The following is a 1,139,289-nucleotide window of genomic DNA, read 5'->3' on the forward strand; positions in this document are numbered from 1 at the left end:
TGGTCTTCCCCTAACACGATACATTTTAACAATGCATTACCATTCTAACTTAAAAACACTAAACAGAACCTTAAAATCAATAAAAAAACAAATACGCAATGTTTACATAAGCTGGTACATTTAAAAATCTTATACAAAAGACTGTAGCAGTACTTCCATTAGAAAATGACTGGATCTTTGACGAACTGTGGGGCAGGGCAGGTATAATTTTTGACACTTCTGATATTTTTCCCTCTGTCCTTGGACCTTAAGCTTTAAAATGAATCCTCAACAGCCATACTACTTTTTCCTAGCTCGAGATATTTTGTGGGGACCGATTTGCTTACGGAATTAAATATATCTATATATTAAATATATCTATAGATAACATAGGTAAATCAGATAAATAACTGATAATTATGAATATATATATATATATTTATTTTTGTAATGTGAAATAACAACAACAAACACAAAACAAAAATATTGAACTGAAAAAGCGTGTTATCTTGTGTACAACATTCTCAGTCATAAAACAAATTTTACAAACTTCTCAACATAACAATGATCCCCTTTCAAACACAACTTTTTGGTCACAGATTACTTTAAACAGTTGATTTTCATTGTATAATGTTTGATTGTTAAGTGATTCTGACAAATAATGTGACACTTGGGGCTTAAAATGGTCATTTTGTCAAATGTTAGTAACAACCTAGAGGCTGAACCACAGGAGTGAAAAAGTGAAACTTTGCAATTATAGGTTATAAAATATATGTAGAAAATTGTTGCAATTTCATCCCTAATTTCTAAAATTGAAATAAAATTAAAAACACTTCTACACAGTTGGTTTTAGTTTGTAAAAAAACTTTCTCTCTTTGAGAGTAACAACCATTTACTTGCAAAAATATTTCTAAGTTAATATTTTGTTTCTTTTGACCGGTACATTTGAATACCTTTAGTTTTGAAAATCGCCTCCCACAGCTGATTAGACCAGCCCGCACTACGCCACACTGATCACCATGCTAAAAGTGACAGTGACGGCATACTCGGTGACTTGGGGAACTTCTGAGCTCATTTCTAAGGTCCCAACTTGCCCAAACAGCCGTAACCTGCCTCTGGATCATTGTCTAGCAGCAGTCGTCACAGTAGTGATGTTCTCTCAGTCAGGATCGGTCACCTCGTGCCCTCGACCACACAATTACCAGCCCCTGGGCGTCACTGGTGGCCAGTAGACTCTCATCATAGTTGAAGCTGACTCCCAGCACTGGACACGCATGGCCCTGCAGCTTGTTTACTACTGCCTGACCCTTCTCTCTCTCTACGTCCAAGAAGTACACACACGAGTCCTCACTGCCCGTCACTGTCAACATAGAGCACAGGGATAAGTAAACAGATAAGAGAAGATAACATCTTGTATGATTTTATTGAAAAAAGATCATTATTGGCATAAATATGTTTATTTTTAAAACAACATGGCTTTTATGAGTAAAACTACTAACTGGCGTTAAATTAACTGGAAAAATATGTTTAAGCGTCAAAAACAAGTTTTTTGCCTTTCTTTGGGACAAGTAAATGTTGGGAGATTACACTAACAAAACACAAGAACAAATAAAATATGCAATAAGAAAACTAATAGGAAACTAAACGAATTCCAAAACTTAAACTAAAAGTAGGTAAGTAAAAAAAAAAAAACAACTGTAAAAATATGATTAACTTAATATATTTGTAGGTTTTGATCAACAAAATTTCATCAAAACTAAGATTTAGAAACTACAACTTTCAATTTCTTCAATTGAAATGCCTCTTCCTCAACCTTTGTCAAATTATCAGTTGCGTCCAATTTTAGAAAGCTTAAAGAATCTTAAAAAACCCTTGTAACAAGTTCACGCTAGCAGTGTTTTGATCAGAAAGCATTGTACACAGCTTTACCAAGCAATACTATTTAACTCATAAGATTCAAGTGATTATGCTCAGATGTAGTACAAATCAGAACGGGGATGTGGTGTAACCTGCTTTATTTAGATTTTTTCAAAAAAATAATTTATGAAAAAAAGATTTGAGATGACATACCTATGCATGTGCCTTGACGGAAAGACATGATCGGGCAGAATGTGGACCTGACTAGGTATCGACTGCTCTTGTGACGAACATTTAACCTTCGTTTTAGTTGGAGACCTCCTTCTCGATCTATAACTCTGTGACAGAAAACCAGGTTAAACGTTACATGAAAATATACATTTGGTAAAAAACTTGTTAGAAATCAAACAATAGTATGTTAAAACAAATTAAATATTATCATCAATGAATATACAAGCTACATAGTTGCACCTATCCTAAACAGTTTGGACTGATAGTTTTAACAACAAGGTTGTGTTGTTTTAAACTGTGTAAATAGTTTATAAGCTAGCTATTATCCAGTTAGTAAAAAGGGTAACGTGTCTGGGAATGGACTTTTCAACAAATACAACCACAGGAAGATGAATTTAACAGAATTGAAGAGATCTTGTTTTACTATTTTGTTAGAAATAATGTGTTTAAAGTAGGTCAAATTAATATATTTTGAGTGAATGTACATAATTTCTCGTTTTTTTTATTACTCATATTGTTCCCTAAACCAACAATAAAATAACTCAATGTAGCTTAGCTTCTGGTTTTTGATGTTCCGGACGGGAAGCGGATATATCCGCCTTCTCTTCAGACAGACTGGCAGGTGCTTGAGCAGTAACCAGATGTTTCGCGGTACTAAGGCGCCACTTTCCTGCTCTCTCCATGGCTACGCTCTCTCCCGCACACTCCCCCCTCTCACCCGCACCTACCCCTCTCCAGCACCTCCCCCTCTCCCGCGCACCACCCCCGCCTCTCCTACGCTCCCCCCTCGACGTTTTGCGCTCAACACTACGTTGTCCTTATTTATTGTCTAAATATTGTTCTTTATCTATTGCCTAATGTTCTCAAGGTCATATAAAGACGGGTGGCGGATAAATCCGCTGCTTTTCTACTCATCTGCAGGCGGGTAGCGGATATATCCGCATAGCTCAATACAAGTAAAAAATTTTGACAGTATGAAGTGTTCTATTGTGTTTATTTTACGTATACTTGTATAACAAAACCCAAATAAGGAAAATTAATTTGTATTTTTTCCTATAATTTCTTCCCGTTCTATGTCACGATTTCACCCGTCCAGTTATAACAAGAAGTGAACCAACCATCTAGACAACAAAGCAGGATAGGTCTACTATACAAGGATAAAATTTTCCCTATTAGAAAACTCCCACTGTTAACTACAAGTCATAAAATATTTTTTATTTAACATTTATTTATTGACGTAACTTACAAGCACCACTACACATTTATATAGGAAAAGATAAAATTTATGATAAAATAAGTTTGTCAAAAACAAAAATTGTATACAACTACCAACCTGAACGTAGAGACACAGTTGTTGGAGCTGTTGACCAATAGGAGAGGCTCCCTGGCCTCCCGACTGACCCAGGCGCGCCAGCTGATACACGTGATGGCGCAGTCTTCCCCCACCACCAGCCGGCGCAGCTTGCTCAGTCTGCCGGTCTCCAGGTCAAAAGAGAAAGAGACAATGGTGCCCTGCAAATAGTGTGTTACGTTGTATTGCATCAAACAAGACTGGTTTCTCTTTATTTTTTATATCAATTGGCTCTCAGTTTTGTAAATCTAAAAGATTGTTGCAATGGTATCATGTGTGTTTAGTTTGTGTTAAACACAATCGATTTCATATCTTGCTAATTTTTAATGGTCTTACTCGAGTGTTCACAAAATTTAAGTGATTTGAGCATAAGCAATTCCATTGCCTCCACCTCACTTTAACTTTGAAACAACAGCTGATAGCTAATGAGCTGATAAAGTTAAGCTAAAAATTGCTTGGGGAAACCAGGAAACCTTTCCCTTAAACGGCCTAGATTTTGTGAACGGACTATAATAAATATTTTTTGCTCTTCAGACCATGAAAGAGGTGTTGAGGTTAGCATTGTGAAAATATTAAAAATTTCACTCAGTGGTTATTTAAAAGCTGGATAAAAAAAAAAAAATACTTTGCAAATTCTGTAATTAAAAGGCAACTTATTAGTAGGAAAAAAATCACACACAACAATTGATTTACTTTAATGTCAAAGGTACCATGAGTACATACAGCCTTAGAACATGGGGACGAAACAATTGTTCACGTTTAAAGAACAAACACATAGTTGTCGTAGACTATGACAATTTTACTACTCATATTATATTGGCAGCTCTAGGGTCCCAGACACAATATGCAATTTATTTCAAGGGTTTTGTATAAATTTAGGTCTCCAACTATATGCTGTCGAAAGAGAGCAAGTCAGTTCAATTCTAAAACTAGTGCCGTAAAACTAGTAGGTTTTTACTTCCCCCACCATTATTCTATCTGGTCCCTCCACTATACAACGCTAGTATTAGCCCAGTCAATAAAGGGATTGTGTCGAAAGTAATTAGTGAAAGGCTGATTTTTGGCCCATCGACTATTACCATTTAGACAAGTGTTCAGCCAAAAGTCCCCGCCCCTACCCCTCTTGCTTCCCCCCCCCTGTGCCCCCCTAAACATATAAAGTGTAAGGGTTTCGTAAATCACGTTTTTCTCGATTGTTAAACGACATATTGAATTGCAATTAGTTGTATTGTCTTTGTTATAGAATTTCCTACAATCATGTTCAGTTAACTTTCATCATAGCTGTTACCTTTTGTTCATTATTTGTATACAAATGTAAAGATTTATATATTTTTCAACATATAATTTTATTTTTGTTGCCTTAACTTTTTCTGCTGACGTTTTATGAAAATATGTTCAGAACAAAAGTTGTAGCTGCTTTCATTAGCTTTAAAATGATGTATAATAGTACTTATTTTAATAAAAATCATGCGAGATTCAGCCGGTGTAATGGAGTATGCGTACTCAATCAGTGAGCTAAGTTGGGCTGGCGTGGCGATGCAATATAGTACTATCATTGTTGTAATATGAAGAGTGTTTTTTTTTTACTTAAGGTATACTAATGCATTATCTCCATTCCCCACTGCAGCAAACCTGCGACTAAGCAAATTTTCATTTAACTGGCTGGATATTTACTCAAACATTCCCTTAAAATCGTCAGAATTATTTCCTGATCAGATTATTTTCATGAATACTTAGGTTTGCTGCTTCAGCCAAGGTATTGAAGAGTAATCTTTTATCGATATGTTGATAGCTTTTTATGAAATAAATAAATCTAATTAAAATATATCTATAAACAAGCAGACTACAACAGTTTTTTTATCGTCCAAAAGAATAAAATGGGAATTTAAAAACTTAATTTTTATGAATTATCTCCGTAATCGTTAAGCGTTTAACGTTGCTCCAATATACAAAATTATTTATTTTTTTAAGCTCTACAAAAGGGTTTGGAAAGAAATTGTAATAGTTTGTGGTTTTAGGGGGGAAATGGGAATAACCAACGTTTACCCCATAAAAACCCTTATAAAACCCTATTCCCATAGTCTGATCATGCTGGTTCACAAACTCGTTTGAATGAACGTAAATTGATATATTTGTACCAAATTTCATCAAATCGGATCATTTTTGTTTGAGTTATCACGCTAACTGACTCATGTATCTATATATATAAAGTGATAATATATATAGATTTATGATTTTAAGTTTTACATTTTATTTATGAATTTTAACGGTGGAGGGTGTTTTCGGCCTCTGAGGGCGTCAAAATGAAAAACTAAATCGGGCCCGGGTCTAGGTCTTACCATGAGACCTACGGTAATACGGTTTATTCTAAAAAAGTACTATGAGGAATTTGCTAAAAGAACAACCGAAACAAAACCCATGTACAGTTAATACAATTTATTTCTATCCTTTGTAATTTAAAAGCATAAAATCATTTTATATGTACATAATAATTTTATAGCATGTTATTTTTGAACAAAATAATTGCATTGTCATGATTTGAAGTTTACAACTTCTTTCCCCCCATATCTTATATTTTCAACACTGGGGTAAGACGACTCATCATACACTCGGTTTTTAATTTCTTGTCTTATCACAGCCGCAGCTGTAGAAACAATTCTCTTATAATCTTATCACCGTTATGCCTTTTATTTTAAGAGTACCAAGTTTCAGAGAAAATCTTGTCCACCCTATCTCTTAAACAAACTATGGAGGATTTATTTTTATGTTCGTAGTATAATAAGAAGTCTAATCAGCCCAATCATTTTTTCCTATTTTCAATACATTTACTTATAGTGTGTTTAGTAGTTAAATTACAGTATGAACTCAATCGACTGCTTTCCTTTTTTTTTGGTGTCTTAAAATAAAAAAAAATCTAGAAAATACAATAATGGGTAGAAACGTCTTTTACGAGTGCGGTAACGGATCAAATCAAATCAGTTTTATTTCCACAATATATACCAAATTTACAATTTTTCAAAAAATAAAATACGAATATATACAGTCTTTAAGCATTACTAGATAACCCGTTGCTCGAAATCGAGCAAAACTGAAGCTTGTATTAAAAAAATGAACAAAAACATAAACAGCAAGCAAGACCTTTATCAAAGAGTCACTCTAAAATAATTTATATCACTGATTATAGAAATATAAAAATATTATGATGTAAAAAAAATAAAAGTAATCTACAATATTTAAATTTACATTCACTCTCATACTGCTTTGGTTATCTCTTATGTATAGTAGGCTGGTGCACTCTATGAGCACGTAGATGACAACCACACACTGTAAAGTGAGCTTTTGACCTAATGTAGCTCAATTCCTCTCTTGACGCAAACCATCGCTACTCTTATTCTAGCATTGTTAAATTATTTCTTTGGTGTGTTCTGTTTTAGGCGTGTTTAAATTAGGGGCCCCAACCCAAGTCTCCGGTTGGGAACGTAGAGTTAAGCAATTGCATTTAACGTCAGATCTAGAATGGATACGCCTTTAACATTATTAGTGTTGGAAAAAACTATTGGCCAGGTGGTGCTTTGTTTTCAGCTTTAAAAATTGCTGCGACACCTACACAGGTAGCACCATTGTACCGAGGGAAGTCACTTCTTCTGTCTCTTATTATGTACATGAGAATCTCACTTGACTCCTCGGAGCTCTCGTCCCTAAATAATTTCTGCCACAGTCTTCAAAGATTTGCATATGGGTTTGGCATTATGACCCTATTTTCCGCATATTTTTTCATTGAAATTTTTGTTTCAATTTTGCTTAGTTCTCATTTGGGTTCTAGTGACATTGTCGTACTTACTTATATATCTGTGCGTATTCAGGATCATAATCTTCTTGAGGAATTAGAGGACCAACTCGGTGGTAAAACATGTCACCGATCTTAAAATTGTAGATCCCCTGTGGAACTTTCTCATCTTAATGAGCTTCAAAGCTGAGCTTGGTAAAGGCAGAATTGAATTGACGAACTTTATACAAATAATTTCTGGATATAAGTCTCACAGTCCTATTTTCAGATTGGGTGTTTCCAATAAGAATCTGAAGATACCTTCAGGTGAATTGCATAAATGAGGTAATCGAACCTTTCATTTATGGAAACAAAGAGTAAAAACTTAACCGTCTCGGGCAGCATTTTCTTGCTTAAAATAAGTAAGCCACTACAATGTAGACATTTAGCGTTCATTTGTCCGAGATTGGACTATCACAACGGTGGTACTACCACTATGTACCCATCAAATGTTCAATTGAGAGGTTTATGCAAGCGGTCATGTTCGCGTTCCCTCCAGCCACTCACAGTTCTTCGTCGTAGCCTACTGGCGGCATCTATATATTAATACGCAAGCAGGTTTCTTTTGATTTTAAATTGAAATTAATAAGCAAGTTAACCAAACGACAGAAAACACTATAAAGGAATTGGAATTTTTATACACATTGTAAATCACATGATAATATGGTAATGTAACGGATAACTGCCCTGTGAATAATTACTTTTAAACATTCAATTCATCACATCGAACTGTAACCACATGATAATCAGTAAAATACTATGTAAGGTAAATCAATTTAACCATAGACAAAAAGAATTAAATATTTATCAAATATTTATTCTTAAACACTTTGTTGTCTAGTAGGCCTATTGATAGAAAACTCTTCATTACCAGACTTAGTTAACAGATTGAAACAAAATATAAATTCCAGCTTTGCTCTGGAAGTTTTCAGTCCTGCAGTCTGTGGTTAACCTTAAATACTATTTCAAACTACGTCCATATGTTATTTGTAAACAAAGGGAAATGAGTTTGATCAAATGTCAACAGATAGCGCCGCCTTCCAAACTTTAGCCCTTAAGTGTATTTAAGTGATGCCCTTTCTTAATAATCTGAGACGTATTTGCACATCTACATGAAAATACCTTTAATTTGACACCTCAAACGTTAAAATCCGCCAAGCCGTTATCGAGTTATGACTGTGAAAAGAAACCTGCTTGCGTATTAATATATAGATACAGTACAGTGTTTACTTAAAATAATTCAAGTAAAATTAAATTTATAAAGTTATAATAGTATAAACTTAAATCAGCTATGGATCAGCTATTAGTATAGTAGTAGCTATTAGTATCGGATCAGCTATGGATCGCCACATAAAAATAGTGCACACGGTCCCTTCACGGTTAATATCTGGTATTACATAACCATAAAGTACACGTTTCAATATATCATTTTAAAGCTGATAGCAGCTACAATTTTGTTTGAAAAATGCTTTCATAAAATGACGGTGTTAAAAGTTTTGCAAAAAAATAAAATTACGAGTAAATAAATATTTATCTATACATTATTCTACGGATAACAAACAAACGGTAACAGTTAAGACGAGATTTAACTGGACATGTTTGTAGAAAATGTTATTACAAAGGGAATAAAACAATTGCAATTCGATGTATGTTAAATTTTTAACTTCCAGATTTTTGTTTAAAGATAACATCCTTTAAAAATACTACATACCTAAAAAAAATTTTTTTAAATGATAAACTAAATAAAATTTGTAAATGAATAAAAAAATAACTTTAAATGTTATTAACTTTACATGGGGATATCGATTGTTTTTTTAGGATAATACAATAGTTTTTCTTAATTCAAAAACAAATTCTATACATTACAACAATGATAGTATTTCGTGCCAGCCCCACCTAGACAAAACCCACTGATTGAGTACACATACTGCATTACACCGGCAGAATCTTGCAGAATTTTCATTAAAGTAAGTACTATTTTACATAATATTAAAGCTAATGAAAGCAGCTACAACTTTTGTTTTAAACATATTTTCATAAAACGTCAGCGAAAAAAGTTAAGGCAGCAAAAATAAAATTATATGTTCAAAAATATATAAATCTTTACATTCGTATACAAATAATGAACAAAAGGTAACAGCTACGACAGAAGTTAACTGAACATGATTGTAGGAAATTTTATAACAAAGACAATAAAACTAATTGCAATTCAATATGTCGTTTAACAGTCGAGAAAAACGTGATTTACAAAACCCTTACACTTTATATGTTTAGGGGGGCACAGGGGGGGAAGCAAGAGGGGTAGGGGCGGGGACTTTTGTCTAAACTCTTGTCTAAATAGTAGTAGTCGATAGGCAAAAAATCACCTTTTTACTAATTTCCCCTCCCTAAAAACACAGGTTGACTTGACTAACTATTCTCGCGGATCCGCGCCGCGAGCGCTCTTGCGCCCGACGCCGCCTCCTGTTTTCGGACTGATTCTGTCAACTGGCTGCAATTAAAATACGTAAAACCTATATCATTTTAAAGATTGAGAAATACGCCAACTTTTTATATAAAACATTTTTCTCTATCTCGTCTCATTTCAATACAAATCAACTTAACACACGAAGGTTGAAATTTAAAAGTGAAAAAAATTACATTCAAACTTAAATTACAAGAAAACTATTGAATATATCGATTACTTATCACGTTTTTTGTAGAGAATATTTTAAGGATTGAAATGGCGAAACAAAATTTATTCTATTGCTGTTTGTTTCTGAGATATTGATAAATTGATAAAAGATTACACAAATATACTTAAAAGGGTGTAGGGGGGAAAGCAAGAGGGGGAGGGGCGGGGACTTTTTAGAAAATGTTCCTTATATGATCTACTAACATCCATGAAAAAATCAGCCTTTCACTAATTACTTCCGACAAAGCACTATTTTGTCCCTTTATTGACTGGGCTATATTGTTGTAGCTGTAGCAGCAGAAAAAAAGAGAAAAACAATGCTCTCACCAAGAATGATTTTTTTTCTGGAATTAAATCTTTGATTTACTGAGTCTACCACTGCTGAAATTGATTGCCAGGGTCACTTTTCAAAACACAAACCAACAAAAAAAAAGAAAGACAAACGACACATAAACAATGCTTACAAAACAAAACTAGCCATGTTTACTAACCTTGTCGTTGCCAGCCCATATCAGTTGGCCAGAAGCATCAAAGGCCAGACTCAACACCTTGCCCCCCATCTTGCTGCTTCCTCCTCTAGGGTAGATACCCGTGGATACATTCAAAACTTGCACCATCCCTCGCCCGTTGCCTACCTGGTGACATCAGCTAAGGAAAAATGGCATTGACCTGAGCTGTGATATAACTAAAAATAGATTTTACATTTCGTCAAAAGCTCAATCAGTTGTAACTTGCAATACGAGGGATTAACCTCCAGTCAGCATCCAGTTCAGGTCATGTCAAACGGTATCGTTTGTGCGACAGGACCGTTAACTTAATTTTTTTTATTTATGTAACTGTAAAATATGTCCGTGTTATGTGTTTTTACTGTGACGACGCTGCTTCAGCTGAGGATGTCTAATGATGGCACGTTGATGCTGAAACGGCCGTAACACAAGTTACAACTGATTGATCTGAAAAGGTAAAACATATTTTTATTTTATCTTTTGTTTTAAATCTACTGTTGACAAAACAACTAACTATGGCGCTGTATAAAGTGTATAAATGACATAGTTAGATAAGGGTAAAATTTATTAAAGCTAACATAAATTATTTTTTAAACGATTAAGCTAAAAATAAAATAACTACAGTATTTCATTAAGGTGGGAGGTGGACAAGACTTTATTTTAAGTTTGTGATGAGCATTTTTACAAAATAACCCATCTAATTACCCATCTAAAAAAAGATTTTTTAGAATATCCTTTTCTTGTGTGATTAGTTTAAAAAATTGGGCAATAAAGGGGAATAAAAATGAAATCAGATTTTTGTTAATTTAACTCTCTTAGCACCAGGGAATTTTACTTATTTATGTCTACTTTTGTCATGTTTTCTTATTATCTTACGGAAACACAAATCCAAATTCTTTTGAAAGAACCTTGCAGTAGACACACAAATCAATGATGGTTAAAAAGTAACAAAACTTTAGGTGCGACTAATAAGGAATCCACTTTCCATCAACTTCTACTATCATTGTTCACTGTTATACAACTTAATTAGATTGTACCTCAGAAAACATGAACAGTCATGCCAGAAAAGGATACAATGACCATGTTGTTGTTTGCGGGCTGGAATGCGCAAGACAGCAGTTCTACCCCGGCCTGATCTCTGACACAGCGTAGACATGAATGTGACGTCACGTCCCACAGACACAATGTTCCGTCCAGCGAGCACGACACCACTAGATCATTGGCCACGGACCAGTCACAAGCTGCATACACAAAACATATAACAGGCAATCTTGCAAATGTCTTCCTTTTACATCCTAGGACTGTAGGCTCTATCCCAGAACCTGCTATACTGAATAGTCTTTCCAAAAAATCTCCAACCTTCCATTTGCTATTCAAAACCAGATTTTGTTATTCTTAAGTTATCTACAACAGTATCTATTTTAAGGTTGTTTCATTTAACTATGAACAAAATATGACAGATCTTCATATACTTTCCTTCAGAAAACATTTATGACTAAAGAGTAATCAAAGTTTGGATTGCTTCTTTACAAAAACGTAAAAAGTGCAATTTATCTACAAACACACGTGAAAAATATAGAACAAACCTATTAAAAAATACATACAGTAGGTTTGTGAGTACTAAGGAGATACAAATATTTATAGGACCTACCACAATGAAACCAGTGGCAGAGATAAGAACCCGTGGGCCTGCGCCGGTGGCCTGTCACCATCTCCTGTGATCGCGGCCAAATCCCTAATATCTCCCGCGGTGACGGAAGCATTAAATCTTTCCGTAATCACCACAAAATCCTAAATATGTCCGGCGGGAAAAGAAAAATCATCATCGTCTTTTGCAATAGCGTAAAAATCTTGAAAACCTTGCACGGTCATGGATACATTAATATCGTTTTCCACTATCGCAGCAAAATCCTGAACGTCTTCCCCGGTCGTGTGGACATCATTGTTGTCTTCAGCAACCACGGCAAAATATTGCACATATCTCGTGGCTTTTGAGAAATTGTCATGGTCATCTGTGGGGCAATGATCTCGTCGACATTCGGGCTCGCGAAAAAGAGTAGGCTTTCTGTGCTCACAATGTTATCACTGTGGTAAAAGCTTGGCTTCAGCTCGGTTTTGTGACTTGTGCTAGATCTCTCATGCTTGCTTGTGGGCCAGGCTCGGCTCGGCTTGAAAATCGATATTCTCTACTATTAAAAATTAACACTTTCCAAATTAAACCTATTTTGTACTGACCCGACTCGAGGTAAAGAAATCTGGTCCGTAGCCCCCTAATAATGAAAATGAAATAATGGAATTATTTATTTAGCTAGTGTCCTAGGTTTATTCGCTGATTTCATCTTCAACAAAATGATCGAGTCCATTATTTTTTTACAGAGGGCCATGCTTATGAGTATGCCATAGGGTTGGGGCAGCTGGAAAAGCCTATTGTGCAATCAAGTTCATTCAGTTCTATAATCAGCATAGATGGGCATCTCTGGTGTGACCCGCAAAGGGGCATATCTATTCTAAATACAGCCCTATTATTATAGCGCCTTTTTGCAGGCCACGAGAAGAGTTGATGCATCCCGCAAGACTGCAGAAAATTTTTTTACTTAGGTTAGTAGAGAATTTTCATTGACTGGTCAAGTAGTGTCAGTTTAGTAGTTGTAAATTATTTGTCCTCCTACGGGGAATACGATCACTGCTCAATTATGCACTCAAGAGCAATAGTGCTGCCAAAATGCCTATTTTAAAATAATTTTTATTTACGTTTATTTGTTGCAAACATTTCTGAGTTGTGTGGGGATCCGGCATAAAGCAAACCGGTTTAACAAAATCAAACTGTCTTCGATTAAAAGGGGCATACCTGTGACAGCCTTTTTGTGTCCAGTGAGCACACAGTCCACGCTGGGAGGGGAGGTTGTGACATTACAGATGGAGACTGACCCATCGTTGGAGGCGCAGCAGAGCCGAGAGCGATCGTTGTAAGCAAACTTGGTCATGGTGACTGCCGCCGTGTGCTGCCAACAACACACATTGAATAGTCTACAGGGAGGAAAAGCCTAAAATGATAAACTATATAGGCTACATTATCACTATTATTGTATTTCTCCATTTTAGTCCTAAGATTTTCTATAGATTCTAATGGAATGGATTATCGAGTATTTCAGAGAGAAACAAAGGGTTCTGTTTCAAGCATTAGACATAAGTATTGACTACTGAAGCAAAAAGCAGATGTTCGAGTTAGACTGACATGTGGTGAATATGATGAAGATAGAACAAATATAAGGAAACCCTCAAAGGAGGAACATATCATGAACACTCACAGGAGAAGTAAGGTGATGTTGCCAAAGACATGAACATTTTGAGGGCCAATGAAGAAGATTTATCAGAGGAACTGGTAGCAGTTTGTTGGGCCCAAATTCCAAGTTGGGTTCAAATAAATGTAGAAACAGGCCTTTTAAGTGATGAGTGTATTAATTATCATATTGATTTTTGTGAGGGGGGAATCAAAAACAGAGATGGTTCTCTACGTTATGTCATTTATTTTTTTTTTAGATACATGATCAAAGCTCATTTATCTAAAAAAAAAATTTACATAAATATAGTAAAATTCCATACCATTCATGAGCTATCAAAAACAATGTGACACTTGCCAGCAATAAGAGTTAAAACCGCATAAAACCAGGTAAAAATATGATTGCTAAAACAATAGCATAATAGAACTCTTAACCAGATTACGACAATGTGGCCCACTTTTTCCATCGTCGGGAATTTTAATTTAAGATAAATCTCAAGCCCATACAAACTGTTCCCTGTGGAGGAGGGTGGTAGTCAGCAGAGTATTGGAGACGAGGTCAGTCGGGTGCGAGAGTGAGTTGCCGGGGTTTTAAGATGCGGAGGTGACAGACGACTCGAGGGACAAGAGCAGGTGAATGAATGTCCTGAGACCCACAACTATCTGGAAGCTGAGAGTATCGGAGAGGCGAGAAGGGTGAGAAGAACAACAAGAGTAAGAGTGAACATGTAAAATAGGAGTTGGCCAATTGTGAGCTAGGGAGGACCAATAAAGGAGGGAGAGACGTCAATGGCAAAGTCAGGCAAATAAAATTGTTAAAGGTAAGACAATAATTTGACTTTTCTCACCTACACCCCCTACAGTCACAGAACTTCGAGGGTGAGGGTGGACGTAACAATGTTCAACATCCATATTATTAAAAATAGCTGAAAGAATAACCCCGCAGCAGAAAACCTGCTGACTGGGCAAATTTTAATTTGTCTGATTGGATTTTCACTCATATAAGTACCCCCCTCTATAACAAGATAAGTGCTCTCCATTTAAATAAGTTAACGTTAGATTTAGCAGGTACAGAACTTAAGTTATTTTTCACGTTAATGTAAAATGTCATCTAGATTGGAAAAAAATCGCTCAAGATCTATATATATATTTGAAGGAATAGTGTGTTTGGCCCCTGGGGACATAAAAACTTAAATTAAATGGTTGTGTCATGCTAAAAACCTCTTCCCCATAGGGCAATTCACAAAAAATATGTTTGTTGCATGTTGTGTTAAAATTTTGCAACAATCGGCGAAGACAATAATGATGTTCCTTTACCGCGGGGGTTATTCCAGGTTTTGCTGTGATCGCGGGAGACAATGACAATGTCTACATGGCCGCTGGAAATTTTCAGAATTGTGCCCCGATCGTAGAAGACGATGATGATGTTCGTTACCGCGGGGTTATTCAGGGTTTCGCCGTGACTGCGGGAGACAATGACAATGACTACACAAACGCAGAAAATTATCAACATTTTGCCACAATCGTGGAAGACGATGATGACATTTCCGTGAACGTGGGAGACGAGGATGATGTCTACATGCCCGCAAGAGATAATCAGAATAGCCGCAAAGAAGACGATAATGCCTACACGACCAAGAGAGATGTTTCATGATTTTGCCGCGATTGCAGAAGACGATGATGATGTTCGTTACCGCAGGGGATATTCAGGGTTTTGCCGTGATCGCGGGAGACAATGTGGGAGACGATGTGGGAGGGGGGGCCTTCACTTCAATCCCGCCCCTCCTCATCTGTAGCTTGATCCGCCACTGATACATAACAAAGGTGCGTGTATGGAAAAACAAGCTAAAACATTCAAAAAGGTACATACAGCTTAAAAGTTGAGTCAAGACTTGTGTTTTAAAACTGTGACGTGACATCATGAGTCGAAAAACTTCAAGTTTTGTATATAGGATCTGATGATAGTATAACAAATACCGAAACGCGTAATCCTGTTGGATATTCAAGGACCACTATAGGCAGTCTGCAGGTATTGTAACCTTCTTATATTGATTAAAAGTTACATTTATTGTGAGTAGACATACTACCTGATCAAATATGTGGTGCACTCCAACAAAGGCATAGTTCTCGGCAATAGTGTTGCCACCGACTATGGCCCTGGAAGCCTCGGCTTGTCGGGTTGGCACCAGACCATGGTCAACTTCAGTGGAGGACCGATGAGTCGGAGGGTCCCATCCAGTGTACTCCGGAGACTCACTGACCTGACAACAACAATCAATATGAGCTACAGCACAACGCAGAGACAAAAAATGCTATCCAAGGCATGATGCAAATTTCATAAAAAGAGAACTTTTGCTGTACGCAGTATGCAATCCGTTTGTCCATTAAGTGGACCAGTCTTGTTTCCTACACATTAGTGACGCATAGCGGCACGCTATATTTTATATAGTGTAAGCATTTCGCAAAGCCGGGCTGCATGACCAACTTGTTTTCCTATGCTACTACATTAACACTCTCTCCCCACCTTCCTACACTCTTGTCCTCCTTCTTCATCAACCGTCCTGAGAATAGGAACAGCAAATTGTGACCTTCTCCACCGATATAACGGATAAGGTTTAATTTAGATTATATTCATGTAGGATATAAGTAGAAATACAAATAATGTTCGGCTAAGTCAGGAAACAAGTGGGGATGCCTTCAGTCTCGCCCGACTATTGAAATGTGGGAAATTAATTCTTTGCCGGCTTCGCTGGCTTCACCAGCAAGCCTTCTCAAACCTGAAAATTCAATCACATGTTCCCAGAATGTAGCTTAACAATTATCAGTCAAATTCATAGATATTTTTCATTCAGCATTCTATTTACCATATTATTAGCATTATTACCATTATTATTATTATTATTATTATTATTATTACCATATTCATTCAGCATTCTATTTACCATATTATTAGTAAGTAATTCTCCATGTACAGTTCATAGTTTGGAAGGATAGGTCCATAGTTAAATAGTTAGTTAAATTAGTGTAAATCAAAGCTGGCTAAGCAGGTGTTCTGATCTGGGTAAAGATCTCCGTCCATCTGTTCCCCAGCAATCTTCCTAATTTTATTGGTAGCAGATTCAGCACGCTTAAACTAAGTTTGGTCCAGACTCAGCTATTCCAACCCTATTAGCATTACCCTATTTATTCCCTCCTGATTCCTCGAATTTCCACCAATATCCCATCATCATCATCACCTAAGTCCCCCCCATTTCACCATCTTCAATGCCCCGCGGCTACACATTTTTAAGGCTTCTCTTCTTTTAAGTTTCCTAAATTGGTTTTAAAATAACACAATTGCAGCTCTTATCGGTAATTTAAGAAGAAAAAACTAAAGTAGCCTAGTATAAAACAGGAACAGCTTTGATGAGATGGAACTATTAACTATTATTTTAGACGAACATAACATACCCTGCTGCTACTCCTTGCACTCATACTTCGACTCTGCATACTAGCCTGGTCATAGCCCAGTCCATACCTCTGTTGTAGAATCTGACACCGTATCTTGAGATATTGTCTTCGCAGATTTGTGTCCTGCAATATACAAAACTAATCAGCCAATATTTTAATTATTTAGGAGCATGATTTAGAAACACTAATTTGCATTTAGAAGATAATGATTTTAGCCTTGGGGTCTCATAACAAAATCGTAAAACGAAAAACTAAGGAGTCTGGTACAAGCCAGAGTTGCAGCTGAAATTAACAGTTTGGGTGAAATAGAATATTCCTTGATTGTAGGGCGATTATAATCAGGTACTTTGAAGACAACACAGAACAACTTCTGGAACAGTTCAGTCATCTAGCTTTGAATCCAGAGGAGTTGAATCTGAACATTATAAGAGAATAACGGTGAGAAAAGTACATGGACAAGACAAAATTCAAAATGAGATTTGATTAAGATAAATTTCGAAGTTCAGAATCTTCAGTAAAATGCTTAAAAATGTATAAATTAGTTTCAGGCCTATAAATTTACAAGAAGTAGGTTTACTCTAATTAATTCTTACCTCTCCTTTGGAGTATTCCCGGAGCAACTGATTGCGTCTCCGAATATAAAGTGTTCCTGTGGAAAAATACTAGATTACACAACTTCACACAACCGTACTAAGCAAAGAAACTACTGTGTCTAAGGGTGTATTTCTTAATATTCAGCACATACCAATAAAAATCATTGAGATTGTTTAACTGTTCAAGAGCAATGTTCACAATAGTTGGGCCTACTAACACAATTAAGATGAATCGGTAACAAAAAAGAACATTGCCAAACCAATAACATAGATGAAGTAATCTATATATATAAAAGGCAAAGCCCTCACTGACTCACTGACTGACTCACTCACTCACTCATCACTAATTCTCTTACTTCCCATTTACCTAGGAGGCTGAAATTTGGTACACTGATTCTTTAGACATTAAATAGGAAAACTAAGCTGTTTTTATTCTGATCGGACTCTTTTGCTCCGCCCCAGTGGCTCTGGAGTTTCCCATGTTAACCTTATGAGTACTCATATTTAAATGGAATTAATGAATCTTAACAGCTGTTTGAATTACTTCAACCAGGATGTGATTGAGCGATGCGAACAAGCTCACTTATGAAGTTAAACGGGGCAAAGCCCGTGGGTACAGCTAGTCTAAATATATAAAAGGCAAAGCCCTCACTGACTGACTCACTCACTCACTCATCACTAATTCTCCCACTTCCCATTTACCTAGGAGGCTGAAATTCGGTACACCGATTCTTTGGGCATTAAATAGGAAAACTAAGTAGTTTTTATTCTGATCGAGTTTTCAGGCTCCGCCCCAGTGGCTCTGGAGTTTCCCATGTTAACCTTATGATTTTTCATATTTAAAAAGAATATCTTAACAGCTGTTTCAATTAAACAAGTTGGTTCTGTTCTATGATGTTCAATAGCATTAAAGTTACAAGGATTACCAACAGGGTGCAGCACTATTATTTTTTTTAATTTATGACTACAGCCAATTTGCAACCAAAAGGTGAGTGAGCGTAGCGAACGAACTTCAACCTGGAAGCGAGTTAGCCTAGCGAACGAGCTAACCAGAAGGCAAGTGAGCGGAGCGAACGAGCTCCAACCTAAAGGTGAGTGAGCGTAGCGAACGAACTTCAACCAGGACGTGATTGAGCCATGTGAAAGGGTTCACTTGTGAAGTTAAACGGGGCAAAGCCCGCGGGTATAGCTAGTATAATATATAATCCAAACCTGATGCATCTTAGCCCTAACTTACTTATTATTACCGTAATAATTGAAGTGAATGTCCCAATCAAAGCCTACTGTAGGCTACGTTGTTATGTTTGTTTGTGGTTCCCAATATTGTATTGTAACTCGATATTCTCTTCCCTTCAGAATTTTGTAAGGACCTATAAGTGGGTCATTGCAGATCCGAATGTTAGTATAATAACTTAACTAGCTATTTAAAAATTTAAAAACAAAATAACTTATCAACTTAGCGAAGAGGACCCAATTAAGTTGGTCTGTTTTTTAGGCTTACCATGTCCAAGCCCTAATTTTATTACTTTAAGAATAAGCAACGCTTCTATCTTAATTTTAAGTAATTTTTGGTCCAAGTTAATTAATTGAGCTGTATTAGGGCCTAGATCTCAATAAATACCAAGATGCGTCTCAGAGCTATTTTAAGCAAATAAAAAATGAGTTCTGGATGATTTTGATGACAGTTTTTTAACATTAAAATATCAGTTTTTATCTACCTCAAGGCCTAATGATTAAGGTTAACTGCGTTAGCTGGCTCCAGCTCCTAACAAGCTTGTTCTCTTTAATCAAACTGTCGACCTTCTAAATACTAGGCAAGCCCTATATCCACACAGCTAGGCATATCCACTCCTGCTATAAAAATAACAGGTAAGTTAAGTTTTTGATTTTTAGATTTTTTATTAGTGAGAGGTGGAAAAATGCATTTATGCACACAGGTGGCACAGGCCTGTAGTGTGGGGACTCCAACGGGTTTAAGGCCCTTAGACTACCCACTAAAAACCTCCTCTACTCCTTGAACACTAGCCTGGGAACACTTGTCCCACTTCATCAGAACTAGGCTGAGTCTGCCTACGCCCAAAGGGCTTACTCCATGTCTAGTCGTTCATTTCTTGTACGATCAGGATCGTTCTTTTTCAATTAAAGGATATTGGTTCCGGACAATGTGCGACCAGCAGTCCCAGTTGTCCTCACCCTTCAGCAAGGTCTCACAAATCTATTCAACCGACAGCACCCAAAAGATGTTGATTGGCCTCCCGGCGGAGCATATCCCATCGTGGAAAGTAGAAGAAAGCGTTTTTTGCGTCGTCGGGAATGTATGAGCAGTAAATACAGTCAGGTGAATTTGTTCCACCCACGGTTGAAAATGTCTGATGAGTCTGGCAACCCAACGTCCTCTAGTCTCCCTTTCCCAGCTTTCTTGCTACATCTGAAAAGTAGGGGAACGCTCTTCTGTTCTTGCAGCGTCCTTCCCGATGTAGCCTTGTCTCTGGTAGATTGCCTTACTCTGCTGCCAAGAGTTTGACTGGGATAAGTCAAGCAATCACCCAAACGGCCGGTTCGGACACCATACAGTATGCAGAAGCGACCCTGAGTGCCGCCTGACGCTGCACTCATGCGAGCCTCAACCTGAACACTTCTTTGTTGAGCGTGTCTGCCCACACCTCAGAGCCATGGAGAAGCACGGACTGGACTGCAGACTTCAAGAGTCTTCTACCGCTGGACCAAGGAACACCGACATTGGCCAAAAGCTTACTAGGAGCAGCGACACTCCTAGTCAGTCTTGTCAGCCGTACGGAAGATTTGGTCTACACAGCTCAACTTGTTGTCCACCATGACACTGAGGTACTTGGGGGTTAGCGTGGTTTGGACAACTACGTTCCCCACTTGTAGCGGAACAATGGTTTCAATCCATTTCTTCGTAAGGATGACAATCTCACAACTAAAAACAGTCTCCTCTAGCATCTCAGATCTCAGAAAGCTGTCGTAGACAGTATTCCACAAATCTGGCGGAGTATTGAGCCTTGCGCGGCACCGGAAGTGACATCCATCGTCCACGCACCACCTTTCATTTCGTGGTAAGTTAAATAACCTATTGAAGTTTAGAATTATAAAATAGGCTAAACACATACTAAAAAATACAGTGCTACGCAGATCTTGGACCAACAGGCCTACTTACTAAAATTAGGATGGTTTGGAGCTCGGTGAGCATTAAATCTTGCATCCAGGGCAAATACTTGCTGCTGCCAAACTGCCGTCATTTTGATGTATATTTTATATAGGGCTAAATGAAGGTGTTTTACAACAACTACGTAAAGGCCTAATAAACCATACCGTATTGTTATAATGAAGCACTGTGTATGGACAATACTACAGTATGATGAAAAACCTCGTTGAACTTAGACAAAACAATGACGGAAGAAGACTAAGTATTTAGTTTTGATAGGCATGTAAAATATTATTCAATTTCCAATAAGCTAACAATACTTTCGAAGCTAGCGAGAACGTTGACAGTTGAGTTGACGTTGTCGTTGTCACTCAGCCTCACTTGCTATGCTACTTCACTTGCTTAATGCTTATGCTAAATGCTTGGCAAGCATATAGCATATAGCATTGCTTGCACTTGTTCTTGTTGGTTGACGTTGACTTGACAGCGACGGGAAAAAAAGACCCACCCATCAGGAACCAGACGACATTCCCGTTTAATAATTTAAAAAAACCCTAACAGATGACTAGTTATTCAAGATCACATGCTGCTGAGAAAAACAATTAGTTTTAAATCTGAGTCCTTTGAGGCTAATCATTGATTATGGGTGATAGGCAATGGTATGATTATATGGTACAACTATTATTTTAATGGATATTTGGTTTATCTTTATCTGAATACTTTATCAATTAACTGGTAAAATTGAATTTAAATTTAATTGAATTTAATTGAGAATAACACCTCAAAAGTGTTGATTTGTTTGAATAAATTCTTCAGTTTAGTTCGATTCCCGGCGCACCTACAAATCATATGGGGTTGGACCGCTTTCCATAAAAGCGTTGGGTATCTCCTCTACAACTCCTTGAAAGTAGATAATAAATAAAAATAAAATAATCACTGAGGCAAAACTTTTATTTCTGACTCCAAAGTTAATCCAGTACAAAAGAGAAAACCGGTACTTAAGTTTCATTTGAATTTACCTATCACAACCTAACCAAACCTAACATGTCACATGTATATATTTGGAATATTTTGTACTAAACACTTCATATCTCATCCGAGAGCACAAGTACAATGGTTAAAGATCGATGGGTAGCGTAGAGATCAGATGGGGAAACCACGCGTTTAAACACTCATCTCCATTCATACTTGGCTTAAAATACCTACTTTGTATGGTCGCCATTTCAAAGAAAGAGTATTAAAAAAAAAGTTGTATAATACACTAAAAGTGACCACCGAGCCTGCCACCGAGCGGAGTTGGACTGGACCTTTCGGCGGCCATAAAATTTGATCAGCTGGCTTTAATGAATACCAAACAGTTTGTTATTTTGATAGGTTTAAAATTTGAACCCATACTTTCCTTCGTTTTATGCCTTAAAAATTATAAGTCAAAACTATAAGATTGGTGCTTATAATTGACCATCCTTGTTGCAGCAAAATTTTGTTACTTGTGCAAAGGTTGCAGAAGATAGAAGATTCACTTCTATGGATTTCAATTGACTGACATATTTTACTGTGTTAAGATAGATACCTCTAGTTTGCGTTGTACGACAGCCTCCTTAGGTCTGAAATGCCTGAAGAAACCGTTTTAGTTGGGTACGCAGATGACATTGCAGCTTTAATAGCTGCTCATAGTGTTGAGCTGGCCCAGCTAAAATTAAACCGAGTCATGCGAACTATAAACGCATGGATGGCAGATCACGGTCTCTCACTCGCGCTGAACAAAACTGAGATCGTGATTCTGACCAAAAAGCGGATTGACACCATTGTGCCGTTGAGGGTGGGGGACGTCGAAGTCCAGTCCGTTCGTGCCGCCAAGTATCTTGGTGTCATGGTGGACTCTAAGCTTAGCTGGCGGGACCAGATATTCCGAACGGCGGACAAGGCCGCTAAGGTGATCTCTTCTCTTAGCCGGTTAATGGCCAATGTCGGAGGTCCTCGTTCCAGTCGCAGAAGGCTGTTGATGTCTACAGTTCAGTCTGTGCTCCTGTATGGTGCGGAGGTGTGGGCAGACGCGCTCAATAAGGAGGTGTATAGGATGCGGCTTGCCAGAGTGCAGCGTCAGGCAGCACTCAGGGTAGCATCCGCCTACCGAACAGTGTCTGAACCTGCCATCTTGGTGGTTGCTGGAGTAATCCCCGTCAAACTTTTGGCGGCGGAGAGGAAAGCGATTTATCAGCGGCGTGGAGAGGACCATGCAAAAATGGAGGAGCGCAACCGCACCTACCAGCTCTGGCAGGAGAGCTGGGAACAGGAGTCGCGGGGACGCTGGACCAGGAGACTGATTCAGCAAGTACAACCATGGGTTGACCGACGGTATGGTGAAGTGGACTATTACCTTACCCAGTTCCTGACAGGTCACGGGTTTTTTCGGTCGTACCTGTTCAGGATGGGCAAACCGTGTCACCCGATTGCATCTACTGCCCAGGCACTCCCGACGACGCGGAGCACACCTTCTTCCGCTGCCAGCGTTGGGAAGGTTCCCGCCTGGAGGCTGAACAACATGTAGGGCAGTTGTTGGTGGACACGGTCATTCCGATGATGACGGAGGGTGAGGACAATTGGACCTGTATGTCACATTTCGTCCAGGATATTCTCCGCACAAAGAAGCTAGAGCTTGACCGAGATGCAGTCTAGGTCATAAAGGAAATTGAATGCCAGAAACGGCGCGAGCCCTGAGGGCTTAGGTCACACGTTGACCTGACCTGAAGTAATGTGACAAACAATCCCAGGTCTGTGTCCAACAGAGTAGAGGGGGTTTTTTTAGTGAGTAGTCTGACAAGCTCAGGAGTCTCACACTACAGGCTGGCTACCTGTGTGCGTAAAAGCATTTTTACCTCCTCTCCCTTAAAAAAAAAAAAAAAGTTTGCGTTGTTAGTTTTTATTTTATCATGACCTTCAAAATGAGGGGTTACTCGATGGGCTACACCATTTTAAAATTTTGAGTTTCCCTCGAAATCCCCCATCTGAACTTTTTTTTCATTTTGGGGATGTACACGAAGAGGCGGTTATGCCCAAAAAGCTGAGGGCAAACAATTTGAACATCTCTTGTGAAACCTTATACATACTGGTAAGTAACTAATGACAGCATACCTGCTTCTAGATACTTTTAGCTACTTGCTTGTATTTTAACTCATTTCGAGCAATGAAAATACTGGTTTCAGCAGAAATCTTCAGTAGAAAGTTTGTAACCCTGTATGAATACCGTACTTAAAATGATATGTTAATAGTGCTTTAAAAATCAGATAATAACTGTTCCCAAATTGTTACGCAAGGAAAATTGTAAGTTAATTCTGATTTCTAAAGATTTCAATTGACTGCCATATTTTACTGGGTTAAATAGAGAGCAGGGACCTCTAGTTTGAGTTGTTGGTTTTCTTTTATCAGGACCTTCAAAATGAGGGGTCTTTCAATTGGTCTTACCATTTGAAAATTTGGAGTTTCCCCTTAAATCCCCCATTTTGGGGGTGTACAAGAAGTGGCGCTTATGCCTAAAAAGTACTTCATAACGTGTGCAGAGTTTAGTTTTTCTAGTATGGACCATTAAAAAATTGACAGGGGGCATCCAGACTTTTTATTATTCGTGTATAGATAATTGAGCGGAGCGAGCGAAGCTCTTATACATAGACTCTTATGCATTTCGTAATACGCAAACTCCTCCTAGACGGCTGAATCAATCGTTTTCAAATTTTGCATGGTGATAAAGACCATATCGGTGAGTGCCAACATCTACATGGCGTTAAAAAAGTCTCTCAGGAATCCGCCCCAAACTGGGTCTCAAAGTTTCAATGTAATCCTTATGGAAGCAGTATTTGACACACTCACATAGACAAAGATATGATCAGCTGTTGACTTTTGAATGCAGTAGATAAAGAAATAGCTGATAGCATTATTCCACAGATATTAGAACAGAAACGGTATGGATCATAAATATTATTAAATGACGACACTAGCTTGAGGTCCGTGATGTAGGAAGTGGTGAAGGAAGTAGTAAAGGTGAGCAGTCTGGAGTGTGGAAACTGTTTATGACGATTAGGTTAGGGTATCTGCATTCCTAAAATTCTATGGGAAGGGAGGAAAGCACGTCCGCGACGTAGGAAGTGGTGAAGGAAGTAGTCAAGGCGAGCTGTCTGGAATGTGGGAACTGTTTATGACGATTAGATTAAGGTATCTGTAATCCTAAAATGCTATTGGAAGGAAAGGAAACAGGTCGGAGACGTAGGAAGTGGTGAAGGAAGTAGTAAAGGCGAGCAGTCTGGACTGTGGGAATTGCTCGTGACCATTAGATTATGGTATCTGCAATACTAAAATGCTATGGGAAGGGAGGAAAACAGGTCTGTGACGTAGGAAGTGGTGAAGGAAGTAGTAAAGGCGAGCAGTCAGGAGTGAGGGAACTGTTTGTGACGATTAGATTAAGGTATCTGCAATCCTAAAATGCTACGGAAAGGGAGGGAAACAGGTCCGCGATTAGGAAGTGGTGAAGGAAGTATAGTAAAGGCGAGTTGTTCGGAGTGTGGGATATGTTTATGACGATTAGATTTAGTTATCTACAATCTTAAAATGCTATGGGAAGAGAGAGAAACAGATCCGCGACGTAGGAAGAGGTGAAAGAAGCAGTAAGGTGAGCAGTGTGGAGTGTGGGAACTGGAAACCGTCTGTAGCAGTTTTAGTGTATCTGCAATGCCAAAATGCTATGTGAAGGGATGGAAGCATGACCACGACATAGGAAATGGTGAAAGAATTAAGTAGTAAAGGCTAGCAGTACGGAGTGTGGGAATGTTTTTGCCAATTAGATTAACGTATGTAAAATACTAAATGCTATGGAAAGATGCAATCGTTTACAATTGAAATTTACAACTGAGTTGACAACCGCTGATTTTTACTCCATAGAGGCTAAAAACGATTTTTACTCCCAAAATATTAAAAATGCTACTTTAGACCCGCAACGCATGCATTAAAAACTACTGTTTTTACTGCAGTATGACAAAAACATTATAATATGAACCCTTGATGACTCCACTCAATTTTGTGGATGCCTCTGCGAACACTGCCTAGTAACTAATGTTTGGTTACAGCTTTGTACTTTAAAATAGTATCTCATCATGCTAAGGATAGATAAAAACGTTACATACAAAAGATTATCTTATAAAAAGATAGGGTATTTGCCAGGAATTATTAAGGAAATTGACAGGAAAGCAGGCTTACCTTTAAATAAGTCCATAGAGACACATAAAACATCACAAAATTAAAAGTAGAAATTTTCGTGGTCACTGACCACTTTTTCAACCACTGGAGAGAAAAAAAAAAAAAAAAAACCAGTGAAAATTTCTACTTTTAATTTTGTGATGTTTTATGTGTCTCTATGGACTTATTTAAAGGTAAGCCTGCTTTCCTGTCAATTTCCTTAATAATTACATACAAAAGATGTTTGATATAGGAGATCCATTAATACAAAAATATTTTTTACATTTTATCACAGTTGGTATCATATTCCAGAATGCTTTAGAACACTCCCACTTGATAAGTGTTATATCATGTGGTCTAGCAAACTAGCATAGATAAAAGACAAGCTATCTTTGAGAGCCTCTTTACAAAGGATCTAACTTATTCCAAACAAATAAAAGTCTATTTAATACCATGTGTTATCAAAATATAGTAATTTGCTACTTGACTCATCCTTTTGACTTGTTGTGTAGCTTGCAAAGCTGGGACCTGGGCAGTGGCTGGGTTTATGGCCAAGTTTAAACACAATCATCTTAAATTTCCATACTTGTAAATTCTTGTACTTATCTTAATTCTGGACTAGCTTTACAATTTACAGGACTAAATAATCTCATAAAATTTTAGAGTGAAGCAATAACAATTAATCAAGTCTATTCTAAAATTGTAATTCAAAGAATTGTTTGGTACTTCAAAATCACTACTTTTACAACATTTACCTTAAAACATGAACACAAACTACTTTGTGTAGGATTTCGACTAATCTGTTACAAAATCCTACACCTAATGATACAACATATTATTCCCAATGGAAAGCTACCAGAGAAATGAACCGTCCAAATATCAAGACACTGCCTATCTCTTTGTCCAATGGTACATAGCCAAGAAATTACATTGAAAAATTTGAATTGTTTACTAACCATTGGCTATGGGGAGCTTCGTCCTAATAATAATTACCATAAAATTCTAGAGTTAAGTAGCTCACCAAATCTGATCATCTTCAACAATGTCTTTTTACTCTCTCAGAAGTCCCAAACTTTTGAAAACAAACTTAAATTGTTTTCAGCTCCCAAATACGACTTAATCACATGAAAGTACCTACTTAAAGAGCTTCTTGAACCACATACCTTACACAAATTTGTAATTAAATTTTACAGACCGTACTTCCCACCACAATTGAAAATTAACAAATAACCATCAAAGAAAATCAAGAAAAACAATCCTTCAAGCAAGTTCCCATTAACCAATCAACTTCTTATAATATCCACATCCTTTATGAGGCTGTTCTGAATCGTCTACTCAACAAAGTGGAGGACAGTTGGTTCCAAAAAATCTGTTCCGTTTTTGGTGGTGGGAGAATTAATTGCATAGATAAACAGATACATACATTAATTAATAAAGTACAATTAAATTTGAATAATACCTGAAGAACAATAATTAATGTACAGCTTTATTTTCTGTCTTCTATTCTAGTCTTAGATTTGGAAATTTGCTTGGTCTACAGGTCTGCTGCAGTGCAGGTATTTTAAATTTAGCTCTTCCCATTGATTTTTAATGAATGAAGGTAAATCATAACTTTTTTTAATAGTTAAATAGGTATATATTTATAAAAAAATATGACATACTTTACATACATTGATATTGATTAAGGAGTGGATATATATTTTGGCTAAACAACAATATTCTGTTGATAAAATATAAATCATTTTGTGAATAGACATTATATGCTCCTCATTTTGTTTCATTCAGTTGAAGGTTTCTTTCGAAGTCCACAGACCCGTTTCTTCTCATGTTCTGAAAAACAAAAAGAAAACTTAAATTGCATTGCAAATTTATCCAAGCTAAATGTTTAGTAAAGTTAATAGCTTAATTTTATGCAGCTTGAATATGGTTTTGGAATGCAAAGCTAGTTTTTGCTTTTTTAATATTAGTGTATGTGGTAAATGTAACATTTTAGAATTTCCTCCATTCCCAACCATTGTAACAGAGTACATAAATTTTAGACCACCAGAGGCTATAGGAGTGTGCTCATAGGTGTTATGACAAGTAGACCTAGACCAAACGGAAAATGTAAAGTAACACAGAAGTTGTCTCTTGGATTAATATTTGTTATGTGACTATGACTAGTCACAAATAATTCATTTGTAAAAGTAAAATTGTATCTCAGTGATTTCTCTGGACTAAAGAGAAGTTTTTATTTCACAGTCTTTGTCTCTCATAATGTGTTTGATTGATTGAGTGTCTTTTACAAAATATCAATTACACTGTGACCGAGCTATGACTACTTAACTTACCCGTTCTGTCAGCAAAATGGGTTACTCCAAAAGTAGCAGTCTGGTTTGGTGCATTGTTTAGTTCATCAATTTTCTTCAAGCTCTCCAAAAAAAGGTTGTATCGTATTTGAAATTCTTCCATGTTTTTATATTCAACATCAAACTTCTTGATGAACTTCATGAACTCAACAAATTTGTCGTCCACTGTAGTGTTTGTGAAGGCTGGATCTTCGGAAGACTGTAACATAAAAAGAAATCATCCTTTGTTTTAGAATTAAAATAGAATTTTAACAGATTTTCTAGACTCATACATTTATTTTACGTTTGAAATACCAAACGGCTTGCCTGGTTAGCGGCTAGTGGGGCATGCACAATAAACTTCAGTTGTCGTGCTGGGACCCTGCTATGCCTCTCAACAATACAATATGTCAATATCCTCAAATGATAATTTGTTAAGCACTTTAGATCAATCGCATATAAACACACTTGATTTATTCAGCGCTACACAGAGTTCAACAGAGTCCATCATTTTAGATCTACAAATATTAACTTTTGGAACTGGGACCACCAAACACCATACAGAGAGGGTATGTGCGGTGTGAAATTGTGTTGTGTGCAAGGAGCACTATAGATTTTACAAAAGGATGAGAAGTCTCTTGTCCTAACTTATTGAACAATGTTGAATCTCCCTGGAGGGGCTGATCTAGTTGTTAAGCAGTTAGGCTGGGCACACTGATCTAGCATTTCACCTGCAGCAAAATGTTGCACGATTTTCTTGAAGTGTTTTGTTTCTTTGCCTCTCCAGTGTGCAGGAGGTTCAAGCATGATGCAGCAGTTGGTTTCAAGGAAAAATAAACAATATTTGTACTAGTCCTCTACTACAATATTGTATTTACATTTGTGACGAGGAAGTCAACATAGCTATTGCTTTAAATATGTCAGTTTTCCCAATCAATCAGATGATAGGCACCTTCACGTTCAAGAACGTATATATAATATATATATAAATTGGAACAAATAGTGTTTTGGCCTCTAGGGACATCAAATTTTAAAAAAATTAAAAATTGTAGGCTATATCAGTTCCATGTCCAGGTCTTACCGTGCCACCTACCGTAATAGTTTCTAACCTAAAAAAGAAAAGTGGCTATGCTTTATACCTTGAAAGGAAATACCCCTGCGACAGAAATTTATAGACCAACAGTTTGTGTGGATAGACCAAAAGATAATTTTTTTAAAAGTTAACTTATGGTGGCAGCTTCGGGGTGACAAAGTCAAATTCTTCAACTTTTGAAGAATGTCTAGCAAAATTTTATGAACTGTTGAAGAAGATTAAAATGCATCTACGGTACTGAAGGAAAATACCAAGTTTAGAAGGAGTATTTCTCCCGTAGAAAGAGTAGTTGTCACATTAAAAGGTTAACACGATAGGACTTGAATATCAACCACACTCAACCAGTGATAGACGCAGACTGTCAAAAACTACTGATTTTTATTCAGGCGAACAGCCCGTCTCGCAAAAGTGTGAAAGCGTACATAAGATCCAATGTTCTAAAATCTAGCCATATGGACTGGCCTCACATTGAAAGTTGAGGTTTGTCTGGGTGATTTTCAACCCGAACAGAGGTTTAGGTTTGTCCGGGCAAACACACACTGGTGTAAAAGCTCCCATACGATTAAATAGTCTAAACAATTTAGTCCGGTGTGTGATGGTCATGCACTGGTGTGAAAGAGGGCTAAAAAAATCAACAATCCTACTAAAAATATTTATGAAAAATAATCACGATTAATAAGGCCTATAGACTATATGCCATAGCAACTGAGAAATCGAGTTATTATTACCAATTGAGGATGGGATTGCTACCTTAAGTATGTTAACCTTTTGTACCTTCTTTACTGTCTAACAGCTGTCCCAATGATAAAGGACAGCTGAGTCCAGTTAAACCACAAAAAAGCCTAAACTCACTTTTCTCTGGTGACTTTTGATTGGTAGGCGAGCAATATTACCAATTTAGTAGTTACCACCCACGTACAGCACAAAACAATATCATTGTGAACACTATTAGAACACATTGGCAGTAGGCCTACACTTACCAGATTGCTAACAAGCTGTTGAAACAAAATAAACTCTGTGAGCCTAGTTTCAATGAGATCTGCAAGCTAAGAAACGTTTAGATCTTAGCGATCCCTAGGTGAATATTATGACAATTTCCTTCAGTAGGCCTACCTATAGGCTATAAGCCTGTGAAGGTTGTTCTAAAATTTACTTAATTTATAAGATTAATTTCCGTAAATAACTATTGATATTATTCTATCTTTAAATATATCCAATAGGCCAACAAGCCATCATTTTTAGTTTGATCGTTTGATCAAAATGAAAAGGCCTAGGCCTAGCTTGACTTAAGAGATTAAGGTAAAAATGGTATATAATTTCCCATAAAAATCTTACAATACTGTAATTGTTTGCCAGTAAACATGTCAATAAACAAGTTTAATATAATAAAATATTGAAACTCACCATTCTAAACAAATCTGGAAGAATTATGTTAAGTTAAAGATAGTCAATTGTGCAATGCAATATCAAAGAAAAAGCGAACGTATTTTTCTTCTAAGATGGGATATGACGGTTAACTGGCTGTTGAATGTAGAGTAGATGCACTTGTTGTTACGCCCTCCAATATTTATCTGATAAGAATGTTAGTATGAATCGTGACATTTCCTGACTCACTTTATTGTGACTAATAAATGCCTCTGCCTTCTTCACTTAAACGGTTAGTTAGATTAGATTAGATAGATAGTAATTTTAGTAAACAAACACAAAAAATCAGACTCTCAGCTCCAGCGCTCCAGCTGACTTAGACCTAGACCACAGAAAACAAAACATATGTTTTCTGTGCTTAGACTTGGTAAACAAGCATTGCCAACACAATAAAATAAATGCCATTCGAATTACAAACAAATTCCAACTTGAACAAGACCAATTTTACCTTTTAGAGATATTATTTTATATTGAGCAAATATAATAGAAATTTCAGCATATTGCTATTTTCCACCTAATATGTTACTTGCGTATATTATTTAATAGCTATCAATGTTAATAGACTAACATGAATTTTGTGATAATTGCTTTGAAGCTGCCACGCATCCGATCACCATTTTTAAGGTGTCGTAAGATAGGTCATAGCACGTAGATTTGCCATCATATTTTATAAGGGCCAGCTTCCGAGCTCCGGATCTGGTTCAGGACTTATTGATTCGAGTAGTCAAAATAAGCGCTCGGATCATCGTTTTGTTAAATCACGGATCTATCTGCGAAACTTCAGGATCTATATTAGTTCTGGACTTATTTGAGTCCAGAACTTAAAAACATTGAGGGAATCGTAGAGTATTGCATGCCTAATAAAATCACGCTGTTTTTGTTGTTTGGTTGGAATAAATGAGTGCGGCAAACAAAACGAGTGTGGCAAAAGTAAGTAACTAAATGTAGCAATTAGCTAATTTGTGTGATATAATCAGTAAGCCCACTTTGTCAGGTAACTGAAGAAAAAAGAATGTACCGCAGCACTATCGAGTGTGAGATGTGAACGGGTTCATTGACTGGATCAAATGAGTTCAAACTGCGACCATTTAATTATGTTCTTGCTTTAAAAACCACGCTTTTGGCAATGGAAACACGTGGTGCACACATGCACACATTGCACCATTATAAATTTTTCAAATCCACCAAAATCCATATTTTACTATATACTTTACTTACTTACTTTACTTTTCAATCAAATGGCAACCATAAAAATCAAATTAAATCTTAAATAATAATTTAGGTCGGATTACCAAAACATCTGTTTTACTGATTTTCACGAAGAAAAAACAATGGCAAAGACTGCACATAAACTTTAAAACCAAATTGGGACTTCAACCATTTCCGCCTTTACAAACATATCAAAACCACTGAGCTATAATAATATAACTGGAGTAACCACTCTGTGTTTTAAAAACGTACCACTGTTTTTGATGTTTTTGTTTCAGAGCTTCGTGTTGTTAGGCTGGTGATCGGTTGGTGGGATTACTGGGATTTGTCAAATTAGAGGAAAAATCAAGATGGCGTGTGGCGTCAACCTATTGTCTTGTTGATAGCAAACAAAAATATGTCAACATTATGATTGCAATATAAGTTTAATTATTTATTATACGAGCAAGATCAACCCGTTTTAACAAGATCATAAACCGATGGTCGTTCTTTATCAAATGCCATAGGTAAACCTGCAACAGTAAACCCACGACTATATATGTTTTCAGGTTAAAGAAGTGTCAAAATAACCAGCCCAGGCAACCACAGAAGAAATTAATAACAGTGAAGATAAGTAATAAATTATAACCCAAGTAGACTCATGGCTGCTATGTCAAGTCTTGCCTGTTAGGCACAGAAAAAAAACCAATATCTCCAAACCAGGAAACTTGACTAGCCTATTTTCACCACATAGCTTGAAAAGAGGTAAATAAGTTAGTAGCCTATTTATTTATTATCAAAAACAATTTATAATGTTTCAAAATAACTTTAAATGCACAGGTTTTAACGTGCAATGTCTAAGTTTTTTTTTTATATAAGTCCTTGAAATAACGGATAGGCCTAACCTCAAATGAATAGTAAGGTTAGATTAGAATGAATTGGAATTTGACAGCATCCCACCAACCGATCACACGGCCAACCTAACAACACGAAAAGCCAAAAACAGACCAGCAAAAACAGTGGCACGTTTTTCTCTAATGTTTAACCAGAGAGTAGTGACTCCAGTTATAATCTATATCTCAATTACCAAAACCCCCTAACATGTCAAATAAAAAATCAAATAAAAAGTCCTTCTACTGAGACTAGATTGCGCACCATTTCGTGTGCCATTCGCTAGTGCATAAAAATATCTTCATTTAGGGCCATTATTAGTTACCAGCTGTTGTGTATTCTATTTTTGTATTATGCTGTTACCCACGGGCTTGATGTCCCCAGAGGCCAAAAACACAATTCGGTCAAATATGTCCATCCAGACGATAACGGGGACTGTATAGTTAGTTTTTTCTATCTTGCTTTAAATTTATTGGACAACAGTAACTGTGTATATAGATTGAAAAGATGTCATGTTTTTGACATAAAATGACGTTTTTAGGAATTTATGGACTTTAACCTAAACTTTGTACCAAATATGCAAAATTTGTGTGTTAGCTTTATTGTTGGATAAATACTAACTACTGTATTGAAATTTTATCGTATTTGCTTATTGTTCTATTTTTGTTAAACAGATTGTAAATTAATTATAACGAGAGCACGCCCCGTGGTCGAAAAATCGACCAAAAGTATGTTTTGTACAAACTTCTCTATTTTCACCCCACACTGTAAATAAAACATGTGATTGGAATGTCTTCCATTTGTTTTGATTTTCTGTTTATATTGTGTTGTTATTTCGTCATCACCATAACAACCCATAAGACCCATGTTAATTTTTTAAAATTTCAAATTCATTTTTTGTGCTTATTTTTGAGCCTATTTTAATTTATAAAGGGATTCTGCACACCTACAGGAAAATAGCTTTCTAACGGTATGCGTAGATTTTCCCTACGATACACACGAGCTGAGAAAAAAGGTTTTAAAGAAACATGCTTGCCTATTAATATATAGATAGATGAAAAAAAATCATTCCTCCTATCTTTCCTATTCTTTCTTCCTAGATTCTTATTCCTATTTTTTTGTGACTAGAGAATGAAAGTTCCCCAACCCCAACTTTGCCCCCATAAACCAAACCAGTCCTGTTGTCCAGTCCAGTCCAGAGTGAGTCCATTTGATTTTGATTCCATATCCATCCAATCCCAAAGTGCAATGTGCTTTGTGTATGTGTATGTTTTGTTTGTATGTGCTAAAAAACATTGGTATTGGTCGTGTCCGTGTCACTCGTGTCCCGTATCGTCGTGGTGCATGCATTTGCTATTTGCAATTTGCATTTGCATACCGACACCATCACACTAACCCATAACCGATATTACAGGCTTCAATTTTGGTAAGTGTCGTATTTTAACCATTACCTTTAACCTTGAAGTATTCTGATCTAACTTAATCAGCCTAATCGCACATTTGACACAGATATACAGTTAACAAATTGCAAACCGGTAACGCCGGTAACTTTTGGGCTGGGCCTCGGGCCTGGCATAATGTCAGGTCTCATGTCATGTTGGAATTCAGCCTCCTCACTAGGATGGTAGGGGTGGATTATCCTAACAAAAATGGTATAGTATTACAACCATTGAAACCATAGTATTACAATAACAGGATGAGTTTAACAAAGTACCCTAACTTAAATTTGTTAAATACAGGAAATAGCTAGCCTATTTTCTGTGTCCTATAATCAGTAGGCCTACAGTACAAGAAAGCCTGCCTTGTCTGGTAAGCTAAGCAGTTATTTGTGGAAATTGTCATGAAACTAGTGCCGAGTGCGTGAAGTGGCATTTTGCTGTAACATAGGCTAAGTTACATGAGAGAAATGTTTACCAAACATCAACCCGTTTTGCCGCCACAATTTTTAAGTAAGTTAGCCTAGTTGCGTGCTAAAAATGCCAAGGCCATTTTTTGGTACAGCGCAATGTTTTGATTAACAAGCTCTAAGTTACATAACTCTTGTTTCTTTGGTAATTATTTACCCTATTTAACCCTTTGAGTGCCGGAGACTTTATGTCAGGTACTACACTAAAGTGCCATGTGAGTTATAACTAGGCCTACCCAAAAATGCCGGGCCCTTTCTGTGGCTTTAGCAATACTTCAGTATAAACGCTATAACTTTTTTATTTATCAACCAATTTTATAAATTTTTTTTTATTTACAGAGAAATAACTACTCTACAATATAACACAATTTATAAGTATATTTCATGCAGCAGGCAGTGTGAAAATGATGAAAAATACATACCTTGAAAAGTTTTTTCAAAAAACTTCCATATTCAATGCTGTACGTATCATGTGAGAAAAAAATGTTTCACTCAATAAAACTCATACCACTCTGTTTTATATTTAACTGCCAACAAACATTTTAAGTTTCATGAGAAAATAAAGTCAAATAATGAGGTAACAACGTTTTTAGTAATATCATACATTTTTCCTCGGCAGCACAGATATCACACACTAAAGTCATCATGGCCTCTTACTCCTATTCTACAAATAATTTGGCCTAAACTTATACAATAAATTATTTTAGTGCCAAATCTGAATGATAAAATAATAAAAAGTCATTTTGAGTAAAATAATAACATACAAAAAATATTTACAATAAGGCGAAACTGTTGGCGAACATATTTTAGCAATGATGTTGAGTGACACACTTATGGTGCAATCCTTTTTTGCACCTTTTGCACATAAATGTGGATTTCTTTCTCCTTCCACCTTCTCTTGTACTTGCTTTGCTGCAAACACAGCAGTTTTTTTCCCGGTTTTCTGGAATTTTTTCGACTAATGGGCTGTCTGCGTCGCCACCACCACGGGAGATTCTGGTCGGAGTTATGTTAGTTATGTCAGTTATGTTGGGTCTCATTTCTTGGATAACTAACCATTCTTTGGCCAGTTCCTTTACAATAAATATACTGTAGGCCAGCCTGTTCATTGGTTTATCGGTGTTAAGTTTGTACAGCAGGTAGGAGTTGAGGAGCATACGGCTAAAAATATTAAACGTGACCTTCTTCCAAAATTTTAAAGTTTTTCTGTCATCTAAGTATTGGTAAAGCATTTGGTCACAGCCATCTACTCCCCCCATGAAGTCATTATAGTTTCTAATTACTTTAGGCTTATTTGTGACATGAACTGACGTCCCCCTTACCCTTGCCCTTCGCTCACTCTCTGCTTTGCCATTGGTTGTTAGTAATAGGACTTGTTTTTCTGTGATTTTTTTTGCCTATATCCTACCATTAAGAGGTTGTCTTTCCTCAAATACTTTTTCTGCCCTACTTCAAATTTCTCTTTCATTACTTCTGGTATTCCTTTTCTTTTCTTTCGCAATGTACCTGTGAGGTTCGTTGCCTGAGTAAGCAAAAACTTTGCTAGTTTTATTGTGGTAAAAAAATTATCCACAAACACGTGGTACCCCTTGCCAAGTAAGTTTGTCATCATCAGTAGTTTCTCAACAACATAGAAACCAAGGCCCTTCTGTGTTATTTCCCTTTTGTCAGTCCTTTAGCTCCACGATACACAATGAAGGACATACAGTAGTGTGTGACAGAATCACAAATGCACCATAATTTAACGCCCCACCAATGTCTCTTTTTGGGCAAATACTGTAACAACTGGGAGTGGGCCTTGGTGCTTACCATGCTCTCATCAACTGAAAGGTTCTCACTAGGAGTAAAGTGAAACCTAGATACCCTATTCATGTGGTCAACTATTGGTTGAAATCTAGCGCACGGGTTATACCCAGGTTCGCGCGGACGAGGCAGTTCTGTTGTGTCAACCAAGTGGAAAAACTGCAGGATTGCTTGAAATCTGTTCCTATTGAACATTCTTGGAAACCAAGGCATAAACTGACTGCTAGTCCTTGACCAATAGCAAAATATTGTAGGTTTTACATTTAGGCCCATATTTAGTAGCACTGCTACAAAAGCCTACATCTCGATTCGAGTTACCGGTCTCCAGGACTTGGCCCTGCTATGTTCTTTGAGTTGGTGGGCATTTGCAGTAATAAAGTTATTAGCAAATTTGTTTGTATATTTTACTAGCATATCAAAAAAGGCAACAGTAAAAAATAGTTTGAAATAATCTATTGGAGATAAATTCCTAGGGGGGCAGTGTTTCACGCCAGACAATTCATGAAAAGTAAACGGATTATTGCCGCCAGGGTCATTTTCTTCAGTTACTTCTGTCCAACCAGTTCCATCCTCACTATCCTCATTATTTTCAAGATTTTGTTCTTGGTTAGGTGCATCTAACCTAGGTCTACCCCGACGTCTTGGTGCAGGGTTTGGTGCTGGCCTAGGCCTAGGATTTTCCACTCTATCCTCCTCCTCATCTGTTGAATAATTATTATTACCAAAGGACTGTAATATCCTATCTATCCTACGTTGATTGTTACCTTCATAGGGGTCGTAATCGGGGTCACTATCGGTATCATCCACAAGATCAGAAATTGAGTCACTGTCAGATTCGGCACCAGAACTACTTTCAATTTCAGAAACCTCACTCACAAAACTATCATCTAAAAAGTCGTCATCTAGAGTTCTTGCAATTGCATTGTCACTTAGTGGAGATCTAGATCGATCCATCTTATATATTAAAAAAATTTGGTTTTTCTTTTCTGAGTTCGTTTGGCTCTTCTACCCGACCGATTTTCATGATTGAGGTCTCAAATTGAAGGTATGCACGCTCAGATTTGCCATCAAGCATCGGCATATATTTATCTATAATCCTACTCGGCTTATACGTAAAAGAAATTTGCTCCCCATGTTATTCTTATGGGTGTTAAATTTGGTTTATCTTTGCCGAGTTCGATTGGCTCTTCTACCCGACCGATTTTCATGATTGAGGTCTCAAATTGAAGGTATGCACGCACAGATTTGCTATCAAACATCGGAATATAGTTATCTATAATCCTACTCGGCTTATACGTAAAAGAAATTTGCTCCCCATGTTATTCTTATGGGTGTTAAATTTGGTTTATCTTTGCCGAGTTCGATTGGCTCTTCTACCCGACCGATTTTCATGATTGAGGTCTCAAATTGAAGGTATGCAAGCACAGATTTGCCATCAAGCATCGGGATATATTTATCTATAATCCTACTCGGCTTATAAGTAAAAGAAATTTGCTCCCCATGTTATTCTTATGGGAGTTAAATTTGGTTTATCTTTGCCGAGTTCGATTGGGTCTTCTACCCGACCGATTTTCATGATTGAGGTCTCAAATTGAAGTTATGCACGCACAGATTTGCCATCAAGCATCGGCATAAATGTATCTATAATCCCACGCGGATTATACGTAAACGAAATTTGTTCCCCATGTATTTCTTATGGGAGTTAAATTTGGGGTTTCTTTGCCGAGTTCGTTTGGCTCTTCTACCCGACCGATTTTCATGATTGAGGTCTCGAATTGAAGGTATGCACGTACAGATTTGCCATCAAGCATCGGCATCAATGAAATTTGCTCCCCATGTATTTCTTATGGGAGTTAAATTTTGTTTCGCTTTGCCGAGTTCATTTGGCTCATCTACCCGACCGATTTTCATGATTGAGGTCTCGAATTGAAGGTATGCACGGACAGATTTTCCATCAAGCATCGGCAAATATTTATCTATAACCCCACTTGGTTTATACGTAAAAAAAATTTCCTCTCCATGTATTTCTTATCTTATATATTAAAAAAATTTGGTTTTTCTTTTCCGAGTTCGTTTGGCTCTTCACCCGACCGATTTTCATGATTGAGGTCTCAAATTGAGGGTATGTACGCACAGATGTCCCATCAAGCATTGGAATATATGTAGCTACAGTCCAAACCCGGATTATACGTAAAATAAATTTGCTCTATTGGTAGTTAAATTTAGTTTTTCATTTCCCAGTTCGTTTGGCTCTTCTACCCGACCGATTTTCATGATTGAGGTCTCAAATTGAAGGTATGCACGCACAGATTTGCTATCAAACATCGGAATATAGTTATCTATAATCCTACTCGGCTTATACGTAAAAGAAATTTGCTCCCCATGTTATTCTTATGGGTGTTAAATTTGGTTTATCTTTGCCGAGTTCGATTGGCTCTTCTACCCGACCGATTTTCATGATTGAGGTCTCAAATTGAAGGTATGCAAGCACAGATTTGCCATCAAGCATCGGGATATATTTATCTATAATCCTACTCGGCTTATAAGTAAAAGAAATTTGCTCCCCATGTTATTCTTATGGGAGTTAAATTTGGTTTATCTTTGCCGAGTTCGATTGGGTCTTCTACCCGACCGATTTTCATGATTGAGGTCTCAAATTGAAGTTATGCACGCACAGATTTGCCATCAAGCATCGGCATAAATGTATCTATAATCCCACGCGGATTATACGTAAACGAAATTTGTTCCCCATGTATTTCTTATGGGAGTTAAATTTGGGGTTTCTTTGCCGAGTTCGTTTGGCTCTTCTACCCGACCGATTTTCATGATTGAGGTCTCGAATTGAAGGTATGCACGTACAGATTTGCCATCAAGCATCGGCATCAATGAAATTTGCTCCCCATGTATTTCTTATGGGAGTTAAATTTTGTTTCTCTTTGCCGAGTTCATTTGGCTCATCTACCCGACCGATTTTCATGATTGAGGTCTCGAATTGAAGGTATGCACGCACAGATTTTCCATCAAGCATCGGCAAATATTTATCTATAACCCCACTTGGTTTATACGTAAAAAAAATTTCCTCTCCATGTATTTCTTATCTTATATATTAAAAAAATTTGGTTTTTCTTTTCCGAGTTCGTTTGGCTCTTCACCCGACCGATTTTCATGATTGAGGTCTCAAATTGAGGGTATGTACGCACAGATGTCCCATCAAGCATTGGAATATATGTAGCTACAGTCCAAACCCGGATTATACGTAAAATAAATTTGCTCTATTGGTAGTTAAATTTAGTTTTTCATTTCCCAGTTCGTTTGGCTCTTCTACTCGACCAATTTTCATGGTTGAATTTTCAAATTGAAGTTATGCATGCCCAGATTTCGCAACAAGCATCGGTTTAAGATACAATATACAAAATCAGCCATTCTTTTGTAACGGACGTGACAAGTAGATGATTTTAAAGTGGAGTAAAAGTATGAAAAATTAATTACAGTGAATAATTTCTATGCTAAGTCAATAGTAATTTAGGGTTTTTAATTTCATAGAATATTGTATGTATTACGATTAAGTAATGTAAATCTTATGCAACTTTAACTGGCTGTAACGGACGTGACAATAAAGTCACCTGCCTTCTGAGATGTGGCACGTCTTGTTAAAAATTCTGTTAAGTATTTACATTTAGGATATTGGAAAAATCAAATTTAATTACTTATTATATTATCTATATAGCCATAACAACTAGCTTTTATTATTTGATTTCAGTTAGGAGAAAAAAAAATTTAATTTGCTGTAACGGACGTGACATGGTTTTGTAACGGACGTGACAAGTATGGTGATAGGTAGAAGAAATATCCTAGTTTGAGGAAATACACTTTATTTATGCACTGTAATTATAATATTATGTTAGTACATTAAGAGATTACTTGTTATATAGGATAAATTAATAAGAAATAATTAAATACTAGCCTATTGCTGGAACACAATCATAATACAGTATATGGCAGATGGTAAACTTCCATAAACATTTCCGCATCTAAGAAAAACACACTTTTGTTAGGGGGTTTTTAAATTATAACACAGGAATTGAACTGTTCTCTTTTGTGCTATGTTATAGGCTTTACTTCCAGTTATTCTAAGATGTTTATTTCATCTTCAAATTCATACAGGACTCGATCACCTACTGGTTTGAGCACAGGATCTTTTAGTAGTTCGAGGATGTCTGAAACGGAGACCAGTCTTTCATCACCTTCATTAATTTTAAACACTTTATGACTTTTGTTGTATGACTTTAAGAATGAAACCTCAACATCCTTATTTTCTTTAACACAACTCTGACAGACCGCTACATACCTAAACTCTTTTCCCTTTTCACTGAAGACTTTTACCAGTACGTGTGTTCCTGGGACAATATCACATGGAGAAATATCAGTAGATGTCAGTAGATTCAAATACTCATCTTCATCTGGGTAGCGTCCATCACACATATTTTCTTCTTCAGAGTCCGTGTACACATCAGAGTACCGCAAACGCTTTGAAGGCGCAGGCTCTGCAAGGTCTTCTTCTTCTGGTTCTAGGATGATGCAAACCTTAGTCATAAGTGACTCAGATGTTTTGGCAACTAGAATATGACATTCATCATAGGCCCGGAAGTGATGAAACGATTGGATTCCGACAATTTTTTCAATGTTATCCCATCTAGCTTCAAGATTTTTGGAATGAGAACTTACTTCTTTTTCAGATACGTACAGCACGTTAATGTTTGTACAGTTTTCCTTTGCTACTTGGTAAAATTCTTCAGCTGAGCTAACCACAGCTCTTCTTCCTTTAACCACATTCCAAACAGTTCTTTTAATTGAGCCCCCTACCCCATCAACAGCACCCTTTCCATGTCCAGAGGCAAAGAAATTCCAGTCCACCGTGATATTGAAATCTTTTTCTGAGAAACACACATTTGATACAGAATAGCGGCTTTTAAATTGGCCTGCACAATTGTCTGAAAAAATATGTACATGGTCAATTTCAGAAGAAATATTCTTCACTTCATTAAGTAGAGTTTTAATATACAACCATACCGAATTTTTTGAATGGCTCAAGTCGTCACTGACAATGGCAAAACTATACACTTCCTTACCATGCCATATACAGCAAGTGAAAATCGCAACTTGTGAGTGGCTCCAATGAGCACTCTGTATCTCATCTTGGTGGATTAGTGCATAATTCTCTGAAAAATCTATTTGCATTATAGCTTTGTCTATTGAAACCCCCAAAGAATCTTTGCACTTATCAAAATATGAAGACTGAACTTTCTTCACATAGAAATGAATCTTGAAAGCACATAATTGAGAGTTAAGTTCAGCCAACATTTTTCCTAAACTTGTGAAATTTTCCACCAGATTTGGCCTATTGTTTACATTTTTCCATTCTTTCCATTTGTACTTATTTTTTAAGTTTGTGTTTTCAGGAAGGAGAGTTTTTAAGTCATAAGTGCAATCATCACACTCATTCATCATACATTTTTCACTCGAAATGTCACAGGAAACTAGGCTAAGAAGGTCCTTGTGGTTGTCTGGAAAACCAGGGATAGATTTTGAAACAGACTCAATCAGGAACATGAAATTTGCATGTTTTATACATACACACACAGAGTGGGGCATCTGACTAACAGGCAAGATGTGCTTTGGTCGTAAGTCATAAAACTTTGACAGCGAAATCTGTTCATCTGGGTTCTTGACCTTAAACTCTTCATGGGCTTCTCTAATACTCATAACCATGTGTCGTACTTGATATGTTGTTCTTTTAGACGTTTCTGGATCTTTTATTGATTTCACATCCCTTTTGCCTGGAGCCTGGCGACTGATTTCATTGTTGTTGTAAAAGTCAATTACTTTCTTAATACAGTTTTCGGTTAACTGTCGTGGGCCTTTTTTTTGCTTCTTAAAAAGTCCCTTACAAACAGACAAGCCAAAGTTCTCTTCTATTAGTCTTTTAAGAACTGCCTTTTTCTTAGCCGGACTTGAGGGTAGGGTGCCTTTGGCTTTTTTTAGGGCTTTGCCAAGTGTACGTGGACTTTTATAGGTTCCAAGGTAAGTTTCACCAAGTAGTGCTTGGGCGTTTTCATCATTATTTTTCTTTAGTTGTGCCTTTTTCTTTCTGTAAAGTTGTTGTCTTTCTCTGTCCTTGCGTCTCTTTTGCTCCAACATCAGTTTATTAGCTTTAAATTTCCTTCTTTCCTGTTCTCTTTGCTTCCTCTTCCTTTCACGATCTTTTTCTAAATAATTATTCCATATTTCAGGGTTCTTCTTCATTTTTTCCCTACATTTTGCCATTCTGTTAGCAGGAGCCATGATCTGAAACAAAAAAAAAAACATTTTGGTTAGATAGGCCTACTATAAAGACACGAAATAAACACCTGTTAAATTATGTCGCGTCCGTTACATCTAAAGACTTGTCACGTCCGTTACACTTAATAAATTGGTATTTAACTTAATATGTCTAAAAAACATATATTTGAATATGGAAACAACCTAACCTTACTTTCTTGGGGTTTTAAATTACTAATTAGTTATAGGTTAAGTTATATTTAAACTTTCGTAGTATTTTTGTAACGGACGTGACACAGCAACTGAATAAACAAGATCTTGAATAAAGTATTGTAATAGTTACCTAAAAGTCTGCAAATTTTGCTGAATGCTTCTTTGATCTTCTTACTTCAGATGTGTTGTAGGTTAACTGGCCAAAAATATCAACTCATTATTTCACAGCTGACTAGAAAACAGCTGATTTCAATATTCAATAATCAGCTGCTTCAGTACCAACTGCAATCAATAATAAAACTGAAAAATATGACAAATTCATGGTTTTATTTGTAATTATGAATTGTATGGATGTTTATGTATAAGGACAAGTAATTAAAATGAACAAAATAAATATTTTAATTTTTTTACATAAGGTGTACTTTATAAAAGAATGGCTGAAATACAAAAAATAAAATAAAAAATACAAGGTTAAACCCGTCGAAATCAACAGGTACTGTTGAGGTAATTCTATTTTGGAACCATTTGGTTTGTTTGTGATTCAGCACTATGCCAATCTTAATAATCCTAATTAATTACACAAATGATGCCGGAATTTTACCGAAGGTTCTTATATGAAAATAAATAGGATAACGTAATTAGAATTGAGAATAGATATCAACTTTCGTTTTTTCGTTTCGTTTAGATTTTTGTTTTGTTTTTTTCTAAATAATCTACTTTTATTTGGGCTATCGGTATAATATCGGGCTATACTTTTATTCGGGCGGAGGGTATGTTGAGTTAAGCTGACTCTGAACTTTATTTTCAAAACATTTTCCAATATCTTATCTTAGACAAAATTTGTGATTCCTTCAAAAAATATTTACATCTGTCTTTCGAACATATGATTGCATATTTATTTAATTCCGATAAGGTGTTTACATTTTAAATGCATTTTCGTTTTGTTTACCAACACGTTTACGATTTTATCTGTGGCATTTATGATGAAACTGCGAATGACGTAAATGAGTCGATTATTATTGTTCGTTTTATTATTTTTTTCCAGTTATTGCTTATTGTGTGTTTACTCAAATTTATTTGTATCTACGATGAGTAATTTAGATGATGGGCACTACAGCGTCCTTGAACATAAAAGTGACAGTTCTTCTTGCGTAACACCAATGCACAGTCTTGGGTGTACTGATAAAAATGTTATACCTTCCCAATACCATAATAAAGGGGATCAGATTGTGGTCTCAGTTCCTGCAAAGAAGCGTAGGCGCAATTCAACAATAACAGGGAGGCGTGAGAGAGGTGTCAATTTCACAAGAAAGACTTTAGTTGAAAAAACCATTCTTGAAGACGTCTTCAAGCAGTGCCTTTTCAGACAAAATTACAAATGAGTCTAATGTACCTTCCCAATCCCATAGTAAAGCTGATCAGATTGAGGTCACAGTTTATGCAAAGAAGCGTAGGCGCAATTCGACTTTAACAGGAAGGCGTGAGAGAGGTGTCAATTTTACAAGAAAGACTTTGGTTGAAAAACCATTCTTAAAGATGTCTTCAAGCTGTACCTTTTCAGACAAGATTCCAAATGAGTCCAATGTACCTTCCCAATCCCATAGTAAAGCTGATCAGATTGAGGTCACAGTTCATGCAAAGAAGCGAAGTCGCAATTCGACTTTAACAGGAAGGCGTGAGAGAGGTGTCAATTTTACAAGAAAGACTTTAGTTGAAAAACCATTCTTAAAGCCGTCTTCAAGCTGTGCCTTTTTAGACAAGATTCCAAATGAGTCTAATGTAGTACCGATGTCACACAACGCTACTTCATCAAAGATAGGGCAAATTACCGTGAGTAATAATTCTTTGAAGACTAATTTTCCTACTTTTGATATGATTCCTATTGTTGGTGACGGAAACTGTTTATTTCGTGCTATATCTTACTGTTTGCATGGTAGTGAAAATAGACACTCTGAAATAAGATCAGTTATTGTTGATGATGTAATAAGAAAGTGGAATTTATATAGATATTTCATAGTTGGGGACACTTCTTATGGACATTATATTAAGAACGTTAGTGACTACGAAACGGTGATGTCCGCCAATGGACAAAAAGCAGGGCATGTTGAACTTAACAGTGCTGGTGAATTATTTCACGAGTGTAAATTTAAGGTGCACATTCAACATACTAAATCAATAATTGAATTTGGTTCTGGTAGTATAATTCACAACCTACTCTTCACAGGTAATTTAGATGATGGACACTATAGCGTCCTTAAACATAAAAGTGACAGTTCTTCATGCGTAACACCAATGCACAGTCTTGGGTGTACTGACAAAAATGTTATACCTTCCCAATCCCATTATAAAGGGGATCAGATTGAGGTCACAGTTCAGGTAAAGAAGGTCACAGTTCATTGCAGGCAAAGAAGCGTAGGCCTACGAGCAATTAAACTTTAACGGGGAGGCGTGAGAGGGATGACGATGTTACTAGAAAGACTGTCGTTGAAAAACCATTCTTAAAGCCGTCTTCACGATGTGCCGTTTCTGAAGAGATCCCAAATGTACGTGCTTTCTCTGTAGGGAGCCTTCAGGAAGTGTGTAGACATTGCTCTGCATTGTATTTTAAAGCGGAAAAAAATACATCGGGGATCTTTTCCTTGTGTTGCTATGATGGAAAAATTAAGTTACCACCCAATAAAATTCCTGAGGAGATAAAAAAACTATATACTGGAAATGATGAAAAATCCAAAAACTTCCGAGAAAATTTAAGGCAGTACAATAATGCAATGTCGTTTGTTTCTTTTGGTGCTAATGTAGACCTACCTCCGAGTTATGGTCCTTATACCTTCAGAATCCATGGCATGGTCCACCACTTAATTTCGCCTTTATATCCCAAGGATTCACAAAGTGCTTCTTATGGCCAGTTATATATTCTTGACTTCGCCAAATCTAATGAAATTAGGATTTCTCACAATTCTAACCTAAATTTAGACAAAAATACACTAAATGATTTAAGTAATTTGTTAGACAAATGTAACCCCTATGTTCGATCTTACAAAACCATGCACCAGAAAGTAGAAGAGGAAAAACTTCATGCACAGAATGAGAACCGTGTTCCTCTTAATTTTGTTATGAGGTTCTATCATGAGCCATTTGCAGATCAGCGTCGTTACAATGACCCAGCTGCCTCTGAAATTGCGGCTGTTTTCGAGACGGAGGATGGTGCGCCACCTTCACATAGACAGTGTATGAAAAGGAAGGAGGTTTAAAGAAAATCGATTATGATAGTATGCAGTGTGACCCCATGTGTTATACTTTAATTTGGCCCTGCGGTGAAACTGGTTGGCATATAAATTTGCCTATTCAAGGAACGCGTGAAACAAAAATACGGAAAACTGTTACCATGCGAGAGTATATTCTATACAGAATTTCAGTTAGGGGAAATGGTTGTGCTGGAAACTTTAATCCTATAGTAAGCGCTGGAAAACTTACTCAACAGCTTTTTGTAGACTATTATTGTCGTATTGAAGGAGATAGACTAAAATACATTCGAAGAGAACAAACAAAATTACGTGTAGACACTTATGTTGGTTTGTCCGATGCTTTACGTATAAGGGCTAAACAGGATAAGTTAAGAGTAGGTCGGATCGTAGTTTTGCCATCGTCCTTTATTGGTAGCCCCAGGAATATGATACAGAATTATCAAGACGCTATGGCATTAGTCAGGAAGTTTGGGAAACTTGACCTATTCATAACATTTACCTGCAATCCGGCATGGCCTGAAATAACAGGGAGTATTCATACTTGGGAGACGCCAAATAACAGACCAGACATTGTTGTAATGGTATTTCATACTAAGGTTCAGGAACTAATACGTCTACTGTGTACAGTTGGGATATTTGGAGCAATAAAAGCATTTTTGTATACAGTGGAGTTCCAAAAGCGTGGATTGCCCCATGTTCATTTGCTTCTAACGTTAGATGATGATTGTAAGTTTAGGGGTCCAGAGGACATTGACAAAGTTGTTTCGGCCGAAATTCCCGATCCCATAAACCAAGATTTGTATGACTTAGTTAGTAAGCACATGGTGCATGGGCCGTGTGGTATATTAAATCCTTCCTGTGTATGTATGAAGGATGGAAAATGCAAAAAAGATTTCCCTAAATCCTTTATTGAGGAAACGCAAGATAATGTTAATGGCTATCCGATTTACAAGCGTAGAAATAATGGGAGAACCATAACTAAACGTGCAACTGGAGACGATGTAAATGTTACAAATCAGTTCATTGTACCATACAATCCATTTCTTCTTCTATATTTCCGTGCACATATTAATGTAGAGATCTGTTCCAGTGTACGATCTATAAAGTACATCCATAAGTATGTATATAAAGGTCACGATTGTTGCAATATAGAGGTAGCAAGGGAAAACGATGTACTTGATCACGATGAAATTAATTTATTCCTGAATGCTCGATATGTTGGACCAAGTGAAGCTGCTTGGAGAATGTTTGCATATTGCATGCACGATCAATCTCACACTGTGGTTAGATTGCCAGTCCATTTACCTGATTCTCAGAATGTTTACTTCAGAAACGATGCCCCGGAGGAAGGTTTAATCCAAGCACAGTTAAAAACTACCCAATTAGTAGCATGGTTCAAGTTGAACAGCAATCCTTCAACTAGAAGTCCTTATGTATATCCCGAAACACCAGTTCACTATGTATGGAAGAAAAATGAATGGCATAAACGTAAACACTATTCTAGAACGATTGGCCGAATGTATAATGTTTCACCTGCGGATTCCGAGCGATATCATTTACGTATATTATTACTACATGTAATTGGTGCTACCAGTTTTGAAGATTTGAAAACGTATGAAAATTTCACACATCCTACATTTAAGGCAGCAGCAACAGCACGAGGATTAATATTGGATGATATGGAATGGCAGCGAGCCTTACAAGAGGCCTCTTCTTTTCAAATGCCATACCAGCTTCGACAGTTGTTTGCCTACATCTGTATATTTCAGTGTCCATCAAATGTTCTGAATTTGTGGAATCTCTTTAAGGACTCAATGTCTGAAGATTTCCTTAGATCATACCCGACCGAAGTAGCTTACCAATTAGCTCTGAAAGATATTTCAGAAACGTTAAAATTACATGGTTTCTCTCTGAAGTCATTTGATTTACCATCTATTGATGAATTGCCTCAAAATACATGTATAGAGGAAACTATAGATGAAATCCAACATGATGAACTAGCGAAAATGATCGCTTCATCAAATGAAGAACAACGTGTTGTGATTGATGAAATTCTAAACTTACTTCTAAACAATGACGAGTCTGCAAGTGTTAAGGCATACTTCATAGATGGACCTGGTGGCACCGGAAAAACATTTGTATATAAATGCTTAATCCAGAGCTGCATTAATATTGGAATGCCAATCATATCCGTTGCATGGACTGGGATTGCTGCTATGTTACTTCCATTTGGCCGCACAGTTCATAGCCGATTTAAATTACCACTGAATTTGAATGAACATTCTGTCTCCGGCTTAAAAGTCAACAGTAAAGAGGCTTCTATCATTCGTTCTGCAAAATTAATAATTTGGGATGAAGCACCTATGGCCAACAAATATGCTCTAATTTGTGTCAACCGGCTACTGAAAGATATAATGGATAACGATGTGCCATTTGGTGGGAAAATCATTATCTTAGGTGGAGATTTCCGGCAAGTGTTGCCGGTTGTGCCTCATTCATCTAGAGCCTCTACTGTTCAGAATTCAATTAAGTTTTCATACCTATGGCCACTATTCAAAATTTTTAAATTAACAAAAAATATGAGGGCTAAAACTAATGAGTTAGATTTTGCTAACTTTTTGCTCGAAATTGGCAATGGGGAATACCCAACAATTGATGACAAATCTGTGGACTCACCCCCAACACTTATCTCTGATTCAGACATAGTTTCAGAAATTTATGGAAAAAACCTACAAACGCCTATGGACTCATCGTAGTTATCAAAATGTGCCATTTTAGCACCAAAGAATGAGCATTGTGAGGAAATCAATAAAAGAGTTTTAGACCTCATCCCAGGCTCAAGCAAAACATATACATATATGTATAAGTGTGAATAAACTAATTACAGATGATGACAGTGATTGCAATTCCCTATTGAATTCCTCAACAGCCTTGAGATGACTGGTTTGCCTTCTCACAAATTAGTCTTAAAGGAAGGTGCCATTGTGATGTTATTAAGAAATTTAAACTACACAGCAGGTCTTCTAAACGGAACAAGACTTATTGTCAAGAAAATGTATGAAAACAGTTTAGACTTAGAAATCATAACTGGCACAAATATTGGACAACGTGCACTATTACCCCGCATTGATCTCTCTCCATCAGATTCTACAGTACCATTTTCTTTCAAACGAAGACAATTCCCCATAAAGGTTGCGTTCTGCATGACCATCAACAAGGCGCAGGGCCAAACGATTGATCGAGTTGGTGTGTACTTGCCTGAACCAGTATTTAGTCACGGTCAGTTGTACGTCGCCTTATCGAGAGGGAAATCTTTCGATACTGTAAAAGTAGAAACTAAATCAAAAGGTGGACGAACAGCAAACATTGTTTGGAAGGAAGTATTATAAAAGTCGTAATATTAATAAAGATTACCAGATGGAGGGAACTACTCCTGAGAATATGCGTACATGCAATTTTACCGACAGAGATGTCTATTTTACAAGAAATATTGTTGTTAATAAAACATTCTTAATAAAGCTTCATTCACGCTTTCTCTGTAGGTGCTTTTAGGAAGTGTGTGGATATTGTTCTGGATTAATTGATTTTCAAAACGGAATAAAATACATCGGGACGATTTTCTCTGTGTTATATGGAATGTGTTATACTTTAATTTGGTCATAAGGCGAAATTAATCCAGCAGCCCTATAAGAGTTTAATTAAAGTTGTACCTTAGTATTTTATTTTTTTATTATCAATCTCAATGCTGCGGAGCAGCACGGGTCATCTAGTTACTAATAATCAATAACAAAACATCTCGTAAAAACACCGCACATAACCAAACACTTGTTTACAGACAGTGAAATACGATGTCAACAATTACGCGCCCAGCTGTGACAGCCATCTTGATCTCTGTGTTACAACATATGAAAACGTAGTACTATAACAAGTGAATGATTACAATTATCGCCGATTTAACGCATTATTTACAAAGAGGAAGTCTTTTCTCTTTCAAAAGAATATAAAATATGTGCATATAATCGTCTTTTTCGCGTTTTAATATCGCGTTTTTCAAACGTCCGGCTAACCGGACGTTGGCACTTTTGGCTCGTTCTAAAAACGTCCGGTTCCCCGGACGTTGGCACTCAAAGGGTTAAGTACACTGGGATTTGATGTAATTTTTAAATGTTTACTTACAGTATTTTTAACGCTGAATCCAAAAATGCAATCAGTTTTGGTCGGAGAGATTCCTAAGTAGCCGTACAGTTATATCTATATATATAATTCTGTAAGACAAAATTTTTACCAGAAAATTGTGGACGTCTGGTAAGTCGCAGAAAAGTGAAGTGGGAGAGGTCTTAAATTAAAGGTCTTGACCCCAGGGACTCGGGGAAAATAGCAGAATTCCCATAAAGTTACCAGAAAACGAGATATAACGTAAAATATCCACCATAAGAAAAGTATGGGGACTGAAAAACGTCTGCATTCTAATCAGCTGTTACTTATTTATTTGCAATGTTTACATTTATTCCAAAAGTCAATGTTGTTAAATAACGTTTCAAAATGAAATGTATTTGTTTAATTTTTTCCGTTTTTATAATGAGTGAAGTAACTAGACAGGGTAGGGGAAGACCTGCAAGACGTGGAAGAGCCAGGAATTCAACTGACACAAGAAATGCTGAAGGAGAGCGTCTAAGGCCTAACTATGAAAGAAATCCACACGCTGGTTTACAAGTTACAACCTGCCTTCAGAAGAACGCTGGAAAATGAGTTGAGTGTTGTTTCTCAAAATCTAGGTCCTCTTCACAGCACTTGCACACGTTGTGGCGCATTTCACTCCGCAGAGGAGGCCACAAATGGACATATCAACGCATGTATCCACAATGGACTCTTTAACATGCCCCAACCACAAGTAAATGACGAACTGTTTTTACATGACAAACTTAAAAAAAAAAAAAAACATAAGGCAATACAACAGTGCAATGGCTTTGGCGTCGGTTTCCGCTATACAAAAAGAGATTCTGGGAAAAGGGCCTTACTGTTTTAAAATTCAGGGACAAATTCATAGATATATTTATGACTTACTACCGCGAAATAGGGAGTTGCCTTCATGTGCTTCATATGGACAATTTGTATTTCATTGACACACAGCAACTAATATACGACTCCAACGGAAGGAAAACCAAGATATAAAACAAGAAAAAATCTTAATTTTAAGTGCAGTGCCTAATATAAAATTGATTTTTAAAAACATATTTTAAGTATTTGTCTTTTTACATATAGTTTTATTGTAGTCAGTCTAAATTAGGGGCAAAGGCCCCTACACGCCACTAGTAATTAATATTAAGCTTCAGTTTTGTTGATTTATTAACATATTTGTGGTATGGACGAGTCCAAGTTCTAGTGGCGACTAACACTAAAAGGGGTGGAAGGTTTGTGGAGTGGAAACAGCTGTCAGTTGTTTACATTCTATACTAAACAGACAAAACCACACACAACGCCATGAGAGCAAAATCAGAGTTACGGTACAATATGCAATAACTAGATTTTAAAAAGAAAATGGACTTTGGTGCTGTTTAAAAAATACAATAAATCAAATACGATACATAAACTATTAATCACATGAACATAAATTATAAAACAAAATAGAATTTATTAACGTAAAATATCAGTAGGCTAATAGAAGCTAGGCCACTGCCGACATGATCATCGTCACAGAAAACGTACAACTATAACCCAGAATGCCAACCGCATGGTAAAAAGCATTAAGCGGTTTGAGAGAGCTTTTCCTGTCAATCCGTAGGCAGCGCCACCAGCGTTACCATGCAATAGCATAGCAACGCTGGTGGCGCTGCCTACGGATTGACAGGCAAAGCTCTCTCAAAACACTTAATGCTTTTTACCATGCGGTTGGCATTCTGAGTTATAGTAGTACGTTTTCTGTGTCATCGTCTTCATTCCAATCCTTAACCATTAATGCCTCAACATCTGGTAATGAAATAGTGCATAATCCCATAGTACATAATCCCATTGTGTCTAAAAGTGAAAACGTGCCACAGTGCATAATTTAATGTATCAGCAACTAATAAATAATGTTACATGGGGAACACAATCAAACGCTTTACTTAGGTAAACTAGAGTTGCCTGAGTAAGAGAGGTGTTTTCATAAAAAAATTAGCACATGCTGCACCAAGCGCCTTACCGCATCCGTGGCACATCTACCCGTTCAAAACCCAAATTGCCAATCAGATATTAGGCCATGGTATTAAAAAAACTTCATTAATTGTGATTTTATTATGGTTTAGAACACTTTGCCAATCACAGGAACTAACGAAATGGGTCGGTAACTATTAGGATTCTCCCTCGGACCATTTTTATAAATTGGAACAACTTTTGAGAACTTCAGTTTTTTGGGCCAGGTTTATGGGCTATATGGGGTATATGGGCTCTAGGCCAGAGAGCAAGCAGCAGTTGCAGTGAGTGGCAACAAGATATGCACTATTATAAGCTTTAGAAGGTTAGAGGACATACTATATGCATCTGTGCTGAAAGAGGATTTCATATTATGCACAACACTATGTACTTCCTCACAAGACACTGCACTGAACTTGAAGGATGATGGAGAAGCTGGTGTATTCTCAAGTAGTGAAGTAGAAGCAGCAATCGAAGGTGTCACCAGTGCCGCTGTCTGCTTCACAGATGACGTGAAGAAATCACTGAAGTCTTGTGGAGATATGTATCGTAGGGGGTTTGGTGTTTGGCTTCTCCACATTACCACGGATAATGAACCGGAAAGCTTTGCATTTGTTGGTTGCAGATTCGATTTCTATTACATTGGCGTTGAGCTTGGCTGTTGCAAGAGATTTTTTATTAGTCCTTTTTAGGGTCACATAGGTTTACCTATCAATCTGTGAGTTAGATATTTTATAGGCATCAAAAGCTGTTAGGACTAAGTCACGCTGGACTTAAAGCTCTGCTGTAAACCAACGATTTTTTCGTCTAGGTTTTTTACTCTGATAATTTGGTAATATTTTCTTGAGAGGGAAACATTCATTGATAGTTTTTTGGAGCTGATCAAACAGGATGGTGAAAAGATTGTTGCTGGTATGCCTGCCATCTGATACCAGACCCGGCCAGTCAATATTACCGACAGTAGAGATCAATTTTGCTTGGTTAACAGGACTATAATTCCTCTTTACTTTGTATTCCGTTGTAGGTTTGACAACCTGTTGAATCTCCACCTTAAGGCAAACTGCTAAATGGTCTGACAAGGCAAAGTTTCCAATGCAGACAGCGAAGTCGCTCCTCTGAAAGTTAACTGCAATGTTGTCGAGGCACCTCACACCCCTTGTTGGCTCAAAGTTGGAACAGAATAAGTTAAAAGAACGCAGAGTGTTTTGTGGAGCCCAGTCGTCTGCTTTTTTTTGTACCAACATCAATTAGGTCTCCTGCTAAGATGTACTTGTAGTCCGGCTTAGTTGAAAGAAGGGTTTGAAGCAATTCCTCAAGTGGGTAAAACCGCAAATTTGTACCAAATCAAGTTGACTAGATAATAGCCAATGTTCACATAATAGGCCTAGTCTTATTGCTAACTAGCCTATTGAGTTCTCCTGTTCGGGAAAATCTAAAAAAGCTGATTGGTTTAGATTCACAACTGAAGTGTTTATAGGAAGTTCAGGATCAACAACAATGTCTTGAGAGTTTTGCTTAGGGCGCCTTGACACAAATCTTGACACAAATACATCCCTAGGCCAAAAGTCGGGTTTGAATACCTCCTCTAGGATAGACGAGTGAAGTCCAACTTTAAAGGAAAAGTACTTGTCAGTTTTTCAACAGTAAACATACCGACCTGTAAGAAAGTCAGTGATATCTTCTGACTGTGTAGAAGGACTAAGTCTAGAGACAAACAAAGACACTTTTCGAGAAACTATCTTAAGGTTATGTTCATGTGATCCAACACCGGCCTTACTCCCCGTTACAAATCTACTGCCGTTTTTGCTTGTAGGCCTACTATATTCACCTCTATTGGAAGCACTTCTTTCAGGTCTGGACTGTTTCCTAGATTTAACAACTGTGAAATTTTCTGAGCAAACCTCATTATTACCAACATTTGACTTAGTGACAAGTGTCTCCTCTGGTTTAGGTTGATGCCGAACAATGTCTGCATATCTCAAATTGCTTGGAACACTTTATAAACACTAATTAATTACACACACACTAAACCACCACTAATTAAACGCACACACACTAATAAACCAATGTAAGGTAAAAATAGCTCACACAAAGGAACACTAATTGCACAGTTCGCAATAACTCCACCAAACTACTGTGTGTTGTGATTGGTTTTTTTTGCACGTTTTATCATGACTATTGTCGGGACCACGTAAGTTTGCAGTTGGTGGCAGCCAATCACAAGACGAGGCTAGTGCGACGTTGCCACATCACCCATTGACAACACTAATAAAAATATACAAAGCTATGTTTTCAAATCAGCTGGTATTGTTAGATTTGGCAACACCACACCGTTATCATTGGTTCATTGAAAACCATATGGTAAATAGGCTCCTCCCTCAACTGCAAACTTATGTGGTCCCGACAATAGACTACTACTCCCTGTATTGTATTCCAACTTAAATTGGTCTTTTGTATATTGTTAGTTGTAATGTGTTAGTTAAACTTTTTTTTAAGGAAGGGATCAGATTCCAGGCCTTGAAACGTTGTGTACTGTTTTTTTTTTTTACCATTGTGATGAAAAATGTCTGTAATAAACCTTTGAACAACCTTTAATTAATTATAGGTAGGCCTAAAACATTAAGTGATTGTGGTGTTTTTGATTCCAGGTAACAGAATCTTGATGCAACCTTAGTAATGTCTACAAGAACATTGTCTACTGTCTCCGTAGTGCCATAACTCTAATAGTGGTGTGAAATCTTAACAGTCCAACCAAATGGAAGATTAATGATTATGCTAAATAGATGAATGAATAAGCCTAGGTAACTTTTAACATAGTTTTACAAGCAAGCTGTTGCAGGGTATAAACATTTAATATAGACCTACCATAATCTTATGTGTAGCCTATACTGTACATTTTGATTGTATAAACGTCTAGGACCCCCCTCCCATAGATTAATAGCCTACTTTTAATTTCCAGTATTTCTTACATTAAAAAGTGACCTTTGATTTTAAACACAAACTGTGAATTACCATGGCTTCTGTAAACTGTTTACCCAATGAACTTCTACTTGAAGTGTTTTCGTACCTTGATATCTATGACATCACATTTTCTATCATGTTTGTTTGTAAGCGCTGGAACATTGTTGCAAGGGATTCAATGTTGTGGAATAATTTAGTTTTTAAGGTAGACAGAACTAAGCCATGAGATTTTAACTTTAAGAGTATTATTCAACATATAAAATGGTTGAAGCATGTTGAATTGCAGTGGAGAACAGACACAAATGATATTATCGATGCATTAGTTAAATTTTGCCCATGTTTAGTTGGATTAAAACTAACATGTTGTGGTGACATAGGTGCTGAAACCACAAGAAAATTGTCTGATAGCTATACTGACCTAAAAGTATTAAGTTTTCGCAATAGTTATAATATACCAAGACAATGCCTTGCCGACATTGTTTTTCTACCCAACCTCACTGAACTAAATTTATCACACACCTTGTTGACCTCAGATCAGTTCAGGTTGATATCCGAGGCATGCACTAAAATTGTATCACTTGATATTGATTATGTCAGAGGTATTCAAGAAGATGATCTGGTCGTGTTTCTTTCTCCAAGGTATAATTGTCTACAATCCTTGTCTGTTTGTGGCGAGCTTTTCACTGACATAATATTCCAATACCTGGAAAAATGCTGTAAACTCAAACTTTTGCACATTTCTTCCTGTAAAAATATTTCAGATACTTGCTTAATCAGTGTTGAAAAACTGAAAAGCCTGAAATCTCTAACTCTTAAGGGAACTACAAAATTGTCCGCCATCGCACTAAGGAACTTTTATTGTCACTCTGATACTGTAAGAAATGTTTCAAAATTGTACATTTCTGCAAAAAGAAAAGTAAACAACAATGATTTGTCCGTGTGGTATAACAATTGTTCAAACATTAAAGAAATACATCTGGATAAATATTGTTACTGTGTTTTAAAACAACATGGTTTCATGGTTGATAGGGTGGATGAATCATTCTAATCTTAAGATGGCGGCTAAGTAAATCGTTGTATCAATTATGTTTTTTGGGTTTTCTCAATCTCAATTTGATTTCAAATTCAATATAAATATATTGTTTGGACTTAATCTGGACTCCTGTAAATGTTGTGGTTTTGTCTTTGATGGATTGCTACCAAATAAATGACTTTGATAGTTATGAAGAATTTTCTTTAACAACACCCTTTAATACTATCATAACATTTATAATCTATTTAAGTAATATTTAATTTTACATACTTCTTGTTGATTGGTGGGTTTGTGATATTATTGTGAACTAGTTTTTGGATGGAGGGTACCGCCGGTACCGGACAGAGTTTTACAACTTGTTAATACTTGAGTACTTTTGTGGATATACAGTTGTTAGCCCCCGTCCCTTAAATGCAATACAGCTATTTAAAATTCCTTTTGCATTCCTAAGAGTGAAAAAGTGTGGAGCAGCAAGCCTGAAATGTAGAGGAGAGCAATGCTAATTTTTATTTTGCTAGTGGTGTATCTCATGTAGAACGTTGAGAGTATTGATTCAAGAGACTGGTTCACAGTAGTTTATAATACACCTAAATTATCCTAATATGATGGTAAAATGTACAGATTTTGTAAAGAGTAGATTTCGCTAAAATGTTAATAGATAACTAGTGGCTTGTAGGGACATAAGTCTTTGAAAAGTTCAAGTGTAAAACAAATTATTGCAAAATTTAAACAAACTCAAATCAAATTGTCTGTCATGAGATATATCCCTGTGCATATTTTTTGTGTAAAAAACAGTTTTTTTGTTTGTCTTTGTTTGCTTTCCTTTATGTTATTTTCAATAAATAATTTGAATTTTTCCAAATACCATTTAACTCTGCAGCAAACATATGATTGTTTTTTTTATAAATACTGGTTTAATAAGGTAGCTTTGGTCTTGTGGTTAGTGATGATAAAAAGGCTTCCCTAATTCAAAATTTGTAATATTTTTCATTAAATATGAAAAGACAAATATAGGTGTGTTGAGATAAGCTTAGTTCTTGGTCAAAACCGCTAAATTGGCACCCCGATCCAGTTATTATGTCTAAGACTATAAACCTTATGAAAGGTTTAACAAAATTAGTGTTAATGAAAGGAATCCCATTGACAAACTTAACTCTAGATTTGTTTCATAAAAAAGTTAAAAAACTATAGGCTAATTATTGTAAGTTTATGTGGTGGTATTCCTCCTAAAGGCGAGATTAACATTACATTTTCTATCAAAATAGGCCTAATCAAAACGATACTAAAATGACTCTAATTAATTATAAAATAATTAATAGAAACACGCATATTTACTCAACACAAATTCTATTTCATGAATGTTTACAAAACAAAAACAATGGAAAAACAAATGATAGTAAAATAAATATTAATGAAATATTGAACAGTCTTAAAGAAGACCTTTTCCCCCACTATTTTTAACTTTCAATGGAATTATGAAAGAACTAAGTCCTTGTATCGGCACGGCATTTGCCTTTTTCGCCTTGATCTCTCTTGATTAACAGAACCTTCGGCATTGTTTGTTTCTGTTTCCTGAACTACTGATATCTCTGAATTATTTGCTTTGGGAGTTGGGGGTCTTTCGGAAACTGACGGTCCTTCGGAAGTTGATGGTCTTACGGGAGTTGATGGTCTTTCAGGAGTTGATGGTCTTACGGGAGTTGATGGTCTTTCAGGAGTTGATGGTCTTACGGGAGTTGATGGTCTTTCAGGAATTGACAGTCTTTCAGGATTAGTTAATCGATTATAATGAGTAACAGCCTTAGTATATTCTTCTGTGCTGTGTTTAGAAGCCCATGGAACATCAAATATGTGGATCGGTCCCGCACTAACAATTTTTGGTTTTTATATCAAAGTAGACAGCAATTGATCAATGTGTAGTTTTATAAGTCTATAAGACTATTTGGAAATCGGCCAAAAGAGTCTACGGCGCATGGTCGGTGACATACCCACTCAGACAATGTCAGCCCGACTGGCTGGCTTTTCAAACGCTGTAAGATTTTACTAATTCCTAATTATCTGCAACTGGGGTTTCCAGACTTTCGATGTTGTGATTCTTTCTGATAAGTAAAAGAAATATTTAACATATTTATCTTAAGGCTGAGGTGTAATATGATTTTTGTATTCAGGTTATTTCATCAGATTTAATAAAATACCCTTTTGTAACATGGGTTAAAAAAACATGTTACACCGTAATGGCTCTTGGTGGCTTTTGTGATATTTTGTTTCGTTTAGGTATTTGGTTTAGTTTCCAAAAAAATTTTTGGCATACTAATTTCACCGATAAAAAAATTACAATCAGTTTTTGATGGAGAGAGTCCTAAGAGTCCATATATCAGAACCAAACATTACGAATACATCAGACAAGGCTGTAAGAGGAAGAGCGAACAGCACAAACTCCATGCACAATGGATCTTAAATCTGAACGAGTTGTTTGCAGACTAATAATTTCTTATTTAGACATGTGAGGAAGGTAGGTTGGGTTTTAAGCGGATTCTTGACTGTATAAAGTGTTTAGAAATTAGCAAGGTAAAGTCTAAGTCATCAAACTTATTGTTTATAATAAGTAAAAACGTTGTGTAATCAATCTTTTCTGATTCAAGGTCACAGAATCAAAATGCAGCCTTAAGAAGGTTTTTAAGAACATTTATTGTTGCCATAACTCCAAAAGTGATGTGAAACTTTAACAGTGGAACCACATGGAAATCAACCAAGAAGCTAAATAAATCAGTGGATATACCTAGGTAACTTTTAGCATAGCAACAAGAAAGCTGTTGCAGGACTCAAAACATTTGATATAGGCTTATTTTTATTTTATGTGTACTGTTCATTAGTTAATTGCAGAACTAAACTTAAATTTCTTAAGAAATATCTATTGTGGTAGATTGAGAAGAATATACTGCATAAACGTCTAGGAGGAATCCATGCGTAAGATTATTTACTTTTTACTTCCTGTATTTTTTACACTTTAAATGTGACTTTCAATTTATAACTGTAAACTGTGTGAAATACCATGGCTTCTGTAAACAGTTTACCCAATGAAATTCTACTTGAAGTGTTTTCGTACCTTGATGTCTACGACATCTCAATTTCTGTCATGTATGTTTGTAAACGCTGGAACATTGTTGCAAGGGATTCAATGTTGTGGAATAATTTAGTTTTTAAGGTTGACGGTACTATGAGTCCAAGCAAATTTAAGGGTATTGTTCACCATTTAAAATTCTTAAAGCATGTTACATTGCGGTCTAGAAAAGACACAAATGATATTATCTGTGCATTAGTTCAATTTTGCCCATGTATAGTCGGAATCAAACTAAAGTTTTGCAGTGACATGGGTGCAGACACCACAAGAAAATTGTCTGATAGCTATACGGACCTAAAAATATTAAGTTTTGACTATAGTTCTAATATACCAAGCCAATGCTTTGACGACATTGTTTTTCTACCCAACCTCACTGAACTAAATTTATCATACACCTTGTTGACCTCAGATCAGTTCAGGTCGATATCAGAGGCATGCACTAAAATTGTATCACTTAATATTAATTATGTTAAAGGTATTCAAGAAGAAGATATGGTTGTGTTTCTTTCTCCAAGGTGTAATTGTCTAGAATCCTTGTCTGTGCTCGGTGAGCTTTTCACTGATAAAATATTCCAATACCTGGAAAAATGCTGTAAACTCAAACTATTGCGTATTTCTTCCTGTACAAATATTTCAGATACTTGCTTAATCAGTGTTGAAAAAATGAAAAGCCTCAAATCTCTAACTCTTGTGGAAACTACAAAATTGTCCGCCATCGCACTAAGGAACTTTTATTATCACTCTCATACTGTAAGAAATGTGTCACATTTTATGATTCGTGCAAAAAGAAAAGTAAATAACAGTGATATGTCAGTGTGGTATAACAATTGTTCAAACATTAAACAAATACATGTAGAAAAATATTGTGACTGTGTTTTAGAACGAGATGGTTTTAAGGTTTATATGATGGGTGAATCATTCTATTTTTAAGATGCTGGCTAAGTAAATGGTAGTATTGATTACGTGTTCTTAGTTTTTCCCAGTTTGATTTCAAAGTCAATTAAAATATATTGTTTGGATATAATCTGGACTGGACTCCTGTAATGTTGTGGTTTTGTCTTTGATGGATTGCTACCAAATAAATGACTTTGATAGTAGGAATTATTTTCTTCAACAACACCCTTTAATACTATCATTTAGCAATACTCATTTTTTATTATGAATAGAATCTGTATTATTTAATTTTACATACTCGTTGATTGGTGGGTTTGTGATATTATTGTGAACTAGTTTTTGGATGGAGGGTAGTGGACAGAGTTCAAACAAGTTTTTTATAACTTGAGTACTTTTTTTATACAGGGTGTCCCTGAACTCTCTACCAATATTTTAGGGCATTGTAACTGGTTAAGAAACATACCTAAATATCATATTTAAATTGTCCGGAAGTCCTTAGTTACTCACACAGCCACCATTTTCTTTTTTTAGGTTATAATGTTTTTTGTAAAGAATGGTTTAAACATACGAAATGGAAGCTTTGCACAAACATTTATGTCAACTAGACAAAGCTAACAAAAAATTATGAAGATTTTTCAAATTCATAAAACAAAACGGCGGCTATTTAAAATGTTTGTAAAATCAACGGGTTTCGAGTTATTTAAGAAACAAAATTTTAAATAGCCGCCATTTTGTATTATGAATTTAAAAAATCTTCATAATTTTTTGGTAGTTTAATCTAGTTGTCATAAATGTGTGTGCAAAGTTTCCATTTCATAGGTTTTTCCATTCTTTAGAAAAAAATTGATAACTGAAAAAAACAAAATGACGGCTTTGTAAGTAACTAAGGACTTCCGGACAATTTAAATATGCTATTTAGGTATGTTTCTTACCCAGGAGCAATGCCCTAAAATATTGGTAGAGAGTTCCGGGACACCCTGTATATAGTTGTTAGCCCCTGTCACTTAAATGCAATACAGCTATTTACTTTTTGGGACCATTCCTAAGAGTGAAAAAGCGTGGAGCAGCAAGCCTGAAATGTAGCGGAGAGCAATGCTTATTTTCATTTGCTAGCAGTGTTTTTCATGTTGAACATTGAGAGTAGCGAGTCAAGAGACTGGTTCACAGTAGTTTAAAATACACCTAAATTATCCTAATGAGGGTAAAATGTAGGTACTGATTTTGTGAAGAGATTTCGCTAAAATATTAAATAGGCAAGTCTAGATAATATTTCTGGTCATGTAAAGTAGTAAACCTTGTACATGATGAACCGCATATTAAAACGCTACTTAAGGAGATACCAAACCTTTTTGATGGGAATAAAATTTATTGTAACACATTATCAATTATCATATTAAACAGGGTCTCCGAAAAAGAATTCTGGAATTTTGAATGGCCGTTGCTTGGGTACAGATTTAAGATAAAACACTTTATAAGTTAAATTCAAGGGGAAAACAAAATTTTTTCATACTTTGATAAAATGGTGAAAAGTTTAATGGAATTCGAATGGTTAGTCAATCTCATATGAGCACTGGCAAAGTCTGTACACTTGGGGCTCAGCGGGTTTAATCTAATATCTATCATATCTTAACTGAATTTTGTAGGCACAACTCTAGACCCACAAATTCTAAATCTTCTACACAATTCTTTACAACTCTCATTCAAATGATACCATGATACTAACCATGAACAATTTCAGATTCTTAGACAAACACAGCAATAGGTACACGATTGGCCCCAGCCTATGCTTATCTTCTCATGGGTCTATATTACTGTAGAGCAAAATATTCTTTCAAACAATTCTTTAACTCTTCTTCTTTGGCCAAGATGTCTACATGATATGTTCATTGATTGGAAACACATAATTAATTCACAAAAAAAGTTTCTACAAGATTTAAACCAATTTTTTTGCTTGAAATTCACTTGGAGTTATTCAGGCGAAATTGTTTCTTTCTTAGACGGTGATGTCTTCATTGACAATCACAAACTTAAAAAAAAATTCATATAAAAGAAACTAACAAAATGGACCATTTACATTATTAAAATTGCCACCCAATGTAGGCCTATATCAAAAAATCAATTCCAAAAAGCTTAGGCCTATTGATTGGCTAAAACACTCTGCAGTGTAAAGTCTGATTTTGAAACATTTATCACTAAATTTAACTCTGCTTTCATTTTAAAGAGGCTATCCACAAAAACTAATCAAATCAGATAACAAAAACTCAACCAAGAAATAGTTTTGTATTCATTCGTTTTTTTTTTAAGTTCAGTAGTCTTAATTGTTTTTCAAGTGATCCTAAATTTATTACTCAATATTACCCTGGGCTACCCAAAATTAACAGTGTAATGAAAGTAGCATTCCATATTTTATGAAATCCTCCCCCAGTACTGAAGATTTATTTTCCAGACCACCACGTGTTATTTTTAAAAGTCAATACAGTTTTAAAAATATGTTAGTGAGACCCAAAATTCAAAATTCCCAGCCTTCAAAAAATTCTAAAAATGACTGTGAACCATGCCACAAGCCCCCCCCCACGATGTGGTCTACAAAATTATGAGTAGTACAACTGAATTCGATAGCAAAGTTACAAACAAGGTGTTTCCAAATGTTGGTAGATCAATTTTTGAAACTCACAATGTGAACATTGTCCAAAAGAATACATTGGCCAGACTTTGAACTTATTACGAGTTCGAATGACAGGTCATCGTTTTGATGTCGAACATGAAGACAGAACCAAAATTTTGGCTTCTATACCCTTAAAGCCCTTAACAAAGTAAACCCACATCAAAACCCAATGCAACCACCTGGAAATTCTGAAGTGGCTCACCAGTTGCTACTTTAAACAAAAGATTATTTGACGTATTTCCCAGTGGCAAAACTAGAATATTTAATTATTGAACTGTTGTTGCTTAGCCTTTGTTCTTGCAGAATGAAGTTAAAATCCTCCAATATATTTCGCCACAGTGTGTGGCATGATCAGGGAGACAAGAAGAACTATTTAAACATTTTATATACAGTTTATACATACAGACTTCGCAAACGCGAGCGCGGGCGCGCGACGGACAACTGTAGGGCATCACACTAGCACCGTCTTTGTTCACTGACCTACTGCCGAGAAGGGTTGGTTTAGCAGGTTTAGAGTCAATGCTTTGTTAACGCTTTAATGATTTTAACTTCTTTCTGCAAGAACAAAGGCTAAGGTAACAACCGTTCAATAATTAAATTTAAAACAAAGTTTCCTCTCTGGTTTAAACTTTATGATAGTAAAAAAGTGATTCAACTCAGCTGAATTTAAATTTTCTTTTAGCCTGATTATATTTTTCTTTTATCTCTACTCTATCATATGTTCTCAAAATTCAACTATTTGTAAACTGTTCATATTAATTTGGTTTGTTCACTTTTACATCCAATAGTCAATGCTTTTACATTAGATTAGCCTGCTTGAAAACGTTTGCATTAAACAATTATCCGCATTGGTTCATGTTTCATTTTTCATGATTCTCTCAAGAACAATACTGTATACAGACTGTCCCAAAAGTCCTGGACCGGTTTAATATTTTCTAAACGACAACAGATCAGGGTGTCTACTGGTCATGGAAATCCCGGAAAAGTCCCGGATTTTAACACTAGGGCAAGGATATTTCCGAAAGTCACGGATTTTACTCAAAAGGTCCCCAACATTTTTTAGCATAGCATACATTGACCGATTGTAACGGAATATCTTTATTTCAAAATGTGAGTCGTGTTGTTTTGCATTTCCTTTAGAAAGGTTAATAAGATGAGAAATACCACTAGGACCAAAGTCAAGTTTCCATTGTCAAATGACATCACTCGCTTTAGAGTTGTGTCTAAAACATGTACGCTGTGTAATGTAACATAACGGAATGAATATGTAACATAAACAAGCCAACAGGGGTTACCGACAACTGTTGCCAGGCTAGTCTGTTGCGGCGAACTCCCTGTTATTAAAATAACACTCTTTAGGATGCATTGTGGCGAAACCTCAGTAGATCTGCCGAACTCCATAAAAGGAACAATAGTTCTGACGAAAATGTTGTGGATGATTATTTTGCAGTTGTTAGTAAATGTTTAGTCCCGTCTAACACATTTATAAACGATCGCTGTTACACTACGCCCGTCGACAACGGACAATTGGGAACGAACGTAAGTAACGCTGTAGAAAAAACAGGATGTGGCAACCTGTTACTGACAAGCGATAAACGTTGCCGTTGCTTTGCTGGGAAACAACGATAACTTGCATCTGTATCGGATCGGACACGAGTGGATATCTATCTATACGGTATGATGCAAGAGTAGGTTGAGCATCGATAGTCGATGTTTTTTACATCGATGTTAGATTGCCAATGTTTTTGTTACATCGATGTTTTGTTGGATATCGATGTTTTCCATGAATTTATTTATTTATTTCCCAACGGCAAAGCAACTTTACAATGAAAAACATTCACAACTTTAAATTACAGGAAACAAAATAGTAAATTGTATTAGTTTTAATACTTATATGTATTAGTTTGAGAATTATCTATTGCAATAGAGAGCAGACGAAAAACTAATTGAAAAATCTTATGTTTTAGCGCCGAAAACACCGATGTTTTGCGGCGATGGTATTGTTACATCGATGGTATTGTTACATCGATGGTATTGTTACATCGATGGTATTGTTACATCGATGGTTAACCTATCGATACTCATCCCTAGACAACAAAAAAATATACTCCAGTTTTGGTTTATTTAATTTAATGAATGGTTTGGTTAATTTAATTAAATGAATAGGCCTAATTTTTTAGGCCTATAATTATTAGGTGAAAAGCAATTAAAGTAAATTAGGTCATTACAACTTATTAGGTATATAGAATTAACTTATTAGGTATATAGAATTAAATCTAATAGAAAATCTATATACTTATTTAATACGCAAGCAGGATTTTTGTGACAATTACTCCTCCGAAACTACTGAACCGATTGACATGTTTTTGGTGTCATTGGAAAGAGCGTAACGTGAAGTTGTGCAGGAAACTTTCTGTTTAGGGAAATAATTAGAGAGTGAGGCCCTGGGGCCCTTTAAAGTTTCGTATTTCTCCATAAGATTAACATGGGAAACAAATATTGTTTTGAAACTCCAGCTGTTGTCAGAAATTAAATATTAATAATTGGTCTCCATGGAAACATGAGAAAATTCACAATGTTTACATTTGCTTTGACATTTAAATGTAAACAACCAGAACTGTCAAATGCCCGTTTCAAAATTTCAGACAGCTGACCCCCCCAAAAAAAAAAACAACTAGGCCTATGTGGTAGGTTTATTTAATCTTAAACTATGTGATAGATTATTTAATAAATCTATTTCATTGATTATGAAACAGATTTTTCCCGTTGCGAAGCAAAAATTAATAGTCAGAAGAAGAACATATGTTAATTGTAAACAGTCAATGTGTAAAAAATTATCTATGTTGTATTAAAAATGTGTATAGTTTTTGATGTTGGGTTGTGTTTAATGTAATAAGTTATTAGTTATTGATTTTTTTTATTTTAAGGATTTGACATATGAGTAAGCCTATGATAAATAACACCATTTCAGAGTTCTCTGAGTTTTTGCCTAACTCTGACCTGTAGAGTTTAAAGTAGCCTACACCTTATTGTCTACAAATTGGCTAAATAACTTAGGTACGGTACTTTATAAAAGCTGACAGCTTTTTTACGATGACTTAAATTGTAAGCTTACCTTTTCCCGTCCATGGGCAGTTTGGTTGTTAAAATTAACACTTTAAACTGGAATAGGACTGTTATGTAAATTGTGAGTATTTCCATTAGTTAATAATCTTTTAGTTGACACTTTTAAAATCATCGAAAATGATGACTGTTATTAGTTTTTAAACAAGTTATTTGTTTATAAATAACTCCTGTACCTCTTTTCAATTGCTCGATTTCGAGCAACATGTACACTAGTTAGTTAATTAAATGTTGAATATTTTCTTCTAACAGTTGTTGCTTTGATTTTACTCTTTTAATATAAATCCATAACGCGATTAACGTGAACGTGCGCGTGCGGTCATTGCTATAATTTACTTCTGAGGTCACTGATTTTCTGAGATTTAGGTTACCAAAAGTCCCCAAAAAGTCCCTGATTTTGGTTTTTTAAAGCTGGTAGACACCCTGCAGATAAATCGATAAGATTTTGCACATCAACACCACACCTAAAAATCTACTTTTTTAAGGAACTATAAATTTTCTGTCATACCATGGGGACGTCCCGCAAGGAGTCAGAAGGAAATCTTAAATAGAAGCATAGGTTGATATGCACATCAAATTAAAGACCTTTACTAGCAGAATATAATGCCGCAAATTTGAACTCAAACGGATAACTGAATAAAAAATGGCAGCCGTTCAAAGATTTCTTGAATCCGCCATTTTGAATCTTTGAACGACTGCCATTTTTTACTCAGGCGTTCTTTTGAGCTTGAATTTACGGCATTGTAATCTACTAGTGAAGACCTTTAATTTGATGTGCATATCGACCTATGCTTACGTTAACAATTTTCTTCCGATTCCTAGGGCTGTGCCCCCCGTATAATAGTATAATAGCAATGCAAATTAAATGAATCTTTCAACCACTGTCATTCTTGACTCGGTTGTCCGTTTGAGTTCAAATTTGCGGCATTATATTCTGCTAGTAAAGACCTTTAATTTGATGTACATGTCAACCTATGCTTCTATTTAAGATTTCCTTCTGAATCCTTGCGGGACGTCCCCATGATGTGACAGAAAATTGATATTTCCTTAAAAAAGTAGATTTTTAGGTGTGGTGTTGATGTACCAAATCTTATTGATTTATCTGTTGTCGTTTGGAAAGTATTAAACCGGTCCGGGACTTTTGGGACAGTCTGTATAATAGTATAGTTAAAGTAAACATATATAAATATACCTTTGAATGAATTTTGTTTTTGGCCTCTAGGGACATCAAAATGAAAAATTATATCGGTCCCAGCTCTAGGTATTACCGTGCCATCTACGATATTTTAAAGCTACTTCCCTATAGGTTAATTCTCTGGTTAATTCGCTAAAACAATAATAATAATAACAATAGAGATGTGCGAGTACTCGAGATTACGAGTTCGAGTCGAGTACGGCCTTGAAACTCGAGCTTATCTTTGAACTCGGCAGATTCGAGTAGAGTTTGGTTTAAAATTGTAAAAAATCAATATTTGTTAAAATGTAAGTTGTGTTTACATAAAATGCTTTATAATTTGTATTACTATAGATTCTACAGTAATACAAATATTTCTACAGTGTAGAAATAAGCAAGAGGTAGTTGTCCTAACCTATTTTTATAGAGTGAAAATTTAAAAACGTACGTTTTCATGTCCCTGGCCTTTTACTTCGTAGATACTGGAATTGTAGTTTATTATTATGTGTTTTAATATTTTTTGGGACGGGGGCAACATGTTACACACATTTATTTGGTTTTAAATAGGTTCTAGGTATTTTTTTCGTATTTTTAAAGTCTCAAAATTCACGACCATGACGTGTCCCTAGGGTACATTTTCCAACTTTCACGCTGTTTTTAGACTAATTATTCATGCCGAAATATATAAAGCCATATTTTTATGTCATCAATGGTTATTAAACTTACAAAAAAGGAGCATATTATAATTTTATTGTCATTACAAACTGACTACCATGACAAAATAAGTCTGTCCCTCGATTTGGCGTCACGACCATTTGGGAAAAATTTTCAACTTTGGAGCAAGACAGTGGCAAGCCTGGCGTCGATGGAGTCAGTTGGTTTTAGAGACTAGTTCGGGGTGTACGTCAGGATTGTAGTGCTGGTCGTTTCGAGTTGAAAAGAGGAATTACAAGATTAATAAAGGAAAGATTGTGTTTTTTGTAATTTTGGTGTGTCCATGACCGTACATAGTCATTCGATGAAGTAGACATGGTGTTAATTTTTGTTTATAAGATATTTCAATTGCTAGATTAACCTAGAAGTCCACTTTGTATCCTCGAACATGAGGTGCAGGGCTACCGTCAGAACAGAGCCAAATAACACGTAATTTCACGACCAAAGTTTCACGACCATCGCGGGTTTTTTCACGACCATTGCAGCCTTATGGATTATAGTGTGTTTGGTCGTGACAATAACTTTAATATAATTGTAAATTGAACAGTTTAGTTCAATTGAAACACATATTTTTATTATAACTAACAGTATAATTGAAGGATTGTTTAGAAAGATTTAGATTATTTCAGAAAATTCACGACCATACCGCTTGTCCCTGACCATCATGTTTACGATTTCTATCATAAAAATTTCAAAAATTAATATATTGTCATATTTCAATGTTTTATACACAAAATAAGCACACCTTTATACAAACATAACGATTTTTCGGGTCTCAGGTAAGTTTTTTCGGAGTTATACAAACTTAAAAAGATTTTATTGGCTTTTTTCAATTTTTTGAGTTTTTCTTATTTTTTTCTAGAAAGACCAAATATACCAAAAGCTCAGTGACCTTTTTATTGTATAATGGTCATAAAAGTAAATTATTTTATAGCAAAACATAGTTATAAAAATAATATTAACTATTTTTAATATTCATTTAAACGTCTGTTATGGTCGTGACAGGATTTTGTGTTTTTCCACTAAAGATGCTCTTTAAAAAAAAAAACTACCGAAGATATTGCGTTACCATGGACATTTTATGAAACTTCAAATGTTAATTAAATAAAAAAAATAATAAAAGTTTTGAAAAAAGGGGAAAAAATTTGCAAAGTGCTTTTCCTGAAAACGTACGTTTTTAAATTTTCACTCTATAGCTGTCACAACAGAATAGGTCAACTCCTCAAAGCAGTCGCCGGACTGACTGGCAATGGCATAATCTGGACTTGACACTGAATGACATGATCGGTAGTGATTTTGTTTTAAAGTACTGTTTCACAATAGAAAATTCCACTACTGAACTGTTACAAGCAATAAATCTATGTTTAAAAAAGTCAGTTAAGTTTTAAAAAGAATAGAAACACTACAAAAGGCAAAACAATAGAAGGAGGGAGGGGTTGTGCAATGACCTCGAACTGAGCCGGCAGCCCGGCAGCCGGCAAGTCGGCAACAGTGAATGGTGTAGGGGGTTGGGGGGAAGGGGAGGGTAAGACCTTGGAGCTATATTTAGACCAGACTAGACTTTCACCACTTCCGAAATGGCTGGGTAGGGGCAGGGGGATTACAATAGCAGGTTTTTTCCTTGTCTGGTTTGACTTTTGTCTTTTTGTATAGGAGATTTGAATCATCAAAAATATAATTTGAATTGACCACAATTAATTATTTAGCATTGAAAATACAATCTGCAAGGGACCAGGAGAAATATTCAAATTAGAGTTAATACCATGATTTACATTTTTATGTCAAAATACAACATTGCACAATCATGATGTTTTGGGTCATTGGCCTTCTTAACAGAAGTTGATAATTATAAATTGATGCTACCGTGGTTGAAAATAATTATTCTGTAAACTTGTAAAACATTAGATAACTCATAAATAAGTATGAAATCATTCATGAGGACAATAGTAGCACTCCTAAAAAAAGCTTACAAATATCTCAAAATAATTAAGTGCTAGCACTTGGCCTTCTAGATTACATAGTTTGTTTTCCTTCATGACAACTTGCATTAATGTGGTTAATGTGCATGGAATACAATTGATTATAGTGAGTTAGGCCTAAGTCTAGGTTTCATTTGATTTCTATAACTACTATTGTATGAGCCTATTACATTATTCAGTACAATTTTCAATCTACAATTGTTTTGTTTATCAGTAAGGTAGACTACTTGTAGGCCTATTTGTACTTCATTTTTAACATATTTTGAGTATTTTGACAGAATGTTTGTTTACAATTAACATACAAGATTAAAAAATTTAATTTTCTTTATTTCAAAATTTATTTTTACTTTACCCACTGTCAAACCATTGGAAATTTTGTAGGCCTACTGTTACAAAAACCACACCAACTAAAAGAATAATGGTAATAAACTTACAAAACTAAAGGTGAAAAGGTAGGAAATAACATTTCAAGTTTTAGAATAAATCTCTTTATTGAACTTATTAGGCTATTGTAATTGCAACCTTAATAACTAATAGACAGTGTTGGGGAAGCTACTTTTAAAATGTAGCTAGCTACAACTACTGCTACATTTCCAAAAAAGTAGCTTAGCTACAGCTACAGCTACAGTTCCGAAAAAGTAGCTAGCTACAACTACAGCTACAATGAAATGTAGCTACAGCTACAATTTTAGCTACTTTTCCAAAGACGTTAAGTTTTATTCCACGCACATTAGGTAAATGTAAAATTAATTGCAACTACATTTTTATTTAACAAACATTTAAAAAATGTCAGTATTGTATCTAACATTACTTGGAAAACAAATAATTCCTAGATTGTATTTAATTTGTTGGCATTATAAACCTAACATTACAACAACAGAACCAAATAGTTGGGTGTCCCATCATATTTAGTACTTATTTTTAAATATTGCATTATTTTTAAGCATCTTAAAATGTAAATTTCATTAAGTTCAAAGGACATACAACCAAACTATATTTTAAAAGCTCATTTTATTAATTTAATATAGATTCATTTATAGATGTTTTATATAAACAATTAAGACCAATAAAACTGTAAAAAGATTATTAAAAAATACTTTTTTGTGTTACTGAGCCTAGCCTACTGAAATTGGAGTTTATTGCCTTTCTTTACTTTTAATGTTAAAAACGACATTGCTATAACTTTTAAAGTGATAAATTACTTGTTCTACGAATAACACTTTTCAATGTCAAGAAATCGTCCTTTTTTGTCATTATGCATAGGGCAAATTGTGCTTCAACCTAGTGTTGGTAGAGAAAACAGTATCAGCAACTTATCCTGAAATCGGCTTTTAATTTAAACATGATTTAATTTGTAAAGTAAAATAACATGTAGGCCTACTTGGCTATGTAACAAGTTGGCTATAGTAGGCTTGTTCTTGCAAGGACTAAACAGATATATTCATAATAATTGAACATGGAACTTGGTATTCGTCTTAAGCCATAGCCTCAGCCCTATACAAGAGCTGTTAGCAGGAGCAAACTATGCTATTTTTTCAATGTAAGTTTCGTGTTATAAAGAGATTTTTTCATTACAATTATCATGTAGTCTAGGCATATCTTAAATCTCATCAGGTAATTTCCTCTTTGCTAATTTAGTAAACCTTTGAAAAATCTTCGTAATCTAACCAAAGAAGGGCTTGTGATGTTAAACCACAATCAACAACTGAAGCAAAGGTAGACCAGCTTTCTCATTATTTTAAGGAGTGTTGGTTTCCATTAAACCCCAAGTTGAAGCATTATCGATATAATAAATAAACTAATTTGATTACTAATTCCCATGTCCTGTCAATCGTCAATCACTTGCAAGCATTCAATTCAATAGTTCTCTTCTTGTCACCGTACCGTTTAAACGTCGTCTGCATCTAGTGATTTTATTTAATCTGACAGTAATCATAGAGTAGTAAATTAAGGAAATGAGAGCCAAAAATGTGGATAACACTCATTTAATGGCCTCTATGTCCACACGACGTTGTAATAGGGAATGAAACGGCTGCAACCAGCTGTTTGAAGCCAAGAAAGTAGGCCTAATTTTTTTGAAAATCTCAGTTTGAAACAGGTTGTTTCACGTAAGGTTGAGGTTATGATAATAATCACTATCTCAAACAAATGTTAATGTAGCGAGAAAAGTAGCTAAAATTCCGCTACAACTACTTTAAAAATGTAGCTAGCTACAGCTAAAGCTACAAAATCTTAAAAGTAGCGTAGCTACAGCTAACGCTACAAAAAAAGTAGCGCGCTACTGTAGCGTCGCTACTTGTAGCGCGCTACTTCCCAACACTGCTAATAGATGCAAGTATTAAGTAATTTTAGCCAAGTATTATGCAATATTACTTATCAATAGGGATTATTGTATTTTATTTTTGGATAAAAAAATGTATGCTCACTTACCTTTTTTTACAGAAGTAGAAGTTCATTTATGAGCTCTATTGTTGTTGTTTTAAAATTATTTTCTATGCATTATATTGATATGTTACTGCACAAATATTAATAATTTATTTATTTATAATCATATTTCAGCTTGTAACAAGGTTGTTTTAACAGTTACATGCTCTAGGCCTAAGGAGTTACTTAAACTTACACATTCTTCGATCTTTTGGGTTTAAACTCGACTCGAACTCGAATCTTTTGCCAATTACTCGACTCGAACTCGACTCGACCTGAAAAACCTGTGCTCGCACATCTCTAAATAACAATAATAATAATAACTTCTGTAATTGGTGTTTTCTGATTCCAGGTCACAGAATCATGATACAGATTTAGGAAGGTCTTTGAGAACATTGTCTATTGTCTCCATAGCGCCATAACTCCAAAAGTGATGTGAAACTTTAACAGTGCAACCGGTATATGGAAATTAACCAAGAAGCTAAATAAATTAGTGGATAGACCTAGGTAACTTTTAGTATAGTTTTACAAGCAAGCTGTTGCAGGACTCAAATATTTTATATAGGCTTATTTTAATTTTATGTGTACTGTGCATTTTGATGTCTCAAAAACAGGCCATGTTCAAAGGAAGTGCAATTAATCAATTGCAGAACTAAACTTTAATTTCGTAAGAAATATCTCTTGTAGTAGATTGAGAAGAATATACTGCATAAACGTCTAGGAGGAACCCACCATAAGTAAGATTGTTTACTTTTATTCCCTGTATTTTTACAGTTAAAAAGTGACTTTCAATTTATAACTGTAAACTGTGTGAAATACCATGGCTTCTGTAAACAGTTTACCCAATGAAATTCTACTTGAAGTGTTTTCGCACCTTGATATCTACGACATCACATTTTCTGTCATGTTTGTTTGTAAGCGCTGGAACATTGTTGCAAGGGATTCAATGTTGTGGAATAATTTAGTTTTTAAGGTAGACAGAACTAAGCCATGGGATTTTAACTTTAAGGGTATTATTCAACATTTAAAATGGTTGAAGCATGTTGAATTGCGGTGGAGAACAGACACAAATGATATAATTGATGCATTAGTTCAATTTTGCCCATGTTTAGTTGGATTCAAACTAATATATTGCCGTAAAATAGGTGCAGACAGCATAAAAAAATTGTCTGATAGCTATACAGACCTAAAAATATTAAGTTTTCGCAATAGCTATAATATACCAAGACAATGCCTTGCTGACATTGTTTTTCTACCCAACCTCACAGAACTAAATTTATCACACTCCTTGTTGACCTCAGATCAGTTCAGGTCGATATCCAAGGCATGCACTAAAATTGTATCACTTGATATTGATTATGTCAGAGGTATTCAAGAAGATGATCTGGTCGTGTTTCTTTCTCCAAGGTATAATTGTCTAGAATCCTTGTCTGTTTTCGGTGAGCTCTTCACTGATAAAATATTCCAATACCTGGAAAAATGCTGTAAACTCAAACTATTGCGTATTTCTTCCTGTACAAATATTTCAGATACTTGCTTAATCAGTGTTGAAAAAATGAAAAGCCTCAAATCTCTAACTCTTATGGAAACTACAAAATTGTCCGCCATCGCACTAAGGAACTTTTATTGTCACTCTGATACTGTAAGAAATGTTTCAAAATTGTACATTTCTGCAAAAAGATATGTAAACAACAATGATATGTCCGTGTGGTATAACAATTGTTCAAACATTAAACAAATACATCTGGATAAATATTGTGACTGTGTTTTAGTACAAGATGGTTTTATGGTTTATATAATTATGTGAATCATTCTATCCTTAAGATGCTGGCTAAGTAAATGGTAGTATTTATAACGTGTTCTTTGTTTTTCCCAAATTGATTTCAAAGTCAATTAAAATTCATTGTTTGGATATAATCTGGACTCCTGTAATGTTGTGGTTTTGTATTTGATGGATTGCTACCAAATAAATGACTTTGATAGTATGAAGTATTTCCTTTAACAACACCCTTTTTAATACTATCATTTAGCATTACTCATTTTTTACTATGAATATAATCTGTATTATTTAATTTTACATAGGTACTTGTTGATTGGTGGGTTTGTGATATTATTGTGAACTAGTTTCTGGATGTAGGGTACTGGACAGAGTTCAAACAAGTTGTTTATACTTGAGTACTTTTGTGCATATACAGTTGTTAGCCCCCGTCCTTCAAATGCAATGCAGCTATTTAAACTTCTTTTTGGCATTCCAAAATATTGCTAGTGGTGTTTCTCATGTAGAACGTTGAGAGTAGAGAGTCAAGAGACTGGTTCACAGTAGTTTATTTTATAATACACCTAAATTATCCTAATATGAGGGTAAAATGTACTGATTTAGTAAAGAGTAGATTTTCAGAATTCAAATGAAGCAAAATCAATTTTTCGCAAAATCAATATATAGAACATAAAATAAAAAAAGAATAATTTAGTTTGTTTAATCAAAAGAGAATCTACCGAAAAAACTGCAAAGACGGCACAGCAAGTAAACTGCAAACTTCATAAGACCTGCCATCATCACTACCTTTACCAACAAATCCTAAACACCTGAAAACGCCAATTAAAAAAAGATCATTAAAATGTCCTTTTCCTGTGTCTAAATTGCATACAGATTCCTAGTACTGTAATATTTTAATAATCACCCGAAAAAAAGCAACACAAGGAACCTGACCATTTTGAGTGGTTGTTACTACTTTCCACTTTGGATGTTATAAAAAAATGTAAATTTATAGGGTAGGGAAGTTTAAGAAGTATGTAGTTTTTGCATTGTATGAAACAATAAGAAGGCTCTATTTTTACCTTGTCCATCGTGTGAACAGGTCATGTCATACCAAATACAGGTTCTACTGTACCTACCTACTTTGGCAATGAAAAACTCACTTAAAATTTGGGTGCCAGACATTTATTTTGGTACTTTGCAAAAAGTGCCAAAGTTTTTTACTACCGTAGTTATGTCTGAAAAGTGCCAAGGAGCCATGAGAAATCAAATTAAATCATGGTTTCTTTTTAAATAACAACTAAGATAGGGCCCATTAAAATGTCTTTGCAATGTATTTTTTGGTTAGACTACTGACGCGATTATGATGATGACGGTATATCAACAATGACTATAACTAAATATCATATAGCTTGCATGGCACTCAAAGGAAAAATGAAGTAGGCCCTATTTAATACAAATTGCAAAGAACTGTCCTACTTTAATGAATTGAGAAGTAATTGCATATACATTCAAGCTTACTTTAACTGCATCAGTCATATGGTATGTTAAACCATAGATAAACATAATTTACTCCCTTAACTGGGTTTTCCTAGAACGCGGAGAGAGGAAAAGCTCCGCTTCTAGGAAAACGGTAACATTAAATTACCTAAGACGAGTGGAGACCGCTCTCCGCGTTCCTCTCTCCGCTCTCCACTTCTGCGCCTAGGAAAACCGGCTATAGTTGTTGATTAGTGTTGGTTAAACCCGCAAGTTTTTAAAAATATTTTTTACATATCTACAACTCTTGGTTAAAAAGAAAAATACAAATTTACTGTATAAACAACTTTATTAAAGTATAAAAGCTTAAATAATACTACATTCAGTCTTAACTTACAAATAAAGTATAGCACTTTGATTTCCTGAGAATACTTAATTTAGGAACCAAACTTACTCCATCTCAAGGAACAACAAATATAATAGTGTACATTAAACAGAAACAATACTCGCAAGAGTGTTCAGATAAACACTAATACAACACACATTTGATCGATTCAAAATTACTTAGGCCTAGGGATTTAACTTTCCATTTTCTCTAACTTCTTCTCTTCTTTCTTGTCAGATGGTTTGATAGCTGGCTGGTTGGTCTGAGTAATGGGGATGGGGCGTTCCTTGGCATTGGGCAGGGCGAGCTTGGGTGCATGTAGCTGCAAAACGCCATCAGATGACAGAGAGCTGGTCAGAGCAGCCTTGTCTACATTGTCTGGCAACTTGTACCGACGGGTGAACTGACGGGAGATGAACCCATGCTCATCACTGCGCTCTTCATGTTTACCTTCGATGCAGATGTAGTCATCAACCACCTTAAATAAATTGTTTAGGTTAAAATTTGTATACAAGTTGAGATAATTATATTGGAGCTTATAGGAGATGACTTGGGGAGTATATGCAAGTTGCATACAGAGATCATTCTTAATTTTAAGCCCTTAGATCAATATAAACTGCAGACATATATTAAGGCTGTTGGGGTGCAAGGAATACACATAGTCAGACCTCATTGTCAGTTCGCCATTTTTAGCACAGTAATTAAGGCACCAAACTATTTAGTTGCACAAGGTGATTTCTAAAAATTAAAAGTAGGCCTACATAAAAAATATCTAACTAGGTATCTAAAATTTTTTCCAAAGTGAGTTTGTATTTCTTTTCAAATTTTGGGATGAAATTAAAATTAGCCTATCTGCTTCAGAAAAATTTACAAGACATGTTTGGAAATTCATACTTTTAATAGCCCTGTGGTTGACATTTAATTTGACAAAATAATTCCTGTAAGTTTGTCATCCTACTAGTATTATAAATGTGAAAGTATGGGTGTTTGTTTGTAACTCTGAAGTTCCAAAATAAATAAACACTTATTATAGCCTAGTGATTGGAGGTGGTCTGCCTCGGATATACAAGGTGTCTGCATGTCCCGCAGTCACGACACATTTGTCAACATGTCCCGTGGTCACGACACAATTGTCAATACTACTGAACACCAAATTTAATCAGATTTTATTTCAAATGTTTACCTCCTATAACAATTTGAGAACATCGACAACTATGAAAAAGAGTAAAAAAAGCTTCTCCTGAGAAAATATTAGGCCATGCGCACACAGGCGATTTTGAGTCTAGCAACAGTTGCCCAACTAATTGGGGGACTGTTGCGCAACCCACTCGGAGACTCTGAAGTCTAGCGACAGTTGAGCTGGAGTGTGCACACAGGCAACTTTTTAGTCGTGAATCTAAAGTCTTAAGACGTGTAGAACATTACATACGTTAACAGCGTTAACGAATAACTATAACAGTACCGAATGGATTTCAATGATACAGCCGTACTATGTGCTTTGTTGTCAAAGTTGTGATCTTTGATTATTTCCTCTTGTGTTAGGTTGTTCCAATCATTAGTAACTGCCAAGGACACTTCATCCCACAACTTCAGATTAATATCCGAATAGTCTTTCAATGACTTTAAATATAAACGCGGCATCTTCTCAACTTCATCAATTACTGTTCGACATCCTAATCACGGACACTCATATTTGAGTAATTTTCTAAAAACTTCACACAAAACAAGAAGAGAGCAAACACTAGTGACAGTTCCGACCACGAGTAGCTAAATTCCTGGGGCAATGGATACCAAACCTGGAGCGACAGTCCTGCGACAATTGAGTCGCAGAGCTGTCTCAAGCAAATTGGGTCCGGGAACATCGGTTGCAACAGTTGCGCAACTGTCCCTAGACTGTTTCCTTGGTGTGCGCACTCCAATTTAAAACAATGGTGAACATTTCAGTCGGACAACTGTTGCTAGACTCAAAATCGCCTGTGTGCACCTGGCCTTAGGGGTAACTTAACTATTGCTATGATATTTTCTGTGGAATAGTAAGTCCATTCAAGACAGTTATATAATAGAACATGGTTAAGTTTTGCAATCTTTATTGAGTGTTTATTTTGTTCAAGTTAAAACAATGAATATAACGATAAGAGCCCTCTTGCTTGGAAACAGTTTTGTATAAGTTTTCATCAGATAGCCTTTGTTAACAAGCTTTTTATATTACCAAGATCAGCCATAAAGAATCGCAGACATAAAATATTAGCGTGCGAAGCAGTTATATTTTCAGTTTACAATATAGAGCCACACTAATCTATATAAATCAAATTAGAGTTTTGTCTGTACATTGCTCAGAATCATAAACTTTTAGGTTATTTTTACGTGTTATACATTAGAGAAACCGAAACAAGTCTCATCTAAATTTCTGTCTGTCTTCCAGTCTGTTACGACCCAAGAGCCATTTTACGAGGCCTACTCCTGAAAAACAAGAGTACCTATCAAGTTCCAAATCATTTTAATGCATTCACTGGATTGGCGAGATTGTCTTTAGCCATTAAAATATGGTGTCACCACTTTGTAAATAAAATGACGGACGTTTAAAACCCCAATTTTGTGCGATTTTTCTAAAGTTTTCTCCCAATGTTTAGCACATATTCTTCTATGAAATAACGAACAGCTGTTCAAATCAAGATTATTTCTTCTAGCTGTCACTGATATGTTTATATTGAATGTTGTTTACAAATACCGCAACCATTTCCGATCACGTTTTGAAAGCAAATCCAAACCAATTAAGAATAAAAACGTTTTTCCTTACATAACGGATTTAATTAATCGCAAGTGCAATAATTTGTAGGGTAACAGTAAATGAAAATAGAGATTCTTTGTGCATAAAATTGTTCTTGAGTTTTGATAACTGGGAAATAGACCTTGAATCAGTGTTGTATATTGCTGGTAAACTTACATTTTTTAAATGAGCGTTTTCAGTCAAGACTCGGCACACGACCGACGCGCGTCTACTTGTCCATAGTAAAAATAAAAGTAGGCCTACCGTGTATTTATGTTTTATTCGTTATGTGTATAAGTGTACAGTTCGTGTATGTGTTTCAAAAACTCCAAGATGCACCTAATGGGGAAGCTCAAGACCTTATATTAGGACTGATGATGGCGATTTAATTTCGCCGAAATGCATCTCCTGTAATAGGATACATTAGGATCGACCGGCGGACACAGGTAATTTAGCCTTTTATTGATTGTCATACCGATCCGGAACAACAACAAATGACATAAAATGAAGTTATGTATAATAAATAGTTTGGCCAGCATATCTAAAAATATGCAAACCAACTACTGTTCTTTACATAAGAAGGTTTCAACTGACACTATAAGATCCCCGTGCGTAGAACGGGTACACAGCTAGTTATGATTTATAAATGAGTTGAAAACGGATAAATACTTGGAGGAGTTCAACACTTGCTTCATTAAAGGGTTTAGCCTTGTTTAAGTCAACAGTTAAGTTAAGAGTGAAAAGGGACAAAAGTTACCTTGACAGACAACTCCTCCGGCTTGAACTGCTGGACGTCCAAGCTGACTTTAAAGCCGTCCTTGTCGCTAACGACAGAAGACACGCCGCTGTTGTCATGTCTCAGTGCGCGCCAGGGTCGCAGGTAGCCGGTGCGCAGAGGAGTGATGCTGAGGCGCTCGTAAGGGTGGTAGCCCCAGTGATGATCGTACGCCGGACGATCCAGTTCACTCAGCAGTTCATTCACAAGGTATGGAACCAGCGACATCTGAACAAACAATCTTGGTAAACATACAAAGTAAAAGGCAAATATGTTTGATCGTTTTATATAAAGCTTTGGTCCAATACAACTTGTTAACAAATACTACAGTCTTAACTTAGCCTATTCTTTAAGTTACATGTTATTTTCTTCACTTGGATCTTGCTTCTGTCATACAACGTTTGTTCGAGCGCAAATCCTACCAGTCCTTATACATTTTAGGCCCCTATTACACGAGGTAGCCTGGCGACGTCGCCAGCGACCAAACTGGCTACTCAGCTTGTCATGGGGCATTGATTCTTATGGATGTTATTACACGAGGGTAGCCAGCGACGCAGCCACACTTTGGCGACCGACTGGCTACCGAGCCCCGTCGCCACTGTGGTAGCCACTGGCTACCCATATTGGCGACGCTGCGTTGTAGCATATGGAGCTTATTACACTAGGTCGCCAGTATCACGTCGCCACTCGGTTAGTTCATATCACGGGGGTACTTGCACACTGTTGTGTTGCGTTCTGTTGTGTTGTGAGTGTGTGAATTGTTCACTTCAGTTGATAAAATGTCTATATCATCCTTTATGACTCGAAGAAACTGGATTGTGACATACGAAAATAATTGAAACATTTTTTATTGTCCGCACAGAGCTCATCAAAAAGGGTGTAATATGACCCTTTTGATTCTCTTGCACTAAGCATTGGATGAACGTACATTTTTCTCTTCCTTTGCCTCCTTTTCTTCAGAAGTAACAGAAGGAAAAGATACTTATAATCACTCAATATTCACTGTAAACACCGCTCATAACAAGTACAAGTGCAAGACAAGCACTCACAACAACGGCGCCACGGCGGTAAAATTCTGGCTACTCAACTGGCTACTCAACTGGTTATAGGTTTGGTGGCCAGTGCGTCGCCAGCTACTGCCGCTGGCGACGTCGCCAGGCTACCTCGTGTAATAGGGGCCTTAAAACCAAGCGAGGCCAATGATAGTTAAACTAATCAATCCATAGATTATGTTAACTTACTGACCCTTACCAAAAAGGAAGTAAGCAATGGTGTTGGTCCTAGGGACGAGTGATTGTGAGGTGTTGCAATCGAAACGTTTAGATTGTTTGAACCTCTCGAGACGTTTCGATTGTATTTTTGCTTAGCGAGAGGTTCTTACCGAAAGGTTTTATAGAGATGTTCGCGACGATTGTTTTGTTTAAGCACGGCTTCTCTCGTATCTCGCATTCATCTAGAGAACCGAGAGGTGATAAGTCCATACTGAGAGTCTTTTTAACGAGATGATCATGGCGATTGTTTTGTTAAGTGGGGGTTCGTCATTTATTATCATCTAATTTCTATTGTATCTGCCGGGGATTGACCCCCAATAAGGGGCATATCTTACTTCAACAAAACCATAAGGAAGGTTTATATTATTTACTTTATCTACGGAATAGTGACATACCACTCAATAAAAACTATTGACAAGACGATATATTTTACAAACAAATGTTTGTATTTAAATCTAAATGTTTATAACGAGACAGAAGGGTCCCATAAATGTTATGTTAACAGTATTATTTACTATTACTCATTACTTTAAAATAATTTTCTATTTCTGTGTTGCCATGACGGATTGACGTAAGTGCTTATTCATATGTCAGCAGTATGTTGTGCTATTCTAGTCTACTATTCTATAAGAAATCTAGAAAAAGAACTAACATCAACAGTCCTCGTTCGTAACAAACTCTCATGAAATGTAGACAGATGCAAAAGGACCTTTAGGCTTAACGAATGCAACAATCGAGAGAAACAACTCGATTGTACAAACCTCTCGCTAAGCAATCGAAACAATCGATAAGCGGAACATGCCGAGAAGGAACATTTTGATTGTTCGAACATCTCACAATCGTGCATCACTAGTTGGTCCCTCTACTAAGCTTGTCAAGAATGCATGTAATAGTTCTTCTAAAAGTTGGAAATTTCATCAATAATACAGAAAGGATGACCTATTACCATTGACTTTATAACTTAACTTTTAGCGAATTTCCCTATAGGGAAGTAGCTATTACCGTAGGTCTCATGGTAAGACTTAGGCCCGGGACCGATTTATTTTTCATTTTAATGTCCCCAGAGGCCAAAAACACCATTCGTTCAAATTTTTATATATGTATATATATATATATACATATATATATATATAGATTTATATATATATATATATGTGTCCGTGAACACGATAACTTGAGTAATTTTTATCCGATTTTGATGAAATTTGGTTTGAAGGTGTAAGGCGGGATAAACTTGAATGAATTTGCGATACAGCATGATCGGACCATGGGAACAGGGTTTCATGGGGGGTTTTATGGGGTAAAAATTGGTTTTTCTCACTTTTTACCCTCAAAACACAAAATTTCCCAATTTTTCTCTAAACCTTCTTAAAGAGCTTGAAAAAACAAACAATTCAGTATGTCAAAGTGTTTTTGTACGGTTATTGGTTACGGAGAAAACTAACAAAATGGTAAATTTAAAATTCCCATGTTATTCTTATGGAGAATATTGTAAAATGTTGTAGTTTGCTTGTTTATGGATATATTTTGATCAAACTTGGCAAATTTATTTATTTTATAGTAAGCTAACAATATTTTACTAAAAACACACTACTTTATTAGTTTCCTTGCAGCAAACCTAGGTACTCGTTAAACCTAATGTTATTTAAATAGATCAATTGAAAATCAATTCGGCCAAATGGAAATTTGCTTAGACGGCAGGTTTGCTGCGGCGGGAGTATTAATAAGATTAAAATCTAACCAATTATAAAACACAGAAAAAGTTTTAAATTTAATTATGAATATAATTTTTGTTTGTAGGCCTAAGCTGATCAATATTTTGAGACAAGTTAAGCAGAGGAAAAATTAAAAGTAGTTACGAAAAACTATTCCACAGTAAATTGAGATAAGAGATGATAATAATGTAGCGGGACACAAAGTAACTTGCCAACCTAACCAAGAGTCAGTTGAACTATCAAAAAATGACAATTCAGTTAAAGTTAACTGTTTTTTCCAAAATGATTTATTGAAATGGATCTAAAACTCAGACATTATGGTTTTTCAGATATTAATTTAAATAAATAGGCAATTAGATGCATAAGGTACACTGCCTACATAACTTATCTGAGTTCGAGAGAAGAGAAATGTATAGAAATTTTTGTGTTATGTTAACTAGTAAACTTAACTTGCGATACATTGTATTATTAATAATATCTTGCCCGTAAAAGACAACAGGGTAAACTTACACTAGCCAAGCTAAATGTTAACTTTTAAACATTTTCAGATAAAATATTATATTTTAAGTAAAACTTAGTACATACCTCTTCAGAATAGAGTAAGCACAATTTCAAAATTCAATCACAAACAAAATTAAAGCAGCGAAAACCGCAGAAAATCACTTTCACAGTGGATGCACGCTCTGTAACTCACGTCACGTCTTCTTTCAAACTGCCGGCGAAATCAGCTGTGCCTTCTTTTATAGGCTGGCTGGCAACGCGTCTAGAACGTTCCACATCAGTCCGTTTCAACAGCTGTGGACTGTTCTCGAGCGTCTAGAAACGTCAAGATTTTACCCGCCAAACGTACAGATTCCAGATCATTCAAATACGATTCATGTTTTAACAATTCTATACGTTTGAAACGCATATAAAGGCAGGGTATAATCTGTAAAACTGTTTAAATCTTGAATGATAGTATTTTAGAGGATTATATATTTTCACACACACATTTTAAAATTACAATGCAAACTAATCCAGTAGTTCCGATTTAAAATGTTTGTTAACATTTTAGAATCTTTGTTCTTCTAATTGGTGATTATTTTAGTTTTAGACCTATTTAAGAAAATAATTTAAAAATTACATCAGTTATATTTATATCAAATATAATGTATGAAAAACGAAAACAGAATCAAATTTAAAGTCTTGTAAGCAACCGTATTTAATCCATGTTTATTTATGGTAAACATTTTTAAAGGATTATACTTTTGCATTAATACTCGTACATTGCACATTTTATTGTTTAACGAGTTCCCTAAAAATAACCATGCATTTATCCATGTTTCTTTATTGTGTAAATTGGTAATGGTTGATACTTTTGTATGCTACACCAATAACAAACAATTCATAGTATAGCGAAAATCCTCTAAAAAATAATCATTAGTTTAGTATGTATGCCCTAAAAGGTTTGGTATCTGTCATTCTGTCAACCAACAAATATAAAAGATACACCCTTTTATAGATTTCTCAAACTATATATAGGCCTACTTGTGGATCGACGAAGAACAATGTTATAGCCTGTATACATTTTGTACGCTCTATTTACTTTGTTAAACAACTAAAACCACATTTTCACTAATTAAAACGATCGAATTGTAGACGATTGCTTCTATTAAAGAACTGAAATAAAATTTGTCGTAAAATAGGAGTCAACTCGCCCTATAGACTTACCCAACGATCACACAAGACAAAATGTTATGGTCGTGATCGTTGGACTTACCGGACATTCCTACTCATTTCAATTGTGTTATAATAATAATATCCTTCTTATAATATCCAAAGTCAATAGTGCTACGGTACGACAGTACGTCTTTTGTACCTAGCTTTTCAACTTTACCTTGCAGGAAAAACACATAACTTAAACTGCCATCAGTGTTTTCTTTTACTTCGTATAACCACTGGGAGGCAGTTACACAAAATAAATTATAATATTCATCGTTAATGTAAGTTCAAACTCGACATTGTTCAGTTCAAAGCATGTTTTCTCTACATTTTGGCAGTGTATGTACTCTTCAATATTCTGTAGTTTTACTGTCGATGAGGATATGAAACAGTACACAAAACTACTAATATAAGTTTCAAGCACAGTTGTAAAACATTGTACACCGTCACTTTGGTAATAACTCAAACTCATTTATTGAACCAAAATAACAAATACAAAATATATAATATATATTTATAATAATATATATAATAACAATAATTAAACCATGCGATAATCCGCATTTGTTTGATCATTAACTACAAAACAAATTAATTTTACTCTAGATTATCAAACATAGAAACTTTAATCTCTCTTATTATATTCTGTAAATCGGTGCTTAGCAGCGTGATGCACACTGGCAACAAGGAATAACTTAATTTCTAAATTGTTTCAGTTTTCAATTTCACACATTAAAATAATTATTGTAGTGATAAGAGCATCGACTAAGAACAAAGAGTTAGAATTTAGGTGCGTTGCTAGAGTGCTAGAATATTCCAACCCCCTTCTAGAAGGTCCCCTCCCTAGCTGTTCCCTCCCATTGTATTTACAACAAAAGGCTGGCGATTGTTGCCAATGCCAGCGATGCCAGCTGAAACCTGTGACGGAAATTTCCCAAACCTTCATGAACCATCAGGCGGTTGTGTCGTCTGCAACTGCAAAAACAGAAACGCTACCGGTACACCCACAGGATCTACCTGCAACACAACAGTAGTACAGGGGTTTCACCCAAACATTTGAACTGTAATGTCAAACTAACAATAAATTGAAATTTTTATTCACTTAACAAAATAACTAATTAACAAAATAATTTATAAATAAAAATACCCCCGCCGCAGCAAACCTGCCGTCTAAGCGAATTTCCATTTGGCTGAATTAATTTTCAATCGATCTATTTAAATAACATTAGGTTTAACGAGTACCTAGGTTTGCTGCTACAAGGAAACTAATAAAGTTTGTGTTTTAAGTAAAATAATTATTGCTTAGTAGAAAATGAATATATTTGCCAAGTTTGATCAAAAGATATCCATAAACAAACAAACTACAACATTTTACAATATTCTCCATAAGAATAACATGGTAATTTTAAATTTATTGTATTCTCCGTAACTAATAACCGTACAAAAACACTTTGATGTACTGAATTGTTTGTTTTTTTTAAGCTCTTTGAAGGTTTAGAGAAAAATTGGGAAATTTTGTGTTTTGAGGGTCAAAAGTGAGAAAAACCAATTTTTACCCCATAAAACCCCCCATAAAACCCTGTTCCCATGGTCCGATCATGCTGGATCGCGAACTCATTCAAGTTTATCCCGCCTTACACCTTCAAACCAAATTTCATCAAAATCGGAAAAAAATTACTCAAGTTATCGTGTTTACGGACACATATATATATAAATCTATATATATATATATATATATACATATATAAAAATTTGAACGAATGGTGTTTTTGTTCTCTGGGGACACCAAAATGAAAAAGTAAATCGGTCCCGGGCCTAAGTCTTACCATGAGACCTACGGTAATAGCTACTTCCCTATAGGGAAATTCGCTAATACTTTTGAAAAATGCCACGGTTTTAAACGCACTAAAAAGTAGAAAATACGGTAATTTATAAATATGTTGAGAGAATAAATACTATTGTAAGATTTAAAACGAATGATGTTGCATGCAATTGATCATAATAGTTCAATACGTGTGAAGTTAATTGTAAATTAGTAAATCATTTTTACTTTTTAATATTTAATGTGTAAATACAGTATGTTAAATCTGTTTTATATGACCTGTAAAATACATAACCAAAACCTTATTATCTGTAATCAGATGTTTTAACTTTACTTTGAAATGCTTGTTTTATATTTAGAACTGTCAAATTTAAGTATTTACAGCTGACTTCAATTGGTATATTTACATTCTTTCAACATGTAAACATGGAAATTTTGGAAGCCCATATGTGGCTTAGCCCAAGGGAAGTATGAAATAGTATATTTCGTACCTAGGGCCGAAAATGAGGTTTTGCCGGCTCGAGATAGTTTTTAAGTTCGAGACGAAGTCGAGAACTTAAATCGATCGAGAGCTGCAAAACCATTTCGGTCCGTGGTACGAACGCTATTTTTCACCACACTATACCCTATTACCACTATTCACCACTATAATGCACACTGATCGTCAACACAACTACAACTTTAAGGTTATGTGAAGAAATAATTTGAGGAATCAGCAAAAATAAAAATAAATAGTTGCTAGGCAACGGTGACAATAACACAATTCTATATTGCAATGCTATGGATTTTGATTGTGTATTTAAAACGCATTCATGTTTTAAGTAAGTAAGCGGACAGCTGATTTTGCGGCCCCGGCCTGTAAAAACCTGCTCGGTCCCCAAATTGGCGACAGCTGGCATGGCCAGCAAAACGTAACTTTCAGCCACCAATTAACGTATGTAATACAGCCAAAAACATCATAGTGTGGTGAAAATAAAATGATATAGTATTGCATTTTCATCAATTTGTGACCTGTTTCAAGTTTCAAGTCTCTAGCTCATCGGTAAGTTAATTTAAAATTGATTGCACAATTTATACTGGACAAGAAAGCGAGCTCATAAAAGCAAGCCCACAGGGCGTAGCCTAAGGGAAATATAAAAAATTAAATGATATAATATTGCATTATCATCCATTTGTAAACTATGTTCCAAGTTTTAAGTCTCTAGCTCATTGGGAAGAGTCAGTTTAAAATTTATTGCAAAATTTGTACCGGATAAGAAAGTGAGCTAATAAAAACGTTTTAATAACAAAAAAAAAAAAAAAAAAAAAAAAAAAAAAACTCCACCACAGCAAACCTGCAAACTAAGCCAATTTTCATTTGCCTAATTGGATTTTCACTAAAATAGCCCTATTCCTTACAAACAAATGACAGAATATAATTCCCTATTTGAATAACCTTAGGTTACAATTAAGTTTAATGCGTAGGCTACTTAGGTTTCCTACTATAGAGAAGGCCATAAAGTGTTTTTTTTGTAAAATGTTTATAGCTTATTATAAAGTAAATAAATTTACCGAAATTGAACAATATCCTTACACAAGCAAAGTAGGAAATGGTATACAACAGTATACATATTCTTCATAAGAATAATATTTGAATAAAAAATTAGTTTTTTAGAAATTTTTTAATAACCATACTGTCATATAATAAACGATTTATTTTCTAAGCTCTACAAAATATTGGTTTGGAAAGAAATAGCAAAATGTTATGTTCCAAGGGACGTGTTGTTGGATGGAAAACCCAATTTTCATCCCATACAACCCCCACCACCCTGTTCCCAAAGGCTGATCATGCTGGTTCAGAACTCTTAGAATAAAAGTTCATTTATACATTTTTAACGAATTTAGTTTTAATTGGTTTATTTTTCCTCGAGTTCTAAATATAATTAGGTCAATATTTTTATATATCTATTTATTTAGGGGAAAAATGTAGTTTAACAGTTGATCTTGAGTTTCTTTGTAACTTTGTCTACTATACAAGGTACCTACTGTATTAGTGATGGTCAAAACCAGAAATTTCGAATCTCAAAACCTAAACGCGAAACTTTTTTAGTATTTTACTTAGCTGGTTACAAAGGTCAAGGTTACAAAAAATACAGGTAACAATAAAATGTTAAGTATGCAATCAAAACTAAAAGAGATCAACTCCTGACCCTGACATGACATAAATATGTGACTGATAATCTTAAAACCCTTAAAAGACTAAATAATATCACTTACAACATAATTTTGTATAAAAAACCAATAATAAAATAAATTAAACTCCTAACACCAACATAAATATGAATATTAGATTAATTAGAACATATTATAGTGGTTAATATTTCTTTGGGTTTAAAAAATATTGATATGAAACTGAATCATATTTCCAGTTATAGTATTCGATGCCTTTTGAAGTTCAGATTAGCCTACAATTTACTTGTTTCATTACTGTTAATGGTGATGTTTGTCTATTGTTATGAGCTTGTGAGGAACAGTGTTAAAACAATAATAATGACAAAAAATAATTTCAGCAGTTTCAAAAATCACTTCAAAAATCTTCAATTTTGAAACTTTTGAATCTCGAAATTTGGTGATCGAATTTCGAAACCGAAACTTTTCTAAAGTTTTGATATTTGAGATTTGGTTTTGACACATCACTACAAGGTATTAACCGTGTACATCTGCAGCGTCACGACTTGAGGTCAACTATATAATAGTCTCTTTAAGAACACCTGTACCCATAACTGATAGTATAATAGGCCTTAAAGATATGCAAACATAACTCTTAGGTAACAGTTTGTGTTAAAGCCGAGATGTTACTATCACGAGACGTGTTAAAGCTGTGATGTTACAATCACGAGACATGACCAAGTGATCATAGTCATTCCTTTGCTGCTACTTAGACCAAAACATAAAGTTACTTGAAGAGTTAAGGTAAGTCCAGTTCAATAGCAACCATAAATCAGGAACTACCAGTGATATTTTTATGGAGTTAAAATCAAACCAACAAAATTTGTTATCAGATTAAGAGTCAAGTAGTGTAAGTTCTGTTTCCACTATCAGGCAAGATAAGGTGCTAGGATAAAGTGTCAGTTTTAGTAATACCTTAGAGAGATAAATGGTATGAAGCAATTGTTGGATAGTGGTTTTGAAGGTATGTATTCTAAAGTTTCTCTTTTTGTCTCATGTTGAGACAGAATGGTCTTTACAAACACAGTTTTATGTTTTCTCTAAGTTACCATCATATCTCTAAAGATGTTTATTATCAAAGATTTATTAATATTTTTGTTTTAATAAAATTTATTTATTTATGATGGACTAGACTGATATATAAAAGTCAAAAAAATTATGTAGGATTTTTCAGACCTACTGAATGGACTGCAGTGAAATTTGAAATAATTTCATTACTGTACTTATAATAAACAGGTTGATAATACCCAACTGTCTTTGAACTAGTCAAAGATACAACCAAGTTATTAAAGTTTTCACATCACCCTTGTGGGGTTCTAGATTAAAAGTAGACCTGTCTATTATCCTTTAATCTATGCTAAAACATTCCATTATTAGCTGGTAAATGAAAAGTGCACGTTTACAAAGTGGAACGCTTAACACAACTATTCTTTATTTCAAATCATACTAAAAAACAATTCCGAAGGAACACTAAAAGTATAATTTTAATTTGTTTACACATGAAATGTATTAATTTGAAAATATATCAATTAATGTGAAATACAGACAAAGCTTAAATTGGTTTAATGAATCATGTATTCCTGCTCTTTATATAGGCCTAACTTTGAGGATTTTAGATAACTTATTTCTCGTGAAATCTTACTTATTCAGATATATTTTACTATTACTACTTTGTATATATGTAATATACATTGTATGTGTATAATTAAAAAGTAAAGAAACAGTGTAAACATCACCCCCCACCCTCTGTAAGAAGAAACTTTTAAAAGGTAGGTGAAAAGATTATATTTTTAACATATTTCATATTAAAACAAAACTTAATAAAAAAGTTTCAATTTATCATTTTTATTCAAACCGAGTTGTAGCATTGTTGTAGTCTACTGTATGTGTATACAGGGTGATTGAAACAAGTGTGCCAGCCGTTTTATTCGAAAACCATAAGATATATCAAAAAAAGTTAAATGATGATTGCCTTTGATTTTTTATTTTAAAAATTTTAGTCAAGTCGAAAAAAATATTTTAGCCGCCATTTTTCCAATATGGCGGCCAACTTTGATTTTTCTTATGGAACACCCTGTATTTTATGATGTATTCCGGTAGAAAATGTATTTTTAAGACGATTTTACTCTTGTAATTTTTTTCATAAACCTAACCGTTTCAAAGATAATAATGGTTGTGAAATTTTGAATGGTTTTTGAATAAAACAGCTGGCATGCTTGCAGAGGCCTTTATAAAAACTCTTTCTTATACTGAAATTTCAAAACTTTAACCCCTTTAATAGCCTTTAGTGCTAACAACCACTTTGCGCTGAATATAAAAAATAAATTAATAAATGTAAAAAAAATGCTTTAGAGATTAAAACTAAAACTTTTACAAACTCTACCTATTTAATTTTGTAACTAGTTGTTTTGCCCGCTCCTCGCTCGGGAAAACTTAAAAAAAAAATTAAAATTAAAATTAATTCATAACCTGTGAAATATAGCTGTCAACCTCATAATTATCATGAAAATGATCACTATATTTAAAAAACTACACACTGTAAGAACTTAGGAATTTGAATGTAGATTCCACTTAAGCTCTAGGAGTGCAAGAAGGGTTTTCAAAACATTCCATCAGGACACTTCCCCAATGGTCTTTAAATCCCCCCAAGTTATCCTGGAGAAATGAGTTGTTTACATTTGAACAGATGATTTAAAATTACTCTATTAATAAAGGAAACAGCTGGTTATATAATTGTAATTCATGGAAACATTGTTTGTAAACATTTTTTGAAGGTTAGTTAAAATCAAAGTAGGCATACACTTTTGGGTGGATTTAAAAAATTGGTGGTTCACTACATAACACTTTTTGTATAATTTAAATGAATTTAAACTCAAGATATTTACACTTTGTTGTGGTTTTTAGGATGTTTCACTGGAACTAAATACCAGCATATTACTTAATGTGTAGGAGTATCAATGTTAAAGGAACAATTGTTAGGTATCGAGTTTGTTATTCTATTGTAAGTAATGACACCTTCCCTCCTCTATAACTTATGCATTTTTATTATAGGTACTGAAGAAAGATTATCAGAAGTTCTTGATATTAGTGTTAAATATTAGTTCCATTCTTGAAAATACTATTTGATTATCTTATGTCATCTATATATTGATAGGCAAGCATGATTCTTTAAAACCTTTTTTCTCAGCTTGTGTGCACCGCAGGGAAAATCTACGCATACTGTTAAAAAGATATTTTCCGGTAGATGTGCAGAATCTCATTATAAATTAAAATATGCTCAAAAATAAGTACCGGTACACAAAATGAATTTAAACTTTTAAAAAACTAACATATGGGCCTTATGGGTTGCTATGCTGGTTACAAAATAACAACGAAATATAAACAGAAAATAAAAACAAATGGAAGAAATTACAATCACATGTTGTATTTACAGTGTGGGTGAAAATAGAGAAGTCTGCACATTACATATTTTTGGTCAGATTTTCGACCACTGGACGACCTCTAGTACTTGTTGATCTGAACGAGATCACTTGTTTTGGGATTTTCTCGGGAATTGGATTCCTCAACCATTAGCGCTTTCGCGCCATAGCGAGTAACAGGTGTGTATTGTGAAAAATAGTCGTTAGCAAACCCACGACAGCTGTTGTGCTAGTCTAAACTGGGATGACAAAGAATACATTTAAACTCATACTTATTGTTCAGACTTGCTGATCATCCCAGACAGCACACTTTATCCCAGGGACATCCCATAGTAGTCCCATATGTCCTGAGAATGTCTCGGGATATGTACGCTAGCCTCAGGATATCCCGCAAAATCCCGGGACGAGTACGAAATCCACAGGATATCCTACAATATACCGTAATGTCCCGGGATTTGTAAGTTAACCTCAGGATATCCTGTAAAGTCCCGGGATATGTACGAATGCCATAGGATATCCCAGAATGTCCCATTACATCCCGGGACATGTACAAAATCCACTGGATATCCTGTAATGTCCCGGTAACAAACTGAAGCAAAAACTACTACCACTGATGAAATGTATATCTGGGGAGCGAGCTGGCGTAGTGGTTAGAGCGCGGGACTTCAGTCCCTGAGGTCCCGGGTTCGATCCCCGCCAAGTCACCAATGGATTTATCTAAGTGATAATGCCGCAACCCCTAGGTCTAGCCTGAAGTAATGTGAAAAACAATCCCAGGCTCGTGCCTAGCGTCCTAGGACAAAAAAAAAAAAAAAAAAAAAAAAAGATGAAATGTATATCTAAATTTAAATGTTCAACAAGGCCTATATATAATAATTTGTTTTATTCACTAGCGCTTTCAGAAACTAGGTTTCCATCTTCAGGCTGTGTTTACACTAGTACAAAAAGTAAATATTTGCTTAATAAATTAATTTTAAAACAGATGATTTAAAGGATATTGGAAAAATAAAAAATAATATTAGAAAAATTAATCTTTTGAATTTTGGATATATTACAGTGTTGTTTTTGATGTAATTACTTTCAGTAATTCCAAGTTTATAATTGAGCCGTCTTCACTATTTAACAAATAATTAATTTTGGTCTATTTTTCTATAAAATAAGATTCCTACGCATTAAGATGTTGAGGTTTTATAATTTGTTTTATAAGTTGAAGGTTTCCCAGAATGAAATGTGTCTTGTTAATACTGTGGCCAGCAAGGGCTGACTTTACTTTACTGACATATTACTACCACTGAGTTCAGGAAAACTAGAGTTCTATCATAGTTGTGTGAAATGTGTATTTAATTCCAACTTTAAATTAATAAAATAATCTAAAACTAATTTTAATCATATAACAAACAGTGATAATCTAATGGTAATTAAATTAATCTATATTCAAATACCAGTATCCTTTCCAACTACCAGAAAAACAATTCAACTACTTGAGGCCTAAACAGATTAACATAATCATATTATATACTGTAGTATCAAAAATATTTTAAGTATTGCGACTATTGCAACACACGACTACTCTTTCAACACTTGAAAACACTCATAATCACAGACAATATAATACAGACAATATAATACTTTAATGGTTTATTCCATTGTCTGTGCTCATAATCGTCAAGCGCAGATAGCTCAGGAGGTAAGGTAAGAGACTCATAAGGCGGAGGTACCAGGTTCGAGACCCGTCTGGGTCAAGAACTTTTTTCTCGTTTGTTTCTTCAAAATTTGTGTTTATTAACTATTTAATCAATTTACTCAACTTATAATTAACCTTTTCATACTAAATCTATATTATTTTGTGTTTTTTATGTTCAGGCCCAGACCACACTTTATCCCAGGGACATCCCATAGTAGTCCCATATGTCCTGAGAAAGTCCTGAGGACTACCCTGGGATGACCTCGGATGTCCCACGGATATGCTGTGAGCTTATCCGTAGGACATCCCCGGGCGGGGACATTACGCATTCCTGCGGATATCCTGGGATATCCCAGGTTGACCATAGGACTACTATGGGATATCTTGCATATCCTGTCGCAATATCCGTAGGATGTCCTGAGGAGAAAGTGTGCTGTCTGGGATATATCATTATTTCAAAGTTTTTGAGAAAACACAAGCACAAAACAAAAGTAGTAGTATAAATAAAACATAACACTAAAATATCATGCAGTTGTTTTTTTTTTTTTTAGATGCAGATGAGTTGTTGCAAAATGAAGTGAGTGGAAAAATGGCAAAATAATGGAAACTGAATCATTAGAGAGCTTGCTACCTCAAGAACCAGTTCTTCAGATAACAAATAGCTGTAGAGATCACTGTTTTAACTACCAGTTCAAGTTCAACGAAAGAAGAATAAAAAATGTAATTGCTTTAGCATTTTTAACAGTTGTTTTTGTGACTATCTACCACAGAGAAATACTAATAACCAAGTTATATCCAGAAGAAGACATCCCTTTCATCATCCCTGAGCAGCAGACAAATTCGGAACTAAGGGTAAATAAAACTGACTTGAGATCTGTAACTAATAAAACCATGTTTGTGGATGTGAAAGACATTAAACAAAGTGTACGTAATATATTTTTTACTGAAACCACCTGTGGTGCAGAGGCTTTAAAAAAAAGCTTTAGTGATACTAGAAAACTAATACTTAAGCCGAGACAGGTTTGCGCTATAGAATCTACGGCTTTGACCAATCCTGAACATTACATTTACATTCTTTACACATGTCCTCTGGATGGCTTAATATACTTTCCAGATTACGCCAAATCAATAGTTACCCTTCCAAATATTTTCATAGTTCAGCTAAATTTGACTGAATTTTTCAACAACACTCCAGTTCAAGATCTATACAAGAGCAGAACAATGGAAACCTCCAGTCATCCCAAGGAACATTTTAGTGACTTATTAAGGTATATTGTGCTTTGGAAATTTGGTGGCACCTACCTGGATTTGGATGTTGTTACGATCAAGTAAGTAGAAAAAAATTGAATTTGTAAGAGTTATGTTGTTAACTTTAGGTTAGGTAAAGAAGAGTTCATGCATTTGAACGTTCGCTACGGCAATATTACATCATTTTTTCATTCATATGGACCAGCGACACACATATGGGATGGATGGTTTTCACCCAACCACAGAAAACATAATATACTACTATTACCCAGAATGCTAACCGCGTGTTAAACAGTGTTAAGTACTCGGAGAGAGGTTTAATTGCCTGTCAATTCTTAGGCAGCGCCACCAGCATTGCTGGCTATACTGGTGCATTGTATGCTATGTTGGCGCGGCGCTGAGAGCTAGAGAGCTCCTGAATACAGGCTCTTGGTTTCCATGTGATGCAGTATGGGTGCGATGGATAATTGCACCCCTCTCCAACTACAGTACCTTGTGGGGTTTTTATTTCTTGTAGTACTCCCAACAAACCAAAAACGTCTTGCTCCCCTAGCCCTGCCTCTTAAAGTGGCCCTGCCTCTTAAAGAGGCCCTGCCTGAAAAAGAAAATGACACAGTGGCAGAATGCCTTTTACTATTTTTCTATTTTATATTCCGAAGAAGCCCACAAAAAGGCCCACATTTAACTTAATTTATATTGTCCGCTAATACTATAAACTGTCTACAACTGTTCTCTTGGTTAGCCAGTTGAGTAGCCATTTATTTTTTCCTAAATACATTTCATATGCCAAGTGGATATTCCTAAAAATGTCACTAAACAATTGAAAGCTATAGTAATAGTTGAATAAGTTGAAAAAGCAGGAGTGAACATTTTTTTTAACTAAATACTAAAATTGTGTCTATCACAGATCATTACTAGATCTGGGGAGCAACTTTGCTGGAGTTGAAGACTGGTCAGTCATCAACTCAGCAGTTTTGAATGTCGATTCAATGGGAAATGGCCACGAGTTAGTTCAGAAAGCACTGCAATATGTGAATAAACATTTTGATGGAAATGGCTGGATCTCAAATGGCCCAGAAGTCTTAACAAAAATGATCTTGAAAGAGTGCAACAAGGAAAAAGTAAGTACTTTACTTGTCATGATAAATTAAGCCCCTTTTGACATGTTTGGTGTTTTATATTAATTTTTGTTGAAAAATACTATTGTTTCAAGTTAATTTAATTAATTTAGTGAATAGTGCTTTCCAGGATTCTCAGGATTTTCTTAGAAATGAGAGAGCCATGTTACATAATGTCTTGAGTTATAGATTGAGTTAAACCAATATGCTTTCAAATAAGTGGCATCAGCAAACTTACGAATACTTTGTCCGAATATCTTGTCACCACCACTTATCGCGTAAGCGGTGGTTTTAAAAATCAATTAGGTATTATATAGGTAAAATCACAACAGTTGAGCTTTTGAACCGTAACTATTACAGCATTGGGATTGTACCATTTTGTTTAGAGTTAGAAGGGCCATAAAACTTAATTTAAATCGTTCCAGGCATTTTTGTAAAAACCAATTTTTAAAATAATTACCGGTATGTTATGAGTTTTTATAGGAAAAGATTAATCACTATTAAAAATGCAAATAAAAAAATGAAAAAAAAACTCTTGGAGATACCATTGATTAGTAGAAGCTAATTGATCTCTCACCCCGCATATACTGAGTTTATTCAAAATCTGACCACAGCTGTAGTCTGTAGCAATGTGCACATATCCATATACACACACAAACATACACACGTGACAAAAAGTACCTTCTCCGTATAGTATTGGAGGAGAGAGTAAAACTGTGATTGAATATTCAACGGCCATTATTTGACTATGATTTGTAATTGTAAGATGTAAAACTTTTCAAGGAAGAAAATGACTAAAAGTCAGTCAACTTCAAGGTTTTTTGTTTAGGAAAACTACATTCACTGATTGTATCTGTGTGTTCAGTTTTTTTATCTAAATGTTTTTCAACCGATTTCACTTTCAGATAGACGAGGAGCTTTTGAAGTGTGACAAGTTCCATTTATTTCCGTCCACGTACTTCTATCACATACACTGGACCCGAGAGGAAGACTTTTTTAACTCTACATTAGGTCCAGATATAGTGGAGGATCTGAAAAATCACTCCTATGTCGTACATATGTGGAACAAAATCAGTAATAGTCACGTTGTAAAAATAGGTTCAAACCAAGCTTATGGACTGTTAGCGGAGGAGTTTTGTCCAAACGTAATTGAAAACTCTGGAGGGGAGTTTTAAGACAACATTGTAAATGCAAATAAAACACCACCCCATTACAGCAAACTGCATACCATTTAATAATCCATTGAATAATTATTACTGATAGTTATTATATGTATTGAATTGTTTATCTGTCAAGCTTAATGAAATAGGTACAAAATATTTTTGGAAAAGTTTCGATTTCTGGGAAATAAACTCAACAATTTTTTTGAGGTACAACATCTATCTCATTATGAAGACTACAGTAGTTAATTCACTAGACTACATGGTAATCTCACTAATAATAGACTAATGCAAATCAGATATTCGTGTGTATTATACCTCATCAGTACCCACAGCAGCTAGAAAGCAAAATGCAGATTGAAAACTTCCAGTTGATTTATCACTTTTTAATCCCAACTATTCTCATATTCATCCCTAATATACATAAATTTTGCTCAAGGAGTAAGTTTAATACTAAAAATCAATTAAAAAAATTAATTGTCAAAGCTTACCATAAAGTAAACAGCCATACAAAGTTTTAAAGGTGTAAACAAAAGAAAAGAAACAGCTTAACCCAATTCCATAGTTTATTATTTTATTCTCCACTTATTTGTGTTTTTAAACTGATGTGGATGTTGCAAATTTATTTTAGTATATTTTTAAAATTGTAGGTAAAAGTAAAGTGTAGATGAAGTAAATATATTACATCATCTATAGTAAAAGCCCCAAAATATTTTGTACCATATAATACGATACTACCCCACTGGTAAAAATATTACTCTTTTATCAATCTATTCATTTAAGGTTGTATAACTACTAAGCTTTAACGCTTTTACTCAACTTTCAAATTCTTAGTGTTTATATGGCATTGGCAACAGGATGCGGCTTGCCGGAGTGCAGCGTCAGGCAGCACTCAGGGTAGCATCTTCCTACCAAACAGTGTTCGAACCCACCGTCCTGGTGATTGCTGGAGTCATCCCCGTCAAACTTTTGGCTGCAGAAAGGAAAGAAGGCAATATATCAGCGGCGTGGAGAGGACCAGGCAAGAAGCGAGGAGCGCGTCCGCACCTACCAGCTCTGGCAGGAGAGCTGGGAAAAGGAGACGCGGGGACGGTGGACCAGGCGACTGATTCTGCAAGTCACCCCTTGGGTAAATCGGCGGCACGGCGAGGTGGATTTTTACCTCACCCAATTTCTGATACGTCACGGATTTTTCCGGTCATACCTGTTCAGGATGGGCAAAGCTGTGTCATCCGATTGTATATACTTTGATTTGATTTGATTTGATTTGATACTGCCCAGGCACTCCTGATGACGCGGAACACACTTTTTTCCGCTGTCCACGATGGAAAAGGCCCCACCTGGAGGCTCAATACAACATACTATGTAGGTTACTGCTTAGTTTAAGTTTACAATGGCTGATAGTATGTACACCAAAGGTACGAATAGGTTCAAAATGGTGGAATTGATAAAATTAAATACATGTATGAGACAAAACATGCGAGGACAACAAAAATAAAGTTGCTTGAGACAGAAGTAGGGATTTAAAAATAAACAAGAAAAATAATAAAACTAAAATACTTTTATTAAAGTTGCAAACTTTTATTACTGGGTGGATCCAAACTTGTCTATTTCCACTTCTCCTTTTTACGTCGCGGATATAATAAATATAACAAATATAATCTTCAGTTGTAATCAGCCATCGTGCTATTCTGTCCAATGTAATATGAGGTGAGTTCTCTACCTCCGGTCAGAGTCAAGTAGTTGCCAGGACGCGGCGGTAGTTTAAAATGCCTTACCAACTTGTCGTGCCGGCGTTGTGTCACCCAGTGTGAAACGGGCCAATGTTTAGACTAAAACTTGAGACCACAATTCCTGTAGACTAGCGGGCAGTATTCATCAGCCAATAGACCGTACGCTTGAGTCGAACCAACCGTTATCAACATATTGTGGCTCATTTTGTTCCAAAAATGAACACTGTAGGAACTTTGTTTGATGTAAGAGACGATTTTCTCCCCTAGATTAGTTTGAAAGAAGTCCCCTGCAGATTCATAGTAGATTGTATATAAAATGGTTTTTTCCAATACTGTGAAGTTTCCATTGCAATGCTTTTGGGCCTCAGTTACCTGAAAATATTTAAAAATTGAGAAGGAATTTGACGTAGGAACTTAACTTTAAAATGGGTAACATTTGTCTGTGATATATGTCATGAATTCCAAGATTAGATTAAGGAGTATTTAGTAAACTATGACGGCTATCTTGTATAGGTACTTTTTATTTTGTAAATGCTATAGTACAACGTCAGCAAGGGATGTTTGACTGCTTGGTTTTGAGTTGCTTATATGCATGCTTAACACGTTCGCTACTGATTGCCACTTATATTCAACACTGCGATCATTGCCACGGACCGAGGTATATATTTTAATATTACTCATATACCGGGTGTGTTAGAACTCGTGTGAAATAAAGAACTTTACAAAATATTATCTAATAAAGAACTGATTTTATTCTGATAAAGAACAAATATTTTATAACATTTCTCTTTAACTAAATTGTTATGTTCTTCATCACTTTAAATTCTTTACACAACTCTTCTCAATAATTGTTTAAAATAAATTAAAATAAACCATCTGTTCAAAAAAACAAAGACTAATAAATTATTATATTTGATGTTGATCAATATAGAAATTTGTATTATATAAAAAACAACTTAATTTCCAACATCCTCCCCACCTTGGAATTTTGCTTTACGTCTTCAAAATTTCAAACAAAACTATTTACATGTTTTTTTTTATAAGTTCACAAGTCCATTTTCCTAGGGATTTTTATCTTTCTCCCTCTTCTTGTTTCTGTTGGTGTTGATGACTTATCTTCCACTTCAATATGTGCATCCTGATGCCTTGACATGTCCTTTGAATTTATTTCCATGGGGTAAAGTCTCTGGATGGGTCTTGTTAGTTCTCCTTTTGCTGTTTTTAACTTGGCTACTCTGCAGACTCCATCCTTTCCTCGTATTGTCTCCAACACTAGTGCTAGTGGCCAATTTATTCTTTTGATATTATCGTCACCTATTAGTACAATATCACCAGTACTTATTGTCCTCCTTCCTTTACCACTGTTTTCTTTAGATCTATGTACTAGCATTGCAAGGTATTCTTTCTTAAATCTTTATCTCAAATTTTGTCTTAAGCTTTGAAGATACCTCACTCGCTTGTTTAGAGTGGTTGAGTTAACAATTGGTTGTAGAAATACTGAAGGTGTGAGAGGTTGTAGCGTGTCATAGTCATCACTAATATAGGTCAAAGGCCTTGAGTTGATGGTAGATTCCAAATCACATAAAAGAGTCATTAATTCTTCATAATCTACTTTTGCCAATCTTAGATTTCTCCTCAACAGTTCCTTGACCATTCTCACTAGTCGTTCCCACATACCTCCCCACCATGGGGCACTTGGAGGATTGAATTTCCAGGTTATTTGTTGGATCTCGAATTTCCGAGAAATGGTTTTCCAATCCAACCGCTTAAGGATATTATTTGTACCGACAAAATTGGTCCCATTGTCTGTGTAAATTAGTGAAATTCGTCCTCTTCTGGATATAAATCGTCGTAAAGCAGATATAAAGGATTCCGTTGAAAGAGACTGTACCAGCTCTAAGTGCACAGCTCTGTACACGGCACATGTGAATAAAACCACCCATGCTCTTTCCCCGTTTCTTAGGTACAGTGGTCCTGCCAAATCAATGCCTGTAGACTGGAAAGCGTTGCATTCTGTGATCCGTTCTAAGGGAAGTGGAGCAACTGGTGCTTCTCCTGCTTTAGACTTGAATCTCTTGCATTTGGCACAGTGAGATAAAACATTGCGAATGGTTTTTCTACCCTTTAGAATCCAAAACCTATCTCTGACTATAACTAACATTGATTGAAGTCCAGCATGTTGATTAGCAACATGAAGTTCCATAATGATACGTGTGACGATAGGATGACCTGAAGGTAAAAGAATCGGCAATTTGAAATCTTCACTGTCGTCATTCAGAACTAGTCTGGTCTTCACTCTTAACAAACCCTTGTCATCGAAGAAAACTGGCAAGTTTTTCTGGAATTTTGATTTTTCTCCAAACGAGTTCTTTTGGATACATAAGATAACTTTCTCTTCAGCCATTTGAATCTCTTCACTACTTAAAGTTTCACTTTTTGATTCTTGATTGTGGCTTGAGTTCCTAATAAATCGTAAAATCCATGCTACCATTCTTAACAGTTTTAGGTAGCTTGAAAAGTATAGTAATGACATTGAGAAATCAATACTTTTTTCTGTAGTTACTGCTGATATAATCTTCTTTTTCCGTTCAGTATATGCTTCTGAATCTGGTAGCATAAGACTCGACACTGGCCACTGAGACTCATCATTTTGAAGCCAATACGGTCCTTTCCACCATTGAGATTCATAAAGTGTCTTAGCTCCGCAACCTCTTGAAGGCAAATCAGCAGGGTTAAGATCTCCTGAAATGTGGTGCCAATCATCTTTAGAAGTAGTGTTACAAATTTCCTTGCACCTGTTCCCAATGAAAGTTCTCCAATCCTCCTTCTCTTTGATCCATGTCAGTACGATTGATGAGTCTGTCCAAAAATATGTTTTACATGACATCTTCAACGCCTTTTGAACATGTGTGTAGATCCGAGCTCCCATAAGTGCGGCCAACAGCTCCAATCTTGGTATTGTTGCATTCTTCGGGGCAATCCTAGATTTTGCATATATAAGCTGCACAGCTACCTTGTTTTGAGACTTGGTTCTGATAAAAAGACAAGCTGCATAAGCCAGTTTACTAGCATCGCAAAATATATGAAAACTAGTCTCGTTTACGGACTGACTCCCTAACAGAAATAGTCTTCTTGGTATTCGACAGCTTTCCAACCAATGAATATTTTCAACCCACTTTGAAAATTGGCATGATATTTCATTTGGCAGTTCTTCATCCCATGTCAGTTTTTTCAGCCATGCCTCCTGCAAGAGTAACTTAGGTAATAAAGACACAGGACAAGTGAAACCTACCACATCAAAAATTCGCTGGGCTACTGAGAGTAGATCTCGTTTGGTTACCTTCTTGTTTGGCATAGAAATGGATCGTATGTCACAAAAAATCTCATCCTTTTCCCTGTCCCACAACATGCCCAGTAATGGTACAATATTTTCTGTTGAAAATTCATTTTCAAGGTTACTGACATCTGAATAGTTGCTAGCCCATTCTCTTAATTCAAACTGTCCTAGCTTCATTAGTTCCATGGATTCATTTACAAACTTTTTTAGTTCTACTGCAGAGTCAACACTAACAATACAATTGTCAACATAAAAGGCATCTTTCAGTTTCGCAGCTGTCTCTTGTAGATGAAGTGGTGCGTCATCCAAATGGTGATTTAGTGTGGCTCCTAACAGAAAGGGACTGGAGGTAATTCCAAAGACAACTCTGCAATGTCTAAAAGTTGTCAATTTTCTAGTCTTGTAGTCTTCCCACCAAATGAACCTAAGGTAGTCTCGGTCTTGAGGAGCTAAACTGATCTGTAAAAAAGCCTTTTTTATGTCTGCTGTTACTCCAATCTGGTGCTTCCTGAATTTCATTACAAGAGATGGAATCAACTCTACTAAATTTGGACCTGTAGCCAAACATTCATTCAAAGAATGCCCTCTTCTGTCCTTTGTAGACGCATCAAACACTGGACGCATTTTAGTAGTTAAGCTACTCTCTTTTATGACTGGGTGATGAGGCAGGTAATGGACCTTTGTTGACTCTGCTGATTCTGGAACATTTTCTATAATCCCTTCTTCTAACCATTCTTTGAAGACTTTATCATAGTCGTTGAATTTGTTAAGGGTATTTAATCTTCTAGTTGATGACATCAAACGTCTCTCTGCAATTTCATGATTGTCTAGAAGTTCAGGATGACCCTCCAACCACGGCAAACATACTTCGTACCTATTCTCAACATTCACTCTTACATTTTCTTTAAAATGTTGAAATACTTCTGCATCAATGGAGTCTCTCTGCTTCACCTCAATAGGGTCCTTGATTCCGATTGTCTCCAAGCTCCATAGATCTTTAATTTCAGATTTAGACTGGCAAAATAGAGTTAGCAGAGACATTTTACGACTTCCTCTGCATGGCTGCTTCCCCATCACGGTCCACCCAAGGTACGTTTCGATAGCGACTAGTTTGTCATCGATCTTCTGCATAGTTCCTGTGTACAAATCCACTAGTATATCTGCACCAAGTAAAATTTTAACATCTGGTACATTTTCACCCACATCAGTTAAAATAATGTTCTTTTCTTTTAAGATGTCAAAGTACTCTTCACTCTTAAGCCTAGGAACATGGTTGCAAATTGTTTCTTGATCTGTCACAGGAATAGAGATCTTGAAAGAGTTATTTACATTCTGAAGAGTCACTAGGTAGTTTTTATGAGATTTTTGTTTTACATTTACACCACCAAACAAGCTATGATTTATGACTTCACTACCTGTTTCTTGTAGACCTAATTTAGTGACACAGTCCTTCGTAATGTAGGATCTCTGGGAACCTGGATCCAAAAGTGCTCTTCCCAAATATTCTTTACCTTTATCATCCACAACCTTAACTAAAAGAGTCTGTAATAGAGTTTCTCCTTTACTATTTTCAAAATTGCTGAGAACCTCTGACTTAGGCTTAGGGCTACTTTGCTGCTGTAGATTAGAATCTGGTTTATCAGCATCAATTTTAGATCTACTTTCATACAAGTCCCTACACATGATTCCATAATGCCTTTTACAACAGAAGAGGCATTTTACAAATACCTTACATATTTTTGCTGCGTGGCCTTGTCTTAAGCATACAAAGCAGCAGTTTTTCTTAGTTAGATGTTCCTTCCTTTCATTTAATGTCAATTGTTGAAATGAGGAACAATCTTGAGCATTATGACCTCCCTTAGAACAGTAAATGCAGTTACTCACCGACCCTTTATGACCATCTGTACCAGTTGTCAATAGAGCAGCTGCCGTAGGTTGACCCTGACGAGGTTCGTGAACTGCTGACCTTCTCTTTTGGCTGCTACACTTGCTGTTGTTCTCTCCTGGAGTGGCAGATTTAAAACTCGAACGAGCAAGAGCCAGCCTTTCTTCACTCTCCACCTCAGCCTTTAGAAAATCAAGAAGTTCTTGTAAAAAATTACTCGATTTATCATCTGACAATGTAGAAGACGAGGGTGTGTGTGGTAACTTACTTGAACGATGCCGCTCCCAGGCTCGTAATGTTTCTTCGGGCAAAGCAGATTCTACCAGAGGATACAGCATTGAAGCGTACTTGTCTGAAGTGACTCCTAAAGTTTCAAGTGCCCTTAACTGTGTTTCTAGTTTGTCATACAGTCGGCACAGTTTAGTATTAGGACCTAGCGTTACTTGTTGGAGCACTAAACTGAGCAGTTCCCTCACATATACTTCTATTAAAAAGTGCTTCATCTTTAATATCCTCTGCTAGTAATTTATCCATTTCATTACTACACTTTGTAAAAGTCCTTCTTAGTTGAGTCCTTTTTGTATTTAATGACTTCAGCTTATCCATTGTAAAGTAAAATATAAGCTTAGTCCTAAATCTGAATTTTAACTATTAAAATGTCCTGTCACGGTCGCCACTATGTTAGAACTCGTGTGAAATAAAGAACTTTACAAAATATTATCTAATAAAGAACTGATTTTATTCTGATAAAGAACAAATATTTTATAACATTTCTCTTTAACTAAATTGTTATGTTCTTCATCACTTTAAATTCTTTACACAACTCTTCTCAATAATTGTTTAAAATAAATTAAAATAAACCATCTGTTCAAAAAAACAAAGACTAATAAATTATTATATTTGATGTTGATCAATATAGAAATTTGTATTATATAAAAAACAACTTAATTTCCAACAGGGTGTCTCTTGGTTCACAGTAAACGCAGACAACGTTCCAGTGATGCAGTGAAGTAATTAAAAACCAGTTTGCCATGCAACTATCATATGAATTCCACTAACTAATAATCATACTACTAATCATCTACAACTAATCATCATATCCACAGACCAAGTGACGCACATATGTTACAGACATCTATGTAGACCACTGCAGAGAATTTAGGGCCTTCAAATAGACCGTTAAAAAGATATAAACTTTTTAATAACACTGGGACACCAAGGCAAATATGTGACATCAGTCTATTTTAATGTGACCAGCTGTCGCATATATGCGACGGCAGTCTATGTGGAAACCGACCGCTGCATTTGCATATGTGCATCGCTGGACATATGAATGAAAAATGTAGTACTATTGGGGTAGCAAACGTGTCAAGAGTATAAACTATGAGAGAGACCTTCAAGCTCTATAAAAAGGTTCCCCAACATTTTACAGAACTGTGATGTGGTTTGAAAGTCTTCTAAGAAGTCCAGCTTTTTTGTTCTCACTCGCACAAGCACTTCTAAAAACTATCCTTTCAATATTGTAGACCATGAGGGGAGGGATTAGAGATTATTTGTTAGGAGCATGGATTCTTAAATTTTCTGCCCCAAAATTCCCAAGGGGTCAGGGGGGGGGGGTATGGAATACTCCCCTGTTGAGATGTTAAAATCCTAACAATCACAGTGTGATATCATTGGCCCAGCCAGCACTGTGCTTCCCCCAATTTAAAGACTTGAATCCACAAAGTAATAAGTCATGAAGAGAACAATCATTCTACCCAACCAGAATACGAAATATTTTGCAATACAATCTAACTAACCTTTATATTTTCAAGCTGAGTATAATTTTTGCTTTAAAAAAGACATCCTTCTAACAATTATTTGAAAAAATATTTTTCAAAATCTTATCAAGGGCATTATCTCCACCCTCTCACTCTACCGATGTCAAATATTCAGTCTTGGTGCAATAAAAACTAAAAATTAGATTCCGACTGACACTGTTTCAGTTTAAAGACAGTTCACTTTCTTCATTTATATTAATAAGCTAAAACCTTGGTAGTTGGAAACTACTGTTTGGCCTTTAACATAAACTGGTTAATAATATAAAATTATCTATTATTAAAATATAATATTATTAAATACTCCCAATGGCCAAGAACAGCAAATATCATAATGAAAGATCATTGTAGATATAACTTCATGTACCACTCCAAGAACTTATTCTTCTAAAGAAGTATGTCATTTAGTGTAATTAAGCTGTGACCTGCAAAAAGGGAGGATCAATAAAGAGCGAGGCACAGGATTTTGGGTCAACTTGGAGTAATCTAAGGCACAGACAGGTATCGGGTAGGCTACGATGGGGAGTGTTCTATGCTCCTACAAGAGGTAAAGGGGTTAAATCAAAGTATATAACAAAGCACACCTTTTGCACTTTGCATTCCTGTAAGATGATGGGAGTGATCAGAAGTGGCCCGTTAGCAGACCAATCATTAGGGTCGTAGTGTTTGTTTACGTGCTCTAGCGCTCTCTGGAGTATTTGGTGACCAACACCTTCAGGCTCAAAGTTGAGAACTCCATTAGCAATGACCTCTGCATCCTGCATGCCAGCCCAGTTGGTCTTCAGCTTGTTGAGTGACCTGAACATGAGGAAAACAATATTGACTATACTCAAAGATACTGTATCTAGAATATCTGATGTTTCAAAAATTCCTTTAATATACAAAATACACAATGAGTGGATTGTCTTTTATTACATGTACTTCCTTATTAGCTCTTTGGTGGGTTCTTGAAGATACAAAGTGGTATAGTGGAAAGTAGGAATAGAATTAGTGATCCCAATTTTAAAGTAATGAGTTTTTTCATTGAACTTTGGTTAAATCTTCTTTGCAAGGCTACTTAATACAGATGATGATCTACATAAACCAGTACGGTACTATTTTTGTTTGAAGAAGAAAACATATAGAAAACAAGAGCCACTCACAGTCTAAAAGGGTATTTTCTCCATAAGTTTATGTTACCCTATTGAGAAAGTTGAAGGGACATAACTTTTATCATTATTATCACTATCAATCGAGATGGAGATGCCACCTGGGTAGCATTTTAACGCAAATATAAGCAAAGGAAGAGTGTAGAATGGAGTATGATCTGTGTAGCTTTGTCACTAACTAAAACCCGCTGTTTCATTAGCCAGGATAATTTATTTAAAGCCAATGATCAGCCAACTGGGTCCAGTTTTGAACCATCAAAAAGCTACTGACTTCTTCTTCTCTCTGGATCGATCTGGCAGCCTTTTAATTGTAGGTAGAGCAAGCATTATTACCACTTGGTTACACAGCCAGTCATATGCTATAGGTAACAATGGTTTGTCTGCTGTATCAGTTTGACTTCCTAAAAAAATTGGCGTATTCTGCATTGCATAAATCAGTTATTTCCATCAATAACTCAATTCAACTAAGTCGATTGCGATCTTAAAACTGGTGACAGCCTTAACATGAGGATGAATCATTTGGTTTCGATAGTCAAAGGCCAATGGTTTTCTTTTCGTATACAAATACTTAATATAGTTTTTTATACATATGAAAAAGGCCCGCCTTTATTAGAAAATTAGAAATAGATTTGAAAATAGGCATACACTTTTAGCCAATAATTAAAAAATCCATGGATTTTTTAGATAATTAATTAACTTTTCGCTAAACTTGTATCTAAATATAATATAGCTTTTGTTAATGTTTTATCTCAAGCTTACCTGATTGTAATTACGTCCAGGTCACAATAAGTTCCCCCAAATCTCCATAGAAGTGTCAACCTTACTAAGTCACTGGTATGTTCTACTGGGTAATCTGAAGTCTCAAGAAGTTTCTTCCTGTGAAGATCTTCCAAGGGAGAACCCGCAAATATTTCTGTTGTGTTCAATCTAACCACATGAATGTTTGGGAGCTTGAAGAGTTTCTCAACAAATTTCGGAGAGTATTTAAAAAAGTTATCATCTAACGGACAGGAGTGAAATATGTATACTTTATGGTCTAAATTCATCTCCGCTGTTGATTCTATGGCACAGCATTGACGAGCATTGAGTACAAATCCTTTATTGTCTTTGTTCTGGGCTGCCATTTTTTCAGTTGCACATGTTGATTCAATGAAAAATATATTTTCTGTAGATTTTCTAATATCTGCCAACCCAACAAATAGCTTTCTTCCGCCAACTTTTTGTCGTTCGGCGTAAACCTTTTTTAAGGTCTTAATGGTCTCACTCTCTGTTTTGAAATCAGTTTCAGTAATATTTTGATTGTCAAAACTGCTGTTGGGTTCAGATTTACTAAGGAGTATGTATTCAGTAGCGTTGTGATTGGAAGATTCGGTAGCATCAGCTACATCAGCTGTTGCTACCTTTTGACTTTTGGTTGATGAGATATATACCTTGAAATAACCATCCTCATTCTTGGGAACATAATCTCCTGTGGCTAGCAAACCTGCAATTACGTAAAGAAGGCATATACTGAAGAAAGATATGAGGAATACCAATTTAAATCTTTTACTATCTTTCATTCGCTGCTTCACTTTTGAGATGATTCATAAAGCTTATTGATTCATTCCCATTGTGTTGTTTTCAAGATCTGAAAAAGGAAACGTTTAATGAAGGTGATAAAATCCATTCTTGTTAAAAAATAATGTTTTTTTTTTTAATAAACATAGTATACGTTAGAGGTGAATTATTAGGGAGAAGTTGATCCTCAAAACCGCAAAAAAATATGATCAGCAAGAATAAAAAGAATTGTTTTAAGGAACTTTACTCATGCCTCTAAGATTAGCATTTGGATATTAAATTAAATCAAACAAACTTGACTAAACAACTTATCATAGACAGAATTGTTTGTCACCTGGATTCTCTCATTGATAGTGACTCAATCAATACATTACCTACAAACTTGAGACAAATAAGCCTGGCATTGTTCCTGAACAACAATTTGTGCTGAGTTACAAGAACCTGCTGTACTATTTCATTATTAAGTTCATAAAAAAAACAATTTATTTCCACACAAAGCTGTTATAATAGTTTTATTATCTTTTACTAATTGTACGGCATTTGAGTTTATTATGTTTTATTCAGTTTTTTTTAGACTATCGTATACTGTAGTACATTTTTCAAAATTTGATAATGATTTTGGTAAATTTTCCTGGCTTTATAAAAATCTATTATTTGTCAGTAATACAGCTACAAAGAACATCACACTGTATTCTACTTACCTTTTATTAATATTTAGGTAAAATATGCCTATTATAACTTAAATAATATAGTAAATTTGGCACAATCTACTGAGTGTTTATTTAAAAACACAACCCCCATTACAGATACTGTGAGACACTGTTTAGGGGAATATAAAATAAATCATAATAAAATCACATAACAAAAAATAAAAGTACGCGTATCTCTTAAACATAAAATCATATAGGTCTACATTCTCATAGGTGCATCGGCACTACTTTTATATCATCCCAGGTTTCACCACCTTAGTTAAAAACAAAACTTTTATCATAAGTAGTAGGCTAAAGTTGCATTCCGTTTCTGAATAAAATGGTGGATGCGGAACAATTATTTTACAGCATTTTAAAATATCCAACACTCTTCCGAATTCTCACCCCGTTGCAAGGAACAACATCTAATTTACAATCAATTCCCAACTACACTAATTAAACCCATGATCAATATTATTTATTACTACATTAAACCATACAGTATAACTATACAAACATACATATCTGCTGATTGGTTATGAAGTAATGAAAACAGGGATGCCAACATATGAGGTTGTTTTGTTGTTAAACAGTCTTTCACGGTACTTGCAATTTGGGTTGCATTTTACAAAAATCACCATGGATTATGCTTTGTTTGTTACCTATTAAAGCATTAAGTAATTAAGTACATAAGTAAGTGAAAAGTAAAAAGAGTAAAAGGAAGTAAGTAAGGCGTACATTCAGATTGGTTGTAATATTTTTAAATTTACCTAAAACCTGGGGTTACATTTGATTTTTCTTCAGTAAATATACAATTCTCATGCAAAATACAATTTTATGTACTTTATGATGAAACTGAAGGTGAATTTTCAACTGTAAATGAAAAACGCTTAGTGTAGGATTATTTAGTTTATGCAAAACCAAAGATTAACAACTCCAAATGGTTTTTTGTAGAACACTGCTTTTAAAAATTTGTATTAAATAAGACTTCCTAAATTCAACTAAATTGTAATTATGTTTCTAGGGATTAAGTAAAACAAAATACTAACATCTAAAAAAGCCTTAGTTATCACATGACCAGATGAGTCAGAATTGAAAATGTTATCTTCTATTTATGTGATGAGTGTAATAGTATTTCATGTTGTCAGTAAAAAGATTATTTCCTCTTACAAACACATTATAATTGCTGAAACATCTAAATCAAATTCATATAAACTGTAACAAGATAACAAATAATACAAATTTTTGAAGATTTAGTTCGGCTGTTTCATCACAGGATTCAACATGTGGTGGAAAATCGTGGTAAATATTTTATTTTATTTCAAACATTTTGTTCATAACTCGTAATATTACCAGTAAAATTAAGTAAATTGTGGAACAGTATTCTGATACACACTCTCTTTCATCCCAATTAAAAGGTATTTAACTACCTCAGCTTGCAAAACAGGTTCCCAAGAATGATTTTCAAGTTGTTAATACCAGGACAACTGAATTATTAATTTTGAAGAGATTAGATTCCTATTTTTAATATTCACATTAATATGGGTTGTCAATTTAAAAGTAGGGATCCAAACGTTTTTGTAAAAAACAACTATTATTTAAGTTTGAAAATCTCCTTTGTGTTGCTTAAACTTTTCGGAATTTTTGGAATCAGGTTCAAAAATTTGTAAAACACTGGATTCTTTTACTATCTCTACAAAATAGGTCTTATTTTGATACTAGCAAATACGATGGCGGTTTTGTTAGGTAAGGGCGTTTAGGTAAGGGGTTAATGGGGTAATGGGATTTATGGGTAAGTAAAGGGTTATCCCCCGCAGTGAGGGGTTTTTACATATGATTCGTAGTACGCTTGTACCCTGCAACGAGGCTCCTTGCTTACTGACATTATTTGTGAACAGAATTACATCATTTGCAGCTCTGTAGCTGACACTTTGCCTTGTGTTTAACATTTTTCAACTATTGAATCTCTCGCCGGGTGCGAGATAAGGTTGGTGATACGTTTTTACCACAAGAAACATATCCGATGCTGACATTCATCGCCAGATGAGTGAAGTTTACAATGCAATGATAGCGGGGAAAGCGCAGAAATATGCTAGAGTTTGGAAATGGCAGTGAAAAAAGGTTATGGATGGAAGGAATGTGGTTAAGTCACATAGTCATTATTTAGTTATGGGATCTTATTATGTCCTTTGCCATCAAATAGCATCTTCAAGATGTTTTTTAGTGTAAAGAAATAACAAGGCGGTATAAATAAATTTAAGAGTTATTGTTGAAAATTATGACTGAAAACAATGCTGTTTCAGGGAATGATGGCTGCTGCCTCCTTTATAGGGTCTTTCTTGGGATCCTTGACTGAGCTTTACATGGCCTACAAGAGTGTGCAGGAAGTCAGTCGAAGAATGAAAATGGCGCAAGGGAAAAAGCCTCAAACCCAACAGCCCGGGAGCTTTACAATGGTCCCTGAAGAGACAACAAGTAAAACAACTTAGAAGTGGCGGATTTGATTAAAATTGAAGAAAATTCTTACCTAATTGAAATGTTTAAATGTACCTAATCTAAAATAATGCAGTTTTTAATATAGCTTCATAAGTAAACTACTATAAAGGTTAAACTAAATTGGTATAGGAGTGTCATTATCCCTGTAAAATAGTTTGAGATTCAATTTTAGAGTGTACAAAATATTCTCAAAAAGAATTGCGAAAGAAATAAGCAAAGCTTTAATAAAGCTTGAATGGGTGGACTAAACTGTTCATATTCCAAGATATTATTGCTCAAAAACCTATTTGAACAAGCAAACTAAACAATAGTCTTTAACGATAAAAGAAGATAAAATTGATTCTGTAGGCATAAGTCAACTACATAAGAAGTTCTCATACATAAGAACACTCACAATTAATTTGTTCATATGCCTCAAAATACAAAGGGAAAGTGGTATGTGTTGAAAGGGAATTGGGAGCGTTTGTGGACAAACTTGTTCTAAAACTGTTTGAAAAGAGCGAGATTTCGCTTTTGTCTAGAATGTAATCGTTTTGTAAAACACTGGTTTCGTGAACTTTTGTATATTTTAGTAAATACTGTGGTTTGAAAAGTTTATTTTGAAAGGCACAATTTTGTAAGATCTTCATGAACAAGATTTAGATTTTATTTTTAGCTATCATCTGTATTGTGAAGAAAATAAAATAAATATTGACACATTTCAATCTAGTCATGCAAATCCGACGTGCACTGAAATAGAAATTTTAAGAACCCACGATAGAATTCTAGTGAATTTGCAATAAACTGAAAAACACAGATAACAACTAACACAAAAATATCTCTTGAGCTTTTACATGCTTTGCAGTAGGATACAAGCTGAAACAAACGTAGCGAAATAAACAGATATACTTCCTTGTTAGTAAAGTTTACTCTTGATAATCCGACACTCTATAGTCCGTCACACTCGGTAATCCGGCAATGGGAAATATGAGTCATCGACCGATATCAGAACTAACAGTGGAGTTTGATCCAAATTCCCAAAACGGCCTAGGCCTACTCATATATTTTTTTAATTTTTTACTATACATTCGATAACTATTCCATTTTAGTTATCTATAGTTCCTCTATAACAATTTTCGTAAGTTTTCAAAACGTAATTGAATAAAATACAAATTTTTCTGAATAGGATCCTTAAGAGTCAATGAAAAGAGATTCGATTATGTGACGACGATGTGCTATTTTACCACTAGATGATGTCCTGTCACCCAATTTTATGATGTAATCTAGGTACTAGTAGAACCTGCAGGCCTACTTTAGGCAAAATTAACCGTGAAAAAATACAGAAAGTGAGATTTAGGAAAATCAAAAGATAAAACAACCTCAACTAACATAAATAACATAAAAATGAAACCTATTCATGGCAGACACAATTTTTTGTACATATCATTGATATTTGCTTGCAACTAATAAATTAGTTGCTATCTGACCTGCTGATGCATAAAAAAGTATGAAAAAATATCAATAGCCTACATAATTAGCAATTGAGAAATAAAATCACAAAAAGTGCGTAATTTTGACTGTTAATATAAAACCTTATTCTCAAACGTGTAGAAAACGAACTGAAGATAAGTTTATCCCGATTTTTGTTGCTTTAAAAGTACGTAAAAGACAATCTTTGACTGGATATGTGGTAATCGTTAAACAAGCAAATATTTCACTACCAATAAAATATATTTTTGAACTAGATGACTCTGAAATAGACTGTAGTCTTACCTGGAGCGGCAGTTAAGACGAAATGACGCTTAACGGCAACGCAAGTTTGAGATAGGCTATATCACCTGAACAAACAAAGACTTCGTCATCATTCTCCCAGGTGCGTCATATTGCCCAATCATCACGGCCTCATTCAAATCCACCACTAGACACTTCTCTTTTGATCTAGTGGTAGACCTCGGGATTTCAGAGCCCAAGGTCCCGGGTTCAAATCCCGTTAAACACCAATGTATTTTATAGATGTGATAATACCATTAAACTTCAATTCACTACAAAAAGCCGTTACCAAATAAATGAAATAGCATAGTTTGGTGTAAAAACAAAAGGGTGGGTGTGCGTATTGAAATTTTTTAGTTTTGGAATTTTTAACGTGGAAGTTTGTCTTTGGACCAGGAACTATACCTTAAAACGTAATTAGGGTGTAGGAAAACGCTGTATAAAGTGAAAAAGTCCACTAACATATACACAATTTACGACAAATAATCCAAAGGGCCTATGTTTTGTGTTAAAAAAGTAGATTATGTCAAATATTATAAGTAGGGACACCGATAAAGAGATGCAACCAACAATCTCTAGTCAAATAGCTTCACTGCCTCGACATTCATTTAAACAATATTTCGGTCAAAGTAGTAAACGTATCTGGGACTGTAACGTTGTTGTTTAGGTCGTATAAATCGGTAAGATGTAATACTAGGTGGCGTTCGCAGAGGCATCCACAAAATTGAGCGGAGTCATCAAGGGTTTATATTATATTGTTTTGGTCATACTACAGTAATCTCAGTCGTTTTTAATGCATGCGTTGCGGGTCAATGAAGTGTAGCAATTTTACTCTTTAGGAAGTAAAAAAAGTGTTTATCCTCTATGGAGTAAAAATATTTTTTATCCTCTATGGAGTAAAACTCAGCTGTTATCAACTCAGTTGTAAATTTCTATCATAAACGATTGCATGTATCGAAATATGTATCGATTCGTGCTTCGAAATTATTTTAACCTACAGTCTACAGTCTCTTCCCAAAGCGTTTTAGCTTTGCAGATACATTAATCCATTCCCACACTCAACACACTCACCTTTACTACTTCCTTCACCACCCCCTTGCGTCGTGGACCTATTTCCCTCTCTTCCTATAACATTTTAGGATTGCAGATATATTAATTAATTGTAAAGTAATTGCCAAAGACAGTTCCAACACTATGCACTGCAAGCCTTACCACTTCCTTCACCATTTCCTACGTCATAGACTTGTTTCCTTCCCTTCTCATAGCATTTTTGGATTAAAGATACATCAATCTAACTGCCACAGACGGTTTTCACACTATGCTCATGCTTTACTACTATCTAAGCCCTTTTCTACATCGTGGACCTGTTCTCTTCACTTTCCATAGCAATTTAGTATTTTAGATACGTCAATCTAATTGCCACAAACATTCCCCACACTCCGCACTGCTAGCCTTACTACTTCTTCCACAATTTTCTATGACGTGGGGATGCTTCTATCCCTTCTCAAAGCATTTCAGCATTGCAGATACATTAATTTAACTGCTACAAACCGTTTCCAGTTCCCACACTCCACACTCCACACTGCTCACCTTACTAATTCCTTCACCACTTCATACGTCTCGGACCTTTTCTCTCCCTTCCCATAGCATTTTATGATTGCAGATACCTTAATCTAACTGTCATAAACAGTTCCTATACTCCAGACAGCTAGCCTTGACTACTTCCTTCATCACTTCCTATGTCGTGGACCCGTTTTCCTCCCTTCCCATAGCATTTTATGATTGCAGATACCTTAATCTAATCGTCATAAACAGTTCCCACATTTCGAACAGCTTGCCTTGACTACTTCCTTCATCACTTCCTATGCCACGCAACTGTTTCCCTCCCTTTCCATAGAATTTTATGATTGCAGGTACCTTAATCTAATTGTCATAAACAGTTCCCACACTCCGGACAGCTTGCCTTGAATACTTCCTTCATCACTTCCTACGTCGCGGACCCGTTATCCTTCCTTCCCATAGCATTTTAGGAATGCAGATATCTTCATCTAATCGTCATAAACAGTTCCTATACTCCAGACAGCTAGCCTTGACTACTTCCTTCATCACTTCCTACGTCGCGGACCTGTTTTCCTCCTTTCCCATAGCATTTTATGATTGCAGATACCTCAATCTAATCGTCATAAACAGCTCCCACACTCCGGACCGCTCGCCTTTACTAATTCCTTCACCACTTCCTATGCCACGCAACTGTTTCCCTCCCTTTCCATAGAATTTTATGATTGCAGGTACCTTAATCTAATTGTCATAAACAGTTCCCACACTCCGGACAGCTTGCCTTGACTACTTCCTTCATCACTTCCTACGTCGCGGACCCGTTATCCCTCCTTCCCATAGCATTTTAGGAATGCAGATATCTTCATCTAATCGTCATAAACAGTGCCCACACTCCGGACTGCTCGCCTTTACTACTTCCTTCACCACTTCCAACGTGACGGACATGTTTCCCTCCCTTCCCATAGCATCATAGGATCTCAAATACCTTAATATAATGGTCGTAAGCAGTTCCCACACTCCGGACAGCTTGCCTTGACTACTTCCTTCATCACTTCCTACGTCGCGGACCCGTTTTCCTCCCTTCCCTTATAATTTTTGGAATGCAGATACCTAAATCTAATCGTCATAAACAGTCTCCACACTCCAGACTGCTCACCTTTAGTACTTCCTTTAACACTTCCTACGTCGCGAACCTCAAGCTAGTGTCGTCATTTGATTATTTTATGATCCATACCACCGTTTATGTTCTAATATCTGTGGAATAATGCTATCAGCTATTTATTTATCTACTGCATTCAAAAGTCAACAGCTGATCATATGTCTTTGTTTATGTGTCAAATACTGCTTCCATAAGGATTACATTGAAACTTTGAGGCCCAGTGGGGCGGATTCCCGAGAGTTATTTTTAACGCCATATAGATGTTGGCACTAACCGATATGGTCTTTATCACCATCCAAAATTTGAAAACGATTGATTCAGCCGTCTAGGAGGAGTTTGCGTATTACGAAATGCATAAAAGTCGACGTATAAGAGCTTCGCTCGCTTCGCTCGCTCCGCTCAATTAAAATCAGAAGTAAATGTTCAAGACACAAAATGTGTTTGCTTCAAAAAGTAAGTGTTATGAGCGAAATGGAGTAACTGCTTTACCTTAGCCAATGGCCAGCCGCTGCTGGAGTCAGTCAGTAAAGTTAACATTTTTGAATTTTGGCCCCACCAATGATGTGACATAATTTGCATGGGAAAGCCAAAATAACCAATTGATAGAGCCGACAAGTAGTATAACCCTACTGACAATCAGCAACCTACATTATGATATGAAATCACTTGCTGCAACTACGACGGCTATTTGATAAAAATTCAGTCGTTATAACACAGTAGACATCACAGGAGTTTTTAAAATTGCACAGTATTAAATTGCTAGAATTGAAAATAAACATAAATCTTCATTCTAATGTGTCATTTCCGGTAACGAGAAATCCTTCCAATGTAGAAATGTCAAAATAACTCTTTCGTACGTACATAGCTAACGTTTAGCAATATCTTGTGTAACAAAATCAAAAACATAAATTAAATATGTTACCATGTAAAAGTTAAAAAGATTTTTAAAATCCTATATAAATAGTCAAGCATATTTCTTGAAAACCTTTTTTCTTAGCTCGTGTGCATCGCAGGGAAAATCTACGCATACTGTTGAAAATATATTTTTCCAGTATATGTGCAAAACCCCTTTAAAAATTAAAAATAAGCTAAAAAAGCTCAAAAAATAAATCGTAAATGAAAAATGTAAATGTATGGTCCCATATAGCTTTAACTTTCTTTATAGGTTAAGTATATTTCATAATTTAACTTGTGCTCTCTTTTATCCGACTGCTTGGATTTCTAATTATTCCTGATTTGTGAAGGTTAATTGCACTTCGACTACAATTAATTCTGATTTGACAAACACATCACATCGTAATTTAACAACAAATAAATAGTTAATTTTACTTTATGTATTTAAAAAATAGTTCATGTATTTAAGTAATCGAGAACTAATGATGATAGACATTCATTTTTGTTTGAGCAGATCAGTAAAATATAGAAAGACAAATAATTATTAATTATGATATCACAGAGAATCATTCTAGACGAAAACCGTGTAGAATATTTTCTTTTCCATTGCTACGAAAATACAAATAGTGGGTAGCAAACTGAACACTTTCAAAAGTATTCACTTGGATTATCAAAAGGTTTAAATCTCCCAAGTAGGAACAATCACACTAACCGAACGTGAATGTTGTAAGAAATTTAATTACGAGCGAGATAGATATGATATTTTCATTCTTCACTTAATTTTAAATACTTATACATATTTTTGTCTGACATGTTTAATGTCATTTTTGCTGTTTCTTCAACGTGTCTCCTAACGACTCCTTTCAAGATTTAGCACAAATAAGAGCAACAGCGGAGGACTATTGCAATTGTTTGGACTCTGACGATTCATAATTAATCAATGCAATACACTTCTTAGTTAACTATTTTGTTTGGTTTGGTTTTTAGAAATTTAGAAAAGTTATATTTTTAATAATCCAGGGTATAGCGTTGAATTTACTTACACGTTCTTGGTAATTTTGAATAGAGATAAGTAGTTATTAAATGAGAGTATTTTATGGACAATTGAAATGAAATGGAAAATCTTTGGTTCTAGTCGTCAATTATTACTTTTCGTTATGTTAAGAAGTTCGGGAGAGGGGGGGGAGAGGGGTTGAAAGTCCTAAACATTTTGCTCCTTATATAATTCAGAATGCAATCTTCAGATTTTCCTACACAATGTGTTAAATTTTTCATAAAATGAATGTAATATTAAACATTTGAATGTTCTACCCTTTCTTATCGTGTTAAGTTTAAGCATGTGTAACCGTGTAGGGGTTGACGAAGGAAGTAACGAATTTCAATTAGGCTACTTTTTTATTACAATTCAACACTTAGCGAATCAAACAATTTATTATTGCACGAAAGCGATATAAGCTTCAATGGTCTTTTACAGCAATATAATCACTATTTCCCTAGTTTTCTGTTTACAAATGTTTATCATAAACAATAGTGATACAGCATGTAATGAGGTGTGATGAAACTGTTTCGATGCGACGATGTGATGACGTCATCAACATAACAGTGATTGTGATTGTGATAAGGCACATGGGACGCTCTCGACTGGACGCTAAACTTTGTAAGTTATTACTAAATAGCTTTGTTATTTTCGTATTTCGCTAATGAGAAGATATTACCTTATACATTGTAGTTAGAACAGATTTGAATAAGTGTAATATTTTAATAATTTTTATTAGACAACAATGCGAAAACTGAATGTAAATGTAGTGTGAGGGTAGAATGAAACAATAGGCCTATGTCTAGTGTAAGTAACTTTGTTGCTGACATCAACGATTGTATACAACTTTTAGGCATTATACAATTTTATGTCACTAGGTCAGGTGTCGCGAGCAGTGTGATGTGCTGCAATAATTTTTCACCACATGTATCAAATATATGCTTTGAAACAAATACAAAGATCAATTATACACGGTGAATTTTAAATGAGTTCCCCCCTACTTTTTTCTACATTTCTTAAGATATCAACTCCGGACCACGTCAAATCATTGTAGAGTAGTAAGTACTTCATTTTGACTGGGTATACATTTTTGGCCGCCATCTTGGATCCGCCATATTGGATACAAAGTTTTTTTTTTCAAATGTAAAGGTAGGGTTGTGACCCATTATTCCAAATAAAAATTTTACGCTGATTACAATGCCGCAAATAGTTTTTAAAAATCTTTATCCGTTCTAAAGTTATAAGGACGTTTTATAACTTTATTTTTAGCCCTTTTTAACATTGTGCATTTACAAACTAAGACCATAATGTCAAAATAGTGCTAGATAAAGATAAGTATACACCACCATTCATTGTCGACCTATTTTCACTTGGTTATGACGGATGTATTTTTTTCGGCCGCCATCTTGGATCCGCCATTTTGAAATGTGACAGATTAATTTAAATATGAAGGTGGTGTTGTGACCCATCATTTTCAACTACTTTTTTATGCTGAATTCAATGCCGCAATCAGTCTTTCATTTGCATGTTTTGTTTTTGAATTATTGAAATTTTAAATAAGATAATTTTAATATTTCATCAAGAAAGCTTGATAACCAAAAACGGATTGCGGCATTGAGTTCAGCATAAAAAAGTAGTTGAAAATGATGGGTCACAACACCACCTTCATATTTAAATTAATTTGTCTCATTTCAAAATGGCGGATCCAAGATGGCGGCCGAAAAAAATACATCCGTCATAACCAAGTGAAAATAGGTCGACAATGAATGGTGGTGTATACTTATCTTTATCTAGCACTATTTTGACATTATGGTCTTAGTTTGTAAATTCACAATGTTAAAATGGGCTAAAAATAAAGTTATAAAAAGTCCTTATAACTTTAAAACGGATAAAGATTTTTAAAAACTATTTGCGGCATTGTAATTAGCGTAAAATTTTAGTTTGGAATAATGGGTCACAACCCTACCTTTACATTTGAAAAAAAAAACTTTGTATCCAATATGGCGGATCCAAGATGGCGGCCAAAAATGTATACCCAGTCAAAATGAAGTACTTACTACTCTACAATGATCTGACGTGGTCCGGAGTTGATATCTTAAGAAATGTAGAAAAAAGTTGGGGGGGAACTCATTTAAAATTCACCCTGTATATTACTGTATATTAGAGCAAAGTTCTGCACAATAGCAACTCATGCGTTATTTATCGACTAATGAGAGTCAAACATTGACTATTGAAATCATAGTTAATTGTATTTCTAAAAATTAATGTGATTTTGAAAGTTTAGGCAAAGGACAGCGACAACAAACCGAATCCATTTTTGAAACGTCAAATTGCTGGTGCCTTTTGTCAGCATCGAACTCACTACCTACTAATTACGAAACGATCGCTGTAACCACTAAGCTAGTCAATTACTTGTACTACCTGTACCATCAAGGTCGATACTAGCTAAAATAACGCGCCTATTATACCCCGTTTTAGAGCGTGATCGGTTGAAGCATTGCACTTTGCATAGGCCAGCTTCAGCCAAAATATCTAAAAAAGATAACATACTGTAGTTGAATAAGCCACTTAGAGAGTGTACTACGATTAAAATGATATTTATGTCCTAAATTGTTTTGCATTTTCTGTGGTATTAGATGTGACATAGAAGATAATGTAGTTTCCAATAAGTTGTCCTTTTAATTTGGACAACTTACTGTCCCATTAAAACTAGACTAAACAAACTGTCAAAATAAATCTGGACACAACTTTACATTCGAATGTTATTTCTAGTTGAAATGAAATGAAATGAAATGAAAATCCTTAGGCGAACTTAGGACCTCATGGTCCTTTCTTACAGTTAACCTCTAAAAAACTAATGATAACAACAAAATAATAACAAAAAATACAACACAGTTTGTAACAAAACAAGTTATAAAATGTCATAATTTATTCAATCTTCCCTAACATACATTAACACACACACACACACACACACACACACACGTACACCCTCTGTTGCATCTAGGCCTAACGCACGCCATCCCGCCAAGCCACGGCCATCCGGTCAAGGTAATATCCTTTCAGCGTCACCATCAGTCGCGATCGGTTTTCTATGGATTTAATGTGAAAAGGTATGGAGTTCCATAGGCGGCATGCTGTTACTAAAAATGATTTGTTGTAAACAGTTGTTCTGTGATGAGGAATGCGAAGCGTGGACGAGCCAGAGCGGGTATCCCTTGCGCCTCTTTCATTCAAAAATTTAAAATTCTTTGCAAGATAATTTGGAATTCCAAGAGTTCTCCCCATAAAGACTGAAGCTACGAGTCCAATATATGTTGTTTAAAGGCTTATAGTGAAAATTTTCCGTCACAATGGTAAAAAACAATACACAACGTTTCGGGACCTGAAATCTGATCCCGTTCTCAGGTGAAAAAACTGAACCATCACATTACAACTAACAATACACCCAACCTAAGTTGGAATACACTCCAGAGAGTAGCAGTCAAGTCATGATACAACATGAAAAATAACCAATCACAAAACACGACAAATCCATAGGAAAATGAAAAATAAGATTTAAGGTAAATAGCTCACCAATAATGGAACACTAATCGCACATCTCGCAATGACACCACCAATGAGTTTTTCACCTGAGGACGGGATCAGATTGCAGATCACGAAAAGTTGTATACCATTGTGATGGAAAATACCCGCAATAAACCTTTACACAACATTAACTTCCAACAAACAACTAAATATGTTTGAGCAGAAATATTGAAAATACTATTACCAAACTGTCATAGTACATTAAAAGTTTCATTGAGTTTAGCTCATAGTGCGGTGACGTTTATGAGATAGATTGCATGCTTACTGGAACATAACTGATTTGTTACCATTGTTGTTCAGTTATACGTGCCAAAGCATATTTGTCTCATTAATTTAGCTTGTTGAGGATCAATACAGATACTACTTATAACTCTTACACAATGCTTTGTATGTAATCCATATTTGCGCACCTTTACTTTCACTTTTCATCGTGGTTTTCAATTAGAAACACATTTGAAAGGGAGATTTAATGTGTTTTAGTGTTTGGATAAAAATTGGCAGGTAGTGAAAATTTGTTTACCAATTGCAACATTGTTGTGAACAACTTGTTCAGTTCAGGTCGATAACTTGTTCGATTTTGCAATGTTATTCGAGGAAGGGGTTGAAATACTACAAACCAAAACATTTAGCGTCAGATTTTGCTTGCTGTTCCTATAACGAATTTTGTCCTCACAGTAATTTTCAAAACAGCTATGCAATAATAGCAATGCCAGGTATCGCAAGGTAATTTTGAGTCATCCGATAAGAATTCCTGCGCTTGATCCCGTTGCTTCTAGTTGATGGTTGTAAACATAAATGTTTGCGCAAATGGATGGATTTAGAAAAAATAGACTTACAAAAAATATGTTATACAGTGAATATTTTACGCGATGCTCGAAAATTATAGCCAAATCAATTCTAGTAACTCATATAAATACTACAGTATATCATGTGCAATCATTAAACTGATACCTACATTTTGTGACACCTAATTTCGTTATCAATCTATCAACGGTTAATTGAATTTGTACATAAAACTATTTAGATTATGCAGCATATCCTGAAAGCGGGGAGCGAGCTGGTGTAGTGGTTAGAGCGCGTGACTTCAGTCCCTGAGGTCCCGGGATCGATCCCAGCCAAGTCACCAATGGATTTTATCTAAGTGATAATGCCGCAACCCCTAGGTCTAGCCTGAAGTAATGTGAAAAACAATCCCAGGCTCGTGCCTAGCGTCCTAGAAAAAAATATATATCCTGAAAGCACACACTTTTTCCACGCATGAACTTAATTTATCATCATTAATGTGCCGAACTCTGTAAATAAAACATGGGTAAACAGAAAGGCGCTGAACTACATAAATGATTATTTAAGAAGTAAGGTAAACGGCAATTCTGAGAAGGAAGTGGAAAAACATTCAAGTTATATCAGAGAGCGTCTTTTGAACAAGTCGAGTGTTAAATTTGCCTAAAGCGGGCCAAGTCGCGCCAACTGCTAGGAGTCTAACTGCCATTTCAAGTTTTAAAATCACAACTTTAGCCAATCCAAAACGTTTCAGGAATTCCCTCAAGTCTTGCGACAAACTTTATTCTTGTGTATTTGACTTTATCGGAAACACGAAGGGTTTGAAACTTTACAAGTTTGTATTTATGTTAGTGTCGATTGTATTTACTTTATCAGGGCAGATTAGAAGATTGTAAATTAAAGATAATTTTAAATACATATTTTGTAATAATAAGTTTGAAAGTTGGTATGCGTTAGATTCTAGATCACATTAGAACAAAACAAAAATGAATGAAATTTAGCACAGAGATTATAGGCTGGAAAAGACATAAGAATATTCGGCAATATTAAAACTTAACAATACAAAGCCTTTCACAATCTTTGATACAGTATTTGTGTCTCTATTAGGTGTGTTATTATTACTAAAACAAACCACTAAAGTAACAATAAATAAATTAATATTGAAGTTTTTGTTGTAACTTTTGTAAAAAGATTTGAAATAAGAATTTCTGATAATCGTGAGCAGGAAATAGGAGATAAAATTGAAACGTTTCATTAAAACTTTATACATTGTACTCTGAATTGAGTTGGTGCATTAGTAATCTGTTTCATAATTTAAAAAATATACAATTTAAATCCATGTGTGTAGCCCCTGAGCTGTTGGACATGATGTAAGACTAAATTACTTACGTAATTCCCGTCACAGCTCAATAAAATATGTCTATTCGAAACATGTCCTGAATAGACATATTTTATTGAGCTGTGACGGGAATTACGTAAGTAATTTAGTCTTAAACAATATACACTATTTGTCAAACTAAATCAGAAATAATTACCTTAATGCCGTGTAAGTGACATAACTTTTTTCTATTTAATAAAAATAAAAATCTACACATTAGTTCACCAATCCTCCACTGTTACAGTCTACGGAACACTCTTCCTTCTAAGCTGAACGGATACTGATAAGATTCAAGGCACCAAAGAGGAAATGATAAACTTGAGTTAACTATACATTCTCACAATGCATTCACAAACACGTACATAGATAAACATTGTCATAAACGCATAAGTGTCTTGTCTATCTTCGTTGAAGATGTAGAGCATATGCGCCGTGGCCGCGGATCATATATTCTACCACGGACTAGGGATTCTACACACTATTGTTTGTACTCAAACATGTAAAACACTGTTTACTTTAACGACGTTAATCACTCTAAGTGCTCTGGCCTTGAATTTTCAAAATGACGGCGTGTTTAAGACATTAACATTGACAAGGAATTGGTCCTTGTCATGTAATGTCTTGGAAGAGATAGTTTATTTAACTATTTTATGTACGATGTAAATATGCAAGGTAGAAAATGAATTAATATAAATCAGTTTTTAAAGATCATATTTGCAACTACGAGTTGTTGATGCAAAATTGAAACAGGACACAGTAAAAGCCATTTGCGTATTTTTCTAATAAGCACCCACTGAGCATAACGTTATTTTGGCTACGGTGGACATGGATTTTCACACTTTTTTACATGCCATGGAAATGTTTGAGCATATTTGAATTAGCTACCCACTCAGTTTTGTACTTGTTTGATAATACATTTGCATTTGTAAAGCTGTATGACAATTTTATTTCGGAATAGTTTATTACTTTTGGATAAAAACCCTTGCGCAAGAAATCTATGGTGTCTGCTCTTATAAGAGGGATTGTCCAAAATTTTCACGATTTGTGGATAAAATCATTGTTTTTTGAATACTAAAGCTATATCAATAGTCAAAGATTAAACTTAGCATTAAAAGTAAGTTTTTCTAGTGGGGCCTTGATCAAACTGTTCATTCACAAGTTAGAGTCTGTACCAGATTTGACAATTTCTGTTTGTTTGGAAACAACAACAAACCCGTATAATTAATCGACTTTTAACTCTAGCAAAGCTAGACCCGAGATCCACAAAATTCCTAAAACATATATGAAATTCATACACACTTTGACAAAGTTTATATTGAAAGTAAAATTTACCGTTCTATAAAAAATATAATTTTAATCAATCATTTTATTACACCCACTACTCAATTCAAACTTTTCAGGGTTACCATAAAAATGGATGCAGAAGTACCCAGGATACCATTTACAGAACGAACAACTCTTCAAGTAGAGGAGCCAACTCATAAAAACACACCACGACTCAAGCCAACCAGAGTCTGCGTCATATTGGTGGTAGTAGCTCTCACGTTAGTCATCATACTCTTCCACCACTTCCACCACAGCTCCCCTATCCGACGGAAACCCACCAGGTCAGGAGGTCACGTCAGCATCTTGATGGACGAGAGGAGCCCGTACAACGTGACCATCACGTCTGACCTGGACATCCTACAGACCATAGACTCCGGAGGATCACGGGTGGAAATCTCCGTACGGGAACTCCTGGAGAATCGTTCCTCTGGACCTGTAAGGATCACTAGGTCCAACGGTGAGGAGTACGATGTGCATCTGAACTATGAACAACGACCTCCAAGACATCCTAGGTTGACAAAGCTGGAAGACATCAAACCGAGCTCGCTGAATGTCTTCTTCATCGAGACTCGGTGCGGGACAACCGAGCAGATGAAGAAGTACGCTTCGTATTCCGGGGTGAGTTTTGTTGTAAGAGATAATGCTGTTGATAAATGAATTTCAATGTTAATAACGTGCTTGATCTTGTGTCAGTTATACAAACAAGAATTCCTAGAAGATAAGATTTATCTTCATTTTATTGGAACCAATGTCACATGGATAGTCATAAAAGCCCAATGATCAGAGTCCTAGGTACCCATTTTGTAAATTTCAGCTACTCAAATACTTACCCAAAATTTCTATAAAAATTCATTGCAGATACAGGGTAAATGATACTAAAGACTTCTAAATAGCATAATTTAAAATTGACCTCGATTGATCTAGATTCAAAGTGTGGGACTTCTGTTCTTGAAAGAGATTGGGACCTGCCTAATCGCCAAGTGATTATGCCCTTGTACCCTTGGGGCTTTGAACCAACCCACATTAGTAGGCTGAAAAAATACAACATTTGAAGAAAACTATTTTCGTATTGGAGATCTTTCATCACAAAAAGCCATAAGAATGTTATGTAGTAGGAATAATTTTGAACTTTAGTTTAGCTCATCCACCTCATCAAAACCACTGTAACTCACGTCTAAAGTGTATTAATTAATCATAGTTATTCTACAATTCTCTTTTCCTACTTAATTGTTCAGGTAGTGATGAACGCTCGCCAGATCTGCTCAGTCGAGTCTACAGCCAAGCTCAACCCCTCCAGACCCATCTACATCCTGCACACATGTCCTCTAGACGACGACTTTTACCAAAAGTCACCCAGGTTCGTCCAGGAGCTCATGTCCTACCCTAACGTTCACATGGTCTATCTCGACATGGAGGAGTTCTTCTTGCGCACGAACGTCGAGGAGTTGTACTTTGGCGGGAGATTTGAGGAGAGCAGACATCCTATAGAACACGTCAGTGACGTGGTTCGTCTCCTTACTCTGTGGAAGTACGGGGGAACCTACATGGACATTGACGTAGTTAGTATTAGGTAAGGAGATATTTATTATTTATGCATGACTATAATCCTTTCACAAAATGTAGGCGGTTTGAGGGGAAGTTCCCCCACCACTTTTTCCTTAAATTTTGCAGATGACTGACGTTATGGCAATCCTCAGTTGTTGAAGGGGATAGATTTCTTAACCTAAAACCGCCTTAATTTTGTGAACAGAGTATAGTTGCTTTACATGTGATTTGCAACGGGATGATGTTGCAGAAGAAAACAAAGTGTTTTAATGTACTGGGTAGCTGAGCGGTTGCAAGGTGTTTGCCTTACAGTCAAAAGATCGCAGGGTTGATCCTGAGAAATATTGGTAATATTTTGATAGTTCTCAACGACTGGGCCCACATGTCCTTTCCAAAGTCATATGGATAAAAACCCAAAACATGGATAAAGTTAAAGAGTGAATTAAAGACCCCGGATGAAGAAACAGCTAATTTTGGTAACAATTATACACATATAATCTCAATCTGTTCTATACTCCTACTTTACTAATACATTTGCTAAAAATATGCACTTTGTTAGTAGTACTTGATGTGTCAAAGAAAAAATTACAAATAAAACATACCTTTAAACCCCACCTTTTGCTACAAAAACAAAACTAAGCTAATGCAAATTTCAGTTTTATAAAGTTCACTGCAGTCAGTTTGTGATCAATAGGGTCAAATAATTAACCAGTTGTGAGTTTATTGTTCTTATGGAGCCTAATCAACAAAGATTCCAATAGCTCCACCAGCTTTGGACATCCAAAGGAAGAAAATGTTAAAGGAATGGACTTGAATATGTGTTGGCTACAATTATGATTTATCTCTGTGCAAAATTGCAGCTTGTTCAGTGGTTTTAGCGTTGTCTGTAAAATGGAATTGGGGATGGAAATCATACTGATACAAGGCATGACATATATTTTTTATGATTATATATGCTAGTTACACAAGCCCATGATATTCATTGGTGGAACGCATCAAACGGTTGAATCAGGACAACAGTATTTGAAAACATATTTAATAATATTTGTAAAAAAATTATAAAATACGGATTCAAATTAGCCAACTTAGATTGTCTTCATTGACACCTTTTACATTATTTGCAAGCTTCTTCCCTTGGCACACTAATACTCTTTTGATAACAATGATGCGCTAAAAACTAAGTTATCAACTATGCCAACGATGTTGTGCACCTAGCTCTGACAGTTTAATAAAGAGAGAACGCAATCCTCATTCGTATCTTTATCACCTCAACTAACCTATGATTACTTCAGTGTTTACAACTCTAAGTCTATCTTAAACACCCAAACAGGAAAGTGGGTGACAACATAGTGAGATTCTAGGTCGTGCTATTAAACCCAGAAAAACTAATACTATTACTTTTTACTGTAGGGAAGAAGACTTACTGCCAAGTCACAAGATGTAAAAACGTCGTTGTTTTTGTAGTTTTTTTACATGTTGGAGTAAGAAATATTGAGTATTTTGCTTGTTGGGGATAAACTAGACCCAGCTCAGTCATCGTAGCACGTACTGACACAGTTAATACATACAGGGTGTTTCAGAATTCGTGTCGGGAGTATTATTCCTGGGTAAGAAACATATCCAAATATCATATTTAAATTGTCCGGAATTCCTTAGTTGCTCACACAGCCAACATTTTGTGTTTTTTTACTTATTAATTGTTTTCTGAAAAGTGGTAATAGATACGAAATTGGAACTTTGCATAAACATTTATGACAACTAGACAACAATACTAGTCGATCGATTTGTAATTAAATTGCTTTAAAAAAGTTTTACTTGTAAAATCGTTGTAAAATAAACGGTTTTTAAGTTATTTAAGAAATAAAATTTGTAAAGACCGCCATTTTGTTTTACGAATTTTAAAAACTGTCATAATTTTGTTTTAGCTTTGTCTAGTTGTCATAAATGTGTGTACAAAGTTTCAATTTCGTATCTCTTATAACTTTTTAGAAAACAACAACTGTGTTAATAACTAAGGACTTCCGGACAATTTAAATATGATACCTGGATATGTTTCTTACCCAGGAATAATACCCTAAAATATCCGACACGAATTCTGAAACACCCTGCATAAAAATACAAAATTAATTTGTTTTTGATAAAAAAGAAAAAAAAGAGTAAACCGAGGTATTGTTGACATCACTGAAAAATCATTTTTAAACTTTATAATATTTATCAAGTTCCCTCCAACTAATTATGTAAATTAACATTTCCCTGTAAACATATTGAAGTAAATAAATAAAAATTGACACGCTTAAAAGTAACACACATTGGACGACACGTGCAATTGTGGTTGGTTGGCAAAAAACCAAATTAATTTACGTAAGTAAGTTTATTGAGGTTTTATTAAATAAAGAGTATATTTTATTTGGAGAGATAGTAAATAGTAAAACATATAACTCAATGGTAGTATTTGCTTTAGTTTTCCATAATAAATGCTATTACTTAAAATATTTATAATTTGTAATAATTTTATAAGTAAATTTCTAATCCTACCAACCAACATATACAAGTTAAAAAAGTACTCAGTTGTAAAAATAGTTTTACCATAAAACAATTCGACAACTGAAAATTCCCCACGTACATCACCATTTTAAATCTAATCTTTAACACAAACATTCACTAAAAGCTTCGCATGTAAGTTTAGCTGCAAAATGTTCTTTCGCAGAGCATAGGCTAAGCTTCGGGTGTTTTTCTCAGAACTTAATCCTTGAGCTTAATCCCTTAACAAGCGCCGGCTCCTGAAGTGGAATAACAATGAGAATTCACACGATTCTGACCAGCTTAACGTTTAAGATAAGTGAATTATCCCCCTGAGCAAAGGTGCTTAAGAGTCTACTTAGTAAAAAATAGGAAATTGTTTAACAACTTTTTCAACTTTAAATCGTAGGGCTAATGAAATATTAAAAGTTAACGTTTAAACTTCAAGGTTTGCAATTTTAAATAGTTTGCTATATTATTTTAGATTTAACTTCATATATGTGGTAAATTTGGGTAACATTTTAACATTTGTTTATTGAGTTAAACAAAAAGTTGTCTACAACACTGCAACGTTTTCAAAATTTTCATATAGGGTAGTAAATCTTATCGTGATTTTGTGTGAAATATCATTTCAGTTTTTAATGTAACATAACATAAGTTATATATTTAGAGCAGGTATCACAGCTAAGAAATCAGACACATTTTATGATCGTGCATACACAATATAATGACATTACTTTAAAATAAACTGTTTAGCAAAATTTACTTTTGTAACAAATATTTTTATTTAGAGTTTAATTATCTAAGAAAACCCAAGACCTAAAGTAAGATAACGTAAATCATTCGATCACACTTTTTTAAGGGAGTTCGGGTACAAAAAATGTTCAAAAATCTGGAATTTAGTTTTTTTGAACTAAATTTTAATTTAGATTTTCCTCTACAAGAAACACACGACAATTTGATGTAAGCATACATATTTCATGAAGAGAAAAACATTTTAAGTTGAAGGTTCACACACATTTTCGATGAAATAATCATCTTAGATCATTTTTGTCAGCCTTCTACAACCCGGGTGAATGATTATAAGTAGCAGTCGTACATATTTAAATAAACACAGTGGTGCTCAAGTAGTTAAAATCCTTAAAAAGTAGTTAAAAATAATAAAATCAATAGAAAAAAATTAAAAACTTAAAAAATTCCATGTTTTCTGGTAGTTGTGTGTTTTTTTTAGATATAAAATACTTTTTTATACAATAGTTTTTATCTATGAGGTAAACCGATACCTTCTATAACTAGTCTGAATTAATGCGTAAAACAGTTCCGTGCTAGAACCTGGTGTCTTAGGATGTCAAGCTGAGACATAAAATAATAATATTCCAAGCTAGGTTATTCGTCTATTTACTTGCTCATCAAAACATTCATACGTATTTCATCAAACGCACATTCTAACAGTTGTTTGAAGTCGGCTAAACAGTGCTCAACAAAGCAATAGCGGCTTTCGCTACAGTTATCGTTTGACCACTTACCACAACACAGGGGCTATAGTAGAAGTGGTATTGGGTTGCGATATACGACCAAGTATCCAGCTTCTGTAGCGTGTAGTGTGCACTTTAGATGATACATTGCAAAACTTATTGCAGCGTATTCTAACAAGTGATCAGTATGGTAAGGTCAGTAATAGAAATAGTCGTTGTTGTGTATAAATTCCTAGAAAAATGTTAGTTGAGGGGTTATTGTCAAAATTACTCACCACGAAAAAAAACGAAAAAAAACAAGTTTGTACAACATTTAGAGATCCGGAACCTTACGCCATTCATAGGTAAGAAAGTCCCTAAAATAAATATAAGATTAGAAACCCTAATCCTGTGTCGTAGAACACTAGTTGAAGGATAAAAAAATAGTATAAAGCTGTAAGTGTATACTATAATATTTTCTTAAGATAATATTTTGGAACAAAGTAATTGCGGTTCTTAATTTGAAGTCCAAAATATATTCAGATTTTAAAAATTATAAAATAGATTGATGTTGACAGTTTCTGATTTTCTAACCTTCCATGAAAAGTTCTTAATTTTCCTCTCCTTTAACCAAAGTTGCATTTCTGCATGATCAGTCATGGCTCCCACACATTTCTGTGCAAACAAAAAATTTAATTGAAGCAAGTGCGGCTATTTTTTTGCAAGCTTTTTAATTGTTTTAGAATTGTAAAAAGAAAGAATGTTTGTGTAATTAAAAAACAATTAAAATTAAATTACACAATTTATTTTGTGTATTACAAAATTACACAAATTAAATTAAAAATTAAAAAACACTAAAAAAATAAGGCCGAGTCTAAAAAATGCTAAAATATTTTGACAAGAAGCGTTTATTTTCAAAGCACTATTAAATAGCGTATTTTAATTAGTTACATAAGCTATAAGTTGGGACTTTTAAACTCATAGAAAATTAATTATGACTGTTATTACTGTAGTTATAATAATAACTTCTGTATAATACCGGTACTTGACAATTGCTCGAATTTGAGCAACAAGTGCACTAGTTTAATTAAAGACTTGAACCATCACAAACTATAAATACCCCCGCCGCAGCAAACCTGCAGACTAAGCGAATTTCAACTTGTCTGATTACATTTTTACTAAAATATTTCCATAAATAAGTCATATTAATTCCCAATTTAAATAACATTAGATTTAACCTAACCAGTGCTTAGGTTTGCTGCTACGGGGAAGGTAAAAAGTGTTTTTTGACCATATGTCAATAGTATAGAATGAAATAAATAAATTTGCCAAATTTTATCAACATATATCCATAAACAAGTAAACTACAACAGTTTTCATTTTCTCCATAAGAATAACATGGGAATTTTAAATTACACTTTTTTTAAATTTTCCCTGTGACCGTTAGGCATAAAACAGCGCTTCAATATACTAAATTGTTCCTTTTTTTAAGCTCTACAAAATGGTTGAGAAAGAAATTGCAAAAATCTTTATTTTTGGGGTTAAAAATGGGAAAAACCCATTTTTACCCCATAAAACCCCCCATAAACCCCTGTTCCCATGGTCCGATTATGCTGGTTCGCGAACTCGTTCGAATAAACGTAAGTTTACACGTTTGTACCAAATTTCATCAAAATCGGATCATATTTGCTCAAGTTATCGCGCTAACGGACACACATATAAATATATATATATATATATATATATATGAATTTGAACGGATGTTGTTTTTGGCCTGTGGGGACCTCAAAACGAAAAAGTAAATCGGTCCCGGGTCTAGGTCTTACCATGAGACCTACGGTAATAGCTTATTCCCTATATGGGAAATTCGCTAATAAAAATGAAATATGTATCCATAGAGACGAATCATCCAACTTTGACACCAAATTGATTTGATTTGAGTAATATGAGTCTTTCTATCGTTTGTATGCTTGGTGGTTTGGCAGTATGGTGTGCTGCATGTTGGCTGTTTGACAAAGTATTCTGTTCATTACCTCCTCCTCCTTCACCGGTGCTGATTGAAGTAGTAGTCCTCCCCCAGCCGGCCCCTGCTGGCTAAATTGGTAAAGTAAACACTCCTACAAGTTTAGGCCTAAGACTGATGGTGAGCCAGTTTCAACTAACAACTCTCAACAAAAAGAAAACAAATTACTAAATATTAGTCTGATAGATTCAAGGAATGAGTCCCTCGTAACTAGCAGTCCACTGTTAGACAAAAATGGAGATATAACAAGAAATAAAATGCAAATCAATAATAATACTTCTGAAACAAAAAATGAACTTTTTAACAGTGTTAACAAACATGAAAATGTTCTTAGTATTCTGGGGCCAAATTGGATTACTGACCACACAATTTGGAAATATTTTGAAATCTTAAACAATACAGTCCTGAAAAGGAAAGGTATTGTGTAATTTAAAAAATAGTTCTCTCTACAACCGACTACATTACACGAACCCATAAAGTATATACTGAAACATATTATACTGAAAATACTGTAAATACAAATCAGTGAATTATAATTTTTTACATAATATTTCCACGCTAACACTAGTTATCGAGTAATCTACTCAGTGAAATAACAAACAGTATTATTTTCTTTTATGCAATTTATTAAATTTACATTGGTTGCACTATTATCAAACTCGATTGTTACAACATGCATCCTAGAACAATCCTATGAGGTATAAAAATGTTTGGCAGGCGTTTCTTTGAAATGTTTTAAAATTAGGTAAGAGTAGTAGTAGGTAAGAGAAGTATTGATATACGGATACAAGGACTCAACTCTGGGTGAATCCAATGTTGATAGAGAAACTTAATTTCCTGTCACATTTCTGCGTAGTGCGTATATTGGAGCCTGTATGTTCATGTTCCACCAATAGATTTGAAGACACATTTTACTTTTATAAATAATATTATTAGGGAAAATAGTTTCGCATATTACATTTATATCATGTATTTTCCATTAACGTTTTTCAGATAGATTCTTCATTCGAGGACCTAGTTTGAAGTATCATAAGAAGATAATAGGGCTCTTTAAAAAAGATTTGTTTAGATCATTTGCTCCTCTGTAGTGTGCTGAGCCATTTGGTTTTATCTGATGAAATAGTTATCTTATTTTATTCGAATCAAAATATTTATTTGACCAGTTTTTAACAAAAATCCTCTTGAACCACAGATTACCAACTGATTCATAAAATGTCAATAATTTAAGACCTAACATGTTATTTCTCCATAGAAAATAGGTAAGCCTAATCCTGATCGCTACAGATGATGTAAGTAGTTCAGAATCTAAAATCAACATACGCTAAACAAAATACTCAAGAGATAGAAGTGGAGGTACTTTATCTTTCCTTGGTCTTACAGTACACATAATTTAATTATATTAATTACAATTTCTGTCCCCATTGCAGGCCATTGGACGGTCTAGGATCCAACTACGCTGGATGGCAGGACGAAAGGACTATTGCGTCAGGGGTCCTCAACTTTGACCCCGCCGGGTTTGGTCACCAGATCCTGACTGAATGTCTGGATGACCTTCGGTTCAACTTTGACCCCAGGGAGTGGTCCACCAACGGACCTATCCTCATCACAAACACTCTCATGAGACTCTGCAATATAGACAAGGTAGGCGGAACCTGGCTGATGAGTTGAGGTTTTTAAATGGTAAACACTGATTGAAAATGCTGAAGTTAAAAATTTGTGGTTGGTGAAGCCATTGGTATCCAACCTAATATAAAGGATGTTTACGCTTTGTTAAAATATATTAATTTTGGGTTTTCTGTTTAGCACATATTAAACTTGCCGTTGTATTTCTTCAGCTGATACAAACAATTATTTGCCAATTGCCACTCTGAGAAATCTTTGTTATAATTAAACTAGTTTGGTGGCCAATTAATTCCTATGATTTAACTACAGTTGGTAGTTAATTAATAGGGGATATGACGTGATATAGGTATAAAAGGTATTTGATTAAACTCAGTGGGGACTGTAAAGTTCCTGCTTAGCCCTTAAAAGTTCATAATTTTGAAATTATGACTATAACTCATAATAATCGCAGTATGTTTAATATTCCTCGTAAAGAAACTACAATTTAAACATCCAAACAACAAGTTGATATATAACTACCAAAGCTACTTGGAATTTCCATGATGAATATTATCTTGCCGTTATCAATATCATCCACCAATGAATCAGAATATGCTGGTAGATCTATTCAATGAGTCAATTCAGCTATAAATGAATCATCCACATTACTTATACTTAAATAATTCCCCTAAGATATATACAATGTTTAATTACTACATGCTAATCAACACTTTTTCATGATGTATATGTTATAATCTCTAAATACTTCAAACATCTATCATGGGATGTTTCTATTGCAATTACAATGTTTATACAATATGTAATATGTATGTACATTATGTTTAACATGTTGGCTACCGATTTTAAAATATGAAATTTATAGCTTGTGTCCAGCAAAAAAACTAAAAAAAATTGCATGTCCACAATATTATTGTACTGCATACTGCATGTCCGGTGAAGTAAGACTTTAGAGATAATATTGTAAAAGGTTAAATTAGATTTTAGATGAATTTTTAGATAGGGACTCTTCCTTTTTTCATTATAGAGTAAAGTATATTAGCTCCATTTCTAATGTACCAAATATATCTAAATTAATCAATTCTCAAATATTTCACCAATTAAAAATATTCTAATTTTTCCAGGGGAACGCCCAATGCAGTGAGTTCACAGCATACCCTATCCCAGTGTTCTATCCGCTCTACTATACAGAGTGGAAAGCCTTCTTCGAGGAGTCGATGGCCAAGAGGACTTTGAACAGGTTGAACGAAACCTACGTAGTACACATCTGGAACAAGATGAGCAGTAAGGGAGTTGTACGAGTAGGATCTGGACAAGCTTATGGCATACTGGCTGATAAATACTGTCCTAAGACATACTGGAACTGCGGACCTACGTTCTGAAGGGACGTAGAAGAGGATCAGCGGAACAGGGAATGATGGGCAAGACGATACAAGGCTGAAAAGGTTGTAGACGTGGAAGGTTGAAATGCGTCTAGGTTGTTGGAAAGGATACAAGTGGAAAAAGGAAAGAATACTCGGTTATTTAGAAAGTTGAATTGATTAATATGAAGAATTTCCTTATTGATAATAGCAACAACATAAAAACCAAATACAATGCCTTTGAAATCATATGAATACTAGTGGAGGGTGTTCTTCGAAAGAAGGGACCAGAGCGTAAAGGGTGCTCTAAACAACCTGTTAGGCATGACCCACACATCTAAAAAATTGGTGACTGACAAGATTTGTCTCCAGTACTCAAAGGACAAGCTATGTGAAGAATTACTAGACAATCCAAGACCCAATGTTATACATTTGTTGCAAACACGTGCTTGCAACATAACCAACAGCAAAAAATAATTTTAACGAGCATGATTATGAAAAATTGTTGATGAAACCAGAAAATACAAAAATACAAATAACAAAACTCTATTGTTTCTTTTGAAAAGCAAGCACTCACACTAAAAATCACTTTAAACACATAAATTTAGAAAGTAACTGAATTAAACTTTGATTCCTGTTCACATATCGTTCGTACTGTAGAAAGATGTCGGATGGATTCTTGCTAGTGAAACAAAAATCCTGTCCGTTTGGTTTAAAAGTTTTCAAGATGAATGTTCACCACAAACAACCTTCTTTGGTCGGATGTTTTCCGATTGTCCCAGTATATCAACTATCTTGGCCAAGTCAAAGATAGTTTAGTTCCTTTTTATATTGCATGGCTTGATGTGTGACATAAATATCTTTTCAAGTTGCTGCATTTCAGAGTGATACTAGTATCTCCTTTAAAAGATAATGTACTTTATCAATTCCTGAATTACATTCTTGGGACAATTTATTTATATTTACAGTACAATGAAATGACATTTTGTTCAACTTTTTTATAAAAATAAGAGGCTAACATATTTTTATATATTTTTACATATTTACATATCTTTACATAATTTTTGGTCCCAATTATTACTTGTAGAGTAAATAACTAAATATACAATAGGTATACATTATACCCTTTTATATATATGCTAATAATGAAAAAAAGAAAATATGAAATATTAAATTTCAAGGATACAATGTCTAACGTTAAAATAAACAGCTATGAAATGTTAAATGTAAATGGATTATTTAACAAATAAAATTTGTGCTATATAGTCAATGTACACACTGAAATAGAGATTGGAAAAACAGCATAATATGGAGTGGGTTTGAAGTACAGCAGGCAGACATTTCGGTATCAAGAATAAACAAAGATTCGTTCACCCTTGTACGTCAAAGCTTGCAATTGAATGTAACATAAACAACTGTTTACTTTCAGGAATAATGGTAGCATATTTTTGTGCACGTTTTCGGTAGATTCTTGAGTTGTTATAAAAAAAATTATACAAAATATGTACAATATTATGAAACATATGCATGGATTTATATCTTTAAAACCTGTAAAAAATAAAAAAATGAAACTTGTAACTTCAATAAAATAAAATATTAATTTCAAGGTGCACAGTTCTATTCAATTTACGACCTTAATATAATAACAGCTCTATATTGTGATAATCAAAATATTAAAATCCATACATGGTATAGATTTAATTTCAATATTTGCAAGTGCATACAGTAGTACAGTTGTGAAAAAAACTTGTATCATAAAATAAATACGAGTATATTCTATTACGATTTAAATTTATTCTACTTCTCATAGTTTTAAGTAAGCATGGATTTTAAGCTACTTTTCAATTGTGTAAGGTATTGTTAGTACTCAAAATTTAGTACTAATTCAATGTTAACGGTTTACATTTGTCAATTACGCAAAAATTACCTATGCCAACGAATATTAGAACAGAAATGGCATGCATCATAAATAGCTACTTCCCTATAGGAAAATTCGCTAAAATAAACAAATGACGTCACTGGCCCGAAAAAAAAACAGATTTTTAATTATAATTTAAATGGAACAGTAAAAAAAAAACTTAAATACCAGCTGTATGGAACTCGAAATCAGTATGGACATTCGTTATTTGACGTTATTTATTATCTGTTCTAATATCCTTGCTATGGATTAACTACAGTAATGACATTTATAACAATAAACTATTATTTTGTAAGCAATCTTCACTGTAACACGACTTTTATCACCAACAAAGAGTGTCTTTTACGTTCTAAATCAGTCATAATATACTCAACGTTGCGGTAAAGTAAATAAAACAATGTATTGCAAAAATATTATTCCCAATCAAAGGTTTAAAAATTAGTTTTTACAATCTATGTAAAATTAATCCTTGATCTCTTTGTGAATCAAAGAAAGTGCAACGAATGTGAACGTACAAAGTAAAAGTGCTGATTTTACTAAATTATAACTTTCATTCATGACGGGTTTTAAGTTTAGATTGGATTACATGTCTTTAGAGATCGAAAAAGATTGCAGAGTCTTTCTTGTTACGAAGGATTAAGGTTTTGTTCGGCAGCAACGTGAACTCACAAAAGGTTTTTTCTCACAAAATAAATTTTTTTCTGAAGGTTGATCTTTTTACATAAGATATACTATCAACTTGTGAAATGTTAATCGTTGTACATCAGAAGTAAATTTTCCGGACTTAGTCATAATCTGTTCATGTTAAAACAGCTTTAAAGGAAAATTCAATAATGTAGAAAAAACAGTATTGAATAAATACAAACAGTTTTTAAAAACTTAAGATTTGTCAATACAAGTTGAACAGTATGTTATTTAATATTCTATTGAGTTTAAGCTAAGTTAAAAATGCTTTCTTTTAAAGGAACCATGGCTTGCAATATTATTAAATTTCAATATCTTTTTACATACTCTAACAGTTATTTTAATGTATAAGGTAAAAAAATCCTTCAATGAGCAATCATATTATTCTTGTTCTTAAACAAATATTCTGCTACGATAATATTTCAAGCTGCGTACACAGCAAGCACAGTAGTTTTGAGGAATTTTGAGTCAGCATTATCATGAATTTATGTTGATAAATGATTTTTTATCAGTGGCTATTCTATGATAACACACTACGAATAGCACTGATAATCCGTGTGGGCGATAGACAACATGGCTGCCATGATTTGGAGAAACATTGTAAGTAGTGTAGGTAGATCCAAAAGGTTTTTTATAATTTTATATATTTTTAAGAAGGTTCTTTTAAAAGGAATTCAAATGACTAAAATATTTTTACAGACTAGGTTTAAGCAGTCACCACGTAGATGAAATACATAAGAAGTTTTCACGTATGGAAATAAGCTGTCATTGATCTAGGGGATACTTCTACTTTAAACTTTACCCTTACTTTGGGGGGTGAACTGGTTAGAGCGTGGGACTTCTGTCCCTGAGATCTCGGGTTTAAATCCTGCAAAATCACCAATGGATTTTTATCTAGGTGATGATGCCACAACCCCTAGGTCTAGCCTGAAGTAATGAGAAAAACAATCCTTGGCTCGTACCTAGCATCCTAGGACAAAAAACGTGAGATACGTTTAAAAGCATGAGAGGAAATATATATTTTTTATTTTCAAAATGGACAATATTTACTGATTTAAATTTAAGTTATTACATTTCATGGCTGAATTCTTGTTTAGAAAATGGAAACTTCACATACAAATTTAATCTATATGTTCAATTCAAGTACAGTATCAACATAGAGTTATTCGTTCATAGAGATAAACGTAAACTGCTGTAAAAGCTTTATGGAGAAAGTTTTCGATCTGAACAGCATTCCTAACATTTCAAAAGGTTGATTTTAAGCGAACCCCATAAAACAATTACTGAAAATGTTAGTCAAATTTTAAAAGCATAAAATAAATTTTTATTATCTTTTTCGTCGCTCATTTATAAACAAATAATTTTACTAACAGTCAAATAATTAATGAATAAAACATAAGTAAACACATTTTTGATTGCTCATTGAATATTTATTATGAATATTTATTTATTCAAGCTAGCTAACACAAGAATTTATTTCAGAGAAAGTTATGATGATGATTAGTTTTTAGATAGTGAAAGAAAATGAAGTAACTTTTAACTACATTATAGTTGTTCATAAAGAACCTACAGCAATGCTTTCTAATAAATATTTGACATCAGTAATGCTGTAAAGTAACCTAGACATCCAAGAAATAAATATTTTGTCAATGCTATAAGCCAATTTCTGGACAGAGGCTACTTTAAAAATTGTGTTTTCTCTCTTAATTTTTATAGTTTGATAGACATAACCATTGACTATTGGATACAGTTGTTGTATTAATAGTCAAAGATATAACACAAAATATCCTATCATTTTTGCTTGGTCGAAAAGTTTTAGAATTTAAAAATTTAGTAATTTACATCCGCAAAATCTGCTAGTAGCTCAATTTAACTGTGTTCATTTATTTCTCAAACTGGCCAAAACTTTGCATGGGAATGACATTTCTAGTACTTCAAAAGGTACTTCGAAGCAAAATACATTTGTATAAACAAAAGGTAATACGTAAAATATTTTTATGCAAATGACACTAGTACTTGTTAATATGTAGGCTAGTTAATATTACTGGCTATGTAACCTTTCGTCAACTTTAGACTACTCATTGGCTATACAGACGTTTAATCAATGGGTGAACTTCTTTATAATATAAAGATATATTACGTGTATATTATACAACGTGCGTATTATTCATATCAAATCAAAAGAGGTAATAGCTAAGTTTTTGGAGTCAGTAAAAGAATATTTTAGATGTAGTGGTCTCCTGGCTGTGGAAAAATAAGTAGATTGTTTCTGTTATGTATGCTGAAATACTGTTCTTTAATTTAATTCAATCAGATGTTTTCATAAAAACAATGTTTGTTTACTTGTTACTTTTGTTATAAATGCTTGACAATAAAAGACTCTTCATTCATATATTTCATTCTATTTAAATGTAATAACGTTACATAATGGCGCTGCACGGACATGAGGAATATGACAATGACGACACATCATCTACATTAACAGTGGAACAACCTACTACACATAGCTTAACTCATTTCAAGTTCGAGAAGTTTGATGCTACCAAAGAAACATGGAAGTACTACTACCAAAGGTTTGAGTTGGAAATAATTGTTTGTGGCTTACAACACAATCAAGAAGCTAAGAGAATTTTACTTCTGAAATGGATTGGTGCTGAACATTATAGAATTGTGGTTGATAACTTTTATCCAACACCTATTTTAACAGTAGATTACGAGGAAATTGTTGAGTTTATTTCAAATTTCTATAAACCAAAAACATCCTATTTGGCCGAAAGACTAAAATTTGGAAAAATCGTGAAGAACAAAGATCAATCTATACGCATATTTGTAAACAATTTGAGAGCTGGTGCGACGGAATGTGAGTTTAGAGATACACTTGACGAAAGACTGCGAGACCAGTTCTTATTGGGCTTAAATGATCCTAAAATGCAGGAAGAGCTCATCAGAAAACATCCTGAGGAAAAAGCAAGACTTGTCGACATTGTTAAAGACGCCTACCTCATGGAAATGGCACATTCTCAACAACAACAAATAGAAACACTTGGGACATTTTCATGTGACGCACAGGTAAATAAGGTAGGGGCTACACGAACTACTAAACCTTTATACAAAGGGGACAGTACTAGAATCAGCTTGAATCCTGAGTCACAGTGTTTGAGGTGTGGTTTAGCAAAACATAAAACAGGTGAGTATTGCAAGGCAATGAATATTCAATGTAGAGCGTGTGGGAAAATGGGGCATTTTGAACGAGTTTTGTCTGAAATCCAATAATGTCGTCATTGAGAAAAATCTTTCAAGACGTTATGTCAAACAAATTGATAAGTTTGCTGGTATGAGTGATTATAGTGGCAATGTAGACTTTTCCCGTCAAAATAATAACGGATGTCCTGACATATCTGATGAACTAGCTGAGGCTCCCGGTTTGGTAAAAAAACATAAGTCAAATAAATAATGTAGAGAAATTTTGTTACGTTGTAAATTTAACAATAAATAGGGTTCCAATAACGATGGAATATGACACTGCTGCTGCAAGAACTATAATTAGTAAATCTACGTGGAAACAAATTGGTGAACCGGCACTGACTCCTACGGAGGAGCTGGGTGCTTATCCGTCATTTAGAATACCTATGCTCGGCGAGACTAAGGTCGCTGTTTCGTTAGGATCAACTACTTTGCAATTAAGTGTTGCTGTCACTGACAGTGTTTCAGGTACACCTTTGCTTGGTAAAGATTGGATTGTAGCATTTAATCTAGATCCTAACTGTGAACATGTATGTAAGCAAAATTCTTATAGCGTCAATCATATTAACACGGACATTATATACAAAGAGGGGGAGAAGCGTAAGATATATAAAGAGTTCAAAGACATAATTACCAATAACCTAGGAACAGTGAAAAATTTCAAAGCTAAGGTTAGAGTAGCTAATGATGTACAATTGCCAATACACAAACCGAGACCTGTTCCGTTCGCATTACACAGTGCAACTAGCAAGGAACTAGATCGTTTAGTGTCCTCAGGGGTCTTAGAACCTGTGGATCCAGCTACTACTCCAATCCTTTGTGCTTCTCCTTTAGTTGTTGTACCGAAGTCTAATGGTGAGGTACGATTATGTGCGGATTTCAAGGTATCAATCAACCCTCATTTAATCGATGACGAATACTGCATCCCTACGTTTGAAGAAACAGTACTTAAGTTGAATGGTTCAAAATTCTTTTCAGTTATTGATTTGAAGGATGCGTATCTACAGATTCCAGTGGACGAAGAATCAAAAAAATATCTAGTGGTAGCGACACATAAAGGATATTTTACCTTCAATAGATTACCTTTTGGTATTAAGACTGCACCTAAGATTTTTCAAAAGCTGATGGACCAATTATTAGTTGGTACTGATGATTGTGCATGGTATTTTGACGACATATGTGTGGGCGGTAGAAGTGGACCAGAACACATTGATAGGCTCAAAACAGTTTTAAATATATTGAGGAGAGCAGGACTATGCACGCGTGAAGATAAACTACAGCTTTTCAAACAAAGTGTGACTTATCTTGGGCACAAAATTAGTGCTCATGGTATTCAGCCTGTTGAAGATCGTGTAGAAGCTATCAAGAAACAACCCCCACCAAAGAACGTTTCTGAGCTTAGATCATTTCTTGGATCTGTGAATTACTAATCAAGATTTATTCCAAATTTGCAATCTCTTTGTTTTCCTTTACATAGACTTTTGCACAAGAACTCAACTTGGGCCTGGAATAGTGACTGTGAGAACGCATTCAACCAAATTAAGAGCAACATCTCAAACAATATGGTGCTTGTACATTATGATCCTAAACTTCCACTTATCCTTGCAACAGATGCTTGCAATATTGGATTAGGAACAGTTCTCCTTCATCGTTGTCCTGATGGCAGTCAGAAACCAATTGCAGCCGCTTCAAGGACATTAAATTCAGCAGAACAGAACTATTCTTCTATAGATAAGGAAGCACTGGCCATTATCTTTGGTGTTGAGAAATTCTACAAATATCTCTATGGTAGGCATTTCACACTTTTGTGTGATCATAAACCACTCGAACGAATCTTTGGGGCAAAGCAGCCTATACCTAAACATGCCGCTTCCAGACTTGCAAGATGGGCTATTATACTCAGTGGATACGACTACGATATAAACTACAGGGCTGGAAAAGATAATGTTCTGGCAGATTGTCTGAGTAGATTACCTTTAGAAGGAGTAACAAACATTGATACGTATCAGACGCTTGGTGAAGTAAACCAAGTAAGATCTATGAGAATTGAAGATTTGCCACTTACCAAACGAACGCTTCAAGATAACACTCACAGAGATGATGAACTGAAACACATTATATCCTATTGTGTCAGGGGATGGCCCGATCGAAGTTCAATTCCAGACAATTTGAAGATATTCTATGACAAGAGACATGAACTATCTTATGAAGAGGGGATTTTATTGTGGCAAGAAAGAATAGTAATTCCTAAGTCACTTAGGGGAGACATTCTTAGTTACCTCCACGTTTCACACCCAGGAATAGTTGCCATGCGCTCTTTGGCGAAGTTGTACGTTTACTGGCCAAAAATAGACGATGACATTGAAAACTTAGTGAAAACTTGTACAAGATGCCAAACTTTCAGGAAGAATGATGTCGAAACACCACTCAATTCATGGAATATACCGGAAAATGCTTGGGAAAGATTACATATTGATTTCAAAGGACCTTTTGACGGATACATGTGGTTAGTGGTAATAGACGCATATTCTCGATGGTTGGAAATATTTCCAATGAAAAACGCTACAAGCAACACTGTGATAAGACGACTTCGTGAACTTTTCTGTAGATATGGACTTGTGAAACAAATTGTTACTGACAATGGAAATCAGTTCGTCTCAGAAGAATTTAGAGATTTTTGCCGCAAAAATAACGTGATTCACATCAGAACTACTCCCTACCACAGTCGTTCCAATGGTTGTGTTGAACGAGTCATTCAGACATTTCAAAACAAGTATCTCATGACTGACATAAATGATCACGAACAAAGACTCCATACACTTTTATTCTCATACAGAACAACTCCACATTCATCGACTGGACGGACACCAGCTGAACTTTTCCTGAAAAGAAACCCAAGAACTTTGATTGACACCCTAAGACCGGACGTGAAGGAAAAGATGAAACAGTCGTCAGAACGCCAAAAGTTTTATCATGATATCCACTCTAAACGTAAAGACTTTAGTGCAGGTGATACGGTTTGGGTGAAACGGAATCCAAATGAAAATTGGAGAGAAGGGGTAGTGCTAAGGAAAACAGCACCATTGTCATACAGAGTGAACATTGATGACAAAGAATACAGGCAGCATTCCGACCATTTAAGAACACGCCAACAAATACAGCCTGCACAACAATCTATTCAACGGCAAACTTCACAAACACTAACTTCACCTTCATCTGGTACTACAAACCAGAGAAAATCAAGTCGGAATATAAGAAGGCCAATGTATTACCATGATGAATATTAGTCCTCCAGGCATTTAAAGAAGGAAGGGGGAAATGTTATGTATGCTGAAATACTGTTCTTTAATTTAATTCAATCAGATGTTTTCATAAAAACAATGTTTGTTTACTTGTTACTTTTGTTATAAATGCTTGACAATAAAAGATTCTTCATTCATATATTTCATTCTATTTAAATGTAATAACGTTACAGTTTCCGAGATTGTTTTACAATTATATATCACCACCAGTTATTATTACTTTATTTTTCAAAAAAGTGTTCTAACGTGTCCTTTTTCCAGATCCTGGGACTGCTGGCGGTAGCTGCGGCGTCCTACGTTGGGATCATGATCTCTCACAAGGCAATTGAATTCTACTACAACTACATAGCAATCCCGCAAAGCCAACGCAGAAAAAGTTAATGATGAAACAATCAAGGCTGATTAAAAATCATCCAATGACGAATGTTCAGTGTGTTTAAATTATATTGTAAAACGTAGATAAGCCAATCTGGTTTTGTAAATTTAGCCATGATTTGTACACGAATGATTGTAAACGAATTATAAGTTTTAACTCAGTTGTTATAAGTATACATTTCCCGAGTTTCTTTTGATTGAAATATCTGTAATTCTGTAAAATTACATGCTTTTCATTAGAAAACAATTGGATTCGAACGTAAAACTCTTTTTTAAAGTTTTTTAAAATCATATTGATCCAAGGGGTTGTAAAGTTTGTTATACGTCATGCACACAAAAGTATGAACATAAATCATTTTTCACATTAATTATCTTACTTATTACTCTTTGTCTGCATATGACTTTCAAAAGTAGTAAGGTTTTAGTTAGTAGTCAGCAGGAATAGCTATAATAACCGTTCACATCATCACATTTCTAAGCACGTTCAGTAAAAAAATATTTCAACAAAAAAAAAAAAGATTAATATGGAGACGAAAAGTCTTAGGTTATTGAACAGTCACTGTCCAACCTATGTCATTCCGGATAATTTGTATGAGGATTATATATTAGTTTACCTCCAGAATTTTAAAACCGAGCAATTATATGACAAATATTTAATTTACTCTACACACCTTAAACAGCATGTTACACCAAGATTAATTTTGAATAACTTTACACCAATCAGTTTCTAGCAATACAAACGTTAACGTTACAAACCAGTAAAATCATATGGTGAGAAAAAAAAAAACTTTTGATTGTTTTTCATCATGCAGGGAACGTTCTTTCATCGGAAACGGCACGTCCTGCCCAGCTTGGAGGGATGTGTGGAAACACATTTGGATTGTAACACGTACTCCATATTGGCTGACGCAATTTCGTATCACGCTGAACCTGGAATTGGAGCTGGTTCGGGAACCAATGACGAATCACATAACGCTTCACATATAGTGAAACATGTATATACACACGTGGTCGACTGTATGTTGATTGCTAGCGATGTTGGCAGGAATTGAAAATGAAACATTGTGGGTGGTTAATGTTGAACTACTAGAACTATATTTGAACCATCTTCCTGTATTTGAATACATTTTAAATAGTTGTAAAAAATATTCTTGAACCTAAATAATGATAATATATTATTGTTGAATTTAGACTCACTGCCATGAGTTAGAGATTTTATCCCTATGTTAAAGTTCAGATTCAGGGTAAAAAATCATTCACCTAGGTCACTGACAAAGTTACCAGTAAGATACTGTAAAAAAGACTTTTTTCTCACAATCTAACTTTTAAATAGTGTCAAACAGACAGGGCAGACCTGTAAAACATATCACGTATGTATGTCAATATAAACAATAGACTAATGGTAAAAAACCCAACAGTAGCTACCAGAAAAGCTCAATTATTTACTTCATTTTCAGTGCAGAAATACCTAATCTTGGTTAGCCTGTACAGGTTGTATCGGAAATGAGTAAGCCTACAAGAGTTTTTAGGCGCAAATTGAGGCGCAACCTAACAGCTCGGCCTTATTTTGAGACCCCTAAGTAAAGTTCGTGGTTTTAAGCTTTTTATTATTCGTTTATTTTTGGAATTTATTGTTTGATAGACAATTACATGCTAAACAAAAGTGTTCTTGACATTAATTGTTGCATAACAACAGCCAAATCATAGAAAAACCACCAAACCTTTTAAATCGATACGGAATTTCATAAACTTATTTTAAGTAGTTTTAAAAATATAAAGGAAAAACACAAAGAGACAAAATTGCTGATATCTTGCTAACTTGTTTAAAAAAGTTATTATTAATTTTGGTTTTATTTGGACCCATTTAAACCAATTTTCTTTATTGTTTTCAGGCTACTTACTTATGGGGTATTCTGTATAATTGGGATGGCTATTTCAGCATACAGTTTAAGTAGTCATTTTGTACTATTAACCTATTTATGTAATAAAATGTTCATTATGTTTGATGTGTTAGGTTTAAGGAAATAAAAAAAAGTAGACACTTGCTACTCATGTATTTTTTAGTACCAATCAATATTCAACAATTTTCGTCATCTTTCACCGAAAGCACTTGAAAATGTATAAAATAAACTGTTTTTTAGTAAAATAAACCTTTTTTTTAAATGTTTCACGGTGAATGGTTAAATTATTGCTTGTTCAGAAAAGCAATCTATATAGGGAATCAACAGTTGTACAATTAATTGCCATTCACAATCTTGAAAAGGTTGCGTTTATGTAGCTGATGTTAAACATTTATACAACTTTCTTAATTCAATGTATGGTTCTACCAAAGACTTTGATAACCATCAAAATTGTTAATTCAATCAACCTTACTTATCATGAAACATAAATACTTACTTTACATTCTATTAAATAATCTTATCAACTTTGAGAGACATTGATTTATTCACTTAGTTAGCGGTCAGCTAGAAGTAATAAACAAAAAATAATATAATGGAATTGTGGACTCAAATTGTGGTAAGTAAAAACCTTAGTTCATAAATCTAATGTCACTAAGACCTACATTGTGATTACTGAGTTTGCTAGTTAAGGTTTAATATTTTAGTGATGTTAGTTGTTGGTTATGTCACTATTTTTAGTTCATAAATCAATAGTCAGTTCCAGAATATGACAATTTAAAAAAATCAATAATACTAAATTCAAATTGTATACTATGTTTATGTTATCTAGGTATTCAAATTAAATCCATTCTCCAATTAAGTTTCAAAACGTCACCTCATCTAGGTATATGTTCGTGGTCTTGAAGTAGAAATTCTCACAACCATTATTTGAAATTAAAATAAAACCGTATTCAAACTCTAGCGATTTTCAGTAAAGATTGATGCCGTCTCGCTTATGGAGGAAATGTTTTTCTAATATTGATAAATCTCTCACTCAAGATTCGTATCCTTTGAGTTTTCTGGATAGATATATTCGGATCACGCTATTATAACATACATGAAAGGAAAAGCGATTGGCGGGATTTGAACCCCGGGTTTCTAGGGCAAAGGTCTTGTGCTCTAACCATTCAACGATTGAAATACAGAATATGTAGTTTAAATCCAAGCATTCTAGGATCTTATTTACAATTTGGGGGCATATAAATACAGTGTAATTCCACCGCCACTGTTCTTAAGACTAGGGGTTCTTAAAATTGTTATGGGATTGACTATTGATTGTTTTGTATTGACTATTGGATACTGAAGTTGTATCAAAAGTCAAAGCTAATACATTCCAGATCAGTTTAGCTTAGGTCCAGATGAGGTTTTGATGGATTCGTTGATAGTGCAAAACGCGTGGTCAACGAGAATCCTATTTAAAGTTAGTATAAACCTTTTGAGCCAGATTTTGTATTAAATTAGTTTAAATGAATACAAATTTGCTGTAATTTATGTTATTTTTGTGTTTTCTGAACAGCTGTTGATGATGGTGTCGGGATTCATCGGGGCCTTCATAGCTGTTGTTGTAGCGGAAGAGTTTGAAGAAGACCTTCCTCTGCCACCTCGTCGACGGTGACGTCCTCTAATTTACGTACCTATAATTTATTTTTAAACAACTGTAAAATTGTTAGGTTTTGTTAATTAAATGTTTTCTTAAATTACCTTTTTCATTATTGTTAAAAAAGTATTCGAAATTCTTATTGTTATAAACAAATTTATGATTTGCTCGCGATAAATCTAATTCACATGTTAAATATAAAAGTAATGGTATAATTGTAAAGAAAGCTTAAACCTACATGACCCATTAAAGACAGCAATTAATGGGGCACGCTATGTTGATCAACATATACTGCATTTTGTACAGTAGGTTGCGCTGAAAAGTCAATCCAACTCAATCTATCCATTTTATTTCAATGGCAGTCTATAAATACATAGTGTAAATTTGTGATTGGAAAAATGTATAATGTTCTATCATTTGACAATATATGCATGCAGGTTTCTTACACTTTTTTAGTGTACATAAAATACACAGATTTTTCTAAGATTTAATTGTCACTATAAAATATATAGCTAAGATATAAAATATACAAAATGCTAATATAAGATACAACTTTTTTTAATCGCTGATAAGTTGTTTGTGTTTTTATACATTACAGGTTTTTTTACACTTATTATTATTAAATAATAAAGATTATGATTGGGATATTGGTGATGTGAAATGAAATGAAAAAGTATTGATACTGATTTATTTGCAGTTTATGACTGTAATTATATTCATGGTATTTTAAAACAGTCTTTAAAGTGTACGGACTATGCTATTGGAATATGTTAGTAAATTTGTGAATTGTTGTATTTTCTAGCCTATTTGTTTCAGGACCTAGGGTTTAGGTCTTGAGTGAGAATTGAATGGGTCAATCTTATTTATTTCCACAAAGACTTGCGTGGTTAGGACAGCTTTCCCTCCAAAGAGTTTAAAACAAATTCATTAATTAAGTACTCTACTGCCTCAGACGCAAACAAAACATATCTTATAAATACTACCACGAAAGGCAACAGCAATCCTATTGGTTTTGCCAACATTTATGGTGTAGATGGTCTTGCAAACAATTAATACCCATTGATTAAAGAACAATCAATGATTACCAATCAATGTGAACATTTAGAATGACTTGATTAAGCAATTTGTACAGCCATTGAAGTCAATAATAAGCTTTAAATGCCATTATTGCAAATCACACTCAATATTATCCCAGGTAAAACAACCATGCTTATTGATTAAAAATGTGTGTAACACCTTCAAACTTACAAACAATAATGTATGGTAATTTATATTTAAGAATAAAGGCTCTTACTATTAAATGTGGTATCACCTATTTAAACTTTGACGTCTGTTAGGAGATTATATTTTTCTAGATCGAATATAATAACATTGACTATTGGATACAGAAGTTGTTGTATTAATAGTCAAAGATAATAATTAGTGAGTTAACAGCTGTTACTATTCAAAGCCATTAAAATATAGCTGAGTTCTTAAATTAATTATTTGTCAACGTACTTAGCAGAGCAGTTCAAACTATTTGCGTAACCTACTTTTTAAATTGCTATAAATTTTTAAGCTTTTGGTGCATGGATGGGCAAATAAAACAAAATCAACCATCCGAAATCTCTTCGTGGTACACTCTGTATAGGGTATAACACTTAAATAAGAAGGTCGAATGTAGAGAGAGTTTTGGAGGACGTGTAACAGCAAAAATTGAAGTTCAACAAGCTTGTTATGGTAAAATGAACTAAATTGTTCCATCAGATTATTTAAAAAATGTACACAAGTTATAAACAGACATTATATAAATACATGATGTGTTCTTTTCTCCAAATCAACAAAGTTCCATGAAGCACTGGATTTGGGATTTCATTGAGATCTCTAACGCTTTCATCATCAGCTTCATCAGCATCAACATGGGGACGAACGAGGAAAGTTCCTCTTCCGGCTCATCATCAGATAAAAATCTCTTTAGAGGAAAACTCAAAGTTTTCCTCATTCAGTAGTGCCTAATTATACAAACGATCTGGTTAAGAATGTGTCACTATGTCAATGTTGATGTAATAAGTTGTGATTGATAAATGATACTGAAAATATTTTACATCAACAGGAGATGAATAATGAAGTCAGAAATTGTTGTAGCTTTGTTATACTTGAAGTTTAGCCAAAACCATTAAACAGACCAATAAAATCACAGTTGGGGTAAGTTTCAAAACAATAAAAAAGCTACTGACTTTTTTCAAGATTGAACCAGCAATATACTAACATTGAGTAGACACTTACATGTATATACTACTCACTAGGCAAGCTGTGTATCAAAAATATACTCACATTAGGGTAATTATTCCGTACAGGTGCCTCCAAACGAATTTTTAATTTTGATATCTTACTTTTGCAAGCATTTTTGAAATAGTAATTTGAAGTGTTTTTCTCAGGATTTTAATTTTACAAAAACAATCTGCAGGCGACATAAACTAACAACTCGATACATTATAACCTTAACTTTACCTTCCTAATCTAACCTAACTTCAAAACACTTAATGCAGTCACCAATTCACATAAAGCACAACCTATCACCCTGATATGCCTTTTCTGACATCAAAAGGAGTTTGCTTACACATTCTAGAGGTTTGGTTAGGTTAGGTTATGTTAGAATAGCACCATTTTAGTATGTAATTTCTAAACGGCGAAATATAAATCAATAAATCATTAATAAGGATAAAATACTGGTAACAATAATACATTATTAACTTATTGGTCTTAGAAAGTGAAAAGTGTAACTTAATCAGGCGATTTTCTTATTGCAGAATCAGAGTTAGCTAATTAAAGTTGTCACTTCCATTTGCTTGACTATGATTGAAAACAATCAGCTGGTTGGTTTACTTAACCCATAGTACATTCCACTTGTAAATGTCATCCATCCTACCTTGTTTATTGTAATGCTAAGTATGTTTTTACGGCGATATCTTGAGAAATATTCATCAGCGGTGAAAATTAATGGTATATTTGGATTCAGGAGGTAAAAAACTATAAAGTAAGATATCAAAATTAAAAATTCGTTTGGAGGCACCTGTACGGAATAAATCGGACGGTATGGTTATCTTGAGTGTGGGGGGTTCTTCCCGGAACCTCAATTGAGTCAAGGGTGTCGCCACCTCTGGTGGATAGGTTCATCCGGGTGGGTCCCACTTCTATACCTGCCTCCTTTTGGGAAACCCTGATGGCCTGGCAGTTATGTTGGGTCTGACGGGCAAACGAAGTAGATTGGGTGCTGGGTCCGAGCCCGCCAGGGGTATCTGGGGATCTATCGCTCTGGTTATCTCTGGTTTCCCAGCAACTGGGTAAGGCCTCGATCGGGTAGTGGCGTAAATGGGAGGTTGGGGTTCCCCCGTCAGCGTGCTGACGGTCCCCTTCCTTCTGGCTATGATGGCGGGTTCTGCCTGTCAGGGATTAGATAGGTCCCGAGTGTTGCTTGCACTAAATGCGTCGGGGCGCTCCATTATGGTCCTCTAGGGCTTTGTACCTGGTGGAACCCAGGTGGAGTGACGCTTAAACAAGCAGCCGGAGTCCCTGGTTAGGATTGAGGGGCAACCCTCTTTCCGAAGGGTCTGCTTCGGCAGCCGGCGAGCCTGATGACCTTAAGTCATCCGCCCATGATGTGCTAAAGGTTGATGCGTAAGCTTCGGCCTACATCATGGGGCCCGGGTATGTCTCACGATAGGTACCGGGTATGTAGTCAGGGGGCTTCGGCTCTCATGACAAAGAAATAATAATGTACGGAATAAATACCACATTTCCCTATGAGTTCCCTGAAATACATTTTCCATTTATCCATAGACAATTATCTACAAGTTATTTCGTTCGATCACAATCCAAACATAGTTTCCTGTTATACACATTAATTTTCGAAACACTAACTAGTTGTAATTAATGACAAAATGACAAATCATGTACATTCCTGGTGGATTACACTCACCACTACATCGAATTTTAGTTGTAAATCGTCGGTAATCCGTCCATGATTGCCGATTGACGAGGATATTTGCCATCAGATGATTGCTTGTGGATTGAACTGATTTGCCAATCATCATATTTGTCGTTGGTTGGGCAAAGGGTAATAAACACAATTATACTCAATTGTTGTCGATACCACACAGTTAAGCCGGAAAATCTATATAAGTGATACTGACATCAATACAGATATGTATACAAATAAATATAAGGGAGTCTTTGTTTTTTTAATTAAGACTATGTATTTGTTCTAAATGGATGATGCATTCACTATCTGGACATCAAAACACGAAACTCTAGACATGACCTCGAAAATAAAAATTAACTAAAATGTGTACGGTTTAAGGTTTATGCTGTGTAAGGTTTATTTATCAGATTAAGGTTATAAGACGCTTAAATGAAGTTTTAAGGAATGTGAAAGTACTGTTTGAGTACAATTATTACTATCTTCACATTAAATTAATTACACTTTGCGTCAGTTTTTTTAGTACCATAAAAAAATCCAAAAACTCATTTTCCTTTTTAATGTAATTCACCCTGGGTTTAAAATTAAAAAAATACAATCTTTAACTCAAGCATATCTCTTAAGTAGATTTAAAAATTACGTCTTAATTAGGAACAAATTTTAAAATCGTATAAAATGTATTAAAACACTTGAGAAATTTAGTGTTTAATTGAGTATTGTACGTTCCATCTATTTTTAACATGTAGCATGAGTTCGCCAAAATACATGGTACGATTTGTACGACACAAAACATTCGTTTTAAAAGTTAAATCAAACGATGAATTTACTGTACCTACATTGAACTACACAAGGTCTCCCTATCAAAGACAGACAGGAAGGTGTCCCTCTTGTTGACTGTGAATGTAGACTCCTGACACGGTGACGTCAAAAGAGACGTCGTCTGTGTCCACCTAGTCAAAGCCCAGTGAGTGACGTTAGTTCTTGGAAGCTATTCAAGTAATTATTCAAAGGCCACCACTTTGGACACCTACATTGGTTTCGTGATGTCGAACGAAAACACTTTGTCTACTCGTTTTATTTTGATTCCCCGTAAAGCAAAGGTCACAAATACAATAGTCAAACATCAATAATCAATTTAATTATCAATCATTGAGATGGGAACGCCTCCTATGTAGGTGTATTTTAACACTAATATATGCCAAAGTGAATTATGAGTGTAGAATGAAGTGTAATGGTCTGTGTAGCATTGTCACTGACTAAGATCAGCTGTTTCATTAGTCATGATTATCTATTAAAAGTCCAATGATCAGAAACAGCTGGGTGCAGTTTTGAACCATTGAGACCATTGAGGGTTGAAGCTATTTCGTAGAGAATGTATACAAATTATGTCGAAAGTTTCCGAAGGGGAGGGATATTAAACTTTCGGCGAACGGGGCCAGTGTAGCACTTACTTATTTTGTAAAATAATAGTGCATACAAAAATATTTTTACTATGTGTCTTACATCAAAATGTTTAGGAAAAACTGTAAAACACTTTTTAACTTCTACATATATAACTGAAATAGGATAGATTTTTTTAAAAACCTGGTTTTTATGGGTGGAGTTCCCCCAAGAATTGTTTTATATGTGTTTTAAAGGATTTGTTTGTTGCAAATCTCATAAGATTAATTTGTAGACGTTTAGTGGTATCATTAAATATTATATGTATATAGTCGTGTTCAACTAACGCCTGTTATTACCATATTTTAACATTATTTTTTACCACATTTCCTTTGTGAAATACTTTACATAATTATTCAATGTAAAATTACAGTAACTAAAAACCAATTTCACCTTTAATACAAGCAAATTATTTTAAAAGAAAGACTTAAAAAATATAAAGACCTTTTGATAATAACCAATCCGTTGTCATGAATATAGTGTAGTAGAGATAAAATAAAATACGTAATCTCTCAGTAATCAAATTAGTAAGTCCTAAATTTTCTTTTAAGACAAAGATTTACAATAATTAAAACTGAAATAGGGGGTTTCTTAAGTTTTTGTATATTTACTATCATTATTATTTTAAATGCTTATAAGTAATTAATTGAAAATAGAACAGTTTAGATTTATACACACTACACAGTAAAATAACAAACATTTGGTCTCAAACGAAAGCCTGGAGCGCCTGCTGTATCACAATACACGTTAGTCCTAAAAAATGCTTTTGGACTGTTAACAGGCGCTTTCTAAATATTTAAACTAGTTTTTTTTGGTTACAGGATATTCATTTAGCCTATAGGGGGAAAAACAACATCCAGAACCTGATATTTTATAATTCTTCCCAAAAAGTCATTTTTGACACCATTGTTTTTCTTTCACAGAAAACGATAACAGTAACCTAATGTTTAGAGTTAGTTATTAAACCATTTGATATTTCGAAGAACCAAATAAAATATATAGTTTTGTTCATAAGTGCATTTGTGATCATTATTCGATTTTCATAAAAACTAGATATTCAGTATGAGAAAAATACTAAATAACCGACATTCAAAGTTAAATATCTCAGAGACTCTCACAAGTATATTTCCGGCACAACAAGAGCTGAAAACACGCGGATGTCCCACGTTGTCCCAAGCATGTTTACTCTGTTCCTTACTTTTCTGTGTTTTGGTCAAGTAAAAAAAAATAAATTGAGAAAGCAAAAAGAGAATGATTCTCGAAGGATTATAAAAATTACCTCAACGTATGGAACACCTAGGACTGAGAATAAAAGGGTAAAAGAATACCACAAAACTGACAAAAGTGGTATAATAAAACTCAGAAAACAACACTAACACTCAATCAACATATGTACATGTAAGAGCGATTCTTCCCTTCATCTGTATCTACTGTATCTTCATGTATCTACTGAACAAGCGAAAGCTTCTCCAGTCGACGTATTTCTTCCCTGCAAACACTCCAACAAACGATGACGTCACCACTAGCAGACATGACATGATCTGGCGACAAACATATGTTGGTTCATTCATATTAGTAACACCATAGAAAAAAAAATTAAATATAGACCGTCATCTGTGCTGCGGTTACCATAGGTTCTGGCGCACACCGCTGGGAGTGCCATGTAGTTAGTCCTACGCACTACGTAACTACACGGCTCTCTCAGCGGTCTGCGCCAGAAAGAACCTATGGTAACCATGGTAACCGCAGAACGGCTGACAGTCTATATTTAATTATTTTTGTCTATGGTAACACTCAGAGCTAAAAAGACGGTAGTGATTAATACCAGCCTCTGTAATGTTTGTACCAGAGATTCAGGCGCTGATTTAACAGAAACATAAACTTCAGGACTTTCTTCTGTGACTATATTGTGGTTTAAATGACTTTTCGATGTGTGACCAGTAATACTTTTTTATCATTAGAAAAATCAATAACTGTACCTTTACACAAATATAGTTTGTTGCTGATTTGAATTATTCACTAAATATTTCAATGTGTTTGCTTCTGCGACGCTATTTGTTTTGAATACAATATTTGTGTAATATAGAAATTATCAATAACATGTAATTTATGGATGTATCAACCTTTTTGACCTCCTATATGTTGTTAACAATATATGTATTAATCTGTATTTTTGAGGTGAAATTTAATCCTGAACCTTAAAAAAGTGTAATCATTTCTTTATACTTAACCAAACAAGGATAAATACAATGGATTGATGTTTTAAATGTCTATTACTGTCCACCTAAATATACGAGTATATTATTATAATTCCCATCAAAATGTTAATGGCTAAGGGTGTAAGTACATTTCCTTATAGGAGAGTAATTATTGTAGGCTTAGTAGCTCAGTCCTGGGACCTTGTTTTGTTTATACTCGTACCCATAGAAATCAAAGACTTTATTCATTAAAATTCTTAAAAATATTGAAATTAAATGTATTTTTAGTCAAAGTTGTGCCTCCTTTATGACTATTTTTGGGTCTATTACTTCTTTGAACGTCAAATCAAAATCCCTTATAATTGACTTCAAATACAAACTTTTTTAGGCTATTAAGTATACTATGTGTAAAAACCACATCTGAAACTTAAATTCCGCATCAGATTTTTATAAAAAAAATATATTAAAAAAAGTTAAAAAATTTTTGATATTTTACTTCAAATAAAATAATGAATAAAAAACAATACTCACAAGTTTATCCACCCATTTTGAAGCCATAATTATGCGTACAAGCTTCTCTTATCATAAATAAAATAAATAAGTGAATTATTATCAAATGTTATCGGTACTACATTCAATGAGATAACAAAAACGAATATTTTAAACCATAAAATAAAAACTTTATAATATAAAAAATGTTTAATTTATTTTTATAAGTCAAATGTTATTCATACAATTATTTTTTGTTACGTACTAAATTCTACATTACAAAGCCAATTAACCACTTTTAAGAACAGCATTGTTTTCTCAGAATAAACTACTAAAAGATCGTTACAAATAAATTAATATTCACTTCAATGAATAAGTTAATCAAATGGTAATACTGTTAATGACAATCAATAAAGAGAACCAACAGTAATATATTCTATTTCATTTTAATTGCATAAAATGATATTTTCTATAATAATGTACATCTAAAATAACCTTCTATAATGAAGGTCTGTGTATCACGTTCATTATCAAAACATTTTCAACTTGTACTCAGTTGTAGCTTCGTAGTTCGGCAGTTAGCCTAGAATAGTTGAAGTTTGTGTCGTGTCTCAGCATATGGGTCTCTTGTATGCTTATTTTAAAAGAAAACTGTGCCAAAAGCCCCTAGATTGGAACACAGACGATGAAAATAAAGATCCACACAAACATGACACGGGATTGCCAAAAACAGACTACACATATGACAGAGACTACACCGACCGATATGTTAAATACTTTGTGAGTATTTGTTTGAATTCAGATAAAAATGAATTTAAATGCTATTTTACTTTCGTAGCAATCTCGTTGTTACACAGGATCGTTATACATCTGAACAATTTTTGTCTTAACTGACATTTTTACAAACTATAGAACTGTCGATGTTATTGTCTGCTGATATGGTGGTAAAAATTTTACAGAATATTCCGATAGTGTAAAAATTTGCATTGAACACGGCCCCAGTTTTCTTATTTATAAAAATGTTGGACCTATAAACACAGCGAAACACTTAATTCTAACAACCAATTATTCCACTAAAAATATGGAGTTAAGATTGCTATTAAAATAGAAATAACTTATTCATTTTTGGTTAGGTTAACACTATTTGTGCTGTCGACATGTTTGAACATAAAAGTTGCATTTATTTCAATGTTAAGCAATTGCGGGAATTCCCGTCATCAGCACCCAACGTGTTAAAAAAGTTTACCAACAATAGTTCCAGAAAAATTGTTTGTAGATACATTTTATTAATCTTATCACGACTTAAGCTCTATAAAGAATTAAAAGGTTAGTATGGGTTAAGAAACGAGCTACATATCTATTATTATTTCTATGTTTCCTGATAATATTTCAAATTTCCATAGACAATGATTAAACTCAATCTACCAAATGTGAATACTTGCATATTTGTTAAAGTAATAGAACTTTAAATTTTAGACATTTCATAATAGCTTTGATACAATGTCATCTTAATTTTCTTTCAGGCAATGACGGGTTCTATGCTGGTTCTAGCGAAAATCTGTAGAAGATACTTCTCTCACTATGAAATATTTAGATTCATACAAAAATGGAAAGACGAATGGTTTGAGCCTACGAAATGGTATTGCTTCGTATTTTGAGCTCAGATCCTAACTATGTTGTTACTTGGACATGCGCTGCTTTTGAAATCACTTAGTATATAATGTATTTACTATCTAAGAAGACGAACAGGTTACAAATAAAACACTGGATCTTATCAGAGTATGTCAATAATTGATTGTTGTTTGATACAAGTAGTTATTATTCATCCATTATGGTTCATTTAAAATAAATAGTTTTCTTTCTTAGCTTACTTAGTGATAAAATGAAAAATGTAATGAAAGAACCTCATATTGGTTTCCCTTGTTTTAGTAGTATATACCCTATTATAGGCTGTTTCTCCATTGTTTCTGGGTGCAACATTTTATGAGCTTCATATAAAAAAGTGAATGATAAAATAAAAAAAACCTTTAAGTTATATTGTATGCACCAATTTTTGCACTATGTGTCTCAAATCGAAAAACTGAAAAGCTATAACAACTTAAACAACTCGGTAAAGGTAAATTTAAAGTCAAAATGGTTGTGTTGCTAGTCTAGTGGTTAACGTCTCGGACTTCGATGCGGGAGGGATGGGTTCAATTCCCGGTACAACCACAAAACTTAAAAAACGTCCCTTAAAAGCGTTTATTTTCATGTTGAATTTAACCAAAATGCCACTGGCGTAGAAAAAAGGAAACTTCATCAAGTACCAACAACAGAAATACTAACCATTGTTATTATAGGGAACGTAGATGAGGCACTAGTGGCTGGGATAACGATCACACCACAGAACTGTAGACCACAAATGTCGATCGTGGTATAATTGCTACAAACATAACTGTGCATGGAGTTTCATGCTGGAAAATGCATTGACACTGATGAATTCAAGCCTTAATGGCATTTGTGGTTACAGATGTAAAAATATTCTTTTCATTCATTTGCCAAAATATTAATTTACAATACAATTGAAGCTGTTAATCACTTTTACCTACGACCGTTTTTTAAACTAGCCGTTTCAGTTTAGTTCTTAGGATTGAACATATTCACTTAACAGCATTGTTTTACATAACAACTCGAGTAACGTACCAATGAGATTCAAGGATTAAGAGAAAAGAAGTAAAATTGTAATGTTTTAAACTTCAACTAATCAGCTGTTAAGACCAATTTAATTGTTAATTAGTGGTTGGTACAATGAGTCGTTGCATCACTGTCAATGGCAATTAGAGGTTATAAATGAAAACATGACATCTCTTAGAAGTTAGGAGTAGTGATTGTTCATATTTATAAAAATGGTCGTAGGTAAAGTAGTGTATGCAGCTCGCGTAAATAGTCTTAACGACACTCGTAGAAGTTTTTAATGCACTCACCAAGTCTCGTACCTTAAATTTCTACTCGTTTATCTTTACGCGATCGTTGCGATAACTACTATAATGACAGCTGGTAGCAGATTGATGTTTTTATTGTGATTCGGTTTTGTAAGAGTTTTGGTAATTGTTTTCTGGAGATATCACTTTAAACTGTTCAATCAGTATAGAAGAAAAAAATGATATTTTCTATAAACACAGGACCATATACATATATATACATATATATTATCTGAATGGTGAAAACGTTACTGATCAAATGTAAAATAGATCAGTAACGTGTTTACCATTCAGATAATTTACACTTTGCCAATGGATGGAGTAACTGCATTTATGTAAGAAAATTAAAATTAACTTCCAATTACTGTTAAAATAACATAAACGACCAAAAAGTATAAATCTAATGACTTGTGTTTATACTCACATGCAATACTAAGATTTAAGATAAGTTAAAGTACGAAGATACCAAATCTACATTTATAGATAAAGCTAGGATGGATTTTAAATTTTGAGAAAGACATAAGCCGCACACCTATCAACCGTATACTTGAATGAATGGCCTTAATGTGAAACCTTCACGGAAAATATCAGTATTTCGATAATCCCTCTAAGTGCATGAACCTCAATTAAATAAATATTGAACATGGCTCAGCTGTTACATCTTTAACTATTTATAGTTTGTTTGCTTACCTTTTCCTTATTTAACCTTTGTTTCCAATTATAGCTGTTTACATTATAATTTGCCTGAATAATCTGCATGGTAAGTGTACGTTAATTGTTTAAGGTCGATTTAGAGACCCACATTACTATATTTACTTCAGTACCTTTGTCCCGTTTCGAAGCACAAACACAACAACTAGTTTGAAACCCAACATTGATGGAATCGCTACGGTAACAGGATTCTACATGATTGTGCAATTGTAGGAGAACAAAGGTGTAAATGAGTTCCGAAACGTGCCCGGGGCAGAGAGTATGAAAGAGAAAAAAACAGTGAGAGAAGAGCGTGTGAGGATTGGTGAGGAGCTCAGAAGAGGTTAAAACCACACAGAATTATGCTGAATTGAGGTTTTAGAATAAATCTTAAAAACAAAAGGTATGTTGTGTTTGTATAACTCAAGTTAATTGTTGTTGTTAGGAAATTAAATTGTAAAGACTTTTGGTTTCATTACCCACCATTTTAAAGACTTTTGTTTTATTAAACACTTTTTGTAATTACCATAATATGATCATATAGTTGATTTATGTTCTGACTTGTAAACAATGTTTTGTGATGTTAAGACAAAAATTAAAGAATATTCAGTTTTGTTAAAAGAGAATAAAACAGGTTTTTATTTATAGTTACTCGTTAGAACCTTAAAGTAGGGAATATTTAACGGAATTTTCCCTTAGGTTGTAACAGTTGTTTAGTACAGAATAGTTTCAGTGGATTACGTTTTTCAGGACAGAGAGAGGAAAATCACTACACATGAGATATCAATCCCTTTTAGTTTTTTATTTGAATCTACAGCTTATTTATAGGCCTAAGCTTATAATAACACGCACGCAAAACCGCAAGGCCACGGCTTATCACAAACATAAAGTTCATTGGTGATAGGCGGTATTTGAACGCTGAACCTCCAGGACCTAATGCCACTAATAGTTGCTGGTTTTGTAGAAAACCGTATTACAGTTCAGATTCAGCTTCGAAGTTCCTTTCAAACCTTATTCATGACTTTACAAGATTATTAAAAGCGTTAAACTAATGAAAAGTTGGATTGAACATTCGACAAACTACAGTCAAAATGGTAACTCCCATAATTAAACACATGCAATTGGAATCAATGCTCAAGGAACTAAAATCTAAGTGGCGAAAAAATCAAATTTCAGACTACATAAAATATATAATTAATAATGAATACTCTTAATTAAAAATTAGGTGTTCACTCCTCTATATAAAAGAAATAACTTACATAGTCAATCTCTGGTCCAATTCTTTGTTGATAAAAACTTAGTGAAATAAGTGTGAAAAAAACCAAATTTTTACATATATAAAATACATATTTAAAACAATAATTGTTACGTTTCGAAATTGATACTATGAATGGGTTAAAGTATCCATTTACTATTACCTGTAAAACTAAATGCTCCTGATTCTCGGTCTAAGTAAGTTTGGAAAAGAAGTATATAAACTATTTGAAGAGGCCATTGTTCCAAGACCCTTTAGAGAGAAAATTAGCTATACGGAAATTAACTTTCCTCTCTATCAAAAGCTGGAGAAAAGGAAGGTTCTAGAGAAAGTAATTGGCCAGTTTATTGGAAGCGATCCTGAGGGTCCAATAATTGACTTACCACCTTGAAAATAACATCCATGATCCAACATTGAACACTTTAACAAACTTACCCTGTTAGTTTATTGACTGAGGAAAAAGGATTTGATTATAACTACTGTATAAAATATGTAAGTTTAGTCTCTGATTACATTTAGATGTGATATTTTGAATTTTGTGTGTATATGTTGATGTTTCATAGAAAATTTATGTAATTAATATTAAGTATAGGGCCTAGATACCCTTTTACTTTTTGTTAGGTAAGATGATTTAAAATTAGATATTAAAACATTTGATATTTTAGACTGAGTTTTATTTAAAAACTTTGAGGTTTCAGCTTATAACTCTAGATTACATAATTTTATGTTTAAAATATAGGGCAAACTGATAAATGGTAGGAAAATTCTTTCCGTATTTAGTACTAATCGCCCTAATTCTATTGTAATTAATTTATGTATTATAGTGCATGAAGTGCAGCCATGAGACCGAGGAAGTAGAGCCAGGCAAGGAAAATAATTTCTTAGAAACTTAAAAAAAAAACACCGATTATTGAAATGTAGACTAATTTTAATACCGCATACTATGACTTCAGACTAAAATATACGAGTAAATTACAGACAAAGAATTACTTTTAAAATAGATTCTAATATCTATAGCAATGTATTAACAAAAATGTTGAAAAAATATTCAAAACATTTGCTTTGAAATCCATTTTGGAATTGTTTTGAAATGTTAGAACATCATTAACTGATTGACCCATATGTTGATAGTTGAGCTGAAGACAGAATGTCTTAGGACTTTTTTCAATATATTTGTTAAACTTATATGCAGATCAAAGAGGACCACTATAATAAAGGCAAAGAAAACTTTTAAAGCTAAGATAAACTAATGTAATAATTGCAAAATGTACAATATACAACATATTCCACTTATCTAGTGGAACATGTAATTGTTGTAGACTCCACAGAGAGCTCGTAGACTAATTGACAATTAATTGAAGAGAGAGAGCAATATACACGCAAATAAATACTTATGAGTAGTAGTTTCATCAGTAGCATTATTAGATAGTGTTCTTCAAATAGAGGATAATGAGTATAAATAGTTTTAAGTTTATTTGTGTGCAAACCAATGTGCAACGGGAATTTGCACTGAACATAATACTTCTGGTTTGGCTACAAAATGTATAACAAACCGTAAATTTGTTTTATTTGGTGTAACATATGATTTGGTGTTATGAACTCCAACCTTAGATTACTGTTAAAATTTATGAACTAACTAACGGTAATGAATTATTTTAAATAAATTATTGACAGTCTCGAAGCAAATAAAAATTTATTGAGTTTTAATATTTCCTTTATTAGAATGAATTCATTACAACAACGCTTCCGTTAGGGGATTCACTTACTGGTATTTTTTACCCGTTAACAATCAATAATTGTTTTTTGGCAATAAGTCTTTTGGTGGTAGTCCAGTCAATTATATGCCAGAAGGGCTCAGTTATCTGCCCAACGCCCAATTTCCTCTCTCGCTGAAAGCTTTGATCACATTTCGTACAGAAATTATTTCTGTGTTTGATATTGAATCGACGAAACTTGTCAACGATTTGAATCTTGCCTTCAAAACGCCCTAGAAAATTTGTATATTGTTTCTATGCAATAAAGGTAGAGTTTAGAGAGAAATATACTAGAAAAGCTTAAGATTGAGTAATAAACGAAGATTTTCATGCCAGCAGTACTTAGGGTTAACAAATATTTTGTTGGAGCCCTCTTAAATTTAACTCTGTGGAAACGATACTATGCGTACGTTTTACAACTTAAGTGATAAAAGTTTTGCCCCTGGTTTACTGTCCTACTCGTATAATAATTTAATTCAATGGTTTTACGCCACATGGTTTTTTCCCTGAACATTCTAGGAAGATGCGCTCTAACCCAGACCCGTAAAATGCATTACTTCAGGCTAGGCACAAAGGATCCTCACTTACTATATGGCCAAATCCATCGGTAATTGACTGGATTTGAACCCGGGACTACATATACCAAAGCACGGTGCTCTGCCATTAGACCTGCTCGCTCCTTACTATTTACACGTATATACATAGTTAAATACAAATCTTAGAGAAAAACATGTCGACACACTGATTGTCTATGCTTGCTTGCCAAAAAACACGTTTAATAGGATCTAATAATATACAACAGACATTACACTATTATTTAGTGACGAATCTTTAAAGCATTTAAGTTTAAATTGTGAGCGAAAATGGTACCGGACATTAAATTTGGCCTTGGTTTTAGGGTTTCCTTCATAGTTTAAAAACTACAATAATGAGTTAAGCCTTCAAACGAACAAATGTTAAAAATAACTGCATTAACTTATAACGGACCTAAGGAAAATACTATGTACAATTAATTTGCTTGTCAGTATATTGGCACTTGAGATGTTTAACAAGTATCCAGAATAACTCAAGTGCCTCACTTGAGTTAATTGAGTTCTAGTATTACCTTGAGATTGAAGTGATCATATGTATCAAAGAGATAATCGGATACGCAATTAATTAGAACGCTGTAGAACAATCACTACTATGTGTTAACGAGGCATATAAAAATAAACGCACTTACTAAACAGATTTTAGTGCAGATTTGTAGTAGAAAACATGTTTAAAATTATAATTTTCAAATAGTATAAATACTCAAACACCTTTCGTAGTACGAATTAAAAGGAAGACTAAGAAAGTAATTTAACTTAAATTCACCAATTATAAATTACATCGGTAAATTAAAAACACAACTAGGTCAAATGTGTCAGCAAAAACAAGTTGTGATATCAAGTTAATTTGATCCCAACTCTCGGTTGATTTTAAACAGATTACTCATCAGAGTTTTGAAAACCTCGACAGTTTCTGATTATCTTGCTCTATAAATCAAATCCTATAAGGAAATGTCAAAAGATTTTTTTTTCTTTTAGTAAAATTAAAATTTTGTTTTTTCATATTTGTACTGTGACTTAATCAAACACATGTTTAAATTACTCGATGTTTTATTACGCAGTAGTGTAGTAGTTTAAAACACATTTTCGTTTCCTGAAAATTGCTGGAGTGGGTAAAACTCAACTACATCTAATACTCAAATAACTAAAGTACAAAGATTTCTGGCCTAATAGTTGAATATATCTAGTCAAATATACAAATATAAATTATTATATATATAGTATGGTTCCTACTTAGGCTAACCATGATAGTAATCGTCCGAAATACTCACAATCGAAATCGCTGTGTTCAATCTCAATCATTAATCGAATTACGGTTTTAAGAGAAGAAGCAAGTCTCTTTGTTTTATGCTCTTACCCATCAAGATGAAAGAATTCATACCCACACACGTAATCAGATGTTTTGTTTAGGTGAAAAAAAAAACTGCCCAACAGAGACCATATTTGTCGGTGGTAATAGTAATATTTGTCCTTTTTAAATAAACAAAAACATCCACTTTGTTGGTAATCCTGATTATTGCTAGTGTCGTAACTAGTTCGATTTATTACTAAGTCATCTTCAGGTATCAATGATGTCAAAAGGGTTATCATTCATTAACCAAGGACCATTTTACTAAGCTCAAATCGATTTACAACTTTGGGTTTAATTACATTTCTGACGGAGTTAATCGGGATCCTTGGAAAACTACAAAAAATAATACTTTATGTTAGTAGAATGAAAAAACATCTTCTTACCTGAATGCTTTTGTTTTATACTATGGTAAATATAACTTTTGGGCAATATTCCAAATTTTAATTAGGTAAAGTGAAAAATCCTAAACCTACATACAATTAAAACTTTAAACAGAATTAATAGACTATGGAAAGATATTTTATTATTTTACTCCAAGAAGCTTTAAGTGAATGTTTGCTTCGTGATAAATTGTATACTACTCGTACGAACCTTTCATCCATGGCATGGTAGTTATTTTTGCTCTCGTATTGTCATTAACGTTTTAAATTACTTTACCATTTGGAAAAAAGTAAAAACAAGTTTAATAATATTTACTTAAAAACTGGAATAAAGTCCATTACTTGCCATCATACTGATAAGTATAAACTGATACGCTAGTATATAAAAAGAAGTTGGTCTTATGTGATCGCTGATAAGAAGACATTTTAATTGATTAAGTAGGTAAACTTGCTCTGTTAAGTGAGCACTGTAACTTAATATCTCACTTTTAATAGCATTCGACAGTTTAAAAGTCTGAATTGTGACTGATGTGAAAAACAACATGCCACGTCAGGTTCATTTTACTAACCATTTCACTTGATTTTTAATCTGATTGTTGAATTGTTATTCCCTGCGAATTAACATTTCTTTTTCCTTGTTGCAAGAATAATGCAATCTAAAGTTCTTATTTATCTTTAAATCGTAGGTACAATATAATTATTAATTAGTATCACTGTTGCAAATATGTTTTTCCATCACAAAACCAAATAAACCGTGATGATATAAGCTTAAGAGGAAACTTTAAATGTTTTACGCTTTAAACTTTTTTATGTTGGTGTGACTAGTTTTCAGTTATCTTAATTATCTTAATAACTTATGTCCGGTTAATGGATTATTTTTATGTATAATTTCTAAAATAATATTTTCATAATTATAATAATTAATATCTTAGCCATTAGGCTAAGAGTAAATGAAGTTCTTCTACATAGAGCAGGTTCTCTTTCTGGACCCAGCTGTTTGTGATCATTGACCTTTGAATAAATGGTCCTGACTGATGAAACATCTGATCATACCTTAAAAAAATACTGACTATTTTACAATATAACTAAAAATGTATTAAATATATAATTGGACACAAAACGTCCAAAGATAATAGAAGTTTAAACGTGTACAACATGTATTTATGATACAGTTAACTTCCAATTAAAAACTAAAAACGAATGTAAAAAATAACCTTGTTATCAGGATTAAATTTAAACAAATTTCAAACTTCTTAGGAAGCATGAAAGTTTGGATTTTTACTTTAAATGTATTAAAGATCTGAATATTCTCCTCAGCAGATAAAATGAAGCTGTCATGGCGACTTGTTTTGCTGACAGTTTTTCACTAATGATTCTAAGTTGTAAAGAGCTGACTGCAGTTCAAGTTGTGAAACAGTTGTAATGTTGTTAACTTCAATTAAATAAAAGTATAATTGTTTTGAAGTATATAATTATCAATTAATTAAGAACCTATATGTTAAAGCAAACAGGTTTATTTTAAGTTATTTATTTTCAGTGTTTAGATTGTAGGTCAGAGTTTTATCTTTTAATACATGATTTTAAATTTGTTACACAAGCTGTTAAAAATTATTATTGTTACCTGAGAGATTTTCAATAATGTAAAACCAGTTTTCAGAAGTTTAAAATCCTAATCATGCCATCTGTGTATATTTTAAAAACCTTAGTATATGTTAAACAAAATATCAACTCTTTTGCTCATCCAAATGCTCATCATTATCACCTCACTCTTGTCACTTCATATGTAAGGCTTACAAAAGCCCGGCATTGTCATGTTAACCATCAACTCGCTCTTTATAATAGACTCCCATTAGCTATTAGAAATTTGACTCTCAATAGACTTAAGAAAACTGTAACTCTTTTCTAAAGGACCAATCCTATTACTCTGTCACGGATTACATGGAAGATTGCCTCATATCATGACCTGTTAATCTGATGTAACATTTATTATCTTTTTCGCTGTTCTTATTTTGTTTTATTTGTCTCAATTGTATGTATTTTTACCATATCCACTTCTTGACTTGACCTATTGCATTATCTGTATGTTCAAAGGAATAAAATCTATTGTCTATTGACTATTGCTTGTAACCAATTAAATCAATTAAATATAGTCCGTCAGCAAAATAATAAAAACAAGTTAAATCAGCCACAGAAACCTGATATACTGACTACAGACAGTGTATAAAATTAGGGCAATTAACAAATTATATAAATAGTACAGTTAATCTGTTTCCTCAGTAATATTTGAAATAGATCAACATCATGGTTAACTCAAAAGTCCTTTGTCTTCAAACGTGTATGGTAAATTAAAACTGACAAAATTGAACACTCTTTATTGATCTTGTTTAGCTAATTGATGTTAATCAACTCTAATTAATCAACCAAGGGCAACAAGCCGTTTCCAATCATCAGATCGATTTACAATGGAGTCCAATTATCTTTGAACACAGACAAGAGGGCTTCAGCGTACCACCAATAACTGAAATAACACATTATGAAATTTGCATTTTGGGTGTGTTCAATTAATGGAGAGTTTCTAGTACAGTACAGTCATGCATGAAATTATTTCTACAAAAGGAATGTAGTGTTTGGATTACGGATGTTATTAGTGTGTGTGTTTTTTTTACTCATTTGACGAAAGATTGTTGTTTTATTTAAAGTTCTTAATTTTAACAACGATTTGAATTGTAAAAATAAAATAGTTAAGGCTGAATACTCCGATTGCAGCCTTCACAAAGATGTGTTATGCCTCTTAGTATACACGTAGGGTACAGTGTTTGCTGTTAAATAGTTGAAGGCGCTTACCGAATCAGTAGACCTACAGAATTTTCATGTTTTAAAGATTTTTAATTTCATAACAAATACTTACTAAGCTTAATTAGGATAAAAATATGTTTCTAGGAATGAAAATATATTCATGGAAATCATATTAAAAATTCCAATAAAATATTTATTTTTCACAATAGATAAAAGCCTATTAATAATATTTAGTCACATGAAATATACTTTAGCGTATTACATGTGTTACGTTTTCTCATTATCTTACAGGAAAAAAAATAATGGTGGTAAAGAAAAAATTATGGATCATGTAATAATTTAATTATAATGTTTTTGTAACTTAGACAATTTCTTTTTGAATGTCTGTGATACTTAAAACAAGTCTAACTGGAAGTAACATGCTATATGTAAACATATTTTGATCAAACTACATAATTTTTTTTATTACTATAATTTATTTGGTAGATCTTTAGTAATCTACTTTTCTTGCGTCCATGGTCGAATTTAAATATCGAAAGCCTTTAACTATAAACATATACTAAAGGGTGGCAGCTGTAAAGTACTAGTTATACGGGTAAGGTATATAGAAGTAGAGTTGAAATCCAATTCAAAATAATACAAAGAAGGTAGTTATAGCAGAGAAACGCATAATGCATGTATCACTACATTCAGTCAACCAGATCAACTTTCTATAGATATTCTATTAGGCTACTGTATGACATGTGAAGTATGAAAAAGCCGTGATATATCGAGTTTCAGCTAAAAAAAAAATATATTATCAACCTTTTGAGTTTTTTTCGGGAACAAGCTGCCATTCATTGATGTGCTTTTTGTGATTGATAAAGAATTTTCTGGTGTCAAAAACAAACATACGATCTCAGTGACTTATACTCTAATTAATTCATAATCGTTTTACTGTATTTGCTTAACAAACACCCAAACTATAAACACCCAAAGAATAGTGTATAGTGTATTTTGACTTTCAAAATAACAAAATATAATTAAATAGTTGGTTTAAAATGGTTTACAATACCTGCATATAGTAATCCTTTGTTGCTGTTTTGGCAACTAGTTTCGGTTCATTATTGAACCATCTTCAGGCCTCAAGGTGTCAAATAAGTTCGAATGAAGTGATTATTTGACACCTTGAGGCCTGAAGATGGTTCAATAATGAACCGAAACTAGTTGCCAAAACAGCAACAAAGGATTACTATATGCAGGTATTGTAAACCATTTTAAGTATAATACAGTAATCCGGAGGCTAAACAACTATATTTTAAAATAATTGGTTCGTATTTTTTTCGAAATTCATGGTTAAAAGATTCTTAGATTCATTTGAATAAAATATTATCAGACATTGAAAAAATGGAACTTAAATATTAGGTGTTAACATAAATTGTTGGTGTAATAATTTTATAAATTTGCACTAATTGGCATTTTGGTTCGCAATTAAAAGCTTAAAATGAGATATAAGTATGACACAAATATATTTAGAATAAATAGCGGTTGGTCGGTTTGGTTGAAAACTCCAAAACGAAAATAACATGCTAATTACTGTCAGAATTCCAATTTGTCGGAGTTAAAACCGATAAATACGCAATTCCGACGATTTCACCGTTTTGGTTTGTATTTCTGAACATTTCGATCGTGTCAAAGAAACTTTCCCGTTTTTGCATATAAGTGGGAAATGTGGTTAGTCTTTTGGTAAAACTTATTTTGTATTCAGCAAAGGATTTCTGATTGAGTGGTTTTAGTGAAAGAGAGTTCTCACATGATGAATATCGCGATTGCTGAACATAAAAAGGAAATTTTCCCGCCTCATTTCCACAGCAAGGTTATTATTGGTCTCAACTAATTATGTGGTATTGCCTTTCAATGTATTTTAAAACTTCGGTTTCTTTATTGGTTTAGATTCTCAATGTACTGCATTAAAAATTATTATATTTAAGTAGTATGACCGTAACTATTTACGCACAGCTTTTTATGCTTGTTTCTTATCTAGTTTATGCAGTCTATGTTTTACCCATAAGGACCTCTGGAAAGACGCCCTCAGAACGAACGTATTCACCATTCAAACGTGTGTAGTTAACCCTTATGTTCTTAATAATGAAGAATTAATTTTTGAAAGAAATATTCTCTACTTTGCTACCAAGTTTTAAAATAGGTTGGCTGTCGAAATCCCAGGTACTTTTTTGGAAAGGACTGTTTACTTTGGGGGGGGGGGCTTTTTGTACTGTACATGCATTTTTAAGTAGGACTTTTCTTTAGAGGTTTCTGTTCATTTCTTCAGTCATATCTCATATTAATGTGTAATTGGGATTTGACTCATGTTAATGCTTGCTGTTGTATGGTGGTAAAGGAGGATTTCATTGATGAAATATATACCTTTTTCTCGTTCTAGCCTGGACCTGTTTCTATACTAATATGGTAAACGTTATGGAATATGGCATAGTAATATATTTTATTATAATATTTGGTATTATAATATACACTCTCTAGCTTTGTTACTAACATATAAGGGTTGCAGCTAGTGTGGCAGTTAGAGGGTGGAAAATCCAATATCGATATTGATCATGTTTTATTGCCTCGAACTTTGGATATGTTTACCATTTTAAGCTAAATCCTACATATATCTTATATACATATAAGAACAAATTTATTTTGGAAAATGCGGTTATACGAATATTAAATTGAATGAACATATAATGGCCAAATATAAGTTTGCGTGAAAACTTTTGATCTAGATTTATGTAATTAGTTAAAGTTCTCTTTACTAATGTAGAGTTAAAAGAAATGTACTGTATCGTATAGCGGACAATCCACTGTTATTATAGTGGTTTCCTCGTCCCTTGCACTTATTTTCTACGTGTTTTACATATCAATTACTGCAATATAAAAAGAAATTACTTTACACATTGAAATTAACTTCTTGAACAGCATTGTACTTGATATTAAATTTAAGGGGTGTATAAAAACACGTCCAATTAACCATGAAACAATTATTTAAACTTATACTGTTTGTTCAGAAGACGGTAAATATTTACTGTATACACGATGGTAAATGGTTATCGATTTTCGATTTCAAATTCCAATCATCAGACCCAACAAGTTTTATTATAAATTACTCAATTACAATATAAGTAGGATATTGAGTTACGTTTTGTAGCAATAAATACCTAAAATTGCATCGGATGAATCCGATGAAAATGTAATCCTGGTTGATTAAAAAACGGTAAAATGCCACATTCGTTAATTTTTATTTAAACCGGTAGAAAGAACAACAGAATAAGTCAATATTAAAATTTACATTTTTGGCCAAATCAATTTCTTTGAGTCATTCTATTAGATTAAACATTTGATTTATTCGATCTAATCTGTTCATTGTATTGAACATCAGTGAAAAAGCATGTTACAGAAAAGCTAAAATTATTTTACAGTACTTGTTTTATTTACTGGAATCTGACTTGGTGTGAATTTTTATTGGTCTACTTGTTCCTTTTTTTAAGTTCATACAATTTCGTTTTCACCTGAATATGACTACATTTATTAATAAAGGGGGTATAAATTTGATACACCAGTTAATTAATCATATCACTCCAAATTAAATCGTAAATTTTATACATTATTTGAACTTGATGTATTTGGTAGATTAACTTACTTTTTAAATATAAAAACAGAAGATTCTAAAGTCTAACAATTCTCCTTGTCATAGCTCTAATTAGAACCAAATATTCAAATCCAAACCGCTATCTTTACGCACAATTAAACGTTACTAAATTTAATGTCAACACCGAAAACAACTTCCAAATGCGAGATGAGAAACACATGTTGATTTTTAAATACACTAAACTAGCCACAAAAAAAGAATAGGTAGACAGACAGTGGCTATTATTAGTCTAGCCGGTGGCGCGCCTAGCGGCAGAACTCGCAACTAACGCTCAGCGGCGCGCTCAACGCCAGTTTCGTTCTGACTCCCGTTCTGGAATGTGCGTGCGTGACGTCAGCTCGTTGAAACCATAGCTCACGTGTGTGTTGGTGCTGCGTACATTTAGTGTTTGTGTATTGTACTCTGTTTTGTTTTTAGTGTCAAATGGATAACCAATTTTCTGGATAATTGTGATGTGAAAAATGATTCGAGTTCAACTCTCCGTGTGGCTGGTCCTGCTGGTCTTCGCGCCACCGGGGTTCACAGATAATTTAGGTAATAATTTAAAATTGTTGATAGTATTTTTTATAAAATATCAGAATTTTCGTCACATCTCCAACTCGTCCTTTATAGTGCATGAAAAGGTCGGTTTAGAGCTGTGACGGAATTTCTGGTATGTATTATATCAAACAGTTCTGGGGGCCATTGATGAAGAATACGTATTTTTTAATGGACTGCACTGCATTGGTGACTTAAATATAGTAATGCGTATTTAAAATTGTATAAGGTCACAAATAGAACTAGTACGTGTGTATGGATTTATTAGAATTTAGAAATCAACCCTTATAATAAAATCCACCAAAGTAATACAGCAGGAACAAAATGGTTTTACAACACTAACGGCAACTCGCGAATTTAATCAACTAAACTAACCGCGACCAAATCGCTGGAAACATTACACACCCGCACCCAGAATGCAAACGCCACCCAGCACCCAGAGTTGCGAGTGATCGTTGCCAAATTCGCGAGACGGCGGGGGTGGACCGGAGTTTGCGAGAGTTATGTGGTAGAATAAATATCTAGGGACGTTGCACCGCCTGTCCCACTGCCAAGAGAGCTGGCGAGGGCCAACAATTAAACAATTACGTCGCTGAAATTATCCACAGCCTCCTCTAATTGTAGACAAGGTCAGAACGTTCTGTACACAGACCACTGGCCTACATCGTCGATTTTCCCGCCAGATTGTACAGGGAAATGGATATTGGAGGGGAAATTGTGGTACCGTTGCAACTGTGTGAACTCTAGGGCAGTTTGGTTGTTTGGCACGTTTTCAAATAAAACTCTTTATGACAGGGGAATATTTGCAAAAAATATCTTTTGATTATCGGTTCGATTGAGGTTTACGATTATAAATACACTTGTTAATTTATCAAGCATAAAACTTATTTTTACTGATTTGGGCTCGTAAAAAAGACAATTCATGTCAGCCGGCAGTCCATTTTCTTACTTAGTTTTAGCGAATTTCCTATATAGGGAATAAGCTATTACCGTAGTACTCATGGTAAGACCTGGACCCGGGACCGATTTTTTTTTCGTTTTGAGGTCCCTAGAGGCCAAAAACACCATCCGTTCAAATTCATATATATATTTAGTCATATATATATATAAATATATATATATATATTTATATATATATATATTTATATATATATATATATTTATATATATATATATATTTATATATATATATATTTATCATTTTTGCTCGAGTTATCGCGCTAACGGACACATATATAAATATATATTTATATATGTGTCCGTTAGCGCGATAACTCGAACAAAAATGATCCGATTTTGATGAAATTAGGTACAAACGTGTAAACCTAAGTTTATTCGAACGAGTTCGCGAACCAGCATGATCGGACCATGGGAACGGGGGTTTATGGGGGCTTTTATGGGGTAAAAATGGGTTTTTCCCATTTTTGACCCAAAAAACATAAAATTTTGTAATTTCTTTTCAAACTATTTTGTAGAGCTTAAAAAAACAAATAATTTAGTATATTGAAACGTTATAATGCGCCTAATGGTTACGGAGAAAATTCCAAAACATTTTAAATTTAAAATCCCATGTTATTCTTATGGAGAATAAGTAAACTGTTGTAGTTCGCTTGTTTATTAACATTTTTTGCACAAATTTGGAAAATGTTTTTATTTCTTACTAACTATTACAATTTACATAAAAAACACTTTTACCCTCCCTGTTGCAGCAAACCTAAGTATGTGTTAAACTGATTCTATTTAAATAGGGAATAAATGTGATATTTTTTAGGAGACATTTTAGTGTAAATCCAATCAGGCAAATGGAAATTCGCTTAGTCTGCAGGTTTGCTGCGGCGGGGGTATTTTATTTATTTTCTCAACGGCAATAACTAAGTTCTACAAGTTTCATAGCAATCAACACAATGGATAAAATATTAAAAATGATGATTGATCAACAATACTAACGTGATAGTAAAAATTAGCAACAAAATGATTAAAATTATACAAAAATAGCAATAACATCAATAATATAAGTGAGTGTAATAGTTATGAAAGTATAATTATCAAAGTAATAACATTTGGGTTACAGTGATGTATAAGCGGGAAGTGACGCAATTTTGACTGACTTTCAATTGCTTAATACTAATTAAATATACAAATAATTTAAGAATACTCCAATTAAGTGCACATGGAGTAATAGCGGATTTTAACTAATTTATTGAGGTTTTGTTGAACAGTTGTTTGTTATTCCTCTTCCTCGTTCACTGTTCCACTCGCAATAACAATAACTTCATATATATATTGTCCATAAACTGTAAAAATTTTTAGATGTGTAAAGTGTTGTTTGGCTGAATCATCCCCCTTAAGCTTGAGCATCATCCTGATAGCTTTTTTTTGCTGTTTAAAAATGGAGTCCATATTTCTTTGTTTTGTTGAACCGTATAATGCTATGCCAAATTGGATATGGGAATGCACATGAGCAAAATATATATTCTTCAAAGTGTTTATATTGCAATAAAAAGACATTTTTGATAGAGCATAAACTCCAGAATTAATCTTTAGCAGGATCTATTTAACATGCTCATCCCAATTTAGGTGCTCATCTATCGTTAAACCTAGACAATTTATACTACTTTCCCTGTTGATGTTTTGTGATTTATATTCTAGTGTTGGATCTGAAGATTTTCGGTTTTGTTGTGTTTTAAACGTTATGAACTTAGTTTTTTTCAGAATTTAAAATAAGGTTATGATCATGTAAGTAGTCTCCAATGTTATTAAGTTCATTAGAAGAAAACATTTGTATCTCCTCCAATGAGTCAGCTGATAAAATTAAATTTGAGTCATCAGCGTAAAGACATAATTTGGAATTTTGTTTATGGATTATCATATTTTCCATGCCCTTCAAGTAACACAAAAAGAGCAAAGGCCCAAGAATAGAACCTTGAGGCACCCCAAATTTGACTGGTCTATAAGCTGAGTTTGATTTCATTACTTTATTTTTATCCGTTAGATGAGATATTTCTACATATTGAGACCTATTTGTTAAATATGAAGTGAACCAATCAAGAGATCTTCTTGATACTCCCAGAATTTTAAGCTTTTCTAGAAGTTTAGAGTGTTTGACACTATCAAAAGCTTTTGAAAGGTCCATGAATATACACCAACGTGTTCCAAAGAATTGAGCACCTTGCTTAGCCTGGTGTAGGGTCTAGCCATTGAATTACAATTTCTTGTGTTATAGCTATGGACTTTTCTATTCTATTCTATATACAGATAATCTATATACAGATAATTTGACAGTTTGACAAATAATAATCTTTAACCTATTTCAATGCAAAGGCATAATATCTGCATAAAGATTGATTTTTCTATCACTTAATTGTTGCGCAATTTTCCTTTAGTGATTGGATCAGTCTAGTCCACGGACACTTTTAAGTAGACGTTTTTAGATGATTTACCTAATTTTTAATTTAGTTGGATGATGACATTTACTTATATATATACGAATTTAACGAATAATATGAATTTACATATACGAATGTTTTTTTTTATTTACATATACGAATGGTCATACCATTTTCAATGAGAAGTATTATTTTTGGTCATCCTGAAAGAAACAAACACAGTGGCTCCCAACCTATGTATCATTAAGACATATTATTAGCTACCATCCCTATCGATGTATCCCCTAAATCAACGCCTCATATCTACCCAACATGTCTACTAAGTGAACTAAATCCCGAGTTGCCTTCATTAGGGATTAGCCTTGTACACCTTTGAGTGCAAGAGGCTTATCTTGATTACAACGTTAATAGAGATTTGCAACATTAAAACACATCACCCCCTTATTTCTGTACAGTGTACAAAGTTTGCAGTTTCAAAACCTACTATATTACGTTCATTAAGGGATGAAAAAGATTAATTTCTTAATGTTAATGCAGCTTTCAATCATGATAATCGTCATTATATGTGCCCATGTCATGGTAAAAGTTTACTGGTCTAGATTGGATCAGCGTAAAATGTTTTTTAGCTGTTTAAATCGTAAAATGTGTTAAAATGACTTGAGTGATAGCTTGCTGTTACTTAAAGCAAATCGACGTAAAATCACCTTTTGCGTGGATTACAGTATTTTAATGAGTATATAATGCAGTATTGTATAACTGTCATACAAAATATATGTAAGAATCTTGATATAGCTGTGTAAATAACCCTGATTCATTCCAGAATAAAGGCTGAGTAAATTAGTTTTGTACACTTGGCTGTATTATGAAAAGAAATATCTTAAAAATATAAATTAAAACGAACACCCAGTATCCAGCTTCCACTCTGTTAATTAAATCCTTCCCAACAAGTAACTGTAGCTCCTGATTTAATTTGGCGTTTGTAATGTGATTTTTGATGTTTTAATGGAACATTCTTCCGATTAAATTAGCTTGGTTGTTTACACTCAAATCACTGTTAATTTTTGGTTGATTTAGTTGGATAATCAGAATTTTGTTAATTCAATATAAACTACTAAATGTTAAACTTTAGATATTGAAATTTTAATTTGATTTAAAATAAAAATCCTCAATCTTGTTTGTTTTAATAAAACTATCAAACTATAAAGTACAATTTTTACAAATTCTCTCAGGAGTTTTGTTGGTCTTTTTACAATAAACCTTTACTATATTTACAGGTTCAGTAGCTCAGGCTAGGTACTACGGATGTCTTGACTAGCCTAAATAACGTTTAACGGTATTGTACTAATACTCTCTTTAAATACATATTAATCCATACAAACAAGGTATTAACCTATGAGTTTACATTTAGTATAATTCTGCCAATATACTAACATATGTGTATCAGTAATCAATTTAATAATTTATTAATTTGTATCTCAACAGCATCATTCAATTCATGCAGTAAAAATCAATCCATAAAAAACTAATTAATCTATGAATTTAAAAACAAATTATCTAAGGAGTAATAATTATTTTACCTTGCTATCCTATTAACTTAGACTAGGTCAACTATTTATAAGTATAAATGTATCTGTTGCTCCTTTATTATCAATAAAGAAGTTGTTATACAACTTATTTACTATAGATTAGAATATTCCCATAGTGTTGCCATTATTAAATTTGACTTTTTTTAACGTGTCTTGTGTTTTCAACATAACAACATTAGAAAATACAGGTATGCCGGATACAATCAATAAACAAAGTTAATCATTTCATAATCCCCAAAGATATAAACAAGCTGGCATAGCTTTACTTTTACCTAGTACTTTTAGTTTTAATTCAAGTCTAAACAAACTCACCTTTTAAACACAAAGTTTTAAAAATGTTGATAATCCACACTAACTTCAGTGAGTTCTTTGTAAAACGTCGAAGGGGTTCAAGTAGTTTTAAAATGTATTTTATTCCTATGTCCTCTAATTATCGAGAATAATTTTATGTTCACGAATATTGGCATTCTAAAAACCTAAGAATCGGTAGTGAAGTTAATAAAACATTAAAATCTACAACCACAAAAACACATTGTTTCAAATCTTAATTATTAAAACAATGTAACAACGACAATCCGTCCCAAGTACAGAAGCCAGCTCAATCGGAAGAAGCGAAGGAGAACAGAATTTCACGCAAGTGCATCTCTACAAAGCTGTCGAATAGGACCGATTTGTTCGGTTTTCATCGTTCAGAAGGCGGTTATTGTGGAATTTCAAAGTTTAACTCGCATGTTTGCAATCAAACTTTTCCTTTATGACAAAAGAACTTTAAAATATATTAATGTTAGGCTACACTATTTTTAATTTTGGTACATGATGCATAAGAATGACTTTCAACCTGTACGTAAAGGTACATAAAGGCATTATAGTAATCAAAACTATAAAATGAGTTTTTTCCAGCAAACTCAAAAATCTGGTCATTTCAGATATGTGGAAGAAGACTTAAACAAAGAAGCCAACAATGCAAAATAAAGTAGTATAGCAACAATGGAATTATGTTATTTCCCCAAGTTTGACTATATAAAAAAGTTATAGTCTAAAATAGAAAAGAAAATTAAGAAGTAATTTTTTTTAGACAGAACTGGATTCCATAAGAAGGTGGAGCTTTAACATTATAATTTAAATGGTGTTGGACAAAGTACAAATTTATAGTGCTTAGCCTTCATGTAAAATTAACACTCAGCTGCGTATTTTAAAGTCGGTTAATGACTTGTCTCGGACCACTGAACTTGTTAATTGAAGTTATACTTTTAAACTAAAAATGTGCCTTTTAGCGGATTTCCCAAAGGGAAAAAGTGGTTAATTCTGTGTTCGTTTGTGAGACACTAATATTTTCTTGCAACAATTTTGGTTTCAATATCTTTATCTTTATTATCGTCGGATAATAAATAAATAAATAAATAAATAATGGAAATAACGAGATTAAAACTCGTCGTTAAAACTTTGGTCCTTGAATGACAAAATTCACTATAATAAACTGATTATTAACTTTATGGGAGGGAAAATTGAGCAATGTATGTGTTCATAGTTTCTTATAAAAGATTACATTTATTTTCCATGTGATAAAAAGTTGTACACTATTACGATGTGCACACTATTTAAATATAAAGTTAAAGAGATTGATAATGTAATTAACATTGGTGATAATTGATTCTCGCTCTAATTAATAGTGTCGCCTAAAAGTAGGGAGCCATACAATCCTTATAATTGTACTCAAAAGGTTATGGGTTGTATATTCTCAATGTTAATTAAAATTACCAAAGTTAATCTATTTCATGACAATAATCCAAGGACTTGATGGACGAGTATTACAGAATGTGCCTTATATTCAGTTGAGTATTGTTATCCTTCAATATTATGACTGAGTAAACATAGTTACGCATAGCCAGTAACTTAAGACTTAAAGATACTTATGATCTATATTTTATGATTTAACAAAAAATAATTGTATAAGCGAAATTATCAAATATAATTTAACTTTATTGGTATTTAGATCTTATGGAATCGATTTTATATTTTGGTTAAAAGGTGCTTTCCAAATATTTGATGGTTTTGTATGCGTTTTGTATTTCTTTGTAAAGATTTATTGAATCATAAGGTAAAACATAACTTCAATGATAAAACTAAATGACCGTCCTCTAATCCAGATATTAGGACGTCACGAATTGTGGATATTTATAGACATGCGCTGTGGATGCAATGCTCCCAGGTGTGGATTAACTTTCGCACTAGTCAGTACTACGACTAGCCACAGTACTACCCTGATAATTATACCAATTTGTTAATTACAAGGACAAATTTGGTTCGGATTCCACTACAAAATGTAGGTCTCTAAGTTGCCTTTGGCTGTACAGGCTATTAATTAACAGCTGTGTCTAAGGAACATGTCGGCCTTAGTCACCAACAAGACTACAAGATCGTGCCACTTATCCTACACCCATCCTTCACTCATATTTGGGTTAAAAAATAGTGGCGTCCCCATCTTAAATAATTGATTTATTGATAATCATTTTAAACTGATTGATTAACATTTAGTTTGGTGTGGTATAATTACTCAATTCGTTTTGCGTGTTTTTTTTTGCCAAGAAATATTAACGACAACAACAATCAACAAATATTAACAAATACAAATTTTCGTTATGTGATAGAACATTTTCTTTGATAAAATATCTTTGTAGGAAACCCGCAAAGTATTTTCGTATTAGTAAAGGCTTGGAGACGGAACAGCTGTGTGGTGAAGTGAACGGAAGTGAACATTTCGAAGCGTCTTCCCGCTCAAAGCCGTCGAGATAAAGCCGATTTGTTCTTTTTTGTTTGTGTTTTCACCAAGATGTGTTTAAACATTTTCTCTGCTCTGTTAGGTTCTTATTTAAATTTGCTTATGAATCTAAGAATATTGAGAAATGTTGGTAGTTTTACAAAACTGCGCAGTAATAACTTCCACGAGGTATTTGAGCAACATACACTTGCAGTACAAACTTAATTATTAATTTTTAAACATCTTACGGCCAACCAATAAGTCTTCCATGTCTTTATAGTTCAATAATGCTTATTGAAGGTTAATATTATATTCATACAAAAGCATGATGATAAAATATATCAATTTATAAGAATATTATGTTGATTGATATTCAAATATACTTATACTTCATTGAAGTAGTTATATTCAAAGGGGTTGAAACGGAGGCTAAAATAGCTTTTATATTTCTAAATTACATAGAAAGGGACTTTAAATATTAGTATTGATTATACTTTTAATAACCTAATTGGTAAAAGTTGAAAATTATTAATATGATAATTATTTTCCACCTATAATATAGTATAAGATCAAACCGTAAGCTACCTTTTATCCATATTTGAGAAATTATCGTCAGGAATGTCTTTCTGTTATAAAAATATATTTCTGATGATAAAATCTGTTCTTAAAAAATTTCCACTGAATAAGAATTATTTTATAAACATAATAATTCTTGTAGTAAATATAAAATAAATCATGCAATTTATCAAGTAGGTTACTAGTAATACAATGTTACGCAAAGTCACTAATTTTATAGCATCATTGTCGGTTGAAGAGGTTTTGATGAAATGCTGAAAACCAATTAATGGGATGAATATGAAGAGGTTTATCGGGTTTTGGTTTATCAGTGGGTTTTAATTTCCCACAGGGGTTAGCTTTAGAGATAACATTAACAAATTATAAAGTGCTAGGTTGGCAATTGCACCCTTTTCAATGTAAACTGTAACATAACTATTTTAATCGGACGTATTGCAGATAATGTTTTATTCCTACTTTAAACTCAGAATCTCTCTAAAAACGTTTTATAATGTTAATGATATGTGAAAAAAGCCTCATAAAAATATAAAGCAAGATGAATGGAATTAAATATTTAACGAGGACATAATTTTATCTAAATGCAGACGGTGGAACATAAATACGGATGGTAAATATCATATTTTGAATATTTTTCAGTGGATATTCTTTATTTGAGAGAATGTACTTTTAGAATGTTAGCAGATATTTTGCCATCAATAAAATCATCGAAACTCGGTTTGTAGATTTACCTAGCGTTGTGTCAAGGCATTCCCAGTCTCGTCGTTAATACAAATCATAAGCCATTAGACGCTTCCGGTTTCAATTAAAGCCCTTTAAACATATTATTTTGTCATAGTGAGAAATGAATTTGAAAAACATTAATTTATTTGAGCCTAATTTTAATTTTCTTCTCAATTATTTTTCAAACAACAGTTGTTGGTAGTTTTTGTTTTGCTGGTTTATCAAAACCAACAACTGCAGAGTATCAAACAACTCTTGATGAAACTCACTAACAAGCTATCGGTAACACTAATGGAGAGTTGAGCTGATAAACAAACAAACCCTGAAAACAAGAGATTCATATTTATTTTTCGAGCTGTTGGTTGGCGTAAAAATAGTAACTAGGTTTGATATTGTCGTTTAAGTTCAAACCAACGAATAATCCTACTTATTTATGAAATAGTGTTGTTACGGGCTTTTAGTATTATTGGAGAATCATTTGGATTTGATTGTTTAAATATAAAAAAAACCTTGCTAACCTTTTCCACAGTTGCTTTTATGTGTTTTACAAAGTACAGAGAACAATAAAAAATTTTACAGTAAGTTATTGAGAAGGCAAAATAAGAATGAGAATTATAAGGGCACTCTGTAACCAATCTTTTATTCTTGTTGTTAAAATAGATACACTAACTTAAAAGAATTTAGCTATAAAATAGAAATTGTATAATCATACAAAAATGTTATTTGTCACAATTATTTTGTTATCGCAGAAATAACTTTTTTGTTTTCGTATGATAGTTTTAATAAAAAATGTTTTAATAATAAAACAAATTGAAACAAATTTTATCAAATAAATCTTTACTTACGGTTTCTTCGGTTAGTTATTACATTAATGGGCCAATTTCATAATTGTGTGTTTTAGATTAGTTATTATTCAATCAAACGTTTTCATTCAACCAACAATCTTTTAAATGTTCTATATGCAATCATATTTAGTAACCATTTAGTAAACATAAAAACATTACATCTTTTAGTTATCTAGATTTTAATCAACGAACACAGAAAAAATTAATTTACGTGAATGTTGAATAAGTTTATATAAAAAGTACGAAACAGTGTTGTGACAGTTTCTCACAGACCTAACATTTCGTAATATTCTCCTTTCCCACATTTGACACATTTTAAGCATTCTTTAGGTTTCTGCGTGGGTTCCATTCCTAGAACTCATTTTCACATTACTTTCTACTTCGCATGCTTTAAGGCCATATTAATTTTTAATATAAAATAATAATGTGGTTGGATTGAGTCATTATATCTTATAGTGTTTGTAGCCAATTAAAAAATTTGTAAATACAAAATCTAAAACTGTAATCAGCCTAGTCAGACGAAGCTTTCATTTATTGTGGTTTTTGCATTGGCACTTTTAGTGTGGTTTGCTCAAAACAATTCAACAAGTTCGTGTTAAATATTTTTATATTCCGTGTTTGTATATTGTCCCCACCCAACGGCTAGATTTCATAATTATAATTAGATTAATATATAATAGTCAACATTTACTTATGACTTTGTCATTACGAGTCCTAATAGATTTGTGAATAAATGGATTAAATGCAATTCTAAATTTGTAACATATAAACCTATTTTTGTGGTATTTAAATTGATATTGTTTTAATTCGTTTACCTAACTAAAGCAATTTCACTTAATACTTAACAGACTTTTACATATATATGAAATGTAATGTTTTGCATCATAACTCTATCGTTTCAAAACACTAAATCATACATATAATGTTTATAATTTTCAGAGAAGACGTAAGCAGGCATTATTTAGGTCATGTGTGACTTAATTTTTATTAAAATATCTGCCTAAGAAATAAGATTCAGTGCCTGTAATTTCACACCTGGAAAAAGTACAAAATTGACAGATTTCGGTACGAAATTCAAAAGGAAAACTCAGTTTCCAACATGATCAAAGCTAAAAAAAGTTAGTCTTACGAAAATGACACGTCTAAAGTTGATATATTTCAGGAGCAGTAACCTTTCGCAAAACATCGTAACTTTAATGTGCTTGAAATCCTTGAGAAATGCGGTGAGGTGGTAAGTTAAGTGAGCGGAAATGAAGATTTCACCCGAATACGATTTTTAACGTTGAAGGTTAAGTGATATTTTGAATTAAGTAAACTAACTATTACTGAAATGCATAAAACGTATATTTTACACTATTAATTACGTGAGGCTCATCTTAATTATTATACAAAGGAAAAACTTCTGAATGATTAAGTAACATTATCAGCACAAATCGTTTTGAAGTAATACTGAGATAGTTTGAATAAATAAGTACAGTAACCGCCATGTTTCTCTCTAAACGTTATAAACGTCTTCAATTTCTCCTTCATTACTCATCTTCAGTACATTTAGCATCATATTGTGCTTATCATTACGCTCAGTATTTATTTATTGTTACACACTTAAATATCACATCTCCTTCAGAGGTTCTCTTTAGAAACGTAAGGTTAATTAGTTTCTATTATTGTTATGACTGTTAGAGGAAAGATAATACATTAAAATAGATGTTCTTATAGATATTTTGTTAGTTTCATTACAAGCATTTAGTAGAGTTGTAAAAATGTTTCATGCTAAAATCCTTTGTGACTAATTTTAGCAAGGTTCATGGTGCATATTGATCTGTATATCTAGAAAGGTTCTTACATATTAGGGTTCAGGTTTCGTATATTGCTTATCTAAAATTATTACTACCAATTGATTTTATCCATGTGATAATACCGCAACCCTCTAGGACTAGCCTAAAGTGATGTGTAAAACAGCTAAAACTAGCATCCTGTGGTGTGAAGGTGTGGCAAACATATAAAACTATCTCAGCGTACTTTGAATAAGCTTTAAGTATAATTTATTTATTTGTCAAGATTTTAAAATTTATTATATTTTCATATTGATTGGTTATACATTACTTAAGAGTTCAGTTTTATAAGTCACGAATAACATTGTGCGATATTGCTAAACAGAAAATATTGCACAGCGGTCTTGAAATCCGTTACACGATTGTGCGTCTACTCAAAAACGATCCTGTAGCGAAGTCCAAAACTCAATTTCGACATCAAGGGAACTGCTTGGCTAAAGTTTAAACTAGTTTAGCCTTAGCCATAGTTAAGGCAAAGTAATAAACTAAGCCAACAAAGGATAGCAAAGTCTACAAATAATATGTTTAGCATAAGGTCCTCTTACATTGTTTCAATATGGCAAAATATATCTGCTTTGCCCATACACTATACATGTTAATAACTTTTATTACAATTAAATACATGAACCCCTGAAGTAACACTGCACAAACTCAGTTACATAAAGCATAATTGCACCTTACCTGTACCTAAGCATACAAGAGAGACCAATAGAATCCAACTAACTACGATGTGGTGGCCTGAGGGGGTCGATGATGTGGTAAAACAGTGTTTGTTACACATGCTATGGTAGTTTCTACTATTGTCATGCTCTATAGACTTATCGGTGAGAAATGTAAAATTTTGCATAATGAATCAAATCTATCGTTTCAAAATACTAAATCATACATATAATGTTTATCATTTTGAGAGAAGTCGTAAGGAGGCATTATTTAGATCATGTGTGACTTTATTTTTATTGACACATCTGCATCTGATCCAAGTTGAAAAGGTTAATCATACAAAAATGACGAGTCTAAAGTTGATATATTTCAGGAGCAGTAACCTTTCGCAAAACATCGTCAAAAATGTAACAGCGTAACTTGAATGTGCTTAGAAATGCGGTGAGGTGGTAAGTTAAGTGAGCGGAAATGAAGATTTCACCCGAATACGTTTTTTAACGTTGGAGGTTAAGTGATCTTTTGAATTAAGTAATCTGAGCTTACTACTGAAATGCATAAAACGCATATTTTACACTATTAATTACGTGAGGATCATCTTAATTATTATACAAAGTAAAATCTTCTGAATGAATTAAGTAACATTATCAGCACAGTTTTGAAGTAATACTGAGATAGTTTGAATAAATAAGTACAGAAACCGCCATGTTTCTCTCTAAACGTTATAAACGTCTTTAATATCTCCTTCATTGCTCATCTTCAGTACATTAAGCAACATATTGTGCTTATCATTTCGCTCAGTATTTATTTATATTATTACACACTTAAATATCACTTCTCCTTCAGATGTTCTCTTTAGAAACGTAAGGTAGGTAGTTAGTTTCTATTATTGTTATGACTGTTGGAGGAACGGTAATACATTAAAATAAATGTTTTTATAGATATTTTGTTAGTTAGGAGGGATGTAAAAATGTTTCATGCTAAAATCCTTTGTGACTAATTCCAGCAAGGTTCATGTTGCATATTGATCTGTACATCTAGAATTTTTACATATTAGGGTTCAGGTTTCGTACATTACTAATCTAAAATAATTACTACCAATGTATTTTATCAGTGTGATAATACCGCAACCCTCAAGGACTGGCCTGAGGTAATGTGTAAAACAGCTCCATGCTAAAACTAGCATCCTAGGGTGTGAAGGTGTGGCAAAACCTCTCAAATTATCTCAGCGTACTTTGAATAAGCTTTTAATATAATTTCTTTATTTGTCAAGATTTTTTACTTTATTATATTTTCATAATGGTTGGTTATCCAGTACTTAAGAGTTGAGTTTTATATGTCACGAATAACATTGTGCGATATTGCTAAACATAAATTTTGCACAGCGGTCTTGAAATCCGTTACACGATTGTGAGTCTACTCAAAAACGATTCTGTAGCGAAGTCCAAAACTCAATTTCGACATCAAGGGAACTTCTTGGCTAAAGTTTAAACTAGTTTAGCCTTAGCCATAGTTAAGTCAAAGTAATAAAAGGACTAAACCAACAAAGGATAGCAAATTCTAGAAATAATAGGAGTGATAAAGGTCCTCTTATATGGAAAAATATGGCGAAATGAATCTACTTTGCTCATACACTATACAGGTTAATAACTTTTATCACAGAGTAATTAAATACATGAACCCCTGAAGTTAACACTGCACAAACTCAGTTACATAAAGCATAATTGCACCTTTACATGTACCTAAGGATACAAGAGAGACCAATAGAATCCAACTTACTACGATGTGGTGGCCTGGGGGTCGATGATGCGGTAAAACAGTGTTTGTTACACATGCTATGGTAATTATAAATGCATTGAAATCCTTTAGTGTTGCAAATAAGCTACATTGAAGTAAAACTTGTATTTTATAAAACATAAAAAATAACAATCAACGTAAAATAATTAATTAAAAACTGACCGTTATAACGTACATTATTAAGGTACTCGTACCCATAACTACCTTTTGATGCACAAATAAGTTTATGAATCCACAACTTAAGGAAATTTCCAGAAAATCTTGACTAATACCTAACTAAAGATCATGACATAATTAAATAAACTATACAAGAAAACTGGCACATACTTTCTCACAATAGCTTGCAAAAACCCTTTATAATAAGTAAGCGGTGGGAGTAATAATGATGGTTTGTAATCTTTGATCCGTTATAGTTACAGTATTGGGCTTTGAACCATTTTGCTTAGAGTAATAAGGACCATGACACACTTATGTTGATGAAAATTGTTCAAGCCATTTTTGTAAAATCTGCCTTTTGTGTTCATGGGGGCGTGAAATGGATATTTACCCCTAAAATGGAAAGTAAATAAAAATACGTCTAATAACACTCTAAACATACACACTTATACTGTTGACCCACAGGACGATAAAAGATGGTGTGTGGTGATCGATTTCGATTGCACATTCCAATCATCATCCTACCTAATAAGTAAATGACACAACCAAAATACCAATAGACGTTTTGTGAGCCAGCAGTATAAGTGTAAATGCTTTAAGTGTTATTAGAATTTTATTTTAATTTCCGTTAATTCAATAACACGTACAATGCAGATCAAGCAATTATTTCCGCATACGATTTAAATTAGAAAATTTCGTGGTAACAATACTTTATCCAAATACTATGTTTAGCGGGAGAAAGTAAAAAAAAACTTTGCTGTTTTAGAACACAACAAATTGTGTTTAGTTGTGATTTCCCCTTTAAACTGCAAACCCCCTAAATGATGCCTAATCATTACAATTACATCGTTATAGAACCAAAACAAACAAACAAATTGAGTTAACAACGATTTTGATCAATACCTTTCATTACTTTCACACACCTTTACGAATTCTGTGGAGTATAATAAGGAAACAATGACAATAATTGAATGACATAGGTATAGCAATTAAGGCAAACAATAAAGCCAATTATCCACTGTGAAGTTTGCTTATATTGAATTTTCTTTGACGTTTGAACTGTGTACACAAAAAGCATTTGTTGATGCCTAATGTTCGATCCAATTATGATCTTCATTATTGAAAATTATATTAATTTATTATAGGGTTTCAATCTATGCTACGTTCCCGGATATGTTTTAGGACGATGTTTTCCAAACTAATCAACAATAACATATATTTTTCATTCGTTTAGAAATCAACATTCTTAAAACAAAATTCGTTATTCCATTAAGTAAAAGCAATGCCATAGGATACGTCAAACTCTTATTCTAATATATCCAACTATTTAGTTCTTTGGTTGAATGATTTTTACGTATTTTGGGAGCTGAATTAAAAAAAAACAAACAAAAATTGCAGAGAATTATCTTGTATTCTTGCTGATTCTCATTATCAAGCAATCTGAAACAAACATTTATAGAGAGTTGAACTGATAAACAAGCAAAGATGGCACCATATTTTGCTAGCAGCTGTTTAGCTTATATTAATGAAAATGATCTGTTATTGTAATGCTGACGCCCGCTCATGTTTTGGTAACCCCTTGTTTCTAAGTAAATACAGATGTTTGGAAGTTCTTTGCAAACATTAACTATTACAGTCGTTTTATATAGTTTGAATTTCGTAAATTTTTAATTGAACACTATATTTTTTGGCTGCATAATTTACCGTTTACGTATCGCAATAAATTCATTGTTAAATATTGCTTGGATTTATTAAAATAGTTCTATAATGAGCCTAATGCACACATATAAACATTGAAAGATTGAATTTGGTTTTAAAATTATGTCCATTCACTAAGAACCAACACCATTTGGAAAGTTAATGGTTAAAGTTTTATCGCCTTGGTTTGGAATTTGATCAGATGTGCAATGGAAACAATAATACACTTTTTACTTATCGATACATAACACTCTGTTTTGTACAATTACAGTTAAGATGGTTTTAATTACGCAATAGTTCAGCCCCTTGGAGGAAAAATGCTATGTGTTAGGTTGGTGCAATTAAAGATATTTTACAAAGTAAAGAGTATTTTTTCAATGGTTAACTTCAATAGTTGATTTCTCATAGAAAACCCATCTTTTATAGGTAGAAAAATGACAGTGTAGAAAACTGCATTATGTAATAAATGGAATTCATAACTATGGTGTTACGCGACCGCAATCCAGTCAAAGAATACAAAAACTCGTACTGTATAACGCCAAAAATATTCAGGTCACATATTATTAATTTTATTTTACAGAAGAAAAGTGTTAAAAGTGCCCGTGGGATATAAACACAATTTCTTGAAAAGACTGAAAATTATGAAGTTTCTACTATGGTTCGTGTTATTTTTTCAGACTAAGTAGGTGTATGTAAAATAGGGTTGAAAAACAAGGCAAATGCAATGTCGTCACTGTTTCAAACAGTGCTAAAATTTCGTAACATTCTTCTTTACAGAATTTGACACATATTAAGCATTCTCTAGGTTTACGTGTGAGTTATTTCTTTAGTATCCTTTTTTACTTTATCTCAGTTTATACATTCTTTAGAGACCACTGCATTGTAACAATCAAATTATTCTTGTGAGCGTGAATCACAATAATTCAAAAGTTGTAAATGCTCGTAAATTTTTTTTTCTGGATTTCTAAGATATTGTTTTTGTGATCGTGCTTTGTTATGAATATTAAAATTAATTTATTATACTTAAGGTAATTTGTGAAATTTTCGCCGTTAAGTTTGGAAATATAAATGAGTTCTGTCCAAATCGCCAATAGGTAAGCAGGGATCCAAATTACTTGATCAGTTATGGTTGATTAACAAATAACATTATTCGAAATAAGAACAGTAGATTGCTTTACTAGAAATTTTTAATACACAAAATAAGTTCTGTTGTTTGTTTTGTTTGCCACTTAAAGCAAAAACAAGAGAATACTTATTCCTTCACATGTGGTTTAAGTAAATGGGTCGTAGAATTTTATTTAAACTGCACATGTATATTAATATTACTAAGTTAAAAACTTTACTTTTAGTTATTGTGTGGTGATTGAGATTAATACTATATAATTTGTTTACGGTTGGTAGAAAATCTCTTCCACCGACTTAGTTTTTAAATGCACTCATTCAAATAGTAAATACTAGTAAAATAAAACACACTAATAAAATAAACATATAACTCTGTCAACCTAAGGATTTTTCAGTTATATCATAGTATTACCCGTGGCATTTTAATATCAAGTCAAATTGCTGCAGTTTGAATAACAGAGAACAGAAGGCGACGCCGTTTTGTAAACGTCTTTAATAACTCCTTCATAACTTATCCTCTGGATATTTGACTGCTTATTTGGTATCATTACCATAGGTACCGTACGTGTATATTGTCATGTTGTTTGAAAAAACCCACTATTTTTAGCATGATTTATACATTGTAGAGCATTGATGTATTGAATGATCTGACGAGCTAAAAATAGATAGTAATTGGAAAGAGAATTTTCAGTAATCCAAATTATTAATAAAAATAAAAAAGTTTTGCGTTAATTATAAACATAGTTGAGTTGGAAGTCGGTTCAGCGAAGATTATATTCACTTATTGAGTTTGATTATATTTTCCTATTCAGGCATTGGTGGAAAATCAAAGTTTTATCCTGTTTTAAGGTTTACATAGCTAATCATAATATTGATTGAAACTAAGTGAAGCAGTTGCAAAACTGTAACTCATATTAGTTTTCGAAAGTTATTCGTATCTCGAAATACGGTTGAAATCATCGCCAAAAAGTTGACTTTAACCGAATGTTTGCTGTGAGAAAAGTAATATCAAAGCAATATCAAATGATTGCTCGTTTTTAACTATTTGTTTGACGAGTTCAAATACGACCCTTTGGTGGTGTTTGTTCGTCTTGTAATTTGAAAGCTCAATTCAGAGAACTAAACTAGCCTATATAAAATAAAAATAATGAGTTTAAGAGTAACACGTGCTGAAAAGAGTCACATTTTGAAAATGGCGAGTCAACTATCACGATACCAAGGTGCGTTCAAAGAGTTATGTTTTGTGTGCATACCGAATATCAATATCAAGGTTGGGTTTGAAGTGTTTACTACGTTACCTTACCTCCTTGGCCACTCTAACTTAAGAATGTGTTTGGCCTCGCCAACAAGATGCCTCCACTGCTGCAGGTCTTCCTAGCGGGCGAGTGCCTCTTGGTGGTCTATTGCCGATTTTCTTCAGTTTACTTCCCTCTTCCCTTCCTTATACATGACCTACTTACCTCAGTCTACTTTTCACTATGGCAACAATGTCCGGTTCATTGTATAGTTCTAGGAGCTCTCGGGTTTTCTTATTCGCCATATTACCTTCTTCAATTAAAGGTTCAAAATCTTCCTCAAATCGTTGTTCTATAAAATGATCAGTTTTAACTGGTCCTACTAAATTATCCAAAGATTTAATTTGAGAACTACCCTGTTTATAAGACTAGAAATGTTGGTTCTTTCCTTTTTGGTAAAGTTTTACATTTGATGCTTCAATTACAATATTTTCTCGTCTAAACATGGAAACGACGGTTATGGCCTTTTCATCAATATTAGGTAAAATCTGACACCATTAGCAAATGAATAAACATCCAAAAATCTGTAACAGTCTGATCAGTAAAGTAAACGATCATCTTAATCAAAACACACAACCACACCCCATTATACAAAGACCAATACAGCCAAATAACCAAGTGGTAGCCTAGAGGTCAATGATGTAGCAAAACAGTTTTTGTGATGCAGTCACAACATATGTTAATGATAATTATAATGTGGTGTTTTTTAACAAATTTAAAAACTACAAATTTGAACGATTTAATACAGAACACTGTTGATATTTAACAATAAATTGGTAGGTTATATTAAACTTTTGTTAACAAGTAAGTTATAATACGATTGAATTATTGGAATAAATTCGCTGTTTGAATTCCCTAACTCTAATGGTATCCAATGTTACGTAATGACCATCTTTGAGTAATGGCACCAGTTTTTACATTATAACAGTCTTGTAAACAACTCTCAGGATATTCGTTACAAACCTCATACTTTGTTATTACTTTGTATCCATTACAGTTTTTAAAAACATTCCAAGATGTTTTAAAAAATTCAACAATCTGTTGTATTTTATTTAACAATATACTTTTTGTTTTCACAACCGCAGATGTTTTCCTAACTGCAAAAACATATAAGCTCACCCAAACGAGTAGGTTGTGAAGGTCTTGGTGTAACAAGATAAAAACAACCCTTATTTGCACAATGTGACCCGCGTGTCGTAAAGCTAAATTACAAACGTCAACATATCAACACCTCAGTATTATCAGGGTGTTTCCTTCATAACAAAACTGTGGTGTCTCAACTAACTATAACAACTGTGCATTGTTTTTTGCTATTTAAATGTAAACAAAACTGTATAAATATATTTGTTTATGCACATATGATTGTGCTTACATCCAAAATGCTTTTCAGTGAGACATACATTTTCAGGAATTAAATCATAAGCAGATTATTTTTTTGTATTAATAGTACACCAACAAATAAGTCGTCAACATTTAATGGTTACATAATAATCCATCCTTATTGATAGGACATTTGATCAATTAAAATCTTAGCAAGAATGTTTTCAAAATCTATAGAATTAATAAAAAGTATATGGCATGAGAAGATGGTTTTCTTAACACTAATTTAGTGTACTAAAAATATTAAAAATCACCTTCCTTTAATCACTTCACATGCAATTGAATCAATTACAACCTGTTATTATAATACCACATCGTATTTCAACAGCAGCAGTTCATGCGTTTCGCGTCATGTGTATATTCAGAAATTCCTCGATGTACAGAAAATAAAGAATACCATTACCATTACAAAGATGACAAGCCTTGTCAAATATCGGTAAACAATGAAACCGATAATCATCCTGACAGTTTGCTTGTTTTCAATTCTGTTTGATGCGTGAGTCTGACGTTGAAATAGATAAAAAATGATTTATTCCTAATTATTCAGGAATTGTCCATCAATGGGAAATACTTGCAACGGTAATAAAGTAGTGAGAAATAAAACAATTTAAAAAGAATTAAATAGAATTAAATAAGTTGTTAATTAAATAGTCGAATCAGGTTATTGCTAAACCTACTTATTGTAAATCACGTTCATAAAAATAAGGAATAACTAAAAAAAAAAATATTTTTGTTAGTGTATCTTGAATTAATCTCCATAAAATCAGGCGTGTTTTAAATTGAGGCCCCTGCTTCTAAATGTTAATCACTTTATAATGATTTATAGTGATTTAAGGTGTTCAAAGATTCGGCGATCAAGAGGATGATATAAGAGACCTATGACGAAGTAAAAGAGTTAAACCTCGTCCTTTTTTGTATGAAATAATGTAGTCTGAAAAAAAATAGAAGGATATTATGCACTAGGCCTGTCTGATACATTAGAACCGTATGAATAATTGATTTTGTTTTACTGCGTTTTTTTTTCATCAAAGTAATATTAATATAAAAATCACAGAAAAAAATAAGTTCGTTCCAGTGCAATAATATTTGTCAATACTAAAAGGATCAAAGTTAAATTTACATTAATTCATGATAACGACGTCATGCACTAACTGAATATACATACGGTAAAACAACTAATATTTTTTATCAATATTGCATTTGTGTATGATCGCAACGAAATTAGCCAAATATGTAGACGAGCGTGTTATTCGAACCCTGTATTGCAAAGTCTGCCTCAAACTGATGTGTTAACAATCTATAACCATTGTAACTATCAGGTTGTTTGTTGATTTCAAATTTATTTATCTGAGATAGCTTTAAATATATATTTAACCCTGGTAAATTTTATGAACAATCCTTGTATATTAATTAAGTTGGCTTGGAACTCTTAAGTAAAGATGTTTAAAACATGAATTAGAACGAACATCCAGTTGCCAGATCGTACTCTGTAATTAAATCCTTTCAAAAAGTAACTGTAGCTCCAGAAATAATTCGGCATTTGTAGTATTATGTTTAATGTTTTAAGAGACAGGTAAATTTTAAATTTTCTTGGTTGATTATACCTATCGGTTAAAAAGTACAGTATTGATATTTAGTATTAACTGATAGATGCTACAAATCAGTATTGATTGTAAACACATTAAATCTACATCCACTAAATAGATCACATTGTTCCAACTTTTAACTCTCAAAACAATGAAACGACGACAATCCGTCCCAAGTACAAAAGCAAGCTCAATCGGAAGAAGCGAAGGAAAACGGAATTTCACGCAAGTGCATCTCTACAAAGCTGTCGAATAAAACCGATTTGTTCGGTTTTCATCGTTCAGAAGATGGTTATTGTGGAATTCCAAAGTTTAACTCACATGTGTTTGCAATCAAACTTTTCCTTTATAATAAACAGAGCTTTTAAAATGTATTAATGTTAAACTATTTTTTATTTCGGTACATGATGCTTAAGAATGACTTTCAACGGCTACGTAAAGGTACTTAAAGGCTCTATAGTAATCAAAACTATAAAATGAGTTTTTTTAGCAAACTCAAAAATCTGGTCATTTCAGATACGTGGAAGAAGACTTAAAAAAGAAGCCAACAAAGCAAAGAAGTATATCAACAATGGAATTATGTTTTTTCCCCAAGTTTGAGTATATACGAAAGTTTTGCTCTAAAATAGAAAAGAAAATTAAGATTTTTTTTGACAGAACTGGAATTTATAAGATTTTAGAGCTTTAAAATTATAATTTAAACGGTGTTGAACGAAGTAAATATGTATAGTGGTTAGCCTTCATGTAAAATTAACACTCAGCCGCGTATTTTAAAGGCGGTTAATGACTTGTCTCGGACCACTGAACTTGTTAATTGAAGTTATACTTTTAAACTAAAAATGTGCCTTTTAGCGAATTTCCCTAAGGGAAAAAGTAGTTAATTCTGTGTTCGTTTGTGGGACACTCTGAATTTAAAATATTTCCTTGCAATACTTTTGGTTTCAATCAATTTATCTTTATTATCGTCGGACAATAGAAATAACGAGATTAAAACTCGTCGTTAAAACTCTGGTCCTTGAATGTCAAAATTCACTATAATAAACTGGTTATTAATTTTATGGAAGGGAAAATTTAGCAATGTATGTGTTAATAGTTTCTTATAAAATATTACATTTATTTTCAGTGCAATCAAAAGTGTTACACTATTAAGATGTATAAACTAGTTTATTAAGAGTTAAAGAGATTGAAAATGTATGTAACATTGGTGATAATTGATTCTCGCTCTAATTAAGAGTGCAACCATGCAATCCTTATAATTTTACTCAATAGGTTATTGGTTGTATATTTTCAATGTTAATAAAAATTACCAACGTTTATCTATTTCATGGTAATAACACAATGGACGAGATGGACGAATATTATAGAATTATTCTTATATCCAGTTCAGTATTGTAATCCTTAAATATAAAGACTGAATAAACATAGTTACGCATAGCCAGTAACTTAAGACTTAAAGATACTTAGATCTATATTTTATTTTAAACATTATTGCCACCAGGACTGATATAGAATGATATGATAGGTTACGTACCTTTTTTATTCCGTCTCCAGTCCTAATATAGTCAAAGGGTGACTAGTTTTGGGTCAGAAATGACCCATTTTCAAACCCATTTTCATCAAATTGATTGCTCCAAAATCCGACAGAAGTCTTCGTTATGAGGTACAAACACATTTCGACACATAAAGTTCACACATTTTCGACACAAAGCACATTTAATGAAAGTAGCCGGCTACATTTATATAAGAGACACACTGACGCAGGTAGCACGGCGGACACGACGGAAATGTGCTCATTAAATGTGCTTTGTGTCGAAGATGTGTGAACTTTATGTGTCGAAATGTGTTTGTACCTCATAACGAAGACTTCTGTCGGATTTTGGACGAATCAATTTGATGAAAATGGGTTTGAAAATGGGTCATTTCTGACCCGAAACTAGTCACCCTTTGACTATATTAGGACTGGAGACGGAATAAAAAAGGTACGTAACCTATCATATCACTATATTTTATGATTTAACAAAAAATAATTGCATAAGCGAAATTATCCACTATAATTTAACTTAATTGGTATTTAGTTCTTATAAAATCGATTTAATATTTTTATTAAAAAGTGCTTTCCTATAAAATAGTTGACGGTTTTGTATGAGTTTTGTATTTCTTTGTAAAAAATTATTGAAGCACAAGGTAAAACCATAACTTCAATGATAAAACTAAATGGCCGTCCTGTAATCTAGCTACTAGTAGGTCATGAATTTAAACATTTATAGTCATGCACTGTGGATGCGATGCTTCCAGGTGTGGATTAACTTCCGCACCAGTGAGTACTACGACTAGCCACAGTACTACCCTGATAATTAGACCATTCGTTATTACAAGGAAAAATTTGGTTCGGATTCCACTATAAAATGTAGATCCATTAGCTGCCATTGGCTGTATGGGCTATTAATTAACAGCTGTGTGTAAGGAGCATGCCAGCCTTAGCCTCTAACAAGACTTCAAGATCGCGCCATTCATCCTACACTCATCCTTCACTCATAAATATGGGTTAAAAGATAATGGCGTCCCCATCTTAATTGATAAATTGATAAACATTTTAAACTGATTGATAAACATTTAGTTTGGTGTAGTATAATTACTCGATTCGTTTTGCGTGGTTTTTTTAGCCAAGAAATATTCACAATCAACAAATATTAACAAATAAAAATTGTCGTTAAGTGGTAGAACATTTTCTTTGATAAAATATCTTTGGAGAAAACCCGCAAAGAATTTTCGTATTAGTAAAGGCTTGGAGACGGAACAGCTGTGTGGTGAAGTGAACGGAAGTGAACATTTCGGAGCGTCTTCCCGCTCAAAGCCGTCGAGATAAAGCCGATTTGTTCTTTTTTGTTTGTGTTTTCGCCAAGTTGTGTTTAAACATTTTCTCTGCTCTGTTGGGTTCTTATTTAAATTTGCTTATGAATCTAAGAATATTGAGAAATGTTGGTAGTTTTACAAAACTGCGCAGTAATAGCTTCTACGAGGTATTTGAGCAACGTACACTTGCGGTAAACACATAATTATTAATTTTTAAATCTCTTACGGCCAACCAATAAGTCTTCCATGTCTTTATAGTTCAATAATGCTTATTGAAGGTTAATATTATATTCATACAAAAGCATGATAGTAAAAAAATATCAATTTATAAGAATATTATGTTGATTGATATTCAAATATACTTATACTTCATTGAAGTAGTTATATTCAAAGGGGTTGAAACGGAGGCTAAAATAGCTTTTATATTTCTAAATTACATAGAAAGGGGCTTTAAATATTAGTATAATTAGGTAAAAGTTGAAAATTATTAATATGATAATTATTTTCCACCTATAATATAGTATAAGATCAAACCGTAAGCTACCTTTTATCCATATTTGAGAAATTATCGTCAGGAAAGGCTTTCAGATAAAAAACTATATTTCTTGATGATATAATCCAGTCTTAAAAAAAATTCACTAAATAACACTTATTTATTAAACATAATAATTCTTTTAGTAAAAAAAATAAATTATACAATTTATCAAGTAGGTTACTAGTAATACAATGTTACCCCCTAATTTTCTAGCATCATTGTTGGATGAAGAGGTTTTTGATGAAATGCTGAAAACCAATTAATGGGATGAATATGAAGAGGTTTATCGGGTTTTGGTTTATCAGTGGGTTTTAATTTCCCACAGGGGTTAGCTTTAGAGAAAACATGTAACAAGTTGTAAAGTGCTAGGTTGGCAATTGCACTCTTTTCAATGTAAACTGTGACATAACTATTTTAATCAGACGTATTGCAGATAATATTTCATTCCTACACTAACAAACTCAGAATCTCTAAAAACGTTTTATAATATTAGTGGTATGTGAAAAGTGCCTCATAAAAAATATAAAGCAAGATGAATGGCATTAAATATTTAACAAGGACTTAATTTTATCTAAATGCAGACGGTGGAACAAAAATACGGATGGTAAAATATCATATTTTGAATATTTTTCTGTAGATATTCTTTATATCAGAGTATGTACTTTTAGTCTGTTAGCAGATATTTTGCCATCAATAAAATCATCAAAGCTTGGTTTGTAGGCTATTCATCAAGCGTTGTGTCAAGGCATTCCCAGTCTCGTCAATAATACAAATCATAAGCCACAAGACATTCCCGGTTTAAATTAAAGCCCTTTAAGCATACTATTTTCTCATAATGAGAATAACATTTGAAATTTGAATTTATTTGAGCAAAATTTGAAATTCCTTCTCAATTATTTTCCAAACAACACTTGTTGGTAGTTTTTGTTGTTTTGCTGGTTCAACAAAGCCAACAACTACAGAGTATCAAACAACTCTTGATGAAACTCACTAACAAGCTATCGGTAACACTAATGGAGAGTTGAGCTGATAAACAAACACATCCTGAAAACAAGAGATTCATATTTATTTTTCGAGCTGTTGGTTGGCGTAAAAATAATAACAAGGTTTGATATTGTGGTTTAGGTTCAAACCAACGAATAATCCTACTTATTTATGAAATAGTGTTTTACGGGTTTATAGTATTATTGGAGAATCATTTGGGCTTGTTTGTTTGAATATAACAAAAATCCTTGCTAATCTTTTCCACAATTGCGTTTATGTATTTTACAATTCCAATAGAGAGAGCAAAGTGAGAATGAGAATTATAAGGGCACTCTGTAATCAATCTTTTATTCTTGCTGTTAAAATAAATACACTAACTGAAAATAATTTGGCTATAAAACAGAAATTGTATAATCATACTAAAATGTTATTTGTTCTAATTAAACAGCTTTTTTTATTTTTTTTCATCACAAGAATAATTTTCTGTTGTCGTAAGATTTTAGTCAAAATGTTTTAATAATACAAATTGAAACAAGTTTGATAAGAAACATCTTTACGTACGGTTCCTTCGGTAAATTATTACATTTATTTGCAAATTCACAATTGTATGTTTTAGATTAGTTTTGATTCAGTCAAACGTTTTCATTCAATAAACAATCTTTTGATTATCTTTATGCAATCATATTTAGTAATACCATAAAAACATGGGATATTTTAGTTATCTAGATTTTAATCAACAAACACAGAAAAAATGTATTTTATGTTTATGTTGAATAAGTTTATATAAAAAGTACAAAACAGTGTTGTGACAGTTTCTCGCAGACCTAACATTTCGTAATATTCTCCTTTCCCATTTGACACATTTTAAGCATTCTTTAGGTTTCTGCGTGGGTTAGTTCCCTAGAACTCATTTTAACATTACTTTCTACTTCGTATGCCTTAAGGCCATATTAATTTTAATATAAAATAATAATGTGGTTGAGTCATTATATCTTAGAGTGTTTGTAGGCAATTAAAATATTTGTAAATAGGCTACTAAATCTGAAACTGTAATTAGCCTTGTCAGACGAAGCTTTCATAGTGAGTGCACTCTGCATTGTTACTTTTAGTGCGGTTTGCACTTAACAATTAAACAAGATTGTGTTAAATATTTTTATATTCCGTGTTTGTATATTGTTCCTACCCAGCAGCTAGATTTCAAAATAATTATAATTAGTTTACGGTGTCGATATATAAGAGTCAATATAGTCCTACTTATGACTTTTTATTACGAGTCCTAATACATTTGTAATAATAAAAAAATGCTATTCTAAATTTGTTACCTATAAACCTATTTTTAGGATATTTAAATTGATAACTCGATTATGGTATTTACTCAGGGGTGGTATAGAAGAGGCTACGATGACAGCTGTGGGCTTCTTTTTAGCTGTGGGAACGCCATTTCCGTAACAAAACGGTAGATAGCCATAGGCCTCGGTAGTCTAATGGTTAGCGTGCCGGGCTGATATGCTGAAGGTCCCGGGTTCAAATCTCGCTGGTAGCATTAACTTTTTGTCCAAGATGTTTTTATTATCAGCAAGTTTGGTTGGTTTGGTTCGGTTATTACAGTTTAATTTTATTATTAAGTCATTATACAATTTTATTTGAGCAATTTCTAGTTTTATTTAATAAACAGAATTATTTTTCCGATTACTAAACTTTTGTTATATTATTTCTTTATCAGCAAGTTTGGTTAGTTCGGTTAGGTTATGATAGTTTAATTTTATAATTAAAAAATAATAAAATTGAATTTGAGGCATTTATAATTTTATTTTATGAACAGAACTATTTTTGCGATTAGTAAACCTTCATTGCCAAAGTGCTCTCTACTACAGCGCTGTTCACGGAGGAATTTTGAACTAAATGCCTCATTCGTACCTCCCCTAAGTCAGACCCCTCGATTATAACGAACTAGAGCAATTATGCCAATTCACAGACTTTAACATAGAAGTGAAATGTTAAGTTTTGCATAATGAAGTAACTCGTTTCAAAACACTAAATCATACACATCATGTTTATAATTTGCAGAGAAGACGTAAGCAGACATAATTAAGGTCATGTGTGACTTTATTTTTATTGGAATATCTGCCTAAGAAATAAGATTTAGTGCCTGTAATTTCACACCTGGAAAAAGTACAAAATTGCCAGATTTCGGTACGAAAACTCAGTTTCCAACATGATCAAAGCTAAAAAAGGTTAATCATACAAAAGCGACGCGGCTTAAGTCTATATATTTTGGGAGTAGTAACCTTTCGCTAAACATTGTCAAAAATGTAACAGCGTAACTTGAATGTGCTTGAAATCCTTGAGAAATGTGGCGAGGTGGTAAGTTAAGTGAGCGGAAATGAAGATTCCACCCGAATACGTTTTTTAACGTTGAAGGTTAAGTCATCTTTTGAATTAAGTAAACTAAATTTATTACTGAAATTCATAAAACGCACCTTTTTCACTATTAATTACGTGAGGCTCATCTTAATTATTATACAAAGTAAAAACTTCTGAATGAATTAAGTAAAATTATCAGCACAAATCGTTTTGAAGTAATACTGAGATAGTTTGAATAAATAAGTACAGTAACCGCCATGTTTATCTCTAAGCGTTATAAACGTCTTTAATATCTCCTTCATTACTCATCTTCAGTACATTTAGCAACATATTGTGCTACATATTACGCTCATTTATTTATTTTTACACAGTTAAATATCACATCTCCTTCAGATGTTCTCTTTAACGTAAGGTAGTTAGTTTCTATTATTGTTATGACTGTTAGAGGAAAGGCAGTATATTAAAATTAATGTTTTTATAGATATTTTGTTAGTTTAATTACAAAAATTTAGGAGGGTTCAAAAAATGTTTCATGCTAAAATCCTTTGTGACTAATTTCAGCAAGGTTAATGATGCATATTGATCTGCATATCTAGAAAGGTTTCATATAGGGTTCAGGTTTCGTACATTACTAATCTAAAATAATTACTAGGCATACCAATGGATTTTATCCATGTGATAAAACCACAACCCTCTAGGACTAGCCTGAAGTAATGCATAAACAGCTCCAAGATAAAACCAGCATCCTGTGGTGTGAAGGTGTGGCAAAACATATAAAATTATCTCAACGTACATTGAATAAGCTTTTGATAAAATTTATTTATTTGTCAAGATTTTTAACTTTATTATATTTTCATAATGGTTGGTGATACAGTACTTAAGCGTTGAGTTTTATATGTCACGAATAACATTGTGCGATATTGCTAAACAGAAAATATTGCACCAGTGATCTTAAAGTTACACGATTGTGCGTCTACTCAAAAACGATCCTGTAGCGAAGTCCAAAACTCAATTTCGACATCAAGGAAACTTCTAGGCTAAAGTTTAAACTAGTTTAGCCTTAGCCATAGTTAAGTCAAAGTAATAAACTAAGCCAACAAAGAATAGCAAATTCTAGAAATAATAGGAGTGATAAAGGTCCTCTTATATGGCAAAATATGGCAAAATGTATCAACTTTGCACATACACTATACAGGTTAATAACTTTTATCACAGAGTAATTAAATGCACGAACACCTGAAGTTAACACTGCACAAACTCAGTTACATAAAGCATAATTGCACCTTTACCTGTACCCAAGCATACAAGAGAGACCAATAGAATCCAACTAACTACGATGTGGTGGCCTGGGGGTCGATGATGCGGTAAAACAATGTTTGTTACACATGCTATGGTAATTATAAATATATTGAAATCCTTAAGTATTACAAATAAGGTACTCGTACCCATCGATATATAACCTTTTGATGCACAAATAAATTTATAAATCCACAACTTAAGGAAATTCCCAGAAAATCTTGACTCATACCTAACTAAAGATCATGACATAATTAAATAAATTATACAAGAAAACTGGCATATACTTTCTCTCATTAGCTTGTAAAAGCCCTTTTACAATAAGTAGGGACTAATAATTATGGTTTACAACTTTTGAACCGTAATGTTTACAGCATTGGGCTTTGGACCATTTTGCTTAGAGTAAAAAGGACCATAACACACTTATGTTGATGAAAATTGTTTAGACACTTCTTTTTTAATCACACTTTCGGGTCCAGGGGGACCCGAAATGGATATTTATAGCTTAAAATGAAAGTAAATAAAAGTAATGAAGTTACCTAGTTAGTAAAGTAATGAAGTTTACAAAGTAAATAAAAAATACGTCTAATAACGCCCTAAACATATATTTACACTTATACTGTTGACTCACAACACGGTAAAAGATGGTAAGTGGTGATCGATTTCGATTGGACACTCCAATCATCATCATACCTAATAGGTGAATGACACCACCAAACTACCAATAGACGTTTGGTGAGCTAACAGTATAAGTGTAAATGCTTGAAGTGTTATTAGAATTCTTTTTAACTTTCCGTAAATTCAATAACACGCACAATGCTGATCAAAAAACTATTTCCACCTACAATTTAAATGAGAAAATTCGTGGTAACAATACTTTATCCAAATACTATGTTTAGTGGGATGAATAAAAAAAACTTTGTTTACTGTTTTAGAACACAACAAATTGTGTTTAGATGTTATTTCATACCTTTTAACTGCAAACCCCCTAAATGATGCCTACTCATTTCAATTACATCGTTATAGAAGCAAAACAAACAAAGAAATTGAGTTAACAACGATTTTGATTGATGCCTTTCATTACTTTCACACACCTTTACGAATTCATAGGAGTATAATAAGGAAACAATGACAATAATTGAATGACATAGGCATAGCAATTAAGGCAAACAATAAAACCAATTATCCACTGTGAAGTTTGCTTATTTTGAATTTTCTTTGACGTTTGAACTGTGTACACAAAAAGCATTTGTTGATGCCTAATCTTCATTATTGAAAATTGTATTAATTTATTATAGGGTTTCAACCCATGCTACGTTCCCGAGATATGTTTTAGGACGATATTTCCAAAATTAATCAACAATCACATATATTTTTCATTCGCTTAAAAATCGACATTCTTAAAACAAAATTCGTTATTCATTAAGTAAAAACAATGCAACAAAGCAAGAGAATACTTATTCCCTCACATGAGGTTAAAGTAAATGTGTTGCAGAGTTTTATTTTAACTGCGTACTATTATTTATATTAATACTACTTAGTTAAGTACTGTATTTTTAGTCATTCTGTGGTGATTAACATTCATACAAATACTGAACCATATCAATTATTTGCGACTAGTAGGAAACCTCTTCCTCCGACTTAGTTTTTAAATGCACTCATTCAAATAGTTATATATAACTAATAAAATAAAATACACTAATGAAATAAACAGATAACTTTGACTACCTAAGGATTTTTCAAATACACCATAATATTACCTGTGGCATTTTAATATCAAGTGAAATTGGTGCAGTTTGAATAACAGAGAACAGAAGGCGACGCCGTTTTGTAAACGTCTTTAATAACTCCTTCATAACTCATCCTCTGGATATTTGACTGCTTATTTGGTATCAATACCATCGGTACCGTATGTGTATATTGTCATGCTGTTTGAAAAAAAAATGTTATTAGTAGCATAGTGCATTGTAGAGCATTTATGTATTGAATGGATCTGACTAGCTACAAATAGATAGTAATTGGAGAAAGATTTCTTAGTAATCCAAATTATTAATTAATATAAAAACGTTTTGCGTTAATTAAAAACATAGTTGAGTTGGAAGTCGGTTCAGCGTTAGCTATGACGATTATTTTCACTTATTGAGTTTAATTATAATATCCTATTCAGCCGTTGGTAAAAAATCTAAGTTTTATTCTGCTTTCAGGTTTACATAGCTTAATCACAGTTTTGATTTAAACTAGGAAAAGTAGTCGTAAAACTGTAACTCATATTAGTTTTCGAAAGTTATTCGTATCTCGAAATATGGTTGAAATCATCGCCAAAAAGTTTACTTTAACCGAATGTTTGCTGTGGGAAAAGTAATATAAAAGCAATATCAAATGATTGCTCGTTTTAAACTATTTGTTTGACGAGTTCAAATACGTTTTCTTGTAATTTGAAAACCCCAAAAACCTCAGTGGCGAACATCAGACATCATGCACATAGTAATAAATAAGGTAAAATCTTTAACAGTAGAAATATGACTCAGCTTGAAAGTAGATCGTTTATACCCAGTAGCGGCTAGCCCATAAGGACTCTCGGACGCCGCCCTCCCAACAATACAGAAATCAATATTTTTTTTATTTATGTAATAAAAAATAATATGTCGTAATTAAAATTAAATTACAATTACTTACGACTACTTAATCAATATGATAATAATATGAAATGAAATAGTTTTAAATTTTGAATCCAGTAATGACTGTTTTGCGATAGTCGCTTTCATAATGTGGATTGCGGACGGCGGCAACCTCCGTCCCAAACTCAATGCATGTAGTGTTATGGTAGAAACACCTAACAGCGCTGAGGGTGCCGTGACGTCATTCCAATGCTTTACAATAGGGACTCTGGGGCAGAGTCCAAAGCTGCGCGCGCATCCATAAATCAGGGCAGCCACCCTAAACTGGATAATTCTGCATCACACACGATTAGGATAGGAAGAACCATGTTGGCAGCGCTGGAGCCATCATCCACACTGTCACTACCATAAACATAAACTAACCTCACTTCTTTCCATGTCCATGACCACAGTTCAGTTATAGTTTAGTGCCAAACGACCTGTTGTTTTGTGATCAATAGTGTTTAGTGATAGTGATGGAGGCCTAAGGAAGGCAGCGGTAGTTTTTTGAAGATTGAAAGAGCTAAGTAGAAATTATTAATAGTTATACTTAATTGATTGAGTTAGTTAGTTGGTATTTTTGAGTCAATAAGTTACGTCTGTAGTTTTAGTATAGGCTAACCTAATCAACCCGAAAACTAAGTAAACTAACCATAGGTAAAGTGACTCGGACAACTTTAGTTATAGTTACTTATTATTAGTCTTAATAAGTTATTACGGGTAAATTTGCCGTGGGTTGAAGGCCTAAATCTAAATAATAATGGACGGCGGAATTTCGTTGTCGTCGACGGCTAACGTCACTAATGAAGTTAGCCTGATTATCAATGAAGGGATCAAAAATATTGACCACAGAATTTCTTTGAAAAAATTAGGACCTCCTAGACCTTTCATGAACATAAACCAAATTCAAAACAGTTCAAAGAATAAGAATAGCTTCACACGAAAATTTTCGCCACATATGTACAATCATGCAGATTGGCTATGTGGCTGTTCAATTAAAAATTCATTTTTCTGCTACACTTGTTTGGTCATGGGGGTTCAAGATAGAGCATGGACTGTAGACGGGATTTCAGACCTTAAACATCTACTGGAAAAAGTAAAAAAACACAAAACAAGTGAAAAGCACATAAATGCGTCAATAGAATATGCTGTTTTAGGTAAAGTTGATATTAGATGCCAATTGGACAATGCATATAGGTTAAAAATACAAAAACAAAATGAAGATGTTTCGAAAAATCGATACATTCTAAGTAAGCTAATTGATGCAATTAAATTTTGTGGAGCGTTTGAATTAGCATTACGAGGACATGATGAACGCGAAAATTCAAAAAATCCTGGCATATTTCGTGGTTTGGTTAACCTTATGGCGGAGCTGGATGTAACATTGCAACAGCACATAAATCAAACAAATAACCGAGTGTTTTTGGGTCTGTCTAAAACCATACAGAACGAGTTATTGGACTCAATATATTACGTTTGTCTGCAAATGATTCGTGACGAATTGACACAAACCGACTATGTTGCTATTGAAGCCGACGAAACAACAGACTGTGCCACTTTATCCCAACTAGTATTTGTTATTAGGTACGAGCTGAATGGCACGATTCACGAGCGATTTATCACTTTTATTAGACCAAAAGGCCATGATGCAGAATCAGTTAGCGAAACAATTTTTGAAGTATTAGAGCAATTAAACCTCGACAAAACTCCTGATAAAGTCATTGCCCAGAGCTACGATGGGGCTTCCGTAATGAGTGGCCAACACACGGGAGTACAAGCGCGTGTAAAATCTAAATATAAGAATGCAAATTTTGTCCACTGTTACGCACATCAATTAAACTTAATCATTGAACGCAGTGCTACACAAAATAAGCAGGTTAAGATATTCTTCAGTAATATCGAGGGGTTTTCATCATTCTTTTCCCAGTCAACAAAGAGAACTGCAGTTCTCGATGAGATAGTAAAACGTCGTATTCCAAAAAGCTCAGGTACTCGGTGGAATTTTAAATCCAGAATTGTAAGCACAATTTTTAATTATCAAAGAGAGTTGGAGGAATGTTTAAGTTACATACTCGACGATGACACCAATGACTATGCCACAATAAATAAAGCTGTTGGCCTAAGAAGTATTCTAAAAGACGAAGACTTTATTTTCTGGCTGGACTTTTTCAATCAAATACTGCCCCACAGTGACATTCTGTACAACCAACTGCAGCAAACAACAATTGATTGCGTCAAGGCGTTTAAGTTTGTAGGCGATTTCAAAACTGTGGTAGATCGCGTAAGAAACTCGACCATGTTAGATCAACCGAGAGATAGTGAACCCGAATCGAGCAAAAAGCGGAGAAGATACGACGATCAAAAACGCGTTGTCGCAAAGGAAGTGTGTGACATAATTACGTCGGGAATTGATGACCGTTTTACGTTTGTAAATCATTTGTCCGCGGCAAAACTGTTTCAGCCAAGTTTGTTTGGGGAGTTTAAAACCAAGTTTCCCGAAAAAGAGTTACACGCTGCTGCGGAACTATTTAGCCTAAATAAAACTGAATTGAAACAGGAGTTAAATGTTATTTACAATAGGGATGATTTTTCAACGGCCACAGGGTCATTAAGACTACTCAACTTTGTCTATGACAACAACCTCAAAGATGTGCTTCCAGAGTCAATCAAACTTTTAAAAATCATAAGCACAATACCTATGACTACTTCGGAAAGTGAACGTTGTTTCTCTACTTTGAAACGAATTAAAACGTTTACCAGGAGTACCATGAAACAAGACAGACTAAGTGCGCTTGCTATGTGTTCTATCGAAAAAAAGCTGTTGTCAACTTTAAACTTCAACGAAAAAGTAATAGATCACTTCGCCGGGCAGAAAGAAAGGAGGATGGATTTCACATTCAAACAGTACAATTAAAGTTAGGCCTTACCCTCATGGTATGGTTTTCTACTCACTATTGCCGTGGATGTTTTAATATAAAATACAATTAGTCAAGCCTTACCCTCATGGTTTGGTTTTCTATTCGTTATTGCCGTGGGTGTTTAAATTATACAATTCAATCATTGTCAGGCCTTACCGTTTGGTTATCTACTCATTATTGCCGTGGATTTTTTACTATTAAATTATCAATTGTTAGTTATATTTTCAATACAGTGTAGTCCCGTTTTACAAGGCCGTAGGCAGGGAGGGGGGTTAGAGAGTCAAACCCCTCCCCCAAAATTCCGAAATTGAGCAGTACAAATTAAAACTAGGTTTAAAAAGTTGAATTATGAAATAGAAACCACAATAGAGGATTAATTGTTATGTTTTGCAATATCTATTCATATTTAATATAGGCCTAGTTCTATTGGGATAATAAATCTGATCTATTAAATAAATTGGTAAAAACTATTTAAAAAATATACTTTACTTTATTCTACTTATGTCTATTTGCTCATGCATGACAAACAACAGGTGAAATGGGAGTTTTTGGACTATTATTGGACACAGTTTTAGGCGTTAAAATTGCTTTAAAAAGTCACCAAACGGCTTTAAAATTTTAAAAATTTTTCCGGGGGAGGACCCCCGGACCCCCCTCTTAAGTTGGGGGGTGCTCCACACCCCCCAAACCCCCCGGAGTCCCCCCCTAGACAAGGTCCTAGAGCCGCCACTGTTTATACCTATTCAAAGAAATTAGTACTAGTAATTTCTAACATTATTTACAGTGTTTTAATGGATGTATGGACTATTTTATTAATGTTGAAACAATATTATTCAGAGAACTAAACTATATCAAACTAATGAGTTTATTAGTAACGGGTGCTGAAAAGGGTTACATTTTGAAAATGGTGAGTCAACTATCATGATACCAAGTTGTGTTCAAAGAGTTATTTTTCTGTGTGCATACCGAATTTCAATATCAAGGTGGGTTTGAAGATTTTACTACCTTGCCTTACCTCCTTGGCCACTCTAACTTAAGCATGTTTTTGACCTCGCCAACAAGATGCTTCCACTGCTGCCGGTTTTTCGCTAGGTCTAGAGATACCGTGGATTCTGTTGAGATCCATTTCGATTTTTTCTTTCCACCTCAGCTTCGGTCTTCCTAGCTGGCGAGTGCCTTTTGGTTGTCTATTGCCGATCTTCTTCAGTTTACTTCCCTCTTCCCTTCCTTATACATGACCTACTTATCTCAGCCGCCTACTTTTCACTATGGCTACAATGTTCGGATCATTGTATAGTTCTAGGAGCTCTCGGTTTTTCTTATTCGCCACATACCTTCTTCATTTATAGGTCCAAAATCTTCGTTAAATTCTGTTCTAAAAAATGATCAGTTTTTACTGGTTTTACTAAATTATCCAAAGATTTAATTTGAACAATACCCTGTTTCTAAGACTAGCCATGTTCATTCTTTCCTTTTTGGCAAAGTTTTGCATTTGATGCTTAATTTAAAATATTTTCTCGGCTAAATATGGAAACGACGGTTGTGACTTTTCATCAATATTAGGTAAAACCTGACATCGTTAGCAAATGAATAAACATCCAAAAATCTGGAACAGTCTGATCAGTAAAGTAAACGATCATCTTAATCAAAACATACAAACACACCCCATTATACAAAGAGACCAATACAGCCAAATAACCAAGTGGTAGCCTAGAGGTCAATGATGTAGCAAAACAGTTTTTGTGATGCAGTCACAACATATGTTAATGATCATTATAATGTGGTGTTTTTTAAACCAAATAAAGACTACGAATTTGAACGATTTAATACAGAATACTGTTGATATTTACCTATAAATTAGTATGTTATATTATACTGCCGTAAACAAGTAAGTTATAATACTCTTGAATTATTGGAATACATTCGCTGTTTGAATTCTCTAACTCTAAAGGTATCCAATGTTACGTAATGACCACCTTTAAGTAACGGCTCCAGTTTGTACTTTATAACAGTCTTGTAAACAATGTAAACAACAACTACTCTCAGGATATTCGTTACAAACCTCATACTTTGTTATTACTTTGTATCCATTAGAGTTAAAAAAAATTCCATTCCAAGATGTTTTGAAAAATAGTACCATACTCATATGTTGTATTTAATGTCACTATATAATTTTTGTTTTCACAACCACAAATGTTTTTCTAAGACGAACAAAATATTTATACGACGTATAATTTACCAAATAAACGTCGAAAACATAGAAGCTCACCCAAACGAGTAGGTTGTGAAGGTCTTGGTGTAACAAGATAAAAACAACCCTTATTTGCACAGTGTCACCCGCGTGTCGCAAAGCTAAATTACAAATGTCAACATATCAACACCTCGGTATTATCAGGGTGTTTCCTTCATAACAAAACTGTGGTGTCTCGGCACACTATAGCAACTGTGCATTATTTTTACGCTACCGGTACTTCAAAAGTAAAGAAAAAATAAATAAATAACTGTATCAATATATTTTATTACTTACATGATTATGCTCAAGGCCCAAATAATATTATGTGGGAAATATATTTTGAAGAAACAAATTATAAGCAGTTAACATATTTTTTAATTCATACAATATTATCCTTATTATTCATACAATGACCAAGTTATCTGCATTTAATGATTACATAATAATCCTTCCTTTTTGATATAATAGAACTGTATATTTGACAAATTAAAATATTAGTAAGACATGTTACTAAATATACAGAATGAATATAAATGGTAGGAGAAGATATTTCTAAGCACTATTTTAGTGTACTTAAAACACATTTAAAATTACCTTCCTTTAAATCACTTCACACTCAATAGAATCATTTACAACCTGTTATTATAATACTACATCGTACTTCAACAGCAGCATTTCATGCATTTCACGACATGTGTATACAGAAATTCCTGGATGTACAGAAAATAAAGAATACCATTACCAATGACAAGCTTTGTCAAATATCGGTAAACAATGAAACCGATAATCATCCCGACAGTGTGCTTGTTTTCAATTCTGTTTGATGTGTGACTCTGACGTTGAAATAGATAAAAAAATGATTTATTCCTAATTATTCAGAAATTGTCCATCAATGGGAAATTATTGCAACGGTAATAAAGTAGTGAAAAATAAAAACAATTTCAAAAGAAAGAAGTAGTCGAATCAGGTTATTGCTAAACCTACTTATTGTAAATCACGTTCATAAAAATAAGGAATATCTTAACTTAAACAATATTCTTGTTAGTGTATCTTAAATTAATCTCCAAAAATCAGGTGTGTTTTAGATTGAGGTCCCTGCTTCTAAAGGTTAATCACTTTATGGTGATTTGAGGTGTTCAAATATTCAATGACCACTAAATGTTCAAAGATTCCGTTATCAAGAGGATGATATAAGAGACAATGACGAAGTAGAAGAGTTAAACCTCGTTCTTTTTTGTATGAAATAATGTAATCTGAAAAACATAGAATGAACTAGGCCTGTAAGATACATTAGAACCTTATGAATAATCAATTTTGTTTTACTGCGTTTTTTAATTAAAGTAATATTAATATAAAAATCACAGAACAAAATAAGTTTGTTCCAGTTCAATAATATTTGCCAATACTGAAAAGATCAAATTTAAATTTACATTAATTCATGATAACGAAGTCATGCAATCACTGAATATACAGTAAATCATCTAATATTATTTTTATCAATATTGCATTTGTATCTGATCGCAATGAAATGCGCCAAATACGTAGACGAGCGTGTTATTCGAACCCTGTATCATATGCTGTTGCAAAGTCTGCCTCAAACTGATGTGTTAAAAATCTATAACCATTGTAACTATCAGGTTTGTTTGTTGATTTCAAATTTATTTATCTGAGATAGCTTTAAATATATATAACTATTTTGCTCTGGTTAATTTGAGGAACAATCCTTGTATATTAATTAAGTTGGCTTGGAACTCTTAAGTAAAGATGTTTAAAACACAAATTCAAACGAACATCCAATTAACAGATCATTTTCTGTAATTAAATCCTTTCAAAAAGTAACTGAGGAAACTCCAGAAATAATTCGACATTTGTAGTATTATGTTTAATGTTTTAATAGACATGTTAATTCTTCTTTTCACTTAAATTTTCTTGGTTGATTATACCTATCTGTTAAATAAGTACGGTATTGATATACAGGGTGAGTTTTAATTGTCCCCCCCCAACTTTTTCTACATTTTTTCAAATATCAATCCCAGACCACTTCCAAACATTGTTGGGTAGTAAGTACTTAATTTTGACAAGGTGGTAATTTCCGGCCGCCATCTTGGATCCGCCATATTGGATGCAAAATATTTTTTCAAATGTAAAGGTGGGGTTGTGACCCATTATTTCAAACAACATTTCTACCCTGATTACAATGCCGCAAACCGTTTAAAAAAATCTTGATTCATTCCAAAGTTATGAGGGTTTTAGCGAATTTCCCTATAGGGAAGTAGCTATTACCGTAGGAGGCACGGTAAGACCTAGACCCGGGACCGATTTACTTTTTCATTTTGATGTCCCCAGAGGCCAAAAACACAATTCGTTCAAATTTTTATATATGTATATATATGTAACTCATCATTTGGAACTACTTTTTTTAAGCTAAACTCAATGCCGCAATTCATTTTTGTCATCAAGTTTTATTTACGATATATTGCAATTTTTTTGTTAAAAATGAAAATATTTTAAAATCAAAATATAAAAATGAAAAACGGATCATGGAATTGAGTTAAGCTTAAAAAAGTAGTTGGAAATGATGGGTCACAACACACCCTTCATATTTAAAATAATTTATCACATTTTAAAATGGTGGATCCAAGATGGCGGCCAAAAAAAATACATCTGTCATAACCAAGTGAAAATAGGTCGACAATGACTGGTAGTGTATACTTATCTTTTATCTAGCACTATTTTGAGATTGTGGTTTTAGTTTGTAAATGCACAATGCTAAAAAGGGCTAAAATAAAGTTATAAAAACCCCTCATAACTTTGGAATGAATCAAGATTTTTTTTAACGGTTTGCGGCATTGTAATCAGGGTAGAAATGTAGTTTGAAATAATGGGTCACAACCCCACCTTTACATTTGAAAAAAATATTTTGCATCCAATATGGCGGATCCAATATGGCGGATCCAAGATGGCGGCCGGAAATTACCACCTTGTCAAAATTAAGTACTTACTACCCAACAATGTTTGAAAGTGGTCTGGGATTTAAAACTCACCCTGTTTACTTTAAATTGATAGATACTACAAATCAGTATTGATTGTAAACACTTTAAATCCACATCTACTAAATAGAGCACATTGTTCCAACTCTTAACTCTAAATACCCCCGCTGCAGCAAACCTGCAGACTAAGCGAATTTCAACTCGTCTTATTACATTTTTGCTCAAATATTTCCATAAATAAGACATATTTTTATCCCCTATTTAAATAACATTAGATTTAACGAGTGCTTAGGTTTGCTGCTACGGGAAAGGTAAAAAGTGTTTTTTGACTATATGTCAATAGTATAGGATGAAATAAATAAATTTGCCAAATTTTTTCAATTTTATATCCATAAACAAGTAAACTACAACAATTTTCATTTTCTCCATAAGAATAACAGGGGAATTTTAAATTACACTATTTTTTTATTTTCTCCGTGACCGTTAGGCATACAACAGCGCTTCAATATACTAAATTATTTATTTTTTTAAGCTCTACAAAACGGTTTAAAAAGAAATTCCAAATTTTTTTATTTTTAGGGTCAAAAATGGGAAAACCCCATTTTTACCCCATAATACCCCCCGTAAACCCCCGTTCCCATAGTCCGATCATGCTGGTTCGCGAACTCGTTCGAATAAACGTAGGTTTACACGTTTATACCAAATTTAATCGAAATCGGATCATTTTTGCTCGAGTTATCGCGCTAACGGACACATAAATATATATATATATATATATGAATTTGAACGATTAGTGTTTTTGGCCTCTGGGGACATCAAAATGAAAAAGCAAATCGGTCCCGCGCCCAGGTCTTACCATGAGACCTGCGGTAATAGCTACTTTCCTATAGGGAAATTCGCTAAAACAATGTAACAACGACAATCCGTCCCAAGTGAGTACAAAAGCAAGCTCAATCGGAAGAAGCGAAGGAAAACAGAATTTCACGCAAGTGCATCTCTACAAAGCTGTCAAATAGCGTCAATTTGTTCGGTTTTCATCGTTCAGAAGACGGTTATTGTGGAATTCCAAAGTTTAACTCACATGTGTTTGCAACAAAATTTACTTTAGTCCTAAAATATATAAAATACTCGTGTATAAAACACTGTAACAATACAACGTTTATACAAGTTGTAATAAGGAATGGCTTTAATTGTGTAATGAGTCATCCTTTTATATTAGGTAAAAATAGCCCTTTATAGATTTTGCATGGAAAAGTTGTCGAAATAAAGGAATTTAAGATGAAAAGCGAATTAAAACATTACTAAAAATTGAGTTGAACTATGTCGCTATGTCCTTTCTACATAGAAAGCTTACAAAAGCTATACAAGTATATGCCTTAAAATAAATATATTCTCTCGAGTTAATCTATGTTGACAGATGAAACAATGAAAGCTAAGTGAGCTTCTGGCGTAGTTTCATTAGCTGTGAAACATTACCACGTTGGCTGTTTCACGATAGGCTGAAGAATTCCTTGAAATGTTTACAGTGAAACATGTTACACCTGTTAACACATACTTTAGTGAACTCACATTTCATTAATCACTGGCCCCTCACTCTTACAAGTCAATTACAGTACCTAGCTGAAACGGAAGTCACAATAGCAACTGCTTCAAAAAACACAGAACTGCTTTAGTTGGTTTCTGATTTATATTTTTTAGTATCATGAAGTTCTACTGAACAGCGTGAATATATAGTAATAGCATGTTTTTGTATTCTAAGCGATGTTCTCCTTGAAGAAGAAATACAATGTTGCGCTTGGTAACTCGTTCGTTGACATCATTTCCGGTCGAAGGCGTTTTGATGATTCGCTGAAAACCAATTATTGGGTTTCATGTGAAGAGGGTAACCGAGTTTTAACCTGCAAGATGGTTTTCATTTCGTACAGGAATTATCTTTCGAGAAACCCTAGAACACGTTTTACGGTAAATAGTATTGGAACCTAAAAGTGCAATTGCAACGTTTTAGTGTAAAGTATTTTGTAGCTATGTTTTATTCCTACACTGACAAACGTCAGGACCTCGTTATGCTAAAAAAGACATTTTTGAAAAGGTTGCTGACATAATATAGAAATTGTTTCTGAAGAATCAAAAAAATGAAAGATGGCTAGCCTTAAATATTTTGGTCAAAACTGTTTTGCATACTGTGAAACAATAATACATAAATTTTATAGCACAATGGTAACCCACAACCGGTATCTATAAATGTGGATTTCTTAGTGCATTGCCTAAATAATTATTTCGTGGAAATTGCACCCCAAAATATTCATATTGTATAGCTATGAAGTAGGAAAAATAAGAAATTAGAAATAATGCTAGGAGTTGACTTGCACTTTATATAGTGAGTGTAAAAAAATTACAAATTAGAAAAATGTTAACACAGGCTGTTGAAATAATACTACTAACAAAAGGGTACCAAACAAATAACCGATTTCGACGTTTTCTCGGTCACACCTAATAATACTTTCGTGGTCCTCAAGGTTGAGCAGTTTTACATCCCTAAAAGGCTGTGCTGGGGCACTGTGTGGTGATGCCCTAACTTCTATGAAAATTACCTTTTGTTACCTCTGTCAAAGGGGCAGAAGATTCAATATAGTAGTTTAGAGATGTGACATACTCATACCTACAGTAGTGTAATGTCCAAGGTAGTTAAATCACGGAACATTTCATGGAATTTCGAGCTTAGAAGGTTTTAATACTTCATACTCTACGGTATTGCTTGTTATCTCGGCATAAACATTACTTAACATATTTTAATACAAAGCTGTTTTTTTTAATATATCTTAATCTGAGAGTGTATTCTATTAGCCTGTATTCGTAGATCATATTTTCGTTTGCAAAACAAGAAATATCACAAAAACTTTTTAAGTATCTTCATTAATACACAGAAAGGTATTGGTGATTGGCGAAATGGTTTCAATAAATATCCCAAGTTACCTTTCAAACTTTCGAAACATACTACTTCCGATGGGAATAATCGATAAAGTGTAATTTATTTACACCAAACTTGAATTATCTTATTAATTGACTTCCAAACAACACTTGTTGGTAGTTTTTGTTTTGCTAGTTCAACAAAACCAACAACTGCAGAGTATCAAACAACTCTTGATGAAACTCACTAACAAGCTATCGGTAACACTAATGGAGAGTTGAGCTGATAAACAAGCCCTGAAAACAAGAGATTCATATTTTTCGAGCTGTTGGTTACCATATATTAATAGTTAGTATTTGTTATGGTGTTCACGCTTTTATAAACTACATTGTATGTATTGGTAGTATATTTTGAGAGTTCTATGTACACATTTAAATAAAGACACAGGAGAAAGAGTTTTCTAAACTATTTGAGTTTAACAGCTTAAAAAAACAACGGAATAGATTATTACTATGAATAGAAAAGTTCTACTAAGTAAAAAATCAAAATTATAAAATGGAAGCAAATCAAATTTCTTAAATAATATCATTATAAGATTAATTTACCTACATATGGTGTCCCGTATGTATGTAAAAACATTGTAATAGTTTCTATAGTTTAACAAAAAAAGAATGCTAAAAATAAAGTTTCTCCAAACACTTCCGATTAGCAAGATTTACTCTATTTTATTTTTGCATTTAATCTGTATATTTCAAAATCCATAAATACAATTTTAAAATTCAGTATAAGATTACAAGTATCATTAACCTATATGCAAAAGAAAATCATAGAAAATACTTCTTGCTTAACAATGGCGACCATTTGAATCAGTTCAACATAAATTGCTAAAAATAATCACTGATAAAAAGGTTTTTATTTGGCATCTGTACCTCTTTTTTCTTGGTTGGAGCTAAAATTACTGTAATATTTGGTTAACATGTGATGTCCAAATATATTTCTATCAATACTAATAAGCATATGTTTATGTTTTTTTTATAAGTAGAAGCAGTTTTCTAAGACTATTAATTAACTAGTTGGTATTTTTAGTTGATTACAATATACTTGGTTGAAAGTTACCGGACCAATTAAAAAAAGTTTCGGTGAGCTTTATCGCTCGTGAAATTTGATGATTTTCCTGTATAAGATCATTAGTTTTGTTTGATTTTAATGTTTGATCTCCAGAGCTCAAGTAGTAAACCAATTAGGTTAACAAAATATTTTACGTTAACATTTATACAGATGGTTAATACAGATAGATAGTTAGATAGATAGATAGTTAGGTAGATAGATAGATGGTTATACAGATGTTACCCTTTCGTAACATATCGTTAATATCATTGAGAAATGATTGGAGGTGGTAAGTAGAGTGAGCGGTATTTAGCCGAATAGACCTACCTCTTTCCAAGTTAAAATAAAGTGTTCGTTTTACTTGAGTTAATTGTTACTGGAGTTTTTCGTACATACTTTTTGACTGTTTGCAGTATTTATATATATTAATTATTATTTGATTTTTCTTCCTCAATCGCATATGAAAGTCCATGTTAAAAAATTATTCTGAAGCTATTAAAGTAAATATTTTAAACTTGACGAATAATTTAATTATAACTATAAACGCCTTAATTCCTTATACATATTAGCTAATACATAGTACCTGAATTATTAGCTTCTAAGGGAAACCATATTAAGACTAGAGTCTATAATAATCATAACTCATAGTTCTCAAAAAAAGTTATTACTGTAATTCAATATATTTTTTTTACAATTCAATTGAAGAGTTATTTTAAGAAACTTCTTTGCTAAACGCCCAAAAAAATGCTTAAATTGATTAAAAAAATAAAGTGAACCTGAGAAAATTTTAAGAAATGAATACAACATGCAGCATTTTACCGTAAATATCTTTAATACCTCCTCCATTAATAATTCTTGGCATATTTAGCAACATATTTAGTGCATCTTTACGTCGTGTATTACATCTTTATCGCTAAAATGTAAAAATGTTATCCAAATATCACAACTTTAGTTTTTCTCTTAAGAATTTTTTTTTTTAATATTGCTTGGTACGTTTACTGTTTCCAGTACAGTACAAAAAACTTGTTTTTTTATATTTTTTTTCATCCATCAATATGTTTTGTTTGTTTAATAGATAGTTTCGTAATGGGCTCAAATGTTTATGCTTAAGAGTTAATACGTGCCTGTGTAATAATATAAAGTAATAAATAACTGCTACCTCTTGGAAAAGTAATATCAGAGCAATATAACGTGTTTGCTTGCTCAAACATATTAGTTTTGTGAATAATCCCCCTCGATTTCTTAGGAGAAACGTGCTTATTCGTAGTTTAGGCAAAAGATCCAATAAAATTGATGTGTTTTATCTAAAATGAAACTTACATAAACTTTGTAAATTACTTACCGTATACATCCTCATAATTGAAACTTATTTTACTTTGAAACTCATACATATTTCACTGATATTTGACTTTTCGTCATAATTCTGTTTATGCTTAATTTTAAGCCAAGGTCTTCATTTTAATCACTTAAAAACTTACACACGTTTTGTGCCTGGATCGAAAACGATTCCGAGTGAAGTTTAAAACTCAATTTCGCTATCAAGGTAGAGTTTGAAGTTTTAACTAGTTTCTCTAAAAGCTATGGTTCAGATAAAATAAGTTATAGTCAATATCCTAATGGTACTATGCTATTAAAGGTTTTAAATAAATATAAACTCTGTGTGTAGTCAAAGCTAAAAAAATCTAACCAAGGTATCGGCAAAAAAGTATAGGTTATTTATTACTGTACCACCTTTTTCACATAAAGAGCAGCTGTTTCTAAACAAAAGAAAATAGGCAAATTCTGATTCTCCCTAAATGTTGTAAACAAGAGCTTTAAAACAATGTACAACATTGGGTATGATTTTATTCGACAATTGTGAGATTTGAACTAGTGCACCTTTGGATTTGATACATCCTGCATTCAGAAAACATTTAAAATATTTTACGTTAATCCTTGAGGTTGGTTTAGTTGGAACATTTTTCTATTCCTCACTGTTGTAGGACCAACGGTTTGTCAGGAATCAATAGTGGACACCCTACGAGAATCACCCTGTATATATATTCTTCACGTCCCACACATTAATTTTTCCAGACTATGTCTGTAAATTATAATCAAATTCGAATTCGTAGCAAAGGATCTTCTCCACAGTTTCTAGCAAACCAAGAATCTCGCAACGTTCTTCTTTAGAACATTTGACACTTATTAAGCATTCTCTAGGTTTCTCCAGGAGTTATTTCCTAAGTGTTTCTTGCTTTACTATATCAAGGTTTTCTGGCTTTGTTAATGTTATTAATTCCATTGTTATACCTGTCATTTTATGTGAGCTAGTTTTGTCTCGCTTATATGCATCAACATCAAGGAGATAATTTATAGTCATTATTATAGGGGGTATTCTCATCGGGATTTTTCTATAACTACTTTACAATTAAGTTTAGTGAAAATAAATTAACTTCATTAATTTAAGAAATAATTTTTGTAGTGTAATTTTGTAAATAAAACTAGTTATTGAACCAAGCTCATTTTTTGCCGATGGTTTTGTTCGCTAACTAATAAAAAATGTTTGGAATGGATAATAAGTAAGTATTCGAATTTGCGACTCAGAATCTTTGCTTGAAATTGATATTTGACCTAAGTAATCACATTAGTAAAAACATTAAAAGGTTTGTGCTTGAAAAACTTAAAGATGTATAGTCTGAGTTGATAAACCGAGTGATCTAAAAGAGAGATTTCAACCAAACGTTTTTATTGACGATACATTAAAGTATCTTTTAACTTGAATCCGTGTTTTTATTAATAAATTATTCATACATTGTTGTATTTATTCCATTCAACAGCAGAGGCTTTCTTTTTTCCAGAGTAAAAACGCGTTGCATCAATGAGAATGTAGTTGTTTAAAAACCCAATAATGCAAAGTTTAGTACTTTAAAAAGCATTGTAAAATAAGTATACCGATTTAGTAAACACGAATATATAAAATCCTGCCTTAAATTAAGTTCATTATAAAATAGATGTTAATATTATTTCGGTTAAAATTAAGGTGTCTTAAATTTCATTACCAACTATTCATACTGGGTACTGTTTGGCATTCTAATTCCTGAGTTAAAAAATGCTTTGACGTATTCTACTATGCAATACCATTTATTTACTGATAGTTAACTTTATGTAAGATAATTATTTACAAAATATATTAGAATCCTCTATTTCTAATTGAGTCATCAAAAATGTCTTATTAATATTTTTACTACAAGCAATACAAGAGATGCACAACCTTTGACACCTTAAGCATTTATCTAATAAATTTTTGAATAAAAAATATTCCTTTACTCTTTTAATATTAAGTCATGTTGTTTCACTTTTCAAGTGGAGAAGAGAATGTGACGAGATGTTGTAAATGTCTTTAATAACTCATCTCAAGATATCTGACTGCCTATTAGGTATTGTTACTTTGTACCACGTATTCATTGTCACGCAGGTGGGTGAATATTTCCATTTACTTTAACGCTATTGTATAAAATCTTCATTGTTTCTTCATCACTGCAATACATTTTATATCGGGATTAAAAGTTTATTTTATTATGATCAATAAATGTAGTTCATATAGCTTTTTGGAAAGTTTTCAGTGTTTACAGCACGGTTCAAATAATCGAAAAAGTTTACTCCGGTTGGATGTATGCTTTTTGGAAAAGTAATATGAAAGCAATATAAAATTATTGCTCGTTTAAAAATATCAGTTTTGTGAGTTCAAATACGACCCTTTAGAATCGTGTTATTTTGACTTGAAAGATAACACCCTTGGTCTGAAATTTCTGAAATCGTTTTACTACAAGCCTTTTGTACAGTTTATTCGTAATAAAATCTCAAATAAGTAATAATATTCGTCTTAAAAGTAGTAGCCTAAATAATAATAAGGAACAATAACATTTTTGTAAATAGTTAACTTTTTAATTTTCAAGGTATTTAACGCAATAATCAAACTTGTTATTATTGAAACAATACAAATAGAAAATATAATCCATATACGTACAAAATATTTTACCTACTTTTGAACAACATGTTTACACATTTTGAACATTGTGAGTTGACTAAAGTGATTCTTCCGTAAACAAGCTTACAACCTACTTTTGATAACAAGGTTAAGTCTTAAATTTTAACTAGTTCCACTATAGCGGTACTTCTAACTTAAAACTAAAAGTACTAACTAAAGTACTAGAACTAAACCTTAGTTTATTATAAAAAAATATGCATTGACATTTAATTTGCTTGCTACTGTGACCTTAAAATTTGTAATTTTGGTGCCTTCAATAATTAAGTAAAGTTTTTGATTTCTCAATTAAAGTGAATAAAAGTGCTTAAACTTGCAAACACAAATGCCAGTCGGTTTAGGACATTAAACCTTATTCATATACCCAAGGATAAAAAAGACCAACAGAGCCAAATCAAGGACCAAATTTTGACTTGGAAGTTGATGGTGAAATCTAGTTAGGTGATTACAATAGTGTGGTGTTTTTATCTAAAACTGTTTATACGACTATACAATGCTATAATCAAGATTGTTACCACTCCTTAAAATAATGTTGATACAATGGTTGTTTTTTTACATTGGTTAGTATATCCGTTTTGGTTAACCAATGTGTCATATTTACATTTAAAATATTCTAAAGAAAATAGGCCTATAATAAGATAGTCAATGTAGGAATTGTAAAAAAGAATCCAAAGGTATTTTATTTATTTTGAGTTACAGTTACATTTGCTGTATTTCAACAAACTGATAAACAACAAATTTCCCTTAGGAAGTTCTTAACAAATATTGTGTTTTATAAGTAAGGAGAAATTTCCATTGCCGCCTTCGTAACATGCATTATATCCTAAAATGGGTTGACATAATATAATTTATTTGTCCCTACCATAATGATTGCTTTTGGTTGAAGAAAATCAAGGCAACCATAAGATTCATAATTAATTGGACATTTTTTTAATTGGGCATATTTAACGTGTCTATGAATTAAAATTTTTATAAATGTGCAAAAAAATTTAAAATATTATAACTATGAGTGGGTTGTGAAGGTCTTGATGTAACAAGATAAAAACAACCCTTATTTGCACAGTGTCACCCGCGTGTCGTAAAGCTAAATTACAAACGTCAACATATCAACACCTCTGTATTATCAGGGCGCTTCCTTCATAACAAAATGTTTTTCTCAACTCCCTATAACAACCATGGATATTTTTCAAGTAATCAAATTATATAGCTTAGTAGTTTTTTTTTCATGATTATGGTACATTATTAATAATTATTAATTTGGATTGTGAATATACCGTTTTGTCAAGACAAGCATTTAAAATTATATTTTGAATTTTTATTTTATAGCGCATGACCTAAATTTATCGGTGAGAGGTATACATCATCATGATTTAGTTTTATGGAGTTTCTTCCCCTAAAAATGCTAATATTTACACAAAAAAATCACGGAAAAAGGTAGGGTTGTTCCAGCTCATTAATATTTATTAACGCTTAAAGGAAACAGGTTATCTGTATGTAGGGTTCCTAAATTATTTCTTTCGATTTCTTCACAGTTACCTTACACATAATTTAGATTTATTATAAACTTAAATAAAATATCTTCATGGAGGTAATAAGAAAATTTAAATGCATATGTTCTACGTACAGCCATTATTCCACAACCACGCACAATGTAATCAATAGCAGCACGGTAACTTATTTGTATCAAACAATTGTGAATGTAAATTTGACAGTGAATATGTCTAAATATCTAGGATAACAGGCGTGTATTTTGAGCCCTTTATCATCTGCAGTTACAAATTTATCCATCAAAATGATGTGTTTGCAATCTCTAATCACTGTAAATATCGAGTTCACCCGTAATTCAAACTTTATCGTTACGAGAATACCACACAAGTTAGTTACTGTGGAACATACTTGTTTATTTGATATTTTACACAATGAACAAAGCTTACATTTCAAAAATGAATTGCTATTGAATTAAGATTAAGTTATATACTTTTTTGGATTCGATATTCGATGGTTCAGATTTAAAACTGTTTCTTAAGTACTATTTTCACAGATTTGAGTAAAATCGAAACTTTAAAGAATTTAAGAAGTAATAACGTGGTTTGATACACACATGCGATGAACGTAGATTTGGTGTTTCTTAAATACTTTTTTTAATGTTTAGCATTGAATGGTTTCAGCCCATTTTAGCTCGTTAACACTGATACATAAATTATGCAACTAAAAACCTTTTGGGAATTGTTACGTTAATACAATTTAAGGATTTAATACATACAGTGATTAAGAATGAACCCATTATCCAAGAAAAAACTGGTCCAGTTAAATATTTTAATTTTTGTATATTTTATTTTCCCCTTTAAGGAATTTGTGACTAACTGAAAAATATTGCAAAAACATATTTTTAGTAATAAATGTATGGTAAAATAAAGTTAATTTGGTTTTATTTTACAGTGATAAACAGAAGAATGTTCTTTTGATAGTCATACATTTTTGTTTTCAGATGTAGTATTAATACGGGTATTAAATATACAGTAAACCTACACTGTAGGATAGGTATATCACAGGATTACTAAAACACTTGCAATAAATAATGTGACATAATCTAATTAATCAATTACTCACAATGCATTTTAGTCACTGTTATTAGTCACTGTTATACAGAGGGTAAACTGTTATAAATCAACTGTTGATGTTATAATTCGCGTTGCAGGTATGTTGGGCCAATAACGATAATTTAATCAGAAGGATTTACAACACGGAAAGTACAGGTAAGAGTTACATTTTTATACTGTGTTAATAGTAATGAGTATAAACGGCAATAATTCTTTGATATTAATAGATATTTTCAATTACTAAAGCAATAATGCAATAATATGTTGCATTTTGTCTTATAATATATTAAATACAATACCAACACAAGATAATAAAGGAGAATAAAATAAAATTCCGGTAAAATAAAATTCTTTTTATTTACATTAGTACTTAATTAAAGTAACCAAATACCTAAACTCACAATTATTTTAAACGCAGACAAACCTAAACTTGTTCAACTAAATTAACGTTTTGATAAAGTAAATAATTATACAACAAATAGTACGTTAAAGATATGGATTAGAAAAGCGGATATTTATTAGAAACAGACAGAATACCTGTATACCTTGGCATAAACTAGTTTTACCTATAGAAAAGGTTATAGTCTCGTTCAATTAAAAACCCAAAGCAAAAACATTTAACCATTTTAAATAAAACTTTTTTCAACAAGTTTGGTACTTTATTAATCCATTTGAAAGTGATCTCTCATATGATTTACAAAGGGTCTTCAAAAATATAAGTAATCTTCATCCAAATATACTTTTGGTCACAGCACATTACTTTTACAATTACACGAAGTGAACACAAAATTACACGTTAAGGATGTATTTATGTATTACATGAAACCCTACAATGATATGAAGAGACTCTACATCGTGAGTTAGCTCATATTTGATTAAAGACGCAATGCATTTCTATTTCATACAGGTTTCTTGAAAAAAGAGACTCATTTGATTTTTAACGCAAATTGATAGTTTTAACCTAAAAACTGTTACAAATGCTTCATTCGTGAAGAAAGTTAATGCACTTGGAAACATTTCAGAAAGGTTCGGTGAAACGCGCTGGTTAGGTAAGTGAACGGAAATAGAGGGTCGTCTTTCCTCTCGCCAATGCTGCTCTTAATGTAGGGGAAAAAGAAAGTGGCATGTTACACAAACAGACCAAGGCCAATGTGCTTAAGCTATGTAAAACAATTACATATAGTGTGAGTTGTACCATTACTTAATGATATAAAAGAGTTATTATAAGAAATGTCAATAACTAAACTTTGATGATATATGCTAGCATTTCACTACGGAGACCTCACTGTCTGGTTTTTTACGCCTACAGCACGCATTAAAAATGTTTTATGATGTTGTAAAATTATATATACCAACTCTAAAAGTGCTTAGTAAGCTTAACTCCTTCATTTCCTACGATTTTAGGCACAAAATATGTTTTTGCAGTAATTAACTAGGCATATTGTAGAGTTTATTCCATTAAACATGGTAGGATCAACAAACTTTTCAAATTAATGTTTATATTTTATGACGGTTTATATATCATAAAATCACATTCAATCCACCCCTATTTGATATAAAAAATAACTAAAATTACTCTTTATCACAGAATACTTTATTTTAAATTATAAACTGCTTAGACAGTTTGTCACAAAATATTATCATATGATAAATGTGCCTTATTTCGTTTTTAATATGAAGCCAAATTGAAGTCATTCGAATAAAGGAGAACAATAAGCGCCGCGTTTCCGTAAATGTCTTTAATAATTCCTTCATAACTCTTCCTCAGCATATTTGACAACATATTGAGCATCGTCTACACTTGAAAATGGAAATAAAATGTAGCTTAACTGTTGTAACGTATGTTATAAACACATTTGCTGAGTATTATATTATTGTCAGCTTTACAATTGACTGTAAAGTACAATTAGTTATGAATTCAGATAAATATTATCAAACATGTCAAGCAAGCGTAGAAGTATAACTCTTCCATTTATTCTGTAACATTTATTTAATTTAGCTAAAAGCTTCTTAAGCCTCAAGTGATGCAATATTTTAGTATAATGTGTAGTCTTGTATGTTTGAAGTTCGCATAACATTTATTATTAAAGTTTAAAAAGGTTTTTAGGGATATTAGTTATATAAGTTTGTATTTAAATCTGAAACTGTATTTCATACTCTTATCTGACCAAAAGTGTTCAGGATTTTAGATATTACTTTGAATTTTGAACTCATAGCCTTGTAAATAAAGGGATCAATTCAATTACTGTACTATATCACTATGGGTTCTTAAATATCTTTTATAGCGTTGTCGATTAATCCTTATGTAAATAAGGTATAAAGATTTTATCCTATCAAGTATCAAGTACTTTATACTTGATACTTGATGTCTTCATCTTTGACCAGCGTTGCTGGATTGATTTCGTCAATGGTTTGTTGGCTAGACGAGGTTGCTAAAGTTGTCCTCGAAGAACTCTTTCAAAGAGTAATATGCTCTACCAATCATCCAGGACTTAATTTTGGTCTTGAAACTACTGTCCTCCAGGCATTTAACTTCAGCTGGTAGCCTATTGAACATCTTTAGGGCCAGGTGGGGAAAACAGTCCTTTTTTTGTTGAGTCCGCAGTACGGGAGGTTTAATCTGATGCCATGTCGAAGATTCAGGCCATGCATCTCCGCTTTTGTACAAAATGTGTTTATGTTTGTCTTGACGTGTAGTAGGCTTACGAAAATATAATTGCTGTAAAAATATAATCAGCCAAAATAGACATTTTACAAAAACTTGAAAATACTGATATTAGTAACCAACATTAATTTTCAAATTGATAATTGTAAAGTAAGTAATATTATAACATCTCTATTTTTTTGTTTCTTAAAAAAAAAAATAAAAAGAAACCACATAGATTTATACAAAGATATTTACAAAGCTAAATGCTATTCTTGTTTTTTCATGTGATTTCATAATACAAATTTTACCTTTTATATTACCTTAAGTCCACTTGGATCCAAACTTTCCTAAAATAAATACTTGTTATTTAATACCTATCTTAAACCCCCGTGACAAGATTTAAAGTCTTTAAAATATATCATTGACACGTATAATCTAGTCACTGCAACAGTTTTCTCATAGTCCATAATAGAGGATTCAATATTTTATAATTAGTTAGGTTTGTAAAGAGATTGTCGTATCAATTATTCCTGGTTGATTTCAATAGCAGTTGAGATGGTACTGGCAGAGTTAAAACTGTTTCTGCCAGGTGCAGCAATGTGGCAAAGCTCCAGATGAGTCATTGACGTCAACATTCTTGTTGTGTTGCGACAACGTCTTTCATGTAATCACTATTGAACTATATGCATATCATTCTAGAGCTACTATAGCTGCACCAGAGGTACTAGGACAGTTAAAACTGTTTCTGCCAGGTGCAGCAATGTGGCAAATCTCCAGATGAGTAATTGACGTCAACATTCTTGTTGTGTTGCGACAACGTCCTTCATGTAATCACTATTGAGCTATATACATATCATTCTAGAGCTACTATAGCTATACCAGAGGTACTAGGGCAGTTAAAACTGTTTCTGCCAGGTGCAGCAATGTGGCAAAGCTCCAGATGAGTAATTGACGTCAACATTCTTGTTGTGTTGCGACAGTGTCCTTCATGTAATCACTATTGAACTATATACATATCATTCTAGAGCTACTATAGTGCACCAGAGGTACTAGAGCAGTTAAAACTGATTGTACCAGGTGCAGCAATGTGGCAAATCTCCAGATGAGTCATTGACGTCAACATTCTTGTTGTGTTCCGACAGTGTCCTTAATGTAATCACTATTTAGCTATATAAATATCATTCTAGAGCTACTATAGCTATACCAGAGGTACTAGGGCAGTTAAAACTATTTGAGCCAGGTGCAGCAATGTGGCAAATCACAAGAGGAGTCATTGACGTCAACATTCTTGTTGTGTTGCGACAGTGTCCTTCATGTAATCACTATTGAGCTATATACATATCATTCTAGAGCTACTATAGCTACACCAGAGGTAATAGAGCAGTTAAAACTGTTTGTGCCAGGTGCAGCAATGTGGCAAATCTCCAGATGAGTCATTGACGTCAAAATTCTTGTTGTGTTGCGACAGTGTCCTTCATGTAATCACTATTGAGCTATATACATATCATTCTAGAGCTACTATAGCTACACCAGAGGTAATAGAGCAGTTAAAACTGTTTTTGCCAGGTGCAGCAATGTGGCAAATTTCCAGATGTGTCATTGACGTCAACATTCTTGTTGTGTTGTGACAGTGTCCTTCATGTAATCACTTTTGAGCTTTATATATATACATTATAGGAACTACTATAACTATACCAGGGTTTACATTTTGTGAGGAGGAGGTTTAAATGCGTTTACGTACACTGAGACTGAGAAGGTCAATGTCATATCCTCTCACTGTTGACTCCCGCAGGCTCAATCGCCCCGTACTACAGGCTAAAAAATTCTCATTTCCTAGGGCACTAACCTGAAACATTTTTGTATATTTTTTCCAACTAGGCCTTTTAAACTATGTCCCTAGGTATTTACTTCTTATATTCTTACGAAGATTAAGGCCGATCGAGATCGACCTTCTTAGCCCGAAGTATGGCCTCGATCAACTTCGTACACAGTTCCAGTGCTCGGTGGTCATTCCACCTGTCACAAAATAAGGTGTGCTCGGTCGTGTCTGCCGGGACATTTCAGACAGTCCAAGCTGGCGGCTTTCCCCATTCTGTGCAAAAAGGCCCACAAATATTAGTTACCAGACGAAAACTGGGTCACGAAATACCCAACCTCACCATGCTTCCGTTCCACCCATGGTCTGGTGCTGGGAATGAGCCCAGCGGTCCCCTGCTGACCCTCCTGCTGAGAACGTCTCCTTGATCCGGAGTCCCAATCACGCTACCAGCGGTCGAAATTACTGTCATGCTCTTCTCTGGCAGCAGTCTCTTTGCCTACTTTAGGCAATGAATAAAAACCACCTATCAAAACAAGAATTCTCGCTACAACAGCCCCGTCGCCACCATAAGCATTGCGGTTCGCTTCTTATTAGTATTGATTACTTCAGGTCTTCTACGGTTGATCGCCTGTTGCTCTTTCACAAAATGGAAGACGGGGATGGCACTGGTGATCAAGATGACTGCAGACCCTCGTGGGTTCAAGCCTCAGCACCATACAAGTGCACTGATTGGACAGCGGACATCAGTAGGCGGCGTTTGAAGGAGTGGAGACCTTCGACATTTGGCATAAGCATGCTAAGGGTAGTGACTACCAGAGAGTACTAGATCAGTTATAACTGTTACTAGGTGAAATCGTGTGTTAAAAGGTCCAGATTAGTTATTAACATCCATATTCTTGTTATGTTGCGAGTATGTCCTTAATGTAATTTATATGCTGCTGAATTCATGATAAAATATCATTACTTTCGCTGAGCCTGATTTTTGTAACGGCCCTAGAATGATATTTATAACTTTTGCTATAACTATTGCTCTACGTGCAAAAATATGGCACAAATTCAAAAATTGTGTTTCATTACTTTTATATGCATCTGCGTCTTTTTTGTAATCACTTTCGTGCTGTACACGATACAACTAGCAACACATTTTTTTTTTTTACCACGAGATGCGTTTACAAAATAAAGCTTCCCCACAATGTTCTGATCACAGATGATATACTGACAGTTTGTAAGTGACATATGTAGACTGGCTTTAACATACATACATCATGAACCAAACGTGAATTTTAAATCGATCAAAAGGAAACCCGTACACATAAGCAATAAAGCACAATAATGTATGTGTTTGCCATTAATTATTTTTGACAGTTTTCTTAATTTACATAGGCTTCTATCATAGGTTATTATTATGCAGCCATAACATATAATATCTTAATTAGACATTGCGGCCTTGGAAATTGTTACGAAAATTAATTTGGTTAAAACACAAAGGTAAAATCCCAGGAATTACTAATTGTTGTATTTAAATGTAGGAAAACACGGAGCTTCCTTCAATTACAGACTAAGCGAGACTAATATTAAACTTTGTCTGCCTTAATTAAAAACTCTGTTTTAAACTTTGGCCCGGGTTTGAAAGCTTTAGATATCATTAGTGGAGTTAAGCTACAACAGTTTCTGTAAAGTAAAATTTAGATTTCAATCCATGATGTTTAACTTAAGGCTTGGTATTTTATTTGGAAAATATTACATTTGCATTTTATTGGTAATTAAATTTTGTTTATCGAAATTATTCCTTTATTTTAAAATACCTCCTACTTTTTGGATAAGGATTATTCTTAGATTTTGTGATTGTGAAATAATTCCATTCTTGAGTTGACAGATTTGTTAGACTTTAAAATATTTCTTCTTTGTGATATTTGATTCTGTAAATCAAAGGTATCTTTTGTTTTTTTTTTCATCTCAAGTTTATTAATTTATATTACCTCCACAATAATAATAGTTTGTTTGATCAATGTCATCTTTGAAGGAAAAAAACTTATTAACTAAGTTTTCTCTATGTTAGGGCCAGGCTTTCGAAAAAAACATGACATACTGTATTTTTGAACGTATCGCCTTGCCTATTATTTTAACATACCAGACAGAATATTTCAGTGTGTATGGAAATAAGTTCGGAGAGTTCCTCTGTTTGTAAAATAAATAACTGTCGTGTGTTAGTATGTTTAAGTCATTAGAGGATAAAACCAGCCATACCCATTGTCAAATCTTCATAAAATCCAGTGATCTCAATTAGTCTACACTAATTTGTACACTAATTCATGATCTACTGATGTGAATAAAAATATCTTTGCTCGTTATTTGAAAGCAATACTGAGCTTTTCATGCTCAAAATAATACTTTCCATCTGTTTATTTAAATGCATTAACATTTTTAAATTCATAGATATATTACAACCACAACGATAGATTATTAGATATATTATAAAGGTCTCGTACGAACAATAGTATTGCAAATAACCTTATTTTTCACTATGCACCGTAATAATTATAAGCATTATTAAATATCCACAGGGAAACTAACCGTAAAGTCTGTATAAATTATGAAAATGAAAAATGTTTCGGTTTCTTTAGGGGAAAAGTTCAGAGTTATACAAAGTTTGGCGTTGAAGGCAGCAAAATGGGAGAAGTTCTTTCATTTATTATCCTGGATTTATTTAATGATAATTTCAAACGAGAAAGCTATTTCGGGTAAACTGGTGTGGTATAACCAATTAACTAAACAATCAGTAGAAAATGTAATATGAACTAGTAAATATTAAATTACGAATACTGAATCTAGTTACAGTTGTTATTTATCAACTGTTGTTATCAACCGTTGTTATTTATAACCTAGGCATATTGTATTACAAACGTTATCCAATGAGAATGATATCAAACATTATTAAATAACTTCTTGATCAGCATTGTACGTGTTATTAAATTTACGGAAAGTAAATAAAAAATACGTCTTATAACACTTAAAACATATATTTACGCTTATACTGTTACTCACAAGACGGTAAATATACAAAAAATATGGTAAGTGGTGATCGATTTCGATTGGACACTCCAATCATCATCAGACCCAATAAGCGAAAATCATTCGCCTATTGGGTCTGATGATGATTGGAGTGTCCAATCAAAATCGATCACCACTTACCATATTTTTTGTATATTTACCGTCTTGTGAGTAACAGTATAAGCGTAAATATATGTTTTAAGTGTCATAAGACGTATCTTTTATTTACCTTCTGCAAACATTATTGCAAATTGGAATTGGTTTTAGTTCCTAACTGTTACCTATAAGAAAGTTGTTCAACATACTACTCTTAGTATTGTAATATTTCGTGTTTTGGAATAATTTCACCCACACATTTGATTTATGGGTTTGATTCAGGAACCTTTCATATGAATTGGATTACCTATTATAAAAGGTTAATTTTTTAAATGTTATTTTAATAGGCTAATACTAAGATACTAATTAGGTGCCTAACTATATTATATTACTAAAGTACGGTTTTATTTTGTACTAAACCGTCATGCATATGGTTTTTACTTTATGTTACAAATAAACTCCAAATTATAAAATGTTAAAAGGTTTTAGATCGCTAGGTAAGAACAATCATTAAAACAGTTTAAGTACAGCACAGAGAAGTGTAGTATTAATGTAAAACTTTTAAAATATGGCTGAAAATAATTTATGTTGTTTGATGATTTACAACGCATAAAATATGAGAAAAAGTTAAATTAGGATAAATATCTGTATGAGGTTCAATTAAAAAAATGATTTACTAACACAAATATATTTTTTAATATCTAGTGATTTGCAGAAAGATGTATTGGTAAATAATGAAAATAAATTAAATACAAAAATAAAGAAACCTATTAGAGAGTGATTAAGTTTCTGTTCACACTAAAATTAATATGCAAGTTAGATGGTTTAAATCTGTTGAGTCGACGTTTGCTTAGTGAATCCAAACAAGATCTAACATACATTTAGCTTCAAGTTAATTTAGTTAAGTGTTTACCTTTTCATATATCCGACTCTTAAAAGTAAAACTACTTTATACTGAGTTTTAAGCCATTTTCAAGCAATGTATTAACAAATCTGAAAATAAGTAAATTCTAAATCTGAAACGTAAAAAAATAGAAGTTGCTCATTGTATATGATTTCTGAATTTTTCTGGGCGACCTTTTTCTATTGTTACAATAAGCATAAAGCTTCAATAATTCTAATGTCCTATGATTTTTATTTCTCAGGTCGCTACTACTTATAATTATAGAACTTGTATTCAGCTGAAAGAAAATAAGTTAATCATATTTTAACCTTGTTTAAATTTAATAACAAAAATTTGAGAAGTAGACATTTTTCAATTATAACACTTTTTCTGTATGCATTCACTTGGACCTGGCAAAATAAATAATTATAGTTATAACAAATAATAAAGATTCATATCACTGAGGCAATATGTCTTTGAGGTGTCATTAATATGCAAAACAGTTTATACGGTTGACCACATGCAATATGCTAAATGCATCCCATGTGATTGAGGTTTCCTCACTTGCATGCATACGTTTATTTTTAACTGATAAAATCTACTCAGGACTAAAAACTAAAAATACCCCCGCCGCATCAAACCTGCCGACTAAGCGAATTTCCATTTGCCTGAATTGATTTTCAATTAAAGGTATTTAATTAACATTAGGTTTTATGAGTACCTAGGCTTGCTGCTACAGGGAGGTTAAAAAAGTGTGTTTTTTTAGTAATATATTAATAACTTAGTATAAAATAAATAAATTTACAGAGTTTCGTCAAAATATATCCATAATCAAGCCAACTACAACATTTTACAATATTCTCCATTGGTATTTAAAAATAAATTTTTTTTTTAAATTTTCTCCGTAACAAATAATTGTACAAAAACACTTTGATATACTAACTTAATTGTTTTTTAAGCTCTTTAAACAGGTCTGGAGAGTAATTGAGAAATGTTGTGTATGGAGTGTCAACAATTTGAAAAACCAATTTTTACCCCATAAAACCCCCGTAAAACCCCGTTTCCATGGTTCGATTATTCTGGTTTGCAAACTCATTCAAGGTTATCCCACCTTACACCTTTAAACCAAATTTCATCGAAATCGGACAAAAATTACTCGGGTTATCGTGTTTACGGACACATGGGCCTATGTCTTACCATGCCACCTACGGTAATAGCTACTTCCCTGTAGGAAAATTCGCTAAAAATATTTTGGTAACGACATAGTTATATTTAAGTTTATATTAGTAAATTTTAATATTATCTAAAACTAGGATTTTTAAATATTACTAACAAATATGTACACATTTTTACTGTTACAACAAAAAGCAAATGCAATTGATTAGCTATTCCAAACTTATTTGGTTATTGTGAATTATCAGTTTTTATGACAAGGTAACAAAAATAATTGATGAGATAATTGAAAACAATAGGTTACAAGTGAGGTAACAATTACTAAAGCTCAAACATAGACTCTCATACATCATCGAATAATACTACTCATTATACTAATCAGATTTGACGTAATTAACGGTAATGTACAATTAGTGGATTGCATTGTAATCATTTAGGAAAACTTCGTCTGAAAAACAATTATATTTGATAAATAGAGGTAATCCACCTATAATTATTACGAGAAGCATTTAAATATTAAATTAATATTTAAATCAAGATTATTTTAAAAGTAAACAAATTAATGTAACTACTAGTACTATTAAAAATAATAACCCAATTTGTTAATGTAGTGACATTACATTTCTTACATTACATTCACCACAGCACCAGTGTGGTTACCTTTGTGTTAAACAGTAACACCTGATACCTGTGTAATCTTCTTACAAGTTAATGGCAAAGTTGAAACCTCAGTAACCTAAGATACCAAACCACGACTTGTAACTTACTGAATACAATTACTTAATGTTCTCTCCAGTGATCAAGTTTCTACAAGATCGAGTATCTAAATCATTGACAAAGTTGAAAACCAAAACAAATTCGATAAAGCATAAGAAATGGCTTAGCCGTTTAGAGTAAGAATAAAATGCAATGTGTTGAAATTTAAACGACGATTTTTTGCTAACTTGAGTTTTAGACACCGACGAGACATAATTTTTAGTTTTAGTGTACTTAAGCTATCCCTCAACCACCAGTTTGTTACAAACATGTATCTAAAATAAACAAAAAGCATAACTTTAAGGGCCTAAAATCACCAGCTACCCCAAATGTCTTTTGTTTCATTTTAGTTCAGTTTTAGCTATCATTACCAGTAAACATTTTTTAAGAGAAAACCTGCTTACCAACAGAGAACGGGGCTTTGATTCCTAAAGTCCCGGGTTTAAATCTCGCCAACGACAAATCATTTTTAGCCCTGTGATAGCCTAATGGCAAATAAATATTTTTGATTCTTGGTTCTTAATGCTTTGACCTGATAGTTTAGAAAGAAAACGGTTCTAGCCTAAAGCCTAACGTGCTAAGAAAATGAAGGAAGATTATTAAAATACTATCACGATTTAATATTTTAATATTTTAATTTAATACTATCACATGACTAGGACAGTGGCATCGTCCTGTTATCCAGATACTTGAAGATCGCGAATTATGGATATTTATAGGCATGCACTGTGAATACGATACTCCCTGGTGTGAGTTAACGTCCGCACTAGTGAGTACAACGACTATTCGTAGTATTAAACTGAAAATTATACCAATTCGTTAATACCAAGGCAAAAATGTGGTTCGGATTCCACTATAAACTGTAGGTCCCTTAGTTGTCATCAGCTGTAGGGCTATTAATTAACATCTGTGTCTAAGGAATACGTCGGCCTTAGTCACTAACAAGACTACAAGATCGCACCACTCCATCCTACACTCATCTCCATTCATACTTGGCTTAAAATACCTAATTTGTATGGATGCCATTTCAATGGAAAGTATTAAAGTATTAGTAAGGAGCTACAAAAGGGGATAAGCATTTACGAAATGAGCAAAATTTAATTTATTCGAGTTTTAGAAATTTATTCAATTGTTGCACAAATGAATGCCAAAAAGAAGAAATTTTATACAAAAACCTGCGGTAAAACATGTTTGCAAGCAGTTTCCACTGGCTTTGAAAGAAATAAATCTTAATGACTTATTTCCTGAATACTGCAAAAGTAGAGCTTATATCCAAAAGTTGTATGGCATATTACACCAGAGGCTGATATACTTACGGATATATTTGACTTTGTGACCAAATGATTCGTACTTAATAATCCAAGCTATTTCTCAATAGAATAACATAAATGAAGAACAAAAAGAACTTTAGTAGCAGAATGGAGTAAACCAACTTAAACTAAGGGTAATAATATAAGCTGGGATTACATATTAAGTTACAACTAAAATTAGGTAACAGGAGCGAGCAGTTGAAAGCATGGTGTATAGCAATTCAATTTAGTCCAATTTAGAAAATGGAAATAAGGGTTGTTTTGGTAGACCTTTTCCGACTCAAGTTTCTCAAGTATTATGTCGCCTAAAGTTAAATGTATGTATTTTAAATTCAAATAATTGAATAATTCAATATAGTTAAATAATTTAAGTTTTCTGTTTTAACAGATCAACAACCTTTAACAGAGACTGAAATTGGCAAATGAAATATTCTGTTATCACTAGACGAATATTGTTTTAAATAAATAACGTAATACGTAGGCTACTACTTAAGGGATCATTAAATCGTGGATTTAGCAATGTAGCAATTGCAGTTACATATAGTTTAATGTCTTGCAAGAACTTGTTTTGAGTCAGATGGCACTTTTGACAAGATAATGCGAGTTTTGACACACAATGAAAAGCACCATCATAAAAAATATCACCATCATCATCATGAAAAAGCCTCTATTTATATAAACAAATTAATCTTTAGCAGGTCTGAGTCAACTCCAGGACATTGATATTTTTAAAGTTGGGCTATTGTGTCTGATTTTGTACATTCTATTGGACTACAATATATCAGTTTCTTTTCGCTGAATATAATAAATTTACTAACATTGCTATTAGACTGTAAGACAGCATTTCCTTGCATTCTAATAACATTACATTTCATGGCCTCTCGATTTCGAAAGGGGTCTTTTACTAGAGAGACTGGAAAATATCTAATTGACAGTGAAAGTGTAATCCACACAACCAATGTGCTCTTAGTAAAAACATTTTGAGACAGTGAATGTAAACTTAATAATGACAACAAATACATTACCTATAACTTCTATGTTATAGTTCCTAGCTTGAATGTATACTTTTGAAAAAAAAAATTATAATTATGGTCAAGTATTTGGCAAATTAACATTCATCTATACTTTGGGGTGAGAATTACCCTAATAAATACTACACTGTAAAAATATAAACTCATGTCAGAAACACGTAAATTCTACAAAATATAATAATTATTTCATGGTGCTCAGTTGTGCTTTAGTTACTACTTTAGTGTATCACGCTGTTACCCTATTTTCGTCAACACCTAAATTAAAAAGAATATTTTATAATAATACTCTTTAATATATATTTTATACCCATAACATATACAATTTGAATCCCTAAACTGAAAAGCTATGTACTTACAATTGACACCTTTCACACAATGCAATATAACCATGTATGCATGTTGCATTTGCACTCACACTCACATCAAACATTATATGGAAGTCTGTTAGATCTGGTGACTGCACTACTGTGAGCTACTTCAATAACCAACGTGCACTTTAGAGAAAGGGCGATCCATAGAGCTGCTATATCCATATACCTGCATCTATGACTGTAGGTTTTATCCCTGTGTATTTGAAATATATTGAAATTTCCTGCAACTATCCGTATATGTTTATAAAAAATTTAACATCTATGGAATTTTAAAAAGGCAGTTATTAAGTTTTTGGTCAAAGATACAACCAAATGGTGGTTATTGTTTAGTAAAAACCTATAACAAAGAATAAACTTAAAATCTTAGTTATATTTTCCAAACGTTTACAAAGAAAACGGAATATGCATAGCACAGGAAATATACACATTTTATAGCTTAAAATATTCAACAATTTCATGTTCACTGATGAGTCTTCAACTTTCAATCTACAACAAAGTTTGAAAATGTGTTTTAATTACCGCAAGCAAAGTTTAATATTGGTTCTCGCCCAGTTTGTAATTGAAGTGCTAAAACTTCAAGATTGCAAAATAGAATGCACGATGCCGAATACTGATAGTTTTATGTGGATCTAAATTTAAACATGTTTTCAATTAAGCTATAATAGGCTACATTCCCCATCACCAAGATGAGTTTAGTGTAAGATATTTTAGACGATCAATTCCTAAACGAAGGTTTGAGTAATGTTTTCGAGTATATAACTGCATAAAGGTATTCGGTAATCACTAGTTGTCATTTTACTATTTTGATACTGAATTAAATCAAAATGAATTTACCAATTTAGCAAATGAATAACGGATACACACATACTTTTCCTAGACATTCATTGGATATTAGTATTATTACATATTACCACTACTAATGATCTTACTAGGGATATTTTTTTGTTACACATATTTGCATAAGCAAACTTCAACTTGATATCTCTATAAAAGTCAGTAGTCAGTCTGTGCTGTCAACTACAACTGTCGACAGTCAGTGTATTGTCCTCGTTTGAGCGGCGACTGTCACATTGACGATATCCGACAAGCTTTTCATTTCCAGCGCTCGGCTCTGTAAAGAATCAATTTCAAACTTTCAATATGAACAAAATTTCATATAGTTAAGTCAATTTAATTTGAACTCGCTCAGTATAATATTCTGTGGAAATGTGTCAATGGTATTTAGAAATAGAATTCTTCTTTACACTTTTTCCTTCTTGTTGTAATAGTATAATCAGTATATTGGTGTGAATTTTCATTCAATACAATGGTAAAACAATAGTTTAATGTTACACCCAGGCCAGGTTGCTCAAAAATAAGTTTTTGTATTGAAATACTTCACAATTTCATTCGCATTTTACTAAAAGTAGGTGCATTAAAGTAAAGAGGATAAACTCAAGCAAGTTTGAAAACCTTTTAATTGGTAATGTTTTTAAGCAATGTTGGTTGAGAATTTTCATTATCCAATGGAATGGTGTTGAACTAATGTTGGGATATGGATATTTATAAACTTTTAAATATAAATATGTTTCAAATGACGGATTGGGGAATTGTCATGATAAAGAATACTTGTCATTCAAGTACAGATAATTTGTGAACCTTACTTGATTCAATCATGGACTATTTTTGTTCATTAGCAATTAAAATTAAAAAAATATAACTAACGCATAATCTCAAAGCCAATATTTTTTACAATGAAATTTAGTTCAGTAAGTATAAAACAACGAAAAAATATATACTTGGTTGAAATAAACAACAATGCGTACTTCATTTTCTTTGTCACCGAAAATAAATATGAATTGGGTTAACCTCATCTAAGACTATAAGATTGTTTTGACCTATTTGTAAAACTATTATCATATCTAAACATGTTTACAGCCGTGGTTAGTTATTTATCTAAATGATTAAAAAACTGGTATTTTCAGTATCTGCTACTTAAAAATGTTAGAAAGAGATTTTTCAAAAGTCCTATGTCTGGGTAGTGTTGTTTTTATGGTTGTAACCTTCAATTCTGATAATTAAAACTAACGATTAAAAATTATCATTATTCATTTGACTGTAAACTTATGTTTTCTTATAGCATGTTGAATATAGAAAGTATCAGTGTCTAAAAAAGTGTAGTTTTACAAACAAAATACAAACCTAATATTAATTTGTAATGAAAATAAATCCCAATCAATCACGTTCATTTAGTAGTTATAAAAACAAGCCCTATAAGTGGAAGATGGAAAATATTACCTACCTTTATTTTTCAGGATTATGATGATTACTAATTTATTATTACCTTAAAAAAAGGTTCATAGTTTTTATAAATATATTTTTAAGGTAACTGTTTAACATTCATTAGGTACTTTGTAAACAGGGGAGGGGCAGTATCAGTTAGGAACACTTTTAAAACACATTTCATAGAAGTATTGTCATAGTTAACTAACCAAATGGTTAAAGCTAGATTAAACCCAATGTTGGATAAATTGAAGAACATTCAAACTAAAATAGCTCAGTCATACTTCAAGTTAAATCTTATCATCGATAACCTACTTTGCTGACGCCCAATAGTGAAATAAGCATTATTGTGTGAATTCTCTCTCAATTCTATCACAGTAAAATATCCTATCTTTCATGAATAATGAATGCAATCCAAGAAAATAATATATTTCTCTTCGATACAAGCTTATAAATATTATTATGTTTAACCATATTTCACCGTTAGGTTTTTTTTTAGATAATAAATTATTTTGAAATTCATAGATTGTGTAGTAAATTATCCATGAAAATGTACAATATTTAATATCCATTAAATATTATCGAATCAGCTCTGGAATTACATCACAGCTTTTCCTTTTTTTCCTTGAAATTGCGTTTTTGAATATGCCTGTGCAGGTTGTTATTTCCAGTAAAAGGAAAGCAAATAAAACCATTTCAGCTAAGAGACTACAATAATTTCAGAATCCGCATGGTTTGTGTTGGTTTTTTATTTATAAAAACAATCTCAAAAATAATAAAACTTTATAATGTGTTTTTATCTCACTTCCAAATCAATATAACAATTCGTACTGTATGTACAGTATGTAAATAGAATGTTTAGTCAGCAACAAATTAATCGTGTTGGTTCATCTCCAATTAGCCCAATTGAGGAAGAGCTAGAATTTAGCCCCGACATCGTTATCGTTACAGAGAGATCATAAATGATATCTACCCACTCAAAACAACCGTTCAAGGACCACTACAAGCAGAAACACCGGCTTGTCAAATGCTGATCAGTGAGCTTTGTAGGCTTAGTCAGTAACAAACCTTACCAATATAACACTTAATTAACAATTCACCTTGATATCGTCACCCAAATACCGTTGTTGCCTTCATTAAGCACATATATTATATAGGTGTATCGTTTTAGTTGTTTTAGAAGAAATTATTAGCCAAGATATATTTTATTACAAGGCTAATTTGGTTTATTTAGGTTATTATAGCCTAAGAAACAAATCTAAAAATCTTCAAGGCTCATTGAACAAGTGGGTTTTGTAGCAAACAGGTTTAAACTAAACTATCTTTACTGTAATTATATTTCAGTTGTATATCCGTCATCACCACCTAGAAATACATGTTTTGTAGAAACCAAGCTCTTCTACACCTTTGCTAGAAGTTTGCACAAGGAAATGTTTTGTGTTTTGTTCTCTCAAAGAGAAACTTGAACTTAATTTTATATAATTTGAGATATAATATATCCAAACAGGCCAATATAATTATAACAATCTTATGGAAGATTGAAGATACATTTCTTACGTAATCCAAACGTGACCAATACGTTTCACGTGAGCCAAAATATGACCAGCTCAGACGTTTTGTTTTTCGTTAATAGTTAAGAAAAGTTACATTTCATAAAAGAACATTTTTGTAATTATTAAATGCCATGTTTGTTCTGTAGAGAAATAGCATTCTTATATGAGGTTGGAATTTTTAATACATTTCATTCGGTTTAGTTTACATAAAAAACGTATCTTACTGATCAAATTCCTTACAAATAATTCAATATCGTTAACTCAATACAAACTTGGATATCGATATCTTTGACAAGTAACGAATATTTATTCAAAGTTAACAAGAAAAAGCATAGAAAACAAAATTCGTCATTGTAGGTAAACAATTAAACATGGTTATTCCAACTTTGTTTACCAACTTCGTATGACTTTGTTCTGTTTGTTGTATTGAGCCTTTTGTTCAAATTGATGGGTAGAAATAGCACAAAATGTGTTTGTTTATTGACAATTCATCAACATTATTACATTTCTGTTAGGAATCAATGACGAATACATTTAACATCCATTGTACTTATATACAGGGTGTCCGGTCATAAGTGTTAAATAAAATTTTGCATCAAACTACATGGTAATGGCGACATAATGACGCACATTTGAGGTTCCCAACCTCAACCGTTAGGGAATAACAAATAAATTAAGGTTTTTCAAAAATTATTGTAGTTGTTATGAAAAATATTATATTACTCTGTTAAAATTGCACTAATTGTTAATTTAAATGTCATTTTCAGAATCCTCACAAAATCTTAAATAGATATAACACATAATCGTTAGGGTACGGATTAATACTCTACTTAAATTTCTTCGTTAAACAATTATTTTTAATACCGACGAAAATTTAAATAACATTCAGCAATTTATTTCTCGGTTACCGAGATCCGGTGAGTTTAACAAATAATACTAAAAACTTCCTTATTTAAAGGGCTTTACAATGGTGTATAATAGTTTTTACCAAGTTTCAAATTTTCTAATGTAATTCAATCATTGTTGTGAAAAACATGGTAGGGCAAAGAAAAGCTATTGTGAAGAATAATACATTTAACTGCAGGCAACGAATAACTTGTATTTTTTTCTCGCATGCACTGCTTTTTTTTATAACTATTAAGCTAAGAAATGAAACATATAGTAGCAAAATGTGTTTGTGATAAAGTAACGGTTATCGTATATTTTTCATATTTCATATAAGATTTCAATTAACTCGCGGAAGTTCGGTTGTGGCTATACAAAAACTATCCGACATGGATTGGACGTGGTCGACGTGGAGGAAGTGTGACATGGCCTCCTTGATCTCCAGACTTGAGCCCGTTAGATTTTTTTGTTTAGGGTTACATGTAAAGTCTAGTTTACTCGACTGTTGTAAACTCTGACGTTGAGTTACGGTAGAGAATCTTTGAGGCTGCTAGGAAAGTAATAGTCCGGCAGCCAAATGAGGATTTTGTCCCTAACCTGGTTTTGTTCTATTAAGTTTTTTTTATTGTTGTTTTGAGTTATATAGGGTATGTAGACCATAAAACCACCGGGTACTTTTTTGGTACCCTTGGGCAACAGCCGCCATCTTGGAAAATGGCGGGAAACGTAATTTACAGTGTAAGCTTTTACTTAAAACTATTTTATGAAAATACCATGCTACCTACAGCAGTGCAAACACTTTTAAAATACTCACAGTGAAATTCTATGCAGGAAAATATAATATTTTAACTATATATTGTGTGTTTTAAAGCCAGTATTTCTTTTTAAAATTAATTATTTAGATAAAAAATATGTTCTATCCCTACTATTTTCAACTTTGTGCTAAAATCTCTGAAAAAAGGCCATGATACATGTTACAAAAGTTGTAGATCTTAAAATTGTGTATCCAATGCACGTATAGGGATCTTTGTTGGATCAATGATAACGTCACAACAATGTGTAAAAAATAACTTTTATTTATTTTTTCTATGATACCCTTGTAATAAATGGAAATAATTTATATAATATTTCATAAGAATATTCTGTGGTTCTTTTCTACTGTGTTTGGTATCAAAATGCTCAATAACCAATGGCTTTCATTTACGCTAATTATAATTCAAATCACAGGATGTAGCTAGTTATGGACCCCCCCAAAAAGAGTAATTTTAATTATAAAAAAAGTCTCATCAAATCCCTATATATTTAGTGATTATGTTATGTTTTATGTATTTATATGAAAACAGTCGGTAACGTACTGGCTTTCATGGAAAATATTAATTATTGGGTTTCAAAAAATTTTAGGTATAGATCATCAATCAATAAATCAATAATTTTTCTTGTAATTTGTTGATTTGTAAATTGGGAATAGTCCGGCAACCAAACAGGGAATTTTCCTTGAACCCTGTTTTGTTCTATTACGTTTTCTTACTGATGATATTTTATTTTGGTAGTATATAGATGCAGAAAATAGCGGGTACTTACAAAGTACCTTTGGGCAATTTCTAGAATTTGAGATAATAATTGTCCATATTAATAAATAAATTGATTAATTTAAAACATGGTAATTAAGCTATAAACTATGCGTTTTTAGTTCGAATATCATGAAATTTAGTATGAAACCTGGTTATAATGTTACTTATAAATTTACCAGATATTAGCCATATCAAAGCTGTTTCAAACTTGTGGTGGAAAACGTGGTTTTTATCTTTAAGAATTGAATATTTTGCAAAATTAAAAAAAAAAACTTTTAATACAACCTTGTTTTAGTCTTACCTATAATCGAACAAAATATAAGTTTTGCCAATTTAAACCTGAGCTTCTATAAGTTATTAGCAAGACACATTCTTTACATCATTATCATGGCATGTAATAATAATACTCGATTTTGAAATTAACTGAATTCCCGTAGCACTTGTGGCTATGCTTGTTAGTATTTGCGTTACATTGAAAAAAGACAATAAGTTAACAAAAATTAATAAAATCGATTTCAACATAGTTGAGTTTTATTATTTTGTATTGTAACATAAATATTTTATTCATGTAAAATTGTAACTTACATAATAGGCCTACATGTAGAAATGACTTGTAAATAGTTTCAGTAACCTTAGTGACTATTAGCGATTTCTCTATATAGGGAAGTAGCTATTACTGTAGGGCTCATGGTAAGACCTAGGCCCGGGACCGATTTACATCATTTTGATGTCCCCAGAGGCCAAAAACACTCTTTATTTGCTCAAATTTATATATAAAATTAAAAAAATAGTTCATTTAAAATCCCATGTTATTCTTATGGAGAAAATTGTAAAATGTTTCAGTTGGCTTGTTTTTGATATATTTTGATCAAACTTGGCAGATTTATTTATTCTATACTAAGCTATCAATATTTTAATAAAAAATACACTTTATTAGTTTCCCTTTAGCAGCAAACCTAGGTACTCGTTAAACATAAATGTGAATTTAATAGATTAATTAAAAATCAATCCAGGCAAATGGAAATTTCCTTATTCGTCAGGTTTGCTGCAGCGGGGGTAGTAACTCATTATTCTACATTGTCGTAGTCTTCACTGACGTCTTGAGTTTGTATTTTTCTATTTAAACAGGTAGTATATCCACAATGACAAAATACTGTGCAAGGTAAGCATGAGCTCACGCAACTACATATTTTTCAATTCTGTTCACTGGTGTATTTCAAACGCAACAAAAAAAAAAAAAAAAAAAAAAAACTTGATAGAAATAAACCAGGTTAGGTTCATATCTGAGTTTAACCCATAGCTTACTGAGGTTTTCTTCACCAAAATGAATAACACAGCTTATTTAGATCTTGAGATATAGATCTTTAATAAATTATATAGTCCTTAAAAATTGAAAACCTAATGTTAGTTAGAGGTCTACAACTCACCTTAAGCTCTACATATTTAAATGAAAATTGTCTCAAATGAAAGTTCTAAGTTGGCCTAGTGTTTTTAGACCAGAACAAATAACATAGTACACATAGCTGCTGAGAAATATGTCTTTAAATACAGAAGAAAGTTAAGAAAAAACAACTTTTATTCTACGTTTAAGCTTATAACTCGCCCCAAACACGTCAGATTGCAATAAATAATAGCTGAAAAGAACCGCATTAACTCACTAAGTATTCCCATACCACAACATACAATATTAGGTAAAAATAACTTGAGACACAATCATTAACTAAAGATAAATTCTAAAAAAATCAAATTTTTATTGTTTGGAGTCCACAACTCATGTTCAACTCAGCCAATTTTAATAGTCAATGGCTTGGATTAAAGCCAGTAACTCACTGAGTATTCATAGTATATAACATTTCATATAACGTAACTATAACCTGAGATAATATCTTTAATTAAAGACAAATCTTGGAAAAACTAAAATGTTATTTGGTTAAAGTTCTATAAATCCCCTCAAACCCGATAGATTTGAATGACCAATGCCTCAAATGAAAGCCAGTAGTATGCTGAATATTTTATTATAAAAAAAAACATAACATCGCATAATCAGTACTCGAGGTAACAATCTTATTTTTCAAAGAAAATTATACAACCATTAACTTCATAGAAGAAATATCCTATCTTTCATGAATAATGAATGCAATCCAAGAAAATAATATATTTCTCTTCGATACAAGCTTATAGATATTATTATGTTTAACCATATTTCACTGTTAGGTTTTTTTTTATAGATAATAAATTATTTTGAAATTCATAGATTGTGTAGTAAATTATCCATGAAAATGTACAATATTTAATATCCATTAAATATTATCGAATCAGCTCTGGAATTACATCACAGCTTTTCCTTTTTTTCCTTGAAATTGCGTTTTTGAATATGCCTGTACAGGTTGTTATTTCCAGTAAAAGGAAAGCAAATAAAACCATTTCAGCTAAGAGACTACAATAATTTCAGAATCCGCATGGTTTGTGTTGGTTTTTTATTTATAAAAACAATCTCAAAAATAATAAAACTTTATAATGTGTTTTTATCTCACTTCCAAATCAATATAACAATTCGTACTGTATGTACAGTATGTAAATAGAATGTTTAGTCAGCAACAAATTAATCGTGTTGGTTCATCTCCAATTAGCCCAATTGAGGAAGAGCTAGAATTTAGCCCCGACATCGTTATCGTTACAGAGAGATCATAAATGATATCTACCCACTCAAAACAACCGTTCAAGGACCACTACAAGCAGAAACACCGGCTTGTCAAATGCTGATCAGTGAGCTTTGTAGGCTTAGTCAGTAACAAACCTTACCAATATAACACTTAATTAACAATTCACCTTGATATCGTCACCCAAATACCGTTGTTGCCTTCATTAAGCACATATATTATATAGGTGTATCGTTTTAGTTGTTTTAGAAGAAATTATTAGCCAAGATATATTTTATTACAAGGCTAATTTGGTTTATTTAGGTTATTATAGCCTAAGAAACAAATATCAAAATCTTTAACGCTTATTGAACAAGTGGTTTTTGTAGGAAACAGCTTTAAACTAAACTATCTTGACTGTAATTATATTTCAGTTGTATATCCGTCACCACTACCTAGAAATACATGTTTCGTAGAAACCAAGCTCTTTACAACTTTGCTAGAATCTGTACACAAGGACATTTTTGTGTCTGTATTTTTCTCAAGGAGAAACTTAAACATAATTTTATATAATTCTGAGATGTAATATATCCAAACAGGCAAATAAAATTATAACAATCATTTAAAGATCCTCCTACATTTATACACGATACATTATCGTGGAAAAATATGACCAGCTCTGACGTTTTGTTTTTATCTTCTAGTTAAGATTAGTTAAATTTTATGGAAGAATTTTTTTGTGATTATTAACTTTCAAATCTTTCCTTTGTTGGAATAAAAATCCTGATATGGAATCGGAACTTTTATTCAATTTAATTAGTTTACATAAATTAGTCTACTCATCAGATGACAAAATATAATATACTATCGTTAACCTTAAATAGGCCTAAACTTGCTATGGTGAGCACTCATAAGTAACCAAAATTTATTCAAAGTAAACAAGAAACAAAATTCGTGAGTGTACGTAAACAATTAAACATGGTTATTCCAACTTTGTTTACCAACTTCGTATGACTTGTTTGTAGTATTGAGCCTTTTGTTCGAATTGATGGGTAGAAATAGCACAAATTGAGTTTGTTTATTGACAATTCATTAGCATTATTGCACCCTGTTGTGAATCAATGACGAATACCTTTAACATCCAGTGTACTTATATATATTCATGTCCATTAATGATGTATTTAGACTTCTTTTTGAGTACTAGTAATGGGTTGTTATTAGAACCATACGAAATCATATCTTAGCAAACAAAAACTATGTCATTTTAAGGTATAATATGGTAGAGTTATACTCAGTTTATAAGTAGTATGTGACCATTAGAAAAACACACAATCTGATCTAGTTTGTGTTAGACGACTTGTTAGTAAAATATGTTTTACAGAGACAATTTTACGTATAGAAACTAGAGATAACATAATATAGTCATTTGTAGGTAATAGTGTAGTTAAAAATATGTTTTGTGCTGATATTTTACGTACTTTCAATATATCACTTTTGAAGTGTTGTGTTATAGAAGTAAACAGTATGGTGTAAGAAACCCAAAGGAAAATGATGGCTAGTTTAATTTATTACTCTTACAAGAAATATTTCTACACAACAAGTTAAAGATGGTCAACACTCATATTATCCTATAAAACATTTAAAAGGATCAATGAAGTAATAGTTTGAGAAATACCAATGTGAAAATACTATTGTCTCCGTACCTAATACTATAGTGAGGGATATTATAATTACAGTTCACTATTTTTGGGACAAAAGAAATAGTATATTCCCTTTGGGAAAACTAGAAATATTTCTTGATCAAATTAGATAGTTACGCCATAAATTTATCTTTTTACCTTTGATGGATATATATTCATAATGCATAGGAGGAGCTGAAGTAACTCAAAGTAGTATCAAAGGCCAGTCGGATATTTGGTTTATCGAGTTAGAGAAACGTTCGACGCTGCCCTTAGTCGATTGGACGTCAATTTATCCAACTGTAAAATTATCTTCCTATGTATTGCTCTCAAGAGCAGTTTATCATATATTGCGTTAGTATTTAAACATATTTTTTTGTATTTAATTTCTCGTATCAATTTATTGCTTTCAATAGCCACATTATAGATAGTCCATTTTAAAACACCGATAAAAATGCAATCATGTCTTTTATTGTACCGTCACTTAATCATCATTGGTAGTTGGTTACGGAATACCAAAAATTTTTTTTTAATTATTGTAATGTGCATAATGTATTTACTCTACAATATTGCTAGATTATTCTGTGTTTTTACCAGAAGGAATAAACGTTTCTCAAAAACTTCCCAAAAACAAAGTTTACTCGTATCATGCACATTCCATCCGAACATAAACTTAATAAAATTTAAACAAATTTTCAGTAAAGTCTTTTACCGTAAAACATCAGGAGGTGAATTTCGTAATTATCAATAATATTCAATAACAAAAGTTGTTAAAAACTAATTGAATGAACGAAGTGAATTCTCATACTGGTGTGAAATGCATCTTTATGTTGATCGAAATCTCGAGAATGCCTAAAGTTATCAACTTGATGTGTTGCACAAAGATTCTATACTACTTTATCTTGCGACCATTAGTTGTTGAAAAATATTTGTTCCGTAATTATTATAAAATCTTAAAAAAACATTTTTAATTTTGTCCCATAAGATTAACATTATGAGCTACCTTCTTCTTCTTTTTATTTGTTTACATTTTACGACCTACAATTTTGTCGTTTACTTGAGACAAAGAGAACGACTACTCTTTCATCCATAGAGTAACAGTCAAACCGTATTCACATTATAACTCTACAATTTCTAGGATAATAATGTATTTACGAAAATACTGGCAGGAGTTAACAAATTATGTACTAAAATGTATCGCAATTGATTGAAAAATAAATATTTACATGTTTATTCTACAAGCTACGTTTCTTCAGTAGGCAATGCTATATAATAAGTACGACGCGACGGTAAACGATGCCGTGGGTGAAAGTCTACTAACTTATTGTTTCCTAACTTGCTAAAAGTTAAGTGTTATCTTTGACTAATTAATATTAGATAAGATTTCACTATCTAATAATCAATGGTTTTAGTTATTTTCGTTCTGGTTGTTCTAAATTAAATTTCCGTAAGGCCTCGCGTCGGTGGCTTTATCTATTCAGTCAGTCATTCAAATGTTGCCCCAAAATATTTAGATAAGTTACTGTACTTTCGTATTACTGTATAATGATATAACATAAGTACTAAGACTTTTTTTATCAAATAAGGTTTTTTTTCATTTAATATATCTTTTTTTCATCGGTCGTCTGCAGTTCACTCGCTAACTAAGACAGAATCAGTAATGCTGCCTTACGTTAAGTTTACTAAGTTTAGTCTTAGAACATACTCCTCAAGGTTTAGTGCATTCTGCTATTGATAATAAGACGGCAACCTAAGTAGGTTTTAACAGTTTGTGAATAAAATCCTATCCATTTAAATTACGTAGGTAAGTAATGCAATCAAACTGCATTTTAGATTCAACTCAAACCTCATTCATTAAGTTAAGGTTAACCTAGAACAAGTAGACTCAGTTCTGATGAAGAGCGGATGAAACTCCGCCAATGGACACAAGAATAGGCAATAGGAAGGAGCTTTCCCGACTTTGGTCTGAATAAGTGACAAATTTTAGTGAGTTTAATATTGAACTCTCAGTCGACTATATTGTGTCAACTGAGCTTATGGACCCTTCATCAAGTATTGAACACTAAATACTGTAGGTCAATAAGAGGGGACCTACTGCTTCAAAGAGCTAACTTAGCCCACTTATAATAATGCTGCTAAGGGCCCATAACAAAAGGACTATGCAGATAACCAAGAAGTGAAGATCAAGACGTACGGTACGAGCAGACATAAAATTGGGCTCACAGGTCTTCATCGATTGTACCAAGGCAGTGGAAGAATGGTGAGACAGACAATCAGAATGCTGAGGTAGATAATCTTAACTTCAAAATATAGCCTAAACAGTATAAACTTTTGAAGGAAGGCGGTGAAGCGAGGAAGTGCTGTGTCATGTAAAGTTGTTTTGTGTTTAAAGTGTGTCTGTTACATTAATTGCCTAGACGGCCGTGTTGCCTAGCCTAGGTATGGCCTGTCAAGTGTTTTGTTAAAAATCTGTGTCTAATGATGTCACAGTACTATGTTTATTTGTTCATACAACAATCTGTGTTTAATGTGTTTTTCACCGTCAAAGAATGTAGGCCTACGGTAGAAAGTTTAAACTAAGAAAGGTAGGCCTTAATATAACCCTAACTTACCTAAATAGACCTAAAAAAGTAATGTATCCTATAACTTTCTTTTAGCTACTATATCTGTGTCCTTATAGTAGGCCTACTTAGATTAAGTTACCCATATTCAGGGGAACAGTTTCGCAGAGAACCTAGCCTACGATAATTTATCAGATGAAATATTTTTGTTTAACTTAATATACCCTATGCGATAACTTACCTATCGTAATCGGTTCACTTTTAGGCGATACAACTTACCGTACCTATTTATCATGTAGGCCAAGGCCTATTTCAATATTGAACAATTTATGCCTAAGATCTTTTTTTAAGGAGACTCTTTACACTGTGTAGCCTACTTTTTAGTTTATAATAGGCCTAATAACAAAGGTAACATTTCTAAAAATCAACATGAATCTTTTGTGACGAGACTCTGGGGTCACTCGCCTAAAGTCAACAAAATTCTGGTTCTGCAAAAGAAAGCGATGAGGGTACTTAGTGGAGCCCAGGATCTCGCGCACTCCAAAACACTGTTTCTCCAAAACAAAGTCATGACTGTATATAATGTATATATTTTTCAATGTCTCCTAGAAATTAAGTCCAATGAAATATACCTACCTAGAAATCAGCATGTACATAGCCATAACACTAGAAATAGGTTTGATATTTTCACTGTAAGGCACAGACTGAGTAAATCAATTAATTGTTTTCCTGTTACAGGTTGCAAGTATTTTAACCATCTGCCTCTTGAAGTGAGGCGTTTGCCTTTACAAAAATTCAAAGCCTTTCTAAATAATTGGCTCCTAGAAACACCTTTATTTGACTCTAGTGAGTTTCTTAAGACAGAGGTCCACCTGTAATTAGGTAATGCATGGTGTGTGCTTTTTTTTAACTGCTTTTTGATTTGATTTTCTCCAAATGTGCATGGTTTTAATCTGATTTATTTAACTTTTTATTTTGTATGCTATTTGACTTAAACTAAGCATGGTTTGATTTGATTGTTAACCAATCTCTGATGATGGTTTATTTTATTTACTGAATTATGTATTGACATAGCCTATTATGTAATGTTTAATGGCCAAATAAACAATTTGAATTTGAATTTGAATTTGAATTTGAATTTGTGTATGATTTGTTAAAGAGATAAATTTTTAAATAGCCTACATAAGTTAGGCTACGGTAAGTTAACTTTGATCTTTTTCATGAGTTTATAAAAATTTAGGCTATTTTTCTTACCTATGTTAACTTACCTACTGGGTAAGTTACAGTTCCGCAGAGAACCAACAATAACTTAATTATTTTATCAGATGAAACTTATCGGTTTGATTTTAACTTAACTTAATATCGTAGGCCTAGGCCTATTGAATTTAAGTTCATCATACATTTAGGCCTACCATATGATATAAAAAAAATAACGTTTAAAAAATCCCACTTCCCAGAGCCATAGGTACACCTACCGAGGTAACCAAACATTAAAGAAGCATTTTATTGTTTTATCCTTGGTTGTTTTGCTATTAGGTAGGCCTAGGCCTATTTGTTTTGTTTCTTTTGGGTACACTTCCATATCTGTTGGCACAAACAACCGAATGAGTAATATCGATCGATATATCGAATTAAACAATCGAATAATTAATATTACTCATTCGGTTGTTTGAGCCAAAGATATGAAACTGTACCCTTTCTTTTTAATAGGCCTAACTTATTATTTATTTTTGGTCAATTGTAAATTAGTCCTAGACAGTAGTTTAGCCTAATTTCTTAAATAGGTATGAACAAAAACCGTACCAACCATAAATCAATTTTATGTTTAGCGACATACATTGGAAAAAAAGAATTTTTTTAAATTGAAAAATTGAATCGGATAAATATTGATATGCATTGTTAAGATGAAATGTATTTAACTTACTCATCCGATAAAATATTTGGCAATTATATAGTATGTCTACATTAAGAAATGATGCAATTTTTAGATGTTTCCTTACAGTATTTTTCACGCTGATTCCAAAAATGCAATCCGTTTTTGTCGGAAAGATTCCTAAGTGGATGTAAAACGAAGGCTAAAATTACGAATCTAAGGTTCATTTCGCGGTTCGGATGGTAATATGGCGTGGTCTGGACGGGTTCGAATGTGGGCTGAGGACTGTGTGAGCAAAGCAAACAGCTGTTTATACTTGACTCAATGCGGAATTAAATCAATTTGTTTTGAAACTAAATAATCAGCTCTTAGTTAAGTAGGCATGTGGGGAAGGTAGGATGGGTTTTATGTGAATTTGTGACTGTATTAAGTGTTTTGAAGTTAGGTTCGATTAGGAAGGTAACGTTTAGGTTATACATAACGAACCGGCTCATTAATTTATGCTACCTCCAGACTGTCTTTGCACAATTGAAATAGTGGTTGAAACACAATGAAATAACAATATAAAAAATGCTTGCAAACAAAACAAATTGAAATATTTATCTTGTTACTAGCTGTTGTACCCGTGCTTTGCAACGGGAAGAGGACACAAAATAGAAACATTTTAATCTTTACATCTGTTGCATATAATAGTTACACATCCACCAAAGCTTTTAGAAACAAAATTCAACTTTTATGGCCTTGATAGAAACGCTTAAGTTATGACTTTTAAATCTGGTAAGTAGTGGATACCACCATTTTGGTTTTGATTAATTTTAAATCTTGTGTAGGCTGATATGAGAAAAACTGACCAAATCTTCGAATAAAACTTTCACATACGATTTACCTTCATCTCCCTTAATTACATATATTTTTATTTATAATTGTCATTTTAAATTTCAATTTTGAAGTTGCAAAAATACTAATTATTAAATTTAAATGGATATTTTTATAAATTTCACTCTTCTTCATATTAAACCACAAATCCTTCCATCTTTAGTTTCTTCACTCACAATAAATCATTAGCAAAACTAAGTCAGCTGTTATAAACTTTAGAAATATTGTTGTGCCTTATCAATACAGTCTTTTGAAATATTAAAGAAACTATATCTATACTATAAAAAATTTCAAACAAATAATTTAGCATTAAAGACAGCAGACAAAACTAACATGAGTATCAAAACATCGAGGACTAAAAAATGTAGGCTAATAGCAAATACAGTACAGTAGGATGTTTCATTGCATCTCTGATTCTACTCTACAAAAATATCAACAAACAACTTAATATATAAACCAGTTCTTTTAATCAGTTCCATCGTCCATTATCTTTAAATTTTCACACTTACCATTAAGTAAACATAGTAACAGATATTTCATTGATTTTAGAAACAAAAGAACACTGTGTACTGCTTAGTTTTATGATATTTTCCTTGGTTTAATTTAATCAGTGGTGTGGCAAAACACAAATAATAAATTTATCAAATAAAGTAAATGTGAACTGAAAGCTATGTTAAGATAAAATAAGAGTATTTTGTATTACCATTTGATAACTAAATATAGTTACACATATACAACAGATTTTAGAACACAAAAATCAATGACGTACAATTTAGTTATTGATGATATTCTTTAGTTTAATTTAAGCATAGGTTTAGCAAAACACAATAACTAAATTTACCTAAATATACTTATAAAAAACAATGTGATGTGCAAGTTATGTTAAGTTAATCTAACACATGTTAAGCAGTTCGGATTTATTTAAAGTAGCCTCCAAATTCATACAAAACATCTATACATTGTAATTTTCATACTGGTTCCATGAAAACATATCAATAACATTATTTTCATAACTTAGACGCTTTAAAAAATCCAAAGCAGAGCCGGAGTTGATACAGCAACGGTTATAGAATCTTTTTTTTCTATAATCATTGACAGTTTTAGAATAAATAATCCATGATAAAACGTTAGATTAAAATAAACCTACCTCATAGTTATGGAAAATATTATATTTAACTTCTTTGTATCAGCTGTTTGACATTGTGAAATATGCAACTAAGCAGTTCTTGTTTACATTGAAATGTCAAAGCAAATGTAAACAAACATTAAGTGTTCTAATCGCAGCCATGGAGACCAATCAATATTTACTTTTAAAATCCTCACCTCAGAACTTTGAAAGCCAAAGGGGCAAAGCCTACGGTCAGTATCGAAATGTGAATAGTCCTATAATGGTCCTTGGTATGGTAGTTATATTTGTGTAAAATTTAAGCCCAGTTGGTTCAGTAGTTTTTGCACCTATTAGTAACACACATACAGACAGACACCATTAGATTTTTATATAATAGTATAGATTTTTACCTTAAATTCAATTTCCATAGGTAGGCCTACAGTACTTTATTTGTTTCTATATACAGGCTTCTATTCTTCTGGTAACATGGTCCTACAGGTTAAAATACTTAAATAATAACATTGTTATGCATTTTAAATAGTAACATTGTTTTGCATCTTCCCTTAAGAAGGAGTTCCAGATTACTTATAAAGAAAATGATTTTAATAAAATAAATACCCCCGCCGCAGCAAACCTGCAGTCTAAGCGAATTTCCATTTGACTGATTGGATTTACACTGAAATGTCTACTTAAAAATATAACATTTATTCCCTATTTAAATAGAATTAGTTTAACAAGTACTTAGGTTTGCTGCATCAGGCAGGGTAAAACTGTTCTTTTTTTGTAAAATGTTAATAGTTAGTAAGAAATAAAAATATTTTTCAAATTTGATCAAAATATGTTCATAAACAAGCAAACTACAACAGTTTACTTATTCTCCATAAGAATAACATTGGAATTTTAAATTTACAATTTTTTGGAATTTTCTCCGTAACCATTAGGCGCATAATAACGCTTCAATATACTAAATTATTTGTTTTTTTAAGCTCTACAAAATGGTTTGAAAAGAAATTGCTAAATTTTATGTTTTTTGGGTAAAAAATAGGAAAAACCTATTTTTACCCCATAAAACCCCCCGTAAACCCCCGTTCCCATGGTCCGATCATGCTGGATTGCGAACTCGTTCGAATAAACGTAGGTTTACACGTTTGTACCAAATTTCATCAAAATCAGATCATTTTTGCTCGAGTTATCGTGCTAACGGACACACATATATATATATATAAATATATAAATATATAAATATATATATATATATATATGAATTTGAACGGATGGTGTTTTTGGTCTCTAGGGACCTCAAAACGAAAAAAAAAATCGGTCCCGCGTCCAGGTCTTACCATGAGTACTACGGTAATAGCTTATTCCCTATATGGGAAATTCGCTAAAATGTATATAAGATGTTTTAACATTAAAACCTAATGAACTATGCATTAAAAATTCAATAAAAATTAAAAAGTGAAAAAATTGTTAGTAAAAGTTTTGAACATGCCCGACCGGGATTTGAACTAGGGACTCTAGCATTGAACTCCGATCAGTTAGCCACTACACCACGGCCACTTCTAATCAAGTAAGGTAACGACAGCCATTACGAATACGAGAAACGAGAATCTAGGTCTCGTAATTGTAAGATAACATTTCCCAAAAATTGTCTTGCTCGGTAGAACTTTTACCAAACGAAATTCGACTGACTACAACAGTTCCTACAGATTTAATCATTTATTGATCTCATAGGCCTATCTATCAATGAAGTAAAAAATTGGAATATTTTAAAGAAAATGTCAAGAGGGGTTCACCAGTTAATTAATAATAAAAAAAGTAAGCCATAGATAAGTTAGGCCTACACACAATGTTTTCGTAGGCTAACTTAAGTACTTTATTACTTTTTTTTAATGGTCCTTTACTTATGCTAAAACAAATGGTTGGCAACCATATGACACAAAAACAACATTGATTGTGAAAGGCCTACAATAAACAACACTCTACAAACTAAACAAATAAAAACAATTTTTTTACTCGAGCGTTAATTTAGTTAAAGTTTTTTTCATTTTCTCTGTCAATGGTTACTATCTTTTTTAGGCTTCGATTTTATGAGAATAAAGTGTGGATAACATAAAATGTTAGTTTGTCTCTTAAAACACAAATTTTACCAATTTCATATTCCATATCTGGTCAGATCTGGATGCCAGATACGATCAGATCTGTGATGCCAGATCTGAACTAATTCCATACCTGGTTATATATGGGTGCCAGATCTGGAATATGTCCAGATATGTCATCCCAGATCTGGGACCAGTCCACTTTCCCGGCTGTGATAATATTCAATAGTTTGATGCCATAAAATGGTGTTAGTCAAATTAACCCTGTTCTCATAAGGGTTACTAACACCATTTTATGGCATCAAACTATTGAATATTATCACAGCCACCTACATCATGTATTAGAGGTGGCTGTGTGATATTATTCATAAGAATTCTGAATTAACCACAGTACTCAAATTGCCATTCGCGATAGACCTAGGGTACTCTTGCATTACTTGCTCTAGCTTTTATAATTAACATTATTAATTCAATTTATGATAGGGCCAGGGGCCATCACATAAGGTTTAAAATCTTGTAAATTTTATGTTTTTTTTTTAACTTTTATGGTTGATATAGGGGATAGAGTCTTACTGTTATTCAGTGCTCGATTTGGGGGGAATGCAGTGGAACGGAGTTCCGGTACCTCTCTTTCAGAAAGATAAAAATATTTGCATAAATAGTTACCTACATAAATAGATATTTCATTACATTTCATTTGGCTTCAGTTAAAAAAGGTAGCCTTAAAAAAACTTGAAATGAATGATGAACGGTTTGCTGAATATAAGAAAGAATAGTATAAATATTAATAATTCTCTCAATTCACCGTAGCAACGTGGTTACAACGAGGTTTTTACCAAAAAGTTTGCCGAAACCTTTAAAATTTGAATTCAGGGGATTTTGTGGGTAATCAAGACTTGATTCCGGCTAATTCCAGGGATTACCACCGGATTTTGCGGGTAAAATGAGCAAGTTGTGTTAGCAACGCTGGTCATCACTGCAACTGTCGCCGCACGAACTTGCGGCGGGCCGCAGAGGCAGGGTTAAGGGGCACCAAAGACTAAAGACAGATTATATATTAAGGTAGCCTATATAGAATTGTCTTCGTTTATTCTCATACGCGACTTCGGAGCGTACTCCTAGTTTTATCGCTTTGGAATACAAAACAGAAGTTCTGTGCTAATCATATAGCAGATTAATTATTTCGGTTCTGTGTAAATTTGTAGTAATAATGTATTCAAACTATAAAAACATCGTGGAACGGTCCCACCTGCATGGCTTTGTACCTGTAATACACACATCCCAAGGGTGCCGATATAGTGTTGCAGTGGCACACAATGGGGAATACTTCGTGGTTGGTGTAATGGCCTTAATAAACATTTCCGTGCGACAAAAAGTGTCACAAACCGACACTTCGCTTGCAACGACTGACGTAATAGACCTCGACACACGATAAACTCCACACATACTGATGTTTGAGTGGTGTAAAGGTTAAAAATAAATGTTTGTACTAGGAACTACAAACACGTGTGTGGTAATTGAGCATTAAAACAACTTTTGGTGTCAATCTGTAACTGACGTTATTAAGATTATATCAACACCATGCTATCAGTAAAAACAGAGCTTAATAAATTCCGAGACGCAATGAACCAATTCAAAGACCACTAAAGCAGAACGTCCGTATTGTCGACCATCGAGTTGTGAACTTCGTAGTCTTTGATCTGCTCGACGAACTTCACCAATTTGACGCCTGATTACTAAGTCTCACTCAGTTTCAGTCCATTCACTTACCTCAGTTGCTTTAATTACACCGACTTCTGAAATTGCCGATTTACATGCCTAGTATCTTTAAGTCATGCTAAATCATTTGGGGTTGTAACGTTTAGGTAGATATTCTATAATGAGGCTGTGGATTAAAAATGTGTATATATTTAGTTTGATGACAAAACATAATCAGAATACTTGAATGATTGTTGGGCCTATGTTGATTTTTGTCATGAGCTGTCTTCGCTATTAGTGCAATAATAATAATTGGAATAGTTGTGAATAATTGTGTAACAATTCGAAAAATACAACTGTTATTGACTCTATACACGTGTCCGAATAGTTTACTATTTGATAACTACTATTAGAAGGTGTAAGAACAATTTCAGTGATAGTATTTCCTCAAAAGATAAACTACTTATAAACACTTTACCTTACTAACCTACAATTACTTAACCTCACTAATCTCTTGACCCTAATCAAATATTTTCTATAGTTTCAAAATTATAGAAACCATAACATTTACGGGAGCCCTACCGTTAGCTATAACAAACAAAGGACACAACTTGATACTGAACTGTTTAACAAGGAATAAAATTTAAACACATGAATGGTGAAATATTCTCTGGTAATTATATATAGCACAAAGTGCTTTTTTTACGTACTATTGTAATATAGCTTCTTTATTTAGGTGAAAACGACGTTTGAACGAAATGGACATTGTTTTTACAATGGGAAACACTAGCGTATACTGGCCAACGTATAAAATAATATACTTTTAATGTTACATGGTACCAATTTTACTAAATGCCATTCACTAATAAAATTAAAAACAAATTATTGGTTGCTTAAAAAACAAACACAAGTAAATACACTTTTTTAATAGCCAACTATGTAAAACTTATCCTTTATAATGTCACGATTTAAGTTCCGGTAAACTAACAGAACTAATATATCTGAAATCTTGTCACAAAGTTATCAGAAAATTAAACATAAAAACTAGATAATAAATTAATAGTCTAATGAGATTTTACCAAATTTACAATGTATAGATGTAAAATATACTTTTGTTGTGGCAATGCATATGATTCAGGTAAACTAATGACTTTTTATACAAAAATCTAATCACACATTCAAATATAAATGAAATTCTAAATATAACGTACGGTTATAGAAATGTTTCAATATTTGGACAAGAAACAAAAGAGTGCAATCAAAAATTTTTTGCGTTGCTGTGCATGAAATATCAAAGGATACATTTATTACTTTAATTTAAAATTCATGAACGGAATTATTTATTTTCATTCGAATAACTAGTAATTTCATTCACAGAATAAACCACTTTTTATGCTCAACTAGTTTTAATTTAGTTCGCTTCTTTGTTTTTATAATGGTAATTAAAATAGATTCATCAATCTGAACATTTAAATCATGTGGTGATAAAGATATTAATACTTCATATCCGTTTTACTAAAACTACATCACATTCCATTACTTAATATTTAACTAATACTATTAGGCGTATGGGTATTACTGGGCAAACCATTCTCGTTGACTATTGATTACCTAAAGCTTTGGCAGGAAATTGGTTGATTTATGTGTGATTAACTTTATTAAATTTACCGGGACAAGGATTCCAATCTTTTGTATCCTTTCGTATACCTGTATTTTTTTCTGCCTTGGTTCCCTTAGGAAGTAAAAATTATTACTATTTCTTTTATTCCAAAAATACTAAAACTGTCATTTTAATATTAGGCATAAAGATTATAGTATTTTCACATGTCGTTTCTCAAACCCTTTAACTGTTTGGAAACATATAAAGTCTTGACTAACTTTAACTTGTTGTGTGAAAAAATAATTCAAGTAGGGATGATAAATTAAATTAGCCTTTTCCTCAATTTCCTTATACCATACCTAATTCTTTTATTTCAGTTACTTACTTTATTTTATTCAATTACACAGACATTTTTATACTTTTTGGGGATCGTTTATATTGTGTCCAAGAATTGAACGAATCAGATGTAGTAATAAGTAAATAAATATTTGTAAACATATTTAATTAATAACCTCTACGAAATAAATAAATATTTTTTCCAAGCAGAAGTAATTTATTACATTATTTGTCTTATAATTCCTCTCAATACTTAAAAAAATCATCAGGTTTCATGTATATTAAATGTAATGTATGATAATTACAATAGTTTATTCTATTAAAAAGATATGAAATGTAATGGCAAGGTTATAAAGGAGACACAGCCAGGAAACGCTCGGGAGTCTTTGCCAAGTAGACTGAAGCGTGACGACCTTCACTTATAAAAAGGGTTACATTTGTCTTTTTACCTTGAGTTGAGCAAACGAGAAAAGTACATCATCTTTACACTCTTAAATCGAGTTTATTTTAAATTTAAATAAAAAAAACAAACTCACTGCAATTATACTCAATGCAATTACCATACACTGGCGTTATACTGCAAGTGCCTAAATTTTGTTGTTTGGCAGTTTTAATAAATAGACTAGAAATGTTGTTTCCTTGGGTAAAGTAATGCGAGTTTCATAACCTTACATGAGTCTTAGAATAATATATATATTTCTACAATATTCAACTGCACAAATTTAACTGTAACTTAGACCGTTTCATTGTTTTCGTGTTATATATCATTTAACTAATTGCCATGCAAATATCTTGTGTTGGATTTTTTTTATAAATAATGACTACCTGTAAATTACTGTACAACGTTGCATGGTGGCGTGTCTTAACTTACAAATCCGCAACTAAAGTTGGTAACAAAGTTTCCAATCGATGTAGGCTGAGTTCGAAATAGACTTTTGCTCCTTCTATGAATAGAGTTTATTTTAGGATGGATATTCAGGAAAGAAAAACTTAAACTGTGCGATGAAAAAATTAACAATACAATTTAGTTAGCAAAGTATTAAACATGTACCACTAACATATTTGAGTTATTCCTGTGTCATTGTAAGAAATTACAGAGTAATACCTATTTTTTTAATAAGCTGTCCTTCTTAACTACCATTAAACATTTATTGTAGCTTAACACACAAAAAAAGTGTAAATAAGTGTAAAAAGTGTAGGTGTAAGTAAGTTGTTTGTTAGCTTTCAATCAAAATATAGTTAAAAACTAATATATAATTTATGACAATGGATGAGAATAGACTTTTGAAAATAAGTTCATTGAACACCATTGCATGCTTGTTATTTATATATTTTAAACTAGGGAGTCATGTTTGAATTGTGCATTTAAAAAGATTTCGAAAATTGTCTACACAGCATAACGACAGCATACCCCTTTATATTCGTTAATTCGTACCTAAAAAAATTAAATTCTAGAAAACATTTCTTTTTAAGTGTTTTGAATTTTACATATACAATTCAAAATAAGTCTCTTTTACATAAACAACAAATATTTATTTAACAACTTCAATCGGGCTACAACTAGCAATAATAGACACCCCTGTGTAGTCCAATTTCATAAATAATAGTTTCGTCATAAGCTCTTAAATGACGTACAATTCACTTTTAAAACATTCATTAAGCTGAGTTGATCTGCATCTCCTGAAAACACTCTCTAAAAATAAATCAAACCTTATGAGGCGATACTATAAAGGAAATTACCCTTCTAATTACCACTAACTCGTGTGTGTGATTGATAACCTTTAAAATATGTCCGAGTGATACAAATCTGTTAAATAGTATGCCTAAAAAGTAACGTTTCAGAAAACCTATTCTGTATTAAGTCTATATAATAACATAGTATACACTATTGTATTGTTATAAATACAGTAACAGAAATTAATTTTTTTTCAGAAAAATGAGTTTATCCCTAATCTCTCAATATAAATCAGATCCCCTGGTTGTAAGCTACAGCTGTCAACTGTCAGAGTATTGTCCTCGGTTGAGCGGAGACTGTCATTTGGTCAATTGACGACGAGTTTTTCATTTTTACCTAACGGATCTGAAAAGAATATATATTTGAAATCTATTGCGTTCGACAGTAACTGTTAATTTTGTCTCGTAGACTCAGTGAATATGTTAAAATTTGTTTGACTTAGCGTAGTTGTAAATTTTTTTAAATAAGTATAGCCTACTATAAAGTTACAAAATGATAATTGTATATTTAATGATTAAAGACTACTTAAGATTTATTTTTATGTTGCCAACTGTTATTTACAAACAGCTTCCATCTTTTACTCGTTTTTATAATGTATATCTGAAATATTATTTTGGAAATAATAGAAAGAGGTTACTCGAGAAGATTATTTAAAAACCAAAACTATAGAGTAAATGGGAGCAAAGAAAAAATATCAATTTGAATAGAAAGTGATTATAAATGAAGCATCTATCTTTCCCACATTGAAAAAAGTAAATGTATTTTATGAAGATGCATGTAAGCTTACGTTCATTGCTTCACTTTTAAGTATTTTTGACAACAAAGGTTTTCAGAAGATCTTACTCAGAAAAATACACTACTCATACAAAGTTTATGATGCTAAAACACATACATAATTTTTTTACGTATATTTCAGCAAACATAATTACGTTTTCATTTTTCCAATAATTTCAACAGTAAAAAAAAAAAAAATACTTACACAGGGTTTTACGGTAATAAATTTTGACATTGTAGCAAAGACCTATGATACTACGTAAGATCCTTGGTTATTAACACTTATTCAAATATTAACCTTATTAACTATTTATTGGATTACAAAACTGCGATTTCACCCAGTTAATGTGACGTAATGTTATGTGGGAAGGACTGACAGATTAAACTTTTACAGGATTTACTATGACATTCTTTCCTTTACATCTTTTACACGTCCAGTCGTAAACATCGTCGTAAAGTACTTTGTAGTTTTGAGAGTGTACTCGTAACTGGTGATGCGGTTACGGTTCAAAAACCCTACAGTTTACATAAATGGGGATTACTTCATGTTAGTACAAATATTGTTTTTGAAGGAAAACTGAAAACATATGGTTCTCGAATATATTATTTACACCAATATTCACAATGAATCAAAATTTGAATGATTAAAAGTTAAGATTAAGTTTGTCGAAATATAATTTGAAGGCTTGAACGATTTACCTCATAATGAAAATGAACAAGTTTTCGAACTAACTGAGACTCTACCTTTGCTCATTTAGAACACTTCATATTAAGTGCTATTGTGAATGCAATAAGTTATGATATCGTTCTCTTTTGTTTGCTTCGCACTGAATCAATATTGTATTATTTGTAGAGCTAACTGAAATAGATAAATACGCTGCATCCACTTTGATCAAAACTAGATATGAATTTATAACCAATCATAAACAAATATTGCAATAATACAACTTAACATCAACCATGCTTTTCATACTCGTCTGATTTGGCTGAAAATGAAATATTTAAATTCACTAAATAAATTGTATGGAAGATCCAGCTTTAATTTTCAACAGTTTTTAGCTGCCTTGTTTCATCGTACAAAATTAATTTATTACTATAAATAAAAAAAAATTTAATGGGGGTTTGTTCAATTACGATGCGGTTTGATAAAGCAGTATGATATCGATGATTTTAAGTATCCATTTACAAATCGAAGGTGATATAAACGTTAACCAACCATTCTTGTAATAATTTTAGGCACCTTCAACATATGTGTTTTCCAATTTATTATTTTTTCTTACAATAGATTTGGGTTTGCAATTTCTTAGAAAACTCCAATTGGATGAATTAACTTTTTCAAAGTTTTTCTCAATATCCAAGCAAAATAAATTTTAATTTTAATATTACACCTCTTACGAAATAAACTATCTAATTACTTGATCAACAGTTCTTTGGGCAAAACAAGCAGGTTTACAGTGTAATTTATACAAATGCTAACGAGTTCAAGAGTGTAAGGACTACTTCATAAAGAGACAACTCTAGGCTGTTGAATGCTATGAATTCAGTAGCATTTGGTAGGCTTGACAAACTTTACCAATTTGACATTTGATTAAGTCACATTTTGATTTAGTCCATTCAATCAATTGCCTTTAGTGAATCCATTCATGACGCAGGCGGATTTACTCAGCTTGATTTATCAAGATTTAGTGAAATTTTAAATCTTTAGTGAAGTCTTCATGCCTTACGAACTGATAATTTTAGTAAAATTTTAGTCATGTTTATACTTAGTTACAAACAAACAATGTTTTTCATGAGGAGTTACCACTTCCAAGTTATCGTTGTTTGAGTCTTGTTTCAAATTAAATTTGAACCCTCATTTTCCAACGGCTAAGTTTTGAAAAGGTTGTTACATAAAAATGGATATTTTGGCAAATTTAAGATAGGTTTTAAGTTTTTGGATCGATTGTGAGGAGTAGTTTTCTTACATTATGGTGTTTATTTTGCAAACTTAAACATCCGAAAGTACATTCAATTAAATAAAGATGGGTTCTAATGGAAACATGCTTTTCAATGTTAAGCCTAGAACACAAAATTATAAAACAATTAAACATACTATCAAATATTTTATGAGATAGACTATGATCCACTTTTAAAATATTTAAGTGCTAACTATTTATTGAAAACTCACTGCATAGAGATTATTCCAAGTCAGCAGATAAGGAATTAAGCTGTTGATCTCTTTTCAGATGGTTTTTGTACTTAAATTAAAAGGGAAATAACTTTCAAACTTACAATCATGTCAATAAAAACTGCCTTTTGTAGTACTTCAAAGAGGTTTCAACTGCCAATCGATTATTTGGTTGATTGATTTATAGAAACGTTTGATCTTGTACTCAGAGGGATGGACCTCAATTTACTCAACTAGAAACTATTTTTATTCATTTTTTTAGGTATGCAATAATATGTATTAATACAATAAAAAAAAATTCAAAATAATTGTTATACAGGGTGGCTGAATAGTATATTTCGTACCTAGGGCCGAAAATGAGGTTTTGCCGGCTCGAGATAGTTTTTAAGTTCGAGACGAAGTCGAGAACTTAAATCGATCGAGAGCCGCAAAACCATTTCGGTCCGTGGTACGAACGCTATTTTTCACCACACTATACCCTATTACCACTATTCACCACAATAATAATGCACACTGATAGTCAACACAACTACAACTTTAAGGTTATGTGAAGAAATAATTTGAGGAATCAGCAAAAATAAAAATATATAGTTGCTAGGCAACGGTGACAATAACACAATTCTATTGAAATGCTATGGATTTTGATTATGTATTTAAAATGCATTCATGTTTTAAGTAAGTAAGCGGACAGCTGATTTTGCGGCCCCGGCCTGTAAAAACCTGCTCGGTCCCCAAATTATGGACAGCTGGCATCGCCAGCAAAACCTAACTTTCGGCCACCAATTAACGTATGTAATACAGCCAAAAACATGATAGTGTGGTGAAAAAGTAACTTGCATCCCCCTTAACTTTTCAGCCATTTAAGATATTTGAAATCGGTTGGCGGCAACGTTCTTAGATATGAGGGGCTACAATAATTATGGCCAATTTTGAAAATTTTGCCCTTAGGGGTAGCGGGGTTAGGGGGTAGCTCAAAATTTTCAAATGACAAGTATAGGCGAGTTTGGTATCATTTTACAGGTCTTGACAAAAAATAAACATTGACATAATAAAAGCAAAATCGGCTCACTAATAACAAAATGATGCCCTAAAACGTTTCAAATCCAAATAACCATGAGGGTGGCAAAAAAATTAACTTGCACCCTCTTTAACTTTTTAACCATTAGAGATATTTGAAATCGGTTTGCGGCAACTTGTTTGGATATAAAGGGCTACAATAATTATGGTCAGTTTTGAAAATTTTGCGCTTAGGGGTAGCGTGGGTAGGGGGTAGCTCAAAATTTTCAAACAGTAGGTATAGTCGAGTTTGGTATCATTTTGTAGGTCTTGACAAAACATAACAAATAACATAGAGAAAATAGTAATCGGATTGGTAATAAAAAAATGGCAGCTAAAAATGATTGAAACAATGGTTTTTTTTAACTAATTTTGAACTGCCATTTTGTTATTAATGATCCGATTTCTATTTTCGTTAATTGTTATGTTTCGTCAAGACCTACAAAATGATACCAAACTCGACCATACCTGCTATTTGAAAATTTTGAGCTACCCCCTACCCCCACTACCCCTAAGCACAAAATTTTCAAAACTGGCCATAATTATTGTAGCCCTTTATATCCAAACAAGTTGCCGCAAACCGATTTCAAATATCTCAAATGGTTAAAAAGTTAAAGAGGGTGCAAGTTAATTTTTTTGCCACCCTCATGATTATTTGGATTTGAAACATTTTAGGGCGCCATTTTGTTATTAGTGAGCCGATTTTGGTTTTCTTTATGTCAATGTTTATGTTTCGTCAAGACCTGTAAAATGATAACAAACTCGACTATACTTGGCATTTGAAAATTTTGAGCTAACCCCTACCCCCGCTACCCCTAAGGGCAAAATTTTCAAAATTGGTCATACTTATTGTAAGCCCCTCATATCTAAGAAGGTTGCCGCAAACCGATTTCAAATATCTCAAATTGTTGAAAAGTTAAGGGGGGGTGCAAGTTATTTTTCAGCCACCCTGTATAATAAAGAAATATTACAGTATACGGGTTTATTAAAAAAATAACAATATTAATAACTCAACAAAAAGTAGCATTTGTAGTGATTTTAAAAACAAATACAATATTTGTTTAGCATTTCTTTTTGTTTTATATTTATATAAAAAAAAGTGTTTACCGATCGGTTACAGATTATCTTAGGAGCTTCTCATTTTCTAGAAATATTTAGCAATGGAACTATTAATAACATTTAAGCGATTCAAACTAAATAATTGCAACTTCATGGACTGATGAAATAAAATATTAGTTTTAAACGATCATAACCCTTTCTCTGTTTTCTTTTTTATAAGTTAAAGGATTTATTTGTTAATGTGTATTTATTTTTATGCAATCTTATTTCTTACGAAACAGAAGTACAATAAAAATAAAAAATCTAATGAAATACACATACATTATATTATTACCAAAGCATAATCAAGCTCTAAGGCTTGAGGTTGTTGGTCTTAGGAGGTCTTCAGGAAGTCTCCAAAACACACAAACAGAATAACAAACAAAGATGAACATAAAAAGAAAAACTGAACATAGTCTACAACTAACGATCACGATGCTTATTCGGGTTCAGTGTGTAGATCTACTATGAAAATACTTACTTACTGTGAAAATAAATGTGATTACTTTCGTTAAATAAACGAACTTTTTTCCTGCTTTCAAAAATCAAAACCCAGTCATCTAATTGAGCATTGCTTTGAATAAAACATCAATAGATCCATTTATTAGTTTAATCACTAACGTACGAAGAAACGGAATTTATAATAGCCAAATACATCTATTTGAATTTTTTAACGTTAGCCTCACCAGTAACGTATTTGAAGGTTATTTAGAGAATAATTGAAACTGTATAAATACACAGAATATATTTTACATGTGTTTGCAGATCAAGTATACGCATACATTAGATATTATCTAAGACTAAATATACGTGTTATTTTAAAAATGTAGATGAGATATCATACTAGTAAAACCTCAATCCTATGTACCAATAATAAATATTACATACATTTATTAATAATAATAACTCAGGTAATTTAATTGGTCATTTTCGTCTTTTTCATATTAGGCACAGGAAGTTAAGTATAAATTATTTTATAATGTTATCCTTTTGTGGATTTTGTTTTCAAAATGAAGTATATAGTTGTTACAGGTTTTTCACAAACACATCTATAAAACGTCGAATTTTTTGAATTGAAGCCCTTTATTGGGGAATACCTTATAGGCTATTTATTGCTTCTTATAAGAATAATTTCATATTTCTTTAATCAATTGGTCCTAATTTTCACAATATCTTGGATTTATTTGCAGACTATTATGCAAAGGATACAGTATCTTGTATTTTGTTTGAATTAGAGAATTTAATTTAAAAAACATAATATTGTAGTATGTAAAATTAAAACATCAACTCTTTAAAAAACTAAAATGTCTTAAACTATCTCATAAAATGCTAAAATATTCCTTTCGGTAAACTATAAATAAAACACATTTTGAAATAAACTGCGTAATGTTATACATAACCTAATACAGGTCATTACTTTGAATTGTGGCAAAATAAGTTGAGAGCAAAGTTTTTAATTAACAAAGATAAGGTTTGATATAATTATTTATTTCCCAGGCTTGTGATTGGAATTTTACTCAACAAAAGTTGGAAAACATGAACAACTAAAAGACTATTTATACTTAGGGGTAATTTATATTCTTACTTAAAACACACATCAATATTAAAATATATTGGCTTAAGGGAATAGTTCTTAAAATGTGCCTCATGAAATTAAAAAGTAATACAGCTACGTTTATCAACTCCTTACTGGTGTCCCCGATCCCCTAATTGGTATTTCGAAACGAATATTTGTTATTCTAGTAATAGGAGTAATATTTTTTTTTTCAAAATAAGAAGTTGATATATTTTTTTTTTAAATATAAATCAGGTCGCTTGGTTGTACGCTACAGCTGTCAACTGTATTGTCCTCGGTTGGGCGGGTTGTTGTCATGTGGTCGATTGACGACGAGTTTTGGTTTTTAGCTCACAAACTCCTAAGCGTGATACTTCGCACGTAATACTTGAATTGTGTTTAGTAAAGTTTTACTCACTGTTACAAATTTGGCTATGGAACAATTATAATAATTTGCCAAATATTTTTGATCAAAGATCTAACAGAGGTAAATTGTAACCTTAATAACGCTGGAAAGTTTTGGTGATTAACATATGCCATTTATTAGCTGAATCTTCCCTCCTCAAAGTTCTTCCTGATTCCCACAACGTTGTAGAAATACCACTCTGTTTGAGAAAAGCGTTAAAAACTTTAGGTTATGGCATTCATATTAGACAAAAGTCGAGTATGAATCGATATATTGGACTTTGAAAACATAAACTATTGGCTCAAATGTTTGTAATAAAGCAATATATACCATTTTCAAACCATTTTAACAAGTACATTTCCAAAAGTACCGTAAGAGGGACATTAACATAATTTATCTGTGTTCATTAATCCTAATTAATTTCAATGCGTACACGAATCAACATAACGCAATCACTGCAAACAGATCATAATTCATTCTGATCCTTATAAGCACTCAAGGACCACTACATAACCAGAAACCCTTGACTGTCGAATATCGAGCAGTGAACTTAGTGGCCTTTGATCCCCTCGACAAACTTTACCAATTTGACACTTGATTACCAAGTCACATTCTGATTTGGTCCATTCACTACCTCAACTGCCTTTAGACCATTTCTGACGAAGGAATTTACATAACTCAACTTATTAAGCGCTAGAGATCTTTGAAGTATCTGTAAGAACTGCTTGTATTATGAGTTCAGGGCTTTAAATTTTGGTGATTTTCTATTTAATTTACGGTCAAACCTAAAGTGCTTATGAACTATACTATTTCACCCCTTCCTGTAGGTTTTGATAGATCTAACTGTGGTTTAGGTAATACTGCTGCTAGTATGAATTAAAGTAGTAACTAAGGAGAATGAACAATTTTAAATAATTGACGGGAAATTAGAAGAATTGTTGTTTTATTGTGCTATGTATGTATTCCAAATAAATATTAAAATATTTAGTTTGAACAAAAATATTATTTGACTAGTGTTTGTAATGTTACATTTTCGATACTGTCTGTCTCGTCCCGCTCCATTCTCTGTCTCTGAAATACTGTACATGTTTTATGACAGGAAACCGCATAATGTACACGTTCACCAAAACTGTTGCAAGTTTCATCACTACTTATGGAAGTTGTAAGAGTGACGTGTGTGTATTTCACTCAAAGAGAAACACTAAGCTCATTTTACCACTCTCTCTTAGCTGTAAATGTTTAACAAGTCTGAGGGTATTTTATAATTCATTTGAGGTTGGTACAAATGTGACATTGGTTTTGTATCAAAATATAAATAGATTAACAATGCATGGGTTCTTATAACATAAGCTACTAATGAAATATGTTAAACTAATAGGTATCTTACGGTTTTCTAATGTTTTCCTGGTTTGACTTTTTAAACATTTTGTTCAGAATATGCGGTATGAACAACAACTATATGCCTTGTAAAAACTAGACTTTACATACGTGGTTATTTAGATATTATAGAAGAGAAAAAGATGAAACTGCGTTAAAATTGACCTGAAAATAATTTATTGTGAACTTTTTGTACAGGATATTAGGTACGAACAACAACTTAAGTTTAAAGTAGGCTGTATAAAATATGAGGTTATTTAAATATTAAATAAAGGAAAATAGTGTAGCTTTGTTTAAGTGGACCAGACTTAAACAAATGAGCCACCTCAGGTGTTGTATTCAAACACCTGTTTGAAGACAATTCATAACTTTTAGTAATTTTTTAAATTCTTATTACTAAGTTTTACATAAACCGCAACATCATTGTTAGTAAGTAAATGCTGGCTAGGCTAAGAATTTGTTAAGAACTAAAGTTCATAAAGCATTTTAAGTTGATATATTTTTAACTAATTTTCTCAATGATTCATTACACAAACAAAATTAGCTCAATTGTTGGCAATGCAGAACAATTACAAGCAATTAGGGCTTTATGGTGATTCATCTCTAAATGCATTGACTGACTTAAACATTATTTATATGCAATTATAAATTATAAAACACCACTTCAATATGTATTATGCATGTGTTCGTTTCTAGAACCCTGCGAATGACAGGATATTTTGCAATTGCATATTATAAATCTTAAAGCGATTGCTTTAACGTCTTTCAATTAAAAAAAGTGATTTTTTATTGCTTCTAATTATTTAACATATCACGTATAGTTATTGCTAATGAAATCGTAACTAAACAAGTTTGCTTTTACAAGGTTACAAAACAATTACAAAGAAGTATTAGAACCGTAATGTTACTTTTTAATATGTCATTAATTTTTTGCCCCTTTTTGTAGAAATAAGAGAGTGCATTTTAGAGATGTTTCATCCTTGATAACTATCGATTCATAATGTATAAGGAAAGCCGAAGTATCTCAAAGGAGCCAAAGGTCAATCGATTACTTGGTTGATTGAGTTAGATAAACATTGGAGATGATCTCAGTGGATTGGGCATCAATTTGACCAACTAGAAAACATCTTATAGAAATAGTACGAAGATGATGGTAATGTATCATCACCATTATTTATAGTTTAATATTACAATTTTGTTGTTGCTATACTATCTTGCTTCATTGGTTCAATCTTTACCAATTTAGTTTATATTTGTATAAATATTGTTTAATAAATCTTTTTGTGGTTTCATATTGATCTCTTATCCTTAACAATATCTGGAAATACTCACATTTAATGTGGATGGATTTAAAATTAAATAAACACGTCAAATGGTATGATGAGATTTTTAATCACATTAGGTAACATAAAAATAAACTTTAAATAAACAGTAACGAAGAAACTGTCCAATCCTCCAATTGCATGTCACAGATTGTATTGTGTTAGTAAAGAGTGTGATTATACAACAAGTAGTAGCCTTTAAAATAGTCTTAGGTTGTAAGTGTATTTACATAAATAAGCTATTTTTAATTAGAAATCTATTGATTGTTATTTTTTTGTTAATAGTTAATTTGGTTTTATATCTGCCAGGAATATAATTTAGTTCATTTGAAATATTTTACATTCTTTTTACGTAGTAACAATGTAATTATGAATTTTTCAAATGTCATAGACAAATATCGAAAATATTTTATTTCACAGTAGTGTAGCGAAACATATAGTTTTCTAAACTACAGTATAAATTTTTAATGTTCCACTTGTAGGTGAAAACAGCACAGTACTACAAGTTATAATGTTAAGAAAAAATTTTCCTTGTTCACCAAAAGGTAATTTAAATACATTGTTGTTTCGGATAGTAGATGAGAATAACACAATAAATATACGAGTGTAGTTAGATTGACACAAAAAATATTTTTGCACATGTATAACCCATAGGTCATATAAGTGTCCTACAGTGTTTTGTAATGTACCAGGAGTGTGTGTGTGTGTGTGTGTGTGGCATGGTTGGTGTTATGGTCTAAATAAACACTTTCAGGCGACAAAAAGTGTCATAAACTGGCACTTTGCCCACCATGACACACGTTATGACGCTTGTTACACGTTAAAAGCCGCAGAGATTTTGGGCAATGATGGAAACATTCTTTTAGTCATATACAAGTTATGCAATAACAATTGTAAAATATGTGAATAAATATTGATATGTTTTTTTTCCGTTTCAGGTATGTTGCACCATGAAAATCAGGTAATTAAAATTTTATAGGGTAAAGATTCTAGTAAACAGAGAATTCTTTAAAAGCCAGCACAATCCCCTCAACAATATAATAGCAATAGTTAAATTAAAATCACGACCGAGAGCTATTCAAAACAGCCTATTTACCTTGCTGTGTTTTAAGATTTTTTACTCAAGCTATAATATTCACGGTTACCTAGAATGCTTTACATTTTTTAGTCATCTATAAATTAAGCCTGTTGTTAATTATTGCTGACAAATCAGTAATTTAGGTTTGTATGAGGAAGAAAGGTAGGGCTCGTCTATTTGTGCGGGTTCGTGACTGTATTTAATCCTTTAAAAGTAGGTTAGATTAGGTAAGTTTAGGTAGTAATGAATAGAGTTAGTTTTTTAATACCTCCAGACTCTTTGGAAAGTGTGTTAAGCACGATAGATAGCTATTTCAAAAACATCAAAAGTACTACCATACTTGTTTAAATCTCAACCAACTGTTTGCTTCTTATCGCGCTGTTAAACATTTATTTTAAACAGGTGTTTTCTCTTTACATACTTTACCTTCTATACCTTTAAGAGTTGCTGCTAGAGCTTAACTCACCCAAACTACAATCTGAACCACCCATCCAACCTTAAGTTTGTAATATATCATTTAGTTATTGGCACATTTAAGACTCTTTCTGTTAAAAACTTCTTTAATTGTCGGACTTTGCGTGGGAAAAAAACTAAGAAGACACATAATTATGAAAACCTTTCTACTTGAAACTATACCTACTTTACTTTTTACAATAACCTAACACATAAAAAACATCTTTTAATTAATATATTTCACCTGAGCATGCTTTTAAATAACTTATGAGTCAATAATAACACCCACGTACATATTTTATTACAGTTTATGACCATGCTGAGCAGCATTTACATTGTACAGAGAGCTCGAGCTGTGAAGTTAGTTTAGTTTATGTTTCGCAGACAGAGTTTATAGTCCCGTGTGAACCTTACTATGAAAACAGCTATACGTTGTACTTTACCATAAACTCATATTGCATCATATACTGGGTATCTAGGAAACTGTTAGATGTTTTCCATGGTAGAGACTCATTTTAGAATAATAGTAATTGAAAAAAATTTTTATCAAGTCATACTGTTTAAGACACACCAACTAAGCCTTTGATCGCAAATTATTACGTTGGGTAAGTTAAACAAAGTTAAAGGTAAAAAAAATTTAATATTTGTAGCAACTAAAAATTACACCATTGATAATCTGTTAAATTCCACGCAAGTTCTTAGAAAGACCAAAATTTTATTAAAATGAGGAGGTTTATATTATACATCATCAGGTAAAATGTACTGCCGTTCAAACAGCGGCTCGGGTTTTAATGTTTTTTGTATTTTTTTTTACTTTTAAATAAAACCCTAAACTAGGTCTAACATAAAGATCTTGTATAAACATGTACTGTAAATTGAAACTACTTGTATAGTTCTATCTATTTTACCTTATTCATTGCATGTTCATTCCTTGGCCTTTTGTTGCACGTCTTCAAATACTTAATTGCTTAATTACAGTGTCGTATGCTTAGCTCCGCTGTGTTAATATAGGACATGTATGTTTCACCGCATTGCCACATAAGCGTCCGCATACAGAAACTACTGCAGTACTTGTCTGTGCTGAGTCGTCATTATAATTCTATAGCTGTGGAAACCGCATTATGCGTCCACTTTGTCTGCTAAGAATTAATATTCGTAGTCTAATGTAATTGAAATGTATATAAATAATCGTGGTGAATGCTTAAATGAGAATCTCGTAATCGTTGTATCAATTATACAACTATTTTTAAACTTAATTACGATTTGATTAATTATTAAGAGGTCGATTATATAGTGGAAGGGTTTTTGAAAAGTTGTTTAAAACCTAATGATAAAATGTCACAACTATTGTTGTACTAAATAAATATATTAGATTGTTTCATGGTGTATGAATACAAAACTGGCTTGAATAAATTTGAAAAAGTTGTTTTAATTGCAATTTGTCATCTTTGCAAATGGCGAGTCCTAGATAATGAATAGCGTATTGTGTTTTATAAAAAAAAATTAAGTAAATACGTACAGTATTTAAGTTTAATTTTTATTTGCAAATCACATAACTCTATTTTTTCTATATTCTGACCCCTTTATAAAAAATCACATGAAAACGGTATTATGTTTTCGATTCATCCTTGCGTGTGGAAATATTTTAATGGTTTCGCAGTTTTAAATACATTAAACTATCATCTTCCATTTACAAAAACTTATATTTTATTCATCTAGTCACTTCGTGTCATTAGTTATTATAGATTTACCCCCGTTTGAACCAACTATTTTGAAACAAATACAATTTTCTGGTTATTGCAATAGCTTATTTGGAATAGCTTCTTGTCATAGGTAAAGAAAAATGAGAAAACAATTAATTATGAAACCAGAAAAAGAGTTAAATGCAGCTAAGGTAAATGCTAAATTCTAATAATAATCTCCTTAACCACTTCAACAATGCGAAACTTTGCCTATTAATTATTCTGCTACACCAGGAGACTGCAGTGCAGCGTAAACTATGAATAGCCTCTGTGAGATATAGTATACACGCTGAGTTGTTTACCTGCTCATGCATTATATGTGTAGTAGATGAAATATGTAGTATATGTATGTAAATATGTAGTAGAGATGAATATATGTAGACTAAAATAACTGCAACGACTTGTTATTGTTTAGCTTAAGTGTATTCAGCTATTCTCAGTAAAATAGTACACCAGTTATATTTTTATTAAATATTATTTGAAATGCAGTACCTATTATCTAGCCAATATAAACAGTGACCGTCAAATCATTTAAAAGTGTTTATATTATAACCAAAAGTATTTTCAAAGTAATAAATCCAATATGAAAGATGATTAATAATTTTAAACATTATTGTACTTTACATTTTACTGTAATCATTGAACCATGACGATTCACATAGCAAACCAGTTCGATAATTTTTACTTAGAATTATTTTAATGTTCTGAGTATATCATTAACTCTCTTCCCTTCACTCAAAGAAAACAGTTAGGGCTTTCTCAGAAATTTAATTTTACATTTATTAAAGTGAATGATAAGTTCTGGAGTTGACATCAAATTTATAATTGAACTACAGCATTGGTGAGTTATACCAGGTAATAATAATTATGTTGATAAACTTTAGACATTTTTCTTAAATGGAGCTACCTTAGAGTTTGAAAGCAATTATTAGTTATTTATAAACATTCGATTTTACTTGTTAGACGGTTAACAGTTTTAATTTTATATTTCTACTTAATTGTGTATTGAATATCTACATATTTAATAAATACGTAAATTATCTTACAATCAGTCCTCTATTGCGGGTTTTTTGGGAAAATTAAATTCGGTAATATGAGGACCATGAGATTTACAATGTGGAATTTGTAAAGAGGCGTTCATAGTTTACATATGATATTATTTTAAGAAGTAAATATTCAAATGAGTTGAACTTTTGTAAGTCCTTATTCCTCTTACACCAATAATTCTATTACACGTCATTCACCTACAACAATTGAACCAAAAACTGTTATTACAGGTTGTGACTGTACACAATTGATGTTAGTCCTTGGAATACCTAGTTTGATTTGAAGATAAGGAATTTTACGGGTATTAACTGTCGATACTAAATGATGAGTCATTGGCTCAGTCGTTTGCACGAAGAACTATGAAGGACAGACAGCGTTTTCATGTCTTTAGTTTACGGTGCCGACAATTTCACAATACAAATTGTTTTTATACAGGAGACGTTAATGTTTGGCAGACCACTAATTTTGTAAGATAACGAAATTTGCAACAGTCAAGTCTACAAAAATATTTATAACGAATTTTGTATTGTATATTATAATTTAACAGCTATTATATCACATACGAACCGTAACATTATTTTGTTGGGATGTGCTATTTTTAATATAATTTATCTCTAAAGGCATCGTCAATGTAAAATAGTTACAATAAAACAACGTTCCTTTGTCATTGCAATGGTTGTACTGTCAAGTTACAGTAGTGCTGTGGGGCTATTATTTGGATTTATTTCTCAGTTTTGCACCCATATATTTGTAATTTTTAAAATACGTATGTTTTTCATTCAAAACATTAATACAATAAATTTTCAATATTGTTCAATGTTTACCAAACACTTTAATACAAAATTAACACACGTAAAAAGGGCGCTGTTTCCTTCCATTGATAAATCTTTGGGATTTATCTAATTTAATAATTTTTTTAAATGTTTTTCTACCTATAAATATTTTAACGGTTGTAATTAATTTTGAATAACTATTATTAAGGTTTGTGCTATTAAGTTATTTGTTCCCAAGAGTACGTTTCTATGAAGATATATGTTCTAATTTAGCTTCTAACGTATAAAATCCGTCTCACATGAGAACTGGCTCTCTATGGGAAATCTCTCTTTAGGGAGATAGTTTGTTATTTTTCAATGAGTGGTTCGTAGGATTGATCTTTTAAATGTTAAGTCAAGACCAGTTAAAACGGATATTTAGATAGACATTTTACACAAAAGTCTCTATTTCCACTCAGGAATAATTGACAGTAGTTCGCGAACAGTGGAAATGCGTCATCGACTTTTAATTACTGTCTCCATTATTTCCAGATAATTATAAGGTCACAGTCCATTCCAGTGTTTAAATTATCTTGGTCTGTTTAGAAATCATTCAGAAATAGTGACCATCAATTTCACCTGCAAAAAGAGAAAAAGAGTAAAATAATTTATTGTTAGAAGATTTCAATTTTTTCAGATTATTATAAGCTAATAGCTCAATTTATCGTTTGACTTGGTCCATTTACGACCATTCAGAACGATCATTCAGAAATTGTGATCACGAATTTTGTATGTAAACAAAGAAAGTAAAAATTAAGAGATTAAAAATATTCTGAGTATATTATAAAGCTTAGTTCGATCAAAAACTAAACACCAAAAAATATTTTCATAAATAGATAATTTGTTTTAATAAACAGCGTAGTGAAACGGGTAAATCACTAAGTTGGTATCAACCATATAATATTTCATCGGAAGTATTACTAAAGCTGCAAGTACTCGATATATATCTAAGTGGAAGAGAAGAATATAAAATAAATAAATTTAAAATAAATTGTAACAAAATAAACTAATTGTAAACGAATAACTTAATTTGTTTCCACCACGCCATCGTTGTTATCAATAGTCTATTAGTAGTATCAATGAACAACCTCAAGCAATTATAATTGACTCTTATAAATGAAAATCTTATAAATAAAATATTATAAGAGTATGAAAATTTAATATTTTAACTAAATAACGCTGTACTTGATGTAAAATAATGCATTTTAAACGCTACAAACCACTATTAAAATTTAAAAGACATTAAGGTATTTTTCATGTGTATGCTTATGTCTCACAAAGAAGGATAACTAAATTATGGAATGTTTGAAATACATCATTATATACTCTGCCCTTTATAAAACAGTCAAGTCCTTCTTTTAGTTTCGCATTTATAATGATAAACTAAAACATTTCCCTAAAAATGTAACTAATTAGTTTACACGCTTAGCGTGCAGCAGTTAATGCATTATAAGTAAGATAAATATAGACCTAACTTGTCTCAAATGATAAACTAGTTAGTACATTATATTTATATAAAGATAAATTATAAAATTTTTCTGAAAATGTAACAAATTAGTTTACACGCTTAGCGTGCAAAATGTAATGAATTATAAGTAAGAGAAATATAAACCTAACTTGTCTCAAATGATAAACTAGTTAGCGCAAAATGACTTTTAATAAAATATCGTTCTTATATTTAAAAGAATTCAGGTAAAAAAAGAGCCAGCAAATCACTTAGTGAAACATATCTTAAACTGTTCCATGACTGTTATAGTTTAGACTCAATTGAAAAATGCGATAATAACCTAAGTATAATCCGTCAACTGAAGTTCTTCATCGTTCTTGAATCTGTCAGTCATTTCTGACATCTTGGAAAGTAGGTAAAGGAACATGAATTCGTCGTAGAGGATTTATTTAACTTGATATTGCAGTTGAACATATGTTTTGTTCCTCTAAATGTATAGGCCCTAGTTATTGTATTCATGTACCGGCAAATAATATTTTTCTCAACATACACATAAAATACACATGTAATCATCGTTTGTTTTACATCGTAGAAGTCTAAAAGTACGGTATGTTTTGAAAGTAAATGTTTAAGACAAGAGCATAGATCAATTTTATCGAATTTTAATGAAACATTAAAACGATATTTATAAAATAATACCGTATATTCCTATCCCCCAGATGAAATAGGTTAAAAGACTTCCAGAGAGAGAAAAGACGTTATCGAATTTTAATTATTGCCGCTATTCTTCCGTAAAGCTAAAACCCAATCTCTTACTTGCCATTGTCATAGTATATCAGCATCCCTTTGTGACATAATATAGTAAAAGTAAAACTAATTAATCTAATTACAAAAAATATAGGAATATTTGTTTTACGTATCAACTGTGAACAGTCGAATGCATTATATCATAGAACAACAGGAAATACCAGATACATAATTTGAGTAAACTAACACTCAGTTCCAGTAATTGCCCATATATACCTTTTTAGACAGGACTGAAAATTGAATAGCAATTCCCTATGTATAAATTAGTTTATATGCCTTGTAAACCAATTAACAGCAATTAATTAGTTCACATGTTTACATAATTAACCTGAAATTTAAAGCTTAAGGAAATTTTTTAAAACATGGAAAGGATTGTATTTTTACTTTTAGTCATTTAAAAATCCTTGATGCAACGCAAATTTAAGAAGCTTTCTCTATTCTAAAGTGTGGGCGCAGGCTTTGGAAGTTCTAGCGTTGCCATTGTAATCATCAAAATCAAGTATCAATTCATAATGTAATTGAATTATTTCGCTTCAATTGGAAAATAACCAATAAAATGGGAAGGTTAAACCCATGAAGTTATAGACCTTACTATTCTCAGAGGATGCTTGTTTCTGAGGTCTTTTGTACGTAAGACTGATTTAGGATACATAAATATAAGCCCACAAATAAAAAGACACACTCAAGCCTTTTCATAGAACATATTTTTAGTTTTATTTGTACGATTTACGTGGTCATTTTGAGGAAACGTTTACTATATTTGAGGAAAAGCAAGTTAAAAACATATTTAGGAGGGTGAAGACACAAAAGGTCGTTTGGGAGATACTAGTAACGTGTGGTCCACGACACACGTTTTTCGTGCAGCAGTTTGAAATCATTTATGGTGCAAGGCAACGATTCATGTTACCATAAAAATATAATAATTTATAAATAAAAAACTTTTTTAAAACAAAACGTTTTTAAATGCACTAAAAAGTAGAAAACAATTTATAAATATGTGGAGAGTATAAATACTTGTAAGATTTAAAACGAAAAACATGGGGTGCATGCAATAGATAATTTACAATTACCTTCACCTATTGAACTAATGTATTATTATCAATTGCAAGCACCCCACGTTTTTAGTTTTAAATCTTACAAGCATTTATACTCTCCACATATTTATAAATTATTTTCTACTTTTTAGTGCATTTAAAAACGTTTTGTTTTAAAAAAGTGTTTTATTTATAAATTATTTTCTACTTTTTTGTTTTTAATGTGTGTGGATGTTAAATCTATTTCATGCATCTATATCAGATTAGGACAAAGGCATGTGGGAAATCTAAGGTTTATTTGAGTTTCTTTTCATATAATTATGTATTAGATTGGATGTTGGATGTACGGCCTACCTAGTATAAAGAATCTCTTGGGAGCAGAACCTGTACCTCTTTTCCTCTGCTCTTTGAACTGTCAAATTTAAGTATTTACAGCTGACTTTAATTAATTGATATATTTACAATCTTTCAAAATGTAAACATGACAAATTTGGAAGCCAGTGGGGCGTAGCCCAAGGGAAATATGAAAATTAAATGCTATAATATCGCATTGTCATCCACTTGTGACCTATGTTTCAAATTTCAAGTCTCTAGCTCATCGGGAACTTCGTTTAAAATTGATATCAAAATTTGTAGGAAAGTGAGCTAATAATAACAAGCCCATGGGGCGTAGCCCAAGGGAAATATGAAAATTAAATTATATAATATTGCATTGTTGTCCATTTGTGAGCTATGTTTCAAGTTTCAAGTCTCTAGCTCATTGGGAAGTATCAAAATTTTCAAGAAAGCGAGTTAATAAAAACAAGCCCGTGTGGCGTAGCCCAAGGGAAATATAAAAAATTAAATGATATAATATTGCATTGTCTTCCATTTGTGAGCTATGTTCCAAGTTTCAAGTCTATAGCTCATCGGGAAGTTAGTATAAAATTGATTGCAAAATTTGTACCGGACAAGAAAGCGAGCTAATAAAAACGTTTTAAAATATGTTATACTGTAACTCTGTGTCGTACAGCAAAACATACTTTGAATGGAACTTGAATACTTTGAATCATCAAAATAGTTTAAATTATTTACACTAGTAGGCATGAATTGATAATAAATCGTCCGGTTATAAAATAAAATATTATACGTAATTGAAGCGTATGGAATAGCGTTAGATTGCATACATGTTATTCTTTCTGCGAGAAAACACTTACATTCGATTCATGAATCAGTATATCAAACAAGAAACTGAAGTGCGAATCATATTGATTTTGACAGTGTAATAAATTTTACAAGTAACTATAACAATTTTAGAAATAGTATAATACAGATGCAAACAAAACATGCTTAAGTGTATAGTCTTACAGACGTATGTAATTACTTCTGACTTACATCATGACCTAAAGCCAACACGGCGAGAGAAATAACAAGGCAGCTTTAGAATAAGGTGTAAATGTCTCGCAAAAGATTTAGTCCCTTTTAGAGCCCTAAATATAGATTTAGGATAAAATGTTAACTTATCGAAATAGCTGTATACCTAACTATGTTGAGACACTTGATAAAGAAACCTAAGATGTTCAAAGTGGCAACACGAAACGTCTTAAATCATTATTTCTACTTTCTTAAAACAATTCATTACTCGTATTACCTCTCCGTAGTAGGCCTAAAATAAGTATTAATCATCAGATAATATAGAAAAAAAATCATTACAAAATTGCATAGCCGAATGTTAGGGTATTACTTAATCCATAACGTTACAGTTACAATTCAATTTACTACTAAAACTTTAAAATTTTGCATAACTATGTGTCAATCTCTTGGATAGTTTTAACAATCAATTGCTTTCCTTATACCATATATCCTATTTTTGATTGTCTATTTTTCCTTATGTCTGTCCGGAAATGGAGACTAGAAAGTGAAAATGTCTGAAAGGTTGAAATTCGTAATTTTATGGTCCTTAAACAATAGATATGTTGGACTTTAAAAACATAAACTATTGACTCAATTTTATTATGTAATAAAGCAATATATACCATTTTCAAACAATTTCAACAAGTACATTTCCAAAAGTGTCTTAAGAGGGACATTAAAACATTTATCTCTGTTTATTAATCCTAATTAATTTCAATGCATACACGAACCAACATAACGCAATCACTGCAAACAGATCATAATTCATTCTGATCCTTATAAGCACTCAAGGACCACTACATAACCAGAAACCCTTGACTGTCGAATATCGAGCAGTGAACTTAGTAGCCTTTGATCCTTTCGACAAACTTTACCAATTTGACACTTGATTACCAAGTCACATTCTGATTTGGTCCATTCACTGCCTCAACGGCCTTTAGACCATTTCTGACGAAGGAATTTACATAACTCAACTTATTAAGCGTCAGTGAAATTTCAAGTATTTGTGGAAACTGATGGAATTAGGTGAGTTAGTGGCCTTCAATTTTGGTGATTTTCCATTTACTGTCAAACATAAAGTGCTTATGGTATTTTGCCCCTTTCAGTAGGTTTTGGTAGGTGTAGTTCTGGTCTAGATAATACTACTGCTAGTAGGAATTAAAGTAGTAATTAAGGAGAATGGACAATTTTAAATAACTTACGTGTAAATTATTAGCACGATTGTTTCATTCTGATATGTATTCCAAATAAACATTTAAAAATTTAGTTTGAAAACAAAAATATTATTTGACTAGTGTTTGTAATGTTACATTTCCGATACTGCCTGTCTCTTCCCATTCCCTTCTATGTCTCTGAAATACATGTTTTATGACAGGAAACCGCATAATGTACACGTTCACCAAAACTGTTGCAAGTTTTATCACTACTTATGGAAGTTGTAAGAGAGACGTCTGTGTATTTCACTCAAAGAGAAACATTAAGCTCATTTTACCACTCTCTCTTAGCTGTAAATGTTTAACAAGTCTGGGGGTATTTTATAATTCATTTGAGGTACGTTGGTACAAATGTGACATTGGTTTTGTATCAAAATATAAATAGATTAACAATGCATGGGTTTTTATAATATAAGCTACTAATGAAACATGTTAAACTGATAGGTATCGCACGGTTTTCTAATGTTTTCTTGGTTTTACTTTTTAAACATTTTGTTCAGAATATGCTGTACGAACAACAACTATATGCCTTGTAAAAACTAGACTTTACATACGGGGTTATTTAGATATTAGAGAAGAGAAAAAGGCGAAACTGCGATAATGTGGGCCAGAACATAATCTGTTTTATGATAATACTTTTGGTTATATGAAATATTAAAGAACACCATCGATGCTAGTAAGATATTGTCAAGGTAAAGATCTTATGAGCAAGTAAAGCTGCCAAACCATATTAGGTTTCTTTATTTTTAACTAAGTTTCTCGATGATTCATTACACAACCAAAATGAGCTCGATTGTTGGCAATGCAGGACAATTACATGCAATTAGGGCTTTATGGTGATTCATCTCTAAAAACTGATTTAAACATTATTTATATGCAATTATAAATTATAAAACACCACTTCAATATGTATTATGCATGTGTTCGTTTTTAGAACCCTGCGAATTACAGGATATTTGGTAAAAACTAATTTCATCGCTTGAGAACACAAAACAGAAGTTCTGTGCTAATCATATAGCAGATTAATTATTTCGGTTCTGTGTAAATTTGTAGTAATAATGTATTCAAATTATAAAAACATCGTGGAACGGTCCCACCTGCAAGGCTTTGTACCTGTAATACATACATCCCAAGTGTGCCGATATAGTGTTGCAGTGGCACACAATGTGGAATACTTCGTGGTTGGTGTAATGGCCTTAATAAACACTTCCGTGCCACAAAAAGTGCCACAAACCAGCACTTCGCTTGCAACGACTAACGTTATAGACCTTGTCACCCGATAAACTCCACACATACTGATGGTTGAGTGGTGTGAGAGTTAAAAATAAATGTTTGTACTAGGAACTACAGACAAGTGTGTGGTAATTAAGCATTGAAAAAACGTGTGGTCTCAATCTGTATCTGACGTTATTAAAATTAAATCAACACCATGTTAGCAGTAAAAACAGAGCTTAATAAATTCCGAGACGCAAGGAACAAGTATTCAAAGACCACTAAAGCAGAACGTCCGTATTGTCGACCATCTAGTTGTGAACTTCGTAGTCTTTGATCTGCTCGACGAACTTCACCAATTTGACGCCTGATTACTAAGTCTCACTCAGTTTCAGTCCATTCACTTACCTCAGCTGCTTTAATTACACCAACTTCTGAAATTGCCGATTTACATGCCTAGCATCTACAAGCCTAAATCATTTGGGGCTGCAACGTTTAGGTTGTTATTCTATATTGAGGCTGTGGATTAAAAGTTTGTATATATTTGGTTTTATGACAAAACCTAATCAGAATACTTGAATGACTTTTTGGGCCTATTTTGATTTTTGTCATGAGCTGTCTTCACTATTAGTGCAATAATAATAACTGGAATAATTGTGTAATATTTCGAAAAAATACAACACTGTTATTAGTCTATACACTTGTCCGAATAGTTTACTATTTGATTACTACTTTTAGAAGATGTAAGAAAAATGTCAGTGATAGGATTTATTCAAAAGATAAACGACTTATAAACACTTTACTTTACTAACCTACAATTACTTAACTTCACTGATCTCTTGACCCTAATCGAATATTTTCTATAGTTTCAAAATCATAAAAATCATAACATTTACGAGAGCCCTACCATGACTAGCTATAACAAACAAAGGACACAACTTGATACTGAACTGTTTAACCAGGAATAAAAATTTAAACATATGAATGGTGAAATATTCTCTGGTAATTATATATGATACAAAGTGCTATTTAATGTACTATTGTAACTTGGCTTATTTATTTAGGTGAAAACGACGTTTGAACGACATGGATATGTTTTTACAATGTTAAACACTAGCTTATACTGGCCAACATATAACATAATATACTTTTAATGTTACATGGTACCATTTTCACTAAATGCCCAATATTAAAAGAACAAAAATAAAACATTGTTGTTCTAAAAATAAACACAAATAAATACACATTTAATAGCCGACTATGTAAAACTTATCCTTTATAATGTCGCGATTTAAGTTCTGGTAAACTAACAGAACTGATACATCTGAAATCTTGTCACAAAGTTATCAGAAAATTAAACATAAAAACTAGATAATAAATTAATAGTCTAATGAAATTTTACCAAATTTACAATGTGTAAATTTAAAATATACTTTTGTTCTGGCAATGCATATGATTCAGGTAAACTAATGAGTTTTTATACAAAAATCTAATTACACATTCAAATATAAATGAAATTCTAAATATAACGTACGGTTATAGAAATGTTTCAATATTTGGACAAGAAACAAAAGAGTGCAATCAAAATTTTTTTGCGTTGCTGTGCATGAAATATCAAAGGGTACATTTATTACTTTAATAATTTAAAATTCATAAACGGAATTATTTATTTTCATTCGAATAACTAGTAATTTCATTCGCCGAATAAACCACTTTTTATGCTCAACTAGTTTTAAATTAGTTCGCTTCTTTGTTTTTATAATGGTAATTAAAATAGATTCATCAATCTGAACGTTGTGATAAAGATATTAATACTTCATCTCCGTTATACTAAAACTACATCACATTCCATTACTTTTATTTAACTAATACTATTGGGTGTATGGGTATTACTGTGCAAACCATTCTCGTTGACTATTGATTACCTAAAGTCTTTGCAGGAAATAGGTTGATTTATGTGTGATTAACATTAAATTTACCGGGACAAGGATTCCAATCTTTTGTATCCTTTCGTATACTTGTTTTTTTTTCTCCCTTGGTTCCTTCAGGAAGTAAACAATACTATTTCTTTTATTGCAAAAATACTAAAACTGTCATTTTAATATTAAACATGCAGATTATAGTATTTTCACATGTCATTTCTCCTACCCCTTAAATGTTTGGAGAAAAACATATATGAGTCTCGACCAACTTTAACTCGTGTGGAAAAAGAATTCAAGTAGGAGTAATAAATTAAATTTGCCTTTTTTGTCAATTTCCTTACACCATACCGAATTCTTTTATTTCAGTTACTTACTTTATTTTATTCAATTATCCAGACATTTTTATACTTATTGGGAATCGTTTATATTGTGTCCAAGCATTGAACAAATCAGATGTAGTAATAAGTAAATAAATATTTGTAAACACCGTTTCAATAATAACCTCTACGAAATAAATAAATATTTTTTCCAAGCAGAAGTTATTTATTACATTATTTGTCTTATAATGTCTCTCAATACTTAAAAAATCATCAGGTAACATGTATATTAAATGTAATGTATAATAATTAAAATAATTTATTCTATTAAAAAGATATGAAAAGTAATGGCATGGTTATAAAGGAGACACAGCCAGGAAACGCTCGGGAGTCTTTGCCAAGTAGACTGAAGTGTGACGACCTTCACATATAAAAAGGGTTACATTTGTCTTCGACCTTGAGTTGAGCAAACGAGAAAAGTACATTATCTTTACACTCTTAAATAGAGCTTATTTTGAAGAAAGACTAAAAAACACTCACTGTAATTATACAGGGTGATTGATATAAGTGTGCCAGCCGTTTTATTCGAAAACTATAAGAGATATCAAAAAAAGTTAAATGGTAAGTGCCTTGGATTTTTTATTAAAAAAATTGCAGTCAAGTCAAAAACAATATTTTAGCCGCAATTTTTTCAATATGGCCGCCAACTTTGATTTTTCTTACGGAACACCCTGTATTTTATGATGTGTTCTGGTAGAAAAATTAATTTTAAGACAATTTTATTCTAGTAATTTTTTTCATAAACCTAACCGTTTCAAAGATAATAATGGTTAAAGTTTTGAAATTTCTGCATGAGAAAGAGTTCCGATAAAGGCCTAAGCAAGCATGCCAGCTGTTTTATTCGAAAACCATTCAAAATTTCACAACTTAAACCATTATTATCTTTGAAACGGTTAGGTTTATGAAAAAAAATACAAGAATAAAATCGTCTTAAAATTACATTTTCTACCAGAATACGTCATGAAATACAGGGTGTTCCATAACAAAAATCAAAGTTGGCGGCAATATTGGAAAAATGGCGGCTAAAATAATTTTTTTGACTCGACTATAATTTTTTAAATAAAAAATCCAAGGCACTTACCATTCAACTTTTTTTGATATCTCTTATGGTTTTCGAATAAAACGGCTGGCACACTTATATCAATCACCCTATATCATTTAACTAATTGCCATGCAAATATCTTGTGTTGGATTTGCTTTCTTTCTATCAAAAAAATAACGACTACTTGTAAATTACTGTACAACGTTGCATGGTGGCGTGTCTTAACTTACAAATCCACAACTAAAGTTGGTAACAAAATTTCCAATCGATGTAGGCTGAGTTCGAAATAGACTTTTGCTCTCTCCATGAATAGAGTTTAATTTAGGATTGTAATTCAGGAAAGAAACACGTAAGCTGTGTGATGAAAAAATGAACAATACAATTTAGTTAGCAAAATATTAAACATGTACCACTAACATATTTGAAGTCTTCCTCTGTGATTGTAAGTAATACCTATTTGTTTATAAACTGTCCTTAACTACCTGTTATATTAAAAAATTATCGTTGCTTAACACTACCTACTACACAATACTACGGTTTCAATAAAAATATAGTTATTTAGCCAATATACAGGGTGTTTTTTTAAAAACTTGCATCTTTATTTATGTAAAAACCGCAATAGATAGAAATATGCAGTTTGCGGGAATCATCTATTGACGTAGGGGGCCCAATTGTTTTTAATTCAACGTTACATTCACATTCCCCCCTCTTTCCCCCCTGCCCCCAACTTATTTTTTTTAAATAGCAAGGTACCGCTTGTGACATATCAAATGAAAGAGCATGAAAAAAGAAAATTTTTGATGAAAAAAAATTAAAAATCGGTTCATACATTTTCGAGATATTCCCCCCCCCTTCCCCGGAACTTGATTTTTTTTTATAGCAAAGTACCCCTTGTGACATATCAAATGAAAGAGCATGAAAAAAGAAAATTTTTGGTGAAATTTTTTTTTCATTTGATATGTCACAAGGGCGGATACCTTGCTATTAAAAAACAAGTTATGGGTAGGGGAAAAAGGGGGGGATTATCTCACAAATTCATTAGCCGATTTTACATTTTTTTTCACCAAAAATTTTCTTTTTTCATGCTCTTTCATTTGATATGTCACAAGGGGTACTTTGCTATTAAAAAAATAATCAAGTTCTGGGGAAAGGGGGGGGGAAATATCTCGCAAATTTATGAACCGATTTTTAATTTTTTTTCAACAAACATTTTCTTTTTTCATGCTCTTTCGTTTGATATGTCACAAGGGGTACGTTGCTATTTAAAAAAAATAAGTTGGGGGCAGGGGGGGAAAGGGGGGGAATGTGAATGTAACGTTGAATTCAAAACAATTGGGCCCCCTACGTCAATAGATGATTTCCGCAAACTGCATATTTCTATCTATTGCGGTTTTTACATAAATAAAGATGCAAGTTTTTTAAAAAAACACCCTGTATAACTTATGACAAAGGATGGTAATAGACTTTTGAAAATAAGTACATTAAATACCATTGTATGCTTGTTATTTATATATTTTAAACTAGGGAGCCGTGTTTGATTTGTGTATTTTAATAAATTTCGAAAATTGTCTAGACGGCATAATGACAGCATTATAACCTATTACAGTACATTTAAACGTTAATTCGTGCCTGAAAAAAATTAAATTCCAGAAAACATGTCTTTTTAAATGTTTTGAATTTTTCTCTGACATTTATTAGTTTAATATAATAACATATACAATTCAAAATAAGTCTCTTCTACATAAACATAAAATATTTATTTAACAACTTCAATCGGGGTACAACTAGCAATAAAAGTTGCCTGTGTTTAGTTCAATTTCATACATAATAGTTTCGTCATAAGCTCTTAAATGACGTAATTCACTTTTAAAACATTCATTAAGCTGAATTGATCTGCATCTCCTGAAAACACTCTCTAAAAATAAATCAAACTTTAGTGGGCGATAATCTAAAGGAATTTCCACTTCTAATTACCACTAGCTAGTGTGGTTGATTGATAAGTTTTAAAAGTCCCCAGTGATACAAATATGTTAAATAGTATGTCTGAAAAAGTAACGTTACAGAAAACCTATACTGTATTAAGTCCATATAATAATATAGTATACACTATTGTATAAATGCAGTAACAGTGATTCAGAAAAATGTTTTTGTCTCAATTCTCTCTATATAAATCACATCGCTTGGTTGTAAGCTACAGCTGTCAACTGTCAGAGTATTGTCCTCGGTTGAGTAGAGACTGTCATGTGGTCAATTGACGACGAGTTTTTCACTTTTACCTCACGGATCTGTAAAGAATATATATATTTGAAATCAATTACGTTCGACAGTAACTGTTAATTTTTTCTCGTAGACTCAGTGAATATTTTCAAATTTGTTTGACTTACCGTAGTTGTAAATTTTTTAATAAGTATACCTTACTATAAAGTTACAAAATAATAATACTATATTTAATGATTAAAAATTACTTAATATTTTCATGTCGCCAACTGTTATTTACAAACAAACAGCTTCCATCTTTAACTCGTTTTTATAATGTATCTGTGAAATATTATTTTGGAAATACTGAAAAGTGGTTAACTCGAGAAGATTATTTCAAAACCAAAACTATTGTGTAAGCAAAGAAAACTATTAATTTGAACATAAATTAATTGATCATAAATAAAGCCTCTCCCCAGATTGAACAAATTAAATGTATTTTATAAAGATGCAAGTAAGCTTACTTTCGTTGTTTCACTTTTGAGTATCTTTGACAACACTAAGGTTTTCAGAAGAACTTACTCAGTATAATTTACTACTCATACCAAGTTTATGATGCTAAAACACATATATAATATTTTCAAAACGTATATTTCAGCAAACATAAAAATTGTTTAATTTTTTCGATAATTTTAACAGTTTTTGAAAAAAAAAAACTACTTACATAGGGTTTTACGGCAATGAATTTTGATATCGTAGCAAAGATCATTAATATGATATTACCTTCGATCCCTGGCTACTAACACCTATTCAAATACTAACATTATTTGTTGAATCACAAAAATGAAATTCCATCCAGTTAATGGGACGTAATATTATGTGGTAAGGACCGACAGATTTATTTTTACAGGATTTACTATGACATTCTTTCCTTTACATCTTTTACACCACCAGTCGTAAACATCGCCATAAAGTACTTTGTAGTTATGAGAGTGTACTCGTAACTAGTGATGCGGTTCAAAAATCCCTTAATGGGGATTACTTCATGTAAGTACAAATAATGTTTTTGAAGGAAAACCGAAAAACACATGGTTCTCGAATATATTATTTACACCAATTATTCACTATTTATATCAATATTTTTAAATGATTAAAAGTTAAGTTTAAGTTAGTTACAACATAATTTGAAGGCTTAACTGATTTACCTCATAATGAATATGAACAAGTTTTCGAACTAACTTAGGCTATAGCTTTGCTCATTTAGAACACTTCATATTAATTAAGTGCTATTGTGAATGTAATAAGTTATGATATTGTTCTCTTTTGTTTGCTACGTACTGAATCAATACTGTATTATTTTCAGAAAGCTAACTAAAATAGATAACTTTGCATCAACTTTGATCACAACTAGATATGAATTTATAACCTATCATAAACAAATATTACATTAATAAAACAACGTCGGCCATGTTTGCTTTTCATACTCGTCTGATTTGGCTGAAAATAAATTGAATTTACTAAGTAAATTTTATGGAAGATGGTAAAATTAAAATACAGCTTTTTAAAACAGTAAAACTTTATTTCATCGTGCGAAATGAATGTATTATTGTATTTAAATCATAAAAAAATAAAAATCGGAGTTTGTTCAAGTATGATACCATTTGATAGAGCAGGTAACGATGATTTTAAGAATCCACTTTAAAATCAAATTTTAGGTGACCCATGCCTTCGAGCTTGCTGGTCATTGGGATCCTCCAATTGGATGAATTAATTTTCAATCCCATCAAAATGAGTTTAAATTTCAATATAACACCTCTTACAAAATAAATTATTTAATGGCTTGATCATCAATTCTTTGGGCCAAACAAGCAGGTTTACAGTGTAATTTATAAAAATGCTGATGGGTTTATAGTTAATAAGTTGAGACTACTTATTTCATTATGACGTAGCTTTATTGATTAGATGCAAAGTGGACAAACCAAGGATATTTCCTCCCACTAACAGATTTTAGTTCATTCTAATCCCCAAAGTTCAAGAGTTTTAAGGATTACTTCATAAAGAGGAAACCCTAGACTAAAAGCCATGAATTCAGTAGCCTTTGGCAGGCTCGACAAACTTTACCAATTTGACATTTGATTAAGTCACATTTTGATTTAGTCCATTCAATCAGTTACCTTTAGTGAATCCATTCATGACGCAGGTGGATTTACTCATCATGTCTCATTAGTATTTAGTGAATTATGAAGTCAATATGAGGATCCCTTACGATGAGATAATTTTAGTTATGTTTATTGTTTATGCTTGATGATAAAAATCTTATAATTTAAAGGAGGAGTTATAATTTAAAATAAGTATCAGGGACAAATAAAATTAAACAAGTAATCAGCATTTTTGTGTTTGTAGAGCAAATTAAGTGTTGCCATCAAAAATTAATTGGTCCCCACATTTCAATTGGTCAAGTTTTGTAAATGTATTAAAACAAACATGGATATTTTTGCCAGATTGGGTGACGTTTAAAGGTTTTGGAATCATTTCGGGTAGTTTTCTGACACTATTGTGTTTATTTTGCAAATTTAAACATCCGAAAGTACAAACAACAACAAAATGGGTTCTAATTGAAATTTGCTTCTCAATATTAAGCCTGGAACATGATTATAAAACAATTAAACATAGTATCACATTTTTTATGAGATTGACTATGATCCAATTTTGAAATATTTCAGGGCTATCTATTTATTGAAAATTCACCGTATAGAGAGTATTCCAAGTCAGCAGATAAGGATAAATAATATCAATGTAAGAATAGTAGTGGAATTTAGCGGTTGATCTCTTTTCAGGTGTTTTCCATACTCAAACAAAAAGGAAAATAACTTTCAAACTTAATATCATGTCAATAAAAACTGCTTTTAGCAGTATTACCTCAAAGAGGTTTCAACAGTCAATCGATTATTTGGTTGATTTGAGTTATAGAAACGTTTGATCTTGTACTCAGAGGGATGGACCTCAATTTACTCAACTAGAAATTATTTTTATTCATTTTTTTAGGTATGCAATAATATGTATCAATACAAGTTCAAAAAATATTTGTTTTTCAAAATAATTCTTATATTATAAAGAACTATTACAGTATCCATTTTTATTAGAAAAATTATACATTAGCATGTTTATTGTAAAATTAGAACATGTTATGATATAATTAATTCAACAAAAAGTAACATTTGTAGTGATTTTAAAAACAAATACAATATTTGTTTAGCATTTCTTTTTGTTTTATGTTTATATATATATAAAAAAAGTATTTACCGATTTCTTACAGATTATCTTGGGAGCTTCTCATTTTCTAGAAATATTTAACAATGGAACTATTAATAACATTTAAGCGATTCAAACTAAATAATTGCAACTTCATGGACTGATGAAATTAATTATTGGTTTTAAACGATCATAGTTTAAAGGCCCTTTCCCTGTTTTCTTTTTTATAAGTTAAAGGATTTATTTGTTAATATGTATTTATTTTTATGCAATCTTATTTCTTACGAAACAGAAGTACAATAAAAATAAAAAATCCAATGAAATACACATACACTATATAATTACCAAAGCATAATCAAGCTCTAAGGCTTGAGTTTATTAGTTCTAGGAGGTCGTCAGGAAGTCTCCAAAATACACAAACAGAATAACAAACAAAGATGAACATTAAAAGATAAACTGAACATAGTCTACAACTAACGATCACGATGTTTATTCGGGTTCAGTGTGTAGATCTACTATAAAAATACTTACTTACAGTGAAAATAAATGAGATTACTTTCCTTAAATAAACAAACATTTTACCTGCTTTCAAAAATCAACACCCAGTCATCTAATTCAGCATTGCTTTGAATAAAACATCAAAAGATCCATTTATTAGTTTAGTCACTAACGTACGAGGAAACGGAATTTATAATAGCCAAATAAATCTATTTGAATTTTTCAACGTTAGCCTCACGAGTAACGTATTGGAAGCTTATTTAGAGAATAATTGAAACTGTATAAATAAACTGAATATATTTTACATGTGTTTGCAGATCAAGTTTACGCATGCATTAGATATTATTTAAGACTAAATATACGTGTTGTTTAAAAAAATGTTGATTCGATATCATACTAGGAAAACCTCAATCCGATTTACTGATAAAAAATATTACATACGTTTCTTAATAACTCAAGGAATTTAATTAGTCATTTTTGTATTTTTCATATTAGGCACAGGAAGTTAAGCATAAATTATTTTATAATGTTATCTTTTTGTGGAATTTGTTTTCAAAATGAAGTATATAGTTGTTACAGGTTTTTCACAAAAACGTCTGTAAAACCGTCGAATTTTTAAATTGAAGCCCTTTATTATTGGGGAATACCTTATATTTATTGTTTCTTATAAGAATAATTTCTTATTTTTTTAATCAATTGGTCCTAATTTTTACAATATATTGGATTTATTTGCAGAATATTATGTAAAGGATACAGTATCTTGTATTTTGTTTGAATAAGAGAATTTAATTTAAAAAGCAAAATATTGTAGTATGTAAAATTTAATCATCAACTATTTAAAAATCTAAAATATCTGAAGCTATCTCACAAGATGCTAAAATTTTCCTTTAGGTAAACTATAAATAAAATACATTTTAAAATAAACTGTATAATGTTATAAATAACCTAATACAGGTCATTACTTTGGATTGTGGCGTGTCCTTACTTTTAATTTCCTTCCAAACTAGTTGAGAGCAAAGTTTTTAATCAACAAAGACAACGTTTGATATGATTATTTATTTTCCAGGCTTGTGATTGGAATTTTACTTTATACAAAAGTTGGAAAACATGAAAAACTAAAAGACAATTTAGGGGTAATATCCTTACTTATATCCTTACTTAAAACACAGATCAATATAAATAATATATTGGCTTAAGGGGATGGTTTCTAAATATTTCCCTTATGAAATTAAAAAGTAATACAGCTACTTTTATCAACTACTTACTGGTCCACCCCATTCTTTAATTGGTATTTCAATACGAATATTTGTTATTCTAGTAATAGGAGTAATATTTATTTTTTTTATAAGAAGTTTGTTCTTCAAATATAAATCACATCGCTTGGTTGTAAGCTACAGCTGTCAACTGTCAGTGTATTGTCCTCGGTTGAGCGGAGACTGTCATGTGGTCAATTGACGACGACTTTTGATTTTTAGCTCACAAACTCCTAAGCGTAATAGTTCCCATCTCATACTTGAATGATGTTTAGTAAAGTTTGACTTACTGTTACAAAATAGGCTGCACTTTAGTTTACGCCCTACACTCATTCGAATTAATATATCGATCGATATATATTGATCGACTTTTCGATTATTTCATTTGATATAACACGTTTGGTAAGTTAGGTTAACACCTAACCTAACTAACCGAGTAAAATAATATATATATATCGAAAAATCTATATATACATATTTTTCATTCGAATGAGTGCAGGACGTAAACTAAAGTGCAGCCAGTAATATTTTTAACACAATTTGTTAGTTGACTCTTCTCTCCCTCGACGTTCTTCCTGATTCCCACAACGTTGTAGAAATACCACTCTGTTTGAGAAAAGCTTTAAAAACATTTTAGGTAATGGTTTTTTTATATTAGACAAAAGTCGAGTATGAATCGATATGTTGGACTTTAAAACCATAATCTATTGGTTCAAATGTTTGTAATAATTCAATATATACCATTAAAAAAAATTAACAAGTACATTTCCAAAACTACCTTAAGAGAGACATTAACAAAATTTGTCTCTGTACGTTCATCCCAATTAACTTTAATGCATACACGAATCAACATAACGCAATCACTGCAAACAGATCATAATTCATTCTGATCCTTATAAGCACTCAAGGACCACTACATAACCAGAAACCCTTGACTGTCGAATATCGAGCAGTGAACTTAGTAGCCTTTGATCCTCTCGACAAACTTTACCAATTTGACACTTGATTACCAAGTCACATTCTGATTTGGTCCATTCACTACCCCAACTGCCTTTAGACCATTTCTGACGAAGGAATTTACATAACTCAACTTATGAAGCGCTAGAGAACTTTGAAGTATCTGTAAGAACTGCTTGTATTATGAGTTCAGGGCCTTACATTTTGGTGATTTTCTATTTAATTTACGGTCAAACCTAAAGTGCTTATGAACTATAGTATTTCGCCCTTTCAGTAGGTTTTGGTAGGTGTAGTTCTGGTCGAGATAATACTACTGCTAGTAGGAATTAAAGTAGTAATTAAGGAGAATGAACAATTTTAAATAACTAACCTGTAAATTATTTGACTATTGTATGGTTCAAATAAAAAAAATACTGTTACATTTTCCATACTGCCTGTCTCTTCTTATTCCCTTCTATGTCTTTGAAATACATGTTTTATGACAGGAAACCTTATAATGTACACGTTCACCAAAACTGTTGCAAGTTTTATCACTACTTATGGAAGTTGTAAGAGAGACGTCTGTGTCTGTATTTCACTCAAAGAGAAACATTAAGCTCATTTTACCACTCTCTCTTAGCTGTAAATGTTTAACAAGTCTGAGGGTATTTTATAATTCATTTGAGGTTGGTACAAATGTGACATTGGCTTTGTATCAAAATATAAATAGATTAACAATGCATGGGTTCTTATAATATAAGCTACTAATGAAATATGTTAAACTGATAGGTATCTTACGGTTTTCTAATGTTTTCCTGGATTGAATTTTTTTCAAATTTTGTTCAGAATATTAGGTAAGAACAACAACTATATGCCTTGTAAAAACTAGACTTTACATACGTGGTTATTTAGATATTATAGAAGAGAAAAAGGTGAAACTGCGTTAAAATGGGCCAGAACATAATTTGTTCTACGATGAAACTTTTAGTTATTTGGAAAATGAACACCATCGATACTAGTAAGATATTGTCAAGGTTAAGATCTTATCAGATAGTAAAGCTGCTAAACCATATTGAGTTTCTTTATTTTTCTAGATGATTCATTACATAACCAAATTTGAGCTCAATTGTTGTTAATATAGGACTATTACAAGCAATTAGAGCTTTATGGTGATTCATCTCTAAATGCATTGACTGATTTAAACATTATTTATACACAATTATAAATAATGAAACACCACTTTAATATCTACTATGCATGTGTTCGTTTCTAGAACCCTGAGAATTACAGGATATTTTGCAATTGCATATTATTAACGTTAAAGCAATTGCTTTAACGTCTATAAATTTAATGATGTGATTTTTAATTGCTACTAATTATTTAACACATCACGTATGGTTATTGCTAATGTAATCGTTACCAAACGAGTTTACAAGATTAAGAAAACAATTTCATAGAAGTATTAGAACCGTAATGTTACCTTTTAATGTGTTATTCATTTTTAATGTATTGCCACTTTCTTTTTATAAATAGGAGAGTACATTCTCGATATATTTCATCCTTCATCCTTATCGATTCATAATGTATAAGGAAAGCCGAAGTATCTCAAAGGAGCCAAAGGTCAATCGATTACTTGGTTGATTGAGTTAGATAAACATTGGGGGTTGCCCTCAGTGGATTGGACATACATTTAACCAATGGAAAATATCCTCTAGAAATGATACGAAGATGATGTTAATGTATCATCAACATTTATAGTTCAATATTACAATTATGTTGTGCTAAACTATCTTGCTTTATTGGTTTAATTTTTACCAATTTAGCTTATAACACATTATTGATTTACGAAACAGTAGTAAGCATTACTTTGGAATTATAAACATTCTTTTTGTAATGTAATGATGATTTTACACAAATGATAATCATATTACGTAAACAATTGATTTCACAGAAGTGTAGCGAAAAATACTAGCTTCTAAACTACAGTATTAATTTTTAATGCTCCACTTGTAGGTGGAAACAGCACAGTACTACAAGTTATAATTTTAAGAAAGTATTTTCCTTGTGCACCAAAAGGTAATTAAAAAAAATTTATGTTTCAGAAAGTAGATAAGAATAACTCAACAGATATAAGAGTATACTTCATTATATTGCATTTTAGCCTCCTGATCACATTTAAATACTAAATAATGGTGTAAATACCTGCATTTATGTGATCAATGTGTTGTTAAATTGCAACTGGTTTCGACTCACAAAGGAGTCATCGTCGACACATTGATCACATAATTGCAGGTATTTACACTATTACTTAGTATAAGAGTATAATTAAATTGGCCCAAAAAATAGTTTTGCACATGTATAACCCATACGTCATAAGTGTCCTACAGTGTTTTGTAACATACCAAGAGTGGGTGCGGCATGGTTGGTATATAATAGCCTAAATAAACACTTTTGGGCGGAAAAAGTGTCATAAACTGGCACTTTGCCCACTATGACACACTTTATAACGCTTGTTACACGTTAAAGGCAGCGCAGACTTTGGGCACTGATGCAGACATTTTTTTAGGAATATACAAGTGATGCAATAACAAATTGTATTATACGTGAATAATATCTCGATTAAAAAAGATAAATAAAATACTGATTAATATGGTTTTTTCTTGTTCCAGGTATGTTGCAGCATGAAAAGTCAGGTAATTACAATTCTATACATGTTCGAAGTAAAGATTCTAGTAAACAGAGACATCTTTAAAAACCAGTAAAATCACCTCAACAGTATAGGCTAATGGCAATAGTTAAATTAAAATCATCTCCGAAAGCTTTTCGAAAGCAACCTATTTAACTTGTTGACTTTTAAGATTTTTTACTTAAGCTATAATATTTACTGTTACCTAGAACGCGTTACCTTTTTTAGTCATCTATAAATTCAGCCTGTTGTTAATGATTGCTGACTAATCAGTTTTTATTTAGACGTGTATGAGGAAGATAGGTAGGGTCACTTTGTGTGGGTTCGTGACAGTATTTAATCCTTTAAAAGTATTAAAAGATTAGGAAAGTTTAGGTTGTAATGAACAGAGCTATTAGTTTTTAGTATCCACAGACACTTAAGAAAGTCTGTTAAGCACGATAGATAGCTATTTCAAAAACATCAAAAGTGCTACCATTTTTGTTTAAATCTCGTCCTACTGTTTGCTTCTTATCGCGCTGTTAAACATTTATTTTAAAACAGCTGTTTACTCTTCACATACTGTACCTTCCTCCACTTTAAGTGTTGCTGCTAGAGCTTAACTCGACAAATCTACCTTTTGAGCACCCAAACGAATTTTAAGTTCGTAATATTTCATTTAGTTTTTTGGAAAATTAAGACTCTTTCTGTTAAAAACTTCTTTTATTGTCGGACTTTGCGTGAAAAAAAACTTTAAGAAGACACGTAATGATTAATACTTTTCCCCTTGAAACTATACCTACTTTACTCTTTGAAAATATACTGACACATTAAAAACATCTTTTAATTACTATATTTCACCTGAGCATGCTGCTTTTTTTTGTTCGTATCTACGCCAGTGGCATTTTTGTAATGAAATAATGAAGTCAAACACTTTTAAGGGAAAGCGGTCCAAACCCATTTAAGTTTTGTGGATGTGCCGGGGATTTAACCCGTCCCTCCCGCACCGAAGTCCGAGACGCTAACCATTAGGCTAGCAACACACCTGTTAAATACTTAAATAACTGTTATTTAATACTGTTGAATAACTTACAGTATTTGTCATTGATAACACCCACTTATATTTTCTTACAGTTTATGACCATGCTATATAGCATTTACATTGTATAGAGAGAGCTCGAGCTGTGAAGTTGGTTTAGTTTATGTTTCGCAGACAGAGTTTATAGTCCCCTGTGAACCTTACTATGAAAACACAGCTCTACGTTGTACTTTACCATAAACTCATATTGCATCATATACTGGGTATCTAGGAAACAGTTAGATGTTTTCCATGGTAGAGACTCATTTTACAAAAATAGTTATTGAAATAATTTATTATCAAGTCATACTGTTTTAGACACACCAACTAAAAATAGGTATACTGATTTAATGTGTCCATTCGAGCCTTTGTAAATTATTACATTGGGTAAGTTGAACAAAGTTGAAGGTAAAAATGATACTAAAATATTTGTAGCAACTAAAAGTTGTTCCATTAATAATCTGTTAAATTCCATGCAGGTTTTTAGAAAGACCACACTTTTATTAAAATAGGGGGGTTTATATTATACATGATCAGGTAAAATGTACTTCAAATACCGGCTAGGTTTTTCTATTAGTTGGTTATTTTCCTTTTTATTTTATTTTTTCCTTTTACATCGAACCCTGAACTAGGTCTCACATAAACCTCTTACAAAAACCTACACTGTATATTGAAAGCTACTTGTATGGTTCTATCTACTATTTTACCTAATTCATTGCATGCTCATGCCTCGGCCTTTTGTGACACGTCTTTAAATACTTTATTGACTAATTTCAGTGTCGTATGCTTAGTTCCGTATTGCAATTAATATAGGACATGTATGTTTCACCGCATTGCCTCATAAGCGTCCGCATACAGCAACTACTGCAGTACTTGTATGTGCTGAGTCGTCATTATAATTCTATAGCTGTGGAAACCACATTATGCGTCCACTTTGTCTGCTAAGAATTAATATTCGTAGTCTAATGTAATTGAAATATATTTAAATAATCGCGGTGAATGCTTAAATGAGAATCTCGTAATCGTTGTAACAATCATACAAATATTGTTAAACTTAATTATGATTTGATTAATTATTAAGAGGTCAATTATATAGTGGAATGGTTATTGAAAAGTTGTTTAATACCTAATGATAAAATGTCCTAACTATTTTTGTACTAAATAAATTATTAGATCGTTTCATGGTGTCTGAAAACAAAATTGACCAGGATAAATTTAAAAAAGTTGTTTTAATTGCAATTTGTCATCTTTGCAAATGGCGAGTCCTAGATAATTAATAGCGTATTGTGTTTCATAAAAAAATCATGTAAATACATACAGTATTTAAGTTGATTTTTTATTTGCAAATCACATAACTCAATTTTTTCTACCTTCTGACCCCTTTAAAAAAAATCACATGAAAACGGTATTATGTTTTCAATTTTTACTGACGTGTGGAAATATTGTAATGGTTTCGCAGTTCTAAAATATTCAACTATCTTCTTTCACGTACAAAAAATAAATAAAATAATTAATTCTGCACCTTTACTCACTTCGTTTAAATCTGGTTTATAGTTTTTGAACCTCTTTAAATAACCTCTTTCGGAACTCTGACAAAACAATATTTCGGTTATACCAAAATATAATATGCATTAGAGAAGAATAATTGAGAAAGCGCTTAGTTTCCAAAATAGAGACCAGAATAAAACCTTAGAATAAAAGACTGCTAAGGTTTTTATAAAATACTCATTTATAATAATTATCCCCTAACCACTTGAACAATGCGAAACTTTGCCTATTAATTATTCTGCTACACCAGGAGACTGCAGTGCAGCATAAACTATGAATAGCCTCTGTGAGATATAGTTTACACGCTGAGTTGTTTACCTGTTCATGCATTGTATGTGAAGTAGATGAATATAAACAGACTAAAATAACTGTAAAGACTTGTTATTGTTTGGCTTAAGTGTATTCAGCTATTCTCAGTAAAATGTTACAACCGTTATTTTTTTATTAAATATTATTTGAAACGGTGTACCTATTATCTAGCCAATATAAAAAGTGACCGTCAAATCATATAAAAGTGTCGATATCATTACTAAAACTATTTTCAAAGTAATAAATCCAATATGATGATTGATTATTTTTAAACAGCTTTTGTACTTTATATTTTGCTGTACTTGTTGAACCATGTTGATACAAATAATTTTTACTTAAAAATAGATACTTTGAATGTTCTGAGTATATCATTAACTCTCTTCCCTTCACTCAAAGAAAACAGTTAGGGCTTTCTCAGAAATTTCATTTTACATTTATTAAAGTGAATGATAAGTTCTGGAGTTGACATCAAATTTATAATTGAACTACAGCATTAGTGAGTTATACCTGGAAATAATTATGTTGATAAATTTAAACATTTACTTAAATGGAGCTACCTTAGAGTTTGAAAGCAATTACTAGTTATTTATAAACATTCGGTTTTCCTTGTTAGACGGTCAACCGTAGTTGTAATTTTATATTTCTTCTTAATTGTGTATTGAATATCCATATATTAATAAATACGTAAATTATCTTACAATCAGTCCTCTATTGCGGGTTTTTTGGGAAAATCAAATTCAGTATAATATGGGGAACATGAGATTTACAATGTGGAATTTGTAAAGAGGCGTTCATAGTTAACATATGAAAGCATTTTCAGAAGTAAATATTCAAACGAGTTGAAGTTTTGTAAGTCCTTATTCCTCTTACACCAATAATTTTATTACAGGTCATTTACCTACAACAATTGAACCAAAAACTGTTAGTATAGTTTGTGATGCTGCACAATTGATGTCAGTCATTCGAATACCTAGTTTGATTTGAAGATAAGGAAGTCTATGGGTATTGTTTCTTGTTTTAAAATAACTACAACTTAGTTTGTTTACAAGTAAGTAAAAAAAAAATATATATATAATAATAATTAACAACCATATGACTTTATAGTCATATGTCAGGTATTAACTGTCGATACTAAGTGATGAGTGGATGGCTCAGTCGCACGAAGAACTATCAATGAAACAAAGGCAGTGTTTGTGTCTTTAGTTTACGGTGCCGCCACTTACAATTTCCCAATAAAAATTGTTTTTATTAAGGATACGTTAATGTTCGGTCGACCACTAAGTTTGTAAGTTAACTCAATTTGCAACAGTTAATTCTACAAAAATATTTACATAACTAATTTTGTATTGTATAATATATTTTAACAGCTACTATATCACATACGAACCGTAACATTACTTTGTTTAGGATGTACTATTTTTAATATAATTTATCTCTAAAGGCATCGTCAATGTAAAATAGTAACAATGAAACAACGATCCTTTGTCATTACAACGGCCGTACTGTCAAGTTACAGTAGTGCCGTGGGGCTATTATTGGGATTTATTTATCAGTTTTGCACCCATATACAGTATATGAAATTTTCAAAATATGTATGTTTTTCATTTAAAACAATAATACAATGAATGTTTATTATTGTTGCGTAGAAAGTACGCATACGAGTAGACTCAATGTTCACCCAACACATTAATATAAAATTAACACACGTAAAAAGGACGCTGTTTCCTTCCATTGATAAATCTTTGGGATTTATCTAATTTAATCACTTATTTTTAACACATTTTTATACTTATAAATATTTTAACAGGTGTAATTAATTGTGAATAACTATTATAAATGTTTGTGCTATTAAGATAGTTGTTCCCAAGAGTATTTTTTTTAAGAAGATATATTATGTTCTAATTTGGCTTTTAAAGTATAAAATCTGTCTCTCTATGGGAGATCTCTACTGGAAGATAGTTTGTCATTTTCAATGAGAAATTCGTATGTTTTAAATGTTAAATGATAAGTCTTAAAAGACCAGTTAAAATGGATATTTAGATAGACATTTTATACAAAAGTCTCTATTTCCATTTAGGAATAATTGACAGTATTCGCGAACAGCAGAAAAGGCGTAATCGACTTTTAATTATTGTCTACATTATTTCCAGATAATTATAAGGTAACAATCCATTCCAGCGTGACTTATCTTGGTCTGTTTAAAAATAATTCAGCAATAGCGACCACAAATTTTAGTCGTAAAAAGGGAAAATATATGTTAAGTAATTAATTTTTAGAAGTTTTCAATTTGTACAGATTATGAGAAACTTATAACTCAATTTATCATTTGACTTGGTCCTTGTACGAATCATTCAGTAATTGTGATCTGGAATTTCATAAGTAAACAAAGAAAGTAAAAATTAAATGATTAAAAATATTCTGAGTATATTAAAAAGCTTAGGTCGATCAAAAATTAAACAGCGACAAATATTTTCATAAATAGATACAATTTGTTTTAATAAATATTATATTGAAACGGGTAAATCACTAAGTAAGTTTTAACCGTATAGTATTTCATCGAATGTATTACTAAAAGCCGCAAGTACTCAATATATATCTAAGTGGTAGAGAAGAATATAAAATAAATCATATTTTTGCATTTTTAACAAAACTAATAATAATTGCAATCGAATAATTCTATTTGTTTCCACGACGCCATCGTTATCAATAGTCTATTAGTAGCATCAATGAACAACCTCAAGCATTCCATAATTGACTCCGTAATTGAAATATTAAAAGATCATGATAATTTAAAATTTAACTAAATAATCCCGTACTTGATGTGAAATCATACATTTTAAACGCTGCAAACCACTATTAAAATTTAAAGACCATTAATGTTTTTTGTGTATGTTTATGTCCCACAAAGAAGGATAACTAAAAATGTTTGAAATACATCATTATTTCCTCTGTCCTTTAAAAAACAGTCCAGTCCTTCTTTTAGTTTTGCATTTATAAAGATAAACTAAAACATTTCCCTGAAAATGTAACTAATTAGTTTACACGCTTAGCGTGCAAAAGGTTATGAATTATAAGAGAAATATAAACGTAACTTGTCTCAAATGATAAACTAGTTTGCGCAATATGACTTTTAATAAAACATTGTTCTTAAATTTAAAAGAATTCAAGTAAAAAAAGAGCCAGCAAATCACTTAGTGAAAAATATCTTAAGCTGTTCCATGACTGTTATAGTTTAGACCTAAATGAAAGATGTGATAATAACCTAAGTATAATCCGTCAACTGAAGTTATTCATCATTCTTGAATCTGTCACTCATTTCTGACATGTTGGAAAGTAGGTAAATGGACATGAATTTGTCGTCGAGGATTTATTTAACTTGATATTGCAATTGAAAATATGTTTTGTTCCTCTAAATGTATAGTTATTGCATTCGTGTAGCTGTAAATAATTTTTGTTCACATTGAACACATTTAAAATTGTGTAAACATTGAGAAGTCAGTTATGTTTTGAATATTAAATGTTTAAAGACAATAGAATAGATGAGTTTGATTGAATTTTCATAAGCTCATTTTTATAAAATAATATATTTTTAACTTCCAAGACTAAATACGTTGAAAGACTTCCAGAGAGACAGAGAGAAGGACGTTATCGAATTTTAATTATTGCCACCATTCTTCCATGAAGCTAAAACCCAATCTCTTACTTGCCATTGTCATAGTATAACAGTACCCCTTTGTGAAATAATGTAGTAAAAGTAAATCTAATTATACTAATTATAAAAAAATATAGGAAAATTTGTTTTACGTATCAACTGTGAACAGTCGAATGCATTTTATCATAGTAGAACAACAGGAAATGTTAGATACATAATTAGAGTAAATTAACACTCAGTTCCAGTAATTACCCATCTACCTTTTTAGACAGGACTGACAATTGAATAGCGATCCCCTCTTCTGTAAATTAATTAATTTGCTTTGTACACTAATTAACAGAAAGTAATAAGTTTACATGTTTACATAATTAACCTGAAATTTTCACCTTAAAAATATTTCTGAAAACATGGTAAGAATTGTATTTTTACTTTTTGTCATTTAAAAATCCTTGATGCAACACAAGTTTAAGAAGCTTTGTCTATAAAGTGTGGACGGGCTTTGTAAGTTCTAGCGTTACCATTATAATATTTTTACAATTAAATATAAATTCATAATGCCATTTTATAATTTTGCTTCAAATGGAAAATATCCAATACAATGGAAAAGTTCAACCCCTGAAGTTACAGCCTTATTATTCTCAGAGAATGCTAGTTTGTTAGGTCTTTTTGTACGGTAACACCAAATTAGGATACATGAATATAAGCCCAAAAATTAAAAAGACACAATCAAACCTTTTCATAGATCATATTTTTAGTTTCAAAACCATGTACTTTTATTTGTACGATTTACGTGGTCATTTTAAAGAAACGTTTACTATATTTGAGGAATAGCAAGTTTAAAACATATTTAGGAGGGTGAAGACACAAAAGGTCGTTTGGGAGATACTAGTAACATGTGGTCCACTACACACGTTTTTCGCGCAGCAGTTTAAAATCGTTTATGGTGCAATGCAAAGATTTATGTTGCCATTATAAATAAATTGGATGTTAAGTTTGCATTATTCATTACACTTTTTAAAATTACCATTCCTGACTAATACCTCATTCTACGATACAAAAATCACTATACAAATTCTTTTAATTTATATACTTTCGACAAAGTATCTTAGATTGATAACTTTATTATGTAATGCACAAATTTGTGATGTCATTATAAAGCAAAATGATTTTAAATGTAAATGAACTGGTATTTTTCTCAAACAAGACAGCTTTTGATTAAGTTATAAATGTCTTACAAATGATTTTGTTCCTCTCGGAGCTCTAAAGCTAAATTTATGATGAAAGTTTATTGAGTGAGCTGTGTACTTTGTGTGTTGGACCACTCGACATAGAAACCTAACGTTCCATGTGGCAACACAAAACGTCTTAAATTCTTATTTATACTTTATTAAGCCATTTCAACACTAGTAATACCTCTCCATAAAAAGAATATTTATCTTTAGATATCAATCATCAGTGGTAAGTTTAAACGAGAAATAGTCTTAATCCCAAGAATAAAATAACCGTTTAATTACCATTTTAAATTACCGGGCAACTGCTAGTAGAACTATAAATTAAAATAGAAAACCCCTCTACCAGTGAAAATCAAATTTACTTTATTAAATAAAAAATAAAATAAAATTAATAGACACATTTTTAATTAACTTGTTCATATTGTAATACATTTTTTGCTGGACAAGGTAGGATGATTTAGTAAACGAGATCACCAATTATTATAAACGACCTCTTCCGTTTCCACTAACGACAACGTTGGCACTTCTCCGATGACGTCATTGACTTTTAATTATTGGTGGCGTTCCTCTCTGAAAGTGAGTTCCTTCCATACCACCACCTTAATAGCTGCACATTAGAGTGTTTATGGGTATTTAGATTATAATACACCATTTAGAAATTGCAACTGAATGATTTACACCTGCAACGTATTATTTCACAATGGAATTTTCATCCTACTTTGCTTTATATAACATAATTAAACTTAAATAAACGTAACCGGGCTTTTTTCATTACATTTGTATTTAAATGAACAGAGTTAGTCTAATAAGTGGTTATGTTCTGCTGTAAAGCAATTCAATAACACTAATTTTGAGTGAAAGTGTCATCTCAATCTCAAGTGGACATTGACTTTCACAATATATGAATTCAATATCAAGTAATTTTTCTACTTTTTTATGGAGTTTTTACTTACCTTTAATAAAATGTAAACAGGTTACATTGTTACTTACTGCATTGTTTGATAAACGTGTTTATATTTTATGTTAAATCTGATCAAGAAGTTAATTAGTTAATCTTGCGACAAAGCAATGTACTTGAAATACACGCGCTTAGGAAAATGCGTTATCAAACAGGTATTCGGCGTTGTACATGAATAATTATATAGTAATATTCAACAGACAATCTACAAAGCCATGGGCTGTGGTTTAACCTAAGTGTAAACGATAGATTAATTGCTTAACCTCAGTTCTATTTTGCGTTGATATACACATATATATATTCTTCTTTGGTCACTATTATTTTTATTTAATTTTTATTAATAGTTTTTCACATTGACGTCATGTTTATAGCCTTAATAGGGTAAATTAAATAACCTGTTTTGTATATCTTTTTTAAATTGTCCTAATATTTAATCAATGTTCAATACTAATTTACATAAATTCAATAATGTTTGTGTAACCATTTAACTTAACTAAGATTACAATCACTTTTAAATTATATCCCTTTGTGTAGATATCTTTAGTTAGTTAAATTATAGGTCTAATAGTATAAGGTTGGGTGAAAACCATGTCTTTTTTACTGACTAAGATTGGCTGTTTTATTCGCCAAAACAATTTATTAAAGAAAGTTCGACCTCTTTCATAAAACAACCCCAACATATAGACACATATGTGCATATTATACGCAATGGAGTCGAGTAATGTTACTATGATGTAATCTTTAAGTTACAGATGTAGTAAGACTTAGATATGCCATATTTTATTTTAGTAATCTTGATCAAATATTATTTTATGCTTGTACATATTAACAGAAGATATTCACATGAGTATTAGTTGCTAAAATATGCAATATGGGTAAAAATCAATATAATTATTTAAATTTATTTTGTATGTATTGTTTTTTTATTGAACACCTTAAAACTATCTTGATTGTTAAATATTCAAGGACAATTGCAGGTTATGATTGCCTTATGGCGATATACTCTAAAATAAATAAATTAATTTTAGTAAACGTACAGGCCGCACTCGTATGGAAGTCTAAGAAAATTACCACCAGGCTAATTTACCACGCCCTAATTTGAGACACTTCTTAATTACCTATCCCAAATCAAGTTTTCAGGTTATACGATGATTGTCAATGTAATGGTATAGCAAATTTCCCATGTCTTGAACATTTTTTTTAATGTTCCACCTTCATAAGCTAGGACAATAGTTCTAGCCCGGAACTGATAACTGTTTGACACATTACTTCAGGCTAGGATTAGTGGGTTGCGCCATTATCACATGGATAACATTCATTGGCTATAGAAGGGATTTGAGTCCAGGATCTTGGGCACTGAAGCCCCGCACTCTAACACAAGGCCAGCTCGCTCCCCATGTCTTTAACATTACACATAGAACTACATGGGGATTTTAAACTTGTAATGCTGTTTATAAATAATAAAAATGTAGTGTTTTATTTAAAACAAACATGAAACCATGTTTTGTAATGTTAAAAATTGTATAAGGCAATTTTAGTTTTGATCTTCAATGTATGTTGATTCAAAATGTATAAGGAAAGCCGAAGTATCTCAAAGGAGCCAAAGGTCAATCGATTACTTGGTTGATTGAGTTAGATAAACATTGGGGGCTGCCCTCAGTGAATTGGACATTAATTTAACCAACTAGAAAATATCCTCTAGATAAAGTACGAAGATGATAGTAATGTACCATCAACATGTATAGTTTAATATTACAATTATGTTGTGCTAAACTATCTTACTTAATTGGTTTAATTTTTACCAATTTAGTTAGTATTTCTTTAGTATTTTTATCTGGTTTAATCTTAATCTCTAGTCCTTATCAATATCTGGGAAAACTAAAATTCAATTTGGATAAATGAAAAATTTAATAGAAACGTCAAATGGTATGATGAGATTTTTAATCACATTTAGTAACATAAAAATAAATATTTAATTAATAGTTACAGTCAAACTGTCTGATCCTTTGCATGCCACAGGTTGTATTGCGTTAGCGAAGAGTATGATCACACGACAAATAGTAGCCATAAAATAGGCTTAGGTTTGTCAGTGTATTTACACAATAAATAAGTAATTCATCCCCTCCCCCCAAATTCAATACGTTTTAATTTTATATTTGTATCTACAAGGAATATAATTGAATGCATTTTAAATATTTTAAATAAATCCATATTACTGATTTACGAACCAGTAGTAAGCATTACTTTGGAATAATAAACATTATTTTTGTAATGCAATGATGAATTTTCACAAATGATAATCATGTTACGTAAACAATTGATTTCACAGAAGTGTAGCGAAAAATACCAGTTTCTAAACTACATTATTAATTTTTAATGCTCCACAAGTAGGCAAACATAGTACAGTACTCTATAATTGTAAGACCATATTTTCATTGTGCTCAAAAATGTAATACAAAATAATAATAACTGTTATTTCAGAAAGTAGATAAGAATAACAAAAAAGTCTGAGTATATTAAATTGGCGCTAATAATAGTTTTGCACATGTATAACCCATACGTCATAAGTGTCCTACAGTGTTTTGTAATGTACCAGATTTGTGTGTGTGGCATGGTTGGTGTAATGGCCTAAATAAACTTTTCCAGGCGTCAAAAGTGTCATAAACTGGCACTTTGCCCACCATGACACACGTTATGTCGCATGTTACACGTTAAAAGCCGCGCAGATTTTGGCCACGGATGGAAACATTCTTTTAGGAATATACAAGCGATGCAATAACATTTCTATAATACGTGAATATATATCACAATTAAAAATGATAAATAAAATACTGATTAATATGTTTTTTGTTTTAGGTATGCTGTAGCATGAAAAGTCAGGTAATTACAATTTTTACATGTTTGAAGTAAAGATTGACTGAGAAACAGAGAAATCTTTAAAAGCCAGCACAATAATCTCAACACGTAATGGCAATAGTTAAATTAAAATCATCTCCAAAAGCTTTTCAAAATCAACCTATTTACCTTGCTGTGTTTTAAGATTTTTACTCAAGCTATAATATTCACGGTTACCTAGAATGCATTAAAATTTTTTGGTCATCCATAAATTCAGCCTGTTGTTAATTATAGCTGAGTAATCAGTTTTTATTTAGGCATGTATGAGGATGTAGGTAGGGTTTGTCACTTTGTAGGGGTTCGTGACAGTATTTAATCCTAAGTAGGTTGGATTAGGTAAGTTTAGGTTGCAATGAACAGAGTCATTAGTTTTTAATACACCCAGACACTGTAGAAAATGTGTTAAGCACGATAGATAGCTATTTCAAAAATGAATCTCGTCCTACTGTTTGCTTCTTATCGCGCTGTTAAATATGCATTTTTCAACAGCTGTTTACTGTTCACATACTGTCTGTACCTTCCTCCCCTTTAAGAGTTGCTGCTAGCCAACTACAATCTGAACCACCCATTGAACCTTAAGTTTGTAATATTTCATTTAGTTTTTGGCACATTTAAGACTCTTTCTGTTAAAAACTTCTTTGATTGTCGGACTTGGCGTGAAAAACAAATACTTTAAGAAGACACATAATAATGAAAACTATACTTACTTTACTTTTTCACAATAAACTGACATATAAAAACTTCATTTAATTAATATATTTCTTTTGAGCATGCTTTTAAATAACTTATGTGTCATTATTAACACCCACTTATATTTTATTACAGTTTATTACCATGCTGAGCACCATTTACATTGTACAGAGAGCTCGAGCTGTGAAGTTAGTTTAGTTTATGTTTCGCAGACAGAGTTTATAGTCCCGTGTGAACCTTACTATGAAAACACAGCTATACGTTGTACTTTACTATAAACTCATTGCATCATATACTGGGTATCTAGGAAACAGTTAGATGTTTTCCATAGTAGAGACTCATTTTAGAATAATAGTAATTGAAATGATTAATTATCATGTCACACTGTTTAAGACACACCAACTAAAAATAGGTATACTAATTTAATGCATCCATTCCAGCCTTTCATTGCAAATTATTGGGTAAGTTAAACAAAGTTAAAGGTGAAAATAATATGAAAATATTTGCAGCAACGAAAAATTACGCCATAATCTGTTAAATTTCATGCAGGATTTTAGAAAGACAAAACTTTTAGTAAAATAGGGAGGTTTATATTATATATGATCAGGCAAAATGTACTGTAGTTCAAATAGCAGGATGGTTCTATTCGTTTTATTTTCCTTTTTATTTTATTTTATTTTTTAATTTTGTATTTTTACATTAAACCCTAAACTATGTCTCACATAAACCTCTTACAAAAAACCTTTTTAAAAAATAAAAAATGTTTTTATGGTTCTTCTACTATTTTACCTTATTCATTGAATGCTCATGTCTTGGCCTTTTGTGACACGTCTTTAAATAGTATATTGCCTAATTTCAGTGTCGTACGTTTAGTTCCATATTGCAATTAATATAGGACATGTATGTTTCACCGCATTGCCACATAAGCGTCCGCATACAGCGACTACTGCAGTAGTACTTGTCTGTGCTGAGTCGTCATTATAATTCTATAGCCATGGAAACCACATTATGCGTCCACTTTGTCTGCCAAGAATGAATATTACTAAGTAATTGAAAAGTTGTTAAATAATCATGGTATATGCCTAAATGGGAATCTTGTAATCATCATTACAGCTATACAATTGTATGTTTGAATAAGTACTATGACGTAAATATAATATAGTGTAAAGGTTTTTTACCGTTGTATAAACCCTTGTATTGTTATTTAGAATTACAAAATGTCACAACTATCGCTATCCTGAATTTATGGTGTCTGCATACGAACTTAATCAGATTAAATTTGAAAAAGTAGTTTAAATTACAATATTTATTGATTTCGCTAAATGGTGAGTCTTCATTTAATAATTTAGTAAATTATTATTTAAGTTGAATTTTTATTAAAAAATTCCATAACTCTATTTTTTCTATTCTCTGACCCCTTTATAAAAACTTACATATAAACGGTATTATGTTTTCGATTCTTCCTTGGGTATGGAAATATTTTAATGGGTTCGAAGTTTTAAATACATTAAAATGTCATCTTCCATTTACAAAAACACTTATATTTTATTTATTTAGTCATTTCGTGTTCTTAATTTTAACCCTCTTTAAACCCCCTATTTTGGAACAAATAAAATTTTCTGGTTATTCCAATAGCTTATTTGTAATAGTTTCTTGTCATAGGTAAAGAAAATGAGAAAAAAATTAATTATGAAATCAGAAAAAGAATTAAATACCACTAAGGTAAATGCTAAATTCTAATAATTATCTCTTTAACCACGCTGTACCTATTATCTAGCCAATATAAACAGTGACCGTCAAATTATTTAAAAGCGTTTATATTATAACCAACAGTATTTTCAAAGTAATAAATCCAATATGAAAGATAATAATAATTTTAAACTGCTTTTGTACTTTACATTTTACTTTAATCATTGAACAATGACGATTCACATAGCAAACCAGTTCGATAATTTTTACTTAGAATTATTTGAATGTTCTGAGTATATCATTAACTCTCTTCCCTTCACTCAAAGAAAACAGTTAGGGCTTTCTCAGAAATTTCATTTTACATTTATTAAAGTGAATGACAAGTTCTGGAGTTGGGATCAAATTTATAATTGAACTACAGCATTAGTGAGTTATACCTGGAAATAATTATGTTGATAACCTTTAAACATTTTTCTTAAATAGAGCTACCTTAGAGTTTGATTGCAATTACTAGTTATTTATAAACATTAGATTTTCCTTGTTAGACGGTCAACCGTAGTTGTAATTTTATATTTCTTCTTAATTGTGTATTGAATATCCACATATTAATAAATACGTAAATTATCTTACAATCAGCCCTTTATTGCGGGTTTTTTGGGAAAATCTAATTCGGTAATATGTGGAAAATGAGTTTTACAATGTGGAATTTGTGAAGAGGCTTTAATAGTTAACATATGACAGCATTTTCAATAGGAAATATTCAAATGTGTTAAACTTTTGTAAGTCCTTATTCCTCTTACACCAATCATTTTATTTCAAGTCATTTACCTACAACAATTGAACCAAAAACTGTAATTATAGTTTGTGATGGTACAGAATTGATGTCAGTCATTCGAATACCTAGTTTGATTCGAGGATAAGGGATTTTACGGGTATTAATTTTGTTACAAGTCATTTACCTACAACAGTTAAACCGAAAACGTTTATTATTGTTTGTGATGGTACACAATTCATGTCAGCCACTCAAATACCTAGCTAGTTTGATTCGAAGATAAGGAATTTTACTGGTATTAACTGTCGATACTAAATGATGAGTCATTGGCTCAGTTCTTTGCAGGAAGAAATATTAAACACAGGCAGTTTTTTCATGTCTTTAGCTTACGGTGCTGCCACTTACAATTTCCCAATACAAATTGTTTTCATACAAAATACGTTAATGTTCGGCAGACCACTAAGTTTGTAAGATGACGAAATTTGCAACATTCAAGTCTATAAACATATTTACATAACTAATTTTATATTGTATAATATATTTTAACAGCTACTATATCACATACGAACCGTATCAGTCTTTTGTTTGGGATGTACTATTTTTAATATAATTTATCTCTAAAGGCATCGTCAATGTAAAATAGTCACAATGAAACAACGTTAGTTTGTCATTGCAATGGTCGTACTGTCAAGTTATAGTAGTGCCGTGGGACTATTATTTGGATTTATTTATCAGTTTTGCACCCATATATTTGAAATTTTTAAAATACGTATGTTTTTAATTCAAAACAATAATACAATGAGTTTTTATTATTGTTGCGTACATAGTACGCATACGAGTAGACTCAATGTTCACCCAACACATTAATATAAAATTAACACACGTAAAAAGGACGCTGTTTCCTTCCAATGATAAATTTAAGGATTTATCTAATTTAATCACTTAATTATTACAAATGTTTCTACTTATAAATATTTTAATGGTTGTAATTAATTGTGAATAACCATTATGCATGTTTGTGCTATTGAGATATTAGTTTCCAAGAGTATATATTTCTAAGTATATATGTTCTAATTTGGCTTCTAAAGTATAACATCTGTCTCTCTATGGGAGATCTCTCTTCAGGAAGATAGTTTGTAATTTTCAATGAGAGATTCGTATGTTTAATGTTTTAAATGTTAAACGTTTGGTGTTAAAAGTTAAAATGGATATTTAGATAGACATTTTAAACAAAAGTCTATATTTCCACTCAGGGATAATTGACAGTAGTTCGCGAATAGCAGAAAAGTCGTCATCAATTTGTAATTACTGTCTTCATTATTTCCAGATAATTATAAAATCACAACCCATTCCAGCGTTTGATTTATCTTGGTCTGTTTAAAAATCATTCAGTAATAGCGACCACAAGTTTCAGCTGTAAAAAGAGAAAATAAAAGTTAAATAATTAATTGTTAGAAGTTTGCAATTTTTTCAGATTATTAGAAGCTAATAACTCAATTCATCGTTTGACTTGGTCCTTTTACGATTCTTTCAGGAATTGTGGTTTAGAATTTAATATGTAAACAAATAAAGTAAAAATTAAAATATTAAAACTATTCTGATTATATTAAAAAAGCTTAGGTCGATCAAAAACTAAACAGCAACAAATATTTTCATACATAGTTAATTTGTTTTAATAAACAGTGTGGTGAAACGGATGAATCACTAATTGGGCTTCAACCATATAATATTTCATCGAAAGTATTACTAAAAGCCTCAAGCACTCGATAATATCTAAGTGGAAGGGAGGAATATAAAATAAATCATATGTTTGAATTTGTAACAAAACTAACTATAATTGTAAATATTTTATAATTGTAAGCAAATAATTTTATTTGTTTCCACGACGCCATCGTTGTTATCAATAGTCTATTAGTAGTATCAATGAACAACCTCAAGCAACCATAATTGACTCTTATAAATGAAATATTAAAAGAGTGTGAAAATTTAATATTGTAACTTAATAACGTCGTACATGATGTGAAAAAATGCATTTCAAACGCCGCAAACCACTATCAAAATGTAAAAACCATTAGGGTATTGTTCATGCGTATGCTTATGTCTCACAAAGAAGGATAACTAAAATATGGAATGTTTGAAATACATAATTATTTCCTCTGTCCTTTAAAAACAGGCCAGTCCTTCTTTTAATTGTACATTTATAAAAATAAACTAAAACATTTCCCTGAAAATTTAACTAATTAGTTTACACGCTTAGCGTGCAAAAGGTTATGAATTATAAGAGAAATATAAACGTAACTTGTCTCAAATGATAAACTAGTTTGCGCAATATGACTTTTAATAAAACATCGTTCTTAAATTTAAAAGAATTCAAGTAAAAAAAGAGCCAGCAAATCACTTAGTGAAAAATATCTTAAGCTGTTCCATGACTGTTATAGTTTAGACCTAAATGAAAGATGTGATAATAACCTAAGTATAATCCGTCAACTGAAGTTCTTCATCTTTCTTGAATCTGTCAGTCATTTCTGACATCTTGGAAAGTAGGAAAACGAACATGAATTCGTCGTGAAGGACTTGATATTGCAATTTAAAATTTGTTTTGTTCTTCTAAATGTATAGTTGTATTTGTGTAGCGGTTCACATCGTACACATTTAAAATTGTGTTAACATTGAGAAGTCGCCTATGTTTTGAATATTAAATGTTTAAAGACAAGAGCATAGATGAGTTTGATTGGATTTTCATGAACTTATTTTTATAAAATAATATATTTTTACACTCCAAGACGAAATACGTTGAAAGACTTCCAGTGAGAGAGAAGAATGACGTTATCGAATTTTAATTATTGCCACCATTCTTCCATGAAGCTAAAGCCCAATCTCTTACTTGCCATTGTTATAGTATAACAGTACCCCTTTGTGAAATAATTTAGTAAAAGTATATGTAATTAATTTAATTACAAAAAATATAGGAAAATTTGTTTTACGTATCAACTGTGAACAGTCGAATGCATTTTATCATTATAGAACCAAAGGAAATCAGATTTACAATTAGAGTAAACTAACACTCAGTTCCAGTAATTACCCATCTACCTTTTTAGACAGGACTGACAATGGAATAGCGATTCCCTCTTTTGTAAATTAATTTATTTGCTTTTTAAACCAATTAACAGAAAGTAATTAGTTCACATGTTTACATAATTGACTTGAAATTTACAGCTTAAAGACATTTCTGAAAACATGGTAAGGATGGTATTTTTACTTTTCGTCATTAAAAAAATCCTTGATGCAACGCAAATTTAAGAAGCTTTGTTTATAAAGTGTGGACAGGCTTTGGAAGTTCTAGCGTTGCGATTGTAATATTTTTAAAATAAAATATAAATTCATGTTGCCATTTTATAATTTCACTGTTTTCAATTTTTCAATAATTTCAATAAAAAAAACAAACAATTATAATAGGCTTTGACAGCAATAATCATTGATATTGTAGCAAAGATCAGTAATAAGATATTACCTACGATCCCTGGTTATTAACAATTATTCAAATAATAACATTATTAGTAATTTGTTGAATCACAAAAATTCAATGTCACCCAGTTTGAGTAATATGGGACGTAATGTTATGTGGGAAGGACTGACAGATTTATCTTTTACAGGATTTACTATGACATTCTTTCTTTTACATCTTTTACACCACCACTCGTATACATCATCGTAAAGTACCATGTAGTTTAGAGATTGTACTTTTAACTGGTGATGCGGTTACGGTTCAAAAACCCTTAGTTTACTAAATGGGGATTACTTCATGTAAGCACAAATAATATTTTTGAAGGAAAAGTGAAAAACATATGTTTCTCAAATATATTATTTACACCAACATTCACAATGAATCAACATTTTTTAATGATTAAAAGTTAAGTTTAAGTTTGTCGAAATATAATTTGAGGGCTTAACTGATTTACCTCATAATGAAAATGGACAAGTTTTCGAACTAACTTAGACTCTAGCTTTGCTCATTTAGAACACTTCATAATAATTAAGTCCTATTGTAAATGTAATAAGTTATGATATCGTTCCCTTTTGTTTGCTTCGTACGGAATCAATATTGTATTATTTGCAGAAAGCTAACTGAAATAGATAAATACGCTGCATCAACGTTGATCAAAACTAGACATGAATTTATAACCAATCATAAACAAATATTGCATTAATACAACTACATTATAACATCGGCCATGCTTGCTTTTCATTCTCGTCTGATTTGGCTGAAAATGAAATATTTAAATTCACTAAATAAATTGTATGGAAGATCCAGCTTTAATTTTCAACAGTTTTTAGCTGCTTTGTTTCATCGTACAAAATTAATTTATTACTATGTATAAAAATAAAATAAAACGGGGGTTTGTTCAATTACGATGCGGTTTGATAAAGCAGTATGATATCGATGATTTTAAGTATCCATTTACAAATCTTAGGTGATCTAAACGATAATCAACCATTCTTGTAATAATTTTAGGGACATCTTCAAAAAGTGTGTTTTCCAATTATTATTATTTTTCCTTTAATTAATGGATTTTGGGCTTGCAATTTATTAGAAGCCTCCGATTGGATGAAATAACTTTTTTCCAAGTTTTTCTCAATATCCAAGCAAAATGAATTTAAATTTCAATATTACTCCCCTTACGAAATAGATTATCTAATGACTTGATCAACAGTTCTTTGGGCTAAACAAGCAGGTTGACTGTGTAATTTATTAATACAAAATTCAGATTTTTTAATAGTTAATAAGTTGAGACTACTTATTTCATTATAACGTAGCTTTATTGATTAGACACAAAGTGGACAAACCAAGGATATTTTCCCCCAATAACAGATTTTAATTTATTCTAATCTCCAAAGTTCAAGAGTGTAATGACTACTTCATAAAGAGGCAACTCTAGACTGTTGAATGCTATGAATTCAGTAGCCTTTGGTAGGCTTGACAAACTTTACCAATTTGACATTTGATTACCAAGTCACATTTTGATTTAGTCCATTCAATCAGTTACCTTTAGTGAATCCATTCATGACGCAGGTGGATTTACTCATCATGTCTCATTAGTATTTAGTGAATTATGAAGTCAATATGAGGATCCCTTACAATGAGATAATTTGAGTAAAATTTTAGTTATGTTTATACTTAATGATAAAAAAAATATTTTTTCATGAGGAGTTAAGATTTAAAATAAGTATCAGGGACCGTATCCAAGTTATTAGCATTTGTTTGTTTGTAGATCAATTTGAGCGTTGTCTTCACAATTTAATTTGGCCCCACATTTTAAAACGGCCAAGTTTTGTAAATGTATTTAAATAAGCATGGATATTTTTGCCAGATTAGGTTAGGTTTAAAGGTTTTGGAATCATTTCGAGTAGTTTTCTGACATTATTGTGTTTATTTTGCAAACTTAAACATCCGAAAGTACAAACATAAAAAATGGGCTCTAATTGTAATTTGCTTCTCAATATTAAGCCTGGAACACGATTATAAAACAATTAAACATAGTATCAAATTTTTTTATGAGATTGACTATGATCCAATTTTAAAATATTTCAGGGCTAACTATTTATTGAAAATTCACCGTAAAGAGAGTATTCCAAGTCAGCAGATAAGGACAAATAATAATATCTTTTAAATGTTTGAATATTAGTGGAATTTAGCTGTTGATCTCTTTTCAGGTGTTTTTTGTACTTGAATTAAAAGGGAAATAACTTTCAAACTTAATATCATGTCAATAAAAACTGCTTTTAGCAGTAGTACCTCAAAGAGGTTTCAACAGTCAATCGATTATTTGGTTGATTGAGTCATAGAAACGTTTGATCTTGTACTCAGAGGGATGGACCTCAATTTACTCAACTAGAAACTATTTATATAAAGTTTTTAACATAACAGTTTCAAAAATTAGTTATCTTAAAATATATTGAAACAGTATAAAAACCCATAAAAAGGACTTTTGTTTTGTGGACTTTTCAAACAAATATGATTATTGTTTAACATTACCTTTTAACTTATCAAATATTTGAGATATTTGAAATCGGGTTGCAGCAACCTTCTTAGTTTTGAGGGCCTTCAATAATGATGGCTAATTTTGAAAATTTTGTTCTTAGTAGTAGTGTAGTTAGTATAGTAGATTTTGGTATCATTTACAGGTCTTTTACAAGTAATTAAGACAATGGTTATTAAAAGTAATTTTTAACACGTTAATTTTTAGTAAAAATGTAACAATACGAACTATAAATAACGTTTAAACATTCAAACAAAATAATTCAAACTACATAAAAAAAAAATAAAATACTATTTTCAAGCGACTCTTTTCTGCCAGTTTTTATATGTTAAAGGATATATTATCAAATGTGTATGTATTTCTTATGAACTTTTTTCTGTACAAAATTTAAGTTATACAAAATAATATTTTAAACAATCACTTGAAATATACCTATACTTAATATTAACCAAAGAATTATCAAACCCTAGACGTGAGATTGTTGGTTCTAGGAGGTCGTCAAAAAACACTCAAACAAATTAAATTAACAAAAAAAAGATTACCGCTTAAAAAATCAACTGAACATAGGTAGGTCTAGTCATACAACCAAGAATCACGATGCCGATTTAAGTTCAAGATTTAGGCCTAGTATGAAAATACTTACTTACTGTGAAAATAAAAATAGTTACTTTCGTTACATAAACAAACATTTTACCTGCTTTCAAAAATCAACATCCAGTCATCTAATTCAGCATTGCTTTGAATAAAACATCAAAAGATCCATTTATTAGTTTAATCACTAACGTACGAAGAAACGGAATTTATAATAGCCAAATAAATCTATTTGAATTTTTTAACGTTAGCCTCACCAGTAACGTATCTGAAGCTTAATTAGAGAATAATTGAAACTGTATAAATATACCGAATATATTTTACATGTGTTTGCAGATGAAGTTTACGCATGCATTAGATATTATTCAAGACTAAATATGCGTGTTATTTTAAAAATGTAGATTCGATATCATACTAGGAAAACCTCAATCCGATGTACCAATAATAAATATTACATACATTTCTAATAACTCAGGTAATTTAATTAATTTATCATTTTTGTATTTTTTCCTATTGGGTGTAGGAAGTTAGGTATAAATTATTTTATGTTATCTTTTGTGGATTTTGTTTTCAAAATGAAGTATATAGTTGTTACAGGTTTTTCACAAACACATCTGTAAAACGTCAAATTTTTTAAATTTAAGTCCTTTATTGGGGAATACCTTATATTATTGTTTATTATTTTGTCTGGCCTCTTCTTATTTCGGTATACTGTGAGAACATGTTTCGTTTTAGGATATATTTGTATGTGACTTAGTGGCATACGTATTTATAGATATTTAACTAAGTAATAATGTGATAATATTTAATTAGTGTGTATACTTATACTTTTGACAAGAATAATTTCATATTTTTTAATTAATTGGTCCTAATTTTCACAATATCTTGTATTTATTTGCAGAATATTATGTAAAGGATACAGTATCTTGCATTTTGTTTGAATTAGAGAATTTGATTTAAAGAGCATAACATTGTAGTATGTTAAATTTAATCATAAACTATTTAAAAATCTAAAATATCTGAAGCTATCTCACAAGATGCTAAAATTTTTCATTCGGTAAACTATAAATAAAATAAATTTCAAAATAAACTGTGTAATGTTATACATAACCTAATACAGGTCATTACTTTGGATTTTGGCGTGTCCTAACTTTTAAATTTCCTTCAAAAGAAGTTGAGAACAAAGTTTTTAATCAACAAAGACAAAGTTTGATATGATTATTTATTTCCTAGGCTTGTGATTGAAATTTTACTCAACAAAAGTTGGAAAACATGAACAACTAGACTATTTATACTTAGGGGTGATTTATATCCTTACTTAAAACACAGATCAATATAAATAATATATTGGCTTAAGGGGATGGTTCTAAAAAATTGCCTTATGCAATTAAAAAGTAATGTAGCTGCGTCTCCCCATCCCCTAATTGGTATTCCGAAACGAATATTTGCTATTCTAGAATAGTAGTAATATTTCTTTTTTCAAAATAAGAAGTTGGTATCTTCGTTCCTTAAATATAAATCAGATCGCTTGGTTGTAAGCTACAGCTGTCAATTGTCTTCGGTTGAGCGGTGACTGTCATGTGGTCGATTGACGAAGACTTTTGGTTTTTAGCTCACAAACTCCTAAGCGTAATACTTCTCACGTCATACTTGAATTATGTTTAGTAAAGTTTTACTCTTACAAAATAAACTTAGGAACAATTAAAATACGTTTGTCAAATATCTTTGATCAAAGATCAAACAGAGGTCCACAACATCGTATCACTAGAATCTGATCAGGACCAAAATTTTAAACTAAACACCACAGGAAAATTTAGGTGATAAATATTTTTAACGCCATTTTCTTAGCTGAATCTTCCCTCCACAATGTTCTTCCTGATTCCTACAACGTTGTAAAATTACCACTCTGTTTGAGAAAAGCGTTAAAAGGTTTTAGGTGATAGTTTTCATATTAGACAGAAGTCGAGTATAAATCAATATATTGGACTTTTAAACATAAATGCTTGGCTCAATTTTATAATGTAATAAAGCAAAATACCCCCGCCGCAGCAAACCTGACGCCTAAGCGAATTTCCATTTGGCTGAATTGATTTTCAATTGATCTATTTAAATAACATTAGGTTTAACGAGTACCTAGGTTTGCTGCTACAAGGAAACTAATAAAGCCTGTGTTTTAAGTAAAATAATTATTGCTTAGTATAAAATGAATATATTTGCCAAGTTTGATCAAAAGATATCCATAAACAAGCAAACTACAACATTTTACAATATTCTCCATAAGAATAACATGGGAATTTTAAATTTACAATTTTTTTAGTTTTCTCCGTAACCAGTATCCGTACAAAAACACTTTGATATACTGAATTGTTTGTTTTTTTAAGCTCTTTAAGAAGGTTTAGAGAAAAATTGGAAAATTTTGTGTTTTGTGGGTCAAAAGTGAGAAAAACCAATTTTTACCCCATAAAACCCCCCATAAAACCCTGTTCCCATGGTCCGATCTTACTGGATCGCGAACTCGTTCAAGTTTATCCCGCCTTACACCTTCAAACCAAATTTCATCAAAATCGGATAAAAATTACTCAAGTTATCGTGTTCACGGACACACACACACACACATATATATATATATATATATATATACATATATAAAAATTTTAACGAGTGGTGTTTTTGGCCTCTGGGGACATCAAAATGAAAAAGTAAATCGTTCTCGGGCCTAAGTCTTACCATGAGACCTACGGTAATAGCTACTTCCCTATAGGGAAATTCGCTAATATACCATTTTCAAACAATTTTAACAAGTATATTTCCAAAAGTACCGTAAGAGGGACATTAACATAATTTATATGTGTTCATAAATCCTAATTAATGTCAATGCAGACACGAATCAACATAACGCAATCACTGCAAACAGATCATAATTGATTCTGATCCTTATAAGCACTCAAAGACCACTACATAACCAGAAACCCTTGACTGTCGAATATCGAGAGTGAACTTAGTAGCCTTTGATCCCCTCGACAAACTTTACCAATTTGACACTTGATTACCAAGTCACATTCTGATTTGGTCCATTCACTTCCCCAACTGCCTTTAGACCATTTCTGACGAAGGAATTTACATAACTCAACTTATTAAGGGCTGGAGAACTTTGAAGTATCTGTAAGATCTGCTTGTATAATGAGTTCAGGGCCTCAAATTTTGGTGATTTTCAATTGAATTTACTGTCAAACATACAGTGCTTATGAAACATAGTATTTCGCCTCTTTCAGTAGGTTTTGGTAGGTGTAGTTCTGGTCTAGATAATACTACTGCTAGTAGGAATGAAAGTAGTAATTAAGGAGAATGAATAATTTTAAATAACATACGTGTAAATTACTACCATGGTTGTTTTATTCTGATATGTATTCCAAATAAACATTTGAAAATTTAGTTTGAAAACAAAAATATTATTAGACTAGTGTTTGTAATGTTACATTTTCGATACTGCCTGTCTCGTCCCGTCCCATTCTCCGTCTCTGAAATACATGTTTTATGACAGGAAACCGCATAATGTACACGTTCACCAAAACTGTTGCAAGTTTCATCACTACTTATGGAAGTTGTAAGAGAGACGTCTGTGTCTGTATATCACTCAAAGAGAAACATTAAGCTCATTTTACCACTCTCTCTTAGCTGTAAATGTTTAACAAGTCTGAGGGTATTTTATAATTCATTTGAGGTTGGTACAAATGTGACATTGGTTTTGTATCAAAATAGATTAACAATGCATGTGTTCTTATAATATAAGCTACTAATGAAATATGTTAAACTGACGGTTTTCTAATGTTTTCCTGGTTTGACTTTTTAAACATTTTGTTCAGAATATGGGGTACGAACAACAACTATATGCCTTGTAAAAAATAGGATTTACATACGTGGTTATTTAGATGTTAGAGAAGAGAAAAAGGTGAAACTGCGTTAAAATGGACCAGAAAATAATTTGTTATGGTCTTTTTGTACAGGATATTAGGTACAAACAACAACTTAAGTTTAAAGTAGGCTGTATAAAATATGAGGTTATTTAAATATTAAGTGAAGGAGTTTTAAATACACTTTTAAATATTAGTGTAGCTTTGTTTAAGTGGACCAGAACACCTGTTTGAAGACAATTCATAACTTTTAGCAATTTTTTAAATTCTTATTACTAAATATTACATAAACAGCAACATCATTGTTAGTAAGTAAATGCTTGCTAGGCTAAGAATTTGTTAAGAACTAAAGTTCTTAAAGCATTTTAAGTTGCTTTATTTTTAACTAAGTTTCTCGATGATTCATTACACAAACCTAATTTGAGCTCGATTGTTGGCAATGCAGGACAAGTACAAGCAATTGGAGCTTTATGGTGATTCATCTCTTAATGCATTGACTGATTTAAACATTAACTATACGCAATTATAAATTATAAAACACCACTTCAATATGTATTATGCATGTGTTCGTTTCTAGATCCTTTCAAATTATTAACGACAAAGCAATTGCCTTAACGTATTTAAATTTAAAGATATGATTTGTATTGCTACTAATTACATAACACACCACGTATGGTTATTTTACAAGATTACGAAAACAACTACATAGAAGTATTAGAACCGTAATGTTACTTTTTAATAAGTCATTCATTTTTACCCCTTTTAGTTTTAGGAGGGTTTTTCCATTCATTTTTCAGTCTTGATAAATATAGATTCATAATGTATAAGGAAAGCCGAAGTATCTCAAAGGAGCCAAAGGTCAATAGATTACTTGGTTGATTGAGTTAGATAAACATTGGGGGCTGCCCTCAGTGGATTGGGCAACAATTTAACCAACTAGAAAATATCTTCTAGAAATGGTACAACAATGATAGTAATGTACCATCAACATGTATAGTTTAATATTACAGTTATGATGATCCTGAACTATATTGCTTCATTGGTTTTATCTTAACCAATTTAGTTTATATTTTTATAAATATTGTATAATACATCTTTTTGTGGCTTCATCTTGATCTCTTATCCTTATCAATATCTGGGAATACTCAAATTCAATGGGGATGGATTAAAAATTAAATAGAAACGTCAAATGGTATGATGAGATTTTTTATCACATTAAGTAACATAAAAATAAGCTTTAAATAAATATTAACAAAGAAACTGTCCAATCCTTTACATTTCACAGATTGTATTGCGTTTGCGAAGAGTGCGACTATATAACAAGTAGTAGCCTTAAAAATAGTCTCAGATTGTTAGTGTATTTACATAATCAAAAGTTATTTAAAATTCGAAATCTATTAATAATTGTTACTTATTTTTTTACCGTAGTTAATTTGATTTATATCTGTTAGTAATATAATTTAATTTGTAATATTTTACATTCTTTCTACGTAGTAACATGTAATTATGAATTTTTAAATGTCATAGACAAATAACGAAAATATTTGATTTCACAGTAGTGTAGCGAAACATATAGTTTTCTAAACTACAGTATAAATTTTTAATGTTCCACTTGTAGGTGAAAACAGCACAGTACTACAAGTTATAATGTTAAGAAAATATATTCCTTGTGCACCAAAAGGTAATTTAAAAACATTGTTATGTTTCGGAAAGTAGATAAGAATAACACAATAAATAAAAAAGTGTAATTAAATTAGTCCAAAAATAGTTTTGCACATGTATAACCCATACGTCATAAGTTTCCTACAGTGTTTAGTAACGTACCAGGAGCGGATACGGCATGGTTGGTGTAATAGCCTAAATAAACATTTTTGGGCGTCAAAAAGTGTCATGAACTGGCACTTTGCCCACCATGACACACGTTATGGCGCTTGTCGCACGTTAAAAGCCGAAGAGATTGTTTGCACTGATGGAAACATTCTTTTAGGAATATACAAGTGATGCAATAACATTTCTATAATACGTGAATATATATCACAATTAATAATGATAAATAAAGTACTGATTAATATGTTTTTTGTTTTAGGTATGCTGTAGCATGAAAAGTCAGGTAATTACAAATTTTTACATGTTTGAAGTAAAGATTCTAGTGAACAGAGAAATCTTTAAAAACCAGCACAATCACCTCAACACTATATTGACAACAGTTAAATTAAAATCATGACCGAGAGCTTTTCTAAAGCAACCTATTTACCTTGTTGTGTTTTAAGATTTTTTACTTAACCTATAAGATTAACGGGTTTTTACAGTGTGTTACCTTTTTAAGTCATCTATAAATTTAGCCTGTTGTTAATTATTGCTGACCAATCAGTTTTATTTAGGCATGTATGAGGAAGATAGTTAGGGCTCGTCACTTTGTGCGGGTTCGTGACAGTATTTAATCCTAAGTAGGTTGGATTAGGTATGTTTAGGTTGTAATGAACAGAGTCATTAGTTTTTAATACACCCAGACAATTTGGAAAGTGTGTTAAGCACGATAGGTAGCTATCTCAAAAATGAATCTCGTCCTACTGTTAGCTTCTTATTGCGCTGTTAAACATTTATTTTAAACAGGTGTTTTCTCTTTACATACTTTACCTTCTGTACCTTTAAGAGTTGCTGCTAGAGCTAAGGGAGTATGTTTAATCTATGGATTAACTCACCCAAACTACAATCTGAACCACCCATCCAACCTTAAGTTTGTAATATATAATTTAGTTTTTGGCACATTTAAGACTCTTTCTGTTAAACACTTCTTTAATTGTCGGACTTTGCGTGAAAAGAAAACTTTAAGAAGACACGTATTAATGAAAACTATACTTACATTTCTTTTTCACAATAAACTTACATATTAAAAACATCTTTTAAGTAATATATTTCTCCCGAGGATGCTATTAAATAACTTATATGTCATTCATAACACCCACTTATATTTTATTACAGTTTATGACTTTGCAACATTTACATTGTACAGAGAGCTCGAGCTGTGAAGTTAGTTTAGTTTATGTTTCGCAGACAGAGTTTATAGTCCCGTGTGAACCTTACTATGAAAACACAGCTATACGTTGTACTTTACTATAAACTCGTATTGCGTCATATACTGGGTATCTAGGAAACAGTTAGATGTTTTCCATGGTAGAGACTCATTTTAGAATAATAGTAATTGAAATAATTTATTATCAAGTCACACTGTTTAAGACACACCAACTAAAAATAGGTACACAAATGTAATGCATCCATTTGAGCCCTTGATTGTAAATTATTACGTTGGATAAGTTAAAAAAACTTGAAGGAAAAAAAATAATATTAAAATATTTGTAGCAACAAAAAATTGCACCATTTATTTATCTGTAAAATTCCATGCAGGTTTTTAGAAAGACAAAACTTTTAGTAAAATAGGAAGGTTATAATATATATGATCTGGTAAAATATACTGTCGTTGAAATAGCAGGATGGTTTGTCTATTCGTTTTATTTTCCTTTTTATTTTATTTTATTTTATAATATTTTTTACATCAAACCCTGAACTAGGTCTCACATAAACCGCTTATATAAACATGTACTGTAAATTGAAAGCTAATTGTATAGTTCTATCTACTATTTTACCTAATTCATTGCATGCTTATGCCTTGGCCTTTTTATTGACACGTCTTTAAATAGTATATTGCCTAATTTCAGTGTCGTATGCTTAGCTCCACTGTGTTAATATAGGACATGTATGTTTCACCGCATTGCCACATAAGCACCCGCATACAGCAACTCCTGCAGTAGTACTTGTGTGTGCTGAGTCGTCATTATAATTCTATAACCATGGAAACCACATTCTGTGTCCACTTTGTCTGCTGAGAATTAATATTCGTAGTCTAATGTAATTGAAATGTATTTAAATAATCGTGGTGAATGCTTAAATGAGAATCTCGTAATCGTTGTAACAATTATACAACTATTGTTAAACTTAATAACAGTTTGATTATTTAAGATGTCAATTATATAGTGGAATGGTTATTGAACAGTTGTATAAAGCCTTGTATTGTAATTAATAATGACAAAATGTCACAACTACTGTTTTACTGAATAAATTTATGAGATCGTTTCATGGTGTCTGAATACAAAACTGGCCTGAATAAATTTGAAAAAGTAGTTTTAATAGAAATCTGTCATCTTTGCAAAGTCCTAGATAATGAATAGCGTATTGCGTTTTATATAAAAACTTAAGTAAATACATATTTAAGTAGAATTTTTATTTGAAACCCCCATAACTCTATTTCTCTACCCTGTGACTGCTTAATCAAATCCCAAATACAAACTGTATTATGTTTTCAACTTTTACTGACGTGTGGAAAATATTTGAAGGGTTTCGCAGTTTTAAAAATATTTAACTGTCTTCTTTCACTTACAAAAAATAAATAAAATAAATAATTCTGAACTTTACTCACTTTGTTTAAATCTGGTTTATAGTTTTTGAACCTCTTTAAGTAACCTCTTTCGGAACTCTGACAAAACAATTTTCTGGTTATACCAAAATATAATATGCATGAGAAGAATAATTGAGAAAACGATTAATTTACAAAATAGAGACCAGAATAAAACCTTAGAATAAAAGACTTCTAAGGTTTTTAGAAAATACTCATTTATAATAATTATCCTCTAACCACTTCAACAATGCGAAACTTTGCCTATTAATTATTCTGCTACACCAGGAGACTGCAGTGCAGCATAAACTATGAATAGCCTCTGTGAGATATAGTCCTGCTCATGCATTGTATGTGTAGTAGATGAATATAAATAGACTCAAATAACGTAAAAGACTTGTTATTGTTTAGCTTAATTTTACTGTAACTACTTTTATTTTTTTATTAAACATTATTTGAAACGCTGTACCTATTATCTAGCCAATATATACAGTGGTTAATCATTTAAAAGTGTTTATATTATAACCAAAAGATTTTTCAAAGTATAAAATCCAATATGAAAAATTATTAATAATTGTAAACAGCTTTTGTACTTTACATTTTACTGTAGTCATTGAACAATGACGATTCACGTAGCAAACCAGTTCAATAATTTTTACATAGAATTATTTGTATGTTCAGAGTATATCATTAACTCTCTTCCCTTCACTCAAAGAAAACAGTTAGGGCTTTCTCAGAAATTTCATTTTACATTTATTAAAGTGAATGATAAGTTCTGGAGTTGACATCAAATTTATAATTGAACTACAGAATTGGTGAGGTATACCAGGTAATAACTATGTTGATAAACTTTAGAAATTATATTGAAATTGTGCTACCTCAGAGTTTGAGAGCAATTACTAGTTATTTATAAACATTCGATTTTCCTTGTTAGACGGTCAACAGTTGTAATTTTTTATTTCTTCTTAATTGTGTATTGAGTATCCACGTATTGAATAAATACGTAAATTATCTTACAATCAGGCCTATATTGTGGGTTATTAGGGAAAATAATTTTTGATAATATGAGGAACATGAGTTTTACCATGCGGAATTTTTAAGTGGCGTTCATAATTTACATATGATAGGATTTTCAGAAGAAAATATTCAAATATGTTAAACTGTTTTACCTTATTCCTCTTACACCAATAATTTTATTACCAGTCATTTACCTACAACAATTGAACCAAAAACTATTATTATAGTTTGTGATGGTACAGAATTGATATCAGTCATTCGAATATCTAGTTTGATTTGAATATAAGGGATTTTACGGGTATTAATTTTGTTACAAGTCATTTACCTACAACAATTGAACCAAAAACTGTTATTATAGTTTGTGATGGTACACAATTGATGTCAGTCATTCGAATACCTTGTTTGATTGATTTGGGATGTGCTATTTTTAATATAATTTATCTCTAAAGGCATCGTCAATGTAAAACAGTTACAATGAAACAACGTTCCTTTGTCATTGCAATGGTCGTACTGTCAAGTTACAGTACTCCCAGGGGGCTGTTATTTAGATTTATTTATCAGTTTTGCACGCATATATGTAATTTTCGAAATACGTATGTTTTGATTTTAAACAATAGTACAATAAATTTTCAATATTATTGCGTACAAAGTATGCTTACGAGTGAATTCAACGTTCACCCAAAACATTAATATAAAATTAACACACGTAAACACTTGTTTAATCACCTATTTTTTATTTTATTTTTTCTACATATAAATATTTTAACGGGTGTAATTAATAATGAATAACTATTATGAATGTTTGTGCTACTAAGTTATTTGTTCCCAAGAGTATTTTTAAGAAGATATATGTAATAAAATCCGTCTCTCATGAGAACTGCCTCTCTATGGGAATTCTCTCTTCAGGACGATAGTTTGTCATTTTCAATGAGAGATTCGTATGTTTAATGTTTTAAATGTTAAATGGTAAGTCTCAAAAGTTAAAATAGATATTTAGATAGACATTTTACACAAAAGTCTCTATTTCCACTCAGGGATAATTGACAGTAGTTCGCGAACATCAGAAAAGGCGTCATCGACTTTTAATTACTGTCTCCATTTTTCCAGATAACTATAAGATCACAATCCATTCCAGTGTTTGACTTATCTTGATTTGTTTAGGAATCATATAGTAATAGTGACCATAGATTTCAGCTGTAAAAAGAGAAAATAAAAGTTAAATAATTTATAGTTAGAAGTTTGCAATTTTTTCAGATTATTAGAAGCTAATAACTCAATTTATCGTTTGACTTGGTCCTTTTACGAAGCGTTCAAAAATCGTGATCAGTATTTTTATATGTAAACAAAGAAAGTAAAAATTTAATGATTAAAAATATTCTGAGTATATTAAAAAGCTTAGGACGATCAAAAATTAAACAGCAACAAATATTTTCATAAATAGATCATTTGTTTTAATAAACAGCGTAGTGAAACAGGTAAATCACTAATTAGGTTTCAACCGTATAATAATTCATCGAAAGTATTACTAAAAGCCTCAAGCACTCGATAATATCTAAGTGGAAGGGAGGAATATAAAATAAATCATATGTTTGCATTTGTAACAAAACTAACTATAATTGTAAATATTTTATAATTGTAAGCAAATAATTTTATTTGTTTCCACGACACCATCATTGTTATCAGTAGTCGATTAGTGGCATTAATGAACAACCTCAAGCATCCATAATTGACTTTACATATAACTGAAATATTAAAAGTATGATAATTTAATATTTTAACTAAATAACGCTGTACTTGATGTAAAATAATGCATTTTAAACTGTGCAAACTACTATTAAAATGTCAAAACCATTAATGTTTCATGTGTATGCTTATGTCTCACAAAGAAGGATAAATAAATTATGGAATGTTTGAAATACATCATTATTTACTCTGCCCTTTATAAAACAGTCAAGTCCTTCTTTTAGTTTTGCATTTATAAAGATAAACTTAAACATTTCCCTGAAAATGTAACTATTAAGTTTACACGCTTAGCGTGCAAAAGGTAATGAATTATAATAAGAATATATTACTTATGTCAATTAGCTCATTGATTCATGAGTTTCACCTCAGTACATGTTTCGACACATTGTCATCATCAGCTGAGTTAGTACTTGTGAAGGTTTTATTCACCAGATGGCTTCGTCATGTTGAATAAATTAACACACATATACACACATATACACACGACACATATACATTTATAACACGTAAAACTTGCATGTCTTCAAGTTTTACATGTACCGTCGAAACATGTACTGAGGTGAAACTCATGACTCAATGAGCTGATTGACGTAAGTAATATATTCTGACAATAATATCCACAGCTCAGGGGCTTAACAATGAATTTAAATTAATTAAGTAAGAGAAATATAAACCTAACTTATCTCAAATGATAAACTAGTTAGCGCAAAATGACTTTGAATAAAATATCGTTCTCAAATGTAAAAGAATTCAAGTAAAAAAAGAGCCAGCAAATCACTTAGTGAAAAATATCTTAAGCTGTTCCATGACTGTTATAGTTTAGACTCAAATGAAAGATGTGATAATAACCTAAGTATAATCCGTCAACTGAAGTTCTTCATCGTTCTTGAATCTGTCAGTCATTTCTGGCATCTTGGAAAATAGGTAAACGAACATGAATTCGTCGTAGAGGATATATCGAACTTGATATTGCAATTAAAAATATGTTTTGTTCCTCTACATGTATAGTTATTGCATTCGTGTAGCTGTTAATAATTTTTGTTCACATCGTACACATTTAAAATTGTGTAAACATTGAGAAGTCAGTTATGCTTTGGATATTAAATGTTTAAAGACAAGAGTATAGATGAGTTTGATTGAATTTTCATGAATTTATTTTTATAAAATAATATTTTTTTTCCTCCAAGATGAAATAAGTTAAAAGACTTCCAGAGAGAGAAGAATGACGTTATCGAATTTTAATTATTGCCACCATTCTTCCGTGAAGCTAAAACCCAATCTCTTACTTACTTGCCATTGTCTTAGTATATCAGCACACTTTGTGAAATAATATAGTGAAAGTAAAACTAATGACTAAAAATATAGGAAAATCTGTTTTACGTATCAACTGTGAACAGTCAAATGTATTTTATCATAGAACAAAAGGAAATCAGATTTACAATTAGAGTAAACTAACACTCAGTTCCAGTAATTACCCATCTACCTTTTTAGACAGGACTGAAAATTGAATAGCAATTCCCTATTTATAAATTAGTTTATATGCTTTTTATACCAATTAACAGAAAGTAATTAGTTCACATGTTTACACAATTAACCTGAAATTTTCAGATTAAAAATATTTCTGAAAACGTGGTAAGGATTGTATTTTTACTTTTTGTAATTTAAAAATCCTTGATGTAACGCAAATTTAAGAAGCTTTGTCTATAAAGTATGGGCAGGCTTTGGAAGCTTGGGTTGCCATTGTAATATAAAAAATATATATATATATATAAATTCAAAATGCTATTTTATAATTTCCCTTCAAATGGAAAGTATCCAATAAAATGGGAAAGTTCAACCCCTGAAGTTACAGCCTTATTATTCTCAGAGAATGCTAGTTTGTTAGGTATTTTTGTACGGTAACACCAAATTAGGATACATGAATATAAGCCCAAAAATTAAAAAGACACAATCAAACCTTTTCATAGATCATATTTTTAGTTTCAAAACCATGTACTTTTATTTGTACGATTTACGTGGTTATTTTGAGGAAACGTTTACAATATTTGAGGAAAAGCAAGTTAAAAACATATTTAGGAGGGTGAAGACACAAAAGGTCGTTTGGAGGATACTAGTAACATGTGGTCCACGACACACGTTTTTCGTGTAGCAGTTTGAAAACGTTTATGGTGCAAGGCAAAGATTTATGTTTCCATTATAAATAAATTTGATGTTAAATTTGCATTATTCATAACACTTTTTAAAATTACCATTCCCAACTAATACCTCATTCTACGATATAAAAACCACTGTATTAATTTAATCTTCTAATGTATATACTTTCGACAAAGTATCTTAGATTGATAACCTAATTATGTAATGCACAAAGTTGTGATGTCATTATAAAGAAAAATAATTTTAAATGTAAATAACTGGTATTTTTTCTCAAACAAGACAGCTTTAGATTAAGTTATAAATGTCTCGCAAATGATTTTGTTCCTCTTGGAGCCTTAAAGCTAAATTTATGATGAAAGTTTATTGAGTGCGCTGTGTACTTGGTGTGTTGGGCCACTCGACATAGAAACCTAACGTTCCATGTGGCAACACAAAACGTCTTAAATTCTTATTTATACTTTCTTAAGCCATTAAACACTAGTAATACCTCTCCATAAAAAGAATATTCATCTTAAGATATCAATCATCAGTGGTAAGTTTAAAAAGGAATAGTCTTAATCCCAAGAATACCAACGATTTAATATGAATTACACTTTGAATTCAAGAGACTACAAATTTCTTTGCGTCTTGCTTTTGCAATCACCATTATAAGGCACAAGGGCGATCCCTGACTATCGCCGGCTTAAATTTAGAAAAGGCATCCTTTTCACACGGACAGCTGTATGTTTCGTGCTCACGTGGGCCTAAAAACATATATGTTTATACACCTAATGAAAAACAAAAAACGTTGTTTATCAATTAAGTAAACAATATTCTTTTTTTTGTTTTGGTATACCTACATTTTTATTATTTATCGTAAATAACTAATTATCATATGAAATAACCGTTTAATTACCATTTTAAATTACCGGGTAACTGCTAGTAGAAACTATAAATTAAAATAGAAAAACCCTCTACCAGTGAAAATCAAATTTACTCTACTAAATAAAAAAATAAATAATAAATTAAATTAATAAACACATTTTTAATTAACGAGTTTATATTGTATATACGTTTCTAGCAAGAAAAAAACAAGATTATTTACTAAACGAGATCGCCAATTATTATAAACGACCTCTTCCGTTTCCACTAACGACAACGTTGGCACTTCTCCGATGACGTCATTGACTTTTTATTATTGGTGGCGTTCCTCTCTGAAAGTGAGTTCCTTCCATACCCTAACGTTAATAGCTGCTCATTAGAGCGTCTTTGGGTATTTACATTATAATACACCATTAAGAAATTGCATCTGAATGACTTACACCTACAATGTATCAATTCACAATGGAATTTTTATTTTATTTTGCTTTATAAAATGTAATTAAAAAACTTTTAAAACTTAACCGGGCCCATTGCATTGCATTGTTATTATAACGAACAGAGTTTTTTTAATAGGTGGTTATGTTCTGCTGTAAAGCGATCTAATAAAACAATTTTGATTTAAAATATCATCTACATTAATTATTCACAATATATAAATTTATTATCAAGTAATTTTTCTACTTTTCTTTATACAATTTTTCTTACCTTCAATGAAATGTAAACATGTTACATTGTTATTACTGCATTGCTTTATGAACATGTATATTTTTTATGTTAAATCTGATCAAGAAGTTTTTCAGTAAAATAATCTTGCGACAAATCAATGTACTTGAAATACATTTGCTTATTAAAATGCGTCATGAAACAGGTATTCGGCGTTGTACATGAATAATTATATAGTAATATTCAACATACAATCTACAAAGCCATGAGCTGTGATTTTACCTAAGTGTAAACGATAGATTAATTGCTTAACCTCAGTTCTATTTGCGTTGATACACATACAATCTTCTTTGGTCACTATTATTTTCATTTTATTTTTAGGAATAGTTTTCCACATTTACATAATGTTTATTGCCTTAATAGGATAAATTAAATAACCTGCTTTGTATCTCGTTTTTAAATTGTCCTAATATTTAATCACTGTTACTAATTTAAAAGTCAACAATGTTTGTGTAAGTGTTTTAACCATGTAATTGAACTAAGATTACTTAAATAACTTTTAAATTATATGTCCTTGTGTGGATATCTTTAGTTAATTAAACTATAAGCCTAATAAGGTAGGGTGAAAAATTTTATGTCTCTTTATTACTGACTAAGATTGGCTGTTTTATTAGCCAAAACAGTTTATAAAAGGCAGTTAGACCTCTTTCATAAAAATCCCCAACATATAGACACATATGTGCATATTATTCCTTATCGAGTCGTGTAATGTTACTATGTAGTAATATTTGGGTTACGGATGTGGTAAGCCTTAGATATGCCATATTTTTTGCAATCTTGATAAAATATTGTTTTATGCTTGTATATATTAACCTAAGATATTCACATGAGTATTAGTGACTGAAACATGCAGTATGGGTAAAAATCTATATAATTATTAAATTCATTTAATGTGTATTGTTTTTTTTTTGTGATTGAACACCTTAAAACGAGTTTGATTGTTAACAATTTCAAGGAAAATCGCAAGTAATGATTGCCTTATGACGATATTCTAAAGAATAAATGGATTAATTTTAGTAAACGAACACGTCGAACTCACAACAAAGTATAAAAAAAAATACCACTAGGCCATAACACGCCCTAATTGTAGATTAATTATACCTATCTCAAATCGAGTTTTCAGCTTTTACTTACGATAATTGTCATTATAATGGTAATGCAAATTTCCCATGTATTGAAAATTTTTTTTAAACTCCTCACCTTCATATCCTAGGACGCTAGTTCTAGCCCGGAACTGTTTTACACATTACTTCAACTAGTACTAGTGGGTTGCGGAATTATCACATGTATAAAATCCATTAGTGATAGGCGAGATTTGATTTGCCATTAGACCAGCTCGCTCCCCATGTCTTGAACATTACACATAGAACTACATAACTTGTGATGCTGTTTATAAATAATAAACGTAATATTTTATTGGAAAATAAACGAACAGGTAATCATGTTTTATAATGTTAAAAATAGTATAGGGTAATTTTAGTTTTGATCTTCAATTTATATTGATTCATAATGTATAAGGAAAGCCCAAGTATCTCAAAGGAGCCAAAGGTCAATCGATTACTTAGTTGATTGAGTTAGATAAACATTAGGAGCTGCCTTCAGTGGATTGGACATAAATTTAACCAACTAGAAAGTATCTTCTAGAAATGGTACGAAGGATAGTCTGACATAAATATTTTGTTTCATTTTGATCAATCTTAATACCAGGAATTTTTTGTAACTTGCAAGTCTTATATTCGTTGTGTCTATGGCAGAACTTAGGATTAGGTTTTAGAGTAATTATTGAATTAATCTTTTTCACTGTCCGAGTAAGCTTTATGTTAATGTAGTACTGTACTTAAATCATAATGTTGATAGCCTAAATACCTAAAATAAAATAGTGAATATATACACCAGTACATTTTTTATAATTCTGATAAACATAGCACAATAAGACTGAAAACAAAGTATTTTATATATTCTAAACCACTTTATACGCCACCATGTGTTTTATTAGTCCTTAACGTAAAGAAAGTATTTCAATAACATGTTCCTTAAGGAAGCCTTTACTTTATTAGAAGTATGTTGATGCAACAAATAGACTTGAAATTACTCAAGCCTAACGTTGGGGTTACATTAAACATTTCATTAATCTTACCAGCAAATACCACCGAGCAATCTACAATTTTAGCACAGCTTTGCATAAAACATCAAACGATACATTTATTACTTTGATCATTGCTAGCAAGAAACGGAATTATTTATCATGACAGTCAAATATACCTCAGTTCAGTTTAAAGATACGCTTAACTGGCGTTTCGACGTTTCATCAGCTCATTGGCTGTTAAAAAATGTTCTAATTTAAATAGCTTTTTTAATTTTTCAATATACAGCACTGTATGTTATGGTTTCTAAATATTGTATCAATCAAAAATACGTGGATTAAAAATTATTTAAAGAGACTATGTGCCAATTTATTTAAATGTTCTATCGCGAAATAAGTGTTAAAATAACTGTTATTTAATTAAATTATTGTTCTACTATAAATTGAAATATTTTCAATAAAATTTGTATCTCAAATGTATACTTTAAACTGTCTAGGCTCTGTGTTTAGACTCTCTGTAAACTGTATGTTACCATTCTCTGTCCAAAGTGCATTTATATCGTTGCATAGCGTTGCATTTGCAAAATTAAATCAAATGCACCACGTTATTGGAAATTGCCTTACCATTGTTCGTTCTACATCGGCCATATTTACTCCAAGTCAAACAGAGACTAACATCATTAAATTAAAACATAGAATTTGTTCAAGGAATGATAAATAGAATACAAAAACAAAAATATTACAATGTAATAAGTGTGCTAACATAGTGTTTTATAGTTCAGGAGCGGATGCGTCATGGTTAGTGTATTGGCCTAAATAAACACTTTTGGGCGACAAAAAGTGTCATAAACTGGCACTTTGCCCACCATGACACACTTAATGGCGCTTGTTGCACGTTAAAAGCCGCACAGATAGTTTGCACTCTGCTAGAAGGATGGAAAGATATTTATGTAATATTTGGTAATAGTGTTGCTTTCTCAATTGCTTTCTTATTATATACGCACTCAAAATATATCGACTGCTTGTCAAAAGATGAATAAGACATTCACTATTCTGTTTCTGTTTTAGGTATGTTCCGCTGTAAAGGCAGGGGATGATTTTCTACATTTTGGTATAAAAATAAACGTAAGTAAACCAAAAAAGTATTTAACTTATTCCTTTTTAAATTAAACTTCCATTAATCACAAGTAGTTTTTATTCACTCTATTTACCAGAGAGTATTTAAAAAGCTGTTTTTTTTTTTTTTACAACTAAACCTTTTGTTTTCTACGTAGGGTTCTGAATGACATGGGCTTTGTAATTATCACCAGTTATTTAATTCCTGATCCGACACCCCCTAAAATAATATGATAAGTTGAGTCACAATAATTAATTGTATCTTATTTCTCTTAGGACTTAAACGACATTTTTTAAAATGTTAAAATATAGGATAATTAACATTGTATGTTACTGACCAAACATCTAACTATACAGTATTACAAATTAATCAATAAAAGACAACCCTCATACTTTCTCTCGTCATAACTATGATGAGCTTAACAGTAGAATCGTCATTATTCAATAGCACGATTAATATTATATTGTACAGAGAGCTATGAAACTAGTTTAGTTTATGTTTCGTAAACAGCGTTTATTGTCCCATGTAATCTAACTTCGAAAACAAAGCACCTAGATGTACCTTGCTGTATACTCCTATCGCATAACATGTAAGTGCTCTGGGGAAAGATGGATAATTTTCACAATAAATTACTTAAAAATATTACATTGCAGAAAAAAACTTCAAAATAAAATTGTCTCGAATATATTTAAAAGGTTTTAAATAAATGATGAATTTACTACGTTGGTAAATATCACGTAGCTCGTAAGAAGACGATTTATTAAGTAAAAGAAGTCAGATTTTGACTAATGGTGTAAGATATTTTGTCATTAAAATCGGTGTGTTTATTTTTAAGCTTAAGTTTTAATGCTCCCTATCAATTAATATGATACAAAAAAACCCTCATTGATACATCAATTATAGGAATTTTTACCAGTAAAAAGACATAGATTGCTAATTACTTATTATAACAGTCATCTTTTTGTCTATCCCTTTTGAATTGCACAAGACCAATCTACCATTAGATAGCTATCTCTAAATCACAGTACATCCGACTCATATAGGGGGACAGACAGTCAAAGTAAATGCTTAAATTGTGCAATTGGCTTTAAATTGTTGTAAATAGGTTAAAATATCGTTAAGTTAATTTTAACGTAAAACCCGAGATCATTTTTCCTTTAAAATATTAGAAACGGAGTATTAAAACTAAGATTTGGAGCAAATTGAGATCGGCTGTATTAATTAATAGTGTACGTTTAGATCCATATTGCAATTAATATAGGAAATGTATGTTTCACCGCATTGCCACATAAGGGTCCGCATACAGCAACTACTGCAGTAGTACTTGTATGTGCTGAGTCGTCATTATAATTCTATAACCATGGAAACCACATTATGCGCCCACTTTGTCTGCTAAGAATTAATAATCATAATGTAAGGGACATTTGAAGTGTTGTTTGGATTACCGTACAAAGACATGAGTGTGATAACATCACTGTATTAGTGGTTACAAAAATTGTATGGTGTTGTCAAGGGTTGAGTAAGAATTACGAGGACTGAATATTAAAAAAACTGAAAATTTATCAATAGAAGATAATTTCTATGTATCATCCTGTAAATAAATTAGGCCGATTTTCTATTGATAAATTCATACATACGTGAAAATAGGTTAGAGTAGTTTTTGTGGGGTTTTGTTAATTTTTTGATTATTGGGAGAATATAATGTGATTTTGGGAATTAAAATTTCAAAAATTTTATCCTGTTCACAACACTAATTACTGACTCACATGTTAACGTTCACGAATTCAGCCTGGGTAGCAATTGCACCTACCTAAAACGTCTTTAAACACTTATAAAACAGTAAACTAAATAGTTAAGGTAATAATGACCTGCTAGCAAATACTAATATACAAAAATATCTCCTTAACAAGTGTTAAAGGGCTAAACTTCCACTATTAATTATTCTGCTACACCCAAGGACTACAGAGCAGTAACTGCTGTGCAGTCCTAGTAAAAATTGTATATCTACTGACATTATTCATAAAGTAATGTATATCCAACCTAATATAAAAAAACTTTAACAATTAAAACTTAACGTTTATATCAAACTCAGTGAAAAAGTATAAAATTTTATTTGTTTACCACTGCCCGATATAGTTGGAAAATTATTTATTGTGTATGAAATATCAAATAAAGAACACGGGGAAAATCCTGAACTCATATTGCTATTTTAATTGTGAATATTAGAAAAAAAAATTATTACAATATTGGTAAGACTAATTACATACATTTTTGTTAACTATTCAACCCCTGGCTACACATTTCCCTAAGGGTGCACTAAATACATAATTTTAACCTAACTATTTCTTAAATATTGTCCTGCTGTTTTTTTTTATCCATGTGGTGTAGGTAAAACGTTTACCTCATTAAGTTTACTGTAGTGTGCGTTAAAATTACTTAATAGAGAGGGTTAATTGAAAATACCATTCGTCTAAAATAAACGTCTGAACCTAAGTTGAATATTTACTGTACTCAGTAACATTGCTTGTCAACGTTTACAGAGAAGGACAGATAAGTTATTTGAACCTAGTCAAACAGATTCTTTGAATGTACAAAATATATATCATTATGTCTCTACGTTTCACTCAAAGAAAATTCATCAAACCTTTCTTGGAATCTTGTTTTAAATTTACTAAAGTAAATTAAATTCTAGGAATTGAAAAGCAATTTCTGTTTCAACCAAAGGTGGGCTGTGTCAAGTAATACGTTAATAAGCCTTCGAAAATCTACTTATCTAAAGCAGCCTAGAGTTGTAAGACATGACTTGTTGTACATTAAATAGCTTATTGTCCCTGTCAAATTATTTATAAAATGTATGAATTTAATATTGATTAAGTATTCTCGCATGTGTTGTAATTATTTTAATTACTTTGCACCTATTTTTTGAAACTTTAAGTCTACAGAAAGCAATTTGAGACAAAGGCTTGTTAGAGCTATTACTTTCCGAAAGCTGGAGGTTCATTCGGTAGTACGACGGACCAAGGTCGTAAGTGACATTGAGGGTCTACGTTCTAGCCAGGCCACTTGCAATACTGTTATTCAGTTCCTTTTACTGTACCGGATAACCGCTGGTTTTGCTTAAGGTTCAACCATATTCGGTTATTCTTTTACTTTACCGGTTCAACCGTATTTGGTTATTCTTTTACAGTACTTTTTCAACCATATTTGGTTATTATTTTACTGTACCGGTTCAACCATACTTAGTTATTCTTTTACTGTACCGGTTCAACCATATTCAGTGCCTTGTTTTACTGAACTGGATCACCCCTGGTTTTGCTTAAGGTTCAACCATATTCGGTTTATCTTTTACTTTACCGGTTCAACCATATTCAGTTCTTATTCCACCGTACCGGTTCAACACTATTAACTTCCTTCAGTTACAGTAAAAACTTTAACGGATCACCCATAGTTTTCCTTTAAACGTTCAACGCCCAGGCCTTTGAGGCACATGTTAACATTTAGTTTCAAAGGTATAAGATTCAGTCTACCTCTGAAAAATATCAACGACCTGGAAATAAAACAATTAATCAATACCTTATTAGCTATAAAATGTTTACTAACATATTTCTTTGCCTGAGTAAATAAGTAATACTTCACTTATTATACCATTTTTATAGTCAATGATTATACGTTTGAAGCTAATTTTATATACATGGTAGCCGTTCTTATGGATTGTAAAACATACACTCATATACATACCAACCGTATAATACATTTGATTTGACATCTCTAACAGCATTGTTATCGTAAAATAGACACAATAAAACAGCGTTCCTTTGTCATTGCAATGGTTGTACTGTCAAGTTACAGTAGTGCCGTGGGGCTATTATTGAGATTTATTTCTCGATTTTGCATGTATGTAAATAATTTTTTTTTATGTGTACATATCTTATTAAAAACTATTATCTCACAGAAGTGTTTTTCTAACGTACACCTTAAACTGTGAAGTTAGATTACGCCTGAATTGTTTTGTGTGTCGTACACAAAGAAACACCGTTTTATATGGATGATAAATCAAGTCCGTTACTGAATTTAACGTTTTCTTTATATCTGTAAGAAGTTTGGTAGTATTTCTTGTTTTTGTCATCACGATATTTTACGTAGGTGTTCTGTGAGTATATTATAAATTTCTTTAATTTCATACGCCAGTTATTAACTTGACGGGTAAAAGATTAATACAAGTATGATTAAGCAGTTGAATTATTTGACAATAGTAATGTTTACTTTAAAGATTTATTGACAGCTGAAGTATTTTAACAGTACAAAAGGTACTATTCGACTTTTATACCTCCCCTGATTATTTGCAGATTATTAAAGATTTGTAACTACTGTAATTTCATAGTTTGTATTAATAGTACCACCATTGTATTCTTAGTATTCACAGTATTTCACCCTTTGTCTGTTAACAGACCTTTAGGAAATACTTATAGGAAGTCATGTTTTAAAAAATCATATGCATTATGAATTCTTAAAGCGATTTCTTAAAATAGGGGATAGCGATATAAATTTTTAGCAAATGTCAAGTTATTGACCATTGTGTTTTAACCACTATAACCACTATTTAACCAATATTCAACCAAAAAACCACTACCGTTTCAGGTTCTAACACTTCATTAAATATATAGAGTTGCAAGTATGGAATGACATAAACACATAATATGCACCCAAGTTTAAACTAATAATAAGATAATCAAGATGTATATGTTAGATACTAAATGTAATTGGATTAGTTGATCGGTAATAACTAGATCGTCTTTAGAGGCAATTTAGTAGTGGCGTTAATGAACAACCCTAATCATCCATAGCTAGGTAATTAGTAATTTATTTATGCAATAAGCCTGAAGTGAAAGTAAATATTGAAGATTTAATAATGTAGAAATCACTTAAGTAATGTAAAGTCATGCTTTACTTTATTCCCTGTCGTAACCTGAATTTATATTGGCATATATCTTTTGTTAAAGCGGGGATGGTGTTTCCCATCACTGTTTAGTATGTGCAGTGTTTATTTGAAAATGTTTTAATCACATAGCGTAAGATAAGTTTGGAAATTTCCTATATTTTTGAAATATTTTTGATCGCACTTTAAAAAGATCATATCTGAGTTTTAGATGGCGCGATGAAATTCTACTAGGAGTCTAATGTAAATTTAAACTCTATTGAAAATACAAAATGTAGATTATTTACTTATTGTAGTGGATCTGTATGAGCCATTATATTAATTTATGCACACCCTTTACTATGTTGTAACTGATGCTCTATGTACGTTACGAGGAAAGATAGCTTAAAATGTATTTAGGCGAAGGACGATGCGAAAGGCCGTTAGGGGTAACATGTTGCCCTGGACACACATTTTGCGTGTAGCAGTTCTACATTGTTTACGTTGCATTGTCATATTATCTTTTAAAATATATATATAGCCTCAAAATTCCCTCAAAGTGAAAGTATTCAGTAATTTTCAGAAAATTAAATGTATTACATGTAATAGTACACCTTTTTATTTCTTAAAATTGAGTGAAATGCAACCAATACGAATTATAATACTAAATGCAATGCTAATTTTTTCGTAAGTACACCACACTTAGAAAAACATCATGAATAAAACGTTATCTTGTGTGAAACAAAACATAAAAACTCCCGGTAAACAAAACGAAGAATTTAAATTTAAGATTATAATTTAGAGTCGAAGGAAATGCTTAAACTTTATATGGTGGAAATACCAGCTCAACTAGAAAGTTTGTTTAGTTTATGCCCCACAAATTGATTATAGCTACCTTCTAAGCGTGTTATGTATGAAAACTCACACGAGCGTTATGAAGTAGTAAGCGCTGTTATTGTAATGGTTGGGATTCACTAGGAACACTCAATCTTTCTCTGAACAATGTTTTCCTCAATCCTCTAAGGTTACTTTAGTCATCGTATTCAAATTTCGAACTACCATAAATCCATAATGTACTAAGTATGGAGTCCCAGCTGAATTCTAAGCATCTTAAGACTCTTAACAATTAAAATTAACTCTTTATTTATAAGGTCAAAATGTAAATTAGTATTAGTTGCCTCCATTTTCTTTTAAGATTTTTCTTCCTGTTTGTTCTCATTATCTTTATGTGATATTGCCTTTGCAGTTTTCTAGATCTAGATTAGTTTTTGTAATATTGTTATTTTGAGTTACTTTTTCATCTGAGAACGGGAACAGTTTTTGGATCCTAACTACGTTGTGAAAATGTTTTTTATTCTTCGTCAAGGGAAATATCTGCAATAGTTTTGTAGGACGCTATGCTCTAGCAAGGGGTCTTTTCCTTACTGCTTCAGGTTCTACCAAGGAGTTGTGGTGTTACCACTTTGATAAAATTGATTAATGATTTGTGGGATTTGAACCCAGGACCTCAGGGACCAATGTCTCGCGCTCTACCACGAGACCAGATCGCTACCCAAATGGAAATATGTGCAATAGTAGGCCTGCATCAATGCACTAAGCTTACTATCCAATAATGTGAACTATGAACAAAATTAAACATCTAAAGTCATTCTTTTATCATGAATACAATACCACTTTTGATTGAAGTACCTATATCATTCACGATGAAAACAATTATTAAATGTACAGAGGCTATTGTAGGTAAACTTATTGATAATGGTTAAACATCTTTCAAACGAGGTAAACTAAATTATTTACTCTTACTGTTAAGAATTATCAAATAATTTTTGCCATCCAAAAAATTAAGTCCATCTTGGAAATTGGTCTTGCATTAACTAACAGTTTCCCTTAAATTCCTTAAAGATTAGTTTGTAATAAGCTTTTCTAGGTAGGAGGATAAATCGTTAAACCTTACTGGAGAGATTCAATAACAACCTTTCTTAAAAATATTTCTGATAAAATTAATATTGTCCTTCAAAAGCCTAATGAAAAATGGCAGTAAGAAAATATTTTCATTTTATAATTGTATATGCATTGAGTACACCTTTATTTACTGAATTTATTTATGAAGTTTATCCTTACATGCATAGTTATAAATAAATGTTAAAATATAGGCTATGTCTAATGTAAATAGTACCTAACTTTTGAAAATGATTTTCAATTTCTAGTTCATTATTACTCAACATCAATACCATACAGAATTGTATCAAGTCCATGTTTTTCGATTACATTGTTTATTGCCAAACCTAATTGGTATTGAAGCTCTACAAGATCATAATGAAAATAACACGACCAAAATATTTACCCATTTACATGTTATGGTAATCACGATTTCGTAAAGCTAAGTAGTTAAATTATTCAATAATAAATTAATACATTATGGTGTTAATGCAACCTTAAGATAAAATATTTGATTGTTAAATAGTGATCTAAATACCAATAGAAGCTCTAATGTGCGGCTATTAAATGGAAGGAACTCACTTTCAGAGGGGAACGCCACCAATAATTAAAAGTCAATGACGTCATCGGAGAAGTGCCAACGTTGTCGTTAGTGGAAATGGTAGAGGTCGTTTATAATAATTGGTGATCTCGTTTAGTAAATCATCCTACCTTGCCCAGCAAAAATGTATCACAATCTAAACACGATTCACAAAGTAACACTGCGTTTTCCTCAATATTGACTTGACTACGTCATATTTGTAATTTTATTTCTTTTTTTCCGTAACTTTTCTTACATTTGACTACATCTTAATGGGATTTGACTGCGATTATTTATTCCACCCTTTATATTATATTTATATCCACCCTTAACAGTTAAATAACTCTGTGGATTGAATGTATGGACTAAATATGCCCTGGAAACTAAAGTTCGAATCCCGCCATAACGACTATGTTGTGATTGGTGGATCGGAGCCGACCCTTAACTAACGGTAGCGGAAAAAAATAAAAATAAAAATGGCTTTAAGTGGAGGGATCACTTTATTATAACCTGTACAATTATCTTCAATGTTGTACTCAATTCAGTTTAAAGGTCTGGCTCGGTGTAAATTTTACGTGTACGTTATTTGAGTGGTTAGTTGTAGAACAATATGTTGTTGTTAGTAAACATATCAGCAGAAAAAAAACTCAGAATCTTCAATACAATACTATAGTAATGTAGGGAAATTTGGGAATTGAATCGTTCATCTTATTTTACAATCATAATGTCTAAATTACCCCTATTTTTACACCTCAAATCTCTCTATAGGTTATTTACTTTAATTAAAGGGCAAAAGATTTTTAACAGGTTTAAACTGAAAAAACCTGTTTTTCATCATTGGTGCTTAAATAGTCTTGTTAATAAAAACTAAACGATATAGTTTTGGAGTTTTTGTGTGTACATGCTATTAAAAAAAAAGAATCAAAGATTAAAAGTCTGCTTCTATCGCTGTCGTTGCGGATATTTTCAATGACTGTAAATGACTGAGAACATCACACCAGTCCATAAAATGCGTTATTGACACGTTTGTGGTCAATATATATTGTTAAAAGTCTATAAAGTTTAGGACATAAACCTCCCTTACACTTGCTTACCGTATATTCCCCTTTTTAAGTGCACACAAAGAATATAGCTAATGAGAAGACTTCGTCTATTACGCTCATAAAACTAAATTGCGGTCAGCAAAACTCATACTATTCAAAAAGATTATTTTTTGTCTAAATATATAATTTATAGGGAATTGAATTAAAATTAAATACAAATTTAACTATATTGGCCTTAAACCATACAGGAGTTTCTTTATATTTGATCAATCATACTAAAATGATAAGAAAACTTTTAGCAGAGTGCATGTGGGATGTGTGTTATCATAAATTAGGGAATATATTAACGTTCTGCTACGCAACTTTTAAATTGCGAATCTCTTCATGTAAAATCAACAAAATTAAACATGGTTAAAGTTAGTATTTACATGTTATAACGATCAATAATGAGTTATTTGAGGCGGGGAAAAATACATGATTAGTTACATTAAAAATACATTAGATTTTCTATCAGGTATTCTTACACAACAAGTTCACAGCTCTCTGGATAAGTTTAAATTCTCATTCAAGTTAGCTTCAGGGCTTCACGAGTGACAATATTATTTGTGATACAAGTATGACTTTGATTGTCTAGTTATTTCCGACAATGTGCCTTAGGCCATTTAGGTGTTACATCTTTCTGCGAAACGATAACCTTGGCTTTGTTGGTAAGTAGACTGTGATGTTTCTCACATTTTCGTAAACTAAGTACTTCATTGTACTTGATAAACACATGTTTATTTTTGTTTCAAAATAAATATGGTCTTACATCCAGTCCCATAAAAAGTTATTTAAAATTAAAATTGTATAATTTTATACAAAAGTTATTCTTGAACACGGATAAGCTATTTATTTATTCATCGTATGTATAGCATTCTAGATTAATACGAACTATTTAACTTTTTGAACAATTAGTAGCGTCATAAAACGAAATCAAAAATCAAAATAGAAGGTTATATCAATGTTTTTTGTGTTTGTTTTGAGCAAGACAATTAAAAAAAGTTTATTCAAGTAGGATTTGATAATATTTTTTATAATGGCAACACACGTTTTGACATAACGACATAAACGATTACAAACTGCTTTATGAAAAACGTGTGCGGTGGACCACATGTCATTTTGTACGGTGAGACTGATTTAGGATACATGAATATAAGCCCAAAAATTTAAAAGACACAATCAATTCTTTTCATAGAACATATTTTTAGTTTTAAAACCATGTACTTTTATTTGTACGATTTACGTGGTCATTTTGAGGAAACGTTTACTATATTTGAGGAAAAGCAAGTTTAAAACATATTTAGGAGGGTGAAGACACAAAAGGTCATTTGGGTGATACTAGTAACATGTGGTCCACGACACACGTTTTTCGTGTAGCAGTTTGAAAACGTTTATGGTGCAAGGCAAAGATTTATGTTTCCATTATAAATAAATTTGATGTTAAATTTGCATTATTCATAACACTTTTTAAAATTACCATTCCCAACTAATACCTCATTCTGCGATATAAAAATCACTATACAAATTCTTTTAATTTATATACTTTCGACAAAGTATCTTAGATTGAAGCTTAAAATAACTTTATGTAATACACACATTTGTGATGTCATTATAAAGAAAAATGATTTTAAATGTGAATGAACTGGTATTTTTCTCAAACAAGACAGCTTTAGATTAAGTTAGAAATGTCTCGCAAATGATTTTGTTCCTCTTGGACCCCTAAAACTAAATTTATGATGAAAGTTAGGCTTTTTAAGAGAGCTATGCACTTAGGGGCGTTGGGCCACTGGATATAGAAACCTAACGTTCAATGTGGCAACATGAAACGTCTTAAATTCTTATTTATTCTTTCTTTAGCCATTTTAACACTAGTAATACCTCTCCACAAAAAGAATATTCATCTATAGATATTAATCAACAGTGGTAAGTTTAAAGGATAAATAGTCTCAATCCCAAGAATACCAACGATTTAATATGAATTACACTTTGAATTCAAGAGACTACAATTTCTTTTGCGTCTTGCTTTTACAATGACCATTATAAGGCACAAGGGCAATCCCTGACTATCGCCGGCTTAAATTTAGCATGCTTTTCACACGGACTGCTGTATTTATATATAAACTTATATATTTATAAACCTAATGAAAAAAAACATTGTTTATCAATTAAGTAAAAAAAATATTCTATTTTTGTTTTTAGTCGAACTTTTTTTAATTTTTCGTATGGAAAAAATTACCATTTGAAATAATAGTTGTTAGCGCAGCAACTCACGACGGGTAACTGCTAGTAGAACTATAAATTAAAATAGACAACCCCTCTACCAGTGAAAATAAAATGTACTCTACAAAATAAAGAAAAATTAACCAATTTTAAATTAACAAGTTTATATTGTAGACACTTTTCTAGCAAGCAAATCAAGATGATTTACTAAACGAGGTCGCCAATTATTATAAACGACCTCTTCCGTTTCCACTAACGACAACGTTGGCACTTCTCCGATGACGTCATTGACTTTTAATTATTGGTGGCGTTCCTCTCTGAAAGTGAGTTCCTTCCATACCACAAACCTTAATAGCTGCACATTAGAGCGTCTATGGGTATTTAGATTATAATACACCATTTAAAAACTGCATCTGAATGATTTTCACCTACAATAAATGAATCAATTCACAGTGGAATTTTTATTCTACTTTGCTTTATAAAACGTAATTAAAATGTAATAAAACGTAACCGTTCATTCACAATAGGCTATATTAATATATTATCAAGTAATTTTACTAATTTTCTTAATACAATTTTTCTTACCTTCAATGAAATGTAAACAGGTTACATTGTTACTTACTGCACTGTTTTATAATCAAGTATATATTTCATGTTAAATAATCTGATCAAGAAGTTATTCAGTTAAATAATCTTGCGACAAATCAATGTACTTGAAATACATGGGCTTCGTAAAATGCGTTATCAAACAGGTATTCAGGTTGTACATGAATAAGTAATATATGTAATATATGTAATATATGTATAGTAATATTCAACGTACAATCAACAAAGCCATGAACTGTGGTTTTACCTCAGTGTAAATTAAAGGTTAATTTGTAGCCTCAGTTCTATATTGCGTAAAAAACATTCAACCTTCTCCAGTCCCTATTGTTAATATTATATTTTCAGGAATAGTTTTCCACGTTGACATAATGTTCCTACCCTTAATAGCTTAAATAAATAACTTTTTTAATAATTTTCTAATATTTATAATATGTTAATCACTGCGCAACGACATTCTTTTAAATTTTAAAACAACCACGTAGCAGATATGCCAAAAGGATTACGTAAATAAGTTTTGAATAACGTTATTGTTTGTCGATTGTTTCAGTGAGATAAACGATTATAAAATAGTTTAACCTATTTTGTAAAAATCCTACATTTTATTCAATCAAGAGTATTGAAGTTATGTGGCAAACTAAGGGTTACAATACGGTATGTTTATTAGCCATTAGGTAATCTTTATTACATATTGCTCATCCAGAAAATATTTACAATAAATACTAGTGAAAAACATGGGCACGAGTAAATCAAACAAAGTGGCCATTTAATTTTTTTAATAGTCATTGTTTTTCTTGGTGATTAATAAAACCCCTTAAAGCGAGTTCGATTATTATGCATATTGGACAATTACATGTAATAACGGCATTACGACGATTTACCTAAAATTAAACATCCTAAACAATTTTTAGTAATCAATCTCGTCCCATTCACAACGAAGTCTGTCACTTGCATAAGAAGCTGACAACAAGACTAGTAACACAAACAAATTTATATTTGAGGTGATTATAAATAACCTAACACAAATCAAGCTTTTAGCTTTTACTTACGGTCATTTTCAAAGTTATCGTAATGAAAATTTCCCATTTCTTGAAGAATATGAATATAACTACACAGGAATTTTGACATTGTGATGTAGGTTAAATCCATAATAAATGTAGTGTTTTCATTAAAACAAACAAACTGGATTAATAAATGTAGTGTTTTAATTAAAACAAACAAACCGAAAACCATGTTTTGTAATGTTAAAAATAGTATAGGGTAGTTTTAGTTTTGATCTTCAATTTATAATGATTCATAATGTATAAGGAAAGCCGAAGTATCTCAAAGGAGCCAAAGGTCAATCGATTACTTGGTTGATTGAGTTAGATAAACATTGGGGGCTGCCCTCAGTGGATTGGGCATCAAATTAACCAATGGGAAATATCCTCTAGAAATGATACGATGAAGATGGTCAGACATAAATATTTTTGTTTCATTTTGATCAATCTTAATATCAGGTATTTTTTGTAATTTGCAAGTCTTATACAGGGTGTCCATAAAAAACGTTTCTGGACTTTGGAAAATGAATCCTCATACTCAAAGGAAGAAAAAAGTTTACGTGAAGGTATGTCCGAAAATGCATATTTACCCAGTTATCCCCAATTTTATTTTTTTATACAAACTTCAAAAACGGCTAATTTGAGGAAAAATGTCTAGGATACTTTCTTTTAGCATTTTTAATTCCCTATCGAACGATACCAAGATAAAAAAGTCGAACAAAAGATAACTGAAATATAATATTTTTTTAGCTGTAAGACAAGGCTATATTAAGGGTTCACTGACTAACTTTGCCTTATTTTTACACAAAAAACGTTATATTTCAGTTATCTTTTGTCTGAACTTCTTGATCTTGGTATCGTTTGATAGGAAATTAAAAATGCTAAAAAAGTATACTTAACATATTTTGATAAAATTAGCCATTTCTAAGTTATTTAAGTTAAAAGTTAAAAATTCAAACAGCCGCCATTTTAAAATTTACAATCGGAACAACTTTGTAATTTTTTCTATAATAGTTCTTGTGTGTGTTAACATTTTTATAAAATTTCATAACCATCAAATAAAAAACTTCACAGATAAAAATATTTTTGTATAAAAAACTAAATGGTGGATAACTGGGTAAATATGCATTTTCGGACGTACCTTCACTTAAACTTTTTCCTTCCTTTGATTATGAGGATTCATTTTACTCAAAGTCCTGAAACGTTTTTTTATGGACACCCTGTATATATTCGTTTTGTCTATGGCAGAATTTCGGATTAGGTTTTAGAGTAATTATTGAATTAATCTTTTCACTGTCCGAGTAATATGTATGTTGATGTAGTACTGTACTCAAATCATAATGTTGATACCCCAAATACTTCTAATAAAATAGTAAGTGTATACACTAGGACATTTTTCCCAATTCTGAGCAACAAAGCACAATAAGACTGAAAACAAAGTTTTTTAACTATTCTAAACCACTATACTGTATAAATCTTGTGTTTTATTAGTCCTTAAAGTAAAGAAAGTATTTCAATAACATGTTCCTCAGGGTAGCCTTTGATTTATTAAAGAGTACGTTGATGACGTTGATGTAACAAATAGTCTTGAAATTAGTCAATCCTAACGTTAGGGTTACATTAAACATTTAATTAATCTTACCAGCAAACACCACCGAGCAATCTACAATTTTAGAACGGCTTTGCATTAAACATCAAACGATACATTTATTACTTTGATCATTGCTAGGAAGAAACGGAATTATTTATCGTGACAGTCAAATATACTTCACTTCAGTTTAAAGATACGTTTACCTGGCGTTTCAACTTTTCATCAGCTCATTGACTGTTAAAAAATGTTGTTCTAATTTAAATAGCTTTTTTTTAATTTTTCAATATACAGCACTGTATATTATGGTTTCCAATTATTGTATCAATTGAACATGCGTGGATTAAAAAATATTTAAAGAAACTGTGTACCAATTTATTTTAATGTTCTACCACGAATTAAAAGTACAAAGATCAAACTAGTGATAGCATAGTTGTATTCTGAGTACACATACAGGGTGATTGATATAAGTGTGCCAGCCGTTTTATTCGCAAACTATAAGAGATATAAAAAAAAGTTAAATGTTAAGTGCCTTGGATTTTTTATTTAAAAAATTGTAGTCAAGTCAAAAAAAATATTTTAGCCGCCATTTTTCCAATATGGCCGCCAACTTGGATTTTTCTTATGGAACATCCTGTATTTTATTATGTATTCTGGTAGAAAATGTGATTTTAAGACGATTTTATTCTTGTGATTCTTTCCATAAACCTAACCGTTTCAAAGATAATAATGGTTAAAGTTTTGAAATTTTTGCATGAGAAAGAGTTTCGATACAGGCTTAAGCATTAAGCAAGCATGCCAGCTGTTTTAAATTCGAAAACCATTCAAAATTTCACAACTTAAACCATTATTATCTTTGAAACAGTTAGGTTTATGAAAAAAATCACAGGAATAAAATCGTCTTAAAATTACATTTTCTACCAGAATACATCATAAAATACAGGGTGTTCAATAAGAAAAATCAAAGTTGGCGGCCATATTGGAAAAATGGCGGCTAAAATAATTTTTTTGACTTGACTATAACTTTTTTAATAAAAAATCCAAGGGACTTAACATTTAACTTTTTTTGATATCTCTTATAGTTTTCGAATAAAACGGCTGGCACACTTATATCACAGTATATATACAGGGTGTCACAAAAAAGTGTGATGGGCTATACAGGACCTAATTCTACATGCAAAAATAAGTCAAAAATGAAGAATAAAATATTTTGGATTTCGGCTTAGTTTAGCCGTAATCCGCCATTTTGTTTTTTGGGAAAAATATTTATTATTTCAAAATCCCTTTGAGATATTTTTACGAAACTTGGCAAAATTGTTTACATTTTCTACCAGAATACATCATAAAATACAGGGTGTTCCATAAGAAAAATCAAAGTTGGCGGCCATATTGGAAAAATGGCGGCTAGAATAATTTTTTCGACTTTACTACAATTTTTTAAATAAAAAGTCCAAGGCACTTACCATTTAACTTTTTTTGATATCTCTTATGGTTTTCGAATAAAACGGCTGGCACACTTATATCAATCACCCTGTATATTACGTAGTTTGAAAATTAAATAAAACACTTCTTGTTATTGGAAGCTTTTTACCATTGTTTGTTATACATCGGCTATATTTAATCCGAGCCATACAGTGGCTGATATCAATAATTTAAAACATAGCATTTGTTCAAGGAATAACATATTATTATTATATATTATTGTTAATGGAATACAATAACAACAATATATAAACAACGTAATAAGTGTGCTAACATAGTGTTTTATAGTTCAGGAGCGGATGCGTCATGGTTAGTGGTATTGGCCTAGATAAACACTTTCAGACGACAAAAAGTGTCATAATCTGGCACTTTGCCCACCATGACACACTTAATAGCGCTTGTCGCACGTTAAAAACCGCAGAGATAGTTCGCACTCTGCTAGAGGGATGGAAAAATGTTTAAATATTTGGTAATAGTTTTTCTTCTTCAATTGTTTTCCCATTATATACTCACTCAAAACATATAAACGCCCTGTCAAAAGATGAATAAGTTATTCACTATTCTGTTTCTTTTTCAGGTATGGTGTATAAAGTATTTATCTTATTCCGTATTTAATCTAAACTTTCATAAAACATAAGTCATTTTAAACCATTCTATTTACCATGTAGTATTTAAGAAGCTGTTTGACACCTAGTTTTTTTTTACACCTAAACCTTTTGTTTTCTACGTAGGGCTTTGAATTACATGGGTTATGTTACCATCGCCGGTCATTATAATCCTGATCCGACACCGACTAAAATAATATTATAAGTTGACTCACAATAATTCGTTGTATCTTAGGACTTTAACGACTTCATATTGAAATGTTAAAATAGTGGCTACCTTAGCACTGTATATTTAACTAGACCAAATATCTAACCAAACTGTATTACCAATTAATCAATAAAAGACAACCCTCATACTTTCTCACCTGATGGGCTTAACAGTAGTATCGTCAATAGTGAATAGCACAATTACCTTGTAGAGCAAGCTCGAGCTATGAAACTTGTGTAGTTTATGTTTCGTAGACAGAGTTATTGTCCCGTGCAACCTAACTATGAAAACACAGCACCTTGATGTACCTTGCTGTATACTCCTATTGTATAACATGTAAGTGCTCTGGGAAAAAGATGGATAATTTTCACAGTAAATGACTTAAAAATATTACATTGCTGAAAAAAATTCAAAATTAAAATTGTTTTGGATATATTAAATATTAAATAAATGATGTATTTACTACTTTGGTAAATATCACGAAGCTCGTAAGAAGACTATTTATTAAGTAAAAGAAGTCAGATTTTAACTAATAGGGTAAGATATTTTTTCATTAAAGTCGGTGTGTGTTTATTTTTAAGCTACAATTGTAATGCTCCCTGTCAATTAATTAGATACCAAAACAAAACCTACATTGATACATCAATTGTAGCGATTTTTACCATTAAAAAGACTTAGATTGCTAATTACTTATTATAACAGTCATCTTTTGTCTATCCCTTTTGAATTGCACAAGACCAGTCTACCATTAGATAGCTATCTCTAAATCACAGTACATCCGACCCATATAGGGGGACAAACAGTCAAAGTAAATGCTTAAGTTATGCAAATGACTGATTGTTGTAAATAGGTTAAAATATCCTAAAGTTAATTTTAACATAAAACCCGCGATAACTTTTCCTTGAAAATATTAGGAACGGAGTATTAAAACTAAGATTTGCAGCAAATCGAGATAGGCTGCATTAATTAACAGTATTGTACGTCTAGTTCCATATTCAAATCAAATCAAATCAAATTATCCTTTATTCATTTAGTATACAATATACATAAATAGCGTCAATACAATAATCGTGATAAAACAAATATCTTAAAACTAATGTACAAGAGTCAGTGGAAAAAATCTTTTACCTTATAACAGCATTTACTACATAAAAACTTAAATAACCGTTTCTTAAACGACTTAAGGGAAGCTACAGATTTAATCGAATCAGGCAGGTTATTGTAAAACTTAACACCAGAGTAGTGGGGAGAAGATTCTAAAGTTGAGGATTTATGTTTAGGGTATAAAAGGCAGCTTTTGTGTCGGGTATTATAATTATGATTGTCCGAATTAACAGAAAATTTAGAAATATTTTGTTTCATAAAAATTAATAAATTGTAGATATACAGACTGGGAAAAGTAAGGATATTATTGTTTTTAAATGTATTTTTACAAGAACCCCTAGCTTTGATAGAATAAATTGTTCTAATTATTCTTTTTTGCAATTTAAAAACTTTTTTATTTTTGTCGGAATTTCCCCAAAAAATAATTCCGTAATTGAGAATAGGATAAACATAGCCATAGTATACCATCATAAGAGTAGAAATATCAACTGATCTAGAAAGAATAATCACTGTGTTAATATTGCAATTAATATATGTATGTTTCACCGCATTGCCACATAAGCGTCCGCATACAGCAACTACTGCAGTAGTACTTGTCTGTGCTGGGTCGTCATTATAATTCTATAGCGGTGGAAACCACATTATGCGTCCACGTTGTCTGCGAAGAATTAATAATCATGATGTAAGGGACATTGAAGTGTTGTTTGGATTACCGTACAAAGACACGAGTGTGATAAAATCAGGGTAATAGTGGTTACAAAAATTGTATAGTGTTGTCAAGGGTTGAGTAAGAATTACGAGGACTGAATATTAAAAATTTGAAAATTTATCAATGGAACATAATTTCTATGTATCATCCTGAAAACAAATTAGGCAGATTTTCTATTCATAAATTCATACATACGTGAAAATAGGTTAAAGTAGTTGTAGTGGGTTTTTGTAAATTTTTATAATATTGGGAGAATATAATTTGGTTTTAGGATTTAAAACTCCAACATTTTCATCCTGTACACGACACTAATTACAAACTCACATGTTTATGTTCACGAATTCAGCCTGGATAGCTATTGCACCTACCTAAAACGTCTTTAAACACTTATAAACAGTAAACTAAATAGTTAAGGTAATAATGACTTGCTAGCAAATACTAATACACAAAAATATCTCCTTAACAAGTGTTAAAGGGCTAACTTTCACTATTAATTATTCTGTTACACCCAAGGACTGTAGAGCAGTAACCGCTGTGCAGTCCTCGTAAAAATTGTATATCTACTGACATATTTATTTCATAAAGTAATGTATATCCAACCTAATGTAAAAATCTTTAACAATTAAAACATAACATTTATATCAAACTCAGTGAAATAGAACCAAATTTTGTTTGTTTACCACTTCCTGATATAGTTGGAAAATTATTTATTGTGTATAAAATATAAAATAAAGTACACAGGGAAAATCCTGAACTCATATTGCTATTTTCATTGTGAATATTAGAAAAAAAAATATTAATACAATATTGGTAAGACTAATTACATACATATTTGTTTACTATTCAACCCCTGGCTACATATTTCCCTAAGGGTGCACTAAATACACAATTTTAACCTAACCATTCATTAAATATTGTCCTGCTGTTTGTTTTCATATATGTGGTTTAGGTAAAACGTTTACCTCACTAAGGTTACTGTAGTGCCGGCTGTAGTGCGCGTTAAAAATACTTAATAGAGAGGGTTAATTGAAAATACCATTCGTCCAATTTAAAGGTCTGAACATTATACGTTGAATATTTACTGTACTCAGTGACATTACTTGTCAACGTTTACAGAGCAGGACAGATAGGTTATTTGAACTTAGTCAAACAGATTCTTTGAATGTACAAAATATATCATTACGTCTCTACGTTTCACTCAAAGAAATTCATCAAACCTTTCTTGGAATCTCGTTTTAAATTTACTTAAGTAAATTAAATTCTAGGAATTGAAAAGCAATTTCTGTTTCAACCAAAGGTGGGCTGTGTCAAGGAATACGTTAATAAGCCTTCGAAAATCTACTTATCTAAAGCAGCCTAGAGTTGTAAGACATGACTTGTTGTATATTTAATAGTTTATTAGTTTATTAGTCTCGTATATTTTGTAATTATTTAAATTACTTTGCACCTATTTTTTCAAACTTTAAGTCTACAGAAAGCAATTTGAGACAAAGGCTTGTTAGAGCTATCACTTTTCTGACATTGAGGGTATACGTTCTGGCCAGGCCACTTGCAATACTGTCAGTTCCTTCTTTTACTGTACCTGATCACCCTTGGGTTTCCTTAAGGTTCAACTATATTAGATTCTTCTTTGACTGTACCGGTTCAACCACATTCGATCCATCTTTTTCTGTGCCAGTTCAACCCTATTCATTTATATCTTTTACTGTACCGGATCACCCTTGGTTTTGCTTGAGGTTCAACCATATTCGGTTCTTCTTTAACTGTACCAGATCAAAATTGGTTTTTGCTTGAGGTTCAACAATATTCGGTTCTTCTTTTACTGTACCGGTTCAACCACATGTGATTCTTCTTTTACTGTACCAGATCAACCTTGGTTTTTGCTTGAGGTTCAACCATATTCGGTTCTTTTTTACTGTACTAGTTCAACCATATTCGGTTCTCCTTTTCCTCCACCGGTTCAATCATAATATTTAGTCTTTCTTTAACTGTCCTGGATAACCACTAATTTTTCGTCATACGTACAATGCACAGGCCTTTAAGGTACATGTAAACATGTAAATTTAAGGTCATGATCAAAGCCTATTTCTGAAAAAGAATAACAAATAGTTAATATAACAACAAATAAATACCGTATTATTTCAAAATGTCGAATAAAATTATTTCTTTGCCTGAATAAATAAGCAATACTTCACTTCATTATACGTTTGATGCTAATTTTATATACATAGTAGCCGTTCTTAGGGATTGTAAAACATACACTTATATACATGCCAACCGTAAAACACATTTGATTTGACATCTCTAACAGCATTGTTATCGTAAAATAGACACAATAAAACAACGTTCCTTTGTCATTACAATGGCCGTACTGTCAAGTTACAGTAGTGCCAGGGGGCTATTATTGAGATTTATTTCTCGATTTTGCATATATGTAAATACAATTATTTATGCGTACATATCTTATTAAAAATTATTATTTCACAGAAGTTTTGTTCTTACGTACATCTAAAACAGTGAAGTTACATTACGCCTGAATTATGTTGTGTCGTACACAAAGAAACACCGTTTTATATGGATGATAAATCAAGTCCATTACTAAATTTAACGGGGTTTTTTTACATCTAAGAAGTTATATAGTATTTCTTGTTTTTGTCATCAAGATATTTTACGTAGGTGTTCTGTGAGTATATTATAAATTTCCTTAATTTCATACGCCAGTTATTAACTTGTCGGGTAAAAATTAATACAAGTATGATTAAGCAGTTTAATTGTTTTACAATATTACTTTAAAGATTTATTGACAGCTGAAGTATTTTATCAGTACAAAAGGTACTATTATATTTTTATCGTGTGCTCCCGCTATCTCCGCGTTCCGCCACCTCAGAACCCAAATCTGTCCCGCCACCTCCGAATTCTTGAATGACCCTTAAAATCCCGTCACTGCCTGCGTTGGTAGCTGTCATTGGAGATTGAATTTTGTTAGTGAGTTAATAATTTTACCAAGATTAATACATTTTTGATCTTGTTCCATATAATTTTTTATTGAAGCCTCGTGGATGGAAGATTTAATGAAAATTTAACCTGTGGGTTAGGTTAGGTTAGGTTAGGTTAGGTTTGGTTAGGTTAGGACAGAAAGTCTTAACGCAGGTAGTAACCGAGGATTATAGGGGTCACTCTGAAATTCGGAGGTGGCGGGACACGGAGGCGGGACGCGGAGATAGCGGGAGGTAACCATTTTTATAACTCTTCTGATTATTTGCAGATTATTAAAGATTTGTAACTACTGTAATTTCATAGTTTTTTATTCATTGTTGTCATTGTATGATTCTTAGTATTCACAGTATTGCACCCATTGTCTGTTAACAGACCTTTAGGAAATACTAGGAAGTTATGTTTTAAAAAATCATATGCATTATGAATGACTTTAAAGCAATTTCTTAAATAACCACTACCGTTTCAGGTTCTAAACACTTAATTAAATATTAGAGTTGCAAGTATGGAATGACAACAACACATATTATGCACCCAAGTGTATAAAACTAATAATAAGATAATAAAGATGAATGTAAATTAGTATTTGCTGCCTCCATTTTCTTTTAAGATTTTTCTTCATGTTTTTCCTCATTTTCTTTATGTGATATTGCCTTTGCAATTTTCTAGATCTATACCTATTTGATTTTGTAATATTGTTATTTTGAGTTACTTTTTCATCTGAGAACGGTAACAGTTTTTGGATCCTAACTACGTTGTGAAAATGTATTTTATTCTTCGTCAAGGGAAATATCTGCAATAGTTTTGTAGGTATCTAGGCTCCAACAAGGTTTCGTTCTTCAATTGCTTCAGATTCTGCCTAGGAGATGCGGTGTTATCACTTTGATAAAGTTGATTAATGATTTGTGGGATTTAAACCCAGGACCTCAGGGACCGATGTCTCGCGCTATACCACGAGACCAGATCGCTGCCCAAATGGAAATATGTGCAATAATAGACCTATAACGATGAACTAAACTTACTCTCATCTAATGTGAACTGTGAACAAAGTTAAACATCTTGAGTTATTTTCAAATAGTGAATTAAATACCGCTTACGATTGAAGTACCTTTTTCATTCCTAGTACAGTAAATATTTTTTGTATCGTGTGTTTTAGACGATATCTAAATATAATGCTAGAAGAGCGTTTAGATGTGCAATCTAATAACAGAACTGAAAAAAACACACGTATGACAAAGGTATGGAACTCTTATTGTGATATAAACTACCTTTGACATAAAGTTAACAAGAGAGCTGCAATGAGGAAAATTTTTCAACACATGTTTATCTCGTTTCTACTAGTTTTTAAACAAATGGTACTTTTATTTGGTATCAAAAGCGTGTAATTTGGTCAGTAGTATGGCCAGGCTAGCTGTCATAAGTTTTGAAAAAGTTTTTTTAGTAAATAAGATAAGCTTTTTCTAGGTAGTTGGATAAACTACTTATACTTTACGATTCAATAACAAACTTGTTAGTAAATAAACTATTTCTAATAAAATATTGATCTTTAAGAGCGTAATAAACAGGAAATATTTCCTTTTTAAAATGTATTATTTTTAACGGTTGAAGTAATCAAATTATAAATACACATGTAAACCGCTTACTAACGGATTATAAACATGTTTCTTGCAATGGCTGATTCTAGATCGAATATATTTCCACAAAATTCCAACCAAGATGTTAAATGGTTTGGGTATGTTTAATGGATTTGTCATACAGTAGGCCCCTAAGTACTATTTCACTTTTTGTGCTTGAAAGTGAATAATGAATAATGAAGTTTATTTCCCACAAAAAACCACAATGTAACAATACATGAGATGTAGAGAAATATGACTGGCTACTTGATCCAGTAGTGTAACCAGTTTGCTTATACTAACTTATCGGCTAACATGACGTTGTAATTTATGGTCTAGCATCTGTTATAAAACATTAAATTTCGCCTGAACTGTGCATCTGATGGACTAAACATGAACTGTTTTAAGTACAAAAATACGTCAAACAACACTTGTAATAATAGATTTACACTTATACTCACGACATATACACACATTATAAAACACAGTGGCGATTGATTTCGATTGGGCACTATTTTCATCATCAGACCCAATAAGCTGATTCACTATATTCGCCATTCCCCCATTGGTTCTGATGATGATTGTCCTATTGAAATTGATCACCATCTTTCATTATGTATTTGCCGTCTGATGAATAAATAGTACAAGTTTAAATTTATCATTACAAGTTTTATTTGACGGATTTTTGTATTTTCAGGTAATTTAATAACACGTACGATGCTGGTCAAGAAGTTATTTTCTGTACTGTATTTATTTATAAAGTATATATTTACATGCACAGCTATAGGTAAATGGAAAAATATAGGCTTTATTTTATGTGAATAAAGTACCTAACTTTTGAAAATAATTTTCAATTTCTAGTTCATTATCACTTAACATCAATACTACACAACATTTACATGTTTTTGAATTACATAATTGTATTGCCAACCCTTATATTGGTCTTGATGTTCTACACGATCATTACAAAAAATAGCAAAACCAAAATTGACCCCGTATGGTGATAACAATTTCGTAAAGCTAAGTGGCAAAAATGTTCTTAAATATTAAATTATCTATTAATACATTATGGTGTTAATGCAACCTTAAGATGAAATATTTTTTTGTTAAAACAGTGATCTACTGTATTAAGCAGTGAGCAGCTATTAAGGTTTGTGGTATGGAAGGAACTCACTTTCAGAGAGGAACGCCACCAATAATTAAAAGTCAATGACGTCATCGGAGAAGTGCCAACGTTGTCGTTAGTGGAAACGGAAGAGGTCGTTTATAATAATTGGTCATCTCGTTTAGTAAATCATCATACCTTGCCCAGCAAAAAATGTATCACAATCTAAACACGATTCACAAAGTAGCACTGCGTTTTCCTCAGTTTATATCTATTGACTACGTCATATTTATGATTTTTATTTCTTTGTTTCAATAACTTTTATTAGTTTTGCCTACATCTTAATGGGATTTGACTGCGATTATTTATTCTACCCTTTATATGCTTAATTTGAAGTTGAATAACTCTGTGGATTGAATGTATGGACTAAATATGCCCTGGAGACTAAAGTTCGAATCCCACCATAACGACTAACAGTGGCAGAAAAAAATAAAAAATGGTTTGTAGCATGGAAAGCCTTTTCCGAAGTGAAGAGATTGCTTTATAACCTGTAAAACATCCTTCCAACTTTGTATTTAATTCGGTTTAAAGGTCTGGCTTGGTGTAAATTATACGTGTACGTTATTTGAGTGGTTAGTAGTAGAACAATATGTTGTTGTTAGTAAACATAACGGCAGAAAAAAATGCAGAATCTTCAATACAATACTATAGTAACATAAATATTTTTAAAGCCCTACAGGTTTAATCTACGTTAAAATCCATAGATTTATGATAACTAGAACTAAATCAACTGTTTAAGAGAAATTTGGGAATTGAATCGTTTATCCTATTTAATTATATTTTGTTTTCTTCTAAATTATCTCTCTTTTCACACCTCAAATCTCTCTAAAGGTTGTTTCCGTTAATTAAAGGGCAAACAATTTTTAACAGGTTTAAACTGAAACCACCTGTTTTCTTATCATCATTGGTGCTTAAATAGTCTTATTAATAAAAAAAATATATATAGTTTTAGAGTTTTTTGTGTGTACAAATTAGTGCTATTTTCTAATAAAAAATCAAAGATTAAAAGTCTGCTTCTATCGCTGTCGTTGCGGATATTTTCAATGCCTGTAAATGACTGAGAACATCACATGAGTCTATAAAATGCATTATTGACACGTTTGTGGTCAATATATATTGTTAAAAGTCTATAAAGTTGAGGATATAAACCTCCCCTACAGTTGCTTACTTTATATTCTCCTTTTAAGTACACGCAAAGAATATAGCTACTAAGAAGACTTCGTCTATTACGCTCTTAAAATTTAATTGCGGTCAGTATTACTCGTACTATTTTAATGTATTCATTGTCCTATTAATAAATAACATCGAAGGAGTTGAAGTTAAATTGTTTTCTTAAACTACACAAGCGGTTCTATATATCAATCAAGCATGCTAACCAATAGTAGAGAGCATAATATGTGTGAGATTATAAATTTAGAAATTTACGTTCTGCTAGGCAAATTTTAAATTGCGATTATCTTCAGTTAATATGTAAAAATGTTACGTAAAAATACGATTTCCATGCTATAACAATGAACAATGCGTTATTTAAGGCAGGTTAAAATACATAATTTCTTACATAAAAATGCCTTGGTTTTCTTTATCCGGTATTCAAACACACACAAGTTCACAGCTCTCTGGATAAGTTTAAATTCTCATTCAAGTTAACTTCAGGGCTTCACGAGTGACAATATTATTTGTGATACAAGTATGACTTTGATTGTCTAGTTATTTCTGACAATGACCTTAGGCCATTCGGTGTTACATATTTCTGAGAAACGATAACCTTGAGCTTGGTTGGTAAGCAGACTGTGATGTTTCTCACATTTTGATAAACTAAGTACTTTATTATACTTGATAAACACATGATTATTTTTTTTTCAAAATAGATATGGTCCTACATCCAGTCCCATAAAAAGTTATTTAAAATTGAAATTGTATAATTTTATACAAAAGTTATTCTTGAACACGGATAAGCTATTTATTTATTCATAGTATGTATAGCATTCTAGATTAATTGAAAATATTGCACCACTCATCTTACACTCATCTCCATTCATACTTGGCTTAAAATACCCACTTTTTAAGGTCACCTTTTCATTGAAAAGTAAAGTAATTTAACTTTTAGAACATTTAGTCGCGTCATAAAACTAAATCAAAAATAAAAACAGAACGTTATATCAATGTATTTCGTGGTTGTTTTAGGCAAGACAAATTTTAAACAAGTTTATTTAAGCAGGATTTGATAATATCTTCTATAACGGCAACAAACGTTTGGACATAACGACATAAACGATTATGAAAAACGTGTGCCGTGGACCACATGTTACTAGTATCCACCAAACGGCATTCTATTTACCCTCCTATAGTTATTTGTGTAACTAGTGGGTGACTTGGAACTTTGCTGCAGCAAAGGCAGTTTGCACTTGTGTTCCACATTCTATTCTTCGTACAGTTACAATTAACCATATAAATAATTAGTCTTTCAAACACTGTACAACTATTTTAGGTTAAGGTCAATCATTAAACATTGAACGAAATGGCTACCAGCTGATCGTATTCGTAATATCTTTAAGTGTTGCCAACTTATTTTCAAGCGTACAAAGTTTTACCTACATTCATAATAAAAGTACGCTGTTCTGTGTTGTTTGGTTGGAATACTGGTGTGCTCCAAAGTAAACACTGTGCGCCAAAGTAAGGCTTTCTGTATTACTGTATAATCTGTGCAAGGAAGCCCACTTTGTCGGGTGACCGTAGGAAAAATATGTTTAAAACTGCTCTTCCTCAAACTAAAAGTGAACGTCTACAAAAAAAAACCAAAGTTCATATATGTATAAAATACCCCCGCCGACCGAACTTCCATTTGTCTGAATTGATTTTTAAATGTATTTAAATAACATTAGGTTTAACGATGATATTGCAATTGAAAATTTGTTTTGTTTCTCTAAATGTATTGTTGTATTCGTGTAGTGGTAAATAATATTGTTCATTTCGTACACATTTAAAATTGTGTAAAAAATTAGAAGTCAGTTATGTTTTGAATATTAAATGTTTAAATACAAGAGCATAGATGAGTTTGATTGAATTTTCATAGCCTTATTTTTATAAATTAATATATTTTTTCCTCCAAGACGAAATAACTTGAAAGACTTCCAGGGAGAGAAGAATGACGTTATCGAATTTTAATTATTGCCACCATTCTTCCGTGAAGCTAAAACCCAATCTCTTACTTACTTGCCATTGTCTTAGTATATCAGCACACTTTGTGAAATAATATAGTGAAAGTTAAACTAATGACTAAAAATATAGGAAAATCTGTTTTACGTATCAACTGTGAACAGTCAAATGTATTTTATCATAGAACAAAAGGAAATCAGATTTACAATTAGAGTAAACTAACACTCAGTTCCAGTAATTACCCATCTACCTTTTTAGACAGGATGAATATTGAATATTGAATATTGAATAGCAATTCCCTATTTATAAATTAGTTTATATGCTTTTTATACCAATTAACAGAAAGTAATTAGTTCACATGTTTACACAATTAACCTGAAATTTTCAGATTAAAAATATTTCTGAAAACGTGGTAAGGATTGTATTTTTACTTTTTGTAATTTAAAAATCCTTGATGTAACGCAAATTTAAGAAGCTTTGTCTATAAAGTATGGGCAGGCTTTGGAAGCTTGGGTTGCCATTGTAATATAAAAAAAATATAGATATATAAATTCAAAATGCTATTTTATAATTTCCCTTCAAATGGAAAGTATCCAATAAAATGGGAAAGTTCAACCCCTGAAGTTACAGCCTTATTATTCTCAGAGAATGCTAGTTTGTTAGGTCTTTTTGTACGGTAACACCAAATTAGGATACATGAATATAAGCCCAAAAATTAAAAAGACACAATCAAACCTTTTCATAGATCATATTTTTAGTTTCAAAACCATGTACTTTTATTTGTACGATTTACGTGGTCATTTTGAGGAAACGTTTACAATATTTGAGGAAAAGCAAGTTAAAAACATATTTAGGAGGGTGAAGACACAAAAGGTCGTTTGGAGGATACTAGTAACATGTGGTCCACGACACACGTTTTTCGTGTAGCAGTTTGAAAACGTTTATGGTGCAATGCAAAGATTTATGTTTCCATTATAAATAAATTTGATGTTAAATTTGCATTATTCATAACACTTTTTAAAATTACCATTCCCGACTAATACCTCATTCCACGATATAAAACCTACTATATAAATCTACTACTTCTAATTTACATACTTTCGACAAAGTATCTTAGATTGATAACTTTATTATGTAATGCACACATTTGTGATGTCATTATAAAGAAAAATGATTTTAAATGTAAATGAACTGGTATTTTTTCTCAAACAAGACAGATTTAGATTAAGTTATAAATATCTTTCTAATTTTTTGTTCCTCTTGGACCCCTAAAGCTAAATTTATGATGAAAGTTTATTGAGTGAGCTGTGTACTTGGTGTGTTGGGCCACTCGATATAGAAACCTAACGTTCCATGTGGCAATACGAAATGCCTTAAATTCTTATTTATACTTTCTTAAGCCATTTCAACACTAGTAATACCTCTCCATAAAAAGAATATTCATCTTTAGATATCAATCATCAGTGGTAAGTTTAAAGGAAAATAGTCTTAATCCCAAGAATACCGATGATTTCATCTGAATTACTCTTTGAATTCAAGAGACTAAAATTTCTGTTGCGTCTTGCTTTTACAATCACCAAGGCACAAGGGCAATCCCTGACTTTCTTCGGCTTAGATTTAGCATGCTTATCACACGGAATGCTGTATGTTGCAGGCTCACGTGGTGGTAGGTTGCCTAAAAACTTATATATTTATAAAGCTAATGAAAAAAAAAACACATTGGTTATCAATTAAGTAAAAACATATTCTATTTTTGTTTTTGGTATATTTTTTTTTAATTTTTTGTATAGAACAAATTACTGTTTGAAATAATAGTTGTTAACTAACTCACGCCGGGTAACTGCTAGTAGAACTATAAATTAGGAAACCCCTCTACCAGTGAAAATCAAATTTACTCTACTAAATAAAAAAAAAACTAAACACATTTTAAAGTAACAAGTTTATATTGTAGATACGTTTCTAGCAAGCAAATCAAGATGATCTACTAAACGAGATCGCCAATTATTATAAACGACCTCTTCCGTTTCCACTAACGACAACGTTGGCTCTTCTCCGATGACGTCATTGACTTTTAATTATTGGCGGCGTTCCTCTCTGAAAGTGAGTTCCTTCCATACCACAAACCTTAATAGCAGCACATTATAGCGTTTATGGGTATTTAGATCATAGTACATAATTTAGAAGTTGCATCTAAACGATTTACACATACCAAGTATCAATTCAGAATTGAATCTTTTTCTAGTTTGCTTTATAAAACGTAATCAAATTGTAATAACATGTAAACGGGCATAGTTCGTTATATTGTCATTATAATCAACATGTAGATCTTTTAATAGTCAGCTCTGCTGTAAAATAATATTTAATTTTGTTTACTGAAAGTTTCAATTCAATCTCAAGAGTACATTGACATTCACCCTATATTAATCTATAATCAAGTAAATTTACTACTTTTCTTTATGGAATTTTATACTTACCTTCAATGAAATGTAAACAGGTTACATTGTTACTTACTGCATTGTTTGATAAACATGTATATATTTTATGTTAAAATAATCTGATCAAGAAGTTATTCAGTTAAATAATCTTGCGACAAATCAATGTACTTGAAATACATGGGCTTAGTAAAATGCGTTATCAAACAGGTATTCGGCGTTGTACATGAATAATTATATAGTAATATTCAACATACAATCTACAAAGCCATGGGCTGTGGTTTAACCTAAGTGTAAACGATAGATTAATTGCTTAACCTCAGTTCTATTTTGCGTTGATATACACATATAATTTTCTTTGGTCACTATTATTTTTATTTAATTTTTATTAATAGTTTTTCACATTGACGTCATGTTTATAGCCTTAATAGGGTAAATTAAATAACCTGTTTTGTATATCTTTTTTAAATTGTCCTAATATTTAATCAATGTTCAATACTAATTAACATAAATTCAATAATGTTTGTGTAACCATTTAACTTAACTAAGATTACAATCACTTTTAAATTATATCCCTTTGTGTAGATATCTTTAGTTAGTTAAATTATAGGTCTAATAGTATAAGGTTGGGTGAAAACCATGTCTTTTTTACTGACTAAGATTGGCTGTTTTATTAGCCAAAACAATTTATTAAAGAAAGTTCGACCTCTTTCATAAAACAACCCCAACATATAGACACATATGTGCATATTATACGCAATGGAGTCGAGTAATGTTACTATGATGTAATCTTTAAGTTACAGATGTAGTAAGACTTAGATATGCCATATTTTATTTTAGTAATCTTGATCAAATATTTTTTTATGCTTGTACATATTAACAGAAGATATTCACATGAGTATTAGTTGCTAAAATATGCACTATGGGTAAAAATCAATATAATTATTTAAATTTATTTTGTATGTATTGTTTTTTTATTGAACACCTTAAAACTATCTTGATTGTTAAATATTCAAGGACAATTGCAGGTTATGATTGCCTTATGGCGATATACTCTAAAATAAATTAATTAATTTTAGTAAACGTACACGCCGCACTCGTATGGAAGTCTAAGAAAATTACCACCAGGCTAATTTACCACGCCCTAATTTAAGACACTTCTTAATTACCTATCCCAAATCAAGTTTTCAGGTTATACGATGATTGTCAATGTAATGGTATAGCAAATTTCCCATGTCTTGAACATTTTTTTTAATGTTCCACCTTCATAAGCTAGGACAATAGTTCTAGCCCGGAACTGATAACTGTTTGACACATTACTTCGGGCTAGGATTAGTGGGTTGCGCCATTATCACATGGATAACATTCATTGGCTATAGAAGGGATTTGAACCTGGGTCCTTGGGCACTGAAGCCCCGCGCTCTACCACTAGACCAGCTCGCTCCCTATGTCTTTAACATTACACATAGAACTACATGGGGATTTTTAACTTGTGATGCTGTTTTCAAATAATAAACGGAATGTTTTATTTGAAAACAAACAAACAGGAAATCATGTTTTGTAATGTTAAAAATAGTATAGTGCAGTTTTAGTTTTGATCTTCAATTTATATCGATTCATAATGTATAAGGAAAGCCGAAGTATCTCAAAGGAGCCAAAGGTCAATCGATTACTTGGTTGATTGAGTTAGATAAACATTAGGAGCTGCCCTCAGTGGATTGGACATCAATTTAACCAACTAGAAGATATCTTCTGGAAATAGTACGAAAGATAGTCTGACATAAATATTTTTGTTTCATTTTGATCAATATTAATATCAGGAATTTTTTGTAACTTGTAAGTCTTATATATTTGTTTTGTTCATGGCAGAATTTAGGATTAGGTTTTAGAGTAATTATTAAATTAATCTTTTTCACTGTCCGAGTAAGCTTTATGTTAATGTAGTACTGTAGTAGTATACTGTATAGTACTGTACTCAAATCCTAATGTCGATAGCCTAATTACCTAATATAAAATAGTAAATATATACACTAGGAAATATTTTTAGAAAATTTTTTCCACTTCTGAGCAGTTACATAGCACAATAAGACTGAAAACTAAGATTTTTAACTATTCTAAACCACTTAATCATGTGTTTTATTAGTCCTTATCGTAAAGAAAGTATTTCAATAACATGTTCCTTAAGGAAGCCTTTACTTTATTAGAAGTATGTTGATGCAACAAATAGACTTGAAATTACTCAAGCCTAACGTTGGGGTTACATTAAACATTTCAACAATCTTACCAGCAAACACCACCGAGCAATCTACAATTTTAGAACAGCTTTGCATAAAACATCAAACGATACATTTATTACTTTGATCATTGCTAGGAAGAAACGGAATTATTTATCATGACAGTCAAATATACTTCACTTCAGTTTAAAGATACGCTTAGTTGACGTTTCGACGTTTCATCAGCTCATTGGCTGTTGATGAATGAAAAAAATGGTCTTATTTGCATTACACAGTAAAGTATATTATGGTTTTCAATTATGTATCAATCAAAAATACGTGGATTAAAAATTATTTAAAGAGACTATGTGCCAATTTATTTTAATGTTGTACCACGAAAAAAGTAAAAAATATGTTCTTGAATTAAATATTGTTCTACTATAAATTTAAATATTTTCAATTAAATTTGTATCACAAATGTATACTTTAAACTGTCTAGGCTCTGTGTTTAGACTCTCTGTAAACTGCGTGTTGCCATTCTCTGTCCAAAGTGCATTTATATCGTTGCATAGCTACATAATCGTAGCATGTTAGTTTTCAAATATCAATCATTTGTATTCTGAGTAAACACCTATTGCGTATTTTGAAAATTAAATCAAATGCACCACGTTATTGGAAATTGCCTTAGGCACTTTGCCCACCATGACACACTTAATGGCGCTTGTCGCACGTTAAAAGCCGCACAGATAGTTCGCACTCTGCTAGAGGGATGGAAAAATGTTTATTAAATATTTGGTAATAGTGTTACTTCTTCAATTGCTTTCCCATTACGCACTCAAAATATTACAAATTAATCAATAACTGCTTGTCAAAAGATGAATAAGACATTCACTATTCTGTTTCTTTTTCAGGTATGTTCCACGGTAAAGGCAGGTGATTATGATTTTCTACATTGTGTATATAATGTATAAAGTATTTATCTTATTCCGTATTTAATCTAAACTTTCATAAAACATAAGTAATTTTTAACCATTCTATTTACCATGGAGTATTTAAGAAGCTGTTTAACACCTTAGTGTTTTTTGTTTACACCTATACCTTTTGTTTTCTACGTAGGGCTTTGAATTACATGGGTTATGTAACTATCACCCGTCATCTGAATCCTGATCCGTCACCGACTAAAATAATATAAAAGTTAATTCACAATAATTAATTATATCTTATATCTCTTGGGACATTAAAGACTTCCTATAGAAATGTTAAAATAGTGGCTACTTTAACACTGTATATTATTGATGAAACATCTAACTAAACTGTATTACAAATTAACCAATAAAAGGTCCTCATACTTTCTCACATGTCATAACTATGATGAGCTTAACAGTAGGATCGTCAATAGTGAATAGCACAATTACATTGTACAGAAAGCTCGAGCTATGAAACTTGTTTGTTTAGTTTATGTTTCGTAGACAGCGTTTATCGTTCCGTGTAACCTAACTATGTGAACACTTTACCTAGATGTACCTCACTGTATACTCCTATTGTATAACATGTAAGTGCTCTGGGAAAAAAGATAGATAATTTTTACAATAAATTACTTAAAAATATTTAAAATATTAAAAAATATTAAAAAATTAATATTAAAAATAATATAAAAAATATTAATATTAAGAAATATTAAAAATATTAAATATTTTAAAGTAATTTATTGTGAAAGTTATTCATATTTTTTGCCAGAGCACTTACATGTTATACAATAGGAGTATACAGCAAGGTACATCTCGGTAAAGTGTTTACATAGTTAGGTTACACATTGCAGAAAAAAATTCTAAATAAAATTGTTTTGAATATATTTAGAACGTTTTACATGAATGATGAATTTACTACTTTGGTAAATATCACAGAGCTCGTAAGGAGACTATTGACCAATACAAGTAAAAGAAGTGGCCATTCAAATAATCGGGTAAGATATTTCGTAATTAAAATCGGCGTGTTTATTTTTAAGCTAAAGTCTTAATGCTCCCTGTCAATTAATTATATACCAAAACAAAACCTACATTGATACATCAATTGTAGCGATTTGTAACAGTGAAAAGACATAAATTTGCTAACTACTTTTTATTACAGTCATCTATCCTTTTTGAATTGCACAAGACCAATCTACCATTAGATAGCTGTCTCTAAATCACAGTACATCCGACTCATATAGGGGGACAGACAGTCAAAGTAAATGCTTAAATTGTGCAAATGGCTTTAAATTGTTGTAAATAATTTTTTCCTACAAAATATTATCGTAAAGTGAATTTTAACATTAAACCCGATATCAATTTTCCTTGAAAATATTAGAAAAAGGTTTGCAGCAAATCGAGAGCGGCTGTATTAATTAATAGTGTACGTTTAGATCCATATTGAAATTAATATAGGACATGTATGTTTCATCGCATTGCCACATAAGCGTCCGCATACAGCAACTACTGCAGTACTTGTCTGTGCTGAGTCATCATTATAATTCTATAGCTAATAATTAGAAACCACATTCACTTTGTCTGCTAAGAATTAATAATCATGATGTAAGGGATATTGAAGTGTTGTTTGAATTACCGTACAAAGACACGAGTGTGATAAAATCACTGTAATAGTTGTAACAAAAATTGTATACTGTTGTCAAGGGTTGAGTAAGAATTACGAGGACTGAAAAAAAATTGAAAATTTATCAATGGAACATAGTTTCTATGTATCATCCTGAATACAAATTAGGCCGATTTTCTATTGATAAATTCATACATACGTGAAAATAGGTTAGAGTAGTTTTAGTGGGGTGTTGTTAATTTTTTGATTATTGGGAGACTATAATGTGATTTTGGAATTTAAAATGTCCAAATTTTCATCCTGTTCACAACACTAATTACTGACTCACATGTTAACGTTCACGAGTTCAGCCTGGATAGCAATTGCACCTACCTAAAAACTTTAAACACTTATAAAACAGTAAACTAAATAGTGAAGGTAATAAAGACTTGCTAGCAAATACTAATATACAAAAAAATCTCCTTAACAACTGTTAAAGGGCTAAACTTCCACTATTAATTATTCTGCTACACCCAAGGACTGCAGAGCAGTAACTGCTGTGCAGTCCTCGTAAAATTTTTATATCTACTGACATATTTAATTCAAAAAGTAATGTATACCCAACCTAATGTAAAAAACGTTAACAATTAAAACATAACATTTTTATCAAACTCGGTGAAAAAGTATCAAATTTTATTTGTTTACCACTTCTTGAAATAGTTGGAAAATTACTTATTGTGTATAAAATATCAAATAAAGAACACAGAGAAAATCCTGAACTCATATTGCTATTTAAATTGTGAATATTAGGAAAAAAACATTAATACAATATCAGTAAGACTAATTATATACATAGTTGTTAACTATTCAACCCCTGGCTACACATTAACCTAAGTGTGCACTAAGTACATTATTTTAACCTAACTATTTCTTAAATATTGTCTTGCTGTTTGTTTTCATGTATGTGGTTTAGGTAAAACGTTTACCTCACTAAGTTTACTGTAGTGTGCGTTAAAACTAGTGAATAGAGAGGGTTAATTGAAAATACCATTCGTCAAAAATAAACTTCTGAACCTAAGTTTAATATTTACTGTACTCAGTGACATTTCTTGTCAACGTTTACAGAGCAGGACAGATAGGTTATTTGAACTTAGTCAAACAGATTCTTTGAATGTACAAAATATATCATTACGTCTCTACGTTTCACTCAAAGAAAATCATCAAACCTTTCTTGGAATCTCGTTTTAAATTGACTAAAGTAAATTAAATTCTAGGAATTGAAAAGCAATTTCTGTTTCAACCAAAGGTGGGCTGTGTCAAGTAATACGTTAATAAGCCTTCGAAAATCTACTTATCTAAAGCAGCCTAGAGTTGTAAGACATGACTAGGTGTATATTAAAGACCTTATTGTCCCTGTCGAATTATTTGTAAGCTGTATTTTTTCAAACTTTCAAGTCTATAGAAAGCAATTTTAGACAAAGGCTTGTTACAGCTATCACTTTTCGACAGCTGGAGGCTCATTCGGTAGCATGAAGGTCCAAGGTGACATTGAGGGAGTTCTGGCCAGGCCACTTGCGATACAGCCAGTTCCTTCTTTTACTGTGCCGGATCACCCTTGGTTTTTCATAAAGTTTAACCATTAGGTTCTTTTTTACTGTACTGGAAAACATTCGATTCTTCTTTTTCTGTACCAGTTCAACCCTATTCATTTCTATCTTTTACTGTACCGGATCAACCATTGTTTAGTGTACCGGTTCAACCACATTCGATTCTTCTTTTACTGTACCAGTTCAACCCTATTCAGTTCCTTGTTTTACTGAACCGGATCATCCATGGTTTTTCTTAAGGTCAACCACATTCGGATTTTAATTTACTGTATCGGTCCAACCATAACCGGTTCTTGTTATAGTGTACCGGTTCAACCGTATTCGGTTCTTCTTTTACTGTACCGGTTTAACTATATTCAGTTCTTATTTTACTATACCGGTTCAACCATATTCGGTTGTTCTTTTACTGTACCGGTTCAACTGAATTGAGTTCTTATTTTACTTTACCGGTTCAACCGTAAAAACTTTAACGGATCACCCCTGGTTTTGCTTTAAACGTTTAACGCCCAGGCCGTTGTGGCACACGTTAACATAATGTAGTTTTAAGGGTATTGTACCGCAAGCCTTGAACCAAGTGATTGCATTTGATGGTAAAATGATTAATTGCATAGTTTGCACTTTTTGTTCAAACACTTGATGATATAGGGTAATTTATAAGATGTTTAAGATAGCAGTAGTGTTGGTTCCCCTTGTATCACTTTGCCCAATTATATGCCAATTTTGGGACAAACAGTACTTTACTATTTAATTTTGCCTTGTCTAGCCTTTTTAAAAATATTAAATATTATTTTCTTCTTCAGATATTCATAGGCTATACTACAATTGGTTAAATGGTGAGCAATCAATGATCTTCATAGTAATATACATGACATTTAATTAAATCAAATTCTTCCCTTCTAAGTACATTACTTCTTGTAACTAATTACTTCTAATATAAATAAGAACAGTCTTACTTTAGTCAGTAGACTTGCCAATATAGTACCGGACTGGTACCCCAGGGCTCGGATTTGAGTTGCCAAATTGGTAGCCACAGCACACTTGAAACTCGTTCTGGAAATATGTCCAGAAAATACTAGTAAATGGTAATCATTATTTTAATATTAGAGCATGTTATTATATATTCATACCTTTCACAGCATGTGATTTCCTGACCAAAACAATCATGAATAGTACTGTGACAATTGTTACTTTACATTTTAATTTAACAGTTTCTCAAGGTGAAGTTATATAAAATTATCACACAATTATTAATTAAAACATATTAACATTAATTAGCATCGCTTAAATCATATTTAATTAATTTTCAATATTTGTGAAACATGTGCTTTTTATACAATCTGTAACAGGAAATTTACATTGTATTTATACAATAATATTACACTTTGTGATGACTTGCAAAAATATGAATTGTATATTTTTGACAATATAAGAGTCTTGATACCTGAAATACAATACATATTTCTTCAACTTAATATTAAAGTTAAATAATTTTTAACTTACATGACAAAGAGTGTGTGTTTGCTTTGGGGCCCAGACAAGAACTAGAACTGAACTATTTATTTTACCATGAATCTCATCTTTGACCAAGGATGATAACAGCTGATTTGCAGGATTGCCATCAGGTTAGAGTGATTTGCTTTTCTTAACCAAACAACAAATTATTTCACATACTGTATTTTATTCTAAGTGGTCATTTAATTTATTTTGATTTAAAATAATGAAAATTAAAATAGTTACATATTAATACAGTATAAGACTCAGTCTACCTCTGAAAAAGATCAATGACTTGGAAATACAACAATTAATCAATACATTATTAGTTGTGAAATGTTTACTAACATATTTCTTTGCCTGAGCAAATAAGTAATACTTCACTTCATTATACGTTTGGAGCTAATTTTATCAGAGAGCACAGAATAGAAATTTCTTTTCTGTGCACTCTGAATTTTATATACGTAGTAGCCATTCTTAGGGGTTGTAAAACATACACTCATATACATATACAACCGTATAATACATTTGATTTGACATCTCTTAAAGCTGTCTGCTGCTGTGCATACATGATCAATCTTTTGTAGTTCTTCCATAACCTTTTTTTTGTTCTCCTCAAACATTTTGGTTATTTTTGACATCAAAGTTTTACGGCACATCAATTTCTTATTAGTTAGTTTTTGCCACAATGCAATAAATGTGGGCCTTTCAACTTCCGAAAAACAATGCATCCCATCTATTATCCAGTTTATGAGTGTGTCTTCAAGTTCTTCTTTAGTTGAAGACCTTACACTCCCATCAAAACATTCCCTTAGTTTTGCTTGTTTATTAAAACTAACACCTTGGTCGTCAGAGCAACTCGGATCAGTTGAAATTGATTGTTTCCTTTTGGTTTTAACCTCCTCAATACTTTTCATCAGGGTGGACAAATGATACGCATGTTTTCTCTGTAATATCACAAAAATAGTATTAATTACGGTACTGAAAAAATTGATAACAAAAACTAGACCTATGTTAAAATCTAGGTTTAGGCCTAAATATGGAGTTAGGTTAGGTTTAAGAAGTGAACGTTAGGTAACACAAGTTTAAATTTTCTGGCCCTATAAGTACTTTGCCGCAGGCTCAAAGAACTAACCTACATAATAATAATTCTAAATAAATTCTACATAAGAAATATACTTTAGGTTCCTTATTTTACCTCCTTTGCCTAATTCCGGCATGGCATAACCCTAATTCCGGCACCCACCGGACTAATACCGGCACCCGGTGTATACAGTTTTTATCATATTATTCACCCTAAGTTCATAATTGCTAATGGTGGGTGTTGACATTCTTATGGGCCTAGTGCCTGTAGGCCTAAGTTTAATTTGCATTTATGACCTCCCCATCGCCGGTAGATGTTTTATAAATTTATTTTGTAAACTTGAAGGGTGAAAGACAGTTAGTTAGGTTAGTTATGGGGTTATGATCAATTAAACATAAAATTTTTAGTGAAGAATCGTAGGCCTAATTTATTTAAGTAAAAGCTTATATCAATCATCTGTATTCTTAGAGAAATAATGAAGACAACTAGATGACAGCACAAATTCTTAACCTGTATTAACATTCTGTCACTAAATGTGTGAAATAAATAGGCCAATCAGGTGTTACAATTGTTTTTTTTCTACGGACAAATAGTTTATGTAACAGCCAATAACAAATAAGATGGCTATAAAGTGTTGTTAAATCAAATGACGTAGAATTCATCGCTGCCAGTGTTTGGGCCCCTGCCGGCATTGGGGCTGTTTACCTTAAAGCTAACTTAACAAGGGTTTCCCGGTTTTTCCTAATTTCTCCCGATTCCCGTGTTTGTAACCAAAATATCATATCATATTTGTGTTTAGGAGGCCAAACTGCATAAGCATGACCAATTTAGTAAAAATAGGCCTAGGCTACTCATAAAGTAGGCCTAGAACTAGGCCTAAGTCCATAGCCTTAGATTTTGATAAATAAACCCAAACCACAATGCTGAACTGCAAGAATAACTAATAATAGATTGATTATATTCTAAGAGCACAACTTACCTCAATATGAAGTTTCATATTGGAGGGTGAGCTTTTACTCACGCTAAGGGTTTTTGAGATACATAATGTACATTGAACGACAAAATTTCCATTTTCTAGTACTTTATTCAGTTTGAAAAACTGATTGTAAGCTGTCCATGGTAAAACCAACTGAGACTGTGGTTTAGACAGTGCCATGGCAAATGAAATAAACAAACTATATTTTAACACTTAAACTTGGTAAACACTAAACAAACAGTTATTGTAACGCAAAACAATGGCAAGAGATCGGAACAACTTAACCTCAAATAGTAAACTCCAAATCCAACTCAATCAATAATGTCTGTCGTCTGTCATTATTGCACCATTAACATGGTCGACGACTAGACTTCAGGCAGACGACAGAAAACGACAACCAAACGTTTTCAAGCGTACTGTAAGTTGTACTACTATACTGACTACTGACAGAGCACAGAGTAAACAATATTGGTGAAATTGTGTTTTCTTCGTATCCGGTCAATATTCAAAGTAGTGTGATTCGGTATTTCAAATAGGAAAAAAGAATTGGGAATTTCAATAGCATAGCAAAGTAGCGTGAAAAGTAGCGTGATTCACGCTATATATTAGTCTTAAAATGTAGCGACGCTACAATATTAGTTGCTACTTTGGAAAGTAGCGTCGTTACACTACAAACTACAAAAAAAGTAACGCGCTACAGTAGCGCGCTACAAGTAGCGCGCTACTCCCCAACACTGCTAAAAGCATTGTTATCGTAAAATAGACACAATAAAACAACGTTCCTTTGTCATTGCAATGGTCGTACTGTCAAGTTACAGTAGTGCCGTGGGGTTATTATTGGGATTTATTTCTCGATTTTGCATGTATGTAAATACAATTTTATTTAATGCGTACATATCTTATTAAAAATTATTATCTCACAGAAGTGTTTTTCTAACGTACACCTAAAACTGTGAAGTTCGATTACGACTGAATTGTTTTGTGTCGTACACAAAGAAACACCGTTTTATATGGATAATAAATCAAGTTCATTACTAAATTTAACGGGTTTTTTTATACATCTAAGAAGTTATAAAGTATTTCTTGTTTTTGTCATCAAGATATTTTACGTAGGTGTTCTGTGAGTATATTATAAATTCCTTAATTTCATACGCCAGTTATTTACTTGTCGGGTAAAAATTAATACAAGTATGCTTAAGCAATTTAATTGTTTGAAAATAATAATATTTACTTAAAAGAGTAATAAGTAACAATAACAACTGTAAGTAATTACTTACAGCTGAAAACAGTAGAAAATGTACTATTGGATTTCGATAACTCCCCTCATTATTTGCAGATTATTAAATATTTGTAGCTACTGTACTGTAATTTTAGGTTTGTATTCATAGTACATTGTATTCTTAGTTTATTCATAGTATTTTACCCATCGTCAACTTTTAAGAAATACTGATACAAATTTATGTAAAAAAAGTCAATTGCATTATGAATTAATCTTAAGTTTTTTTTTTATTGGAGGAAAGCTATATTAGTTTTTAGTAACTGGCAAGTTATTGACCATTGTTTTCCAAATAACCAAAACCGTTTCCGGTTCTAAACACTTCGTAAATATATTAGAGTTGCAAGTATGGATTGACAAAAACACATATTATGCACCTAAGTGTATAAAACTAATAATAACATAATCAAGATGCATATATTTGTTACTAAATGTAATTAGATTAGTTGAGCTATCTACTCAAATCAATTTGATTCGTTGATCATTGATCATTGATCACTAATCAGAGATCTTTATAGACAATTTAGTAGTTGCGTTAATGAACAACCTTCAGCATCCATAGCTAAGTAATTTGTGATTTCATGCAATCGGCCTCAAGTAATTATTGAAGATGTAAAAATATGAGTAAGGTGATGTTGATATTTGATTTAATCTCTGTAGAATCCTAAAATTGTATTGGCATATTCTTTTGTTAGTACGGGGAATGTGTTTCCCTTCACTGTTAGTATGTACAATATTTATTTGAAAATGTTTTAGTCAGGCACCATAAAATAAGTTTGAAAATTACTAATTATTATATAAATATTTTCGATTGCACTTAAAATAGATCGCATCTAAATTTTAGACAGTGCGATAAAATTCTACTTGGAGTCTAATTTAAATTTAAACTCTGTTGAAAATACAAAATATAGATTATTATTTTTTTGTAGTGGATCTCCATGAGCCATTATATTAATTTATGCACACCCTTTACTATGTTGTAACTGATGCTCTATGTACGTTACGGAGGAAAGATAGCTTAAAATGTATTTAGGCGAAGGACGATGCGAAAGGCCGTTAGGGGTAACATGTTGCCCTGGACACACATTTTGTGTGTAGCAGTTCGACATTGTTTACGTTGCTATGCCATATTATCTTTTAAAATGTATGTTGGCCTAAAGTGAAAATATGCGTTGAATTTTAGAAAATTAAATTTATTCCACGTTAGAGTTCACGTTTTAATTTCAAAAAATGTAGTAAAATGCAATCAATACGAATTATAATACTAAATGCAATGCTACTTTTTTCGTAAGTACACCAAATAGAAAAAAAACATCACTAATAAAACGTTATCTTGTGTGAAACAAAATTTAAAAACTCCCGGTAAACAAAACGAAGAATTTAAATTTAAGATTATAATTTGGAGTCGAAGGAAATGCTGAACCTATGTTATATGGTGGAAATACCAGCTGGTAAGTAAGTAAGTATCTGGAAAGTTAGTTTAGTTTATGCTCCACACGTTGATTATAACTACCTTGTAAGCGTGTTATGTATGAAAATTCACACGAGCGTTATGAAGTAGAAAGCGCTGTAATGGTTGGGATTTACTAGAAACACTCAATGTTTCTCTGAACAATGATTTACCCAAATCCTCTAAGGTTACTTTAATCTCCATATTCAAATTGCGAACTACCATAAATCCATAATGTACTAATTATGGAATCTCAGCTGAACTCTAAGCTTATCTAAATTTTTAACATTTATCTTAAGTGTAAAATGTAAATTAGTATTAATTGTATTATTTTCTTTTAAGATTTTCTTCATCTTTGCTCTTCGTTTATTTATATAAAACTGTCCTTGCCTTTTCTAGATCTATATTTGATTTTGTAATATTGTTATTTTGAGTAACTTTTTCATCTGAGAACGGGAACAATTTCTGGATCCTAACTAGGGCCTACGTTGTGAAAAGGTATTTTATTATTTGTCAAGGGAAATATCTGCAATAGTTTTCTAGCAAGCTAGGCTCCAACAAGGGGTCGTTTTTCAATTGCTTCAGGATCTACCTAGGATTTGCGGTGTTTTCACTTTGATAAAATTGATTAATGATTTGTGGGATTTGAACCCAGGACTTCAGGGACCGATGTATCGCGCTCTACCACGAGACCAGATCTCTGCCCAAATGGAAATATGTGCAATTGTAGGCCTACATCAATGCACTAAACTTACTATCCAATAATGTGAACTATGAACAAAATTAAACATCTAAAGTCATTCTTTTATCATGAATACAATACCACTTTTGATTGAAGTACCTATATCATTCACGCTGAAAACCACTATTAAATGTACAGAGGCTATTGTAGGTAAACTTATTGATAATGGTTAAACATCTGTCAAAAGATAAACTAAATTATGTACTCTTACTGTTAAGAATATATTATCAAATAATTTCTGTCATCCAAAGAAATTAAGTCCATCATGGAAATTGGTCTTGCATTAACTATCAGTTTCCCTTAAATTCCTTAATGATAATAAGGCTTATTAGTTTGTAATAAGCTTTTCTAGGTAGGAGGATGAATCGTTAAACTTTATTGGAGAGATTCAATAACAACCTTTCATAAAAATATTTCTGATAAAATTAATATTGACCTTCAAAAGCCTAATGAAAAATGGCACTAAGAAAATATTTTCATTTTTTAATTGTATAGTTTTTAATAGTCCCGCAATAATATTATATATATACAACAGTAACTTACCAACGATTTATCAACAGTTTTCTTGCAATTACTGATCTAGATCGAATATATTTCCCAACAATTCCAAAAGGGTTTTACCATGATGTTAAATGGTTTGATTATGTTTGATTCATTTTTAATACAGTGAGTACCTGTACACCTTTGTTTACTGAATTTATTTATGAAGTTTATCTTTACATGCACAGCTAGAAGAAAATGGAAAAATATAGGCTATGTTTAATTTAGATAGTACCTAACTTTTGAAATTTTTTTCAATTTCTAGTTCATTATCACTTAACATCATTACTACACAATATTTAATCCAGCAAATGTTTTTAAATTACATAATTGTATTGCCACCCTTATATTGGTATTGAAGTTCTACACGATCATTATAAAAAAATAACATAACCAAAAGTGACCCCTTATGGAGATAACAATTTCGTAAAACTAAGTGGCAAAATTGTTCTTCAATATGAAATCATCTATGAATACATTAAGGTGTTAATGCAACCTTAAGATAAAATATTTGATTGTTAAATAGTGATCTAAATACCCATAGACGCTCTAATGAGCAGCTATTAAGGTTTGTGGTATGGAAGGAACTCACTTTCAGAGAGGAACGCCATCAATAATTAAAAGTCAATGACGTCATCGGAGAAGTGCCAACGTTGTCGTTAGTGGAAACGGAAGAGGTCGTTTATAATAATTGGCGATCTCGTTTGGTAAATCATCCTACCTTGCCCAGCAAAAATGTATCACAATCTAAACAGGTTTCACAAAGTAACACTGCGTTTTACTAAATTTATATCTATTGACTACGTCATATATGTGATTTTATTTCTTTGTTTCAGTAACTTTTAGTAGTTTTGACTACATCTTAATGGGATTTGACTGCGATAATTTATTTCACCCTTTATATGCTTAATTTAAAGTTGAATAACTCTGTGGATTGAATGTATGGACTAAATATGCCCTGGAGACTAAAGTTCAAATCCTGCCATAACGACTATGTTGTGATTGGTGGATCGGAGCCGACCCTTAACTAATGGTGGCGGAAAAATTCTAAAAAAAGATAAAAATGACTTTAAGTGGAGGGATCACTTTATTATAACCTATACAACTATCTTCAATGTTGTACTCAATTCAGTTTAAAGGTCTGGTTTGGTGTACATTATACGTGTACGTTAATTGAGTGGTTAGTTGTTGTAGAACAATGTGGCGTTGTTCGTAAACATATCAGCAGAAAAAAACTCAGAATCCTAAATACAATACTATAGTAATATAAATATTTTTAAAGTCTTACAGGTATGATTTACCAAACGTTAAAATCCATACATTAATGATGACTAGAACTAAATCAACTGCTTAAGGGAAATTTGGGAATTGAATCGTTTATCCTATTTAATTATCAATCTTTTTTTCTAAATTACCCCTCTTTTTACACCACAAATCTCTCTAAAGGTTATTTACTTTAATTAAAGGGCAAACGATTTTACTGGTTTAAACTGAAAGCACCTGTTTTTTCCATCATTGGTCCTTAAATAGTCTTATTAATAAAAACAAAACAATATAGTTATAGAGTTTTTTTTTGTACAAATTAGTGCTATTTTCTAATTAAAAAAGAATCGAAGATTAAAAGTCTGCTTTTATCGCTGTTGTTGTGGATATTTTCAATGCCTGTAAATGACTGAGAACATCACACCAGTCCATAAAATGCGTTATTGACACGTTTGTGGTCAATATATATTGTTAAAAGTACATAAAGTCTAGGATATAAACCTCCCCTACACTTGCTTACCGTATATTCCCCTTTTTAAGTGCACACAAAGAATATAGCTAATGAGAAGACTTCGTCTATTACGCTCATAAAACTAAATTGTGGTCAGCAAAACTCTTACTATTAAAAACTAATTTATTGCCCTTTGAATTTATAATTTATAAGAAATTGAATTAATATTAAATACAAATATAATTATATTGGCCTCAAACCATACAACAGTTTCTTTATATTTTATCAATCGTTCTAAAATAATAAAAAAAAACTTTTAGCAGAGTGCATGGTAACTTATGTGTGGTATCATCAATTAGGGAATATCCTAACGCTCTGCTAAACAACTTATAAATTACGTATCTCTTGAGGTAATAACTAAAAATAAAATTAAACATGGGTAAAGTTAGAATTACCATGTTATAACATTCAACAATGAGTTATTTGATAAGGGGTAAAATACATGATTTGTTACGTAAAAATTCATTACGTTTCTTTATCCAGTATTCTAACACACACAAGTTCACAGCTCTCTGGATAAGTTTAAATTCTCATTCAAGTAAGCTTCAGGGCTTCACGAGTGACAATATTATTTGTGATACAAGTATGACTTTGATTGTCAAGTTATTTCTGACAATGTGCCCTTAGGCCATTCGGTGTTACATTCTGAGAAACGATAACATTGGCTTTGTTGGTAAGTAGGCTGTGATGTTTCTCACATTTTCGTAAACTAAGTACTTCATTTTAGTTGATAAACATATGTTTATTTTTGTTAAAAAATAAATATGGTCATACATCCAGTCCCATACACAATTATTTAAACTTACAATGGAAAGTTGTACATAAATCTTTTTTGAACACGGGTAAGATATTTATTTATTGTATGTATGGCATTCTAGATTGATTGTAAATATTAAACTTGTCGAACATTTAGTAGCGTCTAAAAAATAAATCAAAAATAAAAATAGAACGTTATATCAATGTATTTTGTGATTGTTTTAAGGAAGACAAATTTTAAACAAGTTTATTTAAGCAAGATTTGGTAATATTTTTTTTATAATGGCAACACACGTTTTGACATAACGACATAAACGATTTCAAACTGCTTTATGAAAAACGTGTGCGGTGGACCACATGTTACTAGTATCCACCGCACGGCATTCTATTTACCCTCCTATAGTTATTTGTGTAACTAGTGGGCGAAGTGGCAATTTGCTGCAGCAAAGGCAGTTTGCACTCGTGTTCCACATTCTATTCTTCGTACAGTTACTGTTATTCATATAAATAATAAAGTCTTTCAAACACTGCACAACTCAACAATTTTAGATTAGGTTAAATTGAACAAAATGGCCAAATGGTAAACGCTGCACCAGCTGATCGTAGTCGTAATAGTCGTAAGTGTTGCCAACCATTTAAGAATGAAAAAGCATATGGTGAAAAAAATAATACGTGTGTTTTGAAAACCATATACATTAAACAGTAAAAAAGAATATTTTTTACATTGTTACTTTTAACGTATTCATTTAATTAAAATATGTTAATAGACTACGACAATGGAAAGAATGAGATTGGTTTTAAGCCTCACAGAAGAATGCTGGCAATAATTAGAAGTCTATAACGCCTTTCTTACTCCCTCTGGAAGTCTTTCAATTTATCCCTTCTTACTTGAGTGAATGATTCCATTTTTATTATAAAAAGTGTTTTTTTTTTTAAAGTCCATTTAAACAGGCTGAGCTTTTTCAAGATGTTGCAACACATTGAGTATCTACACTGTTATACACTTGTTTAAATGTTATAATTACTAAGACGAAGGAAAAACAATAATATTACAATATAAAATGTAGTGTACGCTTCATGTAAGATTATTCTTCGTTTATCTACTTTCCAAGATGCCAGAGATGACAGACAGATTACAGAAGGATGAAGAATAATCTAAGTTGACAGACTATATTTACGTTATTATCACATATTTCATGTTTCTCTAAAGTACTTGTATAACACTCTCATGAAATATTATAGATTGGTTAATTTTTTATTTATCTCGTACAGGTAAAATAAACTAAAAGAAAAAAAACAAATAGTTTGTTCTAATTCACATAAAAAATACCTGAGACTCACATAAAACGTTTGAGTAGGTAATAGGTGTTAAGTACCTATTACTTTTTTTGTAAGATGTTTTTTTAATGTTTTGAATAAATAAAGCATACTATGCACACATTTATTAACACTAAGTTATATGGAAATACAGAAAGGTCAACTGTTGAAAAAAGAAACTGCTTGAAGCTTGAAGCTGTTCACTGCCATTGCTATTGTAGGTTTTTTTTCTGAGGGAAGAGCTCCTCTATAAATTCATTGCTGTAGATTTGGGATTGAATTATAATCATTTCAGCAGTTATTTGAAAACTATTAATTCCTTACATTATGTTATTGAAAAGAATTGAGCGTTATAACTTTTCCTATGAGGCAGTTAGCTATTTATACCATTGTCCTCCTTTCAACAGTTATGCAATTATGATCCAAATAACTAGAAACCTAATCGGATCAGGTGTTTAATATTTCATACTAACGAGTGTTTTATGTGATGAAAATTCAAGACGTTATGTTAATGTGATTTAATTTAACTAGTTTGTTTATGAACACCATTGGCAAATTTTGCTTCTATCGCGAGGAAATGGTCTAGTTCCTCGGCCTGTTTCTATCTAAAATCGACCTTTTGTTGGATAGCGTAATAGAACAGTAACAAACATCATTCGGGTCCAGAATCAATCTAACTTGGAATCAAACCTTCAGAATCAACCAAATAGTAAGAAAATAGATAACTTCAGAAACAAGTAGAAACTTCAGAAGTAACCAACCTTCAAACTTTCGGTTTTGAATTTGTTGAAGTTGGTTGTACAAGAAAACATGAACAAAACAAGCATAAAACTTATATAAGAAAGTTAGTAGTCAACATGATATGTAAAGAATTTTTTTTAATCGAAGGATTGGTGGTTCTTCATCTAAGCTATCCGTATTCTTTATTATCACGTTATCCTCGTTCGCCTATCCGAGCTTTAGATTAATTTAACAATTCAGAACATGCCAATGCCTGAAAATATATAATAAGAATGAACATCATTGAGCCTATATAAACCAAGTATTTTGATTTCAACTGTTTAAATCGATAGAAACTAATAATAATGTTAACAGTGATATAAAATGAAATCATACACATATTCATATTGAATAATCCATGGATAAAATATCTGGATCTTTCTATTACATGCAGGGACACAAAGCATATAAAATAAATCCCATAAATGGCCTCTAGCCGTTCCAATACCTTGACAGCACGGTCATTATAATGACAAAGGGAACACGGCTTTAACGTGTCTATTATGTACCACAAGTTTACAATGGCTTATGAATTTTTGATCATATTGGAGAAAATGTATAAGAAAACTTGGAATTGCGCTGAATCTAGTAAATCTGTATGTACTCTACTTTAATCGGTGAATAAATTATGGTTAAAAATAAAATTGTTTTGCTTATATTGCTTAAAAGATTGTACATTGAATACAATTTTACTTTTATTTGTATGCACCAAATGAATATTTCCCAAATGTTTGAATAAGGCATTATGTGGGAAAATTCTAATACAATAATTAACATGGTGTAGCACAAGAACAATAGTTCTATAAACTATCATAAGTTTGCGGTCACAAAAAAGGGTAAAAATAGATCTACCCATTTACGATTTGGAATTTTATATTTTCGAAGCTGAGTTATTTGATCTTTGAGTAGTTGTTGAGTTGAGCTACATGCGATTTTTGAAATTGTAAATTATTATACACAGGGATGGACAAATACAACAACATTTCTTATAAGCTAGAACAATTTCAAGAGACATTTTTAGATATATTCAACTCAAAGTATACGTAAAAGAAGTTTAAAGAAAGTATAAGAATTTTGAATTCCTAAGATTTAGTTTCTAGCCTGTACCTGGACTTGTACACCTGATATCCTCCGGCTTTTCTCCACTGATGATTCACCGATCAACTTCTGTTTAGTTTGTTTCTAGCGCATTCCGCGTTTTGGCAAAGAGAGCCGCCCAAAATATCTGAGATGGAGGCTGTCCAAGCATTCTGTTGTCTACCGTCTATTTTAACTTTCCGTATTCCTTTCACTTTTGTCCGCAATAAAAAAGCTTTGTTCTATTTTTCGTGGAGCAGACGTTTTATTTTGTTAATAACATAATTTATAGCAAAATGTTTGTCTGTACATTAATTATCTGTATAGTTCTTTGGAAATGTATTTACTTCAAGCTACAAACTGTTTAAATCCAAGATAAGTATATTTAGAGGGAACAATTGTGAGAAAACTTAGTCTTGTGTTAATTTAGTCCTAGTTTAAGCTATTATTTCTTCTGTATCTTCCATGATTATTGTATTATGGATTGTATCTAAAAAATGTGTGATCATCAATGTTTTAAGACTAGTGTTTAACTTCGATTAATTTAAATTGCACATTTTTCAACCACGCAAAAAAGCTGCAGTATAATGGTTTATTTAGGTCAATCACAGGAACCCACTAAATTACTCTCAATACAATTTCTTTTAAAGGTATTATGCATGTTTTAGAGACTTAAGCTAGATAATTATACAAATGATTATCAAATCAATTTTTAAAACAATGTTTAGGTTTTTTCAATTTTTTGTGAACTGTTTTACTATGTTAACCCATAAAACAGCTTCTCCTTACATGTTAATTATCCGTGGTCACCGCTAGAAGCGAGACTATTAAGGGGAATGACCTCTTTCGTTTCCGCTAACGACAACGTTGGCATCCGTTTGATGACGTCATCAATTCCTAATTAGAGACGGAGCTTTTCAAATACCCTCCAGTTTCCCCTTTATTCATCTTCGATAAAAATTTAAAAGTCCTGAATTGATAAAAAAATCTGAGGAATGTATTAATTGTAAAAGGTTTTAAACGTAGCTTTAAAAATATTTATCAACGGTGGTTTCAAACTATTCCGATTTTGGAAAAAAATTGACCTGATGAAATAAGGATTATGGTAAATATATTTTTGGCATTGAGAATTTTTTTCTGTATTTATAAGCTCAAATCATAGAGTAAAATTGCTTTGAAAAATCGTAAGAAACATAAAAACAAACAAGTAACTTTACTGAACAATAAATTCGCATAATACAGATAAGCTAATGTTTAATCATTAACTATTCTTTCTAATTCTCATTAGAAAACTTTTGCTGCCATTCTTATATAAATTAACCAACAAAGGATCTTATAAACGTACTATACACAACCAAACATCGACCATTTATTATAATAAACAATTTTAGTAAAAAACTAACTAACCTTCATCTTTAATTGTATTATGATGAATTGGTAATGTAGGTAACAACCCAAACCAACATAATAGCTAATCGGTTTCGCTTTTTAAACCAACCAACGTCAACAGGCTTTTAAAATATTTAACAATGTAAAATTTTGTCGCACTTCATGTCGAGACCAGCAATAAATAATCCTCCAACAATCCCTCAGTCTAAATCCTGTATCAACTTCCTTTGTTTCGTCAACTAACTTTCTAATCGATGAAGAGATTATGGAATGTGGAAGTTTTAACACAAATCACAGATTATGAAGGTGTATTTAAACATTTAATTCATTCCTACTAAATTGTTTTTCATTAAAGCATTATTTAAAAATTCCAGCTGCCTGTCACAGGCTGTATGGATGAGTGTAAAACACATATGATGAGTGTATAGTGTCCGATATGAATCAAGATAGTTTCTTATTCTTCATCCCATTTTGACTCAAGTGGTGTCACTAGTTATATGGTTTCATTATGGTTCTTTAACTGTTTTATCTTTTCCAAACCATTTCATAAACACAGCTTGTCGTAAAATATTGCCTATAAATATTTTGTACTAATTTAAACCTACATTTTCATACTCGATCCAATAAAATCAAAATAAGGTAATTAAGAAAATAATTATGAGTAAATTCCACATTTTATGATTGTCTTACATATATTCAAAACATAATTATGTTAATTTCATAAATTAAAATTAATCAAACAAATCCCCTTTGTTGAGTGGGGGGAACATATTGTTTAAAATGCATTAAGGTAACAGATAATGCGAAATAAGATACATTGATATAATGTTATTCAACATAAAAAAAAAACTGAAATAAACATGTTTGACTTACTGAAACAGTTTTTTTTATTTGGGCTAAACCATACACTAAACCAAACATATAAGCAAAGCGTGCAGGGAATCCCTTAAATGGTTTCCCTGATGTGAAAGTGAATTTGAAAACTGTGGTCCAACCATAATGGTTAACAACGCATTTGTGTAGTGAAATTCCCTCAACAGATGTTGGCAGCCCTCGTTATCGAATACATCGTTTATTCAAAACACATGTTTTCGCTTTAGACCGCGTGTAAATGCAAAGTAGGTGGAATGCTTGGATGGAATTATTACCAGCGCATTTCTAGCTACAAAGTCAGTTCTTTTGGATTCAATTTAGTATATCAGTTATTGCCTACTATATTAACCCATAGTAGTTGTTTAAAAAACACTTAATCTGATATAACAATTCAAACTGTGATCATTTATGCTGCAGTTTCATTAACAGCTAGTTCTTTGACTATGGCAAAACTCCCCCGCCTTTTAATCGTACAGTAACTGTAATGCACATCTTAGGTTCATATATTCCAAACATTAATTGTATTCTACCAATAAACACATTTTTTTATCATTGTAATGCTGATTACTGAAAGATAGCACACGATAGTTAGTGTTTGGTAACTTCAAATGTACGTTACTAGACAGAAAAACCTATATTATTGATTTTTTCGTTAATTTATGGTGTTAATGATACGTTTCTAAAAGTCAATGTAGCATAAGCAGGTAATTATTGAAGGAAGCCTAGTCAACCTTAAGTAAAACGTCCCCTGGAATAGGATTTAACAATAATCTTTTTCAAGAACATTTATTGATAATTTATTTTTGTTAACAAAAATTCGATAATGTAATAGGTGTAAGGTTTAATCATAGTTTTATTTTAAATAAATCACGTGAGATTAGTTTGAATTTACAAAGTTTACCTTTCTACATTCAACGGAAACATGTTTCAAGCTGAAGTTTATCTTTCTCCAACTTTGAGGGATTACTGAGTGATTAGTGGGACGAGAACATCAAAGTTTCACCTCAGAATCTATTTAGGTTTCAATTTTGAGTATGTTCTGATTCTATATAATACCCCCACCTAATACTTAGTTCAAAGAAAACTAACAATATAAGTAATTTTGTACTTGAGTAATGTGAAAACAATATTGTGAGCTTCAATTCAAGATTGCACTTACATATGGTTCACCACTACTAATCATTATGCAGAAAGCCTGTTTAAGTGTGCTCAATTAGAGATATAAAACTTTATAAAAAAAACTGATTTTCCTTTTACAGAGATTTTTGTAGGGGTATATAACACACCCTTCCTTAAGGGTGGTGAATATAGACACTCTTTAAAATATCATTACTTCAGATATTTAAAAGAAGAGAGTACAGTACTAGGATTATTTAAACCCAAGTTGGATGTCCTGTTCGAGGATTCGTATTCAACCCCCTTCGGGGTAGTGTTATTCGTGTTTGGGGTCGTGGTCGTTAACTCGTTATAAATATCATGTTATAGTTTTCAGTAGATTCAGATATTTTCTGTAAAGGGTCTTTTCATTTTCAAGAAAAGTATCACCTAGGGTAGCTACTACTATTTTACAGTGCGCTTCTGCGACGTTTAGGCTACGTTTGTTTATGAAACTCGTAAAAGAGAGGATAGTACGGATACCAATTAAAGTCTTTGTAAATTGATCCCTTTAACAAATTACACATTATATAAACTTTATTTTTGCATGCTCTAGCGGTGTTCATGTGCATTAACGCAAACAAATATGTCACTGCAGCTCATCTATTTTAAATTTCTTTTAGATGCGTAAACATTTTGCAGGAAAATCTAAATTAAGGAGTTTTATTGAAACACTGATTGCGAAGCACTGCTTTAACGCCTAATTGAAGTCAGAACTAGTTGCGGCATTAGCAAACATTTTGATTTCTATGTAGCAGGTGTTTACACCTATTCATACTTAACAAATCTGGTCGCTTACATCAAAAAGAGATTATTTATAACACAAATAGTTAGCTAATTCTAGAAGCTTCAGCGTTTACATTTTGTATAAAAAAAACTTACCTGTTTGATTGAAGGATACTTGAAACATATCACACAATCTTAACAACAATTCATAAATATAATATTCTCCGATAATCAATTTTACATATTTTATAAAACTTTTTATTTCCCTCATTGATTGCTTACAAAGGTATGCTAACTAAAAAGCGTAACTAATGGACATTAACCTAACCAGTGTTCCACACGATGGCCAACGTTAAAACCGCTTAAAAGTTGAAACATATCGTTTAATTTTGTTTCTCTTCGTGGTGTATCCAGAAATAATTATTCCGACAACCATCTATCAGTTTAATCCCCTCTTCATCTTCCTCCATTCCGTCAGTCTAGTCAGTGATGGGATTATGGAAAATAAAACTTGAAATATATTGTACGGATTATGAAGCAACTTAAGTAATGAAACAAATTAATAAAAGTAATTCCTGTACTTACGCTATATTGAACAAAAAATATGTACAAATGTGTTAACAAGTTTCTCAGGAATGGCTTATGAAAAATGTAACATAGTATATACATATTGTAATGTTGCTTTAAAACAAAATAAAATACAATATAAATAATTTATTGTTTCATAGTTCATTGTAACATTTACATACACACGTAACTTATTCAAATATGTACTGGTTTATAAGCAAAACGAGCGGAACATGTCTTAAATGATTACCCTGATGTGTAGAAGATTCCGAAATAATATAATTTACGTTACCATAATGGTAAATAACACATTTGTGTAGTGAAATTCCCTCAACAGATGTTGGCAGACCTCGATATAGTCCAGTGAATAGAGGTATGTTAACTTACAAACGGTCCGGTAAGTCTAAATTTCTTATATGTTGTCTAGGATGGTAAGTAGGTGTTAAAACCGCAAAATGCACAATTCTACCCCCTCCGCGCCCGCCGCCATATTGAAAAATCGAAAAAATCGGTACTTTCTAGAGATTTCCACCTATATCTCCGTTTTGGTGCGTTATAGCGAAAAATATGTACCAGCATTGTTGTAGACAATTAAATTTCCTATAATATAAGTATAAAAATTTGGTTCTAAGACTTATGGATACGAAAATATTCAAATTATTTTACAATAAAACGTATTTTTTTTTGTTATTTTGCCAAATTTCTTTATTTAGATCGATGTAATTCAGTAATGAAATATTCTAGGATAACAAGTATCCCAATCACATGTATAGAGCATTTAATTACCTACAAAATGCTTCTATTCTTTAGGCCAACCGTTTGATGTGGGGCTGAAAAACAAACAAAACAAATTAAAAGAATGGGTCTATTTTTTCGCTTTTGTGACCTAAAAATTAACATATGAACTTTCAGTTTTCGGTTTAATTTTCAGTTAATGAAACCATACTTACTGTACTTACTACATGTAACAGTGCAATGCTCATGATGCAGGTACTATATTCCTCCCTTACAAATATACACTGGTGAGAGGAGGTGTTAAATTTAAAACAACCCACCAACACAGCAAGTTAATTTTTTAAGATCCATTTATTTAAACAAAATAAGATCAAATACTGTAATAATAAACGTTTAATAAATAAGTAAACTAATGGCTAATAGAATTAAAATAAACTAAATAACTAACATATTAGAAAATTTATTACTGGAGCTTTGCTCGTTTAGTAGGCATCGTATGGGGTTATGCATATTATTCCACCCATGGCATGAAAAGTCCCTCGACCATCTAGAGTATTGACGTTGAAGTCGGCGTTATCAAAAACCAGTTGGCAGAAAGCATCGCCACGTACGGTTGGGTTTCACCAGAGGTAGTTGTTGTTGCATGATGGTAGACACTTCAAGTAATTGTGCTTCGTGATAAGAGGAAGAAAATCCAAAAGATGACATTAAATCTACCAGAAGCTTTGAACCAAACTTTTTGTACATGAATACACTTAATCCAGTCAGAAGGGGTGACACAAAGGACCTTGGTCTTGAAGCAGCTATGACAGCGTGCGATAAGGCCACACATTTCTTTTTCAATTTCTCCAGAGATCTTTTCTTGTTCTTTGTTAAAACGGATGTCAGGAGGGTGGGCAAAGATTGTGGAATAACTGTTGCAACATCATTCAAAAACTGGTCAGTGGGTGGGTATTCTGTGGTATTGTACATATCTTCCAAAACTATGTCTGCTCCTTTCACTACTCTTAGTCTCTCTCCTTCTCGATCTGTGGATTTCATTGTACTGTACCAGTTGTCGGTGAGTATTTTATATCCTGTATTTTTGAATCAGATTGTCGTTTTTTTTGTGAGTATCAATAATTAGGATATCTTCACCGTACTTCTCCAGTAGGCGGGATTTAATTGTTCTTGAATCGATTTGATGTTCACCCTTGATGCAAGACATTTTGCAAAATAACAGAAAGTTTGATTTGTTACAGTTAAAAAAATTGAATATTTTCGTATCCATACAAGTCCACACAAATTAATATACATAATATATTAGGATATTTAACCGTCTACAACATTGACATTACGTATTTATCTTATTTTGATCTTATTTTGTTTAAATAAATGAATCTTTAAAAATTTACTTGCTGTGTTGGTGGTTTGTTTTAAATTTAACACCTCCTCTCACCAGTGTATATTTGTAAGGGAGGAATATAGTACCTGCATCATGAGCATTGCACTGTTACATGTAGTAAGTACAGTAAGTATGGTTTCATTAACTGAAAATTAAACCGAAAACTGAAAGTTCATATGTTAATTTTTAGGTCACAAAAGCGAAAAAATAGACCCATTCTTTTAATTTGTTTTGTTTGTTTTTCAGCCCCACATCAAACGGTTGGCCTAAAGAATAGAAGCATTTTGTAGGTAATTAAATGCTCTATACATGTGATTGGGATACTTGTTATCCTAGAATATTTCATTACTGAATTACAGCGATCTAAATAAAGAAATTTGGCAAAATAACAAAAAAAATTACGTTTTATTGTAAAACTAGCTGGCCCGACAGACGTCGTCCTGTCCTATTGTGGTTTTATGTCAAATGCTCGTTCATTTTCAAGATGAGCTCGTTCGCATGGCTCAATCACGTCCTGGTTGAAGTTCGTTCGCTACGCTCACTCACCTTTAGGTTGGAGCTCGTTCGCTGCGCTCACTTGCCTTCAGGTTAGCTCGTTCGCTACGCTAACTCGCCTCCAGGTTGAAGTTCGTTCGCTACGCTCACTCACCTTTTGGTTGCAAATTAGCTGTTCTCATAAATTAAAAATAAATATAGTGCTGCACCCTGTTCGTAAACCTATTAACTTTTTAATTCTATTGAACATCATAGAATCAAATTGTTTAGTTGCACCAGCTGTTAAGATTCTTTAATTCCATTTAAATATGAGTACGCATAAGATTAACATGGGAAACTCCAGAGCCACTGGGGCGGAGCCCTATTGACGGATCTGCACCAAACTTCACACAAACCATCCTTGAATAATACTTAATAATGCCTGAAAGTTTCATTACAATCTGTCGAGCGGTTTTTGAGTCCATAAAGGACAAACATACAAATATACAAACATACAAATATACAAATATACAAATATACAAACATACATTGGATTTTATATATATAGATAATTTGAATATTTTCGTATCCATAAGTCTTAGAACCAAATTGTTATACTTATATTATAGGAAATTTAATTGTCTACAACATTGCAATTACACATTGTTCGCTAAAACGCACCAAAACGGAGATATAGGCGAAGATTTCTAGAAAGTACCGATATTTTAGATTTTTCAATATGGCGGCGGGCGCGGAGGGGGTAGAATTGTGCATTTTTCGGTTTTAACACCTACTTACCATCCTAGACAACATATAAGAAATTTAGACTTACCGGACCGTTTGTAAGTTAACCCCCCTATTTCTGTCTCTATTTACTGGACTAATATCAAATATCGTTTATTCAAACATATGTTTTCACTTCAGACCGCGTGTAAATGCAAATTAAGTGTAATACGAAAATGAGTTATCATTAGCATAAGTTTAGCTACCATATGCTTGCGATTCTTCAAAATTTAAGACTAATGGCTTACTATTTAATCACATAATAAACAGGGTAACACTTGATAAGTAAAAAACCTCAAGCTCTGCCTATTATTTATTTGTATTATTCCTGGCTGTTTACTTTAGTAAAACATTAACAATTAATAGTTATTTATAACCATTGTACACTAAATGAATTCTGATCTTTCATATTTACAACGAATATTATTTTGTTTTATTATTATTTTAATCTTCGTATTACTAATTACTAATGAAATAGAACAAGATTATAGTATTTGGAAATTTTGAAGCTAGGTTACTAAAATAAAAACTTTGTTATTGATTGTTGCGTTAATTGATGGTGTTTTGTTTCCGGTATATTCACTAGATTCAATATTACAAGTAACAAAATAGTATAAGTTGCCAGAATAACCATAAGAGGTAAAACATGCCATGGAATAATATCCCACAATCTCATTCAATAACCTTAATCTTTAATCATTGAATTTTGCTGGTTAAAGTTTTAAAATCCTTAATGTCAAATATTTCGTTTTTATTTGGGATAAATCGCATGAGATTAGTTTTGAGTTTACAAAGTTTACCTTTCTACATCTAATGGAAACATGTTCGAAACTAAAGGTTGTCTTTCTCGAACTTTGAGGGATTACCTAGTGATTAGTCAAGAACATGTAAATGTCACACAAAAAATCCACTCATGTGTAAATTTTGAATAGATTCTGATAACAAATCTTACATCTTGCTTCTTAGTTGATACGTTAACTTTAGTTAGTTTGGCTTAGTGTGTTTTTGGGTTTTTTATATAGTTCGGTCAACAAACTAATTATGCCGATATGTTAACGTTGAGTTAAAGTAAAGTAACAATATATTGAATAGCTGATTATTTAAACACTTATAGAAGATATGTAAGTAGATTATTTATAGTATTTAGTTCAAGAACCCTGTTATGGAAGAAACCTTTTTCCATTGATATCATCAATTAAGGATGTGAACTTTTGTTGTTTAGTCTAAAGACGTCACCCCAAATGATAAACTCTAGCTTGCAGCTGAAATCTTTGTAAAAAAATCCATGGATAGTTGAATTTACAAAGCCAATAGTAAGTTGTTCTTGTTTGTATTGTTGCTTGTAAAGTTTGCTCAGTATTCATGAATTGTACAGAGACGACAGCGAAGTAATGTAATTAAGTTGTATCCTAACTTCACTGCTTACTTGTTCTTGTAACTTTACTCTTAATACCTTAATTAATCGTTATTTAAAACGAACGTCCGAGCCACATTTTTAATCATGTCCAAATCACATGATTACGATATTTATAAGCCATTATTATTTAGCCAACTGGTTACCTTCTTGTTGAACAGTTGCTTCCTAGCAATGTGTCTTGAATAGGACCAATATCGTCCATATAATTAGGTTTGACGATCACAAACACAAAGCACGTACTGATGTGTGAGCTTGTTCGTCCTTCACTTGTGTTTGACAATGATATTAGCTTATTCAATACCAATGGTGGTTTTGTCACGTTAAGGCTTTGGTTGAGTACTATATTTGTAGGTGAGCTATATTATAAAATTGAGGTGGTGTCCGTCTGTCTGTCTGGGCAGCTGTCACGACCATCACGACTAAAATACTAAACCGATACATCCAAAATTAAGCACAAAGATGACATATCTAGGAATATCATGGGCCTATTCGCTTCCCTGAGTTCCTCTTGGGCTACGCCCCTTGGATATCCAAAGTTTTGAGGTGAAGTTTTCAAAAGTAAATATAAATTGGTCTCCATGGAAGCATGAGCAAATTTGTCAACGTTTACCTGCTTGTTGTCGTTTAAATTTAAACAATCAGAACTGTCAATTGCTCGTTTCACAATTTCAGACAGCTGATCCAAAGAAATTAAATATATTTTACACAACTATATGGTAGGATTATTTAATCTTAAACTTGATTATGGATTATTTTTTCTAAATCTATTTCAATGATTATGAAACAGATTTTTCTTCCCGCTGCGAAGCACGGGTCCAGCGGCTAGTTAGTATATAACGATAAACGTTGACAAAAAAAGAAAGAAAATACAAAAGTGTAGCCTGAAGTTCATTAAATTTTTTCTAAGTAGTTCAGCGAAATAATAGCTGGTTTTGTATGATTAAGAACATAAATGTATATATATTTTTTTAGTTAAATAGAAAAGATTCTAACCCAAGATTTGATGCACTGTTGATATTACTTTAACTTATTGCACAAGTTTTATTTAACAAAATGTTTGTAAATATTGAACACGAAGATCTAGTTTGTATGCATTTGAGAATTTGTAAGCAGCTAATTTACAACCTTCATTTTTAATATCTTTAACAAAGATTGCTTGTGGTAAATAAATAGTTATAATACGTGTTATCTTTTGGAAATATATAAAACTATAGGTATTCACCAGACAAAAATATAGTATACAACTAAAAATATACATTGACCATTTTTACAACATAACAGATGAATGATGCAATATAATTAAGATGATCACAAAACTTCTCAATCGTCAAGATACACTGTCAAGAAACATGAACATGTGTTAAGCCTGAGTTTCACTAATCTTCTTGGCAAGATTAGAGGGTTTAGTGGAAGTAGAACATTCATATAGCTCGAATAATGTTTGTGTAGAAAATAATTTCCTGCGTTCAATCAAGATATGTCTCAACGTACGTAATTAGCCATTCACAAGGGTATTAGTTCTAGCGTATTGTCATAATATAATACACATTAAATCCTATTGGCTTCGCTTTTGGCTGTCAGTAATGTATTATTTTGGTTTATTGCAATGGAAGCTAGAATAAATTTGAAAGAGCTCTCTTAAAGTAAGAACTATTGCGGTGAATTCGATATATTCGAACATTTGATACATTAACTGGCAGCACACATATGATAGCGGAAATTTTCAACTTACATTGTATAAAAATACAGATTTAACAAAATAATTTGTTTTGTGGGGTTTTTTTTTATTGTACTTAACAACAGAACTCAGTACATTCGATCCCTCACCAAGATATGTTTAATCGCAATGTAATAAGGTTTCTTTGGTAATCTATGAAAACTTATAATTTATCCTCACTGTAATCGCAAAAAAAGTTTTAACATTACTGTTATTTTTTGCTAGTGACGTTCGTTTCTTTACAATTACATCGGAATGCTTGATGTCACTGGGCGTTAAATAAAAAATTTAAAATTTGAACTACGATTATTTTTGTTTATTGTAGCATATAATTTAAAACATATCTTTAACTATAGTTATTCTCCATATTTATTTCCTTTCAACAGATATACTTAACTAAACTTTCACGTTTTGATTACCAGAAGAATTATAAAACTGAACAAGCGCCATCGATCAAAACCAAGACATTATGCATGTTATAAATGTATAGGTTAGTATAATATATATAAACGCACATTTTTTCTAACCTCGTGGTCCACTCATAAACAATTAACAGATAAGGCTTTTCTTTTTCGAAACTAAACTGATATTTGTGTTCATATACAAAATAACGTCTGCTTAGGAGTTGATTTGTACCAAGACAACAACTGTAACAGTAATTTGTGGTAAATGTATGACAAAAATAAAATTATTTAAAACCTTATAAATTACTAACAGAACCACTAGGTGTATAGTAGTAAAATAGTTTAACACCAGCGCCATAAGCAGAGTCCTCTTGCAAGTGGTCAATAAGCTTGATGAGTTTACATAATAATTAGATAGTATTACTAAAACCTTTCAGGGATCCGGTTGTTCTATTTGTTTACTAATCATTTTCAATTTTAAAGACACACATACATTAACAAAGAGGACATAATTTATTGTATGTGGCATTAAGCATTTTCAAAATTGATCATCATTATACATTTTGGTTTTGAAATAATAAACACTAACGTAGAGCAGAGTGGAGCACACTGAATGAGGTTTTACTCTTATCAATACATGTCCTTGTATAGATATATAAAGTTTGCTATATACTATTGTTTATTGTATTGTATTGTATTGTATTGTGTATTTGCTATATATTGTTGTAATATACTATAGAGTTTGCAGACTAGTCTAGTCAAATTGCTAAAAATTGTCTAAATTGCTTCTAAATCTAGTCAAAATAATAATTTGGTAATCGTTTCTTTCTGTATTTTTACCAAGATCTAATAGATTCAAGAAAATATACCAGTAGGTCTGCGCACTAACAAATACTATTTCCAAAAAATCTTTTGACCATTGTGAAACACCATTTTGATATAGTTGAAATAGTTTTCATTGAAGATATTAAAACTTTTTATTCATTCAGAATTTTGTTTTACAGTTGTTTCATGATCAAAATTCAAAGATAGTGATAGACTATGTCTGGTATTTCTTTCATTGAAATATATGTTTTATTAAAATATAAAACGTTAAATAACTTTTACGGAATGTGGCTTAAAGGTAGTTTATCACAAATTCATAACTGCTACTAATAATACTGAAAAACATTTAAATAATGTATATTAAATGATCACGAATGTTAATTAAAATGCCATACCGCGTTTTAATTAGTTTACGAACTGTTTTCCTAATAATATAATTAATCTGATGAAATTAATTAATGTTTTAATGATTTAATAATATTCATTGAAATGTATTTACTAACAATTTGTTATCTTGTAATTGTTCTAAACGTAATTAAGTGGCCTTGCCGGGTCCCCATTATGATAACATGCAAATTCATTTAATGCATTATTAAACTGTCACTTATAAAAAAGGTTTAAATAAATGTATGAAAATAAACTATTATAAAAATTTATAACACCAGGAGCCTTTATGAAAATGTATTAAATCAAATCAAATCAAATCAAATCATCTTTATTTTTGCACAGAATAAAACTGTATAATAGCGTCACAAGAATCTTAATAAACTAAATTATAAAAATAAATTAAAAAAAAATGCTGTTAGAACTAAAACGCAACTGAACAGTATCTTAATTCGATCGGCAACTTAAAAAATCTTTCACAGTGTAGGGAGCTTGTTCCAAGAGTATGCGTTTGACCGCTCTCCCAAATTTGTCTTTGTCTTGCTCCACTTTCAGGGGTTCAGGCAACACATTGAAAAACCTGATACTATTATAAAATAGGTGTCTCTCAAAGAAACTTGTCCTGTGCTTAGGTAGCTTAATATTGTTTTTTTGTCTGAGAGTGTACTGCATTGAATGGAACTGTGGTTGATACAGATGATAATTTCTTTTTAAAAACGATAGACAACTGAGTATGTATATGGATGGAAATGTGAGGATATTGTGAACTATACATTTTACAATTGGCAATACAATTTTTGTTAAAGAGATTTGATTAAATTCGTTTGTCGCCCATAAGTCTATCGCCTCATTCCTTTAAATTATATTTGATGTTAACATTAATCTACCAAACTATAAAAGGTAAGTAAAATATATGACGTTAACAATTAACACGTGTACCAGAGAAGTCATGATAAGTGTAAGTACTCTTATTTTACAAGCTGGGAAATTCACAACACAACAGTTGAAAGAATCGATATCGACTTATTTATCACATCTTCTGTGAGTTATTATTGTTCACCTGTATTGGCCGTTCTGCTATTGAAGCGTTAGTATTTGACCCACTTTGAACAATCATCCACTCAAAACTAAGCTGCTATACTGTATCTGGCAAATGCTTCAGTATTAAAGCACTAGACACACTTCAGTTAAAACATTTTTTTATGGAAAATATCGACATCAATTAAGATTTTACCAACACATATTCTACTTTTTAAATAATATGTAGTTATGAAATATAATCCTTAATGTCAGTTAATTTAAAATGCTAAGCTTTTGTAAAAATTAGATGAATTCATTAGTTAATAAAAGTATGTCACAGATGTTTATAACTAAACAAGTATTTTAGGTGTGAAGCTAATCAATTTTCAAAGTTCTTCTAACATTTTCAGTTTGGCACACAATGTGTCAGTTTCCTGTAATATTTGATCAATCTAAGGATGAAAATATTAATCCTGAATAGTTATCATCAATTTCTCTAATAATGTTAATGAGGTGTAATTCACTAGAAATCCCTAGTATAATTGTTTCTTTTTGAAAAATAAAATAAAATTCTCAAAGAGGAATAACAGAAGCTGTTAACCCAGAAACCGATTGAAATGCAAATGATGATTCCTTTGATAGTATTTTTACCCGTTGATATCTTTATGTAATTATTCAGCTCTTACCTACACTTTTGTCGTGAAAAATATAAATTTATAGCTATTTAGAGAATGTATACACACGCATACACAGTAGGCTTATATAAATAAATTATATATTATTATCTTTTTTAACTCCCTCCACCATGCTTACAAATAAAAATATCTAAATAAATTATAAATTATAGAGCTATGATTAGTATCGTATTAGTCTAATATTGAATATAATCTAATATTGAACAGTAAGGGGAGTGCTAACACAGGGAAATGGCGGCATCCCTCAACAATCACCAAGAAAAGGTCTGTAATTAAAAACACAATTTTTAACTGGCTTAATCGCATTTATTCTCTTTCATACTTTTAGTGATCCTCGCAATCGACTATACTTTTCAAGGACTTATTGATAGGAATAGATTGTGCTTATTTTATTGTTTTTACATAACATTTGTTGAAGTTTCATCCAAATGTAACATTGATGAGTAAAAAAGGGTTAGAGACTCTTGTCATTGGCGATTAATTGTTAGTACAGAAAACTAATTAAGTCTTATCTCTTTAACATAAATTATCTGACACAAAAAAAAACTAAGCAACCTGTTTGCGAATTATGTTGTATCAAATTGATCTAGAGAAGATCATGAAATATGTACTTTAATCTGTATACATGACAAATTTTACCACACGGTGTGATATTTGTGACCTGAAACACGTTTAACGTCATAATAGTTTATTATTTAAATTTGCTTTATATGTATTAATACGAAAACACGACTCTCCTCTAAATAGCTCTATGGTTGTAAGATATTTGTCTTGCTCTGTGTAAATCGTTTATGCATGTGTGAGCGATTACAGTCATTTAGCCCCCAGGGATATGGATAAGATATTACAGTTAATTGACACAATATGTACCTTATTGTGTTGTGTCAACAGCAGACTTGCATCATATGCTTAGTATATTGTTTGTTTTTACAGAGATCCAAGTAAAATAATATGTAAAAAAATTTAAATCAACACAGTTAAAAAATATTTTTTAAAAGTTAATTACAAATTATATTTGACAACGGTATTTGCTTATTTATCAAAATTGTTAATTTTTAGTTTTGTCTTATGTAAGCCTTAGTTGGGTTAATCTACAGGGTGTCCCGTAACTCTCTGGACACTTGTACATAGCGTTATTCCTTAGGTCCAGACAAACACATTTCACCATAGGAACATGGGTCTGTGGTGTCTAAAATAGTTTACCGTCTGTCAGCATTTATGTGTTTTTTACATAAACATTAATAAATCCTAAACGATTTGAGATACAGCTTTGATATTTTGCAAAAATGTTAACCTTATTAAGACCTATTATCGTTAGTAATTATACTAAAAAAACCATTATCCGTTTCAAAATGGCGACCATTTAAAATATTTGATGCAAAATTTCACGAAAACCGTTAACTTTACAAAAGAATTGCACGAGACAAAAAGTTTGTAAATTTGATGTAGTTTTCAATGATCCCTTATTTGTTAAGATTGGATAAATAATAACAGAGAAACGTGTTGTTTTCGTAATGACCACTTTTCTCCATTTAAACAATCATTATGCTAAACAATGTAAAAGGAGTATTAGCATTGTTTAAATGGAGAAAAGTGGTCATACATTACGAAAACAACACGTTTCTCTGTTATTATTTATCCAATCCTAACACATAAGGTATCATTGAAAATTACATAAAATTTACAAACTTTTTTGTCCTTTGCAACTTTTTTGTAAAGTTAACGGTTTTCGTGAAATTTGGTATCAAATATTGTAAATGGCCGCCATTTTGAAACGGATAATGATCTTTTAGTATAATTTCTAACAATAATAGGTCTTAATAAGGTTAACATTTTTGCAAAATATCAAAGCTGTATCTTAAACCGTTTAGGAGTTATTAATGTTTATGTAAAAAACACATAAATGCCGACAGTCGGTAAACTAGACACCACAGACCCATATGTGTTTGTCTTGACCTAAGGAATAACGCTATATACAAGTGTCCAGAGAGTTACGGGATACCCTGTATATTAGTTTAAAAATTCCTTTTAGCAAGTAAACGCATATAAATACTATGATAATTATCATAAACTCTTGCTGTAGTTAGTAAAATAAGAGATAAATCAATTACCTATAAAGTATGGAACAGTTTAGTAAAATTACAGTTAACGATGTATGATTTACACTTTACATCGAAAATTTGATGTTTTTACAATACCTATTTGAAATTATTGTTACTTTTTTTTATAAGTTAAGGTAATCACCAAAGTGATTCGGTAATATCCTTTAATAAGTCCTAAGATATATTATTGCAGACGAATAAGTTTTATTATTTAATTAATATCTGATAACAATATAATTAGGGCAAGGAAACTTCCGCAGAATCGTAAAGCTACATTCTCAAGAAACATGAACATGTGTTAAGCCAGAGTTTCACTAATCTTCTTGGCAAGATTAGAGAGTTTGTAGGAAGAGGAACGTTCGTGTAGCTCAAGTTATCTTCGTCTAAAGAAAATGATTTTTTACTTTTAATCGAAATATGTTAGGTCTCAACGTACATGTTCAGCTGCTTACAAGGATTCGGAATATAGCCTATTATCATCATATATAATACGTTTTTAAACCTTTTAGTTTCTTTTAGGCTGCTCCTTTGAGTGAATGTGGTTTATGATAATGACAGCTGAAATACATTCGAACAAGATTAAATAAAGAAGAAATGTGTTGTGAGGTGTATGCATTCGATACATCAACATTTAGCATGAATCCGATAAGGGAAATTATAGCTTATATGACCTATAAACAATGATTTGCAGCACTCAGTACATCCGATCAAGCAACAAGATATCTCTGTAGGCGCAATGCAGTAAAACTTGCGAATATTACTCAGTGATTAATGTATTTTGTGAACCACTCATGGTAATCGACATACGGATGTTGTAGTACTTCGAAATTTGTATGACAGATAAAATTTAGGACCTTTACCGTTTATTCAGTACCATTCGTTTTAGAGCAATAGATTATTAACAATGTCAGTGGTAGTGAGTTAAAATTTGGTTGGGTTAGGTTAGTACATAGTTCAGTATAGAGTTAGAAAAACCTAACCTAACCACTTTCCACTAGTGGTAGTGAATTAACGGAAAAGGTCCAAAATGTACACATAATCGTTCAAAATTAACGATAACTATAACCATATTGTTTTGTTTGGTTTGTAAAGATAGTTTGCTTACAGTGACAACAAAAAGCTTTATGTTAGGACACATCACTAATGTTGTCGTTTTTATTTTTATCTAGACCATTTTAACATAGCTATTTTACATTTAATATAAGTATATTAATGGACGTTGTGTAATTGATCAAAACCGATGCATCAGGAAACGTTCTTTTAGTCACGTGCATTAAAAATAAATAAACATCACACATAAAACCTTTTTTGATAATATTGTGGTCCTAATGACTAATAAACTACACAGCCATTCATAATGGAAATTTAAGTGATCTTTCAATCCATTTTAATGTTGTAGTCTGCATCGCCGTTTATCTTTATAATAACGATCAATTTCAGTACGTAATAAAAAAAAAATTGGGAAATTTTTTACTTGTAATGATTGAACAAAACAAGGAAAATTTCTTTAATATTCTTATAACTATAGAGTTAATAGATATTGAACAAAACTGTCCACTTTCAGTTTGTCAATACGGTTGTATTGCACACTTCACCTGAGAGTGTACATATTTGCAGATGATAAACAAGATTTGGTTTAATCCTCACACTCCCACAATCATTCTCTACTGATAAATTTGTTTTCATTAAAGTATTTTTTTCATACTTTTAGGATTATCACAACCATATGTTCATGCATTGTTGAATATTAATGTCAAAAGTAGATAAACAATTTAACAAACACAAATATAATAGTTTGCAAGAATTAAGAATTCAAATTTTTCGAGATCAAATATTTCAGCTTACAATTAAAACAATATAACAATTTTTCACACGTTGTGGCATTTTTGTTCTTTTCTGTATAATGTATTTAGATGTGCCTTTGTCAAAATATACACAATACGCCATAATTAGATTAATGGTATCGCTAATTCGTTGTCAGTAATTGTTTCACTCTGTTTAATCGTCTTTATGCATGTGTACGTGATTACAAACAGCTAGCCCCAGGAGGTACTGATAAGATATCACAGGGAATTGACATATTGTATGCCTTGTTGTGTAGTTACAACAGCTGATTTACACTGAATGCATAGCATGGGGTTTATTTTAACAAAGATCCCGTTAAGAATATTATGATACAAATAGAAACATTTATATTCAATCCTATTATAGATTTTTCTAACATAAGGGCGTTTAAGCTATAGGCCTAAAGGGGGTGGGGCGGGTATGAAATATTACGACTTAACTTAAGAATAAATATTTCTCATTGAGAATGGTTTAACTATAATTATTTGAAATATTTCCAATTTTCGAAGGAATGGGAAAAAGTATTTTTTCTTAACATTGCAAGGTTTTAGAATAGTTTTGATAATATCTTCGACGATATTTTCGTCCTGTTGTTAAACACATAAGTTAGAAAATCTATATTACTAAATATTCTTCTATCAGAAAAGTATTACTTGAAATTTTGTTCATTTATATATAATTTGTGTGTATAAATTTGATACAGCTTTATTTAAGAAAAAGTTATGGAAATCCAGTTTTATAATAATTGCTCAAACTTTTTATAATAATTGCTTCAAACCTCAGCACGTAATAAAATAACAAATTGAAATAACTTGTTATTAATTTATAATAATTTTAGTTTTATGTTAATTAAAGATTAAGTTTAATTGAAATTACGATTCAGCAATCGTATAAATAGCACAGCGAAAATTCCTCGAAAGGTATTTTTGGTGGGAAAGTAAATTTGAAATTAATATAACTCCGGTCCAACCATAATGGTTAACAACGCATTTGTGTAGTGAAATTCCCTCAACAGATGTTGGCAGCCCTCGTTATCGAATATCGTTTATTCAAAACACATGTTTTCGCTTCAGACCGCGTGTAAATGGAAAGTAAGTGGAATACGTAAATATATTGCCTTCGCACTCTTGGTTACGAGCCGTGTTTACGAATCAGTTGTTGAAATATAATGTTAATGTTAAAATGTATTAAACTGTTCTATTTTACAAAATACGCAAGCATTACAATATATTATTTAATATAGTAAAAATGATTCCTAATCCACTTGCAAATTATTTAAATGAATTATTTTTTAGTTTAAATTTAAACAGCGTTATAAAAAAAACTGTTAGCGATAAAAATATATTATTTCACCATTAATATTTTAAATTTCAAACTATAGTATATTCAGTTTATTTTATAAAGCTTAAAAAATAATTATATCTATAGGTTTCGTAAACAAATTTACTCATTTTAGTTTATTTGTGCATATGTGCATTTATGTGGACCTCCTAATATCGTTCCTTAAAATATTTTGATTTTGTTTGTCTTTAATAATTGCGTTTTTTTCAGGTATGTTCACCAAAGTAAACTCAGCTCACGAGATGTAAGTAAATATAATAAGTTACTCAGGTAAACGTAGTAAGATAAAACAAATATTCATTACCTTAAAAAACAATTCTGATAATTATTTTTCGTGCCGTTTTGTTTGTATACACCTTATATAGCACTTTATAGAGACTGGACAAAAACCCGACAATCCAACAATGTTCAAGCAATGTAAATACAAGAACCTTTCCTCGTAATTAGCTTTCATGGATTTGAGTTTGAAAATTTTGTTTTATATTTAAGTGTCAAAAAATTAGCTTTGTTTCATATTAGTACGGGAGATTAGTTTGTGTTTACACAGTTTAACTTTCTACATTCAACGGAAACATGTTTGGAGCTAAAGTTTATCTTTCTCAAACTTTAGTGATTTACTAACTGATTAGTAGGGGAGAATCAAAATGATTGACAGAATATATTCAGGTTGAAATTTTGAGTTATTTCCTAATTCTAAATCTTACATCTTGTTAATAAATAATTAGTCCAGAGTAAACAAATAATTACAGTAAAGTTAAAGTAAAGTAACCAAACAGAAATATTATAAGCTTAATTAATAGCACTGAATTTAATCCATTCTAACCCTTATGCAGAATCCCACTCAATAAAAATTCACCAACTAAAGATATATATGCCTATATTAATATCAAAAAAAGTTTAGTCTAAAACCCAGAATGATAATAAACGCCAGACAATAAACTTAAACTTGCTTTAGAAACTTAAGTAAAGGAATTTCTGGCTTGTAGTTTGATTTACAAAGCCAATAGTAAGTTGTTCTTGTTTGTATTGTTCATTGTAAAGTTTGCTCAGTAATGATGAATTGTACAGAGACGACAGCGAGGTAATGTAATTAAGATGGATATCCTAACTTCACTGCTTACTTGTTCTTTCTAACTTTACTTTTAAAGCTTAGTTAATTTTTCTAAAATTAAAACTTCAGAGCTGTGTTAAAATTTGGGCTATAGTTTATAATGAAATGTCATTGCACAGTAGTCATAAGCAATAATTTTGGAATATTTGTAATTATGGAATTTGCATACATTTATATCAATCTTGTTTTACTATATTAGCAGAATAATGTTGAGAATATTTTGTATGTTAAACTAATAAAAAATATTTATTATCAATTTATGCCACCGGTTGAATCTAAAACCCAAAGAATAGGTGAACAGTACATCTGACACTATTAATTAAATTAAAAATATTTCATTTAACAAAGTAATGTGTATTACCAAGTGTAATTAAAAGTAATTAAAGAGCTGACCTTAAAGAACATTAAATGTTGTATGAGCTCGATGGCGTTTTAATAAAACAAGAGTTCAACAAAACAACAAGAGTGAAACAAGAGGGTTCGTGGGACACTATATATTTCTTCCCTTTTTTTATTCCTAAGTTGAACCCTTCCTCTTTGTACCATATGCACATGACATTAGTACAAAGTGAACGATAGCTTTTTCACGATCGGAAAAAAACCATCTTAGAGGAAGATTTAAATTGTGAACCTTAACGAAATATAGACGGATAAACGAATAGCTTGAGGTTGTTTCTATGCCAGAGTCATGATTAATCACATAGCTAATTGTTATCTGATTAATGGTTGAGAGGAATTGAACCTAGAACACATAATATTAATAATGAATCTACCTTAACAGAGTTTCATACGTTATAGTCACATTAAGAACATTTCACTACATTTTATTGTCATAACAGAATAGTTAATGTTAACTTATTAATAGACAATGCTCATGGAATCTTCTTGTTGAAAAGTTAGCTCCTAGCAATGTACCTTTGAATGGAACCAATATTATCCATATGTACAATTAGGTTTGTCAATCACAAACACGAAATACGAACTGACGTGTGAGATTACGTACCTAACTTGTGTTTGACAACAATACTGGTTTATGCAATTAAATGTTGATTAATAGTCTTGTCTTATTAGGGATATAATTTCTTATTACATTTATTTTTGACAAAACTATGGGACAAAACATAAATGTCTGCATTGTATATAATAGGTATGACAATAATTAATTATCTATATTGCAATAACATTATTTTAGCCACGTTACTGTTTGTCCATGTTATATATTGCATTACCAAGACACAATATGTGGGGATAAATATTTACACCATTATCAAAATTTAAAGTAAACTATGATTCATTCAATACACATTATTTAAAGAGTCCGAATCCAGTAGATTTTCTAAAAGCGTCATTGAATACCAAAAGAAAAAAAAACCAGGCCTGAGGTAAATAGATTTAGGCTTATATCAATTGAATACAAGTTATGAAAGTTATAAAACCAAAAACGAATTTACACTAAATGAATTAGTCATGTTTTTTACTGAACTTGCCAACTGAATATACAATACAACTGAATATACTGAATATATATTATGCTATTCACAATATTAATCTAATAGTTAGGCTTTGTTTCTTAGCTTTATTTATGCTATTCATCTAAATGTTATAATTTGTATATTACATATTACTGTAAATTTGTTTCTAAATATTTACTAACTCTACTAATCGTCTTGTGAAGTTCTCAAGAAACAAGAACATGTGGTAAGCCAGAGCTTCTTAGGAAGATTAGAGGAAGAGGAACAGTCATTGTAGCTCAAGTTATCTATGGTCTTCACAACACAATTTCTTACGTTCAGTAAAGATATGTTATATATAACATAGCTACCCAAAGTGATAGGAACTGTAGAATCATCATCTTAAAATAATACAAATTTAAGAATATTAACTTCGCTTTAGGTGGTGGTGTGTTTTAAGACGAACAGCTGGACGAAATTTAGAAAATCTTTCAATACAAAAAATTACTTTTACAAATTTACTATTATGAAACAAATATACTTACTGCATCATCTTTCTCAACAAATATAAAAGTGGAAACCATAGTTTTGATACATAATGAAAACAGAATAAAACTCAATAACTAGTTCACTTACTTAATTATGTTGTTGTAGAAATAACAACGACATCTGTACATTTGATCCATTAACAAGATCTGGATATCCGCAATGCTGAAAAACGGTCCGAGTATTACTCAGCGAGTAATACATTTAACAAACACTCATGTTACGGACTTTTGCTACGTGACTAAGTATCGATAAAAGTAAGCGATAATTCCATCGTACTTTTTTGTTTATTTATTTTCTTTTTAGAAAGAGGTGGCGGCCTAATTAACCTTGCATTTGCCCGTCCACATTGACAACAGATCTGGGCGTGCAACGTATCCAGCAAAGTAAGCGGTGAGGTGGTACAGTACGAAGGTGAACTGTAATGATAAAATGTTTGCGGCAGTGACCAGGTACGAACCCACGACATCGCTGCCTTGGGCCCGAAGTCCGTGACGCGACCAACTGAACCACCGACTCACCTGGACTACTTTTGGAACACTGTTCTTGATAGTCGCATTTGCAGATTTGCCTCTTATTTTTACATAAGTGCCAGATGGACCCGAAGGGACCATTGAAATTCTTTACAGTGGCAATTTCAGATGGAATAAATTTAAATAAAGAGAAAGTGTAGATGTTAACGTTTAATAAGAAATTACAGGTAATTTGTTTAGTTATTTGATTTCCTCATTGAAAAATTATCCCTTATTTTTGAACTTTAGTACGAAAGATGGAACCTACTGCAGTAGGGTGTAGGAGACTGAAATATTTTTCACACTTACTTTTGAATACAGTAGTAGACATGCCTAGTGAGAACTTTGGCAGCTTATGGAAAACCATGAGTTGATAATTCTTTCTTTCTGTATATTATCCAATATTTAAAGAATTCAAGAATATAAGGCTTAGTCCTGAATACAAGTTAAAATATATAATATTTTTAAACAATTACGTAATTTTACAAAGCACAGCGTAGCAGAACTTAATATTACAAATATTTTCCATGTTAGTCATTACTAATTAATTGTATTTTGCATACTTACATGAATAAAATCAAAAAGTAATGTTTACGACTAGGAACATTTTATTAAAGAATTATAAAAATAACGTATAGCTTTTTTATGATTTTTTTATCATCTTGTACATTTCGGCAGACATTGGATTACAACGTCAATAACTGTCTCTATTTGAGCTGGACAAAAGTTTTAATAATATATATTACATGAATAAGAACGCTAATTGAATATTCACAACCCGATCAGTTAGCTTACGAGCAGTTGTTATCCAGTAAACGCTATCAATATGATATAAATTGTGCCCTTATTTATTAAAGCAATTACAACAAATTTTTACAATTAACATTCATCTATTACAACAGATTAATTTTAAAGTCGTTGAAAAATATATGTTGTAGGCTGTGCTAGAAAATAATTGTGACGAAAAAGAGAGAAAAATAGTTTGGTTACTAAAATATCACATGTTACAAATGTAGGCTACTGTACCAATTGTGACTAACCGTAACTTTTTAATAAAAAATACGACAAAAAATATTGCTTAAAAGTATTTTTTGTTATCTTATAACAGAAATAAGTTAGTAGTGTCAATTCTTAAAATTAAACCGAGTGGCAGTAATGTATCTTAGTAAATACTAAGTACCAAAGCTTTGAAGACACTTTAGTTAAGAAGCTTTATGAAAAATATTGCTGCAAAACTTTGCTTGAATTTAAAATTATTGCTAAAATGTGATGCACTATTGTTGTAGTTTTATATTGAAAAAAAAAACCGCTTTCGAATTACAAATTTTCGAAAGGGCCTTAAGTATTACTATTGCAGTGCGTTTTATTATTAATAGGATTTTTTTTGTTCTAGATTTTAAGTAACCTTAATTCTTGTTAATTGAGAACAAGCTTGATGCAGACGAAATGATTGGACTATATCATTTACTAATAAATCAGACAAAAGAAAAAAACTTAAGAAAGTGAGAGCTGAATAAACACAAACTAAATTAATTGTTTGATTATCCTTACAGGCTTAAACGTACATTGTTTAACTGATGTTGACCGTGAGAAACTGTTTATTTGAAATAAAACTTAATCTTCTCTTGAATAAATGTCATATAAGCTATCTAGAATAACTAAGTATATTATTTCAGGTATAGTAGGAAAAGCAACTTTTGTTGCATCGTTGAAGTTTTATTTTACCAAAACCTTGAGAGTAGAGTATTGTCTGACGAAAAGTATTCCTACAGAAGCTACACTGAAAGCGGTAAAGTTACAAACCAGCTTAACTGTATTATCCATCTCGTGTCTTTTTTGTACAATACGAATTCTTTCCTTGAAACTTGAGTTAAATTTTGTTAAACTGTTTATTTACTTGAAAGAATTGTTGGAGACGCACACATTAATACAAATTAGTTGTTCTTTTATAAAACTGCTTGCATTTTTTTTACTTTATTTAAACATTTGAAACATAAGTCATCAAACCAGGTTTTAAAATGACTATTGTTTACTTTACCTCCAGCACATATGAAGTGCATTAAAATTTATAGTATACTTGAAGTGTATCATGTTAGTACTAACATAGATAAAACATACTCCCTTAGTAGATTTCGTATCCGTATGAAACAGCTTTTGTTAGTTCTGCCCGGTGCACTGTAGGGATAAAGTTTTGTCAAAATTTTTTTTCTTGGTATTTCAGTAATTTATAACCTTGTTTATCCAAATAAATATAAATAAAATCTAATTATAAACAATAACACGTCTCCTAGTTATATAACCAAACAGGAAAGCAAAAATCATTAAATTAACCCTAAAATAATAGAAAAAAAATGTCACCAACACTTGCGATCAGTGTCACCGGACAAGAACTAGGCGCAAAAAAACGAAATTTAAAATTTACAATGGGATGAAAAGTATATTTGTATTGGTAGTAATGTGATAGTATATGGTAGTAATTTACGGCTTGAATACCAATACTTAGTTTTAGTTTTAAATTTCATATAAGAATAATGTGACAGCTTTTATTGGCTATTTATCATTGGAATCTATTACTGTACTCTAAGTAAGTATGCCTTAAAGGGATTATTCGTTAAATATAGAAATTGTTTACGTAGCCAAACATTTTTTTGTCAGTGGACAGCTGTCAATGTATATGTTTAAAAAAAAGCATTGTTCATTTAAATGCCTAATGAAATGCAATTTCTTTAGTTTTATTTTCAAGTATTATGTTTTTATCACTTGAAATAAATCTCACGTGAGGAAATGTTTCAAACTGGATGTGACTGAGAAACAATTCAGCTCTCTCTTTCATTAAGCAACTTCCTTTTCCGTGTTCAGGTTTGTCTGCAGGTTTATTGTTTCCTGTGTTTCTCACTTGCCAAACACACGTTATATACAACGCATGTGTAAATTACAAAAACTAATTTTGTACAGGTTTTTTTTACCCGCAGATCAGTATACAGGGTGTCCCGGAACTCACTACCAACATTTTAGAGCATCGTTTCTGAGTAAGAAACATATCTAAACATCATATTTAAATTGTCCTGAAGTCCTTGTTTACTCACACAGCCGCCATTTGGTTTTTTTCACTTATTCATTTTACAACAAATTAATTAGTCAGGATATAATGTAAGAGGTTAATTTACACTTAATGTAACTGGTAAAGGATTCGTAGTCGAAGATATTTAGATTAAAAAATTGTGGAAGCGGATCTAGTATTATGTAATCTTATGATAAAACCTTAATACCAATCAAGATGGGGGTGCTCCTAAAGAAGTTGAAAACAGAGTGAGATGTCTTGTTAAGCTGTTTCTTACTAATACCAGATACTACTTCAGCCTAAACAATTTAATAGAGTTCCCCGATGATGTAGTTTTACTTAAGAATTCTAATGATGTATTAGTAGTGGGTCTGGTTTTGAACCATCAAAACCTGAAAACCTTTCTCATGAAGAATCATGCCACCTTACATCTTAAGGCAAGTCCTACAATATTTCTCCAATCGGTGGTAGTTGTAAATATTTAGTTTAAAAACGACCTAGACTCAGATCAACTGAATTTGCTGACGCTTAAAATCCCTAATTCATGTTTTACTCAAACTTGGTTAACGAATTTTGATCCGGCCAACTCATTAACTTTCAAGTAAGGCACTAATCGATTACGCCTCATTGGCTTATTTTTCTTGCATTCGAGGTTTTGGCAAAGCTGACTGTCAAAAATATCACTCAGGAAAGTAGCCAAGAATTCGCTTGTTTATCTGACAAGTTAAACGTGTCTAATGTACTTCAAAACCGTAGGCTTAGTCATACTAAAATATTCGCACTATTGTTAACAGTTTATTTGAGTGTTATCAGGAGTCGTGTAATGTATTGCTTTTAAAAATAAATAGTTATGGGTAGATTTTTTTATAATGATGTCTACGTTGCAACGGTGGCATTTTATACATGAGCTTATGTAAAGTGTACCAATGCTTTTAGGGTCTGCAGTCAAAACCAATATTTTTTATTTATGGATGTCGGAAACAAGGGTAGAACCGAACCCACATCCCCGACATCTTAAGAATTTAATTAACACTAGAGTATATATAAAATTATACATATTTCAGTTAAAAACAAAATTATCCATCACGAAGAAAGATATTGAAAAACATACCATGTGGAGTGGACGTTTGATCATGAATTTTATTCGTGTATTTCTCTTTTCTGGACACCGTTTAACATGCAAATGTCCAGTAGTCGTGGTAAGAGTTGTGATCTCTATTCAACTTTCTTTTACACTTAACAAGTTGTATTCCGAGAAAAAGGATTTGCCGAGTTGTAATAGAATTTTTCGTGTGTAAAACATTGAGTTCAATGTTTCATTAGAAGCTACGAAACGAATGTTTGAAATAACGCTTTGAAGTAGAAAAATGCTGTCCTATTATAATCTCCAAGTGAAATTTAATAAAGAATACTTGAAAAAGACACTAAACAACTTGCTTTTACAAGAAGGTGGGAATATATTTATGAAGGAACATTTCAAAGACTTACCACAGAAATAGGATGCGGGAAATTTAAATCGAAACGAATGTAAAAACACTATTTTACTAAAGTATTAATTCATCATAATTTAAATCATTCCTGTTTTGGTTGAAATTGATTTCTAAATTGTATGTTAGTTTTGGAACATGCATGGTAAGTGTTTGGATAGTTAATTAATTGATGTACAAAGGCACAAATGATGTATTAATAGTTCAGTTCGGCATACAATGTGTCAAATTCCTGTAATATCTTATCACTGTCTCCTGAGGCTAAGTGTATGTAAACACGTACACATTAATCAATACAATAACATACAGGAAGACAGCTTATTATTAAACTTAGTGTACATTAAAAGATAGTGATAGACTTTGCCTAGTATTTATTTCGTTGAAATATGTGTTAATAAAAATTTAAAACGTTAAATAACTACTTCGGAATGTGGCTTGAATGTAGTTTATCACAAATTCATAACTGCTCCTATTTAATATCGATAACCATTTAAATAATGTATATTGAATGATCAAGAATGTTAATTAAAATGCCACACTGCGTTTAAATTAGTTTACGAACAGTTGTCCTCGAAATATAATTAATCTGATGAAATTAATTAACGTTTTAATGATTCAATAATATTCATTGAAATGTATTACATTACTAACAATTTTTTTTTCTCGTAATCTTTCTAAACGTATAAAGTGGCCTTGTCCGGTCACCATTATGATAAAACGCAATTTCTGTAAATGCAACATTAAACTGTCACTTATAAAAACAGTTTCCAACAAATGTATATAATTAAACTATTAAAAGAAATTATAAATCACTAATATCCTTTATGGACGTTTATTATGAACTATACATTTTACAGTTGACACAACAAAATGTTTTTAAAAGTTGATTTGTTTAAATCCATTTATCGCTCATAAATCTATCACCCCATTGCTTTAAATTATATTTGATGTTGACATAATTCTATAATGTCATATAAGATTATTAAAGTATATTACTTTATCGGTAAGGACATGTACTAAAGAGGTCATGATAAGTGTATATATTTTCATAGTTTTTTTATTTTTACATAGACCATTTTAACATGGTTATTTTACAATTAAAATTAGTATAGTAATGAACGTTGTGTAATTGATAAAAACCGATACATTAGGACAAGTTCTTGTAATCACATTAATTAAAAATAAATTAAAATCACACATAAATTTTTTTTTATTTTGGTCCTACCAACTAATAAACTACAAAACGTTTCATTGTGGAAATTTAAGTAATCATCTAATACATTTCAATGCTTGTCTTCATCACAGTTTGTCTTTATAATAATAACCAATTTCTGTATCTAATAAAAGAATACGAAAGATTGAACTTATAATGACTGAAAAAATTATATAAAATTTGTTCTATATTCTTATAACTATCGAATTAACCACTCGTAAGTCTGAACAACACTTTTGCTTGTGTCTTGAATTATCATTGAGACGCTGGACAAGGCGACTGATGGTTGGAATTGCTGTTCATTTATTTTTATCCTCTTTAAAATAACATAGAAGGTGTTATATTCTGTCTGTAAGGCCTAATTTTCGTATAAGACAAATTAACAAAAAAGGACATATATTGTTTATCATGTAGGTCTATCATGTGACTTAAGTTTTAATAAAGCTATTCAAGTTAATCACATATAAATTACTTATATTTTGATTAATGGTTAGTGATCGAAATAAAAAGGGCCAACTGTTACACCTATTGTATTATAAGTACTAGAAAAATTAGGTTTAAAGTTTTATTTTTAATATTTTATGTTATAGAATGCACCAACTTTTACCTCTTGGGTGAAAATCAATCAATATACGCAGCCAGTTTTTAACAAATATTTAGACTCGCCTTAATAAATATGATAAAGTTTTCTATTACTTTTCATATATTCGACGGTAAGCGATAGATACTGAACAACATTAGTAACCCAAAACTGTCTACTTTCTGTTAGTCGATACAGTTATATTGCACACTTTACCTGCGAGTTTACATATTTGCAGATGATAAAACAAGATTTGGCTTAATCCTTACACTCCCACAATCATTCTCTACTCATAAATTTGTTTTCATTGGAGTCTTTTTTTCATTTTGTTAGGATTATCTCACTCATATGTTCACACTTGCATTGTTGATTATTAATGTCAAACTTAGACAAACAATTTACTACAGTATACGTAAAGATACTATACACTTTGCAAGAACTAAGAAATCAAATATTTCGAGATCAAACATTTTGGCTTTACAATTAACACATAATGAACCTATTTTTCACTATTTATCACACGTTGCTGCATTTTTGTTCTTTACTGCACTTGTTCTTTAATTTGTATTTAGAGGTGTCTTAAAATATACACATTACGTTATAATTAGATTAATGGTATCGCTAATTGGTTGTCAGTAATTGTTTTGCTCTGTGTAATCGTCTTTATGCATGTGTACGTGTTTACAGACAGTTAGCCCCAGGAGGTACTGATAAGATATCACAGGGAATTGACATATTGTATGCCTTGTAGTGTAGTTGCAACAGCTGATTTGCACTGTATGCTTAGTATCTATATAATTAATACGCTACATGAAACTTTGTCGGTTGAACTCCTCCGCCATTTCTTAACCGATTTTATCCATTGACGTCTCATTGGAAAGAGTGTGTTGCGTAGATTTGCAAACTGGCCTTACATTTTTGAAAAAGTCCCTTGGGCTCTGCCCCAGTGGCTTCGAAAGTTCCCATGTTATCCTTATGGAGAACATAATTGTTTACATTTTGATCAGCTGTATAATATTATTGCAGTACATTTATTTACTATTTGAGTTTGTGTAAACATAACCCCCAAGACGGATCGTGTTAGTATGGCTGTATCTTAAATTTGTGCATTTATCGTGGTTTTGTGTAGCTATAATTTGTTTATTTGTTTCTTTCTTTTAAATTCCTCCGACGCGACGACAACGAAACATAGACAGGAGGCGTAGTCTAATCGTGATAACGACCGCAGCTACAGAACAGTGGCTTAACTCATCACAGTCAGCACCTGACCCTGGACAATCTCAACAATTAGGTTACCAATGCGCCCTAACACTACCCCAAAACGACTTTTCGTTCTCAATTGGCCCTCTATCAATGACCTGTATTGCCTGTACAGCGAGGCATCTTGAGAAGGAGAAAACCGACCGGAATGCTTTAGGTTTATCAATAAAAAAGATAAACATGGACAACCTTATTTGGCTATAAGTCAGGAAATGTTTGTAGAAAACATTAAAAAGCAATACCAGGTTATGAAATATGATCAAATATTTACAGGAAATGTTTATTACCGTTATATACATTGTGAATTTCTCCATGAGTTACACACCGGTAATCTTTGAGTTGGCTCTTTTAAACTCATTGTAAATATGACCTGTGCAATTCGTTTTGAAATAACTCCTGCAATACTTTGCAATTGCTCGAATTCGAGCAACATGTACACTAGTGGAGTTTATTTTAACAAAGCTCCCGTTAAGAATATTTATGATATAATACACGTTTATTTTCAAACCTATATCTTAGTTATAGATTTTCCTAACCTAATGGCGTTTAAGCTTTAGGCCTAAAGGGGGTGGGGTGGGTATGAAATATTACGACTTAACTTAAGAATAAATATTTCTCATTGATAATGGGTTAACTATAATTATTTAAAATATATTCAAATTTTCGAAGGAATAGTTACGAAAAAGTAATTTTTCTTAACATTGCGAGGGTGTATAATATCTTTGAAATCTCTTCGATGATATTTCTGTCCTGGTCTCAAACGCATATGAAAAAAAACTATTACTTAATATTCTTCTTTCAGAAAAGTAATGCTTGATAATTTGTGTGTACATTTGACACCGCTTTATGTAAGATAATGGAAATCTAGTTGTATAATAATTTTCGAACTTTTACCCGTAAACTTTAGCTAATTTTTTATTTTATTAAACGTCAGCACGTAATAAAATAACGAATAAAATAACCATTAATTAATTTTAAATTAATTTTAATTTTATGTTAATTAACGATTAATTGAAATAACGATTCAGCAATCGTATAAATAGCACGGTAAAATTTCCTTAAAAGGTATTTTTGGTGTGAAAGTAAATTTGAAATTAATATAACTCCGGTCCAACCATAATGGTTAACAACGCATTTGTGTAGTGAAATTCCCTCAACAGATGTTGGCAGCCCTCGTTATCGAATATCGTTTATTCAAAACACATGTTTTCGCTTCAGACCGCGTGTAAATGTAAAGTAAGTGGAATACGTAAATATATTGCCTTCGCACTCTTAGCTGCGAGAAGGGTTTGCGAATCAGAAAATATAATGTTAATGTTAAAATGTATTACTGTTATGTTTTACAAAAACGTAAGCATTACAATAAACTATTTAATATAGTAAAAAATTGTTTCCTAATCCACTTGAAAAATATTTAATTGGATGCTTTTCCAATTTAATCAGCAATTTCAATAAACAGTTAGCGACACAAATTTATTTTTCTATTACTAATATTGTAAATTTCAAACTAGTATATTAAGTTTATCTTATAGTGCTTAATATAAATAATTAGGCCTATATATATAGCTTTTATAAACAAATTTTAATCATTTTAATTTATTTGTTGTTATATGTGCATTTATGTTGACCTCCTAATATCATTCCTAAAAATATTTTAATTTTGTTTGTCTTTAATAATTGTGTTTTTTCAGGTATGTTCACCAAAGTAAGCTCAGATCATAAGATGTAAGTAAATATAATAGGTTACTTGGATAACCATAGTAAGATAAAACAAATAATATTCATTACCCTAAAAACATTTCTGATAATAATTTCCCGTGGCGTTTTGTATGTATGCACCTTATATAGCACTTTATAGAGCCTCGACAAAAAACCGACAATCCAACAATGTTCAAACAACGTAAATGCAAGAAACTTTCCTCGTAATTAGCTTACATGGATTCGTGTTTAAATATTTTATTTTATATTTAAGTGTCAAAAAATTAGCTTAGTTTCATATTAGTTCGGGATATTAGTTCGTATTTACACAGTTTAACTTTCTACATTCAACGGAAACATGTTCGGAGCTGAAGTTGATCTTTCTCGAACTTAAGAGATTTACTAACTGATAAGTAGGACGAGAATCAAGGTGATTGACAGAATCTATTCAGGTTGAAATTTTAAGTTTGTTTCTAATTATAAATCCTAATTACACCTTGTTAATAAATAATTAGTCTAGAGTAAACAAACGATTTCAGCTAAGTTAAAGTAAAGTAACCAAACCGAAATATTATAAGCTTAATTAATCGCACCAAATTTAATCCGTTCTAACCATTATGCATAAATCCACTAAATAGAAACGCATACATTAAAGTATATAAAGCCTATATAAATAACAAAAAAAGTTTAGTCAAAAAAACCAGAATGATGATAAACGCCAGACAATAAACTTAAACTTGCTTTAGAAACTTAAGTAAAGGCATTTCTGGCTTGTAGTTTGATTTACAAAGCCAATAGTAAGTTGTTCTTGTTTGTATTGTTCATTGTAAAGTTTGCTCAGTAATGATGAATTGTACAGAGACGACAGCGAGATAATGTAATTAAGATGGATATCCTAACTCCACTGCTTACTTGTTCTTTCAAACTTTACTTTAAAAGCTTAGTTAACTGTTTTTAAATATACATTTCGGAGCTCTGTTGAAAATTTGGACTATAATTTTGAATGAAATGCCATCGTACTAGTCATCGTAGTAGACATGAGCTATAATTTTGGAGTAAGTGTGGAATGTGTATACATTTATATCAATCTTGTTTTAATATATTAGCAGAATAATATTGAGAATATTTTTAATGTAAAACTAATAAAAAATATATATTATAAATTAATGCCGCCGGTTGAATCTAAAACCCAAAGAATAGGTAAACAGTGCATCTGAAACTATTAATTAAATTAAAAATATTTCATTTAACAAAGGAATATGTATGGACAGGTGTAATTAAAAGTAATTAAAGAGGTGACCTTAAAGAACAGTAAATGTTGTATGAGCTCGGTGGTGTTTCAATAAAACAAGAGTTTTCTAGTTCGTGGGACACGATATATTTCTTCCCTTTGTTTATTCCTAAGGTGAACCCTTCCTCTTTGTACGATATGCACACGGCATTAGTACAAAGTAATTGATTGTTTTCCACGATCGGAAAAAGCCATCTTAGAGGAAGATTTAAATTGTGAACCTTAACGAAATATAGACGGATAAACGAATAGCAGGTCGTTTCTATGCCAGGGTCATGTTTAATCACTTATCAAATTGTTATCTTATTTATGGTTGAGAGGAATTGAACCTAGAACACACAATATTAATAATGAATCTACCTTAACAGAGATTCATACATTATAGTTACATTCAGAACATTTCACTATCTGTCATTGTCTTCACACAATAGTTAAAGTTATCTGATTATTAGACAATGCACATGGAATCTTCTTGCTGAACAGTTAGCTCCTAGCAATGTAGCTTGAATGGAACCAATATTATCTATATGTACAATTAGGTTTGTCAATCACAAACACGAAATACAAACTGACGTGTGAAATACGTACCTCACTTGTGTTTGACAACAATATTGTCTTATGCAATTAAATGTTGATTAATAGTCTTGTCTTATTAGGGATATAATTTTTTATAACATTTATCGTTGACAAAATTATGGCACAAACATAAGTGTCTGCATTGTATAAAATATGTATGACAAACAATTATTTATATTGCAATAACATTGTGTTAGTCAAATTAATGTTTGTCCATGTTCTATATTTTATTACCAAGACACAATATGTGGATATACCCCCGTCGCAGCAAACCTGCATACTAAGCGAATTTCCATCCACCCGGCTTGATTTCTACTAAAATATTCCCTGTAAATGTTCAGATTTATTTCCTATTTAAATAACATTAATTTTAGTGAGTAGTTAGGTTTGCTGCTACGGGGAAGATGTTGAGGTGTGTTTTTTCAATTGAAATATTGATCGCTTAGTATGAAATAAACCAAATTGCCAAATTTGATTAAAATATATCCGTAAACAAGCAAACTAGAACAGTTTATTTATTCTCCATAAGAATAACATGGGAATTTTAAATTTACAATTTTTTTAATTTTCTCCGTAGTCAATGAACATTCAAAAACACTTCAATATACTAAATTATTTGTTTTTTAAGCTCTTCAAAATGGTCTAGAGAGAAATTTAGAAATTTAAAGTTTTTAGGGTCAAAAATGAGAAAAACCCATTTTTACCCCATAAAACCCCCCATAAACCCCTGATCCCATGGTCAGATTATGCTGGTTCGCGAACTCGTTCGAATAAATGTAGGTTTACACGTTTGTACCAAATTTCATCAAAATCGGATCAATTTTGCTCGAGTTATCGCGCTAACGGACACATATATAAATATATATATATATATATATGTATATATATATATATATATATATATATATATATATATATATATATATATGTATATATATAAATTTGAACGGATGGTGTTTTAGGCCTCTGGGGACCTCAAAACGAAAAAGTAAATCGGTCCCGGGTCTAGGTCTTACCATGAGACCTACGGTAATAGCTTATTCCCTATATGGGAAATTCGCTAATAAATAATTACACCATTACCAATTCAAAGTAAACTATGATTCACTCAATACACATTATTTAAAGAGTCCGAATTCAGTAGATTTTCTAAAAACGTCACTGAATACCAAAAGAAAAGAAACCAGGCCCCAGCATCACTTAGAATAGGTTTAGACTTATAAAATTGAATTCAAGTTATGAACGTTTATGAAACCAAAAACTACTTTACACTAAATGAATTAGTAATGTTTTTTTTACACAACTTGCCAACTAATTTAACTTATTTTTATAATTGACAATATTAAAATAAGTTAGTTAAGCTTTATTTATGCTATTCATCCAAATGTTATAATCCTTATATTAAAAATGACTTAAAACTTGTTTCTCAATATTTACTAACTCTACTAATCGTCCTGTGAAGTTCTCAAGAAACAAGAACATGTGTTAAGCCAGAGCTTCGCCAATCTTCTTAGGAAGATTAGAGGAAGCGGAACAGTCATTGTAGCTCAAGTTATCTATGGTCTTCACAACAAAATTTTTTGCGTTCAATAAAGATATGTTGTATTTAACATAGCTACCCAAAGTGATAGGAACTGTAGAATCATCATCTTAAAATAATATAAATTTAAGAATACTAACTTCGCTTTAGTGGGTGGTGTGTTTTAAGACGATAACAGCTGGTCGAAATTTAGAAAATCTTGCAATACAAAATTTATTTTTACAAATTTACTATTATGAAACAAATATACTTACTGCATCATCTTTCTCAACAAATATAAAAGAGGAAACCATAGTTTTGATACATAATGAAAACAGAATAAAACTCAATAACTAGTTCACTTACTTAATTATGTTGTTGTACAAATAACAACGACATCTGTACATTTGATCCATTAACAAGATTTGGGTAGCTGCAATGCAGGAAAACAGTCTGAGTATTACTCAGCGAGTAATACACTTAACAAAAACTCATGGTAATCGGTTTACGGACTTTTGCTACGTGACTAAGTATCGATAAAAGTAAGTGATAATTCCATCGTACTTTTTTGTTTATTTATTTTCTTTTTAGAAAGAGGTGGTGGCCTAATTAACCTTGCATTTGCCCGTTCACATAGACAACAGATCAGTGCGTGGAACATATCCAGCAAAGCAAGAGGTGGGCCGGCACAGTAAAAAGGTGAACTGTAATGATAAAGTTTTTGTGTTGGTGACCAGGATCCAAACCCACGACATCGCTGCCTTAGGCCCGATGTCCGTGACGCGACCAACTGAGCCACCGACTCACCCGGACTATTTTGAAGTCCGTTTACAGTAACTACACAGTTCATAGTCGCATTTGCAGAGCTGCTTCTTATTTTTACATAAGTGCCAGATGGACCCGAAGAGGCTTGAATTTCTTTGTAATGGCGATTTTGGTAGCAGTTGGTAACAAATAGGCAATTTGTTTAGTTTTTTTTTTAAATTTTAGTATGAAAACATATAATCCAACAGTAGGGTGTAGTAGACTGAAAGATTTTTCACACTTCTTTTTGAAAACAGAGCCTTACCTACAGTAGCAGGAGGCATGCCTAGTGAGAACTTTTGCAGCTTATGGAAAACCATGAATTGATAATTCTCTCTTTCAGAAAAATCCAATATTTAAAGAATACAAATATATTAAGCTTAGTCCCAAATAAAAGTCAAAATATAAAATATTTCAAAACAGAATTACGTCATTTTACAAAACACAGCGTAGCAGTACTTTATATTACAAAAATTGTCCATATTAGTCATTACCAATTAATTGTATTTTTGCATACTTTCATGAACGAAATCAAAAGGTAATGTTTACGTTAACGAACATTTTATTAAGGAATCATACAAAATAATTTATAGCTGTAACGTAAAACGTTTATTGTAAACAAGTAAATTTTTAATTGTACTATACATTTCGGCAGACATTGGATAACAACGTCAATAACTTAACACGCTGGACAAAAGTTTTAATAATCTATGTTAAATGAACAAGAACGCTAATTGAATTTTCATACCGCGTTTCAGTTTGGTTACGATCAGTAGTCATCCAGTAAATATTATCAATATGATATAATTTGTGCCCCTATTTATTTTAACAATTACAACAAATAAATTCATTTATTACAACAGTTTTATTATACAATCGTTGAAAAATATAAGTTGTAGGCCGTGCTGAAAATTATTGTGACGAAAAAGAGACAAATAGTTTGGTTACTAAAATATTACATGTTACCAATGTACTGTACCAATTGTGACTAACCGTAGGCTTTTAATAAAAAAAGACAAAAATATTGCTTAAAAGTATTTTTTAATTCTTGTAACAGAAATAAGTTAGCAGCGTCAATTCTTAAAACTAAACCGAGTGGCAGAAGTGTATCTTGGTAAATACTAAGTACCAAAGCTTTGAAGACACTTTAGTTAAGAAGCTTTATGGAAAATATTGCTGTAAAACTTTGCTTGGATTTAAAATTATTGTTAAATGTGATGCACTATTGTTGACGTTTTTATATTGAGAAAAACCACTTTCGAATGAAAAATTTTCAAAAGGGCCTTAAGTATTACTATTTCAGTGCGTTATGGTATTATTATTAATAAACACTCTTATCTTTGTTCTAAGTTAAGTAATCTTAATTCTTTTAAATCGAGTACAAGCCTGATGCAGACGAAACAATTGGAGTATATCATTGTTAATAAATCACAATTTTCCAAGACAGACCTTCCCATGAAAATAATAAAACAAAACACAAAATAAAAACAACTTAAGAAAGTGAGTGCCGAAGAAACACAAACTAAATTCACATAAAAACAACCAACATCCCGTTTTAAAAAATTGTATTCATGTCGAAAAAAATATTTTTGCCGCCACTTTTAAAATATGTTCACCAACTTTGATTTTTATTATAGAACACTCTGTATTTTATGATGTATTCCGGTAGAAAATGTAGTTTTAAGACAATTTATTAAGCTAATTAATTAGTATAAATTGTGTAATTTGGTTATTTGATTATCCTCACACGCTTAAACGTACATTTTTTACCTTCCTTGGTGCACAATAAAAAAGTAAATGTTAAATCACGAAACATGTTTTAAACTAGGCTTGGTGTAGCAAAACCTTAACTTCAATAGCAAAAAAATATACTAAACTAACATAACAATTTAATATAATGATTAGAAGGTTAATTGAAAAGTTTCAAGTTAAAAGAGATTGAAAAACATTTAGTAGTACCAGAGAATATTTCAGAAATACTGTTGTGAGAACAGTTTATTTCATAACACATGTTAATTTCTATTAATTATTATCATATGTTTATTTGTTATTCTATGTTTGTAAAAAGGTAAATAAAGTTAGTTGAGTTTGAGTTATGACATAAAACAGTGCATTCACTTAATTCTTAGTAAAATAGTACATGGTGGCAGCGGTTTAGAGCTATGCCTCAGAAGAGAAATCCAAGAAGGAAACAATCTGACTATGAAGATAATGAAAATGAACAAGAACAAAATGAAAGAAGCAGAGAAAATGAAAACAACAATTCAACTATGAAGTCAATCATTGTATCTAACACTCATTCAGTTATTCAACCTCCAGCTAGTTTCTCCTTTGTACCAGCAGATTGGCCAAGATGGAAAACACGATTTCAAAGATATCGGTCAGCATCTGGGCTATCTGAAGAGTCTGAGAACAAACAAATCAACACTCTTATATACACATTAGGTGAGAAAGCTGATGAGATTTTTGCATCTTTTAATTTAGCAACCGAATCAACGCTAACATTTGAAGAAGTCTTAGATTTATTTGACAAACATTTTATTCCACGGAGGAACTTAATTTTTGAAAGAGCAAAGTTTTTGAAGAGACAACAAAAAATTAATGAAACAGTTGAAGAGTTTATAGTTAGTCTCCATTCCTTGGCTAGAACCTGTGACTGGGGTTCACTTAATGATGAAATGGTGTTGATGGTACTAATACTGGGTTTAAATGATGAGAAACTTAGTGATCGCTTGTTGCTAGATCCCGAGATGAATTTAGACAATGCCATTACAGTAATAAGACATGCAGATAACGTAAAGAAAGAGAAGGCAGATTTATGTGATGAGAAAAGAGTTCAAATTGAAGTAACTACGTCATCGAGTTCAAACCAAAATCAAGCATATAGGTTTCGTCAAAAGAAACAAGAATACCCAGCGCAATGTATCTGGTGTGGTTATAAACCGTCCCATCCAAGAAGCACGTGTCCAGCAAAAAGCGCAACATGTAACTTATGCAAAAAGATTGGTCACTTTTCGAAGGTCTGCAGATCTAAAGAAGCACAGGAAGTAACTGACGAAAATGAAGTAAGTGAACTAAGACCTTCAAATAATAAAGTATTCATAGGTACACTTGGGGATGGGTCAAAATGTAAGCCCTGGAAACTAGAATTAGTATTTGAGGGAAAACCACAAACATTTAAAATTGATTCAGGGGCAGATGTAACAGTAATTCCCCCTGGCATAGTTGATCCAAGTAGGATCCAGCCGACTCTAGTTGAGTTGTTTAGGGCTGGTAGAACAAAATTAGAAACTGTAGGTTGTGTTAGAGCTAATATCCAATACAGAGATGTTAAAATAAATCACATGGTATACGTAGTGAAGGGACTCATTTCACCCTTGCTTGGTCGTCCAGCAATACAGGACTTGAAGATTTTAACTTTTGTTAATTCAGTTGCAGAGGTAGACAGTGACTTTTTTACCGAATACCATGAAATGTTTAGTGGTCTGGGCGTCATTCCTGATCCCTACACAATAACACTTAAGGATGGCGCAAAGCCATACGCAATAACCACTCCTAGGACAGTACCTTTACCCCTAATGTGTCAAGTGAAAAAAGAACTAGAAAGTATGGTACAAAATAATGTAATCACACCAGTTGAGCATGCTACTGAATGGTGCTCAGCAATGGTAGTAGTGCCTAAATCTAATGGAGATGTCCGCATATGTGTTGACTTAACAAAGTTGAATGAATCCATCCAGCGGTCTTATCATCCGATTCCCAAAATTGAAACGTCTCTCAGCTCAATCTCAGGAGCAAAATGGTTTTCAAAACTTGATGCAAACAGTGGTTTTTGGCAAGTCCCCTTAAATGTAAATTCCCAGGACCTAACTACTTTCCTTACCCCTTTTGGACGTTTTAAATTTCTCAAACTTCCATTTGGAATCACATCAGCACCTGAACATTTTCAGAAATGCATGAACAAAATCTTAGACAACCAGTCAAATGTCGCAGTCCATATGGACGATATTCTGATTTGGGGCAAAACGAAAGAAGAACATGATACAGTTGTTCGGCAAGTACTTGAAAAGCTTAAAAATGTAGGAATGACACTTAACAAAGACAAAACTGAGTTTGGGAAGTCAAGTATTAAATTCCTCGGGCATTTCCTCTCATCCGATGGAATTTCTGTTGATAAGGAAAAGGTTTCCGCCATTCTCAAAATGGACTGCCCAAAAAACGTAAAAGAACTTCAAAGGTTCAATGGGATGGTAAACTTTCTTGGTAAGTGTATTCCTGACAAAGCTAAGATTTTGGCTCCAATGAATTCACTACTTCAAGCTAACGTTCCATGGATATGGGGTCCAGAGCAGGCGAAGGCATTTGATGAAATAAAACTCATTTTGACTAACTCTCCTTGCCTAGCCATTTACGATGTAAATCGGGAAACAATTATCTCCTGTGATGCCTCGCTTCAAGGACTAGGATCAACTCTTTCTCAAGTTCAAGATGATGGTTCTATACGACCAGTATCATTTGCATCCCGAAGCCTTCTTCCTTCTGAAAAAAACTATGCAAACATCGAGAGGGAGGCTACAGCTGTTGCTTGGGCATGTGAAAAGTTTCAAGAATTTATTATTGGCAAGAGAATAACAATACAAACAGATCACAAACCACTACTTCAAATTTTGAAATCCAAACATCTTGATGAATTGTCTCCAAGAATTCAAAGAATTCGATTGCGTCTCATGAGATATGATTTTTCAATTACTTATATTCCTGGAAAGCAGCTTCTAGTTCCTGATGCTCTTTCAAGAGCACCTCTCCCATTTTCAGGTACTGATGACCGTGAGTTAGAAGAAGAAACTCAAGCGTTTGTTCAAATGGTTTTGTCGTCCATCGATATAAACGACTGCATAGTTGCTAAAGTATTGGAGGAACAAAATAAAGATCCGACTTTACGTGAACTGAAAAAAATAATCATCCAAGGTTGGCCTTCTAAGACATCATTACGAGATGACCTAAAACCGTATAATTCAGTTAAGGATGAGCTAAGTGTGGATAATGAGATGATACTACGAGGTTCAAGACTTGTAATTCCGCCAGCTCTGCAGTCTTGGGCACTTCAAAGAGTACATGAAGGTCATTTTGGAATCACCAAGTGTCGTTTACGTGCAAAAGAGTCAGTCTGGTGGCCAGGAATTTCTTCAGCCATTGAATGTATGGTGAAATCATGCCCTACTTGTATTAAACATTCAAGGAACAGTCATGAACCATTGCTTCCCACACAACTCCCTGACAGGCCATGGAAAACACTTGCGATGGATTTGTTCAAACTTGAAGGCGTTTGGTTTTTGACTGTGACAGACTATTACTCCAGATATTTTGAGATAGCTGAATTAGAGTCATTAACATCACGAGAAGTAATAATGAGATGCAAAGCCTTTTTCTGTCGACATGGCATTCCAGAAGAAATTAGGTCTGACTGTGGGTCTCAATTTCAAGTCCTTGAACATTCAGATTTCAAGACATTTTCCAAAGTTTATGGCTTCAAGCATGTAACAAGTAGCCCAAAATTTTCCCAAAGCAATGGAGAGGCTGAAGCGGCAGTGAAAATCGCCAAAATGATTCTAAAGAAAAATGTGGAAGACCCTTATTTAGCGCTTCTAGCCTATCGAACGACACCCCTCTGGAATGGGTTCAGTCCCTCTCAGCTTCTTATGAACAGGCGATTACGGAGCACATTGCCTCAGACAGGACATTTGCTTTGTGGAAAACCAGATCTAAAGGATCTTAAAGGGAGAGAAGAAACATATCGTGAGAAGTACAAACACAACTATGATAGAAGGCACAAAGTGCAAACTCTCAATCCTCTTCATATAGGAGACCCAGTTTGGATTGTGGACCTTAGAAGACATGGCAAAATTGTGAAAATCCTGGACAGCCCTCGTTCATATATTGTTGAAACTGATAAGAGGAATGTGAGAAGAAATCGATTCCACCTCAAACTTGCCCCTTATTTAAGAGAGGAAAACAGTGAACAAAATTTGTCAGCAAATACACATCAAACAGAACCATACAACCGTCCAAAGAGAAATATACAAAAACCAAGCTGGTTGAAGAACTTTCAAACTTAAAAGGGAGGATGTTGTGAGAACAGTTTATTTCATAACACATGTTAATTTCTATTAATTATTATCATATGTTTATTTGTTATTCTATGTTTGTAAAAAGGTAAATAAAGTTAGTTGAGTTTGAGTTATGACATAAAACAGTGCATTCACTTAATTCTTAGTAAAATAGTACAAATACTATATTAGAATTGCGTAGAACCCATAATATACTGCACATGAGTTGGGTTCAAAGTTTTGACATTGTTATAAATTGTGAGATTTTTCATGAGCCAACCTACGTCCCTACATGCTATTTGGTAACTGTTGATGTAAAATTAAAAACATAATCTTCCCTTGAATAAATCTCATAATTATCTAGATTAACTAAATATATTATTTCAGGTAGGAAAATCTACTTTTGTTGCATTGTTAAAGTTTTATTTTACACAAAAGCCTTGAGAGAAGAGTATTGTCTGACGAAAAGTATTCTTACAGAAGCTACACTGAAAGCGTTAAAGTTACAAACCAGCTTAACTGTATTATCTATCTTGTGTCTTTTTGTACAATACGAATTCTTTCCTTGAAACTTAAGTTAAAGTTGGTTAACTGTTTATTTCCTTAAAAAAATTATCAGAGACACACACATTAATACAAATTAGTTGTTCTTTTATAAAACTGCTTGCATTTTTTTACTTTATTGAACATTTGAATTATAAGTCATCAAACCAGATTTTAAAATGCCTTTCTTACTTACCTCCAGCACAAATGAAGTGCATTACAAATGTACAGGGTGAATAAAAAGTCAAGACCCCCCCCTTTAATATTTTTCCCATTAAATATACAGAGATATCCTTTTGGTGGTCGTGCAATCTTAGCAGGAAGTTTCATTTTATGATTTTGAAATTTTTGAGTGTCCCCCCGAAAGGGGGGATTTGGGGGGTAACTCAAATATTTTAAATGTAAACCCCCTTCAAGTGACACCTCATTTTGAAGTGTTTACAAAAACTTAAAGAATGGTGAAAACTAGAGGTCACTATCTCTTCTCTATCCAAAAGGGTAGCCCGTCAAATGTTGTAGAAAATCAATGGTAAAATTGGTTCGTAATAGTAATATTGGCTACCATTTTGGTCAGAAAAGAGATAGCGACCTCTTGTTTTCACCATTCTTTAAGTTTTTGTAAACACTTCAAAACAAAGTATCAAAAAATGGGGGTTTAGATTTAAAATTTTTGAGTGTCCCCCCAAAAGGGGGGATTTGGGGGCAACTAAAATTTTTCAATGTAAACCCCCATCAAGTGACACCTCATTTTGAAGAAATTACAAAAACTGAAAGAATGGTGAAAACCAGAGTTTGCTATCTCTTCTCTATCCAAAATGGTAGCCAATATTACCATTACGAACCAATTTTACCATTGATTTTCTACAACAGTTGACGGGCTACCCTTTTGGATAGAGAAGAGATAGTGACCTCTAGTTTTCACAATTCTTTAAGTTTTTGTAAACACTTCAAAATGAGGTGTCACTTGAAGGGGGTTTACATTTAAAATATTTGAGTTACCCCCCGAATCCCCTCTTTTGGGGGGACACTCAAAAATTTCAAAATAATAAAATGAAACTTCCTGCTAAGCTTGCACGACCACCAAAAGGATATCTCTGTATATTTACTTGGAAAAATATTAGAGGGGGGGTCTTGACTTTTTATTCACCCTGTATAGTATAGTTGAAATGTATCATGTTGGTACTAACGTAAATAAAACATACTCCCTTACAAAATAAGATTATGACCGGTGCATTGGAGGGGTCATGACAAAATTTTAAACACCACTTGCGATCAGTGGCACCGGACATGAACTAGACGTAAAAAACGAGCTTTAAAACTTACAATTGGATGAAAAATATATTTGTATTGGTAGTAATGTGATAGTATATGGTAGTAATTTACGGCTTGAATACCAATACTTAGTTTAAGTTTTAAATGTCATGTAAGAATAACGTGCAAGCTTTTATTGGTAATTTATCATTGGAATCTATTACTCTATAAATAAGCATACTTAAAAGGGATTTTTCGTTAAATATAGAAATCGTTTACGTACCTAAACACATTTTGCCAGTGGACAGCTGTCAATGTATATGTAAAAAAAACATAGTTCATTTAAATGCCTAATAAATTGCATATTCTTAAGTATTTTTTAAAGTTTTTATCAGTTGAAATAAATTTCACGTGAGGAAATGTTTCAAACTGGATGTGACTGAGAAACAATCCAGCTCTCTCTTTCATTAAGCAACTTCCTTTTCCGTGTTCAGGTTTGTCTGCAGGTTTATTGTTTCCTGTGTTCCTCACTTGCCAAACACACGTTATATACAACGCATCTGTAAATTACCAAAATCAAATTTTAGACATGTTTTTTTTTACCCACAGATCAGTATCAGGGTGTCCTGGAACTTTATACCAAAATTTTAGAGCATTGTTCCTGAGTAAGAAACATATCTAAACATCATATTTAAATTGTCCTTAAGTCCTTGTTGACTCACAGAGCCGCCATTTTGTTTTTTCCATTTATTCATTTTACAACAAATTAATTAGTCAGGATATAATGTAAGAGGTTAATTTACACTTAATGTAACAGGTAAAGGATTTGTAGTCGAAGATATTTAGATAAAAAAATTTGGAAACGGAACCAGTATTAAGTAATCTTATGATAAATCAAGATGGGGTTGCTCCTAAAGGAGTTGAAAACAGAGTGAGATGTCTTGTTAAGCTGTTTCCTACTAATACCAGATACTACTTCAGCCTAAACCATTTAATAGAGATTCTCGATGATGTAGTTCGACTTAAGAATTCTAATGATGTAGTAGTAGTGGGTCTAGTTTTGAACCATCAAAACCTGAAAACTTTGCTTATGAAGAATCGGGCAACCTTACATCTTTAGGCAAGTCCTACGACATATCTCTAATCGTTGGTAGTTGTAAGTATTTAGATTAAAAATGACCTAGACTCAGATCAACTGAATTTGCTGAAGTTTAAAATCCCTAATTTATGTTTTACTCAAACTTGGTAAACCATTTTCGATCCGGCCACTCATTAAATTTAAGTAAGCCACCAATCGATTACGCCTCATTGGTTTATTTTGCTTGCATTTGAGGTTTTGGCAAAGCTGACTGTCAAAAATATCACTCAGGAAAGTAGCCAAGAATTCGCTTGTTTATCTGACAAGTTAAACGTCTCTAATGTACTTCAAAACCGTAGGCTTAGTCATACTAAAATATTCACACTATTGTTAACAGTTTATTTGAGTGTAATCAGGAGTCGTGTAATTTATTGCTTTTTAAAATAATTAGTAATTGGTAGATTTGTTGTAGATGTTGTTGTTTGTTATTGGTAAATTATGTCTACGCTGCAACGTTGGAATTTTTTACAGGATTTAACGTAAAGTGTGCCAATGCTTTTGGGGTCTGCGGTCAAAATGATTATTTATGGTTGTCGGGAACAAAGCTTAGAATCGAACCCCAACATCCGACATCAGAAGAATTCAATTAACACTAGAGGATGTATAAAACTATAGATATTTTAATTAAAAACTAAATTATCCATCGCGAAGAAGGATATAAAAAAACATACCATGTGGACGTTTGATCATGAATTTTATGCGCGTATTTCTCTTTTCTCAATTCAAATTTCTTTTGAGCTTAACATGTTGTATTCTGAGAAAATGTATTTACGGAATTGTAATAGATTTTTTTTGTATGTAAAACATTGATGTTCAATGTTTCTTTAGAAGTTACTTAACGAATGTTTGAACTAACGCTTTGAAGTTGAAAAATGCTGTCCTATTATAATCTCCAAGTGAAATTTAATAAAGAACACTTGAAACGGACACACTAAATAACTTGCTTTGACAAGAAGTTGGGAATATACTTTTAACTCAACATTTCAAAGACTTGTCACAGAAATAGGATGCGGGAAATTTAAATTTAAATCATTGTAAAAACACGATTAAAAAAAAAAAAACTAATTCATTATCATTTTAATTACTCCTATTTTGGTTTAAATTGATTTATAAATTGTATGTTAGTTTTTGGACATGTATGGTAAGTGTTTGGATAATTAATTAGGGAAAGGCACAACTGTTGTATTAATAGTTCAGTTCGGCATACAATGTGTCAATTTCCTGTAATATCTTATCACTGTCTCCTGAGGCTAAGTGTCTGTAAACACGTACACATGAATCAATACAACAACATACAGGAAGACAAATTACTATTAAACTTAGTATATTAACCCTACTATTAACATTATAGCACGCTGCAATATTAGAACATTGTGTCGCTTCTAATAGCTTGCTGCAAATTAAAAGGAATTCCTTTTTACTCCAAATATGGTGTAAAAACCAATGCATGGTTTAAGATGTAGAGACAATTCCTGATACATTAAACCTACAGGGATATATGGTTTAGCAATTAGTTATGTTTTTAAACTTTTTACTCTCAATAAGTGGGTTTGAAGAAGTTAATAACATGGAACTCAGACTTAAACTTACTTACGTCACCTAACAGTTCGGAAGAGTTTCTGCAACAAGAACATGTGTTGGAGAGTTCAAGTAATTTTCTCTAGAATATTACTAGGAGTTTAATGCAAGAAATACATTTACTGATTTTAAGGTATTGAATTCCGTATTTTTTAGTATTTTTAGTTAGTAGTTATAGAAGGTTGTGCTATTTTAAGTCGGTATGCATGTTTAAGGGATGAAATTGTATGTATAATGTCTTGTAAAATTGTAAAAATTGCATCGTTTAAGTTTAGACAAGTAACCTATGCAAATTCATCTACATGAACACACAGTATAGCCCTACAAATATACAGGCTGTCTACACAAAAAAGTACAATTTCATGCCCAAACCATATTATTACTTTTTAACGTACAAACTAAATTCCTTATTTCCTGACATCACAAGTTGTTATTCATTATAGGGTAAATACAGGACAAAGTCTGCTAGACAAAAACATCTCAGTTGATGAATTAAGGAAGCAAATTATGGAAGCAGTACCTCAGAACTGAAACAAAACGTGAAACCAGATTTTTACACGTGCATTTCAGGAGGCTTAGGAATGTCCCCCACCACGTGGTAAGGCTTCGGAAATGGCGATATTTTGTTTCCCAAAAAAATTCGTTCACGATTTTCTCTCTTAGTTTATCACGACAATGACCTTTATTCACCCAATAAGGACAAATCAGATAGAGTGATGTCGGGAGAACTAGAAAGCCAGATTGTTAACCTTGGCCATTGAATCTGCTGATAAACATTTTATATTTTATGTCATACGGATAAAAAGCTCAACAAAAATTACATGTAAACCTAATCTTTAAAATATGATTGATGCAACGAATGCAGTAGTTAGAACACTGTACGTTGAAAAGATACAAATTAGCTAACGTATGAAATTGTACTAATATGTTGTGGACACCCTGTACAATGTTTATAGTTAATAACATAATTTCTAGAGAGTCAATTTTACTGTTTTTCTTTTTGCGATTAAAGTACTACTAAGTTTAGTTTATTATGTAGTAGTACTTATAGTTGATACTTACTAAAAGATCTGCAGCAATTTGCTTTTATAAATAACATAATGACTTTTAAAAGCTTTAAGGTGTATTTTAAATGCTTTAAACACAACTTTACAAGGCTTGTCAATAAACAATTTCACCTAGTAAAAAAGTCATTTTGTTATTTTCCTTAATGTAAAAAAGAGGCGCACACAACTAACCAATAACTAAAAAGTAATCATCAGTATAGTAATAATTTTTTTCTCTTTGAAATATGTAAATTATTCTCAATGATAGATAACAGAAGATTTTCTTCGTTACCGATTGAAATGCAAATGCGGATTCCTTGGATGATAGTTTAACCCGTAGATCCCTTTATTCAGCATGTTCCCATAATCTTATTTTAAAAGACATTAAAATAGCGTATTTGCATAGCTAATTTATATGAAAAATAGCCCTAATAATGTAATTTAATCATACCACATAAATCTGTATCCATCATACTTCAAAAGTTTTTTTTTATTCAACAAATTCGGATAAGTTCTACATAAATGGTTTATAATTATGATAACATAACGGTAAAACCAAAATGTAAACTTTACTATAGGAACGATAGCGCGTCTCAAACAACAGAGTGAAAAGATGTTTAAGTTTAAACGTGTTTAATTATGTTTTTACTACGGAAAATAATTTTTTATATATGACAGAAAAAGATAATATACATAAGTTTTTAGCGTTCTATAATGCTAAGCTCGCAAAGCTAAATCTATAACGTTTGAACGTTTGAAACAGGCTGATAATCAGTATTTCTAGAGTTTAACATAGTTTGCAGAATGTGAATGTGTCAAGAGTTGACTATGACAAAACATTACCTTCTCTTTGATACATGACAAAGCCTAATAAGCTGCTTGCTTACGTCAGCGTTTTAACATGAGTAGAAAATTAACGTTTAACTATTTTAGAGCTCAGAAATATCAATTAATGAAAACTGGGACAGATGCCATTTGTAGTTAACTTGATGGTACACAGTTATCGTTGGTTCTAATCGACGATAAACGATGGATATTTCACTACATCTACAATAAATACTGATACTTTCTGTTTGTTTGTCGGAACACTTCATCTGTGAGTGTACATATTTGCAAATTTTTTAAACAATCCAAAATTTAATCGTCTTGTTCTCCATTTCACACCAGATTACTCTAGATTTTTTCTCTTCATCTCAAAGCTAAATCTATAACGTTTGAACGTTTGAAACAGGCTGATAATCAGTATTTCTAGAGTTTAACATAGTTTGCAGAATGTGAATGTGTCAAGAGTTGACTATGACAAAACATTACCTTCTCTTTGATACATGACAAAGCCTAATAAGCTGCTTGCTTACGTCAGCGTTTTAACATGAGTAGAAAATTAACGTTTAACTATTTTAGAGCTCAGAAATATCAATTAATGAAAACTGGGACAGATGCCATTTGTAGTTAACTTGATGGTACACAGTTATCGTTGGTTCTAATCGACGATAAACGATGGATATTTCACTACATCTACAATAAATACTGATACTTTCTGTTTGTTTGTCGGAACACTTCATCTGTGAGTGTACATATTTGCAAATTTTTTAAACAATCCAAAATTTAATCGTCTTGTTCTCCATTTCACACCAGATTACTCTAGATTTTTTCTCTTCATCTAACTTTACACATGATTACACACACATCACAGCTTTCGTTGTATATAAATGACAACGTAAAATAAACTATAAATTAATTTCATAAAGGTTTCGATGTTTTCATGTTTAAAACGTATGCAATGTTTTGTATTAAAATTATAAATTTGATAAAATACACCTAATAAAAGCGTAACACCTATTGTGTACCGATGAAAAAGTTCTTAATATGGATCTTTATAACACACTAGTATATGTTTAGATTAATGGCTGCGTTAATTAGGTACTCTAACGTTATCAGCGATTTGTCTTGCTATGTGTAATTGTCTTGATGCATGTGTACGTGATTACATACAGTTAGCTTCGGGAGATACTGATAAGAGATAACAGGAAATTAACACATTGCCTACATTGTGTAAATTCACATCAGACAAGAAAAACTATTCTGTATTGGCCTACAAAATGTGTCACATTACAGTTTTAGTTTGTATACTGGAATGAATTATTTTAAAATACTTTTTATTACAAAACTGTGTTCAATTTAAACTAATACAGTTTAGATACAAGATAATCTTAAGGTATTACTTTAAATTTGCAGCAACGAGCAAATAGTTGACTAGTCAGATAGTGTATTTAAAACCAACTGTACAGTTATTGAACTTAAAGTTCAAAATTTAACTGTCTATTTACATGTCGTGTTAAATAAGTTTTACCATTATCTCTACTCACATAATTAAACTGACCAAATTAAGTAATATCAGCTGTTCACCCGCAAAGTAGATCGACTATTTATTATGTTTCGGTGCAAGATAGAGAGAGTCTTTATTAATTCTCTCCTGCATCTGTAGGTTAATTCAAGAACTGAATATCCATAGACTTTTATGTCTGTCATTTTTTATGTTTTATTTTAATGCGTTTTTTCAAGTTTGTACGATTTTATAGCACAGTTTTTACAGTATTACAGGCTAAGAGCAAAACAAATTAAAATCGCTTATCTCATATTTTGGAATAAATTACCCACTGTCCATAAACACACGTTAATATTTTTTTCATCAAAAAGTAATGCTGGACACAGCAAATACAGTATAGCTCACTAACATATCTCTTTCAATAATCGCATCGGAGGAAACAGTCTCTTTGGGTGAGATTAAAAAAATATGATTATTGACGAATATAGGCGATTGTTACCAGAAAACATATTCAACACGAATTAGTAGACCTTTATAAGCAATTGTGTATAAAAAGGTTCTTAACAGGGATCTTTGTAACACACTACTCTATGTTTAGATTAATGGCTGCGTTAATTAGGTACTCCATTTGTATTGCTATGTGCAATTGTCTTGATGCATGTGTACGTGATAACATACGTTTAGCCTCAGGAGATACTGGTATGATACGACAGGAAATTGATACATGCGTACATTGTGTAAATTCACATCAGACAAGAAAAACTATTCTGTATTGTTCTAAACAAATGTGTCAGATTAAAGTTTTAGTTTGTATACTGGAATTAATTCTTTTAAAATACTTTTTATTACAAAACTGTGTTCAATTTAAACTAAGATAATTTAGATATAAGATAATCTTAAGGTATTGCTTTCAATTCGCAGCAACGAGCAAATAGTTGACTAGTAAAGTTAGTCCGATAGTGTATTTAAAACCGACTGTACAGTTATTGCACTTAAAGTTCAAAATTTAATTGTCTATTTACATGTCGTGTAAAATAAGTTTTACCATTATCTTTACTTACCTAATCAAACACACCGAATTAAGTAATATTAGTTGTTTACTTATAAAGTAGGTCAACTAGTCATTACGTTCCAGTGCAAGATAGAGAGAGCCTTTATTTATTCAGTCCTGCATCTTTAGATTAATGCAAGAACTGAATATGCATAGTCAAGTATTTTTATGTCTGATAATTTTAATTTCTAATTCCAATGTGAGTTTTCAAGTTTGTTAAGCTGAATACAATTGTATAACTAAGTTTAACAGTAAAACAGGCCTAATGTAAAAAAATAATTAAAATCGCTTATGTCATATTTTGGCATATTTTATCCACTGTCTTTTTCAAAAAATAGTAATGCTTGACACTGAAGGAGAATCGATTAACTTCGGTAAAATATAGATTTATAAGAATAATAGTGAAGGACATTTTGTTATTGTGAGCTTTTTCTGCTTATTAAAAAATATAACATTTCTCACGAAGCTTAAAACTTAGTATTGAGTAGTATTGAGCTCAAACCTCATTATAGTTGGGGATCCAAGTGTACCACACCATTAGGCACACAATGTGATAACCGATGTGTCAATTTCCCCTGATATGTTATCAATCTCCGCAGAGGCGATGTAATCGTGTTGCTTTCTACTGCACGATTACCATGAACATGATAAATGGGTGGATCATACTTATCGTCACCGTGCTAGTACAGCCTTTTGTGCTAATTATGTAGTATTGCAAATTTATGAGACTGAAGAGTTTTAGCCGATAGCCTACATTTTCTCAATTAATTGTTGAACACCTTGTTCTACATTATTGTGACTCAATAAAATACACTGGCTAAGCTAATTATGGGAAAATAATTATGTTTCCAACTATCATGTTTAACAAAGTATAGGCCTAGGCATTTATGGATTTTGGGCTCTTTATTTTAAGTTCTTGGTCTATCAATATAATGATCACCCATCTTCGCAAAGCACATTTTAAGACTTTGCTAAGGTGAATTTAAAACAGTTAAGACACACCAGGGATAGGAGGAGTCTTATAGACACATTTTAATCATTTCGAATAAAGGACATTTGATAAATTTATCAAACATGGCTGGATAGCTCAGTGCTCTCTTATTAATCAAAAGGTCGCCGGTTCGGTCCTTAGGAAAGTGTAAAAAGTGTTGATGGTTCGAAACTGAACCCAGCTGCCCTTGACCATTAGGCTTTTAATAAATGGATCTGGCTAATGAAACAAGCCGAATCTGTTATATTAGCCAGAGAGTTGTAATTTGAACCAAACAACTCATTAAGTTACTGAAGACCCTCGTCCAAATTATTATGTATCATAATGGTTATCAATATTTTAATTTCGAAATAAATTGGGAAAAATTTTAAACAAAATTTTGTTATGATTCAAAGAAATTATTTATTTTCCAGTTTATTACTTATAGAAGCGTAACTATTTCTGAAAGAACGTGAGATGCCAATAGGGTTTCTATGAAACCACAAATCTTTGAGATTTTTTATGTTATATTGGGTCTTAAAGTATCTTAATACTTTTTAATTTTAACACATGTTATGTAACAACGATATTTGATGATAAAACTGCAAATTCCAACTATTAAATATGCAATACAATCCCCAAAAGGAATTCCATTATCTATTTATACGTGCCAATAAAGTTGTAGATAAAAAAAAGATTTTGGATATTACATTTTGTAACTTTACTTATTAACACAGTTTATTGAAAGGTTTAATGTTTGTGCTCAAAGAAAAAGCTTTGTTGCCAAATAAAGTGGTAACCTGGAGATTTCATGGTCTTATTAACCTCCTACCCATGCTGTTGTCTGATCGGTACCTTATTGTGGGGAGGTTCTCGTAGATACTTACATAAGTGATTCTCTTCATACAATAAGTTTTAAGTCTGTATATTAAAAGAATTCTTACGGGATTTCACGACGATTTATAAAGGAGTTTTATCAATACAAGCTAAGATATTAAGCTGTTATTTGTCTAAAGATGATGACTAGTCCAGAATAAGAGCATTGACTATATAAGAGTCAATAAAGTAACATATTATAAAACAGCATTTACAAATAGTTTTGATTAGACGATATCTTAAAATATTTAATTGCCCTAATTAATGAAGTATTTAACATGAGTATATTAGTGGAATTATAATTGACATTCATATACGGTATAGTTCATGTTTTGTATAATGGTAATTATAAAATTATGTATTTTGTTATTTATTAGTCTACTAAGCTTTTCCAAACGCTTTGACACTTCAGGCGATATTTGCTACTACTAATTTACATACAGCAATGCATATACTTCTTCCGATTACAACCGGACGCTTATTTAACGTTATAGGGGTTCAAAGGTAGGTAACCTTTGACAATAATTTATCTGCATACACTATCACTTCAATTATGTATCTTAAAGTTATAATTATTAATAACTACTGAATCATTATATTTTGGTTAAAATATGCACTTATATCATGCGTGTTACCACTTTACAGCAAAAGCCATTCAATAGGCCTACGGCGTTTTATAATGCTAAGTCAGGGGGGAATGCCACCAATAATAGGATCATAAATACAGATTATCATGTGATAAGACCTTTCTGCAGACATGGGATCATAATTTAACTGATCTATCGTCTCATTTAGCTATGACTGCCCACATACCCTATAACTATTTAATTATGATTTTTTCTTTAGATTGGACATGTTTGATATCTCTACATACATGAAATATACAAAATAATAATAATAAATATACACATCTGTGTTTCTAAAAGCTGTTTTTCAGTTTTACAATTAGTAAACCACATGTGAAAAATTTTTGTCGAGTATAAAAAAGTTGTTTCTGTTAATCCTATTTCGTCATGGCAAGTGACGCATTAGGAGATAATTACGTCGAAAAGGAGTTGCATGTTAAGCATTTTTACCATGACTTCCTAATGTTTTTGTCAGGTAAATTATTTTGTCCATACATTATCTAACTCTAACAGATTATTGATGTCATCTTCCAACACAACCAGGAAAATCCAAGGTTTTTACTACTTTTTTGGACCTGACATTAATTTCACACTAATACTCCATGTGTGTATTTATACAATAATTTTAAGGGATTCTTTAAGTTGTTGCTTAAATATGATGCTACTACCTTCTGAAGGTAAATGTCTTTATTTTTGTTTAAAAAATGTTAAAATATCAAACTGTGCCATTTAAAAACGCCCAAATTATAAGTTAAGCAGGTAAATTAAATCTATAATATTTATGAATACAGTTGGATTGATATCAAAGACGGTTGGTTGACTGTTAAACTCTATACATTAGACCCTCGCAATTAAGGGACCATAGGCTCTAAACCGATATAATCTGATCCATATTCAACGACCTTCACTTCAATTAGATCAAACCTCGACAAAGATACAATATTGGGCTACGGCACAACCTTAGTTCCTTTCATAGCTCATAGTTGCTAGCTGTTAAATCCATTTTTCTATAAATGATTGAAAGGATCAACATTTTAAAAACATTTGTAAGAGTTCAATGGATAATAGTGGTAGCAACAGAATGAGTTTTAGCTGACCCTTACATCGTGCGTGGACAGTTCTATTTCAAAATAAGGGATTTCTCATTTGATTCTTTCAAAGAAGACAAATTTGTTTTGTCTCGTCCCTACAGACACTGGCCAATCTGTTAGCTCTGGAGTTGCGGGAAACACGGAGAAAGTTAAATGGCTTCCGAAGCGTGATTGATACTGCGGTCTTGACCAAGTCATTTAAACTTTTATTGGATCTTTGTTCGAAGATAAAAAGTTAGTTTATTTGATTTACTTGAAAGAGTAAACAGATGACGTCTAGAATTCTTTATGCATTACGTTTAACATGTTAAGCAACGTTTTAAAAAGTGCTATCAACATTTGAAGTAGGCTACTATTTATTGTCAAATTCCACAAAATGCGTATGATTCATAATTATATAGCATTTTAAACCATGCTTTTAAACATTATTTTTTGGATATAAATAATGTGTGGTTAATATTTTCTGCTAAACGAATAAAATATATTCCCTTTGGGCAGCGGATAATGAAAACGTTTCTAGGATTCAATTAGTTTAAACAATGTGTCATCGCGTCACCACAGCATTGATACGTTTCAGAGAGAAATATTAATTTAGCGATTAAATTCCCAATGAATAGTAAATTAAAAGGCGTGTTCTTGAAATAAGTTTTACTTTTGATCTCATAGTGACTGCAAAGGTTTTCTTCTGAACTTGGAAGTAATATATTTCCCAACAAAGATTCCATGTATGATGATAATAAAAAACCTATTATCTCAGGTAAAATGCGTATAGAAGATGCTTGAAGCTTTTCTAAGTGTCCGTTTCTCACTATTGGTATCCGAATTGGTCAATATTTCATGAAAAGAGATAAAGTTTATTATCTGGAACAGGAGGAAAGCTTGGTGTCATTAATTCAAAGTAAGCACTCTGACAAACAACTACAGGGTTTTTGTATAACTAAAACATGTAAATGCTATTTATATTGGATTTTAATATTTTTTTACAGTTAAATAAGTAAATTTTTGTATCATCTTTGTGTTATACAATATGTTTATTTTTATTTGTATGTATTTATATGTAGGATTTTTATTTGATAAAGTTTAAATGGAAAATTTCATAAAATGTATCCTTAACTACGCAGGATTACTCCCTGTTATATGTAGGATAATGATTCTTGTATAGTTAAATCAAGGCTAAATTGTCTACTATTTTACAGTTATTTTTAATTAGGATTTTTTTGTCAACAACATAGGCCAATCTAAAATATATATATATACTTAGTCTGTTTAACCTTTGAAGTCAACAAACAATATAACAATTCATGTTGAAGGAACTCTTGTCTCTGTGTTCTGTATACCCTTTCTCACTGAAATACAATTGAAATAGTCTACATAGTAGGGAAGCGAACAAAAAATAAAAGAGCAGGATCCGTCTAGTACAAGTGCAGGTTATAGCTTTGCGGCCGCTTCTCGCAACATTGTGACGATAATTCAATTGTTAATTTCCTCTTACTTTATCAATCGCTTCTGTAGTCATTTTCATTTTGCTATGATAATATATCCTTGGCTGTTTGTAAATTGCATAGGACATTTTGATGTATAATAATCACTCCTAAAGTTCTTTCAACGCCTAGCTAGTGCATTTAATGAACATCGTCACTAAATTGAAACTAATTATACATTATATTTCTTAAGATTTTTGTAACACTAAATCTTTTGTAGTGTTAATCCCACATTTGCGTTGGTTTTTATGTTTGCCTCATAACGTAACTTATTTTTAACATGTTTATCAAAATCTGCATAATAAAATGGTTCTAAAATGAGGTTGAACATGCATCTCAATCGTTAAATAAAACATTTGCCAAAGCTTGCATAAAACATGGCTTTGTCGTCTAATGAACTGTTTAACACCACTTTTATCCCTTTGCAACCCACTGAGCTGTAAAACGGATGCCACTTCATTACATAAAACACACTCTTCACAAGAGAATACCCCGTATACAAGTCCAACAAAAGTTTATCTAAGGCGTAAGATATAATTTTAGAAATTTACCAATACAAAGAACCAGTTTAATCATATTTAAAACTATTATTGAAATGAAATTGCAGGAAAAGTACGATATCTTATACGGTTCAATACCCAAACGTTTACAAAGATCCACTCTCCGTCTTGCCATTAGGCATTTTCCTGTTCAGTCAGTTTGTTGTTTCCTTTGTGTTTCGCCTGAAATAACAATAACATATGCATCCTCCTTGTACATTATTTATGTAAGAAATATGATATTCATTTTAGAGGACCAGAACTTTACTATGTTTAAGTTAAGCACAAAGTAACCATAATTAATTTTTAATGTAAACTTTTGCTGAACAAAATTACAAAGTTTTATTTAAGGAGTACAATTGTTTAAGGTGTAAAAAAGTGTATTTTGTGTGATCTAATAGTACAAAATTAAATAAACAGTATCATCCGAGTGGGACATTTTATAATCCTAAGAAAGGGTATAACTTCGCCGATAATGGACTCATAAATAATAATAAGGAGATAAGATCTTTCCGCAGGTGTAAAATTATTATTTTGGCTACCTTGCCAACTTTAACCAAATCTTGCTTTTGAATATTTCTTTTTATTTTATTTCCCAGTTTATTTAGATTAAAATTAGTGTATGGTTAAGTCACATGATGAAGATATTGATGTATTACTTTTTACGTTTCTTTTCGTTTGGTGATGTTTAACATATATTAAACAAGATTTTTATCAAAGGATATTAAAAAGGTAAAAAAAGCTAGATCATAGCTTATAAATAGCATTGATTCCAATACATCATATTAATGAATATATTAATAATTGTGTAATCGTAAAGTTTGTACACAATTTATACAAGATAATGAATGGAACAATATCAAAGAAACTTACTACCAGAAACATTTTCACTTCTGATAATATTCACAGTTGCATGTAACTGATAATATGTCAGGTTTTATCAATAAGACATGTGATCATGGTTATTAAAAATATTACATCAACAAAATACGGATGAAAAACGATACACGAATTTAGCCAATTTTGTATTCAAATTGCAGCATAGTTGATTGAACTACTCATTGAGTCTTCTTTTGTCGTCAATGCCTTTTCTCTCTTATTTTCACTACTTTGATCATGTATGTGTCATTAAAAGTGCCATACTTTACAGAAAGTGTTACTTTAAGCTTGGCTCGCTTTGAAAATAACATATTTGATATAAATCAGTAATTAAAATCAACGCTCTTTGTCGGTGGGTATGTCAACTATTCCTTAAGTATAATACTACAACTTTAGCATGGTGATAGTATGTTTAGTGCTATCAGTAGGTTAAAGTTTTATTCTTTCCTTTTGATCTTACCAGAGCGGAAAAATTTAATTTGTCTCGTCCCTACAGACACTGGCCAATCTGTTAGCTCTGGAGTTGCGGGAAACACGGAGAAAGTTAAATGGCTTCCGAATCGTGATTGATACTGCGGTCTTGACCAAGTAATTTAAACTTTTATTGGATCTTTGTTCGAAGATAAAAAAACTAATCTAATTGATTTACTTACGGATATGGACTTTAGAACGTAATTCGTCGCAACAAATATTTTGTAGATTCTTATCGAACTTTACTGTATTAAATTATACATTCTTGTATTGTTTATGATACCTAGCATAAGTACCACTCAGTTTGTTACAGACATTCTATCAAAACTCATAGTAGTTTTCCACACAGCTAATAAAATATTGCAAGTATAAGACATGTATACGTCAATTATGTTTAACTCTACTTAATATCAAATGTTAAGGCTTTTCCTTAACGTCCCTTAACCATCTTCTGTTAGGTGAGAAAACTTTGTATTTTAAATCCTACTTGGGAACCATAAAAATTTAGTAGCATACAGATTATTTGAAACTAAAATTAATCATTTAGGATGAAGTTGATAAAAACGTTTACTTTTTAGAGAGATTGAACAAACTCCAATGGGATTTAATTAGTTCCAACAACGTACACTGGGGAGGATTTATTCAATCAGCGATGTAGTTTTGAAACATGTTCGTATGATATAATTTTTTTAAGCCCTAAATTATTTATACATCTTGTCAAAATTAGGACTTTCTCATTCTAAAAGATAGGTTTGCTCTGTGGGATTCAGCAATTTCTTTGCTAAACAAAGACCAAATGTTCAATATTTATTTCTTTAAATTTTTAAACATGTGCTGAGAAAATGCGCATAATTGATATAAAATGTTTTTGTTTTAATTTCACATTTCTTGCACATATTTTTTTGGCAAAACTATTTTAATAGTAATATAATGATGGTACAATTTAAATGTTTGATATGACAATTATAGCCTGTTCAAACATAAGTTTGTCTTGGATTTAGAACAAGATCTTTGTAAAAGTAAGAAATTACATTCTCGGTAGACACGTTTCCTTGAAGCAAATTACAAGTTGATTATCTTGAACAGGAGGCAAGCTAGGTCTAATTAACTCAAAGCAAGCTACCCTACTCTACCGAATTACTATGCTCTTTTAACTAAAACATGTTTTAAAAATAATAATTATAAAAGCCCTTTACAAAATACTATTTTTGCAAAAAACAAATGTAGGAATGTTTTGTATGAATTAAGAATAAAAACCTTACTGTGAAGAATAAAAATGGTCTGGCTACATAATTACTGAAAATTTATCACCTTAGGATTGTCTACACAACTATACACATGTTCTAATAGATGTATAATATTACATTGCAATAGGATTAATTAAATCACACTGTTATTATTATTTTAAACTATTTTATGGATGGACTGACCTATTGAACGATAAGAACTAAATCTTCCCTTAATACAAACCATAAATGTTCTGTCAAGCTAATGAATTATAACAATTAATTATCTTTTGCAATATTTATAATGGTTTAAATACCTGCATTCAGTAATCCAATATGCTGCTTGTGGCAACTATAGTTTCGGTTCACAGGGAACCATCTTCAGGCCGTACAAGGCGTCGTTATTCACTTCCATATATGAAGGTCGTCATTTAATAAATAAGTGCATAGAACATGAACACACGAAAACGCACATTGACACGAACATTTAACATTAAAAATACCGAGTACTCGGGAACACGAGACAGGTGACGCGACCGGGTGGAAGTTGTAGCTCGAACCTGTGAACCGAAACTATAGTTGCCACAAGCAGCATATTGGATTACTGAATGCAGGTATTTAAACCATTATAAATATTCAAACGTAATCCGGAGGCTAACAACTCTTAAAAATCTTTTGAAACGTTAACCCTCAAGCATTTTTGACTTATCATTTTAGGTGTACTGTGTTTTACTTAGCATTAGTAATATCTTATGTTTATAAGTCCTTGTACGTCCCTTAAAAATTTAAATAGGTAATGTCATTCATAGTTTTTACTCATATTTTATCCCTTTTTGTTTGTTCAGATACATAGTTCTATTTTTTGTGTGCTTAAATTTACCTTTAGTTGTATAAATGGGATTCACAATTTTTTTACCACACTCCATTGGTACTTGTGATGGTAAAGTAATCCTAAAGTTATTTGAACATGAACTTTATAATAGGTGAAAGTAATTTCTCATACACACTATGGCTTTGTCGTCAAGTGAATGGTTTATTTAATTTAATTTAATTCCTTTATGACTTACTGAACTGTAAAACGGACTCCAATTAATACACAAAATATACTCTTCTTACACGTATGATTAAATCCACATCACTTAAGTTCTTTTAACATAAACTAATAGATAGATGGTTTATATGTTTTTAAAATTACTAATTTATAGAATATATTATTCATTTTTTAATCTTTTCCTGGTCGTTATGGTAAAATAGTGAACTGTAGAAGATATACTGTTTCTATTCTTGGTTCAACAAACAAATGTTTATAGAGATTACTTGAGTGTTTGTAAACATCAATTTATAGTTGTGTTCCACTTCAACCCCCTCCCCCCCATGTCTTGTTGTTAAACATTTTCCTTTTTCGTCAGCAGGTTTATTATTTCCTAACCTTTTATTTGCTAGTGTTATTACGGTAAATAAAGTGCTTTGAGAATTGAAAAAAATAACCTTTTAGGAATATTTCAGATATGCTATGGTAAATAAAGTACGAAAAATCCTAAGATTATTGGTATTTTAAAAGAAGTAAGCTTTCGATGGAATAGATTTTAGTCATGCTTAATATGCTTTGCAAAAGCTGGTAGAAAACCAGCCTTATAAATTTTATTATAACTTTGGAATTTAGTTTTATTTAAAATACTACCGAATAAAAAACTAAAAACGTTAATTAAAATTGCAATTTATTGTTTATATAGATTTGTATCAGTATTTTACTTTTAAAAAATAGTGTGATTGGAAATAATAGCCATTTATATTAAGACATGTTTTTGTTACTTTAGCCTACATCAGAAAATGACTCTTAGCTCGTTGTAAGACAAGCAATAGTATTCATTTTGAAATCTTTGACGTGGTTAATAAATAGTCCCAAAGCAAAAATTACATATTAGTCATTTCTTAGCGACCACCATGAATTCAGTATATTATTATTCAACCATTAAACGAATTGATAACTAATTTGAATCTCATTAAAATTCTTCTTCCGTATTTTTATCTTTAATTGCTTACAGAAATATATAACTCTAAGAAAAAACAAAAATGATTAAATTCAGGAATACATATTTATAGGTTAAATTCATTTCCAACCATTACAACTAAAGATAAAGTTAATAAAAAAATATATATATTACAAGTTATTTTAACTGATCATCTGAAATAACCGTAAATATTTTAAATAATATGATATAGAGAACATAATAAAATAACCCGTACCATCCTGTAACTTTGGGAAATTTTATCATCCTAAAAGAGGGTATAACTTCACAGATAATAGACCCATAAATAGAGATCATAAGGTGATAAGATCTTCCCACAGACTTCGGTTGTTATTTAGGTTACCCATTTTAACCTGGTCTTGCTCTACAAATAGTGACTGTGTTATTTCACAGTTTATATACAGTAAAATAGTGTGTTAGCTAAATAGGATGTTGACCATAACAAGTAATTGAATACTCTTAAGACAAAAATAAATATTATTTAGTTTCAACGTTCTAAAATAAATGTAATTTTACACTAAGAGACACCAAGACATTTCAAACAGGATTTTGCAAAATAATGTAGATTCATCGTTAATTTTTTATCAGTTATCTGTGCACTTTGATGAACAGAAAACTACTTTTTTACCCACTTAATTTATATTCATAAAGAAATAAATACATACCTACAACTGATCTATAGCTTTGTCTGAACGTAAACTCATCCTTAAATATTAGTTAATTGAAAGGTTTATTAAATGTAAGGTCAACTCCACGCAATTAAGCTACCAAAGTCTGATGAACGCTGTTCCATATTCAACGACAATTCCTCGAATATGTTTAAAGCACGACAGAAAATCAATGTTAATACTTGGGAATAACTAGGTTACAAAACACTCATCACTTCGAAATGGAATTTTACGTCTCAAAATATGTGAACTGTAATTTAAAACGCTTGGAATACTTCAATAAAATAGGGTAGCCATAAAGGAAACTTAAAAGCAGTTTTTTTCAAGTGACATACGTATGTAATACATTAATATGCAAATTTGCATTCTTTGTACAAATTACAATATCGGAATATTGAATCGCAAGATTCAATAATATTAGAGTTTTTTGTTGAAAGGACATATTAGGTCGTTGAATAAAACAAGTTGTTAATCCGTTTTGTATTCTAAAAATATTAATTCCATTGTAACGAAGTAATTAATTTAAGAAGTACTTAATGAAACAAAATATTACCAACTTGTGTGCTCATTATGACTGTTTTCAAACGCTCATACATCCAGAAATTCTTTGATAGCAATGACGATTGCATATAATAATACATATGTTAGTAATTTATTTTATCTACTTGATTAATTATTTTTATTTAAAATATTACATCGAGAAAATATACACAGGAAATTAAATATGAATACGGTTGCAATTTACTTGAGCAAATATCAAACAGCTTTGAATATACAAGTTATAATGTAGTTATCTTTTTGTTCGAGCTATGTTAATTATAAACGATTATTAATTATTCCCATGTGGTTCCCTGACATAAAATGGAAAACTTAAATAATATTAATCAGACAAAATGATAGGCCTAGCTATAAAATATTCAACGCTTGTAATTACACGTGCTGGGCCTTTGTATGAAATATATCTACCTGATGAGATAATTATGTCAATATGAATGATTTTTCATTAAAATCAATTGGTTTCAGCCATCTACCAGCTCAAAGGGTTCATTGCCACCACAGCCTCAGCAGCAATACAGCACATGGAGGTTAATTCAATTTGGGACCGTTCTTACATCTTTATATTAACTTGATAAGAAATATTCATATAATAGAGTATGCTCAAAATAAAAATGAATCCTCACTTATGGTCCCTACTTAAAAAAAAAAACAATTTGGTGCATTACTTTTTAGCTTGAATGTCTAGTTAAAACTTATGTGTAGTAATTTACAGATAAATATTTTCTGAAGTTTTGTTAACTTTGCACTTACAATAGTAATAGAGATATTGTAATTTTGGTGATTTATGGGACTTAGGAACAAGGAATGGTACTACTAGAATTATTTCTTGAAATCTAAATTTATTAAAACACTTTTACATTTAAGCAGCGATCCTTTGGAGACGTTACTTAAGTTTTGTAGGGTTACTTATTTGTTTTTATATAGGGTGTCCCACGAAGGGGTTTAAACGTTTGATTTCATATTACGCGCCCATTCATGAACCGAACTTTTTGAAACTTTACACAGTTTACAAAGTAGGTTCTAAAAATATTCTGGAAAAATTTCAACTCCTTAACCTTAGTAGAAACAAAATGGCTGCAAATTGATAAACGTTACTTTAAAAACATTAAAAAAGGTATTTTTGGTTGTATAAAATATTTTTATTGTTACTTTCCAGGTCAATATGACTTTAAAATATAAAAAAACTAGAATATAGCCTAATGGAAAACTAAAAATAAATCAAATAACTAATAAATAATAATAATAAATAAATAACTAATAATAAATCATGAAAGTAGTTTTTATAGAAAGCACATTGGTAAATTTGTCAATATGCCACCATTTTGTTTCTACTAAGGTTAGGGAGTTGAAATTTTTCCAGAATATTTTTAGAACCTACTTTGTAAACTGTGTAAAGTTTAAGAAAGTTCGATGCATGAATGGGCACGTAATATGAAATCAAACGTTTAAACCCCTTCGTGGGACACCCCTTATAAATAAAAAGAATTGAAATGAATTGTTTTACGCAAAGAATATAAATGAATTAAATAGTATCAATAAACGTGAGTTTCACATGAACTGTAACAACATTATCGCTATTTAATACATAGTTATAATAAAGCTATGTTAGGTCATTAGTGAACCTCAATAAAATAAAATAATACAACACTATGAATTAGCTGTAACAAAATATAATACATGTTGAACGAAATTAGATGATATCTCATGTTTACTTTAAGAATAATGAAATAGTAATGTAGTGATAAATTATTACATTTATAAAATAACTGATGTAATATTACTCTGCATTAATGAAATGTTTAAGCACGGTTCTAGCTTGAGAACTAAGATTGGCCTAGTTGGGTCTGAGTAAACCTTACCAACTGGAGTGAATTACTAGGCTCTTTGAACTGTAATCTCTTTGGACAAATTCTTACTAACATTTAAGTGAGTTGTATTAAATCTTTAATAACTCTTAGACGATTATAATTTACTTTTGAATGCATTGCGATGATCAAAACCGATTTCGTAAACGCTTGATAGATTAAAGAAAATACGTTGCAAACGAATATCTAAGAACAGTGGGCTATTACTTTGTTTTGGTTTTTATAGTCATTGATCAATTTAATTGACGGCTTATTACAAAAAACAAAATATTAAAATTAGTATTACAATAATATTAATTTATTTGTTTACACATGTTAGTCCTAATTGGTTGTTTATTAGTAAACAGCGAATGTAAATAAATAAACAGCACTATTTTGAAAAAAGTTAATATTTGTATTTTTTAAGTAGGCAAAATTTTTTTGACCTAAACCTAACTATTTCATTTCTCTTTTTAGTCAGGACACGCTGAATAATGTTTAAGTGGGATTGATGTTGTCTTCATAATACCTACAAACCAGCGCCAGTTTGTAAGATCTGAATCTGGATAAATACTTGACAAAAATATAAATTTTGCTTTAAAAAAATCTGTTGAATTATGTAATTTTTGCTTTAAATCTAAATCCAAAGAAATGAGCAGTCAACCGACCACATGAGCAAAGCGTAATACCACATTTTTCAATTATGACTTTGATACCGAAGCCAAGAGGTTTATGTCATTCATCCTACAGAACAACGTTCTGTGATCAGAGTTCCTTGTTACAAGGACCTAAAATGGTTTTTGTAGCGGTTCATACAGTGTTTCAAGTTTGAGAGTTTGAAATGGAATTTCCTTAAGAAGAACACTTTTTCCAATAATTAATGGAAATGTAACTAAAATTATTTTTAACTTTGGAATAATTGTATAAAACCACTTCCGTAAAATTGTTTAACGTTTCAAATTTTATTGAATGGTTCAAAATGGGAATACTTTCGAGGACAAAAGAACATACGAAAGAAATCGTTTGTGTTGGAATCATTCTCTGAAACTAAAATGACAATGAATAGTCGAGTGAGGAATACATTTTATACAACAACTCCTCACACTTATCACATATATAATATTATCTGATCTATATTCATCGCTTTACTATCATAAATGACCATTACGATTCTTTAATTAGTTTCAAAACTACACCAACGCAATATTGAGTAACCGTTATTTAAGCTTTCAAGCCTAGAACTAAAGTCTCTAGCATACCAAAAGTTAGGTTATTATTAAGTGTACAATCGATCTTCGTATTGGTAAATTTCATTGTCGGTTTATAGATCGGGTATTTATCACAGCAGCTCAGTTAAAACTTCTGAAGTTACCAACACAAAAAATAGTAATTTAAATATTTTCCCTTTAAAAACCCCATTTTAGAGAAGTTATGTGTGAACAAATATTAAATATACCCACACATAAAACGACACTTCAGCTTTTGTTAGGTTAACATTATCCTTTAGAAACTGAAGTACACATACATTATATAATATATGGTATATGGTTATATGGTATATGGACAAGTTGGGGTCAAAATTGTATTCAAATCAGAATTTAATTGATTCAGCCACGCGCAAGGTGTGCTACCATCGAAATTCTTTATTATTTGTTGACATTTTGGTAGCTTATGTGTCATAAGTATATTTAGATGAAGTGCTCGTCAAAGCCTAGCTTGCTTAAAAAAAGTAAAATTGACATCAATGCACTCAGTGACATACTGAAACCAGCTACGACCATTTTAAAAACTTACAGCTTTAACAGAGACATGGGATATATATTTATATCAATAATCAAAATAATTGCTCTTTCCTGTTTATTCCCCCAAGGAAAACACATTTAGTTTGTCTCGTCCCTACAGACACTGGCCAATCTGTTAGCTCTGGAGTTGCGGGAAACACGGAGAAAGTTAAATGGCTTCCGAAGCGTGATTGATACTGCGGTCTTGACCAAGTCATTTAAACTTTTATTGGATCTTTGTTTGGAGATGAAAAGTTAGTTTATTTGATTCACTAGAATGAATAAACATAGTATTTTATCGCGAAAACTGCATTTTGTCACTTTACAAATCTTTAAATCTTGGTGGATTGTCTTTTTTTTAAGTAATATTCTCGTAATTTTCATATTGACCTTCTAACTTTCTTGTTTTTAACTTCAACTACTTAATAGCCTAGCGATTTTACACATAGTTATTAAAATACTTATATTATTAATGGTTTTCGTGTGTCACAATTAACCTAAATTTGATTAAAATGTTTGAGGGTAAGCGTCTAGTATAAGACTATAGTTGTCAATCATATTTAATAGTATTTAGGTTTAGATTTAGGATAAAGGCATTTACAAGTTCAGCCAATAATTTACACCCACAACCGTTATATATATTCACGCTTTTCAGAGGCCAAACAAAACGCCTATGGGATTCAATTAGTTCTAACATCGTCCGCTGAGCGCTGAGGTGCCACCACAGCATTGATGTATCCCTAAGAGAATTAATTAATTCAGTGATAGAATTTTCAACAGAATATTCGTACAGTAGGCCTATTTTATTTTAAGTCTTAAAAAGTGTTTATATAATATGGTTTAAATATATTGCACTGACAAAATAAGACCAAATTTTTAATTTTGTGATATTTTACTTAAAGCAAATTAAATTACTTGAAACATAAATGCCAAGTCAAAATGACATCACTTGTCATGCATTCTTCAAAATATGCCTTTTGTAGTAATGTTCTACGGATCTATACCTCTATATATACTATTCTGGCTTAATGAACCAGTAATAAAACATGCATTTTTAACATAGTTAAGATTAGGACTTTTTAAGTTTTTTTCCGGAAGAAAATACATTTTAGGTATACACGGGTTAACTTAAAACAAGTTACAAGTTGATAATCTCGAACAGGAAGCAGGCTTGGCCTAATTATCTCAAAATAATCCGCCCTACTCTGCAGAATTACTAGGTCCTTTGTGCTGAAACATGTTTGTACAAGACCCTTTCATTAGTTTTCTTTTGAATTATTCTTTAGTAGGAATAAAAAAGTAAAGCTGCAATCTTCCTCCTCAAGGTTTTCTGAATAAAACTTTGCGTATTACATTGTAGTTTATGCAACGATCGCGTAAAGATATTGTTAAAGAAACGAGTATAAATTTAAGTCACGATCCTGGCGAGTGCCTTAAAAACTTCTTTGAGTGTCGTTGAGACTATTTACGCGAGTTGCATACACTACTTTACATACGACCGTTTTTAATCAACAATAATCACTACTCATAACTTCTAAGAGAGGTAATGTTTTCGTTTATAATCTTTCATTGCCACTAAAAGCGATGCAACAAACCATTGCACCAAACACTAATTGCACCACTCAACAATTAAATTAGCCTGAACAGGTGATTAGTTGAAGTTTGAGGCGTAAAAGTTTTACTTCTTTTCCCTTAATCCTCGAATCTCATTGGTCCGTTATCCCAGCGAACACAGCTGCGTTATCCGTGTTGTTAAAAAAACGATGTTTTTATGTAAGTAAACAATGTTGCAAAGCATTTTTACCTACGACCGTTTTTTAAAGTAGCCATTTCAGTTCAGTTCTTAGAATTTAAAAGTTTCACTTAACAGCTTACTTTCATCACTTACTTTCATATCAGCATAGTTTCATTTCATATCAGCATAGTTTTTCTCATATCAACACGGGTAACGGACCAATGAGGTTCAAGGATTGAGAGAAAAGAAGTACAATTGTAATACTTCGAACGTCAACTAATCAGCTGATCAGCTGATCAGTTGACAATTTTAATTGTTGATACGGCTTGTTCCTGTTGATACTCGCGTATTCTTAACCTAAGTTGGTGGAAGTTAAATGAAGGTTGATTTTAAAATATCAGTTAGTGATGTTGACGAGATAGAAATGAGAGCTCAAACTGTATGTGCTAATCTTTTGCCACCAAAATCAAAACAAAGGTACCATATGCAATTACATACCAACGATTCATTAAATGGACGAAACAAAATAAGGTTTAATTGATAAATGAAAATGTTCTTCTGGTTTTTTTTTTTAAACCTCTTAACCACTTTTTCACCCTACTCGTTGTGGACCACATATTCGATGCTGAGATCTAACTGTAAATTAACTGTTTCACTATATTATTCAGTTGTCAAAAAATATATGAAATATTTCCCTAATTGTACCTGATACAGTATTTGTGGTAAGAATGCTGCTAGCAGAACCTATTGCCTGAAAAAGTAACGTATTATTTAACAAAGTTTTACAAACACGTAATTACATGAAATCAGCTGATTATACAATAAGTCGTTGCACCACTTTCAGTGACAAGGACAATAAACGAAAACATAACCTCTCTAGGAAGTTATGAGTAGTGATTGTTAGTAATAAAAAACCAGATTTTTAGTAATTAAAAACCGGTCGTAGGTAAAGTAGTGTACGCAACTCGCGTTAATAGTCTTTACGACACTCGTAGAAGTTTTTAAGGCACTCGCCAAGGCTCGTGCCTTAAATTTTCTACTCGTGTCGTAAAGACTAACTTGACGCAATCGTTGCGTAAACTACTATTTCCAATTGTAAGAACTGAACTGAAACGACTAGTTAAAAAAAAGGTCGTAGATAAAATAATTTAAAGAAAATGTGACAACATTTTCTCTGTTAAACGACATATATCACTAAACAAAGCAATATCCGCACATAGAATGAATTAAGCACTGCTTAAATACTGAGGGAAATTATTTTAAAACGCATAAAATATAGTCTGACTATGGTAAAAGTGTTCAAGGGAAATTTGGGGATGAGCGTATTTTCTGTCAAAATAAACAGCCTTGTTTTCTGTCACAAGCTATTAACTACTTAACTGTTCAGTGACTTAATGGATTAAAACAATTAGCTTTTAAGCCGTTTCACTGTACAAGCTTACTCAAAATTTTATAAAAGATTTATTGTCCATCAATTTGTTGTATAATATGCTTGTTAAAAGGACTTTTATGCTACTTTAAGTAACTACGTAGGTTTAAACTTATTCCTGAACAATTATAAATGTATATAAATCATATAACTATTACAATAATTGATATTTTCTTAACGTTATACAATATAGTAATCTAATAAATTTCCGAATAAAATCAGTGGAAATAAGATCTAAAGTCCGTAGTGTTTATAAACATTACTTAGAATTGCTTAGCGGAAGGCCTTTACACTATTAGCCATATCTTGCCATAATAGACCTTATAAAATATTCTCTTTCATAATCGATATGACCTGAAGATTCTTGAATGTAATATTGTTGCATTTTTGTCCTGACAAACAATTGAATTTAACATGAAAAAAGGATAACAATCATCCTTAATAAATCTTATAAAGATGTACGGTTGTTATTATTTCGCTAGGTTGAATTCACCAACTTAATAAACATTGCATTGGCAGTTTTATTGTACATAATCTTATGTTATGTTATTGTTTAGATTTATGTTTTGAGGGGTGTGTAAAATATAATGATTATTTCCAAATTAGAAAAAAAGAATGACAACTAATAATAGGCCTATCAAAGTTTTTAAGTTTTCTAATACAACCCTAGCAAATTATATTTAAAATATAAAAAAATACATTACGTTGATTAAATAAGGTCAAAGTAAGGTTACATAAAATAGCTTTGCTGTTTAATGAACTGTTTAACACCTGTGATTTATCTCTTTATAACCCACTGAGCTATAAACTTTCTGCACATTAATTACGTGAAATAATCTCTTTTCGCTTTTCATATAAAATAATAAGATGACCATAATAATTTTACGAGGTTTCTTTTACCCTTTAATTTTGATTATTCAACATTCATTTTCATTTATATTTATCTCAATATATAAATTCCAATGTGTAATGTTTATCTAATATCATCTTATCTATTTTAAGTTGATCTTTTACTGTACAACATACTATCCACAGAGTACGATTGGTAAAATATGTACTCACTGAATGATATTGGGCTTAACTATTTTGAATGTATATAAGTTATACATGGGTGTTTGTAAACATCGATTTTTAGTTTAATTCAATTTCAACCCTAGCTCTTTCTCAACTCGCCATTAAGCAACTTCCTTTTCCGTCAGCAAGTTTGTCGACAGGTTTATTATACTCTATCTTTCTCAACAATAATACTTTTTTCATAGGTAAAAACAATATTGTTTTCACTTGAATTTCAAAGAGTGTAAAAATAATACAAATTACTCTTGATATAAAAACTAAAGAAAATATTTGGAATCGTTAAATTATAAACGACTGAAGTAGAAAATGCAAACATGTTACTTTGTCTTCTGTTGAAGATAAAAAACTTTTTAATTGGTTCATGTAGTGTTAAAGTATTGTTATAAAACGCTTTTTAGAATAGAATAATATAACACATGTATTAAACAACTTAACTGTTTTATTTAACAATAAAACTAAAATAATAAATCCATAAGATATAAAATATATACATTTGAGTATAATTGTCTTTAACTTTGTATAAAAAATGTTTTTTTTATATACTATAAACTATTTTCAAAGAGTGATAAATAAAAACTTGGGTGGAATATAAATGCCCACATAATAATGTTATGAATATATTAATCTTGTAATAATTTAAATTTTATAAAATTTTGTAAATATAGTACAATCCAGCATTAAAAAAAAATCTAGTTGCCATTCTTGGAACAACTGTTTATAAATTTATTTATAAACTGAATGAAATATGTTTATGTTTTATTAATATCAATAAAAACCAGCAATGAGACAGGAAAGTAAATTACACAAAAATATAATATTCAAAATAAGATAGTAAATAAAGTCGTAATGCAATCCTTTAAAAAAGTATTTATATATTCAAAGTAAAATATAAAATAGTTTACTACCTAAGTTTGGGATATTTTATCATCCTGAGGAATGATACAGTGTCCCCGATAATAGGGTCATAAATAGAGATTATAAGGTGATAAAATCTTTTCACATAGGATTGTTATTTATACTTCCTCCTTGATCATTATTCCGCTTCATTACCTTGGCTGTAATTTTTAACCTTTTAAATTATTTTATAATAACTGCGTGTTTAAATATTTTTTTAAGAGTAATATAACTTGTATAACATAATCAAAACTGAATTTATTACGTTTAAATATAACACATAAATTGTGTATAAAATATTGGTTGGTCAAAATTTAATAAAATAAAATAGTAAAGTCCAACTGTATTATATTACGAAGAATTCTGAAACTTACTTAAGGCTTTACTATTTTGAACAATTTACTTCATGCTTGCTGAAATACATAGTATACGCTATGAAAAATGTTTTAACTCCTTAACTTAACCTGACCGATAAAAGTTTCTACAATATCACAAAGTCCAGCAAAGGGATCATTCAAGTTAACATCGGACAGCTTTATTAATATATATTTTAGCGAACTGTTTGACATATCCTTCATCTCCTTTGGAATAAAAATCATGATTGGAGAATTTTCTAAATTATGATTTTTTTCTCAATGTTAATGATGATTACTAATTAATTTAGTATCATAAAATATTTATAGTTTATTATTTAGAGTTTAGTGAAAGCTGTCAACACTATTACGTAAATAACGTACAAGGCAAAAGCTTAGGAAAATAAAACATTATGAATAATGAATTGAACACTAAAAAACACAATTATAATTATTGAAAACATAAAATATAATCGCGAAAACATTAACACCATTTTGGAAATAAATATAGCCTAATTGCAATATAAGTAGTTTATAAATGTATTAATTTAATATTACTTTTATAACGGGATTACAATTGATGCTAGACCTTAATAAATAAAATTCAATTTTGGAGTTGTGGCTCCTTGGGAGATGAAAAGTCAAAGACGAGAAATATTAATGGTAGCAGCGACGAAACAAAATGTCGCCATTTGTCATTTCTTGCTGTTGCGAAGCCTTGTGTATACAATATGTATAGCTGAGGAGATACATTGCAACTATACAATCTCCAGGAAATCTAATATTAGGCTTGTATTGTTGAGTTTTACAAGAATTATGTTTCTGCATGCAGAGTTTGTTTATTTATTAAAGTTTACTTGTATAAGTAATTATTTAGAGCTGAAATCTTATAGTTTAAAAAAAATATTGAGTCTTGATGTTTTAGTTAAATGATGAAAGATAATTTTAAATACAAAGGGGGCTGATATTATAATTTCATATAACTGTTATTGAACTGTGGATATATATTATATGGAATTGTTGAATGGAATTTCCTTAGGAAGAAAACTTGTTTCCAATATGAAAATGTTACTTACTAACCTTATTTTTAACTTTAGGATAATTATATAAAACCACTCCCGTAAAATTTTGTAACGTTTCAAATGGTTGAACGTTATTGAATGGTTGAAAATGGGAAGACTTTCAAGGAGACAAAGAACAAACAAGAATCATTCGTGTTGGAATCAGTCTCTGAAACTAAAATGACAATTTTATAGTCGATTAAGGACTTCATATTACACAACAACTACTCACACTTATCACAAATATAATATTATCTAATATATCGCTTACAATTTAGTGTATCTATTATCTTCGCTTTACTATCATAAATGACCATGATGATTCTTCAATTAGTTCAAAACGTTAAAGTTGCGAAATATTGAGTAACAATTATTCAAGCTTTCAAGCCTAGTCTCTATAATGCTGAAAGTTAGGTTAATGTCTACAATCCGTTTTTGTATACATTACTTTGTAGATATATAGATCATGTAATCATCATAGCAGTTCAGTTAAAATTTCTGAAGTCACCAAAACAACAAATTTTAATTTACCTTTTTGTTTTACCAAAACCCCATATTGGAGAATTTATGTGTGAACCATAAATACATATACCCACACATAAAAGGACACTGCAGCTTTTGTTAGTTTGATATTATCTTTTAGACACTAAAGTACACATACATTATATAATATATAGTATATGGACAAGTTGGGGTCAAATTTGTATTAAAATTAGAATTTAATTGATTCAGCCACTCACAAGCTGTGTTACCGTCGACATTCTTTATTATTTGATGACATTTTGGTAGCTTATGTGTCATAAGTATATTAAAGTATTTTTATCAAGTGCTTGTCAAAGCCTAGCTTGCTTAAAAAAAGTAACATTGACATCAGTAAACTCAGTGACATACTGAACCAGCTACGGCCATTACAAAAATTACAGCTTTAACAGGGAAATGGGATTTATAGTTATATCAATAATTAAAATAATTGCTCCTTCCTGTTTATTCCCCCAAGGAAAACACATTTAGTTTGTCTCGTCCCTAGAGACACTGGCCAATCTGTTAGCTCTGGAGTTGCGGGAAACACGGAGAAAGTTAAATGGCTTCCGAAGCGTGATTGATACTGCGGTCTTGACCAAGTAATTTAAACTTTTATTGGATCTTTGTTCGAAGATAAAAAAGTTAGTTTGTTTGATTCACTAGAATGGATAAACACATGTTATCATGAAAACTGCATTTGTCACTTTACAAATGCTTAAATCTTGGTAGATTATCTTTTTTAAGCACCCGGTAATATTCTCGTAGTTTTCATATTGACCATCTAACTTTATTGTTTTAAACTTTAAATACTTAATAGCCTAGCGATTTTACACATAGTTATTGAAATACTTTTATTATTAATAGTATCCATTATTTTGATTAAAATGTTTGAGGGTAAGCGTCTAGTATAAGACTATAGTTGTCAATTAAATTTAATAGTATTTAGGTTTAGATTTAGGATAAAGGCATTTACAAGTTCAGTCAATAATTTACAACCACAACCGTTATACAGTGTGTAAATTAAGTATGGAAACAAATCTGTATTTTTAAAACCGAAATAGATAGAAATATTCTATTTGTGGCAATAATAGTTAACAAAGATTCCGCAATTTTTCACATGAAAAATATTTTTTTACCCCCCTAACAGGGTAGGTGGTAGGGGGTGACTTATTTTTTTCAAATAGCAACCCCTATTGAATGACCCCTCATTTTAAAGAATTTGTCAAAAGAAACACAATGACGCAAATCCGAGGTGAATATCTCACTCCTAGCTAACATGGCGGATATTCCAAAATGAGCTTTTTTTTACAAAAATTAAATTTTTCATTACCCACCATTTAGGCTAGGGGTGAAATATCTACCTCGGGTTTGCGTCATTCTTTTTCTTTTAACAAACCCTTCAAAATGAGGGGTCACTCAATAGGGGTTGTTGTTGAAAAAAATAAGTCACTCCCACCCCCTACCCTGTTAAAGGGGTTGAAAAAATATTGTTGATTAAAAAAATTGCGGAACCTATGTCAACAATCAATTCCACAAACAGAATATTTCTATCTATTTCGGTTTTAAAAATACAGATTTCTTTCCATTATTTGTGAAATTGGTGCTTTTCACGTACAATAAATCAAATTTTGGAATATCCGCCATTTGGGCTAGGAGTGAGATATTCACCTCGGATTTGCGTCATTGTGTTTCTTTTGACAAACTCTTCAAAATGAGGGGTCACTCAATAGGGGTTGCTATTTGAAAAAAATAAGTCACCCCCTACCACCTACCCTGTTAGGGGGGTAAAAAAATATTTTTCATGTGAAAAATTGCGGAATCTTTGTTAACTATTATTGCCACAAATAGAATATTTCTATCTATTTCGGTTTTAAAAATACAGATTTGTTTCCATACTTAATTTACACACTGTATATATTCACGCTTTTCAGAGGCAAAACAAAACGCCTATGGGATTCAATTAGTTCTAACATCGTCCGCTGAGCGCTGAGGTGCCACCACAGCATTGATGTATTCCTGAGAGAATTAATTAATTCAGTGATAGAATTTTCAACAGAATATTCGTACAGTAGGCCTATTTTATATTAAGACCCTAATAGTGTTTAAATAATATGGTTTATTTTACTGTCAAAATAAGACCAAATTTTGAATGTCGTGATATTTTAAAATTACTTGAAGCATAAATGCCAAGTCAAAATGACATAACTTGTCAACATGCATTCTTCAAAATATGCCTTTTGTAGTAATGTTCTACGGATCTATACGATATATAATATATATATATATAATACTCTGGCGTGATGACCCAGTAATGAAACATGCATTTTTAACATAGTTCAGATTAGGACTTTTTAAGGTTTTTCCGGAAGAAAATGCATTTTAGGTATACACGGGTTAACTTAAAACAAATTACAAGTTGATAATCTCGAACAGGAAGCAAGCTTGGCCTAATTATCTCAAAGTAAGCCGCCCTACTCTGCAGAATTACTCGGTTCTTTGTGCTGAAACATGTTTGTATAAGACCCTTTCATTAGTTTTCTTTTGATTTATTCTTATTAGTAGGAATAAAAAAGAAAATCTGCAATCTTCCTCCTCAATGTTTTCTGAATATTATTATGCGTATTATATAGTAGGTTATGCGACGATCGCGTAAAGATATTGTTAAAGACACGAGTATAAATGTCAGTCACGAGCCTTGGCGATTGCCTTAAAAACTTTTTTGAGAGTCGTTGAGACTATTTTTGCGAGTTGCATACACTACTTTACATACGACCGTTTTTATTTAATAATGATCACTACTCATAACTTCTAAGAGAGGTAATGTTTTCGTTTAATTGCCACTGAAAGTGATGCAACGAACCATTGCACCAAACACTAAGTGCACCACTCAACAATAACATTGGCCTGAACAGCTGATTAGTTGAAGTTTGAGGTGTAACAATTCTTCTTCTTTTCTTTCAAACCTTAAACTTCATTGGTCCGTTGCCCGTGTTGTAAAAAAAACAACATAAGAAAAGAACATCCTTTTATGTAAGTATAAGTGATTTTTTTCAATTCTAAGAACTAAAATAAAAAGGCTAGTAAAAAACATTTTGGATAAAATAATTTACAAAAAGTTGACAACTGTTTTCCCTGCTAAACGACCAGTGTTATAAGACTAAACAAAGCAATAACCGCACATAGAGTTAATAGGCCACTGCTTTAATACCAAGGAAATTCATTTAAAACGCAAAAAAAATGGTTAAACTTTGGTAAAAGTATTTAAGGGAAATTCGAGGATGTGCGTATTTTCTGTCAAAATAAACAGCCTTGTTTTCTGTCACAAGCTATTAACTACTTAACTGTTCAGTGACTTAATGGATTAAAACAATTAGCTTTAGAGCCGTTTCACTGTACAAGCTTACTTAACATTTTATATAAGATTTATTGTTTATCAATTTATTGTATAATATGCTTGTTAAAAGGACTGTTATTCTACTTTAAGTAACTACGCTTTAAACTTATTCCTTAACAATTATAAATTTATATAAATCATATAACTATTACAATTGATATTTACTTAACGTTATACAATATAGGAATCTAATAAATTTTCGAATAAAATCAGTGGGAATGAGATCTTAAGTCCGTAGTGTTTATAAATATTACTTAGCGTAGACAGCATTGCGGATGGTGTTCATTCCATTAGCCATATCTTGTAATAATAGAAATTATAAAGTAATATATATGAGGTTACATTACCTTAATCGCCAAGTGATCCGTGTAGTCCAAATCTAGGATTACGTACGTTTCGACGTCAATGCGTCATTGTCAAATCTACAAAAACTTTTTTAAACCATAAGGGTCACGTCATAGTCTTTCCGACACACACAAACGAAACAATAACGGACAAAAATACATTTAAGTAGGCCTACTAACTAATTTATGGTAAACGGTCGTCACAACATAGTACAGATCTGATCGCATGCCGAGACTCGACTGATGGTGGTGCGCCGCTTCCTGGTTTATCAACTTGGACTTTGTCCTCTGCCACCTGTATCATCCAGTTGTGAGCTCTTTAGTTTTATGAGGGATTCGAACAATGCATTTGACTGGAAAACACATTTGTCATTCAACAAATTTTGAGGCTGGTTCCGTGTAGCTTTATAAATCTCATAATTTTCCAATGCAGTTAATCTATGTCCTTTTCTGCAAATGTGTAATGGTTTTAAATTACTATTAATATTTGTATAGTTGTGGTTGCTATTGGTCAGATGTGCTGCAAAGTTAGATTTTTGTACAATGGTGGCTTTAGGCAAATGTTCTTTAAACCGCTATTAGCACATATTACTCTATTGAATGAAATTCATCCAGCTCAATTGGAAAATGTATTGACTGTAATTGAACCTCAAATAAGAAAAGATATTGCAGCAAAGAAAAGAACTCAAATAAAAAAGCTGAATACTTTGTTGAACGAGAAACATGTCCATGACATTGAAAAAATAAATCATAACTTCTTCCCTAGAACTATTAATTTAACAAATATAACATTTGATCCAGACGAGACTGCTCTTTTGAACAAGGGCTTAAAATACAATTTTATTAGAAAGGGTCCAAAAGGTTTATTCTCTGAAGTAATTGATGCTGAATCAGCAATCCAAACTATAACTGACTCCAACAACCAAAATATTGCACGCGTAATGGTAAACAACAAACTAAAACTCATTTTGAAGAAGCCTAAGAAATATGGTTCACAAGCTCATGAAGTAAGGGCACTCAAAAGTATCAAAGAAAAAATAGATAACAACAATCTGCATATCACAAAAGCTGACAAAGGGAACACATTAGTAATCATGCATATTTCAGAGTATAACAAAAAAGTCACTGAATTTATAAATAAAAACAACATAGAACGATTAACAAAAGACCCAACATCATCTTTTGCAGCCGAGATCAACAAATCCATATCAAAATGTACGAGCTATTTATCTGACAATGAAATTAGATACTTGAAACCAATTAACCCTCAGGCCCCAATCTTAAAAGGACTTCCTAAACTTCACAAGGATGGAGTACCGATACGTCCCTTAGTAAACTACATGCCTGCACCTGCTTATAGTTTAGCCAAAAAACTCGAACGCACGATTAAAAATGAATTGAAGTTAGAAAATAGTCGAAGTCTAAAAAATAGCTTAGAACTAATAGATAATATCAAGAACGTAAGTTTTAACCCTAGACAGACCCTGGCCTCATTAGACATTTCAAACCTTTACACAAACATCCCAGTAAACGAAACTTTGGATATTTTGCAAGATAACCTAGAAAAGCATTCTAAATTGGACAGTGTAAAACGTGAAGAATTAATGGTATTACTGAGAATAGTATTGAAACAAAATTATTTCTGTTTCAACAACGAATATTTTATACAACACGAAGGCTTAGCTATGGGCTCACCCCTGTCCTGCATTCTTGCAGAAATTTTCCTAAACAGGTTTGAAAACAAACATTTATGGTCTGACAACAACCGACACAGAAATAAAATAGTATTTTATTACAGGTATGTTGATGACATAGTACTATTATATGACGGTAATCCTAGACAAGTACAGGTATTTAATAATTTCATGAATAGCCTCCACCCAAATATGAAATTTACTGCAGATATTGAAATGAACAATTCACTCAATTTTTTGGACCTAACTCTCATCAAAACCAACAACAACTTCTCATTCAAGATTTATAGAAAACCTACAGCAACTGATACAACCATTCACGCATCCTCACATCATCCTATGTCCCATAAACTAGCCGCTTATAACAGTTTTGTAAACAGGTTATTATCTGTACCACTCTGCCCTGAAGACTTCACAGCTGAGGAAAACATATTAAAGCATATCGCAGTATCCAACGGCTACAACCCTAACATCATAGATAAATTAATAAACAAACAGACCAAAAGATCCAAAAACCCAATTTCAAAAAGCACAGGCAATATAACAGGTTATGTACCAACTGAATTTGGCAGTAATTTCCCCTTAACACTAAAAAATGAACTGCAAAAACATGGTAAGGTCGTTGCGTTTAGAACATCGAACAAGCTTGGTAATATTTTGAACAGAAAGAAAGAAACAGTTGATGTAAATAAAAAATGCGGTGTATACAAAATAACTTGTGACGACTGCGAGAAGATCTACATAGGCCAGACAGGACGATCATTCGAAAAGCGGTTTAAAGAACATTTGCCTAAAGCCACCATTGTACAAAAATCTAACTTTGCAGCACATCTGACCAATAGCAACCACAACTATACAAATATTAATAGTAATTTAAAACCATTACACATTTGCAGAAAAGGACATAGATTAACTGCATTGGAAAATTATGAGATTTATAAAGCTACACGGAACCAGCCTCAAAATTTGTTGAATGACAAATGTGTTTTCCAGTCAAATGCATTGTTCGAATCCCTCATAAAACTAAAGAGCTCACAACTGGATGATACAGGTGGCAGAGGACAAAGTCCAAGTTGATAAACCAGGAAGCGGCGCACCACCATCAGTCGAGTCTCGGCATGCGATCAGATCTGTACTATGTTGTGACGACCGTTTACCATAAATTAGTTAGTAGGCCTACTTAAATGTATTTTTGTCCGTTATTGTTTCGTTTGTGTGTGTCGGAAAGACTATGACGTGACCCTTATGGTTTAAAAAAGTTTTTGTAGATTTGACAATGACGCATTGACGTCGAAACGTACGTAATCCTAGATTTGGACTACACGGATCACTTGGCGATTAAGGTAATGTAACCTCATATATATTATATCTCAGTGATTCAGATAAACAACATACAACATGAAATTATAAAGCTTTCTCATTTGAATGTAATATTGTTGCCCCCTCGATGACATTTTGTTGCCATACAATAAAAAAAGATAACAATAATTATTAAACATATTTTTAAGATTCTCGTTAAGTTTAAAGCTTAGCTGCATTTACCAACTTTATAAAAATTATGTTTGAAGTTTAATTTTACACAATTCTTTGTTGGGTTTGTAAAAATGTAATTTGTGGTTCCAAATTAGAAAAATAATGATATTTTAATAATAGGCTTATTTAATTATTTTTTAGGTTTTTAATACAACACTAGCAAATCTATTTATACTTATTTAATACGCAAGCAGGTTTTTTTGTGACAATTACTCCTCCGAAACTACTGAACCGATTTACATGTTCTTGGTGCCATTGGAAAGAGCTTAACGTGAAGTTGTGCAGGAGTTTTTCTTTTTTTGGAAATCATTTAATTAGAGGGTGAGGCCCTGGGGCCCTTTAAAAGTTCATATTTCTCCATAAGATTAACATGGGAAACAAAAACTGTTTTGAAACTCCAGCTGTTGTCAGAAATTAAAAGTGAGAAGAAGAACATACAGTATAGTAATTGTAAACAGTAAATAAATTAGCTAATTTAACAGTTAGTTAGCCACAAACATTTACTTACTTGGTTGAAAGGAAATAGTTACTATTTGAATTTGGGTTGGCATAAATATTGCAATGGAAAAAACGAGAGAGCCTGGATAAATTTATATACTAAAAAGTAAACTGAATTAACACTATGCTGCATTTCTTAGTAATCATTGAAAGAGCTGATTTGCAAACTATGGAAACATAAGAAAGTCATAGAACACCACCAAAAGGAGAAGAAATAGGAATAATGTGTGTTTTTTCATATTTATAATCGTTATTATGGACAACCTAAAGCGGCTAAGAGTGAGGCTATTCGTAGAAAACAAAAAAAACCAGATCAGCTTTTAACAAATCATAAGGTATTTACAAGAAATGTTGATTATAACGATCTGTTATGTACATCTTGAGTATTCCATTATCTTTGAGTCAAATCTTTTTTAAAGTAATAAAAAATTATGGCCGTTATTCGTTTAAAATAATGCCTGTAATACTTAGCAATTGTTTGATTTCGAGCAACAGGGACACTAGTTATATTTAAATTATTTTAAATATTTACATTACGTTAGTTAAATAAGGCTCAATAAGGTCAAAGTAAGGTTACATAAAATAGCTTTGTTGTTTAATGAACTGTTTAACACCTGTGTTTTTATCTCTTTATAACCCACTGAGCTATAAACTTTCTGCAGATTAATTACGTGAAATAATCTCTTTACGCTTTTCATATAAAAATAATAAGATGACCATATTAATTTTACGAGGGTTCTTTTGCCCTTTAATTTTGATTATTCAACATTCATTTTCATTTATATTTATCTTAATATATAAATTCCAATGTGTCATGTTTATCTAATATAATCTTATCTATTTTAAGTTAATCTTTTACCGTAGAACATACTATCCACAGAGTACGATTGGTAAAGTATGTACTCCCTAATGATATTGGGCTTAACTATTATGAATGTATATAAGTTATACATGAGTTTTTTAAACATCGGGTTTTAGTTAAGTTTAATTTCTTCTACCTCTTTTTCACACTCGCCATTAAGCAACTTCCTTTTCCGTCAGCAAGTTTGTCGACATTTTTATTATACTCCATGTTTCTCAACAATGATACATTTTTAGAGGTAAAAACAATTTTGTTAATTTCATTTTTAAAGAGTGTTAAAAAAACATACAAATTAGTTTTGACATAAAAACGAAAGAAAATATTTGGAATTGTATTTGGAAAATATTAAAAATTTTAAACAATTGAAGTAGAAAATACAAATAAGTTATATTTTCTTTTGCTGAAAAAATGCATTTTTTTGATTGGTTCACTTAGTCCTTAAAGTATTGTTATAACAAGTGTTTTAAGAATATAATAATATAACACATGTATTAAATTATTCAAATGTTTTATGTAAATATAAAACTAAAATAATAAATCCATAATATATAAAATTGATATATTTAAGTAAAATTGTCTTTAACTTTGTATAAAAAATATTTTTTTTTATACTATAAACTATTTTCAAAGAGTGATAAATAAAAACTTGGGAGGATTATAAATGCCCATATAATAATATTATGAATATATTAATCTTGAAATAATTTAAGAAAGCTATGTCTATATATGTGGTAGTACATTTATTCTATAAAATTATGTAAATATAGTACAATCCAGCTTTAAAAAAAATCTAGTTGCCATTCTTGGAACAACTGTTTATAAATTGATTTATAAACTAAATGAAATAATATGTCTTATTAATATCAATAGAAACCAGCAATAAGATAGGAAAGTAAATGATACAAAAATATAATTTTCAAAGTAAGATAGTAAATAAAGTCGTAATGCAATCCTTTAAAAAAAGTATTTATCTATTCAAAGTAAAAAATAAAATAGTCTACTAAGTTTGGGATATTTTATCATCCTGAGGAATGATACAGTGTCCCCGATAATAGGGTCATAAATATAGATTATAATGTGATAAAATCTTTTCACATAGGTAGGATTGTTATTTATACTGCCTACTTTATCATTATTCTGCTTCATAACTTTGGCTGTAATTTTTAATCTTTTAAATTATTTTATAAAAACTGCGTGTTTAAATAATTGCATTAAGAGTGATGTAATGCAAATAGCTTAGTAAAAACTGAATTTATTTCGTTTAAATATAGCACATGAGTTGTTTATAAAATATTTGTAAATAACTTCTTGATCAGCATTGTACGTGTAATTAAATTTACGGAAAGTAAATAAAAGAAACGGCTTATAACACTTAAAACATTTATTTACGCTTATACTGTTACTCATAATACGGTAAATATACAAAGAAGATGGTAAGTGGTGATCAATTTCGATTGGACACTCCAATCATCATCAGACCCAATAGGCGAATGACAAGAATCTTGAATGGCGTCCCTACTTATACCCTATTGGCTACTGGAAGCACTTGGAAGTGCTTCTTAACTACTGCAAGCACTTAATTATGACTAGTAGGTTTATTGCTCCTGCTGAAATTTTCTACTAGGCTTATGAACGCATACATCATTGAGCATAGCGTTGAATATTGATATTGTGCTGAAATAAATTACATGTAGGTACAGTTTTTAGTATGAATACAGAATTAAAAAAATTGACAGATTTTTGGAAAAAAAATTCAATGTTTATGTAAACCTATAATAACATTTTAATAAAAACACTTTATGAAAGAAATAAACAACTCCCTACGCCGATAAATCTATAAACTACCAAACTGTCAAGCTGCTTAATGGATTGAAACAATTAGCTTGGGGTCCATTGCACTCTCCAAGTCCTCACAACTCAATATTGTGTAGAAAAAACTGGTGTCAAAACAAGAAACCACCATGTTTATATTTGTTAATAAAATAACTTCTAAGCTAGTTTATGTATCCTGTACTAAGCCCATTAATTAATGAACGTAGGAAATCTTTTTACGAATGACGGTAATACCACTCTTTTTTTATTAGCCGGACAAACGTCCGGTGCTTGAACAAGCCGATTTCATATTACATTATCAATTTTATCTGCTATATTTTTGTAACATGAACAATTCAATAGTGGCTCTGGTTGAATTCATTTGAATGCAGTTTTTACAAGTTATATAACTAAACACTATTTCCGGGCCTATTTTATTTTGGAGTTTAGATATGGTGCCACTTAAGAGTTATCCATCAAAATAGCGAAATTTGACCTTTTCTTTTGAGAACCATTAAAAGATTGGCTTTTAAAATAATTGTACCAAATGTAATGAGAATGCATGTACTATATTAAATATAAATATACTCTTCAATATAAACATTATCTTGTTCAATTCTCTGGCTTTTTCAAACTGCATACCCAGAATGTTCACTATAACCCAAGAAAATGATAGCAATTTTAACTTTTTTACTATTAGCCTAAACAGATTATTCATAATTTTATTAATTCTTTTGTATAATAAAGGTTCAATAGTATGCACCTTATGGTAAAAGAACTACAATTGTAAAATTAGGTTTTGTTGTTTTGTCTTACCAAATTAATGATCACATAAAAAATGCAAATTCCTAACTAAAATTTATTAAGGGTCGTATTCAAAAGCACGGCCACATCATTAGAAGACATAATGGCTTTAAAGAGGCAAACTTGGGACAGCAATTAACTTGTGTAATGGAGTAATGGCAAATCATTGGTCTTTGTTACCTGATTCCACTCCATGTCCTTTATTACTGTATAACGTAAAAGAGTTAAATAATAATCATATAAAAAGATGTTTTGCCTAAAGTACAAGAAATTGGAATAATGTTTATACCTACAGACACAAAATTTTACTAATGACGTCCCCAAACAAAAATAATAATCATATAAAAAGAAATTTTTGCCTAAAGTACAAGAAATTGGAATAATGTTTATACCTACAGACACAAAATTTTACTAATGACGTCCCCAAACAATTATTAGTTACCTTTATTTAATTAACATTATAAATGAGACTCTAAAGGAGTGTTAAGTCTGGCTATATTTGATAAATATCGAAAGCAATTTAGTAATTTGTAATAAAGTGGTGATATTGCGATTACATAGATTGCAAAATGACTTTTACTCAATCTATCCTTGTAAGCATATGGTGTTAAAATATTATAAAAGGTTGAAGAAACGTGGATATCATACGTTTAAAACATGTACTAATACTTTAGAAATTAGTGTATAACTTATTGTTTGCTGTGACGTTGTTGACACAAATTACTTTAGATTATATGTCTTTGATGAAACATGATGTTAAATAAAAGTCCTAAAAGTAACAAACTACTTAAATATCCTTAAAGTTTACATTGGAGACACACTTTCCTTAACTTTGATTGGTTTCAACAAGGAAAGCTTCTTAAATGAAACAGTTTTCAAGTGCAATTTATGTAATGAATTTTCGTAATGCTCTTTCCAAGAAATTCCAATTCTAACTTATAATACTTTATACATACGAGTGATAATAATGAACGAATTTCGTCAATCATTTGAGTTGTTTATAATTTAGGTTATGTTTAAGATATATATAGTCTAGTAAAATTATGATTTGACCTGGGCAAAATTGCTTCATAAGCCATTGAAGTGGTATTCGACTCAACAAATGTTACTTTACAACATATCCAAAATCCGACAAAATCCGACCATGGGAAAGTGTCTAAAAGTAAACTTTAAAATTGCGGCTATTTTTCTTAAGAGCCATTTATTTTAAAACACCAATAGTCAGATAAATATGGGATATGGCCTTAAAACAATGCAAGAAAACATTGTACGGTTTTATTTGGTATAGTGTTAGGTGCGCAGAGTGACGTACTTAAAGTTTCCAAAAATCTGTCTACAGGAAACCCCCTCTAATGACGATTAAAAATGGCAGTTATCCCCAACATTGGACACATAAAAAAATATATCACATGCATATTTTTCAGATATTCACTTATTTGTTATTTTGTTATTTATTATTTGAGATTACCACCGATATTCATTGTGTGGTTAGTCATTTAATATGATAGGGAACGCATTTTGGCCGCCATCTTGGATCTGCCATATTGGTTCCGCCATATTGGATATAAATATATATTTTTAAACGTAATTATAGTGTTGTGACACATCATTATACATTAGATTTTCACGCTGATTTCAATACTAAAATCCGTTTTTAAATATATTTTTCCGTTTTGAAGATATATTGAAACGAAAATTCTCCCTTATCCATTTTTTATGAACGTTACGTAGTTTGAACATTTTTTTAAATAATTTTTCTTATATCTTAAGTTTTTACTAACGCTTGGAGTTTGTTCTAGCCTTAAAATATTCGGTGATAAAAGTGTTTTCATTTGATCTATTGATCATTAAAATCGGACGTGTTATAGACGAGCTACAAACCCTAACACAATATTAAATTTAACTTTTTAAAAATAATTTTTTATTAAAAGAAGTATATATCGGGTTGCTAATATGTCACCAAGTTCTTTCTTGTCTCAAATTACTCAGTGGATGTTTAGCTTTAATTTTATGTATCACTTAATAAAATCCGACAAATTTAAAATGAGTAATGAATCTTTATTTAACAGTAAATTATTTAAAAAAAAAAATTGTCTTTAGTTTAGGGCATTTATCCTCAATTCTAATAACTCCCAATAAGTAATCCATAGCTAAAACAAAAGTCAATAATGTTACTATTTATTTAAGACCGTAAAGATTTTTGGAAGCTATTTAGAATTGGGGGTATATGTCTGAAAGTAAAGACAAATTTTGAAAAACAAATAATCTACTGTTAAATAAATATTCGTGACTCAATTAAAATTCATCATATTTTAATAAATTGTTAATTAAATTAAAGCCAAAGATTCACTGAGTAATTTGAGACCAGAATGAACTTGGTGACATATTAACAACCCGAGATATGCATCTTTTAATAAAAATGCATATCTAAAAAGTTAAATTTAATATTGTTATAGGGTTCGTAGCTCGTTTCTAAATCATCCGATTTTAATGATCAATAGCTCAAATGTAAACTCTTTTATCACATAATATTTTAAGGCTAGAACAAACTGCAAGCGTTAGTGAAATCTGAAGATATAAGAAATATTTTGTAAAAAAATGTTCAAATTACGAAACGTCCATAAGAAATGTATGGGGGTACGACATTTTGTTTTGTAGTCTTTTTGCATTGCCTGTTTTGATATGTTTGATGTTTCATACTATAGTATTCATGTTTACTGTTTCCTATAATAGTTATTTTTCACATATTTGTTCAAACGTCTGCGAATAATGTCCTTCTTGGTGCAAAAACTCGTACTGCCGTAAAGTATCTGAAATACCGCCAACCCTAGAGTGATTATGAAACTGGTCCATTCTTCTTTTATAACCCATTGCGCAACTGTGGATGTAAACATAATGGCCTGTCTTGTTCTGCTTTTTGAGGGGAGTGCCAGATCAATAAATGTAAGAACATTGAAACAAAATTGATATCAGTTATTTAAATGAATAGTTTGTCCAAGAAAGCCTATTAAATTTAGTTCTTTTTAAGTAACTATGGAAACTATAATGTACATACAAATATGCCCTTGTCGTTTTAATAAAGTCTATTCTTGTAAATATTTGATATTTCAACATCCAATCTGATATTTAATTTATGTATATGTGCTTTCCGTCATCCCATACCGCCAAAAGTCCGAAAACAAATATCACAAATTATGAAATTTTGCCGCCATTTTGAAATTGATTTTTTAGTAATTTCCCATGGTCGGATTTTGTCGGATTTTGGATATGTTATAAAGCATTATTTTCTGTGTTGAATACCGCTTCAATCGCTTGTGAAGCAATTTTGCCCAGGTTTAAGGGTAATTTGTCGTATTTTTCCTGGACTAATATAGTTGTACAAAAGTAATTTCATGTATGCCTATTATCGAGATATATTTATACCAACAATTTTATCGAGGTTTTCTGCTAATTCTGTCCCTCTTACACACGGATGACATACAAAAATCTCGATAACATTACGGCTTCCCAGGATATAAGAAGTCAAAGGTAGGAAATATTAATGTTAACAACGACGAAACAAAATGGCGTTGTTTGTCAGCTGTAGCTGCTACACGTGCTGCCTTGTTTACAATATGTATAGCTGAGAGGAGAAATAATACATTTTGTCTCCCTACACAACGTGTCTTTTAGTTTTAAATTGTACTGCTCTATGTAAATATATTGTATACAAAAACAACATAACACAAGTTTCAAAATGTTCAAACACGTTTTAAACATGGAAATAGACCTATAGAATTATTTCTTGAGTTTGTCTGTTTACTTATAGGCCAACCTGTATAGAGATTTGTAAACAAAATATTGTTTGATGATTATTTTAAAATATTACTTACAGTAAAAAAATACAGCCTTCTGGAAATGTGTCTTCTCACTTCAATATTAGAGTAAACAATTATTATATATATTTAAACATTTATATGATCAATTAAAACAATTAGCGAATAGAATTCACCAAACGTTGAAATAATGAGTTGATGGAACATTGAAACAATCAAATACACGTTCGGAAGTATACCACTTGTCGGTTTCTGTTAGTTTTAGCATTACACAATGAACTTTGAGTGCTCGTTGTTCAACCTGGTTAACGTGAAAATATGGGAAAAATAAATTAACACATTAACTGCCATCTATACTCATCCCTCAGTTAGATATAAGTGTGACGGTCGGTAGGGAACGTGTTTAAGTGTCTGGTTTTATTGTAATAGACTATTAATATATAGATCTATTACGTAGCTTTTTGTGTAGCATAACAATGGTTATTTTGGATAGCTGCTTTAAAATTGGCATTACACTTATAACAGTTATAAAGAGGGAAAGTACATAAATATTGCTTGTACACAAATGTAAATATTGGGAAGCCAAAGTCTCCGTCACGTATTCGGGAAAAATTCCCATCTAAGTTCGCAGAAGAACTTTCCCCAGCCACTTGAAAGTTTCTTTGTCAATTTTGTTTACTACACTCCAAGAGGAGCATTTTTTCTAAACTTTATGATGATAAATCAAATATACATTTCCAATATGATTCAATGTCCAAATGCCAATAAACAGATATTCAGTATGTTAAAGAAAATATCACCATTATAAACTTTTTAATATTATAAAAAAGTGCTTGTAATAACGTTATTATGAAGTGGTGATATTGCGAGTACATGGATTGCAAAATGACTTTTACTCAATCCATCGCATTACTCCTAAATTTAAATTTAGTGTCAAATACACTTATGGTCTTAAATTGGTTTAACACCCAATTATTCTGCAGTAAATTGGGCGATGTCTTGTTTGTACAAAATAGTATATTACTTAACTAGTCCGGAAAAAAGGGGTGTACCAGTTGAACACATTTTGGACGAATGCCATCGGATATTTTTCGCCATTACTAACTTAACAACAGACAACTGACAAAATCGGAACTATGTTCTTACCATTTCCATGACTTGACAATCACTACTCAAAACTTCTCTGGACGCTTGTGTTTTGGGCGTTTTTAGCATCTTCCTGCTTTTAGAACATTAGACTAATTATAATCAAATTTAAATTGTGATTTTATCTTCATAATTAAGTTTAGTGTAAAAATTTTAAATTGGAGAGTGATGAAAATTGTAGTTTGAAACATTATTTGTAAATTAAAGTGAAATTCAATAAATTTAATGTGAACAAGTTCGTATTCTTTACTTTACGAAAGAGGTTTTGGTTTTAGGTTAAGAATTTCGACGCGGTTGTAATTGGCCTACCGTTTGTTTCTGGCCAAAAATAAAGTAAATTTAATATGACTTTTTATGAAATTTTACTAGGCCTACATTCTTAGCTATATATATATGGTTCGTAAAAATTACGCAAAACCTTCACTATTTTTCAAAAGTACTTACTCCGCAATCATAGTTTTTTTTTAGTTGAATACATTTGTATAGTTAAAAAAAACTCGCATTTAAAAGTACATTAACAATTATTACCGTACCAACTAATCCTAGCCTTAACTGGTCTATTAACGTACTTGAATCAATTCGATAATTTACTCTAAAGGAATGCAAATATCCAATTATAAGTTATAAAAGCGTATTCAAGGACCTGACTTCATCATTAGAGGTCATAATGGGTTTAATAAGGGGGCAAGCTAGAGACTGCAATTAATTTAAATTGGACGTAGTGGCAACGCATTGGGGCAATTTATTGACTTTATAAATTTGCGCGTTAGTTGACTTAGTTTGTTTTGATATAGTTAGCGGTTCTGTTATATCATTTCATCAGTATTATCTATAAAAGTGTTGTCGTTATTCTCCAGCAGACGCACAAGTAGAGTATCTCTGCTAACTCCACTGAACAATTACTTTGAACTAGCTACAAAATAATAAAGTTTATTATGTTAGTTTGCATTAAATTTCACAGTTTTGATATTTTTCCCTACCGTATAGTCTTGATCACTTTAAGTTTGTAAAACGTATAGTTATTGTAAACACGAGTTTTCTTAGAAACACTTTTCTATACACATTTATTCCGAAATACTAAAAGTTTGACAACCCTGTAATTTTGATTGATAAAAAGGCATTTTTTTATTTCTTTAAATTTATAGTCTTATTTCTCTAAAAAGGTATTACCCACGATTACCAGAAAAGACCTGGTATGGATCATAAACATAAACAAATGGCGTTTTTTGCCCGAAAGTAAACATTATTTAAAATTGTTTAAATGGAACTGGCTAAACCATATGTTAATGCTATTAGTATATGCTTCGGGTAAAAAACGTCATTTGTTTATGTTTATGATCCATACCTGGTTTTTCCTAGTATTCGTGTATTACCTATATCAGTATTAAATCTACAAGCACGTACATCCATATAAAATGAACTAAAATACCGGTACCTTTATCTTAATAATTATAGCGTCTCTATAATCGCATATTTAAATTAATCACTACAAGTCATGAATGGTTAAAACATACAACTATACAACTGCTATTGCAAACTGGTGTATGACTAGTCACAAACCAACATAATTTCAGCACACATTAAATCATGATACAGAAAACATAACGCCTCATTTGCATTATTTAATTAACATCTTTCTCAGGTTGACGGAAAACTAACATCCACACGCGTCTGTAACTCTTGTTTCAAGAAGGCTTAATCAACACCAGGTACGAGGAAGTAGCACTAAGGGAGTCTGGTAGAACACATGTTACGTCTCTCTCAACACGTCCAGTTTACATCTTCTAGATCTGTAGCAGACGCCACATCAGAGGTTCTGGAATGCTTCTTCTCTTAGCGGTGGAGGAATGTTGATGGTATTGAAGAAATCCAGTGTATACTTAAATAACCTGTAAAATCATTAGTGGGTTTTAATCTGGAATTCATGATGCACACAAATCTCTATTCAGCGTGTTGAAAAAGTCTTAACACACCCAAAAATAAATTAAACGGCTAAAGATAAAGTTTTGCAGCTTAAAAATATCATTATATGATGAATTTTGTAGCTTTATTGTAAGAAATTAAAATCATCCCCCCTTCTCTTTTTAGGGACAAAAGGGGGCAACTCAACATATTCAAATGTAAAGACCCATGTTGAGCCCTAATTTTAAAGAACTTGCTAAAATAAAACTTTTGGCGAGATTCTAAAATCTTTTACGACCTTGTATGTATAAAAATGCTTGTATGTATAAGCAGCCTGAAACACTTTGATATGTAGAGGTTTCAAAATGTTATCTTAAGGTGTTTAATTTATTTTTGGGTGTATTCAAAGTGGTTCAACATCCCGGTTATTTAATACACGTACCTCGTTTTCTAAAATCTTTTGTTTAAGGCAGCATATTTGTTCTATTAAAATATAGCGACTAACAGTTTGAAATCAAAGATTTTTATAGGGCGTGTTTCAAAACCACCAAGTTGTTTAAATAATCATTTCACAATATTATTATGCATTTTACAAGAAATATGATTTTATAAACTAGAGGAAATCGTGTTTTCTTGTAGCTTCTGTTCTTGTAACATCCAGGAAATTTGAAGATTCTTTCCTTGAACAAAGTAATTTAGAAACTGTAATATGCAAAACTTTTTGACAGACCGTCACTTCGTGTCAAATATTGTTACTATGACAACACAGCAACACCAGCAGAACATGTATCCAATCACTGAGATAGCATACGGGTTGTAGCTGAGATGTAGCTGAGATGTACTGAAATCATGTTGTCAACGTGTTGACCTATCGTAGCATTTTCAGGCTATATAGATTAATGCCAATCAATTAATTAACTTAAATTTTTTAACTCCTGAGACTACACTAAGGAAATTTGCTAAATAGTGGTATTTGTTACAATGAAACTGTGTGAATGATTATTAAAGAAATATTTTATTGTAAATATCATACTACGGGTTAATATCACAAGGTTAATTAATTATTGATGTTCAGTATCCTAAGAAACATTGTTGTACATTTGCTTTGTTATAATCTTTGCAAATTTATTAAAATATTTCAGTGATTTATTGAATTTTACAGATATTCAGTGTTCACTTTTATGGAATATTCTCTAAGATATATAAAGCTTTTCAAACATTTCTACTCTGAGATAGTTGGTTATGTTTAACTTGTTTAAATTTAGAAAGTTTTATAAATATAAAGATAGCTTTGTGTAAAATTCCTCTGGGATTTAATTAACTGGAAAGATTAATTACTAAAATAAAACACATATTTGGGTTCAGGTATAAGCTTATGAATGTATTATATGTGGAATGCATTACTGTTTCTGAAACAATTCAAAAATGTACATTAATTGTTTAGGAAATTTGCAACTTTTTAGGTGTTGAATAAAACTCCAGCACAAAGGCATTACTTCTCAAAGTTTTAGTGTAGTTAATCCAATGAAAAATTATTTTAAAATATATTTGCACAAGGTGTTAATTAAAATGTACAAGAATGTAGTAAGAAACGTCTAAAGAGTAAAGAATCTACGAAAAAACTGAAAAATCTAACTTTAAAATCTATTTTGTAAATGTGATTCCACTTCCTGCCAAAGCCGTAATTAGATTAATCACACACAGTCACAGTAACCGATGGGACAACTAATTGATTACATTTGTCCTCTTGTGGGTTTCAATACAGCCCTGGGTGACCAATTTAGTTCTGTCACATATTGGTTTGTCATCACTTTTCTTTTCCGAAATTTGATCTATTTCCACAGCCCTAATTTCAACTGTTTGACTTTTTGACGGCTTTTATGTTGTCAGGTATAAGACTTAATTGAAAGTAGAACGGGAAAACAAATTGGTTTTACAATGGTGTAGAATAAAGAATCGTATGTAGGCCTTTAGTTTTTTTTTTTTAATTTTGTTGAGTTTTTTAAAACATATGTAATTTGTCAGTAACAGTTCAGTATTATAACTATAGATAAGAAAGTTGTATCCTTTAAAAACAATAATTCTTTGTTGGACGACAAGTTTTAAGTACTTGAACACCGGTGACAGTAATAAAATAAAAATGTCTAAAGTTGTTAATATATTTTGTGATGGTAGGAAAATTATGTCTTTGGAAACATTGATTATAATTATAGCATTTAGGAGATGTTATTTTACAACATGGAACAGCGATTACTACTTAGTATATTTTTTAATTAATTCTTGTTTACATGAAAGTGATTTACAGGCCTAGTAATACGACGGAATCATTATTTTGAAAACTAGTCATCCATATTGATCTGTTAGTACAAGTAGTTATTAAAAATCACGAGCTAGTGGAAATAAAAGTAAAAATATATTTTAAAGGGATTTTTACTTGCAATTAAAATAAAACATACTTTACTTTGATAATTAACTCATAATAAGGGAATGGTAAAAGAATTCAGCTCACAAACGAAAAAGTCATGTGATTTGGAATTTGATATTGTAATAAACAAAATATAAGTAGTGTTAAGCAATAAGGTCCCAGAACATTTACAGCCCCAGAACAAAAAATTTAGTATGGTTATCAAGACTACTTGTTCTAATTAATAGAAAATTCAACTTAAGTAACTTGTTCAACGAAGTAATTAACAGTTTCTTGCCAAGGCACTTGGGACAAATTAAAAGTTTTGCTATCGGCAGCCGATTAAAAGCTGTTATTTATTGTGTCTCAATAAAGAACCAAAATTGAATCTAGACTCAAATTAACAGTGAGTAACCTTAAACAATCGTATATGAAACCTTTTATAAGTAAATAAATTGGGTGAAAACATTAGTTTTCTTAGTTTTTGTGTAAAAATATAGGCCCGTGTTGAATACAATATTTCTACAAAAATATGCTTTTTATCCCTTTTTTATTTTCTTATTAAAGAAATCGTCCCTATTTAATAATCAAAATCCATCCAAAGTAGCACAGCAAAAGTATAATTTACATTCAGGTATTGTACGTAAACTACATCTGAAAAACTCAATAAAACGTCATCCATGTTTTTTACCATTTTAAAGTATTTTTAAGAGACTATTTATCTTTTTTTTTATTTATGATAACTTATCTGTATTAAACATAATTGCTGAAAATATACGCAATAATTTTTTTTATCGCTTCGAAGGAAAATACAATGATTGCCACTGCATACCATCATCATTTGGACTTGTATAACTATCCAGTTAGTTAACGTAACTTGCACACATACAGTTACTATATAGTTATCTTAGAACTGCTGATAACCCCGAACGTGATGTAACCAAGGCACATGAGATCTGGCTTGCACACGTACGTTGTTATGCCTCAAATATATAATCATTCTCTAAATACTACATCTTGCAACGTTAAATTAAAAAATATAAATACTATAAAATTATACTAATAGGAAGCTACTTTCTTGTGTTTTTCTCTAAAGTGGAAAATTACTATTCAATGTGCTCAAAGACCAACAACCAAATTTTTCTAATGTTTATCGTGTCCTGGTCCATCAAAGAGAATTTGAAAATTTATATAAATTTACAATTTAAGTATCGTTCATAATGTATATAAATTGAATTATCTGCATAATATTTTTAAGTGTATATATTGTGTTCAAAGTTTTATTTGAAACTTTGTCTTTTAAATTTAATTTTAGATACAACTGTTCTCTGTAGTCTATTAAATAGAAATGTCTAAAGATACGAAAAAATAAAAATTGCATTAGAACTAACTATAATCGAAACGTCTTAGATGTTTTGAACAGGTCATTAGGTTCAACTTAACTATAACATATTTTTATTAATTGTGTTAAGATTTCTTTAATATATCCTACACCTATAAGACAGCAATTTGTAGAAGATACTAGAAACAACCATTGTTTACTTTCACTAACTAAAAAAAATACTATCTTATTTGCTTATGTGAAAACACTTTACTTACTTTCCCTTGGATGGAAGGTTTTTGATTAGGACTAAATTGTTATCAAGAGTCTAAGTCTACAATTAACCCATCTATATTCAGAGATATTGAACTGTTTCACTTTAAAGTTAATTAGGACTCAATATAGGTCAGTGGTTTCTTTGTAAGATCAGAGAGTAATTGTTCTTAAGTTTTTATTTATGTAGGAAATTTCCCCAAGTACTATAAGATTAATATTTCTAATGTGTAGCCCAGTTAGGAGACTTACATAGTTTTTGGTCTCCACGTCACCACATTGGTCATTATTACGTTACTCGTTTTTAACTTTGCACACCTCCATTTTTATTTGTAAGCCATAAGACCTGGTAAAGGATTGCCAAAACATAAACTAACATATGTTTAAGTTTATATTCGATACAAACTATTTTTCACCTAAAATAAAAACACAGTAAGGAGTATTTTACAATAGAAATTTTCTTTTTATTAGCTAGAACGTTTACATTTTGTTGCACCTTCCAATTTTCTTAAGCAGTTAACCATTCCATTTATCAATTTCTGCCCAACAGACATTTTTTACCAAGTTACACAACTCTGATAATATCCATTAAACTTTTCGTTATACTGCAGCAAAACCAGTTGTTTTTAATGCATGGGTCTTGGGTCTAAAAGTATAATTTTACTCTCTATGAGTAAAAAAGAGTAAGCCCCACGGGAGTAAAAGTCAGCTGTTGTCAACTCGGTAGTAAATTTCGATTGTAAACAAAATTGCATCTATCGAAAGTATGTACCGATTGTTTAAGTCAATTGTTGCGCTATTGTAAATAGTTCGACATATTGATAGTATAATAGATAGTATGACAAAATAATAGTACAATACACTGACACAACCCTAATAGACGACACTATTGGTTCACAAACAGCTGCTTGTTTCCGTTAGCACATTAAACTGAAAACAAGTTAGACGTAGTTTTCAGTGGTTATATTTAAATTAAAACTATTTGAGTTCGTAACATAGTTTGTTCAAATGATGGTGATATATGAGGAAAAATATAGTACACGGGCATAAGTGTCTTTTCAAACCTTGCATATTATATTAAACTTGAGCTCGGGTCAAAAAGAGTCCCTTTAGGCCCAATGATGAAATAGGCCTGTACTATTATTTGTTGAGGAATTAATGTTATTCACTTAACTGATTTATAGTATATAGCTGTACCCGCGGGCTTCGCCCCGTTTAACTTCATAAGTATTTACATGGCTCATTCACGTCCTGGTTGAAGTTAGTTCGCTACGCTCACTCACCTTTAGGTTGGAGCTCGTTCGCTGCGCTCACTTGCCTTCAGGTTAGCTCGTTCGCTACGCTAACTCACCTCCAGGTTGAAGTTCGTTCGCTACGCTCACTCACCTTTTGGTTGGAAATTATCTGTTGTCATAAATAAAAAAAAATAATAGTGCTGCACCCTGTTGGTAATCCTTATAACTTTGATGCTATTGAACATCATAGAACAAAACCAACTTGTTTAATTGAAACAGCTGTTAAGATTCATTAATTCCTTTAAATATAAAAAATCATAAGGTTAACATGGGGAACTACAGAGCCACTGGGGCGGAGTCCGAAAGGATTTTTGAGATAAGAATATGCTTTAATGTTAATCGGGGATGTGAGCTATCATCATGCCAAATTTCAGCCCAATCCGTCCAGTAGTTTATCCGTGATTGAGCAACACACACACACACAAACTCACAAACTTTCAGATTTATAATATTAGTAAGAAGTAAGATGTACATGTGCCATTAAATGTTATAAATATGCCCTTTAGATAAAATCTTAAATTATTATTTTCTATAATTGACATGCTCAAAGCCTCCCAGTACAGTTTTAATGTACATCACAGACTTTCAAAAATATACATACAGTATAATTAAACCAAAAATAATGTCCTGACAAACTTTTACTTTACATTTTGAATTATTTATAAAAATCAAATCGAATCTAACAAACATGTGTTCTAAAGTGAACCAGATAGATAAAAGTTTACTCGTGATTGGTTAGAGCTTTTTCAGAAGCTGTCGAACAGTGTGAATCAATACATACAGATGAGCAAGAGACGCATAATCCCTGTGGCATCTCCGAGCAAAGCTGATGTTAGAATATTTCTCTTGAGAACAGAACACATTACGATATTCAAACGGTTTTGTCTAAGTTTTAGAGTAAAATGTTCAATTTTATGTCTCAAAAGTAATTGGAATACGATTAAATATATGAAGTGTTGGTTTAAATCGTATCATCGTGTTGGTAGCAATACATTTCCAGTCTAAAAAGTATACTCTTATAGTAAATGCCTCCTTTCATTTACCATTGCAGTTTTTATAATGTAAGAAATGAAAGTTTTGCTAAGTACTGAAATCCTCCTAAATGAATGATAACCTAAGTCAAAACATATAACTAGATATATTTAGATTCATATAATGAAAACATATGATAGAAGGTTTTTACAAAGCTTAAGGCAAGACATAAAATATGTTCAACTTAATTTAAAACACTTAACGTATAAACTACAGGTTTTGGGGTTTCAAACAATATGTAATGATACATTTTTACTCATAACAAAATAATATAATCGATGTACGATGACGACAGGAGCGTTGCGGTTGTTGTAAATAATTAATCACTCCCAACTCTCTAGAGGAAAGTATTATGATCCTGGTGTAAGTTTGCTAACCATATTTTTGATTTTCATTTATTTAAAAACGTAGCGTGTAATCCTACATATTAAAATAAAATCTGGTTTTTGTAATTTAGGTATATCTCAACTTCATTTTTATGGCACGCACGATGCAACTGAATATCATTACTGTTAAACAGTAAAAATGGGATTGATAGTTCACTAGACAACAGTTATAACCCTTATTGATTTAAGAAACTACAAATTCATATATTTTAACTATACATTAAGGAATTTTTTTCGTACTAGCCATAAATTTGTCAGTTTAGACCTTTATTTGGGTATATTTTTGACTAATAACACTTTTTAGTGTACAAAGTGTCTTTACAAGGGATAAACGTTTCAATGTGGTTTATGTGGGGAAAACAATTTTTTTTCTCTTGAACATATATTGTCATAAAACGCTGTAAATTCTAGAATTCCCTGATAGGGGTGATTATGAGTGATCCATAAATAATCGCTTTTTGTATACATTTTCTTATGCATTCCAATAATAAAATACCCGTGCATACTTGTACGAGTATTTATACCTCATACAAATGGTATACGTCTTTAGATGTCTTACTATTTTCTTACTTGGTACAAAATATATGTTTAAGTTTATATTTGAGCGAAACCTTAACTAAGCGGTTCCTTCAATTCTAAAATATGATTTTAATGATTTTCGTTTTATTGTTTTGAGGGAGTAAAATACAGTAGAACATGATTAAAAAAACATTCTCTAGAAGATTGTTATTCTACAACTCTTATGATTTAAATACACCATATGGGCAAAGGAAATCATAGGTATTCTAGGGACTGCATAAGATTTTAAAACCTAATGTAAATTTATATTTTACTGTACAAACTTTTGATTGACAACTAAAACCTATTATGTTTTTGTTTTGACTATTTTGACCAAAGTTTAAATATTCTTCACTATGGAAATTGTAAATATCATCACGTTTTAAATAAGGCTGGAAAGTAAAAAAGTGGATAGTATTTCGTTAAAACAACTGTCACAGAATTAGAAAGTAAGAGGTTTCGAGGCTCCACCATCATCACATTCTGCTTCATATTCATGAGGTTTTATCAGACACTCTTGAACCCAAAACAACCCATATTGGCGACATGAATAAAAATAAGTAGTCATTATATAAGAATTATTATAGGGAATTAATATAAAATTCCTTTTTCTAAAAAACCAGTCATTAGTCAGTACATTTTAGGGATTAAAAAGATAAAAATAATTTTTGGTATTCACAATTTTATACCTTACACCAATATTTATTTATTTTTATCTTTTGATTGGCAATAATAAGATTTGACATTTGATAAAATGCATTTTAAGTCAATTTATCCTTAATCTTCAACCGGTGACCCTTTCTTTTGGTTTATGAAGCTCAAACAACCATGTTTTAGGGACCAAAACAAACCCGCATCCAATGTTTAAGATAGAGAGAGACCTTAAATAATGCGGTCCCTCTGAGACTTCATTAGTGCTACATTTTCCTTTGTCCAACCAATCAGGGCAGCTTAATATATATATATTACATTTGTGTTTCGATACTGTTAGATGATCAGATAGGGCAATATTTTTTAGACATCGTGAACATATGATTTGTGGTTACTGTACACTTTACACTTAGAGGATTTAAAATAACCTCAAACATTTATTTATAACAACTGTAATATTTGTAGGCCCTACGGATGGTATTTGTCATGCCTATTATCTTATATTGATAAAATATTGTAATAATGGTGCTAATTAGTTGTAAGTAACTTGCTATGAAAAACGCCTTTTAAAGAATTGTCTCATTTTTATTTCTCAAGTTAAGCTGTTGTTTTCTGAAAGTTTAAATCTCGGAGCGGTGGATTATAAAATGTTTAAGTTGTCCCATAGGTAAACAAATGTAGGATTGGTTAGTATAAACTGTTATTTAATCTAATCGTCAACATATCTATACACATTTTATATTATGACACAAAATATAACGACTGTATAGGCATAATTTATTTACCAGTATAGGCATTATGTACCATACAGTTTTTACAAGCAGAAATTTCATAATATAATCATATCAAAACCCAATCATCATTTGGACCTCAAGGTTCGCTGAAATATAATGAGGAAGTACTTGTTTGAACTTTCTGACTCGACAAAAATTAACTTTGAAGTCATTTCACATACATGATAGTATTTATATCATAAATTTAAACTTTAATATGTGCATAAAAAAATTACAACAAAACAAAATGCTTCTGGTAGCAACATAACCAATGTATACAACAAAGCTTACACGGAATCGCTCAGATTGAAATATTTTGTAGTGAGAAAAAGTGTTACCAATAATCTATCAAACGGAAACTACATATTCCTATGAATGGCTAGAAGATATTAATACTTAATTGAAATTTGTAGCTTCTTTACGTGTTACAAACAGAAAAGGACAAGGTCGCTTCCCTGAGTATTTTAGTACACGTATAAATTTGACTCAAACTTTTATAATGGAACGTCACACTACATATCACACTTTGTAACCATGACAACACAACACTAGAGGACATGTACCCAATCACTGAACCCAATACGGCTTCGTATCCTAGATATACAAAACATACCTGCACCTCTGTCAATATCTAATCCGTAGCAAATTTATAATCATTAGTTAACAATTAAATATTTTATGCGAGTACGATTTTTGTTCCAAAATAATTCATACGAACATATTACAGGGTTTTATACTTATGAGTGTACTTTCTTTTCATGTACTAATACAAAATGGCTTAATCTTTTCACAAAATATTTAGCAGACGAATGCACACTTTTACACACTTTTTTGTCGAATAGCCACACTTTATCGTGTTAAACTTTGTAACCATGACAACAAAACAACAAACACTGGCCATTAGACCTATCGCTGTACCAAATACAGTTGTGTATTCTAGATATACACAACAATAGAAACCTTCATCTCTGCCAAAGGGCTTTATTTGTAGTGATTAAAAAATAGTTAACAATTAATTACATATTTTATGTTTGTATGGTTTTTTTACATAATTTTTATGTGAAACACACAACTAAGTAATGTGCAACCTTAAAAAGACTAACTGTTGTATTAACATAAAATAAATTTGCTGTTGTATTAATAGAATAAATTCTATAAACGTATACTTTTCTAAAACAAATACACTAATCGTCGACTATTGTAAATGTTTAATGTACAAATTGTATTTTAGTGGATGTTTTATTGAAAATTATAATATTAGCAACAACATAATATTATTTGATTTTAAAAGGCTTTCTGTTGATAGGTAAAAAATGAACATAGCATTACGTGGAACATTTTGACAAATCCTACTTAAGCTGTAAAATCATGAATGCATCCACAATGAAAACAGTTTATACTTCTTTCGTGTCTGGAAAGGGTATTTGCATATTTTATTTCAACAAAATAATCTTCTCAGGTTTTAAAACTCGAATAAAACATATTTATTGAGCCATATTTTGTTGACTTTCATGGGACCTTATTTCTTTTCTATGATGCTTTTTTAATAATCTTTATTTTATGGATATCAGTATTTAAAACCTTAATGTTTCATAATAAGGTAGCAAATATTTTATCGAAACAATGCTATAGAATACGTCAATAAATATTAACTGGATAACAATATACTCTTGAGTATTAAATCAATGCTGGTAATATATATTACTCAGCAAATACTTGATTGATCTTCGAAAATAATATTGAAATAACTTCAACGTGATATTTTTATTGCTGTCAATATTTTTTTTTATAATAAGCAAATAACTCTATAAACATTGCTGATATAATAGTTATCCATTTTAGAATTGAAAAGTGGATGGCATAAAACTGGCTTCAATTTGATATGACAAAACAAAAGTGAATGATTGGACATTAACGACTAAGGTAAATTTAATGACAATCAAAGTCTGCCAATCATATCTACAAAAGCGTAACTTAACATGTTTATAAGCCAAAAACAGCCATGACAAACATTTATAGCCAATTAAAAAATATATAAAACTGAATGTTACCAAAATACACGTAACGTTGTTAAAATTACATTGCGAGAAGAACAGAGATCATGTTGTTATTCACTAATAATTTATGTTCGATTGAGTGGGTTTATAGCAAAAGATAAAATATTAAGGCATTGCCAACCCTTTTATTGTTAAATAATACTTTATAAAGGGTTTTACTTTTCATTTTACATATTTAATAGTGGAGAATTTAATCGTTGTTGAGTGCACAGGTTTGCTGCGATTGGGGTTTAATATATTTGTACTTAATACAGAATTATGTTATTATTCAAACCTACAAAACAGTTTGTGAAAGTAAACATCTGCTTTTAAGTTGTATTTTTATTTGTAAACATTATAGTTCCAAAAGTCTGATATTGGACCAAATAAAACACTCTGGGGCAGAGCCCTTTTGACGGATCTGCACCAAACTTCACACAAGCCATCCTTGAAAAATGCTTTATAATGCCTGAAAGTTTCATTACAATCTATCGAGTGGTTTTGGAGTCCATACATACATATTACATACTTCACTTCTATTTATATAGATTACTAGCTGTACCCGCGGGCTTTGCCCCGTTTAACTTCATAAGTATTCGCATGACTCATTCACGTCCTGGTTGAAGTTCGTTCGCTACGCTCACTCACCTTTAGGTTGGAGCTCGTTCGCTGCGCTCACTTGCCTTCAGGTTAGCTCGTTCGCTACGCTAACTCGCCTCCAGGATGAAGTTCGTTCGCTACGCTCACTCACCTTTTGGTTGGAAATTAGCTGTTGTCATAGATTAAAAAAATATAATAGTGCTGCACCCTGTTGGTAATCCTTGTAACTTTTATGCTATTGAACATCATAGAACAGAACCAACTTGTTTAATTGAAATAGCTGTTAAGATTCATTAATTCCTTTTAAATATGAAAAACCATAAGGTTAACATGGGGAACTACAGAGCCACTGGGGTGGAGCCCGAAAGGATTTTTGAGTTAAGAATATGCCTAAATGTTAATAGGGAATGCTAGCTATCATCATGCCAAATTTCAGCCCAATCCGTCCAGTAGTTTATGCGTGATTGAGCAACAACACACACACACAAACTCACAAACTTTCAGATTTATAATATTAGTAAGATAAGATTAGTGAAAGTTGTCTCTAATATCCAATCTTAACGCTCAGGTACTCTTGAATACATTATATTATTGTTTATGTATGTGAACTATTAAATTGATGAATTGATACGAGTTTGAATTCTTAAAATCGTAGCCTAACCACTTACTGGAATTATTAATAAAATAATTATCACAATCTTAGGGTTCTATGCTTAGGCATACTAAAGATCGAAGACTTGGAAGGAATCAATTGTAATCTCGCTACCAAAGTCACTATCATCTCATCCATATTCAGAGATCTTGAATTGGATTACTTGAAAGGTGAACTAGATGCAATATTGAACTGTGGTTTCCTTTGTAAGACCATAAATTACTATTCAATGGCCATTACACATCTTAGCAAATTACATTGAAGTGATTTCTCTTTTCTATATTAGTAGTAGTAACGCTTTTATTTCTACTACAATGCTTTAATGAAAACTGTATTTTAAGACTGACCTTTTTATATTTTGAGTTCCAAAAGGCTTAACAGCTGTATCCAACGAGTATTGTTGTGTGTGTACGTACAAGGGTACACAGACGCAATAACGCTTCCAAAAACTCTATAATGAGACGGCATTTAGACAAACCACGAAAACTACATTTTTTGAATTATTTAACGAACTGGCCTACCTCTGTGGTATTAATCGTGATTAAATGGAGTTAAGTATTCCCAAAGGCAGTTCTTTCACTAGATTACTATTTTAAACCAATGTTTAGCTATATATTTTAAATTGATGTTTCCTACAATGTTAAAACCTTTACAGGCAATCCGTTATTTTAAAAAGCTCGAATTTCAAAGATGTAGACATATAAAGTTATAAAATAGGCGTTGGTGTAAATGTGCCGTAAAATGTTCAGTTAAATTGTGTAGGGAACATACTCATATCCCTAACATTGATCATTGATAAGGTTTCCGTAATTTTAAATAAAAAAAAAACTTAGAAATCGTTTATAAAAATAACAAAAAAAAATGAATTTCTCAAACAAATAGTAAAAATGTAGTTTTGAAAAAAAAATATTAATTTTATTACCAATAATTCAAAATTGATTGTAATTAAAATTTAATTATAAAATCGCCATTAACATAATAAACATATATGAACGAAATACGCTTAATCCCTGTGGCAGCTCTCCTAGAAAAGCTGATATTACAACATTTCCCTTGAGTTCAGAATGCATTATGATTTTCAAACTGTTTCATGTTGAGCTTTAACCATACAATATATTTTATGAACATTTCCGTGATTAAAATAGTTGTTCAACACGTTTTCGTTCGTAATTATTTTCACTGCACCTAATATAATTGCGTTGTATTGACATAAAACGAAGCAAGATAATTTACAACTTAGGGTGCGATATTTATAATGTTTTAATTCACGAAGACAGTTTGCAGCAAAACCAGGGATGAACCGGTACAAGAGTTAACCGTATTAATACAAATAAAATGTGGCTGCAGTCAATCAGATTCGAACCCACAAAATCGCTACTATAAATGCTTAGTCTGTCACGCAACCGACTAAGCCACTGACTCACCAATAATATTTCCCCGAAGAGATTTTTCACCTAGACCCAGAATTAATCACCGTCTAAACCAGCAACTTTCATATTTTGAGGCGTTCAGTACTACCACTTTGCTACCCTTACAATTAAGATATAAAGTTAATTAGAGTACATTTCAGAATTACACGACAAAATCTATTAAGTATTGTTATATTAAGCAAAACTCTCTTAATTAATACTTTTAGATTTTATGAATTTATATAAATAGAATCCTTTATATTTTTCTAAATAGATTTAAGGATTCCAAGCGTATTACAGACTGGTTAAATTGTAAATTTATGTTTGCCCACATTACTTTTTCTTTTAGTTTATATTTTTAGTAATTCAAATTTTAAACTATAATATTGAAAATCGTTTGTGATAGGGTATATGACAAAATACGAAAAAATATACAAATCACTTATATAAATAAGTAGGACACCTGTTAGTGTGATTTTCTTTAAAAACTTAGTTGTCATAACAATGTTTTTAATTTCAAATACTGTGTATTATTTAAATTAATGGTACACAAGTTTAAACACAGGTCAAACATATCTTTGGGTAAATATTTATAAAATAAACAAGGTAGGTTATATAATCTAATGTACAGTATTGTATTTGGCGTTGTTAATATTTTGTAAATCAATTTTTACCTCAAGAATAATTAATTTAACAGCGATGTATCGACTACAGCGATGACGGGAGCGATGCGGTTGTTGTAAATTATTTATCACGTCGGCTCGCTGGACGGTTTTATTTTTTTGTTTGTTCTATCGTATATTAATTAAAAAAAATTAAACATGAGAAATTTAAAGGAAAAGGTGTTATCGAATTGCCGTTTTACGTAGATGACATAAAGTCATTGTTAAATAAAAAAATCGAAGTAAAATGTGCTAAAAACAAAACATAACGAACACAAATATCAAAGAAAAACAATTGATAGGCTTACAATTCGTTATACTTTTTTTTGTTCTTACAATCTTATTTCAAAATTAGTTCGTACAAAAATGGAACCAAGAGACTGTCCAAACTTAAAGAAAAATGTTTTACACCTTGATCGGGTGTAGGCACATGACCCAGGCTGTAATCCTCTTAATCACACGGTCGGTTGACCTGTCAGTTCTACGTTGGTGTCGAACGCTTCCGCATCATACCGTGCATAGCCGAACTGTTCACGCCAAATTGTTAGCTCTATCACCGTCGCTGCCAAAACTTATAGTTTGTAGGTTAAATGTAAATTTAATTTAACTGTCATAACCTAACCAAACTAACCAAACTTGCTGATAATGAAAAATCGAATAAAGGTTTACTAATAAAAAAATTTTTCTGTTCATAAAATAAAATTACAAACGCCTAAAATTCAACTTTATAATTTGTTAATTATAAAATTAAACGATCATAACCTAACAAAACCAACCAAACTTGCTGATAATAAAAAAAATTAATTAAGGTTTACTAATCGAAAAACTGTTCTGATCATAAAATTATAAATTCAAACAAAAGATTAATCACAGTTAAGAAGTAATCGCATTCTATGCGAAATCTTTGACAACAAGTTAACGCCTCCGGTGGGATTCAGAATTCTCGATTCCCCACCCTTCCTCCGGTGACCACTACCCTCAGGCCATAAATCAGGGGAAAACCTCAAACAAAAATCCTGGGCCGGTGTCCGTCTCTCCCTTGATCATTTGAACCCCCTTCATAAAAAATGTCCCCAAAAATTAAAAATAAATAATAGAAATATAATTAAGGTAAAATTATATTGTCATTAAAATGTCAAAGAATCCCAGATACAGATGTATCTCAATCTCAAAAAGATAAGCCAAGAAGTCCGGTAAAAGAAGGGTTCATTTTATGCACCACCGATAACGTTAACTAAAAAAAATTAAATTATCAATGATTTCGTTGAAAATAAAAAGTGTTTGTAATACATTCAAACTTATAAATAAATATGTATTAAAAATATCATCACTAAATAAAATACACTACGTATGAATACTACTAAAATCTAAAGACGATAATCTGTTTTTCTACTTGACAAGACTAGTTAGAAGTTTTAATTATCTCTATTTGGCAGTCACTTGATTAAATGACAGGCTCACAAAAGGACGTTGTTATCTTTCCTGAATAAAGTCATTAGGAAAGGATCAATTTGTATCAGTTCCTCCCGAGGCCACCGATCTAATTATGTCCTTTATCCCATGTTGTCCTCTCCACACTGCTCTTTTTTAAACTTGTTTTATCATTATAAAATGCAAATAGGCATAATAGACAAATAATATGACAATACTAATTGATGCAGTAATTAATAAATAAATGTATTGTTGTTGTATACTTAATAATGTAAAAATGTGTTAGTGCAAAGATTTCCCATTGTGATTAGTAAAACAAAAAGTTTCCATGGCGTTGTTGGATCCAAGCCTGTCCTCTGTTAAGAAGTATAAAACCAGTTTTTTTTAATAAAGCAATATTATTGTAACTGTGTATAGTAGACCAAATACATAACAGTATGAACTAGTAGTAGTATAATAGTTAGTAGGTACGCATGTAAGTCTATACAAACCGAAAACAATAGTTCAATATGTTTATTGTTATTGTTTTTTGTATGTTTCACAGGTTACTTTGACCATGAGGTCCTTTTTGTTTTATAAAAAACCAGTTAGAGCAGATTAATAAACAATGTTTTTAAAAACATTTGTTCCAAAAGGGATTATAATTAACTACGTGAAACTCATGGGATAATTTTCTAAAACTGTAATCGAATGTGAAAGTGAGGCATTTTTCGAGGTCCCTCCATCAGATTCTACTTCGTATTAATGAGGTTTTACAAGACACTCTGTAACATAAAAACAGATTTTTCATTTATGAAAAAAATAGGAAATAAATTGTTGTATTCAAGGCGCGGTATTAATGAAATATCCATGATAACAACCTTGCAATATATTATTCATAACGCTGTATAAATGTTTTCCAGTATGTCTTCAACAATTACTTTTTTATTGATAGGTACATACCCAATTGTCGAGAAAATAAACTAAAAGAAAGTAGTAAATATGTTTTCTGATTGTTTCTCTCTATCTTAAAATGTGTTATATGACCTATTATTATAAAGTCATATCTGAATTGCTGGATATTTTAATAATTGTATATCTAAGATAAAATTCCATCGCAAACTTTTGAATTGGATTGAATATATTTAATAATTTAGAGAGTGACATATAAAATATTTCTTTCTAGGAGCTTTAGTCTCAAAGGCTAATCATCAAATATTTAAAACGGTTATTTAAGTTAATACGTGTTTTGAAGATTACCTCATGCTACATACCACACATTTTACATCAATAATATTCTCATGCAATAGTTAAGTAATAGTTCTATATTACAAATTACAATTTCTATATCAACAGGTTTCCAACTTTTGTGTGCAAAAGGGTTCTATTTTTATACTTTCTTAGTAATGAAACAAATAACCTTGGCGGTAGATTCTGATGATTAAATAATACATTTCTACTAAATATTTTGTAATGGTGTAGCAGCATAATTAAGAAAATGGACAGTGGTAGTTCTATCCATTACAACGGATTTTATTCAATCACGTTAAGTGAGCAAACAATAAATTTGCTTTGTGGCTCGTAACACATATGTAAACTAGTTTTTACTGACCAAACCCTCATCCAATGATTGAGATAAAGAGACAACTTATACAATGCAGTCCCTCCGAGACTTAATTAGTGCTAAGTTCTGTGCTAACAATCTGGTCAATCTAATCCTACTCCATATTACATTTGTGTGTGGCAAGATTAAATCAGAGAATGGTTAAATACCCCTTGCTGATTTTACCATACCATTTTATATATTCTTATATTCTCTATGCTTGTATATCTATTAAATTATTTATTTACTTTCTATTTCAGACTGAGTCCCTAAGTGTTATAAGGGATTAAACCGTTTTATGTTAACTAAACTAAGCCTTCTTATTCGGTACTTTAAATGTAGAATACTTAAAACTTCGATCGTTGTTTTAGTGTCAACATATTGTTGTTTTAGTGTGATATACAGTAAACTCGTGTTTATTGTCACTCCTAATTAATTAACAAAGCTTCCAAACATAAAACAACAGTTACACTGCAGCTACACCGTAATGGACCTGTTTAGTAAGTGTACTGAAACAAATATAAGACTTTGCGAACATGTGATAGCTCTACAAAAGCTATGCTTACATCATTTCGTTGTTTCCATCGTCTTGTAAATTTATATACACATTAATGGTTTAATAAACTCTAATATTTTTCAAATTCGTGTTTATCCAATTAGCTGTAGGCCTAATATAATAAGAAAGGGGTTTTATCTTTGTCAGTCCAATGTGTTGTAACTTAGGTTACAACCGTTAATAATCTATATATATAAAATCCAATGTTTGTTTGTTTGTCCTTTATGGACTCCGAAACCGCTCGACAGATTGTAATGAAACTTTCAGGCATTATTAAGGATTATTCAAGGATAGTTTGTGTGAAGTTTGGTGCAGCTGAAGGCAAGTGAGCGCAGCGAACGAGCTCCAACCTGAAGGTGAGTAAGCATAGCAAATGAACTTCAACCAGGATGTGCTTGAGCCATGCGAACGAGCTCATCTTGAAAATGATCGAGCATTGACATAAAACCACATTAGGACAGGACGACGTCTGTCGGGCCAGCTAGTATTATAAAAAAAATCAATTATTAATCTTCAACAAATGAGTGACACATTTTTCAGTATAGGCTTTGCGAATTATATTACAAACCTGCAACAGTGTTGTAATCATCATTAATTAACATTCATTAACAAGAACTCGGCAAACGTTGAAACGCAATAAAGGAAAATGATACGCCTCATTTACATGATTTAATTAAAAGCCTTCTTGTGTTGACTACAAACGAATATGCGTTAACAAGCCTTTCTCTAAACTGCTTTGAAAGAACTAAAAATAAAGTTTCTTGAGCATAATTACAAAGATTGCGTATAGAATTTTTCATAGTTTTGTAATGAAAATTCATCAAACACATACTTTTAAAACATTTTAAAGATAAAATATTTAATAGAACGGAATTAATTAAGTATACATAATTTAAGAAAAATCCTGAAAAGATTAGGCCTGTATGAAACATGTTTACTTCTCCCTTGTAGAATGTTTCGGAACCACAAAAGTAAATAAAATCTTATAAATGGTAATAGTAAAATATACATTTACACCTTTAATAATATAGTCCCCTGTCAAATGTACATATACAGGCTCCCGTGTGCTCCTTCATGAGGCAGGTGTGGGAGTAGTCTTAATCTCTTCGTTTGACCTTGGAGAAATACAATTTCGATGGTGGCACTCTTGAAAATTGTGCGTTTGAACGCCGAATGGTAAAAAACAAAATGGCCGCCATCGCAAACTTGTTTTCTTTATACTTTACTTTATACTTTCTTATGAAATGGCGACCATACTATGTAGGTATTTTAAGCCAAGTATGAATGGAGATGAGTGTAGGATGAGTGGCGCGATCTTGTAGTCTTGTTAGTGACTAAGGCCGACATTGCTTAGACACAGCTGTTAATTAATAGCCCATACAGCTAATGGCAACTAAGGGACCTACAGTTTATAGTGGAATCCGAACCACATTTTTTCCTTACTTATATCAGTAACCGTTAGGGTTACAAAAGAATTGTTGATACCAAAATGTAGCTATTTTAAATCTGCACAAAAAATATGATTACAGTTTTTATGTAGGATCAACCATTATTTCATAAAACATAATTTTATTTTTTTCATAAATAAAATTAATCAGGGTGGATGTAATGTCCCAGGACAGTTAAATATTTCAAAAAGTAATAAAGAATGTTTCAGTAAAGCGTTGTGGACTGTGCAGATTCAGATTCTATGTGCAAAAATAAGTCAAAAATGTTGTATAAATTTGTTTCGATTTCGGCTTAGTTTAGCCGTAATCCGCCATTTTGAATTTTTTGAAAATAACTCATAACTCAATAGCCCTTGAAGATATTTTTATGAAACTTGGTATAAACTTTAAGTCTAAAACTATTAACATTCTCCGAAAAAATCTTTGATTAGGCTCATCGAATTTCAAAATGGCGGCCATTAGAAGTTTTTAAAGTCAAATTCCATGAAAACCAGCAATTTAAACAAAACTTTTAAACACAAAATGTAAAGTCCTTTTTATTACAAATCGAACGACACTTTATTTGCGAAAATCGGATAATAAATAAAAAATTTATGTAACTTTTATAATGTTTTTGTCACTATTTTCTATGGAATTTTAACTTTGTGGTGTTAAAATGACTGCCAGTTTGATAATTAGCATTAATAACAAAAGTTACATAACTTTTTTATTTATTATCCGATTTTCGCAAATAAAGTGTCATTCGATTTGGAATAAAAAGGACTTTAAATAATGTGTTTCAAAACTTTATTTTAATAGCTGGTTTTCATGGAATTTGACTTTAAACATTTTAAATGGCGGCCATTTTGTTTTTTACCCACAGCGTTCAAACGCACAATTTTCAAGAGTGCCACCATCGAAATTGTATTTCTCAAAGGTCAAACGAAGAGATTAAGACTACTCCCACACCTGCCTCATCAAGGAGCACACGGGTGTACATTTGACAGTGGACTAATAGATAAAAAATTCATATCATATTAAAAGGTTTTCAATGTAAGTATCATCTAATGACATTAAAATTATAAGTGCATCTAGGGAAATATAGTAAAAAATACTTTGATGAGATTAGATTTTTTTATATTGTGAACCAATTCCTGGTAGGGTAAACATTTATTACAATTTACTGGCTACCCTAATTGTTTATGGATTTCTGTTTGTATATTTGTTATCGTTAGGCTCTCCTACGAAACTCTGGATGGACAGCTAGATAAATATACATACAAATTCCTTTGCTTCTCAAATATCTATTCCTATTCTATGATTTGTTATATTTAGGTCTGAAGTAGAACAAGTGAATGGAAGTAAACAAATATGATGTTTATGGTAATGATTATGTCGACCCTTTCACAGTTTACGTCAACTCTTTCATTATAATTTTATATTAATAAAAGATAAAGATAAAGGTAAAGATTTGTCTCACGATCATTAATCAGTTATAACTTGACTACATCACTGGTTAAAGGTCTGAGCTCCAGAATCATTGACTACATATTGTAATTTTGCAAAAACTCTGCCGTTGACATACCAAGGGTCGTACAAGTTCGTTCCACTAACTGAGTAATTTAGCAGATGTCGTTGACACAAAACTTTATGACAGACCGTCACTTCGTGTCGTGTCAAACATTGTACACCAGCAGAACATGTATCCAATCACTGTTATGGCATACGGGTTGTAGCTGAGATATACACATGTTACTCATAACTCTGTTATGACATGCTACCTGTTCCTTCGCATAAATGAAAATGATACAATTCATATTATTTATAAGTTCACTATAAGCTTAAGCAATAATAATTGAAGAGGAAATAATTGTTCAAACTAAGTAAACGCACCAAAAAAGTGACAATTGTTCTCTGTGAAAGGAAATGCATAATTGTTTTAAAAGTTGAATATATCAATCTTATTTCAAATAGATATATTTTTCAGACGATGAATTGATATAAACTTTGAATTTACTGTATTTGTACCCAACTACGTGTTTTGCTTATATAAATCATAAAACCAGTATTTAAACTCAATATTGTGCCTCAAACTACAACGGTGTAGCCTTTTGTTGTGCTTGCAATAGGAAATGAAGTTTGTTTTGGCTAATAACTTAGTTGAAAAAAAAATCCATTTTGAATAAAAAAAAAAACAGTATTAATATTCTATTCTATTTTCATCTTCTTTTGGCTTACAAGGAAGAAACTAAATCATTGTCCATTTATAAAATATAAATATTGAGTATTACATTCTATACCGCCAAATAAGCAAAAGCTATATATATAAACCCTTAGATTAGATTCAAAAATCGTCTTCATATATTACTGTCTGCTTTTTAAATCTGCTGATATAAAAGTTTTAATCCCTATGTGAACGGACAAGCAGCTGGGAGAAATTTGTTTCCGAATCTGTCATAACAGAAGTGAATGATTGGACGTCGGAGATTAGAAGAAAATTTAATGCCAATCAAAGTCTGCCAATCAACCCTCGAACATACATCAGCAACCAATCAAACTCAACATGTTTGTGGCAAACATTTTTGTAATAAAAACACATTAATAAATTGTTGAATATGTTTTTGTTTACGTTTATGGATTTTAAAATCTCGATGTATACACATTGTTGATTGGCACTTGGTAGAAGAAAAGAATTTGTGGTATAAGTCGATATATGTATAATTTCACACGTTCCTACGAAATTTTAGCTAAAACAATATTTTTGAATCTCGCTAAAATTTATTTTAGCATCTTAGGAAACATATTAATGGATAGTTTGGTTGTATGTTTTAGAAAGTTTGTGTCACGTGGTTGCTAAGCTACTTTGTTAACAAATTTCATCAGCTTAAAAATAAATATATTTCAAGGGTTTTTAAAATACTTTAAATGCATTTTTCGGTTACTTTTTGTATCATATTGAGACTAAAAATCCTAATTATAAATTTAATATTATACTCCTGAATTCATTTGTTTTCAGTAATGAATCAGTAATGAAAACAATATTTCTACTTGGTGGATAAAAATTTCTAATATTTTTAGCGAATTTCCCTGTAGGGAAGTAGCTATTTTACAATCGTACCTACATACATTTAACATACATTTAATATACGCATTTTACCACAATAGAACAGATGGCCTTATTAGTAAACGGCTCTATAACAAAATACCTCAATACTTGTTTCCAGTCCTGAAAATTAAGTATGGTCAAATTAATATTTAATTCAAATGTGTTATAATTATTTTATCTTGCACATAACCTCTAATTAGTTTGACAACGTCAACATCATTCTAACCATCGTAGATGCACGTCACAGTTATAGTTACTGTAGTTATATTACGTGACATGCGTCCCTCGTAACTATGTAGTTATCTTAGAACTGCTGATAACGCTGCACGTGATACTTGGCACATGAGATCTGGTTTCTACACGTATTGCTGGGAAGTGCTCTAGTTAGGTTGTTGCATCTTGTTGTATATGTTATATATTATAGATTATCTCCTCCAAAGATTGATCATTGTAAAATTGTAACTCCCATTACTTACATTGTGTTACTTTTACCGGTTTTTCTACATGTCTCGTCATTTTAAAACTTTTTAATTATTAGTTTTTTTTAAAATAACATGATTTAAATATTCAAATACATTTTTGTCTCCAAGGAACCAGGAAGTTCTATGCACGATTATAGTATTACATGTGTTAGTGAATAAAGGGTAAACTGGAGCTAAGCGTCATTGTAGTGGACAATCCTAGAATAATCACTAAACAAGATTATGTCTCTAATACAAACATGGTTATTATATGTAATGTGCTGCAACAGGATTTCCTTAACCAAATAAGTAGCACTTGAAAGTTAACTTTTGTTGTTTAAAATCATAATCTTGATAAAAATGTGTAAGTAAGTGTCTATTCATGGTATCATAAAAATATGTTTATTTACTTATACACTCCAGCAGTGCTAATAAGAGCAATGCTCTTTAAAGACAATGGTTGTAATTTAATATTACTCAGTAAAATTTATTTAATATTGTTAAATTCATAACGTAACCAAATTTTCAGTAATGAGGGGCATTTAATTTTTGTATGGAAAGTAAATTAGTATAAAAAATACTATGCTTTTTAAAAGCAGCGCCATTAACACTGTGTTTATTAACAACAAAAACCCCCTTTCTATATGTTTACAACATGCAAACAATTAATATGCCTGGTGCGATTTATATGTAATTGAAAATATCAAATTGTAAAGTTTAATTTTTTTATCTGCTGATTACCTGTTATTGTTACCTAAATAAATTTTTTTTCATTTTACAAAGTTTTTTCAGAACTGTTCTTTTGGTCATATATTTGTTTTTTTTCCACACACTAGGCTACCAGTTTTTACGAACTTAAAATGTCTTTAAAATATTCGTTTTTTCCACTCCGGTTACCTGTTAAATTGTTTTCGAAATATTGTTGTCACTTAGGCCTACTTTATAATTTACAGTTCATAAATAACGAAACGCAAAGTAGTTGGTCTTCAAGGGCCATAATTTTTCGGCATTTGCAGGAATGTAAAAAAATGTATTTTATAGAATATAGACGTAAAATCAACTAAAGGAAATTTTTATCAATTGTTCTTTCGAAACTTTGCCGATATTAGTTGTTTAATAGGAAGTAATAAACAGAAACAATCTACTCTTTTATTTCGAAACACCCTGTATTTATATACTTACAAAAAACGACGTTAAACGTAATTTCAAATCCAAGCATAAGAGGGTTTTTAAATTTATGTCCAAACAAAGATCCAATAAAAGTTTAAATGACTTGGTCAAGACGCAGTATCAATCACGCTTCGGAAGCCATTTAACTTTCTCCGTGTTTCCCGCAACTCCAGAGCTAACAGATTGGCCATCGTCTGTAGGGACGAGACAAAACACAGTGTCCCCTCCTAGAGGAAATTGAAAGAATAAGATAAAATTTTGTTTTGTTCTAAATATTTTTAACAAAATATTAATCTTCTTCCGTGATCAATTCAAATTTATCTTTACTTTATCTGTTATGTTGTCAAAAATGTTTTACTTAGCAAAGGTAAAAAGGTTTGGTTCGATTTGTTTTTCAAAATATTCTGGAGTATTTAATGTATAAAAACTACATAGGGAAATTCTGCCAAACAATTTAAAATTTGTGAAAATATTTTTTACCCTTATTACTTTTATTTAACATCATTAAGTTATTACTTAGTACAAAACAACGTTACTAAAGAACTTTGTTATCCTTCCTAAATAGAGTCATTAAGGAAGGATCAATTGGTACACGTTTCTCTCTGGGCTACCAATCTAATAATTTCCTTTCTATCAAGCTGTGCATTCAAAGTTACTACTGTTAAATATCAAAGTTAGCTAATTTAATGCATTAATATTTCACGTATTCAAATCTGCAGTAGCATTGTTAACATAGCTTATTAAAATAGGTTTATAAAAATACCTCATGTAAACAAAGTAGAGTTAATTAATAAAGTAGAGTTACAGCAGAGTTTTAGTGATAGCTCGATAGTATAATAATTTTTAAAGATTATCCAATTTCAGTTTTGTCGGTAATGTAGAAAATACCCTATAGAAAAATCCTAGAATGGTTTTCGAGGAGTGGAATAAACGAAGTACTTCCATATATTATAATATTGGAGTTGAAGATTAATCCCGAGGTAATATGCATTGCATCTATCTTCAAAACCGAAATACACGAGTTTTCCACAGATTTCTTTTCTATTCCTATACACGATCCTAATTTGACTTTTCAATTTAAAAGGACGTATTCAATATAAATATAGTAGCACGTCTTGTAAACAAAAGTAGTATTTGTAATGTGTTATATGATTTATAAAAATATACGAAAGTTGTGGTTGGAATTGTAAATAATGTATCAACACGAACCTTAAGTAATTAGAATTACCCTTGATTTTGAGGCTGGTTACTACACTCTGGTTCATATTCATGAGGTCTGAGACCCTCGGGGACGTAAAAAAGCTTTTAGAAGAAACTGTGTAGTTACAGACCTCTATTACGTAATGGAATGTCCTTAATAATCTCTACTTTGACAATACTGGATTTAACAACAAATATGGACAGAAAGTATATTTTCCCTATGATCCTAAAGTTTTTTTTTACTTCATTTTACAATATATTATGTCATGAACAGTACATTCGTATTAGTTATGACTGCATGTTCTTGTGTATTAGTTAAATTGATTGTTCCCTTTACTGAAAAGAAAATAGCTATTGTAAAGAGACTTTTTTCTGAATGATTTGGCTCAGATAAAAAATACATTTGTACAAGAAACACTTATTCTAGTTTCTGGCCAATGTTTATAAGTGTTATTTGTTTATGTGAAATACAGATTCAAAACCACTAACTACTGATTTTGATTTATGATGTAATGATTAAGGGAATCTGTTGGGTATCATATTTTGTACTGCATCACTTCTTTGCTTTATGATGTTTTTGAGAAATATTACTTTTTAGGTATTCCTAATGATACTTTTGATGTAATACTATATCACGAATTCTCACCGTCAGTTACTTTACTTTGAAAATTGCAAAAAGAAATATCGATATTCATGCTACATGACAAAATATACAAAATTACTTCACGATATAGCTATTTTTTGTAAAATATTATATGTGAGATCAAAATATATTCAATTAGATATGAGACCGAGGTTGAAAGACGTGAAAGATTTACAACCCGACAGCCGTAGTCATAAACTTAAGTTCGTGCCTGGTTTTATCGACGCTTCCAGATCTCTTATTTTATCTTACAAGACGGTCTCCATTGATTTGATATCAACCAATAAAAGTCATAACAAAGCCTCAATACATACGAAAGTACAATATATGCGTGTATGTGAAATTTACTACAATTATCATGCATACTATATCCCTTATAAATATATAGCCTACGACTAGTAAACTCTATACTTAGCTTGCAGTGGAAATTTTCTTAAATATGCACTGTATTCAATGTCAACGTAGTTGCACTTACATGATGTAGGTCAGTTCTTTCAGAGTTAAGTTTATCAGGCATCAGTAACAATGCCGTTTGTAATGTTGTAAATAGATAATGGTGCGGAAACCGTTTTGCTTTGTTGCTAGTAAATAAGCACATTAGTAAAAATATGCATATGTGTAAAACTGTCAATGAAATGACTGTTTATTTAATAGAGATCTTGACTTTACCTAATAAAGTCTTAGATTTTGTTTTGCTACAGTTCCCTCTTGATCTTTGATTAGTTAGTAGTACTGAACTCTTTAACCTATCCACAAATGCAAATAAAATTACTTTTGCTTAGTTTAATTCATAAAAAAGTAGGTTTAATTGAGTAATAGGGTATTTTAAAGATTTTTACTTCATAAACATATGTTTTAAACGAAAAAGATATGGGAGTATTTCTCCCTGAATTCAGGTAAAACCAAAACATTTCACTAGGTTGGCGACTCCTGAGTAAGATTGGCTAACATACCAATCTCTAAATAGATTATGACATAATGCCTACCAGATACAAGCCTACCTCAAGCTGATGTTTCACTTACCTATATAGTAAAAGCAATAGGTGTCTTGGGAAAACAGTGAGAGAATCTATACAATATTATTGAAAACATATTTAGCCTACATGAATATGTTAAATTCAACATAATCAAACTCATTGTTGATAGTAATAGAAAATAATTAGACTATTGTTTTACAAGTTGTTTTTGTTATTTCCATAAAGGTTTCGTGAACAATAAAGGGGTTTTCATAACGCTAAACAAGTATAATTGAATTACTTTTGGGGTTAGAAAAGACAGATTCTAAAAGCAGAAGTGTCTTAAAAGAACCTACAAAACCAGCCACAGATTCTCCTTTATGAGTTGGGATGGTGGTAAGAATATAAACTATTTAGTAGTTTTAGGTAGAATAAAATAATCATTTTATAAAAGAGTTTGCAATAATTAAGTATAAATTAATAATCAACCTCAGTAGTTAAAATTCTTTGAATTGACTCTTACAAACTAAATATTCCTGACCTTTTACACGCGTACTAAATTTTAAATTTGAATTAAATATCTCGTAGTGCATTTTTTTTCTTATTCAATCAATTTTATATTTTGGAATACATTAAAACAGCTTAACAATTAATTATAGAACATTGTTCTTTTGTGATTTATGTACATTTTTAATGCTGCATTAATGTTCCAAATGGACATATATTCCAAGTGATTGATATAATTTGTGTTAGATAGACCAGACAACTTACTCACTACCACAGAAATTATTTGATTATCATGGGCTGAGTTTGTTTATGTGATTTGGTTTACAATCTAGTTTTAATGATAACTTTATAACAGATCTAGGTTACAAACACCAATTATCTCGTGCTCCAATTATGCAATGCAATTGGTTCATTTGATCGAACTCAATTCTTCAATTAACTACAACAGTTATTGTTACAGTGTCTAGAGTTCATTTAATTTTGGTCCATTAAAAATTATTCAGAACATCATATTCTATTTGAATGAAACAAACAAAATCAAAACATATTTCAACTGTATTAAAACTTCATCTTAAGTATGTACATAAATCTTAAATTTGTTTCTGTATCTTTCTTTAAATTATTAGCTTAGTTCCCAGTTCCACGGAGAATTTACTAACCATTTATTATTTACTTATTATATAGTTATCAAAGCTCTGAACTGGAACCTTCTATTAAGTTAATGATTTTTTATATATTATTAAAACAATGTATATACTTTTACCTCATACCAATAAAAATTCATCAAAGATAAGAAAACAATATAAGTATGTACATCACAAATAAAGGTATGAGATAAATAACTCAGCTGATACTGAGAACACGTCAAAAAGATATTAAAGGAAACTTTAATAAATCAAGTTCTTTGTGAAAGCCAGTGACATCTTTCATTTGTTTACTACAAACCTTGACTCCAAAAATCCATAAAATATATTTTTCCTACAGTTACCTAACAATGTACATGTTCTCTCACTTATTTGAGAAAGCAAAGTGGCCAATTCGCTCATCAGTGAGACAATGTTAACATTGTCTCACTCTAATTACTTTGTCTCACTCCAGATTTGCAACGTGAAGGCACAAAATAGTGAGCGCATAACATGCAGGCAACGTCGTATGCGCGCGAAAAACGTTGGCAGCACTGGCTGTAAATCAGCTGGTCAGCTGTTGTACTGTTGTATTTGTCACTTCACATTAAATGTTATATTAAAAGTTCACTTCTGTGTAAAAATAGGTAATGTTTCTTCGCCAATTTATTTGTTTTATGGTAACTGTAGGAAAAGTATAATGTGCAACTCGAGTTCAAAGTACAATTGCCTCACTCGAGAATCCATTCCTCACTCGCCTACGGCTCGTGAGTAAGGATTTCTCTCGAGTGAGTCAATTGCTCACTTTTCTCACTAGTTGCACAAATAACTATTGTTCTTTACCTGTACTGTTGTACATTTAAAATCTCGTTGTAAGTTAGTATCTACAATCATTTTAATTTAATAGGTTTTTTCATGCATGAAACCATTAGGATATTTGTTCATAGGCAAAAGGTATTAATTTATAATTGTATACTTCAATATGTCTGTATAAATAAATTCAAAGTTATATTTCTGTTTGATAAGAAATTTGTATATTTATAATATCAATCGAGCCTGTTCGTTTGTACAATGAATATACAAACGAAGATTTTTTTGAAACGGTACAAATCATTAATACGAATTACACGCTGTAATAGAGGATTATGAGCAATTAGGAGCAGCTTATAAGCATTTAGCTTATCTAACAGCGTAGTAAATCATTAGTTTGACATTTGATTTTATATTATTTATGTACTGTATAAATTACCATAGCTAATAATCTATAACCAAATCTGACAATAAATACAATTATTAATTATGTTTATTAGATAATTAGTAAATTAACTCTCTTTGACAGATATGACAAACCAACTGTAGGTTCCCTCTTCATTTATAGAAAACAACACACAACGTTCATATTGATTTTATGACTGAAAGAGTAATTTTTATTTGTTGTATTTTTACACTTAGTTAAAGGAGTTTTTCTATATATCCGAAGAAGTGTTATAGGAAAGAAACGTAAAAATATTATATTCGGGATTGAATTGGTATAGCCTTTTAGAAATAAACGCAGACATGCCACTTTTTTAACTGACAGAGTCAACAATTATAAAGGCAGGAAAAATATACTTGCCTTAAACCAAGAAGTAAAGTGGACCAACAGACTTACATAAAAGCTATAATTGACTTTGGATGCTGCAGTATACATTGGAAATATATGGTCCAGTATTGGCTAGCTACCCACACAGGTTTCAAATAAATACGTACAATGATACATGCTCGTATTTGTTGTTCTCTAATTTGCAATGCAGATGACACTGTTAAGTCTGATCGGGATTTTTTCTATGCCAAAAAATGTTTTCCCTTTATATAATTTAACGTTTAGCCGTAAAAATACGAGTTCATTTAATTTGTAAAATTTTGATTGCTTGGTAGATTTAAATATTTTTTTATATAAAGAAACTACGTTACTTAAACAATTCTTAAGAAAGCCACCTCATAAAGTGATTTAATATTTACGCCATATTTACACTTATATTCCTAAAACACCAGAGAATTTAAAACAGAAGAATAGATCTTTCTAATATCGTAAATCCAACTTACCTTCATTTTTATCCTTATAAATGGTCTGTATTCTTCACCAAAGGCCTATAATGTTGTGTGTAACGTAATCTAAGCTTTAGCAACAGAGAATGAGAAGGATTATGGGCTCTTTCCCGCTCTGCGGTCATTTTATACTCACACAATCTGTGTTGGCAGCAGCTAAAACTTTGCTATACATACATGAAAAGTTAAAAATTTTATTTGGCAACAATAAAAAGAAACAACTTTATTAAAACAAACAAAGAAGAAAAAGAAACAATTTATTTTGTCATCGATAAATACATTTTACACCTATACTTTATCCGTGTTTAAGGATATACAAATGTAACAATATTTAAAAGCATTTTAATCTGTTCCAGGTATGTTGTAATATGTAAAGTGAAGATGAGGTGGAAAACGTTGAAGCCTGGTAAGTATTAAACCTAATCAAGTGTGCTTAATAAGATATTTTGTTGTACCCGACATAAAATTACAACTTATCCATCGTGAAGATTGGAACTAAGATTATTCTTTGATAATATAAACAATGTAAACGGTCGCTGTATGTGTCATTAACAATAGAACCCTCATGAAATTCATCGTATGGTACATAATGAATTATATCTAAGGCTGTTACGTTTACTATAGCAGATACATGCCTCAGGTGAAACCGTTATATTTAACGTATCAAGTAACAATTCCGTGGTTTAGGCCTACTGAATGTGTTTGAAAAAGGTTAGTAAAGGTTTCCTCGAAGCCAATACAAATATTTGGTCTTGTTCCGGTTTATCACTGGTTGGCCCTTCTTTCTATAACTTATTCGGAATCCAAATGAACTTAATATTAATAAGAATTAATTTAATTAAACTTCATTCTTGGCACCTATTATCTCAAAGGGTCTTGGCACCTATTATCTTAAAGGGAAATCTCCCAGGTATGATTTAATATTATACTATGTAAGTATTTTTGGTATATAGATGTATGCAAAAGAAACAACATTTTCTTAAAGCACATTGGAATGGACACGCCATTTATTTAATCACTCATATTAAATAGTTTTTTTTTAATAGATAATGGTTTGTATTCTGAAATAAGACAATTACGAGAACAACGTGTTATATTTAATTCCCAACGGAAACTATAGAAATAAACTTTTAAGAGTGAAACGATAGAAAATATAAAGATTAAGCTGTTGTCGTTATGTTGGATGTTTTTTGCGACTGATGTTAGAGTAGCCTATTAGCTTACTTAAATTAATTAGGATTGTAAATTATAGCAGTAACCGTTGAGTCATGGTACTTGGACACGACTTAGAGGCGATAAACAGTACTAAAATATTAACTCAAAAACCACTTTGTAACACAACAAATCATTAAACTGCAATTTAATTTAAAGTGTACAAAGTAGGAAAGTGACTTTACAACGTTGGCAAAGTTCCCCAGCCACAAACCAATGAGCTTTGTAGATGCAAATGAACGCAAAATGCGACCAAATGTTCCATATTCATTATTCCAGGATTATAAATCTTACATTTTAACCACCCGATTGTAATGCCAGTAAGGTTTGTGTTTGTAAAACATTCTGCACATGAAAACGTATTTTTGTAAAGGGGTAGAATTTAGCCACTTAGATTTTCCTAGTGAAGCCTCGATTTTTTTCTTGAGTGAAAACTGTTCGTAGTATATATATATATATAAATATATATATATATATATATATATATATAGGCAGTCATTGCATTATATTTTTAAATATGATATATAATGCCATGATAATTGCAAGGTCTATAGGTTCCTTATTTAAAATTTATTATTATCACACAATCATGATCCTATTTTAGTTAAATTTCAAATATTTAGTGGTTTTAAGACATTTGGGTTACAAAATATTACGATTTCATTTGCTTCCAAACAGTATTCGTATTAATGATTGTAAATACTAAATTGTGATATAACATTTAATATAATCTTTTTAATTATAATAATTTACCACTTTATATCAGTATCAATGGTATCAATACTTGTGGTGCACGGTTAATAGTTTCCTTAGTTCGTGAATATAGTACAAAAAACGTTTTATAAAGTAACTATTACGCATTTTAGTGAACCCTTTGGAAACCCAAATTATTCGTTTTACTCTTGAGGAATTTTATTCATACTCCTACATCACATTACAATTAACAATATAATGCTGACTATGACAAAATGAAATAAATTACTTTTATGGCCAACGTAATAAGAAAGACCAACGTTTTCCTTTAAAATGAAACTTAAAGTATGCTAGATAATGTTAAGACAAATTCATTTAAATTGACATGTTGGTCGAGGACAATGGTTTTAAGATTAATTTCATTGGTATAAAAGTGCCATAAACATACCTCAAGCAGTTCAGTTGAGCTTCTGTAGTGTAGAAACCAGGTCAGAAGACTTGTTAGCCAAACTTCAACTCTTTCAGCAATCCATTGAAAACTTACCTGGCCAGGAGTGTACTGGGTTATAAAGTGCTTGTATTCAATTTTATTATCAAGAAAATATAAAGTGTAAAATTAATAGAGTCATTTTGAAGGTGTTATAGGTGTTTTATGAAATCATTACTTGGTTTTACACTATGCAATTAAAATTCATTTAGTCACGTAGAAGTAAATATTTTTTATAAAATTTAATAAAAACAATTTGTTTATATATTTTCGCGGTTTTGAGTGTTCATATTCACAACCAAACAGAAAAAGATTATTAATATTTATGAGGTTACATTACCTTAATCGCCAAGTGATCCATGTAGTCCAAAACTAGGATTACGTACGTTTCGACGTCAATGCGCCATTGTTAAATCCACAAAATTTTTTAAACCATAAGGGTCACGTCATAGTCTTTCCGACACACACAAACGAAACAATAACGGACAAAAATAGATTTAATTTTTAGAGACACGACTGATGGTGCGCCGCTTCCTGGTTTATCAATTTAGACTTTGTCCTCTGCCACCTGTATCATCTAGTTGTGAGCTCTTTAGTTTTATGAGAGATTCAAACAATGCATTTGACTGGAAAACACGTTTGTCATTCAACAAATTTTGAGGCTGGTTCCTTTTAGCTTTATAAATCTCATAACATTCAATAACCGACACAGAAATAAAATAGTATTTTATTACAGGTATGTCGATGACATAGTACTATTATATGACGGTAATCCCAGGCAAGTAGAAGTATTCAATAATTTCATGAATAGCCTCCACCCAAATATGAAATTTACTGCAGAAATTTAAAAACCCTTATGGTTTAAAAAGTTTTTGTAGATTTGACAATGGCGCAGTAACGTCGAAACGTACGTAATCCTAGTTTCGGACTACATGGATCACTTGGCGATTAAGGTAATGTAACCTCATATATATTATATCTCAGTGATTCAGAAAAAACAACATACAACATGAAAAGATTATTGTTTGAAAAATTGATATTTTGCTTAAAAATGAATCATTTTGGTTTTTTTTTTAGAAATATCAAGTTAGGACGCTCCAAGATATACAACAATCCGTAGAAAAGGCGTAAAAACTGGCTGAGTTTAACAAGTGTAGTTTATGTAGCGTAACAATGGGATAAAGTCTTTCCCTCATCACTCTATCTGTATTCTGTTGTTTTATAAAAGGAAAAGAGTGTTTTTGCTTTGCTAAAAACTGAAAAAACTACACTTTACGTTACATTAACCGTATCGTAATACATTGTAATGAAATAAGTTAACGCAATGCAGTTAATTAAAAAATATTAGTTTCTGAGTTTTTAAATTTAAAGAGGTTAGAACAGATTTTTACCTGTCCATAGTAATTGTTATAGATTATATCCTACGTATTTATCGAAATGATTAGGTTATGATGATGAAGATAAATGATTTGACATAACAATGAAATAGTCATCAACGACTAACATTGGAAGCGCAAAGAAGGCAAATATTACCTAAACAATTAAAATATTCTGATAAAATATAACAAGTTCAGGTCACATCATTGTAAGATTAACCATTGTAAGACATTAATTTAAACACATAATATTGAAGAAATTTAAACGTGTAAGTGAATTAAATAGAACTTTTTTAGCTGAAAATTCCTCTGGTTTGTTTAGAAGGGATTATGTAGTACACCAACACAGAAATGTAAAGAGAGAGTTTATTGTACGACAACATCCCAAGTCATGCAAATTTTCAGTCCTTTGGGAGTAGAAAACTGGTAAAAATGTTTAGCTCCAATTTCCTTTTTTGAATATCGTCTTTGCTTTGCCACACTACGCTTACGTTTCCAACTTAAACAGTATATGTAAATTAGTTAAAATTAATTTATTGTATGTAGTGCCTTAATAATATGACAGTATAAATTAAGACAATATGGTTTATTGTAATAAAATAATGCACTAAAACGTTTGAATTGAGTAAATATTTTAATCTTTGGGGTATATTTTTTTATTAACACTATTATTTTAACTACCATTAATTAATTGGTTAGGTTACTAAGTAAAGACGCCATCACGAATTAGTATGCAATACCAATATGTATCCAACACCAATATGTGTCCATCGCCAATATATAGCCGTCACCAATATGTATCCATCACCAATATGTACACATCACCAATATGTACACATCACCAATATGTATCCGTCACAAATATGTATCCAACACCAATATTTATCCACCACCGATATGTATCCATCACCAATATGTACACATCCCCAATGTGTATCCGTCACCAATATTTATCCATCACCAATATGTATCCAACGCCAATATGTATCCATCACAAATATGTATCCAAAACCAATATATATAAATCTCAAATATATATCCAACACCAATATGTGTTCATCACAAATATGTATCCAACACCAATATTATCCATTATAAATATGTGTCCAAGTCCAATATGTAACCATGACCAATATGTATCCAAGCACAGCAGCTTTCGTTCACACTAGTGATAACTCAATGCGATGAGATCTCAAAAACTATATTAAAATGGAATCATACGGTATCACTATCAACATAGTAAAAGACACTTGATCACTTTATCTGGGTTACAAAAAATGAAATATCTGAAAAAATGTAGTTATCAAAATGTTTCTCAAGAAAGTGCATTCGCAAGAAGTGTTCATAGGGTTTTTAAAAATACCCTAATTCGTTTCATAATACGTTGAGAGGATATCACAAAATGTGTTTCACACACAAAGAGCTTTTCAGTTGATTACCTTGAAAGGATGAAAGATTTAAATTTATTGCTCAAACGCTTTGCTTGAACGACGTTTGAGATGATCAAATAAATGTCTGGTGTTTATTTAGCATTGGGGTGTGGTGAAGAATGAAAATGTTCTTAGAAGTGTACTACGCGTTTATATAGTAGTTTTAATTGTATTAATTTACGATATATTAATAATAATGATAATATTTATTCCTCCTGGACAGAAAAAAATAATATGAAAAAGGAAAAATAATTGCTTAATACACATTCTAGCAAAAAAAGAAACCCATAAAAACCATATCATATAAAAATAGATCATTTAAATTTACTGTCAGTAATTTATTAGTACGATAAATGATATAAAAATGAATAATCAATTTTGTTTCAACTATACACTAATTAAATAACACAAAAAAGACTTATGATTTGAAATATTGCAATAATTGTTATGTTCGGCAATTGCTCTTTACACATTGTTTGATAATTATAAGCCTCTTTAACAGGATTAAAGAATCCCATTGGCCCCTCCAAATAAAAATTTCAACACAGATTTATGATTAGGCTTATTACAATTTTTGTATTCAGAATATTATATATATTATAATAATTATAACAACAATTATAACAATGTTCTCTATTAATTGCATTGTAACAATAACACTGTTGAATTGCCTTTAGTAGTTGGTGATGAAAGTTTTTCTCAATGTCATTACACAAGGACCACACTTTAAAAACTCTAGCACAAAACGTGGTACTCTATAAAGATTTTATCAGCTATTTCAAATAAACCTTCTAAATGAGGGTTAGCACTAGTAAGCTTATATATTTGCACTTAAATATGTTAAAATTGAAAACTATTTATGTTTCTAAGTCCGAAAAAGGCTTACATTTTTTACAAAATTTATCATACTGTAACTTCAATAAATTTACTGTGAATTGTCTCAAAGTTTTACTTTAAATTGACCTATGAATTCAATTCCAAGGTTTAAGTTGTATACAGTATTATACAAAAAATGAACATTGTTCAATTGAGCTACCAAAGCTGAGTTCACTGACGCAGATGTCTGGTTTCTGTTGAATATTTTCACCCAGCAAACTGCTGAAACAATCAAATGTAAACTTTATAATTTGTATGTGACAAAACTATTAGCTGTTTCATGTAGTTGGGATGCGTACTTCAGAATCGAAAAGTGAGTGCTAAAATTTATTGATTAGTACATAGCAGTTTTGAAAATTCCAAAGACCCAACAAATCAAATAAATTAAAACTCATCTAACATCGTATTATGTTGATTATCGTGATTTATTTATTTTATTTTTAGTTATTGATAGTTACATACATGAATTTGAATTTTCTAAAATCTAGGCAAGGCTAAATGTAATACAAACGTCTACCCACAAAAATGAGGCTGAACTGATATAGATAATTGAATTATAGGATATTAGTTCCATACCACAACAAAGACTTATGACAATGGTTGTAAGCTTCATCTATAACATCAAATTAGAACCGTAAGGATCGTAAATTGTTTAATATTTTACTAATTTACTGTTTTTAATAGCTGTTCTCAGTTTACTTTATATCAACTATGTTGTATCAAGGCCCCACTAGAAAAATATTTTCTAGTGGGGCCTTGGTTGTATTCAGTTTTTATTGTTCAGTTGAAGAAATACAGTCCACAAATAAATATATCTAATTTTTTCTCTCTTTATTTATTTATCTACATCTACATTTTAATCTAATTTTATCCATCTCTCTGCATTCTTTAATCATACATTTTTGGAAAACTTAAACAAAGATTTTTTGTCTCGAATATGAAAAAAGTACACCTCAATTAACATTGATAAAATATTATCAGCTTAAAACTGCATTACGACTTTTACAAAAAAAGGTTATTTATTTAATAGAGATCATGTCAACATGCATTTAAAGTTGCATTGGGGTCTTGTTTTAATTTGAGGTACTCATGCAATGACCTTTGGTGTGGTTGAAGTAAATGTTGAACATTTTAATTAATGTTTGTCAAGCCCTGATGACACAGGATCTAATCTAGTTGTGGTTAGTCCAATGTCTAGTAAAAGCTACCTTATACTGTACTCACAAAGGTAATATACATAATTATGGTGTTTTGTTTAATATACAAGTAATTCCATCACTTAAACTTTGTTTTAGATTCTGTTACGTTTGATAGATCTGTAATATAGTTACAGGTTAGGTGTTATAAATATATTTCAAACACTTCAAAATAAAAACAAAGTCACTCAAATAGTTTTATATTTATCTTGTCATAAAAAAATATATCTAAAAATATACATTTAATCCTAACTATTAGAGGTCAAACAGAAGAAATTTGATGGTCATATTTAAGTCTTCGACGTGGACTTTTGTGACTTTACATGACTTTAAATGTATGAAAATTGTAAATTTTTAAAAGGAATAGGACTTGAATGAAACTCAAGTTATGTATTTTTCTATGGACTACTTGTGACTATTCGAATACTCTTGATTACCAGTACCAATCTTTAAGTTTGGCGTAAAAGGCCATAAAACCAAAGCCATATTGTTCACAGTCAGTGTGTAAGACAAATATCTAATAGAGTTTAAGTTGGTAAAATATATAATTTCTCCTCCCGAGGAAGTAGTTGTGATTTTGTATATCGTGAACAGTTCACATGTCCAAACGTACGTACTTAGATTTCACTAATTTGATGACTGATACCACAGAGATATGGTAAGCGCAATACATGCCTGGTAGGAGCATCAAATTTCCATTTACGACGTTTTTTGAATACTATGATGAACTAACTCCTTTTTGGTAGGAACTAGCTAGAATAATTGTGGGTAAAATAATTAACACGATATTGGTCTAAAATATGAACTCCTTCTCTTAGTTGTGACGGGAGCTCAATGAAGACTTAACTTGTGTAACAATCATCTTATATATTAAATAAAGCAAATAAACTTTCCTGGTCTCATATCCTGCTTCAGTGTAAAAAGAGCTTTTTCTGTGTAACTGAAAGTGTCTATGAGGGTAAAACCATACATATTTAATTCATTCATTTTGCTTATCAAATAAAAAATGTTATATAATATAAAGTGAACGCGAAATATTATCCTTCGTAATTGATCCTCAGTAGAGATAAATAGACTGAGACTACATCTAATAATCAATATAAAGATACCACTTAGGCAATGCGGCCTCTCTGAGACTTCATAAGTGCTACATTTTGCTTCGTCCGAGCAATCAGGACAATCTAATCTTACATCGTTTTACGTTTGTGCTTTGTGACTAAATAACTGTTCTAAAAGCAGTCAATAATACATTTGACATCGCTCATATTCCTTCCTTAAAATTATTATTAAAATGTTTTCAGGTAATATAATTTTTTCTTTTAATAACAAAGTATACTAAAAGGGACGTTTTGTGTAATAAAACATGAACAGTTGTTAAAAATGTACTACAGATATAAATGGGTGATAAAACACAATCCAACTTATAGCCATACAGATTTCTGGGGATTGTAACTCCCTTAAAAAATTAAAATACATTCTCACAAAATAAATTTTGAAAATATGCAACTTATAATGAATAAGAACAATTCATATAGATTGCTGTAATTAAAGAATATAAAAAATGCTGTTAAAATGCTGTATTTAAATAATATAAAAACGGGGTATGGATGATTGGAAATCGTAACTACCTTTAAATATTCTTAGAATGCCATGAAGTATTAAATACTTGAACACGGTGAAGATGTAGACGTAATTGAAAAAAATCTAGTGTGGTAGAATTTACCTATTTTAACGATAACTATAAAAATACTACTGCTTATAGGCTAAATGTTTTGTATTTTGTTATCATAAAAACACATTAAATATTTTATTTATGTTGAATTATTTCATGTTCATTCAAAAACACTAATTAAGACTCAAAAGTACAGAAAAACTTTATAATGTGTCAATACAAAGAAAGAGATTCCTAAATCTTTTTTTTATTTCATGATAATAATGGTTTGTGAAGTACTTAGTAAATGTCTTGGATATTAAAAAAGTACAAATTTGAACACCATAAGTTATCAAATATAGTAACACAGAGAACAAAATATTCTAATGGGATTCGGAGTCAACAGTAGTGCACAAATAAAAGATGTCACTAGCCTTCACAAAGAACTTGATTTATTAAAGTTCCCTTTTATATCCCTTCGACCTGTTTTCAGTATCAACGGTGTTTCTGTCAAAATATAACTTATGAGCTTTTGTCCATTTTGTTTCTTAAATTTGACATTTCTAGTGGTAATCTATGAATAAATTGGTGCATGATAAAAATATATCAATATATTATTATGTTTTAAAATATAGACGTCCATCATAGTCATAAATTATACCTAAGAAATACTCCTGTAAAATATCACATATTGGTTTTGTAATTGAGAATGTTTCATAAAAAAAAATTCAAACTGTTATAGATACAGATTATATGTATATTAAAGCGTTAATATAATAGTTGTGTACTTTTTCAATGAAAATTGCAGAAATAAGATAAGTCAATGACATACAAAAAAATTATGAAGTTAAATGCTTATAGCAAATGACTAATGTACTTCAAGGAGGGGATTAAAATCAAACTATTCTTAAATATAAAAAAAGTTAATCTAGATTTTTTGGGGAATAACTTAGAGCCTTTATATTAAATATTTATTTTATTTTACTATGACATTAAACAGCATATTACCGCTTGATAACAAAAATAATGACCGATAAAAAACATAAACCCCTAAACATTGGTTATGTCCTTTGAATGTTAATAGTGGTTAAATACCACATTCAACAAAAGCAAAGAGTCAATTTGATACAACTAATAGTTTAAGAAGAGGATTTTTCCTTAGAGTATTTTTCATATATGCAATTTATACATATTTGAAGTGGATTATACCTTCCACTCTATTGTTTGTTTTGATTTACGTTAGTTAATATACACTGCAAAATGGTTTTAATTTACAAAGGAATTGACATTAAAAATTAAAATTACCAATGATAATATTACATTTTGACTTTTAAATTATCTTTTAATTTCTGTAAAAGTCATGAAGGATACGACGGGTAAAAGCTAGAAACACCCAACAATGTTTTTTTGGTATTTGACTATATAGTAGACATGTTTTGGATCTCAATCTTCTATCCATTGTAGGCATCAGAGCCCAATACATTTAAGTCTTTCAAAATATTTGATATTTATGCTTTTGAGTTTGTAAATAAAAATATAAATTTATCTAAAATACAAATTAACATTTATTTCCAGTAGTGACGTGGAATTGACGAGGATCCTCTCGTATGGTTTGGATAGTGTCCGACCTTTAATCAATATTTGTCGGACCCGGATGGTGACACGGATCCGCATCTGGATGTGATTTGTCCAATGTTTAATCTGCTACGGTTTGCTACACTAGGCATTTTTCCGGAATGCGATGATCTTTCAAATCTATTACAAGCCCTACCATAATCAACCTGTCGCATGGCTTGAGTAATGTCTTACTTTTAATTCTATTTCCGTGTAAAAGAGATGGTATTTTAACAACCTGTTGAAAATCTTGGGTAAAATTAGGTACAATAGATTTTTTTCCAAATATCACCCTTAGGTCGTTAATAAGTAGTATGTATTGAATGTAGATTATTTGCACATGTAGATGAATGTAAAATATATCAGTACACAAATAGTAAAACATAATAATGTTGAAGAATACTGATACTAATTACCATTAGATTTGTCATTCACCTCATAACCAACACTTACTCTTAGTCAATCAGTTATTAGGCCTTTTCCATATCCCAGCTGTATTAGTCATGTAATTCATGAAAGTCTGAGTGTTTCCAAAACTTGGTAAGGTATTTTCAAATCGTTTATCTGAATTACATCAACTCTTACCTATATTGCACTTACACTTCGTCAACGCCTTCTAATGTTGTTTGTGTAATGTAAGCTTTTCCATCTGAGATTAAGAAAGATTACGGAACCTTTTCTGCAGTTCTTTTGTATTCTTTACAGTTCTTGCTGGCTCAAGGAAACCTTGTTCTACTTACGTGTGATATTAATAATTTCCTATATCCAGCCGTAGCTTCACTCAAACAAATTGATTAGGAGTTCTTCTTAAAGTAATCATATTTATAATATTATATAAAATAATAAATTTAAAATATATCTGAAAGCAACGAATGTATAAACTACTAAAATCATGGTAATGTGTTCTAGGTATGTCTCACTGACTGAAACTGCTTGTGAAAATATGGAGCTTGGTAAATACAAAACACAATAGGGGAGAGTTGTCTAAAATGGGGACGCTAGGCAATATGGGGACATTCCGGTACTGCTAAACTAGTGCTGCTATCAGCTGATCTTTGACGAACTATTGCGAACTAACCATTTCACTCTACTTTGAGCTAGTTACCGTTGATATACTGACTATAAGTTTCATGTTGCACACTTTTAAATATTTGACGATTTATTCTTTGGATTTTTGTTCGTGTCTCAACTGTGTTTTTACGTACCCAACATAGAGAGTTAAAAAAAGTAAGTGTTTGATCACTATCTTCAGTTATTAGGCTACAATTTGTCGTTTCTTCTATCCAAAAATCTCAAAGTGGAGGCTAGGTACGCCATGTTTGTTTTATTAATACAGTGGCGGGTCAAACGGGGACGTACATGGTAGGACAAAATGGGGACGTCCCCGTTTTATAAGAATGTCCCCATTTTAGACAGATTGTAGGATAATAACGTATACACATTAAACACTTTTGGCATGAACCAGTGTTTTACTACTTTATACGTTTTATAAATTTCTAACTGATATGCTTAAGGATATAAATATGGTAAAGTTTAATTAAAAAAACTTCAACTCCATAAATATGTTAAAATATCTATTAAGTTGAAAAATTCTTAGTTTTTATTTTCTATAGCAATCTTTCTAACATGTTTAGTCACTTTAAGAGGTAATATGATGAGTTTGATGTGTTTTGTATTCAATAAAAATGCTTTTTCATTAAAAAAACTCAATTTTGCATGTGCTCTTATGGCGTCCCCATTTTACCAGAAAGGTCGTCTTAAACGGGGACAATGTATGCATTAAAAAAATATAATTTTATTGTTATATCTAGGGAATAATTGATCAAAAGCTACCAGTTTCTGTCAACACATTAGTGTAGTCTTGTTCTGTCTAAATTTCAAAAGTTTAGCAATATTTTTAAGCGAAATATAATGTGGAAACCACTAGAGTCCCCATTTTAGCCGACCTTCCCCTACTTACAAATAATCGAACGTAATATGCTATATTTAATTGTTCTATTATACTACACTTCTGTGCAATTTAACGTTCGATTGGTGATTACTACGTGAGATTGGAATATATCATGTTCTATTATCTATTGCATAGTAGGTTAAGGTAATAAATCAAATAACACAAAACATTTAAGGTTTCAACCAATTTTTATTTGTATACCTACTCAAAGGCTCTATAGGTGTGTATATCAATATGCCTTACTCTAGGGCTACATACAAAAAAATTTTAATCTGGACTCGATCTCAATCTTATTAAAATGCATTGCTCTAATAGGTTGTGTCATGTTTTTTTTTTTTTTTAATATTTAATTGCAGTATATGATACAAGCAGTATTGTTGGTACTTAAAATAAACTACTTTCAAAGAAAAAAAAAAACCATCTAGTCATATCCACAAATATTGCTACTCAAAAACCAAATACTATCAGGTATAGTATCTTATTTATCCTAATCTACATTCTTTGGCTTTAGAGAAAGTCAATAAGTTTAGAAAAATGAAACATACCCGTATTAAGTTAGGTTGGAGGTTTTCCTAAAGTGGCAAACATTATCTGCTTGCCACATAGTGTCCTCATGATTACTTAAATTCGTGTTTCACCCCTTATACTCTTGATATTAGACAAATTCACGAGGTGAAGGCTATGGTATTAAATATAACTTACAAAAAATAACGTTAGGCTGCAAAGTAATCATAAACGTTCAGTTTATCAAATGAACTGTGTATGCACATATTTACTAAATGCAAGTGTATATGTCGTACAAAATGTTTATCTTTTAAAATTAAAACAATGAGTTACTCTGATGCTAGCAGTAGGAAATCAGGGTGATCAACTCAAGTAGGCCACCATTGGGATATCGGACACGGTAAGAATTAGAGAAAACTTTAAATGGGGTACATTCCTTAATTTTTTGTGGAAGTTAAAAATATTATATTATTTTTTCGAAATTCAGCCGCCATTTTTCAAAATGGTGGCCAACTTTGAAATTTCTTATGGAACAATCATATTTTATCTTTTTGGTCTTTTTGGAATGTGGATGCAATTTTAAAAATTATTTGACTTATTACTCTTCGCATTTTCGCTATAAACCTACTTGTTTAGGAGCTACATGATGTAAAATGTACACCGGAAGTCATTTTTCCATAGGCTGTAACTCCTAAACAAGTGGGTTTATTAAAAAAATATCACAAATACAAAGTTTTTAAATTGCATGTCCTATCCGAAAACATGATAAAATACAATAAATAAAATATAAATAAATTTTATAAATATAAAAATAGTTTGTTTCCTCAGATTCAAAGATTTCTAGTAAAATCTAAACTAGACCATGAGGTGGGTCGACACAAGAAATGTAGAATGTGAGTTTATTGCAGGACAAGATCCCAAGCCATGTAAATTTTCTGTCCTTAGGGAGCAGAAAAGTGGTGCAAATGTTTAGGCTTCCTTAATTTTCCATATTTTTGGTTGTGTAAAAAATGATAATTCAATGTAATACTAATACTTGCTGTTGGTTCATAATAATTATTAAAAGTTACTCGTATTATAAATTCTGTTGATAAAGCACTATTTTTATAAGTATATAAATATATTATTCTGACCAAAAGATTTGTAAGCAATAATTGATTATACTAGTAAATAATTGTCTTTATATTGAATATTAAATAACAACAATTACCATTAGTTTTAGCATGTAAAGTCACAAATAAATTCCATTACCAATAATATTGCATTTTTAATTAAATTAAAATAGTGAATGTACAAATTAAACTCCATATGGTAACGACAGTCCATTTAAATATACTTATTAGCCGAGTGTTTGCCTCACATGTACCTAATGACAGTTAAATTGGGTTTGGTAAAGTCCATGATTGAAAATAAAAAAAATTCTTTGATTAAAAATACGTTTTAAAACTTAGTAGTTAATTGTTAGAATACACCAACTCGTTCAAAACTACTTCAATATGAATGACACTAAATATTTTTGTAGATACAAGAACTTTCCATTTATTATTTATGAAGGATGAAAGTTATAAACATAGTAAGACAATTTTTATCACGATAATAAAATAAATATAAAGGTAAAGCTTTCGTAGTCTCTTGGTCTGTTTTATAAAGGATTTTGCATGAACGCACCACACATTTGAACAATGGCTCTTATTGAATACTGACTATGTAGTTTCTTGGAATATAAAATCAAACAATTTGATTTAACCACAGTTAATTCGTGAATTCACTAATTACAAATGTAAGCTCAACCTCGAATCAATTAGTTTTGAATTTGAACTACACAATACATGTTTATAATGATAATGACCATGCTTATGGGGTTAAGAAGATATTTGCCATTACAATTCCTGAAACAACCTGTTTAGCTGCAATACACGTATTAGCAATCTATAAACAGTGCATTCATAAAATCATCTGTAAAGTGACATAAAAGGCAGGCTTGCCACAATAATATTCTACGAAAACAGTGCTAATAAAGCTCTAAACAATCTTTAAAACGAAACCTGATTCTTCAGGGACATTTCTAACAGCTATTTTAACTTCAGTCCTACCGTAATTGAGATAAAAAAAATTGTTCGAGCTGGAAATCCCTTCCGTTAGTTAGATGTGTATTTGTAGTTTGGTTAAATACTTTAGAATCATATATTTTCCAAATTGTAAAATTTAATTTTTTTTTAGTTGAGTGAGATTGTGAAAAACGTTATAGCAATTGTTCAATATGACTACAGCTTCCTATAAAAGCTTTATACCATATACATTTATGTAAATTCAATACCATATGTGATAATATCAATTTAATCGTTGACTCATCAACACAATGTGAAATAAATTACCTTTAACCTTTCAAACACTGTTCTATTGAACTTTTGATAAAAATTCACATCCTCGAATTACATTTATTTACTTTACGGTCGAATACCCTTCTATTGTAAATAGAAAAATACAAACTACTTTACTACAAACTACTTTTGGTAGCCTTTGTAATCCAAAACATGGTCGAGAATGTCTGATTTCAATGGAATTACTGATACAGTTGCAATATGAACTGAAAAGACTTTTGAACCATATTCAAAACTGCACGGGAGTAAATATTTTACTTATATCTTAAATTTTCTTTTTAGATCATCTGTTTCATTAAATGTTAAAAAACACAAGTGGCTGTATTGTATTAGAAGTAAAGTATAAAATATACTTAACCAAATAGCCTTATAAATGATTTTAGATATTAATTATATAGACTATCATTATGAGCTGAACAAATTAAGAAAATTCACGATGTTTTAGCTTTTAGGCAGAGAAGAAAAACAAGTAAATTACGAGTTAAGATTCATTAGCGTTAGTTGCTCGACCACTTGCCAGCTGGTTTGCAAAATTAATAGCCTATTGTAGCCTTCAATAACTGGTTAACGAGAATTCCCTCATTATATTATTAAATGAGAAAATTCAAAACTTTTTGAAATACAAATTTGTTCGAAAAATTAAGAAAAATAGACTTAACAGTTAAATGGTTGTCTTCGTTTATCCTTAGATAATCATAGTTTTTTGTTGTTGTTTTTTCCTAGAATGCTAGGCACGAGTCTGGGATTGTTTTTCAAATTACATCAGGCTAGACCTAGGGGTTGCAGTATTATCCCTTAGATAACAACCATTGGTGATTTTGCGCGTTTTGAACCCGGGTCCTCGTGGACCGAAGTCCCGTGCTCTAACCACTAGACCAGCTCGAGTCTACTTAACTATTTTTAGATAATCATAGTACATTAAATATAAGTTTAAATATAGTAAAGATATAAGTCTTACATAGTAATATTTACCCAGTGAAAAAAATTAAGAGCAAAAATTTAATTAGTTGTTTGTACAAAATTCTTTTTACAGTATTTTAGAAACGAGAGAAATGAAATGAAATTGAATGTACGTTTTCGATACCACCATTAGTTTTGATTAATTTAAAATCTTGTACAGGCTAATATGTAAAATTCTTATTATTAGCCAGGAGAGATAGAATTACTTGTCGATAACCGGTTTAGGATGTAGTAATGGACCCTGATTTAGCATTAGTAGGTAATGGATTTCTATTCTAAGCTGCAACCCACCCTTGTCAGGTCTGTTTAGTTAGACAACGAAACATCTATTACTTAAGTTCTGGTTTCTGGTCATGACTGCGTACTCCCTTAATAGTTTGCTATAGGTATTTATTTGCTAGTTTGCGATAGTTTGCTATGTATAGTCCTAATTTCCCGCATCCAACTTTTGAATATACTGTGTCGAAACATGAACATAATAGCATGTCTAATGTATTGTAACAGTATGTTACACATTTAAAAGAGTTTTTTTTTTTGTTTTACAAAACAACATGCTTTCAAAAATAATGATTATAGCGCAAGAATTCACAAAAAATATGCAATTTTAAAAATTTTTATTGATTGTACGTAGTATTCCTTGCTAGGAAACTGAGGTACCGGTCTCAAATCCCGCCAAGTCACTAATGGGTTTTATCTAAGTGATATTGCAGTAACCCCTAGATCTAGCCTGAAATAATGCAAAAACAATTCCGGGCTCGTGCCTAGCGTCCTAGGACAAAAAAGCATTTCCTTGCAATATACACGAATTGAAGTCAAATTCATAAATTAAATACCAGGTAGGCTTATTAAACTATAATTCAAGCGAAAATAGTTTATGAAAATAAAAAGGTAAACTAAATAAAATTTGATATTTTGAATGCATTGCATTATAATATAAATATATATTTTTACCTCGTAATGCAACATTTTTCGCTATTAAAATTATTATACGGTATTAATAGTTAGGAACTACTGTTTCTTGATTTTCTTTTATATAAGGCGCTCGTAATACAGCATTGATTATCGTTGAACAATAAATGATTAGACTTTGTTTGTCAGGCCCGGATTGTGACCCAGGACCTCCAAGGTATTTGGTGTATCTATCTAGTGTTCTATCTGTGCTTCCTAACTGATCTCTTATATCAAATATTTTGTGAATGTAGGTTTTTAAATCTGCGCATGATACCATTAGGATGATTTCAAACAAGCTGTATCCAAACACCTGTAATATTCATTAGATTAAACAGATTTTATTATCAATCCTTTTATATTTTTTGCAAATATTTTTCACGTGTAAATTTAGAAGTATTTATTCTAACAACTGTATATTCACAGCTCCAACTCAAATTCGTACTTGTAGTCTTGTTAAAATATTGCACATGAGCAATATACCCTCATCTTCACAGCCTGATAACAGAGTTAATAAAACGCTAATTTCTAAACTGTTCCATTTACTACAACATATTGTTAGTCATGAATTAAACTGTTTCACATACAGTAACAAATAACAAGCCCTAACCTCTTCGTCCGCTAAATAGAACGCGTTTGGAAATAGTTAAGTAACGGTTTCAGAGTCTACTCCAATTTCGAGGCCAAGACAAACATTTGCACTGGTCTCTGTTCATCACTGGCTTATCTTTACTTCCAACAACCTATTTGGAGGTAAAACTTACTAATAAAGGCTTCACATACTTGTATCTTACACATATTATCATACATCCAAAATGAGGTACATAGAGTGGTAAAATACTGTTGTGCAGTAACTATGATATGATGGTGTCGAGATTGCAGATTGCTCGAATTAGTTTTCCTAAAGTGATAATTAAACTGTTAATATCAATTCTTCATTTAGTTGCATTTGTTGTAGTTTGTTTAATTACTATTTGCTTGTTTTCCATTTATTCATAAAAAATCATAACCTGTAAAATACGATGTTTGTTTGTGAAATTTTAGCATCATAATACATTTTCTATTAAATAATAATGTAAATTTACAATTTTAAATAATGACTAGAATCGTCTTGTTTTCACAAACATATCTCAATTTGATAGAAATCGTTGTGTAAAAAGAAAGACTGGAATGTTTGATATACAAAAATACGAGGCGACTACAGCATTTCATAGAATAGGTTTTTGGCCATCTCATAAAAATATATAGACAATATTGATACATAATAATATACACCAATCACAGCATATGAAACTTATACTAGTGCCTAATTATGAAACATTGATCTTGTTTGAATAATTTGATAATGTAATATGTAGTCCTCTGTAATTCTGTTTTATACAGTTAACTCTTTGTAGATTAGCTTTTAAAATGTTAAAAACAATACCTTACTACATTTTTCGTATTGATATCAATTTCTCATAATTAGATTGTTCTGAATGTATAGTGCGCCACACAAGGCCGTAATAAAGGTACTTCTATTTACAGTCAAATTATTTGGTATAAATAGTAAATAACACAATTATCGATCGTTACATTATTGTTAGTAAATTGGATAGTAACGTAAATTGTATTTTATTTCAATATTTTACCGACGATTAAAATAAGATGAAATTACTAGGATAATAAGAAATGTTTCTACGTAACTCCAAGCACTTCAAGCAATAATCTTTCCATGGATTGTAGAAACAGTTGTGAATATATCAATATTGTAGCATTCCAGGTATTCGTTACTAGTTTTAAGGGTTTCAAGTACGTTTTACTTCATAATCACAAATATCAAATTGAATTTTCTTAAACACATTATAAAGTATAAACTGCATCGTCCAGACAACAGGTATAAACCTTTATAGCATTTTATTTTTTAACTAATACCTAGTAGATATTACTCTCAGAGTACCTTGATATTGTTTAGCTTATATAATAAATATTGACAAGTTTTGGATGAATCTGAGGAAAGTCTAGAACAAAACTCCTAAGCCTTGCTCAGTAAGCCACAACATAAATGTAAATACTGAGTTTATTTCAAGAGGAAATCCCAAGTCATACAAAATCTTAGCCTCTGGGGGCAGCAAAATGGTAAAAGTTCCCAAGCCTTCTTTACCCACCATTAGTGTATGTGTTTATGGAAATACATTGGTAAAATATTGTGTAATCTTACTTGTAAATTGGGTTATGCAGTTTTATCATTTATACGATAAAATAGTAATACTTCTTGAATGGAATAATTTATACTATTACAACATCTTTGTTTTCTTACACTAATTATACAACAAATATTAGTTTCAATCTAGTAACAATAGGCGAATATAAAGAATAAATGAGATTAAATAATATGACAAGAAAAGTTAAAAGTTGACCTGTACGTTATCTAATAAAGCATAATTAACTATCTTAGCTTTTTTTGAGACTCATAACCGTTCCTTGTTCATAATCGCCTTAAATCTAGTGGCCTAGTTCTTGTGTTCGGGTTGATAATGTTTTAGCTATAAGAAAAAATTAATAATGATTTGAAATGTTTAAAAATAAAAGGGCATTTAAAAGGGAAACAAATATTAAGTTAGGCTAACTGACTTCGAGTAGATACTAAAATTAATTAACTTTTATTAGTTTCGTAGTATGAAGCAAATGCATAGTTACCTCTTATCTAACCTTTATAATGACAGATAGAGTTTTTTTCATAAATAAATAATAAATATGCCTTTATTTACACATAAGTTATAATTTATGCATAATAGGTGTATTATACACAATATGTTTAGTATTTATATAATTAACGCATCCTTACAAACGTGTATTAAATATTTATGCATACAGTAAAAATTAGGCCAAAAGTTGAATATTTTTTTGTACAACCCATTTAAAGAAATGTAGGAATTGTTGTATATAGTGACCTATATATTTTAAAGAAAAAAAATACCTGGTTCGTCTGTGTACAGGAATAAAAGACCCTACAACAAGTTTTGAATAATTATATTATGATTTGTGGTGGATTTACAATTAAAAAAAATATATAAAATCCATGCAAAATTGCGTTGTGTAGCTAAGCCAAAGGAAATCGAATATTGGCCAAACCACAAATCGTTAAGTTCCCGTGTGACCATCCGAGTTTGACAAACATTGATTAAAGTTATTTTATCCACCGTGACCTCTGGGAAAGCTGCCCACTGATTTTACGTGACATCCGATAAAAAAAAGACTTTTATTACAAAGGAAGTTTTTTAGCTAGTTATAAAAATACCAGTGTGGTATTTACTATTGTGGAACTCAAGCACAAACCTGAATTATATTTTTTAAAGAACACGTTGAGAGTTGTTGATGCAACAAATAAACCATATCTTTAAAGATAGTTTACCCTTTTGATCGATTTACTTCTTTGTGACTATTATAGTGCTAAATTATCAAATTATTATTTTGCAGCCGTACGCTATATTGTTAGTACTTTATATATGTATATATATTAATTTGATAACTGAAAAGTATTGCTAGTGTACTATTAAGTATAGGATGGTAACAAATATGAGTTGTGACTTGAGTTGTCTTGAAAACCAGTTTTGGCTGAAGACCGTTTTAAATAAAGACATTTTATTATTATTATTATTTTATAATTATTAAATATAACTAGCATACCCCGCACATATACAATTAACATGCAGTCATCTTCCTATAAAATTAGTTTTTTCACGTTTTACTGGCCAACTCTAATATTTAATCCAGTTGATGCATAACTATATAGGTTTCAAATAAATCAGGGCGAGCGTCCATCGAGGTATTTGTTGTTCTCCTCTAGTTTGCAATGCAGATAGTCCTCAATAAGCCAAATCGGGTTTATCTACAATTCCGAACAAAAAGCTTTCATCTGGATGAAATATTAAGTACAATTATATTTAAAGCTATAGGTATAAATGAACATCTTAAAACAAAGTCAAACAGAAATAAACAAACACACAGCACTATAATTATAATATTTCCTGTCCTTTTAGAAATATTTTATCGGTCTTTAATGCAATTTATAAATAAATATTTGAGTACGTTTACGTTTCTTGGTAAATTAGAATTATTGAATGGTTTCAATTTACAAAAGATCATTTTATATGGTGAAAAACTTCGGCCATCCCTTCTGAACCTTCTACTTAAAGCCTTTAAATTTATTAGACAAAGGAATAAATTAATCCTCATGCTACATGAAAAGATTAAACGAGATGAACAATTATTGAGTTAAGTTTACATTTAAAAAAATGTACATGAAATAATTTTGAAGGGTAATTAAAAATAAAAACCTGTGTTTAAGATCAAACACAATACACAATACATCATAAACAATATTATGTCAAAAACGTAATTTGAAAAATAATTCAAATGTAAGAAAAACTAGTGGCTAAATGTTTTAGTATCTTTTAACATGACTTACCTTTACAAATATCTTTAGATCTTTTATATAAAAAAGTGACTGTGAAAATAAAACTATCAAATCTAACAATACATTAGAGCTTATATTTCTTTACAATTACGTTATTTAGCTTGCTGATTTAAAAGCTAACAAAATGATTTCGTACAAATACAAATTATCGAGAAGCCATATTGATTGTTGAAATTGTCTTTCAGAATTATAATTATATTTCAAAACAGTATTACAAGTGACTTTGTAAGAAATATTAGCTGTGGTGTCACTGAAACAAGTCACGAACCTTGGTTTATGACCGTGTCTGCAAGGCAGTAATTCTTTTAGATCCTTCAGCCTCATGATTAATTAAATTTACCATAATTAAAATATTTACAACATACAAACTACTAAACAAATTATATAAAACTTGGTCAAACAAGGTCATACATACAACAATGATATTATTACTCAAATATATGGTAACCATTCTAAAATGTTGATAGCTTCTAATAATGATATCAAATTCGCAGCGTAAGAACATATGGCATGGCCGAACGTGTAATGGGTTATCTACAATTATCTCACCACACTAAAATACAAATTAAATATAATAAGACGTTAGATTTTGCTGATGGAGGGAACAGAGCAGATTTTGGTCTCAGAGAGGCCACATTGTTTTTTGTATGTTTATTTGTGTCATTGGAAGGTCTGGTCTAGTTGTAAATACGTAGTCAGTTAGTCTAACATGCCCTTTTAAATACCCTTTTATTTTCCAACAGTTTAAGTCATTAGTAGTTTTTGGTTACAGCTAACCTACCCCAACTCAAGATCTAGACCACCATATTTTAAGGCGATTATGAACGAGAAACAATTATGAGTCTCGTAGCAAAACAATATATTAGTCATATTTATTAAGTAAACTAATTTACTAGACATTTGCCCGTCCACTTAGGCTACTTATACGTGGAAAGTATACAACAAAGCAAGAGCTGATCCTGTGCAGTATACTGATTCTCCCTGTATACGTTTTTATGCAACCTCTTCGTACGTTCCCAGCTAGCGGATTTACAGCTCTATGTTCAACCTTTACATTCTGTAGTAAATAAAAATTGTATGCCGAACTTTAACACTTGAAGTTTTGTTTGCCCAAGTCAGAAGCAGTTAAATCGATTGCAACATATAGCAAGTCCGAGGTGAACCTTAGTGTTTACCAAACCGAGCATATTTGCTGAGGGTTAAGTAACGGTTTCCGCGCCCACGTTAGCTCAAATACCCACAATCCAGGGCCAAGACAAATATTTGCTTCGGTTTAGCTTCATTACTGGCTAACGTTACTTGCTACAAGTTCATTGGAGTTTAAACCTATTGAGGAGGATCCGTCTTCGATTTTTATGCGTTCGTAGTAATGTGTTTAAACATTCGTCATAAAAGATTTAAGCAAAGTACTGTTAGCCACGGTTTTGGTGTTAATTTAATGAAACGAAATATTGAGTGCACATTAATCTTTACCTATTTTAAATACAATAAACGCCACGTTTCCAATATGTTGTGGCTGGCGATGGACTAGGAAATTGTGTAAAACCAGGACATATGCCAAAATGCATTTACCTAAAAGCATAACTGAAGTTTCCCCAAACTGACAGAACATTTACATTATCTCTTCATTTTCCGTTTCCACTAAGTTCACTTTGTGCCAAAGATGCCCGACTCTTATTTTATAGGGTGTAAATGAAAATGGTTGTGACCAATCATGTGGGTTAGGATTTTTTTAAGTGTAACTAGTTTGATTTAAGTGTGATTAAAATACATTTACTTTCAGGTAAAACTTTTAGAAATCTACTTTTTTTGCAGTAGATAACCCATGAATAATCTTAACCCATTATGGGTTAAGATTTTTAATAAAGTATACATATAGGCCGTTGGTCAAATTCCAATTAGATAATACTTAACTTTCCTAAAACATTTTTCTACTACGTATCAGCCTGCAATTTTTGTATAAATTATACGTAAAAATCATGTAGAAATTGTTTGTGATACAAATATGTAAGGAAATGCCCATAAACTATACAATTGAAATACTAAATACAACAATGGTTCATAATAAAACGGATGCGTGCTAAATATTAACGAGAAAAACATTTGGGTTTTCAAACTAGTTTTCTTAAAACACAACATAATTGTTCACTTTTTAAGATTCCTAAAGTTGGAAACGCTTTACAATTCTGGCAAGTTCCGCAAACCGATGAGATTTGTTGATGCAAATGAACGCGAAATACTATAAAATCTTCCATATTCAATGTCTCAGGATAATGTAAATCTTTAAATTCAACCACATAATTCAAACATCTATTTCAAAAACCTGAAATTCAACCACCTATTTAGTCGCCAGTAACATTCATGCTTAATGTTTGTCAGGAGATACATTTTTTCCCAACTGGGAGATGAGTGACACCTTTTTTAATAATAAGAAAATATCATATCAGTTAAAATATGATTTACTTTGATTTAAAGGTAGGCTAAAAGATTGTTGGACTAGAATTAAAATGTAATCAAAAATACATTATATTAAAATATATTTGGGCAATTTTATTTTGCTTAATTTATTAAGGTACACAAAAATGACATTAGCATAATTTCGTATAATATTAAAAAAATACGTAATGTAAACTATAAACCACTCTAAAAATAATAGTCGAATTACCAATTTACATTACTGTAAACTTTGAGTGTAAAAGAATTGTTTATAGGCAATCTGAAATTGTACGATTGTGCAATGAAGTTTTCCTGTGAAAGCGTATCATTAATTTAGGCTCACCATTGGAACTGGACTCAAAGGCAAAGCAAAACTAGAACAGGGATGTTCCGTGGTTAAATCAATTAAAACTTTTGCTCATCTGCAGGTGTTTTGTTACAAGCGTTTCAATTGTACTTCAGCCATCGATACAGAACGGATTAGAGTTTCTGCAATCACCTAAATAGTAACGAGTTACAGTTTTAAACTAAACAATCTACTGGATTTAAGTTCCAAAATATTTAGTTTTTAATATGATTGTCTCTTAAAAATGTACATCCTGCTGAAAAAAACATAACAATTTAAACATTTTTCTTTTAATTCATCCTAAGAGTTTTTTGTATATTGTAAACTTTTACGTATATGATTTAGATTTTTTATATCATATTTAGTTTCGTGATTGCTTTAGAGCTTTCTTAAGTCATAAATATTTTACAACATTAAATCCAATAAAAACATTTACAATTTTACATTAGCTGCACCTTTTTATTGCTCAATACAATAACTGAAAATATTACCACACTGGTATTCACAAGAATTAGGTACTTTCCTGCTAAAGGGAACATTCATTATTATCGATTTTTCTTTTCGATATATCGATATTTTTGTTTTACTTCACGATCCATATTCCTTCTGTTTTAATATATTCAAACACATTTAAATTACAAATTAAGAACTAACCTTGTTTAGGCAAAAATAATAGCCTATATATTGGATTAGAAAATGAAACTATTCTAAACTAACCTAACATAACTAACCAAACTTGCTGTAGGCTAAGTTACCGTTTCAAAATTCCGTTTGATAGCTGAAAAGGCATACGGGGAATAGGCTATCGCACGGAATTTTTTAAATTTACAGCAAGTTTGGTTGGTTAGGTTAGGTTAGAACAGTTTCATTTCAATAGAATTTTTTTTTATTGTTTGTAAATACTGAATAATATGTATTTATCCTTATCGTAGTTTCTAGCTGATATGTTTAAATTTGTTATTATCAATATATAGGATAGAAAAAAAATAAAATATCAATATTCGAAAAGAAATAGTATATAATAATGAATGTTTCCTTAACAGGAAAATACCGAAAAATCACAAAGGTATTATCTCAAATAAGAAAAATATGAATAGAAAAACAATATGTTTTCGATAAAAAAGAAAAAAATAATGAGATTTATGAGACCACAATTAAGCCTAGGCACTTGTTTACTACAAGGTTTAATATTTACGTGATAAATAAGTTACAACTGTAAACACTATACAGCATGTATATAAAACAACACAATAAAGCTGCTACATAGTAGGAACTAGGTCAGAAGACTTGTTAGCCCGCAATGCAACAGTTTCTGTAATGCTTTTGAAAAACTTAACTTGCCATTATTTTATTTGGTTGGTATAAATGTATACATACACAACCTTATTTCAAATCATAAAACTAATATTTATAAATTTAAAATTATTATCAAGTATAGGTATTTTAAATAAATGTTTACTCGCTAAAATTGTATTGTAGTCTTCAATCAAAACTCAGAATACTATTTTTTTGTGACTTACACTAAAATAAAACAATGCACTAATATTCCAAAAACAGGAATTCTGATATATTTAATACATTGTGAATATAATTTGACCAATGTACAAATAGTATATTAAGGTGTTTGCTTTACATGCTATGCTTAGTATTTCGTCAGAGTTTCTAAAAAGAAACCCAATTTTATAATATAACGAATATACGCTGCACGGGTGAAAGGTTTTTTTCTAGGTAGCTAATACCTTATAAAAACTAAGAAATCTTCATATTTTTATAAAATCATTTGTTTGTTTTAAGAGAAAAGTATTTTTTTTAATAAGCTATATTTTTTTGTTAATAACGGTTTTATTTTTTACCTAAATTGCACGAAGCAGCTTTTTGGTGCATAACGGTTGCTATTTCCAGGCTATAGTTGAACATTTATCGATTCTTCTGCTGAAGAATCTAAGGATCACGGTACCATCATAAACACAGCCATTTTTAAAGAGGTTGGCGGCCTTTTTTAACCTTGCATTTGCCCGTCCACATAGACTACAGATCTGTGCGTGGAACGGATCTAGAAAAGCAAGGGGTGGTGGGCCGGTACACAGAACAAAGGTGAACTGTACTGATAAATGTTTTGGCAGTGACCAGGATCCGAACCCACGACATCAGTGCCTTGGACCCAAAATCCGCGACGCTACCAACTAAGTCACCGACTCACCAAACATTTAAACAAATCAAAGAGGTTTTAAATCATGTAAAAAATTTAAAATTTATATGTCAATAATTGATTATTCCTTTTTGTGAAAAAAATACTTAACAGCTCCTTTAGTACATTTAGGAAATTTGGTTTTATATTTTAATTCATGTGATGGTGAAGGACCGTGTGAATGGATGAATAATCTGGCTGATATTTAATAAGTGTAGTTTATGGAGCACCACTTTGGGATCTCATACTGATCCCTAATAAAACGGAAGGTAAGTGTTTTCTATTGTACGATAAAAATCAACTTATCCCGCATATTTTGATTATATAAGATTGTATCGAAATTGTAAAAAACGTGTTATTGAAACTCAATTTACAAAAATAACAAATTTTACAGAACAATCCTATTTTTAATGTAGGTAATATACTATAGCCTTGAGCTTTATACAACCCGCGAAATGTTGAAAAAATATTAGGTCCGTAATCAGCTGCTGAGAGAAAGATAAAAGATGGACTTTATCTAAATGATATGCTACACAGACCACACTTATTAAAACCTTTGACAGTCTTTGATAAAATATGCAATGCAACAAAAGTTTTAATCAGCTATATTCAAAGGACTCCTAAATCTGTTTGAGATTACATCTTTGCACAAAAATATATTCAAGATGAATGTTTAACATTGGAATATTTTCCAAGTAGTTTGTTGATAGTGTAAGTAAATTTCGACATACGTTTACTGGCCAGTATTATTTTGAAATACTTCTTTTGGGGATGTTGAATATAATATACGTCATAATAAAGAAGAAAGCGTATAATTTAGCGTAATTTTAAAATCTATTCAAAAACATACTCGTCTTATTTGAAAATATGAAGTAGTAATGCACTGTCCAAATACGATTCCAGTAAAAAAAAAAACATGGTAACAAGTGCAGTGTAATCCGACGCACTGAAAAGTCTGTTTTCAAGAGGATTACTGATAGAATTGCAATAAAAACTGACAAAACGTTTTGACCTGTTTTGCATTTTAGAAAATATTTCATTTATTAAATACCACCCGTTCATTTTTACATAAACGAAAATAATATTGAAGTGTAACACTTTAAACACATTATTTATAAAAGCATAAACAATTCTTTGTAAAAAATGTAAATATTTCGTGTGGTTTTTGGTGGTAAAATAGTGCATGAGCTTGTTAACAGTTGCAAACACAAGTAATTAACGAGGTAAGATTAATTACCGTTTTGGACCTCAAGTTTTAGATGGACAGATTTTTGTGCTGGACAATGGGCTTTACCTTTAAGGGCTATTTAATAACCCACCTGCATTATATTTTAATACATATAAAAATAAAACTGCCTCTTAGAGTGTATACAGTTTAGATTGTGTATCCTAATGTATAATATGGCTTATGGTAAAGAAAACAAATACGATTATTCAAAGCATTATTTTAAAATGTAGCTTTTGCTCTTCTTAACGAATTCTTCGGATTTTAAGGCAACTTCCCTTATATATATTGTTACTGTTAAACGCCCCATTTGTTAGATAAATCATAATTTGACATCAAAATAGCAAAAGGCATGTGGGTTTAGAATCTACTTTGCACGGTAGCAAACCAGTAACCATCACCATTGACTTTATATCTACTGGAAAGATAAACACTGTTACCTACCGGCTACCCAAACAATGAAAACTGATGTTTTTTTGTCTCCAGATATAAAATCCTTTGTCGTTGTAAGCTAGTAGCAAGAAAAAGAATTAGGTGACGGCAATTTGCTTAGGATGTGGTAATGGACTTTGATGCAACGCTATTAGGTAATGGCTTTCTATTCTAAGCTACCCACCCCTGTCAGATCTGTTTTAGCTGTCTTATCAACCCTTTTATTCACTGTCAAGTTTATGCCTAACTATCGCTGTTCTCACATATATGACGTTTGAAATCTAAAACTTAGATTTTTACTGTAGAATATGCCAATTGAAAAGCATGAACTATTAAACGTGTGTTCAACTACTTGATTTTAATATACTTTCTTTTTAACTGTAGTTTTAAATTAGCATAACTTATATCAAGAGAAGAACAAGTAAGGTTCACTAACACTTACTCCTTGGAACAAAAAAAGTATCCATAACATACGATAAATTGGTAGGCTACTTGGTATTTAAAGTACTGACCGACAAACCGACCACACCAATAAATCTACTCCCAAATAAGTTTTTTTATTAATATAATAAATTCTTTCTAACCTACATTATCTAATCCAACTTAACCTAACCACCTTTAAGTTAGGTTAGGTTGAAATTATTAGGTGCAGACGGTATAATGCAAAAGTACCGATAATTTTATACAGTGCGTAACTTTATGAAAAAAAAAAAAAACACTTTAGACCGAAAATACATTTCCTTGATTATCACATTGATAGTTTTCCAAAACAAAAAAAAAATCACTAACAAAATATTGCATTTCACTTACTTTTAATTTAACAGTTTTAAGTTATATAGTCGTAGGTTGATCTATAGGACAGCATTACATTAATAATTAAACCCAATTTGTCATGATTAAAAAAGCACATTATCACGGGTTGGGCGAATCTTTTAAATAACTAGATAAGTTTACATCTACTTAGTTTGCAATTATTTCACACATGACTATTGTGCAAACCCCATATATCTTTTACTAAAACACCCTAATTTATTACACCGGCATTATTCACTTTTTACAGTCGTAAACCAAACTATGTTAAATAAATCAACACCTTTGTTTAATCCAGGGATATTCCCAGGAAGGGACAACCAATTGTTTAACTCCTGAATGAAAATGTTTCAAATAGTTTTACTGAAACTTATCTAAGTATTGCTTAAACCTATTTCGTACATAACTACTCCTAATTTCTATTGTCATGATATTTTGTTGTTCCTATTTAACGTTTAATTAATACCATAGACGTTCTTCTGTAGGCTTATGAATAATATCCTATCATTATCATTATCCTTGGTAGAAGAGAAACATAAGAGAACATAATAAATAGCACTCATTAAGGTTCTATTGGAATGTTTATTATATGCATTAACATTGCATATGCATGTATTTGTTTGTGTTGCATATTAACTATATGACTCTCAATACTTTCTTTGTAAATCATGAACACCTGATTCTCAGGATTTTAGAACATAGAATGCCCCGTATTCCATGGGATTTTACTAACTTTATAGCTACAAAATAAACAAAACTCACTAATCCTTACAACAAAAGAGTTGCTCGTAAAAAAGTGGCGTGCTCTTTAAATGTGATTGAGGTGACATTCCTAATACAGTGGTGTCGTACCCTAAGTAGAATAACGTTAAATTAGTTTGGTGTTTACTTCATAACAAAATCCTTTGGGTTTATTTTTATAACCACTGTGGCTTCACTTCTACAGCCCTCTCCGTGCGATGTAGGTAGGTAAATGTTATCATTCTTCCGTTTTACGATGGCTTAATGTTTTCGCTTTTATCTCCGTAAATATTTTATGTAAATATTTAACTATGATGATCTTATTGTTAAAACAAACTACATAGTACAATGCAATCAGCAAACGTGTTAGGACAAATACATTAGTTATGTAATACATAATTGCCATAACATACTTAACTGTCAATTAGTTCTATTTTAGCAAGTGAACTTTTTAGTGTACTTTATTTTAATTGGATATATATTTATTTAGAAAGGGGGGAAATTTTTTAAGAGAAGAACAAGTGAGGTTCACTAATCCCACTCACTCCTTGGGGTGAAACAAGTATCCATAACATATATTTATATAGAGTGTAACGTTTTTATTTATGAGTGGGTTTTGATATATGATTTGATTTATCCATTATGAATATAAAAGTATAAAATTGAGACAAATTGAGTAAAACAACACCTAACCTTAGAGAGTTTTCTTTTAAAGGGTGTTGTTTGTAACTCTACCACCTTTAGCGATAACCTTTCAAAGGATTATGGAAAGAGCTGTTGTCAGACCTAACAATGTCAGAGCGTTCCAGGATCTCTATAGTTTGTGGAGTTAGAAGTAAATTACACTAAAGGCGATGTTGAAAGTTTTAACTATTATATTCATTTATTTCATTTATTATTTTATGAGAATTCTTATTTAAAATCGTAATACCATTATTTATTGACTTTGCATGTCTTTGTACTAATATATTTAGCCATTTTGCATAAAATAAATAATTAAACAATAAAAAAATATTTTGATTATATTTTGCACTTCTAAAAACATTATTTTTTATAAATACATGATAACCCCTGAATGCATATTCAGTAAAACTTTAAATAACACTTAGTAGTCATATGTATTGTTTCATAAATATGTTATCACAAATGTCAATTACAAAAGATACTTTAATATCATTTTAAACCACATACCTTAATGTAGTCAGTTTAATAAATCACGTAATGGCTCCGCTAAACTTTATCAAGCAATTTAGAAACATTAGTCATATTTTATCCTCCAATATGATCAAACAAATGTTTGAATTTTCACACACTGTCCCCAGTGTTAGTTTGGATGTTTGCCACAAGGAGGAGCCACTTTCATTATCATCTCTTTAGGCTTCTTCCTGTGGGTTAACTGTGAGGAAGCATTTTTGTTCGGTGTTGTTTCTCATCCATGATAGTCGGTTTAAATTTAGTTGCTTAAAATAATGTACAAATTGTATAAGAAATAATAACGTGCAGTATATGTTCAGCTTAAGACATTTCACTGAATATCTCAACATGTCCTTAAACTACACTTCCTACATAAAATTCTACATAAGTTTGCTTATTTTTGTCAAATTTAATACTATTCGTTCAATTTGTTTGCTTTATCTTTTTTTAATACTCCCTGTGAGTAGATAACAGCTCGACATTTCGATAATTCGGCACCCCTTAGTCCACAAAGGGACGTACTATCGTGGTTATAAATACATTGGTTATACTGTATTTTATAAAGACGATTTTAGAATGGCGAACGTAGTGAGCTATTCAGCTACTGAACCATATTAAACATCTACATTCATTGCATATAGACACAGATTGGAAACGATTGGATAATGCGTCCATACCACTCCTACGCCTTCCTACGTACGTTTATTTCTGTTTCAACTCGTTATGGACTCAAAGTTCCCACACACAAAACGTTTGACTCAGCTTTATTGGAGAGTTAGGTTCTGATATTACATATGTAAGTAAAAAAAAAAATGCTTTTTTAAAGTCAACGTAGAATTGTTACAGCAAAATCTCGCCAGTAAATGGGATGTAGGTCAGTGTCCATCCAGTGTATTCTAACATTTTACATTTTTCAATATCATACACTTAAATTGGTAATGCTTCCATTATCTTAATGCCCATAAAAAACTATTATCCACTTGACATTACATTTACCCTTTTAAAAATAGGCAATTGGTTGAAACACTTAGTATTCATCAGAAGCAACAATACAATTCATACAATTCCATCTAAAAAAAACCTGATTTGAACAAGGACTCGACTAAATATGGTTTGAAGAAATTAAATTTTTTTCTAAATTTAGGAGTGTTTAGTAAAAAAACTACAACTATAATTATTGAGAATCAACATAAATACCCTATCAATATTTCCAACGCTAAAGATATTATCCTTGCTTACATGCATAAATAAATTAGTTGAGCTGATGTAGATATTAATATTGAAGCTCAAATATCAATATTAGGTAGGTACTCGTGATGTACGATATATCAATATATTAATATTAAATTCGTCTTATCAATAAGTTTTTCTTTTGTACAATAATAATAGAACGAAATAATGCGTAATGTTCAAAGATAACTTCTGATGTTTAATACTATATTTATTGAACAGAAGAGCGTCACGATCAGCATAATTTTTTATATAAAATTAATAATAATTGGGAAATAAAAAAGGCTCTTTTTGTGTATAAAAAAATACTCTAGTTTACTAAATAAGATTCTTATATGTTTGGAGAAATATCACAAAGTAGACAAGTAATAATGGGGTTTTGATGATTAAGGACTTCTTGAAAACCAAGACAAACAAAAAGACAATAATAAAAAAATTGTTCCCCATTGAATATTTTTTGATGTAGTAGTTTTATTTAAATTGTTGTATGGGACATACAAAAATTTGAATTAAATAAAATCTGTCACAAGCCTTTCAAAATCCTTCTAATTTTCAATCCTGTTCATAAAAAAATGTCAATGATTGTATGTTTGTATCGAATGCAATAACACTTTTTATCATAACTATTCTACAATCTAAACAGTTTTAAAGTGTCAGTAACACAAAGAGAAGTAACTTACTGATGTTGGCAAAGTTCCGCAGCTACAACACTAACCAATGAGCTTTGTTGATGCAAATGAACGCGAAATGCGACCAAGTGTTCCATATTCATTGTCCCGGGAAAACAAATCTCCCAATGTATCCACCCAATTTTATAACCACAGATATCTTTTTATCCTTTCGCTATTCGTTGACTTTGTATATATAAGTTTTGATTAGGATAATTTTGTTGTAGGTTACAGATCTAGGCAAAGATAGCTATTAGACATGTGGTATATATTACAAAAAATAGTAGAAGGTGAAAGCGAGCTTGTAAATATATATTTGGGGACAATTTAATCTTAATTGTTGCCAATATTTAACAGAATCTTGCAAATAAAAAAACATATATATTTCATGTAGTAGAGTTATTTTTTTTCATATACAAATATAGAGGAATTGGACCCTGTGGATACCAAATAAGTACATATAACAGAACCATTGAGCTGATATAGGGTTCATACCACGTCAGCAGACTTGTTATCCCAGACTGCAACACTTTCAGTAAACCATTTGAAAACTATCCTCCCTGGAGCTGTTCTGGCTGCACGCTCGTTTTACATGTTATTCCCATTTAAAAGCTTTCATAAAAATGTGTTACATACAATTTCTTAACTAGATAAGTTCACACCAGTGGTTTAATGCATGAAAAAATGACACTATGTGGCAAGCTGTATGAACCTTACGGAAGTTCGAGACGATAACTATTAGACGCCTTGTAATTTTACTGTGGGTATTGAAAAATCTCACGCCACTTATTATAGTTCATGAGTATATTTTCCTTTCGTTTATAGATCTAAAAATATAGTTAAAAAAAGAAATTTCTAATGTTCGAAAAAAAGCTACAAATCCTATAATTCGTTAATTATAGGTTGAAATGATGGATGACTTAAATTTTTACTAATATATTCACTCAAAGTACATTCTTTCAAACATTTAATTATAGCCTAGAAGTTATATACTCACACTTTAAGCCTAGTCTATATGTGGGCTTCGTTGTAATAAACGCAAGTTTTGGGACGGCTTAATTTTTCTGCAATAGTTTTTTACTCAGAACTTTTAAAATACGGACAAAATTATCCCACGTAAAAACAGAATACAAATGTAGAGAAGTAAGTCTATTGCTCGACAACATCCCAAGTGATGCAGAATTTCTGTCTCTTGGGAGCAGAAAAGTTATAAACATTTTAGGCTCTTTTCTTTGTTGTGGTTATTTGTGAAAACAAACAGTGATAATAATAACACTTTTGAGGGATGTAATAATATGAAGTATATAAATATGGCTTTTTTAATAATTTTTTTCCTAATTATTTTAATTGCAGGTCTATTGTGTATACATGTTCTAATGTATAACATTTATTATTTATTTAAAGGTAAAACAACATCTCAAGTGATGCAGTATTTCTGCCTCTAGGGAGCAGAAAAAAATCTATTATTAATTAGTACATGCCCTGAACACAATTGATTTATTCCAATATTTGGTTTTTAATATAGATACATTATTTTAACATAAACTAAAGATAAACGATATAGAGGTATGATATTGAAGGATTTTATATAAATGGAGACATATTAACCGTGTTTGCGTTAAAGAAAAATTTTATTTTAATTCATTTGATACTTTCGTAATTAAATTGCTGAACTTGTATTTGTGTATAATCTTTGAAATGTTATTACCAAGTGTGTTATCTCATATACAGAGATAATTCATGTGTTTTATCGATGTTATTAAACTTATTTGTGATTCAAACCTGTATACGTTTCCGACATTAAATACATCAAACCTTTCATTCCAACCTTCAGATTTATTCGTATTAAGCTGTGCATGTATTTAGTAACGTAAAATGTAAACTACAAACTTACAATTATACTATAAGTTTTACATTACTTCTGTGTAATTAACATCCGACATCACTGCCAATGTTACAGTCTGCTGTGTAATTCCCTATAGTAATAAATATTATAAGCTAAAAACCCATCCCAGTCCAAAATATTAAATTTTTTTAAATGATCTTTGTTTGAATATTGAACTTTTTACTAACATCTTGAATAATCAGTTGATTGAAAAAGTTAAAAGAGAATTTAAACATTTTTTGCCACCAAGACTGATATTCGAATATATAATAGGTTACGTACCTTGGTCCGTCTTCAGTCTTAATTTAGTCAATGGATGACTAGTTTCGGGTACAAAGACCCATTGTCAAATCCTTTTCAAAACATCATGTAGAAGCTAGTCGAAAATCCGACGGAAGTCTTCATCAATATATAAATACAAGTTGACACATAAAGTTCATTATTTAAAAAACACAAGTTACGGAACATATAAGACGATTGATAGGCCGGCCACATTTTACACGGGACAAACCGACACAGGTTACACGGCGGACACGACAGAGAATACTAAACAGCAATTATAATGATAAACGACTAAGTGTTACATACAGACATAATGTAAAAAAAAAAACTTTCTTAGAATAATCACATTTAAACAATCACAGTTTTGCTACATACAATATACTTGTGTTAAAAATTGTATAAAATATATATTAAATGACAATCGTAAATTCTAATAATAAAAAAATATTTATCTTTAAAGTGAAATCATACTTTGTAAACAATAAAAAACCGTTTGTAAGGAGTATTTGGTTCTATTTCCAAAAATAAAAACTATTGATTTTAATGTTTCAGGGGAAAACTCAAAACTACCTGACGGCAACCTGTTAAATTCGTTGTTATGCACGTTGATTTGTTAAGACTACGTAATGGTCCTTTGTTCTAAGCAGCTACCCACCCCTGTCAGTTATGTTTTAGCTGGAAGACAGACCAACCCACGACTCACTTCGGAGAAATGTAATAATAATTCAGCTTCCTACAAAGAAATATACCATAATAGAACACTAAGAGTGGGTATATATTCGGTATTTAAATCTAAATAGATAAAATATAATACTGTTCTTAATTTAAATGGCTTTATAAAGTTCCATAAACGTGTTCAGTTTATTTGTTCAAAACGTTTTAAAATTGTAATAATTACAAATTGTATGTATGTTAATTATTTTCACCCTTGTATAATCAAAACAATATTCTTTATTTGGCCTAGAAAAAGGCAATAAGAAATAAACATTATTTGAACCTGGATACACAATTTATCCGGTACTTTACTCTGGGTTTGAAACATTACAAAGTTATTTATTGTAAATTTAACTATTAGTTGTAATTCCCTTTCTAACAAAATAAGCCATACTAAATTGGTAACAATAATCTCTGTAAAGTTGTATTGGTTGTCAATTTTTTTTTTTAAATTTGATTCCTAATAACTATTTTTTGTTTGAAAAAAGCTTTAGTTAATACTAAACATATTACCATAATACAAACGTAATACCATCAGTTAACACCAGTTAATACCGTACTTAACAAGTTTTCTCTACCTCTAAATAGGAAATACTGTTGTTTTCATAAGCAATACATACATTCGAGGGAATGGGTATGAAAAATTCGCTCACAAATTATAATCTTTAGCAATAGCACTAAGCTAGTTTCTTTCTCCTTTTAACTAATCGCCAATTTCAAAACTAAATATTATTTTTTTGTTAGACCTTCCCTCAGGACCTTTGAAAATGGAAAAATAAAATAAAATAAAACATTTAATGCAAATGAAATAACAGATTGTCTTGAAAATGTATCAATTATTTTTCATGGCATTTTTATAGAATAACTACCATTTATCTGTATTATTTTTAACGTATTGTACTGTTTTATAAAGTTACATTTTTTTTACTCCTCTATTATTTCCGTTGTCTATGCTAGTAGCAGTTGTAAACGGGGAATGGTTTAAAACCCTGCAATTTTTTTGGATATACTTAGAATCAAACCCTTTGGTTTCACAATAAAGTTTGAGACGATAACCAATGAATTTCCATTTTATAAACTCATTTTATAAATGGTTTGCATAAATTGCGCTAACTACAAAGCTGGCAACACCGTACTCATAAACTGACAATGGATTTAAACTTACGTTATATGCTCTCAAAAGTTTGATCATATTGCTCCCCATAATATAATATAGCGTCAACATAAGCTTTTATGAAAAATCAGATAAAACGCATCTCCTTTTATATTTCAAGCATGGTTGACAAGTAATATAAAGGGTAGTGCTACCTTTGTAACAGCAGTAAAACAGAAAGGAAAGATGTCACTGGCTTACACAAAGAACATGATTTATTAAACTTAGCTCTTTGCCACTCTTCGACGATGGTTGGTGGTATTGTCCTGATCTTACATTGACTGACGTTTGTGAAGGGATAAAATATTATGGTATACTAACAAACGTCTTTGTAACTAAACGTGGTAAGTTTTGATTAAGTTTTGGCAAACCTTTCAAATTAAGTCCAAGCAACATTGTTCATATTACTACAAATGCATTGTTGGCTTATACTAGAATATAAATAAACCAAATGCTGATTGAATTTAAAATATTAGCTTAGTTACGATTGATAAAACATTTTACAAAGAGTTCCATGATTGCTTGACTGTGGAAAAGATCTAACTTTCTTGTTTTGGAAAATCTTTGGTGGAACTTGGATTTTTCCTTTTATAGCTGTTTTAGGCTTGTTAAGTCTTAAAATCACAGGAATCAATAACACAATTTTAACTGTAGAAGTGGTTTTAAGAAGCATTTGTGATAACAAAAGATGGTTGTACATATTTATTGTATTGAAAACATCTAGGATTTAGATTTATTGTCAGAACCAAGAAACCTGTAGAACCAAAAGTCAAACTACCATTAGTACTTGTGAAACCGCAGTGCCGTTTGATTTATCTTGTCTGTCTTTGCCAGAAACTCCAAGGCGAAGCTCTTTTTGGCGTGGTTAGTTTTGTTTGAACACTCAATGCTGTGTTGTTATAAATACTATTACTCGTAAAAAATAAATTTAGTTTAAAAATACATTTTGTTAGTAATCAATGGGAAATACAGTTGAAGATGGACGTTATTGACACTATGTTGATTACAAGGAACGGTTGAAGTTGCCTATATTACAATTAGAGTTAAAAAATACCTTTAAAATGAAAACAAGGCAACGGCTGAAAAGACTAAATGGCACGTTTAAACCTGCATGACTTACTCGTTGTACATAAACCACAAAAAGTTACCAGAGTATTTTGAAAAATACATAGAATGTTACAAACCTTTTTTTATCAGATCCTACACTCACTAAGAACGATAGGGTTTAGCCTGGATCTATTTTCACATTACTCCTTCTAGATCTAGAGGGGGGTCACTATATGTAGTAAAAATCAATTAGTGAGTGGTTGGATTTGAGCCCAGGATGCTCATGTAATCGTCACATTCCCTTTGTTATTTTGGAATAAAGAACCTACATGGACCTTAACAGGTTACATAAAAGTTTACATAAGGTTCCTTAAAAGAAACTCGAGGCAATTACATGTGTGCAAAATCTTACTGGTTTGTCATCTTCGCGCATTACCTCATTTCAGCTTTCTCAAAAATACACACTTTGACTAGATAAATTCTATAGAATGTAATATATAAATATATCATATATAAATTCCTTATAAATATATTTACAAAGGAAAATTTTAAAAATAGAAATTAAGCTAATCAATGGACAGTTAAATTTCGACTCCAGTTGTACTTGACCGTTACTTCCGGCAGCCACCAGGATATAAGTAATCAAGATTCTTGTCATTCGCCTATTGGGTCTGATGATGATTGGAGTGTCCAATAAAAATGTATCACCACTTACCATCTTTTATATATATTTACCGTCTTGTGAGTGAAAGGCTAAGCGTAAATTGATGTTTTGAGTGTTATAAGACGTTTATTTTATTTACTTTGCGTATAACATATACGACAAATAAATAGGGTGACCGTTAAGTCTTAGGACGACTTTATAACTTTTAAACGACAAACGATATCACAACCACATTTGGTATACCGTTATTGGAACTTGTAAGCTACTTTTCTGTGTACATGGTGGTTGGATATCACCTTTGGGGGACGGCCCGTCGGGGGTCAAAAGAAAATCTTTAAGGACAGCCTATGTTGAGTTGTACATCATTTTAAAGGTCTACTTCAACTGAAAACAATGCCGCAAACCGCACTTCAAAAGGTTGATCCTGCGCAAAATGGCAGATGTTCAAAGATTTTCAAAATTAGCCAATTTCTTTAAATTAAAACACTTTTTAAAATTTTTAAACAACTGTAATTTTTTAACGGACGGTCCTTTTGAAGTGCGGTTTGCGGCATTGTATTCTACTAATAAATACCTTTAATTTGATGTGCATATCAACCTATGCTTCCATTCAAGATTTACTTCTGACTCCTTGTGGGCCGTCGCCCTGAAGAGTTATTTGGATCACTGAATGTGAAGTTATGGGGATCAATTTAAAGGGAATTTTAAGCAAAGAAGAATGCCGCAAACCGCACTTCAAAAGGATCGTCCGTTAAAAAATTACAGTTGTTTAAAGATTTTAAAAAGTGTTTTAATTTAAAGAAATTGGCTAATTTTGAAAATCTTTTAACATCTGCCATTTTGCGCAGGATCAACCTTTTGAAGTGCGGTTTGCGGCATTGTTTTCAGTTAAAGTAGACCTTTAAAATGATCTACAACTCAACATAGGCTGTCATTAAAGATTTTCTTCTGACCCCCGACGGGCCGTCCCCCAAAGGTGATATCTGACCACCATGTACACAGAAAAGTAGCTTACAAGTTCCAGTAACGGTATACCAAATGTTGTTGTGATATCGTTTGTCGTTTAAAAGTTATAAAGTCGTCTAAGACTTAACGGTCACCCTGTATAATTATATATAAAAAACCCAAACAATGGTCGGAAATATCCCATCAGTAATCCTGGAAAACCTACCCTGTTTTCTCCTAAAGACAGGAAAACTCTTTGATCTTTAGCATTCATCTAGTTTCCCTCTCCACGTCCAAACAGATACTGCCATTCTTTAAATTGTCACTTATGTCTTTGGTTATTGATTTATCTTTTTAAAATCTTTTTTTACCTCAGGTTTTGTTATTGCCAAAAGCGCTTATATTTTAAAGTTGAAGGTTAGTAAATGTAATTTGTCTAAACCAAACTTTTTTAAAACTAAGACCAGTTTAGAATAAAAATTTGTCAACAATTCTAATTATATTTTAAAAACCTCAAATTTTTTAGCGTGGAACCGATATGTAAGACCTACACTACAATCTAGGTTTGCATACTGTAATTTATCATTGGCAGTTTTAAGTGATGCCACAAATAATGCTATAGACTTATGCATTATCCCATCACTAAATCCAAGCGTGAATTTGGCGATCGTATAAAGTCTGGTAATGGCATGGTAATTATTTACGATGCTGCTGACGAGAATTTGATTCGGTTTTGATCCCAATCGCAAACCCCTATGTTTGTTTGTGGATGTTTGCGGGATACAATTGCTGGAAAATCCTCGTTAATTGGGCAATGGTATATTTTGTTACTTGATGTGATTACTTCTACTCTACAAGTATATGAGTCCAATTTATATCCCATTATTAGTCGAATATAATGTATATCTAGTATCCAGTAATTAAGTATAAAAATATTATACTTCAAGTGGTGCAACTATGCTAAATTTGGTTATGGTAAAATTGTATAGTGCATTCTTTTTTTTACCCTTTTTGTTTTTACTGTTTCTCTTTGTATTATTAATTTTCTTTTTTGTTGGGGGCTATTATTGGATTTTGTGTTTTTTATCATCTACGTGCTTTAAATGTGTTATACGTTGAATTCAAGTTTAACATCCATTTTTCACCCATCCTTTTTATCCTGTTTAGATTTTTCCATGGTTATTATATAGTTTACCATCATGAAACAGTTGTGATTGCACTTCTTCTCTCTCTCAAAATGAGATAAGATATCCCAACATAAATATAAACGTTATCTATGCTTGACAGATAGTAGTTAATGAATTTATTTATGAAACGATAAATAAAAACAAACCCTCCTTGAATGCTTATTAATGTCAACAACGTCCCTCCGCCCTCATTGTACATAATAAATTGCATTGCAGATAGCCACGACCGTCGTTTAGCTCAACCTTTTTTCTTTACTTGATGAATGTTTTATTCAAATGCAAAATAAAGAAGTATTTTTTGTTATATCTATAACCAACTAATAGCATATATTACAACATTGTAATTTATAATGTTACGAGTATACCTTTAGAAACTAATACTTTTTCAGTTTCTTTTTTTAACTACTACTAACAATTATTTGTGTTTTCACGTGGGCTTAAATATTTTCAAAGCAAATATTTTCACATAACATATTATACTTATTTTATTTAGTTTTTTCACAATAGTAAAATTCTGACTCAAACACAGAAAGTAATAAGTGTCGAAAGCAATCTTTTTTTTGATCCTGTAAAGGTAAATGGAACAATGATGCATCAGCATTCACGAAGGCTTTGCTACAAAGGTTGGAAAACTACATATCGAAACAACTGTAGGCCTACTTTAGTTGGACTTTACATAAATAGGTATATAAATTTGGGGAATTTTATTTAGATTTTTTTTCATTTGTGGGATTTATCTTCTCAATTGTCTCTCATATCTAGGTTATATATGTAGTGTCAAATATAGCATTTTTATTTTGGTGAGTCAGTGGCTAAGTTGGCTGCACGAAAGACTTGATCGATGGCAGTGATGTCGTGAATTCAGAAACCGTGATACCGTTAACTATATTTACATTTTATTAGTACAGTTTACATATTTTACTGTACTGACTCACCCCTTGCTTTGTTGGATACGTTTCACACCTGGCTATGTGGAACGTATGGGAATGTATGCTGCATGTAAATTTAAAGGAGGACGCTAACCTCTTTCAAAAATATACATACAAATAATGAAGACCTTTCCATGGCGTTGCAATAGGAAACTGATGTTCAATTAAGTTTAGAAATTTGTTTTCTGTTATTGGTGCATTAATAAAGAGAATCCTATAAACAATGCATTTACTCTTGGGAAATTCTTGTGTTATTCCCCCCCCCCTCTTGTGTTCTTGTGCCCTTTTGTAAATTAACAAGCTTTAGTTTTTTTCGTTATCAACATTTCTAGAGTCTTTAATATTCTAGGTAAAGGCCTTTAAAAGTGTAAAGTTTTCAATTATTATAATCCCAACATTATGTCAAACCATTTCATCACTAATAAGCTGAAACTCGGTTCTTGGACGAAACCACACAGTACCTTGTGGCTAGGTAACTTCAGCCTTACTGATCTACCGAGTATTACATTGGTTGAAAGCTTCTGTAACACGAACTTCTCGTTTAGCTAGAGCTAGGCCTACCTCGATTCCTTAAAATTTCAGAAACCAATTATTTCAAATTCTATTTAAATTATTAAATAAAGATACAAATATAATTTCCAAAAAGCAACTGAATATATTTAGGTACGTTGTGGCCTTAATTCTATTTTATTGTTTTGAAGGTTAGTTTAGTATTTATTTTAATCATAATTTTGTGTTGGAGCATTATTCAATATAATGAATAAGCCTACAGATTTAAGATAAATATAAATAACTATTATAAATTGATGAACATAAAGGGTATTCACCTGGTTTATGTGGTGTCATACTTTAAAAAGGATATTAAGACAAAAAAATCCAAAACTTTTAAGCTATTTATATAAGTAATCTCTGTTGAAATTTATGTACCTAAAGCCACAACCTATCTTATGAATAAAAAAAATTTTAAATTTTATTTTTCAATTTGACACATTACTTTTTAAAACAAGTTTGTTGTTTCGAAAAAGTGAACTTAAATGTAGTCTTAGTTTATCGTAAACTTATTTAATCGATAATTTGTATTCTGTTATTTAAATCAAATTTTCAAATTCTCTAATTGTTTTAAGGGGTTTTTTAAGTCATTTAAATTATAGCTAGAACAACTTTGCCCTTAAAAGCTCTTGAGCCTTAAGAGGCTTCTGTCAATATGATCACATGATTATTATAACAATGATTCCCGTATACAGTTACGAGCTTTTGATTAGGTTACACAGATGCGATCTATCATACTTATGAAATGTTTCAAGAGGTCCTTTCATTATTATCTCCTCCACAAAGGTACTTGGTTTTGTTGAATGTTGCTAAGGTTGGTTGTTTACTCTTTTAAGTATCTTTGAAACTATCATTTCGATAATTTAGCTACTGTATTTTTTCAATATGTGACAATCGGTTCATTTATTTCCTAAATGTTTTTATTAACCTATTATTAAGGGACATAAATATTATAGACCAGATAAACTACAAACACAAAAACTATAGTGTGTTCAAATAAGCCTATAATCATATAGATAAATAACATACAACTATGATATTTAGTTAAAAACTACGTAAGGAGCAAAATAAATTATCACAGTCTTAGTAAAATATTTTCTACAATATCATTAGTTAGATTTAACTTATAAAATATAACAATTATACGGATTTTGGCAGAGCAGAAGTATAATACTAAGACAATTCAGAGGAGTGTTTAAACGGTTTAAACTACTTCAAGAGATTGGGGGTTTAATATTAACTGCATTTTCCAAGGGATATTGCTCGGTCGATTAGGGTCAGAGTCTCACAATAGGAAAAGAAGTTCGCCTTGAATATTTATCTTTATAACCTCTTGCTTTACTTATCTCTCTCGGTTAAAAGGAACTTGGGATGTACTGCGTGATTATTTACTTATCTTGATTTCATTTTACAAACCGTTTTTCGGTGGGAATGTTTTGTTACCTACTTTGTTCAATTCTAAGAGAAAATCACTTGGTTTTTTGTTCTAAACAGTCTACAAATTTAACTTTAGTTTATTCTTTGACGATGTGGTAAAAAAAAAAAACTCAGGACAGCATTATATAAACATCCTCAAGCCATTTCCCAAAATGACTGACTGAAATGACCACAGGCTGGGACCAGCTGGTTACCCACCAAACGATGTAAACAGTGGTCTAGCTTAAATATAGTAAAAAACTTTCATCTGAAAATCCTATCACCATAATTTTAAAACTCATGCCAACTTGTAAAGCTCTATTAATGTAACGAATAACTTTCCCTTCCCATATAAGATCAAGTACTACCAGACCATTAATAATAGTTGTAAAATGTTACCACTTTACTCCGTCTAGTGGTTTTGGACATGATTGGCAACTTTACTCCATAATGTTTGTGATTAGTTTTGTAGTTACATTATAACTAGTCGTAGTCAAAATTTTTATTAAACGGTTTTCAAAGTAACACATTAATTTTTTATAGATAATCTAGGATAACATGGCACTCTCGCATTTGACCCAATCATGTACTTAGAGTTTCATTAAAGAGCATGAGCTTTTTTGTTTTCAATACAATGAATATTAGATGCACCTTTTTGTAAATTAAAAATAAAATAAATACTCTTAAATTGAACGATAAACGAAACATCTTAATTAAAAATGGGTACTGACATTATCTTTCAGCCCGGAAAAATTAACATGTGTCACTAAATGTTCAACAAAACATGTTTCAAACAACATTTCCAATAAAACTCACTTCCGTTCCGTTTGTTTTCTTTTTTTTTTTGTATGCCTTAGTAGTAAGGACTTTGATTTCCATACTATATGCACATGTGTATATTTTTCTACTGTTAGTGGTTTCCCTTAGGCTTTCTAACTGGTGTTTTTCTTTATCAAACAAGAAGGTATCAACAGAATAATCGAGGACACCTGGCTCAAGAGTAGAATAATTAAACGTTGGCTCCAAGTCAAGTCATAACTTTTAAATTCGACTCAGAAGTCGTTCTCAGAGCACAGGACTGGCGGGTTGCCGCGATTATTTTTTTATTTATATTCACCACTGTCACTGCTAGCGAAGGTTTGTTTTGATTTACATTGTAATGTCGATTACACTTACCTGCTTTAATTTTGAAAAATGTAATAAAAAAAAAACGTATTATAGTAACGTTGATTTACAACTGTTCATGATTGGTAAATTATTTTAATTTTGTAGTGGAGCTAAGATTTTGTACAAAATCAGTAAAAAAATATGTATTAGTCATCATTAAAGATACTAGGGTTTAAAAATGTCATTCATAATTTAAGACTTAAATGGAAGTGTTGGAACACTAAACTGAGATGTAATCAAATATCACAGTTTATGGTATTGAATTAATTTACTTGTGTACACTAAATTGCGTAGGTGTTTTTATTTTTAGTTGAAAGTAGATCTCGAAATACCATAACGTAATAACAAAAACGCTTTATGTTAATACTGTTATATAATTTCACCGTTAAATTCCTTATAAGCCATTACTACTACTTTTAAAACTAACACACACTATGGATTGTATCAACTGTATTATGTATTTGTATGCTAACTAAATTTGGTGCTTGCTTTTATATTATAAAACAGGCAAATTTCTCGATATCCAACTGCAATTCAGTGACTTAAATGAAAAATGTGAGAAGATGAAATAACAGAGAAGAAAATAGGCCCTATTTAGTCTAGCGTATAATGACTTGCAAAGTTCTTCTAAAGTTGTCATGAATGTAAATGGGTTTGGTCTGTTTTTGTATTATTTTATCTCCTGAAATGGTTTACACTTTTCATTCTACTAACCACACCGTTGACAATAAGATGAATAAATGAAAGTTAAAATATTAAAAATGTTTACTTAATAAACAACAGCTATGACTGTAACACGTAATTGCCAACTCGAAAACTTAAGTGACAGCTAGAAAACAACTTAAGTAAACTAAAGTATTTTTACAGATGGCCGATTTTTGTGGTGCAATTAAGACTATAATGACGACCCAAATTGGAAAATATGGATAGGGTGGATTTTTATTTTACCCGTATCAAATGTTTTTTTTATGGTTACCCATGGAGTTCGGTTGATCTTATAATGCTTGCAAGATAAAATACTACACTGAGTCTAAGTTGAACAAGTTTCTGTTATTTTTTGCATGTAATATAAAGTCCATTCGTTACAACCGTCAATAATTGTTACAAAATATCTAAAAGGTCCTTTACTTGCCAAGCTATAGGAAAATTACTATGGGATCTAAAAAGACACGCCATCGAAAGATGATTTCTAGCTAACGAAAACCAATTTGTAGAAAAAAATATAAATCTTTTGCTTATTTTTTGTGCAACAAAAATTAATGAGTTGCAAAATTCTGCTACAATGTTATTCTAACAAAGGTATACTGCAAATTAAAAAAAATGAAAATAGGAACACAAATAACAATATTTTATGGTTTTAAAATACATTCTGTAAAACTACATTGTGGAATGTTTTGAAATTAATCAAAATTATTCAAAATCAACTAAAATTGTTATCAAATAGTCATTAAATTTATTCATATTCAATTCGTGTTTAAGGGTAGAAAGTGAGAAAGTGATTTGTAAGCTTAATTCCACAATAAGGTTTTCTATGATGTCACGTGCTATTCTATTGTGTTTGTTTTCATAACTAGCCAAATTAATATTATCAGCAAGTTAATACTGTAGCTTAATGTAGTAAGTTTAACACATAACTTACAGCACAGCAAACACATAAGATTTTATCTATAGGAAACAATGTTATTGGGTGTATGGCAGTATCGAGATGATCATAGCGATATGGCTTTATTACATACAATATCGTGCTCTAGTTCCGTGGTTACATTCTTTACATATATGGTGTCTGAAGTTTTACAACAGCTGAAACTAACGCTTTGCAACATTAGAACCCAATAATATTTAATATTTCATCCATCCATTTAATAAAATGACGTTATTTATGGTAAACAATTGGTAACAAAAAATCTGACCATACAGAACCCCATGGTCAATGTTTGCCCACAACGTTTTCCTTTGAGGAAATATTTTGTCACTTAGTATATTTAAAATTAAGATTGACACAGTTACTCACGTGGTATTCATGAGAGTCTAAGTAATTAACTAATGATTATAGCCTTGTTTAGCCTTTATAAAAGAGTAAACTACTGCAAAAAGTTATGAAAATGCTTCATTAGTACAAATAGAATAGATTCACATACCTCAAGTTGTCAATCTTACTGTAGTCTCAGGTGACTAGTTTTGAAACAACTATTATTACATTTTCAAGCCTTTGTCGTCAACGTAAAATTACTTAAACACAATGTCGTCGTCAATATATAAAATTGTAACATATAGGGCACACGAAGTATACGAATAAATTGAACTAACATAAAATAGTACGCTGTCGGCCATAACACGCACGACGACCACGACGGACACTGCTCAACACGATAAACACACAGCTTCATTAGTATAACACCTTCATTACAGTAAAATAATGAATAATATAAGAGTTTACTAAATATAAATATATATATACCAGTTTACTTTATCCTACTGAAAGTAAATAAAGAAACATTGGTACTTTCCTGTTAAAGAGAACATGCATTATTATCGATCTGATTTCTTTCGACATATCGATATTTTTGTCTTCCTTTCCTATCCATACCTTCTATTTTAATATCTCCAAAAAAATTTAAATTACAAATTGACAACTGATCTTGTTTAGGGAAAACATAAATAACTAAAACTGTTTTTAACTAACCTAACATAACCAACCAAACTTGCTGAGTTGGCTGTATCATTTCAAAATATAGTTTGATAACAGAAATGGCATGTGGGTAATATGAAACGGAATTTGGAAATTTACAGCAAGTTTTGTTGGTTAGGTAAGGTTAGTTTAGAACATTTTCATTTCAATATAATATTTTTAAATTGTTTGTTGATACTGAACAATATTTACTTATCGTAGTTGTCAGCTGACATCTCGTTCATTATCGGATCAAAAATAGAATATTCATGTATCGGAAACAAATCAGATCGATAATAATGAATGTTCCCTTTAGCAGGAAAGTACCGAAACATCTTATAACACTTAAAACATATATTTACGCTTATACTCTTACTCTCAAGACGGTAAATATACAAAAAAATATGGTAAGTGCTGATCGATTTCAATTAGACACTCCAATCATCATCAGACCCAATAGGCAAATGACCTCATTATAGGTATGAAGTAAATATATGTTTTAAGTGTTATAAGACGTTTCTTTATATTCCTACTATAAAACATATGAATATGATAGTTCTCTTGTGTTATTATCTAGTTATTATTATCTAGTTAGGAATTATTGCAAAAACAGTAAAAGTTGACTAAAAAGTTCCCGCTCAGGTTAGTGACCTTGTCAAGCTGGAAATATAAAGAGACAGTTCTAAAATTAGCGTCAGACCCGTCATATTTCCGAGACAATGGCTGTACGCTCCTAGCGTATGTTTACAACATCCACGTGGAGCTATTTTCGTCCTTTGGCATCCGATGTTGAAAATACCTTTACGAAATTTAACAGATTTTTTCATTGCCAATCTTAAGTTTTCCAATTTCGTTACACTTTGTGTTATTTTGTGTGTTTTTTACTAATAAGGTATTGTCTCCCATTAGCCAGGGTCGTCAATTGCGATTTCTAATTTAAAAGTAAAAAAATTACATTTTCTGTTAATACTATGGTTCTCCCTATAATAATTTAATCCCAAGATTTTAAAACGAAATTTAAACAATAGTGTATTAAATGGTAAATAAAAATAACTAACACATATAAAACAGGCTGTAAGAGTGTCATTTCAGAAATTCCATAAATCCAGACAAATAAGTGATATGCTCCTTCTTATAGAAAATGTTTTTTATAATTACCATTTAGAAAAGCTGAAACATCCTGTATTGTAGATGATATTACTTATGCCAAATGGTTGTTAAAAACTCGGTAAAAGTCTGTCTTTGATTTTAACCCGTTAAAAACCGGTTAAACATAAAACATTACTTTTTCTGTACCACTGGATCTCCCTATCAATATTTTAAAACGAAACAATTAAGCAAAAGTTTATTGATTAGTGAATAAAATAATAACCCTCAAATGTATAGAGGCTGTAGTCGTTTCTTCGAAAAAACAATTAAAATATTATAATGTTTATTGTATCATTTTTATGACCAAGGTCCCTAACTGTTAAGTGGGCGATATAAGCAATCGTCTTTGCATTAATAATGCTTTGTAGGATGAATCTGTATCTATACAAGTTTAAACATACTGTATTGTCGATGCGTTTACTGTAAAATGGATATTATTGGTTAAAACCCCCTAACAACGCGTAGTAGACTTGTTTTAACCAATCTGCTTGACACACATTCAACACAGTAGAAAATTTGAATTATAACCATAAAAGGTTCCTATACTGATTATTTCTAATCAGCGCCTTATTAAAATTTATAATACCAAAAACATCTTTTAATAAGAGATTAACAACAATCATTGCTTTCTCAGAAGTCAAATTGCAGTTTACTTTATCACTATGTATACACAAAGTTTTGTCAGGAACTCGACGTCAAAGTTATATATGTAGCAGCATCCAGTTTTGTCTGGAGAGCAAAATTCGGACGCTTGGGAAGTTTATAATTAATTATTCCTATAGAATCGTGATCATGTATATTTGACGTTAATTACCAAGGAATATTTCCTTTACACAGCGAATATAAATATTAGGTTCAGTAAAGTATGACATATGAAGCTTATCTTTAGAATAATACAAATAAAAGGGTAATAGTTTAACAAGAAAACAAGGATGTTGAGACAAGGCAACCCCTGTAAAATAAGTGACAAGGTGAAAATAACAATGTTTAAACCTGCCGTCTCTCGCATTCTTCTCTTAACCAACTGTTTTGTTGTTTTGCAACCAAATTGCAGTTGTTTGTTTCTAACAACTAAGTGAAATAACAAGTCAAACAACAATATTAACACCAACATTTATTTTTAAAACATTGTACGCCCATATGGGTTGGTAGTTGAGATAACACAGGAAATAAACATTATATTCGGTATATTTATTTTTTCAGCTTGTATATTTAGGTTTTTACGTACTTTAACAATATATTGTTATTTTATTTCATTTTAGTGTTTTAATGTACGATTTTTATTTGGGATTTTCTGTATTTTTGACTGCTACCAATTCGAACCAAAAAGTCTCTATTGACGAAACGTGGGTTATCGTCGGAAAAAAATAAGCATTAAGTTAAGTACCTAGAAGAAACGGATAAAGTCATTCTACATTATAGACGGATAGGATAATTTCTAATGGCTATGCAGCTTCAATAAGGGCGTAACACTATTTGACTCTTCTATTTCCTAAACCTTACAATAACTTGTATAAAAACACTAACATGGTATATTTTTACTTTTTTTATATATATTTCAATTTATGGTGTTTTTAGTTAATTTACAGTAACGATGGACTCACCTGTGACATAACCATAAGATAGTGAAGTACCGTTAGAGTATAGATAAAAAAGAAAGCTAGTGAAAAGATAGCACAGGTTACCGGTGTTGAAGGTTCAAGGCTTATCAACTCCTGATACTACGAGCAAGCTGAGTTCGATAAGAGATTGTTCTTACTTTTTGTAAGTCGTAGTTTGAAAATTCCAAGACAGTCATTTTGTAGAGATAGATAGTAAGATGCTACAGGTATTAATATTTCATGTACCCAAGATTCAAGGACTATGAAATATTTAATTTTTAAATATATAACAAATGTAATCATAATTATTTACTGTATATCACTTAAGATTTTTCTTTCTCATGATTTTACACTTTTACATTATACTTTTAACGAAACACGTAGAATAATACAACACTCATACAGTAAAAATTGTAGTTATATTATATTATACAATTTTCTATTATTTTCATTATTGCATTATTTACATTCAGGAATGTAAGATACGCAATAAATATTGCGTTGTTAATTTACTGTATAATACTCGTGCAGACCATTATAACATAGGTTAATTGTCTGTTATATTTTAAAATATCCATATATAAAATACTTACTTATCAAAATGTAAATCCTTTTACAATGAATAATAGAAATTGGTACTTTGAACTTGAGTCTGTTTGTAAAAAAAATATCTACTGGCTCTCATACATTAACTATGTACATTAACTCATGTATTAACTAAGTCAAGTAAATAAATAGTTTTTTTTCGAGATACCTTTATCTGCAATGCTTTTCTAGTGTTATTTACCGTTTGAAGTTATCCAATTGGAGATGGTGTGTAGCTACTTATAACCGGTGTGAAAATTAGCCCCCTCCCCGATTTCTCTTCAAGGTTTATCCTATAGATCGAGGAATATGCCGTTATTGTCGAATCATTGAATTTAAAATATACGGATGAAAAATCAAGAGCCACGTAAAAGTTGTTTCTTCACATTTCATTTGTCAGAATGTGTAATTGTCTGACCTTAACATTTTACCAAGGAACTTTAAAACTTAAAAAAGTTTATTATTTAATTTATTTTGATGTTTCAAAGTCTCACAATAATTCAACATCTTGCATTTACTACAAACAGAGTTAACATTAAATGTTCGTGTTTTTTGTTGATAAGTAGAAAACGTATTGAACCATTTTACCGGAATTAATTTATGACAAACACAAATGAAATGCGAATGCTGAAAAGAAATTCGCCTTTTGGGACTCTTTTGGAAAAGCGAAACGCAATCTCATCAGCATTCACGAAAGCTTTACTACGAAACTTGGAAAACTGGCTATCGAGTCAACCGTACTCTTGTCTTTCACCAAGCTAAGAGGTAGAGACATTTGAAAACTTTTCGTTCACTGAAAAGGTCGTTCACTTATATTTATGTCCAACCTTTATTTTTATCGTCTTTTACCTCGCATACGAGTATAAAAAATCTCAGTTTTTACTTAGAATCTAGAACGCACAAAATTATATTTGTTGCTGAAAACAAACCCTAAAATTTTCTACGGACTTTCCTGAATGCATTTTCTGCAATATATAATTTTTTTTAACCATCGAATGTTCAACTATACCATGATAAAAACATATTTTTTAGAATATTTGTAATGTTAAACCTGTGTTTTTATATGGTCTCGTTTAGTACAAAAGGTAAATAGCTTTAAAACATGTTTTTTTTTACGGAGATTTGTATTAAAAACATTCTTGAAGCCTAGTTGCTTGGTCACGTATCGGTCGGCCCAGATCCAAACTATTCCATTTTACGTATCCACGTAGGCCTAAGTTGTTAGTCCTGCCTTACAGTGCCTTGTCGATAAGGAATCCTTACTAATCAACTGAATCTTCCATCGTAATAAAGCTTCTCCAACTACTGATTGATTTTACGATACTTGGGTATTTGACTAACTTCAATTGTTTCTGTGAACTTATCTGCGAATTAATTGTAATCTCATATCAATATCAAAAAGAAATAAAATGATTGATTTAGAATAAGTTTAGTTAATCAAAACATATTGTTTCAGGTTGGTTGCTATTCACATATTGGATTCCTTTGTAAGTAAACATTTAAGTATTTCCTAGGCAGTCATTTTGTGCCGTTTCCGTTCACTACTAGCCTATTATATAATTTGTATGTCACCATATACAGTTAAAGTTCAATCGATGACTTCGTTTTGATCTAGCCTAACTTACAAAACTACCTAATTTTAAACAGAGCTCGTAGGAATCCAATACGTTTTCACCTGAAAAAAATGTTAGTGAAACAATGGATTACGTCCATATTTTATTGATTAAAACCATTTTTATATTTGGAATAGAACCACTTAAGCCGTCACTTAAGCCGTCTCATTGTAAAGGTTTCACTGGGAAAACAGTTTAAGGTTTCATCTGGCTATTCATCTGAACAATAATGATTCTAGCTAATTACCATATTTGAATAAGGTTTGGATTTTTCTGAATAGTAATTGTATTAATATTGATTGTGAAAAGTAAAAATACCTAGTCTTGCCTGTTGATTCTTCTGTTTCGAGATTGTAGCGTTGTATTCAGTTTGCACTCCATTCTCAAAGCAGAAGAATAACAAGGCAGCGCAAAGTATTTTGACCTTGTTTCAATTTATGTCAACGTGATTTGGAATAAACACAAAATGAAGCAAGCAATGCTATCAAGTTACCGAAATATTGGTATATGTAGACAACCCGCACCTGTGAAGGTTACGTGTATTTTTTCACAAAATTTAAAACTCAGACACATCTAAGAATTTAAATGACACACTGAAGTTAAACTCAACCATGATAAAAAAGAAAAAAAAAACTAGGCCATACTTCTTGCTTGTCATGCCAAGATTATAATGGAGTTAGCCAAACAAGTTTTTTTAACTTCAAGCAGTTCAACATAGTACAGGAAGCTATAACACAGACTGGCAGGAAATAGCAAGGCCTTGATAAAAAACAAAGATTTAATTCTTGAATTGAATGGTTATTGTTTTTAGTTGACCCCTATGTAATTTGTAATAACTGGATACGGTTTTATAAAAAACTTATTTATTTTAGGTATATATTTGTTACTTATAAAAACCAAACCTCCTATATCCACATTATCATTTATAAACAACTATAATATGAAAAATAATAAGGCTAATAATAAACTTTTATAACTCAAACCTTAATATTTTTGTAATACTAATGGTTATACTAACAGATGTAACGTTTATATAAAAATCTGTCAACATAATGGCGCTTTTCCATTAAAAGTACCCCAAGCATTTAAGCTGATAAAATGTTAAATACACTCCAATAGAAGTTGTTGGTATTAAGGTCAGTGACTTGCAATACAAAAGGAGGTCAGCTATAAATATTTTGTGTTTTTATCTGCTTACCTAAGGACTTATTTCTCTTGGCTTAGAAAACCGAAAAACTTAAAATATATTTCTCAGTTTTGTTGAATTAAACATGGCTAGAGGTATAAATCACCATTATAAAAGTTTGCCACGGAAGAGCTTGTTTATAAAGTTTGTTACTTTACCTAAAGTTTAAAGCAAAATTACTATTGTTTATAATTAGGTCTTCTTAACAATGCTTCGTTTTTTTATATTTATTATAATTGCATCAGATGAAAAGTGTGGAATACTTCTTTCACCTTTCAGACTAATCACGTACAATTTATGACGTTCCATACTATCATACATGCAAGTAAATGTGAGTATGAAGTATATAGTTTTGCCTTTGAGCGATACAATTATTTCATTAGAATTATGATACTTACCACGAATTAGGTTATGGTAAGTAATAGCTCTGCACAACAGGAATTAGCAAAATAGTTTTACGTTCTATTAGGAGTATACTCATTGCTATAAGTACACATATTACTCATTACAGATGTTACTCATTTTCCTTATTTTTATACTGATTATAGAGGATTATTATATAAATTTAAATACTCGTCCCAACAAACCTTTCCACCCAATAGTCAACCGGACCTTACTACTTGTAGTACCACGGTTCTCCTTGATTATTTTTGCCTGTCCTTGTCGGAAACTCGAAGTCGAGCCTCTTATGGCCGTAGCTGTTAATATAAAATTGTCCAAGCTATGCTTTATGTAAGCTTATTTGGAGATAAATCTTAATACTATACAGTAGCTTAAAACACTTACCTACCACTAAGATTTTTAGGCTCCTAATTTACGATGCATTGACGTTTTATAGGAGGATAGGTATTAGGATGCATAGAGCTGGCTTGGATAAATTAATATACGTTTTTAATTATTCAATACAACCAGGATATGGATTCAAGGCTAATCAGGTGGAAATTTCTGACTAAGTAAAAACCAGCTGGTTAATAATTTTTTTTTTATTACATGCTTACTAGTAGTTGTGGAACAAAAAAGGGTTTCCTACTCTTATATAGGTGAGAGGACACGATTTGAAACCTAATAGTCAATCGTTACGTATATTTGCTATGGCATCCCTAATGGTGTGTAAAATACCATAACTTTGTAGTTTTACAATTAATGGAATTGCTGCTATTTTCTTTTAATTTTCCTCGAATTTAATATCTGTATCATTGGTTGTTCGGTTATTAACCTAACTAAATTTTGTATACTGCCGTCCCTTATGAACAAACACAAACCCAAATACCCATACCATGGATCCATTTAAGTGGAAATTCCAATGCTCTTTAAAATAGTTCTAAAACAGATGTTGGTACATGGACCATATGCCAATATGCCTATGCAATATGCAATATGCCATATGGGCAATATGCCTGAGCTATAATAAAAAAAAGATATTTCGTTTATTAATCATTAAGGTTAAGAAAAGCTAAAAAGGAGGAACGGCTAAAGTGATCTGCAGAAGACAGAGATAATAAATCAAATAAGTCTGCAGCTTCAAATTGGCCACTAGACCATTTGTGTTCTAACTTGTACAACTAGACTTAAAAATATTTTATTTTATTTTAAAACAGGTTAGATTTGTTTGTGTGTTTATTATATAATAAATATTTCAAAGTCCTCTGTGGATTCCTTCTATGCTTTTATGTTATGTTCGTTAATATTAAGACTTACAGGGGTGTAACTAACTGATACTAGCTATGGCGTTCGATTAAACATCACGGAACAATAACATGTCGTAATACCTTTACGTACCCCCTAACTTGCTTTTTTACTCGTAAGCAAAGAAATAACATACTTTACTGCATAGTTACATAACATGAGCTAATACCAACTAATAAGCTTGATTTTTTTTGTGTTGCTTTAAACTATATTACACAAAGTTTTTAATTATACTTTATTCCTATACAAGAAATGTTACTGTAAAATTATTTAATATCATTTGAACTACCTACGAAAACTTTGATTAAAATGATAGTCATTAGCAGTATATGTGAGACTTCCAAAACTTAATAAGCCTGTATTTTTAAACTTGGATAGACAATAGGTTACGTATACACAAATGCATTAGATTCTCAACCATACAGACAAAATGGCTGCAGAATGATATGGATAGAAAGGAAATCTGGATTTCCAAAAGTAAATTGGCTAGCAGACTAAACATTGGTTACGAAAGGATTATACTACAATGTTGTCGTTACATCTTACTGTTGATAAAGGTTTAAGCAAATATATGTGTGTTCATACATCATAAATCATATACGGAAAAAAATCATATATGGAAGTACAAGTAATTTATTTGTATACCAAATATCAACATGTAATTTGTAAACAAGTGGAATGAATTAGACTTAGCTTTTTACGATTAATGTTGAATATAGTAAAATATGTAGTTATTATATAGTGCATAAGTTAGATCCATTGTGTTATAGATTTTTTAAGATTATACCTCTATAAGATTTTACCGGCAATACTTCATCTTAAACAACGAGTTGGGAAATAAATCTCTTAATCCTTTAAGCTCCCAATCTATAACGGTCTGCAGATTGAATCTGAAAAACGGAATGAACCCTATTGAACTTTCTTTAAACAAGTTGAAATGGTTACAAATGTTATACTAGTAGTTAAAACAATTCGTAGTAGGCCTAAAACAAGCAATCCGAGTTTGAAATTGGCAGGCTAAGGTTTATATTCACCATTTGAATGGTGGATACACAATTTAGCACTGCATCAAATAAAAATGAATTGTTTTAGAAGGTTTTTAACCCAAGCTTGTTAATTACAAAAACACTTTGACATTATTATATTGTCCACCCACAAAAAACTTATATTTAAAAGCTCTGAACAAAACAACCATCGTCGTCAAAGGTTGGTGAAGATCAAGGTTTAATAAATCATGTTCTTTGTGTAAGTCAGTGACATTTTTCGTTTTTGTTCCAGTGCTGGGACAAAGGTTCATGGAAACTCTCAATATTACTTCTCAACATGTTCCCGATCTAAAAATTTATTATTTTATCCAGCTTAGCTATCAATTTTGTTTTCAATTTTCAATTTTTATTTTTAATATATGTAATTTTAAATATATTCAATACATTACATTGTATCTTACAAAAAATGAATAACCATTTTCAAATATATGTATGCCCATTGTCTATATAATACAACCAGATCATTAAACTACAGTATTTTAATGTTAAATCATGACGTTTCATTTAATAATTCAAAACTACAAGTGGAAAATCAGGCTCGACATGATTTGTTAAATTCCAGTGATACAAACAAATTAGTTTGGTCAATGCAAATGAATATGACACGGTCTACTTCTCCATAATCATTTTTCAAGAATAATATGAACAGTTCCAAGGACATTTACTATTAATTATCAGCTGCGAAGCGCCTATACAACATATTTTATATTATCCTATAACCGAATATAAGTTTAACAAAATACTATAACCAAATCACAAGCACTTTGTGAATAAATGTTTTTTGTACAACAGAGTGGATCTTTTTTATTTCAGAGTATATATACTTATTTCAGTTAAATATTAAGACATTACACTGTTAATTCTACCAATATGATGTATGCATTATTTAATATATACCAAATGCAATACAATTTACTTAGTTATGTAATGTATAGCGTTCAAAAGGGCTATGCACTGCTAATAGTAAACGGCTGATTCTATATACTCAAAGTAGCTTGTAACAAGTAAAAAGTGCAACACATTAATATAACATCTATAAATTATTTGTTTGCTATAAAGTTAATAAAAACTTTACTTAGATTAAAATAAAGCCACAAAGGTAGTGTATAAATCAAGCCTCTTTGTATCAAGTTTTACCAAATCTCTGTTATTTATAGTAGTGACTTGTACAACGCTATGTAAGGATAAAAGTGGCTTGGAAGTGAGGTAACAATTACTCAACAACAAACAGAAAGATAAATGAGTAAAATAACAATATAAACCTATTTGTTTCATAATATAAACGTCAACAAGGCAAGTTAAATGGGATCCAAACGTTAAAAGTAGTTATCTTGAGTGCAGTTTATCACAGACAATGAGAAAAGAGGGTCGTTGTTAACTCTTGTAATAATCAAGTGGGTTTAAAATTTACGAGTACTTTTATATGATCTAAATGTTTTAAAACTGTTCATTTTCTTTTAGTAAAATCTTGCCAGTAATAAAAGTTAAATGCGCAGGTCTACCTTGTTTGTATAGTGCAAAAGTTTTTGAACTAAGCTTTTGTTTTTACTACAAAATGTCCCAAATAGGGAATGGGCAATTACCGTAGATATTATATTATTACCGTTAAAAACTGGAAACGGGACCGAAACACTTTTTTGTTTTGTTGTCCCTAGATGTCAAAAACACAATTCATTCAAATTTTATATACATGGGTGGGTGCCCGTTAGAACTATAATTCAAGTAAATATGACTTTACTTAGATGGAATTTAGTACAAACGTATAAACCCACGTTTATTTATATGAGTTAGGTAGCAGCATGGCTTGACTATGGGATCGGAATTTTATGGGGAGAGGAGTAAATAGATATTTCATATTTTTCACCCTCAAATCATAAAACTTAACAATTACTTTTGTTAAGTTTATGAAACACAATTTCTACTTTTGAAAAAAAGGTTTAAAATGTTTTAAATTTACCTTATGTACTCTAAAAATAATATAATGGTGGTAATGAGTCACCCCTTTTCCTCAATAAAGTTTTTTCAAACTATTTAAGCCTATTTAGTTAATAGATAAACAGAATGTAAAAACTGTAATTTTTAAATACAAATTATTATTAAAGCAAGATGACTTTTGAAAGAGTTATGTTTGATTTGTTATCAAATTTAAATCATAAATTAAATACATCTTAAAAAGTATATTGGGTGTTTATTTTTTTTTTATTTACCTATATCAACAGCTATAATCACACTATCCAAAAATGCATAGATACTCAAGCCACAGGGAACTTTGTCCACATGTTCATCGTTGATTCAAAAACGAACTATAGAGCTTTTGACAAGGTTAGGATTACAATTGTAAACCATACAGCATAACCCATGCGTCTATAAGTATATCAAGAGGTCCTTTCATTTTTAGCCCTCGTCAAAGCTATCATAATATGAGAACACGTTGACAAGTCTTTGTTATATGTATCTTATTATTCCATACAACCATATTGACCAGATTGCAGACTATTATTTGTTTTTACGCTTAATTTACCAAATATAAAATTATTTATATACATCTACAAAAATTCTTAACGTGCTTACCCCACCATTAACCTAGTAACGTTAATCCTAGGGCTATTTTCATTAATAGTTTGTACCGTAAGAACATAAAATCCATATTTTCAGACTGTGAGACGTCTTGTGATTGGTTCCTATTTCTACAACGAAATATGATCACGAGATCAAATTCAAAATTAGTTTAAATAAGTAAGTAACCAATAAAAAAAATCGCAAGCCATAAAAAAATCTTAAGCCATTTTGTTCTACTCACAACATAAACTGACTGTATTAAATTTATGTGTCTTTTAATTATAAAACAAAACAATCATTTTAAACAAGTGAAGACATTTATGTGGTTCTCTGACTTTTAAGAAACGTCACTGGTCTTATACGTATTTAACTTTACAGCCCGTTCGTTTAAAAACACACAATGACTATTTGAATCCTAATTGGATGACTATATGTATTTATAATTTTATTTCATACTTCAAACAAGCAAAACTTAAAGTGCACAGTTGACATAGGATCGCTTTATCAATGGTATTAAGAGCCACGATCTCTTTATTGGGGTATCCTGCCAAATAAAAATATAAAATAAACTACTCCAAAATTCTAAGTGTAAACTAGAGTACGGTATAAAAAAAATAAATTATTTAGCCATACAGTACCGGGGCAATATAAGTAAAAGTAAAAACAATAACAAGATAAAATGTTTAAAATTCACTGCCCTTTTTCTCGAGTAATGTATTGTTTGGCTAGTCAGAAAAACTATGAACATTTCACAAAAGTCGATTTATTGGTACAATAGTACCATATAGCAATACAAAATGTTAAACTTTTCACTCACAGTACAGCGAACACATAAGATTTTATCACCGAACGATGATTTTATTATTGATATGGCTGTATTACAAACTATAACGCGTTCTAGTTCCTTTATTTCCACTACACTTACTCCATACTTGGTATAAATAATTTAATGGTGCTATAAAATCTTGGTGCGATAAAAATAATAAAGTTTATATTTACTATTTGCATCAGAAATATAATGTACGATGAACGACTTGATGAAAATAATATCATCTAGTTATAAACAATATTAGTTCTTACAAATAGTGATTTAATACGATTAAACCAACTGTTAAATCTTCTTGAATTTTAATTAACGTCAACAAAGTTCCTCTTGTCTTATTGTTTGTGATAAATTACTTTTCAGATAGCCACTTTAAACATTTTAATCCCATTTAACTTTTATTTTAGCGATTATTTATACAAAAAAAAAAAAAGATAAATGTAGTGAGTTTTTACTTATTTAGATTTTTGACATTGGTTAAGACGTGGAATATATGACATGATATGGAAATCTATACAAAATAATCCATCCTGAAAGTTTTTTTAATTATAGTTGTTCCGAATAACCATCCGGATGTCAAATTTCACCATTTTTAAACTTGCATAAATCATTACTGCAGTTATAAAAACTTTTTTCATTACTTACAAATAATTAGTCACTTTTCTGAACGTAAATCTAACGATATTGAAACACTATGCATTTTAATTTGACCAGAAAAAAGTGTGTTATATATAAAATATATTACTTAATATTAGTATAGGACGTATAGCCTTAATTTACTAGGATACAAATAGACTCGCACAAACAAAATCTTTCGAAAGGAAATTTTCCTTTAGGGAATCATTTAGAAAAGCGAAATGCAGTACCAACAGAATTCACGAAGGCCTTACTACAAAACTTGGGGAACTGGCTATCGAGTCAACTGCACTGTAGACTGTAACAAAGCTACGAGGTAGAGACATTCAAAACCTTTTCATTCGGTGAAATAGTCGTTTACTTATATTTATTTCCAGCCTTTCTTTACGCTGTCTTTTACCTTTCATGTAGGATTTTAGATAAGAAGTGAGTGTTTTTTATTGAACTTAAATTTTGAACTACCTATATCGTAGTCGTTGCTAATACTAACACTTTAAAATAACTTCTTTAATACATTCTTCGTTACGAAAGTCTTTCAAAATGCTTCTAATGCTGTGTGATAAAAAACAACGATTTAGAATATAAAAAAATATTGTCAATATCTTTTTTTAACTATTTTGTTTGTTTCTTTACTTAATCCTTTTAATTTAATCTGAAATAGTGGTCATACTAATGTAGGTGCCAAGTATGAATGGAGATGAGTGTAGGATGAGTTGGCGCGCATTTTTCGTTAGACACAGCTGTTAACTAATAGCCCATACAGCCATGGCAACTAATGGGCCCTACAGTTTATAGGGGAATTTTAATAGCATTTTCCCTTTGAAATACAGGATAGTACTGCAAATAATCATAGTACTCACTAGTGTGGACGATAATCAACCAGGGAGTATCGCATCCACAGTGCATGCCTAATATCCACAATTCGTGACCTCATAGTAGCTGGATTACAGGACACGACGCCACCCGTCCCAGTCAATATGTATAGTCCCGTAAATATATTTACAATAATTTACAATAAATAAATGTCGTCGATTACATGGGCAAATTTCATAATTTTGAGAAAAGATTATTTGTTTACACCTGTTTGTGCAGGATTAGTGCTAATCGCTTTTTTGTTTAGTGAGTTATGTAAAGCTTTAGGCGGCTTAAGTTATCACCGTAAAAGCCTAGTTGCAGGGTTAGGTATCGGATGCTTCTGATCCCAACTATTCCATTAAACGTCCTATTGAAGGCTGAACAACTTGTTCGATGAACCCTCACATTACCTTGTGGTTTGGTAACTTAGCTGTACAACTAAAACGTTGGTATAAGATTGGTAAACCTTGTTATCATGATAAGTATCGAACGTTGCAGTATTAGATACTTCTTGTCCTAAAATAATATATTATACCTATTAAGAATTTTTTTTTAATCCCACCAATCACCAATAGATTTTATCTATATGATGATGCCGCAAACCTCTAGGAATATATTGTTCATTTATCTACACTGGTGCAAGAGTTGAGGTTATTATATGTGACATTCATAATCTATAATTATTTTCTAAAATTTACCTACGAATTTGTGTGCCAATAAAGACATACATTAGTTTTGTCGTTATTATTGTTTGTGTAACAAATAATCTTTAACAGATTTGTTGATACTTATAATACTTTAATTTCATTCGGAAGAAGGTATTTTCTTGTCAGATATGGAAATAGATTCATTAAAGCTATGCTTTCGGCTAAGGTACAAAGCTGTTAAAACTGTTGAAGACTTTGCACCAACTCAACAGTCATATTTCTAGCAAAACAACAAAATGGAAATAAGGCTTTCATTTATTAAGTAACCAAAGTATTGGGGAAGTTATGTACATACACCTAAAACAAACTTGACACAAGGTTATATGAGGTTTTTACAAAACACTGGAATCAGAAAACCCCTGTGTGTATAATACCAACTGAAGTTGAGATCAGCCTTTATTGTGCATTTAAATAGGATTAAAACTTGTTTCCGAGGAAAAACTTGGAATACGATACCCTTTCACATTTTAAAGAATTTGTTTCTCTAAGACGGTTATTAGAGCTTCTAATATACAATAAATAAATGTTGCTCATTTTAAAAACATACCTTAAAGAGTAGTTAAACTATCTCAATCAGGTTCAGCATATCAATAAAAGTAGTTTAAATTTATTTACATAGACTTTTTTGTCCCATGTTTAAAATATAAATGTGAAAACATGTAATTGATGGCCCAACAGTTAAACAACAAATCACATTTATAACTGATAAAAAGGAACTTAATAATCAAGGCTAGTTCTTTCAAAGCATTTTTTTTTATAAATCGAAATCCGGAGATTAAGAAGTTACTTTGTTACCTGCTGAACGTCCCTCAGCTGATCATACGCTTTAAAATGACCCCACAATCTTACAAACTAGTTAAGTAGGACGAGTGAAAGTTTGATACCATTTAAACACCCCTTATTTGATTAAGTATATTAAAATTTAACAACAGAATAGAGTATTGTCATACAAATTGTTCTGGAGGTTGTTATCTGCTCAACTGCTTAAAGCAGTGCTCTATGAGGTGTAGCTTGGTAGATTGAGGTTAGAGACTCACTAAACAAAAGAGGTTAGCCATAAGTATTTGTTTGTAACGACTTGCTTCAGGACTTATCTATCCTTGTTCAGAGGAACCGAGAAACTTTAAATATATTTGTCAGTTTAGCATGAAACATGGATGTTTAGTATAAATCACAATTATTAAAGTTTGCCATTAAAATAGCTTGTTTTCATAGATCGTACATTTACATGAGCTTAAACTGAAGTTAAAGATGGTTATAATTAATTATGTATTAAAAATATTGACTTATTATGAGCTTTATGAGTGCAAGAGCTTTTTTAAATAGCATTTTGCAGTGTTGTCCGGTGTACAAATACAGTCTGGATATTACATAAACTAACAATTCGATTCGATATATTCTAGCTACCTGATCTAGCATAACTTTAAAACATTTTATACAGCCCCGAATTTGTATAAAATCCGACCTACCATACTTATATGTCAAAAATAAGGCAATTTTAAAACGCAAATGTCACAGTGAAAACGGCGTGTGTCTCAAATGAGTACCAGAGGAGAAATGTGCTTAGAATTTCCTAATATACAACACAATACATACAATATAACAAGGGCTTAGCAAAAATCTCACGAGTAGCTTAAGTTCATAAATACCAAATTTGTCATTAATTATTAGGTAACAAACGTAGGCCTACTGTACTCTTTCTATTCTATGAAACAGTAAAAAGATTTTAGGACAAGAATGCTGCCAAAATCCCTACTGAACAACACAATTGAATAATCCTAAGTACGAAAATCTCTGAACAAGAGGTACCCAAAACCCATCTAAGGTAATCCTTGGTCTCATCCCGAAATGTATTGTTTACACCATTATTAGCCATTTATATTTTAACACGATTAAACATACCTAAACATAATTTATCATACTAAATTGATATATTACTACTAATGTTACAACTAAGACAAAGTTTTACTTGAATAATCGCCCCTATTATTGATATTGCAAAATCATTTACACCTGGCTAAAGAGCGGAAAAGTTAAATTTTGGCTTAAAGTCAAGCCGTTACTTAAAAATTCGACACAAAAGTCGTTCTCATAGCTCTGGACTGGAGTATTGCCATGATTATATTCACCACTGTCTCCACCAGTGAAGGGGAATTCTGATTTACTTTAGTAATAAATTAACGGTTCGTCTCATTACTTTACCTGCTTGTAGGTATGCTATACATTTTGGCTAAGCTTTGTTTTGTTTTTATAAATTAAACTCGATATATTTGTATTCGTTGTATCTATTTCCTGGGGTTTTTGTATTCATCATCCTAACTACTCGATACTAGACGATAATTGATACAAATCTCTGTATTTTGTACGTATAACGTTTATAAATATTGTTTTACAGAGAGCTTATCGTGTGTATATTTGTATACATCTGACTGGACCCTGTACAGCTTTCACGTATATGTATACATTAAATATCATATTATTACAACAATGCACACGTAGTAAATTAGACTACCAAAACCACATGAGGCTTAGTCACTGATGTTAGTGTTTGTCAATCTCATAATATAAAGAAACATCTATAAAACTAGACTAAGACCAATATTTTGTTTTCGTTACAATTGTGATCCGGTCCAAGCGTATGTTTATAAAATAACCACGTAGCACTCAGGGTTTTTGTGGAAATCACACCAAAACAGTTTCCTAAAATTTAACTTCAGTATACCTTTCCAATTTATTTTGCTTAAAACTGCAGCACATAGTATTTTTCTTTATTTAAACAAACGGGTTTTTTATATTAAAAGTAAGAACGAAATATAACTTAGTGAAAATATGTTAGCCCGTTAATGTTCAACCTCATCATGCCAGTAATTTAATGAAATATCTAATATTTTATAAGTGTTTTATAGACTCTTAAGTGGTTACCTTCACTGTCATAATTAATTTAATTTATAGTCAAATCGTTGAAAAGTCTATATCAATGAAAACTGGGATTTCCCTAATTACCGAACTAGTTTTAGGACTCGTTCTATTGAGAGCATATACAACTCGTACACTCGCAGGGGGGCGAGCTGGTCTAGTGGTAGAGAGTGGAGCATCAGAGCCAGAGGTAACGGGCTCAAATCCCGCCAATTACCTATTGACTATACCTATCCGCAATCCCCTATGACTAGCCTGAATTAACGAGTAAACAACAAGACAACTTCGATTAGAACTAAACGTTAGAACTAGATATCTCATTGCAATTGATCATGGGGAATGAGGGAAAATGGTCGTTGTTAACTTAAATGATCATTTGAAATAATTCCAATTTATTTGAACGTAAATTACATCACGTTTCATTGTTTATGGCTGTTAATATTGTTGTAAACTCAATCTAGCTAAAAAGGTTGAATAACAAAGTTCTATCATGTTTTTATAACGGTGAAGATAAGAGTGTGGTTTGTACATATTTTGTTTGGAAACTTCCTAAAAAGAATATCCTATAAAATGTAAATTAATAGGTCATTATTTTTATATTGAGATGTAGTAAACTAATGAATATGTAATAGTTTACTTAAATTAATTGATTCAATCAATTTGAAGTAAAGGCAAACAAAGTTATGCATTCCATTATACGAAACTGCTGAATTATGTTTAAAACATCATTTCATGTTCAAGCCTAGGTAAATTGCAAATTCAATTAACCAAATGTCAGTGTTTAATAGAAACTAACTGTTGGTAACACTTGTATTGAAAAATAATGCATTCTCATCTACATTCACAATTTCTTTATTGCATACCTGGAAAACTGGCTATCTTGTCAACTGCAGTTGAAACTCAGTAACAGAGTTTCACATAAGAGGTAAAAATGTACAAATCTGTAATTTAATTCTTGATAGAAGGAATTATTTTTCTAGTGGTGTGATCTGTTAAAACGGATCTATTTCATTTACAAATCCTTTTAGGGGAGTGACAATTATTAAAGAAGCTCTGCCTTGACCATTTTACTTCAAAGATGTTTTCCTAACAAAATGAAATGACATATATGCCTGTTAATATGTACACTAATCTTAATTGAAATGGATATTAAAAATACTATTGAATATATCCTTTTAAATTTAAAGTCATGCTTTGGCATAGATCTATTTACCGTACTAAACAAACCTAAAAGTTATTTTAATGGACTATACATTTTCAAATCATTAATAGCTTAATCTTTTAGTTCATTCATATACTTTGTCTTTTAACCGTCCTGAGTTAAATACGCGCTGATTGGGAGTATTATATTGGAGCTTCCTAAATATTGTGCATCTTACATTACATCCGAAGCGGCTTAGTAAGGCATTGGATAGTCGTGATTCTAACTATTCCATTAAACGTCTCCTTGTAGGCTGAACTAAGTTGTTAGACAAAACCATATAGTACCTTGTGGCTTGGTAACTTCGGCCTTACTGATCAACTCAGTATTCATTATTGTATTGGATAAGAGCTTCTTCAGTGCGTTCAAATATTTGAGAGGGTCCGCATTTGCGTATCGTTAATTAAAAACTATTCAAGCACTGTCTTGAGGAACGATTTTGCTGTGAAAATTAAGTGTGTAGTATTTTATTTTATTTTCCAGGTTGATTGATATTATATTTTCTTTGGATAACCATCTGAACATAATTTTTTTTTATATACACTTGAAATACTTGCATCAATTATGAATTATTTTGTGGTCTTGCCCCAAATTGAAGGTAAACCTTTATATTTTTGAAATTGTTAATTGAACACCGCAAACAAAAAATACTTTCAAGATATGATCACTCAACAACATAAAACATTTTTTAAAACCTTAAATGTTACCAAGTATTGCATTTTTAATACCTTGCAACTAAATAACCCAATGATCTTATAGCGAATGTAGTACAATGGTATCCAGATTTGCATACGATACACAAACCAAAAGCAGCTTTATTCCATAGGATCATTACGCAGATGGTTCAAGTACGAAACATCAAGCTTTTCACAAGGTTAGGATTACAAACGCAAACCACACAGCTTGTTATGCAAGCATATCAAGAGGTCCTTTCATTATAAGCTCCTCAAATCTATCCTAATATAGACGTAGTAACCTGTTTGAAGCCTATTCTTGTAACCACTGCGTAAACTGAACTATGTTTCATATAAATTAATTGTAAACATTTGATAATTTTACATGTAACACACGTATGATCGTATTTCATACACATGAAGACATTCATTTTCTACATTTTCATGTAAAATACGCATAATTGTATTTCTATGACAAAGTCAAAACTCAATTACAGTATTCTGGAATTGAATACAATATTAACTTCGAACTGGTAACTCGTATTTACAAAATTGTACAATAAAAATCTTTCTAATAAAATCGCTTAGTACCAAAATACACACGTACATAAGTTCTCTCAAAGGGAAAGTTGTGGAAAACACTGTTAGACAAATATCGACATTCACATACCAAACGAAAATAAATGCTGCACATTTGAAGTAAACGTTGAGCTATTTATCTTTTAGGAGAATTAGATTCTCATTAAAACATTTGATGTATATGTCTTTGATTACACTCTTCGTATTCTGTACAACAGTACCTAGTACCCTTAGTGTTGTATAATGAAACACACTTCCTATACAATATATTACCCTATGGATATAACTTTGCACTAAAAAATAATGTTATTTTAAACGATACAGTCCTGTGGTACATTAAACACATTTATGTCGACATTGTATGTTAGTTCAGCTATTGTTGAAACCAATTACGATACAATTATTGTGCCACGGTGAGACCACAGACATAACAATATACTGCATGAACCTATATTGTGTGCTGCATCGTATTGAATTAACTGGTACGGTTAATTGGGTAATGTAAATAAAATTATAAATAATTTATTTGAAACAAACACAAAACTGCATAACATTCACAACAATTTAAGAGACTGCAATAAACCTAATAAAAATACTGTAGCTGAATTTTCCTAAGGATATTACTTGGTTGATTAAGGTCAAACCTACAATAAAGAAATATGATAACATGGATAGTTTGAGGTTTTTTGGACTTTTTTTAATTGAATAAACCCTACTAGATGTATTTCCTCACCTTGTATTTATTTTCAACAGGTTCTTGATAAACATTTTTAAAGTGTGATTAACGCAGCTTAAACCCTCGTGTTTATAAACTGTAAGCATCATTGAACCAATTCCCAAATTGAATTACATAAATAACCTATAGGCTGCAACCAAATGAACCACATCAAACAGTGTAAGGTTTGGGCTCTTCCGTCGTTAGGGTAATATGAAAACAAGGTCCGTAACATTTTTAAATTCACAAACATTAAGTTTTTTTTTATTAAATTCGGTTTAATACCTACACGTAACGTTAACTTTATATTAAGGCAATTTCAAATCCAAATGGTTTTATTTTAAATATTATTTTTAATGAAACTTTCTTAAAATTAACATCCTCTCCTCTTATACTCGGTAGTAAGGATCCCTCACAAAAGACACTTACAGTCGATTATTTAATTTATACATCTTGTGAAAATATGCATTCATATTATGAAGTTAATAAATTAAAATTATTGTAAAAAAATTGAATGTAGGAAAATGTAGATTTGAAACACAGTTTTTAAGAACTCCATATAAAAGAGCCTCGTTTAGGGTAACGGGCAGCAATCTTATCAACATTCACTTCAGTTTTACGACAAAAACTTTCCAAAGGGGAAACATAAGGTTTGCGTCAAGAGCTTTCGATCAGGGAAAGTAAAAATTAAGAGTGGCTTTAAGGAACAGTTTTCTAAACAGATATACATTTTTACCGGTTAAAGTATGTGTATGATACCATGTTACAGTATATTTAAATAGTCACATATAACAAAAATATATTTAGTAAAATTATTGTAAAATCTGTTGTGTTTGTTACAAAATATTACATTAAATATTTATTGTAAGCATCAACCCATCGCCAGAATCCTAGGACAATTTTCCCTAAGCAGAATTCGTAAACTATAGTAATCTCGATAAAAATTTTTAAAAATAAAGGAAGCTTTCCATTTAAATAAGTATTGTGTATTATCACTAGTAACTATAATGCAAACACAAGATTCATGTTTAAAAAAGCTGAGTTTAATGAAACGAAATTGGTCAAATAAGTTATGATAAAACTATTGATATTTGGTACGTAAAGAATTATATCTTCAATTAAAATGTCTTTTCGATCAACACAAATCCTAAAGTAAGACAAAAGGATTTATGAATTTTAATAAAATCAACAGGACTGTATCGAACGTGATCTACCGAGTACCTGTTTGTTTACAGTATAATCAAAGAACGATAATTCAAGTTCGTGATAATTTAGGACATCTACAATAAGTAATTCCATCTACTATTTCAAAGTCACTTTAGTAAAAATGCCTTGTGCTTATTGCATCTTTAACAAATAAATTATAAAAGATACTTTTAGTTTATCAAGATAACAGCAGTTACCTTTCTTGATTAACGTGATGAGGTAAATTATGACCCAAAATTAAAAATCCCAAAAACAATTATATTTAATATAGTAAATGTTAATGCAAAATCATGTAGCTAATAAAACATAAGTAGACTCATTTTTCACTTTAATGAAATAATATTACCATAGAAACAATAAAAACCTGTTAATTTTTATCTCACCACACAGCAAACCCATAAGATTTTATCACAGTGTTATTGGGTGTGTGTGAATAGGGAGTATATTGCAGCGGTGTGGGTATAATACAACGTGTTCCAGTTCGTTTATTTCTACTGCATTTACTCCATACTAAATATAAATAATTTTGCAATAGCCATACAAATGATAGTATCGTAGTACTATAGCAATGATAATGTTCTTATACACCATTTGGCCAAGAATTGTAACGTTTGATAACTTGTAAGCCTGATAACTTGGTGTTTTTCTTAAAAATTAAATTTTCGTTTCGAAGCTACTGGTCGTCTAATGATTAAATGCAATATATTTAATACTTATATATTTAAACAAGCAAATATTGTAGCTGTGTTGACAAAGTTTCAAGCAAAAGAGGAAAATTGCAAATGTGAAAAGTCCTGGGAGATTGAGGCATCTAGATTTTAACTGCTTTATTTGCATTTCACGACCTATCTTGTTTTACTCAACTCTTATTACATCCCATTTTTTTTCAAATTTTATTAACTTATAGAAAAAGTTCTATTAAAACTGAACATTTAAAATTATTTGAACATAAAATATAAAAACATCTTTGCGTTAAAAAGTGTCAATTGCCAAAAGGATATTTTATTGGGCAATAGTAAATTTTAAAATTTAATCTAAACGAAAGCTGATGTTAATATCGTATAACACAGTTTATCTTCTAGTTTGACATAATTCTGTCTATTTTATGCGAAAAAAACTTGAAAATGTAGTTGGACAATTTTGATAAAAAATCTGTGTTTTTCTAAAAAAAATTAATAAAACACTAATATATATATTGTATATATATTCGTCCAGTCAAAATCTATGTATCAGCTTCGTTTTCTTTATTAGGAAAATACGATCTTTTCAATCATAAATTAATTTATCATTTAACCATGGATGGAAAGAAACTATGAAATTACTTAACCATGGATATTTTTTCAATTTATTTTAAATTATTATGTGTATTTTCATGATTTCTCTGCTCGTTGTAAAATTGTCAAAGTTTTACGACTTATTCTTTAATTTTAAATTAATTCATAAAGTTTGTAATCAACCTTCAACTTAGTCTACAATGGAAACTCCATGTACAATTTCGAAACTTAAAATTTATTAATTATAATACAAAACTGATAGTAAAGAAAAGAAAGGGGGTTCACAATAAATTGTACAAACAGTGGGAGATGAATTTACTTTAAAAACTTTAGGCTAGGCCTATTACAATGGTTTTAATTATTTAGGTTCAATGTTATAATTTACTGCAAGGATCTTGATCTCAGGTGGGGTGATCGAGCGGCATTTGAATTTAATCTTGTGATATAAGCCTAATTAAATTTTGTTTTAAAATATAAAGTATGTTCGAATTACAGATTGGTTGAATTAATAATAATTTTGAATAAGTTAAGCTTCTATTAGTTCTTGACTTTGAATTTGAGTACAAACGTCCAAAGGTTAGGCCTAAAAAAAGTTGTAATGGCTTCCAAAGGTAAAAATGTCTATTGGAGTGATCTCACCAAAATTGATGTCTTCTTTGAAGTAAAGTTCTTGATGTTATAAATGATGAATGTTCGTAACAAGGATGGGTCTTCTTTCAACAAATTCCACTAATTTTGTCAAAATAATGTACTTTTTTTAAACAATTTTTATATTAAATATGGAGTATTCAGTTTACATCTGCATACTATCTTGGCTCTATTGGAAGTGATAAAGGTCTGATGCATTGTTGCACTCACATATGTCAATGCTGACTTAATCACATAAAATTGTAGGCCACTGTTTACACTTATATATTATAATAAATTTCATTTGCTAGAGAGCTAAATTATAATTTTAAAAAGTTATTTAAATAAAATTATATAGAATTTGAAGCAATTTTGTTACAAAAGTTATAGGCTATTATATATTTATATGATATTATGTTATTTGAAAATTTCTATATTATATTGTATTAAATTGATTACCTATTGGTCTGCATGGACAATTAATTACTATATATGGCTTGAAAAGGGATTGACATTTAGATAAAAAGTAAAACATATGGTGTAAATTAAATTATTCTATTGAAAAAATATTGGTGAAAATATTGAATTGTTACAAGTTCCATTTCGTTTTAAATTTAAAATTTGCTTTACAAGACAATGAACTGTGTAGCATATACAGGGGTTTTTTTTAAAACTTGCATCTTTATTTATATAAAAACCGCAATAGATAGAAATATGCAGTTTGCGGGAATCATCTATTGACGTAGGGGGCCCAATTGTTTTGAATTCAACGTTACATTCACACTCCCCCCCTTTCCCCCCCTGCCACCAACTTAATTTTTTTTAATAGCAAGGTACCCCTTGTGACATATCAAATGAAAAAGCATTAAAAAAAAGAAAATGTTTGGTGAAATTTATTTTTCATTTGATATGTCACAAGGGCGGGTACCTTGCTATTAAAAAACAAGTTATGGGTAGGGGAAAAGGGGGGGGGGGATTATCTCACAAATTCATGAGCCGATTTTAATTTTTTTTTTACCAAAAATTTTCTTTTTTCATGTTCTTTCATTTGATATGTCACAAGGGGTACCTTCCTTTAAAAAAAATTAAGTTCCGGGGGGGAGGGGGGAATATCTCACAAATTTATGAACCAATTTTCAATTTTTTTTTCATCAAAAATTGTCTTTATGTATACTCTTTTATTTGATATATCACAAGGGGTACCTTGCTATTTAAAAAAAAATAAGTTGGGGGCAGGGGGGAAAGGGGGGAATGCGAATGTAACGTTGAATAAAAAAAAAATTGTTGCGGTTTTTATATAAAAAAAGATGCAAGTTAAAAAAAACACCCTGTATTAAATAAATTTGTTACCTTTATTATGTAAAAAACTAATAAATAAAGATATGGCCAATTTCAACAAAAAGTAGATGATCAACAACTTATTTCCAGCCCTTTAATTTTTACTTTTAAAGATAATGCCAAAAGTTTATAAACTGGCCTTTCGTTGTATTCGAAATTTCAGTCGATGTTCCAGCCGAAATACCGCAGTTGGATCGTTTCCAAGGAACTGTTTGCTTTTCCGTCTGAGTATTTTTACTTGGCAGCTATTTTCTCTGGGAATAAACGGGTTAATTCTTTTAATTTGATAAAAACAAAGTTTTTTTTTAATCTACTGTATAGTAATGTTTTCAAAAATTAACATTCTATTGCTTTGATTTTCGTATACAATTAAAGGTGGTGAAATAATTAAGTAAATTGCAATAAATTTACAGTTTAAATTGAGTAATTATCTATTTTACATAAATTCGATCTATTACTTACAATTCGATTTTTTCCTTGTGATTGTTGTGACAAATCTTTAAAAATCGTGGCTAATATTTTATGTAAGTCCTTCTTATTGTTGGAAGAGTTATATGTTATTTAAGCTAATAACAAATTTTTTTTTTCACGTCAGGGTAATTAAAACTTAGTCAAATAAGGTTTGTCGACGTATGAATATTTCTCAAATCAATAAAACATGAATATTTGATGTATTTATTTTTGTACTTTTCCCATGTCGTTTTGTGTACAAATATTTTTTGGACAACAATGCTTTAACAGATTTTAGCGTTATAATAATCAATAATCAATCAATAATCAATCGTTGAGATGGGGACGCCACCTAGGTGCGTATTTTAACCCAAATATGAGTGAAGGATGAGTGTAGAATGGTGTGTGATGACCTGTGTAGCTTTGTTACTGACTAAGATCAGCGGTTTCATTAGTCAGGATCATTTATTTAAAGCCCAATGATCAGGAACAGCTGGGTCCAGTTTCGAACCATCAAAAAGCTACTGACTTTTCTCAGGATCGAACCGGCGACCTTTTGATTAATAGGCGAGCACTATAACCACTCAGCTACCCAGCCAGTTACATTAATACAAGGTACATTAATATTGTGCATTTGTACATTAGATTCTTCATTAGAATTCGATGCTGTATAACTGTAAATATTTCTTATTTCTTGTTCATAGGCTACATCATTAAAAGATAAAACGTAACATGTAGTTTAAACGAGAAAAAATATTAACATTTATGAAGTATATATAAGTATTTTTGACGAATCGCTGGAACCAGAGGTAGGAAGATTGGTTTTGACTACTGTGTATTCAGCTTGAATATTAATCCTTGGCGTTGCAACCGTGGTCACCTGACTAAAACCGGACAGCTTAAAACAGAGCTTGAAAAAGTCAGTTTGTTGCATTAGTCACAAAAAATATTTATATTACAAATTCTCGTGTGTTTTTCGTGTTGTAGCCAAGCCAATTAAGTTTAGGTATCAGCTCATTCGTGCTATTCACTACACGTCCCTTAGTCCCGCCTCATGTATACAAATGAACGATGCCGTTATTTAGACCAATTCTTGGGTTGGGTGTTACCGTTGTTACGGAATATAATTCAAGCTTTCAAGTCAACGGGATAGGCTATAATTGATTTTGTTGGGCTTAGATTGTTTGTATCCAATAGCTGTCGTTTCTTATCCTAAAGATCTGAATGTGACACCTCCACCACTTTCTATTATAATGTCATAGCTACGTCGTCAGGTTGACAATAATCATTGTAAGTTATAGGCTAGGATTTTTTTGAAATTCTCTGTACACATCATATCATAATATACGGCTGAGGATAAAATTAAGACTTGAAGTCAGTCCTAGTTATGTTGTCAATTTATTATTACTTAATCCAACAGTTAATCCTAAAAAAACTGTCACAATATAAAGCAACTCGTAATTGGATTAAAATAACAAATTTTGTTTCATAAAGCTATACAGATCAATGCTGTGTAAAAAGAAACTAAAAAATCCAAACAAACTGGATCTTAGTAAACTGACAATTGCAGTTGAAATTTAGACAAGAACGCCAAATATCATATATTTATCTTTTCAACCTCTTTTTAATGTTCTGGTTTCCAATTCTGGAGAAAAGGAGCTATGATTCTTTACTGCAAAAGTTGTTCGGCTTTAAGACTTTAAAAACTTTCTCATAACGTAGTGGGTCTTCCAACATTACCAGCGTCTTGATTTTCGTTGGCTTTCTAATGCTTCTTTTCCTTATTAAATAAAATCATACATTTATATACAAAATCTACTACAATATTTAATTATTCTTTTTGGCAATGGTATTTTAAGTACGAGACTAGTTTTAGTAACAATATTTTGTTTAAATTTATTTATGAATGATTTCCCTTGTTCTATAAGTGGCTACAAGGTAGTATAAACTAATGTACTGGGATGCTAGTCTATTGAAATAAATTTATTTACTTTTAAACCTAGACAAAATGGCTTGATAAAATATAAAATACAAAAACCTATTTACATACAATCTTAAAATGATGATAATTGTTTTTTTTATTACCATGTAATTCCCAGGTATAATACCTCTTTCTATAATAATAATTTGGCTAAAAATCTCAAAGACGGACGCCGATTAAACAGAGATTTAAATAGTGTACAGGGTTTATTTAACTAAATATTTAGTGCATACAGTTAAAAGGGCAAAATGTTTAAGAATGAAGAAAAGTAAAAACGAGGATCTGATACTCTTTGTACTGACGCAAAGGTATGATATTGTTAAGAATGATATATTGATAAAAATGAAGGTATGAAGAAGTTAAAGCTTAAGACACGGACCCTGAAACATGTTAAAACTGATATACCAAAGTAAGACACAAGATTATAAGCTGAATGGTTATCAACTAGACCTTAAATTCAACTCTTAATATGTCATTTTACAAAGTGATAGTGTAGTATTGAAATCTACAAGCATTGCAAATATTGAATCTATAATAATACACTTGAGTCTATAATAACAACTTATTTGTATAATATTATTAATATGTAAATATTAATATGTATAATAATAACAACCATAATATTTGTTGGTAAGATACTTAGGTTAAATTATAACACATTATTTTGTTTCACCTAAAACATTTATGATAGGGTTATAATTATAAAAGGAGATGCAGCTATAACACTTAGAACATTAAATCGAATGTTTAAATGTAAACAAACTAAGAAAAGTATTCAGGAAAAACTTTCTAAATTTTCATATACTTGTATATTTTTATTAAGCATGTCCCAGAGTAAAATTGGAACCAACAGTAAAGTGACGTTGCTTTACGATGGAAACGTGGGTATTTTCCTAATAAGAACCTGCCCAGAGGATTTTTATGTACGAAAATATTTTGGACGACATTATACAGGGTAATTGATATAAGTGTGCCAGCTATTTTATTCGAAAGTTATAATAGATATAACAAAATGTTAAATTGTAACTGCCTTGGATTTTTTATTTAAAAATTTTTCCTCAGATTGGAAAAATAATTTTACCGCAATTTTTCCAATATGCCCGACAACTTTGATTTTTCCTAAGAAAGCCCCTATACTTAAAGATTTTTTTTATGTAAATGCAATTTAAAAACGTTTTTGTTCTAGGTATTTTTTTCTTAAACTACTCGTTTAGGAGTTACAGCGTGTTAAGACTAAGAAAAAATGACTTGCGTTGTACATTCTGCATCATGTAGCTCCTAAACGAGTACGTTTAGAGCGAAAATGCAAGGGGTTATAAAGTCTTAAAATTGCATCTAAATTCTAAAAAGACTATTACATACATAAAAATGTTGATTCCATTGTTTCAAAAATGGCCACCATTTTCCAAAATGGCAAGGAAATTTTAAAATAAAATATAGGAACTTTCATAAGAAAAACCAAAGTTGGTGGTCATATTGAAAAAATGGCGGCTAAAATTATTTTTTTAACTTGACCAAAATTCTTTAAATAAAAAATCCAAGGCAGTTACAATTCTAGCGGATAGACGCACTAAAACAAATCATTCTAGTAAAAGGTCATTTAATTTACAGAGAATAGTTAAGTAGTGTAATCCACTAGATTCAAATCAGAAAAACTGTTGTTAAAACTGTTGTTACCTAGGTTGCTAGGATAACAAAAAAATAAACAAATAATTAAAGTAAATACAGAACACATGGTTATTGTGTTAGACAGTTTAGTGGCACCACATTAGCCCCCTGCGGAGTCTGGAAGACCGGGCACTTTAAATTTCACAGTACGACCAGATCGGGTCACGTAAGGCTTGGGTTGGCTTGAGAGTAGGGTCTTGAGTGGGAACACTGTGGAGGGTGGATTTCTGGAATGTTCATTGTGGATGGGTGTATGTGTTGAAGGAGTAAGATCTTGCAATAGATACGCGGGCTTTATCCTGTCCAACGTCACCTTCACACGTTTACCACGATGGATTATAGTCATAGTTTTATCATCACGAGATACCACGGGAAACGGTCCAGTATAAGGTGGTTGTAGTGATCGTCTAACAGAGTCATCTCGCAAAAATATGTGAGTACACCGTTTTAACTCCTGAAAAACGAAGGTCTTTGGTTTATCATGCCAAGATGTGGGCACAGGTCTTAAATTTGACATTTGTCGACGTAAGCGAACTACATAGTCAGCCGGGTCCTCCTCACGAGTTGTGTCTTGAGGGAGGTCTAGAAGTTCTCCAGGTAGACGGAGTTGGTGGCCAAAAACTAATTCGGCAGTAGATGCCTGAAGGTCTTCACGATATGCGCTGCGAATGCCGAGTAGTACGATGGGAAGTGCTTCAAGCCATGTTGAATCATTGTGGCACATGAGAGCTGCCTTAAACTGCCGATGGAATCTCTCGACTAAACCATTAGCACAAGGGTGATAGCCGCAAGTTCTGATTCGCTCTACACCGAAGGTCTTTCCAAGGGCACGAAATAATGCTGACTCAAATTGGCGTCCCTGATCAGTTGTGATGCGCAAGGGTGAGCCGTAACGGGAAAACCAGCACATCACCAGAGCCTCAGCTACTTCTTCTGCGGTGATGGTTTTCAATAGATGAACTTCTGGCCATCTGGTGTAGCGGTCGATAGCTGTTAGGCAATATTTGTATGGTCCGGATGGTGGAAGTGGTCCAATGATGTCAATGTGAACATGATCAAATCTTGATGATGGGAGTGAAAATGATCCATGGGGTGTAAATACATGACGGGAGATCTTAGCACGTTGACATTTCTCACAGGCTCGGGCCCAGTTTCGACAGTCTTGTTGAATTTGGGGCCAAACAAAGCGATTAGAAACAAGTTTTGCCGAAGCTTTGATGCCAGGGTGACTTAGATTGTGTATAGAATTAAAAACTGAGCGTCTAAGGGGCTCAGGGACAAAGGGTCGTTGTACTGAAGTTGTTGTGTCACAGTATACATCAAGGTCTGTTCCAGGAATTTTGACAAGCTTCAAATTAAGAGATGTCTCTCCCTTAAGGATCTCTTGTAGCTCAGGGTCAGAGTCTTGATGATGTGCCAAAGTTTTGGCATCTACAATGCTGGGAGCCGTAGTTGACAATGAATCTACACGAGAAAATGCTTCAGCTACTAGGTTGGCCGATCCAGAAACATGTCTTATGTCTGTAGTGAATTGTGAAATGAATGTTAGTTGGTTTTGCTGAACAGGAGGTAGTTTTTCACGTTTTTGACTGAAGGCAAATGTTATTGGCTTGTGGTCTGTGAAAACTATGCAATGATTTGCCTCAAGGTAGTGACGAAAGTGACGAATGGCGGCATATACAGCAAAAAGCTCACGGTAATAGGCTGGCCAAAGGGATTGTTTTGGTGTCAGTTTCTGTGAAAAGAAAGAGAGAGGTTCCCATGTTTTATTGTCAACCATCTGCTGGAGAGCAGCATGGGTACTCGAGGCATCACAGAACAATGCGAGAGGGGCCTTGTGGTCAGGGTGAACAAGCAAGGTAGCATTGGAGAGATGTTCTTTGCAGGATAAGAATGCAGCATCCAATTCAGGAGTCCAATTTACAGGTTGGTTTCCACGTAGAGATGAGAGGGCATCATGGAGAGCTGCTTGTTGCTTGGCTGCTGAAGGAATGAATCTGCGGTAGAAATTCAACATGCCGAGAAAACGACGCAAACCTTTTGCAGTAGAGGGACGGGTGAATTGTTGCAGAGCCTCAACACGTTCAGGAAGTGGTCGAGTACCAGCAGATGATACCTCATATCCTAGGAAGGTAACCTTTGGAGCTTTCAAAACAGTCTTATTTACGTTAACGAGTATGCCATAATCAGAAAACCGATTGAATAGAGTTCGTAGATGGGCTTCATGTTCAGTCTCATCCTTAGAGAAAACTAAGACGTCATCTATATAAGGAAAGCAGAAGTCTAATCCAAAAACTACTTCATCGATGAAACGCTGAAAAGTTTGTCCTGCGTTGCGGAGGCCAAAGGACATGAAGGGGAATTCAAACAATCCAAAGGGGGTTGTAATGGCTGTCTTCGGGATGTCTTCAGGGTTGACAGGGATTTGTGTGTAGGCCTTCACTAGGTCGATCACAGAGAAATACTTGCAACCTCTGAGAGAATGGGTGAAATCGTGGATATGTCTAACAGGATATCTGTCAGGAATAGTCCTAGCGTTGAGAGCACGGTAGTCTCCACAGGGGCGCCATCCATCAGGTTTCTTAGGGACCATGTGAAGGGGTGATGACCAAGGTCCATCAGATCGACGTGCAGTACCATCGGTGAGCATGGCATCAAACTCGGCTTTGGCTATAACAAGCCGATCAGGAGCGAGTCGACGTGGACGAGATGAAACTGGGGGGCCAGGGGTCGTTTTGATGAAATGCAAGGTTGAATGGAGCACTTTTCTTGGTGTACCAGAGGGTCGGGTAATCATGGGAAATTCTGCCAGTATTGATGAAGTTGGAGAATTGGGTGTGATAGTTTTGATGCTGAAATGAGGGATTGAGGTACATTGACAAAGAACAGAAAGGTTTGTTACACTGTCAATCAACCGTTGATTACGACAGTCAGGAAGCAATCCAAAGTGTGCTAAAAAGTCAGAGCCTATAATCGCTGTATTAACATCAGCAATGACAAAATTCCATGTAAAAGCTCGTCTCAGCCCTAAGTTTAATGTTAATGTCATCATACCGTAGGTGTGAATGGCAGAGTTGTTTGCTGCACGAAGTTCATATTCTATATGCTTTTGGTTCTTACAAACGAATGATTTAGGGAGGCAGCATATGTCGGATCCAGTGTCAATCAAAAATTTTGTATTAGTTGTACGGTCGACGATTTGTAGGCGGCGCCCTCCAGCTTGGCAGTCAGCTGACGCCATCACTGGCTGCCTTTGGAGTTTGTCGGAGAAGTGAAATTGCATGGTGGAATGCACTTCTCAGCTTGATAGCCAAAACGCTTGTGGTACCAGCATAGATTGGTTTGCTCTGTAGTGTCAGAGGAGCTACCTGCGTGATAACGACTACTAGACAAACTCCTCTGACGCGACCTAGGTCGCCTGTCTCGTAGGGAATCAACATCTTTACGCATATTTTTCATTTGCAACTCCAAAGCAGATAATTTTGATAAAACTTCAGTTAATTTTGGGTCATCAGAAAATGAAGATTTAGGATTTGGTGAATTAACGGCATTCAAAGATGTAGGCATACTAGTGAGAGAATGGCAAAAAGATGCGTTAGGTTGGACTGCTAGAATTTTGTCGGCAGTAATTGCAAGTGTGTCAGTTTGGGCACTTGTTTGGACTTGCAAAATACTTTGTACATGAGCAGGAAGTCTCTGCATCCAAATAGTTTTCAGTAAACTATCTTGGATTGTGGTCGAACCTACTAGTGATCGAAGGTGGCGTAGGAACTGAGAAGGAGTTTTGTCACCTAGTTCCTCCTCCATCAATAGCTGACGAATGCGTTGCTCCTCAGATAGAGACAACCGTCTGATTATTTCAGACTTAAGAGTAGAGTAAGGAGTTTCAACAGGTGGGTCTATTATAAGATCCTCCACTTCATTAGCATAGCGCTCATCAAGATGTGAAATTACATACGAGTATTTAGTGTTTCACTCGTGATGTGAGCCAGTGTAAACTGAGCCTCAACTTGGGCAAACCAGAGCCTTGGTTTCTCTTTCCAGAATGGTGGAAGTTTTATGCTTACCCGGTGGATGTGATGATCTTCATGTCGTTCGTCGGAATGGGCTGTATGATCTGGCTGATGCTGTGGTAGAACTGGTGGAAGATCAGGTAGGTTGGCTTCTTGAGGATGTACAGAAATGTGATTTTGTTCTTGTCTTCCATTCAAATCTTGAAGTTGTCTTTGTAGGTTGGCATTCTCACTCTCTAATTGAGCTAGGCGCTCCAAAAGTTCTTGGTCCATGGCGTAAAACGATAATTTGGGGAAAGGTGAAAAATAAATGAAGTTTTGGTAGAAGGTTGAAATTTAATGTAGGAAAAACATCAATTTAGTTTTAAATAATTTACTTGTTAGTCGGGGTCACCATTTCTAGCGGATAGACGCACTAAAACAAATCATTCTAGTAAAAGGTCATTTAATTTACAGAGAATAGTTAAGTAGTGTAATCCACTAGATTCAAATCAGAAAAACTGTTGTTAAAACTGTTGTTACCTAGGTTGCTAGGATAACAAAAAAATAAACAAATAATTAAAGTAAATACAGAACACATGGTTATTGTGTTAGACAGTTTAGTGGCACCACACAATTAACCATTTTGTTATATCTCTTATAACTTTCGAATAAAATAGCTGGAACACTTATATCAATCACCCTGTATATGTAAAAAACTAATATTAATTATCTTAGTAAGGTATTAGTAATATTTTCATTAAGATAGATTTGCAAAAATATTAACTGCAAAAGAAAACAATAAAAATTCACCGTTTGTATTTTAGATAAATAAAAAAAACTAAACTACGAAAGTAATATTAAATCATACTGTTAAAACATACATATTGGTGATAAAATACTATTTAGTTCTTATAAGGAAAGATGTACAATTTACCAATAAACCCAGTTCAAATACTTGAAATATGTTTTCACATGGATAAAAAAAGACATGACTAATTTTTTCCCTTTAAAATTGAGTACTTTTTTTCTTGACATTTAAATTATTCACAATTAAAACAGTAGGGTTAAATTTTAAATCCTAAGTTTAGATAAAACTATTTTAACAATATTTTAAATGGGAAACTAATTAAGACGTAAAACAATAATTTGATTTTGTTGGTATTAACAACAAAGGTTTCCAAGCAGTCTACTTTATTAAAGGTTAAGTATTTCAAGGTATCTGTTGAGGCGAGTATTACGTTACACTCTTGTAACATTATATAGTAGTTAATTACAAGTTTTCATCTAGAAAACCCTCTTTTAAACTAAACTCTGTCATTTAAATTGAGATAATCTCTTACAAAACTAACTACTTTGTCTAGATTAAGAAGGTTGTTTATTTATTCAGTCCCTTGTGTGTTTCATAACTATTAAGGTGTAGATAGTACTCATTAGAGCTTTAGTGTCCACTGTCCAAACGTAAAGCCTTGAAATGAAAAGTCTTGGTCGATACACTAAAATTGACAACTAAATCTCGCACACTATCTTTAATCAAAGGCTTAATCCCAATATGTGTGGGGGGGGGGTATTTAAATTTCCAATGCCACCACACATCCCTTCAGCATGGTTCTGTGTGTTATAATCGTTTTTCAGTATGCGTTGCTGCCATTATAGTATGATCATACTGGTAAACATGAGACAAGAATACCACATACTGGCTCAGGCTGTTGGATCAAAGTTTGCATTCAATTGCAGGATAAAGTAGGTCGGGATACATCCAACCCTTAGGTGCGGCTTGTAATATGGCTCTGTTACTGAACACACCCCTTGAGACTAAGGCAAATATCACTGAAATCACGTATGGATTTTCCCTACACTTTGCTACTGTAAGCTTGTATATCTATTCGATAATAATTTGCAATTCTAAATATTATGATCGTGCGTATATAGAACCGGAAGTTCCTCTTTCAATTTAATTCATCATCCCGTTTTGATTCATCCAGATATATCGGAATCATACCGAGTTATTTAAATTTATGTATTGAGGTATCATTTATATAATATTTAAGAATTTACAAACCCTAAAGAAATATATATTAGAGAAAGAAATACAAACACATATATTATTAATTTGTAAAACTACATAAGCAGTTAATGGCCTCATACACTTTGTACCCAGAGCCGTTGGACTAAAGTAAATAATATGTAATATGGCATAGGTTACGTAAGAAAGCAATTGGTAACTGTAGTTGTAAGAAAGAAAATGCGATTACTGTTTTCTAAATTCACCTTCTACAAATTTAAATACGTTTGATATTTGAAGAGTTATATTTTACTGAAAAGTGCTTATCGTTCTTTAAAAACAAACCATTCCAATGTTGAGGTATATTGGCCCATTGTAAACATGCAACGCACGTCCCCTAGTCCCACCTCATGTATACAAATGAACAAAGTGATTATTTTCAACACGTTACTATGTCATTGTAAAAGTCCCACGACTTAAGTATCACGTACAAGAACCATTTTTACTGTAAAGGTTATAAAAAACCAATTTAAACTTAGTAGGATGTATCCTAAGCAAAAAAGTATCACTATGCGTTATAAAATCTCAGAGATTTTTTCCTATTTTTGAATCATTATCAATGTGTTTATGACTGAAGTGTATAACAAGTGATGTGGATTTGTAAATAAAAAATCATATTTTTGTGTTCCAGTGGATATTCCAGTACAGTGTTGGTGGAGTATTATTAGTTTTTGATTGCAAAGAAAGTAATGGAATTTATTTTAACGCTTTGTAAAAAAAACTAGTAACGTTAAATAAAAAAAACTTAAGTTTAGAAACGTCTTTTTTTCAGTTAATGATGGTTTGTGTTAAAACAAAATATTTTTAGTAATTTATTGATGTATCACCGTACTCATTGTGTGTATATTATTATTCAAATGTTTGTTTCATAAAATAGTTACCATTAGGCTCTTAAGAACTGTCATTTTATTGCTATTCTGGCTAATTTATTTTCTGAGGAATTCATCCTCATTGAAATTGCAATTTACTTTACATATATATTTAAACTCTTTACCACAAATTTAAAGAGTTTATGTAAGACATAAATACAGTGGAAAAATGTTATAGTGTGTGGCCACTAAACATATGTGCTCTTAATTCTATCCCAGCCATTAAGTAACAATTAATAGTCCATAAATTTCCCCTTCAATCGTAAATGTTCCTACAGTGGTTGGTTTTAAGCCTTTAATTGAGGCTATCTTAATTTTGTTTATACTAGAACGGGTGTCCACAGACTATAACGAAAATCATGTATCTTGGTACAATTGTTTCCACTTCTGTTCGTATTAATGTGTTTAGTAAACACTCGAATTATGAATAAAAATTTGTTATTGTAAAATTTAGTTAAACATCCTTTTAAATATCTTTTTGGGTAATTTATAAAAAGCAGTTGTGTTAATCTACGTAAAGATTTCTTATAAATCCTGCAAAACAGAGCATGGAGTTTCTATTGACTTATTGAGAAAGTAGACTTTGTTATAATTAGTTACTGCAATGACATTGCAGAGAGGGTTAATTCGTTATAAACATATCAGTCAGCTGTAAGCAGTATTGCTTCCAATATATATTATTCAATATTAGATTTGTATTGTGGTAAACTCAGGCTTGTCAAATTAAATCAATACAGCACATTGTGTAGTATTCTTTTAATCAAAAAAGGAAACTTAAGTAAGGAAACCTGCAACTCAGAATTTCGTTGTTAACTTAAATGCAATCTGAAAAATAATAACTAAGGAAATGCATCAAATCAACATAAAAAATGCTTTATAATGCTTTTATGTGTCTCTTAACTATGATTGATGCCAAAGCTAGCTTTCACGATAACAGAGATCATTGTACGAAACAATATTCGACTAAATATCTATATTTGTTTTGTTGAAATAAATCCATCCATAACTTTTCCATTTGGATAAACGGGGTCATTTTAACGTCAATCGGACTATGTAAGGAACTCTTTCACTATTTATAATGTATTAAAAAAAAATGGTTTAAAAATGGTGAAAGAGTTCCTTACATAGTCCGGTACATATTCATTGATGCAGGTTGAATAAAACTGCTAATATTTATAGAGAATGGAAACAATAAATCTTCCAATAACTAATTTTTAATCAGCAAAATGTATTTATGAAAATACAATCCAATAATCACAACAAACCGCACTGATAACAATTTAAAAGTAAATAATTCAACAAAGTGTTTGACTCCTGCGTGGAAACCACTTTCAAACAAATTTATTTACCATGCCTAGTCTAAGATAAGTTGTACTTTTTTCTGACTTGGCCAACGCAATTATTTTTTTATCTTTTTAGCTGAAAAAAAACTTATTTGAATTTACTTTTAAGAGTATAAGTATATTGTTAAAAACTCTTTACTCTGCACTACTTAAGTGTTACAATTGCATTAACTCACGGACAAGAGTAAAAAAGCCTCCATGTTGTTTAATTTAAAAACAAACTTATGCAAAAAATATTATGTGTGCTTTTTATTTCATTATTTTCAAACTAATCTCTAAATTCTAGGCACCGAGTTGTGCTTTGTTGTATTGTGACAAACGCATTTTTCAAGAAACTTCTTGGCTTCTTCCAAATACCAGTTGAACCGCATGTTTCTTTGATCCATTCTCCTGTCTGAGAGTGAGATATCTCTTTACTTTTATCAACAATATCGTATATTGAAGTTCCAGGAAGGCGTCTTACTACAAACACAAACCTTTTACACTCCGCTTCATATTTTTACTATTTGTTTGTTCACAAATCGTCTACGAATGAACAGAACTTTTCTCAACACTTTGTGCAGAAAGTAGGTATTTTCAATGACAGGTTACCAATCGTTAGTAATTAAGAGCAATGAAAACACTATCAGCTGATTTTCCTTTGTTCTAAGTTTACTTGTCCTTAAATCTAAACCAGATCTTTATTCGGCCGTTACATCCACTAGTGCTTGTTTGCATGTTATTTATATTATTGAAAACCTATTTTTATACAGTTTAAACCCAGATTGGGTACAGGTTGGGCATAAGGTAGCGTTTCTGTGGTTTTGTTTGTAGTACTTGTTTACTGCACAATAAACCAAATTTTAAACTTGAACTTTTATTTTTTGCGTCGCTTTGTAGGTTTCCTGTAGCTCATTTGCTAGTATTTGCATTAAAATAATGTTAGTAGAGAAATTTACTGAGGCATCCTGTCTGATGTGAGTATTTTTGTATCGGGATGAACAGTATCAAGATATGTCAAGAAAAAGCATCTGATACCATTGGAATCGGTATTAAGAATTACTACAATATCTGACAACAATGGGATTTTACAACTTAAAAGAAACTTAAATTTTGTGTAGTGTTGACCTTTTAAAGTTGGGTTTACAGATTAATTTTTATATAATTAGCTACATTTAATTTCATGTCCTTGTCAACCTTTGCTTACATTTAATATTTTCCATTTAATTCTTTCGGTTGTCCCCTTTATTGTTTAAAAGTCTTAAAAAAAGTGGATTCATACGAGTATCATAGGTATACCAATTCATACGGTTATATAGTGGTTACAAATATATTAGACTAATTCTGGACTTCTCTAACACACTGCATATTAGGGGGAAGGGTTGGCCTAAGTATTTTTTTTTCTATCACATCAGATTTTATAAATTTTCCAAGTGTTCAATAGATCAATTTAGTTGGTATGCTATCCAAAATGTAATTACTATGTGAGAGAAAAGAGCAAGTAAGGCTGGTGGAGCCCCTTATTTAGAGGTGTCAGATTTGGTAATGATGTGTCATTAAGGTAGGCTGACATATTGTGTCGTGTGTTGAGATGGGATCTTGTTAAACACTTCCGCAAATATTGTCGGTATACCCTCACGACGTTAAACAAAATCCTCATTACTATGGGGGGTAATGGAAATACTAACTCTGTGTTACATTGGTTTTTATTTGAATATCCTGTGCTATGACTGTAAGTGGATTTTCTCTCCAAGGATGTACCAAAGTTACTCTGTACAATATAACTGTACAAAGTGAGATTCTTTTTGTCTGAGACGTGTGCTAAAGGAACTATTTGTCCAATTTTGTTCAGATTTTTTGAAGAGGAGTACGATTATACGTGATTTATCCAGTGCCGCACGGAGTTTACCAGAGACCGTCTCTCCAAGTTTTGGCTGTCGCTAGATGATCCCGTTAAAATAAGTCTGTACTTCACAAATGAAGAAAAATAAGCATTATATACTGCAATTTGGGTATCAACGCTTGTTGTATATCATATTACTTAAAAACAAATTTAGCTGAAGGTACTATCTTCATGTACTATTCAATATTCCCTTTTTTATAATTAGTCACTGAGTTTTGTCACTCTTTCCAATTTAAAATACTACTAGAGCCTTAAGGTTAATTACAGGGAATATTAGGAGATTTTGTTGTGTCCTAGTGCAACTGCTGGATATTTTTATCCTGAACCACTGTTAAGTCATTTAACAATGAATCACATAAGTATGTATGGTCACCAAAATCCCAAATGTTATTATTGTAATTTACTTATCTTCACGTAGTGATTTTTTGTATTTGTATGAGAATTTTTTAACCTAAACTTGTCGACGTATGGTAACTTACTACACAAAACCATGATACAAGTATCCAAAATCCTTATCAGATATACCTCTGAGTGTTCTGTTTACTGTTTTATTCATTGTCTTTTCTTTTTTTCAGGTACGATTTGGTTAAATTAAAATATGAAAGGGGTTAATCAAAAATCACATTTCCGTAAGTACGAGTTTTTACCAATTATTTAAAAATGTATAAACAGTTTAAATGCAATAATTTGTCATGGTTGTGTAACTATAATTGGTGTAGTATATACGTTTAGTACGATAGCAAGGTAGTGTTACTCACAATTTGTTGAATTACAACTGATTTTGTTTAAAAATTTTACCATTGTATTTTCTTATATTGGACGCACATTTTTCATTTATAACTATTTCAATTAATTCAATTCAATTCATTCAATTCAATTCATTCAATTCAATTCATTCAATTCAATTCATTCAATTCAATTCATTCAATTCAATTCATTCAATTCAATTCATTCAATTCAATTCATTCAATTCAATTCATTCAATTCAATTCATTCAATTCAATTCATTCAATTCAATTCATTCAATTCAATTCATTCAATTCAATTCATTCAATTCAATTCATTCAATTCAATTCAATTCAATTCATTCAATTCATTCAATTCATTCAATTCATTCAATTCATTCAATTCATTCAATTCATTCAATTCAATTCATTCAATTCAATTCATTCAATTCAATTCATTCAATTCAATTCATTCAATTCAATTCATTCAATTCAATTCATTCAATTCAATTCAATTCATTCAATTCAATTCATTCAATTCATTCAATTCAATTCATTCAATTCATTCAATTCATTCAATTCATTCAATTCATTCAATTCAATTCAATTCATTCAATTCAATTCAATTCATTTAATTCATTTAATTCATTCAATTCATTCAATTCATTCAATTCATTCAATTCATTCTTCAATTCATTCAATTCATTCAATTCATTCAATTCATTCAATTCATTCAATTCATTCAATTCAATTCATTCAATTCATTCAATTCCAATTATTCAATTCAATTCAATTCAATTCATTCAATTCATTCAATTCATTCAATTCATTCAATTCCATTCATTCAATTCATTCAATTCAATTCAATTCAATTCAATTCAATTCAATTCATTCAATTCATTCAATTCATTCAATTCATTCAATTCATTCAATTCATTCAATTCATTCAATTCATTCAATTCATTCAATTCATTCAATTCATTCAATTCAATCCAATTCATTCAATTCAATTCATTCAATTCAATTCATTCAATTCAATTCGTTCAATTCAATTCATTCATTTCAATTCAATTCGTTCAATTCAATTCAATTCGTTCAATTCAATTCGTTCAATTCAGTTCGTTCAATTCATTTCGTTCAATTCAATTCGTTCAATTCAATTCGTTCAATTCAATTCGTTCAATTCAATTCGTTCAATTCAATTCATTCAATTCAATTCAATTCAATTCAATTCATTCAATTCAATTCATTCAATTCATTCAATTCATTCAATTCATTCAATTCAATTCATTCAATTCATTCAATTCATTCAATTCATTCAATTCATTCAATTCATTCAATTCATTCAATTCAATCCAATTCATTCAATTCAATTCATTCAATTCAATTTATTCAATTCAATTCATTTGATTCAATTCGTTCGATTCAATTCATTCAATTCAATTCGTTCAATTCAATTCGTTCAATTCAATTCGTTCAATTCATTCAATTCCATTCAATTCATTCAATTCAATTCATTCAATTCAATTCAATTCATTCAATTCAATTCGTTCAATTCAATTCATTCATTTCAATTCAATTCGTTCAATTCAATTCAATTCGTTCAATTCAATTCAATTCAATTCATTCAATTCAATTCAATTCAATTCAATCCATTCAATTCATTCAATTCATTCAATTCATTCAATTCAATTCATTCAATTCAATTCATTCAATTCAATTCATTCAATTCATTCCATTCAATTCATTCCATTCAATTCATTCAATTCAATTCAATTCATTCAATTCAATTCGTTCAATTCAATTCATTCATTTCAATTCAATTCGTTCAATTCAATTCAATTCGTTCAATTCAATTCATTCAATTCAATTCAATTCATTCAATTCATTCAATTCAATTCATTCAATTCATTCAATTCATTCAATTCATTCAATTCATTCAATTCAATTCAATTCAATTCATTCAATTCATTCAATTCATTCAATTCATTCAATTCATTCAATTCATTCAATTCATTCAATTCATTCAATTCAATTCATTCATTTCATTCATTTCAATTCATTAAATTCAATTCAATTCATTAAATTCAATTCAATTCATTCAATTCAATTCATTCAATTCAATTCATTCAATTCAATTCATTCAATTCAATTCATTCAATTCAATTCATTCAATTCAATTCATTCAATTCATTCAATTCATTCAATTCATTCAATTCATTCAATTCATTCAATTCATTCAATTCAATTCATTCAATTCAATTCAATTCATTCAATTCGATTCGTTCAATTCAATTCGTTCGATTCAATTTGTTCAATTCAATTCAATTCATTCAATTCATTCAATTCATTCAATTCAATTCATTCAATTCATTCAATTCATTCAATTCATTCAATTCAATTCATTCAATTCATTCAATTCATTCAATTCAATTCATTCAATTCAATTCATTCAATTCAATTCATTCAATTCAATTCATTCAATTCAATTCATTTAATTCAATTCATTCAATTCAATTCATTCAATTCAATTCATTCAATTCAATTCATTCAATTCAATTCTTTCAATTCAATTCTTTCAATTCAATTCTTTCAATTCAATTCATTCAATTCAATTCATTGAATTCAATTCATTCAATTCAATTCGTTCAATTCAATTCGTTCAATTCAATTCGTTCAATTCAATTCGTTCAATTCAATTCGTTCAATTCAATTCAATCCATTCAATTCATTCAATTCAATTCATTCAATTCAATTCAATTCAATTCATTCAATTCATTCAATTCATTCAATTCAATTCATTCATTTCATTCATTTCAATTCATTAAATTCAATTCAATTCATTAAATTCAATTCAATTCATTCAATTCAATTCAATTCAATTCATTCAATTCAATTCATTCAATTCAATTCAATTCATTCAATTCAATTCAATTCATTCAATTCAATTCAATTCATTCAATTCAATTCAATTCATTCAATTCAATTCATTCAATTCAATTCATTCAATTCAATTCATTCAATTCAATTCATTCAATTCAATTCATTCAATTCAATTCATTCAATTCAATTCATTCAATTCAATTCATTCAATTCAATTCATTCAATTTATTCAATTCGATTCAATTCGTTCAATTCAATTCGTTCAATTCAATTCTTTCAATTCAATTCTTTCAATTCAATTCATTCAATTCAATTCATTCAATTCAATTCATTCAATTCAATTCATTCAATTCAATTCGTTCAATTCAATTCGTTCAATTCAATTCGTTCAATTCAATTCGTTCAATTCAATTCGTTCAATTCAATTCGTTCAATTCATTCAATTCAATTCATTCAATTCAATTCATTCAATTCAATTCATTCAATTCAATTCATTCAATTCAATTCATTCAATTCAATTCATTCAATTTAATTCATTCAATTTAATTCAATCCATTCAATTCATTCCATTCAATTCAATTCATTCAATTCAATTCATTCAATTCATTTTATTAACAGCAAACACCATTTTACAAGTGGGTTTACAAGATAATTAATATTTAAGAAGATGATCAATCAATATTCATAATCAATAACAAAGAACACAATTAATTGAAAGAAATAATCATTAAGAACTATACAAAAACAACAACAAAGAGTAACAGCAATTGATAAAGATTTTATAAATTAAAAACAAGGATAAAATATTTGAAAATGAAAACGATACAGTGATAAATACTCTAGACAAAAAGAAAAACTTAAATTGACGAGATAATATTGCTTGGCAGTTGGCACCTACTCCCACTGGTTGTGTGGCCCTTTAGAGGCACCACCAAAAACACTCACTTCACTGCACATAATGGCACTTGAAGTGTGGCCCTCTAGAGGCACCACCAAAAGCACAACGACTAAAGCTGGATCTGGTCAGCAGCCCACTTAAACACTTTTCTCCTAAAGAGTGGCAAGGAAGACCCGAAGAACTCAAGTTGAGCTGCATTTCCCAGACGATGTAAACGGGGAACTGTGCTATGGTAAGCGTAGGCAGTTGGCTGGTGGTGCTTGGAGAAGGGTCGAGATCTTCGGGTGGAGACTGGGGCATGGAAGTTAATCATTTCAAGTAGTTCCGGACTGTCCACCTGACCATTGATGATCTTAAAGAGTAGTAGAAGATCAAACGCGGCTCTTCGTGATGTGAGTGAAAGCACACGGTGGTCCACTGCGATCACGTGGACGTTCACGTCAAGGTAGTTAATGCCATATCTGACACCAAGCAGCTGGAGAAAGCGCCTCTGGACCATGTTCAGGGAGTTACAGTGGCCAACCTGATGAGGAGACCACACAGGAGAAGCATACTCCAAGATGGGACGGACAAGAGAGATTTCTGGTTGACTATAGAATCTTAATGTGCTGCGTTTAACTTTTCAGAAGGAGAATGTAGCAAGACTGTAAAATGCAACAACATCAGTATCTGAGTTATAAAAAATACAAACAATTTAAATGTATGTGAATATAACATGATACAGTTATTAAAAATTTCAAAAAACTGAGTAGGCCTACTGCAAATATTTTCCATGTCATGTATCTATTTTTTGGATTCGTTCAACTTATTAAATGTTATATCATTTTGTTTCGTTTTCCTAGATTATATCTTAACCACTATAATGGAAAACTTAGTTTGATTATATAATTTAAACATTCGCCTATTGGGTCTGATGATGATTGGATTGTTCATTCGAAATCGATCACCACTTACCATCTTTTTTTTATATTTACCGTCTTGTGAGTAACAGTATAAGCGTAAATATATGTTTTAAGTGTTATAAGACGTATCTTTATTTAATTTCCGTTGGATTATATTCACACAAAAACCGAAACATAAAACAACATGTTTGTTAAAATAAAAACTTAACCCTTAACTAGGGATCCAATAAAAAATAGACACAAAATCAGATACACAATGTTATGAATTTATTTAGTTAACAACAATAATTATCTCTTTCCATTTCAAAACCAATATGACCAAAATTCACTTCATATTTTGTTGTAATATTTACTTGTTCATTGTCACTATCACTTAGATACCGTATTCAAGTTCAGGCACATTGCCACTTTCAATTAGGTATAAAATATCGTTAGCTTCCACTTTTCTGTAACTCATTTTATAACCTCTAACAAAAACTACTAAATCACTGTTGACAAACTGTACCCATCTGTTCTAAGCATTACAACCATTACAACTCACCATGGAGTAATGGGACGATAGACTACAACATTTGCCTATTGTCCTCTCCAGGGGACATCGAAAAACAAAAAAATCCAGCAACTTTATTAGTGATTGATGAGGCAAAATACTGTTATATTATTGTTCCTACGTTGCTAAGGAACAAAATAATGTACCAACCTTTCATAATTTTTGAATTTATAATAATGTATAACAAACATATAGTGTGTATGTCATGCCACCAAATTGATACTGCTGTGGCGGCCGTGCCCTGACGTCATATGTTTTTTGTAACTTTAGTAAAATCCAACAGAATGAGCTGAGATTGATATTTGTGTGTTGCCAAAGTGTCCTGTTGACAGGACAGTGGGTTTTAAGGCACTAAACAATGACCTGGACTTCACAATAAATTAATAAATGGCATGTCCCCTACAGAGGACAGTGGGCCTGAAAGGGTTAATAACTTATCGCAAATAAGAAAGTACAAAACTATCTGCTGAACACGTGTTCTATCATAAAGTTGGTTGACAGATTGTAACATAATAAGTTCCATCATTCTCAATTCTCAATCATTCTCTATTCCTGAATTAAATTATGTTGTTAAGACCTACTCTGTTGTTAAGTAGCGACACGACTAAGAGATAAGATAAATGCCCTACTTAACCCCAGGATCAGGACTGCGTAGATGAATGTAGGAACTGTCTATGTTGACACAAACACGCGTCTTCGGGAGTAATTTGAGTCTGTAGAGACTTTGAAGAAGATCTGAATATATACCAGTAATCAGCACTGATGTGATATTGCCTTTAAAGACACTAGAACACAGATGTACTAAGTAATATACATTCAATCAACTTAGCTCAAAGTTTTGATCCGCTATATTCATGATGGGATTAGATTCATCATTGAATATGAGGCAATTCTTTTAGGTATTGGGAGTTTTGTTGTAAAATTTTTCTGTAAGCGTACAATTTTATGTTGAGGTACAAATAAATATTTTGTGAACTTGATAGTATCAAGAATTTGTTGGATTTTACGATAGTATCCATTTTAATTCAAGTCAAATAAATGTTAAAATTCAATAAATGTAACTTAAAAACACCCACTTGGTGTTCATTGTTCTTATTACATGTACAGGGTGATACGCTAAAAGCTATTTCATGAATATTGCAACAATTTTCATGTAAATGTTATCGAGATGGCCAGCAAGTTCATGGACCGAATTGAATACGTCGTTACTAAAGAAAGACGATACGTAGAACATGTTTATGTTTATTTAAGTACTTGTGAGCTTTGTTTTAGTAAACTATTAATCATTATTCCCGGGTTTCCTTTTTTGCAACATCCTATATTACATTGGATTAATAATAGCCTAGCATAAAATGTGTTTGTAAAGGTTTTAATTACAATTACGTTAGATAATATATGTACATCATATAAAAGAGTACCATTAATTCATTAATAGTTTTCATCGTATTGTCAAATTTAACGTCTAATATCATTAACCGTTTTACCTGCATCCAGTTCATCTTCCAATCTACAATAGAAGAATCAATAGTGGAGTTCTATCGTGTACACCGTGCAATCTGCGTCGTTTTGTCGTTTGGTTAAATGTGACCGGCCTACCTAAATGTTTAATTAAGCTTTATGAGTTGGCGTATGTTTATCAACAAAGACTTACATCGGATTCATTGACCAACCATTATGACGTGGATTTGAAAAATGGGTCCTTGTACCCGAAACTAGTCACCACAGAATAATTAAAAGTCTTGCAGACAAAAACGTACGTAACCTATCATATTATTCGTACATCAATTTTTCTTTTGGTGGCAAAAATGTTTAAACTACAAAATAATACCTACTAAGTATAATGACTTACTATAATTTTGCTATCCGGCATGTTTATTTAAGGGTTCCTTCCAGAGCCAGATTCAAAAGTTTCTAAGATGGTCAATAAAATAAGAAGGCAAAAATCCAGAGAAGAGCTATGTAATGTCATAGAATATATTAACTCTAAGAACAAAAGGCCCTGAGTGAATGTAAATTAACCCTTTTTGAGACTGATGCATACTGCATTGGAAATAAATAGAATCACTTGAAACCATTGACATTACAACAGCTGATTCAACGAACTGTTCAGCGTTTTGGATATTTTCTTAGAGGTAGAGAGCAAAGAATAATACGAGATTTAGTAGACAATCCCATACTCTGTTGGTTCTCCACAGGCATTTACTGGTTCTAATACTCTTATTCTTACCGTTTCCACGAAGTTTTCGCAATGAAACCCGTTTCTAATAGACTTGATACAGGATTTGACGTTGCCACAATGCCCGTGTTTAACATGATTTTCTAATTTAGATTCAGGTTGATATTGGATTTCAATAGCACTGTTTTTGTCCTCCCAAATGTTAAGAGTCTTCGTCTTTTGTCGTGGCCATAGCTAAGAACAATGGATACAATTCTAAAGATATAATATGCATATCAAATAATACTGTATTGGTTAATGATTGCACTAACGTAGTCTTAAAAACGAAATTTAATGTAAAGACTAGTGCAAAAAAATGAACTTAGTTAAATAAGCATTAAAAATAATATTAGACTTAAATAACAATAATTTGTTTGGTAAAATATTTTTCAAACGGCGTAATGTGTATGTTTTTACACAAAAAGTTAAATATTTTCATTTCAGTACTAATCGAAATACCATCCAAACACATAAGTGTGTCCCATGTTAAAACAACAATAATTATTTGAATCGTAATACTTATCAATACCTTAAAACACTAAGGCACCCAAAGTCTTTGTTAAGGATCTGTATTGTTTTTTTTATTGTTTTGCTTGGTTAGACCTATGGTATTAAAATTTTAATCACTTGCAGGAACTTGCAGGATACATTCAACTCCTAGAAGCTGCTAGTATTATGGCCCCAATACTAAACACGCCCCTTGAGATCGAAATACAAAACCAGACCAGTACTAATGGATTTTCCCTATAAAATGCAGGTGTAATATCGTCATTCAGATTCATATTAATTTTCACAGCATATATTAAATGTTAGTTAACAGTATATCAAGAACAGGTTTATATTTAAAAGCTTTTCTTGGTGTACAATATTCAAGTAAACTGAAACCATACTCAGCTATTGAATCTGGGGTTTACTTTGGGGTTTATGTCCTTTATAATATGTTTATTAGGACAAAAGCTCTGATATGGATACCTTGTTGGCCTATTTGAAAAAAAAAACAAATTACATGTTTGTATATGCCTTCGTTCATTATTTGTGAGGCAAATTATTTATAAACATGGTCCTCACTTAGATACTAAGAAAGTGGTAAATTTAGTGTTTGTATATCAATGCTGTCCGACATTTTACGATTTAAAAATTTCTGCCTAAGAGCAGGCCTAAGAGGTAATGCTTATTGCTTTAGAAATAACCCATTCCAATGTTGAGGTATTGGCTCATTGTAAACATGCAAGGCACGTCCCCAAGTCCCGCCTCATGTATACAAATGAACAAAGTGGTTATTTTCAACACGTTACTATGACATTGTAAAAGTCGCACGACTTATCACGTACAAGAACCATTTTTACTCAGCACAGAAGGTAAATGAAGCTATGATAAAACAATTTCAAACTAATTCCTTTATTTGATAACAACAGAAATTTTAATTTACTATACTTTTGGAACCCAAGTTTATAAATCTGTATGACCATACGTTTTATTTTAATTTATACATTATACCGTTGATTCATTATGTTCTGTGTTCGTCAATTGGCGTTATTATTTATTGAAATTAATTATTCTTCTATAGGCCTACAAATAAACAAATACAGTAGAGTCCCGCACCTAAACTAGTTTTAATTTTTGACCAGTTAGATGAAAGCTCCAAATTCCCAAAGCTAATTTAGTTAAAATTTATAGTTTATGAATTTGTCCTTCGAGCGTAAATCTCAACCATTGTGGTTAAAACCGATTCAAAGAGGTTATTCTAAAGTATTTAGACTAGAACGGGTGTCCACAGCTGTCAGGAAGCGATTAAAATAACCAGCTGTGGCCATTATTGTCATAGGAAATATTTTAATTCATTTGTCTACTTAATACTTGTTATTTCTGAATATATAACTCTAGAATGTAAATTGTGATTCTTTTAAATCGTTAATGTCATTGCTAATAATAATAAATTTTTGTAATACTTCAAAGTTGTTACAAGTCAAGTTTATGTATCCATATTTTAAGTGGTAAAACAGATACTATATTAACACGAGTACTTGCACTTAAATTACCACAACTCAGCACAAAGGAGCAAGTATTGAAGTAGAAGACGTCACAATTAGTTATCACTGCAATAACACTGCGGAGTTGATTGATTTGCTGTAACAGATCAGTCACTTGTAAGCATTATTGCTTCCAATATATCCTTCAACATTGGATTCATATTGTGCTTAACTTAGTGCTGTCAAATCAAAATTAATACTCATGTATTTGATGGCATTCGATTGAAGTTGACACATCATAAGGTAATGGGTAACTAATAATTAGGGGTTCTCTAACTCGAACCTAAAGAATTTTCTTAATAAAATGCATTGGGCATCTGTCTTAGACACTACGATTTATATAGAATGTTGGGAACATATGTAAAATTCTCTCTCTGTGGGATCATACCTATTTTTAACGCAATAGGTGTATGATGTTAAGTTAGTACCTTTCGTAACTGGGGCCAAAGTTGAATGGCCGAGGCGAGTTAGTAAATGAATAACTCTCGGAAAGAAAATTTGTGACCGAATGATGAACTCTATTTTTCATGTTTAAATGCAAAATATATTACTCCACCAACATAATATTTTATTACTGACATTCTTTTAGGTACCGCTGAGTTTGTGTGGATGTTGATACAAACACTTGCAAGGAAAAATTTTACAGTCAAAAACCGTTCATCTAATGTCCTTAACTCCCGCTAGGAGACCCCGTAGGATAAAAATAACTCCTTTAAACCTGCAACACGTGTATTAAAACATCTGATTGACCATGCAATATGATGACAACCCCATTACGCCCCACTCCTGATGTATTTACTTTTTATACAACATTGAGAATAGATAGCTTCCATGACATTTGATTTATACAGAAACGTATATCACACAAACATTACATTGCTTTGGCATGTTTTTTTTTTAATATTTCTATCCTATTTAATTCTGACTATTTATATTATAGAAACATTGCACAATCATTTAAAGTAATACTTATAGATATCTTGCCATCTTCACAATGACGGATAACCGTATGCTATCTTTGATCTCTTCTCGTCACTGAGAATAAGAGATCTCTTATCTTTTGTCAACAATATCATGTATTGACGTTCCACAGAGGCGACGTGCTATAAACCCAAAGCTCTTGCACTCTTTGCCATATTGGTTTCATGTTGGCTTATTCACATCACTTCCATAGGTATCTGAACAAAATTGTTTTTGTTGAAACGTTTACGTATGTTTGTATGATTTTTTGCATTCAATATAGAACAAAATAACTAACATGTTCGTAAATTCAAAAAAGTGAATTGAGGGATGGTGGGCAAGTGTTAAATGGTCAAATTTATTTTTCATTACATACATTTTACTCAATGTCTATTGGTGAATAAAATATACAACGTTTTAGATACAATATGTTTTTATGTTGACCTGATAGAGCATTTAAGTATTATCTAGTTGGTTTGAACTTATCTTAGATTGATATATCTGTTATATTATACAAATAATAATTAATGCACATTGAACTTGTTGGATATAGTATTCAAACATTTTATTTCAATAATCTATGGTTTATATTTTTTTGTCTTTTTCCAGCTGGTATAAAAATATTAACTTTAATAATTTTAACACATATGATTTTTGAATGAATTGTTATGTTGTGATACAGAAATAATAGTTTGGTAGCATTTTACTATAATTGAGTAACTTTTCATTTGTGAATAATTAAATTATTTTCTGCTCATTATCTAGTCTATTTCTCTTTCCATTTTTGACTTTTAACATTTGGCGACCGTGACAGGACTGTATGAGTTCTTAAACAGATAGTCACTATTGAGATAATGGAAAGAAATAGGAAACTAAGAAAAACCTTCAGAACAGCATTTACCAGAATTTATAATGAGATAAATGAGGAGCTACGCAAAGATGAGCAAGACCTACACAATATACAGGGTAAATTGAGCTCTCTGGAAGGTAAGATAGAAGAACTAAAAACTTTGGACAGGGAAATTTTAGATTTCTTGCTTAATTCTGAAGCAGATGAAGAAGAGTTAAATGAAGAAGTTAGGCTATCAGATGAATATGTAGAGAAGTTTAATCGAATTAGTTTAGCTGTACAGAGTAGATTGATTAGGTCTAGGGCCACTTCACCTAATTCCAATGGGTCTGTAAAGAGTAAATCTACTGCTGTTAGGACTAAGCTGAGGCTACCTACTATTGAATTCACAAAGTTTAGCGGGGATTTGAAGGATTGGCTACCTTTTTGGGCACAATTCAAAAGAATAGACGATGACGAGAATATTGACGATATTGATAAATATCATTATCTTGTGCAGGCTACTTTAGCTGATTCTAGGGCTCGTCATCTGGTCGAAAGCTATCCTGCTACCGCTGAGAACTATTCAAAAGCTTTGCAAAGTCTTAAAAGTCGTTTTGGTAGAGATGACCTTCTCATAGAAGTGTATATTAGAGAGCTTTTGAAGTTAGTGCTGAGTAATTTAAACAGTAAGGTAGAAGTTGTTTGCATTTACGATAAACTGGAAACCCAACTAAGAGCATTGGAGACATTAGGAGTAACAACTGACAAATGTTCTGCTATGTTATATCCTCTTATAGAGTCTTGTTTGCCTGAGGAACTGTTGAGAGCTTGGCAGCGTCACTCCGGCTATGAAGTTGATGCTGAACTTAAGGATAGACTTGATGGCTTGATGAAGTTTCTGCAAAAGGAGGTTGCTAACGAGGAAAGGATTACTCTAGCCGCATCTGGTTTTGAAAATAGTAAGCGACCTAACCAACAGCCTGAAGTAAGTAAATCTACTGTATTTCGACCTAAGCCTAGTTACACCAGACATACTGAAATGATGCCGACAGCTACTGGTTTAGTTAACCCAACGAAGTCAAATACTAAAGACGTTAAATGTATGTTTTGTGGTTCTAATCACTTAGCTGAAAACTGTAAAGACAGTAAATTGACAGTAGATGAGAAGGTGAAAATCGTTGGAAAAATTGGTTGTTGCTTTACTTGCTTGAAGTATGGTCATAGGAGTGCGCAATGTAAAGTTAGAGTAAAATGTCCTAACTGTGGAAGGAGGCACACTGCTGTTATGTGTAGGGCATCTGCTGCAGAAGGAAGTTCATTGAGTGAAATACTAGTCAAAGAAAGTTCTCTAGCAAACAATGTTCACACAGAAGTGTTTTTACAAACCTTTTTAGTAAAAATTAGAAACCAAATTCGAGAGCGAACAGCACGTGCTTTAATAGATACGGGATCACAAAGGTCTTATATTTTGAAAAATACAGCAAAGGAATTTGGCTACGACATAGTCAGAAAGGAGAAGCTAGCTCATGCTTTATTTGGTGGTACTAGTACTGAAAAAATTGAACATGCATGTTATAAGGTTAGACTAAGTGACTTAAATAACAGTTATGCCTGCAATTTTGACGTTCTTGATCAAGATATAATTTGTAACGATGTTACAACAGTTAAGCCTGGTCCTTGGTCAATTGAGCTTGGAACACTGGGAATTAATGTATCAGATGGAGACGGACCTATTGAAGTTCTGATAGGTGCAGACGTTGCCGGGAAACTTTACACTGAGAAACGATATCTGCTTTCCAACGGGTTAGTTGCGATGCACACTTTGATGGGCTGGACTTTAATGGGAAGAACTACAGTTGAAGGGAATGACAGGTCCAGTTCTATGGCAGTAACTTCTTTACTTTCCCCTATTGATAATAAATCTATTTCAGATTTGTGGAGTTTGGATGTTTTAGGAATCAAGGATCCAGTGGAGGTAAAGAGTGAATCTTCAGTTAAAAGTAGAACAATGGAACATTTTGTAGAATCTGTTTCAGTGGAAAATGATGGCAGATATCAGGTCAAATTGCCATGGGTTGATGATCACCCGCCGTTACCTACTAATTTGAAAGTAGCACAGAAGAGACTCGGTAATCTTACAAATAAACTTATTTCTAGTGGATATCTTAGTTCATATCAACAGGTGTTGTCTGACTGGGAGGAATTAGGTATCATAGAGAAGGTTAACGATGCTGATTTGGAAATTGGTCACTACCTACCGCATCGACATGTGATAAAAGAAAACAGTCTTACCACGAAATTGAGACCTGTATTTGATGCATCTGCTAAAGAAAAGAATCAGCCCTCGTTGAACGATTGTCTAGAAAAAGGTGACAACCTAATTGAATTGATTCCGTCCATATTAAATCGTTTTAGACTACACAGATATGGAGTTGTTGCTGACATCGAGAAGGCTTTTCTACAGATTGGTGTACATATGGATGATAGAGATTTTCTTCGTGTTTTGTGGATTGATGAAGATGGTCAATTGGTTGTTTACAGACACGCTAGAGTGGTCTTTGGAGTTACTTGTAGCCCATTTATGCTAAGTGCAGTAATAAAACTTCATTTAGAAAAAACATTAGACTTGATAGATTCTGGATCGTTAAACTACTCAAGAAAAGTAGTAGAGACACTGTCGAGAAGTTTCTATGTAGATAACTGTATGGCAAGTTTTGATGACTTTTCAGATTTGAATCAATTTGTAAATCAAGCGACTTCTGTAATGAAAGATGCTAGATTCTGTCTTCGGAGTTGGGAGTACACAGAAATTCAGAGTTATAAAAATGATTCTACTTTGACACCTATCTTAGGTTTAAATTGGAACAAAAATACTGACATGATTGAGTTGAATTTTGAAAACTTTGTTTTTAAAGAACCTGAAATAGTCACGAAGAGATCTATTTTGTCTTTTGCTCACAAGTTGTTTGACCCCATAGGTATAACTTGTCCTGCTACACTCTTACCTAAGATATTGCTGCAGAAAACGTGGGAAAGTAAAATTGGATGGGATGACAAGGTTTCAGAAGAGATAACACTTTTGTTTTTAGATTGGGCGAAGCAACTTGAGATTTTTTCAAATTTGAAAATCCCAAGATATTTTGGAAATGAAATCGGAGTGAATATTTCTTGGACAGTTCACTGTTTTTGTGATGCAAGCCAGGAAGCTTATGCGGCCGCGGTTTTCCTGAGGGGTGAATCTAATGGACTTGTCACAGTTCAATTAGTTCAAGCGAAGAGTAGAGTTACACCTGTCAAGAAGATGACTATTCCTCGACTGGAGTTATTGGTGGCTACCATTGGCGCTCGTATAACTGACAACGTCTTAAAGAGTTTGGGATTTGAAAATGTCAAAACATTTTATTGGACCGACTCAACCACCGTTTTGTCATGGATTCGTCGAGAAGATTACTGGGGAGTGTTTGTTTGGAACCGAGTAAAGGAAATAAGATCCCTTAGTAACATTGAATCTTGGAATCATGTTCCAGGCCATATGAATCCAGCTGATTTGCCGTCACGTGGATGTTCTCCTAAGCAGCTAGTAGAGTCGAAATGGTGGGAGGGACCACAATGGCTAAGAAACTCATCAAACTTGTGGCCTAACCAAAACTTCAGTGATGATTGTGATGAGAAAGAAGTAAATTCTGAACTTAGAAAGATTAAATCAACTACAAAGATTATGATGAATTCAAAACCTGAACCTGATTGTTGGTATTACAGATATTTCTCCAGATTTGATAAAGTCGTCAGATTGGGAGGCTGGTGGGAAAGACTCATAAGACTATTGAAACAGCTTCTTCGCAGAGTCTTAGGAAGAGCTAGTTTGACTTATGAAGAATTTTTGACCGTTTTGTGCAGTTGTGAATCTGTCATAAATAGTAGACCCTTGACTTACATTTCAGAAGACAGCCATGACATGGTTTTGACGCCAGCTATGTTTTTGAATGGCACGAAGGAGTATGGAGTTATTGATTTGGGCCAGATCAACTACACAAATTTGTCTCGACGTTGGAACTTTAAATTAAAATTAAAAGAAGATCTTGAAAAAAGATTTAGAAGCGAATATTTAAGTCAATTGGTGATGCATTCGAAGAAGAAGAAATCTCGTCAAGTGCAAGTTGGAGAAATTGTTTTACTTGGAAGCGACAATACCAAACGGATGGACTGGCCTTTGGCGAAGATTGAGAAGATACTTCCTGGAAAAGATGGCAACATACGTCTTGTAGAAATGAAAACATCAAAAGGAACAGTGCTGAGACCCATACAACATGTGTTTCCACTTGAATTGGTCCAGCAGAAAGACAATCAAGATGGTAATGAAACATTCGAAATGGAAGATGAACAAGTAGCTGAAGGTGTTGGTCGTGAACATGATCAACCTGTTTACACACAAAGAGGAAGAAAAATTATACCCCCACGAAGGTACCTGAAGCGATAATTAATATTTTGACTTTACAAGTCAAAAGGTGGGAGAATGTTGGATATCGTATTCAAACATTTCATTTAAATTAATAATCTATGGTTTATATTATATTTAGTCTTTTTCCAGCTGCTATGAAAATGAACTTTAATAATTTTGAGACATATGATTTTTGAATTGAATTGTTATGTTGTAAATACAAGAATGGTTTGGTAGCATTTTACTATGAATGAGTAACTTTTCTTTTGTGAATAATTAAATTATTTTCTGCTCATTATCTAGTCTATTTCTCTTTCCATTTTTGACTTTCACAAGAACTTTTAAACAAATACAAATAATTAAAAATACGTTTTGTCTTTGCAAAGTTTCATTTAAATGAACTGTAATATTTATATAAAGTATTGTTCGAAGTATTTTTATTTTATAATTGAGTAAAATTGCAACTAAGCCAATGAATAAAACTCAGTATGTTTTTTTCTGTGACCAAGTTTCCTACAAACTACACCTCACCCTACTCGATGCAATCATTCTACCACCAATTTTGGTCAGATTCCAGGATTCAGAACACTGTTTGAGTTTAAAATAGATACTTAGTAGGTTATGCTGAAATAAATGAATTTGTATAAGTGCAAGTAAGGCTGATGAAGCCCCTTATTCACAGGTGTCAGACTTGGTAATGATGTGTCATTAAGGTAGGCTGGCATGTGTCACACACGGGATCTTTTATACTACCTTAGCGAATATTTTCAGTACACCAACTTATTAGTAAGCGAAAATTTTAAATATAAATAGCATATTTATATATATTTAAAAAATTAAATAAAGTTACGTATTCAATCTAAATGTATGTTATCTCCTGATAAATGACGTTGAAGTATTCACGTGTGTAAATTGCATTAAAAATATTATATAATATAATAATGTTAATTATAATATTAATATAATATAATATAATAAACCCCATAACATTAATATAATATAATATGTGATTGGGCAATAATATAATATTAATATTATATTAATATTAATAATATAATAATATTAACATTTTAAATATTATATTATAATTGAAATTTAAATATACTACTAACATTTCCTCTTACGTGACTCCTCCATAACGTTTAAGGCAAGCGTTTTTTAATTTCTTATGGTGACTTAAGACTATATCGGTGATTTCAAAACAAATGGCGTTATCAGATTACCAAAGTTAACCTTTATAACTTATTTTTACTTGCTTCCTTTTTCACTTACTTTAGATTTAAGGGCTAAATTAATTTAATGTATTTTTGTAAAAGATTTTGAAAATCACTTAAGAAATGCGAAACTGTCAATCATGACCGCCTCATTATAAGAGACAACGTCGGGGTTTTAACAACCATGATAAACTGTGAAAGCCAATATTTATCAAAAATATAAATGATAATATCATTCTAACTAAACTGCCAATAAATTTTTACTTAATTCAGCTTATCCATGCTGCTTCTATCTTAAAGGACACAAGTAAAACATTACTACTAAAATAAAATTTGTTATTTGGCCTATTTAACGGTATTTATAAATCACTACCGTTCTTACTTGTTAAAATACAACGAGTTCAAGCTTTTACACACTAAATGGTCAACATACCTGATGACCAATAAAATTTTTTTCATCTCTTATTTTTAATCTCGGGAATTTGAATGCAAGCTACCTTGGAAATAACATTAATACCTATGTTTTTTTTAACATATTTCACTGTCATGCTACAAATGCGTGCATAATGGGGTGCAAACAAACGGTGCCAAAAGGGTGCTTTGGTGACAGGGGTGCCTAGAAGACTGACAGATGACCAGATGACATCACGTGGGTATTTTCGGTCTCGTGGGGAGTCGCAGACTGAAACACTTAACTGTCCTGACAGTGGTTTAGGTGCTTTTATGTTTATACATTCCCTAGTATCACAAGTCATCATTATAATTGCGTACCGGTTTTAAGTTTGAGGCCCTTTAAGCGCCTGAAGGTTGATTACAAGAAGTATTTAAAGTTTTAGTTCATAACTACGACCTGTGAATAGTTCGAATAGAGTCATTATTTCATAACTGGTTTACTTATTATTTGTGGTCACTGCTAAACTAAATTTAAGGTATAAATCGAACTTAAGCTAATAATTTCCAAAGTTATAGTATGATCAAAACAACAAAATAAAACATGGAAATAATTCTTCTTACTAATTATGTAATTTTAAATATTATGACAATACCATAAAAGTTTTCTGAAAACTATCTTTTGATTTTGTTGTAGTGATTTATATCCGTTACTGTTTCAGGTATGAATAAATCAATTCTATAAACATAACTCTTCTAGTAAATAATGTAAGTACATAAATGAACCACATTCAATAATCATAAACAAAAAATATATACAAATATATTTAAAAAAAAATATAAAAAAACATAACATAACAACAAAACATAACATCAAAAATGAGTTTTACGTAGTTTAATTGTATTATGGTTGCATATTGTAAAATTAAATTTACTTGTATGCTAAATGTAGCAAAAAAATTAATCCTTTAAAAAGATGTTCATGAATGTAGTTAGGGTAAATCAATTCACATTACAAACGCAATTTATTTCAAATGAAATCCAGTCTGTTTGCGTATAGTAACATCATTAATAAAAAAAATTAAACCTGATCCATAAATGGGATATGAATCCTGGTATCATTTATAAAGTAGTTCTATATACGCTAAATTTAATTGAGCTCTTGCAAACGTCACAATAAGAAAATATCATCATATATTTGTGACCAAATATCATTATTTTACCAGTTTAATTATAATTTTAATTAGGGTCTATCAAATAATCCTAAAATAACAAACTTGTTTGTTCAAAAATACGATAAGCTAACAATAATTCAATTGGTATAACCTGACTTATTTGTTAATCTTGTTTACTCACTATACTTATTTAAAATCTTAGGAATTACCGACGTCAACAGAGAGATAAGATTAATGCCCTACTTACCCCAGTATCAGGGTTGCTTTAGATGAAAGTTGAAACTGTCTGTATCGACACAACACACGTCTTGGGAAGTAATTTGAGTCTGCAGAGATGAAAGAAAGACCGAATATATCTCAATAATCAGCACAGAGCTAATCATCTAACGTAGTCCAAAGAAAAATAGGTATATTCAATTTGCCCTTTTTAATACATATGATATTCATTAAACTAGAGAAAAAGCTGTAGTAAAATAAACTAAATAAAAATGATATTCCCTTCTTTTTATTTTTATGTGTAAAACGTAAACATTGATATCACGTAACTAGATACAAACATACACAAATCATTAGGCCTAGGTACAAATTAAACTTCAACATTACATTTATTTTAAAATATTTTATCCAGTTAAATGTTTAGATCTAGAAAAACGTAACACACTATCAGCGCACCCTTTTAAGGTTTATTTGTTAGACAACGCGTTTTTAGCTAATTATTGTGACCCTGCATTAATTTAACGTAACACTATATAAATTAATTAATGTGCACTAATTTAGCGTTGTAGTTAATAGACTACGTAAAACCATTGAAATCAGACAAACAGAAAACAGTTTGTACAACGAAACTTTCTCATGTTTCATGCTGTTTTTTTCTACAGTAGAAAACAAATAATTGGAAAAAGAAATTGTAGATTATTACTCTATTTTTCGTCTAGTTTTAGTTTTCATATTCTTACTGTATCTACGAAGTTCTTGCAGTGAAACCTTCTACAGAAGCCGTAAAGCTACAATACAGGATTTTTCATTGCCTCTTTGCCCTTGTTTAACATGATTTTCTAATTTAAGTTCAGGTTAAGGCTTTCTCGATACGCTATCCCCGTATTCTCGAAACGTTGACAGAGTTTTTACCTTTGTTATGGCCATAGCTAAAGAGTTAAAGTTTTTAAAACGTTATAATAACTGAATATTAGTCAGGTGGTGAAACATTTTTTTTCTCCTTTGCCGTTAAAATGAATCAAATAAGCTTACCAAGAGAGAAAAATGACTAAGTTAAAGATTAGAATTACTAAACAGGAAGTCATTATTTAATGCAAACCTCTAAGCTAACTAACCAAAAATTGTTTTGCATAATTAATAATAATGGATTGTTTTACTTAATTTATTTTAAATTAAAACATGTACCAAAGTAAAACTAAAATTGACGGTAAAATGCCGTTGTTTTACGACGAAAACGTGGGTATTTCATAATAAGAATCTGCCCAGAGAAACAAGTGTCCAACAATCCTTTTTACTTCAAAATATCCAACACTAAAAATATACATTAATATTTAAATGAGAAATAATATACATATTGCATATTTACCAAGGGAAAATAATACTCATGTTCTTCCATTTCAGTTAGTTTTTGCAATAACCAACAAAACAGTAATTAACTTTGTTATATACTATGATTTTTTTTATTTACGTATGCGGTGTATTTTGTTATAAATAAACTAGCTCACAGTTTTATAAAATTTTTATAATTATGAGTCATTATTATAGTTTACAAAATTGCAGATAGCATTAGAATAATATTATTTTCCTTTAAAAACAATATTTCTTCATTTAAGAGTATTTAGTTAAATATTTTCAACTAAATTAGAATTTAAATTTGAACGTATTTTGAGCTTTTCAAATTTATTCTATGTAATGGGTAGGTCGAAGTTTGCATTGCATTTATATTTTTAATTAAACCATTTTAGAACTTCGCGTCTTTAGTGTAAAGAAGTGTGTTATTTATACCTGAATCTTTTGTGCTGTAATTTAATTTTAAATAACATTCGTTAGAATAATAAATCTACTACGGTTAACCCTCATCATGAGCGATTCGTATCATTCCTCAAATATAAGAATGCACCCCACTATTACTACGATTGAGTAAATTATAAATGCCTTTTACGTTTGCGGCGCTTCTCTAATATATGCAGTCTTTATCAAACCTGCCAGATCATCATGAAGCAGTTACAGATATAGGCTAAACATAAAGGTTTGCATTCAGTTGTGGGATAAAACAGGTCGTGATACATCCAACCCTTAGGCACAGTTGGGATTATTGCTCCACTAAATCAACACACCCCTTGAGGCCAAGGTACAAATCCCGGATATTTGGAGTCAATTTCCCTTATGGGAAGCTACTGTTTACTGATCGTAGGGGTCATATTATTTTTGTATGGCTGCATATTTTATTTTGTGTATACCTACGCCTGTGGAAATTATTTATTTAAAAGGACGAAATTTAATACGCTAAGTATATTCTGCATATAAACGATCTTAATCTCTTCCATAAAATGTAGGAACTCTGAGATATAGTGATATTAGGTTCTTGGAAATAATACTCACGTATATCTATGTTTGTGCTGTGACTATAGGTAATACCATAGTACTTGTACTGTGGGTGGAATTGTCACCGAAGAAAGTAAGTGGTGATTTTGGGATTTTTTTTTTTTAAATTTCGTTGATGGTAAAATAGTTCGTGGCCATAGTCATACATAGAACATACATCGAAAAGTGTATCACATAGTACCACTTATATTGATTATTGGGCCTAAAAATAAACCATTCCAATGTTGAGGTATTGGCTCATTGTAAACATGTAACGCACGTCCCCAAGTCCCACCTCATGTATACAAATGAACAAAGTGGTTATTTTCAACACGTTAGTCATTGTAAAAGTCGCACGACTTATCACGCTTATCACACAAAAACCATTTTTACTCAGCACAGAAGGTAAATGACAAATAGGTCTTAACAAACAATTTCAAACTTAGTTGAATGATTACTTAGAAATAATATTACATCATTAATCCAAAAGATGCAAAATATTTCTCAACAATCATTCAAAAAACATGAGAAATAAGATCATGCTAAATTTGAATTGGTATCCGTATGGTAATTGGTAATAATCACATTGTGTGGAGCACAGTGTGTCCAGCAGCATGTGTCTGCCTGTCTCAATAAATACTCTTTAAATTGCTCTTTGAATCGTAAAAATGTCAACCACAATGGTTTGTTTAAAGCCTTTAATAGAGGCCATCCTAATAGTATTTACACAAGAACGGGTGTCCGCAGCTTACTACGGAAATGAGCTTACGACAAAATAAATTAACTTAAGTACAAACCTTTTTGACCACTAACATAGCAAACAAGAACTAATAGCTAATTAGAGACTTTACAACTAGTTAGTTATTTTCAATAAAATGACAGTTAATTTAATATTTTTTTACATATCAGTCCTATGTAAGCATTGTTCCTTGCAATATATTTATCGATATCGAAATGCAACATCATTCAAATTGTCAAACTTTAGTTTTCATCAAACGTATATTGTTTAGTGTTTAAGTTTACTTCAAGGGCATTCGTTAAAGCCTTTTTTACCTTTTGCTTATGACAACCATTCGTGTTCAATTAGGCTATTAAATTACATGGTACGCAGGATGTTTGAAAATTATATTCAACCTTTTGACCAAAGTTTAATACTTTAACATTGACAATTTATGTTTGGTACTATAATAAAAGAAGAAAGCTACAGTCACACTATTCTTCAAAACAGTATTACAATACAGCATTGCAATATACACTTTCAGATTTTCATATTAGCGTTTGTAAATGTTAATTTTTGGTTTGTTGTAAATGTTCACAAACCAAAAATTATGACAAAAGTATACAATCAAATTCCAATTTATAGGCTTCAACCCGCTTTCTATAGAATTCCAGTTAAACGCATTGATCCCTTTTCGTGTTTGAGGAAATCTCTCAACATATGTCAACAATATTTTATATTGAAGTTCCCCAGAGGCTTTGTACTATGACCACAAAGTGCTTGCTCTCTGTCGTATTGGTTACTTGTTGGTTTGTTCACAACTCTTTCAAAGGTGAACGGAATTCCTTCTGTATTTCCATTTTTATTGGAGTTTCTATTCTTTATGAAACGACATTAAATTTTACATACATTTGAAGAAAAAGTGCTTTATATACAGGTTACCAGTAGTCACTGGGTAGGTGTGAAGCGGTTTGTGCTATTGTATTTGTATTGAATCTACTAACAACTAATTTAACTGTACTAAAAGCTAAAATTGTATCGGACTAACTAATGTTAACATGTTGTATAAGCCTTTACAATAAAATGACAGTTGTGTGTTAGCAGCATCCCTTAATACTTTTGAACAATAATGACTCGGATCTAATAATTTTTAAACAAAGTTTGACGACCTTAAAAAATAAGCCTAATATAAAACTACAAAGGGGGTATTTAGAAATCTCACCGACTCTCAATGCCCAAATAAATTATTTAACCACCAATTTTTAAGGTAAATTTGCATTATGTGCAGGAGCCAGATACCATTTTGAACCGTATGGCTTGACGATACTTTGCCAATATAATATTAAGTTTAATCAATTTTCGTAGTTTCTTATACTATTAATTGCATACCAATTAATTTGAACAGACAAGATTAGATAAGTTATTTTATATATAACTTTTCAAACTTGAATTTAGATCTTACAGGCTCGCAAGAGAATACTTCACCTCGTTCCTGCTAGGAGTAATTAATTTATGTAATAACAAGTAAGGCTGATGTAGCCCTTATTCAGAGGTGTCAGACTTGGTAATGATGTGTCATTAAGGTAGGCTGACATGTGTCGTGTGTTGAGCTGAAATCTTGTTAAATACTTCCGCAAATATTGTCGGTTAAGAATCATTCCAGTAAGCAGCACTTTTAATGATGGAATTTTCATTAAAAATGCATAAAAGGACAAATAAATACAACCTAGTCAAACCATCCTATTTGTTATTAAATTATTAAGCATGCGTAAGGAGACTATTTTAGTAGGTAATTTTGTTCTATTTTCTTTAATAAAGAATCCTTTCGTAGGTTAATATTTTGATCACCACCATTTATCAAGATTATTACAAATTAACTCATACAGTCCGGAAAATTAAAAAGGAAATGTCTTTGAACATTTAAAAAAAAATTAAAAATCATGTGGATGGGTATGAGTGATTGCTAAATTAAATAATTAGTGGTTTCTCGTGTTTTTTTTTTCGTAAAGTGCATTTCCGTAGGAGGATCGTTGGATTGCATATAAGAGTTTTCTGTTTTTATATACCCAAAAATATCAATATAGTTTGGTGTAAATTAAACTATGTATTTAATTAATTTTACAATTAATTTATTAATTTACAAATTGTAGTACGCATATATAGATATATATATGGATTTCCCAAATCACAAGGAAGATTTTGCTACAGCTACACAACAAATATATTATATGATAGACTATTATTAAATATTTTTTTACTCATAAAAAACTGTGAATTATCCATATTTTGCCTCCTGGATTGATTAAGAGTAATAATAATAATAGGTTTAATACCTTATTTACGTCTTCAATCCAAATTAGTCTTTTTATGATAAAAAGACTACTTTGGATACTACACGTAAATAAGGTATTTAACCTATTATTATTATTAAACTGTGAATTAGCTTTTTTCAAGTTATTTACAAGAATATGAATTAATCTCTGCAAGAGATGAAATGTTATCCAAATTATAAGATAAAGTAATCAAAACGCAAAGGGAGTTTAGACAGTTACACTAATTAAATTTATCAAGAAGTAATTTCTTAGGAGATTTGTTAATTAGAGCTTCACATGGAATACAATCCAATCATTGTTTACTTATTTAGTTTTTCTAAACATTTTTTATCTTGATATAGCATAGACTATAAACTGTAGCAAGTACACACTCCTTTTTGAGCCATATAAAAATCACTTAGGAAATCCAACCCTGTCGATACTAGGCACTTTATCATAATAAGAGACAACGTCAGTTTTTAGACAACAATGATAAATGTTTCAGTTACAGCCTTATTTAAAATATGGTGTTCACTTTGAATGTTTTTATTTTAAACATCAATTAATTTTTCTGACATCAAGTAGCTTATAGTGGTCCGTCTTAAAAAAAGTGCTGATGAAAACAACTCCTAGCTAATTTAACGAAGATTATAAATGGGTACAGTTACTTAACTTGGCTATCCTAGTATAGATTTATAATCGATATTTTAACGATATCAATTACAATGTTATAACCTAACCTAACTTACCAAACTTGCTGATAATAAAAAAATCTAATTAGCTATGAAGGCTTGCTAATAAATCTATTGGATATTGTTAATCGAATTAGGGTTGGTCAGTTAAGAAACTGTACCCTTAACAAATCACTATAATCCATACCCTGTCAAACTAGAAGTCAAAATAAATCCAATTATTGGTTTAAATGCCTAATTACCGAAAATACAAATACATTCATTATCTACTTCTCAATGAACTGAAGTCTGCTACTCTTAAAATGAATTGAATACTATGTAAAGTGATAATTTACCGTCGTGTAACAAGCATTTGCATAATAGGGCGCAAACATATTGACTGGCAATGGGTGATGTGGTGACGAGAACGTCTAGAAGACTGATAGATAAATGAGCAGATGACAAAATGGGGGGGGGAGTCGCAGTCGGAAATACTTAACTGTCCTGACAATTTCAGCCTGAAAGTGTGATGATTCAGGTAGTTTCAGGTTTAAACATGTTCTCAGAATAACATTGTAATGTACAATATGCATTAATCTCCAATTTAAAATACTTCTAGAGACTATAAGTTGATCACAGAGAAACAAGTATGATTAAATTTTGTTGTATACCTTTATTTTACCTTTATTCTAGTATCACCTCGCCATATTTCGAACTGCGGAGTTTCCAATAATCAACTTAGTCTGTCTTGTAACTGATCCAATTTTAACTTAGCTAATAACCGTATCGCAAACAGTTATACTTATGCGAAATAAACGTAATAAAGTTACTAAAATGATTATATCAATACATTTTTTAATAAGTTACAGCACACAGCAATGTGTACTTATAGGCGATGCTCATATTGATAGTTGAATTGATTTACTGTCGTATCTGTTTTCAAGTATGATTGGGTTAATTGAACTTTGATGAAGATATCCTAAAGTGAATAATTCGTAAATACCTATTAATAGTAAACCTATATTTTTTATATAAGCTTCTTCCATTACTTTTAATATCAACAAGTTTTACTGTATTTTGCTTCTAAACTCTTTTATATTTTAACACCTTTATAACATCTACTATACACTATGGGTTAGAATTGTATTAATGGAACAAAGTAGGCCTAAGTATTAAAATAGCTTCTATATTGTGTGGAAATATATTAGTTAGCTAATACACTACATAGTTTAATTAATTAAATTATTGTTAGTAACAACTTTTCACTACAAACTTTAGTTTAGTCAAACTAATAAGTGACATTTAAAAAGATTACATTATAAAACAAATATTTAAGTGATGTATATAAATATTATTCTTATCTCTATAAGATTAACTGTATACTTATTTACTTAGGCACTTTAATACCTAGCAGTAGCACTTGACGACGCATACAGAGAGATAAGATGAATGCCCTACTTAACCCCAGGATCAGGCCTGCTTAGATGAATGTAGGAACTGTCTATGTTGACACAAACACGCGGCTTGGGGAGTAATTTGTGTCTGTAGAGACTTTGAAGAGGAACTGAATATATACCAGTAATCAGCATTAAACTTTTAATCCCCTTAAACCTATTAGAACACTAATTGAAATAACTTCTTACGGTAACAAGTGTTTGTTGCTTATTTTTTACCCTTTGTGACGTCATACAATAGTAAAATTTACCAATATTAAAAAAGATATTTTACTTTTAAGAAACTTACCTGTAATCCTCAGAATGACAACTCAATCTCACTTTAGGCCTTTGCTTCTCGCTCTTGTAAGTGCGACATCTTTCGCATCTTTTGAAGAAAAGATATTGGAATTCACGCTCTGAACACGAGCCTATTTTATTTTGTTTCATATCGTTTTGTTACTTGGCAAACTCTACTCTGAGTAAACTAAATTACTTTTGTGTTCACCGTTATGTAAAAAGACATTTGGGATTGTCTTTACAGGGCTTACGTTAGGTGAATAAAACAGAAATTGATGTTTATGCATAAGGCGTTTATATGAAGTATATTGGTTATTTTCTATAATACCTTTCTCATACGTATTAGACTATTAGTTTTATTTACAAATATGTACTAATAAGCGCCAATATTGTCAGAAACTGTAGGTATTTTTATAAACTACGGATTTAAAGATGAAAAATCAATCCAATAAGACATAAAGATAAAATAATTTATTGAATATAGCGTACTATAGAACACTGGTTTTAATTATTCTACTGAATTTACCTCCTTTGGATTGTATATACAATGCTTTTAAGGTTTTTGATTGAAATTATTTTCATTAATCTATGTTTCTAATTTTCTTTGATAGAAATCTAAGAAAGTAGCATTCATCAATATTTACCTTTTATTTATTTGCTGAGCCTGAATCGGCTTAATCAATATTGGAAAATTGTGTAACTTCCAACTAAAGAATTATATGTATAATTAAAATTACATGGTGACATGCCAGTCTCCTAATGTTAACCAGAAAAATCTATACTACTTAAAAACTTAAATGATTGCTGAACACATTAGTAAAGGGCCACTCACTAATTCCTAAGGGACCATTCAAATCTACTAGGAAGTCCATTATAAAAAAGTTCTACACCAAATAACTTTTAATTTATTCTTATTGCCAGGGGAGATAAAAGTGAGGATCATTAATTCTGAGTATTAACAATATCCACTCAAAAAAAAAATAATTATGTAAACGGAAGGTTTTAGTAATCCGTGTAAAAACTGGAATTATTTTGTGACAGACTATTCGAAGACTGTAATAACAGTTTCTTAAATGAATCCTTTACTATCAAATTAGGTAGAAGACAGACGTTAATTGGCCGTGTACTTTAGCAATGTAAATTGAAAGAAAAATTTGATTTAACTCGCCAATATAATGCATAAAATGTTTAATGTGAGTCATAACGTTTACTTTAATAATAATGTTTTAATAGAATAAAAGAGAAATAATTTAAGATTAGGATAAACATAATATTGAAAAGAAAATTATGACACCAGATGGTTGAATTTACCATCCAGCAAATACCACTTAAGAATAATCTATCCCTCAGGGTATGATAATGATTTCCCAGTTTGAAAGAAATCATTCACAAGTGGAGTTTCAAAGCCACTGTTTTATTATTTACACAATCTGTGCTAGTTTTTTTTTTATTGAAAATTTCTATAAGAATATTCACGAAAATAATATAGCTTTAAATGAATCATAAATTAAATAATAGTTGCTTTTATGTATAAACCAGCTTCAAGATAAGTAATCATTTAAAAGCTAAATGCCCTAATAAGTAAAAAAATCAACCATGTACCTAACTGTAGACGGTATGTAGTTTTATAAATACATAAGTTTCTCTTTCATTCATGTTAAGATGTTGACTTTTGATTACGAAAAATACAGTAAATAACTGTACATTGACAGTAATAAATTGTAATTAATTTACCTAACACTAACACCAGAAAATGTGTGGGCATATACCTCAAAATATTTAACCTTTTGATATTTTTATGACGGCAGAAAACACAAAATGAAGCAAGATTTAGAAAACGATCTTGTATATTCTATTGCTTTCCGACTGCCATTGGCTGGTTCCGATACTCTTATTCTTATCGTTTCCGCAAAGCCCTTGCAGTAAAAGCCAATTCCAATAGTCTTAAAGCTACAGACCAGTATTTAAAATTGCCACTAGAGCCTTGTTTAACATGATTTTCTAATTTAAATACAGGTTTTATGATTGTTTCGTCAATGCTAGTTTGTTATCTTCAATTATTCGTTTGGCTATAAATAAATTATAAGTACGCGAACAGTCCGGCTCATATAAAAGAATTATAAGACAAAGAACACAGCGCAAAAAATATATTCTAAAATAAGAGGGGTGTATAGAATGTAGCACATGAGGGGATATACGGGTTTTATTAAACTACTTTTAACGTAGATATTGCATTCGTTATTAACTGATAAACCATTACTTTCAATATTCGTATGACGCTCTTGTTAATTTATTTTTTGAATATTTTACTAGATTTTTCATATCATAGCATTAAGTTTTGCCATATGTCGTACATTTTCAATTTCATAATTTTGTTTTCTCCGTTTAATGAAGTAGCAATTAGCCCTATATTTGAGATAGAATACCTCTAGAACGTAATAGCTTGCATACGTTGTATTCTTTTTTATATCAAATATGAATCGTTATAATAAATAGAAGTAAGTTTATGCATCCACGACAGCCACTGAACTTTACTAATTATTATAAAATAGGTGTATCCATACTATATCCTAAGGAACACTGTTGGCTATTCACAACACGCTCTTTAATGCAACTCTAACTATGTTGACCATATACTTAATCCGTAAATAACCTAACATAAACGTATTAAATCTTTTTATACAATAAAACTTCTTAAAATGTATATTTCTTTACCGACTATATAAATGTTACACATTTTTCATACATAACTAAAACTTATGACGTTGTAATTAGCTCAATAAACTACAAAATTAAATACTCACAATGTTCGAAGTAATATCAACAGTTCTTTCACTTAGGTTCTAAAAGAATAATTCAGTCCATCAACATCAAAAAGCTATGCTATCGCTGTCATGAGTCAATGTCAGTTCTTATTCTTTGATCGTAAATATATGGACTGAAGCTCTCTCAATATCAAATGCTTACTTCCTTGTCAATAAACGTTACTGTATCTCTTTCTAAGTCTTTTTAAATAGTCGATTATCTAATGCATTGAGTGGGCTCTTTTGATGTATCGTTTAAGTATTGAAAACCACTGCAACCCACTATTTAAAGAGTGAGCAAGCTGGTTTAGTGGTAAAGCGCTTCAGAACCCGAGGTCACTGTTTCAAATCCCGCTAATCACCGATGGATTTTATCTACGTCATAAAGCCACGGCCCTCTAGGATTAACCTGAAAAAAATGTGTAAAACAGTTATAGTGGTCAGTTCAGTGATTTACCTATCATCTGAAGATGTAAAGGTGAGGTGGGACAAAGAAAACAAAAATTAAAAAAGATTTTGTTGATGTTACCTTTTTCCTTTGTCCTTGAGAATTAAATAATATTAATGAAATAGGTGTGATGTTTTTATAATCTAGAGAAAATATATAAAAAAATACATGGGTTTCAAAAAATGTATAATGAAAATAAAATAATGTGTATTTCACAAGAGAACATAGTTGCCAAATTGTTAACTTTAAATATTTATATAATCGTCAGTGAATACAAGAATCATTCTCTATACATTCGTTTATATAAAGTCGTATCATTTGTTTGGTAAATTCAAATACAGCATCAAATAGTATACCTTAAATGTAACCGATTTTGGAATTACCAATTTAGGTACTTGCAATAAACATGGAATAAATTGTCACCAGGTGGCGGATTATACCAGCCCGTAAACACCGCCTAATAAGATGACGTCCCGCAGACTATGGTAATGACCTCACAGTTTGACATAAATTGCTCTCTACCGAATAATCACAGCTTTACTTGCATAACTTTTATTAAAGTTTTTACACTTTGAATTATAATACGTGATGAATACCACTCTACTGATGATAAGATTTTATAAATACATTTTCAAAGCCTAATATTTCAATTTATATGCGAACAGTTTCTAGAGCAACAAGTGTATTTTAGTTATCTTAAAATCAACAAAACACACAATTAATTCGACTAATTTAATATGCTATTCTGTTTTATTAATACTAGTACTTAACGCAGTCTTTCTACCCAAATTTATCAATAGCGAAATATGTTCTATAGATAGTAATGTGCAGTTCAATTATTATTTAATGTTCAATACAGTTGTATTATTTTATCTTATACTTTTTAATGTTAGTATCACTCATTCATTATCTTACATTTCACGACTTGGGTTATCTAACTGATTAACGTTACCATCTGCAAGACTTGCCTTGTGACCTTAGCTGTCTAAATCTAGTCTAGCAATATTTAATTATTTTTGTTGGCCTTAAGAGTTTTTGTACTGGCTTTGGTAATCAATTATTTATATACTAGCCGTTCTGATTGGCTGATAAAACCTTATAATTTTTAATAATGGTAGAATTTTGAACCGTTTAATGACATCTTTTAACTAGCAGGGGATATATTTCACTCCATAATATTATTATACTGTAGTGTAGAAGGATTATAAAACCAGTGCAGTCTTTATTAATCTAGGGCGAAACAAATTGTTAAGTATTACAACTCTTTTGAAATTAACTGAAACTTTTTACTAAAACTCTCACGTTTTTCTCGTAAAATGAGCTGCTTACTGCGGGTCAGGACCCGACTGCAAACGTGACCAATAAAAAGTGCAGCTGAGAACTGTGTGCTTACAAAATTGTAAAATCATGACAAAACCAACTTTTTTATTTAAATATCTTCATACTTCTTGGACTTATTTTGTTATCCCGCGTAAATGTGATTTATTTGCAGTTTTTCTTGGGGAATATTTATTGTGATTTGTATAATATTTCCAATCCAATTACTAGATAAAGTATTATAATTGAAGGGTACTATTTTTTTCAAACGTAAACTAGATTTAAACTACCTTTGTCTAGGGGTTTTTAGACTACTAAAACTTTTTTGTCCTAGGACACTAGGCACGAACCTGGGATTGTTTTTCACATTATTTCAGGCTAGACCTAGAAGTTGCGGCATTATCACTTAGATAAAATCAATTGGTGACTTGCCGGGGATCGAACCCGGGACCTCAGGGACTGAAGTACCGCGCTCTAACCACTACACCAGCTCGCTCCCCCTATTGCTAAAACGTTAAAGCCATTATCTTTGAAATAAAAAAACGTACTGAACCAGGAGTTAAAAGGTCTAAAGTCGGTTACTTAATATTTATGAATAACAAGAGAGATTAAACTCTATGAGTACGTCATCAATAAAGTAAGACATTTTAAGATTTTTAATCCTCACTAATTTTATTTACTACGATTATAATTCCAGTTTGGTAGTAAATAAATCTTTCTTAATAAGAGTCGATTGGTTGTTACAGTATTCCAAAGCCTTTATTTCAGACACAAGTTATCTTATATACTACTCTACGTAGCTATTGTATGGCTATGAAGAGCCCACTAAAGACTCACCGTCAATAATCGGTCCGTCAATAGCATAAGGTGACTCCTGCCATGAGTCATTTTCAGTAGTATTGTTTGATGATAAGTGTGTGGACTGAAGGTTATTCATCGTATATGCTTAGTTCTTTGTCAATATTAATTGAATTATTCATTCCATTAAGAATCTTTTTGGTTTGCTATTCTTGTTTTAAGATCTGCAAATTTTAAAAAGTAAAGGATATTAAATTTAACTTTTTACTTTTGCAAAAAAAATTAATAAAAATAATAAAAGCAATGTTTTTACAATTTGATTGGAAGAATCAATAATGGATTAACATAACAAGGGATAAACTTAACCAAAAAACTTTTTGGAAACTTCTTCTTTTTCAGTCAGAACCAAAGGAAAACCCATCAGTCCTATTTTCCTTGTTAGATAAAGTTATTAGTGCCGTTCCTTTTACGTTGTAAAAGGAAATGGGACTTGAAATAGTACGAAACGAAAAGAGCAGTTCTTTGTTCCGTCTTATTTACAATGTTCTGCTTAATTGTAACCGTCTGTGCCAATGGAAGTCCGTTATTTAACGTAGGATGTAAGATCCGCATACATTTGAACTCTTTAGGTGACTTTGTCTCTTTGAAATAGTGAGTTATTTGACTGTATTAGTTTAACCGGACTATAATGTAATATTGCAACACTTAGGCCTACACAATACACGTGCTATTGGATCTCGTTGCACAATGTCATTTGTTAACGTTACAAGAGGTGGAAGTGTACAAAGACTTATAAATAACTTCTTTATTAGAATCGTACGTGTTATTAAACTATCTGAAAGCACAGAAAAATACGTCAAATAACACTTATAATTAATATTTTATAATATTTACACTTATACTGTTTACTCACAAGACGGTAAATACAAATAAAAGATGGTGATGGTGATCGATTTCGATTGGACACTTCAATCATCATCAGACCCAATAGGTGAAATGAATATATATATTTTTTCAGATTTCGCATTTATTGTGTCTGATGATGATTTGAGTGTCTTTAAGTGTAAATACATTATTACAAATGTTATTTGACGTATTTTTTTTATTTCAATGACTTATAACAACACTTAAAAATTGTTCAGTAAAAGTTTGCGACGAATATCATAGAATAAAATATCGTAAATTTTACCATCCCCAAAGATTGGAAATACTCTTTCCAATAAACAATTTGCATAGCTTATTTGTCGTAAGTATTTTAAACACTATTGTTAGTACACCGTTCTAGTCTCTATATTAACATTTAGTAAAGAGGGATTTTATTAAGAAGAACGCTATCACCTGGCCTCATGAAACGGGTATCTTGTTCTATAGGCAAGATGATCCATAAGGTGGGTTTTAACCTTTATACTGTAGTTAAAATGAACCCATTGGTGGGTTAAAAAGGATTACCTTAAAAATAGGAGTTACAAGCGTTAATGGCTGGACTAGCTGTGCTCAAGACATTCGATCATTTCAAGAAGAATGTCTTCACTATGCCAAGTTTTTACTTAGATGATTGATATTTTTTAACAAAAAGAAACCACATATCTAGAGAAAGAAAGTGCCTATCAAATACACTTAATATAATTTTGTTCCGTATACTACGTTTGTTTTTGCATTATTGTAACCTAATTTAATAATGTTTATGATGTAACTTTGATACTTACAAAGTATATTTTTACTTAACTTAATGCAAGATCAAAACTGAGTTTTCAGTTGTTTACCAGAAAGACAATTTGTAATAAATAGAAAAGGCCTTTACGTTAAATATGTTTAGGAAATGAATATAACATATTGATTTGAATATATTCAAATTTTCAAACAATTCCAACCAGTAATGCGAACACGGTAACAATATACTTTAATGTTTATAAAGAAAAATTTTAAACTAATTGAAAATTTTTGGTTGCAGTACACAAAAAGGATTGGACAAAAACAGTATCGTAATATCTGCTAAACAATATCTGGCAAATCAGGCCTGTTAACAGTTTGGTAAAAAAAAACATGATCAAAGTACTTGTTATAAACTTCTTCGTGTAGAGAGCGACTTTAAAAGGACATTCTTTGTAAAAATTGCTTAATTCCATAAGAGACATTTCAGTATCTTCCAAACGTAATCCGTATTTTTAATTTCAAGTTAATATAACATATTTCGCATCTCATCTTCTGGCAGCAATATATTGACATTTATGATACAAAACCATTACGTTATGCTATCTCAGTCTAAGTTATTACGTTATAAAGTATTCTCAAAGTACAAAATTGCTTTTGCATTCACTGTAGGGTAAAATTAAATTTGCAGCTGTATTGAGAGGAATCATCTTAAGTCAATATACTGTCATCAATATACTGTATATATCATCATCATACTGTATAATATGTTAGTAGCAGCTTTTAGACTAGATGTTTTAGATTGCTAACCAGTTTGTAAGAAAAGTTGAGGTTTTCATTGGAATCATCGATGATTGCAATATAAGTATACCATTGGTTTTCAGTATTCCAAAATTAATTCGGTATGTCAAAAACGTATTGCATTTATAGAACAAATCCAATAAATAACCCAACAGTAAAACTAAAGGGGAGTGACTTTCGAATTAAATTTTACTCGATATACGAGTACCGTTGAAAAGAGAGTTACATCTATCAATCTTTTCGACATTATCGTGTGAAAAGTCAGCGTTAACCTTTAGTCAATAATGAAAAATGTGCATGAAATATTGAGTAAAGATACGGGAACATACTCAATCTTACGTCAATATACGTCAATCCAGTATATTGCTGGCTTCCTGACTGTCAACTAAGGACTACCCGTCTTCCAATCTATAGTAGCAGGATCAACAATACTGTTTTGCCTTTTATAAATATTAGATAAAGCACTTTTTTGTTGTCAAAGACGAAGTAAATCGTAACATACTATAAGGCATATTTGGTACATTATGGAGATTTGACTATCAACGACTGTACAATATTTTTGTCATGGTTCTTAGATTTATGTCATGCAATAACATTTATGACTAAGTGTAAATCCAGTGAAAACCCTAAAATAATGACGATTTAATTTCCTTAAGGTCGGATTTACTGTTTTATATTTACAGACAAACACAGTTTTCTATTGGATTTCGAATTTATTGTTTTATCAGAAAATTAAACAACCGATAAACAGCGTATGAAACATGACATTTAGTTACACCATAGCTTTTATCTTTTATTTTACACGCAAATACTATTGAATATATTAAAGGCTCAGTTTAATCTTACAAATCGTAATCGAACTATATTTATGACTAGTTCTATAAATAAAGTAATGTGCATAAATACAACATATTCATTTCTAGTTACGTTAAAACCTTAAGACGACGAGCGCATTATAAGTAAGTCCATAATAGTTTTACATGAATTATATACAAATTAATAAAAATGTGTCCATCAGTGCAACAAAGTGATTATATTGTAAAAATAAATAAAACTACGAATCGTTTTAACCGATATTCGTCCAAAATTTTGTATATTTTAACACGAGAAAAATGAAATAATTTACAGTAGCAAGAACTATCACCAAACGAATCACCAACGATCAAACGAAGAACGATCACCAAATTATAGTATACCATATAGTTTCTCAGCAGATGCCTCTAATGTTTTAAATTCTGTTATTAATATAACTTTACAACGCTATTGCAGTAATAAACATTTCGAGTTGCTTCACAGAGTACAAAATGGTAAAAAAAGAACTACGTATCACCACTAAATCCTCGAGTAATGGTATTTTCCAATTTAGATCCAGGTTAAATGTTTGTTTGATTTAACTGTTTTCGTTTTTGATTTACTCGCAAAAAGGTGTTTTGTAGTATATTATGTACTATTTAATTCGTATTTTAGTATTTAAATATACGATACAACTGACTTATAGGGTTACTTAACTTAAAATAGTCACACTAAACACATTTCAAACACTCTTGCAATTAAAAATTAATTAAGGGAAGCCATTGAATTTAGTAAAATCAATTGACGTTTCCAATAAACGGTTAAACGAAGTTCTCCAAATATTGAGCTTAAAGGATATAGTGCAGATATATTGGTTTTATTAAACTACTTTGTCTGTGAACATTGCATACTAGTTTTCATCCAGTGAAACCTTTACTTTGCAATATTCGTATCACGAGATATGAGTCAGTTTAATTTTAGGATGGTTTGACATATTTCTCCTCTTGAACTTCCGTAATTAAATCTCAATATAAACTTTTATCTTGCTTTGTTTGTTACATGAACTTAAAATTTATTCAGATTATTTTCTTATAAGATAAGATAAAATTAGACTAAGAGTGTAAATTGATCCTTAAAATTATTGGGGGTTCCTTTTAGTATGTGTATATCTAATCAGAATTGAATAAAAGCGGTTTATTTTCACAATCAAAATCAATAAAACTACGTGGAAATAGGTAAGTTAGCGGCCATCTTGGATCATTTGAAACAGCTGCTGAAGAGTTGTTTATCGTCCAGAATACATTTTCAAACAGCAAAGTGATTATAATTTTTTATATCTAGTATAATGTGGAATTAGAAATGTCCTTTGTAGTTTTGAATTGTTCTCCCAGGTAGTCCATGGAAGATAACAACTATATTAGATTTTTCTGCAATAAGAGCAATGTTAGTTTCGTCAATTTAAATCAGCCGCTGAAGAGTTATTTACCTTCTCAAAATAGTTTTTTAAACACCAGAAGGATTGTAATTTAAATATCTAGGATACTGTGGGATTAGAATAGTTTTACGAGTTGGAACGTCTAGGCTCCAAGGACTCTTAATTTTCGGTTCAAATACTGTATAATGTAAAAGGAAATGTTCTTTAGACAGGAAAATAACAAAATAAGCTGGTATCATAGGCTCAGAAGCTACAAATATGACCAGTAAATGTACCATTGTGGTATAAATGTTTCTTTGCAGGATAAAAGATTATTTTGTCTTTAAAGTTCAAAATTGATTAAATGAAATGCATATATTGTTTTACTAATAAAATACCATAAAAAGACACTCCTAAACAAATTTCCCTTGATTACGTATGTTGTCTTATTATGTTAAAGTGATATGGGTCTTGGGTGAGATATTGCATTTCTTTATATGAAGCAAAAAGCTAATTATAAAAATGTACATAAAAAAACTGAGTCTGGTATTAAAAAAAGTTGAAGTTGGTTAAAACGCAAAGATCATTTAAGTTTATTGGTTTCTAATCTTTAACGGTAAGATGGTAAATTTAAGTAAATATATCTATAAATTTTACTAACTAATTTACACACTAATCAATACATGTTACATTATAATCTTAAAATCCCGTAGCGTATAAAAGAATTGTTCAGTTCATCAATATATAAACGTTATCGCTGTCATGAGTCAACGTCAGTTCTTATTCTTTGATCTTAAATGTATTGACTGAAGCTCTTTCAACATGAAAAGCTCACTCTGTCAATATTTGTTACAGTATCTTTCTTGGTCTTGTTTAAATATTGAGTTATCTTAATGTATGTTCAATAAATATTAATAAATTAGCTGTTAGTACATTTACAAAAATACTTCATAGAGGGTTCGATACTTTTAATATAATACCTTAAACATAAGAGAGTTCGTAGCAACGCAATATAGTCCACGACGATGGTTGTATCAATAGGATTATCTCGAAGCATCCTAAAAATACAGTTTTTTGGACGTTTTCTTTTACAATTCTAGTTTTAACTTCAGGAAAATCAGGTAGTATGCTCTTTTTAAAGTAGTGTAAAATAACGAAGAGGTGATGGACACGCTGGATACTTTTCAAATTAAGTACCAAATTTTTGTTTTATTCAAACTTAAAGGTTTGAAATGTTTATGTTAGAAGCTATGCATACAAATGTAGTGAGTTGGTGATTCCAGGTAGCGTGAAGGAATACTTAGCGATGACATTGATGTCGTAGGTGCGCAGTACAATCCCAGCCAATAAATGTCATATGTATGTCAACACTTGTATCGTACAAACTAACCGCTTACTTCGTTACATACGTTCCATCATATGGCCATGGCCTAATGGGACGGGGAAAAAAGCAACCAATTAAAAAAAAAACATCCCACAAACAGTACAGTGCTATTAGTATATTGTTTTGTAAAGATAAAGTTCACAGATTTTTGGGGTATAATACGAAAGCTATGAACTTAGCTAAGACGGTGGAAAATATATAATATACAAATATTTTATGTGTGTGAATGAATAAAAACTGTGTTTTACTACGAATATTACAAAAGTGTATTCAGACAACCTCAGGTATCTTGTTTCATGTTGACATTTCTTAGGGCAACAAGAGGTAAGAGTTTGCAAAGTCATATAACAACACTTGAACCTTGTTCGATCAAAGTTTGCGCCGGCTATGACGGACTAACCGAGCGTACATACCCAAGATGGAAAATATGGAAATACTTTTTATCCTGGTAACTCTTTGAGCCTTCATATATTTGTTTGTTTAAAAAATATACTGTTTTTTTAATATGACATGGAACAGAAATATCAATAAGGCAGAGAGTTCTTTTTGAGTTCCTCAGAAGGCTATGTTTTTTGTTTTTTTTTTTAGAATGGCAGACCTGCATATTTTGCTGAATTCCAAACTTCTGGGTATGGCTATAATTATAAAGCTGAAATCGCCTGCCGAATGGCAATATTTGTTAACAGGCCTCCAAAATTTAAATCTCGTGTGAACCAGTGAAAACGGCACACCCAAGACAGTTTGTAATAATTACAAACAGAATTAACATGAAAGTAGCGTAAAATACTGTATATTAACTATAATACTCCCAGAAAAGTAACGGAACGCCTGGAGTAAGAACAACCAACAAACGTAACAATGTAACTCAATCTTCCTCCGTCTATAATACTTGACTTTGTAACATTTTGCATATTTTCACCTTTATTTAATACTGAAACACTTACATAATAACTCATTTTTAAACTCATCTTATATCGGTTGTCTTTCATACAATGTATACGAATAAAAACTTTTTTCTAACTTAAACTTTATTTTAAAATATAGTGACGTCTGGCTAGCAAACTTAATGTATAAGTTATTTATGGATACAATATATTCCACAAAAGTATTACAAAATATACCAGGTTAAAAGAAGTAGCACATAGCTATATGAGTTTTACTAAACTACCAGATCGTACTTTGTCTCAGAATATTGAACTCAGTTTTCACACCATGGAACATTAACTTTGCAATATTCCATGTTATATGAAACGGTTGTGTTTTTTGGTTTACTTTCAAAATAGTTTAGGTAATACTTTTCCTTTAATGAACTCTTTAAATAAACCATAATATTTCTAGAATTATTCTGTACATTATACTTTAGTTATATGTTATTCGTGATTGCTCCTTAGTATTTATTATGCCAATTCAAAATTAAACATAACATGTTAGTATTTTGAAAATATATAAAATCTTTATAAAAGAATTTATTTTTATTTTGCAATAGCAAAAACCAAACGCCAGAAGTCTATAATGTCACCACCACTAGAGAAGTCTAAAATAGAAATAATGTTAATTTTCTCTTATATTTATTAGATAATGAATATGTATAACAACTGAAAAGTGCATTGTAAAGCCGGGCTATTGAATAGGATTTTTCGCTTTCGCCATGCATACCATAACATGCTCGTGTAACGCAAAAATGCAAAACATCTTCTGAATCCTTTAGCTTTATATTCAAAGTGCTATTCATAAAGTTACACATATTAACTATTAAGATACCATAAAAGAACTTGTCCAAACAAAATTCTCAGAACTGTGTATACGACGTTCTACTCGGCATGATTAGCTACGTTACGTGTGGCTTGTGTCGGGTGTTTTGATGTGAAATCTCTTGAAGTAAGCCTGAAACAAGCATGAATTAGTACTACACTTAACTGAATCTAGCAGGATTTACAAATAAATGGTAAAAGCTTAAAATTGCATTTGTGTAAGCTCTCATTAAATTCAATTATTTTTACTTCATAAATCAGACTTAACTGACCAGAAAAACTCGAAATGAATAAGAGGTACAAACTACGTCGTCATCAAAGTCATCTCGAAGCGGGAGCCTACAAATTCTTAACTTTAAAGAGCTTCGATACTGTAAATCCACTTACTTGATCAACTTATAAGTTCTTTAGAAGTAATACTTCGCTTAAGGAAAGTTACTTCTAAATAGCCTTTCAGCTTGTTCACAAGCACACAAAATATTTGACATTTCAGCTTAAATATAAACGTCACATTTCACAAATGAAACTTATATTCTGTATACCGAGAAGTATATCACTAATGGGTTAATATTTTCACACATTTTCAGTTAATCATTATGAGTTTTATTATTTCAGCGTATTAATTTATGCAATTAAAAGGAATAAAACTAAGTTTTCCCATTGCAAAATCATTAAAATTACTTTATAACTAGTTAATTTAGCAGAGTTATGTATCTCTATTCGACTTTTATGAGCTAAACTTATAATTATCATTAACTCATATAAAACATATAATTATCATGTTGAAGTAAATAAGATTGGTGTGAATGAAAGTATTAGGCACTTATAAAATAAACAGGAGCAAAATTTACCGCAGATGGCAGATTTTCTCCAACAAACACCGCCTAATAAGATGACGTCCCGCAGACTATGATAATGACCTCACAGTTTGACATAAATTGCTCTCTGATGAATAATCACAGCTTTTTTTCGGTTACATTTATGAAAGCTACGTAACTTTGAGATGTAAGATTGAACTTGGGATATAAAATAAACAGCATCTGTTAGGTATTATGTAAGTAATATGCATACATTCTAACTTTTGCGATGATAATTTAAGCATCTTAGCCATGATATTCTCAATCGACACTTAAACATATTGTATAGGTAGTAATATACATTTATGAATGTTTATAGATCTATGTTTTAGGGGTTTTATTTTTGAAAAAAAAAAGGTTTAATTTGGTCATTTTTAGAGACCGAAAGTAAGTTAAATTAGGCTCGAATTGGCTGGTTTTTATTGGGTATTTAAGTTACCTCCTGTATTATTCGCATTCCATCAGCTGTGCTAATTTTATTTTAGGTCGTAAAAACCATAACCTACAAATTGTCAATCCTACGTTCTCATACTATCAAGTAAAACTGCTGATCTCCGAAAGCAATAGGTAATAAGTAAGTATATTATTAGTTAAATAATATAAATAAATAACTATCAAGATGTTTTTGCTATAGAACAGTGTAAAATATAAAACGATATTTCTATCAACGAACAATAGTTAACTTACCTACCACAAAAAACAACAATGCCTGTGATTTTAGTCAATAGTATGAAACATTGTTTACGAAATAATTTATTCGTTTAGTTTAATATTTTATCCAGTATTACTACTGATAAGGAATTAAAAGCAAATACTAACTAAAACTCTCACGTTTTCCTAGTAAAATGAGCTGGTTACTAGGGTCTCGGCCTGACTGCAAATGTGACAAATAAAACTGTAACCAAGCCCTTTGTGTATATACTGTAAATAAAATATAAAAAAAGAAAACCCTTAATAAAAATCTGTAATTATTTAGGACTTATGTTTTGTTACTTTTTAAAGCTTAATCAGGCTATAGTAATATTACCCATTCAGATGTAGAATTTGAACGAATAGTATTTTTGCCTTTTGGGACATCAAACTGAAAAAGTAAAATTTGTTACAAGTTACTAGAATTGTTGTAATTTAATAGGTAGAAACCGTATTAGAGAGCCATAGACTATTAAACATCTAATAAATTGTGCCACGAATTGACTTAAGTGCTAATGCGAAGACTTGGTCTATGGTGCTATCTCATGACCGCCAGAAAATCATATAGAGGGCTCAGTTATTAATCCCACTGTTTGAGGTGCACTGCTAAAACATTCAGGTAATCTCAAAGCCCAAATGAGCCCATATGAGGGTTTTAAATCCTAAGTTATAGCATCACACTATGCTTTAAAATGTCATAGGAGCTTGGGAAGACGTTATGAAGCCGTAACTCAAAAGCTATCCATAATATATCACAAATAGCATAGTCAGCTCCGTAACATTTCCTTTGCTGGTTCATCGATGAAAAAGTGCTTTGCACCCTTCTAAGTTTACATTTAGAGTCACAGAGTGAGTGATGACTTAGGAGTAGGTAGGGAGGGGTTGTGAAGATATATATACGTGAGGACAGATGACAACATGAGGGTTGTTTGTGACCGCAACAAGCCTTAGACATCAAAGAAGAAACAGCTTGGGGATTGACAGAGATTATTTGAAATATCTCTTACTTAAGTGTCTTGAATCAACAGGAGTGCGTTAGTAGTTATACTAGTGGACATATAAACACTATTTGTATGTAACGCACCAATACAAAATGGCATCGTTCAAAACGAAAGAATACAACAATGGGTTTCTTTCTTTGAAGTTAATTTTTCGTAGGTGTAGTTGACGTCATCTATCAGATTAATGCAAACATTTTGCACCACGAATAGTAAAAATGAAGCCCAGATTCAGAAGAGATTATATTTTTTTCTTGTAATTTATAAAACACTTTCTTACCAGATGCGATCAGATTCAAGATGCCAAAATATCGTGAAAACATTTGGTTTTTTACCGATTGTAATGTGAAATTTCCGTATTTATTACATTCGATAGTTCTTTATTTGCTTTGAACATGTTCATCCAAATCTATAGGAGGGTCGGTTGATGATTTGTTGATTTCACTAAATGGGGCGAAGAGAGATATTTTGAGATTTAGTTAGTTCTCTCTTGAAAAGTCAAGTATTAAATTAACTTTTAATGTAATCGATTAAAACCCACATTTAGATACGTTCTCCTTAGCCTGCATTATTAAGTAGAAAAGACAATTTTTAATAGAGCTCCTTTATAAAGTTTTCGAGCTTTATTTCTTAATAACTTAAGTTATAGTAAACAATGTTACTACAAGTAAAATTTTATAAAAACGATTTTCAAAAATCATATAAACAATATTATAGCAGTGTATACACATAAAACCGCAGATACCTTGTCTCATGTTGACGTTTCATAAAGTTACAAGAGGTAAGAGTTTGCAAAGTCTTATAACAACACTTGAACCTTGTTCGATCAAAGTTTGCTTCGGATATGAAGAAATAACCGAGCGTAACTTTACCACCCTTACAGATTGGACTTACTTTTTTTATAAACCAATTTGTTTAGCTAACATTCTAAAAAGATTTTATAATCATTTCTACTTGAGTCACATAGATGTTTGTCAAATTGTTGTGAACGGTGAAAGTTCTTTGGCATTTTAAATTGATATTATTCGTTCTATCGATAGAAAAACCAACAAATTAGGGGGTTCTTTTAAACCAGGGGGTCAGGACTGACTCACAGTTGAGATTTATTACTGTTTTGGTGTATTTAAGCAGTGGATTCAGGAACAGAATTCCCACACATTGTCTACTATACAATCTCTGACCTAATAATCTAATATTTCTTAACCTTAAATAAGAAATTTAAGTAAGGCTAGGTCTGTATTAAAAGTTGAAATGTAACAAACCTCCAACAAATTATCTAAATGAATCGAGTGGTATAGACTAGACCAAGAATCATTAATATTACTCAAATAGTGGTAACATACAAAATTCATTTAACTTTAAAACTACATAAACAATCACACATTTTATACCTAAAACCTACACAAATTTCCATTTGCCAGCCATAACAGTTGTACGATAAATGGTCCAAGAGAGGTAAAATACCGTTAGCCTTAAATTATCTTTAAATAGGTATAAGCCTTTGAAAAAAGTTAAGGTTGACGCTACTAGCTGGACTTAAAAGCAACACAGACGGTAGTTAACAGTGTATAATCGACTGTTGTCGGTTATAGAATACTTCAATACAAAATATTTTGACCAACGCATTTCTATTCCAGCGAACCATTCTTAAACACGATTCAAAATCCAAGCACAACAATAAACACTCATGCTGTAATTGTAAACATTGATCTAAAACACTTATCACCACTTCGTATTGACTTTGTCAAAGGCTTACATCGCCAAGTGGAAGACAAGAGAATGCCCTGCTTAACCCCAGGATCAGGGGCTGCTTCAGATGAATGTTGGAACCGTTTATATTGACACAAACACGCGTCTTTAAAGTAATGTGTCTGTGTGGGGGCGGGGACAGCTGGGGATATTTGTGGTCTTGAGGGGAACTGAAGACAACTCACTGCCAGACTAACTTGACAAATCACATAGGGCTTGACTTACATGATTGTAGAATAAGTAGTAATTGTTTTATTTTAATAAAAGTTATGGATTTGATCTTTTATATTAACTTTAATAGTTTTAAGTAAAATGTAATACAAGTTTGGTAAGTGTTGTGCTTACTTCTCGTAGCAAAGTTACCGGCTAGTTACTCACTCTCATTTTACGATTATTGAATTATTTCAGTTTAAAATTGTTTTAGTGTCTTGATGTTAAAATAGTATACATTTGCCGAATATTGTATTATTTTTCTGGTTCAACACTACCAACAACAATGTAAATCAATGTAAATTAACACCTTTTGTGAGTTTGATATTTTCCTTATACGAAAATGTATGGATTAATGTATTTTGTGAAGTTAGTTTGCATGCAATCGCAATATGTCATTGATTTATGTGTTTATCCTAATTAAGCATCTAAGTGTATCTTGTAAACATTATTCCATTATATATTTGAAAATAAACTGTGTTAAAACAAGAGAGTAATTATAAGTGGGTACTGAAAGTAATTTTATCATACACTCTTCACTTACTTTTTTAACTGGAAGATGGTATATGTCACTTTATCCATCACTCGTCTAGCCTTATCATCAGTCTGATTATAATTAAATTTTTAATTTTAAAATAAATTTACTCTTCTTCTTATTCTTTTTTTAAAGTTTCATCTTGACATCCTTTACATGCCTAGGTTCTAGTCTGGAACTGTTTTACACATTACTTCAGGATAGTCCTAGAGGGTCGTGTTCACATTAATCAAATCCATTGGTGATTGGCAGGTGTTGAACCCGGAACCTTGAGTTCCGAAGACCTGAGCTCTAACACTAGACCAGCTCTCTCCTCATATGAAATCACTGAAATAATTACTTTTGATGCAAAAGATTAACTGTGGCAGACTTTGTTGAACGTAAAATTAGTACTTTTATCACAAAGTATAGTTCATTCTCAGTTGCCACGATTGGAATTGTGACCGGGGGCGTAACCGGGATCGAATTAAATTAATAAGAATACTTTAGTGAGAGGTAAAAGAATGTTTAATCATTATTCAAATAAAGTGGATGGACAATATGATAAAGATAATAATAAAGACAATAATACAAATGGATGATAAAATAATTACAGGCTCCTTTTATTTAAGTAGGCTTAAGCAAATGAAATTTATATAAAACTCTAATAATTATAATTCTTTTTGAAACGTTATTATATTCAAACAGGAATTTAATAGTCACTATATTTATTCACACAAATTACAAATGAAATTAATTATTATAAAAGTGATTACGATTAAGATCAATCAATCACTGACTTTAAAAAGTTAAGTTAGCCTGGACAATCACAAAAATTATAAAATTGAAATATTAATAAAGTAATCGCCTTACCAAAAACCCGGTGACCGGCGAAGTGTCCCCGTGAATACACTGGGGCCAAGTGTCTTCCTTTCGGTCAACTCCAACCTCAGTCTCTCCAAATTACTATTGCTAAGTCTACGGTTTTTGTGGGTCGATCGATTGAGCAAGCTACGTGTCATCAAGAATTCTGTCTACTAAATGCCAATGTTCTGACACTGGTATATGCATTGTGAAATCCATTTACCAGGTCTTTTACTTTTGAAATATAATCCCAAAATTTAGAAAATAATTTTTGGTGACTATCCGTCACAATGAACCATCTACTATAACTTCTACTATTTTGTCAGACTCAGCATTCACAGTTTATTTTTTTTACTGTAGTAGTATATTATGTTTGTATTGATTGTGGTTTTGATATTCCACACTTCTAAAAACCTAAAAATTGAAAAATATTAGAATTTGTCAGTCTCCACTTACAACACAAATAAATTTGTTTCGGAATATTTAGAAATTTCCATTGGCTACTTTTTATTTATAAAATAATAAAGAATATAAAAAAATCAACACATTTATTTTGGTTTTTATCTCAATAATTTATTGAATGCACACTTTATAATTAACAATTTTAAATTAAATTTTCCAATCAATCGGATATCATTCTTAATAAAAATTAATTTATAAAATTTTGTCGATAAAGCAATTACACAAGATCAAAGAAAAATTTAGTAATGATACAAAATATACAAAGTTCTGTGTATTGCGTGGATAAAGGGTACGACGCTAGTAATCGTGGTACGACGAAACCGATGTAGAAATCGCTGATGAAAACCAATGCTTTGCTGGCAACAGGCCTGGTTCCTGTCTCAGGAGATTTCTTCAATATTCATTTCCAAACATTTGCATATTGGAATGGGTGAACACGAGATATTATAAATGTTTAGGTTCCAACTGGTGCAACATACTTTTTCAATTACGTTACGAAAGATTGATTATTATTAATATTTTTGAAACCCTACAGATAATTTTAAGAACGAAGAATTGTGCATATCTTATATTACACCCATCGAAATTCTAGGAGGAGAAGCTGGTCTTGTGATTGAGTGCGCAACTTCAAGGTCCTTGGTACAAATCCTCCAAACCAAAGTTATAAGGCCACAACCCCTTGGTAAATGTTGAGTATTGTGTAAAACGATCCGAGGATGGACCCTAGCATCCTAGGACAAAAGTCGTTAATGTGTTTTTTTTTAATCCCTGATGCTTTATCTATGTAAATAAATCACTAAACTGAAAAGAAGATCTAGTTAAAAAAAATCCGCACATAAAGATTGTATGTGTCGGGTTTTTCATTAATACTGAACAATTATTTAAATATGTTATTCATAGATATTATTCAATCAGATTACAAACAATATGTATGTTCAGCATACTTATCAATTAAATATATGTTATGAGTAGATAAATTATAGTTTAATACTCCTTCAAAGATTGGAATAGAACACGAAGTTTTAGGAATATTTGATATAGAGGATGGAAATTTCAAGTTTTATTAATGAGCAAACTACCAAATGCAACATGTGCCATGTCAACAATCTATTTACCTTTGTAACCTAACAGATTTAAAATGCGACAACCAATACAAAGTTTTATAATACAACATTTAACAAGTAAAGAGGCTTTCACTTTTATATATTTATTTTTTAAATAAAATATTTAATTTTTTCATATTTTTTTTTCAACACTATATGTTGACAAATTATCATATTTCTTGCAGTGTTCACAATGTGTTTAAATAACTTTAAGGTGAGAACCTCTGCAGGCTGTAAACACTCTTCTTAAAACCTTAAGCGGATTCCTTGAACTTTACTTAGGAGCCGCAATAAACAAGTTTTAAATTCAGAGTCGTAAAAGTTTGTTTATACAAAATATAGTTCTAAGTTCGTATTTCATATATAATTTTGTATGTATTCTTATTTTGTCAGGCCTTCTGACAAAAAATATTGCATATACATTTTATTATTATTTTAGCTTTAAAATACTATGAACATAATAAAACAATTTTGAAATTTTTTTTATTTTTGATGTGTACATGATACTGGGATTTGTGGTAAATCAATAAGTATGGTTTATTTTACTAAATATATTACAATATTTGATTGCAGTGTGTAAAAAAAACTATGTTTATTTATTCAATAAAAAGGTATATTATTTTAAATAAAGGTATAACTTCAAGTATAGATTTTAATCTACTTGATCAACAATATATTTAAACTATAGAATGTTTTTTAAAATTACCTCAGAGAAAATTTCATATCTGAAAATATAAAGGGGAGAGATTCCCTGATGAAATCTGATATGGAATATTGACAGGCAAAGGGATGTCAGAGTGCTTCAATATACTTACTACATGTTTCACCCCGCAAGTATGCGTTTTAGGTATTTATTTTCTCTTTAGCCTTGAACTAATCTTGCAATGTGATCGCAAAGATTAATATTTGCAACGTAAGAAAATGTTTTATAATACACAATATGCTGTTATTGGATAAGAGATCAAAATTCCACAGTGTCAGGTAAACGCTGCACCATAACAATACATATAATAAAAGGCAAGAAAGTGTCAAATCGTTTATTTTATGCTCTTATTTTACGAAAGATTTGTCAACAAATTAGGCTATGGACAAAATATTGTTATTAAGCCTAAGATTCCAACAAGAGACTAAAAAAAATAATATTAATGAGTTACTATACGTTTTGATTTGTATCAAATTATTTTTGAGGTGGATATCATTCGTTTGTTCGTATTAATAAACTTTAGCCTATTCTTGATCTCATCACGATCTCGCAATACTAAAACTTTTGTATATCAATTTCGTCTAGTAGGTGAAAAATTCATAGTGTAGAATATCTAGTAAAATTAATTAAGGTTTTCAATAAGTTTAGTTCTTGTGACCAAGATGACATTCATTTTAAACAAAACATACATATTTAAATTTTATGTACTAGTATTCGTAATAAAATGATAATTCCCGATAATAATACTTTAACAGTAGACATTTTTCAGATAGGCATTTCCACTTTTTCACTTTTTTATCAGGAGGAAAGTAAAAACTGCCAGTATGGGATTTTGTAAAAAAAAATTGAGTAAAACCCTAACTTGATGTATACAGTTACTTAAACAGGTGTATTTTTTTACTAAACCGTGTAAAGCAATGTGTTAATCACATAACATTACACAAGTACATTCTACAAGTAGTTTTGCAATGGAAATATATTTCTATTGTCAATGCAAAATTATTTGTTAAAATGATGATCAAGCACACAGTTAGTAACGACTCGATTGACAACCGTTCTCATAAAAGAATTCACACTAAATCAGCTTACGCAAATTATGCGAGTAATGTTTTGCCAGGAGAAAAATAAGGAAAAATGAGGAAAACACCAACTTGATGGAGGAAGGTGGTTACGAAGCACAAACAAGCGACGTAAAGTAGTTTGGGTGTTAGATATTCAAGTGGCGGTAACAAACTTTGTAAACATCATTACCTCTTCAAACTTACGCAACAAATATTGATTATTAACAAATGTAAATAGCTTAAATCTCTCAAGCACTTTGGTGATTTTTGAAAACAACTAAGGGTAACGAACAAATTTTCTATTTTTTTTTACTGAAAAATACCTCCCCCATGAATTTGTTAATAACGTATATGAGTTTGTAACAACAATCAAAATTGATTAGTTGTGTTCTAAAAGTTTGCTTAACTTAGTCTACGTATGAATTAATTTACAAATAAATTATAAATTTTCATCAAATTCAAAAATGTATGCAAGTAATAACAATAGATGCAGTCAGTATTTTAATTTGTATTTGATGTCGGGGGCCTTAAGAGCTCATGATGTTCTGATGTTCTCGATATGACTATATGTTTATCTCTTGGTCTTGTTACTATTTAAAGCTGACATTTGGCTAACCAGCGCCTTTTATGAACTTTCGTAATAATTAGTGTACAGGTTATGCTATTATTGGTTTTTATAACATCAGGGCTCCCCTTTCATTTTTTTAACAAATATGAGTTTGTAAAAACATCTTTTCTAAAAAAAACTTGGACTTGCAACTATTTGTTTTTAAATTCTTATTTTGGAACAACGTTCCCTGTTTATTAATATTTTCTTTCATTTAAGTATACAATATATTTTACAATAACTAAATTTGTTCTTTACCATGAATTTTTGATTATGTCTTTTTGTTGAGTTGTTTAGTTTTTTGCAAGGGCACGATCCAAATGCTAGTTGTATTACTGTAACAGCATTAATAGTAAAACCTTAAATTGACACCGCTTCGCATCGTACAAGCTAACTTTAGTTTGAACGGGAGCACAATAAGCACTAAGTAGGTTTGTGTCAACTCAACTATTTTTAAAGTGCATCTTTGTGATAAATACTTAGACAACAATGCAAAGTTTGTGTAATGCCATTTTTGATGCCTTAGGTAAACATTTAGGGAAATAAGGGGTTTTGTTCAAAATAATGTTAAGAAGTCACATTCTTCCCAAGCCTACAACCATTCTCTAACATTTATTGTTCAACGTTGTTTTATCTTGACAACGACATTAACAATTTGTTGTCTTTTTTAATGCAGCTTTCTTCCGACAACAATCACATTGTTAGTGACAAGGGACGGAGATCTGACCCTGGCCTTAGAATAGCAAGGCCACTTATAGAACTCAGTCCCCCAACCACATTAAATCACATTTAGAACGGCAGCTTTGTTCCGGGACCGGTTTAATTCTCCATATGGTTACAATCATTGTTCGTAGAATCATGCTGTGCGGTTTAGCTTAACGTTCAGTCCAAGAATATACCATTACAGTTAAAAATAAGATAGGGAGAATACATGTTGTAATCAGTTGCAATTGGTCCAACAAAAATTGCATAGCGTTCAGATAGACACATAGTTCATAACATAATGTTATTAATATATACATATTTTTTTTTATACTTACCAATATTAAATTAATCCAAAAAGAATTTATTTTGTAAATCTAAGGACATTTTTATATTTTTTGCAGGAATCTTGTTTTGATTGTTAAAAAATTTGTTTTTTAATGGGAAAATGCAGAAGTTCTTAAAAATTAGCATTTACAAACGCTACTAACACTTGTTTGTAAAAAGACAATAACGGATATTGGTATTTGATGGTTAGATTTATCAGAATATTTTGAAATATTTGTGAATTAATTAATTGTATACCTGTAAAATATATTGATTGACATAAAGTATTCATGAATTAGTAAGTTATGCTGGTAATACATAATCGTAATCGACAAACGTTGGTATGAACCGTTTTAAAATGGCATTGCTATGGTTGAGTTGTATTCACATCAATCATTTACAATAATAAAACAAGGGCTTAATCAATATATATTTATACTTTTTAATATCTTTTTATAGTATGAAAATGTATAATTTGTATGACATTGTAGATATGAACTACAGGCTAACCTGTTACTAACAGCAGTGCCATAAACATTGGACAATCGGTTTAGGTGTCCACCCTACCAACTAAATCATGCGTTTGTGTGTGTGTTCTTCCTAACCTTTACCATAGTAATGAATAGAGTACTGCAGTTCAATTACGCATTAGTCGAGACAGGTTCACCATCGGGTTATTCTTATATATTTGCGCTCATCAGTTTTTTTTAACAGTTTAATCAGTTAACAGGTTAATCAGTTTTTTTTAGTTTGTTCATAGAAATAAACAAAAACCGGCTATAACTCAATCATTCTAATTATCATCTTAAATACTACGTTTGTACGCATAATTTCAATATGTCATGACATAAGGGTTTGAAAAACTAGTGCTTATGGTAACTGCCTAGTTAAACGCCGATTCAATACTGAGAAATCACTTTTTCGTTATTCAAAATTTGACCCCAAATTTTGTTATTGCTTTCTTATCAAAGATTACTCTTAATTTAAAACACCCTCACCAATTTTGTCGATGTCTTGATAAAGTTTAACAGAAAATACGTCTCAATATCCTCTTTACTTTACAAATTTACCAAACGTCATTTTTTATGTGACAACATCCTTGTTTTGAATAACCTCACAATGATGGAATCGAATCTTACAATGATTTTTTTTGTACTGTAACTAATCTTAGAGTACCGTATTATATTAGAGTATGCAAACGATTTTTATTAACTAGCTAATAGCATGTAAAATATTTTTCATATTGACATTTAAAAGTTCAGCAATACGCTAAAAAGGCCTTAGTTCATCTTTAGACTCAATCCAATGTATTGGAAAACTTTATCTTGACTGACTGAATCACACACAGCCTGTCATCCGCAGTAGTGGTTATCATAAACACACGATAGTAATGACTGAGCTGTCTCTGCTTTCTGATATTGGTACCTGCGTTATTGGACCACAGTTCAACGTGGTAGCTAAAATATACCTAACATATCGGTATATCGAAACTATATATCTTTAGAAATACCTCTAATATTGGTGAAAATTTTATTCATGTATTAGAGACCACTGAAAGATTCCATAGGAAATTGCATTAACTAATGTGGTTGACTTAATACAAGCTAGAGATTAATGTCTTCTATGACAATTTATAAACTTATTGTAAGAATATATTACATACGTAAATTCAGCTCAAAATTCTGAATGGTGAAATCAGGACATGTTTCGACACATTAGTGTCACCATCAGCTAGGTACTAGCATAGACAAAAAGAACTAAATACAGACTGTCAACCGTGATGCGGTTAAAATGGTTATCATAGGTTCTGGCGCACACCGCTTAGAGCGTCGTGTAGTTACGTAGCACATACGCCGTAAATACATGGCGCTCCCAGCTGTGTGCACCAGAATCTATGGTAACTACAGCACGGCTAACAGTCAATATAATTTTTTTGCCTATGGTAATAGTGAAGTTGAAAAAAGGCATTTTAATAATCTGTAAACTTATTCCTTACTTTCAGAGTATTTAATTTTATATCCAGCATAATTTCACTGAATTGCACTCTTGGTGATTAATTTTTTAACCCAGTTACAATCTCTTTGGTTTACTCGATGAAATGAAAAAAAAATCCGTCCTAAAATTAGCTAATACTTTGTTACTGTGGTTTCTCAATGATATTAAATAAGAGAGCCGGTAGAGAATGTTCTAACAATTAGTTTATACAGATTCGATTACTTTATTTGTAACTTAATTTAGATTAATAAACACAGCTTTACTATCTACTAAATTAAGTGGTGTCCAATGGACTCTTCTAATGAAAATATTAATACTTGTACAAAAATATTCCTATTTTATAGAGACGCTCTTTGATATTGTATATATACAGAGTGGTCTGGACCTAGCGTTAAAATTTTTTTCTGGTGGTAGAGCAACACAAGTGTGACTCAAATCCACAATTTGAAAAAAAATATATTCCATACACCCACTTGCAGAAATAATATTTAGATTTTTTTTAGAAAAACCTGCACATTTACACATTTTTTAATTCCTCTAGTATATTTATACATTTTTATAACTTTGACACTACCATCATATTCTCCATTAAATTCTATGAAAGAATAGACAGCTTTTGGTGAGCCCAAAGCTTCAGAATTGCTATTTAAATTGATTAGAACTAAGAAATTTGGTTTTTTTACAAAAAAGGTTAAAATAAGCCTACAGACACTTTTTTAAGAAAAATACTAGAGATAAGCAAATGGATACAAAAACTGCTCTAAAATCTTAGCTTTTAAAAGATACGATGAGGCATTAACTTGCTTTCTTTTAAGTACAGCTATTCCAGTTATAACTGTATAGCATGTTTAACGCTAGGTCCAGACCACCCTGTATATCAAAATTTATATCAGGTTAATTTTTAAATCAAGATTTTAGACTTTATTTTTAAGTAAATGAATCTTACGCGTATGCAAAAGGCATTTGTGCCTTGGATGAAAAAAAAAATACTCCATTTTATTTTCACTTGTGTTCTCTTTATTACAAAAGGAACCTAATATCGCTTACCTAAGCCTCTTGGTTGTGAAATGAAGCATCTCAACGTTGCCAGGTGATGACGTGGTCTCCCGCAGCTACCAACAATGACAACGCGTATTTTATATCACAGGCTGCTATCCGCATATTTTCATTTCAAAATATTGTCTAAAGAGATGTAGCATACAAATATTAAATGATTTTAAAAGAATTGGCCGTCGTCTCAATCCAGTCAAAATGTAATATAATTTTGAGGTTTCGGAACTCGACCCAGCTGTTTTTGCTCATTGGGTATTAATAAACATAACTTCTTGATCAGCATTGTACGTATTATTAAATTTACGGAAAGTAAATAAAGATACGTCTTATAACACTTAAATCAAATATTTACGCTTATACTGTTGCTCACAAGACGGTTGCTCAAAAGATGGTAAGTGGTGATCTCGCCTATTGGGTCTGATGATGATTGGAGTGTCCAATCGAAATCGATCACCACTTACCATCTTTTGTATATTTACCGTCTTGTGAGTAACAGTATAAGCGTAAATATATGTTTTAAGTGTTATAAGACGTATCTTTATTTACTTTCCGTTAATAAACATTTCTGACTAACGAAAAAGCTGATCGTAGTCTATAAAGCTACACTAATAATTTCAATCCATTCCACACTCACCTTTATTTTCTTCTTTAAATACTAACCAAAGTGAGCGTCACAGTCAAAACAAATGACCATGTGAAATGTGAAATGTGAAATGAAATGTGATTGATGAAGATATTTCTAAAATATAAATAAAATATAATTACCTTACCACTTAAACTATCTTCGTAGAGGTTAGTTTAGCATAAACAATCATATTTTAATTTGTAATTTTTGTAAATGATAAAATAAATTATAATTGCGTGCATACAAATTTGACTTGAACGAGAGAAAATAGTTTTACGTTAAATATTTATAGTTGTGTTTGGTTTAGTTTCCATAAACGTTTTCACCTAGGCCTACATGATGATTTTGTTTCAATTCATTAAACTTCATCGGATATCACAGTTAGACAACGAGTAAGCTATACGCGCTATGCTATATTTGTTGAACCCGTATACACAAATACAATATATCGAATAGTATTTGTCTCTACGAGGTACTATTCACCAACCTATAATGCACAAAGCTATAGCTGAATTATTGGTGTATCCAATATATTAATCAGAATATCTCAGTGAATCATTATTGCTTTTTTACAGGAAACAGAATGGATTTAATATATTTTTAAGAGTCAGCTTGCTTAGAAAGAGGATTAAGTATTTATATAACTATAAGATTCTTCATTTGTAGCTTGATCCTAACGTACAAATATAGCTTCTCGATATTTCAGGAAAGAGCGAGATAAATATACGTAGTTGACTGAAGTTTTGTCTTCTTGACATGTAATGTGCTGTCATTGTTAACAGCCTTTCCCCTGTCTATCTTTTGTAAGAGATAAAACACAAGTTTCATCTCCTCAGCCTACGTAGTATAAGATTCTACCTCGCCCAATTACTTTATGAAACAAGCATAGATTTGATCACTAAATAGGATTTGTAGTGTAAGATGGTTTTTAAATTCTGTTCAGTAGTTAATATCAGTAGTTAATGTCTAAAATCTCATTCAGTTTGTGTTTTAAACAACATCCAACCATAATGAAAACACTATTATTTTATCGTTCAAAACACCAACTTTACACGACGCCGTAAAATTTACGTATTATTATTTTTTTATGTACTGCGGGGTTTTTAACTATGTATATTTAACTAAATAATAACCGTGTTCACATATATATAAATTAATAAAAAAAGTTATCATTGTTCTAAACTATGTGAGCCGTTAATCACTTATGTGATACCCACTACTTAAGGTTTTTCTACCTTTTGGTTTTACCCTAGGTTTTCTCTACCAAAAGTCGTTATGAGAAGCTTGCTTGATTTTTTTCTTTTAGTTCCATTTAATCATTATTTTTAACAAAATTTAACAAAACACGAAAGTAGTTATCAAATCGCGAGCCCAATCCCCTGTATTTTCCTCATATGATTTGTAACTCACAAAAAAGGAACTTTTAAAATATCTTCAAATATACCTTTGGTAAAATTGGTCCTGGACATAAAAGGGTTGACACTGGTAGCAATAACACGTACGACTTTTATCATCCCTTTATGGAGCACTGACCGTAATTGATTCACTAGGTAGCTGGGTGTAAAAATCTACCTCACACCAACAATTGAGGGAGTTTTTAATATATTGTTTCAGATTATTCGAAACTTCAATCACTGTGCTAGTGTTTAAAAACATTTTAAGGTGTTTAAGAAAACTTCGGTCTTGATCAAAAACACTTTTAGCGAATTTCCCATATAGGGAATAAGCTATTACCGTAGTACTCATGGTAAGACCTGGACGCGGGACCGATTTTTTTTTTCGTTTTTAGGTCCCTAGAGGCCAAAAACACCATCCGTTCAAATTCATATATATATATATATATATATATATATGTGTGTGTGTGTCCGTTAGCACGATAACTCGAGCAAAAATGATCCGATTTTGATGAAATTAGGTACAAACGTGTAAACCTACGTTTATTCGAACGAGTTCGCGATCCAGCGTGATCGGACCATGGGAACGGGGGTTTACGGGGGGTTTTATGGGGTAAAAATAGGTTTTTCCCATTTTTGACCAAAAAAACATAAAATTTAGCAATTTCTTTCCACACCATTTTATAGAGCTTAAAAAAAACAAATAATTTAGTATATTGAAGCTTTATTATTCGCCTAATGGTTACGGAGAAAATTCAAAAAAATTGTAAATTTAAAATTCCCATGTTATTCTTATGGAGCATAAGTAAACTGTTGTAGTTTGCTTGTTTATGAACATATTTTGATTACATTTGGAAAATGTTTTTATTTCTTACTAACTATTAACATTTTACAAAAAAAGTTTTACCCTCCCTGATGCAGCAAACCTAAGTACTTGTTAATCTAATTCTATTTAAATCGGGAATAAATATTACAGTATATTTTTAAGTAGACATTTCAGTATAAATCAAATCAGTCAAATAGAAATTCGCTTAGTCTACAGGTTTGCTGCAGCGGGGGTATTTAATACTCTATTAAAAGGTTCTTTACATAATGTATTTCAGGAAGTAACGTTTTTTATCCGGATCGTTGGTTTATGCTCATACATTCATGTGAATAAACTATTTAAAGTTTTACAAACACGTAAAGGGTTTAATTTGTGTAAAAGGTTACTGACGTTATAGGTATGACAAAATAATAAACTCAGATTGTAATTAGATTACATTGTAGTTACAATTTTAGTAATTACATTGGGTAGTCTATAGTAAAAGCTACCTTTAAAACTACGGATAGAGTTAAATTCTACGTAGTCAAATACCTAACTTAATATTAATTAGAATAAGATTAACCATTACCATTGAAACCAGTTTGAAACCTTAGATCGTAATGTATACAGAGTGCCCTTAGACTCTGTCTGATTGAATATTTTTGATATTTATATATCTGTTTGATTTCAGGTAAGCGTAACCGTTTCCAATCGAAGAATAAATGTGTAAGTATTTGAAACTTTATGAAGTTCGTTATTTGTATGGGTCCAAACAGTTTAATCATGTTATCTACAATAAAAATTTGATAATCATCATCTCTTTGTTTGAACTTTGCCTCGGGGTTTGCATTCTACAAGAAACTATGTTGAAGAATATACTTAGAAAAAGTATGTAAAAATCAAACCTATCATATTAAAAATTGTTTTGAAATGTTAACAACTCTCTAAGTATAAAATTTTTATTTCTTACCAACTTGAGTACCTCCCGATTATTAACAAACAGATTATAGATTTGCATTTATTTATTCAGGTTAAATTAACGTTTGCCTAAGCTGATAAAAAAAATATACATCGAAATGATGTTGAAGGTAAGACGTGGTATGCTTGAATTATTACAATGATAAAACAAAACGAAAAACGTTGTACTAGTATTGTTTTTTTAAATATTTTTTACTCGCATTTATTTGATTAAATTTTTAAAAAAAAGTTCGAAACGCACAAATACGAGTTATTTTTATGGCATTAAGGTGAATATGTTTACTCTTCTATCATTCGTTGTACGATTTTAAATATGAATTATTTGTTGTAACAACAGTGGAAGCTTTTACGAGCAAATATTTTTTTTAGTAATATAAAACTTTGTAGGGTCTGAAACAAGGTTATAAGGTCAGATAAGTTTGCCACGTTATGTTTTTTTTTCATAAGCATACCTTACGCTATCTGATAGGGATCTTCTCGAACAATCAATTTCAAAGCTACATTTTTCTTTTTTAATTGGAAAGTTGGCATTCACTATTCAAAATTGTCTATCCACATTACGTCATGTAAGAAATACAGAATTTTATATCGATCCATGAAAGTTATGAAATGACCAACCACTTAAACAAATAATTTTTCACAGTGTTAGGAAATAAATTATCTGCAGACCATCGCTTCGTGAAGATACGACGAGTGCTGAAGACAGTAACATATCACTCAGTTGAAACGAGCTGAGGAGAGTCTATGATAACTTCCACTCAAACTTGGATGATACTTGTACTGGCATCTCGCAAGGTGTCTTCCTTTAGCCTTTTATGTTAGAGACAATTGAAAAAAAACCTTACGTTAAAAATTTTTCTTATGATTGGTTTTTAAAATTATTGATGCATATCAACTTTTTCTATTTTCATGAATAAAAAAGAAGTGGATTGGTTACGATATTATCACTTGGCAAACTGTTTCTGGTTATTGAAAGGATTGTAAGGAACAAATTCTTACCTTTATGCATTTATTACCTCTTACAATTACTATTTAACTTCTAGTAGAATAAAAACAGGACAAAGTACTGTATTGAATGTAACGATCAAGTAAGTGGGTACAGTGTGATTAATCGATAAGTTTGGTATTGAGTTGTCTTTAGTTCCCCTCAAGACCACGAATATCTCAAACTGTCCCCACCCTCACACAGACATTACAGTATGAAACTCGTGTTTGTGTCAATATAAACGGTTCCAACATTCATCTAAAGCAGCTCCTGATCTTGGGGTTGAGCAGGGTAATTTATATTGTCAACAATATAATTTTAACTATCTATCCAAACTAATCTTTGTCACAAATATTTTAAATATAATGTTTAAATACATTTCTTGATATCAAGTTTAAAGCACAAACCTCAGGAGATGTTTTGATTATATAGTGGTCTACTCACGTATCGTCTCGATGAGAATGTTTTATTCATTGACTATCAGTAGATACTCACTCATAGATCAGACAAGTATCTAAGTCACGTCTTGTGATTTTATATAGTTTGGACTTAAGAATAAGAATAAAATGCTAATGACTTGGTGATGCTGTGGGACTTTTCTCTAGAGGAAATAGTATTTATTTTTATTTTATATTATATAACTCAGCTTATATTTCCAAGGGTTGAGTGGGTTAAAGACGCTATTGACTTTTTACAGACATTTCTGGTGTATAATGTTCATGAATGTCATCACTCTAAAACCCATTATGAATTACACTTTATCAATTGCGATAAGAACAATTTTAGTTCGGCATATTAATAGTTTGGCATTTTAAGACATGTTCTAGTTTCTTTTTTACTGTAAACAATGTGTTTACAGCACTAGGAACTTATCCAGTTATTAGCTGATAATCGTATTACAAGGCATGTTTTTTTATGTAATAAACAATGTTTTATGATTATGGTAATCATCCTAGATCTCCCGTATGATAATAAAACATATGTATACTAAAATTTGAGCAGTTCAATGACTATAACCATAAAAACTATATCCTGAAATGAAAATGTAATACATCCGATGTTTTCAATAAAAAGTTATTGCTATTACGAACCTCACTTATAAATAAAAAACATATTTAATATTATGTCAAATTACAATTTACAAATTATGTCAGTTTAAAATTTTTCACTACATTTTATAGTAAGTATGTAGTAAGACAGTAAAAGTACTGAACTAGTCACCAAGGTAGTCAAATGAGGCTTGCATATCACCAAGTGGCGTAGCATATGGTAATATTCTCGTAGCTAATATTACTTATACTTTAAAGCATCTCTCGGTTTCTCAGGCATTTACAATGAGCTTTTTATCTTCATTGGTTTTTTAACGCAATGTAATACACATATTTGTATATCGGAATTGTAAGAACTAAAACAGTAATTATATGTATTAATTCGTAAAGAAGATATAATAAAGAGTAATAAAGAGGGAGACCGAGGAAACGCTGGACGGAAGAAGTAAAGAAAGATAAGGCCAGGATGGAAGTTAATGAAGATACCGCAAGAGACAGGGCGACGTGGAGACAGTGTGTTGGTGAGGCCAAGTACCACTTGGGGTACAAATGGCCATAGGAGTAAGAGTAAGTAATTCGTAAAGAGCTGATCATGGTCAGGTGTATGAGCTAATCGGGAAAACCGCATCGACCACCATTTTTCTATAAATAAATATTTTTCCTACAGTTACCTAACAATGTACATGTTATCTCACTGATTTGAGAAAGCAAAGTGGCCAATTCGCTCATCAGTGAGACAATGTTAACATTGTATCACTTTAATTACTTTGTCTCACTCCAGATTTGCAACGTGAAGGCACAAAATAGTGAGCGCGTAACATGCAGACAAGGTCGTATGCGCGCGTAATACGTTGGCAGCACTGGCTGTAAATCAGCTGGTCAGCTGTTGTACTGTTGTATCAAAAAATGTCATATTAAAAGTTCACTTCTGTGCAAAAATATGTTACGTTTCTTTACCAATTTATTTGTTTTATGGTAACGGTAGGAAAAAATATAATGTGCAACTAGAGTGCAAAGTGCAATTGTGTCACTTGAGAAACCATTCCTCACTCGCCTACGGCTCGTGAGTAAGTATTTCTCTCGAGTGAGTCAATTGCTAACTTTGCTCACTAGTTGCACAAATAACTGTAGAAACCTAACAAAGTAAATTCAATCGTGGTGGACAAAGTTTGAAAGCAATGTATAATGTTCACAAGTATTAAACAACCATCTGATATTAAGACTTTAGTTGTTTGCGGTTGAGGGAAATATTATTTATGATTGTTTAAATAAAGTATTCGATACTTTAATTTAGAAATATAAAGTCACATTACATGTGGCGATGTTTAATTCATCAGCTGTCAGATGATCCTGCCCAGACTGGACCGTATAAGAAACGGTTGTGTTATAGAAAATAACTCGTTCTAAAAGAATGCATATTTATGCTACTACAACATGAACCAATTCCTATGAAAAAAATTATTTTTTTACATTAAGATGTACTGCAGTTAGATTGAAATTCATACAAATTAGAAAATACAATTTGTGAAAATCATCATCAAATCCCAATATGTGCTTTTGGTTACCTAATGGTATACATTTTAAACTTGATTTGCATATCCTGTTATCATCATACATTTTATTTACTAAACAAGAGTTAAATATTGTTCCTATACAAAGTCATCTTACACAGATCGCAAGATATGTGTGAGGTTATCTAGTGAGCTCATGATGAATGCCAGGTCTGTTTATAACAACGACATAAACACGGGCCTGTTGACTAATGAGAGTGACAAATAGGGTAGATGAGCGACAGAGACAGATATATGCCAAGCTATGGGTGCAGAAACATGGCTAGTGGTGTTAAATATAGCATTTATTATATTTCTCGACAGGAAGGCTACTGTTCGCAAGAAATGCAATTTGAATCCGTAATATACAATATTTATGGTTATGTATAACTCGTATGTAGATCATAAGTGTTCTGATTGTACTCCTATACCTAGTTTATATTATTGATATTACATACATGTGACTGAATAGTTAATTTAAGAATCTCTTTGCATTAACAAACACAATAACATCGACGCTTCAAAATAAATTTGAGCTTTTGTTAAACAAATTTGTACATCAAACTGTTACTTTGTTGTTATTGTTTTTGTTGAGTAAGGCTTGACATGAATCCTTAAACTTATTATCGTTAGCAACATCTGGATGTAATATTACTTAACGTCTTCGCTAACAATGTTAACAATCTGGCGGTCTGCTTAAACTGTAAATCCGGAATTAAATATTGGGAAATAATATAAGATTATATTTCATAATGAGTTATTACTGTAGTAGCAGTGTTGTTTCTCTAGTTATCGCCTTTTAAGTGTTGTATTTAAATGGGCTGGATTGACTAATAATTTAAGTAAATAGTTTAAGTAATTATTTACTTAAACACTTTATTATTTATTATATACTTAAACAAAGTAATAATATTTAATAGCTTCTACAGTATACCTGATTGGATGTATAATAGATTGGGCAACCTTGCTATTTATGTACTAAGAAATACATACTATAATTCCTTCAGTTGAAATGTTTAAAATATTTTTAAGTTGTAGATATTATAGAACTATGATGTTAAGGTAATGATTATTTGTTCAATAGTTCTACACTACTTTCTACGTCAAATTGATTTAAATCTTTTTAACTAATTTGTTCTTTCTCAAATTTCAGATATAATTTTTTCGAGCTGATTATTCGAGCATTATTCGAGCTGACTTTATAAACTCTACTTGATCTTGACCAATTTAAATATTATACATATATTATAACCTTCAAATAACATCATAGTAAATCAAATAATAGTTATGCTAAACAAAAAAAGAAAACACAGTTTTTTTTATTATCTAGATAACCATAATTACAATCATGAATTGTTTACGAGAAATTTTTATCGCAAGACTGATTTTCCTGAGTACAGTCTCCAAGGCGTTTATTTTCAAAGTTAACGTACCGTTAACGTTACTAAACTAGTACAAAACTACTTTGAATATATGTTTTATTTTTAGCACATAAAGCTGTTGATTTGTTTACCTTTTTTTACCCATTTGCAAAGAGATTATTGTGTAATGCGTTTGTGAAGCAATAAAGTAAATTGAACCTATTTAAGTCTAGAACTCTAGAAGTTATTAACAATTTTCAACAATGTTTGTTTTAACAATTCCACTATCTCTAGGTAGTGAAACTATGGGAGACAGATGGTCTAGTTAAAGAGCACAGGGCTTTAGTCTCAAAGGTTCCATGTTCAAATCCTGCCAACCACTAATCAGTTTTGGCTCATGTGACAATGCCATAATCCTGAAGGGTGAATTGATGTGTTACATTTAAACGAACCAGTTTGGTACTTCAAGCTGCCTCTGCAAGAGAAACAATGTAATGCGAATTCAGTTGTAAATCTTTATAAACTCTACTTGATCTTGACCAATTTAAATATTATACATATATTATGACCTTCAAATAACATCATAGTAAATCAAATAATAGTTATGCTAAACAAAAAAAGAAAACACAGTTTTTTTTTATTATCTAGATAACCATAATTACAATCATGAATTGTTTACGAGAAATTTTTATCGCAAGACTGATTTTCCTGAGTACAGTCTCCAAGGCGTTTATTTGCAAAGTTAACGTACCGTTAACGTGTTGTGTCCCAGACAAACTTTCATTATTTACGTTCGTGTATATAAAGCCAAATTTTTTTTTTAATTTAATTTGTGCATTTATCATTGCCAGTGTCTTTACACCTGTTTTGCAAAAATACAATTCCCAAATAGCAACATTGGTTGGCGTTTTTCAATGATTATGAAAATTACATTACCAGCTGGTTTTATATGTATGTGTCAAAAAAAACTTTCAGGCTGCTCACTTCATTTTGGTTGAAAAAAGTGAATACGGTGAATTAATTTAATAATAGTTAATTGGTATTAAATGGAACGATTCACAAAAATTAAAATGGAATGCCCCTAACATATTAGTCCGTAAAAACTTGTGGAATATTTTAAACTTGCCCCACTAAACCATCCACATTTAACAGTTAATCCATAGTAAAATGAAATTGTTTTGGAGATTAAATCTTTATATTGCAACTTTTTTTGTTTTTAGCTGGGTTAAAAGTTTCAGTACTAATACATTTTTAAAACGATCTACATTTATCTAGTAGATTTTTCTTTCTTAGTCTTAGTCATTGTAGGTCAGGTATTCTAGTTTTAATATTTTTAGTTATCATGTTGTACATTTTTATTTACATAATTTCCTCAAAATTTACTGTTAGGCCAAGTCAAAATTTATCATTGGTTCAGTTTTTGGTACCATACAAATTTATCATAAGGTTATAATTTATTATAACCTTAAACAACACGTTCTCTATTTTTCCAACCCCAATTTCGTAGTTGAAGCTATAATCCTCAACGCCTCTATTAGACAAGTTTTGCCAACATATGGTTTCTTGCCAAGTTGTTATTACAACAGCATGTGATACTCATCTAAAACTAGCAAACAGATTGTTGCAAAGAACTATAATTTCCTACTTTTTTAAAATATAAATTATTAAACCCAGTTTGTTTTAAAAAAAGTAACTTGTATTGGCTAAAGTTAATTTAGAATGACCTATAGTATATAGTAAATTGTATAACGTATTGTATTTAGTTAATACTATATGACGTGTTAATACTACAATCAATAATGAAGGAATAGATAAGTACATATGGTACTTGAATTGATTGCTTTGGTAAAGGTAGTATATCAATAGGCATTATCTCCTACGTATTACGGGTATGCATAGAGATTATGTTGTCAATAAATTGCAAAGTGTCCATCTGATAGTAAATTTATCATTACATTCATTGTTAAATAAATAAATACTCGCAAAAATGTCTTTATTGATGCAGGGTTTTTCATTACATTGGGCTAGGGATTTTGTTTAGGAACAACTTTCCTAAATAACAAAAATTCAAATATTATATGATGAGAACATGTAATTCATACCCTATCACATCTCATTGCAATAAGTTGACAAAGGATATACGATTGAAATCAAATGCATTCCATACAACTTTAGTGTGCCATGCCTTAACGTCATTACGATGATTACCAATCTTAAGAACATTCTAACTAAAATAGTATAGATATGGTATTTTAAGTTTTCATTTTAGTTGTTCGCTGAAAAATATTGAAAAAATATACTCTTTTTAGTACAAGTGTTCGATTTTGTAGGGAAAAATAGTTGAAAAATCGATTAATAGTAGGTAGTATCCCTCTTGAGGCAAGAACAATGAAAGAGTTTCACGATAGTTTTACAAAAAAAAAAATTAAGTTGGTTAAGAGTGGTGATAATACTTGTAAGTTAGTTTTACTGGTTTGTTGTACTATTGTTACCTCAAACTAACTAAAATGATATTGTTGGACTTTAACTAAATTAAATTATTAAAATTAGCATTTTCATTAACACTTTGCAATATTATTTTGTTATGACTGTCCCTTTTAAATGAAGCTTACCTAAGTCACATCTCCGTAATAATCATTGATCTCTATATAAAAGGGATCGATGGTAATAATAGACAATATTGTGGTTTAAAATAAGTTTAATATTTGTTAATATGTCAAAAATGATTATTTCTAAACGTGAATCATATTTATGGTCCACCGTTTACGTTTTATTCAGTTGAATTTCTAATCTACTCTCGGAAGTAATAAAAGATGTAATTTCATCAAACATAAATATAGTACAAACAAACGATACTGATTTAATTTTCTTAAACGATTTTATACACATTTTTTCTCTACTACATGGTTATTCGATATAACTCCACATCGGTTGGTTTGACAAAGAAAGTAGCGAGTTCTGTACTATCTTTGTTGTGGACAGTCTATTCCATAAACAATGCTTGTTTGGTACAGTTGTAGGTCCTGTTCTGGATGTTTTTGTAACTTTGTTCATGAGTGTAGAAAACGAAGTAGTTGTGGGAAGTTTAGCTTTTATGATTTCCGCCCCATGTGACAATTAATAAGATGTATTGTATTGTTATTTTAAATCGTAATATTAGTGCCATCAAATAAGCTAAAATAATACTCAATAAAATGATTAGTTTAGTCCACAAACTTTTCAAAATATATATAATATTTATACTTTTTTTATTATAAGATCACTTTAGCATTAGTTTGCACAAATAATAACAAATTCAGTTTGTATGGATAGAATCACTGACTTTGCACATTAAAGTGTTCTAGTTTAAGTCACGCAACCTAAGATTATCTTTGCCTATAATTGAGCAGTATTATTACTTCGTTATTTCATACTGAAAAAAAGAAGAAAAAGAGAAATTACGTTACTGACGTAAAAAAGCTCTTTAATTTTGTTAATCACAAATATTTGTTGCGTAAGTTTGAAGAGGTAATGATGTTTACAAAGTTTGTGACCGCCACTTGAATATCTAACACCCAAACTACTTCACGTAGCTTGTTCGTGCTTCGTAACCACCTTCCTTTTTTAAATTGGTGTTTCCTCAATTTTCCTTATTTTTCTCCTGAGAAAACTGTTAGAGACGGTATCCTCTGTGTCCACCTGATTCCTTTCTTCTTTCAGCATCAGGAGCTTGATCGGCATCACTGCAGCTCTCAAAAATGGCGGTCCTGTTTAAAATGCACATATTCATATACATATACACACATTCAACACATACTCAAACAACAACACATATTCAAATATTGACACACACACATTCGGTTAAAAAATTGGCACTTCGCACAGGTCTCGTCTGGAAAACCTTTTAGTTTAACAAGTCTTCCCACACATCACCACCATATCTAGGCGTTTTATTTGGACAGTAAAATCTCACAGCATTCCCAGTTTTAGAATGAGAACCTACTAAATTTTATTTCAACTGAATAAAAAATTAATTCACTTTACGAAGGATCTGGCCCAACGAGACTAAAAAACCTAAATTGGTCAGTTTCAATCATTTTTTTGTTCTTACAGTTCACCGTTTCACCAAGGTACATAGAGGATGCGTGGTTTAGACAATTCAGACAGTGAAATCTGTATAGATGCTGGTGACTTACCTTCAAAATTTCGGGCGTGTTTTAGAGTTAGTGAAATGGTAAATACAATTAGTGTTGGTTCAGCCAGACCAGTTCATGGTTGTGTGCGGTTTTAAAGCTGTACATTCTTATTGGTTAACATTTCCAAACCTTGTTCGAAAAATCTCGCAACAAATAATTTGTTAAAGCAATATATGTGGTTTTAAAATATTTTACCTACGACCGTTTTTTTTTTAAGTAGCCGTTTCAGTTCAGTTCTTAGAATTGACTAGTTTCTCATAACAGCATTGTTTACTTTCATAACAGCATAGTTTTACTCATGTAAATTTCCACGTAAATGTTCTACTCGTGTCGTTAACATTATCTTTACGCAATCGTTGCGTAAACTACTATAATTTGTTTTTAGTTTAATTTATTTGAAATATCATTTGATATATATAAAAGTTGTGGTACGCTTAATGGCTACGATAAAATAAAATAATAATTATTTCTTAAAAGAAAAAGTAAATTGTTCTGGTTTGCTTGTTTATGGATATATTTCGATCATATTCTGCTGAATTCTTTATTTTACACTAAGCATATGTAGCAGATAGCCCAGGTAGCCTACTCGTAAAAACCTTCTGCCATTAAAATAAGAACAAGATCTGACAATTAACGACATTTTTTCATAAAAAAAATCATTCAGGCAAACAGAAATTTACATGGTCTGTACGTTTGCTAAAGCGAGACTATGATAAATTTATTGACAATTATTTTAATGTATATTTTCCACTTGTAAGAAAATTGATATACTTTTATAGTGAAATTTAAAAAAATATCGACCAAACAAATTCATCTTAAAAAGTATTTTACTTCTATTTGTTTAAAAATGAATTTCTTACACTAACAAATTACGACCGTATTGCAATTTACATGTTCTATCTTTGACTATTAATATAACACTTCTGTATCCAATAGTCAATGGTTATATAACAAATAAAATTTCCTGAAAATATTATATACTGTTTGCACTCACATCGTAATATTTTGTGAAGTTTAAATTTGCTATTTCCACAAAGATGCACGCTGGCGGTATGAAACACGTGGTAAGTATATTGAAGTACTTCGACATCACTTTGACTGCCAATATTCTATATCAGGTTACGCTGGAGAATCTTTCCTACTTCATATTTTAGCTCGAAAAGTTGCTTGTGAGTTACAAAATACATAACTCGGTGTAAAAGTACAGCTTCGTTTTATGCATTTTTATGTCCTTAAAAAAACAATAACTTTTTACGTAAAATTTCATTACTAATTTCAATTACCTAAATACTAATTTCAATTACCTAAACGGTTATACTGTATTATTATAGAAAATTTAAATACTATATAATATTTTTAGATGTTTCTTTCTATACAGAGAATTTCAATTAAACTTAAGTAATATTCACTACCCACAATGAACTTTTTAAGAAATCATAATAATTCATGTTCATTATTTGATCTAATATATACACTTATTTAGCTCAATTAAATGGGACTTCATAGAACGATCTAATATATACATTTATTTAGCTCATGGGACTTCATAGATTGTATAGCTTTGCGAAGAGAAAGGTTTTGTCACATACATGAACTGATTTGTATCCCGCACTTTTTTCAAGCTCCAGTCATTGGAAATAGTCTTTATTTAATTCTTTTTGAGAGAGAGAGAGAGAGATATTACGTTTGTATTAAAAGGCCAAATGAAGGATAATTTGTGGCACATTATTGTTCAAATGTTTATACGGTATTGTAGTACAGCATAAATAAATATATGAAGAAAAAAATTGGAAGAATAAAACAACTTAGTATACTATCTCGATACATTAACTTATACGACTACAAAAAGCGTAGGGTCTAAAAGAAAACCATGGACCCTTGCTTTATGCAACTTTTTATTGCGGGGTTATTATTTTTTTATTCATTAACATTTTAAGAAGGGGGTTTGTGACCCACGCTTATACACGGTAAATGAAGTATTATACAAACAAATCATTGGGAAAATTTCATTAGACACTGTGTTCTTTCTTATAATTGTCATTAAAAGAAATATATAAGATTTTTTCAATATTAAATAGCAAAAAAACTGTAAATTTCGCAGAAGTATGAAACAGAAATCTGTTAATGCTATCACACATTTTACCTGTTCGACTAACCCATCAATAAACCTGTCCATATCCATTCCCTGCATCAAGGCTCTCTGGAAAGTTATTAATCAAATTTATATATTCCCTAATGTAACTCGTTCATGATGTTCACTGGAAATTTGTAAATATATATGCTATTTACAATCCATATATTGGTTGTAAACTATATGTTCCATAATACAGAGCTCTAGGGCAAAGACTTTGTCTGGTCACTATTCACTTGTGTACAAACTACAGCATGGTTTATACACTATTGAGTAATATAGGAAAATTATAGGCTGAGTATATAGGTGAAATATTCCATATATTTTAATATTTTTGTAACTAATTACAAAATACTCTTTGCTAACCTTAGTACCAGACTATACTTATATTTAATTTTTAAATAATTGTTCAACACATTGACATTATTTAAGAACAAAATGAAACAGCAGAAGCTTAAAGACTGGGATGATTCGTAATGATAATAATAATAAATATATTTTTTTTGTTCACATTAATTATTGATGAATAAAGTTAACCATTGTTGAGTCGTACTTAGGCGTTTCGTTCCGAATTTTGAGCGATATTTTCTTTTATTTTAAGCGAATAAGTTGTATTATTCATTTAAGTTGTTGATAACTTGAAAAAAAAATAGTAATATTTATCATATTCGGTGCGTATCAAAATCTATGGAATTTACAATAAAAATAAATTTCATTTAACAATATTCAAATTGAAACCTTCAAAAACACTGTTTAAATAATTTGTAAAATTATCTCCCTACATGCATGTTATTAATTGTAAACATGCAACATCAATAATATCTCATATAACATTCCAATATGCAAATGTTTGGAAATGAATATTGCAGAAACCTCCTGAGACCGGAACCAGGCCTGTTGCCAGCAAAGCATTGGTTTTCATCAGCGATTTCCACATCTGTTCCCTCGTGCACTTTATTTATATTCAATACATGTAGAGTATACCTTTAATTATTTCTTAATATCTCTTAATATAAATGTTTATAATCATAAAAATGCATTACATAGTTGGGGTAATTAAAACAAAATTTGTATATGGCCTTTCGTGAAAGGTGACCAAAACTAGGGTTAATTTTCTTCACCTGATTGACTTTATTTTTTCTAGCTCAATGTGGGATTTGAACCCCTAGGTCACAGTATTATTACGTATCAAATAGTAAGAGGATTCGAAACATTGCCTTATAAACATTTCACCTAATTGTAAACAATCAAATTAAGTGATTCATTTTAGTTAGTGAAAGCATGTGTTTTTCGTTTGTTTTATCGTATGGGAAATCAAATTTACGAATGTGAATGCAATATTTATAGTCGGATGTAAAGCTTAATAACGCCTGTGTCTGGTGTAAACATCAAAGCTTCATAAACATTTGACAATCAGTTTAAGTGTTTACTTCCCACCTCACCTATGTTGTGTGATGAGGTTAAACAAGAGAATAAAATGGTCATTCAAATCTACTGCATTTATCATCATTGCATCTAACATTGAATAAAATTACTTTTTTACCATGAAACCCAAACAGTAATTAATTATTTCTTGTAATTATTTTATTTTATTTTTTATTTTTTGGAGCAAAGTTTCAGTTTGAGGTCGTCACTAGGTCTATTATGATTTACTATGTTTGTTATTTACATTCACAAAATACTGTTCTTTAAAAGCAAAATTTAGTGTATATTAGTACTAATTATAATACATTTGAGCAGATTAGTTAAAATTGAAATAGAAATGTAAAAAAAATAAATTTGAAATTATAGACAATTAATAGACCCCTTTCTTATATTTTTCCATCAGTTGTTCGTTCGTTTATGAATTTAAAAAACCCTTTATTTTTGTGTTACACCAAGAGTAAAAATATAGTTATCAATATAATTTATAGAATGCTACAAACATCGATTGTAAGAAGAGTTAAAATAATAATTTACTAGAAAGAATTAGGTGTGAAGTTGTAAAAGGTTTAATTTGGGTTATGCTCCCTTTGCGATTTACACCTATTATAACTGAAACCTCAAAGAGTATTCCAAATGAAACCAAATGAAACTTTCTCGAAAATGAGTTTTTAACATAAAAGAGCTCACACTGGTAGCAATACCACGTAGGATTTTTATCATCCCTTTATGGAGCACTGACCGCAATTGATTCACTAGCTGAGCGTAAAGTTTCACCTCGCGTCAACAGATGAGAGGGATTTCCATTTTATTTTACATTATTAAAACCTCTAACACTAAACAAATTAAAGATAAAAAGATGTTTTATATTCTTATATCCCATTTGAAAGTCATTAAAATATAATCTTATATGATATTAATGTATTATAGTTATTACTGTTATTATTGTAGCATAGTATTTTTCACTTGATAACAGGAGGAGTTGACCCAACTCCAGAAACGTTGTGTAGTTTTAAACACAAGACACGTTGGAAAATTCCAATTTAATATAGAACGTACGATATTTTATTTGATAAATGCGTAATAAATATAATTAGAAAGGTTTCTAGTAAGTTATTAGTTGTTAAGTGTATCATAGTAATTATATGTTGGTTCTATTGTTACAGTGGTGTACTGCATTGCCTTATGCCTATGCATATGAAACCGAATATCCATTAGTTTTGTAGAGCATTAAAACTCACTCATTCGGTAAACTTTATTGTTGCGAAAAATAGGGAAAAACAGAAATTCAGAATAGTTTGGATCAAATTTAAAATATAAGATTTTTTGTTTGTTTTTCAAGCACTGAAATAATTTCTTGCCTTATTTCTTACCTACTGGATCAAAATAATTATGAAGGGGGCTGATTAAAAACATAACATAGGCCTACTAAGGTATATTTTTGGAATTCGAATGGTTATACGCTTCATTTCTCGTGGAAGTTTTGACATGCACTCCCCCCCCCTCCACCAAAAACCGAAAATGGACCTTTCACATTATGGTCTGATGTGTTTAGACTGAACTGGTAAAATATGTCGGGATTGTGTTTGGTATCGTACATACGTGGCTCTAGGAGGAGTTGCATAGCACTAAAAGTGTGCTGCTAGTTGCTACATTTTTACCTGATTTAGGAACAGATTAAACGTACTCTATTTTAAATTTGTGAACATAATAAGTTGGTTGAATACAATTTAATGTGTATTTTCTACACTCGCTTCGTGTATAGTTCGTATTAATGTTACCAAATTATATCTTGCTATCTCACTAACGTCAAAAGTACTTTAAAAAAATATTATTGATCTTTAAAGTATCTTTGTAAAAATCTTAAAAAAGTTATACAGTACTATTGATCTTTGAAATTAATTGCCTTCCAACCCACCTTTGACCTGACATTGTTTAACATTACCAAGGGACTTTCAGTTGTCAAAAGAAATAAGAAAAGAAATTGAGAAATAATATGCGAATGTGAATAAACGTGCTGCAATGTTAATGAACACCATTTTTATGATTTAAGATTCGAAAAAGAAGTTTAAGTGTTAAGTTGTACTGTAAAAAAAGGAATTATTATATTATTTAACTATAGTTACCTTTAGTCTTTGTTCTTGCAGAAAGATGTTATAATCCTTAAATATTCTGCATGAACAAAGGCTAAAAAATTAATAATTAATAATAATAATCAATAATAAATCAATAATTAAATATTCTAGTTCTTGCTACTGGGAAATACGTCAAAATATTATTCATTTTGTGGTTGTTTGTCACTAGACCATTTAAACCCTTCTCTATGTACAATTCACACTTTTAATCGTATTTAAAAAAATAACAGTAGATGGACGAATAAATATCATATAAGTTTAAATTACATTAATGTACATAATTGTGGATAAATGTATGACATACAGGCACAGTTTAAGTAAAAACATGATCAAATGTATATTAAGTATTTGTATATTGAATGATCATGTTTTTACTTAAACTGTGCCTGTATGTCATACATTTATCCACAATTATGTACATTAATGAAATTTAAACTTATATGATATTTATTCGTCCATCTACTGTTATTTTTTTAAATACGATTAAAAGTGTGAATTGTACATAGAGAAGGGTTTAAATGGCCTAGTGACAAACAACCACAAAATGAATAATATTTTGACGTATTTCCCAGTAGCAAGAACTAGAATATTTAATTATTGATTTATTATTGATTATTATTATTAATTATTAATTTTTTAGCCTTTGTTCATGCAGAATATTTAAGGATTATAACATCTTTCTGCAAGAACAAAGGCTAAAGGTAACTATAGTTTAATAATATAATAATTCCTGTTTTTACAGTACAACTTAACACTTAAACTTTTTTTTCGAATCTTAAATCATAAAAATGGTGTTCATTAACATTGCAGCACGTTTATTCACATTCGCATATTATTTCTCAATTTCTTTTCTTATTTCTTTTGACAACTGAAAGTCCCTTGGTAATGTTAAACAATGTCAGGTCAAAGGTGGGTTGGAAGGCAAGCAAATATCACCATGTTAGCTTTGTTTTTGTCATCAACATACTGGGTGTCATTTGACAAAGGACATTCTCATACAAACAGGTTATACCATTAACCTACCTTCCTCCACATTATTAGGTATGGAACACAATCATTAAAGTTAATATTATGTAAAATACTAGTTTTATCATAGCATAATTTGCAGTTGACTATTAAGCTATTTTTCGCTAATATCTTTGCTTTAAGAACTTGGAATATTGTTTCGCAGCTCAAATGGTATTGTAAGTAACTGGTTTTGAGCTCGTTGTATAAGATTTTGATATTGAGAAATGAAATAAACGTTGTTAAAAATCTGGTTTTACTATAAAATATCGTACGGACAGTAATATAAGCTTGAAAAGACTCTGTGGACATTACAGCCAGGAGTAGTACAAGCATTTTATTACACATCGCACATAAGAAAGCAGTGTGACGCATTTAGGTAACTCATTGTTGTTTATATTTTGTTTAAAAGAAAAGCCTTGTAACAAAATATATATTTACTGAAACAATTTTTTTCAAATTACGGAGCATTTAAATTGCACCTCCCACTAAAGTAGACTATATACATTTTCCCGCTATGGAAATGTACCATCTAGCAGTTTAAAACCTTCAAACCAATCTTAATTGCTCCTAATTTTCCCCTCTCCAGCGTTGGGTGATAAATTATCCTAAGATCGTTGTGGAGGTAAGATGAGTGGTGAAGACAGAAACATATATCACTGAGTTATGAGAACTGAAGAGTTGATGATAACTGGAACTCAACTTCTAAAGATACTTACACTGACATTTTCCTTTAGATCTCCCCACTCCTTCGACTATCAGAGTTTCCTCTTCTTTTAAACATTTTGTAATTGACTATATGGTAAGAAATCGAGTTTTTAATTTTGTTCATAAATTTAGATTAGGTATATGACCATAGTTAACAAAATGTACTCTGTTCATACAAAGAGTATCAATCTAGTGATTTGTCAAGTTAGTCTGGCATTGATTTGTCCTCAGTTCTCCTCAAAAACACAAATAATATCTCCAACTGTCCCCTCTGCTACACAGATTCATTACTGCTTGAACCGTGTGTTTGTGTTAGTATAAACAAATCTAACATAAAACTGTCCCTGCTCCTGGAGAAAAGCGAGAGATCTTGTCTCCCTTATGGTGTTTTTGACTGACTTAATTTATATTTTTTCTGCGACATGGGTCAATTGAAAGTTGTTTGCATTAGTTATGATATTTTATTGGCATCCATTTTGACTTTGTGGTTATAAGAGACGTATCGACAATTCAAGTAACTAAATTATTATAAATTGCAATTGCAAATTTTATTTCGTCCTAAAATGGCAATTATATAACCATATTAATTTCCATTGCCTCTCTTACGAATGTAATCTACTGTGTAAAGCACACTATATTTGGCATTTGATAAGAGTTCAATTCCCATAACTATAAGCTCATTTATCTACATTTCCAAGGGTTTACAAAATATGTAACAATTAATTGTTCAAAACAAACATAGGTAGAGAGAGGGATCCAGATGGAACTACAGACATATTGGTAACCACGGTGTAGGATATAAATAACAAAATCTAGAATAAATCTATATGATTTATATTTTGTGTAAATATAGTGAACACCAAATTATTATTCTTTGAACACACCCCATTCCCCTCAACTCCTTGACCTACAGTTGTTTTATACGTACGGTATGTTTTGCTTTTCCTGTTACTTTATTGACTTTGTTACTTTCTCAACCAGCTACTTTACCTAATTATAGTAACATAATACTATCTGTTTTAATGACATATAACTTAAGCCAGGGTCAATCTTCAGAGTTTACTTTATATGATTAAAAAAACAATTTTAATTTTAAACAAATATTCCTTTTATAGTGAATTAAGGGCACTAAGAGCAGATCCTTATAAAGATTAAGTATCTTGACATAGTTATAATATTATTTGTATGTAAACTACAAAGAAAGTAAGCTAATAATGCAAAAATGAAATAAAGTCCACTCCACAATTTCTCTAAGCGTACACGAAACTCATTTCAGCATCGTAGCTTGAAGCAGTAACGAGACCACCACTACGACTTTACAAATCACATCTAGAATGTCAACTACAGCTGCAAATGTCATAAACATGTGATGATAATGACTACAGCTGTTCCCCCCACTTTGATGTTGTTACTCGTTCAATTGGAATTTTCTTGGTGATATCGTTTGATTCCTTGGAGACATAGACGTTATAATACATAAAACAATAACAAAAGTAGAAAAACATTTAACTTAAACAAATTTAACGTTAACGTAAATGAATTGTCTGCGACTGTTTCAAATTAAATTAACACAATTAAATTGCTCTTATGGCAGGTAAATCCAAAATGGCCGTTAGCCTACATAGACTCCCTTGGAAAAAAATTACAAAGCAACAAAGGAGGTTGCTGATTTCACAGTGTACTAGATATTTAAATTACAATCACTTTGGTTTTTGACAAATATTATGAAATTATAAAAACCCCTTCAACAGCTGTTTTAAATAATCCAAAATGGCCTCTAGCTTTCAGGGACTTTTAGAGGGGAAGCAGGATTTAATACAAATTTAATTTATAATGACCACGTACTGACTCAATGTATTTCATAATTTACTAATACACATACTGCTCAACTAAGGACGCGTATACAAGCAGAGCTACATGCATAACGAACAAAACACAGACCGATTAAAAGATTTAGGCTTAGTTGACATATGCTGATATTTTTTCATTGAATGGAAACATTTTTTTTATAAAAAAAAAAAAAAAACTTAATCACCGACCAATTAAATATTTAATTCTCTGTAAATAATAAATGCTGCTGTATTAAAAAATAAACCATGTTTTGGTATGCTTACGCATGGAAATAAATCAAGAATATAGATGAATAAATTTCTTGATATCAAGTATAAAGTACAAACCTCAGGAGATGTTTTGATCCATATAGTGGGCTACTCACGTATCGTCTCGGTGAGAATGTTTTATTCATTGATATCAGTCGATACTCACTCATAGATCAGACAAGTATCTAAGTCACGTCTTGTGATTTTATATAGTTTGAACTCGTGCGTTATAACTTATTGATGGTGCTGTTTTGTAAAGGCAACAACATTAAACAATGTTCAAACTTATTATGGTGTTTATATTTTGTAAAGGAATATCTTCAGTTATCAGAAGCACTTTGCATGTGATTTTTAAGAGTTTTGACAAAAATACAAGCGAAATGATCGTTTCACGTGTTTTTCCTATTTATACTAACAGTATTTAGTACTATCAAAATCGGATGTATTCTTTCTCCTCTCTTGAACAAAGCAGAAACATACCTCTGCACCATTAGACTCAACTATAATCACAATGTGCTGTAACATATACACTTTAAATTGTTGATAAAAATACGTGCTTATTCGTATAACTGTACAAGTAAAATATTGCAAAGTTTTTTTTTTATTTATCAAAAAATAACTGGAAGAGTTAGTGGTACTAAATGAATAAATAATATTCGCCAAAATCGTTAAGTCGAATGTAAACAGTATCAATGAAAGAGAAGTACAATACACTGCCTTCTGAAGTGGTAAAAATCTAACTTGCAGGTATCGAGTATAGTAACTTTATACTCTACGATTCATTGCAAAATGATATGGTTTTAAGAAATGCATGGAATTAAACAAAACCTGTAAATTGTAAGCATATCAACTTCAGTTTAAATATCATCGGGTATGAAATCCACGTAGTTCTTTAGTTTAAATCAATATAGGACGAGTAAACCTAAGATACTCTGATGTGCAAATATAAAGTCACATGGCATGTGGTGATGTTTAATTTATCAGCTGTCCAATGATCCTACTGGGACTGGACTGAATAAGTATTGCTTTTATGATTACAAAGCTATAAAAAAACATATTCCATATAAAATATAAAACTATAAAGTAGTTCTACAATAAATAAATTAGAAAATTGTTTGGTGGTGAAATCATGTGTACACATCTATAAAATAAACAACCCAAAAATCCACAGGGATGCATTCAAAATATCCTTGTAGCTTAAAACGTTTTCATGTTGATTCATGCATATAGTTTTACTAATTTACTATCAACCTAGTAATACTGTCGTATTAGGGTGAATTATATTTTGCTATATTTTCCAAAGTTATATTATATCATATATTCTGTGGGTCTTTAATGTAAAATGATGTCAATAAACACGAGATGGCAAATATAGTTTGTCTAGTGAGCTCATGATGAATGGCAGATCTGTTTATAACGATGACATAAACATGGGTCTGTTGACTAATGAGTGTGACAAAGAGGGTGGATGAGCGACAGAGACAGAAGATAAAGTGGGGTTGTGGTTCAGAATCCCATTTATATAAGACGTACACTGCTGCATATGGCATTTATTACATTTCTTAATGGATAGGTAAGGCTACGCTACTGACAGAACATTTCTACCTGATATGACAAAAAAAACTAGGTCCATATTATTTTGAAACCGAGGACATCTAAAAATGAAAATAAACCCTTTACTGATCGTTCTAATGGACTTATGTACGTCTATATTTAATGATTGTGAGTATGTTTATAATATATTACAGAACTCCAATAAGTGAGGGTATAAATTTACGTAATATTTTCGTAAACTATGTAATTTACATTCTCATAAAGGTATTTTTCCGTGCTTATTTAGATCAAATATATGTATCTTAATAATAACATAATAAATACTTAATAAGGATACTAACTTAAAATGTATGCTGTAAATTTAATTTCTAAAGAACTGTAAACCCTCGAGTTTAATAAATACATTCCATTTAAATATTAGCTTATTTGCTACGTCAAATTGGTAACGCAAAATAAAAATGCAATACGAATATTTAATTTCAAAATTAATAAATTATCTGTTCCATATTTATTGCTTGAGCTATCACAAGGCTTACAATTTAACCCATCCATCAAAGATTCATTATTGTTAAAACATCTGTGTAATTGTACTTCTTGCTCGCCAGATTAGAGATATTAACATTACCACATCTGGTGGTCTGTTATAATGGGGAATTTGAAATAAAACTTTGAGAATAATTTAAAACTTACGTTCTTTAAACTTTGGACCTCAAACGAAGTAGTTTTTTTCTGTGTAAATTATATTAACAAAAATAATGAGAAGCAATGTTAACTGGTTGGTAGTTGTTGTTTTTACGTTTGGCTTGGTCGATTGATAACGTCCTTACAAGAACAATACACCGTTAAGTCGTTGTTTATATGTGTGTAGCTGAAAGGATAGTATGTTTTAAAATTAGCTTATAGTCCAATCATATCTAAATAAAATAACAAGAAATATCAAGTGTAATTTTCACCCACAAAGAAATAGTTAAACTTCAGGCATAACATAACAAAAAAAAAACTAAACATTTAACGATAAACTAATAGCCGTTCAAAATTAATTTAAAATAACGAGTTTACAGCTGGGGTGAAGTTGTCGTCATTAGCTTATAGACGCAATTCTTAAGACATAAAAAATAGTGATTTTTAATTAATGAACTAAAAAATATATGTATAAAAACTTAATTATGTGAATATATAATCTGCAATACTGTTGAACTTTATCCACAATTATTTTAACTTTACCTTTAAAAGAAAGCCATCAAGCTTAAAACTATTTTAACAAATTCAGAATCCTCATTAGATAGGCCTATTCTTATCCACATAAAAATTGACACTACATTTCTTGCCCACATTTATTGGCACTTCTCAAGAACGGTTGGAAAGAGAAATTGATGAACCTCTATGGTATAGTGCACGTAAAGTTTAAATACGACTAGTTTACTACCTGCAGAAGAACGACCGTAGGTTTGGGATTTGATGCATATTTTCATGTGTTCGATCTAAGTGCATTTAATATTAATGAAAATTTATTTATTAACCACGAAAAATCATTTTAAACCTCTTATTAAATTTTTACAAAAATGAAGATATTGTATAAAAGAAATTAAATGACCTATATTTACTGTATTTAATCTAGGGCAAACAGAATAACGAACATAAATTGCACACTTGACATTTTTATCGCAAGACTGATTTTCCCGAGTACAGTCTCTGAGGCGTTTATTGCAAAGTTAACGTACCGTTAACGTGTTGTGTCTCAGACGTTTTTAACTCAACTTAGCTTATACTAACTGTGTTGTATACAATGTGAATTCTTGAAGACGTTATCTTTTGTTTCTCTGAACTTTTTTAACATACTTCAGAATCTGACAAATATCATTTCTATGAATAGTTAATATTTTAAACGACGAATATAGATACTCAAAGGTATCAATAGTCTTCGTTCTAAATTTTTACTATATAATTTTAACAGGTCACAATAGTTAGGTTGTGTTACTCGTATACAACTTTTGAAACAGTAAGCTGAGAAAGTGAACCAATTCTTTAGTAAAATGTATTTAGGTTCAATTATTTACTATAGGCACATTTAATTACGTTCTAGGTGGTACCTAAGATATTGATGTGCGTTCACTGTTTACCCATATATTCCAAATAAATATTTTGATCTATTGTTCTTTTCTAGCCACGCCAGTTATTACTGAAAGCTTCTATTAGCGAAGTTTTGCGAACATATGGTTTCTTGCCAAGTTGTTGCACCACGTGACGGTCATACAACACCAAACACGGTTCTTGGAAACAAGTTCTTTCTAAGAAGTATAACTTTTACATCGCCTACTAGATGTAATACATAGTATTTAATCATGAAAACAAATTTAGGTAGAACTTAATAAATACATACACTTTGGAGACAAATATTTTAGGAGGTACATCTTAAAACACCTAATTCATTTTAATGAAACAAACTTCATATCATCGTTATTATTATCATTATCAATTTAGATGGGGACCTAGATCTTAATCAGCTGTTTCATCAGTCAGGATTATTTATTTAAAGCCTAATGATCAGGGAAAGCTGGGTGCTTTACTTTAATTAACGTAATTATTGCACCTTTGCATTTTAATCAGAAAACAATGTGTCCACTAAAATAAGTGTCTGAGATACATTTCCGTGTCTATTATTTTACAGAATCTATGTTAATATATCCATGTAAATTCTATTAGTACTGTAACTCTACTCAAACTGCAGGCAACGTAAATAAGCCACAAAGTAAATATTGGCTGTTTTGCATCTGATAAGATCCTTGTAAATTATACTACAACTTAAATATAATAACTTAGCTAATCTTATGCTTTTAATTACTTTACCTACGACCGTTTTTTAAAGTAGCCGTTTCAGTACAGTTCTTAGAATTGAGAAGTATCTCATAACAGCATTGTTTACTTTCATAACAGCATAGTTTTACTAATAACAACACGGGTAACGGACCAATGAGGTTCAAGGATTGAGAGAGGAGAAGTAAAATTGTGATGATTTGAAATTCAACTAATCAGCTGTTCAGGCCAATTTAATTGTTGATTGGTGCATAGTGTTTGATACAATGTTTCGTTGCATCACTGTCAGTGGCAATGCGAGGTCATAAACGAAAACAGAAGTTATGAGTAGTGATTTTTAGTAATTAAAACAATGTCGTAGGTAAAGTAGTGTACGCAACCCGCGTTAATAATGTTAACGACACTCGTAGAAGGGTTTTAAGGCTCTAGCCAAGGCTCGTACCTTAAATTTTCTACTCGTGTCGTTAACACTAACTTTACGCAATCGTTGCGTAAACTACTATAAACAACTTTTTAAATTAAATATTTTACCATAGATTTCAAATAAAAATGTACACTCTTCGGTGTAAACTCTCATTAAATCAATTCCAAGTAAAAATATTAAACAAAGTTCTATGTCAACCACATCTACATAATAGTTCTACAGAAAAATGGAAATCGTAACTATTATGATTTAGATAATTAAACATATAAAATTGTACAAAACATTGTTACGCTATGCAAAACCTAAACACATGCGATTAGGATCTAGGTAACAGTCAGTTCCACTTATTCAAATTTAGACCCTGGTGTTTATAAGGTGTGTCTGTACGATTAAAAGGGGTGAATTTGTGTTTTCGTCAAATCATTGTTTAATTGGATAAAACCTCTTCAAATACAAATGAATATGTCTACTCGTCAATTTACTCAGAATTTGCTTAGCTATGATAAATTGTTGGGTTCCATTTGTTACTATTCATAAATCAGGTTTGTCAATTTGATATAAAACATAATAATCATAATAGGCAATTCACTGTGAAGATTTGTGTTGTGTCATAGTTTTACGTTATCTCAAATCATTTATAATTATTTTTCATTTAATCATTTATTTTTGGTATTCATAGAATATCCTTTATTATTGATATTCATTTCATTATTTATTATTGTTAACCTAGTTATAAAACACAAACATATACTGTTGTTAGCTGTTAACCTATTATCTTTATGTAAATTGTTGTATTGCCACTGATAAATATATTAAACATTTGACTAAAAACATGACATGATGCTGTTTTTAATTTAACATTGAACTATTTTACCTTTTGGCTTTAATTTTTTACCACTAAATGTACAATCAATTTTTTTCTCACAGACGCAACATTCTTAAAACAATATTAAGCTGTCTTTATTGTGGTAATTTCATATAATAAACATTGAATAATACAAAAGCATAAATGTTCTGTATGATTTTGAAATTGACATAATTCAAGTAAAAACCAATATCTGTGGCATTTTGTATGTTATGTGTTCATTTTGGTGAAAAATGGCTGAACGTGGTACGTTTAGACATTTAGCTATTTGTTATGGTATAGTGGGTTCAATCTAAATGCATTGAAAACTTAAACCTTACATTTGAATGAATAATGATTCAATCTTAGATTAGAAAAACATCGGATTTTTATATTTGACCTGTATATCTTCTTTTCTGCGTTACAAAACACAGTATATAGAATCTTGGTAAATATGTATTCATACCAAAACAAGAAATTACATTTCTAAAATTATGTCTGCAACCTTTATATTTACTAATCTTTATCTTAAAATCGTAAAATTTAAATATCAGAAGTTTAAAAGTACAATAACAATTATTCTACTTGTAACCTTCTGATATTAGTTAGGGATGTAAATTATAGAATAACAAATATAATGATAATAAATATATTATCATCAATATGATTGACGAAAACTCAAAATTTCATTCTATATGTTTGATGAAAATGTGTATATTTAGAAGGTCGATTCTGTATGCAATGAGGTATATGATCCTTTAGAGTGGAAATATAAAGTCACATGACATGTGGTGATGTTTAATTCATCAGCTGTCAGGTGATCCTACTGGGACTGGACCGAATACGTATTGGTTCCATTATTTATTTATTTACTCTTTAGTATCCGTAACACCAACGTCTGGTATATATACATGTATATTTGTGCAGGTGCATTAATACTATCAACAATCATCAATAATTTAAACCAAAATTACAAGACATAATTTTCAAATAACTGAAACAATTTTAAGATTTTATGTTTATCTTTTACGTTTATACAATGAAGATGAAGATCACTTAAACAGTGATGAGGAAACATTTGTACCATCGATAGTATCCTCAAATTCTACGAAAAATCCCCTTAAGAGTTTTTTTGAGTTTCTTCCCGTTGAAGCAGAAAGGTATTCACTAGTACTGCACCCAGCGTAATAGAAGGGACTGAATTTTGTTGTCGATATTTATTGGTTTTGATTACTTTGATGGGGTTAAGAATAATAATTGTCAAATCATACTACAGCTAAAACATACATCTTATTATTTGATGAAAGATATAATTTGTAAGAAGAAGAGCATTGTGTGTAGTAAATTGGGATGGACGGTAGTCAAACTATCTACTTTCAGATTACAACAAAATCCTATTATACAATAATAAAACCAAGATAATATCTTAACCTTTGTAAAATGCAGTCTATTCGAGTCATCTAATTAAAGATGGTCATAACACTGACATTTTCTTTTGCAAAAAACATTATTTCTTCTCTCCTACCATTACTTACCATTACTGAGTCTCTAGTATGGCAATACAATTAAATACTTCAGGTATTTAAGGAATCAAATTAACCTTCTTAAAAACGTAAAAGGTAACAGTTGTTTGAGAATTACTAAAGCAGTTTGTAGAATTTGTTAAAGATTTTGACTAGTAGTTGACAGTAATTTTCTCACAGTGAATGTCTTGAAGTAAGACAAATTATGTCTGCAATAATATACCAATTTAGCTGAACTTGCCACCGATGAGTTCTTACAAAATAATGAATACATTGTAACGCGTATCATCATGTGACGCGTTTTTCTTGTTTTCTTTACAGAAATTTAAAATTTCAATTTATTTGATGTGATATTGACATTAGTAAGGAATCAGATTCCAAAATATATAAACGTTTGTTTCAAAAGATTTAGTATGCTTTGAAATTATTATTGGATGTTACTTTTAAACCGGAATTGCATTTCACTTCAGGCTAAGTCTGTTGCATTATAACTTAGATCCATTGGTGATATGACAGGATTTCATGCCAGGACCCCTGTTAATTAATTCCCACGATCTACCACTAGACCCTCGCTCCCCATTGGACAGTAATACTGACGTGTCAACAAATCTTAGAAGTTAAACAACAACAACATCAAGCTAAATTAAATATGTTAGCACCAACGTAAATATCAGCTTGTTTGATTTTGCCGAAAAAGCTTAAGACCCAATGGTATAGGGCACGATCTCAGCGAATAGACACAAACTAATGTTAAGACATAATGTTATTAGAAAGCATCTGGAGGAAATTAAACTCCTGTTTTTTTACCCTTTGTTGCTTTCCCCGAACTAAAGGGATGCTAACAATGCCGCACCATCAGACTGTCTGCATCTGTTATGAATTATGAGCAAAACTTTAATATTAATAACAATTTATTTGGTTTTCAAAGGGTTTTTGTGCTTAATGTTTATTGCGTTACAAACTCGTTGTTGTATTCTGAACACATTCTATAACTCAACAATTTAGAAACTTACAAACTGTTTTTGTGTTGTAGAGGTTGAGCATGAAATTTAAAGAAACTTAAAAAATGATCCGTTGATATTTTTATATAATTTCTAATCAAAGGGTTAAATTTCCTTGATCCAAATTGTATTAAATACTTTATAAGAATATTTAGCGTTTAATTTTTTTTATAATTCCTATCGTAAACCAGAATATTTAAAACATCTTTATTATAATATTTTTATTGAGTTCTAACAGTTTTCTTAGTTTATATTGATTAAAGATACGGTGTTATATTCTGTAGCTTTTTGAGACTATTTACATAGAAAAGACTAATTTAAATAGAGAAGTAACTTGCAACCCCTCCCCCTTAACTTTTCAACCGTTTGAGATATTTAAAATCAGTTTGTGCCAACTTTCTTGGATCTGAAAGACTACAATAATGACGGTTGAATTTGAAAATGTTGCCCTTAGGGTAGCGGGGGTATGGGGAAGCTCAAATTTTTTCAAAAGGCAAGTATACTCGTAGTTGAATTTGGTATCACTTTACAGGTCTTGACAAACTAAATAATTGAGGTATATAGTTTGTCAAGAGCTGTAGAATGATACCAAACTCATGGTTACTTACATTTGCAATGTTATAGGGTGCCATTGTATAATGTCACCCTGTATAATCTATGTAATGTTTCATTTCTGAATAAATTGATTTTATATCTTGCATAATTAATGTCTTGTATCCAGCCATTGTACATCTTATCTTATAAGCCAAGTTCAGTCGTGATCAGAAGTGATTCAAGTTTTAAATTTTTTTTTTAATTCATTTTTCTTGAATGTTTATTTTTGATGAAGCTGAAAGGACAAATTCAATTTGATTATGCATTTAACCAAAAGTTTATGTGGCAATTTATTAAATCGAAACTATGAATGTTTACTAGAATATTCACGCACTACCCTCTATAATATGGAAAAAGACAATGAATGCCATCCAAAATAAAGTTATCACAGGCGTTAACGCAATGAAGTTCTATTTAGGATTCACAGTCCGGTAAAAGTGATCGATTCCTCAAGCATGAGTTCCGTTTCCTAAGTACTTTCCCCCATCGATGGAGGAGATATTTTCCTTTTTATACATATCTGAATACAATCATTGATTTATAATACTTGTTGTAAGAATTTCACTGTTGACGACACATTGTTGTAGGCTACCGTAGTACGTGAAGTTAAAAGGAATGCAATTGGTTTTTTTGGCAAATGTATTGGTCATTCTCGGGTTGAGCAACATTTGTTTTGTGCTTTATTATTATTCAGGACATATGTTCTGCCAACAAACCTAAATGTTTACCTTAATACCTTTACAGTTTTAACTGATCATAGTTTAAAAACCAACCTAAATTCTGTACTTTGATCTTTATTACTTACATCCTCTATTACACAAGTTTTGCCAACACATGGTTCTTTGCCAAGTTGTTATTACGCCAGCATGATGGCCCTACAACACCAAACTCGGCATTAGTTTGTTACACAATATGTTATTAGTTCTGGAATAAGAAGGTTTACAACCATTGTAAATTTGCTTGATAGAATGCATGATCACATCAAATGATTCTTAATGAGTATAAAATGTTTTATTAACAAATGAAATTCGAGAAAGAGTTTATACAACTTCAAATTAAGAATCAACCATTTTCTAGGAGTATTGCTCATATTTCACATTTTCTTTCCTTTTTTGTCGTATATTTTATTTTATTTTATTTATTTTATTGTCGTATTATTTTACAGCAAATGTTGCTTATGATGGTTATCTGGGAAACTAAATTTAAATTAAGAAACATCGTTCCATGATTTATCAAACACACCTATGGTTGGGTTACTGTCTTTGCACTGTTTTATCTGTTTTTGAATAAAATACAATCATATAAGTTTGATAAAAATGTTCAAACAGAAATTATTTTATCCCTTAACAAAAACAGTACGTAGTCCAAAAACTGATATTTTTACAAAATGTTTAATCTCAAAAAATTTTGTATATTGAATCGTACTATTTTATAGCTTCAGTTTGTGTTTCTTATAACGCACGTGAATAATAATCATGGTTCTGATCAAATTATTTATTCCATTACATTCTTCGATTTATCCGGATAAAATATAAATACGGAAAGTAAATAAAAGAAACGTCTTATAACACTTAAAACATATATTTACGCTTATACTGTTACTCAAAAGACGGTAAATATACAAAAACGATGGTAAGTGGTGATCGATTTCGATTGGACACTCCAATCATCATCAGACCCAATAGGCGAATGACAAGAATCTTGAATGGCGTCCCTACTTATACCCTATTGGCTACCGGAAGCACCGGCCTATACATTTTTATAAGTACAACTGGAATCAAAATGTATTTGTTCATTAATCAACTTATTTCTATCTTTACATTTTTCCTTATAAATATACAATTCCTCCCAAGCATTCGTTACATATCCTTTCTTACAATTCTTTAAAATATCTAGACTATCCTCCATTTTTTTTTCCTAGTGAGTGCCCATTTTGTTACAGGTGTTGTGCGACATTTGATCTTTCCGGTTTGTTGTTCCTCCACGCAGATATGTGGTTTTTGAAGCGGTTTACGAAGTTCACAGTCTGTCCAATGTAGAAGCTATCACAATCGTTACAATTGATTTTATAGATGCCCGAAGTGTCAAATTTGTTACAATCTTCTATTTTTGGATGCAGTATTTTACTCATGGTGTTCTGAGTCCTGTAGGCTATTGAAACTCCGTATTTCTTGAATCTGTTAGCAGTCCTTTGTGTTGTAGTCCCCGTGTAGCTAAATGTGATATATCTGGTGCTTTCCTCTTTTATCTCTTCTAATGTTGTTCTGCTGTTTAGTGTATTCTGTCTATCGATTTTTCTCCTCGCCTTCCTTGCGATGTCCTCTATTGTCTTGGTTCGAAATCCATTCAGATCTTCTTAATGGTGTCCAGTTCTTTTTTCCTATTGGCTTGGCTAAGTGGGATCTTATAGGCTCGGTACAGCATAGATCTAAAGGCTGCGGTCTTGTGGATTGTCGGATGGATAGACTTGTTGTTGATTGTAGTGTCCGTTTGCGTAGGTTTCCTGTAGATGTCAAACTCTATCTTGCTGTCTTTTCTCTCTAATGTGAGGTCCAGGAAGTTGATCTTTTTGTTTTCTTCAAACTCGTTGGTAAAGGTGAGGTTTGGGTGGTGGCTGTTTAGTGTCTGCATCATCGTTTCATGCTCCTGCTCCTGGGCTTGTCTGAAGATAACAAGAATGTCGTCTGCATATCTAACATACAGTTTTACATCATGATTCTTTCTTAAATTCATTAACATTTCTTTTTCCTGGTGCTGTAAAAATATTTCTGACAAAATTGCCGAAAGTGGACTTCCCATAGCTAAACCATCTGTTTGTTCGTAAAATCTATTGTTAAATCTAAAATAATTTTGCTTCAAAACAGTCACAAGCAATTTTACAATCTGATTGACATATTCATCGTCTAAACTATTCTGCAAAAGCCTACATTTAACAAGATATACAGTTTCTGATACAGGTATGTTTGTGTACAGATTTGCGATATCAAATGAGACTAGCCTACTATTCGAATCTATATCTATGTTCTTTACACGTTCAACAAATTCATAACTATTCTTTACATTGTATACATATTCTAATTCTAAATCATTGCTGAGCTTACTTGCTAACAATTTTGAAACATTGTAGGTAGGAGCACATTTAAAGTTAACTAATGGTCTGATGGGTACATTCTTCTTGTGTATTTTTGGGATCCCTTTCATCACGGGCGCTTTAGAATTTAGGATGTTCATCTTCTGTCGATATTCTTCGGGAATCACTCTGGTGCATCTCTTCACGACTCGGACAGCTCTCTTTGGTACCTCTGCGTTGGATCCTTTTTCAGCTCTATGAAGTTATTTTCTTTGATGAAATCTTCCGTCTTCTTTATATATTCTTCTTTTCCGAGCACTACGATGGCGTTGCTTTTGTCTGCTTTCACAACAATTGAGCTATTCTCTTCCAGCTTCTTCTTTATATTGTTGCATGTCTTCAGTTCTTCATTTCTGCTGGGGTCTATGGGTCCTAGGCTGGTGAAATCGTTGGCTGTCACTTCCTTCCGAACGGCATAATGGTCTACGTCTCTGAGTGATTTTACATTTTGCTTCGACTTCAGTAGCTAGTAGTTGAACTTTCCGTAAATTTAATAACACGTACAATGCTGATCAAGAAGTTATTTAAAATATAAATGCCATTATGGTATCTTTGATCATAAATTGCACAGATTTAATTAAGCAAACAACAATATCTCTAAATATTTCAATATTTCAATTCTCTACCGTTTAATTTGTACTCAATGAACTGAGAATTCCTTTGTTCTTTGTACCTTTCAACTTTTGGGTGTTTTACACCGGAAGTCGTAACAGCAGGCTCTGCCTCACAAACACATGTTTACAGCAATGCTCAACTCCTTTGTTGTGGACAGTTTATTGCATAAACAATGAATGTTGGTAGCGGCAACTGTTCTGGATGTTATGAAACTGAGTTTAGTCGTGTGGAAAACGAAATTCAGTTACGTGCAGCAGTTGAGCTTTGATGTAATGAAGTTTCTACAACAATGATATTCGTTATGCCAATTTCGTATTAGTCCATCAATGAATTAGTTTGAAGAGACACAAGTTGATAGGGAAGACATTTTGTACATCCCTAATGCTATCGTTAGTTTTAAATTTATTAATATAAGGTCTGTGACTTAGAAAAAATTTAATTCCATCATATTCTGCCATTCATCGCCGATCTTTGAACTGGTTATGGTACACAATCTAAAGATTACTTATGTAAACCAGTATGAGCATCATTAATTTTTACGTTGTGCTTAGTAATAAACATTAGCTATAAACAACACCAAACAAACAATTGATGTTTTAAGAGATTATTACAGACATTTGATATCGCAATCCCTGCGTTTGTATACATTACCTTTACAAAACATCAACATTAAACTAAAGGTTTATTTACGATTGTCACTTACCCTGTTTAAGGTCACATATCCTAAAAACAAATATATTTTAGCCTATTGCATCCAAATCCAAGTGCTGAGGGATTGCAACTCTTAGTTCTACACCCCTTCGAAACCCCTGCTACATAAAGGTTAATTAGTTTAATGAGACACAAAACTTCTGAATGTTGGCGTCCCTAGACAGTAGCCGACACCGGATGAGACTATCTTTCATCTTTCGTCACAACCGACCTCTGTATTATGGCGTTTCGTCTCCGTTATCACCGCCTGCATCACGTCACTCCCAGTGCATCTGGCTCCCCTAGGAACCCGAAACTCCCGCGGGACTGCGACGGTTTTTATTTTACATCTTGTTTAATGCCTCCGTGTTCTGGGGTGTTGTCTCGTGTGATTTCACAGTTTTTGTAAGCCCCACCAAACATAGCCTGGTTAGTAGGTTCAAGGAACTCCACCCTTAGATTATCTGGAAAGGAATTACGTCCGACACAAATAAACATCACCTTTCCGCAAAACACGCTTGTCTTGAGGAAGTGAATAAAGTAAACAAACCGTCAAACTCCTACTTCCCGCACTCTGAAGTTGCCAGCTCTTACAATGGCTTAAAATAAACAGGCCTTTGTACAAATACTCTTAGCGCTCGCTTCGGAAATACGCTCGACGTTCTCGAAATAACGTGATTCCTGTATAGGCTGACAAGTGATTTATGGGTTTGTTTGAATCTTTTTGTTTTTGATCATGAAGTTAGTTGGAAAAAAGAGCTAAAATATTAATAAAAGGTGTTACCTAAGTTAAAGTATCGTCTTTGTTAGATAAGAAAAAGAACAACATATTTATAATAATAGATATGTAATAGAATAATTGCGTACTTATGAAAGTGAATACTGATACTATACAAGATACTGTGTGTCTAAATAAACGCCCCCGTTGTGTAAACAAATGTTTTCACAGCGTGAAAATAATTATAATAAACCTGTTAGTTTATCAAAAAGGCTTTGTAATTTCCATGGAAACAGAGATTTTTTAATTTTTATTTTGCATCTGACCTTCAATATAGTATATTTCGTACCTAGGGCCAAAGATGAGGTTTTGCCGGCTCGAGATAGATTTTATGTTAGAGACGAAGTCGAGAACTAAAAACGATCGACAGCTGCAAAACCATTTCGGTCCGTGGTACGAACGTTATTTTTTACCACACTATATCCTATTATTCACCACAATAATAATGCACACTGATAGTCAACACAACTAAAAGGTTATGTTAAGAAATAATTTGGGGAATCAGGAAAAAAACTAGTTGCTAGGCAGCGGTGACAATAAATCAATTCTATTTCCATGCTATGTATACTGATTGTGTGTTTAATATACATTCTTGTTTTAAGAAAGTAAGCTGATTTTGCGACTATAGGGATGTAAAAACCTGATTGGTCCCCAAATGACTATGACAGCTGGCCATGCCAGCCAAAACGTTACTTTCAGCCACCAACCACCGTATGTAAAACAGCTAAAACATCATAGTGTCGTGAAAAAGGCATTCTCGTTATTTTGATTCCTAATTATTGTGCGACTTTATTTTTTGAATTGCAATGGTAAAACTAATACGTTTTAAACTACTCTACTGTTTGAAGAAATAAAAATGTAACATTTCAGTCTTTTTAATGGATATTACAGAGAAAATTTAATAATGTAGAGGTTTTTATATTCTTTGAGCTATTAATTTTTGCCAAAGAGATTAAAAGCATTTTATAAGTCTTTTTATTGGCACGTGCAAATAAAAAATGGTGATGAAAGAATACAGTGTTCAATTTTCGTTTTATAAAGAGGTTACATTTTCAACCAAATGTCAAAGAGTAAAGCTTTTTTCGTGAGTAAAGTAATGAAGTGCGTTGGAGGCCTTTTGTTTGAGTGAAATCGTTTGAATTTGGTTTCAAATTAACTTCTTTTTTTTTTAAGTTATGTATTCTGTTAGTTATGGTCTTTTATTAAAATCCATGCCTATTTGTTGGCGTTTAACTTCATTATGTCTTATAAATGTTTATTAAATAACTTCTTGACCAGCATCGTACGTGTTTACAGACATTGGTTAGTCAATTATTTTATCGACGTTTTAGAATCTGGCTTCTTCGTTAGGTTTTGCATTATTATGTTGCATTATTATGTGCAAAAATAAAAAAAATGCAACTAGATTAAGACCGTGTTAGGAGGAGCTGTAACTACTATCTTATGCAGCAGACGCATCCATTTTGTTTGCGCACCAGCTCTGTCTCCGCATATTTATTTTTTACTATTGTACGGCTGCTTTGTGTGGTAATTCTTTGTTGGCTGGCTTTGTGAACTCATAGTTCTATATCTTAGGTACTTTCTTACCTGAGATTCTAGCTCTCAAAATTTTGTGAAAGCATGTTTTAACGGTTGCTTTATTCTCCATCATAGTAAAAAAAAACTAATTCCCCGTAAACGATGGTATTTCTCGCCAGCAGTAAACTTTGATTAAATTTTTCATACGACCCCATATCGTGCGATGAAATTAGGAATATATTAGTTTTAATTTTTTTAGCTAAAAGTAGTTATAGTAAAAAAATATATCTTTTGTTCTTTACAGCCAATACATTCTCTACTCAGTTTGATACTTCGTCAACCGACAAACACGTTCCCCTCAGTTATGAGTCGAGGGTACCATCTATTTTACTCAGTCAAGTCATTTATTAGGACCAAAATATTTCAAACATAATGATGCCCGTTTACACGGCGGGGGTGAGCTTCCTTCACTTAGCTAAACCATTGGAACTGTCACGATCCACAGTTCTGGGGAATATTAATGCGTCATAATGAGTAGTGGGGTGCGGGAGACAGCTGGCGTGTTAGGCGGAACTGCACGCGTGTCTGCACGCGACGGTGGGCGTGGTCTGTCTGGGGAGTTGGTCTGCTGAACTAATCTTTGGGAGGAGTCGGATCACTCTGATAAAATTATTTGTTCTATCATCGGGGAAACAATATATCACACATTTATTTTGTTTAGGCTATATCTTTGATGATTGATATAAGTTGAAATTCCAGTTGGGAGTTGAAGTTTTAAAATAAAATTAACGTTGTTGATTTCAATTACATAGTGAATTCACATGTGTAAATGAATTATTATGCCGAAAAAAATAGTATCTTCTATGTTCTACCCATTGTCATAGTAACGAGAACTAAAGGAAAATATAATTTTAGGCCACACTGCACTGTGTATGTGGCTCATTCAACTGCGTTCTTAATATATTAAAATTATGTCTAGACTGGCTCATATGGATTAAATTTCTACTTTTGTACCAAGAGGTGATTTTACGAATTGTATATATCATCATACTATAATAGTTGAATGTATTTAATGCAATTGTATAACGGATTTGTATAATAAATAATATTGCAAAAGTTTTAAAATAGGCCTACTCCAAACCAAGTGTGCTTTAAATTTCTATTCGTAAATTTTTGTAAGTTTTGTATAAAGCAAAGTAATACTTTAATTGGATTTTTATTTGCAGGTTCTAATAGTTCATAAATAAAATAATAAGAACGAAATAATGCTAGTCAAAGAAAAAGTATGGTAATTTGTAATAAACCGTTATCTAAACATTATTTCAAGAAATATTTTTAAGGAGCTCAATTTCATCATCAATTATGTAGAATCATTGACTATTGTTTTATCAATAGTAACGGTAAAATGCATAAAGGTATTTTTATTGTGTTCAATCACTAAAGGTCAATACATTTTAATAAGTACATAGAGATACGTTGGAATAATTCACTTATGCGATATAAAAATGCAATTTAAAATGACGTATCCAATCATGAGAAATATTTGTAAAATACAAGCACATTATGATATAATACAACTAACTGCTAAACCGCACCAATATTTTATACTTTTGAGAGAAATTTCAATCCCTCAAAACCTTTTTATTTGCTTAAAACACTTGAATATAAATATTAATGAGAAAATGTCCATATAAAAAAACTGTAATATCAATTGCCAATGGTAAAAAGCAGTAACGCTTTTTATAAGAAGTGTATTATTTTTATTGTTCCCGTTCTTTTTACTGATCCGTTTAAAGAGTCGTTCACTCAGATCGCTCCACAGCTGAGTTACGCTCTAGCGTGTAGAAGTGCTTTACGAGCCCCGGTCACACTCGTTCCATCGTCTACGGTCAACACAATGAGAATGTTGCTTTAGCTCCGGTATTTGTGGTTCGCGCGGTTATTTTTCGTATTAAATTTTCGCCGCGCCCAGCTGACATGAGTTCCATTGTCTTTGTGATTTGTGTGTTCATAAAGCTGAAATACGTCTCCGGTATGTACCTATGTATAAGTATATCATTTGTAACTGTCATGGTTATGGCAGAAGTGATAAGAGTTCATAATAATACATTATAAATAAGTTTTCATTTCTAATTATTTTATTCTTACAATGTATTTTGAGATTATATGAAAGTTAAAAAGGAAAAAATCTTAATAAATTTACGATGTGTTAGCCCGTCCTACGTACGGGAATTCAGTAGTCAGTTAAAACCGTGTACAATTCAGATCAGCTAGTTTACACATATAAAGACAAAGTTTCTTGCAGTTTTAATGTGAAAAATCATCTTGTAAACAAATGTTGTGTGACCAAATATGTTTTTATTCCATCATAGGCCTATACGATATGCATTTTAAATCCGATAATTTTACAATAGAACAGCAATTCTGCAATTTTTACGATGTGAAAAGCGTTGAAGTGAGATTTGCAGCCGATTCACACAGACCCGCACTGATTATAAGTAGCCTACAGTAGAGAGAGTAATAGTCAATTGAGAAGTGTATAGACCTAGTCAACGATACCACCTTCCATAGCATACCTGACTCTTCCCTAATTATTATCACCACAATACAACTACTACAAACAATTTCCAGTAGGTCTGAATAGAAACGACCTAAAATAAAACGATAATATCCAATAAAATTCACAGTACACATAATTTAACTTTGGTGTCCTAACATCAAAACTAATCGTCACACTTATCCAAGATATTTTATCAAGTAAATTAAAGATAGGCCTACTTTGCAAAATATTTCAATAAATAATTTTTGTTTATTTTGCAACCCTCATTTTTGTTGTAATCAAACGTTAGTTTTGTTCTGGTCTTATCACAAAAATCAACTAAGAATGAATAAAATGAAAAGGGAGCGATAAATAAAAGTGAAAATGACTTGAGATCTGTACGGGTGTATTGAATTTAGAAAAAGTAAATGATAAAAATAGAGTATAAGGGATTTCTATACATAACACTAAAACGATATTTGAAATTTTTATTCATATTACATTAGGATTTACACGAAAAATAGCTTGACAATTTATACCTAATCAAAATTTTAGGCTGTTGAATATACAGTATTTAAACAAAATTGTTTGAAATTAATTTCTTACAAATTAGTTAAGTAGCTGTGTAATTTAATGTTTTATTGTTCAACACCTCCTTTCATACTAATACGATTGTTGTTTCCTATGTTTATGTATGTTTTGTTAATGATGTATATTTTTACATGGTGCTGGTATATCGGCAAAATTTACACAATAAATTACAAAACGTGTAAATACATTTTCTTTAAACGTCGCGTTTAAACATAAATACTTCGTACATTAAACGTCTAACAAAAATAAGATAAGACACAACGATTATAAGATTTATTTTCCCCCAATTTTTTGCAAAATTATATGTTTTCTCCAACAAGAAATAAAGATACGAAAACTTTAATATGAGATGTTTTTGTTCGCGAACGATAAGATTTACTTTCCCACTAGATCTTACCGGGAGAAGAAACGTGAATCAGCAATTTTTGCAGGGTTTTCCTTTCACTCTGAACTCAACTTTTGCACGTTCTCTACAAAAACATAGTTATAAGCCTGGAAACAGTTTAACAATACGTTAATCAAACTAAGCAAAGTAAAATTACAAATGTTATTTTTGTTTTGGAAGGTATAACTTTTAATTGTGTTGACCTATTATTTATCTAGTTTTGTAGTGTTCTGACCAATTACAATGTGAATAGGGAACCTACATTGTGTTAAATTATAGGCTGCACTCAATACAGTAATGCGTTACGTATGACAGCTGTTTGTTTAACTACGAATGATATTTTGTCCAAATATTGAATTTAACTATATTTGGGTACTCTTTAGTACAGTTTCGCATGTACATTATTCAGGGTCTAGGACATAATTCTTAGTACAGAACCAAACAGTGAGGTAATCAAATTGTTACAAAGTAAAACGTATATTAAATTTTAAATTAATATGCCCTCAAAAACGAATGTGTCATCAAAGGCTATACTTTAACTATGTTTAATATTTTGCGGAGTGTAAATACAAGAAACGTCTTATAACACTTAAACATATATTTACCCTTATACTGTTACTCACAAGACGGTAAATATACAAAAAAGATGGTAAGTGGTGATCGATTTCGATTGGTCACTCCAATCATCATCAGACCCAATAGGCGAATTAAAAGTAATATTTTGCACAACTATTGATTTCTAACAATATTTACCAAATGTACCTTTTTACGTGTTCTAGGACATTCAATTTTATTCCAGAAACAATTTACTCACAACTTCAGGTTTTAATACATCGCTAAAATCAATTGGTGATTGATAAGATTTGGACCCGTGACTTTTGAGAACCGAAGCCTTACTCTCTACATTAGTACCAGCTTCAATATTGGTTGCACTGGTGTTTAGGTTTCTAAACCACGTACAACAACCAAAACTAAAAAAATCACTTAGAAGATTTAAAATAATTTTATTCTCTAAACCTACAACAACGCCGCCTCATAAAGAGCGCTCATGTGGCAGTATTTAACATGCGGTTCATTAACCTTTACGATCAGCTGGATGGCAAAGGATTTACACCCCTCTATAAGGGATGTTGAGCCAGTGATTGCAAACAGCTGTCCACCACACTGCGGCTGCTGTACAGGCGTTGAGGTTTGGCGCCAAACTTACTCTAAATAAGGGTTGTTGTCGGTTTTAGAGCCCAAGTTGAGATTAAATGTTGACTTCTCTTATTTAATGATACCAAAGGTACATCGTTTAGTAATTGTTCTATGTAACGAAACTGTTTAACATAGTTAAGATATTTGTAGATGTTTTATTATTCATATTGTGAAACTTTTTGTTTGTAAAGTTGTTAGTTGTACAACAATATACTTAGTTTTTTTTTTGTAAATAATATTTGGATGTAATTAATGTAAAAAATGTAATTCTGTATTAAAAACAATTTCAACACAGACTCTAAATGGTAAAGCTAATTTATGGTTCCGAACTATTGAGTTTCCGTCACTTTTGTGAACCAAAAAGATATTTAGTGATTATTAAGATGTTAATCCATATTTGTTCCTACAGGAAGAAGGTCATATACGTTAAGGATTTGCATCAATGCACCCTATTGTTTATACAATTATCATGACAGCATAAATTATATAAAGCCTAAAATGTACCTTTGGATCAGAAGAAAACACAGTTTTGAAGTAAAAATAAATTATTAATCAGAAAGCAACTTAATGACATCTGGATTAAACCTACCTAACTTGATTTACATTTCAGTAGAGTTAAAATACATTTTGAATTACCTTATCCAATCAAGGACAAATCCAAGCAAATCAAAATCGAATTTTTCTCATATCATGTAAATTTTAAAACATTTGCAAACATATCTCAAATAGTACTCTCTAGAGAGAACACATATTGTGAGCATTTATAATTATTTACTATGTCCTCCCCTATGGTGTCTTCTGCACCCTGTATAAATGTTACAGTATATGTGGAATAATCAGTCCCAATATCAGTGAATTTGCTCAATTTGTAGTCTCAACAACAATAAATACAACATACTCAATCTGGAGTAGGTGGGTTAAATTACTGAAGTATAAATACAATTGGGAGTAATATACCATCCGCCACGTATGAATGGTTGGTTATAAGGAGCAAATAATTAATCATACAACTGATTTCCTTGGTGGCTTTACCTGGACCATAAATCAGTTTGCATGAAAAAGTGACGTTTTTTATGTCTCACTTTCTAATTTTGGCCCAGCGAGGTTCTAGGACTAGGTTCTAGCCCAGAACTGTTTAACACATAGGCTAGTCCAAGAAAGTTGTGGCATTATCACACGGATAACATCCAGTGGTGGTTGGAAAGGTTTGAACCCGCTTCCAAAGCCCCACGCTGTATCACTAGACCAGCTCGTTCCTCAGATAAAGTAAGGATATATGGAATTATGAAGTGAAATGGAGAGGGGTTGAATCATCCAAAGTGAGTTTGCCTCACAAGTCTAGTGATCTCTATCGCTGATGCAATTATGGCTGGAAAAGTCTACATTAAAGGTCATAAAAAAAAGTTTAAGTTACAAATCCCTACAACATAACAACAACAAAACATAATTACACTAAACGGTGAACAAAAAAACAATTAAAACCATACTGACTACTCTAAATTAAACAAAAAAAAAACGCTTAACTCATGTGTCTTAACATAATATGATGAAAAGATTAAACACCCCAAGTAATGGACTCGGTCACGATATGAGCAATAGCCTCATTTTACTCCCGTGTTTGACCAGTCAAGGTGATTATTCCCCTGTCAAGTGGTAATGTTTAAGGTCACATGAGTCCCAACTGTGGTCACAGTAAAGTCAAAGTTATGTTGATCCCAGAGTCAACAATAGAACTGCCAACTTCGTGCTCTGACGTTTAATCCGGCGTTGAACCTGTTAATTCATGACTCTGCCTGTTTCATTAAGCCAGAATTGGATTTTACTAGGTATGAAAGTTTTGTAATGAAAAGTTTATTTATTGCAGCCATGTACTATGTTTTTTTTTCAATCCCACTTACAATTTGTACTTTTTTTAATACCGTACACATTTTATTTGAATTAAAATCATGAAAATGATATCATCAAATACGACCAATGGTGCTTGATCTTAATTATTGTGTCATACTGATATACCTGTATAATAATAGAGATAAGAACGATAAGTTATTTTATTATATTAGCTTAAAGATCCATAATTTGCATAATTCAATTCGATCATGCATTTCCTTCCACATAGTCAATATAGTGTAATACCGTTTTAAGGATTTACAGTCAACGCAAGTGACCAGGTCACCCAGTATGGAAAGTCTGCTGACTATATGTTGAATGTTGCAGCCCTGTTGTCTGGCACGCTGAGGATGTTCCAGAGAGCAGCCTGTGCTGAAGTGTCCGGACTGTACCAGCGTCAGTATACATGTTCCCAGTATGCAAATCCGATAACTGTATGTTGCAGCCCTGTTGTCTAGCACTCTGAGGACCTTCCAGAGAGCAGCCTGTGATGACCAAGTGGTCGTGCTGAAGTGTCCAGATAGTACCAGCATCAGCGTCCAGGTCGCTCAGTATGGCAAGTCTGATGACCATATGTTGTATGTTGCAGCACTGTTGTCTGGCACGCTGAGGACGTTCCAGAGAGCAGCCTGTGATGACCAAGTGGTCGTGCTGAAGTGTCCAGATAGTACCAGCATCAGCGTCCAGGTCGCTCAGTATGGCAAGTCTGATGACCATATGTTGTATGTTGCAGCACTGTTGTCTGGCACGCTGAGGACGTTCCAGAGAGCAGCCTGTGACGACCAAGTGGTCGTGCTGAAGTGTCCGGACAGTACCAGCATCAGTGTCCAGGTCGCCCAGTATGGCAAGTCTGCTGATGCACTGGCCGCTCTGTGTCCAGATCCAGCCAATCCACACAACGATGTTGTCAACACTACTTGCCTTTGGCCAAACGCGCTACAGGTCAGTTCAAACCCTCACTATTTATGGCTATTTAAACCGTTTTTAAAACAATAAAGTAAGATAAGATGTTTGATATATGTAGATCTGAAAAAAATATTCTAGATGCTTATTTGGAACTCAAGCGCAATTTGGGGGATAAGTTAGCGAGGTTTTATACCTTCCATCCACCATTTTTTATCCTGTTTCCATTTCGTATGTGTTTTGATTGAATTCAAGGTCACATACAGTAGAGGCCGGTTGAAAAAAGAAACACTTTATTTTTTTATTCTAATGGATAGGTTTATACAATTTTGGCTGAACGTTGACAAATAAAAAAAAAATTGTTTTGTTTGGGATGTTCGTTCTTCATATCCAAGCATAACTCCAAAACTATGTAATACGATTCAAAATAATTAACTTTAATAATAAACTAGTTGGTATGTATTGTAACCAGCAGTAGGTATTACAGACAACCTGATTGACGGGGTTTAGTACTCTTTGTTGCAGACGGTAGTTGAAGCTTGTCAGAAGAAGCGACAATGCAAGTTCCAAACCTCTCCTAAGACATTTGGCGGTGACCCGTGCCCTGGCACCAGGAAATATGTCGAGATTGCCTACAAGTGTAGACCAAGTAAGTTTGCTCATTATTTAGGAATTCAATAAATAATTGGTGTAAATTTCCAATATAGCTGAACAAAGGAACGGATGCAATTTACGCAATTTGTGTACAGTTTAATGGCATTTCCTATCAATCCCTTTATTTTGTTTTATATTTTACGTTTATTTGTAGTTGTTTAAAATTTATTGACTGCAAAACCCATATGATGCATATTGTTAGTTGGATATCTGAGTGTATGAAGTGCCAATCTAAGTGTTTGGTTGGTTTGCATCATTGTCTATAGTAATAAACACAAAGGAATAAAAGGAATTAGTGACAGCATCAACTACGTATGTGAACGAGGTGTTCATGTATAACGAGTTTTTGCTCAAAGAGATCACAGTTTTCATAGAACACAAGTGGCTCATATAGCTCCCTTTTATCATGGATCCATTTGCCTTTAATGCTTTAATGTAATAATATTCACTATGCCCTTGGCATGCATTGAGCTCATTCTAGGGTTGGTAAAGCTTCATATTGATTTATTTTCAATGTCTAAAGAATACATTAATATCCTATTGATTTCTATGGAACACTATAATCACTGTCTACTTCGGGTGAAGATTTTTCCAAAGATTAACAACACAGAGAAACAAAGTTCTGACTCCTTCCTGTGATAATACCGAGTCTGTTACTCCAGACGAGTTTCGTAGCAGAGTTGCTTGTGAGAACGAGGTGCTCCAGCTCACCTGCAACCCCAACACAAGACTTGCCGTCTACTCAGCGAGCTTCGGCCGCACGGAGTACGAGAGCTTCGCATGTCCGCAGCCGCAGGGCGTCAGAGAGGAGAGTGAGTATGATGTAATTTGTAAGCTTTTACTTCCAGTATAAGCTATAAATACAATTAGAAACAAGTCAGTGAACTCGCACTCTTTTTTGTAGTCTGATTCTAAGAAGAGAATTATAAAGTTTTAGTAAATGTTTGCCTAAATTTTGTAAACATACTCTTTATGGATCAACTGAAGACATTTTAAGGAACGCACTGTCCGTGACTACTAGTTTCTTGTTATTTAACTAATTGAAATGGCATTTTATTGACAAAACAAAACTATCCATGTATAATTTAGTAAACCCATATACCGTATGGCTAATTTAATTATTAAATATCAGTCATATGTTATCATTGCGAAGTAATTAAATATCAATCGTGAATTTAATTCTAAAATATCAGAAAGACATTAAACCGTTATAATAGCATTGAAACATCATCACCAAGGAACACAGATAAAAACATGAACTTAGTTGGGGTAAGAGGTCTAGTTGAATTGTTCAAAGACGATTCGATTGTTGATTTTTGTTGGTTTGGCCAATTTCTTCAAGGTAATTTTAGGTATGTTACTTGCCTTTTGTTATTACATGCTGTTATCTATAAACAATTCAAATAAAAATTACCGAAACAGGAATAGCGGTAAACGTTTGAATAATTAACACTGTATGAGCAATGTCTTAAAAAAACATCAAAACTAAGCTAACATATAATCTACAACAAGGAGAACGAATACTGTGCAATCACCTAAATTTACAACCGAACTTGAAACAACATCAAAGTTAAATCAAATTTTCCAAGGGTGGTTGCACATAATAAGGGAACTGTGTAGTGGAGTGTGCTTGCAGTAGTAATTAAACAAGAGATTCCAGCTCACATAACCTTCCAACATTGCACTTAAGTTATTATTTTACCAAATATGACCCAAAAGTTTATTTGTTTACGGAGTGTAACTGCTTAAAATTTCAAACAGATATTTATGAAAAATCATTTTTGACTGTAAATTTGAATGAACATCCACCATCAGTTGTGAATTTTACCAACATTTTTACCAAGATTAATAGAACTTAAAAACACATGAACATGCCTTAACTTCTTAACTAACTTTAAAATTATATTATCTAACACAGTTTTTGATCATTCATATCATTCATATGATATGCTTTACAATAAATCTTCCAAGTAACAATGAAATGCATCACCATATTCTGTCAAAGATTCAACCTTCAACTATAAATTTATACATTTTATGTCCATGTAAGTTAAAGTCAGTAGTAAACTATAGTTTCTTTTTGGGACATAAAATTATTGGACAATTAATTGAAAAATAAAAGGTAAAACAGCATATCTTTTCTACCCCTAGCCTATATAAATGGCTCATTAAACTTGTATACAGTATTTGAACGTAAAATCGGCTTCAGTTACTCCATAGATGGGATGTTAGTATAAATCTTCAGTACTTGAGTGTAACTTGGGTTTTTGAGTGAGTTTCTCCTACTTTTGATAAACTACAGAGTCTACATCATACTAACTAGCTGTTACCCACGGGCTTCACCCCATTTGACTTCATAAGTATTAATAAAACTATTGATTGGTTAAGTTAAGCTGAAATAAACAAAACAGAATACAGTAATACAAACAAAAGATCACACCTGATTTTTATAATGTAATAAATTGAAAGAATAACATACAAATAAGCATATCTGAGGTATTTTAACATCAGGTATATGGAAAGTTCCCTTTGGAAAGCAATTACGACCTTAAAGGGCAATTGATGAAATAATGGATAGTTTTGTGCAAGGTTTTTCGTCATGACGAACATTTTAAGTATATTGTTTATGGGGTTGTGACTTGTGATGTTCTCAAAAGTTCATGGGTACTTTGGGCTTTATATATGGATGATCTACTTTTGTCAACAGCTTGCCTGGTGAGCTACGCGACGGAGACTGTCATGCAGATTTGTCACGGCAAGAGGTCCTGTTCCTTGTCAGCTGATTCCGCCACCTTCGGCAACCCCTGCCACCACCAGTCACGCATGTACCTCAAGGTCGTGTACACCTGTGGTAGGTGTTCAAATCCAAACAAAGATAATTTTGTAGATTTTTAGCAACAATTAATCTGTCCGTGCAGCTGAGCAAGTCCCGGGTTGTAAAACAGATATTTTAGTTGTTTAGTTTAAGGAGTGTAAGCTGGTATAGGAGTGCAGCGTCAGTTATGGTCTCAAAGGTCACTGTTTCAAATCCTGCCAAATATTAATGGATTAGATCACGTTATACCGGGTAATTTAATTTAATTTGACCATTAGCAAAAATGCACCATACAAACTAAAGGTGCAACAGTTTGCAATTGCACAAAAGGAAACTTTGAAAGCTATTTGAATAAAATGTTACCTATTTTTTTAAGTAATATATGAGTTATCATGTTAAGTAACTTACAATCTTCAACTTACTTACTTTCTTATATTTAGTAACTTTTTATATAAATATTCTACTCTATTCTTAGTAGGACAATAACCTTAAAACACCATGCTTCATATCATTAATATTATCCAACATTTCCAAACGTATTAATGTGTCAATCCGATTTTCACAAACACAAATGACAAATGACAAATGACAAACTTTTATTGCCTTTAAAGCATGTTACATGCATGACATCGTCCGGGAAGAATACAGTATAATAATAATTAACATTAGGCATAGTATACATCCAAGACTTCTATTTAACATTCTATTGACTAGACCTATAAGTTGAAATATAGATTAGGTTAAGACAAATATTCTTCAAACTCATTCACATCATAGGCCTATATACAAATATCTAACAATAAACTTTTTAAACGTGTTTTACATTTCTTATCATCTAACAACTTAATATTTTGAGAAAGAGAGTTAAAGATTCTTTTACCTGTTTCAAAAGGTGAATTAATAGTAGCTTGATAATTGCACTGATTGACTCTCAAAAAAAACTATTACACTAATATTAACATTCATCTATTATAAAATGATAAAATTATAAAAATTATATAAAAAAATTATAAAAAAATATAAAAATTATAAAATTATAAAATGATTATTAAAACATGAGTCTATTATAAAACTATTACATTAACAGCAAATGAATTTCAAAATTAAGTACTTCACTGCAACGTAAAATTAACCAGGTTCAATGTAAAATGTCCGTGAAACTGCAATAAATCTCTACGAGAAGATGTATTAGATGAGCTTGAGCTAGAACATACAAAGGTAATGAATAGTTGTCGAGTTAATGTATGCACAAGCACAAGGTAAATACCCTCATACCACGGATATCTTGTATTCCTGATGTTGTAGTGGTTGTAATACATTATGCAAATTGAAGCGTGGTCGAACATGTATTCACTGTCTGCATTTTATTGTTGATATCGACATTGTAGCTACTCTATTGCAAGTTGAATCCAAAACAAGTGAAAACTTTGATCTTAAATATATTAAATAACCAGATCTTTTTGTGCTTCTGTGAGTATTTCTTGGGTCCAAAGTTATTTACAGTGTGTCAGTTTTATTTTTGTTTCAGGCAATGTTACCAAGAATTATATTTTGGACCTCTTGTGTAAACAATATGTATTTATCATTTAATTTCTGAATTTCTTACAATTGTTTTTGTATTAAGTATTTTTGTCAGTTACTGTATTAACCTAAACTTTCAATAAGGAACGTAGCTTAGTAGTTGGAAGTTTCTGTCCTAAAAACTGGAGTGAAATTCTTGCCAAACACCAATAGCTTTTTAACCATTTGAGTTTATACTTGGTGGACAGGAGTAAACATTATGTTCCAAGTAGAGCTATGAGTATACATGGTCCTCAAAAAATTTCGGAAGAAAATGATTACACCTTTGAACTATTGCAGATAGTGTAACGAAACTGTGCAAATAAGTATCTTAAGTATTATGAGTATAAATAAAAAAATATCCTTTTTCAAGCAAATAGATCTTTTACTTTATACGGTGACACAAGGTGTCGGAAGGAAGTCTTAAAGAGATCATAGGTTGAATTGTTCATTTAATTAAATGTATATGATGGGAAATCGCAGTGTCACAAACTCTACTTCAAAAGGCCCATTCCAGCCAAAACGGCAGCGGTTTACAATAATTAAGAACTTGTTTGCTGGTTACTAAGCTGCCATTTCATGTGATTTTTAACTACCGCCGTTTTAGCTGCGATGATTTTTTTGTCAGGGTTGTAGCACTGTGTTCTCCTTAAGAGGCCGCCAATTTCATGTACTACTTACCTACGCTCTTAAAGGTTTCATTATTACTCCTTGTGTACAAGGTTTACAATATTTTAGTAAACTTAAATGTTTGTTTCAAAAACAATATTTATATGTAATAAAAAGGTTGTACAATTTTATGTAAATTACTAAGTTGTTCATCTTGTTCTTTACTTTTCACAATGTTTGTGTAATGTCACTACGATTTGTGGTTATGTCACATCCACAAACCTGAAACCATTTTTGCTCATTACTTCAGGCTTGTGTTTTAGGTTCGTGGCACTATCACATGTCAATGTATAAATCCCTTGGTGATTGGTGGAATTTGAACCCGACACCTCCGGCTTTGAAGCCTCGAGCCATACTAGACCAGCTCGCTTCCCTAGTAAATGTCGTTACAATAGCTTTACTACACCCTGTGTTCTAGTTCCTCGTACCGTGCTGCGAGAGCAATACGAAGAGAGGCCTGAGAAGGACGAGACTCTAGACACGCAGGACACAGACATAGATGCGTATGACGTGGTGGATGACGCACTCAGGGAGAGTAGTGTCTACTCTGCTTCCCCTGTAGGGGGCGCCGACAGACCCGGGGGCGCCAACACGTCTGTGTCCGCGGCGCCCTCTGAGGCGCCACCTAGGTACCACACGTCAGACCCCTCACCTAGAGGTAGGCAGCATGCTAAACTAAGTGTTAAATAGTAGGAGTCTAAATCGACGAGGTCTTAAGAATTTAATTTGAGCCTTGTTTCTAAAAAATATGTGTAAAAGATGTGTATCAATATAGGTGACAATCTTTTTTAAAGGAGTTACTGGTATGCAATTACATATTTAGGACCTATTTATCCATGTTTTCATTAGTAAATTCAATGTTGAACTCATTGTATTTGTACTAATTCATTCTATTATTTACTAGAGTGTGAAGCTACAATGTCTTGCAAATTTAATTAAAATGTAGCTTCTTAAAATATGTATCAGTATAGGAGTGCTTTCACGTTTTTCCCTATAAAATTAAAATATTTAAACATTTAGAACCATGTCTGCCGTTTCAGCTATTAAAAGTCTTACACATTGTGCATATTTAGTTTTTATTTCTGTGATTGTTTTTTGGAGTAAACATGTACATGGCTGTAGCCAATTCTACATTCAGATAGAACATAGTTATTGAATGAACCACAACCACTCATAGAGTGTTCTACAATAAAAAACCCAATTTCTCCTTTTGGTTGTGGTATTCTGTCATTTTTGATGGGATGAAAAATGTGCTTATAAAAACCAGAGTTTTCATTTTTATAAATTGTTTCAACAATTTCTCATTCTAAATGAATAAAAAAATTACGTCAGCTCAGTCTAGGTAACTCAATCGAACTACGTTGATTTTTTTTCTAAAATTGCTACAAGGTTAGTATAATATGTGCATAAGAAGATAAAAAGTGCATACCTGTTATTTTTTCAGTAATTTTTTGCAGACAAATTAAACCAAACAATCAATTAGATTGTTCTAAGTTATTTCTTATACACTTTTACAGACCTATATTAATCATTTATAGCCTTGGCAATTTGCATTGTATCAACCTTAAAAAAGGTTTGGTTTTGATTTAAACTCCTTATAACTTATCTTTAACTCTGATGCATTTTTCATGGAAGTTTTCAATGGAATATCACTTTAAATTAACCTAGTAGTATTACGTTTAACCAGATGATACTGATGTATATTGTTTTTCTTTCAATTTTGCCTTATTCGACTAAAAAAATATTTTGTAATAGGTTATAAAACTAAAATATGATTATCTTCTACCAAATATTAAAACTGGCACATGGAAATAATTTAGTTTACCTCAGTCAAAGTAACAAAGTATCAGTTTCAAATAGATACGTTGAAGTTTAGAACCACAAGTCAGGTTCTGGTAAAGCAAATAACAAACAGGAACTAGAACTATTGGACTGGTAACTTTGTTACTCGCCTTTCATAATAGAGTTCTCTTGCTGAACATTTCTGATGAAAAGCTTGCTCTGTTTGCCACTCAGGAGATGGAATGCATATAATTAGGTTTGAATTCTGTGTAAAAAAAGAAACTTCAATCTCAATTAACCAATGTCAAAGATTTGTTCACAATGACACTAGTTAAATGCGTAAAAGCAATAGGTGTAAGATGTGAACCAATCAAATAGTATTCTTTAGAAGAGTTGACATTTAGATTTCATGAAAATTAAGGACTTTGAATCACCAAAGAAACAACTAAGGACACTTTGAAAAATGTATATATGCATTTATCATTGTTCGATGTATACTCTTATATGACATAAGTAGAAATTATGTGTAGTAATATGTGCAAATAGTGATGTAAAGTCCTGTATTTCTCACTAACTGATGTAGATATAGCACAATTGTGATAAGTTTGTGGTGGTGTGGTTTGTAGCTTGCTCTCCTCTCCCTCTCACCCTCTCAACAGCTTCTCTCTTCACGCTTATAAGCACCTAACTTAGCTAAGCACTCACAATGCTTTACAGAAACTCGTAAAAAGCGTTCAAGTTTTCTCCAACTTCAATGAATAATGACGCGCCGGTCTGCGAAACCTTTGTGGTGTTGTCAAGTGTGAACCAATGAATTTTCATAAAGAGTTTTCAGCGTTTGATGTTGTATCAAAAAATGTAAGGATATATGTTACAATTTTTTTTTATGAATATGTAGCTTATGCTTAAAGTTACAGTACATCGGAAGTACAGCAAGCACCGTGTATATAATTTCCCGGCAATGATTATGATTGATTAAATGCTTTCAGTATTTAAACCTCAAAATTATTACCTTTCGAAATTTTGACTGGTCAATTACAAAACGTCCCGAAGTAAACATTCAAAATATTATAAAAGTACCAAACCTTTATTCAATTTGTATCACTTTTCTCACTCAAAACTAAAAGGATTGAAGAGTAAACACTGTTTTGTCACCATTGCACTCATCAACTAACGGCTGTGAACAATAACAAAGTCGGCTTGTTTGTGTAAATAACCAACTGTAGTTGTGTGATGGGTAACGCATTGTGTTGGTATGCTTAGGTCGGTCCCCCTTCCCCCCCTTGGCGACCCCCCGTCCCCCCACGGATCTCCAGGGGGACGGGGACCCCCTGGGCTCGGAGCTAGAGCAAGTTACAAACTCCACCGTCTCCCCATACGCCAACGAGAAAACGCGAGTGATTGGCTTCATTTCTGAATGGATTCATACATACGATTTCTTATCTAGTAAGTAAAGATTGGATGTGGTGTTTACAGTAGAGGAATAGCTGGTTTTGTGTGTAATATTGTAGGGACAGTGTTTTATTTAATAGCCTGATAACAATGTGAATAGTTTCGGGATGTATCAAAGTCTCGGAAGAGTCGTTTTCCTTCCCTTCAATTCCTTTACAAATGGGTTCCCATTTGGATGGTTAGCCCTAGATTAATTGAAATATTTGTTATTACTTAGAGCCAACCATATGTAATTAAGGTTTTCACCCTAAATAGTATGTATTAACCTCGAATACCCTCTATAAAAAGTACCGTAGTCTCATATTAGCTATACATTAATGTATTTGTCCCCTTAAATACCCTTTTACACAAAGCCTCAGGCATAGAATTAGTTAGGGAAATGTATTCTTTCTTGAAAAACATAAAACCTGGTGATATTCATGGATATAACATACTTGGTAAGTCATGAGGAAACTAGACTTTTGTTACTCGAACTTATCCATCCTCTAAACAAAATTTATGTAAGGTATTGTGGAATATCCCGTGGTGTTAAAACCACTTAAACCATCCAACAATATAATAACACTTTTAAATAGTACCAAAGCCCATATTCAAACGTATTCCATTAGGCTACACTCTGTTGTTATAAACGTGAACAAAACTTAACCTAACCGGTTCTTTAGAAGCTAAGATAGAAATGACGTTTCAGAAAATAGAGAGAAGCTGGTGCTGTATCTGTCAGTGTCCATCAGCGCTGGTCTGCTCTCTCTGCTGGTGCTGGTCATCACGAGGTTGCTATGGCAACGACGTCGTCCGCAGATACCTCAGTCCACTACGTTGCCCAGCTACGTCGATGATCTCAGCGAAGTTGACACGGACATAGACCTGACATCCACTGCTCCCGCCACCATCACTATTCTGTCCAGTCCACTACCACCAGGGGAGGTAAGTGTGGAAAATATTGGAGCATTTCTGTTTTATGTTCAGCTGTTTTCACTTGAACGGTTACAGGAAGCGATGCTTTTATGCTTATTTTCTTTTGGGGAAGCGGTCCAAGCCCATGTGTTGTGGATATGAACTGGACCCGTCTCTGACGCACCAAGGAATCTTCTTGTTTGAAAGATTCAAATAAATGTTAATAACAACAACTATTGATGTGAATTTGCACCTTGGAGGGTGTTTTTTTAAGTAGTCTCATTTATTTATTGAGAAATATGCCAAATTAATCAAGAATTGACGTTTATAGATGTCTCGTAAAAGAAAAGCATCTCCCAGTAAGAAACAAGTTTGCAGAATGCACATAAGTGTTTATCTAGAATATTTTTCATTAAGCCTTTGTAAGTCTGCGATCGCTGATACGCTAGTTTGAGACTTGCTTACTTCTCTATTTTATAACTGAGGTCACCCAATTTATTGATTGTCTTTGTGGCCACACTATACACTCTTACGCTATATTTATATTACAGCACGGATCAAAAGTATTTGGTGACGAACAGTAAGGATTAAAATAAACAGTATCAATAATCTGACACATACTTTCTCCGATTAGCTTGTCAACGACCCTTATGAGGGGTAAACTGTGGGAGTAACTAGTAAGTAAAAAGAATAGGTAAAATCTCAAGAATTTGCTTTAAATTTTAATCTGTGTTTTTTACAGTAATTGAGTTTATACAGTTTAGTTTATAGTTGAAAGGGCTTAACAAAATTGTAATCAAAATCCTGACGTTAATTATTACGAAAAGAATGCTTTCTCCATGTACAAGGGGAGAAATTAAAACACTAATTGCGTTCCAACTAATTTAACCATTTCTCAATGTTTCAGGTGGTAAGATTCGGCAGCGAGTCCAGCGCTCCCCGCAGCCTGAGCAGGAGCGGCAACAACCAGTACTACTACGGCTGACCCTTGCCTCCGGTGGAGCCGTACCCTGGGCCCCTGGACAGCGAGGGTGTCTACCCTGACAGTTCCAGGAGCTACTGCTTCTAGCAGGAGACCGTGGTGTGACGCCACGGTCAACAGACTACAAGTGAGATGTGAGACTGTGACAAAACAAACCAGAGCGGAACAGGTTGTCACTACAGTTACAATAAAGTAACAGTTGCAGTTCCTCAAAACCGTTAAAAGTAACCGTTACTCTCAGCACAAATACAAATTTTAGAAATCAGTTGCTTATTAAGTTTTACGTATTTTGTTTGTGAGAATACCTTAAATAGGCTTACCTTATGGCTGCCAATCTCTTGATGAGAGGTAATTGTTCTTGAAACGGGAATTGAATCTTTTAACTTGTTTTTAAATCTAAGGTTTCTTAAATATACATTTTATATTCATCAGTACCTATTGAATTTGTAATCGGGTAGTAGCATAAGAAATTACTACCTGTTTATTTGAGAGTAAAAATGTTTCAAAGACTATCACGGTTAAAAACACATTGCAAGATACAGAATTCTTTGAATGGCTTGGGACATTTTCGGTGGTTCCTCATACAAAATTACCAAACTATGGTGTCTCTTTGTGTCCAATTCAAATTTCAGTAATTTTGCCAAAAACACAATATTTAAGAAATTTGGTGTAATTTGAGTACTGCGATCTATCTTGATTGATTAAAACTCTAAGAAATTATACATTTTAATTAGGTACACCTAATCAATTATTGTTCTGATCAATAAAACCAACTCAATAACCTTTTGTTACAATCCGCGTTCCTTTAGGTGATTAATTTCGTTTGTAACTGTAGGTACAACATGTTCTAGCTCAGGAAGCCAAGAGCTAAATGCTTATTTTAAATCAGTGACGAACATTGACAATCTATGAAAATACCATGTATATTATTGTAGATAGAACTTTGAGGTTAACAAAGCAAATTTGAACAACAAAAGTGATGGTGCTCAAACGATGAAATACTTCAACTGCACAAACAAATTACGACATGAATTAGATTTGTATGTACCTTAGACTGAACCCAATTAGTAGAAGCGTCGCGTCGGTTGCATATCTTGTCAAATGGAAATTAACGTAATTGTAAATTAAACATATTACTTTTCAAGATTTGTTTTGAATTTTCGTTTACAAAAAGTTTAAATTCCTTTTTGTTAGAGTTCTAATGGAGAAAATCAGTCTTTCTTTGGTATTCCTTTGTGTAACTCCTTTATTATTTACATATAATATTGAGTCAAAGATAAATTTGTCTGTAGTTTGAAAGAATTATTTTAGCACTGCAGAAAGAAAATATTGACAGTAAGTCAAAGCTGATTCTTTTTTTTTAAGTAAAATGATTTTTTCATTCATTTAAGGGATACAAATCATGTAAACTTAATTTCACGTTAAATTAACCGAAATAAGATCATCCTATGTTTAATTGTTTAATGTAATTATGCTGTTAAAACTATATAAGAGCGTAGCGGTGTTAAGAATAGATAGCGTTACTAACACACAGTGCCTCGATATTGTAATATAATGTAACGTAATGTAGTGTGATAATATATAGAATGTGTACAGTGTATTTCCGAACAAATGTTGTATGTGTTTTACTAATATATGTTTTTAAAAAAACCATGTTTTATTTCTTAAATCCACTTTGAACAATGTATTGTATTTTTAAAAACCATAATGTTTTTTTAAAAGTACCGCACTAAGTAGCTATATACATAGGTTTTAGTAGGGTACTATAATGGTACTATATTAATACTATTACTGTAACGCTGTAAGACTAGAAAGTAAGTGTTTTCGTTGAATTGATTTACCGAAAACATATACTTCCTGGTCTTTCAGTGTCACAGAAATAATATTAATGTACTGTATGTGAAACCGCGCATGGTACAGTCTGTTGCGTCATATACCCAACAAACTTTATAGTACTACGTAGTATTGTTCGTTACATGTACCTCACCAACGCGACGTGGCACGGTGCAAAAATGGGAAAACAATAAAAAAAATTATAATATTCACACACTGTCTGACAAAAATTGTTATAACTTGATCGTATTTCAACTGATGGACTAGTCATGAAATTTCTTAAAAATGCTTATCCTTGATATCTTTTGTATTGTAACTTATTTTTAAGATAGAACATTTTTAATGGTCGCTATTTTGGGTTGGTCTATTTATAAATCTGATACTTTGTGCATCGGTTGAACTTACTTTTTACTTCTTACCAACCAACCCTCCTTTTACTACTTACGTAACAAGTTTAAAGTCCATCGAATACAAGGAATTTAAAAAATGCGGATTCATTTGTAAACATCACATACAGACACACAGACAGAAACCCAGGCCATAGACCCATGTTTATGTGATGTTTTTGTATTGTTTTGACCGAAGGAATAAATATACAAAAGGGTTCCAGAGAGTTCAGGGACACCTTGTAGACAAATGTTATCATACAAAATCGTCTTATATGTTTTAGCTATTTTCTTAATAATCCAGTTATTGATTATTATAACCTCCTAACCATCATAAATAGGACTGATTAAGTGAAAATTAATTTTAAGAAGAAATCTAATCGTATCATCATGCAAAACAGTGTATATTTGTTATATTTTATTTAAATAAGCAATATACTTTATGTTATCATGCAAGTCAAATTACTCTTTAGGCTTTCAATTTACCATGGCGATTCCATACATTAATCAGTTAGTACTTTAATTTAACTCACTTATTGATACTCAAAACCTTGCATGCGTTGGAAAATTCAGCTTAACCACAGAATTACCTACCAAATCGTATTACCATACCATCACTGTATTTTCTAAGATGAATTGACGTAACTTAATGCCATTAGCATTATCACCTGAGCCACTGTCACGAATGGGCGCTTGGGCGTGGTGGCTTGTTGTCTTACGAATGTTTTAACATGGGGAAACACATCATTTTGATATACTGCTAACTAGGCAAGCACTATATCAATATGATAAAATGCCCTTTGAGAAGTTTGCCAGTTTGATTCTGAGAAAATTTAAAAGTCCATAACTGGACCTAGCTGTTCCTGTTCTTTGGTAGCCTGATTAACCAGTTGATCTTAGTCAGTAACAAAGATTTCATCTCATTCAATCAACAGTCATCGTAATTCGTTAATACAGGACTTGTCATAATTTATACACAATTACACACACACATAAACAATCTTCCTTGGGTTTACTCCAAACGTGTGTGAATAAAATAAAACTAATTGTAACTCATCTTTCTCTTACAACACGCACTCTGATTGTCGGCGTGAGGAAGAATTCGGAAATCTTTAAAATATTTTTACTGAGGCTGTATACATCTTTCTTACAAGCAATTACTTCACTCGTTAATCATTTTAATCGTTATCATTTTGCAATCATTTCACTCCTCCACTATTTTAAATAGCATAATTTTCAAATATTAAGTAATGAAATATAAACAGCATTAAAAGCGTAACGCAACTCAAGACTAGACACACAATAAAACTATTGGTTGGGTTTTAATATTGCACAAACTATTTTCCTGTATACGGCCCACATCTGTAACGCAACTCAATACTAGACACATAATAAAACTATTGGTTGGGTTTTAATATTGCACAAACTATTTTCCTGTATACGGCCCACATTTGTAACGCAACTCAATACTAGACACACAATAAAACTATTGGCTGGGTTTTAATATTGCACAAACTATTTTCCTGTATACGGCCCACAGTTTGTAACGCAACTCAATACTATGCACACAATAAAACTATTGGCTGGGTTTTAATATTGGACAAACTATTTTCCTGTATACGGCCCACATTTGTAACGCAACTCAATACTAGACACACAATAAAACTATTGGTTGGGTTTTAATATTGCACAAACTATTTTCCTGTATACGGTCCACATTTTTAACGCAACTCAATACTAGACACACAATAAAACTATTGGTTGGGTTTTAATATTGCACAAACTATTTTCCTGTATACGGCCCACATTTGTAACGCAACTCAATACTAGACACACAATAAAACTATTGGTTGGGTTTTAATATTACACAAACCATATTCCTGTTTACAGCCCAAATTTTATCTCCTGAATCGTTTAAAAATTCTCTCAAACTACTTTACCTCTCCCAAACACTCATATTGAACCAATTTGAGGGGAGAAGGAAGAGTTATGGGACCTGATTTATCTCATTGCATTTTAATGGGGGACTTACAGCATCGGTCATAAGACGATGCAAAATTTAATAGGGGGGGGGGGGGTAATATCTTTACTGCCTTTACCATAAATCCGTAGTAAAAAACACGAGGGGTGCGGGGAACGCTGGACATGATGTCATCTTTGTGGAGAGAACGCCTGTAGTTCTCTATCCCGCCACCAGAGGCGATACGAGAGGGCTGCTAGTTAAGCAAAGCACTCTGGCCTATAAGCTCCGATACATGGTTGTATAAGCTAAAATCTAAAGAAAATCAGATAATATTTTATTTTTTCCCAAAGCGTGTTGTTTACCGAATACTCGCGCAAATAATTTGTACGTAACTATTTTTTGAATTAGTCCAACCAACCTTAACCTTATACGAATTGAAGGGTTTCCGTTTTAAGCTCTGTGTTAATCTAGGGGTTTTTGTATTTTGTGACAGAGAGATTTATGGTATTAAGTTACAAATCTTGCTAACTATGGTGAAACATTTTGTATGGTCTGGTGAAAGGCCTTAATAAATTTCAACTACACAAATAAAAGACATTCGTCTAGTAACTACAACATGATCTTTCTAAAATGATATTTATTATTTATTATTTATTATATATATACAGACTGTCCCAAAAGTCCCGGACCGGTTTAATATTTCCTAAACGACAACAGATAAATCAATAAAATTTTGCACATTAACACCACACTAAAAAATCTACTTTTTTAAGGAACTATCAGTTTTCTGTCATATCATGGGGACGTCCCACGAGGAGTCAGAAGGAAATCTTAAATAGGAGCATAGGTCAATATGCACATCAGTTTAAAGGGCTTAGCTAGCAGAGTTCAATGCCGGAAACCGCGCCTCGAAAGGATCACCCGTTACAAAATGGCGGCCGTTCAAAGATTTCTTGAACCTGCCATTTTGAATCTTTGAACGACTGCCATTTTTTACTCAGGCGTTCTTTTGAGCTTGAATTTACGGCATTGTAATCTACTAGTAAAGACCTTTAATTTGATGTGCATATCGACCTATGCTTACGCTAACAAAAATGTTCTGACTCCTAGGGCTCTGCCCCCAAATGCAAATTAAATGAATCTTTGAACCACTGTTACTCTTGACTTGGTTGTCCGTTTGAGTTTAAATTTGCAGCATTATATTCTGCTAGTAAAGACCTTTAATCTGATGTACATGTCAACCTATGCTTCTATTTAAGATTTCCTTCTGACTCCTTGCGGGACGTCCCCATGATGTGACAGAAAATTTATATTTACATAAAAAAGTAGATTTTTATGTGTGATGTTGATGTACCAAATCTTGTTGATTTATCTGTTGTCGTTTAGAAAATATTAAACCGGTCCGGGACTTTTGGGACAGTCTGTATATATATATATATATATGATTAGGGAGTTCAGTTAAATTAAACAAAACTTATGTCAGATATTTACTATACATTGAATGCAAAACAACAATAGAACCATAATATACCGTCACGTTTTTCACTATTTATCAACCCAAGGATTTTATGTATGGTATGAAAGCAGCACACAATACGAACAATTTTGTAACATTTAGCAGTGGTGTGGTTTACGGTTCAAAAATAACAATACAAAAATTAATATTCAATACAAAATTAATATTCAATACAAAATTAACTACATCAATACATTTTAAAAGTAAATTAAATTGCCATTAACAACAAAATAATCTAGATTTAAAATGATTACAAACAAGATTTGAGTTTGGTTATCATTGAAGTGTAAAGCCCCCCATACACGGGCGATCATGTTCGTCACCAACACCGTCACGAGCATGCTCGCGAACATGCTTAATGTGTACTCGGGAGTGAAAAGTTGTATTTAAAGTAAATATTATATCTCAGTTATCATTATTTAATCTATGTTTTCTAATTTGTCTTCTTACCAAACAAAGATTGCCAGATCATTAAGAACCATTCGTTAAGAAAAAAGTGTTCTGGCGCTATCTCCCTATCCCTTTCTACCTGTGCCACCTTGCTATCCTGTTCTTCTTGTTCCACATCCAAATAATGTTCTTGCTTTTCCATCTCTTTAAGAGTCTTTACAGAAACTCCTTTTGCAATGGCGTTTTTGATATGTGTACACTCTTTCTTGTCCATTTGTGAATCGCTCATATGATAAGTGGTGATCGTATATTTGACGCATTGGTCTTCTGACGTGTCGATGACTTCATTACGCTTGTCGCTGTATAGGGTCCCATCTATGATAAGAAAATCGCCCCCCTTTGTTTCAGATGTCGTACTTGGACATTTATAGGCGATCGTATATCTACCTTGACTCAATTGGATTTTAAAATATCTGTAGCAATCCCCATAAATATACTTGTCACCTGTTTGGGATATTGTAAAAGATATTTCCTTTGAATGGTTGGGAAGAGTGTATTGTCTAATTTCATTTCCTAGAAGATCATATGAAATTACTTCTTTGTTTAGTAGAAACAAGTATTTAATGGTATATTTATAGCTAAACTGTTAACAGAAATTATAAAGAAAATTACGTAACATCAAACTTAAATTAACTGAAAGTATCTAACACGACAAATAGCATGATAAATAACTGAATATGTTTAGCAATGAAAAAATGAATACAGTGGATTATAATCATAAATTTTGTTAGAGATTCTAATTTGGAAAATGTTTTGTCTCATCTGTTTTTTTTTTATTTTTATAATGATTTCAACGATGATATTACGTAAATGTTGCCTTATAACAAAAAGCTTGAAACTCAATGCAACATCATTACATTTTATTTACACACCCATGTACACAAGTAAATGCTATATCTTGAGCTCTGCAGTTTATTTTTATTTTTTATTATTTTTTATTTTTCTTAGCGATTTGTTCTTGTGTTGAGAGCGATTTGTACGTGGCATTTGTTTGTTAAATGTGGTAATCATATCCATTTGATTGAAAAATAGCCTATCCAAATAGGATATTAGCTTCGGTTGTCATTTGATTGGTCAAACGTCAATTTAACGTTTTAAACTAAAAGCTAAGTTGATAGCAGCCTTGCACTAAAGCTAAAAAGATAGATGTTGTCAGCACTACTAATACTATTACATTGCTTAACTCTACGTTAGAAACCCGCGAGATTGTTACAAATTATATTTTCCCTAAGCGCTAAATTAGGTGATGAAACGGTAATATATAGATGGCGGTTTTATGTGAAAACCTGTCTATTACGAACACGCAAATCCGTAGCACACAATCATATCAGAAATGGAGGTTGAAAATATTCTGTCACCTCACAATTCGATTAAATGAATTCCCAATTGAACTTTTAAAATTTTGATTCCAACATTTTCGTATTATTAATAGGGAAACGGGTACTTTCCTGTTCAAGGAACATTCATTGTTATCGATGATTTCTTTTGATATTGATATTAACAAATTGGAACTTATCAGCTGACAACTACAATAAATAAATATTGTTCAGGGTATCAACAAACAATAAAAAAATATTATATTGAAATTAAACTGTTCTAAACCAACCTAACTAACCAAACTTGCTGTAACATTTCAAAATTTCGTTTGATAGCCTATTCCCCATATGCCTTTTCTGTTATCAAACGGAATTTTGAAACGGTAAATTAGCCTACAGCAAGTTTAGTTAGTTATTTTAGGTTAGTTTAGGGTAGTTTCATTTCTTAATCCAATACAAAGGCTATTATTTTTGCCTAAACCAGATTCATTCTGAATCCTATTGTCTAATACGAGCTATAACTCAATAACTCATTTATTATACGAAGTATAACTTAGACATATAGGGTTAGGCAAAAGTCTAAGACCCCCCCAGTTAACTTTTTAACGCGTTGCAGTAGGAAAACCAAATTCAGCACATATTTACAACATAAGAAATTGCACTTTTTCATCTAAGTTACAACTCTGCCCTAACCCCCAAAATGGGGTATTTTGGGGGCAGCCCCAAATTTTCAAATGTAAATACCTATCATGTGACCCCTTATTTTAAAGGCTTTATCAAGGGAAATTGAATGGCCCAAAACAGAGGTAAATATCGCACCCCTAATCAAAATGGCAGCTATTTTAATTATTAAAAATGGGCAAGCAATATAAAGTCTGGACACCCCCAGTTATCTTTAAAAATTTAATATTTTAATACTTACTAAAAGGTGAATTCTCTTTTTTTATAAAGGTATGCTGAGTTTAGTTTTCCTGCTATAACCTGTAAACAGTTAAAAGGGGATATTTCAAAATTATTGCCACTTTGATTAGGGGTGCGATATTGACCTCTAGTTTGCGCCATTTAGTTTGTCTTGAGAATTCCTTTAAAATGAGGGGTCACATGATAGGTGTTTACTTTTGAAAATTTGGGACTGTCCCCAAAATACACCATTTTGGGGGCTGGGGCAAAGTTGTAACTTTGATGAAAAAGTGCAATTTCTTATGTTGTAAATATGTGCCGAGTTTGGTTTTCCTACTTCAACGCGTTAAAAATGTAACTGGGAGGTTTCAGACTTTTGCCTAACTCTGTATTTGCTATGTCTGTCTGTCTGTCTGTAATTTAAATGCGTTTAAAGATATTAAATAAGATGTCTGTCTGTCTGTCTGTAATTTAAATGCGTTTGAAGATATTAAATAAGATGTAATATGCATCGTAAATAGAAAACAAAAATATCGATATATCTAAAAGAAATCATCGATAATAATGAATGTTCCCCTTAAGAGGAAAGTGCCAGGAAACGCACCCAGATTCAGAATTGAATATAATTAATATATAGACACAATGAATATTTCGGTTTGTCACTACAATGAAAACGACAATTTTTGTTAAATGTTGTTTTAAAACTCACTACAAAGTAAAATTACTATTCAATTGAAATAGCATGCAACTACTCTTTGCGTGGCAGACTTGGACAGTCAAATCTTTATAATTGTTATTAATTATTAGTATTTAATTTATTAGTGTATAATTATATTTACCTGATGGTTGTGAATGAACCATTGTGAATGAAACAATGAATACCTGAAAATTATTTTAAATAAATTATCGAATATTCTGTCTCATTAGTATTTATGTACATTTAATTTTATTATATGTATAAATGTAAATACGTAGTTTGCATCTTAATTGAATTTTTTTATTTAAAATAGTATTTTATATATCAAATTCTCATGAAATTACCAGTAGACCCCCTCTTAACCGACCTCGCATTAACCGATAATCGGGCTATGCAACCTTGTTTGTAAAATATTACCGTTTGTTTTAACCTACCCTGCTTTGAGAGCAGTTTGCCTTAACCGCCGCTTTCTAGGAATCTCGGGACTTTAGCCCTACGCTCAGCGATGGGGGCCATACGCTTATCTCCACAGGATGTGACTAAGAATAAGTTGGTTTTTATTTACAAAATGGTTGTCTTTTTAATTTCGACCAAAGGTTCTGTACTATATTGTGATATATTTGGAAAGCATCAATTAATATTGCAGTACTAAAGTTATCAAAGTAAGCATTTTTATTGACTCTTGCCTACAACTATAATTTATTTCACTGAAGGTATTTGACTTAAAACCCTGTTTTGTGTATATTTGTGACTTTTCCTATCAATATGAAAAAAGAAGATAAACAGTTAATTTTATAAAAATGCAAGTAAGTGCATTGATTATTTTTTACGCATAAAAGTAAGATCAGGAAGAACCCGAGTACACATTAGGCCCCCCATACACGGGCGAGCATGTTCGTGATGGTGTTGGTGACGAACATGCTCGCCCGTGTATAGGGGCTTTACACTTCAATGATAACCAAACTCAAATCTTGTTTGTAATCTTTTTTAATCTAGATTATTTTGTTTGTATAAGATCTCACAGCGAAAGAAGAACGTTTGAGTAGAGCGTTGTAATATAATTAGTTACACACTGGAGCTATAAATAATTGTGAAAAACCATGAAGAAAGTTTTTGTTCAGTTGTTTCTATGTAGCTCACAAGCCACACATTTCCATAGCTTCTTTCCCTTTAAAATCTACTTACTTCCCATGTAAAACTTAAATGTTTTGCGCAAGAATATGTACAATAATACTTCAACTCAACATTACCCTATGATTTTGTATCATTAAAATTATTGTATTCTAGACATACCAAGAGGACTCGCACCCTCATCAAGGACAAATTCTTTGAGAAACTCCTAATATAGTTGCACAAACTTAGTCGTAATACATAAAGAACCACTAGCTACAGCCACAAGTTGTTAAATGGTGTTTTGACGTCATTAGAGCTATTAAACAAGTGGCACAGGTGTTGTTCACTACTATTGAGTATGACTACACAGCGCAATAATATAAAATAGTGAACTAAGTATGAACTGAGTGTGAACTAAGTATTTCCGTTGATTCATTGCCACTATGTTTTTTCAGGTTGAAATTTTAAAACTATACGTGTTTAGGCAAAAGTCTGAAACCATTTTAATGCGTTGAAGTAGGAAAAACAAACTCGGCACATATTTACAACATAAGAAATTGCACTTTTTCATCAAAGTTACAAATTTGCCCCAGTGCTTGCCAAAATGGTTTATTTTGGGGGCAGCTCCAAATTTTCAAATGTAAACACCTATCATCATGTGACCCCTCATTTAAAAGGGAAACTGTTTAAAATGAGGGGTCACATGATAGGTATTTACTTTTGAATATTTGGGGTTGCCCCAAAAATACCCCATTTTGGAGACCAGGTACAAGTTCTAACTTTAATGAAAAAATGCATTTTTTTATGTTGTAAACATGTGCCGAGTTTGGTTTTCCCACTGCCACACGTTATAAAGTTAATTTGGGGTGTCCAGACTTAATCTTGCTTGCTCATCTTAAATTAAAATGGCTGCCATTTTGATTAGGGGTGCGATAAAGACCTCTTTTTTGCGCTATTTAATTTCTCTTGATAAACCCTTTAAAATTAAGGGTCACATGATAGGTGTTTACATTTGAAAATTTGGGGCTGCCCCCAAAATACCCCATTTTAGGGGCTGGGGCAAAGTTGTAACTTTGATGAAAAAATGCAATTTCTTTTGTTGTAAATATGTGTCGAGTTTGGTTTTTTTTCTGCAACGCGTTAAAAAGTTAACTAGGGGGTTCCTGACTTTTGCCTAGCCCTGTATACAAATTCTGTTTAGAATTAGTTTATTTTAGGCTGTGTTGAGTTAGGTTAGTTTAGAACTCAGCCATAACTCGAAACTCAATCGTTTATTGTTAAATACAAATTTTATAGTTTTATTGAATCGACGGAAAATTAACAAACATTTTAAATTAAATGACGTTTTCATAACTGAGGAAGATATAAGGTTTAAGCTTAAAACTAACCGTATTATTATTTTTAACGAAACGCATTATTGAATTAGTAATCACACTAAGCTCAGATCTTACATCTACTAGCACAGCTACATATTGATCGTGGTAAAACATTATTACTATTATAGTGCATAGGTACGTCAATATAACATCACATCTCTTTTAAACTTTAAAATGTCTTGTCTATTTCCCAACACATTGTAATATACGTTAAACGAATAGAAAATCATAGCACTTTCTATATAATTTGCAAAATGTAGCTTTGTTACATACACTGGTGTCTTAGATTACTATGGTACACCAACTGGCATTGTCCAGAAGAGGGCCGTCACTATTTACACTGTTAAAAACCCACAGTTTAGGTTAGGTGATTTTTCATCCGTTCAGTAAATTAAAAAATACGTGTTAGTAAAGCTATAAACTCACCTAACCTAAACTGTTGTTATTCCACAGTTTAAAAAGTGGCAGCCTTCTTCTGAAAAAGCCTCCAACTGCCTAATCTAAAGCACAGTATTTCAAGGAATGTGAATATATCAACAATGCGCAAATTAGAGTATAACCTAGATAAAAATGTAACAAGGGCTGATTCCACTGAACTTAAGACTAAAGTGATGGCCACCCGCATCAGTGCGATATGTCCAGGATAACAAAGGAGATAATGTAGAACATTAAGGATTTAGATCCTGTACCTTTTGTAACCCATTCCTTGAAAATTCTGTCTACTGGCCATTATGAGCGTAAAGCGCTTCTACGTAACATAACAAAATTGAAATACCACAAAAATCCATCGGCAATTTTATTATTCTTCAGTGTAATTGTTATTTTAATATACTCTTGCACGAATCATTCCAAAATTATAGTATTATTTTCAACTGTATTTGTTTCTTCATAAGAAAACAAAATTACGAGGGTGTAGAAAAACTCGTCATATTTTAAAGTAAAAATATAGCCTATTGTTTTTTTTTTTTTTTTTTTAGAATGGTCCAAAGCTTGATCTCCAAATATGTTTGAAAACCGATTATCTCCAAATATGTTTGTAAATTGCTGAAGATAAAATTTTTATTTTCGAACTTTGTCAACCGTTAAGAGTAGTTAACCATTTATAGTCTTATATTATCCTACATAGCAGGGGTGGTCAGAGCGCCCAAGTCACATCCTATTCTAATATTGAGTTTAGGTATAGAAAACTGTTTATTTTTATTTTCCTTTCCACACTTTACCAAAATATATGTCATAAACTTATTCCTTCACACATACGACTCAAAACTGTATTTTATCAACAATAATGAGTATGACCCCTCAAAATGTCACTGAAGTCAAATTTAGATTAAATATATTTTTAAAACTGTTTATCAACTAACTGAACATAGTTTCAAACATAATTATATAAAAAAATAAGATTCTGAGACCATCCATAGTAAGCATTCAATGTTAGTCCTCTTGACTGTGTTAAACAATAACTAAAAAAACTTTTCAAAAATTATATAAAAAATAGAAGTAAAACTTTTCAATCTTCTTTAAAAGAGTATATTTCACAACTAGAGTCATATGAAGTAAATGTTTTCAACACGAGCTAAAGTTTTACTTTTCATTTAAAACACATCCATTAAAACTGATTTTTACATATCTAGGGAGAAATGAGCTACTTTGATATCTTACTTTATAGTTGTTGACCTCCTAAATCCAAATATACAATTATTTTACACTGTAGATCAATATTACTGAAGATATCGCCGTTCAAATATACAACGTTTGACTAAACAAGGTAGGACGGATGACATTTACAAATGGAATGAACTGTGGGTGAAATAGGGCTACAGTGAATGGTTTTCAACCCTTGATACGTCAAGCAACTGAAAGTGACAACTTTATTAGCATCTGATTCTGTCATCGGCAATAGGCCTAATGACGTTACTTCACTTCACTACACTGGGCTGCTATGCCATGTTTAGGTCAAGCTTTATGCTAAACTAGTGTACATGTTGCTCGAAATCGAGCAATTGCAAAGAAGTACAGGAGTTATTTATAAACAAATAACTTGTTTAAAAACTAATAACAGTCATAATTTCTGATGATTTTAAAAGAGTCAACTATAAGATTATTAACTAAAGGAAATACTCACTATTTACATGACAGTCCTATTCCAGTTTAAAGGGTTAATTTTTAACAATCAATCTTCCCATGTACGGGAAAAGGTAAGCTTACATTAAGTTAACGTAAAAAGACTGTCAGCTTTTATAAAGTACCGTACCTAAGTTGTTTAGCCAATATGTAGACAATAAGGTGTAGGCTACTTTAAACTCTACAGGATAGAGTTAGGCAAAAACTGGCAGAACTCTGAAATGGTGTTATTTATCATAGGCTTACTCATATGCCAAATCCTTAGGATAAAAATGCAATAACTAATAACCGATATCATTCAACACAAACCAACATCCAAAACTAAACACATTTTTAATACAACATAGATAATTTACACATTGACTGTTTTACATATGCTCTTCTTCTCACTATTAATTTTTGCTTCGCAACGGGAAAAATCTGTTTCATAATCATTGAAATAGATTTATAATAAATAATCTATCCAAAAGTTTAAGATTAAAAAATAGTTGTTTTACATGGTCAAAGGAAAATACATTTTTTTGGATCAGCTGTCGGAATTTGTGAAGTAGAAATTTGACAGTTCTGGTTGTTTACAATAAAATGTCAAAGCAAATGTAAACATTGTGAATTTTCTCATGCTTCCATGGAAACGAATAATTTAATATTTAATTTCTGACAACAGCTGGAGTTTCAAAACAATGTTTGTTTCCCATGTTAATCTTATGGAGGAATACGAAACTTTAAAGGGCCCTAGGGCCTCACTCTCAAATTATTTACCTAAAAAGAAAGTTTCCTGCACAACTTCACGTTACGCTCTTTCCAATGACACCAAAGACGTGTCAATCGGTTCAGTAGTTTCGGAGGAGTAATTGTCACAAAAAACCTGCTTGCGTATTAAATAAGTATAGATCATGACTGCGTTAAGTGTTTTTAACTTAGGTTGGATTAGGTTAAAATCAATCAAGTTGCTAGTTTATGTTACCTACAGACATTTTTTGTACAATTAAAACCCTGTGCAAACACCTTAAAGTGCTCTTAAAAAATTCTTGAAATAATTCATTATTCATATTCCAGAGAAGGATGAAGTTCAGAAAAAAAAAATTAAAACTTATATTTATTAAACTTACAGGATAAGACAACATCTATGAACGTTCATTCACAGTACAACTTTACGACCAAAGTTCAATGTTGAACAACTAGTCTCCCTGAATACTGTAGCCATGCAGTGTTTCCCTTTGCAAATTCTGGAAAAAACAAGCCAAGTAATTTGAACCCACCAGGTGATGAACAACTGAATCAAGATTAACGCTGAGAGATAAATATGCTGTGAGCTTACTCCTATGGGGCTGTTATTCAACCATTATTTAACGCAAGAAGTGAACAAAGCTTGAAGAAATCCGTTCTTTAAATCCTTCCTGGTTTATCTTTTCACATCATAACGGTTGTTTTAGATCATTTACAGATTTACTTTGTTTTCTATCATACTGGTTGCAAATATCGTAAAAAATATTCTCTTAAATTAAGGGGCAATAATTTTTTTTTTTTTAGTTTGTATCTTAATAAATTAGTGGACTTAAAACTTTTTTGGACTAAATAGATTGTTAGCTAATGTTTGGATTAAGTATCACCCAAAAACTACTAAGGTGACAATAAAAATACAGTATTTTCCCTATTATTATTCAAATATATATAAATAACTTCTTGATCAGCATTGTACGTGTTATTAAATTTACGGAAAGTAAATAAAAGAAACGTCTTATAACACTTAAAACATATATTTACGCTTATACTGTTACTCACAAGACGGTAAATATACCATCTTTTTTGTATATTTACCGTCTTGTGAGTAACAGTATATTTCATCTTGACTCTAATATAATTTTGTTTTAATTATTATTTCATTCTTTTGAACAACAAACAATATATCAGTTAAAATACACTAAATCGTAAGAAATCTCCTTCAAACACCTTCCCAAACATATCAACTTCCAACAAGCGTCCCTGTATAAGAGAAAGTATCATACCATAATACGGCACGTTGCCAAGTATTAACTCATGAAATCAATATTTGATAGTTTCTTGTTTTTCTATATTTATTTCTAACAAAGGTTGACAACTTTTCAAATGATAATAAATGGAGTAATTATTTTAATTTGTTTCATAAATTATATTTTATGTTTTACGACTACTTTAACCTTATTATTTGTTTTTAAAAAAAGTTCCAAATTATATTTTCATTTTTTTAAATCAGGATTTGTAGATTTAGTTTCATTATTACTGACTTCAACAATTTCCATTTTTATATACTCAAATTTGAAATAAAACCATATATAAATATTCCTACAGTTACTACAACCATTCATTTGAATGTCAGATTCTATTGATACTTCTCATATTTTATATAGACAGTTTTGACAAAAGAATCAAACTACCCTCTTTCATAAATGGTAAGAAATCTCTAGTAAGCCCTTTTCGTACAAGTAGTATAAAAACTAAATGTTTTAGTAACAACATATGCTTCAAAATAGCCATAATGGGTAAACTATTAGCAGATTCTAAAAAGGATTACCACAACATTTTAAATTACTTCAAATATGTATCTATAAGTAATCGTTATAAATGGTGCATTTCCTTTCCTGTTAAACTTGACGAGATACAAGTATTTGAAACCACAAGTAATATATCAATCAACGTCTACACACTAGACAGTAAGAATAAAAAAAATAATTCCCCTTAAAGTGACACCCCAAAGAAAACATGATCATCGAGATATACTATTGTACAGTAACCATTACATGTGGATAAGAAATTTTGAAGCATTCATGGATAAATTATTAGTGAAAACATCATCTAGACTGTACATTTGTAGACAGTGTTTCAAACATTTCCATAAGAAACTCCATCTTCTGAATCATGAAACCGTCTGTGCAACAACTCCCTCAGATCTAATTGTCACACTACCAAAGACTGGTACTAAACTGTTCTTTAAAAATTACCACAAACAGTTGAAGGCACCCTTTGTCATTTACTGTGACATAAAAAGTAAGTTAGTCAAAGAGGATACCTGTGAACCAAATCCAAATACATCATTCACTCATCGTACAGGGACATACTCAATAGAAAGTCTCACATACAATATCATAGATGAATCAAGTAAAATGATACGTTCACTTACCTTTACAGACATATAGTCATTCACAGGAACCCCCACAATGACATCATCATGAACAATCACCCTCTCACTCACACTCTCCCTCTCTCTCTCTCTCTCTCTCTCTCTCTCTCCCCCCCTCTCTCTCTCTCTCTCTCTCTCTCTCTCTCTCTCTCTCTCTCTCTCTTTTAATACTCTCTTCTTCCTCCCATTTTCCCCTTTAACTATCTCTTTCTCTTACAATAACCAACAACCACCCTCAACTCACATACACTACCTCAATCACATATACCCCTCCAATCAAAAATACAATCACACTCACACATAAATAAAAATTTTCAATTTCATATTAATTCTCCATAAAATCCTCTCCTATCATAACTACTAAGAGGTCTAGTTGCATTGTTCAAAGACTATTCGATTGTTGATTTTAGTTGGTATGACAAATTTCCTCAAGGTACATTTTAAGTATAAATGTTACTTTCGTTTAGTTATTTAAATTTTTCATCAACAATCAATTCAAATAAAAATTACCGAAACATGAATAACTGTAAACGTTTAGGTAATTAACACCGTATGAAAAATTGCTTAAATAACATGAAAACTAAGCTAACGTATAATCTACAATCTACAACAAGGAGAACAAATATTGTACAATCACTTCAATTTACAACCGAACTTGTAACAACATAAAAGTTAAATCAAATTTTCCAAGGGTGGTTGCACATAATAAGGGAACGGTGTAGTGGAGTGTGCTTGCTGTAGTAATTAAACTAGAGATTCCAGCTCACATAACCCTCTAACATTGCATTCAAGTTATTATTTTAACAAATATGTCCCAAAAATGTATTTGTTTAAGGAGTTTAATTGTTTAAAATTTCATACAGATATATATGAAAAATCATTTGTGACTGTAAACTGGAATGGACATCCACCACCAGTTGTAAATTTAACCAACATTTTTACCAAGGTTTACAGAAGTTTAAAATGTCATATTATACATTGAATCATCTATGGAAACCATACGCAGCCTTTTTTGAAACAGCGCATGAACGTGCCTTAACTTCTAAACTCATTTTAAAATTATATTATCTACCACAGTGTTTGATCATTTATATCATTCATATGCTATGATTTACAATAAATATTCCAAGAAATAGTGAAATGCATCACCATATTCTGTCAAAAACTCAACCTTCAACTATAAATTTACACATTCCACTTGCATCTTTAAGTTAAAGCATTGACTATTGGATACAGAAGGTTAAAGTCAGTAGTAAACTATAGCACTTTTAGGCCGGTTTTATGCACCGCGACAGTCGCGTGTCGCGTGTCGCGGCGCGACTCAAGTTCTATTGAGTTAAATGGGAGCATTTATGCACCGCGACAGCGACAAACTGCCGCGTGAGCGACTCGGAGATCTCTAAATACCCGCGACAGGTTTTAGAATCGCACTTCAAAAAATGTGTCGCGCGTGGTTCAAGTTCTATTGGATCAAATAGGCACGTTTATGCACCGCGACAGTCGCGGCACGACAGTAGTATTTTTCATACTCCACGTGGTATATTCTCCATATATTTATATTGATTAATGTTAATAATTAATACATAAATGATTGCTTTACCCTTTATTTGTAATACAAATTAAATAATATTATTATGTAATGACATTTTTCAGAGGGTTGACCCAATTCCAGCTGTAAATTGTATGTGTTGTTTAAATAACTAGGGTTTTGTCATTAATGTGTACAGCACTACATGATCGATATTTAAACAACTTAATAATCACACCTACATCACAACCACAACACACAACATTGGATTGAGAACTGACTGAGTTCTTTAATTCCCCAACCACCGGATGTAAGTTTACACGACAAAAAATGTCGCTGGCGCGTGACCGATCGGCCAGCCGCAACAAATGTAGCGACTGTCGCGGTGCATAAAACCAGCCTTAGGGACAAAAAATGATTAGACAAGTAATTAAAAAATAAAAGGTAAAACAGCATATATTTTCTCTATGCAGATTTGTCACGGCAAGAGGTCCTGCTCAATGTCAGCTGATTCCGCCACCTTCGGCAACCCCTGTCACCACCAGTCCCGCATGTACCTCAAGGTCGTGTACACCTGTGGTAGGTGTTCAAATCCAAACAAAGACGATTTTGTAGATTTTATTCTCTCAAATCTGTGTGTGCAGCTGAGTGAATAGATCAGGGGTTATAAAACAGATGTTTTCAATGATTTAGTCAGGGGGAGAGTTAGAAGGAGTACAGCGTTGGTTTTGCTCCCAAAGGTCACGGACTCAAATCTTGCCAAATATTAATGGGTTGGATCACGTTATACCGGGTAATTTAATTTAATTTGACCATTAGCAAAAATGCACCATACAAACTAAAGGTGCAATAATTAGCAATTGCACAAAGGGAAACTTTGAAAGCTATTTAAATAAAATGTGCACTATTTATATAGTAATATATGATTTATTATTTAAATGAACTTGCCATCTTCAAAATTTTACTTTCTTAGAATGCATCACTTACTAACTTTTTGTAAAAAATATTCTACTGCATTCGTAGTAGGACAATAACCTTTAAACATCATGCTTCATATCATTAATATTATCCAACATTTCCAAACGTATTAATGTGTCAATCCGATTTTCACAAACACATTAATAGCAAATGAATTTCATAATTAAGTACTTCACTGCAACGTAAAATTAACCAGGTTCAATGTAATATGTCTGTGAAACTGTAATAAATCTCTACGAGAAGATGTATTAGATGAGCTTGAGCTAGAGTATACAAAGGTAATGAATAGTTGTCGACTTAATGTATGCACAAGCACAAGGTAAATAAACTCATACCACGGATATCTTGTATTCCTGATGTTGCAGCTGTTGTAATACATTATGCAAATTGAAGCGTGGTCGAACATGTATTTACTGTCTGCATTTTATTGTTGACATCGACATTGTAGCTACTATATTGTCAGTTGAATACAAAACAAGTGAAAACTTTGATCTTAATTATATTAAATAACTAGATCTTTTTGTGCTTCTGTGAGTATTTCTTGGGTCTAAAGTTATTTACTGTGTGTCAGTTTTATTTTTGTTTCAGGCAATTTTACCAAGAATTATTTTTTTCCTCTTCTCAAATTGTATATTTTGAGAATTGTGTAAACAAGATATGTATTTATTATTTAATTTCTGAATGTTGTACAATTGTTTTTGTAGTAAGTTTTTTTTTACTGTTTTATTACTGTATTAACCTAAACGTTCAATAAGGGACGTAGCTTAGCATTTGAAGTTCGAGGCTTCAGTCCTAAAAACTGGAGTTAAAAATCTTGGCAAACACCAATAGCTTTTGAACCATTTGAGTTTATACTAGAAAGACAGCAGTAAACATTATGTTCCAGGTAGAGCTATGAGTATACATGGTCCTCGAAAATATCGGGTGGGAAATTATTATAATATTTTAACCAGTGCAGATAGTGCAACGAAACTGTGCAAATAAGTATTATAAGTATCATAAGTATTATGAGCACATACGTAAAGGGTGCGCCAAAATAACCTGACGGGTTTTAATACTAAATAACTCAAGAACAAACTACAATTTCATGTATTAAATAACGTTATATTGTACACACTACTAAGCAATTTTCATTAATGAAAAATTATATCACTCAGGTTATATCACCTTCTCCTAAACACAGGCTTCCATTTTTTTTTTTTTTTTTTTTTTTCATATTTGCAGTCACCTTCGCCTGATGAATAGAAGCAATCTCTTTCCTGATACACTGCTCGAGTTCAGGGATGGCTTGAAATTTCGAAACAAACATTTTGCTTTTTAAGTATCCCCACAGCCAACAGTCACACAAAATTAAGTATGGGGATCGAGCTGACCACAGCACATCACCAAACCAAGAGATCACTTTACCGGGAAAGAGTTCACGCAAAACTGACATTGAATTTTTGGCTGTATGACAAGTTGCGCCGTCCTGTTGAAACCACGTGTTAGTCATGTCTATCCCTCATAACATCCGCAGTTGTGGAACCAAAAACCCCCTCAGTATTTCCAAATAGCGTTCCGAGTTTACAGTGACAGGGGGGTGTTCCCACTTTCGTCCTCAAAAAAATATGTTCCGATGACTACAGATAGTGCCACACCACACTGCACCACACTAGACAGTAACTTTCTTTTGACGACGTGATGTTTTACCAAACTTAACCTAAAAATGGCATAACATAAGCAATCGTTCACCACAACAATGAGGTCTCTAGCTAGTATAACAGCTGACTTATTACAAAACAGAAACCGTCAGGTTTTTTTGGCGCACCTTTTACATAAATATCCATTTTCAAGCAAATAGATCTTTTACTTTATACTATGACAGTTCACAAGGAGTCGGAAGGAAGTCTTAAAGAGATCATAGGTTGAATTGTTAATTTAATTAAATGTACATGTTGGGAAATCGCAGAGTCACAAACTCTACTTCAAAAGGCCCATTCTAGCCAAAACGGGAGCGGTTTACAATAATTAAGAACTTGTTTGCTGGTTACTAAGCTGCCATTTCATGTAATTTTTAACTACGAAAACAAAAAAGTTGATTTTTAAACTGTAATTTTTAGGCTGCGAATATTTTTTGTCAGGTTTGTAGCACTGTGCTCTCCTTAAGAGACCGCCAATTTGATGTACTACTTATCTACGCTCTTCTTTAAGGTTTAATTATAACTCCTTGTGGACCATTCACAATATTTTAGTAAAGTTAAATGATTGTTTCAAAAACAATATTTGTATGTAATAAAAAGGTAGCTACTACAATGTTATGTAAATTACTAAGTTGTTCAGCTTGTTATTTACTTTGTACAATGTTTGTCTAATGTCACTACGATTTGTGTTTATGTCCCATCTTCACATTAGGACTTTAACTTTTTTTGCTCATTACTTCAGGCTAGTCCTTTAGGTTCGTGACACTATCACATGTATAAATACCCCCCCCCCCCCCCTTGGTGATTGGCGGAATTTGAACCCAGTACCTCGGGCTTTGAAACCCTGAGCTATACTAGACCAGCTCGCTTCCCTAGTAAATGTCGTTACAATAGCTTTACTACGCAACCCTGTGTTCTAGTTCCTCGCACCGTGCTGCGAGAGCAATACGAAGAGAGGCCTGAGAAGGACGAGACTCTAGACACGCAGGACACAGACATAGATGCGTATGACGTGGTGGATGACGCACTCAGGGAGAGTAGTGTGTATTCTGCTTCTCCTGTAGGAGGCGCCGACAGACCCGGGGGCGCCAACACGTCTGTGTCCGCGGCGCCCTCTGAGGCGCCACCTAGGTACCACACGTCAGACCCCTCACCTAGAGGTGGGCAGCATGCTAAACTAAGGGTTAAATAGTTAGAGTCTAAATCAACGAGGTCTTAAGAATTTAATTTGAACCTTATTTCTAAAAATATGTTTTATTAAGGTGACAATTTTTATTTAAATATCTATCAACATAGGTGAACATTTTTATGAAAGGAGTTACTGGTAATATGCAATTAAATATTTAGGACCTATTTATCCATGTTTTCATTAGGAAATACAATTTCGAACTCATTGTATATGTATTGATTAATAATATTATTTACTAGAGTGTAAAGCTACAATGTCTTGCAAATTTAATTAAAATGTAGTTTCTTAAAATATGTATCAGTATAGGAGTGTTTTCACGTTTTCCCGATAAAATTAAAATGTTTAAACATTTAGAACCATGTCTGCCGTTTCAGCTATTAAAAGTCTTACACATTTTGCATATTTAGTTTTGATTTTTATGATTGTTTTTTGGAGTAAACATGTACATGGCTGTAGCCAATTCTACATTCAGATAGAACATAGTTGTTGAATGAACCATAACCACTCATAGAGTGTTCTAAAAAAAAAACCAATTTCTCCTTTTGGTTGTGGTATTCTGTCATTTTTGATGGGATGAAAAATGCGCTTAAAAAACCAGAGTTTTCATTTTTATTAATGGTTTTAACAATTTCTCATTCTAAATTAATAAAAAATTTACGTCAGCTCAGTCTAGGTAAATCAATCGAACTACGTTGATTTTTTTATTCTGAAATTGCTACAAGGTTAGTATAATATGTGCATAAGAAGATAAAACGTGCATACCTATAATTTTTTTGTAGACAAATTAAACCAAACAATCAATTAGGTTGTTCTAAGTTATTTCTTATTAACTTTCACAGACCTACAATAATACTTTTATACTTTTATGATTGCCTTGACAATTTTCATTGTATCGACCTTACAATTCATTTATTCTAAGGTTTGGTTTTGATTTAGACTCTTTATAACTTATTTTAACTTTGATGCATTTTTCAATGGAATATCACTTTTAATTAGCCTAGTAGTCGTTAACGTAGTAGACCATATGATACTGATGTCCATTGTTATTCTTTCAATTTTGCCTTATTCGACAAAAAAATATATTTTGTAATATGTTATAAAACTAAAATATGATTATCTTTTACCCAATATTAACACTGGCACACGGAAATAATTTAGTTTACCTCAGTCAAAGTAACAAAGTATCAGTTTGAAATAGATACGTTGAAGTTTAGAACTACAAGTCAGGTTCTGGTAAAGCAAATAACAAACAGGAACTAGAACTATTGGACTGGTAACTTTGTTACTCGCCTTTCATAATAGATTTCTCGTGCTGAACATTTCTGATGAAAGCTTGCTATGTTTGTTACTCAGAAGATTGAATGCATATAATTAGGTGTTAATTCTGTGTAAAAAATAAACTTCAATCTCAATAATTAACCAATGTCAAAATTATTTTGACAATGACACAAGTTAAATGCATAACGGAAAAGCTGTGGAACAATCAAATAGTATTCTTTAGAAGAAGTTGACATTTAGATTTCATGAAAATTAAGGACTTTGAATCACCAAAGAAACTACTAAGGACACTTTGAAAAATATATATGCATTTATCATTGTTCGATGTATACTCTTATGTGACATAAGTAGAAATTATGTGTAGTAATATGTGCAAATAGTGATGTAAAGTCCTGTATTCCTCACTAACTGATGTAGATATAGCACAATTGTGATAAGTTTGTGGTGGTGTGGTTTGTAGCTTGCTCTCCTCTCCCTCTCACCCTCTCAACAGCTTCTCTCTTCACGCTTATAAGCACCTAACTTAGCTAAGCACTCACAATGCTTTACAGAAACTCGTAAAAAGCGTTCAAGTTTTCTCCAACTTCAATGAATAATGACGCACCGGTCTGCGAAACCTTTGTGGTGTTGTCAAGTGTGAACCAATGAATTTTCATAAAGAGTTTTCAGCGTTTGATGTTGTATCTAAAAATGTTAGGGATATGTGCTAATTTTTTTTATGAATAAGTAACTTATGCTTAAAGTTACAGTACATCGGAAGTACAGCAAGCACCGTGTATATAATTTTCCGGTAATAATTTCGATTGATTAAATGATTTCAATATTTAAATCTCAAAATTAATAAGTATCAAAATTTTGACTGGGCAGTTACAAAATGTCCTGAAGTTATAATTCCAAATATTTTAAAAGTACCAAACCTTTATTAAATTTTTAGCACTTTTCTCACTCAAAACTAAAAGGATTAAAGAGTAAACACTGTTTTGTCACCATTGCACTTATCAACTAACGGCTGTGAACAATAACAAAGTCGGCTTGTTTGTGTAAATAACCAACTGTAGTTGTGTGATGGGTAACGCATTGTGTTGGTATGCTTAGGTCGGTCCCCCTTCCCCCCTTTGGCGACCCCCCGTCCCCCCACGGACCTCCAGGGGGACGGGGACCCCCTGGGCTCGGAGCTAGAGCAAGTTACAAACTCCACCGTCTCCCCATACGCCAACGAGAAAACGCGAGTGATTGGCTTCATTTCTGAATGGATTCATACATACGATTTCTTATCTAGTAAGTAAAGATTGGATGTGGTGTTTACAGTAGAGGAATAGCTGGTTTTGTGTGTAATATTGCAGGGACAGTGTTTTATTAAATAGCCTGAATACAATATGAATAGTTTCGGGATGTATCAAAGTCTCAGAAGAGTCGTCTTCCTTTCCTTCAATTCCTTTATAAACGGGTTCCTATTTGGATGTTTAGGCCTAGATGAATTAAGATATTTGTTATTATTTAGAACCAACCATATAAAATTGAGGTTTCCACCCTAAATAGTATGTATAAAAAGTACCGTAGTCTCATATTATCTAAACATTAATGTATTTGTCCCCTTAAATACCCTTGTATACAAAGCCTCAGGCATAGAATTAGTTAGGGAAATGTATTCTTTATTGAAAAACATAAAACCTGGTGATATTCATGGATATAACATACTTGATAAGAGATGAGGAAACTAGACTTTTGTTACTCGAACTTATCCGCCCCCTAAACAAAATTTATGTTAGCTATAGTGAAATACTTCGTGGTGTTAACACCACTTATACCATCCTAAAATATAATAACCGATTTAAATATTACCACCGCCCATATTTAAACTTATTCCACTAAGCTATATACTGTTGTAATAAACGTAAACAACCCTTAACCTTACCAGTTCTTTAGAAGCTAAGATACAAATGACGTTCCAGAGAACAGAGAGAAGCTGGTGCTGTACCTGTCAGTGTCCATCAGCGCTGGTCTGCTCTCCCTGCTGGTGCTGGTCATCACGAGGTTGCTATGGCAACGACGTCGTCCGCAGATACCTCAGTCCACTACGTTGCCCAGCTACGTTGATGATCTCAGCGAAGTTGACACGGACATAGACCTGACGTCCACCGCTCCCGCCACCATCACTATTCTGTCCAGTCCACTACCACCTGGAGAGGTAGGCCTACGTGTGCAGAGCGTTGGTACATTTCTTTTTATGTTCAGCGGTTTTCACTTGAACGGTTACAGGAAGCGATGCTTTTATGCTTATATTATTTTAGGGAAGCGGTCCAAGCCCATGTGTTGTGGATATGAACTGGATCCGTCTCTGACGCACCAAGGAATCTTCTTGTTTGAAAGATTCAAATAAATGTTAATAACAACAACTATTGATGTGGATTTGCACCTGGGAGGGTGTTGTTTTAAGTAGTCTCGTTTATTTATTGAGAAACATGTAATTGATCAATAATTGAGGTTTTTAGTAGTCTCGTAAAAGAAAAGCCTCTCCCAGTAAGAAACAAGTTTGCAGAATGCACTCAACTGTTTATCTAGATAATTTTTTTATTAAGTCTTTGTCCGCGATAGCTGATACGCTAGTTTGAGACCTGCACCCTTCTCTATTTTATACCTGAGGTCACCCAATTAATTGTTTGTCTTTGTGACCACACTATACGCTCTTACGCTAACCTTAGATTACAGCATGGATCAATAGTACTTGGTTAAGAAACAGTTAGGATTAAAATAAACAGTATCAATAAAGACACATACTTTCTCCCATTAGCTTGCCAACAACTCTTATGAGGGGTAAACGGTGGGAGTAACTAGTAAGTAAAAAAAATAGGTAAAATCTCAAGAATTTGCTTTAAATTTTAAACTGTATTTTCGAAAGTAATTGAGTTTATACCGTTTAGTTTAGAGTTGAAAGGGCTAAACAAAATTGTAATCAATATCCTGACGACAATTTTTACGAAAAGAATACTTTCTCCATGTACAAGGGGAGAAATTAAAACACTAATTGCGTTCCAACTAATTTAACCATTTCTCAATATTTCAGGTAGTGAGATTCGGCAGCGAGTCCAGCGCTCCCCGCAGCCTGAGCAGGAGCGGCAACAACCAGTACTACTACGGCTGACCCTTGCCTCCAGTGGAGCCGTACCCTGGGCCCCTGGACAGCGAGGGTGTCTACCCTGACAGTTCCAGGAGCTACTGCTTCTAGCAGGAGACCGTGGTGTGACGCCACGGTCAACAGACTACAAGTGAGATGTGAGACTGTGACAACACAACCCAGAGCGGAACAGGTTGTCACTACAGTTACAATAAAGTAACAGTTGCAGTTCCTCAAAACCGTTAAAAGTAACCGTTACTCTCAGCACAAATACAAATTTTAGAAATCAGTTGCTTATTAAGTTTTACGTATTTTGTTTGTGAGAATACCTTAAATAGGCTTACCTTATGGCTGCCAATCTCTTGATGAGAGGTAATTGTTCTTGAAACGGGAATTGAATCTTTTAACTTGTTTTTAAATCTAAGGTTTCTTAAATATATATTTAATATTCATCAGTACCTATTGAATTTGTAATCGGGTAGTAGCATAAGAAATTACTACCTGTTTATTTTAGAGTAAAAATGTTTCAAAGACTATCACGGTTAAGAACCCATTGCAAGAAACAGAATCCTTTGAATGGCTTGGGACAGTTTCGGGGGTTTCTCATACAAAATTACCAAACTGGTACCATAGTATCTCTTTGTCACCAATTCAAATTTTAATAATTTTACCAAAAAACACAATATTTGGTGTAATTTGAGTACTGCGTTCTATCTTGATTTATTAAACCTCTAAGAAATTATACATTTTAATTACACATATTTAATTATTATTCTGATCAATAAAACCAACTCAATAGCCTCATATTACAATCCACGTTCCTTTAGGCACAAAATTTCATTTGTAACTGTAGTAACAACATGTTCTAGCTCAGGAAGCCAAGAGCTAAATGCTTATTTTAAATCAGTGACGAACATTGACAATCTATGAAAATACCATGTATATTATTGTAGATAGAACTAATTTGAACAACAAAAGTGATGGTGCTCAAACGATGAAATACTTCAACTGCACAAACAAATTACGATATGAATTAGATCTGTATGTACCTTAGACTGAACCCAATTAATAGAAGCGTCTGTAGCATATCTTGTCAAATGGAAATTAACGTAATTGTAAATTAAACTTATTCCTTTTCAAGATTTGTTTTGGATTTTCATTTTTAAAATGTTTAAAATCCTTTTTATTACTGTTCTAATGGAGAAAATCAGTCTTTCTGTGGTATTCCTTTGTGTAACTAAATTATAGTTTGTAAATAATATTGAGAATAAGACGAATTTGTTTGTAGTTTAAAAAACGTATTTTAGCAGTGCAGAAAGCAAATATATATTGACAGTAACTTAAAGCTGAGTTTGTCAGGTTGAAATGATAAATCTTTTTATAATTTAAGAAATACAAATCATGTCAACTTAATTTCACGTTAAATTAACCGTAATAAGATCATCCTATGTTTAACTGTTTAATGTAATTATGCTGTTAAAACTATATAAGAGCGTAGCGGTGTTAAGAATAGATAGCGTTACTAACACACAGTGCCTCGATATTGTAATATAATGTAACGTAATGTAGTGTGATAATATATAGAATGTGTACAGTGTATTTCCGAACAAATGTTGTATGTGTTTTACTAATATATGTTTTTAAAAAAACCATGTTTTATTTCTTAAATCCACTTTGAACAATGTATTGTATTTTTTTAAACCATAATGTTTCAAAAGTACCGCACTAAGTAGCTATATACATAGGTTTTAGTAGGGCACTATAATGGTACTATAATAATACTATTACTGTAACGCTGTAAGACTAGAAAGTAAGTGTTTTCGGTGAATTGATTTACCGAAAACATATACTTCCTGGTCTTTCAGTGTCACAGAAATAATATTAATGTACTGTATGTGAAACCGCGCATGGTACAGTCCGTTGCTTCATATACCCAACAAACTTCATAGTACTACGTAGTATTGTTCGTTACATGTACCTCACCAACGCGACGTGGCACGGTGCAAAAATGGGAAAACAATAAACAAAATTATAATATTCACACACTGTCTGACAAAAATTGTTATAACTTGATCGTATTTCAACTGATGGACTAGTCATGAAATTTCTTAAAAATGCTTATCCTTGATATCTTTTGTATTGTAACTTATTTTTAAGATAGAACATTTTTAATGGTCGCTATTTTGTGTTGGTCTATTTATAAATCTGATACTTTGTGCATCGGTTGAACTTACTTTTTACTTCTTACCAACCAACCCTCCTTTTACTACTTACGTAACAAGTTTAAAGTCCATCGAATACAAGGAATTTAAAAAATGCGGATTCATTTGTAAACATCACATACAGACACACAGACAGAAACCCGGGCCATAGACCCATGTTTATGTGATGTTTTTGTATTGTTTTGACCGAAGGAATAAATATACAAAAGGGTTCCAGAGAGTTCAGGGACACCTTGTAGACAAATGTTATCATACAAAATCGTCTTATATGTTTTAGATATTCTCTCGATCATCCAGTTATTGATTATTGCAACCTCTTAACCATAAAAAATAAATGATTGTGTGAAAATAAATTTTAAGAAGAAATCTAAGCGTGACATCATGTAAAACTGTGTATATTTGTTATATCTATCTATCTATATATTAATAGGCAAACATGTTTCTTTAAAACATTTTTTCTCAGCTCGTGTGCATCGCTGGGAAAATCTACACATACCTTGAGAAAGATATTTTCCTGTAGAAGTGCAGAATACCTTTAAAAATTAAAAAAGGCTCAAATATAAGCACAAAAAATAATTTTGAAATTTAAAAAAATTAACATTGCCTTTATGGGTCGCCATGCTGGTGACGAAATATAAACTGAAAATCGAAACAAATGGAAAAAATTCCAATCACATGTTTTTTTTACCGTGTGGGGTGAAAATAGAGAAGCCTGAACCTTTACATTCCATCCTCATGTTAAAGTTGTCATCTGTTTTTTTATTATTAAATTTGTCGTTTGTAAATTTTGATGTGAACCACCAACAGACTGCGCTGATCTAGATGACAAAATTTCTGTCGAATACACGATGGTTTTAACCAAAATGAGATATAGCACCTGTTATAACCCATCAAATTTGTCAGCAACAAAAAATAAAGTAGAAAATAAAATTTAAGACACGCTTTCGGTGATCGGCTCACACAACTACATGTTTTCAATAATAAAAAAATTGTAACTTTCATAACTTTCGTATTATGATACTCAAAATCTTGCAAGCGTTAAAAAATTCAGCTTAACCACAGAATTACCTACCAAATCGTATTACCATACCATCACTGTATTTTCTAAGATGAATGGACGTAACTTAATGCCATTAGCATTACCACCTGAGCCACCGACACGAATGGGCGCCTGGGCGTGGTGGCTTGTTGTCTTGCGAATGTTTTAACATGGGGAAACACATCATTTTGATATACTGCTAACTAGGCAAGCACTATATCAATATGATAAAATGGCCTTTGAGAAGTTTGCCAGTTTGATTCTTAGAAAATTTAAAAGTCCATAACTGGACCTAGCTGTCCTCGTTCTTTGGACTTTAAATACATTTTCCTATCTAATTAGCCTGATTAACCAGTTGATATTTTTGTAATTTTTATAACATATCTTTTATATTTATAAGTGTGTCTCCGTGTGATATAAATAACAAATACACAGGGTGTCCCGTTAGTAAATAGCCAAGCTCCGACATGGTCATGTAAGCTAAAATCAAAAGAAAATCAGAAATTCAATTTTTCCCCAAAACGCTTTGTTTACCGAATACTCGCACAATTGTTTTGTACGTAAATATTTTATTTTTGAATTTGTCCAACCAATGTTAATGAATATTGATAGAATATCGCTCAATCTATACAATTGTATATTCAACTTATAATATAAATTGAAGGGGTTTCGTTGTAAACCCTGTGTAACTCTAGGGTTTTTTGTATCTTGTGACAGAGAGATATGTGATATTAAGTTACAAACCTTGCTAACTATGATGATACTTTTTGCTAGATCTGGTGAAAGGCCTTAACAAATTACAACTACACAATTAAAATACATTAGTCTAATAACTACAACACGTGTCTTTCTAAACTGATATGTAATCTTACTAATATTATATATATATATGTGTGTGGGGGGGGGGTGATTAGGGGTTTCAGTTAAGAGAAACAAAACATATCTCAGATTTTTCTATACATTTAATGCAAAACACCCAATAGAACCATAATGTACCGTCACGTTTTTCACTATTTATCATCCCATAGGATATTATGTTTAGTATGAAAGCAGTACACCATACGTTAAACGTTTGTAACATTTGGCAGTGGTGCATCAATAACACTTCAAATTCATTTTATTAAAAACAAAATTAACTACATCAATACATTTTAAAAGTAAATTCAATTGCCATTAACAACAAACAATTTAGATGCAAAAAGATTACAAACAAGATTTGAGTTTGGTTATCATTGAAGTGTAATGTGTACTGATGGGAGTGAAAAGTTGTATTTAAAGTAAATATTATATCTCAGTTATCAACTATTTAATCTATGTTTTCTAGTTTGTCTGCTTACCGAACAAAGATTGCCAGATCATTAAGAACCATTCGATTAGAAAAAAGTGTTTCTCCGTTTTCTTTTCCTTGACATTGTTTTCTTGCAATGGATCATCATTGCTTACTCCTCTTGAGTTTTTCCCTAGAGTAGATGTCTCTAAAGTCGTTTCCGGTCCCCTAAGTTTTTGCTTATCAATTTCTTGTTTATTAAGTCTTTCCTTCTCTTGTTTTAGCCATTCCTCTGCTGCCTTTCTATCCCGTTTCTCCTGTGCAATCCTATCCCGTTCTTGGGCTGCCTCTCTATCCCGTTTCTCCTGTGCAATTCTGTCCCGTTCTTGCGCTGCCTCCCTATCCCGTTTCTCCTTTTCAATCCTATACCGTTCTTGGGCTGCCTCTCTTTCCCGTTTCTCCTGTGCAATCCTATCCCGTTCTTGGGCTGCCTCTCTATCCTGTGCTTCCTTTGCAATCCTAGCCCGTTCTAGCGCTGCCTCTCTATCCCGTTTCTCCTGTGCAATCCTATCCCGTTCTTGCGCTGCCTCCCTATCCCGTTCCTCCTGTGCAATCCTAGCCCGTTCTCTATCCTGTGCTTCTGCAATCCTAGCCCGTTCTTGCGCTATCTCCCTATCCCGTTCCTCCTGTGCAATCCTATCCCTTTCTTCCTGTGCCACCTTGCTATCCTGTTCTTCTGGTTCCACATTCAAATACTGTTCTTGCTTTTCCATCTTTTCAAGAGTCTTTACAGAAACTCCTTTTGCAATGGCGTTTTTGATATGTGTACAATCTTTCTCGTTCATTGAATATTCCTGGGCTTGATCAGTGGTGATCTTATATCTAACGCATCCTGACGTGTCGATGACTTCATTACGCTTGTCGCTGTATAGGGTCCGATCTATGATGAGAAAGTCGCCCCCGTTTGTTTCAGATTTCGTACTTGGACATTTATACTTTATCAAATCTGTAGCTTCAGGCAATTTGACGTTAAAATGTCTGTAGCATTTACCATTAACATTCCAGTCACCTACTTCGGATATTGTAAAAGATCTGTATCTTTTTGTTTGGTTGGGAAGAGTGTATGCTCTATTTCCTTTCCCTAGAAGTTCAAAATGAAATTACTTCTTTGTTTAGTAGAAACAAGTATATAATGGTATTTTCATAGCTAAACTGTTGACGGAAATTATGAAGAAAATTACGTAAAATCAAACTTGAATTAACTTAAAGTATCTAACACAACAAATAGGTGAATATGTTCAGCAATTAAATAATGAATTTACAGTCGATTATAAACATAAACTTAGTTAGAGATTCTAATTTGGAAAATGTTTTGTCTCATCTGTTTTTTTTTTTATGATTTCAACCATGATATTACTTAAATGTTGCCTTAAAACTAAAAGCTTTAAACTCAATGCAACATTATATTTACACACCCACGAACACAAGTGAACGCGATATCTTTAGCTCTGCAGTTTTTTTATTTAATTTTTTTTTATATTTGTACGTGGCATTTGTGTGTTAAATGGGCTAATCATATCCATTTGATTAAATAGCAGCCTATCCAAATCGAATATTTGCTTCGGTTGTTAATTTTGTTTGATCAAACGTCAATCTTAATGTTTTAAACTATAAGCCAAGTTGATACCAGCCTTACGCCAATAAGATAGATGTTGTCAGCACTACTAATGCAATACATTGCTTAACTCTACGTTAGAAGCCACGAGATTAATTCAAATTATGTTTTCCCTAAGCGCAAAATTTGCTGATGAAATGGTAATTTATAAATGGTGGTTTTCTGTAAAACCCTCTCTATATATACACGCAAATCCTTAGCGCACAATCATATCAGCAAAGGAGATTAAAAATATCCTGTCACCTCAAAATTCGGATGATTAAATGAATTCCCAATTAATATAAAATCAAATCAAATCATCTTTATTTTGCACAGAAAAAACTGTATAATAGCGTCACAAGAATATTAGTTACATAAACTTGAATAAACTTAGTTCAATAAACTTTAAAGTTTTGATTCAAACATGTTTGTATTATTAATTGGGATACGCACCCATTCAGTATAGAATATCATTCATATAGACACAATGAATATTTCGGTTCGTTACTACAAGGAAAATCACAATGTTTGTTAAATGTTGTTTTGAATATCACCACGAAGTAAAATTTCAATTGAAAATCTACTCTTTGCGTGGCAGACTTGGACAGCCAAAATTTGTATTATTGTTATTAATTATTAGTGTATAATTTATTAGTGTGTAATTATAATTACCTGTTGGTACCATTGTGAATGAAACAATGAATACCTGAAAAAATATGTTAAATAAATTTTCGAATATTCAATCTTATTATTACGTATTTACATTCAATTGTACCTATTATATAAATATAATCACTAAGTAAGCATATTATTTGATTTTTTTATTTCAGCTCGTATGTAATATCGAGTTGAGTCTTCAATTATATATCCTTAAAATAATGATGTACTCTGATCGTTATAAAAATATTGATTATTTATTAGTTTTATTAGAGCGTTGTAATATAATTAGTTAAAACTTGAGTAATAAAAAAATGTGAATAACCCTAAAATAATTTTAAGACAGTTTTTTTCAGTTAGTTCTATGTAGCTCACAAACTACTTATTCACATAGCTCCGTCCCTTAAACATCTACTTACACCCATGTAAAAACTTTAATGTTTTGTGCAAGAATATGAACAATAATGCTCAAACTCAACATTACCCTAAGATTTTTATCATTAAAAATATTGTATTTTAACATACCAAGAGGACTCGCACCCTCATCACGGATAAATTCTTTGAGAAATTCCTTATATTATAGTTGCACAGACTACGCCGTAATACATAAAGAACCACTAGCTACAGTCACAAGCTGGTAAATGATTATTGGACGTCATTAGAGCTATTAAACATGTGGCACAGGTGTTGTTCGCTAGTGTTGAGCACGACCACACAGCGCAATAATGAAATACTGAACTAACTATTGTAAAAAAAAGACTACAATAATGCATAATCATAGGAATTTAAGTAAAAGAGTAATCATAAAGTACGTAAAGTTGATGATAATAATCCTGGAAAAAATATTTTACCCACGGTCTTTTCCAATTCAGTTCTTAGAATGTGAAAGATTTACTTTACAGTGTTTTTACTTACTTAACAGCATTGCTTTGTTACTTTGCATTACAAGTTTGGACCAATAAGGTTTGAGGTTTGAGGGAAAAGAAGTAAAGTTGTAATGCTTTGAATGTCTACTTATCAGCTGTTTGGGCAAATTAATTGATTATACAATGGTGATTGGTTGGGACAATGAATCAATACATCACAGTCATTGGCAATGAGAAGTTATATACGAAAACATAACCTCTCTTGGTTATGGGTAGGGATTGTTAGTAATTAAAAACGGTCGTATAAAGTAAGTGTACGCAACTCATGTAAATAGCCTTTAAGACATTCATAGAAATTTTAAAGGCACTCGCTGAGACTCATACCTTCAATTTTTTTACTTGTGTCTTAAAGACTGTCTTAATGCGATCGTTGCGTAAACTATTATAAAGGTGGAATCAGTAAATTTGCACACTACTGTTTTTAAAGCGACTTGTTATCCAACATAAAGGAACATTAACTTCATATACAATTCTTTATTGGTAAACATTATTAATGTTTCTCGGGTGCTTAGTAAGGTCAACATATGTTTTTGAAAATCTACTTCCAACTATAAATTATCATGTTAATATTAAGTAATAATAATTATAGTTTTGTCCCCAACAGCATTATAATGTAAGCTTTTGATACTAATTGAACTGTCTAACATGTATTGACAGGCCATTTCCGTTGATTCACTGCTACTATATTCTTTTCTGGTTGAAATGTTAAAATTATATACAAATTCTGTTTAGAATTGGTATATTTTAGGCTGTGTTGAGTTAGGTTAGCTTAGAACTCAGCAAAAACTCAAAATTTAATCGGATTTTATAGTTTTAGTGAATTGACGGAAATTTAACAAACATTTTAAATGTCGTTTTCATAACTGAGGAATAAATAAGGTTTAAGCTTAAAACTAACCATATTATTATTGTTAAAGAAACGCATTATTGAATTAGTAATCACACTAAGCTCAGATCTTACATCAACTAGTTACATATTGATCGTGATCAAACAAATTATAATAGTAGTGCACAGGTACGTCAATATGACATTAACTCTCTTTTCAACATTAAAATGTCCTTTGTAATTTCCCAACAAAAATTTGTAATTTACGTTTAACAAATAGAAAATCATAGCACATTCTGTATAATCTTCAACATTTAAATTGGTTACAATGGTGTCTTAGATTACTATGGTACACCCAAGACGTATGGAGTAAAAGATACTCCATACATCTACCTTTTACTCCATACATCTTGTGGTACACCAACTGACGGGTATTTTTCAGAAGAGAGCCGCCACTATTCCATATGTTGAAAACCAACAATTTAGTTTGGGTGTTTTTAGTTTTTGTGGTTATTTCTGATCAGTAAATAAAAAACGCGTGAGTAAAGCTAACTAACCTAACCTCAAATAAACTGTGGTTATTCCACTGTTTAAAAAGTGGTGGCCTTCTCCAATTAAGACCCCAATTGGCTAATGCACAGTATTTCAAGGAATGTGAATATATTAACAAAGCGCAAATAAGAGTATAACCTAGATAAAGATGTAACAAGGGCTGATTCCACGGAACTTAAGACTAAAGTGATGGCCACCCGCATCAGTGCGATATGTCCAGGATAACAAAGGAGATAGTGTAGAACATTAAGGATATAGATCCTGTACTTTTGTAACCCTTTCCTTGAAAATTCTGCGCTTCTATGTAACATATCAAAATTGAAATACCATAAACAGCCACCAGCAGTCTTAACATTCTTCAGTGTAATTTTTATTTAAATATACTCTGCCACGACTCATTCCAAAATCATAGTATTATTTTCAACGGGTAAATGTATTCGTTCTTTCATAAGAAAAAAAATGACAACATGTAGAAAGACTCGTCATCTTTTTAAGTCAAAGATATTTTGCTTAGCTATATTTTATATCAGCAGAAAATATAGCAGAATCAGAATGTTTTATTGCCATAATAATACATAAATGTACAGGGCAAAAGTCACTAAAACTAAACAAGTAAAATCAGGCCCATTAAAATAAAGATACAAACTTCAAAAGGTACAAACTATTTACAATTTAAAAACGAAGAAACTCTGTAAAATTCCTTATCAACTAAATATTCCCTCAGACCACGCTTAAATATTTTTAAATCATGTTCGCCCTTGATTCTATTAGGAAGAGAATTAAAAAGACGGATACACATGGAGAATGATTGGTTTTTATGGAAAGTGGTACGAGATAGTGGAATATGTAGGTTAAAGTTCCTCCTGAGATTGTAGCTGTGGTGAGATGACCCTTTAATATGAAACACTGTCGATTTTTTTTTAAGAAGGTCAAAGATTCAAAAATGAAAATTGATGGAAAGGTCAGCATATTATTTGTACGAAAGACAGATCTACAAGACTCTCTATATTTAGGTTGAAGATTAATCTGATGGCTCTTTTTTGCAGTTTGAATATTTTCTTAGTTTGAAGTTTGTCGTTACCCTAAACGGGCACACAATATGTAAGAAAGGGGTAAACAAGACCGTAATAAGCTGTCAGAAGGATGCGTCTATCTTGATAACAGGAGAGCCTGTTTTGTAGAATGACCGATAGCTTGATAATTTATATTTTTTTTAGATAATTTCTCAATTTCTAAGGATACAATTATCAATTTCAAACTTCGTTATCCGTTACGGGGTGTTTATCTAAGATTTATTGTATTATCATCCTACATATGAGAGGCGGTCCGAGAACCAAATTAATTTATGTTTGTCCCATTCTGTTCGAATATCTGGATTATAATGGAAAGCCGGTTATTTTTTTGTATTCACATTTTCCAATATTTATCTAATGACAACAACTGTCATACAATTATTCCACCCCACATACGACTCAAAACCGTATTTTATTAACAATAATGGTTTGTGACCCCTCAAAATGTCGCTGAAGTCAAATTTAGATCGAATATATATTTAAAACAGTTTATCAAATAACTGAACATAATTTTAATTATAATTATATGAAAATGTTTCTAAGATTATGAGACCATCCATTATACGCATTAAATTTTATTCCTCTTGACTGTGTTAAAAATAACTAAAGCAACTTTTAAAAAAATTTAAAAATAGAAGTAAAAATTTGTTATCTCTTTTAAAACAGTATATTTTTTAACTGGAGTCATGAATTAACTGTTATCAACACGAGCTCAAGTTTTACTTTTATATAAAACATAACAATTAAAACAGATTTTTATAATACTCTCTAGGGAGAAATGAACTACTTTGATATCTTTTTCTATAGTTGTTGACCTCCTGGATCCAAATATACAATTATTTTTCAACACAGATGAATTTTACTGAAGATATCGCCATTCAAATATACGACGTTTGATTAAACAAGGTAGGACGGGTGACATTTACGAGTGGAATGAACTGTGGGTGAAGTAGGGGTACAGCAGATTGTTTTCAACCATTGATACGTCAAGCAACTGGAAGTGACAACTTTATTAGCATCTGATTCTGTCATCGGCCTAATGACGTCACTTCACTTCACTACACTGGGCTGCTATGCCATGTTTAGGTCATGCTTTATGCGAAATCATGACTGCGTTAAGTGTTTTTAACTTCGGTTGGATTAGGTTAAAATCAATCAAGTTGCTAGTTTATGTTACCTACAGACATTTTTTGTACAATTAAAACCCTGTGAAAACACCTTAAAGTGCTCTTAAAAAATTCTTGAAATAATTCATTATTCATATTCCAGAGAAGGATGAAGTTCAGAAAAAAATATTAAAACATATATTATCTCTTACAGGATAAGACAACATCTATGAACGTTCATTCACAGTACATAACTTTACGACCAAAGTTCAACGTCGAACAACTAGTCTCCCTGAATACTGTAGCCATGCAGTGTTTCCCTTTGTGAATTCTGCAAAAACTAGCTAAGAAATTTGAGCCCACCAGGAGTGAACAACTAAACCAAGATTAATGCTTGGAGATAAATATATACTGTGAGCTCACTCCTATGGGGCTGTTACTCAACCATTATTTAATGCGAGAAGTGAACAAAGCTTGAAGAAATCTGTCATTTACATCCTCCCTGATTTTTCTTTTCACATCATAAAGGTTGTTTTAGAGCATTTACAGGTATAACAATAAGGTAAGTTGAGGGTCAATTAAAAAATGTTACTGGACTTATAACTGTTTTTAACTGAATAGATTGTTAGATGATGTTTGGATTAAGTATCACCCAAAAACTACGAAGGTTACAATAATAATACAGTATTTTCCCTATGATTAATCAAATATATATATGGCCTATATGTTTAACGTTTCTTTGGGTATTAATCTAATTCTAATCTAATTAATATTAATCTAATTTGGGTAGTTCTTTGGGTACATTAACTAATTAATTAATTAATGACAGCTGCTTCTGTTCTCTTAAGTTGGCAGTTAAATTCTAATCAATGAATATTACAATCACTCTGTAGCGAAGATTGTAATTACACCAAACTAATAATTGATTACAAATATTCAGTGATTAAAATTTAACTGCCAACTTAAGATAACAGAAGCAACTGTCATTAATGTAATATTACTAGGTTAGTCGTGATAAAAACTGGTGTTATTTAAATTAGCAGGTATCTAGTTAACATGCAGCACTAAAACTTCAAACTATTCATACTATATAAGGTACAGTTCCATCATATACTGTATATTATTTTTTACTTATAAATAACCGTTTATGTTAAATGTTATGAAAGAAGAAAGCTATTTAAGTATACCATTTCCTGGAACCTACACAACTCTTTGACTGCCATAAGTAACACTGGGACTTGGCAAGGGTTGACTTGGGGTATGTTTAGTACGGTAGATAACCTAGGTTACCTCCCTGATAAACCTTGGGCGACTTACACTCTTGGCTTCATACAGACCGAATTCCTGTGGAAAGTTTTGTAAATCGATCATTATTAATTATTTTACAGATATAAACATAATTAAACCTGAATTTAATTATTCATCGTTTGATGATTAGAATCATGCTGATTTGACTAAGACTGCTTTATTTTATCCAATAAAAATAGTTTTAGCTAATTTCCCATATAGGGAATAAGCTATTACCATAGTACTCATGGTGAGACCTGTACCCGGAACCGATTTACCTTTTCGTTTTGAGGTCCCTAGAAGCCAAAAACACCATCCGTTCAAATTCATATACATATATATGAATATACATACATACACATATATATTGTATATATATTTATTTAAATATTATGTATATATATATATATATATGTGTGTGTGTGTCCGATAGTGTGATAACACAAGCAAAAATCATCCGATTTTTATGAAATTTGGTACAAAACGTGTACAAACTTGTAGTTTGTTTAATTGGTGGTGACTCGTCAAATAGATTATTAAAAATTCAATTACAATGTTGCCAAAATGGCCTAAACCTAAATAGAATTTACGAGAGAAATCATAACGACACCAACACGGTAAAAGACGGATCCGGATGTAGCGGAAGTGGAGGAAATATTTCAGAAATCATGAATTGTAATGTGCGTGTGCAGAGTTAGAAACTACATGGGGCTGAGGAATAAAGATATACATACTATGTAATGGCATGTAGTTCAATAATGTACATACTATTTTGTGCTAATATGCAGTTCAAGTATATGTTAACTATATAATGATATATAGTTCAGGAATGTCCAAATGTAGGCCTACATACAATGTAAATATGCAGTTCAAGGGTGAATGGACATAAGGTAGCATTAAAGAACATACTAGTGCATCACACTATGCAATTATGTATTAGCAGTTTAGTGAAGGGTATCATTAGATATAAGTCAAAACTATAACCTGTGGTTAAGGATGAAATTAAATACTTATTTTGGATCCAAACAGTAACCATGCAATGAAGAATGATTTTTTAAAATTTAAAACTATGTACTATGTAGTTTGGCATGGAATTTACTGGAAATTATTTAAGAATTTTTCTGATGGATGATTTGTGTATGGTAGCCTTTGTTTAATTGGACACCATATAATGGATTAAAATTTTACACGTCTTTAAAGAGTATGTTAGGTTGCCTTAGGGATTTAAGGCTCAGGAAGAAGTCAGCCGCCTTTACAGTAGTTATAGAACTCCTTTCCGAAGGTTTGCAGCAGTAAGATGAAAGGCTTATAAAGACTAAACATCCACTCAAACACACATTTTATTCTAAATAAAAATCAATTTTTTTTTAATAACATACAGTATAACTTGGCTGGTCGTTAGATATACCAATAATTTGATTTGTTTGTATGATTGTTTGCATGTATGTAAAAAAATGTTACAACTTATAACATTAATAACTGAACATAACTTATAACTTTAACTTTAAACATTAATCCATTGAGTATTCAAAACAGGTGAGGAGGAGTAAAAAAGTAATTTTAAAACATGAGATTAATCGTGGTACACGGAAATGTAGGTATGTCAGGTTTTAAGCACATTTTGGGATGAGTTATTCTACCTCTCTAGAATCTGTGCAAATTAAGCCTAACTATCTTGTCAGTTTTTTTTTATTTATTTTTATTTTTTGTTTCTTTAATTTTTCTACATCTGAATCAAATCTTACAATAGAACAGTTAACACAACAAGATAAAAAAATGTCTTACGTAAAAGAACTCTATATGTTTATCTTTTATCACAACATAAGCTACTAATTTGTAAAAACATCTAATAACATACGAGGAATTAAAGCATAAAGACGTTTAATAATTTTCTATTTAGTCGCTTTTTTGCACTAAATAACAACTTGAGTAAAGACAGTTTTTTTCAAAATTTGAAATGACATGATGACTTGTTTTTTTATGTACTACTTTGAACTTTTTGTACTGCAGTTTTTTTTATTTACCTCCAAATTTTGCTTGATTATCAGAGATTTTTTTATGGAGAGATAAATGCATATGTTGCAGCATATGCATACAATCTCAACAACTCATTTATTGCTACAACGAACTGAATATACCCATTAAAATTAAACTTGTGATACCACAGGTGAATTTTACCATGCTTGGAATCAACAACTTAGTTCTAAACACACAAATCCTTCTCTTGTGAACGATGGAGCTATAAATAAGCGATGTTTCCAAGCAAATGAACTGCTCAGCAGAGATTAATGCTGGCAGATAGCGGCAGTTTCCTGACCACAAAAGGGTTAAGTTTGTACTTTGCTTTAAAATACAGCAATCCTGAGTGTTGCAGTGCATTGGATAAGCTATGATTTTATACATAAATGTATGTTTCCAGATGCTGATTATTATTAGGTAAATTTTAGTTATCCATACCGTTAAAAAATCTATGATATTATTAAAGTGATACAATCAAATTTTATGTAAACGGTTAGGGTCATTTACCAAATAAAAAATAGGCATATGGCACATCAAATTGAAGCTTAGTGTGTGTAGATTCGCCAAAAAGTGTTGATATGGTCGAATTTCCTAAGGGCTCTGCCCCACAGGTTGATTTCCAAATGGCTACGCCTGGCATGCTTCCAATGTTTAATGATTTAATTTAATTTAGTTAATGAAACAGCTGGTCAGTACAATGAACTGGTGTTTGTTTTTGTTACTCGAAAAATATGTTTGTGACGCTTTATGTAGATTGAGGAGGGTTATGTTTGGTTTTAAAGTGTGGTTGTATACGTTTTGTAAAGTATTGCTCAGTTTCATTTTTTAATTTATATAGTAAGCTACCTGTGAAGAGGCTTGACTAAAATTGAAGAATTCTGGTAAAGCATGTTAATTTATTAAGCATTAATGTGAAGCAATTGATGTTATTCCTACACTAAGGTATGTTGTCATATTCTTATGGATATATTAACATCAAAAGTAGGGGTTTGAAAGTAAGTTGGTTCACACTTTACAATCAGTTTATATTTTCAAACTAAATCATAGAGTTGCTGTATTTTAAAACACACATCAGCACCACTTTAATCTCTAGGTCATATTTTCTTCCTGTTGCAAAGCACGGGTATAGCAGCTTGTTTCTCTTTATAATTCACCAAAAAACACTTGATTACGGTAAAGCCAATTCCCATTTGACAACTGAAACAACCCTTACTAACCGTTGATTTTGGTATATTTAAATCAAGAGCTAAGGACTGAAAAATAACATGTTTCAAGCGAAACACTTATAGACTCACTGTATATTATGGAACTAAGACTTACTTTATTAAAAACTACATCTGCTAAACGCTAAATATATATATGGTTTTATGAAATCGATAGATTTTACACTATAGTCACATATATTTGTATTTTGACTTACTATCAGGAGCAAATATGAACAGAACAACACTATTTCCAAAACATAATCCCCAGCTAAATATGTTTTACACAATACATCTTGCAAACACAAATTACAATCCCAATACGATGTAGCAGTGGGTAAAAAGTAATTTAAAAACATGAGATGAATTCTGCTACACAGAAATGTATGTCAGGTTTCAAGCACATGTTGGGATGAGTTATTCCATCTCTCTTAAAGAATCCGTGTACATTTACTTTGTTGACAGGTTGTTTAGAATTTTATACTTTTATTACACATCTTAAAACTAACTTAGAGTTTTAATTCAAACATCTCTAGATTTAAATTTTTTTACTTAGCTTCAACTTGCCTAAAAACACCAGAAATATCAGGTGCATTATTTCTTTTCTAAAGGACAAAAATATGCACTAAAATGTAATTTTATATATTAGTTTATTTGTTAATTAAATTCCATGTTGATGGCCCCTGGATTACTTTATATGACTATAATAATGGTACAATACCTCGTCAAGTAGTCCAAATGATGATTGAGGTTAGAAACCTACATGTTTCGCCGTAAATACGGCATCGTCAGGGTTACAAAAACGAAGACATCGATGTCACACGCACACAATAAATACACGGATACGAACATTTAATTACGGAAAGACAAAATAAACATTTAATTGACATTGATAGGCCTATCACACGCACACGACACGGACGGTCCCGGCGCAGGTAGTAGACTCTGAGTCTACTACCTGCGCCGGGACCGTCCGTGTCGTGTGCGTGTGATAGGCCTATCAATGTCAATTAAATGTTTATTTTGTCTTTCCGTAATTAAATGTTCGTATCCGTGTATTTATTGTGTGCGTGTGACATCGATGTCTTCGTTTTTGTAACCCTGACGATGCCGTATTTACGGCGAAACATGTAGGTTTCTAACCTCAATCATCATTTGGACTACTTGACGAGGTACTGTACCATTATTATAGTTATTTGTTAACTTGTAAAGGGAAATGAACAACAATAATAAATAATTAAATTAACAACAATACCAATGATTTGAGATAACATGCAATATACCATACCAGCATTGTGGCTATAAATCGTTATTATGGCTATGGTAGATGTGTTATACTATAGCATACCATAAATTAAAAGAGCCAAGTTTTCTCAAACCGTGTCCTCTCCCATTAAAAACTAAAAGCACGAGTATAACTAAATAATAAACTGCAATAATTATTTTATACTTAAACGCCAACCCCGTACAAAGGACGGGTACTCTGCTAGTTGTTTATAACGTCTTAATAAGCATTGTACTGTACAGACCTTCTTCCTGTAGCGTATACCCTGTTCTTAGTTCTTAGTTTTACCTGTTCTTAGTTTTACAAAAAGTAAACAAAAATAATCTAAAAGCCTTAAACAGTAGGCCTAGTCTACGCACAGATCGCGTTAAGACTATTTTTGGGAGCTACGTACTCTACAATACCTACAACAGTTTTTTTTTTCAAGCGTCAAAGAGGTCATGTATACTGACAATGATGCAACGACTAATTGTACTAAACCCTCATTGTACCACTCATCAACAATCAAAAATGTGTCTTAACAGCTGATTTTAGATTAAGTTTAAAACATAGTTTAAATTCTTCTCTCTCAATCCTTGAACCTTATTGGTCCGTTTCTCGTGTTGTTAGGTAAAACAATGTTGTTATGTAAGTAAACAATGTTGTGAATCTTTACAACTCCAAGAACTGAACTGAAACGGCTAGCTTAAGAAACGGTCGTAGGTAAACATATTTACGACCACAGTTAAACAGTTTTAGTTTTAAATCTGGTTTTTTACATTTCTTGTATAAAATAATGATACAATTTTGTAAAGTTTATTTAAAATTGTTGTATTTGCTTTCATTCTTCGAAAAATTAAATTATAAATTGACCCAAAGAGAGAAATGATCCATATTTTTTTTATTATTAGCCTAAATTAATAACTGTTGAAATTTTAAATAACATAAAATCCGTCTTTAACAGATAAGTTAAACACACTTTAAGAATGTTAGTTACTCGGATCTTTATTTTATATGCTTTTTATTTCACACAATTAGTTTAATTGACTTTCCCAATCACTTTCGTATGAGACTTACTCAACCAAAACATTCTGATATTTTTTGTCTAGTATATGTTTTTTTTTAGTATAAATTTATAATACTCTTAAGCATCCAAGTACAATATTCAGATTTCAGTGGGACAACAACCTACCATTATGAATGGCACACTTGTAGCACATGTGGCATCTGTGACGTCATAGCATAATTATCCTACTCAGTTTGTGGTGGGATACCAATATCTAGTGTGGTCATAACAAGAGTAAGAGGTTTCGAAATAATTTTACTATTAATAACAAATAGTTCTCCCTACGTGATCGTCGGTTTGGTAAAATCACATCGGCCGTTTTATTTTTGGTAAAGAATTAGATGTTTTAGGTATCCACTTCAGCATCTATATACAGTACTACTAGCAGTTACCCGGCGCGCTTTGCTGCTCTAACAACTATTATTTTAAATGGTAAATTTTTCTTTACGATAAATAATAAAAATGTATGCCACAACAAAAATATAATATTAATTTTGCTTATGCCGGTGGATAAAAAATGTTTTTTTTTTTTTATTAGGTGTTTAAACATATAAGTTTTTAGGTGCACCTATCACCACGAGAGCACGCAACATACAGCTGTCCGTGTGAAACGCATGCATTTTCTAAATTTAAACCGGCGATAGTCAGAGACTGCCCTTGAGCCTTTTAATGGTGAATGCATGAGATAGTAAATCTAGTTTTCTGCCATCACAAAATGTTTTAATCAATTAGGCAAAAAGACAAGAAAGGAATGAAAATTGTACCAAGATTCGTATGAACGATTCAATATTAATATTTGCTACTGTATTTTTTTCATATTATAAGTTTTGTATTTACCAACACATCGAAATTCAATGAGTGTAAAAGGTACATAAAGGTACTAAATGTTCACATGCTTGTAACATTTAGTCGGTAATTTGAATATAAAAGAGTCTCCATTTGTCTATTTAAATCTTTTCTATATCTCAGGGTTGTAAAATATAAAACAAATACTAGATGAAAAATAGTGTGTGATGATTCAAGATTAACGCCTTGATGAAATACAATGGGCTTAGCTTATCAAAGCTCTGCTGCAAACTTTATTAATGTTTAAACAAATTAAACAGACGATAACAAACTTTCTTTTGTGTTTATAGGATTTTAGTTCTTTAGGAGATTATGAAAGACCAGTTTCAAAGTGATAAGACTTAAGTTGGGTACATTTATAATGTAGCAGAAGACAAAAAAATAGTGTGTTGTACTAAACTGTTATTGCTTGAGTATTTATCTAGAAGTTATATGACACATTGCTTTATAAACTACAAAAGTAAATATCTTGAAACCCATTATTAAGTATACTTGTAAATCTCTAAAACTAAACATATTTTATTCTGAATTACTATCTTCTTATAATAAACTCATAAACTATTTAATATGTCATGTAATTCTACTAGCACGCTGTACGTATTAGCTGTAGGAGAGAACCTTATAGTGTCTTGGTGAATCAATTAGAAGTCAGTCTGTAGTCCTAGAGGAAAGATCAACCATTATAGATTTACGGTAAGAAAACACGTTACGACTTTTCAAAAATATTACGATAGTAATTTAGAATTATAAAACAATGTGTCAGTTAGCTAAATCTGAAAAAATATCACATATCAAGCTAACCATTTTCTACAAAAGAGATTTAACAAAGCAATACAAAAACATAAATAGTGTGTGCTTAGCTTTCTGTTAAGTAGGGTTCATTTATATAAAGGGACAAATTTTTAATGTATTTACTCCTATTTATGTATCGGTCGATCTTAAGTCCTAGGGAGCGAGCTGGCGTAGTGGTTAGAGCGCGGGACTTTAGTCCTCGAGGTCCCGGTTTCGATCCCCGCCAAGTCACCAATGGATTTTATCCAAGTGACAATACCACAACCCCTAGGTCTAGCCTGAAGTAAAGTAAAAACAATCCCAGGCTCATGCCTAGCGTCCTAGGACAAAAAAAGTAGTGTACGAGTTACAGAAAACCCTTTAAAGGCATAATGAATCCATTAAGCACTTCTTCGTTTCTCCATTAGCAATTATTGTGTAGTCTATTTTAATAATTTGTGAACGAAGCATTTTTCAATTAATTTAGTTACCGAAAGACTTTGCCCAAATTTATATCACATCAATTCAAACATCAAGTGAACATTTACAGTGCGTGCAGGTTTCAGGAATTTCATCTTATGAGCATTGGTTCATCAAATATTAAATAAAGAAATGCTATCTGTAAACACTATAAAGTAAAGTAAAAACTACATATGTTTTTATTTATTAAGTTGAATAGTGTCTCTTGTCAACAAAGATCAAGTCAACTTAGAACAAATTGGGGCTTCACATTTGATCTACTTGTAAGCCCCTGCCATTTATGGAGGCTTTGAAAGCTTAACAAAATTTTTTAACGAAGTTTTCCAAAAGCCGGCTTTTGTATTGGTAAAAGTTACCCTACGTTTAAATAGCATCATATAACTTCCATTATGTTTTCGGTATTTTATAAAAATTGTTTATCATTATTTTTATACATGTACAGTACATAATTGTATTTTTTAATACCATTTCGCTTATGTTTTACTATATTTTGCGTAATTAATTGCATGTGATTAGAGAGTGTATAAATACACTTTTGCGGATATAGAGTGCAAAAATTGTATCAAGGGTTTCTGATTAATTCAATTCGTATGAGCTACAAAACAAATATATGCCTTCAACTTAAGTAAATAAAGAGAAAAATCAAATCTTGAAAAATTATAGTTATATTTTTACTACAAGGGACATACAGCTTTATAATTCACTAGCAGACAAAGAAGCCAATGCTACGGACACTTATGTTTATGGGTGTCAGGTGGAAACCCGATAGGGCGTAAAGATTGGCTTCCGGTCACCATTCTCTTTAGACCGCAGTATTTTCTCCATAAAGTAAAATACGGATGTTTTACATGCGTTCATTACGTTCACTTATATAACTAAAAATAATCTATTATATTTTTTACATACAGCGTGTCACGGTACAAATATTTGTGTGGTGTTTAGCAGATTTAGTTCAATACAGAGAAACCTATCCGTACCTTCGAGATTTCTTATTTAGTGTTTTTTGTGAATAAATGGTGCGATAAAAGATGTACTAGCTCGGTAATTAGGAGTAAAACTTGGCTTTAGAATGTGGCTGGTAAAACTATCGCAGGTAAAATATTAGCAAAAAAAAGTATTAGCATGGCTATTGTATGAAATTGCACTAATCATATTTGGACACCCTGTATTTACTAGCTTTGGAAAATAATCTATAGTTACATATTAACCTTCTCGTTTAACTGGCAATGACAATAATGACTGATAAAAGTCGTTCTAAGCTAAATTTTGGAAGGATACTCAAATTAAAGCCAGTTATTTTAAATTATTTTGAATCCATAAAATAGAGTTATCAAAAGAATTCTTCCTGAAAACTCGGTAAGCAGTTCCAGTAAAAGTGTCATATCTCAGGCTAAATGTTCTGGCGAAATGCGCCTGCCAAGAATTGGCAACTCTTCGCAGCACAACTGAATATTATCACAGTTTCTTTTATATCTGATGAACCCTTTGGAATTTATAAAAAATAAATGTCACATGCCAGGTGTAAAAGTTATTTTTTCTACCTAGTCTCTTGTAGTTAAAGGTTTTGTGCAAAAATGAAAGATGTAAGATGATTAGACATATACTTTATAAAAATTCTAAGCATTAACTCATCTTACTCTAAAGCTCCCTGTATACCTTTTGAAATCTTTTCAAATGATTATCAGTATGGTCCTATCTATGTCATTCAGGGTGTATACAGTACAAAATTTTGACGAATGCTGTTTAGAACAAAGGTCCAGTAAAATTACAAGATGCAATACAACATTTTGACATAATTAAGATTGGTTTAATGTATTTGGTGCTAAAAATATTTTTATGTCATGAAATCATTTTTATTATTACGGAATGGTTTAACCTTATGGGCCATAACTACGACTAATATTTGTTATACAATTTAATTTAATGATATATTTACATAAAAAAAATCATATTTACATTGCTAATACCATCAGCACTCATATAAATACACCTACTTTATAAAACTGATGACTAATTACTAGAATAGTCATCAGAACTGCGAACAACTAATTTTGTGTTTTAAAATAAATACATCAGTTATAAGCTGTATAAAACATTATTTATCTTGTATCATACATTACTGACAGCAACTGTAAATTCAATTAATTTAATTCAACGCCAGTTTACTTTACAATATTGCATGTAAATTTTGTTAATTAAGTAAGCTTGCATACTTGTATGCGGTTCGTCAGCATTATGTAAGAACGACAAAGAAAGGTTTAGTCAAATGAAGTAACGATAGGTAAATATAGCCCATCTAAAGTCACTACTGCCATAATAAGTGTAAGCTCAAAATTGAACAATCAAAAAAATACAAAGAGATAAATGACAAAACAATGTCTATTTTAAAATGTAATACATGTAATGTAACCTGCTACTTTTACGATTATGATTTCACATTGCTTTCATGTCTGAAAGAATATTGTGCAAAATGCGATATTCAAAGTAAGCGAGAAGAGCTTTCAAGCGTAATTAAGTGAATGCATCGATACCAGCGCCCGAATATTGTCACTCCATTTTTGCTTCCATTTGAAAATCACTCTGTCATATTTAGTGATTAGGTAGAACTATAGTTTGCTGACATCAAGCCTTTGAGTCTTAAAACATTTCTAGATAACCCGTTGCTCAAAACCGAGCAAAACGGCAACTTGTAATATAACAATAAAGAATGAAAACATAAGTAGCTAGAACTCAATCAGTGAGTCACTCTATAAAGACTTATGTACCATGAAAATATAAGGAAAATATAAGGTGTTGCCAAGCATCACCGCTTATGCATGTTTTTTTTAGATCTAATTTTTTGCCACATTGTATTATTTATCCAAAACTATCTTTTTACTGCTCCTAATTGGTATGGTTATCGTTATTCCTTGTCGGTTTTTTTAGTTTTTTTTATTGTTATTGTTTTTCTAGATTGTTTATTTATAAAGTATCTTTTAGCGAATTTCCCATATAGGGAATAAGGTATTACCGTAGTACTCATGGTAAGACCTGGACCCGGGACCGATTTTTTTTGGTTTTGAGGTCTCTAGAGGCCAAAAACACCATCCGTTCAAATTCATATATATATATATATATATATGTGTGTGTGTGTGTCCGTTAGCGCGATAACTCGAGCAAAAATGATCCGATTTTGATAAAATTTGGTAGAAACGTGTAAACCTACGTTTATTCGAACGAGTTCGCGAACCAGCATGATCGGACTATGGGAACAGGGATTTATGGGGGCTTTTATGGGGTAAAAATGGGTTTTTCCAATTTTTGATCCAAAAAACATAAAATTTTGAAGTGTCTTTCCAAACTATTTTGTAGAGCTTAAAAAAACAAATAATTTAGTATATTGAAGCATTATAATGCGCCTAATGGTTACGGAGAAAATTCCAAAAAATTGTTAATTTAAAATTCCCATGTTATTCTTATGGAGAATAAGTAAACCGTTGTAGTGTGTTTGTTTATTAACATATTTTGCCCAAATTTGGAAAATGTTTTTATTTCTTACTAACTATTAACATTTTACATAAAAAAAACACTTTTACCCTCCCTGTTGCAGCAAACCTAAGTATGTGTTAAAACGATTCTATTTAAATAGGGAATAAATGTGATATTTTTAAGGAGACATTTTAGTCTAAATCCAATCAGGCAAATGGAAATTCGCTTAGTCTGCAGGTTTGCTGCGGCGGGGGTATTTACTTATTACTTGTTAGTTGTTATTCATTCTATCATGTTCTTGCAGTTACCACTTTTACTGTTGAATGCATTTTGCTATCTTATAACATTGTATCCATTCTTGTAAACTTGTGTAAACCGTTGGGAAACTCAAACTCAAACTCTATTATCTTCATTTTTGTCAGTCGTTACAAAACTGCATAATAGCGTCAAAAAATTTCAAGAAATATATAAAATAAAAATAAAAATATATAAAATAAAATAAAAAAGAAATATATAAACAATCATTGGGCGTTTAAATGAAAGCCGTACGTTGATTTTTTTTTTCATACGGATAAATTTCCAAGATATCACCCTTTGTTTAGTCATTTAATTAGCTCGTTAACCAATTGGCGTAGACTCATGATACAATTATTTTTACAGTAATTAAGTAGTGGAAAGTTTTTTTTAAATATTTAAATAAAAGATCCCATGATATCCCACTTTATATCTTTAATCTAGGATTTATAACTACGTATTTCGTCACAAATATATCTGAAATGACCAGACTGGTTATTTTATTTTTAGAACGTAAACTGTAGTTGATGTGCTGTGGGTGCATAACTCAGGATCGCTAGACTGATGTATGTTTCAGGAAGGAGTAGACGGAGAGTGACTGGCTCAGTCCAGGGACGCTAGTGACACCCCAAAGTCCCATAGGTTTCGGTGATCTACTTTTCAGAAGCCCGTATATATCGTTGATCAGGAAAAAAACATTTCCTGAATGGATTTAAATTAATTTATTTGTAGATCAAGCTATTTACTGCCGTTTTTCTTAAATTTTTGTCGTTTTATATTATATCAGTTTTTATTAATTATTAAAACATTATAAATTTTTCAAAATTTATTTTCTTTCGTCGAACTAACTGTAAAGATGATCTTATTCTGCTGACACGTATTTTATAAACTACTTTGTATTTCTAAACAACATATTCCTTAGACACAGTTGTTAATTAGTAGCCCATACAGCTAATGGCAACTAAGGGACCTACAGTTTATAGTGGAATCCGAACCACATTTTTGCTTTGGTATTAATGAATTGGTCTAATTATCAGGATAGTACTGCGATTATTCTTAGTACTCAATAGTGCGGACGATCCACAGTGTATGCCAATAAATATCCACAATTCGTGACCTCCTAAAATCTGGATTACAGGACGACACCACCGTCCCAGTCAACAATCTAATAGACAGAATATAAATTAACTAACTTGAAGTTATTTAAATTGAGTAATCAGTAAACTAATTTCGTTAAGATGTTTTGATGTAACATAAAGCAACGTATTTTTAGCCACTTCTCAACTGTACACAAAAGGAATTGTACACATAATTTAACTTTCGCTTTTCATTTACGCTACTCTTCCCTAGACAATGGTTACATTTTGTCTTAGTCACAATTTAAAATCCATCTGCAACTTCATCTGCCATCTTTACATCCGTACTTGTTCCCTCATTTATTATAATGATTACCTCTCAAGATTTTTAATTACTGCTATAATACTAAATCTAAATTACAAACAGTACCTTGCATATAGTAAAAATAGCATGAAATGGAATTATAATATTACAAATATCCAGTTCACAGTTAGCAAATTCTTACTAAATTGATATGGATTGTGAACATTTGTGTCCCTCCAATCAAGTTATTAAGCCCCCTCTTCCATCACAAGCGAACAAGATTATTTTCAAACTTGAGAGATAATTTAGGCATTAGGAATTGATTCAGACTACACTGTAACTGTACTTTTAATCACTATGCGTGGCAATAAGTACTACAACTGTTTTTATATGTTATTAAATCATACTTCATAAAACAATTAAAAAAATAAAAGAGTCATTACTGTGTAATTTGATCCAATTCTTTGCAGGCCTAAAGGATTCTCTAGTTAATTAAGGTTGGTAACATAAAGTGGATTGTAGGAAAGAGAAACGTTCAACTGTTATACTGCTTTTACTGTTCAGAATGTCTTATTTAACAGAAAAAGTATTATGTGCTTTTAATTGAAAATTTACTTAATAATTTTAGTCTTAGTTACCATCTAGTTACTTGTTTCTTTATCATTTTATTGTATAACCTGTTAACTTGTTTTTGAAAACGGGTAAGTTTAAAGCAATAAAGGTGTGTTTTGAGATAGTGAAAATCAATGTAACGCTTGAGTAAATAAGAACTTTTAAGTGTTTAAGATAAATCTCAATAATTCTTACATCGCTTTAAAATTCAGTTACAACAGTTGCAATTGGTGTTTATAAACTTCATTCTAGTTTAATTTCGTTAAGCGTCTTAAATCATACTTTAACATGAAATTAATAAACTTTGAAAGATGCGCTTAAAATGTATCTTTATTAGAATTGATTTGTTTGTTAAAAATTTATATTTTTGCAAGTTAACAACTATCCCATAAATAAGACTGCTAATTTACCAACAAACACTAAGATGAACAATGATTGGAACGACAACAATTAAAAATAAAGTTTAATTCAATGATTAAAGGGGTGGTTTTCATTCACAATAGTAATAATTAAAATCTACAATCAAAAGATAAACACTATGCCTCCTATATGTATAGTGAATTGTTAAATATCTTTATTTCTGACTTCAGCCAACGCTCTTAACATAATTTTAAGAGATAATATAAGTTTAGATTGTGAGCTGTGGAAAACGGGTATGAAACTACCAAGAGCTGAATTCGACGTGTTAATTTTCTTGACTGAATAAATTAATATGTCATGATATTTTATTTCACTTTTTTTGTTTAAAACTAAATGAAATAGTTATATCGAAATATTTATTATTTTCTCTTAACTCACTCCGTCGTAGCATAAGGAAATTATTTAATTATTTTATAGATATATTTCAATAGTTTATGAAATAGAAAAGATATTATTTGATTATTTTCATAATGCATAATGTTCAATAACGGTACGTGACATTAATTGGATTGATAAAAGATGTAGCTTATGTTTGCCACATGCAGCACAGCCAATGTTTATAAACAGATTATAAACAGGTTATTTTTTTCAGTAAAAGAAAATCTGGTATTTTTATTCGACAACCAAAAAATACCAGTAAACTAATAATGCAATTTTTTACGTGTGATGTCTACTAAAATCATATCTTATATAGTTAATTAGCTTATGGGATTTTTTTATAAATAAAGGTGTTTGTGGTCCTTATAAACTTGAAAGAGTTGTTTAGGCTGCATGTCAAAGGGGTTCTGCCGTCCCATTAGTCAGTAACAAGAGGGTTGATCCGTCTACTGATGATGGTAAAGGTTTAGCGGCTCAAAGGATTGACTCCGTTAAAGTATAACACGCAATTGGGCAACATGTTTATAAAAGAGAAAATTCACACATTGAGAGATCATTACTTCAGTTCATAAATATTGCAATATCAGTGAAAATTGGTATTTAAAACAAAACATCAAATTAAATATATCTTTGTAACATCTAATCTTTGATTTGATTGCTGAAAACCCAAGCCGCGAATAAAAATAATGTTTACAAACATTTTGAACAGTATTTTGTTTCTTTACAGTATACTAATGACGAAATTGACAATCGCGCTCCAGTGAAACAAATTTCAATAAATTCACTGGGTCTATGAGACAAATTAACAGTTACTGTCGAAAGCAATAGATTTCAAATGTATATACTTTTCAGATCTGTGAGGTAAAAATGAAAAACTTGTCGTCAATCGACCACATGACAGTCTCCGCTCGACCGAGGACAATACTCTGACAGTTGACAGCTGTAGCTTACAACCAGGCGATCTGATTTGTATTGAGAGAATTGAGATACACTATATTTTTTTTTTGTGGTAAATTAAATGAAAATAAAATACAATAAAATTTGCTTACAAAGGGAAACAATAATTTGTCTAATCTTGGATTATGAAATTGATGGTTGAAGCACTGTGCACTCATGCCGTTCTAAATAATGTTACTCAGAGTGTTAATAATTTTTTCTAAATTACCTTTACACTTATACAGCTTTTGTTATTATCTTACAGTTTATCTTTTCATCCAAAAGAGTAGACTTTTACCGTTAAGGTTTGAAACTGTAGCGTGCCTCATTTAGATAAGTAAAGTTTCCAGATCTAATGGCTTGTTAATGGAACTTGTATTGTTAAATGGTCGTTAACAGCTCGAAACTTTGGATATTACCAGCATTAGCTACCCAATATCACAGGATCAAAAACAGCAGTATCAAATAATTTGGCAAAGTAAAACCGCTAAATTCCTACACGGATTAGTTATGACAAATAAATAATTAAGTGTTGGCCTAATTCAAACCTCAAAACTGCGAATTTTGCATTTTAAAAGCAACCGGTAAATTAAGATATAAATTGGTTCGGGCATTTGAAAGTTTTTACAAGCAGGGGGAACGTGCTACAATAAGCTTATGAAAATTATTTTACTATTCGACTTTTTGAGGAAAGTTTGGAAAATAACAATGATCACATGTTTTTAATTCATCTTGGAAACTTTTTCTTTACTATAAATTTTGAACTGCTTAAACTACAGTATGCTTGAATTAGTAATTGATACAATGTATACAGTTTTAATGGATTACTCGATTCCCGTACGTAGGAAGGGCCAACAGCTCGTTAAGTTTATAACAAGATGAAATATTTCATTTATTCCGATGTCTTCTTGCTCTCTGCATAAAATTTGTATAGGCAATATTTTAACTGTACAGGAAAATAAATACAAGTTTATAGAGATAGAAAATTTAAGTTTCATTACAGCTTTCAAAACTAATTAGAAAGATTTTAAGTTGTAACGTCATAGCAATAAAACAATAAAAATGTGATAAAAAGCATCATATCCCAAACAAAAACTTAAAAAAACAATACAATTTTACAGTTTTGAATGGAATTTATAATGGTTAATTTAGAATGGAAATATATTTCCATATATGTGTCGTTTTTTTTTTTTTTTTTTTTTTTTTAAATTTGGTTTAAAGGTGTAAGGCGGGATAAACTTAAATGAGTTCGTGAAACAGCATGATCGGACCATGGAAACGGGGTTTATGGGGTAAAAATTTCCAAAATGCAAAGTGTTTTTGTAGTGTTATTGGTAACGGAGAAAGTAAAAAAAAAAAATATTTTAAAACTCCCATGTTATTCTTATGGAGAATATTGTAAAATGTTGTAGTTTGCTTGTTTATAGATATATTTTGACCAAACTTGGCAAATTTATTTATTTTATATTAAGCTATTAACACTTTACTACAAAACACACTTTGTTAGTTTCCTTGTGGCAGCAAACCTACGTACTCCTTAATCCTAATTTTATTTAACAAGATTTAATCAGCGAACACAAAAAAACAATAAACAATAAATAATTGGTTTTCTGAGTTCGCTGTATTAAATTGGAAATCAATTCAGACAACTGGGAATCCGTTTAGTCGGCAGGTTTGCTGCGGTGGGGGTATTTTATTTAATAATTGGCTCTTTAATTCCATAAAATCTGCATGAACCACACTATTAGGATAGTCTAACGTTAATTTACTAACTGGATTGCAGGTTGAACCACTATAGTAAATTGTTTCAAGTGTACAGTACTTAATCTATTTTTATCTGCCTAGATCTAGCTAACCGTCTAAAATAAAATTAAGCTATAATTATGACAATTATGACATGGAACGAATTTATCACAACATACCAAGTCATGATTAAAAATGTACAAAAATAATGAATGATCAAATGAGCAATAAAAGTAGTTTTTTTATTCTTACTTTGTTTAATCACACAAAACCTGTAGGACGACTTCAAATAAATATTCGCATTTCACTTTGTTAACAGATGTTTTCAACCAGACTGATATTCTGAAATAGGTGCACTCTTTGATCGATCATGCGTTATTGTTTGCTCTATTATTTTCCATTGTTAACAACTATTTAACAAGATGGTTTCCTTTGGAATTGTATCCACTTATTTTTTTTTAGTAGTGTACACGCTGTAGTAATAATAGAGATCGATGGTGAACACATGTGCTTTTCATCCCAGAAGGCAACATTTTAGAACAGTAAACCAGTAAGTTTTGAAAAATATACGCTCTTAGGGAAATTTTATACGTGTGTAGTATTTTTGCACTAAATGTAAAGGAAGTGAATGCAATTCCTCAGAGGGCCGAGTCAAATGGGATGTTGACCTGACTTGAAGTAATGTGACAAACAATCCCAGGTCTGTGTTCAACATAGAAGATGGGTTTTTTTTAGAGAGCTCAGGAGTCCCACACTACGTGCTGGCCACCTTTGTCCGTAAAAAACATTTTTACCTCCTCTCCCTTAAAAAGGTTATAATACAATTTAAAAAAAATAGTGAATGTAGGTAAAAATGCAGCTCTGCAATGTATTTTCTTGGCTATAAAATATTTAAGTTTTGAAGGAAAAGTTCAGAGTTTATTACGATGTACTGCAATGACAATAACATTTATTGAAAGTTTCATAAACACGAGTCTACACCAGAAACTCTCGTGTGTAAGTTATTGGCTTAAAGTTTCTCCAGTTTTGAGCGTTTAGTGCAATATCTACTTTGTTTCCCATTATGCTCTTTGTGTACATAGTTTTATTGCCAGGTGGAGGTCTGAAAACTCCAGCACGAGTTTCCGGTTGGCCTTTCGCCTTGCCCATCTTAGGCGGACTTTCAGGAGAACTTTGGTAAGGAGGGTATTTAGAGAAACACCCGTCTAAGGTTTTATTCTTCCCAGAAGGATAAAACTGTCCAGATTTTAATTTAGTCTTCTCAAAATCCTCTTTGTACGTAGTTTGAATTTTATCAGTGTAGTAAGGATTTTTATAGAAGTACCCTCCAGGATTTCCACTCAAAAAGGGAATTAGCTTACCTCCTTTACCTCTAATTGGTCTAGGGTCGTCATATGGAGAAGGTTTGTACGAAGGATATTTATTAATGCATATATCTGTGTAGCCAGCATTTCCCTTTTTCCCGGGATTCACTTTAAAGTTCAAAGGTAGTTTTGCCTCCTTCGTTCTCGGTTTGGAAACAGGCGAGAAAGCCTTCACTATTCCACCAAAAGTTCCAAAATAATCCCCCGGCGTTGCGTGTTTCTTAGAATACGAAGGAGGAATGAATGTTCTCAAGTTTGGGTATTTCTTCTTAAACTCTTTTTTTGCTTCTACTTCCATTACGTACGGACTTGTGTATGCTTCCTTTTCAAATATTCGCTTGAACTTTTGATCGAAGTAACAGTCTTGCAGGCCTGTTTTCCACTTGGGCACTCCTGGATACATTTGAGACTTCTTCAGATCTCGCACCCCTGAATGTGTCAATGGAGCTGTGTAGGGCTGTCCGTGCATGTACTCCATCTCTGCGAACAGCCCGACCCTCTCAAGGTCAGAGCGGCCATGATGGTAGCCTAGTGGCTCCGGCATCTTGGAGGTGATACGTGGGGACTGGAAATTTAAGAATATATATCGTCATGGAAACTTGTAGTGTTTTTTATAACTTTCAACGTAAGACGTGCTAAGTTATATAAAACCTTTGACTATTAATCACTAGTCAATGATAAAACCAATTAAAGGCATTTGTATACTATCTTTCAGTTCGGGTTGTTCACACTATCAAGCTTTGAATCTGTTATTGATATCCATATGGTCATCTATGATCATGGCAAATAAGTAGATTGATATATGATCGAAATTTCAGTGTTTTGCTAGCCTGGTATATTACTGTATAGAATCTCAGAGTGTAGAAGATCTGGTTCGATTCCCGAGGTATATAAAAAAACACTTAACGGGTATGGATCAGATTCGCTTTAAAAAGTTTGAATTAGGTTCTTTAAAATGCTAATGCCGTTGACTGATATAAAGGTTTATAGATTGTTTTTCAAATATCTATAAATGTAATTGAAAAATGCATTAATACATTTTTTTTTTCAAGGTTAATTCTACAGTTTCCAGTAGTCTCTAGTTAATTGTTCCACTGTATCTGTCTCCAAATATGTATTGCATGTTTTTAATTTCCATTATGATTACTGATTCTTTGGTTCATTGATATGTTGTCCATGGATAATGTGTGATAAATATGATAAACGTTTGTTCCACGTTTTTATTTATTCATAGTAATTTTGTTATTCCTTTTGTACTATACTAAAAAAAAAACAGTCTCGCGTTCTAACAGTTATGGGTTATGTATCGTTACTAATAAAATAACAGGCTACTTTAGGAACACCATAAATCTTAGAAATTTGTATGTCCATTGCATTTAAAAAGGTTTGAACAAAGTAGAGGAGTCGTGTAAGCTCTAAGTGCTTTCAAGAGTAATTAAGTAAGTGGATTTGTCCAATAGTCGAGCCACTGTCACTCCATTTGTACTTTCATTTCAAAACTACTATACTTTATCCTAGCTATTAGCTTTGAACATAGAATCATCAACTCATTAGATACTAATTCCAATATTTAAATGCTATTTATACTATTCATAATGCACTATCCTAATCAGATAAATCTTAGTTGTTTGAAAAGAAATATAATTCATATCGTTTACTTTATATATTTTCCAAACCACATATTATAACTTTGAAATATTATCAGGCATAAAAAATTATTTTATCCTCGTTTTTAAGCAATTTCTCAGAAATATTTGTCCTAATAAGCATGTTTTACATTTAAAATACTGTCATTTTAAGCAAGTGTAAATATTTTACATTAGACACTTGTCATTTTAAAAACTGTGTGTTTAAAAAATAATGCTACGTAGATATCATCATCACAATATACTATGCTCTTTCCTCTAAAAAACGTACCAATTATGTAATACGTTAGGAATCTTTTAATAAAATCAATGTAAGCCCTACGTACTCCAATTAAATCCGTCTACTATAACAAATAGCAAATCAAGTTATCGTTCAGCACGCATGCAAGAACCTAAAATAAAACTAAAAAGTATACAAACGTAAATTGTTTGAATTTAAGAAAGAGTATTATTGTATGGTCAGAAGGGAGTATATCAGTCAAAAAGCTACTGTATTTTAACGCCCTTGCCAAGATGAAAATGAGTTTAAAAACAAAAACTGATTAAACAGTAGTTTTTATGATATCTTACAGTGAAACATTTATGTATCCTACTATATCCACACAAAAAATGCATGTTTATATTGCAGGAGATTGTATTTCAAAATTAGCATAGTTAACTTAACTAAGCTAACAAACACTACAGATCCGAAAAAGATGTTGGACATTTTTGTTAATGAGACGTTTGGGATTTTGGAAGGCTAAAAACAGATACAAAATTTAGAACCACTGTTTTAAAATATTTAAGTATTGCTATGTCTTAAAAGTTAGTCCAATAAATATATCAATATCCCAGTGAAAGGTTTACAAGATAACTTAATGTGAGTGGTCATTTTATTACATGCATACGCTATTAGCAAAGTACAGCTCTCTAATAGTAAACATGGTAGGGAATGGCAATTATAGTGGTTACTTTAAAAACATTTAATTAAATTATAAAAAGTTTTAAAATGATGTAGTGACGAGCGGATTATAACAATTCATGGAATACTCGGAAAGTAAAACAAACAAACATGGATGATATAAGATAAAAGTATTACTCAAACGTAACAAAGGCATTTACTTCAGCTAATGCTTTCATTGTCTGGCGGAGAAATGCTTAAAACAAAGAAAATAATAGCTTGTCTTCCATTTACAGCATACAGATTCAAGGCTTTAAAATACATGAATCCTATAGCCCAGATACTAGAGTAGTGTGGGGAGCGAGCTGGCGTAGTGGCTAGAGCGCGGGACTTCGGTCCGTGAGGTCCCGGGTTCGATCCCCGCCAAGTCACCAATGGATTTTATCTAAGTGATAATGCCGCAACCCCTAGGTCTAGCCTGAAGTAATGTGAAAAACAATCCCAGGCTCGTGCCTAGCGTCCTAGGACAAAAAAAAAAAAAAAAAAATTGCCCAGATACAGATTTATTGGAAGTGCACTGGTAGGTATTACAGTCTTGACTTGTCTACAGTACACAGGTTCTGTACGAGTTGAGTTCCAATTTATTGATTCTATAATGATTTTTTTCTTCATTTAGGAGAGTAGTATCTTAAGCTTCATTTGCCATTACTATAGTCCTGAGAAATTCTAAATCATTGAAAGTTAAGAAAATATGTATACAAATTTGCATTCTTTTAAGATATATAATTTTAATCTACCTCGGATGGTTTTGCTCATATTTCCTTGAGGATTAAACGCAAAAATAGATGTATTATGCAGAGTATATACCTTGGATATATTTTTAGAACCTATAAAAAAATTGGGGGAAATCTTTAACAGCTGAAACCACAATAAAATGCAAATCGATGTTCATTTAGTACAATCCGTTGAATAATTTAAAAGTAAAATGATGCTTTAGATGTTTATCCATAACTAAAATTGTTATGAAAGGATATTTTGTATGGGAGACTAATTTTGACCAAATTTTTAATCTCAGAGTATTAAATAACTTCTAGGCTTAGTAGAATTTACTGATCAAACAGTTATATAACTACTGCAAAGTACTGTTCCTGGCTGTAGTAGCTGGCATTGTTATAATCTGCATATGTTACATGTTAAGTACATACGGGTTGCCAAAGTCATAAACAGAGTAACCACAAGCGTTAGTGTTGGTATACCTGGCTGATGAACTAGTTTCGGCTAGGAGAGTCCGTTGCTATTTATAACAGTTAAATAGATAAAATGGGCTTAAGAAAAATCCGTTGTTTTTAGTCTAACTTTTTAGAGAAGGTGCTTATGCGAAGAATACCTATATAATTTTTAATTCCTATAGCACTATAGAAGTTATTCGCACTCATTGCTTCATGATTTCTTTCAAAAGTATGGCTTATATTCTAAGACACAAAAAATAGTCATTATGTGACATTTTTTAAATCCCTTAATACAGAATTATTTATTTGAAATGTCACATAACCGAGAGGCAAAATCACCTCACCGAAATTTCACATCACCCATTTGTTTGATAAATGGAGGATGTTATTCTAATAACGTAATCAGTGTAGTTATGAACATTAAATTAGCTTAAATGTTGTGTTTATCAACTTACCAGTGTTATTTGTAATAGAATTATGTTTACTAAAACAAAAATAGTTGATGATAAAAATATAAATCTAAAAAAAAAATAAATGATGAAAATGGTAAAATGTTTTTGTTACCTAAGGTCATCCCTGTGCCCAATATAATATGTGTATTTTTTACTTTTTACTTGTTACTTCGATATTTGAATCAGCACCAAAAAACACCTACTCATGGAATTTTAGGTTCTGCTTCAACATGTTTTTTACTGTGGTATAGCTAGTAGACATTTACTTTTCACGTTAAAAACTAATTTATCGTAAAAAAAAAAACACATAGAAGTTAGGTGAATCTCAACTAATCAATGTTAATTTTGATAAAAAATAGAGTTAAAATAAGAGCAAATGCGAGGGAATAAGGATTAATCTGTTCCAGTCAGTGGCTGATGGCAAAGACTACAAAACATCGTCCGTCCCGAGGGTAAGGCTTGTTTTATTGTTGGCTAGAAGAATACTCGCATCACAAAATGCTATTTTCTACCGGATTGTATTCAAATCACTGGCCATTGCTAACGTGAATTATGAGTAATTTTTCTTTTCAATATTTTACTAGAAAATCCGTCAAAGAAAATGGAATTGTGTAATAAAGCTATTTATAATTTATCATGGACATTTTTTTAGAATAACTTGTTTACGAACACACCATAAAAAATTATTATTTTATTTTTTAATGGTTGTTTGAACTAAAATTAAATACATTATTTAGTCGTGCTTAAAAAATGAAATTTAGTTTGTCATTCTTTCATATTCCGACCTCCCCACCTATTTTTTCTATTGTAGACCCATACAGATTTTTCTCATTTTTGATTGTTGATGGACAAGGACAGATGAGTATACCAATGTTATGTTTTTGATCTTTTCAATACAATTAAATTCTTACATACCATAAAATGTTCAAAAAGCTGTCAATTCCTTAGGCTGGTGAATGAATCATAAATTTTGAAAAAAATTAAAATTGTTAGCCAACTTTCGGTAAAAAAAACTAGCTAGTTCAACATTTAGCATTAGGAATTTTCTGACATTCCTAAGAAAAATTCAAAGATATTTATAAACTATAATATGCGGTTAAAAACACCATCCCCTTAATTTTATGAAGCCCTTAAAATATAATATTTTTCCTTTCACACAAAATTCAAAATTTGGAATTTTTCCAAAGTATGTTTCTATATTTAACATCAACAAAAATGGATGAGAACAATGTTTGTTAAAGCAACATGTGCTTGTCATGAAGATGTATTTGAACTTCCGCCAACCGATTCTGCTTCCGTTTCCTGATGCAGTAGGATCGTAGGTGAACTTATTTCAAAAAGCCGAACAAAAGAATTGTCACACAAAACCGCACCCGTATGATTTTTCATGCATAAGAACAATTAATTGAGTTAAGTTTTAATTGAGTTTAGTTTAGTTCTAATTAAGTTGAACTATAGTAAATAAGAATAAAAACCACGATCAGTAGCGAGTATGAAAAGTTTTATGAAGTTTAAGAATAGCCAGTGAATCGTATTTTTATTGTATCATAGAATTAATTGTATTACAAGATTTTCCATTGTTTATAATTTTTTGATAAACAGTACATTTAACCGTAAAGGTGATGATAATTATGTATTTTAATAATGTAACTTTTTTTCGTCCTACTACATTTACTCATCAATTATATTAAAAAGATAAGGAAAGTCCTAAACATAAAGGTTGGAATCCTTAATATTTTCATTTAACTAGCAAGTTATACTTAAAAGTACTAAAGGTAATGTTCATAGTTTGTATTTTTCAAGACCTTTAAACAACCAGTGTTTACACCTAAAGGCCGATATTGCTCTGGTGTTAATCGGCTTTAGATAATTGAATACCCTTGTAACTGAACGTAATCATAACTAATGTAACACAACAATAAGCCCTTCCAGTGTTTCAATCTTTATAATAAATTTTTATTCTATTATGTTTTTAGGCCGTAAAATATATTTTCATCAGTAAATGTCTAACGGCTTCATCATAAGTTACCAAATTAATTTTGGTAATTTAAAATTAATCAATAGAAGTTATCGCAGTGTGTTCTTATTTAATCTGTAACGAAAAACTAAAAAAATATTAATTACTAAAAAATACTAAAAAATTTTGATACTTTACAATACTATTTCATACGTTTCATATGGATTAGTTATTTTACTTAGCTTAACTACTTTGCGGTTGCTTACTTCATTGCAATAATTGATATTTGTTGGCAAGCCTTAGAATTAAATGGATTAAAGAAACTACAGCAACCCTACATGAAATTACTATTTATTTAAGGTAAAATGACTTCCATTTAAATACACATCTTCAGCTTAAACAGTGTTATAAAAATTGTGTTGTAAGGTAAAGAACCCAATTCACTGTTACGTTATTAAAGACGAAGCAAAGAAAGGGGCTGACTTAGTACTAAGATATTACCTAACTGTGTAAGTTGGTGGTTATCGGTAAAAGTGTATGTTTCAAGTCGAAGCAAACGTATGGTGACTGTCTCTACAGTGGCATAATTGACAGTGAGATCTTCGCCCCTGAGAGTTTGGTTACTTACACCCAAACCCCGCAAACCTTGTGAACACTACATATTTTAAGAAGAGATTCCATTTATAGGAACATAAGGTTGTATGAATATAGTTTATTATCTCAGAACCATAGATTTATCTTAACTACTTAATTCACTGATAACTTTTATTCGGTAGCTACATGAATTTGTCCTCCATTACATAACTACGCCTGAGTGAAGCACTCACAAAAAAACCCTGAAGGTCACTGTATCGATGCTGAGAAAAAGTTAGTAGATTTTTTCCCTACACAATAGGTTATTATTAAACAATTTTTTTTGGTTTGAGACTAAACCAATGATTCTATTTCTAATGAATGATCGTTGGACTTATAGTGTAAAACATAAATGATGAAATTGCCGTTTATAGTCCTCAAAAAGCACACAAGTAATCTCTCACATCCTAGAGTCATCTTCTAGGTTTAAATTTATTTTTGCTTTTTCTTGCCTACACTAGTGGCATTTTAACTACAGGTGATATACATAGTAAAATCCCTTTTTAAGGAAAGCTGTCCACACCCATATAGTTCGTAGGTGTGCCGTGAATCGAACCTTTTCCTCCACAACAAAGTCTGACTAATAGGTAAGCAACACATTCATACCATAATAGATATGTAACTATATGATACTGTGCCAGAATTTGCATCGCAATCGTAGAAGCAAGCGGTATTGAATCTAACCCAAGAAACATTTAATAATTCATAACGTAAGTAGAAGGGTGTTACGTTAAAACAGTGTACCTACGGACGTTCAATTATAATTTTGTTATTATTTTACAAATTGCATTAAAAATATTTTTATTAACAATATTGTTTATGATTTTACTGTTGTACTTTTCCTGATGATTTACTTGATAGACCTACAATCCACGCATAGGCTTACATCTCAAATTTACTGGTAAATTCAAGGTTAGAAGGAGGCCACCAACCTCTTCAAAATCTTCAGCTATCTCATAAAGAATTGACTTGCTAATGGTCGTAAAATACCTAAAATGCTAGATGAATTCCACTGTTGTACATTTTGTAACAATATTCATATATTTAGTGTAACTCATTAAGTTTATGGTAAATGTAGTGAAGTAGATGTGGCCTTTTCTTAAATTTATCTTTGAGAGAGACTTTGGGTCTATCTCCTGTGAAATATTACCCATTTTCAACGAATAGTGTAACACATTGAATTCGGATGATATTTTATGAAGTTGACAAATACGACATGATGTTAGTATCCAAACAAATTCAATAGAACAAGTAGAAATTTAATAATGTTAACACAAAATTAACAATTTAGAACAAACACTTTACCTACAATACTTGTTTTTGCGTTTGTACCAAATTATTAGTAACAATTAATTTATCTTTTAGCTGACGAAGTGCTTTACAAATTAACACAGTTTATTAGTTATTTTAAGAAATGTCTTTTCTTATTTCTATTGAATGCACAATTTTATATGTAATACATACAGAAACTACCGTTGTTAACCTTGAGTTAACTAATACTTAACCGTAACATCAACTCAACTAGGTAATAAGAAGATTAGTTAAAGCTCTACACATAACAACCAGCACATAAGACCACGATCAACATAAGCCTGCTAATTTTAATTACTTCCTACAACAATAATAATTTTCTGATGTCAGCACGGTCTTGTTAAAGTATATCACGTAAACACATTTAACTTAAATACAGTCATAAATTACTTTGTCATCAACCCACACAGAAAGGTATCGCATTTCATTAAGATTCTTAATTAACCAAAAAGTCCTTAGGGTTGAAAAACTACCGTTTTACGTTACTTTGCAGATAGTAAAACAACATAAATTAATGCTGTTCTCACCACTTAATTATTCATGGTTAATACTTTTACTTCATTGTACTACAGCCTTAATCAATTTTAAAACTACAAATTAATTTGCGTTTTAATTGCCCTAAAAACTTTTATTTGGACACTTTTGGCATAAAATATTAGTACAGAACAGGAGCATATACATAAGATAATATAGAGTTTTTTTCGTTATTTATTTGTAACATATCTTAACTGCAATAGCTTGAAGAGGTTTAGATGTATAACAATATTGATTCGATAGCCGAGTAGTTATAGTGCTTGGCTTCAAATCTGTAGGTCGCATGTTTAATCGCTAATTCTTGCCCCCAGGTGCCTCTTGTCATTAAGTGCTAAATTAATGATTTTGTCTGACAAAAAATCTACGTTAGATGGTAATGAGACAGGATTTAAATCAATCAAGAATCAATCCATAGCAAAAGTAAACAAACTATTCCATTGGCGCGGATACAAACAAGTCGGAATTGCTACTGCAGCCTACATATCAACATAAATAACCAATAATAAGTATAGTACCAAGTATATAGTACCAAATAACCAATACGCACAACATAAATAGGCCTACATATCCATGATCATCTTGTAAAACATATTTTTTACATCCTAAATGTGTATAAAAGATATACAATTAGTGCTAATTTAATATTGGTTTATACAATTCCAACCAAACGGACAAGTTGAAGGTGGAATCATATACCAACAGAATTTTTTTTGATATATCAGCAGCTTTATATCATATCAGGTAGCCTAGGGTTAAAAAAAAATACTTTTATCAAACTAAGTGGTACAGTTAAATTTTGTTTCTTGGTTGAATAGTAGGTGTTTCAAAATTTCAAACATCATAAAAAAACCAAAATGATCTCTTCTACAACTTTACTCCGTTGCACAGCGCTCGTATAAGCGGTTAGTCACCTATAAATATTTTAGTAATAATTATGTAAGCTAGAAGCTTTACGATTTTTCCCATCATCGATGTCTAGAGTGACAAACCCCACCGTTTGAGGTCCCCGTTGTATTTTTTAATACTGATTTAATATAAGTAAATGACTCTTTAAATTTCTATACGTCAAATTTACGCTAAAACACCCAATACCAATATTGTATGATTACATTTGTTAGCCAACTCTGTAGAATGGAATAACATTGTAAAAGAAAAGGCTATAACCGTTGTGGTTTATGTTATATGAGTAACGAAAGCAGAATATATTACGATCAATTCTCTGTGGAAAGTGAGTCGTGTTTTATCTTTGCCATTAATCTTAGTTAAGCTCAGAGGCTTTCCCCAATCTTTTATTTTCCTTTACTTGTGTTTTGTATACAAACTTATTATTGTTTGAGTATATTCTAGGAACGTGTCTACGAGTTCAAAAATGGACGTGATGTATACTTGGTATTGTACTTGGCGGGCGTAATATTGTACATACGTGTTTTATTAATATCATGGGTAATTCTATAGCTTAAAATTTGAGATTTTTACGAGGGCTGTAACAATCCTTTACCTCCTCTGAGGGTTTATTTGGTCTTAAGAACTCACAAGCTGTCTAAATCTTAATAATAAAAAAAAATTAGTTCTGAAAAGAAAAGCACATATGATACTATAATTTTTTGGAATAGCTTACTACGGGTTCATGAATATTAAGTGTAGTGAAAAAAGTTCTTTGGGGGGATCAGTAACAACATTTTATCTTCTTACTTTAAACTTATGTATCACCATTTAGGTTTATCCTTGAAACATTCATCCAATACTAACCTACAATTGGGTTTTTGGTTTCTAGTGTTTTCTTGATCGTTCAAAGGAGTAAACTTTAAAATAGTATTTCAAAAATGTCTATTTGTCTCTAGGTTCCACATAAAAACGAAAATTTTATGTAAGGCCATGAAACGTTTCCAACAGATTGAGGGCTTTACTAGACATATCTATGGCGACCGATCTATTTGTTTGAGCCAGCTTCACATTTATTTGTCAAACAATATTTTACAATGCACAAAAAGATTAGTTATTTTAGGTTGGTAAATTAAGAACAACTGAGCACCCTTAAATTAATATATTTTTCATGAAGTAACTTGCTTAGTTAGGACTTAGATAAATTTTAAAACTTTGCAAAATACCTAACTTTTTTAATATTATTGGTTTTGTGTAAATATAATTAGAATTACTATCAAGGTGCTCTGTTGTTTTAACTGATAACTTTAATCTATCAGCAGCCCTATTTTGAAAAATCTAAACATTAGTAATTTTAATATAATTATTTATTAAACTAGACTGTGAAAATGATGTAATATGCTGATATACAAACTTTTTAATAGATCAGACGAAAAGGACTTAATTCCTGTAAAAGTAAAAATTAACTTATACAATTTACAAGTTTCCACTTAGAAACTAAATAAGCTGATGTTCAATGGAATGACTAGTCTAATATAGAAACTGTTAGAAAGTTTGCTCTAACAGTGTTAAGGATTTTCGACGTAGTTATTAAAAGTTTTAATAGAACTTGCCCATATTCTTATTCTTGTTAACTTTAAATTACATTATCTCCATAAAATAGGTCAAACTTGTAAGTCTTCATAAGGAAAGCCAGGTTGAAAATAGTTTTCACAGCAATGACATTTTTGCTTTAAATTATCCTTATGAAAATCCGTTATTATATTTAGTTTACGTTTTTCCTTAAAGATATGGCTTAAACATTATAAAATGATTACTATAGCTTTATTTTTGAACATTTAATTTAAATTGTTAATTTTTATTGCGTTTTATATCTGTTATGGAAGAAAATAAAACTGATTAAATTAGACCCAATACTGCTACTAATTGCAACACGATAGAACATAATAAGTCTAGAAAATTCAGCAAACCGTTCAAATAAGGGGGACATATCTCAAATGAAATGTTCGGGTCGAATGTGGCTACAAAGTACAGTATTGGCAACTCTTTGCATTCAAAATAATATCTTATAGCCTAAGTTTCTTTATTTATTATTAAGCCTATATAACCTAAGGAATCAAATCAAAAAAATTATTTATCAATATATTTTATAGCTAAGTCTAAGCTTATTCTGATTATGGTGCTTATTTTGAGTAACATGCACATTTAACCTTACAAAAACCGTGTTTTTTGGTTAAAATCATGGTTTTAATTTTTCTTTTAGTTGTTAGTTTTAAAAGTTATACAAATGCAACTATCTTAAATAACGAGGCATGGCATTTTATAAATCTTGAATCTAACCTAGCATTGAAGTGTTTAACTACCTAACGCAAATTTAAAGATGTAATGTTATCTATAGAGGAATATTTTCTTTGTTTATAATCTTAAACTGTGGATGGAAACCTTTAATTAAATTTGGCCACTCTAAACATGTCTAATTATTACTAAAAGTGTCTTATTAATAATGTTAATCACCAATCATGATTAAAAATGTTATTTAGGAGTTAGTTATGTTAAGAAACTTTTTAGTTATGTTAATTATTATATGTCGTGTTATCTAAAGTGCCCTACATGATATATCATACAACGTGCAGTTTGTTTAGGTAACATTTCGTTACCAATTTGTAATGTGAAATTTTACAAATTTTAACATTTGACAGAAATCAACTTGGTGATTTCGTGAATGGAAAGGAGTGCTCTGGGTGAATGAATGAATGATTTATTTATTAGATTAAATTTGCTACATAGCACAAAATTATACAATTGTAACTATAAATATAAGGATTTATAACCAAAAAGTAATCAAGAAAATTGACATAAAAAATTAACAAAGTTGTGAACTTAATGTTGAGTGGTATACAATAACTAAAAAAAAAAACACAATAAACTTTATAATTTTGTAGCTAGTTATTATTTGTTATTGGTCCGTGGAATCAGCAGACATAAATAAACTAAGACATAAATAGTGTCTGCTGTGATGCTATATTTTTGTATAACCTAAATTTGTAAATATAGAAATTTAAACAGAGAATATAAGAGTAACCAATAAATTTCATCTGTCTTATTAGTTAGAGTATTTGCTATCCAAATCGTATCACCTCAAGGTCAACCATACTCAATGATATTAGTTTTGTAAATGAATGTTCCAAAACAAATTGTTAATATAAACAAAAATCTTTAAAAAATCAGTAATGGTTTCGTGGTACTGGTTTTCAAGGAATATTACCTAAACTTGGAATGAAATAATCAAGAACGACGTACTGTATTAATTCCAACTAAAGACGTAATTTTTAATTTTTAGGTTTTTTTTTTTAAACAGTAAAGGAAAACAGTTGTATTATCGATAGATATTTCGTATTGTTAATAATTCCTATTTTTTGTTTTAAATAATTTACGACCATAGAATGAATAAAAAGGTAAAAGTAACATTAAAACCTTTCTTCCTAAACTGTTTCCAGTTATGAACGCGGTAAGCAGTTGGAGTGAAAGTAAGTGTCATATCTCAAGGTAAATGTTCTGGTGAAATGGGACTGCAAAGTGTTAGTAACTTTTTGGGTTCGTAATATTCTTATCATTTTTCATTGTAGGGTTCCTTTATCTGAAAACGTGACGATAATAACAAGCGTGCTTCTCATTTCCATATTATAATAACGTAACTGTTTTATAGGTAGTACGTACGTAACGTAACTGCATTATAGGTAGTGCATTTAGTGGTGAATTAGAATATCAAACTAGTTACAATCATGGATTTTCTATCTAAATTAAAATATAACGGTTCGAAAAAATGTTTACAAAAAAAGAAAATGAACCATTTAAGTGTTATTATTCTTAATCAATTATTAAATATGCATCAAATAAGTTCAAACTGAAGCATTTCATTGTGTAAAAAGCCTTGCCATTGTTATTAGATGTTTTAATTGTTGTGTGAAATGAAATTTATCTCGTCAATGATTACAACATATTCGTCAATACTGTTGTGCAGATGCGTTGCGTTACACATAAACTGTCCTCACTCATCCCCTAGGATCCTAATGCGTTCCAGATTTCTAAATTCTAATGACAAAAGTTGCTAATGACTTGTTAATGAAGGTCTATTGATGACAGTTTCCAACTGTGGGCTTAGATAATACCACAATTACCGGGAAAACCTCATGGAAAGAGCTTAGATATTTTTCACATTTAAACATTGCAAACATCCTACGTTCACAGTAAGTTGAAAAAAATATATAAACAAAATATTTAAGCAATTATATAAGGTATTTTACTAACCAAAAGGTTACAATTTATGTTAAACGTGTTACGTAATTCTGTAAATGTATTAAATTTGTAAGAATCCCTTTTATTTTCTTTAACCTGCTAAAAATATCCAATTATAAACAAATAATGTCTTATATTTAAATAATTTCTCAGTATTTCAGTTTTATCCATAATGTTTTAAGATGGGTAAATAAGAATGGGTCAGGTAAAATTATTGGACTTTCATATAACCTATACATAGATAGGGCTTAGCCTGTTCATGAAAATGGTTCCCAAAGTACTCTATTTAAACTATCCATCAAAACCATATTTTAAAACAAAAGTTTCTTAAAAAGACGTTGCATCAAAATTTGTTATTACAAATTGTACTTTTTGTAAAATATATTCTTGTCAAATAATTTAGCAGATGATCTTTACTCCAAAAATAAAAAGCTCTCATAAATAGATTGCATTGTTTTGCTGCTGATATACGGTGTGTATGTTTAAATATATGCTGCAATTGTTATTAGGACAGTTTTTTTCCATCAATATTCCGTAATACATTTCTAACTTTAGTGAACGCTATGATGAAATGACACTTAAAAAACGTTGATGAGTTTTAGACTTACATACAAACCAAGTCGCCACAAACAAATACTTTCTGACGAAGCAAACGACTTGCTACAATATTTAAATATAATGAGCTCTCATAAGGGTCTTATTGTTTTACAAACAAAAGTCAAACTAAATCAAGCTTGTTGATTTAATTTAGAACAACAAGAGCTCTGATCGTAATTTGCTATCAAAAAATTATCTTCAGTATTTCTGTAACATTTTTTAGTTTCAGTACATGTAAAGCTTTGGTGCACTGGGGCCAATTAAATTAGATTGATTTTTTCATTGAAAGCTTACCTTTTATTTTAAAGGTCAATTTAGGTTGCGAGGCCATGCCCTAATAGTTTAGCTTCATAACAACCCGACCTGGGATATAAAAAATCTAAATCTAGATCTATTGTAAATACTTACTTCATTAAGTTTTAATACGTACTAGGCGGATTTAAAGAAAATCTAAAAAAAATACCAGAATATATTAAACCTTTAAATGTTTAATAATAACTTTACATTTGGTTTACATGTAACTTATTTTTCAATTTAAGCAGAACTTAATTGCATGTGTACCTGTAAAACTATTTGGATTATTAAAGTATCACAGCTATGGCAATAATATGAAAATTAACTACGAAGCTCCAGTAATAAAACTCAGTTAATCCCACCTCTCTTCTGAAATGTAACTGTATAAATTGGTTTTTAATAAGATCTTTTTATTCCCTTATATTCTGTTAGATGTTGTATTTCGTTAACGTGGAAACGCTGGAGTTTAATACTGTTTTGGAAACAATATTTAATTAGCTGGTGTATATCTTGTTAGAAAGTAATACTCCTCTTATTAAGATCGTTACATAAATAAGGCTGCCAACTCTCCTATTTAAGAGGCGAGAAATCGGTAGTTTAGCAAGTTAATTATGTATGTTTAGAAGTTTAAGTTTTTAAGTTTGTTTATAAGGACAGTAACCATTTTTCAATAAAAAATGTTGTTTATGATTTATGTAGCTTAAAAAAATAAATGAGAACTCTATTGATTTTTTTGACAATACATTTTTGAAAATAAACCATCACTGACATTTGACGCTAATTTAGTTTCAGCATTCGCAGTACTTCATCATTTCATGTACAATGTTTAAAATGTTAGTTTTAAAATTATCACCACATTTCTTTAAGATCAAACATAAAATGTTTATGTTAGTTTTGAAAATTACAATTATCGTTTCTAAAAAATACCATTTTAGCATTACCTAAATTTAGAAACCCTCACCAAATATAGCAAATCTACATTTAACTTTATTTTTTGAAACTAAAAATAAAGTTGTCGTATAGGCCTATATTGAGTTGTAACAATGCTATTACGATTAATAATAATTAAATATAAGCCAAGGGTGTTCCAGAATCAATATTTGTATTATTAACAAGTAAACTAATCTGTATATTTATAAGCTATTTAATGTAGACGTGATTCGCTCCAAACACCCTCTCAACGTACTATTGTTTTAAAGTTAAAAAAAAACCTACACAAAAGACGGTTGTAGATCACAATGTGGTATCTGTTGATGAAGATATCGACTCAATTGTCAGTATTGCATGAACAAATTTTAATTTAATCCTTTAATCAAACTAATGAACTTGACATAGAAATCATCTACGGATGAGTAAGAAAGTTTATTTGTGGAATTCTAGACCTGATTCTGTGCTCTCTGCCTGTTCCCTTGTATACAAGCCGTCTCGTAATGATTATAACAACGTAAGTGGTTGTTTGATTTTAATTTCTATCAGTTAAGTATATTTTTAGTAACTTTCTCATACATTCCAGCTTGTAAAATCAAGATGAAAAAGAAAAAGACATGTCCCCTGGGAGGCGTCTAGAATAGGCTAATAACACAGACGAAATATACTATAAAAGGTATAAAATTACCTGGGTACTGCCAGAGTGATCCTGTATAGGCAAAATCATTATGGATACCGCGTTTCGAACTAAGTCCTCATCTTCAGACTTTGCACAAAACATTATGTCTATAAAATTTATGTAGTTTAAAAAACGCAGGAATTCAAATCATAGCTATATGATTTGGGCCAAATATACACAAACATATTCAGGAGTGCTGACCTACATATATGTGATTACCAGTTTTAGTGCATTATAATAACCTGTAATCTAGTTTGTCAGCTTTTGTTGCTTTTTACAATTTTATAAGAGTAATATAAAACAATTTTCACGCCCAATACGTATTTTCAATCCTGATAGACTTTGAGTTGGTAAGGCTGCATGTCAAAGGGATTCTGCCGTCTCATTAGTCAGTAACAAGAGGGTTGATCGGTCTACTGATGATGGTAAAGGTTTAGCAGCTCAAAGGGTTGACTTTGTTAACATAACACACTCGGCCAACATGTTTATAATAAAGCAAAATCGAATATAGAGGGATTTAGTCAACCAACCCGGATACATTTTATGTATCTCAAATCTGGCTTTTCAGAGTGGTATTGCTTAAAATCGAACATTAGTTACCGGATAAAAATAATGCCCTTGTGAGAAAATACTAGGAAAAATACTTACAAAAACTGGATTTGCTTATAAATTTTAACTCATAAATCTATGAAACTTGAGAAGATGCTGCATAGAACAAAAATAATAGGCCTATACTTCACCTTTTTTTTAAAAAGCTATTACTATCTTTTGATAGAATGTAATTTTTATTTAAAAACTTAAACTATTCTTATGGACGATAAGTGAACTGTTGTAGTTACTTGTTTATGGAATTGTTTTGATCAAATTTGAAATAAAATAGTTATTCTGTTCCGAGCCAAAAACAATTTATTCAAAAACACACATTGTAACCTTATTTGGTGCTGAAAACCTAAATAATCATAAAAACAAAATGAGGTATGAATTTGACATTTATAAGGAAATATTTCTGTGCAAATACGTCCAGACAAATGGAAATGTGTCGTTTGCATGTTCATTGCGGCAAGGTTATTTATTGTATTGATAATTTTGATTAGCACCAGTGTTTTAAATATAATCATGTGCATTTCAAAATTGCCGTCTAAGCTTCGGTTTGCCGTTGTATTAGAGGAGTCGGATTTTAGTCCCTACCAAGGTTTATAAACCCACTTCATAACATTTAAAAAAACGATATCCTAAAAGGTCTTAAAATAGTGAACCGCATGATGTATCCAATTGGAAAAATTAAATCAGGGAAAAACTAAAATAGTAGAACCATTTTAAATATACATAATAGTGTCTAACACACAGGTGAAGGTAAACATATTTATATTTAGCAATAACGAGACACGCAACAAAACTTAGAACAGGAGTTGATTAAATAAACCTGTAAGCTATTACATTTTAAAATAGTATGTCTCCTGATGTTAAGTGTTTTTCATTGTAAACATCGACGGCAATCCTGCATTCTTGAAGTGTTTAGTTGAAGGCAATTTCTTTAGATATCAATGTATGGCAATTTATGTGATAAGTAAGTCTTGAATAAAATCTGTATTTCTTAAACCGAAATAGATAGAAATATTCTGTGTGGCGTTGATTGTTAACAAATGTTCCATAATGTTTTACATAAAACATATTTTTTAACCCTCTAACAGGGTAGGGGGTAGGGGGTGACTTATTTTTTTTCAAATAGCAACCCCTACTGAGTGACCCCTCATTTTGAAGGGTTTGTCAAAAGAAATAAGATGGTGCAAACCCGAGGTAGATATCTCACCCCTAGCCAAAAAGGCAGGTATTCCAAAATTTGATTTACTGTATGTAAAAAAGCACTAATTTCACAAATATGGAAAAAAATCTGTATTTTTAAAACAGAAATAGATATAAATATTCTGTTTGTGGAATTTATTGTTAACATAGGTTCCGCAATTTTTTTATATCGACAATATTTTTTAACCCCTTTAACATGGTAGGGGGGGGTGGGGCTGATTCTTTTGTAATAACAGGCCCTACTGAGTGACCCCTCATTTTGAAGGGTTTGTCAAAAGAAATAAGATGGCGCAAACCCGAGGTAGATATTTCATCCCTAGCTTAGATGGTGGGTAATCCAAAATTTTATTTATGTGAAAAGCACCCAATTTGGAATACCTGCCATTTTGGCTAGGGGTGATATATTCACCTCGGGTTTGCATCATAGTGTTTGCCCTTCAAAATGAGGGGTCATTCTATATGGGTTGCCGTTTCAAAACAATAAGTCACCCCCTATCCCCTACCAGGTTAGGGGTTTAAACATTTTTTGGTGTACCTTTGCTAAGAATCAATGCTACAATCAGAATACTTTTTATCTATTTCGGGTTTGAAAATACAGATTTGTTTCAAGACTTCATTTACACACTGTATTATAAGATGTTGTACCGGTACCTGAATTTATTCAATTATGATATTTGTGATATGTTACTGGCGTATTAAAAACAACATTTAACACCACCTAAAAATTCCCAATGGTTGTTAAACTCATAAAGATATCTCTCTAATATGTATTCATAAAATATACAAAATAAACGTAAATTAATTGGTAAGTTTATTCTACAATAAACTTAACACAAAAGAGAAAATGTAAACAATAATAATTATCTGATTATTTCAGTAAATGGCACTCACCTTAGTGATAATTTGAACTTTTTAAACATTTCTTGACATCTCTTGGCATTTAATTTTCTCTAACAAAAGATTCGTTTGAATATGCAATGGAACTGTGACGTGCCTCATTTAGATAAGTAAAGTTACCGGATCTAATGGCTTGTTAATGAAACTTGTATTGTTAAATGGTCGTTAACACCTGAAAACTTTGGTTATTACTAACATTATTTACCTAAATATTTCTGGATCAAACACGAGTATACAATAATACACATTTTGAGAAAACGACACATGAATAAAATGTATTTATATAAACAAACAATGTATACAAAACATAAAAAAATACTTCACAAAATAAAAACGAATGCTTTTATTAACATGTGGCCTTATTACATGGTGATGAGAAACCTTTTACCAAAGTTTTCAAACCTAAAAAAGGCTACACAAACGATATTTCATTAAGGCTTATACAATAAAACATTTTTTAATGGTCTAATGAAAATCTTTACTAAACGTATAGCTTTACAAAATCAAACTAAACTAAAAAGCCGAATCAGAATAAAAATCATAATAGTGTAAATTATACTAAAATAACAAAAGGACATAGGCCTATTAATAATAGCTTACTTTTATCCTAATAGAAACTCAATTATTAAATGAAACTATTTCATAAATTAAATGTCACTTTTAGAAAAGTTTACTTGCTTTATTTCAATCCTTTTGCCATCTTGTTTTAGTACACTTTATTTTGCAGTGAAAAAATTGCTGTTTTCAGCAAACATTTGTTCTTACCTAAATATAATTGTGTTAAATATTAACAAATAATAAGAGGGAAAAATTTAGATTTTGAAATTCAAGGTTTAATACTGTTCCACGTTTGAATTTTCAATAAATAACTATCAGGGAAAAAATATTATATACTGTGGTTGAAAAGTGAGTAAATTTTTTTATGTTATATTTTATTCTTGATTTATATGGTTTATTATTGATACGTATGGCTTCATTCATTAAAACTGATTTAGTTGGGTGTTGCATTTATAAAAAAAATATTAAATAATAGTACTTAATATTAAAATAAAAAATAATAGACTTCATATAACGTAAAAGCATGACAAATAGTTGAATTTGCCAATAAAATGAAACAATGACCGTTATCTCAGTTACGTAAATTAATCCTTCTTTCAATACCAATATGGATTTAATCCTGCTTTTGAATTTGTAATTGACTTTTTGACTGAGTAGAGCTCTAAAATATATTCTAAATGCCTTCTGTAATGTTAAGTACTACAAAATATTTAGAATGTGATAGGTTAATGTTGTATTTACCTAAAAAGCTTTATATGAAAACTTGTATATATGATGTAGAAAACTAGAAAAAAAGCGTTTAGTTTATTTATAGAGGCCAACTTCAAAGATCCAGTGATGGTACCAACATTTTTTTATAACAATTTAAAATTTAAATTGTTACTAATTAAAAGCCAATACTTCTGTTGAATGATTAACCACAATCAGATAGTAAATAAGAGGTAAAACAATGTATAATAGTGAGTTTGATACAGCCTAGTCTACTTTAACCTGATTGAGGTAAGTAAATTATTATTTATAGTCTTACAATTATTTATAGGACTTACAATGAAAAAAAAAAAATATTTATCGTAGATTGGTAATTCGTAAATACACTTAAACAAACATAACCTTAGAGTAGTAAATGGGTGCTTGATTATTAATTTTATCCTCTGGTAAATTTTTTACTCGATTCAAATTGCAAATTTAAGCACAGGCCACTTGTAAAATCTTTTCCTAGTCATTCATTCCATTTCCCTTTTATACTTGTAATTTTACAGTTTTATTTATGGTTGTTTTTAGTAGGTGCTTTGTAGTAGAGACAAAAAAATACTCGTCTTGAAGACTTATGTGGTGAATCTAATTCAACACAGGTGTGACCTGTGGCCTAATGTAACCCCCAAATCAAACGATCACGTCACCAACGTATAGTTGTAAAAGATTTATGATTTTTTTTATGTTAACCCGTTCATTTTAATTTTAGAACTAACGTGCTTTAAACACTAAACCTGCTCATTCCAATCAGGATAATTTCCGCAATAATAAGGTATATAATTGGTGTTCATTATTGGTTTTTGTTAGTGTCTGTACAATTGTTAATTATTGGAGATTTTGTTAATTTGTAATTACCAATAATTGTTCACAAACTGTAGAAAGCTATTTCAACATATTCCCGTAAGTATTTTTCACCAAAGATGTAAGAGCCTTTGTATTGTATCGAGATTCAGGAGGAAATATTTTCTTCAGATCACCAACCACAAAGACCAAATCTTGCATCAATAGGTTGGGTTATGCAGAGATTTTTGGGGTTTCCTTTCTGATCTTTCTTGCATGATATTCAACCCACACAAAACGTGACAATTTTTTAGCTTGCCTTATGGAATTCTTTAAAACAATCATTTTTTGGAACGTAAAAGGATATTTTGAAATACGTAAAAACTAATTAGTTTTAAGCTCATATTAGCATTAATGTTATATTTAAGTAACTATATTCTATTAGACTATCTATAAAAAAAAGGTAAGTTTTATTCCGTGAACGTTTAATCATAAAACTTTTCTTCTGTATGGTAGGCTTTAATTATTATTTACCATTTTTTATTATACAATCCATGACTATAAACAGGTCACGATCAAGCACTCTTCACGTATCGATATGATAATCTGGCAATAAGGTGGTATTTAGGTAGAAATCATATTTAATCGAATAAAATAAGCAAGCAAATAATGTACTGTAATCATTCAATAAAATGAAATCTTTTAATACTTTTTCAATGAAATGGTGACCATTCAAAGTAGGTACTAAGTATGAATGGAGATGAGTGTAGGATGAGTGGCGTGATCTTGTAGTCTTGTTAGTGTCTAAGGCCGACATGTTCCTTAGACACAGCTGTTAATTAATAGCCCATACAGCTAATGGCAACTAAGGGACCTACAGTTTATAGTCTAATCCGAACCACATTTTTCCCTTGGTATATACGAATTGGTCTAATTTTCAGGATAGTACTGCGGATAGTCGTAGTACTCACTCGTGCTGACGTTAATCCACACCAGGGAGTATCGCATCCACAGTGCATGCCCATAAATATCCACAATTCGTAACCTACTAGTAGCTGGATTACAGGACAACGCCACCCGTCCCAGTAGATCAAGTTATTTTATAGCATTTACAGTTAAGATTTCCACCCTAAGGCCTTAGGTTTAAATGAAGAAAATTAAACTAATAAAATTATAGGGATTACTAAATAAAAGCCAATTTCACTATCATTAAATCCAATACAAATATAAAACACAACTACTAGGTATCTAGCTTTTGGAACAGAATATCTCGATCTACAAAGAATGGTGACCGGGAGCCAATCTTTACGCGCTAACGGTTCTCCACCTGATACCCATAAACATAAGTGTCCGTTGTATTGGCTTCTTTGTCTGTGACTTACAAGCATTGAGATTCTTCGTAGAAAATAAATTAAAAACGTGTTGTATCGGAAAATCCTATATTGAAGCGCTTTATCTCTTTCATGTTACAAAATCACTGTTTATCCACAATATACCAGATAGCAGATTTAGAACTCTTTTTCCGCACACGGGCTTACGCCTATGCGGAAAAATATATTTCTTTTTAATTTATATCTGTTTATTGTATTGTTTATATTTTGGAAATAAACGATTTGAATTTGAATTTGATTTGAAAATCCAATAATCCATCTAAGTTTAATTATGAGTTCACCCTATATGAATTGAGTGCTATATAGTTGTTTTCAATTCAACAAATGAGACCACTGGAACGATATGTTTATTCATTATTAGTCTTATTATATCTTAAATAGAACATATAAAGAGTGGCATTTGCCTCTGGAGACGAATGAACAAATGGAAACAAAATCCGGCCTGAGTCCAGGTCTTATGATGTCACCTACGGTAATAACTTCTTTCTGTATGGTAAATTTGCTAAATGGTATTTTCGAAAAGCTGAAGCAGCACTCCTATTCAAAATATATAGTGCGTTAATTACGAAAGAAATGTAAGCAAATGAACAGAGTTAAATCATGTAAACTCGTTTGTTCCTACTGGAACTGTCAGAACAAGCCCTTAAACTTATTAACGTTTGTAGCAAAACCTTTTAATGCAGTTAGACATGTGAGGAAAACAAGTGGAGCTTTATGTGGGATTGAACCTGTATGAGATCATTTAAAGCCATATTAGGTAAGTAAAGTTAAGGTTTTTATGAACCAAGCTATAGTTTTCAATGTTAACCCCTGATTTGTTTTATAAATAGCATAATGGGAGAAACACGATAAAGTTTTTTTATTCAAATTAAAATCCGTTATCACCCTTAAATATATATTTTTTTTTTAGTTAATGATTTTTTTTACGTAATAAAATAAGAATTTATACTCATAATTTTTGGTTTAAATTAAATTTATCTGATTTTGAATACGTAAAACCATCAGCACGTAGGAACAAATAAAGTAATTTTATGGCCTACTTCGAATAAAATCTTCTGTTTGAACCTCTTTACATTCTTCAAATTTCATCGAAGCGGGTAAGTAAATAACTTACCTAGAATTCGCAATTAATGGTGTTTTATATCAGGTAAATATTCCAAGAAACCCCTCAAAGACAACTGTAAATGGAATACACAAACTATTTTCAATGTTTATTCACGCGTATCTTTGTCAGACAATGAAGGCATTAGCTGAAGAAAACTCTTTGTTACGTCTGAGTGCTACTTTTATCAAACATCTCAACCACACTTAATTCTTATGCGTTTTCCATTATTTAGAAAAGTAGATTATTCTAAGTTGGATAATCAGAGTACAATAGTTTATTTTACACTATAGTTCTACGCACTTTACTACTATAATTACTTTTAATGCCGCCTTGAAAGAAATTATCCTTGCAGCAATTACTTTAAGCTTGTTTAACTTTCTGTTTGATTCAGGCCAACAGCATTCTGCTTTGTCAAATGTCTATCAACAATGTATTGACTTGCTTAAACATACATCATTGGTGTTCCGTAGGTATTTAAAAATAAGTGAAGCTTTTTAATAATTGATGTCGTTCTGATCATTTTTTTACTTATTGCTATAATAGATGTAGGTAGAGAGGAAGTAATTCAGTTGTACAGTTTTAAGTATTTAGTTTTAAGTAATTAGTTTTAAGTTATTAGAAAAGCTTGTTGATCTACATTGTTTGTGTCCCATTTTTTGTATGTATTTGTATTAAATTAATAAACCAACATAAGATTCGGAATAATTTTTTAGTGTTATGCTAAGCTACGTTGTTAGAAGGATGTATTTTTTAGCATTCACATAATAAAGTTTGACAAATTATTTTAAAATCGGTTTGCTTTTGCATCGCTATTTAAGTTTTTGGCCATGCTTAAACGTAACGTTCTTGTTTTAGCCTACATAATACTAACCAAAAATCTTGACTCAAAACATGTTACCATACATTGCTAATTATTGTTTTCTTGATGCCTTGGCTCACAAACAGACTCAAAATCATAAAATATCTATAATTAATAACATGACACTATTTACAATATTTAAGAGATTAGTTGTCATTAATATTGGCAGCAGTTTTAATACAAAAGTAATATGATAACCAATAATTTTATTATGATGTTTACCTTCTACCTACCTAATTAGTATTGGTAGTATTTTGGAAACTATGGCAATAAACTAATCGTCCATTGTACATAGTTTTTCAACGCTTAACTTGAACAGTAACAATTATTTACATTTTTTTGAACGCCTTAAGGTTAGACACATGATAAGGTCTCAATTTTTTTTCGTCTTTTTAATTATTTAATTGGTATGCGGTATATCCTAATTTTTCACATTTAACATTAGGTACTTGATAATTTCGAAAAAAAAATCAGAGAGTTTTTACACTTCTTTTAGTAGTCTTACAGCCCATTCTATCAATGTTGTAGATAATAAATTGTAACACTAAATATAATAACAGTATTCTGAGCATGCAACGAAGGCATGTTTTTGAATACAAACCCTAGAGCTCGTTTCCGTAGGTTTTGTTGGTAATTGTGGCTTTATCTAAGCCCACAGTTGGAAACTGTCATCAATAGACCTTCATTAACAAGTCATTAGGGAAACTTTTGTCATTAGAATTTATAAATCTGGAACGCATTAAGGGATATTCCTGGGGGTAAAAAATGCATACTTTTATGCATTTTTAACCCCCATTGCGATTTGGACGCAGTGTGCAAATATCTGACTTTGGGTTTAAAAGATTAATTTTACAACATATTTAAGTTATTCATTACTGAGCCGCATTGTTATATTAATATTATATGTAGTAGTGACAATAATGATTTCTGAACATTATTTGTTAGACTGAATTTAACAGAAATTGAGAAAAATAATAATAATGGCGAGAAAATGCTCATCAATACTAAGCGTGAGGTTTTAAATTATTTATGCATAGGTATGTAATGTTTTTATGAGAAATAAAACTTTTCATGTGCTTTATGCTATACATTATTTTTAAGAGTCTTAATATTTGGATTTCATTCGAAATGTTACTGTTTGTATTTGTTTTCGTATGCAATTTTCTTCATGAGACTAAATTTATAACGATTTTTATAACGATAAGTGTACTATAATGATTATTATTACATTCCCAATATAGAGGAATTCAACAATGAAAAGAGATAAGAATATTACGAACCCAATACAAAGAGTTACTAACACTTTGCAGTCCCATTTCACCAGAACATTTAGCCTGAGATATGACACTTACTTTCACTCCAACTGCTTACAGCGTTCATAACTTGAAACAGTTTAGGAAAAAAGGTTCTAATGTTACTTTTACCTTTTTTACGCATTTATTGATGATCAATTAATTATAAACCAAAATGAGAATAAATCTATATTTTTCCTACTGTTAAAACCCACTTCATTATTAAAAGTACATATTCGGTTAAAAATATCAATGTACTATTTTGTTACATAGCTTTATGCCAATATTAGGTATTTTTTAGAGGTTGGCCATCACTTTAACTATTTATTTGCCCGTCCACTTGGACTACGGATCTGTGCGTGGGACGTATCCAGCAAAGCTAAGTGAGTCTGTACAGTAGGCCTACACGGGTGATGTGTATTTTCTTCATTTACGGGTTAAGTGAAGGCATTTTCTTTAACATTTACAAGATATATAAATAATATGTTTTTTGTCGCTAACTTGGCATGATTGAAGGTTATTAACATAATTAAATCACATATAAAACCTTTGAGAATAATAATTGGTAAGTATAAAAATTAATTTCTTGTGTACTATATCGTTAGTTTAATTTTTATAATTTGACGAAAATATATTTTAAGAATATATTATAGAATAATTCAATAAGATTGACGGCCTGCTCGCTGGGGCTTGGGACCTATATGTTCTAGCTAAAGTACTTTTATTGTATTGAACATACTTTTAATTTGGTTTGAACCACATACTAATCTTATAACGTCCCTTGCAATACTAAAATACGCTAGGAAAGTATTCTCTAACAATAAATTTTAGAGGTTTAACTAACTATACCAAATATTAAAAGTACATTACGTTTTAGTCAGGCTTTTTCTATGTTGAAAAATAACTGTTTTGCATTTGTAAAACTTTATTCAACGCAATCTTCAAGATGAATTTGAAAATTATGTTAGGTCTTCAACAATATAACTTTTATTCTATGAAACACATTCATGAGTAAAATTTAAAATAAAGTTAATACTGGAAACATAATATTATGTTTTGAATAAATACAATCCGAACTATTAACCTAAAACCTATACCACTGTGTTTCATTATATTTATTAAAATACTTACAAGCTTCGTATATATTATTTACCAAGACACTACAGTTTTAAGTTAGTAAGCATCAGACCGGGGGCAAGCTCTTTCCAACTTTGAAGACAGACAACCTCAAAAATACTTAACACTAATTGAACTAGTGTTCTTACGGAGTCGCTATACATCTAGTAGTTCAGTAAAGATATTTTAAAAGATACATTATTTTCTTTATTTGTACCTTGGTCAGAATTGTTTCACAACGTGTTATAAATTAATTTTATATACAGTAGATCAAAATGTAGCTTAATTAATCACTATACATTTATACTCAATATACCATAGGGAGGGGGGATTATGTTAATATCGTTCAAACAAATATAAGAATGACGGGTTGCCATGTATATGTCTAGATAGAGTCTTCAATCTGCTGGAAATGTTTTATAGCCTTACATAAAATTCATGTTTTTGTGTATTGGACGGTTTTATAAATTTAAAAAAATCTTTGAAAATTATTTTAAGTTATTAAAGCATTTTTATTCCTAAGAAAATACTACTAACCAAAAATACAGTTAATTGTAATTTTAAAAAGGTTTATAATCTTAAGAAGGTCAATGACCAAATAATTAGTCTCATTTATTACCTTTTCTTCGAGTAAATGTCTGACTACAGATGTCCCATGTAGATAAAACGTTTCCGTATCCAAGCATAAATTATACTGCATGAGATGCAACTTTTGGCCAAAATACAATATTTTAAAAATATTCCGTTTTGTGTAGTTTTTTTAAACACATTGACAGAAATTTCCTTTTCAAAACCTTAAACTCTATGGGTAAAGATGCTATGCTTCGTTATAATATTAACCTAAAAACCACTCGACTACAAACTTACTCATTTAATAAGTTCTTGTGTAGCATAATTTATGAAAGAAAAATAAACTGATAAAGACACCATTAACTACACTTAATTAAAAATAAATTTCATCCTACTGTTTACTGTTCAACTCTATAGGTGAAATATATAAAGCCGGTATCAAGTTTTGGACAGCTTATGTATTAATAAGGTCCAATAATAACTGTAGGTAAAAGAATGTTACTAATGGAGCCCTTAAAACTCATAAATTTTAACCTATAGAATGACACGTGATATTTCAAAAAATATTAGCGTGATTTTTCGCTACAGATCTGGAACCTGTGTTGTATCGAGTTTCAGGAGGAAAATGCCAACCAAAAATATTCTTGGATCAAAGAATACAAAGGCCACATCTTGCATCAATAGTTTGGGTTATGCAGAGATTCTTCGGATTTCCTTTCTGATCTTTGTTGAATGATATCCAATCCATAAAAAATGTAGAATTTTTCAAGGTTGTTAAAATGAGATTTTTCTTTGTATTTACCTTTATTATCGCTAAGAGAACCTTCTAAAACTAAGAACTTAGTTAGGTACACATTTTATTTATATTTAAAAACTTAAAATCCTTAAGAAACTTAGTCAATATACTAAGTCTTAAGGTATGGTAGTTTATTTATAAACAAGTACTGTAAACATTAATTACCCTTATTAGGATTTTTTAAAGTGAAATCATGATAGCCTTACCACCAACACCTTTTTAAGCTTTTTAACCGTGGTATGTTTCTATGTCCATGTCAGTTCAACAAGAGAGAACATTTCAAAACAGCAATACAAAATAAAATAAATTATAAATGGGTCCCGTTAGTGTTCGTGTATGTAATTGACAGTCATAATGAGATATTTTCACAAATTAAATTACTCATACACTAAAAATCACATAATGAATAAAAGATGTATCGCCATCGGTTGATCTAAAAACGCAAGACTTCTTGCCTTTGGAACAAAATATCTCGATCTAGAGAGAATGGTCACCGGGAGCCAATCTTTACGCGCTGATGGTTCTCCACCTGATACCTATAAACATAAGTGTCCGTTGTATTGGCTTCTTTGTCAGTGACTTACAAGCATTGAGATTCTTCGTAGTGAATAAATAAGACTTACTGTATTGGAAAATCGTATGTTAAAGTGCATTTGTCTCTATCATGTTCCATAATTCGATAAGCCAACCAAGTTTTGTTGTTAGCTGTCAATAAACATTGACGACACACTTTTTGTTGTCAGTTTTTAAAACTCTCTTTATTGAAAATGAAACAGCAAGAGCAGCAGTAGAGTAGTTCAATTCTACTTTACACGTTTGAACTAAAGGATTTCAAGTATGTAAATATAATTATAAATGTTTTAAACTGTAAGTACAAAGTAATGATAATCATAATGTTGCGGATTGGACTCTGTAAATGCAGAGGTTTGCTAATCCAGAATTATTTATACCTACTTTTAGCGAATTTCCCTATAGGGAAGTAGCTATTACCGTAGGTGGCACGGTAAGACCTAGACCCGGGACCGATTTACTTTTTCATTTGGATGTCCCCAGAGGCCAAAAACACCATTCGTTCAAATTTTTATATATGTATATATATATATAGACTTATATATATATATATATATATATATATACGTCCGTGAACGCGATAACTTGAGTAATTTTTGTCCGATTTTGATGAAATTTGGTTTAAAGGTGTAAAGCGGGATAAACTTGAATGAGTTCGCGAACCAGCACGATCGGACCATGGGAACGGGGCTTTACGGGGGGTTTAATGGGGTAAAAATTGGTTTTTCTCACTTTTGGCCCTCAAAACACAAAATTTCCCGATTTCTCTTTAGACCTTTTTAAAGAGCTTAAAAAAACAAATAATTTAGTATATAAAAGTATTTTTGTTCAATTATTAGTAACGGAGAAAATTAAAAAAATTGTAAATTTAAAATTCCCATGTTATTCTTATGGAGAATATTGTCAAATGTTGTATTTTGCTTGTTTATGGATATATTTTGATCAAACTTGGCAAATTTATTTATTTTGTACTAAGCTATCAATATTTTACTCAAAAACACACTTTATTAGTTTCCTTGTAGCAGCAAACCTAGGTACTCGTTAAACCTAATGTTATTAAAATATATTTAACTGAAAATCAATTCAGACAAATGGAAATTCGCTTAGTCGGCAGGTTTGCTGCGGCGGGGGTATTATACTTTTACCATACAGGGTGCCCCACGTAAGGTGTCTCAAATTGATTACGGAGAAACGGCTTAACGTACATGGATGAAATAAAATTATTTTCCACTAAACTGACCCCCTGACCCCAAGGAATAACGTAAATAGATTTTCCCGATACAGGGTGTGCCAACAACTAAGGGTCACTAGTTCAAATCTCGGAATTTTCAAATGTAAACATATGTCAAGTTATACATCATTTTAAAGGAATTTAATTGACAAATATTTGGTGAACACAAAAATAAATTATCTTTTTCCGTTTCAAAATGGCGGCAGTTTTTTTTTTTTGGGGGGGGGGATCAATATGTTTTCAATACTCTCTGTTTCCTATACCAATGCACTTAGCTCTTCTCCGGATGAAATTTTCTTACTCGTTATGAAATTAGCTTTACTGTGATATACCACGGTGATAAGTAGCGGTTTTGTTTAAATAATAAAATTCAAAAAACTGATTTTTGAAAATTTGTAAATGCCCATTGTTAAAAATTTTTAAATATCAACATATGTCAAGTGAAACATCATTTTATAGGTGTTTTAATTCTTAACAACTTTGTAGTTTACACTTACATTGTATCCCTTTTAGTTTTTGCGTAAATAACAATCCTAATTTTTCTATATCAAATGCATGTTACATGCATGTGGTTTAACACTAATGGCCCCATTCCGTTTAGTGAAACCAAAAAACATGCAAACACTAAAAGAGATACGAAGTAAGTATAAATCACAAAATTGTTAAAAATTTAAAACCTATAAAATGATGTGCTACTTGACATATGTTGCTATTGGAATTTTTTATCTTTTTATTACTTCAAAAAAACGTTACTTGTCACAGTAAAAATCTAATTTCATAACGAATAAGAACATTCAACCAGAGAACTGCTAAGTGTATGTTTATCTGTTAAATGCCTTTAAAAATATGTTTAACAATACATATATTTACGTTTAAAAATTCCGAGATTCGAACTAAAGACCCTCAGATTTGGCACATATATAACACTCTGTATCTAACATCTAAGTATTAGTGACAATAATGTTTTCTGGAGATTAATACAATTTTACAATACTAAGCATGAGGTTTTAAATTATTTATGCATATGTATGTAATGATTTGATGAGAAATAAAACTTTTCATTTTCATTATGCTATACATTATTTTTAAGAGTCTTAATATTTGGATTTTAGTCGAAACGTTACTGTTTGTAACTGATTATTCAAATTCAACGTATGAAACTTAATGCAAAACATATCATATTACGTTATTGCGATATTAAATTGAGAAGTGTACTATTATGATTATTATTACATTCCCAATATAGATAAATCCAACAATGAAAAGAGATAAGAATATTACCAACCCAAAAAGTTACTAACACTTTGCAGCCTCATTTCACCAGAACATTTAGCCTGAGATATGACACTTACTTTCACTCCAACTGCTTACCGCGTTCATAACTTGAAACAGTTTAGGAAGAAAGGTTCTAAGGTTTTAATGTTACTTTAACCTTTTTACTTATTTTTTGATGATCAATTATAAGCCATACTGTGAATTAAATCGATATTTTTTCTACTGTAGTGTGGTTCACTATTTATCGCTGGGGCTTGGAACCTATATGATCTAGCTAAAGTACTTTTATTGTATTGAACTTACTTTTAATTTGGTTTCAACCACATACTAATCTTATAACGCACCTTGCAATACTGAAATACACAAGGAAAGTATTCTATAACAATAATTTTTTTAGGTTTAACTAACTATACCAAATATAAATAGCAAATTACGTTTTAGTTAAGCTTTTTATATGTTGAAAAATAACTGTTTTGCATATGTAAAAATTTATTCAACGCAATCTTCAAGATATATTTGAAAATTATATTAGGTCTATAACAATATAACTTTTATTCTATGAAACACATTCATGAGTAAAATTTAAAATACAGTTAATACTGGAAACATAATATTATGTTTTGAATAGATACAATCCGAACTATTAACCTAAAACCTTTACCACTGTGTTTTATTATATTTATTAAAATACTTACAAGCTTCGTATATTATTTCCCAAGACACTTCAGTTTAAAGTTAGTAAGAATCAGACCGGGGGCAAGGTATTTCCAACTTTTAAGAAAGACAACCTCAAAAATACTTAACATTGAACTAGTTTTCTTACGGAGTCGCTATACATCTAGTAGTTTAGTAAAGATATTTTAAAAGATATATTAATTTCTTTATTTTTACCTTAATCATAATTGTTTCACAACGTGTTATAAATTAATTTTCTATGGATAAAAAATTAGCTTAATCGATCACTATACATTTATACTCAATATAATATAGGTTGGGGGATTAGGTTAATATTGTTCAAACAAATATAAGAATGGCGGGTTGCCATATATATGTCTAGATAGAGTCTTCAATTTGCTGGAAACATTTTATAGCCTTACATAAAATTGTTGTTTTCGTGTATTGGACGGTTTTATAAATTTCAAAAAATCTTAGAAAATTATTATAAGTTATTAAAGCATTTTTATTCCTAAGAAAATACTACTAACCAAAAACACAGTTAATTGTAATTTTAAAAAGGTTTATAATTTTAACGAGGTCAATGACCAATTAATGAGTCTCATTTATTACCTTTTCTTCGAGTAAATGTCTGACTACATATGTCCCATGTAGATAAAACGTGTCCGTATCCAAACATAAATCATACTGCATTAGATGCAACTTTGGACCAAAATACAATATTTTAAAAGTATTCCGTTTTGTATAGTTTGTTGAAACACATTGACACAAATTTCCTTTTCAAAACCTTAAACTCTATGGGTAAAGATGCTATGCTTCGTTATAATATTAACCTAAAAACTATTCAACTACAAACTTACTCATTTAATATGTTCCTGTGTAGCATAATCTATGAAAGAAAAATAAACTGATAAGGACACCATTAACTACACTTAATTAAAAATACATGTCATCCTACTTTTTACTGTTCAACTCGATATGTGAAATATATAAAGCCGGTATCAAGTTGTGGACAGCTTATGTATCAATAAGATCCAATAATAACCGTAGGTAAGAGATTGTTACTAATGGCGCCCTTAAAACTCATAAATTTTAACCTATAGATCCTATAGACTGACACGTGATATTTCAAAAAATATTACCGTAAGTGGTTTTCGCTACAGATCTGGGGCCCTTTGTGTTGTATCGAGTTTCAGGAGGAAAATGCCAACCAAAAATATTCTCGGATCAAAGAATATAAAGGCCACATCTTGCATCAATAGTTTGGGTTATACAGAGATTCTTGGGATTTCCTTTCTGATATTTGTTGCATAATATCCAATCCATACAAAATGTGACTTTTTTCAATGTTGTTGTTTGATGAGCTTTTTCTTTGTATTCAATTTTTTTATAGCTAAGAAAACCTTTTAAAACAAAGAACTTAGTTAGGTACACATTTTATTTATTTTTACACTTTTCAAAGTAAATTAGTCACTATACTAAGTCTTAAGGCACGGGAAATTATTTATAAACAAGTACTGTAAACAATAATTATCCTTTTTAGTTATAAGTATACATGGTATTACCAAAAAAAGGAAATACAGGGCGTTTATAAAAGAATCATCAGGTTTTAATGGCGTGTACCTCACCTAATTCTTGTCCCACATTAATATTTGAAACATGTGCTTAAAAAGTATGTTTCCAAGTTTTATAATCAGCTGTTCAATAATCAGTCTTGGTTTTTTCTTGGACGTGTTTGCATCATTTTCAAAATGGTTACAATTCAAGGAAAAACATTCTGAGTTTTTCATTATGACTCAAGATTATCTTTAATAACCGCCCAGCGTGAGTTTCCGGGGCATTTCAGACGGACATCTACTACACACCAAAAAATTTTAAGGTGGTATCGCTAGTTTAAGAACTCTGGAAGTGTATTAAAACGTAAAATCATAGGTCGTGAAAGAGTTCTCTTAGAAACTGAGATGGATTGGTAGATGTAACGATAATGACATGACCCTTCTCAAATGGCCCCCTAGATCCCCTGTTCTTTCTGTGTGTGATTTTTTCCATGGAGTAAAAGACAAAGTTTATCAATGCCTCAGATGCTTTAAGAGCTCTGTGGACGAATTCGCATGTCGTAGCAATCAACCTTGCGATGCTAGCCAGTGTATGGGACAATTTACTGTATAGATTGAAAAATTGCTCCACGATTAATGGACGGCACATTGAGCACTTATAGGGGTATCTATGAAAAATGTAAGAGTTTTCCTTTCTGTTGATATAGTTTATATCCATATTTGTTTTCCATTAACATCATTAAAATGTTTTAAAACCTGATGATTCTTTTATAAACGCCCTGTATTAGGAATTTCATTTTTTAAGTGAAATCATGATAGCCTTACCACCAACACCAAGATAGTTTATCTATGCAATCCTTTTTAACCGTGGCAAGTTTCTATATCCATGTCAGTCTAACTAGAGAGTACATTTCAAAACAGCAATACGAAATAAAATTAAATTATAAATGGGTCCCGTTAGTGTTCGTGTATGTAATTGACATTCTAATGAGATAATTTTCCAAATTAAATTACTCATACACTAAAAATCACATAATGAATAAAAGATGCCATCATCGCTATCGGTTGATCTAAAAACAAACACTTCTTGCCTTTGGAACAAAATATCTCGATCTAGAGAGAATGGTCACCGAGAGGCAGTATTTACGCGCTGATGGTTTTCCACCTGATACCCATAAACATAAGTGCCCGTTGTATTGGCTTCTTTGTCAGTGACTTAGAAGCATTGAGATTTTTCGTAGTGAATAAATAAAACTTACTGTATTGGAAAATCGTATGTTAAGGTGCAATTTGTCTCTATCATGTTACATACTTCGATAAGCCAACCAAGTTTTGTTGTTTGCTGTCACCATATACATTGACAACATACTTTTTGTTTTCGGTGTTTTTTTTACTCTTTCTGTTGAAAATGAAACAGCCAGAGCAGCAGTAGAGTAGTTCAATTCTACTTTACACGTTCGAACTAAAAGATCTCAAATATGTTTATATCATTTTAAATGTTAAAACTGTAAGTACAAAATAATGATAAGTATACTGTTGTGTTTTGGACTCTGTGAAAGCAGAGGTTTGCCAATCCAGAATTATCTATGCCTACTTTTATACTTTTACCATACAGGGTGCCCCACGTAAGGTGTCTCAAATTGATTACAGAAAACGGCTTAACGTACATGGATGAAGTAAAATTATTTTCCACTAAACTGACCCCCTGACCCCAAGGAATAACGTAAATATATTTTCCCGATACAGGATGTGCCAAAAACTAAGGGTCCTATACCAATGCACTTAGCTCTTCTCCGGTTGAATTTTCTTACTCGTTATGAAATTAGCTTTACTGTGATATGCCACGGTGATAAGTAGCGGTTTTTTTTAGTAACAAAATTTAAAAAAACTAATTTTTGAAAATTAGTAAATGCCCATTGTTAAAAGTTTTTTTCTTTTTTAATATCAACATATGTCAAGTGGCACATCATTTTATAGGTGTTTTAATTCTTAACAACTTTACTTAAATATACCTCTTTTGGCTACAAAATAATTGCGATTGCAAACCACCACTCCAGAAGTTTATCACTATTGTAATATTCTGCTATGAATGTTTTGACCATCCGGTTTTATCGTGTTGTGAAGTTGGTTACCTACTTAAGTGTGCCATTTATGACCGTGCTCAAAGATTATAACTACTTTAATGGCTTCTGATCACCAAAGTTGCTATATAACAACTGACAGTTACGCGTTTGCAAAATGTTTTGCTCTTAACGTATTGTTCAGTATAACAAGATGACAAATCAAGATATAGAACGATTTGTGTTCTAGTATCAGAATATTGAACAGATTCTATACTTGATACTAGATTCTAGCTTGACGCGTAAGCTTCCAAAAGAGAAAAAAATATCTAATATCAAACCCCGATTTAAGAGCTTAAACGGGAATATTTTGACAGAAGCTAAAACTAACTCGTTGAATTTGTGGGACACAAGTTGAAGCTACTTGTAAAAAAGTTAAATTTCGTTGTGTACTTTATAATTAAAATAGGCCTACACTAATTTCACAAATAATGATCCAATAGTCGTTTCGTCTCTGTAGAAACAAAATCCTTTAATTATGTTAAATAAAAAGACACATTAAGTGGAGCATATTTTAATAAAACTATAATACTTCATTAAAAGTATCAGTAAAATTTTACTCTAGAGTAGTAGTTTCATGTTCTAAGTTTTATAACTTTGATACTTGTTCGACTGAATACGCAAAGCTACACGAAAACAGTTTAAAGCGCTTCAGTGTAACACGCATGAAGTTCCAATAACACATATTGTATTTGATTCCACTTTCAATATTGGCAAATATAACTAAATATTTAGCAAACATCTATAGATTCCTCATTCAAATTTGGAGATATAAGTTGAAACATGAAAATGTATGCATTTTAATTAACTTACATAGTCTAACAAAGCTACTGCATAAGCTAATATTTATAACAGTTCCTTCATTATAAATATTAGCTTAAATATTTTAATACTTACATAAGGAAATTTTAAGTTAAAGTTAAGTTAAGCCGCTGACCTTATAGCTTCTCCCCAAATTTTTTTGTAAATCCCGGAATAACCTGTTTTTTAAATCGTAAAATATGTTTTAAGTACACTTAACTTTATTAAACAAAGCTTTTGCAGATACAACAACATGTTTTTTTAGACGAAATTAAGCAGAGTTTTCCCCCAGTGGTTTCCCAGCAATGTCGGTATTATCTTAAGTCCAGAGTTGGCCACTGCCATTAATAGACCTTCATTAACAAGTCATTAGTGAACTTTTTGTCGTTTGAATTTAGAAATCTATGACACAAGGGAGCACCTATTTATTCTTTTATAAGACATAGTTGTATTTGATATTTACCTGCCACCTGAGCTTATCTAGAATTATACAAAGCGTTTAAAGTGATTTCATGTCACCTAAGCTGGTTGCATTTTGCATAAAATAAGTCGTAACCCTTTTATTGTAACACAGTCAAACCAATCAAGTTTTTGTTCGAATGACATTGGTAACTTCACCACCAGAACTTTTAAGCTCAAAAATATATAAAAATTACAAAAAATGTGATACAGGGAGTCCAGTTTCTACTAGGACAAACTTTACCAGATAATTAGGGAGGCAAAAACATGCTAAAATACCATATAAGTGTCCTATCTCAAACCGTTTGGCGTCTGTCTATCTGTATGTGTTTTTTTTTTGTTTTTTTACGAAAGAACTCCTTAACTGGCCACAGTGCCACCATAAGATACTTTCTGGTAAAACTACAAATGCATTAATAATTGCATTTGTAAATACTGTATACAGTTTTATAAATATTTCAAAAGTAAGATGAGTTACTGTCGTCTGACAATACAAGGATTAAATTTTGTATTATGTTAGTTCTGAAAAAGATCTTACTGGTCCATACTGTAAACGTTATTATTTTAAGTAATTTTCAATGTAGTTGGTAAAGACTAGATTTCAAAATGAATGCTAAAACAAAAGTAACTGCTCCTAGTAGGTAAATTACACCCCCTATCGTAAAGTCTAGAGTCAGCAACATATCCTCCTGACATGGAAGTAACTAGTTCATCAGTCAGGTCTACCAACAACACCACTTGTGGTTACTCTGTTTATGACTTCGGTCAACCATTATCTAGTTCTACCAACCTCATTTTCCTTTCCCTACAAACCTAGTAGTCCAGTCAATAAAGGGGTTGTAGAGGACATGGAGAGGGGGAAATTTCTTTTCTGCAGGAATGTGTTCGGGGTAGTTAGAAGATAAAAATACCAAAAGTCCCCGCCCCTGGCCCTGCTGCTTCAGCGGGGGGAGGGGGGAAAGACCTCATTTTTTAGTTTTTTACTTCTACACTGAAAACCGTGCATTGTACGGAAAAAATGTAAATTATAAAAAGAAAGATGATGAAATTCTCTACAAGAATGATCATATTCATTTCTTCCGTATATGCATTGGTTTAAAAGATATTCTCAAAACAATATAAAAATTATCAAATAAATTGATTTTTCACGCGTTTTTTGTCAAATAAGTTTATATAATCCATTAGCCTGTTGTTGTTTCACATTAATCAGGATAGAAAACAGGTTTTTGAATACTAACCTATATAATATAATATATCAATCGTATATATTGTGTTAAAAATAGTCTATATAAATTTAAATAAATTATGTATATTTGTCATGGAAACAAGTAATTTTGGCCTAATTATTACACTAAAAGTTAAAAAGATTATGTTTGTTGCTATATTTGTCCAGGTTTATTTATATCAATTACCGAAACCAAGACTTAATACTATTGTTCATGGTCTCTCCATAATCCAATTCTTGTTCATTAGACTCAATATCTGCTATCGATGTGAGAGTGCAGTGTATACATTCGTCATCATCCTCATTTATCAGAATTGGCATTCTATTTCAACGGTCCCCTTAGCAGTTCTGGCATAACGGCCAACGAGGAACATTTAATGGACATTTCATTGCATGTACATCTTTCATTGCTACAATCTTCAGTATATTTGCAAAAAACAAGCCCAACATTTCTTGTGGGTTAGGTGGTTCATTGGTTAAAACTGGGAATAGATTACCTTTTTTGCGCTCCCAATCCCACATTTCTGAGGGTAGTTGGTTTTCCAAACAGAGTTGTCCTAGATTAAATGATACAAATGATGAAATGTCATATATTTCTAAACTGACATTAATGTTTGAAAATCACCCACTCTTCCCTGAAACTCAAGACATCATGTCAACAACATCTGGGGTAGTAGGAGATGAATCCCTTAACTGTTACGATGCTGTATTACGTAGTCTGCGAGTAATTAATCAAATTGTAATCATTTGCAGACAACAATCTGTCACGGGAAAATATGGCTCTACCTTTGTCCTCTGTGAGTTCAACCATCGATATCATCGATATCAATAATTAAAACGTTGCAGCAAAACCTTTAATTCTGTTTCAAAGAATTTGTATAAGTTAAACAAGTTATCAAGATTTAAATTTAAAGGATTGTTAACGATTTGAACTTGCTCCATTTCCCTTTATTTAATGAGTGGTATGAGTAAAGACCAAAAATGCCTGCACTGTTCAAGTTCTTCGGAACCAACCAACAACAGTTTTAACGACTTTTAATTTGGTTATCGATGGGGTATTTCTCACGCATAAGGTTATATGACAAAGGGGATCTTCAGTGTCTGCGATATGTGATGGATACGTGAGATACGTGGAGACCTATTACCTTGCAAGGTAAAGCATTGTTGTTTTTGACGGATATAGCAATTCAGAAAACAGCACGACGATGGCAGACCAAGAAAGACGCTACAGATTGAAAAAGTCAGTAGCAGTGGCGGTCCCAGGATTTAATTTCCAGGGGGGGCCTCCGGTTGTTAACCCCCCCCCCCCCTGGAGAAAATGTGGAATTTAAAGCACAATAATATATTTGTATATGCATTTGAGCTCTAGATCTGCATTTGAATATCTTCAAGCTAATAGTATTTATGTTAACTAATAAAATATTTCGGAGAGGATATATGCCTCCCACTCCCCCCCCCCCCCCAAGGGACCGCCACTGGTCAGTAGATATTCATTTTAACAGAGACACCGAAATCATAGTAGCCAGGAACAGTTAATGAAGAATATACAGGCCTACGCCGAATTCTCACTTTGATAGTCAATACCTATTGAGTCTAATAAACAAGAATTGAATGATGGAGATGTCCTAGATGGTGGTTTTCAGTTCCAGATGGCACCAGTTTTTGGGACAGAAGTAAACCACCTAACCCACAAGAAATGTTGGGCTTGTTTTTTGCAAATATACTGAAGATTGTAGCAATGAAAAATGTGCATGCAATGAAATGTCCATTAAATGTTCCTCGTTGGCCGTTATGCCAGAACTGCTAAGGGGACCGTTGAAATAGAATGCCAATTCTGATAAATGAGGATGATGATGAATGTATACACTGCACTCTCACATCGATAGCAGATATTGAGTCTAATGAACAAGAATTAGATTATGGAGAGACCATGAACAATAGTATTAAGTCTTGGTTTCGGTAATTGATATAAATAAACCTGGATAAATATAGCTACAAACATAATCTTTTTAATTTTTAGTGTAATAATTAGGCCAAAATTACTTGTTTCCTTGACAAATATACAGAACATATTTAAATTTATATAGACTGTTTTTAGCACAATATATATGATTGATATATTATATTATATAGGTTAGTGTTCAAAAACCTGTTTTCTATCCTGATTAATGTGAAACAACAACAGGCTAATGGATTATATAAACTTATTTGACAAAAAACGCGTGAAAAATCAATTTATTTGATAACTTTTATATTATTTTGAGAATATCTTTTAAACCAATGCATATACAGAAGAAATGAATATGACCATTCTTGTAGAGAATTTCATCATCTTTCTTTTTATAATTAACATTTTTTCCGTACGATGCACGGTTTTCAGTGTAGAACTAAAAAACTAAAAAATGGGGTCTTTCCCCCCCTCCCCCCGCTGAAGCAGCAGGGCCAGGGGCGGGGACTTTTGGTATTTTTATCTTCTAACTACCCCGAACACATTCCCACAGAAAAAAAATTTCCCCCTCTCCATGTCCTCTACACCCCCCTTTTGAGCATTCATTGACTGGACTATAGATGTAATGCAATGATTTGAAGTAGTATTTTCTTCCTGAAATGTCTTTGTGCGAAAGTTTTGCCAATTTTGTTCTATATCAGGTAATTTCCAATAAAAACCTCAAAGACGACAGTAAATGGATGGCGCAAACTATTTTCTTCTTTCATTCACGCGTATCTTCGTCAGACAATGAAAGCATTAGCTGAAGAAAACTCTTTGTTACATCTGAGAACTTGATCTGACATCCGAACCGTGTATTTTTATTGTACCTTTACATCAAAAAGTAAAACTATTTAAACCCAAAAGTCAGACTTGATTTACAACCAAATTCCCAATAACTATCTCTGATTTACTTTGAAGGTTTCTAGTTTTACTCAGGTCAATTACTTAGAGTAATTGCTTATACAATGGACTAACCGAAAAAGATTTCCAGAATGTTTGTACCATTATCAACTCCTAATTGTAAATTTTTTTATATTGATCTAGTTCCGACAACATTTAAATCATCTTCTAACGATATAAATTGAAAAAATATTTGATTTCTTGGTGAAATTGATTAAAATGGTTGATTGTTAAATACAATGTGAATGAATGATTTATTCCGTTAAATTTGCTACAAAGTACAATGTTTACCTTTTTACTATAATATTAAGTTTACAACATAAAATAATTAAAAACAGAAAAAAATTACAAAGTTGTGAACTTAATGTTGAATTATACTAAAACTAGCAAAACGATCATAAAAAACTTATAATTTTGTAGCTAGTTGTAACTAATGGTCTTGTGGAATCAGCAGACATAGGCGAACTCTGCCTGTGCGTCTGCTGGGTTGCATATAGTCTTAAATGACCTAAATTTGTTGATTGAAAATTCAAACGGAAATTGAATAAAAAACGGGAAAAAAGATTTTTTGAATTTTTCTTGAGGATGAATGATATGCAATTGACATGAAATGAGTGATAGATAATTTCTGTGGGAGCAAATTACAGTTGTGTTGTGTCCATACAGTTGTGTCGGCCAGGAGCTGTGCCCACGGCTAGGGGGTTGGTGGCGAGGGACAGCACAGTACAAGGGTCAGGTCAAACACGCCGAAACAGCTGAGATGATAAGTTCGGCCTCGACCGTTCCTAGATTTAGAAGGAATTCTTTAAGCCTGATTTTAAATAAGTTGAGAGAGTTGTTATGTACATACTATGTACTATACACTACTACTATATGTATGATATGTACTATACTATATGTACATACTATGTATATATATTGCGAATATTCTTATAGGTTGGATCAATGTACGGGATATTGAATGACTTTTACATAGTGTTAAATTACTTGATTGTGAACGGTTACCTTGTTTTAAAAATGCTTTAATAAATGCATTTTATCAAAAGAGAGATTACATAAATAGTTAGGTTATTTTAAGTAAGGTAATTGTAACCGAATTGGTTGTATCAAAGTGTTTTTTGAAAAAACTTACGACAGGATTAAAATTAAAATTTATCGTTACAGTATTCTTCTGTTTCAAATTGCACTATTTAATTTATAAGGGAATACACTCAAAGCAAATAACCATACATCTCAATAAATGGTGTTTAAAATAATAAGGCCAAGTGCGTTATGCTTTAACGAAGTCAACCCTTTGAGCCGCTAAACCTTTACCATCATCAGTAGACCGATCATCCTCTTGTTACTGACTAATGGGACGGCAGAATCCTTTGACATGCAGCCTAAAATACACTTTCATGTACATCAGTATTGGAAAAAATAGGAAGAGAGTCGTTTTAGCATATTGAGAGTTGAAAACAAGTTATATTCTTGAGATTTGAAAATCGACGAGGTGTTTGTGTACCTAATCTGATCACTATGAATTGTAGATAACCAAATAAACTAAAACTGTAAATTAGGCTATGTTTTATTTGCATTTACAATAATACAATAAAGTTTGACGACTATAAGAAAATCAAAATCACCTTTTAAGAAACGTTATGTTTTGTGCTGCATATGCATATTGTTAAATACTTACAATTGCTTGATTGCAAACCTCTACTTTTAATTTCTGTATATTTTTCTCATGACAAAAGTAAATACAATTTAAGTGCCAGCAACCAAGTAAAGAAAATATTACTTTCATCAATTTAGCCGACGCTAGATTTATACCATGGTCTTATACCTAATATGTTTTACCCTTCAAAACAAAGGTATAAAAGTTATTGCGGGTGCTCAACTAAGATAACGGCAATCTTGTACGTTTGTTTGTCTGGGAAACTCAGCAATATTTGTGTTGAATAAAGTGTTAATACAACTGTTAAATGAACACTAAATAAGTGTTATTTTAAGTTATCAATAACTATAAAAGCTAAAACCGCAATTATGCAACGTGATTAATTTTTAAGTTTCGCGGATCAATAAATAATTTAAATTATGCATATGAAAATGGATGAAAACACTTCTGAATTAAGTTAAAACATGTTTAAATATAACAATAGCTGCAAGTAATATCCTAGGTGATAAAGTTTCTTGTGTAGTCGATTTAGTTAACTATCAATTAAAGATACACCAACTATCAGTGTTCAAGACAATAACAACTGTAATGGTTTTGTAATCACCAAAGTCATCAAATTGCAGACAACTTTACTGTTAATGAACGTTTGAGTTTAATTATTTGTTGTTAAGCTAAAAATAAAAACCATGAATAATGCTTCATATATTTGAATTTTCTTACCTAAGCCAAATTAGCAAATCATTAGTTTTTGTTAGTCAAAGAGGTGGTAAATCATTTTATCTAACATTTCAAGAATCAATAGTAGACTAAAAAGTAGTCTTTTAGAGGTTTATATCAAATTATTATTTGTATTACAGCCGAATAAACCACTTCTTTCATAGACGGAAAGTCAGAAACCCTCCTAAGTGTAAACAATTTTTTTATAGCTATAACGATAATTAGCACGTTAATTTAGCATAAAACTATAAGGTTTATTTTACTATTCAAGGAATCTTATAAACAACAAATTTGGCCTCAATCTTTAGTGGCCTGGAATTATTCTCCAGTTAAAATCCGTACTATAAATAAATGGGAAAGAGATAAGTTGGACTATATTGTCAAATCTGTTGTATAATTACTTAATCTATTACTAATTACTTAATATATTACTAAATCGTCGTAAACAGCTCCAAACTTTGGAAACTACCGAAATGAGATTTCTAAAAAGGAAAAAATAATGTTGCCTATCTAATGACGGGACGTGGAATTGTCAAAAAGATTTCCCCTCAGAGGCTTGCGTTAATAATTTTTTTGTGTTTGAATTTTATAATCTATCGCGAAACGTTACACCCGTGATGTATAAAGGATAATAAAAAAAAACTGCATGTTAAAACATTGACTAAATAGTGTAGTTCAATCGTTTACAAAAAACGATTTTAAAGGGGAAAATTACGTAAAACATATTAAACTATTAGAGCTATTTAATGTATGGTGAAAATATAAATATATATTTGCCAAAAGACAGGACGTAGTTTTAGGAGAATGAAAAATATAAACAGGCTACTGGCATAGAACTTTGAGACTTAGTAAATGGGTATAAAATGTTGTATTAAATATTATTAATGCTAACAAATAAATAATGAGTTCCATAAGTACAGCTCTTCTCCCATGTGCACGACTTTGTTTTACCTCCTCAAAGTCAAGCCTTCCATGATGAAACGGGTTTTGTCCAGTGAACATTCGCCCGTACGTCTATTGTAAGAACTAGTCTTTTATTAAATCAGTTAAGTTTTTGTGGATAGCGTTTTACACCTTCTGCTTAAACTTGTACATATTTGGAATTTCAACATCTCTTTAACCTGGTACATCCTCGTTATGGGTTATTACAATACATAGGCTATTACAATACACATCCCTTGTTCCGTTGACATTCAAGGCTTATCAGTAGATGCAGTTTGCCTAGTTTAAATCATAGTTTATTTATTTGTTGACCAAGAACAAACAAGCAATAACGTATAAAATATTGCTTGGATCTAAATGTCGCTATTGATATTACAAAATATATCTAAGACTCTCTTGAACATAGAACATATATGGGACAAGATAGACTTAACTCAGTGTTTTATGTACGACTATAAACAGTTTCGAGTGGATTGAAGCTTTATCTAAAATATATCTTTCGGAATCGCTCTAAAGAATATCTGCAGGGAGTATAACATATATTCATTTTTTTATTTCTTTCTTTAAGATATGAACATATTACATACCTACTGAGCAATACAATTCACTGTATAATAGTAATAGATGGGGAGCAAGTGGTTTAGTGGTTGGAGCGCGGGACACCGGTTCCTGGGGTCCCAGGTTCAAATACCACCAAAGGATTTTATCTAAGTGATAATGCCGTAACACCTTGGTCTAGCCTGAAGTAATGTGAAAAACAATTCCGGGCTCGTGACTAGCGTCCTAGGACAAAAAAATAATAGTAACAGATGAATATTTTGTGAGATAAACTAATTATTAAAAACAAAAAATAATAATAAGTTAGTATAAGTTAGATCTTAGACTTTATTATCGACATTTATGGATTCTTCATATATTTCTTACCATATAAACACAAAAAGTATAGAATGGATAAATAGAAGATTTTTAAACTTCTACTTTCTTCTGCTTTGTCTAAATTATTATGATGTGAATTACATTACAGCTGTAACCACAAAAACTGTATACGAATTAACAATTTACTTAAATTTGCATAAACAATTTACAAAAGATATAGTTCACGTCAATATAGGTTGGTTTTCACTATATCGTACAATGTATATAGCTTAAATGCTATACTAACTACTTATCCAACAATTTTATCGCTGATAACAGTCTAATATTCATAAGAAGGGCTTTGATTTATAATGTCACCTGACATGAAACATTAGTAATTTTTTTGAAGTCAGCTAGACTAATAGATTGCTCCTGAATTGTTTTTGCGAATAAAATACGTGGTACAATAAACATTTTACCTAACACTTGTGAAACCAAAAGTAGGTGGTAAAGGATAGTAGCAATGTGTAAAGACTGAAATACAAATGACTGTTATAACCGGAAACATATACATCATAAAATGTCTTTATGTCTTGGACAATTACACTAATAAATAGCCAAGCGAAGAACGGCATCATCATATTACTTTCGAATGCGTAAAATGGAAAAGTTTTTCCCGAATTGAACTTGCCGTCAGAAAGTCAACAGTGATATTGAACATCATAAACAAGTCCTCGCTACATAGCAGGATCAAGTCTAATGAACTCACTGCAATGACACTGAGTAACTGTCTGGTATATTGTGTTTGGATGTAGAGTTGCATTCTTTGTGGTTTTCTACCCTTTCTGTCACTAAATGCAAAGTTATCGACGATATAATGAAAACTGTATATTTATCCACTGAGGGTTGGAATTGACTGTCAAGCGGCTCTGCTGTCGTAAGATAAAATAATGTAAGCTCAACAAATCCGTCAAATATAATTTTCAAGCAATCGACATGTAACCTCCATTTATTCTAAAAAATAAGAAACTAGAGTACAACTTCTAAGCTTTTTAAATTGTATTACCTCCATAAATGCATTACTAGGCATGGGTATAAATAAATATAACAAGGTCTTTAACGATTACGATTCCGTAATAATTAGTTTTTGTGTATTTCCCAAAGGTTCTCTCAAATTGTCTAGGCGTACTTCTAGGATTTCATAAATCAGCTTTGAACTAACACATCGACGTTTTGAAAAGTGCGGTAGTAATTTTACAGAATTGTATAAAGGACCGGGGCTAGTGTTCGCCCTAAAATTTGCATTAACCATGCATCAGATTTAGTTACAACAAATTTTGGGATTTCACATAGAGTTAAGATTTTAGGTAGCCTACTCCATTAAATTTTATGGCATACGGATGACACAATAATTCCTTAGAACAAACTTACTGTGCGAAGAGTAGAACGTCAGACATGGGTAATAATTTTATTCAATGGCACTCCTAAAACGGGAGCATTTCCTAAAAACCACTTAAAAAATAAAATAAGCTTGATACATACACAGTTTTTTTATTTATATATTTATTAGTTTTTATCAGTATACATGTAAGAAGTTTCAGGTGTTTTTGAAATTTTTATTTCCAATATGCTACATAATAAAATTTATTTCATAGCGGTTTCAACGAAAACAAGAACTAAGAAAAATGCAAGCTTTTTGATAGCCTTGGTGCGTAACTAAGATTAGTGGCAAAGATAAAATCCAACTCACTTTCCACAGTGAATTGATCGTAACATGCTCAGCTTTTGTTACCCCTATAACATAAACCATGTTGACAGCTTCTGCTTTTTCTGATTACTTCAAAAAAAAAACCCCTTGTACGGTACAATCATTGCCTTTTGTTATGTCATGTTGTCACCTTAACTATTTTCTTAAACGTTATTTAGTATGTTTTGTACGTATTTCAGTGTCTTTTTAGTTAATGGCATAGTGATAATCAGTATTGTAGTATAGTACTGCTAATTAGTTGGAAATCGTCACTGTTGGACAGACATGACAGAATAGGTAAAAACATAATATAATAGCATTAAAAGTGCACCGCTTAGTGGCAATGTAAGTGTGTTAGTTAAGAATGTACCTAATAAAAAACTGTAAATGTGTGCATATTAATGATCCTTGTAAAATATGACAATCTTTTAAAAATTATAAACCCTTTTAGTCCCTTACATTTTTAGTAGTTAAATTTCCACGAATATTTGACTTATGAAATATGAAAAACATATTATGCTGATAGAAATAATTGTTGTATAGGTTTTCGTGGAGATTATGTTAATTTCATGTTTAAATTCCTTGAACAATATAAATATAATTTGCTTCGCCATTGTGATAATCGGAAGCGGATTTAGCCTCGTAGGTGTTCTAATCAGTTTGATACAGTTTTATCTTATTAATATAACTCCATTGGTGTATTTACCCTATATAGCACAATAAAAACTGTAGTTCAGAAAATGCATATTCACTGGGAGGAGTAATATTTAGGAATGGAATTGTGACCAAAAAATAGAGCATAAATTGTCAGTTACTAAGGATGACGACAAACTTTACTAGCCCCTGAGGCAAATCTTGTTTCATTGTTGGTTTGACGAGAAGAAAACACGTGTTCTAAAAAGATGGTCACTAAAGATGGCGCATTGGCTTTTACACACAAATATTCTGGCCAGTTACCTTCCACCAACATAAAGCAGTGACGGTTGGGTTGTTCACCGTAGACGATCCACTTTATGTTACTGACCTTAATTAACTAGAACAGCCATTACAATAAACTCAGCAATTCATCGGAACATTGACCTGATTATATACAAGAATTTTTGGAAACAATCTAATGCCTAAAAAATACAAACTTGGTAAACTACCCAGCTTTATAAAATGCTACTTGTTAGAAACAAGCTTAAATAAATGCTTTGTTGTAACAAAAGCTGTAAAAGTATTTGAGTAAATTGAAAAACAAACTCATCGTTGTTAGACAGATCAACAAGATAAGCCATTGAGAACTAATTATCCCGCTTACCCTTAACACTAAGCTTGATTGGGTTAAAAGCAGTTTTATGTATGAAACAATAAGCCTCTTATGAGCAGATTAGCCTGGTTTATTGTAGCAGATTTATCGCTTAAACAAATGTATTTGCTTTGTAGTGATCTATTCGCTGTTTCATGTTCAACATGTGTTTATTCAAATTATTTATATACAGTTTTAAAATACAACCAAGATAAATGAATTGGTCAAGAATAAGGATTTTAATATGGTATCAAGCTAAAATCTCAGGCGAAAACGATTGATCTATGTCACGTAGTTAAACTTTTCTATTGGAAATCAAACTGGTCTACTAGTAAAGTAGGGAGAGCGAGCTGGCGTAGTGGTTGGAGCGCGGGACTTCAGTCCGTGAGGTCCCGGGTTCGATCCCCGCCAAGTCACCAATGGATTTTATATAAGTGATAATGCCTAATGATAGGTCTAACCTTAAATGTGTAAAACATTTCTAAGCAAAACCCAGTGTCCAAGGATGTGATGATAGAGCATATGAGCATTAATAATAGTAATTTAGGAGGAAACTAAGAAACAAATACGTGTATTATAATATCATAATTTCAAGTTACCCAAATTGATATCAAACACTTCTTATATGTATATCAGTGATGTGTAAAGTTTAGAACATAAGGATACCTTAATGAGTGGGCCATAACAGCACGTACAGCTGTAAAACTGATATTAGGCTTGCCATAGAGGTTAGCATTACTGCCTAACGTGTAATATGTGCAATACAATGCAATGTAGATTAATGAAGTACTCAAAACTTAAAACTAAAATTTAAAAAGCTAAAAAAATTGACAGGCAATTTAGGTTAGAAAAACTATCCGTGGATAAATCATTAAGAAGCTAGTTAGTTAATTGTAAAGGCGGTACACTGAACGTGTGATTTCATAGAAAAATAGACACCTAATTGAATGACGATTTGACCATTTTTCTGCAATTCCCAACAATTAATTTTTCTCCATAATGATAAAATTCCAAACAACGAAGTGCGTTTAGCATTTTTAATATCTGGGGAATTAAATAGAAATACACAAATTTCTTAAAACTTAACTGTTTGTTTTTGGAAGTGAATTCAATTAGTGGAAATGTATGGACGTTTGAAAAAATGCAGGTGAAAATGTGAAAACCCGATTTTGGAGTGTAAATATGCCTCTTCAAACACGCATCCTCAGGTCGAGGTCGAGATGATTCGCGAACTCATTTAACGAGATGTTAGTCACACCTTTTATCATAGTTTCATAAAATGTATTATTTTTACTTTCTAAGAAAATTCTTACTCAAATGGTTTCTAACAAACTACTGACATCTTCTAAAAAATATTTGAATGTTAGGTTTTTTATTTCGCTTTAGGAACTTGTCTCAGTAATACTCACCAATCATGTTTCTTAATAATTACGCTTAACAAAAGTTACTGGAAATGTATTGACATTCTCTTGCATTATAATTGTTGAACGTACTTCCCCGTTTTACAAGTTATAAATAGAAATTATTAAAATCCATGATATATTTATTGGAGTGCTAAGAAGCATATTATAAGAAATTAACTTTGAGAACTTTGATACCCGTTCGTGTACACCAACAAAGCCTTTACAAACGAGAACAGACTAAAGTGCTTAAAGTATATCAAACATAAAGCCCCAATTTCACCCGTTACGTTCGGATTTCTCTCAGAATGTATTGATATCAAACAAGTATTGTTACAGAGTCCGAGTGATATAGTTAATTCATACATTGATGTATATTTAACAACCACGTGCTATAGAGGGCAAATACGGTTTATCATCAATTATTTTTTTATTGTTTGATCTTTACAATTGTACCTTCCTTCTCCTAATTACAAAAAACAATAAAGACAGAAAAATCTTAAAATAAAAAATGTCTTGCAATGGCATATACACGGTATTTGTTATGTTGAATAATTCTTCAATACGAGTGTATACCCAATAGCCTTGTTTGTATTGACAGTTTTACCTTAAGTCCCAAGACATTGCCCTCAATAATTTATTGTTTAAACTTACCATTGTGGTTAGAATCTGGTAGTAAAATAAAGCTTGAATTGTAATATAGAATAAAGTTCTCACATATGTAACGTTAATTTTATTGATTTAACTTATGATAAAAGATGAAAGAGATTTTACATGTTATTTGTTGAATTATAAATATCCTAACATGTTAAGTATTGTATTTTTACAAAACAAACACAATCTATGTACACAATGTTTTGTTTAACATTTAGAGTTGTATTTTATGGTAAATAAAATTATAGATAAATTATGTTGTTTTATTAGTAATAATCGAGTATTCTTTAGGATTGTAAAGTTTCTACATAGCCCAAATAAGTCAAATATGATTAACTTTTGTCTTGGTAGGTAAATGACACTATTGTATGAGCGTCCATTTGAAATGTCTGTGTCAATAAAAAATTTATATTCGGAGGAAAGAAGAAATAACTAGTTTACAATAACGTGAATCAAAATATTAAGAAGGAAAAGTCTGTAAAGTAAAAGAGTTAGGATACTGACTCAGTGAGAGCTGTTATCGACTTTTGGAAACTTTATATCGGAAATACATTTCTTTCGTAAAGGAAACCATATTATTTTACACTAAAATATTTTTCATCTTCTTTTAGAATCTTTACATTAGAAATATATTTATTTTTTGAATGAACGTAAATAGTTTAACTAAAAAAGTACGATATATGTTTTACTATTTTCTTTAGGAGGCAATTACATTAGTAGCACAACACGGTCAAAGTTTTAAAATCGTGTGCTTTTATATTCCCCACTACTCTATATTAAGGTGGACAGACCGAGTGTAAACCATTTAGTAAAACGATGGCAGGTATTCCAACAAACAGAATATTTCTAAATATTTTGGTTTTGAAAATACAATGAGGGTTTACTATTTGAAAGAATAAGTCACCCACTACTCCCTACCCTGTTAAGGATTAAAAAAAATTTTTCACGTAAAAAATTACGGATTTTTTTTTTTAAATAAACGTCACAAACAAAATATTTTATATCTATTTAGGTTTAAAAAAATACAGTTTTTTAGTCTTAATTTACACACTGTATAAATTAATCTATGTAAAAGTAGGTATTCTTATATCATGGGTGGTTGATTTATTTATTGCAGTTCAGGGAACCTCCGGGACAAAGGAATCACTGTCAGTAGCGTCCCTGGGCTGAGTCAGTCACTCTTCGTTCACTCCGTACTGAAACATGCATCAGTCTAGCGATCCTGAGTTATGTTTTACATCAAGTGGAACAATATAAAGTTCAGTTGGAATATTAGTCTCGAAAGAACAAAACATTTTATCGTTGTTTAACAACTCAAATATTCTTACATAGGCTAAAGGACAAACTCGCACAAACCACAATATCAGTAAATGAAATGCTAACTACTTCCTCCACATTTCGAAAAATATAAGAATGCTTTGCGTTTATTTATATAGAATATTGCTTGGAAATGTTAATAGTTTCATGAAGGCCAGCTATAAGAAAGCTAGGCTAGCAATCCGAAAGGGTTCAGGACGATCGTAATAAAAGCTTTTGAAGTGCGTTATTTGTTTTACTCAATGATTATTTATTTTTTGATGAGTGGTCCTTGAAAAAAAGCTGCTGTTTTATTTTGCCAAGCAACTCTATACGTATTCATCGTAGTTCAATAACGTAGTTTAACCATTTTCACTAATGTTTATTTTGTTGTATATGCGTTTAAGGAGATAAGTAGGAAGGGCCTGCGAGTCATCCACAATGTTGTAATATTTCATTTTTCTTTATTTCTATTTATAAACAGGTGTCAATTATTTTACAAAAATAATGCCACTATAATTTGTTAAATTCACAATCTAACTAATTGATTGTAGAATATGATATTAAATTCAAACAGATTTTTTGAAATCATTAATTAAGAGAAACGATTTTGTGTTTAGCATACGAATAAAGTTGCGATAGCTCTTTCAACAGTCTATGAGAGTTTGTACACTATGAATCAACAATTTGCATTAGCCTTAGTAAGGTAAATATCCGAGGGAAATTCAGGTGAATTAAACAATTAGATTTAATCATAGTTTCATCGAATGAAGCATGACAGTTTTGTTATTGTAGGCAAACTGCTCTTGATTTACGTCTTTGGATAGCAAAGGCTGTAGTATAACACGTTAACAAAAACTGCAGTTTATTGTGTCAAAACTATGGAAAGAACAGCTCACACAACTGTGGTCATCTCAGTTTAGGCAGGAAACTGCCTCTATCTACCAACATTAATCTCTACTGAGCTGTTCATTTCCTCGGATACATCGCTTATTTATGACTTCATCTTTTACACCATAATGCAAGGTACGTGATACGTGGTGAATCGTATCGTAATTGAGACAGAAAGAACTTCTATGTCACTCTCATTACTTGATACAGGAAAATAGAAAAAAATAAATGAAAGTTCTGTTGTTTTTTTTTTTACTTTTATAAGTTTTGCTTTACTTTCAAGGACGTACAATTTTCGTCTAGTAACTTACTATCTAACGTCAACCTTTTGTCCGCAAGCGTAATTAATTTCAATTCGTCTAACTAGACAGTTATTTCATTAATTGTTATTGAGGTTATTATTTTAGGTTTGGGTGTTTAAATAAATATAGTGTAGGCTTATGACAAAATCATAAATGTATAATTAAAAACTTTATAATGGAAAAAATTGTTATTACTTTCAAGGTTTTTCAATGCCGGTACCGGTATAGTTGCATGTTTAGTTAACACATTCAAAAAAGCATCGTTAAAATAACATCTAACAGAAAACATTTAACTATCGATTAAGGTCACCATACACATAAATGAACAATCAATGTTTTATGTTTAAATATTTGAGTAAGAAATTCCGTGTTGGAGTCAGAAGTTCAGAAGTTAGGTTTTATTTTTCATGCTCAAATGCTCAATCAACCATTTTATTTTATGTTGTTTATGAAGTGTTTTATGCTTAAAAATAATTCAGATATTTTACTTGACTCGCCCCGTATAAATTTCCTTCGAGTTTTGTGTGATAAAAAAAATAGTAAACATGTTTAAGGTACTTGCGAAATAATTATTAAATCAAAGTTCATGTTTTTACCTTCCGTAAAGTGTATTTGTTTATTAATAGTGTTGCGAAAATTCAAAACGTTATACTTCCTCCAAAAAATACACATTACAGTCATTTTTATTGACTACTCAAATAATCTATAGTTCAAATTCATTAATTTAACGTTACCTTAAGCAATCAATCATCAAATTGAATTGACAAGTCAATGTTCCCATGAATTGCTGAGTTTATTGTAATGGCTGCTCTAGTTAATTAAGGTCAGTAACATAAAGTGGATCGTCTACGGAGAACAACCCAACCGTCACTGCTTTATGTTGGCAGCTAGGTAACTGGCCAGAATATTTGTGTGTAGAAACCAATGTACTACATTTAATTACCAGCAAAAATTGGGCACCACTCTTAAATCATAATGGTAAGGTTGTTCGAAATAAATATTGTTTCTCATTTTGAAAATAAAAATTTCATGACAAACATTTGATGAAGCCTATTTTCAAAACGGTAGATAAAATCAACAAGACAGTTTTCTTGCTAAAATGTTCATCATATTTGAAGTAACACAAGTATACTTATGATTAATGGTGTCGTCAATATGTTTATTAGTTATCAGTGTGGGTCATGGCTATCTAAATATCCAAATCAGATTCACCCAACAAGACTGTAATGCAACAGTCTTTTGTATAGAAAATAACTGCTGATTTAGACACAAAATGTATGCAAATACGAGTATAATGTCCCTTTTCAAAACACACGTTTTCTTCTTACAAAACAAGCAATAGAACCATCCTGGCCTCAGGGACTAGGAAAGTTTGTGGTCATCCATAGTAACTGAAAAGTTATGTATAACCTGTATCAGTTACAACTCCATTTCTAGAAAACAAATCCTTTCCATGCATATTGTCTTTGTACCGATTTACAGTAAATTTGGAGTGTTTGCAAGGTTAATAAAATCAACATGGCCGTTTCCTTTGTAAGAAGTTCATAGCTTTGACTCATATACTTTTCAGTATATGGTGTTTTTAGTATTTTTATTTATTAATATTTTAGGTAACGGTTTTCAAAAAAATCTAAATAGGCGATCACTCAACAGCCTAGAAGAGAGTGTAAGAGTCTGATATATTCAAGAATTACATTTTATTTAGAAAGAAAATGTTTGTACGTTATAATGTTTTCAAGACACACGATTCTTTCTTACAAAACAACCAATAGAACCATCCTAGCCTCAGGGACTAGAAAAGCCTGTGGTCATCCTTAGTAACTGAGAAGTTATGTTTATCCTTTTCCAGTTACAGCTCTATTTCTACATTATATAACTCCTTCCCAAGAATATTCCCTTCTCCCGTGAAGTTATTGGTTTTATTCGGCTATTCAAGATAAAGACACTATTGAACTTTGATGAGTCATATGGAATAGTGTGAGTTCAGTATATGATACTGTTTGATTTTACAGAAAGATACTTAATTTAATTTATTCTCAAACCAACACATACAGTCCAAAACGTATGGATTGTACAATGAAACTTTACGAATATAAACCATACGAGATCTGGTAAAAGGAATGTGTGACGTGATAATAATACTACAGACGAATGAGTATCTGGGGTCCCTTGACACAGCCTGATTATCTAAACATCTATTTCGCAGTTTTGTTAAAATGTGCCCATTAGGTAAAAATATGCTATATCTTAGGTCACATGGTAAATCAGTAGACCACGACCATTTTTTCGATAGCATGAAAACAAAGCAAAAATGGTTCGATTCTTATGTATCGTGTATCGTGTGTTCTTATTTCTTGGTACATCCGTGTAAACCTACGTGAATTTGAATGAGTTCACAAACCAGCGTGTTTAATACAAAAAATACTTTACTAAATCAACAAAACGTGTTTAACAATAGTGTGTCCAACAACGATAATTTCCGATTGTCAGGACTTTATGACTATAATAATGGTAAATATTCTGTTGGCCAAAAAGACACTCGATAACGTAATAATAAACTAAAAAGTCAGGTAACAAGATTACTTAACTAAAGTCGAGGAAGCAATGAGTGTACAAGGGGCATATGCTTAAACTAAGTTGAAAGTACAGAAGCTGTCAAAATGGTTTATGTTATAAGGGTAACAAAAGCTGAACATGTTACGATCAATTCACTGTGGAAAGTGAGTTGGATTTTATCTTTGCAATTAATCTTAGTTACGCACCAAGGCTCTCAAAAAGCTTGCTTTTTCTTATAACGTTTTTGCATGGAAAATTTTTGAAAACACAAGTACTTACATAACTAGCTAATAAAGAAATAACTTCCAAGATCATAAACAAGGGTGGTTTTGTTATTCGTAGCTTTTATAAAAAGATCGCGTTTCCCTACGTTTGAATTTTGTATTATTATTCATGCATTACTGATGTCTGTACTCTTCTCACAGTCAGTTTGATCTACAAAATTAAGACATCCAAAACCCCATTTAAGGTGCGATGTCAAACTACGAAACTATATATTGGAAGTGCGTTCTGTTCGACTGGAGTTCGATCGAAAATGTTTGCCATTTCGTAAAACTAAACTGATTTGTACCAGAGATCGGACAATCAGCGAGAAACGCCTTATAAGAGCTTCTGTGGTATTTTGACTGCAAAGTGAACATAAAATTGGAGAATTAACTTTGTGGTGCTTTAGATAACAAGGTTTGTATAGAATGTTTTCTGTTTTATGTACAATTAAAACAATTATATGAGTTCAATCCGAGATTTTTTTCAAAAAACCGTTTTTAATATAAAAAAAGCTTAAAATCAAGAAAATCGATTCATTACTTATTTATTAATATATTGTTGGTATAAAATTTCTAATATAACGATGGGGTGCTATGGTTTAAAGTGTATTCATATAATCCTAGAAGTAAGCCTAGGTATACCTTTGAGGTATATACAAAACACAAATCCCATCAATTACGGATCGTATTTTTTTCTGGTATATGTTGATTCATACACATGCTGAGTAATGCTTTTACAAATGTGTTATTAAAATTTTACAAGCAAAAAAGCAGTATACATATTTCTTAGTTTTGGTCATAATTTGAGATAGTTAAATGAAAAAAGTTCAAAAATTATGTTTTACGTTTAACGAATTTGCTCATTAGCTAAGTTTATTTTATCTCTTGATAAGATGTCAGTTCCGATCGACAACTAGCTGATCCTTTGACAAGTAAAACCCGTTTGCTTTAAAACAGTTATAAGTTTATACTTTGTGACGGAAAAAGGCAATAAAAGACCACAAAGAATGTAACTTCACATTCAAACACAATATACCAGCCAGTTACTCAGTGTCATTTCTGTGAGTTCATTAAACTTGATCCTGCAACGTAGCGAACTTGTTTATGATGTTCAATATCACTGCTGACTTTCTGATGACAAGTTAAATACAAAAAGTCTAACTAGTAGCCTAACATACATCTATACATCTAAATAGTACCAATTATTCCTTGGATAGTTGTTAATGTATTTTTTAAAGACATGAACCATGTTTTATTGAAGTGAACCCCCAGTAATGAGTTCTCTTTCTCAAGTCTTAACTTTTTTTCATTTTCAGTATAATTTTTACTCCGTTAAAGTATTAGCCATGCTGAAAAATTGCCTACTTACTGTAAAAAAAACACCGATATAATTGTGTAATGATGGATATATAAATGTGGGTTTAGAGTTATTATATTTTAAGTAAATATTTCAAATTTGTTTTCTTCTCACACAATATTGATGACTATTTGTATAAGGTCAGTAGATAATTTCCAATATTCTGTTTATCTACGCCATCATTTCTAAGGATTAGTATAATTTATGATAGATGTATTATTTATTCATATCTAAAAGGAGAAATTGCTAAAATAAATGTTGAGAATACTCCCTTGCGACATTTTTAGAGCAATTCCGAAAGATATATTTTAGATAAAGCTTCAATCTTCTGGAAACTGTTTATTGTAGTACATAAAACACTGGGTTAAGACTATCTTGTCCCATTTTTGTTCAATATCCATAAAGCCTCTCTTCGACCTCTTTTGTAATATTAATAGGGACATTTGAAATATCCAAGCACTATTTTATGTGGCGTTGCGTTGTTGTTTGTTTGTAAACCACGTACCTTTACATGATATCATATACCAAATAAATACTAACCCAAATAAATTAATAATGTTTACAAGGAAGTGTTATGAGCCAATGGAAGTAATCCTTGGTATCTTTTTAATGAAACTCGAAATTCACATTTTATAGTTAGCAAGTATTAGCAAATTGGCTGTGTATAATATAATACTAACTATTATTAGGGATCAGTAAGAGGGAAGGATGAGTTTAGAATATAGTGATGATCTGTGAAGTTTTGTTACTGACTAAGATGAGCTGTTTCATTAGCCAGGACCATTTTTTTATATTCCAAATATTATTGACACCTAGGTCCAGTTTTAACCCATCAAAAGGTTGCTGCTTTTTCTCAGGATCCATCTGGCAACCTTGTTAAGCCACGTAACTATTCATATATCAAATGTGTGTATTTATATTTAAAAATTAGGTAGATAATGATATTGCTATCTTAAAGTTTGGAACTGTTAAAACAGTTTAACAATACACGTTTAATCAACAAGATGGAACTTAAGTAAATGAAGCACACAAGCATTTTTTTGTCTTTTTTAACTTTGATACTTACACCATATTTTTTTAAATTACACAAGCGGTAAGTATGGATCTAGCCATGATAGTCTTTATAAACAATCATATATTAAAGTTAAATCATTTTTATTTGTTGAACATTAAATACGACAACTTAACTCACTACTACAATTAATTGGTTTACCGTTGAGCGTTTAGTATTTGTTCTTTTCGAAATACAGCATTCAATAACAGATTTAGACCAAATTAAATATTTATTTGCGGCTTAAAAGTAGATTATAGTTACACGTTTGGGTTGCTGAATAAAGCTTGTTCTTGCGTACAACACGCGTAAAATAGCATTACATTTGTACTAAAAAGGTCAGTAAAAATATGTAAAAATAATAAAAATATTTAATCTCTGAGTTTGTCACTAAAAAACAAGACTTGATTAAAGTCGTAAGTTCGATTGAATAAAACCGTACCAAATGTTTCTATTAGATTAGCAATTGAAAATAATTGGACTCAAGTTTATTAACAGTTTTCTGCAATCTGATGACTTTGGTGATCAGAAAACCATTACAGTGGTTATTGTCTAAGACAATGATATTAGGTGGTTAATCTTTAATTGATTGTTAACTGAATCAATGACCAAGAAACTTCATTACCTACGATATTACTCGCAGACTAATGTTCTATAAAAATTAAACCGACAAATACATAGACTACAAAATTGTTCTTTAAACCTTCTAGGTGCATTAAGTAAGTTAATGATTCACTAAACTCTATGTACAAAATAAATAACGTCATTAAACTTCGGTTTTAGATTTAATAACTTGAAGGATTAGAGTATAAAGAGTACTTAATTGTATTTTATACAATCTTCAAACAAAATTATGTAGTGTTTATTTTAACATTTAAGTTAATGCGTATTAAAACTCGACTCAGCGCAAATATTGTTGAGTTTCCCAGACAAACAAACGCACAAGATTGCCGTTATCTTAGTTGAACACCGGCAATAACTTTTATAACTCTGTTTTGAAGGGTAAAACATATGAGCTGTAAGACTATGTTATAAATCTAGCTACGGCTAAATTGATTAAAGTAATATTTTCTTCACTTGATGGCTGGCTTCTAAATTTATCTTATCTTTTGTTATAGAAGAATCGGATCAAAAAAAGGTAAATCATTGCTTTTATAAAATATGAAGACCGTCGAAATCTATACTACAAAGTCTGTATGGGGATTGCAATCAAATTAATCAAATGCCTAATAAGGCATTTGAATACAATATTTTGAATACAGGCTTTGAAGGGCTACGATTCAGTTAAACGGCTATTCGTTATTCCCTTTGAATATAAATTATACAAATAACAAATTTGGTATTTCTTCTAATGAATAAGCACTTTTACACAAAAGGGTGGACATTGTGTATTTATTTGCTCGCTGTCTTATTTGAATTCTACGTGTGGAACACAACATGCCTAGTAGTCAAACTCAATATTTTATAGGTAAATATAAATATTTTTTGTGAATTTATCAAGAGCCTGACTTTATCTAAAGTTTTTCATTAGGTTCTCATGCAAAATAATGTAAAATCTGTCAAATAAATTGACCTTGTCTTCCTTTTTAACATTGTTTAAAGTCACTAAAAGCTATGGCACCATATACCATATACCGATATACTTTTTCATTTTGATGTCCCCAGAGGCCAAAAACACCATTCGTTCAAATTTTTATATATATATATATATATATATATAGACTTATATATATATACATATATATATGTGTATATATATATATATATATATATACGTCCGTGAACGCGATAACTTGAGTAATTTTTGTCCGATTTTGATGAAATTTGGTTTAAAGGTGTAAAGCGGGATAAACTTGAATGAGTTCGCAAACCAGCATGATCGGACCATGGGAAAGGGGCTTTACGGGGGGGTTTTATGGGGTAAAAATTGGGTTTTCTCACTTTTGACCCTCAAAACACAAAATTTCCCAATTTCTCTTTAGACCATTTTAAAGAGCTTAAAAAAACAATTAATTTAGTATATAAAAGTATTTTTGTTCGGTTAATAGTAACGGAGAAAATAAAAAAAATTGTACATTTAAAATTCCCATGTTATTCTTATGGAGAATATTGTCAAATGTTGTAGTTTGCTTGTTTATGGATATATTTTATATTTTGATCAAATTTATTTATTTTGTACTAAGCTATCATTATTTTACAAAAAACACACTTTATTAGTTTCCTTGTAGCAGCAAACCTAGGTACTCGTTAAACCTAATGTTATTAAAATATATTAAATTGAAAATCAATTAAGACAAATGGAAATTCGCTTAGTTGGCAGGTTTGCTGCGGCGGGGGTATTTTATTATATATATATATATATATTTATATATTTAATTTAAACAAATAAAAAACATGAAATTCTATGAAGATTTAAATTCTGTATTTCTATAAACTAATACTTTAACAGGCAGAAGAAATATTTTAACATATATTTAATTCTTTAAAAAAAAGAATAGGCCTAAATATGTGTATACGGATGGTGAAAAATATATCAATCTTACTAATTCTCAATTAAAGTATATTATCTCTTTAAACCTTTTTTATTTAGTTATTCTTACAATAATTCTGAGACTCTCAATTGAATATATTTAAGTTATTTTATGCCTCCAAACAAATTATAAATTATTAGCAGATTTCTGTATCAGCATTAGAAACATTTAGAAATTCCTAATATGCCAAATAATTCTCCCCATTTACCACTTTCGTTTTTTTTTCAATCCTGATGAACGTGAAAGTGTTGTTTAAGCTGCATATCAAAAGGATTCTGTCGTCTCATTCTTCAGTAACAATCTCTTCAGTAACAAGAGGGTTGATCGGTCTACTGATGATGGTAAGGGTTTAGCGGCTCAAAGGGGTGACTCCTTTAAAGCATAACACACTTGGTCAACATGTTTTTGAATGTGGATTTTTGTTATTTTACTCAAATCATGCCTTTAAAAACATTCGTAATATTGTGTAGCTACCCATACCAACTTTGTTTTATTTATGTCATGTTGTCTAAAATGATTCGTAAAATATAGTCTACACTCAAAGTGTATGGCTTCCAAGACTATTATGGTAAAAAAATTACATTTCACCATATTATAAAGCTTTAAACAGCCCTAGATACTTATGTGTATAAAGCTAAAACAGTATTATTTTATTTCAGTAACATACTAAGGACCTCAAGACAATTATTCATAATAACCTTTCGAATTGTTTTTGTCAAATAGATTATGAATATGTCAATATTGAAATTTATAGTAATCATCTTTCGTGTAAATACATAAAAAATAACTGAATCAGCAAAATGCATTTCTAAACTACACCATTTGCAACGAGTTTAACCAATAACTAGAATGTCGCGTTACGATGTTTAACAAGACTTTGTTGAAAGCAGTTAATGTATATAACAATAAGCCTCTTATTTTAGAGGTTTAACAACGTTGTTTTTCAGCCCCTATTTTCCATTTGTCCATTTTTTTGTGGAAGCAATTAAATCATTTGATACTTCCATAAACTGACATTTTGAGTTACTTAACAAATTCATTACACTTGAGCTTAAAAAATGAAAAATTATTTCTAACACCGTAACAGAGGTTGTGACTCAAATGTTTTAGCTGAATCTAATACTGGTTCTATGTTGAATATTTCTACAAATTTTACACGAGTATCTAGAATATATGGTAATTTAAGGGTTGAACCAACTAATTTATTTATTCTAGAATGTTTATGTTTCAATCCATACAGTTAAAAATTAAACTTTGACAATTCTCAGAGATGTATAAATAATTAAACCTTGAAACGATAATTTAAATTGACCCTTCAATCATCTCTGATTTTTTAAGGGACCCTAACCTTTCTGGTAAACAACTTAGAGTCCCAGTGTGTGGGGTCTTGACTGGAATTAACCCAGGTAGATCCACATTTAATAAATATCGTGCTGATTCCACTACCCAATAGCACTCACGTAAACCCTGCCCAGCGTAAGCCAGCTTTGATAAGTCGTGAATAAATTCATTAACTACATTTTTATTTAATTTTAACTACCCCTCGCCATTGAAACTCGCCTGCAGCAACTTGCCCTAAACATGATATCGATAATTGTAAAGTTAATTTAGTTACATCAGTTAATTTATTGTTGGTTGAACCTGCCCTAATTTAGAAAAGATACCCCTTTCCCCCTTTATCCCCCAAAAGATTACAATTAATTAGACATTATCGGTACTTTACCAACTGTTGACCAAGGATCAGGACCTCCTTCTTCTTCGGCGACGGATCTCAGACAAACCTGCTTGCCGGCGGTTGGTCTTTTCCGGTTGGAGCGCTAGTCTCGGTCCGACTAGAGCTGTCTGCCTGCCTTTGGATCAGCCGATGGGGTTGACTCTTACCTCAATATATATAATTATTGGCGGTGATGTGGGTTACTCCCACAGCTCTCCCCCGCTCCCCAAAAAAAAGGAGCTGGAGCTAGCATGCTGGACCTGGAACTTCTGGTTAAAAGGGGGCAAAAAATTAGTGTTTGGGGTTTTGGTAGGCAAGGCTGCTGCCATGGCTACACTAGACTGCAGTTCCAGTGTTGGCAATTTACTTAGTTGGCGGGGCTTAAACAGTTTATTATAAATATACAAATAGGATAGTAATCCATAAACAAGTAAATAAATATCAATAACAAATAACAATGAATAAATAGTTTGAATTATAACAATGCGATGAAACATATAATTCTTAAAGGTGTATGATCCTGTAGGGCGCTTTTATGTAGGTTCGCTGCCCTAAGGTTAGCATGTTGATCGCATAACTGACTTAATCTACTTAAAACTACCGGTTTGAAGATGAGAGATGTGTTTGTGTAAGGATTGGTGTGTTAGTGTTGGTGAGCGTGTATCCTCAAACTATTTCGAAGTAGGTTGAGGGGAACAATCCGCTCTTCCCCACGGTCATTAGCCCCTGAACTGCGCTAAAAGATGAAAAAAGTTAAAAAAAAAAACTAGGCACAGTTCACGGTCTAAAAGAAAATAAAATAATTTTAAATATGCGCAAAAAATGAATTTACTCTAAAACCAATGACGTGGAGGAGAGCTGCAGCTCAGGTTGTAATGGGCGATCGCTAAACCCTGCCGCCTTCTGAAGGGCGTGCCTACGCGAAACACGACCTTAGTCACAGTTGGCGACAGGTGCAGGCTCCATCACAACCCTGTGTGTGTATGTGTGTGCTACGGAGTGAAAAATTGTACAGTATGGACTAACCTAACTTAATCTAATATCACCAGCTGAGAGGGTTCATGAGATGCGTGAGTTTTTGATTTAACAGGTGGGTGGGGGTTTAATTGATGTGGTCGTTCGTGGAAGTCCCTGATTCGGGTGAAAATAGTGCTTGAGCTGAGAGACATGAGCTCGCCTCACAACCTTTCCTGTCTTTGGATCCATTAAAATTACTGTGACAGGTGACGTGTATGCCTGTATAATAGCGGGTTGTGACCAGAGTGGAAGCAATTTAGCATTGATTTTGTTGATTGCCTTGCTCTGGTGGTGTAGTCTAAACATGACCCAATCGCCTATCTTGAAGGATGGGGGGTGTCTTCCCTGATTGTATTGTCTTTCGCGGGCTTCTCGTGCTTTAGTTAAATTTTGGTGCGCTTGTACCCATTTGTCCCTGGTTGTTTGGGGGTTTGTGTTGTAATTTAGTAATTGGTCCAAATCCCAGTTTAGTTCTAATGGATGATTGATCTGAAAACTTAAAAAAAGGTCTGCTGGGGAATATCCGGTGCTTGAGTGTTTGGCTGAATTAAAGGCTATCTGGAAAAGATGGATATTTTGGTCCCAATCAGTTTGGTGATCTGAGTGATAAATTCGAATGGCTATTTTGATATTCTTGTTCACTCGCTCGGCATGGCTTGGGTTTGGATAGTATGGAGTGGTGGTTATGTGGCGGATCCCTAACTGAAGACACATGTCTGAAAATTCTTTAGATGTAAAAGACGAAACGTTGTCTGACACCAGATATTTTGGGAAGCCGAAGTAAGCAAAGAGGCCTGAGCGTAGAAGTGAAACTGTGGTTGCTGACGTTGTGTTCTTGGCCGGAAGAAAAATTGCAAATTTTGAAAATGAATCGACAATTGTGAGAAGGTATTTATTTCCTTTCTTGGAACGTGGTAATGGACCAATGTGATCTATGAAAATTTTTTCAAATGGTCTTGTCGGTACTTCGGAGGATAAGAGTCCTGCTCCAGAATTTAGGGCTTGCTTAGATCGTTGGCAGAAGGTGCAGGTTTTGACCATGTCGGTTATGGTTTCCTTAAGGGTTGGGGACCAAAAATGCTGCTCGATTCGAGACCAAGTCTTTTTGATGCCTAAGTGAGCTGTGGTTGGGGCTAGATGATAATATTTAAAGAGAAGTGGTATTAATCGGTCTGGAATAACTACTCTGGGTTTGGTTTGGCTTGGAAATTTGTGTGTCAGTACGTTGTCTATCATTGAATAGTTTGGTGGTGGTTTTTTTCCTTTCAATGACTTAATGATTTGTTGTGTAACTGTGTCTTCTGACTGATGTTCCCTAATATCTTTAAAAGCGTCTGGTATTTTAAATAAAACATTGATTTGATGTGGGTGATCTGATGTGGGTGAACAAGCTACGGGTGATGTGATTGGGGGTGGACAAGCTACGGGTGATGTGATTGAGGGTGGGCCTTCCTCGAACATGCGAGAGAGACAGTCGGCTACTACGTTGTCTTTTCCCTTAATATGATAAACTGTGAATTGGAATGAATTGATTAGTGTGATCCAACGTGCGATCTTGCCTACCTGTCTAGGATGGTTCAAAAGCCAGGTTAGTGCGTTAGAATCTGTATATAACTCAAAATGTCTGTGTTCTAAATATACACGGAATTTCTCGAGGAAGTGAGTTATGGCAAGCGCCTCTAACTCGAAGGCACTATAATTTTTCTCGTGTATGTTTGTGGGACGTGAACCATATACCACTGGCAGAAGTGCATCGTCGTACCTTTGGGACACTATTCCACTAATGCTAGTTCTACTGGCATCTGTATGCAAGACAAAGGGCAGATCAAAATTTGGCATCTTAAGGACTGTAGCCGAAGTTAAAGATTGTTTCAATGAATTGAAGGCCGTTTCCTGCTCTTTTCTCCAAGTGAACTTTTCACCCTTCTTTTTGAGTTTGTTTAAAGGAGCTGATATTTCGGAGTAATTGGGGATAAATTTAGAATAGAAGGCGGTCATACCTAAAAATCTGGACAACTGTTTGAGTGTTCTAGGGGTTGGAAATTCATCTATGGGTTTGGTTCTAGTGTTGCTAATTGATAGGGAGTTGTTTTTGATTTGATGACCTAAAAATTCGATTTCCTGCGAAGCTATCACCATTTTTCCGGGATTGACTGTGAGACCTGCTCGTTCGAGGCGACGAAGTACCTCTTGGATGTGCTGAACATGTTGTTCAAAGGAGTCTGAATAGATTACTAAATCATCGAAAAAAGAAAAAACATATTTAAATTTGATATCACCTAATACCTTGTTCATCAAATCGTTGAGTACCATAGAACCGTTGGCCAGTCCAAAAGGGACATAATTAAATTCATATTGGGCCCAAGCGACCACAAAAGCTGTCAAGGGCTTTGACTCTTCATCGAGGGGTATTTGGTTGTACGCTGAATTGAGGTCTAAAAGAGTAAACCATTTGGCCTTACCTAAATACTGGAATGCCGTTTCAACTGTGGGGGTAGGGACTGCTTCTAGGGATAACCCATTATTTAAGGCTTTGTAATTGACGACCATTCTCGTTTTCCCTCCTTTTTTGGGAACTGTAAATGCGGGAGCTGCGAAAGGTGAAGTGGATTCCCTAATAACGTTGTTTTTTAAAAGCTCGTCGATATGTTGTCTTAAAATTTCTGCTTTTGGTGGTGAAAATTGGTATGGGCGGGACTTGGCTTGATGACCTGGTTTCATGTTTATATGGTAATTGATGAGATTGGTTCTTCCTAATTTCTTGGTTACCGTATTGGGGAACTGCTCAATTAAATTCTTAAGTTTGCGAATTTGATCGTTTGTGAGATTGTCACCAAAGGTTGGGCCTATTGGTTGTTGTTTGATTTCCTGTGGTGAATCCTCGCCGAGTGTTAATATAAGAGGTTGGGTGTATGGGAAAATGATGGTTTGCTTTGCTATGTTTATTACTGCTTTTGTATATTTCAAAAAATCTACGCCTAAAATAACTTTGACTGGTAATGTTTCGGCGATGTAAAAGGGAAATGTCCATGAGAGGTATTGAATTTTAAAGTGAAGATTGACCTTGAATTGAAATTTTAAAGAGCTTGACGACGCTGTTGTGGCTGAAGTGGAAACTTTAATTGGCGGACCTGTAACCACTCCTTTTATTGCCTTAATGATGTCAAAAAATTCTTTAGAGATAATTGAGCATGATGCTCCGGTGTCTACTAAAGCCTGTGATATTTGATGCTGAAATTTTAGAGAGACAAAGGCTGATTTATTTAATTTGGCTTTGAGGTTGTTGTTACTATTGTTGGGTTGGGTGGTTTTTTGTTGTTGGGGTGTGCTAGTGTTGGTAGAGGTTGATGCCTGAAGGGCTTTAGTTTGTGGTATGGCAGACTGAATGGTCCGGAGAGATGCGCTGCCTAATGACCTCCCCTGGTGGAGTTTAAATTCCGCTTACTATCAGAGGAAGATGGTTGATTTTCACGATTGGGCTGCCGATTGAAGTTAGTGTTACGTGGATACGTGTTGAATCCTCGACTCGGGTTACTTGGTGGCTGATATTGGGGTCGGAAATTGGGCGGTTGTGAATTGAATTGGTAATGATTGGGAAATTGTTGAGTCTGATGATATTGTTGGGGGTAATTGGTTTGCCAATGGGGTTGTCTGTGCTGGAAATTATTTGAGAAGTTGCCTCTATTTGGGCGAAATTGGTAATTGCTGTGGTACTGAGGTCTACTAGTGGATGGTTGCTGGTCTCTTGGTTGATTTTGGGTTGATTGGTCTAACAGGCTTGCTGACAGGGGGGCCACATCAAGTAAATCCTGAATTGAAGTGATAGGCTTAAGGCCTGCAAAGGTTGTTCGTGTTTGCTGATTAATACCTCTAAAAATGGTTTGAAAAATTTCCTGTTCAGGGGTGCTAGGAGACAAAATGGTGTGCAGGGTTTGAATGTCTTTAACAAAATCGGCTAAGTGTTCCCGTTGGTGCTGACGCCTATATAAATTTTGGTTCTTGAGTTCTCTCAGAGTGTCCGAGGTGAAAAAATTCTCCCTAATGCTATGTAGTGTTTGGGGCCATGAACGATTTTGTGCGATCGCTGTCATCCAGAATTCTCTGAAACGGTTCGACGTATAAGGCATTATGTTCATTATGATGTATCTATCTTTGACGATATTTAATTGTATGATTTGGTGTAGCTTCTTAAGGAAAGTGACCAATTCGCGAGTATCAGCGCCGGAAATTCTGGGAAGCTCCTTTAGCAACTCCGTGACGTATGGCGGACAACTAAAATTTTCTGTCTGGCTCTGACTTGGCGTATGAATTACTTTAAATTGTTCTGTGAATGTGTTTGCCGTTTGAGCGACCGCGTTCAAGGTCATTGTTTGCAAGGACTGAATGAGGACTTGTATGTTTGGGTCTAGGATTGGTGAAGGACTGTGAAGGGTGTTGGTACTGGTTGTAGCTGTAGTTAGTGGAGTAGTCGTAGTAAATGTTGTGGTTGTCATGGGGGCAGTGGGAGGTGAAGTTCCAGTGATTGTCGTGACAACAGCGGTAGGTGACATTTCAGTGTTTGTTGTGACCGGTTGCTCAGCGTTGGGTGCTGGCGATTGAAGGTTGGCTTCATTTGAGCCATTATGCTGAAGATTTTCTCCATTGAGACTTCTCACGAAATTCTTCAGAATTGACCTATTTTCCTCTAAGGTCGGGGCTGAGTTAATATTCCAAGCAGCGCATTGAGCTACTGCTTGTTGAGCGTTAAGCGCATTAATCCATGTTACCGTGCTCGGTACATTCTCAAGAGTATAAATTGGCATATTATTCAATACGAAGACTGGGGGCTTAGAGGGGGGTGGGGGTATCGACTTAAAAAAGGTGAAAGGTGTTGGCGATCCTAAAACTGTATGATTGGTTCTAAAAAAAAAATTATTATGTGTGTGTTTTATGTACCTATACAAAATTATAAAATTGTTTAATCTATAAAAAAAATTTATTATTTGAGCGTATTGCACCGGACGCATTGTCGGGCCACAATCCCTATTTTCCCATACCCAATTACTTTCCCTGAAAATCTGCTTATCGTTTGATTTTTTATGTTAGGAGGTAATTACAAGTGGAGAGTTAATATGGGATTGCAGGATTGTTTTGTCATGGAACCACCCTATTCTATTGGACACCATACATAAAAAGTTTGGAATAACCAGCAAACTCTTGTCTCATAATGCACTGTCCCTATACAGCGACAATAAGTCAACGGTGAGCCTCCAAGGCGTTCGGTTTCCCGGATACCTTATGGTGAATGGAGGAGAAGCGAACCCCGGTTGAAACCTTTTTTGGGTTTCACAAACGCAATTCAATCCTATATCTTGGTGTTCAAAGGGGGCAGCAACAAAAAAAAAAACAAACAATTTATTGATTTGGGGAGAGGCCTCCGAGTTGATGGTAGGGGAACTTTTTTTTTTTTTTTTATTTATTTATTTATTTTTTTTTTTTTGGTTGAGCAAGTAGTAAGGAGGGTGAAGACAAGGGACGTTGATACCTTGGCGGCTTTGAATTTATTGACTAGTCACATTCCATTCCATGTTCCCCGACGACGCATCGCGGGCTACCAGTGTCACCTTGCTGGCATTTCTACTTTTTTTTTTAAATACCAGGGGTATGCACTAGTCCCGCGGATGAGTGATACGATGGGGTTTTTTTTTTATCCATCCCATCACCACCCACGGGTGCCATGCTAATGGGCCGACAAGGGGGGGTTGTACCCGTCTTAAGCTGGATTGGAGTTTGGAAGCCGCTTAATTAAATATTTTCCAGGTGAGGTAACAAGGTGTGATAGGTATAAAGGTACTTGCTCATGATGATTTTTTTTTTTTTTTTTTTTACATATATATATATACATATATTTATAACATATAATATACATATATACATACATTTTTTTTTTACAAAAGGGGATACCATTCAACTCGAATTAAGTTATTGTTTTTTGTTCTAAAGACTTGGACCTCAAAACCATCAATCATCTATGTGATGTCATCACATGACCTGAAATGTGACAGTGCATCTGAGAGACATGTTGACTACTCGCCCTAGTTCTATTTCGGGTTGAGTAACCCAACTAAATATTGACAGAGTCCCTACTTGGTTCCAGACTGGATAAGGTGGTAAGGTGACCTATCTTGAATTCGTAGAAAGCAGACTTTCGTTTCAAATGAAATTAAATTGACGATTTCCATTAATATATTTTTTTTTAACATTCATCAAAATCGTCATAAATATACCTAGGCCTACACTAAGAAATGCATCGATGCTTGTGGCTTGCGACAATGGTCGGCTCAAACGCTTTTGTAAATTCGCTGCAATTAATTTAAAAAAAAATTATTTATTTTGTTAATTTAAAGTGAAATGTTGTTCAAATGATTCCCTAGTATTTCCACGAGGCGCGAAAAAGTTCTGGCATTGAAATGGATTCCATCTTTTCTTCCCGAAGGGTAATATTTTGCTTCAAAGTATCGATGAGCGCTGTGAGTTGGAATATCCAAACGTAGTAAGTGTGTGGAGTGAGACTGTAAAGTGGCTAAGTATTTGTTGAAGTCATCAATGTGAGCGAGTGCGTTGTTGTTCTGTGCAAGGCGTGGAAAGTTAGGCAAGGCTAGGATTAATAACAGTTTGGGTGTGTGGCGTTTCTTAACTAATTTCAATAAAGACAAAAATTGATTCTTCATATGCATCAATGGCGTATTTCGAATTATGTCATTCGTTCCTAAGCAAATAAGGATAATTGAATTCGGCGGTATCGACGAATGCGTTGACTTATAATGTTTTTTGTAATCAGCTATCGTCGCGCCGGAAAAACAAAATGATTTTTCTAAAGCTATTAATGATCTGTGCTCCTGCAGAAAGTTGGCATATCTACAGAATTGGGAGTCACCCATTAAACTAATTGCATACATTTGTAATTCTGATTTTGTTTGATCCTTGGATGGTAATAATTCGAAGGGGGTGGGGGGGGGTTATGATGTGCTGATGTGCGGGGAGGGGAATTAATATAATAGGCCTACTAATGAGGTGAAAAATGCAAAATAATTAGTCGTGGGAATTTTCAACCATGTGGGAAAAGCCTAACTTATGCATATAGCACATTAAATAATAGGCCTAACCGATAACAGAGTTAAACAATAAACTTATAAGTTAAATATAATTAGCCTACTGTATTACTCATCAACAAGTACGCTCCAACGCATCGCAAAAAAGAAAATTTGGTACAACTACTAACTGCGGGAAAAAATTTACTTAGGCTACTGTGGCTGTAACTAAGAATAATGCAACTGTAACTAATTTATAAACAATGCAAACTAATTTATGAAAATTTATTGCAGGCTTAATAATCCAGTAGGCCTAACTGTAAAAAACAAAGCGCTAGATCATGAAAGAGGACCGCCAGTAACAATTAATCTATATCAATGTTTGTGTGAATTGAGGGGGGGGGGTGATTGTCCCGAGTAATGATAGTAAAATGTTACTACCTTTTGTGTATCGCATGCTTTACTCAGGTACTGAATCAAGTCAGTAAAACTTATTACATCTTGCGGTCAACCCACCCATTGCCTAATTCAACCTAAACTGTTCTAGCAATCACCGTACTAAATCTAGCAAATTGTGTAAAAAAAAAAAGGGGTGTAAATTTCACTATTAAAAATAAACTAGGCTGCTAAGATCAAGAATAAAGAACAATGACCTGATTCTCTGGTAGGAATTACTTAAGATTAACTACTTAAGACTTACTAGGCCTAGGCCTACCTAGGGCTAAATTGCTTGAAACCACCACAAAAAATTATTGTACCCAAAAGGAGTTAGCCTACACAAAATTACTGTGCATGGTGATAAATATACCTCTTCTGTATGTAAAAGTCAAGGGCCATTGCATTTGAATACTTAAATCAATTTAATCTGAACACACTGCAGCTTTAACCTAACAAACTTACCTACTTATGCTGAATATACTGAAAATAGGCCTAACTAACCTTGGGGAAAAAATATTGGGAATTATAATTATCTGTAAAATAAATAAAAGGTACGTTACTTACTATTACTATTGAAATGTGTTTCGCAGCTCAACAGGATGCTTCACATAGCCTAGGCACTCACATGGGTTAAGTAGTCCCACGTCGTACTAATTACACGCATATTCGTCACTTAAAATCGGATATTGAAATGAAAATTTATTGTAAACACGCCTTGACATTTGGAACCTCAACTTAATAAATAAATAAATTCCCAGAAGTTAAATTTAATATCTTGATGAGTCAACTTGCTCACACGAGGTCACGCCGGAAATTCCAAACTCGATCACGTGATCTGACCTTGCATGATTACACAATGGAATTCATGTTCTAAACCATTACTGAACACCTTAAATTACCTTCCCCGAAAATAAAAAATCGTTTTAAAAGTGAAAATTATGGAACTTAAGACTTACTCAAAGCCTGGCCAGCCGAACAGGATCCCGCGATAGTTACTATGCAGGCCATGATGATGTTACGTAACGCTTTGCTCTGCTACCAACTGTGGGGTCTTGACTGGAATTAACCCAGCTAGATCCACATTTAATAAATATCGTGCTGATTCCACTACCCAATAGCACTCACGTAAACCCTGCCCAGCGTAAGCCAGCTTTGATAAGTCGTGAATAAATTCATTAACTACATTTTTATTTAATTTTAACTACCCCTCGCCATTGAAACTCGCCTGCAGCAACTTGCCCTAAACATGATATCGATAATTGTAAAGTTAATTTAGTTACATCAGTTAATTTATTGTTGGTTGAACCTGCCCTAATTTAGAAAAGATACCCCTTTCCCCCTTTATCCCCCAAAAGATTACAATTAATTAGACATTATCGGTACTTTACCAACTGTTGACCAAGGATCAGGACCTCCTTCTTCTTCGGCGACGGATCTCAGACAAACCTGCTTGCCGGCGGTTGGTCTTTTCCGGTTGGAGCGCTAGTCTCGGTCCGACTAGAGCTGTCTGCCTGCCCTTGGATCAGCCGATGGGGTTGACTCTTACCTCAATATATATAATTATTGGCGGTGATGTGGGTTACTCCCACAAGTGAAATCTACTCACTCTAAACAATTTTGACTCTAAAACTCCTATTTTTTTCTAACACAAAGTTTTAATCATCTCATATTTTCAAGTCAACGAACAAGAATTTAAAAGAATCAAATGGTTAGATGTTTGATTAAAGTAGGTCTCAGATATAACAAAGAGTTCAGCTAATGCCTTCATTGTCTGACGAGGATACGCGTGAATAAACAAAGAAAATGGTTTGTTTCTTAAATTAGCTGCTGTCGTTATGGATTTTACTAGAATTTACCTGATACTGAACGCAATTAATTAAAACTTTTAGATGAATACATTAGGTGGTAATTAGCTTTAATTATAATCACTGGATGAAAAGATTGAATATGCTTATATCTATCTGTTTCTACCTTAATAATTATTTTTGTCACTGGGAACCATTTTATTTTTTGTTGAACATCAAGTAAGAAAATAACAAAATAAAAGTAAAAGGAAAATGTGTATTAATAACTTAACATTTGATTTTAATTTCAATTTGTTACAAATTAAATAATGAGTTTATTCCTCCAAAACAAATAAATACAAAATATTTAGTAAGATAGTTCTTTAGTAAAAAAATATTTTAAAATCGCAAAAAAATTCAATTAAATGTGACATATGAATTTAAGGTTATTTAAATACACGTAAATCCCTGTGGGTGTTTGTTTTAATAACAATTTATTTGTTTAATAGAACTAACGTACGTACCTAGTTGTATGTGGGGAAATTTTAAACACTGTAACAACTTTATATTTATTCAAATTCCTATTTAAAGCATTACATCTAGGTTTGAAGGGAAATGTAAATGAGGTTGGTGGACTAGATAATGGTTGACCAAAGTCATAAACAGAGTAACCACAAGTGGTGGTGTTGGTAGACCTGACTGATGAACTAGTTACTTCTCTGCCAGGAGGATATGTTGCTGACTGTGTAGTTTAAATTATACTGTAACCTTCACACAAAGGCTGTGAAGTTTATTTTCCAGTGTTTGAATACATACACTTTTTTATCAGCCACTGGAAATGTTGCAATAGTTATTTTAGGATGGTTGAAACTTATATCGCTTATATCGGCCACCAGATTCAGGCAAATTAATTTGTATGTAAATTTTACTTACAAAAAATATTACCTGTAGTTAAAAGTAACTATTAGTTATTCATACGTACATTTTATTACCTTATACCCATTTCTACACAGAAAACAAGTCTGCAGATTTTTTTATAGGAAACCGCTAAAATGAAAATAATTGAATCTTGGAATTGTTGGTAACATTTGATATTATTAAACCTACTCGCCTTTGGCTCGTTAGGGCTCCGCCCACAGGCCCCCTTGGTTGGGCGGAGGCTAATTAGCAGTAGGCAACAGCAGGACTCTGGTGGATAGCCACTCTTAATGATATTTTCTAAAAGAACAATATGGGGGAGGAAATCGAAATTTTAGGGAGTCAGATAAGGAAAATACTACTTTTTGGATTTTTCTCAGAGTTATTAGACCTAAAACGAAAATTTCAAGTCTCTAGCTCATTTAGAAGTGGTGTAGAAACCAGTGTCCCATTTCTGGTTACTGGGGAATTGTTGAAGTGTATAATATATATATATATATATTCTAAGTATGAAGTTGAACAGCAAGAGCTGTTGAAGTGGGGTTTAAATTCGAGACGACACATTCATAGAAAAAGAACCCAGGCCTACAATCCTCCCAAATGCCAAATATCGAGCGCAGCGCATCTGATAGATCATACATCATGCACGTAGTGTAGTAATAAAAAGTAAGGGGGGAATCAATTAGGGGAGGAGGGTTGAATATGGTAATTTTCAACAAATTTCTTATTTTTAAAATTACGACTAAAAGCCATGCAAATGTTAGTCTCAAGAAAAATATATTTATCGAAGAGGGGTTGCAGCTTCAAAAATGTCAAAAATAACTATCCAATCGAAACTTCTAAAAAAATAATAAACTTAAGCCTACCTTAACGCAATAATTGTTTAGTTGGATGAATAAAATTTAATTATGATCCCTGAAAATAAGGTTGACGTTGACTAACTATAGTAGATTAGAATTCGAGGTACCCTTTCAGTCTGAAAGTAACAAAAAGATTTATAGTGTAAAAAAGAGTTTACATAGATTTTTGTTCTATGTTCCTGTCTCAAGAAACAATAGTGACAAAATAGTAGTTCTTTCTGTCACGATTACAATACAATTCACCACGTATCATTTACCTTGCATTATGGTGTAAAAGATGAAGTCATAAATAAGCGATGTATCCGAGGAAATGATACAGCTCAGTAGAGATTAATGTTGGTAGATAGAGGCAGTTTCCTGCCTAAACTGAGATGACCACAGTAGTGTGAGCTGTTCTATCCATAGTTTTGACACAATAATACTGCAGTTATGCTATGTCATAATAAAATTGTCGTTATATAACAACATATGTCAAGAGCAGTACTATTTCATGACCCTATTGTTTCATTAGATGAAAGAAATTAGTAAATATTATTGTTTAAACCGTTTAAATTTCTTTCATATATCCAGCTTACTAATGCTATTGCAAATTATTGATTCGAAGTTAAGTAAACCCTCATACACGGTTAACAGGGCTTTAAAATCATCTATCGTAACATTATTCGCATGCTAAAACATAACAGCCACTCTTATCTTTATCTTTCAAATAATGGTTGCAAAAGAATCTGTTTTGATTTCATTTGATAACTACAATCAGTTCAGTATTGAGATTGAAAATTTACCAAAATATTATTTAAATAGTTTTGTAAAAATAACTGACGTCTCCCTTAACAAATATAAATAATGAAAAATAATGAAAGTCCTCTCTACCACTCATTCCGTTTGAATATATAAAAAGTTTATAATTCAAATATATTTATTTCAGATTTTGCATGCTTGGCCTCGCCAAGTTTAGAAAACTTGTGGGCGCGGACCAATAGTTTCAAAGAAATTACAGAGTTTACAGATTTTTTTTGTTTTTTTTTTTAAGTAAAAAAATTAAGATATGCCTACTAGTTCTAAGGTGGTTTGTGGTAGGCACTTATTTATAACAAGAGTATTTTTGGAAACAAGACTTAATTCTAAAAGCATTAAAAATAAGTATAACAATAAACAATAACAATAACATTTGTTTAAGTACATTTAGTTACAGAACTATGACGGATATATGTCCCGACTTATTTGGCAAAAAAACAACTCCTTCAAGCTAAGATCACTCATCCGAAAATATTTAATAATTAAGCAACCAAGAAATAAAGCACATTAAACGCTTTTATAGTATTTGGATCAAACTAAACCACTCTGAATTGCTAGGCGTGCTTTCAAGTCACTAGGCTTTAAAAATTAATTATCGACATTAAAATATTGTATATCATTGCAAAGCTTACTTATGTATCGAAATGTGGAATCAGTTAGCAATTCATTTACTGATAATATGGCACATGTAAGTTTGCAATTTTGACTACGTAACAAGATCTGATAGTTGTTAAATATTGTTCGAATGTAGTTTTCTTTCGAGACTTATATTCTAAACTGAACTTTTTATTGATCTACTTTATGTCAAACATAACTCAGGATCACTAGACTGATGCATGTTTCAGTACGGAGTGAACGAAGAGTGACTGACTCAGCCCAGGGACGCTACTGACAGTGATTCCTTTGTCCCGGAGGTCCCTGAACTGCAAAAAAATAAATAAATTCAGTACCAAGTAATCAGAAATCAGTTTCTAAAAGTTTACGAAGGGGTTCTTTTTTACACGATTAAATTTATATTTAATACATTTCGGTATATTTTTTAAATTCCATTAAGTTGACATGTATTTTACTATCTGACAAACTTGGGTATTTTCTATATACATTAGACTAGCGAAACGCAATTTGTTTGGAAATATTAATAAAATTAAACTAAAAATCACAATAATTGTATAACCTTATATAACCTCTGAAAAGCGGTTAGTTCTTACTATTTCTAGCTAGATAGAATGAACAATTCTTACAAGCTATCTTTCTTTGTTCATTCACGCAACTCTTCCTCAGACAATAGATGCATTATGTCTTTGTTACAGTTGAGTTCTACTTCATCCTTTCAAAAATACCTCTTAAAGCGAATTTGCGTATAATATAATACATCATGATGTACCCTAAATAAAAAGTTAACCATTTTTACTTTTAATAATTTTTCAATGAAATAAAGCGACCATACAAAGTAGGTATTTTAAGTTATTTTAGGTATACTAAGTATGAATGGAGATGAGTATTTTCTTTAGGATTTTAATAGTGGTTGTCTCATTTTTTTAAACTTATACGCCATTTATTTTTTAATAATTTATTTTACTAGATAGAGTAAATGAAATAACCCAGCTCATTCCACTATAACATAAAGTAGTGGGGAATATAATTGTACATTTTATTTTTATTTTTACTGAATTACCAAGGTTTTACACAATTACACAAATTACACAAGTAATTTGGTGTGTTGCCATTTACCTAATTTTAGTTGATGGTCAAATCCCAATATCCTGTTTAGTGTCCAGGCTATATGCAATTAGGTTACAATAAAAAAGGGTATAATTTAAAATAGAAAGGTATTTAACTGTTTATGGATCAGTCTTTTAGCACCTTATTTCTAAAGCTAGAACCTAAACAAAAAGGGGCCAAATATGAATTGTTATGGGAAATTATAGTGTTTGTATATTTATATTGCATAACCGGGGTTCAGACTAGGTTATCAGCCCGAAACCAGATGTTATTGATCGTTGGGTCCAAGGTATAATCGTGACTACATTTAATAAGGTATTATTGTTGCGGTAGAGTCATAAAGATCATCACATTTATCTTACACATGTTTTGTCGAGCATTTCTTCCGAATCTATGTTTTACCCGCATCACCATGAATTACACAAAACAAAGGAAAGGAATGTACACAATCTAGCACAACTTGTACATATTGAGTTGAATTGTATCCTTTCGTTTATGAAATGATTATACTTCTAATAAATGTTCTAAAAGCAGATTTAAAATATTTTATTGTGGAGAAGGTGGTTTCCGTTACGAAGGAAATGTATTTCCGATATAAAGTTTCCAAAAGTCGATAACAGTTCACTGAGTCAGTATCCTAACTCTTTTCACTTATAGGCTCTTTCCTTCTTAATATTTTGATTCACATCATTGTCATCCAGCTCTTCCTTTTTCCTTATTCCTCCTAATATACCATGCTTATTATCTTGGACATTTAACATTAACAATGTTACATTAGTTATATTTATTTACCAAGACAAAAGTTACCGATATATTACTTCCTTGGCTATTCACAGACTTATCGTTAATATAAATATCGGATTGTTACTAGCAAGACAACATAACTGTATTTAATCTTCGTTTGGTTTTCAACTTAAAACACAATTCTAAAAATAAACATAAAAACCTTTAATTGTGGACCAAATAATTATATTTGTTTCATTAGAAAATACAATAGGCCTACTTAACATTTTATGGTGTTTAAAACCAACTAAGTAAGGGGTGCCTGATTTTTTTTACATAACCATTTTTTTATCAATTGTTATAAGTTTTTGTCTTTTTCGTGTTTGAAATAAATTTTAACTAAAATAAAAATATAATCACGTCGATAAAATTAACACAAAATTTGTAAGAACCTTTTAGAATAATCAGTATAATCTAAAATCTAAACGTAAATCACTTTACACATCTTCATTATTTACTATCATATTCTAAATACACAGGTTTTTATGATTTTTAATGATAGATTTTATGATAGATTGTAAATGTAGGTCCAACAATGTGTGTATAATAAGTTAACAAACTGTGGACTTTAGAAAACAACGTAATTCCAATTTTAAGAATTTGATTTAAATAATTCTTAAAATTGCGTATTACCGTGTTCATAATACTGTTGGGTTAGCTTTTTCATATTTCATACAGCCTTTCGATGAGGAATTAAATTGGTTTAATTGTAAAGATCCTCCAGGAATAAAATTAAATTTTAATTGTCTACTATAACACGTGATTGTAACAAATGAATAATACTAAATTTAACTATAATACTCGGACTTTGTAACAATACTTGTTTTGTATCAATACATTCTGAGAGAAATCCGAACGTAACGGGTGAAATTGGGGCTTTATGTTTGATATAGTTTAAGCACTTTAGTCTGTTCTCGTTTGTAAAGGCTTTGTTGGTGTACATGAACGGGTATCAAAGTTCTCAAAGTTCATTTCCATTTTTAAAATACGCTTCTTTAACAAAGCATCCAAGGAATTGAGTATTGATAAGATTAATATATAATTTCAAAGTGTAATGTTTGATAGTAGATTAAGCATTAATGCTGAAAGACGAATTTATACATCACAGTAATATTATAGAAGTAGGATTGACAATAATAAATGCAAGGAATTTTTTCAACATTCCCAGAAAATCTTTTCTAAATACTCAAGAAACATGAGTGGTTAATATTTCTGAAGAGAAATTATAAACTTTACTTTCAACCAAATTTGTTAAAAGATGACAGTAGTCATCGTGGTAAGAGTGTTTGTGCATGTATGTCCTTAGACAAGGTAAATATTGTAATTTGTGTGAAATTGAAATAAAATGGTATTAACTAACTAACTTCTCGTCAAACGAGTTCCGATAGTGGATGAGTGTTTGAAGAGGCGGATTTACACTCACAAGAGGGGATTCACTTTTCACATGCAGTTTTGTAAATGTTCATACATATTTTCACAACCTAAATCAGTTTTCAAAAACAACAAATTAAGTATAAGTATATTAGATCTTTTCACATAACATAACCCAAATAGTAAAAACTTAAAACGCAGTAGTTTAGTAAAATCCCAATGAGTTGGATAAAAAAAATAATTGTTTGAGAAAATTGTATTCATTTAACAAGCATGTTTTCATTGGAGTCTTATTCTATTTAACATTGATTATGTTCCCCAGGCTATAGCTATCGAGCCTGCTAGTAATAGGTATGTATATTCTTCTAAGACAGCCTATGTTGAATGCACTGTCCTTACTACTAACTCACTAGCACAATATTTTTAATGATTTATCAATCGATAATTTTTATGACTAAAATTGCCTTTTCAGTAATTTTAACATTTCAGCCAGTGTATTTATAATTGAGAAATACCACAACACTTCAAATTGCATTGTTTTGCACATATCACGCATTTGGCAGTAATGGTAACCATAGACGTAGGCCTAATCTCAGTTTTATAACTGTACGTGCTGTTATAGCCCATTAAGGAAGGCATTCCATGCTCCAATATTTAACCCATCGATGATTTACATGTACGAAGTGCTTATTCACATAAAGACAATAAGAGATTGGCGGGATTTGAACCCGGGACCCTGGGTACTTGAGCTTTACGCTGTACTTCTTACTAGACCAGTTCAACTAACTATTTGTCGGTGGTGTAAAAGTTCACAATTTTACATAAAAACTCTAAATTAATTAGTTGTTTTTGCCTGGAAAATTTCCTATTCATACTAAACCCCTCAACTCAATTTATCCAGCTTGAAACTATGATTTTAATAATCACATTTTACAAATGAATCAGTTTTGATCACTACAAAGCAAATACATTTGTTAAAGCGATAAAGCTGCTACAATAAACCAGGCTAATCTGCTCATAAAAGGCTTATTGTTTCATACATAAAACTGCTTTTAACCCAATCAAGCTTAGTGTTAAGGGTAAGCGGGATAATTAGTTCTCAATGGCTTATCTTGTTCATCTGTCTAACAACGATAAGTTAATTTTTCAATTTATTTGAACCCTCTTACATCAAATGTTAATATTTTATATCTAGACATTGTTAAGCTTGTTTAGAAAAACAAGTGCGTTAAAAAATTTTTGTATTTTGCTGAGCTTGTATTATCAAGCTATACAAATTAATAATTTTATCCGTATAAATTCAATTTAATTCCCCAACAGCATGGACTCAGTGAATCTTATTGCATTTTGCCGTTATAGTGTAATTTTCATAAATTGGCTACCCTCGAATCAAAACTTAGCTATAAGTTAAAAAACTTAGCTAAATAGTTTTTTTGGGGGCAAGAACGCGTATATAAAATGTTAACTCTTGTGATTCGGACCCATAACGATATTTCCTTTGTTCTTTTTTGCTAAGACTTACGAGGGTAAATGGCAGTAAAAGCTACTAAAATGTTACGTTGTGTCCAAACCTTAAGCAAAACGTTTTACAGAACGTGTTTGAATGATTTGCACAAAATTTGTTGTGTATGTTAAAATATGATATTTCCATTATAAGTAGATGTTCTATTTTATTTCAGAAACTGAATTGGTATTGTGGAAATACTTTTTACACAATATAGTATGATTTCATTCATTCTTTATGACAATATAATGCAAGAATTTCAAATAGTAAGCCATGCTCAAGACAGTGCTGCGCTCAGGCACAAGACGGCGGAAACTCCAGCTGCAAGAATAAGAACAGAACATAATCTAAAAATAGCCGCGGGACGAATCCGTTTCAAACCATTTTTCCATGCGCCTAACGCATTCTTTTCCCAGTATTTTATGTGTTTTAATGAAGTAAATCTTGTTCTCTCTAAAAAAAACTAACGTATAAGAAACCATACTTGTCTCGTTAAACAGATGTAACTATGTTTTATATTCTCGTTGAAAAAGTTACAGTGTTTATATTTAAAAAAAATTAACTTTATAAAATTCTCATCAACCAATTAAGATAGTCATATATGAAGTAATGAAGTGTACAAATAAATGTATTGATTCTTACCATTAGGAAAAAAAATCAAAAGAACACAACTATTTTAACCCGCCATAAACCAAACACGATGATTTTTTTAGAATTTGAGTTCATGAAAAGTAAAAAAAAACTTATCCTTTTTATCGTTCAAGCATCATGTTTCGAAATATTTACATTCGTTTTTGGATTTTTAAACAACTGTCTTTGATATTAATAATCAAATGAATACTGTACGAGTTCTTTCATTCATATTTATTTAGTGACAAACTCTTGTTAATATACAAATTGACAATGTGTCCATCTCTACTGACTTCCTATTACGTAAACTATTTTTATTTGTTAAAATGTGTAAAATCCAAAACATATAATAATACAATCGCATAAACATCCCAACATATAACGTAACGACCTTATCCTGTGTGATACAGCGCAACGGATGGTCCGATCCCGGGATTTAGTCTGTTATCAGATTTCATTTCAACACCGGTTATTGCAACAAATCACCACTGTTTCTGGTTGTTTAACTTATCTCTGTTTGCATTGTTGTCATGGCGGAATGTCAGTTTGAAGCCTTTGAAATCGTGTTACAATTATCAGATGTTGGTGTTATATTTGTTTACCATCGAAACACTCTTCATTTCGACTATGAACAGATACGCTGAATGCAATGGAAAAAATATCGTTTCCTACAGTCACCCGACAAAGTGGGCTTCCTGCTTCCTTGCACTGATTATAGTACAGTAAGATGCTAATTGCTGCATTTACTTATTTACAGTTTTTACTTTGCAAACCAGTATTCCAACAAAATAACACAAAGCGTGCTTTTATTATGCACGTAATCCGTGTACTCTTGGAAATAGGTTGGCTTAAAGATACTACGACTACGATCAGCTGATGCAGATAAAATAATATATAGATATGTTTCTGTATGTTTAGTGAAATGCTACAAAACATGAGTGTTTCTCTGCAGCAAACACAAAGGAAATAGATTTTAGGAAATAACGCAATATTCTCACGTTACTGATTATTTTCTATAGTATAATAAATGTTCAATAACTCTGAACTTACCATGTTTGTAGGTTAGCTGCAAGAGGGTGGATTGGTATTGTCTGGTGCTACAGTGAGGGGTTGTGTTATCAATTATGTTACAGGTGCTACATGCTAAAGAGTCGTTCAACTTTATTTATCTCTGGTTGCTATATATTTGTTATCTGATGGAATGTATTAGTTGGTACCAGGCATTCTATTTTATACTTTAAATAAGGGTTTATTTGTCTTTTAGAGACTAAAAACTTTGGTAAGAACGATTTATGATAAACGTGTAAGCTAAAATTTAATTAATGGGGCTCATCCATTTTATCTGACTTTGTTTCATGCCATACGAATAAAATGAATACCCCCGCCGCAGCAAACCTGTAGACTTAGCGAATTTCTATTTGCCTGATTGGATTTACACTAAAATGTGTCATTAAAAATATAAAAAAATTATTGATTTATTCCCTATTTAAATAGAATTAGTAGGTTTGCTGCACCAGGGAGGGTAAAAGTGCTTTTTTATTGTCAATAGTTGAAATAAATAAAAACATTTTCCAAATATTATCAAAATATGTTCATAAACAAGCAAACTACAACAGTTTACTTATTCTCCATAAAAATGACATGGGAATTTTTAATTTACAGTTTTTGGAATTTTCTCCTTAACCAATTAATTGGCGCATAATAACGCTTCAATGTGCTAAATTATTTGTTTTTTTAAGCTCTACAAAGTAGTTTGGAAAGAAATTGCTAATTTGTATGTTTTTTTTTTTTTTTGTCAAAAATGGGGAAAAACAATTTTTACCCCATGGCAATAAACCCCCGTTCCCATTGTCCGATCATGCTAGTTCGCGAACTCGTTCGAATAAATGTAGGTTTACACGTTTATACCAAATTTCATCAAAATCGGATCAGTTTTTTTTCGAGTTATCGTGCTAACGGACACACACATATATACAGGGTGATTGATATAAGTGTGCCAGCCGTTTTATTCGAAAACTATAAGAGATATCAAAAAAAGTTAAATGGTAAGTGCCTTGGATTTTTTATTTAAAAAATTGTTGTCAAGTCAAAAAAATTCTTTTAGCCGCCATTTTTCCAATATGGCCGCCAACTTTGATTTTTCTTACGGAACACCCTGTATTTTATGATGTATTCTGGTAGAAAAAGTCATTTTAAGACGATTTTATTCTTGTGATTTTTTTCATAAACCTAACCGTTTCAAAGATAATAATGGTTAAAGTTGTGAAATTTTGAATAGTTTTTGAATAAAACAGCTGGCATGATTGCTTCCTTAATCGAAACTCTTTCTAATGCCTAATTTTTAAAACTTTAAACATTATTATCTTTGAAACGGTTAGGTTTATGAAAAAATGACAAGAATAAAATCGTCTTAAAATTACTTTTTCTACCAGAATACATCATAAAATACAGGGTGTTCCATAAGAAAAATCAAAGTTGGCGGCCATATTGGAAAAATGGCGGCTAAAATAATTTTTTGGATTTGACTATAATTTTTTAAATAAAAAATCCAAGGCACTTACTATTTAACTTTTTTTGATATCTCTTATAGTTTTCGAATAAAACGGCTGGCACACTTATATCAATCACCCTGTATATATAAACGTATACATAAATATGAATTTGAACGGATTGTGTTTTTTGCCTCTAGGGACCTCAAAACGAAAAGAAAAAAATCGGTCCTGGGTCTAGGTCTTACCATGAGTAGTACTACGGTAATAGCTTATTCCCTATATGGGACATTCGCTAGAAAATTAATATGATTACCTGGTCTCCGTAGAATCTCTATCCTTTGATATGTGATGATTTGAGTATTATCTTCAGGCTCAGTATTTACTCTTCGTGAAACCAAAAGCTAAAGTAAATATCTTTACAGTTAAGACAATTCTTTACTGTTGCCCATTTCCATGTTGATTGTTGAGGTAGTAAAGAGCCACATTGTGTTTAGTGTCAATAAAGATTTGTATCAGAAAAAGTAACTCAACTATAAGAATATACACCAAGTAAGTCGAAAGTCGTGGACCGGCTGGGATTTAATTGCGGTTTTTATACTGACAACTACTTAAAATATTGTATTGATAACGGAGCCTTTTACCCTGCACCACTTGGCTGAATTTAAACGTAAGGTTAAGGATTTTTTATAAATTAGAAAAAATCACTAATACTGTTCAACACTACTTGTTTTTCAAATCGAAACGGAATTCTACTATCGACTTTTGTCCCAGTAAATCATTACAAAAATCTTTGTTTTGTTAAACTTTATTTTAGATTAATACTCTCAATACTTAAATGAAGCATTAATTAATTTAAAATTGTGTATATGACATTAAATGTTCGTAAAAAAACTCAACACATGTTGAACATTTCTAACAAGACTTTTAAAAACTTATCACAAGCTTACTTTACGAAACTTCTTGTTATCAGAAAATTTCTGATAACAAGAAGTTTCAACATTTGTTGAGTTTTTTTACGAACATTATTTACAGGAAGATATTGGAAATGCAAAAAGGGCTTACAAAAAACAACACTATTTGATATATTTCAATTAAATTACAAAACAGGCAACGCTGTAACAATGTATAACAGTACAACTTGGTCTTTAATGTTCTGACTCACAAGAATCAAGTTTCTCCATGCTTCATGTGGCAGTGTTCTATTTGAAGTGCTCGTTGCAATGCGCGATTAGAGTATGGAATATGGTTTGACCGGGTTTCTTGAATTATTTCTCCACTCATTCATCACTGGCTCCTTATTCACGTACAGAGATTCCAAATTGTCTAGATGTACTTTCCATGGACAAAATAGCAGGTCAAAGTTCTCCGATGATTAGAGAATTAGAGAACGAAGAGCATTGCACTTCTGGACAAAGTCCTTTGATTGGTGTGTCGGTGAAGATGTCTTTAGATGTTTCTAGACAACGAAGATGTCTTGGCGTCCCTCGTCTACCAAAGGGAAGTTCTCCTCGCTCCGGAAGTCTTTCTTGGTGACTGCCCTCCACTCAGACAGTGGCGAAGACCCGCGGGGTTCCAGCGTACGGCATCGCCTGCAAAACACATCAATTATTTTGTGGTTCCAATAATCTTAAATGGTACTATAAAAAAACAACGTGACGCATTGCTTACACTTGTCTAAAATTGTTTTGCAGTCAAATGAATTGTACGTCTCGAAAATTAAAGACACAATGAGCTAATATAATCTAAACAGATTAATATCCTGTATTTTGTATTTTCCTAAAGATTCATCATAATCGTGGTGGAAAATTCTTGTTCTTGCTTTCAAAATCACCACCCTTCAACGTGTTGGATCTCAATTAATCTCGAAGATACTTACTAAACAACGATCAAATACATTATAAATAAATGTCTTAAATGTATAAATGTGTAGGCCTATGAGGGGAATTTAAAATTCGGTCTGTTTAAGTATATTCCAAATAAACTGGGTATGCTGCAAATAATGTAGTTTTGTTTTGGATTTAATTCATTTTTCAGTCATAAACAATGAACAGTGAATTAGACCGAATCAAACAGTATTTTAGTTAAATTATTTGTCCCAGAAGTGCATATGAGGTCATACACTGTTTATTATAGTAGTGATTTTTTTTAAGAACGAAACAGTTGGCAGCCTGTATGTGGATTCCACGATACGGTCGGGCTCAATTTTTCGCAGAGTTGCCAACTTTACCTAGCCACTTGTCATCCTCAACTAGAGGTTATTATTGTTCCGTGCCACCATTTGTCATTGCCCCCAAAATTAATTTCTTTTTTAGCTAATAACTTAAAATATATTTAATTAGCTTATAATAGAACCACTGTGTCAGTTTTTAAATTTTTCTGTAACCTTAATATGGGTCTTAATAATCGTTGTTACTAACAATATATTTTTTTACAATAATCTTATTAAATTGAATACCATTTGTATATTTTGTACGTCTCCAACACATTTCAGAACATATACAGGGTGTCCCGGAACTCTCTACCAATATTTTAGGTCATTGCTCCTGGGTAAGAAACATAACTAACTATCATATTTAAACTGTCCGGAAGTCCTTAGTTACTCACACAGCTGCCATTTTGTTTTTTTCAGTTATTAGTTTTTTTCTAAAGAATGGTTAAACATACGAAATGGAAACTTTGCACAAACATTTATGACAACAAGACAAAGCTACCAAAACATTATCACGATTTTTCAAATTCATAAAACAAAATGGCGGCCATTTAAATTTTTTGTAAAATTAATGGTTTTAAGTTATTTAAGAAAGAAAAATTTTAAATTGCCGCCATTTTGTTTCATAAATTTGAAAAATCTTCATAATTTTTTTGTAGCTTTGTCTAGTTATTACAAATGTTTGTGCAAAGTTTCCATTTCGTATGTTTAATTATTCTTTAGAAAAAAATAATAATTGAAAAAAAAACAAAATGGTGGCTGTGTGAGTAACTAAAGAGCTTCCGGACAGTTTAAATATGATATTTAGGTACGTTTCTTACCCAGGATCAATGCCCTAAAATATTGGTAGAGAGTTCCGGGACACCCTGTATATTAACTAGCTTGTGTTTAGTATATTATATGAATTGTATACTCAATGTATTCAGGGTAACTAAAGCTTAACGCATTCTAAACGTTCATACTGCTATACAATTTTGGAAATATAATTTAAAACTGTAATTGAAAGAGGAATGGCTATAGTTTGGAAATAAACAAATGATGAAGTCAACTATTCATCAATAAGCTACTTATTTTAGATTCTTGACATGCACTTCATAAAAATTCACCAAACACTAAAGACAAGGGTAATTAACTGTAAAAGAAAATATGGATCCCTAACATTAAATAATTATCATAGAAAACTCCTTTACTGATAAAATTATATTATACTTGATACATTCTTCTCTGATTACCACTTGACTTTAACATCTTTACACTCTTCTTCTATTAACCTCTATTAAAATAATTACAGTAATTCGATAGTTATTTTATAATCTTTCCTGCACATAGTTGGCAACATTGTTATTTTTGAATGATGAAACCACTTTAAACTTACCAAAAAAATACTTTAGCAGATTCGAATGTCTTTATATTTAGTATGCGTACAGCTATATAAAGTGGAAAAAATTTAGTGTTATAATATGATAAAAATAATTAAATATTAATATAATTACTTGCCTGTAATTATTAATATAATTACATTTTCATTCCATTTGTTGACTTTTTTCGGACATCCATATTTCAAAATTATTTGCTTAATCATCTACTTTAAAACTTAAAAATCGTGTAACGATTTAAAAAATTACAGTCTGCTAACGCAGGTTATTAGTAGTAGTTACTATAGTAACCCAAGGTTACTATAGGAGGTTTGTATAAACGTAGGTCAGTAACTTTGAACAGTTTCACAAGAGAAGGCCCAGATGGCTTCTATAGTTTACTGGCCCGATAAGCGACCCATTTACGCTCGTTTCCTATTGGCTACGTATATTTGTTGTTCTGCCCTACTACAACATTTTAATTAGCCTTGTGCTAAATTACAGGTCATTCTTTGTTAGCCGTTGCGGTAAAGCATTGCATTGTTCAAAGATAGTTTATACAGGCTGGCTAAGTGGGATAGCGAAGTACTTCTAAGATTTGTATTTTAGTGTGGACCTAATTGAGGATAATTTAATAGATTAGCTTTACCATTGCTTATCATGCAGACAAACTTGAACAAAAACATGTAAAATGAGAACTAATTATGACTACGTAATTGCCTAACTCATTCTGTAAATACCAATATTTTTGCAAATTGACATTTGTTGTGACCATGATACACAAAAGTCTCTTTTAAACTAAGATCTCCCCTGTCTCAGTATCAACACATTCCGTTTCGGATGTATCCTAGGCAAACTTGGAGAGCTGTAAAAATGATCTACTACATTTATGTTCCTTGGACCAAGAACTCACACCATATTTCATATCTTACAGTTTATTTCCCAGAATCCATTCCTTTTATTGCCTTAGACTAAGATTGTTTTGGAACATTTAACTTAGCCACAACCTTCGCACTTCCTTGTCATTGTTTTGTCTTCGTATATTTTATGCTGATTTATACATTTGAAAATGCATAATACAAAGTTTCTGGTGAAGAACAACACACATTGAACTCAGATAAACTGTTACAAAAACGTTTGACTATTTAGTATCCAATAGTGAATATTAAACATTTAAATGCAATTTTTATTTAATTGCCAAATATTACACTGGGTAAAAAATATTATTGCCAAATTTGTTAACAAAATGTATGTAACAGATTATTTAAATTAATAAGCTCTTCACTGGTGTGATGCTATACTTTTAGATTAGTTTAATTCGCACTTAAAGTATTTGTATGCAATTTTTTGCAACATTCCTAATGTTAATGCAAATCACGTGCTGTTTGATACCCTGTTCATTTACACATAGCTTTCCATCCGTACAGGTTTCGATTCTATTATTGGTTTATAAACCAATGTCCCGTCTAACTTTTTTTTCAAATTACTTAATGTTTTGGATATTTCAAGTAGTTCAATAATAATTTTATAATTCACAACTGCATTTTCAGACTTCTATTTGTTTAAAGTAAACAAAGTCAGTGTCTACTTCTTCAACATATGTTATCTTTGGATCAGCAAGAATAGTTCGTACGGTGAAATTTACCAAGGCATTTGCCAGAAGGGCGTGTAATGAGGCTCGATGCCACACTAATAAAAACAAGTTTGATGGCTCGAACAGCGTGATTGTTTGATTCTATTACAGCGCAGCTAAATCAAAGGGTTGTTTTATTTAGATTGGCCACTGGAGAGACCAGCTTCAAACAGCAAGCGGGCGCCGAGCCAGCCAGCACAATACAAATAACCGGTGCCTTACACTCTTACACTTAGAATCTTACACTTAGAATTCTACACCGTCTTCCGGTCTTCATATTACTCAGCACAAAACCACCTATGAGTCCAACAAGGTACTCTTGTATGATATCGGCTTCAGGGATTTGGTTGTCAGAAATGGCTGAGACGCTCTTTTCAAATGTATGAGATTTTCTGTCAGGAAATTCTAGATACTTTTGGTTCGGATGACATAACTGGTTATAAAATAAACTGTATTTACACTGTAAACTTTCTTGGTAAGCCCACTGTCTGGGTCGAAGAGCGTTTACGGGAGAAACAAGGCGAAACGAATAAAAGGTTGCCGATTTGGTCCTGGAGAAAAGTCAGTAGCTTTTTTTATGGTTTGAAACTGGACCCAGCTGTTCCTGATCAATTGGCTTGAAATGAATTATCCTTACTGGTGAAACAGGTCTTCTTACAACATTCTACACTCATCTTCACTACTCATATTGGAGTTAAAATACGCACCTGCGTGGCATCCCAATCTCAATTGATAATGATAATAATAATAATAGTTCTTCTGGGAAATGCATCAAATGGTGTATCCTAAATCATTATCAATCGTTGATAATCTTTCAATAAAAATTCTTATTATTATAACTACGTTTTTTCACATATCCTCGTACTAAGCTTACGCATTGATGAAGTATGGTGGATTTTTTTATAGACACTTAAAAAAACAAAGCATTTTACGAGAAAACTGTTTTAGAGGTATACGATCATAAAACGAAAGATATTACAAACACTACTTTTTTATTGTAATCTCGAAGCAATATTTACCTACCTAAAATATCGTAAGGTCGTGATACGAAACAGCCTACGGAAGGTCAAACACTCGAGCGTAATAGACCAGAAGTAAACAATATTAGGAGTGTTGAGCTAACGCAGACATGCGTAAGTTTACATACTTCGTTGATTACTTCAAGTTCCCGTGATGGACTTTGTTAGCCAATGATTTCCACCAAACTAATATTAGAAAATTATTAAAAAAAGCTACGCTTCATTTTTTATAATTACTACATTAACATTTTTAAATGCTATTAGATATATTTAAACCCTGTAAATGTATGCAATATAAGTGTAAATATATCACACATTTAAGGAAGACATCTTTTATTGATTTATAATTTATGTTTTTTTTTATATTATATTTAGAATTTTTATTTTTATTTATTTATATACAGTTTTTATATTAAGAGAGAGGTTGGGCACCAATGACCTCCTTTTTTTTAACCGTTTCCAACCAAATTTGGATTTATAAATGAGTGTACAGTAATTACTTTTCGATAAAACTGCAAAATGTGTTTATTGAAATGTATTTAAACCAAATTTTATTACTTTTGTCTATCAAATCATTTCGCTAAAAATAGTCTAGTCACAATCAGTATTTACTACCTGATTAAAACTTAATATTTAATACCTGATTGAAACTTTCCTCTTGATTCTACATTCAAAAGTATACACACCTATAAATAAGGTATTCTTTTTCATTGTAATCCCATACAAATGTTACCTATTTACGGATTTGTAAGTAGACAGCATTACAAAAAGTGCAATGTCAATACCATGGCTAGGTTTTATTATATAGAAGTCTGGACAAGACAAAATACTTGGTTTTATTGACAACTCACTGGCTTTGACAGCATTTAGTCAGTATTCATTCAATCATGAAACATTCTGACAGATACCTTCAATAAAATGGTTTCCTTATTCTCTAGAAAACAAAACAGCAGTAAATACTGATTATTTTACTCGTGTTAGGATTTCCATTTACAATCAGTTTTTCTTCTTTCGTATGTTTTTATGTTTATTTTGTGGCTGGGTAATATGGTGGGTTGGTTGAACTGACACAGTAGTGACACTTGGTGATTTATTTTTATTTCATCCATGCAATATTCTTAAGTATTTAAATTGACAATGAACTTTAAACAACTAGTTCTAATTTTATAACACGTATTTTTTGGGGGTGTCTCTGAGAAATTAGTTATGGTTTTCCCACGAACACAGTTTAAATAGCATAGCATGTAAGAATGTTAACAAAACTGGTATAAGCTTATTACTGTAATTTTTGTGATACATTTTTAAAATCTTTTATCAAAAAATCAGATTCCTTTTATGTTCCAGGCTTAACTTGGGCAACACAAACACTTAAAAAATAAATGAAAATTCTAAACTAAATCAATTTAAATGTAATATAAATACTGGATCTCCAATAATATCCCTACTCAAAAGTCTAATTTTAAAGAAAATTCACCAAAGGATTTATATCATTGACTTTGCTTGGAGGTGATAGATTCGACTATTCGCCTGATTTACAAGACGATAAAATACCACTGACAGACAAACTGTAGGCCTCTACTTGAGATCTGATTTAGAACCGAGTCTCCAATGTCCAGAAGCTACTAAATCAGCTGTTAATATGTTGCGGTAAATAACCACAGCTGGAGTTGAGTTTGATATATTCCATCTCGCGTGTAAACCGCGGGAGAAAATAGTTCCTGAGATGGCCGCTACAATGGACAGCGCTGCGGATGGTTCCGTCCAATACAGAGAGATAGCGCTGAGAGTGGATCAGTAAATACATGAAGAGTAAATCGTTATACAGTATTAAATACACAAATTTTCTTTGTGAAAAATGCCAATTAAACTAAGAATGGGTATTTGTACAACTAGAGGGACTTGTTTATAAGAGAGAAAAATGTTGACGCACAAGACTTGTTATGTGCGTCAATTTTATCGAGTTTTAAAAAGATAAATACTAATGAAAAATAATTGTGCCGAACAAACGTACTTAAATCGTTGAGGTTAGGAGGTTTTGTGACACAGCTACTTTATCGTGATATGTAATGTCATTGTCAATTTAAAATTCACAAACAAAAAATGTTCTTTATTTACATACTGTAAAACATTCTTATAAACCAATAATTACTTGGCTGTTGAACTTAAAAATCGTTCATTGAGATTAATTTTAGCATTGAAGGTAAGAGTTAATTTTATCTTCGTACCACCCATTTCCTGTCGCTTTATTTTTTTATTTTTTATTAGCTCATTTATTTGGTTCAGTTGTCATCGAAAGTGACATAAAATGTGTTTAAAGAGGTTCTAAATTTCTAAATTAGTATCGTGTTACTGTACAAGCTTATGCAGTAGGCTTAGTTACATCGTGTAGATATAATATATATTCTGCATTCATCAATTATCTAAGTACCTTGCATTTGCCCGTCCGCACGGACTTCAAGTATGTATGTGAAGCCATTGACTATTAAATAGTCAATGGTGAAGCGTATCTAGATCTAGACAACCGTGGCAAGGCAATGGTACAAGGGTAAACTTACAGATACATTTTCGTGGTGTATCGGCGATGTCGCTATCATGGATTAGTAGTCCGTCGCACTACCGACTCATAGCCCTACTACCGGCTACGCCACTGACTTACCTAGTTCTATTCGACCAATCATCGTGCGTGTTTATCACGTTGACTTTTGTACGATAGTTCTAGTTAAGTGCCATAATTTAACCATAATGCTGATAGTTACCTGGTCGCCGGCGCCACGACGGAGGGCCGGGCCGTATGTTACGCCTCCTGCAGCTCCGGCTTGCTATGGCCCAACCTCGCAGCCAACTCGTGCATGACGTCACGGAATATGATGGCGTCGATGTTCTCACCCAGCATGTAGAAGAGAAACCAATCTCCCATCTTGGACCGCCGGACGATGGCGTCAATGGCCTCTCTCCGGATCAGCCTAAACCTCAGCCGTAGCAGGTACACCCGCATACGGGGGCTCATGATGATTATTATCCTGCAAAATTCAAGGTGTAGAAAGAATTCTGGTACGTCTTGAGCTCATTGAAATGTGTAGATTATTTGACTAATTATAGACCTTAAGTTCAAAAGTCAATGGTAGAATCGACCAAATACACTTGGAGAAGTAGTGACAAGAGTTTTATAGTTGAAGACGTCTCATTTTGATTAATTCAAAGCATATTGTTATTAATAGTTTGCTTAGCCAAACTGAAAGTAAACATTATCACTAATTAATTAATTTTGTATGTTTACTTGGCTGATACGAGTAATCATACTAAATTTAATTATTGTCGAGGTATTAAATGAGGGTGTCCGTATGACACTGCGTAGCACATGCTACCGAGAAATGACTTAAATTTCCTTTAAGTATCTACTTCTTCTTGGCATTCGAGTCCAAAAAGCTGAAACTCTACTAAACTAAAGCTGTTTTAGGATCATGTCCTCTTCAGGTAATTCAAAAATATCTAAGGTATAACGGACTTGATTGGACGAAGAAGAGTATTGAATATTTAAATGGCCAGTGGGACGTGTTTAATAGAAGGTAGTTGAATGTGATGATACTCTTGATTGAAATTATGAAGCAAATATAAGTGAATGGATATGAAGCGAAGAAGGCATTACAATGAGGGCACTAAAAACAATTCAAGTGCAGTATAATATGTCCATTATAAACACTGTACATGATTGGAAACCAATAACACACTCATGACATTATTCTTAGTAGTATAATGGTAAAGCAATTAGATTTTCTGTAATATTATTATTCATCGGATACAACTTTCGTAACACATATAAGTAATATCAAATTTCATAGAGGCTAAGCTAGGTGCATTTTTAATAAAATAAATACAACAGATTTCAGGGAAAACGGTCAAAACCCATAATCTTTTCCTACATAAACCAGATATTAAACCCGCCTCATTGTACGCCAGGCTAGTAACAAACCCAACAGCAACTTTTGCTTGAATTAAGACACAAAATGAGAGAATATTTTGATTAACGATCATAATCTACAGTATAGTTTACATCGAAGTCTACCACACCTGTAAACTATGACACCCGACGTGAGAATGCCCAGGAGTAGGAACCAGAACCATAGGAACACGTAGATCTTCTCGTTGACTACGTTGAGAGGCAATATACACACTGCATCGTGACGTTCCACCTCTCCAGACACACCGAACTTGTAGAAAGTACACTTGGTCATCCTGTGCATTAGATACTAGATATTAGATAGGATAGATGGTTTGAGACCAGACGATTGCTTTTGATATCTTTATGTGACCTCTGATTAGCCTATATTATTTGTAATGCAACAATTTTGCTTTGTCTTACGATCATCACCTACTTCAGTAAAAATCCGTTTAACACAATATTGAAATAAGTTTGGGAGATTAAATTATAACTTGTAGATTAGAGTACGAAAAACATTGAACGTTCGATCTTAGTTCATATTTGTCATAAAGGTTTGACTGATACACTTGTGAAAAATAAGGCATGTACATTCTATATCTCAGTCCAGTCTACAATGTTAGTTAACTTAAGATACTATACTATCCCGACATCTTTGACTCAATGAAATTAGGTAATAAGGCAAAAACTGTACCATTAATGCAAATTAGTAGTCTAAATAAATTAAAAAAACAATATATTTTTTTATAAAACTACAAAGGAGATTTGTGGAAACTGGATCCAAAAAAGCAAATGGTGTAGACAAATAATTTTAAGGAAAGTGTCATAAAATCTGTTCGCGCAAATTTATTTATAACTTATCGTCTTCTTCTTCATTCAAAGATGATTGAATAAGAAAGATAATAATACAAAAAGTACATGTTAAACTAAGTTTTTTTTTTATAACTAAACCAGACTATAGTGTGATCACTCTAAGCTCACTAATACTAGTATATGAGTCATGGAGATCTGTGTGCAAATAATTATTCTTCGGAAACAGAAGCAATTGATTTCGAAGCAAGGACAAAGATGAGGTAACATACCTCGGGAAGATGAAGATCATTGGATCTATCCTCTCCTCTTGGTCGCTCTCCATGAAGGTGACAACGTCGATGCCAAATGTTAGGAATGCACCGTCGAAAAATTTGTTCATCAGGAACATTTGGCCTGCACAAACACATGTTTAAATTTGGCCTGTGCAAAGACATTTTTTTACTTTAATATTAGCCATTAACAATAATTTAAAATACAAATTGGTATAACAGAATAGCAATGATGCATACTTCATGGAGATTTTTTGTTAAAAAATCGTGGTTTTTCGATCTGACTAGGTATAAGGTAGGGAAATGTATTGCTGCCAACTGACGCGTATGACGTCAGACGTCAGGGTCTTTGCCAACTATTACACTAGTTCATAAGGAAACCCATCTGGACATGTAAAAATGTAACAATATGTTATTTCATTTACTGGAGATATGCACAGTTTCAATTATTTAGATCCTATGTATATGGATTTACCTGGTGTATTTGACGACGGATATACTCTATTTTGTCTACGATTATAAATTTGTATGTAAACTATATAGTTCTATTAAAAAACTATTTTAACTAGTGTTGGCAAAAGCACAGTATCAAGTTTTTATTCCGTGGTAGAAGGAGTTGACTGCAAATTTCAATTACACATGGGGAAGAAGGCAACTATCGATGAAAATATTCTTATAATGATATCATTTATTACTAATTTGAACTCTGGACAGTTGGTCTATAACATGCACGTCAAACATTGTCCGGTTCAGCTTAAGTTGTTGACCTTGCAGTATTGACTTGACTATTTACCTCTAGTAGATCTAATAATCTCTAGTAGAGGTGTATAGTCAATTCCTATAGTTACCTAAAGTGTCTATTGTAAGACATATAACTTACATCGTTCAGCTCAAAATTCTGGATGGTGATTTCAGGACACGTTTCGACACAACTGTGTCATCTTAAAGTACTAGTGTCTAAAGACGTCCTGAAATCACCATCCAGAACTTTGAGCTGAACGAAGTAATAGTCTTACAATAATTATGTCCAGCTCAGGGGCTCAACAATGAATTTTAATAAAGTGTATAACCATATAACTATGGCAGTCAATAATAATATTTACGGTTTGTTTTTTTTTTCTTGAATATTAGCAAAACGAATTGTGGAACCCAAAGTGCATTGTAATATAAAATTCTCATTTTTATCAGTGACGAGTAAATCTCCACTTGAACAAAACTTTGAAAATCTGTTTAACAAAAACAAACGTGATAACAAATTTGATTTTCCAGACAGTTTGGATTACCTATGCTGTTTTTTCATCACACATTATACATCTTATAACCAAACCAAATCAAATGTCACTCTCTAAACGATTTGTTACTGACCAATGACGTTGCCGAAGCTGAGCAGCTCACACAGGTAGTACCTATAGCACCACCAGTTGTGGTACCTCAGGTTCTCCCAGAGATAATCCAACAGTAGCTTCTTCTTCTGCTTCTTCTCCACCTCGGAGCAGATGCCTATGTCTAGATCCATCATAAGAGCATGGATCTTTCCACCTTCCCAGTGCTTCCACAGCCATCGTGGGGTGTAGAACAGCACCGCCTGTAACAGGAGAGGGGTGTTAAATTGGGTAAATGACGGTCAACTGGCTTTACGACCTAGTAGTAGACGGTCAACTGGCTTGACGACCTAGTAGTATGACAATAAACTGGCTCGACGACCTAGTAGTATGGTGGTCAACTGGCTTGACGACCTAGTAATATTACGGTCAACTGGTTTGACGACCTACTAGTATGATGGTCAACTAGCTTGACGACCTAGTAGTATCACGGTCAACTGGCTTAATGACCTAGTAGTATGATGGAAAACTGGCTTGACGACCTAATAGTATGATGGTAAACTGGCTTGACGATCTAGTTGTATATTGATAAAATGGTAACTTCCAAAGCTGCTAACCTAGAAGCATTGGCTTTTGCTAAAATATTTGTTGCAATCCGTCTGAACTACATTTATTTGAAAACTGACACTTAAGTTCAGTCAAGTCTTAAGAAAACCCGAAAAAGTCTTCTTTAGGTACTGTAAACATACATTAACAAATATTCTTTGCTACCCTAGTTTCAAGATCTTTAATTATATTACATTTAACTTTGTTGTTGTTGGTAAGACCATAATGGTAGGGATATAAAGATGAATTAAAACACCCCGCGACGATGCATCACAAGGTGGAGAAATGTATAGGGGATACTCAAATACCTATCCTACTGGAACTCAGGCAACAACAAGAGAACTAAATCAAATATAACATACATAACTGTTATTTTATATGGATAAGATGTTGACTTTTTTGTTATATTTGGCTTGGGGAAAGACGTCTTAAATGTAAAAACATGATTCTCACTAAGAGATTTCCCAACGGCTTTTGGAACACTAGAGCGTTGAAGTAACTTTCAGTCTATATTCAACTCATAAACCATAGCACGATTTTCAATATAGATTTTTATGTCGCTCCTTTTTAATTGGGTCAAGTACGACTTACCACGAATATAACACATTGGAATAGAGCTCAGGTGAGCCTAGGCGAGTTGTAAAACCGTCAATATTGAATTACTGTTACTGTTGCTATTGGCATCGACCCCGTACCCGTGTCCCGTAGGTTGGGACGCATCTTCCAACAATAGACCCTGCCATAGACAATACCACCAGGCTTGTATCGTCTCAGGATTCTTATAACTTTGATGGTCAAATAGTGTAGCTTAAGTCTACGTGGACGGACAAATGCAAGGTTAAAAGGGCCGCCAACCTCTTAAAAAAAGTTCTAGTATGATTTCCTAATGCAGCAATGCACATCAATATACATCTTTCTTTCAGAGTACAGTAACCGAATAATAAGTGACCTTTTAGCCTTTAAATAGTCAATTATCTTGAAATTGATTGATAATCGTGACAACTCTTCAGTTACGAGCGTCTTTGACATTTTTAGATTTACTCTACCAAAATAGGTGTCATAGGTTCGTTGGAAGTGTTATAACAAGAGATAAATTAATTGTAGCCAATGTATATCTATACAAAAAGTCACCTGTTCGATCCCTAAAAAATTTAGTTGATTTTTAGCATCGAAACTAGGAACTGTCCTTAATCATTTAGCTTTAAAAAATATACTGGTAGAAGCAACAGTTGATCTTATACATCAGCTACACAGATCCTACTCCATTAAACTCATCTTGCATTCCATAGTCAGCTTAAAATAAGCACCTAGGTAGCGTTCCTAGCTAAAAATTATTAGAGGATGTTTCTAAAGTCCATCCTTTGTCTAGTAAGGCGCGATATGTAATACATTCTGATTGTCTGTGGAACAATATGGTGTGATTTATGTAAGCACATCTGTTACGATTACAAAGGATAACAAAGCTACCCATGTGTCGGGCCATTAATGTGGCCAACTTTTGAATGTTTAAAACTCCCAGTTCGTATTTTGAGACGAAATACTGAAACAAAGTTCTTTTATCAGAATGGTTTGATTCTTACTGACCAACTACTCTCTCATACAATATAACTGCTAATACATTGGTTAGCGTTTCTAGCATCGGAGAGGAAAGGTCCGATCCCAGAATATTCACAAACATTTGGTTTGTACTGTTTCCCCTAAACGATAGACATACAAAAATAAATGTAATGGCTATTTTTCGTTTATTTATTTATTTATTTATTTATTTATCCATATACGGTAAACACCATTTTACATTGTACATACATTGCAATTTTTTTTACAGATGGCCAAAAAAAAGATATACTACTAAAATGATCAGCTATCTACTACCTACACTTAGAATTAACGAAACAAAGTTGAAAAAATAAATATATGATAAATATCACAGCAAGTGGCAATAAAGAGTAGAGACTAGTTAACATGCAGGAACAATAATAACAATAAATATTGACGAAGTAGAGACTAACAATGAGCAAACCCAAAATTATGAAACACTACAAAATAATACATATTATGGAGGCAAAACCAGCAAATTTACAGAAAAAAAATAACAATGTGCAAAAGGTACGGTAAACTCTGAAGAAATATAAAAACTTAACAATGAGGTAACAACAAGACAGACCATAATATTAATAAATATGAAAAAGTAAGCACATAAGTGAGGGGAGTCGACGGCCCCAACACTACCACACACTTGAACAAAACACATGCACTCACTGGCTTGGAAGTGAGGGGAGTCGACGGCCCCAACACTACCACACACTTGCACAGAAACATGCACTCACTGGCTCGGAAGTGAGGGGAGTCGACGGCCCCAACACTAAGTCATCGCCACACTCCTAACGAAAAGCTAATTAAAAAATAAATCAAACATGCACATGCTCCTCTGACGAGTAGAAGTTGGTTAGCTCCCTCCTAAGACGATTCTCGGAGAACTGAATGAGGTCGATGTAACTGGGCAGGCTGTTTCCCAGACGATGAAGGCGAGGCAGAGCACTGTGGTAAGAATATTGAGTCGAACAATGAGCTCTCTCAAAGAGTCCTCTGGATCGAACCACACGAGCACAACGAAAATCAACCCTGCTCAGCAAATCCGGTGAATCAACCGAGGCTGTGATGATCTTCTTTAAGAGCAGCAGATCAAAGATTTTGCGTCTCGAACTCAGAGGAAGAAGTCCAAACCGACGTTCCATCTCATCCAGTGGTACTTCAAGGTAGCGAAAGCCCAGACTCACTCCAAGTACTCGGAGAAATTTTCTCTGTACACCCTCGAGAAGATCAACATGGCATATCAGGTATGGTGACCAAACTGGTGAGCAGTACTCCAACAAAGGGCGAACCAGCTGCACATACAAAGTCCTTAGGGCATGAGGTGAAAACCCATCTCGAGACATTCTGACAACAAATCCCAGAGCAGAATAAGCCTTCTTACTTATGTTTCTTAAGTGAGGTTCTGGACTTAGATTCGAGGAAACAGTTACTCCCAGATCTTTCACTGTAGAAGATCGGCGGAGAGTCGAATCAAATAAGGTATAGTTGAACACCGTTACATTCGTGCGCCGAGAGAAAGAGAGTACAACGCACTTAGATATGTTCAACTCCATCTCATTCTCCGAACACCACCGCAGCACACTGTCCAAGTCACTTTGCAGCTCCTCACATTCAAAGTCCGTTGTTACTTCCTTATAGATTTTAGCATCATCTGCAAACAGCAACACTCTTGAATCCTTGACAGCATGGACTAGGTCGTTAATAAAGATTGAAAACAGTACAGGACCCAAAAGCGAGCCCTGTGGCACTCCAGATAACACAGGAAAGGCTTCCGACTCAGACCCATTATATCTTACAATAAGGCAGCGTCCACTAATATAGCTCCGAAACCACTTCAGCATAGGTCCAGCCACTCCCAAAATACCAAGCTTTGCCATAAGGTGATCATGGTTTGCGTTAATACTGTAAATCACAAAGTGATCTTAGTGAGTTTTTTCAAACTTAACCCATTTTCAACTGAAGCGTTCAACAAACGTAGGCCCTACTTAAATCAATTTTAGATATATAAGTGTTACTCTTAATATAGAGTGATTTGTTAAATCTCAACACCTCATTTACTGTGAAGCACGTTTGGGACAAATTTCCCGTAATGTCAATTCATTGACTTACGTAAATGCAAATTGTAATTTGTCTTACTATAAATTATTCAAAAGGTCAAGCTGTGCTAAGTGCCAAATGGCTTGGGCTGACCACTACGGCTACAATACCTTGTGACATCATTTGTGGACGGTTAAATTGAATTAATTTAACACAATCAAATTGATTCAACTGAATTTCAATTAAAAGTTATTTGACATATAATAAAGAAGCAGTAAGCCCGTTATACTTGTTTGTAAAGTCAGTTAAAACTTCATTTTATTCAGAGCACTTATTATTGGTTTTATGTAGTAAACTATAGGACAAAAACACACCACTTTGTTTATGAACGTTTGTTGTTTTATTTTAAAATAAATTAGATCGCTTTTTATTAGCTAAAGGCACTAAAACAAATTTGGGAAATAAAGGAATAAACTTAATCTTTATCAGGGTTGTAGTTTTCCCAATAAGAGTAAATTGCTATCATCGGAATAACCACATATAGCGACGACAAGGAGTTTCTTGTTCTTAAGACCCATATTGGATTACTTACCCTATGAAACGTAAAAATAACCAATCACTCATAGTAGGGTTTACACAATCATAAACAGAACTGGGTACTTTTGTAGATTTTAGAGTTTTAGATTAAATACTACGCCTTTAATCCACACCTTTACTCTTCTATGAAGAATATAATTTTTGGTAATTTCATAGCTCTGAAAACGGAAAATGGTTTGATTAACGTCTTGATTAGCATCGTACGTGATATTAAATTACCTGAGAGTAGAAAAATACGTAAAATTACACTCGTAATAATATATTTACACTTAAACGATTTCGATTGGACACTCCAATCATCATCAGACCCAATAGGAAAATGACAAGAATCTCAAGGCGTCGCTTATACTGTATACTATTGGCTACCGGAAGTACCAAACAAGAAAAGAAGTACAACTGGAGTCAAAATTCACCTGTTCACTTTTTTTTCACACAAAAAATACAATTAAATCCTTTATCACAACCCTACCTTTACAGTTGAAGTTACAGTGTTATAATTACGAAATGGTGGCCATAATGAGATTGTGTCCGTGAATCAAATCTAGGTCAAAAACATCCTTTCTTAGTTACCAATAACCATCGACAAATAAAAAAAAAACTTAAAAAAACACATCTAAACAAATTAATAACCCACCCTGTTATTATATATGCCAGCTTTTATCGCAATAATTGGTAATTTGGCCAATCAAAACCAATAAACAAAGTTTATATTACAATCAACCGCTGATTAGTTTATTAATTACCACATTGTTTAGCCTGAAATAGAATACGTGGGAACATGTAATTTAATTTACCAAGCTTGTAGCAACAGTTCAATTTTAGCTTTACCACTTAACATTGGTACGTCTGACGTCACAGCTCTCCAAAATAATAATCATTAAATTAGCTACGCATTATTGTGTGGAATATTGACTTTGCCGTATTCTAAATCAGTTCTGTTAAAACCCAGGAAATCTGCTTTCATCCTAGTACCACGCACGAACTATTATTTGAGATTGGTAAAATGAGGCAATTTGTTCATGGAACTCTACTGTATGAGAGGAAGCTAAATTGTGAAATATCCTATTGTTAAATATAAACGTTATTTAGTTAATTGTATTTATTTAGAGGCATTTATTAAAGTTTTTGTTAGGGAACGATCCAAACCGTGGGCTTGTTCCTATCTAACTACGACCTGTTAGAAACCACCATTAGATAGCCAAATGACATCTGGGTCTAGTAATGTCTTTGCTTGAAATCGAACCAGCGACCTTCAGATTGGAAGGAGAGCACTATGACCACTCAGCTACCCAGACAATTATGTTATGTTATATACTGGAATATCGATAAGACGCACATTTTACAAACTTCTTATACAAGTAGACCTAATCTAGTAAAATTACTAGCTGATTTATTTTTTCTCGTTGATACTGATCCATCAAGCTGATTAATAAAACACTTGATTGCACACAGCTACTAGACCTGTGAGGTATTTGTTGGCAAAAGCCGAAGTTATTGCAAGATCTCGTCCCGATGTTTACACAGGCAAATCCCAACAGAAACAAACATTTTATGACTCAACGCTCTTATCACTTACGACTCCTTGCGATATTTATGGTTTTCAGCTCTGATTCAATCACATTTAGTTATAAAATTTAAGATTTTCATTGTAGTTATATATAATGATTTTTTATGTGGTATTTTTGTATATGATGCTTACAAAAAAAATCCAAATTAAAAACATTGAAAATACTTTGGTGTTTAATATTCTAGCCAGAAATAGTATACAACATTACAACACATTCTGTTTAATTTACCTGGGAATCTAAAAGAAAATTCGGAGACAAGAAATATTTAATAAAAAACAGAAATTGCATTTGTGTGGATTCGAAAATTTTGATTTTTATAATCACTATTTAAAAAATATTTTATTGCTTGAACAGTGACTTAAAACAAATAGTTTCAATTACCTGAAAATATGATCGTGTATGAAGGTTAATCAGCAAAACTATATCCTTTTCAATTAATATTCCTAACTCTGAAAAGAATCCATATAAAACTCTGGAAAAAGTATTAATTAAATTATGTATATTTCTAAAATGGTAAATTCTTTTATAGATTGGGTTGGATTTGGCAAGAAAGTTGTTTGTTTCATTATTTGAATGGATTGTTATTTTCGTCTAATCAGTTAAACCGCAGATGTTTTTGTTACAGCGTAAATCAAAGCAAATTACGACCATTTTATTGTCACAACATTGCTGGCCACAAAGTCCCTGTGTTTTGTAGTAATTGTTATTTGTTTGTGCAACAATAGTTAGAGGAAACAATAATTTCACTCTCTACGCTATTGTGAGATTGGTTTGAACAAACATTGTTTAGTTTAAGCTTAAATCTGAATTTAGAAAAAGTTGCTTGTTTGTCAAAAATGTATAGTGGGCCGATAAACCTGTTATTATTATGTGTGATATATAGTATTCTTATAAAACTTAAACTTAATTTTGTAACAAAATTAGAAAATCAGATATTAGCAATTAATTTTACATCAAACTTTGAATTGGTAACTTAATTGTGTTCAATATTTTGTCCGCAATAAATTCATGGTGAAAACTTTAAAGAGTTTTATTTTGACAATTATTCTAGTGAGTGTAGAATGACTTGATACAAAATCAATTTAAATGTTTTAGTGGGGTTAAGTTGTAACCTTTAAAAACTGAAACACACAAGTTATGAATTTTGCGCTTTACTAAATAAATTTTTCATGAATGGTCGTGTTAAAATATTATTTCAAGTCACTTGTTTACTTTTGACATGTTTTTTAACACAACCGTGGTAAAAACGTATATGTAAATGTTTTTTTTACGCTTTTACAATTACAAAGTTTTAAATTGTCTCAACAAAATTAGGATGTTTTGTTAAGGAATTTTAAACTATTAAGCAGGTAGTGCCAATTAACGTAGAAAATAAGGTAAGTTCCCAATTTGGAGATTGCTTAACAATTTACTTTTCTGGGTTCCCAAACTGAACCATCAAGCTTTTAGCTTTCAGTGTCTTTGAGTTATTGTATTGGCTTTATATAGACATTTCTTTTAGTTTAGCTGACCGTGTGTTGCTCTACCTAGCTGGAACTATATAGAAACAAAGAAAATAAAAAGAGTGAATCATTGTGCTTGGGATGTTAGCAAAACATTGTGTTTACAAATATAGGCGAGGTAGAATTCTCTATTGCTGCTTCTGTAGACGTTTTCCAGAACCTCTTGCATCATGTTGTGCAAAATGCACATCAAATTTGTTAAACGAACCAAACTGTGATCTCTACTATGTTTTCTGTGAGTTTAGCAGCTTATTTATGTCAATTTATATGTTTAAACTTAAAAAACATCAATCTGTATAAATACTTATAGGCATTAAAATAGGTTAACGACACCAAGGTCGAGAACGAGTGAAGAATCAGTAGTAAATGTACGAGATTATAGCGTTTTTACAGAATGAAAATCAGCTAGGTAGTTCAGCTTAATGTCTTGGTCAGGACCATTTAATTCGAGCACAAGGGTAAGAACAAGTGGATATGGTTTCGAAACTCTTATTATACCCGATATAACCGCCCACCTACACGGATATCAAACCAAAAACGTTGACTTTTGGACATTATACGTTGACTATCACTCGGTTGTAAAATCTCCTGTTTTATAAATGGGTCATGACCAGTTACGGGTACCTAACAGGTCGTCATATTTCTCCCTTGGAAAAACATCCAAAACAACAAACAACGTTTCTAATCTCACAGTATATTTACATCATAATCACTTTGGTGTTTGAAAAACTATTTTTGGATGATAATTATAACTCTTAATCAGCTGTTTGAAACCATCCAAGACGGCCGCCATCCTCCAAGGACCCTTAAAAACTCGATTCATAATGATTATTAAGTGTAATAACAAAGTTTATGACTTAAATATATAATTATATTTAATTTTCCAGGTGTTACTGGCTGTCATCTCTTTTTCAATCCTTGTTTTATGTTACCCGGTCCAGTTACCTAGAATAAGGTGTTCAATTTTAATGCCAAAATAGTAGGAGAACGTATGGGTCAGTTTACTGATACTGTTTATTTTAAATGATTTCCCCATAAAAATCCATGAAAGTAATGGAAAATCGAATTATTTTGGGAAATGGTCCGAACGATTTTGATAGACATTTGATATGTTTATAGTCCTCTAAATTCTAAAAAATATCGTCTAATTTTCCTCTACAAAATCATTCTCATGCCATTTACCCGCGATAAAGGTTATTGACAAGCTAATGGGAGAAAGTATGTGTCAGATTGCTGATGCCGTTTATTTAGAATTTGAGGTGACTTGCGGTTACGTACCCTCCACGTATATGAGAAATATTAACGTATGAAAAAAATCTTCACAAAAATACATTCCTAAAAATAGCTCATCCTTAAGTCTGTCTCTGTAGTCAGGCAGTGTAACCATTCTAAAAAAAGGTTGATTCACAAGTATTCCAAGACAAAGAAGCGCTGTTTCCTGAAACGAAACGCGAATGTCCGTCATAGTGTTGTCGACAGATGCTCCACGTGAAGTTCAACGCTCGGGTTTTGGCGCTCTTCTACCTGGCTACCCGCCAAAAAATTAAATAGCGCTTGCATCATAGTACACGCTATTGTACCTGCCACAAGAGCCACTGGACCAAAGAGTCTGGAAACACTAGATACAGTGAAGGGATTGAGCGTAGAACAGCACTACAACCCGACCATGATGTATGTAAAGTTAATGGTACAACTTGAACTTGAGGATTGTGTCTAATAACTTCTTGTTTCGTCACTAGTTAATTACTTACTATAAATTACTAGTTAATTACTTACGTCACCTCATTGGTGGATTGGAAATTAAATTAAACTAGTGGCTTGTAGAGACAGAATTCCCTAAAAAGTCAAATTATTGTAATAATTAAACAATCTAAGAATCAAATGATCTTTGTGCCACGATAAATATCCCAGTACACCATGTCTTTTCTGTAAAAACAGTCTTTTTGATTGCTTTGGTCGTTGTTATTTTCAATAAATAATTTGATTTCTTCCCAAGTTTTATCACTGCTAAGGGCAACAAACGTATAATAATTTGTAGGTAAATACTGGTTCAATGAAGTAGATTTGGTCTTGTGGTAATAAAGGTGGTATTCCTATGGTGTGATTGAATTTCCATATTCTATCAGAAAAGGCCTATTTAAATGTTCAGCGGGTTAATCGATGATAGTTTCTTCAGACTTGAGGACGTGCTTGATAATTACTCGCATACCCAGACTCATGTATTTTGAGATGTTCTAAAAATGTTGTAGCTAAAGTAAAAGTCATCGCGTATATATTTACAAAAAGGTACGTTTTTTCTAGAATTTACGACCCAAAGCTCACTAGTTTAATTAAGTGTTACAGTGTTTTACTACTACTGCAGGTGAGTAATATCAAGTGATGGAAGCGATCCAGTACAACTCCAGCCAAGATCTGCACGCGTTTGTTGTGGCAATAGGCAAGGTTAATATTTATTGCCAAAAACTAAATACAAGAAGATCGTAAACCTATTTCTATACTCTGCTTGTAACAGACTTCACTTGAGCTCGCATGCCTCGACGGTTCGTGGCGTCTTGGACTAGAAAATGCAAATATTATGCTTGGCTAGCTAGTCAGTTCTGTATTTTAACCAGATGTTTCTTTTTCATATTTCTAATGTAAAATTTTTTCAACTATAAAAAAGATGCCCTGAATGTATGACGACCAGTGAAGAGTAAAAGGAAGTAGTGGAAATTTTTCTCTTGCAACCTGGAACTCATGCAATCAAGAAAATAGATAATCTCGGATAAGCAATACGTTAGAATAACTAATATGAGTACTTTTTTACTGCCTTAAAGAAGCGAAGGCACAGAAGCGTATCATGCACTGAATTGAATTTTACAACATGTAGGTAAGGCTGCTTAAAAACGAGAAAGCTCCGGGCGAAAGGACTATAGATAGGATATACTGTGTATTTGGATCATTCAGCATGTAAAAAAACATTTAGTGTGTTTGACTGTTCAGATATTTAACTCAAGATTGAGCCCTTCTTTGTATACATTTTTGGAAGAAGCAACTCTGCGTTGATAAGATTATTTTATGACATTTTAAAAACTATTAATTAAATTATTTGAAGTGAATAATTTATAGTTGGATGTTTAGGCGATGTTCGATTCACTCAAACTTCCTGGTGTATTAAAAGTGCACTTATTAAACATTTGTAAAATATGAATATAGGTCCAGGTTTTTTTACATATCTGGAGCGAATCTCTAAAACAAACGTAGAGAAGTCAAATTTAGGGATTTATAGACTAAGATTATTAACATAGGAATACATATTTTTAGAGATAATCAGGCTGGTTTCTTAAACAATGCCAGCTGAAAATTCCACTATAAAAAATACTGTACTTGTAAAAAAATATTAAATCTTCAGACTTCAAAATACACTGTTTAATACAGACTTTTCAAAGCATTTTTTCAATAATTACGTGTACTTCGAATACCTTTTCACATCTAAACAACTGCTAAACACCACTCAGTTTATCATACATCGATTGCTACAGCATTGCTTAAAACAGGCATACCAATGTCCAGGGTTTCGAAGTCATTCCAGGAACATTTTAAAAGCCATAAATGCATCCAGTATTGCTCAATTAGTCATAGCAGTCAAACCGTTTAACTATTTCCGGACTGACTCCAGCACCGTTGTTCAACAGTTTATTAATACTCCGACGTCGTGCATTGCTGAACTCCCGCCGACAGCGAACAGCTGTTCAATGATCGTCGGGAGATAATGGAGGCAGTGGTTGCACATGTGATGTAAATGAACGAAAAATCGTTAAAACTAACTTTAGGGGTTATTCAAGATGTGTAAAATGATCAGTAAATTATTTCGCAAAAAAATTGTGGTACTTTGGTATTATACGGAGGCCACCCTTATACAGCGCGCTGCGGTGGTTATGTTAGGTTAGGTTACCATACATAGAAATTATGACTCATTTGGCAAAATGATTTTGAACTTAAGAACGCAAAAGAGTAAAAATGAATGGAATAGTTAATTATACACTATAGTATAACCATATAATGGAAGGGAGCTGGTCTAGTGCTTAAGCACGGGTATTCGGTACCTAAGTTCCGGGTTCTAATACTGGCTATCACCAATGGAATCTTCGAGTAGCCAAGTGATAATTCCACGACCATCTGTGCATAGCCTGAAGAAATGAGTAAAATTGTTCCGCAGTCTAGCGTCCTAGGATTGAACGTACGAAACAAGAAAAATAAAGAAGAAAGTAACCCAAATTTCTACAAACGCACTTGGGTGTTTACAACAATGATTTTCTCAAACTTTTCTTTTCCTTCACTAAATGTCAATGATGGGACTGAACTGTGAACTTAGGATTTTTTCCAATGTTAAAAGTAGTCTATATATATTTTTTTTTCATTTCACTTAAAGACTGTCTTCTAGTGCAAACGCATGTTATTGTATGAATACTGTATTACCTCTGATAACTGTGTTATAATTATTTAATGTTTTCAATTTTGTCAAGAGTCCCATAAGATTCTTTAAATACTGTAATTATGACTATTAGCACGAATAATTATAATAGCCATAATACAGAATAAGTAAGTTAAAGTATCGTCGATGATGCAATGTATTTAAATGTATGTTTTCAATAGCTATCTATATTCTGTTAAGTACTATTTAATCAAAGACATGTTTACACTTACTATGAAAAGAGTATTATTATTGTACATAAATGTACAAAAGTTACTTTAAATGTGTTCCTGCAAAAAAATCTCTGTATAATGTATTTCTCTAACACACAAACCACTTTAATAGTTGAGCGGGATTTCAATAAATCACACTCCACTCTACAATCATATTTGGGTTAAAATATGCACATAGGTGGCATCCCCATCTCAAATAGTAATAATGGTAGTTAAAAATAGAATAGAAACGTCTTTAATTTGAAGTGGTTTTCAGTACAAAAATACACTGTTTTTCAAAACAACTTAAGTTAGGTACACAGTCTTGGTAATGGTCAATGGTAATGGTAAATTAGTTCAGAATTTAAACCTCCTCTTTATGATGTTTATCACTTTGAAAACGATTTGGTTTTAAATGGATGGGTCAACATTTATTTTTACTAAAAGTGTTGTTTTACCTAAAACTAGTAGTTGCAGCTTTTAACACAAATCTCGTAACCCTCGAATAACGTTTGTTGATTTATTTAATCGATTCATGTTTTTAATTTACAAAAAACCTGAATCTTGTCGATCAAATCTCACTCATTCAATTCAAAAATAAATATTTCCTGAATTCAAAAGGCCAACTAAAGAGGAAGAGAGAGGGTAGGCGATTAATTCAAAGCGGCTATTCCAGGTACCCCGCTCTCTATGTTTATGTGTGGCTCTTTTGGTTATACAAACGCCAATCAACGAAAACAAAAATACCACTGTCAATCAAACCCAAGGCATGTTTGTCTTTGAGTTTCTCGTGGCATCCGCAAAGCTCGTCTGTCTCTTTAAAATTAGTGATGAATCGCTGAAATTTGTAACTCTAAACGTGTTGATATTGAGGATTTTTTCATCACTCTTAGTCCAGATAAAAATACCGTGATTTTTGTTTATTTGGTGTAAAAATGTGACTTTTTTCAGTTTGCTCTATAAGTGAGGGCAAATGTTTACATTGGACTTGAATTATCCAACTGTAGAATTGTTCCTGCCTTCTATACTTCTATACTTCTAAGTATAATATTTTGGGTGTATGTGTGTTATTTTATTCATCATTAAACGTTATACCGGTATTTGTTTTCTTTTTTAGAGAACAGACGTTATCTTCCTGTATCATGTTTACAATTTCAGCATATTATTTTTTTACACAGCTACTATATTTTAAACATCCACAACGTGCACTAACGGTAAAAAATGGAATTTCATGTCATTAATGGCTATTCGAATCAACGAAAATCCGAAGGTATGGCACTATTTTTCGTTATGTTCACAATTGGTTGGTTTCAGCTAAATTACCCTACATCTACAGCACACATTTTCCTCACTGTACATAGTTCCTAAATATCACATATGTAGGAGGAAAGCTATAAATAACCCTATCACTCCTCAAATTTCACTGAATTATCACCTAAATAAATCACTTCAAACGAACCTTACTTTTGTGTGAGGTAAATCATAACTACCAACTGTTGTAAATTTAGACCAGAACTGTACATATTGGTTGTTTGAACTTTTTACAATCTCCATTCAAAGTTATCAACTCAAACATAGTAGCACGTGTAGTTGAGCAATCGAGCAATCAAACGAGCAAACACTGTTATCTCCTCAATCAGAGCGTCGTAAACTTCAAATTTGGATCTCCAGACCCTCCAGACCGCCCTACACATGTCTAGCGAAGTACGACCTGAAGCTGGTTGTTAAATAACCTCATAGTTCATCACTTTAATCCAATATCCACCTTAATATTCAAGTAAAGTCGATTTTAAACGTTTCATGGTGGTAAAATGGACCATACAAATCCAGGTAGTTATAAGAAAATTACATGAATGATATTTAAATTTAAAATTACTATCTTGAAGCAACAAGGTTGCATAGTAGGCAAATTTCTAATTTGGTTCTCCAGACCCTCCAGACCGCCCTACACATGTCTTGGGGAGTAAGACCTGAAGCTGATTGTTGAATAACCTTATAGTTCATCATTTTAATCCAATATCCACCTTAATATTCAAGTAAAGTAAATTTTAAACGTTTCATGGTGGTTAAATGGACAATACAAATCCAGGTAGTTATATGAAAATAAATATGAATGATATTTAAATTTAAGATTACTATCTTGAAGCAACAAGGTTGCATATTAGGCAAATTTCTAATTTGGTTCCTTAAGTTTCATCGAGATGGAGTTATAATACTATAAAATTTACACTATCCTGTATTAACAACATTTGTTCAATGAGGCATTGTTGAAGTAATGAGCAGATATAATAGTTGTTTTGATGGAATTTAATTACAGTAGTTGACGACGGGACAGATAAATTCACCAATGTGTTTAATATTTTTGTAAACATATAGCATAGAGGTAATATTTGTAATAAAATGTATCCTTAGCAATAATATTTGAAGCAAGACTGCGTTTCGCCTTTATATTATCTTGGCTGCTAATTAATAGACTTAATGTTACATATTTCAAATGAACATAATATTTTTATGATGTTCTTTTGAAATATGACAAATATTTGGATTTCACTACTTGAATGAAAAAAACTGAAACCCCACTTTTGTTGTTAAATTGATCTAGTTCACAAACACATTATTTATGTCCGTTACATAGTGGAACCAAATGTTTTTAAAATCGCGCAAACTTACTAGAGTTTGAGGGTACGGATGTAAAACAAAATACAAAATTTCTAAAAACAAGTTGGCTTTGATTGAACCAACTTTACGTTTAGTCACATTTGTACCTTAAGTTATTTTGAACACCATAAATCATAATTACACGCACAGCCATTAATTTGAGTTATTTAATTCCGTGGCCAAATTCATATTGATATCGTAAGAAAAAATAAACGATTGATGCAACAGTATCAAGTTGTTGTGACCAACGATATAAACAACTCAGTAGTTCTTTACATCGTCGGTTGTGTCTAGCGAAAGCTCTTCATTTGATAGATCATGTCAAAGGTTCCACGTGGTCAACATTGTTACTGTTTGTCAAGTTGTTACAGTTTTAAGGAACTAGAAGTTTTACTCAGGCTCTACATTGAAATCTTCAAGTACCTTAAACTGCTACGAAAACAAATAGTATTTCCAACGGTTGTAAGTAGGGGGGAAACTCTCTTCCGCACTAGTCTGCATTCGTTATACTTTGCTGCACTACAGATATTTACCTAAAATTATATGATTGTAAATACTTTATGTCTAGGCAAAATTGTAGACATCGAATAATTTTGGTGTGTACCAATATATACAAAAAACAAACTTACGGTGCTCAAGTATATTTTTTGATGTATTATTATGTTTCACGGAAATACGCCGCAATAGGCATGCGTTATAAGTAACAAGAAGTATTTGTGCGCAAAGTATCTTTACTGCACTCGAAAACTATTCTCTCGAATTCAGCAGAGTTCGGATTTACGCACTACTTGTACAATTGGCATTTTTTTTTACCAGCCGTGTTGCTGTGCATTGTAAATCTTCCAATATTAAATTTATTACTTGCACTGATTTCAGTCATAAACGATCATTTGAAGAACAGGATGAATAAAGCATAGAGGAGAATTATTTCCCCATTTTTGAGTGAATATAATGGGTGTCCCATTAAGAACGCCGGATTTCAGGAGCGTCTTATCCTTATCTGCATTTCAATAGGAATTCCCAAATTACCAGCGATGTTATCAGTATTATGTCCCATTTGTAGTCATGAATCGTTAGATGACGGATCAACGCGTGGTCATAGTTAAAGTGCACTACAAGTACGGGCAATGTTTCGCTAAAACGGTGCGGAAGCTGCGCGCTATTTTCGCCCGGGATAATGCACAAAATGAGTCATCTGTCTGAAAATTAATATCTAAGTTCGAAGGAATTGGCTCAGTTTTGGACATTAAAAGACCAGTGCGTAGTCAGGCAGGTCGTTCCCTTGAAAATATTGATGCTGTACATGATAGTGTAGAAGACAACGCAAGAACATCGATTCGTCGGCGTAGTCAGCAGTTAGGCCTAGCTCGGAGCAAAGTACAAAGAGTTTTGATAAAAGAACTTCCACATGTCCCCTCAAAAATCCATTTCAAACTAGATATCGAGCCATGAGATCCTGTAAAATGGCTTGAATTTGTAAACTAGGTGGTTGGAAAACAAGATGAAAATGACATGTTTTAAAAAACATTGCTGTTCAGCGATGACGCACATGCACATTCATCTAAGCAAGATCGTGTGATTTAACAACGTGTGACTAATTTCTTTGGGGAAGTTTAAAATCGCTTGTTTTTGCCAATAATCCTCAAACAATCCAAGACCTGAAGGAGGAAATTATTCATGCCATTAATGGAATTCAACATGAAGTGGGTGAAAAAGTTATGGAAAACTTCGTCAATTGGCTTGTCAGCAGGCAGCAGGTGGGCACTTACGAGACATAATATTCTATTACTAATCGGAGATACTATGCTTTAAGATTCATGTTTCATATTGTAAATTTAGCGTGAAAATATATGGTTTATTAAAACTTTAAATCCGGCGTTCTTATTGGGACACCCTTTAGTATCCATCGCCTATAGATAAAGAGAAGAGCATAAATGTGGAATTGACTCTAAAACTCATGAATATCAAACTAAATTGAGACAGAATAGAAAACTAGTGTTTATTGAATCAAGTAAAAAACACAAAGGTGATAATCGAATATAAGATCATAAACATATGACTTAAATGAAAATAATAGTCACATGCTTGTTTATATACAAATAATGAGTGAAAGTCCAACAATAGATGCTTATGTGTTATACTTACAAATTTGGATAGACCTCAATAGTTTTGCATGGTCAAGTATGCGTATAATTAGTGTATGAGCTATGAAGTAATAGTGCGTAAATAAGGGGGAGAGTTTGTAAGACTTCAACCACAGACGATTAAACCTCCCCTTGTGCATTCCCCCACTTCAATCCCCAACCCCCCCCCCCCCCCACGTCACAACACGGTTGTGTTATGTAATGCAAAACAAATACTAGGTCATACAATACGTTTGAATGCTACAGTGGAAGAAAATTAAATTAAGAAGAAGAAGAAAAAGAATAAGAATAAGAAGAAGGATGAGGAGGAGGAGGAGAAGAAGAAGTAGAAGTAGAAGAAGTTTTTATTGAATTAAAAACATAATAATGCTACAGTATGAATCAAATATAAATGAAAATCTATTAAATTTTACAAGTCGTATGCTGTTTTTCGGCCTTACTTTTGTTGACTGGTAATATCTACTGATATATGAAAAGTATGATTAATGTTGTAATTAAGGGAGACTTCTAAGCATAATCAATCTCTTCTTGATCAGCATTGTAGGTGTTATTAAATTTGCGGAAAGTAAATAAAAGAAACGTCTTATAACACTTAAAACATATATTTACGCCTATACTGTTACTCACAAGACGGTAAATATACAAAAAAGATGGAAAGTGGTTATCCACTTACTAACAGATGGTAGTGGTGGATGGACCACTTACCATCTTTTTTGTATATTTAACGTCTTGTGAGTAACAGTATAGGCGTAAATATATGTTTTAAGTGTTATAAGTCGTTTCTTTTATTTACTATCCATATTAAATGAGACAAAGCATTCTTCGTGTTCAATTAAAAAAAAAAAAACTGTGCAGTTAAGGCTGCATGTAAAAACTTTTATGACGTTTAATACAACAAACATAATATTACTGAATGTTGACAAAAATTGCTAATGTGACTTTGCTTATTTCACTGATACGGGTAGAAAATTTACAATAAATTGTTAATTGTGTAAAAAATTACTTTTTCTGATAAAATCCTAAAGTAATTTGGGTTTCAACCTAATCTCTTTTATTTAAACAAATATTTTGGTAAAAACATATTAAAATTGAAAGATTTTTTACATGTTTTACCATGCAATGATTAATTCAAATTATTTTACAGAATCACAACGAACTAAAACTATGCTCATACCTACAACTGAGCCGCATAAATGACTAATTCTATTGAAAATACAGAAAATAACTACTAGCCTCTCGATGAAAGTAGTCGTACGAGAGCCTTATTTTCAGTAGAATACCGTTGTCTTGTCATTTAAGATTATGAGATACTCAATATTATTTTTATCAGACTCCAAATGAAAGTTGTAGTTTCTTGATTAAGTTGGACCAACTAATAAACATGTCGTCATGCGAATAATACGCACATGAAGACGTCTACATATGTTGTTCGGACGAGACGAAAAGTAATACAATAAATCTCTAATCAATGTCTTTTGTCTTTCTAAGTCATGTACTCCTTCGCTTGCTCTAAAGGCCAACGAAATGAAATTGTTTATATTAGTCTATAAGGTTTATCAAAGAAAAATGTAAGTTTGAATATGTCGAAGTAAAAGTGTTTTGCATGAAAACATGACATGATGCAAAATTATTGTATGCTTTGGAAATTTATACATAAATAATATTTATGTATATTAAAAACATTTCTTTGGAAACATATTTTATATTAAAACAATTACTGATATTGATAAAAAAAATATCACAGACAGATAGTACAAAACATTTCCTCCTTGAACAATTGTTTCTTTGTCTGTAAAAACGCGTCAAGTGTTAAGATTTGTGTGAACTTTCATGTATATCGTTATATGTTTGAAACAGTTTTAAGTATATAATACCAAATTAGCATAATACGATTTACCAGTTGATTAAAAATCTGTTTCCGAAGAAAATCTGTCGTTTAAACTAAATCAATACCTTGTGATGTACAACTTATGAACCTAATCTCTGATTGCAATTACTTTCTTTTACATATTTAACTTTTTTCTCTAATTTTGCTCTTTGTGGGAAAATTAAATACAATATCTCCAAGTTTAAAATAAATTAGCATTTTCCCTATATTTCCATTTTGTACCACTAAGCCGGTTTTCAATATGTTTCCTTTTACAGAAAATATATCTCTACGACTCAGTAGCTCAGTAACAGTTTAGATTTTATCAGCTATACATAGTTGGTTCAAATCCGACTGCCTGTACTATAGAAGAGGGCTCGTGCCCTATTAGACTCTCCCATAAATCTGAACAGTTCAAGTGGATTTTTGGCTGCGCATTATGGTCATAAAACATGTTTAACTCAGCCACCCACTGAAATGCCACAATCAGACCACATAATCAAGTTACCACTAGCTTCTTATTGGTACTCCACTAGCTGTATTAAACCACATAGATCAGTAAATCTAACGTAGCGGGCAATTGGATTTTGTTTAATACTAACAGTTTTAAATATACCAAGATTGAATCCCTCAACCATTTATTAGCAGAATTCATCCCTGTCGTGTCATAGAAGGTTAAACTATTCAATAGCATTGGAACATGTGACTAACTTCAAAGAGACGTCGAGTAAGGATTACAACGTGTGTACGGACCGCAGAACTGCCATGTAACCAATATTACAAAGCAGTGCCTGCCTAAGCACAGGCTGCTGCTTTGTAATAAATATTAAATATCCATCCGTCAGCGAATAGCATGCTGTTTATCAATATGGATACGTGGTGTACAAAAAATTGTTATGTGAGTGGTAGTTTGTATATGTGTGGTTGTAATTTGTAATAAGTATTGAATAACTTTATAAGGTATGTTTTCTAATTATTAATTTACGTAGTTACCTTGTTCATTAACACTTATGGCTTAAATAATAACCTGACATAAAGTGAGTCAAATTTAAATAAACTAAAGGTCATGCCCAATTAATTCTTAATAAAATGTATCAAAGATATATAGCCTACTTTAAATTTAAAAGACACTTAATTGACGATTTGGAAAAAATTTTAAAAAATGTAAATTTTAAATGTGCATGTCATTTTATGGAGAATAAATAAATCGCCATAGTTTTGCCTGTTTAGGGATACAGTATATCGTAATCGAATTCGGCTACTTTATTTATTTCATACGTAGCTTTTGAAATTTCAGTAAAAAAACTGTCTTACCTTCTCTGTAGCAGCAAACCTAATGTCATTTTAATACTTATGTTATTTAAATAAAAATTAATCTGGCAATTTTAAAGAAATATTATTGTGAAAATCCAGCCTCACGAATGTTGCTTAGTCAACAGGTTTGCCGCGGCGGGGGTACTTAAATCTTGGTAGCTAAAATAGATTAAGAAATAAGGTAACTGCCACGTACTCAGAACGAACTGATATGGAAATGTATACGTATACAACTACAGGTTTACTAACTGAACTTATTGAGCCTGCCCATTCAACGGCATTTATAATGTGCTATTTTCACCCTGCTATTCATTAGTCCACATTTTGACAGTTTGACTGTCTCTAACATCACATGTGTTCTTAGTTTAGTACTAAAAGCCTCCTCATTCTGTTATTGATCTTGTTTAAAAACAGGTTGACAAAAAATATGTCTCTCTCTTTATTAAGTAGATTTATTGTACATAAAATTTAAATTTAAAAAAGCCAACAGTTTCTTTCCCAGTTAAAATAAGTATTAAAATCCAATTTGTACCATTACAAGAAACAGAAAATCATTTCAAGGAATTGTCTAATCAAACAATTATCCAAACCCATTAAAGTACGTTTTAAAACTTAAAACCCTTTAAGTTGAACTATAACTGAAGCATACTACATGTGTATTAGCTAAATACTTATTTTATGCTCGTCTAGTTTGGAACGATTTCGTATTTTATATTTATCTATTTAAAATTCACATATATTATTGAAAACCATAGTTTACATCAAGTATTATAAGCAAAGAGTACCTGTTGTAAAATTTAACTTAAAGGTCCCAAGGCAAAATAAACCTTTGTGCACTCTAACTTTTATGACATTCATTTTCATGATATTCATGAAACTATTTCTTGACAGTGCATGACAAAACAGTACATGACACAATATTCAAATTTTACAATGGGATGAGAAGTTAACTTGCAGTGACCAAAATCAATGGTTATACCCCTTATACCATTAATTTTCACTGTCGGGCTAAGATTGTAGGCTAGGTCAGTAGTACACCAGTAACATTGTATTGCTATTTCTTGCCCTGACTACATTAATTGTTATGGCTTAGGTCAACATATATACAATTATTAATATGTAACCATTGCCACCATAGCCCTATTGCGGTCTGTATTATAATGAATATGACCTGCGGAAAGTATAAATGGGTTTTCCTCTAAGGTATATAAGAGTTAATATTTTGAGTGATATTTATGAGCGTTTACAAATCTAGCTCGAAAAAAATACTTAAATTTACTCTTGACAGTTAGCAGGCAGAAAACTTTTTAAAGAATTCTGTGAATGAATCTTGTAATTGAATAAAAATTATATTATCATTCATTTTTTCATCACATTCATCTATAACCAACACGGTTTCATTTTAGTTTTTTCCACAAAACTTTGTAGCAGCTCTGTCATACAGTTTAAACATTGCTCGACTACTAATGGCATTGGTTTCACTTAAATTACTGTAGTTGCTTTGGTTGGTATGAAAGTTTTTTTCTGTATACAGTACTCTATGAATGTTGCCTTTAAATATCAATGAGAACCAAACTTGGCAAATAACTGATTTAAAAAATGTTACTTTTACCAAACCAATGCGATGTGTTTTTAGACGGTGATATGCCAATTATGTTTCACTAGCTGTTTGAAAATTTAAGGGGTTTTTAATTAACACGTAAAAAATAGTCTGGATGAGGTTTATAAAATATTTTGACGTTATCTTTTGAAGCAAAAACTGTAAATTAAAATCAAACCATGAGAATATTTATTATTTTTATTGGAATTTAAAAAAACATTCAATTACATTTCGACCTAGGATTGGTTGACACATTGAAGTACGATTCAAGTAAAATCCGAATGGAACCGTAATCTTATTTGATCTAAATGTATTTGTTGTAAATTGCAATCTAGTTAATAATCGTGCTATTCTCAGTGCATAACTGCATTTCAGAACAACTTTGCCTCAAAGATTAACAGGTTACATAAAAAAAGATATTCAATGAAAATTTTTAAAACAACATAAAAAAGTATATGGCAATAAATTAATTTAAATAAAAAAATAATTTACCTAAAGAAGGCTAGTAAAGTTTTCTAGTCTTCTTCCCAAATATTAAAAGAAGTAATAGTTAAACAGCTTTTGACCTAACAAGAAGCACCTAATCCAAAACCCAAGTCCTCACTCTGAAAAAGTGGAACAGGACTCTTCCATGGCATGTACTGTGCTGAGAGACCTCCTCCCAGAAGGTCTCTAAGAAGGTACATTAAACTAATTAAATACTATTTTGTACAACCACAATTTCCCTTACTACTTCTTTCAATATACTCCCAAATTACCTGAAAGAACAAACAGAAGGCGACCCACTGGTAGAACTTGTGTATCTTCTTCTCTCTCGCCCCCTTGGTGTTGTCCACCCCCGGGTAGGGAACCTCCACCCCCACCTTCTTGAGGAAACTAGCAGGAACAGTGTATGTGGAATGTATCCAGCACCATGTATTGAGCACTTCTGGAGGAAGGTCCTTGGCGTGCACGCACTCTATCGGGTTCCCCACGAACTGTCTTGCTGCCAGGATCAAGCAGCAGACCACCAGGAGGGAGGACGTGACGCGGTAGTGGAGACGGAACACGGGGGAGTCAGTGTTAGTCCTGCCTAGACGAAACAGGTCCTTCACACCTTCGAAGATCTCGTACATTTCGATATTGGAAACTATTTACCTTTCATAATCACAAGGTGATTTGTAATTGAGTCAAGTTTTCTTGAGAATGTATTTTTTGCTGACATGATGTCTTGGGTCTCCGTTGATTCTTCTATTTATTGTATTCTGTGTTATCATTTGTTTGAGCAATATGTTTTCTGACGGTCCAATTAACACTGATTATCAATTGTTCAATGAATCCATGATTCACACAAAGACCTTGTTTTTAATTGTAATCAGCTGAGACAACACTAAGATTTTAACCATAAAATAAGACCACCTATTTGTTACCAAACAAAGTTTAAATCTTCAAATTGAAAGAATAAAATTAAATAATGTTAACTGGATTCGTCAACTATTAAAAATACAGTATAATAAGAGGGTTAAGAAACCAACCAATTTGCTTTACCTATTATTTAATTCTGTTATTGATCAGAGAATAATGAAACTGTTTCGTTATGCTTTACTAATAGTTAAAAAAAGACATAGAGAAATGTTATTTAAAATTATTAGCACAATTTAATGTTATCACTGTTTTAAAATAATTAATCACTGCTAGCTGAAAAAGTACAACTTTCCGTTGGTAACGAACGAGTGAAACTTTAAGAGGCAAATCTTTTCCCACCCTTAATTTAGTAAACTTGTCCTTTATAGTTATTTTACAACAATGTAACATCAATGCATAAACAAAATTTGTTTAGACCCAATAATCCTTTATATTCCGTTAAACTAAATATTATGTTTACTGAGAGAGTAATATAATATTCTATGTTCGGTCCACACTGAGATTCAAATTAAAAATATCTAGGAGAAGACTCTAATTCTGTTGTGCAATGAACCAACTCGTTTTTTGTTCATATGGTATCCCTAAAACGTTTTATAAAATCTACTTCTGTATAGCCAAAAGCTCTTTAACATTAGCTACTGAAAAACGTATTGATTTAAAAAAGCTAAGCGTGTAACCAAATAACACAACAATATTTGTATAATTATTGTAAATTAAAGATACTTAAGAATTTGATTTCCACAAAGATCAACCGCTAAAGCATGTTTATGTCCAGTATGTTTAGGGTGCGTTCTAATTAAACAATTCATTTACTGTTGTTTTATTAACTTTAGACAAATGGAGCTAAATTCAATTATATATTTGTGAACTAATTCTACTCTATTATAACCAAAAGTAAACCACACGTCATAAAAGTGACCCTTTGAGCTAGAAATTGAGACATGTAGCAGACATCAACGCCCGGACTATTAAGGCCAAAGTATGCTTCAGGTTTTAAAGATACAATGTCAATATTACTGTAAACTAGTATTGGTTCACGGGCTCCTTAGGTGAGTTAAATGGCAACCTAACCTATGTACACTACTCAGTTTCAATTATTGTGGTGTTAATCAGATAGTAATATTTCAATGTTTATATGGTGAAAGCTAATCCTGTACAATAATGGTACATTTTATCACTAGGGACTAAAGTGCCCCCCTCATTTTCCGACCTCGGCTTCGCCTCAATCGTAAAACTTGACCTCGGGTTAAAAAGTCACTTTTTGCCCGAGTGGTGAACTATATTTTTCTTCATATTGCATCACTAATTAACAAAAACATAGCTAGAAAACTAAATAATTTTTATGTTAACATAACCTCTCAAAACGAAACAGCTTGTTTTCAATTCTGCTAAGGCAAATAAGCAGCTGTTAAGTAAGTGATTCAATTATTTCGCCTATTACGATTGTGTTATTATACCATCAATATATTAAACAATTGACAACAATAGGCTAAATAAACCCTTATCTAATAAATCAATCGATAAATAATTTACATCTATATGAACAACAACTGATTTTTTACTCCGTAGAGACTAAAAATTATTTTTACTCCCTAGAGAGTGAAAGTGCTACTTTATACCGGCAACGCGTGCATTAAAAACGGTTGTTTATGCTGCAGTATGACGATAAATATATCTATATTTCATACTTTTTTTATCACCACCCTAATATTCGGTTAATGTTTAATCTTGACAAGCCACATGTTGATATAAGACCTAGCTCAGTTACATTGTTTGCCCACTTTGACCGATCGTAGCTATAAATGTCCAAGGAACTTTTAATGCCACAACAACTCGTCCAGTGTTTAGACTATTCTGGTTGCAAAGTTAATCAACCTTTGACATCTTGTACACAATAGAAAATTGCTACTTGGATTATAGATAATAGATACTAGTGATTTTGTTAATCAATCATTGAGATAGTTTATGTTAATTAGTGTTTAATTACTAAATTTATTGTATAAATTTCTATTTTGTTCTACTTTTGTTTAAGTTTATATGGTTTAAACTTTATCAAGAAATACTAATTGTTTAAGAGCCAAATTATTTAACTCAATAATTATGAAAGAGTGTTAAAAAGTAAAAAGTATTTAATATGTGTAAATTCAAACAAATATGATTTAACTATGTCACAGCACAGCTGTAGTAATCCCCTGTAGTGATAACCTGAACTTCAATGAACTAGTTGTTTGTAATTTACAATGCGTCCAAAACGTGCAGCCACACTTAATATTTTTACTTATTTCCGTTTTATAGTTACTATTTTTTACTGAATTTAATTTCTGTGAATATATTAGTTTGATCCTTTTGTCGATCAATTGTTTTTTTTATTTTTTATTATTTATTTTAAAAAAACACTCTAGTATTAATTTAATTATATTAAGTTTGAAAAAAAAATATTTGAAGTAATTGGTAAACCAACAGAAATTAAAATGTTGAAATGTATCATTAAATTTAAAAATGATTTAGAAAGATCATTCTACAACGAAAGTAGCCTCACAACTTTAAAACAAATTACCCATATTTATGTAAAACATTCCCAATAGTTTGGAAAATTCACGTATTCGTGTATTTAATCATAGCAAACCTTATCACAAAACCACTAATAAATTAAATATTCCACTAACACCAATTATAAAAAAAACTATCAAAAATCACTCACTATTAATTTATTACACTAATCACACTGGATAAATATTTTTCACGCACAAAACACACACCCGCAACTAAACTGCACTGTAGTGGACTATTTCTGTAGAAGATCAGCCCTAGTACTTGAGAAGGCACGGTGGTTCTTAAGCGGCGAGATATTATAAGTGCTGCGCGGAGTTCCGAGTCAACTCAGTTTGGGGGGGGGGGGAGTGACTACCCCAACGCACGTAGGTCACGGGTTCAAAATTGAGCCATTTGGCACCGGACCCGAGTAGTTCGATAAAGGCGTCTTAATGCTTTGTTATAGTGCCGAATGGTGGCATTGTTGACAGTTTAAACTTTAAAGACCTTTGTTTAAAAGAATGCGAATAATTTATGTCGTTGAAAGTGTTTCTAAATGTGTCTCGATGGTTATTTATTTTATAAATAGATGAATTAAAATATAGCTCGCTGTGGAGAAATCCTGTAAGAACTGCAAACTCGGTATTCTCAAATGTTTTAAAATATTTAAAGATCTTGACCTTCCAAATTGTGTTTACAAGTTATTAGCCTTATCTGTGAATTTTACCTCACACATAGGTAGACAATTATGGGAAACACCCTACAGTTAAAAATAATTATATAAGCATAAGATATCTATTTAAGTAACACAATAATATTACAAAATAATGATAATATAAGAGCTCACCCCGTGGTCGAAAACTCGAACAAAAGTATGCATTGTGCAAACTTAATATTTATATATTTATTATTATTCTAATAATAAATATTTAATTTAATATTTATTATAATTCTTAGTCTATGAATGATTCACTTTATTCAATTTTATGAACTCATAGCATGTTCTCACTTTTTTTTTTAAATTAGCATAGTGCTGCAATGTAAATGGTATTTGTATTCTGTTTTGTAGCATGCAAAATAAAATAAACTTCTTTATTTTCAGCCCACGCTGTAAATAACACATGTGATTGAAATTACTTACATTTGTTTTGATTTTTCTGTTTATATTTTGTTGTTATTTCGTCACCAACATGGCAACCCATAAGGACCATGTTATTTTTTTAACATTTGTTATGGTTTTTTTAGGAGATTTTAGTTTATAAAAGGATTCTGCCATTGACTATATAGTCAATGATTCTGCACATCTACAGGCATATATCTTTCTATCGGTATGCGTAGATTTTCCCTGCGATGCACAGGAGCTGGGAAAAAGGGTTTTCAATAAACATGCTTGTCTATTAATATATATAATTAGTCCCATGTTAAATCTCCATAAGAAAAGTTGAAATACCACTTTTGACCCAATTAACATAAATATTTTCAAAATACTCATAAAACCTGCACATATAGGACCGATAACCTTTCTTTTGGTACAACCCGCGTGTAATTCAGTCCATTAGTATGGCCAGGCTAGCTGTCATCAGTTTTGCAAAAGTGTTTTTAATATACAAGATTTTAGTAATAATAATAAAAATAATAATATTATTATTATTATTAATAATAATAATAATAAATAAAAAATATTATTATTATTATTAATAATAATAATAATCAGAAAAAGAAAACTTAATAACATTCAAACTTTATTAAGCTAGTCAGCGTCATCCCTCTCGTATTTCATTTTGATCACTGTAACTTAATAATAAAAACTTTCTAGTTGAATCTCGCTTAGCTTTTGGCGTGTTAAACTTTTTTTCAATTCATATTGACCAATAATAATTTAGAGATTTTTAAATGATTCTTTTTGTGATTTTTGTTTCCTATGACGCTAGGTAATTGTCTTTCACATTACTTAAGGCTAGACCTAAGGGTTGCAGTATTATCACTTAGATAAAATCCATTGGTGATTTGGTGGTATTTTAACCCGGAACATCAGGGACTGAAGTCACGCGCTCTAAACATTAGACCACCTCACTCTCCCTATTTTGTGAATAATAATTAAATAAACTATAAAATATTTTGTGAACATTTTTAGAAAGTATTAGTTCAGTGTGTTCAGGTAAAAAAATATTAATTCACGTGCATTGTATTCAGATTGCAATGCTGCTTTTTATATGAAATACGTCATAACGTCATAGATGTCTCCATTCACCAACAGCTTCAGTTATTTTATCCTTTTTGTACAAAAATATATTAATTTACTATGGAGTTGTATTAAAATATTTTTTTCAACTAAGTATTAAAATGTTAAACGGGTAGCGTCAGTTTTAAATGCCCCAAATTATTTAAATCGCTAAAACCGTATAATCGGATAAAGTCTCCCCGTTGGCCTCGAGTCGGAAGAAACAGAAACAAAACATAAATTTGATTGTTTACCATCCATGACGAGTGCGGTCTTTTGTTGTGATATGATGTTTGGAACCGAGCCTACCACTATGCGGTGGATGGCGAAGAGTAGTGTCTAAATATATTTACATTTTATTACAATTTAAAAAAAATATGAAAATAGTTCATTTTTTACTACTGACAACAATTAAAAATTTAGAAAGACTGGATGTTCGGTTTTGAAACCTTGTTCAAAAGTCCCATTAAATTCTGCTTCGAATCATGTAAGCAGAAACTCAACTTTTATTTATACTCAAACAATTATTTCAATATGTTGTACATAAGGCAAAGCATTTATGTCCTGATTGATTTAGTCAAACAATCATTATAGCTCTTATATTTCAACATTATGTATACGACAAAATAGTAAAGAATTGCATTAAAATAAAAAGATTATGATATACATTTATCAAATAAAAATTGACTTTAATATAAGTGTTAAAAAAAACATTTTTACTGTTAAGTTATATTTTACTAACAAGCGTAATTCGTAGCATAAGATGCCTTGTTTGTAAAGATCTGTAATATGTTTTCATTGTCACAGCGTACATTACATGCATACGTACAAGCCCTTAAGAGCTTTTAACTGGATGAAGGATCTGGTTTATAGTTTGTCTGGGTCATCTGGGTTGTCGCCTTATTTAAATATCACGACCTGATTTTAAATATTACTAGATGGTGTTCGCAGAGGCGTCCACACTGAACGGAGTCATCTTTAATTTGTCGTTGGCCCTCATTATCTTTACCTACTATTATTGAAACATTATTTGTGTGGAGATAATTATTATTGGAGTTAAAACAGCTGAATATTGTTGCTATCATTGAAGGGAAGTAATAAACACGGTGATAACATACTACGTATTTTCAGGGACCTGCATTTACATTTTCAAGCTTAAAACCTCTGGGGCAAATCATATTTTTTCTAACAGAGTGGTATAATTAATTGTGTTATTTATTGTATGCTTGTACCAACTCGTTCTGGCCTACATTAATCTCTGATATAAACACGAAAGGATAATTACACTTGCATATAGTGCAACAATTTGGCCATTATGAGGAATCAACTCAGACAATTTCTAATAGTCACTGAAATTTTCTATTACCAGCAGTAAAACACTATATCCAGACTTACAGACGTAAAAATTTTTTTTAAAGGGAAAACTATTTATTCGTGCAAAGTTAGAGCTACATGGCCCTACTTAAACTAAAACTGGTTAATAAACATACAAAGAAATAAAAGGTTTATGGACCGAACGAGGTAACCCACGAAAGATTCCCTATGAACTTAAGATACAATTGAAAATTATATTAATGTAAAATTTAGTTTTAAAATATTTATAGACATATCTTCTTCTTAACCATGAATTCAAATTAAATATAACAAACTTCCAGTCAATTTGTGCTTGTGTATTCAAAGTATGATTCTACTCTAAAATTTAATACCTGATCAAATAAGCTGGTTATTAAGTTATCTAGTATAATATACAGCATTTCTTGCCATTTTAAAAACCAGTTTAGAAAATAGAATTTACAGTTCATGAAAACAGGCTATTAACGAATGTTCTTGAAAACTTTCCACTTTGAATGCCTTTTACAAGATTCGGAAATATTCTGGGAGTCAAAGTTGTGCGACAGGTGTATCTGTAGCCACTCACTGTTTCCGCTTACGTTCTCATAGAGGTTTTAGAACGAAACGAAAGCCGACACTGTTTACGAAATTACAATGCAAGCTTTGAGTTCGATATTTGCTGCATCTTGCATTATTTTCTGTCAAATGCAATTCCATTGTAAGTCAAAAGAAAATATTAAAATTAAATAATTTCAATAATATTTAATATTTAATTTTTTCCTTAATATTGGAGTAAAAACTGAAAACTTGTAATTCAATTTTATACCTCAGTTTTTATTTAAATTTTTATTATTTACTTTTGCTTTGTGAATCTTTGTACAGTGACAGTCTTAAAAATACTAATTACTTCTCTACAAACCCCTAAAGATTAAATCTAGGCCTGGCAGAGCTACTTAGCATAATTTAAAATACCTTAATGAGATCTTGAACATTAAAGATCCCTTAGATTATTTACTTCTTGAAAAGGATTCCAACACCGGTTGAAGGGGTAGAAAAAGAGAGATATGTTTCATTAATACAATACAAGTGCAATCTAGGTGGTGCCTTTAAAGGGCCACAAATGAAAGTTGGTGCTTAGCATGGTGTATGGTGTTTGACACAGTGTTCTTCCCATATCATGCATGCACACACACACACACTCCCACAAATTATACTTTTGTTAATACTTCTGAATATGTTGCTGTCTCTTGTTATTATTTTCACAGTTTATAATTTGTTATCTTTTTTGCCATAGTCTATTTTGTTGGTCTTATTTAATCGTTGTTGTTATTGCCTGTTGTAAAGTTACCGTCATTACTGCTTGTTACTTGTTACCATTATTACTAGGCATAGTCTTCTTGTTGTTATTGTATTTATTAGTTTTTAGGTCCCACTCGTGCATTTATTGCCAGCTTCCTTATTTATTATTATTGCACGATTTTTGTAACCACTGATATTAACTTATTATTTGCTACTTATGTTTAGTTCATAGTTTGACAAAATTGTATTAATGGAGAAACCGTTGGAATAAATAAATAAATAAATACATCAAATCAAATAATAGCCATATGTTTTTAAATGTCGAGAATATGGATTATTAATATCATTTTTATTAAATATTTCGACGCAAGTGGTACATTTATGTTTTTCACAAGAGTCCAAACCATATTCTTGTTACTATACGTCAACTTGCTAAATTCTTGAAAACGTAAGCAGAATCAGAATCGATTTTAATAGAAAGTTCTATCAAATGGAGAAAAAAAAATAAAATAAAATATGTTCGTATTGATATTGTTTCTGAGCTATTTGTATACCTGCAACGCAAAAACAAATCTTATGTTTAATCTTAACTAACAACTGTAGCCCTTGACGATTGGTGGTTCAAGAAAATAAAAACACCGTGTAATATAAACACCCGAACACATTTACATTGCATTTGCATAATTATGTGATTACCTTTTTCCTGATTACTAGAAAAACGTGCGTAGAATTCTGTTATCAATGAGTGAGAGCACGTTAACTCCTGAACATTTAAACGATCGTAATAATGTTTGTGAGTAATTCAAGTTAATTTTATTCTATTTCAGATACTGGTGCATAATTATTTAATGTGTACCTTTACTTTTTATGGCTATAAACACGTTATTTGAAAACTGGTTTGCGCATTACTAGTACAACTTACTCGATTCGGGTTTTATTTGGTTAAGATCTTCTATATAAATAAAAAATAAAAACGGTGATTTTGTTTTGCAATATTTAAGTTTTATATAAAAACGTCCCAAGTGAGCCTGATAAAATCTAAATTTTTATCAGCCTGTTTGTCTGTGTATCTACCCATAGAGACTCCCAAGATGGCAGTTTACCTTAGTGCCTACTCTTAGAAAACTAGAGCCCCGATCAAGATTTAACTTTTACCTGTTTTCACTAATTTGTTGAGAGTGTTATGAAAATTTAAACATGACCCACTTATTTTAGAATTGTATTAAATTAAATGTAAATTTAGAACCGATCAAAAGTAAAATATTATTCCTGTATTCGCCTAACTTTTTAACATATCTTTGGCTAAATTTTGTCTGACTTATTTTTAATCCTCTAGATGCCATTTTACAACCGCTCAAAAGAGGTCAGCACTTCAAATACTCAAAAAGCTTTTCTACCCTTAAACATTTTAAATCACTAAATAACTTCTTAATCAGCAACATACGTGTTATTAAATTACCTGAAAGCACAAGCATACGTCAAATAACACTTATGATAATATATTTACACTTATATTGTTTACTCACAAAATGGTATACACATATTCGATGGTAAGCTGTGATCGATTTCGATTGGACACTCCAATCATCATCTGGCCCAATAGGCGATCACCACTTACCATCTTTTATACGTATTCGCCGTCTTGTAAGAAAACAGTATAAGTGTAAATATATTATTATAAGTATTATTTGATGTATTTTTTGTGCTTTCAGGAAATAAAACACAGTACTGATTAAAGTAGTCTATTATACAGTAGCGCATTGCACTCGCTATTTGTTGTCAGGCCACGCCTCGCATTTGGTTTACAGCTGTATACGATACACCACATTAACATTGTATCAGCTGATCGGTTCTGACGTCACAGATGACGTCACCCCCCATTGGCACGCTCGCACCATAACACCAGCTACAGAAGCATCCAGTATTCATGGGGTGGCAGAAATAGCCACAGCGATTGTGGCCGGGAGACAAGGAAACGATCTGAGAACCTTCCGATTCTGGGAATATTCACCAGCTTTGGGAGGAATGAAAATGTTGGGACACAAACTTGTTCGTAACTGAGTTCGGTTAAATATTTTTAAGATTATTTTGTTTGGTAAATTGATTGTTTTTGCACCAAAAGTTACAGTTGAAAATGTTTGTGTATTTCCCAAGGTTACTGTAGTCAGATATTGTATTACAGTCACGGTAAAAACTATAAACTTCTAGGCCCATATCCGCTATCTTTCGTATAGCACTAATTTTGCCACGACATAGCAGGTCTTCTTTAACATGGGACTTTATTCTTTTACAAAAAGAGGATTCCTTTTGAATTGTATAAAAATCACACTAGTAGGATACATCTGTTTTTGGAACATAAAGGATATTTGTAATACGCAATTTTTGTGGAATCTTTAATGCTTATCATCATTCACGCAATGGAACCATACAATAGACGTAAACAAATGTTGATTTGTAACGAAAACGTAAAACGTGTTTATACTGAAAGGAAAAAGCAATACGATTGGCTGTAAACTAAGTTTTCCAACTTCTTAGATTAAAACTTCATAGGCTTAAAGGTTTCCCGATATTATCACTACAAAATACTCTTTTATACGTATTTACCGTCTTGTGAGTAAACAGTATAAGTGTAAATATATTATTATAAGTGTTATTTGGCGTATTTCTGTGCTTTCAGGTAATGTAATATCACGTACGATGCTGATCAAGAAGTTATTTACAAATTACTCATAAGAAATACTAATATCCCTCAATAAAGGGGTGTAATGGAAGATGTAGTAAGCAAAACTGGAAAAACTAACATCATCTACAGGTTATGCTGAAAAACTTTATTTCATAGACACGAATAACATTTTCTCAACATCAATTAGCACAGTGATGCACCCGAGTGGGAAGGAGGGGCAGCTAGTGTGACAGATACGAACAGTTGTTCAAGCTTTGATCTTGTAGGTTAATTGTTGAACACCTGGCGACTTTTGCTCCAAACCCAATTAGCCTCTGAATGTACATTCCTGTTAACTCGGAGAAGAAATGCTGTTTGAATCATCCATTTATGTTTCATAAGCCTTGGATACCACTATGATCACGTAAAAATTGAAAATTAACTTGCAAATTGGTTAGCTTATAAACCTCATAAGAGTTTGAATAAACTATTTAAAAGATACAAATTTAAATTATATATAGCTTATAGTGGAACAGTTCTCAATTATAGAGAGGGTACTAAAGTCGCCGACGGTTTAAAGTAGTGATTGTTCACTTCGGGTCATTCGCGATAAATGGGGTTTGAACCCTGATTTTCAGGTCAGAACGCTGCACTGAAATTACAGTCTCCCATATATACAACATAGCTTAGTTGTAAAGATCTAAGTTAATAATTAATCTTATTCGTAAACAATCTCCAAAATCCACGAATGACTCAAGTACAGTAATTTTGCAAAACCGCATTTCCAATCAATGTTTATCAACCAACTTTCTAGAGTAGAAAAACTTTTATTTTTAAAGTAATAATGTGTTTTGACTACCACGATTTTACGTAAGATTTTCTTTTTAAGTACTTAGAGCCTCTGAGGCAGTTTTTGAAGGTGGATTACGGCTAAGTGACGGTTGGTATAATAATCAGTTGTTTCAACATTTTAGTCACGACTTTCAAAAGTCTGTAAAAGACGTACGACTAATGTTATGAGAATACAATGAAATAAATTCAATAGCAAGAACTAATTGTAAGATACATGAAAACTCATTTCGTTCACTCTAGACTTATAGTATTTGCAAATTGAAGCCTACTGAGTTATGTTTGTGATATTGAACTATCATAGTATACTTTACCGAGTAAATTTGAATTTTTAATTTTTAACAACCCCACAACAATAGCTGGAACAGCCAAAGAAATATTTATTTATTCGAAGATTCTTTGACATAAAATTACAATTTAAGGTATTTAAATTTAGAAGATACCATGACAATGGGCAGTAAAACTTAGTGGATATAGGATCTGTGAATCCAACTGGACACGCTGTTTTAAATATGTGTCTATAAATACGTATATAAGTCAAAGTCATTGGAATCTCAAAACAGTCTTGATATACGGAGGAAAGAATTAAAATAGAGGAATATTGATTGTGTGGCACTTTGTTCCCGGTTTAGGTTTTGAAAAATCTAAAAAAAGATTTTGTTTTATGTAGGGGCTAGAGCCATAAAATATTTTTCAGCTTGCTGTAAATTAGTTAATTTTAAAAGCAAATTTGTGTAGGTATACCTTAGTTAATTGAGTGATACAAATTCAACAAGGTATTTTTCGGGAAGGGATTTCATGCATGATTTTAATATTAAGTGTTTAGTAATGTATAGTTTTGAAATTCTCGTACAAATTTCGTACAAATTCGTTTTGAAATTCGTTTTGAAAAAGCGTACATAAATGAACCCCTGAGAGATTTACAATTAGCTAAGACAAAATATTTTTCACGATTGTACTCATATTCTGACGCGGGAATTTTATAAAGCGTTCTTACTATTATTACTGTGAAAATTTTTAATTGGGAATACATGGATTGGCTGGCTACCAAAGCTCATGGTAAATACAGAATTTTCAAATTTCGCTAGAAATATTTCTAAATTTTAAAATTAAATAAAGTACTTATCACGCACTATTCACTATAATATTCCAAACGTAAGACAACGCATTTCATACAAGTTCGTCAAATCATTTCAAACCCCCCAGACCAAACATACTTTTGATCTCAATAAAAACCTATGCGACTACTATTAACTTTAAAATATAAGAAAAATGAAAGTTGTTCATACGTCTTAGTATTAAACTTCGTGCAACTGTTTGTAATGGTCTATAACCAAAAGCTTGTACTTTGGAGAGGACTAGTCATTTCCCGTTCTAACAATGTATTTGCTTATGAATTAGCATTGTCTTGGTTGAATTTTGTGACCTACTGAGAGTTCTGTTGGAAATTACCGATTTATGTCGTGTACATCAACTGTTCAACCAATCCAAACCGAGAGGATAACTTAATATAAAGAGCATATTTTAAAATCATCGAAAACTGGGAGAAAAGGGAAAAAAAACTGGGAGAAAACTCGCATATTTTAAAATCGAGAGAAAAGGGCAGTAAGTATTATATTTGACTGAAGAATGGTCTAACAGCGTTAAAAAAATGTTTACACTGGTATCTAAAAATCAATGCTAAACGAGAAAACAAGTCCACAAAATGCACCAACCTGGAAGAACAAGCAGAAGCAGACCCACTGGTAGTACCCGTAGCACTTCTTGTCCTCCGGCTTGCCCCTGGTGTTGTCCACCCCCGGGTACGGCACCACCACCCCCACCTTCTTGCGGAACGCGGTTTTGATGGTGTAGGTGGAGTGTATCCAACAATAGGTGTTGAGCACATCCTCGGGTATGTCCTTGGTGTGCACACAGTCTATAGGGTTGCCCACGTACTGTCTGGTGGTCACAATGAGACTGAAGGCGATCAGTATCATCACCGTGATGCTGTAGTGCAACCGGAATATGGGCGAGTCGATGTGTATGTGGCTGACTTTGATCAGGTTCTTCAACCCCCGGAACACGTCCAGCATCTCTGGTCAGAGAGGAGACCCGCGCACTCGCCTCACATCGCCTCATAGGTAGGCCTACCACACTGACCTGCACTTAGTCATGAAGCCCCGCGGTGCTCACGGCAGAGTAGCTACGCGCCGACTGAGTCTCAGACTACTTCTTATCATAGTGTAATCCGGTTAGAGGAAAATCGATGCCGGCCCTCATAACGTAGCCACTTTAAAACTTTGCACTATTACACTCGGCAAATGACAGTTTGGGAATTGCCACACGTACGATACTGCGTAGGACAGTCAAGTTTTACGAACGATATTTTACGTCTCGGAAATAAATATCTCGATATTTTCACATGTGGACACCGAAAATACGAGCGAGACGCGAACCACTAAACGATTCTGAATGAGCTCGTTCGAACACTGCAACAATCTAAACATAGGCGCACGACTGCCTGCTCCCGATAAACTTTGTTTCACGTGGCTAAATATACTCTCGGAATCTCTCGTGAGAGTCCGCCTCTCCCCGCTCCTTGGAATCGCCCGATTGTGTCTGGGGGAACACTGGAGAAGACATTGGTTATTGCAAAGAAAGATAACAATTACCGACATAACCCCTCTGATCACTAACTGCGCTTACAGTATCGTCTCACTTTGAGTAAAAAATATACTAGAAATATACGTCCGCCCTTAAAAGCTAAAATAATTGTTAACAAATCAACAGAAGAAATATTTACTTAATCGAAAATACGCTATTTTAAGACATAACATTTCTGGTAACTGTTAGATTGGAAAATATATATTTTTAATACAGTATTCGTGACACTTTTATATTACGTTTTATAGCAATGGTCTTATAAGTTAAGCCAACATACTTATAAGAAGGACTATGGAGTAAATATAATAAGTATAAATTTAGCCTCGACATTTTAATTGGTGGATGTATATAAAGTTTTTTCTACTTAAAAATCTGTTTAGATGTATTATATGTTTTAAAATGTTGTATTAAATTTGATCTCAACGAAGCTAATACCAATATTATGAGACACCTGATGATATGTGGCTCGAGCTTTATGACTGAAGACAATATCTGCCCGTTTTTGCTAATCCTTAACATTCTTGTTAGTTAATCATTTTAATATTTATCGCATTTTAACGTAGCAAGCGTGTAAGAGGTTTCGTTTAGTAGTGAAAACTTGTTATTTTCCCATAAAACCTCCATAAATTAACAAAAAATCTAATTTTAGAATAAAACAGGGTTTTATTAAAATTTATATGTAATGGTCCTTATAATTCTAAACAAAATAATGCAAACCCCATCGCTGTAACAATTACGGTTCAAATTTTATTGCAACTTTTGTGATTTTTTCCTATAAAATATCATATAGCCTATAGTAGTACACCCACCGCTTGCCCATGATAAAGGTTGTTGACAAGACTATGTGTTCGGTATTCATATTTTTAGAGTATTTAGAAATTAATCATTATGTTAATTAAGTCACTGGTTAATTAATCATGCTAATGTGTATATAAATCACCACATTTATTGTAATATTATTTAGTCTCAGTACCAATTTATTGTAAATAGACTCCCGCTTTCAATATTCAAATGAGATTGCTAAGCCTGCTCGAATTTCCCGCCACAGTAAGGCCTATTTTCCTGTACTACATACCCATGAATCACCTGACGCCGTGTTTGCTTCAATCGCATTTCCTATTGGCCATCGAATTCCTAGACCCCTCTAAACCGCAATTGCATTTTTAAAAGTGTGAAACCGGCGATCGGCGTCTGTCTGTCCACGGTCGGCGTCCATAACTCACGGTGTATTCCGTTTCTCGTATCTCGGGACATTAATTGCCCATTTTACCTCTCTTAAATGTATTTTTAGGCTATAGATTAATTATATCTGGCCTCCCTCTCCTCTATAGTACATTTAACTATATATACATTTTAATTTCCCCTTTTTGTTTGTGATTAAATTACTTAAATTGTGATCTAGTGCTTTCAGACTCTTCAAACCTCAAGACAGTGTGTGCGCGTCCGTGTATTACTTCTAGACTTTCCGTACGTTTTCACCGCGACTTCCGCGTATTAGTGAGCTCTTTGTGATTATGAACTTGGGTGCGTTGCGTTCTCCAAAATTCTACAAAACAGAAGCACTCGGTCTAAGGACTCCGCCATCCGCCATCGCTCCACCATAGACGACGCCGCTGCCATACTCTCCACCTTTGGATAATTGGACTCAAGGTACAACCTTAAAGTTTTGTGTGTGTTTTAATTAGACTCTAAAACTAATCTCATTTGCCCCTCACAAGACATTTTATTCCATCTCGGGACCTCAGTGCCCTTCAAATTGCAGATTCGCCATTTTCTCTAATTTAATTATTTTTCTCTTGAACTATTAATTAGTTCTGGTCCTTCGAGTTATTAATTATTTTCATTTTCACCCATTACGCCCCCAACATTTGGTCCTTCGAGCCGGATTCATTGTCTAAAGTCCTGTGGTAATTAATTTCAGCCAATTTTCATCATCAACCATATTTTTAGCGATCTGCAATTTTCAATTTTCGCCATATTGGTAAAATATCGGCTCGCGTTCGTTCCGTTCGTGGGCGTGGTTTAGCAATCTCTCTCCACTCGCGCGTCTGCGCAGGTCACAATCATGTACAATTTGCTGTTCTCTCTAGTAGTAGACAATTATTCCCTACTTGGCTTTTTTATCCCGAAAACGGGATTTAGTTTTAGTTGCGGGATTTAGTCGCGTGCAGACAGCCGACACTAGTAGCAGACGCATATCTCAACTGTCACTCACTCACTGTACAGCGTTTGTTGTTGTTTACATTTTCTCATTTAAGGTGTATTGTGTAATAAGGTTGATTGATATTATTAATAACCAACTATTAGGTTATTATTAGGTATTTACTATTATTCTTTGAATCAATATTGCTCTTTTGAATATCATACTAAATAAACAATAATTTGTCATTGTTATTTAACATTGTTTATGCTTTCTGAATTTTGATTTTAAATGAAGTAAAGTTAAATTAGTTCATCTCTGTAATTTTGGTTGACAAACGTGCGATATTATATTTAAGGTAATTTTATCTTGTCAATTAACATTTTAATAAATAGTTCAAAATAACCGTTTTTACTGGTTCTTATTACTAGTGTTGTACATATAAACAAAACTGTTAGCTAGCGTATTTGTATTGTGATTCATATTTCATTGATGGTTATAATTTTATGTTCCTTTCTCATTTATTAGGGTAATAACTTACTCTTTATGTTGCAATTCTTGTTTACTAAGGATTATTCTACACTGTTTCATTAATGAGGCCTACTCTCATTAAACTTATTTAGATCCATTTATTATTTTTGTAAATACTGTAACGGTGAACTTTCATGTGACTCATTCATTTGTTCTATCATATCTCTTGTTTTATTGTGCATTATTATTACCGTACTTGAATACTTTCAACTAAGCTCAATTGTTGATTTATAGTTTGAAAATCGAATTAAACCTGCCACACTCATTTAAAAATATTTTATTGCTATTTAACGTGTTGATAACTTAGTGTTTTTCACTATTTGCCTCAATTAAGCTACAAAGTAGGTGGATATATGTTTTAGATATTTATAATATTTTATCTCTATATTATTCAGCGGACAATTAATTACTACATTGTTAAGCTAATACCATTCATAGGCCTAGCTACAAGCCTTTTGTGTACCCACAACTTCCATTTTCGTGTGAATACTTTCAAGTGAACACTTCACAATGCCTCCTAAAGCATCTGATTTTAAGTCCGCAATCTACACCCGTTCTACGGCGCTGATTAAATCACGTTTTGAAAAACTTAAGGCTACAGTAGATGAATTATCAACTCAAATCGACCCTCTAACACCATTACAACTTAAGAAATTATCCGCTTACGCGTTGGAAATAAAAAAGAAACGCAGTGAATTTGAAAATAACCTTCAACGTGCCTTCGTTCTGGAAGATGAAGGGATCGATGATAAGACTCTTTCCAATGATCAAGATGCTATTGAAGACATGTTCTCTCACATTCAAGCTACGATTGAAACTCTGGTTCCCTCAGAACCACCAAAAACCCCTTCCGCGTTCAGTGAATCGTTTTCTGTTTCAGAAACTCATCCAAGCTCACAAGTACGATTACCTAAACTGGACTTACAAAAATTCTCTGGCGATCCATTAACGTGGACAAGTTTTATCAATCTTTTTGACACTGCAATCCACCGTAATGCTTCATTATCCTCTGTTATGAAATTCCAGTACTTACTCTCTGTCTTAAATGGAGAGCCTCTCAATTTAATAAGGAGTTTAAATCTCACCGCTCCTAATTATCTAGTCGCCTATGAATTGTTACGTGACAGATATCACAACAATCGAAGATTGCAATCATTGCATCTTAACCAATTGTTGGATCTGCCAAACATTACGGCAACTTCACTCAAAGGTTTGCGCCAATTTGTAAACCTGTTTACGGAACACACACAAGCTCTTAAGGCATTAAATTGTGACGTTAGTGACAACAACCCCCTATTGTCCGCACTCCTTTTGCGTAAAATGGACCAGGAACTACGTAAAAAACTTGAATCGTTCCGTTCCAGTCAAACCGAAGATCCAGTTACTCATTCATTACCAGAAATTGGTGAAATAATAAAATTTCTTAACCAAGAATGTTCGCAGACAGAAGATGCTAACATACATAACATGTCATCGGCCCACAGAAGCGTTCAACCTTCACCTCACAAAACCATACCAAAAAAGGTGCATTTCCGGTCTGACGTAGGCCTAGCCATGGTAGCTACTTCGAGATCTAATGCTCCCCCCTCTCATAGCTCTCAGACTAAAAATAGTCCTGTCTATAACAAATGTTTTGTTTGTAACAAAAATGATCACAAAGTTTACACTTGTGACGTATTTCAAAATAAATCTCCTCGAGAGCGACACGCCATTGTTAAAAAACATAATCGTTGTTTTTCTTGCTTGGGTGAACATAGCTCCAAAGAATGCCGCTCTCAGTTCACTTGTCGCACATGTAAACAGCGACACCACTCTCTCTTACACCTTGGTGATAATAATCAAACCTCTCAGATGTCTTTTCGACCTCAAGGTCAAAGAACTTCCCCGACCACTTCAGGTCCATCTCACACTCAGACTGGTGATGTTAATTCACAAGCCTCTATCTCCGCCACTGTCGCGGATGTAAGCAATTATTCTGCCCAAAATAACTCATGTACGACTTCGGGTAATTATACTGTATTACTCGGCACCGCCTTGGTCAAGTTGACTTCCCCTCAGGGTATCTCTCATGTGTTTCGTGCTCTACTAGATACTGGCAGTATGTGTGATCTGCTCTCAGAACGCGCTGCGAATCTCCTGAATATAAAACGCCAGTCTTCTCAACTCAAAATATCTGGTCTTTCTCAAATGGCTTCCTGTACTAAAGGGTCAACTTACTTGAATCTTGAAACTCTCTCAGGTCGAGTAATAGCCACTGACCATCAATTCCATATTCTTGATAAGATTTCCGTCGACTTACCTCGCTCCCCTATATCACCGGAAGTGCTAACAAAAATCAAGCCCTATGTTCTAGCTGATCCTACTTTTCACTTGCCTGGTGGCATTGACGTGCTTATAGGTAGTTCTCTGCTACCCCTCCTCTGGACTCATGAAAGTTACTCCCTCGGCACGCACATGCCTCATGTGATAGGTACTCATCTTGGCTTTATTCTGATGGGTAAAGCTCCCTGTGCAACTAACTCGGAACCCGTGTCAGGTTTTGCAATCTCTCTTCTCTCTGTTAGTGATAATTCACTACACTCTTCCCTGCAACGTTTTTGGCAACAGGAGGAACCCCCTCACTTCCAGGTTAAGTCACAGGAAGAGCTTCTTTGTGATGAATACTATAAAAAATCACACTCTCGTGATCAATCAGGTCGTTATGTTGTGCGACTTCCGTTCAAGACGGACCCCTCCATTCTAGGCCAATCTAGGCCCATTGCTGAAAAGCGCTTGTTGTCTATTGAGCAGAAATTTAAAGCTCAACCCCATTTTTCACACTTGTATAAGACGTTCATGTCTGAATATCAAACTCTCGGCCATATGACAAAACTAGATTTTGTTGAAGACATACACCCACACTACTTCCTACCTCATCATGGGGTACTGAAGGACTCTAGCACGACCAATTTAAGGACAGTGTTTGACGCCAGTAGCAAAACCAGTTCCGGTCACTCCTTAAACGATATTCTTTTGACAGGACGTAAATTACAAACTGACATTTGTGACGTAATTTTGAACTTCCGCTCTCATAAAATTGTGTTTTCATGTGACATTCGGCAAATGTACCGCCAAATACAAGTGCACCCTGACGATCAAAAGTTTCAACTGATTCTGTGGCGTGACGACCCTTCAAAGGAAATCTCTACGTTTCAACTTACTACCGTCACCTACGGCATGAACAGCTCCCCCTACCTTGCTATTAAAACTTTAATGCAGTTAGCGGAAGACGAAGGTGATGCCTTCCCTCAGGCTTCTCACTCTCTACGTCATCACACCTACGTGGACGACATTATCACGGGTGCTGACTCCGTTGAGGCTGCTCTTGAACTACAGGACCAACTTATCCAACTTCTACATCGTGGTGGCTTTGAACTTCGCAAGTGGGCCTCCAACTCCTCTGCTATTCTAGAAAAATTTCCTTCGGAACATCTAGAGACTCCAAGTTTCCTGCAAGACGCTCAGCTTCCCCAGTACTCCATCCTAGGTCTCCATTGGTCTCCTGAAGAAGACTGTTTCTGTTACGCTTTCAACCCCCCGTCTGAAAAGCTGACTAAGCGCTCCGTGCTCAGCTTTATTGCCAAACTATATGACCCCTGTGGATTTTTGTCCCCATTAATCATGGTAGCAAAATGCTTCATGCAATTACTATGGACTCAAGGTCTTGATTGGGACGACCATCTCCCTTCTGATCTCGCACATAAGTGGAATGTGTTCACTAGTAACACTAAAGACCACCTCGGTCAAATTAAGATCCCCCGAGCATTTCCGCTCGCTCACTCCTCTGATATCGAGCTTCACGGTTTCTGTGATGCATCGGAATGCGGTTATGCCGCGGTAGTGTATTTCCGGTGTGAATCTAGTGACAAAACAGTCATTGTGAAACAAATATTGTCTAAGACTCGTGTTGCCCCGTTAAAAAAGGTAACTTTACCCCGCTTGGAATTGTGTGCAGCTCACCTCTTATCAAAACTAGTGCATTATTGTGAAAAACAATTTAACTCTCTTACTACGAATACCACTGTATTGTGGAGTGACTCATCTGTAGTTCTTACTTGGCTACAAACCCCTCCATACAGACTAAAGACCTTTGTGGCTAATCGTGTAGCCCAAGTGCAAGAAATCATTCCCAGTTATCAGTGGCGGCACATAAAAGGGACGGAAAACCCCGCTGATTGTGCCTCACGAGGAATTCTAGCCTCATCTCTCATTGACCATCCCTTATGGTGGACTGGCCCACCATGGTTACAGCTCCCTGCGGCCAACTGGCCCCCCTCATGTTTTTCGCCGTCTGAACTCACTCCCACGGACGAAATTAAAGAAACTCCTCTTAGTGTACTTAGTGCAACAGTCGCCCCTTCGGAATGGGACTTATTGTCTAAATATTCATCTTGGTTGAAACTAACCCGTGTGCTAGCTTATGTACTACGATTCATAAACTATTCCAGGTCTAAAAACAAACTCTCTGGACACTTAAAACTCAGTGAATTAAATCTAGCGGAAGTGACAATTTTTAAACTAGTGCAAAAACTCCATTTCAGTGCGGATATTAAATTATTGAACAAAGGCTCAATATGTTCTGCACAATTACAGAAACTCACCCCCTTCCTCGACCCTAATGGTCTCATACGCGTCGGTGGCCGATTGTCACATTGTTCGCTTGCTCATGACATACGTCACCCTATTGTTCTACCCAAGTCTCATACTGTAGTGAATTTGCTTATAGACTTTTACCACCAGGTACACTTGCACTCAGGTCCGCAACTAACTCAATCACTACTCGCCCGAAAAGTGTGGATTCTATCGGCCAGGAGCGTTATCCGCTCGCGCATATTTAAGTGTCTTGTGTGCTTTAAAAATAAACCACGAAACAAAATCCCTCTAATGGGTGATTTACCTGCTCATCGGGTCAATCTTACTCGTCCATTCTCATCTACAGGCGTAGATTACGCCGGACCATTTAGTGTTCGCGTTTGCAGTCTCAAAGCTCTTAGACAGATTAAGGTCTATTTGTGTATTTTTATCTGCATGGCTACCAAAGCTATTCATATAGAGGTAGTCACCGATCTTACCACCTCAGGCTTCATTGCCGCTCTCACACGTTTTGTGTCGAGACGAGGACTCTGTTCCGATCTGTATTCTGACTGCGGAACCAACTTTGTTGGTGCAAACTCGGAATTACGCAAGGTAATCCGTGAAACCATCCTTACACCTGATTCGCAGGACAAAATTGTTCATTTCACCACCCCCAAAGGAATTAACTTCCATTTCAACCCCCCCTCTGCACCTCATCAAGGTGGCTTATGGGAAAGTGCCGTTAAAAGTGCAAAATACCATCTGAAACGGGTAATTGGTGAAACCATTTTAACTTTAACCCAATTTCAAACTTTGTCCATTCAAGTAGAGGCAATGCTAAACTCGCGCCCTCTTACAGCTCTTAGTTCAGACCCTTCCGAAATTTCTGTGCTGACCCCTGGACATTTCCTCATCGGAGCTCCATTAGTTGCCCTGCCGGAACCTCACCTGTCTGAAGTGCCCTTCAATCGTCTTCGTCAGTGGCAGCTTGTCCAGGCTTTTCACCAGCGTATCTGGAGGCGTTGGCAGCTTGAATATCTCCACTCCCTCCAGCAGCGATCCAAGTGGACCACCCCTCATGAGAATTTGAAGACCGGAGACTTGGTGCTCATTCACTCCAATTCACCTCCACTCACCTGGCCTCTTGGACGCATCGTCTCCACTCACCCTGGCGCTGATGGAACAGTTCGAGTCGTCACAGTGAAGACAGCTTCTGGGACTTTCACACGGCCTGTTCACAAGGTCTTCCCTCTGCCATGCAATGAAGACTAAGTCCAAGAAACCTACTCTATGTACATATTAGATTTAAGTGTGGTTTACGTTTGCTCTTGTGTTTTTTAATTAATTGTCTGTTGAAGCTGTAATGCTTCAAGGGGGCCGGAATGTTCGGTATTCATATTTTTAGAGTATTTAGAAATTAATCATTATGTTAATTAAGTCACTGGTTAATTAATCATGCTAATGTGTATATAAATCACCACATTTATTGTAATATTATTTAGTCTCAGTACCAATTTATTGTAAATAGACTCCCGCTTTCAATATTCAAATGAGATTGCTAAGCCTGCTCGAATTTCCCGCCACAGTAAGGCCTATTTTCCTGTACTACATACCCATGAATCACCTGACGCCGTGTTTGCTTCAATCGCATTTCCTATTGGCCATCGAATTCCTAGACCCCTCTAAACCGCAATTGCATTTTTAAAAGTGTGAAACCGGCGATCGGCGTCTGTCTGTCCACGGTCGGCGTCCATAACTCACGGTGTATTCCGTTTCTCGTATCTCGGGACATTAATTGCCCATTTTACCTCTCTTAAATGTATTTTTAGGCTATAGATTAATTATATCTGGCCTCCCTCTCCTCTATAGTACATTTAACTATATATACATTTTAATTTCCCCTTTTTGTTTGTGATTAAATTACTTAAATTGTGATCTAGTGCTTTCAGACTCTTCAAACCTCAAGACAGTGTGTGCGCGTCCGTGTATTACTTCTAGACTTTCCGTACGTTTTCACCGCGACTTCCGCGTATTAGTGAGCTCTTTGTGATTATGAACTTGGGTGCGTTGCGTTCTCCAAAATTCTACAAAACAGAAGCACTCGGTCTAAGGACTCCGCCATCCGCCATCGCTCCACCATAGACGACGCCGCTGCCATACTCTCCACCTTTGGATAATTGGACTCAAGGTACAACCTTAAAGTTTTGTGTGTGTTTTAATTAGACTCTAAAACTAATCTCATTTGCCCCTCACAAGACATTTTATTCCATCTCGGGACCTCAGTGCCCTTCAAATTGCAGATTCGCCATTTTCTCTAATTTAATTATTTTTCTCTTGAACTATTAATTAGTTCTGGTCCTTCGAGTTATTAATTATTTTCATTTTCACCCATTACGCCCCCAACACTATGGGAGAAAGTATGTGTTAGATTGCTGATGCCGTTTATTTTTTCTATTTCTACGCCAGTTGACTGAGTATAGAAGAACTAGCTTAACCACGGGCTTTGCCCCGTTTAACTTCATAAGTATTCGCATGGCTCAAGTCCGTGACACTAACCAATGCACCTAGTAAGACACCCCAACTCATAAAATATTAATTTAGACGCACTCTTACTGAAATTGCTGAAATGTATCATATTTATTGCTGTTTGGAGGAATTGCTCAAGCATCACCGATTAAACGTTGTCGGTAGAAAGTCTGCTAACGGAATAAACTAATAGCGGTGATTGGCTTACAGACTTGCGAACACACAAGAGTCCAACTGGCTTCCTCCCACGTCCACTAAGTGGTGCAGATTTAGGCAACATTGTATAAAGTGACAGCGTCATGACACGAAACAATTATAGAGCAAAGAACGGGAGGTTTAAAATACTACCGCACTACTTTAACTAGACATAACATAAAATTAAAACATTAGTATTAGTTTCATTTTCTTCCAGTCAAAATCCCTTTGGATTTTTTTCTAATTAAATTTATTTGTATAAACTATAAATATTCGTTACATGAAATTAGATTTTTCTGAAACCTACTGCTTGTAGATTAAAATGGCATTGTATATCACATGGCAAGTTTTAGCTTTGAATCAGGGCAGATTATAACGGATCCAAAATAAACAAAAAATATATATAAACAGCAACGTTTCAGTTTTGGAGGTGGATTATTTTACTCTCGCATTTCAAAACCACTTATTTTAGAAAATTACAAACCAGAGAAAATTGCATGAACTTTGTGAATTACAAGAGAAGAATATTGTCCATAACTGTCAAATCTTTAGTTAAACATTTTAAAATCCACTCACTTTACTTAGATAAATAGTATAAACCAAACTAAAAATAAAACAATCAATGGCCATGATTCGTGTTCTGGTGGGGTTGGCAGGCGTGGGTGTGGGGTTGACCATATGTTGGATTTTGGAGCAGGTATTCGGACGTCCACCTCCACCAGCTCCTTCCCTCGGTTACCTGCTCCAATAGATTGACACGACCTTCCCCCCCCCCCTACAACATCTGCGGGTGAAGGTGCTGCAGGGAGGGGAAAACGGAGCAGAGGTTAGAAATATGCAGCAACAAAATGAAGAGACATCATGTGAGATTATAAAAATCTCTTAAGATAAAGCGTCAACTTCCTTTATCTAGACTAGACTTCCTGCTAACAGTCGACCAACAGCTCATACAAGAACACATTCAGTAGTAATCAGAACAAAGCTACTGTAGAACATCACAAAACAAGTAACGGAATGGGGAAATTGAAAGAACTGAAACGAAACACTACTTACTTCTATGCTTCTACCTACTCGGAAAAAACAGTCGTTTGCCTATTCTGGCTGGACCGTGGAGACACCCAACCTTGACTAAACGAACCTAAATAAACCTATCATGAGCCTAAACAAAAGGAAGGTTCGAATTTTAAAATGGAATTGAAAGGTATAAAACACTAGACTTTGGAGATCCTAGAGCAAGAACTAAGAAACATTTTTCAATAAACATTTATTCATATTGGATCTTTATAAATTGTATTATATATGCATTTAGATATTTAGGGTATTTAAAGTTTGAGATTTATATTGAAAAGTGTAAAATAAAAACTTAAAGGGTGTGACAATTACAGTTTTGCAAGTCCATGACGTCATCGAATCAATTTAGATCATGAGCTTATGGCGTGCTTGAGTCATCTCCTAATACCAGCTTTAGCACTGGATGAATCACAAGAGAACATCTTTTAAACTATATAGATGATTCGTCAGAACAACAAGAGGCAGAAAGTATATGAACAACTCGCGCGAACTCTGTTTGCAGCGAGTATTAGATTTTCTCCCTCGAACCCTAGTAGTTGTTACCATTTCAATATATTTATACTGGATTCAAGAACATGTTATTCCTTAGTACTGTACCTTCTAATATTAAGGTCCCTTTTCTAAATACGCCCTCTATTCTATTGTTCCATGATTTCTTTTTATTCCCGCTCTTTGATTCAGTCTACTGTCATTATTTTTCATCTACTAAAAAAATTCCCCCGTCAAAAATGTTCCCTGAAACTTATTCATCAATCCACAGTGAGCCAATGGGGAGTGATTATTTGTACGGTCTGATAAGAGAATACAGAATAATAATTTTGTATGACTTTGTATTTTTGTTATTTTTTAAAATAATATGATACCGCCGCCACAGCAAACCTGCAGACTAAGCGAATTTCCATTTGCTTGATTGGATTTACACAAAAACGTCTCCTTCAAAATATCAAGTTTATTCCCTATTTAAAAATAATTAGTTTAACGAATACATGGGTTTGCTTGCTGCAACAGGAAGGGTATAAAAGTGTTTTTTGTTGTAAAATGTTAATACTGTACTGTAGTTTAACAAGAAATTAATATATTTTCCAAATTTGATCAATATATGTTAATAAACCAGCAAACTACAAGAGTTGACTTATTCTCCTTAAGAATAACATGGGAATTATAAATTTACAATTTTTTTAATTTTCTCCGTAACAATTAGGTGCATAATAACGCTCCAATGTACTAAATTATTCGTTTTATAAGCTCTACAAAATAGTTTGGAAAGAAATTGTGAAATTTTGTGTTTTTAGGGTTAAAAGTAGGAAACCCCTATTTTTACCCCATAAAACCCCCCATAAACCCCTGTTTCCATAGTCCAATCATGCTGGTTCGCGAACTCGTTCGAATAAATCTAGGTTTACACGTTTGTACCAAATTTTATCAAGATCGGATCATTTTTGCTCGAGTTATCGTGCTAACGGACATATGAATTTGAACGAATGGTGTTTTTGGCCTCTAGGGACCTTAAAACGAAAAAGTAAATCGATCCTGGGTCCAGGTCTTATTATGAGTACTACGGCAATAGCTTATTCCCTATATGGGAAATTCGCTAGAAAATTAATATGATTACCTAGGTGAGACCCATCGAAATGTACTGTTACTTTTAACTACGATTAATTAAATGATATTTTCATAATATTGGATGTTTAGCTTTGTTTAATTTATTTATATATTCTATCATCCATCTATACTATTATAAAATTGGGGTGGTGTCTGTTTGTCCAGCTTCCACGAGTAAAATACTAAACCGACACAGCCCAAATTAAGCACACAAAAATATTGTCCACATACCTAGGAATGTCATAGGACTATTCACTTCCCTGAGTTCCTCTCGGGCTACGCCCCTTGGATGTCCAAAGTTTTGAGGTGACGTTTTCAAAAGTAAATATTAATTGATCTCCATGGAAGCATAAGAAAATTTACAAACTTTGTTTACCTTTGCGTTGACATTTCCATGTAAACAATCAGAACTGCTAAATGCTTATTTCACAATTTCAGACAGCTGATCCAAACAAATGAAATGAAATATTTTACCTAACCCGCTATGTTAAACTTCCCTATCCCAAGCGTGATGTATACAACTTCCTTACTTCTCGAGTGATGTAAAGTTGAAAAAAACTCACTCGGTGATGTAATGAAACCCATTTAAATAACATTGAGTGCTTAGCTTAAAAAATATACCTCTATGGAGGCATCAGCGTTCAACGCTAGAAATCAGCTGTGCGCTTGAATGTTATTGTTATGCTTTAAAGTATTTTCCTAACCTAGCTTTTGTTTGTAAAATAACGTTACTGTTAGACGATGAGTGAAATGGATAATGAAAAATATTGTACGTAAACCCATGTATATTGTCGGGTCAGGTAAAATCTTGTACGATACACGTTGCGCAAGAACGTGTTTACATCTTTTAGGTGAATTATGCAACTCGCTTCCGCTCGTTGCACAACATTCACCTGCGTGATGTAAAAACGCTCTTACTACACTTGTAATGTAAATAGCTATTACACAACTATGATGTGGTGGGTTTATTTATGTAATGGATAATGGAAATAAAGAAAGACTAGTGTACCTGTTGCTCGAAATCGAGCAATTGCGAAGCATTACAGGCGACTCAAAGATTATGGAAATACTCACGATCCACACAACAGTTAGATATAATCAAAATCTTTTGTAAATATCTTATTTTTTTCAAAAAGCAGATCTTGTTTTTTTAATGTTTTTAGTGTAAAAGAAACGTTATTTCCATTTCTTCTACTTGGTTGTGTTCTATGACTTTTTCTATGTTTCCATTGTTTGCAAATCGGTTATTTCAATTATTGCTCAAGAAATGTAGCACAGTGTTAAATCAGTTTTATTTTTAGCCTATATCAAATTGTCCAGGATTTCTCGCTCTTTTCCATTACAATTATTACACCAACCCAAGTTTCGTCTACAGATGCAATATGCCAAAGAATATTACCTACGTACAATCTCCAAGAAGTGGGAAAAAAGGCCAAAACCAACCCATACAATAGATATAAGTTAACTCCATAAGAAATAATTTTAAAAATTACTGTGATTAGGATTTTCCACTGATTTGGTAATAGAACATTATATTGCAAAACATGACACGATGCAGAAGAAAATCAATTTTAAAATCAGAAAAATCCATTGCAAATACTGTACTTAATTTTGACAAATTCAATAAATCACAATTTAAATATTAACAGCTGTTGCATTAAAAAGTAGTGTAGAATTATGCATATGGTCGTAATGTAAACAAACCTGAAGAGGCAACTTTAAAGGCTTCTGGGGCAGAGCCCCAAGGGAATTTACCTCTTACCTCTTTTGATGGTTCATCTATAGACCAAGACCTTTCTTTAGAGACCCCTACCAAGTTTCTACGCCCAGCCGTTCTCTCAAATTAGCTGTGACAAAACCCCCGTTTTCCTCCATAAGAATAACATGGGATGGGAATTTAAAGGCCACGGGGGCAGAGCCCCAAGGGAATTTACCATGTTTCTCTTTTGATGGCTAATCTACAGACCAAGACCTTTCTTTGGACACCTCTACCGAGTTTCTACGCCAAGCCGTTCTCTCAAAATAGCTGTGACAAAGAAAAACAGTTTCAAATTAATATATAGACTAGTGTACCTGTTGCTCGAATTCGAGCAATTGCGAAGCATTACAGGCGACTCAAAGATTATGGAAATACTCACGATCTACACAACAGTTAGATATAATCAAAATCGTTTGTAAATATCATATCTTTTTTCAAAAAGCTTATCTTGTTTTTTTAGTGTTTTCTAAAAATTTTCCCTCTCATAGCCACGTTAGGTTGTCCATGACAACGATTATAAATTAAACAAAAATCATTTCTATTTCTTATACTTGGTTGTGTGCTATGGCTTTTTCTATGTTTCCATTGTTTGCAAATCGATTAGTTCAATGATTGCTCAAGAAATGTAGAACAGTGTTAATTCAGTTTTATTTTTAGCCCATATCAAATTGTCCAGGATTCCACGCTCTTTTCCATTGTAATAATTACACCAACCCAAGTTTCGTCTACAGATGCAATATGCCAACGAATATCACCTACGTACAATCTCCAAGAAGTGGTAAAAAAGGCAGAAACCAACCCATGCAATAGATATAGGTTAACTCCAAAAGAAATAATTTTAAGAGTTACTGTGATATTAGGATTTTCCACTGATTTGGTAATAGAACATTATATTGCTAAACATGAAACGATGCAGAAGAAAATCCAATTTAAAATCAGAAAAACCCATTGCAAATACTGTACTTCATTTTGACAAATTCAATAAATCACAATTTAAATATTAACAGCTGTTTCATTAAAAAGTAGTGTAGACTTATGCATATGGTCGTAATGTAAACAAATCTGAAGAGGCAACTTTAAAGGCTTCTGGGGCAGAGCCCCATGGGAATTTTTGATGGCTCATCTACAGACTAAGACCTTTCTTTAGAGACCCCTACCAAGTTTCTAAGCCCAGCCGTTCTCTCAAATTAGCTGTGACAAAAGCCCCGTTTTCCTCCATAAGAATAACATGGGATGGGAATTTAAAGGCCACTGGGGCAGAGCCCCAAGGGAATTCACCATGTTTCTCTTTTGATGGCTCATCTACAGACCAAGACCTTTCTTTAGACACCTCTACCGAGTTTCTACACCCAGCCGTTCTCTCAAAATAGCTATGACAAAGAAAAACAGTTTCAAATTAATAGATTCTATATCCGTTAGTTATCGAGAGTTGAAAAGACACTTTTAACCCGTGTGTGTGAAAAACTCATATTGCTACATTATTTAACAAACTAAGTTAGAAAAAATAGTTTCCAGTTATGAATAAATATAGTTATGCATGCTACACGTGCTTGTATTTATTAATTGACGAGGATAAAAAAACGACATGTTATTATCTTCAATTTATTACATTATATTATTTAATTAACTATTTTAATTGTTCATATCCTCACTAGTCAACTACACAATGGAAATATTACAAAACATTGATTCAATAGCAGATTTAAATAAAGTACGAGCTATTGTAAAAGAGGCCAGATTACAAAGGCAGACAGCCTGTTGCCCTGTTAGAGACGGCTCCAGGAATATTTTTTTTTGGTAGGCCTGACAAGGGTGAAGATGGAGTTTTATCGGGGGACGAGAAGTTTGAGGCAAAAGGGGCGAATATACAATTTTAATGTTTTTATGCTTTCCCTTTAATTACACAAGGCCTACCTAAATGTCTTTATCTATCTATATTACTTATTTAATACGCAAGCAGGATTTTTGTGACAATTACTCCTCCTAAACTACTTCACCGATTGACATGTTTTTGGTGTCATTGGAAAGAGCGTAACATGAAGTTGTGCAGGAAACTTTCTTTTTAGGTAAATAATTAGAGAGTGAGGCCCTGGGGCCCTTTAAAGTTTCGTATTTCTCCATAAGATTAACATGGGAAACAAAGATTGTTTTGAAACTCCAGCTGTTGTCAGAAAATATTAATATGTGTCTCCATGGAAGCTTGAGAAAATTCACAATGTTTACATTTGCTTTGACATTTAAATGTAAACAACCAGAACTGTCAAATGCCTATTTCAGACAGCTGATCCAAAAAAAAATAAAACAACTATGTGGTAGGGTTTATTTAATCTTAAACTTCATGATGGATTATTATAAATCTATTTCAATGATTATGAAACAGGTTATTCCCGTTGCTAAGCAAAAATTAATAATGAGAAGAGGAACATATGTTAATTGTAAACAGTCTATGTGTAAATTTTATTATCTATGTTGTATTAAAAATGTGTATAGTTTTGGATGTTGGTTTGTGTTCAACGATATAAGTTATTAGTTATCGACATTTGTTTTAAGGATTTGGCATATGAGTAAGCCTATGATAGATAACACCATTTCAGAGTTCTGCCAGTTTTTGCCTAACTCTGTCCTATAGAGTTTAAAGTAGCCTACACCTTATTGTCTACAAATTGGCTAAATGACTTAGGTACAGTACTTTATAAAAGCTGACAGCCTTTTATGTTGACATAAATTGTAGGCTTACCTTTTCCCGTCAATGGGCAGTTTTATTGTTAAAAATTAACCCTTTAAACTGGAATAGGACTGTTATGTGAATTGTGAGTATTTCCATTATATAGTTAATAATCTTTTAGTTGACTCTTTTCAAATCATCGGAAATTATGACTGTTATTAGTTTTTAAACAAGTTATTTGTTTATAAAACTCCTGTACTTATTTTCAATTGCTCAATTTCGAGCAACATGTACACTAGTTTATTTATAATTTTCCAAATTTTGGGTAGCCCCGGGCCTACCTGGCCTACCCTCTGGAGCCGCCCCTGTGGTAAATTTAAAAAAAAAACTGTTTTACAAAACAGAATGTATTTATTAGAAAATAAACGGTATCAGTAATCTGACACATACTTTCTCCCATTAGCTCGTCAACAACCGTTATCATGGGTGATGAGAGTAACTAAGATATTTAATAGATAAGATCACAAAAGTTGTATTAACTTTTGAACGGTAATTTTTAACAGGAATGAAGGGATGCACTATTTTGTTTAGAATTATAACAGAAGAGTTTCAATCAAAATCGGTTTTTGTTTCAAAAAATCATTTTTTCCGTTTTTAAATTGGTGTTTTATGAGAAAATAACATAAAGTTACAATAACTTTTGAATTATGATTTTTACAGCAATGGGGGGTTGCACTATGTTGTTTGGAATTATAAGGATTATCAATCACATACTAATTTCAATCTAAACAGGTTTCTTTCAAAAATACGATTTTCTCTTATTTTATGCGGGTTTTTAATGGGAAAATAACATAATTTACAATAACTTTTTAACAGTGAATTTTTACAGAAATGGGAGCTGAACCATTTTGATCAGAGTTTAGAGGGCTACAACATACAAAATGTTTATCAAAATCGTTCGGGCCATTTTTGAGAAAATTCGATTTTCCGTTATTTTATGGAAAAATCCCTATTAAAAATCAAAATTTCTAAAAAAATAAAAAAAATTCCTGGAGATACCATGGACTAGTACCTACATACCGAATTTCGCCAAAATCGGACTGCAGGTGTGGTCTGTAGCTCTGTACACATCCAGACACACACACACACACACAGACATCACTTCGAAAACCACTTTTTTGGGTTCAGGGGGACCCAAAACGGATATATCCATTCAAAACTCAAACTCGAAAATTTTGACGAAAACAATACTTTCTCCATATACTATGTATATAGAGGGAGAAAGTAAAAAATGGAAAAGATTTGAGGCAAAAGTACTATAGATAGAATTCAAGTCAGATGAAGAGAATGTTGATGAAGAATTTAAATACAGAGTTGACATGGGAGAACGATAAAGTAAAAGATCAGTTACAAATTAGAAATACACAAATAGAACCAGAATACCCCCGCTGCAGCAAACCTACCAACTAAGCGAATTCCATTTTTCTGAATTAATTTTTATTTAAATATATTTAAAAACATTAGGTTTGAGTACTTAGGTTAGTACTTTTTGACACAATTATTATACTGATATGCATAATCATTGGTCAAAGCTAGAAAGAAACATATCACATAAACAGACATAAACATTTATTAAAGAAACTCCCTTAGAAATCGTTACTCCATGTTTACTTTTTTCTTCAGTTTACCCGCAATCTATCCATCCTTCACCTTCATCAATCATCATCGTCTTGGGGTGGTGGGGATGTTAAAATTTGCGAAATGCGTGTTGTTATTTCTATAGATTAGCTTATTATCGGTTTTTCGTTTAGTTTAAAGTTGTAGTTGTACCGGTTTAGCAAAATTTTAAAGGAAGCGTTCCTATGATTTACACCATTTGAACAACATTCAGGTAAGCTTTAATATTTATTACTTACAAATAGCCGTCTGATAAGTAGCCTCTGTAGGCTAACCGTACTAATTTGGGTAAACTTGTTAGCAATGGAAGGGTTTTTGAGATGTTCATTCATTCTGGTCTTGAAAATTCGCATGCTGTTTTTTTTATATTAATTTTGCACATAGAACGAGAAATTGAGATAATTATTAAATCACAACGCCTTTAACAATTTATTTTTTTTATTTAGTTTTTGTTATCTGTAGGCCTAAATCTAACCTTAAAAAGCCCTACCTTCTCAACTTCATTTGGCCAAACCTAGTTGCACGAACAGCTTCATTAAACCTAACAAAAGCATGGGCTCATTACAGAAGTATAAAAAAATATTGTCTGTTAATTTGACAATTTCTTTAAAATTATAACGCAAAAACTTGGTTACAATTAAGTTAACTTAACTTATAACTTCAAATTTAGGGTAGGCCTACACTTTCATAGGCTATCTTTTGGCACAAACAACCGAATAAAAAAATCTAATTGGTTAGGTAAGGTTAACCTAACCTAACTAACCAAACGATATATTGAATTAAACAATCAAATAATCAATATTATTCATTCGGTTGTTTGTGTCAACAGATATGGAAGTGTAGGTACCGGTAACTTACCCAAATTTACACCTTTCTTGTACAAGTCCTTTGTAACTAGCCAAAGTAAATGTCGCAATTTAGCCACATGAAAAATTGGCTGGTTATACCGGTACTTAAAAAGCCTATTTTTGGCTTTTAAGTAGGCCTAACTCAAAAATAAGCACAACGTAAGTTGAACTTTTGCCTACTTTATGTAGGCCTAGAGGCCCATGCCAACACCCGTGTTATGTTAAAGTTATCAGGCTTAAAGTGTTAAGATTCATAACCATTGAAACTTTCAATTTGACTTAATGAGCACAATGAAGCTGCAGCTGTTCATTATGTTTGATATAGGCTGTGTTTTGTGACTGTTTGTTAGGTCTGGTAAGTTGGTAAGGCCTAATTTCCTATTTAAGTTATAACTGGGATTGTTTACTAAGCGGTAAAAGCCAGAAGAGCGGGTTTAAGTTAGGCTAACTTACGTTTTATCATTCTTTTTTAAGTTAATTGATAAATGATTTTATAATTTCCTTAGCTAAGTTCAATTAGTTAGGTTCTACTGTTTGCTGATGACATAAAGTTGTTCGCTGAAGTCAACTCTCACTCTGACTGTTAACTAGCCTACTTCAAGAAGCACTCGACAACGTCGTTAGTTGGTGTTTAATGAATGATATGTCAGCAAATCCTGCTAAAACAAAATGTAGGCCTGCCTATAACGTTCAGTAGAAAGAAGAACAACTTGGAAGCTGACTATTTCCTTGACGGGAACAGGGTGGAAAGGTGTGACAACATCAAGGACCTGGGCGTTCTGATTGATGCATCGTTTGATTTTGGACCACACATAAGTCATATGTACCAGGGCGTCACGCATGCTGGGATTGATCTCTAAAACGTCAAGACATGGGTTGAGTGCCAACTCCTCAACGATCCTGTTCAAGGCCTTAGTTCGTCAGCTGCTCGAGTACGCCTCTGTGGTCTGGTCGCCATACCTCCTCGGCCAAATCAACCATCTTGAATCAGTCCAGAGACGCTTCGTGAGACATATGGGTTGCCGCGCTGGGGTCAATTTAATGGACGTCCCAGTTGAGGCAATATCTGCAGCTTATGGTCTCCAAAGCTTGGAGTGTAGAAGAAGAGTTGCTGATGTTGCCTTCCTCATCAAGCTGCTAAACAACCAGATCAGCAGCCCTTTTCTGCTCGAGAGGATCAATCTGCACGATCCCATAAGCACCAGGCATCAACGCTTGTTTGAGCTGGACCATGCTTCGACCAGCTATCTACGCTTCTGCCCCATACCACGTCTGATGCGCTCCGGGAACGAACAAAATATGTTCGTCGGTCGACTTTTTCGCTTAGGTGGCTGTTAGGCGAGTGGCAGCAGAGGAGCGAGTCGAACAATAATAATTTCTTTTTGTTTTTTCTGTTATCGATATATAATGTATATTATCTCAAATCATTAGTATTGTTGTTAATTTAATTATTTAGCCCTATTATTGTTGTTCATTTCTTTTATTACTGTCACGCATTTCATTGTCTATTATTGTTATCAATATCGTTTTTATTATTGTTAATCTAGTCATAAGCACAAATATTCACTGTTGAAGCTGTCAAACTACTGATTATCTTTGTAAATTGGTGTATTGCCGTTGGTAAATAAATAAATTAATTAATTAACTTAGGTATCATAAGCTTAGTTAAATTGAAAATTTTCGCCTTTTTTATCTTGAGAGCTGAGGATCATTTCAGATTTGTGTTAGGCCTACATCAATGAAAAAGTAAACTTATGATAGAAATTCAACATTAGTTTAGTTGGGCCATGTTAGAAACAGAAACACCCTTACCGGTAAACAAAAAGTCTGCAGAACTCAAAATTAAGAAAACATTTCGAACACCCAGGAACTGTTTGACCATAACTCCAGTCTCGTTTCACACTATGCGGTTTTTGCTGTCTGGTAACCCGTAGCCTAGGCCTACTGTTTTATGGAATGTGTAACTTGCACGGTTACCGGTTGTACGGTGTGACCATACGGTGAGACAAATTTGTTTACAATGTCACAATAAACATAAACAGTGTCTAAAACAATGTAACAGGTGATCTATTTGCACTAATTGGTCCGGGCGCTTGTTTGACAAAAACTGTGCAGTGTGAAAGCTTGTATTTTAACTACATACATCACTCACAGCCACGGCGCGACAACCGTTGGCCGCTTAGTGGCAGTGGAAGCTCTTTTTGGTTAGGCTACATATGATTGTTTTTATAAATAATCTCACTGGCACTTAACTGTCATTTAAAATTAAGTAGGTAGCTGATCTGCAACAAAGTCGTCCTTAGGTAAACCAGCTAAACACCATTGTCTATTTCTGTGACAAGAGCTTGTACGTCACCCAGCCACTTGCATACGCTGACTGAAATGAGTCAAGCAGCGGCGGCGTCTTATAGAAGGAGGTGATGCTGCTAACATAGCTTAATAACATTTGAAAAGATCAAAGAATGTTCTTTATTAAAACGTTGGTGAAGTTACCTCTTACCTACTAATATATTTGTTGGATAGCAATATTTCTGTTGCTGACACTGCAGGCATATTTTTGTTGATAACTTTGATCATTCAACAAAATCCATATACCTTAAGTTAAGTGTTAAAATTCTAATATAACCAGAGGGCACACTCTAGTGTTAATTCATCTTTAAGGGGCCTCCTACTAAATGTAGGCTAATTTACGCTCTAAAACAAAATTTCTTGATAGGCTACTGTAGTTTGCTCTAGAATCAAGAATCAAGAAGTTTATTGGCCATTAAATACAATGTACAGGAATACATTAGCGTACAATAGGCTTCGTCAAATAGTTTTAGTACAAAAAATCTTAAGTTTCTAGTCTAAGTCTGAAATGTACATTTAAGGTATTCTTCAATGCTATAAAATGCTTTTTGCTTTAGCCAGTTTGAGATAGTTTCTTTGAATTTTACAAGAGGTAGATTTCTTACAACTAATGGTAACTTGTTAAATAACAAAAATTGCTGGTAACTGTGACTTCTAAATGATTTGTGTAGGCGAATGTAAGGTGTTACAAGATTATGTTTGTTTCTCGTGCTGTGTTCATGTTGATTACATTGTTCACTAAAATTAACTATATTTTCCTTAACATAAACCAGATTACAAAAAATATACATACATGGTAACGTCATTATTTTAAGACTAATAAAACTATCTGTACAATGTTCTTGATTGTTTTCTAAGCCTACTATGCAACGAATGACTTTCTTTTAATTAGATTTAAGTTAGTAAGGTTCTGGGTATGTGGTCAGCTTAGTTAGCCTATTTTGAAGCTAAAATATAAAATGTTTACCGACCATTACACTCTTTTAGGTCTACGATGGATGAATCCTGTGACCGAATACTGAAAGTGAAAAAAACCTGCAATATATCCCCTGGTGTAGTAGATTTGTCAGTTGTAGAGGATGAAAACTACATCAAAGGTGGCATTCTCTCAAGTAAGTGTTATAACTACAGTAGGTACCGTATCTAAAATGCATTTAATTCACCCTTTCACGCATAGTAAATTTGTGAAGTAGGTAACCTATTAAATCCATGTCACCTGCAGTATTGCTTGTTTTACGTGATTCTTAGTTAAATATAGTTTTTTACTCAACGATATATAACTGTAGGCACAGTAAGAGGTGGTTAAGAGAAATCTTAACAATGTATGGAAGTCTGATATGTTTATTTACCTATACATTTCTTTTCTTTTCCAGATAACACACAATGTTGGGTATCATGTGGACCACAGATCACAAACATAAACAGCAATGGATCCAAGAGAACAGGCTGGACCTTTGGCTGGGCTACCGGAGATAAAACTATCAGGGTTGGTTAAATAATATTCTGGTTTAAATTAATTTCTCCATAAGTAGCTGCAGTAAGCTGCACACTTTGCTATCTTACTTTAAGCTGAATTACAATAACAAGGAATAAAGAAATGTTTATTTTTTATGAATGGAGTTACTGTAGTTTACCTGATAAAGTTTGTGAACTTAAACTTCTTTGTGATTTCTTGTCCATCTACTCTCTGTTTAAGAGTCCCTATGACAAAATAGCTCAGTAGCCCATTATTTTTAAGTGTAACTTGTATAGGGAAAAGCCTAATAAAAATCTAGCTCTGTAAAAATCTTAAAAAGAGTCTCTTTACATTGCAACTCATATCTGATGGAGAAAAATTGAAAGCACCAGAATCCAAGGGAGGCGGTGGTCTGAGGAATGGTTTGTTATCGTGGTCCAAATTAAGTGAATGTTGATTTCACAAACATTCAACACTTTTCAGTCCTAAGGTAGGCCTACGCAAGATGCAGCAGCATAATAAAACAGGTACAAAGCACTACGGTAGCCAGAAGGACACTGGAATTTATATTTATGGCGTAGATATCATAGTTGTTACTTTTATGCTTTAAGTCTGAAAGTTACATAACTAATAATTTTAAAATATACAAGGCAAGGAGAATTTCAATGATGTTTCAATGTTTGAAGAGTGGTTTGTGTAGGTACATCATCATTTTATCTATCCGCAGGTGGTGTGTGTGGAGGAGTTGATCGGAAGCTCGACATCTAGTCCTATCTTGGTGGTTGGTTGTGAAAGTGACAATGGTGGCTCCCTATGCTTTTACCACTCAGGTTCCTCACGAATCCTGAAAGTGATCAACTTTCATGATAAGGTTTGTACCAAATAGCTGGTTTTTGTCTGGTAAAATTATAAGATCAAAATACGCCTATGTTTTTCTTCCATCAAAATAGGCCTAACTCTATTTAAAAATGCTATATAAATATTTTAGTTTTGCTTAACAAAATCATATCAATGATTAAGAAGTAAGCATACTACAAAAAACTACACACATTTAGGCTACTCCTATTACAACACTAAGCTAGCACATTTTGTTATTTTTAAGATAACATCAGTAGCTGTGGTCAGCAAGTCCAATGAGTCGCAAGACAATTTGTCTGATCTCCTAGAACCATGGAACGGAGTCGTAGCTGTTGGAACAAATGTCGGGAAAGTCTACTTGGTCGACGTTTGGTGGAAAACGCTTGAAAGATGTATGTTGGTTTGTTTATTTTTACCATCAGTGTTCAATTTTTAACCATCAATTTACGTTAGTAGCTGAGTGATAATAGATTTTGCCTGACACTGAAAAGGTGGCTGGTGTGGCCCTGAGTGAAGTCAGTGTATTTTAAGGTCGAAACTGAGCTCATCTGTCATGAAACATTGGTTTTTTTATATACCGGAAGTAGTCTAAAGAAACAATTGACCATACTGTAGTCAGTAACGAAGCTACACGGATGATCTTACTCTTTCCTTTCATTTATCCTATATACATCTGAAAATATTAACCTAGGGTAGCAAGCTGATCTAGTGGTAGAGTGAAAACCACTCAGGTGGTGAGTGATCATCTATAGAGAAAACCCCTCAATAGATATGTCCTATTTGTTTGCCAAAAGACTGTTTCCTAATTATTATAAAAAAACAGTCATGTGTTTTTAAAATTGTTTTGTCAACAACAAATAATAATTTAGTGTTGTTTGATGTCATGAAAAATAAAGAATATGGTTTGGTTTTCGTTCACCCCAAAGCAGAATGGTTCCTACGTGTCTGCAACGGCCTGTGAAAACCTCAAAATGTGTCAGCAAGCGCTAAAACTAAAAAGCTAAATAATGACTTATATACCGGTATATATATATATTCAGTATATATTCACTCTTTAGGGCTACTAGTAATATAGTTAAATAAAATAAGTAAATTTCAATAACTTGTATAGCCTACTTTTAAAACAAAATACCCCCGCCGCAGCAAACCTGCCGACTAAGCGAATTTCCATTTGTCTGAATTGATTTTCAGTTAAATATATTTTAATAACATTATGTTTAACGAGTACCTAGGTTTGCTGCTACAAGGGAACTAATAAAGTGTGTTTTTGAGTAAAATATTGATAGCTTAGTAGAAAATAAATAAATTTGCCAAGTTTGATCAAAATATATCCATAAACAAGCAAACTACAACATTTGACAATATTCTCCATAAGAATAACATGGGAATTTTAAATTAACAATTTTTTTAATTTTCTCCGTTACTAATAATCGAACAAAAAGACTTTTATATACTAAATTATTTGTTTTTTTAAGCTCTTTAAAAAGGTCTAAAGATAAATCGGGAAATTTTGTGTTCTGAAGGTCAAAAGTGAGAAAAACCAATTTTTACCCCATAAAACCCCCCGTAAAGCCCCGTTCCCATGATCCGATCGTGCTGGTTCGCGAACTCATTCAAGTTTATCCCGCTTTACACCTTTAAACCAAATTTCATCAAAATCGGACAAAAATTACTCAAGTTATCGCGTTCACGGACGTATATATATATATATATATATATAAGTCTATATATATATATATATATATATATATATACATATATAAAAATTTGAACGAATGGTGTTTTTGGCCTCTGGGGACATCAAAATGAAAAAGTAAATCGGTCCCGGGTCTAGGTCTTGCCGTGCCACCTACGGTAATAGCTACTTCCCTATAGGGAAATTCGCTAAAACTAAAAAACTATTAAGGGGTAGGCATAATCAGGTTATTTAAATTTATTTTTTTTTAAATACGTATATATATACACATACCTTAACAAGTGTTAACAAGGTCTTCAAAAGTAAAACTTTAAATGTACTATAGTTTCTTTATATAAACACACTAGGGATGGACGGGATTGAAATTTTAGTTCGGGACGAGATGGGACAGGATTTTTTTCTGTGCATAAAAAAAGTACTGTATTGCAGTTACCAAAAAAGACATACAAAATCAATTTTTACCATTTGTGGGACTGATCTATAAAAACCAAAAAATGTGTAACAATTTACAGGTACCTATAGAAACTTGTGACTCGCGGGTCACGGGGTGATCGTATGTAGAACTCACGGTCACGGCGCGATCGTCGTCATGACTCGCGGTCACGGCGCGATCGTCGGTATGACTCCGCGGTCACGGGGTTATCGTCGGTATGACTCCACGGTCACGGCGCGATCGTCGGTATGACTCCGCGGTCACGGGGTTATCGTCGGTATGACTCCACGGTCACGGCGCGATCGTCGGTATGACTCAACGGTCACGGCGCGATCGTCGGTATGACTCCGCGGTCACGGGGTTATCGTCGGTATGACTCCACGGTCATGGTGCGATCGTCGTCATGACTCGCGGTCACGGCGCGATCGTCGGTATGACTCGCGGTCTCGGCTCGATCGTCAGCATGACTCCGCCATCACGGCATGATCGTCGGTAGGACTCCGCGGTCACGGGGTTATCGTCGGTATGACTCCACGGTCACTGCGCGATCGTCGGTATGACTCCGCGGTCACGGGGTTATCGTCGGTATGACTCCACGGTCATGGTGCGATCGTCGTAATGACTCGCGGTCACGGCGCGATCGTCGGTATGACTCGCGGTCACGGCTCGATCGTCAGCATGACTCCGCCATCACGGCATGATCGTCAGTATGACTCCGCGGTCACGGCGCGATCGTCGGTAGGACTCTGCGGTCACGGCGCGATCGTCGGCAGGACTCCGCGGTCACGTCGTGATCGTCGGTATGACTCGCCATCATGGCATGACCGTCAGTATGACTCCGCGGTAACGGCGCGATCGTCGGTAGGACTCCGCAGTCAAGGCGCGATCGTCGGTATGACTCGCGGTCACGGCGTGATCGTCGGTATGACTCGTGGTCACAGCGTGATCGTTGGTAGGACTTCGCGGTCACGGCGCGATCGTCGTTATGACTCCGCGGTCACGGCGTGACTGTCGGTATGACTCCGCGGTCACAGCCCGATCGTCGTTATGACTCGCGGTCACGGTGCGATCGTCGGTCCAATAATCGCGGCCACGGCGCGATCGTCGTTATGACTCCGTAAATGTGTCCGCAGGCCCGCGTTTCTCGGCGTTTCGTGTCCGCGACAATGTCGCAGCGTCGCTCGTTGTTCTGCTTTGGGGTTCGTTCACATTTATTTTTGTCATTTCTGATATTTTATATTAACTGATCGTCAGTGATATCGAGTTGATCGAATCACGCATATTGATGATTTCAGTCATACCATCTTAATTTAGGCCTACCCAAGGGATGTCCTCCTGTATGTAGCCTACGACCTCACAAACCTCCTTCAGGCTTGTGCCTTCCTGTCTCGTAAGTACATGACTTAACCAACTAATTCTTTTGGCTTCTTCTATAAGCGCTATTATATCAGTCTCTTTATACTTGTATTAGGGCAAGCAGCTCTCTATTTCCCTTATGCGCCACAAACCTTTTTCATAAACTGGGCCGAATATATTTTTAAACACCATCAACCACCCTTCATTTCTTTGAAGAGGATCCATGTTTTACTTCCATACAATCATTACCACTAGCTAAAAATAATCATCTTCAAACTGTTGTGTACGAAGCTAGACTGTTAGCTAGAGCTGTCAGTGGGTTATGGCCAGTACATTTTTGGCTTTATCTGTTCAAGATTTTGCATTAGGCCTATGTATTAAAAAAATGTAATTTTGCAGGCATTGGTGACTTCAGGCACAAAGTCTACGATGAACAAAGGCCAAGTAAGCTTGTTGAAGTTACCATTACAGACTTGGAAAATGACTTTGACTGTAGAACAAGCAGCATTCGACATGGAAGCTCAACACTTGCTCTCTGGCTTAACGGTAAGTAGGCTAGTTTTTGAAATGAAAATGTCAATGGAAAAAAGATCAACCATATCTTAAAAGAGAAAATATCAATTGTTGTGCTTCTTTAAATTGTAATTAAGGCTGGAAAAAAATATCGTACCGTCCTCTAATAAGGTAATTGAAAATATACCAGAAAATATCTTATGAAAAACCTAACCAATATAGTTAACAGTAGTCATGTTCATCTGGGGATACTAAGAAGTATAGGCCTACCTTGATTATAACTGCTGCTACTGTGTTGATATGTAGAAGTGACGTTTGAGCGGAGCAGGATAAATGCTCACCCAGGTCTACACAACATCCTCGGCCGCATGCCTCTAGAATTCCTCTCCGTGTCTGTACTCAAGTACTTCCCCCAGATCTCCACACTGGCCGTCGGCTACAACACCAGCTGCTTCCAACTGTGGGAACTCTCTACCCTTACTCTGCTGTGAGTATACAGAGTGTATTTTTGTTCATATTGTTATTTTAATACTTTTATCAACATTTGTGGGTTTTTGTTAGCTTTGCGAATTTTTGAAATATTTTACACGTTTTTTAATACACTTAGTCCCCAGAATTCCAACTTACTTGGCAGTCCTAAACCGCAATGAATGAGTCATCGGCCGATACTTGTTGAATATTAGAATTTAGTCTTTTGTGACAGGAGTCTTGTATCTTTACAATCGTAGTGTCAGTAAAAACGTTACTGTGCTTGTACTTTGTTTAATTCTTTAACTCTATTTTATTATTTTTTAACCCTTATACTGTTTTTAATATTATGCTCAAAACTTTATTTCAGCACTTTTTTAACCCTGTGACTGTTTTCAACTATTTTATTTAATCAAACTTTTCTATTGTAATTTGCTTTTTACACGTTTATACATAGTAACGACACATCAAAGGTAAAGGTAGTGTGTCACGTATCAAGTAAAGCCAGTAGGCTACACAAGAATGAACGGTACTGTTTCATTTTAACTAGCAGGATGTGGTCATGAACCAGGCATTGCTGCCTTGGTTTTAGGCCTACAAGTCTGTTGCGCACCTGACTCGCCACTGAGCACAGGTTATGTTCCACACCAGACCTAACCTAACCTAGCCAGTCTAGTCTGATATAAGTGTGATGTTGCCAGATACACCTCTGCTCTGTTGGAAGCCATGCTACCAGTGTTCTCCTTCAGTCTGTTAGAGCCCTCGGACGATCCGAGGTACGTTTGTTATCTGTGGTCACTTCACCACTCGGTGGACGAAGACAACATTCCGTTTGGGGGCATGTACATCATCAGTTACCATGAGAAACACCTGAAACCACACAGCAGCCAGTACTTTTATGAAGTGAGTGGAGAGTTTTATCAGTATCAGTTTGCAGTAGATGTTTGTTTTTAGTAGTTTAAAAACAGTTAGTGAATGATGATAAGCCTTTTAGTGAAAAGTTTATTGGGATAGGTGCACCTCTTACTCAAAGTCTCTCAAACTGTTTGGACTTTTTCTCCATTTAGACAAAATCGTAAAATTTCTATCCAACTGCTTGTCTAAGATAATTTAAAATTCTAAATAATCTGGTCTTGAACAGCACCAATTTGTTACCATTACTAGATTATTATTTATGTTTCTTTTTCAGATGGAAAAACCTACTTTACTAGAAAGTATCTTCTGAAAACCATTTTGTCATCTTGGTTTAATAATAATATCCTATTTTCATTTTCTTTTACCACAGGGCTTTGCCTCCTGTTCAATACGCTATCAGCTTGACTTGGGCGCAGATATGACAGATGTTGATATTGCCAGTGGACGAATCATCTCTTGCCAGTCCATTCACAGATCGACATCAAAGTCTTCATCTCTATGGACGAACGCTGAATCAGAAGGTAATACAAAAGTCTGTCAGAGGTTTTGGCTAATTTGTCACTTGCACGTTTAAACATCACAGAATTTGCTTAGTAGTTCATGCAAATAGACAAGGTCTATACAAGTATGCTAAACATTTAACCTTAAATTGAGTGACAACACCTTTCTAGTAAAAAATACTATACCTTATACTATTGTATTGATTTTTGTCTCTTTCAATTACTGTAAGTCCTTAAAGTCTAATTTCCTAAGATAACCTATCCAAACCCCCTATTAAAAAAAATATCAGCAATCAACCATATGGCTTTTTATAAACTTTTTGTTTGTTTACAGAATCTGGTGGAGAGGAGAGTACAGCAAGTCTGTTGTCAATCGCGTGGGAAGTGTGGTCACCCAACCTACTCAGCGTTCACCGCAAGCTGACACTGTTTGACCTGAATCAGTGGTATCGCGAATACATGCCCACGTCATCGGACATGGAATACACACAATTTATGGCCCACTTCTGTCTTCCTGATGGTCAGTTACTAGACGTCAAGGTCATCCCAAGCTCTGTCAAACAGTTCCAAGCACTACAGCCGCTTGATGAACATTTCTACCCTGTAGCCACCTCGTTTGGTGAGTGTTCACAGTAAAAGTATGAACAAGCTGATACTTTTAAGTTTCAATGTTTATCTTATCTATTGATCCGTCTGGTATTATATGTTTTTTACCAAATGTTACAGCTGATGGTGTGTTTGGTAAATAATTGCATTATAATTGTGTATCAAATAAACATTTTTTTATTTATTTGAAATTTCATATAAGTCACTTACGTATTCAAGTAAGTTATTTAGGCCCACCATATTTTGGGTCCCTTGAGCTGGACTAATACTATTGATAGCTTCAAGTATTGGACAACCAAGTGTTCTTAACAAGAAAATTCACTTATTCAGGGCATCCATTGTATAAAAAATAGCTTATTTTAGCTTGGTTTTTGTCTCATCTTCCCTATGATCAGCCGTTATTGAGTGATAGTGTTTGAAAGTTTGCATTGAAGCCAATCCCAAAGAGCTTCGCTTTGCTCCGCTCTATAAACCAGTTGTGTTTTCTAAAATATTCATCTAAGTATATTCTTTTTGAAAAATATTTTTGTTCATTGCACATTTTTTGCTATTGAAACATTCATCTTGTAAACTCTGCTTATCAAAATATTCTGACGTGTTGTTTTCCTCAGGTTCTATTGTAAATTGAAAGACTGCAGTATTGATTGTTGTGTAGATTGCCTGGTGTTGCATCAGAGTCAGGTGATGGTATGTAGCCACGTTGGTGTACAGCAGCAGGCCTTGGAGTCACTGACGGCGGCCGGTCCTAGTGGTCTACTGCTGCCTGCCTGCCTTTACAAGCAGTGCACCCAAGCCGGCCTCAGACCTCTGCTGGTCGACATAGGCAGTCCTACCAAACTACAGAGTGTGAGTTGGACAAATGTATACCTACATTATGTTAAGTATTAATTACAGTTAATTTTTTTTTAATTTAGACTACTGAAATTTTTCAAAAAGGTTTTGAGTAGGCCATTTAATAGAGTTTTAATTTGTTAGTCAAGCAGATATTTATATTTGGAAAAAAAACTTCAAACAGTTAGGGTAATACCTAGTTGTTTGGGTTACCATAAATTGGGTACGAATATTCTCAATGTTGATGCACTAATGATATTTCCAGTATATTACAGTTCGGCCAAAGTTTCTGTGTGTGCGGCTAGAACTGGTCGGGCCTTGGTAATAATGTTGGCGGGGATACTTTTGTGAAAAAATTTGTGTCTTGCTACTCAGGGTGACTCACTCACCCTACCCCTAGGTCTGCCAATAACCGGCACCCGTATGTTTTAGCGTGGCTAGTATAAACCCGTCCAGGCACACAGAATCATTGGCCAGACTGTACTATTCTTTTTCAGAAGTCTTGTAATTCTTGGCATGTTTAGGTTTTTTTCTCGTAAGGGTGTATGCAGGCTATACTCAATGCTTGGTTGTTTGTGTTGCAGAGTGACCAGAGAGCGTACCTGTTGTGTGTGGCGTTGGAGCATGAGTTGACACAGTACTTGCGACAGTGCGTCGCACACTGGGCGGACGGCAGTCACGCAGTCGCAGGCTGTACATTGCCCAGTTTGTTAGGCTGGGCTTGGGATCGGGTGCAGCGATACAAGAAGTGGCTCGATAGGCTTTGTGAGTATGAAGCGCTGGCATTGATGCTTTTGATAAAATTTTGTATGTAAAAAGTTATTGAGACATCAATTGTTTTTTTAGCAAACCTGAACCACTACTTAGCCACAAAGGTAAACATTGTTTTCTTAGAGTGATGATCATATAATAACTAGGTCTGCAAAACAAGAAAACTAAATTCTATGTATAAGCACTAAGCAGCATTATAAAAAATATTATTAATAAATGTAATAAAAAATTCCAAGGCGTTAAAACACACAAAGCTTAAAAATACATTCTACTGGTTACAGGTGTACCCCTGTTCGACTACTCAGGCACTGCATTGGATACCAATGATTTAGGCATCTTCCATCACATGATCTGTCAGTTCCACAGACTTAGAGACCTGTTCGGCTTGGTCCTAGAGAAATACAGCAATTGTATCATCAAAGGTTAGTGTAACAAATAGCAACCTAAAGGAAATAAAAACATATTTGTTTGGATTAACCTGTCTCTTAAAATACATACTGGGAAACCCTGGACACTGTGATTTTATTACTTGCTCAACTTATATTGCTTTACGATTGGAAAATTCATAGTCAGAGTAGACTTGGCGATTAGAGCACATACTTTTATTTCATGAGCATTGTAGGCTAGTATCTTGTGTCGCACGATTCTGGTGAATCCATAGACACTTTGAGTAGTCTAAGCTAAAACCAGTAGTGTTTTTCATGATATCGCTTTTTTCACAGTATTGTTTTTTAATAAAAGGTTTTTATGGTTCCAGGAAACTTTGAGCAACAGTACACCGTCATCAACTTGGTTTCAGCTTTTTATGACTCGATTTTCTGGTGCATTCAGAATAAGGTGCTTCCTGAAGTCAATGCTAATGAATCCAGCATCAATGGCTGTATTCCTTACTTTACTGATAAAATCATCAACGCTACTATTACAAGGTGAGTCTTTGTCAACAAAAAAGAGCCATAAAAATTATTCTTAAACTAAATTATGATCAATCAGCCAAAGAGGAACACTTTGTAAATCTTAAAATCCTTACAGTTTATGGACAATACATCTATGACTGAATACTAATTTATAAAAATGAGGCAGTAAGTTCTAAATCGCCCATTTGCCACAAGTATAAGACATAAAAATGAAATAATCCCAACTCATCATAGATTACAGTTTTACGGAAAAAACAACATATTCGGGAAAGAAATTCTTTATGTATACCAAAAAAGATAAATTCTGAAAATATATTGAGAAATGTATTAGAAATGAATTTATAAATTTATATATTTATTTATTTATTTATGAATTTATATATTGAGAAATGTTAGCTTAGGTGTAATTGATTGACACTATATGTATCTATGTGCATGTAATACATAAAGAAGTTTTGATTTAATTTGATTATATTATGACTTTTATTTTAATTGTTAATTTTAGGTTTATGTTAAACTCAGTAGTCCAAATCAGGAGAGAGAAGGAAAAATGGAACTTGACAATATATTTATATGCCAGTTTAGAATTAGGCCTAGCCTAATTTTATTAGGGATGGACGGGATTGAATTTTTAGTTCGGGACGGGACGGGACGGGATTTTTATTTCCTTCCCGATTTTCGGGACGGGACGGGACGGGATTTTTTCTGTGCATAAAAAGAAAGTACTGTATTGCAGTTACCAAAAAAGACATACGAAATCAATTTTTACCATTTGTGGCACTGATCTATAAAAACCAAAAAATGGGTAACAATTTACAGGTACCTATAGAAACTTGTGACTCGCGGGTCACGGGGTGATCGTCTGTATGACTCACGGTCACGGCACGATCGTCGTCATGACTCGCGGTCACGGTGCGATCGTCGGTATGACTTCGCGGTCACGGGGTTATCGTCGGTATGACTCCACGGTCACGGCGCGATCGTCGTCATGACTCGCGGTCACGGCGCGATCGTCGGTATGACTCGCGGTCACGGCGCGATCGTCGGTATGACTCCGCGGTCACGGAGTTATCGTCGGTATGACTCCACGGTCACGGCGCGATCGTCGTCATGACTCGCGGTCACGGCACGATCGTCGGTATGACTCGCGGTCACGGCGCGATCGTCGGTATGACTCCGCGGTCACGGAGTTATGGTCGGTATGACTCCACGGTCACGGCACGATCGTCGACATGACTCGGGGTCACGGCGTGATCGTCGTCATGACTCGCGGTCACGGCGTGATCGTCGTCATGACTCGCGGTCACGGCGCGATCGTCGTCATGACTCGCGGTCACGGGGTTATTGTCAGTATGACTCCACGGTCACGGCGCGACCGTCGTCATGACTCGCGGTCACGGCGCAATCGTCAGTATGACTCCACGGTCACGGCGCGATCGTCGTCATGACTCGCGGTCACGGGGTTATTGTCAGTATGACTCCACGGTCACGGCGCGATCGTCGTCATGACTCGCGGTCACGGCACGATCGTCGGTATGACTCCACGGTCACGGCGCGATCGTCGTCATGACTCGCGGTCACGGCACGATCGTCGGTATGACTTCGCGGTCACGGGGTTATCGTCGGTATGACTCCACGGTCAGGGCGTGATCGTCGTCATGACTCGCGGTCACGGCACGATCGTCGGTATGACTCGCGGTCACGGCGTGATCGTCGTCATGACTCGCGGTCAAGGCGCGATGGTCGTCATGACTCGCGGTCACGGGGTTATTGTCAGTATGACTCCACGGTCACGGCGCGATCGTCGTCATGACTCGCGGTCACGGGGTTATTGTCAGTATGACTCCACGGTCACGGCGCGATCGTCGTCATGACTCGCGGTCACGGGGTTATCGTCGGTATGACTCCACGGTCACGGCGCGATCGTCGTCATGACTCGCGGTCACGGCACGATCGTCGGTATGACTCGCGGTCACGGCGCGATCGTCGGTATGACTCCGCGGTCACGGAGTTATCGTCGTTTTGACTCCACGGTCACGGCACGATCGTCGTCATGACTCGCGGTCACGGCGTGATCGTCGTCATGACTCGCGGTCACGGCGCGATCGTCGTCATGACTCGCGGTCACGGGGTCATTGTCAGTATGACTCCACGGTCACGGCGCGATCGTCGTCATGACTCGTGGTCACGGCACGATCGTCGTCATGACTCGCGGTCACGGCGTGATCGTCGTCATGATTTGCGGTCACGGCGCGATCGTCGTCATGACTCGCGGTCACGGCGCAATCGTCAGTATGACTCGCGGTCACGGCGCGGTCGTCGCTAGGACTCCGCGGTCACGGCGTAATCGTCGAAATGACTTCGTCTCCTGCGTTCGCGGACCTATCGCTCGCAATAACGGCGTTATCGGCACTCGCGAAGCGGAAAAATCGCCGACGATCGGACCAAATCCCGTCCCGAAAAATTCCCGAGTAAAATGTAATCCCGTCCCGATAATCGGGAATATTTTTTTCCCGAAAAATTCCCGAAATTTCGGGACCCGTCCATCCCTAAATTTTATGTATACCAAAAAAGATAAATTCTGAAAATATATTGAGAAATGTATTAGAAATGAATTTATAAATTTATATATTTATTTATTTATGAATTTATATATTGAGAAATGTTAGCTTAGGTGTAATTGATTGACACTATATGTATCAATGTGCACATGTGCTGGGCATAAAGAACTTTTGATTTGATTTGATTATGACTTTTATTTTAATTGTTAATTTTAGGTATATGTTAAACTCAGTAGTCCAAATCAGGAGAGAGAAGGAAAAAAGGAACTTGACAATATATTTATATGCCAGTTTAGAATTAGGCCTAGCCTACTTGTATAAAGAATGTATTGTATCTATTATATGTCAAAATGTTTTATTTAAAGAGCTGCACTAAGTGTAATTCATAAGAAATCAATCTTTTGCAAATTGAAATTGTCTATTCATCTCATGAGATATTTATTGCATACAGATAGTGAGTGAGAGATTCGCCTTTATTTAAAACCTGACCTTAAGTAGGGTCTAAACCAAAACACAAAGCACTGGGAAATAAGCACTCCATTGTCTTATTTTTTCAGGATTCGATTAACTTTGGTATTTCTTTAATCTTTGGGATAGAAATAAAACGATGGGGGAAGAAGATGATGGTTTCTCCGCGAATAATGTTAAATTTATATAAAAAATGTGTAGGAGGAAATAACCAATATTTTGAAATCACTCAAAATCCATAGGCACCAAGTTACAAGAATTGTTAATTCTTTGACACCACCAGTGTTGAAGGTTTTTATGATTCAAGAACCAAACTTGTCAATCGTAACCACTGCATAGTTACTACACAATTTGTTCACTTGTATTACTAGAAACTAAATTAACATCATCACTTGATAGACATGTGCTTGATGTACAGACGAGCAGAGCTCCATCAGCTGGCCAAGGCTTTGCAAGATCCGTCCCCCGCCGGACTGCTGCTGATTGACGCAGTGATTGCCCAGGAGGCGGGGGCTAAGGTCACTGATCAGTGGGAGAGGGAGGGGAGCTCCGCCACTCTGGGCAAGTATCCGCCAGCCTCCGTACAGAGTCTGCTGCGCACGTACCTCATACGCAACGTGTCCTCCGACGTCAAACACTTCATCGTCACCTACTTCTTGCTGGACATCGCTCACGTTGTCTGCTCCCTAGGGTAGGTCTATGTGGTGAACCCCAACAAACAACATAACTTATCAATTCCACGTTCACCGTGCAGAATATGTCTTTTATTAGACATGCCACGAATATTATCTCTTTGTTCCATGTAGGTTGCGTCAAATATCCTTGCAACTCTCGTGAAAGTGCTAAAAAGAACGTTTGACTTATTTCTGTACCTGCTTTTTGTTAAGACCGATTGGTACTTTGACTTTAAAATTTAGATTTTGTCTCTGATGTAGTCAAAAGTAATTTAAAAAGTAAAGGAGTGTTTTAAGGGTTCTGGTACTACATGGTGAGTTAAGATTAGAGTAGACTGATTTGTGTTCCAAATGCATTCTACACACAAGTAAACTGAAACAGAGGACAATTAATTGAACTGTAGTGAAAACCGTATTAGCGTAGCTGACCCACTCCATGTTTAAATCTATGTGAACTGTTTTAAACACATTGATTTTCTTTTCTTTATTTTGCTTTTTTAATAAATTTTGGTTGTTTAAACTTAATTATAGTACTCTGTGACAGCTTTAGATGTGCAAAAATAATGTGGTGGTGTCTCTATTTATTGCTCTCAGACTATACAAAAAAAGAAGAAGATTTTTAGGGTCTTACCTGAATTCAAGGAACAGTCCATCCCACATTATAGATTAATATTTCAACTAACAACAATTGTAGGAAAATTATGTATGTATGTTATAGGGCCAGTGAATCCATAAGACACAACTTGCTGAAATTCCCAACTGACTTTGGGCTAACCGAGAGTCAAAGCAAGATAGTGGAAGCCTTCTGGTATCTTGACCACAAGCAATATAAGGTTAGACAAGTTTCACATTTGATCTCAATCATATACACTTATTGTTGATTTATTTGAGTAATTTTAGTCTAAGTGTTAAGGGACCTTTTAAGTTGGTTGATATCCACAAAAAACTTCTAGACTGTTAAATTGTCAATTTATTTGATCAAAACAAAGTAGAATAAAGGTGAGGAGATTAATTAATAATGAGATAATTGGCTTTGGATTTAATGAAAATAACTACAATAGAGTCACGATTTTAATTACTCCCAACAACATTACGATACTGATGTAGGCCTACTGTAAGTTTTTAACCAAGCTAAAAATCTTTTAGCGACCATTCAAAAGAATTTCTTTTTGCGCCCATTAAGAATTGATAAATGTTTAAATTTAGTTAAATATTTTAATTTGATTGCCATTATTATGTTACAGTCAGGTGTGGACCTGCTGCTAGACAGTTGTGTGTACAAGGAAGATCTGCAGGTGTACCAACATCGCACAGTGTTGTGTCTGTTGGCAGCAGTGGGAGAATATAAACTGGCTCTACATTACTTCACCACACGCAGACGGACGCCCACCGAGCCCCAGGACATCAGGTTACAACACAGTTACTTTACAAATGCACAGTGACATAACAACTTAGGTTGTAAAGGATTGTAAAGCTGGCTTTATACAGCTTCAAAATTAGTACCTATTGTTTTTACAGATAATTATATTTTGTCTGATAGAATTTGAATTTGGCCCTAATGGTGCATTTTTTTTAATTGCTCCCAAGTGAGCTGCTTCAAATTTGTTTCCCTAACCTAAACACAAATTAATTCCTACTAGGGGCCACATAAAGGTTCTTTTAGTATTTTACTCTTTCCTATCCTTTATTTATTTGCGTTAAATGTTAAAACTGCAATTGATCAGACTTTAAAATATGTTCCCAGAATGGAAATGACACTACTCTTGGTCAACGACCTTATTCATGAGGCGTTCCAATTCCAAAGGCATCACCAATCAATGTCGGCTGAGTTGCTGGACCAATTTTTCAAAGGTATGAATTTAAAATGCTTGATTCTGTTTTGTGGCAAATGTGTTGTTTGTATTTAATTTGTGTTTATTTAACCTCACATATATAACTAGTGAAATGTTTTATAAGTGTTTACAAGATACTTTACTAATGAAGAAATAACATACGCTTTTAAGAAAAAAGTGATCCAAATCTTCTATGGATAGGCCATGGAAGAAACACATCCCTCTTGCTCCAAAGTTCAAGACACTATACAGTTTGCTAGCAACATACCAACTTATTACAAGTTTCATCAAACTATGCAATTTTTAACTACACTGATAGTTAGCACCTCTAGGGATGACAAAGTATGCTACTGTTTTTATTTGGTACAGAATAAAAACAAATTAATGTGTTGTACACACCTACATGACTGCACTATCGATGTCACAACGAATGAATCTTTGAAGTGGGATGTTTTATATAGTTGCCTCCTTCAATTCTGCAACTTAAAGTTTTATTTTTTAAAGTTTGTAGATACTTTTCTGATAGTTTCCATTACACATTACAGGCTGTGTGAAAATGAACAAGCTGAATGTCATATTCAAGTTGGCACTGACCCCTTCTGAAGAAGAGGCCTTTATGACCTTCTTGCAAAAAACATCCCATCCAAAGGCAGATGACTTGCGAGTATTCTATTTGTTATCGAGGTCAAGGTGAGTTATTTTATGGTTTTCATGACTTTTTCTTATTATTTTCAAAAGTTTTTTTTTTTATAACATAGATTTACAAGATAGCTATCCAAAATTTATTTTTTTTACAGAACCTGCAGTCCAAACTATTTTACTATGGTTCAGAAACAAGTAGTAGGCTATTTACAGTTTTTCATTTTTTCCTAATTTAATACCTGCCGGTAATACATAAAAAAAGGCAAACGGAAAATCTGTTAATCTAGAGATAATACTATGCAAAAATACAAACCAATTTTTAACTAAAACAACTTGAATCAATGATTTTTTCCTTTGGTTACTTGAAAAAACATGCCCCTATATATTTCAAATATGAGCAAATGGAATTAGCATAAGTTGATAAAAGACCTTTAACTGCTTATTGTAGCTAATTTTGATATATTTTTTATGTTAATTAATGTAAATATTTCAATTTATTTTAGTAATTTAAATTTAACTAGTGGTCGTCCTGTGGTCGAAACTCGACCAAAAATAATTAATGTACAGACTTCTCTATTTTCTCCCCACACTGTAAATAAAACATGTGATTGGGATTTCTTCCATTTGTTTTGATTTTCTGTTTACATGTTGTTGTTATTTCGTCACCATCATGGCAACGCAGTTGGTCCATGTTAATTTTTTGAAGTTTTCAAATTAGTTTTTTGTGCTTATTTTTTAGCCTATTTTAATTTATAAAGGGATTCTGCACATCTACAGGCAAATATCTTTCTAACAGTATGCGTAGATTTCCCCTGCGATGCACACAAGCTGAGAAAAAAGGTTTTAAAGAAACATGCTTGCCTATTAATATATAGATAGATTGGTTCACTCTAGCTATTTATTTAGGTTATTTTTATTCCTAAACTAATTAAAGTTATTTCTATACTGATCAACATACTTTATAGAACTGTTAGAATTCGATAATTTTAGCAATTTTTGTTGTGTCTTACATTGACTCTGAGGTTTACTGACATTGGTCATTGGTCGTTGTCAAAAGCTAAGATGTATCTTCATCAAACCCATTTTTTTACCTGCTCAACAAATATTTATAAATAAAAATATCAAGTTGTAAAACTTTATCTGGCTCAAGTGAGTTCTTTACTAAAATATTCCCATCCACGTTTGTCCAGGTATGTGGAAGCTATAGATGTGAATGAGAAGCTGCACAGTGCTCTCGGTGTACGGCGGGGCATGGGGCTATCTCCTGCTCCTGCTGCCCGCAAGACTTTTGGTACACGGGGCAACAGCGGGGGGCCTACAACAAAAACTGTGACCACTAGAGACATGATTATCAACTCCGTGACTAAGGGTCTTCCCTCCATCACGCGTGACTTGGCTGACTACTGTCATAGAGAGAAGCACTGCTCATGGACACGCAGTAAGTTTACGTGTGCAAAGCAGCAAAGATTTTTCAATTCGATACAACGATTTGATTAAAAAAGTTTGATTTGAATCTATGTCTTTCGATTTGAAACATTATCTATATATATAAAGCTCAAATACCACTTACTTACTCATCACGAAATCTCAGAAACCATAAGACCTAGGAACCTGAAACTTGGCAGGCATCTTCCTTTTGGGTAGAAGTAGATGCTCACTAAGAAAGGATTTTACCCCCCGACCTCTGGGCTCCGCCCCAGTGGCTCTGGAGTTTCCCATGTTAACCTTATGAGTACTCATATTTAAATGGAATTAATGAATCTTAACAGCTGTTTCAATAAAACAAGTTGGTTCTGTTCTATGATGTTCAATAGCATTAAAGTTACAAGGATTACCAACAGGGTGCAACACTATTATTACTTTTACATTTATGACAACAGCTAATTTGCAACCTAAAAGTGAGTGAGCGTAGCGAACGAACTTCAACCAAAAAGTGAGTGAGCGTAGCGAACAAACTTCAACCAAAAAGTGAGTGAGCGTAGCGAACAAACTTCAACCAGGACGTCAGGTCATGATTGAGCCATGCGAACGAGATCATCTTGAAAATTAGGAAGTTAAACGGGGCAAAGCCCGCGGGTTACAGCTAGTTAATTATATAGGTGAAAATAATTATTTTCAATCAAGTGGTAGAAAAGTCTGTATAACTGGAAATTTCAGTTAAACTTAATTGCTTGTCTATTTCATAATTTGTATGTGCAGCATCTTATTGTCAAGCATCACCTAGGGCCTTTATTATGTTATTGATTTTACAACTAAAGATACGTTTCGGTGTGAACAAATAAAAACCTTCATAAAATTTACCAACCTTTCAATTGGTTCACACCATTAGAATAAACTTACTAACTACAAGATAACTCTTTATTGACACAGTTCAGGTAAGTTCACTTGAAAAGTTTTGGACAAGCTGCAAGAGTTGTTTTTAAATTGTTTTGTATGGGAAGTCATCTTGAGACTTTGGTGTGTTTAAAGGTGACAGGTTAGATTTACTTGTAGATTATGACCAATTTATGCTCACCGAGAAAGGAATAAGAGGAGCAGTTATTTCCCAAGTAGTAACAGCGAAGTAAAAAAAAAAACTGAAAAAGCAATACGACCAAATTGTAAACATCTCATGTAGGGTTCACGGAACTATCAAGAAGATATCCCTCAATTGCGGAGGCAACATTGTCACCATACTGGCAAGATTTTCCATGGTCGCTAATATATGTCATCATCGTCACACGCCCTAACATAAATATAAAACATACAAAAACATAACATAACTGAACATTGTTGTATTCATTCCTTTTTTTCCAATAAATTCTAAAATTTCAGGACCTGTTTATTCATATTATTTATTCTGATAGCCCCTGGACTACGAATAATGACTTATATAGGCTTACCTCCGTCAGTAGTCCAAAATTGTGTCTTTTTCAACTAATGTTGTTCAAAGCTTACATGTTTCGTTGCACTGCAACATCGTCAGAGCTTTTTGTCAAAAACATCAAATGATTTACACATAAAACAAAACACGGAACACGAAACATTTAAACACGTAATAACACGATAGCGCTATCGACACGGCACGGCAGCGGTTGTAGGTAGACTGGACACGGGTTAAGTAACTTCGTCCCGTCCTTCTCTGTTATCATCTCGGTGGTCAGCTGTTCCAGATGAGATAACGGTGTTGAAGAGGGAGTGGGACTTGAATTGTAGTTTATCATTGAGGATGTATTCCTTGTGTTCTTCGTTTACGTTCATTTTATATATCTCATACTCCTCAAGTGTGTCCAACTTATTACCTTTCCCGCAAAAATGTAGAACTTCCAAGCCGTTCTTAATATCACTCATTGAGTGATTACAATCTACAAGATGTTGAGCAAACGCAGATTTTTGTTTATGGTGTTTAGGATCTGGTCGGTGTTCTTTATATCGTGTTTGAAAGGCACGACCTGTTTGTCCTATGTATTTGCTAGGACAATCCGGACAAGATATCCTATACACGCCGGTCTTATCTACTTTGTCACCTATCTCAACTTTATTTGCCAACACGTTCCTGGTACGGTTTGTGGTTCTGAAGGCTAGTTCAATGCCTTGTTTAGCGAGTTCTTTCTTTAATGTGTGTTGGATAGTGTGACTATATTCCACGCAGACATATTTTTTCTTCTCTGAGCTGTCAATCTTCACACCTTGTTTGTTTTTATGTTTTTTGATGAGCCTATCTACCAAACCGCTTTTATAACCATTGACTGTAGCTATATGTTTTATAATTTTGTATTCAATCTCATAATTTACTGCATTTAACGGAACTGTTAACATCCTATGGACCAATGAATTAAATGCTGACATTTTTTGAGAATATGGGTGGTATGAAGTATTGTGGATAGTTTGTGCAGAAGTAGTTGGTTTCCTGTAGATGCTATAATCGAAACTGTCAACATTCTTCCTTATGGTTAAATCTAAAAAATGTATGCAGTTCGATTCTTCTGTTTCAAGTGTGAATTCTAATTTTGGTTCTATTTGATTTAAATATTTGAGGAGGAGGTTTAATTGTCTCTTGTTGCCATCAAACAATACAATGGTGTCATCCACATATCTATAGTACATGAGTATTTTATCTTTATATTTGTTTTTATCTGAAAATATGTTATTATTTTCAACGTGATTCAAGTAGATATCAGATAAGATACTTGATAGTGGCGATCCCATAGCAAGGCCGTCGTTCTGTAAATAATATTTACCATTAAAAGTAAAATAGTTTTGACGGAGTACTTCAGTTAATAGTTGTAACATTTCATTTATTGCTTCAGGTAGTAAGTTTGAATGTTTATTTAGGTTGTCATGAACGATGTCCAATGTGGTTTTCAATGGGACATTGGTATAGAGGTTTACAATGTCAAATGAGGCAAGAGATTGGTGCATTTTTGCACCAATCTCTTGCCTCATTTGACATTGTATAAATAATAACATATTTTCAGATAAAAACAAATATAAAGATAAAATACTCATGTACTATAGATATGTGGATGACACCATTGTATTGTTTGATGGCAACAAGAGACAATTAAACCTCCTCCTCAAATATTTAAATCAAATAGCACCAAAATTAGAATTCACACTTGAAACAGAAGAATCGAACTGCATACATTTTTTAGATTTAACCATAAGGAAGAATGTTGACAGTTTCGATTATAGCATCTACAGGAAACCAACTACTTCTGCACAAACTATCCACAATACTTCATACCACCCATATTCTCAAAAAATGTCAGCATTTAATTCATTGGTCCATAGGATGTTAACAGTTCCGTTAAATGCAGTAAATTATGAGATTGAATACAAAATTATAAAACATATAGCTACAGTCAATGGTTATAAAAGCGGTTTGGTAGATAGGCTCATCAAAAAACATAAAAACAAACAAGGTGTGAAGATTGACAGCTCAGAGAAGAAAAAATATGTCTGCGTGGAATATAGTCACACTATCCAACACGCATTAAAGAAAGAACTCGCTAAACAAGGCATTGAACTAGCCTTCAGAACCACAAACCGTACCAGGAACGTGTTGGCAAATAAAGTTGAGATAGGTGACAAAGTAGATAAGACCGGCGTGTATAGGATATCTTGTCCGGATTGTCCTAGCAAATACATAGGACAAACAGGTCGTGCCTTTCAAACACGATATAAAGAACACCGACCAGATCCTAAACACCATAAACAAAAATCTGCGTTTGCTCAACATCTTGTAGATTGTAATCACTCAATGAGTGATATTAAGAACGGCTTGGAAGTTCTACATTTTTGCGGGAAAGGTAATAAGTTGGACACACTTGAGGAGTATGAGATATATAAAATGAACGTAAACGAAGAACACAAGGAATACATCCTCAATGATAAACTACAATTCAAGTCCCACTCCCTCTTCAACACCGTTATCTCATCTGGAACAGCTGACCACCGAGATGATAACAGAGAAGGACGGGACGAAGTTACTTAACCCGTGTCCAGTCTACCTACAACCGCTGCCGTGCCGTGTCGATAGCGCTATCGTGTTATTACGTGTTTAAATGTTTCGTGTTCCGTGTTTTGTTTTATGTGTAAATCATTTGATGTTTTTGACAAAAAGCTCTGACGATGTTGCAGTGCAACGAAACATGTAAGCTTTGAACAACATTAGTTGAAAAAGACACAATTTTGGACTACTGACGGAGGTAAGCCTATATAAGTCACCTGTTTATTCATAGTAATTTTTTTAACTGCCTTCATTTAATGCTTTTATGGTTATCTGATACAGAATATCCTCTATGTTTTGACCATGGTGTTTTCCTCCTTCCAACAGATAATTGAGGTTACATACAGTTTTAATTGCAATACTAGTTCTCTTAACATTGGGTATAAAATGATTAATTGTTTTTTATGTTGCTATTTAACACCTTTAACTCCATACAGTTGCACTTGTATTTTAGTTAAATGTGAACAGTAGGTAATATTGTGATTGTAAATTCTCCTTTGTTCCAGTTAACAGACCCAAGCCACTGTCAATGGACGTCACTACAGAGCTGTCCAAAGATCGGCTGCCACAATACAAGACGTCAGAGTCGCAGCTGTTAAAAGCGGCTGTGCTCAAAACCAGGGAGATTTGGGCCCCTCTGCTCGCCACCCCTGCGGCACTCAAACGTAAACTACAGACTGTCATTGAAGAGACTCCTTTCCTCCGCAACCCCATCCACTCTAGGCTCAACTGTAGTGTTGTTAAGTAGGTTTCTGCCTTTGTCTATGTAATTAAATATTGTGAATCTACTGCTTTGGTTTCATTTAGCTTAGGGTTGGTCGTGGAAAGTGTTTCAATTGTACATACGGAATTGTACGTCTTATTTAATAGATTGTTAAAATTATATTTTTTTAATCTGAATTTCAAAGAGTTGTCTTGAATTTGTCTAAAGGTTATTTTTTATTAGAACTCAGTAACTTACTGCAGAAGGTCAGTAATAGGTGCTTGGCGATCTGAGATGTGGGGACACCTGTTTGTTGGTATGACTTGTATTTTAACATTAAATCACAATATAGATAATTACACCAACCAGTAGGCAAGGCTCAGGTAACAAGCAGTTGATATTTTTTTAATATTCATTTTTTACACTGTCCAAATTTTGAAAATTGTTGCTGAGTTTGATCAATTGTTCTCTAAGGACCGAAACTCTCAGTAACACTCAAGAAAGACCAGTGCTAAGGTATTTAAACCATTTGATGTTTTTAAAGGTACCCAAAGTATATCTAAGATGAATAAAGGCTCTATATTCCATTCACTAAGATAACTTAAACTCAATTGAAAGAAACTGGGTGACTGGCACCGTGATAAGGGTAGTTTACTTGAAGCGGTTAACCAAACTACTCATGTTGAGGCTTATGAGATTGACAAAACCAGAGTAATAATTAACTAAGTGTACAATGCAGTTGTCTGCTAGCATATTAATCTAATACTTTTCCAAAGTCAAAGCTTCATCTGTTTATTGTAAATGTGATCTCTTCTTGTAAAATCCAAAGTCAATGGTATATTTGGTTAACATAAATGGAATGACTATTTGGAGTATCTGAATTCAATGGTGCATTAGCCTAATTCCAGCGACCCTATTTGGTTATTCATTTTGCACTAATTTATGCTCAACAATATTAATCTTGTTCTTATTCTTCTTCCCTTTTGTTCTGTATTTATAATGTGCTAGGTTATATTCAATTCATTAACTAGCATATGTTAAGAATCTTTTGTTTACCTTTTTATTATTATTATCTTGCAAATAATGCCATGGCGACAAAAAACCCCATAAGGCCCATGTTCAATTTCTTAAATTCAAATTCACATAGAGAAAATCCCTTTAGTCCAATTTCAATTTGTACCATTTTAGATTTATACTTTCCCATAGTTGGCTACTGTGAGAGTGCTAAATTTAATGCGGATCGCTTTAGCAGCAAAAGCAGTAGTAGTATAAGAGCTTCGCTTACTCCGCTCAAAAATAAAAGTTTAGGTTACTTACCTGCAATAATGAATACAATGATGGTCTTAATTAAGTACGGTAGGTACAGTAATCTTATAAAGAAATTAATTTTTTTAAACAATAATACTGTAGTTTACCAATTTTCTTCTTCTAAAAATGTTATTAATTTGTGTAGTCTGTGGTATTAGTTCAATTATTATAGGCTACTTGTTTTTGTATCGTGTAAATGTCTCCGTTTGTATATAGTATGTGTCCGTGTTTTTTTTATTTAAACTTTTGATAACTTTTTTGAAACAACAGCTTTATTAATGTTCTTGTGCAAGATCTGAAGATAAGGACTTAACCTCAAAACGTGTCATCCATAAGGATCATACATTATCACTCTGGCTGTACTCAGGTAATTTGATACCTTTTATAATAAGGAAGTTACTACACTGTAATCAGAAAGTTGCCGATACAACCCTGAGATTCTCAGTAGTCATGGTTTGAAACTGACCCGGCTGTTCTTGACCATTAAGCTTTTGACATTTTGGTCTTGGGTAAAGAAGAAGACAATCTCAGTCTGTAACGAAGCTATCATCTCACCCAGTCAACTCTCATCCTTCACTCATCTTTCCCTTGAATTACCTACACATCCTAATTTGTCGGCGTCACACCAATTTAAACGATTTTAAAATTTTCAGCATTGAAGAAGTTCGCTCTGGAGTTAGAAGCAGAACTGACGATGAAGATTCTATTGTTCCTAAACGAGCTCGTCTAGAATTTTCACCATCAGGAAGAGAAATTACTCAAACTGAAACCAATTTGGACAAAACCTCAGACATGGATATCACTTGCCCTGTAAGCAGCGAAGTTTTGCATACTCCTTTGGTTGCTAGAATAGTGAAAAAAACACTCAAGGAAATCCACACTCCACAGTCAATACTAAAGGTGAGTTTTTAGGTCAGTGACCTTTTTTCTTTTCTCTATGAAAGCAATGTAAAAATCCATTCAGAATACAACCAACTTTTTATCACAATTTTGAAAGCATTCTAAATTGTCTAGACACCCATGTTCTCATCTCAGGAAACATAATTGAAATCGAAACCTATTTGAAATTCTATTAAATGGGGTTTAAGTTAATTATATTTTTAAGTCTATGCCATTTGGAGATCACATTATAAGGAAAAATTAACTCTTCCAGAGCCTTTTTTTTATTACATTTGAGTTTTTAACTTATAGTGTAAATATCACTCATTTAAAAGGTAACTTCTGTAGAAAACTACAATCGTAAGTTAACTTCTCATTTCAAGGCCAGAAAAAGTAGTCAAAACTTTCTATAAATAAATGTGAAATACCATGTTTTAATTACAGGGAAGATCAGGGCCTAACACACCACTGACGCCTGCAAAAGAAAGACTCGGTTCTCCAGCTGTAGGCCGGCAAATCAGGTTCAGCTTGCCTCCAGAAGATTCCCAATCAAGTATCCAAAGGTAAATCCATCAGCAATATCCTAATTTGTCATTTTCAGTTCATTCACACTGTTCCTCTAACTCATAATGTTTCTTGTCGTTCACTATTATTTCTTTGTACAGTGAGGAAGAAATGAACAGTGATGAAGGAGAATGTTTGAAAACAACTGTGTCACCTCGCAAGTCTATCCATGAAACATCAGATTTGCACAACAGATTGCCCACCCCTTCCAACCCCAGACTTTTACAGAAACTACTCTCGCATTCCAAGAGGTTTGTTCTGGTTAATCTATATGTCATTATCTAAATAAAACCCAACATATAGACGATAACAGTAGAACGCTAACTATTCGGACAAGTAGAGACAAAATCCAAACCGTATAATGGTAGAAGCTCCCACATTTTAAGTGTCAGCCAAGCTTTTCCCTTAACCTCTTTATCCAATTGTTTAATCATTATTTTGACATGATAGTAGGAAATTATGTCAGAGTCTAGTCATGTTATTATGTCTAGAGTCCAATTTATTTCTGTTTTGATTATGTGATAAGATTTTTTAATTACCTGTATGTTTTTGTAACCTTAACCATTTAATATAAAACGTTTTGGGTTTCAATGTTCTGGATTAGATTTTTTAAGTATTGGTTTTGTATTTCTAAACTTGCTTTGTATCCCAATAGTGATTTGTGTTAAAATAATTCAAGTTATGTACATCTGCGCCATTTTAATATTCAAATATGTATTCCTTTATTTTACAGAAGTTCTGTAACCCGCCTTCAGTTTGATGAACCAGAAGAAACTCACAACGAAGGACGACCTGAACTTAGTTCGACAGCAGTTGCTCTTTTAAAGAAAATATCATCTAGTTCACAGTCTACTGAAGAAGACTATTTCAGCTTTCAGAGTTCTTCTCCGGAAGTCCAAAGTAATAAGAGTGCCAATGAATCAAAGTTTAAAATAAACTATGGATTGGAGGGAAACATAGAAAGTCAAAATTATGAAAATGTTGAACAAGATCAAACGTACAGAGAAGATTATGATGAAGAAGAGCTTGATATTTATTTTGGGTCTGATGAGATCCAAAAAGAAGCTAATGCCGATTTGGAAACAACAATAACTGACTTTGAGGCTGAATCTGCTGAAAGAAAGTCATTAGGTCATCAAAATCAAGCGTCAGAGTCAATGCACTTAACTTTAGAATACAAAGGAGATATTAGTAGTTCTGTACAAATAGATAGTAAGCATCTGCGAGATACTAGTAGTTTTGTAAACATAGATAGTAAGCATCTGCGAGATACTAGTAGTTCTGTACACATAGATAGTGAACATCTGCCACCACCTACTCATGGTGATGTAACATTTGAACTGAAGGAACAGCATGACATTGAGGAGAACGAGATTGATGAGACTGAGATGATGAGATTTAGGAGACATGTTGAAGAACTGGTGTGTAGTGAGCAAGAAATTGGAACAGACCCTATAGAAGAAAAGACTGAGGAGAAACTTGTTCTAAACGATACAAAGCAATCTTTGAACGAAAGAGATTCTATTGTAATGGATTTGGGTAACAAACAAGTAGTTGAAGCAGAAGTACTGCCAGAGTCTGCCCAGTCATCAGACGCTCACATTATATCTGATGAGGTAGAAACAAATGCCGAAACAGAAATAATAGATGAACCAATTCCAACTCAATCATTACGTGGAAGAAGAGAGAGTGTTGAACAAGAAATTAACGTCAGTAGTGCTACATTAAATACAACAATGAATACCAAGTTAGTTGAACAAGATACCATTGAAGTAGTAAGTGAGAAGAAGATGGAAGACTTAACTTTACCAGTAGAGTCAGTTCACAAGGAACTGATACACAATGTTTCATTAAGTTCTCAACAGGACTTTGTGTTTACTCAAAAAGAGAAAGAAATTTGTGATTTAGGAAACACAGAAGACATAACTTCAAGATCAGTAAGAGGCACAACTCCTTTGCCACAAATTTTAGAAGAGCTGGTGAAAAAAGGAAGAATATCACTTAGTGTGCCTGAAAGCGAAAGTATAGATGAATCAAATCTTACACCCGAACAACATTCATTGACAGAAGCTGTTACGAACACAATTTGTAATCCACTTGAGGAGCCTGTAATTGAGAAAGATCTAAGAAATGAGGGAATATTTGATGACAAGCCCCAAGAAGAAATTGAAGCTGATTGTAAGTCAAGCCAATCCGATGAAAATATAAATATTTCAGAACCTGAAAAAGAAATTGTTTCTAAAGAAGAAGAATCGTTTCTTAGTTTTCCCACCAAAGGCTCATTGAAGCAAATGTTTGTTTTTGGGAACGAGGCAAGTCTATCTACGTCAGCTGTAAATAGCAACCTTACATTTACAATCGGAACAAATGTATTTGGCAGTTCTACTTGGGAAGATCCGACATGTAAAACTGACTCATCAGATTCATCTACCAAGGATGAACCTGAAGCAAAAAATGAAGAGGAAATTCCTGTTGAGCCTCAAATTAGTTCAACATCCGATAATCAAAATAAATCAAGTAACGATCCTTGTCAATTTAACATCTTAGAAACACACTCTCTTACAACAGAAGTTTTTAATGATGAACCAAGCAGTGAAAAGCCTAGTGAGGATATTCAAAATGCTGATACTTCAGAAATTTCACAACGGCTGCCCCCTGATGTGGCTGACAATGATCAGATCTTAGATTTCTATATTGATACAAGCAGTACCAAAGCTGTACCAGCTGCTGAGTTGGAGGCAGACTTAGCAGCAGATTTCGAACTGAAAATGTCAGAGGGTGATGTATCAGTGATGGAAGTTTCAAGTTGTGAAAAGATTGACGAAGAAACACCAGAAGAAGCAGAGAAAGAGCCTGTCTTTGAAACATTAAAACCAGTTGAATACCAATTTGACGGGGAAGAATCTGTAGAGGAAGACAACTGTTATGATCAGTTCACTGAGAAAGAAGGTAAGATTTTTTTTTTATTAAATAAGTAATAGTATAAAAAAATATGTTTTAAGGATAAAGCATTTAGCTTGGATTAAAAAAATATATAAGGATGGAGAGGACACAGCTAACTCACCTGATGAAAGGTTGCAGAGGAGTCAAAGAACACATTAAATATATATACACACACACACACAATACTTGATATTTCGCCTCTTTCAGAGTATTCTGTTCTGATCTATATTTTGTAAGTAAGGGAGTATATATTTTGATCAGCTGAATTCTTTTTTTGAAAGAAACAACTTTTTAAGTGTTTCACAATTTGGATTTAGAAAGGGCAAGTGTACATCAAACGCAATAGATAAATTGATTAATGAGGTACTAATGGTCTTTGAGAGGAAGTCACTTGCTCAGGCCACTTTCTGCGACCTGAGTAGGGCTTCGATTGTGTCGAACATGATGACCTAATAATGAAATTAAGTTTTTATGGTATCAACAGATCTCCACTTTCTTTTTTCAAATCATACTTAAACAATAGAATACAAAAAGTCAATATTGATGAAGAATGGTCCCAAGAATTAAAAATAAAATATGGCGTGCCTCAGGGATCTGTTCTAGGTCCTCTGTTATTTTTAATTTGTATTAACGACCTCCCAGAATGTATAAACCAGTAAAACTTATTTGTATGCAGATGATACAACCTTTTTAAATATTAATCCCGATCTTAAACAACTTCAAGAGTTAGCTCAAAACTCAATCAATGAAGCTTCTATTTGGTTTGAATCTAATGGCTTCCTCTTAAACAAAGATAAAACTCAAAAAATTGTTTTTAGCCTTAGACCCTGTGAATATGTTGGACGGTTATGTAGACAATGTTAAATTTCTTGGTGTTTATCTAGATAAGAAGCTTTCTTGGGTAGATCATATAGATTACATAATTTCTAAGCTTTCAAGGGTAATTTGTCTTATAACTAAACTAATACATTGTATAGATCAAAATTATATTAAAACAGCCTACTTTGCTTATTTCCAATCCATTTTCAGATACAATATTATCTTTTACGGAAATTGCAGTAGGATAGAGGAAATTTTAGTCTTACAAATGAAGTTAGTTAGAATCATATCTTGTGAACCCCTACAGGAACACTGCAAACCCCTGTTCATTCAGCTACAAATTCCAACAGTAATTAACATTTATATATTTGACTCTTTATCATATATTTTAAAAAATTCCGACCCTATCAAACAAAATTCTCATGTTCATAATACAAGAAATAAAAACGTTGCTACCATAGATTTTTTTAGACTGTCTAAAACTCTTAAAAGTCATATTGTAATCTCACTAAAAATATACAACAAACTAATACATTTAATAACAAAATATCCTAAACAAACTTTTAAATCTAAATTCTACAAATGGCTTTTGAACAACCCTTTTCATTCTCTAAAAGATTTTTTTGAAATGCCTTTTTATTAATTTTTAAGTAGAGCTAGCAAATTTACCAAATTACTGTTGGATTTAGTTGGTTATGGGGTTCAATAACTTCCATTATTCCAAACGCCTTGCACTTTTCTTTACAATAAGATTATTTGGTTGTAATATTAAAGTATGTATTGTAACATGTCTCCTTGTGTGTAGTATTCTTGTAAATATTGTATATTGTATTAATTAACTGACTATGCTAGTTTTAGCAGTTTTAGGACATTGTCAATAATTTGTATAAATTCACAAGACAATAAACACATACACATTTCATTCATTTCATTTCAATGGTATGAATAAAATTTTAAAATCCAAAATACCCTATTTGATTTAGCTAATGTATCCAATGTCACCCTTTCGGGTATTTGTTTTTAAAACTGTTTGAATGAATCCACAATCAATCCAATCTATGAAATTTAGTTTTAAAATAGGTATATTTAGGCCTACTACTTATTTCGTTGGTACATCCCCCGGTTATTTTAAGAACTATTGTTTAGAGAATAATTATTCATTGAACTTTGATCAAACTCAAATTAAAAAAAGTTGTTGATGTGCTCTTGGATGTTTTTGTATAAATTATTCATGTTTTTTAAAGTTAGCATTAAAATTCAGTATTTTACCAAAACTTCTGTTAAAAGTGCTGCTTTGGTGTGGAATTGCCTGTTAGTGCTTTTGCTTTTTTACATTATTCTACTTAGATAAGATATAAAGTGTTAATTATCCTATTTAACCTTGTTTTAGATGTGGATGAAGATATTTATGGAGATCTTGAAGAGGTAGGTGATGATGGAGCAGGGACTACAGCATGCCAGACCGTACACCAAGAGGTAGACCACAAGGAGGAAAAAGAAGTCATCTTCCTTGGATCTAGTTCAGATGAAGAAGAACCAATGAAAAAATTCACCAAATCATCCACACCATATAGATGTCAACCTACTCCGAAGGTTATTAATTTTACATTTAAAACATTTATTTTAAATTAGCTAATAGTCCACCTATGCAAATTTCTTGAATGGGATTGAATAACAATTTTGCATTATCCTTGTGTGACGGACCTCACAATAATAAAAATGTCAATACAGAATTTCTGTAAAATTCACAAAGTAATATATGATTTATATGAATCAATAAAAACAAAACAGTTTAATTTAATACACACAGAATTTAAGATAAAGATGAATTAATATGACCAATTAATTTCTGTTAGTAAGATTACTTTTCCTTTTTCAGACTGTGAAGCAGCATTCAAAACTCTACAATGAAACACTTGACTATGAGGTTGAGGAGGAGGTAGAAGAAGAGGAGGAGGAGGATGATGTAGATGAAGAATATGAAGAGGATTACAGTGACCAGGAGCAACCAAATGAATCTTATTCCAGTGAATCCTCCATTGACGATCATAATGAAGAATCAGAAAATGAAATGGACTCTAAAATTGAAAAGAAAAATCTATATTTTTCAAGCGAAAGTGAGTCAGATACAAGTCATAACAGAAGATCATGGAAGCAACAAAGAAATCAGTACGGTAGTAATGAAAGTTTGAGAAAAGAAAATATCACAACAGATGAAGACACAGTAGAGTCACCTCCGTTTGAAATAATAGGCCAAGATAGTCAAGAATGTCACACAGAAAATTTAAAATCTGTCTGTGAAGAAAATAAGGAAGAGTCTTTGAAAATTGAAGCTACTGTTGAAACCCCTACTTTACTTGAAGAACATTCAACAGAAGCAGCTGAGGTCATTGAAAATAACAAACTAGAACCTACTTTGGATTCAATACACTCTATAACGTCTAAAGAAAGTGATTCTCATGAAGGTGAAACCCCTGAGGTTGAAATGGATATCGATATCATTAAATTGGCTCAAGAAAATCGTCAAAAACGTTTGGAAACAGGCAGTATTCCTGATCTTAGAAACAGAAGAAGTAGAAGGTACAGCTCCCTAACAAATCTCAAAGAAAGTAAACGGTTGAAACTCAGAAGGAAATCTTGTTCTCAACACGATTTAGAATCTCTTATTATCCAGGAGACTAAATCTACATCTTGGTTATCACCTGAAAAAGAAGTTTCTACTGCCAATGTTAGTCAAATTTCACCAACAAACACTGCTACAACCACCAATGAACTTCAAGATGATAGCGTTGTTAAGACCATGCTTCCTCCATTGACAACACAACCGAACATTATGTCTGAAATTGAATCCTGTGAAACAAACAGCGTAACTAGTTCTTTGTTACCTGAGCGTGGAAGTATAGTTTCAAACCAAACATTTGGCCATGAATTTCCAAAGCTTCCAGAAAATTTCAAGAGAAAAAGCAAACCTTTAGTCAGCAGATTAAGTTCCTTGCATGACATATCTGAAGAGAACTCTGAGATTTCTGAGAGTGTTATGTGCCCTCCACAGGATCAGGATCAGTCTACCAGAAGATCCTTAAGAAGATCAGTGTCATCAGACCAGCTGACCGCTCCCACACAAACGGATGTTTCTCAAATCAGAAGATCAAATTCAGTTTGCATGTGGTATGAATATGCCAAAGCTCATCAATCAGAAATAACTTCAGATGATAAAATAACTGGTGATGGAAGTTCATTAGAAGATCCAGGTAACAAATCAGTATGGCCAGTGGGAAATCAAAAGAAGAAATATGCAACAAGAAAATCAAAAAAGAAGGAATCAACTCATACCAGCCTTGATTTGCTGACGGAAATTGATGATGAGGAAAAAGAAACAGTTGAAGGGACCAAAGAGAGTACTGTACAACTAGAAGAAAATAAAGAAGCTCTGTCTGGCAGTGTTACTTCCGAAGGAAATGTTTGCAGTGTTGAACCTAATATTGGTGCCAATGAGATTGCAGATGATGCTGTTCAATGTTCTGACAATAGTCGTTGGCTAAGGGCCCAGTCTGAGCCTTCATCATTAGTTCGACCTTCAACAGGAAGGCGCTCCAGGAGAAGTTCTTCGTCTATGAAAATAAATGAATATCATAAAAAAGTACTGCCTAGAAGTTCTTTAAAAGGAAAGTCCTTTGGGCCTCAAGAGTTTGAAATTATAGATTCAGATGTGGAATCGCCCAGAATTACATCAACTTTCCAGGGAAAAAGTCCTGTTCAAGAAAGTATCTCAAACACAAAAGATCAAAGTAGTACATTAGAAAGTAACTTCGAGAATGTTCAAGTTGAAGTTTCAAAAGAAACTATTGAACCTTTAGTTACTATTGAACCTAATATGACTCTGACGCCAGAACATAACGAACGATTGAAGAGAGGTCATTCAGAACCACCTGCGAGTGCAATAAATCCGCCTAAAACTAGATCAAGAGCTCGAAGAAGTTCTTTTTCATACAAAATTGAAAAAGTTCATAGAATGATTCTTCCTAGACATTCTAGAAATTCAAGGTCGAGTTTATTCCAACCCATGGAAATAGTGCAATCTGATGAAGAGAACTCTTTTCAAAAAACTCCAGTTCGCAATGAACAAGAATTTGAATCTGAGCATGAAGTTGATCACAAAATTAATGAAACCCCTGTAACATCCAAGAAACAAAAAACACTACCCAAAAATGTTAGCGAAAGTAACAAAATAGATCCAGAAAAACCCCAAGATTATCCTCAACCACCAAAAAAGAGAGGGAGGTCCAAGAACAAACCTACTGAGGTAGAAGTATCAGAGTTGGGAGAAAAAGTAATTAATGTCAACCAGACAACAGAAAACTTACCAGCCCAAGAGGTCTCAGATTTCCCCAAATCACAGGCCAAAAAACAAAATCTGAAGAGCAAGACAAAAGTTGGTAATGACACAGAAACTACCAGTGCTGTCGAACATAGAAATGAAACATCTAGTGAAAATTCTAATGTTGGTGTAACTAAAACAAGTATACCCAAAAAAAGGAAAAATGCTGGTGCTAACAAAGATCCTATTGACGATGTCACAAAAAGTACTGCAGAACACAAAACTGACAAAACGGAAAAAGTTAAGTCGAAGAAGAAAAAAATTAGTGATGAACAGGAAACCCCCAAAAAGACAACAAAAAGTAAAATCAAAGAAATTGTGACACCTTCCAAAGAACAGTCTGACAGTGAAAATGCAGAATCTTCACTGACTGAGAGTCAAGCAGATGAAATGAAGGTAAGCAAACCTAATAAAATACATAAAGTAGTAGACCTGTCCATCTTGGATAGCCCTGCGAGGAGAACTCGACGCAGCATGTCTCGAATGTCTGAAACCGAGATCACTCCAACCAAAGACAAGCTGCCAAAAAGAACAAGACGTAGCAGCATCAAGTCTGATGTAGTCTTATCAACGCCAAACAAGTACGCTGCATCAGAAATGAGCGATGCAAGCACTGAACTCAATCTACAACTCAACACGCCCAGTAAACCCACGCCTGGTCGGAGGTCAAGCAGACGGGCAGAGTCTGAGATGAGTGACGCGAGCACCGAGCTCAATGTTCAGATCAGTACACCGATTAGAAGGTCAATCAGACGACCATCCATCTCGGCTTCAACTAGCACAGTAAGTTTCAATCATTTTGCAAATATTTAGACCCAAACATTGTCTTAGATTTTTGTACAATTAGATTGTTTTCAGGCTACTAAATGAAGATTTTTCAAGTAAAAGCAGGCTCACCTTTGTACAGGAACTGCTTTCAATACATAAATAGACTCATTACTAACTGAGATATATCAAGTTAACACTACAAGACTTGTAATGTCAATGACTTTGGGTACTAAAGTAGACGTCCAATCTATATGGACTGTGTGTAGTCTGTTAAATCCTAAAAATATAATTAGATACATTAAAAATATTAATTCCACTTTTTCAAAAATGACAGATTACTATAAATCATCTTATGGAACACCCTAAGTATATTTCTTGACCTTTTCAGAATGTGATGCAATTTTATGACTTATCTATCCTATTTACTCTTAGCATTTCTTCTCCAAACTTACTTGTTTAGGAGCTTCTGGATGCACAATGTACACTGTAAGCCGCTTTTTCCCAAGGTATAATATGCTGTACTCCTCAACGAGTAGCTTTAGAAAACAAATCTGAAGAATAAAAATGTTTTAAAATTGTATTTTGTATTTACATTCTAAAACAATCATAAAATAATAGGTGTTCCATTCAACATTTTAAAGTTAGCTGCCATTTGTGAAAATGGCGGACATAAAAAAGTCTACTTCATAATTTTAATGTCATAAGGAAATAGTTGAAGTAATGTTTTCTCTAAATTTAATAGTTTCGGAAATACCAATGGGGGCACAGTTAAGTTGTTCACCCTGTTAGGGATAAACTAGTAAACTGTCGTAATTGGTCGCCTGCTTCAGAAACTGACATTTAGAGAAAACGTTGAATTGGGAAGGAAACCATTCATATAGTCTATTCGGTGCCAAAAATATACTGGTTAAAACTGTTGAATGATTACAATATGGTTAACAAATTCTGTTTGTGACATACATTTTTCTGTTTTTAGCCGGAACTCATTCCAGAAGAGCTTTTAATGCAACGAAGACTGACCAGGCATCAACATGCCCAACTGCAGAAAAGTTTTGAACTATCTTTTGCGGAATCCCCGTAAGTTATCCCAATTATATAGTAAAATTTTATGCTTGAATGAAATTTTATTGATTTACTTAACAAAATTATAATTTTACGATAATGAATTTGGAAAAACAAGAGAATGATTTGTGTTGTTATTGTTGCGGGCTTAACGGGTTCTTTACAATAAAAACTTGGCGATTTTATAATAACTATTTATTTACACTAATTATTATCTATTTACAAATATTACAATTACCCAACACCTAACTAACCCTATCTAAACCTAGCTAATGCCTATTCTAATTTACAACGGTTCTACTTACAGCTAGCCTCTACAGGATTTATCACTACTTCTGTTACAACACTGTCACTACACTGTCACTAGTGTCACTACACTGTATCTACACCGCCACTACACTGTCACTGCCACTAGCACTAGCACTGGTCACTAACACCGACGGGCGCTTGCCGCGACGATTCTCGGAAGGCTCAACTCAACTCAACTGCCGTGTGCCGGAAGACGGTCCCTTATATAAGTTTGCCGTGGAACATTCTGGAGACCTCTGGTAGCCTAGACAAAGGTGTTTACGCCGTAGAAGTGTAGAAGGTTCTAGGGCCCCTATTGAGATAGTCCGTTGACATGGGTCTATTGTCTATCAGTGGTGCGCTAGGAGAAACCCGTGTAAACAAACAACCCTTTTGAGACGGCGCCTGGCTATTGTTGCGCGGGGCTCCTGACTTGTAACACTACCCCCTCCTTAAGACTGTTCTGTCCCAGAACAGATTTCCCCTGAAGCTTGCGATCTTCTGGTCCACCGGAGGTTCCCCATGGGTTGTATACGCAGACCACAATGTCGATGCCAGTGTCCTCGAAAAGTTCCTGCACCATATTTCTTACAGTCTTCCATTCCAGTCCGTCGTAACCACATCCCAGTCTTGGAATGGCAAGCTTTTTGATTCCAATCCAAAGAAGCTTGTCTCGCAGGTCTTGCAGGCTTTTCTTCAACGATTCGTAGGAGGGCTTCTGGCTTGACGCTTCCTTCGTAACGAGGTAGAACAAATGCTGTCCATTGCGATTCAGGTAAAGGGTGGTGCCAATGGCAGGTCTCTGACGCTCAAGATCTTCAGTCCCTCCAAACTTTTTCCTGAAGACTGTGGCTATACCTCGCGACGCTCTCAGGTCTTCTGCTACGCAGTGTGCCAAGGCATATTCCACTGGCAAGGTGAAGATGTCCTTGTATAACAGCCTCGGTCCTTCGTTTCCACGTCTCTCAGGCACGATGTCTCTTGAGAGGTTCCGCTCGGTTGACAGATTCCGAACTTGTTGCTCCTCTTGTTTGCCGCGGTCTCCGTTGTAGGGTGCAAGCCTGTTGAAATGGACTAATATGGGTTTGCCGTCTGGTTGCCTCTTAATCCGGTAGATGACGTCATTTAGACGGGAAATAACTGCATAAGGTCCTTCCCACGAGTTCTGGAGTTTTGGCGAATATCCACGACGCCTTCGGGGATTGTGTAGCCACACGAGGTCTCCAGGTGTGAACCCTCCTTTCTCGGCCTTCACGTCGTACCTCTCCCTCATCCTGTCACTTCCTCCAGATATGTTGCGACGAACTTTCTCGTCCATCATCTTCCCGTTCTCTGACAAGGGAGCCACATCCTGCCACGATGATCTTCCTTTATTGCCCATCTTCCACTGCATAATGTGCCTTAGGTCTGGGTCCCCCTTCCGGTCCTCTAAAAGCTTCTTCTCGTCCTTTTCGTCGTTAATGACGATCACACGACGAACCGATGCACTGTAGTCTTCCTTGCGCGCACAATGATTGCCACTGTCTCTACATTGTCTTCTGAAGAGTGCATCCGCCTTCTTTTGGCCCGGCCCAGTGCGATGAGTTGACTCGAAGTCATACTCCTGCTTCGATCCTGGAGGGATTGATTGAGGCTTAGTCCGGGGACGCCCCATCTCTCCGCAGTTCCAACAGCGTGCCTGCCGGTGACGATTTTTGAGTGCCTCCAGAACTCTCTCTACTAGGTCCTCGATGTCCAGTGGAGTTGTAGGTTCTGCGTCTGCCACACGGACTCGAGCCTGACCTCTCACCGACTGCCGTACAGCCTCGAACTCCAGCGCCTGTGTCAGTGCGTCACTCCGTGTCTTTGGTCTGGCGAGCTTCACTGCCTGTTGAGTCTCGGGTTCACGTAGTCCGTCTAGGAAATTATCCACTGCCATGCTCTCGTAGACATCATCCGTGACTGAAGGATAGGCGTTTCTCACCAGGCGAGCAATGTCGGCTTCAAACTCCTGGAGTGACTCGCTGGGCTTTTGGATCCGGTTCCGCAGTTGTGATCGGTAGAGCTGGTCCATATGTCGATGTCCAAAGCGCATGTCCAATCTCCTTACTAATTCTGCGAAGTTCTTCCGCTCCGCCATTGGCATAGCATGCAGAACAGCTAATGCATCGCCCCGTAGTGCAAGACACAGTGTCGAAGCTTTTGTCTCCTCGGTCCACCCATGGACCATAGCCGCTGTCTCGAATAGAAGCATGTAGTCCTCCCAGGGAGTCTTGCCATCGAAGTGAGGAACGACGTTCTGAGGGGCAACGGCAGCAATGGTGGGCGCTGGCTTGGAGATCGTTTCAAGGGCGTTACCCTGCTGAAGTTCGCCAGTGCTAGCCGATGACGCAGGTGTGAAGCTCCCCGATGCAGCCATCTCCTGCCGAAGCTTATCAACTAACCTATCTTCTAGATTCTTTTCTATACAGTTAACTTTCTCATCGATTTCATTCATTCTACTTTCTAAACTATCAACTTTGCTAGAATACTCATCTAATTTGTTCAGCATTTTTGATTCTACATTCGACATTTTTGTCTCAATGTTAGCTTCTAGGTTTTCTAACGCTTTACTAGTTTCTGACATTTTTGACTCAATGCTAGCTTCTAAGTTTTTGTTATTTTCGGAGATTTTTGCCTCAATATTAGCTTCTAGGTTTTCTAAAGTTTTACTAGTTTCTGACATTTTTGACTCTAATGTTTTACTATTTTCTGACATTTTTGACTCTAGGTTTTTTAGCATTTTATTGATATCAGATGTTTCAAATAAAAAGTTATCTGGGTCTTCACCTGCATCAATTAAAGCTTGTTTAAGGCGTGCCTGAAGGGCTGATTTAGTTCCACTAGTATCAAGATCTCGTTCTTCTAATTCTCTCCTAAGATCTTAACTCATCAAGTTTCACACCTTTGAAAGCCATTTTTATACCAAACAATTAAAATAATTTTAAAATAAATGATTTTTTCCTTTGTAAACAAATTTACGACACAAATTACTAATATGTAACTAAGACCTCGAATCTTACTAATATCTAATACAACTAAAATTAGACTCAAGATTTTACAATTAAAATCGCCAAAATAACCCCACACCTGACACCAATTGTTGCGGGCTTAACGGGTTCTTTACAATACAAACTTGGCGATTTTATAATAACTATGTATTTACACTAATTATTATCTATTTACAAATATTACAATTACCTAACACCTAACTAACCCTATCTAAACCTAGCTAATGCCTATTCTAATTTACAACGGTTCTACTTACAGCTAGCCTCTACAGGATTTATCACTACTTCTGTTACAACACTGTCACTACACTGTCACTAGTGTCACTACACTGTATCTACACCGCCACTACACTGTCACTGCCACTAGCACTAGCACTGGTCACTAACACCGACGGGCGCTTGCCGCGACGATTCTCGGAAGGCTCAACTCAACTCAACTGCCGTGTGCCGGAAGACGGTCCCTTATATAAGTTTGCCGTGGAACATTCTGGAGACCTCTGGTAGCCTAGACAAAGGTGTTTACGCCGTAGAAGTGTAGAAGGTTCTAGGGCCCCTATTGAGATAGTCCGTTGACATGGGTCTATTGTCTATCAGTGGTGCGCTAGGAGAAACCCGTGTAAACAAACAACCCTTTTGAGACGGCGCCTGGCTATTGTTGCGCGGGGCTCCTGACTTGTAACATTATGTATGCCACAACTCAAACCCAAGAAGGTGTTAAGCTTCGGCAACCGGTTTCTGGCATCCTTCTTGCTATGATCACAGGATTTCGCTACTTGGTTGCCTGGACTTAATTCACTTGCGCTTAATTAATTTAGTATCTCACTTGTGACCACTGTCACATTCAGGCTTCAGAAGCACTAGTCCCATTGGCATTGGCTGACAGTGTGATGGCTGAATTGTATGACGAGTGTAGCTCAACATGCTCAGGTTCAATTCCCGTTCAAGCAATCCATATTAAGTTTACTTTTTCTTAGCCAATGAAGGGTCTACTTTAAATTAACAGTGGTTGTCAATGTCTTGAGTGGAAGTCGGCGGCATTAGTGAGCTAGATAAGGTTTGCACACTGCTTCATTTTACATTGATGCAGTATAGAGGAGGAGAACTCAATTTATTTTGTATTTGAGTTGAATATAAAAATATCTATATAACTGTAAAACCAAAAATTACTGTAAAGAAATCATTAAAATCTTCACATCCAATGGTCAATGTAGTGTTTGCCTCCTTCTGTTTACTAGGACCAACAAAAACAGACTTTTGCTTTTGATTCTGAAAAAAATACCCTAGTCTTGATAAAAGACTCCTTATTTTCTATTGGTGCAAATTTTTCAAATTTCTAGGTTCTTAACTGATCCAAAAATATAACACAGTATTTTGTTTTCAAATACTAGGCCTATTAGTTTGTTTCTGATTTTTTTAAATTCAGGTTGTAGATATGTCACATACTAAAAGTCACGGTCTGCTAGTGTATGTACATACACACTCGCTACCTGCTATTCAGTAAAATACTTAATGCTCAGCCACAGACTAGTATTACACTCGCAGCTGACATGGTTAGGTTTGAGAGGACTCTAGGTTTTGCTATAGTGAAAGTGGAACCAATCGCCTCAGAACCAAGTTTAATAGATCTGGCTGAAAAAACTATATAGGATTTTAAATATTTTAATACAAACATGTTTTTTCTTGCTATCCCTCCATTGTCACCTTCCTTTCCATACTTTTATGATGAGTATCAATTTTGATGTAGCCTTCATAACTCTTACCATCTCTCTAATGTGCTTTCATACTTTTAGTTTTCAAGTTTTAACCTTTCATAATTTTTTCCAGTAAACTGTCCAGGCTCGAAGAAGTTCCTGAAGAGAGTGTTGAAGATGGTGATGTGAAACTTACGCCAATCCGATCTTCAAAACGAACCAAAGCCTCCACCTCTAAAGGTTCTAAGATCAAATCTTCTAAAAAGTAACCATTACCATTAAGTAGGATTTAGCTATTCCATGAAAAATATGTGCGTAAGTTCCCTAGAAACATCTCATGACTTAAATTATTATTGTTGGACTGTATAGGGTAAGCAGGATAATGTATTTAAAAAATGTAAGAAAGTGTATATTTTCATTAAGTTATGTAATCATTTTAGTGAATAAACTTTGTTCTTAAAAATTTTAATTATTTTCCTACTTGTATCATAAGTGTACTAGGTGAAACCCGTCGAAATCGACGGTTATTTTCAAAGAATTACGCTAATTCATCCAACTGCGATAAATTGAGTGAAATTGTACATATTTTGAGCATTTAGCATTGTTTAAAGATTAATAAGTGTAAAAACAATAATGATAGTTACCAAATATGGTTGATCATTCAATGAATAAAATATCTCCCATACTGTACGTCATCGGAGTTTTTAGTATATTATCTGGTATCTCATCGTTTGGATTAAACTTTAAATAATATTAAAATCTTATTGGTGGATCTTTTGTAGATAAACACTCCCGTGATTTCATCAGTGTAATGCAAATTAATCTATGATTTTATTTGAAAAAAATATCTGTTTGTTGGGAAGACACGTTCTAACTTCAAAGGGAGATATCCATTACAGTGTAAGTTTGATTTTTCCTTCGTCACGTCGCGTCAGTTCATATCGTACTTCTGTGCTAATGAATAACCCTCTATCACAGTTTTGAGAAATTTGTTGTGGGGTTACTGTTAAAGCTGGAATTCCTTGACATGGGGGATGTCAGTTAGTTGTCTCAGCCATATCAATTACATAAAGTTGTCAATATAATCTCTCTACGGAATGTGAGGTGTAGTGGAATATACTTGAAGTGAAGTTGGCTTTTATTCTTAAACTGTTAGGGGCCTCCTCATTTATATGCGGCTTCATTGACAACAAATAATGCAAATGACATAGCAATGGGACATTTCCAAAAAGCAAAAATACTGTAAATTTGCTGTTACATAAATGTTGACGTTTACATGAATTGTTAATCAACATATCTTATAAAGGATGATGTGATCTAGTTTAAAAGGAATATGACCTTTCTGTCATGACAGTAGCTGCTTAAATATTATTTACTCATTGGGTCATAATTACAGCCAAAAGGTTGTGTTATTTTCAATAACATATGGGTAAGTTACATAGATTTTTTTGCTGCTGATCAGTGCACTTTAAGAATATATATTTTGGAGATAAATTAAATGGTTTTTGTTGCAGAGTAGCGCTAGTAAACATGCACAACCCTTTTCGTTAGTCTAATAACATTCAAAGGCTCTCTAAGAATTCAAGTTCTTATTTATATAGGTACATATCTATGTTATGTTTTCACTAAGCTGGATGAATACATCGAAGTAACCTCTCTGAAAAGTCTGCAGTATATTGCAGTTTTCCAGCTTAATGACTTTATTTATCATGCAAATATTTCTACATAAATATTGTAAAACAGTTGCTGTAAACTACTTTTAATTTAACAAAATATGGACACGGCTCAAATAGGCACCACACCGTGCCTTTCTGCACTTGTAGGCTATTATTTTGTATTGTATTACACAATTTAATATTTTTCCAATGATTGAAAACATGTATGACAATAATCTCATGAACCTATGATGATCTGTCTAGAAAATAACAATAAATCTATACAACAACACAACATAACAATAATCTAGGGATGGTCAAGTCTCGAAATTTCGGGAAATTTTCAATCTCGTTACACGAGACGAGATTACTTTTTGGCCGAGATTTTTATCGAGACGAGAATAAAAAAAAAAAAAAAAAAAAAAAAGTTAAAAACGCCTGCAGAAAGTCAATGCAATACCCGCAATACAGGAGCGTGTTGTAGTTGCGTTTCCTTTTCGAAGGCGTTCTTATTTAATTAATTCTTTTAATGTAAATATTACTTTAATTCTTTTAATGTAAATATTACTTTCATTATTTTAATAATATTACTTTAATAACATTTGAGAAGTTTTGTTAAGTGTAAGCAGTGTGAGGAATGTTTTATTACTATAAAAAAAGTCAAAACAAGTAACTATTTTATAAAAATTAATATTGCTTTTATTTTATGATTTATTTTATTTTAGGATAAGTTGAACTCTATCCTAACTGATATCACCATGTTTCCTAATCGTAGGCATTTTTAATAAGTTAGGCGTGATTAATAAAAAAATGTTATGCTGATGTTATTTAATGAAAGATTGTAAATATTCTTGCCTATTATCATTATTTTAGTATTTAAACAGTCATCTAACAATGTCACAAAATCAGGTAAAAATTTCGAACGTGCATTTCCCGTTGTGTATGAGAAGAGAAATCTCGTCTCGATCTCGTCTCGAAATTTTATGAGAAATAAAAAATCTCGTCTCGTCTCGTCTCGAACTAAAAATCCAATCTCGTCCATCCCTACAATAATCTATTAACAATGAATAATAACAATTATCTATCAATTGATCTGTCTAGTAAATTATATAATAAAAATAAAGACAAAAATGGTGAAAAGGGCAGTCACCAACCCATAAAATAGATATAAGGTCAATAAGAAATAATTTTAAGAGTTACTGTGATAAAAGGATTTTCCACTGATTTTCGTCATGGTATATATTTCAAAACATAACATGATACAGAAAAAAAAATAATTTTTAAATCAGAAAAATAACATTGCAAATGCTTCTTTTGGACAATTCAGTAAATCCCAATTAATGTGTCTTGTTTAAAATACAATTTACAAATTAACAGCTGTTTCATTAAAAAAGTATTATCCACATGGTCAAAATGTAAACAAATCTGTAGAGGGATCTTTAAAGGCTTCTGGGGCAGAGCCCTAAGGGATTTTACTTTTTTTTTCTTTTGATAACCCATCTACAGACCAAGACCTTTCTCTTTGACACCCCTACCAAGTTTCTACGCCCAGCCGTTCTCTCAAATTAGTGGAGACAAAGTTTCCAATTAAATTTTTAGATTCCCCCATGTTAATCTTATGGGAGAAAATCCAACTTTGATGGAAGATCCTGCCCAAACTAATAAAGATATCAAAAAAACGAAAAACACTTTGCAAAACTACAGATCAGGGCAATTCTTTTGACATTTTAATCATCAAAATCAGTCCAAAAATGAGGGAGAAGTTCTGTTCACAAAAATCGGCTTAGCGTATATATATATAGATTGCATTTCGCATATCATGTCATTTTTATTCCATCACGCCACAAAATAATAAAATAAATTGCAAAAGTTATGCTTAGCCTAATGTGAAAAATATTGGAACTATCATGAAATTGTTTTTACCTACGACCGTTTTTTAAAGTAGCCATTTCAGTCCAGTTCTTAGAATTGAAAAGTTTCACTTTACAGCTGTTTACTTTCATATCCGCATAGTTTCATTTCATATCCGCATAGTTTTTTCATATCCACACAGGTAACGTTGACCAATGAGGATCAAGTATTGAGAGAAAAGAATTAAAATTGTAATGCTTCGAACGTCAACTAATCAGCTGATCAGCTGATCAGTTGACCAATTTAATTGTTGATCCGACTTGTTCATGTTGATACTCGCGTATTCTTAATTAAGTTGGTGGAAGTCCAAAAATAAATGAAATATTTGCCGAATTGTACCTGATATAATATTATTTATGGTAAGAATGCTGCTAGCAATGTAATATTTAAGGAAGTTTAAAAAACACGTAATTACAGGAAATCAGCTGATTATACAACAAGTCGTTGCATCACTTTCAGTGGCAATGACAATACACGAAAACATAACCTCTCTAAAAAGTTATCATTAGTGATTGTTAGTAATTAAATCCAGATTGAAAGTAATTAAAAAACGGTCGTAGGTAAAGTAGTGTACGCAACTCGTGTTAATAGTCTTTACGACACTCGTAGAAGTTTTTAAGGCACTCGCCAAGGCTCGTGCCTTAAATTTTCTACTCGTGACATAAAGACTCACACTTAACGCAATCGTTGCGTAAACTACTATTCTTTCACTATAAAACATTTTACATTTAATTTAATTTTTCTAACAAATGTTTCTTTAAGAATATTGAAAGTGAAGTGTATTTTTGAGGTCACAACCTTTTGTCATTGAAAAAAGATGTATATATTTTAAAACTTTGGGTTAACAAACATACACAGATCAGTTTAGTTTCCAGTTTATATTTTATTTTATCGATTCACAAAATGCTCAATTCAATTTTATAATCACAATAATAAATTATTGCATACTTGGAAAGACGTTAAACTCATTTTGAAGGCTGTTCCTTAGCAAGCTTAATAGGCAATCGGAATCTTTAATAATTCTCGAACCTGAAGATGAGACAAGCCAACTTGGAAGGGTGAAACAGGGCAATAAATTTACTAATAATGATATTAATATCAATAATAATAATACCTTATTATTTACTCTTACTACTAATTAGCCACACCTTGCTGAATACACCACATACAAGTGGTGATTTATTACAACAATTGCATTAACTCGTTTTTGAGGAAAACTAATTAATCTGTATGTTCTAAGTAATCATAAAACTATTGCTTTGTTCATCCCTTCCTGTCAGGTAGCTAAAGGTTCTTTTGTTGAGCAGAGGCAGAAATATTGACAATGCTATATTCACTTACTTCAGTAACAAATGGATACATCATAAAAGTAGCTTGAAAAGTAGTAAATGTAATTTTTTATGTAGGAAAACGTTAATATTTTGTAAGCATATAAATATTATTTGAATAATCATAAAACTGTTCTATAATTACCCGTGGCTTCTGGGTTAACTAATATTTTTAAGTTTTATGCCTAAGATTAAAACAGATGTCAAAACAAGACAACTTTTCTTAATTTTCTCTTAAAATTCAGTAAAATTGACTTCAAAAGGTCCCGCACATAATAATTACATTTGAGGGGTGAAAGCATAGCTCATACAGTTTGGTCAAATGTTCTCAGTCAAGATAGTTATTGTAAACCTCAGGATAAGGTTTAGTAACTGGAAATACATAAGTAATGAATAAATCAAAATGTTTCTAGAGAAAGATTAACCCTTTGAGTGCCAACGTCCGGGGAACCGGACGTTTTTAAAACGAGCCAAAAGTGCCAACGTCCGGCCGACCGGACGTTTTTAGAACGAGCCAAAAGTGCCAACGTCCGGCTGACCGGACGTTTCGTAATGATCGAACAGCTGTCATAACAACCGAATAAATACTAGGATTCTTTAAACCCATATATTAACATTGAGTCGAAAGTTGCTAGATGCGATACATCGATTTTCGTTGGTCGAAATATCGAAAATTCGATTTTTACGAAATTTTAACCTAAAAATCGCCAGATCGCGCTCGGCATTTTTAGCGCGACCTTCGGGAAAAATCATCGGCATTTTTTGAGCGTTACTTTTATTTCTCGCCTGGCACTCTAAGGGTTAATGTTACAATTAATCTACATTTGATGTCACATAATTTCCGAATTTCAATTCAAAGTTCTTTCAAAACACTGTGGTCATGTGTTGAGTCATCTTTTTGTTTGATAAGGACATCTGTATTTTTCAAGTAACATCAGAATGATCTTTTTTACATCTTGTAAAACTTGACGTGTAATGTGATTACAAACTTCTAATTTTATTTATTTGTGTTTTAAATGCTTGAAAGAACATGTCTTTAAAACATCTGTATAAATATGATAACTTATTATCATAAGAAACCTCCTTTATTTAGTATCCTTGTTATTAATTACTTAAGTTTTAATGTTTTTAAGCTCATTTTATCGACTTTACTATTCAATACTCAACACAATTTCAAAACCTTTCTTTTGGAATAGGTTTACTGTTTTATATTTTAACTGCTTTCAAAGATAATTAATTCCAGGTTTACTCCTTTTTTAAATCCTTAAATCTATCTAAAATATAAAACAAAATATATGTACAATGGCAGGAATCGCAAAAGCCTACATGATTATAATAATTGCTAAAAAATGTTCAAATGTCAGTTTGCTTTTTTTGGTGCCTTTCTTCTTTTGAAGGCTGTCGCCTGTTTGAGGAGTTCAGCATTTTCATCTTCAACTAGAGAGGGAACTTCAAGCAGTCTTCTAGGCAATAATAACAAGCCTATAAGTGTAAGACCTGAAAATATAAAATCAAATCAGCAACTAGAGTAAATTGTTTCCATCATCCTACTAATATTATAAATGAGAAAGTTTGGATGTATGGATGTATGTTTGTGACAAGTGAACGCGAAAAATACTGGTCGGATTGGGCTGAAATTTGGCATGATGATAGCTCACATTCCCGATTAGCATATAGGCATATTCTTATTTCAAAAATCCTTTCAGGCTCCGCCCCAGTGGCCCTGGAGTTTCCCATGTTAACCTTATGAGAAATGGAATTATTGAATCTTAACAGCTGTTTCAATTAAACAAGTTGGTTCTGTTCTATGATGTTCAATAGCATTAAAGTTACAAGGATTACCAACAGGGTGCAGCACTATTATTTCTTTTACATTTATGACAAAAGCTAATTTGCAACCAAAAGGTGAGTGAGCGTAGCGAACGAACTTCAACCTGGAGGCAAGTGAGCGCAGCGAACGAGCTCCAACCTAAAGGTGAGTGAGCGTAGTGAATGAGCTCCAACCTAAAGGTGAGTGAGCGTAGCGAACAAACTTCAACCAGGACGTGATTGAGCCATGCGAACGAGATAATCTTGAAAATTAAGAAGTTAAACGGGGCAAAGCCCGCGGGTTACAGCTAGTATTTAATTAATATGTGGTTTGTGGTGATGTACAATGATTTATGAAATAATATAATTAACATTATAGAGGATTCATTGCATGGACAAAAAGTACAACAGAGTACTGTTGTAACTTACTACCTTACAAACCTTACACTACAGTAGTGCATTCTGTGGCTCACCGTAACAGTGTCTAAAATTCTACCTGACTTTTTCTTGCTGACATAGTTGATGGGTCATAACGGTTTAAGCTTATTGTTGTTCTTAAATTTGACTACTTTAAAATGGGGATGGAATATCTAGTGGTTGTACAATAGTTAAAAAATCATTTTTTCAACTCAGCTCTTTTATGGAAACAGATCTGTAGGCTTATACAAATTGCTATATTGGATAATTTGCATAAATCTCATGAAGAATCTCATTATAATTTATTGTCTTTGATGTTCTCCGCACAAGCTGCTAATGAGAGATTAAATTTTGTGGAAAGGCGAATGTCCGTTGACCTTCCAGTTATATTTACGTGTCTCACAACTCTCTTTATTCATAAACGTTGATTCCTTGCCAACCCCTGAGTACAGTCATTGTATGAATGGAACTCGCTCATCTCTGGTCCAGTTCAACACATTGATATTCTGAGATGGTCAAACAGCCTGTTGAAATGTGGGATTAAATGAAATGACCATACGAGATATTGAAGGTAATTATTAATAAGTAGGCTTAAGCTTCGTCGGGAATAATTAGTTGTGAAAATAAACATTGTATTTATCAGAGAAAAGTCCCTGCTAAATACAAATTGGACACAAATATATTTTTAACAAAAGTATGTGTTTTTAAATTTGTTTTGCCAAAAAAATAACATTTCTCATATTGTTAGAAGGTAGAACATGTTTTGTCGTATTAATTTTAGCTTCAGGTACCACTAATTTTTAGATTGAGAGTTTGAGGCACTGTCTGCCAAAGTCAGTACTACAGCGGTAATTATCCAAAAATCATTGAAATATTTAAAGCAGTTTTTTCCCAAAACTATATTTGAATAAAAGTTAAACAAATTTAAACTTCTTGATTTTTATGATAAACAAACAGCTACCTATCAGTAATTGAATAGTGAATTGTTTTCTTATATTTGAAGATGATTTCATTGTATCCAAACATCCTGATAATTAAATACTGTATTCATTTCCAAACAGTTAACTCAAGCAAATTCAAGTAACTTTGCGTAGAACTATTACCTGAGTCTAGAATTGAATTGTATTATTACTTGTCTTTAACAAGTTTGATCGAGTTTAGTATAATTTAATATAAAATAAGTTTAAACTTCTGGTGAGGATATATTTAACCTATATCCAGCTCATCAACATCAAGATGTATTCGTGCTGCTGAATATTGCATCATTCTGAAGTCAGGTATTGCCTCGGAGTCTTTATTACCTCAGATAACCACAAGTGTTGTGGTATGTCCAGCAGTGACATAAATATGTTTATAGCATGACATAGAGGAGCGATAACAAAATTTGTCGCCATTGGATTATTGGTCCGCTGCTGATACCATATAATGGTATATCCAAATGCTATAAAGATAAAATTCTATCCTGTGGTTTCTGCCTAATGGGACTTTGAATAGGAGAGGAGTGAGATAAAAATACAGATGGTGGCACTTGAACTTTTATTGAAATTCAGATTTGATTCTGGTTCTACTGTTTAAATATTTCAGGTGACTATTGTATTCTTAGTTTGGTAGTCTACATTTTAACGAATTTCCATATGAATAAGCTATTACCATAGGTCTCATGGTAAGACCTGGACCCGGGACCAATTTACTTTTTTGTTTTGAGGTCGCCAGAGGCCCAAATCAACATCATTCCGTCCACATTCATTTTTGTATTGTTTAATTAAATCGATTTTGTAATAATATATAAATACCCCCGCCGCATCAAACCTGCAGACTAAGCGAATTTCCATTTGCCAGATTGGATTTACACTAAAATGTCTACTTAAGAATACAGGGTGTCCCATAAGTAAAGTGCCAAACTCTGGGAATAGGTTCTATGGGTCAAAATAAAGAGAAAATCAAGAATAAAGTTTTTTTCAAAAACGCTTCGTTTACCAGATATCCGCCATTTTGTATTTTTTACTAAATAATTTATATCTTCTGATTTTTTCAACCGATCCTTATAAAACTCGGTAAGTATGTTTAGATAAAAGAGACCTACTGTAGAAAAAAAATTCAACTTGGTCCAATTTAAAATTTCAAAATGGCGGCCATTTTGAACATTTAATCTAAAATTACGGGAAAACGGTAAAAAATACAAAATTGTACTAAGAACACTTTTTTTTATAAAATTTTATTTCCAATCTATCAACACCAAAAACATGAAAATCGAACAAAAAATAACCGAGATACATTAAAATGTGTGTTAAGAGGCAGCAAAAAATCCATTTGTTGTAAATAGCCCCAATCACCAGATCAGCTGTTTTTAGAAAATAATTGTAATTGGTATAATTCATATTTTTTCAACCGACCTGTATAAAACTCGATAAAAGAGACCTACTGTAGAAAAAAATTAAACTTGGTCCAATTTAAAATCTGAAAATGGTGGCCATTTTAAACTTGTAATCTAAAATTAACAAAACAATAACCGAGATACATTGAAACCATTTATTGAGTGACAACATAAAAAATGAGGAAACTAATTAAATACAAAATCAAATCTTAACAAATGATAGCTTTTTTGAAAGTTATCAACTACAACAAATGTTCCATGTGTCCTCCATTCATTTCTACGACACAAACCATCCTCTTTCTCATCGACTCCCTCACTCTTTCAAATACCCCAGGCTTTTGTCTTATCACTTCACAACCTGCTACAATTCGTTCCCTTAAGTCCTCAATACTGTCAACAGGGGTATGGTAAACCAAAGATTTTAAATAGCCCCATACAAAAAAGTCCAGGGGATTAAGGTCAGGAGACCTGGCAGGCCATGGGATGGGCCCCCCACGCCCTATCCATTTATTTCCAAACACTTGATTTAAATGTCGCCTTACATCCAATGAAAAGTGTGGTGGCGCACCGTCTTGCATAAACCACATATTGTTTCTCAAATGAAGGGGTAAGTTTTCTAGCAATCCGGGAAGATCTTGTGTTAAAAAGTTTAAGTAAGACACACCATTAAGTCGGTTGGGTAAAAACCATGGCCCTATAAGATAGTCCCCAACAATGCCTATCCAAACATTGAGAGAAAAGCGCACTTGATGCCTTCTTTGTGATATCTCATGGGGATTTTCATCGGCCCAGAAGTGATTATTATGAAAATTAAAAATTCCTTCTCTCGAGAACCCAGCCTCATCGGTAAATAAAATGTTGGAGAGAAACAGAGGAAGTAATGCGATCTGTTGCAAGAACCATTGACATAAGTTAATACGGGGTGGAAAGTCCCTATCGGTTAGGCATTGCACCCTTTGGATATGGTAAGGATACAACTGCTGATTATGTAGAATCCGCCACACAGAACTTTTTGAAATACCATGTTCAAGCGATATTCTTCTAACACTAGTACTTGGGTCTTCTTCCACGGCCGTCAAAACTCTTTCTTGATTATTTAATGTATCTACAGAAACAGCCCGTCCGGTCTTCTCAGTGAATTTTAGTGTTCCTCGTTCCCTCAAATTCCTGTGAACATTTACAAACACTTTCCTACACGGAATTCGTCGGTTGGGGAACGTTTCTGCGTAAAGGCGGCATGCCTCACGCGAATTCCCATTACCTAAGCCGTAAAAAAAATGAATATCAGCTAGCTCGACATTAGAATAGCTATGGTTCGGCATTTAAATAAACTTAGAAAATATCAACCTAACCTGATCACAATGATGATGTTTAAAGTAAACAGAACAATAATAACAACAATGCAACAATGCAACTCAACAAACACATGTTTTTCAATCAGCTGTTCAGCTGATTGGGGCTATTTACAACAAATGGATTTTTTGCTGCCTCTTAACACACATTTTAATGTATCTCGGTTATTTTTTGTTCGATTTTCATGTTTTTGGTGTTGATAGATTGGAAATAAAATTTTATAAAAAAAAGTGTTCTTAGTACATTTTTGTATTTTTTACCGTTTTCCCGTAATTTTAGATTAAATGTTCAAAATGGCCGCCATTTTGAAATTTTAAATTGGACCAAGTTGAATTTTTTTTCTACAGTATGTCTCTTTTATCTAAACATACTTACCGAGTTTTATAAGGATCGGTTGAAAAAATCAGAAGATATAAATTATTTAGTAAAAAATACAAAATGGCGGATATCTGGTAAACGAAGCGTTTTTGAAAAAAACTTTATTCTTGATTTTCTCTTTATTTTGACCCATAGAACCTATTCCCAGAGTTTGGCACTTTACTTATGGGACACCCTGTATAACATTTATTTCCTATTTAAATAAAATTAGTTTAACAAGTACTTAGGTTTGCTGCATTAGGGAGGGTAAAACTGTTTTTTTTTATGTTAATAGTTAGTGAGAAATAAAATCATTTTCCAAATTTGACCAAAATATGTTCATAAACAAGCAAACTACAACAGTTTACTTGTTCTCCATAAGAATAACATGGGAATTAATATACTAAATTATTTGTTTTTTAAGCTCTTCAAAATGGTTTGAAAAGAAATTGCTAAATTTTATGTTTTTTTGGTCAAAATGGGAATGAATTTGAACGGATGGTGTTTTTGGTCTCTAGGGACCTCAAAAAGAAAAAAAACTATTTTTAATTGAGAGGTTGGTGAAATGATTAACTTGTCATACTACCACTAGACAGAAGCTAAATCCAGACTATTTAAATCGAATTAAATTATTTTGTAGCAATCAGATTAACTCACCATTTAATGCACATGGAAATATTATATAAAAGTTTAAAGTTGCAGACTGATAGTATAAAGCTTCCATTGTGTACATTGTTATGGTCAGAAGCAGTGAGCAAACTCCCATGCTGATGATGCTGAAACATAACAAATTGTTATTTCAATGGAATGCCTAAATGGATGGATTTCAGAATTTTCCAACTATGATATTTTATGTTTGTTTACATTTATTTCAATTTGTCTCCAACCAGAAAAAAGTCTTGTATTGATAATGTTTTTGTTAATTTTTCTGAGGATCTATACAATGTAAAAGTTATGAAATCCTGTTTATCTGATCACGATCCTCTTCTTATTAATTATAAAATAGATAGAAAGAAACATGTAGAAATTAACTCAGATAAATCTGGAATCAAACATTATTTTCGCAGACAAGATGAAGAACAAATTTCCTTGTTTATTGAGTGTTTAAAAAATGAACATTGGGAAATGATAAGCTCCTATCTATGTAATGAGATAAATGTAGAAGCTTTGTTTGACTTATTTTTTAAAAGGTATGTTAATCTTTGGCATTTCGCTTCTCCTTTAGTATCATCTAAGAGTAAATGTAGAACCAAACAAAAATTTAATTGGTATTCAGACGATCTAAGAAAATCTAGAGATCTAATGCTAGGTTATCATAATGTGTATAAGTGCTTTGAAAGAGATCACTCGGTCCATACTGTTGCGGCTTACAGGGCTTACTTGTTTTTTAAGAAGCAATACAAGGATAATATTAAAATGGCTAAGAAGCAGACGTATGAAAATTATATTGAAAACTCAAGTAATAAGTGTAAAGCCGCGTGGGAGGTGATTTCTTTAGAAACACAATCACATACAAACAACACTAAAATAACAATTGATCCAAACCATTTTAACAATTTTTTCATTAATTCAGTTTCAGATATACAGAAAAATATAACAAGCACCAACACACAGGCACATAACCTCACACGGAACTCGAAACAAAAGTCAATTGCTTTCAATTGGTCTCACGTCTTCACGGATCAGGTAATGAAAACAGTGACAAATCTTTCCAACTCAAAAGCAACAGATTTTTACTGGATATCTAATTTTCTTCTAAGAAAAACCATAATGTATATTAGTGAGCCTCTTGCATTCATCTTTAACCAGTGTTTGACTCAGGGCTATTTTTCTGATTTACTAAAAGTCTCTAAGGTGATTCCTGTCTATAAAAAAGGGGATAAGGCTCTGGTACAGAATTATCGACCAATTTCAATTGTTCCCATCTTCTCTAAGGTATTTGAGTCACTCCTACACGTTCAGCTTAATCATCACTTCCACATAAACCATCTATTTAGTCCCTACCAGTTTGGGTTTCGATCAAAGAAATCAACAACCACTGCTGTGTCTACTCTGGTTGACAACATTCTTACTGCTTTTGAAAATAAGGAATCAGTGTCTCTAAAGCTCTGCGATCTGAGTAAAGCCTTTGATTGTGTTGAACATCGTATTCTCCTTGACAAACTCTCTTACTACGGCATCTCACACAACTCTCTGAATTTATTGAAGTCCTATCTGTCTAATCGTAAACAATATGTTTCTTTTAATTCTAGCCAATCAACAACATTAACTGTAACAACTGGTGTTCCCCAGGGCTCTGTTCTTGGACCATTTCTTTTTATAGTTTTCATTAACGACCTACCTTACAACATACCCTCTCAGACAGTCATTTATGCTGATGATACAACTTTACTTTCATCACATTCCAATCTGAAAACTCTTGAGGAGAACATAAATCATGCTTACAACTCTGCACAAATATGGTTTTCATCAAATAAGTTGCTTTGCAATAATGATAAAACTCAAGATTTATTGCTAAGCATGGCAGGTAGAAGTAACTATAAATCAGTAAAGCTTCTTGGTTTTCATTTGGATTCTAGACTTGATTGGAATGATCATATAGATGGCATTTGTAAGAAAATTTCCAGAGTGTCTTTTTTAATGTGGAAACTTAGAGATTGTGTGAGGGATGAGTATTTGAGGATATCTTATTTTTCTTTTGTCCAATCACATATTTGTTATGGAATAGTTTTGTGGGGTCACTCTAGTGCTGTACATGACATTCTAATAATTCAAAAGAAAATCTTGAGAACTATGTGTAGAGTGGATGAAGTGGAACACTGTAAACCATTGTTTATCAGACTAAATATCATGACAGTAATAAACCTTTATATCTACCAAGTACTTATCCACACAAAACTACACCTTTCAGATTTCACCACCAGAGACCACTTTCATGCACATGACACGAGAGGCAAGGCTAAGCTGGATCTACCCCAACACAGGTTGGCCAAAACAGGTAAATCCTTTAAAGCCAACTGTGTAAGGTTTTTTAATAGGCTCCCCCAAACTGCAAAACTCATCCCATTTAATCACTTCAAAAAAACTATAAAAAATTGGCTAGTTGAAAACCCTTTTTATTCGCTTGATGAATTCGAAATGTCAGAGTTTAATGTTAAGTTTTAACCTGTTGTACATAGTTTTTAGTTAATTTTAATTTAATGTATTAGCATTTAGTAAGAATATTTTGACTGTTCCTATTTCTGTATTGCTATAGATCAATGGAATAAATACTCTTGACTCTTGACTCTTGACTCTTTACGTTGAGCATGTTACAAAATACATTTAATTTTTTTCATGGATTAAAGTACCATTTTAGTAAGGGCTGATTGAACCTTGGTACAAGAAGTTAATGTTGGTAATTGAAGAGGAGAGGGAATAAATTATTTCTCATACGGGCCTGATATTAATAGAATAGAATTAATAAGAACAGTTATTACAAAATGTGGCAAAGAAAAAAATACAAACTTTTATCAGTACTATATTGAAATTCAATCACATTAATGGTCAACCACCAATTAATTGTAATTTTAGCATTTTAAGAAAAAATTTTCATAAATAGAACTTCTACAATGCTAACAGGTTTTGGCAGGAATTTTGACAAAATTGACAGTTCCTCGTAGTCTAGTTGAAAAGACTCTTAATCTTAAAGCTACAACACATTGATCTAAGTAAGGATTGAAATATTTTCTTGTAGGCCCTATAACATGTTTTTAATATAGAGTTTAATGTCAACTTACGGTCTGTAATGAATGAAAACTGTGCAGTGGATGAGTGCTATTGCTTTCAATATAGAGTACATTCCAAGAACTCTAGGCAGAGTGGGGTCACCTGAAAAAAGAATGATTCTTATAAAAAACACTGAGTAGTTTTAAAGGGTTAGCGGAATTTTATCCCCCTGGAATTTTACCCCCTGGGCGAAACTTACTTCACAAACCAGGGGTTCAAATCCCGGATTTTTCAGCTTCCATTTTTTACTGAACTGAGATAGAGACCTCTAATTTGCGTTGTTGGTTTTCTTTTACCAGGACCTTTAAAATGAGGGGCCACTCGATGGGTCTTTGTATTTGAAATTTTTGAGTTTCCCCCTAAATCCCCATTTTGGGGATGAACACCAAGTGGCGGTTGTGCCCAAAAAGTACTTCATAACATGCCATAATGATGTGCTGAGTTTAGTTTTTCTAGTATGGGCCGTTAAAAAAAATAACAGCGGGTCTCCACACTTTTTACTAACCCTATATAGTTTTTAAGTCATCTTGGCCGCCATCTTGAATATCTCAATTTTCTCAAGGGTGACAAAGTGGCACCCTGCCTATTTTAATTATGTAGGTCTTGAAGAAACAGAAACCACTAAAAAACATCGGGTGGACCTTACTTCCAGGTTTTTTGACCTGCAACCAGACTATTCAACATTGATTAAATAAATGCACAGACTGAAACCACTGTGTATTTTTATCACTGTCTGGCCCAACCATTTACTCTAGAAGTCATTTTCATACAAAACTTCAGTACATAGTTAAATTCCATCAGAATAAAATATCCTGAAGTGTACAGTTGATCTAGAGATAATAAGGTTTATCTGACTTTAGATGAAGTACTCTACACTAGCGGAGGAGGAGTTGGCTGATGTAACAATGTTGATGTGTTTCAGGTATTTATATTACTTATACTTTTTTTTGCAAAAAGATTTAAATTTAAATAATATAATTACAGTATTTAAAAAGCAAATAAACTCCTTTTGGACAATTATAAGAACTAGCTGTTACCCACGGGCTTCGCCCCGTTTGACTTTATGGTGGAAGGGTTTGACTACATAAGTATTAAAACTATTGATTGGTTAAGTTAAGCTGAAATAAACAAACAAAACATAAAACAGTAATACAAACAAACAATAATCACACGATTTTAATAAGGTAACCAATTGAAAGAATAGCATACAAATAAGTACAGCTGAGGTATTTTTAACATTGGGTATATGGAAAGTTCCCTTTGGAAAGTAAAATTACGACCTTATAGGGAAATTTATGAAGTATTGGATAGTTTTGCGCAAGGTTTCTCGTCATGACGAACATTTTAAGTATATGGTTTATGGGGGTGTGACTTGTAGTTTTCTCAAAAGTTCATAGGTACTTTGGGCTTTATGGACTAGCAGAGTACCCGTACTTCGTACGGGGTGCTGAATTTTTATTTCAGGATTAGTGTTGCCTACAGTATTATTTTGGGGCTTCTGATTGGCTGAGGGAACATCATTACCGCGACGATACGGTTGATGCCATCGGCCTCGGTGGTGTAGTAGATAGAGTGCTGGGCTGATGATCCGAAGGAACAGGGTTCGAATCCCACCCTTGGCATATTTTGTTGTATTGGATTTTTTTCATTATCAACAAGTTTGGTTGGTTTGGTTAGGTTATGATGGTTTAATTTTAGAATTAAAAAACTATAAAATAGGATTTAAGGCATTTATAATTTTATTTTATGAACAGAACTATTTCTTCGATTAATAAACCTTCATTAGATTTTTTCATTGTCAGCACGTTTGGTTGGTTTGGTTAGGTTATGACGGTTTAATTTCATAATAAAAAATACAAAATTAAATTTGAGGGCATTTATAATTTTATTCTATGAACAAAAATAATTTTTCAATTACTAAGCCTTCGTTATAGTCAATCAGAAGCCTCTAAATGACACTGTTGGCAAAATAAGTCCTGAAAAACAAATTGTGCGTACGGGGTTGGCATCTATTATATTATTAAAGTGATACAATCAAATTTTATGTAAACGGCTAAGGCCATTTACTAAATAAAAATATAGGCATATGGCACATCAAAATGAAGCTTAGAGTGTGTAGATTTGCCGAAAAGTATTTATATGGACGAACTTCCTAAGGGCTCTGCCCCACAGGCTGATTTCCAAAGGGCTACGCCTGGCATAATTCCAAAGTTTACATGATTTAATTTAATTCAGTTAATGAAACAGCTGGTCAGTACAATGAAGTGGTGTTTGTTTATTTACTCGAAAAAGATGTTTGTGACGCTTTATGTAGATTTAGGAGGGTTATGTTTGGTTTAAAGAACGTTTGAATACGTTTTGTAAAGTATTGCTCAAAGTTTCATTTTGTAATTTATATAGTAAGCTAGAATGTAAAGAGGCTTGACTAAATTTGAAGAATACATTATGGTAAAACATGTCATTCGTGAAGCATCAGTAAGAAGCAATTTATGTTACTGCTAAACTAAGGTATGTTGTCATATTCTTTTGGATTTATTAACATAAATAAAAAGTAGGGGTTGAAAGTAAGTAGGTTTACACTTTTAAAATCAATTTATATTTTCAAACTAAATCATAGAGTTGCCGTATTTTAAAACACATATTAGAATTACTTTAATAGCTCTCTAGGTCACATTTTCTTCCCGTTGCAAAGCACGGGTATAGCAGCTTGTATAAGCATAAAATGCTTATTGCAGTTATACTCGAGCTTTGCGTTTGCAATGGGGGAGGCCACAGTTTAGGCATAATGTTCTACCACTTCACCTAAATAGAGGAAAAAAATTAATTAGCAAAATATCACAAATTATTCATGAAATTAAAAACAAAAACATAACTGTAAACAATCCTACTTTGACAGTTCTCATTACGTAAAACAGTTTTTTGTTGCTGCTTAGTTCAAAGTAGCTGCATAGATAAAACATACCCCTTAGTAGATTTCTCATCATAATGGAACAGCTGAAGACAATTTTATTGTTAGTTCTGTACAGTTTATGTAGAGGTCGTGTTTGGTTTATAATTTGTTTCCCGTTAATACAGTCATTTAAAACCTCGTTTAACCAAATAATACGATCTAATCATAAACAATAAATGGTCCCCTAGTTATTTAACCAAACAGTAAAGCACAAATCAAGAAATTAACCCTAAAATAATAGAAACAAAATTTCGTCGACACTAGCGCCCAGTGTGGCGTACATGAACTAGACATGAAAAACGAGCTTCAAAATTTACAATGGAAGAAGTCTACTTGTGTTGGTTAGTCTATGGTAGCTGTTTTCATAAATGCAAACAAAAATAATAGTGCTTCACCCTGGTGGTAAATCTTATAACGTTTTAATGCTTTTTCATATCATAGAACCAACTTTTTTAGTTGAAACAGCTGACTAAATTCTTTAATTATTCCCTTTAAATGTGATTACTCATAAGGTTAACATGGGGAACTACAGAGCCAGTGGGGCGGAGCCCGAAAGGATTTTTGAGATAAGAATATGCCTATATGTTAATCGGGAATGTGAGGAATCATCATGCCAAATTTCAGCCCAATCCGTCCAATAGTTAATGCGTGATTGAACTTCAAACAAACAAACACACAAACTTTGTTTATCAGCTGTGAAAATTCATTATTTGATTGTTTACTACGGCAAAAGAATGTTTACTATCTTGTATGGATTTTGCCGACGTAAACATACAAAGATTTGTTATTGTTTTGACAAATGTTTCAATTTTCAACAACCAAAACTGTACAACCGAAGTAAATATTAACGTTAAATTGAAGACATAACCTAAAATGTCTATTTTAATTCAGATAATAAATAGTCCTTGTAGTGCAGCGAAAAGTACTGTATCGTTCAAAACACGTGTGAAAGTAGTCATTATACAGGGTCAGTAAAAAGCGTGGAGACCCCCTGTTAATTTTTTAACGGCCCATACTAGAAAAACTAAACTCGACACACCTTTATGGCATATGAAGTACTTTTTGGACATAGCCACCACTTGGTGTACATCACCAAAATGGGGGATTTTGGGGGAAACTCAAAAATAATTAATACAATATTTAGCCCCATTGAATGACCCCTCATTTTGAAGGTGCTGGTAAAAGAAAACCAACAACACAAACTAGAGGTCTCTATCTCAATCCAGTAAAAAGTGGCGGCTAATTGATGTTCTTTGAAGTAAAATTTTACTTACAGATTTCCAAGTCTGGAGACCCCCTGTAAATTTTGTAACGGCTCACATAAGGAAAAGTAAACTCTACACACCTTTATGGCATGTTGTGAAGTACTTTTTGAGCCTAATTTCCACTTATGGTTTCCAAACCCAAAATGGGAGATTTGGGGAACTCAAAATTTTTAAATGTTAAGCCCCATCGAGTGACCCCTCATTTTGAAGGTCACCATGGTACTGTATTAATAATGTAACTCAAAGATCATAAATATTGAAAATGTCAAAATTGACAGATCTCGATTTTTTATTTTACAAATGATCAGCGGTCAGACTGGTGACTAAATGTGAAGCAAAGCCACAAGATTATGAGATGGTGAATTTAAACTGATGTTCCGGTGATTTCTTTGGCACCATCAATGATCCAACCAGTGTGAGTAGAGTTTCAACTGCAAATCTCATCTGCTGAGAATCAAGAGTCTGAGCACATTTGGTGGGTTGCCACAGGTATCAACAGTTTTGCTGTACATTTGGCTTGCTCCAGTTACTGGTATGTCTCAAGTTTTCGGTACAATTTTAAGTTTGACAGTATTTTTTAAATGATAAATGTTATCTAATTAACCATTTACCATTTTAATACTTTTAGTTAAAAAATAATACAAATTAGAATTGAAAAAACTAGCTTATACAGTAGATATTTTATAAGACCCATGGGCCTGAATGTGATGACAGTTTTGTAAGTTGGGGTATCAAGTCAAATTTGAAATTGCCTTTATAACTCAATGCAGTAATGCAATTACCATACATCAAAACACTTTTTAATAACTAGTTCATAGTACATATTACCAAGAGAAGATCTGAATGGTATATCGATCGGGGTTTGTGGCTCACACACACTGACAATAGGAAACTGCAGGTGTTTGTTCCATACTTCATATAAATCGCTTCACATATTTTGAAAGTAAGCTCATTTTACAAAACCCATAACCCACATAATGTACTAAACGAAGTTTCAACAAATATAACTCTCAAATGTTTCATTTTACCTTGTTTCCTCCGTTAGCTTTGGTAATTTGGCAAATATACGCAATATCACAAGATAAACGAGCCTCTCAGTGTTTCGTCTGCGGATTAACCTTTGTGTAATGATAATTAATTAGGCAGGAAGCAGTGGGAACAGAAATAAGCGGAGGTAAGCGGACCATAATCCGAGAATTATTGTCTTCCCTGGACTGTCGCCAGATGGACCGCTCGAGCCAAACTCCGCTCAGCTGTTTTTCGTCCACCTTCTTACTGACGTTTCCGGTTTGCTGTAGCTGCCGTTTTGATGTTTCATCCAGCTTCTAGTGTTTTATCCGGTTGATTATGCATAAAGTAAACTTTTCAAAGTGATAAAATGTGACTTCACCAACTTGCATTTAAAAAATGAGAACTATTTAACTACTGTCTGGGGGAGAAATACTCGAGTTGGAACTTAAATATCTCTGAGATGGATGATTCGGTTTTGTTGAAACAAAAGTTAAATACCTATTTCGCTAAACTACTATGATAAGGCCTGTTTTTGTTGCATGTTTATCACCTGCGAAAATCCTTCATTACATTGTTTACTAGGGAAAATAATTTTGACTATGCGAAAGTAATGTTTACTATCTTTTTTTTGTATTTAACTGACGTGAACAAAGATTTGTTATTGTTTTGTCAACTGTTTCAATTTTCAACAACCAAAACTAGACAACCAAAGTAAGTATTAACTTTAAATTGAAGGCATAACCTAAAACATAGAAATATCCAATGGCTATTTTAATTAAGAAAATAATATTATTTTTTGTAGTGTAGCAAAAAAGAAACGTTGAAAACACAAAAGAAAGTGGTCTATACATTATCGACCATTTAAAGTGTTCGATAAATCTCGCACGTCAAAAATGGTCTCAAATATGTAATTACTCATTTTCTACTCTTGTTATGAAATATTCTAGTACAGCCCGGTTATTGGTGTTTTAACCGTGCGAGTACAGGGAGTGATACAACATCATAGGCCCTACTACACAGAAAAATTAGTACATTTTAAACTCATAACACAATTTATTTTGAACATAACATAAATTGTAATATTTTTATATTTCAGAAAATAAAATTGGCCGTTGCAATTAGCTGTTTATTTCATCATCTGACTAAGTGCATGGTAAAAGTACATCACGTTACTTTTCCGTGTGTAGGCATGGCAAAAGGCAACTTTCCAGCCTCATTACAGAAATCAGGTTATTTTTAAACCGATGATTTTTTGTTCCGTTGAAATAGGTTCTAGGTAATTTTGTTGTATTTTAAAGTCCCAAAATTCACGACCATCACGTCCCTAGGGTTCATTTTTCAACTTTCACATTATTGTTAGACTAATTCGTGCCAAAATATATAAAGCCATATTTATGTCATCAATAATTAAGCTTCCAAAAAGGAGCATATTTGTTCTCATTGAGAACTGACCACCATGTCATAATAAGTCTGTCCCTCGATTTTACGTCCCAACCATAAATGTAATGGTAAAATTTGCAACTTTGGAACACGATTATGGCAAAGCCTGGCGGCGATCGCGTCAGTTCAGTTGGTTTTAGAGACTGGTTTGGGATATGCGTTAGTTCTGTTGTGCCCGTGGTTTTGGAGTAAAAAAGGAAGTAAGATTAATAATTAAGACAAGGTTGTGCTTTTTTGTAATATTGGTGTGTCCACGACTGTACGTAGTCATTTGATGAAGCAGACAGGGTGTTAAATTTTGTTGATATGATATTTTAATTGCTACGTAAACCTAAAAAACTTTGCCTCCTCAAATAAATGAGGCGTAGGGCTGCCAGGCATTTGTAACACCTTAAGGTAACACTTATAAACATTACATTTTAAAAATAAATTATGGTTTATCAAGTCTTGTGGAATATTACAAGAATAAGAGTAGGGGAAACCTAAATAAACAATGTATAGTAATTCTCGTTAATAGCTAATTCCAGACCGTAACACTTCCCTGACCATAACGTTCATCAGTTTGATCATCAAAAATTTATGTATCATATTGCAATGTTTTGTACACACAAGAAGGACGCTTCTATAAAAACATAAAGTTGTTTCATATTTTTCTAACATTTTGTTCAGAGTTATAAAGCTTAAAAATATTTTTATTTTTTAGATTTTGTTAGAAAGACCAAATTTACCAAAGGCTTGAGGAGCTATTTATTTCAAAATGGCCCTAAAACTAAATGTATTTACAGCAAAACATATTTATAAAATAATATCAACAATTTTTTATATTTATTCTTATACGTTTTGAAAAAAGGAAAACGTAAGTTCTTAAATTTTAACTCAGATATGTTCTATTCAAGCGTATATTGGTTACCATAAAGATTATTGTAGTACATACAATTAACTGTAATGCTAATTTAACTGAATACAGCCGTCCAAATTTTGCACGGCATTGGAGTGCATAAAAATGTTTAAATCTGTCCTTAAAATAAGAGTGAAACATTGAGTTGCAGCCAGTGAAATGTCACCAACACCGAACACTCATCAACACTTGTTCTATTTCCCCCATATCGACTAATATTCATTGTAATCTTTGCTCCAGTTTACAATATTGATGTTTTGCTGTAGTTTTGTAATTTGCTATTATACTTTGGATGGATTGTTTTAAACAAAAACACATGTTACACTTCTTTTGTTTACTTTTTCCTTGTTACTGTGTACTTTATTTTGTCCAACCCACCCGGCAACCCAAGGCCTATTAGCGAAATACGAATTCCCCTGAGGTAGTGCATGTCACCAAACACGTTTTAGGGCTATTCCCTGTCTCTAAAATTTAGTCAAAATCCTTCCACTGGATTTTGATATATATTATATATATTACAGACAGACGACAGATGACAGACAGACAAACAGACATAGCTCGTATCACAGAAAACATACTACTATAACCACTACTATAACCTGTATGGTTATAGTAGTATGTTTATGGTTATATTGGTATATATAGTGTATGTATGTTTTTTCCTTCCATCATGGTGTATGTATACACTATATATACTATATATATAGTACTATACTATATATACTACTACTATATACTACTACCATATATACTACTATATACTACTATATATATACTATATATATATATATATATAGTATATATAGTGTATGGTTATATTGGTTATAGTATTATATGTTTTCTGTGCTCGTATTGACATATTATAGTATGCCTATAGGATTTGTATATCCATTTTGTAATCATTGGTTTAAAGTAAGCGACTCAATCGTACAAAGCAATTTTGGGATAGTAGTAAACATCATTACATTCTTCGCATTCCTGACTGTAAATTAGGAATTAAGTTGTGTTCTGCACGAGTACAAATACAAAATTGAAGGAAAAAGCACATTGCAGAGTAGAGATGAAAGGTATTGGACTAATAAATTTATTTACACTGTATTTAGTACAAAGTATGAAATTGTAAAGGGGTTCCACTGTAATATCCAGCGAGGTAATATCATAGTAGCGCATTGTGAGCTCAATGTCAATGGATGGGAGAGGGGGTGTGGGGTGTTGTTTGGGCGCACGCATAAACAATCATCTCTCTAGGGCTTCTGCAGTGGCATACACACAAACAACCTTCAATAGCCACAAAACTCATCTAATATCCGGCTTAAAACCAACAGTAAAGTACAGACTAACAACAACCTTTGTAAACGTGATCAATCGTGTATAACCGTTATTAGTGCTAATGACAAAATATTTTATGAACCTAAACATTTATATATTCAATCTCTTTGACTTAATATTACTTACTCTGTTCAATCAACTGGTCCGACTTGGTCTCAGCGTACTCGCCCAAGAAGCACCGCTTTTCGATGAACGAACGAAAGGCAACTCCTAGGTCCATGAAAGCGACGAACGCGATCCACCCCCGGAAAGCGTACATCAACTTCTGGTCTATGCTCATCGTCATCTGGCCGCGAGTACCATTCTGTTTCCCGGGGTAAAAAGTCGGTACTCGGTACCGGTACCGCTCGCCGGTAGTTAGGTTAGTGCGGTCGGTACTCGGTGGCTACACCGGGGACGGACACTACTATTTGTGGCACCGAACTAAACGACAGCGACATCTACCGCGATCGATCGAAACTGCTAAATTAGCGCTTGCGCGGTTCGGTGCCTCGGGCGCGGATCAATGGGATATTTTATTGCTTGTGGGATAATCTCTACAGTTGTTTAAGTAGATTTTTATTGTTTAAAATATTGTGACAACTTTACACTGATTGTACTTTATTTATTGTGATAATCTCCTACCAGCAACTTGATGCAGGAAATAGTAGGATGTTTGTTTAGAATATTGGGGGTGTTAAGAGGGATTTCACCGGCAAAAGGAGGGAAATATTTTGCGACGAGGTGGGATTGGCAGACCGAGCTCCTGACAGAATTGTCCGGCTTTTTGTGATGTTTGAGATACTCTCTGATCAGAGATAAGACGTCTCTTTGCTGGCAGCTCTTTAAAAGATAAACAATCAGTTTTACCGGCAAGGTTTAGAATATTCCCTTGTCAAACAAAATAATCACGCTTTGGACTTCAAACCATCCTGAGCGTTTATTTGTATACCGTCAAAATTAATTGTATCTTAATGAATTATTCATTGATTATTGTATATGTCCGTTTTTAAAATACAGTAGTTATTTTGATTTATATAGAAAAATTCCAAATGTTAAATGATAGCCTTTACATTTTTGCTAAATAATTTTGTATTTTGGTTTCATGTGGCCTATTATAGTTTTTTTTTTATTTGATATACTGCAGGTAAATTTAGATAGGAATATTATTCTTGCAATATTTTACAAGAACCATATTATTCAATGAAACCAGTTGCCAGTGCTCACAATAGGCTCTTTGATTCAAAAGCTTGAAATCTAAAGATTTAAAGAAGTAATCTTCTAAAGGTTTATTTCATGTTTACGTTGATTTTTTTTTTCACGTTGGTGATTGTTTTTTTTTTTTTAGATCTGACAAGTACATAACATTATTTATAGTGAATTTGAACATTTTCAACCAGATGCTCTTTCACTGGGAGTAAAAAAAAAACACTGAATTCGCATAGTTTTAATCCTATCTAACTGATAGGAAAAAAATTGTGGGAATCAATACCGTAGTGAAACCTCAAAGTTTAAGTACCTCTCAGTGAGGCTCTCACCCATTAACGATGCAATATGGAGTTCCTGAGGGATTAGTTTTAAACCTATTTCTGTTACCTGAGGGGTCTACTGTACAAGGAGTCACTTGGGGCATAGGCACTGATGAGTGTTAAGAGACAAAACTCACGATCCAATTTATAGCCAATTGTTCAGAAGGAGAGGATAAGAAAATAACAAAAAAACAGGTGATAAATATGTATTTTAATTGAGGATAAAAACTTCTTATATTTGAGCAGTTCTTCTCAAGGATTCGCCAGTGAGACGATAAAGATTCCACTGTTCGGCATCTGTTAAGTTGGCGGCCCCAAAAGCCTCGTAGAACTTACGAGCAGGGTTCCATGCCAAAACAGAAAACTCAAGATAGGCACAGTTCTCTTGTACAGCCTTCTGTAACAGTTACAAGCGAACAAATGAACAGACTAACAGACTACATGAATTTGTAAAATGAACTAGAGTAATGTTACTTATAACTTATAATTGTTCTATCTGCTTGGTCAGGGCATATATTGTGAATTTGAGAAAGAGGTTTTGGACACAGAAAGATTTAGTGATTTTGGACCATTACAGTAGGTACGAAATACTGTAATAGTGACTTTTGTCCCAACCTCTAAACACCTCCCACCACAGCATGTACTACGCTGCTTTTTTGCTTACTCATGAGTAAGCTCCTTTTGGACATGCAAAAGTACAGTAGTAATTCTTCGCGTCATGCACGGGGTTTTTTATTCAACTTGTCTCATAAATCCGCACTAGTTGCACACTCCTACAATTTTCAAAATGTAAAAAATTATGTGAAATAATAATCTGCAATAAATAATTGAAATTCCCTACCTTGGCAACAGTTTTGAAGAGTTGAGAACCGATATGCTGATTTCTGTATTTTTCATCCACATAAAGATCTTCTAGGTACATTTTCCTACCATTCCAGGTAGAGTAGGTATAATAATACAAGGCATAGCCGACTAGTTTGCTCTCTGTAATATAATAAAATGTATATGTTATAAACAATCTTGTATAGAAAATGTATGAAAATGTTGCAGATGAGCTAATGCACGGTATACTCAATATAAATAAATTTTATTTATTTCCACGGCAAGCAGCCAATTTGCAAACAGACAATTTGTGGTAAGAGAAGAACTCGAAACATGTCTTTTAAAATGTTTAGTTTCAACACTCAAGATGGTGCATAGCATACGCTTGATAACAAAGCTCTTAATATACACTTTTTTGCAGGTACTATAATAATAAATACATCAATTATAATTGAGATTCTCAGTGAAAGGCATAAGCGAATTTCTTTTGTGACGAACTAAAATAAAAATAATATTTGTGGTCTGATTTTGGAAAAATTGTTTATGATACTTAAGTTATCTTTTTGAAACACGTTAGGCTACAAAGTTTGTTAGGTACCAGAAATAGCCTACCTTCTTCTTCAGAATGGTGTTCAGCAACATAGCAGAAAAAAATGGGTGGGTTGGTTTCAAAACCATCTTTTTCCAGAGCTGAAAACAACATTTTTGAAATGAAACTGTTTTTAATACAAACTAACAATATATTTTCATAAAATGTTAAAATGTTGAAATAAGTAATGCTCTCGTACAATATTGGGCTATAATGATAGATTTATAAGATTTTGTAAATGAGTAATTTATTAATTTTTCTCAATGGTTACACAATTTTACTTTGAAATATATGGCATTTGTAAATAGGTACTATAGTGCACCTGTTGCTTAAAAGAGTAAACTCAAAGATAATGTAATCAATCACTCCACACCAGGTATCGAAACTGAAAACGAACTCTCTTGTGTCCATCATGTGTTAGTGTTTACTATGAACAGCTGTAATTAATATTATTCATCTGTTTAAGTAAACAAAATCTCTTCTTCATAAGAAATACATTGGGATTTTGATGGTCTGTGGGGCAAAGCCCGAGGAGTCTGTGAAAGGAGTCTGTGATTAAAGGAATCTGTAAAAGAGGGTGTCTACACAAAAAATACTTAATTTTGACACATGTAAAAATCCGTCCATTATTAACAGAGGAGTAGTGTTTCGTAGAAATCGCCTTCACGTATTATATATAAGGATAACATAGCTAACTTATCACTTACTTTCATATCCAATCTTCGGTCCATTTGGCATTTCTTCAAAATCTGCCAGTTCCTAAAAACAGATTTAATTTTAAATATCAATCCAACTAAAGTTTTCAATTAGATTAAGCTTATTTGAAATCAGAAAAGGAAACAATGGTTGTGTTAAGATGTTACATTTGGATTTGGACTGGGGAAGACTCTTCTATGTAAGTAAAAGTAAAAACCCAAAGGAAAAACAGGTTGAACAAACAAGGACAAATTTTAAACAAAAGACTTACAACATGTGTTTATACCAAGCCATCTACAGTATAGGCTACTAGAAAATTACAAAATACAGTACAAATGAAAAAACGTTCAGTTGTAACTATTGGGCAAAGGCTACACCAGCAGATTACTCGACATTGGGAAAAATAGTACCAATTAAAGATGATGATTATTTTACTCGGCTCTCTTCCAATAAAACACATCCCCCCGCCCCAATTAGGCCTACTTAATTAGCCAATTTTAGTTGAACAAAATTATTCTATTTTTACCTAAGTTATCCTGCTACCAGACACACAAACATAAATTAAAATGTAAAAGGAGAGTATTATTTTATCTCTGGGGGCGTGAAACGAAAAAGTAAATCTGTCCTGGGTAGGTTTTAGCATGAGACTTATGATATCAGTTTATCCCCTAATCCTATGGGAAATTCGCTTAACGTGATCAATATAAAATAAAATTAGAAAATCATCAAAATTTCACGGCATGAACAACCTTGATACAAGGCAAACCCCTTAAGTAGAATCAAGTATAATATACTTATATTATATTATAGACGTAATTTTACCTAATTTTATGGGAAACATTACTATTTTTATTAGGTAAAAAATTTTACATTGTTAGACATTTTTGTGCACAAATAAAGTAAATTTTACTAATAAAAGAATCCATCCATACAACCTTACAAATCGATTTAAGTTCAAAGTAATAGTTCTAAACTTTTTTTTAAATCTTACATTAATTATGTTTTAAGTTTACCTGTATTAATCTCCTGATTTCTTTGCAATCAGATTTTACTCCTTCCCTTATAACAACATTATTCTGTGGCATCATGGACCTAAAATTAATAAAAACACTAAACAAAATTAAATTAATTCTCTACGGGTAGTAAAAATGCTTCTACGAAATTATCTGAAACTAAAGCACCAATAATGAACGAACTTAAACCTAAGCTCTAATTGATAGTGATACTGTATAGTATACCCAAATGCTACATAGGGAAATAGCTTACACCGTATGCGAGTGAAGTCACTGCAGTCGCCGTTTTGGCGTTGATCACAACGATGGTTGATCATTGTCACGGCAGCGTCCAGCTCGGGAATTACCATTGCCCAGTGGTGGTGTAACTCTGAAGCGGTGCCTGGCGAACGAAACCACATTCATCCGGTTTTTCCTAGGCGCGGAGAGGAGTAGGATTGGGGGAGCGGAGTGATGAACGCGGAGAGTGGACTCCACTTGTCTCAGGTAATTGAATGTTACTAGTTTTCTTAAAAGCGGAGCGGAACACCATGTTAATCTCTTTTCCGCTCTCCGCGTTCCTCTCTCCGCTTTCGCGCCTAGGAAAACCCCCTTTAGGACGTGATTGTAGTATCCGCTCCTCGCTCTGAATATGATATTTAAATTAGAAACCAATTATATAGTTTCTTCTATATTCCCACTTGTTACGATTAAGTTAACATTGTACGTTAATAGTTGTTAGGTTTTAAAATGTTACGCTTTATTTTAAAATAGTATAAATATCTTCAATTAAACTATATTTATAAGTTTATGCATCACTAATAATGCATAAAAAATATTAAATAGTTGTTTTGAATGTGAAAACATTAAAAACAAAGAAAATCACCTTTTCTCAATGTTCTTATAAATAACTCAAAATAACGCTAAAGTTTTCAAAAAGCTAAACTTGTTGCATGTTTCATATTAGTGGTTATTTGAGTTATTTTGTTATTGTGTTACAAAACGTTTTAGATTTTTCTTTTCTGAATACTTTGGCGTCATTTTGAGTTAGTTATAAGAAAATAAAGAAAAAATGTGATTTTAATAATTAATTATGTTTATATTATATACTAGCAGAGTACCCGTCCTTCGTACGGGGTTGGCATATAAGTATAAATGCTTATTGTAGTTATGGGAGAGGACACGGTTTAAAGAAAATTTGGTTTTTTAATTTATACGGTATCCTATAGTGTCCTACAGTATCTACCATAGCCCTAATTTTCTACCACTGCACCTAAACCATTAAAAAAGTTAAGTTCTCATTGTGTACCACAACTTTTCGTTGCTAGTTGGTTAAAATTAGCTGTGGTCATAAATGCAAAAAAAACCACAATAGTGCTGCACCCTGTTGGTAAGCCTTATACATCTTTAATGATATTTAATATCATAGAACCAACTTGTAAAGTTGAAACGGCTGACAAAATTCTTTAATTTTATTTTAAATATGAATACTCATAAGGTTTACATGAGAAACTCCAGAGCCAGAGCCACTGGGGCGGAGCCTGAAAGGATTTTTGAGGTAGGAATAAGTCTTTATGTTAATCGGGAATGTCAGCTATCATCATACTAAATTTCAACCTTGTTGGTTTAGTATTTTTCGCGTTTACTTGTCACAAACATCCATCCATCCATCCATCCATCCATACATCCGTACATACAAACTTTCTTACTTATAATATTAGTAGGATAAGTAAACTGTTGTAATATTGCTTGTTTATGGATTGATTTTTATCAAACTTGGCAAATTTATTTATTTCATAGCAAGCTAATGATATGTTCCTTAAAATCACACTTCGTTACCCTCTCTGTAGGCAGCAAAAACCTAGATACTCGTTAAACCTAATGTTATTGAATTAGATTTAATTGAAAATAAAGTCACACAAATGAAAATTTGTTTTTTTCTGCAGGTTCGCTGTGGTGGGGGTATTATGGAATTGTAATTTATGTAGAAAGAATACTTTGTGTTAGTACATGATTAACTCTAATTCATATTTGATACTAAACAAATCAATCCCGTTGGTGCAATTAGTAGCGCCATTTGAACAGCTACTGCAAATCAGCGCTACTATTCGTATTTGCTAGCAGCTAAACCCGTGCCTTGCAACGGGGTTAGTATGCAAAAGAGACAATGTTAGTTCTTAGAAACACGCCAAATGGTTTTCCAAATGCCAAATTTAGAAACAAAATTTAACTGTACTACTCAACTTTATAATAGTACGTTTTTGTTAACTCTTACTGTGATTACTTATTTATGCTACCTACGATACAAAACCAAAGATAGATTTTAAGGTATAATAAAAGAATGTATTTCATGGTTTGCACTGTAAACGAAAAACTATCACAATAGTTCCAAACCGAAAAATAGGAAAATAGAAATAAATATGGAAAATAAGGGTAATTTTATAAAATATTTTAGTGAAATTATAATCAGGCAAATGGAAATTCGCTCAGTCTATAGATTTGCTGCGGCAGGGGGGTTATTACTGTTTACACAAAAATAAATAAAAAAAATAAACCTCATAAAACTCAGGATAAGAGCCTAGATTGATAGGGCAATGATTATAGAATCTTAATTATTTCCTATATCCATGGACAATTTTTTACAACAAGTTATTCCCTGTAAAATATTATTACAGCATTTCACAAATATTAGAACAGACTCAGTATAATAGATCATAAACATAAACAAATGAAGTAACTGAAAGAATCATATACTAATGAAATTCAAATTACATTAACATATGGTTTGACAGCTCCATTTAAGTAATGTCAAATAATGTTTACATTCGGGCTAGTGACATCATTATTTTAAATTTATAATCCTTACCCTCTCTGTTCTAATATTCGTGCAATATTTAATATGTTTGAACCAGCTGTGTGGAATTATGAAATCAACATTCATTTGACAGTTAGTTCTGCTTGTTTACATTTTTAAACTTTGTAGGCTTGTTCTTTGTTACCATGGATACCATCAATCAATATTTACTTTTAAATTTCTCACATCAAATTTTTGAAAGCCCATGGGGCAGAGCCCTAGGACAATATCGAAGCGGGAATAGTTCTCTATATGTATCCTCGGAGCTGTAGCTTCATTTGTGTGCAATTTGAGCCCAGTCGGTTCAGTAGTTTTTGAGATTACCTCATACAAACACACACACACACAGACACCACCTCTTCTTTATAATAGTATAGATAGATAGATAGAAGATATACACATATATACATATATAAATTATATGTATAAATTATAATTATGTTTTACATATTTTCAATTGAATTCATATTTTTCAGTTACATTATTCACAAAAACCTGGCAATCAAAGATTTTTCCTGATTGCCAACAATTTCATTTGCAAAAAAAAAAAAAACGATATAAATATTTACTTTTAGAAAAAGCTTTGTAGGTAGAACCAAAAAATTACAATCAGTCAGTTAATCAATTTCTACACTTAATTATAATGAAAAAACGTTCCATCCCCTAAAAGCAATGGTATCAACCCCTAGGGAAAAATAAATCCCTGTCACAGGGTAGATTTTGAAATAAAGGGTAACTAAATCCTATTTTTCATACAAAAATGTGCGGTATGAGATAAATACACAGTTTGAAACACTTTTTACCTTTCTTCATTGACTGGACTTTATCTAACAAACATTGTGACCAAGGATCAGTTAGTTATTTAGTTCCCCGATGGCAGTTTTTTTTATTTTTTATTATTTTACATAGGCTACCAACGGATATCTCCAATAATAACCTACAGACTATACAGTGTGTAAATTAAGTATTGAAACAAATCTGTATTTTTAAAACCGAAATAGACAGAAATATTCAGTTTGTGGCAATAATTGTTAGCAAAAGGTTCCGCAATCTTATACATCAACAATATTTTTTAACCCCCCTAACAGGGTAGGGGGTGACTTATTTTTTGTCACCCCACCCCCTACCCTGTTAAAGGGGTTGAAAAAATATTAATGATGTAAAAAATTGCGGAACCTATGCTAACAATCAATTCCAAAAACAGAATATTTCTATCTATTTCGGTTTTAAAAATACAGATTTCTTTACATTGATTGTGAAATTTGTGCTTTTTCACATACAGTAAATTAAATTTTGGAATGCCTGTGATTTTGGCTAGGGGTGAGATATCCACCTCGGAATTGCTCCATTGTGTTTCTTTTGACAAATCCTTCAAAATGAGGGGTCACTCAATAGGGGTTGTGAAAAAATAATTCACCCCCTACCCACTACCCTGTTAGGGAGTGTAGGGGCGCTGGCGACCCGGCTTATCGAACTCGTAAATTAAGGGGTCATTAGAGTGTCGAGGCGAGTGGAGAAGACTACCTGACATCTAAGCCTATTCTCCCCAACAGTACTATACCGGGTATTTTGCTGGGAGAAAGGGGTGGTCGAGTAAAGAGGGGCGGGAGAAGGAGAGAGAGGGTGAGGAGAGTGTCTGTGGCGAGAGGAGAACAACACGAGAGCGTGGCCGTGTGTTGTATGCACTACAAGCAAAGTAGTTTCTAAACAGAAAACAGAGCTTCCAAGAAAGTATCTATTGATTGGCGTTTGACAATCAATACTAATGCTATAATTATCGAACATTTTTTTTCGAACATATGTGTAGCCTATGAGGCGTATATATACAAAAATATTCTTACCTACAGTTGGATATTTTAGCTAGAAGCAGTTAAGGTGTGGTGGAATATCTTTGAAAATGAACCTATTTAGCTGTAGTGCGATCATGTGTTTTATGTGTCAAATTTTGAGGTTAAATCAAAACAAACAAACTGGCATGTTGGCAATCAATAATTAAGCATTTAGAGGCCCGGTTGTATTACGGTATTACTTACGAAAGAATTGCCATTAAAGATCAAATGAAATGATTTAGTATATTTCATTGTTTAATTTATAAGAAAAAAATCTGTTTTTAGGCTACTGCATTTTATAAACCAAACTCGAATCTTGCTTCCTTGGCCTATTGTATAATGTTATCCTGTTTGTATGAGGTGAACTTATTTGATTAGTGATTGCATTAATGAATTATCAGCAATACAATTAGCTGTTAATTATAATTTAAATGGGTCAAACCGTGAGTCTATAAAGGTTCATCTCGTCATCTCAAGAGTATTTAATTCTGATCTCTAACATGAAACCCAAAAGGCGAGTTTATATTTAGATGTTAAGATATTTCAAAACTAAACGTAAATCACCATTACTGTATGTCCCAACAGTTATTTTATGTGTATCCCAGTCGCAGCAACCATATTATTCTATTAATATAATGATCGAAATTAATTAACTTATGCAAGAAGATTCAATATTTTAATACTAACTAATATAATTAACTATTATCAAAGCAACCATTACCTATAATTTGGAGAAAATAATTAAGTATCAACTTATTCATTAGCTGCTTTGGAGTTAGGAATCACTTCTCTATTTCACAGTAAATATTCTATATATTGCCAAGTAGTTATATAAAAGTAGGCTAGAGTAAGTATAAAGTATATTTAACTATTGTCAATTCCAAGAATGATTATGTCAGTTTGTTTTTTTTTTACTTAACCTCAAAATTTGACAGGTCTGAACACATGATCACACTACGGCCAAATAGGTTCATCTTCAAAGACATTCCACCTTAACTGCTTCCAGCTAAAAAATCCAAATGTACTTGTTATAGGACTTTATTAAAGAACATGGGCAGCATTAGTGTATTGGCAATCGAAACATCATTATATACCGTACTAATATTATAAAGCTGTAAGTGTGTGTTCGTTATTTGTTTGGGACTCAATCAAGAAATGACTCGAATTGGGTTGAAATTTCGCATGATCATAGCTCATTTTACCCATTAATAAATAGGCTGATTATTATTCCAATAGTTATTTGTGTAACTAGTGGGCGAAGTGGCGCATTGCTGCATACGAGAGAAATGTGTACGCTGTTCCGTGGGCGAGTGTTGAAAGTTTATCGAGTGCGGCAGAGGTAGTTTGAACTCGTGTTACACATATTTTCCCAACAAATCATATAAATCATACATCTCAAACATTTTAAATTTAAAACAATAACGTAGGCCTAGTAACTAGTCCTAGGGTCTTTCAAAAATTTTTTAGGTTAAGTTAAATCCAAACATCGAACGAAATGGGAAACGCAATGGTTCCACAGACTGCGGAACTTCCGCCATGCGGTGCGTAATTTTCCGCAGCGTAAATCTGGAGGGGTGGACTAACTGCGGAAATATCGTTGCGGAAATTCAATTTTGTCCAAACTAGCAACGAGTAGGGAACACAAATATTTACCATAAATACTATAAAATAATAGGCTATTAGGTAATATTCAGACTTTATATTTAATTGTGGTTACTTTTATTGTCAACTGATGTTAGACATAGTTCTTAAAAATCACCTTATTGATTTTTATGAGGATGGTGATGGTAAACATTAATAAAATAACAATTTGAACTTAAATTGCAGTTTTATTGATACACGAATAAAAAATACAATCCCTAAAAAGAATAAGGTTATTTAAATAATGTTAGGAAACTAAATTATCACAATAATTAATAGGATTGGTCACAATAATTAATTGATGGCTCTTCTCCGCTGGCGGAATCCGCACTGCCAATGCTCTCAGACCAGTATGATTTGTCCGCCATGCGGAACCGAAAATTCGGGATGCGGAAACGCACGTCAGTGGAACCGCATGGGAATTCCATTAAACCAGTGTCGTTGTAATTCCGCAGCGGAAAAAACCCGCACCGCACAGCGGAGATTCCGCATCCTGTGGAACCATAGCTTAATAGATAAGGCTATTGTCCAGGTCCCAAAACGCAGCTGCCCGGAGTGGTTTCCTAGACTGCGTACAATACAGACGGTTGGTGCGTAAGATAAGTTCACGGGAGAGATTACTAGTGGCTACTATGAGGTTATACGATGATTTAGATAATGAAATGTATACTTTGGTCAGTTTCGAAGAAGCGTAAGCAGTGATAAGTACGTGATTAGGAAATGTAGTGGCCCTCGCGGAAGTTTAAACCGTAATATTAAAGCAAACATTTCAATTTAAAATGTAAAACATTAATTATAATTTAACCTCTCCAACTTTGCTTTAACTGTTATTACATTTAGGTCTACCTATTCGGAATTTACCGAATTGACGAAATAGTATACTATTTACGAGTATAACTGCAATAAGCATTTCATACTTATACGCCAACCCCGTAAGAAGGACGGGTACTCTGCTAGTAATTAATATACTGTAGGATTATTACTAGGATATTCAGGGGTTCTTAAAATAATTATGGGGGTTCTTATATTTGGGAGTTGGTGTTGTGCTGGCTTGAAAAGAATATTTGTCAACATTAGGTTTATTTACAAATTACAAATATGTGAGGACAAATTAAGTGTAGGGAACATTTAATAAAGGGAATTAAATATTAAAATTACATATAATGTGGGGAATTAACACTACCTAACGAATGATATGAAATGTAATACTATAAATATTTTAATTGTATGAACAACGTACTTACATAATATGATATTTCAACAGACAAATTCAATCTCATAATAAAATAACCTACTCCCGCCGCAGTAAACCTGCATGCAGATAAGCTAATTTCCATTTACCTAGCAAGATTTACACAAAAATATTCCCTTAAAACAGTCTAATGATAGTGATTTAATGATTACCTAAGTTTGCTGCTAAAGTGATAGTAAAGAGGTGTGTTTGCTGGTTAAAATGTCGATAGCTTGGTATGAAATTAACAAATTTCCCCGATTGTATTAGGTACAATATCCGTCAATAAACAAGCAAACTACAACAGTTGATTAAAAAAATAAAAATAACAAAGAGTAATATTTACTTTACCATTTTTATTGAATTTTATCTCCCCGGCAGGCGTACAACCAACGCTTTGTGGTACTAAATGATTTTTTTATAAGCCCTACAAAATGGTTTAGAAAGAAATAGAAAAACTGTATGTTTTAGGGTCAAAAATGGGAAATCCCTATTTCATTATTTAACGAAAGTTTAAATAATAACCGGTAATAATAATAAGTTTAATAATAACGTTTAAACCACATTTCATCAACATCAGATTATATTTGCTTGAGTTATCGTGCTGACGGACATATATCTAAAAATGTGGACGGGTGGTGTTTTTGGCTGTTATGACCCTTCAAAACGAAAAAGTAAATCGGTCCTGGGAGTCTTTCAACGAGATCTCCGGTAATAGCTAATATCCTATACCTTTGAATAAGAAATTCGCTTAACAACCTGATCAATTTGTACTGAAACAATAGAAACAAATCAATAGGCATCATTAAACTATTCATCCAAACCCGCGTGATCTTCCAGAGACCGCTCATATATAACTAATTTTTGTTTCAAGGCAAAGCACAAGAAAATTCACAACCGAATGTTGTATATGCAACACTAGTTACTAGGCCTACGTTATTGTTTCAAATTTAATCACCATTATTTAAATGCGGCCAAAATTAAAGATACTTTTATTATGAACTCAACAAGGTATATAAAACTATTTATTGTTCTTATGAATTTGATTGACTAAATATATAATAAATTATATAAAACAAAATTCACAATAACAAATATACAATAATAATGAAGTGATGATAAAATTAAAAAAAAAAAAAAAAAAAAAAAAAAAAAAAAAAAAAACACAGCTAAGTTATTGGTTTTTATTGTAAAATAAAACAGTGCACTAAGGGAGCAGAAAATATAAAGGCTAGAAACAACTATGTATTAGTAACTATTTGGCAATCTCCTGAGCCATCCATATATTACTCATGCTAAAGTTTAAGACGGAAATAGCTAGCTCATTACCTGAATCGTCTTTATGCTATTACTCTAGTGATTCAAAGAATTGGCTGCAATACATTTGTTTAACTTAATATCTCAACAATAAGAATTCAACTCTAGGAAGGTCACTATCCCATCAGTTGCCCTCAGTAACGAAAGTGTTTCCTCCCCAAAGCCATTGCCCTTTGCACCCCTCCCCCCCCCCCCCGGGCACCAAAGTCATCCTCCTCTCTTACCCACGGGTCAGGTACTTTTTGGGGAGAGAGGTATTCTTGGGGGAAAGCTAGTTGGTGTGCGAACTGAAGCCTAATGAAGCGTAAAAGGGTTCGACCCCGGATTAGGGCCAGAGCTCGCCAGGCTTCCGTTTCCCCCTGTTAGGGGGGTTAAAAATATTTTTGATGTAAAAAATTTCGGAGCCTTTGTTGACAATTATTGCCACAATCAAAATATTTCTATCTATTTCCGTTTTAAAAATACAGATTTGTTTCAATACTTAATTTACACACTGTATACATTAATATTATTTATCCAAAATAACATCAAATTCAAATATATTCGTTACACAATAAATTAAGTCTTAATGAAAACAAGATATCAAATATTAGATGATATTATAACAAAAACATTTTTGAAAATTATAACAAAAACCCCAACAATAAAAATAAAATTCTGGGTCCAGTCCAGTCCAGACCTACCTCACTCGAAAGTAAACTTGAACAAGCCAACTTCAAATTTGAAGGGAATCACTGACTGCAACCACTCAGCTTTCCAGACAATTTCCTTTGTAAAAACTGGCAAAACTGGATTTTGAATATCAGGATGATTTTCTTTAGATTTTAGATTGATACATATATATAGGCCTACCGGTCTTATCCATTGATTCCTACCTGTGAAAGTTCATCCAGCATCGGTAGGCGTTGGTCTCAGTGCTCAGTTCAGTGATGAGTTTAATCAGTCAATGTCACTATCATCAATTCACGTGCCCTGCCATGCCATTGGGCAGTGATAAGTAAGTGTCTCATGTCAGCCAACCCAGCCAGCCCCAGTCACTAGACCACTACCACATAACATATGTTAAAGCTATGTATACATTTGCAAAAACACAGACAGATAGTTTACCACAGGCATATTGGACCCACGCATAACATACAGGAGGATGTGACCCATGTCCACATAGCGTCCTCTATGCCCACGCCTATCTATGCGATGGGGGTTTTTGTTGTCTCGTCCTAAAGGTACAATTTCTTTTAGGGTGTACGTAAGTAAATCATATCCTGTACATTTAACGTTTTCTTTAAACAGTTGTAGGCTTGTTAATCTAAGGCTTCTGTCAGATTTGAGTCCAGAGGGTGTTTGATCATAGAATCCTCCAACACAGGAGGCTATATGATGGTTTGATGTACCATATCTCATGATATTTCTCCAACCAAACGTATTTAAATTACCGATATTGAAACGAATAAAAAATGACTACCTATCCATACTATGTGATACCGGTACCTTAAGTTTAAGTTTGCCATTTATGAGATGGATTCATGAATGAGATTTACCGATGATTTGTTTAAGATAAATGTTATTCTTTATTTTATAAGTTTGTACAGTATAAAATATAAAATTAATTTTTAAACTATAATATAATAAATAATAATACAATTAGGTACCTTTGACACAACTCTGAAGTTTCCGTATACTGAAGTACAGCCGTTTCGGCATCAAAATGCCATCCTCAGATATGTATCCACCGGTGTTTTCATACTTTACACACACACGAAACACGTTAAAAACATTTAACAATAATACTCCCCAGCAAACCTGCCGACTAAACTAATTTCCAATACTCTGTATGATTTTCAATTAAAATTTTTTAAATAACATTAGGTTTAACGAGTACCTAGGTTTTGCTGCTACAAGGAAACTGAAACTGATAAAGTGTAATTTAGTAAAATATTAATAGCTTTAGTATAAATAAAATAAATTGCCAAGTTTGATCAAAATATATCCAAACAAGCAAACTACATTTTCAGCAATATTCTCCATAAAAATAACATGAGAATTTTAAATTTAAAATTTTTTGAATCTTCTCCGTTACCGCACAAAAACACTTTGATATACAATATTATTTTGTTTTTTGAAGCTCAAAGGTCTAAAGATAAATTGAAAAAAAAAAATGGGAGAACTCAATTTTTACCCCATTTAAATAAACCCCCCGTAAAACCCCGTTCCCATATGGTCCGATCATGCTAGTTAAGTTCACTCATCCCGCCTTGCACCTTAAAAATAAGAAGAGACAGGCATGTCTCTTTTTTGATACCTATGTTTTAAATGTTTTTTATCATGTTTCGTGTGTGTGTAAAGTTTGATGACGCCGATTCTGGTGGATATACATATCTGAGTATGGCATTTTGATGACGAAATGGTCGTATTATACGAAACCTTGAGAGCTGGGACTGATGAGTTAATTGTATTATTATAATATATTCATCAATTTAACTCAGGGGATAAATCATGTCTAATGATAATTTTTAAAATAAGCGGGATGGTAGTCATCAGTACCAGAGCACTGAAACTACTATACGAACATGAAACACACATAAAAAAAACTGAATATTGGCTCCAAATTCAAAAGAATGACAAGTACAAATTAGTTGCACCATTTTGAGCTATCGACCTATTTTCGTTCATTTGAATGACGCTCACTTTAATGTAGAATTTTTAATTGAACCCGGGACCCCAGGAACCGGAGACCCGCGCTCTAACTACGTAGATCAGCTCGCTCGCTCGCTCCCCCTTAAGCACGGGTCACACTCAGGACTACTTGGGTCACACTAGGCTGTTTGCCAGCCGCTGGTGATCAGCAGCTGGCACCAGCATCACCGGTTCACCAATCCAGGCTGAGCCAGCTCAGTATCAGCTGTGAATTTTGTGGTCACATTAAGCTGACAGTCGCGGCTTCTTTCAATTCGCCGCTGATGCCAGCCTAGTGTGACCCGTGTTTAACCAGTGACATTACCGCAACTTGACATCATATGGCAAACAAAATTTGCCAAACGAAAACAGTTTGTATCAAACAAAAATGTTTGTAAATAAGTCTTATGGGATCATAATTTAATTTGTTCGTTGGCTTTAGTTTGTTATTTCACTGATCTTCAATGAATACAAATCATAGGCCTAGTTTTAATCGTAGTAATGTATTGAATTCAGTATTGAGGAGATTCAATCTTCTTGAACGCCTTTGGATTGTAGGTCCATCTGTTCAATTCGAAAATGGCGTTTTCTGCAAAACAAAATCCAAAGAGCTCCAAAATTTGATCCTCCCTTGAACAACGTCAAGCGTGGCTAATCCAAGTAGAAAGAGGTGAGTAATAATTTCTTTGTTTTCCTTTATTTACTATGTCAAAAACTGTCGAAATCCGAGAGAAACTGTTTCGAGCAATTAACTACCATCAATAATTAACTTAAACTAGTTGAAATTTGTATTCTTATTTAGTCTCAAGGGCGTAAAAAATCATGCCGACTAAACGATTGCAGCCTAGGTCCAATCAACACATTAGCTTGATTCGGAAACCGTACCTAATTAGCGTGTCCATCTGCTAATATATGGATGTTTATTACATTTTGGATTTTGCTGCCATTTTGTACATTTTTAGAGCAGGGTAAATTAGGTTCTAGAGCCCATTTCCCATGAGATGTAACTTAAGTTAAGTCACACCTGTTCATTGTAGGGGCCTACTGTATGTAGCTAATGTAAATGGGCTATAAGTTACATACTAAAGTAAGTTACAATGAAGGCTAAGTCTCAGGCTGAATCATTTTGTTGGTTACTTCAATACCTAGGCCTATTTGTTTTTACTAGCTGGAAGTAGGCCTAATACGTAGGCCTACGGCTGTATAAATACAGCGGGAAAATAATTTCATATAGGCCTACTTAGGCCTAGGCCTATAATCTCGGCTAGGCCGAACACCATTATTTATTTCCATATTGTACTAGGCCTAGGCTAAGTTTGAGTTAGCAGCCTGCGTCACTTTGTGACTCCAAAATCCTTGATATAAGTTATAAGTAGGCCTAGCCTACCTTAGGCTAGTTGATAAGGGCGAAAACGATTATTTCTCATCATATCTCTATTATTTGCTTTGCATGCCCTATTATTTTCATTGTAGCCTAACTTATGTGCTATTTCTTTGAGGCATCTTACAGGAGCCTAAAATTTCAAATGCTAAGTTTAATGAAACATAAGTTAGGCCTACGGTACTAACTTAGGCCTATGAAAAAAAAATCTCTTTTTTACGTTTTAAACAAATACTTTAACTTAAAGTGTGTTACTTAAATTCCTTAACCCTCCGAGTGTTAAAAGCGTAGCGTAATCGACGCACTACACACCCGCCGTGGTGTTATGTGTCGCTTTTGCGACACATAAACATCGTTTAATGCAAAGGCTCTGGGACCGGCTGAATCAGATTGAACTGGATCGAGATTGGTATCGTTGTTTTCAGCAGATTCTAAGCTTTCTCCTGATGTCTGTTTCTAGACGCTTTTAATTTTAGTCCCGAATATATTGTAGCAGACAGATGACGTGCGTATTTGTAAACAACTTCAGGGTGTCCACATTCTGGAAAGTCAGGGATAGTCATGGAAAGTCATGGAAAAAAATTATGGTCATTGAAAGTCATGGAAATAGGCAAAAAGTCATGGAAAGTCATGGAAATCCCCAATGATGGATGGATTTCAGGGGACCTTTCAATGCTCTAGTCGGCCGTAACCGCGACTATTGTAGCATTTTTCCGAATTTTTCACAAATGTACGACAATTTCAATTTATACAGTTGTCTTAGTTTATGGGTTTTGAGTTTGTATTAGTTCATTGTTGTACCTATTGTACTCCATTGTTATCTGTTAATACATATTTCAATATTTTCTGTGAAATAACTTGTCTAGGCAGTATTATTCGTGTGTGTACGGTATATTATAATTTTTTAGTTAAGTTCGTGAGTCATGGAAATCAATGGTTAATGGTCATGGATAGTCATGGAAAGTCAGGGAAATTGATGACAAAATTTCTGTGGACACCCTGAACTTGGTTAACCTCGCACCGATGACTGATGTGTTTTATTACGTTTATCATTGTTTTAGTGTTTAAAATAAAATGTTGTGATATACGTGGTGCATTATAAGAAGATTTAAGTGATTTTGAAGGGCTGGTTTATGATCCTGAAGATGTTTGTAAAGATATTGACGTAAATTATCCGCCAGATTCCTAGCTATGGTTAGGCTATGCATTCTTAGCTGACCCTAAAAATGTACGAAATCTGTTTTTCACCCATAACTTATTTATTTGCAAACCTAGGCCTACTTCCTTAATAGGCTAGGCTATTATTATATTTTTGGAATCCTCATAAAATTTAGAACAAAGAAGCTATTTAAAAAAAATTTTAGACCTATAAATCATAGGCCTAAACATTTATTGAGCGTAAACATACATTTTTAAAATTTATTTTAGCCAATAATTTTTGAAAAATGTTAACCCCACAAAAATTGTAGACATTTTTTGTTTGTAATGTTTTATAGCCTATTACATTGAAGCCCATAATTTTCCAAACAAACTGGTATATAAAACAGTATCCTTTAGAGTGTTTTTAAGTTTCTAAGATACATTTTAATAAAGCCCTGCAATTGCGCAATAAATGGGCGGACATTAATACCATTACTATGGACACTTGGAGGGTTAAGTTCAATACAACATGACTTAATACCAAGTTAACTTATGAAAACACAAAATCCCATCCACAACACAAAATCCAACGTACAGTAGGCCTAAGTCATTTTCTTCTTTAAATTTTATACAAATAGCATTGCCTTACTGCTGCACTTTACTTAAGGTCCTACACTCATTCGAATGAAAATGTCGATCGATATATCGATTAATCGATTGTTTCATTCAATCATAGATAAAAGGAGTATAGACATACTCCTTTTATGTCTATACTCCTTTTATCTATGATTCAATATATCGTTTGGTTAGTAAGGTAAGGTTACAACTAGTTACAATAACTTATTTTACTTGAATTCACTGAAACATCACCAACTAGCCTATAGATAACCCCATTTTCGTATGGATGTAAACAAATTTGTATTATCTCCATCTGTTTTGATATAATCTATAATATTAAAACGCGACAGGGTTTTTTATTTCACGCACTTGAAGGATTTTCATGATTTTTCTGTTGAAAGAAAGACAATTTTGAGAACTAGGGAATGTCGAAGCCATAATTTTTGTTTAGGGTCCCAGTTTTTTAGAAATTAAGTTTCAAATTTTAAAAAGTCTAGCAGCCGACGCTAACATTCTACTCTAGCTTTTGGTATAATACAATTTGCCCAACGTAACAGCTGTAAACATTCAGTGTTTTCAACACAAATTCCGCATTTGGATGAAAATAAAATGACATACGTAGGGTTGACTTATTTATACTATGCTACATTACAATCATAGATAGCCTACGTTCAATTATTGGGTAAGGGGATGAGAGATAATTTAAATATACATAGTAAAATACTAGATGTTCTAGAATTAATTTTTTTGAACAGTCTTTAAAATCTTTAGTTTGTTTTAGTGCTATAGGCCTATAATTTGTTATAACTAACAGCTGGTTGAATGTAAAAATATTCTATAGAGCTATGAGGTTAGTTTATTTACTCTGTGATTTTGTCATTGATTGTAGTAGGAATTAAGTAAGATTCTATAACCATTGCTGTATAGGAATCGAAGCTCACGAATCTTCAAAAGAAAGCAAGATGAAAATTATTTTACTACTCGACTTTTTTAGGAAAGGTTGGGAAAGTAACAACGATCACAAGTTTTAATTCATCTTAGGAGCTTTTTCTGTACAATAAATTTTGAACTGCTTAAACTAAGCTTGAATTAGGAATATACATATTGATATAACTATACACAGTTTTAATGGGCTGCTCGATTCCCGTACCTACGTAGGACGGGCCAACAGCTCGTCAAATATAAAATTGAAACAGTTCAGATGATTGACATCAGAATTCAGCACATAAGTTACTTGTTATGTTTAAATTTCTATATTATTTTAAATACAATACAATTTTAAATTTCTTTATATTATCTAGCACTTCAAGGGGGGGTTTTCAGGCAGCTAGACCCAATCTATAACAATGAAATTAAATTTCAATAAATCAAAATTGCTTATTATCATAGTAACGTAATCTTATCTAGTTAGTATTAAATCAACAACAAAATATCATGTGTCAGAATGGGTTACAGTTAAATGAGAGAGCAAATGACTTTGTTATGGAATTACTTGTCAGAAACGGTATCAGTTAATATTTGTTGAACGACTGAGTACAAACTCAGTAGTCTGTTGTTTTTACATAAACTCGTGGGTTATTTTTAAGTTACCACTAGTGAACTGCGTTTATTGTAAAATGTAATAATTGAGAGAAGATTGCATCAGTTTTTGGCACAGTTACTTAAATAAAATTAAGCTCATATGCTTGTTTAACCTTTAGTGTAAGGTTCGTGGTTAGCCTTCAGCAAAAATGAACAAATTTAACTACTGGAACCTGAGACGTATAAGGCCCAACAAGTAAGACATAAAAAATACCTGTTGAAAATAATAGGTTTATAATTTATATTTTTACAAAGTTTTATATTATTATACTCTGTGGCTCTGGCTTCAAAATAATTCTTAAACAGATCCTCTATGTAGATTATAGGCTACCTCTTCTTTCTTTATCGTGTGAGGTGTGACTAACCAATAAAAAAATCATTTTTAAAAGTAAGGGAATGCTTTCAACCCTATCTCTCTTTCTCTGATGTCTCTAATGTCAACTTCTAATTTACCAACAATGTCATCCTGTCAACCCTGTTTGAAAGCAAACAAACGGAAACTAGTTGTATTACAGCCCATGCCCAACAACTTGCTTACAGTAGGCCTACCGTCAAGCGGGGTGACTATGGTCAAATTTGAAAATTTGTTATTATATTGATTTTCTCGGAAACGAATAAAGCTATTATGAAATAAAAAATACCCGCATATTCTCTACTATTTTGTGATCATTTTGACAAATTTAAAACAATATATGAAGATGTAGTCCACGGCATCTATTTTTTTTTGTGACTAAGCCTGATATGTATTAAAGAGGTTCTGAGAGTTTCAGTTGTATATCTTATTGTATATTTTTTTAAGAATTTTTTTGTAAACATTACCAAAATCTTGACTGCAATGGGGTGACTATGGTCAAGGCTAAAAACAATTTTTTTCAAGATTTGAAGCAATTAAAAATTATTATTAATTGATTTTTAATGGTTACATATATAAGTATGAAATTAAATACAAACTATAGAATTATTATTGAAAATTAGAGAAGAATAAATCAAAAGGGAATTTCAAATTAAAACGTGTAGGCTAACCATTACGAGTACGGCCCAGCGCACACGGTGTGACTGTTTTACAACTTTCGTTGCAAACCAGTGTAACTGTTTTGAGACTTTGGCAATGTATTACAGTGGGGAGGCGCACACAACGCAACTGGTTGTACATGCGATTTCAAAAAAAGTTTGAAACCAGTCACATACAACCGTGGGCCCGACGTTGCAGTTGCGTTGCAGAGTTCAGTTGCACGAGACCACGGGGTGTTTTTGTGGTGTTTGGTGGTATTTTGGTGGAATTTTGACGGCCGTATAGTGTTTTTAGTGTTTATAATTTCCTATCCGAATAGCTCTAGCTGAACAAACAGCCTAGTAGTAACATTCTTGCTCAAATAAGGGTGAACTCAATGCTCTCTCAGTACCCTTCGCTGTATTCGGAATTGATAATAGCTAATAACGTCTTCTTCGTCTGAGTCCGACTTAGTAAACGCACTTAAGGCCTTAAAACAATGTAACTGCACTAAATTTGCACTCCACTGATTGCACAATAGACGCAACTGTAGTTGTAAAACAGTCACACCGTGTGCGGACAGAAGTTTTGTTTCAGTTGCAAACTGGTTCCAAACGCAACTGGTTTGCAACAGTTGTTGTAAAACAGTCACACCGTGTGCGCTGGGCCTATGTTGTCAAGTACCTTAGGAAAAGTGGGTTACATTTTGCATGGCCAGAGAAAGAAGATACAGTATTTCGTTAGAAGGAAGAAATTACATCATTGCTATTCTCCCTGAACCAGTCCCAGCTAGGAGGGGGGGGAAGTGATTTTCAAAATCAAATTTGATACCTTCAATGTACAATAAGAACCTACAATGGTACGGTACGGTAATAAACATTGTTGCGGTACCGTACCGTACAGACAACCTAAGACTGAGTGCAAATTCAGAATTTAATTTTTTAAATCTATAAAAGTGATCAGTTTTTAAAGTGTGTAGGACTTATATATTATGATTTCTATTATTTTAGTTCTAAAATCCTGATTTTTAACACACTCGATGTTGTGCGGACTTTCAAAGCCCACTAGAGCAAGAACTAAAAACACTAGCCAAGAAAAAAAATTATTTCAGCCATTTTATAGAACTTTGTGATATTTTTTCATAATAAAATGTGTACATTTATCTATTAAAGTGGTTAGTTTAAAGTGTGTAGGTCTTAGAATTTTGTTAAACAGACTCAAAGTTGTGCGGTTTTTCATCAGAGAAATATTCACGACAATTTTCCAAAGGTTATAACTTTTTATCCAAAACTTATAACTTATTTTCCTAATTATGTTTATCTTTAAAACTGCCAATTTTCAAGTTTGTAGTACTTATTATTATTTTATGATTTTTTTTTTAAGTGCCCATTTTATCTAAATCTCATTTTTTTTGTACTTAGGAGTAACATTTTTGAAAAAAAAAAAAAATTATACCAAATTGTAGCCAAAAGTCTTCTTTTTCTGACCATTGTAGCCCCATATCAGTGAAGAGAGTGTATGCAGTAGTATAATAGGTGTTACCAGAGTCACCCCACTCGGGGGGTGACAATGGTTAGCCAAAAAAATCTTTTTTTCTCCAATCTCCTTTCAGATTAAATTTTTTCTAAAACTTCCAATAAGCAACAAGATTGGGGGTATAGGCTACATATATACCATAAACATAGAATTATGTTGAGAATTAACAAAGTTACAAATGAAAATGCACGTTTTTTGACCATAGTCACCCCGTGTGACGGTAGTACTTTTAAGGAACTGTAGAATAAAACTAAACCTGGATAGAAATCTACAGTTGATCCATTTTAGAACTCCATAACTTAATTGTTTTGGATTTTGGTACTCACCTAAGTGTTCGGTATAACTTAAAAACTACATCCCCACTATGCCAGAGGCTGTTTGGTAGAGTCAACCTGCTTGGCCGCACCACTTCCTTTGAACTGGACCAACGTGTCGGATTGAAATCGGCATGCGACATTGCCGATTGGCTTGATGCGGCACAAGCCAGCTGTGTCCACAGTTGCCAATATAATAAACTTTAAAATAAAATTTTTTTGGGGTTTGGTTTTTATCTGTACTGCCATTTGTCATAGTGGGGGTGCAACTCAATGTAGACCTACAGCTGATTTGTGCGTTTATGAGTTGCTATAGTCATGAATATAAGAAGATAACGTTGTTATCTTATAAAAGCTCTAGGAATGACCAAGGATTGTTGTTTACAGAAAGATGAGCAGTTCTGAGGAGGTGTCGTGGATTTCTTGGTTCTGCGGCCTTCGAGGAAATGAATTTTTTTGCGAGGTAAGGACATTTGTTTGGATTTAGGGTTCAGTTAAAAATCAAGAAGGAATACCACATAACTTAGGCCTAAGATTCCAATTGTTGCAGACATTTCCTTTACAAAAGAGTAAACAAATTCAGAACATTTTTTTACATCTGGATACAACAAAATTAGTGCAGATTATCCAGAAACAGATAGTAAAATGTATAAATCATATGCTCATAACTTCACAGTTAGAACCACACATTGAACGTTTAGATAGTAGGCCTATAGGCTATAGCGTTAATCTTTAAAAAACAAATAGGAAAAAATAAATTCATTTTGTAGATAAGAAACAGAATGTGACATCATAATATATCTAAGGAAAAGCTTTAATCTATGATGAAAGAAAATAAAAAGAAAACTGTCAACTTGTGCAGGCTCTATGTTAATTTGGTTTTATTTTTTCGTAGGTCGATGAGGATTACATACAGGACAAGTTTAACCTGACAGGCTTAAATGAGCAAGTACCACATTATAGACAAGCTTTGGATATGATTCTGGATTTAGAGCCAGGTAAGTTACTATATATTTTTTTTATTCTGTTACAGAAGTTTTAAAGTCACTTGTTCTTTTCCCCTTGGAATATGTGGATCGTCAATCAATATGAACTTTGCCACTTTAGGTCCATATTTTTCTACTAGAACTAGTAAATAAGGGTAACATAGTCTCAATGGTTTGATAATGTATGTTATTTCAGAAAATGTTGAATGGTACAATTTTGTTTTATACAAAAAAAGTTAAAAAAATAAGCATAAGGCCTACTACTTATTGATTATTGATATTTTAATGGACCTTATTGGTTCAAATTTAAATACACAATTAATTACAAATAATTGATCAGAATCAATATTTTTGATTGAATTTAGTAGATTTTTAAATATAATTTTAACCTTTGCACACCACATAAACTTGACCAACGGCACAAATAACATCTCATATATTTATTTTTTAAATTTTAGCCTAAAATTTGTTTTTAATTGCTTGACTTGATCAAATGCCAAAAAAGTAAAGAATGCTAAACTGCATGCACAGCAACACCAAACAATAGCTGGGCTCGCAAAGATACTGCTGATATTGAGCGTGAACGCAGTGACACAGTACAAAAACCACAGACAGTACCGGTATACGAAAAGGGATTTCGTGAGTATAATCTCTAATGGCATTAACAGGGTGTGTAGTGCAAGAGTATATTTGCATACGGCATGTAAAGGGTTCCTTGCATTCATATATATATATATAGTTTCATTTACTTTATATCCATTTAATCACTCATAATATTAATTTAGTGGGTCGAATCAATTTAAATATACCCTTTTAACCCCCTGTAGGTTTGGAAATGATTTGACAGTGCATATTTTAATTTTTTGCCTACAGGTCTCAAACAAATTTGGTACTTATAAAATTAATTTCCAGTGGACTCTTACACATAAATGATAGTTAAATAGACAATATTCATCATGTGTTACATACAGAAAACAGCAGCCAAGATAAGATTCAAATCTCAATCTAAAGCCCAGTAGGCCTATACTTGGCCTGTGATGAAACACTTTAGACCTCTGGTTCAGACTAACAATCACAGGTTGATACTCTCTCAAAAACCTTACTCAACCCGTTTTATGCCACCCTCTACTACTTATACATTTTAATATCTGAAAACCTAGATTTAAAGTCATGGCATCCCTTCTTTTTGCAGATGATGAACTCGAAGATAACCCTAACCAGTCGGATCTAATTGAACAAGCAGCTGAGATGCTGTATGGTCTGATTCATGCCCGATACATCCTAACAAATCGAGGGATCGCCCAAATGATAGAAAAGTACCAAGCCGGTGATTTTGGACATTGCCCCAGAGTTTATTGCGAGGCAGAAAACATGCTTCCTATTGGTGAGTTTGGGGCCTAGTTTGATAGAGTGCTGTAGTCTTTTATCCGTTAGTTCAGTAGATAATACCTTCCACTTACATTGGAAGTATAATAAGCAACAGTGAGAGTTAATTTACTGAGTTTATTCGTAAACAAATTAGGATGACAATTTTAGTCCATCATTTAACGCAATTAGGCCTACATTAAAATATCTTTTCATACAGTTACCGGACAAAGTGGGCTTACTTGCACTGATTATAATAGCCTACAGAAAGCTGCATTTACTTACTTTTGCCGCACAATTTTACTTTGTCGCAGGATTTTTTTTTTTTTGCACACCAGTAGGCCTATTTCAACCAAACAACACAAAACAAGTGTGCTTTTATTATGTATGTAATCCATGTACGCTTGGAAATAGGTTGGCAACACCATATAAAGATATTACGACTATGATCAGCTGGTGCACCGTTTCCCATTTCGTTTGATGTTTTGATTTAACCTAACCTAAAACAATGTTTTCAGTGTTTGAAAGACTATTTATTTATATGATTTATAGCAACTGTGTAGGAAAAATAACTATTGGATGCCAATAGAAACCTAAGTATGCATTTTCTTCTAACCCTAAAAAAACTCATTTAAGGAAAGGGTATTCATTTCACACCAAATATGTTGATGTAATTTCAATTCAAAGGAATTAGGATCTTAATCGTTAAAATCTTAGGTTCTTATAATATTAAATATTAAATCTTAAGTTGTTCCTTACTGGGTAGGCCTACTGGCATTAACTTTTGACAATCAATTTTCAATGCCAACGTTCAGGAACAACAGTATCAAGAATTGACTTGTCCCTAGCTCCTAGCTTTGAGGTGTGGTACTACACATTGCTTTGTTTGGCAGGTTTGTCAGACGTCCCTGGCGAGGCTATGGTCAAGTCGTACTGTCCCAAGTGCATGGACGTGTACACACCCAAGTCCTCGCGCCACCACCACTCAGACGGAGCGTACTTCGGGACAGGCTTCCCTCACATGTTGTTCATGGTCCATCCAGAGTACAGACCCAAGCGTCCCGCCAACCAGTTTGTCCCAAGGTATGGGTTTAAGTTGGTTTTGTACTCCCTTGCTATTAAACACTTCCCTAGATACAATTATGCAGTAAGGAATGTGTCAACATGCACAGCTAGCAAGCACTCATCTGGTTCATTGGTTTGCTTAACTACATAGCAGTGAGGTACCCTACAGCCACATCTAACTTGTTCATTTTCTCCTTTTATGATGCCATTAGAACTAATTATTGTCCCTTATAAGTGTTAAGCTAATCTAGGTAGGTCAATTACAATGATGTAGCAAACTTTTGAATGAATGAAGAATACATTGACATTGTGACTTAGTTAAATGCATCTACATTCATTCTAACTCGATTTCGTCTGCAACCCAACAAAATTTGATTGGGCATAGCTTATGGACATGATTCACGCAAAGATTTCACTAATTTATTTGTGGTTATTTTTCAGACTATATGGTTTCAAGATTCATCCTCTCGCATACCAAATCCAACAACAGGCTGCAGCCAACTTCAAAGTCCCACTGCGTGCTATGAACTACGGAAACAATGCCAAACGTTGACCTTAACTTTAGCTTTGTAATGGGAACGGAACATAGAAACAGTAGTTGCTGTGTTTTTTACTGTTGATAACACCCTAGACTAATCGTCATACTAGGGAATACAAGCTGTGTGTCCTATTGGGAACCACCCATATTGTATAATGTGTTTATGTTAAATAAACAGAAATAATGGATCATTGAATCTGAAACTTTCCATTGTAAAATATCTTTTTGTTATAGGCCTACTGTACAAAGTACCTGTGCTACTCGAACTATGTTTATTTTTAAGTTAAGTAAAATGTAATTTCCAAATTTAGTTTTATAAGTTTTTTTTGTAAGTTTATCAATTACTGTTTTTGACATCAAATAAAATTATTGATCATATTTGCATAATATTCTTTTTCCTTTACATGTATTTATCTTTGAACAGTACAAAACAGTTCATTCCTTATCCATCTAGGCTATATAGAATCAAATGACTGTCAGTCCTTTATGTTTGTTGCTTTAGTACAAACTGTCCAATTGGGATGAAACTTAGCACTGGTCAGTGGTCATGCATAGGTGTAGTGAATACAATGCAGTACTTCTGCACTGAAAGTCTGGGTGCAATGTTGAGAGAAGATTTTCCCTGCTTCTTCATGCTTATGACATTGCGACGAATAAACTTGAAACTGAAGACAGCTGTTTTTGAGTAACTTCATTGACTTATGGATGCTGAAGTAGGCATCCCGTCTATATGGTCAGCTGTCTGCAAATTTTTATCAAGAAAGAACATAGTTCTGTGGGTCAATCACACATTGGAGGTGTCTAAAATTGGATACCGTACCGCCTTTATACCGCTGAAGTTCCATGATAAGTCGTCCTATCAGTTTTACCTAGCTAAGCAGTCCGCATATTCTACAGAAATTAGTAATTTAAATCAGAGCAACATGTTAGTGGCTCATTTTGAGTTTAAAACTGGCAAAAAATTAAACATGAGAATGGTATGTCTAGTTGTTTAGTAGTCAAAGCTAATAATATCCATCATCCTACTGATTCCTTAGTCTATTATCAGACTTATTTACTACCTTATTTTCAGTTTCGACACAGTTGATGGGCAATAAACGGTTGCTAAAGCTCACAAAGTCTTTCTATCAGTTTGACTTGTTCAAAAAGTTTGTGTATTCAACAAAAATTGGCAATTTACATCGGTACGATCTGCCGATGGCTCACATCAACTGCATTTTGATTAAAAAGCTGGCGACAACTTTAACAGGTAGAAATTTTTAAACTAAACCATTTACAGGAATAGTAACCATAGTAATAGAATACTTCCCAAATCCTTATCTTTAGGTTTTATTTTCCAAATTCTAGTAAACATGAACACCACACAATGTAATTTGTCTTTGGGCGGATGTTGCAGTATGTGTCACAGCTGTGAACAACAACAACGATGCAGATCCTGCAACATCCCTTTAACAACAAACACCCCAAACAACATCTGTCCACAAGCACCATGTTGCCAAGACCTATTGCAACATTCACTGATGCATATTTTGCAGAACTTTAGACTCCTGCCCTGTGCTTGTGTTTGCCAACACCGTAAGAATGAAACAAACGATGTACAGAAACCAAATAAAAGGTCATGTAAAGATAAATGTAACCAAACATGTTTGCAGTACGATGAAGACATTCCCGAAAGAGAAAACTCGTCAAAGCGAACACAAAAAGAGAAAAAGTGTAAAAAGACAAAACAAAGAGAAGCTAATAAATTCAGCTTTGATGAAAGACAACGTAATAAAAGTGAGGAGGATTCAGATTCTGATGAGAGGACATTTGGATTTTATGGTGGCGAAGGTGACAAGAAAAAGAGTACAAGTTTCCAAAATGCTGAAGACATTAGCAACTATGCGAGGAAGGTGAATCGCCACCCTTTGGCATATTTTGTACCATTCTAAACCCTATATTTATCATGTTCTTATTTATTACATGTCTTACTTGAATTGTATGAGATTTCATGTACAGTTTCTTTTTACAGACGTATTTTAGAAACCCTTGCCGACAGACCGCCACCACCCACCAGTGCTCGAGCGAACACCATTAGCGCAACGATACGTTGAACAGCCATAGGTCTCGGTGGTGTAGTGGATAGCGCACTGGGCTGGTAATTCAGAGGTAGCCGGTTCGAATCCTACCGGAGGCATTAACTTTTTGACTTTATTTTTTTCATTATCAGCAAGTTTGGTTGGTTTGGTTAGGTTATGATAGTTTAATTTTATAATTAAAAAACTATCTAATTGATTTTGACTTTTATAATTTTATTTTATGAACAGAACTATTTGTGTTATTAGTAAACCTTAATTTGATATTTTCATTATCATCAAGTTTGGTTAGGTTATGACAGTTAAATTTATTTTAATTTAACCTACAAACAATACGTTTTGACAGCGACAGTGATAGAGATAACAATTTCCCACCAACAGTTCGGCTATGCACGGTATGATCATCGATCTCTATTTAGAGATCAATGGGTATGATGGATTCTGCAGTGCGCGGTAGTGGTCTGTCGGTAAGGTCTCGTACTTATTTTTCAATCTAAAAATGGATGTTCGCAATAAAATAATTGTCATGGAGAAAAATACTCACGCCTAATCTATTTAAAAAAATGTTTATACATGCAAAACTAGAGCAATAGCACTAAACATTTTAAAGCAATAATAAAGCCATTCATTCAAAAAGGTAAGTTAAAACAAGAAAATATTCAAAGTCCAAAAATTTTTATTTTATCAATAACATTACATAACAAACATAAAGCTAAAAGTGATAACTTTGGCACTAATCTAAACAACTGTTAAACAAATAAAAATAACTAGATGCCTTGAACACAGGCTTTTCTTAAGACTAAATAGGGTTTTAACAAGTTAACGTATAAGTAGGTACCCTGAACACGATTTGGGATAAAATGCTAGGTTTAAGATATGGAAAATAAAATACAACCACTCTTCAGGACGGAATGTTCTAGCTTTAAGTCTTAAAAACCTCTCTTGTAGGATAAAGTTTACGACCAATCATAGCAAAGTGTATACGGTTTAAAGGTACACAAAAAATATATATTCATATATTCCTGTTTCATTAACAGTAACTTTGAGCTTTTAAAAGACACATTACTGTTCTTTCTATTTCCAAAAACATTTTTGAATAAAACAACCAAAAAATAAAACTGTCTTGCACTGTAAAACACGGCTTTACTAAATCCAAGCACATTCTTCATCTTGTGATCCAAACGACCAATTTTAAAACTTAAACAAGCCTTTGATTGAAAGTTAAATATCTCAAGCAACAGTTATTGTATACTGTATAAAATGTCTAGCTGCTACCACTACCACAGTGTTCAACACATTATAGACATCCTTCAATTGGGCAGTCCAACCCCATGCCATCAAGCAAGAAATTAGCAATGTGACTAATGGTTTATGGATTAAACTAGTGCTCCTTAAACTTCGACAGTTGTTCGACCATCTCTCAACTTCTGAAAGTAGCTGAATTTCGTCACTTTCATAAACCTGCAACAAAAGATATGTGAGCACATTGTAAAAAAGGAAAGATTTTAGGATGGGTTTAATTATTTGAAGACAGCCATCAAAATAGATTTTTTGGGAAGCAAAATTACTCATTATTGTGTCAGTAAAAGGAAAGTCTAACGAAATTGTATTTTTTTAGTGGATGTAGGGATATTAACAGATTCATAACACTTTTAATTCACAGTAAATTCCTTTACACAATCCCAAAACTAAAAATAGAATATTAACAGCTTCATAACACTTTCAATTCACAGTAAATTCCTTTACACAATCCCAAAAATAAAAATAGAATATTAACATCTCAAAGATAATGATTCAAAAAGTACCCTTAAAGCTCCGCTCAAATACATCAATTCAAATAATGGAAAAGGGTGTTTCTGTTGATCTTTTAACAGCACTCTTAAAATAATAAGCATGCTTGAACCCCAAACATGAATTAGGCCTACCTCAAAACACTCCACCATGAAAACAATCACTACCACCCAGGCAAAAATCAATTGAAACAAACAAAACAAAACATGTCAATCCCAAAGACTTTTGAGGTAGGTATATAAGACAAAAGTACTATTTAGACAACAGTCAAATCACTCCCCCCCCCACCCCGCAAAAAAATCCTCATGTTGAAAATTCTACAAAAACAACCATGGAAGCCTGAAGTTAATATCTGTAAAATTGGTACACAATGGTTATATGCAGACACACATATTCATGCTTTTCTAAAAGTGTTCATTTTAACTACTTAACTAAAATCAATTAATCAAATATAAAAAAAATAAGAGGAAATAGCAAAACAACCAACAAATCTTACAAAACTCAGGGCAAACAAAAAACATATGATAACCAAAATGAACAAACAAAACGGTCAGACGAAAACCCACACAAATGCAATATAGCAATCTTTTACCGTTCAAATTTTAATCTGTCTTGTTTTGGTCCTTGACAGTTACCCTACTGTCTCTTATTTTCTGCAGATATTGGCCAGACATGACCTGAGATAATCTGTAAAAACAAAGTGAAAGCAAAACACCACATAAATATTTATATTTTATAATGTGGGGAAAATCCAACCCACATCTCATAAAATGTTGCAGATGAACTTGTATCTTCAAAAGTGATACTTCCTTTGGGTCGGTCCCTCAATTTGAAAATGTAGGCCAAAAATACAGGTTATTACATCTGCAATGACCAAAATTTGAAATAAAAATTAACGATGTCATATCGTATCAATAAATAATTGCAGTATTCAGTGAAACTGAAAACCTTTATGTTAATTTGTTTACATAGGTAAAAAAAAGTATAGAACAGTCTGCAAGCCACAAATTGTGAAAAGTGTACTCTAAGGAATAAGAGACGTATTAATTCATAACACTATTGACTTGATGTTTGGCCCTGACAAGGTTTCTTCAGAATGGAAAATAAACATTCTACATTCTTGTAAAGTGAAGATTTTGTGTACTGTTCTGTCAACTACCTGAAAATAATTTCTTGGGTATGTTAGCATCTGTTCCTTCTTTCTTGGCAAGCCACGATATATTTCCTACAAAACCGATTGTGTAAAGTATGTAATCTCTAGTCTAATTAGGCACTTAATTTTTTTTTGACACATGTTGTCAATCTGAAAATATATCCAATACAATTGATCACACTATGATATGAAGCCATTAATCCATAATCTGTTGATAATAAACTCACTTTTTAGCCAGATAAGGGTAGTAGCGCAGGACATAGCACAGAGGCACCACAGGAAACAAGCCCATCCAAGCCTCGTCCAGACGGTTGGCTATGGCGATCGCACACAGCTTGGCGCAGCGTTGCGTCGTCATTCGCTTATCTGTCGGCTCCTGCTGCTGGTTAAACTTCTGCAACATCCAAGAACCATCTCACAATTGCATCTGTCCTTCAACAAATGTCTGCAAGGGTTTAACTACGGTATATTCAGTTCCACGTTCATTTTGCAGTACACAAACACATTTCTTATGGGAGATTTTGGGGCTGATGAACATTCTTACTGGAAACATCTTGTTTAATGCTAAGCGTTAAATGTCCTTGCGACACTCCTACAGGCACTATCTGTAACATTATGTTTTAATAGGTTGGTATTTTGAATTAATTATTTTGATTTTGGCTTTGGTATGGTCAAAATTAGTTTATTAGTAAAAAAAACTTTTGTAAAACAGTAAAAGTTAGGGAATGTGTTTGCAGGTACCAGTAATGATGTTTTTAGGGCTAATGTTGCTTAGACTGTCATTTGAAATGCATGGCTTGTGAACTCTCCATACAACATGATAAATGTATACAGTGTAATTAATGAGCGAATGATTACACTTGTGGGTACTGATTCAAACAACTAGGGAATCACTTCCCACCTCATGCGCCTAATGGTTACAAAGAAAATTCAATATGTAGCATATTTATTAAAGATGTCAAATAAGATGTGATTTGATACAAACAAGAAACTTCCTACAATCTAGTATCCTTAATCTAGACTCCAGACTTTTGTTTACATTGACGAGTTTGTACCTGTCCTGGCATGTCTGTGAAGCTCTCGCTGAGCACGTTGCTGAAGACAGGTCCCGGACACAACAACGTGATGGCCAGTTGACCCTCCGGGCCTCGCTGCCCCATCCTCTCTAGGCGAAGCGACTCAAAGTAACCCTAACAACACAACAACCACTGTGGATCATCAGTTAAAAGATAGAAATTAAATATGACTACGACTGCAAAAGAATAAAAGCTAAATCAATACTTGGATGAAAAATACTTGATTGAAACCACCTATTTTGTTTTTATTGCATGTTAAGAACCTTTCCCTCATTGCTGTACAGGAAGATTCTCTTACTTAATATAGTTCAAAGAGCGGCTAAACATAATGGTAGTAGTTGCACCTATAGTGGGGTCGTATAGCTGCATATAGTGGCAGAATATTTCAGTTCTGACAGACAGGCTGCAATTTTAGGTGGTTATAGTATACAAGTTTCTGAACCTAAAACCGCCCAGACCCCAATTTTTAAGGACCTCGGTCGTCCGTAATGACGTCATCAAAATGGCGGCCGTAAGAGGATGCTGGGTCCCCATGAATTGGCTATAACAACCGAATACCTGAACCGATTTCCATGAAATTTGGCACACAAGTGCTTGAATACATTATCTCGGCCTGGGTTGAAAATGGTCAAGTTTCATTAAGTAATTTCAAAATGGCGGCTGATCAAAACTATTAAAAATTATTAGGAAAATAATTGTGAATTGGTTTATACAGGGAGAGTTTTAAAAGAGTTCCCCCCTACTTTTTTATACATTTCTTAAGATATCAACTTTGAACCATGTAAGATCATTGTAGAGTAGCAAGAACTTCATTTTGACTGGGTTTACATTTTTGTCCGCCATCTTGGATCCGCCATTTTGGAAACAAAGTTATTTTTCAAATGTAAAGATAGGGTTGTGACCCACCGTTTCAAACAAAACCTTTACGCTGAATACGATGCTGCAATCCGTTAAAAAAAAAGTTGATCCATTCTAAAATTATGAGAACATTTTATAACTTTATTTTTAGTCCATTATAACATTGTGGATTTACAAACTAAGGCCATAATCTCAAAATAGTGCTAGATAAGGATAAGTGGACACCACCATTCAATCCCTGTATAAACCAATTCACAATTATTTTCCTAATAATTTTTAATAGTTTTGATCAGCCGCCATTTTGAAATTACTTAATGAAACTTGACCATTTTCAACCCAGGCCGAGATAATGTATTCAAGCACTTGTGTGCCAAATTTCATGGAAATCGGTTCAGGCATTCGGTCGTTATAGCCAATTCATGGGGACCCAGCATCCTCTTACGGCCGCCATTTTGATGACGTCATTACGGACGACCGAGGTCCTTAAAAATTGGGGTCTGGGCGGTTTTAGGTTCAGAAACTTGTATACTATAACCACCTAAAATTGCAGCCTGTCTGTCAGAACTGAAATATTCTGCCACTATATGCAGCTATACGACCCCACTAAATGAAAACATAAGGTCCGCCAAGATTTGGTATAATCTTACTACTTGAACTTATCATAGTCAAGGCATTAATATAGTTTGTACTAAATGTGTTGAAATATCTCCATCTGTAAGTGTCAAAAGTAAACATTTCTCGCATCTGCATTCGTTTGACCTGACATTAGGCAAGTTTACTTTACCACCATGACAACACTATGTGCTTCGATCATTTTTTCTATTCCAAATCAAGTTGGCTGCAGAACTGGCAAATATTATTCATCTCACCAAGTGAATGTGTATCTGGATGGGTATCTGTTAGACCAGACCTCTCTTTTTCTACTCTCCTGATACGCATAGATATCTTATTATTAATTGTCTCCTCCTCCCGTTTTCAATATTTCTTCTTTAAACTTGAGACATTTTCTGTTCTTCCAACAAAACTGATTAACTGTTTAACTTGGTCTACTGAATCTACTGGATCTACTGAATATTAAAAACATTAATATTTACTCTCAAAAAGCTAAATAAGTTTCTTTTTATAAACAGCTGTTTCTTTGAGAAGGTCTCACAGCCTTAAGAGAAGGAACTTTACAATTCTAAAACCTTATTGCAAAACTACATATTGAGATGAATCTTTTAACACGTTAAAGATTAAAATTGGTCAACAAATAAGGGAGGAGTTGCGTTAAAAAAAAAAACTGCTTCACGTATTATATATAGATTTTTACTCGGTTATGACGGATGTATTTTTTTCAGCCGCCATCTTGGATCCGCCATTTTGAAATGTGATAAATTATTTTAAATATGAAGGTGGTGTTGTGACCCATTATTTTGAACTACTTTTTTATGTTGAATTCAATGCCGCAATCCGTTTTTCATTGACATGTTTGGTTTTTGAAATATTGACATTTTAAATAAAAATAATTGTTATATTTTATCAAGAAAGCTTGATAACGAAAAACGGATACAATAAAAACTAGTCGAAATGAAGTAATCGCTACTCTACAATTATCTGACGTGGTTCGGAGTTGATATCTTAAGAAATGTATAAAAAAGTAGGGGGGAACTCATTTAAAACTCACCCTGTATAAAACAATTCACAATTATTTTCCTCATAATTTTTTTAGTTTTTAATGGCCGCCATTTTGAAATGACTTGATGAAGCTTGACCATTTTCAACCCAGGCCGACATAATGTATTCAAGCACTTGTGTGCCAAATTTCATAAAAATCGGTTCAGGCATTCGGTCGTTATAGCCAATTCATGGGGACCCAGCATCCTCTTACGGCCGCCATTTTGATGACGTCATTACGGACGACCGAGGTCCTTAAAAATTGGGGTCTGGGCGGTTTTAGGTTCAGAAACTTGTATACTATAACCACCTAAAATTGCAGCCTGTCTGCCAGAACTGAAATATTTTCCTGCTACCCAACCTGACTACTAATGTGGATGGAATTTTACCTAACAACTAAACATGACAGACCCACAAAAAATTGTTTACCACTGCTTTCAGAATAACCTAGTGTCAAATGTTGTCAAAACAAGCAACATTGTGTTAAATATTAATAACAAAAATCTATTAAATAAAACCAATGTGATGTAAACTAAATTACAGAGAACAAATAATTCTGTAGAAAAAAGACAGAACCACCACAAATTGATACACAAAATATAAAAAAATTCTAAAAACCACACATTATGCGTGTAAAATTAGTAAATATAGTGTCATGCTAAACAATAAAGGAATACAGCAAATATTATATTTGTACTGAAAAAAACTTTTTGAAATATGCTGTAGTTTGCTTATTATGGGTGAAGCACGGCATTGTGTTAGTGTTGGGAAATTGAACTAACACAATACACAGTATATCCTCTTGTTTTTTCACCCCAGACAATAATTTTCCACTCCAACTTATAATCTTTTATACCTTAACCTACCCAGTGCACAATGTAACTTACCATGATGGCGTGCTTGGTCCCTGTGTAAGAGCCGGAGTAGGGGGCCCCCACCACCCCCGCCAGACTAGACATGACCACCAAGTGGCCCCCGCCCTTCTCATTGAAGTAGCGCACAGCCAGTCGAGACAGTGAGATCACACTGAACACGTTGAGCTCAAAGATGTCTCTGTCTACTGAGATGGCAATGTTCTCCCAGACTGCTCTCTGGGATCTGCCGGCATTGTTAACTAGAACGTCCAACTGCCAAACAGGGAAAAATTATATTGATATACCAGCTTAGATGATTTAACAGTATTTTACAAATTACTGCAATACAATACACTACTAATAATAATCATGTGCTTCTAGTCTCCTTTTATACCAATTTTAGGTTTCTTTAAGGATTTTGTTGGTGATTGTTTTGAGTACAGTACAATTTTCTGAGTGGTTTTGCTTTTACGGATTTCTAGCTTTGGCTGGTTTTGTGAGCTAATCTGGTCCTGTTTTAGGCAAGGTTCACTCAAGGGACACATCTAGCTGACTGGCTGTGTCTAGAATTTGCCACAGCCCAGCGACATACCAGTTCACATAAGCGACAAGTCCACCGACTAGATCGTAGGCGTGACGTAAATAAATGAACATCGATAAAGGCGAGCTGCAGCGAAACGACCAACTGCATGTGTGAGTTTGTGACAAGAAGCTCGATTGCTGCAGCAGTACGCTTGTGATACTGGCTCTATTTGATTTTGTGGTCCGCTAAGACACGCCTGCGACCTAGTCACAGCCTAGCAGCTAGATGTGTCTTTCACTTGAGCCGGGCCTTAGGTATTTTTCACCTTGGAACTGAATCAGCTTCCATATAATGAAAAGTTGTGAAAACATTGTTTTGTACTAATAATAATGGAATATGTCATCAATAATCTTTCAAATAAAAACTCACCATCATCAAAAATGAACTTCAAACAAAAAACACACTACCTGACCAAAATGGGCGATAACTTGTTGAAAATACTGCTCGTGTTTGTGAACTTCCAGCATATCCATGGGAAGGATGAGTACATCCGTGGCTGGCAATCCTGCAGCTGAAAGACCAATATATGTATGACAATGTATAGTTTCATGGTAAACAGTATCATAAACTTTATCAAACGGACATAAAATAGCTTGTTTGTTATACAACATTGTAAAACGGTGTAATTACCTACAGCCTATTGATATAAAATCAAAAATGTACTACCCCACATGAATCAAAGCTATATGGCAGAATATTCTTAATTTTTAATCATTAACTTGAAACCATACTCGTTTAAGTATTGCACAAAGTAAAGATTCATAGTATTTAATCAATTCAAATTTAAAACTTAACCAATAGATTTGAATTTGTATTCTCATCAATGTTGATAGTATGTTGTTCTACGGTATCATTGTTTGTTATAAATTACGGTTTGTGAGTTACAGTAACTCTCAATAATGAGACACTTATGATTAGAAAATGTTTAAACAACAAAAAACAAATAAAAGTGCTAGATTTAAACTTAAAGCTAAGAAGAAAAGTCAACTTTTGAAATCATGTACTTCTCAACTATTGGGCATGGAAATGAATAAGTTTTGGCGTTATCCAACAAAAACATTGATAATAGATTTTTTAAATTTGTTTTAGCTCGTCAACTTTTGTGAGCAGATGTATCCCCTAACCCTGAATCTTTAATTATAAGCTAAATATTGTGAATTTGATTATGTTTGTTTGTATTGTTACATTAATTTTAATTTTTAAAACAGCCGGGTACTTGTAAGTTCAAATTACAATCAATAAAATACTCTTCAGATATTGCAGTTGACTCATTTGACTTAGCACAGCATCAGATTATAAGATGGATTACCTATAGTCGATTATTAAGTGATAGCATTGACTATAAGTCAATGGTGATACTCAAGAGTCGAGCAAGAAGTATGCAAATTTGTAAGGAGTATTGCTTTAAACAAAATAATATATACCTAGTACAAAAACTCTCCAAAAATGTTGATAGTATATAACTACTTTTCCAAAAACATTAACACAATAGGATAGACAATATTCAGTCGGAAAGAAAATTAGTTTTAAAGAATGAAGAATGCTTTAAAGGCGAGTTCTAATTGGATTGACCTAGAACTCGTTCATTGGCATTATCAGGTGCTTTTGTGTTCAAATTGTGCAACAACTACTTAGATTTCCTTGAGCAGTTTGTTAAACTATTTATGATCTAAGCTTCTAGAATATTTCTAGATTATTTATTTTAAAATGAGTGTTAACTTAATGGAACTGACATTTAAAATAGTTAACACTTCTTGCAAATTTAGGAAAACTTACGCATACGAACATGAGTTAGCAAAGAAGCGAAAGTGCAAACAAAATCATGAGTAGAGTCATAATTAGACATTTGTCTTTAACTTATTATTATTTTATTTTTTATCACTTTTCTACAACTATTTAAACAAAGGCGCTTAACTTATATATCTACCAATATACATTGCTCAAAGAGATAAGATTGTATTTAATTTTTTATATAGTTTGTAAACTTAGTAAATTGTATCGGCTTAAAATTTTGCAGTTGAAGATAATATTTAAGAGTAAGTTATGCAGTTTTACAATCTATTCAAATTTAATAAACACAAGTTTGAACTATTTTGTATAGATAAAATACAGAGAACATTTTGGGTTTTTTTTTGGTTAATTTCTCTTTATTCTTAAAAATAGGCTATTATCAGAAGGTAATTTTTAAATAGCAACTTTTGAGATTTAAAAGGCAGATAAGTCTGAAAATGTGAACAACTTGAAAAGTTGCAATCCCCAACCCCACACTCGTGCCAAAATAAGTACTAGTAATTTTTATCTAACAATTTCATCATGTTTGAAAAAAAATATTGTTGTTGGGATTTTAAAGATGTTTGAAAATATAGTATGTTACAGCAAACTCTTTTTACACCATGAAATGCAAACCGGGTCCAGTCGTACTCATTTTGCTATTGTAAAACTAAAGTAGCCTAACTGAATTTATGATTTTTAGTTTTATAAACAGAACAGTTTTGTTAAAATGTGATTGTTTCCAACTACAGTAACAACTATACGTTACAAAAAAAGGCAATTTCAAAACTATAAAGATTTAGCTACAAAAGTCATTAATGTCTGCAATAGTAATTATAGTTTGATTTAAACAATTTTTTTGCATTTTGATAGACATGTATATCTAGAGAAGATAATAAATGTTTACCATCTTCATTTCTGTACACTATTTATTCATGAATTTTTCCATGAAGTAAAGGATTCTTTAAAAATTTGGTTGCAGTCAAAATAATTTTGGTTTCATTTTGGTGATATTATGCTGGGTCATGACTTTTGAGGCATCATGCAATGTGCTTTACAATATTACAACATGACATCAAACAAGACACGTCATCATGGTGTCACCCCAGCAAAATCTATTACTTCATTTTTTGGACAGCATGAGTTAATACAGAATCATCTAGCATATTTATTTAACAATATTTATTTGTCAAAAATTTCTTGGTTAAGAGTTAGATTGCATATATTGCCCTCTTCAGCCTAATTTGTCCACACATCACCACAGAATATCCTACAAAAACTTAATTTATCCGTACAACTTCAGGTAACATCAAGGGCCGCCTTTAGCTTCTTGGGGTAAGCAAGGAGATAAGGAGTGAGAGAGATAGTCACACTATCAACCGCTGACTATCTCTCTCACTCCTTATCTCCTTACCCCAAGAAGCTAAAGGCGGCGCATATCAATGCTCAGTCATTGCGTGCTCATATTGATGAGGTGCGTGAGATTTTTCAACATAGAGATTTTGACTTGATTGCGGTGTCTGAGTCCTGGCTGAAACCGAGTATCCCGACGGCCGAGGTGTCCCTTCCGGGATATATTCTGCATCGAAATGACAGGACGGGAAAGCAGGGTGGAGGAGTTGCGGTGTATGTCAGGGAGGGACTAAAATGTTCATCTGTCAACTCGTCGCCTTCGGGGTACTCGGCAAAGCCAGAATTCTTATTCATAGATATTAGTTTGTCTGGGGCAGATTCCTTGCTGCTGGGAGTGTGTTATCGCCCTCCTAGAGTTGGACAGCTGCTAGACTTTGAGAATGCACTCTTGCACCTAATGTTTAGATATAGTCATGTCTTGATCATGGGTGACTTTAACACAAATTTACTACAAACGAACCAGAACTATGAATACAGACATCTGACTACATTATTCGATTCATGCAACTTAAGTATACTCCAACTTGGACCTACGCATCATGCTGCCGAGTCTGACACACTCCTCGACCTAATAGTTGTTTCTGATCCACAAGAAATTTTACATCATGGGCAGCTTCCCGTTCCAGCAGTATCCCAACATGACCTTATCTACTGTGTGTATTCGGTTAAAGCCCCTAAACCCAAGACAAAATTCGTTAAGTATAGAGATTTCAAGAACATGAATGAGGCACAGTTTATGTTGGACGTACAGCAAATACCGTGGCACACCATCGAAAATCTTGACTCTGTTGATTTAATGGTCTGTGAGCTTAATAGTACCATAAATGATCTCCTTGAGAAACATGCACCTATAATTACAAAACGTTTAACAAAACTGCAACCTGTACCATGGATGACGCCTGAGATACGCTCTTTGATGGCCAGACGTGACTGTCTTTATCGGAGAGCAAGACGATCCCAAGATCTAATTGAATTTGATGAATATCGCCGTCTACGTAATAGAGTCAAACAACTGCTGAGAAACTCAAAATTAAGATACATTCACAAGCTTTTTGGAGATAAAAATCAGTCTTCCAGAGTTTTATGGCGCAATGTAAAAAGTCTTGGGCTTGGGAAACAAACTGATACACAACCAGTTAATATATCTCTTAACGAATTGAATACCTTTTTTTCCTCGTATAGTCAAAATATCAACCAACAACCAGTTAATAACTACGTTAATGAGTTGGTTAACTCATTGGACCAAGGGTTGGAATATACAATACCAATGTTTTCTTTTAAACCTGTTATTCAATCTGATGTTTTAAAGGCTATTCGCCGGATTCGTAGCAATGCAGTCGGATCTGACGGTATACCAATACGATTCATCAAAGATATGCTTTTTGCCATTCTTCCAACTATTACGCATATTTTCAATACGTCTTTGAGACAAAGATCATTTCCTTCATCTTGGAAGTCTGCCCTCATTCGCCCATTAAATAAGATCGCAGCACCATCATCCTGTCAGGATTTCAGGCCGATCAGTATTTTGCCCGCTCTATCTAAAGGCCTAGAAAGAATCGTACACTGTCAAATTACTGACTTTTTGACTGAAAATAACATCCTCTCTCACTATCAATCTGGTTTTCGCAAAGGTCACAGTACAGAAACAGCACTTCTTCGAGTTACAGATGACATTAGACTCTCAATGGAACGTCGACAGGGTACGATTCTTACCTTATTTGATTTTTCTAAAGCATTCGATTGTGTAAATCACAGACTATTATTGCAAAAATTAAGGGCCATAGGATTTTCTGATAGTGTTCTTGAATGGTTAAGATCATATCTGTCAGATAGGCGGCAGTGTGTTCAGGTTGATGACTTGAGATCAGACTGGGAGATAGTTACATGTGGTGTGCCTCAAGGGTCAATCCTTGGGCCTTTACTTTTTGTACTGTACATCAATGACATTGGCACAACTCTCACTCACTGTAAATACCACATGTACGCTGACGACCTACAAATTTACTCTCACTTCAACGCCGATGACATTAACTATTGTGTTTCAAACATTAACGAAGACATTGGACGAATCATTGAATGGACCGATAAACATGGACTTAAAATGAATCATGACAAAACCAAACCCATCATTATCTGCCATCAACGACTGCAAGGCTCAATTGACTTTCATGCTACAAATCCAATCACTGTTAACGGTACTGAACTACCATACTGTGACAAAGTGAAAAACTTGGGACTGACTCTCAACACTACACTCACTTGGGGAGATGCAGTGATTGACATTCGTAAAAAGGTGTTCTCGTCAATACATTCATTAAAGAGATTGCAAACTTTCTTGCCATTGCACATAAAGCTCCACCTTGTCAAATCACTCGTATTTCCCCACTTCACTTACTGCAACTCTGTGATCAATGACATGACTGTAAGTCTTGCTGGTGTCCTGCAACGCTCGCAGAATTATTGCTTGCGATTTGCATTTGATTTAAGACGCTTTGAACACATTACACCTTTCTACATTGAATCAAAAATATTAAAGTTGAACGATCAGAGGCTACTTAAAATCACCATGTTAGCATTCTCAATTTTTTATAAATAGATTGCCAAAATATTTTGAAGGGGACTTTAGCTTTGTAGCCGAAGGTAGCTTGAGGAGTTCACGAACTGCATCTTTCACATTACGCATACCTCATCATAGGAGTACAGCATATGACAGGGCCTTTGTTGTAACTGCCTGCCGTCTTTGGAACAACTTACCTTTATCCATCAAAATGCTTGATAGTCGTCCTCGGTTCGTGGCGGCACTGAAAAAAATGTATTTTGAGCGTATGGCCTCGGCTGGTGCGTCCTAGGACTGTTTTGGCACTTGCGTAATTGCTGACTGAGTGTGTGAGACTTTTTTGTTGTTGTTAGGCATTTTGTTTTCGTTTTATCAAAAAAGTATTGTTTTTGTGTAAATAATGTGATTTTAATGTATGTAAATGTATTTTCTATTTATAATTATGTATGCAGGTTAAGTGTAAGAAAGGGCCATGTGGCCCTAACTTTGCCTGTTGAAATAAAGGATTTTCATTTCATTTCATTTCATTTCAAGGATCAAATAAATTACTTATATTTTTCAACTTTAAACATTTTACTTGTATTACAAGCAAATCATAGGCTATTAACAAATTAATGATCTTTTACTTTAAGGATAGGCTAAATTATTGTTTACTGTACTCAATAATAAAAGGTTTTGCTTAAAATTATGCTAAATTAATTTAAGTGTTTACCGTATTCTTATTTTGATGAGTCAAAACATTAACTTGTGTTATATTTTTATGATACCTTTAAGGGTTTGCATAAAAAAAATTATACTGCAATAATCACCTTTTACAAATAAAGGTATGGTAATAGGTATTAAAACATTAACTTCCCTTGACGTTTGAAACTTCAAAACAATCAGTATATATTTGTTTTCTTTTATAAAAATTTAAATTGCCATATTACTGCAATGTGGTAAAGTATACCAATTAATACTCAGATTTTACACTTCTTATTTACACTTCTCAACATAGATGCTAGTCGGTGTAATTTTAAGCAGTGGGTAAATGTACCTAATATTCAGTGTTGGGAAGAAGCGCGCTACAAGTAGCGACGCTACAGTAGCGCGCTACTTTTTTTGTAGCGTTAGCTGTAGCTACGCTACTTTTAAGATTTTGTAGCTTTAGCTGTAGGTAGCTACATTTTTAAAGTAGTTGTAGCGGAATTTTAGCTACTTTTCTCGCTACATTAACATTGTTTGAGATAGTGATTTTTATCATAACCTCAACCTTACGTGAAACAACCTCTTTCAAACTGAGATTTTAAAAAAATAGGCCTACTTTCTTGGCTTCATACAGCTGGTTGCAGCCGTTTCATTCCCTATTACAACGTTGTGTGGACATGGAGGCCATTAAATGAGTGTTATCCACATTTTTGGCTCTCATTTCCTTAATTTACTACTCTATGATTACTGTCAGATAAAATAAAATCGCTAGATGCAGACGACGTTTAAACGTTACCGGTGAGTGGTGACAAGAGAAGCTATTGAATGCTTGCAAGTGATTGACACTGAAATTAGTAATCAATTTAGTTTCTTTATTATATCGATAGTGTTTCAACTTGGGTTTTAATGGAAACCAACACTAAACCTTAAAATAATGAGAAAGCTGGTCTAGCTTCAGCTGATGATTGTGGTTCATCATCACAAGCCATTCCTTGGTTAGATTACGAAGATTTTTCAAAGGTTTACTAAATTAACAAAGAGGAAATTACCTGATGAGAATTAAGATATGCCTAGACTACATGATAATTGCAACGAAAAAATCTCCATATGACATGAAACTTAGATTGAAAAAAATAGCATAGTTGTTTAACTCCTGCTAACAGCTCTTGTAGGACTATTCCTAGGCTATGCTATGATTTAAGACGAATACTAAGTTCCAAGTTCAATTATTAGGAATATATCTGTTTAGTCCTTGCAAGAACAAGCCTACTACTATTAGTCCAGGAAAAATACGACAAATTACCCTTAAACCTGGGCAAAATTGCTTTACAAGTGATTGAAGTGGTATTCAACACAGAAAATAATGCTTTATAACATATCCAAAATCCGACCATGGGAAATTACTAAAAAATCAAATTCAAAATGGCGGCAAAATTTCATATTTTTGTGATATTTGTTTTAGGACTTTTGGCGGTATGGGATGACGGAAAGCACATATACATAAATGAAATATCAGATTGGATGTTGAAATATCAAATATTTACAAGAATAGACTTTATTAAAATGACAAGGGCATATTTGTATGTACATTTTAGTTTCCATAGTTACTTAAAAAGAACTAAATTTAATAGGTTTTCTTGGAAAAACTATTCATTTAAATAACTGTTATCATTTCGTTTCAATGTTCTTACATTCATTGATCTGGCACTCACCTCATAAAGCAGAACAAAACAGGCCATAATGTTTACATCCACAGTTGCGCAATGGGTTATAAAAGAAGAATGGACCAGTTTCAATAATCACTCTAGGGTTGGCGGTATTTCAGATACTGTACAGCAGTACGAGTTTTTGCACCAAGAAGGACATTATTCGCAGACGTTTGAACAAATATGTGAAAAATAACTATTATATGAAACAGTAAACATGAATACTATAGTATGAAACATCAAACATATCAAAATAGGCAATGCAAAAAGACTACAAAACAAAAAGTCGTACCCCCATACATTTCTTATGGACGTTTCGTAATTTGAACATTTTTTTAGATAATTTTTCTTATATCTCCAGATTTTACTAACGCTTGCAGTTTGTTCTAGCCTTAAAATATTCTATGATGAAAGGGTTTACATTTGAGCTATTGATCATTAAAATCGGATGATTCAGAAACGAGCTACGAACCCTATAAAAAATATTAAATTTAACTTTTTAGATATACATTTTTATTTAAAGTTGTATATCTCGGGTTGTTAATATGTCACCAAGTTCATTCTGGTCTCAAATTACTCAGTGAATCTTTGGCTTTAATTTTATTAAAATTTTATTAAAATCTGATGAATTTTAATTGAGTCACGAATCTTTATTTAACAGTAGATTATTTGTTTTTCAAAATTTGTCTTTAGTTTCAGACATATATCCCCAATTCTAAATAACTTCCAAAAATCTTTACGGTCTTAAATACATAGTAACATTATTGACTTTTGTTTTAGCTATGGATTACTTATTGGGAGTTATTAGAATTGGGGATGAATGCCATAAACTAAAGACAATTTTCTTAAAATAAATAATTTACTGTTAAATAAAGATTCATGACTCATTTTAAATTTGTCGGATTTTATTAAGTGATACATAAAATTAAGGCTAAACATCCACTGAGTAATTTGAGACAAGAAAGAACTTGGTGACATATTAGCAACCCAAGATATACATCTTTTAATAAAAAATATTTTTTTAAAAGTTAAATTTAATATTGTATTAGGGTTTGTAGCTCGTCTATAACACGTCCGATTTTAATGATCAATAGATCAAATGAAAACACTATTACCACCGAATATTTTAAGGCTAGAACAAACTGCAAGCGTTAGTAAAAACTTGAGATATAAGAAAAATTATCTTAAAAAATGTTCAAACTACGTAACGTCCATAAGAAATGGATAAGGGAGAATTTTCGTTTGAATATATCTTCAAAACGAAAAAATATATTTTAAAACTGATTTTAGCATTGAAATCAGCGTGAAAATCTAATTTATAATGATGTGTCACAACACTATCATTACGTTTAAAAATATATATTTATATCCAATATGGCGGAACCAATATGGCAGATCCAAGATGGCGGCCAAAATGTGTTCCCTATCATATTAAAGGACTAGCCACACAATAAATATCGGTGGTAATCTCAAATAATAAATAACAAAATAACAAATGAGTGAATATCTAAAAAATATGCATGAAAATGCATGTGATATATTTTTTAATGTGTCCAATGTTGGGGATAACTGCCATTTTTAATCGTCATTAGAGGGGGTTTCCTGTAGACCGATTTTTGGCAACTTTTAGTACGTCACTCTGCGCACCTAACACTATACCAAATAAAACCGTACAATGTTTTCTTGCATTGTTTTAAGGCCATATCCCATATTTATCTGACTATTGTTGTTTTAAAATAAATGGCTCTTAAGAAAAATAGCCGCCATTTTAAAGTTTACTTTTAGACACTTTCCCATGGTCGGATTTTGTCGGATTTTGGATATGTTGTAAAGTAACATTTGTTGAGTCGAATACCACTTCAATGGCTTATAAAGCAATTTTGCCCAGGTCAAATCATAATTTTACTAGACTATATAGCCAACTTGTTACATAGCTAAGTAGGCCTACATGTTATTTTTACTTTACAAATTTCAACATGTTTAAATCAAAAGCCGATTTCAGGATAAGTTGCTGAATACTGTTTTCTGTACCAATTAGGTTGAAGCACAATTTGCCCTATGCATAATGACAATAAAGGACGATTTCTTGACATTGAAAAGTGTTATTCATAGAACAAGTAACTTATCACTATGGTTAAAAGTTATAGCAATGTCGTTTTTAACATTAAAAGTAAAGAAAGGCAATAAACTCCAATTTCAGTAGGATAGGCTCTGTAACACAAAAAAGTATTTTTAAATAATCGTTTTACAGTTTTATTGGTCTTAATTGTTGATATAAGACATCTATAAATGAATCTATATTAAAGAAATATAATGGGGTTTAAAATATAGTTTTGTTGTATGTCCTTTAAACTTAATGAAATTTACATATAAGATGCTTAAAAATAATGCAATATTTAAAAATAAGTACTAAATATGATGGGACACCCAACTATTTGGTTCTGTTGTTGTAATTTTAGGTTTATAATGCCAACAAATTAAATACAATCTAGGAATCATTTGTTTTCTTAGTAATGGTAGATACAATACTAACATTTTTTGTTTAAATGTTTGTTCAATAAAAATGTAGTTTCAATTAATTTTACATTTACCTAATGTGCGTGGAATAAAAAGTAACGTCTTTGGAAAAGTAGCTAAAATTGTAGCTGTAGCTACATTTCATTATAGCTGTAGTTGTAGCTAGCTACGTTTTCGGAACTGTAGCTGTAGCTGTAGATAAGCTACTTTTTTTGGAAATGTAGCAGTAGTTGTAGCTAGCTACATTTTAAAAGTAGCTTCCCCAACACTGCTAATATTGCTAAATGCAGAATTAAAAGTACAAGAACAAGTTTAGTTTATTTACTGGGTGAAACATACAACAAAACCTTGCATACTTTATGCTAGTCTATTGAATGTTGTGTAGAAATCAGGCAGAATGCAATATGCATGAGAGTTTCAGACGATTCCTATTCTTTTCACTTGTTACAAAACTCATTGTAAGTGTGACAAGCTAGAAGGTAACTTACCAATACATTTTTGTTTGATTTTGCTCAGGTTCCCAGCATTCCTAGCGGATAGTACCAGTTTGGCCCCATTGGCAGCGAGGGCTTCAGCTAAACTGGCTCCGATGCCACTTGATGCTCCTGTTATCCAGACTACTTTACCTCTCAACACACCTACGATTAAATGTGTTCATTAGTGACATTAAAAATAACAATTTTTATAAAAGAATCAAATAATCTTACACATCCAGTTTAAGGGAATAATAGAAGACTAAAATGTATTTTGTGAGGGGGGGAATTTACTGTAAATGTCCAAAAGTTGATTTATCAAATAGGCCTATACAATGTACCGGTAATCAATGCCTTTTAGATACTGAAGTGGACATTGTCATCTATCTCTTAGGGCGATAAAATGGATTTACAAAGCACGAGTTGGAGTAATTCATTTAAACTACAAGATTTGGATAGGTGAGGAATTATGTGTGCAGTTCATGTAATTTAAGGGAAAATTGGGATGTATTTCATTGCATTTATAGGTGCTCAATCCTTTAAGGTGTAAGAAAACGATTTGTTCATAAAAAAAGAACTTAGCCTACTAGAAAAGATTTACTATCATATTTAAATTTAAATGGTAGGGACTGGCGAAGTATAGGATTTTATTTAATTAATACGTGGAAATATGGATATGACCTTGGGTCAGAACTTAATTTTGTATAAAAATAAATGACATAACAATTTTTTGCCATCCTAACGTGTTGCAAGAAAAAGGGTAGAAATTAAAATAGGCCTACCTATTTTATAATCTATCTAATAAAATCCAATGTATGTTTGTATGTTTGTTTGTTTGTCCTTTATGGACTCCGAAACCGCTCGACAGACTGCAATGAAACTTTCAGGCATTATTAAGCATTAAGCATTTTGTTGCATTATTCAAGGATGGTTTGTGTGAAATTTGGTGCTGATCCGTCAAAAGGGCTCCGCCCCAGTGGCTCTGGAGTTTCCCATGTTAACCTTATGAGTACTCATATTTAAATGGAATTAAAGAATCCTAAAAGCTGGTTCAACTAAATAATTTGATTCTGTGATGTTCAATAGCATTAAAAAGTTAATAGGTTTACCAACAGGGTGCAGCACTATTTTTTTTTTTAATTAATGACAACAGCTAATTTGCAACCAAAAGGTGAGTGAGCGTAGCGAACGAACTTCAACCAGGACGTGATTGAACCATGTGAAAAAGCTCACTTATGAAGTTAAACGGGGCAAAGCCCGCGGGTACAGCTAGTCTATATATAGCCTATAAAATCCAATGTATGTTTGTTTGTATGTATGTATGTTTGTTTGTCCTTTATGGACTCCGAAACCGCTCGACAGATTGTAATGAAACTTTCAGGCATTATTAAGCATTATTCAAGGATGGTTTGTGTGAAGTTTGGTGCAGATCAGTCAAAAGGGCTCCGCCCCAGTGGCTCTGGAGTTTCCCATGTTAACCTTATGAGTAGGCCTACTCATATTTAAATGGAATTAAAGAATCTTAACAGCTGGTTCAACTAAACAATTTGATTCTGTGATGTTAAATAGCATTAAAAAGTTAATAGTTTTACCAACAGGGTGCAGCACTATTATTTTTTTTAATTTGTGACAACAGCTAATTTGCAATCAAAAGGTGAGTGAGCGTAGCGAACGAACTTCAACCTGGAGGCGAGTTAGTGTAGCGATCGAGCTAACCTGAAGGCAAGTGAGCGCAGCGAACGAACTTCAACCAGGACGTGATTGAGCCATGCGAACGAGCTCATCTTGAAAATGAACGAGCATTTGACATAAAACCACATTAGGACAGGACGACGTCTGTCGGGCCAGCTAGTATCATAATAAACATGAACTCTGCCAGCCCAGCGGACAGTCCTTTAGATAGTAAAGTTGAACAAAACAAAATAATATGAAGGTATTAAAAACACACTATAGGTAATAAGTTTGTTTCAAGGGTGTATGTAGATAATTTATTTGTACCGGTATATTGAAGTGTTATTTATGGAAAAAATCTTATTCTTTTGTAATGCATTGTTTTATGTCAATAAAGCATTGGTTTCATTTCATTGTCATCTATATGGACCGGTTGTAGCCAATTGTTATGGAAATACATAGGCCTAGAACATAAGTTGTAGGGTGGTTAAATGAGCTACCGTACTTGCAGAGTGCTCTGCTGTAAAAATTCTATTTTGGTCCTTTTTTTGTTCGGCTACTATGTACGGTTTAATATAAAAGATGCTACAGCCTATTTAACATAAGTTGACCACACGTCAGCATACTTTGTTGGTGGCTCAACTATACAACTTTTTTTAGTAAAACTAGCTAAGTTAAGTTATAAAGCTTTAACATTGACTGAGGCAGTCAAATTAATGAAGCAGTCCTCACCATGTTACTAAGCATTTAACATAACTGACTAAGTAAAATAAAATTGAACATGTAGTGCCTAATGTGCTGCAATGTGAGACAAAACAAAAAACTACTTTTTTACTAAACCAGCAGGCAAACAATCGTGCAAGAATGCAGGGAAGACTCCAGGAATAATTTTTGGATAGGCCTGACAAGGATTGAGAAGGAGTTTGATCTAGTAATGGGCCAAAAAAATGGGGGAAACATTTTAAAATGTAAATGCAATATGGCGAGTCAAATGCTTTTTGAGGATTTCTAGACATCATATCATTAGTTATTAGTTATAGATTGAGGCGTAGAGGTGCCCCTGCAAGAATGACATACAATTCCCACTGTTAACCAATTTCTCCAGTCACTTGTCCAGAAGGAACTGTGGACTTGAATAGTTATCCAGTCTAGTTTGCTCAAAATCCAGGGAGTGACTTATAAAATTACTCGCAGTCAACTTCTTTTTCTATAGCTAAGTTTAGCTTTTTAAGTGACAGCTTTTAAGAGAATATGGCAACTACACTGCTCAAGTTTACGAGCTAGGCTATGTGTAAAAAGATCAGCGTGAAACTGGCAATAGAACAGCAATAACCCATTCCACTTCTCTTACCGCCCCTCCGACGAATATACGTCACAGTAAAACGTCACAACAATGATGGCGTCACAGTAGGATTCGTCACAAAGCAGCTGACATAACCTCCAAAATATCAAGTGGCGGGAATTTTTTTTGCGAAACACGGCCAAGAGGGCGTTTGGCGGTACACGCACAGCGTTGATTATGAAGGTTAAGTAATATATATGTATAAAACTGTACAATACGTTGAATGTTAAACTAGTATTTCATTATTTGGAGAATAAAGAACAATATTAAACACGTTTGAGGTTATTTAAAGTAGTAACCACCTTCAATTTTTTCCAAATGATAAAATTATTAGCTGACTACCATAAAAACCTATTGCTGGCGGTTCCCCTTAAGTTTTTCTCTCGTTTTTCTTTTGATATATGTTAAACACATGGTTATGAACCAAAAATGACGTATTCAAGGTTAGCCCACTCTTTACTAGTGTAGCTATGTAGCCTGGAATGCACTTCATGTGACCTTGATTGCACGACGACGCTATTACTAAAATTCATGTTTTATATGTCTATTTACATTATGTAGAGCATATTGCACAACACTAAGCACTTTTTAGCTAATTAAGTAGTTACCGCATCGATTTGAATCCAAATGAAAAATTACCTAAAATTACTATTTGACTACCATAAAAACCTATTGCTGGCAATTCCCCTTAAATTTTTCTTCAGTTTTTCTTTTGATACGCGTTAAACACATGGTTATGAAAAAAAAATTACCTCTTCTAGGTTAGCCCACTCTTTAATAGTGTAGCTATGTATCCTGGAATGCACTTCGTGTGACCTCGGTTGCACGCCGATGCTATTACAAAAATGTATGTTCTAAATTTCTATTTACATTATTTATCTGGTATTGAACAATACTGGGCACTTTTAAGCTTATTAATAAAGAAATCACCTTGATATTAATACAAACTAATAAACTACCTAAAATTAGTAACTAATTATCGTAAAAACCTATTGCTGGCATCTCCTCTTAAATTTTTTTCTCGCTTTTCTTTTGATATGTGTTAAACACATTGTTATGAACATAAAAAGACGTAGTATAGGTTAGCCCACTTTTTAGTAGTGTAGCTATGCAGCCTGGAATGGACCTCATAATAGAATAATAAATTACCATAAATTTCTATTGCTGGCCTATCCCCTTGGCACGATTTTCTTTATTCTTTCAAAATATGTTTATTACATCATTACGAACTAGAAAACACGTCGCCTAGGTTCGTACACTCATTTATAGTTGAGATAGGTAACTTTGAATTAAACTGGTGTGACCTCGGTTCCATAAGAACCTAATTTACTAAAACTCAACTTTTTCCGTTTATACATGTTAGTTACACCTTAATGAACAATACCTATTACCATTTCGATAAAAAATATTATTATTTATCAATTTAATGCATTATTTAAAATCTGCCTCAATAGAACAATAAATTACCATAAATTTCTATTGCTGGCCTATCCCTTTGGCACGAATTTCTTTATTCTTTCAAAATATGTTTATTACATCATTACGAACTAGAAAACACGTCGCCTAGGTTAGCCCACTCCTTTATAGTTGAGATAGGCCATTTTGATAGTAGCTGGTGTGACCTCGGTTCCATAAGAACCTAATTTACTAAAACTCAACTTTTTCCGTTTATACATGTTAGTTACACCTTAATGAACAATACCTAACACCATTTCGATAAAAAATACTATTATTTATCAATTTAATGCATTATTTAAAATCTGCCTCAATAGAACAATAAATTACCATAAATTTCTATTGCTGGCCTATCCCTTTGGCACGATTTTCTTTATTCTTTCAAAATATGTTTATTACATCATTACGAACTAGAAAACATGTCGCTTATGTTAGCCCACTCCTTTATAGCTGAGATTGGCCATTTTGATTGTAGCTGGTGTGACCTCGGTTCCATAAGAACCTAATGTACTAAAAATCAACTTTTTCGTTTATACATGTTAGTTACACCTTAATAAACAATACCTAACACCATTTCGATAAAAAATATTATTATTTATTAATTTAATGCATTATTTAAAATCTGCCTCAATAGAACAATAAATTACCATAAATTTCTATTGCTGGCCTATCCCTTTGGCACGATTTTCTTTATTCTTTCAAAATATGTTTATTACATCATTACGAACTAGAAAACACGTCGCCTAGGTTAGCCCACTCCTTTATAGTTGAGATAGGCCATTTTGATAGTAGCTGGTGTGACCTCGGTTCCATAAGAACCTAATTTACTAAAACTCAACTTTTTTCGTTTATACATGTTAGTTACACCTTAATAAACAATACCTAACACCATTTCGATAAAAAATATTATTATTTATCAATTTAATGCATTATTTAAAATCTGCCTCAATAGAACAATAAATTACCATAAATTTCTATTGCTAGCCTATCCCTTTGGCACGATTTTCTTTATTCTTTTAAAATATGTTTATTACATCATTACGAACTAGAAAACATGTCGCTTATGTTAGCCCACTCCTTTATAGTTGAGATAGGCCATTTTGATTGTAGCTGGTGTGACCTCGGTTCCATAACGACCTAATTTACTAAAACTCAACTTTTTTCGTTTATGAACATAAACTCTATGAACATAAAATGACGTAGCCTAGGTTAGCCCACTCTTTACTCTTTAGTATTGTTGCTATGTAGCCTGGAATTGACCTCATGTGGCCTCGGTTGCACGACGACGCTATTACACAACTTAATGTTTTATATGTCTTTTTACATTATTTAGCTGGTATTGAACAATAGTAGGCACCTTTTAGCTTATTGAAGAAGAAACTACCTCGATTTTAATCCAAAATTAAAAAATTACCTAAAATTACTAACTGGCTACCACAAAAACCTATTGCTGGCATCTCCTGTTAACATTTTTCTAATTTTTCTTTTGATATGTGTTAAACACTTGGTTATGAACAAAAAATGACGTAGTATAGGTTAGCTCACTCTTTAGTAGTGGAGCTAAACAGCCTGGAATGGACCTCATGTGACCTCAGTTGCACGACGATGCTATTACTCAAATTTTTGTTTTATATGTCTATTTACATTATTTAGAGGGTAATGAACAATACTAAGCAGTTTTTAGCTAATTAAAGTGGTAACCACCCTGATTTTAACCTAAATTGAAAAATTAACTAAAATTACTAACTGATTACCATAAAAACCTATTGCTGGCATCTCCTCTTAAATTTTTTTCTTGTTTTTCTTTTGATATGTGTTAAACACATTGTTATGAACATAAAATGACGTGTTATAGGTTAGCCCACTTTTTAGTAGTGTTGCTATGCAGCCTGGAATGGACCTCATGTGACCTCGGTTGCACGACGACGCTATGACACAAATTAATGTTTTATATGTCTATTTTCATTATTTAGAGGGTAATGATTAATACTTAGCAGTTTTTAGCTAATTAAAGTAGTAACAACCTTGATTTTTACCTTAATTGAAAAATTGCCTAAAATACTAACTGACTACCATAAAAACCTATTGCTGGCATCTCCTCTTAAATTTTTTTCTCGTTTTTATTTTGATATGTGTTAAACACATGGTTATGAACCAAAAATGACGTATTCAAGGTTAGCCCACTCTTTACTAGTGTAGCTATGTAGCCTGGAATGCACTTCATGTGACCTTGATTGCACGACGACGCTATTACTAAAATTCATGTTTTATATGTCTATTTACATTATGTAGAGCATATTGCACAACACTAAGCACTTTTTAGCTAATTAAGTAGTTACCGCATCGATTTGAATCCAAATAAAAAATTACCTAAAATTACTATTTGACTACCATAAAAACCTATTGCTGGCAATTCCCCTTAAATTTTTCTTCAGTTTTTCTTTTGATACGCGTTAAACACATGGTTATGAAAAAAAAATTACCTCTTCTAGGTTAGCCCACTCTTTAATAGTGTAGCTATGTATCCTGGAATGCACTTCGTGTGACCTCGGTTGCACGCCGATGCTATTACAAAAATGTATGTTCTAAATTTCTATTTACATTATTTATCTGGTATTGAACAATACTGGGCACTTTTAAGCTTATTAATAAAGAAATCACCTTGATATTAATACAAACTAATAAACTACCTAAAATTAGTAACTAATTATCGTAAAAACCTATTGCTGGCATCTCCTCTTAAATTTTTTTCTCGCTTTTCTTTTGATATGTGTTAAACACATTGTTATGAACATAAAAAGACGTAGTATAGGTTAGCCCACTTTTTAGTAGTGTAGCTATGCAGCCTGGAATGGACCTCATAATAGAATAATAAATTACCATAAATTTCTATTGCTGGCCTATCCCCTTGGCACGATTTTCTTTATTCTTTCAAAATATGTTTATTACATCATTACGAACTAGAAAACACGTCGCCTAGGTTCGTACACTCATTTATAGTTGAGATAGGTAACTTTGAATTAAACTGGTGTGACCTCGGTTCCATAAGAACCTAATTTACTAAAACTCAACTTTTTCCGTTTATACATGTTAGTTACACCTTAATGAACAATACCTATTACCATTTCGATAAAAAATATTATTATTTATCAATTTAATGCATTATTTAAAATCTGCCTCAATAGAACAATAAATTACCATAAATTTCTATTGCTGGCCTATCCCTTTGGCACGAATTTCTTTATTCTTTCAAAATATGTTTATTACATCATTACGAACTAGAAAACACGTCGCCTAGGTTAGCCCACTCCTTTATAGTTGAGATAGGCCATTTTGATAGTAGCTGGTGTGACCTCGGTTCCATAAGAACCTAATTTACTAAAACTCAACTTTTTCCGTTTATACATGTTAGTTACACCTTAATGAACAATACCTAACACCATTTCGATAAAAAATACTATTATTTATCAATTTAATGCATTATTTAAAATCTGCCTCAATAGAACAATAAATTACCATAAATTTCTATTGCTGGCCTATCCCTTTGGCACGATTTTCTTTATTCTTTCAAAATATGTTTATTACATCATTACGAACTAGAAAACATGTCGCTTATGTTAGCCCACTCCTTTATAGCTGAGATTGGCCATTTTGATTGTAGCTGGTGTGACCTCGGTTCCATAAGAACCTAATGTACTAAAAATCAACTTTTTCGTTTATACATGTTAGTTACACCTTAATAAACAATACCTAACACCATTTCGATAAAAAATATTATTATTTATTAATTTAATGCATTATTTAAAATCTGCCTCAATAGAACAATAAATTACCATAAATTTCTATTGCTGGCCTATCCCTTTGGCACGATTTTCTTTATTCTTTCAAAATATGTTTATTACATCATTACGAACTAGAAAACACGTCGCCTAGGTTAGCCCACTCCTTTATAGTTGAGATAGGCCATTTTGATAGTAGCTGGTGTGACCTCGGTTCCATAAGAACCTAATTTACTAAAACTCAACTTTTTTCGTTTATACATGTTAGTTACACCTTAATAAACAATACCTAACACCATTTCGATAAAAAATATTATTATTTATCAATTTAATGCATTATTTAAAATCTGCCTCAATAGAACAATAAATTACCATAAATTTCTATTGCTAGCCTATCCCTTTGGCACGATTTTCTTTATTCTTTTAAAATATGTTTATTACATCATTACGAACTAGAAAACATGTCGCTTATGTTAGCCCACTCCTTTATAGTTGAGATAGGCCATTTTGATTGTAGCTGGTGTGACCTCGGTTCCATAACGACCTAATTTACTAAAACTCAACTTTTTTCGTTTATGAACATAAACTCTATGAACATAAAATGACGTAGCCTAGGTTAGCCCACTCTTTACTCTTTAGTATTGTTGCTATGTAGCCTGGAATTGACCTCATGTGGCCTCGGTTGCACGACGACGCTATTACACAACTTAATGTTTTATATGTCTTTTTACATTATTTAGCTGGTATTGAACAATAGTAGGCACCTTTTAGCTTATTGAAGAAGAAACTACCTCGATTTTAATCCAAAATTAAAAAATTACCTAAAATTACTAACTGGCTACCACAAAAACCTATTGCTGGCATCTCCTGTTAACATTTTTCTAATTTTTCTTTTGATATGTGTTAAACACTTGGTTATGAACAAAAAATGACGTAGTATAGGTTAGCTCACTCTTTAGTAGTGGAGCTAAACAGCCTGGAATGGACCTCATGTGACCTCAGTTGCACGACGATGCTATTACTCAAATTATTGTTTTATATGTCTATTTACATTATTTAGAGGGTAATGAACAATACTAAGCAGTTTTTAGCTAATTAAAGTGGTAACCACCCTGATTTTAACCTAAATTGAAAAATTAACTAAAATTACTAACTGATTACCATAAAAACCTATTGCTGGCATCTCCTCTTAAATTTTTTTCTTGTTTTTCTTTTGATATGTGTTAAACACATTGTTATGAACATAAAATGACGTGTTATAGGTTAGCCCACTTTTTAGTAGTGTTGCTATGCAGCCTGGAATGGACCTCATGTGACCTCGGTTGCACGACGACGCTATGACACAAATTAATGTTTTATATGTCTATTTTCATTATTTAGAGGGTAATGATTAATACTTAGCAGTTTTTAGCTAATTAAAGTAGTAACAACCTTGATTTTTACCTTAATTGAAAAATTGCCTAAAATACTAACTGACTACCATAAAAACCTATTGCTGGCATCTCCTCTTAAATTTTTTTCTCGTTTTTATTTTGATATGTGTTAAACACATTGTTATGAACAAAAAATGACGTAGCCTAGGTTAGCCCACTCCTTAGTAGTGTTGCTATACAGCCTGAAATGGACCTCATGTGACCTCGGTTGCACGACGATGCTATTACTCAAATTGTTGTTTTATATGTCTATTTACATTATTTAGAGGGTAATGAACAATACTAAGCAGTGTTTAGCTAATTAAAGTGGTAACAACCTTAATTTTAACCTAAATTAAAAAATTACCTAAAATTACTAAATCTGACTACAATAAAAACCTATTGCTGGCATCTCCTCTTAAATTTTTTTCTCGTGTTTCTTTTGATATGTGTTAAACACATTGTTATGAACAACAAATGACGTAGCCTAGGTTAGCCCACTCCTTAGTAGTGTTGCTATACAGCTTGGAATGGACCTCAAGTGACCTCGGTTGCACGACGACGCTATTACACAAATTAAAGTTTTATATGGATATTTACATTATTTAGATGGTGTTGATCATTACAAGGCACTTTTAAGCTTATTAAAGTAGAAACCACCTTGATTGTAATCCAAATGAAAAAATACCTAAAATTAATAACTTGCTGGCATTTCCCCTTAATTTTTTCTTTAGTTTTTTTTATATGCGTTAAACACATGGTTATGAACAAAAAAATGCCTATTCTAGGGTAGCCCGTAGAGTTATGATTTAAATATTTCCGGTACTTGGTACAAGTTAATATTACTTAAATAACTTGCTCCATCTCCTTTTGAAAACCCTTTCGGTTAGTATTCGAATCTTGACACAGAATCGCTATATTTTTAATGAATACAACAAAAACTTGTAAATTTAAATTTGTAAATTGTAAATTTAAAACTACCAACTATTCTTATGAACAAGTAAACTATTGTAGTTTGCTTGTTTATAGATTTATTATGATCAAACTTGGAAAATTAGTTTATTTTATACCAAGCTATTGATATTTTACACACTATATTACCCTGCCTGTAGCAGCAAACCTAGGTACCTTTCAAACTTAAATAAGCTCAATAAGCTCAACAAGACAAGTTGTGTAACTCAATAAGCTAAAAGGTGCCTACTATTGTTCAATACCAGCTAAATAATGTAAAAAGACATATAAAACATTAAGTTGTGTAATAGCGTCGTCGTGCAACCGAGGCCACATGAGGTCAATTCCAGGCTACATAGCAACACTACTAAAGAGTAAAGAGTGGGCTAACCTAGGCTACGTCATTTTATGTTCATAGAGTTTATGTTCATAAACGAAAAAAGTTGAGTTTTAGTAAATTAGGTCGTTATGGAACCGAGGTCACACAAGCTACAATCAAAATGGCCTATCTCAACTATAAAGGAGTGGGCTAACATAAGCGACATGTTTTCTAGTTCGTAATGATGTAATAAACATATTTTGAAAGAATAAAGAAAATCGTGCCAAAGGGATAGGCCAGCAATAGAAATTTATGGTAATTTATTGTTCTATTGAGGCAGATTTTAAACAATGCATTAAATTGATAAATAATAATATTTTTTATCGAAATGGTGTTAGGGATTGTTTATTAAGGTGTAACTAACATGTATAAACGAAAAAGTTGATTTTTAGTAAATTAGGTTCTTATGGAACCGAGGTCACACCAGCTACAATCTAAATGGCCTATCTCAACTATAAAGGAGTGGGCTAACCTAGGCGACGTGTTTTCTAGTTCGTAATGATGTAATAAACATATTTTGAAAGAATAAAGAAAATCGTGCCAAAGGGATAGGCCAGCAATAGAAATTTATAGTAATTTATTGTTCTATTGAGGCAGATTTTAAATAATGCATTAAATTGATAAATAATAATATTTTTTATCGAAATGGTGTTAGGTATTGTTTATTAAGGTGTAACTAACATGTATAAACGAAAAAAGTTGAGTTTTAGTAAATTAGGTTCTTATGGAACCGAGGTCACACCAGCTACTATCAAAATGGCCTATCTCAACTATAAAGGAGTGGGCTAACATAAGCGACGTGTTTTCTAGTTCGTAATGATGTAATAAAATCTTTTCAAATTTTCACAGAGACTATGTATATTTATTAATTATACCTCAATTAAGTTTAAAATGACTTTGATTAGTCATATCGAAATTCAGAAATGTCTACTAGAGACAGCTGAAATTGGGTTCCAGATTCCAGGAACCAATCAGCATGCGATGACAGATTTCAGTCATCCAAAGGCACTGGACGTGAAAACAAATAAACATCAAAATTGATGAGTCCGTCCACAATAATTCAAGAACAATGAGTAAATACTCAGGTGTGCCTGGTCAACTCTAAGTTGACAATTTCATCTTTTCAAAATTTAGAAACATCAAAATTCAAAATTTCAGTTGGACGATGAAAAATTTAATCCGTCCTCAACACATTATAATTCAATCTGTCGTGCACTAAAGTGTGCACCTGATGAGGTATGGGCTATCTAGCCCTGAGACCGAAACAGATGATATCGTTATGCGTATAATCGCACCTTTTACGTTGCAAGAGTGATTCCGCCACTAGGGCGTCTTTTCGCACGTATAACCCCAAGAACGAGTTTCGTGACCAATACATCTAACCTGCAAAATTAATTTAGAATTTTAGAAGGTTGCGAAGCCAAACACTTGCACCTAATGTTACAAGTCACTCAAAATTATTAATTGGTTAAAGTGATTGTGACAGGTGATGTAGTTGCAAATCCAGCGGAGCTGGTCAGTCTTCTCAATCAGACTGCAATTTTAGAATCACTGATATCATCAAACAGTAGCACGTTTAGGCTCTTCTACACAATTCGTGTGGGCGGCATCTGCCTGTCCGGCGATCGTGAGGGTTCCCACAGCATATAGCTTTCGTGGTTGATAGCTGCAATTAAGATCAGCATCTGCCCTACGTCTAAAACCCGGTTACGCGTTATTGTGAGGGGATAAGACAAGCGCTTCATTACAGGTTAATCTTTTTGAAGGTAAATGGGACGAATCCCTTGCCAATTTTCAATTACATTCTTTTGAATGTTCTTTCAAATTACAAAACCAAAATCTCAACCTCTCCGAGCATTGAGATTGTCACACGTACCGTCTCGGGTGTGTACGATCCATGTTCGTGTGTGGTTTGTAGATTCGAAATTTGATTGAGCCTGCGCTATGTCCAATACGACTAATCCATCTTTCAGGATTAGAAGTGTGCTCTGTTGTTTCGACTTTATTTTAGTCTCTTCAGTCATGGATAGGTCCGAAGACCACCATGAGACAACAGTAAATGTGATTTGCGTGGAACGTGTTCATTACGAGATTCCAGCATTCACTGGGCAGTACGAGCGTTCGACTCGCTTTTACAAACTCTGTGTGACAGTGGAAGAATTTAGCAATCCACAATGTCAAGAGTGCCCTACTTTTCAAATTTTCACAGAGACTATGTATATTTATTAATTATACCTCAATTAAGTTTAAAATGACTTTGATTAGTCATATCGAAATTCAGAAATGTCTACTAGAGACAGCTGAAATTGGGTTCCAGATTCCAGGAACCAATCAGCATGCGATGACAGATTTCAGTCATCCAAAGGCACTGGACGTGAAAACAAATAAACATCAAAATTGATGAGTCCGTCCACAATAATTCAAGAACAATGAGTAATAAACATATTTTGAAAGAATAAAGAAAATCGTGCCAAAGGGATAGGCCAGCAATAGAAATTTAAGGTAATTTATTGTTCTATTGAGGCAGATTTTAAATAATTCATTAAATTAATAAATAATAATATTTTTTATCGAAATGGTGTTAGGTATTGTTTATTAAGGTGTAACTAACATGTATAAACGAAAAAGTTGATTTTTAGTACATTAGGTTCTTATGGAACCGAGGTCACACCAGCTACAATCAAAATGGCCTATCTCAGCTATAAAGGAGTGGGCTAACCTAGGCGACGTGTTTTCTAGTTCGTAATGATGTAATAAACATATTTTGAAAGAATAAAGAAAATCGTGCCAAAGGGATAGGCCAGCAATAGAAATTTATGGTAATTTATTGTTCTATTGAGGCAGATTTTAAATAATGTATTAAATTGATAAATAATAATATTTTTTATCGAAATGGTGTTAGGTATGGTTTATTAAGGTGTAACTAACATGTATAAACGAAGAAAGTTGAGTTTTAGTAAATTAGGTTCTTATGGAACCTAGGTCACACCAGCTACAATCAAAATGGCCTATCTCAACTATAAAGGAGTGGGCTAACATAAGCGACGTGTTTTCTAGTTCGTAATGATGTAATAAACATATTTTGAAAGAATAAAGGAAATCGTGCCAAAGGGAGATAGGCCAGCAATATAAATTTATGGTAATTTATTGTTCTATTGAGGCAGATTTTAAATAATGCATTAAATTGATAAATAATAATATTTTTTATCGAAATGGTGTTAGGTATAATTTATTAAGGTGTAACTAACATGTATAAACGAAAAAAGTTGAGTTTTAGTAAATTAGGTTCTTATGGAACAGAGGTCACACCAGCTACAATCAAAATGGCCTATCTCAACTATAAAGGAGTGGGCTAACATAAGCGACGTGGTTTCTAGTTCGTAATGATGTAATAAACATATTTTGAAAGAATAAAGAAAATCGTGCCAAGGGGATAGGCCAGCAATAGAAATTTATGGTAATTTATTATTCTATTATGAGGTCCATTCCAGGCTGCATAGCTACACTACTAAAAAGTGGGCTAACCTATACTACGTCATTTTATGTTCATAACAATGTGTTTAACACATATCAAAAGAAAAACGAGAAAAAAAATTAAGAGGAGATGCCAGCAATAGGTTTTTACGATAATTAGTTAGTAATTTTAGGTAGTTTATTAGTTTGTATTAATATCAAGGTGATTTCTTTATTAATAAGCTTAAAAGTGCCCAGTATTGTTCAATACCAGATAAATAATGTAAATAGAAATTTAGAACATACATTTTTGTAATAGCATCGGCGTGCAACCGAGGTCACACGAAGTGCATTCCAGGATACATAGCTACACTATTAAAGAGTGGGCTAACCTAGAAGAGGTAATTTTTTTTTCATAACCATGTGTTTAACGCGTATCAAAAGAAAAACTGAAGAAAAATTTAAGGGGAATTGCCAGCAATAGGTTTTTATGGTAGTCAAATAGTAATTTTAGGTAATTTTTCATTTGGATTCAAATCGATGCGGTAACTACTTAATTAGCTAAAAAGTGCTTAGTGTTGTGCAATATGCTCTACATAATGTAAATAGACATATAAAACATGAATTTTAGTAATAGCGTCGTCGTGCAATCAAGGTCACATGAAGTGCATTCCAGGCTACATAGCTACACTAGTAAAGAGTGGGCTAACCTTGAATACGTCATTTTTGGTTCATAACCATGTGTTTAACATATATCAAAAGAAAAACGAGAGAAAAACTTAAGGGGAACCGCCAGCAATAGGTTTTTATGGTAGTCAGCTAATAATTTTATCATTTGGAAAAAATTGAAGGTGGTTACTACTTTAAATAACCTCAAACGTCTTTAATATTGTCCTTTATTCTCTAAATAATCAAATAGTAGTTTAATTTCATTCAGCGTATTGTACAGTTTTATACATACATATTAGTCAACCTTCATAATCAACGCTGTGCGTGTACCGCCAAACACCATCTTTGCCGTGTTTCGCCAAAAAAAGTTCCCGCCACTTGATATTTTGGAGGTTATGTCAGCTGCTTTGTGACGAATCCTGCTGTGACGCCATCATTGTTGTGACGTTTTACTGTGACGTATATTCGTAGGAGGGGCGGTAGGAGAAGTGGAATGGGTTATTGCTGTTCTATTGCCAGTTTCACGCTGATTGTAAAAAGCATGCTAGTTTGGAAACTCCCTTTGATTAATCAAAGATTGTGGATTAATAATCAGTATTTATAAACATATCAATTATAAAATAAAACTATCATAACCTAACCTAACCAACCAAACTTGCTGATGGTTAAAAAATGGCATGAAGGTTTACTAATCGAATCGATACTTAGTTTCAATCGTTATTAGCATAGCCCAGTTAAGAAACTGTATCGGTACCCGTTGTCTTTCTTTTGTATTTATCGTACCTACCCTAGACTTAAGTTATGGAACCAAGTAGGCCTAGGCCTATAATAGCTTGAGGTAACACTAAGTACTTACCTATTTTCTGTCCGAACGTTTCAGCAAAAGCCAGCCCAAAATCACAGTCAGCAAAAGATAGGACAAGTAAATAGATGAAGAGATATAAAATGACAAATAGACCAATCAAAGTAAAGACATCCATAATGCTTAGATTCGGAAAAAAGTTCTAAAGAAATATGTGATATCGAGAAACTATTAATTTTAATTAAATTTATAGAAGTATAGAAAATTTGATAACACCCATGGAGAGAAATTTTTATAACTGCACTCTTTTATCCAAGTCAATATCAATCAACCAACAACAATGTCGGTCAGATGTTTTGGGTCAGACAGAGACTAGAGACTGTACACACTTTATCAGTTAGTTAGTCGAAAAAATAAAGAAATGAAAAACGCAAGCGTGTACAAAAACAAAATAACCAATGTGTGAACCAAACACAAACACAAACGGAAACGATATCGATATCCCCTCAATTGAAAGTTTCGAAAGTTGACACGACCTTAAACTGTTGATAGTAACAGCGTCAGCTGTTCACAGGCAGACAACAGGTGGTTTTGGTTTTGGGTTTTTGGTTTTTGGTAAATTGAGGTCAGGCTCGTGGGGTGGCATAGCTTATAATGTCATAGCTTATAATCGTGAATTTGTTCCATAGCTTATAATGTTGAAAATGTGGCATAGCTTATAATCAGTTATAAGCTATGCCACACTTTCACGAAAAATTATAAGCTATGCCACAATTTCTCTAAAACGTTATAAGGTATGACACATTTTCTGTTTCACAACTTATAATGGTCAAATAGTGGCGCAGCTTATAATTCCGATTCTGTTCTATAGCTTATAATCCTGATTTTGAGTCATACCTTATAATCCTGATTTTGGGGCATAGCTTATAATTTTGAAGAGAATGTTGCATTGTGGGAATGGCATCAGCTGCTCGCTTCAGTCAGGTCTACCATATATACGATATTTTATGGTAGGAGTAGGATACGATAATTATTGTAATTGACCGTACTGACAACTGCGAAATCGTAATTTATAACCTAAACATTTATTTATTTAAATGTTTTAAACGATTTTTATACGAGAAATGGCAACAATTACATGCTATATGACAATGAAAATGCAAGTAATATTTATAGTGAGAAGTTAAAAGATATGAAAATGAAGTGAAGGATAACGGCATTGAAAATTAATAAATCTTGTCAATACTCAATAGTCCGGCTGGTGTTGACAGAAGATAAAGAAGAGGAACAATAATTAAATTGTAAACATCAAAAAATTCCAAAACTATTGAGGTGTTGAAATCCAGTAAGTTGTGTTTTAATCCAATCTGTTCCTAGGCCTTGTGACAAAAAGTAACAAAATGCAGTAGGCTAAAATTTGCTTGAGTGTTATTAGGTTAAGTTAGTAGGTACAGTTGCCTAGCCTACTTAAGCTTAAGGTAGCTGTGACTCAAGTTACAGATTTCCTGTGACAGGCCTAAACAATTAACTTAATAAAAATATCAGTGAATGTATTCAACGGCTGCACTTTACTTGACGTCCTACACTCATTCACGATTGTTTTTTCTATTCGATATTTTCGTTCGATTGTTTCATTCGATATATCGTTTGGTTAGTTAGGTTAGGTTAACCTTACCTAACTAACCAAACGATATATCGAATGAAGCAATCGATATATCGATCAATATTTTCATTCGAATGAGTGTAGGACGTCAAGTAAAGTGCAGCCCTTTATTTTACGTCCTACACTCATTCGAATGAAAATATCTATTATTAGATTGTTTTATTCGATATATCGTTTGGTTAGTTAGGTTAGGTTAACCTTACCTAACTAACCAAATGATATAACTTATCTAATAATCGATACCGGTATATCGATTGATATTTTCATTCGAATGAGTGTAGGACGTAAAGTAAAGTGCAGCCCTTAAGTTTACGTCCTACACTCATTTGAATGAGTATTAAGTATTCGAGTAGGCCTATATTCGATATAAGTAGGCTATCAAGTTTGTATCATTTGTGTAACCTTAGAAATGGTAAGCGTGATAATACTGAGCCAAGAGATTTAACTTGGGTAGGCCTACAGTTTCTTAACTGGGCTACGCTAATTTAAGTTAATATATTTTACTGAACTACAGTATTGAATTAAAAATATTGATTAATAATAGATATTTTAAAATATACCTATCTAAGTTTATTATAAAATTAAATGATCATAACCTAACTTAACCAACCAAACTTGCTGATGGTGAAAAAATCGCATGTAGGTTTACTAGGCTAATCGAATCGATAGTTTCAATAAAATTAGCGTAGCCCAGTTAAGAAACTGTACCCTTTAACTTATTCTACCATCAATACTGTTAATACTATTCAATGAAATGGCGACGATACATATTTGGTAAATTTTAAGCCAAGTATGAATGGAAATTTAGTAGTCTATAAAATAACTTACAATAGGCAACGTCACAAAACTTAAGTTAGGTTAATTTCACACAGTAAACAAGGCAGCAAACCATGCAGTTAACTTATGGCAAAAAAACATGTAGGCTACCTAAGAAAATGAAATTGTGACACATACCTGAGTAGCCTACATGAATAAAATTACAAATTAGGCAAGTAGGCCTATGGGTCAACTTTTTTCATATTAGCCCACCATACTTACAATTGATTGTAATTGGCAAAGGCAAATATCCTTGTATTATGTTTCTTTCATAACCTAAAATCAAATGAAAATTCGGTTTGAAGGTGTAAGGCGGGATAAATCTGAATGAGTTCGCGAACTAGCATGATCGGGCCATGGGACCGGGTTTTAATGAGTTCTATGCAGAGAAGGGGCCTAGGCCAAAAAATGGGGTTTTCTCATTTTTTACCCTTAAAACACAAAATTTATCAATTATTCTCTAGACCTTTCTAAAGAAATTAAAAAAAAATAATATGTCATCTATGTATCGTGTTGTGTATAGTGGAGTCGTGGATTAGTTGTCCGCTTAACTGTGTGTGTGTGTAAGTGTTCGCATAAAAAACTCAAGCTAACCGTTGCACCTATAGTGTTAAAAAATTGCACGAATCTTAATTATGACACCAATGGAAAGACACCATAAAATTTAGACGATTCCGTTCAGTAGTAATTATAAAACCCTCAAAATACATTTTTAAATTTGTCCCATAAGAATAACATTAGAAGCTACCTTCTTCTACTTTTTATTTGTTTATGTTTTGCGACCAACAAAAAGCTTGATTTATATTTTAAACTATATAGATATATATAGGCTATATTTATTTTTATAAATCAAACTTGAAAGCTTTATTTTATACTAAGCTATTAATGTTTTAATAAAAAACACACTTTATTAGTTCCACCTGGGTAATGACACTTGGGTCCGAGAGAACCAGTGGCCTTCGAGTTTTTAAGTTTTTATCTACCAATCCAAATATTTGTACAAAGAAAATATGCCCTACCTTGAGCTATAGTTCTATATTCTGTTTTTACTTTTAACAAGAAGTAGGCCTGAATGATGTACACTGCCTATTTTTGTTCCAGGTAAATTTTCTTGTAAAGCTTGGAGCATTGCAAATGTTTGGTGTTAATGTATGAGAGTACTTCACATGTAAACAATATTGATGAAGTTGTCTGCTTATTTGGAGCCAAATAAGAAGGAGAGAAATTTTCTTGGAAAAGAATCGAAAGCAATAAAGATAAGTAAGTTTGGCTAAGTTATCAATATGATTAAAAAGCATTTTCAGTCCTTGTTTAACATTAACACGTTGACTGCTAACGCCGACTCTAGTCGGCGTCGCTAGCACTTCAATGTGGCGCGCGCCGACAAAAGTCGGCACCAGACCAACAGAAATATATTGAGTCAGTGTGAGCTTAGCCTCAGACGGAGACGTTATAATCGTTGCCAGCCTGCCAGCTTAGAATGCGAGCTTTACTTTGGTGTAGGTTGGTACTACAATTTCCCGTAAAATCCTGTCTGGCAATGCTTTTGTCCCGGTTTCGGGGATTTTTTCTCTTGAACCCACATTACAAAGACACTGGATACGGATCCGTGCAGTGCTGCTACCTTTGGGTGTTTCAGTGAACTACATCCACTCTCGGGGTAACGCAGCACAGTCACCACTGCTCTTTTGTGATTCGTCAGACTGAAATATTTGAATGCCAATTGCGTTCGCTGATTCGGTTGCGTGCCGGGGCTTCGCCCGCCACTGGGGAGCGCCTGTACGTTGTTTTCAGCAGTCATCGTGTTAACTTATGATGTGCTGTGGCGGTTAAGTTTTTATATTTGGAAAAAAATACACTTTAATCAACTTACAGCACTGTTCAAGTTTCAGAGTTACCTATGGTGACAGAATAATACAAGGCATGTTATTTAAGTAAGTACTGTTTTTAAATTTCTCCGTTTCAGTGCTGCGATTGGCATTTTGGACATTTGTGCTGTGTATGTGGATGTATTGGCAAGCCTGCACTGGAAATTCGGCACAAATCGGCTGTGTTTACATCCGGTTTAGAGCATTCAAAACGGTGCCGCCAATTGAGACTGCCGTTGCCTGTGAAGTTTGCGCTGTACCGGTAATTAGATTTTTAAGTGCTAAAGGTGTGAAAGCCATTTAAATTCATTGACAGATTAGTGAAGTGTATGGGGAGAAAATTATGAGTGGCGGAATTGTACCTACGCAGGTGGGTAAGGGCATTTAAAGATGGCCGCACCAACGTTCATGAGAAGCAACGCACAGGGTGGCCATCTATCAAATTGTCATGGTGATTTCCAGGATGTGAATCTGTTATCTTCGGAACCGGAGACTTACGCTGTACAACTACACCAGTCTAAATATGTGGAAAGATCAAGTTATTTGTTTATAGTTTATTGCCCCCACACAACTGGTAACAATAAAGTAGTTTCACATCTTTTTGTGGTAAAAAAATGTTAATACCAGCACAGAATTAAATTAGTTATTTTTCCCCAACACCCATTAAACCTTAGATACATCGATTGCTCATATGTAGGAGCTTGAACAAAAACGATCATACTAGTTTGATGAGACACCGTGCTTGTCAGATCATGTGAAATGAGAAAGGCTACTATCTTACTAATGTTATAAATGTGAAAGTTTGTGTGTTTGTTTGTTGTTTGTGTGTTTGAAGTTCAATCACGTGTTAATTACTGGATGGATTGGGCTCAAATTTGGCATGATGATAGCTCACATTCACGATTAACATAGGTATAGGCATATTTTTATCTCAAAAATCCTTTTGGGCTCCGCCTTAGTGGCTCTAGAGTTTCCCATGTTAACCTCATAAGGTACTCATATTTAAATGGAATTAAAGAATTTAGTCAGCTGTTTCAACTAAAAAGGTTGGTTCTATGATATGCAAAGGCATTAAAAGTTATAAGATTTACCAACAGGATGCAGCACTATTATTTTTTTTTCATTTATGAAAACAGCTAATTTGAACTAAGCAGCAACAAAAAACTCTGATACACAATGATAACTGTCTGTTTACAGTTATGTTTATGTTTTTAATTTCACGAATAATTTGTGATATTTTGTGAATCTTTAATAATTAATTTTTTTCTTTTGTTTGGGTGAAGTGGTAGAACATTATGGCTATGGTAGATGAGTAATACTATAGTCATAGACAATAGAGTAAATATAGACTGTCAAAGAAAGGTTTTGCGATCTGCCGCTAGAGCTTTTTGCCATTCGATATCAGTTATCGGTATTCGATTCAGTGTCGTCGTCGACTACTCGCCACTCGCCAGCTGTTACCAGCACTACCACTCTTGCAAACTAAATGATTACTAATCGCTATTGTCGTCTTCTGCAATCGCGTCAAAATCACGAACATCTACCGCGGCTGTGTAGACATCATCATTGAATGCCGTGGTCACGAAACGTCATCGTCGTCCTCGATTGCGGCAAAATTGTGAACATCTTCAGCAGCCGTATATACAATCGTCTTGCGCGATCGCAGAAAAGACGTGATCATTTTTCCCGTGGTCCGTGGTCACGAAAACGTCGTCTAGCACAGTCGCGGTTTAAGAACATCTCCCGCGGTCGTGTAGACACATCATCGTCTTGCCCCATCACGGAAACGTGATCGTTGTCTAGCGCGATTGAGTAGCGGTAAATCATGAAATTTACCGACTTTGATATCAAAATAAAGACTAAATCCCAACTTTTCCAGACCATTTTGAAATTCAATACTAATACCTGACTTTCCCGTTTTCCCCAACTACTAGACATCCTGGTTAAATTTAATTTTGACCTTGCAAATATAAAACAAAACCTTCCAATAAACCACTTCCTAAAATTATGGATTAATAAAGAAAAACTTTGAATCATTGTAATGAAACTACAAAAGTATAACAAATATATGTTTAAAAAAAATACAATAAAAGATGGCATTTAAATTAATTTATTGCTTAATATTAAATAAGTCAATAAACTCCAATTGTGGGGGATTAAAGTCCTCCAAAGTTGGCTACACTACTCCCAACTACCAAGTTGTTATGGAAACGGTTGCTAGCGCTTGATGCTGCAGCGGTGTGCGCCGTAACTACACATTACCCCTGGCGGTCGGCGCCGGAATATACACTAACCGCAGCACAGCTGGCCACTCTACTCCTGCCCAGTATGGTCAGACCTAGCATATGATTTTATATGATGAAGCCGTACTTGGGCTACCGCTGTATGGTTTCATCATGACATGTATTTCAATCATTCACTGGGTTATAATTCGTATGTATTTGAATGGATACATTTAATTCTTAATTGATAAAAGACTATGAAAACCGTTTAGTGCTCTTTGGTGTTCTATAGTGCTATGATGGACACAAGAGCGTAATCTGATTTGGTTCTACAGTACTTTACTTAACTTTAATTTTAATAGTAGCCTGCTGTTAGCAGGTTTGTGCTGTGCTGGGCAAGTGTGTGCAATATCCATGGAAAAATTATGTTGAATCCTCTCACCTTGTGCAAGGATCCTTTAAGTCAATCTCAATTTCTCTTGCAGAAAAGTCCAGGACAAATTAACCACCAAGCTAACAAGACACCCCTTTCTCTATTTAGTTCTGATAACAATTTTGAGTTATTGTTTATTTGTTTCAGGATATCATGACAGAAGAATGCAGAAGGGTTGCTCAGCTATTAACTTCGCCTTATAATCTTTATTTATTTCAATTGTGTTGTAAGAAGTATTTTTTAAACAGTAAAACTTTCTCCAATTATAGACTACCTATTATGATTCATTGTTGTGTTTTATTAAGGTCCCTACCCTTATCTAAGAAATATTTTATAAACCAAAATGTTTAATGCTGCTCGCCTATTATTCTTGATGAAATATTAAAATACACTCCATTATTGAGCCTAATCATATTGATTTTCACCTTTTAAAAAAGTAAGTAACACAACCAAGACCACCAGTCCTTAAATAAAAGTACTTCATAATCATCCCAGTAAGACATAGGCTAATGGATTTCCAAATTCCTCCCTAGGAGTTTATCTGCATCCGGACTTTGTGTCACCTCCGGATTGAATCCGGAATTTGACACCTCAAACTTTAAAATCCATCAAGCCGTTATTGAGTTATGACTGTGAAAAGAAAACTGCTTGCGTATTAATATATAGATTCTACCTCTCTCAGTGATAAAGGAAGCTTATTATACAGTTTGAGACCCATATAAAAAGTACTCTTTTCATAAGCAGCAGATTTATGTATGGGGTACTGCACACTGTACAACCTTTTTTTAAATTAGTTTATAAGATCTAACATATTGGATAAAGTTGACATCATTTGATAATTTGCTCAACTTATGTAGTTCTCTCTTTTTCCTACTTGCTATTATAATGCCTTTTGTTAGCCAGCTTTTGGTTGTTATCTCCTTGCTCTTTGTATTTACCAAGGGAAATGCCTATTCATAATGAAACATGAATATACCAAGAAAATGTTTATAAGCAGTGTTAGGATCAGAGATTTTAGCGCAGTATAAAGAATCCCAATTTTCATTACTGATTGAATCTTGGAATTTTAACATTTTTTCTTTCTTAAAACATCGCTTTTTGGTCTCAGTTTTTTTTTTATTTACTTTATAATTAATATTAGTCGATAAAATCTGATAAGTGTGGTCAGAGATGTCAGTATCTACAACTAAAGTTTGACAACTGTCTAAAGCTACATTAGTAAACACGTTATCTATACAGGTTTTAGAAACATTAGTAATCCTAGTGGGTTGTAAAATAATAGCAAACATGCTGTAAGATTCCATCAGGGATTTGAAATGCACTGTGTGAGGTTCTTTTTTGAAAAAAGAGCCATTTTTAATATATGCGTTGGGAGTCTAAAGTGGCTCTTTTACTACCTAGGGAGTAAAGAGCATTAGTCCCTATGGAGTTAATCAGACGGACAAATAAAGTGTCTACTAAAAGAGTCACCTTATGCCCTAGAGATGAAATTTTTCATTTTTTTCATTTCAAGTAAAACATGCCCAGCCGCTTATCCACCACATCCAGCTGTTTTCTTCATTACCAATAGAGATAGAGATGCATCAGGGTATATTTTAACAAAAATCGTCGAATAATCTATACAAAATTGAGCAAAAAATGAGTGTGAAATTTGTTTCACAAATAAAAATTTTCCTCTCTTCACGTAGTTGTCTCACGAAAATCGCGTTTGCAGAAGATAACGGCGACGTGTCTATAATACATGAGAAATAATCACAACGTTACCGTGATCGAGAGAGATAACCACGACCATAATCGCAGGATATGACAAAGACTGTTTACCGTGAAGTTCGTGCTCAGAGTTTTTGGTTGCTCACTAGAGAAGAGAAATTTGCAAATTTTCCTTGAACTTAGGGAAATTACTCACTGTAATCCAGTAGCTAAAAAACTTCTGCGTTTGTTTCAAAAATTGCATATGTTTGTGATATAGTCCTTTGGTTGGAGTAAATTGTGAAGCCTACCAAACCATGCTAGGTGCACGTTTTTACTGACATATACTGACTAATATTATAAACTAAAGGGTGGAGTGTAAATGTCATGCTTTTGGGAGGGGGGCATCAGGCTTGGTTTGGGGGGGGGGCATGCGCCATTGCCCTTGGGGGGGGGCTGGGCACCCCTGCTCACAATTTAAGACCAAAATGGTGATTATAGGCCTAACACATTGAGAGATATGCCTCTTCAAGGTTCATAAAATCTTCCATACATGTTTGTATTTTAAGAATCAAGTTATTCAATTTGGTCAAATTTTATAAAAGAGTCATAATAAGAATATAAACATTACGTAATACGTAATGTTTTTCACTCATTAAGTATGCTTTTTTTGTCCAAGTTAAAATTGTATTCCAATTTATATACTCTTTGTATAATTTAAAATACCATAATCCTATTCAAAATTATAAAATTCAAGCTTTTTTGCAATTTTAAAGTTGAAATCAGAAAATCTGTTACGCAAAATAAATGTTTACGTAATGTTTTTCACCTATTAAATGAGCTTTATATGTATATCTTATAGTTGTATTCATTTTATAACTCTTTATGCAAAAAAAAAAAAACATAATTGTATTCAAAATTATAATATTTAAGCCAATTTTTAACATTTCAAAGTTTAAGACAGAAAATTTGTTAGGCCAAATTAGTTAATTTACGCAATGTTTTTGACCCCTTAAATGGGGGTTAGTTTGAAAAAATACAATTATTTGTAATCCTTTTAAACACTCTTTATGCTATTACAAAAGCCATATCTGTATTCAAAATCATAGTATTAAAGCCATTATTAGGTATTCCTATGTTGTAAACAGTTTAATTTAAAATCAAAATTACGTAAAAATAAATAAATACCGTTCGTCACAGGCCTGTGTTCTATCCCCGAGAACCTTTTATTGTAACAATGTACGTGTGTGTTTATGAAGATAGATACAGATTTATTTCCATTTAAAAATAAATTGTTATAACACAATCTGTACTTGAAATGAAATAAATTTGTTTATTATGGTTCTTTTATAAAACTTGACCAAATTGAATAGCTTGAAAGTTGAATCTTAAAATACAAACATTTATTTTATTGAAACTTGAAGAGGCATATCTCTGAATGTGTTAGACATATAATTACCATTTTGGTATTAAATTGTGAGTATTTTAATGCAGTTTCAAAGTAATTATGGTTGTTTTAATGAAAAATAACGTTTAAGTCATGCTTTAGGGTTAACGTTAGCCAAACTTTAAAAAAATTCAAAATTTGGTAATTTTAGCCGTTGTTTGCGGAGTCATATCTTGAAAACTATTCGGCCTGTAATAACCATTTTGGTCTTATATGGTAGGTAATTTAATATACTTTAAAAATGGTTAGGGTTGTTCTTTATGAAAAGGTTACGCTTCAGGGTCAAAATTGGACAAACGTAAAAATAGTGCGAAATTCCATCGATTTTTAAGCTTTTTGGAGGTGATCCGGAAGGTCACCGAGGTCGAAAATTTGGATTTAGCATCTCGGTACTATTACAAACAACATAAAAAAAAGAAACCTACTACCCCATTTCATGCAAGGTAGACCCTGATTTTTATAACAAGGTTACTGGGTTAATAACATAAAGGTTCATCAATATTTTTCTTATTTCTGGTATTTTACATATGATAATAACCCCTACAAATAAGTGCCTGGAGATCATTTTTTACATGCACAACTGAAACAAAAACATACAAACTACAAACAGTCATGATTTCCTCATTTAAACAGAGATGTCTGAAAGGGGCATCATACTCAGCGTTTGCTAGGATTCTTACAGCTCTTTTTTTATTAGCAGTACATCATTAATTTCAGCAGACCCACCCCAGAGTCTGAGCCCATACAAAAGAACTCCTTGAAAAAAAGCTACATAGGCTTTTTTAAACAGTTTTTATTTAGACAACTTTTTAGACTTCTCAAAAGGAAGATAACTCTGGAAAGTTTACTGCAAACCAAGGTTATATGAGGGCTCCAAGTCAGTTTTGTATCAATGCAAATACCCAAGAGCTTAACAGAGGTCACATGCTGAACATCTGCTAGATAACTCTAAATTTAAACACAGAATTCTGACTGTAAATTTTAAATCTCGGTTTTTGTGTCTACTTTAGTTCTTGTCCTGTGACACTGACCGCTACATGAGAAGATCGTTTTATTTGGCTAAATGAAGGTGTAAACAGTAAAATAATAAGAAACAAATTGTAAACAAAACATGACCTCTATAATCTACATTGCACCGTACAGAAATAAAACTTCAATTTGGGCTTAAGCTGTTCCATAAGTATGACAAATCTACTAAATATGTTTTGATCATAGATCAAACATTAAGCCCCTTAGAAGATTTGTCATCCTTGTTGAAAATCTGAAGGCAATTTTATTGTTGATATTATATGCCGACTGTAGAGGTTGTGTTTTTTTACAATACGTTTCTTGATTGTTATTTCAGTTATTTCAAACCTAATTTGACCAAATAAAACTATCTAATCATAAAAATAACTGGTCTCCTAGTTATCTAACCAAACCGTAAAGCACAAATCTTAAAATTACCCTAATATAATAGAAACAATATTTCGTTTACACTAGCGATCAGTGTCGACATACATGAACTAGACACGAAAAACAAGCTTCAAAATCAACGATGGGATGAGAAGTCTACTTATGTTGCATAGTCTACGGTTTTATCTATGAAAAAGTATTTTTACACCGGTATTACACAATATTACAAAATAAATATTATAAAATAGTTATCATGCATAGCATAAATAAGCAACACGAGCAACATCAAGCTTATGATAATATATTTCAGCTTACGTAATTAAAGTAAAAAAGAAGATACAAAAAGTTATTCTATTATTCAACATAAAACCATTTCATATATAGGCTACATCTATTACATATGTCGTCCAGGAGTAGAAAAAAATTGAAATACTTTTGGTTTTGCTACGTTGGCTGCACTTAACGCAACTTCTTATTGGGAGAGCACAAGTTCACATGTACAGAAACCTTATACTGACGTCATAAATATCGAATGTATATATCGATTGTACCGGGTGGTTACGGGTTTTTCTTCGGAATGTAAGTATCGGTTGCACCGAATAAGTAAAGGGGTTTTTTTTGTAACACTTTATTTGACGAATTGAATACTCTCGGTAGTTTATCCATTATAAATCAAATAGTAGAAATACAATAATATTCGTTACAGGCTGGGAATAAAATAATTACTGATACTTTGGATTGAACGTCCAAAATGTTTGCAATTGTTTTCGTATTTACCTGACTTATAAAATAAAAAAAACTTGAGTTCACAGGACGTTGAATACTAAGAATTTATTTCATAGCATCCACAATAATACAATAACTGTAATTAAAGTAGACGAATTACAGGAATTATTATCGATTCTAGAAGAGAGTGAAATAATAATTGTAACTTTGACATGTTAACGTTAATGTTTGGGAATGATTTACTAACAGATATTGCCCATCAGTGTAAGGTGACAATTTAAGAAGCCCAAGAGGACTGTTTTAGATATATTATTTTATGGAATTTACAGTCACGTAAAATAGGTCAATGGTTTAGGTTTACAGAAAAAAGTAGAGCTTTTTTCTCATTTTCCCCTTTGGTACATCTTAATAAAACACCATAAGTTTTACCCAATTATATTATTCTGGCTCCATTTAATTCACAATAACGTTATACTTACTAAGCCTTATCTTGTTATTTATAAATGAAAGTACTGGAACATAATATAAATAAAGAAACATTAAGTAGTAGTAATCCGATTAATTTGTAGGATAGTTTATTACTTTTTGATCGTACCACATTCTATATTATTCAACTCGAGCCTACGCACAGGCCACTAGTGCCCATATAGTCTCGTTTCCCATCAAATTTATTTTTACGTTAAGGAACCATTTTAATTTAATTTTATTAATTATGTTACATGAATTCAATGTAATAAATCAAATTTTTCTCATTTTAGCGAATTTCCCATATAGGGAATAAGCTATTACCGTAGTACTCACGGTAAGACCTGGACCCGGGACCGATTTTTTTTTCGTTTTGAGGTCCCCAGAGGTCAAAAACACCATCCGTTCAAATTCATATATATATATATATATATATATTTATATATATATATATATATATGTGTGTGTCCGTTAGCGCGATAACTCGAGCAAACATTATCCGATTTTGATGAAATTTGGTACAAACGTGTAAACCTACGTTTATTCGAACGAGTTCGCGAACCAGCATGATCGGACCATGGGAACGGGGGTTTATGGGGGCTTTTATGGGGTAAAAATGGGGTTTTCCCATTTTTGACCCAAAAAACATAAAATTTTGCAATTTCTTTCGAAACTATTTTGTAGAGCTTAAAAAAACAAATAATTTAGTATATTGAAGCGTTATAATGCGCCTAATGGTTACGGAGAAAATTCCAAAAAATTGTAAATTTAAAATTCCCATGTTATTCTTATGGAGAATAAGCAAACTGTTGTAGTTTGTTTGTTTATAAACATATTTTGCCCAAATTTGGAAAATGTTTTTATTTCTTACTAACTATTAACATTTTACATAAAAAACACTTTTACCCTCCCTGTTGCAGCAAACCTAAGTATGTTTTAAACTGATTCTATTTAAATAGGGAATAAATGTGATATTTTTAAGGAGACATTTTAGTGTAAATCCATTCAGGGAAATGGAAATTCGCTTAGTCTGCAGGTTTGCTGCGGCGGGGGTATTAGTTATATACCATAAGTCCTTTCACATGTAACATTACTCAATTACTTTTATTTATATATACAGTATATATATATATGTATATATTATGCTTCATATATAATTGCTTTCTTGCATTATTTGTTATTTTTGTATTTTGGTGGAAATAAACCTTGATTAGATTAGAGTGCATAAATTGATCAGTTCAATTTAAAAATGTTTTTAAAGTTTGAGTTTTGAAAATTGGAAAAAACAATTGAAATTTGAATGAATTTTATATAATAGGGTCTAAATATTTAAATTTATCAGGATAAAAATGTTCAATTGTAGATAACTGAACAAAAGCATAACAATACACTATAACGTTACCTAAACTAACTCAATTAATGCTTTTTTATACATTAACTTACAAATATTATAAAATACTAAACGTAATTTAGATTTAACTAATTAGATACTTAAAATTATTAAATCTTTTTACGATCTGGGGAAACGTCGATTATAAAATATCAACCAATGCAAGTTAAAGAATCTTAAAAAAAGAAATCTTGAATTAAAATATCGAGTGTATTAATTTATATATTTGATTTACTATTACTAGTTGCAATTAGTTATACAAAGGGTTGCATCACTAAATTCTTCAGAGTCTGATATTTTCCTCTTTATTATTTGTGATATTTTCTGAAAAGAACGAGTCTATTAACATGGTCACCGGGCACAGCAAAGTGAATAAGTGACGATGTAAAGCCGTGTCCCTTCGGCCTTCGATAATCGATTGCATAAACCATCACGATTCCGATAGCTGAAAAGTAGTCGATAGTCATGTGACGTCATTATAAGGTTTCTGTACATGTGAAGAAGTGGCCTCCTTCTTATTGCCGAGTAGCGGCTGCTAGTCCATACGATAATTTGAGGACCATTGCACGATAATTTTTTGGTCTACTCAGGATCGATCAGCTGTCCCATCCGCTATGACGTAATTCCCGCGCGTTATAAGCTATGCCACGTTTTTAAAATTATAAGCTATAGAACAAACGAGATATTATAAGCTGCAGCACATTTGAGCTATGCCATTATAAGTTATGCCACATTTTAAGAAAACCGTTATAAGCTATGCCTCATTTCTACGATTATAAGCTATGGAACAACTTAAATTTTCCATTATAAGCTATGCCACATTTTCAAGATTATAAGCTATGCAACAAATTCGCAATTATAAGCTATGACATTATAAGCTATGACATCGTACCGTCAGGCTCATTTAGTGAACTCATATGTATGAAACATATATACATCGCCTAGCTATAAGAGTTATTTGTTGTGTTTCGTGTATAGTTCAAATAAATAGTTTAGGTTTTTTTATTTTAGTTCATATTCATATTTTATTTAGGGCGTTTTTATTATTATTACCATTTGAGATGGCGACCACGACCACCTTTAACTCCAGGGGGCCCCGGTTCTTTTTTTCATTCTTTTAGCGAATTTCCCTATAGGGAAGTAGCTATTACCGTAGGTCTCATGGTAAGACTTAGGCCCGGGACCAATTTACTTTTTCATGTTGATGTCCCCAGAGGCCAAAAACACCACTCGTTCAAATTTGTATATATGTATAATATATATATATATACAATATACATATATATATATACATATACATACATATATATATGTGTGTGTCTGTGAACACGATAACTTGAGTAATTTTCATCCGATTTTGATGAAATTTGGTTTGAAGGTGTAAGGCGGGATAAACTTGAATGAGTTCGCGATTCAGAATGATCGGACCATGGGAACAGGGTTTTATGGGGTAAAAATTGGGTTTTCTCACTTTTGACCCTCAAAACACAAAATTTCCCAATTTTTCTCTAAACCTTCTTAAAGAGCTTAAAAAAAAACCAATTCAGTATATCAAAGTGTTTTTGTACAGTTATTGGTTAAGGAGAAAACTAAAAAAATGGTAAATTTAAAATTCCCATGTTATTCTTATGGAGAATATTGTAAAATGTTGTAGTTTGCTTGTTTATGGATATCTTTTGATCAAACTTGGCAAATATATTCATTTTATACTAAGCAATAATTATTTTACTTAAAACACACACTTTATTAGTTTCCTTGTAGCAGCAAACCTAGGTACTCGTTAAAGCTAATGTTATTTAAATAGATCAATTGAAAATCAATTCAGCCAAATGGAAATTCGCTTAGGCGTCAGGTTTGCTGCGGCGGGGGTATTTTAGTAAAAAATTGGCGACAGCTGATCCATATAGATGGGATGTCTTCTTCTGTATCCAATAGTCAATGTACTTAAAAACATTTAATACAACTAAACAAAAAAGTAAATTGGTCCCACCCGGTTCTAGGTCTTACCATGAGACCTACAAGGTAATAGCTTATCCATCCCTGTATGGGTTATTCCCTAAAAACCTATTACATAATAATATGCTACACAATGACACTATAAATAGATTGGATAGTTTAAACAGGTAATAATTTTTTTCATTTTATTTATTTCAATATTCATTTACATCTTTAACATTCTTAATACAAACTAATGAAAATCTCTTAAAACCTACAATCATGATACAGATTAAAATACATGATACTGTATTTTTTGAGAGTGTATTTTTCAGTCAGTGTGTCACACAAAACACAATCTCTGTTCAACCAATCATTCTTAGGGTTGGTTGTCTTGAAGGAGTGGAAATGGTTCAGGAAAAGTGGGTAGGGTATGGAAATAATAATCCCAGGTATTTCGATGATTCAGTTGTTAAAATATTTTGGGTTTTCTCACTTACTCGGCTCAGTTACTCAGCCCTCTTATTCCTATTTGTATGATTGACTTCTCTCTCTACAAACAAATTAGTAAAATATATCTTGTAAATGTACAATTTTCTATAATAATAATCTAAGAGAATCAATGATTTATGGCAATAATAAAATATTATATCAATTTGGTTGGAGAGTACCATAATTACAATAACAAATAAATACTACAGCATGTTAAATATACAGTTTCTGGAATGTAAGAAAAAGAAGGATAACATGTCTTAAGACAAATTGAAGATATATTAATTATCGATAGTTTAGAGCTTAAATTCTGCTCATTCCCTGATGACCCATATTGTGAATTCTGTTTTAACTTATACATTATATGGCCCATATTTGTTTGGACATATCCCTGCATCGTGATGGAAAATAAAAAGCTTTTAGACTTATTCCACCACCAGGACCAGCTGATTAATAATGCACATGTGTTAATGTCGTACAGCAGCTGTTTATGTGCCGTAAACAGCAAATAAAAAGATCACAAAACGTACAGTAGTTCTCATTAATTTGAAGTTTTTAGCCTTAAATATAGTGACTTACAAAAGGTAGCCAATAACTTCAATATTTTCAGTAGGCCTATGCTGTTTACGTTTTCGAGCTTTCCTTATCACATAACTCAACAAATTATCATAAACATGGTTTTTAAGTTTTGAAATCATATCAACAATTAATTTATCAAATTTTTATCCCCAAACTCTGACATGCTGATCCCAGGAACAAGTTGTGACGGCCATTCCGTTGGCCGACACGGACAGCGAAGTGATTCTGTTCTCATGACCGGCTAGGCAACCTAAAAAAAATATATTATTTTAATTGATGAAGATTAACTTGTATTATCTCAACACAACTCTTTATTTGCCTTTTCACATTTGACGAGGACAATTTCCAATATTTCAATCAGGGGAGCCTTTTTATCGTCTTTAACCATAAGACCAAAGCTACCTTAGTAAACCAATATTTATTCACAAACATGTTAGCTGCCTTTAGCAGAGTTAAACCTCTGGAGTCATTCAAATTATTTATTGAAAATAACACCAACAAAAGCCAACAAATACAAACAACAAACTGTTTTTTTACGCAAAAGATATGTTGTAGTGGGATATCTATCCTGACACATAGATAATTTGATTCTGGGTGAAAGTGTTATGCATCTTTAATGCTTGGACGACCAACAACTTATGCCCACTCTTACCTTTTCCAACTTTCCAAAAAAAGTATCTTCTATTCCTCTTTGTAATATTACTTGTAAACTATTGGAAAAAAATACACTTGCAAACACAAATTTTCATCTACATGCCATAGACACTGAGAAAAGTTATAGAATTAAGATTAAAGTGATCAAATATAGTCCACTCGTAAAATGGTCTGACAGCCCTAGTGGAAGACATCAATAGAAATCAATAGAAAAAATCTATTGATATCACTAAATGCTTAGTGATATCAATAGATGTTCATGGATATCATTACAAGTAAATACAAACAAATAGACATCACTGAAAACTTAGTCAATACATATCACTAGACATCTATAAACATAAAATATATCAATATAGATCATTTGAGCAAACAAATCGTTCATTGATATCAATAGAGAATATTTTTTAAATATGTTAGATGTAAATATAAATCAATAGACATCAATACGGATAAATAAAATGCAAAATATTTCTAAAATGTATCACATATGAACATCATGGATTATACAAAATACCAATGTAAACTTTGTGAAATAAACAGTAATAAAAATGTTATTTTTTGAAAAAAGGAAAAACTTTAGTTCTAGGTCATAGGCGTTAGCTGAGGTACCTAAAACTCAATATAGGTAATTTAAAAATATATAATTTTAAAATTGTTGTAAAACAGTTACAACTTGTATTAAAACTTATTTTTTAACTGCCAAAAACTGATTGCTAAACATTAAAATTGTTGTAAAACAGTTACAACTTGTATTAAAACTTATTTTTTAAACTGCCAAAAACTGATTGCTAAACATTAAAATTGTTGTAAAACAGTTTACAACTTGTATTAAAACTGATTTTCTTAAACTTCAAAAAAGTGGTTGTAAAACAATTTTAAAATTGTTGTAAAACAGTTACAGCTCGTATTGAAACTTATTTTTTTCAACTCCAAAAAACTTATTGTTAAACAATTTTAAAATTGTTTCAATCTTATATCAAAATTGTTGTAATATGAAGTTTAAATCAAAATGTTTTAAAATTGTTATACAACAATAATTATTGTAATACAGCTTTCGACAACTTTAAACAATTTTTTTGCTTATTGGGTTATCGTTAGGGATAAAAATCCCTCACAAATTCATTATTGAATTCCTTATTTCTAGAAATCAAAAAAAATAAATTGTATTGACACTATTCATATCACCCAAGTAGCAAGAAAACAGTTTGAACTGGTAATAAAACAGTTTTGAAACATGTTAAAGCATATAGGTACATGCTTGAAATGACACAAATGCCATTGAAAATCTTTTTCAAGTTAAATTATGAGGCCTACCACAGCTTCTCGCATTCAAAATGGCTATCATTACTCATTCCAACATGAAGCGTCCGTGGTGTAATGGCTAAGACAACTGGCTTCCATGCTGGAGTCACCGGTTCAAATCTCGGGAACCCACTGAACTTTTTGCCAAGAATTTTTTTAGTTTTTAATTTTTATTTTATTTTTAGTGCATAGTTGATATTATTTAATGTTTTGAAACAAATTAAAAATGGTTTTTTAACAAGCTACAAATTATTTTCAAATAAGCTAATGACTCGGATCCTATTTACTTGTATTGATATGTATAGATGTGTATTGATGTGTATTGGCCCAAATACACATACGTATCAATACGTATCAATATACAATATTTGTATTGATATATAATGATCTCTTCCACTAGGGAGAGAGATTGGAGATTTTCACTACACTAACACACCATGTATTTAAAGGAGAAGACAAGTGGATTTTATGATGAATGATCTTGAATATATAGGATGACAGCTTTACTGACTAAGATCGCATGTGCAGCTGCACAATGGAAATTTGACATCAATCAATTCTCATCACTCCAAGTTCAACGATGTTTCATTTGGATAAATGCTATTTTATGCTAATTTTGATTTGATCGTTACATTACCCACCGTTGTGTTGGTTTTTCATGGAGTCCCAGATGTGTACTGAATGATCATCGCTGCCGCACAATATGAAGCGACCGCTAGACGACAGACCACAACAGGTGAAGCCTGAAGTCTTGTTAGGAGGTTCGTACAACGCTATTTGCTGGTCAGAGCGGATGTCATACATTCGAGCTGTCTTGTCCTCCGAGCCTGTTGCGAAGGCAAATCCGTTCGGGTGGTACTACCGACAGAAACAGACAATGTTTGACTTATTTTTCAGTATCAAACTATATTGATTTTTATAACAGTATTTTTACCAGGAGCTATCATTCACTGATTCCTACCTAGTTCACCCACACCCACTGGTCAATTTAGTCATAGCTCAACATGAGGCCGTAAAATAATACAACGTCCGTTGGTCCACATAGATGACCCTAATTACGGGTGGCGTCATAATGTAATCCAGCTACTATAGGAAGTTACGAATTGTGGATATTTACAGGCATGCACTGTGGATGCGATACTCCCTGGTGTGGATTAAAGTCTGCACGAGTGAGTAATACGACTATCCACAGTACTATCCTTAAAAATTTGACCAATTCGTATACCAAGGCAAAAATGTGGTTCGGATTCCAGTATAAGCTGTAGGTCCCTTAATTGCCATTAACTGTATGGGCTATTAATTAAAAGAGCTGTGTCTAAGGAATAAGTCGGCCTTAGTCACTAACAAGACTACAAGATCGCGCCACTCATCCTACACTCATCTCCATTCATACTTGGCTTAAAATACCTACTTTGTACGATCGCCATTTCATTGAAAAAGTATTAAAGTATTTATAAAGAGTTTAACAGTGAATTTTACCTCAAATATATGACAACAGCTTCACGGTGGCAAACAGTTTGGATGTTAACATTCCACTCAACACATGTCATCTCAATATTTTAATGATTTCACTACAGAAAAGTGTATCTATTATTCTGAATTACACTTTAGCCACTTCCAATGTACATGAATGAACAAAGTCTACTCACACAGACAGAGTTTACGTCGGCCTGATGTCCGAAGAAGACTTGCTTGCAGGTGTTGTCTCGTAAGTCCCACAGTTTGCAAGTCTTGTCTACGGATCCAGTGACGTAAGTGTTCTTGTCTGGAGACAGACTCATAGAGACAACATCTCCTGCGTGTGCCTTATCAAACTCAACTGTCTTCACTCCCTTCTCCAGGTCCCAGATGCAACTGTAATATTGAGTTTAAACAAATAAGTATAAAAATTATTAATCTGTTACTTTGAACAAACTATAAGGTTTAGCTATACCTCAGTAGACATCAAACCTATAATACCCCTGCAGCAGCAATCCTGTTGACTAAGTGAATTTCCATTTAGTAATTGCAATTTAATAGATTTAAAATAAAATATTTCCTCCCTTAAACATGTCAAATTTAACATATAGTGCTTTAAATTACCTTTGTTCTGTCCAAAACGATTCTGTAGTTCGTAGTGACTGCAGCTGTTTCGTGCTGCAGGAGCACATCTTCAGGTCGGGAGAATGTCAAGCAGTCATTAGATATTCCTGATGATGGAGTTCGTCAAAAGTTTATAGTACTGTAGTAAATAAATAACGTAGACACGGCATAAAAACACAAAAACACGAAACTGAACAATTAACACTGGTAGACCAGTTGGTAACAAAACACGTGATACGGCACCGGTTGAGGGCAAGTCGCGACTCAGTAGACTCAGTAGTTTTGGACAGAACAAGGTAATTTAAACCACTATACGTTAATTCAGACGATCCAGAGGCCACACCATCATGATGTCAAATTTATTTTCCATTTAAATAACCTTAGGTTTTTAACAAATATTTGGGTCTGGGCTACAAGGAATGATTGAACTAAGTGTTTTTTGTTCTTGTAAAACCTTATAGTAGTATGGTATAAAATTAATAAATTTGCCAAATTCGATCAAATAACATCCATAAACAAGGAAACTGCAACAATTTACTTTTTCTCCACAGAACATGGGATGTTTAAATGTAGGTACAGTTTTTGGAATTTTCTTTGTAACATAATAATTGAAAATTTAATTGTAATTTGTAATATTGTACAACATCACTTTAACAAAATTATTTGTTTCATAAGTATTTGCTCTACAAGATGGCTGTAATGAAATTTCGGCATTTAAAATAGGCTTCTATACATTAACCTTTAATATAAACCAATATATAGCATAAGGAGCTTTACTCAAAAAGTATCATGACAGTTATGGGTCCACTTAAGAAATGTAACTGTTACATTTTCATATCACCAGATCCTGTGATGATTGTTCTGTCATCAATGAACCGGCAAGACGAAAGGAAGCCCTCATATCCGAGCAGTTCTCGCACAAGTTTGGGAGCCCCGGTTGAATCCCTGTTGTTGACATCGTAAACTGTGCACATGTTGTCCATACCTCCACAAGCTGTAAACAACAATGAATAATTGAATTATTGTTTTGTTGACACACAATGTAATCCTTAATTAAGTCTTCGGGCTTTGCCCCACAGGCCATCAAAATCCCAATGTATTTCTTATGAAGAAAAGATTTTGTTTGCTTAAACAGACGAATAATTTGTATTAATTACAGCTGTTCATATTAAACACATGATACACACAAGAATGTTCGTTTTCAGTTTCGATAGAAGGAGTGGAGTGAGCGTTCGTTTTCAGAGTGAGTTCGTTTACTTTGTTTCCAGCTTTGATAATTGGAGTTGAGTGATTGATTACATTATCTTTGAGTTGACTCTTTTAAGTCAACAGAAATTGTGACTGTTATTAGTTAAAAAAAGAAACGCCTTTAATATTTTGCAATATTGCTCGAATTCGAGCAACAGGTGCACTAGTATCAAATAATACTTGATATTAAATAAAGCACTTTTCTTATCACCAGTCCTAATAATGACCTTAACAAAAATACATTATATGCTTTATTTGCTTCTTAAGAATGCAATTGCACTGACAAACAATACAATCTTGCTCCACGACATAGACACTCCCATTCCCAGGTTGAAGTTAAAGTCAGTGGCGGTTCCAGGTGGGGGGGGGGGGTATATTGACTAACTTTAGTAACTTTAACTCCCTAGGTAACTTTTTCTCAGGTATAGGGTTATGACAACATTTCTACTCCCCTGGACTTTTCTTTTTTAGGACCCCCGGACCCACTCCTAGTGTGTCTCATCCCTGTTGCACCCCCCCCCCCCTTTGATAAGGTCCTAGAACCGCCACTGATTAAAGTTGAATCCAGTTTCAGAATAACTTAATCAATCAAGCCTCCAAGGTGTGCTGATGTAAAATACCATTCTCTTCCTTTGACAACTTTTACCGTCCAAATATAAAGGAGAACTAAAAGTGTATTTTATAAATCATAATTAACTGTATCATAGTACCTATGAAAAACTGGAATAGAAAATATAACTCAAATGATAGCACATAGTTTTTAGAGGATTTGGTAGGTATGGAATTTGTTGTTTGAACACTAACCAACAAAGTTTCCGCTCTCTGCAAACGCAACACTCATCACCCAGGAAGATCGAAGAGGGATTACTTGGACTTTGTTGCCGGTCCAGGTATCCCAAATGATCAGCTTGCCATCCAGGGATCCTGTCACTGCATGCCTGGAATATCAGCTCACATAAATGCTTTTGTCTAGAATTTGTGTTTATGGTTTTAAGCAAATCAAGAGTGAAATTGCGATTCTTATTGCAACCGCAACTATAAATTAATTAGGTACTAAGTTCACTTGTGAACACATTTGACACAAAACACTCAAAGTAAATTGCTTTCTATTTCTATCATTACTAGAGATTATCCAACTTGTAAGATACCTGCTATCTCCGCTGTAGTGTACTGAGTTGACTTTGTTGATGTGTCCCTTCAACATCTTCTTGGTGGTGAGTCGCACCTTGGGCGGGTCAGCCATATCCCCACAGATGTCTTCAAGCTTCTTGTCCGCCACTTTAGCTTGTTCTTCCTGCCAAAGATCAGGGTTTTAGTTCAACTTTATCAGTTCTAGCTAAGCTTCAGAGAAAATGAGAAACTCTCTTGTCCCTTGCTCCTCTTCCCCGTAGTCTTGAAGACCAGTGAATCCTGAAATTTGCTTGTGTGTGTGTTTGTGTGGACATGAAAGATTTCAGTTGAAATTGAGAAAGAGAATAAATGTATAAATAGTAGAAACTAAAAGTATGATTTAACTGAGTCCGCTGTCGGATTGTATTTTATCTATTTTGTAGATTTGAACTGAACTTGGGGCTTACTAGAACAAATACAATTTATGAAATTCTACTGTGTATTGGTCTAAGAGGTATGTGTGTAAAATAGTGAAGTATTCAAGTGGGTGTTCATATCTAAAAATGTATTACAAAGACACATTAGCAATTAGATCTATTTTAACTTAGAGACATTCATAAAAAAATTAATATGTTTGTGGACATATGTAGACAAGTAGGGCCTACTATTGGGTATAACATTATGTATTCATATATTGGGAAAATGTGCTAGCAAAATATTTTTATTCACTGTAGTTGATCAATATAAGTTGCAAGGTATATGTTTACATCATTATCTGAAAATTGCATCATGCTTAAGATATATTTACATACTGTATTGTGTTTATAAGAGGAAATTTAATAGCTAGAACAGTGGCTGCCATCAGTAATGAAGCCAAGATAGTAGTTGTATAGGGCTTCCCTCCCTCACTACCCTGCCAACACTTAGCATGACTGTTTTGTGTTCTGCCTCTCTATAGTCTGAGGTTCTAACTTTGACTACCTATACATGCACTTCTGTAAATTATAAATGTCGTTCTCGTGTTAAAATTATTACTGCTGGAGTTTTAATAAGATTCCACTCACAGAATGTGCTGATATAAAATACTATGTTTTTATCATCGACGTCTATTATGACTAACTAATAAAAGTCAATTTATTGTAAGCCATGTCATATCATTTCATTTTTTCAAACAATGGTATACTTTTTGTATGTATTGTTATAGTATAAAATAAACATTATCACTGTTAAACGGTTTGCTCTTTAATACAAGGATGGGGTGCATTCCTGAAGCTTGGTATTATTAACAAATATTATTATTAACAAATTTGGTTTTACATTTATTTATATAAAAAACTATATTTGAAATAAATTGGTTGAAATAAATTTGATTTATTTTCGAATTCTTACTTCAATTTAAGATGTATTTCACCAGTTATAATTATTTAATCCTATATATTTTAGTCTAAGAACCTTCAGTGAAATAACTGGCTTTCATTTAAGCTATATATTAATTATTCAAATCGGACGAGTTTCAAGCAAACGCAAGGTAAACTATCAACATAAAAATACTTTTATAAGGTTTTTCTATGATGAAAAATCAATAACTCCAGTATTGTTTGTGTTTTATTATATGTTTTAGACTAAAAATAATCAGTAAATCATAGGCTTTAATTTGAGCTATTGATCGTTTTAATCAGTTAAGTTCGAGTACTTGTATTATTCAATCAAAAATCATAAATTTGATTATTTCTCGGATATTATATTTATTTTTACGCTGTGGAGCTACATGGGTCCTCATCTAGTGTATATTAAAATATTCATTTAAAATAACTCCCACTTATGTTGGAAACCGGAAACTGACTAAACCCAGCTAAAATCCTAAAACTTATCACATGTTTGTTTTTTATCAGAGGTATTTTTTCTACTTGTGTTTTAGTGAGGTCAACAGTTTACTATCTAATAAGATAGTCACATCTTGATGCATTCTATTGTATACAATACGTTTAATGTCTTGTTCTGTACAAGTTCTATTGTATTATTTACTTACTTTCATTTTTTTGATCAAATCATCCAATTCCTTTTTCAGCTGTGTGGTTTCCGGATCGTCTTTCGGCATTTTTGTTATTCTAAATCTGAAAAATTAAAATGAGTTTTGAAGTTATTTAAATAGAATAACTCTAAAGAAATTAATTACCAGAATTAAAGCCTATATAAGTTTATTATTTTGATAAAAAAATTACATCCCAACAAAAGTAATTCTCTCCTTGTAGTTAAAAAAATAACAAAGAGAGCAATCAGCCTATTAGCCGAAGAATGGGGGGCTTTGGTCCTAGAGATTCTGGGTTCAAATATTGCCAATCACCAATATGGATCTATATGGAAATACTGCAACAATAAATCTAGCCTGAAGTATATGTAAGAACTTCTAATTTCTAATAGACCATACCTAGCAATAGAAAAGAAAATAACCGGTGTAATCACTCATGCTTTACTGAGATACTTAATTAGCTTCTGAATTGTTTAGAAGAATCTATTGTAATGAATCAACTGGTTAGTCTTATTGATTTTAGTCGGTTTTTCATTCTTATAAAATATATTTTTTACATAAAAAAATTTACAATTTTGATTTGGATGACGAAATAGTTTTAAGCCATAATTCTAAAACTTGATCAAAACTAGATGTATCTATTTTTTTATTGTTTTAAATTTAAAAAAAAAATTACTTGTATAAGCGGAAAGCATCATACTGTATCTGACAAATATTTAATTCACGTGCATGGAGATTTTTGCTCAAAACAAATTTGACAAGCAAAGTGGCCAATGGTTATAAATGAAAAATATTACAGATGATAAAGAAAGAGAATGAAGAAAGAAAGGAGAAAACCTTTCACACACTTAGCTTCTTAAAAATAATAATAATTTTTTTCCAAAAAAGAATCCCCATACGCTTTCCCCAAAAAAGACACATCCGTCAGTTCAGTTTAATTGTTCAGTTTGCTGCGGGTATTATTGTATTTAATACTGTACTTTTACCTATCTAAGTTGTAATCAGAATATAATAATTCAATTTTTTAGTTTGTAAGATAAATTAACCAATTTTTAAACAGAAAAAATATATAATATAAAAGTGTTGATAAAATAAGAAAGTAACTAAAAACATCAATAAATAAACATACCTGGGCTAGAAGTGTGTAAGAAGAACTGTATGCCACAAGGGCTGGTAGCGTGCTTGTGCTAATCAGCTTACACCAGGGGCTTATTTGATTAACTTTATACTTTAACTGGCTTACACTCTGCCATGCCAGACCCTTCCACAAGCTAACAGGTCTTCCTGTATAGTGGTTGCATCAACACACTATTGTATAGTGCACTCATCCACACTTTGAACAGCAAGAATGAATTAATGTTCAAATACATTTCTTGATAAAAAAAAACATGCCTTATAAATTTCTTTATGCAAGTTATAAAATTGGAAATAACGAATGATGAATCTGATATGATTCTAAAATTAGTCAGAGTTATTATATAGGTATGTTCTTATAACATAACAAATTGTAATAGAAAAAGATTTTGGGGGTTGTCTATGTGTAACTAATATGAGTGTAACAAACTATCAAGCTAATTTCAGTCCCTTCATACATTGTTGTTTCGTAAAACTAAGCCCCTAACTAAAATTAAATAAATTGCCAACTAACTGCCAATTTATTAAGATACGCTACACTGCATCTGCATGGGCCTATTTGATCCCAAATGTGAGTAAAGGCATGTAAAGGGTAGGTGTACAATATGAAAGAGATACCTTTGTGTCGCTTTGTTGTTTCTGACTATAAGAAAATATGTTTATTTAGCCACGATAATTTATTAAAACTCAATGAGCAGTCGTTACTTCTTCAACGCACCTAATGTTTGGCGACTACGGTACTTGGCCAAGTTTTTGTACAAATGTCGTTTTTTGTATGTATGTTTTGTCTGTCCTGTCTCAGAAGAGTTGTTAATGCTGACGACCTCATTCATTGATGAGAAAACTGTTTTAACCCGAATATGTGCTCTTAGCAGCACTAAACAGCTGTATAGTTAGTACAATATAAGGATCAAATTGACACAACAATTAATTAAACTAAACCTTTTAATCTCCTGCAATATCTTGATCCAGAGGTCAATCATGAAAATGCTTTCAATATTTTCATAGCCCAGCAACCAATTAAGCTTTCGTGTTCTTAAAAAAATACACAAATTACTATTAGCTGCATCCAAACAAATCAGCTGTTACAACCCTACTTGCGATATTGCCACTTCGAAGGCCGCGGCCTGGAGTTAAAAAGGTGGCTGTGCCTCAGGTGTCTCCCCCCAATTTTTTTCTCTGGATCTACCATTGCCAATACACACCTAACAACACCTAATAAGACACCTAACAACACCATTTAGACACTCACACACACACACAAAATCCAACTTCCCACATCAACTGACGACTCTCCAGTATCAACGATTGTGAAGAGGAGGACCCATGGTAAATGGTAAATGGTAAATATCTACGAATCCCTTTTGTGGAACTTTAAACACATCTAAATAACAATAAAGTTAAAGACAAAATCCACTTTAGGCCTACTATACATACGAGGAAAAAGTAAAAATAATTAAGGCGCATATTTCTATGCCAGACAATCAATGGTCAACAAAAAGATTTGTATTGTTATGGGGAAAGGATCATAATTTGACTTTGGATGCTGCTGGTAAACAACTAATCATAATATAAAATCTCACGCCTGTATTAACAATAAATATTGCGTGTATCCTGTTCATTACGTTTTAATGCGACAAGGCTGATGCACCTGATGTCGACTAATTTTTATATATGTTCTTATTCTTGATGGATACATTTTGAATTGTATATTTTATAATCGGTAGTCATAATATCAAAGGCTAGCTAGCAGTACAGTAGTAGGTAATTAAACTAAATAGTGAAATGCAAGCAAAAACAAAAACATAGAAATCTTAGAAACCACAATGTTGAGAGTTTGAGTTTCAATATGTGTTGTGGTTATTATTGTGCATTTTCACAATAATCAATCCAACATCTTTCTTGAATGAAGGTCTAAAAGTTCTTCAATATTCTACTATCCTTACTCTATGGTTGGCCGGGACACATGTTTAATTTCACTCACGTGTGGATGTTTGAAGTGTTAAGTTAACCTCAAAAACTTAACCTATTGGGCTTCAATCAATCTCTATTTGTTGTGTTTTGTTGGATTAACTTATATTATTATTGAATTGAAGAACTTACCTTTGGTTGGTTATGTTTGGATTTTGTTAAACTACACTGTGGTAATTTTAACGTCAAATAAATGATTATGGAAAGCCCTGTTGTAAATAAAAATTTGAAACGTAAACGTTTATCATCATCATTCCCAGAATCTATTAAATCACCAAATTTACCCGATTTTATCCAGGGAACATCACTTTTCATACAGAAAATAGGACAGAAAAATGACCAAGAGGTAGGTCCAGTCATAGAATAAGTTACACTATTAAAATTAGAATTTGAATAGCGAATAGGGCCTAGGCCTAGGATAAATGAAGACTAAAAGCTTTGATATCGGACATAACTTAAGTCAATAATTTTAGGATCAATATTGATTTAAAAACTAATGAAATTCTGGCAAAAATTTGATATCGGAATACATTGTGGATTACTAGGCCCACAGTCAATAACTTGCAGCCAGTTCTGTTCCCACAGGCCTAACATTATTTTAGAGTAACTTACCTATTAACTTACTTAGTAGGTCCATATTAAAATAACATTAAGTAATATAAAACCTTACACAATGTGTTATTGTGGTTCTCAAAACCATTAAAGGCCCTAAACAGTTACAGGTCTACAGTTTAACTTATACAACGTTTTCACATCTTGTGGGGCCTAGGCCTTCTCATCTTACTTTACCAGAGCATATTTTAAGGGAATTCCACTGGGTGCCAGACTTAACTTACCGGGGGGTCTGAGAATATGGAATACCCCCCATCAAAAAGGGGGGGCTGGGAGTTCTGGGGGAAATTTTTGCATAAGTTAAAGTGTTTAATCACACATTTCTACGTATCTTTTAATGAATTTTTCTATTATATTTGCTTATAAATATTCTAGCTAGGATAATCTCACTTAATTACGTATTCTAGAACGTTGACACAGGCCAAGGCTCCCTTCACAACCTCTTGGGCCAAAATCATTAGCTCAATACTCAAAAATATTTACACAATATGCCTACGGTAGCCTACTCTAAAATATTTACATAATGTTATTTTTTTAATTCCGATACATTTAAAATGTGAACCATAAAGAAAATATGCCGACACCACCCATAGTCACTGGGCGACAAAATCCCAGCACTGTTATTTTATGCCCTGTACTTTATTCAAAAGTTACTTACAACTTACTTCTGAAGTCTTCTAAGTTAATACATATGAGGTTACATTACCTTAATCACCAAGTGATCCATGTAGTCCAAAACTAGGATTACGTATGTTTTGACGTCAATGCGCCATTGTCAAATCTACAAACACTTTTTTAAACCATAAGGGGTACGTCATAGTCTTTCCGACACACAGGAACGAAACAATAACGGACAAAAATACATTTTAGTAGGCCTACTAACTAATTTATGGTAAACGGTCGTCACAACATAGTACAGATCTGATCGCATGCCGAGATTCGACATGCTAAAAGTGAGTCAAGTCTCGGCATGCGATCAGATCTGTACTATGTTGTGACGACTGTTTACCATAAATTAGTTAGTAGGCCTATATGTATTTTTGTCCGTTATTGTTTCGTTCGTGTGTGTCGGAAAGACTATGACGTGACCCTTATGGTCCTTATGGTTTTTTGGTGGTTTAAAAAAGTTTTTGTCAATCATTTTAGGATCAATATTGATTTAGAAACTAATGAAATTCTGGCAAAAATTTGATATCGGAATACATTGTGGATTATTATGAACAATGGCGCATTGACGTTGAAACGTACGTAATCCTAGTTTTGGACTACATGGATCACTTGGCGATTAAGGTAATGTAACCTCATATTATATCTCAGTGATTCAGTAAAAACAACATACAGCATGAAGTCTTCTCCACAATCGGGTGATTTGGGAATTGTCATGAGGGCCATTCCATGTCAAGTCATCCAGGGGTTGTCACCCACTAGTCACAGATTTTTCATGAAAATTTGTACACATAATTTAGACATTTAGATAGGATAAAATCCAAAATTTCAGTTCATTATGTCAAACGGTTTCAGAGATATGGCTACTTAAAGTTTTGAAAGAATTTAGTTTCCGAGGTCCAATTTGACGCTAAGGGAGCGTGCATGTATTCTCGTCTTTCTATGTAGAATGGACAATTTTTAAGCTAGAGGCCTCAAATTTGACTCATATATCCAAAATTCAATGCAGAATCATAAAATACAATTGAAATAATAACTAGGGTATTACCTATTATCACAAAAAAAATTCCTAAATAGGCCTACAAATAATTAGATTTTTCCGAAATCGGAACATTGAGTTACAAAAGGTTTCATAATTGCTTGTAAAGCTATAATTAATTAGCCTTTATTTAGGTAAAAGTAATGTAGGGTATAGGACGATTTATTTTATCGTTATTTATCGTCGTCGAGCAATAAGGTATCCTTTTTGTAAGTAAAATTTTAATTCATACAAAAATAACAACTTAAGGACCCAATATTTTGTTTGATATTTTTAGATTTCTAGTCTTTTGCAAACAAATATATATTAAATTGATGAACCTTTTGTATTATCTTAAGTTCATCATACATCTTCGGCTTCAATTGAAATTTTTAGCTTAATAAAATTTAATTTTTGACTTTCACGTCTGAAAACAATGTTAATACTCAAAACCCCACTCATGTTATTATACCATTTGAAAGATAATTTTATCCTCTTTACAGTGATATGTAGTTTTATAGGCTGGAGAGAGATTTTGGCTATAAAACGTTTTATAGCTTAGTGTTCCGATTTAGGAAAAATCAAATTATTTTTATTCAGGAATTTTTTTTGGGTGATAGTAGGTAATAGTATACATTTCAATTGTGTAATATGATTCTGCACTATGTTTTGGATAGATAAGTAAAATTTGAAGCCTATAGCTTCAAAATTGTCCTTTTTACATAGAGACGAGAATATATGCATTTCAGTTTAGCGTAAAAATAAGCCTCGGAAACTGAATTTGTGTGAAACATAAAATGGCCATATCTCTGAAGCCCTTGGTCAGAATGAGATAAAATTTTGGATTTCTTCTTATCTACCTATATGTATATATTGTCTATGCAAAATTTTATTGAAATCAGAAAACCTTGGGTGACAAGTCTACTTTTGGCTGGATGATTTGGCGTGGAATGACCCAGCTGAGTATCGAGCGCAGCGCTGTCGCAGCCTGGCGTGTACTCTGTGAACCACGTCCAGTGGGGACACGCTCGCTATTTGGGGACACAGAATACGCACAACACAGGGTCTTTATCTAGGTTTATATTACTTCTCTGTGGCCTAGATGTGTACCTATTATAGTTTGTCATAAAATCAAATCCAATTAAATATTGCCAAGATCAATTATTATGGAAAATTTATTAAAATTTACTTATCCATTTAGGCGACTATAACCAGTGGAGATTTAACTCTTTTAAGACTCCTGCCCAATTCTAAGTTTCATAAGTAGCCTAACTTTATTGATGGCAGTGTAAGTTATTAGTTCCCTCTTGAAGGTGAAAAGAGTCTGCACTCCCTTTGAGTGTTTGTTGACCTCTTTAGCATTCAACACTGGCTTTTTAAGGCCTATTAACAATTTTAAATTATCTTAAATAAACCTAAGGTGTGTTAAGTAAATATTAAGGTTTGCTGCATAGTTATGGAAAGCTATTAAATTTTAGGTTGTGTCATAGTCGATTCAAGCCACCAGATTTCTTTCCTTATGCCTAACTGTCCATAAACATTTTCACCCCCAACAATAAGACCAGGCCTAACAATTTTTACTTAGGCTTTATTTTAATCTATATGCTATAATTGACATTACTTGCCATTGACTTAACTTTATATCAAACAGGATATACAGTAGACTCCCTCTTATCCGGACACCTTTTAACCACACACACATCGGTCACACTGATCGGACATCGGTTTAACCGGACTACACTCGGCGGAAATGACATCTCTTTAACCGGACAATTTTTATCAGCACATTGTTTTAACAGGACTAGATCGGCAGGAAGTGGGCAGTACTGAAACGACTGTTCTCGTGGGAAAGATTTAAGACCAGTGATCACGTGTCTAAATACAATGCTCTCCTAAATTTAAGTCGAATATCACAGTAAACAGTCCGTTTTAGAGAAACCCGTTATCCGGACTGGCCTCGGTCCCGAGGAGTCCGGATAAGAGGGAGTCTACAATACTGTAATCTTTCCATATAGGTATATTCTTGTAATGCCATAGAGAGTAGGCCTACTCCAGGATAAAAACTCTATGGATGGATATATATGTTTTGAATTTTTTAGGGAGTACTCACTCCTCCGAGAGCTATTAAGATGCTGGTTCGAGGGCTCGGTTCAAGTAACACTCAAGTACAGAAGAACTACTTTGCAGCCCTCGTAGCACTTCTAAAGTCACACAGCTCCTCACCAGAGTTCACTGTAGAATCTGTCCTGGATGCAATCACATCCGAACTTCATGCTACAGGACACATAAAGAAAGGGGTAATTTCTCTACTGAAGTAATTGTTAAGTTATGAAAACCATTTGGCTCCATCCTGTATCTTTACGTCAGCATCATTTAATACAACAGACATACAGACTTGGAATTGTAGAATTTTCTGGTTGCATTAATTGTTAGTGACGTATCAGTATACACCACAAGGTTGGAAAGTAGGCGTGTTTAAATGGTACAAGCATGATAGATCCCATGCAAGACTTGCCGAGCTATTTTGTGTCTGATGTCTTATGTCTTTACCGAACCCCTTCTGTAAATAACATTTTTCTACTACAACAATTAGCTGCTTAACTTCCTTTGTAGTGTGGTGAAAATGTAGAGTGTGTTAAAAGTTCACAATGTAAGTTATTGTCATTTTTGGTGAAATATAAAAAGTAAGAAATGCATTTATTCATCAAATATGATATTTAAACACCTTTTTTGGCACACTTCTTGCAGATAGATAAATGCAGATTTGGTTGGTTGTGTTTACTATTGATGTAATTTGGTATTTTGGCTTAGACTACAATAGACTAAAACCCATTTATATTTCTTGCCTTGTTAAATACCACAGCTATAGAGATTAGATATATGAATTAATTGTAATAGTGACTTGTTTCTTTACTTTTAAAGGAGGAGCGAGAAATATTGTTGGGTAGAGTTTTATCATTTGGTGTTCTGGTACGCTCAGAAATCATTCATCAAGCTTCTAAAGATGATCAAGCAACATTATTGAAACAATTCTTTCAAGATATGAAGGAGAAATCGTACTTGCCTCTACTTGGGGATCCATTCCTCATTGATTATCTAAAACAGGTATGGGCATTTTTAAGTTAGTAGGTAGTGATTAGTTAAAACTATGCTATTAAATAACAAATTTCTAATCCGGGTTAATTTTAGGACCTTAATTACACATGGTGTCTACTCTCCGCGAAAACCGGGAAACCTTCGGGAATTTATCATGAGACTATTCTTCAAAATATGGAAATTAGAAACGTTAATGATTCTCTGTCTGTTGGCAAAGGTGGTTTTTTGTACAAGGGTGGTCTAAAAGGCGAGTTTGTACATACCGTTCAACAGGGATTGTGTGTAAGTTCAAGACAATTAGCTGTATCTGAAAAAAATCCTCGACTACTTTCATAACTTGCCATCTCCCAACTTGCTGCTTTACAGGATTATCTATGTGTGGGTATATAACAAAATCCTCATCCAAAATTGTATTTGGCCAAGAAATTTCTAAAAAGGTAAACAGAAGTTGGAAGCATAGCTACTTGCTTGGTCAAGTAAAATCACGAGTTCACTCTTATTTTCTCCTTGTGTTACAAACTTAATCCAAAGGGTTGAATAAAAACAATATGTAGGCTTAACGCTTTTGCTGATTTACTCAGAACAATTGATTTTTTATTCTAGGTGGATCAAAAACTCTTTGTATCGACAGTTTGGCCGTTGCTGTCCCTAGAAGTGCGACCTGGACCAGACCAGCCTCTGTTGCTGTATCACTGTTTGCTTGTTTGTGAGGAGCGTTTTCCGTCCGTAGTCAACACAAAGTACCTCAACAAAACTTTGAACTCAGCCACTGTTCTCAGTCAAAAAACAGTTCATGGCTTATTGGAAGGATTGAAGGTATGATCAATCAAATTATTTTTTCAAACTATTAATCAAACTATTATTCTCTTGAAAATATGTAAATTAATACATAAATCTTGTAACAGCTTAAAACAGTTTGTGCTTATCCTTCTGGACTCATCTCATTTTGCCTTTGAATTATTTATAGGACTAGTACGTTAGCAAAGTTTACTATGTCAAATATGGGCCCATCTTAAGCATTTGATTGGTCCTAGCTCCTCCTAGATTTATGACGTTGTTTGTAAAAAAATTGATTAAAATCCCAACTTAACGATTGAAATTACTGAAATCTTTTCCAAAACCAAATTGTTCAAGGTTTTTTTTTTGCAAACTAACCTTGATTTATAAACAAGATGCCTATCGAATAAAATAAATTATTCTTCTCCTTTTTTCTAGAGCGAGTTCTGGCTGAAAAATTTGGACCACCCTGCATATCTGGACATTTTCAAGTATATTGTATCTTCTGGAGATATTTTGACCAGTTTTTGGGAAGAAATTGAGAAAGAACTCCTTGTAGAAACCGCATCAGGCTACAACAAGCCAATTGCAGCAATCAAGATTTTTAGTACAGTGGTCGCTCAATTGCAAGATGCTTCTCAGGTAGGTCCAACTTGGTTTTTATTTTTATTTTGTATTTTTTTTAATCAATGGTAAGTTTTAACGTAAATTGTAAGAATCGTATAAACCTTAATCTTGTAATGATTACCTTTTAAAAGAGTGTCATAAATTGATAGCCTAATGATAATAGTAATCTGGTTGCTCTTAATTTGGACCAAGATTTGTTTCAAACTAAATTTATCCTATATAAAAAAAAACAATCCTGAGCAAGTGGCAATATTGTGAACACCAATGTCTCCCACAATTACGACAAAATGATCTTGGTCTGGCATCTTTGCAGACGTTTTCTGCTATACATACCGGTAAAAAAACGATTTCTGACTGAAACTAATCCCTCAGGCCAACCGTTGGCCCATCCCGGCCCTAATATCAGCAACCTGCAGTATCCTACTATTAAGTAGTAATGCTACCACTCCGTCCACTTTGAATCATTCTATCAATTAGAAAACACCTCTGGTGTACATACAAGGATATTAGTAAGAAAATCAAAACCAACTAAACTTATTGTTTGATTAACCGATGGTACATATGTTTCCCAAATCCTAAATCCAAAACTATTCAAACAAACATTTTTTATAGGTTCTTCCCTTGTTGACACCCAAACTTCTGGGTTGGTTCATGAAAAAGTTCCGATCTACAGGAATGCGGTTGAAACACCTTCACAAGGTCATCAAAGATGCACTAAACAATCTCATGACCCTCTGCAACAAGAGCAAGTCCTCCAAGACGTCGTACTCTGTTCTAAAGAAGGTCATATTCAACCCCGGAAGCCTTCTGTTTGACCAACTGTCAGGTTTGTCAATGCTATCTCATCATTCAAACATAATTTTTCTTCTATATCAGCGTAGCCACAGACCGGGTAAGTAGGGAATTATGCATGAACTATGTTGCGGGAATTATGTTGTAATGTGAAAAAACAGGGAACCTGTCCGTGCGGAATTTTAATATTTCATTGGATAAACCTAATTTTAGTCTGCGGTCACAGCAAAATAAAAAAAATCTCTGCGGTCACCGTGAAAATCTTAGACTTATTGTCAATGATGAAGATGAAATCATCAACAACTTTCGCAGTCATGGCGAGATCAAGGAAATTTTAAATAGTCACAGCAAAATGGGAAACATTGTGTCGAAATTAAAATCATGACATCTTTCTTCCATTTTGTAGTATCAGTTGATAACTTAGAAATGTGATGCTTATTTGAGCAAAAAAAGGTTTGATTTTTGTAATTCTTTCAAATTTGAACTTGGTCAGAGAGTCTGCTGATCTTGTTCATTAAAAAGGATCCTCAGAGCATTACACCAAATACTATTCTCAGGGCCGGTTTAACCCATACGCGAACTAAGCGGCCGCATATGGAGCTACAAAAAATTGGCGCCGTGGCGCCAAAGGAAATTTTTTTTAGTGAACAATGTAATTTTGTTTATTTTTGCTCAGAGTATTCAAAGCACCACAGTAAAGGCATTTATCCTGTTTGTACTAACAACATATGAAAAATGCGTATATTTGTACAGCACTTTAACTCAAGGACCTTATGCCATTTGTAGTTTCGATTTGTAGTGAGCTGACGCTCGGCAGCCGGCAGTCGGCAGCGTACTACAGCGCGGCGCCTGTGGGTTTCATTTCATGACTCATGTTCTGAACCACATTCTGATGTTCTGAACCAGATTGATACCAACTCTGCAATTAAAGAATTTGCCAAGATCAAATCTAGGAAAATTAATTTTTAACTGCTTTTGAACTGTTCAAATTGATAATTTTGTATTCTTTTTGCCAAGGTAATAAATTTGGTTTTTCATGTTTTCTTCATGTTAAATGAAATGAAATGAAATGAAATGAAAATGAAATGAAATGAAATGAAATGACAAATTCTTTATTTTACCAGGCAAAGTTAGGGCCACATGGCCCTCTCTTACACTTAACCTGACAAACTTAAATATAAATAAATAAAAATACAATGACATTTCTTAATCTAATATAAAAATACATATTTAACACATCAAGTCTAGTACAAGTTAACAAAAATTCAATTTATTTAACTAATTAACTAATTTAAAAAAATAGTAATTATTATAAATTAATAGAATATACAAAAGAAAAAACGTTCACACTCTCACACGCATACGCACCAGTAATCGCGCAAAGACGCAGAAGCCCTAGGACACGCCAGCCGAGACCATTTGCTCAAAGTAGAGATTTTTTAGTGCCGCCACAAACTGGGAACGTTTATCAAGGGATTTAATGTGTAGGGGTAGGCTGTTCCAAAGACGGCAAGCGGTAACAACAAAAGCCCTGTCATAAGCGGTGGTCACATGATGAGGTATACGCAATGTGATCGAAGAAGAACGAGAAATTCATGAACTACCCTGAGACACAAATTTAAAATCTGATGTAAAATATTTCGGGGAGCCTGATTTCAAAATTAAAAAGACTAATGACAAAATTTTGATGGATCCTTGATAATTTAGTTTCAAGATGTTTGCCTCAAGGTAGTATGGCGTGATATGCTCCATACGTCGCAGACCATAGACAAATCTCAAAGCGTAATTCTGAGACCGCTGGAGCATATCCGCCTGAATCACAGTCATGTCATTGATCAAATCCTTACATATTAGGCCTACCACCAACTAAAGGACTAAAAATCACTACAGTAGTCTTAACCTTTAAGAGAGGTTATGTTATGTTTTTGTTTATAACCACTCATTGTCACCCAAATACAGTGTAATCAGCTGGTGTCCGGTAAAACTCATTACAGTACAGTAGTACGCAATGAAACCCCATTTGATTAAGCTGGCGGCAAACAGCTGTTTTCTGGACTAAATCCTTGCGTGGGAAGTTCGTCAAAATAGTGTAGTTGGCGTAAACAACGTTTCATTGCGTACTACTGTACTGCAATGAGTTTTACCGGACAGCAATCAGCTGATTATACTGTATTTGGGTGGCAATGAGTAGTTATAAACAAAAACATAACCTCTCTTAGAGGTTATGACTAGTGATTATTAGTATAAACAAAAACATAACCTCTCTTAGAGGTTATGACTAGTGATTATTAGTCCTTTAGTTGGTGGTAATATATAAGGATTTTTACAGATTTAGTAGTATTAGTATGGCGTAAACTATCGTACGTCACTCGTCCTAAATGTGTTTACCGGACTCGTATGGTAATCCCATACTCGACTTCATCTCACACGGGAACGACTACACTCGTCCGGTAAACACTTATTTTCAGGACTAGTAACGTAATATACTATTACACATTTAGAAATAAATTGTTAACTTAGGCCGTGATGCTCGTCAAACATGACGTCACGATAGATGACGGCAATGACGTAGGTATTTATTTATTTATTTTCCAAGGAAAGATTAAAACAAGCAGCTGATCACAAACGGCAAACATTATGTCATTGCCGTCTTCTATCGTGACGTCATGCTTGACGAGCATTACGGCCTATTTTTTTAGTGTAGCCTTGGTTTTGCTAAAGTTTATACGATGAGTAAAAGTGTAAAAATGTTAAATTCCTGGGAATAATAAAGTCTTTTATTGCAAGTATTCTTCTAACCTAAAACTCACAAATTGTTCCATTTCTTGAATCAAACAATTTATTGAACAAGAATCAATTTGGTTTTCGGAGGGAGAGAAGCACGTCTGATGCAATAGTCAATCTAGTTTCTGAGGCAGTGGAGGCCTTGGACGGATCACAGAGAACCTTTGGTGTTTTCTGTGATTTGTCTAAGGCCTTTGATTGTGTCAGGCATGACATTCTCTTGGAGAAATTGAGATTGTATGGGATATCTGGATCATCTTTTTCATGGTTTTCTAGTTACATCACTAACAGATATCAGCAGGTTGTCATCAAAGATAAATCCGGTGTCAAACATTTTTCTGAATGGAGCTCAGTAACCCATGGTGTTCCGCAGGGATCTAAATTGGGGCCTCTTCTGTTCATCCTCTACATCAATGACTTGTCTTTTTCAATTTCTTCCAAAATTATTCAATTTGCTGATGACACAACAATGCTAGTAAGAGCACCTTCTATTTTTTCTGCAACTAACATTGCATCCCGAGATTTAGATTCCATGATAACTTGGTTTGCACAAAACGGACTACATCTAAACTGTTCCAAAACTCATCTTCTTCATTTCCATAATCCACAACTGAAGGCAGGTGAGATAACAATCAAACTAAAATCAGGTGATTCCATAAAATCTTCTGCAAATACTAAATTCCTGGGTGTAAACATAAATGAAAATCTAAAATGGTCTGATCATCAAATACAAATTAGCTTGTCTCTAGCAAAAGCACTGTTTGGTCTAAGGGTGGTTTATAAGTCTTCGGGTTTGCATGCAGCTCTTGCTGTGTATCATTCTTATTTTATGTCTAGGTCTTCCTATGGTGTTATCTCATGGGGCAGCTCCCCCATTACCAAGAATATTTTTATCTTACAAAAAATTGCCGTTAGAATTTTAGCTGATACCAGACCACGTTCCTCTTGCCGCCCCCTTTTTATTCAGATGAAACTCTTGACAATTTATGCAGTTTATATTTTTCAACTGTGCATCTTTGTAAAAAGAAATTATAAGGAATTTATGTTGAAAAATTACACTCATCAATATAACACCCGACACAGGAATGATCTTCAATATCCTGTGCATAGAACAGCTCTGTATGAAGGATCGCCATGGTACATGGGTAGGAAAATTTACAATAACCTCCCAGATCAAATTAAAACTGAAGAAAATATGTCATCCTTTAAAAGAAAACTAAAATCTTATCTCATTCTCTTGTGTCCTTATTCCCTAGATGATTTTATAAAAACTTAGCTTTAGGTTTTATGGATTGATAAAAACAAAGAATTTAGCATAAGGTATTATTAGATTGTAAAATGGTATTGACATGTCATATGTTTATATGTGAAAATCACAATCTTGTAAACTTATGTGACGAATAAACATTTCATTTCATTTCATATAAAAAAGTTCTTCCCAAAATCTTTGGGAAAAAATTCACAAATAGAGTTAAGTAATGTTCATGGGTTGAGGGTGGGGTGGTGGGGGGATTCTAAGTGGCGCTGATTCGGGTGTTCGCTTAACTCTGAAAAATTCACAGAACCGGCCCTGACTATTCTACCATGGTCTAAACACTTTTTTGGCCTGAGTTTATAAGATTGATGAGTTACAACAAAAATAATATTGAGAGGTACAACTGTGTAAAATACAGAACGCAACATGATGATAAATACAAATAAATGGTATCAATGATAAAACTATTTATAAATTGAAACTATTTTCTTCATCAATACATCACCTGGACAAAGTTTACAATTTAGAAAAATATACAGTTGGTGTCCTTGACTCCAGCTACACTAACTCCGCAAATGCATGAGTTGAAAACAGCCATTCTTGCTGTATAAACATTTTTGTTTGGATTTATTTATAAAATCATCCATGGTTATTGTTAATTTAACAGGTACAAAGGTTGTTGCACAGCTGGTTGGCCAGCTGAAGGAGAAACAAATACAGAAGTTGGTTGAGGTTTTGAGGGACGTGATCACAGGCTCAAGGATGGCTGTGGAGTATAAAGGTAAAGACGAGACCACAAGAGCATGGACCAACAAGGAAAAGCTGTATACTGTCCATCTTCTCTGTAGGTGAGTAATGCAGGCGTTGCGTGAAAATAGGTTTTTGTTTCAAATTCAAACGAGCAAAGTGTAGAGGCTAAAAAAAATGTCAATGTCGGAAGTAGGTAATTTGTATTAGGCCTAGCTGATTTTCAAAAGGGAATTCTTTACTATTCTAAACTTTGGTACATTAGACACTTTCTAAGCTAGCATGTTTGGAACTTTGTCAGATTACCAAAAATGCCGAACTAGTGATCGCTGTCTGAAATAATGTCATTGTAAGGATAGCAAAAAATCTAGAAAATAAGTATTAGGCTATTTTTTTGAGTATGAGCTCTGCAAATTGCCTGTGAACTTTTATTCATTTGTAGAAAAAACCCTACTAATGTCAGATTATTGAATGTGCCAGGTATGTTGGATTAGAGGGGTTTTTATTCCTAGGTAACTATTCCTATTGTAACTATTCAAAACGTTTGCAAGTCTTAGCATCCTGTAAAATAGTATCACTCATTGTGTTAAGAACATGTACCGGTATTGAAAATTTAAATAATCTCTTTTGTAATCCTATTTCGTAGTTTGTATTTTTTTCAGACTTGTACCTTATACAATCAAATTTCAGACAACTCAGTAGACTACATAGCGTTTGTATGATATTATAACTTTGCTGATAATTTTTGTTTGATCTTTAGACTTATTTACAACCCATCAATGCAGAATAATCTTGCTTGGAGACTGGAACAGCTGACATTCTTGTTTGACATGGGTTTCTTCCCAACATTCAATATTGGTGTGGAATTAGCGGGTGAGTTTACCCTGTGAATATGTAAAATAATAATCCATATTTTACTGGCAAAGGTAGGGTAAACAAACAGGATATTTAAAAGTCGTCTTTATGTGTTATTGAATCAGGTTTTGGTTCTTAATTTTGTTTATTTTGTGTGTTTTCTATGCTAATGGCAGTTTTTACGTTAAAACGGTCAATACCATGGTCTTACTACTAATGCTACTATTTAACACCATCTTTTTGGTTGGATAGCATAATACTGATTAATTTATAGCCCAATGATATAAATTAATAAATAAATAACAAATTAGTAAATTTAATAACATGTACAATGCTGATCAAGAAGTTATTTAATGATATAATGGCATCTGAGTCTAGAGACGATATTGCTTCAAATTGAACCAGCAACCTTTACATTTGAAGGCAAGCACTATATAACCAGTCAAATGCCTAGATTTCTAATCTTTCTTAGAATTACAAATTTTTGTCTGATTTTGTACATTTGTTGATTCATTTTACTTATGAATACACACACAATATACACTTTGGTTATTTAAGTCACCAGTGATATATGTGATGTACAGAAAAAAAAAATATTTGAACTATTTAATTCTCCGTGCTTCTTTGCACTAACTTCAATTTTTTTCAAAACTTTTTGTCAAACCATACCTTAATTTTTACATTATACTTTTAAAATAAAACGTAATATATTTGGCAATCTATTTTGCCATTTCTAGACTGACTGAGGAGATATTCTTTGCACCCTTGTCCGTACTAAAACAAAAATTATTTTTCAGGCTCCATAAGAGATAGCTTCTTTAACAGCTTCAACCAGAAATGTTCAAACATTGACGACTTCCAACAGATTTTATCTGGAGTTGTAGAACACATCAACAAACGTCTCAGCAAAGGAGATCAGCTTAGGATAAAAGTCCCGGCTGAGGTATTGTTGGTTTTGATTTGATTTGCTGTAAAATACCTGTGCAGCTTTTGTTTTGGCAAATTTTATATAACAACATTACATAATATATATATTCATTACAAATGATTTGATGGAATAATTCCCAGGACCCAGGATTCTTTAATAAAAAAAAATAAAAAAACACTTGTAAATCAATCTATATAATGTTACAAATTACATACGACAATTTTTCCATGCAACGGTATGAGAAAACAGTCCCTTTTTTAATGCATTAGGTTTAATTTTAAATAGTGTCGAATGTCATTCATTATTTCAAGTTGATGCCCTTAACGTTCTTCCATTTATTTAATAATACTAATTGATAGAAACTACATCTGCTGCCTCATAACTTTCTTTATTGACTTAAAAGAGCCGTTAATTAATAGTAAGAAAGTATAAAATTGCAGTTTTTAAGGTACAAGACAGTTGAGGAATTTCAAAGTGTATGGATAATAAGATTAAATTTTAAATTTATTCATCAAAAAATAACAAATATTTAAACTTTATATGTACTAAATATTACGTTACATTTTAATATGACTCACTAGTAACTGTAATAAGTAATGACTACTGAGGGAAATGAAAAATAAAACACAATATTAACCTGGGAGGAATTAGTGTAAATCCCAAAATTTTTGATTTTTGATTAACAAAACTTATGCAAGACCGAGTCTGCTAAATACAGTTTTTCCTTGATTGGAAACATTTGTTTCAGGTTTTACCAGCATGGAACAAAATGTACTCAGTTGCCAAACAACTTGAAAGCAAAAAACACAAGAAAGACAAGTTGTGGCTTCCAAAGGTGTTTCAAACTATGTTCTTCCACATCGGGCTTCATCTGTTTAAAGAGGCTTCATTTGCTAAGGACGTCCTTGAGGTAAATACATTGTTGTTGGCAGAGAGTTTAGATGTTGATAAAACACCTGTGCTGTGGACCTGTGTTAAGCCTGGTCTGATTAAAACCAATAATCGATAAAACATGATGTCATCATAAGAATAAAATCTTTGCCAACTTTACTAACTTGTTCCTGTGAAATATATTGCAATATTGTACAATATTTTGATTTTGGGTTTTATATTGATTATACATTTTTGAACTAATTTCTTGTAAAACATTTGGTTGGCCAATTTTGTAGTTGTTACATGTACTGGTGAATTGTTGTTTAACATTCTTAGTTGTTAATGCCATTCTGTAAGTGAAGTATTACTGCACGATATGACATTTACATTGAAAGCTTTCTTATTGGTGGTCCTTATGTCATTATTGGTTGTATAATTCGTTCTCTGGTAAATTTATGTTTTAAGTTTTACCATGGACAAAACATACACCCTTAGTAGATTTCTCATCCTTATGGATCACCTGAAGACAATTTTTTATTGTTAGTTCTGTCCGGTGTACTGTAGAGGTTGTGTTTTGTTTACAATTTGTTTCTTGTTATTTCAACATTCATTTAAAACAAAACCTAGTTAAATAACCAAACAAAGCACAAATCATGAAATTAACCCTAAAATAAAAGAAACAAAATTTTGTCGAGACTAGTGGTCAGTGTCACCAGACATGAACTAGACACGAAAAACAAGCTTCCAAATTTACAATGGGATGAGAAGTCTACTTAGTCTATGGTTTTACCATTGACTATCGGATACTGAAGTAGACATCCCCATCTATATAAATCAGCTGTTGCCAATTTTGTATTAAAAAAAACCTAGTTGAGTGAGTCAGCCATAGAATGCACTAGTGTTAAAATTATAGTGTCTGCCTTATTTTGTTATGCTTACATAGATTTTGGGTCTTAAGTGTTGCTATAGTTCACAATAAGTCGTTCCATCAGTTTGACTGGTTATAAGTTTGTGTATTCAACAGAAATCAGTAATCAATTATATCAATTGTTTAAGATGGGGACAATTATTTATTCAACAATTTAAATAAAAAATATTTAAGTAATTTACATCAGCACAATCTGTTGGTGGCTGACATAAACTACAAGAATTTTGATTTAAAATTGGCGAAATGTGCCCTGCATAATAATTTTTTTTACAATTTTTTTTACAATTTACCTAGACATTTACCTAGGATTCAAGTTACAAGAATATTGAAGAAAATATAGCTTACTCTGAGAATAAATTACAACATCAATCTTAAGTCTCACTGAATATTAAACAACGGCTAAATTAAATATTGAAAGATAAATTGAAGGCTGTAACTGATACTTATGATGGTGTTGCAGGAGTTGCACAGTGTGTATGCCCGTGTGGACAAGACATCCCAGACTGAAGAAGAACCTCACTGGACAGAGGTGGTGATGGAGATGTTTCTGTCGCTTTTGTCTCGTAACAGTCATCGACATTTGCTGTCCTGTATCTTCTCCACATTCTGTCACATCATGACTCCGCAGAACATCCATCAGATACTGCAGGTGACACTTCACATAGTTTACAGGATTGTCTGCAAAGTTATCTGTAGTATTTCAAGATAAGGCCTATCTGCTGCCATTATAGTTGTAAAGTTTTCTGGGTCTTGTGCATGAAATTACTGTTTTGTAACTATTAGCCATTGGTAACCTTTAAAGCTCACTCTACTTTTTACAGTTTCCAAATATGGACAGCCACTTGTCACATTTTCGTTTGACTCTCAGCTGTACAATCATTGACATAATTAACAAGTGCATCTATGCTTTCATCTGGAATATTGCGTTACAAAACTTACTTTATGTTTTCCAATTTACCTCTCAAGTATTGTTTTCTGGTACTGATAAAAGTAATGTTTTTGTATAGAAAGGATAGTATTACCGCTAGTAAACAAGTTTGTCACTAATATTTACATACATATAAACAACATTTAACTAATACATTATCTATTGCAGGTTCTGGACCCGGCCAACAACACCAACCCACTGTTGGACCAGCTGGATTCAGATTCAGAAAGTAGTGGAGAGGAAGAAGAAAGTGGGGAAGAAGAAGTGGATGATAAGGAGGAGGAAGAGAGCTCTGATGATGGGATGACTGATGGTGATGATGATATGGAAGAAGACATGGAGGAAAAAGTTAACGACAAACTGAGGAGGGCTGTGATAGAGGCTTTGGGAGACACTGGGGCAATGACTGATACGGTGGGTATTTGGCTACTAGCTGTGAATAATCATTAATCATTTATTGGTCTAGTGCGACCCTAAGAACTAATTATCATAATTTCATGTTGATATTTTTATCCGTTGTGTCATGTCCATTTTTCACTTAAAGCATCCTTATAATTTTTCAGGAGTCTGTGGACTTGGACAACATGGACGAAAATGAAGCCAAGAGAGTTGATAGAGCTCTAAGCGCAGCTTTTCAAGCATTCAAGCCATCTAAGAAGAAGAAAGAGTCCTCACATATTAAGGCTTTGGCCCACTTCAGATCAAGGTAATACTGCGACAGTGTGAACTAAATGTAAAAGGTACCACAATAATTATACTATTATGTATCAATACTGTTACCATAGGCCTATAGTTAAGGGTCCACAAAGTTGTCATGTTGATGTTAGGCTCTTATCCTTTTACAATTCTGTGATGTTTGGTTTCAGAGTGTTAGACCTGATTGAGATATGGATGTTGAGGGTAGAGAAGCCTCCCCTGGACCTGACAGTGGATGTGTTACTGAGGCTGATGTCACTTTTGGAACACTCGTTGGTGGACAAACATCAGTCTCAGCTGGAGACTAGAGTCAGGTTGGTACAACTGACCTTATTAACAGTTCTACCACTTGTAGCCTTGGGTTGTTGATGGTGGTAAAACTCCCGTTTAAATAATATAAAATACATAACATGCATTTAACAAAACTTGACTATGGATTGGCACGAATTCAGCCAAGACTTTTTAAAAGAGGGCTCATCAAATATTGATCCAGATGAGGTCCTGCTTATAGCGTGTTTAAGTAACCTTTAAGCTTAGGAGCTGTCTAGGTTTCTGGAAGAGTAACATAAGTGTTTGTAGATTATGATGGCTACAGTGCTAAAACTGATCTGAGTTCTTCTCAGCTGAATTCTAGGAATGTCCAAATTGCTTCACCGTCTTGTAATGCGCTTAAGAGTCCTTGGAGCCTAGATGTTCTAACTCGTTAAGCAATTAAAAAACTACAAAGAAAATTTCTAATCTCACAGTATACTAGATATTTGGAGGTCCAGATTACATGATAAATATTGTTCTTCTCACCCGAGAAGAACAATATTTATCATGTAATCTGGACCTCCTCACACTGCATACCGACATGGCTGATTTCCCCTTCACAATGGATGAACTCCTGCAGGGTTTATCGGATATCCAAAACAGTGCACCTGGAGATGACAACATACATAATGCCATGTTGAAAAACCTATCACAGCAGTCTCTCAAAGAAATACTCACTCTTTTCAATGACATCTGGAGCTCAGGTAACATCCCGCACAAATGGAAAAAAGCTACCATCGTACCAATTTTGAAACCCACAAAAGACCCAGACCTACCCGGATCGTATAGACCTATCTCCTTAACTTCTTGCCTTGGAAAACTAATGGAGAGGCTAGTCAACAAGAGACTACTGTGGAGACTTGAAAAAGAAGGAAAGCTACATCCTAAACAGTTTGGATATAGACCGAGAAGAGGAACTATAGATGCTCTTCTGCACTTCACAGAATCGATCTATAGATCCTTTTCAGCAAACTCGACGACAGTAGCGGTAATGGTGGATCTAGAAGCAGCCTTTGATAAGATACCCCACTCTACAGTTTTACTACACTGCCTTCTCATCGGAATCAGAGGCAAAATGCTAAAGTACATACAAAACTTTTTGAAGTTTCGAAAAATTAAGACTAAAGTGAACGACACCTTCTCAGATGAACTTCCGATTTACAGTGGAGTGCCACAAGGATCGGTACTGAGTGCAACTCTGTTCAATGTAGCTCTGAACGATATATTAGAGACTCTGCCTGACAAAACCGACGGCTGCATCTACGCCGATGACATAACCATCTGGAGTTCAGACAAAGACCCCAAACGAGCTACACAGCAAGTACAAACAGCCCTAAACACCCTCAATGCATGGACTGAAAAGTGGAGCATGTCAATATCTTCAACTAAAACAGAATCCACCTTCTTTACAAGGAAATACTCTCTTAAGAACTTTATTCCAGAAATACAATGTAAGGGAAAACCAGTACCCCACAATCCAAATCCATCATTACTTGGAATCACCCTTGATCCCAAACTTTTATGGAACAACCACATACAGCAGATTTTGTTACAGTGCACAAAAAGACTAAACCTACTCAAAGCTGTTGCTAGCAGGACATGGGGAGCAGATACTCTCATATTGAGGCAGTTCTATATATCATTCATTAGATCTAAGATAATGTATGGAGCAGAAATATGGGGCTCTGTAGCAAAAACACATATAAATAAACTAAATGTAGTCCAAAACTCAGCCCTTAGAACTTGCCTTGGATGCCCAAAGACAACCCCTGTACGAGCAATGGAAATAGAGTTGAACATCGAACCTCTTGACATATGCATACAAAAGGCAATCTGGCACAAGTCCCTCAGTATTTCTGCAGACCCCTCATCAAATCCAGCTCTAAGACTAAACCCACAAGAAACTCATCACAAGTCCTCTTTTGCCTTCCAAACATCATCAATAGCAGAAAATACACAAAATATCCATCCAATACCATACCCAACAATCAACAAAATCCCACCTTGGTGTTTTCGACCCCCGAAAATTGAGCTAGAACTTCCAGGATTCACTTCAAAAAAGGATCATATAGAAACACAAAGAGCCGTGGCCATAGAAATGATAAACACAAGGTACAACAACTTTTACAAGATCTACACTGATGGGTCTTTGGACCCCACCAAACCAAAATCTGGAGCCGGCTATTTCACAGAACACTCCAACACCTCCTTTTTTGTTCCAACAAATTCATGCTCAAGCACCGAAACCGAGCTTCTAGCCATCAACGCAGCAGCTGCCCACTGCATAAGTTTGGAGAGTGAGAACATATGCATCCTCAGCGATTCAAAAAGCGCACTACAGCTTCTAAAACAATATAAGCCTTCAAACTATTATCATATAACAGAAGAAATATTTCATCTCCTGGATCTAGCTTCAGGCAAAAATATTTGTTTACAATGGATACCGGGTCACTGCGGACTGCACGGAAATGAAGAAGCTGATAAAATAGCAAAAGCAGCCTCCAACATGCATCCAATACCACCGAAGCAACCAACTCTCTCCAGTTGCATAGCCACAGCTCACAGAACTCTGAGACACAGGTGGGTAGAGAGATGGAACGATGAACCTACTGGCCGCCATCTTTATAGCCTCCTCAAAGAACCCAACAACATCGAAGTCTTCAAACACCTTCCCAGATCAGTAGCATCGTTTGCCTCAAGAGCAAGAATAGGACATATAATTACACAATCCTATCTCTTCCGATTTAACCTGGCAGAGTCACCCCTGTGTCTCGTTTGTCAATTGGAAGAAGAGACTCTAGAACACATCCTCCTGCATTGTCCCAGCAAGTCAGACGGGAGAGATGAGCTAAAGAGAAAACTCCAACCTGACTGTTCCCTCAAAAGAATCCTGACTGAGCCTAACTGTTGGAGATTAGCAAGCTATGTATACGAGAGACACCGTGTGGTCGGCATCACTTGAAGCTGGAAGCACGCACCAAGAAGTAAGAAGTAAGTAAGTATACTAGATATTTAAATTATAATCACACTGGTGTTTGAAAAAAATATTTTGAGATGGTAAATAACTCTTCAGCGGCTGTTTGAAATTAACAAAATTAACATTGCTCTTATGGCAGGCGAATCCAAGATGGCCGCTAGCTTCCATGGACTCCCTTGTAGAACAATTCAAAACTACAAAGAACATTTCTAATCTCACAGTATACTAGATATTTAAATTATGATCACTTTGGTATTTAAAAAAAACAATTTTTGGACAGTAAATAACCCTTCAGCGGCTGTTTGAAATCATCGAAGATGGCTGCTAGCTTCTAAGGACTCTTAAGGACTGCAGCTTTAAGCTGCGTTTGCACCAGACCAGTAGAGCAGGCAGGTTACTTGCCTCTAATGTATTTCAAGTTACCTGAGGCAAGTAACCTGCCTGCCAACTGGCCTCGTGTAAAAACAGCTTAAAGAAAATAAAAGGTCTCAACGATCCAACCTGTCAACGATTTGCTAGCCAACTTCACGATTTTGCTGCATAGTAGAGTTTACTGTAGAAGAATCTTAGTGGCTTGCATTTTATGAAATAGGTTTGAACAGGTTTAAATAAAAAAAAAATTCTTACTGAACTAGAGTAAATTCATCCTGTTATTCATTTTTTATTCTAGCTTTACTGTCTGGTTAAAGAAGTTAAATCGATTCTCTGTTAATTTTTTGCAGGTCTGTAATAAAGAAGTTTACAGGATCCATGTCAAAAAAATCCTTCGACATTGAAGATTGCAAATCTCTTCATTTGGGAAACATTCTGAAGAGTCTTCTGGACAAGGGAGAGCGAAGTAAGTTAACATTAACAAATCCACTGCAGTTGTGGTAGGGTGATGTGCACCAGTAAATATACCTTTAAACTTGAACTGCCTCCTAGAAAATAGGCTTTTAGGCTACAGAGTAGAGAATACTTTGTAAAAAATGTTGTATGCCTTTTGAAATAAATAAATAAAATAAAATGCTGTAAATGAATTGCTCATATTCTGTTGTACTTCCTAATGACAGAAGTTTATGTATTAAGTTCAAACAAATAGTCACAACAATAAAACTTTTCTCCATTTAAAAGAGAGCTTTTGTTACAGCGACAACAGTGTACATGAGTGTTCACCAGGAGTTGATTGACATCACTATGTTCATAGTGAAAGTGTCACAACAGTTGCCCAGTGAAGATGATACCAACACTGAGGGTGAGGAGAACCCCTCGGTGTATACTGTACTGAAGGATGCAATGAACAGCTACTTCACACAAAGGTGAGACTAACTTGCAGTCAGTAACTTACTTACTTACTGGTCATTTGTACCCCAAGTGTTACTTGGCCTCGCCAACACACTGCCTCTACGTCGTTCTGTCTCTTGCGGTATCTTCATTGACTTCCATCCTGGCCATTACTTCATCAGTCCATCGTTTCTTCGGTCACCCTTGTGGTCATCTCCCCAGTGGATCACTTTTCCATATTTTATGTAATGTGCTAGTTTCCTCTCTTCTAATGATGTGGCCCGTCCAGTGAAGCCTTCTGCTTTTAGCCTCTGCGATTATATCAGGTCTCTTACTTACTGATTATGCTAAGTCAGTAACTTAGCTTACAAAATATTTTTCCATCCTCCACAGCAAGGTTATGGAATTCAATGTGTTTAAAACAGTTGTACAGTGCTACAAAATTGTGTCACTGTGTAATTTCATTGTTGACCTTATCAATTATTTTAATCCAGAAGAAAAACTGTTCATACATTTAGCTTAATTTTAATATTTGTAAACAGTATCAATGAAACTTAGACAAACCATTTCCATTGAGATCTTAAAACAAGTATTTTCTTAACTTTTGCTATGAAAAACCCGTCATTCTGGGAGAACTGCATTAATTTTCAGACTATGTTTTATGGATTAAAATAATGTGCCTCATAGATTTACCGTGCTCATGGATCGACTAGGTATATTTTGGTTGGAAAATGCATAAATGTAGTAATTTTTGTTCCTCCTCTATTTGTTATTTTACAAATTTTAAAGCTACACAATAAGGATCTATTTGTAAACTAGTGCTTCTCTTTTAGCATTTTTACCAATAATAAAATGTAGTGCAGTAAAATTTACCCTCAATTAAAAAAGAAATATTGAGTCAACATCAATACTGTAATAATCATTCACAAACAACTAAACACACATTACTACAGTGATTTAGATTTTACTAGATATTTCTAAAAGCCGTTCCATTCTCAACGGGGAGACTGTTTGTTTTGTTAATGCAGTTTTATCTAAAGTTGTCTCACAAAAATGCTTGTTTCAGGGACAATCTGATTCCAATGAAACTGTTCGCTGGGCTGTTTTCTCTTAACATACCTTTCCTCAGCCACTTGACATCAAAACTCCCAGCGTACGCCTTCGACTCCAATGTTCCCCCCTACAGACAATCAAAGGCGGTAGAGTACCTAATTTTGTTCTGGAAAAATAATCGCATTGTCAATGAACCAAGTGAGGAGCTTTTGGAAAGGCTGAAGAAGACGTCAAGAAAACTATACAAGGCTTCAGTCAAGGTTTGTGTGGATTTTTTATTGCTTCAGTTTCAATACTTGAGTTTATAAATGAAGTGAGATTAGCTTTTGATGTGTACAGGTGTGTAGGTTATATCCCTACTCGTTTCTTATCACACAAAAACAGGATAAAAACTATTCACAATGTTCAGTCAAGTTGTCTGTATTTTTGTATAATTTTAAATGTATTTATTCCTAACAGTCTATCTGTGATTTTCATCACATGACCGTATGCAAATTTCCATTGTTTTTTCATCGCGAATCACCTCTCATACAAACATAAACGTAATTTTTCTCTTGTAAATTAAACCTCTTTTGTACCAAAACCCTCAATTTTTCCTCTTATATTATAATTACACCACACACATAACAAAAACAAGATTGTAGGTATGCTTTTCTTCAAAAGGTTTTAAAAAATAGTGTTTTATTTGGATTTATTAAGGACACCACACTCATGAACTATTTTTGAGGTTTTTGTTTGTGTTATTTTCACGAAGCAAATCTTAAATAAATTTGTCGATACTGTATCAGTTTTACTACTTTAGTTCTATTTAATTATTTCCAGAAACTTAATAAATGAACCGATCATTTAAATTATATCTAGAACTAGCTGTAACCCGCGGGCTTTGCCCCGTTTAACTTCTTAATTTTCAAGATGATCTCGTTCGCATGGCTCAATCACATCCTGACATCCTAGTTGAAGTTTGTTTGCTACGCTCACTCACTTTTAAGTTAGAGCTCGTTCGCTGCGCTCACTTGCCTTCAGGTTAGCTCGTTTGCTACGCTAACTCGCCTCCAGGTTGAAGTTTGTTCGCTACGCTCACTCACCTTTTGGTTGCAAATTAATTAGCTGTTGTCATAAATGTAAAAGAAATAATAGTGCTGCACCCTGTTGGTAATCCTTGTAACTTTAATGCTATTGAACATCATAGAACAGAACCAACTTGTTTAATTGAAACAGCTGTTAAGATTCATTAATTCCATTTAAATATGAGTACTCATAAGGTTAACATGGGAAACTCCAGAGCCACTGGGGCGGAGCCCAGAGGTCGGAGGGTAAAATCCTTTCTTAGTGAGCGTCTTCTACCCTAAAGGAAGATGCCTGCCAAGTTTCAGGTTCCTAGGTCTTATGGTGTCTGAGATTTCGTGATGAGTGACTCAGTGGTATTTGAGCTTTATATAGATAGATAGTTGTAACTCTAATTCAAATCCAAGTTTTTGTAGAGAGAGAAGAGTTTTAATAAATATCTAATAAAATAACACATTGAAACTTTAAGAGAAGGAGGATTTTGTGTTACTCTAACGTTTTAACATTTTACTATATAAAATCTACTAATTATAAATCAGCCCCATAGAGTTGATTAGTAAATAAAATTAATGCATCACACTTGTAAAAATATATCTGAAATGGTAACCAAGTATGCCAATAATATTCAATTATTCAAAATTGTTTCTATAATAGAAGAGTTTAAAGGATTTCTCAATTTATAAATGCATCATTTTGCTTTAGATGATTGAAGAACCTAAAGGCAGAGTCCAGGACAAGTTTTTGAACGAGTTAAAGACAGCATTTAAGATCATTCAAAAGAAAAATTGGTTAAGTGACATAGATCTGGAGCAGCACATGGAAAACCTCAAGGAATTTCATCAAGTCATCATAAAAACGTGAGTATGCTTCTTGTTTTCTGTCATTGTTTGTATAATACATATTAAATCATATCCCTATTAGTATTTGTATAAGTCCTTTTCTAATGCAACAGTTGAAAATGAACAGCTTTAGGGAAAAACTACAAATCATTGAAGTTTGATAAAGCTAACTTTTATCAACAATATGGTTACATCTCTACCCTTGGTAGCCTACACATTAAGGTTATTTTACGCAAAATAAGAATCTTAATTTACTGTTTGTCTAGCCTAAACGTTACCATTTATAAATTTCTCTTTGATTAAACGGAACAACAGAAAGTTGTTATGAGGTTGTAAAATAAAATGGAGACGTCTTTGAAATACCTTTATCACTAATACCGAAACCCTACCCAGGCTGACGCTAACCGAAGCCCCCAGTCTGGGAGACCCCGCTTTAAAATACACTAACACTGGGCTTCTGAGACAGGCATGTTATGAACAGACAACCTGTCAAGGTCACGGCACCTACGCAAAATGAACAAAAAATATATCAACAGGTAAGCTAGGAAAATGTGGGAAGGTATTGGAGGAATGGAACCCCCCAAGTGGGTCCCAAGTAAACAGTTTTGCCAACATGTGTTTTTGAAAATTCCCGTGGGCCTGTCAAACCAGGGTTTTGGTATAAGTTTTAATACAGGTCGCATCATAATTTGACTGTAAGGTTACAATTAATATATTCTGATTTTGTTTCACAGAAGGAAAATAAACAGCCAAAAAACTGTAACTGCTGATGAACCAATGGAGGTTGAAAGTGATAAGAAAAATACGGAGGATGAATCTGAAGCAGAATCAGAAGATGAAAGTGATGATGAGGAAGATGAATCTGACGGTGAAAATGATGAACCTGGAAATAGTAAGGAATCTGCTGATGGCAAAGAGGTGAGCAAAGTAGCTAAGAAAAAGATAAATTCAGGTGAAACAGATGCTAAGGAGGAGAGTGAAAATGCATCTGAAGAAGAAAGCGAAGATGGAACAGAGGAAAGTGAAGAAAGTGAACATGAAGATGGGACTGAAGAAGAGAGTGATGAAGAGTCAGCAGAGGACGAAGAAGAAGAAGAAGAAGAAGAGGAAGATAGTGAAGAAACCCTAAGTGAACCAGAAGAGCCGCCAACTAAAAAAGCTAAGAAAAAAACCGACAAGAAGAAAAGTAGAGAAAAACTAAGACGCATTCAGCTCTTAAAGAACAACTCAAAAAAGCTACGAATGGAATCAATGTCTGAAGGATTAAATGAAAATGTATTTAGCCAATATAGACTTCTTCTTACTAAGAAAACTGCCTCACCTGAAAGATAAAGTAGCGGCAAAAATATATAGTTTGTATAACTAATATTTTGAAAACTTGATGATTCACATTTCGGAAGTTTTCTAATTGGTTAGTTTACTTACCATTGTTTAACATCTTTGTTGTTTTTGAACATTGAAAAACAGGTAAAATGTCATAATGAGCTTAGTTGTGCTTTATATACTTTTTTTATTTATGGAAAATTGGAAAGTGAACTTAATTTTGTTGTAGGCTATAACGGTTTCTGTTTTCTTTGGTGTATTTTAAAATTTTTGTTTAGCATGTTATATTTTACTATCATAGCAATCAAAATAAGAACAGTGAAGAATGTAAATAAGATCAAGACTTGTATATATTTAAGTAAATTTACTCATGCAGATACTTATTTAACATTTTACGTTTTTATTAACTTCTTTATTAGCATCGTAAGTGTTATTAAGTTACCAGAAAGTACAAAAGATATGGCAAATAACACTTTGTAATAATATATGTACATGAGAAGTGTAAATATATTATTACAAGTGTTATTTGACGTATCTTTTTGTACTTTCAGGAATTTTTTATTAAATAACATAAGCATTACAAAATATGAACTTGAATGGATTCTAAAACATTTCTGTGAGCAATGAAAACCCCAAATAACTTTATTGTCATTTTAAATTACGTTGCCCTTATTTTTTTTTAATTTTTAGTACCACAAGCCATGTCCCCTATGGATCTGAAATTAAATTCAACATCTACTGATTTTTTCCATGTTGGTAAAGGTAGCTATTATTTTGTCATAGCTGGTTTTGCCATAAATGCATTATGTTGAGTTTCAGTGCCTTAGAAGAAATATTTAATTTTAATTTGATTCAGAATATTGTTGTCTATTGTATAAACTGTTAAAAATCATATTAAGAATTTGGTTAACATTTTATTGTTTTTTTTTTCTAGTAGTTTATTGGTAGGAGATTGCATTTTAAATTCAAAGACACATTTTATTCATATCCTGCCAGAGTTATTAAGTTATTGTTAGCTTAGAAGTATAAATATGGATATTTTTGAACTGTGGTATTTATTTTACATTGTTGCCATCTGAATGTAAAATTGTTTGTAAATAAACTTATTTTGATAACTTATTTGGTATTTTACTCTAAATCCCTTCTCTAAAACGGTTGGAGGGGAAGTTCCCCCACCACTTTTTTGCTTAATGTATGCTGCAGGTGATTGACTGTTTTGCAAACCTAAACTGTTGATCTATTGTTTTAAAAAAAGATCAAGTGGAGGGGATAGATTTCTTCCCCTCGCCTAAAACCGCCTAAATTTTGTAAACCTATAGTCAAGAATGTTGGACTTTGTAAATTTGTTTCAATTTCTAAAGTAATATTTCAGGGAATTAAGATACATATTTTGAAGTCAGTTTTTAGATAAAAAACTTTTGGTGCTTATTACTATTATGTTCTTAGTCTAAAATTGCTGTGAAATAAAAATCATTCATTGAACTAAACTATTTTAATACTAAATATTATTTACACTGTACATTAATGAGAATTATCTGTTTTTTAAGCAACAATGACACATCTTTTGACATATAAGGAGTAAATTATTTTCAATTATACTTCTTGAAAGGGTAATTAAATGCCTACATATAAAGTGACATATTATAAGCAAAATGTTCCTAAATACTTAGTAGCACTGTACTTCTAAAAGGCAAGGTCTCATTAAAATCGTAGTACTGTAGTACTGCCTCTTATTCGGACTCCTCGGGGCCGAGGCCAGTCCGGATAACGGGTTTTCCAGTTAAACCATCCCAAAGACTCTTTAAAACGGACCGTTTAAATGTATACTGTATACAGTATTTGATTTAAATATAGGAGAGTATTGTATTTAGACACGTGATCACTGGTCTAAAATCTTTTCCACGAGAACAATCGTTTCAGTACTGCCCACTTCCTGCCAAACTAGTCCGGTTAAACTGATGTCCGGTTAAAAGGTGTCCGGATAAGAGAGAGTCTACTGTAGTGTAATATACCTACACATTGTTTACATTTAGATTTTTCTTGAAGTAAAATATAGGAACAACAAAGAACATGATGGCATTGAATTGAACCCCTCAAAGATCAATGACGAAAGTTTCATACCTCACTGTCAAGTAAAAACAGATTATTCACAAAGTTATTGTTTCTTACTTATAGCTAGTATTTGGTCAGTTTGGAGGAAAGAGTGTCTGGAAAGGTACAAGATCAGCCATCGATGTGAGAGTCTGCCGAAAGACTTCTCCCAAAGCCTCACTCAGTGCTGGGCTCAAATCTTTCATAATCTCTTGCCAGTTGTCATTGAGAAAAATGTTCATGTTGTCACCTAAAACATCAATGTTTCATTTTTTATGTATAATTTATTATCTAGCTTGTAAATGTTTTCTAAATAATATAACTTGGGATACTGAAATTTTAGAACATGATTTACATTTTTTTTTAACCAACACCTAATGAATCAAACTAGTAGCATGGCAATCCTATACCTATTTTGTAAACATTAAGATTTCATTTTAGATTCTACATTCTTTACTTTCAGTTTATAAAAAACTTTAATAAATCAATCCACTATATTTCTCTCAGAACAAAAAAAAACCTTAGACACAAATAAAAACATGGGGGTGTGGACACACCATTTCTTCACAAACATGTTGCTGCTCCCCAAAAGTACTTGTGTTTAGAAATAATGTTGAGTTAATAATATTTTTTTATCCAACAAACTAAGTATTGTAGTTTCACGTTGTACCACTTATAACAACCATTGATTCCAATAACAAAGAACATTTTATTTTTGCTCTGTAAAAAATAATATTTATACGTTTGGATGTGATTTTCTCATGTGTGTTTGTATACTGTCTTCTGTATATGATTTCCTTCTGTTTTCTGAATAATTAACAATCACTCAATTTTATTTACTGTAAAAAAAAAAACCATATGAAAATAAAATCCCTGTCACTTACCTAGCAGTCTGTCTCCGTTAAACAAGTTGGTCAGGGAGATGTAGAGTCTGTCCAAAGTGAAAGGAAGAGAATGTGAAGTGATCCTTACGTAGTCCAGACCATTGGCTTTCCTGTCCAACACCCAGTCATACTTGTACGAGAATCTCACCCCAACTGTAAAACATCACCCTTTATCACACAAGTACAGTGCACATAATATCGGTCATCACAAATACCAACACCTTAATTTAAAATGTAATGTGTGATATGTCTCAAAAACTTCTGAAAACTGTTTCTGGCATGTGCTGCAACATGGAAGTTATGCTGAAAAATATTATCGTTGGACACGAGTTTACCAGTGATGTCAGTGAGGTAGGCCTAAGCCGTTGCTAGGCCGTAATTCTCTAACAATGGACTCAACACCTACTCTCTATGGACTCCACCACCAACACACACACTCAACATAAAACTTAAACAATACCTTGCTGATAGGCCCTACTATAAAATCTCAGACTTTGTGTCTGACCACACTTTCTCACGTCTCGCCTCTTGAAGAAAGAAGACCCTGCAGTTAAAAATTGACGATTCCCCGATTGGCTGATCGTGGAGAAGACGCCGGATGTAAGATGTAAGATGTAAAACAGTTGCCGGTATTAACAAAAATTATATAAGTTTATTTGACAATTAGATTGTCGGGTAAAAAAAATAGAGTTCATCGAGTTGAAGCAATACCACGTGTATTTCTAAATTCCTAAGTGCCAGCCACCTTAGAATCAGAACAGAGGGGTCTCTGGTGTGAGAGGTGGGGGCCTCATACATTCTAACTATGGCTCTGGTCAAAAGGCAGACACTCTAGGAAGATAATTCAAATTTAATAAGGTTTGGTTGCAACTGATGAACAGTTAACCTCTCAGAGGCAAAGCTTGGTACGAGATTTCCACTTAAAAAACAGTCACCAGCTCAGCTGAACAGGTGTACTTTAACACGGGTACCACAGTAACCTTTGTTCTGTAGACACTAATTATTTTACAAAAATGTATTAGTTGAAAAATGGAACAAATTGTCGTTACACCCTAGAATTTTATTTACGAAAATTAGTTTCAGTCCGAAATAATTTTAAAAATTAAAAAAAGTTCTGACATACTGGCGGTAATGTTGGCGTCTCCGTCCCCGAGAATGGGAAGCAGTAGCACTCGGCCTGTTACGTTGTATTTGCCTCTTATAAACAGTTTGTCGAGGTAGAAATCCCATTCACAGTGACTATTGTTGAGATCCAGTCTGCAAAACAGAGACTGAGACATTTAAACTGCTTTACTTACTTAATAAAAATTACATTTCCATATTCAGTTCACAAAATTTAGATGAGTTTAGGAGAATAAATCTATCCCTTCCAACTGATCCTATCTTTAAAAGATAGTTGGTTTACCACAATGTCTATAACAGCTGCAAAATACAGGGTTTTCATAAATGAATGGTGCAGTTTTGAATGCTTATAAAATAATTACTGTGCGAGGTAGAAAAAAATGGTTGGCACCTCTGAATTCTTCAGCTCATTTAGTTTTATTACTCTGTCTTAGAAAACAGCTGTTTCATTGTTGTTGGTTAAATTGTGCAATAACCTCAAATATTCGATTCTGATCAAAAAACATGTTTTCTGATCAAGAGAAAGCCAAGTGTGTGCTGTTGTTGAGTGAATTAAGGTCTGTTGTTTTAGTGCAAAGGGCTTTTAGGGGATTATTTAACAAAGCTCCACCTCACAGAAATAACATTACGCGTTGGAGTAAACAATTCGTAGAAACTGGATCGGTACAAAAACGGAAGACTTCTGGGAGACCTCCTGTATCAGAGGTAACAATTCAAAACGTTAGCGAATCTTGTCTTAGAAGTCCAAAAAAATCTCTTCCACGTCGGAGTCTGGAGCTTGGAATCCCAGTGACAACTCTGCATAAAATTTTGCATAAAAGGCTGCATTTTCGTGCGTATAAAATTCAACTGTTGCATGATATCAAACCGTATGATAAAAATAAATGTGTGGAGTATGCAACTTACATCTTAAATCAGATTGAAGAAAATGAATCATTTTTAAATGATGTAATGTTTTCAGATGAAGCAACTTTTCATGTTAATGGGTGTGTTAATAGACACAACGTTCGAATTTGGGGCTTTCAACGTCCTCATGAGATCATCGAAAAAATCCGAGACACACCAAAAGTAAACGTCTGGTGTGGACTGACTAAAAACCAAGTAATTGGACCTTTTTTCTTTGCCGAGAAAAGTGTTAATGGTAATGTGTACCTGGATATGGTAGAAAATTTTTGTTTTCCTCAAATTGACGAGTTTGATAATGTCAATATGATGTATTTTCAACAAGATGGAGCACCAGCCCATTATAAGGACTTTGTTCGTGTTGCTTTGAATAACAAGTTTGAACAAAGATGGATAGGTCGAGGTGGCCCAATAGCATGGCCTCCTAGAAGCCCGGATTTGACTCCATGCGATTTTTTCCTGTGGGGATACGTAAAAAACATCGTATATTCTCAGAAAATCCGTGATGTTGCTCATTTAAAGGAAAGGATTTATGAGGCAGTATCATCGGTTACAAGAGACATGCTGCACAGCGTATGGGCCGAGATCGACCATAGATTAGATGTCTGCAGAGCTATCGGTGGTGGACACATTGAAATGTAAAATGCATCAGTATATAAAACTGTTTTTAATGGAGATTCTAATGAAATAAATATTTTTAATGTACCGTACTTTATATAGTTTTCTTTTAATTTAAAGTTAAAATTGCACCATTCATTTATGAAAACCCTGTATATACTAAACAAAAAAAAGTAGTGAGGGAACTTCCCCTCAAACCACCTACATTTTGTGACTGGTCTATAATATGGGTTACATCTTATCAATTGAATTGGAAGGTGAGCTCATCTAAAATTAAAAATAATTGGAGGGAAATATTATGATATTTGTTGTAATGTTGTAAAGCTAATATGTAGACTAAGTACACATATAAGGTGGTAGGCGCTTTATCCCAATCCAATGTTAATTTGACTGGTTTTGATGTTATTTGATGACGTTTAATTTGAAGTTGATTTCACCTAAATTATTGTAGGAGTTAGCTCTAAAAGAAGATAATCTGTCTTTGAAATTATTTTTTTTTTAAATTTATATAGAAAACAGCTGATTGCAGTAAAAAGTTTAAAGTGAAAATAGTATATTTCGTTACTAGTCCGGAAAAGCGCTCTTTGCCAGTGCAAGATTGTCTCGCATGGAATTTAGATCAAACATTGGCAAAAAGCTCTTCAGACGAGTATTGAACGGTAAACAGCTGTTTTTAGTACTCTAAATTGTCCGAAAAATCATCGCTTTTGGGTCATTTCATATAACTACAACTCAAGAAACAAACTTTATTCTAGAATCAAGGTTTATTTGATTAAAATTCAAATCTTTTGTATTCATCCTCTTGAAGTAGCATTAATTTAAAACTTGACTAACTCTACCTAACAAGTTTTTGGATAAATTTCCACTTCAGCTAGGTATTATTTTAGAAATCACAAAAACACTACAAATTGCAATTTCATAATATGCTTCACACGTGTAACACCAATGAGAAAGAGGTTGACTGTGGCCAATGATTTGACAACAATAAATGTCAGCTATTGCGGGTTTGTAACTACTAAAACTGATCGGAAAAGAACCTTTGGCGAAAATAGGCTTTCACCAAAAGACTAACATGTAGCTAATTTTATTGATTGGAAAAGAAGTGATCGGAAAAGACAACATGAGAACATAATATGTAATTTTTTAATGAAAGCAGCAAGTTTCCAGCCGCATTTTAGTATTGAAAGTCATATGTCCCCGCGTAGTATGACGAAAAATTATGTTCATTCTCATTTTCTTGAATAACTACAGTATTGTTAATTTTATTTTTGAGTGTTTACTGTCATTTATAAAGAGTATAATGTAAAGCTTTAAATAGGTTAACTATGACAATCAAACTGCCAATTGGAGGAGCATAATAATTATTGTAGGTGTTTAATATTGGCTCTAGATTGGTCTTCATCACTAATTCATATGTTGATTGTGTCAAATTACTTCAGTTATGTGCTCAAATTACACTGTTCAAGATGGTGCAAAGAGCTCTGCTTTACGTACTGTATGACTAATTCATTGATCACTTTAATTCGTCTAAAGGTTATCAGATAATTTTAATACAAATTGATACATTATAAGATTTTAAAACTAAGCATATCGCTAGACTAAACCAACTTATAGGTTAACTGGCAAGAACAGGGAAAAAAGTGTATTACTGGACTGTATTTGGTTTACTTTTTCCGATGATAAATATATTGTTTTCTACCTGAGAGAATCGCCTAAGGAAGTGCACTAAAAATACTTTATCCTTTTTTTTTACTATTGTAGACTATTCGATGTTGTGATTTGAATGATTAAAAATTGATTATACCATTTAGCTATGTATTATTTATGTATATGTATTTAGACATAGATATGTATATTTTTTAGCTATGTATATTTAGACATTTAATTTATTTACTATCAAACATTATTTTTACTGTAATTGATTTAAAATTATATTTCTGTATTGATTTTAAATTAATATTTGCTAATATAAACATATTTATAGTTGCACAGCTTTATAAATAATATATTTTCCCTTGTAAGGTAAACAAAGTATTGATTCAATGTTATATTTTTGTAATCTTGTTCTCTAGATCATGATAATGATCACAGTTATCGACCTTGAAAGTTATTGCAACATTGTGATCAAATTAATCTTGATCATATTAAATACCCTAGATGACCTTGAGAAGGTATAGAGAGACAATTAAAAACATACTACTGTAGGTAATGAAGCCTTCATTTGAAGTCACTGAAGTCAGCATGTGATAAAAATAATGTAATTGATAGGTTTTGAAATTATAAAAAATGTTTAACATTCAACAAAATATGAAATTCACCAAACAATTTTCGGTTTAGCTTAGAGGAATAAAGGCTTTCAAAAACTATCAACAATCAATGTGATCTTATTTTTGAACTCAGTAATGTTTCAAAACAAATAATCTGCTGGGGTTTCAATGATATTACAATAAGAAAAATTGTCCCTCTTGTAACAGTTTTATGATCCCTACTTTTTGCTTATAATAACAACAATTAATTGGTATAATAATTGTAATAACCAAACTAATTTTGAAAATTATTGGTTTTACATAGAGGATGCTTCAGCCGACTCTTAACTACTACATTCTGTTAACTAAGTTGTAGTTTGTTTATTTGAAATGCTATGAAATACCTAAAATGTAAAAATATTTTCCTTCAGTTATTCGACAAAACGGGCTTTCTTGCACTTAATATATCATGGAAAGTAGTTAATTGCTGCATTTGCTTACTTTTGTCACACTCATTTTACTTTGCCACACTCCAGTATTCCAACCAAACAACACAAAACAGTGTGCTTTTCTTTTATTAGGCATGTAATATGTGTATGCTTGAAAATAATTTGGCAACAATTAAAGATACAACGATCAGCTAGCTCTGGAGCAGCGTTTCCCAGCCTTTGACCAATGATACCATGACCCTGTTGTTAATGTTAGTGTCCTTGGATTTAACTTAACCTAAAACGTGTTTTTTTTTTTATTTAGAAGACTAATTATTTACATGCTTTAACTGTAGGAAAAATATAATGTGTAAAGCGATGGCAAAGTACATATGCTGGAAACTTTCCACACTCGCCTGCGGCTTATGCATAAACATTTCTCTCATGTGCAGCAAAGTGCTACTTTGCGCTCTAGCTACACAAATAACTATTTTAAGGTTGTGTTTCTGAAATTTATAAATATTGATATTCTTAAACATCCACGATACTAAAATTGCTATTACACGGAAAAGAAATGCAAAATATTCAAACGTAGTATTAGAAAATTTACTTACAGAAATTTTAAATACATACCAAAACAAATATAGAAGAAATTCCTAAAGCGGATAATGTACTACATAACAGTTGACGCTTCAAGACCTGTTAAATTCATGAGTTTAAGGTAAAGAGATCAGGTCATGGGCAAGGCAAGCAAGTTTAAAAACTGGTAACGGCCTTCAAATGCAGGTGGGATCTAAATTGACAGTTTTTGTATGAATTCTACGTTTAAATTTGTATATTAATTGTTCTGTTATTTCTGGATCTAGTTTAAAAGATTTTATCTTGTCAAAATGCCAAATTTAACATATGAATTTTTCTATAAATATTTTGTAGATGTTGTAGTTAAATTTGTGTGCATACACAAACATTCTACAAAAATATGTAACCAATTTAGGGTTGTTTTTATTTTGTACACATATGTTTAGCAAAATTTTAGAGATAAATGTTGAAGTCATTGATTTTTGCAGTTTAAAATCCTTTACCTTACTAGAGTGGAAATGAGTTATATGACTTCACTGACAGTACATTTTATAAATAGATGCCATGTAAATTTTGATTTTACCTGCTCTAGTAGCATTTAAGCATACTGTAACACTTAAAACGCAGAAATTTTTATCAGAATTCTGTCTACATTTTATGATACAGATATTTTAGCAGGTGTAAATTTCAGTATTTTTTGTAATTTTCTGCAAAAGAAACAAATTATAATATTCCTATGAAGGTAAAGCAAGTAAACACGAAATATTGACAACCTAGTTTTACACACCCCCAAAACACAACATTTTTTTTATCTAAATCCAATTATATGATTTGATTTATATTTTATTAATATTAGATCATCATAATGGTGCCTTAATCTCATATACCATAATACTTCCCATAACCTCCAAACACAAAAAAATATACATAAAGTCAGAACTATGACTTAAACAAACAGTACTCCTAAATATTGAAAATCAGTTCATTTTTAAAGACATACCCAATGGATTGCTCAATTTAAGGATTACTTGCTTAATGAACCTGCTTCAAAACTTCAAAACCTGTAAAATAATCTTCTAGCTACGATAAATAAACTATATGTAAATATTGTATTTACCTTGCAGCGGTGAAGTTAATGTTCTGTAGTCCATACATAGAACAGTTCCTACACTCTAGGGATAGACCAACTTGCCGAGTGCCTTGCTGGACTTTCAGTGATTCTATGACTAGAGGGTCCAGCCTTGGGATCCGATACTTGGGGTCTCCTATGAAAAAATAAAAATAATGATACAAAAATAACCTAATACAATTGCAGAGTTAAATTTCAGATGTGTTTGTACATAAAAACATTGATTGACCTTTAGACTTAAAATCTACAAGGACATTGACTTTGAATAGTGTAAGTAGACATCTTGTTGAATTAAAATCTGAAACTTCTTTAGACGTGTTGAATGAGTGGTGAGATGACGTTTCTCTCTTAGGGTTGGTTTTACTCCTCAATTACAATACTAGAGAAGAAGCAAATGTTTGCAAATATGAAGTTAAATTAGTTTTGAATTTTGTTTAGTAACAAAAAACAAATTACAGTAGAACCTTGATAACAAGACTCTCATGGGGATAATAAATAAGACTTGTTATCAAGATTGTCTTCTTATGGTTTATAAAATGTCAAGAGATTAATTTTGGTCTTAAAATAGCCAACACCTAAGTTAACCAACATTTGTTTGTAAATATTGTTGGAAACAGTCGTGAGTTTCCGGAAAATTGTAACTTAAAAAACTACGGATTACAAACAAATTATATCCAGATCTAGTAAGGGTTTCATACATGAGAGCAGTAAGTATGTTTTTGCCGTGTGATTACGAATCAAATTAACTTTTAATTAATAATTAATTAATAATAATTTTAAGAAATTAATCGTTCACAACAGAATTTAAAGTTACAAATTATTACCAACGTTTACAATTATTGTATTATGTGCCATGAAACAATTAACATATTTATTGTGTAAAATATACCACGAGTAGCATTTTTTTAATGGAATTTAAATTGATGTAGCAGGAAACCAGTGTTTTGAAATTAGCTCATATTTTCCTCCTAAGTCTTGATCACAACGAATTTCATACACAAACTAAACAGTAGAGCAAAAAATAAACGGATTCAGTTTTTTTTAGATTTTAAAACTTGAAAAGAAGACCATTCAGTGGAAAGATAACCATTCTACAAGTTAACAAATTACCATTATTCCTGTTTTGTGCACGTTTAATCAAAGCGGATGTAAGATGGTCACCAAAAGGTTAAAACAAAGAATATCCTTGCTGCTAGAGCCTTGAGATCGTCCAGAGCACGCAATGCATTAATTAATTACTGAGGAAACGCAAATTAGCGGTGTAACGTTCTAAAAATATCAAGGAATAAAACTGCTTCTGTCAATGCGTTTAAATACGATTTTAGTAAAGAATCAAAGTATTAAATAATATGACAAAAATCCCAAAATCTATTTATTATTTGATAGTTTCTGTATCCTATACACTCATACACGTTGTTTATAAAATTTTACAAATTTGTGGTTGGGTTTTACTGGGTTGAAAGAATGACTTCTCCTTTTAAAACTATGATGGTTTACGATGAAATAAATCTTATAGGAATTGTCTTTATAAACGTTTGAATTCACAAATATTCAGTATTTTTAAGGGTAAAGAATATTACAAGGCCTAACAATAGATGTACAACGATATCTATCTATGTATAAATACCGTGTATGAAAAACATGTAAAAATAACGCAATGATTCTAAAAATACTTCATGTTTAAATCTCTAATTTATATTTGGTTCGCGTAATTTTACTGAGAGAAGAAATGGGTTGATTACTGACGCACAGCAAATTGTTGAAAGGCAAATCCCAAAAACTATAACACGTATGATAATATTTGTTTTTGAATCAACAAGCTCATTGAACATCTTGTGACTGCAGTTGCTCAAATCTTAGGTATATCCATTTTGCATGCAGAAACAATTGTTTGTTAGTTTTTCTCGAATGAAACTGCTTTTAAAACGTTAAAAGTAGGCATATTTCTTTACTTAAAAACTTGTGTTAAGTATTCTTCCTTTTTAAATTACCTATTTCTGACTGTATTAAAATTACCCCCTCATGTATTTAACTAATACACATGTTACATGTTCTTGCTTTTAAAATTAATAACATGTGCTTGGTTATTTTGTTAATGTCGTTTTTATGTTTGCTGTAATACAACTTTTGTTCTTAAATTTATCTAAATTAATTGTAACAGTTAACTCAAAGTATTTTATCTCAGATAAAATTGTTGACTTTACCTCAAGATTTTTAATCAAGAAAATTAACAGAACACATCAAAGGTGTACAAGTGTACATGTAAATTCGTAGCACAGCAATCACAGGCCTACAATCATTATCTACAAATCTACAACAAGACTTACCATTGGTAATCTGTCTCACAGCCGGAGCTCCTTTTCTAACCACACACTCGTTGATGTTGGGGTCGTTGTATTTGCACCCTTGACCGATATATGAAGCTGAAAAAAAAAAAAAATTTTTGGTACATTAAAAATTGTATATACAAATCAAGAAATGTGAAAATATATTAAAAATAAATCGCAACACTAACATAAGTTCGTCTCATATCTAAAAACAAGCCTGAAAATTGCACTTCACAAAGTTAGCGTTGGCCTGAATAGTTAAAATTATTTAGCAATTTTCGCATGAAAAATATTAACAAGGTTTGAAAACCCTACTGTAAACACTTGTTATTAGTTTATATTGTTTTTAATATTCCGCACATAAGCTGATGATCAAATAAAAAAAAATCGCCAACCGAATGCAAGTGACATTTACAATCAAAAATCTGAATTAATATTAGATTCAACCAAAGTGCAAATTCAGTATTTTAGGACTTAAATTTAAACGTAAAAAACAAATTATACTGCAAAATTAAAAATGTATGTGGTAGCTACAGTGAGTAAAACGTCCAAAATAAAGCTTATATCGATTTATCAAGGAAGATGTTAAATCATAACAATTGTGCATGAATTAATCCCAACTGTTTGTATTTTGCTAAGCTCTGTACTAATCTTGAATTTCCATGCCAATATTCACTAGTCCTTAACGATATCCTCGATAAATGTCGGAGACTCAAGCGAGTGGTTGAACTGAAGTCGTGTGGGCACAGCATTAAAAACGAAGCATTTTTGTGGTTCATACAAAGCAATTAGGCCGGCATATTACCATTTTAGGACAATTAAGTTACAATTCTGTCAAGAATGTTGACTAGAGCTGGTCTTGCAACACCTGTTTCTGACCCTGACCTAGCAGAGACTGATCTAGAAACTTGTCCAAGAGATACTCATCACGGTCTAGACCGGGAGCTATTGACCATTTACATATTTATTACCCTGGAAGAGTTAATTCCATGTAAAACATACACGACGAGATAGTTTGTTTGGAAATAAAACCTGAAATTGCCTTTTTTTGTTTCAAATTAACTTGTAGCGTTGTAGTTTGTTTATAGAGATGTTAAATGCAATTCCGTCCAAGATTCCATTATTAGCTTTCTGATATTTTACTGATTTACTTATTCCCGTTCCACCTTCTCATTGAAGTAGGATTTAGCCCGGAATCGCTTTACACATTATTTCAGGCTGGTCTTAAACCGTTGTGGCATTATCACTTAAGTAAAAATTAACTGCTGATTGGCATGGTTTGAACCGACGATCTCAAGGACCGAAGTACCGCACTCTACCAATAGACCAGCCCTCGCTCCCGATAATAGCACTTAACTTGAGCCTTAAGGATTGTACTTCTATCATAATTCATAATTATGTAAAACAGTCTATATTATTTAGTTGTTTTTTCATAAATAAATCGTTTATGGGGATTATTATTATTTTGTATTAAAACATCAAAACTGTGAGCTTGACCTTAGTGCCAAAAGGCGTTAGGTATAAAAACAAAATTCAAAATATTAGAAAACGTAATGTGTTTTTAATATTACTTATAGTAGCCCTAAAAATATAACTTTACTCCATTGTAATAAATTAAATTCGTGCGATGTTAGTAGGCCTACACGAAAGCTAGAATTTTAGGATGTATGTTGAATGGAATATATGATAATATATAAATGGCTAATATCATGTGGCTGATTATGATTCTTACTTATTTTTCTGGCGTATCGTCAATATGCATTTTTTTACTTAATATCTGTATAACAGTTTTCTTAATTGCAACTTTAACCTGTTGTTGAAAATATACTTCGGATATAAAATGAGCATGGACAAACTTTAAAACAATGCTATTGTTTCTAAAACTGCATTTACCATTCCATAATTTAATCACATATAAAAAAAAAACTTTAACGAAAAATGTTGTTTTATTTAAGATTATACTTTCATAATAAATAAATAGAATAAAACTGTATGTATCTTGATCCTATTGATTGTATCAATACAGTTACTAGACGATTTGTTTGCTTAAAAAGTCTCTATAACGGATTTCTGAAGTGTTGAAAATAGACTATACCTAAGCACTTCAGCGATTTGATGCTACTAAGAAATTAGTATTGTTTCATAAATTGTATCCTCTATTCCATAAAAAAAACACTTAAACAAATATTTATTCACCTGGAAGACATTGGGGGAAAAATAATTTTTGCTGACAAATTTGCAGCTACTTACGTAAAGGCAGGTTCGGTATCTTTTTCTCCTTCTTGGCCGCCTGTGATAAAGCGAGGACAGAGATGATAAGCACCACAACACCGCGGGATACCATGGTGACGACAGTGTAGTCTTGAGGCGCGCGCGAACCTAACGTTATAAAGCTCAGCGTCCTCAGCACGACCTTCGGAACAGCTGATTGTAAACAGAGCCGGGCGGTCCGGTAAACTTAACCTATATAACTGATATCTGAACTGATAGCTTAACAATACTGCTACTGGCTTTGGTAAGGGTGTATTTTGAAGTGTAAATACATATACGACTTGTTTCGTATAGTTTTCACTTCGTGTAGCTTAAGTTTTGGATAGTAGTACCAATTGGAATTGGGACGCCATCAAGGTGTGTATTTTAATCCAAATAGGAGTGAAGGATGAGTGTAAAATGAAATAAGATGCCTGTGTAGTCTTATTTTATTTTATTTCATTCCAACGGCAAAACCATTATACATAACAATACAAGAAAGATGGCTAGGTACTATTCATATACTCCAAAAATTAATGAATACTGAGTGCTAACAAATACATAACATAACAAGCAAATAAATAAGTAGTAATAACAAACGATAGCAACAACAACAACAACACTATGGCTAATTAATATAATTATTGACATACCACAAAAAAAATTTACTAGCAAAGCTATCGGGCACACATGAAAACATTTAAATAAATAGTAGAAATAAATATAACAAACTTGTCTTGTTACTGAAAAAAAGATAAGCTGTTCCATTAGCTAGGCGCATTTAAAGTCCAATGATAAAAAAACAACTGTGTCCAGTTTTGAACCATAATAGACTACTAGGATCTAACTTTTCTCAGGATCGAACCAGTGACCTTTTGATTACTAGGCTATCACTGTAATCACTCAGCTAACAAGCTATATGTAAATTAAAATTGAACATTTTTCACTGGCTTCTACATTTCTTGTCATCTGCATCAGCTGCCGTCATTTGAACATTGAAAACTAATATGTTCCAAACCTGCTAAAAACCTTATTACCTTTCCAATTGTTTCGACTGAGTTCAGCTGAGTTATTTTTTTCGGTTGCTTAGTTGTCGCAACTACGAATCCTAGGCACAATGGACTCACCACAAAAATATTCATCAGTACAGTTTATTCATTCTTGAATCCCTTGCTTTGCTTGATACCATATACACACAGCTCGAGCCCAATGGGAAAACTCAAGGTTGGAATAGCTCGCCAAAATCTTTTTACAAAACAATTAATGCATAAATAAAATGCATTAAGAAAATATAACAAATGGTGACTACCATGTTGATGTCTGTTTTTGATAAAACTTTAATATTTTTTACAATCGGAAGTTGGCAGAGATAGATTAAAGAATCACTAACAGACCACACAATCAACGTGGGATAAGGCTCGTTGGAATATTTTAAACTAATTAAAAAACACATACATCTTCAGCTGGGTTAAAAACGCAGGTGCCTAACTCGAGCACCGAATCAGCTGAATAATTAGCGATAAATATGAACTACAGGTTAGGCAACTGTAGCGCCGAAAACGGGGCTTCCGGTCACGGACCTTCCCAACCAAGGACGTCCTCTTCCTCTCCTGCCACTGAAATGTTGGAATATGCTGCAGTCCTGTGATTTAAGGTCCTCGGATCCTGCAGAATTGAAGTACAAAAGTTCGAAGAATGCTGCTGTCCTGAGGAAATTAAGTCCAGAATTATTTTGGTTCAGAGGTTTTTAAATGGGGTGAAATTAACTGTGTCTGGAGAACATTTGGCCGAGAGGAACTGCAGTTCAGAGGACGTGTTTGATGAAGGTTTTAACTTCGAATGTTTATAAAAAAGATCTTGTGACTTTTTAGTTCGGGGTCGGGGGTATTATAATTCTGTGGTCTAAGGCTCCGGGGTAGTGATTCATTGGTATGAAGGCAAAAAGTTAAGTTTTTCATCGTCAAAGGACCATGGTTTCAAACTGTTGCCAAGAGGCCCCATTGTCATAATGTTTTATGGGAAGTATAAAGGTCCTGCATTTCAACAGTCATGAGATCTAGTGAAATTTAAATACGGCCAGCAAAATACTTTGGACTGCAAACATACATTGTACCAGTAGTATGGTGCTAAGGTGGTTTTGTGGTCCAAAATATTCTGAACTGCAGGCAAGGGCCAAGGTAATTTAATCATACAGTAGTCAAGTTCTTTTATGTCCAAAGAGCTAGGGGGTTTTGGCATAATGGTAGTCTGGTTTCCTTGTGCTTTGGAGTTTTGTGGTCAAAGTATCTGGATGCCCTTTCGTCTAAAGGTATTGTGGTTTGTTGAAACTTTAGTTCTTCCTGAGGTCCCAGAAGGGTTCTTTACTGAAGAACCTAATCTAGTCTGGGATTTATTGAGGTAAATTGATAAGTCAGCCAATGGAAGAGGTCTCTGGCTCTTGTTACCCATGTCCAAGGACTTATATGAGCTTCTTGCGCAGACATTATTCACATATTCTTTATTATGTGAGATCCAAACCAGATGGTATAGATTTTCTGTGATATCGAGATGTTATGGTCTGGCAGTCCTTGGTTTAGGGTTTAGAGGTCTGGATGGTTTGGTGGTGAACAATCAGTTGGTCGCAAGATCAATCATGGGAAAAGTCAGAAGCTTTTAGATGGTTTAAAACTGGGCCCAGCAGTCCTTGAACATTGGGTCCTTGATCAATAGATAATTCTGACCAATGAACCAGGTGATCTTTGTTAGAACAAAGCTATTACTAACAAGACGGTAAATATACAAAAAAGATGGTAAGTGGTGATCGATTTCGATTGGACACTCTAATCATCAATTGGATGATTGGAGTGTCCAATCGAAATCGAAAGCTATGTAATCTCATTCATTCTTCTGTTATAGTTCAACACTGATTCATCACTCATATTTTCCTGAAAACACACACCGTGGTGCTGGTGTATTGACGTCGAAGACATCATATAAGATCCTTGAGAGATTCTGTAGTCTCAAGGATAGTTTGAAGATTGACTGGACCACTGGGCCAAATTACTGTTAAACTATAAGAATATATTTAATTTTGTTTTATTCGCAATTCTTGTTCTTAGCCAAGAGGAATGTTAATGTTGGATTACCATGAAACTATTTTTAATACATCATATTTAGTTACAAAATGTTATTTATTGCTAATGAACAGATTATACAGGTAGGTTGTATGGGAAAGTTACTATAACACCTACCTATACTTATTAATTTATTACTTAAATAAAGTAATTCTGGACGAAATGGTATTTTTAAATCAATTTAAGCTCTCATGTTTTTCAGGTAGAATTGCCATCTATACTATTATATAAAAATCTAATGGTGTCTGTCTGTATGTGTGTTACTAATAGGTGCAAAAACTACTAAACCAACTGGGCTTAAATTTTACAAAAATATAGCTACCATACCAAGGACCATTACAGGACTATTCTCCTTTCGATACTGACCGTAGGCTTTGCCCCTTTGGCTTTAAAAGTTCTGAGGTGAACATTTTAAAAGTAAATATTGATTGGTCCCCATGGCTGCGAGAACACTATCAATGTTTGTTTACATTTGCTTTGACATTTAAATGTAAACAAGAAGAACTGCTAAACTGCATATTTCACAATTTCAGACAGCTGATACAAAGAAATTAAATATAATATTTTCCATAACTATGAGGTAGGTTTATCTAACCTTTTATCATGGATTATTTATTCTAAAACTATGTCAATGATTATAAAAAAAAGATTCTATACCCGTTGTTGTACCAACTCCGGCTTTGCTTTGGATTTCATAAAGCGTCTAAGTTATGAAAACAATGTTATTGATATGTTTTCATGGAAACAGTATGGAAATTACAATGTATAGATGTTTTGTATAAATTTGGAGGCTACTTTAAATAAATTCTAACTGCTTAACATGTGTTACATTAACTTAACATAACTTACACATCACATTGTTTTTAATATGTAATATCACCAATAACTAAATTGTACGTCGTTGATTTTTGTTTTCTAAAATCTGTTGTATATGTGTAACAATATTTAATTATTAAATGTTAATACAAAACACTCTTATTTTATCTTAACATAGCTTTCAGTTCACATTTACTTTATTTGATACATTTATTATTTGTGTTTTGCCACACCACTGATTTTTTTTCTAAAAGTGTTGGCGGATGTAAAACTATTATATGCAACAGATGTAAAGATTAAAATGTTTCTATTTTGTGTCCTCTTCCCGTTGCAAAGCACGGGTACAACAGCTAGTACATCATATACACGCGTTTTTATCTTCCAAAATCTAATGGGTCTTAGGTTTTAGAGTAGTGTAAAAATCACATTCGTTCAGATAGCTGAAGAGGTCATGGTCCTAGAACAGCCTCAGTCATGTGGAGTTTCGGCTCCCTGGACTGAAACACCACGAAAATAACTAAATCTGGGCCAAGTTTAAATTGTATATTGTATAAATTTGTTGGTCTGGACGTAAGGAACAACTCCACCATAGTGAGGGGACCAGGGAGTTTTGGGACACCCTGAAAATGCATTTTACATAGGGGAGATTTGCTTGTGTAAAGATGAAGCAGCCACGGAGAAGTCTATGTAAAGCAGAGCTAAATTGTTTTGCTGCCTTCACAAAATAAACGCCAACAGTGGTACACAACAACGCTGAACATTGCTTTTCTATTTACCCAGGTGGATTATATGACTACTAACTGTACTGAAGAATTTTTGATAGTAGAACGGCTATCGTGTCATGACCGGTATACTGATGTAAAATTCATGCTTCTTTCCTAATTGTTTTACATTAGACTCTTGGTAATAATATTTCAGGGCAAGACAAAATTTATAAATTGTTAGGCCTATATTTGAGCATAATATTATTGAACATAACATATTATTAAATAAATTAGTATGAAAAAATATTTTGCATACTCAACAGAAGCATATTTTTAACTGTCTACTCTTAGTTCCGCGTTAGTTAAAGTAAAAGTTCAGTTAGTTAAAGTAGTTTAAGTCAACTAACATAGTTCAGTCTTATTTAAGAAACCGCAGCAAAACTACAGACTAAGCGAATTCCCATTTACCTGATTTGATTTTCAGTTAAATCTATTAAAATAATTTTAGGATTAAAGAGTACCTAGGTTTGCTGCTACAGGGAGTGTAATGAAGTGTGTTTTTGTCCAATATTTATAGCTTAGTTTAAAATAAATAAATTTTCTAAGTTTGATAAAATTATAATATCCATGAACAAGCAAACTAATTCAGTTTACTTATTCTCCTTTAGAACAACATGTGCATTTTAAATTAACAATTTATTTAATTTTGTCTGTGACCAATAACTGTGCAAAAACACGTCTTATTTGTTTTTTAAGCTCTACAAAATTGTTTGGAAAGAAATTGCGAAATATGATGTTTGTAGGGTAAAGATGGAAAAACTCGATTTCTACCCCATAAAACCCTGTTTCCATGGTCCGATCATGCTGGTGCGCAAACTCGTTCGAATAAATCAAGTTTTACACATTTGTAAAAAAAATTCAAATGTATATTTATATGAATTTGAACGGATGGTGTTTTTGGCATCTGGGAACATCAAAATGAAAGAGTAAATTTGTCCTGGGTCCAGGTCTTACTATGAGACCTACGGTGAAAGCTTATTCACTATATCAAATTTGCTAATGTTCATGTAAAGCTTCACAGCCACCAATAGTTTTGTATCATATTAGTGTAACAGTTAGGTTTGTAAAAGATCAAAGAAAATATTACCTCTTCAAACAAAACATTATGAAAATTATTATAACCACAATCATTACTCAATAATGAATCTGTACTAATTTTTTTTCGAATTTCCCTTAAAACTGTATGGTGCGATTATGTATTTAGAATATAGTATTTAAAATCAAAATTTGAATGGAAAATATTTCATTTGATTAAAAATTTCCCATCAACAACAATGTGTTAATTAGACACATTTTCCTCATTCAAAACATTGTATACAACTACAGTCCTTATGTTTGATATCCGATAACTTATAATAATAACGAATCCACCATGTTTATCAGTTTTACCAATTAGCCAACTTTTAAATTATTACTTTTTGTGTTGGACATGAATGTGCTTTAATTTACCTGTTTGTTTACCTTAAAATATGATTAGTTACGAATCAAACATTTTGTTTTTAAAATATGACTTGATACTTTTAATCAACGAATCAGTTGTAATTAATTCATTAGTTACAACAATAATAATAATTTATTTCAATGAATGTTACTGAGAAGTCAAACAACACATTTTAAATTAATATTTAGTTCATTTCTATACAAATTTATATATTTGTAAAAACTGTAAATTGCCGTATAAATCAACTAGTATAATAGTTGCTGGTTTTATGCAAATTAAGTTAAATAATGGACGAAGACACTGTTTGACTCATTGGCCTATAATTTAACGATACTTACAATCAACAATCTTTGGTTAAACAAAATAGTGTTTGAACCTGTCTTTTTTAAATTATACATGGTAATGGCGTGAAAACACAAAATAAGATAAACGGTATCAGCAATCAGACACATACATTCTCCCGTTTACTGATCAAACCCCCTCAAATGGGCTATCAGACACATACATTCTCCCGTTTACTGATCAAACCCCCTCAAATGGGCTATCAGACACATACATTCTCCCGTTTACTGATCAAAACCCCTCAAATGGGCATATCAGACACATACATTCTCCAGTTTACTGATCAAAACCCCTCAAATGGGCAGTCAGACACATACATTCTCCAGTTTACTGATCAAAACCCCTCAAATGGGCATATCAGACACATACATTCTCCAGTTTACTGATCAAACCCCCTCAAATGGGCAATCAGACAAATACATTCTCCCGTTTACTGATCAAAACCCCCTCAAAAGGGCTATCAGACACATACATTCTCCCGTTTACTGATCAAAACCCCTCATATGGGCAATCAGACACATACATTCTCCCGTTTAATGATCAAAACCCCTCAAAAGGGCAATCGTTGTAAATAACTATATTTTTGGGGTAAAATCACAAAAATTTGCATAAATTTTGAACCAGAATTTTTACAGAATGAGGTTTGTAACGTTTTGTTTAACTAATAATGACTACATTTTAATTAAGATCTTTAGAGCCGTTTTTGTAAAAATATGATTTTTCAATTTTTATAAAAAAATCTCTATTATAAATAAATATTTTAACAACTTTCTGTAAATTGGTTTGTAACGTTTATTTTTAATACTATATTTATGGGCACATTTTATAGTTTGTAGTTTCTTTAAAATCTCTTTACATAAAGTCAGTTCATCAATGAAATTCTCTCGCCACCAGTCAATGCTACATGATAGTACACTACACTTCTCTAGAAGTCTAAATCAGTAACAAATTGACCAATTTAACATTTCTGAAGTAAAAAAGTCACTTAAAAATGCCAAACTCTCCAGCCATAACTAATAACATAACTGTGAGACTTTTTTACAGAAATTAGTTAAATTTTTCTGAGGGTAAGTTTAATTTGCTCATTGTGATTTTAATTTACTTTCTCAATATATATTTTGGCTTGTTTTTAATTCTTCGAGATTGTAAAAAAAAATACTTTTAACTTGTTGCTCAATTAGTAGTTTGGACTCATGTATGAGAGGGAAAATGGTTTTATCTTTGGCATTTCCAGAAAACATTGAGGGCTTAGAACAGATTTCCTTAAAAAATTTGAGTATTCTTTCACAAAAAACAATGGTGTAAACAAACCAGCTGTAGTGAATCTTTATCAAGTAGTAAATCCAATTAACCTCTCACAGACTTTGCTAACTTTTTAATTTGTTTTCTCCTATAATTTTTGAAACTATGACTTGACGTGACTTTAAAAAGTTAAGGTTTATATTAGTTGTACTTCAGTTTAGATAGGTTAAAAAGTTTGCATATTCGACATAAATTTGTAATTTACATAATTTGTTGGTAGCTCAATAATTATGTTCATTTTCTTTATATCACAGCATTAACATGTGATAGAAATGTCTAGTTATTTCCATATTTAAAGATTATATAGTCACTAAACTTTTTTTTTACTTAATGAGTCGATAAAAAAATAAGTTTGAATATGTTGTCACTGCCCATAACATTGTTGCAACAAGAATACACCCCTCATACCACCCTACCAACACCCCAGTACCCCACACAGAATATATGAGGAAAACCCCACAATGCACATCCCTGAGTGTACTCCATGGCTGCCATCGCTCTCTACGTATTCCCCACCATCATCGTGGCTGCTCTTCTCTCAACATGTCCAACATCGGCTGGTATGAAACTGCTCATTAATTTTTGCTTGCAATATTTAACTCATACAGGTATTTCACTATTTTAGTTGACATTACAAATGTAATGGCATGATGTAAACTAGTTGTTCTGCAACTTGAATAAAACGAAGAGAAGATATGTTGATTGTTCACCGCCTTGTCCATGGCAAACTGCTGGTTGATTAAGTGTTTGTTCTTGGTGTAAATTAATTTTATCAATGTCAATGCTACAAGGAAAAATATATCTGTTTTTTCCCCAGTTGGAACCAATGATGTAAAGAACTACCAAAATAAGTTGTTTATATCGTTGGTTGGTACATAAGGTTCCTTCCAAACTCTATGGTTCTTGTGTCACATAATTATCTACACAACATTTGTCTGCAACATCTATTTTTTTTTAATATACAATACTGAACTAATAAATAAATAATTGGATCAGAATTCAAAGGTTTTAATAATATCCAATGTTATATGAAAAACGTACTGTCACTTCTGTTGATGCAATTTAAAAATCCATGGTAGAATCTAAAGGTTAACTAGAAGAAAACTAAACAAACTAAAACAAAACAAATCTAACAGCTAGTGTATGTACAATCATACTTCAGTATCATTAACGTACTCTAAAAGTAGTGTTTGCTCAAACCAGAGGGTTTATTTAATCGAAACCACCAATAAGCTAAAGGCTTTTGTGACAAATTTTAATGAAATTTGTTTAGAAAGAATCATGAAAAATTCGATTATCTATGTATGTAATGAGATGATTTATTTCTTGGTAGGCTGCTAAAATAAATCTTTCTATAAGTAAAAGTAAAACTTCAGCATGAAAATACTCTGTAAAATACTCTCGTATAGCTGAAACAGATAAGTCCGATTGAAGCGTTTATTGTTTACTATCAAGATTTTCAGTTATCCAATAGTCAATGCTATAATACTAAGTCAACTGAATACAGCTGTCCATATTATGTAATCTTAAAAAAGTGTATACAAATAGCAAAATATACTCTTCACCGTATAGTAAAATATTGATTACAAACGTCACCAACACAAAACACTCAACACGTCATGATCTATTTTATAACAATATACTATGTTTAATTGTATTACTTAAAATCAATGCTAAAATTACTCGTGAATACAGTGATAGCCTATCTTTTGGATAAAGATCGTTTTGACAGTTAGTAAATTAAAAACAGCTGATTGAAAATGTTTGTTTATTATAATTTACTTCAAATAAATATATTATTTTAAAATATTTATTTCACTGCTAAATTAAAGTTTGCTAACAATAAATTGTGATAGTACTTAAGAGATTAAGTTTTGGTGGGAGACAGCTAAGTGAAATAATCAGTATTTGATCAGAAATATTTCCCCCCATATCAAGTAATATTCATTGCCTTTGCTCAATAGTTACAACTACTGACGTTTTTCTCTTTGTAGGCTACTGTATTTTGTAATTTGCTAGTATACTGTGGATAGCTTGTTATGAACAGATGTTACAAGCCTTTGTTTACCTTTTTTCCTTGTTATTTTGTTCAACCAAAATAGTTACTAAGAAACCCATAAGGCCAATGTTAAATTTTTAGATGAGTTCTATTTTAGATGAGGTAATAGCTGTCATCAATGCCGTTTTTATGGCTATAAGCCGCTAATTCTAAAATTTACTCAAAATACTTCCGCTGGATTTTGAGATATATTTTACAGACAGACAGACAAACACACATTGCTTGTATAAGATACCTAATACTTATCATACTAATATTATAAATGTGAAATTTTGTGCGTTCGTTTGTTTGTTTGAAGTTCAATCACGCATTAACTACTGGTCGGATTGGGTTGAAATTTGGTATGATGATAGCTCACATTTTAAATGTGAGTAAACTTAAACTTTTTTCTTCCTTTTAGTATGAGGATTCACATCCCAAAGTCCTGAAACTTTTTTTTATGGAAACCCTGTATATAGATGAATTTGAAAATCAGATAATTAGTTAAAGATTGATAGAGTGGTATTTAAATTTTGGACGAATCATGACTTCTGTTTGACTACAAAGTTGATGATTTGCCATTGTGTTCGATGTCGAAGAATGATTATGTAAAAGATTATTATTGATGTTTTCTTAATATTTTCCCAAATGTTTTGTATTCCGTATTATCATACACAAATGAGGAAATATATTTTTTGGGGTTATTTCAAGTGTATATAGAAGTAAATGTATAACTTGTTTCTCTTTTACAGATATGGATGATGGACCTCGTATCATCAGCTCTGGAACAAGTATAGAAGTGTATGAAGGAGGCTTTGTAACCTTACCCTGCGAGATTGAAGGCGACCCCAGTACGTTATACATTCTTTTTAGTATACAACTCTCAGGTGTCATAAAGTAAATGGAAATATTATGTAGAGCTATCCTACGCCAAACTTATAAAACCGAATTAAAATTTTACAGAGACACGTAGATTTAAGAATTGTAAACGATCATTTGGTGCTAAATAATTTACAGTGTGGGTGAACTGTTTTCTGTAAAAAAATTTTGGATTCACTGTATTGGTTGTTATCGTTTATTAAATGACTAAATAAATTGATCATACGAATACTATGGGTCCGTGTGCCTGTAAAAATGCTTTTTATGTACAGGTATTGGTTTATAAATTGTTAGTTATTGATTTACTCATTTATATTGAAGGTTATTTTTAAAGGAAAGCTATTTGGCTGTTCAGACAGTTTTTTTTTTAAATTTTTTTATTAGGAATAGATTTCAGTTAGCTTACCTGGAATAATTAGTGTCAGGGGCTAACAGATGTATCAGACTAGATTCAAAATATTATGTCATATTATGGAATTTCTTCAGTGAATAAGTTGGACCCAAAGTTTCAATAGCCTACAGGACTCAGAACACCACGAGTAAAATACTGCATCCAAAAATAGAAGATTGTAACAAATTCGAAGCTTCGGGCATCTATAAAATCAATTGTAACGATTGTGATAGCTTCTACATTGGACAGACTGTGAACTTCGTTAACACTTCAAAAACCAAATATCTGCGTGGAGGAACAACAGACCGGAAAGATCGAACGTCGCACAACCAAAAATGGCCATTCAATAGGAAAAATGGAGGATAATCTATGTATTTTGAAGAATTGTAAGAAAGGATATGTAATGAATGCTTGGGAAGAATTGTATATTTATAAGGAAAAATGTAAAAATAAGTTGATTAATGAAAAAGTACATTTCGATTCCAGTTGTACTTATAAAAATGTATTGGCCGGTGCTTCCGGTAGCCAATAGGGTATAAGTAGGGACGCCATTCAAGATTCTTGCCATTCGCCTATTAGGTCTAAAGATGATTGGAGTGTCCAATCGAAATCGATCATCACTTAACATCTTTTTTTGTATATTTACCGTCTTGTGAGTAACAGTAAAGCGTAAATATATGTTTTAAGTGTTATAAGACATTTCTTTTATTTACTTTCCGTATTTTTTACATAAACATTTTTATCTTTGAATTTTTTCAACCTATCATTATGAAACTTGGTATGTATGTTAAGATAAATGAGACCCATGTAAAAACTCATCTTGAGACAACTTAATTTTTCAAAATGGCAGCCATTTTAATTCTTTAAACCCAAATTACTCAAAAACGGCTAATTGTATGAAAAAATGTCTTGAGCACTTTTATTTAGCATTTTTTATTCCCAATCAAACGATACCAAGTTCAAAAAGATCAAATTAGAAATAGCTTAAATATTACGATTTTTAGTTGTAAAATTGGGTAGAATATGGCAGAAGCTAATCAGGTTTGCCCAATTTTATAACTAAAAATCATAATATTTAAGTTATTTCTCATTCGATTTTTTTGCACTTGGTATCGTTTGATAGGGAAGTAAAAATTCTAAATAAAAGTGTTCTTGTCTTTAGTTCATAAAATTAGCCGTTTTTGAGTAATTTAAATGTAAGAAATTCATATGGTCCCCATTTATAAATTTTAATTTGAATCAAGATGAAATATTTTACTATTATGGGTCTATTGTACCTTAACATACATACCAAGTTTCATAAAGATCGGTTGAAACAATACAAATATAAAAATGTATATGTAAAACATACAAAATGGTAGATATCTGGTTAAGGAAGCGGTTTTGAAAAAAAAAATTATTCTTGATTTTCTCTTTATATTGCCCAAGAAATCACTACGTAAATTATGGACCCCCCCCCCTATTAACCTCTTAATGGATTGTATCAGGATAACCAAACCATAGCAAGTTCTTGTACCTTAACAAGAAACTAAAAACACATTTTTGGTCGGCATTAAAATTTTTCCCGTGACCCCAAAATGGAGGTATTTTGGGGGCAGCTCAAAATTTTAAAATATAAAGCTCCATCAAGTAACACCTCATTTTGAAGGCCATCAGTTAAAAAGAATATCTGCAGACACCAGAGTTATCCTTCTCAACCCAGTACAAAATTGCGGCAGTTAGTTTTAAGCCATTATATTTAACATTTTTGAGCTCCCCAACATGCTTCATTTTGGGTTCCCAGGGGAAATTGTGATATAAACTAAAAAGATACCTCTAGTTTTCACCGATATTCTTTTAAACTAATGGTCTTTAGAATGAGGTGTAACTTGATGGGGCTTTGCATTTAAAATTTTTGAGTTGCCCCCAAAATAACCGATCTTGGGTTTTCGAATGAAATTGGGATACCAAATAAAATACTGATTGACTGGTTGGACTGGTTTCTGATTGTAGACTGATTACAAGTCTGTAAAACTTAGGAGTGCTCGCGTGTGTGTTTTCTAACGATACAAATGGCAACAAAATGCTACAAGGAAAATTTAAATCAGTGAACAGTAGACATTGTATGGTCCAGCTGAAACTGGATTTGAAGGTGCTATATGAAACTATACAAGGTCCAAATTTACATTTACATTTCAAAATAACCAACTGTTTTCACTTAAAACTGAAGTCATGTGCCTTTTTTGACAGGAGGTTTCGCACGTAAGTGGAGCAAGGATGGCAGGACATTGTTCTATAGAGATGTAAGCAATGTAACCGATACAAGGTTTAAACTGAAAAACGGAAATTTTGAGATCGACGGAAATTTGGAGATCGATAATGTTCAAGAAAGTGACAGTGGAAAATACAAGTGCGCATTAGTCTCTGGTTTGGAAGAAGAAGGGATAACACACAGCCTAAAAGTCACCAAGTTTTGTGATCCCTCAAGTGAGTATCGAGCTGGTAAACTTATTTATAACTCTATATAATTTAGATTATAAAATCACAAACATTGGCGTGACAAACTTAGACCAAAGAAATCCGCTCCTTTTGTGGCCTAGTTACTGCTGTGAGTATGAATAAAATGTGAATACACAGCTTGGTCCGTGTATGGCTATGGTTTTAAAATAAAAATAATCAGAAAATTTTCATAATAATTCACTGGCAGGGTTGCTGTGTGGTTATAGTGTTTGCATTATAATTTACAATCAAAATGTTGCCAAGTGGATTTTGAGAATAGTCTAGATAGATAATTAATGTTCACTCATATCAAAATTAAGGTAAATTAACCTCTTATTTATATGTTAGGTGACTCGAGATTTTTGAAAGTAAAATCATTACATGTGCAGTAGAATATAAACACACAGAACATAAATGTCTATGATGTGTTCGCTGAGTAGAATGGAAAAGGCCATTTACAGTTTATTTTCCATAAACTATCGATAAACCTTAAATCAAAATAATTTTTGTTTAGGTAGCTGTGGTGAAGCCGGCAACGCTTGCTGTGGAGGTAAGGAATATTATCCTGTAAGCTACTGAACTTCGTGCTTTTTGTGTGTTAAAGATAAAAATGAAATATGATAAAAATATGCAACACATAAATCAACAAATAATTCTTGAGGCATTAATTGAGCGGAATGAGAAAAAATCGCATACTAAACTCCTGCTTTTGTTTTACAAATACTCCTCCTGAACGGCTGAGGAGGCGATCCGCATGAAGATTTTTAATTTATGCGAACCAGATGTTCCCTTGACTTAATATACTGCAATTAGAGATCTCATTTACGAGAAACAGACGTACCATTGACTTTGGAAAAGTATTGGATTAATATGCTAGCTCCGCTCAATATCAGACAACTGCATTGTACACCTAGTTAAATTATACATGGTATTATATACTTTATGTATCTGTACGATGTGTGAAACTTTCCAGGACATAGTAAGAGAGTGAAGCATGCTGGGAGGGGCCACAGCCAGAGAAAAGCTGTTTCCATCCTGCCGTTTCGTGTATGGATGTATCCAGTAGCTATGGTGTAACAGGTGTTCTGAAGGAAGTCTTCCCCACACTTGTACTGGTGGTATGAGAATGGTTGTAGATGTATGCTTTAAATCACGCATTAAAACTGATTAAACATGGGAATTCCAAATTTGTGTTATACCCTACTTGAGATATACACTGCCAACAATAGTTTAATCAATCTTAATAGACACTAAAATATGAAATACACTGTAAAATATTCGTCTTTGGGTGAAGGCCCTATCAGCCTTCACACTTACACACTTTACAATATGAAATAGCTGGAGTATTTCAAACGTTTACATATGTTGTTACATTTGTTGTTGTTTTTTTATTATTATAGCCTATTGTAAGTATGAGAAGCTAACCCGTGAGGAGATTTCGTATTTTAATATTGCACGATTCCAAGGTAAAACAAGTAATGCTATTGTCTTTTATTTGTATAGATTATGTTTGTTTGAGACAGTTGTTCGGTGAAAAAAAAACTATGAATTTACAATAAAATAAATGATTGCTTTTAGATGTGCACTGTGAAGAATGATTAACCTAACTCAATCAGGCTACAGTAATAGAAAAGTTTCAATCGGGTCCAGCTGTCAATCATTAATAAATGGTCCTGATTACAGAAACAGCTGATCTTATATGCTTAAACAGCTGATTTTACATAAATAATCACACTCCTATATTTGCTCGTTTAGCGTTCTTATTCAGCTTAAAATACGATGTGAACGAACATGAAATAATTATAGCAAAATTGGGTAACAGTGAGACCTAAAACAGCTTACATGCATTTAAGAACTTACATTATACCATAATAAATTTTCTACCTGTCAAATTCTTACCTATCTTATCTTATTTACTGCACCGAACACATCAATGTGCTGATTGATTCTGAGGATGTCGGACTGTCTCCAATGACGTCTACCATGTGGTTTTTCCATCAACAATGCATTCCCATCATCATAGATTACCAGCTGTCCAAGTAAGAACAGCTGATACCGGTGATATATTTTCTGCTATAGAAGTCGTGTTTGTGAATTCACAAGTGTGTTTATGTGGTTATGTAATATATTCCGGTAATGTAGGTATTTATCTTTGACTATTGATTTAGCTATACTAGCAGGTTAGAGTTCGGAATTTCAGAATTGAAATGAACGTATAGTTGAGTTGAATTGAGTCATCGACAAAGTGTGATGATGTTAATTATTACTTATTTTCGCCTAAAACTAATTGAGGCAGACCCCTCACAAACGATGTATAGTGGCCAAACCAATCGAGATAGATCGTTCGTAACACCTTAACACCCCCTATTTTTACCTCGTAGAATTTGGGGATTTTTTTAAATCTCCTCAACGCACCAAAAGGGCAGTTTTTTAGGGGCGAGGGTAGTTTTTGTGAAAATATTCGAATGCAAAGGTTGGTTAAGTGATACCCCATGTTAAAGGTATTTGTTCACTGAGTGTTTTGATGAAACAAATTTAAATTTATTTCTATGCTTATTTACAGGGTGTTTAAAAAGTCTAAAATTCATGGTCTTACAGTTAGTTTTATTTCAACCTCATGCTTTAATGTAAGGGTACACATTTCTTATCCCAGATTAATGAAAATATGCCATTTTCTTAAATACTTCAAATGTACCACTACATTAAAGTTTACTAATTGAAACAAACACAGGTCATTTTGGGAATTGCGAGGGCCTACAAGGGAATAAACTTAAATATCAAAATAGGTTCTGTAGTAAATCATTAAAATGGCCTTTAAAACCAAATATTTTCTACATTTAAAATTTGATTCTATCTGAAAAGGTTTTAAATAAAGCCTGAAAAACGTATTTTTAAAAGAATTTTCTTGGTTTTTTATGTTGGCAGCTATTTTTACCTTGTATGTGATTTTTTTTTACCCACGTGGGCCTTTAGAAAGGATAAATAATTATTGTAAACCATCTCTGTCAGGTAACATCAAGTACTTATACTGTAGTATCAAAAACTGAGTAGAAAGTATCAGTTGAACTATATAGCACTCTGTGTTAGTGGTTTATTTAACTATATGTTTTATTTGAAAAAAAAATCACTGAAAACAGCCAGTTCATGTGGATGGGAGTGCTTAATTCCGTATCTAAAATCAGTGATATAACTTATTTCTTCAAACTCGAATATAAGTAGTTACTGTTTGTGAATTGTATAAGACCCGACAGCAAAATTATTCACACAAGTACTCACAAAGTAACATGGAGCCAAGGCTGAAAAACCTTTGAGGTAGGAGCGCGATTAGATTCTAAAGCACAAATGGCTGATGAAAAACCAAATGTTTAAGAACGATCATGGCAAAATTATGTCAAAAACATTTTACGGTAGTCAAACATATAAAATTTTAAATTAATTTGAAACTGAAATCCCGAATTAGGGGAAATGACAAATAAGGTGAAATGAAAATATTGAAAACCCACAATGGAAATTCTGGAAGCTCGTTTGAACTGCCACCGGTTTTCACAAAGCCTAGACTGATTGTATAGGTAGAAATGATTACCACAAATTGATACCCGGCTCTCAAGGCTGAAGATAAGCAATAGGAAATAAACAAGTGGTGGAGGTAATCAGTTATCTGTTGCGTTAATCAAAGTCAGAAAAGTCTGTCTTTGAAGAACACCAATCTCAGATTAACCGTAGGACTAGTGCTTTTACTTACCACTGAATGATGCATTCAAATACGGTAATAATAAGACTATTGATTTTATTGGATGCACCATATTAACAATAACTTTCCACAATTACATTTGATGCTAAAATAACAATATTTTCACGTAGATACTTTCAGGATAAAAACAATGAGTTAGTAGAATTACGTAACGGATATAGGTCATCTAAGTATTAAAATTATAAGGTAAGACATGGAGACTTGGAAAATAAAGCACGAGGAAAAGTATATTGTCTGTGAATATAAAATAAGCAAACTTTAGTATTTAGACAGTTTTTTCTACTTAATACTGTTTACATTACACAGAATGCTTTAACTAATATACAAGTTAGCTTACCTTTACTACACCCCCTTGTAACCTGTTATACTGTTGTTCCTGTAAAAACACGTTATTCACTTGATGCTTAGCAAAGTCACTCACGAATTGAACTTGCATTAAATCATTAAGAAGGGTCATTTGGTCATTAAAAATCATAAATAATGATCCATATATGACAATTGTATTTAGATAACTATTAAAAATGTAACATTTTGACATTTACTTCCTATTTTGATTAATTTATGGAAAAATTTCGTATAATCAAACAGACATTTACTTTATTAAAACCTTTAATAATGTTTACCTACGATCGTTTTTTTTAACTAGCATTTTCAATTCGGTTCTTAGAATTGAAATATATACTTTACAGTAATGTTTGCTTACTTTACAGTATTTTTTGTTACTTCACAGAACATGTTTAGACCAATGAGTTTCAAGAATTGAGAGAAAGGAAGTAAAATTGTAATACTGCGAACGTCAACGTATCAACTATCAACTGTTAAGACCAATTTAATTGAATAAACAATGAGTCGTTGGGACAAGTCGTTGCATCACAAACAGTGGCAATGAGAAGTTATAAACGAAAACATAAACTCTCTTTAGATAGTGATTGTTAGCAACTAAAAAACGGCCGTAGGTTAAAATAGTGTACGCAACTCACGTAATAATTAGCCTTTATGACACTCGTAGAAGTTTTAAAGGAACTCGCGAAGGCTCGTACTTTAAATTTTCTACTCTTATCATAAAGACTATCCTTATGCTATCGTTGCGTAAACTATTATTATATGATTTAACTGAAAAATAAAAATTGCTTGCATATGTTAATTAATTCAAGTGAAACAATCAAGAATAATAGAACAGAAATATAAATAAAAAATATACTACCTTTGCAAATTCTTCGAGAATGACACCAAGAAAATGTGCAAAAGTAGAAAAGCCTAGTCACCAGCTGATCTTGATATATTGCTGACTCACGATGAGACGGTGGTAATCACAATTACGTACTGAAGACAGGTTATAATCCTGTAAATTTACGATTACGACGTGATTATCTTGAATAAAAACTTACATGACATCAAACAGATGACGAGGAATTTAAAACTCTAGAATACAGTTGTATCTAGTTTTGCCATTTATTACATTTTGTTCGTTGAAAAATATTTCTTTGGGATCAAGTACCAAAATATGGTTTGGGCTTCGTTTTCAACCCAAGTCTCAGACGTTGGTGATATAGTACAAGGAAAGGTCAGTTATGGACGAGAAGGTTTACATTATTATACAGGCAGATGTCTATAAAGGGGGGGTGTAGATGTAGATGTAACTCTATCATATCGTTAACAGTAAAAGAAAATAGAGTAAATTAAAAACTCTTGCGGGAATTTCCAGATTCAGTTTGAGAAATTTACCTTAGGCATTTTCCCTATGTTTACACCGATATTTATTTGATTTGATATTTCCCTTTAGAATGAAAGTGTAAGAAAACTCCTAACGTCAATTGAAGAGATATTCCTAGAATTTAGAATTTTTTATTATAAAATGCAAATGTTACGGTTGAGAAATACACAAAACCATCGATAACATAAATATGGTTATTTAGTTTTGTAGCATGAGTGGTTAGGAATAAAAAGCATACCAATTTAAACAACGATAACAGATTTATGATTTATGACAGCTAAAAACCATGTTGCTGTAAATATTTTGAAGACATACTGATTGTTCTCGTAAATGGAACAGATAGTAATGCAGGCCTATACGTATTTCAACTGTGTTAAATCTAAGGTGTAATAAAAATGATCTGATATAATAGTTTTATTCCGAGTCACTGGCCTTTCAGCAGTTGACTGATACCTACCCATATAACATAAAGTATCAAAAGTCTTGCATATTGGAAATAAACTATATCATAATAAACTATTGATATGAATATAAATCATCAAACTTTCTGAAATATACTAAGTTTAATCTAGGCCCTGTTCTAATAATTTCCTAATGTGATAACCAAAATCGGGTAATAATATTTTATTAGTTAAGTTTCTACTATCATATACATATAATTCCAAGACAGATTCGAGTAGATTTTTGTTTAATGGAATCGCTGAAATTGTGCTGAATTAGCAATAAAACAAACGATACGTGCGCATGGACTCTTGACGATGGCAATAAGCAATTGTGGCGCTCGCCGCTCGCCAGCAATAATGGTGATTACTGCAGTGACGTCTTCATATAATAACACACCTGTAGTCGTCAGATTCGTTACATCATTATATTAATTCTATCGTCATTTGACAGTGATATAACAGCCGAGGTACAATTCTCTTCAAACCACACAGGTCGTTACGTTTGCAACATATTTATTTTTGTGGGCCTACAATTGTAATGTAAATATTCATTTTAATGGACTCAAATTACACTTATTTTACTTTTTGATATTCCCCTATTTTAATTACATTAAACATGCATATATTCATTTAAAAAGGCAAGTATAATCATGGAGATTGTACAAGTATATCAGGGTTGGGAGGAAATTTTACACCAGGAGCTATAGTGCGTTCAAACAGCCGTGGCACCTGAGGGATTAGGAGGCCCCAAGGGTTTCCATGGGGTGTCCTAATCCCTCAGGTGCCACGGGTGTTTGAACGGAGTATAAACAGTTTTATATGTAGCTCTGAAGACAAGAACACTGAAAAAAGCTTACCCATTAAGAAGATCCACCGCAGATTTCCAAGTGAAAGAGAAACATGTACAGTGGGTTTGTCGTGTTTTAGTCCATGTTCAAACGCAATAAATATTAGGGGAGGAGGTAAAGATCTGGTTTGGCTACAATCCATACCAAGGAGGATGTAGTGATGTTTATAGAATTACATCAAACACACTTGAACGTTGTATGTGAGGTTATGATACGTTGGGGTCGTTAACTAGTAAAGGTGTAGACCTCTAGGATGTTTATATGACAACATGGTGTTTACAGGAATGGTTTTGAACTGTAGTACTGTGGTACTGTGGTACATAGTTGTGGTTTGGGAGGGGATGGGGGTGTGTGAAGATGGTGCCACAGACTGAAGAGAGAAAACTATAGGTTTACTCTATAGCCTGTGATGGTGTTCTGTCACGGTTTCGAACTGTCAATATGTAAATGTGACATAGTGGATAGTGGCAATTTGTGAGTTGGGGATATTTGCGGATGGTGTTGTGTCACAGTTTTAACTTGACAAGATGATGGTGATGTAAAATTTTGGGGATCTCAAATTTAAAGTGGTCTTTACTGTGGTATTTTTGAAATTGTTCATAAAGGTGACCTGATAATATTATATTTGTCATAATGGTTCTTCTATGCCGGAATGGTGAAAGGTCCGTCATAGAGGTGATATTTAATTTCCTTTATCATGATTTGTCAGAGTGATGTCGCAAGCACGGTGTTCCTAATTAATGATTTGATGATAATAAGACACTTGTGGTGCATCTTGATCTGACTTTATCACAAGCCTTTGTCAACAAGGTGTTCTGAAAAACCCATGTTACGAAATAATTAAGACTATCAAAAAGACTTTCTTACGAAACACAATATTTAGGATACAAACCACTTTCTAGAACGATCGATCAAACATATAAAGGCTAATTACAGTCTTCATAAAACTTATAATTATCCTGGAACATATTTTTTTTTATATTTTATTTACAGTATTTCTTAACAATATGTCATATAGTATCTCTTTTAAATTTAACTAAAGAATCAAAGTATTAATTTCTTAATTTTAATCATCGACAATATAAAAAAATATTTAATAATACTTGACTGATTTGTTTACCTGATAAGAGAAGAGCGATTGACGATAAATACTTAATCAAAGCATCTTAGTTCTCATTATGTTTTCGGTCCAAATATTTATCAATACAGTTGTAAAT

At 32.4% G+C, this 1,139,289-nt stretch overlaps 23 protein-coding genes and 5 long non-coding RNA genes across 42 annotated transcripts; 14 read left to right on the forward strand and 14 right to left on the reverse strand.

The window, feature by feature from the left end:
* Positions 1–411: 411 nt before the first annotated feature.
* LOC128992225 (WD repeat-containing protein 13-like) lies at positions 412–21,379 on the reverse strand. The gene is made up of 10 exons (XM_054415695.1): positions 20,926–21,379; positions 17,748–17,803; positions 17,155–17,277; positions 15,792–15,965; positions 13,273–13,426; positions 11,499–11,665; positions 10,410–10,553; positions 3,401–3,579; positions 2,050–2,174; positions 412–1,339 (listed from the first exon to the last, which is right to left on the reverse strand). Exons 1-10 carry the CDS (start codon positions 21,005–21,007, stop codon positions 1,143–1,145), a joined length of 1,401 nt encoding a protein of 466 aa, XP_054271670.1. The 5' UTR covers positions 21,008–21,379; the 3' UTR covers positions 412–1,142.
* Positions 21,380–27,754: 6,375 nt separating this feature from the next.
* Positions 27,755–31,224, reverse strand: LOC128992226 (uncharacterized). The gene is made up of 3 exons (XM_054415696.1): positions 30,961–31,224; positions 28,467–28,683; positions 27,755–27,966 (listed from the first exon to the last, which is right to left on the reverse strand). Exons 1-3 carry the CDS (start codon positions 30,961–30,963, stop codon positions 27,914–27,916), a joined length of 273 nt encoding a protein of 90 aa, XP_054271671.1. The 5' UTR covers positions 30,964–31,224; the 3' UTR covers positions 27,755–27,913.
* A 3,162-nt stretch (positions 31,225–34,386) lies between these two features.
* On the forward strand, positions 34,387–74,789 carry LOC128991702 (F-box/LRR-repeat protein fbxl-1-like). 5 transcript variants are annotated; one of them, XM_054414812.1, is made up of 4 exons: positions 34,785–34,869; positions 55,365–55,517; positions 59,353–59,493; positions 73,157–74,789. In XM_054414812.1, exon 4 carries the CDS (start codon positions 73,625–73,627, stop codon positions 74,609–74,611), a length of 987 nt encoding a protein of 328 aa, XP_054270787.1. In that variant the 5' UTR covers positions 34,785–34,869; positions 55,365–55,517; positions 59,353–59,493; positions 73,157–73,624; the 3' UTR covers positions 74,612–74,789. The 5 variants fall into 5 exon arrangements, with proteins under 5 accessions (XP_054270785.1, XP_054270786.1, XP_054270787.1 ...); XM_054414813.1 differs by having other exon boundaries at positions 59,353–59,382; positions 73,187–74,789; XM_054414810.1 differs by lacking the exons at positions 34,785–34,869; positions 73,157–74,789 and adding an exon at positions 34,387–34,486 and having other exon boundaries at positions 59,353–60,918.
* Positions 74,790–76,369: 1,580 nt separating this feature from the next.
* On the reverse strand, positions 76,370–83,683 carry LOC128991996 (alpha-crystallin A chain-like). The gene is made up of 3 exons (XM_054415322.1): positions 83,538–83,683; positions 79,949–80,194; positions 76,370–76,902 (listed from the first exon to the last, which is right to left on the reverse strand). The coding sequence occupies exons 2-3, from the start codon at positions 80,192–80,194 to the stop codon at positions 76,618–76,620; spliced, it is 531 nt and encodes a 176-aa protein (XP_054271297.1). The 5' UTR covers positions 83,538–83,683; the 3' UTR covers positions 76,370–76,617.
* A 5,644-nt stretch (positions 83,684–89,327) lies between these two features.
* Positions 89,328–97,680, forward strand: LOC128992328 (lactosylceramide 4-alpha-galactosyltransferase-like). Of its 3 annotated transcripts, none has more exons than XM_054415845.1 (4): positions 89,328–89,427; positions 94,338–95,114; positions 95,942–96,155; positions 97,058–97,680. In XM_054415845.1, exons 2-4 carry the CDS (start codon positions 94,387–94,389, stop codon positions 97,325–97,327), a joined length of 1,212 nt encoding a protein of 403 aa, XP_054271820.1. In that variant the 5' UTR covers positions 89,328–89,427; positions 94,338–94,386; the 3' UTR covers positions 97,328–97,680. The 3 variants fall into 3 exon arrangements, with proteins under 3 accessions (XP_054271820.1, XP_054271818.1, XP_054271817.1); XM_054415843.1 differs by lacking the exon at positions 89,328–89,427 and adding an exon at positions 89,580–89,647; XM_054415842.1 differs by lacking the exon at positions 89,328–89,427 and adding an exon at positions 92,117–92,282.
* Positions 97,681–98,857: 1,177 nt separating this feature from the next.
* Positions 98,858–113,838, reverse strand: LOC128993566 (lactosylceramide 4-alpha-galactosyltransferase-like). Its single transcript, XM_054417538.1, has 4 exons — positions 113,727–113,838; positions 107,992–108,859; positions 106,669–106,882; positions 98,858–99,417 (listed from the first exon to the last, which is right to left on the reverse strand). The coding sequence occupies exons 2-4, from the start codon at positions 108,789–108,791 to the stop codon at positions 99,145–99,147; spliced, it is 1,287 nt and encodes a 428-aa protein (XP_054273513.1). The 5' UTR covers positions 108,792–108,859; positions 113,727–113,838; the 3' UTR covers positions 98,858–99,144.
* Positions 110,640–112,004, forward strand: LOC128993567 (uncharacterized). Its single transcript, XR_008490771.1, has 2 exons — positions 110,640–110,780; positions 111,782–112,004. It is a non-coding gene; the product is annotated as an uncharacterized LOC128993567 (long non-coding RNA).
* Positions 113,839–125,528: 11,690 nt separating the features above from the next.
* On the forward strand, positions 125,529–136,774 carry LOC128993014 (lactosylceramide 4-alpha-galactosyltransferase-like). Its single transcript, XM_054416765.1, has 4 exons — positions 125,529–126,059; positions 126,677–127,011; positions 134,411–134,624; positions 135,728–136,774. The coding sequence occupies exons 1-4, from the start codon at positions 125,529–125,531 to the stop codon at positions 135,983–135,985; spliced, it is 1,338 nt and encodes a 445-aa protein (XP_054272740.1). The 3' UTR covers positions 135,986–136,774.
* A 2,310-nt stretch (positions 136,775–139,084) lies between these two features.
* Positions 139,085–145,649, forward strand: LOC128991273 (uncharacterized). The gene is made up of 2 exons (XR_008490623.1): positions 139,085–139,166; positions 145,373–145,649. It is a non-coding gene; the product is annotated as an uncharacterized LOC128991273 (long non-coding RNA).
* Positions 145,650–147,917: 2,268 nt separating this feature from the next.
* On the forward strand, positions 147,918–149,123 carry LOC128991544 (uncharacterized). Its single transcript, XR_008490664.1, has 2 exons — positions 147,918–148,003; positions 148,943–149,123. It is a non-coding gene; the product is annotated as an uncharacterized LOC128991544 (long non-coding RNA).
* Positions 149,124–155,756: 6,633 nt separating this feature from the next.
* On the reverse strand, positions 155,757–157,238 carry LOC128991405 (uncharacterized). Its single transcript, XR_008490635.1, has 2 exons — positions 157,151–157,238; positions 155,757–155,962 (listed from the first exon to the last, which is right to left on the reverse strand). It is a non-coding gene; the product is annotated as an uncharacterized LOC128991405 (long non-coding RNA).
* A 15,644-nt stretch (positions 157,239–172,882) lies between these two features.
* LOC128991566 (protein eva-1 homolog C) lies at positions 172,883–706,960 on the forward strand. Of its 3 annotated transcripts, none has more exons than XM_054414562.1 (9): positions 172,883–173,106; positions 694,373–694,581; positions 695,053–695,191; positions 695,859–696,008; positions 697,904–698,047; positions 700,659–700,898; positions 703,286–703,468; positions 704,163–704,398; positions 705,276–706,960. In XM_054414562.1, the coding sequence occupies exons 1-9, from the start codon at positions 173,034–173,036 to the stop codon at positions 705,351–705,353; spliced, it is 1,452 nt and encodes a 483-aa protein (XP_054270537.1). In that variant the 5' UTR covers positions 172,883–173,033; the 3' UTR covers positions 705,354–706,960. The 3 variants fall into 3 exon arrangements, with proteins under 3 accessions (XP_054270537.1, XP_054270538.1, XP_054270539.1); XM_054414563.1 differs by having other exon boundaries at positions 695,068–695,191; XM_054414564.1 differs by lacking the exon at positions 703,286–703,468.
* Positions 706,961–711,070: 4,110 nt separating this feature from the next.
* On the reverse strand, positions 711,071–715,822 carry LOC128993513 (uncharacterized). Its single transcript, XM_054417469.1, has 3 exons — positions 715,705–715,822; positions 714,554–714,596; positions 711,071–712,011 (listed from the first exon to the last, which is right to left on the reverse strand). Exons 1-3 carry the CDS (start codon positions 715,723–715,725, stop codon positions 711,482–711,484), a joined length of 594 nt encoding a protein of 197 aa, XP_054273444.1. The 5' UTR covers positions 715,726–715,822; the 3' UTR covers positions 711,071–711,481.
* Positions 715,823–724,178: 8,356 nt separating this feature from the next.
* LOC128992509 (uncharacterized) lies at positions 724,179–732,150 on the forward strand. Of its 2 annotated transcripts, XM_054416114.1 has the most exons (5): positions 724,179–724,285; positions 727,284–727,523; positions 729,926–730,108; positions 730,783–731,018; positions 731,895–732,150. In XM_054416114.1, exons 1-5 carry the CDS (start codon positions 724,207–724,209, stop codon positions 731,970–731,972), a joined length of 816 nt encoding a protein of 271 aa, XP_054272089.1. In that variant the 5' UTR covers positions 724,179–724,206; the 3' UTR covers positions 731,973–732,150. The 2 variants fall into 2 exon arrangements, with proteins under 2 accessions (XP_054272089.1, XP_054272092.1); XM_054416117.1 differs by lacking the exon at positions 729,926–730,108.
* Positions 732,151–736,150: 4,000 nt separating this feature from the next.
* On the reverse strand, positions 736,151–739,430 carry LOC128993593 (uncharacterized). Its single transcript, XM_054417580.1, has 3 exons — positions 739,310–739,430; positions 738,800–738,833; positions 736,151–737,614 (listed from the first exon to the last, which is right to left on the reverse strand). Exons 1-3 carry the CDS (start codon positions 739,328–739,330, stop codon positions 736,527–736,529), a joined length of 1,143 nt encoding a protein of 380 aa, XP_054273555.1. The 5' UTR covers positions 739,331–739,430; the 3' UTR covers positions 736,151–736,526.
* A 22,940-nt stretch (positions 739,431–762,370) lies between these two features.
* LOC128993505 (UPF0602 protein C4orf47 homolog) lies at positions 762,371–763,352 on the reverse strand. Its single transcript, XM_054417460.1, has one exon. It carries the CDS (start codon positions 763,339–763,341, stop codon positions 762,409–762,411), a length of 933 nt encoding a protein of 310 aa, XP_054273435.1. The 5' UTR covers positions 763,342–763,352; the 3' UTR covers positions 762,371–762,408.
* An 84,155-nt stretch (positions 763,353–847,507) lies between these two features.
* Positions 847,508–895,946, reverse strand: LOC128991848 (innexin shaking-B-like). 2 transcript variants are annotated; one of them, XM_054415066.1, is made up of 7 exons: positions 885,258–885,368; positions 881,911–882,510; positions 859,045–859,264; positions 857,680–857,803; positions 856,729–856,893; positions 855,417–855,680; positions 847,508–848,033 (listed from the first exon to the last, which is right to left on the reverse strand). In XM_054415066.1, exons 2-6 carry the CDS (start codon positions 882,265–882,267, stop codon positions 855,455–855,457), a joined length of 1,092 nt encoding a protein of 363 aa, XP_054271041.1. In that variant the 5' UTR covers positions 882,268–882,510; positions 885,258–885,368; the 3' UTR covers positions 847,508–848,033; positions 855,417–855,454. The 2 variants fall into 2 exon arrangements, with proteins under 2 accessions (XP_054271041.1, XP_054271040.1); XM_054415065.1 differs by lacking the exons at positions 881,911–882,510; positions 885,258–885,368 and adding an exon at positions 895,167–895,946.
* A 19,001-nt stretch (positions 895,947–914,947) lies between these two features.
* Positions 914,948–959,960, forward strand: LOC128991482 (uncharacterized). Its single transcript, XM_054414395.1, has 29 exons — positions 914,948–915,091; positions 919,062–919,186; positions 919,448–919,560; positions 920,258–920,401; positions 920,633–920,780; positions 924,273–924,419; positions 924,693–924,873; positions 925,556–925,757; positions 926,140–926,290; positions 926,604–926,888; positions 927,531–927,721; positions 928,291–928,471; positions 928,759–928,899; positions 929,235–929,403; positions 932,839–933,111; positions 933,813–933,927; positions 934,339–934,502; positions 934,839–934,945; positions 935,472–935,616; positions 936,759–937,006; positions 941,566–941,803; positions 943,724–943,970; positions 944,394–944,512; positions 944,615–944,764; positions 945,247–947,462; positions 949,666–949,868; positions 950,155–953,436; positions 954,398–954,498; positions 959,625–959,960. Exons 2-29 carry the CDS (start codon positions 919,069–919,071, stop codon positions 959,758–959,760), a joined length of 9,915 nt encoding a protein of 3,304 aa, XP_054270370.1. The 5' UTR covers positions 914,948–915,091; positions 919,062–919,068; the 3' UTR covers positions 959,761–959,960.
* LOC128993015 (uncharacterized) lies at positions 916,566–917,063 on the forward strand. The gene has a single exon (XM_054416766.1). It carries the CDS (start codon positions 916,566–916,568, stop codon positions 917,061–917,063), a length of 498 nt encoding a protein of 165 aa, XP_054272741.1.
* Positions 959,961–963,929: 3,969 nt separating the features above from the next.
* LOC128993286 (uncharacterized) lies at positions 963,930–983,763 on the reverse strand. Its single transcript, XM_054417078.1, has 4 exons — positions 983,483–983,763; positions 974,475–974,565; positions 971,353–971,471; positions 963,930–965,882 (listed from the first exon to the last, which is right to left on the reverse strand). Exons 1-4 carry the CDS (start codon positions 983,640–983,642, stop codon positions 965,746–965,748), a joined length of 507 nt encoding a protein of 168 aa, XP_054273053.1. The 5' UTR covers positions 983,643–983,763; the 3' UTR covers positions 963,930–965,745.
* Positions 983,764–985,074: 1,311 nt separating this feature from the next.
* Positions 985,075–997,766, reverse strand: LOC128992506 (thialysine N-epsilon-acetyltransferase-like). 3 transcript variants are annotated; one of them, XM_054416111.1, is made up of 6 exons: positions 997,711–997,766; positions 987,985–988,063; positions 986,983–987,034; positions 986,299–986,376; positions 985,706–985,848; positions 985,075–985,258 (listed from the first exon to the last, which is right to left on the reverse strand). In XM_054416111.1, the coding sequence occupies exons 1-6, from the start codon at positions 997,722–997,724 to the stop codon at positions 985,097–985,099; spliced, it is 528 nt and encodes a 175-aa protein (XP_054272086.1). In that variant the 5' UTR covers positions 997,725–997,766; the 3' UTR covers positions 985,075–985,096. The 3 variants fall into 3 exon arrangements, with proteins under 3 accessions (XP_054272086.1, XP_054272085.1, XP_054272087.1); XM_054416110.1 differs by having other exon boundaries at positions 985,075–985,261; XM_054416112.1 differs by lacking the exon at positions 997,711–997,766 and adding an exon at positions 997,519–997,604 and having other exon boundaries at positions 985,075–985,261.
* A 2,326-nt stretch (positions 997,767–1,000,092) lies between these two features.
* LOC128991693 (casein kinase II subunit beta) lies at positions 1,000,093–1,011,401 on the forward strand. Its single transcript, XM_054414793.1, has 6 exons — positions 1,000,093–1,000,178; positions 1,007,457–1,007,532; positions 1,007,965–1,008,067; positions 1,009,248–1,009,439; positions 1,010,314–1,010,503; positions 1,010,927–1,011,401. Exons 2-6 carry the CDS (start codon positions 1,007,461–1,007,463, stop codon positions 1,011,036–1,011,038), a joined length of 669 nt encoding a protein of 222 aa, XP_054270768.1. The 5' UTR covers positions 1,000,093–1,000,178; positions 1,007,457–1,007,460; the 3' UTR covers positions 1,011,039–1,011,401.
* Positions 1,011,402–1,013,771: 2,370 nt separating this feature from the next.
* LOC128992609 (dehydrogenase/reductase SDR family member 7-like) lies at positions 1,013,772–1,048,598 on the reverse strand. 2 transcript variants are annotated; one of them, XM_054416274.1, is made up of 8 exons: positions 1,048,163–1,048,598; positions 1,032,211–1,032,360; positions 1,021,477–1,021,580; positions 1,020,520–1,020,759; positions 1,017,098–1,017,232; positions 1,016,270–1,016,436; positions 1,015,482–1,015,576; positions 1,013,772–1,014,559 (listed from the first exon to the last, which is right to left on the reverse strand). In XM_054416274.1, exons 1-7 carry the CDS (start codon positions 1,048,284–1,048,286, stop codon positions 1,015,492–1,015,494), a joined length of 1,005 nt encoding a protein of 334 aa, XP_054272249.1. In that variant the 5' UTR covers positions 1,048,287–1,048,598; the 3' UTR covers positions 1,013,772–1,014,559; positions 1,015,482–1,015,491. The 2 variants fall into 2 exon arrangements, with proteins under 2 accessions (XP_054272249.1, XP_054272250.1); XM_054416275.1 differs by lacking the exon at positions 1,015,482–1,015,576.
* Positions 1,048,599–1,049,377: 779 nt separating this feature from the next.
* LOC128992144 (uncharacterized) lies at positions 1,049,378–1,055,372 on the forward strand. 2 transcript variants are annotated; one of them, XR_008490696.1, is made up of 3 exons: positions 1,049,378–1,049,453; positions 1,051,689–1,051,847; positions 1,055,258–1,055,372. It is a non-coding gene; the product is annotated as an uncharacterized LOC128992144 (long non-coding RNA). The 2 variants fall into 2 exon arrangements; XR_008490695.1 differs by lacking the exon at positions 1,049,378–1,049,453 and adding an exon at positions 1,050,046–1,050,183.
* Positions 1,055,373–1,064,368: 8,996 nt separating this feature from the next.
* On the reverse strand, positions 1,064,369–1,074,852 carry LOC128992070 (guanine nucleotide-binding protein subunit beta-2-like). Its single transcript, XM_054415461.1, has 8 exons — positions 1,074,786–1,074,852; positions 1,073,657–1,073,741; positions 1,071,666–1,071,811; positions 1,071,322–1,071,455; positions 1,070,098–1,070,263; positions 1,068,837–1,069,041; positions 1,067,829–1,068,045; positions 1,064,369–1,065,478 (listed from the first exon to the last, which is right to left on the reverse strand). The coding sequence occupies exons 2-8, from the start codon at positions 1,073,723–1,073,725 to the stop codon at positions 1,065,372–1,065,374; spliced, it is 1,044 nt and encodes a 347-aa protein (XP_054271436.1). The 5' UTR covers positions 1,073,726–1,073,741; positions 1,074,786–1,074,852; the 3' UTR covers positions 1,064,369–1,065,371.
* Positions 1,074,853–1,076,800: 1,948 nt separating this feature from the next.
* On the forward strand, positions 1,076,801–1,103,642 carry LOC128992372 (myb-binding protein 1A-like). The gene is made up of 19 exons (XM_054415922.1): positions 1,076,801–1,077,107; positions 1,081,157–1,081,354; positions 1,081,980–1,082,162; positions 1,082,757–1,082,969; positions 1,083,369–1,083,572; positions 1,084,170–1,084,383; positions 1,089,056–1,089,236; positions 1,089,896–1,090,008; positions 1,090,788–1,090,933; positions 1,091,667–1,091,828; positions 1,093,180–1,093,368; positions 1,093,816–1,094,061; positions 1,094,211–1,094,353; positions 1,094,514–1,094,657; positions 1,098,355–1,098,470; positions 1,098,762–1,098,930; positions 1,099,962–1,100,208; positions 1,101,716–1,101,870; positions 1,102,587–1,103,642. The coding sequence occupies exons 1-19, from the start codon at positions 1,076,955–1,076,957 to the stop codon at positions 1,103,182–1,103,184; spliced, it is 3,774 nt and encodes a 1,257-aa protein (XP_054271897.1). The 5' UTR covers positions 1,076,801–1,076,954; the 3' UTR covers positions 1,103,185–1,103,642.
* A 1,092-nt stretch (positions 1,103,643–1,104,734) lies between these two features.
* LOC128993016 (protein takeout-like) lies at positions 1,104,735–1,117,846 on the reverse strand. Its single transcript, XM_054416768.1, has 6 exons — positions 1,117,753–1,117,846; positions 1,115,503–1,115,598; positions 1,113,164–1,113,311; positions 1,107,274–1,107,407; positions 1,106,151–1,106,303; positions 1,104,735–1,105,516 (listed from the first exon to the last, which is right to left on the reverse strand). Exons 1-6 carry the CDS (start codon positions 1,117,844–1,117,846, stop codon positions 1,105,362–1,105,364), a joined length of 780 nt encoding a protein of 259 aa, XP_054272743.1. The 3' UTR covers positions 1,104,735–1,105,361.
* Positions 1,117,847–1,126,014: 8,168 nt separating this feature from the next.
* On the forward strand, positions 1,126,015–1,132,489 carry LOC128991404 (uncharacterized). The gene is made up of 5 exons (XM_054414247.1): positions 1,126,015–1,126,090; positions 1,128,321–1,128,419; positions 1,131,068–1,131,304; positions 1,131,831–1,131,866; positions 1,132,290–1,132,489. Exons 1-5 carry the CDS (start codon positions 1,126,015–1,126,017, stop codon positions 1,132,391–1,132,393), a joined length of 552 nt encoding a protein of 183 aa, XP_054270222.1. The 3' UTR covers positions 1,132,394–1,132,489.
* Positions 1,132,490–1,139,289: the final 6,800 nt, after the last annotated feature.

The sequence above is a fragment of the Macrosteles quadrilineatus genome, unplaced genomic scaffold, assembly GCF_028750875.1.
Source record: "Macrosteles quadrilineatus isolate MER2022 unplaced genomic scaffold, UCM_ALF_1.0 Scaffold_4__1_contigs__length_99947679, whole genome shotgun sequence".
NCBI classification, from domain to species: Eukaryota; Metazoa; Arthropoda; class Insecta; order Hemiptera; family Cicadellidae; genus Macrosteles; species Macrosteles quadrilineatus.

What these genes read in the sequence shown, in the direction of transcription:
- LOC128993566 (XM_054417538.1), bottom strand. Translation starts at nt 108,791, where the DNA reads ATGAAAGATAGTAAAAGATTTAAATTGGTATTCCTCATATCTTTCTTC. An exon ending in CTGGACGTAATTACAATCAG is followed by an intron (nt 106,883 to 107,991) that starts GTAAGCTTGAGA and finishes CCTCATGTTCAG; the next exon opens with GTCACTCAACAAGCTGAAGA. An exon ending in AGGAATGCAAAGTGCAAAAG is followed by an intron (nt 99,418 to 106,668) that starts GTGTGCTTTGTT and finishes AAATATTTTCAG; the next exon opens with GTAACTGAGGCCCAAAAGCA.
- LOC128991848 (XM_054415065.1), bottom strand. Translation starts at nt 895,526, where the DNA reads ATGCTGGACGTGTTCCGGGGGTTGAAGAACCTGATCAAAGTCAGCCAC. An exon ending in GCTTCTGCTTGTTCTTCCAG is followed by an intron (nt 859,265 to 895,166) that starts GTTGGTGCATTT and finishes CTCCTGTTACAG; the next exon opens with GCGGTGCTGTTCTACACCCC. An exon ending in TCGGGTGTCATAGTTTACAG is followed by an intron (nt 855,681 to 856,728) that starts GTGTGGTAGACT and finishes TGAATTTTGCAG; the next exon opens with GATAATAATCATCATGAGCC.
- LOC128992328 (XM_054415845.1), top strand. Translation starts at nt 94,387, where the DNA reads ATGGAAACTGAATCATTAGAGAGCTTGCTACCTCAAGAACCAGTTCTT. An exon ending in TTGGATGTTGTTACGATCAA is followed by an intron (nt 95,115 to 95,941) that starts GTAAGTAGAAAA and finishes TGTCTATCACAG; the next exon opens with ATCATTACTAGATCTGGGGA. An exon ending in AAGAGTGCAACAAGGAAAAA is followed by an intron (nt 96,156 to 97,057) that starts GTAAGTACTTTA and finishes TTTCACTTTCAG; the next exon opens with ATAGACGAGGAGCTTTTGAA.
- LOC128993286 (XM_054417078.1), bottom strand. Translation starts at nt 983,642, where the DNA reads ATGACGATGAGCATAGACCAGAAGTTGATGTACGCTTTCCGGGGGTGG. An exon ending in GGACCAGTTGATTGAACAGA is followed by an intron (nt 974,566 to 983,482) that starts GTAAGTAATATT and finishes TTCTTTTTTCAG; the next exon opens with GTGACCCCACTCTGCCTAGA. An exon ending in GTTTTCATTCATTACAGACC is followed by an intron (nt 971,472 to 974,474) that starts GTAAGTTGACAT and finishes GTTATGTTTCAG; the next exon opens with CATCATCAGCATGGGAGTTT.
- LOC128993014 (XM_054416765.1), top strand. Translation starts at nt 125,529, where the DNA reads ATGGATGCAGAAGTACCCAGGATACCATTTACAGAACGAACAACTCTT. An exon ending in AGTACGCTTCGTATTCCGGG is followed by an intron (nt 126,060 to 126,676) that starts GTGAGTTTTGTT and finishes TTAATTGTTCAG; the next exon opens with GTAGTGATGAACGCTCGCCA. An exon ending in GACTCTGCAATATAGACAAG is followed by an intron (nt 134,625 to 135,727) that starts GTAGGCGGAACC and finishes TAATTTTTCCAG; the next exon opens with GGGAACGCCCAATGCAGTGA.
- LOC128991702 (XM_054414810.1), top strand. Translation starts at nt 59,763, where the DNA reads ATGGCTTCTGTAAACAGTTTACCCAATGAAATTCTACTTGAAGTGTTT.
- LOC128992609 (XM_054416274.1), bottom strand. Translation starts at nt 1,048,286, where the DNA reads ATGGATGTCTTTACTTTGATTGGTCTATTTGTCATTTTATATCTCTTC. An exon ending in GGACCAAGCACGCCATCATG is followed by an intron (nt 1,017,233 to 1,020,519) that starts GTAAGTTACATT and finishes TTGTGTTGTTAG; the next exon opens with GGTTACTTTGAGTCGCTTCG. An exon ending in TACCCTTATCTGGCTAAAAA is followed by an intron (nt 1,015,577 to 1,016,269) that starts GTGAGTTTATTA and finishes TTGTTTTTACAG; the next exon opens with ATTATCTCAGGTCATGTCTG.
- LOC128992225 (XM_054415695.1), bottom strand. Translation starts at nt 21,007, where the DNA reads ATGACGGCAGTTTGGCAGCAGCAAGTATTTGCCCTGGATGCAAGATTT. An exon ending in TCCAAACCATCCTAATTTTA is followed by an intron (nt 17,804 to 20,925) that starts GTAAGTAGGCCT and finishes ATTTTTCCACAG; the next exon opens with GAACACTTTATATTCGGAGA. An exon ending in CCGTCAAGGCACATGCATAG is followed by an intron (nt 1,340 to 2,049) that starts GTATGTCATCTC and finishes CTATGTTGACAG; the next exon opens with TGACGGGCAGTGAGGACTCG.
- LOC128992509 (XM_054416114.1), top strand. Translation starts at nt 724,207, where the DNA reads ATGTCAGCTGATTCCGCCACCTTCGGCAACCCCTGTCACCACCAGTCC. An exon ending in GTCAGACCCCTCACCTAGAG is followed by an intron (nt 727,524 to 729,925) that starts GTGGGCAGCATG and finishes TGGTATGCTTAG; the next exon opens with GTCGGTCCCCCTTCCCCCCT. An exon ending in TACATACGATTTCTTATCTA is followed by an intron (nt 730,109 to 730,782) that starts GTAAGTAAAGAT and finishes ATGACGTTCCAG; the next exon opens with AGAACAGAGAGAAGCTGGTG.
- LOC128992372 (XM_054415922.1), top strand. Translation starts at nt 1,076,955, where the DNA reads ATGATTATGGAAAGCCCTGTTGTAAATAAAAATTTGAAACGTAAACGT. An exon ending in TTGCTAAGGACGTCCTTGAG is followed by an intron (nt 1,091,829 to 1,093,179) that starts GTAAATACATTG and finishes ATGGTGTTGCAG; the next exon opens with GAGTTGCACAGTGTGTATGC. An exon ending in CATCAAGTCATCATAAAAAC is followed by an intron (nt 1,101,871 to 1,102,586) that starts GTGAGTATGCTT and finishes TTTGTTTCACAG; the next exon opens with AAGGAAAATAAACAGCCAAA.
- LOC128991404 (XM_054414247.1), top strand. Translation starts at nt 1,126,015, where the DNA reads ATGGCTGCCATCGCTCTCTACGTATTCCCCACCATCATCGTGGCTGCT. An exon ending in CGAGATTGAAGGCGACCCCA is followed by an intron (nt 1,128,420 to 1,131,067) that starts GTACGTTATACA and finishes CTTTTTTGACAG; the next exon opens with GAGGTTTCGCACGTAAGTGG. An exon ending in CAAGTTTTGTGATCCCTCAA is followed by an intron (nt 1,131,305 to 1,131,830) that starts GTGAGTATCGAG and finishes ATTTTTGTTTAG; the next exon opens with GTAGCTGTGGTGAAGCCGGC.
- LOC128992070 (XM_054415461.1), bottom strand. Translation starts at nt 1,073,725, where the DNA reads ATGCCGAAAGACGATCCGGAAACCACACAGCTGAAAAAGGAATTGGAT. An exon ending in CACTACAGCGGAGATAGCAG is followed by an intron (nt 1,071,456 to 1,071,665) that starts GTATCTTACAAG and finishes CTGATATTCCAG; the next exon opens with GCATGCAGTGACAGGATCCC. An exon ending in CATGAAAAACCAACACAACG is followed by an intron (nt 1,065,479 to 1,067,828) that starts GTGGGTAATGTA and finishes TATTTTTTTTAG; the next exon opens with GTTGCCTAGCCGGTCATGAG.
- LOC128993593 (XM_054417580.1), bottom strand. Translation starts at nt 739,330, where the DNA reads ATGAGGGTGCGAGTCCTCTTG. An exon ending in TGAGGGTGCGAGTCCTCTTG is followed by an intron (nt 738,834 to 739,309) that starts GTATGTTAAAAT and finishes ATATTTTTTCAG; the next exon opens with GTATTCATTGTTTCATTCAC. An exon ending in ATTCACAATGGTACCAACAG is followed by an intron (nt 737,615 to 738,799) that starts GTAATTATAATT and finishes TTGAACTTCTAG; the next exon opens with GGAAAGGAAATAGAGCATAC.
- LOC128991693 (XM_054414793.1), top strand. Translation starts at nt 1,007,461, where the DNA reads ATGAGCAGTTCTGAGGAGGTGTCGTGGATTTCTTGGTTCTGCGGCCTT. An exon ending in GATTCTGGATTTAGAGCCAG is followed by an intron (nt 1,008,068 to 1,009,247) that starts GTAAGTTACTAT and finishes TTCTTTTTGCAG; the next exon opens with ATGATGAACTCGAAGATAAC. An exon ending in GCCAACCAGTTTGTCCCAAG is followed by an intron (nt 1,010,504 to 1,010,926) that starts GTATGGGTTTAA and finishes GTTATTTTTCAG; the next exon opens with ACTATATGGTTTCAAGATTC.
- LOC128991996 (XM_054415322.1), bottom strand. Translation starts at nt 80,194, where the DNA reads ATGTCGCTGGTTCCATACCTTGTGAATGAACTGCTGAGTGAACTGGAT. An exon ending in CGGAGGAGTTGTCTGTCAAG is followed by an intron (nt 76,903 to 79,948) that starts GTAACTTTTGTC and finishes AATTTATTTAAG; the next exon opens with GTGGTTGATGACTACATCTG.
- LOC128993513 (XM_054417469.1), bottom strand. Translation starts at nt 715,725, where the DNA reads ATGAGGGTGCGAGTCCTCTTG. An exon ending in TGAGGGTGCGAGTCCTCTTG is followed by an intron (nt 714,597 to 715,704) that starts GTATGTCTAGAA and finishes AATAATTTTCAG; the next exon opens with GTATTCATTGTTTCATTCAC. An exon ending in GGTTCATTCACAACCATCAG is followed by an intron (nt 712,012 to 714,553) that starts GTAAATATAATT and finishes ATGATCTTCTAG; the next exon opens with GAAATGAAATTAGACAATAC.
- LOC128992506 (XM_054416110.1), bottom strand. An exon ending in AAATCAGGAGATTAATACAG is followed by an intron (nt 987,035 to 987,984) that starts GTAAACTTAAAA and finishes ATCTGTTTTTAG; the next exon opens with GAACTGGCAGATTTTGAAGA. An exon ending in TCTTCAAAACTGTTGCCAAG is followed by an intron (nt 985,262 to 985,705) that starts GTAGGGAATTTC and finishes TAACTGTTACAG; the next exon opens with AAGGCTGTACAAGAGAACTG.
- LOC128992226 (XM_054415696.1), bottom strand. An exon ending in CCATTTTGCTGACAGAACGG is followed by an intron (nt 27,967 to 28,466) that starts GTAAGTTAAGTA and finishes TTTGTTTTTCAG; the next exon opens with AACATGAGAAGAAACGGGTC.
- LOC128993015 (XM_054416766.1), top strand. Translation starts at nt 916,566, where the DNA reads ATGCTGGGATTGATCTCTAAAACGTCAAGACATGGGTTGAGTGCCAAC.
- LOC128993505 (XM_054417460.1), bottom strand. Translation starts at nt 763,341, where the DNA reads ATGCCGGAGCCACTAGGCTACCATCATGGCCGCTCTGACCTTGAGAGG.
- LOC128991566 (XM_054414562.1), top strand. Translation starts at nt 173,034, where the DNA reads ATGATTCGAGTTCAACTCTCCGTGTGGCTGGTCCTGCTGGTCTTCGCG. An exon ending in TTTGGCCAAACGCGCTACAG is followed by an intron (nt 694,582 to 695,052) that starts GTCAGTTCAAAC and finishes GACGGGGTTTAG; the next exon opens with TACTCTTTGTTGCAGACGGT. An exon ending in GTCAGACCCCTCACCTAGAG is followed by an intron (nt 700,899 to 703,285) that starts GTAGGCAGCATG and finishes TGGTATGCTTAG; the next exon opens with GTCGGTCCCCCTTCCCCCCC.
- LOC128991482 (XM_054414395.1), top strand. Translation starts at nt 919,069, where the DNA reads ATGGATGAATCCTGTGACCGAATACTGAAAGTGAAAAAAACCTGCAAT. An exon ending in TATTTGTTATCGAGGTCAAG is followed by an intron (nt 935,617 to 936,758) that starts GTGAGTTATTTT and finishes ACGTTTGTCCAG; the next exon opens with GTATGTGGAAGCTATAGATG. An exon ending in CTCCACAGTCAATACTAAAG is followed by an intron (nt 943,971 to 944,393) that starts GTGAGTTTTTAG and finishes TTTTAATTACAG; the next exon opens with GGAAGATCAGGGCCTAACAC.
- LOC128993016 (XM_054416768.1), bottom strand. Translation starts at nt 1,117,846, where the DNA reads ATGGTATCCCGCGGTGTTGTGGTGCTTATCATCTCTGTCCTCGCTTTA. An exon ending in TGTGAGACAGATTACCAATG is followed by an intron (nt 1,113,312 to 1,115,502) that starts GTAAGTCTTGTT and finishes ATTTTTTCATAG; the next exon opens with GAGACCCCAAGTATCGGATC. An exon ending in AGACGCCAACATTACCGCCA is followed by an intron (nt 1,106,304 to 1,107,273) that starts GTATGTCAGAAC and finishes GATGTTTTACAG; the next exon opens with TTGGGGTGAGATTCTCGTAC.